This window comes from Scyliorhinus torazame, chromosome 10 (genome assembly GCF_047496885.1).
Source record: "Scyliorhinus torazame isolate Kashiwa2021f chromosome 10, sScyTor2.1, whole genome shotgun sequence".
NCBI lineage: Eukaryota > Metazoa > Chordata > Chondrichthyes > Carcharhiniformes > Scyliorhinidae > Scyliorhinus > Scyliorhinus torazame.
Window position 1 is genome coordinate 86,559,333 of NC_092716.1, and position 913,786 is coordinate 87,473,118.

The window sequence follows — 913,786 nt, forward strand, 5'->3', positions numbered from 1 at the left end:
TTTCAGGCATCACAGTCTGATTAAGATGCTAGGTAATAACTCCCACATGATACATGGCACATCCACCCACAGGAATCCACTTGGGAGCTGTGAAGTGTTCACTTAAGTACGATTGCCAATTCCCTATTCGCAATAACCTTCAACCATGTGGCCAGAGGCTTCCACAGTCAGTGGGAGTTATGGGTGGTCAGTGAGGCAGACAGGCAGGGACTGGGGTTGCCCCGTAATGGGTACACATCCAGGGGTGGCATGGCGAACCCCTGGGTGCTGAGACACTCACCCCCCCCCCCCCCCCCCCCCCTCACCGATGGCTTCCCACCCCGACCGAGGCTGCCTCCCTGGGGGCCTCTCTTTTTCCCCCCCAACCACCACCATCTGAGCACCAGGGCAGCAAACCCAAATGAGCCCCGGGCTCATTGCCTGGGTGTGAAAATGGCTACTCAACTCAGATCCTCGTAGCAGCCATTCTGCCAGCTTCACGGTTTTTAAAGAAATGTCCTAATCAGCTCCCACGTGACCACTTGCTGGGAAGGCAGTTAGATTACAGGAGGCTGTTAGATAGGGGTTCCCTCTCGTTAATTTTATGGAGACTGGCCTCAACTGGTGATTATTGTTACACACCACGCCACGGCGAGATCCTGATTTCGCCAGCGGTGTGGTGATCTTTGTAAGGGGTTTCCAGGATGGAAGGCGTAGTGATCACAAAGATACACAGAGCTCTTTTGAAGAACTAAACTAATTTTATTAACACTGCTAAATTTAAGTTTGACACTTATTCTAAATAGCAAACATACAAATCAGAATTAAACTACACTCACTAATACTATCTCTATCTGCTAACTGTAACTATTATATCTTAACTAGCTCTGCAATATACTATGAATCTTGTCTTCTTCAGCTCCAATCTAATCTCCTGCCCCCCCCCCCCCCCCAAGCCCAAGTGCCAGTGCAATTTATAGTACTGTCCCTTAGCTCCCTCTAGTGGCTAGGCTTAACTCTTCACATGCTGTACATTTGTATAATGTCACAGGGACCACGCCTGTTAGATCACAAACAGATCGGCGCATGACATGGCTCTCGATTTTGGGCTCTCCTGCAATCTAACGGCCTTATCGCGCTCACGCTCAAGTGCAATGCGACATTCAATTGCGCCCTACATAGGTGACTACACTTCAAAAGTACTTCACTGGCTGTTAAGTGCTTTGGGATGCCATAAAAAGTGCGATATGAATGCAAATCTTTTTACATATATAATTCTTACAAAGGGGAATGGCCTTACATTGTGGGGGAAGAATGTGGAAAAGAATGTCCAAAAATGTGCAGGTAAGGTGGATTGACCATGCTAAATTGCCGCTTAGTGTCTAAAAGCTTAGGTGTCAGTTCAGACTCAATGGGCCGAATGGCCTGCTTCTGCGTGTAGTGATTCTATGATACTTCTAAGATATAGCATCTCATCACATCAAAACATCTGAAATTGCTTCACACTTGTATGCTGAGAGGGGTGGTGCTGTGTGGGGGTACAGCAGAAGTTTGGTAAAAGTGATTGCAAGTAAAATAGATTTATTTTGATTGATTTGTAATGGACCTCAGTTATTCCCACAGCAAAGTACCACAAACACCATGTTCTGCTGCTATTGGGAAAAATAAGATGCTTTGAAAGCCAAACCATTGTTCTTGTTCAGTGGAATGTAACATGGGAATTTACAGCTTTAATGATCAGATTATACCCTTTAAGTTTAGCGGATGCTTGTTTTGTGAACACTGGATTTGTCTGTCACTTTGTATCCATGGTTGTAATGTTTGGGTTTTCACTGCTGACTTTGTAACTTGCACCAGAAGGACGCTGACTGCTGAATAGCTGTTTACTTTCACTGAATATTTGTTCAAGTGCAATCATTAGCTTGGTCTGAAAGCTGTATTCTTCTATAGCAGCCATTTATAATTCTTACAGAGTGACTTGCAAAATTCATTATAATTGCTAAAAATATAGCACTGAGTCCTCATTGGTTAGTATTCAGATATAAATAATGTAATTATTTGTGGAAAGTCTCCAGACTGGATTATGCTGAAAGCAAGAGAGCTCGTAAGCAGGTTGTGCCAGCTTATTTAAAAATCCTAGACTGCTGTTGGTATCTTATGGAAATGATTGCATAGCATGAGAAGATGCAGAGATACGATAACAAATATAAAAAAGGTTCCCTAGATTGCTTATTTAAAAATGTTACATCCCCTTCTAGTAATCACATTGACTGATAGTCATAATGAGATCAGTCTCACTGTTAAAAAACTTTCTAGTAACTTCTTTCAGTATCAATAATCATTTTAACTTTAAGTGTTAATTTTACCAATTTTGTTGGCCAATTAATGGTGCATGACTGGTCTTTGCGTGACACTTTTGAAGAATAGAACGTTTTGAGCTCCTTCGATGGTTTGTGGAGTAATATTGGATGAATTCACCTGTCATGAATACTTTGTAGTCTTTAGGCTGTCTCAAAAACTTCAAAGAAATGTGTACCGACCTTACACCCGCAGCTGTACATTCTAATTTTTTTTCCCAATTAAGGGGCAATTTAGCGCCGCCAATCCACCTATCCTCACATCTTTGGTTTGTGGGGGTGAGACCCACGCAGACACAGGGAGACTGTGCAACCTCCACATGGACAGTGGCTCAGGGCCGGGATCGAACCCTGGTCCTCGGTGCCGTGAGGCAGCAGTTCTAACCACCGTGCCACCCACACCTGTATATTCTGAGCATGTGCAATTTGCAGAATATCCAAGCACGTGCTCAGGCAGTTCTGATTTGAAACAGCAAGGTGTGTTGCCTCATCCTGTATGGATGAGTGTTTTGTTTTTCTCTATAGCCTCAAGTCAAACTGGATGTTCATTTTTCAAATATTTATTTCAGGTAAATTTCACTTGGAAGTGCAAAGAATTTTCACAAAATACTCAGCTAAATGAGATCTGTAATTTGCAGGAGCGGTGATTTATTATGTTTCCTTTATAGCTGTCAACAAAAACGATTTGCATTTATATTAGTGCCTTTCACATCCCGAGGACGTCCCAAAATACTTTGTCACCAATTAAGTATTTTTGAAGTTGTTATGCAGGAGACATGGCAGTCAATCCATGGGCAGCAAGGATCCAACACAGCAATGTGTTGATGACAAGATAATGTGTATTTTTAATGATGTTTGAGGGATAAATGTTGGCCAAGACACTGGGAAGAACTCCGCTGTGCTTCTAAGTAATGGCATTGGATATTTTTCACCATATCCGTGAGGCAAAACAGCCTCCTTGTAGTCTCAATCGGAATGAGCGGCATGGTAGCACAGTGGTTAGCACTGTTGCTTCACAGCTCCAGGGTCCCAAGTTCGATTCCCGACTTGGGTCATTGTCTGTGCAGAGTCTGCACGTTCTCTCCGTGTCTGCGTGGGTTTCCTCCGGGTGCTCCGGTTTCCTCCCACAGTCCAGAGCTGTGCAGGTTAGGTGGATTGGCCATGATAATTTGCCCTTAGTGTCCAAAAACATTAGGCGTGGTTGCTGGGTTACGGGGATAGGGTGGAGGTGTGGACTTAGGTAGGGTGCGGCCAGTGCAGACTCGATGGGCCGAATGGAGGCCTCCTGCACTGTAAATTCTATGACTGATGGCATCTCTGACAGTGCAGTACTCAGTACTAAGTCTTGTGCTCAAGTCTCTGGAGCAGAAACAACTTTCTGGCTCTGATAAGGCTGCTGTCCACTGAGCCATACCTGACAAATAACTACAGATTTCCTTTTGCTCAATTGAATTATTTGAAAACTCAGTTTCAAAATTTTCTCTTGAAGTCGAGGCTTCAAAGCAGGACACAAACACAAGAGTTGCCTGACTTTGGAAGAAAGGTTGAGGGTAGTGCACTTCCCCTCTCAAACAAAAGTCTCCTATCCTCAATAGATTCTGTCACTGTTTCTCCCTCCCTCATGACGCAAGGTTTTCACCCAAGTATCTACTCCACCACTGTTTTACAGCTTTTTAATATCATAGTTAATCTTTTAACAGGGGTAGTCAATGCTTAGATCGTAATTTACCTGGTGCATAGATACGGTAGCATTGTGGATAGCACAATTGCTTCACAGCTCCAGGGTCCCGGGTTCGATTCCCGGCTTGGGTCACTGTCTGTGCGGAGTCTGCACAACCTCCCCGTGTGTGCGTGGGTTTCCTCCGGGTGCTCCGGTTTCCTCCCACAGTCCAAAGATTGTGCAGGTTAGGTGGATCGGCCATGCTAAATAGCCCTTAGTGTTGGGTGGGGTTGCTGGGTTACAGGGATAGGGTGGAGGTGTGGACCTTGGGTAAGGTGCTCTTTCCAAGCGCCGGTGCAGACTCGATGGGCCGAATGGCCTCCTTCTGCACTGTAAATTCTATGAAATTCAGATGTTTTGTACAGAGAGCTATTCTGAAGCATTTTAAACAATGATTAATCTGTTATTCTATCCTATGCATAGATCTTGTTATATTGATATCCTGGATATCTTTATGCAAGAGCCAGTGTTTAAAGACTGAGTACAATAGCGACTGCACCTCAAATAAACTTTATTGGCTGTCCAGTGCGTTAGCATGTTCTAAAAGGTGCAATAGAAATGCCAGTCTTTTTACTAGTAAATCTCAATGTGTTTCTCATGGTAAATCAGAGGTTATGTGATTATAAGGGATCAAGATTGGGGGGGGGGAAACACACAAAACAATGAGTATTTGGAAAGAGGCTTGAGAGAAGATGCTCGGAGATTCTTTCCCAACATATGCCCTATATCATCATAAATGCATGGGATGTATAGGGATAATGCCACAATTGCAAATTCAGTGCACAGTCTGGATCAAACAATCAACTACAATTTTGGAACCTAAGCAACTATGCGTTAGAGGTTTGAATCAGGACACTAGAAAAGCACCAGTTCCAATGGTCATCCGACATGTGCCCTCTACTTGCATGAAAAAAAAGCCAGCTGAAGACATTATCCATCAATGGTACACTGATTAAAATTGAGGATGATCATGAGGGCACAGGAGGAGCGGAGGTATCTCAGAGGGTTGAGGGCATGAAGAGATTACAGAACTGGGAAAGGGGCAAGACTAGAAAAAAAGAACAAAGAAAAGTACAACACAGCAACAGGCCCTTCGGCCCTCCAAGCCCGTGCCGACTATGCTGCCCGTCTAAACAAAAATCGTCTACACCTCCGGGGTCCGTGTCCCTCTATTCCCATCCTATTCATGTATTTGTCAAGATGCCCCTCAAATGCCACTACGCCACTATCGTCCCTGCTTCCATCACCTCTTCCGGCAGCGAGTTCCAGGCACCCACTACCCTCAGTGTAAAAAAAACTTGCTTCGTAGATCTCCTCTAAACCTTGCCCCTCGCACCTTAAACCTATGCCCCCTAGTAATTGACCCCTCTACCCTGGGAGAAAGCCTCTGACTATCCACTCTGTCTATGCCCCTCATAATTTTGTAGACCTCTATCAGGTCGCCCCTCAACCTCTGTCGTTCCAGTGAGAACAAACCGAGTTTATTCAACCTCTCATCATAGCTAATGCCCTCCATACCAGGCAACATCCTGGCAAATCTCTTCTGCACCCTCTCTAAAGCTTCCACATCCTTCTGGTAGTGTGGCGACCAGAATTGAATACTATACTCCAAGTGTGGCCTAACTAAGTTCCATACAGCTGCAACATGACTTGCCAATTTTTATACTCAATGCCCCGGCCAATGAAGGCAAGCATGCTGTATACCTTCTTGACTACCTTCTCCACCTGTGTTGCCCCTTTCAGTGACCTGTGGACCTGTACACCTAGATTTCATTTATATATACTACGAACAGCAAAGGTTCCAGCACTGATCCCTGCAGAACACCAGTAGTCACAGCCCTCCAATCAGAAAAGCACCCTTCCATTGCTACTTTCTGCCTTCTATGACCTAGCCAGTTCTGTATCCATCTTGCCAGCTCACCTCTGATCCCGTGTGACTTCACCTTTTGTACCAGTCTGCCATGAGGGACCTTGTCAAAGTCCTTATTGAAGTCCATATAGACAACATCCACTGCCCTACCTGCATCAATCATCTTTGTGACCTTCTCGAAAAACTCTATTAAGTTAGAGAGACATGACCTCCCCTTCACAAAACCATGCTGCCTCTCGCTAATACGTCCACTTGCTTACAAATGGGGGTAGATCCTGTCTCGAAGAATTCTCTCCAGTAATTTCCCTACCACTGACGTAAGGCTCACCAGGAGTATAGTCGGGAGAGATTTTAAAACATAACATTTCAATGTCAAGATACTGCTCAACTGGGAACCAATGTAGGGCAGCAAGGATAAGGCGATGGGTGAATGGAATTTGATGTGAGTAAGGACACAGCAGAGTTAACAGTAGAGGGCGTTGAAAATTAAAGGTTCCCGGGAGTGCATTGCAATAGTCAAGTCTATAGGTAACGAGGCATGGAAGATGGTTCTTCATACTGACTTACCATAACAATGCTCAGAATTTTATGAGCCTTTCTGATTCTTTTTTTAAAAATAAATTTAGTGTACCCAATTCATTTTTTCCAATTAAGTGGCAATTTAGCGTGGCCAACCAACCTACCCTGCACATCTTTTGGGTTGTGGGGGTGAAACCCACGCAAACACAGGGAGAATATGCAAACTCCACAAGGACAGTGACCCAGAGCCGGGATCGAACCTGGGACCTCGGCGCCATGAGGCTGCAGGGCTAACCCACTGCCCCACCGTGCTGCCCTTGCCTTTCTGATTCATGAAAGAACATCTTAGAGGTATTTTTTTTCAAATCAGTTGCCAGATGTGGGAATTCATGGGCGCTGAATTCTGAACACAAGATAATCTGTGTTTTCTTTTAAAAACATAATCTACAAACTCCACCTAACATCACAAAGTTTGACAATACACAAGTCTATATGTTGCATTTTAACGTCGATGTTGCTGTCTCCAGTAATCATTACAAAGTTGAGTAACTGGGTCATAAAGTCCTCATTATTTCCGTAGTCATCTTGCTACTACCTTGGTAACAACAGCTTTTGGACTTTCGCTGTGAGCGATCAAGTGGTGTGTCTGAATTGCCAGTGGAGAAGGCTGTTTGAATTTTAGTACAGACATTATGTAAGCTCTAAACCTTGCATGATTTATGAGCTGTTGGCCGCAGCTCCATACTTATGATCATGAAGCAACTCTTTGCTGAATCTATTTGATCATCCACCCAGTTCTGGCTATGTATACATAGAAGCAGCAGCACAGCCAAATCAACTAATTCATCATTTGGATCTTAAAATGCACCAGTTATATTAAGTAATTAATTGCAGATCATGTTTGAAACTAGCAGAAATTCAGCAATTTATAAATCCCTCACATTTCTTTAAGGTGCTTTGCACTTTCTGACAAACATTGTTGTGGAGTTGTTTCCACTGGCGGGTGAAAGCAGAACTAGGGGGCATAGCCTCAAAATAAGGGGAAGTAGATTTAGGACTGAGTTTAGGAGGAACTTCTTCACCCAAAGGGTTGTGAATCTATGGAATTTCTTGCCCAGTGAAGCAGTAGAGGCTCCTTCATTAAATTTTTTCAAGATAAAGATAGATAGTTTTTTGCGAGTTCTTGTTTTTCTCCTATGTCCATAAAGTCTACTCGCGAATAGACTTTTTTGTGCTGGGAAGGGCGTTGATCCCGAAGGTGAGGGGATCGGAGTATACGGCTATAGCCATTTCGGATCACGCTCCACACTGGGTGGACTTGGAGATAGGGGAGGAAACAGGAGGGCGCCCACCCTGGAGAATGGACATGGGACTAATGGCAGATGAGCGGGTGTGTCTAAGGGTGAGTGGGTGCATTGAAAAGTACTTGGAACTCAATGATAATGGGGAGGTCCATGTGGGAGTGGTCTGGGAGGCGCTGAAGGCGGTGGTTAGAGGGGAGCTGATATCAATAAGGGCACATAAAGGGAAGCAGGAGAGTAAGGAACGGGAGCGGTTGCTGCAAGAACTTTTGAGTGTGGACAGACAATATGCGGAAGCACCGGAGGAGGGACTGTACATGGAAAGGCAAAGGCTACATGTAGAATTTGACTTGCTGACTACGGGCACTGCAGAGGCACAATGGAGGAAGGCACAGGGTGTACAGTACGAATATGGGGAGAAGGCGAGCAGGTTGCTGGCACACCAATTGAGGAAAAGGGGAGCAGCGAGGGAAATAGGGGGAGTGAGGGATGAGGAAGGAGAGATGGAGCGGGGAGCGGAGAGAGTGAATGGAGTGTTCAAGACATTTTACAAAAAATTATATGAAGCTCAACCCCCGGATGGGAGGGAGAGAATGATGGGCTTTTTGGATCGGCTGGAATTTCCCAAGGTGGAAGAGCAGGAAAGGGTGGGACTGGGAGCACAGATCGAGGTAGAAGAAGTGGTGAAAGGAATTAGGAGCATGCAGGCGGGAAAGGCCCCGGGACCGGATGGATTCCCAGTCGAATTCTACAGAAAATATGTGGACTTGCTCGCCCCGATATTGACGAGGACCTTTAATGAGGCAAAGGAAAGGGGACAACTGCCCCCGACTATGTCTGAAGCAACGATATCACTTCTCTTAAAGAAGGAAAAGGACCCGCTACAATGCGGGTCCTATAGACCTATTTCCCTCCTAAATGTAGATGCCAAGATCCTGGCCAAGGTAATGGCAATGAGAATAGAGGAATGTGTCCTGGGGGTGGTCCACGAGGACCAAACTGGGTTTGTGAAGGGGAGACAGCTGAACACGAATATACGGAGGCTGTTAGGGGTAATGATGATGCCCCCACCAGAGGGGGAAAGGGAGATAGTAGTGGCGATGGATGCCGAGAAAGCATTTGATAGAGTGGAGTGGGATTATTTGTGGGAGGGGTTGAGGAGATTTGGTTTTGGAGAGGGGTATGTTAGATGGGTGCAGCTGTTGTATAGGGCCCCGATGGCGAGCGTGGTCACGAATGGACGGGGATCTGCATATTTTCGGCTCCATAGAGGGACAAGGCAGGGATGCCCTCTGTCCCCATTATTGTTTGCACTGGCGATTGAGCCCCTGGCGATAGCGTTGAGGGGTTCCAAGAAGTGGAGGGGAGTACTTAGAGGAGGAGAAGAACACCGGGTATCTTTGTATGCGGACGATTTGTTACTATATGTGGCCGACCCGGCGGAGGGGATGCCAGAAATAATGCGGATACTTGGGGAGTTTGGGGATTTTTCAGGGTATAAATTGAACATGGGGAAAAGTGAGTTGTTTGTGGTGCATCCAGGGGAGCAGAGTAGAGAAATAGAGGACCTACCGTTGAGGAAGGTAACAAGGGACGTTCGTTACCTGGGGATCCAGATAGCCAAGAATTGGGGCACATTGCATCGGTTAAATTTAACGCGGTTGGTGGAACAAATGGAGGAGGATTTCAAGAGATGGGATATGGTATCCCTGTCACTGGCAGGGAGGGTGCAGGCGGTTAAGATGGTGGTCCTCCCGAGATTCCTCTTTGTGTTTCAGTGCCTCCCGGTGGTGATCACGAAGGCTTTTTTAAAAAGGATTGAAAAGAGCATCATGGGTTTTGAGTGGGCCGGGAAGACCCCGAGAGTGAGGAAGGGATTCTTACAGCGTAGCAGGGATAGGGGGGGCTGGCACTACCGAGCCTAAGTGAGTATTATTGGGCCGCTAATATTTCAATGGTGAGTAAGTGGATGGGAGAGGAGGAGGGAGCGGCGTGGAAGAGATTAGAGAGGGCATCCTGTAGGGGGACTAGCCTACAGGCTATGGTGACAGCCCCATTGCCGTTCTCACCGAGGAACTACACCAGAAGCCCGGTGGTGGTGGCTACACTGAAGATTTGGGGACAGTGGAGACGGCATAGGGGAAAGACTGGAGCCTTGGGGGGGGTCCCCGATAAGAAACAACCATAGGTTTGCCCCGGGGGGAATGGATGGGGGATATGGAATGTGGCAAAGAGCAGGAATAACGCAACTGAAAGATCTGTTTGTGGGTGGGAAGTTCGCGAGTCCGGGAGCGCTGACCGAGAAATATGGGTTGCCCCAAGGGAATGCATTCAGGTATATGCAACTGAGGGCTTTTGCGAGGCAACAGGTGAGGGAATTCCCGCAGCTCCCGACACAAGAGGTGCAGGACAGAGTGATCTCAAAGACATGGGTGGGGGATGGTAAGGTGTCAGATATATATAGGGAAATGAGGGACGAAGGGGAGACTATGGTAGATGAACTAAAAGGGAAATGGGACGAAGAGCTGGGGGAGGAGATCGAGGAGGGGCTGTGGGCAGATGCCCTAAGCAGGGTAAACTCGTCGTCCTCGTGTGCCAGGCTAAGCCTGATTCAGTTTAAGGTATTACACAGGGCGCATATGACTGGAGCACGGCTCAGTAAATTTTTTGGGGTGGAGGATAGGTGTGCGAGGTGCTCGAGAAGCCCAGCGAATCATACCCATATGTTTTGGTCATGCCCGGCACTACAGGGGTTTTGGATGGGGGTGACAAAGGTGCTTTCAAAAGTAGTGGGGGTCCGGGTCGAACCAAGCTGGGGGTTGGCTATATTTGGGGTTGCACAAGAGCCGGGAGTGCAGGAGGCGAGAGAGGCCGATGTTTTGGCCTTTGCGTCCCTAGTAGCCCGGCACAGGATATTGCTAATGTGGAAAGAAGCCAAGCTCCCGGGGGTGGGGACCTGGATAAATGACATGGCAGGGTTTATAAAGCTAGAGCGGATTAAGTTCGTTCTAAGGGGGTCGGCTCAAGGGTTCACCATGCGGTGGCAACCGTTCGTCGAATACCTCGCAGAAAGATAGATGGAATGGAAAAAAGAAGGCAGCAGCAGCAGCCCAGGAGCCGGGGGGGGGGAGGGGGGAGGGGGGGAGGAGGAACCAGAAGGACTCTCAGGGTTGTTAATATATACTGTATAATATGTATAGGTCGTTGCTCCAGATAATTATATATTGGACTGTTAAATTATATTTTTGGAGAGTGTTACTTGTGATAAGGCAGTTGCCAAATCGGGTTAGTTTTCATTTTTGTTATTTATTATTTATTCATTTTCTGTGTATAAAATAGGTCATTGTTATTTGTGTTGTTATAATATTGTGTAAAGGATGCACAATGTACTGTGTTGGTTGACCAAAAATTTTCAATAAAATATTTTTTTAAAAAAAAGATTGTTTTTTGAAGAATAAAGGGATTAAGGGTTATGGTGTTCGGGCCGGAAAGTGGAGCTGAGTCCACAAAAGATCAGCCATGATCTCATTCAATGGTGGAGCAGGCTCGAGGGGCCAGATGGCCTACTCCTGCTCCTAGTTCTTATGTTCTATGAAAGTACTGATTTGGATTTTTTTATTGTCACGTGTACCGAGATACAGTGAAAAGTATTTTTCTGTGAGCAGCTCAAACAGATCATTTAGTGCATGAAAAGAAAATGAAATAAAAAAGAAAATACATAATAAGGCAACACAAGGTACACAATGTAAATACATAGACACCAGCATCGGGTGAAACATACAGGAGTGTAGTATTAATCAGGTCAGTCCATAAGAGGGTCATTTAGGAGACTGGTAACAGCGGGGAGGAAGCTATTTTTGAATCTGTTCACGCGTGTTCTCAGACTTTTGTATCTCCTGCCCGATGGAAGAAGTTGGAAGAGTGAGTCAGCCGGGTGGGAGGGATCTTTGATTATACTGCCCGCTTTCCCCAGGCAGCGGGAGGTGTAGACAGAGTCAATGGATGTGAGGCAGGTTTGTGTGATGGACCGGGCTGTGTTCACGAGTCTCTGAAGTTTCTTGCAGTCTTGGGTCGACCAGTTGCCATACCAGGCTGCGATGCAGCCAGATAGGATGCTTGCATGTGTAAAGGTTGGGAAGAGTCAGAATGGATATGCCGAATTTCCTCAGTTTCCTGAGGAAGTATAGGCACTGTTGTGCTTTCTTGGCTGTAGTGTCGGCGTGGGTGGACCAGGACATATTAACCATCTCCACCTTGACCCCGTTCAGGGCATGGTAACCATTTCCACCTCAGCCCCGTTGATGTAGACTGGGGTGTGTACAGTGCTTTGCTTCCTGAAGTCAATGACCAGCTCTTTAGTTTTGCTGGCATTGAGGGATAGATTGTTGTCATTGCACCAGTCCACTAGAACCTCCCTCCTGTATTCTGACTCGTCGTTGTTCGAGATCCGACCCACTACCGGGCAGCACGGTACGGTAGCATTGTGGATAGCACAATTGCTTCGCAGTTCCAAGGTCCCAGGTTCGATTCCGGCTTGGGTCACTGTCTGTGCGGAGTCTGCACGTTCTCCCCGTGTGTGCGTGGGTTTCCTCCGGGTGCTCCGGTTTCCTCCCACAGTCCAAAGATGTGCAGGTTAGGTGGATTGGCCATGATAAATTGCCCTTAGTGTCCAAAATTGCCCTTAGTGTTAGGTGGGGTTACTGGGTTATGGGGATAGGGTGGAGGTGTTGACATTGTGTAGGGTGCTCTTTCCAAGAGCCGGTGCAGACTCGATGGGCCGAATGGTCTCCTTCTGCACTGTAAATTCTATGACTATGACACTATGGTCGTGTCGTCAGCAAACTTGTGGATGGAGTTAGAATCAAATTTTGCCACGCAGTCGTGTGTGTATAGGGAGTAGGGGAATAGGTACGCAGCCTTGCGGGGCCCCGGTATTGAGGGCTAACAAACTGGGTGGGATTTTCCTTCAGCTGAGGCCGGAATCGCAAAACGTGATTGGGCGGAGAATCAGTTCCAACGCTGAAATTGCGGCGGGTGCTGATTTCATGCCAAATCACAATTCTCCGTCACCTCTCCAGCGGCGTCAATGCAATGCCTCCCAGAACACGTACAATAAATACCGTTTGCATATCATTAGCGGGCCCGACCCAATATTCTCCGGGGCCTCCGCAATTCTCCGATGGACCGAATACCTGGCGGCGCGGTTCACTTGTGCTTTTAAAAATCATGAAACCTACATCGTGGCTGATGAGGGAGTGAGAAGGGATATGGAAAGTGTCCAACATCACCGTGGTTTGCTAACAGTTGTGCTGCTGGTCGGAGGGGGGGGGGCTTCTGCCAGGGCCGGGGGGAGAAGCGGGTGGGTGGTCAGGAGGTGGGCTGTGGGGTCGGGGTGGACAGGCATGGAGCACCATTTCCCAGACCTGCAAGGTAGCCACCATGCAGCCGCGCATGCCGCTGACTGCCCACTGTGAACGTAGGGTCACAGATCTTATGGTGTCCCCCCAGGGCACTCCCCTAGGTCCCCTCTGGCCCTAGCCAACCCATCAGCTGTATGGGCGCGCTCCAGCACAACCAATGCCAGCTTGTTGGCTGTGGTGAGTGTGTGTGGGGATTGTAATGTGTATATGTGGCTGCAGCTTGTCAGCCTCCCGACTATCAATCATGGACATGGTGAACCCCGCACCGTTTTTCATTGGAATCAATTGTGTTCCACGTGGTGCTGGTGCTAGAATCTCCACAGTCGCTGAATCAGTCCAGGTTCAGCGCCAGTTTTGCTGTCGTGAAAGTCCACAAATCCTGCCCCGGAGTCGATAGTTAATCTCAGAAACAGAGAATTCAGCCAACTGTCTCTTGGTTTTTCTTGTGTATATATAGTTACCCTGTGAGTACAGATCATGCTGCGTATAATGAAGTAAAGTGTAATTACATATGGTGGAAGCTCTATATGGTGGGTCCCCTATATGCCCCACCCCTTCAGGCCATGCCCCTTGGCAGTGCCAGGTTGCCACTGCCAGGCTGCCAGCAGGCAGTGCCCAGGAGATTATCTGGGGGCTACAATGGCCTCTGAACCCTCCGTCGTGGCCATCACTTCTGGTCTTCATTTGTGGAGACCAGTAGTGATTACCACCGGCGCCAGGTCACCGGCAGGTGGAAACATTGTATGTTTCCGAACCAGTCCATGTTAATCTGATTTTTAATATTAAAATCCGTTGAAATGAATGGTAATGAGGGTCACAGGGCGGCACAGTGGTTAGCACTGCTGCCTACTACGCTGAGGACCCAGATTCGATTCCAGCCCTGGTCACTGTCCGTGTGGAGTTTGCACATTCTCCCCATGTCTGTGTGGGTTTCACCCCCACAACCCAAAGATGTGCAGGGTAGGTGGACTGGCCACACTAAATTGCCCCTTAATTGGAAAGAAAAAGATAATTGGGTACTCTAACTTTACTTTAAAAAAAGGTAATGACGTTTACGCTCTTATTGGGTGTAAACCTGATCAGGTCTGCTGGGAGGGCCTGGGAACATCGCAAACTGTTTGGCACCTAGCGCAGATCCTATTTTAGGTTTCCCAGAATTTTTCCGACATAGTGGGATTTGCACGGGGTGCATGTGGCCAGAAAATCACCCCCCCCTAGAGACGAATCACAGAAAAATATAGTGCAGAAAAGGCCCTTCGCCCTATCGAGTCTGCACCGCCGCAGGAAAGGCACCTGATTTGCCAATCCCATTTGCTAGCACTTGGCCCATCTCGAATGTTAAGATGTGCCAAGTGCTCATCCAGGTACTTTTTAAAGGATGTGAGGCAACCCGCCACTACCACCCTCCCAGGCAGTGCGTTCCAACCATCACTATCCTCTGGTAAAAAAGATTTTCCTCAAATCGCCCTTGAATCTCCCACCTCCCACCTTGGACTGTGTCCTCTCGTAACCGACCCTTCAACTAAGGAGAACAGTTGCTCCCTATCCATCCTATCCACCCCTCATAATCTTGTGCACCTCGATCAGGTCACCCCTCAGTCCTCTCTGCTCCAGCAAAACAACCCAAGCCTATCCAGCCTCTCTTCATAACTGAAATGTTTCATCCCAGCCAACATCCTGGTGAAACGCCTCTGCACCCGTTCCAGTGCAATCACATCCTTCCTATAATGTGGTGACCAGAACTACACACACTACTCCAGCTGTGGCCTAACCAATGTTCTATATAACTCCAACATGACTTCCTTGCTTTTGTACTCTATGCCACAATTGATAAAGGCAAGTGCACCAAATGTCTTTTTCACCACCCTATTAACCTGCCCTTCTCCCTTCAGAGATCTATTTACAAACACACCAAGGTCTTGTTGTTCCTCAGGACTTCCCAGTGTGACACCATTCATTGAATATTTCCTTGTCAAATTGCTCCTTCCAAAGTGTAACACCTCACACTATTCAGGATTAAATTCCATTTGCCACTTTTCTGCCCATTTGGCCATCCCGTCTATATCGTCCTGTAACCCAAGGCACTCACTGTTAACCACCCGGCCTATCTTTGTGTCATCCGCAAACTTACTGATCCTACCTCCCCATATAGTCATCCAAGTCATTTATATTTATAGTCATAGAATTTACAGTGCAGAAGGAGACCATTCGGCCCATTGAGTCTGCACTGGCTCTTGGAAAGAGCACCCTACCCAAGGTCCACACCTCCACCCTATCCCCATAACCCAGTAACCCCACCCAACACTTGAGGGCAATTTTGGACACTAAGGGCAATTTTAGCATAGCCAATCCACCTAACCTGCACATCTTTGGACTGTGGGAGGAAACCGGAGCACCTGGAGGAAACCCACGCACACACGGGAAGGATGTGCAGACTCTGCACAGACAGTGACCCAAGCCGGAATTGAACCTGGGACCCTGGAGCTGTGAAGCAATTGGGCTATCCACAATGCTACCGTGCAATTACCGTATAAATGACGAATAATAGGGGACCCAGCACCGATCCCTGTGGTAGCCACTGGACACTGGCTTCCAGTCACTTAAACAGCCATCTGTCATCACCCTCTGTTTCCTACAACTCAGCCAGCTTTGAATCCACCTTATCAAGTTCCCTGGTATCCCATGTGCATTTTCCTTCTTTATTCGTCTCCCATGTGGGACCTTGTCAAATGCTTTGTTGAAATCCATATCAACTACATCAACTGCATTACCCTCATCTACACACTTAGTCGCGTGCTCAAAAAATTCAAGCAAATTTGTTAGGCATGACCTCCCTCTGACAAAGCCATGCTGACTATTCCTGATCAAACCTTGCCTCTCCAAGTGGAGACAGATTCTCTCCTTCAGAATTTACTCTATTAGTTTCCCCACTACTGACGTGAGACTCATTGGCCTGTAGTTCCCTGACTTATCTCTACAGCCTTTCTTAAATAGTGGGACCACATTTGCAGTTCTCCAGTCCTCTGGCACCTCTCCCGTGGCCAGAGAAGAATAAAAAATTTTGATCAGACCCTTGCAATCTCCTCCCTCACCTCCCACAATAACCTAGGACACAATTCGTCTCTACCTGGAGATTTCTCCACTTTAAAGCTGCCAACATCTCCAATGCATTGTCCATTCCTATGACAACTTGTTCAATAACCTCACAGTATCTCTCCCTGAGATCCATATCTGCCTCCTCAATCTCTTGGGTGAAGATAGATGTGAAATATTCATTTAGCACCCTACCAATGTCCTCTGGCACGGCCCACAGATTCCCCCCTTGGTCCCTAATGGGCCCTACCTTTTCCCTAGTTATCCTCTTCCCATTGACATACTTATAGACTATCTTGGGATTTTCCCTATTTTTACCAGCTAGAGATTTCTCATATCCCCTCTTTGCTGTTCTAATTTTTGTACTCCACTAATGCCTTTGTTGATTGGCTCCCCTTGTACTTATTAAAAGCCTCTCTCCTCCTTCTCAATGTTTCTTGAATATCTCTGGTCACCCATGGTTCTCTGGGCTTGTTACTCCTTCACAAGTCCCAAAAGATGTGTTTATTAGGTGAATTGGACATTCACCTAACAGGTGCCAAAATGTGGCGACTAGGGGATTTTCACAGTAACTTCATTGCAGTGTTAATGTAAGCCTATTTGTAACAATAATAAAGATTATTATTATTACCCTAGAGGGAACATGTTGGGCCTGTACCCTCCCCATTTCCTCTTTGAACACCCCCTACTACTCTTCTGTAGATCTCCCCATCAGTAACTTCTTACAATCTACCTTGTCAGATCCTGCCTTATTTTACTAAATTCTGCGCTCTCTCAATCCAAGAACTTTTTCTGCAGTTTGTCTTATTTCCTTGTCCATGACAAACTTAAATTGAACCACGCTGTGGTCGCTATCACTAAAATGCTCCCCTACCATCACATCAACCACCTGTCTGGCTTCATTCCCCAGAATTAGGTCCAGCACTGCACCATCCCTTGTTGGATCCTCCATATGTTGAGCTAAAAGGTTCTCTTGTACACTCTGCTCCATCTAATGACTATCACAATGACTAACACAATGGCTATCCCAGTTAATGTTGGGAAAGTTGAAATCACCCACTCTAATTACCATATTATTTTTACACACTTCTGCAAATTGCCCGTATCTTAGTTCCTCAATTTCCCGCTGACTATCTGGGGGTCTATAATAAACACTTAGCAATGTAGCTGTCCCTTTTTTATTCCTTAACTCTACCCACAAAGCTTCATTCAACTCCACTCCCAAGATTGACTCCTTAACTAATAGTGCAATGCCTCCCCCTCTTATGCACCCCACCCCGTCCCTCCTGAAAATTCTGTATCCCGGGATGTTAAGCTGCCAATCCTGCCCCTCCCTCAATCACGTATCCATGATGGCTACTATATCGTAATTCCACATGTCAACCCTCACCCTTAACTCAACGTTTTTACCTGTAATACTCCAGGCATTAAATGCTATGGAGTTCAAATCCCACCACGGCCGCTGGTGGAATTAAAGCTAGTCTTGGTAATGGTGACCATGAAACTATCATCAGTTGTTGTAAAAGTAATCTGACTCACTAATATCCCTCAGGGAAGGAAATCTGCTGTCCTCACCCAATCTGGCCGGCATGTGACTCCAGATCCACAGCAATGTGGTTGACTCTGAACTGCCCTCTGAAATGGCCTACTAAACCACTCGGGTCGAGGGCAATTAAGGATGGGCAACAAATTCTGGCAAACGCCAATATAAATTGTTCCCAGTTGGTCAGAGGATTGGTTTGCAAAATGAAATTTCCACTGGTCAACAACAACATGACGGAGCCGCGGTCTGATAAGAGTAAGGCAACTATGATCCATTTCTTTTTTCCATTTCCTACTCTCTTTTAATTTGATATTAACAGTGACAAAGCATTTTACAGCACAGAAATAGACCATTCTGCCCAAGCTGTCTGTGCTGATGTCTGCGATCCACATGATCCTCCCATTCATTTTCATCCCTTCAGCATACCCTTCTATTACTTTCTTCCTCCCCTGGTTTTCTAGCTTGCTCTTACATGCAGCTTTGCAATTTGCCAATTCTATTTCCTACTTCAGCCATCTCTCAATGAGGTTGTTGTTTACAGCTCATGCTAAATTGAGGGCAGTTTTGTGCTATAGGCCTTTGCCCACTATAGTGTCTGAGGTCAGATCCTAACACCATTCCACCGTGGAGCCTTTAAGCCAGTGTTTAAAGGAGGTTATCATCCAATCAGTACAAATTATATTTTAAACACAATGACAGTTTTGTGTTCCACAAATTGCATTCTCTTGAATATAGCCCAATTATTGATGCACCGCACAAAGACTGAGAGCAGGAAAAAGACTTGCTGGACCATTGAACAGTCTTTATACCATCATAATGTGATTTCTTAACACTATCTGTCCCTGGTGTGAAAACAAACATTCACTGAGATTCTTAAAATCCAATGTACTTCAAAATAGTGAAAGCATCAAACTGTACAAGTGCACCATGTTTAGGATTTTATTGAAGTATATATTGAGCAATATCCATGTCTCTTACTGCAAAAGAAATTACGGGTACGATTTAACGGGACTGAATCAGTCTCATTTTGGGCTTGTTTAGCGTGGTGTTTCTAGACGCCTGCAGTTGGCAATGCCAAGGTACCCGGGTGCCAGAGGGAATGCCAGGGCACCACCCTGTCCAGAGCCTAACCACACGGGGGTCTCTAATGTCCTGGGAGACCCCACCAGGTGCTGTTACACCTGCTCCACGTTTGTGTGGACCAGTGCTAAACGGCACCATGGAAAGGCCTGCTAGGCGAGGCCGAAGTTCTCTGGGCCTCTGGAGAATACAGGGCAGATATATTTAAATGAGCCTCATGGCTTATTTAGTATGTATATCTGGATCTCGGCCAGCGATGGCAAGATCCAGATCAAGACATCTCATGAGGCGTTTTGATCATCGCAAATTCGTGAGAGGTGTCATCAAGTGCGGTGCGAGGAGGCCATTAAATCACGGCCTACTTGATTCAAATTGACCAGTTTCATTAAATTGGATTGGATTTGTTGATTGTCACGTGTACGAGGTACAGTGAAAAGTATTTTTCTGCGAGCAACTCAACAGTTCATTAAGTACATGGAATGAAAAGTAAATAAAAGAAAATACATAATAGGGCAACAGAAGATACACAATGTAACTACATATGCACTGGCATCGGATGAAGCATACAGGGATGTAATGTTAATGAGGTCAGTCCATAAGAGGGTCGTTTAGGAGTCTGGGAACAACGGGGAAGAAGCTGTTTTTGAGTCAGTTTGTGCGTGTTCTCAGACTTCTGTATCTCCTGCCCGATGGAAGAAGTTGGAAGAGTGAGTAAGCCGGGTGGGAGGGGTCTTTGATTATGCTGCCCACTTTCCCCAGGCAGCGGGAGGTGTAGATGGAGTTGATGGATGGGAGGCAGGTTCGTGTGATGGACTGGGCTGTGTTCTCTGAGGTTTCTTGTGGTCCTGGGCCGAGCAGTTGCCATACCAGACTGTGATGCAGTCAGATAAGATGCTTTCTATGGTGCATCTGTAAAAGTTGGTAAGAGTTAATGTGGACATGCTGAATTTCCTTAGTTTACTGAGGAAGTGTAGGTGCTGTTGTGCATTCTTGGTGGTAGCGCCGACGTGGGTGGACAAGGACAGATTTGTCCTGTGCACCCCTAGGAATTTGAAACTGCTAACCATCTCCACCTCGGCCCTGTTGATGCTGACAGGGGTGTGTGCAGTACTTTGCTTCCTGAAGTCAATGACCAGCTCTTTAGTTTTGCTGGCATTGAGGGAGAGATTGTTGTCACTGCACCACTCCACTAGGTTCTCTATCTCTCTCCTGTATTCGGACTCGTCGTTATTCGAGATCCGGCCCACTATGGTCGTATCGTCAGCAAACTTGTAGATGGAGTTGGAACCAAATTTTGCCGTGTGCGTATAGGGATGAGAGTAGGGGGCTAAGCACGCAGCCTTGCGGGGCCCCGGTATTGAGGACTATTGTGGAGGAGATGTTGTTTATTCTTACTGATTGTGGTCTGTAGGTCAGAAAGGTGAGGATCCAGTTGCAGAGTGAGGAGCCAAGTCCTAGGTTTTGGAGCTTTGATATGAGCTTGGCTGGGATTATGGTGTTGAAGGCGGAGCTGTAGTCAATAAATAGGAGTCTGAAGTAGGAGTCCTTGTTGTCGGGATGCTCTAGGGATGTGTGTAGGGCTAGGGAAATGGTGTCTGCTGTGGACCGGTTGCGGCAGTATGCGAATTGCAGTGGATCAAGGCGATCTGGGAGCATGGAGGTGATGCGCTTCATGAACAACCTTTCGAAGCACTAAATAAGGGTTAGATGAAGTTTGCTAAAAAAAACAGGCTGATTTATTAAAAAGTATATTTACTAGTGATGGAGCACTTCACCAGATTGCAATATGCATGTCGCAGCAGGGAGCAATAAGTACTGGGCAGCTGTTATGGTCACTCACATAGTGATTTTCTGAATTGGGACCAACATTCTCCTTTGGGGGGAAGTAAGAGGAAGTTTGTAAGTGAGTCACCAAGCTTAACTACTTGTGGATTGTGACTGAAAACAACTCCTGGGCTGGAAGCAAGTAACAGCCTGTGCGATTGAAGACAATGAACGGTACAATAAAATCCCCCAAAAATTACAATTAATTTAAACAGTTAAATCTATGCTTAATTGGTTTAAGCTATATTGGCACAATGTGAAGGAGGCTTCTCTTTTAATTTGGTCTTAACAGTAGAGCCATAGTATTTTACAGCACAGAAACATAGGGCGTGATTCCCTATAGCCCGACGCCGAAACCGGGATCGGCGATCGGGCGGAGAATAGCTTCCAACACCTGATTCGGCGGTTCGCGATGCTCTGCCCCCTCCAAATCAGCATCATCGGGACGCGCGGTACGCACAGTCGGAAGGCCGTTGGCACGTCATCAGCCATTGCCATCACACTCGCATCCATGTAGCTGGCCAGGGGGCCGCTGCTAGAGCTGGAAGGACTGGTGTGGGGGGTGGCCAGGGGGTGGGCTGTGGGGTTGGGGTTAGGGTCCCAGCACGGCTGGTGCCATGTTTTACGGCACAACCGGTGCAGCTTGTCAGCCTTGCGCATGCCTGGTCCAGGACCCGGTATTTCTCCAGCCATTTTCCGCGCGATCTGAAGCGCCAGTGCTAGCCTCTCACTTGTACCGGAATCGGTGAGGAGTTCACGCTGATTTTTCCATTGTGAATACCCGTGGATTCTCCATTGGCACTAGCACTTAGCCTGAGGGACAGAGAACTCCACCCGGATTATTTGGCCCAAATGGTCCATGCATGTGTTTATGCTTCACACAACCCTCCTTCATCATTCTCATCCTGTCAGCATGTCAGTCTATCTGTCTGTCAACATTTCTTTCATTCTGTTCTGTTTTTCTTTCTGTTTGACTGTCTGCCTTGCTGGGGCTAAACACAATTTCGCAATTCTATCACCAAATGAAGAGATATCCTTCCATTTTTCATTGATTTAAGTCAGCTGCATGTACAAATTTGCTCCTACATTGTTTCTCTATTCATGTGCAATCCAACCTCAATTCCCAGTCACTGCATTGTACAATTCCAATTCTCTTCCCACACGTGGGGGTGCATGAAGGCAGATTTTGGTCTGTGTCCAGAGCTAGTAATTCCCAGAACAGGTCACTGGTCTGTCACCAGGGGTTATAGCTTGAAGGGCGCCACTCCACATTACATGTGGCTGACCAGGAGTCTCCCCCGCTCTTACCACCAGCCATTAGCATGTTTGGACACACTCAACCTGTTTGATCATGTTATGAACGCACCTTCTGGGCAGCACGGTGGTGCAGTGGTTAGCGTTGCTGTCTCATGGCGCCGAGGGTTCGATCCCGGTCCCCGGTCACTGTCCGTGTGGAGTTTGTACATTCTCCCTGTGTCTGCGTGGATCTCGTCCCCACAACCCAAAGATGTGCAGGGGAGGTGGATTGGCCACGCTAAATTGAGTACTCTAAATTTATTTTAAAAAACAACAACAAAAAATGGACGCACCTTCCTTGGCCCCTTACGTCCTGGGGTGGGACTTGAACCTGGAGCTTGGCTTCTACCCACTCCGTCACGAGGCCTCGGATTGTACAATTAGGTCCACTCCAAATGTCTACATTCAGGTCAATCTAATTGTGTCTCAGATTGATGGGATGGAAGGATGTTAGCTGAACTGGTGAATATAGAAAATGAAACCGGCTGAGGAAGTAGGAGGTATCATCAGAGTTTGAACTATCCTTCTCATCATCTCACCCTACTTAATCAACCATCATTGACACCAATGCATACATTGAAGCAATACTACAAAACTATTCATTTTGCTGAAAGTTACATCTAAAGCAGTTCCAATGAAGTCTATATTATAGCATATTTTCATCTTTTCTTTCTAGAGGAAGGAAAATGAGGGCCGAGCATTAATCATTACCACATCTAAAGCAGCAGCTCCGGTGCAACTGTCCTGGGGTTTTGATACTGAGGTACAGGAGAGCCCCCTGAGTGATACAGAGAATGAATGAACACCAGGTGGAATGGGGTGGCAGAGTGGTTACCACTGCTGCCTCACAGCACCAGGGACCCGGGTTCGATTCCAGCCTTGGGTGACTGTGTAGCGTTTACATGTTCTCCCAAAGCCTGTGTGGGTTTCCTCCAGTCACTCCAGTTTCCTTCCACAGTCTAAAGATGTACAAGCTAGGTGGATTGACCTTAATGTCCAAAGATGTGCAGGGTAGGTTACGGGGCTAGGGTAGGAGGGTGGGCCTAGGTAGGGTGCTCTTTCAGGGGGTTAGTGGGACTCGATGGTCCGAATGGCCACCTCCTGCACTCTAGGGATTCTATGGACCAGCCCTCCAGAGGGCCAGCTCGCATCTATTCTTCATTTGACCCTTGAGGAACCAATTTTTAATATTAGCATGCTTTCTGCAAATGAAGGTAGTTACAGTCATTCAAAACTGTAACAAGCAACCTTCAACTTTACAACAGTGTTATGGGCCAAGGTTTGGAGAACCCCAAAGTGTATCATGGAGTTCACCTGACCCACAACTTTTAATAGATTGTGGTATGGGGAGCACACGGCCCACTCTATAGGTGTGGTACAGCAGAAATGGAAAAGTATTTTTTAAAAGCAAAACAATGTTTATTCTATGAATTCAAGTTAACCTTTTTAAAACATACAGTGAACATCTTAGCAACCATCAATTCAAATACAACCCCCAAACTATACAACACTAAGTAATCCTTAATAACTTCCCAAATAACATCCAGAAGACAAAAGAAACACCTTTTAACAGAAGCACATCAGGTTTACATTCACTACTGAGAACATTTAGAATTCTGAATTCACCAAATGAAGAGATAGTCTTTTCATGGCAGAAAGATCAACAGTACACCTGCTCTGTCTGGCTTCAGCTCCAATACTGAAAACAAAACTAAAACACACCCTGCAGCAAACAGCCTAAAACAAAAGTAAAAAGCTGACAGACAGCCCAGCTCCACCCACTCTCTGACATCACTGCAGTAGTAAACACCCATTTCTTAAAGGTACTCTCACTACAGATATTTAAACATACACCAATTTATAAACACCCATTTCTTAAAGGTACTCTCACATGACAGCAGTTAAAAGGAAAGAGCCTCCCATCTAACTGGAGAGCACACCAATCTGAGGCAGTAGACCTGCTTGATGCTCTCCTGGTGAGTATTTAATATAGTTGAGCTCTAATGAGCAGCAGGATTCAATGGAAGCCATAGTGGGTGCTGACAAATAAGGTCACTGTCGAACCTTCACTGAAACATGGGGCAGGAGCTGGCGATGGAATTAAATCTGGCCTTGCTTTAGCATGTGGGAAGCACAGGCGTTCCTATGAGAGATGATTTATTTATTGAAACATGAGAAAAAAGTTGCAAGAGAGGCCAAATTGTCACAATGCTTTAAAGTGAAAACTGACTGTACAGTTTTCTTCTGTCATGCATTCTCTCCCAGAATATGAGAAGCTCCTTGCGTTCCTCACTCCCTCCTGTAATCATAAGGTTTATAAAACCCAAGTTTAGCATCACTTACTCACCACTCCAGTTTTGCACCAATTTTGGTAGTTTCCTGCACTTAGGCCCTTGGCTCATTGCTCAATTAAACCTATTTTTTTAAAACGGTTACTCAGTTAACAAGAGCGGGGAGAGGGGGGGGGGAAGAACCCTGAATAAGCCAAATTAGAAGATAGATTCCCTGATATTTTGAATATAAAAGTGTTCATCAAATACACATTTTCAAAAAAGAATAAGTGTTTTTACAGTGCTATTTATAACAATTGTTGTACCTATTCTCCACATAGAGAATTTAACAATTATTGAACAAGCTTCTATAAACTCACATGAACTATTATTGAAACAAAGCTGTTGCAACTACAGCTATAATTAATGAGCCGTTATTGTGTTGTGCTATTTTATCACGCCCTCCTGATGTTACATAGTTTGTTGCTATGGCTACAGGAAAAACAGAAAATAACATCTCTTCAGCTCTTTAAAGGAACATTTTGTTGTAGAAGAGGAACTGAAGGACTTTGTGACGAGCTTTTGGGAACAAAGCTGAGGGAACTTGGAGAGGTAAGAATACTAATTCCTCCGTGTTTAACATGACAAATTTGAATATCTGCCTGTAATAGGTGAGGAATGTCTGTACAGACTGAACAAATAAGCAACATTCACAATTTCCAGACTGGAGTGTATTCACTTAAACTGTTAAATATGCTAAAATAGTTCAAGTTATTTAATGCAGATTATGACCTATTTGCATTATTTTTCACCTCTTCTTTGTATGAATTGCATTCTTACCTTTGTAATGTGCAACTTCCAGCCAGCAAAATAACCACTTGTCCTACCTCCATCAATAGCTTGCTGAAACTAAAATATTCCAGGAACTGCAATCATTGATTTCCAGGGACTCTTCATAGTTATTTCAGCAAAGGTTTATATTAGAGCTTTTAACTCAATAGAAGAAAGAATTTGCATTATACAGTATAATTTTTCTAAGGTACCACAGCGACACAGTAACACAGTGGTAGGCACTGTTGCTTCACAGTGCCAGGGTCCGAAGTTCGATTCCCGTCTTAGGTCACTGTCTGTGCCTGCGTGGGTTTCCTCCGGGTGCTCCGGTTTCCTCCCACAAGTCCCAAAAGACATGCTGTTAGGTAATTTGGACATTCAGAATTCTCCCTCTGTGTGCCCGAACAGGCGCCGGAGTGTGGCGACTAGAGGCTTTTCACAGTAACATCATTGCAGTGTTAATGTAAGCCTACTTGTGACAATAAAGATTATCATTATCATTAATTAATGAATTGCTTCTGAAGCCCATTCGCTGTACAACTAATTGAACATTGTTAGGAACCACAAACAGCAAATGAATGATCGGGTAATTTGCTTTTGGTGCATTTGATCAATGGAGGAATGTTGGTCACACTGAGCATCGAGAACATCTTACTCTTAAAATTGTCCCACAGGATCTAGTGCATCAACCTCAGTTAACAGTTCAAGACATTATCCAAAAGACAGTAACTCTGATATTGTTACGCTGCTTTAGTACTGAGCTGAAATAGCAACCTAGCTGGTGTGCTCATATATGTTTTAGGACACTAAAGATTCTATTTAAATGCAGGTTATTGTGGGTCTTGAACCCACAGCCTTCTTGACACATGGCCTGAATTTAATCATAACTAGTAGGAATATTTTGAGAAATGTTTCCATATCTTCAAGTAAAGAAAGCAAATGGCGGTAGAAATTGTATGTAAAAAGAAAGTTTTGCATTTATGTAGTGTCCATGATCATAGGACATCCCAAGGCACTTTACAACCAATAAACGACTTTGAAGTGTAATCATTGTTGCAATATAGGAAATATGGCAGCCCTTTTGTGAACAGCAAGCTCCTGTCAACACCAACGTGTTCACAACCAGATGATCTATTTTTGTGTTGTTGATTGAGGAATAAATATTGACCAGGACACTGGGGATGACTCTCTTGGTTTTCTTCAAAATGATGCCATGGGATCTTTTGCGTCCACCTCAGAGGACAGATGACGCATCAATTTTTTTCTGACGCAAAAGACAGCACCTCCAAAGATGCAGTATTCTCTCATGACTGCACTGGAGTGTTAGCCTTGATTTTTGTGCTCAAGTTCTGGAGTGAAACTTGAGCCCATAACCCTATGACTCAGAGGTAGAGTGCTACCAACTGAGCCCTGGTGACACTTCAATATCTTTATTGACATAGTATGAAAACATTATATTATTTGCTGTGTCACCTTCATGCTTACTTGCCTCTAATTCAGGAGCACATGGGAGAATCTTTGATGACCAAAATTAATAGCTGTTGTGCTACAGATTTGTGATTCTTTGTGTTGATGTGGCTGGTATCTCTGGTATGCTTCGCAGATCCTCACATACTTCTTGATGTCGTTGTTGATCCTAGGCCAGTACACAATATACCTTGTCAGGCGTCTTGTTCACTCTATGCCCGTATGTCCTGGTGTAACTGAGACAATATGTCCTGGCAAAGAGCTCTGGTACAAGCACCCATTTTCCCTTGAAAACCATGCCTCTTAAAATGTCCAGTTCATCTCTGTGTGGCCAGAAACATCTGAGGGTATCTGGCCCTGCTTTTATAAAGCCACCAGGTTTATTTGGAGTCACTAGCTTTCGGAGTGCAGCTGCTTCATCAGCTCCTTCACTCACCTGATGAAGGAGCTGTGCTCCGAAAGCTAGTGACTTTAACCTGGTGTTGTAAGACTTCTTACTGTGCCCACCCCAGTCCAACGCTGGCATCTCCACATCATCATTATCGTGTCTGACCTACCTTTTACAAGATTCCCATTACTCCTTCAGTCATGGCTCATTTTGCTGTTTCCTCCTTAAGTTAGATTCACTTGTGTTGACCAAAATTGATCAGATCGACGTTAAGCTCATCTTCTACAGCAATGTTTCCACCATCCAGTAGGTCCAGTGAGACATCTGCAGTTTTTTCTTGGATTGGGTAACGTACTCCGTGTGTCTGAAGTAGCCAATTCCTTTCTTGAGTTGTAGTATTGTAGAACACATGTCTCCTGTTGATGCCTGTTTTCCTTCCTTGGCAGCTATTAGCAAAGTTGGGTATATATGGCATGGTTGAAAAATCTATGGCATCTCTGCAAGTCACCTTTGTCATGGAGAGGCTTCTTCTTCGGCAATCACTCACTAACGAGTATGATTGTCCACCCAAGAAACTCCATGTCACTGGTCATAGGGTCTGTGGTTCTTCCATGGCTGCTGACGAGCCCCATCCTCGATCCGCAACTTCGACTGCACACGTGGCAGGTGCTGTCTGGGAGATGGGGTTGGTACTTGGACTCTAGATCGCTGGCATTCCTTTCTTAGACTCCTTTTCCAGGCCTCCTCTTGCCAGCGGGTATCTTTGAAGAATTGTGTCCCTTCAATCAGGCGATTCCTCCAAGTAGGTCTCTTCTGATCAAGAGTCTCCCAGGCTGATGTCTATGTTGCATTCCTTGAGGTAAGACTGCAGGGTGTCTTTGAAGCGCTTCCTTTGTCATCCTTTTGTTTGGAAGCCTTCCTGGAGCTGAGCAAAGAAGCCGGGACTCTGGCATCCTAATCGCATGGCTGGCCCAGTGGAGTTGGTTTAGGATGATCATGGCCTCGATACTGGTGCTCTTGGCACCTTCAAGGACACTGATGTTAGTATGCCTGTCCTCCCAGCTGATGCCTTATACATCTTTGAGTTTTCCTAAATCAGGATGGATCCTGGAACTTGACTGGATAGCACAAAAAAATTAATCTGACCTACATCATCTGGTATTTCTTGTTGTTGGAGGTGAGTCCTTCTTGACGAGCTGCTGCTATCGGTGAGTGTAGATTTTGGTCATGCTCTCCTTTGGTTTTGACCATCACTGTAATATCATACACATCCAGGGATTGATGCGACCATCAATTCACTCGAGACGGGAGTAGAAGTAAACCGTGGCTTTAATCAACTTAGAACAGTGCCTGCCTGTGACTGATCCAATACTGAAAACTGCCTACAGGTTAACTGCTCTTTATACCTCCCTTCAGGGGAGGAGCCATGGGCAGAGCCCATACAGGCCCCAACCTGTTCCCCTATGGATAATGCCATACAATGGCCCATAGGAGGAGCCCACAAGGGCAACACATAGCACAGATACAAATACAAGGGCAACAGCACAGATACAAATACAATGGTGGATTATTGGCATAATACATTCACCACAGGGATATTGTCTGTAATTCTGTCTATATGCTGCTGGAACAGACCCTGATTATGCATAAACCAAAGGATCATTTGGAAGCAGTAATTTCCAAATGGTTTCCTGAAAGTAGTGATTTTTGAGATCATTCTGCCAATTGAACCAACTAATATCCGTGTTCGACGTCCAACTTGAAGAAAGACTTTGCTCCCTGAATTTGGGATTCAATGCCTCTACTGTTTGAATTTTGTTTTGGCAGTCTTCAGAGCAAGGTTTGGACTTCTTGAGTCTAAGCACACCCAAATTGTGCCATTTTTTTTTCAGTAAGCACATGATGGAGCTGAACATTATAGATAATGTCATTAAAAGGGCGGCATTACCCAGACGGCACAATGCAGTTTATGCTGCTTTTTAGTCGTCAGGGGAAACTACGACTGCAAAAATGGTATGTTCCACTGTCAGACAAAGAGAAGAAAAAAATTACAAGAGAGCTTGTCCAGACAGTCTTGGCTCACAAACTCAAGATGTGCAGCTTCCTGGAATGGAGAGACCTGAAGATTGTATATAAAAGATATGCAAGTCTTTATTTCTGCTGTGCTATTGAGGACCAGGACAATGAGCTCATAACCCTTGAGATTATCCACCGTTATGTTGAACTTCTAAGCAAGTATTTTGGAAGTGTCTGCGAACTTGACATTATCTTTAACTTTGAGAAGGCTTATTTTATCCTGGATGAGTTCTTGTTAGGAGGGGAGGTGCAGGAGACCTCCAAGAAGAATGTACTGAAAGCAATCGAACAATGTGATCTGCTGCAGGTGGAAGCCGATACCCCTCGTAGTGTGCTGGAAGAAATTGGACTCACATAAGTCGTTGATTAAAGTGAACATTACCCCAAATATTCCGATCTAGATTTCACTCCTTTAATTGAACGTATGGCTACTATTGCAGGATGCTTTCTCTTGTTTTATTTTGGTTAGCAGAACTTGCCAACATTTTTCATTGTTACAAATAAAAAGGGAAACAAGACATTTTTGAGTTCACAATCTGAGTTAAATGGAGGCTTGACAGGATTCCTTTTTCCAAAATGACGAATATTTCCGAGCAGTGCAACCATTTGCAGTAAATGACACGAGCTGAAAACTAACTGGTTTATACAAACTGAGCTCCCCCTGTTGACACTGTGGTTGGTTTGAAGAATTGGACATGATGTTTGTTATCCATTTGTGTTAAATGCAAGTTGTCCTTTTTTTGCTGGAGTGAAAATTCCTCTTCAGATTGACACATTTTTCTTTTGTATCACGCATACATTCCAGCCTCGGTTTGTGCTTGAAATCAATAGTTGACAATATACCAAAGCAAACCAGTATTGACGACTATTGTGTTTTGGAAACTAATTTATTTTTTAAATGCAGTTTGCAGCCTACACCTGTGGGCTTGGTTTCGCTTCTATCTTTAATAATACAATCAGATTCATCTTGAAAAGTGTCACTCAGTGGAGCATGATGCAATATAAAGGGGATGAGGAAAGGGATTTGGTAGTAATCATGTTGTTATATCCTGCCTACTTACCATTGGCTGGGGACTAATGACAATCCCACAATCCTGTGGGAGTATGAGCTTCCCCAATGAGGGGGGCGGAGAAACCATTAGTAAACTCCTAGTATAAATAAAGCTGGCCAGTTTAGGAACCAGAGGAAGGAGTGTGCAGCAAGGGAAGTTGCTGCTGCTGTTTTATATATATATATATATGTTATTGTAAATAAATGTTATTACTTTGTACCCTTAAAACTCGTGCTGTATTCTTCGTGGCCCTCACAAAACTGGCGACGAAGGTTAAAGTGAATAGCTGTCTACACTGCTGAAGCCACCTCCCTGGATTTTTGTTGGATACAGGTTGGAAGTTGTTTTCTATTATACCATGCCTCTGTACGGACGTTTGGATGTTTTTGATGCTGCGCTGGAAAGCTGGAACCAGTACACACAACGGATGCGTTACGATTTCCGGGCAAACAATATCACCGAAAACGAGCGCCAGGTGGTCATATTGCTCACCGCCTGCGGCCCGCATACTTTTGGGGTGATTAGGAGCCTTACTGCGCCGGACACCAAAACGTTTGATGAACTTGTGAATATAGTGGGGCAACATTTTAACCCAACCCCGTCCACGATAGTCCAGCGTTACCGGTTTAATACCGCTGAGAGGACCCCTGGAGAATCCCTTGCCGATTTTCTATCCAGGCTACGCAGGATTGCGGTGTACTGTGACTATGGTGAGACCTTGTCAGAAATGTTAAGCGACCGTTTGGTTTGCGGTATTAACAATGCGGCCACCCAGAGAAAGTTGTTAGCTGAGCCAACATTGACTTTTCAACAGGCCATTCAAATAGTATTATCCCGAGAGAGCGCAGAACGAGGAGTGCAGGAGCTACAGGAAATGGAAGTGCATGCCTTGGGGCGCAGCCCCTTCTGTCCGAAAACGTCCCCCCCGCACTCCTGCGGTACCTTGGGCGAGGCAACGTCCGGACCGACGCCAGTGGCCGTCGGACATTCCTCCCCAAAGGGAGCCTTCTCCAGAACCAATGGATGAGGAGTCATGTCCGTGTCAGACTTGTAGGCGCCGACCCCGTCGCGGACGGCGGTCCTGGGGGCGCCAGAGGCGCCGTTGTTCCGACCGAAACTGGGACCAGCCCAGGGGCCGTAACTGGGACCAGCCCAGGGGCCGTACCTTCCATGTGGATGAACCTGCGGCGACTACTCCTGAGGACGTGGAGACGGAGGATGACTGCCTGCAGTTGCATTGTGTGGCAGCTCCCCGTGTGGCCCCCATTAAGGTGACAGTACGGGTCAATGGCCACCCGCTGGAGATGGAGTTGGACACTGGCGCAGCGGTCTCCGTGATCGCCCAGAGGACATTCGACCGCATCAAGCAGGGTATACAGACCCTTACATTAACCGACTCACAGGCCAGGTTGGCCACCTACACGGGGGAACCACTGGACATTGCAGGAACTACAATGACCCCTGTTGTTTATGGATGCCAGGAGGGGCGTTTCCCACTTATCGTGGTGCGCGGCCATGGGCCCAGCCTGTTCCGTCGGGACTGGTTGCACCATTTGCGGTTGCAATGGCAGCACATCCTCCAAACAGTTTCTGAAGGGTTGACTGAGGTGCTAGGACGATACCCAGATGTATTCCAGCCTGGTTTGGGGAAAATAAAAGGGGCCGTAGTCCGTATCCAAGTCGAACTAGGAGCCACGCCGCGCTATTTCTGGGCGCGCCCGGTGCCTTACGCCTTGCTCGAGAAGGTAGAAGGGGAGCTCACTCGTTTGGAGAGTTTGGGTATTATCAGGCCCGTCCGTTTTGCTGACTGGGCAGCACCAATTGTACCTGTAATGAAGCCAGATGCCACAGTTCGCTTGTGTGGCGACTATAAACTTACAGTGAATACGGCTTCCCGACTCGACCGATATCCAATGCCTCGCATAGAGGAACTCTACACGAAGCTTGCAGGTGGACTCTCATTCACAAAATTAGATATGAGTCACGCCTACCTGCAGTTGGAGCTGGACCCTGCCATCCGACCATATGTAATGATTAATACACACCGGGGCCTGTATGAATATACACGGTTGCCCTTTGGAGTATCCTCTGCCTGCGCAATTTTTCAACGTGTTATGGAGGGCATTTTGAGAGGTTTATCACGTGTTGCTGTCTACTTAGATGACGTTTTGATTACAGGGACGTCGGAGCAGGAACATTTGGAAAATCTGGAGGCTGTCCTTAAACGCCTTTCGGAGGCTGGAGTCCGTTTACGTCGCGCAAAGTGCGTATTTCAGGCAAAGGAAGTAGTCTACCTAGGTTATCGGGTGGACCGCGAAGGTTTGCACCCCGTCGCAGAGAAGGTGCATGCAATTCAACAGCCCCCCCCCCCCCCCCCCCCCCCCCCCCGACTGACACTTCGCATCTTCGTTCTTTTCTCGGTCTCGTAAACTATTACGGGAAGTTCCTCCCCAATCTGGCAACTACGCTGGCCCCTTTGCACCTTCTGCTAAAGAAAAATCACACCTGGGTTTGGGGCCAGCCGCAAGAAACCGCTTTCCGGCGGGTAAAGCAACAATTGTCGTTGTTTGGGTTACTAGCCCACTATGATCCTGGAAAGCCTTTGCTCGTCACATGTGATGCATCCCCGTATGGTATTGGGGCCGTCCTGTCCCACAAGATGGAGAACGGGGCCGAGCGACCGATAGCTTTCGCCTCCCGCACATTGACTGCAGCGGAGAAAAAGTACGCGCAGATCGAGAAGGAGGGCCTGGCAGTGGTTTTTGCGGTGAAACGCTTCCACCAGTACGTGTATGGCCACCATTTCACTATCGTAACTGATCATAAGCCTCTGCTGGGACTTTTCAGAGAGGATAAGCCAATACCGCCCATTGCTTCTGCACGGATCCAGCGCTGGGCTTTGTTGCTTGCTGCATTCGAGTATTCTCTGGAGCACAAACCAGGTACGCAGATAGCAAATGCCGACGCACTGAGCCGATTGCCTTTATCGACCGGCCCCATGTCGACTCCCATGACTGGTGAGGTGGTTGCAACCCTAAATTTTATGGGCTCCTTGCCTGTCACGGCATCACAGATCCGTGAGTGGACCCACACGGAGCCAGTCCTGTCAAAGGTTCGGCACATAGTCCTGTATGGTGGGCAGCATAGACAGCTCCCAGGCGAGTTGCGGGCATTTTCCTCCAAGCTGTCAGAATTCAGCGTGGAAGACGGCATCCTCTTGTGGGGGACGCGTGTGATTGTCCCGGAAAAAGGCCAGGAACTGATACTAACAGACTTGCACAATGGGCATCCAGGTGTGACCAAAATGAAAATGTTGGCCCGGAGTTATGTCTGGTGGCCAGGCCTCGACACCGACATTGAGAAGGTGGCCCAAAACTGTCCATTTGCCAGGAGCATCAGAAGCTTCCGCCGGCCGCGCCCCTACATCACTGGGAATTGCCAGGGCGGCCTTGGGCGCGCTTGCATGCAGATTTCGCAGGCCCTTTTCAAGGATCCATGTTCCTTCTATTAATTGACGCCCAGTCTAAATGGCTAGAGGTGCATAAGATGCAGGGGACAACGTCCTGCGCAACAATTGAAAAGATGAGTTTGTCGTTTAGTACGCATGGCCTCCCCGAAGTGCTGGTCATGGATAACGGCACTCCATTCACGAGTGAGGAGTTTGCGAGGTTCACGAAGATCAACGGCATACGCCATATCCGCACTGCCCCTTACCACCTGGCTTCAAATGGGTTGGCAGAGCGCGCAGTGTAGACATTCAAAAGAGGCCTAAAGAAGCAGTCTTCCGGATCAATGGACACGAGACTGGTCGCTTTTTGTTTACGTATAGGACCACCCCCCATGCGGTGACTGGGGTAGCTCCCGCAGAACTCCTAATGGGCCGGAGACTTCGCACCCGCCTTAGTATGGTTTTCCTGGACATTGGCGCAAAGGTACACCGCACACAAGAACGGCAGGGACAGGGATTTTCTCGGCATCGGCCGATTCGGCAGTTTGCGCCCCGTGACCCAGTGTTCGTTCGGAATTTTGCTGGTGGTGCCCAGTGGGTTCCTGGTGTAATCTTTCGCCAAACGGGCCCTATATCTTACCAGGTGCAAGCCCAGGGTCATCTCCAGCGCAAACATGTAGACCACGTTCGGTCCAGAAGAATATCCCCTCAAAAGATTCCCCGCCCCCGGAGCTCATTTCTACAGCGGCAGAGACCAGAGACAAGGGAAGGTAGTCCTCACAATCTTCCACTGGTGCCTCACTCGAAGCCTGCGCAGGTCGTTACAGAACCGAATGGAGATAGAGACGCTGACATGACGGAGGCAGCAGACTCTGACTCCGAGATGGAGACACAGGATGCGTCAGAGGGGGAATCCTCGGTCCACGGGCCGTGGATGTACAACCGTTACGCCGTTCATCGCGGAAGCGCCGGTCTCCGTCTCGTTACACGCCACCTGATCCAGCGCCGCGTGCAAATGGTGTCCGGCCTGCGGCAAAACGAGTCCGACACCCTCCTTCGCCAGGGTCTTCGGTGGATTTCTTGGACTTTGCGGGGGGAGGAATGTTATAACCTGCCTACTTACCATTGGCTGGGGACTAATGACAATCCCACAATACTGTGGGAGTATGAGCCTCCCCAATGAGGGGGGGGCGGAGAAACCATTAGTAAACTCCTAGTATAAATAAAGCTGGCCAGTGGTGACTTCCGGGTGCGGCGATGACCAGCTGAGTTGCACGTTTCGGCAGCTCCCGGTGAAACGGACTTTTGGGCTCTTGATAGGAGCCCCAACGGCAATTTTGACGGCTAAAAACACTGTGCGGTAAACCAGAAGGGAATCCCCCCTGGATACGGATGAAAAAAGGAGGAGAAAGTGGCCGGATTGCAGTGGATCCTTTAGAACAGCAGCAAGGAAGGCAAGCAAAAACCAAGATGGCGTCGGAAGGTGGCAATTTAACATGGGGCCCTGAACAACAAGAGTTCTTGAAATGCTGTGTGGAAGAGCTCAAAAAGGAAATGAAGAAAGAGCTGTTGGCCCCGATACTACAGGCGATCGAAGGGCTAAAGGAGGAACAAAAGACCCAGGAGCGGGAGCTTCGGGTCGTGAAGGCAAAGGCAGCCGAGAATGAGGACGACATACAGGGCCTGGTGGTGAAGACGGAGACGCATGAGGCACATCAGAAACGATGTGTGGAAAGGTTGGAGGCACTGGAGAACAACGCAAGGAGGAACAACCTGAGGATTCTTGGTCTTCCTGAAGGTGCGGAGGGAGCGGACGTCGGGGCATATGTGAGCACGATGCTGCACTCGTTAATGGGAGCGGAGGCCCCGGCGGGTCCGTTGGAGGTGGAGGGAGCATACCGAGTGATGGCGCGAGGACCGAGAGCAGGAGAAATTCCCAGAGCCATAGTGGTGAGATTCCTCCGTTTTAAGGACAGAGAAATGGTCCTTAGATGGGCAAAGAAAACTCGGAGCAGTAAATGGGAGAACGCGGTGATCCGCGTTTATCAAGACTGGAGTGCGGAGGTGGCGAGAAGGAGGGCGAACTTTAATCGGGCCTAGGCGGTGCTTCATAAAAAGAAGATAAAATTTGGAATGCTGCAACCGGCAAGACTGTGGGTCACATATCGAGGGAGGCACCACTACTTTGAGACGGCGGATGAAGCGTGGACTTTTATTGTGGAAGAAAAACTGGAATGAGCGGGTTATTAAAAAGAACGTTTGAACAAAGTGGTGGGGCGAATGTGGGGGGCGAAGAGGGGGGTTAAAAAGGGGGGAAAGAGGGGTTTTATGTACTAATCCTGCGATGTGGTAACTTTTCTCTCTTCCACAGGTGGTGATGGGGGGAGGAGGGGAGGTGGAGGAGATGGGGCGTTGGCCATTGGGGGTGGGGCCAAGGGAGAAGCGCGGGCTTGGTTCCCGCGCTATGATAATCATGGCGGGAATAGAGAAGCAGGAAGGCGGGAATAGAGAAGCAGGAAGGAGGGGGCGTCGCACGGTGCGAGCCGAGGTCACGGGGGGAAGCCGAGGTCGGCCAGTTTGCTGACTTCTGGGAGCAACATGGGGGGAGTAATTACGCTAGCGGGGGATCTAGCGGGGGGGTGGGAGGGGGGAATTACTGGGTTGCTGCTGCTGGGGGAGAGGGGGGAGCTGGTATGGGAGGGGATGGGCGGGGGGGCACCGCCTGGGGGAGATACAGCTGCATGGGAACCGGGTGAGGAGCTGGAAAAAGGGGATGGCTAATCGACAAGGGGGGGGGGGGGTGGGGGGGGGGGTAGGAAGCCCCCCAACCCGGCTGATCACGTGGAACGTGAGAGGGCTGAACGGGCCGATAAAGAAGGCACGGGTACTCGCACACCTTAAGAAACTTAAGGCAGATGTGGTTATGTTACAGGAAACGCACCTGAAACTGATAGACCAGGTTAGGCTACGCAAAGGATGGGTGGGGCAGGTGTTCCATTCGGGGCTAGATGCGAAAAACAGGGGGGTGGCTATATTAGTGGGGAAGCGGGTAATGTTCGAGGCAAAGACTATAGTGGCGGATAACGGGGGCAGATACGTGATGGTGAGTGGCAAACTACAGGGGGAGACGGTGGTTTTGGTAAACGTATATGCCCCGAACTGGGATGATGCCAATTTTATGAGGCGGATGCTAGGACGCATTCCGGACCTAGAGATGGGAAAGCTGATAATGGGGGGAGATTTTAATACGGTGTTGGAACCAGGGCTGGATAGGTCGAAGTCCAGGACTGGAAGGAGGCCGGCAGCAGCCAAGGTACTTAAAGATTTTATGGAGCAGATGGGAGGTGTAGACCCGTGGAGATTTAGCAGACCTAGGAGTAAGGAGTTCTCGTTTTTCTCCTATGTCCATAAAGTCTACTCGCGAATAGACTTTTTTGTGCTGGGAAGGGCGTTGATCCCGAAGGTGAGGGGAACGGAGTATACGGCTATAGCCATTTCGGATCACGCTCTACACTGGGTAGACTTGGAGATAGGGGAGGAAACAGGAGGGCGCCCACCCTGGAGAATGGACATGGGACTAATGGCAGATGAGGGGGTGTGTCTAAGGGTGAGGGGGTGCATTGAAAAGTACTTGGAACTCAATGATAATGGGGAGGTCCAGGTGGGAGTGGTCTGGGAGGCATTGAAGGCGGTGGTTAGAGGGGAGCTGATATCAATAAGGGCACATAAAGGGAAGCAGGAGAGTAAGGAACGGGAGCGGTTGCTGCAAGAACTTTTGATTGTGGACAGACAATATGCGGAAGCACTGGAGGAGGGACTGTACAGGGAAAGGCAAAGGCTACATGTAGAATTTGACTTGCTGACTACGGGCACTGGAGAGGCACAATGGAGGAAGGCACAGGGTGTACAGTACGAATATGGGGAGAAGGCGAGCAGGTTGCTGGCACACCAGTTGAGGAAAAGGGGAGCAGCGAGGGAAATAGGGGGAGTGAGGGATGAGGAAGGAGAGATGGAGCGGGGAGCGGAGAGAGTGAATGGAATGTTCAAGACATTTTATAAAAAATTATATGAAGCTCAACCCCCGGATGGGAGGGAGAGAATGATGGGCTTCTTGGATCGGCTGGAATTTCCCAAGGTGGAAGAGCAAGTAAGGGTGGGACTGGGAGCACAATTCGAGGTAAAAGAAGTGGTGAAAGGAATTAGGAGCATGCAGGTGGGAAAGGCTGCGGGACCGGATGGATTCCCAGTCGAATTCTATAGAAAATATGTGGACTTGCTCGCCCCGGTATTGACGAGGACCTTTAATGAGGCAAAGGAAAGGGGACAACTGCCCCCGACTATGTCTGAAGCAACGATATCGCTTCTCTTAAAGAAGGAAAAGGACCCGCTACAATGCGGGTCCTATAGACCTATTTCCCTCCTAAATGTAGATGCCAAGATCCTGGCCAAGGTAATGGCAATGAGAATAGAGGAATGTGTCCCGGGGGTGGTCCACGAGGACCAAACTGGGTTTGTGAAGGGGAGACAGCTGAACACGAATATACGGAGGCTGTTAGGGGTAATGATGATGGCCCCACCAGAGGGGGAAACGGAGATAGTAGTGGCGGTGGATGCCGAGAAAGCATTTGATAGAGTGGAGTGGGATTATTTGTGGGAGGTGTTGAGGAGATTTGGTTTTGGAGAGGGGTATGTTAGATGGGTGCAGCTGTTGTATAGGGCCCCGATGGCGAGCGTGGTCACGAATGTACGGGGATCTGCATATTTTCGGCTCCATAGAGGGACAAGGCAGGGATGCCCTCTGTCCCCATTATTGTTTGCACTGGCGATTGAGCCCCTGGCGATAGCGTTGAGGGGTTCCAAGAAGTGGAGGGGAGTACTTAGAGGAGGAGAAGTACTTAGAGGACGTATCTTTGTATGCGGACGATTTGCTACTATACGTGGCAGACCCGGCGGAGGGGATGCCAGAAATAATGCGGATACTTGGGGAGTTTGGGGATTTTTCAGGGTATAAATTGAACATGGGGAAAAATGAGTTGTTTGTGGTGCATCCAGGGGAGCAGAGTAGAGAAATAGAGGGCCTACCGTTGAGGAAGGTAACAAGGGACTTTCGTTACCTGGGGATCCAGATAGCCAAGAATTGGGGCACATTGCATAGGTTAAATTTAACGCGGTTGGTGGAACAAATGGAGGAGGATTTCAAGAGAAATATAGTATCCCTGTCACTGGCAGGGAGGGTGCAGGCGGTTAAGATGGTGGTCCTCCCGAGATTCCTCTTTGTGTTTCAGTGTCTCCCAGTGGTGATCACGAAGGCTTTTTTTAAAAGGATTGAAAAGAGCATCATGGGTTTTGTGTGGGCCGGGAAGACCCCGAGAGTGAGGAAGGGATTCTTACAGCGTAGCAGGGATAGGGGGGGGCTGGCACTACCGAGCCTAAGTGAGTATTATTGGGCCGCTAATATTTCAATGGTGAGTAAGTGGATGGGAGAGGAGGAGGGAGCGGCGTGGAAGGGATTAGAGAGGGCGTCCTGTAGTTGGACTAGCCTACAGGCTATGGTGACAGCCCCATTGCAGTTCTCACCGAGGAACTACACCACAAGCCCGGTGGTGGTGGCTACACTGAAGATTTGGGGACAGTGGAGACGGCATAGGGGAAAGACTGGAGCCTTGGGGGGGGTCCCCGATAAAAAACAACCATAGGTTTGCCCTGGGGGGAAATGGATGGGGGATATGGAATGTGGCAAAGAGCAGGAATAACGCAACTGAAAGATCTGTTTGTGGATGGGAAGTTCGCGAGTCTGGGAGCGCTGACCGAGAAATATGGGTTGCCCCAAGGGAATGCATTCAGGTATATGCAACTGAGGGCTTTTGCGAGGCAACAGGTGAGGGAATTCCCACAGCTCCCGACACAAGAGGTGCAGGACAGAGTGATCTCAAAGACATGGGTGGGGGATGGTAAGGTGTCAGATATATATAGGGACATGAGGGACGAAGGGGAGACTATGGTAGATGAACTAAAAGGGAAATGGGAAGAAGAGCTGGGGGAGGAGATCGAGGAGGGGCTGTGGGCAGATGCCCTAAGCAGGGTAAACTCGTCGTCCTCGTGTGCCAGGCTAAGCCTGATTCAGTTTAAGGTATTACACAGGGCGCATATGACTGGAGCGCGGCTCAGTACATTTTTTGGGGTGGAGGATAGGTGTGCGAGGTGCTCGAGAAGCCCAGCGAATCATACCCATATGTTTTGGTCATGCCGGCCCTACAGGGGTTTCGGATGGGGGTGACAAAGGTGCTTTCAAAAGTAGTGGGGGTCCGGGTCGAACCAAGCTGGGTGTTGGCTATATTTGGGGTTGCACAAGAGCCGGGAGTGCAGGAGGCGAGAGAGGCCGATGTTTTGGCCCTTGCGTCCCTAGTAGCCCGGCGCAGGATATTGTTAATGTGGAAAGAAGCCAAGCCCCCGGGGGTGGAGACCTGGATAAATGACATGGCGGGGTTTATAAAGCTAGAGCGGATTAAGTTCGTTCTAAGGGGGTCGGCTCAAGGGTTCACCAGGCGGTGGCAACCGTTCGTCGAATACCTCGCAGAAAGATAGATGGAATGGAAAAAAGAAGGCAGCAGCAGCAGCCCAGGATCGGGGGGGGGGGGGGGGGGAGGAGGAACCAGAAGGACTCTCAGGGTTGTTAATATATACTGTATAGTATGTATAGGTCGTTGCGACAGATAATTATATATTAGACTGTTAAATTATATTTTTGGAGAGTGTTACTTGTGATAAGGCAGTTGCCAATTAGGGTTAGTTTTCATTTTTGTTATTTATTATTTATTCATTTTTTGTTTATAAAATAGGTCATTGTTATTTGTGTTGTTATAATATTGTGTAAAGGATGCACAATGTACTGTGTTGGTTGACCAAAAATTTTCAATAAAATATTTCTATAAAAAAAAATAAAGCTGGCCAGTTTAGGAACCAGAGGAAGGAGTGTGCAGCAAGGGAAGTTGCTGCTGCTGTTATATATATATGTTATTGTAAATAAATGTTATTACTTTGTATCCTTAAAACTCATGCTGTATTCTTCGTGGCCCTCACAAAACATGTAAAAAGAAAATCAATTTCCAATGACTTAGAACAACTTACGGCTGAAGAAATAACCAAGGTGATGGCTGCGGAATTTGAAAAGCAGTTGGCGCAGATTGCAAAATGCATGGAGACGGTGAGGAAGGAGATGAGGGAGGTTTTGAGTGTGCTGGTGGAGGAGGCGGTTTCCCCGGTGAGGACGGAGGTGGCGAGCACAGTGGCGGAGGTGCGAGAGCAAGGGGAGGCGCTCAAGGAAGTGGAGGAGACGTTATTGCAGCACGGTGATCAACTTGCCTCGATGGGGAAAGAGATGCGGAAGGTGATGGATACTAACAAGGATCTGCGAGGAAAAATGGAAGACCTGGAAAATAGATCCAGGCGACAGAACTTGAGGATTGTGGGGCTGCCCGAAGGAGTTGAAGGACCGAAGCCAACGGAGTATTTTGCCGCGATGCTGGCAAAACTACTGGGGGAGGGGGAAGACCCCTCCCGATATGAACTGGATCAGGCTCATCGGTTGTGGAGGCCTGTACCAAAGGCGAGTGAGCCGCCAAGGGCAGTGACTCTGTGCTTCCGTAGGTACAGGGTGAAGGAGAAGGTCCTGAGCTGGGCCAAGCAGAAGCGGGTGGTGCAGTGGGCTGGAGCTGGTATACGTGTATACCAGGACTTTACGGTGGAGCTGGCAAGGAGGCGGGCTGCCTTCAACCGGGTGAAGAGGGCACTGTACATTAGCAAGGTGTGGTGTGGCATTGTATATCCAGCGAAGCTGAGGGTGACGTACAAGCTCAGGGACTTTTATTTTGGAACGGCGGAAGCAACGGAGGAGTTTGCGAAAGCAGAAAGACTGTGGCAGAACTGACAAACTGAGGAATGGCCATGTGCCGATGTAACCTCATGACTGTATTTTCTTCTTTTTTGTATCACTGCGCACGGGTGTAGAGATTAAAGGAGCCAAGGTGGTATATATTTGGACGAGGGAAGGGACGGGACTTTCACTCGAAATGAGAGTTCTTTGGGGTGTAGGTGGATATGCGGGGTTTGTGTGCTAAAAGGGGATCTTTGGGCTTTACTGGGGCCGGGCAAGTGGGAAAGGGACCCGGGTGGGGGCCTCCACGCTGGCCGGTTTAAGCTGGCCAGTGAACGGGAGTGAGGTGGGGGGAGGGGCTGCGGCCATCGGAGCCTGGCAGAACAGGGTCCGAGTGGTCTAGCCGGGGTGGAAGGTAGGGGGAGGAGTTTTACAAGAGGCAGTGAACGGGAGGAGCTGGAGACCTGGGGTGGGGGGTGGGGAGGTGGGGGGGGGGGGGGGGGGGGAGGAGCTGTGTAAGATTAAGGGTGACTACGGGTAATCCCTGATTTATTTTTGTCATTTGTTTATGTAAACATGCGGGTTGAGGTTTGGGGGTTGGTGGGTAGATGGGATCGTTCTTGTTATTATGGGGACTGATATATCTTGCTGATTATTGCTTATCGTTGATGGATGTAAATGTGGGAGAAAATGTGAAAATGGAGGAGAATAAAAAATTGTTTTTTTTAAATAAAAAAGGGCAGCACGGTGGAGCAGTGGTTAGCACTGCTGCCTCATGGCACCGAGGATCCGGGTTCGATCCCGGCCCCAGGTCACTGTCCGTGTGGAGTTTGCACATTCTCCCCGTGTCTGTGTGGGTCTCGCCTCCACAACCCAAAGATGTGCAGAGTAGGTGGATTGGCCATGTTAAATTCCCCCTTAATTGGACAAAAAGAATTGGGTACTCTAAATTTATATTTAAAAAAAGACAATGTTGTTATGGTCCTTGTCATCCAATTCACCTTAGCTTCTCACTGCACTTTCTAGATGGGTTGATTGATCTGAGGTTGATTGACTCACCTTCTCTGAGGTGCAGTACAGAATCGCCTTTGTCTTGGCATATCTGTTTTCGGTCATGGACTGAATGTGATTATTCTTGGCCTCTTCTGCTATTGGTAGCTTAGTGGTCACAATGTTGAAGGAGATCAGGGGCGAAATTCTCCCGAAACGGCGCGATGTCCGCCGACTGGCGCCCAAAACGGCGCCAATGAGACGGGCATCGCGCCGCCCCAAAGGTGCGGAATGCTCCGCATCTTTGGGGGCCGAGCTCCAACATTGAGGGGCTAGGCCGGCGCCTGAGGAATTTCCGCCCCGCCAGCTGGCGGGAAACGGCCTTTCTTGCCCCCGCCAGCTGGCGCGGAAATGACATCCCCGGGGTGGCGCATGCGCGGGAGCGTCAGCGGCCGCTGACGGCATTCCCGCGCATGCGCAGTGGAGGGAGTCTCTTCCGCCTCCGCCATGGTGGAGACCGTGGCGGAGGCGGAAGGGAAAGAGTGCCCCCACGGCACAGGCCTGCCCATGGATCGGTGGGGCCCGATCGCGGGACAGGCCACCGTGGGGGCACCCCCCCGAGGCCAGATCGCCCCGCGCCCCTCCCAGGACCCCGGAGCCCGCCCACGCCGCCTTGTCCCGCCGTTCAAAAGGTGGTTAAATCCACGCCGGCGGGACAGGCAATTTATCGGCGGGACTCCGGGCCGGAGAATCGAGCGGGGGGCGGGGGGGGGGGGGGGGGGCGCCAACTGGCACGGCCCGATTCCCGCCCCCGCCGAATATCCGGTGCCGGAGACTTCGGCAACCGGCGGGGGGCGGGATTCACGTCAGCCCAAGGCGATTCTCCAACCCGGCGGGGGGGTCGGAGAATGACCTGGCCATAGGCCACAGTACTATACAGACAACTTATATTATGGTGAATACATTCACCACACCGTAGCTTTACAGTTCAATGTAAATGTACCGGTGCAATAAATCTATGCAGCCACTCTAGTCCCCACCCATAGCCTTTGCAGTCAGAGGCACTTGATTGGTTCGTTAATTGAAAGAGAAAAACCCAAATTTACAGATCCTTATTGGATGGTGTGTAATAGCACTGGGAGAAAGAGTCCTATTTTGGATTGGTGACTTTCACATTATCCCCATTTCATTTGCTTATCACCAGAATTATTTGGTGCCATAAATTCAAGGGAGGAGTGGTGATATGGGGCTGGGAGGTGGGTGGTGTCATGGACTAGTGGGAAAACTGTCTATCAGGATTTTTGTTCAATATAAATTATGCTCCTGGTGAAAGGCCAACTTAAGGTTGGTCTTCAATTCACCAGACCATTAAAATATTTGTTTATAGAATGGTTATAGCTTCAACACCAATTAGTGAAAAAGGATCATTCTCATCCCGGTGCCAGTGTAAACATGTCCAATTTAGAGAATTTGGACTAAGGTCTGCTGTTTTGTCAATTTTGAAAATGTACAATTTCCACCAATATAGACACTTACAGCTTTTATGTGTGGCTCTATCTGCAAATTAGTGCAGCTACTGCTACCTTCCTTTTCCTCCTCCTGTGGATTTGAAAGGTTTTGAAGCAACCCAGTTTTGTAAGGTGGTCCTGCATTCCTCAGTAAATGAATATAGAAAATGAGTAGTGGGTTGGGATTTATGGCAATGGAATCTAGTGTCTGTGAACGTGGACTTTTATAATATTTTCCATTTTGCATGACCAATCTAATACAGCCAATTATCCCCCCATCAGTCTGCTCTTAACAGCCAACAATGTGTGTAGTGATCTGCATATCTGCGTATATATACAAGGGGTCAATGTAAATGCACTACAACTAAGCAATCACTCGAGGGAGCACGGGAGATGTATAAATACAGACAGACAGGAAGTCAGTGGCACTCTTCACAGGAACGGCAGCTGGTGAGCAGGACACAGACAGGCAGCTCAGATGTAACATAGTATAAGCGCTGGAGGGAGAACAAACTCAGACACAAGGAATAACACATGGTACCAGGAGATTTCAGAACGTTTACTCGAAGATTACACAAGATGCAGACACAGAAAGATCGAAATGACAAAAAAAACACATACCGGACATTCAACATGGGGAGACTTCGCTGATTCAATGAAACTCGTTGGAACTCCATCACAGCTGAAAACAACCAGTAATTTAAGTCATAGATGGAAAAATTTTAAACAAATGTTCGAAATATATATCCTGGCTAATGATTTGAGCACAGCCTCAGAAGAAACTAAAATAACACTGCTCCCAGCAGGACATTAAGCTAGAGAAATATATAACGGCTTTAATTACTTGAAAGGTGAAGACAACACCAAATTAGAAATAATACTCAAAAGATTTGAAGATCACTGTAACACCAGTAACAATGCTGCCTTCAGACATTCAATGCTTGGAGACCAAATTGCACAGGGAATGAGTGATGCAAAACTCAAACAATTACCAGAACAGAAAGGTTTAACGCTGGAAACTGTGCAAATCGAAAGAAAAAAGTAACATTAACTTTGTACAGAAAAAATCCACCTTAAAATGGTGTCTCAGCACATTTCAAAGTCCCCGGGGAACAAAAGATGCAAACCAGGTTCTGCGCATGCAAAGTGAAACTGAAGCTGCGCATGCGCGGTTGAAACCAACCGTTTTGCGCGAAGATCGTTCTGCACATGCACAAGCCACGCATGCGCAATTGAAAAAAGACGTTTTGGCCGCAGATCGTTCTGCACATGTGCAAGCCGCAGTCAGAAAAAGATCGAACAACGTTCGAAGATGGATCTGCACATGCGCAAGCCGCGCATGCGCAGTTGAACAAAAAGAGCGCACAGTTCGAAGAGGGATCTGCGCATGCGTAGTTTATGAAAAAGCGCACAGTATAGGAAAATGGACTTGCGCATGCGCAATCGATTCCTATGCTTTACGTCATGACGTCAGAAGACTCAGACCATGCCCACTTAAAGGGGAAATACCTGAAAATTAAAAATTAAAGAATTTTAAAGCTACAAAACCCAATTTTCTTACCTCGAAAGCCAGAACAATGCCTGAACTTCTACCAGCAGTTGAACATAACTTTTGCAGCACTTTGGAACAAGCAGTTTGCACCACCCAAAGTGAAGAGCACAATGACAAATCCAACACCAAAGAAGATGATTTGTTCATTGAACATGTAGAGCACAATAACAAATCCGAAACAAAAAAAGATGATTTGTTTATTGAAAAATACGACTCAGGCCTGGCTGAGTTATTCGGATATGCTCATCATAGCATCAGCAACATGGTTGCAAAGCTCAACATGACTCTACTCATGGTAGATGAATCCAATACCATGATGCAATGGCAGATCATCGATATATTGGATGATAGCACCCTGTCAAATACCCAAGAAGAACACCACACCACACAGAGAATACTGACCAACTCCGTTGAGAGAGCACAGATAGACTCCACAGAGAGAACACTGCACGACTCCACACAGAGAGCGATGAAAGACTCCACAGAGAGAGCGATGAAAGACTCCACAGAGAGAGCGACGCAAGCCTCCACAGAGAACTCGTTGACAGAATCCAAAATGGAAGCAATTAAACACTCCATAGTCTTCACGGAACAGTAATTGAGCGCAACAAGAACGACATCAACCACAAGAAGCACAACAGAAACAACAACAGCACCAACAAAAACAACATTGGGCAGCACGGTAGCATTGTGGATAGCACAACTGCTTCACAGCTCCAGGGTCCCAGGTTTGACTCCGGCTTGGGTCACTGTCTGTGCGGAGACTGCACATCCTCCCGTGTGTGCGTGGGTTTCCTCCGGGTGCTCCGGTTTCCTCCCACAGTCCAAAGATGTGCGGGTTAGGTGGATTGGCCATGATAAATTGCCCTTAGTGTCCAAAATTGACCTTAGTGTTGGGTGGGGTTACTGGGTTATGGGGATAGGGTGGAGGTGATGACCTTGGGTTGGGTGCTCTTTCCAAGAGCCGGTGCAGACTCGATGGGCTGAATGGCCTCCTTCTGCACTGTAAATTCTATGATAATCTATGAACAAGAAGCACAACAAGAACAACAAAAAAACTACAAGCACAACAACAAAAACTACAAGAACACCAACAACAAGCATAACAAAGACAACAACAGCAACAACAAGCACGACAAAAACAACAATAACAACAAAGACAGAAACAACAAAAACAACAACAATGAAACAACAACTTTTACAACATGGTACAGCTCTGCACATGAAGGAGTATGCAACAGCACACTCCAAAACGATGACAAGAGTACAAACATGCCATGGCATGACAACGAATCTCACAAATTCACATTTGCTGCAGAACAAATGTTCAAGGCAGATGACACACTAAATCGATATCACAAGCACAGGAAAAAAGTCCATGTCAGTCAACATCAATGGTTCGACCATTCGAACACCTCGTGATGACTTGTTGGTTACTTAAAACACAAGAATACCGACAACATTCACGAAGAAGTCACAATATCAATATCACCACTTCAACAACAACAACAAAAACTCAACCAAACAAATTCATAAAGTTTGGACTCATAAATGTTTTTATTAAGATTGAACTCATAAATATTAATTGGCTTTGTATAATAACCAATATCAACACAACTTGTACAGATATACATATCATAATTAATCTAACTGTTTTGTACAATTTTCTTTAACACTGTACAAAAAATATGTAAAAGAGAAAAGGGGGTATGTAGTGATCTGCATATCTGTGTATATATATATATACAAGAGGTCACTGTAAATGCACTACAACTAAGCAATCACTAGAGGGAGCACGGGAGATGTATAAATACAGACAGACTGGAAGTCAGTGGCACTCTTCACAGGAACGGCAGCTGGTGAGCAGGACACAGAGAGGCAGCTCAGATGTAACATAGTATAAGCGCTGGAGAGAGAACAAACTCATGCAAATAAACTATCCACTTCAACTGTAAGACTACGAGCTTTATTCAGACACAAGGAATAACACAATGTGATGGAAGGTGTTGTCAACAGTACTATCAAGTGGACTTCCGGTGGCGGCCATTTGGCAGCTCCCATTCGAGGCTGTTTTTTTGGACCACTTCCCCGTTTGTAGGGTGGATGTTTTGTTGAAAAAAGGTGCAGGGGTGACTGGTGAAAGTTTAACTCCACTAGTGGGGCTGATGGATGGATCCATGGCCAGAAGTGGGTCGAGGAGAAGGGAGCAGTTGGAGCAAGAGAATCTTCGTGCAATACAAGTCAAGGTGGAGGAGGGTAAAGGGTCAGTCCTGCCCACCCAGTGGTTGACGGATCACCTAGCAGACTTCTTAAATGAGATGTTTAGCCGACAGAGGAGGGAGACCCAGAAGGACCTAGTCAATGCAGTGGCGCCGTTAAAAGTGGGAATTGACCGTGTGGTACAGAGGCTTCGGTCCCAGGGCCAGGCTATTCATAAAGTGGAGGAGATGGTGGGGGAGCACGAGGAGCAGCTCGCCTCTTTGGTGGCTGAATTGGGTCTGATGCAAGAGACCCAGAAGCGGTTAAAGGAGAAGTTGGAGAATCACTCCCGGAGACAGAATCTAAGAATAGTGGGGATTTTGAAGGCATCGAGGGAGCGGAGGCGGGCACGTACGTGGCCAAGATGCTGGTGAAGTTGATGGGGGAGGGGGGCCTTCGACCAGTCCCTGGAGGTTGATCAAGCGCACAGGGCACTGATGAGGAACCGCAGGCGATTGAGTCACCGAGGGCGATGGTGGTGCGTCTTCATTGGTTCCTGAACAAGGAGACGATATTGAGATGGGCGAGGCAGACAAGGAGATGCACCTGGGAGGTGAGCGAGCTTCGGGTGTACGAGGACCTGGGTGCAGACCTGACGAAGAGGAGGGCCGGGTTTAATCGGGTGAAGGCTGCCCTCTTTAAAAAGGGGGTGAAGTTTGGGATGTTGTACCCGTCCCGCCTCTGAGTGGTTTGTAATAGCCAAGAACATTATTCTGGAACACCAGAGGAGACAATGGAGTTTTTAAGAGACAATGGACTGGCAGGAGAAGGACATTGAACTGTGGAGGAGGTGTGAGGAGATGGGTGCTTTTTCTGTCCTATTTGTTCTTGTATCTTTTTTACGTTTGTTGGTTGTTGGAGAACTTTTCTCCTTCAAGATGTTTTATTGCATTGAGGATGAGTGCACCTTTTTTCTTGTTCCATTGTTGTTTGTGCTATGGAGGTGTGCGAGGCGGGTGGGGGGGAAATAGTGGGGGGGGGGGGCAGGAGGCACAGGCGCCTTGGGTGGGGGCTGCCAGGCTAGTTGGGCAGGCTAGTTAACGGCAGCGCAGTGGAGGTTGGTCTGGTGGTTAGTGTAGCAGAGGGGGATGGGGTTGTGGTTTTGTTCAGGGGAAGGGGAAGGGAGAAGAGGGGAGGGGGGCTTCCGATGAAGGTGTTGGTGCTGTGGGGTAGCATGGGAGGGAGTGGTGATGGTGGACATCCGAGGGTGGGCCTGGATGGCCATGTGGCATTGGCCGGGGGCTGGCCCAAGAAGGGATATGGTTGATCAGCAGGGGAGGGGGGCAGCATGCCCTCCGACCAGGCTGGTTACATGGAATGTGAGGGTGTTGATTGGGCCAGTTAAACGGTCGTGTGTTTTCACACACCTGAGGAACTTGAAGGCAGAAGTGGCCTTTTTGCAAGAAACATATTTGAAGATCGGGGATCAGACAAGGCTAAGGAAAGGGTGGGTAGGGCAAGTCTTCCATTTGGGATTAGACATGAAGACACGGGGGTGGGGTGCTGGTAAATAAACGGATGCTGTTTGAGGTGGGGAATATAGTAGCAGATTCAGGGGGGAAGCTTTGCGATGGTGAGTGGGAAGCTGGAGGAGATGCCAGTGGTTTTGGTTCATGTTCATGCCCCAAACTGGGATGCTATGGAGTTCATGAGGCGGGTGCTGGGGAAGATCCCGGACGTGGATTTTAACACGGTCACTGACCCAGGTTTGGACTGGTCGAAGTCAGGGAGGGTGTCGGTGGTGACGAAGGAGCTGAAGGGTTTCATGGAGCGCATTGGTGGGGGGGGGGGGGGGGGGGGGGGGAGGGAGACCCCGGGGAGACCCCTGGAGGTTTGGGAGGGCGAAGGAGTTTTCGTACTTCTGCCTTGTGCACCGGGTGTATTCCCGGATTGATTTTTTTGTGGTGGGCAAGACGTTACTGGCGAGGGTGGTCGACTCTGGGTAATCAGTGATCGTGATTTCAGACCACGCACCGCATTGGTGGACTTGCAAGTGGACTGGGGGGGGGGGGGGGTCCAGCGCCCACAGTGGAGGCTGAATGTAGGGTTGTTAGAAGATGAGGAGGTGTGCCAGCGGGTGAGGGCCACCATCCTGGGGTATGTAATACAGGTGAGGTCTCGGCCACCACGCTGTGGGAGACGCTCAAGGCAGTGGTTAGGGGGGGAGCTCATATCGATCTGGGTGCACAGGGAGAAGGAGGAGTGAGCAGATATGGCAAGGTTGGTGGACGAGTTTCTGCGGGTGGAGAGGAGGTATTCAGAGTCCCAAAGGCAGAATTGTTGAAGGAGAGGCAGAAGCTCCAGATGGAGTTCAGGCTGGTGTCCACGGGGAAGGCAGTAGGGCAGTTGTGGAGGGCCAGAGGAGCAGTGTATGAGTACGGAGAGAAGGCAAGCAGGATGCTGGCCCACCGGCTCAGGAAGCAGAAGGGGACGAGGGCAATTGGAATGGTGAAGGATGGGAGGGGTAGAGTGGTAGTGGACCCTGTGGGGGTGAATGGAGTATTTGAGGAGTTTTACAGAAGGCTTTATGAATCGGAGCCCCTGACTGGAGGGGGGAGGTAATGCGGCGATCCCTGGTCGATTAGAGTTCCCCAAGGTGAAGGAGGACTTGGTAGAGGGATTGGGAGCACCCATTGGACTGGTGGAGATGATGGAGGGTATGGAGGCGATGAAGGCAGGGAAGGCCCTGGGAATTTTATGTAAAGTTTTTGGGAGACCTGCGGCCCTTGCTGGTAAGGACATTTAATGAGGCGAGGGAGAAAGGGATGATTCCCCCCCCATGTTATCGCAGGCCTCGATATCTTTAATTTTGAAGAAGGATAAGGACCTGGAGCCGTGTGGGTCCTACCGTCCGATATCATTGCTGAATATAGATGCCACGTTATTGGCAAAGGTCTCGGCCTCGTAGATTGAGGACTGTGTGCCGGGGGTAATAGGGGAAAACCAGACGGGGTTTGTAAAGGGGAGGCACCTGTTGGCTAACGCTAGGCGTTTGTTAAACATTATAATGATGCCCTCAGAGGGACGGAATCTGGAGGTGGCGGTCGCAATGGATGTGGGGAAGGCCTTTGATCGGGTAGAATGGGAATATTTGTGGGAGACACTGAGGCGGTTTGGGTTTGGGCAAGGCTTTGGGTTTGGGCGGTTAGGGTTTGGGCAAGGCTTTGGGTTTGGTTTGGGTTTGGGTTTGGTTTGGGTTTGGACGGTTTGGGTTTGGGCAGGGGTTGGTGGATTGGGTCCAGTTGCTGCATCGGGCGCCGGCAGCGAGTGTAAGGATGAATAAATGTGAGTTTAGGGGTATTTAGGCTGCATCGTGGGACGAGGCAGGGATGCCCACTCTCCCCATTGCTCTTTGCCTTGGCAATAGAGCCACTGGCACTGGCGCTTAGAGCATCAAGGGGTTGGAAAGGATAGTGAGGGGTGCGGGGTTGGTGGAGCACAGGCTCTCCATATGCGGACGATCTGCTGCTTTACATATCGGACCCATTGGAAGGTATTGAGGGATTATGGACATTTTGGAGGAATTCGGCCAGTTCTCTGAGTATAAGTTAAACATGAGGTAGAGTGAGGTCTTCCCGATCCAGGCGAGGATAGAAACGATTCCCGTTTATCGACTTCTTCAAGGAAAGTTAAGAGGTCAGCAGGGGGAGAGGGGGGAACTTTGGGTTTAAAAATGGAGGCAGGGTAGGTGGAGGGTAACAGCAGGCAGTGTGGGGTATGGGGGTGTTGGTTATTTATTTGTTATGTGATTTCCTGTCCATTCTCTTTTTGGTTTTGGTTGTGATTGATGTATATATTATATATATATATATATAAGTGCCTTAATAAAAACATTTTTAAAAACAGTACTATCGTGGCACTTACACACCATCAACCTGTTCACTCGCTCTGTTTGGGTTTAGTTTTGGCCACTTCACCCCTAACTTTGTTAAGCCACTGTCCGAAATATATCGACGTTCCTTCACTGTCGCTGGGGCAAAATCCTGGAACTCCCTCCCTAACAGTACAGCACAAGAAGGCAACTCACCCCCACCTTCTGAAGGGCAACTAGGGATGGGCAATAAATGCTGGCCTAACCAGCAACACCCACATCCCGTAGATGAATGAAAATTTAATCAAATGGACAAGGGAGCTGAAGTTGAGATGAGGTGAAAATGAGTGCCCTTGACATCGCGGCAGCATTTGATTCCGTGTAGCATGAAGGAGCCCTAGCTAAACTGGAGTCAGTGGGATCAGGGGGTAATACACCGCTGGTTGGAGCCATACCCAGCATAAAGGAAGGTGGTTATTGGAGGCTGTCCATGTCAGCCCGAGACCATTGCTGCAGGAGTTCCTCATGCAGTGTCCTAAACCCAATCATTCTCAGTTAGATCATCAATGTGCTTCCTACCATCATGAGGTCAGAAGTGGGGATGTTTGCAGATAATTTCATATTGTTCAGCACCATTTGGAACTCCTCAGATACTGAAGCAGCCCATGTCCAAATGCAGCAAGACCTGGACAACACTCAGGCCTGGGTTGATAAGCGACAAGTAACATTCACTCCACATAAGTGCCACGCAATGACCATCTCCAACAAGAGAAAATATAATCATCTCCCGAGGTAGTCCATGGTATTACCATCCCTGAATCCCCCCACCATCAACATACTGGGGGATTATCATTAAGCTCAACCCTAGCTCTCTGCCAAAAAGTTCCTACTTCCACTTTTCTCTTTTGGCCAGTTCCAAGCTCGGTTTCATTTTCTTTTCATTTTCATCACTTCTGGCCATGCTCCTTTGCACCTTTTCCCATTGTCGTCACCATAGCCTGCTTGATTCTTTCCCATGGTACACATTGCTGCTATCTTGTTTCTTCTCACTCACAAAAGCTGCAGTTCCATTGTCCTTGGTGTTCTTCACTATGTTGTTTCAGCAGCTATTGCTTTATTACATCTGTTTTACTTATTTAAATGTGTAATCGACCACACCAGTGCTTTTGGATGGATTCTACATTACAATGTCAGATATAAATGCATTTCTTTGACATTTTACAAATAGTTTTGGCATGTTCTTTCTTTGTACCATCACATCAGGGTGTGAAACCTACTATGGGTGCAGACCATCTTCTAAATTCTTTTACGAGTGGATCTTAGTGGCTGGACGGATGTGCAAAACCATTCCAATTGGTTTGTGCTTTTTTAATTTTCCTTAACGCATTGAAAAGTGATACAGTTCACTCAGCAAATCAAATGGTAGAGAACACAAACAATTTGCTGCTATTTTAATTTTTAAAAGGGAGAGATCTGTTCTTATCACATTTCCTCTAATCAGGATTTTAAAGGACTGTAGTTAAAGTTACAGTTACTTTATAGACAATTTAATTTTGTAAATGGCTGTCACAAACACTACCATACTATCTAAGTTCATTGGAATTTTAGCAGTGACTGGACCACCTGATTGAAATCTGCAAGATTGAAGTCAGGCTTGTTCACTAACCATGACCCCATGAATAAGATTAAATACATTTAATACACGCCAAATGTTTCAAAACATGCTTGTATATTAATAAAACTATCATCTGTGGTGATGTGCATCAATGTAAATACATGTAGGCTAGCTAGACACTAGAGGGAGCACCAGAAACGTCACACACACACACACTCAACCAATAGATCAGGTAGATAGCACACGACCGATGGACATTCTTTTTTAAAAATAATTTTTATTAAGGTTTTCATAAAATATCAATAACAAAATGAAAAAGGAACCCAACAGGGTTAAGTACAAAACACAGTCCAGAAAAGCAACCCTCCAGACCCCCCTCCTCCCTGTACATAAATAATAAATAAACATTAACACCCCGACTTAACACAACATGTATATACGCACCCTCAGACCCTCCAGTGTAAATAACAAAAACAAAAATAAAGTAACCCCCCCCCCACCCCCGGAGCTGCTGCTGCCATTGACCAATGTCTATCGTTCTGCACGAAGTCTAAGAACGGTTGCCACCGCCTAAAGAACCCTTGTACCGACCCTCTCGAGACGAATTTCACCCTCTCCAACTTAATAAACCCCGCCATATCGTTGATCCAGGATTCCACACTTGGGGGCCTCGCATCTTTCTACTGAAGAAGAATCCTTCGCCGGGCTACCAGGGACGCAAAGGCCAGAATACCAGCCTCTTTTGCCTCCTGCACTCCCGGCTCCTCTGCCACCCCAAATATTGCGAGCCCCCAGCCAGGTTTGACCCTGGATCCTACCACCCTCGACACTGTCCTCGCTACGCCCTTCCAAAATTCCTCCAGCGCTGGGCATGCCCAGAACATATGGGTGTGATTTGCTGGGCTCCCTGAGCACCTAACACACCTGTCCTCACCCCCAAAGAACCCGCTCATCCTTGTCCCAGTCATGTGTGCCCTATGCAGCACCTTAAACTGTATGAGGCTGAGCCTCGCACACGATGAGGAAGAGTTCACCCTCCCTAGGGCATCTGCCCATGTCCCTTCCTCAATCTCCTCTCCCAACTCCTCTCACTTACCTTTCACCTCCACCACCGAGGCCTCCTCCTCCTCCTGCATCACCTGGTAAGTTTCCGAGATCTACCCCACTCCCACCCACCCCCCGAGAGCACCCTGTCCTGTACTGTGTGTGGCAGTAGCCGCGGGAATTCCATCACCTGTCGTCTGGCAAACGCCCTTACCTGTAAGTACCTGAAGGTGTTACCCGGGGGGAGCCCATACTTCTCCTCCAGCTCACCCAGGCTCGCGAACTTCCCGTCCACAAACAGGTCCCCCAACCTTCGTATCCCTGCCCTGTGCCACCCCGAAAACCCTCCATCTGTTCTCCCTAGGACGAACCGGCGGTTCTCCCGTAATGGGGTCCACACCGAGGCCCCAACTTCCCCCCTGTGCCGCCTTCACTGCCCCCAGATTTTGAGGGCAGCTGCCACCACCGGGCTCGTGGTATACCTCCTTGGAGGGAACGGCAGCGGCGCCATTGCCAGTGCCCCCAGACCCGTACCCACACAAGACGCCGTCTCCAGCCTCTTCCATGCAGCCCCCTCCCCTTCCATCACCCACTTGCGCACCATCGTCGCATTGGCGGCCCAGTAGTACCCACAGAGGTTGGGCGGTGCCAGCCCCCCACTATCTCTACTCCGCTCCAGGAACACTCTTCTCACCCTCGGACTCCCTCGCGCCCACACAAACCCCATTATACTCCTGTTGACCCGCCTAACAAAGGCCTTCGGGATAAACACGGGGAGGCACTGGAACAGGAACAAAAACCTTGGGAGCACCGTCATTTTGACTGACTGCACCCTACCCGCCAAGGACAGCGGCAACGCGTCCCACCTCTTGAACTCCTCCTCCATTTGCTCCACCAGCCTTGTGAAATTAAGCCTATGCAGGGGCCCCCCAGCTCCTGACCACCTGGACCCCCAAATACCTGAAGCTCCTCTCCACCCTTTTTAGTGGGAACCCGCCAATCCCCCTCTCCTGGTCCCCTGGGTGAACCACGAACAGCTCGCTCTTCCCCATGTTGAAGCCCTGAGAAATCCCCAAATTCCCTAAGGATCCTCATTACCTCTGGCATTCCCTCCACCGGGACCGCCACATATAGCAGCAAATCATCCGCATAGAGCGACACCCTATGCTTCTCCCCACCCCGCACCAACCCCCTCCAGTTCCTCGATTCCCTCAGTGCCATAGCCAGGGGTTCAATCGCCAGTGCGAAGAGCAGGGGGGACAGGGGACACCCCTGCCTCGTCCCTCTGTGCAACCGAAAGTACTCGGACCTCCTCCTGTTTGTGGCCACACTTGCCATCGGGACCTTGTACAACAGCCTAACACACCTGACAAACCCCTCCCCAAACCCAAACCTCTTCAGCACCTCCCACAGGTACCCCCACTCTACCCTATCGAAGGCTTTCTCAGCGTCCATCGCCACCACTATCTTCGCCTCCCCCCTCCCTCGCCGGCATCATGATAATGTTCAAAAGCCTCCACACATTCGCGTTCAACTGCCTCCCCTTCACGAACCCCGTCTGGTCTTCGTGAATGATCTGCGGCCCTCAATCCTCGTGGCTAAGACCTTCGCCAGCACCTTGGCATCTACGTTTAGCAACAAAATTGGTCTGTAAGACCCACACTGCAGGGGATCCTTGTCCCGCTTCAGGATCAAGGAGATCAGTGCCCAGGACATCGTCGGGGGCAAAGCCCCCCACTCCCTTGCCTCATTGAAGGTCCTAACTAGCAACGGGCCCAACAGGTCCATATATTTTTGATAGAATTCGACCGGGAAACTGTCCGGCCCCCGTGCCTTCCCCACCTGCATGCTCCCTATCCCTTTGGTCAGCTGCTCCAGCCCAATCGGGGCCCCCAATCCCACCACCAGTCCCTCTTCCACCTTCGGGAACCTCAATTGGTCCAGAAAGCGGCCCATCCCTCTCTCCTCCAGTGGGTGCTCGGACCGGTACAATTCCTCATAAAAGTCCCTGAAGACCCCATTGATGCCAACCCCACTCCGAACCACACTCCCTCCCCCTGTCCTTAACTCCCCCGATCTCCGTGGCTGCATCCCGCTTCCGAAGCTGATGCGCCAGCATCCGGCTTGACTTTTCCCCATACTCGTAAATCGCCCCCTGGGCCTTCCTCCACTGCACCTTCGCCTTCTTGGCCTTCCTCCACTGCACCTCCGCCTTCCTGGTCACCAGGTCGAATTCAGCCTGGAGGCTGCGCCTCTTCCTCAACAATCCTTCCTCGGGCACCACCGCATACCTCCTGTCTACCCTCCCCATCTCCCCCACCAGCCTCTCCCTCCCCCCCCCCCCCCCCCCCCCCCCCCCCCCCCCGCTCCCTCCGCTCCTTGTGGGCCCTAATGGAGATCACCTCTCCCCTAACCACCGCCTTCAGCGCCTCCCATACCATCCCCACTCGGACCTCCCCGTTGTCATTGGCCTCCAAGTACCTCACTATACTTCCTCGGATCCGTTCACTCACCTCCTCGTCCGCCAACAGCCCCACCTCCAAGCGCCACAATGGGGCGTTGGTCCCTCTCCTCCCACAGCTCTAAGTCTACCCAATGCGGGGCGTGATCCGAAATGGCTATCGCCGAGTACTCGGTATCCTCTACTCTCGCTATCAGCGCCCTGCTCAAATAAAAAAGTCAATCCGTGAATAAGCCTTATGGACATGTGAGAAGAATGAAAATTCCCTAGCCCCCGGCCTTGCAAATCTCCAAGGGTCCACCCCTCCCATCTGGTCCATAAACCCCCTCAGCACTCTAGCCGCCGCCGGCTTCCTACCCGTCCTAGACCTGGAGCGATCCAGTGCCGGGTCCAACACCGTGTTAAAGTCTCCCCCCATTATCAGGCCCCCCACTTCCAAGTCTGGGATCTGACCCAACATGCGCCACATAAAACTCGCATCGTCCCAATTCGGAGCATACACATTGACCAGTACCACCCTCTCTCCCTGCAACTTACCACTTACCATTACGTACCTACTGCCATTGTCTGCCACAATGCTCGACGCCTCGAGTGACACCTTCTTTCCCACCAAGATCGCCACCCCTCGATTTTTGGCATCCAGCCCCAAATGAAACACCTGACCTACCCACACTTTCCTCAGTCTTACCTGGTCTGTCAGCTTCAGGTGTGTCTCCTGGAACATAACCACATCCGCCTTGAGCCCCTTCAGGTGTGCGAACACGAGGGCCCGCTTAAACGGCCCATTCAGTCCCCTTACATTCCAGGTTATCAGCCGGATAAGGGGGCTACCCGCCCCCCTCCCCCGCTGACTTGCCATAACCCCCTCCTCAGCCAGCCACGCGCCTGCACCCCATACCCGGCCCGTTCCCCACAGCGGCATACCCCCGTTTCGACCCACCCCACTCGCTCCAGCTCCTCCTTGATCTTAGCAGCAGCAACTCGATTCCCCCCCCACCACATCCCGGCTAGGACCCATCCTAGCTGTTTTACTCCCCCCATTGCACTTCTGCAAGTCAGCTGACTCCTGCTGACCCCGGGCACTCCCGCCTCTCCTTCAACTCCTCCCATTGTGTGACACACCCTCCTCTTCCGTTCCCCATCCTCAGGCTCTCCCCCTCCCCCTTCCATCCTAAGCGCGGGAAACAGCCCTTGCTTCCCCGCCCTGGCCCCGCCCCCTCCAGTCCTCAACGCGGGAAAAAGCCCGCGCTTTCCACCTACCCGGCCTCGCCACCTCTGACGCAGATCCTTTTACAGGCCCTGTCCCCTCACCCCCGACTCGGGCCTCTCCCCCTCCCCCGCGGGGCCCCATCTCACCACCGGCCATCCACCCCTGTTCCATTTGCTTACCCCCCTCCAAGAGCCCTCCCGACCAACCCAACCAAAACAGTGCCCAACCCGCCCTAACCACCCTCACCGGACCAGAAAGAGAAAAGAAACAAACAAAAAACAAAAATAACAAGAGCAAAGGACCCCCCCTCAAAAAGTTACATATCAACCGCAGTCCCCAAACGCCCATCCCGACCCTCAATCTGTGTCCAACCTCTCGGCCTGAACAAAGGCCCACGCCTCCTCCGGAGACTCAAAACAATGGTGCCGGTCCTTGTAGGTGACCCACAGTCGCGCCGGCTGCAACATGCCAAACTTCACCACCTTCCTGTGCAGCACCACCTTTGCTCGATTGTACCCGGCCCTCCTCTTCGCCACTTCCGCACTCCAGTCCTGGTACATTCGAACCTCCGCGTTCTCCCACCTGCTGCTCCTCTCCTTCTTGGCCCACCTGAGCACACACTCCCGATCAGCGAACCGATGAAACCGCACCAGCACCGCCCGCGGAGGCTCGTTAGCCTTGGGCCTCCTCGCCAGCACTATATGGGCCCCTTCCAGCTCCAGGGGCCCCTGGAAGGACCCCGCTCCCATCAGCGAGTTCAACATGGTGACACATAGGCCCCCACGTCCGGCCCCTCCAGCCCCTCCGGGAGGCCCAGAATCCGCAGATTCTTCCGCCTCGACTGATTCTCATTCTCCTCAAACCGCTCCTGACATTTCTTGTGGAGCACCTTGTGCGCCTCCACCTTTACCGCCAGGCCTAAGATCTCGTCCTCGTTGTCGGAGATCTTTTGTCGGGCCTCGCAGATCGCCACCCCCTGGGCCGTCTGTGTCTCTAGCAGCTTATCAATAGAAGCCTTCATCGGCTCAAGCAGGTCCGCTTTAATCTCTCTGAAGCAGCGCTGGATAACCTCCTGTTGCTCCTGCGCCCACTGCATCCATGCTGCCTGGTCTCCGCCCGCCGCCATTTTGTTCTTCTTCCCTCGCACCTTCTTCGGGTCCACCACCACCTTTTTAGTCGCCCCGCTCCCGGTAAAAGCCATATACTGTCGGGGAACTATTGTAATCTCCTTCCCACACCGGGAAACATCAAAAGAATTCCGTTGGGGCTCTGAATAGATCCCAATAGTCTGTTTTTTGCAGGAGCCACCGAATGTGTGACTTAGCTCCGCATAGCCGCAACCGGAAGTTGACCAATGGACATTCACGATACACACAGAGGTGACACGACCACAAGAGGGCATTACACCAACCCATATATAAAGGACACCACACACATGATCTGCCTCTTTCCAGTGGAGACAGTCAGTGAGTACAGACACAGGGTTGATTCAACATCACTCCCACCACGTGGATTGCAGCAACTGGTTAGTCAGTCTGGGTAGCTATAGTAGGATTAGCAGTAGTGTCGAACCCGAGTAATAGAAGTGTAAATAGTTTAATAAACGTGTTGAAGTTATCTCCATGTCTGAACCTTCCTTTGTCAAGTGCACCACAAGGAAGCCGCTTATGTTGCACCTAGAACATAACAAATCATGGTACTAGCAGTGAACTGTTTCAATCCATATAGCCATACCTCAGCGTACAGTGACAACCAGCAACGATACCCAGACAAGATTGGATTGGAATGGATTTGTTTATTGTCACGTGTACAGAGGTACAGTGAAAAGTATTTATCTGCGAGCAGCTCACACAGATCATTAAGTACATGAGAAGAAAAAGGGAATAAAAGAAAATACATAATAGGGCAACACAACATATACAATGTAACTACAAAAGCACTGGCATCGGATGAAGCATACAGGGTGTAGTGTTAATGCAGTCAGTCCATAAGAGGGTCATTTAGGAGTCTGGTGACAGTGGGGAAGAAGCTGTTTTGAGTCTGTTTGTGCGTGTTCTCAGACTTCTGTATCTCCTGCCCGATGGAAGAAGTTGGAAGAGTGAGTAAGCCGGGTGGGAGGGATCTTTGATTATACTGCCCGCTTTCCCCAGGCAGCGGGAGGTGTAGATGGAGTCAATGGATGGGAGGCAGGTTCGTGTGATGGACTGGGCGGTGTTCACGACTCTCTGAAGTTTCTTGCGGTCCTGGGCCGAGCAGTTTCCATACCAGGCTGTGATGCAGCCCGATAGGATACTTTCTATGGTGCATCTGTAAAATTTGTTAAGAGTCAATATGGACATGCTGAATTTCCTTAGTTTCCTGAGGAAGTATAGGCGCTGTTGTGCTTTCTTGATGTTCGAGAGCCGGGCTCCAGTGCCACGGCGATCTTCGCGTAAACTGGCGGGTATTCAGGCAAATGTTTGAAATCTTCCTGGTAGCAGCCGAACTAGACAACGTGGCCGATGCTGAAAAGACAGAGCTTCTGCTCACCATCGCCGGTGCCAGAGCAGAAGAAATCTTTTTAAAATTCAAGTTCTCCAAAGGGCAAAACAGGAGCGACTTCCAGGCAGTCCTGGACAAATTCGGCAAATACTGTGAGGAAAACACACTCCAATCAGCAAGAAAAGGTAAGAGAAGCGCCAGTACTCACCACGAGGCCGGGATCCCGGAGCAGAGAACAGTTTTGATCGGCGGCATCTTTCTAAAGGGACTGCACTTGCGCAGTTGCACGAGAAGCACACAGAACGGGGAGATCTGTTTGCGCAATCGCGAAAACGGCCCCCGGTACAGGAACAGTGATATGTGCATGCGCAAACGCTTCCTACGTATGATGTCACATGCGCCATGACGTCAGAGGCCCTGGACCACGCCCATTTAAAGGGGAAACATCCCAAATCAAAGAAAAAATCTTTTAAAGCTGTAAAACAACCTTCTTTCATTGGAATGACAGCACAATGCCACAAATTGAACCATGAAATGAAATTAACCTCCGAAGAACCCTGCAACAAGCAGTTACCTACGCCCAAACCGATGATTCCGACCTTGAATACTTCGACACCGACCTTTACATTTTCTCTGGACTTCGCGAGCCCAATGCCAGCTCCAACACAAAACGTGATGATGTGGTCTTGGAAGACAGCGAGCTCGTGGACAGATCCCACAATTGCAGAAACGCAAGACTCCAGAGCACAGTCCTTGCACGAACAAGAAGTGACTCCAATGTCACAAGCCTCCACAGCGAGCTCGTGCACAGACTCCACGATAGAAGCAATGCAAGACTCTGACGCGCAGTCCTTGCAGGAACAAGACCATGAGGGTCTAGCAACCTCCTCTGACCAACTAGCGGCAGACGATTCAAGTCTGCCATGCTCAAGTAAACAGCAAGAAGACTATGACAGTCTACCACGCTCCAGTGCACAGCAGGACGACCGTGACGGTCTATCATGCTACAGTGAAGAACAAAGCGACGATGACAGTCCAAGCCCAAATGAAGGACATCAGCAAGACAATGACCGTCCACCCACATTGTTTGCACCACCAGATGAAGACTCTGACAATTTACCCAACCCAAGTGAACAACAAGCAGCTACTGAGGATCTACCCACGGCATGTGAGACGAGTGACGACACCATCCCACTTCCCATGCAAGATGTGCAAAGTGACAGACCTCAGCTAATGTGTACAGAGGCACTCGCCGATCACTGTGAGACCACTGGTGACTCCGGTGACACCATGATACTTCCCCCCTCATTCGCTCGAACCTCTCCACAAGTCGATGCATTCCTGCATGTTCCGACTCCAGACGAGCAGCTTCAAGAAATCTCAGCTGACTCCAGTGAACCTGCTAAGACTCCGGACGGGGAGCATCAACAAACCAACACTGACTCAGTTAAAACAGACCAGACTCCAGATGGGGAGCAACCAAACGCCGACTCTGATTCACGTAAGCCGGACTTTACTCCAGACAGGGAGTGCCGCAACCTCCGTGATGGCACGCTCAGGGTGACAGCAGATGCCACAACGACAGGAGATGGATCACTTAACAATTACACTGGGTCAGTAATAACAAGCAGTGGCTACAGTCCAAGAGGAATACACCAATATTCACCACAGCTATATCCACACATTTTCTCCACACCAGCAGTGCAGCCAATGACAGCTCATGCTGGACAAACCCAGTATTCAGGCATGCAGCAGCCAGCAGTCTATGCAGCATATTATCAAACAGGCTAGCACTACGGATTGCCCACTAATGGAATCAAGACCGAAGGAGGACTACCGCAAGCGCTACCTGCACTACAGACTGGATGCCTTAGTTACAGCCCAGGATTTGCTGCACCCCAGCCTGGCCAGACGGCATATTCCTGTCAGATGCAAAGTTCTAGATTCACACCATCACCAGGTATTTATGCGAGCAGCAATTCTGTTTCCAAGTCGACAAGCTTCAACGGTTCTCAGCAGGATCACCCTTCCAGCACAGCACGTGGCCAGAACCAGTATGTACAGTCTTATCCAACTTCAACATATGGCACATTCATGACCTCGAATGATACTGTTGATGGTACCTCTTCAACGTCAACACCTTATCAGCTACAAGATGCTATCCGACAGCACCATCACAAACATCGAAAAACGAAAGGGACTCCAAATCAGACAGCGAAGTGATTTGACCACTCCTTGGTTCCTGTGGCACAGGGATATTGGTGGCGTTCATAACCAAGAGAGACATTTGACCATGATGATTGATGGTTTTTGGACTCACACGAATGATTTGGACTTATTGTTTAATCACTGTTCCCATGACTTGTATATACCTTAACCTATCTACCTGTCTTTTGTTCAATTTTCTTAAAGTGTGCAGAAAATATGTAACATATAAAAAAGGGGGGATAAGGTGATGTGCATCAATGTAAATACATGTATGCTAGCTAGACACTGGAGGAAGCACCAGAAACATCACACACACACACACACACACACTCAACCAATGGATCAGTTAGATAGGACACGACCAATGGACATTCATGATACACACAGAGGTGACACGACCACAAGAGGGCATTACACCAACCCATATATAAAGGACACCACACACATGATCTGCCTCTTTCCAGTGGAGACAGTCAGTGAGCAGAGACACAGGGTTGATTCAATATTACACCCACCATGTGGATTGCAGCAACTGGTTAGTCAGTCTGGGTAGCTATAGTAGGATTAGCAGTAGTGTCGAACCCGAGTAATAGAAGTGTAAATAGTTTAATAAACGTGTTGAAGTTATCTCCACGTCTGAACCTTCCTTTGTCAAGTGCACCACAAGGAAGCCGCTTATGTTACACCTACAACATAACATATCATCAACTTCAATTGATCAAAACAAAATAAATATTTAAACTTTGGGCAGAGGCAGTGCACAGCTCTCACAGTCAATGCTGTGTCTAATCAGCATGCACCTGACTTCTCTTACCCTTGCTTTATGTGCATATCACTTCAATCATATCGAGAGGGAAAATCTACCAGTTGGAAATCAGAGGAATGTGGTAATCCTGCACATGGGTAACAGTCAATAAAATGTTTTGTGGGCCACTCTTAGAACCCAGATGGGCTACCATTGAACTATAGAATTAATTGCAGTCTCATTGGAAGTTTCCAATTTAGTGGGACCATTAGATCTATTAAGTATTGTTCATTAGGGGTGATTAGAGATTATTTTGTGTCACCATGGCTCAACTGGTAGCACTCTTGCCCACTGTGTTACGAGGTTCAGGTGCAAGTCCAACTTCTGGGCTTGAAAACAAACAAAAACAACAGCAGTACATTACTGAGGGAGTGCTGTAAATTTGTAGGTGCTGTCTTTCACTGAGACATTAAACTCCGATCCCAATCACCTGCTTGCGTGAATCTAAGACACTGTTCTGAAAAAGAGTAGGGGAGTTATCGCCACGATCCTGACCAATATTTATCCCCCAATTAACACCACAACAATAAAGTAACTGTTCATTTTCAGATTGCTGTAATAGGAAGGTTATTGTGCACATATTAGCAGCTGTATTTCCTACATTACTTCAAAAAGTACTTCATTAGCTGCAAAGAACTGCAAGATATCGAGTCGTCACTGAAAGCTTTATATAAATGCTAATTTCTTTGCGAACAAATACAAACAAAAAGTAAAACAATACAACTGTAGTGGAAGGAAATTTCCTTTGCATATTATGTTAAATGAAATCAACAATTTATTGATGAAGCAAAAGCAAAAACATGTTGGAAATCTGAAAAACAGAAAATGCTGGAAATATTCAGCAGATCAGGTAGCATCTGTGGAGAGAAAAGGGGTTAATATTTCAGATCATTGAGAAGGGATGTATTTACAATTTGGTTAGATACAGTGCATGGAGGAAATCTTCTAACTGGAATTCCTTCATAGAATCCCTACAGTGGAGTAGGAGACCATTCGACCCATCAAGTCTGCACCGACCCCCCAAAGGAGTACCCCATCTAGGCCTAATCCCCGACACGAAGGACAATTTAGCATGGCTAATCCACCTAACTTGCACATCTTTGACTGTGGGATTAACCCTGAGGACACCACACAGACTCGGGGGAATGTGCAAACTCCAAACAGTCGCCCAAGTTCAGAATCGAACCCCGGTCCCTGGCACTGTAAGACAACTGCTCAATATCATTTTGATGGTCATAATAATAATCTTTTATTAATCTTTTATTAGTGTCGCAAGTAGGATTACATTAACACTACAATGAAGTTACTGTGAAAATCCTGTAGTCACAACACTCCGGCGCCTGTTCGGGTACACTGACGGAGAATTCAGAATGTCCAATTCACCTAACAAGCACATCTTTCGGGACTTGTGGGAGGAAACTGTGTGCCCAGAGGAAACCCACGCAGACACGGGGAGAACGTGCAGACTCCGCACAAACAGTGACCCAAGCGGAAATCGAACCGGTGTCCCTGGCGCTGTGAAGCAACAGTGCTAATCGGTCATAGTAGTCAATCTTCATTTCTCTAATATTGACAGCTCAAGGCTGGTTATGCAACTAATTATACTGCCTTGCAACTAATTACACTGCAGAGCTAACTTATAAGGTTGTTAACATTCTGAAAGGATCTTAATTAATACTTAAGACTAGTCCTGGAAAAGAGCGAAATTTAAATGTAAGTAGGTAATGATCCCAAACCTACTTGTCAGTCGGTTACCCTTTTTCTTTATGTTTCAATTTTTCAGCTGTAATTTGGATGATGGCAGAAGGAGGCTTAGTTAACATGGAAACTCTACAGGAGTCATTTAAGAAGTTTGCAGCATATGGAGACACCAAAGCAACTGGTAATGAAATGACCGGGAAAAACTGGGCCAAGCTGTGCAAAGACTGCAAAATCATTGATGGCAAAACAGTCACCTCAACTGATGTGGACATTGTCTTTTCAAAAGTGAAGTAGGTACATGAAATTTGTTTTAACATAAAACATTGCACATCCTGTATTGAATAATTTAGCAGCAAGTCATTATTCAAGGTCCCGAAAATGAAAGTATATTTCATGATTGATATAAGTAAACTTTTGATGGAGTATGAATGTTATAAAACAGTCTCCTTTCAATTTTGAAACCTCTCTTATTTAGTTCAAACAAATGGAATAAAGGTCCATTGGGCATTCTGTAATGGTTATGCTCAGCTTTTAAGTAAATTGGTGTGAGCTATTTCAGTCCAACACTCAGTAATCATGACTCCATCCCCAATGAACAGCCCACTGTTCAATAACTACTGGGCTATCTCCGACACCTCATGTATCAGTGAATGATCTGCGCAGCTTAGTGACAACTTCAAGTGGCATCTTTACCTCATCTGCATTCAGCCAAAAGATATTTAATGCTGTTAATTCATACATTTTCAAGTGAAATATAGCTTTCCAGATTGTTAACTAATGAACAACCTGTATTAATCTGTCTTCCTCTTTTGAAGCAATGACTGATTTGTACATTTCAGCACATCTTGTCTTGGTTCTGATTTCAGAATGTTCAAGTTTTTCTAAAAAACGGCCTTATTTAATTTTTACTCCCAAAATATACTTTATTCAGAATTTGTTTTAAAGTACATTCCAAAACATTTCAAATTGAATATTATAAAAAGTGCAATAAAATTGAACGTCTCCATACAGCATATTCCACTCTGGAGGTGCCTCAATGCAATTGCAATATTCTTGATATGCACAGTATACATTCCATGTCAAGTATATAGTCCAAGTGGTTCCACATAGTTTCCCACCTTTGTTGTTGAAAGACATTATCCTCATTTAATCTTCTCAGGTTAATATAAAAGTAAATCCAATTTCCTTTGACAAAGAATGCAAAAGAAATGGTAATAAATTCTTTATTAATCAAGCTTTTTGCAAATATAAGAAAACATAAATCAGAAAGTTAAACACAGCCACATTCCTTAATATTTTATTCCTGGCACAATCCTGCAGTAATTTTAACATGAAGTTTTTCTGTTTGTAAACATCAACTTTGTAACTGCTGGTTAGCTGCAGAATTCACCTTGCCTATTGTTTCATCAAAAATGCAGCATTGTAATTACGTTTGTGCACAGAGCCAAGACCGCTCGAGTAATCACATTTGCGGAGTTTAAAAATGCTTTGGCAGAACTCGCACCAAAAAGATTCAAAGGCAAAAGTAAGGAGGAATCGATTGAGGCAGCCTACAAGTTGATTGCTGGAAAAGATCCAGCAAGTGTTGGCGTGACGGTGAGTGAATCAGCACAAATTCATTGGTGAGGACAGGAACATCACATGTCTGGACAGCTTTCATACACGACACAATCATTAGACACAGGGCATTGTTGGTGAGGGTTGGGAATGTACTAACATGCAAAAACGACAGGACAGGAAGGGAACAGATCAACTTCTGCATTGGGAAAAGAAGAATCTACCAACATCTACACTTTTTTAAATTTAAAAAAGAATTCCAATTAAGGGGCCATTTAGCACGGCCAATCCACCTACCCTACACATTTTTGGGTTGTAGGGGTGAGACCCACGCAGAGATGGGGAGAATGTGCAAACTCCATACAGACAGTGACCCGGGGCCAGGATCGAATGCGGGTCCCCAGTACCGTGAGACAGCAGTGCTAATAACTGCGCCACTGTGCCAAACCTAACTGACATCTCTCCTTCAGCAACTAACAACCCTTGGCTCTTTACAATTAACCCACTTGAAATAATTTATCTATGCAAACACAGTCTAATCCCTGCATTATTTTAAACATCTCAATCAAATCTTACCAGAGTCTGCACGGTACACTGCTCTGTCACTCATTAAGTACGTGGAAGTCTTGATTTGCTACATCATGTGCAGACTATTAAATAAAACAACTACAGATGTTGATGTCTACCAGAATCACCATCAGTAGCACTGCATTGGGTAGAGTGTGCCACAGAAAACCACAAATTCTTTCACCCTATTCTTGTTAGTGTATCTCTAAAGGGGTTTTATATTTAGTTTTGTTATTTCTGGAGATAGGCTTATTTGTATTTGTTAATGGGATAAGGGCATTCTGGCTAGGCCAGCATTTATTGTCCATCCCCAATTACTCTTGAGAAGGTGGTAGTGAGCTACCTTCTATTGCAGTCTGTATGGTGTAGATACGCCCACAGTGCTGTTAGGATGGAATTTCCAGAATTTTGACCCAGCGACAGTGAAGGAACGGCGATATATTTCCAAGTCAGGATGGTGAGCAGCTTGAAGGAAACTTGCAAGCGGTAGTGGTGTTTCCATGCATCTGCTACCCTTGTCATTCTAAGTGGTAGAGATCACTGGTATGGAAGGTGCTGTCAGAAGAGCCTTGGTTTGTTGCTGCTCTTCAGTGGGGCCCCAATGGCAGTTGTTCGACGGCTTCCAATGTGGGAAGGCGACAGCAAGGTCCCCCCAACATTATATGGATTGGACCAGGAGTGGAGCGGCTAAAAAAGTGCTCCTGGTGCAGCGAAAAGTGCGAGGGAGGAAAAGCAAGATGGCGGCGGGTGGAGACCAAGCAGCGTGGGCACAGTGGTCGCAGGAGCAGCAGGAGCTTCTTAAACGCTGCTTTGAGGAGCTGAAGACAGAAATGCTGGCGCCAAAGGCGGCGATTGAGAAGCTTGTGGAGACCCAGAAGGCCCAAGGGGCGGCAATCCGGGAGGTGCGGCAAAAAGCTTCGGAGAAGCTACAAGGGAACAAGCGGTCCTAGATCTGGTCCTGTGTAATGAGGCAGGATTGATTAATGATCTCATAGTTCGGGATCCTCTTGGAAGGAGCGACCACATTATGGTGGAATTTAAAATACAGTTGGAGGATGACAAGGTAAAATCAAATACTAGTGTTTTGTGCTTAAACAAAGGTGATTACAATGGGATGAGAGAAGAACTAGCTAAGGTAGACTGGGAGAAAAGACCTCATGGTGAAGCAGTTGAGGAACAGTGGAGAACCTTGCGAGCGATCTTTCACAGTGTTCAGGAAAGGTTCATACTGACAAAAAAGAAAGACGGTAGAAAGGGGAAAAAATAGACCGTGGATATCTAAGGAGGTGAGGGAGAGTATCAAATTGAAGGAAAAAACATACAAAGTGGCAAAAATTAGTGGGAGACTAGAGGACTGGGAAGTCTTTAGGGGACAACAGAAAGCTACTAAAAAAGCTATAAAGAAGAGTAAGGTAGACTATGAAGGTAAACTGGCTCAGAACATAAAAGCAGATAAAAGCTTCTATAAATATATAAGACAAAAAAGAGTGGCTAAGGTAAATATTGGTCCTTTGGAAGATGAGAAGGGAGATTTAATAATAGGAGATGGGGAAATGGCTGAGGAGCTGAACAGGATTTTTGGGTCAGTCTTCACAGTGGAGGACACAAATAACATGCCAGTGACTGATGGAAATAAAGATATGATGGGTGAGGACCTTGAGATGATTGTAATCACTAAGGAGGCAGTATTGGGCAAGCTAATGGGGCTAAAGGTAGACAAGTCTCCTGGCCCTGATGGGATGCATCCCAGAGTGTTAAAAGAGATGGCTAGGGAAATTGTAAACGCACTAGTGATAATTTATCAAAATTCACTAGACTCTGGGGTGGTCCCAGAGGATTGGAAAGTAGCAAACGTGACACCACTATTTAAAAAAGGAGGTCGGCAGAAAGCGGGTAATTATAGGCCGGTAAGCTTAACTTCGGTTGTAGGGAAAATGCTGGAATCTATCATTAAGGAGGAAATAGCGGGGCAGTTGGTAGAATTTTTTGAGGACGTTACCAGTGCAGTAGATAACGGAGAGCCAATGGATGTGGTATACCTGGATTTCCAGAAAGCTTTTGACAAGGTGCCACACAAAAGGTTGCTGCATAAACTAAAGATGCATGGCATTGAGGGTAAAGTGGTAGCATGGGTGGAGGATTGGTTAACTAACAGAAAGCAGAGACCGGGGATAAATGGGTGTTTCTCTGGTTGGCAACCTGTAACTAGTGGGGTCCCACAAGGATCAGTGTTGGGCCCGCAGTTGTTCACAATTTGCATAGACGATTTGGAGTTGGGGACCAAGTGCAATGTGTCAAAGTTTGCAGACGACACCAAGATGAGTGGTAAAGCAAAAAGTGCAGAGGATACCGGAAGTCTGCAGAAGGATTTGGATAGGTTAGGTGAATCGGCTAGGGTCTGGCAGATGGAATTCAATGATGCCAAGTGTGAGGCTATCCATTTTGGGAGGAATAACAGCAGAATGGATTATTATTTAAACGGTAAGATGTTAAAACATGCTGCTGTGCAGAGGGACCTGGGTGTGCTGGTGCACGAGTTGCAAAAAGTTGGTGTGCAGGTGCAACAGGTGATTAAGAAGGCTAATCGAGTTTTGTCTTTCATTGCTAGAGGGATGGAGTTCAAGACTAGAGAGGTTATGCTGCAATTGTACAGGGTGTTGGTGAGGCCGCATCTGGAGTATTGTGTTCAGTTTTGGTCTCCTTACCTGAGAAAGGACATATTGGCACTGGAGGGAGTGCAGAGGAGATTCACTAGGTTGATCCCAGAGTTGAGGGGATTAGATTATGACGAGAGGTTGAAGAGACTGGGACTGTACATTGGAGTTTAGAAGGATGCGGGGGGATCTTATTGAAACATATAAAATTATGAAGGGAATAGATAGGATAGATGCGGGCAGGTTGTTTCCACTGGTCGGGGAAAGCAGAACTAGGGGGCATAGCCTCAAAATAAGGGGAAGTAGATTTAGGACGGAGTGTAGGAGGAACTTCTTCACCCAAAGGGTTGTGAATCTCTGGAATTCCTTGCCCAGTGAAGCAGTTGAGGCTCCTTCTTTAAACGTTTTTAAGAAAAAGATAGATACCTTTCTAAAGAATAAAGGGATTCGGGGATATGGTGTACGGGCCGGAGAGTGGAGCTGAGTCCACAAAGATCAGCCATGATCTCATTAAATGGCGGAGCAGGCTCGAGGGGCCAGATGGCCCACTCTTGTTCCTAGTTCTTATGTTCTTGGAACTAGGATGAGATCTTGGGCCTGGCGGCGAAGGTGGAGGCGCACGAGGCGCTGCACAAGAGGTGGGCGGAAAGATTCGAGGACCTGGAGAATAGGTCGAGGAGGAAGAATCTTCGGATTCTGGGTCTCCCTGAAAGAGTGAAGGGGCCCGATGCCGGGGCATATATGAGCACGATACTCAATTCGCTGATGGGCGCGGGAGCTTTCCCGAGGCCCTAGGAGCTGAATGGGGCTCATTGGGTCCTGGCGAGGAGACCCAAAGCCAACGAGCCACCAAGAGCTGTAGTGGTGAGGTTCCACCACCTTATGGACAGAGAGTGTGTCCTGAGATGGGCCAAAAAGAGCGGAGCAGCAGGTGGGAGAACACGGAGATCCGAATTTACCAGGACTGGTGTGCGGAGTTGGCTAAGAAGAGGGCTGGTTTCAACCGGGCTAAGGCGGTGCTCCATTGGAAGGGGGTGAAGTTCGGGATGCTGCAGCCAGCGCGATTGTGGGTCACATTCCAAGATCGGCACCACTATTTTGAAACGCCTGACGAGGCATGGATCTTTATACAGACTGAAAAGTTGGACTCAAATTGAGGGTTTGTCGTGGGGGGATGTTTACTGTGTTTACCGCATTTGGGGAATGTTTTTTTTATTTGAGTGCTGGGTGGGGATGGGTGAATGGATTTGATGTTGGGGCTGTGGGAGAGTGTGGGCGGCAGTGTTGGAGGGGCAGGGCCCCACGGAGGAAGAGGGGGGGTGGAGGTCCGGGGATGGGGAGTTGGGGTAAGGCCGCAAAAAGGAGATGCGCCAGAGGGGGCGGGGCCGGCTCAGAAAAGCGTGGGCTTTTTCCCGCGTTAGGGAAGGATGGGGGTGGGGCCAGGGGGGCAAGGGCGGTGCTGGAGAGGAGCGCACACTGACTGCCAAGGGGTGGGGGGATTCTCACACTGGGGGGTCGATGGAATGGCAGGAGAGGCCGGGGTCAGCAGGAGTCAGCTGACTTACGGGACTGTCATGGCGGGAGCAAAATGGCTAGATGTGGATCTAGCGTGGGGGATGGGGAGGGGGGGGGGGAACTGGGTTGCTGCTGCATTGGCCAAAAGGGAGCTGGAAGGAGGAGAGGTAGTCGGGACGGGAGTCCGCTGCCTGGGGGACTGGAGGGTGCAGGAGGCGCGGGCATGTGGCTGGCCCAGAAAAGGAGATGGCTAGTCGGCAGGGATGGGGGGCGAGTAGCCCCCGATCCGTCTGATAACTTGGAATGTGAGGGACCTGAACGGGCCGGTCAAAAGGGCCCGGGTGTTCGCGCACTTAAAGGGACTGAAGGCAGACGTGGTTATGCTCCAGGAGACACATCTGAAGGTGGCAGATCAGGTTAGGCTGAGAAAGGGATGGGTAGGGCAGGTCTTTCATTCAGGGCTGGATGCGAAGAACATGGTGGGGAAGCGTTCGAGGCACTGAATATTGTAGTGGATAATGGAGGTCGATATGTGATGGTGAGTGGTAGGTTGCAGGGGGTACGGGTGGTACTGGTGAACGTATATGCCCTGAATTGGGATGATGCCGGATTTATGAAACGCATGTTGGGTCGGATTCCGGATCTGGAGGTAGGAAGCTTGATAATGGGGGGGGGGGGACTTCAACACGGTGCTGGACCCAGCACTGGACCGCTCTAGGTCCAGGACGGGTAAGAGGCCGGCTGCGGCCAAGGTACTCATGGGGTTTATGGACCAGATGGGGGGAGTGGATCCATGGAGGTTTGCCAGGCCGCTGGCCAGGGAATTTTCCTTCTTTTCCCACGTCCATAGAGCCTACTCCCGGATAGATTTTTTCATTTTGAGTAGGGCGCTAATCCCGAAAGTGGAGGGAATGGAATATTCGGCCATAGCCATCTCAGACCTCGCCCCGCATTGGGTGGAGCTGGAGTTGGGGGAGGAGAGGGACCAGTGCCAGCTGTGGCGCCTCGATGTGGGACTGTTGGCGGATGAGGAGGTGTGCGGGCGGGTGCGGGGGTGTATTGAAAGATATTTGGAGGCCAACGACAACGGGGAGGTGCAGGTGGGGGTAGTCTGGGAGGCGTTGAAGGCGGTGGTCAGGGAAGAGCTAATCTCCATTAGGGCCCACAGGGAGAAGAGAGAGGGGAGGGAGATTCTAAGGGTAAACAGGAGGTATGCAGAGGCCCCGAGGAGGGGCTACTTAGGGAGCGACGGAACCTCCAGACGGAATTCGACCTATTGACCACGGGGAAAGCAGAGGCACAGTGGAGGAAAGCGCAGGAGGTGACGTATGAGTATGGGGAGAAGGTGAGTCAGATGCTGGCACATCAGCTTCGTAAGAGGGTGGCAGCGAGGGAGATTGGTGGAGTTAAGGATAGAGGGGGGAATACGGTGCAGAGTGCGGTGAGAATAAACAAGGTATTTAGGGACTTCTATGGGGATCTGTACAGGTCTGAACCCCCAGCAGGGGAGGAGGGGATGTGACGATTCGTAGACCAGCTGAGGTTCCCGAGGGTGGAGGAGGAGGAGGTGGCTGGTTTGGGGGCGCCGATTGGGCTGGAGGAACTGGTTAAAGGATTGGGGAGCATGCAGGCGGGGAAGGCCCCGGGGCCGGATGGGTTCCCGGTTGAATCCTACAGGAAATACGTGGACCTGCTGGGCCTGTTGCTAGTGAGGACTTTTAATAAGGCGAGAGAGGGGGGCACCTTGCCCCCGACAATGTCCAGGACGCTGATTTCCTTGATCTTGACGCGGGACAAGGATCCATTGCAATGTGGGTCGTATAGACCGATCTTGCTCCTCAATGTTGACGCTACGTTGCTGGCAAAGGTGCTGGCTACGAGAATTGAGGACTGTGTCCCGGGGGTGATTCATGAGGACCAGACGGGATTTGTGAAGGGTAGGCAGCTAAACAAATGTGCGGAGGCTCCTTAATGTGATTATGATGCCCTCGGTGGAGGGGGAAGGGGAAGTAGTGGCAGCTATGGATGCGGAGAAGGCCTTTGATCGGGTGGAGTGGGAGTATCTTTGGGAAGTGTTGTGGAGGTTTGGGTTCGGGGAGGGGTTCACCTGTTGGGTCAGGCTGCTATATAGAGCCCCAGTGGCGAGTGTGGCTACGAACCGGCGGAGGTCGGAGTACTTTCGGCTGTACTGGGGGACGAGGCAGAGGTGCCCCTTATCCCCCTTGTTGTTTGCACTGGCAATTGAACTGTTGGCCATGGCACTGAGGGAGTCCAGGAAATGGAGGGGACTGGTCCGGGGGGGAGAGGAACACCGGGTGTCGCTGTATGCCGACGACCTGTTGTTGTATGTTGCAGATCCAGTGGAGGGGATGGCGGAGGTCATGCAGATCCTGAGGGAGTTTGGGGACTTTTCGGGGTATAAACTCAACGTAGGGAAGAGTGAGCTCTTTGTGGTGCACTCAGGTGACCAGGGAAGGGGGATAGACAAGCTACCGCTGAAGAGGGCGGAAAGGATCTTTTGGTACATAGGGATCCAAATAGCTAGGAGTTGGGGAGCCCTGCACAAGCTCAATTTGACATGGTTGGTGGAGCAGATGGAGGAGGATTTTAAAAGATGGGATATGCTGCCACTCTCACGAGCGGGTAGGGTGCAGTCGGTCAAAATGACGGTCCTCATTGTGTTCTAGTGCCTTCCCATTATGATCCCCAAGGCCTTTTTCAAACGGGTAAGCAGGAGCATCATGGGATTTATGTGGGCGAATAAGACCCCGAGGGTGAAGAGAGTGTTTCTGGAGCGTAGCAGGGACAGGGGGGGCCTGGCGCTGCCGAATTTGTGTGGCTATTATTGGGCAGCCAATGTGGCGATGATCCGTAAGTGGGTAATGGAGGGAGAGGGGGCGGCGTGGAAGAGGCTAGAGATGGTGTCCTGTGTGGGCACGAGCCTGAGGGTGCTGGTGACAGCACCGCTGCCGCTCTCGCCGACAAGGTACACCACGAGTCCGGTGGTGGCGGCGACGCTGAAGATCTGGGGTCAGTGAAGATGACACAAGGGTGTGGTGGGAGCCTCGGTGTGGTCCCCGATTCGGGAGAATCATCGGTTCGTCCCAGGAAGGATGGACGGGGGGTTTCAGAGCTGGCATCGGGCAGGGATTAGAAGAATGAGGGACCTGTTCATCGATGGGACGTTTGCGAGCCTAGGGGCTCTGGAGGAGAAGTTTGGGCTACCTCCGGGAAACGCTTTTAGGTGCATGCAAGTGAGGGCGTTTGTGAGGTGGCAGGTGAGGGAATTCCCGCTGCTTCCGGCACGTGGGATTCAGGACAGGGTGATTTCGGGTGTATAGGTCAGAGACGGCAAGGTTTCGGTGATTTACCAGGAGCTGAAGGAAGAGGAGGAGGCCTTGGTGGAGGAGTTAAAGGACAAGTGGGAGGAGGAGCTTGGGGAGGAGATAGATAAGGGTCTGTGGGCTGATGCCCTGAGTAGGGTTAATTCTTTCTCCTCTTGCGCCAGGCTCAGCCTAATACAGTTCAAAGTTACTCACAGAGCGCACATGACAGGGGCGAGGTTGAGTAGGTTCTTTGGGGTGGAGGACAGATGTGAGAGGTGCTCGGGGAGCCCGGCAAATCACGTCCATATGTTCTAGTCGTGCCCGGCGCTGGATGGGTTTTGGAGGGGTTTTGCGAGGACTATGTCCAAGGTGGTGAACGCCCGGGTCAAGCCAAGCTGGGGATTGGCATTCTTTGGGGTATCGGACGAGCCGGGAGTGCAGGAGGCGAAAGAGGCCGGTATTCTGGCCTTTGCGTCCCTGGTAGCCCGATGGAGGATTTTGCTACTCTGGAAGGATGCGAAGCCCCCTAGTGTGGAAGCTTGGATCAATGACATGGCAGGTTTCGTCAAGCTGGAGAGGATAAAGTTTGCCTTGCGAGGGTCTGTGCAAGGGTTCCTCAGGCGGTGGCAACCGGTCCTAGACTATCTCGCGGAGCGTTTAAGAGGAGGTCAGCAGCAGCCCAAGGGCGGGGGGGGGGGGGGGGGGTGGGTTCTCTTGGGGTGGCGTTTGGGTGAAGGTGGGGGGCTTTTCCCTATTTGTGTTTTAAAATGTTATATGGGGGGGTTATTGTACATGGGGGAAATCCAATGTATAGATGGTGGACAGGCTTTGAGGAGTCAGGAGGTGAGTTATTCTGCACAGAATTCCCAGCCTCTGATCTCATAGTCATAGAGTTTCTCAGCACAGAAAGAAGCCCTTTGGCCCATCGTGTCTGCATCTATTCTAATCCTATTTCCACACTTGGTCCATTGCCTTGTATGCTGTGGCATTTAAAGTGCCCATCTCTTAAATTTTCTGAGGGTTCCCATCTCTACCACCGTTTGAGGCAGTGAGTTCCAGATTCCCATCACTCTCTGGGCGAAAATGATTTTCCTCAAATCCCCTCTGAATCTCCTGTCTCTTACTTTAAATTTATATCCCCTGGTTATTGGCCCCTCTGCTAAGGGGAAAGGTTTCTTCCTATCTACCCTATCTATGTCCTTCATAATTTTGTACACCTCAATCAAGTCCCCCCTCAGTCTTCTCTGTTCTAAGGAGAATAAACCCCAGCCCAGTCAGCCTCTCTTCGTAGCTGAAACACTCCAGCCCAGGCAACATCCTGGTGAAACCTCTCTGTACCCTCTCTAGTGCAATCACATCCTTCCTATAGTGCGGTGACCAGATCTGCACACAGTATTCTAGCTGTGGCCTAATAAGCATTTTATACAGTTCCATCATAACCTCCCTCCTCTTCTATTCTAAGCCTCGGCTAATAAAGGCAAGTATCCCATATGCCTTCTTAGCCACATTATCTATCAGTCCTGCTGCCTTCAGGTATCTTTGGGCATGCACCCAAATGTCCCTCTTGTCCTCTGTACTTCTTAACGTCCTACCGTTCATTGTGTATTCCCAAGGAACTCCTACAACAATGTCCCGGGACTGAGATGATTAACCTCCAACAACCATAACCATCTGCCTTTGTGCTAGGTATGACTCCAATGAGAGTTTTCCAACTGATTCCCATTGTCTTCAGGTTTTCTAAAACTCACTCTGTCACACCCAGTCAAATGCTGCCTTGATTTCAGGGGCAGTTGCACTTACCTCGCCTCTGGATGTTCAGCTCTTTTTTCCATGTTTGGACCAAGGTTGTAATGAGACCAGGAGCTGAGTGATCCTGGCAGAACCCAAACTGAGCGACAGTGAACAGATTATTGCTGAGCTTGATAGCGTCGCCACAACCCCTACCATCACTTTGCTAGTACTCTGAAAATGTATAAAACAAAAAATCAAAGTTATTTATGTTTAGAGCAAAAAAATTACTAGAATCCTCAAACTTCGTTGGATTCCTGTCTTGTCAAAATATGGAGTTTCTTGATTCTAGGAGACAGTGGTCTGGATCTCGTTTAACAAATAACGGTGAGTTCATGACTTCTTAAGTTTACATTTCTTTTATTTTGTTACATTTTCATTTTTCCTTTCAGTCTTTTTCTCCTCTAATCCAATCTTTCTTTCTGTCTCATCTATCTGTACCTGATTTGACATTGAATCCACCCACTCTAATTCGCCTCCGACACTGTTCCCCTGTTTCTTTCTCAATATTTAAGTCTCATTGGTAGGGGCACGCTGCTTGTCCCATCATTCACAAAGATCTCAGGTGCCCGACTATCATTGCCACTCTGTTATCAGTTCATTAGCCCAGGAACCTACAGGGCAAAAATGTTTCAAACTGAATGGCGCAGGAAAAAGTTCCCCTTTACAAATAATTATTCACTTCAAAATGATTTAATACCAAGTCCAGGTGCATTTTTATCAAGTTGCCGGTGTGGTGTTTTTTTTGTCTCATTTTTAAAATTTAGTGTTCCTGGTTTTAAATGTGAAACACAAAATGAGCGACATTCGATTATAAATAATTTTGATGCTGAATGAATGGAAAAATTAAACCATACAAGGTACTAAGTTGGTTAAATATCATCTATTCACAAAGGACAAATATCACTACAAGCAAGGGACATCAATTTCTCGTAAAATTGACATTCTGGGCACGATCTACCGGCCGTGTTACGCCTGAAAGGCAGTGCGGCGCGACACAGCCGGTAGATGCCGGGAGATTCCTCTTCCGTGATCTACCTGGCTTGCCACGCATCACGGGATCTAATGCGATCTCGCGAGATGTCGCAGAGTGATTCCTGCTCATTGTGGGCGGATCACTTTTTAGCAAATCTGCATATTAGAGCGAGACAGCTAGTCTCACTCTAATATGCTCTCCCACGATCTACCCAAGGTGTTGGTAGCTAATCCCTTCACTGTTGCGATCTCGGGGGAGCACTGATCAATGCTGGTCTACACAAACAGGGACCTGACAGATTGTCACTCATGGGGGGTTTCCCAGGGGATTTGAGGCCTCCAAGTGCTTGCCCTCAGGGCAGAGTGGCACCCAGGCACTCCTGGTGCCACCCAGGCACTTTGGCACTGCCAGCCAGGCACTGGCACTGCCAAAGTGCCCAGGTGGTAGGGTACTTCCAGGCTGGCAGTGCCAAGGTGCAAAGCTGCCATTTTTCCTGCAACAGTGATTGGGTCCAGGGATGTCCTGTGTGGGTGCAGGAGGGGCCTGAGGAGCCCCTTATATGTGAGTTGGGGTTTTGCAGAGAGTTCGGGGATCACATCGGTGGAGGGTGTCGAGATGGCGCCCCTATCGCCTTCTGCTCTGAGGAGTTCCAGCGAGCGGAGCTCCTTAATGCAGAAAACGGGACTAAGTGCGGCCTCGTCGGGGAGTTCCCCTCTGAGGCCCCGAATCTACCCGAATGGGAACAGAGTCCCATTCGATAGCGTGGGGTTTCTTGGCACTCCAAGCACTGGGAAACACCTTATTAAACGTGCTTGTTATGTGACTCTGTTCCCATTCGGGTAGATTGCGCTCATTATTAAGATGGTGCTCGAGAGCTCCTATCTTGTTGCATTAACAACATTAGCAAGCTTGGTACTAATACAGAACAAAACAGCCTGATTAAGTGGCACCCCAGCACCATAAACTTCAATCTCTCTGCCACGGGCACACCATGGCTGCAATGACAAGATGCACTGCAGCAACTCATCAACGCTCCTTCACCAGTACCTTCCAAGGGTGGCACCGTGGTTAGCACTGCTGCCTAACAGTGCCAAGGACCTCGGTTTGATTCCAACCTTGTATAACTGCGTGTGTTGAGTCTGCATGTTCTCCCCTTGTCTGCGTGTGTTTCCTCCGGGTGCTCCAGTTTCTTCCTACAGTACAAAGATGTGCAGGATAGGTGGATTGACAATGCTATATTGCCCCTAAGTGTCCAAAAGGTTAGGTGGGGTTACGGGATTGCAGGGATAAGGAGGGGGCCTCGGTAGAGTGATGGGCCTAGGTAGCACCATATTCTTGGTGCAGGCCTGATGGGTCAAATGACCTCCTGCACTGTAGAGATTCTACGAAGATTCTATGATTCAAACCCACAACCTCTATCGCCGAGAAGGACAAGGATAATAGATGCATGGAATGTCTCACTTCAAAATCTCGCAATAAATACCCTGACTCGGAAATACAATGCTGTTTCTTCGATGCTGCCTGCTCAGAATGCTGGATCTCCCTTTCTAACAGCTGTAAGGGACTGCAGCAGTTTAAGAAGCCTGCTTACCTCTGCCTTCTCAAGATTGACTGGGACGGGCTAGGAATACCGATGTTTGGATCCCATGAATGAATAAATAAAAAAGTGTTGAAGCCATGGCATTTGTTGCTTATCCCATTTGTCCATATGAATCATGTGATCCCTTGAAACTGGTTTATTACATTTTTTCAATAGCAGTTTCTGCGGGGTTGTGAATCTTGTTCTTTGCCTTTTCTACAGCAATATATTGTATTTGGCACATGAATGGGCTGTCTGTATGTATCAATATAATATATAAATATATATATATCAATAGAAATATATATTGTACTTGGCATGTGAATGGGCTGTCTGTATGTTTCGATATAAATATCAATATAATATATAATATATCAATATAAATATATATTGTACTTGGCATATGAATGGGCTGTCTGTATGTATCAATATAAATATATATCAATATAATATAATATAGCAATTTATATGTTGTACTTGGCATGTGAATGAACAAATGAACTGTCTGTGTGTATCAATATAAATATATCAATATATGTATATATATTAATATAAATGTATATTGTGTAAATCTGGAGTCCAGACTTGCAGTGAGAAATAGCCACATGGATCAACTGTGCCTTTCTGTCTTAATGAAATAATATTTCCTTCCTAGAAAGTAACAAAGGCTGGTGCTGTCGACAGACTAACGGATGCAACTAAATATACAGGCTCCCATAAAGAGCGTTTTGATCAAGATGGCAAAGGCAAAGGGAAAACTGGCCGAGAAGATATTACAGAAAATACAGGCTATGTGGGAGCTTACAAAGGTGCTGGGACCTACAGTGAAAAAGCTAAAGAGAAATAATGTCAAAATGCTTGGTTGATTGTAAGCAAAGGGGTGTCCTACTTAAGGCATATAAAAATTAATTAAGTCATCCTTCTTAACAACCTAAATTTTAATTTTGGAATCATTACTTTAATATAAAAATGTATATTTTCCTGTACACAACATTATTCCATCATGGTAAATATTTTACTATATTTTTTCAGTAGACGCTATCATATTGAAAATAAACAAGTTAACACCTATGTTTCAAAATAAATATGCCAGTGGATTTAATCCAGCAGCACTATAGCGAATAAGTCATAAAAATAGTCACCACACTATATAAGTCAGTGATAAAGTACCATATGATATTGGAAGCAGTATTTCATACTATTTACGTTGTATGAAAATAATATTTTAATCTTAAACACAACCCTTACAAACAGCGGTCTTAACATTAGCCTCAGACTGCAGTTCTTAAAGACAATAGGATAAAATTCCTGATGCAATCTCCTCTTGACCTGTCAGGAGCTTGTTATCACAAAACAATTAATTCACAGCCTGTAATCTTGCAGCCATTAGTTTTAGGGAACAGTATTGCATTGTGTGTTCCCTGTGCATGTCAGGAGCATTTGTTAAAGAACATTGTTATTGGAACTTTTGATATGTTGCAAAATTTGGTAATGATGTTATCTGATTGTCAGCTATTTTTCTTGCTTAGTGAATGAAAAGTAGGCTTATTGCTTGAAAATTTATTGACAGAGTCCACGCTGAAGCAGCTGTTGTGTTTTGCATTTCAATCTTTCCCTCCATCCAGTCCGACAATGTTGAGGTCAGTTTCTGTGCAGATTGTTCCAGGAAATTAGTCCACCCTGTATTTAAAGATATTCTTCAATACAAGAGTCCCATAGAAAACATTGAAACACTGCATTCAGACAATTCCATCCATGTTGGTGTTTACCCATCATAGGAACCAACAGTGCCAGTTACTTAGCCCAGTGCCACTTGCTCACCCTAGTGCCGGTTACTCAGTGGTTAACACTGCTGCCTCACTGCACCAGGGACCCAGGTTCAATTCCGGCCTGCGGTGTCTGTGTGGAGTTTGCACGTCCTCCCCATGTCTGCGTGGGTTTCCTCCAGGTGCTCCAATTTTCTCACGCAGTCCAAAGATGTGCAGGTAAGGTGGATTGGCCACATTAAATTGCCCCTTAGTGTCCAAAAGGTGAGGTGGGGTTACTGGGTTACAGGGATAGAGTAGAGGCGTGGACCTAGGTAAGGTGCTCTTTCAGGGGTTGGTGCAGACCCGATGGGCCGAATGGCCTCCTCCTGCACTGTAGGGATTCTATGTACTCACCCTAGTGCCAGTTGGTCACCCTAGTGCTAGTTACGCACCCTAGTGCTGGTTGCCCACCCTAGTGACAGTTACTCTCACTAGTGCCGGTTACTCCCCCGAGTGCCGGTTACTCCCCCGAGTGCCGGTTACTCACCCGAGTGCCGGTCACTCTCCCGAGTGCCGGTTGCTCACCCGAGTGCCGGTTTCTCACCCGAGTGCCAGTTACTCCCCCGAGTGCCGGTTACTCACCCGAGTACCGGTTTCTCCCCCGAGTGCCGGTTACTCACCCGAGTGCCAGTTACTCTTCCGAGTGCCAGTTGCTCACCCTAGTGCCAGTTACTCACCCGAGTGCCAGTTTCTCGCCCGAGTGCCAGTTGCTCACCCGAGTGCCAGTTACTCCCCCGAGTGCCGGTTACTCCCCCGAGTGCCGGTTACTCCCCCGAGTGCCAGTTACGGCTCACCGTAGTGCCGGTTACTCCCCCGAGTGCCGGTTACTCCCCCGAGTGCCGGTTACTCACACTTGTGCCGGTTACTCACCCGAGTGCCAGATACTCACCCTAGTGCCAGTTACTCACCCGAGTGCCAGTTACTCACCCTAGTGCCAGTTACTCACCCTAGTGCCGGTTGCTCACCCTAGTGCCAGTTACTCACCCGAGTGCCAGTTGCTCACCCGAGTGCCAGTTACTCACCGTAGTGCCAGTTACTCACCCGAGTGCCAGTTACTCACCCGAGTGCCAGTTACTCAGCCGAGTGCCGGTTGCTCACCCGAGTGCCGGTTACTCACACGAGTGCCGGTTACTCACCCGAGTGCCAGTTACTCAGCCGAGTGCCAGATACTCACCCTAGTGCCGGTTACTCACCCTAGTGCCAGTTACTCACACGAGTGCCAGTTACTCACCCTAGTGCCAGTTACTCACCCTAGTGCCGGTTGCTCACCCTAGTGCCAGTTACTCACCCGAGTGCCAGTTGCTCACCCGAGTGCCGGTTACTCACCCTAGTGCCAGTTACTCACCCAAGTGCCAGTTACTCACCCGAGCGCCAGTTACTCACCCGAGTGCCAGTTACTCAGCCGAGTGCCGGTTGATAACCCGAGTGCCGGTTACTCACCCGAGTGCCGGTTACTCACCCGAGTGCCGGTTACTCACCCGAGTGCCCGTTTCTCACCCGAGTGCCCGTTTCTCACCCGAGTGCCCGTTTCTCACCCGAGTGCCAGTTGCTCACCCGAGTGCCAGTTACTCACCCGAGTGCCAGTTTCTCACCCGAGTGCCGATTACTCCCCGAGTGCCGGTTACTCCCCCGAGTGCCGGTTACTCCCCCGAGTGGCAGTTACTCACCCGAGTGCCAGTTTCTCACCCGAGTGCCGGTTACTCCCCCGAGTGCCGGTTACTCCCTCGAGTGCCGGTTACTCCCCCGAGTGCCGGTTACTCACCCGAGTGCCGGTTTCTCACCCGAGTGCCGGTTACTCCCCCGAGTGCCGGTTACTCCCCCGAGTGCCGGTTTCACACCCGAGTGCCGGTTTCTCACCCGAGTGCCGGTTACTCCCCCGAGTGCCGGTTACTCCCCCGAGTGCCGGTTTCTCACCCAAGTGCCAGTTACTCCCCCGAGTGCCGGTTACTCCCGCGAGTGCCGGTTACTCCCCCGAGTGCCGGTTACTCCCCCGAGTGCCGGTTGCTCCCCCGAGTGCCAGTTGCTCACCCTAGTGCCAGTTGCTCACCGTAGTGCCGGTTACTCCCCCGAGTGCCGGTTACTCCCCGAGTGCCGGTTACTCCCCCGAGTGCCGGTTACTCCCCCGAGTGCCAGTTGCTCACCGTAGTGCCGGTTACTCCCCCGAGTGGCGGTTACTCACCCGAGTGCCGGTTACTCACCCTAGTGCCGGTTACTCACCCGAGTGCCAGTTACTCTCCCGAGTGCCAGTTGCTCACCCTAGTGCCAGTTACTCACCCGAGTGCCAGTTTCTCACCCGAGTGCCGGTTACTCCCCCGAGTGCCGGTTACTCACCCGAGTGCCCGTTTCTCACCCGAGTGCCAGTTGCTCATCCGAGTGCCAGTTACTCCCCCGAGTGGCGGTTACTCACCCGAGTGCCAGTTGCTCACCCTAGTGCCGGTTACTCACCCGAGTGCCAGTTTCTCACCCGAGTGCCAGTTTCTCACCCGAGTGCCGGTTACTCCCCCGAGTGCCGGTTACTCCCCCGAGTGCCGGTTACTCCCCCGAGTGCCAGTTGCTCACCGTAGTGCCGGTTACTCCCCCGAGTGGCGGTTACTCACCCGAGTGCCGGTTACTCACCCTAGTGCCGGTTACTCCGCCGAGTGGCGGTTACTCGCCCGAGTGCCGGTTACTCACCCTAGTGCCGGTTACTCCCCCGAGTACCGGTTACTCCCCCGAGTGCCCGTTTCTCACCCGAGTGCCAGTTGCTCCCCCGAGTGCCCGTTTCTCACCCGAGTGCCAGTTGCTCACCCGAGTGCCAGTTACTCACCCGAGTGCCGGTTTCTCCCCCGAGTGCCAGTTGCTCACCGTAGTGCCGGTTACTCCCCCGAGTGGCGGTTACTCCCCCGAGTGCCGGTTACTCCCCGAGTGCCGGTTACTCCCCCGAGTGGCGGTTACTCTCCCGAGTGCCAGTTCCTCACCCTAGTGCCAGTTACTCACCCGAGTGCCAGTTTCTCACCCGAGTGCCGGTTACTCCCCCGAGTACCGGTTACTCCCCCGAGTGCCCGTTTCTCACCCGAGTGCCAGTTGCTCACCCGAGTGCCAGTTACTCACCCGAGTGCCAGTTTCTCACCCGAGTGCCAGTTTCTCACCCGAGTGCCGGTTACTCCCCCGAGTGCCGGTTACTCCCCCGAGTGCCGGTTACTCCCCCGAGTGCCGGTTACTCCCCCGGTGGCAGTTACTCACCCGAGTGCCAGTTTCTCACCCGAGTGCCAGTTACTCACCCAAGTGCCGGTTACTCCCCCGAGTGCCGGTTACTCCCCCGAGTGCCAGTTTCTCACCCGAGTGCCGGTTACTCCCCCGAGTGCCGGTTACTCCCCCGAGTGCCGGTTACTCCCCCGAGTGCCGGTTACTCCCCCGAGTGCCGGTTTCTCACCCAAGTGCCGGTTACTCCCCCAAGTGCCGGTTACTCCCCCGAGTGCCGGTTACTCCCCCGAGTGCCGGTTACTCCCCCGAGTGCCAGTTGCTCACCCTAGTGCCAGTTGCTCACCGTAGTGCCGGTTACTCCCCCGAGTGCCGGTTACTCACCCTTGTGCCGGTTTCTCACCCAAGTGCCGGTTACTCCCCCGAGTGCCGGTTACTCCCCCGAGTGCCGGTTACTCCCCCGAGTGGCAGTTACTCACCCGAGTGCCAGTTTCTCACCCAAGTGCCTGTTTCTCACCCGAGTGCCGCTTACTCCCCCGAGTGCCGGTTACTCCCCCGAGTGCTGGTTACTCCCCCGAGTGCCGGTTACTCCCCCGAGTGCCGGTTACTCCCCCGAGTGCCAGTTGCTCACCGTAGTGCCGGTTACTCCCCCGAGTGGCGGTTACTCACCCGAGTGCCGGTTACTCACCCTAGTGCCGGTTACTCACCCGAGTGCCAGTTACTCACCCTAGTGCCGGTTACTCACCCTAGTGCCGGTTGCTCACCCGAGTGCCAGTTACTCACCCGAGTGCCAGTTGCTCACCCTAGTGCCGGTTACTCACCCTAGTGCCAGTTACTCACCCAAGTGCCAGTTACTCACCCTAGTGCCGGTTACTCACCCGAGTGCCAGTTACTCACCCGAGTGCCGGTTACTCCCCCGAGTGGCAGTTACTCACCCGAGTGCCAGTTTCTCACCCAAGTGCCAGTTTCTCATCCGAGTGCCGCTTACTCCCCCGAGTGCCGCTTACTCCCCCCCGAGTGCCGGTTACTCCCCCGAGTGCTGGTTACTCCCCCGAGTGCCGGTTGCTCACCCTAGTGCCGGTTGCTCACCGTAGTGCTGGTTACTCCCCCGAGTGCCGGTTACTCCCCCGAGTGCCGGTTACTCCCCCGAGTGCCGGTTACTCCCCCGAGTGCCGGTTTCTCACCCCGAGTGCCGGTTACTCCCCCGAGTGCCGGTTACTCCCCCGAATGCTGGTTACTCCCCCGAGTGCCAGTTGCTCACCGTAGTGCCGGTTACTCACCCTAGTGCCAGTTACTCACCCGAGTGCCAGTTACTCACCCGAGTGCCAGTTACTCACCCGAGTGCCAGTTGCTCACCCTAGTGCCAGTTACTCACCCGAGTGCCAGTTGCTCACCCTAGTGCCAGTTACTCACCCGAGTGCCGGTTACTCACCCGAGTGCCGGTTACTCACCCGAGTGCCGGTTACTCACCCGAGTGCCGGTTACTCACCCGAGTGCCAGTTACTCACCCGAGTGCCAGTTACTCACCCGAGTGCCGGTTACTCACCCGAGTGCCGGTTACTCACCCGAGTGCCGGTTACTCACCCGAGTGCCGGTTACTCACCCTAGCAAAAATTGTCAGAGCAATTTAAGTCTTTCCAGCTTATGATGTGAGAATACAATAAGACTGAAGGATAGTTTGGACAAATATTTCCCACCTTCTTAAGGAAATCGTTTGGCTTAGGAAATATGCAGCTTTGTTTGACTTCCCAAACACTACTGAGCATACACTACAATTTATATCGTTATTCCAACGTGAACAGTATTGAGCTAAACTGGCATGCAGTTTATTAACCATAATAATCTTCATCCATAATATTTCAGGTAAAAGTAAAAATATTAACATAATCAAATATTAACATGGTGCAAAAGTACCACAGTGCTATACACAATGATTCACTCTTGTATCCAGATGTTCTGTTTTAAACCTTCTATTAACTGTTGCTATCAATAAATTATTTTGTACTAAATTATTCCTGCCATTTGACCTATGGTCTCTTTTCATTGGGAGAAAAGCATCTAACACAGGTGTGTTATATGGGTTCATTCACACAATGATGAAAATTTCCACCACAAACGTTACTGCCAACACCTTGCATGCAGCAGGTAGTTTATAGGAAATCGGGATAACGCGTCCGGTATGATTATGATAAAAGTCAGCAACAGCGGCTCTCGGCCTGGGGAAAGTGAACACAGCTACTTTACTCTTAGTACGAAGCAGAATTACCTTCGCCCTTGGAATGTTCTTCAAAGTTAAAATAACCTTAAATAACCATAAAATATTACTGAACAGTAACAAACCATCATGTTTTCCGGCTTCAACTGAATAGCATTCATTGAGTTATTTTGGGTGAAGCTCCCAAAAGGAAATTAAAGTTTTAGTTACAACCAGGTCATGACTCTGGCAAGCAGTAAGTAGGCAGTCTGTTTGTGCATCTCTCTATGGAAACCACAGTTCCATACAAACAATTAAACATCTGCCTTTAACAAAACCTAGCCAACAGCACAGTTTCAAGGCATTGGGTGCAGACAGAACGTTGCTATGCTTTCATATGTAAAGGTCAGAGTTCAATGAATTGATTTAGAGTTCAAGACCTTACAATCAAGCTGGCCAACTGAATGTTTTCAAATGCTATCTGATTTTTATTTTAAAAATATATATATTTATTAAAGTTTTTTACCAACACAATTTTTTCCCCTTACAAAAAATAACCCCCCCCCCCCCCCCCCACGACCCCCCCCCCCCCCCCCCCGGGTAACAAAATAACACAAAATCGCACTGAGCAAGATATATACATGGCAAAATGGTATATTTACATAGATTTATACACTGGCTCTCGCCCACACGTGCCAGTTTCCCCCACCCTTCATGTTATCTCCTGCTCCTCCATCCCCCCAAGCAATCCCCCATTCCCCCCCCCCCCTCCCCCCCGAGGGTTGCTGCTGCTGCTGACCGAACGTCCTCTAACGTTCCACGAGATAGTCTAGGAATGGTTGCCACCGCCTGTAGAACCCCTGCGCAGACCCCATTAAGGCAAACTTAATCCTCTCCAGCTTTATGAACCCAGACATGTCGTTTATCCAGGCCTCCACGCTAGGGGGCTTCGCCTCCTTCCACATTAGCAAGATCTTCGCCGGGCTACTAGGGACGCAAAGGCCAGAATGCCGGCCTCTTTCGCCTCCTGCACTCCCAGCTCGCCCACTACTCCAAATATTGCTAGCCCCCAGCTTGGCTTGACCCGGACTTTCACCACCTGAGATATTGCTCCCGCCACTCCTCTCCAGAACCCCTCCAGTGCCGGGCATGACCAAAACATATGGACATGGTTCGCCGGACTCCCTGAACATCTTCCGCATCTGTCCTCTACCCCAAAGAACCTACTCAACCTCGCCCCCATCAAAAATGCTATCTGATTTAAGAATGCAATTATTCAATAAATGTGGAGCCGTGCCTGTTTTCATTCAAAGTTTGCAGCAGTCAATGAAACCGCAAAAATGTACTATTTTTGAACAAGAGTTTTGTTTGTGTCAACACGAAAATGCAGCCAATTATTATGTAACTAATAATAACGGTTCTCAAACAGCTGATAAGCTGCTTGACCGATCTACAAGTCATTAAGTTTGTTAACTCAGCTGTGGATTGCACAATATTTAATCGAAGAGTTAAGTTAAAGGTGCAAAACTCATGAGATATCATTTCTGACATTGATCAACATTACATCCTCTATTTACACAGTCAGTTTTAATTTTAGAACCGAGAGCGTATTCCGTGATGACTGACCAGATATAAAGGGGTTGGCCAAGGCTAATGGTGGCCATTTTCTTACCAGGTTTTGACCATTTGTCTTTTGGTTACACCAGGCTGATGGCAGGAAGTGCATTCCCGCAGGTCCTTCAGTTGGACACATTGGTGATTGCGCTACCATTCACTTAGGGAGTCCACGTTGCTGTGATGTCCTCATATGCAGCTATGGACAGTGATGGTAGAGGCTCCATTCTTTCCACATGGCTTATCAGGAATCTTTCCCGCTCTTATTCCCTAGCATTGGAAGGATTTGTAAATTGATACTCAACCTGTCTCAATCACACCTTTCTTGGCCCTCATCTACTGGGGTGGGATTCAAACCCAGAGCTTCCCAGAGGCAGGGATATTATCCACTGTGCCACAAGACATATGTGCTTCCTACTAGTTCGATATTTTTGTTACAACTAAAGCTACTTACTTACCCCAAGTGGTCTCTTCTTGCAGTGGCCAAAGAACAGATTAGACTGGATTGGGTGGAAGGTTTCAGCCTCCGCACCCCGTCATAGGTTCTGCTGTGAGGCTGTACTCCAAGTCATAATATTCCTGAAATAAAAATCTAAGTGCTGGAACCAGTCAGCAGATCAGGAACTCTGAACAGAGCAACAAAATTAATAGTTCTGGTTTATTTTATTATCTCAGAGATGGATTGTCCAGTAATAGCATTAGTTTTGGAAGACCGGGTCCTCCTTGAGTGTAGGCATCCTAAATATATTTGCTGTCATTCACTCTCCCAGAGAAAATCAGCTGGGTTCCTGTCCTAGTCATAGAATTGTTGGGCAACCTATTTACATTTGTTGTGCTTGTATGTCCCATTGGTGGTATAAGCTGATTGCAACATCTCTCCGGATTCATAATCCCACCACCTTCAATGGTATGTGCAAAGGTACCTCTTAATTAAAAAGCTTGAAGAATTTCAAGCTTGTTCCTGGCTGCAGCTGGGAACACCACTTCAGAGACTAGGAATTCAACTAATGCTCCACTGTCACTGTTAGCCTTTACCCCCCCCCCCCCCCCCCCATACCTTGCTCCCTCTACCAATCCACCCACAAAAATACCTGTTATTACACTCGATTACTTATACACCAATAAATCTAGCCCTGTCCCAAATCCAATGCTCTCTCATTATTAAATCCAATATGAAATAAAATGAAAATCGCTTATTGTCACAAGTAGGCTTCAAATGAAGTTACTGTGAAAAGCCCCTAGTCGCCACATTCCGGCGCCTGTTCGGGGAGGCTGTTACAGGAATCGAACCGTACTGCTGGCCTTCCTTGGTCTGCTTTCAAAGCCAGCGATTTAGCCCTGTGCTAAACAGCCCCTGCTACACTCCGTGTCGACTGTCTTGCACTGATACACCCAACACCCCCTCCCAATGCTCACAGGACCCAATCGTTCCTCTCACTCCTATAATTGCACACCCGATGGTCCCTGCTGTCAGGCACCAGAACTAACACTGCCGCTCCCGATCCCCACTATTGCTACACTCTGCTCCTGCAACCTAGAAATTTGTTTTACCATCTTTCTTCATATCCTGGACTGTAGCAAAAACTGAAAGATAATTTACCAAGGCTTTATTAGTCTTTGCATCACACAGGGCACGATCTTCTGGCCTTGTTACACTCGTGCTCAAGCGTAACGAAGCCGGTGAATAGCAGGAGAGGTCAAAAACGGGAACCGCGCCAGGTGCCAAACAGTTTGCGAAGCAACCGACCCCCTCCAACAGGCGAAATCGGAACCTCGCCGTAGCATGGCGAAAAAACAATTATTACCACTTGAGCCCCATTTCCATACAATTAACAAGAGCAACACATCATCTAACAGTCTCCTGTCATTTACCAGCCTCGCCAGCAAGAGCTCACGCTGCCACCGATTGGTACTCCTTTTTAAAAACATGAACCTGACTGTAGGGCTTCTGTGGGGAGCCAAGGAGGGGAGTAGCAATCTTTGCTCACAGGCAAGAGCCCGGGGGCACTGGCTTTGCCACCTCTGTGCTCGGCAGGCGGTGGGGGACCCTCCGCAGGGGTGGGCTGCCACGGGCGGGTGTGGGGGGAGGTACTGGGGGGGGGGGGGAACAACTGAGGGGGCGATCGCTTGCGGTACCACCGTGCCAACCCTTGGATCCCAACACCATTCTGGGGGCAACCCCTGTCCCTGCCCGTCTGCCCCATCGTCACCCATAACCCCTACCAACTGCTGAGGCCTCTGGCTGCACAGCTGAAGGCAATCGCTAATAAGGATTTGGCAATCTGGGTAAATGAGCACTTGACACATGCCAAGTGGGTTCTCGTGGGTAGACGAGCCATGTGGCATGTGGGAGTCATTGCCTAGCATTCCGATTGCACCTTGATGCCTGGACACTGTGGGAGTCAACACCACACACGCAGCAGCCACCATCCGAACACCCAGGGGCTGAGACACAGCAGGACCCGTCCATGGCCGGAGGGTAGGTGGGTGCCGGTGGGGGGGGGGGCTCCTAGCTCTACCAGTATGTCTTGGTATTTCCCCAGGATGCACATCTGAGGTGGAGGCAGCCAGTTGCTTACCTTGTCCCCTGGCCTTCGATGCCCCTGGCGGACGTCCTCTGGGGGCTCTGGGGCTGGAGGGCCCCAGCTCACTTGTCGACGGCAATGCACAGCCGCGCCTAATGCCAGATGACACCAAAGTCGGTGGAGTTGTGGACAGTGCGGAAGGATGTTACAAGTTACAGAGGGACATAGATAAGCTGCAGCGCTGGGCTGAGAAGTGGCAAATGGAGTTTAATGCAGAAAAGTGTGAGGTGAGTCATTTTGGAAGGAATAACAGGAAGACAGAGTACTGGGCTAATGGTAAGATGCTTGGCAGTGTGGATGAGCAGAGAGATCTCGGTGTCCATGTACATAGATCCCTGAAAGTTGCCACTCAGGTTGAGAAGGTTGTTAAGAAGGCGTACGGTGTGTTAGCTTTTATTGGTAGAGGGATTGAGTTTCGGAGCCATGAGGTCATGTTGCAGTTGTACAAAACTCTGGTGCGGCCGCATTTAGAGTTTTGCGTGCATTTCTGGTCACCGCATTATAGGAAGGATGTGGAAGCATTGGAAAGGGTGCAGAGGAGATTTACCAGAATGTTGCCTGGTATGGAGGGAAGATCTTATGAGGAAAGGCTGAGGGACTTGAGGCTGTTTTCGTTAGAGAGAAGAAGGTTAAGAGGTGACTTAATTGAGGCATACAAGATGATCAGAGGATTGGATAGAGTGGACAGTGAGAGCCTTTTTCCTCGGATGGTGATGTCTAGCACGAGGGGACATAGCTTTAAATTGAGGGGAGATAGATATAAGACAGACGTCAGAGGTAGGTTCTTTACTCAGAGAGTAGTAAGGGTGTGGAATGCCCTGCCTGCAACAGTAGTGGACTCACCAACACTAAGGGTATTCAAATAGTCATTGGATAGACATATGGACGATAAGGGAATAGTGTAAATGGGCTTTAGAGTGGTTTCACAGGTCGGCCCAACATCGAGGGCTGAAGGGCCTGTACTACGCTGTATTAGGCTGGGACCCAGCTGGATCCTGGAATCCAGCAGCCCCCCGACTGCTGTCTCTCCTGGGGGTTCCTGCCTCCACCTGATGTACATTATCAGCTGTGTGGTGCTCACTAGATTGTGTCCCAGAAGCCTGACCACTGACATTTCTCACCGTGGTGTGTGTCTCTGTGCTGATGGAGGGTGGGGATGACAGCTGTGCCACAACTATAACAGCTGCATCCTCAGAGCGATCCTCTGAAGTGTTCTTCTCGGAGTCAGGAGAGGGGGCTGACCGGGATGGGTGGGAGAATGGACATGTGGTTAGTGGGAGGGATGCGTCAGTCAGTAAGGTAATCACTACTCACGTTTGACAGGTCCTCCGGGTGGAGCCTGGTGGTTCCTCATCTCTGCGGCACCCGCCAGCCTCCGCGTTGTTGACAGCCATGCCCTCGGCCACACCAGTCACCTCCAGGGCCCGCTCCTCGAAGGAGGTGAGGATTCTCAGCTGCCCCCACCGCTAGTTTGGGCCCTCTCCTGCCGATTATGGGAGCTATTTCTGAGGGGACACAGAGAGGGCATTGTTAGCCACATGTGTGGTTCACAGTGGTGGTGGTGGGGGGGGGGTTGTGAAGGGAGGGTTGGGGTGGAGGGAGAGTTGAAGGAGTGGGTGGAGGGAGTGCTGAAGGGGGGGGATGGAGGGAGGGTTGGGGGCTGGGACGTTGGTGTCAACGCACTCTGGCTGCCCAGTGTAGGTCATTGACCTTTTTCCTAGACTGGAGGCCAGTCCTCCTGGTCACACTGTCCGAGGTTACCGCCACCTCGTACCAGGCAGCACTGGCTGCCTTGTGTCTCACCCTCTGGGACCCTCGGGCGAACAGGACATCCCTCCTGGCCTCCATGTGTTCAAGCCTGAATGTTGTCCAGGTCTTGCTGCACATGGACATGGACTACTTCAGTATCTGACGAGCCATGAATAGTGCTGAACATTTGATGCACGATCAATGACCACTAAAGCGAGGTTGTAGTCCAACTGAAGGCTTTAATAAGCTAGATGTTTCCCCCAGCAGCTAAGGTACAGAAAGAAGGCTGCTGGGGCGGCACGGGCTCTTATACCCCACCTTGCAGGGCGGAGCTACCATACAGCTTGACCAATAGGAAACATACAATATCTACCAATGGTGTTCCAGCATTACCAGGTACCGTAATACCTCTACACAGACTACTACCACATTCACCCCCTGTTAAAAAAGAGTCCGGCGGGGGTGGTGGCTTGATATTACAACATGGTACCGTGGTAGAAATTATAGTTATGGAGGTACCGTAATACCTCCGTACAGCATTTTGTAACTATTTACAGATTCACAATTAACTATATACTTTAAAATGAAGCAATCAGTCGATCAGGGGCCCTGGTCACCCTCTGTGATCGTTGAAGCTTCGGTGGTGACGCCAGTGGAGGCTCGGGCGTCTGTGACTCCAGGAGCGTGGCCTCGATCTCTGTGGCAGCTTCAACACCCCTAGACGTCGTTGGTGGGGAAAACGGTTGACTGGGAAGGGAGTGTCTGCGGGGTGCATCGGTGGGTGGGGGGTCCTAGACGGGGCCGGTAGAAGGACCGATCCTCATGTAAGGTGCACCAGTGGGAGGGAGGGTGGGACTGGTGGCTGGGGTGTGCGTGGGGATCCAGCGGGCCCAGGTCTCGGAGGGAGACCGTATCTTGTCGGCCGTCGGGGTACGCCACGTAGGGGTACTGAGGGTTAGCGTGGATAAGATGGACCCTCTCGACCAACGGGTCTGACTTGTGCGCCCGCACGTGTTTTCGGAGCAGGATGGGTCTGGGAGCTGCCAGCCAGGTCGGGAGCGAGGTCCCAGAGGAGGACTTCCTGGGGAAGACAATGAGACGTTCGTGAGGTGTTTGGTTGGTTGTGGTACAAAGCAGTGACCGGATGGAGTGGAGGGCATCCGGGAGGACTTCCTGCCAGCGGGAGACTGAGAGGTTCCTGGACCGCAGGGCCATTTAGGACGGTCTTCCAGACCGTTCCGTTCTCCCTCTCTACCTGTCCGTTTCCCCGGGGGTTGTAACTGGTCGTCCTGCTCGAGGCAATGCCCTTGCTGAGCAGGAATTGACGCAGTTTGTCGCTCATAAAGGAGGATCCCCTATCACTATGTATGTAAGCGGGGAACCCGAACAGTTCAAAGATGCTATGGAGGGCCTTGATGACGGTGGTTGCGGTCATGTCGGGGCAGGGGATGGCGAATGGGAAACGGGAGTACTCGTCAATCACGTTCAGGAGTACGTGTTGCGGTCAGTGGAGGGGAGGTGGCCTTTGAAGTCCATGCTGAGGCGTTTAAAGGGATGGGAAGCCTTTATTAGGTGCGCTTTCTCTGGCTGGTAGAAGTGTGGTTTGCACTCCGCGCAGATTTGGCAGTCCCTGGTGGCTGTACTGACCTCCTCGATGGAGTAGGGTAGGTTGCGGGTCTTGATAAAGTGGAAAACGCGAGTGACCCCCGGGTGGCAGAGGTCCTCGTGGAGGGCTCGGATGCGGTTCACTTGTGCGTTGGAACATGTGCCGCGGGACAGGGCATCAGGAGGATCGTTTAGCTTCCCGGGACGATACAAGATCTCGTAGTTGTAGTGGAGAGTTCGATCCTCCACCGCAAGATCTAATCGTTTTTTATCTTGCCCTGCTGTGCATTATCGACCATGAAAGCAACCGACCGTTGGTCAGTGAGGAGAGTGAATCTCCTGCCGGCCAGGTAATGCCTCCAATGTCGCACAGCTTCTACTATGGCCTGGGCCTCCTTTTCGACTGAGTAGTGGCGGATTTCGGAAGCATGGAGGGTGCGTGAGAAGAAGGCCACTGGTCTGCCCGCTTGGTTGAGGGTGGCCGCCAGAGCTACGTCAGACGCGTCACTCTCGACCTGGAAGGGGAGGGACTCATCGATGGCGTGCATCGTGGCCTTTGCAATGTCTGCTTTGATGCGGCTGAAGGCCTGGCGGGCCTCTATCGACAGGGGAAAAACTGTGGATTGGATCAGGGGACGGGCCTTGTCCGCATAGTTGGGGACCCACTTTGCAGAGTAAGAGAAAAAGCCTAGGCAGCGCTTCAGGGCCTTGGAGCAGTGAGGGACGGGGAACTCCATAGGGGGGCGCATGCATTCAGGGTCGGGGCCTATAATCCATTTCGCACTACGTAGCCGAGGATGGCTAGGCGGTCAGTGCTAAACACACATTTATCCTTGTTATACGTAAGGTTAAGGATCTTTGCGATCTGGAGGAATTTTCGGAGGTTGGTGTCGTGGTCCTGCTGGTCGTGTCCACAGATGGTGACATTATCGAGATACAGGAATGTTGCCCGTAAACCGTACCGGTCAACCATTCGGTCCATCTCGCGCTGGAAGACCGATACCCCGTTAGTGACACCGAAGGGAACCCTTAAGAAGTGGTAGAGCCGCCCATCTGCCTCGAAGGCAGTGTATTTGCGGTCACTAGTGCGGATGGGGAGCTGGTGGTAGGCGGACTTAAGATCCACCGTGGAGAAGACCTTGTACTGCGTGATCCTGTTTACCAGGTCGGATATGTGGGGGAGAGGGTACGCGTCCAGCTGCGTAAACCTGTAGATGGTCTGACTGTAGTCGATGACCATCCTATGCTTCTCCTCGGTCTTTACCATCACCACTTGAGCTCTCCAGGGACTGTTGCTAGCTTCAATGACTCCTTCCCTCAGTAGCCTTTGGACCTCTGACCTATCTGATCCGATCCTGGGCACTATACCGTCTGCTCCTGGTGGCGATGGGTTTGCAATCCGGGGTGAGGTTCGCAAACAGGGAGGGCGGATCGACCTTGAGGGTCGCGAGGCCGCAGACAGTGAGGGGGGTATAGGGCCGCCGAATTTGAAAGTTAGACTTTGGAGATTACACTGGAAGTCTAAATCTAGGAGTGTGGCCGCGCAGAGGTGGGGAAGGACGTAGAGCCGGTAATTTTTAAACTCCCTTCCCTGGACCATGAGGTTTGCTACACAAAACCCCTTTCTCTCTACTGAGTGGGAACCAGAGGCCAGGGAGATTTTTGATTAATGGGGTGGACGAGGAGAGAACAGCGTCTTACCGTGTCGGGGTGTATGAAGCTCTCCGTGCTCCCAGAGTCGATTAAGCAGGACATCTCGTGCCCGTTGATTAGTACTCTTGTAGCAGTTGAGAGTGTTCGAGGCCGGGACTGGTCCAGGGTCACCGAGGCTAATCGCAGCAGTTGAGTGTTCTCTTCGGGTGGTGTGCGGTCAGCCGAGCTGGGGTCCTGAGAGTCCATTCAAGATGGCGGCTTCCATTGGTCGCACATGGCTGGGGATGCACAAAATGGCGGCGCCCATCCATCGAACGTGGCATCCGTGGGACAAGGTGGCGACGCCTGGGGGCCGCACGTGATCCTGGAAGAGGAAGATGGCGGCACCCGCTGGCCGCACGGGGACCGTGGAGAGGTTTGTGGTGGCGGTTTGCATAGAACATAGAACATAGAACAATACAGCGCAGTACAGGCCCTTCGGCCCACGATGTTGCACCGAAACAAAAGCCATCTAACCTACACTATACCATTATCATCCATATGTTTATCCAATAAACTTTTAAATGCCCTCAATGTTGGCGAGTTCACTACTGTAGCCGGTAGGGCATTCCACGGCCTCACTACTCTTTGCATAAAGAACCTACCTCTGACCTCTGTCCTATATCTATTACCCCTCAGTTTAAAGTTATGTCCCCTCGTGCCAGCCATTTCCATCCGCGGGAGAAGGCTCTCACTGTCCACCCTATCCAACCCCCTAATCATTTTGTATGCCTCTATTAAGTCTCCTCTTAACCTTCTTCTCTCCAACGAAAACAACCTCAAGTCCATCAGCCTTTCCTCATAAGATTTTCCCTCCATACCAGGCAACATCCTGGTAAATCTCCTCTGCACCCGCTCCAAAGCCTCCACGTCCTTCCTATAATGCGGTGACCAGAACTGTACGCAATACTCCAAATGCGGCCGTACCAGAGTTCTGTACAGCTGCAACATGACCTCCTGACTCCGGAACTCAATCCCTCTACCAATAAAGGCCAACACTCCATAGGCTTTCTTCACCACCCTATCAACCTGGGTGGCAACTTTCAGGGATCTATGTACATGGACACCTAGATCCCTCTGCTCATCCACACTTTCAAGAACATTTCCATTAGCCAAATATTCCACATTCCTGTTATTCCTTCCAAAGTGAATCACCTCACACTTCTCTACATTAAACTCCATTTGCCACCTCTCAGCCCAGCTCTGTAGCTTATCTATATCCCTCTGTAACCTGCTACTTCCTTCCACACTATCGACAACACCACCGACTTTAGTATCGTCTGCAAATTTACTCACCCACCCTTCTGCGCCTTCCTCTAGGTCATTGATAAAAATGACAAACAGCAACGGCCCCAGAACAGATCCTTGTGGTACTCCACTTGTGACTGAACTCCATTCTGAACATTTCCCATCAATCACCACCCTCTGTCTTCTTTCAGCTAGCCAATTTCTGATCCACATCTCTAAATCACCCTCAATCCCCAGCCTCCGTATTTTCTGCAATAGCCTACCATGGGGAACCTTATCAAACGCTTTGCTGAAATCCATATACACCACATCAACTGCTCTACCCTCGTCTACCTGTTCAGTCACCTTCTCAAAGAACTCGATAAGGTTTGTGAGGCATGACCTACCCTTCACAAAGCCATGCTGACTATCCCTGATCATATTATTCCTATCTAGATGATTATAAATCTTGTCTCTTATAATCCCCTCCAAGACTTTACCCACTACAGACATGAGGCTCACCTATTCGCCACCGAAGACCGCGGCGACCGCACGCGCCTGGCATACCACCACAAAGTGGCCCTTTTTACCGCATCCCTTGCAGGTGGATGCGCGGGCCGGGCAGCGCTGCCGGGGGTGCTTGGCCTTCCCGCAAAAGTAGCAGCGGGGCTCCCCGGGGTTGCCAGGCCGCCTTGCAGCACAAGCTTGTGGGGGGATGGGGGATGTCTCGGGGTCGGCTGTGGAGGGGTTCCACGCTGCCCAGGGGGCTGCCGCGCGGTCGGGAACGTATGCGCGGGCATTTCGGGAGGCCACATCCAGGGAGCCCGCAAGGGCCCATACCTCCTTGAGGCCTAGGTTGTCCTTTTCCAGCAATCGCTGGCGGATTTGGGAGGACAGCATACCTGCCACGAAAGCGTCCTGGATCAAGAGTTCTGTGTGGTCGCTCGCCGAAACTTGCGGGCAGCTGCAGTTGCTCCCCAACACCAGGAGCGCATGGTAGAATTCTTCCAGAGATTCCCCAGGGATTTGTCGCCTCATTGCTAGCAGATGTCGGGCGTAGACCTGGTTTACCGGGCGAATATAATGTTCTTTTAGCAGCTCCATTGCTGCATCGAAGTCGTCCGCGTCCTCGATGAGGGTGTAAATTTCCGGGCTCACCCTTGAGTGCAGTACTTGCAATTTCTGTTCTCCTGCGGGCGTGTTTTCAGCCATTCCGAGATATCCTTTAAAACACGCCAGCCAATGCTTGAAGGTTGCTACTGAGTTCGCCAGGTGGGGGCTGAGTTGCAGACCCTCCGGCTTGATTCAGAGTTCCATCCTTTTAAATCTAGCTTATTGAATTGATGCACGATCAATTACCACTAAAGCGAGGTTCTAGTCCAACTGAAGGCTTTAATAAGCTAGATGTTTCCCCCAGCAGCTCAGGTACAGGAAGAAGGCTGCTGGGGCGGCACGGGCTCTTAATTCCCGCCTTGCAGGGCGGAGCTACCATACAGCTTGACCAATAGGAAACATACAATATCTACCAATGGTGTTCCAGCATTACCAGGTACCATTCCCAGTGATACAGACTACTACCACAACATTGTGCAGTCATCAGTAAATATCCCCACTTCTGACTTTATGATGGAGGGAAGATCATTGATGAAGGAATTGAAGATGGTTGGGCCTAGGACACTTTTGTGAGGGCCACGAAGAATCCAGCACGAGTTTAAGGATAGAAAGAAATAACATTTATTTACAATAACATATGTATACACAGCAGCAGCAGCAACTCCTTGCTGCTCACTCTCCTCTAGCCGGTTCCAAACTGGCCAGCTTTACTAATGCAGGGAATCTGCTAATGATTTCTCTGCTCCCCTCATTGGGGAAGTTCATACTCCCAAAGGATTGTGGGATTGCCATTAGTCCCCAGCCAGGTAAGCAGGCAGGTTATAACATCCCTTACCCCAAAGTCCAAGGAATCCACCGAAGATCCTGGCGAAGGAAGGCGTAGGACTCGTTTTGCCGCAGGCCAGACACCATTTGCACGAGGATTCCCCCTCGGGATCCTGTGTCTCCATCTCGGAGTCGGAGTCCGCTGCCTCCGTCATCTCGGCGTCTCTATCTCCACGCGGTTCTGCAACGACCTGCGCAGGCTTTGAGTGCGGCACCAGAGGAAGATCGTGAGGAATACTCTCCACTGTGTCTGGTCTCTGCAGCTGTAGAAGTGAGCTCCGGGGGCGGGGAATCTTTGGAAGAGATGGTCTTCTGGACCGAACGTGGTCGACATGCTTGTGCTGGAGACGACCCTGGGCTTGCACCTTGTAAGAGATAGGGCCCGTTTGGTGAAAGATTACGCCAGGGACCCACTAGGCACCACCAGCAAAATTCCGAACGAACACTGGGTTACCGGGCGCAAACTGCCGAATCGTCCGATGCCGAGAAAATCCCTGTCCCTGCCGTTCTTGTGTGCGGCGTACTTTTGCGCCAATGTCCGGGAAAACCATGCTAAGGTGGGTGCGAAGTCTCCGGCCCATTAGGAGTTCTGCGGGAGCTACCCCAGTAACCGCATGGGGGGTGGTCCTATATGAAAACAAAAAGCGAGCCAGTCTCGTGTCCATTGATCCGGAAGACTGCTTCTTTAGGCCTCTTTTGAATGTCTGCACTGAGCGCTCCACCAGCCCATTTGAAGCCGGGTGGTAAGGGGCAGTGCGGATATGGCGTATGCTGTTCATCTTCATGAACCTCGCAAACTCCTCACTTCTGAAAGGAGTGTGTTGTCCGTGACCAGCACCTCGGGGAGGCCATGCGTACTGAAAGACAAACGCATCTTCTCGATTGTTGCGCAGGACATTGTGCCTACGATCTTAGGCACCTCTAACCATTTAGACTGAGTATCGATTAATAGAAGGAACATGGATCCTTGAAAAGGGCCGGCGAAATCCGCATGCAAGTGCGCCCAAGGCCGCCCTGGCCATTCCCAGTGATGTAGGGGTGCGGCCAGTGGAAGCTTCTGATGCTCCTGGCAAATGGAGCAGTTTTGGGCCACCTTCTCAATGTCCATCTGGCTTCAAATGGGTTGGCGGAGCGCGCAGTGCAGACATTCAAACGAGGCCTAAAGAAGCAGTCTTCAGGTGTCGAGGCCTGGCCACCAGTCATAACTCCGTGCCAACTCCGGGCCAACATTTTCATTTTGGTCACACCCGGATGCCCATTGTGCAAGTCTCTTAATATCAGCTCCTGTCCTTTTTCTGGGACAATCACACGCGTCCCCCACAAGAGGATGCCGTCTTCCACGCTAAATTCTGACAGCCTGGAGGAAAATGCCCGCAACTCGCCTGGGAGCTGCCTATGCTGCCCACCATACAGGACTATGTGGCGAACCTTTGACAGGACTGGCTCCGTCTGGGTCCACTCATGGATCTGTGATGCTGTGACAGGCAAGGTGTCCATAAAATTTAGGGTTGCAACCACCTCACTGGTCGTGGGGGTCGACATGGGGCCGGTTGATAAAGGCAATCGGCTCAGTAGCATCGGCATTTGCTTTCTGGGTTCCTAGTTTGAGCTCCACATGTCATAATATACACCAGTAAATCATGGTGCAGACTCACACTGATGGACACACAGTGGGACCAATCAACACACACAACACCACAGCCAATCACCAGTGAGAGCACATGCACTATAAAGACAGGGGGCATCAGAGTTCACGCTCATTCGAGTAGCAGCTAGCTAGGAGGACAGAGCTCACAGCCTGCAACACAGACATTCACCATGTGCTGAGTGTATCGACTGGTTAGGACAAGGCAAAGGTCTTTAGTTAAAGCTAGTATCGTGTTAACCCACAGTCAGAGTGTGTTAAACAGTTAATGATTCAATAAAATAGTGTTGAACTATTTCAAGTGTTGGTGACCTGTATGTGATCCAGAACACCCAACACATCATGATACCAGGAGTGGTGGGATATTAGCACTTCTTAGACCTACCTGCAAGTGATCTGCCTTCCGCCAGCATTCCGTCATCCTGCAACATGGACAACATCAGCCCGCCGCCGCCACTCCGCATCGCTGGCAACCTCGGGGCCAACTGGAAGATTTTCAAACAGCACTTCCAGCTCTTCCTCGAAGCCACGGACAGGGAGGGCGCCTCGGACACCAGAAAGATTGCTCTTCTCCTCTCCACGGCCAGGGACCATGCCATCCACATTTTCAACTCTCTCACCTTTGCAGATGACGAAGATAAGGCGAAGTTCAAGACGGTCCTCCTCAAGTTTGACACTCACTGCAGCGTAGAGCTGAATGAAAGTTTTGAGCGCTACGTGTTCCAGCAGCGTTTGCAGGGTAAGGATGAACCTTTCCAATCCTTTCTCATGCACCTCCGCATCCTTGCGCAATCTTGCAGCTGCGGGCCCACCTCAGACTCCATGATACGCGACCAGATCATTTTCGGTGTTCAGTCGGACCCCCTATGCCAGCAGCTCCTCAAAGTAAAGCAACTCACCCTAGCGACCGCCATCGAGACCTGTGTCTTACATGAAAACGCCACGAGTCGGTATTCCCATATACAAGCGGCTTAAACGGCGCGGCAAGGTCCCCACGAGGCAGAACGTGTCCAAGTGATCGAGCACCTCCAGGGCCTCAGCCTGGATGAGGGCAGCCATTTTGCGTGCTTTTCGCGGACTCCCGCGCTTGTACGCACCTTGAGATTTAATCTTGTGTTGTTATCTATGTGCCAGACGCGTGGGGCAAAATAACATGTCTTATGGCATATTTTGATTGAATTAATTAGTTAATGCAAAATGTGCTGCATTGAGCATTGCAAGATGTTGAGCTTGGTGAAAGTATGAGATGTCCTGGAAGGTGCATTCACTGACCTTGATTATCTTTGTGTGGTCATTGACGTTTTATAGGCACTGCAGCCAGGTCCTTGGGCCAGAGTTCAGGAGTTCACCCCTCTGACCACACAATCCCATTCCCTTTTCAGGGTCTGTCTCTTGGGCCTGCTGGCTCCCTGTGGAAACATGATTGACATGAAACTTATGTCCCCTCCTTTCACCCCCCATGACCAAGGCATCCAAAATGCTTTCTCACTGTCCTCGACCTGCTACCAAAGCTTACATGAGATGGTTCAAATAGAATACTGCACCTCCTGCTTCAGTGGCAGATTGCCTTTCAGAGGGGCAGGCTAGGTGTGTGAGATGCCAGTTAGCAGTCATCTCACCCTGGGCTGCATGCTGCAATCATGCAGATAAGCGGTCAGCATGACATTTGAGTGTTACCTTCCTCAAGGGGGTAGGGCACAGGGCATTTGTGAATCACAGCACTCCCCGCCTATCCCCTAGCTTAATATTGAGCCTAATCAAATCTTTCCCTTTCTTTGTGTGCTGGGTCAAAATTTTACATAATTTTAAAGACCCCAATTAGGTCACTATTCAGCCTTCTATTTTCAAGACTAAAAAAAATAGCTGTTCATCCTTTCCTCATCGACCTTATCAGCTTCTACCCCTGTACTGTAGACCCTGGATTGGACGTGTGTTTATCAGCTAAGCGAGAGAATAACATTTTTGAAAGTCAATGAAACTAAAAGACTCAGTCTCATTTACAATAATACCGACGTCAGTGCATTTGGCTTCTCATAGATGGTTTAATGACATGACTAGAGCACATTGATATTGAAATATGAATAAATTAGCTGCTACATGATGATGTCAAAATCATGCAGTGTGGAAGATTATTGTGTGAAAATGGCATCATCATATTTATGGGAATACCTGACAGCAAATCAGCTTTCAGTACTGAAATTTGATATAATTCAATGATGACAGTAGACATGTTTACATATTACACTGCTTTGATGTCATATTAGGTGTTGCCATGACCACAGTAGTACTTGTAACATGAATGCTGCCCTTTAAAACATCGAGGGAGGAAGGGGACCTTTCTGTAGACGCTTTAGGACATTAGGTGAGCCACCTCAGAGCAGTTAAAAAAGACTGATTCTGGTTTATCTGTTTTAAAATTAAAGTTTTAAATTACATGTACCTTTTCCCTCACTATGATAGTGTTTGACATTTCTATTACAACACAGAACTGCAAGAGATCATAAGCAAAGAAGCCATATTTATGCAGGAATCAGTTTTTTCCCCAATACATTACTTTTCTTAAGCATATTTATGTGTAAGGAGTATGATATCACAATGGTTGTGTTATTGGGCTTGTAATTCAGGGACCTGGACTAATGATCCAGGGAGATGGGGCACGATTTAATGAAATGAAAGCAGAGTCCCATTGCGGGCGGGTTTAGCAGGGTGTTTCTTGGCGCTTGTAGCGCCGGGAACGACCCCGCTATCGGAAGAGACTCTTATTTTTTTCGGCCTCGGCAGGGAAGGCCCCGCCAATCCGCACTTACCTTCATTTTTAAATGACAGCCTGATCTCTTTATCCCACCAACGCGACCCCCCTTTCCCCCCAACACCCTGTTGGGAAGTCCGCGAGCCACCTGCACCCCACCTCAAGAGGGCTGGGCACTCCTGGGCCAGGTTGGCAGTGCCACTTGGACACCCTGGCAGTTCCAGGGTGGGACCTGGGTGACACTGCCAGGGTGTCCGGGTGGCACTGCCAGGATGCCAGGCTGGCACTGCCAATATGCCTGGGTGACATCAACAGTGCAAGGTTGCCACCCTCCCCTGAGGCTGATCACATGGGGGCTTCTGATTGCATGGGAGACCTCCCCAAGTGCCGTTCCACCTGGTGCCCGTTTGCGGAGAACAGTGGGGTCTCCTCGGCGAGGGCGTTAGATCCCGGATGCTGGTTAACTCTGGCAGTGACTTTTTTAAGTGTGCCAAACTGCACACATAAATATGGGTGGGATCCGAATCACGACATCTCACGAGATCCCGTTAGATCTCCCGAGGAGTGGCAAGCCGGGCAAATCTTGCGAAAGGCCTCTTACGAGATTTACCAGCCATATTCTTAACCACATAGCTAAGAAAAGGGATGAAGATCTAAAAAGTGATTTTAGGGAGTTAGGTTGGAAGCTAAAGAGCAGGACAAGCAGAGTAGTAATCTCAGGATTGCTACTGGTGCCACGAGCAAGTGAGGCAAGGAGCAGAGAGCGAGTGCAGCTGAACACGTGGCTACAGGGCTGGCGCAGGAGGGAAGGCTTCACATATGTGGATCATTGGGTTGCCTTCTGGGGAAGGTGGGACGTGTACATGAAGGACGATTGCACCTAAACTGGAGGGGCACCAATATCCTGGGTTTGCTAGTTCTTTGGGAGGGATGAAACTAGTTTGGCAGGGGGATGGGAACCAGAGCTATGGATCAGAGGATAGGGTAGCTGTTGAACAGGCAGAAATAGTATGCAGCAAGTCTGTGAGGAAGGATAGATAGTTGATAGGGCAAAGTTGCACTCAGTGGAATGAGTTAAAGTGCGTCTGTTTCAATGCAAGGAGTGCTAGTGATAAGGGAGATGAACTTAGAGCATGGATCAGTACTTGGAACTACAATGTTGTAGCCATTATGGAGGCATGGATTTCACAGGGGCAGGAATGGTTGTTATATGTTCCGGGGTTCAATTGTTTTCAGAAGAATAGGGAGGTAGGTAAAAGAGGAGGGGAAGTGGCACTGTTAATTAGAGAGTGCAGAAAAGGAGGTAGCTGAGGAGGGTTTGTCTACTGAGTCAGTATCAGTGGAAGTCAGAAACAAGAAAGGAGCAGTCACTTTATTGGGAGTTTTCTATAGACCCCCCAATAGCAGCAGAGAGATAGAGGAACAGATTGGGTGGAAGATCTTGTAAAAATGCAGAAGTAACAGCGTTGTTATCATGGGTGACTTCAACTTCCCTGGTATTGACTGGAACCTCCTTAGTGCAAATAGTTTGGATGGAGCAGATTTTGTCAGGTGTGTACAGGAAGGATTCCTCACTCAATGTGTAGATATGCCGACTAGGGGGGAGGCCATATTGGACTTGGTGCTTGGCAACGAATCAGGCCAGGTGTCAGATGTCTCGGTGGGAGAGCATTTCGGTGACAGTGACCACAACTCCTTGACCTTTACCATAGTCATGGAGAGGTTTAGGAACACACAGTATGGGAAGGTATTTAATTGGGGGAGGGAAAATTATACCGCTATTAGACAGGAGCTGAGGAGCATAAAGTGGGAACAAATGTTCTTGGGGAAATGCACAACAGTAATGTGGGGGTTGTTTAAGGAGCACTTGCTGCGAGTGCTGGATAGTTTTGTCCCACAGAGACGAGGAAGGTATGGTAAGGTGAAGGAGCCTTGGATGACAAGAGAAGTGGAGCTTCTAGTCAAGAGGAAGAAGAAAGCTCACGTAAGGTTGAGGAAGCATGGATGGATCTGACTCGGCTCTAGAGGGTTACAAAGTAGCCAGGAAGGAACTCAAAAATGGACTGAGGAGAGCTAGAAGGTGGCATGAAAAAGCCCTGGCGGGAAGGATTAGGGAAAACCCCAAGGCGTTCTACACTTATGTGAGAAATAAGAGAATGATCAGAGTGAGAGTAGGGCCGATCAGGGATAGTGGAGGGAACTTGTGCCTAGAGTCTGAGGAAGTAGGGGAGGCCCTAAATGAATATTTTGCTTCAGTATTCACAATAGAGAGGGACCTTGTTGCTCATAAGAACAGTGTGAAACAGATTAATAGACTCGAACAGGATAAAAATATAAAGGAGGATGTGCTGGAAATGTTGAAAAGCATCAGGATAGATAAGTCCCCTGGGCCTGACGGGATATACCCAAGGTTACTATGGGAAGCGAGGGAGGAGGTTGCTGCGCCATTGGCGATTATCTTTGCATCCTCACTCTCCACTGGAGTAGTACCGGATGATTGGAGGGAGGCGAATGTTGTTCCCCTGTTCAACAAAGGGAATTGGGAAATCCCGGGGAATTACAGACCCATCAGTCTTACGTCTGTGGTGAGCAAAATATTGGAAAGGATTCTGAGAGATAGGATTTATGATTATTTAGAAAAACATAATTTGATTAAAGATAGTCAGCATGGCTTTGTGAGGGGCAGGTCATGCCTCACAAGCCTCATTGAATTCTTTGAGGATGTGACGAGATACATTGATGAAGATCGGGCAGTAGATGTGGTGTATATGGATTTCAGTAAGGCATTTGATAAGGTTCCCCATGGTAGGCTTATTCAGAAAGTTAGGGGAATGGGATACAGGGGAATTTGGCTGTCTGGATACAGAATTGGCTGGCCGAAAAAAGGCAGTGAGTGGAACGTATTCCGCCTGGAGGTCGGTGACCAGTGGTGTCCCTCAAGGATCTGTTCTGGGACCTCTGCTCTTTGTGGTTTTTATATATGACTTGGATGAGGAAGTGGAAGGGCGGGTTAATAAGTTTGCCAATGACATGAATGTTGGGGGAGTTATAGATAGTGTTGAGGGTCGTTGCAGGTTACAACAGGACATTGATAGGATGCAGAGCTGGGCTGAGAAGTGGCAGATGGAGTTCAACCTTGATAAATGTGAAGTGAATCATAGATCATAGAATTAACAGTGCAGAAGTAAGCCATTCGGCCCATCGAGTCTGCACCAGCTCTTGGAAAGAGCACCCTACCCAAGGTCAACACATCCACCCTATCCCCATAACCCAGTAACCCCACCCAACACTAAGGGCAATTTTGGACACTAAGGGCAATTTTGGACACTAAGGGCAATTTATTATGGCCAATCCACCTAACCTGCACATCTTTGGACTGTGGGAGGAAACCGGAGCACCCGGAGGAAACCCACGCACACACGGGGAGAACGCGCAGACTCCGCACAGACAGTGACCCAAGCCGGAATCGAACCTGGGACCCTGGAGCTGTGAAGCAATTGTGCTATCCACAATGCTACCATGCTGCCCCAATCATTTTGGAAGGTCAAATTTGAATGCTGAATACAGGTTTAAAGCAGGATTCTTGGAAGTGTGGAGGAACAGAGAGATCTTGGGGTCCACTACATAGATCCCTCAAAGTTGCCACCCAGGTTGATAGGGTTGTTAAGAAGGCATATGGTGTGTTGGCTTTCATTAACAGGGGGATTGAGTTTAAGAGCTGCGAGGTTTTGCTGCAGCTTTATAAAACCCTAGTTAGACCACACTTGGAATATTGTGCCCAGTTCTGGTCGCCTCATTGTAGGAGTGACGTGGATGCTTTGGAGAGGGTACAGAGGAGATTTACCAGGATTCTGCCTGGACTGGAGGGCATGTTTTATGAAGAAAGGTTGAGGGAGCTAGGGCTTTTCTCACTAGAGCGAAGAAGGCAGAGAGGTGACTCGATAGAGGTGTACAAGGTGATGAAAGGCATGGATGGAGTGGATAGCCAGAGACATTTCCCCAGGGTGGAAATGGCTGTCACGAGGGGACATAATTTTAAGGTGATTGGAGGATTGAAGGTATAGGGGAGATGTCAGAGGTAGGTTCTTTACACAGAGAGTGGTGGGTGTGTGGAATGCACTGCCAGCAGAGGTGGTGGAGTCAGAGTTGTTGTGTTGGGTGCTCTGGATTCGTGGAACACATAGAGGTCACCAACACTTGAAATAGTGCACCACTATTTTATTGAATCATTAACTGTTGTAACATACTCTGACTGTGGGTTAACACGATACTAGCTTTAACTAAAGACCTTTGCCTTGTCCTAACCAGTCGATGCACTCAGCACATGGTGAATGTCTGTGCTGCAGGCTGTGAGCTCTGTCCTCCTAGCTAGCTGCAGCTCGAATGAGCAGGAACTCTGATGCCCCCTGTCTTTATAGTGCGTGTGCTCTAACTGGTGATTGGCTGCGGTGTTGTGTGTGTTGATTGGTCCCACTGTGTGTCCATCAGTGTGTGTGTCTGCACCATGATATACTGGTGTATATTATGACATCCCCCCTTTTATAAAAGAATGTACCTGTGTGGCAATAAATAGTGTATGGTGAGAATGTCCTTGACTACGTGTGTGCAAAATATTTACAGGACTATGTACATGAGAACTAAGGTATTTACATGGGAAGGTGCCTGGTGCAGAAAAACAGTATGTCACAAGAATAACGAGATGAACACTATATACAAACCATGTAAACGATCAAACAGAAGAACAGAACAAATCAGAAAGTCCATAAGTCCACAAAGCTCACAAATTAAGTCTCTGAGGTGGGCGACAAATTCTGGTTGACCGCCTCAAGGGTGGGTCGGGAGCCGCCGGCTGAGGAGCGGGCTGGACTGCATCAGAGTGAGGAGGATGCAGAGTGACCGGGATCTCTGCATAGTCCATGGCAGGGTCAGCAGGAGGGCAAGGCGACAGTGGAGGATCACGTAGCGAGCGCGGAACGAGATGAAGGGCGCGTCGATTGCGGCGTAGAATGGAGCCATCCGGTAGATGAACCAGGAACGAGCGGGGGGCCACCTGCCAAAGGACCACAGCCGTTGCAGACCAGCCCCCATCCGGAAGATGGATGCGGACGTTGTCATCTGGAGCCAGAGCAGGGAGATCAGCTGCACGGGGGTCATGAGCCGCCTTGTGCTGTGCACGAGACAGCTGCATCCGGCGAAGGACTGGAACGTGGTCGAGGTCTGGGACATGAATGGACGGCACCGTCGTCCTCATGGTGCGACCCATGAGCAACTGGGCTGGTGACAGGCTAGTGGACAGTGGGGCGGAGCGATAGGCCAGCAAGGCGAGGTAGAAATCGGACCCAGCATCGGCAGCCTTGCAGAGGAGCCGTTTGACTATGTGGACGCCCTTCTCCGCTTTGCTGTTGGATTGGGGGTACAGGGGACTGGATGTCACATGTGCAAAATTGTACCGCCTGGCAAAGTTGGACCATTCCTGGTTTGCGAAGCAGGGGCCATTGTCCGACATAACCGTGAGTGGGATGCCGTGTCGAGCAAAGGTGTCCTTACAGGCACGGATGACTGCAGACGATGTGATGTCGTGCAACCGTATCACCTCCGGGTAATTTGAAAAGTAGTCCACAATCAGGACATAGTCTCTACCCAGCGTGTGGAACAGGTCGATGCCCACCTTGGTCCAAGGTGACGTGACAAACTCATGGGGCTGCAGGGTCTCACGTGGTTGGGGCGGCTGGAAGTGCTGACAAGTGGGGCAGTTGAGCACTGTGTTGGCTATGTCCTCATTAATGCCGGGCCAGTACACTGCCTCTCGGGCCTGTCAGCGGCACTTTTCCACGTCAAGGTGGCCCTCGTGTAGCTGTTCCAGGACGAGCTGGCGCATGCTATGTGGGATGCCAATGCGGTCCAGCTTTAGAAGAACCCCATCTACTACCGCCAGATCATCTCTGACATTATAGAACTGAGGGCATTGGCCCTTGAGCCACCCGTCTGTTAGGTGGCGCATGACACGCTGTAGCAAAGGGTCAGCCGCCGTCTCGCGGCGAATTTGGACGAGTCATTCATCCATGGCAGGTAGATTGGAGGCCACGAAGGCCACATGGGCATCAATCTGGCAGACAAATCCCGCTGGGTCACATGGAGTGTTGACGGCCCTGGAGAGAGCGTCAGCAATGATGAGATCTTTGCCTGGGGTGTATACCAGCTGGAAGTCATATCGCCGGAGCTTGAGAAGAATACGCTGGAGGTGAGGCGTCATGTAGTTCAAGTCTTTCTGTATTATATTGACCAGATGGCGATGGTCGGTTTCGACGGTGAATTGAGGAAGTCCGTACACATAATCGTGAAACTTAACTACACCGGTCAGAAGGCCCTGGCACTCCTTTTCTATCTGCGCGTAGCGCTGTTCCGTGGGGGGTCATGGCACGTGACGCATATGCAACGGGGGCCCATGATGAGGCCTCATCGCGTTGCAGGAGCAATGCCCCAATGCCGGATTGGCTGGCATCGGTCAAAATCTTTGTCTCTTTCGCTGGATCAAAGAAAACTAAGACCGGGGCCGTGGTCAGTTTTGTTTTGAGTTCTCTCCATTCGCGCTCGTGGGCAGGGAGCCATTGGAAGTCTGTCGTCTTCCTGGCCAGGTTCCTGAGAGCCGTGGTATGAGAGGCGAGGTTAGGGATGAACTTCCCTAAAAAGTTGACCATGTCCAGAAATCGGTGGACCGCCTTCTTGTCCTCTGGCGTTTTCATGGCTGTGATAGCAGCCACATTGTCCGCATCCGGCCGCACACCCAACTGGGAGATGTGATCCCCGAGGAACTTGAGTTCCGTCTGACCAAAAGAGCATTTGGCCCTGTTGAGGCGTAGGCCCTGCTCACGTATGCGTTTGAACATGTGCTGGAGGCGACTGACATGCTCCTGCGGGGTGGTGGACCAAATGATTATGTCGTCGACATATACGTGAACACCTTCAATGCCTTCCATCATTTGTTCCATGATCCTATGGAACACTTCTGAAGCAGATATGATCCCAAACGGCATTCTGTACCAATATCTGCCAAAGGGTTATTGAATGTACACAGTTTCCTGCTGGATTTGTCGAGCCAGATTTTCCAGAATCCTTTTGAGGCGTTGAGTTTGGTGAAGAGCTTGGCGCGAGCCATTTCGCATGTGATCTCTTCGTGCTTGGGAATTGGATAATGCTCCCTCATGATATGGGGTTTAGATCCTTGGGATCAATGCAAATTCTCAATTCGCAGGAAGGCTTTTTTACACATACCATGGAACTGACCCAGTCGGTTGGTTCCGTGACTCTGGAGATCACTCCTTGGTCCTGGAGGTCCTGCAGCTGCTGCTTGAGGTGGTCCTTAAGGGGTGCTGGGACCCTGCGAGGTGCGTGCACCACAGGCGTGGCATTCTGTTTCAGTAAGATCTTGTAGGTGTATGGGAGCGTGTCCATGCCTTCGAAGACGTTGTGGTGCTGGTTGATAATGGCGTCGAGTTGCGCCCTGAAGTCAGTGTCCTGAAAGGCAGACATGTCATCAGGAGAGAGAGAGTGAACTCTCTGAACTAGGTTCAACAGCTTGCATGCCTGCGCGCCAAGCAGGGAGGCTTTCGAGGAGCCCACGATTTCAAAGGGAAGGATGGCTTTGCGTGACCTGTGCGTCACTTCAAGTTGGCACGAGCCGCTAGCAGCAATGACATTGCCATTGTAATCCAATAGCTGGCAGGCTGATGGGAGGATGGCTGGTTTGACACGAAGGCTTTGGAAGTCAGACCGCGCAATGAGATTGGCGGAGGCACCAGTGTCCAGGCGGAATCGTATTTGGGACCGGTTGACCATCAGGGTGGCACACCACTCATTGTCTGGATCGATGCTGTATACCGACAGCGGCTGGTGTCTTTGCTTCGGGGACAGCCTGTTTTTGTCACAACACCGACTTAAAAAGGTGCCTTTGGGTCCTCGGTGTCACTGCTGTGTGGGAGGTCCGCATCGGACTCGGTGACCGTGGGTTGAATTGCCTGGACATTCCTGCGAGGCTGGCTGAAGTGATATGAATTGGCCGGCTGAGCTGCTCGGCAGAAGGCAGCATAGTGGCCAAGTCTGCCACATCTTAGGCACTGTCGAGATTTGGCAGGGCATTGCCGTTTTAAACGGGCGGAGCCACAGTTGCCGCACACGTAGCGTCAGCATGTTCGCTACACCACCGCACATGTGCGGTGCGGTCGTGCATGGTGCGCGCCTGCACATTACGCTCTTCGATGTCGCTGTCCCCTCGTTTGGTGCGCACAAGGGTGGCAGTCCGCGAAAAGCGCACAAAATGGCCGCCCTCATCCAGGCTGAGGCCCTGGAGTTGCCCAATCGCTTGGACCCGTTCCGCCTCGTGGGGACCTTGCTGCGCCGTTTCAGCCGCTTGGGTGTGGGAATACCGACTCGTGGCGCTTTTGTGTAAGACACAGGTCTCGATGGCGGTTGCTAGGGTGAGCTGCTTTACTTTGAGGAGCTGCTGTCGTAGGGGGTGCGACTGAACGCCAAAAACGATCTGGTCGCGTATCATGGAGTCGGAGGCGAGCCCGTAGCTGCAAGACTGCGCAAGGATACGGAGGTGCGTGAGAAAGGAGTGGAAAGGTTCATCCTTACCCTACAAATGCTGTTGGAACACGTAGCGCTCAAAACTTTCATTCACCTCTATGTTGCAGTGAGTGTCAAACTTGAGGAGGATCGTCTTGAACTTTGTTTTATCTTCATCATCCACAAAGGTGAGAGAGTTGAAAATGTGGATGGCATGGTCTCCGGCCGTGGAGAGGAGAAGAGCAATCTTCCTGGTATCCGAGGCGACCTCCCTGTCTGTGGCCTCAAGGAAGAGCTGGAAGCGCTGTTTAAATATCTTCCAGTTGGCCCCGAGGTTGCCAGCGATGCGGAGCGGCGGCGGCGGGCTGATGTTGTCCATGTTGCAGGATGACGGAATATTGGAGGAAGGCAGATCACTTGCAGGTAGGTCTAAGAAGCGCTAATATCCCTCAACTCCTGGTATCATGTTGTGTTGGGTGCTCTGGATCTATGGAACACATACAGGTCACCAACACTTGAAATAGTGCAACACTATTTTATTGAATCATTAACTGTTTAACACACTCTGACTGTGGGTTAACACGATACTAGCTTTAACTAAAGACCTTTGCCTTGTCCTAACCAGTCGCTGCTCTCAGCACATGGTGAATGTCTGTGCTGCAGGCTGTGAGCTCTGTCCTCCTAGCTAGCTGCAGCTCGAATCAGCGGGAAATCTGATGCCCCCTGTCTTTATAGTGTGTGTGCTCTAACTGGTGATTGGCTGCGGTGTTGTGTGTGTTGATTGGTCCCACTGTGTGTCCATCAGTGTTTGTCTACACCATGATATACTGGTGTATATTATGACAAGAGTCATTAGGGACATTTAAGCGACTCTTAGACAAGCAGATGGACAGCATTAAATTGAAGGGGTGCAGGTTAGATTGATCTTCGATTAGGATAAATGGTCAGCACAACATCGTGGGCTGAAGGGCCTGTACTGTGCTGTACTGTTCAATGCTCTATGTTCTATGAGTGTTGACTCAATATCATGGCCTGCTACTCCTCACATATTCAGCTCTTTTATCCATGGCCTTGATTAAGTCTGTGATTAAAGTGAATTGTATCACATGTAACAGGCCCCAACAGTTCTACTTCTAATAGTGCAGCCCACTCCAGATGTTATTATATTATCTGAATTAAGAATGAATTAAATATTCTAAAAGAAAAAAGGAAAGACTTGCAGCTTTCTCAATGTCAGGATGTTCCAAAGGGATTTACAGCCCCATGAAGTACTTTTTAAGTGTGGTCACTGCTGTAATGGAGGGAACATGGCAGGATATCCACATTGAGCAAAGTCTCACAAGTAGCAATTAAATAAATGGCTGTAAATTCTGGTGGATATATGTTGGCTAGAACAAAGGGCGAACCTCCCACTTTTTTTCAAAAGTAATGCATCCACACAGAGAGCAGACAAGGCTTTGTCTTCATGTCTCATCTGAAACCTCCAACAAGCTAGCACTTCCACAGTATTGCATAGAAGTGCCAGACTAGACTATTTTCATTAAGCCTCCAGAATGGGGCTTTAACCTACAACCTTCTGAATCAGAGATGCGAGTACTATCATACAATTGAACCAAACACTATTTCTGTGTCAATGTGATAGCCATAACTATTTCTCACCATCTTCAATCACTATCTATAATCACTTCTCCCCATCTTAAAATGGAACTTATTGCTTAAACATTAAACCCTTTCTTCATATTCTACACAGGATAATTTGACCAAATTGTGGGACCTCAAAAATGGCAGGAACATCAAACGATATGGAAACTCTGCATGAGTCATTTCGAAGGTTTGCAATGCATGGGGATACCAGCGCCACTGGTCATGAAATGAATGGGAAAAATTGGTCCAAAATCTGCAAGGATTGCAAAGTCATCGATGGCAAAACAGTCACTTCAACTGATGTGGACATTCTCTTTTCAAAAGTAAAGTAGGTACCAGGTATTGACTAACAATATGATTTTCTCTAATCTATGCCTTCATAGAAGATAGTTTTGTAAGCCAGCTCAGTGACCCAGGTTATTGATGCAGCTGTGCGCTGGACATGAACTGGTCATTTCCAATTTCAGCGAGGCTATCAGGAAGATAATGATGACTGTTCCTCCCTTATACAGGTCACTGAATATACTGAAGAGCAGAGTGCAGTAGCAATCTAACTGCAAGCTATGTAGCATCATGTTTTTTAAACTTTAATTGTCAGATGGGGAGAAGTGATTATAGATAGTGATCGAAGATGGTGAGAAATAGATATAGCTATCACATTTACACAGAAATAGTGTTTGGTTCAATTATATGATAGTACTCTCATCTCTGATTCAGAAGGTGGTTGGTTAAAGCCCCATTCTGGAGGCTTGACATAATCTAGCCTGGCACTTCTGTGCAATACTGTGGAAGTGCTATCTCATTGGGTATTGCAGCAAAGATAGTATTCATTTTCCATCCCTAACTGCCCATGAAAAGATGGTGGCAAGATGCATTCCTGGACCACTGCAGTGCTGTCTCGTAGGAAGTTCCAGAGATTATAAAGGAGTGATAATATATTGCCAAGTCAGAATGATGTGTGACTTACAGAGCAATTTGCAGATGGTGGTGTTCTAATGTGTCTTCTGCCTTTGACCTTCTAGGTAGTAGTGGTTGTGTGTTTAGGAAATACTATTGAAGAAGGCATGTTGAGTTACTGCAGTGCATCTTGTACAGTACTCACTGCATTCACAGTGCAATAATGATGGAGGGAGTAAATATTTAAGGTGATGGATATGGTGTCTATCAAGTGGGATACAGTGCAGAAGGAGGCCATTCGGCCCATCGACCCTCTGAAAGAGCACAGTACCCAGGCCCACTCCCCTGCCCTAGCCCTGCAACCCCACAACCCCACCGAACCTTTGGACACTAAAGGACAATTGATCATGGCCAATCCACCTGCACATCTTTGGACTGTGGGAGGAAACCGGAGCACCCGGAGGAAACCCAAGCAAACACGGGGAGAATGTGCAACCTCCACAAAGACAGTCACCTAAGGCTGGAATTGAACCCAGGTCTCTGGTGCTGTGAGGCAGCAGTGCTAACCACTGTGCCATCGTGCTGCCCAAGTGTTGAGCTTATTGAGTATTGCTGAAGCCACAGTCAACTGGGCAATTTAAGAATATTCCATCATATTTCTTGGTTGTGCTTCATAGATGTTGGAAAGGCAATGGGGAGTCAGGAGGCGAGTCAATTGCTGCAGAATGCCCAGTAGCCACGTGGCCAGTCTGGTCAATGATGACCCCTGGATATTGATGGTGCGGAATTTAGCAATGGTAATCCGATTGAATGTCAAGGGAAATGGTAAGACTCTCTCTTGTTCGATAATCATTGCCTGGCACTTGTGTGGTGCAAATGTTATTTACTATTTATCAGCCCAAGCCTGAATGTTGTCTGTGTCGGAATGTTGTCTGGGCATAGAATGCATCATTGTTTGAGTAGCTGTGAATGAAACTAAACACTGTGATCATCAGTGAACATTGTCACTTCTGACCTTTTAATGGAGGGAAGATCATTGTTAAAGCATCTGAGGATGGTTGGGAGTAGGACACCACCCTATGGTACTCTGAGCGATATCCTTGGTCTGAGCTGATTGCCTTCCAACAAACTGTCTTTAAGCCACTGGTCACACATCTGAAAAGAACACAAGAAGGAATTAATAATAATTTAATAAGGCAAGTAATAAAAACCAACCTCTGAAAGCTCAACCATCTATCACTTTAACATAAAGCTGAATAGCCAATGATGTTCTGAATGCCCTTAACACTTTTCTTGTTGACAAGGCCAAAATTAATTGTCCACCCTAAATTAGGTAGTGCGAAGTCACTTTCTTGAAGAACTGCACAGTGATGTTAGGGAGGGATTTTGAAGTAACAATAATGAAGGAGATGATGTATTTTCAAGACAAGACGGTGTGTGACTTGGTCGGGAATTTGCAGGTGGTGGGTCACTGTCCTCCCAGACATTTTGGAGGTGTTGTAGAAGAAACCTTTGGCAAGTTGCTGCAGTGCTAGCTCTAGATAGTACACACTGCTATCACTGTGTGCTGGTGGTAGAGACAGTGTGTGTTTATGGCGATGGATCAAGTGGGCTGCTTTGTCCTGGATGGTGTTAGCTTCTTGAGTGTTGTTGGAGTTCATCAAGGCAAAAGAAGAGTATTCCATCACCCTCCTGACTTCTGCCTTGTAGATAGTAGAAAACACTTGGGGAGTTAGGAGTTGGATCAATCACCACAGAATTCCACAGCTTTTCACCACAGCCTCTGGCCTGCTTCTAGAGCCAACAGTATTTATGTGGCTGGTCCAGTTTGGTTTCTCATCAGTGATGACCCCAGGATGTTGATGGAGGGGGAATTGATTCTGATACTGCCATTGAATGCAAACAGGGAGTTTGCATGTCTCTTGTTTGAGATAGTCATTGCCTGACATTTGTATGGAACAAATGTGATTTGTTACTTACCAGCCTGAATGTTGTCCAGGTCTTACTGCAGATGAGCACGGAGTGCTTCATTATCTGAAGAATCGCAAATGGAACTGACAACTGTGCACTTGTTAGGGAACATCCCCACTTCTGCACTTGATGGAGTAATGATTATTGATGAAGAAGCTGAATGTGGTTGGGCCTAGGATGATGCCTTGAGAAACTCCTGCTGCGATATCCTGGGTCTGAGATGATTAGCCTCCAGCAATCACAACCATTATTCTTTGTGTTAGGTTTGACTCCAGCCATCGAGATTTATCCCCAAGGTTCTCATTGACCGGTTTTCCTGGAGATCCTTGAGGCAACATTCTGTTAAATTCTGCCTTGATGTCAAGGGCAGTCATGCTCACCTCACCTCTGGAGTTCAGCTCTTTCGTCCATGTTTGGAGCAAGGCTGGGATGATGTTAGGATCTGAGTGGCTCTGGCAGAATACAAACTGAGTATCATTGGGCAGGTTATTGCTGAGTAAGCGCTGCTTGATAGGGCTGTTGATACTTTCCATCACTTTACTGTAAATTGAGAGTAGATGGATGAGACGTGTATTGATCATGGTGTCTGTCTCTTTAGGACAGTACAGCAGAAGAGGGTCACCTGACTTGAGGGACCAATGCGAACCGAGAGTGAATGATCACCCCAGAGGGTGAAGTTCTCTCTCAGATAGAATATATCTGGAAGCCATGTATGGACTGAAGCTGTTGCTTCAAGGCAGCCCAGAGCTTCAAACCTCCTGTACCAAATTGCTCTTTATTAATAAATACCTTCTTATTCTTAACAACGCCAAAAGTCTCTGGACAACACCAGAAGTATGCCATACCACATAACAAGACGGTAATTGGCCACATTGAATTTAGTGATTTTAGTAGACAGGACATACGTGCGCAATTTTCCACATTGCCAGCTCGATGCCAGTGCTATAGCTGGACTGAAATAGTTCAGCTAGGGATGCTGCTATTTATGCAGCACATGTCTTTAGTACTGGTGTCTGGAAGTTGTCAAATCCGTAGCCGTTGCAGTATGTGATACTGTCTGTCGTTTTTACACCCAAGAGATAAGGAATTTTTGATTTTTTCTCAGATCTACTTTCTTAAATACAAATCATGCCTGACTAATTTGATTTGAGGCAAAAGGGAGGGAGGGGCTTAAAACAATCACCATCACTAGAGAAAATGTACTAGTGGAATTAATGGGATTAAAGGCTGACAGGTCCCATGGACTGCCAGCCTGCAACCTAGGATCTTACAATACTTAACTGCGGTGCGCAGGGGCCTTCTTGGAGGTGAGTAGTGAGTTTAAAACCACTTACCTTTACAGGAGCAGCCCTTTGGATTTCGGCGGCAGCGGTGCGCAGGGGCCTTCTGGGAGGTGAGTAGTGTGTTTAAAAACCTTACCTTTACAGGAGCAGCCCTTTGGATTTCGGCGGCAGCGGTGCGCAGGGGCCTTCTGGGAGGTGAGTAGTGAGTTTAAAACCACTTACCTTTACAGGAGCAGCCCTTTGGATTTCGGCGGCAGCGGTGCGCAGGGACCTTCTGGGAGGTGAGTAGTGTGTTTAAAACCACTTACCTTTACAGGAGCAGCCCTTTGGATTTCGGCGGCAGCGGTGCGCAGGGGCCTTCTGGGAGGTGAGTAGTGTGTTTAAAAACCTTACCTTTACAGGAGCAGCCCTTTGGATTTCGGCGGCAGCGGTGCGCAGGGGCCTTCTGGGAGGTGAGTAGCGACTTTAAAACCACTTACCTTTACAGGAGCAGCCCTTTGGATTTCGGCGGCAGCGGTGCGCAGGGGCCTTCTGGGAGGTGAGTAGTGTGTTTAAAAACCTTACCTTTACAGGAGCAGCCCTTTGGATTTCGGCGGCAGCGGTGCGCAGGGGCCTTCTTGGAGGTGAGTAGTGAGTTTAAAACCACTTACCTTTACAGGAGCAGCCCTTTGGATTTCGGCGGCAGCGGTGCGCAGGGGCCTTCTTGGAGGTGAGTAGTGAGTTTAAAACCACTTACCTTTACAGGAGCAGCCCTTTGGATTTCGGCGGGAACCGGAAGTTCGACCTCTGGCAAGTCCCCCCCCCAACCAATAAATTCTGGTGGAGAGGAAACCCGAGACACTACACGTGTAGTGTCTCCCACCCACCCTCCTCCTCTAACCTAATAATAAGACCCATTGGTGTAAGGTAAGTGCCATATTATATTATTATATTATTAGCATTGTGCAGGTCAAGGATTGGAGGTGGAGGAGCAGTCTCTGTCAGCGAGAGAACCTGAGAACATCTCAGAAGGTAAGCAAGTGATTTTTACTTTTATACCTTTTTTTTCAAATTGTGTGTGTCGGGGGGAAACTGAAGTGACATCACAGAAAAGCTGTGACCTGAGTGGCTGGTTGGGATTCTAACCTAAATTTTTTTGAGTATTTGGGAACTAATTAAACATAATAACTTAATTATAATTTAGAGGATATCTAAGCCAGAGATCGGAGAATATTATAGTTAGCTATCGCATTTCTATTAGAAATCTAGTGCTAGGAAACAGATAGTTGACAGTAACTTTGTAATTTAAAAAAAAAAGTATTTAAAAAAAAAAAAAGACAAATTTTAATTTTAATTAATTGACGCAATGTCAGTTAGAGGGGTGCTGTGCTCTGACTGTGAGATGTGGCAGGTCCGGGAGGCTTCCAGCGTCCCGGATGGCTTCATCTGCAGAAAGTGCACCCAACTGCAGCTCCTCACAGACCGCATGGTTCGGTTGGAGCAGCAATTGGATGCACTTAGGAGCATGCAGGTGGCGGAAAGCGTCATAGATCGCAGTTATGTAAGTGTGGTCACACCCAAGGTGCAGGCAGAGAAATGGGTGACCACCAGAAAGGGCAACCAGTCAGTGCAGGAATCCCCTGTGGTTGTCCCCCTCTCGAACAGATATACCCCTTTGGATACTGTCGGGGGGGATAGCCTATCAGGGGAAAACAGCAGCAGCCAGAGCAGTGGCACCACGGCTGGCTCTGATGTTCAGAAGGGAGGGTCAAAGCGCAGAAGAGTAATAGTTATAGGGGACTCTATAGTCAGGGGCACAGATAGGCGCTTCTGTGGACGTGAAAGAGACTCCAGGATGGTATGTTGCCTCCCTGGTGCCAGGGTCCAGGATGTCTCCGAACAGGTAGAGGGAATCCTGAAGGGGGAGGGCAAACAGGCAGAGGTCGTTGTACATATTGGTACTAACGACACAGGCAGGAAGGGGCATGAGGTCCTGCAGCAGGAGTTCAGGGAGCTAGGCAGAAAGTTAAAAGACAGGACCTCGAGGGTTGTAATCTCGGGATTACTCCCTGTGCCACGTGCCAGTGAGGCTAGAAATAGGAAGATAGAGCAGACAAACACGTGGCTAAACAGCTGGTGTAGGAGGGAGGGTTTCTGTTATCTGGACCACTGGGAGCTCTTCCGGGGCAGGTGTGACCTGTATAAGATGGACGGGTTGCATCTAAACCGGAGAGGCATAAATATCCTGGCCGCGAGATTTGCTAGTGTCACACGGGAGGGTTTAAACTAGTATGGCAGGGGGGTGGGCACGGGAGCAATAGGTCAGAAGGTGAGAGCATTGAGGGAGAACTAGGGAATAGGGACAGTGTGGCTCTGAGGCAGAGCAGACGGGGAGAAGTTGCTGAACACAGCGGGTCTGGTGGCCTGAAGTGCATATGTTTTAATGCAAGGAGCATTACGGGTAAGGCAGATGAACTTAGAGCTTGGATTACTACTTGGAACTATGATGTTGTTGCCATTACAGAGACCTGGTTGAGGGAAGGGCAGGATTGGCAGCTAAACGTTCCAGGATTTAGATGTTTCAGGCGGGATAGAGGGGGATGTAAAAGGGGAGGCGGAGTTGCGCTACTTGTTCAGGAGAGTATCACAGCTATACAGCGAGAGGACACCTCAGAGGGCAGTGAGGCTATATGGGTAGAGATCAGGAATAAGAAGGGTGCAGTCACAATGTTGGGGGTATACTACAGGCCTCCCAACAGCCAGCGGGAGATAGAGGAGCAGATAGGTAGACAGATTTTGGAAAAGAGTAAAAACAACAGGGTTGTGGTGATGGGAGACTTCAACTTCCCCAATATTGACTGGGACTCACTTAGTGCCAGGGGCTTAGACGGGGCAGAGTTTGGAAGGAGCATCCAGGAGGGCTTCTCAAAACAATATGTAAACAGTCCAACTAGGGAAGGGGCGGTACTGGACCTGGTATTGGGGAATGAGCCCGGCCAGGTGGTAGATGTTTCAGTAGGGGAGCATTTCGGTAACAGTGACCACAATTCAGTAAGTTTTAAAGTACTGGTGGACAAGGATAAGAGTGGTCCGAGGATGAATGTGCTAAATTGGGGGAAGGCTAATTATAACAATATTAGGCGGGAACTGAAGAACATAGATTGGGGGCGGATGTTTGAGGGCAAATCAACATCTGACATGTGGGAGGCTTTCAAGTGTCAGTTGAAAGGAATACAGGACAGGCATGTTCCTGTGAGGAAGAAAGATAAATACGGCAATTTTCGGGAACCTTGGATGACGAGTGATATTGTAGGCCTCGTCAAAAAGAAAAAGGAGGCATTTGTCAGGGCTAAAAGGCTGGGAACAGACGAAGCCTGTGTGGCATATAAGGAAAGTAGGAAGGAACTTAAGCAAGGAGTCAGGAGGGCTAGAAGGGGTCATGAAAAGTCATTGGCAAATAGGGTTAAGGAAAATCCCAAGGCTTTTTACACTTACATAAAAAGCAAGAGGGTAGCCAGGGAAAGGGTTGGCCCACTGAAGGATAGGCAAGGGAATCTATGTGTGGAGCCAGAGGAAATGGGCGAGGTACTAAATGAATACTTTGCATCAGTATTCACCAAAGAGAAGGAATTGGTAGATGTTGAGTCTGGAGAAGGGGGTGTAGATAGCCTGGGTCACATTGTGATCCAAAAAGACGAGGTATTGGGTGTCTTAAAAAATATTAAGGTAGATAAGTCCCCAGGGCCGGATGGGATCTACCCCAGAATACTGAAGGAGGCTGGAGAGGAAATTGCTGAGGCCTTGACAGAAATCTTTGGATCCTCGCTGTCTTCAGGGGATGTCCCGGAGGACTGGAGAATAGCCAATGTTGTTCCTCTGTTTAAGAAGGGTGGCAGGGATAATCCCGGGAACTACAGGCCGGTGAGCCTTACTTCAGTGGTAGGGAAATTACTGGAGAGAATTCTTCGAGACAGGATCTACTCCCATTTGGAAGCAAATGGACGTATTAGTGAGAGGCAGCACGGTTTTGTGAAGGGGAGGTCGTGTCTCACTAACTTGATAGAGTTTTTCGAGGAGGTCACTAAGATGATTGATGCAGGTAGGGCAGTAGATGTTGTCTATATGGACTTCAGTAAGGCCTTTGACAAGGTCCCTCATGGTAGACTAGTACAAAAGGTGAAGTCACACGGGATCAGGGGTGAACTGGCAAGGTGGATACAGAACTGGCTAGGCCATAGAAGGCAGAGGGTAGCAATGGAGGGATGCTTTTCTAATTGGAGGGCTGTGGCCAGTGGTGTTCCACAGGGATCAGTGCTGGGACCTTTGCTCTTTGTAGTATATATAAATGATTTGGAGGAAAATGTAACTGGTCTGATTAGTAAGTTTGCAGACGACACAAAGGTTGGTGGAATTGCGGATAGCGATGAGGACTGTCTGAGGATACAGCAGGATTTAGATTGTCTGGAGACTTGGGCGGAGAGATGGCAGATGGAGTTTAACCTGGACAAATGTGAGGTAATGCATTTTGGAAGGGCTAATGCAGGTAGGGAATATACAGTGAATGGTAGAACCCTCAAGAGTATTGAAAGTCAAAGAGATCTAGGAGTACAGGTCCTCAGATCACTGAAAGGGGCTACACAGGTGGAGAAGGTAGTCAAGAAGGCATACGGCATGCTTGCCTTCATTGGCCGGGGCATTGAGTATAAGAATTGGCAAGTCATGTTGCAGCTGTATAGAACCTTAGTTAGGCCACACTTGGAGTATAGTGTTCAATTCTGGTCGCCACACTACCAGAAGGATGTGGAGGCTTTAGAGAGGGTGCAGAAGAGATTTACCAGAATGTTGCCTGGTATGGAGGGCATAAGCTATGAGGAGCGATTGAATAAACTCGGTTTGTTCTCACTGGAACGAAGGAGGTTGAGGGGCGACCTGATAGAGGTATACAAAATTATGAGGGGCATAGACAGAGTGGATAGTCAGAGGCTTTTCCCCAGGGTAGAGGGGTCAATTACTAGGGGGCATAGGTTTAAGGTGAGAGGGGCAAAGTTTAGAGTAGATGTACGAGGCAAGTTTTTTACGCAGAGGGTAGTGGGTGCCTGGAACTCACTACCGGAGGAGGTAGTGGAGGCAGGGACGATAGGGACATTTAAGGGGCATCTTGACAAATATATGAATAGGATGGGAATAGAAGGATACGGACCCAGGAAGTGTAGAAGATTGTAGTTTAGTCGGGCAGTATGGTCGGCACGGGCTTGGAGGGCCGAAGGGCCTGTTCCTGTGCTGTACATTTCTTTGTTGTTAACTGCAGAGTTAGTGGGTATATTTGTTGTAATCTTTCAAAATTCCCTAGATTCTTAGGTCCAAAAGATTGGAAAATTGCGTATTTAATGCCATTATTCAAGAAAAGAGAGAGTCAGAAATCAGGAAAATATCGACAAGTTAGTCTAACATCTGTTGTTGAGAAAATGCTAGAATCTATTTTTAAGGAAGTAGTAGCAGGATATTTAGAAAATCATAAATTAGTCAGACAGAAACAGAAATTGTATTTATTGGAGTTCCATGAGGATGCAACAAATAAGGTGGATAAAGGAAAAACAATAAATGTAGTATATTTGGATTTATAAAAGGCATTCAGTAATGTGCCACATAAAATGTTACAACCCAAGATTGGAGCTCAATGTGTTGGGGGTAATATATTAGCATGGATAGAGGATTGGTAAACTAAAAGCAAACACATTTGGGATAATGTGCCTTTTCAACTTGGCAAACTGTAACCCATGAAGTGCACTGGCTTCAACTATTTACAATCTATATTAATGACTTGGATGAAGGGACTGACTGTAACATAGCCAAATCTTCTGATGATACAAAGATAGGTAGGAAAGCAAGCTGTGAGGAGGATACAAAGAGACTGCAAAGGGATATAGATAGGTTAAGTGAACAGACAAAAGTGTGGTAGGTGGACTATAATGGGGCAAAATGTGAGGTTGTCCAATATGGCAGGAGGAATAGGAAAGCATAATATTATTTTAAGGGAGAAAGGCTGCAGAATGCTGTGGTACAGAGAAATCTTGGTGTCCTCAAACATTAATCACAAAAAGTTAGCATGCAGGTATAGCAAGTAATTAGGAAATGGAATGCTGGCCTTTATTGCAAGGGAGATCACATTTAAAAGTAGGAAAGCCTTGCTACAACTGTTCAGGGCATTGGTGAGACCATATAGAGTACTGCTGTTCAGTTTTGGTCTTCATGTTCGAAGCAGGGATGTACTCACATTGGAAGCAATCCAGAGGAGGTTCATGGCAGCTGGTGGAATTTAAATTCAATTAATAAAAAGATAGAATTATCGATTCCCGGCTGGGTCACTGTCTGTGCCGTGTCTGCACATTCTCCCCGTGTATGTGTGGGTTTCCTCCGAGTGCTTTGGTTTCCTTCCACAGTCCAAAGATGTGCAGATTAGGTGGATTGGCCATTCTAAATTGCCCTTAGTGTCCAAAAAATGTTAAGTGGGGGTTATTGGGTTACGGGGATAGGGTAGATATGTGGGCTTTGTAAGGGCCGGTGCAGTCTCGATTGATCGAGTGGCCTCCTTCTGCACTGTAAATTCAATGATTGTATGATTCTAAACAGTTGTTTCAGTAGTGGTGACCATGACACCCTTGTCAATTGTTGTAAAAACCCATCTGCTTCATTAATGTCCTTTAGGGAATGAAATCTGCCATCCTTACCTGGTCTGGCCTACATGTGACTATTGACCCACAACAATATGGTTGACTCTTAACTGCAATGTATTAGCAATCCACTCAATTCAAGGACAGTTAGGAATGGGCAACAAATGTTGGCCTTCCCAGTGATGCCCACATTCCATAACAAAAGGGTATTTTTTAAAAAAACCATGGAAAGTGAATCTCCAGCCGTGGACAAGCATTTGGACCACCCATGAATAATCCTTCTGACTTTGCCTTCTTTCCTTGGCCATGTTTTAACATCTGACACACTGTTAAGGTTGTATTGCTTTTTGTGCATGCCTGGGGAAGTTGTGTGTGCTTTTTACTATGGTGGGAGGTTGGACATATTTGCACATTTTAAACCCTTTTGTAAATAATTTTTGTATCTTTCCCTGAGTGAGTTTTGTAATAAAACTAATCCCTTTCTTATTAATTCAAGGTTAGCTGAATTTTTACCCATGACAGTACACCATTAAATACATATTGAATTGGCTATATCACATTTCTTTTAAATTCAATCTCTGTCATAACCAACCCAGGAGTGGGACTAAGGGAGGAGTCACCTCACAGCTCCTAAGCAGGTCATAACAAAGTACATAAAATAGCAAGTCAAAAAGTTTGAATAGTACTTTACATTAAACTGTGAGGGTAGAACAAGGGGAGAAAGGTTTTGACTAATTAAAGGTAATTTTAGGACTAACGTTAGGGAATCTTTCAAAAAGGAAGTGAGCAACATTTGGAATGCCTTTACAACATTGTTTGTGAGCCAGGAGGAAGTGAAGGGTCTCCTCCAGGCCCAACAAGCTACCTAATAAAGGTCCTCTGAAATCTGCCTGCTCTTCCTCCAACATCAGGCACCCAGCTCCCTGAGCGGAATTCTTGGACCAATCCTCACAACCTTTCACAACCGGACTCACATTCTCTCAGCTAGGCTCAGGTGTGGCCATATACTGTCAGATTTCTTGCCCACTAGACCTCTGTACAGGCTGGTTGTGGCCTGAAAGCTGAGAAAAAAAGAAAATTAAAGACGCCCGCAATTAAAATCTAAAGAATGTTCGGGTAACCCATAATTCTGGAATTCCAAACTTTCGGAACAGCACCCTGGTAATGAAAAACACCTCCAAACTAAAATCCAGGCCTACAGGATACCTAAAATGTGCCACAGGTTGCGTGCTAGTGGTAAAAATAAAGCTAGCCCAGGGTGTATTATTTACAAGTTGAATAGACGGGGTTAATCATGTTTTAATTTTAGGTCCAAGTCAGCTCGAGTTATCACCTTCGAAGAGTTTAAAATGGCTCTGCAGGAACTCGCTCCAAAGAGATTCAAAGGTAAAAGTAAAGAGGAGGCACTCTCATCGATTTATGCCCTGATTGCTGGGAGAGATCCAACTAATGCAGGAGTAACGGTAAGCATGTTGAATCTGAATCCAAAACTCAGCTCTAGAATTACATCATTTATATTTAAACTTTTCATTAAGGTTTCATCAGTTTCCTTTCTGCATCTTCAGCTGTATTAAGTTGCTAAACTTTATTCGAAAATTCCTGGACGCCAAACTTGTCTTGACTTGAATCAAACTGAACAAGGCAAATTCTGGTACATTTCAGTCAGACTGAGGAAGTGGTACAGCCACCTCATGGATTATCTCACTGCATTGTCTTAGAACATATGCATACACTCACTGAGAACATACTCAAGCATGCATTTAAACACAGACACACACACACACTCACACTCATGGATATGCAGGTTGAGGTACCCTCAATAATGACACTTAGAGATTAAACTGTAAAGAAGGCTTTATTAGACTACTAACTATGCTAGAGCTAGAGACGAGAGCTCACTATTACACAGACCATGAGGCAGCCCTTTATGTATGGCTCCCAGATGGGCGGAGCCAGAGGCCGAGTCCCCAGGGTTCCAAGCCCGGTCTTAAAGTGGACATCACCTTACACGATGATAAGGCAGTAACCGTTCATCACATTCACCCCCTGTTTAAAAAAGAGTCCGGCGGGGGTGAAGTGCCATCATAGGTCCATCCGTCTCAGTGGCCGGATCATCCTCCTCGACCTCCTCAATTCGGGCGGTGGTGCGGAGGGCACGGACGTCCCGGTTGAGGGCACATCCGGGAGCACAGTGGTCGGAGCTTCGGTCCGGGTCGGGGCAGGGGAACTAGGCAGGGCTGGGGGTAGCGGTGCCGGCGCTAGCGGGGTGTGTATAGTGGGGGGTGCAAGGGGGGAGGGCGCATGGTAGGGGCTCACCAACGGGTGGTAGGGCCAGAAGGGGGTGTGTTGTAGGGGGCGACGGGTCCTGCAGGGGAGCGGCGCGGGAAGGGGCGTCTGTGGTGGAGGATCCAGCGGGTGCCAGATCCCGGAGGGAAACCGTATCTTACCTGCCGTCGGAGAACTTCACGTAGGCATAACTGGGGTTGGCGTGGAGCAGTCGGACCTTTTCAACTAGGGGGTCTGTTTTATGGCTCCTCGCGTGCCTCCGGAGAAGAACAGGTCCCGGAGCCATCAGCCAAGGTGGAAGCGAGACCCCGGAGGTAGACTTCCTGGGGAAGAGAAACAATCGGTTGTGAGGGGTCTCATTCGTGGCTGTGCAGAGGAGTGACCTAATGGAGTGTAGGCCATCGGGTAGGACCTCCTGCCAGCGGGTGGTTGGGAGGTTTCTCGACCGCAGGGCCAGAAGGACAGCCTTCCACACTGTTGCGTTCTCCCTCTCCACCTGCCCGTTTCCCTGCGGGTTATAACTGGTTGTTCTGCTCGAGGCGATGCCTTTGCTGAGCAGATACTGACGCAGTTCATCGCTCATGAACGATGTACCCCGGTCGCTGTGGATATAAGCGGGGAAACCGAACAGGGTGAAGATGCTGTGCAGTGCCTTAATCACCGTAGCTGAGGTCATGTCGGGGCAGGGAATGGTGAATGGGAAACGGGAGAACTCATCGATCACGGTGAGGAAATAGGCATAATGGTTGGTGGACGGGAGGGGCCCCTTGAAGTCCACGCTCAGTCGCTCAAAGGGGCCCGAGGCCTTCACGAGCCAAACCTTGTCTGGCCGATAGAAGTGCAGTTTGCACTCCGCACAGACTTGGCAGGCCCTGACCATGGCCTTGACCTCCTTGGTTGAGTAAGGTAGGTTGCGGGACTTGATGAAATGGACGAGCCGGGTAACCCCCGGGTGGCAGAGGTCATTGTGGATGGCTTGCAGACGGTCCTCCTGCGCGTTGGCGCATGTGCCGCGGGACAGGGCATCTGGGGCCTCGTTGAGCTCCCCTGGACGATACTTGATATCATACGAGTAGGTGGATAGTTCGATCCTCCACCTCAAAATTGTATCTTTTTTTATTTTGCCCCGTTGCGTGGTATCGAACATATAGGCGACCGACCGTTGGTCGGTGATGAGGGTAAACCTCCTACCGGCTAGGTAGTGTCTCCAGCGCCGTACAGCCTCCACAATGGCTTGTGCCTCCTTTTCGACTGCAGGGTGTCAAACCTCGGAGGCGGTGAGGGTTCGGGAGAAGAACGCTACTAGTCTGCCTCCTTGATTGAGGGTAGCACCCAGGGCGATGTCTGATGCATCGCTCTCTACCTGGAAAGGGATGGTTTCGTCCACCGCGTGCATGGCGGCCTTGATGATGTCGGCCTTGATGCGGTTGAAGGCCAATTGAGCCTCAGCTGAGAGGGGAAAAGTGGTGGTCTTTAGGAGTGGGCGGGCTTTGTCCGCATACTTGGGGACCCACTGGGCGTAATAGGAGAAAAGCCCCAAGCACCGTTTGAGGGCCTTGAGGCTGCGGGGGAGAGGGAGTTCCCTAAGGGGGCGCATACGGTCGGGGTCGGGACCTAGGACTCCGTCTTCCACGACATAGCCGAGAATGGCCAGCCGGGTGGTGTGGAAAACGCATTTGCTGGCACTTTGAGATACTTGGGAATACCGATGGATTGGGGATAGGGAGTAGGGGATTTTCTTTTCCTCCGATACGGTGGGATTTTTTTCTTGTATTTTGATTAACGCTTGGGTTGACAAAGGGTAGCAGGGGTGAAAAGTTTATATGGGGACGGCTGATCCCATCCCCCCTCCTGCCGCCTGGGGCTGTGGCTGTGTGTTTTTTTCCCCTGTTTGTTTGCTCTTAGGGAAGGTGACCTGTGATACAAGATGAGTTTTTTGTTTGGGGGGGGGGGTGTCAGTGGGAGAAGCCTTCGGGCACAAGTTGCCAAGCTGGCAGGTAATGCTGGTAAATGAAAGTGAGGTGGGGGTGAAGGCCGAGAGGGGTGGCGCGGCGAGGCGTGGTGGGAGAAGAAACATGGTTAGGGGCAGAGAAAGGGGCCATCTTGGATGGGCTATATATAGGGTGAAATTAATGGGGCTAGAGCAAAAAGGGGAGGATGGCAGACGGTAGGGAGGAATGGGAGTCTTAAGCCCCTGGTAAGGTTAATAACATGGAACGTGCGAGGGCTCAATGGACCAGTCAAAAGATCTTGGGTCTTTGCTCACCTCAGGAGCTTGAAAGCAGAGGTGATCTTTCTGCAGGAGGTGCATCTCCGTGTGAAGGATCAGTTTAGGCTAAGGAAAGGGTGTGTGGGTCAGGTTTTTCACTCCAGGTTTGATTCAAAGTCAAAGGGGGGGGTAGCCATTTTGATGAGTAAGAAGGAAGTGAGGGACCTGGGTGTGAGATATGTGATTATGAACGGGGTATTAGAAGGGGCGCTGGTGGTGTTGGTGAATGTGTATGTACTGAATTGGGAAGATGTAGGTTTTATGAGATGGTTGTTGGCAGCAATCCTGGACTTGGCCACGCACCAGTTTGTTTTGAGAGGAGATTTTAATTGTGTCCTAGAGCCGAGGGTAGATAGATCGAGCCCCAGGTCAATGGGTAGAATACGAATAGCAAAGGAGCGGGGGGTGGGGGGGTGGTATATGGAAAAGATGGGTATGGTGGACCCGTGGCGCTTCAAGAACCCAGGGGGAGGGGAGTATTCCTTTATTTTGCATGTTTACAGGGTCTATTCCAGAAATGACTTTTTTGTGGTGAGCAGGAGATTTTGGTTGGGGGGGAAAGGGGCAGAGTACGCGGGGATAGTAATCTTGGACCATGCGCTCCATTGGCTGGAGATTCGGCTTAGATCGGGACGGGAGCAGAGGTCGGGGTGGAGGCTCGATTCAGGGTTGTTGGCAGATAGAGGGTTTTGTGACAAAGTGCGGACTGTGAGTAAAGATTATGTAGAATTGAACCAAAATGGGGTCGGCGGCCACATTTTGGGAAGCACCAAAAGCGGTGGTCTGAGGGGAGATTATCTTGTTCAAGGCTCATGCGGATAGGGAAAGGAGGGAGGAATATGAACGGCTAATGAACGAGATAGTTGAGGTAGATAGGAAGTACTCAAGGGTGCCCACCACGGAGGGATTGGTGAGTTGGAAAAATTAATTTATCTCCGCTGACCACGGGGAGGGCAGTAGGGCAGCTGCGTAGGGCAAGAGGGGTGCAGTGGGATACAGGGAGAAGGCGAGTTGGGTGTTAATGCATCAGCTGCGGAGGTTGACCGCGTTCAGGGAAATACTGAAGATACAGAGTGGGGAAGGGGATGTGGTGTCGGAGCTGGAGAAGATAAATGAGGCATGTAGGGATTATTATAAGGAGCTATACAGGGCGGACCCGGGAGGTGACGAGGTGGGACATGGGCCGGTTTTAGTTGAACTGGAGTTTCCACAGCTGGAAGAAAAGAGGCTCACCATATACAGGATGGGAAAAACAAAGAATAACGTTGTAGGAAAACGGTAAATTCATTGGCTGGTAAGTAACTGCTAATTAGCATTGCCTATTCTAATTTGTTTTCAGTTAAAGGTAAAACGGAGAAATTTTTTACAGTTTGGAGAGACTAAAAACCAGCTGAGAAATCTAATTAAACAAAATAGAGATGCAGTGCCAGGTGATGTGTTCTACCTGCATGATGTGGGAGTTGGTGGATTCCATTGCAGTTCCTCGTGAATACATCTGTAGCAAGTTTTAGTTTTAGTTGCTTGGGGAACTTCGGCTCAGAGTTGAAGAGCTGGAGTCATGAGCTTCGGATGCTGCGACACATCAAAGAGGGGGAGGATTACATGGACGTTGTGCTTCAGAAGGCAGTCACAACCCTTAGATTAAATATCTTGAATTTGGGCAGTGGTCAGGGACAGGCGGTGTGACTATGAGTGAGGTAGGTAGAGAGATCCAGGAGGTAGAGTTGCAGGAGCCTCAGTCTCTTGTCCTTGTCCAACAGATTTGATATTCTTGCAACCTGTGGAGGCAAGCGGAGACTGTGGGGACAATGAGTAAACTAACAACAGCACCATGTACAGGGAGCCATTCAGGTGGGGGGGGGGAGAGAAAAGAAATGTAGTCCTAATCAGAGATATTATAGTTAGGGGCATAGGCACTGTTCTCTGTGACCAGGATCGAGAGTCCCAAACGTTGTGTTGCCGACCTGGTTTTTGGGTTTGGGATGTCCCACCTGGGCTGTAGAGGAACTTGGAGTGGGAGGGTAAAGATCCAGTTGTCATGGTCCACATAGGTACCAACAACATGGGTAGAACAAGGATAGAGGTTCTGCTGAAGGAATATGAGCAGCTAGCGGCTAAATTAAAAAGTAGAACCAATAAGGTAATAATCTCTGGATGACTACCTGGGTGACGAGCTAATTGGCACAGGGTCAATAAGATTAAAGAGGTAAATGCGCAGCTCAAAGGTTGGTGTGGGAGAAATGAGTTTGAATTCATGGGCCATTGGCACCAGTACTGGGGAAGGAGGGAGCTGTTCCAATGGCAAAATTAAATCAGGAGATAGAAAAGGCATATAAGAAAGGAAATATTACAATACTTATGGGGCATTTCAATATGCAAGTGGACTGGGAAAATCAGGTTGGTAGTGGATCTCAAGAAAATAAGTTTGTGGAATGTCTACAAACTTTGGAGCAGCTTGTGGTAGAGCCCATTAGGGAACAGCCAATTCTGGATGGTGGTGTGTAATGAGGCAGACCTGATTAGGGAACCCTTAGGGGGCAATGACCACAATTTGATAGAATTTATCCTGCAGTTTGAGAGGTAGAAGTTGTAATCAGATGTAATGGTTTTATAATTAAGTAAAGGTAACTAGTAATATAAAGAGTACAAGAGTTTTTTCAATGTCTAAAAGGTAAGAGAGAGGCAAGAATAGACATTCAACCACTGGAAAATGAGACTAGAGAAGTAGTAATAGGGAACAAAGAAATGACAGAGGAACTTAATAGGTACTTTGCACCAGTCGTCACGATGGAAAACACGAGTGGGATACCAGAATTTCAAGAGAGTCAGAAGGCACAGGTGAGTGTAGTGACAATCACTAAGGAGAAGGTTCTAGGGAAACTGAAAGGTCTGAAGGTGGATGGACTACACCCCAGGGTTCTAAAGGAGATAGCTGAGGAGATTGTGGAGACATTGGTGATGATCTTTCAGAAATCACGTGAGGCAGGCAGGGTCCTAGAGGACTGGAAAATGGCTAACAAAACACCCCTGTTTAAGAAGGGAGGGAGGGAGAAGATGGGAAATTATAAGCCGGTTAGCCTGACTGGTTGTTGGCAAGATTTTAGAGTCTATTATTATGTATGAGATTGCAGAGTACTTGGAAATGCATGATAAAATAAGACTGAGTCAGCATGGCTTCGTCAAATCTGTTAGTATTCTTTGAGGAGGTAACGAGGAAGTTAGACAAAGGAAAGCTGGTGAGCACAATCTATTTGGATTTCCAGAAGAGCTTTGACAGGGTGTCATACAGGAGGCTGCTAAATAAGATAAGAGCCCATGGTGTTAGTGGCAAGATCCTGGCATGGATAGAGGTTTGGCTGACCTGCAGAAAGCAGAGAGTGGGGATAAAGGAGTCTTTTTCAGGATGGCAGCCAGTGACTAGTAGTGTTCCACAGGGGTCAGTTTTTCGACCACCACAACTATTCAAGACATACATAAGGGATTATGGGCATTGTTGCTATGTTTGCAGATGATGCAAAGATATGCAGAGGGACAGGTTGTGTTGAGGACACATGGAAGGCTGCAGAAGGACTTGGACAGGCTAGGAGAGTGGGCAAAGAAGTGGCAGATGGAATACATTGCAGAAACATGTGAGATTATGCACTTTGGTAGGAAGAATGGAGGCATAAACTGTTTTCTAAATGGGAAAATGGGAAAAGGTTTAGGATTAGAATTAGGATTTCTAGTTCAAGATTCTCTTAAGGTTAACATGCAGGTTCAGTCGGCAGTTAGGAAAGCAAATGCAATGTTAGCATTCACGTTGAGAGAGCTAGAATACAAGAGTAGGGAAGCTGTATAAGGCTCTGGTCAGACCACATCTGGAGTATTGTGAGCAGTTTGGACCCCGTATCTAAGGAAGGATGTACTGGCCTTGGAAAAGGTCCAGAGGAGGTTCACAAGAATGATCCCTGGAATGAAGAACTTGTCATATGAAGAGCAGTTGAGGACTCATTGGAGTTCAGAAGGATGAGAGGGATACTGAGAGGCTGAGATATGGGACGAGGAGAGGATGTTTCCACTAGTAGGAAAAACTAGAACCAGAGGGCACAGCCTCAGACTGAAGGGATGGTCCTTTAAAACTGAGATGAGAAATTTCTTCAGCTAGAGGGTGGTGAATCTATGGAACTCTTTGCCACGGAAGGCTGGGCATGGAGGGGCTGGTTTAGCACAGGGCTAAATGGCTGGCTTTTAAAGCAGACCAAGGCAGGCCATCAGCACGGGTTCAATTCCCGTACCAGCCTCTCCGAACAGGCGCAGGAATGTGGCGACTAGGGGCTTTTCACAGTAACTTCATTTTTTCTGGGGCTGGTTTAGCACAGGGCTAAAGAGCTGGCTTTTAAAGCAAACCAAGGCAGGCCAGCAGCACCGTTCAGTTCCCATACCAGCCTCCCCGAACAGGCACTGGAATGTGGCGACTAGGGGCTTTTCACAGTAACTTCTTTTAACGCCTACTTGTGACAATAAGCGATTTTCATTTCATTTCATTTCATCACTGAGTGCCCTTAAGACAGAGATAGATAGGTTCTTGATTAATAAAGCGATCAGGGGTTATGGGAGAAGGCAAGAGAATGGGAATGAGAAACATGGGCGAAATTCTCCCGAAACGGCGTGATGTCCGCCGACTGGTGCCCAAAACGGCGCCAATCAGACGGGCATCGCGCCGCCCCAAAGGTGCGGAATGCTCCGCATCTTTGTGGGCCTAGCCCCAACATTGAGGGGCTAGGCCGACGCCGGAGGAATTTCCGCCCCGCCAGCTGGCGGAAACGGCCTTTGTTGCCCCGCCAGCTGGCGCGGAAATGACATCTCCGGGCGGCGCATGCGCGGGAGCGTCAGCGGCCGCTGAAAGTTTCCCGCGCATGCGCAGTGGAGGGAGTCTCTTCCGCCTCCGCCATGGTGGAGACCGTGGCGGAGGCGGAAGGGAAAGAGTGCCCCCACGGCACAGGCCTGCCCGCGGATCGGTGGGCCCCAATCGCGGGCCAGGCCACCGTGGGGGCACCCCCCGGGGCCAGATCGCCCCGCGCACCCCCCAGGACCCCGGAGCCCGCCCACGCCGCCTTGTCCCGCCGTTCAAAAGGTGGTTTAATCCACGCCGGCGGGACAGGCAATTTATCGGCGGGACTTCGGCCCATCCGGGCCGGAGAATCCAGCGAGGGGGGCCCGCCAACCTGCGCGGCCCGATTCCCGCCCCCGCCGAATATCCGGTACCGGAGACTTCGGCAACCGGCGGGGGCGTGATTCACGGCAGCCCCCGGCGATTCTCCAACCCGGCGGGGGGTCGGAGAATGACGCTCCAAATCAGCCATGATTGAATGGCGGAGCAGAGTCGATGGGCCGAATGGCCTAATTCTGCTCATGTGTCTTATGGTCTTATGGTCTTTACCTGTGTCTTCAAGACTAATAAAGCATGCCATTTCTTCTTTTAGGTTGCATACAAAGGAGGTGGTGTTGATAGACTAACAGACACCTCTAAGTACACTGGATCCCACAAAGAACGTTTTGATGAAAGTGGAAAAGGCAAAGGGATGGGTGGCAGGGAGGACCTAGTAGCAAACACTGGTTATGTTGGGAATTACAAAGGAGCTGGAACCTTCGACGATAAAGTGAAAAAGTAAAGAACACAGAATGTTGCCTGACACATTTCCATTCAAGGACTTAATCACCTTTTCTTCATTTGCTCAAGGTCCTCTAGCGTTTTCAATAAAACAATCAAATTACATCTGTATTTTTACTTTTATTTCTACTACTTTCTGGGTAATAAACTCAACTCATGATCAAGAGTCATAACTGTGAGCAGCAATTACACAAATTACACAAAGCTGAAAGCTTCCTCACTCACACGCTGCATTTTCCAATTGATATGGAATGGAAAAAACGGAATTTATGTGGAGAATTTCCTTTTACAAACTTTATAAAATGATGTCCAATTTGCTCTTCTTTATCGACAGAAAATATTCCATCCTAAAGTTTTACCCTCAAGCAATTTATCTACATAGAGAGTTAAAGTATGAACAGCTCCGAGTACATGCATTATCATAGAAAATGCAATTTTCCTTTGGCAGCAGTTACTTTTTCATGTTCATCAAGCTAGAATTCTGTATGAACCACTTTCCTGTTTACACAACCAATAGCAGCACAAAACATTTCCAGGTTTGGTATTGCTTCCTTTCCTCTACCCAATAATTGGTTTGTAATGTTTTTTTTTTAAAATATATTTTTATTCTCCATTTTCCTTCAAAATTTACACCCCACCAACAGGCAACAAACGGTAACAAATACAAAGTCAATACCCTTAACATCAACAACGACCCCATCCTCCCACCACCCCACCCAACTGTCAATATATGCCTCAAATAAAACAAACCCTCCCACGGTGGGAGAAAAAAAAACAAAAGCGAAAAAGAAAAAGGATTCCGGAATCACCCATGGACACCATTAACCGATAGAGTGCCCCCCCCTCACCCCCCACCCCCCACCCCCCAACGACAACACTCAATACCATCCAACCTCCAAAAGAGTACCGTAAATGACTCCCAAGAGTTGTAAACCCCCCCTCCCCAACTCCTCCCCCTCCACTTCCTCTTGTAAAACTCCTCCCCCCAACCTCTGTTCCTTCCCCCCAACTTCCACCCCGGCTAGACCACTCGGACCCTGTTCTGCAAGGGTCCGATGGCTGCAGCCCCTCCCCCCCACCTCACTCCCGTTCACTGACCGGCTTAAACTGGCCAGCATGGAGGCCCCCGCCTGGGTCCCTTTCCCCCTTGCCCGGCCCCAGGAAAAACCCAGAAGTCCCCTTTTAGCACACAAACCCCGCATATCCATCTATACCCCAAAGAACCCTCATTCCGACTAAAAGTCCCATTTCTTCCCTTGTCCAAATATACACAAAGTTGGCTCCTATAGCCCATACACCAGCACGCAGTGAAACAAAAAAGAAAAAAATACAGTCATGAGGCTACATTGGTACATGACCATTTCTCAATTCTGCCAGTCCTTCTGCCTTCGCAAACTCCTCCGCTGCTTTTGCCGTCCTGAAATAAAAGTCCTTGAACTTGTAGGTCACCCTCAGCTTCGCTGGATATACAATGCCGCACTGCACCTTGCTAATGTACAGTGCCCTCTTCACCCGGTTGAAGGCAGCCCGCCTCCTCACCAGCTCCACCGTAAAGTCCTGGTATACACGTATACCAGCTCCAGCCCACTGCACCACCCGCTTCTGCTTAGCCCAGCACAGGACCTTCTCCTTCACACTGTACCTATGGAAGCACAGAGTCACTACTCTTGGCGGCTCACTCGCCTTTGGTACAGGCCTCCACGACTGATGTGCCCGATCCAGCTCATATCGGGAGGGATCCTCCCCCTCCCCCAATAGTTTTGCCAACATCGCGGCAAAATACTCAGTCAGCCTCAGTCCTTCAACTCCTTCGGGCAGCCCCACAATCCTCAAATTCTGTCGCAGGATCTGTTTTCCAGGTCTTCCATTTTGCCTCGCAGATCCTTGTTGATCTCCATCACCTTCCACATCTCCTTCCCCATCGAGGTAAGTTGACCACTGTGCTGCAGTACTGTCTCTTCCACTTCCTTCAGCGCCTCCCCTTGCTCCCGCACCTCCGCCACTGCGCTCGCCACTGCTGTCCTCACCGGGGTAATCACCTCCTCCACCAGCACTTTCAAAATCGCCCCCATCTCCTTCCTCATTGCCTCCATATGTTTCGTAAACTGCCTTTCGAATTCCACGGCCATCGCCTTAGTTATTTCTTCAGCCGTAAGCAATGCGGCCTCCCCTAGCGCTCCAGCCTCCATTTTCTTTACTGACCCCGCAATGACCTTTTCACTCCCCGACGGACTTTCAGCTGCTTTTTACACGGTCGTTTTTTTGCCGGTGTTCGACATTTCCCTTCTTGGTGCTGTCTCCCAACTTTCACTGCCTTCGCTGGCCCTAAGGCTGGGCGTTAACCCCCGACAATGTCGTTCCCGAACGGGAGCCCTCCAACACACAGCTGCCTCCCTCCCACCGTCACCGGAAGTCCCACAGAGAGGGAATCCTTTTGGCAGTGTTCGCTTCACTAATCTGCCCCAAAAAGTCTGTGGAAACTCCTGAAAAAGGTCTGAGAGTCCGTTCTAGACAGGAGCTGCCGAATGCGTGACCTACTCGTCCATGGCCGCCACCGGAAGCCTCTTCCCACTTCTTCAATGGCCTCGGTGAGATCTTTTCACAGTTGTTCCCTCTGCTGCTAGAATTCACCTTTAATAAAGGCCCTCAAGTCAGCTTGAAGCCTTTAAGCTTGCCCTTCCCCCTCCTGCATGCTGGAAGAGGCTTTTGTCTTTCCTGCAGCTCCAGCCAAATCTTTTACTGTTTCTGCCGGGTCTGGTAACCAAGAGACATACCATTCCTGGGGGAAAGTACCCCTCCAACATTCACCTACGTTTTTTCATCAAAATTCCACCCCGTATTGATTAAAAAAGAGCTCTTTTCTGTAACCTTGGGCAGGAGCTGCCTTGTGTGTGACCACTTACTCCATGGTCCACACCGGAAGTGCCAATTGGTTTGTAATGTTGCTGTGAAATATATCTACAATACATTTGTGCACATTTCCTGTCTGCAGAATATTATTTCCTCTTGTGGTGTTTTTGTCACACTTTTGCATTAATTTGAATTCTCTTCCCACACCTAACGGTGCACTAAGGGAGACTTTCATCTGTTTCCATAGCCAGGTATATTCCTGGAACGGTCGCTAGTACTTTGCCAGAGGCTTATAAATTGAGAGGCACCACTCAAGTATGACGGCCAGGAGTCTCTCCCGCTCTAATCGGCAGTGTGTTTGGAAGGATTGTGCAGGTTAACACATCCAACCTGTTTGGCTCCATTATGAATGCTTTGGCTATCAGGTCCCGGGATGGGACTTGAACATGGAACCTCTGGCTCAGAGGCAGGGATGCTACCCACTGCGCTAAAAAACCTCCTCTCTTTGCATTAATTAGTGAGTTGTAAATTCTTAGAAGAACTCAAAAATGTTCCTTTGTCCAAAGTAGAAAATATTCTGTAAATTGTAGGTTTAGATATTGGCACAGCTGAATTCAAGGAAAATGTTTTTGACCATTTTTAATCCCGTTCATCAAATTTAGGTGGATGTACCCTATCATTCTGCCACAGAGACCCTTCTCAGCTTGCTTAACATGAATTGAACAGAGGCATGGGAACACCACCGCCTGCAAGTTCGCTCTGAGCCACACACCATCCTGACTTGGAAATATACTGCTGTTCCTTCACACAGTCGTTGGATCAAAATCCTGGAACTCACTCCCTAACAACACTGTGGGTATAGCTACACCACAGGGACCGCAGTGGTTCAAGAAGGTAGCTTGTAGCTTGACTTGTGGTACCACTCTTGCCAATGAGTCAGAAAGGTATGAGCTTACATTCCACACCAGAGATCTCAGCACAAAATCTAAGCTGACACTCCAGTGCCATCCAAAGGGAATGCTGTGCTGTAGGAGGTGCTGTTTTTGGATGAGGCACTAACCCAGATGTAAAGATTCCACGGCACTATTTTGAATTACACCAGAGTGCACTCCCAGTGTTTTGACCAACATTTGTCCCTCGACCAATATAAAAAATTACCTGGTCATTATCACATTGTCATTTAGCAGGACTTTGATGTGTGAAAATTGCCACATTTCTTACATTACAACTCTGACTAAATCTAAAATGCCTTGGGATATCCCAAGGATAGCACAATTGCTTCACAGCTCCAGGGTCCCAGGTTCGATTCCGGCTTGGGTCACTGTCTGTGCGGAGTCTGCACATCCTCCCTGTGTGTGCGTGGGTTTCCTCCGGGTGCTCCGGTTTCCTCCCACAGTCCAAAGATGTGCAGGTTAGGTGGATTGGCCATGATAAATTGCCCTTAGTGTCCAAAATTGCCCTTAGTGTTGGGTGGGGTTACTGGGTTATGGGGATAGGGTGGAGGTGTTGACCTTGGGTAGGGTGCTCTTTCCAAGAGCCGGTGTAGACTAGATGGGCCAAATGGCCTCCTTCTGCACTGTAAATTCTATGATAATCCCAAGCTCATAAAAGGTGCCATACAAAAGCATTCCTTTATTTCAACTTGCCAGGGACAGGTTTCACAAGGATCCCCTTTTATTTATTTCTGCAACTGGACAATACATATTTATTTGAACTATTGTGTCTGGTTTGGTATCCTAACTTTATGTTTTATGCTCCTTATCATTGATGTGTATAGGATTGCATAAGCTATATGACACAGAAATGGACCCGTTGTCTGAGCCAGTCCACACCAGTGTTTATGATCTAGTCAAGCCTCCCATCTTTTCTCATCTAAATCTAGCATCATATCCATCTATTTCCTTCTCCCTCATAAGCTTGTCTATCTTCTCCATAAACGTACCTATACTGTTCATTTAAATAAAATAAGCAAAATACTGCGAGTGCTGGAATCGGAAGAAATAATAGAGAATGCTGGGAAAACCCAATAAGGTCCAGCAGCAACAGTAAGGAGAGAAACAGAATTAATGTTTCGAGTCTGTTTCATCAGAACTAAAGAGAGGGAAACATGAGTTGGATTTTAAACTGTGGCTGGGAAAGAATGCGACAAGGTGTAGCAACCTTAAGAATAAAAGACAGATGGCCTGGCATGGGGGAGGGAGGGTTATTGCATTGAGACAATGAATGTATGGAATATTATTTTAAAAGGGGGAGGAGAAAGATCACAGTCTAAATTAGTTGTTTTCCCCACAGATGTTGCCAGACCTGTTGAATTTTTCCAGAATTTTATGTTCTTGTATCCTGTGGTGAACCACCGTATTATGGGATGTAAGGCAGGACCTGCACTACAGTTTCACCGGTAGCTCCTGCCGGCTGGCTCCGCCCACTAAGATCTGTATAAATATGCGTGACCTCCAATGCCCTGCTATTTCGCCAGCTGCAGCAGGAGGACATGCATCTGACTGCAGTAAAGGCACAGTTGTACCCAATTTGCATCTTTGTGCAATTGATTGCGCATAAATTTATTGCAGTCAGATTTTTCCACTGAATGGATATCAGAATCAAACCAGATCGCCTGCAGCTGGATCCGCACTCGTCCGACGCCAAAAAAGATTTTACTCACTGGCTAGCCTGTTTTGAGGCCTACATCAGCGCTGCGGACCCCGCGCCACCAGAGGCTCAGAAGATAAACGTCCTGTACTCCAGACTGAGCTCCAGCGTGTTCCCATTGATCCAAGACGCCTCGAATTATGCAAAAGCAATGGCACTCCTTAAAGAACACTATGCTCAGAAGCCGAACACGCTCTTCGCCAGGCATGTACTCGCCACCCTCTCGCAACTACCTGGTGAGTCCATCGAAGACTTCTGGCGTTCCCTAATTCCAGTCATCCGGGACTGTGACTGTCAGGCCGTTACGGTCGCTGAACACGCTAATCTCATGTGCGATGCTTTCGTGACGGGGATTGCGTCGGACCGCATCCGAGAACGATTACTGGACAGGGCCACACTCGAACTAGAGGAGACAAAAACCTTGGCATTCTCCATGACGGTCGCATCCCGTAATGTACAATCGTACATCTCCTGCCGCGCTGCGCACTCTTCTACCTCTTCCTACCCCTCCTGGACCCCACCGACGACCTCCTCAGCTGGGGCCCTGCCTTCCCAATACGCCTGCGACGCACGCCAATCCGCGCACCCCGGGGGTCCCCGCTGCTGCTTCTGCGGTCAGCAGAAGCACCCCCGCCAACACTGCCCAGCCCGCACTGCCGTTTGTAAATCCTGCAGTAAGAAGGGCCACTTCGCGGCTGTGTGCCAGGCCCACGCAGTCGCTGCGATTGCACCCGCTATCGCACCCTCCCCCACGCCAAATGTACAATGGGAGCCGCCATCTTGTCCCGACCCCGCAATGTGCACACCATGGGCGCCGCCATTTTGTTCCCCACAGGGTCTACGGACATCCTGAGATCGGAACCGCACACGCTCGCCATCCGAAGAATCAGACGACTACCCGCAGCTCGCTTCGATGGCGCTGGACCAACCTCGCCCGCACAACCTGGCCACCATGTCGACGATGGTGAAAATCAACGGCCATGCGATCTCGTGCCTGCTGGACTCCGGGAGCACCGAAAGCTTCGTACACCCAGATACGGTAAGGCGCTGCTCCCTCGCGATCCATCCTGCCAATCAAAGGATCTCCCCAGCCTCCGGATCCCACTGCGTCCCGATCCGAGGCTTCTGTACAATCACCCTCACTGTCCAGGGCATAGAATTTAGTAACTTCCTCCTCTATGTCCTTCCTAATCTCTGCGCTGCACTCTTGTTGGGCCTGGACTTCCAGTGCAATCTCCAGAGCTTCACCCTCAAATTCGGCAGGCCCCTACCCCCCCTTACCGTTTGCGGCCTCGCGACCCTCAAAGTCGACCCCCCCTCCCTCTTTGCCAATCTAACTGCGGATTGCAAGCCCATTGCCACCAGGAGCAGACGGTACAGCACCAAGGACAAGACATTCATCAGGTCCGAAGTCCAGCGGCTGCTTAAGGAGGGTATTATCGAGGCCAGCAACAGCCCCTGGAGGGCCCAAGTGGTAGTGGTTAAAACTGCGGAGAAACACAGGATGGTCGTGGACTACAGCCAGACCATCAATCGTTACACGCAGCTCGATGCGTCCCCCCTCCCACGCATATCTGATATGGCCAATCAGATTGCGCAGTACCGGGTCTTCTCAATAATTGACCTGAAATCCGCCTACCACCAGCTCCCCATCCGGAAGTCGGACCGGTGATACACGGCCTTCGAGGCAGACGGTCGCCTCTATCACTTCCTTAGGTTCCCTTTCGGCGTGACAAATGGGGTCTCGGTCTTCCAAAGGGAAATGGACCAAATGGTCGACTAGTACAGTTTGCGGGCCACCTTTCCGTACTTAGATAATGTCACCATCTGCGGCCATGACCAGCAGGACCACGATGCCAACCTCGATAAATTCCTCCGCATTGCCACTCTTCTCAACCTGACCTATAACAAAGAGAAGTGTGTGTTCAGCACGACCCGGTTAGCCATTCTCGGCTATGTAGTCCAAAACGGACTTCTTGGGCCCGACCCCATGCGCCCCCTCATGGAGCTCCCCCTCCCCCACTGCACCAAGGACCTCAAACACTGCCTGGGGTTCTTTTCCTACTAGACCCAGTGGGTCCCAAACTATGCGGACAAGGTCCGCCCACTCATTCAGTCCACCCAATTCCCTCTCGCGGCCGAGGCACAACACGCTTTCGCCCGCATCAGAGCAGACATCGCCAAGGCCGGGATGCGTGCAGTGGACGAGTCACTGCCTTTCCAAGTAGAAAGCGATGCTTCAGATGTTGCCCTTGCCGCCACTCTAAACCAGGCAGGCAGACCTGTGGCATTCTTTTCCCGCCCTCTTCATGGCTCTGAAATTCGACACTCATCCGTCGAAAAGGAGGCCCAAGCTATCGTTGAAGCTGTGCGGCATTGGAGGCATTACCTGGCTGGTAAGAGATTCACTCTCCTTACTGACAAACGGTCGGTAGCCTTCATGTTCAATAACACACAGCGGGGCAAGAACAAAAATGTTTAAATCTCGCGGTGGAGAATCGAGCTCTCCACCTATAATGACGAGATTTTGTATCGCCCCGGTAAACTCAACGAGCCCCCAGACACCCTCTCCCGAGGTCCATGTGCCACCGCACAAGTAGACCAACTCCAGGCCCTACACAGCAGCTTTTGCCACCTGGGGGTCAAAGCTCACAATCTGCCCTACTCCGTCGAGGAAGTAAGGACAGTCACCAGGGACTGCCAGGTCTGTGCGGAGTGCAAGCTGCACTTCTACCGCCCGGACCGTGCGCGCCTGGTGAAGGCTTCCCGCCCCTTTGAACGCCTCAGCGTGGATTTCAAAGGGCCCCTTCCCTCCACCGACCGTAACACATGCATTCTCAGTGTGGTCGATGAGTACTCCAGATTCCCCTTCGCCATCCCATGCCCCGATATGACGTCTGCCACCATCATCAAGGCCCTCAGCACCACCTTTGCTCTGTTGGGTTTCCCCACCTGCATCCACAGTGACAGGGGATCCTCATTCATGAGCGATGAGCTGCGTCAGTTCCTGCTTAGCAGGGGTATCGCCTCCAGCAGGACGACCAGCTACAACCCCCGGGGAAACGGACAAGTAGAACGGGAGAATGGGACGGTTTGGAGAGCCGTCCAGCTGGCCCTATGGTCCAGGAACCTCCCAACCTCTCGCTGGCAGGAGGTCCTCCCTGACGCTCTACACTCCATCCGGTCACTATTGTGCACCGCCACTAATAACAAACCCCATGAACTTGTTTTTACCTTCCCCAGGAAGTCCACATCCGGGGTGTCGCTCCTGACTTGGCTCACAGCTCCAGGACCGGTCCTCCGTAGGCACGTCCGACTCCACAAGGCGGACCCCTTGGTGGACAGGGTTCACCTGCTCCACGCCAACCCTCAATATGCCTACGTTGAGTTCCCCGACGGCCGCCAAGGTACTGTCGCACTCAGGGACCTGGCATCGTCAGGTTCCAGCCCAACACACTCCCCCACCCATGCGCCCCCCCTTCTCCCACTGCACCGCCAACATTGACCCCACCAGACCACCCCCTCCCCCCCTTCCCGCACAAGAGGACGAAGAGGATTTTGGCACGCTCCCGGTGTTTCCTGATGACTGGCCAGTATCAGCACCGCCACCACCGCCATCGGTGCCACCACCACCAGCACCAACTTCGCCGCCACCATTACGCAGCTCCCAACGAAGCACCAAAGCACCGGATCGGCTGAACCTTTGACGGACTCCGGACCGTCAACATGGACTTTTCTTTTTTTTCTTCCTTGTTTTCCCCATTCTTAACACCGTACATAATTGCACTATGTGTATATAGTTTCACATCACCCCTGCCGGACTCATTTTTAACAGGGGGTGAATGTGGTGAACCACCATATTATGGGATGTAAGGTAGGAACTGCACTACAGGTTCGCCGGTAGCCCCTGCCAGCTGACTCCGCCCACTAAGATCTGTATAAATATGCGTGACCTCCATTGCCCTGCCATTTCACCAGCTGCAGCAGGAGGCCACGCATCTGACTGCAATAAAGGCACAGTTGTATCCAATCTGCGTCTTTGTGCAATTGATTGCGCATCATATCCTATTCATTTGCTGGACCACAGAGGCACAAGAAGGCAGCTGGCCACCACCTTCTCAAAGGCAATAAGATACGAGAATCAAATGCCTGCCTTCCCAGTGAGTCTCACTTCCCTGTGGTAGTGAGTGCCACATTCTCACCACTCTTTAAGGTCCATGGGGCAAAGTTTAGAGGAGATGAGCGAGGCAGGTTTTTTACATAGAGGGTGGTGAGTGCCTGGAATGCGTTGACCAGGGGAGGTTGTGGAAGCAGATGCATTAACGGTGTTCAAAAGGCATCTTGACAAACACATAGATAGGATGGGTATAGAGAGTCACGGCACAAGGAAGTTCTGAGGGCTTTGGCAAAGGTTGGTATCATGACCGGTACAGGCTCGGAGGGCCGAAGGGCCTGTTCCTGTGCTGTATTGTTCTTTGTTCTTTGTATATAAGGACACACTGTGCTCCACACTAGCTGGAAAGATACCCTTTAGCAGTATGGAAAACTTTAAGGCTATTGGCAATGATTCCATCGCGAGGGAAAGAAGCAGTGGGGACAGAGGGCACCCTTGACGGGTCCCCCTGGCTACGGGGAAGTACTCTGAGTGTAGCGAATTAGTGTGCACACAACCTGTAGGGGAGGTAAAAAGGTGAATCTAAATTATGGACCAAACCCAAAGTTTCCCAAAATTGCAAACAGATAATTCCACTCCACCCGATCAAAACCTTTATCTGCATCCAGTGAGACAACAACCTCAGGGATATCAAGGCAGTTGGGAAAAGTATAATGTCAAGAAGATGACATACATTTGAGGATAATTGGCATCCCTTTACAAAGCCAGTTTTGTCATCAGATATTATATCAGGGAGACATGGCTGCAAGCAGCTGCCAGTACCTTAGCTAACAGCTTTACATCTGCGTTTAAAAGCAAGATAGGTTGATGTGAGCCACATTCTTCAGGGTGCCTATTTTCTTGAGCATAAGCAAAATGGAAGCTTGACTCGATGTAGGGGGCAGCAAAGCATAAGATAATGGGTTGGATTCTCCATTCTGGAGACTAAGGCAGCACGGTAGCATAGTGGTTAGCACAATTGCTTCACAGCTTGAGGGTCCCAGGTTCGATTCCGGATTGGGTCACTGTCTGTGCGGAGTCTACACAACCTCCCCGCGTGTGCGTGGGTTTCCTCCGGGTGCTCCGGTTTCCTCCCACAGTCCAGGCATGTGCAGGTTAGGTGGATTGGCCATGACAAATTGCCCTTAGTGTCCAAAATTGCCCTCAGTGTTGGGTGAAGTTACTGGGTTATGGAGATAGGGTGGAGGTGTTGCCCTTGGGTAGGGTGCTCTTTCCAAGAGCCGGTGCAGACTCGATGGGCCGAATGGCCTCCTTCTGCACTGTAAATTCTATGATAAGTGCTGCCACCAGAGTAGACTGGCAGGAGCTGTGCACTCCCTCTAGGAATGCGGACGAGGAGAACTTCAGGTCATGCAAATGGGCCTGCATGCAGCCCATGTGCAGCGTGCCCAATTCTCGGCCCTGCATTAAGTCTGATTCGCTGGGGCCGGGATTCTCGTTCACAACCTGACAAGCTGGAGTAAGTTTTAAGCATTCCAATCAGCACAGACTCATTCCAGCCAAGAAGATGGCTGCTAAAAGACCAGCTCCCAGGTTCCTGGAGTTGGAGATCGGCCAAATGCGAGATGTCATGGATAAAGCGATCCTATCACTGGTGCAAATGCAGAAGCAGAGCCGGAATCTACATGAGGGGTGTGAGGCACGATCAATTTGGCTGGAGATGAAGTTGAATTCAAACTGAGTATTAGTATCTGAAGTGTGGCCTCCTACAGAAGCTGACGAAATGGCTGCAAGCTGAAGGCCACGGATATTTATAACCCGGCTCCTGGGCGGAGCTAGCATGCAGGGGCCCAGGTGAACCTGTAGTGCAGGTTCTACCGTACAACCCTTAATGTAGGAACATAGTGGTTTACCACATTCACCCCCTGTTAAAATTGAGTCCGGCAGGGGTAGTAGATAACTATATACAATTCGCAAACTTTAATATTTACAGAACAGTGAAAAAAAAATGTATCTGGTCATCCGGTGGGCCGGTCAGAGGTTCAGCCGGTCCGGCACCTTGATCATCCTCTGGGATCGACGAAGTGGTGACGGCGATGTTGGTGCTGTCGTGGTCGAAGTTGACTCCGGGAGTGTGCCAAAATCCTCTTCACCAACGGGGGTCGGCAGAGGGAGGACGGACAGTCCTAGGGGGGGTGATGGGGGTGGCGGGGGAGGGGAGGGTGGCGCCGGTGGCGACGGGGGTGGTGTGGGGATGGAACCTGCTGGTGCCAGGTCTCTGAGGGAGATGGTAGGCTGGCGGCCGTCGGGGAACGCCACGTAGGCATACTGTGGGTTTGCGTGGAGCAGGTGCACCCTTTCCACCAACGGATCTGCCTTGTGGAGCCACACATGTTTACGGAGAAGCACGGTACCCGGAGCTGTGAGCCAAGTTGGGAGTGATACCCCGGATGTGGACTTCCTGGGGAAGGCAAAAAGACGTTCATGCGGTGTACTGTTAGTAGCAGTGCAAAGTAATGAGCGAATGGAATGTAGTGCATCAGGGAGGATCTCTTGCCAGCGGGAGGCCGGGGGATTTCTGGACCGTAAGGCCAGCTGGACGGCCCTCCATACCGTCCCATTCTCCCTTTCTAGCTGTCCATTTCCCCGGGGGTTGTAGCTCGTGGTTCTGCTGGAGGCGATACCCCTGCTGAGCAGGAACTGGCGAAGCTCATCACTCATGAATGAGGATCCTCTGTCACTGTGGATGTAGGCAGGGAAGCTGAACAGAGTGAAGATAGAATTAAGGGCTTTAATGACGGTGGCAGACGTCATGTCGGGGCATGGGATGGCGAAGGGAAAACGAGAGTATTCATCGATCACACTGAGGAAATACGTGTGTCGGTCGGAGGAGGGGAAATCCACGCTGAGGCGTTCAAAGGGGCGGGAGGCCTTCACCAGGTGCGCGCGGTCTGGCCGGTAAAAGTGCGGTTTGCACTCCGCACAGACCTGGCAGTCCTTGGTGATCGTCCCTACTTCCTCGACCGAGTAGGGCAAATTTTGTGCCTTTATGAAATGGTACAATCGAGTGACCCCTTGGTGACAAAGGCTGCCGTGCAGGGTCCGGAGTCGGTCTACCTGTGCGCTGGCACATGTACCTCGGGATAGGGCGTCTGGGGGCTCGTTGAGTTTGCCAGGGCGATACTTAATCTCATAGTTATAGGTGGAGAGCTCGATTCTCCACATCAAGATTTTGTCATTTTTGATCTTGCCCCGCTGCGTGTTGTTGAACATGAAGGCTACCGACCATTGGTCAGTGAGGAGAGTGAATCTCCTGCCGGCCAGGTAATGCCTCCAATGTTGCACAGGCTCAACGATAGCCTGGGCCTCCTTTTCGACGGATGAGTGCCGAATTTCGGAGGCATGGAGGCCGGTTCGTTAGAAGTATTCAAAGTGGAGATGGTATTTAAAGTATATTTGCTAGATCGGGGAATAGAGAGCTATGGGGAAATGGCAGAGAAAAGGAATTGAGGTTGACAGAGATCAGCCATGATCTCATTGAATGACAAGGCAGGCTTGAAGAGCCTGGTGGCCTACTCCTGCTTCTAATTCTTGTGTTGTGCTCTCGCTTACCATCAACTCTATACTACACCCGTGCCAATTTAACTGCCATCTATCTTCCTAATCTTCTGTGGCCTAATGCTTCTTCGAGGAGTAACCCCAGACAGCACATCAGAATTGGAGGCAGCCTGCTGCTTGCCTCACACTCTGTCCTGTGATACCCTTGTCGGGCACAATGAGACTGGGTCATATCCCTCAGCGAGTGAGCCATGTCCCTCTGTGACCGACTTATGTCAGTCAGTGCCTGGCCAATGCTCTTCATGCCCTCAGCCATATGAATGAGCCAAGTTCGGGAGCGTCGCAGCAATGTCCATCTGCGCCCAGACATGTCCGCATGTGACTGGGCCCTCCTGTCCTGTGCCTCAGCCACGGACAGCACAGTGTGCCCCAAGCCTTGGACATCCTAACACATGGGCCTGCATCTCGCCTCAGGCCTTCCAATCCACCCTTTTTGCGTTGGCCTGGGTGTCACGCATTGTCAGCACTATCTCAGGGCTGGTTTAGCATGGTTCGATTCCCGTACCAGCCTCCCTGAACAGGCGCCGGAATGTGACGACTAGGGGCTTTTCACAGTAACTTCATTTGAAGCCTACTTGTGACAATAAGCGATTTTCATTTCATTTCATTTCCTGCACCTGAAGGGGCAGGACTCCTCGTGCTATTCTTTCTGGAGCTGTAACGTTGCTGACACCCTGTGATAAACTATTGTGTTCCTATATTAAGGGTTGTACGGTACAAACCGCCTAGCCATCCTCGGCTACGTGGTCCAGAACAGAGTTCTGGGGCCCGATCCCAACCGCATGCGCCCCCTCATGGAGCTTCCCCTCCCCCGCTGCCCCAAGGGACTCAAACGCTGCTGGGGTTCTTCTCGTATTATGCTCAGTGGGTCCCAAACTATGCGGACAAGGCCCGTCCACTCATACAGTCCACTCATTTCCCCCTGGCGGCAGAGGCCCAACAGGCCTTCGCCCGGATCAGAGCTGATATTGCCAAAGCTGGAATGCATGCTGTAGACGAAACACTTCCTTTCCAAGTAGAAAGCGACGCATCAGACGGCGCCCTTGCCGCCACCCTCAACCAGGCAGGCAGCCCGTGGCATTTTTTTCCCACATCCTCCAGGTCTTTAATGTAAATGGTGAAAAATTTCAGGTGGAGAACTGAATCCCTGTGGTACTCCACTAGTTATATCTTTCACTCTGATAAGGACCCATTTTTTCCAACTCTTGTTTTCTATGTGGCAGCCAGTTTTCAATCCATGCCTCCAATTCCATTGGTTTTTACTTCATACATTAACCTCTTATGCAACACCTTGTCAAATGCCTTTTGGAAATCTAAATACACAACATCTACAGGTTTGCATCTATCTACTCTCCCTGTTACGTCTTCAAAGAATTCGAGCAAATTTGTCAAACTTGATTCACCTTTTGTAAAACCTAGGTTGACTGGGTGCCAGTCTGGCCCTGGCAAGGTGCCCAGGTAGCACTGCCAGCTGGCATGGGCACTGCCAGTGTGCCACGTTGACAATGCCAAGATGTCAAGCTGGCATATTTGTGCGGCGGAGATCAGACGGGGGCGCCCTACACAGGTGTGGGGGGGGGGGGAGGGGGGAGGGGGGAGGGGGGGCCCGGAGACCCCCTTACAGTGAATTGGGGCTTGGGGGGCGTTCGGGGTCGCACGGGGGCTTGAGAGATCAGAACGCCATTTAAAAATGGCATCCCGATCTCCCCCTACACTGAGGAGTTTCGGCAATGGAGTTTCTCAGTGTCGGAAATGGGACTAAGTGTGGTCTCGGCCGTGCGGAAGCCCCTTGTCTAACCGGAATCACATTAGATAGCGGTGTGTTTCTTGGCGCTGCGAGTGACAGGAAACACACGGATAAATTCTCGCTATGGAACATAGTTCCCATTTGGTCAATCGCACCCTACATTGAAGGGGGAACACTGTATTCTTTGTTAAGCAAAATTGCTGCCCCTCCCCCCACCCCAGCTCTGCCATTAAAGAGTGAAACACCTGGACAGCACATGTTTCATGTAATCTGGTGTGATCTTTGACACAAAGATGCATTTGTTGAAGGAATGGAGCATCTATGTTAAGGCACTTGAGATGTGAAAACACTTTGGAATGTTTTACTGGACAATTCAACTCCCTAACTTTCCATGTGATTAATCTGGCCGAGTGCCCCGTGCCACCCTGACTGCCTGAGCACAGGAAAACTTTATAAAGTGTAGGTAAATTGAATGGAAAAAATAGGAAAGCCAAGAGGATCCATTACATAATGAAAATAGCCAAAGACCCAAAAGGTCTTTGATTACTGTCAACGCAGGAAATCCCTCCCACTTCTACATATCTCCAGAACAATCATCACACTCCCAAACCATTAGAACAAAAACCAAATAGTGTGATAATAAACCTTTAACTAAACAAAACCATGAATCAAACCCTAAACTTGCCTTTGTAAACAAGATGAGCAGCAGGTATTCCGTCTTATATGACATCCATTGACTTAATGGGGCATACCCCTGACACATGAGCTATGTTCTATAATATGTCATTGGAAAGTTGCTTGTTCTAACCGTGGTGTAAGAGCTGCAAGGTAAATAAACAGTTGAACATGCCCTTAATTTTATTTGTATTTAAACACTTGGGCCAGGATTCTCTCATGCCAACTGCCGGTAACGGAATTCCCGATGTAGCGGAGAATCGAGCGTCGAGGAGAAAACAAAATCGGCACATGGCAAATTCTTGGGAATATTTTTTTAAAACTTGTTGCCTGAGTGCTTAAAATAGTTTTTGCGGTGACAAATAATACACAGGCTTATTAAGGAGAAACTTGTAAAAAAAAGAATTGTCGCGAAGAACACCACATGCAACCAGTCCTGTTCTATCTTCGGACCACATTTGGTAGAATGGATGGAGAAACTGCAGATATTCAGAAAATATATATATATATGGCTACAACATACACACCAGTGAAGCTTGCACAGGCCGATTACTTCAGCCATGTGTGCAGGATTCATGCTGCCAATGAGTTATTTGTTCTTAAATTTATGCCATGTACTGCTGGAAAGGTATTGCAAGTGTGTGCATCACAAGCTAACTGATTGCCCCACGTCTGTTGCCTTACTTGACACTACGTAAGGCATAAATAAAACTCGTATTGCATCTCTGTAACAGTGTGATGCACTTTCAATTACCACAAAGACGAGAGTAGTGGAATAATCGAGGCTTTATTGAGCAAAGGTGTTGTGCCTCCTGTAGCTGGAACCAGAATGGCTGCAGCCCCGACGAGCACACACATTTATACGCTGCCTACTGGGCGGAGCCAGTAGGCAGGGATTTACCCATGTACCTCTACTATATGGGCAGTGCCGTAATACATGTAAAAACTACTAGTGATGACTACCACATTCACCCCCTGGTAAAAAAGGATCCGGCGGGGGTGGTGGAAAACATTACAAGTTAAGTCTGTCGGGGGCCTTGTCCCTCCTCTGCGATCGCCTCAGTCCTAGTGGAGATGTGGGCACCGACTTGGTCACCTGTGACTCCGGGAGCGCGTTGTCCTCGTCTTCGTCACCCCTAAGTGGGAGGACGGATTCTACTGGGGCGGGGGCTGCGGTGAGGTTCGCTGGAGGGAGGGTGAGTGGCACGGATGAATGAGGCAACGGGGGGGGGGGGGGGGGCGAGACTCCGGAGGTGGACTTCCTGGGAAAGGCAAACACACGTTTGTGAGGGGTCTCGATAGTCGCGGTGCAGAGGAGCGATCGGATGGAGTGGAGCGCGTCGGGGAGGACCTCCTGCCAGCGGGAGACCGGGAGATTTTTAGACCGCAGGGCCAGCAGGACGGCCTTCCAGACCGTCCCGTTCTCCTCTCCACCTGCCTGTTTCCCCGGGGGTTGTAGCTGGTCGTCCTGCTCGAGGCAATGCCCTTGCTGAGCAGGAAGTAACGCAGCTCATCACTCATAAAAGAGGATCCCTGATCGCTGTGGATGTAGGTGGGGAAACCGAACAGAGTGAAGATGCTGTGGAGGGCTTTAATTACTGTGGCAGAAGTCATATCGGGGCATGGGATGGCGAAAGGGAGTACTCATCAATCACATTCAGAAAGTACGTGTTGTGGTCGGTGGAGGGGAGGGGCCCTTTGAAGTCCATGCTGAGGCAATAAAAGGGGCGGGAGGCCTTCACCAGGTGCGCTCGATCTGGCCGGTAGAAGTGCGGCTTACACTCAGTGCAGACCTGGCAGTCTCTGGTGACGGTCCTGACCTCCTCAATGGAGTAGGGCAGGTTGCAGGACTTGATGAAATGGAAGAACCGGGTGACCCCCGTGTGGCAGAGGTCATAGTGAAGTGCCCAGAGTCGGTCCACTTGGTACATGTACCGCGGGATAGGGCATCAGGGGGCTCATTGAGCTTCTCCAGGCAATACAAGATCTCATAATTATAGGTGGAGAGCTCGATCCTCCACCTCAGGATCTTGTCATTTTTGATCTTGCCCCACTGTGTATTATTAAACATAAAGGCGACCAACCGTTGGCCAGGTAATGCATCCAATGTCGCACAGCTTCCACTATGGCTTGGGCCTCCTTTTCGACAGAGGAGTGACGAATTTCGGAGGTATGAAGGGTGTGGGAAAAGACGGCCACGGGCCTGCCCGCCTGGTTGAGGGTGGCGGTCAGAGCTACGTCCGATGCATCACTTTCCACCTGGAAGGGGAGGGACTCGTCGACCGCGTGCATCGTGGCCTTGGCGATATCTGCCTTGATACGGTTGAAGGCCTGGTGGGCCTCAGCCGTCAGGGGAAAAACTGTGGACTGAATGAGTGGGCGGGCCTTGTCCGCATAATTAGGGACCCACTGGGCATAGTAGGAGAAAACCCCAGGCATCGTTTCAGGGCCTTGGAGCAGTGGGAGAGTGGGAGTTCCAGGATGGAGCACATGCGGTCGGGGTCGGGCCCTAGGACTCCATTTTCCACGACATAGCCAAGGATGGCTAAACGGTTGGTGCGGAACACGCATTTCCCCTTATTGTATGTGAGATTAAGGAGTTTGGCGGTCTGGAGGAATTTTTGGAGGTTCGCATCGTGGTCCTGCTGATCATGGCCGCAGATGGTAACGTTATCTAGGTACGGGAAGGTGGCCCGCAGTCCGTACCGGTCAACCATTCGGTCCATCTCTCGCAGGAAGACCGAGACCCCATTAGTGACGCCAAAGGGAACTCTAAGGAAGTGATAGAGGCGGCCATCTGCTTCAAACGCAGTGTATTGGCGGTCCTCTGGGTATATGGGGAGCTGGTGGTAGGTGGACTTCAGGTCCACTGTGGAAAAGACTCGATACTAAGCAATCTGATTGACCATGTCAGATATGTGTGGGAGGGGGTACGCGTCGAGCTGCGTGTACCGATTGATGTTCTGACTGTAGTCAATGACCATCCTGTGCTTCTCCCCAGTCTTTACTGCTACCACTTGAGCTCTCCAGGGGCTGTTGCTGGCCTCAATGACCCCTTCCCGCAGAAGCAGTTGGACCTCCGACCTGATGAAGGTCCTGTCCTGGTCACTGTACCGTCTGTTCCTAGTGGCGACGGGTTTGCACTCCGGGGTGAGGTTTGCAAACAGGGAAGGTGGATCAACCTTAAGGGTTGTGAAGCCGCATACGGTGAGGGGGGGTAGGGGTCCGCCGAATTTTAAGGTTAGGCTTTGGAGATGGCACTGAAAGTCCAGGCCGAGTAACAGGGCAGCGCAGAGGTGGGGGAGGATGTAGAGCCGGAAGTTGCTGAAGGGTTGCGATGCAGTACCCCCGGATTTCCACGGAATGATGGGATCCGGAGGCCAGGGAGATTTTCTGGGTGACGGGGTGTACCGGGAGGGAGCAGCGCCTTACCGTAGTGGGGTGGATGAAGCTCTCTGTGCCCCCGGAGCTAAAAAGGCAGGTCGTCTCGTGCCCATCGATCTTCACCGTCGTCGTCGCGGTCGCGAGGTTGTGGGGCCGGGACTGATCCAGGGTGATCAAGGCGAGCTGCAGCAGATGCTGGGAGGTCCCGGGCTGGTCAGCGGTGGTGGAGGTAGCGGCAGGCAATGAACAGCCAGACGAGCGAGGGTCCTGAGACACCGTCCAAAATGGCACCGGAGATGGCGGCGCACGTGGCTCACGGTGAAGAAGATGGCGGCACCCGTGGGGAAAATGGCAGCGCCCGTGGGTCGCACGTGGGGAGTGTAGGAACACCGGGGCTGGAAACAGCGGCGACCGACCGGGCCTGGCAAACGGAAACGAAGTGTCCCTTCTTCCCACAGCCGTGGCAGGTCACGCTCCACACCGGGCAGCGCTGCCTCGGGTGTTTGTTTTGCCCGCAGAAATAGCACTTGGGCCCCCCAGAGTTGGCTGGCTGCCATGCGGCGCAGGCTTGCGGTGAGCTGGAGTCGGCAGTTGGTGGGGCCCACGATGCCCACAAGGGTGCCGTGCGGTCGGGGGCGTAGGACTGGACATAATGGGAGGCCACTTCTAACGAATTAGCGAGCTGCCTAGTTCCCGCAAGATCAAGCGTGGCCCCTTCCAGTAGCCGCTGGCGGACGTACGCAGACTTCATGCCCGTGGCGTAAGTGTCTCAAATTAAAAGTTTGGTGTGCTGTACTGCCGAAACTGCCTGTCAGTCACAGTTCCTACCTAGGATGTGCAGGGCAGAGACTCCGCGGGGAATTGCTGTTGGCCAGGAGGTGCCTGGCGTATACTTGATTGACTGGTCGAACGTAGTGTCCCTTCAGGAGCTCCATCGCTTTGGAGTAAGTGGGTGCATCCCGGATGAGAGGAAAAATGTCAGGGCTCACCCGTGAAGAGGACTTGGAGCTTCTGCGAGTCCGAGGGTTCCTCAGCGGATGTTCGGAGCTGCCTTTCGAAGCAGGCTAGCCAGTGGTCAAAGGCGGACGTAGCATTGGCTGCTTGAGGGCTCAGCTGCAGGCGATCAGGCTTGATGCGGAAATCCATCGTTTAAAAAAATCTTTGCTCAATAAATTGATGCACTATCAATAACCACAAAGACGAGAGTAGTGGAATAATCAAGGCTTTATTGAGCAAAGATGTTGTGCCGCCTGTAGCTGGAACCAGAATTGCTGCAGCACCGGCGAGCACACACATTTATACGCCGCCTACTGGGTGGAGCCAGCAGGCAGGGATTTACCCATGTACCTCTACTTTCCGGGCAGTGCCATAATACATGTAATATACTACTAGTGGTGACTACCACAGTGGCAGCATCTATGGCAGGGGCGGAATCTTGGGTGACATTAATGTTACTTTACAAACATTAATGTGGATACTTGAAATTCCTGTTTCATAGTGCAGATTTTGACAACATGCTAATAACCAATGGAATGTCTAGGCCTTTGTGAGTTGCAACTTGTGGGTAAGTGTAAATATAACAAAAAAAACTTAAGTTGGGTTGTCTGATTGTGTATGCAATGAATTCCATTATATTCAACATCATCATGCCAACCATTTAGTGTAAGTTCATGGGGACTAATCAGCGTAACCGATCATCTTTTCAACGGGATTGACACATATTTCATTGGCTCACCATTTGTCCCATTTCTTTCCAGCTATGATTGGCTGTGCTCTCCTCTTGCAGCAACCTGTGTGCCCGTATGTTGTGCAGCCGCACTGCACTGCCGTCATTGCCACAAGGTGGTGGTGTAGCCCCCAGAGAGCAGCTGAACTTGAAGATAGCTGGTTTGAAACCCAGATGCTCAGTTTTCCCCACCTGTTTTGGAGGCCACAGTGTGCATGTAACAATCTCCTATTGGCTCGCCAGCTTAGAGAGCACGCCTGCCACCCTTAATTGAATGGTAAGCGTGCTCCCTGGCGAGTAATCCATTCAGAAATTGTGTCAGAGATCTGACTCTGACATGGCCCAGGGTAGGAACCTGTAACGTTTGATATTGGAACTTTTGGAACAATACCTAAGCTAATTATGCAAATAATAATAATAATCTTTATTGTCGCAAGTAGGCTTACATTAACACTGCAATGAAGTTACTGTGAAAAGCCCCCAGTCGTCACATTCCGCTGCCTGTTCGGGTACACTGAGGGAGAATTCAGAATATCAAAATTACCTAACAGCACATCTTTCGGGACTTGTGGGAGGAACCGGAGCACCCGGAGGAAACCCACGCAGACACAGGGAAAACATGCAGACTCCACACAGACAGTGACCCAAACCAGGAATCGAACCTGGGACCCTGGCGCTGTGAAGCAACAGTGCTAACCACTTATAACCAATAGGAAAAGCTCCAATTAATAAACCCACAATTGCTTTTCTATGCAGTAAAAACAAAAATCACTGATGATCCCAGTCAGGTCAAAATTTTTGAGTCGGGCAGAAATTAAAGTCGCCACCTCAGAGCCAAAATCCAATGTTGGTGACATACAAGTACACCTTTAAACATTGCCCAGGAGCACAGATCCCACATGCAGATGCCCTCAGCCAACTCCCGCTGCCTGTAAGCACCCGTCCCCGCCAGTAGCGGACAAACTCATATTGACACTGAATTTCATGGATATCCTATCTGTGCCGACCTCACAAATCCATACATGGACCCAAAGGGACCCTATGCTGACGAAATTGCGCCACGTCATCCTACCTGGCAGACTACAAGGGAAACCCGCAGAGGAACTGTGGGCCTATCTGGCAATACAGCAGAAACTCAATGTGGAAAACAGCATCCTCCTGTGGGGGGTCCACCAGGTCATCCCACAGCCAGCCCAGTGCATATTAGCAAGATTTGCACAGCGGACACCCCAGTGTTACCAAATGATGATGCTTGCAAGGAGCTAAGTATAGTAGCCAGGGCTCGATGGGGACATCAAGCGAATGGTGCAGCAATGTGCAGGTTGCCAGGAACACCAGTAGCTCCCTCAGTCAGTCTCGCTCCACCCTTGGGAGTGGCCGATGTTATATTACCATTCGTGGTAATATGTTGTGTGCTTTGTCTTTTCTTCCAGAATGATCCGATATGTTGTTGACAAAGAATCCACCAATAAAAAGATTGAAACAAAACTAATTTATTATAAAACTATACATTAAATGAAGTTCGCACTCTACTGAGCTACAGTTAATAATTAAGTAACATTGAATCTGTCTAGCAGTACTCAATAATCTAAATATTCACTAGCTACACTATGATCTAACCCCGTGTTAACTCTGTCTCATCTAATCTTCTCCTAATGCTACTCCTTGTTATACCCAGAATTCCCTCAGAGTCTGACTTAAATGCAGAGAAGTGGTGGCGCCCTCTAGTGTTTGATTTTAACAGAGATGTAATAATTAACCCTTCACTAACCTGACTTATACATGTCATTACATCCCCTCTTTTTTTAAAACATTTCTTTTCTGTTTACAAAGGAAAAAATGAATAATATTGGTACAATACATGATATGTATATGAATTTAACATGTAGTGAAAAATCAATAACGAAAAAGTTCAGCAGGTATGATTCACAAATTAAGTCTGTCCGGCTTCCTTCAATTCCTGGTTGACCTTCTTAAATCATGAAGAGGAGACTCAGAATTTTTAACGTCTTCTGTGAATCTTCACTAACTTTAGAAGATATCATCGTATCATTGAAAATACTTTCTCGGAGTTGTAGATCTGGAAAGATCTTGTGAGACTGTTTGAGTTTCAAATGTGCTCGTCGATTATGTCGAACAATTGATCCTTCATTTGTTTGAATGACATAGGAATATGGTGCTGCTTGACGAATAACTTTTGCAGGAGCAGACCATCCTCCATCAGACATTTTGATCTGTTGCTCTATTAATAATGTTTGTGAACGACTTCCAGTGACGGCGGGCGGGAAGCGGCCGCACAATGGAGAGCCCCCGCTCAGGAATGGCAATTTCGGGGCTTTAAGCCCGGTCCCAGGGTCCGCGGAGGCGGCAGAAGAAGGGAGAAGGCACGGAGGAGGCACTGAGAAGACACAGGAGGGAAAAAACCCCCAAAGAAAAATGTCGAGGGTGAGCAGAAAAACGGCCGAAAAAAACCCAGCTGGAGGTCCGTCGGGGAGTGAAAAGGTCACCGCGGGGTCACCAGGAAAAATGGAGGCTGGAGCACCAGGGAAGGCCGCACTGCTTACGGCTGAAGAAATAACCAAGGTGATGACTGCGGAATTTGAAAAGCAGTTGGCGCAGACTGCGAAATGCATGGAGACGGTGAGGAAGGAGATGAGGGAGGCTTTGAGTGTGCTGGTGGAGGAGGCGGTTTCCCCGGTGAGGACGGAGGTGGCGAGTGCAGTGGCGGAAGTGCGAGAGCAAGGGGAGGCGCTGAAGGAAGTGGAGGAGACGTTATTGCAGCAGGGTGATCAACTTGCCTCGATGGGGAAAGAGATGCGGAAGGTGATGGATACTAACAAGGATCTGCGAGGAAAAATGGAAGACCTGGAAAATAGATCCAGGCGACAGAACTTGAGGATTGTGGGGCTGCCCGAAGGAGTTGAAGGACCGAAGCCGACTGAATATTTTGCCGCGATGCTGGCAAAACTACTGGGGGAGGGGGAGGACCCCTCCCGATATGAACTGGATCGGGCTCATCGGTCGTGGAGGCCTGTACCAAAGGCGAGTGAGCCGCCAAGGCAGTGACTCTGTGCTTCCGTAGGTACAGGGTGAAGGAGAAGGTCCTGAGCTGGGCTAAGCAGAAGCGGGTGGTGCAGTGGGCTGGAGCTGGTATACGTGTATACCAGGACTTTACGGCGTAGCTGGCAAGGAGGCGGGCTGCCTTCAACCTGGTGAAGAGGGCACTGTACATTAGCAAGGTGCAGTGCGGCATTGTATATCCAGCGAAGCTGAGGGTGACTTACAAGCTCAGGGACTTTTATTTTGGAACGGGGGAAGCAGCGGAGGAGTTTGCGAAAGCAGAAGGACTGTGGCAGAACTGACAAACTGAGGAATGGCCATGTGCCGATGTAACCTCATGACTGTATTTTCTTCTTTTTTGTATCACTGCGCGCGGGTGTAGAGATTAAAGGAGCCAATGTGGTATATATTTGGACGAGGGAAGGGACGGGACTTTCACTCGAAATGAGAGTTCTTTGGGGTGTAGGTGGATAGGCGGGGTTTGTGTGCTAAAAGGGGATCTTTGGGCTTTCCTGGGGCCAGGCAAGTGGGAAAAGGACCCGGGCGGGGGCCTCCACGCTGGCCGGTGTGTGCCGGCCAGTGAACGGGAGTGAGGTGGGGGGAGGGGCTGCGGCCATCGGAGCCTGGCAGAACAGGGTCCGAGTGGTCTAACCGGGGTGGAAAGTTGGGGGGGAAGGAACCGAGGGTAGGGGGAGGAGTTTTACAAGAGGCAGTGGACGGGAGGAGCTGGAGGCCTGGGGTGGGGGGGGGGGGGGGGGGGTTGGGGGGGGGTGGGAGCTGTGTAAGATTAAGGGTGACTACGGGTAATCCCTGATTTATTTTTGTCATTTGTTTATGTAAACATGTGGGTTGAGGTTTGGGGGTTGGTGGGTAGATGGGATCGTTGTTGTTATTATGGGGACTGACATATCTTGCTGATTATTGTTTATAGTTGATGGATGTAAATGTGGGAGAAAATGTGAAAATGGAGAATAAAAAAAAAATAAAAATAAAAATAATGTTTGTGAACCACAAGCCTTCCCTTATATCGATCAAATGACCACACAACCAGTTAGTTAGTTCAAAAGATGGTTTATTTACGTACACAAGAGTTATCTCGACATGCAAACTCAATATCTACTACGAGTTAAACTACACCTATCAGTCACACTAACCGATACTTAACTTCAGGGTGACCGGCACTGTGCAAATGGGTAAGGCCTTTATCTGCGTTTCTCTTGGCTGGTTCGGAGAAAGTGGCTCTGTCTCTGCTGGGCTCATCCGTCAGGTAGCGATCGTTGGTCTTGAACTTGGCTAGCTGTTCCTGCTACGATTGGGTTGGTACAGGCCAGATCCAAAAGAGACAGAACACATGGCTGTGTCCTCTTTCTCCCTCTGGGATTTCATGCTCTTTGGGGTGGTCCTTAACCTTGGACTCAATAGTTCGACAAGGCTCTGATCACTGTCTTCGATTTTGGCCAATAAAGGGGCGGGTGCCGTGGTAGCTGGGCAGGTCCTTTGCGGTCATTGACCTTGGCAGTTGTGCTTTCTGAGTAAGGGGAGTGGCGCCGATCAGTCTGTGGCTGTACCGGTTGCTTGATTGGAGTTCTATTGTCCTGGGAAAATGGGCCATTGAAATGTAAACGAGCAGGGGTTTCGATCAGGTTTGGTTACCTGTGTTTCAGATACACCTAGGCTCTGTATCTGTCTGAGTCCTGGGTTGGCCATAATTCCCATGGTCCTTTGCAGGTGGCCATCTTAGATGGCTACAGATCCTGACTTGGTCTCCTGGAATCAGTGTTTCCAGTGTAGTTGCATGTTGATTGTGGTATTGTTGTTGTTTATCGTGTTGACATTGCATCTTTTTTATTACGGGTAGATGATCTGGATCAGGTAGTCTAATGGTAGAGTAATCCTTAACTCCCTGTTCATCAACAATTGTGCTGGTGATAAACCCGTGGTAAGCGGAGTTGCTCTGTAGTTGAGTAAAGCAAGATTCATGCCAGCATGAGAATCAAAGGATTTGTAAAGAAGTTGCTTCATGATGTGAACCCCTTTCTCAACTTTCCCATTTGATTAAGGATAGTGCAGACTTGATGTGATGTGAGCGAAACTATATTCTCTGGTGAATTCAGCCCATTCATGACTATCAAAGCACGGTCCATTTTCAGGCATTACAGCATTCGGAATATCATGCCTGGCAAAGATTTCTTTCATAGTTTTTATAACAGATCTAGAAGTTAAATCGGACAACTTGATGACTTCAGGATAATTTGAAAAGTAGTCAATGATTAACACATAATCACGACCATTGCAATGGAACAAATCAATTCTTACTTTCGACCATGTAGATTTCTCCAATGCATGCTGTAGAAGTTTTTCTTTGTATTTTGTAGGTTGGAATTTTTGACATGTTTCGTATTTGAGTATCGTATCAGTGATGTCTCGGTTGATACCTGGCTAATACAAACTTATCGTGTTCTTCTCTTGCATTTTTCAATGCCAAGGTGAACTTCATGGGCGAAATCCTCCCCCAACGGCGCGATGTCCGCCGACTGGTGCCAAACACGGCGCCAATCAGACGGGCATCGCGCCGGCCCAAAGGTGCGGAATGCTCCATATCTTTGGCGGCCTAGCCCCAACATTGAGGGGCTAAGCCGACGCTGGAGGGATTTCCGCCCCGCCAGCTGGCGGAAATGGCGTTTGTTGCCCCGCCAGCTGGCGCGGAAATGCGGCGCATGCGCGGGAGCGTCAGCGGCCGCTGTCAGTTTCCCGGCGCATGCGCGGGAGCGTCAGCGGCCGCTGTCAGTTTCCCGCGCATGCGCAGTGGGGAGAGTCTCTTCCGCCTCCGCCATGGTGGAGGCCGTGGCGGAGGCGGAAGGGAAAGAGTGCCCCCACGGCACAGGCCTGCCCGCGGATCGGTGGGCCCCAATCGCGGGCCAGGCCACCTTGGGGGCACCCACTGGAGTCAGATCGCCCCGTGCCCCCCCCAGGACCCCGGAGCCCGCCCACGCCGCCTGGTCCCGCCGGTAAATACCAGGTTTAATTTACGCCGGCGGGACAGGCAATTTCTGGGCGGGACTTCGGCCCATCCGGGCCGGAGAATCCAGCGGGGGGTCCCGCCAACCGGCGCGGCCCGATTACCGCCCCCGCCCAATCTCCGGTACCGGAGACTTCGGCGGGGGCGGGGGCGGGATTCACGGCGGCCAACGGCCATTCTCCGACCCGGCGGGGGGTCGGAGAATGACGCCCCATGTATCTGGTTCAGAATCAGGGGTCGGAGAGACAAACGTATTACTACCCGATCAAGTCGAAGTAACAATTCATCCACAACTGTTACTTCAGCTTGTATATTCCTAAACTTGGAACAGTGCCCTTTTGGCCAACCATTGTTTAGATGGTCTGTGGCTCTTTGTAACATTGAATCTTTCTTGGTTTCTTCACAAATGAGGTTCAGTTTGACATCTGATGCAGGTAGAGTTTCAGCTCGAAACTGCACTTGAGTCTCTCTGTGCTGTATAAATTCAGATGGTTGCTCTTCTGAATTAACAGAATGTGATAACACGACAGCAATTATCAATTCCTTGCCTGGATTATATATAAGTTGAAAGTCGTATCTATGATGCTTCATCAGGATTCACTGTAACCTTGGTATCATATCATTTAAATCCTTATGAATGATATGGACAAGTGGTCTGTGGCCAGTTTCGACTGTAAAGGTGGGAAGGCCATCAACATAATCATGAAACTTTAGAACACCGTCAGTAAACCAAATCATTCCTTCTCTATTTGTGCATACCGAAGTTCATTGCTCTGGAAGCAACTGGTAACCATAATGAATTGTCATGTTTCTGTAATAGAATTGCTCCAATTCCACTTTGACTTCCATCCGTTGAGATTTTTGTCTCTCTGTCTGGGCCAAAATACGAAAGACGAGGTGCAGTAGTCAGTTGAGACTTTAAATCAAGCCATTCTTTTTGATGAGTGTCAGTCCATTCAAACGTGATAGACTTTTTGATGAGATTTCTGAGAGAAGTAGTTCTGGACAAGTGGCTGGGAATTAACTTTCCTAGAAAATTCACACCTGATAATCTTAAAACGGCCTTTTTGATCGCTGGGACTTTTATTTGTTGTATGGCAGCAATCTTGTCGTTGTCAGGTCGCGTACCATGTTCTGTAATCTGGCCTGCAAGGAACTTCAGAGTCGAGATACCAAAACTACATTTGGTTCTGTTCAGTTTCAAACCAAATTTATGTACTCTTTGAAATACTTGTAACGATCTTGAATTGTGTTCTTCTCTAGTCGATGACCAAACAATTATATCATCCACATACACTCGTACACCTTCAATTCCTTCAGTCATCTGTTCCATCACTCGATGAAAAATATCTGGTGCTGAGATAATTCCAAATGGCATCCTGTTGAATCAGTACCTACTAAATGGTGTGTTGAACATACACAACGTTTTGCTGGATTCATCCAACTGCATTTGCCACAATCCTCTGGAGGCATCCAGTTTGGAAAATATTTTAGCATTCGCCATCTCTCTTGGGTATAGGATAGCGCTCTCTCTTAATAATTTTATTAAGATCGTTAGGATCAATGCATATCCTCAATTCCCCGGAAGGACTTTTTCCACATACCATGGAACTGACCTAGTCAGTCCGTTCTGTAATTCTAGATATTATGCCTAGATTTTTCATTCCAACAAGTTCAAGCTTCAATCTCTCCCAAAGTGGTGCAGGAACACTTCTTGGCGGATGTACGACTGGTTTGGCATCTGGCTGTAACTGAATTTTGTATCGGTAGGGAAGAGTACCAATGCCGTCGAAGACGTGTGGAAAATGATCCAGAATTCCTTATATCTCATCTTGAATAGTTGGATGAGATGAACTCACTCTATAAATCCTCTGAATTAAGTGTAGATCCTTACAGGCTTGCGCAACGAAGAGTGAAGATTTGTTTGAATCAACAATCTCAAATCTTAGAGATATAGCAGTGTCGTGATTGGTAACCAACAATTAGCAAGATCTATTGAGGTGATGGCATTGCCATTGTAGTCGCCCAATTGACAAGTTGATTTATTGATCTTTGGAGTTTGCTTCAGCTTTGAAAGGTCAAGCCTATTGAGCAAATTTGCAGAAGCTCCAGTGTCAAGTTTAAAATCAATTTGAGAATTATTAACTTGAAATACTGTGTTCCATTCCATATCTGTGTTGATTGAATGATCTTGAGAGATGAGACTTCTGTGGTTTCATCATCCTTCTCAATGACGCCTATGAAGAATGGGTCATCTTGAAAAACTTATGCCTTTGTATCCACACTTCTAACATTCATCTGCTTTGAATTTAAATTTGAAGATTTAAATTTAGGAGTGGGTCTGCACTGAGCTGCAAAGTGGTTGTGCTTGCCACATTTTGAGCAAATCTTTCCTCGTGCTGGACATTTTGTTTGAGGGTGAGCGTGTACACAGCATCCACATGTCATGATGTTCACATCGTCATGTGTACAGTTTCTTCGCGCATGCGCAGATCTGTCTTCTTCCGTCTCGCATCTTTTTGCGAAGTGCGAATATGTAGGCTTGGAATGCACATGCACAAGATGGCTGCCATCCAAAATGAGCATCTTTCTGAGCTGCGACACAGCCCTAATACATTCTACCTCGAGGTTCGTTTTCGCGCCCTTTTCTCGCAGTATAAATCATTATACTGATTTTTGGATAATTATTGCATACAGCACATTTCGATTGCGTTTTCAAGCTGGAGATCTTTCTGTCTCAGCAAATGTTCCATGAGCTTATCATTGATTATTCCAAATACAATTTGATCCCTGATCATTGCATCAGTTAAAATGGAAAAATTGCATATTTGAGCTAAGAGTTTGAGATCAGTCACAAAGCAATCAATCGATTCCCCATTATTTTGCATTATTTTGCATTCTTCTTTTGAAGACAAAACACTCAAAAGTTTCATTAATCTGGATCTTGCAGTGAAGAAACATTTTTCTATAACTACATCATATTTAGTCTTATCTTGATCCGCAGCAAATTGAAATTAGTTATACAGTTCTATGGCTTGTGGACCAGCCATTGTTAGAAATAGAGCTAATTTACGATCATTACTCGCATCATTTAAATCAGAAGCTGACAGATACAATTGAAACTGCTGCTTGAACACTCGCCAGTTAACATCAAGTTTACCGGTAATCTGGAGTTATTGTGGAGCGTGAGCTTTCTCCATCAGTCCTGGATTCTTAAATGTCCCGCAGTAACAGGTCTGTTCTTCGAATTTCGAGTTGGGTGTTAGTTTTTCTGACTAAATCCTTACTAAACTATCTAACTAGCTTCAGCAGTCACTTCTGGTCCTATGTTATACTACCATGGTAATATGTTGTGTTCTTTGTCTTTTCTTCCAGAATGATCCGATGTGTTGTTGACAAAGAATCCACCAATCAAAAGATTGAAACAAAACTAATTTATTATAAAACTATTAATTAAAGTTTGCACACTGTACTGAGCTACAGTTAATAATTAAGTAATATTGAGTCTGTTTAGTAGTACTCAATAATCTAAACAGTCACTAAATACACTATGATCTAACCTCTTGTTAACTCTGTTTAATCTAATCTTCTCCTAATGCTATCACCATGCTTTCTCCTAATGCTACTCCTTGTTATACCCAGAATTCCCTCAGGGTCTGACTTAAATATAGAGAAGTGGTGGCACTCTCTAGTGTTTGATTTACACAGAGATATAATAACTAACCCGTCACTAACCTGACTATATACATATCATTACAACCGGGGCAGCGTTGGGTGTGCTTTCATGCCAACTTTACCGGGCCCTTCATGAGGTCAATGTTTCTGTTCCTTATAGATGCCCACTCAAAGTGTATGGACGTGAACTAAATGTCTTCCACCATCTCATGAATCACATTGAGAAGTTGTGCCAACCCTTCAGCACCTATGGGATTTGAGAGTTGCTTGTAATGGACAATGGTACCTCCTTTACCAGCGAGGAATTCCAGGTGTTAATGTGCACCAATGTGGTGAAACTCGTCCAAACTGTAGTGATCGCTGTATGTGTTAATACATGTTATTTAATGTGAAGTCAGTATAGACAGATGATCACTAGATGGCAACACTAACAGGACCTATAAAAGGAGTTTCCCGCTCTTTCTTTAGTTAGTGTGTGTGGAGAACAGCTAGACCGAAGACACGATCAGATCAGAGTGTAGTGTATTATCAGAATTGTTAGTTTAATCTCAACTTACTTATTTATTTTACTAGTTCAGTATTAAAGTGAAAGAACTCACAAGATTATTATTATATTACTCAATAAATGATTTATCATCAACTGGAAGACTTCGACTATTTCTCATCAGAATTCAATACAACTCGGCAAGACAAAAGAGTAATATTTATATTACAATACAGTAATATAACACTAACGGCCCAATACCACACATTCTCCAACAGCCTGGCTGAGTGGGCAGTCCAGACATTTAAAGAGGGCAAGAAGAAACACACTACAGGGTCCATCGAAACAAAGCTGGCATGGTTTTCGGTCAATTACCGAACGACACCGCGCCCATCACAACCTGGATAGTGCTGGCAGAATTACTGATGGTCAAATGCCGCTGGACCCGCCTGAGTTTAATGTTCCAGAGCCCTGGTGGGAAGGTGGAAAGGAAGCAGGACCTCCAGAAGAGGCAATATGTTCACCAAACAGTGGCTTTAAACCAGGAGACGCTGTTCACGTTTGTAATTTTGGGGATGATGCCTAGTGGGTCCCGGGGTCTATAGTGGAGAATACGGGACCAGTTTCCTATATTTTCAGGACTAGAGCGCAGACTGGGCGAGAGCACATGGACCACCACAAGGACAGGGAGCCCACCCTAGAGAAAGCCACTCTGGATGAATCCATACCTCGACCACTCTGCGTGAAGTATTAATTTAGCAGGTACAATCCACAGTGATACGGGAATACCTGGGACTAATGCTGCTGTACTAGATTTTGACCAATGCAAAATTTAAGTAACTTGTCTCTTGTGAGGATATGGTATTCATTATAGTAACTTGCCATAGGGTCGATTGATGTATCCATGCAAATAAGGCAATTACATTTTAATGCGCTGCTCAAAAATGAACTTTCAAGTTTCTTGCTCTGGTTACTTTGAAAACTTATTAATTGTAGTGACAGAAAAGAATATGAAGTGGTGTCAGGTGGCTTCAGTTCCACAAATTGAACCCTATTTTTAATTAGAAGGTCTATTACTGAGTGCAATTTCCAAGTCATAGCCCCAGGAGTGGGCTTAAAACACCTATAATAAAACACTCACAATGGCATGAGCTAATTAAAATTCTGAGTTTACTTGCAGTTTTAGAAAACAATCTGGCCCTTGTTCAGTTTATGCACGGGCCATTGAGCAGATTTAGTTGTAAAATTTGATGCTATACAATGCATAACGTTTTGAGTCTGGATTACCCTTTGTCAAAGCTGATTCAGATTCCAGCATCCACAGTAATTTGCTTTTACCATTGGGTGTGGCATCATACTATCCTTTGGATGGGATATTAAACTCATGTCTTTCGGATGGGTGTAAAAGATTCCATAGGACTGTAGAAAGGTGGATGCAGTCCCCCATTGTCCTGGTCAGTATTTATCTCTCAACCAACATAACTAAAACCAAATCATCTAGTCATTATTTCATTGATGTTTGTCATACTCTGCTTTGCAAAAATAGCCTGCTGTGTGACAGTGACTATACTTTGAAAGTTCTGTCAGACACTTTGGAACGTACTGAGGTCGAGACAGACACTATTGTAAAGGTGACCATGAAACCATTGTCGATTGTCGTAAAAAGCGATCTGGTTCACTTTTCTTCCTTTAGGGAAGAAATCTGCCGTCCTTACCTGGTCTGGCCTCCATGTGACTCCAGTTCAATAATGATATCGGGCAGTACGATCCACATTGCTCTGGATCGTTGTCCTTTTTCAATATCAGGGGGATGGAAGCCTGTGATACTGTATGGGGTGTTCCCCCCTCTCCCTAGCCTCATTGTATGCCCTCACCAGCAGCGGCCCCAGATCCCCCCCAAAGCTTTTCACAAAACTCCACCAGAAACCCACCCGGACCCCCGGGGCCATGCTTGCCTGTATTGCCCCATTCTCTCCATCACCTCCCTCAGCCGATTGGGGCCCCAATCCCCACCCCAACTCTTCGTCCCCCTGGGAAACTCCAGGCCATCCAAGAACCACCGCATTCCGCCCCCCCCCCCCCAGCCCTGGAGCTCCGACTCATATCATCCCCCATAAAATACCTTAAGCACACCGTTCACCCCCCTCTGTATCCAACACCACCCTTCCCATATCGTCCTTTACTCTGCCAACCTTCCTCACCGCCTCTTGCTTTCTCAACTGGTGGGCCAGCATCCTGCTCACCTTCTCACCATACTCATATACTGCCCCTCGGGCCCTCCCTAGCTGCCCCGCTGCCTTCCCTGTGGACACTAATACGAACTCCATCTGCAGCCTCTGCCTCAGAAGTCTCCAAATACCTTCTATTCACCCTCAGGATCTCATCCATCAGCCTTCCCGCCCAAACGGAGCTAACCCCCCCCCCCCCCCCCCCCCCCCGCCCCCAACCCTCCGAACCACCGTTTCAAATGTCACCATGTGCTGTGGTGGGATTTGAATCCATAGCAAACCGGCCCTAAAACCCGTGGCCTGACAGTAATGCAGAGACATAGAGTAATGCTCTGGGGACTTGGGTTCAAATCCCACCACAGCACATGGTGAAATTTGAGTTCAGTAAAAATTTGGAATTAGAAGTCTAATGATGACCATGAACCGTTGTCAATTGGGGCTGGTTTAGCACAGGGCTAAATAGCTGGCTTTTAAAGCAGACCAAGGCAGGCCAGCAGCACGGTTCAATTCCCGTACCAGCCTCCCCGAACAGGTGCCGGAATGTGGCGACTGGGGGCTTTTCACAGTAACTTCATTTGAAGCCTACTTGTGACAATAAGCGATTTTCATTTCAATTGTTGTGAAAACTCATCTGGTTCACTCATGCCCTTTAGGCCTATACGTGACTCCAGATCCACAGCAATATGGTTGATTCTTAAAAATGCAATTAGGGCTGGGAAATAAATGTTGGCCCAGCCAGCGACCCACATCCTGTGAATGAATAAAAATATAATTAACTGTCAAGTGGTCCAACAATATTGTCTGGGATATTATTTCAAAATGCAGCATCTGTGTGCTTGGTGGCTGCTCATTGCATTACCATCATAGATTGTGACACATTTGGTCTATAGTCTATGTGCTGGCTGTCTAGCCTAATCCCACTTGCCAACACTTGATTCAAACCCTTGCAGGTGACGGTAATTCAAGTCCATATCCAAGAACCTTTTAAAACGCAATGTGCCTTTCTGTCTCCGCCATCCTGTTAGGCCACAGGCGGGATTCTCCATTCCTGCAGCTAAGTGCCGACTCGAACGGAGAATCCATGGGAGGCTTACTTGAAAGAAATCAGTGCGAACTCTTCACCGATTCCGGTACCGGTGAGGGGCTAGCATCGGCGCCGACTGAAACTTCCGCTTCCCGTGCTAAAAATGGCTGGAGAATGGACGGGTCCCGGGCCGCACATGCGCATGGCTGACAACCTGCAGCAGTCGTACAGTATAACATGGCGTGGCCGAGTGCGGAACCAACCCGCCATCCGCGACCCCACAGCCCACCCCCTGGCCACATCCCACCAGTCACCTTCGCAGAAGCCTCCCATGCCAGTGGCACGGATCCCAACTGTGTATGCTGGCGCTGGGCACAGTCTGCAGCCGCCAAGCTGGGTTCACGATTTGTGTGGCCACACGTGGCCCGCACCGTCGGGAACTCGGCCGATCGGGGTGAAACATTGCAAGTGGGCTGGCCTGTGAGGCGCCAATGGCATTGTGATGGCGTGCACCACGTGTCACCATGATGCCATTTCGGAGGGGGTGGTGAATCGCAAACTGGCGTCAAACCGGCACCGGCTCAGATTTTGGCGTCGGAATCGATTCTCCGCCCGATTGTTGATTCTGATTTCGGCGTCGGGTAACAGAGAATCCCGCCCAATATGTTCCAACTTTGCTGGAGAGGCACCTTACTTCTCTTCAAACCTTGCTTCCAGTTTGTGGTTTGTATTCAGGGCACTGTCGTTTCAGGAATACAGCCCCCACAGGCTTTCTGGAGAGAGATAGCACATTCTGGAAGGAGTTAGCTTGATCTTTATCTGCGCTGCCAGAATCAAAACTGAAATTGTGGCATTTTGAAAAGCATACCAGTTTGATAAGATCCAACCACCACTTGTTATGGGCAGAGCACAGCCTTTTGAATCAATTCATTGGCCACCAGCCAATCAATCAAACTCATTCCCAAACCATCTCTCTCGCGCAGGTAATCTCTCCTTAAATTTCTGGTGTCTTCTGCTTCAATTAAAGACATAGGCTGCTTGTCTTAAAGAGACATGTCCATTAATCATCCATGGATCAAAATAAGAATGGCAAAGCAAAAGAAAGGGGAAATAATGGGAATAGACAGGAAGGACACTTACACACTGAGGAAATCTGTGGGTGGAGTATATTGCAGGCAGGAAAAGGGAATCGCAACGGCCGGAGAATTCTGACCCTTATCTACCTGTCCTGCATTCCAGGTCCCTTTCTACCTCTACATTTTTCAGGATGTTACCATTTTTTGTGATTATTTTACCTTGTTGCCTTCCCAAAATCCATTTTTTCACCCTTCTCTGGATTGAATTCCATTTGCCACTCTTCTGCCCATATGTCCAGTCTATTGATACCTTCCTGCAGTCTACAGCTTCCTTCCTCAATCACATAGCCAATTTTCATATAATCTGCAAACTTCTTAATCACACCCTCAACATGAAGGCCCTGCCTTCTCAACCTTGCTCCTCGCCTGAGGTGTGGTGACCCCCAGGTTAAATCATCACCAGTCAGCTCTCAAAGGGGAGAGCAGCCTATCGTCCTCTGGAACTGGAACACTATTTACATTTATATTTGACATCTAAAGCTAAATCACTGATATATACCACAAAAAAACAAGGACTGAGTGCTGTACTGAACCTTGCAGAAGCCCAATGGAAACATCTTTCCAGTCATAAGAACACATGTGAACAAATATATTTTGCTTTCTGCCACTGATCCAATTTTGGCTTCAACTTGCCCATTTCCTCTGGATCTCATGTGCGATTATATTTCTGACCATTTTGCCATGTGGGACTTTATCAAAATCCTTGTCGAAATCCCTGTAGACTACATCAAACAAAAATGTTTTCCAATCTGTGAGAGGCTTCTGGGGCACAATCTGGGTGAGCACCACACAGTTGCGGATGTACATCAGGTGGAAGCAGGAACGCCCAGGCGAGACAGAAGTCGAAGGTCTGCTGGGTCCCAGGTTCCAGCTGGGTCTCAGCCAGATGCTGAGCCTATGGAACAGGTATACCCGGAGCTAATGAAGAAGCTAGGGAGCGGCTGGGACATTCAGAAGGAGATGTCAGCGACACTCCAGCAGATCCATAGCCGCTTGGAGGAGTCCCAGAGACTACAGGTGCAGGTGATGGGGCCGGCAATGCATGGCACTGGGGCCAACACTGCTAGGATGGCGACTGCATTGGAGAGCCTGGTGCACGACGTTGGCAGCATTAGTGGAGGTGTCCATGGTATCGCGCAGTTGGTGACGGCCATGACTGAGGGTCTCGGCAGAATATCCAATTCGCTGGGGGATGTCACCCAGTACCAGGCTGACCTTGATGAAGTTCTGGTGGACATGTTCCATTCTCAGATGGGAATGGCCAATGCGCTGCGGAGCTTGTCCCAGTCGCATGTGGCCATTGCCAATGCACTGCAGAGCATGGACAAATTACTGAGGAGCATCGCTGAGGATGCCGACACAATGGTGCAGACATCAGGGAGCCAGCCACCAGGGCTGGCAGAGCCAGATGATGCAGAGGCAGCTGGGGCTCAAACCACCTTCCACTCCGTCCCAAGGTGAACCCTGGTCCCTGCACGTAGGCCGCTGCATTGAGCATCTGCAGGCACTGCTGCTGCCGCCCTTCGGCATCTAGTCGACCAGCAGCACCACTAGGGCCTGTTCTGCGGGGTCCAAAATACCGCCCATATCGTTCAATATCTGTAAGGAATTGGGAGAGGGTGTTAGACTGATAAACAGTGGCGGCTCCCACCCCGGGACTCTCCATTGCCCCATTGATCCCCCTTCCAATGCCCGCAATGCCCTTTCTATGCACCCCCGGCCGCAGTGCAACCCCTCAACGGACTCCATACTCTGTACCCCAGATACCTGCACATAACGTCACTTGGATCGAGAACTGGTCCCCTCCCCATTGCACTCACCTACTCTCCGGATGTGGACATGTCCCCAGAGCTGTGTCCCATCCCCTGGGTGTTCGGATGTTGGCTGCTGTATGTGTGCTGTTGCCTCCTGCAGGTCCAGGCAGAGTGTCCAGGCATCACCACTTGATTTGGATGCTAGTCAATGACTCCCACATGCTACATGGCTTGCTCACCCTCAGGAATCTACTTGGGTTGCATGAAGTGCTCACTTAACCACGATTGCCAATTGCCTATTATCAATAGCCTTCAGAGGCCTCGGCAGTCAGTGGGGGTTATGGGTCATAGATGGGGCAGACGGGCAGGGACACACGATTCCGGGGTTGGCATGGAGCCATGCACTTCCGGCCCCCCCCGACCTTCCCATGGCGGCCCACCACTGCGGAGGATGCCCCCCCTCAGCCAAGGACCCCCACCCCGCCGAGCACTGGGGCGGCAAGCCCAGCGCCCCGGGCTCTTTGTCTATGAGCAAAGACGGCTACTCACCTCCTCGGCTCCCCACGGAAGTCCTTCCGCCAGGTTCACGTTTTTAAAAAGGAGGACTAATCGCCTTCAGAGTGACCACTTGCTGGGAGGCCGCTGAATGAGGGGAGGGCGTTGGATATGGGATCGCTCCCATTAATTGTATGGAAATAGGGTTTAAGTGGTGATAATATGTTTCCTGCCACACTACGGCGGGATCCCGATTTGCATTCGGAAGCGGGTCGGTTGCATCGCAAACAGTTTGGTGCCTGGCGTGGTTCCCATTTTTGGCCTCTCCCGCTATTCGCCAGCCTTTTTTCACTTGAGCAAGAGCGCAATGGGGTCGGAGAATCGCACCCATGAGTTAGTGCTGACAATAGGTGAAATGGGGTTCCAAGTGAGCATTGTACAGATCACAACATTTAATATGTCAGTGACATGAGTGAGGGTAGAGTGTCAAGTAATGTCAGCTATAAAATGCTATCACCCGGTCTCTTTGCCATCCCCATCTCTCCATTGGCAATGGCCTTTACTGCCTCCTCCATGACAGTCAGGATGGCCATGGCTGCAGCTCCACTGACTCTCTGGGTGGCATTTTCCAGCCACCCCATGGCATGTTTTCCAGCGGCAGAGGTCGCTCACCATTGGCCACTGGCGGGATCTTCCACAAAGATTGGAGGCTGTGGGGAGTTGGAGGCTGGAAGACCTTATAGGGATAAAGATGGTGAGACCATGAGATGATTTGAACACTTTAAAATCGCAGTGTTGGTGTACCATGAGTCAATGTAGGTCAGCAAGCATGGCGTGGGTGGGGGGATGGCTGAACAGGACTTGGCACCGGCTAGGTTAGTCGCAGAAGAGTTTGGGTGAGCTGACGTTAGGGTTGTCAATTTTAGTTGGACGCATTCCTGGAGGTTCTATCACGCGACGTCGGTATTCAGATGGTGCCCCCCGCCCCATCAACCACTGAACATGTCCAATCTCATGGAACTTTGCCTCCATTGGGAAATAAACAAACTCTTCTTGGTTTAGCTCACTGGGCTAAATCACTGGCTTTTAAAGCAGACCAAGGCCAGCAGCACGGTTCAATTCCCGTACCAGCCTCCCCGAACAGGCGCCGGAATGTGGCGACTAGGGGCTTTTCACAGTAACTTCATTGAAGCCTACTCGTGACAATAAGCGATTTTCATTTCATTTCATTTTTCATTCGGCTGGATAATTCTTAACTCTGGATCACACAGCATTTTGCCCCTAATCAGCCAGAGCGGAAAGAAAAAACATATTTTTAATGCCCCTATTATTTGCGTCCCTTGGTTTCTCAGAGCAGTGTCCTGGGTGTCAATCCTCAATTCCTGCAGGATACCTGGACTAAGGCTTAATATGGGAGGCAGTTTGAACAGACACGTCTTGGGATAGAGGCTCACAGCAGCAGGGATGCTATTGCAGGCCTTTTAAGAAGTCTGGTGTAAGACTTCTTACTGTGCCCACCCCAGTCCAACGCCGGCATCTCCCCATCAGGTCTGCCTATTAAGTTCGTCCCTGCAGTTAAAGGTAGCACCAAGAGTGAACAGATTTTGTTGACAATCTAGATGTGTCAAATCCCAAACTTTCTTCATTACCTGTGCTCTCCCTGACGGCAGCCCCCCCACCCCAGCCCAGACCACCCTCGGCATTGTTTTGCTGTGTCCAACTGTATAATTTTTTTCTGCATTATTGGCGTCATAATATCCCTCTGATTCAGCCCAAGTGCAGCAAGCTGGCGTCAGTGCGCCTGCCGCTGGTAGTCCGGGACTGTCGCTGCGGATCCTCCTCCTTCCTCCACCACCACCTGTCTCCCCTCCACCTCCTCATTGCTTCGTGCTTCACTTCTCCAGCTCACCTGCAGAGGGCGCGGCGAGCTCGCTCCCTCCCTCTCTTCCCTCAGCCGCCCGCCGACCGCTTTCCCGCCCCCCGACCCCCAGCAGCCGCTTCCATTGCCAAGCACACCCCCCCCCCCCCCGGGGGCGGCTCTGGGGGGGGCGGGGATGTTTGAGTCGACGGCTCAGGACCCGGTTTGAGTGCGCGATCGTTTGGAGGGAAAACGAACCACGGAAGAAGTGTCTGTATGTTTGTGTCCTCGAGAGAGGGGCACACACACAGAGGGCAAGATAATAGAGGGGAGAGTTAAGGAAAGGAAAATGGCGGCGGTGGAGTTGGAGGCAACTGAAGAATGGATCAGGGACAAGGCCCAACTGAGCAACCACAGACTAGGTAAGAGTTGGAAATTTGGGGCATTTGTTGATGCTGGGTGGCTTTCTGATCCAAGATGTGGTTCAGATGGAGTATGTTGGAATTGTTACTCTTATAATGCAACCACTGGATCCCAACTCACTTGGGCACATTGTGTTAATCACCCTGGGGTAACACGGACTGCAACTGGATGCAGTTGTACTTGAAAGTAGACTCCAAACTTTGATGTTCAATACGTTTTATTGAACTTGTTAAGTGGTGCATACAGTTTGCTGTGGGTTTGACACTGTACTAATCTAAGCGTGCTTACTAGAACTAACTAGACCAGACTAGCCCTGAGCCACGTGTAGAAGGTGCTAACTGATATATACACCCTGACTCTCACTACAGTTGTCACCAGTGGAAAGAGGAAGAGTGTTGATGCATTGTGTGTTTTATAGTGCAAGACCACCTTCTAGTGTTCTGCCTGGTGATTGGTTGTGTTCTGTCCTGTGTGTTGATTGGCTGTACTGGGTGTCTGTCACTGCCTGTCTGTATCTCATTATGTGCATGAGTGCATATCATGACAGGCATCTTTTTGTTTTTGGCTGCTCACCATCATCTTCTCAGTGTTGACCTCCCCCACAACTGGGATCAGACACCATCTTTCCAGGACAACAGGTGGAGCTGGAGGCGGTAACAGAAAGGGAGTTGATTTATAAGGGCAGCCATGGCTCATTGGGTAACACTCTCGGCACTGAGAAAAATGTTGGTCCAAAAATAAATTAAGATTGGCACACCACTGCAGTACTTAGGCAGTGCTGTACTGTCGGAGGTGCCATCTTTTGAATGAGACATTAAACTGAGACACTTTCAACTTTCTCAGGTGGATGTAAAAGATCCCATTGCATTATTTTGAAGAAGAGCAGGGCTGCCCTCATCAGAATTTAGGTTTGTCAATCAGGATTACCTGGTTATTATTGTAATGATATGTATACGTGTAAATAACTAAAGGGTCAATTATAACATCTAGCTGTAACACTACCACTAGAGGGCACCACTAGATCCACCTACAAGTATCAGCTCCCAGAGGATCTTGGTCTCTTTCAACCCAGGAGTGTTTAGTAAGCAGTAGTGTATGATAGATAGCTCTCGGTATAGTTAGTATTTATAGTTGTGAAACAGTTAATACAATCATATTTAATTACTTGATTTCTAGAGATAGTTCTGTAGAGTGTCAAACTCAGATGTAATCAATCGTTACTTTAATAAATTAGTTTGCTTTAAGTTGAAGACTCGTGGTTTATTCAGGATCACACCATCAGACCATCTGCATCAAGAGCAACCAGTAAGGTTACATATTACTAGATCCAGTAATATAACATGGTACCAGGTTTGGCTACAGTAAACTACCTAGAATAGAATAGTAAAGTTAGAAAAGCAGAAACAAATTTTGCAGCTATTCGGCAACAGAAGCATCATTTTCCGAAAAAGCTTCGATGATTCCCAGCTCGATGGACAGAACACAAGCTCCTCGACACCTCCGGATCACTTGTAACTTAAACGTAAACTGGTGTTTGTTTAAACAACAATTTCAGCTTTACTTAGAAGCTTCTGACTTAAATAATGCCACAGATGCTCGTAAAATAGCTCTGCTACTAACTATGGCTGGTCCACATGCGATAGAGATCTACAATTCATTCCAATACACCACGGGTCAAGACAAAACAAAGTTTGAAGTAATTGTTGAAAAATTTGAAAGCCATTGTAAGATTCAAACCAATGAAACGTTTGCGCTACATATTTAAGAAGAATTCAAGGAAAAGATGAATCCTTTAACAGCTTTGTAACAGATCTCAGGCTACTAGCACAATCCTGAAACTTTTCTGCACTAATGATTCAATGATTCATGCCCAAATCGTGTTTGGCATTACTGATGAACATTTAAGGGAAAGATTACTAAGGCAAAAAGAATTGACTTTAGAAATCGCGATAGAAATGTGAATGGTTCATCAACAATCAAAAAATCAGTACCAAGAGTATTTTCTCCGTGAAAAGGCGTGAAAATTCCCCACGAGGCAGAGTGTGTAAAGACAGAGGCGCAGATAAAGATCTTGCGCGCGCGCATTCTAGCCCCGCACATGCGCACTTCGCTCAGAAATGCGATACGGCCAAGAAACGATCTGCACCTGCACGAAGAAGTGTTGTGCGTCATGATGTCAACGCAATGACGTGTTCAAGGTGTGGAACCTCCCACTTTCAGAAAAAATCCCCAACCAGAGGAAAACAATGCTCACAATGTGGCAGATTAAATCATTATGCTGCACAGTGCAGATCTACACTCGCATTTAAATCTTCCGAACCGATTTCAAAGCAGATTAATGTTCGAAGTGTACAATCAAAAGAAAAAGAGTTGGAGCAAGATTCAGTAAGTTACTCCCTAGAAAATACATTCTTTGTAGGGATCATTGGAAAAAATGAAAACTCCACTGAAGTAACTTCGCCTACCAAATCAATCAATTCCATGACTTCAGATACTGAATAGAGCACAGTGCTCAAAGTAAATGAATGCCCGATCAATTTTAAATTGGACACATGCGCGTCAGCTAACTTGTTATCCAAGCTCGACCTCTTAAGGCTCAAGCGACCTCCAAAAATTCTTTCAACTGCCTGTAAACGAACAGACTATAATGGCAATGCTATCTTGTCAATGGGATTGTGCTATTTAGTTGTTTCCAACAAGGATATTGAAACAAAACTAAGATTTGAGATTGTCAAGTCAGATAAATCGGCACTCTTAGGTGCACAAGCCTGCAAGGAGCTACGCCTTATACAGCGCATTTATACTGCAACTTCATCACATCCTGATCTACAAAAGGATATCCAAAGAGTCCTTGATCAATATCCTGATGTCTTCAAAGGCATGGGCACTCTTCCATTTGACCGGATGCTAAACCTGTAGTACATCCACCAAGGAGAATTCCGGCTGCACTAAGAGAAAGGTTGAATTTGAAATTAGAAAGGCTACAACAACAAGGTATACTATCAAGAGTCACTAAACAGACTGACTGGGTCAGTTTGATGGTTTGTGTGAAGAAACCGTCAGATGATCTGTGGATATGTATCGATCCCAAGGATCTCAATGAGAACATCATGAGAGAACACTATGCCATCCTGAAAAGAGAGGAAATCACCAGCGAAATGGCGAATGCTTGCATCTTCACCAAGTTAGATGCATCGCAAGGTTTCTGGCAAATTCAGTTGGAAGACTCGAGCAGAAAGTTCTGCATCTTTGATACATCTTTTGGCAGATTTTGCTATAACAGGATGCCTTTCGGAATTGTCTCTGCGCCTGAAATATTCCACCGCATTATGGAACAGATGACGGAGGGAATAGATGGTGTTCGTGTCTACGTAGATGACATCATCATATGGTCATCAACACCAGAAGAACATGTCTCGAGACTGAGACAAGTCGTTCAACGCGTACATGAATATGGCCTCAAGCTGAATCAAACCAAATGTAGTTTTGTCGCTTCTCCACTCAAGTTCCTAGGAGACCAAATTTCAGAAAAAGGTGTGCGACCTGACACCGTCAAAATCGCAGCCATTCAAGGAATAAAAGTTCCTGAGGACAAAAAAGTAGTTCTTCATTTTCTTGCCGTTGTCTAGACCCAGTAATATAACAATTATCACATTGCTGATTGTGGGAGCATTCTGTGCACAAATTGGTTGCGTGACTACACTTCAAAGTACTTCATTGACTTTTAAAGCATTTTGGGATGTCCTGTGGTAAAGGTTCTATAATGAACGTCTTTTTTTCTTACTGAACTAACAATCAGAAATAGGTGACGCTGTGACCACAGAACAGGGGCTGGATTCTCCGCGCCGCCACACCACATTTCTGTTTTACCCCGCCGGCAGGATGCTCATTTACACTGGCTGGTCAATGGGATTTCCCATTGTGGGGCAGCCCCACGCCGTCAGGATATCCCCGGGCTGCCGGCAGAACGGAGCATCCCGCTGGTGGAGAATTCAGCCCCAGATTCTTCCTCTTAATGATTTTTTGTAACACATTGTTATCTGACTTTAATGTTGCTAATATAAACCTAGAGCCATTTATGTTTTCATTAGTTGATGCTGCCTTTGCACATCTCTCTTTCACCTTGTAATTTCCAATGGCAAATAGTTCTTGCACTAAACTTTGGCGATGGCTTGTTCTGGTGGCTGCTTTATCACGGTTAAGCTGCTCAGCTTCCCAGAAAGATTGTGGGCTGAATTCTCCGTTTGGGAGACTGTGGGCTGAATTCTCCGTTTGGGAGACTATGTGCTGACGCCTGCTTGGGAACAGTGCCGTTTCACGCCCGGAAACAGCAACGCAAATGCTGCACCGATCCTCCTTCTGGTGGGTGCTAGCAGGCACGCAGCGTAGAGCCCCCGGCTCCCCCGGCTGGAGAATTTCCCGGTCCGTGGCCACGCATGCGCACGGACCTGGTCTGCCAAATGATCAGGCTTGCCACCCCCGCACCACCCCCCACCAGCGCCTCTAGCCCCCACCAGAGTCCACCCTGCTGGCAGGACTGAGTCCCCAGCCGCCACGCCGTGTTCCTGAAAATAAATAGCACAAGTCCATGCCATCGGGAACTCGGCCCATCGGGAGCGGAACATCGGGAGAGGGCCTTGGGTGACGTCCTGAGGCCGTCTCGACGGTGTGTGTTTTGGAGGGGGCGGAGCATCGCAAAAACGACGATGCCCCGATTTTGGCGCCAACGGGGATTTTCCGGCCGAATGTGATTTTGCCGTTGGAGACCGGAGAATCCCGCCCTGTGAATCAAAAGACAAAAATTATGATTTTGGCATGTGACAGCATTTGCATTTTAATCAACCTAGCAAAATCCAAGGTGAACAGAGTAGTATTTGTTGAGAGGTGAGAAATATAAACCTGGAAATGCTGGAAAAAAAGACAGCAGGTGATTTGGCATCTGAAATACAAAGATTTCAGGTAGGACTAAAAATTGTATGGTCAGTTTACAAAACTGACCTTAACAGAGGAGTGCACTAGGGTGTCATGAGAATATCGCTTTAAGAAATGGTTAGCTGCTCATGTTACTGCAGTGATGTCAGAGTTTGTGTGGAGCTGAGCTCTGGTTCTGCTTTTTAGTTTCACTTTGAGAAAAGCTTGGGTGTGTCTGACTTTTTGGTTTTGTTTACCAGTGTGTTGCAGCTGAAGTCAGACAAAGCAGCTGTACTGCTGTTCTCTGCATTGAAAGACTATCTCTGGATCCTTTGGTGATTTAAAACTAATAACTGCTTGCAGTAATGACTTTAACCTAATGTGCTCCTGTTTAAAGGTTTGTTAAGTCTTCTGGGTGTAAAAGGACAGCATACAGGTTACTTAGTGTTGTATTCTTTGGGGGGGTGTATTTGATTTACCAGTTGCTAAGATGTTCACTGTTTGTTTTAGAAAGGTTAACTTGAGTTCATTGAATAAACATTGTTTTGTTTTAAAAAGTACTGGTCCATTTCTGCTGTACCATGTCTGTAGAGTGAGCCGTGTGCTCCCCATACCACAGTTTATTAAAAGTTGTGGGTCAGGTGAACTCCATGATACACTTTGGGATTCTCTAAACCCTGACCCATAACAAGGGCAAGAGATGTAATATGTAGTTTTGCAGAATAGCCACAAATTTGCTGCTAACTTTGTGATTCTGTGATCAATAGCCCGATGAATACAAAATTAAAATTTAGTTACCAGAATAATAGCATTCCTGCAAATTTTGGAGAGCTGTGATTCTGATCCCTATTGCATCTGTTGCTAAGCATGTGGGTGAGAACAGCAGGGATAGCAGCTGTAATAACATGAAATTTAATTATGTTTTCCTCGCACTACATAAACATAAATGTTGCCATGTATTCTGGAACAGTTGACGAGTTATTTTCAGTGTAAAAATGTTTACTAGTACTCTTGAGTTGTGCTCCTTTTCATGAAAGAAGTTTGATCATGTTTTGTATCATGTTTTTTAAAAAAAAGTTAAAAAGCAATATGAATTAACATTAATATAATTTTCCCATCTCTTTCTTCAGAGCATATTGTGTTGAAAGTCAGGGTTATTATTGTACTTGTGTAATTTATTGCCGTTTTATTTCACTGCTTAGGATGTATTTTCTCTTATATAGTAATTTTTCCAAAAACAGACGGGAAATGTTGACCAGGACAATAAAGATTTCCATGTACCCTAGGATGTTACAGAAAGTTTGGCGATGGCATTTTCTATTGTTTATTTGTGTACTAAAACCACTGACAATAGATTGTTTTTGTCTTAGGGCTACTCTTTGTCTCTATAATGACTTGGAATAATTCTCTATAAAAGGATTGAGAAATAAGCAGAATAAGGACTAAGAAGGATGAATTAGAATGGGTGAATTCAAACTCTGGTCCAGAAAGAAAAATAAAAAGACAGGAAATAAAAACTGGATTCAGAGTCAGAGAAAGAGAAACAAACTAAAAGTACTTTTTGAATTGCCATTTAAAAATAATGTGCAACAACATTACCTGAGGGAATTAAACTTCATGCTTTTAATTGTTCATTTTTTTCGGCCAGGCAGGTTGATTGGCAGGCATTAACAATTGGCGTGTTAAAAGTGTACTATTAATTGTCAGACATAACTTTTTATGTTGGGTTTAATAGGAAATGAATGTGCAAATGCAACAACTATACGAAACTTATAGAGGCTATAGGCGAGATGCTGTTTATACAATGCTAACCGTGGAGTAATCAACTTGTGATGATTTGCATTTCATGAGGTTTCCCTTCCTCACTGTAAGTTGCTGGCTGATTTGCACATTAATAATGGCATACTTATTTACATTTATTAATTTTTCAGAAAATTCCAGCCCATTATCTTTCCCTCACAGGCAGATGTTCTGAATACTTTAGATAACTTTTCCATTTCAGAGATTTCAGTAGAAAAATTGCAATCATGGTGTTTATACTGAGATGGAATAAACAGCCCATATTGTTACACAGAAACAGAGAATTGGTAAGGGAATAAAGAGTGTTGTATTTAAACTTTTTGCTTTCTTCTTAGATGAAGTGGAGTTTATCTCACTGCAGGGAACCTACAGTGATAAAATAGTCTCTCTTGGGGATGCATTTTTGAGCTTCAAGCGACTGAAGTCTCTGGATTTGTCGAGAAATTCCATTGTCAGCCTGGGGGTGAGTCTCCAATTCATTCTTAAAAAGGAGGCACCTCCAATTTTATATTTTGATATGTGGATTATACAGAAGTTATATTCTTAAAGATCTTCATAATTATTAATGGAGTTCAATGGCTAACATAATATCGAATTTGAATAGTTTGAAGGCAGATTCATATTCTATTTAGTTTAGTGGCACAACGTTAACATCTGGGAGACAGACAAAACAATATTAGGGGATGATTAATTCTATTTATAAATTTTTTATTAAGGGGCAATTTAGCATGGCCAATCCACTAACCCTGAACATCTATGAGTTGTGGGGGTGAGACCCATGCAGACACTGGACTGCACGGTAGCACAAGTGGATAGTACAGTGGCTTCACAGCGCCAGGGTCCCAGGTTCGATTCCCCGCTGGGTCACTGTCTGTGCGGAGTCTGCACGTTCTCCCCGTGTCTGCGTTGGTTTCCTCCGGGTACTCTGGTTTCCTCCCACAGTCCAAAGACATGCACGTTAGGTGGATTGGCCATGATAAATTGCCCTTAGTGACCAAAAAGGTTAGGAGGGGTTATTGGGTTATGGTGATAGGGTGGAAGTGAAGGCTTAAGTGGGTCGGTGCAGACCCGATGGGCCGAATTACCTCCTTCTGCATTGTATGTTCTATGTTCTACCGGGAGAATGGAGAATAATTAATTCTACTGAATTATCTCAACTTTTAATATAAACATAAAAAATAAGTCCTAAAACCAATTTCACAGGGCAGCTAAGGATTATAAACTTGGCCTTGGCAGCATCACCCACATCCCAAGAATAAATAAAAAATCTATACTCTTAGTGGAATTTCTGATGGTTTTTGTTGTATCCTACATTTGGAAATTGGTATTTGGCGATATCTTGAGAAAATAAATCTTTTAGTATAATTTCTTTATTTGACAGATTTATTGTGGATATTTCAGAATTAGTCAACATCCTTTATCATGGCTTCTGCATAAATGCTAAAGGGCAGTAGCGTGATACATAGGAACATATGACTTACTAGCCAAGACTAGGCCACTCAGCCCCTCGAGCTTTTGCTCCACGATTCAATAAGATCATGGCTGACCTGGTTGAAACCTCAACTCCGCATTCCCATCCACCCCCGATGATCTTTCAACCCCTTGCTTATCAAGAATATCTAGCACTGCCTTAAAAATATTCAAAGACTCTGCTTCCATTGCCTTTTGAGGAAGAGAGTTCCAATGACTCGGAACTCTCTGAGAGAGAGCATTTCTCCTCATCTCTCTTAAATGAGTGACCCCGTATTATTGAACAGTGACCCTAGTTCTGGATTCTCCTACAAGAGCAAAATCCTCTCCACATCCACCCTGTCAAGACCTGACAGGATCTTGCATGTTTTAATCAGGTCACCTCTTATTCTTCTAAACTCCAGGGGATACAAATCTAGCCTGTCCAACCTTTCCTCCATTATGATGCAATGCCCTTCATAGATCGTGGTATTTGCTGCCTTCTCCAATGGACCATTGTGCTCTTCAGAATGTCATCCAGCCATTCTCCCTTAGTTTAAAAAAAATCTTTTTATTGGCGTTTCCCATATTTATAAACAGTTGTGTATATATACACATCACATTTTTCTCGCCTGCGCTAATTTCCTTTATTATACAGAGCGGTTTAGTTTGTCCTTTGTTTAACTGACCCTACGTGCATTTCATTGCCCTCTGGATCGGTCTATGGTTCCTCCCCCTTTCCCGTTATCCCCCCCTCCCCCGGCTTAGGCTGTGCTTTTTTATTTTCCGGACAGATTGGAATCATCCCTCGTGGTTTCCCCGCCTTCCTTCCGACCCCCCGGGTTGCGCAGTCTTTTGGTACCTCATCTATCTTGGTGTTTAAAAAAAAATTCTTATTAGGTTACTCCTTGTTGCTGGCCTCGAACAGGTTTTGGAACAGACCGACAAACTGCCCCCAAGTATCCAGGAAGCCTTCCTCTGACCCTCAGGTGGCGTACTTAATCTTCTCCAGGTGGAGAAATTCCGAGAGGTCAGCGAGCCAGTCTGCAGCTGTAGGTGGTGCTGCCGATCGCCAGCCGAGCAGGATTCTCCGGTGTGCTATTAGTGAAGTGAAAGCGAGGTCGTTGGCCCCCCTCCCCATGTGTAACTCTGGCTGCTCCGATACCCCGAAGATTGCCACTATTGGACATGGCTTCACCCTCATGCCCACAACCATGGACATTGCCTTGCAGAAGGCTGTCCAGAACCCAGCAAGCTTGGAGCAAGCCCAAAACATGAGGGTGCGGTTGGCCGGGCCGCTCTGGCACCGTTCACATTTTTCCTCCACCTCCAGGAAGAACCTGCTCATTCGGGTTCTGGTCAGGTGCGCTCTGTGCACCACTTTGAGCTGCATTAGGCTTAGCCTTGCGCCGGAGGAGGTGGAGTTCACCCTGCTCAGCACTTCGCTCCAGAGTCCCCATCCTACCTCTGTCCCCAGTTCGTCCTCCCATTTTTGTCTGGTCCCGTCCAGTGGAGTCCGGGCTCTGTCCAGTAGCTGTCCGTATATTTTCCCACATAGCCCCCCCTTCTCGTTGCTTGTGCCTATCAGGTCCTCTAGTAGTGTGCTTTCTGGGGCCCCAGGGTACCCCACTGTCTCTTTGGGGAGGAAGTGTTTTATTTGGAGGTGTCTCATTTCCTGTCCTTCTGCTGGCCTCCACTTCCTCGTCAGTTCATCTAGTGTTGGCAGTCTGTGCCCTACGTAGAAGTCCCCGACCGTCAATGTGCCCCCGTCCCGCCTCCATATTTTGAAGGTGATATCCAGCATGGCTGGGGGGAATCTGTGATTGCCGCAGATGGGGGCCATAAGGGACATTTTGGCTATCCCGAAGTGCTGTCTCAACTGGGTCCACGTTCTCAGTGTCCGGTACCACTGGGCTCATTGTGTATCTTGTTGAGGAGGATGGGAGTGCTGCCGTGGCCAGGGCCCGGAGGGTCGTTCCTTTACAGAATGCTTCCTCCATTTGTACCCAATCTGTGTCAGGTTCTTGTACCCATCCCCTCACTCTTTCTGCCGTTGCTGCCCAGTGGTAGTATTATAGGTTTGGTAAGGCCAAGCCCCCTTTGATTTTCCTTCTTTGCAGTGTCTGCTTGAGAATTCTCGGGTTCTTACCCCCCCCCCACACAAACGCCATGATTAGACTGTCTACGTTTTGGAAAAAGGCCTTGGGAATGAAGATCGGAATGGATCTAAACAGGAAGAGGAACCTTGGCAGTACGTTCATCTTGATCGTCTGCACTCTCCCCGCCAGAGAGAGTGGGAGTGAGCCCCACCTTTGAAGGTCTCTTCTTACTTCCTCCACCAGGCTGGTCAGGTTCCACTTGCTGATCTTTGTCAGTCTCTGGCTATCTGGATCCCCAGGTAGCAGAATCTGTTCTGGGCTGTTTTGAACGGGAGCCCCTCCAGCTCTCTCCCTCCCCCGTTTGGGTTCACTGGGAATGCCTCGCTTTTGCCCAGGTTAAGTTTGTAGCCGAAAAGGTTCCAAACTCTTTCAGTATTTGCAGTATTGTCTTCAGTCCCTCCTGTGGCTTCGAGACATAGAGGAGCAGATCATCTGCATAGAGTGAGACTCTGTGCTCTCTGTCTCCTCTCTGGATTCCCTTCCAGCTTGTTGCGTCCTGCAGGGCTATTGCCAGGGGTTTGATTACTCGCGCGAACAAGAGTGGGGACAGGGGGCAGCCCTGTCTTGTTCCTCTCTGCAGCTGGAAGTATTTAGAGCTGGTGGTGTTAGTTTGGACGCTCGCTTTGGGAGCGTTGTACAGGAGTCCCACCCAGGCGGTGAACCCCGCTCCGAGCCCAAACTGTTCCAGTACCTCGAGGAGGTATTTCCATTCGACTCTGTGGAAGGCCTTTTCTGCATCCAGGGAGACGATCACCTCTGGTGTTCTCTCCCCAGAGGGGGTCATTATTACGTTCAGCAGCCGCCTGATGTTCGCTGTGAGCTGCCTACCCTTGACAAAGCCCGTTTGGTCCTCTGCGACCACCTCTGGTACACTCCATTCTCCCTTAGTGTACACCAAGTTAATTAGTTCTCTTGTTACCTTATCTCCAAGTCCTATTATCAGTTCTTTTGGGACTCTATTGCATCCTTCTTCTTTTCCTGGCTTCAGTTATGTCTCCATTAAAAGGTATGTCTCCATTAAAAGATCCATGGACCAAAACAATAATGACAGAGTCAATAAATAGAAAATAAGGGAATTAACAGGAAGGGCCCTTAGCCACCTCCCTCCCTAAAAGGAATGAAATGTCAGGGCACGGGCATTTCATTATGAGGTATGTAAGAAATAAATCACAAACATATATACATTCATCCTTCCTCGATATATATATATATATATATATATAATATATATATATTGGTTCCATTCCCAATTTGTACATTGGTAATTAATCAACCTTTAAACCCATGACAAGGCATCTACTATCACATTATCCTTTCCGGGGCTGTGTAGAATTTTAACATTGAAAGATTTGCAAAAGTCACCAACATGGCCCTCAATCTCTCAAATGCTACTTGGTGTTCTGTGGACCATACCATTTTCACTTGTTTCCGCAACATATCCAACATGCACTGGATTTCTGCCTCCACCTGAGCCAGTCTCTGGGTTCAGTCGAGACAGACGTTGCTTTATAGATTGGATTCACCCACGTCTCCTTCGTGATCAGTCAATGTAGTGCACCCTGATGTGTCCCTACAAATCTGCTTATATTTTTGCAATATCCTTATTGGAACTTTTCACTGTTCTTCTAAATGGGCAAGCTCGATGTCCATATTTGTTAGTTGTACCACAGGATAATCACTCTCTGAACTGTCGACCTTTTCTCCTACCTTGCTCGTCCCATCTCTGTCCTCTTCCACTACTTCTACCACCTGACACACTTGTTCTTTCCTATCCTCTTCCCTACGATGGTATTTTTTTTCAACATATTTATGTGGCATAATCGGTGTTTCTTCCTACGGTCTGGAGTATCTATTAGGTAAGTTGCCTTACTCACCTCCTAGCTACCATATAAGGGCCGCTGAATTTAACTTTCAGAGGTTCACCCAGCAAAGGCAACAATACCTCATCTCCAGCCTGGAATGTTCTGGACCTGGCATGTTTGTCAGTCCACATTTTCATTCTTGCTCCTGAAACCATTAAATATGCTCTGAGTCTACCTGACAAGCTTCTGTGAGTCTTTCCAGAAGAGTGGACCCACAATCCAACTTCGTCCTGTTATTTTAGAAACTTTTCTTTCATCAATTTTAATGGAAATACGTATTTCATGGCCATAAACTAATTCAAATGGGCTAAACCCAGTAGATTTGTTTGGTGAATCTCTGGTGGCAGATAGTATAAAATCCAATCCCCAGACCCAATCTTTTGGATATTCAATGTAATAGCCCCTAATCATGGTTTTGAGAGACTGATAGGACTGATGATATCTCTCCAAAGCTCCCTGAGTTTATGGGTGATTGGCAGTTGGAAAATTTTAGACATAAAATTGGAACCTTGGTCAGATTGTACTTCTAAGGGTAGGTCAACGTATGAAAAACTGTGGCAACCTTTCCACTACTACCTTAGCTGTAAATGTTCTCAAAGGTTTAGCCTCTGGAAATCGGGTGGTCATATCCATGACCATAAGAATACTGGTGGGAGACTTCCGGGTGCGGCTATGCAGAGCTAGGTCGCATATTCGGTAGCTCCCGCTTGGAACGGACTTTTGGGCTCTTTTACAGGGCCCCCACGGCATTTGTTTGACATTTCCCGGTGTGGCAAGAAGACTGCAGCATTCCCCTGACAGTGTCCCCCAGGAATGTTATGTCTTTTGGCTACCAGACACGGCAGAAACAGTAAAAGATTTGGCTTTGGCTGCAGGTTTAGACAAGGGCCTCTTCCAGCATGCAGGCGGGGGAAGGGCAAGCTTAAAGCTGCAATCTGACTTGACTCTATCAAAGGTGAATTCTAGCAGCAGAGGGAACAACTGTGAAAAGATCTACCAAGGCCATTGAAGAAGCAGGGACGAGGCTTCCGGTGGCGGCCATGGAGGAGTAGGTCGTGCATTCGGCAGCTCCCGTCTGGAACTGACTCTCAGACCTTTTTCAGGAGTTTCCATAGACTTTTTAAACGGACCAGAAGTGTAACGGCCAAAGGAGCGGCACTGGAGCAACGGGAGAAGCGAGGGAAAGAAAACAAAATGGTGGCGGCCAGGGACAAAGGGGAGCTGCAGGAGTTCATCAAGCGCTGCTTCGAGGAGCAGCGTGAGGAGATGCGCAAGGAGATGTTGGCGCCTATGCTTTTGGCAATTGAAGGACTCGGGATCACCCAGAAGGTCCACGAAGCTAAGATCCAGGAGGTACAGAAAAGAGTCAGTCAGAACGAGGACGAGCTCGTGGGCCTGGCGGTGAGAGTGGAACAGAACGAGGCGCTACACAAGAGGTGGGCGGGAAGACTCGAAGACCTGGAGAACAGGTCGAGGAGAAAGAATCTGCGAATCCTGGGTCTCCCTGAGGGAGTGGAGGGGGCTGATGCCGGGGCATATGCGAGCACGATGCTCGAGGCGATGATTGGCATGAAGGCCCCTTCGAGGCCGCTGGAGTTGGACGGGGCACATCGGGTGCTGGCGAAGAAGCCCCAGGCAAATGAGTCGCCAAGGGCGATGGTGGTGAGGTTCCATTGGTTCACGGACAGAGAGTGGGTCCTGAGATGGGCCAAGAAGGAGCGGAGCAGTAAGTGGGACAATGCAGAGATCCGAATATACCCGGACTGGAGCACGGAGGTTGCAAAGCGGAGAGCGGGTTTCAACCGGGCCAAAGCGGCATTGTACCGGAAAGAAGTGAAATTCGGAATGCTGCAGCCAGCGCGACTGTGGGTCACATACAAGGGCCAACACTATTACTTTGAAACGCCTGAAGAGGCGTGGACCTTTGTACAAGACGAAAAGTTGGACTCTAACTGAGGGTTTGTGAAGGTAGGGGGGATGTTTGAGGTTTGATGTGTGATGGTTGTTGTATATAGGGGGTCAATCATGCGCAGGAAATGTTACATGGGCTGGGGGAGAGAGACAAGGCCGCGACAGGAGCTGCGCCAGAGGGGGCGGAGCGGGCTTTGGAAAGCGCAGGGTGTTTTCCTGCGCGCGGGAAGAAAGGCGGGAAGGGAAACGAAGGAATGCATATGGATTGGGAGACTCCCACGCGGGGAGGTCAATGGGACAGCAGGGGAAGCCGGGGTCAGCAGGCGTCAGCTGACTTACGGGAGTGACATGGGGGGAGCAAAAAAGCGAGACAGGGGTCTAGCGGGGGGGGGGGGGGGGAAGGGTTGCTGCTGCACTGGCCGAAAGGGAATGGGACACAGAAGAGGTGGTCGGGATGGGGATCCCCCCTCTGGGGGACTGGAGGGTGAGGGAGGCGTGGACACGGGACTGGCCCAGAAAAGGAGATGGCTAGTCGGCGGGGCGTGGGGGGGGTGAGAGCCCCTCCAATCCGGCTGAAAATGTGGAATGTGAGGGGCCTGAATGGGCCGGTGAAGAGGGCTCGAGTGTTCGCGCACTTAAAGGGACTGAAGGCGGACGTGGCCATGCTCCAAGAGACACACCTGAAGGTGGCGGACCAGGTCAGGCTAAGAAAGGGATGGGTAGGACAGGTATTCCACTCGGGACTGGACGCGAAGAATAGAGGGGTGGCAATATTGGTGGGAAAGTGGGTGTCATTTGAGGCCAAGACTATTGTAGCGGACAATGGAGGGCGATATGTAATGGTGAGCGGTAGGCTGCAAGGGATGTGGGTGGTGTTGGTAAACGTATACGCCCCGAACGGGGATGATGCAGGATTCATGGAGCGCATGTTAGGGCGCATTCCGGTCCTGGAGATAGGAGGCCTGATAATGGGAGGGGACTTCAATACAGTGTTGGATCCAGCACTAGACCGCTCCAAATCAAGGACTGGAAAGACGAGATACTTAGGGGGTTTATGGATCAGATGGGGGGAGTGGACCCATGGTGGTTTGCAAGGCCGCAGGCCAGGGAATTTTCTTTCTTCTCCCATGTACACAACGCCTACTCCCGGATAGATTTCTTTGTTCTGGGTAGGGCGCTCATCCCGAGGGTGGAGGGGACGGAGTATTCGGCTATAGCCGTTTCGGACCATGCCCCACACTGGGTGGAACTGGAGCTGGGAGAGGAGAGGGACCAACGCCCGTTGTGGCAGCTGGATGTGGGACTGCTGGCGGACGAGGTGGTGTGTGGGAAGGTGAGGGGGTGTATCGAAAGGTAGTTGGAGGCCAACGACAACGGGGAGGTGGAGGTGGTATGGGAGGCGGTGATCAGGGGAGAGCTAATTTCCATTAGGGCTCATGGGGAGAAGACAGAGGGTATGGAAAGGGAGAGGATAGTGGGGGAGATTTTGAGAGTGGACAGGAGATACGCAGAGGCCCCGGAGGAAAGATTACTTGGGGAAAGACGACGGCTCCAGACGGAGTTTGACCTGTTGACCACAGGGAAGGCGGAGGCACAGTGGAGGAAAGCGCAGGGGGCGACCTACGAGTATGGGGAAAAGGCTAGTCGGATGCTGGCACACCAGCTCCGTAAGAGGATGGCAGCGAGGGAAATAGTGGGTGTCAAAGATGGAAGGGAAGCACCGGTTCGGAGTGCGCCGAAAATAAACGAGGTATTCAAGGCCTTTTATGAAGAGCTGTACAGATCCCAGCCCCCACCTGGGGAAGAGGGGATGAGACGATTCCTAGATCAGCTGAGATTCCCGAGGGTGGAGGAGCAAGAGATGGCTGGTTTGGGGGCACCAATTGGGTTGGAGGAGCTGAGCAAGGGTTTGGGGAGCATGCAGGCGGGGAAGGCCCCGGGACCGGACGGATTCCCGGTGGAGTTCTACAGGAAGTACGCAGACCTGTTGGCCCCGCTACTGGTGAGGACCTTTAATGAGGCAAGAGAGGAGGGGACCCTGCCCCCGACAATGTCGGAAGCGACAATTTCTTTGATCCTAAAGCGGGACAAGGACCCACTGCAATGTGGATCGTACAGGCCGATCTCGCTCCTCAATGTGGATGCAAAGTTGCTGGCAAAAGTGCTGGCCACGAGGATCGAGGACTGTGTCCCGGGGGTAATCCACGAGGACCAGACGGGATTTGTAAAGGGCAGGCAACTAAACACCGATGTGCGGCGGCTCTTAAACGTGATAATGATGCCATCGGAGGAGGGAGAGGCGGAGATAGTGGCAGCTATGGACGCGGAGAAAGCCTTTGACCGAGTAGAGTGGGAGTACCTCTGGGAGGTGCTGCGCAGGTTTGGGTTCGGGGTAGGGTTTATCAATTGGGTTAAGCTCCTTTACAGAGCCCCGATGGCAAGTGTAGTGACGAACCGGCGGAGGTCGGAGTACTTTCGACTGTACCGAGGGACGAGGCAGGGGTGCCCCCTGTCCCCCCTGTTGTTCGCATTGGCGATCGAACTATTGGCCATGTCATTGAGGGAGTCTAATAAATGGAAGGGGGTGAAGAGCATCGGGTGTCGCTATATGCGGATGACCTGTTGCTGTACGTGGCGGATCCCATGGAGGGGATGGTGGAGGTCATGCAGACTCTAAGGGAGCTTGGGGAGTTTTCGGGCTATAAGCTCAATGTAGGGAAGAGTGAGCTCTTTGTATTACAGGCGGGGGACCAAGAAAGAGGGATAGGGGACCTACCACTGAGGAGGGCGGAGGGGAGCTTTCGGTATCTGGGGATCCAGATAGCCAGGAGTTGGGGGACCCTACATAAACTGAATCTGACGAGGTTGGTGGAGCAAATGGAGGAGGATTTCAAAAGATGGGACATGTTACCGCTCTCGCTGGCGGGTAGAGTGCAGTCGGTCAAAATGGTGGTCCTTCCGAGGTTTCTGTTTGTGTTTCAGTGCCTTCCCATCGTGATCACTAAGACCTTTTTTAAGAGAGTAGGCAGGAGTATTGTGGGGTTTGTGTGGGCGAATAAGACCCCGAGAGTAAGGAGAGGGTTCCTGGAACGCAGTAGGGACCGAGGAGGGTTTGCGCTGCCAAACCTGGGGAGCTACTACTGGGCAGCAAATGTGGCGATGATCCGCAAGTGGGTTATGGAGGGAGAGGGGGCGGCATGGAAGAGGATGGAGATGGCGTCCTGTAAAGGAACGAGCCTGGGGGCGTTGGTGACGGCACCGCTGCCGCTCTCGCCGACAAAGTATACCACGAGCCCGGTGGTGGCCGCAACGCTAAGGATCTGGGGCCAGTGGAGACGGCACCGGGGTGCAATGGGAGCATCGATGTGGTCCCCGATCAGGGGTAACCACCTGTTTGTCCCGGGAAAGATGGACGGGGGGTTCCAGAGCTGGCATCGGGCGGGGATTGGAAGAATGGGGGACCTGTTCATCGACGGGACGTTTGCGAGCCTAGGGGCACTGGAGGAGAAGTTCAAGTTACCCCCGGGAAATGTCTTTAGATATATGCAGGTGAGGGCTTTTGTGAGGCGACAGGTGAGGGAATTCCCGTTGCTCCCGGCACAAGAAGTTCAAGATAGGGTGATCTCTGGTGTATGGGTCGGGGAGGGCAAGGTGTCGGAAATACACCAGGAGTTGAAAGAAGAGGGGGAAGCGCTGGTAGAAGAGTTGAAGGGTAAATGGGAGGAGGAGCTGGGGGAGGAGATCAAGGAAGGTCTGTGGGCTGATGCCCTAGGTAGGGTTAATTCCTCCTCCTCGTGTGCCAGGCTCAGCCTGATACAATTTAAGGTGGTCCACAGAGCGCACTTGACGGGGGCGAGGTTGAGTAGGTTCTTTGGGGTGGAGGACAGATGTGGAAGGTGCTCAGGGAGCCCGGCGAACCATGTCCATATGTTTTGGTCATGCCCGGCACTGGAGGGGTTCTGGAGAGGAGTGGCGGGAGCAATATCTCAGGTGGTGAAAGTCCGGGTCAAGCCAAGCTGGGGGCTAGCAATATTTGGAGTAGTGGACGAACCGGGAGTGCAGGAGGCGAAAGAGGCCGGCATTCTGGCCTTTGCGTCCCTCGTAGCCCGGCGAAGGATCTTGCTAATGTGGAAGGAGGCGAAACCCCCCAGCCTGGAGGCCTGGATAAATGATATGGCTGGGTTCATAAAGTTGGAGAGGATTAAGTTCGCCTTGAGAGGGTCTGCGCAGGGGTTTTACAGGCGATGGCAACCGTTCCTAGACTATTTCGCGGAGCGTTAGAGGAAGGTCGGTCAGCAGCAGCAGCAACCTTGGGGGGGGGGGGGGGGGGGGGGAAGAGAGGGGGGACTGCCTGGGAGGGTGGATGAGCGGGGGGGGCGGGGGGAAGAGAGGGGGGACTGCCTGGGAGGGTGGATGAGCAAGAGATACCATGAAGGGTTGGGGAAACTGGCACGTACGGGTGAGGACCAGTGTACAAAGCTGTGTAAATATATCATTTTGCCATGTATATATCTTGCTTGTTTTTTTTGTTACGGGGGGGGGGGGTTATTGTTTGTAAGGGAGAAATGGTTGCTGGCTATGAACAGGCCATGGAACAATGACCTCCCATTGTTATGGGCCAGGGCTTAGAAACCCCAAAGTATATTGTGAAGTCCACCTGACCTATAACCTTTATATTGAATTTGGCTAGGATGAGCACAAGAGCCTTCCCTTCAGGTGTGATTCACCAGTTTTCCTAGACACTTTAATCAAATCAAAAAGACACAAACCTTAAAAGGACACTCCCATGACACCATCATAGGGTCAGAAGTGGGGATGTTTGCGGATGACTGCACAAAGTTCAGCACCATTAACAACTCCTCAGATAATGAAGCAGTCCATGTCCAAATGCAGCAAGACATGGACAATATCCAGGCTTGAGCTGACAAGTGGCAAGTTACATTCGTGTCACACAAGTGCCAGGCAATGACCATCTCCTCCTACAAGAGAGGATCTTACCACCGCCCCATGACATTCAATGGCATTACCATTGCTGAATCCCCTACAATCAACATTCTGGTGGTTACCATTAATCAGAAACTGAACCAGCCATATTAATACTGTGGCTACCAGGGCAGGTCAAAGGCTAGGAATCCTACGGCGATTAATTTACCTCCTGACTCCCCAAAGCCTGCCCACTATCTACAAGGCACAAGTCAGGAATGTAATGGAATACTCTCCACTTGCCTGGATGAGTGCAACTCCAACAACACTCCAGAAGCTCGACACCATCCAGGACAAAGCAGCCCGCTTGATTGCTTCCCCTTCCACAAACACTCAAACCCTCCAACATCGATGAACAGTGGCAGCCATGTATACCATCTACAAGTTGCATTGTAGTAACTCACCAAGGTTCCTTTGACAGCACCTTCCAAACCCACAACCTCTACCATCTAGAAGGACAAGAGCACCAGATACCTGGGAACCGTACTACCTGGAGGTTCTAATCTAAGTCACTCACCACCCTGACTTGGAAATATATTGCTGTTCCTTTACTGTCGCTGCGCCAACATCCTGGAACTTCCTCCCTAATCGCACAGAAGGTGTACCTCCACCTGAAGGACTGCAGCGGTTCAAGAAGGCAGCTCACCACCACTTTCTGAAGGGCAACTAGGGATAGGCAATAAATGTTGGCCTAACCAGCGACACCCACATCCCGTAAATGAATTTTTAAAAAGTTGGTCTTCTGGAAGCCCTCTTCCGACTCTCAGATAGCAAATTTTATCTTCTCCAGTTGGGGGAATTCCAACAGGTTGGATAGCCATTCTGCAGCTCTGGGTGGTGCTGCCAATTGCCAGCCGAGCAGCATACTTCGGCAAACGATTAGGGAAACAAAGGCTAGGCCGTTGGCCCCCCTCCCCATAAAGAGTTCTGGCTGCTCTGAGACCCCGAAGACCGCCACTTTTGGGCATGGCTCCACCCTCACCCCTACAACCTTGGACATTGCCTCAAAGAAGTTTTTCAGAACCCTACAAATCTGTGGCAGGCCCAGAACATGTGGCTGTGGTTGGCTGGGCTGCCCTGGCATCGTTTGCATTTGCCCTCCACCTCTGGGAAGAACCTGCTCATTTGGGTTCTGGTTAGGTGTGCTCTGTGCACCACCTTTGGCTGCATTAGACTCAGCCCTGTGCATGTGGAGGTTGAGTTCGCCATGTGTAGTGCTTCGATCCAGTGTCCCCCTCCCTACTTCAATGCCTAGTTCTTCATCCCATTTTCCCCTTGTCTCGTCCAATGGGGAACGTACCACCTCCAGCTGTCGTCTATACAGCTCCCCTTCCATTGGTTGCCCGGGTCCAACAATTCCTCAACTAGCAAATGTCCTGGTATCTGGGGGGTATGCTGTCGTTTTCCTACGCAGGAAGATTTTGATCTGTATAGTCTCATTTAGTTTCCTTTGGGTAATTGGAACCTCTCTGAGTTCCTCGAGGGTTGCTATCCTGTCATCTATGTACATGTTGCTAACTGTCAGTGTCCCTTCGTCCTTTTGAAGGTGGCGTCCATTGTTGCGTGCGTGAACCTGTGGTTGTTACAGATAGGAGTCATGGTGGACATTTTGGTTAGGCTGAATCTCATCTGATACCACATTCGGAGCGTAGTCCCGATTAGTTTGTCTACTGTGTTGAAGAAGGCCTTGGGGATGTAGATCGGGAGGGACTTGAAGAGAAACGTGGGCAGTACGTTCATTTTGATCGTCCGCACTTTTCCCGCTAGCGAGAGTGGGAGTGTGCCCCATCTCTGCAGGTGCCTTTGGACTTCCTCCAATAGATTTGTTAGTTCCATTTGTGGATCCATGTCCAATTGTGGGCTATTTGGATCCCCTGGTAGTGGAATTTGGTTTGGGTTTGTTTGAACGGTAGTCCCTCCAGCTCTGTCCCTCTCCCTTGCAAGTTCACTGGGAAGATTTCATTCTTGCTCAGTTTGAGTTTGTAGCCCGAGACGGCTCCAAACTCCTTTGGGGGCTTCATGATCCCTTTTTTAAAAAAAAATCTTTATTGTCACAAGTAGGCATACATTAACACTGAAATGAAGTTACTGTGAAAAGCCCCTAGTCGCCACATTCCGGCGCCTGTTCGGGTACACGGGGAGAATTCAGAATGTCCAAATTACCTAACAGCACGTCTTTCAGGACTTGTGGGAGGAACCGGAGCACCGGAGGAAACCCACGCAGACACAGGGAGAATGTGCAGACTCCGCACAGACAGCGACCCAAGCCGGGAATCGAACCTAAGACCCTGGAGCTGTGAAGGCACAGTGCTACCCACTGTGCTACCGTGCTGCCCACTGGGAGCCTGGGAGGTTGAGATGAGGAGGAGCAGGTTATCCGTATAGAGTAAAACTCTATGCTCTCTGTCCCCCCTCTGGAAGCTCTCCAGCCTTTTGCCCTTCTGAGGGCAATCTCTAGTGGCTCAATTACTAGAGCGAACGCAGTGGGGATAGCGGGCATCCCTGCCTCGTACTTCTGTGCAGCTGGAAGTATTTAGAGCTGGTGGTGTTTGTCTGTACGCTTGCCATGGGAGCACTGTACAGTATTTCACCCAAGAGGTGAACCATGGCCCAAGTCCAAACCACTCCAGTCCAACTATGAGGTACTTCCACTCGGCTCTGTTGAAAGCCTTTTCTGCGTCCAGGGAGATGATCATATCTAGTGTTCTCTCCCTGGATGGGGTTATTACCATGGTCAGCAAGCGCCTGATGCCTGCCCTTGACAAAGCCCATCTGGTCCTCTACAACCATCTCTGGTAAGCAGCTCTCCAGCCGCTTAGCCAGGGTTTTTTGCCAGGATTTTCAAATCTACATTTAGCAGCGGGATGGGCCTGTAGGACCTGCACTTAGTCGTGTCTTTGTCCTTTTTTGGTATCACTTGTGCTAGTGTTGGTGGCAGGCCCTTACCAGTATGTTTGAAAACTACTATAAAACAATAATAATTTCTCCCTTTATCTCTGCCTTCAGCGCCTCCCAAAATGTGGAGGATGAGACCCCTCCATTCTGGTTGTTGGTAATGTACCCATCTATGGCCTGTGATATCCTTTTGCAGAATGCCTTATTGTTTTTATTTTTAAAAATAAATTGAGAGAACCCAATTCATTTTTTCCAATTAAGGGGCAATTTAGCATGTCCAATCCACCTAGCCTGCACATCTTTTAGGTTGTAGGGGCGAAATCCACGCAAACACGGGGAGAATGTGCAAACTCCACACAGACAGTGACCCAGAGCCAGGATCGACCCTGGGACCTCAGCGCCGTGAGACAGCAGGGCTAACCCACTGTGCCACCATGCTGCCCCATATTGGCCAGGAGGGCTGTGTCTAGCCTCCGTGGGGGATGTTGGGCCCGGCCAGTCTCCAACCTCATATCCATGCAGTGTGAAGCTTGGTCAGAGATTACGATTATGGAATACTCTGCTACTACTAATCCTGGAAGCACCGCTTTTCCCACTACAAAGAAATCGATTCTGGTGTAGACTCTGTGTACCTGGGAGAAGAAGGAGAACTCCCCTCTACCCTGGGTGTGTGAACCTCCATGGATCCACTGCCCCCATCTGTTCCATGAAAACTCTCCGTTCCTTTGCCAATTTTGATTTTTTTTTCCCCCCCCCGATTTAGGGTTTGATCTGTTTGTCCTGTGCATAGTTAAAGTCCCCTCCCATGATGAGTTAGTGTGTGTTTATGTTGGGGATTTCCAACGTGGTCTTTTTCATGAATTCTGCATCGTCCCATTTGGAAGTGTACATATTAACAAGGACTGCCGATGCCCCTTCCAGGTCACAGCTGACCATCATGTACTGTGCCCATTGGTCCGTAACCGTCCTCGTCGCTTTGAATGCATTCCTCTTATTGACCAAGATGCACGACTGGTACGTGGGTCCCACTCAGTTCTTTCTTTTCCGCAGTCAGTCATCCCTGTACACACACGACTGCGTGGCAAAACTTGGTCCCAACTCCATCTACAAATTTGCTGACGATACGACCATAGTGGGCCGGATCTCGAATAACGACGAGTCAGAATACAGGCTGGAGATAAAGAACCTAGTGGAGTGGTGTAGCGACAACAATCTCTCCCTCAATGCCAGCAAAACTAAAGAGCTGGTCATTGACTTCAGGAAGCAAAGTACTGTATACACCCCTGTCAGCATCAACTGGGCCGAGGTGGAGATGGTTAGCAGTTTCAAATTCGTAGGGGTGCACATCTCCAAAAATCTGTCCTGGTCCACCCACGTCGACGCTATCACCAAGAAAGCACAACAGCGCCTATACTTCCTCAGGAAACTAAGGAAATTCGGCATGTCCACATTAACCCTTACCAACTTTTACAGATGCACCATAGAAAGTATCCTATCGGGCTGCATCACAGCCTGGTATGGCCACTGCTCGACCCAGGACCGCATGAATCTTCAGAGAGTCGTGAACACTCCCCAGTCCATCACATGAACCTGCCTCCCATCCATTGACTCCATCTACACCTCCTGCTGCCTGGGGAAAGCGGGCAGCATAATCAAAGATCCCTCCCACCCGGCTTACTCACTCTTCCAACTTCTTCCTCGGGCAGGAGATACAGTAGTTTGAGAACATGCACGAACAGACTCAAAAACAGCTTCTTCCCCACTGTCACCAGACTCCTAAATGACCCTCTTATGGACTGACCTCATTAACACTACACCCTGTGTGCTTCATCCGATGCCAGTGCTTATGTAGTTACATTGTATATGTTGTGTTGCCCTATTATGTATTTTCTTTTCTTCCCTTTTCTTCCCATGTATTTAATGATCTGTTGAGCTGCTCGCAGAAAAATACTTTTCACTGTACCTCTGTACACGTGACAATAAACAAATCCAATCCAATCCAATCCTCCCTCAGGTGGGTCTCTTGGAGGAAGACTATGTCGGCTGTCATATTTTTCAGGTGGGCGAAGACTCTGGATCTTTTCACTGGGCCATTAACATACATAGAATATACAGTGCAGAAGGAGCCCATTCGGCCCATCGAGACTGCGCCGACTCTTGGAAAGAGCACCCTACCCAAGGTCAACACCTCCACCCTATCCCTGTAACCCAGTCACCCCACCTAACACTAAGGGCAATTTTGGACACTAAGGGCAATTTATCATGGCCAATCCACCTAACCTGCACATCTTTGGTAACTGTGGGAGGAAACCGGAGCACCCGGAGGAAACCCACGCACACACGGGGAGGATATGCAGACTCCGCACAGACAGTGACCCAAGCCGGAATCGAACCTGGGACCCTGGAGCTGTGAAGCAATTGTGCTATCCACAATGCTACCATGCTGCCCCTGAGTCCTCTGACTTTCCAGGTGACTATTCTGATGAAGGGCTTTCTGTCCCCCACCCCCCCGATCCCTGCGGGATCATCCATACTTACATTGTGGAATCTCCCCTGCACTCCTGGGTTTCCCTTTGTTAGGGGGCCATTCAAAATAGCCGTGGTCACTGTAATCACCATGACGCCAGGTCCCTGCAGTGTATGTACCTGGGAGAAGAAGGAGAATTCCCCTCGGCCCTGGGTGTGTGAACCTTTGTGTGAACAAAGGGTCTCCCTTTGTCCACGGGCCATCCAAAATGGCCGCCATCTTTGTGTGCACCATGTGGGTGTGCCCTGCATTCCAGTGTTTCCGTTTGTTTGGGGACGCTCCAAAGTGGCTGTTTGCAGTGCCTTTGTGTTCCTTGCTATCTGTCATAGCCAGCCTACCGCCCTTACCCCTGATGCACTATCAATTACGACGAGATGAGAGTAGAGTGTAATCGAGATTTTATTACACAGAGATGTGTAGCCTCCCGCAGCTGCTGCCAAAATGGCTGCAGCTCGGAGAGCCCACACCTTTATACTCCGCCTACTGGGTGGAGCCAGCAGGCAGGGATCTACCCCCGTACCTGTAGTACAGGGGCCTTACCGTAATACCCCTCGTATGCGGTATATACATTAAAACAGTGGTGATGCCTCCTTTCGATGGAGGAGTGCCCGATTTCGGAGGCATGGAGGGTGCGGGAAAAGAATGCCACGGGAATGCCTGCCTGGTTGAGGGTGGCGGCAAGAGTGACGTCTGATGCATCGCTCTCAACTTGGAAGGAGAGCGTCTCGTCGACAGCGTGCATCACGGCCGTGGCGATATCGGCCTTGATACGGTTGAAGGCCTGGTGAGCCTCGGCCGTCGGGGTAAACGGTGGATTGAATGAGTGGGTGGGCCTTGTCCGCATAGTTAGGGACCCACTGGGCGTAGTACGAGAAGAAGCCCAGGCACCGTTTGAGGGCTTTGGGGCAGTGGGGAAGGGGGAGTTTCATAAGGGGGCGCATGCGATCAGGGTCGGGCCATAGCACTCCGTTCTGGACCACATAGCCGAGGCTGGCTAATCGGTTTGTGCTGAACACGCACCTCTCCTTGTTGTAGGTTAGGTTGAGGAGTTTAGCGGTGTGGAGGAATTTGGAAAGGTTAGCGTCGTGGTCCTGCTGGTCGTGGCCGCAGATGGTGACGATATCCAGGTACGGGAAGGTGGCCCGCAGTCCGTACCGGTCAACCATTCGGTCCATCTCCTGTTGGAAGACCGAGACCCCGTTAGTGACGCCAAAGGGAACCCTAAGGAAGTGATAAAGGCGGCTGTCCGCTTCAAACGCGGTGTACGGACAGTCCACGTTGCGAATGGGGAGCTGGTGGTAAGCAGATTTTAGGTCCACTGTCGAGAAGACCCGGTACTGTGCAATCTGATTGACCATATCAGATATGCGTGGGAGGGGGTAAGCGTCGAGCTGCGTGTGCCGAGTGATGGTCTGACTGTAGTCAACAATAATCCTGTTTTTCTCCCCAGTTTTCACAACTACCACTTGGGCTCTCCAGGGGCTGTTGCTGGCCTCGATAATACCTTCCCGTAGCAGCCGCTGGACCTCAGACCTGATGAAGGTCCTGTCCTGGGAGCTATACCGTCTGCTCCTGGTGGCGACAGGTTTGCAATCCGGGGTGAGGTTTGCAAACGGAGAAGGCGAGTCGACCTTAAGGGTCGTGAGACCGCAGACGGTAAGGGGTGGTAGGGGCCCGCCAAATTTCAGGGTTGGACTCTGGAGGTTGCACTGGAAGTCCAGGCCGAGTAGCAAGGCAGCGCAGAGGTCGGAGAGGACGTAGAGCCGGAAGCCGCTGAACTCTACGCCTTGGATGGTGAGGGCGGAGGCCAGGGAGATTTTCTGGTTAATGGGGTGTACTGTGAGGGAACAGCGCCTTACCATATCGGGGTGGATGAAACTCTCAGTGCTCCCGGAGTCCAGAAGGCAGGATATCTTGTGCCCGTCGACCTTCACTGTCGTCGACGCAGTCGCGAGGTTGTGCGGTCGGGACTCGTCGATCGTGATGGAGGCGAGACACGGCTGGTCGTCGGCGGTTGCAGGCGATGAGCGGCCCAATGAGGTGGCCGATGAGCAGGGGTCCTGAGGCAGGGAAGATGGCGGCGCCCACGGCCACACGTATCCTGAGGCAGGCAAGATGGCGGCGCCCATGGGCTGCACGTATTGTGAGGCGAGCAAGATGGCGGCGCCCACGGGCCGCATGTGGTCTGAGGCAAGGAACATGGCGGCGCCCACGGGTCGCACGTGGGGGGTGCAGGGACAACAGTGGCGATCGAGCGGGCCTGGCACACAGCAGCAAAATGTCCTTCCCGCAGGCCTTGCAGAGTGCGCTCCGCGCCGGGCAGCGCTGCCGGGGCATTTTGTCTGTCCGCAGAAGTAGCACTTGGGTCCCTGGGGTTGGCTGGGGGAGACCGCTGATGTGGTCCACGATGGGGTGTTCGCTGGGGGGCACGATGCCCAGGAGGGGTGGGCCATGCGGTCGGGGGCATACGCCTGTACATTGCGTGAGGCGACTGAGCGAGATCGCTAGTTTCTTGGTCGCCGCAAGGTCGAGGGTAGCCCCTCCTAAGAGGCGCTGCCGGATGTAGGCCGACCCTATGCCCGTAACGAACTTGTCTTTAACTAGCAGGTCAGAATGTTCAACGGCCGAAACGGCCTGGCAATCGCAGTCTCTCACCAGGGTGTGCAGGGCACGCCAGAAATCTTCCAAAGACTCACCGGGGAGTTGATGCTGCGTGGACAGGAGGTGCCTGGCGTAGATTTTGTTGGTCTGCTGAGTGTAGTTCTCCTTCAGTAGCACCAAGGCCTCAGCGTAGGTCGGTGCATCCTGGATGAGGGGAAAGATATCGGAGCTCAGCCGCGTGTAAAGGATCTGGAGCTTCTGTGCCTCTGAGGGTGGTTCTGTCGCAGATCCGATGTATGCTTCAAAGCAAGCTAGCCAATGTGCGAAGGCCGACTTGGCGTTGTCTGCTTGAGGGTGCAGCTGCAGGCGATCAGGCTTGATGTGGAGATCCATCATTGCAAAATCTCTGTGTAATAAATCGATGCACTGTCAATTACGACGAGACGAGAGTAGAGTGTAATCGAGGCTTTATTACGCAGAGATCTGTAGCCTCCCGGAGAGCCCACACATTTATACTCCGCCTACTGGGCGGAGACAGCAGGCAGGGATCTACCCCCGTACCTGTGGTACAGGGGCCTTACCGTAATTCCCCTCATATGCAGTATATACAATACAACAGTGGTGACTAACACAACCCCCTCCGCCCGGTCCCTCTACTATCCTCCTGGCTCTGCACCCACCCCCTGTAGTGTTCCCATGCATGTACCCACTCACTCAGCCTGTCCAAATCATGCTGAAGCATCTCTGCATCCTCCTCACAGTTCACCCTCCCAGCCAACTTTGTATCATCTGCAAATTTGGAGGTAATACATTTGGTTCCCTCGTCCAAATCATTAATATATAATGTGAACAGTTGGGTACCCCTTTACCCCTGCCAATCAGAAAAAGACCCATTTATTCAAGTTTTTGCTTCCTGTCTGCTTACCAGCTTTCTATACATCTCAAGGCACTACCTCTAATCCCATGTGCTTTAACTTTGCATATTAATCTGTATGTGAGACCTTGTCTAAAACCTTCTGGAAGTCTAAGTCAACCACATCCCCCAGTTTTCCCTGGTCAACTCTACTAGTTACATATTCAAAGAATTCTAGTAGATTTGTCAAGCATGATTTTCCTTTTGTAAAACCATGCGGACTTTGTCTGATTACACCACTGCTTTCCAAATGCTGTGCCATGAAATCCTTCATAATGGGCTCCCAAAAACATCCCTATTACCGATGTTAGGCTCACTGGTATATAGTTCCGTGCTTTCTCTCTACCTCCTCTTTTGAATAGTGGGATTACATTCGATACCCTCCAATCTGTAGGAACCATTCCACAGTCCAAAGAATTTTGGAAAATGACCACCAATGGATCTACTATTTCTCAGGCCACTTCCTTAAGTACTCTGGGATGAAGATTATCAGGCCCTGGAGATTTGTCTGCCTTCAATCCCATTAATATCCCCAATTTATTTAATAATACTAATTTTCTTCAGCTCCTGACTAAAACTTGGTCTTCTCAGAACTTCTGGTACGTTTTTTTTTTTGAAAAATATTTTATTGAGGCATTTATATATTTACACAACAAACATAATCACAAAACAAAACAAGCCAACAGGACTGCAAATAACCAACTCAACAAAATACAGGACCTTGGTCTCAGAATCAACTACCTTACTATTCACCTTGATAAAGAATTCTACCATATTATGGTCACTCCGCCCCAAGGGTTCTCTCCCAACTAGATTGCCAACTAATCTTTTCTCATTGCACAACACCCAATCCAAGATGACCTGTTCCCTTGTTGGTTCCTCAACATACTGGTCCAGATAACCATCCCATTTCCACTCTAGAAATTCCTCCTCTATTGCACTGTGACTAATTTGATTAACGTCACCCATAATCACAGATGTTCCTTTATCACATGCATCTCTGATTTCCTGTTGAATGCTATTCCCAACATTACCACTGTAAACTGGTGATCTGTATACCATCCCACAAATGTTTTTTGCCCCTTGATGTTTCTCAACTCGACCCAGACAGATTCCACATCATCTGTACTAATATCTTTCCTCAATATTGTATCAATATCTTCTTTAACCAACAATGCAACTCTGCCACCTTTTCTTCCTAAAAACTAAATAGCCCTCAATGTTTAGTTCCCATCCTTGGTCACTTTTGAGTCATGTCTCTATAATCCCAACTATATCATCCCTTTACGTCTATCTGCGCAACTAATTCATCCATTGTATTTTGAATGCTCCACGTGTTCAGGTACCTGAAGGCTAGTCCTTGTAACGTACCTGTCCCATCCCTACTATTTTTTACAGTGTCATTTTCTGTTACAGTCCTTGATTTCTCTGTCTTTTTCTCTTGTTCTTGATTCCCTCTGCTCTGAATCCTTGCATAGGTTCCCATCCCCCTGCCATATTAGTTTAAACCCTCGCCAACCGCTCTAGCAATTACCCCCCGCCCAGGGACATCAATCCTGGTCCTGCCCAGGTGTAACTCATCCAGTTTGTACAGGTCCCATCTGCCCTAGAACCAGTCTCAATGCCCCAGGAATCTGAAACCCTGCCCTTCACACCATCTCTTCAGCCATGTATTCATCTGATACATCCTACTATTTCCACTCTGACTAGCACGTGGCACTGGTAGTAATCCTGAGATCGCTACTTTTGAGGTCCGGCTTCTCCACTTTCTTCCTATCTCCCTCTATTCTGCTTTTAGGACCTCCCTTTTTTTACCTATGTCGTTGGACCGGTGTGTACCACGATCACTGGCTGTTCAGCCTCTCCCTCCAGAATGTCCTGTAACCGCTCTGATAGATCCTTGACCCTAGCACCAGGGAGGCGACATACCATACTGGAGTCTTATTTGCGGCCACAGTGTTATAACCTGCCTACTTACCATTGGCTGGGGACTAATGACAATCCCACAATCCTGTGGGAGTATGAGCTTCCCCAATGAGGGTGGTGGAGAAACCATTAGTAAACTCCAAGTATAAATAAAGCTGGCCAGTTTGGAAACAGCAGGAAGGAGTGTGCAGCAAGGGAAGTTGCTGCTGCTGTTTTATATATATATATTATATATTTATAGTAAATAAATGTTATTACTTTGTATCCTTAAAACTCGTGCTGGATTCTTCGTGGCCCTCACAAAACTGGCGACGAAGGTTAAAGTGAATAGCTGTCTACACTGCTGAAGCCACCTCCCTGGATTTTTGTTGGATACAGGTTGGAAGTTGTTTTCTATAATACCATGCCTCTGTACGGACGTTTGGATGTTTTTGATGCTGCGCTGGAAAGCTGGAACCAGTACACACAACGGATGCGTTACTATTTCCGGGCAAACAATAGCACCGAAAACGAGCGCCAGGTGGTCATATTGCTCACCGCCTGCGGCCCGCATACGTTTGGGGTGATTAGGAGCCTTGCGTACCCAGCTGCGCCGGACACCAAAACGTTTGATGAACTTGTGAATATAGTGGGGCAACATTTTAACCCAACCCCTTCCACGATAGTCCAGTGTTACCGGTTTAATACCGCTGAGAGGACCCCTGGAGAATCCCTTGCCGATTTTCTATCCAGGCTACGCAGGATTGCGGAGTACTGTGACTATGGTGAGACCTTGTCAGAAATGTTACGCGACCGTTTGGTTTGCGGTATTAACAATGCAGCCACCCTGAGAAAGTTGTTAACTGAGCCAACATTGACTTTTCAACAGGCCATTCAAATAGTATTGTCCCGAGAGAGCGCAGAACGAGGAGTGCAGGAGCTACAGGGAATGGAAGTGCATGCCTTGGGGCGCAACCCCTTCTGTCCGAAAACGTCCCCCCGCACTCCTGCAGTACCTTGGGCGAGGCAACATCCGGACCGAAGCCAGTGGTCGTCGGACATTCCTCCCCAAAGGGAGCCTTCTCCAGAACCAATGGATGAGGAGCCATGTCCGTGTCACACTTGTAGGCGCCGACCCCGTCACGGACGGCGGTCCTGGGGGCGCCAGAGGCGCGTCGTTCCGACCGAAACTGGGACCAGCCCAGGGGCCGTACCTTCCATGTGGATGAACCTGCGGCGACTACTCCTGAGGACGTGGAGACGGAGGACGACTGCCTGCAGCTGCATTGTGTGGCAGCTCCCCGTGTGGCCCCCATTAAGGTGACAATACGGGTCAATGGCCACCCGCTTGAGATGGATTTGGACACTGGCGCAGCGGTCTCCGTGATCGCCCAGAGGACATTCGACCGCATCAAGCAGGGTATACAGACCCTTACATTAACCGACTCACAGGCCAGGTTGGCCACCTACACGGGGGAACCACTGGACATTGCAGGAACTACAATGACCCCTGTTGTTTATGGACGCCAGGAGGGGCGTTTCCCACTTATCGTGGTGCGCGGCCATGGGCCCAGCCTGTTCCGTCGGGACTGGTTGCGCCATTTGCGGTTGCAATGCCAGCACATCCTCCAAACCGTTTCTGAAGGGTTGACTGAGGTGCTAGGACGATACCCAGATGTATTCCAGCCTGGTTTGGGGAAAATAAAAGGGGCCGTAGCCCGTATCCAAGTCGAACCAGGAGCCACACCGCGCTATTTCCGGGCGCGCCCGGTGCCTTACGCCTTGCTCGAGAAGGTAGAAGGGGAGCTCACTCGTTTGGAGAGTTTGGGTATTATCAGGCCCGTCTGTTTTGCTGACTGGGCAGCACCAATAGTACCTGTAATGAAGCCAGATGCCACAGTTCGCTTGTGTGGCAACTATAAACTTACAGTGAATACGGCTTCCCGACTCGACCGATATCCAATGCCTCGCATAGAGGATCTCTACGTGAAGCTTGCAGGTGGACTCTCATTCACAAAATTATATATGAGTCACGCCTACCTGCAGTTGGAGCTGGACCCTGCCTCCTGACCGTATGTAACGATTAATACACACCGGGGCCTGTATGAATATACACGGTTGCCTTTTGGAGTATCCTCTGCCTGCGCAATTTTTCAACGTGTTATGGAGGGCATTTTGAGAGGTTTACCACGTGTTGCTGTCTACTTAGATGACGTTTTGATTACAGGGACGTCGGAGCAGGAACATTTGGAAAATCTGGAGGCTGTCCTTAGACGCCTTTCGGAGGAGGGAGTCCGTTTACGTCGCACAAAGTGCGTATTTCAGGCAAAGGAAGTAGTCTACCTCGGTTATCGGGTGGACCGCGAATGTTTGCACCCCGTCGCAGAGAAGGTGCGTGCAATTCAACAGGCCCCCGCCCAGACTGACACTTCGCATCTTCGTTCTTTTCTCGGTCTCGTAAACTATTACGGGAAGTTCCTCCCCAATCTGGCAACTACGCTGGCCCCTTTGCACCTTCTGCTAAAGAAAAATCACACCTGGGTTTGGGGTCAGCCGCAAGAAACCGCTTTCCGGCAGGTAAAGAAACAATTGTTGTTGTTTGGGTTACTAACCCACTATGATCCTGGAAAGCCTTTGCTCGTCACATGCATCCCCGTATGGTATTGGGGCCGTCCTGTCCCACAAGATGGAGAACGGGGCCGAGCGACCGATAGCTTTCGCCTCCCGCACATTGACTGCAGCGGAGAAAAAGTACGCGCTGATCGAGAAGGAGGGCCTGTCAGTGGTTTTTGCGGTGAAAGGCTTCCACCAGTACGTGCATGGCTGCCATTTCACTATCGTGACTGATCTTAAGCCTCTGCTGGGACTTTTCAGAGAGGATAAGCCAATACCGCCCATTGCTTCCGCATGGATCCAGCGCTGGGCTTTGTTGCTTGCTGCATACGAGTATTCTCTAGAGCACAAACCAGGTACGCAGATAGCAAATGCCGATGCACTGAGCCGATTGCCTTTATCGACCGGCCCGACCGGCCCCACGTCGACCCCCACGACCGGTGAGGTGGTTGCAACCCTAAATTTTATGGACACCTTGCCTGTCACGGCATCACAGATCCGTGAGTGGACCCAGACGGAGCCAGTCCTGTCAAAGGTTCGGCACATAGTCCTGTATGGTGGGCAGCATAGACAGCTCCCAGGCGAGTTGCGGGCATTTTCCTCCAAGCTGTCAGAATTCAGCGTGGAAGACGGCATCCTCTTGTGGGGGACGCGTGTGATTGTCCCGGAAAAAGGCCAGGAGCTGATACTAAGAGACTTGTACAATGGGCACCCAGGTGTGACCAAAATGAAAGTTATGTCTGGTGGCCAGGAGCATCAGAAGCTTCCGCCGGCCGCGCCCCTACATCACTGGGAATGGCCAGGGCGGCCTTGGGCACGCTTGCATGCAGATTTCGCAGGCCCTTTTCAAGGATCCATGTTCCTTCTATTAATTGACGCCCAGTCTAAATGGCTAGAGGTGCATAAGATGCAGGGGACAACGTCCTGCGCAACAATTGAAAAGATGCGTTTGTCGTTTAGTACGCATGGCCTCCCCGAGGTGCTGGTCACGAATAACGGCACTCCATTCACGAGTGAGGAGTTTGCGAGGTTCACGAAGATGAACGGCATACGCCATATCCGCACTGCCCCTTACCACCCGGCTTCAAATGGGTTGGCAGAGCGTGCAGTGCAGACATTCAAAAGAGGCCTAAAGAAGCAGTCTTCTGGGTCAATGGACACGAGACTGGCTCGCTTTTTGTTTACATATAGGACCATCCCCCATGCGGTGACTGGGGTAGCTCTTACAGACCTCCTAATGGGCCGAAGACTTCGCACCCGCCTTAGCATGGCTTTCCCGGACATTGGCGCAAAAGAACGCCGCACACAAGAACGGCAGGGACAGGGGTTTTCTCGGCATCGGCCGATTCGGCAGTTTGCGCCCGGTGACCCAGTGTTCGTTCAGAATTTTGCTGGTGGTGCCCAGTGGGTTCCTGGTGTAATCTTTCGCCAAACGGGCGCTATATCTTACCAGGTGCAAGCCCAGGGTCGTCTCCAGCGCAAACATGTAGACCACGTTCGGTCCAGAAGACTATCCCCTCAAAAGATTCCCCGCCCCTGGAGCTCATTTCTACAGCCGCAGAGACCAGAGAACAAGGGAAGGTAGTCCTCACAATCTTCCACTGGTGCCTCACTCGAAGCCTGCGCAGGTCGTTACAGAACCGAATGCAGATAGAGACGCTGACATGATGGAGGCAGCAGACTCTGACTCAGAGATGGAGACACAGGTTGCATCTGAGGGGGAATCCTCGGGTCCACAGGCCGTGGATGTACAACCGTTGCGCCGTTCATCACGGAAACGCCGGTCTCCATCTCGTTACACGCCGCCTGATCCAGCACCGCGTGCAAATGGTGTCCGGCCTGCTGCAAAACGAGTCCGACGCCCTCCTTCGCCAGGGTCTTCAGTGGATTCCTTGGACTTTGGGGGGGAGGGATGTTATAACCTGCCTACTTACCATTGGCTGGGGACTAATGACAATCCCACAATCCTGTGGGAGTATGAGCTTCCCCAATGAGGGGGGGGGCAGAGAAACCATTAGTAAACTCCAAGTATAAATAAAGCTGGCCAGTTTGGAAACAGCAGGAAGGAGTGTGCAGCAAGGGAAGTTGCTGCTGCTGTTATATATATATATATATATATATATGTTATAGTAAATAAATGTTATTATTTTGTATCCTTAAAACTCATGCTGGATTCTTCGTGGCCCTCACAAAACACAGAAACACGTATCTGTACCTCTTACAATCGAATCCCCTATAACTATTGCATTCCCACACTTTTTACTCCCCCCTCTGCAGAAGACATGAATTTGGCTGTTGTTGCTTTTCCCTGAGAGATCATTCCCCTGAACAGTATCCAAAATAGTTTATCTGTTTTGCAGGGGAATGGCCACAGGAGATTCTTACACTGTCTGGCTAGCTCTCTTTCACAGTAATTTCATTGTCGTGTTAATGTCAGCCTACTTGTGACACTAATAAAGATTATTATTATTGCTCTGCCTTGTGATCACCTATTCCCTTTCTGACTCTGGATTCTGAGCCTTCAGTGTGACCACCTCTCTATATTTGCTATCCACGACACTCTCCGCCTCACGGATGTCACAGTGTCCCCAGCCGCCGCTCCAGCTCCGAAACGTGGGATTCCAGGAGCTGTAGCTGGAGACACTTCCTGCACACATGCTGCCCATGGGCACTGGAAATGTTCCGGCCTCCCACATTCAGCAAGGAACAAACCAAGGCTTTGAGTTCTCCTGCCATGACTTACCAGTTTAGACTAAAGTTTTGAAAGATGCTTGATATTAGATTAAATCCAATTATCTTTGTGGCCCTTCTTTGCTGGTCCTCATTACTACCAATTATAGCATTCACAGACTATAAACCACTAAATTTATTTTCAAACTATAATTGATAAAAGTTGTAAAGACTTACTGATCTTGTCCACTACTTACCAACCTGCTCTATCCCTTGTAGCCTTACTGCAGGCAGAGCAAGACCACTCTCTGAAGATTTAAAAGTTACAAAGCAAGGAGAAAAAGCAAAGAGCACCTCTTCCCACTCTGCACCAAATCCCTACTCTGTTTCACATTCCCAAGCTTAAAGCTCACTCTGCCTGTGGCTCACTCCGATGTGGCTTCTCTCCCACCGCTCGTGCACAAAGCTCAGTGTGAGTGCGCTTTGAAGCTCTTAAACTACTAGCAAGACTGTGATTTTGGATATCCCGAAGTACTGGGGTTGAAGCATGGACCTTCAGAAAAGTGGACATACAAAGACTAGAAAATTGTGAAATGTGGTTCTAGAGAAGGTAGGAGTGGGTGAGTTGGAGAGAACATGAGCAATGAAGAAGTCAAGATGGTGAAGGAGGAAAGATTGTCAATGAGTATAATCAAGAAAAGGCAACAAGGTTGGATTTGTCATTTTCTAAGGCATTAATGAGGATGTCCAGAGACATGAAAAACAGAATAAGCTGGATCTTTGTACTAGGTCAAGAAACAGTTAGTTTAAGTTAAAGCACTGCTATGGAAAGTGGCATTATCAGAACAAATGGAACAGCGACAGCGAAATTGGAAGAATGGAATAGAGTGCGTATAAAGAAATAGGGTAGGAGGTAGGTAGGCAGCTGAGAGTCAGTGGGCTTACAGTGGATTTTGCTCGATAACCTATCGCAAAAAATTCATGCCAGGCAAGTTAAATAAGGGAAGGAAAAAGTCAGAGAAGGACCATGTGAAGACAGGGGAAAGATTGGTCATTGGAAGTAGAGTTGAAAAATGTTTGTACCTGACCTAAGAGCCGGGAATGACACATAACGTCGTCAACACGGTGAAGTAACAGACCTGAGTAGAAGTGCAACAAAAAATGTTGCACTTAACTCAAAAAAGTCAGGCATAACTAGGACTAGGGCGCAGAACCTGATATCATATCAAACTCAAAACTTCATTGAGGTGGGATGTAAACGGTTGAAACTAGAGCCTCTGCTGAGAACTGATTATTCTGGGTCAGAGAGCAGAAGGTCAAAGGGATAGAGGAAGCATTCCCTTTGACTTGCTTTTATTTCACTTTTCCAGCATCCAAAGTATCTTACTTTTGTTCAGTGATATTAAGCAGTTTGCTAACAAGAGCTGGCCAACAAATATTCACATTATAATCAGGAAATTTCCATTCATTTTTAAAAATAAATTTAGAGTACCCAATAATTTGTTTCCAATTAAGGGGCAAGTTAGTGTGGCCAATCCACCTACCCTGCACATCTTTGGGCTGTGGGGGTGAGACCTACGCAGACACGGGGAGAATGTGCAAACTCCACATGGATAGTGACCCGGAGCTGGGATCAAACCCGGGTCCTTGGCGCTGTGAGGCAGTGGTGCTAAACACCACGACCGTGCCGCCCTGGAAATTTCGAGTCATATGAGCACATGACGAGGGTGAGTGGGTAATTGGTTTGTTGACATTTCCAGAAGAGGAAAATGTATAATTTCTCAATTTCCTCGGTTATTGGCATAGCAGAAAAGGAAAAAGAACCAGTTTCAAGGGGCCAAAAGGACTGCACGAAGTAGTTCTTGGCCTAGAGCTGAAAGCTAACATTTGGTTAATGGAGCTTGGAAAATGAAGCTGTCATAACCGTTACCGTTTAAGATGCTGACTGATCAGAGTTTTTAAACTTACTTCATTACAGTCAAACTCACATGTTAAGAGGGATGTATCTGATTTTTGTTTGGGAAAAACTAGTAGAAATACAGTGTTGGGGGGTATAAGGCATCAATTATTTTGTGAATGGCTACTTTGTTTTTCTTATACTTTTATTTTTGATCTTGTAGGGTTTGGAGGGTTTACATTCGTTGGAAAAATTAAACTTGTATTATAATAATGTGCCATCTTCAAAGGAGATTTCCAGCTTGTGTCATTTAATCAACTTGAAAGAACTTGACTTGCGACTGAATCCAGTTACTAGGAATGAGGAGAACTACAGACTGTATGTAATACACCTACTACCAAATTTGAAGAAGTTGGGTAAGCAATAGTTATTCAACATCACATTGCTTAATAAGTAGACAAAAGAGACATAAACTTCTGAAATACTGCCATCCCTAATAACACTAGTTGCACTATGGTTTGGGGCAAACCTGTGAGGATTGATGTGCAGCAGACAGATTTGAGTCTAATTGACCTGGTTGAATTTTTTGAGGATGTTTCTAATCTGTTACAAAGGGGGTGTCTACTGATGTTATTTATATAGACATGGAAAATACATTCAGTAAGGGTCCACAAAGAAGTCCTAGCAAAAAAATGAGAGTGTATGAAATTTTCGTTAGCCTTTTGACATAGGTAGGGAATTGGTTTGGAGGTAGGAGATGGAATTGGTATAATGGTATGTGCTGCAACTTAGTGGAATGTGATTAGTTGTGTCCTACAGGGGCCTATGTTTGGGCATCGGTGTTTCAGTATATCTATCAGTACTTTAAATAAAGGACATATCCAAATTTACTAATGACACTACATTAGATCGCACAATGAGAGCAGAAAATACAAAGAGACATTGATGGATTAAGTGAATGTGAAAAGTTGTGGCAGATGGAATTCAATGTGAGTATCTGTGAGGTCATCCAATTTTGGAAATATGAGAAGTTAACAACTGGAGGAGCAGAGAGATTTAGGAGACAGGTACAAAAAAAAGTTAATATCAGATCAGCATCGGTAGCTTTGGAAGTTCACTGGTATCAAATGCCTCCCTCCTGTGTGTTTTTGCTGGAAAAGACAAATGGAATGTTGGCCTTTATCTTGAGTGGGCTGCGTGAGATGCTACAGCTCTATAAAACTCTGGCTGGCCATAGTTACCTAACAAGCTGGATCGGTAAACTTTAGAAAACTGTAGACTTGGGGATGATTGATTGAGGCTTATAAAGCAACAAAGAAACTAGACTTGTGTTTATGTAGACCAATCTGCTCAACTACATATATTACGGAGGACCAGGCTTACAAGCCATTTAAGGGCAGAACTAAGTTAGATCTTGGCCAGTTTTTCACCCATTTTTCAATAGTGAACAGGTTGCCAGCTTATTAATTGCATGAGAGTTCTTTCATTGCATTAATTCAAACAAGAGCTGGAGCTTTTTCTGGTTAGTGTGGAGATCACCTTGTACAAAAGTAGGCACCTTCTAGTGTAAAGTGGGGCCAGTGTGATCTCCAAAGTGAGGAATTTTCCATTTATCTTCCACTCCCACTGCCCCTTCACCTCCTGCTAATCGCTTGAGTTATTTTTATCTGGCTCTTGCCTCTCGCAGCAGATCTCATAGAAAGCTAGGGAATATGTGTGTTGCGATGCATAAGACATCATGTGTGTGGGACATGCTGGGTTGACAATGAGTATTTTTGTGTACATCATTTTATATGTGTCCCAGATGACTTAATATATTTAATTGGAGGTTGGCACTTTGGACAAGTTGGGAGTTGATCTGGAGCCTCCTGATCTTGGAAAACAATTCTGGCTGGATGTTATTACATGCTCTATCTTTGGACAGATTTTAGAGGGAGAAAATTTGAAGTATTTTTGGTATGAAATTTGCAGTGGATCATGACTGACTTTTGTTTTGAGATGAAGTGCAAAGTGTATAATTGAGTTCATGCATAAATGTGCACACTCACTAAATGTGTAATGTATATGTGCATATATATGAGTTTGGATTCTCTGTGAAGCAAGTTCAGTGGATCAGAAAAGTTACAGTTTAGAAAAGTTGTTTGTACATCAAAATCTTTGGAACACATTCCATAATCTCTTGATTTATCTGGCAGTAGAGACCATGTCAGAGATCCCTCTGGAAGGTCTAAAGACACACTGTGTCTCTGGGAGGATTTCCTCAGCCACAGGAAGCAGGTAATTTGGGAGAATGTGTGTCAGGATTTTCTAGGCTATCAACAAGAGGGAAACACCGTGACAATTTCCACAGTATAAATTATCTCCCTTGGAGATGGTTGCAATTGTCATTCCTGAAGTTGGGGCGGGGGACAGGGGAAGGGGAGTACTTTTTCTTCTCAAATCTATGGGATGAGTAAATGCATCATGACGTGAGACAAGCCCACCAGCTTTGACGATCTCAGCTGGAATACCATTGAGGCCACAGGCTTTCCATCTGTTTCATTGCTTGTTGCAACTCTCTCCTTGGTGGTGGTTCACCCATGGATTCTACCATAGGTAGCTGGGGGATAGCCTGGAGGATAGCTACTGTGAATTCACAGTTCAGGAGTTGTTGAAAATGTCACTTCTGGTGTTGATGGATGGCACTGTAGGGAAACACCATCCTGTGAGCGAAGGGGATTTTGTCCATTTGACCTTGAGTCCTGTGGCTTCAAAATTTGTGTGTGAAGGTTTTCAAGATTGGTCATGAGCTGCACTTGGAATTTCCCTCTTTGGTCGAGTTGCTTTAAAGCTGAGACATTGATCCTTTACCTTTGCCGATGTCTTAATGCTAGGTAGATGTTCACTGATTGAACAAGTTTATGATCTGTTCAGCAGGATGGATGAAGTGATAGAAACATCACTTAGATCTTTGACTCTTTATCTCAAACACTGACATCATCCAGGAGGTGAGAGTGCTTTGCTCTAGAATGCTTCATGTGGTTTTGTATTTTTCCTTCTGGTGGAAGAGTGTGTTTGTCATAATGAGACCATGCTGAGCACCCTTTGTCTTCAGGAGGGTGCCCTTCATTGAGTAAAGATGCAAAGGAGCAGCCAAGTTTCTGGCATTCGGTCTGTCGGGCAGTCTGAAGCAAAAGTCATTGCTGAATTAACGTAAACGTGTGAGCCTGCAAAGCCTTCAACGAGGAGAGGAGGCGGTGCTGGACAACGGCAGTTGAGGGAACCAACGGGATGAAGCTTGACCTCCAGGCCAGGGCTGGGTGAGTGGGCAGCCAACCAAAAAGAACAGAGACCAGACAGCCAGCCAGGAGCCACACGAGGTTGTTGAGGCCTGACCACCTGAGGGAGAGGTGAGCAGAGCAGCATTCAGCATGTGCGAAGAAGTCCAGACAAGCGGCGGCGTCATGTCTCGGGAAATCGGGGAGCAGTGTTCAGTGGGAATGGGGCAACTTGACCAGGGTTAGAGGCCAGCCAGACAGGGCTGAGAGTGAGAGGGCTGGGCTGGGCAGCAACTGAACCAGGCAAAGAGAGCAAGAGGCCAGGCCAGATAGCCAGTAGCAGCAGCTAGGCAGCCAGCCAGCTGGCCGTCGATGTTTGTGGTCCAGCCACCTGAACGAGAGCAGAGAGGTGAGCAGAGACGTCATTGGGGGAGGGACTCAACATCATTGGGGGTGAGTTGCCATGTCACCAGGGAGCTGGGTGTGATGCAAGCCCCCTGCAAAGAGGATGAGCGCCACGAGGCCCCCAAACACCTCTGTCCTCGAGTGTTCTAACATTTCAAGTTGCAAACGTTTTCCTCCATCGACTGCACGGATGGTGAGCCTACAGAGTGTGGTTCTCCGGCAAGGGAAAATGGGATTGAGGTACTTTTAAAGGAGAGGTTTGCAGACCACGAAGGTACTATTATAATCCTCACGAAGACCACAGGGGATTGCTGATTGAACTCCCCGTGGGCTTTGTAGGATATGGGTTTCCATGTTCAGCAGGTGGAGGCTTAATGTTGACCCCGGGCCCGCCGTTCCCGATAGTCCAGGACTGGGACATTTGTTTTGTAAACTGTAGGCCAGCACATGGTTAGCACTGTTGCTTCACAGCACAAAGGTCCCAGGTTCGATTCCCAGCTTGGGTCATTGGAGTCTGCACATTCTCCTCGTGCCTGCGTGGGTTTCCTCCGGGTGCTCCGGTTTCCTCCCACAAGTCCGAAAGATGTGCTGTTAGGTAATTTGGACATTCTGAATGCTCCCTCAGTGTATCCGAACAGGCGCTGAAATGTGGCGACTCGGGGATTTTCACAGTAACCTCATTGCAGTGTTAATGTAAGCCTACTTGTGACAATAATAAAGATTATTATTTTAAGATTATTATTGGAGAATAAACCGGCTTTGCCTTTTCGCCTGTACCTCCTGGAATTATTACATGTACAGACAAACAAGAGCTTTATTGAAAAGGTGTCTTCTCTACAGGCTGCCGACTAGACTGACTGTTAGCCCACCCAAATTGCCGATGATGTAATCACGATATCACATGATCAAAGTCTTACAGTGGCCTTGTTCCAACAAACATGAATGCACAACAGGGATAGCTTATTTTTAGGGCACCTTTTCTAGCCCTCTCCTCATTTGGGTGAGCAGATGGTATCCTGAAGGGAACTGCTCAGTCTCTGATGCTGCTGCCTAAAGACACCTCTGTGGATACCAACGAAGGTGTCCAATGGCCTTTATACATTTGTCACCTGTGTGTAGATTTGTGACTAGGGACTCCCAGGTTCATAGCGTCCTTGTAACTTCTCCATTGCCAAAGGACTTCGAAAATGGATCCTGGCAGAAGCTTGCATGTGACTTTTTTTAACATGGGGACCTTGGGGTGCGTTTCACACAATCTTGATAGGTTGGTTCTCAGATTTGGTGACATGTCGAAACACGATAATTGGGACCACCTTGCCGCCGCAGTCATCTTCTACCGTTGTAGCCAGTGTGATGCACTCGTTTGCCTGTTCTGCCTTTGAAGATTATTCGAAATGTTTACAGATTTAGCCTGTTTTTCATGCAGAAGATCTTAAAAGATAGCAAGATCTTTGTTACTCAGATTTTTTTCACTTCTAAGCCACAGTTTTTTTTCCTATTTGTTCACTGGATCACCCATTCCCTCGCTACCTGAATCCACAGGTATCTAAACCTGTCTCTAGCTACCTTAAATGGCATTTCCCCCTGGATTGGCTCACCGATCCAACTCACTCACCGGGAACACTTTGCTTCTCCCTACATTTAACTTGTATCCTGAGAACATCCAAACGTCCTCAAGAGGCCCATGATCCTCTCCAGTGGGTCCGAAACATACAATAGTAAGTCGTCAGCATAGAATGACACCCGATGCCTCCTTCATCCTTTGTAAACCCTTGCCACTCTGCCGACCCCCAAAGAGCCATGGCCAGAGGTTCTTGGCATGGGAGTGTCCCTTTAAGAAATGTTTTTGTCTTATCACATGGCTTCAGTGATGTCATTGTGTGGGTGGAGCTGGGCTGTGGCTTTTTGAGTTTTACTTCCGCTTTGAGTTTTGGACTGGTTTGAACTGCACAGGTTAAAAGATGTGACTCTCTGTCTTCATTTTACAAGCTGTTTCCAGACTGCTTGGTAACTTAAAAGACAAAAAAAAAACAGGCAGTAGGAGGGGGAATGGGGACAGCTTTCCCCTTGCAAACTTTTTATCCCTGCAACTTTGTCAATCCGACAGTAAAAAAACGAAGAAAAACCTCCAACCCCCACACTACTCGTATTCCCAAATATTTCAAAGTGCCAGCACCTTAGTCTCACAGAATTGTTCGTTCAGTTCAGTTCTCCCCCAGTTTTAGCTCCTTGATAAAGTCATTGGCCTGTTCTGGGGTCTCCAAATAATATTCCCGGCCTTCATACATCACCCAAAGCTTTGTCTGATAGGAGCTCCCTAAACCTGATCCGCCGTCGATATAGCACTACCTTGGCTTTGCTGAACCCCGCACGCCATTTTCCCAGCTCAGCTCCAATGTTCTGGTATATTCGGACCTTGTCCTCCTCCCATTCACAGTTTCGTTTCTCCCTGGCCCACTGGAGAATCTTCACCACAAACTTGTTGAGCCTCACAATCACTGCCGGCGGTGCTCCGCCGCTCTAGGCTTCTGTCTCAGAGACCTGTGCACTCTCTACACTTCAGAGGCCTTATCCAACACACCCTCCGCCACCAGCCCCGCCAGCGTCCTCAAAATGCATCCACGTGGCACTTGCACCTTCCACTCCTTCAGGCAAGCCCACTATCTGCAGATTCTGCCTTCTCGATCTATTTTCCTGCTCCTCCACCTTTGCTCTCAACCACTTACAAAAAAGTTTCCTAAAAGCCCCACCTCCGTCTCCATGCCACCACCGATTGCTGTGGTCTGACATTACCCTCTCAATCTCTCGGATCTGCAACCCTTGCAGCTCCAAACATTTCTCCATTCTCTCCACCAAGGCCTCCAGGGGTTCCACAGCCCCTTCGATGGCCTTCGAGCGATCCTCCTCCATCTCCTTCCTCTGCTGGCGGAACTCTTCCTTGATGAAGGCCATCATCTGTTCCATCTGGGGCTTTCCAGCTTGCACTAGCCCTTCCTGCGCCACCATCCTTCCACTGGCTGCTGCGCCACAGGTCCCTCCAACTCCTTGGCCAGGTCTTTTCCCTTCTTCCTGGTTTGGTAACCAGCAGGCATACCACTCCCGCAGGGAACTTCTCCTCCGACCTTCAGCTACACTTTATCCAATTTCGGGAAAAAGGAGCTCTTTACTGCGCCTTCAAGCAGGAGCTGCACTGAGTGCGACCACTCACACCGTGGCTGCGACCAGATATGTTTTAATTAATTAATAAGTACATCAATTATATTGTTGAATTAGCTTTGAGTAGCTAATTAAAACACGCTGAGTTAGCGTGAGCTAAGTCAGTTTCAAGTTCAAACAAGGCCAATTAGATTTTTTTGGGGGGTTGGATCCACAATAAACACACCAGTATAAATTAATTTCACTGAGTAAATATTTTTTCTGTTATTTTTTTGTTTATTGACATTAATCTCCCCCAACTTGGCTGGTAATGTTGGTGGTTTTCTGTATTTAGCTTACTATTTGCAGATATAGGATCATTGATATTGTTTAGGTAGACAATTGAATAACTACCAAAGCATCCTATATGGATTGGCTGAGAGTTGGAAAATTTATGATGTAGCATTCATTAAATTGTCAAGTTTACATGGCTTGTAATTTGACTTGTTGTAGTAGCTGTTGCTATGGTTACCTTGTGAGTAATCATCAGTATGCACTACCAATTGTATCCCAGAGTTCTTAAACTTTGATGGACTCAGCATCAGCAGGGTTCCTTTCAGTTCCTTTTTGTTTTGGACTGTATTTGTTAATTAAAATATATCTAGATGTTATTTGTCATCAACAGATGACAGACCAGTGCGGGAGAGTGAGCGGAAAGCTGCTCAAATTCAATTCAGTTCAAGGGAACAAAAAGAGGCATCAGACCTAGATCGAGATGAAGAGAGGTAGGGAGATATTCTTCTCTGTAAATATATGTATATACAATTATCAAAGAATATATCTGGATGAGTAAGTTTTTCATAGCATTTTACAAAGGAAGGAAAGTTAATCTGAATGATTTGCAAATCCGTCAACATGACAGTGACCATGAAATTTCAGGAGATGTAGAGCATGCATTTAATTAGATTATATTTTTTCCATTGGTCTTAATATATCTGAATAATAATTGAATATTGTATCCATTGTTCAAACAGCTGAAATATTCAGTCAGTGCAGCCCATTATAATTAATTATAATTCCACCAAGTAAAATGCCACAAAATACTTAATATTGAATATATTTAATTATCCTTTCAAAAAAAGGAGTAGAAAATTCAGATGGAAAAGTGTCCAGAATCATAGAGCAGCTAATAGTGATATGTTTTGCAATTACTGAGAGGCTAAAGAGTTGTTTACTATTTACAGTCTTTGGCAAACAAATTTTAATGCAAAACCCATTGACATTTTAACCATCTTTTGTCCCAGTGCTTTAAAAACAAACACTTTGCTTTTAAAAACCCGCCATGTAAATGTTACTATTTTCCAAATTTCTCTGTGGAAAAATAGTCTAAAAAGTCCCAAAACATTGGCAATCACCGTACAAGATCATAGAGGTCTTTAGCTGAGGCATTGAAACTCACCACTTGGGGCACTGTCCTATAATCCTTGCTGAAAAACACGCCGGTGTGAAGAGCAAGTGAGGACTATATTGGTCTAAATTGCAATGCAATTTATGGTAGAATAATCTATCAAAATTTAGTGATCGTTTTATTTGTGTATGCAGCAGCAACAACTTCCATTTATATAGTGTCTTTAACATAGTAAAGTATTCCAAGGGACAATGTCATTAAATGTGTGCAAGGATTGCTCGTGCTTGTAAGAGAACTGGAAGGACTGATGAAATGATATTTGGAGGCCTGCAAATACTGTATTGCCAATAATATTGAAGGTGGAAGTCAATCCTGGCTGGAGAGTGACACTCACTAAGAACAGGGGTATAAAAGCGGCAGCTGTGAGAAAACACCTTTAAGACTAATTTTTATTTTACAAAATCATTTATTTTAAACTTTTTCTAAAGTGAATGGCCATCGGGGCTTAATGAAAAATACAGTTTTATTTCACTTTTTAGCTTTATTTGTGAATTATTAAAAGGTCTTCACAATGAAAAAGAGAAATGTTTTCGGGTCATCTTTCACCAGAGCAATTCTGATGAAAGAAACCTCCTGAAATGTAAATATTTCTCTTTCAGCCAATATTGCAGCATTTTTCTGCATTTATTTCAGATTTCCACTATTTGCATCTTGTTAAACATTTTATTTTGTTATGAGGCCACCATTTGAGCTCACTGACATTTCTGTGATTTAAATTCCTCCACAGTGGATAGTTGAATGTTTGTTACAGCTGGAACCAGAGTGTGGCTGATTTCATTTGGTTTCTGTCTTTCTGTCCCACTGCTAATTTCAGGAACCATGTAAAGAGGAACTTTGCATATGACAAAGATGACCAGGACTCTCTGCATTCATCAATGAAAAACAAGTGGGATGCTGCATCAGATTATAAAACTGGTAAGTTATATATTTAGCTATCACCTCATATCTATCCTTACGATCCATTCAGTGTTTAGATTCAATGGCCAGAATTTTACGTGTGGCAGTCCGTACTTAGTGTGAAATGGCATCTGATGCTACCAGGAGGGCTTCCCAACATCATCCTGCCCACCTTGTGATAATTTGGTTTGCGGGTGGGTGCAAATATAAGAAGCATGCCTGCCGGCAATTAAAGGACCAATTAAGACCAATTATTCCGAATTTTGAGAGGTCTATGCACTGCACTTTTAAGCTTACACATGAACCTGTCAGGCAGGTTTCATATTTTTTCAACTTTCTGGATCTAGGGTGGGATATAAGAGCCAGAAGAAATAGAGAGGTGAGGAGGTAGGAATTTCAAATGGAGGTGCGAGTTTGTCCATTATAGTTCATTTATTGAAGCATTGTGTTCATTTACCTGACTTTAGGAGGTTTACATTTTTGCAGAGGCTTTCTGCAGACAGGCCCCATACTTTAGGTCAAACCTCTGCAAGCATAAGGTTTGAGAACGGTGTTTGTACTCTGCTAGAGGGACCTCCTCAGGTGAGGAGAGGACAAGAAGGAAAAGCATACCAGTTGGCCGCATATGTCGTAATAAGAGCCTGTCTGCCCTCAAGAGGCACAACCTGAAGGGGGTCAAAGCTCAGCAAACTTTGCAAGGGAGAAGGAACAGGAGAAGGCACCAGTACCTAGTATACAAGCTGTGCTGTAGCTACCTTGAAATGATAGAGGTACAATGTCAAAGAAGGCTCTGCCTCACAAGAGAAACGTTCACCTCAATATGTGACATGATTGGACCCAAGATAGCTGCAAACTGTTTAGTTGTCCACCCAATGCCTGCGGTTCTGAAAGTCACAGTTGCCCTACATTTTTATGCTTCGGGTTCGTTCCAGAGGTATGTGGGAGATCCTTGCAGAATTGGTAGCAGGGTATCCCTGGAGCCGTTGACTGCACACATGTGCCTATTCATGCACCTGCGCGAGTGCCGAGGACCTGGATGAATGCAGCTCCAACAACACTCCAGAAGCTTGATATCATCCAGGACAAAGCCCGTTTGATTGGCACTCCATCCAGTCCAATGCATAGTGGCAGCAGTGTGTGCTGTCTACAAAGTGTACTGTAGGACCACACCAAGCTTTCTTGGTTAGCACTCGTGGGTTCGGAAGGTGCTAACATCGAGAAGGACATGGGCAACGAAACATGGTAATATCACCTTCTGGAAGTTCCCTCCAAGCCAAACACCATCCTGATTTGGAAATATATCACTGTTCCTTCACTATCGCTGAGTCAAAATCCTCGAACTCACTCCCTAACAGCACTGTGGGTGTACCTACGCTGCATGGACCTCAGCGGTTCAAGAACAGTTCACCACCTTCTCCAGAACAATAAGGATGGTCAATAAGTGCTGGTCTAGCCAGGGACACCTACATCCCATCAATATTTAAAAAGTGTTCCAACCTGCATGTGTGCGTAGCATGGCACACACTCCCGTCTGCATCAATGGCTCTGAAGTGGAGATGGTTGATAGCTTTAAGTTCCTGGGGGTCACCATCACCAACAGTCTGTCCTGGTCCACTCACGTTGATGCAACAGTCAAGAAAGCCCAACAACGTCTCTATTTCCTACGGAAGCGAAAGAAATTTGGCAGCTCTGCATCGACTCTCAAAAACGTCTTCAGATGTGCGATAGAGAGCATCCTTATACACCTATGACTGTGTGGCTAAATTCCCCTCCAACTCGAAACATCAAATTTGCTGATGACACCACCGTAGTGGTCGGATTTCAAACAATGACGAGACAGAGTACAGGAATGAGATAGAGAATCTGGTGATCTGGTGCGATGACAATAATCTCTCCCTCAATGTCAACAAAACAAAGGAGATTGTCATTGACTTCAGGAAGCGTAGAGGAGAACATGCCCCTGTCTACATCAATGGGAACAAAGTAGAAAGGGTCGAGAGCTTCAAGTTTTTAGGTGTCCAGATTACCAACAACCTGTCCTGATCTCCCCATGCCGATACTATAGTTAAGAAAGCCCATCAACGACTACTTTCTCAGAAGACTAAGGAAATTTGGCATATCAGCTACGACTCTCACCAACATTTACGGATGCACCATTGAAAGCATTCTTTCTCGTTATATCACAGCTTGGTATGGTTCCTGCTCTGCCCAAGACAGCAGGAAACTACAAAAGGTAGTGAATGTAGCCCAGTCCATCACGCAAACCAGCCTTCCATCCATTGACTCTATCTATAATTCCCGCTGCCTGTGAAAGGCAGCCAGCATAATTAAGGACCCCAAGCACGCTGGACATACTCTCTTCCACCTTCTTCCGTCAGGAAAAAGATACAAAAGTTTAAGGTCACGTACCAACCGACTCAGGAACAGCTTCTTCCCTGCTGCCGTCAGACTTTTGAATGGACCTACCTCATATTAAGTTGATTTTCTCTCTACATCCCAGTTATGACTGTAACGTTACATTCTGTAATCTCTCCTTCCTTCCCTATGTACGGTATGCGATGTCTGTATAGCATGCAAGAAACAACACTTTTCACTATATACTAATACAGGTGACAATAATAAATCAAATCAAAACCTATCTGGCTGCATCATACCCTGGTATGGCAACTGCTCAGTCCAAGATCGCAAGAAGCTGCAGAGTGTGGTCAACTCAACCCCCACATTGATTCTGTATACACCTCCCGCTGTCTCAGGAAGGTAGACAGCATTATCAGAGACCCCTCCCACCCAGGCATTGTCTTCTTTCAGACCCTTCCATCAGGCAGAAGGTACAGAAGTCTGAAGACCCGCACATCCAGACATAGGAAGAGCTTCTTCCCCACAGCTACGAGACTCCTCAACGACTCCCCCTTGGACTGATCTGTTCCCTGTAAAAACACTATTCATGACGCCCTACGCTACTCTTTCTCATGTATTTGCTTTGTTTGACCCCTTGTTCTGCACTGTAACCAATCACTGTCGATGTACCATTTGTCAATGCTGTCTGTTCTTTTTGTCTACTATGTAAGTACAGTGTATGTTCCCTCGGCCGCAGAAAAATACTTTTCACTGTACTTCGGTACATGTGACAATAAATCAAATCAAATCAAATGTTCAGATAGTGTGTGTGAAATTACCATCACAAGATCCTGCAGGTTTGTGCCAGGTACTCTGGAAGCTGCCATGATGCATGCCCATCTTCATCACTCCCAAGTACTAAGACTATTCATAGCCCCAGCCCAGTTGGATGACACATTGATAGGGGACAAAAGATATCCGCCTAAATGGTGGCCGATAACACCATTCCGACACCCAAGAACATCTACGGAAGGGAGGTATAACCGGAGTCATGCCTCCACAAGGGGCAACATTGAGAGGACAAGAGGCCTTCTCAAATGAGGTTTCACTGGACTGCTCAGGAGGATCTCTGGAATATCCTCTTGAACTTGTTTTCCTTAGTGGTTGTCTCCTGTGCCCTTCACAATTGGCCACTTTCAATGGGGGAGCAGTTGGAGGGTAAAGGCAGTGATGTTCTTCCAAAAGCTGCTGAGGGTGAATCTAGCGCTGAACTAGAAGAAGATCCAGCAATGAGGATGCTTATGGGGGCCAAGGAGGCCTTGATTGAAAGGAGTTTCCAGTCGGCCCCCAAAATCAGGACTCCAGATCTTTGCAAACAGACTATCACCTTACTGCTCAGGGCTTATGATATCCCCTCCTGGTACCTTACACTCCTGTCCCTCCCTCTGAAATACCTTTGAAGCCCAATCAAGGTCTTGCACAGAATTGCAGACGTCCACAATGTCATAAAGCACAATAAGGCCATTTGACATGATGTCAACATTTCAGTTGTGATGTGTGACAGCTACATACATCATTACACAAGTGACAATGAGAAATTATTCACCTGTGAATAATTCACCTTCTGTGAGTGCAATAACTTAATTTCAGCTTACGAGTGTTGTGCCTAGGTGTGTTCTGCTCACTGGCAGCTGCACTGGAGGCAGGCTGCTGACTCTGATGCCCTGTCTGCCTTGATGACTTTGTTGGCCATCCTCAGAATGTCAAAGTCTTCTCACATGTGACGGTCTCTGGCAAAGGGGCAGAGGAGTTGCTGCCATCATCAAGAGCACCCTGAGAGGAGTCTTCAGACGCATGGAGCTGCAGGTTGTCTACAGTGTGTGGACTTGCACATCTGAGCGCAATCCCCTAAATGCCAGATTGAGTTCCTGGAGCTGCCACACCATGAGAGTTGCCCCTCTCTCGATGGAGGAGGCTGTGCGCTTGGAGTTGTGGGTCAGTGCAGTGCTCACGCTTCGCATGAAAATGAAAAAATGAAATGAAAATCGCTTATTGTCACAAGTAGGCTTCAAATGAAGTTACTGTGAAAAGCCCCTAGTCGCCACATTCCAGCGCCTGTTCGGGGAGGCTGTTACGGGAATTGAACCGTGCTGCTGGCCTGCTTTCAAAGCCAGCGATTTAGCCCTGTGCTAAACAGCCCCTGCATGGACTCCTTTAGTACAGAGATCATGGACCCCAGACCCTGAGATCTTCACGTATTTCCTGCTGGACACCCAGAGGCTCATAATCTGCATTAGGCTCAGTATTGTTGTGGTTGGCAGCAATCTTGTGATTGTTGGTGCCCTAAGGATTCTCTGCCTCCACCAGTTCCTCAAATAAGCGTGGCATGCCTTCCCCAGTGTATGCTGCCATCTGTTCTGGAACGCTGAATCCCACCGACGTAACTCTATTTGAGGTGGTGCATCTGTAGAGAGAAGATGTGATATGGGTGCATCTAGAATCCCTACAGTGCAGAAGGAGGCCATTTGACCCATCGAGTCTGCACTGACCCTCCGAAAGAATACCCTATCCCCGTAACCCCATCAACCGTTGGACACTAAGGGGCAATTTAGCTGGTCATCTTTGGACTGTGGGAGGAAACAGGAACCACCTGGAGGAAACTCACGCAGACACTGGGCGAACGTGCAAACTCTACACAGTCATTCAAGGTCGGAATCGTACCCGGGTCCCTGGAGTTTGAGGCAGCAGTGCTAACCACTGTGCCACCCTGCTGGCTGGACATCATCCTCTGATGTTAAGGAAGGGTCTTCCAGATCAGTCTGCAATCTGGAAGATGTCACATCTGAGAAAACATAATTAAGTCTTCATCAGAATTTAAGAATTGGAGTGCATGCATTTGGGTTGCATCTCAGATTCAAGATCTGGATAACAATGACTTCTGAATGGGTAAACATAAGGGATTAGTGGATTCCACCTATCAGTCTTAGAACTGCTGTCCCACATTTCTCATACCCTCCCTCAATCTCTCCCTTGTCCACTGTACTCTTGCCCTGCTCTGAAACCCCTAACTTTCTGAGACCAGTGGACCTTGCTCTTCCGCTGGAGTTAGCACCACCAGATTAAGGACTCACCAATCTGTCCTTGCTCCTAGACGTGATTCCTCTTATCATGAGTCCCCCTTCTATATAATGAACAAAGAAAAGTACAGCACAGGAACAGGCCCTTCAGCCCTCGAGGCCTGCGCTGACCATCCTGCCCATCTAACCTAAAACCGTCTACATTTCCAGGGTCCGTATCCCTCTATTCCCATCCTATTCATGCATTTGTTAAGACGCCTCTGAAACGTCACCATCATACCTGCTTCCCCCTGCGTTGCCACTTTCAGTGACCTGTGGACCTGTAAATGCAGATCCCTCTGCCTGTCAATACTGTTAAGGGCTCTGTGTATATTTCCCACCTGTATTAGACCTTCCAACATGCATCACCTCCCATTTGGCCGGATTAAACTCCATCTGCCATCTCTCCGCTCAAGTCTCCAATCGATCTATATCCTGCTGTATTCTCTGATGATCCTTTTCGCTATCTGCAATTCCACCAACCTTTGTGTCGCACGCAAGCTTACTAATCGGACCAATTACATCTTCCTCTGACAGGCTGTCATCCAAGAAACATGACTGGTTGGCTTTGGCCGTTTCCACCATATTTAGCATGGCTTCCAGCTCCTGAAGCATTGCTAATGTTCTGGCCACACTTTCTTGCACACTTTCTCACCACAGATGTCTGCTCTTTAATGATATCAATTTTGCAGTTCCTCCACATATAGCAGCAACATTTATGGAGCTGCTTTTAAACCCACCTGCCTCCAACTGCAATCATTCTGGTACCCCCTAACCCCCCAGGCAGTGCTGGGCTTTTCTCAGTGTATAGTTACATTGTTTTAATTATTATTTTAATCGGTTTGGTTGCTTCAGCATGATGTAGCATATTTTTATATTGAAATTTCATATTGAAACTAGTCTTCTGTCTGTTCCGTATTTGGGTGTGCTGGACAGAGGATTGATCAGTCAGTGTGCCACTGTGCAGTTGAAATCAAATGAAACTTACGGCCAATAACCCTGCAAGCCAGGTGTGAGGGAGTGGTTTAAGAATAACTTCTGGGGAGAAGTTGATACTCTGGACAGAAGTTGATACACTGGGGCAAGCAGCTTTGCACATTTATACCTGTGCAGCGCACATGGCTTTCTTCGACAGTGTCAATGATGAATGACGCATAGGTATGCAACCCATTGTGTTGCCTCCCTCAGTGAATCTATGTACACCTGCTAGGGGCACAGCAAAATCATGGAATGAGCAAAAGAAAATCAAACAACTTGTTAGTACCAAGGTTCCTCCTTATGTCAATACAGAAATCACTGTGCGGTTGTGGTAGTTTCTGCTTTGGTTGCTTGGCAGGCTAATAATAAATAAACATGTTGCCTTGGGATCTGAGTTTAAGTGCCGTATGATATTTTTGATAAGGCCGTTGGAATGTGCTTCTGTGCGTGCCATTGCAACATTTATTTGATTGTCACTGAAGCATTTTAGTCACTAAACCCTTTCACCTCTTGAACTGAGTGGTTTACTAGGCTGTTTCAGAAAGCAATTATGAATCAACCACTTTGTTATGGGTTTGGAGTCATATGTTGGTCAGATCAGATAAAGATGATAAATTTCCTTCCCTAAAGGAAATTAGTGAATCAGATGGGTTTTTACAACAGTCGATGATAGTCATCATGATCACCCTCACTGAGACTAGCTTTATATTCCAGATTTAGTAATCAAATTCAAATTCCACCAGCTACTGTGGTTGGATTTGACCTCTTGCCCACAAACCATTAACTTGGCCTCTGGATTACTATTCCAGTGACTTTACCACTAGGCTACTGTCTCCCCTAATAATTTTAATGATAATGAATACTCCATTACAAAATTAGATAGAAATATCCAAACTTCAAAATCTAGATCTAAGTTAACATGTACGCAGGATGGAATTTTTTACGCTCCAGTGGGAGTGGGCCATGTGAAAATCTGTGCCACCAGCTGGCATGCCAGTATTCTGGCTCCACCCATTTTACTGGAGGTGGGAGGGTTTGGGAGAAGGGGGAAGAGAGGAAAGAGTAGCATGACGACCTGCTTGCAGGGGGGGGTGGGGGTAGCCAATTCACAATTCAGCTTGTTAAGGGCCTATTTTGGCCTATTTTTGGAGGCAGACTGAAATTTTCTAGTCTGCCTCTAGGTTCCAGAAGGCAATGTGGAACAGTGTAGCTACCTGGAGACTCTCAACCAGTGGCAGAATGGAGTAGGAATGGTGGGGAAGATGATGGGGAGTGGAGCATTGCAGGCAGGTTTGATGGTGCTCAGTCCTTGCTTGCTTGACTTCAGCTACAGCTGTAGGCTACCCTGTGGAAGGATTCACCCTTGACAATAGTGACGCAGCTGCTGAGGCCAATTTATAATTTGAATTTGTTGGTGAGAGAGTACCTCCATCTTGGGCACTCTTCCTTTCGTGTTACCTGGAAATGCAACCTGCCTATTACTTTCCAATTGGAGGACTGCCGATTGACCTTTGCATTTCAAGAATTCATTAGCCAACCTGGATTGCACTGTAAACCCAATGTCTGGCCACTAATTGGCTAATTCAGCGAAAATTACAAATGAGTGACTGTTTCGCACACAGTGCAAACTTATGGCCCTTATTTGAGCCTGATGGTGGGGTCTTTAAAGTTTGTAGAGAAAATCTTGCCCCTGTGGAAGAAGGAATTATACCCCCCCCCATCCCAGGATTAGTGTGGGCGTGAGGCAATGGGTTACAATTTCAAAAATCTGGGCCGGGATTCTCCGAAATTTGCCAGCGTAAACACCGGAGTGGTGTATGCCGGCGTCAACAGGCCTCCTGGCCCAGCAATTCACCGGTTTTTAGCACGGCGCCGGAGTGCTGCGCGCTGCTCCGGCGCCAAAAGGCGGCCTGCACAGCCGGTGCGGGTCTGCACATGCACGCCACGTCCGGCACGGATCCGTGGGAGCGCATGACAGCAGCCTCCGCGCTGGCGCATGCACGTGATTGCCATCTCCGCGCTGATGCGGAGCAACATGCCAGGGACCTAACAGTGGGCCTCCGTGGAAGGAGGTAGGCTCCCTCCAGATCGCGGCCGCCTGCCGATCGGAAGCCCCCGATCGCGGGCCTGAACCCCGTGGAGACCCGCCCCCCCACCAGGAAGTCCACAGCGGCTGCGGGTCCGAGCTTCCGCCGGGTGGTACCAGATTTGAACCACGCCGGTGGGACTCGGCGGGAGTTCGGCCTGTCACCTGTGGAGAATCGCCGCGGGGCCTATTTCAGTGGCGGGAGTTCGGCCTGTCGCCTGCAGAGAATCCACGCGGGTGCCTATTTCAGTGGCCCCCGACCGCGTGGGCATGGCCTGGCGTCGGAGTGGCGTGGCGGGAATTTCCCACGCCCCTGGTGATTTTCCGACCCGTCACGGGCTCGGAGAATCCCGGCCCTGAAATCTGACCCAAACATGCCGTACATGTTCTTGAGGGACAAATCAGTAGGTTAAAATCGTGTGCCTCGTATTTTACTATTTTTTATTTTATTGCTCGTGGGCTGATTTTCCAGCCCTTCGGAAATTTGGCAGCTGAAGCGAGGCAAGAAAGATGAGGTCCAGGAGGTAAACACTTTTCTGGCACTGCTTGTGGGCCAGGCAGAGTAAGAATGCTTCACCCCTGAACGAACCTGTCACAATCCCTCTTCCTCCCGACACTTGGCCTACCTATTCCCTGTGATCCAATTCCTTAACAATCACCTCTTTCAGCTTCCCTCCAACCTCAATGATCTCTTCCCCCCCCCCCCCCCCCCCATATCAAGCAGGAATTCCTCAACTCCCCATCTCCATCAGTGCCCTGTGTCTGATGAACCCAACATCAACTTTACCCCCCCCCCTCCAACTTCCTGTCCCCCTCCCCCACCAATGTGATCTCTCCTTCTGGCTGTGGCCTTGTGCTGCAGGCCTTATAGCTTCACTTTAGCTGCTGAAATAAAGACAAATTCAAATTAATCAGGATCATTGCATTTTCAGGATCCTGGAACAAGTGGAAAAATCTACCCAAATTTGTGTGTTAAATCGCTGACAAATTTAAGTACTTTTTAAAATGTCACACTATTACTTGACAAAGAAGAATTGGCTCTGTTGCAAACAATGTTTAAAATTCACTGTTAGATTTCTGTCAAAAATCATACACAATGTATTTTTTTAGATTTTAAGTTTATTTATTCAGCTTCTCTAATTGTTAGGTGGATGGTAACAGTTCTTTCAGTAATTCATGGTACTTTGATTTTCTCAAGATATTTGATAGAAGCAGCTTTAAATTTACATCATGCATTCCAAGTGAAGTTTCTACATTTCATTCACTTAAATACACATTTATCTGCTAATCATATATTCTAAAAGAGGCTTTGTGAAACTCCACACACTGTGTCTAGTACAAAAGCCTAAGCAATATTTAAGATTACATTTATCACTGAAACTCTCGTAATTATCTTTTACAGATTTGAAGGAACGATGGGCACCGCATGACTTCCAGCTGATGAGTGAGCATCAAGAATCTTTGTGCAGCCGGCCTCCATTATCATCTCTTTATGCTGCCAGGGACGTGAAGGAGGCGAGAGAAAATGATACACCGAGCAAGATGAGCATAGACCCTATGGTAGGTTTATTTCTAAAATATCAACAAGAAAGGATCATTTACAGTAGTATATATTTAGAATACTGTGAACCGTTTTGACCCCCTTATCTAAGGAAAGCATTACTGGCATTGGAGGCAGTCCAGAGAAGGTTCTCTAGGTTGATCCTGGATATGGAGGGATTTTCTTATGAAGAGCAATTGAGTAGGTTGGTCCTGTACTTGGAATTTAGAAGAATGAAAGGCAACTGTATTGAGACATATAGGATTTTCAGGGGGCTTGACAGGGAAGATGATGAGAGGTTGTTTTCCCTTTGGGACAATCTAGGACTGGAGGGGATATTCTCAGAATGAGGGGTTGCCCATTTGAGACCGAGATGTGGAGAAATTTGTTCTTTCAAAGTGTAGTGAATCTGTGGATTACTTTATTGCAGAGAGCTATAGAGGCTGGATCATTATGTATGTTCAAGACTGAGATAGACAGATGTTTAATCAGTAAGGGAGCCAAGGGTTATGGGACTAAGACGGGGAAGTTGACTTGAGGATTATCATATTAGATCAGTCATGACCTCATTGAATGGCAAAGCAGACCCAGTGGGCTGATGGCTGACTTCTGCTCCTACGTCTTACGGTCTTAGTAGTTCAAAAAGAAATAGGAAGAATGTTCTACAATTTTTATTTAAATTACCAACTCATTTTATGTTATAAAATAATAGTAGAAGAATTTTAGCAACTTTTTAATTTATTGTGATTTCCATGGAGATTAAACAAAAGAAAACCTAGATTTGCAGGCTTGATCAGGATATTTTGGGTTGTCACTAACCCAAAGTTAGTGACAACCCAAACTTTGTCACTTTGAGCAATGAGCAAGGTAGCTATGCAACAGGAAGCATTGATAGACCAGGTGGAAAAATGTTGAAAAAGTTGATACTGAATGCATTTCTGTTTTAAGGCAGATATTACGAGTCTATCACATTCAAGTGGTCCCACAGTTGAAGCCAGAACCCTACTGCTGGATTGGCTGACTTTATACTCTGCTCTTGGTGTTCCTATCTGACTAATGGAATAGACTGCTAAGTAGTGTGACTGCAAGTGGAGTGCTCTGAATTGAATCTATTTCTAATTTGACAAGGATTGAATGGAAGAAATCGTAACCAAATAGAGTTCTCAAATTGAGGAATTCTTCACTAAGTGGAACACAACCTTTCGTGCTTAGCAAACGCTAGCTATGAATTTCATCAGTGTGAATAGCATTCTTTTCCTATGGCTAGACTGAAAGTAGTCCTTGCATCCTACCTAAAATAGTCATTATTAAACATTTAAGGATCAGAGGAAACTGCTAATTTTTTATGTTTTTAAAATTATATACTAAAAGATTAGATTCAACATGAAATTGTCCGCTTGATTACCATAATAATGGGACTTTGTTCTGCTCTCGTTTTGTACATGTGGCGAGACACTTGATTTTGTAAAGTGTGTTAGTTCTGTGTTGCATGTAACAATTGCAGTAAGTGCAAGTAATAGTTTAACATTTGCAAAATTGTTTGTATCATTATATTAATTACATCATGAGAATTATTTCAGTTGTGGTGTAATAGATGGCAACTCTTAGTTGCTCTATATTGATGGTGTTCATTATTTCTTACTGGGATGGAGTGCAAGTAATCTAAAGGCAACAAATTAATAATCTCAAAAATGTTTACAAGTGGAATAAGTAGTGAGGAAAGACTTTAAGTAAGACCTGTGAATGCTGAATCAATCCAAGAGAGTGTGATACCTCGGCATTAGTTCTGCCAGCTTCTGGAAGAGCAAAAAAGGAATAAAATGATTTTCCACATTCTTTTGCTTTGCTTTTAGCTGATCTGAAATGTACTTGAATAGTTTAGAACAATGTGCAGAGTTAATTAGTTGATCTGTGTACATTGAAATATGGATTTGAAGAATGATCATTTAAACGCTATACAAAAACGTCTTTTCATAGGAGATTGAACAGTCAAGAAGTGGACAATATCACAGTTACCTCAATGAAGGTAAAGCTTTGTTGAAATTTAACATTTGATATAAGCTTCATTATTTATTTACTGTAATAAATTCTTAAAGTGTTGGTTTTTCCATTTGTTTACACCAGGGGTGGGATTTTTTCAGTCCCCACCCCTGCGGCATGTTTTCTACTGTTGGAGGCGCTTGCCGTTGGACAGCAGCAGGATCTATCGGTCCGGCTGACGTCAATGGTGTTCTGCATTGTTCGCCAGCTGCGCCACCAGGAAGGGTAGGAAAATTCAACCTCATTTATTTTTTTTCCTTAATAAGCAATTAACTTTGGTTCTCGCGCACCTCCAAAAACATCTTGTTCTCAGTTATTTTTTATGATATTTAGTGCTCTCCCTTCCACAGTGGATTTGCACTGTTTTCTAAAGGTTCAAGTACATTATCTATCTGGTTATTCTTTCTTCAAAATCTTTCCTCCTTCATTGCAGTTATATGGTTCGAAGGGACATTTTTGTTTCTTTACTTGTAGTGGATGATCTTTTGCTGAAGTTACCATTGCAACATTGTATCAGGGAAATCCTTGATCCAGTATTGATATAAACTACTGGAAAAACCCAGCAGGTCTGGCAGCATATGTAGAAGGGGAAACAGTGTTAACATTTCAAGTCCAATATAATTCTTCAATTTTGAGGAATCTGATATTGGACTTGAAACGTTAACTCTGTTTCTCTCTCCTCAGATATTGCCAGATCAGTTGAGATTTTCCACCATTTTATGTATTTATTTCCGATCGGCAGCTTTGCTTTTATTATGCAGTATTGACAGATCCACTGGCTGCTGTGTCAGAGCACACCATCAAAGCTGCTTAAAGGTATTCCACCCCCCCCAAAAAGAAACTTCAATGCAAACATCATTATACACTAAAATCATCAAAAATGTCATTAGCTTTAATTTAATTTGATGGCATGAAAACTTGCATTTATATCATATTTTATCACACTTCATTTACAACTAAGTAGTGTGAAGTGCAGTGACTGTTATGTAAGAGATATGGGGCTGGATTCTCCTCCCCGCCACTCCACTTTTCAGCCTCGACCCGCCAGCGGGATTCTCCGTTACGCCGGCTGGTCAATGGGGTTTCCCATTATGAGGCAGCCCCACGCCGTTGGGAAACCCCTGGGTGCCGGCAAAACGGAGAATCCCACCCATGATACCCAATTTGTGTGCAGCAAAATCTCCACATCTGTTCTTTGCGATATTAATTGTGGGGGGAATATTGATCAGAACACCAGCAAACTTCCCTAATTATATAGTGATACGGGATCTTTTAACATCCACACTAAACGCTGGGAGTGTAAGTGCCAAATTTTATGGATACCTTTTGTGGTGTGCCACCCCCATTGTGTAATTTATAATGTTATTTTTTAATTGCACGTATTGACTATAATAATAAATTGAATTAAAATAGCATGAAGATATTAATTGTGAAGTTTCACTTTTAAATTTGCTAGTTGCCACAAAAAGCTGCTGGGGAAACTCAGCAGGTCTAGCAGCATCCGTGGCAAGAGAAACAGAGTTAGAATTTTGAGTCTAACATGAATCTTCTTCAGAACTATTCCAGTTGAGTTTTCCCAGCACTTTTTGCTTTTATTTCAGATCTTCGGCATCCATAGCATTTTGCTTTTAATTTGGGATATATTTGTGATGTTTGCTCATTGCAGTTTGGGGGGGTTTCCTACCTGCCTCATGAATGGAACTTGCTGGGGATAACTTTTGTTAATCAAAACTTAACAAAACAGGAACAGAAATTCTCTTGCACAATTCGGATAACGTTTTGAACGAATGAGGAAATACCTGCCCTGCCAGATAAAAGATGTGTTCTTTTTCAAAGGGGCAAACATTCAACTTAAATTTATTAAGTATTAAGAACAGGTTTACTTTTCTGGCACTGTCAAGGTTCATAATTTTGATATTGAAATGCTTTTTGGAATCTGTTTTTAGCCAATCAAATTACTGTAATATATATCCCACTTAAAAATGGGGAATGGGAAAGGAGTAGGTTTCACGCAGGAAAATGGAAAAATAATTAAAGTTGGATAAAGGTAAGATAAATGGCTATAATATGCACAATACCGGGCATTTATATAGGTGTATTGGTGCTGGGACCTCAGCTATTCACAATATAAATGATTTAGATGAGGTAACTACATGTAATGGGCAGGCTTCTCCGACCTCCCAGCAGCAGGAGGCAGCGTGCGGTGGAATTCTCTGCTCCCACCGCTGTCAATGGGATTTCCCATTGAAGCCACCCCATACCCCCAAGAAACCCATGGATGGGGGGACGCTGCCAGTGGGACCAGAGAATCGTGCCACCAGCGAACAGCTGGAGAATCCAATATCTCCAGATTTGCAGATGACACAAAGCTGGGTGGGAGGGTAGACTATGAGGAGGATGCAGAGATGCTTCACTGTGATTTGAACAAGCTGAGTGAGTGGGCAAATGCATGACAGATGCAGTATAATGTGGATAAATGTGAGGTTATCCAATCTGGTAGCAAAAACAGGAAGGCAGATTATTATCTGTGTGGCTATAAATTGAGAGAGGGGAATGTGCAATGACACCTGGCACTGAGGTTAGCATGCAGGTGCAGCAGCTGGTAAAGAAGGCAAAAGGTATGTTGACTTTCATAGCGAGATGATTTGAGTGCAGGAGGAGCGATGTCGTGCTGCAATTATACAGGGCCTTGGTGAGGCCACATCTGGAATATTGTTTGCAGTTTTGATCTCCTTATCCAAGGTAAGATGTTCTTGCCATAGAGGGAGTGCAGCGAAGGTTTACCAGACTGATTCCTGAGATGACGAGAATTACATATGAGACGAAATTGCGTTGGTTAGGATTATATTTGCTGGAGTTCAGAAGAATGAGGGGGAATCTCATATAAATCTATAAAATTCCAGCAGATGCAGAAATGTTGTTCCTGATCAGGGGGGATACCAGAATCGGGGTCAAAGTCTGAGGATATGGGGTAGACCATTTAGGACTGAGATGAAGAAAAATTTCTTCACCCAGAGAGTGATTGAGTCTGCGGAATTTGCTACCACAGAAAGTAGCTGAGGCCAAAGAATTCTATATTTTAAAGAAGGATTGATAGCTCTTGGGGCAAAAGGGATCAAAGGAAGTATGGGAAATGGGAACAGGCTTTGAATTGGATGATCAGAATGAATGGAATAGCAGGTTCGAAAGGCCAAAAGGCCTACTCCTGCGCCTATTTTCTATATTTTTAAAATGTTAACATTTTAAACAACTAGAGAACAATATGAAAAACATATTGGGTAAAGTAGAAATAAAGTATTTTTAATGCTGTTACTATTTTAAATTGTTTCCAAGTGTTTAGTTTTTGTTTTAGACTAACATAGTAAAATAATTACTAATCTTTGTGTAACTTTATTATGATGGTGGTGTTTTTTCTCAGTATTGGTAAGTGATCAAAAAAGTAATAAAATCAGCCTTTTCAGGGAATTTGATTTCCCAAAGCTATTGACAGTCTAAGGTTAAAACTTCATTCTAGAAATATAATGGTAATGCTTTAAGGACAATTTTAGTCGTAAAAAGATTAGAGATTTTATTGTAATGAATTTCTCTTTCAGACGATAATAGAACTTATCATTCGCCATCTCGCTCCTCTCTGCGTTGTATTGGGAAAAGTATTTTTAATCGACCAAGGGAAGGATACAGAGTAACATTTTCAGATAAAATACTGGATTCGTGTACAGATGAAAACAATACCCAGAAAAATTTTATTAATTCAGATTTACAATCTTCAGGGTATAATAAGGAAAGCTTACTTCAGACCAGAGAAAGGAACCTTACAAACTACACAGATACTTCCATAATGAATGATTCTTCTACAAACATTGACACAAACAGTATATTGTCACATGATTATCACAAGCAACCGTACACAGATACAAAGACTTATCAGTCCACCCACGATCCTCAGAGTTCGTATTTAAACTATCAAACAGAAAAAGCAAGCATTGGAATGAGCAACGATAGATTGTTTAAATTGAATCCAGGTAGTACTAATACTAACATTTGTAGTTTTGTTCCTTTACTGGCCCATTGGTTGTTGTGCTGTTTTTACTTTTCCTTCAGCCTATTTTATTTTAATACATCAATAGTATTTTAATAAACATTTGTGTATTTCTGTAGTTTCTGTTACTATGCTCATATTTACAGTTAAGCTATGATTGATTATTTGTAAGAAGAAATATTACTAGCTTTAGTCTATTCAGGTTTTTTTGTACAAAATGTTGCATTTTGAGTATAGAGACAAGTTGCGTAGCTCATTTGTAGTTAATTTACTCCATTGACTATGAAACTGGCCCATATCTATCCGGTGCCTTGAGCCGATACCCAAGCTGAGATAAGATAAGGCAAAATAAATCAAGATCTACCATGGAGTAGGTCTGTTGGAATGCCACTGTACTGTTACAGTCACCATTTAAAAAATAAACTCAGAAACATATTTAAAAAATAAACTCAGAAACATGAACAGGAATGACATTCGCACAACATATTTGTGAAAATTAATACTTTATTCCAAATATAGATGTAAGAATTTATCTACATCTTACAGTAATCCAGGGTTTTTTGCTTTTTCTACGCTTGGTGCAACATGATGCTCTTCGGGGGGTGGGGGTGCAGTGGGAAGGTGTGTGTGGTTGTTCTTTAATGTACCACATCAGTAGCACAAGCACTGGGAAAATGTATCCATTAGCATGGGAGACTAGGACCCGGGGGCACAGCCTTAGAATAAAAGGGAGTCACTTTAGAACAGAGATGAGGAGAAATTTCTTCAGCCAGAGAATGGTGGGTCTGTGGAATTCATTGCCACAGAGGGCGGTGGAGGCCGGGACGTAGAGTGTCTTTAAGACAGAAGTTGATAAATTCTTGATTTCTCGAGGAATTAAGGGCTATGGAAAGAGAGCGGGTAAATGGAGTTGAAATCAGCCATGATTGAGTGGTGGAGTGGACTCGATGGGCCGAATGGCCTTACTTCCGCTCCTATGTCTTATGGTATCTCAACTGAATCCTCTGTTTTGTGTTGATTGAAAAACGATTAAGCAAAAGTTGAAATGCCTGAAGTAACATTATGTTAGCAGAAATTCTCATATTCAATGCCTCAATGTGTTGCATCCGGCCATAAAATACATATTTAAGAAAGGACAATGAGGGTGTGGGATGAAATTGTGTTTTTTGTGTTTTTGTGTATATTGAGCTATAAAATGAATTGATATGAAGGAAGCTAGTAATAATTTCCCCTATCTTTTTTCTTAGTCTGTCCAGACTTGAAAACAAATAGCACATATGGAATCCGAAAAAATGCCCATGTAGATGATGCTGCTAGCAGTCAGAGGTCAAAAATGACTTCGAGTGTCTTATTACCACGTCATGGAACTTCATCTTCTGACCACTTGCTTGATCGGCAAAATTTGATATCACCTGCCAGCTCTTTTACATCCCTTTATTCCAATAGTTCAAAGCGGGGCTTTACTGAACACATGAATGCTGAATTTACAGCCAACAAGAACTCAGAGAGACGATCACAGCTAACTACCGGCAATGTGGAAAACTTTGAATCTAAATTAGAACCAAAGAAAGCCAGCAGCTTAAGTTCACTATCGTGCACGCAGCCATGTTATGATAAAAAGGTAATAAACCCTCTTATTAGTTATTTTTTCAGGGGGTGTTTGTGTCCAGTGTTTAGAGAACCCCAAAGTGTATCATGGAGTTCACCTGACCCAGAACTTTTAATAGATTGTGGTATGGGGAGCACACGGCCCACTCTACAGGTGTGGTATAGCAGAAATGGAAAAGTAATTTTTAAAGCAAAACAATGTTTATTCTATGAACTCAAGTTAACCTTTTTGAAACATACAGTGAACATCTTAGCAACCATCAATTCAAATACAACCCCCGAAGAATACAACACTAAGTAATTCTTAATAACTTCCCAAACAACATCCAGAAGACAGAAGCACATTAGGTTTGCATTCACTACTGAGAACATTTATAATTCTGAATTCACCAAATGATCAAGAGATAGTCTTTTTATGGCAGAGAGAACAGCAGGACACCTGATTGGTCTGGCTTCAGCTCCAACACTGAAAACAAAACTAAAACACACCCTGCAGCAAACAGCCTAAAACAAAAGTAAAAAGCTGGCAGACAGCCCAGCTCCACCCACTCTCTGACATCACTGCAGTAGTAAACACCCATTTCTTGAAGGTATTCTCACTACAGATATTTATATACAAAATCCATTTATAAACAGCCATTTCTTAAAGGTACTCTCACATGACACCTCTCCCCAAGAAAAAAAAATAAACCATCAACTTCAAGATGGTTTCATATTTCACCTTTTCACCATTCTTTAAGAAATGCACACAGTAAATATACTTTTTTGTTTCAAAAAACAACACACGCAAACAGGTATAATAATGTAGTCCATTTTTTTTCGTTCTTCCTCCAACTGAAACTGCTTCCGTTCATCACATTCGTGACAAAGCATTGGCTATCACGTTTTCTCTTCCCGCCACATGTACTATTTTTAAATGAAATGGCTGCAACAATAAACTCCAGCGAAACAGCCTTGCATTGTTATTCCGGAATCGCTCCAAAAACATCAATGTATTATGATCTGTATATATAACTGTGTCAGACGGATTGCTGGTCACATAAATGTGAAAATGTTGCAAAGCCAGCACCAAACTCAAAGTCTCCTTCTCAATCGTGGAATACTTTTTCTGGTGAGAATTCAATTTCTTTGAAAAATAACCAATAGGCTGCTCTAGCCCTTCGACATCATCATGTAGAAGCACCGCACCTACACCCACATCACTCGCATCAACCGCCACTTTGAATGCTTTCGTATAATTTGGGATGGCTAACACAGGAGCAGTGGTTAACACAACCTTCAGGCCGTCAAATGCCTGTAGACACTCCTCTGTCCACTGGAATTTGTTATGCTTCTTGAGCAAGTCCGTCAGTGGAGCAATCACGCTATATAAATTGGGTACAAATTTCCGGTAAAATCCACTCCTACCGAGAAATCGCATTATTTCCCGTCGTGTCGAGGGTATCAGAAACTCCGCAATAACTTTTGTTTTCACATCCTGCGGAACCATTCAACCCTGTCCGATTGTATGGCCAAGGAAAGTGACTTGGGCCTTTCCAAATTCACTTTTGGCTAGGTTTATCACCAAACCCGCTTCCTGAAGTCGATCGAATAACTCCATCAGATGTTTTAAATGTACCGTCCATGTCTGGCTGAAAATTACCAGATCGTCGATGTATACCGCACAATTGGGTAATCCTGAAACAACTTTGTTAGTTAACCGTTGAAATGTGGCTGGGGCGTTTTTCATGCCAAATGGCATAACTTTGAATTGGTATATACCATCTGGAGTCACAAAAGCTGAAATCTCCTTTGCCCTTTCGGATAAAGGTACTGCCTTAAACCTTTAAGTAAATCTAGTTTGGAAATAAAAGCTAATAGTCCCACATTCTCAATGCAATCCTCCAAACGTGGGACAGGATAAGAGTCTGTTCTTGTAACTGCATTAACCTTTCTATAGTCCACACACAACCGTTGGGTACCGTCTGGTTTGGTACCATCACTATGGGTGAGCTCCATTGGCTGCAACCCACTTCAATTATGCCATTTTTAAGCATACTCTCAATATCTCTGTTAACCTGTGCCAATTTTAAAGGTATAGTCTATATGGATGTTTGATTGGAACAGCATTTCCCACATCTACATCATGTATAGCCATTTTAGTACTTCCCAATTTATCTCCACAAACTTGCCCATGTGATATCAATAACTTTCAGGTCAGTTTGTTTTTCCTCTGGAAGGTAACTCAACAATTTATCCCAATTTTTAAGAACATCCTCGTTTTCCAATTTAATTTGAGGTATGTCAAATTCAGTCATCTGGATTTGGTTTGTCACTTTGAGTTAGAATGATTAAAACCTCCTTTTTCTCTCCTTCCCTTTCAAAGTACCTTTCAAGCATATTCACATGACACACTCAGTGAGTCTTCCTTCTATCTGGTGTTTTTACCACATAATTCACCTCACTTGATTTCCTTTCAATCTGATAAGGTCCACAAAACCTAGCTTTAAAGGTTCACCTACCACTGGTAACAATACTAAAACTTTATCTCCACTGGCAAAACTATGAACTTTGGATTTCTTGTCCGTGACCCATTTCATCACATTTTGTGCAACTTTCAAATGTTGTCTAGCCAATTCACCTGCTCTATTTAATCATTCCCTAAAATTGGACACGTAATCCAATAATGTAATTTCCGATTTCTCTCTCACCAGTTTTTCCTTAATCAATTTAAGTGGTCCTCTTACCTCATGACCAAAAATTAGTTCAAAAGGACTGAATTTGATTGACTCATTATGTGCATCCCTAATTGCAAACAGTACGAATGGAATTCCTTTATCCCAATCCTCTGGATAATCTTGACAATAAGCCCTCAACATTGTCTTTAACATCTGATGCCACTTTTCTAACGCTCTCTGAGATTCTGGATGGTACGCAGTTGATTTAAATTGTTTTATTCCTAAGCTATCCATAACTTCTTTGAATAACCTCGAGGTAAAATTTGATCCTTGATCCGATTGCATTTCTGTGGGTAGTCCATATCTAGTAAAGAATTTAAGTAACTCCTCCACAATCTTTTTAGCTGTAATATTATGTACTGGAATGGCTTCTGGAAACCTAGTAGATTAATCTATTATTGTCAAAAGATATTGATTCCCGGACTTCCGGTGGCGGCCATGCGTGGGTAGGTCGCGTTTTTGTCAGCTCCCGCCGCTAACGGACTAACGGTCCCTTTCAAGGAGCTTTGACGGCCCCTTTTCGACACAAACCGGCGGGCGAACGGCGCTAGAAGTCTCCCCACAGCAGTTTATGGAGGGGACCAGGAGCAGGACGGCCAAACAAACGACCAACGAGAAGCGGCAGGAACGGGCGTGGGATCAGAAAATGGCAGCCAGCTTGGATCAGGCAGCGTGGGCCCAATGGTCGCGGGAACAGCAGGAGTTCCTTAGAAGCTGCTTTGCTGACCTGAAAACTGAGATGCTGGCCCCAATGAAGGCCTCAATGGAGAAAATGGTTGAGACCCAAAAAATGCAGGAGAAGGCGATCAAGGAGATTGAGATAAAGGTCTTGGATAACGAAGACGAGATACTGGGCCTGGCCGTCAGGGTGGAGGCACACGACGCCCGACACAAGAGGTGGCAGGAGAGACTGGAAGACCTTGAAAACAGGTCCAGGAGGCAGAACCTGCGCATTCTGGGCCTACCTGAGTGTGCGGACGGGTCGGACGCGAGCGCATTCGTGACCACGTTATTGGGGTCCCTGGTGGGGCCAAAAGCATTCCCTCGGACTCTGGAACTGAATGGGGCGCACAGAGTCCTTGCAAGGAAGCCCGAAACGAATGAACCGCCAAGGGCCATGGTGGTATGGTTCCACCGCTTCTCAGATAAGGAACGAGTCCTGCGATGGGCTAAAAAGGAGCGGAGCAGCTGGTGGGAGAACAGCGTAATCCGCATTTACCAGGACCTGGGAGCAGAACTGGCCAAGAGGCGCGCTGGATTCAACTGTGCTAGGCGGCCCTCCACAGCAAAGGGGTGAAGTGCGGGCTGCTGCATCCGGCGAGGCTGTGGGTCACGTAACAAGATCGCCACCATTACTTTGATACACCGGACGAGGCGTGGAATTTCATCAAGCAACAAAAGTTGGACTCGAACTAAAGGACAGCCACACTGGGACGTTACTCTGGTGGGGATGGTAATTGTCGAGTAGCCGGAGGCAGCGACATTATGTTGTTTCCTCATATTTTAGTTTGTTCCCTGTTTCTTTGGCCATGTTTTCGGCTGCAGAGGGAGGAGGGGGCCCCACACGTAGGGCTGCTCTCCTGGCAGCTGGAGCCGTTTCTTTGATGGGGCTGGGTTTGCGCCCGGGGTTTGCTGTTTGTTTCGCTGTGGGGAGGGGGCGGAAAATGTTCTTTGGGGCCGCTGAAGCAGATAATTTGGGGTTTCCATAGGGAGGGATGGGCCCGCAAAATGAGGCACCTGAGTAATCGGAGACAGAGGCAGGAGCGGCCGGGGTCAGCATGGGTCAGCTGACTCACAGAAGCGTAATGGGGGGAGAGACAGTGTCAAGCGGGTGCTTGACATGGGGGTTTGGGATCACGGGGTTGCTGGGGGGGATGGGATGCTGCTTGGCTGACAGAAAAGGTGCCAACATGGGGGAACAGAGGGAGAGTCGGGGTGGGGGGGCCTCCAATGGGGGAGGGCTCGAATAAGCGGGGGACGCGGGCTCGTGGCTGGCCGAAAATGGGAGATGGCTAGTCAGCAGGGGAGGGGGGGTCAGCCCCCCATCCAGGCTGATCATGTGGAATGGGCGGGGCCTGAATGGGCCGGTCAAGAGGGCTCGCGTGTTCTCGCACCTAAAGGGGTTAAAGGCAAGCGTAGCCATGCTACAGGAGACGCACTTAAAAATTGCGGACCAAACAAGATTGAGAAAAGCGGAGCAGCTGGTGGGAGAACAGCGTAATCCGCATTTACCAGGACCTGGGAGCAGAACTGGGTGGGTGGGCCAGGTGTTCCATTCGGGGCTGGATTCAAAAACCAGAGGAGTAGCAATCCTGGTCAGCAAATGGGTGGCTTTTGAGGCAGGGAATATTGTAGCTGACAAGGGGGGCAGATACATAATGGTCAGCGGGAAACTGCAGGGGACTCAGGTGGTGCTAGTGAACGTTTACGCCCCGAACTGGGAGGGCGTGGAATTTATGAGACGCACGCTGGGTAAAATTCCAGACTCAGACTCACACAATCTGATTATGGGGGGGTGACTTTAACACAGTTATAGACCCCGTACTGGACCGGTCAAACCCCAGGTCGGGGAAGCGACCAGCGGCGGCTAAAGAACTGAGGGGATTCATGGAACAGGTTGGGGGCGGAGATCCGCCCGACCGAGTGCAAATGAGTTCTCTTTCTTTTCCTATGTCCACAAAGTCTACTCCCGTATCGATTTCTTTGTGATGAGCAGGGCGTTGATCCCTAGGGTGGAGGGGACAGAATACTCGGCCATTGCAGTCGCCGATCATGCTCCACACTGGGTTGATTTGCGTCTTGGGGAGGAGAGAGGTCAGCCCCCACTATGGAGGCTAGATGTGGGGCTGCTGGCAGACGACGAGGTTTGTGGGCGGATAGGGAGGAACATCAAGAATTGCCTGGAAACTAATGATACGGGGGAGGTAACGGCGTCCACGGTGTGGGAGGCCCTGAAGGCAGTTATCAGAGGGGAGTTGATCTCTATCAGATCCCATAGAGAGAAGAAAGAAAGAACGGAGAGAGAAGTTTAGTTGAGGAGAGAATCAGAGTAGACAGGAGCTACGCGGAGACCCCCGGGACGGGGCTACTGAAACCAAACCTTCTTAGCGCTTCCCACAGGTACTCCCAATCCACCCAGTCAAAGGCTTTCTCCGGTCCATTGCCGCCACCACTTCTGACTCCCCTCCCTCTGAGGGCATCATGATGATGTTTCGGAGCTCCGTACATTGGAGTTCAATTGCCTGCCCTTGACGAAGCCGGTCTGACCCTCCCCTAACACCCCAGGGACACAGTCCTCAATCCTAGCAGCTAAGATCTTGGCCAGCAGTTTGGCGTCTACGTTCAGGAGCAATATCAGTCTGTAAGATCCACACTGTAGCAGATCTTTCTCTCGTTTGAGGATGAGTGAAATTGAAGCCTGTGACATGGTTGCGGGGAGGGTCCCTCTCTCTTTGGCCTCATTAAAGATCCTTAGTAGGAGTGGGTACAGCAGTTCCAAAAATTTCTTGCAGAATTCTACAGGGTAGCCGTCCGGCCCTGGGCCTTTGCCCGACTGCATGTTCCCTAAACCCTTTACCATCTCCTCCAGCTCTATCGGAGTCCCCAGTCCCTCCACCAGATCCTCTTCCACCTTTGGGAACCTCAGTTGGTCCATGAATTGCTTCATCCCCTCACCCCCCCGACGGGGGCTCTGACTCATACAATTTACCGTAAAACGCCCTAAAGACTTGCTACTGAAAGAGAGCCGGAGGCTGCAGGCGGAATTCGACCTGCTGACCATTGGGAAGGCGGTAGCACAGCTGAGGAAGGCCAAAGGGGCTGTCTACGAATACGGGGAGAAAGCAAATAGAATGCAGGCGCACCAACTTCGCAAGAGGGAGGCGGCCAGGGAAATTGGGGAAGTACGGGATAAGGAGGGCAACACGGTCATAGACCCAGAGGGGGTGAACAAAGTCTTTAGGGCGTTTTACGGTAAATTGAATGAGTCAGAGCCCCCGTCGGGGGGGTGAGGGGATGAAGCAATTCATGGACCAACTGAGGTTCCCAAAGGTGGAAGAGGATCTGGTGGAGGGACTGGGGACTCCGATAGAGCTGGAGGAGATCGTAAAGGGTTTAGGGAACATGCAGTCGGGCAAAGCCCCAGGGCCGGACGGCTACCCTGTAGAATTCTGCAAGAAATTTTTGGAACTGCTGTACCCACTCCTACTAAGGACCTTTAATGAGGCCAAAGAGAGAGGGACCCTCCCCGCAACCATGTCACAGGCTTCAATTTCACTCATCCTCAAACGAGAGAAAGATCTGCTACAGTGTGGATCTTACAGACTGATATCGCTCCTGAACGTAGACGCCAAACTGCTGGCCAAGATCTTAGCTGCTGGGATTGAGGACTGTGTCCCTGGGGTGTTAGGGGAGGGTCAGACCGGCTTCGTCAAGGGCAGGCAATTGAACTCCAATGTACGGAGCTCCGAAACATCATCATGATGCCCTCAGAGGGAGGGGAGTCAGAAGTGGTGGCGGCAATGGACCGGAGAAAGCCTTTGACTGGGTGGATTGGGAGTACCTGTGGGAAGCGCTAAGAAGGTTTGGTTTCGGTGAGGGGTTCATAGGTTGGGTCCAGCTACTCTACCAGGCCCCCGTGGCAAGTGTGTGCACGAACAGGGTGAGGTCGGAATACTTTAGACTCCACCGGGGGACGAGGCAGAGATGCCCCCTCTCCCCGTTACTATTCGCCCTTGCGATAGACCCGTTGGTTATAGCGCTGTGGACTTCAAAGAACTGGCGGGGGTTGGTTTTGGGGGGGGGGGAGGAGCACGGGTCACTCTTAACGCGGATGATCTGCTCCTGTGCATTTCGGACCCGCTAGAGGGGATGGGGGAGGACATGCAGATTTTGAGGGACTTTGACAATTTCTCGGGGTACAAACTAAATGAGAAGAAAAGCGAGATGTTCGTGATCCAAGCTAAGGGGCAGGATAAGGGAATCGGAGAGCTTCCGCTGAAGCTGGTCGAGAAGAGCTTTCGGTACCTAGGGATACAGGTGGCTCGAAAGTGGGATGCCCTCCACAAGCTTCATCTATCTCCGCTGGTAGAGCAGATGGAGGGGGACTTCAAAAGGTGGGACATGCTCCCGCTATCTCTAGCGGGGAGGGTGCAGACCGTTAAGATGACGGTCCTCCCCAGATTTCTGTTTGTCTTCCAGTGCCTTCCCATCTTCATCCCTAAGCCCTTCTTTAAGCGGGTGAACAAGATCATCTCGGGATTCGTATGGGCAAATAAGACCCCGTGAGTAAAGAGACTGTGCCTAGAGCGGAGTCGGGGGGTGGCTGGCGCTGCCGAACCTTTGTAGCTACTATTGGGCGGCTAACATAGCCATGATTAGGAAATGGGTATTGGGGGAGGGGTCGATGTGGGAGCGGTTTGAGGCGGCCTCATGCAAAGGTACCAGCCTAGGGGCACTTGTAACTGCACCTCTGCCGTTCTCGCCGGCCCGCTACTCCACTAGTCCGGTGGTGGTGGCGGCATTAAAGATCTGGGGTCAGTGGAGAAGGCACAGGGGGGTGGAGGGAGCCTCAGTCTGGGCCCCGATATGTAATAATCACAGATTTATCCCGGGCAAGATAGACGGAGGGTTTCAAAGCTGGCATAGGGCAGGCATTAAAAGGATGGGGGACCTGTTCATAGACGGGATCTTTCCCAGCCTGAAAGCACTAGAGGAGAACTTCAATTTGCCCCCTGGAAACGTTTTCAGATACCTTCAGGTACGCGCCTTTCTGAAAAAACAGGTGGTATCATTCCCGCTGCTACCCCCACACAGGATACAGGATAGGGTGGTCTCCGGCACCTGGATAGGGGAGGGGAAGGTTTCGGACATCTACCGGGAACTTCAGAAGGCGGAGGAAGCCCCAGTAGAGGAGCTTAAGGTCAAATGGGAGGAGGAGCTGGGGGGGGGGGGGGGGAATTGTTACGTTGTATTGTTCTTTTCTTTGAATATACGGTTAACATTCATTTTGTTCTGTGAATTGTTGCGTACGGTTATGCAAAAATTTTGTTTTTGACAAACATTTGAATAAGAATAATTTTAAAAAAAAGATATTGATTCCCGTTTTAGGAAGCGGTCCGACGCAATCAATTAGGACCCTTGTAAAAGGTTCCTCAAATGCTGGAATGGGTATTAAGGGCGTTGGTTTTATCACTGCTTGAGGTTTCCATATCACTTGACATGTGTGACATGATTGACAAAATTTAACTACATCTTTATGTAGTCCAGGCCAATAAAAATGTTTTTGTATTTTAGCTTGAGTTTTCCTTATTCCCAAATGACCTCCCACTGGTACCTCATGTGCAACTCGCATCACCTCCTTTCTATACCCTACCGGCAATACTACTTGATGAACTTCTGCCCACTTTTCATCCGCCTGCATATATCAAGGTCTCCATTTTCTCATCAAGATATTACCTTTACGGTAATAACACTCTGGTATACACTCAGATTCCTCTTCCGTGTATGCTTTCTCATACATCCGTTTTATTTCTATATCTTTTTGTTGTAACTCTGCCAATTTTCCTGAACTAAAAATATCTGCCTCGCCCTCCACCGGTTCTTGTTCATTTTCAACCATCTGATCAAAAATCATTTCTGATAATTGCACTTCAACTTTATCTTCATTCTTTGATTTCTCCTCTTGTCTTAACCTGTGACTTTGCGACCTTGTTACGACACAATCCGGAAATATCCCAGGATATTCGTCCTTCAACACTTCAGTTGTCTGATTTTGCACTGGCTTATCAACCACAGTAGGCATCACTCCCACCTGCAATTCGCCTATATCATTACCCAAGATAAACTGTATTCCTGGACAAGATAGTTTCTCTATTACTCCTACTACCACTTCCCCCACTCTTCAATGGACTTTCCAACCTTACCTTATATAATGGAATACTACTCCTTGCTCCCTGAATTCCACATATTACCACCTTTTCTGGCAACATTCTTCCCAAATTACATAACTCCTCATCAATTTCATTAAAGAGTGACTAGCTCCCGTATCTCTTAAAATTGTGAGTTCTTTACCTGATCCTCCTGATACACATGAGTAAACTTTACCCACACAAGTAAATTCTTTAAAGACATCTGGCACCTTCTTATCAATCACCTCTTGATCCGGCTGTACAATCTTTTGCCCCTCCTTCACTTCACTTGGGCTTTCCTTTACCACTTTAACAAACCCCACTGTCTTGTCCTGTTTTACCACATCAGCCTTCCCAGTGCTTTTCTTCAACCACCAACACTGTGACTTTACATGGCCTAGTTTATTACGGTGAACACATTTGAAACTTTTCACGTCTCTTCCACCCTCCTGGATTTATTTTTTAATCTGAGGTACACTCCTTATTATCTCCCATCAGCTCTCCTTTACCTTTACCACTTGAGTATTTCTTATGTCCCCAGTTTCTATCCCTCACAGGCTGAAACTGATGTCGGAAACCAAGCTTTGATTTATGAACTAATTCATAATCATTTGCCATTTCTGCTGCTAATCTCGCAGTTTTAACCCTCTGTTCATCCACATGAGTTCTCACTACATCAGGAATTGAATTTTTAAACTCCTCCAAAAGTATAATTTCTCTGAGAGCTTCATATGTTTGGTCTATTTTCAAAGCCTTTATCCACCTATCAAAATTACTCTGTTTGATCCTTTCAAACTCCATGTATGTTTGACCAAATTCTTTCTTTAAATTTCTAAACCTTTGTCGGTAGGTTTCAGGCACTAGTTCATATGCACCATAAGATGGATTTTTTCACCTCCTCATACGACTCAGATACCTCCTCCGGTTGTGATGCAAACACTTTACTAGCCCTACCTATCAGCTTTGTTTGAATCAGTAATACCCACATGTCCCGTGGCCATTTCTTTTGTTTAGCTACCTTCTCAAATGAAATGAAAAAGGCTTCTACCCCCTTCTCATCAAACTTTGGCACTGCTTGGCCATATTTAAATAGATCCCCACCAAGCCTTTGACTATGACGCTCTTTCTCACTATCCTCATCACTATCATCCAACTATACGTTTCCCTTTATGCCTGCCAATTTTAACTGACTGTCATGTTTCATGGCCATTTTCTGAAGTTCACTCTCTCTCTTTATCTTTTTCCCTGATCTGTATCTCCCTTTCTCTTTCTTTTTCCTCTCCCTTTCGTATTCAAGCTGCTTTAATTCTTTCTCCTGTTCCATTTGTTTAATTTGTAACTGAATTTTTGCCATTTCCAATGAGTCAAACTGTATCTCAGGCAACTTTAAATGCTTAGCCACCGCCATAATTACCTCATCTTTTCGCATTTTGTCAGATAATGTTAACTGCAATGTTTTTGCCAAATCTAACAGTCTGCTTTTAGTCTCTGTCCGTAAGGTACTGCGCGTGTGACCGTCTCCACCCCCAAAAACTTCAGAGCCTCTGAAAGAGTCTTTGTCCACAACACACGCCCTACTTAAACTAAAATACCACACCTGAAAAGCACCCACAATATGCTCACCCCTCACTGTCTTTAAGTTCACTAAGTCAATCAAATAGTTAGACTTTTATCCCCCTCGAGCCCCCAATTTGTTATGGGCCAGGATTTGGAGAACCCCAAAGTGTATCATGGAGTACACCTGACACACAACTTTTAATAGCCCACTCTACAGGTGTGGTACAGCAGAAGTGGAAAAGTAATTTTTAAAGCAAAACGATGTTTATTCTATGAATTCAAGTTCACCTTTTTGAAACAGACAGTGAACATCTTAGCAACCATCAATTCAAATACAACCCCCAAAGAATACACTAAGTAATCCTTAATAACTTCCCAAACAACATCCAGAAGACGGAAGAAACACCTTTTAACAGAAGCACATTAGGTTTACATTCACTACTGAGAACATTTATAATTCTGAATTCACCAAATGATCAAGAGATAGTCTTTTGATGGCAGAGAGAACAGCAGTACACCTGCTTAGTCTGGCTTCAGCTCCAACACTGAAAACAAAACTAAAACAGACCCTGCAGCAAACAGCCTAAAACAAAAGTAAAAAGCTGACAGACAGCCCAGCTCCACCCACTCTCTGACATCAGTGCAGTAATAAACACCCATTTCTTAAAGGTACTCTCACTACAGATATTTATATACACACCCATTTATAAACACCCTTTTCTTAAAGGTACTCTCACATGACACCAGTGTATACAGTCAAGTTTTTCTCCCTTTAGGGGATTTATATTCAATTATGTAGACACAAAACATTTAAAATATTGGTTTACTTTGTTCATAAACCTCAAACCACAATGTCTACTTCCAATGTTTCTCATCATTGACTTTGCTGTTGTTTGGAAATTTTGTCAGCAGGAGAATGGGAAACTGTAAAGCATAAAACCTAATCCTCCGGTCAGATTAATTCCGGTGGTTTCCCTAAATTGCAGCAGTGACTACCTTTAAAAAATAATTCATTGACTATGAAATGCTTTGGAAAGTTTTAAAGTTATGATAAGTGCTATAGGAATGCAAGCTCTCTCTCTTTACATTGATTTTCTTAGATCCCTTGATTATATATGCGATAAACAGAAGATGTTGAAAGGACACAGCACAGCTTGGTGAAAATCCATAAGGAGTAGTATATATATTCATCCTCATGATTCACTGCATTCACATATGTATGGGCTGCCAAGGAACACAAAAGTTATGTCCCTTTATGTCTTATCAGTAGCTGGTTCTGTATTGCATGAATTAACCTAATGGTTGAGTGAGTTGCTACAACCAGTGCTACATGAGTTTTCCACGTACACTCCGAAGAATTTTTTCACCTTTGTGTAACTATACAAGACTTGCATATCTCCACATCAAGACTTGCATATCAATAGCAATGCAGTGTCCATGTGCTTGTTTGACATTGCTAGTTTATTCATTCATGTGCCAGTTAAGGAAACCGTAGACATTTGCGCCAGGTCACGTTATCATTTTTTCTTTCAAAAGGTATTTTATTTCAAACGCATTTGTGTAGACTATACAGGCAGCAAGGTAGCACAAGTGGATAGCACTGTGGCTTCACAGCGCCAGGGTCCCAGGTTTGATTCCCCGCTAGGTCACTGTCTGTGCGGAGTCTGCACGTTCTCCCTGTGTCTGCGTGGTTTTCCTCCGGGTGCTCCGGTTTCCTCCCACAATCCAAAGACGTGCAGGTTAGGTGGATTGGCCATGATAAATTGCCCTTCGTGACCAAAAAGGTTAGGAAGGGTTATTGGGTTACGGGGATAGGGTGACAGTGAGGGCTTAAGTGGGTTGGTGCAGACTCGATGGGCCAAATGACCTCCTTCTGCACTGTATGTTCTATGTTCTACATGTAACATCAACAAAATACATTGTCCATCAAATCACAATCCACAGTTTTTCCCCTTTTATTCCCCCCACCCCCCCACCCCCTCCACCCCCGGCAACAAACAGCTCCTCAAATAATGTCATGAATAGCCTCCACCGCACCTCAAAGTCCTCTTTGATCCCACAATTCTAAATTGATCTCCAACCGGAGAAAGTCGTACAGATCCCCCCCCAAACAAGCTGCCACCCTCGGCGGCATATCTGACCTCCAATTTTACAGAATCTTTCGCCGAGCATTAGAGAGGCGCAGGCCACAACATCAGCCCCCTTCCCCTTCAGCAGACCCCATATTTTGCCACCATAGGATCCGGCCTGACCTCCACCCCCACTATCTTGGATAGCGTCCCAAACACCTCCTCCCAATGGCTCTCGAGTTTCACACAGCCCCAGAACATGTGAGCATGATTCTCCAGCCCCCGCCCACACTTTGCAAACCCATCGGCCACCCTCTGGAAGAATCCACTCATCCTTGCCCAAGTCATGTGTACCCTGTGCACCACCTTGAACTGAACTGAATCAAGCTCATCCTCACACAGAAGGAGGTTGCGTTCATCCACCGCATCATCTCACACCACAGCTCCCAACCTATTTCCCTCCCCAGCTCTCACTCCCATTTACTCTTGATCCTCACCACCTGTGCCCCGCCCTGCTCCCCCAACCACCTGTATATATCTCCAATCCTACCCTCCCGCAAACCGTCAGGAAGCAGCAGTTGCTCCTACAGCATGTACTCCGGTAGCTTGGCGAATGTCCACTCCTTCTGCGCAAAGTCTCGCACCTGCATATACCTAAACTCACTGTCCCTCGGTAGCTCAAACCTCTTCCACAGCTCGTCCAGTCCCACAAGCTTTCCCTCGGCGAACATGTCCCTAACCCGCTTATCCCTGCCCCCTCCACTTCCCATACATCCCAACCATCTCCCCAGGTTTAAACCTATGGATCTCAGACAATGACATCATCACCGACATTCTAACTTAAAATACCTCCTCAATTGGTTCCATACCCTGGTATGGTTCAATTGGTTCCATACCCTGTTCGTCGACTGCCGGGTCACTATATCATGACAACCTAGATGCATCATCATTGCCTGAATATTCATTCATTGAACTTATGAACTTAAACAATTGAGTTCTGCTTTAACAATACCATGTATGCCCAAATGGATGTTGTTGCCATGGGATCCAGCCTAAGCCCAACTATCGCTAACGTTTTTATTGGTTTCTGCAAGAAACATGACTTTGGTAGAATGACCCATGACCCCCTACCCCTTGCATATTTCCAATACGTAGGTGAAATGTTTGCTACCTTTGAATCAACAGTTCCATGTAAATAGACTCCAGCCCACGCTCAAATTCACCTTTGAAAGGGTGTACTCTAATGAGCTTTTCTCAATGTGCTAGTTGAAAGACCTTCTAATGGGTTTTCTATTGTCTACCTTCACTGGTCAGTATACATATTGGGATTCCTACAGCTCCATGCAATATAAGATTAGCCTTATTAGCAACTTCATAATATTATGGGCGAGGCGTTTTCAGAACCCCAAAATATATCATGGAGTTCAACCAACCTCTCCCTTTAATGGATTTGTTGCTTTTCCTAGCTTTTTCCCCAGGTGTGGGTTTACAATTATGGACACGTGGGTTTTTAAACACAACACAATGTTTATTCCATGAACTCAACTTAACATCTTAAATAAACATTGGATCGCTTAACACCCCTTACTTCAAAGATAACTCAGAAAATATTGCAACAGTAAATAATTCCTTAAAATGTTCCTTCAAACATCCAAGAGACTTAACACCTTTAAACAAAATCGCATCAGGTTAAAGGTTTGACTATTATAAGTTTAAATCACCCAAATGATCCAGAGATGGTCTTTTATGGCAGAGATCCAGCTCACTGCAAAACACAGACACACCCAGCTCTTTTCCTCCAAACTGCAAAATGGCTGACCTGACCTCAGCTCCACCCACTCTCTGACATCACTGTTTTCTTAAAGGTACATTGCTTAAACATTCATGTCTTAAAGGTACTCTCACATGACAGTAAATAGGGCCCAAGCTATTCACTCACTGCAAGCTTGATGCCAAAATAGGGAACACAAAAATATTCTATGGGATGACTATCCCGACCAGATCACTGCCCTTGCATAAGGCGCAAACTCATGAATGGGCCCAAGGCTAGCACTTTTGCTCCTGAAACGTGCCCAGTCTACTTCCAATTATCCTGGAAGGGTAATGTGTCTCATAAATTTGAGCACCAGGTGAGCTAGCCATTAATGCTGCTACTATGCAGTACTCTCCACTAACAGGATGCTACCATCAAATCAAAAAAATGTTCTGCATACCACACAATGAGTAATGTAGTACATGAATTTCAATGCCAGTATGATGCCAGGTAGATAGGCCATATATTCCAATGACTGGTGGATAGTATAAAGTAGCATGTCCCTTCAGCTGTTTGCAACAGGCAGAATACTGACTATTCAAAAAGCCCATGCTTGCAAAACTCAGAACATAGTTTAAAAAAATTTTTTTTTTACGAGATGTGGTTGTCGCTGGCTTGACCAACATTTTTATTGCCCATCCCTAATTACCCTTGAGAAGGTGGGGTGAGCTGTCTTCTTGAACCTCTGTAATTCCTGAGGTGTAGGTATACCTACAGTGCTGTTGAGGAGGGAGTTCCAAGAGTTTGACCCAGCAACAGTGCAGGATCTGCGATATATTTAATAATTGCTTTTCATCACAAGTAGGCTTCAATGAAGTTACTGTGAATAGCCCCTAGTCGCCATATTCCGGCGCATGCTCGGGGAGGCCTGTACGGGAATTGAACCCTCGCTGCTAGTCTTATTCTGCATTACAAGTCAGCTGGTTAGCCCACTATGCTAAACCAGTCCCTAAGACAGGATGGTGATCAATTTTTAAGTCAGAATGGTGAGTGGCTCGCAGGGGAACTTACCTGGTGATCACAGGTATCTGCTGCACTTCTAGATGGCAGTGGCTGTGGGTTTGGAAGGTGCTGCCTTAGTGTTGAGAATTGGGAAAATTGGGCAGCACGGTGGCGCAGTGATATCACTGCTGCCTATGGCACTAAGGACATAGGTTCCATCCCGGCCATGTATCACTCTGTGTGGAGTTCTCCCCGTGTCTGCATGGGTTTCACCCTCACAACCCAAAAGGTGTGCAGGTTAGGTAGATTGGTCACTCTAAATTGCCCCTTAATTGGAAAAAAAAATTGGGTACTCTAAATTTGTTTAAAAAAAAGAATTGGGAAAATTAAGATTAAAAAACAAAGTAAAATATGGAGTTGATTAGAGGCAGATGTATGGAGAAATGATGAGGTGTGAATTTGCCTAGCAGTGGAAAACAAGTATTTTACATAAGTGATTAGAGAAAACAATATAGAGGTGGTAACTTCAAAGTGGGGAGATAGGGAAATGGACATGTTCATGCTAAAAACCAACTCCAAAGGGTGAAAAACATCAAAAGGCAAAGAAAAAGTATAACTGTTGAACCCTAACTAAGGAAAGAGGGAGAAAAGGCAGCTAACATCAGAACTTCATCAAGTTGCAGATATAGTCTCTTATAGACTGTAGAATTTACAGTGCAGAAGGAAGCCATTCGGCCCATCGAGTCTGCACCGGCCCTTGGAAAGAGCACCCCATTTAAGCCCACTCCTCCAATCTATCCCCGTAACCCCACCTTACCTTTTTGGATACTAAAGGCAATTTAGCATGGCCAATCCACCTAACCTGCACATCTTTGGACTGTGGGAGGAAACCGGAGCACCCGGAGGAAACCCACGCAGACACTGGGAGAATGTGTAGACTCCACTCGGACAGTAAACAAAGCCGGGAATCGTACCTGGGTCCCTGGATCTGTGAAACAACTGTGCTAACCACTGCTACCGTGCTGCTCGCACGAGTCAATTCCTAATATTGGAGTGAGTCAATTTCCTAATATTGTGGGATAAGGATATTTGTTGCCCAGAAGGAATATTGAAGGAAGAGGTTCTGGTCAGCAGTAATCACGGAGAAACAAAAAAAAAAATACTTTGGTGAAAATAAGCTTAAAGAATAGCTTGAAAACTGGAGAATTGGTTGTGGGAGTAATAGAAACATTATTTATTGCAGGGATTCAATTCATTCTAGGAAATGATATAGCTGGATCACAGGTAGTGTTTGAACAGCCACTAGAAAATCTAGCTACAGAAAAATTGCAAACAGACCATCCCAGAATGTTTCCTGATTGTGTAGTAACAATGTCACAGGTACATAAGATAAGACAAGAGATGGAGGAGTTACGAGAACAGGATGAGAAAAGATAAGACAAGAGGTGGATGAGTTACGAGAACATTTTAACCCAACCCCGTCCACGATAGTCCAGCGCTACCGGTTTAATACCGCTGAGAGGACCCCTGGAGAATCCCTTGCCAATTTTCTATCCAGGCTACGCAGGATTGCGGAGTACTGTGACTATGGTGAGACCTTGTCAGAAATGTTACACGACAGTTTGGTTTGCGGTATTAACAACGCGGCCACCCAGAGAAAGTTGTTAGCTGAGCCAACATTGACTTTTCAACAGGCCATTCAAATAGTATTGTCCCGCGAGAGCGCAGACCGAGGAGTGCAGGAGCTACAGGGAATGGAAGTGCATGCCTTGGGGCGCAGCCCTTCTGTCCGAAAACGTCCCCCCGCACTCCTGCGGTACCTTGGGCGAGGCGACTTCCGGACCGACGCCAGTGGCCGTCAGACATTCCTCCCTGAAGGGAGCCTTCTCCAGAACCAATGGATGAGGAGCATGTCCGTGTCAGACTTGTAGGCGCCGACCCCGTCGCAGACGCTGGTCCTAGGGGCGCCAGAGGCGCCGTCGGTCCGACCGAAACTGGGACCAGCCCAGGGGCCGTACCTTCCATGTGGATGAACCTGCGGCGACTACTCCTGAGGACGTGGACACGGAGGACAACTGCCTGCAGCTGCATTGTGTGGCAGCTCCCCGTGTGGCCCCCATTAAGGTGACAGTGCGGGTCAGTGGTCACCCGCTTGAGATGGAGTTGGACACTGGCGCAGCGGTCTCCGTGATCGCCCAGAGGACATTCGACCGCATCAAGCAGGGTATACAGACCCTTACATTAACCGACTCACAGGCCAGATTGGCCACCTACACGGGGGAACCACTGGACATTGCAGGAACTACAATGACCCCTGTTGTTTATGGACGCCACTTATCGTGGTGCGCGGCCATGGGCCCAGCCTGTTGGGTCGGGACTGGTTGCGCCATTTGCGGTTGCAATGGCAGCACATCCTCCAAACAGTTTCTGAAGGGTTGACTGAGGTGCTAGGACGATACCCAGATGTATTCCAGCCTGGTTTGGGGAAAATAAAAGGGGAGTAGCCCGTATCCAAGTTGAACCGGGATGGATGGTGGATGGATGCGACGCCGCGCTATTTCCGGGCGCGCCCGGTACCTTACGCCTTGCTCGAGAAGGTAGAAGGGGAGCTCACTCATTTGGAGAGTTGGGGTATTATGAGGCCCGTCCGTTTTGCTGACTGGGCAGCACCAATTGTACCTGTAATGAAGCCAGATGCCACAGTTCGCTTGTGTGGCGACGATAAACTTAAAGTGAATACGGCTTCCCGACTCGACCGATATCCAATGCCTCGCATAGAGGATCTCTACGAGAAGCTTGCAGGTGGACTCTCGTTCACAAAATTAGATATGAGTCACGCCTACCTGCAGTTAGAGCTGGACCCTGCCTCCCGACCATATGTAACGATTAATACACAGATTAATACTGCCTGTATGAATATACACGGTTGCCCTTTGGAGTATCCTCTGCCTGCGCTATTTTTCAACGTGTTATGGAGGGCATTTTGAGAGGTTTACTGCGTGTTGCTGTCTACTTCGTTGACGTTTTGATTACAGGGACGTCGGAGCAGGAACATTTGGAAAATCTGGAGGCTGTCCTTAGACGCTTTTCGGAGGCTGGAGTCCGATTACGTCGCACAAAGTGCGTATTTCAGGCAAAGGAAGTAGTCTACCTAGGTTATCGGGTGGACCGCGAAGGTTTGCACCCCGTCGCAGAGAAGGTGCGTGCGATTCAACAGGCCCCCGCCTCGACTGACACTTCGCATCTTCGTTCTTTTCTCGGTCTCGTAAACTATTACGGGAAGTTCCTCCCCAATCTGGCAACTACGCTGGCCCCGTTGCACCTTCTGCTAAAGACAAATCACACCTGGGTTTGGGGTCAGCCGCAAGAAACCGCTTTCCGGCGGGTAAAGCAACAATTGTCGTCGTCTGGGTTACTAACCCACTATGAACCTGGAAAGCCTTTGCTCGTCACATGTGATGCATCCCTGTATGGTATTGGGGCCGTCCTGTCCCACAAGATGGAGAACGGGGCCGAGCGACCGTTAGCTTTCGTCTCCCGCACATTGACTGCAGCGGAGAAAAGGTACGCGCAGATCGAGAAGGAGGGCCTGGCAGTGGTTTTTACGGTGAAATACTTCCACCAGTACGTGTATGGCCGCCATTTCACTATCGTGACTGATCATAAGCCTCTGCTGGGACTTTTCAGAGAGGATAAGCCAATGTTGATTCCCAAATTTCTTTCTCCGTCAGTCTGGCCTCAATAAAAGTCGAGATGGATTTGCACGTAAAAAGAAGTTATTTTATTCAGCTTGCAAGCTTGATTCATTTCACAGAAACATAAGAGACATCCAGTCTCCTACATCCCAGAAAGCGAATGAACAAAGAGACAAAGGGATCTCTGCAAATCAATTCAAATGGTATCAAGTTTCACATACTCGACACCCATAGGTCATCCTATGTCCCTCCTGACTTGTTTGATCTATTCTGATTGGCTCACTTCCAATCCCTTTCTCTGGCCCCTATCAATGCAGCATCACTCTCATAGACACACCTCTTCCTGCTTTTTCCATGCGGTCTCAAATCCCTTTGTCTCTATCTGCCAGAATCAAAGTGGCTTATTTCTACATTACATTAACTTATATCTCTAAAGTAACTATTTTATATCACATTCGTCACCAATACCGCCCATTGCTTCCGCACGGATCCAGCGCTGGGCTTTGTTGCTTGCTGCATACGAGTATTCTCTGGAGCACAAACCAGGAACGCAGATAGCAAATGCTGACGCACTGAACTGATTGCCTTTATCGACCGACCCCATGTCGACCCCCACGACCGGTGAGGTGGTTGCAACCCTAAATTTTATGGACACCTTGCCTGTCACGGCATCACAGATCCATGAGTGGACCCAGACGGAGCCAGTCCTGTCAAAGGTTCGGCACATAGTCCTGTATGGTGGGCAGCATAGACAGCTCCCAGGCGAGATGCGGGCATTTTCCTCCAAGCTGTCAGAATTCAGCATGGAAGACGGCATCCTCTTGTGGGGGACGCGTGTGATTGTCCCGGAAAAAGGCCAGGAGCTGATACTAAGAGACTTGCACAATGGGCATCCAGGTGTGACCAAAATGAAAATGTTGGCCCGGAGTTATGTCTGGTGGCCAGGCCTCGACACCGACATTGAGAAGGTGGCCCAAAACTGCTCCATTTGCCAGGAGCATCAGAAGCTTCCGCTGGCCGCTCCCCTACATCACTGGGAATGGCCAGGGCGGCCTTGGGCACGCTTGCATGCAGATTTCGCAGGCCCTTTTCAAGGATCCATGTTCCTTCTATTAATCGACGCCCAGTCTGAATGGCTAGAGGTGCATAATATGCAGGGGACAACGTCCTGCGCAACAACTGAAAAGATGCGTTTGTGTTTTAGTACGCATGGCCTCCCCGAGGTGCTGGTCACGGATAACGGCACTCCATTCACGAGTGAGGAGTTTGCGAGGTTCATGAAGATGAACGGCATACGCTATATCCGCACTGCCCCTTACCACCCGGCTTCAAATGGGTTGGCAGAGCGCACAGTGCAGACATTCAAAAGAGGCCTAAAGAAGCAGTCTTCAGGATCAATGGACACGAGACTGGCTCGCTTTTTGTTTACGTATAGGACCACCCCCATGCGGTGACTGGGGTAGCTCCCGCAAAACTCCTAATGGGCCGGAGAGTTTGCACCCACCTTAGTTTGGTTTTCCGGGACATTGGCGCAAGTGTACGCCGCACACAAGAACGGCAGGGACAAGGATTTTCTCGGCATCGGCCCATTCGGCAGTTTGCGCCCGGTGACCCTGTGTTCGTTCAGAATTTTGCTGGTGGTGCCCAGTGGGTTCCTGGCGTAATCTTTCGCCAAACGTGCCCTATATCTTACCAGGTGCAAGCCCAGGGTCGTCTCCAGCGCAAACATGTAGATCACGTTCGGTCCAGAAGACTATCCCCTCCAAAGATTCCCAGCCCCCGGAGCTCATTTCTACAGCCGCAGAGACAAGGGAAGGTAGTCCTCACAATCTTCCACTGGTGCCTCACTCAAAGCCTGCGCAGGTCGTTACAGAGCCGAATGGAGATAGAGACGCTGACATGACGGAGGCAGCAGACTCTGACTCCGAGATGGAGACACAGGACGCATCAGAGGGGGAATCCTGGCGTCCACGGGCCGTGGATGTACAACCGTTACGCCGTTCATCACGGAAGCGCCGGTCTCCGTCTCGTTACACGCCGCCTGATCCAGCGCCGCGTGCAAATGGTGTCCGGCCTGCGGCAAAACGAGTCCGACGCCCTCCTTCGCCAGGGTCTTCGATGGATTCCTTGGACTTTGGGGGGGGGGAGGGATGTTATAACCTGCCTGCTTACCATTGGCTGGGGACTAATGACAATCCCACAATCCTGTGGGAGTATGAGCTTCCCCAATGAGGGGGGCGGAGAACCCATTAGTAAACTCCAAGCATAAATAAAGCTGGCCAGTTTGGAACAAGCAGGAAGGAGTGTGCAGCAAGGGAAGTTGCTGCTGCTGTTATATAAATATATGTTATTGTAAATAAATGTTATTACTTTGTATCCTTAAAACTCATGCTGGATTCTTCGTGGCCCTCACAAACGGTGCCAAAGGCAGATGAAACGCAGCAACTTTGTGTGGACTGCAGGAAAGTGAATGTCATCACCAGGGTGAATTTTTTTCAAATTCAATTTTGGTAAAAACATGTATAATACTTCAAAGAACTGTTTGAATGCTTAAAAGAGGCTAATCTAGTAATGAACTTGACAAAAAGCGAATTTGTTAAAGCTCAAATTTAATTTTTAAACATGTTGTGGGACATGGTCAAATGGGCCCCACAAGATGTGAAAATACAGGCCATTTGGGATTTTTCAGAACCGACAATAAGAAAAGATATTTTGAGGTTTCTGGGAAATAGTGAATTTTATCAAGTTCGTGGTGAACTTTAGCAGTGTGCTAACACCACTACTAGCACTTTTGAAGAAGAACAAGACATTTAACTAGACAGAGAACTGCCAAATTGCATTCCAACATTTGACAACTTCCAAACTGCATCCCAACATTTGACAACAAAGCAAGTGTTCGCTGCACCAAGTTATGACAAACAGTTTAAACTGGTTGTGGTTCTAGTGTCATTGGTTTGGGAGCTGTGTTGTTACAAGAAGATGAACTTCAATTTGAGAAGCCTGTGAGGTATTTTTCAAAGAAATTAAGTCATCATCAACAGACATTCTACAATTAAAATAGAAACTTTAAATTTGGTATTGGCATTACGACATTTCATGATTTACGTTACCAGTAATCAATTGTTGAGCTGACCCGGTACTGCGCAATCTGATTGACCATATCAAATATGCGTGGGAGAGAGTACGCGTCGAGCTGCATGTACCGATTGATGGTCTGGCTGTAGTCCACGACCATCCTGTGTTTCTCCCCAGTTTTAACCACTACCACTTGGGCTCTCCAGGGGCTGTTGCTGGCCTCGATAATACCCTCCTTAAGCAGCCGCTGGACTTCGGACCTGATGAAGGTCATGTCCTGGGTGCTGTACCGTCTGCTCCTAGTGGCAACGGGCTTGCAATTCGCAGTTAGATTGGCAAAAAGGGAGGGGGGGATCGACCTTGAGGGTTGCGAGGCCGCAAACGGTAAGGTGGGGTAAAGGCCCGCCGAATTTGAGGGTGAGGCTCTGGAGGTTGCACTGGTGGAAGTCCAGGCCCAACAGGAGTGCAGCGCAGAGATTAGGAAGGACATAGAGGTGGAAGTTACTAAATTCTACGCCCTGGACCGTGAGAGTGACTACAAAAGCCTCGGATCGGGACGGAGTGGGATCCAGAGGCAAGGGAGATCCTTTGATTGGCAGGGTGGACCGCGAGGGAGCAGTGCCTTACCGTATCTGGGTGAACGAAGCTTTAGGTGCTCCCGGAATCCAGCAGGCACGAGGTCACGTGGCCGTTGATTTTCGCCGTCGTCGACGCGCTGGCCAGGTTGTGCGGGCGAGATTGGTCCAGCGTCATCGAAGCGAGCTGCGGGTAGCCGTCGGGTGGCGAGCGTGGGCGGTTCCGATGTCGGGATGTCCGGAGACCCTGTGGAGGACAAGATGGCGGCGCCCATTGCGGGGTCGGGTCAAGCGGCGCCCATGGGGCGCATGTGGCCGAAGGGGGACAAGATGGCGGCGCACATGGACCCGGGAGGAGAAGATGGCGGCTCCCATTGTGCGTCTGGCGTGGGGAGGGGGCGATAGTGGGCGCGATCGCAGCGACTGCGCGGGCCTGGCACACAGCCGCGAAGTGGCCCTTTTTACTGCAGGCTTTACAAACGGCAGTGCAGGCCGGGCAGTTTTGGCGGGGGTGCTTCTGCTGACCGCAGAAGTAGCAGCAGGAACCCCCAGGGTGCGCGGATCGGCGTGCGGTGCAGGCATATTGGGAAGGCAGGGCCCTGGCTGAGGAGGTCATCGGCGGGGTCCAGGAGGGGTAGGAAGGAGGAGAAGGGTGGGCAGCGCGGCGGGAGGGGTATGATTGGACGTTACGGGATGCGACCGTCATGGAGAGCGCCAAGGTTTTCGTCTCCACCAGTTTGAGCGTGGCCCCTTCCAGTAATCGTTCTCGGATGCGGTGCGACGCAATCCCTGTCACGAAAGCATCGCACATGAGGAGGTTCGCGTGTTCGGCGGCCGTAACGGCCTGGCAGTCTCAGTCCCGGACGAGTGGAATTAGGGCCCGCCAGAAGTCTTCAATGGACTCACCAGGTAGTTGCGAGCGGGTGGCGAGTACATACTGGCAAAGAGTGTGTTCGCCTTCTGCGCGTAGTGTTCCTTAAGGAGTTCCATTGCTTTTGTGTAATTCGTGGCGTCTTTGATCAACGGGAACACGCTGGAGCTCAGTCTGGAGTACAGGACGTTTATCTTCTGAGCCTCCGTTGGCACAGGGTCCGCCGCATAGTTTGTAGGCCTCAAAACATGCTAGCCAGTGAGTAAAGTCTTTTCTAGCGTCGGGCAAGTGCGGATCCAGCTGCAGGCGATCGGGCTTAATTCTGATATCCATTCTGTGGAAAATCTGACTAATAAATTGATGCACGATCAATTGCACAAAGACTAAAGTTGGGTACAACTGTGGCTTTATTACAGTCAGATGCGTGGCCTCCTGCTACAGCTGGCGAAATGGCAGGGCACTGGAGGTCATGAATATTTATACAGTTCTCCGTGGGTGGAGCCAGCCGGCAGGAGCTACCGGCGAACCTGTAGTGCAGGTCCTACCTTACATCCCTTAATACAGTGGTTCACAATAGGCATGTTGTTCCCTTTGAAATTTGCTATTCTTGTGATTCTGTCCTGATGAGTGTAAGATGAAAAGCTTTGATAATGTTTCTTTTTTCAACAATACTCATTAAGTTTTTTCAATTCAATAAAATTGTACTTTTTATTTGTCTATTTTTCTGTTTCTGAATTGACTCTTTCCATCTCTCCTTTTTATTCATCTTTCTGTACCCGATTTAACATTGAATGCACTATTCTAACTTCCACTTCCTGTTTGACTGCATTGTTCATTTAACAATTCTTTGATCTCATTTGTTAAGAAGATGTGCTGTTACCTGTCCTGTTCAAACAGATCTCAAGTGTCCCGCCATTTCCATCTCCCATTTAAAGCAACTTACAGTAAAAGTTTGCATGGAAATTAAATCGGCTAGTCAAGTCCGACTAACAGGCATCTTCACCAGCTACTGTAAATTCTGGCCCATTGTGTTTTGAAATTAATGTATTCAAATAAATATGGCAACCTGACTTTATCTTTAAAATTTGAGCAGACATTATGCAGTTGTTTTGAAGTTGGATTTGAACTGTTAAGTTGCTTCTTCAATAGGTGGCAGGTATGCCCAGTATTCATATTCAAAGTGTTCGTATATGCAAAATCGGATGCTCTAATCATCCTATATCAAAAATTAGAACAGTGATTTTAAATGTGCGATAAGTCTGAAGGTGATAAATGTATAGAAAGTATAAATTGTGCGTTTCTTTATTTCTCCCTTCACTAGCAAACAACTCTGGATAAATTGCTTGAAGGAGAAGAATGTGGGGACTATCGTCCTCGAACTCCAACTGGGCTCAGCTCTAGTGTCTCTGCAAGGGTTCCCTCCCTCTTGCTGAATCTACTTGATCTGGTGGACCAATATTGGAATGGTTCAAGATCTCTTCAATCAAACCAGAGGTTTCTTAGTAAGTTGCCTGTCAGGATTGGTAGATGTGCTCATGTGGTCTTTAATATAGAGAGATATTTAATTCAAACTTCATTTATTGCCTGAAAAATATGTTTTAGTGGAAAATGGCACTGAATTTCCTTTTTAAAAAAAATATTTTTTTATTCTCCTTTTTCACATTTTCTCCCACATTTACACCCACCAACAATAAACAATAATCAGTAACAAATATGTCAATCCCCATATCAATAACAACGATCCCATCCTCCCACCAAACCCCAAACATTAGCCCGCATGGTCACACAAACAAATGACAAAAAGGAATTAGGGATCACCCATAGTCGCCATTAACACACACAGCCCCCCTCCCACCCACACGCCCCAACTAATGTTCGATGTTATCCAGTTCTTGAAAGTGCATAATGAATAATGCAGATGAATTGTGCATCCTTCCCCTCAGTTCAAACTTAACCTTCTCGAGTCAAGAATTCCAACAGGTCCCCCAGCCACGCCAGGGCACAGGGCAGAGAGGTTGCTCCTCAACCTATCAGGATCCGCCTTTGGGCAATCAACGAGGCGAAGGCTACAACATCTGCCTCAGCACCCGTTTCTAACCCTGGCTGGTCCGACACCCCGAATATGGCCTCCCGGGGGCCTGGGTTCAGTTTCACATGCACCACTTTAGAAATTACCCTAAAAACCTCCTTCCCGTAATCCTCTAGCTTTGGACAGGACCAAAACATATGAACGTGATTAGCGGGGGGCCCCCACCGCAACGTTCACACACATCTTCTACTCCTTCAAAGAATCGGCTCATCCTCGCCCTCGTGAGGTGTGCTCTGTATACCACCTTCAGCTGTATCAGCCCCAACCTCGCGCACGAGGTGGAGGCATTCACTCTCCGGAGCACCTCACACCAGAACCACTCCTCCATATCCTCTCCCAACTCTTCCTCCCATTTTGCTTTGATACCTTCCAGTGGTGCCTTCTCCTCTTCCAAATTAGCTCCGTAAACCGCTGACACTACCCCCTTCTCCAGTCCCCCTGTCGTCAGCACCTCCTCCAGCAATGTGGAGGCCAGCTCCACCGGGAAGCTCTGTATCTCCTTTCTGGCAAAATCTCGAACCTGCATGTATCTAAACATTTCCCCCTTCTCCAACCCATACTTCGCTTCCAGCTCCTTCAATCCTGCAAACCGACCCCTAATAAACAAATCTTTTAGTGTATTAATCCCCTTCTCCTCCCATTTCCGAAAATTTCCATCCCACCTCCCTGGCTCAAATCTGTGGTTCCCCCGAATCAGCATTTCCCTTGACCCTGCCCCCAACCCGAAGTGTTGGCGAAACTGCCTCCAAATTCTCAATGAAGCTATTATTACCGGACTCCCTGAGTATTTCCCCGGGGGTATCGGGAGCGGCGCTGTTGCTAGTGCTTTCAATCCCGACCCCCTGCACAAACTCTCCTCCATTCTGACGCACTGGGAATCAACCTCTCTGACCCAGCTCCACAACTTCTCCACATTCGCCGCCCAGTAATAGTACATCAGGTTCGGAAGACCCAAACCCCCTGCCTGCCTTCCCCTCTGTAGCAGCACCGTTCTAACTCTGGCCACTTTCCTCCCCATATGAACGAAATAATCCTTCCCTCAATCTCTCTGAAAAAAGCCTTTGGCTGGAAAATCGGCAGGCATTTAAAAATAAACAGGAATCGCGGAACACGTTCACGTTAACTGCTTGTACCCGACCCACCAATGACAGGGAGACCATCCCACCTTGCCAGATCAGCTTTTTTCACTCTCCCCACCAAACTAGAAATGTTGTACCTGCACCCCCAGGTACCTAAACTGAGTCCCTGCCCTACGGAACGGCAGCCCCCCAACCCCTGCCCCCACCCCCGGCCGAACTGAATTACCTTTTGATAAACATCAGGGAATGAATTGCATATGCATACATTTTTATGTTACATAGTACAAAGTTAGTGCATTAACTTTGGGATTTTTGGCTTTTTAATAATAAATTTAGAGTATCCAATTCTTTTTTTCCCAATCAAGGGACAATTTAGAGTGGCCGATTCATCTAACCTGCACATCATTTTGGGTTGTGGGGGTGACACCCACGCAGACACAGGGAGAATGTCCAAAATCCACACGGACAGTGACCCGGGGGCTGGGATCGAATTTGGGTCCTCTGAGCTGTGAGGCAGCAGTGCTAACCACTGCGCCACCATGCCACCCTGGGATTTTTGGCTTTTGGATGCAGAAGAAATGTGTGTTGATTTATTCAATTTATCAATTTTGGCGCTGAAAGGATTACATTTACAAATTAGTGGTACTGAAAGATACCGAGGGATTGGAGTTTAGATACCCGTGGTGTTGAAATTTGTAGCACTTGGTTTGAAGATAATTTTATCATTATGCTGTATCAGTCACAAATTTTGTATCAACATTCTTAAATCATAAGCTAAGAATATTTCCATCATAATGCATAGCTAATTTAAAATCAACTTTGTAACAGCTAGCAGAATTTCTATCCTATGTTAATGATTTTAAAAGGATCTAATCTCTAATTAGATTATCTTCTAAGAGTTAATGTCTCATTAAAAAACAAGCAACAACTGTTACTTATAGAGTACCTTTAATTTCGTAAACTGTCCCAAAGCACTTGACAGAAGTGTTATCAAACAAATTTGACACTCCATAACCTAAAAAGATATTATTACTGAAAAATATTTTGTCGAAGCTTTTCATCTTCTACTCATCAGGACAACTGCAAGTGTACCAATACCAAGGAAAACAAATTTATACTGTATCGGTTGACAAGTAGACTCTGGTAGAGACATTGTCAGAGAATGCACCAGTTGATGTGACTGACAGCTAATTGCTGAAATTTAAACCAGGCAGCTTGACCCTGATTGAGCAAGGCATTTCCCTGTGGAATAAACCAGCGAATGGCTATCACATGTTTTATTCAGCTGAAACAGGTGCAATGTGCGTACAAGTTCTTACTGTCTGCAAAGAACAGGATCCTTTGTGTAGATAATTATAGCTTCCAGTACACGCACATGTGCCACACTGTGAGCCTGAATGACAATGTTAAATTGGTTGTCAGCATTGTTTTAGCACACTGAGGATTATTTAGCAATCTAATTTATTTTAACAATTGGCACACTCTTCGGTGTAAAATTGTTGAGGTCCCTGACATTGGTATTCTTGCGATTGTCCTGGTGAGTGCAAGATAACCGACAAAATGTCTTTTTTTAAGCAATACTCTAAGTTCTGTAGTACCAAAAGACTATTTATAAAAGAGATATTAGGTCAGATGGCCTAAATCTCAGTCAAAAGTGTCCAAAAGGAAGTAAGTGAATGAATTCAAGAGCTTGGGGCCTTGGCCATTAATGGTTATGTGATTAAAATTGGGAATGCCCTGAACCACTAGCTTCTCGAAGGCGATTAGGGATGGGCTACAAATGCTCGTCTAACCAGCGATGACCACATCCCATGAATGAATAACAGGTGCAGCAGGCAATAATGGTATGGACCTTCATAGTGAGAGGATTCGAGTAAAGGAGCAGCCCCATGAAGGAATGAACAGGTGCAGCAGGCAATAATGGTATGGACCTTCATAGCAAGAGGATTCGAGTATAGGAGCAGGGATGCCTTGCTGCAATTTTTCAGGGCATTGGTGAGACCACACCTAGATATTGTGTGCAGTTTTGGTTTCCTTATGTGAGGAAGGATGCTCTTGCTCTAGGGGGGAGTGCAAAGAAGGTTACGAGATTGATTGGTAACTGGAATTGCAGGACTGACTTATGAGGAGAGATTGAGTTGGTTAGGGGTTCAGAAGAATGAGGGGGTGATCTCATAGAAATCTATAAAATTCTAACAGGACTCAACAGGGTAGATGCAGGAACAGTGTTCCCGATGGCGAGGGTGTCCAGAACCAGGGGTGTCCCAGTCTGTAGATACGGGTAGACCGTTTAGACAGAGTTGCGGAGACATTTCTTTACCCAGAGAATAGTGAGCCTGTTGAATTCGCTACCATAGAAAGTAGTTGAGACCAAAACATTGTATATTTTCAAGAAACAGTTGGGGGAAAAGGGCATCAATGGATATGGGGACGGCAGGAACAAGCTATTGAGTTGAATGATCAGCCATGATAATGAATGGTGGAGCAGGCTCGAGGGATCAAATGGCCTCCACTGCTCCTATTTTCTTTTTTAAAAAAAATATTTTTATTCATTTATTTATTTTTACAATATATACAACTCATTGAACTTCATACAATTTTCATAATAAACAATCAACCCAGTATCCCACCCTGTGTGCCCTGTTTTATTTATATCAAACCCCACCACCACGCCCATTTGCTGCTGACTACCAGTTCTTAAAGGAGATAAACAGCCTCCACCTCGAATAGAACCCCTCCTCCGACACCCTAATGGCCTACTTAATTTTCTCCAAATGCAGAAACTCCCAACAGATCTCTCACCCACGCTGTCGCCCTGATGGCTTTGGAGCCCGCCACCGAGCAAAATCCTCCCAAGGGCTCGGTGCCGCCCTCACCCCTAGGATCTCTGACATTATCTCAAAAAACGATTACAAGAACTTAACCAGAACGTGTGTGTGTGGTTTGTTGGCCCCTTCGAACAGTTCACATCTGTCCTCCACCTCAGTAAAAAACCCACTTATCTGTTTTGGTCATATGCACTCTGCGCACCACTTTGAACTGAATCGGGCTCAGTCTCGCACACAAGGAGGTAGAGTTTATCCTAGATAAGGCCTCAATTCACCCCCTCCCTTCAAATGCACCGCCCAACACTTCTTCCCAGTTCCTCTCTCCTCCAGCGAGCCCCTCTATATCAACTGCCCATTGATATCCAAAATCTTCCCCGCCCTTATTCAGATACGACCTTGTCCATCAATGAGGAGTGGTAACCGAAGAAACATAGCCAGCTCAAAGTTCCTAACCTGTAAATACCTGAAACCATTTCACCTGTAAACTGAAACTTTTCCACCAGTTCCTTCAACTGCGCAAATCTGCTCTACACAAACAAATCCCTAAACCTCTCTACCCCCTCCTGTTCCCAGCCGCTGTACGTCAGAGTCAAATCCCGCTGAGATAAATCTGTGGTTCCTACATAGAGGCATCCACAACGACTTCGATTCCGGCTTAAAGTGTTGTCTAAACTGGTTCCAGACTCTTAACGAGGCTAGTACCACAGGACTCTTTAGAGTACCTGGCTAATGAGAATGAAAGAGGAGCTGACACCAATGCCCTCAAACTCGACCCTGTACAGGAAGCTGCGTCCTTCCGCCCCACACAAACACTTCCTCCACAACCCATTTCCGAACCTTCTCTATATTCACCATCCAGTAGTAGTTCCTCAAATTCAGCAACGCAAATCTCCCTGACTACCTATCCCTCTGCAAAAATTCCGCACAGTGATCCGGTGCCGGGATCGAACCCGGTCCTCGCCGCCGTGAGTGCTAGCCACCGTCACCATGCTGCTCCTATAATCCTAGTCTTAAGAGAATCCCAGAGCCAGATTCCTCGCCCACCTAAAATGGCCACCGCCATCTCCCTCCACCCAGTAGCTCAATATAGAAACCTTCACCGTCAGCAGCCATATCCTAGACTTAAGGGAATCCCACAGGACTTGCTTCGCAAATATTCCAGGCCCACCTAAAATCACCACCGCCACCTCCCTCCACCCAGTAGCTCATAAAGAAACCTTCACCGTCAGCAGCCTTCCCACTAACCACCCTTCCCCTTCCCATCCCAAACAAATAAACCCAACTGCCCATGGCTTCTTATCCCAACTCGCAAAGAAAATAACCCCCGCCCCTCCAAATAACGAGCCATGGCATTATCCCCCACTCTGCTTCTGTTAATCAGCATATCTGCTAGCAGGGTGACCTGCACCTGGGGAGAAATGTCACTTACATATAAAAAAATTCTACACCGCCCCCTCTACCCGAACCTATTCTTAATTTTGTACCCCAAACCGGTCATTCCTCACAGCACCCCCACCATTTGATTTAACACATCCAAAAACCCAAACTTCAAACACAAGATAACAGATATTACAGAACGATATAACCGGAAAATCCAATTAGAACAACACTTAAATACACTACCAAAACTTAATTATGCAGATCATTCAAATGTCCCCAGTCGATGTTCCTTGATAAAGTTGATTGCTGCCTCTGGCATGTCGAAATAATGGTCTCTATCCCTGTGCATGACCCACAGCTGGGTATATCATTCCAAACCGTACCTTGCTCCTAAAAAGAGCAGACTTGGCCATATTAAACCCGGCCCTCCATTTTGCCAATTCCACCCCCAGGTCCTGGTAGATTCTAACGGTGTGGCCTTCCCAATTTGCATTCTCGTGTTTCTTTCATCCACCTCAGGATATTATCTATGTCCAATTACCTGTGTAGCCGGACTATGATCGCCCTTGGCGGATCACTGGCTCTGGGCTGCTTCCTCAGCGACCGATCCACTTCAGGAGGGCATGCAAAGACCCCCTCCCCCACCAGCTGCTCGAACATCTTTGCCACATTTTCTGTAGCCTTCACCCCTTCTATGCCCATGGGCAGCCCAACAATCCAGTTTTGTCGTCTGAAGTGGTTCTCCAGGTCGTCAATCTTGGCCTTCATTGTTTTTTGCCCCTCCGACATTATCATCACCTCTGCCTCCAAGGAGAAAATCTGATCCTCATGATCAGTGACCATCTCCTCCACCTTCTGGATTGACGAATTCTGCGCTGCCATCTGCTGTTCCATCTATTCCTGGGCTGCACAAATTGGTTCAATCACTTTCGCCATATCCTCAGTGAGTCTTCCTTTGCTTCTTAAATTTTGTCAACAGGAACTCCACCAATTTCTCAGTCATCCACTGAGCGGATAACGATGCCACAGGTCCCCCTCCGCCATATTTTCCCCTCCTGCGCTATGTTTGTCTTCAGAGACCGAAGAATGCCCTTTACCCGACACACTCCTCGTTTGATACCGCGTCAACATCCCACACCGGAGGATGAATCCTAGTTCTTCCACTGTACTATTTTTCCACCTGCACAGCTTGCGCAATATGGGCAGAAAGGTCCAAAAAAAGTCCTCAAGGCACGAGCCACCTTCGGTGCAACCGCTAACGTCAAGGGCTGCCACCAAAAGTCATCCTGCTCCTATTTTCTATGTTTCCCCTGACCTTTCATCATTTGATGTGGTTTGGAGCTGCTCTATTTTTACTGTGGATTGCTCAGTGTTCACGCTTGTTGCATTGATTGTCTCCTTCAGTCAAAGAACTAAAGATGCAGACCGAACAATATATGGAATGTACCAGTGGGGCAAGGGCAACTGACTAAGTTATAAAAAGTGGAAAAACCCAGCAGGTCTGGCAGCATCTGTGGAAACAATGTTGACCTGGGTCATATATTTTCCTCTCATCAGATGATTAGAGGTTAAGCATCTTTTGAAATATGATATTTTATAATATATAATCTCACATTTTTATCAGTTGTTGTAGAACTGTTTTCAGCTTAAATTCATTGGCATAATTTTATTTATGTTGCTGCAGTTTTATACACAATCATATCTTTCCACTTACTATTATTCTGAAACTCGCATCACCTTATGAACATTTACTTTCAAATATAATTAAAGTGCCATGTCATTGTTTCCAAAACGTAAAGATGTTAGACTTAATTTATTTTGTCATGACTTGCATTATCCTTGTTCAATGATAATGTTTTAAATAGTTTACCATTCCTGATTAACACCTTATTCTTAACTATAGCTCCAGCTCATGAAATGCTGTCCAATCTGACTAACTCCGTGTCCATGCCAAAAGTTCAAAGTCTAGAGAAAAAGGTGAAAGCATTGACTGAAGAAAACAAATCTTTGTTGACCAGAACAGGCTTTGGCTTGGACACCGCAGAATTGCAGCGTGTAAAGCATCAATTATCTCAAAAACAAGATGATATGGTAAGTAGCATTTTAAACTTGGTTATTACAGATCTTGTCCAAAAACAGTTTGACAATTTGATTTTATACTTCAGGAAGTCCTTACTTGGAGATATGAATATTTTTCTTTCAAATAAATGCCCAAAAAGTCAAATAGTGAATATTTTGAGAACTGGGTAATCAATTGGTACACAAACAAAAAAGGACAAAAGCTCAATTGCCAAAAATTGCAGTTAAATTCTGCATTCCTAATTAATCTTCAAGAAGTCTTGGGTAGAATTACAGAAGTGTATATTACAGAAGGCCATTATCCCCAGCCCACCAGGATTTAGTGTAGTTCCGGGATTTTCATGGATTTGCAGGTCTCATGTGCTTTCTGAAGACTGCCAGCAAACCCCGTCAGGTTTGCGAGGGGTCTCCTATGAGGACCCCTCTTTCGATGGCATGCTGTGCCCAATTGTGGACATGATAGAAGACATCGGAAAGGAATGGTGCCCTTGCATCTGACCCATCCCGTGACCCCCCAATCTGTTCTATGTTATTTGAATCAAAATTAAAGTTCAGTGTGTACAGGTGGGGGACACTCACTGGATAAAGACTTAAATGCTTATATAAAGAGAACTTATTGCCATTGCTAGTTGGGCTGTTATTTGGTGGAGAGTTGAGGTGTCCATTTGTAATGTCTCATTTTGTGAATAAATGTAATGCTAAGTAAAGATTGACTTTTTGGTCTCCTACTTCATTGACTAGTTGTAAGAAATCTTAAAACTGCACTCGCCTCTCTCCACAGATCCAGCAATGATCCTTGGTTAAGGCATGAGAGCATTACTGATGGCAGCCACTGCCCCCCCCGGTGCTTTTCCTATAATGTAGAGCTGCCAACCTCTCATTGGCCAGCAAACGCACTGTCAACTGATACTACTATTCTCTATTGCAGTTATGAAACTATTCTCTATTGCAGTTATGAAATTATATGTCATTTCAATTGTGACCATCTGAATTGTGCATGGTGACAAATCTGCACAACAATAATAATTTCTTCCATTTGATATGTAAGTGGATGCCAGATAGTTGTATAAGGAAGCAAATAAATAGCAGGGGTAAACCTTCTACCCAATGCTTTGGTAGTATGCAGTGCTGTAGGTTTCAGAGGTAAACAAGTGGATGACTGAAGTTATAGTAACAGTTTGCTTCCAATTCTTTTCCAAGGATAATTTGAAAGGAAGGCTAGCAAAAATCCTGGATGAAAACAATAAGCTGCGTTCTCAACTAACAAGCTTGGAACTTGCTAATTGTGCTGGAAATCAACTACAGAACAGTAAATCACTTTTATTTTTACATTTAAAGATTATTGCAGTTATGATAAACCAGTTGGCAGCACGGTAGCATAGTGGTTAGCACAGTTGCTTCACAGCTCCAGGGTCCCAGGTTCGATTCCCAGCTTGGGTCACTGTCTGTGCGGAGTCTGCACATTCTCCCCGTGTGTGCGTGGGTTTCCTCCGGGTGCTCCGATTTCCTCCCACAGTCCAAAGATGTGCGGGTTACGTGGATTGGCCATGCTAAATTCCCCTTAAGTGTTCATAAAAAAGTTTAATTGGGGTTACTGGGTTAAGGGGATGGGGGTGAAGGAGGTGTGTGCTTGAGTGGGGTTCTCTTTCCAAGGGCCGGTGCAGACTCAATTGGGCCGAATGGCTTCCTTCTGCACTGTAAATTCTATGATTCAATGAATTCATAAAATCTAATTTTTGTTCACTAAATTAATTATTAGTAACCTTACAGAAAAACATGTATTTTGAAGTATCTTAATAGATTATTGACTTTTCCTGATTTGGTCATTTGGTTATAATACCATGGTGGCTTTGGATGGTGAGGCAACTCTTCACCTTGGTGACAGTCTTTGTCTCATTCTTCATTCCAGCAGAAAAATGTAATTCGGCACTCAGCCAGCAATGTTAGCTTTCTACCTGGACACTGGTGCCATCACAGATACATGGTAGTGAAAGGGTCATCCCAGAAAAGACCCTGCATGGTAGGAGCCTGCCACAAAGCAGCAGGGGCCAGCTGGTGAGGCTCAAGTGCAGCTGTCCACCAGGCTGAGGAGGAGGTGCGAAGGCCAGGTTTATACCAATGCCGCTTATCTCACAAGGAGGTGCCAGACTGCAGGTGTGTTGCCGATGACTCAGGCTCACCAAGGAGGCCGTGCAACACCTGTGCCAGATAGTGGCACACCTGGCACTGCAAGGCTTAAGGGCAAGTCACCACTCCCTGTGGCCAGCAAGTTGTCGGTGGCCCTAAACCTCTATGTCACGGACTCATTCCAGGGCTCGAGCAGGATCTCTTGATCGTCCACACACATGCACTTTAACCAAAAGCAGCCCACCAAGATTCCCAGGCTGCAGGATTTGCTGCCCCCACTGGCATGCCCCGGCTGCAGGGGATTATTGATGGCACGCATGTCGCTCTGAGAGCACTGGCTTGACAGGGGGTGCCCTTCATTAAGAGGAAGGGCTTCCGCTCCTTGAACGTTCGGTTAGTGTGCGATCACCAGCTGCACGTCTATGCACGATACCCAGGCAACATGCATGACGTTTGCATCCTGACGCACCCTTGAGGTCACTGGCACTTTTGAGGTGCTCCCTCAGGTGAGGGGTTGTTAGGTAGGTGACAAGGCCTATTTTCTAAGGTCATGGCTGATGGCGCCTTTGTGGAGGGCCAAGATTGAGGTGTACAGATATTTTTTTTAAAATAAATTTAGTGTACCCAATTCATTTTTTCCAATTAAGGGGCAATTTAATATGGCCAATCTACCTACCCTGCACATATTTGGGTTGTGGGGGTGAAACCCACGCAAACACGGGGAGAATGTGCAAACTCCACACAGTCAGTGACCCAGAGCCAGGATTGAATCTGGGACCTCGGTGCCGTGAGGCAGCAATGCTAACCACTATGTCACCGTGGTGCCCCTGTGGACAGATATTATAACAACTCACTCAGTAACCAGGAGCGCCATTGATCACCTCCCGATATTCCAAATAGGAGGCCAAAAGTAGCTCCGCTGCGCTCCGCCCCCCCCCCTACCAAAACCACCCTTTAGCATTTCACTCCAACTTTTCCTTTCACCATATCTTCCGATTAGCCTTTCACCCTGCCCCCCAACCACCACAACCCCCTTCCAAGGGTCGTCTCAGCATTACAACAGGGTGTTTGGCCTGGGTTGGCAGCATCATCGGGTTTGTTTGCGGAACGGAGGATCATGATGACTCGCTATGAGATGCTCTCTGGTACTCCTCATTGCGTAAAAAAGTCTGACTCCTGTCTTTTGGATAACATACCTGATAGAAATTGGGTTTCTAGTTAGTTATAGATGATATAGGTAAAAGGTTTAATTGAGAACTCATGAAGAGTAATTAACTAAATTATATTAACCATGAGAGTGAGGAAAGCCGAATAGCTGGGAACATTTTGCAAGTTGCTTGAGACTTGCTTATGATTGTAAGAACAGTGACGTCAAATAGCTAAAAGGCCCCATTGTGTGAAAGAACAGGCAGTTCCGTTTCAATGGTAACAACCAGTCTAGGATAATAAGTCCTAGCGAAGAATGTGTTTTCTCAAGCGATGGTATGGGAAAGTTTGTACCAATATATTTAAATACATATCTCTCTTAAATTGACGGACAGACAATTTGGCCGAATTGAGTGAATTATAAATTAGTTAAAGCCAATCACAGCTGTAAAGAAGGCAATACATTAAGATAATAATCTCCTTAAGAGAGGACTTCCAGTTGCGGCTATGCCTAGGTAGGTCGCAGGTTCGGCAGCTCCCGCCGGGAACGGACTTTTGGGCTCTCTAGAGGGGCCCCAAAGGCAATTGTTCAACGGCTTCCAGTGTGGGAAGGTGACAGTAAGGTCCCCCCGACATTATATGGATTGGACCAGGAGTGGAGCGGTGGAAAAAGTGATCTTGGAGCAGCGAAAAGTGAGAGGGAGAAAAAACAAGATGGCGGCGGGTGGAGACCAAGCAGCATGGGCGCAGTGGTCGCAGGAGCAGCAGGGGTTTCTTAGACGCTGCTTTGAGCTGAAAACCGAAACCCTGGCGCCAATGAAGGCGGCGATTGAGAAGCTAGTGGAGACCCAGAAGGCCCAAGGGGCGGCAATCCGGGAGGTGCGGCAAAAAGCCTCGGAGAACGAGGATGAGATCTTGGGCCTGGAGGTGAAGGTGGAGGCGCACGAGGCGCTGCACATGAGGTGGGCGGAAAGATTTGAGGACCTGGAGAATAGGTCGAGGAGGAAGAATCTTCGGATTCTGGATCTCCCCGAAGGAGTGGAGGGGCCCGATCTGGGGCATATGTGAGCACGATGCTCAATTCGCTGATGGGCGCGGGAGCCTTCCCGAGGCCTCTGGAGCTAGATGGGGCTCACCGGATCCTAGCAAGGAGACCCAAGGCCAACGAGCCGCCAAGGGCTGTAGTCACCGCTTTATTGTCAGAGAGTGTGTCCTGAGGTGGGCCAAGAAAGAGCGGAGCAGCAGGTGGGAGAACACGGAGATCCGAATCTACCAGGACTGGAGTGCAGTGGTGGCTAAGAAGAGAGCGGGTTTTAATCGGGCTAAGGCGGTGCTCCATCGCAAGGGGGTGAAGTTCAGTATGCTGCACCCAGCGCGATTGTGGGTCACGTTCCAGGATCGGCACCACTATTTCGAAACGCCTGATGAGGCATGGAGTTTTATACGGACTCAAAAGTTGGACTCAAATTGAGGGTTTGTTGTGGGGGGGATGTTTACTGTGTACATAGTGTTTATTACATTTAGGGAATGTTCCTCTGTTGGGGGGGGGGGGGGGGGGGGGGGGGGGGGCGGTGAGCAGCCCCCCAATCCGGCTGATAACTTGGAATGTGAGGGGCCTGAACAGGCCGGTCAAGAGGGCCCGGGTGTTCGTGCATTTAAAGGGACTGAAGGCAGGCGTGGTTATGCTCCAGGAGACACATTTGAAGGTGGCAGATCAGGTTAGGCTGAGAAAGGGATGGGTAGGACAGGTATTCCATTCGGGGCTGGATGCGAAGAACAGAGGGGTTGCAATACTGGTGGGGAAGCGGGTGTCGTTTGAGGCAATGAATATTGTAGTAGATAATGGAGGTCGATATGTGATGGTGAGCGGTAGGTTGCAGGGGGTGCGGGTGGTACTGGTAAACGTATATGCCCCGAACTGGGATGATACCGGATTTATGAAACGCATGCTGGGTCGGATTCCGGACCTGGAGGTAGGAAGCTTGATAATGGGGGGGGATTTCAACAGTGCTGGACCCAGCACTGGATCGCTCTAGGTCCAGGACGTCTAAGAGGCCGGCTGCGGCCAAGGTGCTTAGGGGGTTTATGGACCAGATGGGGGGAGTGGATCCGTGGAGGTTTGTTAGGCCCCAGGCCAGGGAATTTTCATTCTTTTCCCACGTCCACAGAGCCTACTCCTGGCTAGATTTTTTTCATTTTGAGTAGGGCGCTAATCCTGAAAGTGGAGGGAACAGAGTATTCGGCCATAGCCATCTCAGACCACGCCCCGCACTGGGTGGAGCTGGAGTTAGGAGGGGAGAGGGACCAGCGCCCGCTGTGGCGTCTAGATGTGGGATTACTGGCGGATGAGGTGTGCGGGCGGGTGCGGGGGTGCATTGAAAGATAATTGGAGGCCAATGATAATGGGGAGGTGCAGGTGGGGGTAGTCTGGGAGGCGCTGAAGGTGGTGGTCGGGGGAGAGTTAATCTCCATCAGGGCCCACAGGGAGAAGAGAGAGAGCAGGGAGAAGGAGAGGCTGGTGGGGGAGATCTTAACGGTGGACAGGAGATATGTAGAGGCCCCCGAGGAGGGACTACTCGGGGAGCGGCGGAACCTCCAGACGGAGTTCGACCTGTTGACCACAGGGAAAGCAGAGGCACAGTGGAGGAAAGCGCAGGGGGCGACGTACGAGTATGGGGAGAAGGCGAGTCGGATGCTGGCACACCAGCTTCGTAAAAGGGAGGCAGCGTGGGAGATAGGTGGAGTTAAGGATAGCAGGGGGGAATACGGTGCGGAGTGCGGTGAGAATAAATGAGGTATTTAGGGACTTCTGTGGGGATCTGTACAGATTTGAGCCCCCAGCGGGGAAAGAGGGGATGCGACGATGTTTGGATCAGCTGAGGTTCCCGAGGGTGGAGGAGCAGGAGGTGGCTGGTCTAGGGGCGCTAATTGGGCTGGAGGAGCTGGTTAAAGGATTGGGGTGCATGCAGGCGGGGAAGGCCCCGGGGCCAGATGGGTTCCCGGTCGAGTTTTACAGGAAATACGTGGACCTGCTAGGCCCGTTGCTAGTGAGGACTTTCAATAAGGCAAGGGAGGGGGGGACCTTGCCCCCGACAATTTCCGAGGCGCTGATCTCTCTGATCCTGAAGCGGGACAAGGACCCACTGCAGTGTGGATCGTATTGACCGATCTCGCTCCTCAATGTGGATGCTAAGTTGCTGGCAAAAGTGCTGCCGACGAGAATTGAGGACTGTGTCCCGGGGGTGATTCATGAGGACCAGACGGGATTTGTGAGGGGCAGGCAGCTAAACACTAATGTGCGGAGGCTCCTCAATGTGATTATGATGCCCTTGGTGGAGGGAGAAGCGGAGGTAGTGGCAGCTATGGACGCGGAGAAGGCCTTCGACCGGGTGGAGTGGTAGTATCTTTGGGAAGTGTTGCGGAGGTTTGGGTTCGGGGATGTTTGCATTGGCAATTGAGCCTCTGGCCATGGCACTAAGGGAGTCCAGGAAATGGAGGGGACTGGTCCGAGGGGGAGAGGAACATCGGGTGTCGCTGTATGCGGACGACCTGTTGCGGTATGTGGCAGATCCAGTGGAGGGGGTCATGTGGATCTTAAGGGAGTTTGGGGACTTCTCTGGGTATAAGCTTAATGTAGGGAAAAGTGAGCTCTTTGTGGTGCATCCAGGGGACCAGGGAAGGGGGATAGACGACCTGCCGTTGAAGAGGGCGGAAAGGAGCTTTCGGTACTTAGGGATCCAGGTGGCTGGGAGTTGGGGGGCCCTGCATAAACTCAATTTGACGCGGTTGGTGGAGCAGATGGAGGAGGATTTCAAAAGATGGGATGTGCTGCCACTCTCGCTTGTGGGCAGGGTGCAGTCGGTTAAAATGACAGTCCTCCCAAGGTTTCTCTTTGTGTTCCAGTGCCTTCCCATTATGATTCCCAAGGCCTTTTTCAAACGGGTAGGTAGGAGTATCATGGGTTTCGTGTGGGCAAATAAGACCCCGAGGGTAAAGAGGGTGTTTCTGGAGCGTAGTAGGGACAGGAAAGGGCTGGCTCTGCCGAATCTGTGCGACTATTATTGGGCAGCCAATGTGGCGATGATCCGTAAGTGGGTAATGGAGGGAGAGGAGGCGGCGTGGAAGAGGTTAGAGATGGCGTCCTGTGTGGGCACGAGCCTGAGGGCGCTGGCGACGGCACCGTTGCCGCTCTCGCCGACAATGTACACCACGAGCCTGGTGGTGGCGGCGACGTTGACGATCTGGGGGCAGTGGAGAAGACACAAGGGCGAGGTGGGAGCCTCGGTTTGGTCCCAAATTCGGGAGAACCATCGGTTCGTCCCGGGAAGGATGGATGGGGGATTTCGGAGCTGGCATCGGGCAGGGATTAGAAGAATGGGGGACCTGTTTATAGATGGGACGTTTGCGAGCCTGGGGGTGCTGGAGGAGAAGTTTGGGTTACCCCCGGGAAATGCTTTCAGGTATATGCAAGTGAGGGCGTTTGTGAGGCGGCAGGTGAGGGAATTCCCGCTGCTCCCGGCACAGGGGACTCAGGACAGGGTGATTTCGGGTGTATGGATTGGAGAAGGCAGGGTTTCGGCGATCTACCAGGAGCTGAAGGAAGAGGAGGAGGCCTCGGTAGAGGAGTTAAAGGGCAAGTGGGAGGAGGAGCTTGGGGCGGAGATAGATGAGGGTCTGTGGGCTGATGCCCTGAGTAGGGTTAACTCTTTCTCCTCTTGCGCCAGGCTCAGCCTAATACAATTTAAGGTTATTCACAGAGCGCATATGACAGGGGCGAGGTTGAGTAGGTTCTTTGGGGTGGAGGATAGATGTGGGAGGTGCTCGGGAAGCCCGGCGAATCACGTCCACATGTTCTGGTCGTGCCCGGCATTGGATGGGTTTTGGAGGGATTTTGCGAGGTGTTTGTCCAAGGTCGTGAAAGTCCAGGTCAAGCCGAGTTGGGGTTGGCACTATTTGGGGTAAAGGACGAGCCGGGAGTGCAGGAGGCGAAAGAGGCCGGTATCCTGGCCTTTGCGTCCCTAGTAGCCCGGCGGAGGATCTCGCTATTATGGAAGGACGCGAGGCCCCCCAGCGTGGAAGCCTGGATAAATGACATGGCAGGGTTCATTAAGCTGGAGAGGATAAAGTTTTCCTTACGAGGGTCTGTGCAGGGGTTCTTCAGGCGGTGGCAACCGTTCCTAGACTATCTCACGGAGCGTTAGGAGGAGGTCAGCAGCAGCCCAAGGGTGGTGGGGGGGGGAGGAGGGGAGGGGGGGGGTGTCTCTTTCGGGGGGGGAATTCGGGTGGGTGGGGGGGGCTTCCCTACGGGTATCTTTGAATGTCATATGGGGGGGTTACTGTATACGGGGAAACCCAATGTAAAAGTTTTGTATAATTTTTGACTTGTGTTTGCGTTTCTTTATTTTTGTTATTGGGAGGGGGGCTTTGTTAAAAATTTTGTTGGAAAATTTGAATAAACACATTTTAAAAATTAAAAAATTATCTCCTTAAGAATCACTTGGCGGGATGGAAAACTCCATCCCGGAATCAATCTATCTCTTTCTGAAACCTATTTTCTTTGCTTGCTTTTGCTAAATCGCCATCTTTCTTTTGTTTAAATCACTCAGTCATTTTATACTGTGTATTATGATTTGAAGAATTACCATGATTTGTAATTGAATGAAAACTCAACTACTGTATTCGCTAAAGACAATCAATCTGATCTAATTTTGTATTGACAAATAAAGTTTACCAATGGCACAATCTGACAAATAAAGTTCAACTGAACTTTGCCAAAAAGTTGACCTCTGTTATTTGGGAACTAAGGAGGGATAACGGATATCCAGGGTTCCGAATAGACACGGAGATCCATCAATACCATTGTTTGCGCTGATGATCGCTGCTGTTGCATGGGATCTTCTTCTCATGGACCCCAAAATCTTTGAGGAGGGCGTGGGATGGTGAACGGTTTGGGCAGATTCATTGGGGATGCTATCACATTAGGCAGTCTCACTTGTGGGACGTCCGTATGTCCAAAACATCCTGAGCACCCAGCACATCCTTACAACCAGTGGGACAGAGGTTAGAGGCAGATGGACTACTGGTGCAAAAGCGTTTTCATGGTGCAAGTTTACAAATTGTGTCCCCTTCATCTACTACATCCATGCTAACTTTTCTAACGTCTATCTTTCTTATCTTTTGTGCTCTTATGCTCCTTCTTGATGTTGTCCCAGATATCAATTCAGGATTAGAGGCGGTCAGCTGCTTGTCCCACCCTTTTCTCTGTGATGATGCCTTTGATAGGCGTCCTCTGGAGGGCCTGGGCCTGGATGGACATGTCATCCTGTTTTGCCTGCTGGGGGGGTTCAGAAGGATTGGCATGTTCCTATGTGGCACCGGGATGGACTCCATCACTTCCACCTCTCTCGGGGTGCTTGCTGGTCTCCGGGCTACCCCATAGAACTGGGGTGAGCTCCAGAGCCCTCATGGCCACCTGGCTCTGCCAGTTCTGGAGGCCCACCGTTGTCTGAACCATGGTGTCGATGCCCTCAGCCATGAAGCTGTGTGACTGGGACATGTCCCCAGCGAATGAGCCATGTTCCTCATTGCCTCGGGTCATGTAGCACTGACTGGCTAAGGTCGGCCTTATTGGCGCCCGGCCAATGCTCTTGATCACCCTTTCTGAATTGGCCAAGCTCTGAGCGCTGCAGAAATGTCCATCTGCGCCTGGGATGTCCTTAGCCATAGACAGCCCAGTGTGCCTCAAGCCTTCGATGTTCTGACACATGTATCTAACTTCTTGCCCTAGGCCTTCAGCCGTGTACGCCACCCTTTTCAGTGTTTACCTGTGTGCCCTGCGTTTTCAGCAACATCTTCTCTGTCTAAGATGATTAGACTCCTCCCGCTGTTCTTGCAGGCGCTGGAATGTTGCTGACATCCCTCCTGTAGATTCTGCTTCTGAATCTGCATCTGCAACAGTTCATCTTTTCCAGAGGCACAACATCTGTCTCAAGGGCACCTGTTTCCTGGGATGGGACAGCCTTCCGTCCGTCCGCTCCCTCGGAAATCTATGCCTCTACTCATTGGTCCTTCACACATGCAGCATATGTGTGGTGCTCCCCAGAGGGTGACCCCAGGAACTTGATTACTAATAGTTCCCACCGAGGTGATAATCTCTGTGATGGTGATGGTTCAGGTGAAAGCAGTGTCAAGGAATCAGTGTGTTCCTTGGGGTTGTGCTCCGGGATGTTCTGAGGGTCTGGATGGGGCTGCGATCCTGGACGGCCTGGCGCTGTCTGATGAGGATCCTGGAAATCAAAAACCACAATGTTAGAACTTGGGAAGAATAGGTCTGTGGGAGAGGATGGACTCATTTGAGATGGGGATACCTGAGTTGCATTGGACTCTCATTTTCTTGCTGCATGCTAAATTCCATGTCAGCCTCTGCCCTCTCCTCGGCTTCCTCCGCGAGTTCCATGGCCCTTTCTTCAAGGGGGTGTGGACCTGAATCTCTGGAATTCCCACCCATCTTCTGAAACTCCCTCTGATTATGGCCCGCTTTATGCTTGGGGAAACAGAAAGGACATAGTGAGATGCCTGCAAGCCAGTTTTATTTGGGGGGTTTCTAGCTGATTAGCTGGTGGCATGTGTGTGCAAGGCACCTGGCCAAAGAGGGCAGGACATGTGTTGGGGGTTTCTGGTGGGTGGGTTCTGAGGGACATGCTGGCAGGTAGGATGTCACTGCCATATAGGGGATTGGGGGAAGATGTGAAGGGTCAAGGATGGGAGTGATGCCAGGGGCGCACAGGAACTGTTGTGGAAGGAGTTTTTTTTCCTGCATTACATTCTGGTCCTCTTGGTGAGGCTACCAGCACTCATTGCCTCTGTCACTTCCTTCCAGGCCTTTTTCATTATACCTGGCTGTCTCTGCTCCACCCTGGAGAAGAGGGCATCTCTCCTCTCCTCAACGGCATTCAGCATCCTGTCCTTGTCAGCATCCAGAGCCTGGGAGCAGGTCCTTTAGCTACCATCCTGTTGGTTGCTTTGAGTGTGGGCTGCGTGGTGCACTTAAAAGCTGCTCCAGCTAGTCAGCCTCTCAACAGGCTTTCTAACCTCAGCGAATCAGATGTCTGAGGATTCAGGACTTGGTCGGGATCTATGTTGCCAGTGTGCTGGCCCATTACCATACCTTGAATTGCTCCTCGCTGACACTCCTATTGGCAGCGTGAATTTATCACTATTCTCTGCTGGCAGTAAGACTTAGACGCCGGAACGGAGAATCCTGCCCAATTTGTATCATCTCCTCTTACTAGTTTCCATTTTTGGCACATGCCACCAGCTAGAAACCCCCCCCCCCCCCCCAACAAAACTTGCCAGTGTCTTACAATGTCCTTTCTGTTTCCCCAAGCATACAGTGGCCATAATCAGAGGGAGCATCAGAAGATGGGTGGGGAATCCCAAAGATTCGGGTCCACAGCCTTTGAAGAAAGGGCCACAGAACTCGCGGGGGAAGCCAAGGAGAGGACAGGATATAGCAATGTGTATCCAGTGTCTTAAGCTTGCTATAACATGCAGACAGTGCCATATTTTAAGTTGGGTCTCATTCTATAACAACTGAGATTCTATTGACTTTTTCCCAGGTAGTGCCCCAGGTCTCCTCGTCAATATTTACTGCGATCCCCCTGCAGAGTCTCTAGCACATTTGTACAGGATCTAGAATATATTGTCATAAAACTTGGAAATTAATTGCTTTGGTTCTGTAGACAACAGGATGTTTTCCACCAGGGAGACATCAGCATTATGTTGCAGAGATGTCTTATTAAGAATAAAATTTCAAAGTTGTAGATATCTGAAAAAGAGTATCGTGGGATGTCATATTGTTGACACAGTTGCTCAAAACATGCCCCCTAGCTTAATAATCCCCTAATCTTCAAAATATCAAAACCATGATCTATAAGACCTGGTGGGAAAACTGGGTTACTTTGAATGGGAGAGAGCGCCGAAATCAAATTAAGTTTACCTTCCAACTCACAGATCATCCTCCACGCTCTGGAGTGTTGATGATTGTTGGATTCTCACACTTGTTCGGCACGGCACAGACCTAAAATCCCTAAAAAACAACAGAGCTTGTAAGGAGTATTCAGATTGGCCAGCTTCAATATCAAGCCAAATGGAGGTATGGTCCCTTCTTACCCATTCTTGTATAAATCTGAGATGTGAGGCTAATTTATGCATCTTTCTTTGGTGCCCCCAGACATCCCTCTGAACTAGGAAGCTGCAATTCGGCTTATTATTAGAGTACCCAATTTTTTTTTTTTCCCAATTAAGGGGCAGTTTAGTGTGGCCAATCCACCCAACCTGCACATCTTTGGGTTTGGGGGTGAAACCCACACAGTCATGGGGAGAATGTGAAAATGAAATGAAATGAAAATCGCTTATTGTCACAAGTAAGCTTCAAATTAAGTTACTGTGAAAAGCCCCTAGTCGCCACATTCCAGCGCCTGTTCATGGAGGATGGTACGGGAATTGAACCATGCTGCTGGCCTGCCGTGGTCTGCTTTCAAAGCCAGCGATTTAGCCCAGTGTGCAAACGCGACACGGACAGTGACCCAGGGCCGGGATTCGAACCCGGGTCCTCAGCGCCGAAGTCCCAGTGCTAACCACTGCGCCACATGTCGCCCCAATTCAGACAATTTTAAGAGAGGTCTTTTTTTATTCCGTACAAAGGAGCTAAACACCCTATTCATTTCCTTTAAGACCTTAGCAGAAAGCAAATCTGTAAATGATATAACAACGGAGGTAACACATTCATCTAATCAGTGCTATCTACCCAGCCACAATATTAGTAAGGGAGGACCAACGATGTAGGTCCCACTTTATAGATGCAAGTAAGGGGAGTTTGCATTGTATAGCTGCCGATGTTAAGGGTAATAGAAATACCCAAATAAGTAAACCCCGATGGGGGACCCTCCTCAAGCCTTCCCAGAGGCATAGCCTCAGATTCTGTAAGTTAATTTGAGAGGCCAAGAAGGAGCCAAACCAACCCACAATTTCAACAATAACAGGAACCGAGACGTCCAGCTTAGACATGAATGGCAACACATGATCCGCGTATAATGTGATCTTGTGTTGCATCCTCTTGCTAGACAACCCAAACAGCGAAGGATTCTGTCTAATTGCCTCCGCTAGGGGCTCATTAGAGCTATTGCAAACATAACAGGCAACCTTGTGTAGACGCTCACGGAAGACTAAAATGATCAGACCTATAACTTTTAGGAAGAACTGCCACCAGAGAATTTTTATGAAGCAATTGTATTCACTTAGCAAACTCCCCTCCCAGCCCAACGAACTGCAGCGTGTAGAATAAATAATTCCATTACACCTGGTCAAAAGTTTTCTCTGTGTCTAATGAGATTACTAAACTGTCTATCACCTGCTTTTGGAAGATTTGAATAATATTTAATAATCTCCTAACATTGTTACATGAATTTTGTACCTTTGTTAACCTTTTCTGATCAGCCCGGATAATCAGGGAGGATTTTTATCTCGTTGCAACGCCAGTATTTTGGACAAAAATTTCAAGTCTACATTTAAAACAATCGGCCTATAGGATGCACATTCCTCAGGGTTCTTGCCTGCCTTCAAAATAAAGGGGATATTCGTTTCTCAAAGCGACTGAGGCAGCAGATCTGCTTTGAATGAATGATTATATATACCGATCAGAAGATCTATTAGCAAGTCGGCCATATTTACTTCAACTGCCGCACCAGCATTTTACACTTTTTGCTGGCCATCTACGAAATGACCAAGCCCATTGCAAAGGTTTCAATCAGAGAGAATTGATGAATACAAGAGATCAAATTTGACGTTATTAAGTATTGAATAAAATTATGATCATTAAGCAGACATGCATTCAATCTCCAAGATCTAGTCAGAGGATAAACCCCCCTGAATGACATTTCCAAAAAGACCGGAGACTACAATATAGAACAGTAGCGGGCAGCACAGTGGTTATCACAGTTGCTTCACAGAGACATGGACCCGGGTTTGATTCCCGGCTTGGGTTACTGTCTCTGCGGAGTCTGCATGTTCTTCCCGTGTCTGCATGGGTTTCCTCCGGGCGCTCCGGTTTCCTCCCACAGGTCCCGAAAGACGTGCTTTTTAGGTGAATTGGACATTCTGAATTCTCCCTCAGTGTACCCGAACAGGTGCCGGAGTGTGGCGACTAGGGGATTTTCACAGTAACTTCATTGCAGTTTAATGTAAGCCTACTTGTGACACTAATAAAGATTATTATGAAGGAGACTACTGAATGTAATATTTTATTCGGCATGAAAAAAAAATCAATTCTAGTATTACATTGGTGGGGAGCAGAGAAGAAGGGGAACAATTTGGCCGGGATTCACCAATATCGCGGCCAAGTGTTGACACCCGTATCAAAATCGGCGCAAGTGATGCCGGCGTCAACGGGCCTCCAGGCCCAGTAATTCTCCTCTTCTTCGGGGGCTAGAACGGCGCCGGAGTGCTATGCGCTGCTCCGCCACCGAAAGCCGGCCCTACACAGCCGGCGCAGGTCCGCGCATACACGCCACGACCGTCTCGGTGCATGCGCGTGGTTGCCGTCTCTGCGCAGGCCCCCGGGCAACATGGCGGAGCCCTACAGGGGCCCGGCGCGGAGGAACATAGGCCAGCAAGACGTCCCCGCAGCCAAAATGGCGAGGTCCCGCCAGGTGGGACCATAGGTAAACCACGTCGGCCCGTCGAGCGCGGAGAATTGCCACAGGGGCCGCTTTCAACGGCCCCTGACGAATCTCCGGTCGCCAGAGAATCGGCGACTCGGAGCGGCGTGGCAGGATTCTCGCACCACCCCCCCCCCCCCCCCCCTGTGATTCTCCGACGCGGGTTCGGAGAATCCCGGCCTTTATCTTTTGGATGCAATATTCTCCGAACATCCACCCCATATCCTCGCATACCAATGCTAATGTCTTTGCCTGTTGAGTGGGAGGATTCCTAGTTATGGGACGTTTGTCTATCAAAGAATTAAGATGGCACTTGAAATCCCCACCTATGAAGGAATTTGTTGAAGCTAATTTGGCAAAATGCATAAAGACTTTAGCAACAAAAGTTTGGAGGGCCGTAGACATTCATTATTGAAATACTTTCACCGTGCAGCATCCCCTCTACTATCCCATACCTTCCCCTTGTCCTTCACACAGTTCTCCAATCTAAAAGGCATTTTCTTATAAACTAAAATTTTAACCTGCTAGTTGAGAATGAGGCAAAAAGATCACCTGCCCCACCTAGTCCCACTTCAATTTCTGGTCTCCTCGTCATCTAAATGTATTTCCTGCAACAAAGCTATGTCAATATTCTCTTTTTTAAGGTAAGACAGAATCTTTTTTTCTTTTAACAGGATGATTTATCCCCTGTGCATTCCAGGAGCAGAGTTTCAAAGTAGATACTACCATTGATTTTTCATCCAAAGAGTGTGGGATGTTGACACAATCGGTCAAGGATTTTCCTGCCCCTCTCGAACGTGCACCAAAACATGCATTCCCCTATCTTCAACCATATCGGAAGCGCCAATGACACATTCTGAAGTATTTTTCTAAGATAGAGGCTTGTCCGTACCCTTACAGGAAAAGTAGCCATTCTTAACGGAAGAGCTATTAAGTTATTCAATTTGGAACCTTAACTGCCTGGCCTAATACAATATTCATGTTTGCCTTGCCAACAGGGATTGCTGAATGGGAATCGGGAGGACTTGACTTCCTTTTTTATTCTCCCTTTTAGTCCACAAATGCAGTGGCCTGTTATAATATCCCACTGCTTCCTTAAAAAAAAAAATCACTTTTTGTATTTATAGAATCATAAACTGTTACAGCACAGAGGGAAGCTGCTAGATTCTTCTTTCCTGTGTTGGTTCTTTAAAAGAGCTGTGCCATTTAGTTCCAATGTCTAATTTTTCCCCCAAAGCTCTGAAAGTTTGTCCTCTTCGTTGCTTTTTGATAGTTTATATGAATCTGATGGCAATGTGCTCTCAATCTTGACTCTATGTGAAAATGTTTCAAAATTTATCCATGAGTTCTTTCATTATTTTAAATCTAGGATATCTGATTATCAACCCTCTTGCTAGGAGAAACAGGTTCTCCCTACTTGCTTTATCAAAACTCTTCATAATTTTGAGCAACTGTTTTGGGTCTCTCCTTAACCTCCACTGCTCTAAGGGTAACAATCCCAAGCTCCCCAGTCACTATATAGCTGAAGTCCCTCATCCCTTGCATCATCCTGGTAGATCACCTCTATACTCTCGCCTTAAGGACTAGACATACATTCTAAAGTATGGTGCCTGGAATTGTAGATACTAGTCTAGCTGAGGCCTAACTGGTGATTGATAAAGGTTTATTGACTTCCTTGTTTTTGTATTTAGTGCCCCCAATTTACAAAGGCAAAAATCCTGGGCTGGATTCTCCGCAGCCCTGCGGCGATATCGTGTTTGGCGCGGAAAAACGACTTTCCCGACGGAATCGGGCCCGGTGTCACTCCAGCGATTCTCCAGGCCGCGAATATCCGCGTGTCAGCTAATTACGCCGCGCGGCTGGGGACCCATTGCCAGAGGCATGCCCAGCGAATTCCGCTCCCGATGGTGTGGAACTAATATGGTATGGCCGGTCAGGACTCAGTCTGCAGCTGCCCTGGTGGGGGCAGGGGGAATCGGGCACCCAGGGTGGGGCCTCATTGCGGCCGGCCGTTTGGGGGGCCTACTTTCTTAGTATGGGTCCGCGGTCCGAGTCGTTGGAGGCCGCCGCCATGCGCATGCGTGGAACCGGAAGTGTGGGGGCCCGTATCCGCAGCCAAAGCTGCGTGAAGCACCCCGGGTCCCTGCTAGCCCCCTGAAGGTAAGTGAATCGGCTGGAATTTTTTCCAGGAAACTCAGGAGTGCAATACCTGTGTTTTTACGCCGGCGTGGGGACATAGCCCCATTTTGGGAGAATCCTGCCCCCTATATGCTTTCAAAACCACTAGTCTATTTAGCAGAGGGAAAAGTCAGGAAACTTGTGAAAGATTGAGAATTTTACAACTAATAGATCTCTAAAGGTGCACATTTTGATTTTAAAAGCTTGTTCAGATTAACTTAATTAATTTTATTCACCAAATAACAAAAGTTACTTAAGTAAAAGAAAAATACTGTGGATGCTGTAACAAACAGAGAACATGCTAGATAAACTCGGCAGGTCTGGCAGCATCTGTGGAGAAAAACAGTTACTGTTTCAGATTGAAATGATCCTTCTAAATTTAGATCTGGAACATTAAGTCTGTTTCTCTCCACAGATGCTGCCAGACCTGCTGAGTTTATCCAGCATATTCTGTTTATATAACATAGATTACTTGTTTTGCAGAACTACGACCTAAACAAGTTGGAAGATGTTCTGTAAAAAAATTGTTTGAATTTCTGCTTCTGTTCTGTTGTACTTTCTTAGAGGATTTGCAGAAAGACAATGAAAGATTAAATTTAGAGGTGGAATATCTGAATCAACAAATTAAGCAATACAACAAATTACAAGAAACTGTCACCATGTTACAGGAGAGCCACAGGTAATTAAAACATGAACAATGTTTCGATAAATTTTGGTCCATTTTATCAACTAAATCATGTAAATATGGAAAAAAGATATGTATATACAATATTTTTCTATAGTATCTGAGGTATTAAATTGGTAATAAGCATCTGCCATAACACGAGTTACAATTTAGAAATAGAATGTACCACAATAATAAAAATAACTTGATTGAGAAGATAATTCAAAGCTTTATTTATAGTAGTTTTTTTCTTAACTAGCTGCTACGTGAATAATATCATGGCTCCACCTTAAACTACTGAAACAAATGATTTTTTAAATCACTTTTGGTAACTTTTATCCTTTGATGTGTTGTACTGTGAAACTATGTGATGATTGTAGGAAATTGTTATATATAATTTTATATTTTCTTGTAGTAATGTTGTTAAAAACCCTGGGTTCAAAAACATACAGGCAGTATGTCTGCTAAAGCTGTGAATCAGGGTCGTGTAGGTGTAAAGGTGAGGTCATCATTGATTTTAACCATTTACTTGTTTACAGAGAGATGGCTAATAGAATATTGTTAATGCTTAGGAGGTTCTCTGAGGTGTATGCAAGTTATGAGGGATCGTATTTAGTCCCAGCTAAGCAGGTCATGGCATATCTTAGTGGGAAGAGAATGGAGAATGCGTTATACTTGGGATACGGATGATGTAATTAATGGGAGGAGACAGGTCTGTCAGTAGTTTTGCAGTCTGCTAGAAGACTTGAAGAAGTGGACCAGCAGTTTTGCCATAGAACTTTAATCTGACAAGACAGAAGGATTTTCAGGTTGTCCCTGAAAGGATCTCTCTCAAAGGTCTGCAGAGAGAAGCAAGTAACCTTAAATGTTGCCACTGAACAGTAATGGGTTGCTAATATATAATGGCAGGTGTAGATAGCGAGCTAATGTGATTGATTCTGTGTTTAAAGTTTGTTTTAACATAAAAGACACCTGTTGGTCAGTGTTATCACTCCTGTGGTTTAGCAGTCTTCCTTCACAGTCTTACAGATTACAAGTTGTTAGCATTCCCATGCAGGAGTCCTAAAACAAATTGGGGGCTTTTTGCCAGGATTTTAAAAGCTATAATTCCTTGTTTGGCTTGGGATTATTGAATTTAAAGACAGCAATTGTGAGAGGCTGCTCCATTCTTTCAGGCGTTGTCAGTTTAACTAGGGAATGACTTGTAAAATGGCTTTTTCAATGGAGACAGGTTTCTTGGGTGTTGAAGGTTACTCTGGGTGGTTTACAAAATGGGTGGTTAAAACAAAGCTTTTGGCTGCAGTTGATTTTACCTGCAGAGGTGAGGAAGGTGGAGATAATTAAAGCAATAGCTCCGTATTTAACTTTGGAAGAGACACAGTCAAAACCATTGGAATTGGCTAGGGTCCAGTAACAAATGAAATAATTGCAACATGATAAAAAAATAGACAGCTTGAATTTGAATTAAAAGAAAAGGCAAGAGAAAAAGGATAGGAAGAGAGCGACAAAGGCAGAAGAAAAGGATAAAGAGAGGGCAGAGAGTGTGATGAATGTTGGAATTTTTTATATAGTTTATATTGTATATATCCGTTGCAGTAATGTTATTAAAAATCATGGTTTAACATACAGGTAGACTTTGTGTCTGTAGAAGGTGCAATTAAGTTGAGATCATTCATTCCAACCATGTATATTGTTTACATATATAGGGAAAATAGAATTTTGTTTATAGAAAGAAGGTTCCCTGGGGTTTAGCTAATTGAGGAGCTGTGGTTAGCCTTAGTAAGATGATCATAACCCAGTTTGTGAGAGGGATAATGTAATTAATGAGAGGAGCCAGGTCTGTAGCAGACAGTTTAGTTTTTAGTTTTGGCTAGGAGCTTCGAGTTGAGCAGAAGCTTTTGCTAAAAGCTGCAAGGTTAAGCCGTAGTCTCCAAAAGACAGAAAGACTTGCAGCTGGTGTCTGAAAGGGTATCTCTCTCTCTCTCTTCCATCAGTCTCTTCCAAGAAATCTTTATCAAGTGATGCCCCCAACCACCTTTCTAGATTATACAATTTAACAAATGTCCTTACAAACCTTGCCTCCTACATTTGGGCCAATTTTTTTTCCTCCCTTCATCGTCCCAATGACTACACATCGTTTTCCAATCTGGTAACCAGAATTCAAGCATATTCTAAAACTAAACTGCTCAATAGGGCAGCACGGTGGTGCACTGCTGTCTCCACAGCACCAGGGACCCAGGTTCAATTCCAGCCTCGGATGGCTGTGTGGAGTTTGTACATTCTCCCAGTGTCTGTGTGAGTTTCCTCCGGGTGCTCCAGTTTACTTCCACAGTCTAAAGATGTGCAGGTTAGGTACCTTGCCCCTTTGTTTCCAGGGATGTGCAGGTTTGTTTATGGGATTATGGGGATAGGTACGGGTGGACACTTGTAAATGGGCAGAGTGCTCATTCGAAGGGTCGGTGCAGACTTGATGGGCCGAATGGCCTCCTTCTGCACTAGGATTCTATGATTCAGAGGACCCCAAATATCTCTGTTTGCTAAGTTTATTTGTCTTTTGAAAATATTTTAATTCAATTTTTAACTTAATATTTTATACATAAGATAAACACTATCAACTAATACCTATGTGACTCGAAAAAATAACTCCCCTCGCCTCCTCCCAAACTCTTTTCTCCCCCCCTCCTTTTTTAGCAGCTGACAGTGACCACCTTTTTAAAGTGTAGAATAAACAGACTCCATTGCTTATAGAACCCCTCAGTAGCCTCCCTGAAGATGAACTTAACCTGCTCAAGATACAGGAACTCCATCAGGTCCCCCGGGCACACTGAGGCACAGGGTAGGGAAGCTGGTCCCTACAGAACCCGCCTGTGAGCAATCAGCTCAAACATCCGCCCTGTCCCTGTCTGCAGCTATGGCTGGTCCGATACCCCAAATGTGGCCCCAGGGGACTGGGCTCCAAGTCCAAGTTCGCCGACATGGTGCTGAAGAAAGAACCCCAAAACTACTTTAACTTTGGGCAGGACCAGAACATGTGTACATGGTTGGCTGGGCCCCTCCGACACAGCGCACAAGTGTCCTCTGCCCCTCAGCCGGCTCAACCTTGACCTCGTCAAGTGTGCCCTATGCACCATCTTTAATTGTATTAACTTTAGTTGCGCACGAGGTTGAGGCATTCACCCTCCGCAGGACCTCACACCGCAACCCCTCCTCCCCCCCCCCCCCCCCCCAGCCATCATCCCACTTGGCCTTAACCCCCTCCAATGATGCCATATTCTCTTCCAGAATCCTCCCATAGATCGTAAAAATGATCCACCCCCATCACTGACAACACCCCCTCCAACAATGAGGAGGGTGGTTTCACCAGAAACTTCCGAAAAGCCTTCCTTGCAAAATCTTGCAGATGCATGTACCTAAAGGCCTCCATCCATGGGATCCCAAACTTCTCCACCAACTCCTCCAAGCTCGCAAACTGTAACTTCCAGAAATAAATCCTACCGTGCCTGTGGTGGGAGCACAGTAGCACAAGTGCACAGTAGCTTCACGGGTCCCAGGTTCGATTCCCGGCTTGGATCACTGTCTGTGCGGAGTTTGCACTTTCTCCCCGTGTCTGTGTGGGTTTCCTCCGGGTGCTCCGGTTTCCTCCCGCAGTCCAAAGATGTGTAGGTTAGGTGGATTGGCCATGCTAAATTGCCCTTATGTGTCCAAAAGGTTTAGGTGGGTTTACTGGGTTACAGGGATGATTTCCACTACCCCCTGCTGTTAACTTTATTTATAAGTGGCTTTTGACTTGTGATGGGCTTTTCATAATTAGAGATAGAGAAAATATCAGTTAGAAGTGTTTCCTTTCACTGTTAAGAATTGTCTACCTGTTGATGTGTTTAATCCTGTGTTAAGAAAACAGTTTGTTTTAATATTAAAGATACCCATTGGGCAGTGGAATCGCTCCTGGAGTGAAGTGTCCTTTCCTCACAGTTTTTAAAAATTAGAAAAAGTGAGTTCTTGTCCAGCATACTAACAGATGTTGGGGTCTGGTCCAGGATCGTAAGAAGAGAGAAAGACAAGGTGACAGATTTTGAACTTCAGAAAATAGAACTGAAGGAGAGGGAATCGGAAAGGCATAAAGAATATCAACTAGTTGTGCGAGAGATCCAGAAGAGGCTGAGGGAGAAGATGGAGGGTCTGGAGAATTGCTCCAGAAGGCAAAATCTCAGGCATTGAAGGTGTGGACAAAAATGCTGGAGAAATTGATGGGGGACGGGGCCTTTGACAGCCCCTGTAGGTTGACTGAGCACACAGGGTGCCAAGGAGGGAGAACAGCCAAAGGCAATGGTGGTGCAGTTGCACCGCTTTCTGGACAAGGGGAAGATCCTCCGATGGGCGAGGCAGACTAGGTAACGTACCTGAGAAGGAAACGAGCTGCGGGTGGACCAGGATCTGAGAGCAGAGCTGGCGAAGAGGAGGGCCGGGTTTAACCGGGTTAAGGCTGCCCTCTTTAAAAAGGGGATGAGGTTTGGAGTACTGTACCCGGCCAGCCTGTGGATGACTTTCCAGAAGCGAGTGTATTATTCTGGCACGCCAGAGGCGGTGATGGAATTTGTGAGGGACAATGGACTTGGAGGAACAACAAACAAAGAACAAAGAAATGTACAGCACAGGAACAGGCCCTTCGGCCCTCCAAGCCCGTGCCGACCATACTGCCCGACTAAACTACAATCTTCTACACTTCCTGGGTCCGTATCCTTCTATTCCCATCCTATTCATATATTTGTCAAGATGCCCCTTGAATGTCCCTATCGTCCCTGCTTCCACTACCTCCTCCGGTAGTGAGTTCCAGGCACCCACTACCCTCTGTGTAAAAAACTTGCCTCGTACATCTACTCTAAACCTTGCCCCTCTCACCTTAAACCTATGCCCCCTAGTAATTGACCCCTCTACCCTGGGGAAAAGGAGTGTGAGGACATTGAACTTTGGAGGAGTTTTGTAGTTTTTCTTTAAACAGTCCTTGATGGTGGGTTTGGGAGGCAGGTTTTTTATGAGGGAACAACTGTGGTGAGTGTGTTTTGTTACTCTTCAGGGATGTATGGTCGGATGGATTGGCGGGGAGGAAGGATGGTTGGAGGCATTGGGCGGGGACCACCATGCTACCTGGGCGGACTAGTTAATCGGAGTCAGGTGGGCCGTTGCTAGAAAGCAGGTGTGGGGCGGGGAATGGGGCTGGTTCTTTGTTTAGGGGGGGGGGTTGAGGGTGGGTTGTTGACAAGGGTAGGGTGGTGTGGCGCAGTTGGAAGGAGATCGATGACGGTGGACATCCGAGGGTGACCTGGAGGGTCGCGTGATGCAGGCTGATTGGCAGGGGAAGGGGGCTAGGAGCACACACTACCCCCCCCCCCCCCAAAACCACCACTAGGCTGGTCCTGTGGAACATGAGGGGGTTGAATGGTCCGGTCAAATGGTCGCATGTGAGGAGTCTGAAGGTGGATATGCCGTTCTTCCAGGAGACGCACCTGAAGATAGGGGAACAGGCTCAGCTGAGAAAGGGATGGTCGGGGTAGGTGTTTCATTCAAGGCTGTATATGAAGGCGAGGGGGGGGATGGTGGTGTTGGTTAATAAGCAGATAGCATTCGAGGTGGGAAGAATTATGGCCGGCCCAGGGGGGGTGGGGAGAGAGATATGGGATGGTTAGTGAAAAGTTGGAGGGGATGCCAGAGGTTGTATTAAGTGTCTATGCCCTGTATTGGGATGATATAGATTTTACGTGGCAGGTAGTAGGGATGATCCCTGCCCTGGACTCGCATCGGCTGATTGGGGGGGGTGGGGGGGTATTAATTTTAATATCACAATAGAATCAAGTTTGGACCGGTCGAGCCCAAGTCATCGAGGGTGTCAGCAGTGGCAAAGGAGCTGAGGGGGTTTATGGAGCACACAAACCGTGGACGTTTTGGAGCCCAAGAGCGAATGAGTTTCCATACTTATCCCATGTGCACCGGGTGTACTCCCAAATTGATTTTTTCATGTTAGCTAAGATGTTGCTGGTGGGGGTGATTGACTTGGAGTATTCAGTGATCGTGGTTTTGGACCACGCGTTGTACTGGGTGGATCTACATGTGGCCCGGGCGGGCGGAAACAATGGATGCTGGAGGGATGTGGCGGTTTTTGGATGGGCTGGAGTTTCCCAAAGTAGAGATGGGGCTTGTTCAGAGAGGGGCCCCAATTGGGCTGAATGGGTACCCAGTGGAGTTTTAATAAAGCGTTTGGGGCAGATCTTGGGCCACTGTTGGTGGGGGGCGCATAATGAAGCAAGGGAGAGGCGGGAACTCCTCCCTACATTGTCGCTGGGTTCCATCTCCTTGATATTAAAGAAGGATAAGGATCCGGAGCAGTGTAGTTCGTACCGCCCAATATCACTACCGAATGTAGATGCCAAGCTGTTGGTGAAGGTGTTGGCTTTGCGAATAGAGGACTGCGTTCCGGGGGTGATAGGCGAAGATCAAATGGGTTTTGTGAAGGGAAGGAAGTTGATGGCGAACGTGAGGAGACTGCTTAATGTAATCATGATGCCTTCAGAGGGGCAGGAGGTGGAAATAGTGGTGGTGATGGACGCGGAGAAGGCATTCGATCTGGTGGAGTGGAAGTATTTGCTGGAGGTGTAGGGGTGGTTAAAGTTCGGGCAGAGGTTTGTGGATTGGATCTAGTTGCAGAATAAGGCGCCGGTCACGAGTGTGCAGACGAGCTGAGTGAGTAAGGGCTAGTTCGGGCTGCATCGTGGGACGAGGCAGGAGTGTCCACTCTCCCCGTTGCTCTTCGCCATGGCAATAGAGCCACTGGCAATGGCGCTGAGGGCATCGAGCATAAGGTCCCATTGTGTGCAGCCGACCTGTTGCTGTATATTTTAGACCCGTTGGCAGTATCGGAGGCTTCATGGGTTCTCAGAAGAATTTGGCTGGTTCTCGGGATATGAGTTGATTATGGGGAAGATTGAGATGTTCCCGCTTCAGACTAGAGGGCAGGAAAAGAGGCTAGGGGAGTTATCGTTTTGTGTGGTGGGGGCTATTTTACATTCTTGGGTATCCAGGTGACGTAGCCCCACAAGTTGAACCTGGCTCTGATGGTAGAGCAGATGAAAATGGATTTCAAGAGGTTGGATGTGCTGTCGCAGGCAGGGCGAATGCAGACAGTGAAAATGATCGTGTTGCTAAAGTTTCTGTTCGTGTTCCAGAACCTCCCAATCTCCATCCCCCAAGTCATTTTTTAAGACGGTCAATGCACTGATATCTGGATTTGTGTGGACCCGTGAAGACCCCACGGGTTAGGAGGGCTTTACTGGAGGGGGGGGGGGGGGGGGGTGGCTGAGGCTAGCGCTGCCGAATACTGTGGCAGATATCGCTATGGTTAGGAAAAGGTTGTCGGGGAAGGGTCGGCAAAGGGCGGATGGATGCTGCATTGTGTAGGGGAACATGTTTAAGGCCTTTGCTGTTGGCGCTTTTACCGTTCTCGCCAGCCAGGTACTTCTTGAGCCCAGTGGTGGTGTCGGCCCTTAGGGTGGGGGCTGTGGAGGCAGTATTTGGGGCTGGAGGGTGCCTCGGTGTGGGCACCGAACTGCAACAACCATAGGTGGGGTTGGATGCAAGGTTTCGGGGGTGGCGGCAGCCAGGGATAGAGCAATTTGCCGATCTGTTTATAGGGGGCAAATTTGCAAACCTGTTAGAAAAATACGAGTTGCCCAGGGGGAATGACTTTAGGTACCTGCAGGTCCTTGACTTTGTAAGGAGAGAGATGCCGTCCTTTCCTGGGCTGCCACCCTTTGCTGGGTTGCAAGACAAGGTGCTGTCAAGGTACAAGATAGGGGAGGGGAATGTGTCTGATGTCTATAAGGAGTTGATGGTTTGTTAGGGAGCTCTTGTGGGTGAACATTAAGTGTAGGTAGGAGGAAGAACTGGGAGGGGACGTGGGGCCGAGATGGGCAGAGGCCTTGCGGAGGGTGAATGCATCCTCGTAGTGTGCGAGGCTAAGCCTCATCCAGTTTAAAGTGGTACATATGTGGTGCCAAGAATGAGTAGGTTGTTTGAGGGGGTAGAGGATAGATGTGGGCGGTGGGCGGGTTGCCTGCGAATCACACCAATAGATCCCACAAGTAAAAGTATCCTTTCCATTAGAGATGTTGGCGGTACTACTGGAAATATCTTCTGTACTAAATTCTGAACCTGGAGATACCTAAACGAGTTCGACCCCGAGAGCCCATACTTCACCATTCGTTCCTCTAAACTGGCAAATCGTCCCTCCAAAAACAAGTCACCTATTCTCTCTAACCCTTCCCTCCCAATACCCCAAACATGGTGTCCAGTCTTGCCAGCTCAAACAGGTGATTGGAACAAATGAGGACTGACTTCGACAAAGACCCAAGCCTAAAATGCTGTCTAAACTGCCTGCAGATCTTTAAAGTGGACACGACCACCCGACTTGCAGAATATTTTGACGACAAAAACGGGGGCGAAGCTGCGCGCCCAACCCAGACCCTTTACATGGTGTCATGGGAATGCTACTTTAAGAAATGTTTGTCTTCTCAAGTGGCTGCAGTGATGTCATTGTGTGGGTGGAGCTGGGCTCTGGCTCTGCTTTTTACTTTCGTTTTGAGCTGGAAGCTGTTTTTGGCTCCGAGTTTTACTTTCGGTTTTCAGTTGGGCTGCATCCAAATCAAGAAGGTGTATTTTGGTCTCTCTCTGCATGCTAAAGAATGTCTCCAGATCACTTGATAATTTCAAAGTAATACCTGTCAATTGATAATTTCAAAGTAATACCTGTTTCTGTAAGGAATGCAAACCTACTGTTTTGTAGGAAAAAAGGGTTTTTGGCTTATGGATCTGGTTAGGAAAGTTACTAAGGGTTACCTATAGAGTACTGTATCTTTGCGGGGGGTATCAGTGTTGGTAGTTGATCGGATGTTTACTGTGTGTTTATAAAATGTTAACTGGATTCATAGAATAAACATTGTTTTGTTTAAACATACTTAAGATCTCTGTTGCATCACACCTATAAAGTGGGCCCTTGTGCTCCTCATAACCAAAATCTATTAAAAGTTGTGGGTCAGGTGAACTCCATGAAATACTTTGGTGTTCTCTAAACCCTGGCCCATTATAATGACCTTGCCACCCCTGTACCCAGTTGGCCTTTGGGTCACTACACCACTGCAGTACGTTTTCTATGTTGGCCGCCCAGTAATAAAAAAAAGCAGATTTGGCAATGAAAGTTCCCCACACTGTCTGTCCCTCTGTAAAACTGTCATACAAATTCTCTGAGTCTTGCTCTCACAAATAAGAGATGTTATCAACCCGTTTACCCTCCCCAAAAAAGGATTTAGGGAGGACTACATTGAAAAAAGAACAAAAATCATAGCAGAGTATTCATTTTGACAGACTGGACCCTACTCGCCAAGGTCAAAGGCAGGTTATCCCCCCTTTGCAGATCCGACCTGACTGCACTCACCAAACTGGTGTCATTCAATTTATAGAGCCGTGTCCAGTCCTGGGCAACTTGGACAACCGAAAAGCTGAAGCTTGATCTGGCAAGACGAAAGGGAAGCCTCCCTCCCCCACACACAGGTTGGCTTCCCTCCCCGTGGGATCCATCGGAAAATACTCACTCTTACCCAAATTCATCTTCTATCCCGAAAAGAGCCAAAGCTCTTCAGAAACTCTACAATACCCCCCAATGTAGGGACCCGGTCGTTACAAGGCAGCAAGTCGTTGGGATATATGCACATTCTATAATCCACTCTTATTATCCCCCTTCCACCCTTATTATCCCCTTCCATTTTCTTGAAGCCCTTGGCTTGATCGCCAGTACAAATTGGAGAGAGACATTGGACATCCTGGCCTCATTCCCCAACCCAATTGAAAGTACCCCAAGCTCAAATTGTTGGGGTATGTACCCTAGCTAATGGGGCCTTATACAATAGACGTTCCATGAGACAAACTTTGGTCCAAGCCCAAACTTCTCAAACTGTAAACAGATACTTCCATTCTATCAAATGCCTTCTTGGCATCTAAAGACACCATCACCTCAGGATCAGGCCCCGCTTGCAGGAAGAGTCACCAGACATTATACGACAGTTTCCAGTCCTTAACAAACCTTGCCTGATCCTCGCCTATCATCCCAGAAAGGCTCTAACCTCATAGCTAGCCCCTTAGCCAATACCTTGACATTCAACAGCGAAATAAGATAGTACAACCCACATTCCACAGGATCCTTATCTTTTTTCAACAAAAGGGAAACAGATGATTGTATCAGTGTCACTGGGTGGGAGCCTCGGAGGGTCAAAGAGTCCTGAAACATGTCCACCAGTAACGGGATTAACTGACCGGAAAACCTCTTCTAAAACACCATTTGAATCCCGCCTGGTCCTGCGCCATTACCTGTTTGTACCCATCCTACAGATGTGAAGACTTCCTCAGCACCTAACAGTCCTTCCAATTCTTCGCTCCTCCCCCCCCACCACTGGAAATTTCAAACCGACTTCAGCCGAGAGCAGTCTAACTTTGTCTCCAGCACACAGTTCCATGTCTCCCCCCAATATCAGTTGATGTGTGTCCAAATCCAGGATGGGGTAAACAGCTTCTTTATAAATGTCACAATCTTGGGCACATACATTCACTAACACTACCAACTTAACGCCAATCCCCAGTAACAATCCCACACCTACCACTCAAATCCGCTACCATCTTATCCGCTAAAAAGCCCATCTGCCTGTAGATTAAAATTGACCCCTCCCCGCATCGAAGCCCGAGTGAAATACCTGGCTCACCCACCTCCTCCGGAGTCTGGTCTGATCCCTCACCCGCAATCGAGCACCACATTAGCCTTTTAAATTCTTCAGGTGAGAGAAAACGCTCATCACTTCACTAGACGCCCCCCCCCCCGCCCCGCATGTTCCATGTGACCAACCGGATCGGGGGGGGGGCTCACCGCGCCTCCCCCCCCACCCTCACCCCACCCATACCCAGAGTCACCCATTCACACCACAAAGGATTATCCCGTACCCACACCAATACCTAGACCCGCCACCAACCCCACTCAAAAGGGGAGACAAAGAAACAGCCCTAGTCACCGTCAGAGAAATACTCCTCCCCTGACCCCCATTGGCCTCTCTCTGACCACCCTCCCCACCCTTGAACCTGCTGACCACCTTCTGGAGAACAATGCTTTCTCCTCACTATCTCCATCCCCCCACCAAACCAACAAGCTAGGCCCAATAAACCTTGTCTAAACAAGTCCAACAGGCCGCAGCCCCTCCCTACACCACACTCCAGTTCGCTAGCCAAAGTCCTTGGCTCAGGATACATATTCAGGAACAAAGAAAAGAAGCTCCCACACCCATCCCCGTTACATATAAAAAACAATCCAACACTCCTACAATGTTCACACCAGGGACCATATATTTCCATTGCCATTACAATAACCATTTTGCCTATCCACATTGATCAGCCAACACACCCCACCATATAACATACGCAAACCCCGAATAACAACAAATATATACAGTTTACTAAAATCCCATCAACAACAATAACGGTTCCCCAGAACCCTTTAACGGAGTCCAAAGTGTTCTTTAACAAAGGCTTCCGCCGCCTCCAATGTGTCGAAATAATGGTCTTACGACCCATACGTAACCCAAAGCCTCACTGGGAACACCACCCTAATCCTCACTCCACTCTGGTACACCACTTTCACCTTGTTAAAGGTCACCTGCCTCTTCGCCAGCTCCGCTCTGCTGTCCTAATAAATCCGAATAGTGTTCCTCTCCCATCTCAAGTCCCCATTTTCTTTGGCCCATGTCAGAAAGTGTGGAATCTTACCACCAGTACCCGTAGTGGCTCGTTCACCCAAAGCTTCTGTCGGAGATTTGATGGGCCCTATCCATCTCTGGAGGGGACATCTGACCCCCCCGCCCCCCCCCCCCCCCCCCCCCCACCACCAGCTTCCCTAATAACGGCGAGAAATCCTCAGTGGGATTTGGGCCCTCAGTCACCTCCGTCAGCCCCTCGATTCTGAGGTTTTGTCTTCTTGACCTGTTTTCCAGGTCACCCACGTCTGCCCCCACCAATGAGATCTCCGCGTCCAGCAAGGTGATTTGATTGCTGTGCCGCAACACGGTTTCCTCCAATCCCTTCACCACCTCCCCTTGCTTTTTCAGTCTAGAAATTTTATCCACCTTCTCCTGAATCAGACCAAGCATCTCCTCAATCGATTTTTTTGAGGGTTTCCATCATTAACTGCCTCTGTTTTTTGAAGTGTTTACCAAACTGCTTCTCAAACTCTGAGGCCAGTATCTTAGCCGTGAAAGGAATGGCAGCACCCACTGGCGGCAACTCCGTCATCTTCCCTACTGGTGAGCCATGCAGACTCCCAAATCCATCGAACGGTTTCCACTTGTAACTTTCTTTCCTCCAGCCTTTTTTGAAATTTGACATTATTTTGTCGATGGGTTCACTAAAGCCAAGTTTGTTCACCCAAATTCCCCGGGAACTGGGAAAAAGGACCAAAAAACAAGTACCCTAGCAGGAGCTACCTAGTATGCGACAGTCTCTTACATATCACGACCGAAGTCACTTGTTCACTTCTTACACCTCCTAACAATTGGTCATTGATAGCACAAGGCAGTGGCCTGGAGAAGGTTACCTGACAACTGGAGGTAGAGAAGGATATTATTGAAAATGATTAAGACAAAGATGACTTAAAAATAAGACATGTACCCAAGTAGAAAAATATACATTTTCACCATAGGTTCTGAAAAAGTACAAATTTCTAATGCCTGTAAAAAAACAAGAATGAGATTAATGGTATAAAGTAACCACTGCTTTTAGAATCTCATTAGATATTCTTCCTTCTTGTTTACCTCCTTTCTCTTGTTCTGAAAGCAGGAACCCTTGGTGGACTATAGTTCCACCAAATTGTGGCTCAGTTTATCCTCCCACATTTTGTTCAAGTGACTATTATTTAAGTGTCAGGTTTAACAAAGAATATTAACAAGCTATTTGTGGGATAAACTCAGTTTTGATTTCATCCAGTATTCATACACGTGCACTTTCAGCAAGGGTCACTGGATATTGAACAGGATTGACTGACTGATTTGTTTTTCTCTTCCTTAACCCAAGGGCTCTGAAGCTCAATGCATTACCTCTACTTCTGTTCAAGGGGCTGAAATCACTGAACTAAATGAGGGATTGTATATGTGATCTTCCAATTTTGTGGTTCAACTACTTAACTGGATAAACTCACTGATCTGTCGGGAAAACGGAGTAGTGTAATATTTTAAATGCTGTAATATAATAAAAAGGATTGATGGCATTCCTCAGCTTTTATTGATTTGTTTAAAAACTTTTAGTTGTAATTTAAATACATTTTATTAGAAGGTTGTAAACTTTTTCATAATGAAGTGCATTATTTCTGCTTTGCTAAATTGCTAATTTTTGTCTTGTTCTAAGATCTCTGGTATCGACCAATAATTACTTACAGCAGCAGCTGAACATAAATGGTTGTGCTGGTCAAAACAATGAAACGTCATATCTTGGTTCTCACCGGACAAAAGCATGGAATAAACTCCCAGCTTCAGGATTCACAGAATTTCCCTTATCATCCAAGCATAGCCATCACAGTAACTCAGATATACTGTAATAAAAATGCTGTTCAATACAGTAACAAATAGAAATGCCTAATTCTAATTAAATTAGTGTGTTGGAAATTGTACATGAGCTAATCTTGTGTTTTTTTAGTCCATGGGGTGCCTCTTCCAGACAATTTGAAATTGAATTGTAAAATAAATATGCTATGTTAATAAATATGCTTGACTACTTTTAAATACATCGTACAGTAGTGCTATCTTTGTACGGTTAGCTTCGTAATGCATTGTTATGGTGAAGTGATCACAACTAGTGTGTTTAAAAACTTTTTCAAAACATGAATACTAGCATTTTTGTAATCCACAATGATGATCGTGAGTGGCTTTCTTCTGCAACAATCCCAATATTTATATTTCATCCATATTTATTGTTTGTGCTATTTGTAACCGATTTTAATTACATAATGGTATATATAACTTGGAACAAAATAGAAATTAAACTATTGAAAGTAAATTAAAGCTGTGCCAAGTCTAGAAGTTTGTTTGCAGTTATCTGTTAGAATGTCATGAAATAAGTTAATTTAATGATCTTTAAACTACTAAGATGTGAAAACTGTATTTTAGATTCAAATGTGGTGCTGGTTAGTAATTTACAGTTAAAACTTAAGCATTACGATAGTTGTGCAGTAGTTTCACCTAGTTTGTAAAAGAAATGGCCATTTATAATTCAACATTAGTTAGGAACAAATCTGTACGGTTGGTACTAATTGTTTCAAGTGCTCTATAATGTATTTTAGAACAGGTGATGATTGACACTTAATTATACTTCACACATTTATTTTATTCAACTGTCTAGGAATTTAATAATAATTTTTATTAGTGTCACAAGTAGGCTTACATTATCACTGCAGTGAAGTTACTGTGAAAATCCCCTAGTCGTCACACTCTGGCACTTGTTCGGATACACTGAGGGAGAATTCAGAATGTCCAGTTCACCTGACAAGCACGTCTTTTGGGACTTGTGGGAGGAAACCGGAGCACCCGGAGGAAACCCATGGGGAGGACGTGCAGACTCCGCAGACAGTGACCTAAGCCAGGAATCGAACCCGGGTCCCTGATGCTTGAAACAACAGTGCTAACCACTGTGCTACCATGCTGCCCTTTAAAAACTAATGTTATCAGTGGAACCTTACAAATGATTGTTCTCTACCTTTTAATGGAGTGTTTGCAATATTATGCATTTCGATAAATTTGCATTTCTTATTAATCCATTTGGTGAAATAGCTCTGGTTGAAGTTTTAAAAAATCTTTTATGTACTTATTACTCTCTTCCATCTCTATTTCATAGCATATTAATCATACGCTGAGATAAATACTGCAGAAAAAGCTCAAAATATTTTTGAGCCTAATCTGCGTTTTTGCATTGCGTTGAAATGGAATCTCCCTTCATTGTTTTATTGTCCTTGTACCAGTGGCTGTTTTGTATATTGTAGAGTTTTGATACAGTCATCTTGTGCTATTTTTTTAGTATGAATGTCATCAGAACACTGGATGGATACCTGTTCCTTTACTTTAGTGCTGAGTAAGCTGTTTAAAATATTAAATTTTAATAATTGAAGTATCTCCAGATAGGCCAGTTACATTTTTCATCTCATCATCCTCACAATGAAAGGCATGCTTCTACGATATTCATACAGATCCTAATAGGAGATAATTATTGGATCAAGGTAAACTAAAATAATAAACTTGACTCAGAATCAAGTTAGTTTCAAGATGTAATTTCAATGTTTGTTTTTTCCCCCCCCCCCTCATGTACCAATGAAGATCATTTTTTTTCTTGGTCAATTTTGCACTCATTGTGAGGGCCAATGATCATGTCAACATCAAGCACTCAAAGTCAACTGGATCATGCTTAGACGCAGAGTAATGATTCCTCTTCTCTGTATCAAGAATGTTCCTGAAGCCAATCCTCAAATGAACATCTGCAGTTGCAGCAGATGGCATTTTGCATACACCTATCCTATTAGCTGAATGAGTGATGTGCCTATTTTGCTGAATGAGATTTTTTTTGTGCTATGGACTCAAGTGCCCTGGGAACCAATTGGACTGCTTCATGCTCTTTGTTGTTATTCCATTAGTTCATTTTTAGTTGAACAATGTTCACAGTTTCAAATGTTTTACTTGTGCTGTTTAATCATATCAAAATGTTTAAGTATAAAATATTTGAAGTACTATGCACTTGTGCAATAGATGGAAATATATTTTAATTCTGTTTTTACTGTGTAAATTTCCTGTGTATTGTAATTTGAGATAATTTATTAACATAGTCTTAATGGCAAAAGAAATCAAATGCCTTTGTAGATTTGAATATATTTTACAATAAAATATTTTCTAAGATGTTTGTTTTAAGTTTTGTGCCCCTCCTGTCTACTTAAAGCTCTTATGATTACTGATAATTTCAATTTCCCATTTAGGTAACCACCATATCCCACAAATGTAACTTATTTTAAGCCGTTTACTCAGACCATAAATTAATATAGCTTGGATCTTTAATAAATCTGCTAGTGCAGGAAACTCTAGTAATAGCCAGTGTTCGCTAGTTGATAGCAGTTTCAAATCACTTTACAGATTGACTTAAAAGAGAAATTCAATTTTGGACTGTTGAGAGATCTCAAACTTAACCAATTTTAAAATGTTATCAGTTGATTGGTTTGAGATGTTGCTCTTAATGCAAGGGAAGAATGAATGAACAGGATATAGATTCAGAGTTCATTATAATCTTCAATGCATTAGACCATATCACACCGTAAACATTCATGAGGTGGCAGGGGACTAGGACGGTTGTAGTGCAACAAGCTTACAAAAATGGATTCATGATTCTAAATCCCCTTATTGAGGACTTCGGAGGAGAAAGCAAGTTGAGCTCCATTTCTTGTGTTTCCAATTCTTTCTGTTCTTTGTTCTGAGACTGACTGTGCTACCAAAAATCATCTAGTCTCAATTTTCAGTCTTAGACCATTTGAGAAAAGGGAGAGATGATGTGGTCCCTGCAAGGTCAGAGTTCCTGAATGGCCTGATGAAACAGAGTTGTGTACTTATACTTGAGCTGCTAAATACCCAACTGAACAGGACAACACAAGTTGATTTCTCACCCCCCCCCCCCCCTCTGCAAGGTCACCTGATCCCAATCTTGGAATGATCAACTGATCTCCATGTCCAAAAGCAAGGAAGGAAAAAAAGTTAGGCAGGGTTACTGTTTTAATAAAAAATAATATTTTCTTGTGCGAAAGTCAGAGTATGGGTGGTTGTGAGGGCAAAATTGAAATGTTCCGGATCTTTAATATCAAATAGCCTGCAAACAAACACATTTAAGGCTCATGCATGATAAATGATTACCGAGAAGAGACATTATAGGGTGGTTGAGGCCTGTAATAATCAAATCAGAGAGCACAAGGTAGAAAAAAAATCAAAGCAAGATGCTATATTGAAAGTAGTACTCATTTACTTAGCACATTCTCAACAGAATGTTTACACTGTAGAAGGGGCCATTTGGCCCATCGTGTCTGCACTGACTGCTATTCTCCTGCCTTCTCATTACCGCACCGTGTAAATTCTTCCTTTTAATTTCCTTTTCAATGCTTCAACTGAACCTGACTCCACCACACTCTCAGGTAGTGCATTCCAGATCTTAACCATTCCCTGTGTGAAAAAGGTTTCCCTCATGTCACTTGCTTCTTCTACCAATTGACTTTAAATCTGCTCCCTCTTATTCTCGATCCTTTCACAAGTGGAAACAGTTCTACTCTATTTACCCTGTCCAAACTCCTCATGACTTTGAATACCTGTATCAGATCTCTTCTCAGCCCTTTATTCTCCAAGGAATATAGTCCTAACTTCTGCAATCTATTTTCATAACTGACATCTGGAACCATTCTCTTGAATAATTACTGCACCCTGTCCAGTGCTTTCACATCCTTCCTAAAATACAGTGCCAGACCTGGATGCAATACTTCAGCTGAGGCTGAACTAGTGTCTTATATAAGTGGACCATAATCGTCTTGCTCTTGTATTCTGTGCCAGCATTAATAATGCCTAGGATACTGTATGCTTTATTAGGCACACTCTCGACCTGTCCTGCCACCTTCAATGATGTATGCATATATAAGCCTATGTCCTTCTGCTCTGCAGAATCACAAAATCTTTACGGTGCAGAAGGAGGGCGTTCGGCCCATTGAGTCTTCACTGAGTCCTCTCTGAAAGAACATTATACCCACTCCCCTGCCGTATCCCCTTAACCTTGTACATTGTTAGCAATCCAATTTTCTTTTGCATACCTCGATCAGATCTGCCGCCATCACCCTCTCGGGAAGTTTGTTCATTACATCAAATACCCTCTAGGTGAAATTATTTTTCCTTCCATCACTTTTTACTCCTTGTGCCAGCTATTTTGAATCTGCGCTCTCTAGTTCTTGATGCTCTCTTGAATGGGAACAGTTTCTCACTATTTACCTGTCCATACCCCTTAGGATTCTGAATATTGCTAACAAGTCTCCTCTCAGCCTTCTTTTCTCCAAGGAAAACAGTCCTAACCTCTCCAATCTGTCCCCATATCTTTCGCCCTGCAATCATTCTTCTGAATCTCCTCTGTAATTTCTCCAATGCCTTCACATTCTTTCTGGAGTATGGCATCCAGAACAGGATGCAGTACTCCAGATGAGGCCTAACTAAAATACGAGTTCAACATGATCTCCTTATTCAATGTCCCTATTAGGACTTCCAGTGGCGGCCATGGTTGGATTTTGGATTAGATTTTATTTATTGTTACGTGTACCGAGGTACAGTGAAAAGTATTTTTCTGCGAGCAGCTCTACAGATCATAAGAACTAGGAGCAGGTGTAGGCCATCTGGCCCCTCGAGCCTGCTCTGCCATTCAATGAGATCATGGCTGATCTTTTGTGGCCTCAGCTCCACTTTCCGGCCCGAACACCAGAACCCTTAATCCCTCTATTCTTCAAAAAACTATCTATCTTTATCTTAAAAACATTTAATGAAGGATCCTCAACTGCTTCACTGGGCAAGGAATTCCATAGATTCACAACCCTTTGGGTGAAGAAGTTCCTCCTAAACTCAGTCCTAAATCTACTTCCCCTTATTTTGAGGCTATGCCCCCTAGTTCTGCTTTCACCCGCCAGTGGAAACAACCTTCCAGCATCTATCCTGTCTATTCCCTTTATAATTTTATGTTTCTATAAGATCCCCCCTGCATCCTTCTAAATTTCAACAAGTACAATCCCAGTCTACTCAACCACTCTTCGTAATCCAACCCCCTCAACTCAGGGATTAACCTCCCTAGTCTTAAACTCCATCCCTCTAGCAATGAAGGACAAAACTCCATTTGCCTTCTTAATCAGCTGTTGCACCTGTAAAACAACTTTTTGCGACTCATGCACTAGAACACCCTGGTCTCTCTGCACAGCAGAATGTTTTAATATTTTATCATTTAAATAATAATCCCTTTTGCTGTTATTCCTACCAAAATGGATAACCTCACATTTGTCAACATTGTATTCCATCTGCCAGACCCTAGCCCATTCACTTTACCTATCTAAATCCCTCTGCAGACTTCCGGTATCCCTGCACTTTTTGCTTTACCATTCATCTTGTGTCGTATGCAAACTTGGACACATTGCACTTGGTCCCCAACTCCAAATCATCTATGTAAATTGTGAACAATTGTGGGCCCAACACTGATCCCTGAGGGACACCACTATCTGCTGATTGCCAACCAGAGAAACACCCATTAATCCCCACTCTTTGCTTTCTATTGATTAACCAATCCTCTATCCATGCTACTACTTTACCCTTAATGCCATGCATCTTTATCTTATGCAGCAACCTTTTGTGTGGCACCTTGCCAAAAGCTTTCTAGAAATCCAGATATACCACATCCATTGGCTCCCTGTTATCTACCACACTGGTAATGTCCTCAAACAATTCCACTAAATTAGTTAGGCACGACCTGCCCTTTATGAACCCGTGCTGTGTCTGCCCAATGGGACAATTTCCATTCAGATGCCTTGCTATTTCTTCATTGATGATAGATTCCAACATCTTCCCTACTACCGAAGTTATGCTAACTGGCCTATAGTTACCCGCTTTCTGGCTAGCTCCTTTTTTGAACAGTGGTGTCACGTTTGCTAATTTCCAATCCACCGGGACCACCCCAGAATAGAGTGAATTTTGATAAATTATCACCAGTGCATTTGCAATTTCCCTAGCCATCTCTTTTAGCACTCTGGGATGCATTCCATCAGGGCCAGGATACTTGTCTACCTTTAGCCCCATTAGCTTGCCCACACTACCTCCTTAGTGATAACAATCATCTCAAGGTCCTCACCGTCATAGCCTCATTTCCATCAGTCACTGGCATGTTATTTGTGTCTTCCATTGTGAAGACCGACCCAAAAAACCTGTTCAGTTCCTCAACCATTTCCTCATCTCCCATTATTAAATCTTACTTCTCATCCTCTAAAGGATCAATATTTACCTTAGCCACTCTTTTTTGTTTTATATATTTGTAGAAACTATTCTCTGTTTTTATATTCTGAGCAAGTTTACTCTCATAATCTATCTTACTCTTCTTTATAGCATTTTTAGTAGCTTTCTGTTGCCCCCTAAAGATTTCCCAGTCCTCTAGTCTCCCACTAATTTTGCCACTTTGTATGCTTTTTCCTTCAATTTGATACTCTCCCTTATTTCCTTAGATATCCACGGTCGATTTTCCCTCTTTCTACCGTCCTTCCTTTTTGTTGGTATAAATCTTTGCTGAGCACTGTGAAAAATCGCTTGAAGGTTCTCCATTGTTCCTCAACTGTTTCACCATGGGACTTCCGGGTGCGGCGATGACCAGTTGAGTCGCACGTTTCGGCAGCTCCCTGTGAAACGGACTTTTGGGCTCTTGATAGGAGCCCCAACGGCAATTTTGACGGCTGAAAACACTGTGCGGTAAACCAGAAGGGAGTCCCCCCTGGATACGGATGAAAAAAGGAGGAGAAAGTGGCCGGATTGCAGTGGATCCTTTGGAACAGCGGCAAGGAAGGCAAGCAAAAACCAAGATGGCGTCGGAAGGTGGCAGTTTAACATGGGGCCCTGAACAACAAGAGTTCTTGAAATGCTGTGTGGAAGAGATAAAAAAGGAAATGAAGAAAGAGCTGTTGGCCCCGATACTACAGGCGATCGAAGGGCTAAAGGAGGAACAAAAGACCCAGGAGCGGGAACTTCGGGTCGTGAAGGCGAAGGCAGCCGAGAATGAGGACGATATACAGGGCCTGGTGGTGAAGACGGAGACGCAGGAGGCACATCAGAAACGATGTGTGGAAAGGTTGGAGGCACTGGAAAATAACGCAAGGAGGAACAACCTGAGGATTCTTGGTCTTCCTGAAGGTGTGGAGGGAGCGGACGTCGGGGCATATGTGAGCACGATGCTGCACTCGTTAATGGGAGCGGAGGCCCCGGCAGGACCGTTGGAGGTGGAGGGAGCATACCGAGTTATGGCGCGAGGGCCGAGAGCAGGAGAAATTCCCAGAGCCATAGAGGTGAGATTCCTCCGTTTTAAGGATAGAGAAATGGTCCTTAGATGGGCGAAGAAAACTCGGAGCAGTAAATGGGAGAACGCAGTGATCCGCGTTTATCAAGACTGGAGTGCGGAGGTGGCGAGAAGGAGGGCGAGCTTTAATCGGGCCAAGGCGGTGCTTCATAAAAAGAAGATAAAATTCGGAATGCTGCAACCGGCAAGACTGTGGGTCACATATCGAGGGAGGCACCACTAATTTGAGACGGCGGATGAAGCGCGGACTTTTATTGTGGAAGAAAAACTGGAATGAATGGGTTATTAAAAAGAACGTTCGAACAAAGTGGTGGGGCGAATGTGGGGGGCAGAGGGGTTTTATGTACTAATCCTGCGATGTGGTAACTTTTCTCTCTCCCACAGGTGGTGATGGGGGGAGGTGGGGAGGTAGAGGAGATGGGGCGTTGGCCATTGGGGGCGGGGCCAAGGGAGAAGCGCGGGCTTGGTTCCCGCGCTATGATAATTATGGCGGGAATAGAGAAGCAGGAAGGAGGGGGCGTCGCACGGTGCGAGCCGAGGTCACGGGGGGAAGCCGAGGTCAGCCAGAGTTTGCTGACTTCTGGGAGCAACATGGGGGGAGTAATTACGCTAGCGGGGGATCTAGCGGGGGGGGTGGGGGGGGGGAATTACTGGGTTGCTGCTGCTGGGGAGAGGGGGGAGCGGGTACGGGAGAGGATGGGCGGGGGGGCACCGCCTGGGGGAGATACAGCTGCGTGGGAACTGGGTGAGGAGCTGGAAAAAGGTGATGGCTAATCGACAAGGGGGGGGGGGGGGTAGGAAGCCCCCCAACTCGGCTGATCACGTGGAACGTGAGAGGGCTGAACGGGCCGATAAAGAGGGCACGGGTACTCGCACACCTTAAGAAACTTAAGGCAGATGTGGTTATGTTACAGGAAACGCACCTGAAACTGATAGACCAGGTTAGGCTGCGCAAAGGATGGGTGGGGCAGGTGTTCCATTCGGGGCTAGATGCGAAAAACAGGGGGGTGGCTATATTAGTGGGGAAGCGGGTAATGTTCGAGGCAAAGACTATAGTGGCGGATAACGGGGGCAGATACGTGATGGTGAGTGGCAAACTACAGGGGGAGACGGTGGTTTTGGTAAACGTATATGCCCCGAACTGGGATGATGCCAATTTTATGAGGCAGATGCTAGGACGCATTCCGGACCTAGAGACGGGAAAGCTGATAATGGGGGGAGATTTTAATACGGTGTTGGAACCAGGGCTGGATAGGTCGAAGTCCAGGACTGGAAGGAGGCCGGCAGCAGCCAAGGTGCTTAAAGATTTTATGGAGCAGATGGGAGGTGTAGACCCGTGGAGATTTAGTAGACCTAGGAGTAAGGAGTTCTCGTTTTTCTCCTATGTCCATAAAGTCTACTCGCGCATAGACTTTTTTGTGCTGGGTAGGGCATTGATCCCGAAGGTGAGGGGAACGGAGTATACGGCTATAGCCATTTCGGATCACGCTCCACACTGGGTGGACTTGGAGATAGGGGAGGAAGCAGGAGGGCGCCCACCCTGGAGAATGGACATGGGACTAATGGCGGATGAGGGGGTGTGTCTAAGGGTGAGGGGGTGCATTGAAAAGTACTTGGAACTCAATGATAATGGGGAGGTCCAGGTGGGAGTGGTTTGGGAGGCGTTGAAGGCGGTGGTTAGAGGGGAGCTGATATCAATAAGGGCACATAAAGGGAAGCAGGAGAGTAAGGAACGGGAGCGGTTGCTGCAAGAACTTCTGAGGGTGGACAGACAATATGCGGAAGCACCGGAGGAGGGACTGTACAGGGAAAGGCAAAGGCTACATGTGGAATTTGACTTGCTGACTACAGGCACTGCAGAGGCACAATGGAGGAAGGCACAGGGTGTACAGTACGAATATGGGGAGAAGGCGAGCAGGTTGCTGGCACACCAATTGAGGAAAAGGGGAGCAGCGAGGGAAATAGGGGGAGTGAGGGATGAGGAAGGAGAGATGGAGCGGGCAGCGGAGAGAGTGAATGGAGTGTTCAAGACATTTTATAAAAAATTATATGAAGCTCAACCCCCGGAGGGGAGGGAGAGAATGATGGGCTTCTTGGATCGGCCTGGTGGGACTGGGAGCACAGATCGAGGTAGAAGAAGTGGTGAAAGGAATTAGGAGCATGCAGGCGGGAAAGGCCCCGGGACCGGATGGATTCCCAGTCGAATTCTATAGAAAATATGTGGACTTGCTCGCCCCGGTACTGACGAGGACCTTTAATGAGGCAAAGGAAAGGGGACAACTGCCCCCGACTATGTCTGAAGCAACGATATCGCTTCTCTTAAAGAAGGAAAAGGATCCGCTACAATGCGGGTCCTACAGACCTATTTCCCTCCTGAATGTAGATGCCAAGGTCCTGGCCAAGGTAATGGCAATGAGAATAGAGGAATGTGTCCCGGGGGTGGTCCACGAGGACCAAACTGGGTTTGTGAAGGGGAGACAGCTGAACACGAATATACGGAGGTTGTTAGGGGTAATGATGATGGCCCCACCAGAGGGAGAAACGGAGATAGTAGTGGCGATGGATGCCGAGAAAGCATTTGATAGAGGAATGGGATTATTTGTGGGAGGTGTTGAGGAGATTTGGTTTTGGAGAGGGGTATGTTAGATGGGTGCAGCTGTTGTATAGGGCCCCAGTGGCGAGCGTGGTCACGAATGGACGGGGATCTGCATATTTTCGGCTCCATAGAGGGACAAGGCAGGGATGCCCTCTGTCCCCATTATTGTTTGCACTGGCGATTGAGCCCCTGGCGATAGCGTTGAGGGGTTCCAAGAAGTGGAGGGGAGTACTTAGGGGAGGAGAAGAACACCGGGTATCTTTGTATGCGGACGATTTGCTACTATACGTGGCGGATCCGGCGGAGGGGATGCCAGAAATAATGCGGATACTTGGGGAGTTTGGGGATTTTTCAGGGTATAAATTGAACATGGGGAAAAGTGAGTTGTTTGTGGTGCATCCAGGGGAGCAGAGTAGAGAAATAGAGGACCTACCGTTGAGGAAGGTAACAAGGGACTTTCGTTACCTGGGGATCCAGATAGCTAAGAATTGGGGCACATTGCACAGGTTAAATTTAACGCGGTTGGTGGAACAGATGGAGGAAGATTTCAAGAGATGGGATATGGTATCCCTGTCAATGGCAGGGAGGGTGCAGGCGGTTAAGATGGTGGTCTTCCCGAGATTCCTCTTTGTGTTTCAGTGCCTCCCGGTGGTGATCACGAAGGCTTTTTTTAAAAGGATTGAAAAGAGCATCATGGGTTTTGTCTGGGCCGGGAAGACCCCGAGAGTGAGGAAGGGATTCTTACAGCGTAGCAGGGATAGGGGGGGGCTGGCACTACCGAGCCTAAGTGAGTATTATTGGGCCGCTAATATTTCAATGGTGAGTAAGTGGATGGGAGAGGAGGAGGGAGCGGCGTGGAAGAGATTAGAGAGGGCGTCCTGTAGGGGGACTAGCCTACAGGCTGTGGTGACAGCCCCATTGCCGTTCTCACCGAGGAACTACACCACAAGCCCGGTGGTGGTGGCTACACTGAAGATTTGGGGATAGTGGAGACGGCATAGGGGAAAGCCTGGAGCCTTGGGGGGGGTCCCCGATAAGAAACAACCATAGGTTTGCCCCGGGGGGAATGGATGGGGGATATGGAATGTGGCAAAGAGCAGGAATAACGCAACTGAAAGATCTATTTGTGGATGGGAAGTTCGCGAGTCTGGGAGCGCTGACCGAGAAATATGGGTTGCCCCAAGGGAATGCATTCAGGTATATGCAACTGAGAGCTTTTGCGAGGCAACAGGTGAGGGAATTTCCGCAGCTCCCGACACAAGAGGTGCAGGACAGAGTGATCTCAAAGACATGGGTGGGGGATGGTAAGGTGTCAGATATATATAGGGAAATGAGGGACGAAGGGGAGACTATGGTAGATGAACTAAAAGGGAAATGGGAAGAAGAGCTGGGGGAGGAGATCGAGGAGGGGCTGTGGGCAGATGCCCTAAGCAGGGTAAACTCGTCGTCCTCGTGTGCCAGGCTAAGCCTGATTCAGTTTAAAGTATTACACAGGGCACATATGACTGGAGCACGGCTCAGTAAATTTTTTGGGGTGGAGGAAAGGTGTGCGAGGTGCTCGAGAAGCCCAGCGAATCATACCCATATGTTTTGGTCATGCCCGGCACTACGGGGGTTTTGGATGGGGGTGACAAAGGTGCTTTCAAAAGTAGTGGGGGTCCGGGTCGAACCAAGCTGGGGGTTGGCTATATTTGGGGTTGCACAAGAGCCGGGAGTGCAGGAGGCGAGAGAGGCCGATGTTTTGGCCTTTGCGTCCCTAGTAGCCCGGCGCAGGATATTGCTAATGTGGAAAGAAGCCAAGCCCCCGGGGGTGGAGACCTGGATAAATGACATGGCGGGGTTTATAAAGCTAGAGCGGATTAAGTTCGTCCTAAGGGGGTCGGCTCAAGGGTTCACCAGGCGGTGGCAACCGTTCGTCGAATACCTCGCGGATAGATAGACGGAATGGGAAAAAGAAGGCAGCAGCAGCAGCCCAGGATCGGGGGGGGGGGGGGGGGGGGGAGGAGGAAACAGAAGGACTCTCAGGGTTGTTAATATATACTGTATAGTATGTATAGGTCGTTGCCACAGATAATTATATATTGGACTGTTAAATTATATTTTTGGAGAGTGTTACTTGTGACAAGGCAGTTGCCGATTAGGGCTAGTTTTCATTTTTGTTATTTATTATTTATTCATTTTTTGTTTATATAAAATAGGTCATTGTTATTTGTGCTGTTATAATATTGTGTAAAGGATGCACAATGTACTGTGTTGGTTGACCAAAAATTTTCAATAAAATATTTAATTTAAAAAAAACTGTTTCACCATAAAGTCTTTGCTCCCAGTCTATCTTAGCTAGTTCTTCTATAATCCCATTGTAATCTCCTTTGTTTAAGCACAAAACACTAGTGTTTGATTTTACCTTCTCACCCTCCATCTGTATTTTAAATTCGAACATATTGTGATCGCTCCTTCCGAGAGGATCCCTAACTATGAGATCATGAATCAATCCTGTCTCATTACACAGGACCAGATCGAGGACCGCTTGTTCCCTCGTAAGTTCTATTACATACTGTTCTAGGAAACTATTGCGGATACATTCTATAAACTCTACCATTTCTACACGCATCCGTTATTTCTTTGATTATTGCCTGCCCCACCATAACGTTACTATTTGGTGGCCTGTAGACTACTCCTATCAGTGACTTTTTCGCCTTACTATTCCTGATTTCCACCCAAATGGATTCAACCTTATCCTCCATAGCACCGATGTCATCCCGTACTATTGCCCGGATGTCATCCTTAAATAACAGAGCTACACCACCTCCCTTACCATCCACTCTATACTTCCGTATAGTTTGATACTCTTGGATATTTAACTCCCAGTCGTGACCATCCTTTTACCATGTTTTAACCAAGATCATTAAGTACATGAAAAGAAAAGAAACAAAAATACATAATGGGGTACATCCGGGATCGGGTGAAGCATACAGGGGTGTAGTGTTAATCGGGTCAGTCCATAAGAGAGTCGTTTAGGAGTCTGGTAACAGCAGGGAAGAAGCTGTTTTTGAGTCTGTTCGTGCGGGTTCTCAGACGTTTGTATCTCCTGCCCGATGGAAGAAGTTGGAAGAGTGAGTAAGTCGGGTGGGAGTGGTCTTTGATTATGCTCCCCGCTTTCCCCAGGCAGCGGGAGGTGTAGATGGAGTCAATGGATGGGAGGCTGGTTTTTGTGTTGGACTGGGCTGTGTTCACGACTCTCAGAAGTTTCTTGCGGTCTTGGGCCAAGCAGTTGCCATACCAGGCTGTGATGCCGCCAGATAGGATGCTTTCTATGGTGCATCTGTAAAAGTTGGTAAGAGTTAATGTGGACATGCCGAATTTCCTTAGTTTTCTATCAGCGCTGTTGTGCTTTCTTGGTGGTATCGTCAACGTGGGTGGACCAGGACAGATTTTTGGAGATGTGTACCCCTAGAAAAACCCTGGTGGGAGCGATCGCACATTTGGCAGCTCGCGCTCGAGGAAATTGTTTCCGACCTTTTCCTGTTCGGAGGGTGGATGTGTGGCTGAAAAAGGTGTAGGGCTTGCCAGAGGGAAGTCCCACTCCACAGGTGGGACTGGTGGATGGATCCACGGACCAGAAGTGGGTCAAGAAAAAGAGCAGCGGGAGCAGTGGGATCTTTGTGGGCCACAGCTTAAGTAGGTGGAGAATACAGGCCTACGTGCCTAACCAATGGTCGATGGACCAACTGGTGGACTTCTTAAATGAGAATTCAGCCAGCAGAGGAGAGAGGCCCATGAGGACCTAGCCAAGGCTGTAGACCTGCTGAAGTCAGGAATCGACAGAGTGGCGCAGAGGCTGGAGTCCCAGGGTCAGGCCATCCAGAAAGTTGAGGCAGTGGGGGAGCACGAGGAGCAGTTGGCTTCATTGGCGGCCGATTATCATAGAATTTACAGAGCAGAAGGAGGCCATTCAGCCCATCGAGTCTGCACCGGCTCTTGGAAAGAGCACCCTACCCAAGGTCAACACCGCCACCCTATCCCCATAACCCAGTAACCCCACCCAACACTAAGGGCAATTTTGGACACTAAGGGTAATTTATCATGGCCAATCCACCTAACCCGCACATCTTTGGACTGTGGGAGGAAACGGAGCACCCGGAGGAAACCCACGCAGACACGGGGAGAACGTGCAGACTCCGCACAGACAGTGACCCAAGCCAGAATCGAACCTGGGACCCTGGAGCTGTGAAGCAATTGTGCTATCCACAAGGCTACCGTGCTGCCGAGGTGAGAATAATGCGAGATACCCAGAAGCGGCTGCAGGAAAAGGTGGAGGACCTTGAGAACCGCTCCTGGAGGCAGAACCTGAGAAGGCATCAAGGGAGTGGACGCTGCCACATATGTGGCTGGAATGTTGGAAACGCTGATGGGAGACGGAGCCTTTGGCTGGTCCCTGGAGGTCGACCGACTGCACAGGGCACTAATGGTCGTGCGTCTTCACCAGTTTCTAGATAAGGAAAAGATTCTCAGATGGGTGAGGCAGACAAGGAGATGCACCTGGGAGGGGAGTGAGCTGCGAGCGTATCAGGACCTGGGACCGGATTTGACGAAGAGGAGGGCCGGGTTTAATCGGGTTTAATCGGCTGCCTCTTTAAAAAGGGGTTGTCGTTTGGGATGCTGTACCCGGCTCACCTCTGGGTGACCTTTAATAATAAAGAGCACTATTTTGGAACACCAGAAGAGCTGATGGAATTTGTGAGAGACTAGAGTATCAGGAGGACAATGAACTGTGGAAAGAGATGTGGCGATGAATATGCTTTTCCCATTTTTTTTCCTCTGGTTCTTTGGTAATTTTTGCATTGTTTGTTCGGTTGGCGATTGGGGAACTCTTTTCCTTCCGAGATGTTTCAAGGTGATGAGTGGGTGTGTGCACCTTTTAGACTTTTTTGTTGTTGATTTTCTTCTGTTTTTTATTCTTGCACTGTTGGCTAAGAGGTGAGCGAGCGAAGGCGGGGGGGGGGGGGGGGGGAAAGAGAGAGAGAGAGATGCCCTCTGACCAGGCTGGTCACATGGAACATAAGGGTGCTGAATGGGCCAGTCAAACGGTCACGTGTTTTTGCGCATCTGAGGAATTTGAAGGCGGATGTGGTCTTTTTGCAAGAGACACATCTGAAGATTGTGGACCAGACAAGGCTAAGAAAAGGGTGGGTAGGGCAAATTTTCCATTCTGGGTTGGATATGAAGACACGTGGGGTGGTGGTGTTGGTCAATAAGCGTGTGGCGTTTGAGGTGGGGAATATTGTATCGTATTCGGAGGGGGCGGAAGGTTTGTGATGGTAAGTGGGAAATTGGAAGTGATGCCATTGGTCCTTGTTCATGTTTATGCCCCAAATTGAGACAATGTGGAGTTTATCATAGATTTTGCAATGCAGGAGGCCATTTGGCCAATCGAGTCTGCACCAGCCTTTGGAAAGAGCACCCTACCTAAGCCCACGCCTCCACGCTATCACCGTAACTCAATAACCTCACCTAACATTTTTGGCCGTCAATTTATCATGGCCAATCCTCCTAACCTTCACAGGTCGGCGCAACATCGAGGGCCGAAGGGCGTGTACTGCGCTGTAATGTTCTATGTTCTATGTTCTAACCTGCACATTTTTGGACTGTGGGAGGAACCAAAGCACCCGGAGGAAACCCACGCAGGCACGGGGAGAACGTGCAAACTCCACACAGACAGTGACCCAAGCAGGAATCGAATCTGGGACCCTGGAGCTGGGAAGCAACTGTGCTAACCACCGTGTGGCGAGTATTGGGGAAGAAGCCGAAACTGAACTCGCACCGGCTGATTATGGGGAGGGGGAGAACTTTAACACGGTATTGATCGGGGGATGGACTGGTCGAGTTCGAAATCGGGTCAGTGTCGGTGGCGGCGAAGAAGGTGCAGGTGTTTATGGAGCGCATGGGGATTTGGGAGACCGAGGGCAAAGGAGTTTTCATACTTCACCCATGTGCATGGTTTACTCGCGGATTGATTTTTGGGTGGTGGGTAATTGCTGATGGACTCGGGATATTCGGCGATCGTGGTCTCAGATTACCTGCCGCATTGGATGGACTTGCGAGTGGACCGGGTAGGTGGGGTGGACTTGAGTTGACCGGGTTGGGAGGGGGGGGGTGGGGGGAGGGGGGGGTGGGCAGTGGAGGTTGGATGTGGGGCTGCTAGCGGAGGTGAGTGAGCGGGTGAGGGATGCCATCGGGGAGTACGTGGAAGTACCATGGCTGCCATGCTATGGGAGGCACTCGAGGAGTGGTCGGGGGGAGTTTATATCAATTTGTGCTCACAGGGAGAGGGCGGAGTGAGCAGAAACGTCAAGGTTGGCGGACGCGATTATGCGTGTGGACAGAAGGTACGTGGAGGCCCTGGAGGCTGGCTTGTTGAAGGAGAGACAGAAGCTCCAGATGGAATTTGTGCTGGTGTCCATGAGGAAGGAAGTGGGGTAGTTGCAGAGGGCCAGTGTATGAGAAGGCTAGCAGGATGCTGGCCCACCAGCTCAGGAAGCAGGAGGCGGCGAGGGAGATTGGCAGAGTGAAGGACGGCAAAGGTATTGGTTCTGGTGGCGGTGAATGGGGGTTTCAGGAGATCTATAGGAGGCTTCAATGTCCCTATTAATAAAGGCTAATATTCTGTATGCTTTAACTCAGTGTCCTTCAAACCTTTTTTCCAGGGACCCATTTTTACCAACCGGCCAACATTCGGGACCCAATCCGGCTGACCTTTGCGACCCATCATTTTCTCTTACCTTGTTTGCTGCTGACAAAAATGGAGGAAATGGTTTTGGGTCCCTTTGGCCCTCGTACACACTCCTCCAATGGAACCTGTTGGATGAAGGTGAAGCCTTCCGGTGTCGGAAAGTATGGAGTCTCCATCAGTCCAAAGTTCTACATTTTTTCCCCAAAATTTTATCAATTAAACCCCCCCCCCCCGAACCTGTAAAAAAAAATGAATAAAATAAATGAGAAAAATAAAAGTTAAATGAACAAAATAAATAAAACCCCCCGAACTTGTAAAACAAAAAGCTGCGACTGTTTAAAAAAAAAAGCGGCCGCACTGCGCATGCGTACCCGATCATCGGCGCGCATGCGCATACTTTAACGCATGCACACTGATGATCTGGCACGCATGCGCAGTGCGGCCAGATATTTTTTACATGTTCGCGGACATTTTGAAGGCTGCTTGCAGCTGGCATTTTTAACACCCTATTGCTGCGTGCAGATTTGCGCGATCGGGAGCGCTGCAACGGATGGCTCCGTGACCCTCCCAACACCCGCCCGCGATCCACCCGCGGGTCGCACCTCTGAGTTTGACAATGCCTGCTTTAACTGATCTCTCAACATGCACTGCCATCGTCAATGACATGTACATATACATCTTTGTTCCTGCACTTTCTTTAGAGTTTCTCCCTTTGTCTTGTATTGTCTCTCCATATTGTGCCTCCCAAAGTGAATCATCTCACACTTCTGTGCATTGAACATCATCTGCCATTTGTTTGCCCAACCCACCAACATATCCTTTTGAAGTTCAAGACTATCCTCATCACAGCTGACAACATTTCCAATCTTTGTATCATCTGCACATTTTGAAATCATGCCCTGAACATCAGTTTAGGTTCTTAATATATATCAGGAAGAGCAAGTGTCCAACACTGATCCCTGGGAATTCCACTGCAAGCTTTCCTCTAATCTGAAAAGCAACTACTTATCACTTCTCTCTGTTTCCCGACACACAGTCAATTTCTTATCCTAGTGCCTACTTTCCCTTTTATTTCACGAACCAGGATTTTGCTCCCAAGTCTGTTGTGTGGCGCTGTATCAAATGCCTATCAAACGCCACATCAATAGCATTGCCCTCATCAACCTTTTCTGTTACCTCAAGAAAAGCTCTAGCATGTTGGTTGAATATGATTTTGCCTTAATGAATCCATGCTGGTTTTCCTTAATTATCCTTCACTTGCCTAAGTGACTATTAATTTTGTCCCAAATTATAGTTTCCAGAGGTTCCCCTATCGGCTTTATCATTGTATCCCTTTTTGAACATGGATGTAACATTCACAATTCTCCAGTCTTCTGGCACATCACTGTGTCTAAGGCAGACAAAGATTATCCCTAGTGCCTCTGCAATTTCCACTCTCACTTCCCTCCGTACCCTTGAATGTATCACATCTGGCCCCGGTACTTTATGAATTTTAAGTAAAGATAGCCTTTTTGATGCCTCCTCCTGCTCAATTGTAAATTCAGTTATCTCCTCTCACCGCTGCTGGGGTAGCATTGTTGCTAACTTTTGGTTGGCTCTTAATTCGTAATTTGCTCTGTTTGTTTAACCTTTGCTCTAGAGTCGCCAGGTATCTTTAGGATACCGCCACGAGGTTCAAGTTCAAGGACTGATCAATAACTCAACACACCAATTAGTAAGATTCTAATCAAAACACATTTATTATACACAGTAAATCACTACTCATGCATAAGCTCTACTTTCTAGACTATTCCTATCACTAAAAGGCCTATACTTAGCTTCGGACTGGCCCACCAGGTCAGGGGAACAAATGGCCTTTCGTTCAAGTACTGAGTCTGCAGAATTCAAAAGCTGGTATGGACTGGTAGCTAGGAGCGCCTATCTCGTAGCGAGCGTTGACTTGAGACTTACTTGGTTGGCGGCCGCTGGACAGTTCACTCTCAGGGGTTGCTGAGTGACCCAGTCAAGAAGGACGATTTGAACTTGGGGGCTTTACTTTATAGTTCCCAATGGCTTCCCGCCCTTTGGGCCGGACCCCGTACCTGGTTCCAAATGATTGGACTGCGTTCTGATCACTTGGATCGATTTCTCCAATACTGGAGTTGTTCCCTGATCGCTGGGCGGTCCCTAAATGTCCGTTGGCCTTCCTTTGTCTTGGCTCCTGCTGGCGCTGAGGAGTCTGGCTTGGCTTTATTCACCTTAACTGTTGCAATTGTGCCTTGGAATTGCTCATTACTATGCAGATGGCTGCTGGTTTCAGTGCTGTCTGGTTTTTTGCAGGTTTCAATACACATGATTTCTGTGCTTGCTAGTCTTTGCCTGTGTTGGCTGAATTTCCCTTCAGTCTTTGCAGTTCTCCATTTTAAGTCGGGAAGTGGCCAACCCAGGTGACTACAGCACCTTGTTCCTTTGTAAGGAAAGTGCACAGTACTCATTTAGTACCTCTGCTATTTCTCCTATCTCCACTTGCAAGTCCCCGTTTTACTCCCTAATCGGCCCTATTCTTTCTATTCCTACTCTTTGACTATTTATGAGCTTATCCTGAACTCCCCTTTGAACTGTGCATTTTATTTTATATTGTTTCTCCATGTTGATGATAGTAAGAAATGGTCATATTTTATATGTTTTGCAATAATGTTATTAAAACCTGGGTTAAGATGCAGTCAATATGATTGCGAGAGTGGTGATTAAGGTGTCATAAAAGTGAGATAATCATTGATTGGAAGGTAAAAGTGTTCTGTTAATAGATCTTGAACAGTTTACTTATTTACAGATAGAATATTATTTAGGTTTGAAGGATCCCTGGGGTGTAGATAATTTATGAGGGGTATTGTGTTTGGTACTGGATAAACAAGTCGAGGGATATCTTGTAAGAAGAGACAAAATAATGCCTTATGCTTTGGGTACAGATGATGTAGTTAACGAGAGGATCCCGGTCTGTGTGAAGAGTCAGTAGATCGTAGAATACTGATTTGAAGAGACGTGTTTCAATTTGGTCCTAAAAGGTTCTACACAGAGAAAAACAAGTGAAACACTAGTTGTTAAACTTTATTTGTGAATGCTATTTAATATATATTGGATTTGTAAGAGTCCTTTCTGTTTATTTTCTTTGTTCCCATTTTCTTTTATTATTTTTTGTCCGTGGACCCATAATTGGAATCAGCCTTTAAGCAGAAGACCCAAGCTGAAGCAGCCTGCTTGTCAGGACATTGTGTTCCAGGTATTCTATTTTGGAGAGAGGAAACCAGATGATTCGGCACTGAGTGGATCTAGGGAGGCAGCTTTGGAGGACGTTGGTTTGATTGCTTGGCTGGTAACCTGTGTTAGCCATGGACAGTGTTCTGCCTGCCAAGTCTATGATTGGTCCATGATGCTTTCTGAGTGAGCTTGACAAATGTGTTTAGACCTTGGAAGGAGAAGGAACGTGCTCTCTTGCTGAAAGAACTGCTTTATTTTTCTAAAACCAGTGAGTGCCTGGGACATCTTTGCTCTAAACTTGAAATGATATTAAATCCTAAAATTAGACAAACTTGGCAGAAGCCTCTAGACCCTCAAAGGAAGAGGAGCTGTATTTTCTCCGTCTCTCAGCTGCCTGCTATCTCCATGTGTCTGCAGTGAAGATCATTACAAGCTGAAGGAAAAGAAAGTACCCAATTGAAGGCCTAATCTTGAGAAAGAAACTAACTGGAACGCATCAATCTGCATCAAAGATCCTTTTACCCTTTTATTATATTTTCTTTACCTCCCAACCAACCTTTCCCCTTATTGTTTGTCTCTTTATGCAAGTGTATATATGGAGTGTGTGGGTGATTGGAAAGGGACAGGTATTAGGTAGTCAGTTACATTTTTCTGTCAATTTAATTATAATTACTGTTAATAATAAAAGGTTATTTGTGTTTAAATACTACTTGTGGTTTTTGTCGTCAATTTAACTCAACCAAAGCCACCGGTCTTAATATAAAATCTAATTTCATCCGTGTTGCAACTCAGGATCCAGTGGGTCTGGAATTGAATGTGCACAAGCCCAGGGTGCGACAGTTTGGTTAATTGGAATACAATGGCAGGTTTAGGAAGTAAGTTAAGGTTTCTTCTTTTACTTAAGAACGGCTGTAACTGTTAACTGTAAGGCTATTTCTTTGTTGCTAATGTGGTTAATTCTGTGATTAAAGTTTGTTTTAAAATAAAAGATACCTATTGGATCAGTGTAATCACTCCTGTGGTGAGTAACATTTCCTCAGTTTAACAAATTGAAAATAGGACGTCCAGTTGCGGCTATGTGGAGCTAAGTCACACGTTCGGCAGCTCCCGCTAAAAACTGACTTTTGGTCTCTTTTTAGGGCCCGTAACGGCGCTTGTTCGACGTTTCCCGGTGTGGGAAGGGGACAGCAACATTCCCCCGATAGTGTATGGATTAGACCAGGAGTGGGGCGATTAAAATAGTGGCACTGAAGCAAAGAAGAGTGCGAGGGAGGAGGACCAAGATGGCGGCGGGCGGAGACCAGGCAGCGTGGAGGCAGTGGGCGCAAGAGCAGCAGGAGCTTCTCCAGCGCTGTTTAAAGGAACTGAAAGCAGAGCTGCTGGAGCCGATTGAGGCTTCAATTGATAAGCTGCTGGAGACCCAGACGGCCCAAGGGGCGGCGATCCGCGAGGTCCGGCAGAAGGTCTCGGAGAACGAGGACAAGATCCTGGGCCTGGCGGTGAAGGTGCACGAGGCGGTCCACAAAAAATGGCAGGCGAGGTTCGAGGAGATGGAGAACTGGTCGAGGCGGAAGAACCTGCGGATCCTGTGTCTCCCAGAGGGGCTGGAGGGAATCGGACATGGGGGCCTATGTGGTCACCATACTGAATTCGCTGATGGGAGCGGGGGCCTTTCAGGAGCCCTTGGAGCTGGAGGGGGCCCACCGAGTGCTGGCGAGGAGGCCCAACCCCAGCGAGCCGCCGCAGGCGGTGCTGATGCTGTTCCACCGGTTTGCTGATTGGGAGTGTGTGTTAAGGTGGGCCAAGAAGGAGCGGAGCAGCAGGTGGGAGGACGCGGAGGTCCGGATCTACCAGGATTAGAGCGCGGAGATGGTGAAGAAGAGGGCCGGTTACAACCAGGCGAAGGCAGTGCTGCACAGGAAGGGGGTGAAGTTCGGTATGCTGCAGCCGGTGCGTCTGTGGGTCACCTATAAGGACCGACACCATTATTTCGAGTCTCTGGAGGAGGCGTGTGCCTTTGTTCAGGCCGAAAAGCTGGACTCGGACTAAGAGTCGGGGACGAGGGGTCGCGGTGGAGGGATGGTTGGGGATTGTTGTGTTGTGTTTCGAGGGGGGGTTCTTTGTTTCTCGGGGGTTGATTGTGCATTGTTTTGATTGGGTCCACCGCGTGGGCTCGTGGGGGGGGGGTAGGTAAACTGCTTGGGGGGTTGATGGTCGGTAGGGGAGATGGGGCCCTGTGGGGCGGGGGGGAAGAGGCCTGAGTTGGGGGTAGTGGGACCGGGCCTGGAAAGGGAGCTGCGCCAGAGGAGGCGGGGCCAGGCGAGTAGAAAGCACGGGTTTTTCCCACGCTTAGGGTTGAAGGGGCGGGGCCAGAGCTGGGAAGCACGGGCTTTTCTCCCGCGCTGGGAGTGGAATAGATGAGAGCCTGCTGGTGGACAAGGGGAAGTTGCACACTGGGGGGGGGGGGGGTTCGATGGAGCGGCGGGAGTGGCCGGGGTCAGTAGACCTCCGGGAGTGCAATGGGGGGAGCAATGCAGCTAGGGGGGGACCTAGCTGGGGGGGCGGGGGGAACCGGGTTGCTGCTGGAATGGCCAAGGGCGAGCTGGAGTTGGTAGAGGAGGTCGGAGCGGGTGTCTGCCGCTGTGGGGAACGGGCACGTGGCTGGCCTAGGACGGGCTATGACTAGTCGGCGGGGGAGGGGGGTGAGTAGCACCCTGATCCGGCTGATAACCTGGAATGTAAGGGGGCTGAATGGGCCGGTCAAGCAGGCCTGGGTGTTTGCGCACCTGCAGGGGCTGAAGGCGGATGTGGCAATGCTTCAGGAGACGCACCTGAGGATGGCGGATCAGGTAAGGTTGAGAAAGGGGTGGGTAGGGCAAGTGTTTCATTCGGGTTTGGATGCAAAAACCAGGGGGTGGCAATCTTGGTGGGGCGTCGAGCATTGTGGCAGACAATGGCGGTAGGTATGTGATGGTAAGTGGCAAGCTGCAGGGGGAGCGGGTGGTGTTGGTCAATGTATATACCCCGAATTGGGACGATGCGGGGTTCATGTGGCGCATGCTGGGCCGGATACCAGACCTGGAGTCAGGGGGCCTGATAATGGGGGGGGGGGGGGGATTTCAACACGGTGCTGGACCCGGCACTGGATCGCTCTAGGTCTAGAACGGGCAGGAGGCCGGTGGCGGCCAAGGTGCTGAAGGGGTTCATGGACCAGATGGGAGGGGTGGACCCATGGAGGTTTGCGAGACCGGGGGCCAGGGAATTCTCATTCTTCTCCCATGTCCACAAGGCCTACTCCCGGATTGACTTTTTTGTCATGAGCAGGGCGCTGATTCCGAGGGTGGAGGATACGGAGTACTCGGTGATAGCCATTTCTGATCATGCTCCGCACTGGGTGGACCTAGAGTTGGGGGAGGAGAGGGACCAGCGCCCGCTGTGGCTCCTAGAGGTGGGGTTGCTGGCGGACGAGGTGAGTGGGCGGGTCCGGGGGTGTATAGAGAGGTAACTGGAGGCTAATGACAATGGGGAGGTGCAAGTAGGGGCGGTCTAGGAGACGCTGAAGGCGGTGGTCAGAGGAGAGCTGATCTCCATTAGGGCACACAAGGAGAGGGGGGAGAGAGAGGGAGAGGTTGGTGGGGGAGATGGTGAGGGTGGACAGGAGGTACGCGGAGGCCCCGGAGGAGGGATTGCTTAGGGAGCAGCATAGCCGCCAGGCTGAGTTCGATTTGTTGACCACCAGGAAGGCGGAGGCGCAGTGGAGGAAGGCGCAGGGGGCGATTTATGAATACGGAGAAAAGGCGAGCCCGATGCTGGCGCACCAGTTTCGGAAGCGGGAGGCAGCTAGGGAGATCGGGGGAGTTAGGGATGGAGGAGGGAGCATGGTGCGAAGGGTATCAATGGGGTCTTCAGGGACTTCTACGAGGAACTGTACCGGTCTGGGCCCCCACTGGAGGAGGGAGGGATGGGTCGCTTCCTGGACCGGATGGGGTTTTCGAGGGTGGAGGACGGGCAGGTGGCGGGGTTGGGGGTGCCGGTTGGGTTGGAGGAGTTGGTCAAAGGGATAGGGAACATGCAGGCGGGGAAGGCACCGGGGCCGGATGGGTTCCCCGTTGAATTTTACAAGAAGTTCTCGGACCTGCTGGGCCCGCTGTTGGTTAGGACCATCAACGAGGCAAGGGAAGGGGGGGCTCTGCGCCCGACGATGTCTAGAGCGCTGATTTCCCTGATCCTGAAGCGGGACAAGGATCCCCTACAGTGTGGGTCACATAGGCCGATCTCACTCCTAAATGTTGATGCAAAGTTGCTGGCAAAGATTTTGGCCATGAGGATAGAGGACTGTGTGCCGCAGGTCATACACGAGGATCAGACGGGGTTTGTGAAAGGGAGGCAGTTGAATACTAATGTACGGAGGCTCTTGAATGTTATAATGATGCCGGCGATGGAAGGGGAGGCGGAGATAGTGGCGGCGATGGATGCGGAGAAGGCCTTCGATAGGGTGGAATGGGGGTATCTGTGGGAGGTGTTGAAAAGGTTCGGGTTCGGGGAGGGGTTCGTCAGGTGGGTGAGGCTGCTATACGAGGCCCCAGTGGCGAGTGTGGCCACGAACAGGAGGTCAGAGTATTTCCGGCTACACCGGGGACGAAGCAGGGGTGTCCCCTGTTCCCCCGCTATATGCTGCTATATGTGGCGGACCCGATGGGGGGAATGCCAGAGGTGATGAGGATCCTTAGGGAGTTTGGAGATTTCTCCGGGTACAGCTTAATATGGGGAAGAGTGAGTTGTTTGTGGTGCACCCAGGGGACCAGGAGAGGGGGATTGGTGAGCTCCTGCTAAAAAGGGCGGAGAGGAGTTTCAGGTACCTGGGGGTCCAGGTGACTAGGAGCTGGGGGGGGGGGGGGGGGGGGCTTCACGAGGCTGGTGGAGCAGATGGAGGAGGAGTTTAAGAGGTGGGACGTGCTGCCACTCTCCCTGGCGGATAGGGTGCAGTCAGTTAAAATGACAGTGCTCCCGAGGTTTTTGTTCCTGTTCCAATGCCTCCCCATCCTGATCCCTAAGGCCTTCTTCAGGCGGGCTAACAGGAGCGTTATGGGGTTTGTGGGCGCAGAAGACCCCGAGGGTGAGAAGGGTCTTCCTGGAGCGGTGCAGGGATAGGGGGGTTGGCGCTGCCTAACCTCTGTGGGTATTATTGGGCCGCCAACATGGCGATGATGCATAAGTGGGTGATGGAGGGGATGAGGCGGCATGGAAGAGGCTGGAGATGGCACGAGCCTGGAGGCGCTGATGACGGCGCTGCTGTCGCTTCCTCCAACGAGGTATACCACGAGCCCGGTGGTGGCGGCTACCCTCAAAATTTGGGGGCAATGGAGACGTCACAGGGGGGAGGTGGGGGCCTTGGTGTGGTCCCCGATTCGGGGGAATCACCGGTTTGTCCCGGGGAGCATGGATGGAGGGTTCCTGAGCTGGCACAGGGCAGATATTAGAAGGATGGGGGACCTGTTTGTGGACGGGAAGTTCGTGAGCCTGGGTGAGCTGGAGGAGAAGTTCGGGCTCCCCTAGGGGAACACCTTCAGATATATGCAGGTAAGGGCGTTTGTTCGGCAGCAGGTGGTGGAGTTCCCACTTCTGCCGCCACACAGGGTCCAGGACAGGGTGCTGTCAGGGGTGTGAGTTGGAGAGGGGCGGATCTCAGCAACGTATCAGGTGATGCAGGAGGAGGAGGAGGCCTCGGTGGAGGAGCTAAAGGGTAAGTGAGAGGAGGAGTTGGGTGAGGAGATTGACGAGGGGACGTGGGCAGATGCCCTGGGGAGAGTGAACTCTTCCTCCTCTTGCGCGAGGCTCAGCCTCATACAATTTAAGGTGCTGCATAACGCTCACATGACTGGGGCAAGGATAAACCGGTTCTTTGGGTGCGAGGACAGGTGTGTTAGGTGCTCAGGGAGCCCAGCAAACCACACCCACATGTTCTGGGAGTGCCCAGCGCTGGAGGATTTTTGGAAGGGTGTAGCGAGGACGGTGTCGAGGGTGGTAGGTTCTGACAATATTGAATTCTTTACCCGTCAGTCTGGCCTCAATAAAACTCGAGATGGATTTGTAGGTACAGTATTATTTATTTTTAACCAACTTGCAAGGCTGACTCGCTTCACAATGAGCCTCAGAACACACAAGCTGTCTTCTGAAACGCTAGGAACCGAGTGAGGTCGGAGACAAAGAGGTCTCTGCAAATACATTCAAATGGCATCACGTTTCACATACAAGATTCCCATAGTCATCCTGTACCCTTCCTAACCTGGCCATACATCCTGATTGGCTCACTTCGCATTCCTTAACCCTGGGCCTCTTGTTACCCAGCATCCTTTTCCCCATCCTTGCCATGCTTTCTGAATTCCTTTGTTCTTTGTGAACTCACTACTATTAGACTGGCCCACATCTACATTACTGTAACTAATATTTGAACTAACTATTTTATATCACATTTGTCATTCCCTCCTTTTATCATTTCATGATAACCTAACTGTCCAATCCGTAGCTACGGCCTCTCATCTAAGAAGATTCGTCGCTACATTTTCAATTCCTGTTGCTGTCCCCCGTCATCCGCTGCACCCTCGTGGATCCTAACAGCAAAGATTCTAGGAGCGTCTATCTGTTCCAGTGCACCCTGAATTTTACCCAGGTTTCCCTCAGTCCTAAATGAATTAAGAATATCTCCTGATAACCTACGTTCTAGTTGTACTCCACTTCTCACACGCTCTGTCCTCTCTAGTCCCCCTCTCTCTCTCACAACCTCTTCCTACCCTCTCTTCACGGTCTGACTTTACCTTTATGGCACCAATCTTAACACATCCAAAATCAAATTTACATGTACTCCAAAAACAAGGCAATGTCCATGTAATGTTCCCTTCCCATCACCGGGATCGGTGCAATTGCTTCATGAGTCCTGCATTGTCCGTTAACCTGATGACCTTCCATGAGTCATTGCCATGTCCTCGTATATGGGGACGTCACCTCTGCATAAGTGAAATGTCCTTATAGTTTGGTTGGGGTTACAGGTGTAGATGATATTTCCCTTTTCTATTTCCGTCGCCGATGTCACTCCAAGCGAGGCGAGGCCGAAGATTACACAGGCGGTGCGTAGCCACCCCATCATGCTCCACACCTGTAAAACAACGCTGGGGAAGGGAGGCAGGTTAGTGACCGACCTTTTTACAGTGGTGGAGGTGGACCCAAGCACTCGCCCCCTCCACTTTAACTGCAGTGGGGGTGGTAAGGAGAACTTGGAAGGGCCCCTCCCATCGTGGCTCCGACCCTTTCCGAGTCCAATATTTGACCATGACATCACTACCAGGCTGCACTGAAAGCGATCGATCGCAGCTGGAAGAGGGCAACGGGGAGCAACTTAAGCCATGTCAGTCCCGTGTCTGCTCTTAATTTAGCCAATTTAGTGTTGAGGGTCTGATTGTGTCTATCCGCACAGTATAACTGCTGGTGTATGCCCAACTAGGAGCAGAACTCTTTGTTAATCTGTCCAATAAAATTAGGCCCGTTATCAGAACTTAACTGAGCTGGTATGCCGTACCGGGGAATGATTTCCCGCATCAGAACTTTAACCACAGTAGCAGCTTTATTATCATCCACAATGACCAAAACATATTTATAACATTGACACCTTTCCAACTCAATGTAATCCATTTAGAGCATCTCAAAGGGACCACTGGGCAACGGGGTTTGCCCCATATCACAAGGGATACCTTTGCCGGTGTTATATTGCTGACAAATCAAACACCGATTACTGATATTCTGGGCCAGCCCCTGCATTTTAGGGTGCCACCAAGTGTCCAGCAACAAATCACTAGTCCCCCGAGCCCCACAATGAGTTCCAAAGTGTACACATTCGATGATCCATAAAGCCAGTACACCAGACATACAAGTCTGATGTGCTGGCGTGGTCCATAAAGAAGAAACAGAATCATATGTACAACCTAACCGTTTCCACATTTGTTTATCACTCTCAGGAGAGTCCTCCTGTAACCTTATGACGTCTTGGATGGTTGGCATTGGCTTGTCAGAGGCAGACCTATTTATTGCAGAACGTTTAGTCTGACTTAACATTTTAGGCACCATCAATTGCTGAATTTGCGCGGCTGTCCGCGCTGCACAATCTGCTCGTTCATTACCAACGTCAACTGGGGTCTTACCGCTTGTATGGGCAGCGCATTTAATGACTGAAATCTGCACGGGCATAAGGAGGGCCTGCAGTAGGTCATTAACTAAACTCCGGTGGGATATTTCCGTGCTGGCCGAGGTAAGGAATCCCCTATTCTTCCAGAGCTGTGGGTTGGCTGAAGTCGAGTGTTAATCGTTTCAGGGACCTCAAAATATTTTATGGAAGTGCAGTCTGGCATGACTTGAAGTGCATACTCTGTTGGGTCTGAATGATCCACTGCCCTCCTTACCATAGGCCCCAGATCCTTGGCATGGTACTGGTCGTGGAGCTGACGTGTAACATGAGGGCCTACAGAAGCTGACTGTGGCCATAAATGTGGTGGTATTGTAACAAATTTGGCTGTACCTTCTTTTCCCGTGACTGTGGCTGTAATCTTGACTGGCCATTCAGCCCCAATTAACGGACGGTATTTGTCCTCCAACTCCCTGTTTTGTCCGGTTCTGTCATAGGGCAGGGTAACGAGGTGCAGTGAATGTTCAATGTCTAACGTCCACCACTGGGGTGTGATAGAAATGGAGCACTGTTGTCTCATCCTCCATGATTGAACCGTTACCCCTTCGTCTCGCACTCTAACTGTAGCTGGAAGATACACAGTAAATCTCGGGCCAACAAGTTACAGTCCAATCCAGTAGTCACCACAAACTGATGATCTGTAGACTTATTCTCATAAGTGACTGTCACAGGTTCAGAAATAGGATACTCACACATCTGTCCTTGGCGCCCCGACAAATGCTGGGTGTGGTCAGATAGTGGTAGTCGAAGTTCTGATTGCACCGAAGGTATGGCTGCTCTAGTGTCGATTACAAATGGGTACTGTTGATCTCCTATCTGCAGAGAAATAATAGGTTCCCTGCCCGATTGGAGAGTCATTATGACTAAATTAGCTAGTCAATCTTGTGTTGGGAAAGGGTTTGCCTGGGAGAAGTCGGTGTACCTCGTCTATCCTCCCCTTGGTGGGTACCCCCTCCTTTGGGTCGGGTAGTCTCCTTCTGCTGCCCGTCTTTTAAAGGGGCATTCCTGATTCCAGTGATCTGTACGGCCACAATTAAAACATGTATTGTTCCCTCTATATCTGCCCCATCCTCTTTTCCCAGTAGACCAATGGCCCCTCAGAGGAGGCGGCAGTTGTAAAGCTGTTGGTGCATACGGTGGACCATAAAGAGGGGCTGAAGGTCCATTTGGGTGGGTTTGATATCCTCCCCAGTGTTGATTCACCCACCCAAGGTCACAATATTGGGGTTCCAGCTTGTAAGCCACTGTATCTGCCGCTGGTTGGGGGTCTCAGATCATCCTTTTTCATTACATACTCAGTCTTAATCTTTGTAACTGAACCTCCTTCCTGGCCTACACCCTCCTTCCAATAAAGTCTGACTGCCCGGGCCATCTGGGAAGGGTCATTCTCTGTCCAATTCAGGTTATTAAATTTCACGGCAGTAGCCACGGAAGGTAGTAGTCAATTCATTAACATAGGACAATATTGATGGGATTTCTGACCATTTTGGTACAGCAAGTCGCCTGACTGCCCACGGTAGATATCATTAAAACGTTCCAGAAATTCCTCTGGCTCCTCAATCTTTTTTGGTTTGAGGTCTAAGATAGCAGAGATGTTTATGGGCTTTTGAAATGTGGTATTCAACGCATTCAGGATTTGTGCCCATCTATCATTGTCCAAGGCATGGGCTTGCTGAAGTGTGGCATGGCTAACATAATTCAAGTGGTTGAGATGACTGCGGTACTCTGCTGGGGTTAAAAGCTGCTGGACTAGGGCCCAGAGGTCCCTATAATCAGCTTGATAAACTGAGATGGTAGTTCTCAGATAGTCTACGAAAGCAGCAGGAGATTTCTTCCTGTCTGGGATTGCAGCCAGAATAGCCATCATCTCACTGGGTCTCCATGGGAAATAAACATCTATCGTGGGCTGGGCTGCTGCTGCAGGGTTGGGTATTTTCCTAATCGGCAACTGTCTCAGAGTCTCACTAGGGGGCGCTTTAACGGATTCCTCTGGCTCTTCAAAGACTTCGACATCCTTCCCTTCCGATAGGGGGAGCTCCGGCTCCTCAGAACCATTCCCATCCTCTTTCTTTGTTCTCATACTTTTCTGTCCTACCATATCGGTCTTAAGGGATCTACGTGGTATGCGTAATTGTTTCTGGATAGGATCAGGCCCCTCTCTCATTGTCCGAGATCGGGTCCTAGAGCTAACTGGGCTTGTGGAACAGAGCTCCCCTTCTCTAACAGACAGTGAAGGTGCAGAAATAGGACCCAAGCTATCAACCAAAGGGACTGGAGAGGCTGGCATGATTTGAATCTGGGGAGCAGTGACTGGATATAAATTATGATACCCTGATGGTTCTGGAATTAGTGCAGACAATGCTACTGGTGCAGTCGGGACTCTACCCGACATGGTCCAATTCTCTAGGTCACCATCTGCCTCTGTCAATGCAAGGCCAGCCATTTAACTACGTAGGTCATTTTTTTTTACTCGAGTCCACCCTCTCTTTACTTGCGCGTTTTTTGAATGCACACTCCCTTTTCAAGATCTCCAGAGTTTTCTGGTTCCCCACTTCACTAATTGGAATCCCCATTTTAAGGGCATTTTCTTGCCGACTTGATAACATGATCTTATCCCTCTCCTCTTGACAATATTGTCTCCATAATCCAATTAACTCTTTTGTTTTCATACTTTGGCTTTTTGCAGATTTCACCCTGAATTTTCTTAATGATGTCCAGATCTTTAGTGCCCCCTAGTCGCCATTCGTCACCCAATTTCTTCCTTAAAGTTGCTGACATTTTCCTAAAATCTCTCGCTTTGTCTAGATAAATATCACATAATATTTGCAATGAACTGTTTGGATCACTCGTGTTATCCAAGCAATTCCCCATAATCTCAAACTAGTCCTCAAGACTGCGTTTTTTCGCCACTACAGTCCAAGGATACAATTTTAGCTTAATCAACTAGTTTCCAAAACACACACACATGGAATTAAACCATCCTTTTGATGTCCCATCAATTCCAAAACACACACACGTGGAATTAAATCATCCTTTCGATGTCCCATCAATTCCAAAACACACACACGCGGAATTAAACCATCCTTTCGATGTCCCATCAATTCCACAATTAACCCAAAACTGAACTATCAATATTATGATATCCCATCAGTTTAATTTTCTAATCCCCAGACTGACCTTTGATTTCGTTGAGATTATCTTTCCGTACCAACCGCGAGTGACCAGACTAATCAGACCATGAGAAGAGGGGAAAATCAATGTGGTCATTTTCCAGCTACACACATTGTGGGCCCATTTCCACTTTCCTTGTCCAACATCAGTCTAATTCTGATTTCGCAGCTGGCTGGTGACCGTCTGGAGAAATCCCGGGTTTTCGGCACCAAATGACAATATTGAATTCTTTACCCGTCAGTCTGGCCTCAATAAAACTCGAGATGGATTTGTAGGTACAGTATTATTTATTTTTAACCAACTTGCAAGGCTGACTCGCTTCACAATGAGCCTCAGAACACACAAGCTGTCTTCTGAAACGCTAGGAACCGAGTGAGGTCGGAGACAAAGAGATCTCTGCAAATACATTCAAATGGCATCAAGTTTCACATACAAGATTCCCATAGTCATCCTATTCGCCTCCTAACCTGGCCATACATCCTGATTGGCTCACTTCGCATTCCTTAATCCTGGGCCTCTTGTTACCCAGCATCCTTTTCCCCATCCTTGCTATGCTTTCTGAATTCCTTTGTCCTTTGTAAACTCACTACTATTAGACTGGCCCACATCTACATTACTGTAACTAGTATTTGAACTAACTGTTTTATATCACATTCGTTAGTTCCAGGGTCAAGCCGGGCTGGGGGCTCGCAATATTTGGGGTGGCAGAGGAGCCGGGAGTGCAGGAGGCGAAAGAGGCCGGTATTCTGGCCTTTGCGTCCCTAGTAGCCCGGCGAAGGATTCTTCTTCAGTGGAAGGATGCGAGGCCCCCCAAGTGTGGAATCCTGGATCAACAATATGGCGGGGTTTATTAAATTGGAGAGGGTGAAATTTGCCTTAAGGGGATCGATGCAAGGGTTCTTCAGGCGGTGGCAACCGTTCCTACACTTCCTGGTCGAACGTCAGAAGATGGTCAGCAGCAACCGGGGGGGGGGGGGGGGGGGGAGGGGTTGAAAATTTGAATAAAAATTATCTAAAAAACAAAAACAAATTGAAAATAGTTGGGTTATCACTTGGGTTCCTAACATACCAAAATGAATTAATTCACATTCCACTGCATTGAACATTTATCTGCCACCTGTCCACCCAGCAGACTTGTCAGGCATTCCTAGGCAGTATACACATGGATTTATGATTTGTCTTTCCAATGAACAAGAGTTCTTTCAGCTGCAAACTCATAACAGCACCACAGAAGATTTGTTTGTAATTGTAGTCATGGTTGGTATGGAGACAATGCGGCAGCTGTTATCTACCACCATTACCGCACATACAACAATGTTATGAGTGAAAGATTACAATTTTGGTGGTGTTGGTGGAGGGAAGAATCTTATCCAGGACCTCTGGTAACTCCTAACCTTTCAAATATGGTTACATATAGGCAGGATTCCCCGGCCGTGTCTGCCCGGCGACCGGAGAATCCCGCCCGATGTCAATGGAGTTCTCCATTGTTTGCTTGTTGCCTGTGGCGATCTTGCAGCGGGCGGGCTGGAAGAATCCAGCCCATTATCTTTAACAACCACATGAACAGGTCTAAATTAACATTTAATCTGAAGAATGATGCATTATTGGGTTCCCATCCTGTCAGCCAAAATGAAATGTCTAAATTCTCAATTCGAGCTTGAACCCAAAACCTGATGGCATAGAGGGAGGCGAGAATTTTTATTAATTGAGCCAAGGTGTCTATCGGGAATACTCGCTTCCTGAGGCAGAGGTGGAGTTTGCTCCTGAATGACAAGAGGACATTTCTCTTGGCGGTAGCTATTGAGAGTACAATTAAGGTAGCAGAACATTCTCAAAAGGAAAAGCAGAATACTCTGGATGCTGAAAATCTGAAAAACAGAAAAGGGGTGAGAGCAGAAGTGCATGGAATAGAATGGACAGTCAAGGGATGTGTCGCTGACTTCCATCTCCGCAACTTTCCCCCCTAACCCCAAACAGCCCACTTTAACCTCCTTCCCAAGATCAATAAAGAAGTCTGCCCTGTTAGGGGGAAGAGTAATAGTGTATTGGGAGTGGTTGGGCCGTTGTCTGGGTAGTAGCCCTCAGATCGTCCTAGTGAAGAATTTTGGTGTAGAAGAGAGAGAGAGATATTGAACATTCATGGTGAAAAGGAGATGATCAGGAAGGTTTGGCTCAAGGAACCTGAAACTTACTGATGGATAGTATGTAGGTGGGAAGAAACTGGACAAGATGAGGGGAAGAAAAAAAGAGAGTTCAGGAGTTCAGTGAAGAAGCAACAGGCTGAAAAAGATTCACCCAATCCACTCCCTCCCAGAACATAAGAATTTCCCTTTTCTTCACCTTCCAACCTCCATATGTTGTTATTGGGGGGGGGGGGGGTCATTCCTCTAGATCTGTACTAAACATAAGCTGCTTACAGAACATAAGAATTTCCCTTTTCTTCACCTTCCAACCCACCAACGTCCATATTTTGTTTGGGGGGGGGGGGGGGGGGTCATTCCTCTAGATCTGTACTAAGCATCAGCTGCTTACATGTTCTTCAGGGAGTTGTAAATATCATCATCTCTGGGGCTTTTGGCAGGTATGCAATCCTAATTATTGGAATACTATGCAGCTTAACTTTATAAAACTTGGTCCTTCTCCACACATTGCAACAAAGTCTTTATCCAGTATTCCATATGATTTTGTTTCACTATCATAGAGTTGAGGTCATTCATGATTTTAAATAAATTTATTAAGACTCAACAGTTTAAATAAGATGCACAAGCTGAAGACAGATAAAAGATACAACACATAACCAGTGAGAATGGCTTACCTGTCTCATATGAACACAAATTAGGTGCAGTAGACCATTCGGCCCCTTGAGCTTACATCACCATTTGATAAGATCATGGCTGATCTGACTGTGGCTTAAACCTTACTTTATATCCCCTATATTCTTTGACTCCCTACTCAAACAAGGATCTATCCAACCCAGCCTTAAAAACATCCAATAACCCTGCCTTCACTGCTCTCTGGAGATGAGAATTCCATCGACCAGTGATCCTCTAAGAGACAGAATTCTCCTAAGATCTGTCTTAAATGGGAAACTCATTTTAAACGGTGTCCCATAACAAGAAACATCCCCTCAGCATTCACCTGGTCCCTGAGGATGAACAGACGGATGAAGCTGATCTCTGAACCTGGAAGTATTTTCTGCTCGATCTCCTCAAGTGAAGCATGAGGCGCCTCGCTCGGTTGTCTTACGTCTGAAGAAAGGTGAACATGGCGTCCTTCCTGAGGGCTGGTGGCTATTTTGTCAATCACTTGTTAAGTCCTAATCACCAAGGGACAGGTTACAAAGGTAAAAGCTTGTTAACCAGGTAAAAATCACTCTGCCTGAGATTATCTTGTGGTAGGGTGCCATTTGCCAGACACTTGTCTCCATGTCAACTCAGGAATAGAGTAATGTATCAGGAGTAACATGAGACCTCGATATCTTTCTTGGCAATAATTATCTATGCTCCTGCCTGCTAGTGAACCCGGGTTTAAGCGAACAAGAAGCTTCTGTGAGGCCAAAAAGAATCTCTAAATCCATAAACCAGAAGCAAGTCGTGGCGCACTGTGCACGTGCAGAGGTGGAGCCAGGAATACGCACGCGCGGGGTGTTGGAGCCAGGTTTCTGAGGAAGCGCACGAGAGGGGGGGTCCCGAGGAGCACGAGGCGCTGGAGACGGTTTTGTTCAAAATGTTTGGAGGCGTCTCGAGAGGAACACAGAACCCAAATCGACAACATTATTGAAGAAATTACCGGTGGTGAGCACCGCAGTTGCGACCGAGACACCGTTTAAGAGATTGAGGTAAATGCAGTGCAATAAATTCAACGGCACAAATCGATTAGCTATATTTGTGCTAAAAGTGATGCGATGGATTGAATGTGTTTTGTTTTGTGGGAAAAAAACGAGTGCATTGTTGTAGGTGACCGCCAATTCCCTCCCTGGGGCACAGCCCTCCGGGCAGCATCCCTCCCTGGGGCACAGCCCTCCGGGCACCATCCCTCCCTGGGGCACAGCCCTCCGGGCAGCATCCCTCCCTGGGGCACAGCCCTCTGGGCAGCATCCCTCCCAGGGGCACAGCCCTCCGGGCAGCATCCCTCCCTGGGGCACAGCCCTCCGGGCAGCATCCCTCCCTGGGGCACAGCCCTCCGGGCAGCATCCCTCCCTGGGGCACAGCCCTCCGGGCAGCATCCTTCCCTGGGGCACAGCCCTCCGGGCAGCATCCCTCCCTGGGGCACAGCCCTCCGGGCAGCATCCCTCCCTGGGGCACAGCCCTCCGGGCAGCATCCCTCCCTGGGGCACAGCCCTCCGGGCAGCATCCCTCCCTGGGGCACAGCCCTCCGGGCAGCATCCTTCCCTGGGGCACAGCCCTCCGGGCAGCATCCCTCCCTGGGGCACAGCCCTCCGGGCAGCATCCCTCCCTGGGGCACAGCCCTCCGGGCAGCATCCCTCCCTGGGGCACAGCCCTCCGGGCAGCATCCCTCCCTGAGGCACAGCCCTCCGGGCAGCATCCCTCCCTGAGGCACAGCCCTCCGGGCAGCATCCCTCCCTGGGGCACAGCCCTCCGGGCAGCATCCCTCCCTGAGGCACAGCCCTCCGGGCAGCATCCCTCCCTGAGGCACAGCCCTCCGGGCAGCATCCCTCCCTGGGGCACAGCCCTCCGGGCAGCATCCCTCCCTGGGGCACAGCCCTCCGGGCAGCATCCCTCCCTGGGGCACAGCCCTCCGGGCAGCATCCCTCCCTGGGGCACAGCCCTCCGGGCAGCATCCCTCCCTGGGGCACAGCCCTCCGGGCAGCATCCCTCCCTGGGGCACAGCCCTCCGGGCAGCATCCCTCCCTGGGGCACAGCCCTCTGGGCAGCATCCCTCCCTGGGGCACAGCCCTCCGGGCAGCATCCCTCCCTGAGGCACAGCCCTCCGGGCAGCATCCCTCCCTGAGGCACAGCCCTCCGGGCAGCATCCCTCCCTGAGGCACAGCCCTCCGGGCAGCATCCCTCCCTGAGGCACAGCCCTCCGGGCAGCATCCCTCCCTGGGGCACAGCCCTCCGGGCAGCATCCCTCCCTGGGGCACAGCCCTCCAGGCAGCATCCTTCCCAGGGGCACAGCCCTCCAGGCAGCACCCCATGTGGGTTGTCTGTTCCTCAGACAATAATGAACCACACAAAGTGGATAGTGCAATGAAACCAGCTCTGTGCAACTAACCTATCCCACTCCACCGTACAAAGTTGCACCGACATGGTTTGACCAAAGAGTATGTCAAAGTATTTCAGCTACATTGCAGTGTATTCTCTCGGGTGTTATAGATGTAAAGTAAAGTCTCCAAAGTCCCAGATGGCCATAGGCTGCTTTCACCTTTTGAGGGGGAGAGCTGACTGGTGATGATTTTAACTTTTGAGGGTCAGTCACTACACCTCAGGTGAGGGGGAAGCTTCATGCATAACCTCAGGCAGTACAGGATGGCCCTTTGCGTCACAAGCCAGCTGTCCAGCCAACTAAGCTAAACCAGCTAGGTGAGCTGTGTGAACGAGTTAGGCTTTCTGCCTAGAGACAGTTAGAGGCAGCAGCTTTTTTTTTGTAAGGCAAGTGAAATGTACAGATTGTTAGCAAAGAAAAAAGTGACAATGGTAGATGTCAATAGCAATGTACGTAGTTAGCGCAGCGGTGTCAGCTTAGACCTCACAAAATGCACTGTGTTCACAATGCACATTATTTCTGAAAACCAAAACCCCCTAACTGGCAGAGCAAAGGGAGTTTTATTTGGCACCTTACTGGAAGTACTCAATGCTCAAAATGGATTTCTGAAATAGGAAGAGTTATTTTCCCCAGCGCACACATTCTTCATCTCTTTAATGAAATAATAAAATAAAACTGAACAAACACTCCTCCCTTGGAAAGCAGTGTGAAACAGTGAAAAGATTCATAGAACCGTACAGGCCCTTTGGCCCACGATGTTGTGCCGACCACTTAAACAAATCTACGATTAACCTGTCCTACATCCCTTCAATTTACTGCTGTCCATGTGCCTGGCCAAGAGTCGTTTAAATGTCCCTAATGACTGACTCCACCACTTCCACTGGTAGTGCATTCCACGCACCCACCACTCTGTGTAAAGAACCAACCTCTGACATCTCCCCTATACCTTCCTCCAATCACCTTAGAATTATGTCCCCTCATGACTTCCATTTCCGTGCTGAGGAAAAGTCTCTGGCTAACCACTCTATCCATGCCTCTCACCACCATGTACACCTGTATCAAGTCACCTCTTTTCCTTCTCTCCAGTGAGAAAAGCCCTAGCTCCCTCAACCTTTCTTCATAAGACATGCCCTTCAGTCCATGCAGCATCCAGGTAAATCTCCTCTGCACACTCTCCAAAGCATCCACATCCTTCCTATAATGAGGTGGCCAGAACTGGACACAATATTCCAAGTGTGGTCTAACCAGGGTTTTGTAAAGCTGCAGCAATAAACTCAATCCCCCTATTAATGAAAGCCAACACACCATACGCCTTCTTAACAAGCCTGGGTGGCAACTTTGTGGGATCTAGGTATGTGGACCCCAAGATCCCTCTGTTCCTCCACACTTCTAAGAATCCTGCCTTTTACCCTGTATTCAGCATTCAAATTCCACCTTCCAAAATGATTCAGTTCACATTTATCTAGGTTGAACTCCATCTGCCACTTCTCAGCCCAGCTCGGCATCCTGTCAATGTCCTGTTGTAACCTGCAACAGCCCTCGGCGCTATCTACAACTCCACCAACCTTCGTGTTATCGCCAACCTTCTAACCCATCTTTCCACTTCCTCATCCAAGTCATTTATAAAAACCACAAAGAGCAGAGGTCTCAGAACAGATCCCTGCAGGACACCACTGGTCACCGACCTCCAGGCGGAATAAGTCTCTTCCCTTGCTTCCCGTAGAAACCTTGGGTATATCGTGTCTGGCCCAGGGGACTTATCTATCCTGATGCTTTTCAAAATTTCCAGGCACATCCTCCTTAATATCAACATTCATAGGCTGTTTAGCAGTCTGACAAACTGTGATATGATTGCTCATACCATGAGCACAGCTATCTTTATACTAATTAAAAGGGGCTCTATTTAGTTTCACAACCCATGTAACAATGGGGGAATCAACCATATCTACCATGCGGGAGTATCCTGCTGGATGGCCACACAATTTAGAACCAGAGCTGCCTCCACTCATCAGGAATGTTGCACTGGGATTTAAACCCTGAACCTTCTGACCTTGCAAGAATGGGACTACTAAATCAAAGGCTTACTCTCTGAAATCTGCTGTACTACTTATCAAATGTTAATAACCCTTTAAACAGGGGAGTCACCAAGCATGATCAAGATCTTAATTGATTTTTACAAGCATATGTGAACTAGCTTGTCTGTGAACATTTTATTTCATTGCGAGAAAGAGGAAAACCTTTTGGTTAACAGTAAGTAAATCATTGTTCTGTCTGCCTAATAAATAATTTATTTGCTGCAAGCTATTCTAAATACACTATTTCTAAATAAACTATAATTGTGCACACTTAAGAGTCAATTGTAATGCATCTCAGAAGAATAACAACTTTTTATTTTTATTTAAGCTGTTCCATAAAAGGGATGAAATATAATGGCATCAGAAGACTACCAAGAAGAGGATGCTTTTTGTTTCAATGTAGGAGGCTGGTTCTTTTCCGTTCCAAAGTCAAAACTTTTACAGTTCCGTGACTCAGTGTTATGGCAAGAAGCTTCCAGCCTTCTTCATTCTGAAGATGCCAGACTTTTCATTGACCGAGATGGATATACTTTCCGTCATGTTCACTATTATTTACACACATCAAAGTTGTCTTTTTCCTGCCTCTCAGAAATTAGTTTGTTGTATGAACAAGCAACAGCAATGTGTCTGACATCTTTGCAACAGGTATTGGTCATGGACAATTTATAGCGCAGGGCATGAGTACAAGGCTGTGACCTAATTTGGCATCTTCTGTTTGTTCCCCTATGGTGAATGACTTCTCAATACTTCAAGTGATTTGTGTAAGAGATGATCAAAAGAAAACACTCTTAAAGTAAAGACATAAGTGTACCATACACTGTTGACCAAACATCTAACATAGTCATCAACATGGAGAGCATCTAAAATGCAGTGATCGTGATATCATTCAAATTTAAGTCCGCAAATGTGACCCAAAAATTGAACTTTCCTAGAAGAAATGCAAAATATATTTTAAAAAATTAATTGGACTAGTAATTGTGAGATTTATATTGAAACGTATTCAGCCCTGAATTTTGAGTGATGATTGCTAAAAATACTGATAATTGAAATGGAAAGTTTTAAGAAATAAATTCGAGGCAGATTTCTGCTGGTTTCCAGTCCTTGAGTTTGAAAATTGTTGAGGAGTAATCCGATAATTCTGAACAAATTAAAGTGGATCTGAAAACAATCAAAATCTTATTGATTTCAGAGGCTAGATTGCAGTATTGAAATAATTTCATTTTTTATATTTTTAATAGGTTCTGCACATTTTTAATTAAAATGGCTTAAGATTGTTTTGACATTGTTCTTGTCTGGAAATTGTTCGTGAACACATTCCCTTTTTTAAATAAGTTATTTTTGTTTTGCAGCAGACAAACCTATTGATTTTGTGCTATGGTCTTCGAGTTTATTGCCTCTTACAGATTCCTAAGACAAATGGTGCACAACATGATTTTCTTTTATAGATTAGTGTTCAATATGTTTGTGAAAAAATGTCATGTTTAAGATGAGAAGTATGGTTGACGTATAAAATAGACTTGGTTGAACAAGGAAGCAGATTGTAAAGGCTCACATCTGCCTTTTCTATACTTTTGTTCTCTATTCCCTCTTTCTGTTCATAACTCATTATGAATAAAAATGGCGAACCCTGACATATATATCACTGCTAGAGCCAGCAGATATCATAGTTTACATAGTGCAAAATATTTGGATATTCTATTTCTGCCTTTAGGTAGGATATTCCATACATCTGAAATACTGTTAATATGGGATTAACCTGTTATAACAGCAGGATACAGAGGATGTAATTAATGGGAAAGCCAGGAAGATTAAGTTGAACAGCAGTTTTGCCACAGGACTTTAGTCTGACAAGACATAAGTATTTTCAGATTTTCCTGAAAGGGTCTCTCACCAAAGGTCTGCACCAATAACTTTGATTCTTAACTTTATTCATAAATGGGCAGCACAGTGGTACAGTGGGTTAGCCCTGCTGCCTCACGGCGCCGAGGTCCCAGGTTCGATCCCGGCTCTGGGACACTGTCTGTGTGGAGTTTACACATTCTCCCCGTGTTTGCGTGAGTTTTGCCCCCACAACCCAAAAATGTGCAAGGTAGGTGAATTGGCCACGCTAAATTACCCTTAATTGGATAAAATTGAATTGGGTATTCTAAAAAAGTTTCTTTTTAAATTATTCATAAATAGGGTGGCACAATGGTTAGAACTGCTGCCTACGGCGCTGAGGACCTGTGTTTGATCCCAGCCCTGGGTCACTGTGGAGTTTGCAAATTCTCCCTGTGTCTGCGTGGTCTCGCTCCTACAACCCATAGATGTGCAGGTTAGGTGGATTGGCCACGCTAAATTGCCCCTTAATTGGGAAACAAAATAATTGGGTACTCTAAAAATAAAAATATATATTTTTTTAAATTGAAGTATCTGCTATGAAAATCTAAGCCTTTATTCAGCTATCTAGATGTAGCTTTACTGTTGGCTAAATTAGCAAGCTTATTTTATAATTGTTTGATAACACAGACTGGAGTATTGCTTGAAATGTAGCTGCAAGAGTGGCATGGTGGCACAGTGGTTAGCACTGCTGCCTATGGAGCTGAGGACCTGGATTCGAATCCCAGCCCTGAGTCACTGTCCATGTGGAGTTTGCACATTCTCCCCGTGTCAATATCCCCACAACCCAAAAGATCCCACAACCCAAAAGATGTGCAGGTCAGGTCGATTGCCCATGCTAAAAATTGCCCCATAATTGGAAATAATAATTGAGCACTCCTAGAAGAGAAAAAGAAAATTAGAGTGTGTCAAAGCTTTTCGTCTTGCACTCATCAGGACACTTTGCATAAATCCCAGTATAAGGGGAAAACAACAATTTATACTGCATGAGAAAAAAATGTTGATTGGTACACATGTTGCCTTAGAGAATGCATTAGTTGATAGTAATTGACAGATAACTACCAAGCATTGTTTAAAATTTAAACCAGGCAGCTTGACTGCCAAGCATTGTTTTTGACCAATCAGGGTCATGCTACCAGATATCAAAACATAAGCACATGCTTCCTGCTACATAATATCTTTACCCAATGTTTTTGTGTCTACTGCACCGCACCAGTAGCAAATTTCAACAAATTGTATAAATTGAGTTTTATTAATGACATTTAAGATAAACATTCATCAAACTTTGAGAGTTAGTGGTAAGTTAAATGTTGTTTAGTGCTGAGACATTTTATTCAATTTAACAGTTCCTTAAGTAATTTTAAAAAGTAAAATTGATTACCTCCTGAAGAGAGATGAGCTGGTGCTGATGTGACGTGGGCAGCACGGTAGCACAGTCGATGGCACTGCTGCCTCACAGCACCAGGGACCTGGGTTCAATTGCAGCCTTGGGTGACTGTGTGGAGTTTGTACGTTCCACCTGTGTCTGCTTGGGTTTCCTCCCGGGGCTCCGCTTTCATCCCACTGTCCAAAATGTGCAGGTGAGGTGCAATGGCCATTCCAAATTGTCCCTTAGCATCCAAAAGGGTTAGGGGGGTTATGCGGATAGTGTCGTGGTGTGGGCCTTTCAGAAGATCGGTGTAGACTCAATGGGCCACATGGCCTCCTTCTGTACTGTAGGGATTCTATGTCACAAGAAGTATTGCACACTCAAATACTGATTCAGATTAATGACATTTGAAAATAACAAAACATGAGGCAGAATCTTATTGGAATTTGGCAAAGTGTCAGGCTCAGGTGGAAAACTGGCAGTTACACAGACCAGTTTTCTCATGAAATCTTTAGCTTCTTTGCCAAAAGATTGAGCAGGCGTGGTTTATGCCTTCAATCGGGCAAGGCCTCCGAGTTGGGAACTGGCTCCATAGCGATAGGGGCGTCATTTTAAAGGCACCCCGAACAACGCTGTAGCCTAACAGCTTCCCCCCCCCACACATCAAGGCCTCCCCCTGGTGGGGTTTCCACGAGCTCTCGTTTCGGCACAGTTTTAAAAAAGATTTAGAGTACCCAATTCATTTTTTCCAATTATGGGTCAATTTAGCATGGCCAACCCACCTACTCTGCACATCTTTGGGGTGTGGGGGCGAAATCCACGCAAACACAGGGAGAATGTGCAAATTCCGCATGGACAGTGACCCAGAGCCGGGATCGAACCGGGACCTCGGTGCCGTGAGGCTGCAGCGCTAACCACTGCACCACTGTGCTGGCCTAATCTTGGCACAGTTGGCAGTGCCCCATGTCACTCAACCCTGGTTGAGAAGATGGTATATTTAACTCTGCAGCCGCCCCCCCCCCCCCCCCCCCCCCAAAAACTCCTGGCCAAACTTGTAAACCTCGCCGATATGCTGTCACATCAGTAAGGTGTGACTATTTAGTGAGGGGAGGTCATTTGCCAGGGGTGCTGCTAATATTGAAATGTATTTAAATTTATTAAAATGAGGTTCCCTCCTTTTGTGAGCGTGAATCTAATGATGTTGCTGAAAAGAGGCAGGGTAAATTTGGAACCATGATCTCCATCGAGAACCATGCTGCCAATCCCCTTGATGGCGAGTCAGGGCTCAAGAGAGCAGCCAGCATTTCTACAGTATGAATATTTTCAATTTAAGTAGAAAAGGCTTACTGTAAAATACAATTTACACTTACAAACCTGACCATAATTCATTGTTATCCAAGAGAAAGTCCTCATCTCTTATTTATTATTTTGAAGACTTGTATTGTGTCTTCCCTCTATTTTCTTAAGTTACATTGAATGAGCCATTTTTAATATGTTAATTATTGTCCTTTGAATCCATTCTAATTAATTTGTAATCTTTTTAAAAACTGCATGCCTCTTTTTAGTACAGTGTTTATATTATTTGTTTTAAAGCTCACAATCTAATTTGCCTTTATAACCACTTTCTCACCCTGCACTGTGATCTTTATTTTGTGCACATATAACTCCAGGGCAGGCCCGGGCATGATATGTTGGTTTAGTTGGTTAAGTTTCCTTTGTCGTTTTTCAGTTACAGTGTCCCACCAGGGGCTGTCGCTCATTTCACTTTTGTTTAATTTATTGATATTTTTTGTTCTATTTAAGAGGGTAAGCCCCTCCGGTCTCTCTATCCCTGCAACTCCTTTTGAATTGCACACCGTTTTATATTCCCGTATTATTTTATGTATCCCTTCACAATTCTCTGCATTAAATTTCATCCGTCACATGTTCACCCATTCCTCTAGCCTCTGTCCAATTAAAGTCTTGTCACTATTCTCCTTGCTGTTCGCAGAACTTTCAAATTTTGTACCATCTGTAAATTTTGTGCCCTGTACACCAAGTCAAAAATGTTCTTTATTCATTCAAGTGATGCGGGCTTCGCTGGCTTAATCAGCATTCATTGCCCATGTTGCTAACTTTCCGATTGGTTCAATTGCTCTGTTTTATTACCTTTGCTCTCGAGTCGCCAGGTATCTTTATGATACCGCCACGAGGTTCAAGTCCGAGTAATGATCAATAACTCAATACACCGATTAGAACATTAGAGTGCAGTACAGGCCCTTCGGCCCTCTATGTTGCGCCGACCTGTGAAACCACTCTAAAGCCCATCTACACTATTCCCTTATCCATATATCTATTCAATGACCATTTGAATGCCCTTAGTGTTGGCGAGTCCACTACTGTTGCAGGCAGGGCATTCCACGCCCTTACTACTCTGAGTAAAGAACCTACCTCTGACATCTGTCCTATATCTATCTCCCCTCAATTTAAAGCTATGTCCCCTCGTGCTAGACATCACCATCTGAGGAAAAAGGCTCTCACTGTCCACTCTATCCAATCCTCTGATCATCTTGTATGCCTCAATTAAGTCACCTCTTAACCTTCTCTCTAACGAAAACAGCCTCAAGTCCCTCAGCCTTTCCTCATAAGATCTTCCCTCCATACCAGGCAACATTCTGGTAAATCTCCTCTGCACCCTTTCCAATGCTTCCACATCCTTCCTATAATGCGGCGACCAGAATTGCACGCAATACTCCAAATGTGGCCGCACCAGAGTTTTGTACAGCTGCAACATGACCTCATGGCTCCGAAACTCAATTCCTCTACCAATAAAAGCTAACACACCGTACGCCTTCTTAACAACCCTCTCAACCTGGGTGGCAACTTTCAGGGATCTATGTACATGGACACCGAGATCTCTCTGCTCATCCACACTGCCAAGAATCTTACCATTACTCTGTCTTCCTGTTATTCCTTCCAAAATGAATCAGCTCTCACTTTTCTGCATTAAACTCCATTTGCCACCTCTCAGCCCAGCGCTGCAGCTTATCTATGTCGCTCTGTAACTTGTAACATCCTTCTGCACTGTCCACAACTCCACCGACTTTAGTGTCATCTGCAAATTTACTCACCCATCCTTCTACGCCCTCCTCCAGGTCATTTATGAAAATGACAAACAGCAGTGGCCCCAAAACAGATCCTTGTGCTACCCACTAGTAACTGGACTCCAGTCTGAACATTTCCCATCAACCACCACCCTTTGTCTTCTTCCAGCTAGCCAATTTCTGATCCAAACTGCTAAATCACCCTAAATCCCATGCCTCCGTATTTTCTGCAGTAGCCTACCATGGGGAACCTTATCAAACGCTTTACTGAAATCCATATACACCACATCAACTGCTTGACCCTCATCCACCTGTTTGGTCACCTTCTCAAAGAACTCAATAAGGTTTGTGAGGCATGACCTACCCTTCACAAAACCGTGTTGACTATCTCTAATCAAATTATTCCTTTTAAGATGATATACATCCTATCTCTTATAAACCTTTCCAAGATTTTGCCCACAACAGAAGTAATGCTCACTGATCTATAGTTACCGGGGTTGTCTCTACTCCCCTTCTTGAACAAGAGGACAACATTTGCTATCCTCCAGTCTTCTGGCACTATTCCTGTAGACAAAGATGACTTAAAGATCAAAGCCAAAGGCTCAGCAATCTCCTTAGCTTCCCAGAGAATCCTAGGATAAATCCCATCTGGCCCAGGGGACTTATCTATTTTCACACATTCCAGAATTGCTAACGCCTCCTCCTTATGAACTTCAAGCCCTTCTAGTCTAGTAGCCTGAATCTCAGTATTCTCCTCGACAACATTGTCTTTTTCCTGTGTGAATACTGATGATAAAATATTCATTTAGCACCTCTCCTATCTCCTCTGACTCCAAACACAACTTCCCACTACTGTCCTTGACTGGCCCTACTCTTACCCTAGTCATACGTTTATTCCTGACATATCTATTGAAATCTTTAGGGTTATCCTTGATCCTACCTGCCAAAGACTTCTCGTGTCCCCTCCTGGCTCTTCTTAGCTCTCTCTTTAGGTCCTTCCTAGCTAACTTGTAACTCTCGAGCGCCCTAACTGAACCTTCATGTCTCATCTTTACATAAGCCTCCTTCTTCCTCTTGACAAGTGTTTCGACTGCTTTAGTAAACCACGGTTCCCTTGCTCGACCACTTCCTCCCTGCCTGACAGGTACATAACCTATCAAGGACACACAGTAGCTGTTCCTTGAACAAGCTCCACATTTCCACTGTGCACATCCCCTGCAGTTTTCCTCTCCACCCGATGCATCCTAAGTCTTGCCTCATCGCATCATAATTGCCTTTCCCCCAGATATAACTCTTGCCCTGCGGTATATACCTATCCCTTTCCATCACTAAAGTAAACTTAATCGAATTGTGGTCACTATCACCAAAGTGCTCACCTACTTCCAAATCTAACACCTGTCCTGGTTCATTACCCAGTACCAAATCCAATATGGCCTTGCCTCTCGTTGGCCTATCTACATACTGTGTCAGGAAACCTACCTGCACACATTGGACAAAAACAGACCCATCTAAAGTACTCGAACTATAGCGTTTCCAGTCAATATTTGGAAAGTTAAAGTCCCCCATAACAACTACCCTGTTGCTTTCGCTCCTATCCAAAATCATCTTTGCAATCCTTTCCTCTACATCTCTGGAACTTTTCGGAGGCCTATAGAAAACCCCTAACAGGGTGACCTCCTTTCCTGTTTCTAACCTCAGCCCATACTACCTCAGTAGACGAGTCCTCATCAAACGTCCTTTCTGCCACTGTAATACTGCCCTTGACGAACAATGCCACCCCTCCCCCTCTTTTACCACCTTCCCTGAGCTTACTGAAATATCTAAACCCCGGCACCTGCAACAACCATTCCTGTCTCCTTAATGGCCACAACATCGAAGTCCCAGGCACCAACCCATGTCGCAAGTTCACCCACCTTATTCCGGATGCTCCTGGCATTGAAGAAGGCACACTTTAAACCGCCTTGCTGCCTGCCGGTACACTCCTGCAACTTTGAAACCTTACTCATGACCTCACTACTCTCAACCTCCTGTATACTGGAGCTACAATTCAGGTTCCCAAGCCCCTGCTGAATTAGTTTAAACCCTCCCGAAGAGCATTAGCAAATTTCCCCCCCAGGATATTGGTACCCCTCTGGTCCAGGTGTAGACCATCCCGTTTGTAGAGGTCCCACCGACCCCAGAATGAGCCCCAATTATCCAGAAATCTGAAACCTTCCCTCCTGCACCATCCCTGTAGCCACGTGTTCAACTCCACTCTCTCCCTATTCCTCGTCTCGCTATCACGTGGCACGGGTAACAACCCAGAGATAATAACGTAGGACAGGGAATACCAGGTTATAAACCTGTCACACCAAGATGGTGTGGTGATTAGTAAGATTCAAATCAAAGCACATTTATTATACACAGTAATCGCCACTCATGCACAAATTCTACGTCTAAGCTACTTCTATAACTAACAGGCCTATACTTAACTTCGGACTGGCCCACCAGGTCAGGGGAACAAATGGCCTTTCATTCGGGTTCTGAGTCTGAGGGATTCGAAGTTGGTACGGATTGGTAGCTAGGAGCGCCTATCTCGTAGCGAGTGTTGAATTAAGACTTACTTCTGTCGGCGGTCACTGCACCGGTCACGGTCAATGTGTTGTGTTGCTGGGTGACCCGGGCAGGACAAAGAGAGAGAGATTTGAACTTGGGGCTTAACTCTTATAGTCCCCAGGGGCTTCCCGCCATTCGGGGTGGACACTGTTACCTGGTCCCAAGTGATTGGACTTTGTCCCAATCGCTTGGTTCGATTTCTCCAATACTGGAGCGTTTCCCTGATCAATGGGCGGTCTTGAGGTGTTCGTTCACCTCCTTTGTGTTGGCTCCTGCTGGCGCCGGGGAGTCTGGCTTTGCTTTGTGTGTCCCAAATGTTACTTATTGTTCCCGGGGATTGCTCATCAGTATGTAGATGGCTGCTATATTGTTATGCTGATGGTCGCTGGTATCGATGTTGTCTGGCCTTTTGCAGAGTTAAATACACAGCAAACCTGCACCTGCTGGTTTCTGTCTGTGTTGGCTGACTTTCCCATCAGCCTTTGCCGTTCGCCATTTTAAATCGGGAGTTGGCCAATTTAGGTGGCTAGACTCCCTCCTTGTGATCCTAACGCGAAGCGTGAAGGATCACATAACTACGTTGTTTTCATTCCCTGACCCGGTGAGCACTTCTTTCATGGCCTCTACACTGACCATAACTATGCAAAAAAATTTTAACTGACAATTCTAAGGGGCACTATGTCAAACAGGGACATGCATTACAAAACAAAAGAAAATGGGAACCTCTAACTATCCTTAATGCACTACTCTCACTTAAACATTTCATCACTCTGACTTCCTCAACCATACAAATAAAATCAGCAGTTTATACACATTTTTCCTGGCTTGGCAGTCAAGCTCAGGATCGTACAATTGCTCATGAACATTTCTTATTTACAACAAAAACGCAAACGAATGTACTTTATTATAGATCGCGGGGGTCTTGTCGTATCCAAAAATAGGGGATCTGATCCTATATACCGGGGTGTGAGCGCGCGGTAGGCTCTCCTCTATTTCCTCAGACGCATAGTCTGCACGATGCAGCAGAGTATCGCCAATACCAATAGGGATTCTATCACGTAGGACAGGGAATACCAGGTTATAAACCTGTCACACCAAGATGGTGTGGTGTCGCTTGTGACTGGGCTCTGGGTACTGTGGGGAAGTGAATCATTAACGGCTGGGGGGGCTTGAGGTCATGGGGTTCGCGTTCGCGCGCAACCAAATGTCCATTGTAACGATGAACCATGCGAAGGATGTCCTCATGGTTCTACTTTCACTTCTCTTTTCTTCTCCGGTTCTGGAGCTTCTGGAGTTCTGTGGAATCAAGCATGGCGTCTGTAACTATCTTGGTTTAACATCTCGTATGATAGCCTGTCTGTCCTTTAGAACCAATTACTCCCTTTATAATTGGTCACTATGTGTGACTCCGTCATTTCTTTTTCAAAAACCGAATTTTGGGACAAGACACACTTTCAAATAATGAACCAGTGCGAGCCGTCTCGCAGACTGTGCGGTTTACCATCCAAATGTTTCAGGACATAAATAGCATATGGTAGGCAACCTAAGGGTTACCTGAAACAAGCACAACTTTTTGAACTAAAACTTTCCAAAATGAGGTGCCGCGACGGGTAAGAGTTGGATGGAGTCCCCAGGTAGGACGGCGACCAATGCCGTGTCTCCCCTACCCGAGCGTAGTTGACCAGGCAGGGCGGGTCCCAAGCCGTTTCTCCACTGCCTGATCAACGACAAGAACGGGCAAGAAATGTAGTCATCGTGGGGGGTTGCCGTAGTGGTTCTTCCCTCGAACCAGAAGGGCAGTTACGAACGGGCGTGTGGTATCTGTCGCCAGATGAGTTCTGCTGAACTGGCGTCTGGGACCATAACAAGTCTCTGAAGACAAACTAGTTCCTCTGAACTAGCGTCTGGCCAATAGCAAGTCTCTGGACAAGTCCTCAGAGGTTTCGGCCGAAAAAGCGTGGGGCAGTGGCAAAATGTTTTTCCGGTGTGACATACAACATTTAACAAAACACCACAAACAACATAAAACATGCTGCAGGTTCCATCAAAAAGGACACCGTTTTCTCCCAAGCGGTTCCTTTTAAAACATCATCTGGACACCTGTTATCGGTGGCGAACAGCGTCGCAAAGGGGTTCTCGTTTGGGAGTCAGGCTCAAGGTCGTCCTCTTCTCCCGGATGCCAAACTCTTGAATGTATCAGGGCTGATAGGGCTGCTTGGTATGATTTTGGATCGCTCTTGTCATTCTGGACGAGTCTGTACGAGTTATCTCTGTGCCAATAGGTGGTGTCTAGTTGTGTGGGGACGGAATCGGGGTCGTCATGGTAGGTCGGTGGTGGGGTTTGTTCAGGAAAGTGATCATGAAGGGATCACTCGAATCGTGGTCAGATTTGCTGGTTGTGGGTCCTGCTGCATGGGGATAGTAGGGAGGCGTGCTGTGGCTATCGTCCGAGTCACAGTCGCTGTCTCTGCTGCTGCAGTCTGTGGGTGTTCCAGGGCCGAGTGTATATTTTGGGGGTGGAGTCGAGGTTGAGTCCGTGGCTGTGCTGGACGTGTTGGGGGAGGGTAGGGTTACGTTGGCTGTGGGCGGGGTGTGGTGTGCTGCGTCGAGCATGACGTGGTGTGCGTGGTTAGACTGTTCCATATGCCTTCCGCTGGTTGATATGGAACCATGCAGTCTTTCCATTGGGGTACTTTATCTTGTAGACGGAAGGGCTTAGTTTGTCCGCAATGGAGTACGGATCCGAGTACTTTGGTGACAGGAATGTGCTGGGGTTGTATACGGAGAGCATGACTTGCTGTCCTACACTGTACTCGGTCGCATGCACTGTCTTGTCGAAACAAGCCTTGCTCTGTTTCTTTATTGTGCCCAATTTCACTGCGGCTGCTAGCTGAGCCGTTTTAACATTATCCACTAATTGCTCTACTGCTTTCTTGTGTGTGAGGGCCGTCACTTCGGGGCTGGTCAAGTCTAAACCTAATAAAAATTCTGTGGCTTTCATGGGGCGTCCGGTCATGAGGGTGTGTGGGGTGTAACCTGTGCAAGTTGAAACTGTTTTACGCAAAAACGTCAGCGCAAAAGGGAGAACTGAGTCCCAAGTGGTGTTGTTTTGCTGGACCATTTTTCTGAGGGTGGATTTTAGGGTCCGATTCATGCGCTCCATGATACCACTCGACTGTGGGTGGTGTGCTATGTGGAATTTTTGGGTGATGCCAAATATCGTGAGGACGTTCTGCATGACACGTCCCGTAAAATGGCAACCTTGGTCGGATTCAATGCTGCGGTGGTGTCCCCATCTTGTAAAGATGTGGTGGGTCAAAATCTTGGCTGTGGTCTTTGCCGTGTTTGTCCTGGATGGGAATGCTTCCACCCATTTTGTAAACGTGTCTATCACCACGAGTACATATTTATAACCATTCCTGCAAGGGGGCAATGGTCCTATAAAATCAATCTGGAGGTTAGTCCAGGGGCCATTAACGGGTCGGGTGTGACTAAGCTCAGCCTTTTTGGCATATCTGTCCGGATTATTCTGGGCACAGATGAGACAATTCTCGATGTAGTAATTTACATCGTCCTTTAAATTCGGCCACCAACAAAGCTGCTTGAGGTGGGCTGTAGTGGGATTGATTCCCTGATGTCCATGACCGTCATGGAACAAACAAATCAGTTGATTCCTGTCCTGTTCAGGAACCACATAAAGGGTGTCTTTTAACACCACACCGTCATGTGTGGTCAGCATTTTTAAATCTCTCATCGGGCGCTGGATAGTTTCCTTTTAAAATCTCCCTGAGATTGCTGACCTGCTTCTGGGCCTCCACTAGATCCTCGATCCTAGTCTGAGAGACCTGAACTGCATTCACTGGTGTGCTTTCGGGGGATGTCCAAAAATATCCATGCCTGGAACCTGCTTTAGCCAGCGTGTCGGCTTTTACATTTCCAGGGGGGGTGGAACGATGGCGACTTCGAACTTTGACTATACCAAAAGTCCTGTTCTGTGCTCTCTCTAAAATGTGACGGAGTAATGGGGCTGAGGGAAGGGGTTTTCTGTCTGCGAAAACAAGTCCTCTTGCTTTCCACAGGGATAGGAATTCCGTACGGCTATTGCAGACATAGAGGCTGTCCGAGTATATGTCTGCTGGGCTGGGGAAGGAATCTGGGTGTTCCACTATATATGCGATGGCCGCAAGTTCTGCTGCCTGCGCGCCTAAGTGTCCTGGCAGTTTTATTGCTATTTCTTTAGGGCGCATCCCTGCGCGTCCTCGACATAAATACCGCAACCTGTAATGCGCCTCCCATCCAATACTGTGGAAGATCCATCCACATATATCCTTATGGGCTCACACGTGTCTTTGTGCTGGGGGCTCTGGGTTGAACTACCTATCTTTCTGGGGGCCTATGTTGTGGTGTGGAGAGATAATTTCACATTCATGGGGGGTTCCGGGGTACTGTAGGTTGTCGGCTAAAAAAGAGTGGGTCTTTGTCCGTTTAACAGTGATGTCCCGTCCCTGCAAAAGAAGGGTCCATCTAGCTGCTCTAATTTGACTGACTACCGTCCCTGAGTCGTCCGTCCAGTAAAAGTTGGGTGGGGGTGTGTTCTGTGAGGATTGTGATGGGGTTCAGTCCGGTAATGTACGAAAAATACTGAACTGCCGAAAATACTGCGAGCAGGTGCCTCTCACAGGCTGAAAATCCCTGCTCCACAGCATCTAAAATTCTGGAGGCGTAAGCTACGGGCATTAACTGTACGTGCCGTTCCTGGAGGAGCACGGCCAAAAGGGTGCGGTCTGTGGTTGCTACCTCTATAGCGTAAGGGGAAAGTGGGTCTGGAACTTGTCTATCTGCTATGAGTGCTCTTTTCAACGAGTCCACAGCATCTGTATGCTGCGGAAGCCATTCCCAGGGGGCTCCTTTCTTTAGGAGGTCTGAGAGGGGTGCTGCCTTGCTGGCGAAACCGTCCATGTGGTTTCGGCAGTAGCCAACCAGTCCTAAAAACGACCGGAGGGCTGAAACGTTCTGGGGAAGGGGTAATTTAGCAATCGAGTCAATCCTTTTATGCTCGATCTCGCGTTTACCGTGCGTGATAATTGTTCCCAATATATCACCTTATCTTCCAAAATCTGGGCCTTTTGGGGGTTAACTTTACAACCAATTGAGTGTAAGAGTTCCAGGAGTTCGGACAGAAGTTCAATGTGCTCTTCCTTGGTGTCTGTCTGCAGTAGTAGTTCGTCTACGTACTTGGCTAAACCATTTGCCAGCTGTCGGTGGAAAACGGAGGGGGAGTTGTGGAATCCTTGTGGCAGGCATGTCCACGTGTACTGCTGATTTTTAAAAGTGAAGGCAAATTTGTACTGGCACACCTTTGCCAATGGAATGGACCAGAATCCATTACTGACATCCAAAACCGTAAAGAATCGAGAATTGAGTCCCTGCTTGAGCATGGCCTCGGGACTTGTGGCTACTGTGGGGGCTGCTGCGGGGGTGATTTTGTTGAGTTCCCGGTAAAGGCTACTGATCTAAGTATGCCCTGCTCTAATAAGCTTTCGATTACTTTTGCGATTTCGCCCTCTGCCTCTTGGGGAAATCCATACTGCTTTTGGGGTCTAGGGTCACGTTCTGTGATCTGTACGGAGCCAGTCATCCGGCCACAGTCGTGTTTATGGGTAGCGAATGCAAAAAATTTGCAAAACTGCTCTAACCTGCTTGTCCGTGCTAAGCTTGATCGGGTTGAACCAAAATTTGCCTACTGCGCTAATTTTGTTCGCGTATTCTCCTGTGTTGAGCGTTGTGGGGGCTCTTGCAGATTTTGCCATTTTCCAGACACACTGGTTGACTGGATCAAATGATAAGTTGTGGGAATTCATAAAATCGATTCCCAGAATGTGTTCTGCTGTGTGGGGCTGAGCAACTAAGACTACAGGGTGCTTGGTGGTGATGGTGCCGATTTGAATGGGTACAGGGGCTGTGATGTATCCCTGCTGTGAATGGCCTGTAAAGCCGCTGAGGGTGATGGTGGCTGTAGTGGGCCACGTGTCTTTTTGAAACAGGGTGGAGGAATTTATTGTGGTGCGGGACCCTCCTGTGTCCCAGACAAACTCGATGGGCTGTCTCCGAATTTTCGTTGCAACTACCGGTCGTCCGGACCTATCCCAAAGGGTGTCGCAGACCCAACTGGGGGAGCCCGTACACAGTCAGTCCGTTCCGGTCAGGTCCGTCTGATCTGAACGGGTGCTAACACTATGAATGGACTCTGTCTTCTTCTTACTCAGAGTGCCCGTCTGCTGGGCTCTCTGTGGCTTTCTAGGGGTATTGCACTCTCTTGCGAAGTGTTCCAACTGTCCACAGTTGTAACACTCCTGTGACTTGGGTGGGGGGCTGTTCTTTCCTTCATTTACCCATGCGGGGTTCTGGTGTGTTGTAACTGCCTGTATCTCTGCGTCGGCCTGCTATTCCTCGGGATTTTTAACTGCGGGTTTGCTTTGTACAGATTGCTCCCAGGCGCGGGACAATCCTTTTACTACCCACTTCTCGTTAGGAGCCTCTGAGGGATCATAATTTGCGCACGCTTTTTGTCCTGTTTCTGTGGCATGGGAGATAAGGGTGCGGGTCCATTTGACCATGTTGTCTGGGGACAAATGGGCACGGTCTAAGTCTCCAAAGACTGCTGCAAAGTGGATCCACAGGCGTCCAGCAAACGCTGTGGGGTGCTTGGTTTTCTTTTGCCTGCATTTGTTGAGGCCATCTACGGGGTCACCCCAGTTATACCCGATCGCATCCAGGATCGCGGTATGCATTTCTGCAAGGGTGCCTCCTCCTACATTCTGTGGGTCGGGAAGGGCGGCTGCGACTGAAGGATCTAAACGTAAAACTGTGAGCTTTACATGCTCTCGCTCATCCAGGCCGTACATGGTCGACTGCTGCTTTACTCTGGCAAAGAAATGGTGGGGGTCTGAGGTGGGGAGGAACGGTGTGATCTTATCGCACGCGTCCCGTAGTTGGGTCACTGTTAAGGGGATGGAGTATAAAAATTCTGCATCGTCCGATGTGGCTCAGCGGTGGGTGGTGACTGGGTTCATTGGAGCCTGAACTATCTGCTCTGTGGGGGGTTGGGGCGCTTTTCTCTTCTGGGGCTTTCCTTGCACACTTGTTCCCTGAACATATCTATGCGCAGTCTCATTTAATTCTTCCCAATCAGGGCCGTCTTCCTGATCTAATTTTGCTCCAAAGGTTTCCTGGAATCCTTTTTGGACTGAAAGCAGCGATTGCAGCTCTGCAATCTGCTTCCGGCACTTTGCGTGGTCTAGTGAGCTTTGTCTTTGCTCCGTGGTGGCAGCATGGAGTGCTCTTAACGCTGCCTTCAGGTCACCACACTGTCTCTGCAATACTTCTACCTGCTTCTTTGTTCTTCATGTACCAGGACTGCACGTTGCGTGTCCTGATAGGCCTTTTCATATTGGGACTGGAAGCTTCTTAAGTGCGCCAGACAATTCTGGTGAGCTCTTTTGGCATCCTCCACCTCTCCGTCTTTTGCTGCCAACTTCCTTCTCAATTCTAAGTTCTCTCTTTCTACCTCGCTTACATCAACCTTACTCATCCGATGTATGCCTTCTACTTCTTTCCGGAGCGTCCTAATGACCTCCTCTGTGCCTCGCAACTGTGACAAGCAGGACACGATTGCCATTGGTTTGCGAGCTTTCCCTAAGTACTTTTTGTGAATCTCGCTCAGGTCCTCCCACCAAGTATGTCCTATACTCCCGGGGCCTGATTCCTCGTTGTCACAGAATTCACTCCAAAGGGGCCATCCTTTCCCTTTGAGGTACTTCCTGATTTCTTCCTCCCAAATGGGACATTGTCCCACTCTACTGCTGCTGGTCGCTGCGACCGCAAATTCCTCGGGGTTCGTGAGGCGTTGCATTGCCAGCATTGCCATCTTTCCTATCCGAATGCTGCTCCTCAAATTTGGGACAGGGGTATTAAGGCGGTGCTGTAAATACGGATACGGCTTTCGCTACGTTCCGAAATACAAACTCCCGACAGTTTTGTCGAAACAAAAAATCTATCAGTTTTACCTTATCGCCCTGTTAGTTACGCATGCATACACACACTTCTGAATTATGAATATTGATCAGAACAGCTTGAACGCTTGTGGTTTTCTGTTCCCAATTGGATCTCTAATTCAAATTCTTGGGTTCTCTCGGAGTGGTGAAGCCACTTCTAGATCCGGTCCCATCAGAACGTCGCCAAATAATGTTGCTAACTTTCCGGTTGGTTCAATTGCTCTGTTTTATTACCTTTGCTCTCGAGTCGCCAGGTATCTTTATGATACCGCCACGAGGTTTAAGTCCGAGTAATGATCAATAACTCGATACACCGATTAGTAAGATTCAAATCAAAGCATATTTATTTTCCACAGTAATCGCTACTTGATGCACAATCAATTACTCGTGAGACAAGGAGAGTCATACTAATCGGCTTTAATCAGCTAGAACTGTACCCAGCAGCTCCGATACAGAAAGTGAGGCCAGCTGCGTAAACCGGTTGATGGTCTGGCTATAGTCGATGACCATCCTATGTTTCTCCCCGGTCTTTACCACCACTACTTGAGCCCTCCAGGGGTTGTTGCTTGCTTCGATAACCCCTTCCTTCAGCAGCCTTTGGACCTCGGACCTGATGAAGGTCCGGTCTTGGGCACTGTACCGTCTGCTCCTGGTGGCGACAGGTTTGCAATCCGGGGTGAGGTTCGCAAACAGGGAAAGCGGTTTGACCTTGAGGATCGCGAGGCCGCAGACAGTAAGGGGGGGAATAGGGCCACCAAATTTAAAAGTTAGACTTTTCAGATGGCACTGGAAATCCAGCCCAACGAGAGTGGCTGCGCAGAGGTGTGGCAGAACGTACAGGCGGAAATTGCGGAATTCCCTGCCTTGGACAGTGAGGTTCGCTAGGCAGAACCCCTTTATCTCCACTGCGTGTGACCCGGAGGCCAGGGAGATCCGTTGGTTTACGGGATGGGTGACAAGGGAACAGCGCCTTACCGTGTCGGGGTGGATGAAGCTTTCCGTGCTCCCGGAGTCGATCAGGCACGACATCACGTGGCCGTTGATAGCGATTGTTGTGGTGGCTTTCGCTAGCGTCCAGGGCCGACTCTGGTCCAGGGTCACGGAGGCCAGCTGTAGCAAGGGGGGGTTCCGGTCAGGCAGCGTGGAGTCGGCAGCGCTGGGGGCTTGAGGCCCCATCCAAGATGGCGTCAGTCACGGGTCGCACATGGAGTCCGGGAATACAGAAGATGGCGTCGGCGAGGGACAAAATGGCAGCGCCCATCCACCCAGCGTGGTGGCCCGGGGGCAAAATGGCCGCGCCCATGGGCCGCACGTTGGCTGTGAGTAGGAGGGCGGCGGTGGGCCTTGGACGGCCGGGACCTGGAACAAAGGCTGGTGATAGTCGCTAGCGACCGGTGCCATGGCGTGGGCCTGGCAGACGGCGGCATAGTGGCCTTTCTTGCCGCACCCTTTGCAGGTGATGGTGTGGGCCGCGCAGCGTGCGCGCGGATGATTCGCCTGGCCACAGAAGAAGCAGCGTTGGCCGGCGGTGAAAACGGGCCGTCTAGCAGCGCAGGCCTGTGGGGTTAGCGGGAAAGTCTGGTGGGCTGCCGCGACGGAGTGCCACGCAGCCCAGGGGGGTGCCATGCGCCCGGGAGCAAAAGCCAGTGCGTTCTTGTACGCAACGTCCATGGACCCTGCCAGGGCCCGTGCCTCAGTGAGGCCCAGCGTGTCCATTTCAAGGAGCCTTCTGCGGATGTTGGGAGAAGAAATACCTGCCGCGAAAGCGTCCCGAATTAAAAGTTCCGTGTGCTCATTCCCCGTGACTGGCGGGCAGCCGCAGTTCCGGCCCAGCACTAGTAGGGCCCGATAGAAGTCCTCCAGTGTTTCGTCAGGGTTCTGCCTTCTAGTTGCCAACAGGTGACGGGCGTAGACCTGGTTCAGGGGACGGATGTAATGTCATTACAGCAGAGTGATAGCTGCAGCATAATTCTCCGCCTCCTCGATCAGAGGGTAGATTGCAGGGCTGACTCAGGAGCGTAGAAGGTGCATCTTCTGCCTTTCCATGTAGGTGTTGGCGGCTGTGTCGATGAAGCTCTCAAAACACGCCAGCCAGTGCTTAATATGAGCGGATTTGTCTGTGTGGGGACTGAGCTGAAGGCACTCCGGCTTGATGCGGAGGTCCATCCTTTCAGAAGTATTAGCTGATTAAATTGATGCACAATCAATTACTCGTGAGACAAGGAGAGTCATACTAATCGGCTTTAATCAGCTAGAATTGTACCCAGCAGCTCCGATACAGAAAGTGAGGGCTGCTGGGACGGCATGGGTTCTTATAACCCGCCTCTCAGGGCGGAGCTACGTACGTTGGCCAATGGTAGACTCCTAGGTCTGGCCAATGGGCATCCACCTCTCGGGTACTGCAATACCTGGTATTACCACACTACTCCTGCACAAATTCTACGTCTAAGCTACTTCTATAACTAACAGGCCAAGACTTAACTTCGGACTGGCCCACCAGGTCAGGGGAACAAATGGTCTTTCGTTCGGGTTCTGAGTCTGCAGGATTCGAAGTTGGTACGGATTGGTAGCTAGGAGTGCCTATCTCGTAGCGAGCGTTGAATGTCGGCGGTCACTGCACCGGTCACGGTCAATGTTGGTTCGTGTTGCTGGGTGACCCGGGCAGGACGAAGAGAGAGAGATTTGAACTTGGGGCTTAACTCTTATCGTCCCCAGGGGCTTCCCACCTTTCGGGACGGACCCAACTGATCCCAAGTGATTGGACTTTGTCCCAATCGCTTGGTTCGATTTCTCCAATACTGGAGCGGTTCCCTGATCAATGGGCGGTCTTGAGGTGTTCGTTCACCTCCTTTGTGTTGGCTCCTGCTGGTGCTGGGGAGTCTGGCTTTGCTTTGTGTGTCCCAAATGTTACTTATTGTTCCCGGGGATTGCTCATCAGTATGTAGATGGCTGCTACATTGTTATGCTGATGGTCGCTGGTATCGATGTTGTCTGACCTTTTGCAGAGTTAAATACACAGCAAACCTGCACCTGCTGGTTTCTGTCTGTGTTGGCTGACTTTCCCATCAGCCTTTGCCGTTCGCCATTTTAAATCGGGAGTTGGTCAATTTAGGTGGCTCCACCCAACCCTAATGTTCTGAGAGAAGGTGGTGGTGAGCTGCCTTGTTGATTCGCCACAGTGCACGTGAAGTCGGTACACCCATATCCTGTTAGGGAGAGAGTTCCAGGTTTTTGACCCAGTGAAGGTAAAAGAACAGCAATATAGTTCCAAGTCAGGATGGTGAGTGCCTTGGAGGAAAGGTCCAAGTGTTGGAATTTCCATGTATCTGCTGCTCTTGTCCTTCTAGGTGGTAGTGTTCTTGGGCTTGGTGGATGCTGTCTACGGACCCGTAGTAAGTTCTTGCAATGCATCTTGTAAATGGTACACACGGCTGCTACTGTGTCTTAGTGGTGGAGAGAGTGAATGTTTGTGGAAGGAATGCCAATGTGGGTTGCTTTTTCTCCGGTTGGTGTCAAGCTTCTTGGTGTGTTGTTGGAGCTGTACTTATCCAGACAAGGGGAGAGTATTCCATCATGCTCCTGACTTGTGCCTTGTAGATTGTGGACAGGCTTGGGGAGTTAGAAAATGAGTTACTCGCTGTAGGATTCCTATCCTCAGACCATCACTTGTAGCCACTGTATTTATATGGCTAGTCCAGTTCACTTTCTGGTCAATGGGAACCCCCAGGATGTTGATAGCGGAGGATTCACCTATGGTAATGCCACTGAATGTCAAGAGCAATAGTTAGATTTTTGCATGTTGGAGATGGCCAATGACTGTCGCTTGTGTGGTGTGAATGTTACTTGCCATTTGTCAATCCAAACCTGTATATTGTACTGGATCTTGCTGCATTTGGACATGAGCTGCTGTAGTATTTGAGGAGTCGCGAATGGTGCTGAACATTTTGCAATTTTTAGCGAACATCCTGACATCTGACCTTACGGTGGAAGGAAAGTAATTTAAGCAACTGAAGATGGTTGGGCCTAGGACACTCCCTGAGGAACACGTGTAATGATGTCCAGGAAGAGACATGAGTGACCGCCAACAACTACAACCATTTTCCTTTGTGCTAGGTAAAACTCCAACCAGTCGGGAATTTTCCCCTGAATTTCCATTCACTCCAGTTTTGCTCAGGCTCCTTGATGCCACACTTGATCAAATGTGGCCTTCATATCTCATCTCACCGCTTCAGCTCAGACCTTTTGTCCATGTTTGAACAAAGGCTGTATCAGGTCAGGAACTGAATGGCCATGGCGGAATCCAAATTGAGCATCAGTGAGTAGCTTTGATAGGCCCCTGTACAGACCCCTTGGGAACCCCAGTGTATATCGTCCTCCAGTCTGAAAACCAGTTGTTCATCACTACTCTTGTTTCCTATTCGGCAGCCAATTTTGTATCCGTACTGCCTCTGCCCATTTTAATTCCATGAGCTTCAGCTTTGCTGCTGTTGATTATGTGGCACTTTATCAAACGTCTTTTGGAAGCCCATGTACACCACATCAACTGAAGTACCCGTACCACATTTACTGTTATCTAATAAAAGCACAATCAAGTCTTTTGGCTATGGTTTTCAGTTTTCTCATTTTAAATTTACGAGTATGTGTCAGTTACAGGAGATTGACTACAGTTTTATATTTATTGATGACAGTGATATATGTTATAGTTCGTTGCCACCAGCATGTATGCAAAGTTACCCTGGATGTTGTGCTTAATGGGGAAGAGACATTTTACAGAGTAAAACCACAAATGTTGGGCTGCATGATGATATTGAAGCACCATGCAATAGTAGGGCATGGCTTTCTGTCTGTGATTCTCATTTAACAAGTTTCCAATCTTGTCTATTTTTGAGTTTGTGCTAAATATGTTGCTAACTGAATTGCTTTGAGCTGCTTGCATTGTTTTTACTGATTAGTATAGGAGTGACAGATCTGAGAGCAGATTATTTGCTTGTCCTCTCGGCTCTGGAATGGTATGGTGGTATGAATGAAAATGTGAGGAAGGGTTAAAGGTACTGTTAAATTCAAAGAGATTATTGGTAAAACTATTTTATTAAATTATGTGGGAATATATGTTGTGACTAACAACTTCTATAAGAATCACTGATTCCAACTATTTTAATAGGCTTTGGATAACATGAAAGAAAGTAAGCATCATTTGCGCATACGACCTGAAGATGTACCAGTCACTAAAAGGGCAAGCAGGAATTATTGGAGAACAAGATGTAACAGTAAACCTTCAGAGTTCCAAATTAAAAGTCCAGCATTCACAGGTAGTTAAAGCCTTCATAAAGGTACATATTTCTAGAAATGTTTATTGCCATCAATAACACAGCAGCTGATTAAACAGCAAAATAGGTGGTTTATTTCAAGTGATAGCAAAGAAAGATCTTGTATTTATGTCAATTAACTTGGAGTACTTCAGATAAATTACTTTGAAATGCAGTCATTTTTGTTGTAACAACATAAGAAATAGGCTGTATGGACAATCCAGCTCGTGTCGAGCCTGCTCTGCCATGCAGTACAATTATGGTTGACCTTCGGCTTCAACTGCACTTTGCTGCCTGCTTTCCATATTCCTTGATTCACTCAGGAAAAAAAAATGTTTATTTCAGCATTAATAATATTCAAGAATGGAGCATCCGCAACCTTGTATGGTAGAGAATTAAAAAGATTAACAACCGTTTGAGTAAAGAAATTTCTTCTCTCAGTCCTAAATGATCAGCACCTATCTTTTAAAGCTCTTTTCTGGATTTTCTTTTGAATTTCCTGTTTTTTTTAAATAAAACTTAAAGCAACAAGCTTCTCATTGGTTTTTTTTTCCCCAAAAATCTTAATGGCTGCATTTCTTTTTTTATATGTTGTTGATATACTCTGAAGTTTTTTATTTTTCAAAATCTGAAGGTTTATTTTTATGCTAAACTCTGCAGATTCCTGTACTTAACTCTCCCAGTCCTTTTCTGCCATGTAGTTCAAAGTCAACATGTGGTTTGCAGTTGAAAAAAAAGTTTCCTTACTTTAGTTTCATTTTTTCCTCGCCACCAGTTTGTTTTTAGTAGCTAGGACTCTCAGAGGCACGGGCCCTAGCAGCCTCCCTAGACGTGGCCGCGCGAAATACCCGCGCCTACGGCCCCGACCGCGCGACAGCCCATTGGGCTCCGTACGTACCCGTCGCGACAAACCCACACCCCCCCCCCCCCCCGGAAACCCCACAGGCTTGCGCGGTCCAAACGCCAAGTCGCACCGGGGGCGCCCGCTGCTATTTCTGCGGCCAGGCGAAACACCCCCGGCACCGCTGCCCGGCCCGCGCAGCGATCTGCAAGAGCTGCGGGAAAAAGGGCCATTTCGCGGTTGTGTGCCGGTCCCGCGAGGTCGCTGCTGTCCCGGGAGAACAGGGAGCCCTGCACGCCGCTTACGCTCCCCAACCCCCCCGCCGGCGCTACCACTTTGGGTCCCGACCACCGCTCTCCCCGGAGAAGAGGGAGTTCTGCGTGGCTCTAACGCTCCCCAAACCCCCCGCGCCCCACGTATGACCCGCCGGCGCTACCAATTTGGGTCCCTACCACCGCTGTCCCCAGAGATGAGGGAGCCCCGCGCGTTCCTAACGCTCCCCAACCCCCCCAGCGCCCCATGTGCGACCCGCAGGCGCAGCCATTTTGGGTCCCGGCCACCACGAGGGGAGGAAGGGCGCCGCCATCTTTGACCACCCCAGACCTGTACGACGCATGGGGGCGGCCATTTTGTCCACCCCGCCGCCATCTTGTGACCCCCCAGCCATGTGCGATGCATGGGGGCAGCCATTTTGTTCACCCCCGATGCCATCTTGGACGGCAACAACGGACCCCAGTGTCGACGGCTCCACGGGGTTCGAAGAAGACGCTCAACTACTACAACCACGTCTCGCTTCAATAACGCTGGACCAAGCTCGGCCCCGGACACTCCGGACGACGACGACAACGGTGCTGGTAAACGGGCACGAGACACCATGCCTAGTCGACTCCGGGAGCACGGAGAGCTTTATCCACCCCGACACGGTAAGACGCTGTTCTTTGACCACCCATCCCAGCGCACAAAAGATTTCCCTAGCTGCAGGATCCCACTCCATACAGATCAAAGGCTTCTGCATAGTTACCCTAACGGTGCAGGGGAGGGAGTTCAAAAACTACAGGCTCTACGTCCTTCCCCAACTCTGCGCCCCCACATTACTGGGATTAGACTTCCAGTGCAATCTACAGAGCCTTACCTTCAAATTCGGCGGCCCAATACCCCCACTCACTATCTGCGGCCTCGCAACCCTCAAGGTGCAACCCCCATCCTTGTTTGCAAACCTCACCCCGGATTGCAAACCCGTCGCCACTAGGAGCAGACGGTACAGCGCCCAGGACCGGACCTTCATTCGGTCTGAAGTCCAGCGGCTACTAAAGGAAGGCATAATCCAGGCCAGCAATAGTCCCTGGAGAGCACAGGTGGTTGTAGTAAAGACAGGGGAGAAGCAAAGGATGGTCATAGACTATAGCCAGACCATCAACAGGTACACACAACTAGACGCGTACCCTCTCCCCCGCATATCCGACATGGTCAATCGGATTGCCCAATATAAAGTCTTCTCCACCGTGGACCTCAAGTCCGCCTACCATCAGCTCCCCATCCGCCCAAGTGACCGCAAGTACACTGCCTTCGAGGCAGACGGGCGATTATACCATTTCCTAAGGGTCCCATTTGGCGTCACAAACGGGGTCTCGGTCTTCCAACGAGAGATGGACCGAATGGTTGATCAACACGGGTTGCGGGCCACGTTCCCGTATCTCGACAATGTAACCATCTGCGGCCACGATCAGCAGGACCACGACGCCAACCTCCAAAAATTCCTCCAGACCGCTAAAGCCTTGAACCTCACGTACAACGAGGACAAGTGCGTTTTTAGCACCAACCGGCTAGCCATCCTGGGCTACGTAGTGCGCAATGGGATAATAGGCCCCGACCCCGAACGTATGCGCGCCCTCATGGAATTTCCCCTCCCACACTGCTCAAAAGCCCTGAAACGCTGCCTGGGTTTTTTTTCATACTACGCCCAGTGGGTCCCCCAGTACGCAGACAAGGCTCGCCCCCTAATACAGACCACGACCTTCCCTCTGTCGACAGAGGCTTGCCAGGCCTTCAACCGCATCAAAGCGGATATCACAAAGGCCACGATGCGCGCCATCGACAAGTCCCTCCCCTTCCAGGTCGAGAGCGACGCCTCCGACGTAGCGCTAGCGGCCACCCTTAACCAGCGGGCAGACCCGTGGCCTTTTTCTCCCGAACCCTCCACGCTTCAGAAATCCGCCACTCCTCAGTGGAAAAGGAAGCCCAAGCCATAGTGGAAGCTGTGCGACATTGGAGGCATTACCTGGCCGGCAGGAGATTCACTCTCCTCACGGACCAACGGTCGGTAGCCTTCATGTTCGATAATGCACAGCGGGGCAAAATCAAAAACGACAAGATCTTAAGGTGGAGGACCGACCTCTCCACCTTCAACTACGAGATCTTGTATAGTCCCGGAGAGCTGAACGAGCCGTCCGATGCCCTATCCCGCGGCACATGTGCCAACGCACAAATTAACCGCCTCCAAACCCTCCACGAGGACCTCTGCCACCCGGGGGTCACTCGGTTTTACCACTTTATCAAGTCCCGCAACCTCCCATACTCCTTAGAGGAGGTCCGTACAGTCACAAGGAACTGCCACATCTGCGCAGAGTGCAAACTGCATTTTTTCAGGCCGGATGGTGCGCACCTGATTAAGGCTTCCCGCCCCTTTTGAACGCCTTAGTCTGGATTTCAAAGGACCCCTCCCCTCCACCGACCGCAACATATACTTCCTTAATGTGGTGGACGAGTACTCCCGCTTCCCATTCGCCATCCCCTGTTCTGACATGACCGCGGCCACAGTCATTAAAGCCCTGAACACCATATTCACACTGTTCGGTTGCCCCGCATACGTCCACAGTGACAGGGGGTCCTCCTTCATGAGTGACGAGCTGCGCCAGTTCCTGCTCAGCAACGGGATAGCCTCGAGCAGGACGACCAGCTACAACCCCCGGGGGAACGGGCAAGTAGAGAGGGAGAACGGCACGGTCTGGAAGACCGTCCTACTGGCCCTACGGTCCAGGGACCTCCCAGTTTCACGGTGGCAGGAGGTCCTTCCGGACGCCCTCCACTCCATCCGGTCACTACTGTGTAATAGCACTAACCAAACGCCTCATGAGCGCCTCCTTGTCTTCCCCAGGAAGTCCTCCTCTGGAACGTTGCTGCCGACCTGGCTGGCGGCCCCAGGACCCATCTTGCTCCGAAAGCACGTGCGGGCGCACAAGTCGGACCCATTGGTCGAAAGGTTTCACCTCCTTCACGCGAACCCGCAGTACGCTTACGTGGAGTACCCCGATGGCCGACAGAACACGGTCTCTCTGCGAGATCTGGCGCCCGCCGGCAACACACACACCCCCCCCGACACCAATCACCCAACCCCCCCCCCTTCCTGCCACCGCCGCACCCCGCGACCGCCCCCTTCCCAGGAGGATCAGTCCTCCTCCCAGGCCCGATCAGGAATGAAGCCCAAGCTGAAACCGTAAGGCTCCCGGAGAAGACAACACCGGAACAAGCACCACCCACCACCGGGGCCGAGGCGATCGACACGGACGACCAGACCGCCCGACCGACTCGTGGCGTCGATCTAACAGTACAATGTGGACTTTTAACAAGAACATTTTGTCTTTTCCTGACGATTACTGTAAATAGTTTGAAACAAAAAAAAACCGTGTACATACTGTTATAACATGTGAAAGTTTTCCTCCCAGGACCAGCCTTGTAAACCCTTACCATGCGAAGCATCACCCCGCCGGGTTCATTTTTAACAAGGGGTGAATGTGGTAGTATGTATTAGGGGTCATGTGGGACTGTGAAGCCATGATGTCATTGGCTGACAGATCCCCGGTCCTGGTTGGACGTTGACCTCTAGCTCCGCCCTGAAGGCGGAGTATAAGTACCTGGAGTCCTCCCCCGCAGGCAGTCTACTACTGAACTGCAGGGGAAACAGTCACGCTTAATAAAGCCTCATCGACTTCACTCTATTCGTCTCTCGGAGTCTTTGTGCGCTACAATTACCTTATCAATTTCGTGTTTTGCTGGCAGATTCGACATCCCAGCAATTCAGCCTGCTTGGAATGATCTTGCTAGATTTACAAGAAGTAACAAATCAATAGCTAAATCAACAAATTCAACACATCAAGGGGCAATCCTGGGACCATGGTAGCCTCTTTGGCTCCGGACCACATGCCTGTTGTACATTCAACCATTAAGCCCCCAGGGAAGCTGTTGATAAAGTTTGTAAATACTTTGGAATGTGGTAAGTACCTGATGCACAATCAATTACCACAAATATGAGAGTAGTGGAATAATCGAGGCTTTATTGAGCAAAAATGTTGTGCCCCCTGTCGCTGGAACCAGAATGGCTGCAGCACCGGCGAGCGCACACATTTATACGCCGGCTACTGGTCGGAGCCTGCAGGCAGGGATTTACCCATGTACCTCTACTATACGGGCCTTACCGTAATACATGTAATACTACTTAGTGGTGACTACCACATTCACCCCCTGTTTTAAAAAAAAAAAAAAAAAGTCTGGCCGGGGTGGTGGAAAACATTGCAAGTTCAATCTGTCGGGGGCCTTGACCCTCCTCTGCGATCGCCTCAGTCCTGGTGGTGATGTGGGCGCCGTCTTGGTCACCTGTGACTCCGGGAGCACGTTATCCTCGTCTTCGTCACCCCTGAGTGGAACCAGTGGGAGGACGGATCCCGTTGGGGTGGGGGCTGCGGTGAGGTTCGCTGGGGGGAGGGGGAGTGGCGCAGGAATGGACGAGGCAGCCGGGGGGGGGGCGGGCAGTGTCAGGTCAGGGGCCATAGGGGGGGACCCAGCAGGTGCCAAGTCCCGGAGGGAGACCGTGTCCTGGCGCTCGTCGGGGTGTGCCACGTAGGCGTACTGCGGGTTTGCATGTAGGAGGTGTACTCTTTCGACCAAGGGGTCCGACTTAAAGGTCCGCATATGCTTGCGAAGGAGGACGGGTCCAGGAACTATCAGCCATGTTGGGAGCTAGACCCCGGAGGTGGACTTCCTGGGGAAGGCAAACACACGTTCGTGAGGGGTCTCTTTAGTCATGGTGTAAAGGAGCGATTGGATGGAGTGGAGCACGCCGGGGAGGACCTCCTGCCAGCGGGAGACTGGGAGCTTTTTAGTCCGCAGGGCCGGCAGGACGGTCTTCCGGACCGTCCCATTTTCCCTCTCCACCTGTCTGTTTCTCCGGGGGTTGTAGCTGGTCGTCCTGCTCGAGGCAATGCTCTTGCTGAACAGGAACCGACGCAGCTCGTCGCTCATAATAGAGGATCCCCGATCACTGTGGATATAGGTGGGGAAAGTGAACAGAGTGAAGATGCTGTGGAGGGCATTAATGACCGTGGCAGAAGTCATATCGGGCCATGGGATGGCGAAAGGGAACCGGGAGTACTCGTCAATCACGTTCAGAAAGTACGTGTTGCGGTCGGAGGGGTGGGGCACTTTTGAAGTCCACGCTGAGGTGTTCAAAAGGGTGGGAGGCCTTCACCAGATGTGCTCCATCGGGCCGGTCGAAGTGCGGTTTGCACTCTGTGCAGACCTGGCAGTCTCTGGTGTTGGTCCTGACCTCAATGGAGTAGGGCAGGTTGCGGGCCTTGATGAAATGGAAGAACCTGGTGACCCCCGAGTGGCAGAGGTCATAGTGGAGAGCCCGGAGTCAGTCCACTTGTGCGCTGGCTCATGTACCGCAGGATAGGGCGTCGGGGGGCTCGTTGAGCTTCACTGGGCGATACAAAATCTCGCAATTATAGGTGGAGAGCTTGATCCTCCACCTCAAGATCTTGTTGTTTTTGATCTTGCCCCGCTGTGTGTTATTGCACATGAAGGCAACCGACCGTTGGTCAGTGAGGAAAGTGAATCTCCTGCCAGCCAGGTAATGCCTCCAATGTCTCACAGCTTTCACAATGGCTTGGGCCTCCTTTTTGACAGAGGAGTGCCAAATTTCGGAGGCATGGAGGGTGCGGGCGAAGAAGGCCACAGGCCTGCCCGCCTTGTTGAGGGTGACGGCCAGAGCTACGTCCGATGCATCGCTCTCGACCTGAAAGGGTAGGGACTCGTCGACCGCGCGCATCGTGGCCTTGGCGATGTCCGCCTTGATGCGGTTGAAGGCCTGGCGGACCTCAGCCGTCAGGGGAAAAACTGTGGACTGAATGAGTGAGCGGTCCTTGTCTGCATAATTTGGGACCCACTGGGCATAGTAGGAGAAAAACCCCAGGCATCGTGGTCCTGATGATCGTGGCCGCAGATGGTGACGTTATCTAGGTACGGGAAGGTGGCCCGCAGTCCGTACCGGTCAACCATTCGGTCCATCTCTTGCTGAAAGATCGTGACCCCATTAGTGACACCGAAGGGAACCCTAAGGAAGTGATAGAGCGGCCATCTGCTTTGAACGCAGTGTATTGGCGGTCCTCCGGGTGGATGGGAAGCTGGTGGTAGACGGACTTCAGGTCCATTGTGGAAAAGACCCGATACTGCGCAATCTGATTGACCATGTCAGATATGCATGGTCTGACTGTAGTCAATGACCATCCTGCGCTTCTCCCCAGTCTTTACTACTACCACTTGAGCTCTCCAGGGGCTGTTGCTGGCCTCAATGACCCCTTCTCGCAGAAGCCGTTGGACCTCCGACCTGATGAAGGTCCTGTCCTGGGCGCTGTACCGTCTGCTCCTGGTGGCGACGGGTTTGCAATCCGGGGTGAGGTTTGCAAACCGGGAAGGTGAATCGACCTTGAGGGTCGTCAGGCCGCATATGGTGAGGGGGGGGTAGGGGTCTGCCGAATTTTAAGGTTAAGCTTTGGAGATGGCACTGGAAGTCCAGGCCGAGTAACAGGGCAGCATAGAGGTGGGGGAGGACGCAGAGCCGGATGTTGCTAAACTCTATGCCTTGGACAGTGAGGGTCGCGATGCAGTACCCCCGGATATGCAAAGAATGGGATCCGGAGGCCAGGGAGATTTTCTGGGTGACTGGGTGTACCGGGTGGGAGCAGCGCCTTACTGTAGTGGGGTGGATGAAGCTCTCCGTGCTCCTTCGAAAAGGCAGGTCGTCTCGTGGCCATCGATCTCCACCGTCATTGTTGCGGTTGCGAGGTTGTGGGGCCGGGACTGGTCCAGGGTGATCAAGGCGAGCTGCGGCAGATGCTCGGAAGCCCCGGGCTGGTCAGCGGTGGTGGAGGTAGCGGCAGGCGATGAAAGGCCAGACGAGCATGGGTCCTGAGACGGCATCCAAAATGGCGCCGCCCATGGGGCGCACAGTCAGGGGTCATCAAAGATGGCGTCGCCCATGGGCCGCACGTGGTTTGCGGTGAAGAAGATGGCGGCGCCCACAGGCCGCACGTGGCTGGCGATGAGGAAGATGTCGGCGCCCCGGGTCAAATGTGGGGGGTGCAGGAACACCGGGCCTGGAAACAGCGGCCACCGACCGGGCCTGGCAAACAGAAACAAAGTGTCCCTTCCCACATCCATTGCAGGTCGCGCTCCGTGCCGGGCAGCGCTGCCTGGGGTGTTTGTTCTGCCTGCAAAAATAGCACTTTGCGGGGGGCGGGGGGGGGGGGGGGGGGGGGGGGCAGGGTTGGCTGGCTGCCGCGAGGCGCAGGCTTGCGGTGAGCTGGAGTCGGCAGCTGGTGGCGCCCACGAGGGTGCTGCGCGTCGGGGGCGTATGACTGGACGTTACGGGAGGCCACTTCTAACGAGTTAGTGAGCTGCCTAGTTCCCGCAAGATCAAGCGTACCCCTTTCCAGTAGCCGCTGGCAGACGTAGGCAGACCTCATGCCCGATACGTAAGCGTCTCGAATTAAAAGTTGTGTGTGCTGGACTGCCGAAACTGCCTGGCAGTCACAGTTCCTACCTAGGATGTGCAGGGCACACCAGAAATCGTCCAGAGACTCCCCGGGGAGTTGCTGTCTCGTGGCCAGGAGATGCCTGGCGTATAGTTGATCGACTGGTCGAACGTAGTGTCCCTTCAGGAGCTCCATTGCTTCGGAGTAAGTGGGTGCATCCCAGATGAGGGGTAAAATGTCAGGGCTCACCCGTGAATAAAGGACTTGGAGCTTCTGTGAGTCCGAGGGTTCCTCAGCGGATGTTCGGAGGTAGCTTTCGAAGCAGGCTAGCCAGTGCTCAAAGGCGGACATGGGGTTGGCTGCTTGAGGGCTCAGCTGCAGGCGATCACACTTGATGCGGAGATCCATCGTTTAAAAAAAATCTTTGTTCAATAAATTGATGCACTATCAATTACCACAAAGATGAGAGTAGTGGAATAATCAAGGCTTTATTGAGCAAAGATGTGTCTCCTGTAGCTGGAACCAGAATGGCTGCAGCATCGGCGAACGCGCACATTTATATGCCGCCTACTGGGCGGAGCCAGCAGGCAGGGATTTACCCATGTACCTCTACTATACGGGCCTTACCATAATACATGTAATACTACTTAGTGGTGACTACCACAGTACCAACAGGAAATACATTTTTGTTTCAAGAGAATTAAAACCATTTTTTGCTTTGTTTTAGGATTGCCCGATAAAGCTCCATTAGGCCTGATAGACACACCACTGTTAGATACAGAAGAAGAGGTGCACTGGTATTTTCTTCCTTTAGACCTAGTGAAGAAATATCCTACTTTGATCAATGATGATAATCTCCTGTGGCTATGTGAAGGAGTTGTCCTCATAGAAATTGGATGGAGTAATTTCCGATATATAGGTAGTTTTAATGATCATACTGATCTTGCATTATAAACAAAAACATATTTTGAATATTCTCTTTTACCTAATATTTGCTGTTACTGAAATTCTATGTTAATTGAGTAATAACGTGGCATCTGCATCCATTATTCTGTGGGGCAAATCTATTAATTTCTTGCCTGCCTTGAGGCATATTGATTTTACATGTTCTGCATCTATAAGGATTTCAGCAGCTAGTGGGCAGTGACATTGAAGTGGATGATCTCTGGAAGATGATAATATAGATGTAGAAGCTTGATCTCCGGGTCAGACAAGATCATAATGAGTGTAGTGCAACCAGAGACGGTGACCAGGGAAGGGAATGTAGTTGGGTCTGAGGGTACAAAGTTTCTCATAGGGGCCAAAAACAATTTCTTTAGTTTTCCTAGTGGAAAGAATGTAGATTATTCAAGATTGGATATTGGACAAGAAGTCTGATGGTGGAGGTGGCGTTGGCATGTCTGTGTAAGCTGATCTCATTTTTGTGGACGAGGTTGTGTGTGGATGTGAAAAACAGGACTCCTTATGGACCCTTGGGAAACTCCTTGGGAAACTTTTTGGGTGATTTTCATGGGGGTCAGAAGAAAAGTCATTGGGTAGAGATGTTCGACTACAATCGGGTAGACCAGTATAACCAAGTGAGTGCAACCTAAGGAGCTAGACTGCAGGACAACATTAGACAAGGATGGATGTGGCCAGTCATGTCAGAGGCTGCAGAGATTTTAAACAAAGGATAAAATGCAGCAGGTACATTCTCAATGTTATTTGTTTCTTTGGTTGAGAATCAAAACCCATAAGAATTCAAATTAAGTTGTGGGCTCAGATCTTGGAGATTGCAACCCTTTGGAGGCCAGGATTCTTAATTCCAATGTGACTGTACAGGTTGGGCTTAATAGATGAACTGACCTTTTCTTGCCCCTCATTTTATATGTTTGAAAATTCCTGATTGCACTCCTTGTAAGATCCATCCCAAGTGATGTGAGGATGCGCATTCATTGCTGACATCGATTCTTTTGTTCCTGGCTAGCCGGTGGCGGGATTCTCTAGTGCTGCCTGGAGGACCCCGTGGGTATCCCAGAGGTGTGGGTGGCTTCAATGGGAATTCCATTGGCAGGAGCAGAGAATGCTGCTGCCAGAGAATATGCGCTACCTCTCGACGTCGTGAAACATGCGCCTGGGAAGCCAGATAATCCCACCCCTGACTCTTCTCTAGGGGCTGGTTTAGCACAGGGCTGAATCGCTGGCTTTGAAAGCAGACCAAGGCAGGCCAGCAGCACGGTTCAATTCCTGTACCAGCCTCCCCAACAGGCACCGGAATGTGGCGACTAGGGGCTTTTCACAGTAACTTAATTTGAAGCCTACTTGTGACAATAAGTGATTTTCATTTCTCTCCTTACCCTTTCTGTCCTAAAAAGGTTTGCTGCTCCTGGGATTGTTGTAAAGGTTGGTGACCCCCCTCTAACACCCTACTGAAGTGTCTGTTTTTAATGTGTGTGATTCTAAACTTTCTGACAAATATGGTTGTTTTGCCATGGGGACCATCAACACTAAGAATAGCTCTCTTGTCATTCACAAATATGCATGTGCAGTTATGATCACAATAGAACAACATTTAGCTTAGTGATGCTGAGACTAATCTTTCTGCGACATACTTCACTTCAGACTAGGGATTAAACCAATTCAGTTCTACATTCAGTAACAGCCATTGAGGGAATGGAAAGCTATATCATTTCTGTTCATCCTCCTTTTGATGTCAGATAATCATTTGGGGTATAATTTTAAGGATGGCGAGCATTCAGCGCTCGCTACTCCAGAAATTGGCACCAAATGAGCAGCCACTGACTCTCAACCTCCCACTGCCATTCTACGCCCACTTGAGTGTTGATTGGCAGTGGGCTGGGTGCCCACCTGCCCTTGGAAGGAAGCCCTACCCGAGAGTGCTGTCGGCCAATCCAACATCAAGACTGAAGCCATTATCTTTTGTCCCCCGCCATAAACTCCATTCTTTTGCTACTGTTTCCATCTCTTTTCCTCTGCCTCTCATTCGGGCTGAATCAAGACTGATGTCCTGTTCAATTTAAATTTTAGTTTTAATGCCCATAAACTATACAGTCGCCATTGGAATATTGTCTAAATGGTCCTCTGTTTTTTAGTCACATGTTAATTGTATATTAATTGTGTTAAATTGTATGCTCGTGGTGGACATTAACTGGGGACCTGCCAAAAGGAATAAACTGAAATCGTATTATTTTGTTTTAAGAGATGCGTGTGCAAAGATTAGCTCTAGCCCTATCCATTTTGGAATATACCAACATGATCTAGTTCTTCTACCATGGCTTTTCATTTTCTCCCTTTATTTTTCTCCCTGATAGTGCTATGGGACATTTCCACATTTACATGAAAAGTGCTGGGAGCATGCAAGTTGCATAATAAAAATGATATGGAAAGTTGTTTGATCAGTGTTAATGGCAAATGAATCAAAACTGAGTTAGAATTATAAACTTGTTTTAAAATTTATATTTTTAGCAAATTTCCTTCAGACGGGGAAACTTCTTGTACCTGACAAATTTTCAGAAATAGATGTTCTTGTGACTGAGATGGAAATACTTCAAATTCCAGAGCTCATCAAAGCTGTGAAATCATATAGGATGGATATAGGTGAGTCAAAAGGGTAAATATGTAGCCAAATAATCTTTAAATAATAAAATCTATAGAAGAAAAACATGTTGAACATATCTGAACAAACAATTTAGGAGCCATTGGGTTACCCAGATATGCATTTTATAAATGAGGAAATTTGGAATAACTTTGTGATATTCATGTAAAATTTAGAGATTATTTCCATTGCCAGCTGCTGACCATTTAACAGTAATAACACCGGGTTAATTGTGTGCATTTGTTTTTTGATTGGTTTAAAAATGTCAATGGTCAGCTGACTTACGGGAGTGCTATAGGGAGAGCAAAAGAGCTAGACACGGCTCTAGCGGGGGGTGGGGGGGTGGGGGGGGGGGGGAAATAGGGTTGCTGCTGCACTGGCCGAAGGGGAATGGGACACAAGAGGCGGTCGAGGCGGGGATCTCCCGCCTGGGGGACTGGAGGGTGAGGGCGGCGCGGGACTGGCCTAGAAAAGGAAATGGCTAGTCGGCAGGGTGGGAGGCCCCCAATCCGGCTGATAACGTGGAATGCGAGGGGCCTGAATGGGCTGGTAAAGAGGGCCCGAGTGCTCACGCACTTAAAGGGACTGAAGGCAGATGTGGTCATGCTCCAGGAGACACATTTTGAAGGTGGCGGATCAGGTCAGGTTAAGAAAGGGATGGGTGGGACGGGTATTCCATTCGGGGCTGGATGCGAAGAACAGAGGGGTGGCAATATTGGTGGGGAAGCGGGTGTCGTTTGAGGCCAAGAATATTGTAGTGGACAATGGAGGTCGATACGTGATGGTGAGCGATAAGTTGCAGGGGACGTGAGTGGTATTGGTAAATGTATACGCCCCGAACTGGGATGATGCCGGATTCATGAAGCGCATGTTGGGGCGCATTCCGGACCTGGAGGTAGGAAGCTTGATAATGGGTGGGGATTTTAATACGGTGTTGGACCCAGCACTGGATCGCTCCAGATCTAGGACCGGAAAGAGGCCGGCTGCGGCCAAGGTGCTTAGGGGGTTTATGAATCAGATGGGGGGAGTGGACCCGTGGAGGTTTGCCAGGCCGCAGGCCAGAGAATTTTCTTTTTTCTCCCACGTGCACAAAGCCTACTCCCGGATAGATTTTTTTGTTCTGGGCAGGGCACTGATCCCGAAAGTAGAGGGAACGGAGTATTTGGCCATAGCCATTTCAGATCACGCCCTGCACTGGATGGAACTGGAGTTGGGAGAGGAGAGGGACCAACGCCTGTTGTGGCGGTTGGATGTGGGACTACTGGCAGATGAGGCGGTGTGTGGGAGGGTGAGGGGGTGTATCGAAAGGTACTTGGAGGCCAACGACAACTGGGAGGTGCAGGTGGGGGTGGTATGGGAGGCGCTGAAGGCGCTGATCAGGGGAGAGCTAATCTCCATCAGGGCTCATGGAGAGAAGATAGAGGGCATGGAAAGGGAGAGGTTAGTGGGGGAGATTTTAAGAGTGGACAGGAGATACGCAGAGGCCCCTGAAGAGGGATTACTTGGAGAAAGGTGACGTCTCCAGACGGAGTTTGACCTGTTGACCACAGGGAAGGCAGAGGCACAGTGGAGGAAAGCGCAGGGGGCGACGTATGAGTATGGGGAGAAGGCGAGTCGGATGCTGGCACACCAGCTCCATAAGAGGATGGCAGCGAGGGAAATAGGGGGAGTCAAGCATGGAAGGGGAGCTATGGTGCGGAGTGCGACGAAAGTAAATGAGGCATTCAAGGCCTTCTGTGAGGAGCTGTACAGATCCCAGCCCCCAGCGGGGGAAGAGGGGATGAGACGATTCTTGGACCAACTGAGGTTCCCGAGGGTGGAGGAGCAGGAGGTGGCTGGTTTGGGGGCACCAATTGGGTTGGAGGAGCTGAGCAAAGGTCTGGGGAGTGTGCAGGCAGGGAAGGCCCTGGGACCGGACGGGTTCCCGGTTGAGTTCTATAGGAAGTACGTAGGCCTGTTGGCCCCGCTGCTAGTGAGGACTTTTAACGAGGCAAGGGAGGGAGGGACCCTGCCCCCGACAATGTCGGAGAAGGCAAGGTGTCGGCGATATACCAGGAGATGAAAGAAGAGGGGGAGGCATTGGTAGAGGAGCTGAAGGGTAAATGGGAGGAGGAGCTGGGGGAGGAGATTGAGGAGGGGCTATGGGCTGATGCCCCAAGTAGGGTTAATTCCTCTTCTTCGTGTGCCAGGCTTAACCTGATACAGTTTAAGGTGGTTCACAGAGCGCACATGTCGGAGGCGAGGCTGAGTAGGTTCTTTGGGGTGGAGGACAGATGTGGGAGGTGCGCAGGAAGCCAGGCAAACCATGTCCATATGTTTTGGTCATGCCCGGCACTGGAGGAGTTCTGGAGGGGAGTGGCGGGAACAGTATCTAAGGTGGTGAAAGTCCGGGTCAAGCCAAGCTGGGGGCTAGCAATATTTGGAGTAGTGAACGAGCCGGGAGTGCAGGAGGCGAAAGAGGCCGGCATTCTGGCCTTTGCGTCCCTAGTAGCCCGGCGAAGGATCTTGCTAATGTGGAAGGAGGCGAGGCCCCCCAGCGTGGAGGCCTGGATAAATGATATCGCAGGGTTTATCAAGTTAGAAAGGATAAAGTTTTCCTTGAGAGGTTCTGCGCAGGGGTTCTACAGGCGGTGGTAACCGTTCCTAGACTATCTCGCGGAGCGTTAGATGAAGGTCGGTCAGCAGCAGCAACCCAGGGGGGGGGAGGGGGGGATATCTTTCGTTGGGTGGGGGGGGGGAGGGGTCTGTCTGGGGGGTATTTGAGCAAGAAAATACATGAAGGATCTGGAAAACTGACATGGACGGGAGGAATCCAATGTACAAAGTTCTGTAACATATCGTTTTACCATGGGGGGCGGTATTTGAGCAAGAAAATACATGAAGGATCTGGAAAACTGACATGTACGGGAGGAATCCAATGTACAAAGTTCTGTAACATATCGTTTTACCATGGGGGGCGGTATTTGAGCAAGAAAATACATGAAGGATCTAGAAAACTGACATGTACGGGAGGAATCCAATGTACAGAGTTCTGTGACATATCGTTTTACCATGTTTATGTCTTGCTATGTGCGTTTTCTTTCTATTTGTTACGGGGGGGGGGTTTGTTTGTAAGGGTGAAAAATTGTGTTAAAAATCTTAATAAATATTGTTTTTAAAAATAAAATAAAAATGTTAATGGAACTGAATCATAATAATAACCTTTGAGATGTTATTAAACCCATTGAGATAGCCACCCTAAAGTCGGTGCTGATCAGATTGGAAAACATAAACATAAGAAATAACAAGACCTATGAAAAGAGTAGGCTTCAACAATCTGATGTTGGTGCTGCAGCGACTGAGCAGTGATGTTATATTCTCTATTGCACTAATTTTAAAGAACCAAATCACATTAGTTGATTGGTTCAGATTAAATTTTGTCAACCAAACTATATTTCTCATTGTTTCAAACCTAGTATTTATTATAGCCAAGATTATTTTATTTTAAACTAGCATTTCGAGGGATAATGCTAATTTAGTAAATAAAATCCTGTACCGTGTCTAAGCTGCCATTGGTTTCATTTTAAAAAGCTTGCATTTATATTGTGCATTTCACAATCTCAGGAATTCCCAAAGTTCGTAGAGTAAATTTTGAGTTGGCTAAATTAGCATTTAAAAATCAAAATGGGAATGAAATCTGCGTGTCAATCTATAATGGCAATTTTGTGCTTGGGTGGAAAGTTGAAGATCTACCAGTTGTGGCTTCTTGCCGTCACTATTTATATGAATTAATTTTCCTCTCTTTATTATAGGCGGTGTTTCCAAAGATATGTGCCTCCCTGTCAGTTCTATACATCATTCTGAAGGGGGTTGTAACTCTGTATGTGAAATGGTAGATAAACCGTTATATGTCCTTGTTCTGGAATTGTTAGTGAAATACCCAGATTCCGCACTAGGACAGCTTTCCATTGAGAGCAGCCTTGATGGGATGAAGCTATATATCTTTGGCAATGGAGTTCTTTTTAAACATGTCAGGTGCTTATATTAGATTTACTGTTCATTGAATTTCATTCTAATTACCTACATGTAAGTGCATTTGCACAATATTAATTCCATACATAAGTTGTTTTTATAAATTTAGACATTTTTCAATCATTTAATCTTTAATTCACTGCTATAATAGATCAAATAGTTTATGATATATTCATTAAGTGCATGTAAAAATATGCTTTTCTTCCAGTAGTTATGAACTGCTGCAAAACAAAAAATCCTTGACTTTCTCAAATGCTAAGATTTACTCTGTCCAAGCTATTTTGGAATTAATAAAACTTCAATTTCAGGTAGGAGAGGATATTTGATTCATCTGGAAGCAAGGTCTGGACAACATTCAGGCTGAGGCTGATAAGTGACAAATAACGTTCATTGCACTGAAGTGCCAGGCAATGGTCATCTCTAACAAGATAGAATCTAGCTGTCTCCCCTTGATGTACTACATCAAGGTGCTACCTTCGCTGAGTCCCCCACCATCAACATCCTGGGGTGACCATTGATCAGCCACCTAGCAGGACCAGCTATGTAAAGGCTGGGAATTCTGAAGTGTGTAACCTATCACTTGACTCTTAAAAGATGCAAGTTAGAAATGTGATGGAATATTGTCCACTTGACTGGAGGAGTGCCACTTCAAAACCGCTCATGAAGTTCGGCACCATGCAGGTTAACGCAGTTTATTTGATTGGCACCACCTTAAATATTCTCTCCCTCCACTGTTGGCACACTGGGAGCAGTGTGCATCATATACAAAATGCACTAACAACTCACCAAGGCTCCTTTAATAGCACTTTCCAAAGTGCCTGCCACCTAGAACAGGAGTAGGCAAACTATAGCTTGCGTGCCATATCAGGTTCGCAGAACCGTCTGATCTAGTAAACAGAGGACAGAGATTCAAGGTAATTGGCAAAAGAGCCAAAGGGTAGCAGAGTTGGGCAACACGGGAGCACAGTGGTTAGCACTGTTGCTTCACAGCTCCAGTGTCCCAGGTTCGATTCCCAGCTTGGGTCACTGTTCGTGCGGAGCCTGCACGTGCTCCCTGTGTCTGCGTGGGTTTCCTCCGGGTGCTCCGGTTTCCTCCCATAGTCCAAAGATGTGCAGGTTAGGTGGATTGGCCATGAAAAATTGCCCTTAGTGTCCAAAATTGCCCTTAGTGTTGGGTGAGGTTACTGGGTTATGGGGATAGGGTGGAGGTGTTGACCTTGGGTAGGGTGCTCTTTCCAAGAGTGCGGACTCGATGGGCCGAATGGCCTCCTTCTACCCTGTAAATTCTATGATGATAAAAAATAAAACACTTTCAAGGGTGGGTGGTAAAATAAATCCTGTGACATCTCAGTTGGCGACATTCATGCCTCTGAGTCAGATGGTTCTTGCTTCAAGTCCCTCAACTGGGTCTTGAGCACAAACATCAAGGGCAATGCTCCAATACGCTCCTGAGGGAATGCCACACTCCTGGAAATGCTATCTTTCAGATGAGATGTAGATTTAAATACTCAATTCAGTCAAAATGGCAAATGCTATTTTGGCTCTTGTATATGGGCCTGATATTCATTATTTTCTGGCTTTCAACCTTGCTGAAATTCACTGTCCCCAAATACCCTGTTATGAAAAATGCTGGAGATGAGTTTCCTTTTAACTGCTTATCAACATTGTGCTGAAAGATAGCATTTCCAGGAGTGTGGCATTCCCTCAGTAGCGTATTGGAGCATTGGCCTTGATGTTTGTGCTCAAGACTCAATTGAGGGACTTGAAGCAAGAACCATCTGACTCAGAGGCATGAATGTCAACATTGTGCTGTAAGCATGCTGGATGGCTAGAGAATGTAAGAACATGACTTATCATAACATTTTCTAACATTAAGCCACCACAATCAAGGAAAAATAAAATCTCGGAAAGGATATAGCATATAAAAGTAAGAGGTAATTTTAAAAAATGTGTTACCTCTGGTGAGACCATGGGCAGGATTCTCTGTCCTGGGCTAAGTGTTAATGCCGTCGTAAAAGCCGGAGCGTTTTACGACTGCGTCATCTGGCCCCTAGGATCAGCGATCCTGTGCCGCACGGGGCTAGCACGGCACTGGAGAGCCTCACGCTGCGCCAGCTGCCGATACGGACATCAGCACACGTGGCGTGGGTTTGCGCGTGCGCGCCACGGCCGGCGCAAGTTCGCGCATGCACGTGGGCTGCCTTCTCCACGCCGGCCCCAACTCAACATGGCGGAGACTTGCAGGGGCAGGGCACGGAGGAACATAGGCCCCCGCCAGGATAATCTCAGTAGGCCCCGATCGCGGGCCAGGCCATCATGGAGGCCCCCCCCCCCCCCCAACCAGGCCACCCCCCGCAGCGTGAACGCCGAGGTCCCACCGGGCTGAACCACACGAGAACGACACCGGCGGGACTTAGCCTAACTTGGCGGGAACTCAGCCCATCGGACGGGAAGAATCACCGGGGGGGGGAGAGGGGGAGAGAGAGGCCGCGTTGAGCGGCCCCCGACCGGTGCCAATGGCGCCGATTGTCCGGTGGCGGGAGAATCATTGGAGCGGCGTCATGGTCATGGAGCCCAGACTCTCACCGATGTCATCATGGGTGGCTGGTTGCCCAAGATGGGAGACTCGTTTTATCCGCAACCCATGAAGGTGAAATCCAACCATAGAGCTGAGTTTTGACATGGATACAATGAGCCTTGCCTGCCACATCATATACCTGACCCTTAGTTGACGAGTCAATTATGCCGATTTAGTCTGTATTGTAATGCATGATTCTGCCGCTAATTGGCACCCACTACCTAAACTGAGATCTGAGTACTGAAGCATTGAGCTCCTGGCTTGTACTCCCCTCTCCATAAGGGAGAGGTGACACAGATTTAGTTCCCAATGCAAGGGGCAAAGGTGACTGAGCTTGTCAGTCACCCCTTGCACAACAACTTTGATGGCAATGTTTCAAACCCGTGCACAGTTAGCATACAGGTCAAGTCAATGCACTTTTTTGCCCTTGGCCCTCCCCCTTGGAGAGGAGGGGTGATGGGGAGAAACGGGCCACAACTTCTATCCAAGGTGAATGCCTACCTGTCATGTGGAGCAGAGAGAGGCTAGTGTGAGAACCTGGCCAATGGCAAGGGAGGACTGTGTGAAGCTCATTGGAAAGGTGCCCCGCAGGGGAATGTGTATGGGTGGATGGATGTCCCATGTTTTGAGGGGATAGTGGTTAAGATATTGTCAGGACTCCTCGATGCTCACATTTCTGTTTGCTTCCTTTCAGTTTTTAGATTGCGATGTTCATGAAGCCAGTCGAGCTGGAAGTGGTATTGATTGCAGTGGACTAACAGAAATATTGTCAACATGCGACTGCACATGGACAGGACCAGCACCCTGCAGAGGAGGAAGGGGCAAAGCCTGTTCATTTACCAGCAGCAAGGCCACACATGGGAGGTGGCTCGAAGGAAACATTAGTGGCCACGCGGCTACTAGAGAAGAGCATCTGTCCCGGGGAATTGGTGGACCATTTGTGCCCGGTGATGCAGGAGTTTGCGCCACCATGGACTGGGAGTTTGACCATTGCCTGTGGCCCTGAAAGTTTTTTATTTTTTAAAACATTTTTTTTATAAAATGTTTTTATTCTCCATTTTCACATTTTCATTCAAAATTTACACCCCATCCACAAACAGTAAACGCTAACAAATACAAAATCTATCCCCTTAACAATAACAACGATCCCATCCTCCCACTACCCCAAACAACGGCCCACCTGTCAATATATGCATCCAATAAAACAAACCCTCCCACGGTGGAATCAAAAAACAAAGGAGAAAAAGAAAAAGGAGTCCGGGACCGCCCATGGTCATCATTAACCTATAGAGTCCACTCACCCCCCCCCCCCACTCAACGCCATCCAGCCTCTGAAAGAGTACCGTACATGATACCCAAGAGTTGTCAGCCCGCCCCTCTCCAACTCCTCCCGTCCACTGCCTCTTGTAAAAATCCTCCCCCCAACCTTGGTTCCTTCCCCCTACTTTCCACCCCGGCTAGACCACTCGGACCCTGTTCTGCCAGGCTCCGATGGCCGCAGCCCCTTCCCCCACCTCACTCCCGTTCACTGGCCAGCTTAAACCGGCCAACGTGGAGGCCCTCGCCCGGGTCCCTTTCCCCCTTGCCCGGCCCTAGGAAAACCCAGAAACCCCTTTTAGCACACAAACCCCGCATATCCACCTACACCCCAAAGAGCCCTCATTTCGAGTGAAAGTTCCACCACTTCCCTTGTCCAAATATATACAACATTGACTCCTTTAGCCCATACACCCGCACGCAGTGAAACAAGAAGAAAATACAGTCATGAGGTTACATCGGCACATGGCCATTTCTCAATTTCTCAGTTCTGCCACAGTCCTTCTGCCTTCGCAAACTCCTCCGCTGCTTCCGCCGTTCCAAAATAAAAGTCCTTGAGCTTGTAAGTCACCCTCAGCTTCGCTGGATATACAATGCCGCACTGCACCTTGCTAATGTACAGTGCCCTCTTCACCCGGTTGAAGGCAGCCCGCCTCCTCGCCAGCTCCACCGTAAAGTCCTGGTATACACGTATACCAGGACTGCACCACCAGCTTCTGCTTGGCCCAGCACAGGACCTTCTACTTCACACTGTACTTATGGAAGCACAGAGTCACTACCCTTGGCGGCTCACTCGCCTTTGGTACAAGCCTCCACGACCGATGAGCCCGATCCAGTTCATATTGGGAGGGATTCTCCCACTCCCCCAATAGTTTTTCCAGCATCGCGGCAAAATATTCAGTCGGCCTCGGTCCTTCAACTCCTTCGGGCAGCCCCACAATCCTCAAATTCTGTCGCCTGGATCTGTTTTCCAGGTCTTCCATGGGGCTGTTTAGCACAGGGCCAGATCGCTGGCTTTGAAAGCAGCCCAAGGCAGGCCAGCAGCATGGTTCAATTCCCATACCAGCCTCCCCGAACAGGCGACGGAATGTGGCGACTAGGGGCTTTTCACAGTAACTTCATTTGAAGCCTACTTGTGACAATAAGCGATTTTCATTTCATTTCATTTTTTAATTTTTCCTCGCAGATCCTTGTTAATCTCCATCACCTTCCGCATTGAGGTAAGTTGATCACCATGCCGCAATAATGTCTCCTCCACTTCCTTCAGCGCCTCCCCTTGCTCCTGCACCTCCGCCACTGCGCTCGCCACCGCCGTCGTCACCGGGGAAATTGCCTCCTCCACCAGCACACTCTCAACCTCCCTCATCTCCTTCCTCATTGTCTCCATGTATTTTGTAAACTGCCTTTCGAATTCCGCAGTCATCCACCTTAGTTATTTCTTCAGCTGTAAGTAATGCGGCCTCCTCTGGTGCTCCAGCCTCCATTTTCCTTGGTGACCCCGTGGTGACCTTTCCACTCAGCTGTTTTTTTTACGGCCATTGATTTGCTCACCCTCGACATTTTCCTTTACTGTGCCTTCACTGTGCCGTCTCTGTGTCTTCTCCCTGCTTTTACTGCCTCCGTGGACCCTGGGACCGGGCTTAAAGCCCCGAAAACGCTGCTCCCGAACGGGAGCCCTCAATTGTGCGGCTGCCTCCAGCCCGCCGTCACCGGACGTTCTGTGCCGTGAAAGTTAAGCCGCACTGGACCTTTATGTAAACAGCTCATTTCAGGGCTGCATGGGTAACCTGTACGGCATGTCCCAGTCTGCTGCACACCAGCGCATAGGGAGATGACATACACTATTTGCGAGGGCTCACTAGTACAATAACTTTGACTGGGATCTGGCAAGCCAAGATACCATGGGCTTCATTGTGTGGCTAGCTTGACCCAAGTGCAGGGTCTCATAGACTGCACACATGTGGTTCTGCATTCCCCATGGCGGCATGGAGCACCGTTTATGAACCCCAAGGAATTCCACTCCCTCGACATGTAGATTGTCTGCAAACAAGCCATGTGCAGAATGCAAGTGTGTGCCCGTTTCCTGGGCACACATGACGGCTACATTCTCGGATGCTCACAGATCCCAGCCGTATTTGAGGAAAACCAGGAGCTAGAAGGATGGCCCCTTGGGGGCAAACGGTACTCACTCAGGAATGGCTGATGATGCCAGTGTGGCGATCCCAAACACAAGTTGAGACCCGATTCAACGAGACTCATGCGCTGGTCGAGCAGGCGATAGGCCTGCTAAAGATGGGGTTTTGGTGCCTGGACCGGTCAGAGGGAGCCCCCCAATACAGCCCCCAGAGGGTGTCATGCATCATCGTGGTGTTCTGCACTCTGCACAACCTGGCACTGTGACAGGGCAAGGTGCTGGATGAGGTAGATATGCAGGAGCGCCATATCTCGGTTGAGGAGGAAGTAGAGGGGCAACCCCCCAGAGGAGACTGAGGAAGGCCTTCAGGCAATGGCCTGGTCCCAAATAAGGTCTAAGGCTAGGGCACTCCTTGATTGCTTCACCTTGATTGCTTCCTGCTTTGGGAGAGGACCAGGACTGAGTTATCAGCTATGTCTCCCCATGGAGTGAGGCCATCTAACCTGAGTCGTATCAGCAGGAGATCATCGTGTTGATTACTCCTTTCGTGAGCAAAGCGGATGACTTGCAGTAAGGACAGAGTAATGCCCCTTTTCTGCGAATGCCTGGCCTCTGCCTGACAGACATCTGAGCGTGACCTGCTATTGAACAGGAGGCGATGAGATTCAGAATGACACATCTCAGCTGCTAGTGCCTCCTCTGAGGACAGGGGGCCTGGCGTGTCCCACTTACTGAGGAGATGGACAGACTGTCACAAACTTTCAGCCGATGGCTTCCTCGTGATGAAAGAATGCTGCTACAAATGAGAGGTCAGAGCGTTGCTGTAGGTCGGCAGGCAGGGGCATTACCAGGATCGCATCAGCATGACTGCGTCGTTACAGGGGGAAGGGGAGAACCATTGAGCTGCAATGAGCAAATGGAGGATGCACCAGCTTTGCGCGAGTGTTGGCAGAGCATGCAGCTGTGAAATGAGAGCAGGAAGGCACTTTGAGTGATCAATGTGATGTTTATTACATTTAATGGTGCGAACACTGGTGATTAATCTCTACTTGTGCTGAAGTTCATCCGTGGGTACTATGTGACTATTTTTTTCTCCTTCCTCCCCCTCCCGCTGTGTCTCCCCAGGATCTATAGGGATGAGGCAGCCTGCTGACTTCCAGGCCTTGTTGCCTGAGATTACCTTGGAGGGAGTGCTCTGGAGGACCAGGATCCTGATGGTCTGGGCCTGCTTTTGTGCAGCACGGGTGTTGTAGTGCTACCTTCCTTGGTAGATGGAGTTGTGTCGGTCCCAGGGAGAGGGATGGCAGATGGGCGGGACACCTCATTGGTCTCCTGGATGGAAGGCCCCAACTGTGCTGGTGATCCTCTTCCATGTGGGTTCCCAGTGTCCCTGCACTCCCCCATGGGATAGAGAGGCAGCCGCAGTGAGATCCGGAAGCCTCGATATCCTCTGACGCTGATACTCATAGATTCTCACTATAGCCTGCACTGTGCAGTTGATGTCCTGCACCATGCAGCTCACGCCCTCCGAACCATGAACTGGAAACATGAAGTACACATCTGCACTGCGGACGCCACCCTTGCTGTGTTGGCCTTGTTACCTCGGAGTGAATGCACCATCGCCTCAAGACAGAAGGCGATGGAACTCCTCCAGTTGGCCTTGTATTCCGAAGAGGGATGCTGACATCCCTTCCTTATATTCATGACTCTGCTTTTGTGGCTCCATCAGGTTTGGGACGACTGAACCCAGGGACATATCTGGAGTGAGCTAGCGCTCACTATCGCAGCCACCAGGTCCCACAGGCAGAATTTGTCATCATTCTGGCTGGCCATCTGCCCGTTCGAGGGTAAAGGATGTCACGCCTCTGCTTGCCCCCATCTAGCATTTTGGTGAAGGCTCTCTTAGTGAAATGTGGTGTAGTCGTCCTGGCAGCCACCCCCCTGAATAGACTTGGAAAAAGTACTGGGGAGGCGTTTAAAAGGAGTTTACCCCACTGATTGATGAGCTGAAGTAATTCCAGGCATGTGAATCGGGCAGGATGTCACGGGCACGGCGTGAAACTTGTGCACAATGCTTTTTTTTTCCGTTTTCTTGCTGAAACCTTCACTTTCACTTTGAAGAAATATTGGAAAATTCCACCTAGTGTATTCGGAAAGGAGAAGACTTACGGGGAGGTGGTGGAGTAGTGGCATTGTCACTGGACTAGCAACCCAGAGACGCAGGGTAATACTCTGGGGCCATGGGTTCAAATCCCACCAGGGCAGATGGTGGAATTTGAATTCAATAAAAATCTGGAGTTAAAAAAGTTTAATTAAGGGCAGCACGGTAGCATTGTGGATAGCACAATTGCTTCACAGCTCCAGGGTCCCAGGTTCGATTCCGGCTTGGGTCACTGTCTGTGAGGAGTCTGCACACCCTCCCCGTGTGTGCGTGGGTTTCCTCTGGGTGCTCCGGTTTCCTCCCACAGTCCAAAGATGTGCAGGTTAGGTGGATTGGCCATGATAAATTGCCCTTAGTGTTCAAAATTGTCCTTAGTGTTGGGTGGGGTTACTGGGTTATGGGGATAGGGTGGAGGTGTTGACCTTGGGTAGGGTGCTCTTTCCAAGAGCCGGTGCAGACTCGATGGCCGAATGGCCTCCATTCTGTAAATTCTATGATAATCTATGAAAAGATAAGTTCTAAAAATTCTGGAAGGTGCAAAAGTGGGCAATCGGCAGCCAGTATTACTCTGTACCCAGTAAATATTCTTTTCGCTATGTTCACAGAATGATGGTTCAAACTCTAGTTGGAGACTTGTTCCCTATGCACGGTAGCATAGTGGTTAGCACTGTGGCTTCACAGCGCCAGGGTCCCAGGTTCGATTCCCGCTTGGGTCACTGTCTACAGAGTCTGCGTGGGTTTCCTCCGGGTGCTCTGCTTTCCTCCCACAGTCCAAAGATGTGCAGGGTAGGTGGATTGGCCATGCTAAATTGCCCTTCGATTAGATGGAGGTGTGGGCTTAAGTAGGGTGCTCTTTCCAAGAGCTGGTGCAGACTCCTTCTGCACTGTAAATTCTATGATTCTATAATTTCCCTGTATCTTTTACTTGGTTTGGAATTTAAAACTAATTTTTTTAAAGTACACAATTTGAGTACACAATTATTTTTTTTCAAATTAAAGGGCAATTTAGCAAGGCCAATCCACCTAACTATCGCATCTTTTGGGTGGTGGGGGTGAAACCCACGCAGACACGGGGAGAATGTGCAAACTCCAAACAGACAGTACCCAGGGCTGGTATTCGAAACCGGGTCCTCAGCACCGTAGTCCCAGTGCTATGGAATTTAAAACTTGGCAATATGAACTGCAGTGTGAAAGATCAGCTGTAGATTTGCTTTGGGCTCGTTTCAAGCTGCTGGCAAAGACAAATTTCATTGAATCCAAATAGGTTCACAGTGCCAGGGACCTGGGTATGATTCCCGGCTTGGGGTCTGCGTGGGTTTCCTCCGGGTGCTCCGGTTTCCTCCCACATTTCCCAAAATTCTGAATTCTCCCTCCATGTACCTGATCAGGCACCGTAGTGTTAATGCAAGCCTACTTATGACACGGATAAAGATTATTAGCTTTTCTTGGACTAGATTTTTTATTCACTTATGGGCTGAGAGTATTTCTGGCAAGGCCAGCATTTGCTGCCCAACCATAATTGCCCCTGAGAAAGTGTTAGTGAGGCGTCACCTTAAACTACTGCAGTCCATGCAGTGTAGGTGCACCCGTAGTACTGTTAGGGTGGATGTTCCAGTATTTTGACCCAGTGACAATAAAAGAATGATACATTTCCAAGTCAGACTGCTGTGTGACTTTTGAAGGGGAATTTGCAGGTGTTCCCATGAGTTTGCCCTTGTTTTTAGGCGGTGAAAGTATGGGCTTGGAAGGTGCTGACAAAGAAGCCTTTGATTTACTAATCTTTAAAAATACCTTCTTAATTTTCAAATGCTTGTGAAGAACACCTCTCTACTGCTCCATCATTTACTGAATATATCAATGCGTATGATTCAGTTCATCTCTTATCTAAGCCTCAAGGATGTTTAGTGTACAAGCCACTTTATGGTCTTGCTCCTTCTGTCAATCTACTGAAAAGAAGTTTATTTGGTGTGTGGAAAGAAGACGATTCACTTAAAAAAAAAAACCTTGTGATCCTTGGCAACAAAATCCGACTCCTTAGTGCCTGGTCTTTTTGTATTGAATACCAAATGATAGTGTATGCAGCCCACTCTCAAACCTCTGGTGCAAGCCAGATGCCTTTTAGTGTATACAGAGAGTGTCTGCTGGAAATATGCAGAATAGGTGTGTCATTTGATGCTCGTGGTGCCATTTTGAGCATGAGTCTCTAGCTGATACCATCTTTTAAAAACAACACCATGATATACATGCATTCAGCGGAAGGAATGAACCCTTCTCTTTATCTCCCCCCCCCCCACCCCGCAACAGTATTATTTAAAATCAACTACTTAACATGCTGGTTACTGAGATTTCTACTGCCCGTAGATATGCTTGGTGGTTTCTATGCTTGTTTAAAGTTGATGAAATCTACAGGGGGTTGTATGGCATGTACAGCAAGACATTGTCTTGACTTGAAGGTTTTTAAAATTCATTCCTGGGATGTAGGCATCACTGGCTAGAACAGTATTTATTGCCCTTGAGAAGGTGGTGGTGAGCAGCCTTCCTGAGCCACTGTAGACTGTAAGAAGTCTTACAACACCAGGTAAAAGTCCAACAGGTTTGTTTCGAATCACTAGCTTTCGGAGCACAGCTCCTTCACCAGGTGACTGGAAATTCACCTGAGGAATGAGCAGTGCTCCGAAAGCTAGTGATTCGAAACAAATTGGTTGGATGTTAATCTGGTGTTGTAAGACTTCTTCCTGTGCCCACCTTAGACCAACGCTGGCATCTCCACATCACAGTGTAGGTACACCCACAGTGCTGTTCGGGAGGGAGTTCCAGGGCAGGGACGAAACTGTCGCTGGATTCAAATCCTGGAGGTTTCCAAGCCACGAAGGTGTATGGCTTGGAATAGAACTTCCAGCTGATGGCGTTTCCATGCATCTGTTGCCCTTGGCCTTCTGGGTAGTAGGGATAGTGAGTTTAGAAGGTGCTGTCCAAGGAGCCTTGATGAGTTCCAGAAGTTAATTTTGTAGATGGTACACTCTGATGCCACGGTGCATTGGTGTTGGAGGGACTGGATGTTTGTGGATGGGGTGCCAATCAAGCGGGCATGTCCTGGGTGGTGTTGAGCTTCTTGAGTGTTGTTGGACCTGCACTTCATAATAATAGTAATCTTTTTATTGTCACAAGTAGGCTTACATTAACACTGCAGTGAAGTTACTGTGAAAAACCCCTAGTCGCCATAATCCGGCACCTTTTCGGGTACACTGAGGGAGAATTCAGAATGTCCAAATTCCCTAATGGCACGTCATTCGGGACTTGTGGGAGGAAACCGGAGCACTCTGAGGAAACCCACGCAGACACGGGGAGAATGTGCGGAGTCTACAGTAACGCAAGTCGGGAACCGAACCTTGGACCCTGGCGCTGTGAAGCAGCAGTGCTATCCACTGTGCTACTGTGCCCAGGTAAGCGGAGAGTCTTCTGTCACACTCCTGACTTGTACCCTTAGATAATGAACAGGCTTTGGGGCTTCAGGAGGTCTATTACATGACGCAGGATTCCGAGCCTTTGACCTGGTCTTGTAGCCACAGTCTTTATATGGCTAGGCCAGTTCAGTTTTTGGTCAATGGTTATCCCCAGGATGTTGATAGTGGAGGATTCAGCGATGGTAATGCCATTGAATGTGAAGGGGCGATGGTTAGATTATCTTTTGTTGGAGATAGTCATTGCCTGGGTGTGGCGTGTGTGTTACTTTTCACATGTCAGCCCAAGTCTGAATGTTCAGGTGTTTCTGCATTTGGACATGTACTGCATCAGTATGTGATGAGTTACAAATGGGTGCTGTACATTGTGCAATCATCGGCAAACAACCCCACTTTTTAAGATGAAAGGAATGTCATTGACGAAGCAGCGGAAAATGGTTGGGTGTAGGACGCTACCCTAAGGAACTTCTGCAGTGATGTCCTGAAACTAAAATGATTGGCCTCCAACAACCACAACCATCTTCCTTTATGCTTCCTTGCTGCACTGAGTGCCGCTTGGCTAAACAAATGTTGAGTGAATTAAATGTAAATTCAGGGTTAATTTCAAGCTAAGTTAGTTAAATTAGTAACTAAAAGCTGCTCTTTGGGAATTTGAAGCTAGGTGGGAATTGAATCCAATCCAATCGGTAAGACTTCCTTTTAAATTTCAGGAGTTTAAATTAATCTAGAATTGTACAGTGAAGGTTAACAAGGGCTGCCCCACCCATGCACATAACTGGTTGGCAGTTAAGTGTCAGTCACCTTAATCTACTTTGATCTAAAAGCAGGTGGTGGAGGGGGGCAACTCAGGCCAATTTAAAAAGAGCAACTTGTAACTCACTCCCAGTGAGTTCTCCCAGTGAGCCAAAGAAGAGACAGCCAGAGTGAGACACGACCAAGAGTGAGTTTGGGAATTTGAAGCGAGGTGGGAATTTGAAGCTTGGGGGGGAGGAGGTGCTTTTTATCCCTGGTAAGGGACTGGTAAGTAGTTTTTCTTTTCATTGTCTAATTTATTTATTTTTTCTTTCGTTTTTTGGAATTGTAGTTGTATAAGTTTACCTAAGGTTTAAGACATGGCAGGAGATCCCAGACCCGTGTCATACTCCTCGTGTGCGACGTGGGAGCTCAGGGACATATCCACTGTCCATAGCTTCTTCACGTGCAAGAAATGTGCCCAGTTGCAGTTCCTGTTAGACCGCTTGACGGCTCTGGAGTTGCGGGTGGACTCATTTTGGAGCATTTGCGATGCTGAGGATGTCGTGGATAGCACGTTTAGCGAGTTGGTCACACCACAGGTGAAAGGTACTGAGGGAGATAGAAAATGGGTGACCAAAAGACAAAACAAGAGTAGGAAGGCAGTGCAGGTGTCCCCTGGGCTCATCTCCCTGCAAAACAGATAATACCGCTTTGGATACTGTTGAGGGAGATGGCTCACCAGGGGAAGGCTGCAGCAGCCAGGTTCATGGCACCGTGGCTGGCTCTGCTGCGCAGCTGGGCAGGAAGAAGAATGGCAGGGCTATAGTGTTGGGGGACTCAATTGTAAGGGGAATAGACAGGCGGTTCTGCGGACGCTATCGATACTCCAGGATGGTATGTTGCCTCCCTGGTGCAAGGGTCAAGGATGTCTCGGAGCGGCTGCAGGACATTCTGGGAGGGGAGGGTGAACAGCCAGCTGTCGTGGTGCACATAGGCACCAACGAAAAAGGTAAAAAATGGGATGAGGTCCTACAAGCTGAATTCAGGGAGCTAGGAGTTAAACTAAAAAGTAGGACCTCAAAGGTAGTAATCTCAGGATTGCTACCAGTGCCACGAGCTAGTCAGAGTAGGAATGTCAGGACAGATAGGATGAATGCGTGGCTCGAGAGATGGTGCAAGAGGGAGGGATTCAAATTCCTGGGGCATTGGAACCGGTTCTGGGGGAGGTGGGACCAGTACAAAGCGGACGGTCTGCATCTGGGCAGGACTGGAACCGATGTCCTAGGGGGGTGTTTGCTAGAGCTGTTGGGGAGGGTTTAAACTAATGTGGCAGGGGGATGGGAACCGATGCAGGACGTTGGAAGGTAGTAAAACAGGGACAGAAACAAAAGGCAGTAAGGGGGAAAGTGTAAGGCAGAGAAGCCATAGTCAAAAATCAAAAAGGGCAACAGTCCAAGGTACAGTGACTGAGGGGAGCGCAGTGAATAGGCCCAGTAATACTAAAAGGAATAACAGGGAAGTAAAAACATTGATGGTAAGCGATGCAGCAGGTTGTTACATGAAGATATGTGTTCAACGACGAGGAAAATTAGGAGAAATGTTAAGAGGAAATATAACTTAGGAGAGGTTACTGATCAAGGTGTTAAGATTCAAAACCGAGGTAATAAAGCCAACATAAGTGTACATTACCTGAATGCTCATAGTATTCGGAATAAGGTAAATGAGTTGATGGCGCAAATCATCATGAATGACTATGATTTAGTAGCTATTACTGAAACATGGTTAAAGGCTGGTCACGACTGGGAGTTAAATATCCGAGGGTATCAAACTATTCGGTAGGACAGAGTGGATGCTAAGGGAGGTGGTGTAGCTCTGTTATTTAAGGATGACATCCGGGCAATAGTAAGGGATGACATCGGTGCTATGGAGGATCAGGTTGAATCAATTTGGGTGGAAATCAGGAATAGTAAGGCGAAAAGTCACTGATCGGAGTAGTCTATAGGCCACCAAATAGTAACGTTATGGTGGGGCAGGCAATAATCAAAGAAATAACGGATGCGTGTAGAAATGGTAGAGTTTATAGAATGTATCTGCAATAGTTTCCTAGAACAGTATGTAATAGAACTTACGAGGGAACAAGCGGTCCTCGATCTGGTCCTGTGTAATGAGACAGGATTGATTCATGATCTCATAGTTAGGGATCCTCTCGGAAGGAGCGATCACAATATGTTCGAATTTAAAATACAGATGGAGGGTGAGAAGGTAAAATCAAACACTAGTGTTTTGTGCTTAAACAAAGGAGATTACAATGGGATTATAGAAGAACTAGCTAAGGTAGACTGGGAGCAAAGACTTTATGGTGAAACAGTTGAGGAACAATGGAGAACCTTCAAGCGATTTTTCACAGTGCTCAGCAAAGATTTATACCAACAAAAAGGAAGGACGGTAGAAAGAGGGAAAATCGACCGTGGATATCTAAGGAAATAAGGGAGAGTATCAAATTGAAGGAAAAAGCATACAAAGTGGCAAAGATTAGTGGGAGACTAGAGGACTGGGAAATCTTTAGGGGGCAACAGAAAGCTACTAAAAAAGCCACAAAGAAGAGTAAGATAGATAAAAACAGATCGTAAAAGTTTCTATATATAAAACAAAAAGAGTGGCTAAGGTAAATATTGGCCCTTTAGAGGATGAGAAGGGAGATTTAATAATGGGAGATGAAGAAATGGCTGAGGAACTGAACAGAATTTTTGGGTCGGTCTTCACAGTGGAAGACACAAATAACATGCCAGTGACTGATAGAAATGAGGCTATGGCAGGTGAGGACCTTGAGATAATTGTTATCACTAAGGAGGTAGTGATGGGCAAGCTATTGGGGCTAAAGGTAGACAAGTCTCCTGGCCCTGATGGAATGCATCCCAGAATGCTAAAAGAGATGGCTAGGGAAATTGTAAATGCACTAGTGATAATTTACCAAAATTCACTAGACTCTGGGGTGGTCCCGACGGATTGGAAATTAGCAAACGTGACACCACTGTTTAAACAAGGAGGTAGGCAGAAAGCGGGTAATTATAGGCCAGTGAACTTAATTTCGGTAGTAGGGAAGATGCTGGAATCATCAAGGAAGAAATAGCGAGGTATCTGGATGGAAATTGTCCCATTGGGCAGACCCAGCATGGGTTCATAAAGGGCAAGTTGTGCCTAACTAATTTAGTGGAATTTTGTGAGGACATTACCAGTGCGGTAAATAACGGGGAGCCAATGGATGTGGTATATCTGGATTTCCAGAAAGCCTTTGACAAGGTGCCACACAAAAGGTTGTTGCATAAGATAAAGATGCATGGCATTAAGGGGAAAGTAGTAACATGGATAGAGGATTGGTTAATTAATAGAAAGCAAAGAGTGGGGATTAATGGGTGTTTCTCTGGTTGGCAATCAGTAGCTAGTGGTGTCCCTCAGGGATCAGGGTTGGGCCCACAATTGTTCACATTTTACACAGATGATTCGGAGTTGGGGACCAAGGGCAATGTGTCCAAGTTTGCAGACGACACTAAGATGAATGGTAAAGCAAAAAGTGCAGAGGATACTTGAAGTCTGCAGAGGGATTTGGATAGGTTAAGTGAATGGGCTAGGGTCTGGCAGATGGAATGCAATGTTGACAAATGTGAGGTTATCCATTTTGGTAGGAATAACAGCAAAAGGGATTATTATTTAAATGATAAAATATTAAAACATTCTGCTGTGCAGAGACACCTGGGTGTGCTAGTGTATGAGTCGCAAAAAGTTAGTTTACAGGTGCAACAGGTGATTAAGAAGGCAAATGGAATTTTGTCCTTCATTGCTAGAGCGATGGAGTTTAAGACTAGGGAGGTTATGGTGCAATTGTATAAGGTGTTCGTGAGGCCACACCTGGAGTATTGTGTTCAGCTTTGGTCTCCTTACTTGAGAAAGGACGTACTGGCACTGGAGGGTGTGCAGAGGAGATTCACAAGGTTAATCCCAGAGCTGAAGGGGTTGGATTATGAGGAGAGGTTGAGTAGACTGGGACTGTACTTGTTGGAATTTAGATGGATGAGGGGGGATCTTATAGAAACATATAAAATTATGACGGGAATAGATAGGATAGATGCGGGCAGGTTGTTTCCACTGGCGGGTGAAAGCAGAACTAGGGGGCATAGCCTCAAAATAAGGGGAAGTAGATTTAGGACTTAGTTTAGGAGGAACTTCTTCACCCAAAGGGTTGTGAATCTATGGAATTCCTTGCCCAGTGAAGCAGTAGAGGCTCCTTCATTACATGTTTTTAAGATAAAGAACGATAGGTTTTTGGAGAATAAAGGGATTAAGAGTTATGGTGTTCGGGCCATAAAGTGGAGCTGAGTCCACAAAAGATCAGCCATGATCTCATTCAATGGTGGAGCAGGCTCGAGGGGCCAGATGGCCTACTCCTGCTCCTAGTTCTTATGTTCTTTGATTGGGCGTAATTTAGTTGCATTCCTGAAACAGGAGTCAGCTGTGTCACTCCGCTGTAGCTGTTTAACTGCAACTGGTTTAATCCAGTTTCCAAAGCATTGTTTTTGAGGCCATAAAAGGGAGGCCACCTCAGTGCTACAGCACTGAGTGTGCCGCTTGGCTAAATGAGATTTCTTTCGGAGTTGGGTGGTAACGGAGTTGGGTGAAACCAGGAGAAGGCGAAGCTAAATAGTGCAGAGCTCGGTCTCAGTCTGGGCAGGGGCAGAGCGCAACTGAGCTTCATAAAAGTTCAGATTCCTGTTCTCATTGACCTCGCAGTCAGCGTCACAGTGAAGCAGTTGCGCGTTTAAAAATTGTTTTTGAGAAATAACACACACAATTGAAAATCAGGGTCATAATAAAGTAATATAAACAAACAAAGTTAGGACAATCAAAATAAAGCATGTAGGGGAGGTAAGTTAATAGTATATAAGCAATAATATTTTGATAAATAAGGTGCATAAGTGTAGTCAGGGCTGGAGAACCTACACCTGTAATGTGCTCCTCCTGTGCTGTGGTAAATCATGGAAACCGTTTTTTTAAAAAATGTTTTTATTGAAGGCATTTTACATAAGTACATGAAAATCTCAAGACCAAACATCAACATGAACAGAAAACAAAGGCCCCCACTAACCTGCCTTCCCAACTTATCCTGCCCCACTGACCCCTCAATTGACCTTGAAGAAATCAATGAACGGTTTCCACCTCCAGATGAACCCCTCCTCCAACCCTCGAAGGCGAACTTGACCTTTTCCAAGAGCAGGTCACTCACCCATACCCCCACCTTTGGCGGCTCCGAAACCTGCCAGCACAACAAGATCTCCCTCCGGACTATCAGGGAGGCAAAGGCCACATCGGCCTCTCCCCAGCTGAACTCGCAGATCTTCCTAAGTGACAAACATTGCCACCTCTGGACTCGGGGACACACAGAACACCCACCAGAACCCCCCCCAGGACATGTGGATGTTATTCGCTGGCCCCCTGTACACCGCCTATACCTATCCTCCACCCTTGAAAAAATACAGCTCATCCTCGCAACAGTCATGTGGGCCCTATGAGGCTTATAATCTATAATCTTTATTACTGTCACAAGTGGGCTTACATTAACACACCAATGAAGTTACTGTGAAAATCTCCTAGTCGCCACACTCCGGTGCCTGTTCAGGTACACTGAAGGAGAATTCAGAATGTCCAAATTGCCTAACGGCACGTCTTTCGGGACTTGTGGGAGGAAACCTGACCACCAGGAGGAAACCCACGCAGACACAGGGAGCATGTGCAGACTCAGCACAGACAGTGACCCAATCCGGGAATCGAACCTTGGACCCTAGCGTTATGAAGCAACAGTGCTAACCACTGTGGTACTGTGCTGCCACACACATCGAGGATACATTCACCCTTTGCAGGGCCGCTTTCCATATTCTGGCACGCACCTCCCTGCCCAAATCCTACCTTTTATGCTTGAACTCCACTACCGGAGTGCCCTTCCTCTCCATCAATTCACTGTAAATGTCTGACACTCTACTTCCCAGTCTCATCCTCTGACAACAGCTTGTCTTGCAACACCGGAGGTGGCAGCCCCAAGCACAGCATCTCTCTCCTCAATGACCCTCATCTGCAGGTATCTCTAACCATTCCCTTTGGCTAGATCATGGGTGGGATTCTCCGACCTCCCGCCGGGTCGGAGAATCGCCGGGAGCGGCGTGAATCCCGCCCCCGCCGACTGCTGAATTCTCCAGTGCCGGGGAATTGGTGGGGGCAGGAACCGCGCCGGTCAGCGACCGCTAGCAACGGCCCCCCCCAGCGATTCTCCGGCCCGCGATGGGCCGAGTGGCCACCCGTTTAAAGCCGGTCCCGCCGGCGTCAATTACAACGGGACCTGGCGGCGCGGGAGGGATCTGGCCCTGGGAGGTGCCCCCACAGTGGCCTAGCCCGCGATCGGGCCCACCGATCCGCAGGTGGGCCTGTGCTGTGGGTACACTATTCCTCCGCATCGGCTGCTGTTGACCTCCGCGATGGCCGATGTGGAGATGAACCCCCCCTGCGCATGCGCTGGGATGACGCCAGCACACGCTTGCGTACCCGCGCATGCGTTAACTCGCGCAAACCACTCCGCTGCTGGCCTAGCCCCTGAAGGTGCGGAGGGTTCTGCACCTTCGGGGTGGCCCGACGTCAGAGTGGTTCACGCCACTCCTTTGCGCTGGAGTTGCCCGCCCCGCAGAATCCCGCCCCATATCTTTTCTCTAACTCAAGTCCCTAAAGTACTGTATCCCGCCTTCCGTCACCCCCAGAACTTGCATTCGGCCCTGCCGGCACAAACCTGTGATTGTCACATATCAGCGCCCACAACGACATGCCCTCTAACCCAAAATGTTTTCTGTACTAGCTCCGCACCCGCAAAGCTGAAACTACTACTGGGCTCACAGAGTACCGGACCACAAAATGGAGGGGGTGCCAACAACAGTGCCTCAAACTCATTCCCCGACATGACGCAACCTCCATCCACCACCCAACAGATCTCTCTTCCACTGCCCATTTCCTCACCATTGCGATGTTCGCCGCCCAATGATAATTCATCAAACTTGACAAAGCAAACTTGCCCCCTTCTCCAAAAACACCTGTCTCACTTGCTGGGTCTCCCTCGCCCAGACAAACCTTGATTTAATCCAATTTTCTCTCCTAAGAAAGGACTTTGGGCAAAGATGGGGAGGTTCTGGAACATTAAGAACCACACCTGGGCAGCACCATTATTTTAACAGTCTGCGTGTGCCCACCACTGACAGCGGCAACACTCCCACCTCTTGTAATCCACCTTCATCCCCTCCACCAACTGTGCCAAATTCAATTTGTGTAGCTGCGCCCAACTTCACGCTATCTGGATTCCTTCATACCAAACCCGCCCCCAACACCCGGAACGGCAACTCCCCTCTAACGTTAATCGGGAACACCTTGCACTTTCCTATGTTCAATTTATACCTGAAAACCGGGCGTGGCTGGTTTAGCATAATGGGCTAAATAGATGGCTTGCAATGCAGAAAAGGCCTGCAGAGCAGGTTCAATTCCCGTACCGTCCTCCCCGAACAGGCGCCGGAATATGGCGACTGGAGGCTTTTCACAGTAACTTCATTGAAGCCTACTTGTGACAATAAGTGATCATTATTATTATTCCCTCGATCTCTGTGATCCTTTCAAAGCTGCCCACCGGGTCCGAGATATACAACAAAAGATCGTTCACATACAGTGAGACTTTGTGCTTTGCCGCCCCCACACCGCCCGATCCCTTCCCAACCCCTTGATATCTTAAGCCATTGGCTTCATTGCCAAATGTGAGGAGCGGGCACCCCTGCCTAGTCCCCCGATGCAGCCCAAAGTACTTCAGACTTGTCCTGTTCATCCGGACACTCGCCATCGGCGCCCTGTACAGCAGGCAAACCCAATCCATAAAACCCTGGCCAAACCCAAACCATCCCAACACCTCCAACAAATACACCCTGTCCACCCGATCAAAAGCCTTTTCGAAATGAAAATCGCTTATTGTCACAATTAGGCTTCAAATGAAGTTACTGTGAAAAGCCCCGAGTCGCCACACTCCGGCGCCTGTTCGGGGAGACTGGTAGGGAATTGAACCCACGTTGCTGGCCTTGGTCTGCTTTACAAGCCAGCTATTTAGCCCACTGTGCTAAACCAGCCCTGCATACATTGCCACTACCATTTCCACCTGCCTTTGAGGACATCACAATAACATTTAGCAGTCTAAGCATATTCGCCAATAACTGCTGCCTCTTCACAAATCCTGTATGGTCCTCCCCTATCACCCCCTGCATCCAATCCTCTACCCGTGGTAACACCTTCGCATCAATATTAAGTCACGATATCGGATCCGTGTCTTTTTTCAAAAACAGCGAAATGGATGCCTGCGATCGGGGAAGGGGGGGGGGGGGGGAGGGGGGGAGGGGGGAGGGGGGAGCTCCCGCTTACCCCTCATCTCATTGTACATTCTCACTAACAGGCCCCAACTCTGTATCAAACTTCTGGCGAAGCTCCACAGGGAACCTGTCCGGCCACGGAGCCTTCCCTGACTGCATCGCCCCAGCACCGTCCACCACTTCCCTTAGCCCGATCGAAACTTCAAGCCCTGCACCCTCTTCCCCCTCTGCCCTCGGGAACAACTCTTCCAGAAACTGCCTCATTCTCTTCTTTTCTTCCCCCCCCCCCCTTACAACTCATACAGCTATCTGTAGAAGGCCTCAAATACCCTATTTACCCCCTCTGGATCCTACACCACCTTGCTCTCTCATCCCTCACCCTACCAATCTCCCTCGCCACTGCCTGTTTCCTCAACTGGTGGGCCAGCATCCTGTTCACCTTTTCCTTGTACTCGTACACTGGCCCTCTGTAATTGCCCCACCGTCTTCCTCGTGGACATAAGCTGAACTCCGTCTGGACCCTTTGTCTTGCATTTGACTCTGGCGCCACCGAGTACTTCCGATTCACCCTCAAAATCCCATCTATTAGCTTTGCTGTGTCCTCCCATTCTACTCTCTCCCTATGCGCCCAGATTGAAATAGATTTTCCCCTAACTACCGCCTTACTTGCCTCCAACAGCGTTGAGGCCGTGACCTCCCCCATGTCATTCCGCTCCACATAACCTCGGATCGTGGTTCTCACCCTCCAGCACACCCCCTCATCAACCCCACATCCAACCTCTGCTGCAGCCATTGGGCCTCCCCCTGTGCCACATGTAAATCCACCCAGTGCGGCACGTGGTCAGAAACTACGATCGCCGAATACTCTGAGTCGGCCAACAGCGCCTTGTCCATCACAAAGAAATCGATCCGGAAGTACATGAACTCCTTTGTCCTGGGCCTCCCAATCTTCAACGAGTCCCCCATATGATCCATGAACCCCCTCAGTTCCCTAGCCACCGCTGAAACCTTCAATGACTTAGGACTCGACCATAGCAGATAAATCTGCTAGAGAAGAATGGCACGCATTCAAGAACGAAAGAAGAGTACAGGGCCAACATGTTCCAATCAAGAAAAATGGTGGAGCGACAAATAAACAGCACGTGGTTAGCACTGTTGCTTCACAGTGCCTGGTCCACGTCTGTGTGGACCAGTTCTTAACAGCGTCCGGCTGTGGCCTTGCTGGGGGCCTGGTGGATTTTGGGTACGTTCGCTGACGTGAATTTAAAACCAGCTTCTTTGTGCGCCGCATGTTTCTGGCGCGGATGCCTCGTGGGACTTGGGTGCACCTTGGGTGAGGCACGAAGACCTCAGGGAGGCCAGCGAGAGGCCTCTCCCGAAATTTGCTGCCTACACCATGCTTGAGCAAGAGTGCAACGCGGCTGGTGGATTGCACCCCATGTTGAGCAGTACTTGTGTCACCTGACCTGCAGCCCTGACTGGGCGTGATCCACATAATGATATTTAATGGCTCGTTTACCCTGTGTGAGCCGCATTTTCCCAGCGCCTGGGTGTCACCGGGGCACCGTTAGTACTGGTGCCCACAAGCCTACTCGAGTGATGGCCACTCGAGGGTCTTGGAGACCATTAGAACCTCCCGGGTGGTCTGGCATGGGGCAGGATAGTACCCTAGTGGGGTTCCAACCTGGCACTGCCAAGGGTCAGGCCTGAGGGGGGCCATGTCCATGAAAGGAGGTATGTGAAGGGGAGGAATGACTGAGCTTCATGGTTGAGGGGGGGCTTGAAAGACGGGGGCCCTCATAGTGGGGTGTGCTCATTTGGAGGGAGGGGGTGGCATTGTTTGTGGGTGGGGGTCCTTCAAGCTTGTTCAGAAATGTCGCCCTTTCAAATGTTGCTCCAATCTACGAGGGACGCGTCTCACTGGAAAATCCAGCTCCTTACTGCTTGTCATGTGAGAGTACCTTTAAGAAATGGGTGTGTATATAAATATCTGCAGTGAGAGTACCTTTAAGAAATGGGTGGTTATTACTGCAGTGATGTCAGAGAGGGGGTGGAGCTGGGCTGTCTGTCAGATTTTTAATTTTGTTTTAGGCTGTTAGCTGCAGGGTGTGTTTTAGTTTTGTTTTCAGTGTTGGAGCTGAAGCCAGACAGAGCAGGTGTACTGTTGATCTTTCTGCCATGAAAAGACTATCTCTTCATTTGGTGAATTCAGAATTATGAATGTTTTCAATAGTGAATGTAAACCTAATGTGCTTCTGTTAAAAGGTGATTATCCTGTCTTCTGGATGTTGTTTGGGAAGTTAGTAAGTATTACTTAGTGTTGTATTCTTTGGGGGTTAAATTTGAATTGATGTTTGCTAAGATGTTCACTGTACGTTTTAATAAGGTTAACTTGAGTTCATAAAATAAACATTGGGCGCAATTCTCCCATCGGGAGACTAAGTCCCGACGCAGGAGTGAAAACTGGAGTGTTTCACTCCAGTATCGGAGGCCGTTCCCAGCCCCCTATTCTCCCGCCCCGGGGGGCTAGGAGCGGCACCGCGTCATTTACGCATGCCGGGCCTTGGTGCCGCGTAAAAGCGGCGCCGCGTAAATGACGTGACCGGCGCCGTGTAAATGACGTCACCCGCGCATGCGCGGATTTGCTGGCACCAACCCGCACATGCGCGGTTGCCGTCCTCCCTGCGGCCGCCTCGCAAGAAGATGGCGGATCGATCTTGCGGGGCAGCGGAGGAAAGGAGGTCCTCCTTCAGAGGCCAGCCCGCCGACCGGTGATCACCGATCATGGGCAAGAACCCTTTTGAGCACACCGCCCCCCCCCCCCCCCCCGGTGCAGGAAGCCCCTCGCCGCCCCCCCCAGCGTTCCCGCGCTGTTCCCGGCGGCAGCAACCAGGTGTGGGTGGCGTCGGCGGGCAACTGTCGTGTTGGGCAGGCCGCTCGGCCCAATTGGGCCGGAGAATCGCCGCTCGCCCATTACCAACGGCAAGAGCCGATTCTCCCAGCGGCCAGCCGTGATTCGTGCCATGCCGGTTTGGGGGGGGGGGGGGGAGAGAATCGCGTGTGGGCGTCGGGACGGCGTGGCGGGACTCGTTCGGCGCCCGGGCGATTCTCCCACCCGGCGTGGGGGGGGGGGGGGGGAGAATTCCGCCCATTGTTTTGCTTTAAAAAATACCTTTCCATTTCTGCTGCACCACACCTGTAGAGTGGGCCGTGTGCTCCCCATACCACAATCTATTAAAAGTTGTGGGTCAGGTGAACTCCATGATACACTTTGGGGTTCTCTAAAACCTGGCCCATAACACTGCTGAAAAATCTTTGAAGATGGGAAACTCCCCAATGCCCAAAGAATGACTGGGTGCGATCGAACGCCACTTTGCTCCTGAAAGACAGTGAGCTGCGACAGTGCGCTGCACGTAACATGGCTGATAGAAGCCGGGAGACCTCTGGGCACGATCTCTTTTTGCCAAATCTGCATATTAAAGCATAACAGCTCGTCTCACTTTAATATGCAGTTTCACGAGGTACCTGAGGCATTGGGATGTATCCTCTTTGCCTGGGAGAATGCAGGCGAGTGCCATTCAGTACTGATCTCCACAAACAGAGATGATATTCACGGGGGTCTCCTGAAGGCTTGCAGGCCCCAGCTGCTGGCCCTCTGGGTAGAATGGCACCCTGGCACTGGTGCCAGCTTAGCACTGGCAGTGCCACCTGGGTGCTCGCCCAGATGGTGCTGGCAGGGGCACTGCACTGCCAGGGTACCAGGTTAGCACTGCCAAGCTGGCATTTTCCACCTGTCTGCGATCGGGTGCCCTTTGCGGGTGTTGGGGGCCCTCCCCCTCAGTTGGGGTTTGGTGAGGGGAGGGGTGTCCCATAGCGAGCGACAGGAAACACATGGCTAAAAGCGCTACTATGGGACTTTGTTCCTATTTGGTTAAATCGCACCCTAATTGTGGGTAAATCCAGGTCTGGATCTCGCCCAAAAAGCCAGTGGGGAAACACCCTGCCAAAATCACTCAAAATAGCATTTGTTTTGGGAGAATTAGGTCCAGCATCTGTCTTACCAGAGAGAAACTGCTGGAGTGAGCATGTGACTTTGCATGGCTTTCAGGCTTCTAAACAGTGTAGTATGCTGTTGACTGCATGCCTTTAGCTCTACAGATTACCACATGACAACTTTGAGATGTACCACAACGGAAAGCAATTCTACTCCTTTGATCATTGGATATGTGACTGCATGAAGCATTTAATACAGTGCAGTTGCTGTTGTCCTGCAACAGTCACACTACTTTCATTCTGTGGTAGTCTGTTGTGCCATGAGCATTTTTTTTTTGAACAATATTTTATTGAGGCATTAATATTATAAATTTTAACACAATGAACAATCACACACCAAGAACACAAAAACCAACCAACATGGCTCACATAAACATAAATAACACCGCAACAACAGCTCCCTACCTTGCCCAACTTCCCCTGTGCCATGTGCATTTGTGCCACCATAACAAACTGCAGAGTAGGTGATGAGAGCCATCCGTTGGTGACCTGGCTTATGACCCAGGTGTGCAAGCCATTGGGAAGCATGCCTACAAAGGAAGCAATGCTGCCACATGAAATGTGATGAATGAGACCACTGAGGTTCTAAGGTTCTGAAATGATTTTGCTGCTTGCACTGCTCTGCAGTAGCCCGGCAGAGCATTTATCAAGATTCTTCTGCATGCTCCACAACCTTGCCATCATGACTGCACACGCTCGCCTCCAGGGATTCGGCACCTAATTGAGGGGAAGTGAGCGTGTAGGCAACAACATAGCCCTATTCCGACTGGGTTGTTCATGAGTGACTCATCCAACTAATGCCAGTAAATGCAACTCCAATTTACCATTTATCAAGAGTCCCAAATCACACGTTACTTTCCCTCTGTTACAGTGTCATTAGCCACATTATGAACATAAAAGCCAACTCAAAATAAGTATTCCAAACTGAATCAGTCCAGAGACGGCAAGTGATCACCCGAGTGCAATCCTTATTGATGCTCTTCTGTCTGCCTTTGTTGCCCTCGTGTTTTCAGCAGGGTTATGCGAGGGCATAACTTTAGCGGGGGAGATGGACTTGAACAAAGATCTTGAGCAGGTCTGGCCATGGGTGGCAGCAGTCTGGGATGGCTGGTTGGGAAGCAACAGCAAAGGCACAGGCAAAATTGCAGTGATGGAAGGACATTTGCCACCATTCTGAGAGAGGCAAAGACATACCTTGCCCAGTCAACTTTGCAAAGTTCTCTTCAATAACATCTGGGCATTTTTGCCAAAATTGACTAGTTCCCAATCGACAGCCTGACACAGTTAAACACACCGTGGGAGGCATGTTAGCACAGTGGTTAGCACTGTTGCTTCACAGCGCCAGGGTCCCAGGTTCGATTCCCCGCTTTGGTCACTGTCTGTGCGGAGTCTGCATCTTCTCCACGTGTCTGCGTGGGTTTCCCCCGGCTGCTCCAGTTTCCTCCCACAAGTTCCGAAAGACATGCTGTTAGGTGAATTGGACATTCTGAATTCTCCCTCTGTGTACACGAATAGGCGCTGGATTGTGGTGACTCGGGGCTTTTCACAGTAACTTCATTGCAGTGTTAATTAATGTAAGCCTACTTGTGACAATAATTAAGATTATTATAACTTTCAACTAATGTTCCAGACTCCTTCATCACAATCCCTGGTTTTGTCCTATCCCACCAGCAGGACAAACCCACCTGAAGTAGCAGCACAATCTTGTATTGTCTGGAAAGAGTGGCTATTGGGAGTCCTCCGCATTGACTTTTACCCCATGTCTCATGGCATAAAGTCAAACATGAGCAAAGACTTTGTGCTGACTGCCCTCCTTCAAGTGATGAATCAGTACTCCTGCATTTTGAAAACCCCTTCGAAGAAGCACTGAGGTACCAAGAGAACAGAATGTACTCTGGGTGGTTGACTTCACAACCATCACCCAAATTTGCTGGGAAGTGCTGATACTGACTGGGCTGGCTGAACTCTGAACATACCTGCCAGACAAAGCCTGTGGCATGTGGTGAGAGAACCAATAAGAGGGAAAACTTAATTGCCCTTGTCCCTACCAATCTACCTGTTCCAGATGCATCTGTCCATGAGAGTATTGGTAAGAGTGACCACTGTTCAAATCTTGAAGAGAAGTTACATCTTCATGTTGAGAACAACCTGAAACGTGTTCACTTATTTTCATTGTTGCCATACTAGATGGAATAAATTCAGAATAGATGTAGTAGTTCAGAACTGGGTATTGCAGGGCATTATCACTCGCAGAATTGTATTCTATCACAATCTGTATCCTCATGGTCTGGCGTGTCCCTCACCCTACCATCACCATCAAGCTAGATGACCAACTATGGTTAATTCAGCGGTCTAGAAGGGAAGGCCAGGAACAGCACCAGGCACATCTAAAAATGAGCTTTCAACCAAGTTAAAGTCTACTCACTTTCAGTCTGGCGGGTATGTTCATAAAGTCCTTCAGGACTTGTCCAGCTCAGCCAATAATGGTGCTACCTATTGGCAGCAGTGTGATGGAACATGTCATTGGCAGCGATGTCAGGCAGCAGTTACTCAACAATAGTCTCATTGCGCAGTTTGGATTCAGCCAGGGCTACCTGGCTTCAGATTTCATTACAGAATTGGTCAAAACTTGGACAAAAGAACTGAATTCCAGAGGTGAGAGTGACATTAAGACCGCATTTGACTGAGTGTGACATCAAGACGCCCGAGCATCATTGAAGTTGGTGGGGTTGGGAGGAGTGGAACCGTGCACTGGTCAGAATAATTGTTAACACAAAGATAATGACTGATTGTTAGAGGCCAATCATCCCAATCCCAGGACAATAAAACAAGAGTTTCTCTGGCTATTTTCCAAGGCTCAACCATCATTAGCTGTTTTGTTAATGATCTTCCCTCCAACATAAAATCAGAAATTGGTATATTTGCTACAATGTTCTGTACTATTCGCAACAATTGAGTACCGAAGAGGTCTGCACATATGCAGGAAGATCTGGACAACATTCAGGCTGGGGCTGATAAGTGGTAAATAATATTTGCACTGCGGAAATGTAGAGCAATAATCATCTCCAATAAGAGCAAATCTAACCATCTGTCTTTGATATTTGACATTACCGATCGCCCAACGACAATATTTAGATAGGTTATTATTGACCAGAAACTGAATTGGAACAGCCACATGAATAATGTGGCTACAAGAGCACATCCGAGGCTGGGAATTCTGCAGCAGGTAAGAATTATAGAATTTACAATACAGAAGGAGGCCATTCGGCCCATCAGGTCCGCACTGGCCCTTGGAAAGAACACCCTACTTAAGCCCGTGCCTCCACCCTATCCCCATAACCTAGTAACCCCACCTAACCTTTTGGATACTAAGGGCAATTTAGCATGGCCAATCCACCTAATTTGCACATCTTTGGACTGTGGGAGGAAACCCACGCCAACTCACCACCTGACTCCCCAGAGCTTGTGCACCATCTATAAGGTGCAAATCAGGAGTGTGATGGAATACACTTCACTTGTCTGAACGAGTGTAGCTTCAATAACATTGAAGAAGCTCAATGCCATCCAGGACAACATCACCCACTAACTCACCACCCCATCAACCACCTTAAACATTCTCTCTCTTGACACATGGGCAGCAGTCTAAAAGATGTACCTCAGCAATTTTCCAAGGTTCCTTCAACTGCATTTTCCAAACTTGGTGACCTCTACTACTTAGAAGAACTAAGGTAGCAGGCATATGGGAACAGCATTGCCTAAATTTCCCTCAATCACACGCCACTCTGACTCGGAAGTATTTTGCTGCTGTTTCGCTATCATTGGGTTAAAATCTTGGAACTTCCTCCTAACAACACTGTGGGAGTTGCTGGACCATTGGAACTGGAGCAGTTCAGAAGGTGGCTCACCACAACCATCTCAAGGATAGTTAGGGGTGGACAATAACTGTAGGCCTAGCTAGCAATGTATGTATTAAAAAAAGGGCTGGAGAAACATTCTAAGAATAGACTAAATAGACATTTCTATCGATTGAATTCACTCATGCCGAACTTTATTTGATGGGCGCAAATAGGATAGATTCTTAACATATAGATCACATACCTATTATATATTGAAATGAATGGAATTAAAATCTGGTAATTTCTATCAAGAACATGTCAGATTACCATCTGGGAGGTGAAGATGAAAAATGTTCCCCAAATATTTGGGTTTATACATGTTTTCACGTTGCTCCAATATACAGACAGATTGAGAAAAAGGGTATGAAATTACTCTTGCGATCCATTATGAAGATCCTTTACATTTATCACTGGTGGAATGTTCGAATAGCAATTTAGTCGCACATGAATTGGGCATGATCTTGGTGCGGTGTCTGCAGCACACACCTAATGAGGTTGGTGGCAATACCACAATAGATTATTTTGATGGACTCATTCATTAACAGTTGCTGCTCCAGAGCCAGTCGCAGCAGAGCAACCAGTTTGAATGCTGGCCAAGGTGCTTGGGAGAGTACAGAGCAGATAGAGGGCAATCGGGAGAGGGGGTGCACAGGATCAGAATCGGGAGAAGTACTCGGTTACAATACATCTGAAGTAACTATTCTCTACTCGGGGGTCAAATAAAAAAATACAACTGGAAATATATATTTTAATAGTGACATTCATGCTTGAATCTGAAAGAGGAAGAAATGGCCTAGAAAATAACAGACTAAAATGGGTATGCAAGGGTCCAATGGGCCACACCACAGGAACATGCTCAATCTGTACCCAAAAATTATTTTGATTTATGGAAAATGAACGGAGTAATGCCGTTGTGAAATTTGCGAATGTCGCATCTTGCACATTGCATGCCATGGTCAGTTTCGTCAGGCACTTAGCAGCCAAACCAGCCCTTAAGCAGTCCTTAAAAAGACTGCTGGAGGCTACCACCAGATAGGGAAATATTAATATTTTACTTAATGTGGAGATTAGAGGACTGGCTCCAGCTGAGCCCTTCAGCAGCTGCAGCCACCTATAATGCTTGGTGTAGTAGTGAACCTGCATCACATTTCAATTTAAGTGCAATCAAATTTCTGGGCTAATGTTTATAACTTCCACAAATGACTAATGTGAACAAGATTACATTATCAGAAGTGGATGTTTCAAGACTTCATATACCTCTGTAATTCTGTTAGCAATTAGGGCTGGTTTAGCCCAGGGCTAAATAGCTGGCTTTTAAAGCAGACCAAGGCAGGCCAGCAGCACAGTTCAATTCCCGTACCAGCCTCCGGAACAGGTGCTGGAATGTGGCGACAGAGGCTTTTCACAGCAACTTCATTTGAAGCCTACTTGTGACAATAGCGATTTTAATTTCATTCATTTTCATTTCATTTCAATTATAAATTTCCAGTATCTTCCTATTTTTCCAAACAAACTTTTCGCGTTAATGTGGTTGATGCAAAATCAAAATGATTGATGATTCATTCAGTCTCAATTATAATTGGAGTGTTATGATTATAAATTAGATATTTAAACTGTTGTCTTTCTTATTTGCTTTTACTTATGTTTGTTGACGTAACTGGAAGAGGTTGACATAAATATTTATCTCTTCAGAAGCTGGTTAGGGACATGCCGCCTACCATTGACTGAAGATATCTCTCAGATGTGTGCAGTTTGTGTATTTCTGGATGAACATGACAGTCTGTACCAGCCTGTTAAAGATGCCATGCGACTCTACCTACAAAAAAGAAAAAGGGAGACAATTGAATCAAGCTTTAACATAAGTAAGTTGGTTTAAAATGCAATACAATTTTCATACTGGAAGATATGTCCCATGGCAGGTTACTCTACACTTCACGCATGAGAATTAAGAGAAATCAAGTGCCAGTACTCAAAAGCTCATCGTAAATAATAATGACTACTAAGTTTTGTAGGGATAATAATTAACAATACAATACATCCAATACGGCCATTTATTGCAAATACATTTCAAGGAATCATACTTGCAATCATCTCGTGCGGATTCACCTAATAAGCATACCCTTCAGCAGCTGACCAAAATGCTTAACTTAAATCTTAAATATTGAATAAATCTGGATCCAACCAGTTAATGACTCAAAAAAGATAAATCGCAGTGAGGAAGAAGAATTCTAGGTGGGGATAAGTCAATCATTGTTTTTTTGAAAAATATATTATTGGAGGTGTTTTCAAATATATACAGAACAGAAACCAGCAAACAGCAATGGTAAACCATACACAATTAACCCTATTCCCCCGTAACACCCTCTCCACCCCTCTTTTTACCCAAGCCCCCCAAAACACCAAGACCCCCCTCCCTGCTGATATGTTATACAAAATTAATCCTATTCCCCCGTAACACCCTCTCCACCCCTCTTTTTACCCAAGCCCCCCAAAAACACCAAGATCCCCCTCCCTGCTGATATGTTAATGTCCCTTAAAGAAGTCAATGAACAGCCTCCACCTTGTGGAGAACATCTTCTCCACCCTTCTTATGGCGATCTTAATTTTTTTCTAGGTGGGGGAACTCTGCCAAGTCGTTCACCCATGCCCTTCTTTTGGCGGTTCCAAGTCCTGCCACCACAGCACGATCCACCTCTGGGCTATCAGAGAGGCAAAGACTACCACACCAGCCTCTCTCCCCACCTGCACTGCTGGATCCTCCGCCATCCCAAATATCACCACCCATGGGCTCGGTGCCTCCACTCCCAAAATCTTTGAAGTTACAAACCCTTTCCAGAACCCTTCCAACCTCGACATGCCCAAAACATAGGACATGGTTTGCCGGACTCCCTGCACACCGCCCACACTTATCTTCCACCTCTGGAACAAAACGGCTCATCCTAGACGCCGTCATATGAGCCCTATGCTTCCTCGATCCATCCTCGCACCGACCTCTTCTCCGCCTCTCACTTCCATACCATAGCTTTGTTTGCTGCCCAATAATTCTGCAGATTTGGTAGCATCAATCCCCCCCCCCCCCCTCCCTGCCCACCTATCCCTTTCCAGAAACACCCTTGTGGTCTTGGGAACCTTGCCAGCCCTCACGAACCTCAGTATCATCTTATTCACCCTACTACAAAAGACTTGGTCATGAAAATTGGGAGATTCTGAAACATGAACAAAAACTTTTGCAACGCCATCATCTTTACCATCTGGATCCTTCCAGCCAACGACAAAGGCAACACAGCCCACTTCCTAAAGTCCTCCTTCATTCTCTCCACCAGCATTGCCAGATACAACTTGGTGCAGCTGCGCCATGTGTATCCCCAGGTAACAAAAGCTCGCCCCATCCAACTAAAAGGGCAACCTCCTTAAACTCCCCTGTTTCTGGGTGTTAATCAGGAATACCTCACTTTTCCCCATATTGAATTTATACCCCAACAAAAGACTGAACTCCCCCCAAGATCCCCATAATCCTGTCGAAACTCTCAACCGGATTCGTAATACATAATAGGTCATCAGCGTATAAAAAGATCTGGTTCTCCCCGCCACCCCCTTGGAGCCCAAAGTGCCATTGCCAAAGGTTCAATCGCTAGGGAAAAGAGCAAAGAGGAGAGTGGGCACCCCTGCCTCATCCCTTGGTGCAACCCAAAATACTTTGGCCCGTGCACTCACTTAAGGAGCCCTATACAACAACCTCACCCAGTCGACAAACCCCTGCCCAGACCAGGTACGGCCACTCCACATAGTCAAACACCTTCTCCATAGACACAATTACCTTCACCTCCTGCCCGTCGAGAGCATTGTTATCACATTCGATAGCCTCCGAACATCCTTGCACCCTCGCCTCATCCACTCTTGGGAACTCCAGCCCATCCAGAAACCATCTCATGCCCTCATGCCCCACCAGGGGCTCCAAACTGCACAATCTCCAATTTAAAAATCTCCTGTGGACATGCGAGAAATGAACAAAAATTCCTTCGCCGTTGGCCTCTCAAACCGCCATGGTTCCACCACCTCCGTTTTCTCAATAAATCCCAACAACTCCTTAGCCATTGCTGGCAACTTCATAGATCTGGGGAGCGACCAGTCCAGGCTAGGATCCAGCACCGTATTAAAATCCCCCCCGCCCTCATGATCAACCGGTGTGTGTCTAGGCCCGGGATCTTTGCCAGGACTCACCTCAGAAATTCCATCCTAATTTGGGGCATAAATGTTCAAGAGCACCACAGGCGTCCCCTCCATCCTCCCGCTCAACATCACAAATCTACCCTGAGGGTCCGCCCCTATGCTTCCCACCTCAAAGGACATCCTCCTATTAACCAGCACTGCCAGCTCCCTCGTCTTCATATCCAGCCCCAAATGAAACACCTGACCCACCCATCCCTTCCTCCGCTTTGTCTGATCAACCACCTTCAAATGAGTCTTGCAAAAACACAACATCCACCTTCAAACTGCTCAAATGCGTGAACACACGCGGCCTCTTAACTGGCCCATTAATTCCTGAACACCATGAAATCAGCCGGGGGGGGGGGCTCTCTCCTCCTCCTCCTCCCCCTGCCCCTTCTCTTCCTCCTCCCCCTGCCCCCCACCCCCCCCATCTCCATAGTCCAAAGTTCTTACAAGTCCCCAAGTCCATGGTCTCGGAAACACCTTCTCGCCTCTTTCACGCTAAAATTGCCCCTTAATTCGAAAACAAAATTGGGTACTTAAATTTAGGGAAAAAAACAAGGTTGGATTGCATTGACAGGTATCAAGGTAGTGTAATTCGTCCCCTAGCATTGTGGCTCGTATTTCGTTTTCCTCTGTTGTTTTTCTTTAAAGTGATAGGTATGATAGAACTACAAGACGGAGAGTTGGTATAAGAGGGGCATTTTCAGGATGGCAGCCTGGAACTAGTGGAGTGCCAGAGGGATCGGTGCTGGGCCACAATTATTTACAATATATATTAATGACTTGGACGAGGGAAGTGAATGTACTATTGCCAAGGTTGCGGATGGCACAAAAATAGGTGGGAAGTGCAAGTGGTAAGGATGGCAGTCTACAGAGGGATACAGACAGATAACTGGGCAAAAACTTGGCAAATAGAATATAATGTAGGAAAGGATGAAGTTAGAACTTGGGTATGGAGTATAAAGGAGCTGAATCTGATTTAAATGGCAAAAGATTGCAGAAAGCTGCAGCACAGAGGTATTTGGGAGACCGAATGCATAAATCACAAAAAGCTACCATGCAAGTTCAGCATGCAAGGGAAGGCAAATAGAATTTTGCCGGTTATTTCAAAGGCAATAGAGTATAAAAATAGGAACATTTTGCTAAAGAGATACAAAGCACTAATTCGATCACACCTGGAATACCACGAACATGGTATCGGTGCTGTTTTGGCACAGTGGGTTAAACAGCTGGCTTGTAATGCCGAACAAGGCCAGCAGCGTGGGTTCAATTCCCGTACCGGCCTCCCTGAACAGGTGCCGGAATGTGGCGACTAGGGCCTCCAGCAATGGCCGCAGATAGGGGATACACGGCACTCCGTACACTCACATACACTCCGAGAATGCCACTATTCGGGGCCCGGAGAATCGGGGAACCGGCACCGGTCCCGATTCCATGCAGGGAAATGGATTCCCTGCCCCGGCGCAGCTGCCATTTTGGCGGCGGGGTGCGGAGAATCCAGCCCAGTTTATCTGATAAAGAATATTTTTTTTTAAATGCCTTCTAATTTCTCTGCATTTCGAAAGAAAGAGAACTCTAACATCAATCAATGTCAGTTTGTGCCTCTTTTTTTGTAGCTTTCAAAAACTTTGGATCAATTAACACCTAAAATATGTTCTATCATACCAATCTCGTTACATTTCCAGCCATGCTTTTTATGAAACTTAGGCCCATGTGTCTCTTTATTGGTTTCAACCTGGTTTTTCGACCTTTGTGCCTTTTGCTAAACACTCCATAGCCCTAAAGTATTTCTTAAAAAAAACAGTGGATTGTGTAGCTGCTAACAGATTATGTTAACAGATTATGCCATATTTGCTAGTCAGATTCGGTCAGTTTCTGTACATCTGCATATAGCCAGCAGCATTCTGCATTTCATTTAAACACGTTGTTGGGTTGGATAGCCTCTCCAGTCTCGATCACAAATTTCAATTAAAATATTACTATATCTTACAATGTAACTGATAGTGAAGCAAGCTAGTGTTGCTGCGTTTATGTACTCATCAAATAAATACAACTTCCTAACTACAGTGAGCCATAACCTTTAAATTGTACTTTAAGGTTCTTTTGATGACAGTTGGACAGCTGATGTAGACAGTCATACTCTTCATCAAATTGTGAAAGTTTATGTGGGAAACTATTGGTATGCCACTTATCTGAATACCTTCTTAAAGGTAAGTTTGTCAATTTTTCTATTATCTGTCGGGCATACATCCTAACAGTGTGTCATTGTATTCTCAAATAATAAATATTTATGTAACAAACATTGATGCTTTCGGGAATAATAATCAGTTTATCAGGAGCATTATTACCATGAAAATAGCTGAAACAGAACAAAGGTGTACTGTATTTAGACATCCAAGCTGTTCATTGTTTTCATGATTAGTAATTTCAAAGTTGATTTAATCATTTTGATATATTAACTTTGAAATTCTGAGAATCAAAGTAGCATGATTCTGTGCTTCTGTTAGATGGGGCTATATTTAGGGGTGGAACTCAGATATGCCAGGTTCTGCCTCATATAAGAAATAACAGACCAGAGGGATTAAAACACTCTCTCTTAAATTTTATGCCAGGGAAAGCATGGGCGGGATTTTCCCCTACCCGGCGGGGCGGGGGTTCCCGGCGCCGAGGAGTGGCGTGAACCACTCCGGTGTCGGGCCTCCTCCACTCGCTCCCAGATAGACCCTGTACCCACCATCCACTTCCTTATCATGGCTATGTTAGCCGCCCAGTAGTAGTTGATCAGACTCGGCAATGCCAGTCCCCCCCTTGATGCGGATCCTTTCAAGCATCGCCTTCTTCACCCGCGGGGATTTTCCCGCCCAGACAAAGCTCATGATGATTTTGTCAGTCCTTTTGAAGAAGGACCGTGGGATAAAGATCGGGAGGCACTGGAAGATGAACAGAAATCTAGGGAGGATTGTCATCTTTACAGTCTGCACCCTCCCCGCCGGTGACAGCGGGAGTGCATCCCATCTCCGAAACTCCCTCTTCCTTTGTTGCACCACCCTAGTCAAATTTAACTTCTGCAACCTGCCCCAGTCTCGTGCCACCTGTATCCCCAAGTACCGGAAACTTTCCTCCACCAGCCTAAATGGCAGCTCCTTTAGTCTATTCTCCTGGCACCTTGCCTGCACCACAAACATCTCACTCTTGGCCATATTTAATTTGTACCCTGAAAACCGGCCAAACTTCCTCAATGTTTCCAGGATATTTTCCATCCCGGCCAGTGGGTCAAACACGTACAGGAGCAGGTCGTCTGCATAGAGAGAGACCATATGTTCCACCACCCCCCCAGTCATTCCCTTCCACCCCTTTGCAGCTCTCAACGCCATCGCCAACGGCTCTATGGCCAGCGCGAACAGCAACGGGGAGAGTGGGCACCCCTGTCTGGTCCCGCGGTGTAGTCTGAAATAATCTGACATTATCCTGTTTCTAATAAAGATTATTATTGTAAAAACTAAGAATAAATGAAAATAAGAATCTTCATTATTAACTATTCCAAGTTAATTTTGTTACCTAATCATTAAATGGATTGTACTAGACAGTCAAAGGTTGCAATTCTTATTGAAGCTACTTATTACTTCAAGTGCTTTCAACATTTTTCAGAATAGCAGTAATTTGTGTCTATGTGGAAAGCCTTCAATAGATTCCTGGCCATAACTTAACTGCTCTGAGATGACTTCCGGTTGCGGCGATGCGGAACTAAGCCGCACGTTTCGGCAGCTCCCGCGACAACGGACTTTCGGGCTCTCCAGAGGAGCCCCAACGGAGCTTTTTTCGAATTAATCCCGTGTGGGAAGGTGCAGTGAGGTCCCCCCTCGCAATATATGGCAGAGATCAGCGGTGGAACGGCGAGGAAAGAGGCCCTGGAGCAGAGACCAAAACGAGGGGAAAAAGGCAAGATGGCGGAGAGCGGAGAGCGAGCAGCATGGGGGCCAGACCAGCAGGAGTTCCTCAAGCGATGTGTGGAGAAGCTGAAAAAGGAGGTGCTGGCGCCAATGCTGTTGGCGATCGAGGGGCTGAAGGAGACCCAGAAGACCCAGGCGGTGGAGCTTCGTGAGGTGAATGATAAAGTGAATACCAACGAGGACGAGACCCTGGGCCTGGCGGTAAAAATGGAGGCGCATGAGGCGGTGCACAGAAGGTGGGCCGAGAGAATTGAGGTCCTGGAAAACAGGTCGAGGAGGAAGAACCTCCGGATTCTGGGTCTTCCCGAAGGAGTGGAGGGAGCTGATGCCGGGGCATACGTGAGTACGATGCTCCATTCGCTGATGGGTGCGGAGGCCTCTCCGACCCCCCTGGAGCTGGAAGGGGCTCACCGGGTCCTGGCGAGGAGACCCAAGGCTGATGAGCTGCCAAGGGCGATAGTGGCAAGGTTCCATCGCTTCGCGGACAAAGAAAGTGTGCTGAGATGGGCCAAGAAGGTGCGGAGCACTAGATGGGAAAACACGGTGATCCGAGTATACCAGGATTGGAGCGTGGAGGTGGCAAAGAGGAGAGCTGGCTTCAACTGGGCCAAGGCGGTGTTGCATAGAAAAAGAGTCCGGTTCGGCATTCTGCAGCCTGCGCGACTGTGGGTCACTTATCAGGACCGACACCATTATTTTGAAATGCCAGAAGAGGCTTGGACCTTTATTCAGACGGAAAAACTGGACTCTAACTGAGGGGATGTGGTTATATATGGGGTTGTAAATATGGGTAAAGAATATTTCATGGGTGGGATGATGGATGGGAATGTGGGTAGAGTTCTGGTTAAAATTCCTAAAATTTCCTTTTTTCTTTTCTGTAGACAAGATGATGATGGGGAATGTGGGCGCGGTGCTGGAGGGAGGTGAGACTCGGGGATGAGGGAACTGGGATAATGGCCGCAACAGGTGCTGCGCCATAGGGGGCGGGGCTGGTTCAGGAAAGCGCGGGCTTTTTCCTGCGCCAAAAGGGGGGGGGGATGGAGGAAGGTAAGGAGGAGGAGAGACTCCCACACGGGGGGAGATCAACGGGATGGCAGGGGAAGCCGGGGTCAGCAGAGGTCAGCTGACTCACGGAAGTAATATGGGGGGAGCAAAAGAGCTAGATGTGGATCTAGCGCGGGGGGGGGGGTGGATTCTAGGGTTGCTGCTGCACTGTCCGAGGGGGAATTGAAAGTGGAAGAGGTGGTCGGGGTGGGAGTTCCCCACCTGGGGGACTGGAGGGTGCGGGAGACGCGAGCACGGGACTGGCCTAAGATAGGAGATGGCTAGTCGGCGGGGGGGGTAGGTAACCCCCCAATCCGGCTGATCACATAGAATGCGAGAGGCCTAAATGGGCCGGTTAAGAGGGCCCGAGTGTTCGCGCACCTAAAGGGACTGAAGGCAGACATGGTCATGCTTCAGGAGACACATCTGAAGGTGGCAGATCAGGTCAGGTTAAGGAAGGGATGGGTGGGACAGGTGTTCCATTCGGGGCTGGATGCGACGAATAGAGGGGTGGCAATACTGGTGGGAAAGTGGGTGTCGTTTGAGGCCAAGAACATAGCAGCGGACAAGGGAGGCCGATACGTGATGGTGAGTGGTAGGTTGCAGGGGGCGGAGGTGGTACTGGTGAATGTATATGCCCCAAACTGGGACGATGCTGGATTCATGAAACGTATGTTGGGGCGTATTCCGGACCTGGAGGTAGGGAGTTTGATAATGGGTGGGGATTTTAACACGGTGCTGGAACCAGTATTAGATCGTTCCAGACCTAGCACGGGGAAGAGGCCGGCTGCGGCCAAGGTGCTTAGGGGGTTAATGGATCAGATGGGGGGAGTAGATCCGTGGAGATTTGCCAGGCCTTTGGCCAGAGAATTTTCTTTTTTCTCCCACGTACGTAAGGCCTACTCCCGGATAGCTTTGTTTGTTCTGGGCAGGGCATTGATTCCGAAAGTGGAGGGAACGGAGTATTCGGCCATAGCCATTTCAGACAATGCCCCGCACTGGGTGGAGCTGGAGCTGAGGGACGAGAGGGACCAACGCCCGCTGTGGAGTTTGGATGTGGGACTGCTGGCAGACGAGGAAGTGTTCGGGAGGGTGCGGGGGGGTGTTGAAAGGTATCTGGAGGCTAACGACAACGGGGAGGTGCAGGTGGGAGTAGTATGGGAGGCGGTGGTCAGGGGAGAGTTCATCTCCATCAGGGCTCACAGGGTGGAGAGAGAGGGCAGGGAAAGGGAGAGGTTAGTGGGGAGATTTTAAGGATGGACAGGAGATATGCAGTGGCTCCTGATGAGGGACTACTCAGGGAGAGACAAAGTCTCCAGACGGAGTTCGACCTGTTGACCACAGGGAAGGCAGAGGCACAGTGGAAGAAGGCACAGGGGGCGATATATGAATATGGGGAGAAGGCGAGCCAGATGCTGGCACACCAGCTCCGTAAGAGGATGGCAGCGAGGGAAATAGGTGGAGTCAAAGATGGCAGGGGAACTACGGTGCGGAGTGCAGGGAAAGTGAATGAGGCTTTTAAGGCCTTTTATGAGGAACTGTATAGGTCCCAGCCCCCAGGGGGAAAAGAGGGGATGCGGCGATTCTTGGATCAGTTGAGGTTCCCAAGGGTGGAGGAGCAGGAGGTGGCTGGTTTGGGGGTGCCATTTGGGGTGGAGGAGCTGGTTAAAGGACTGGGGAGCATGCAGGCGGGGAAGGCCCATGGGGCCGGATGGGTTCCCGGTGGAGTTCTACAGGAAGTATGTAGACCTGTTGGCCCCGTTGCTGGTAAGGACCTTCAATGAATCATGGGAGGGGGGGACCCTGCCCCCGACAATGTCGGAGGCGACGATCTCTTTGATCTTGAAGCGGGATAAGGACCCACTGCAATGTGGGTGGTATAGACCGATCTCGCTCCTTAATGTAGATGCTAAGTTGCTGGCAAAAATGAGGCCATGAGGATTGAGGACTGTGTCCTGGGGGTGATTCACGAGGACCACACGAGATTCGTAAAGGGTAGGCAGTTAAATACTAATGTGCGAAGGCTCCTAAATGTGATAATGATGCCATCGGTGGAGGGAGAAGCGGAGATAGTGACAGCCATGGACGCGGAGAAGGCCTTCGATCGGGTAGAGTGGGAGTATCTCTGGGAAGTGTTGAGGAGGTTTGGGTTCGGGGGAGGGTTTATTAGTTGGGTTAAGCTCCTGTATAAAGCCCCGGTGGCGAGTGTGGTTACGAACCGGCGGAGGTCGGAGTACTTCCGGCTGTATCGAGGGACGAGGCAGGGGTGCCCCCTGTCCCCTCTGCTGTTCGCATTAGCAATTGAACCTTTGGCCATGGCGTTAAGGGAGTCGGGGAAATGGAAGGGGGTGGTTCGAGGGGGAGAGGAACATCGAGTGTCGCTGTACGCAGACGACCTGTTGCTGTATGTGACGGATCCAGTGGAGGGGATGGTTGAGGTAATGCAGATCCTACGGGAGTTTGGAGACTTTTCGGGCTATAAGCTCAATGTGGGAAAGAGTGAGCTCTTTGTGATCCATCCGGGGGACCAGGGAAGAGGGATAGACGACCTACCGTTGAGGAGGGCGTAAAGGAGCTTTCGATACTTGGGGATTCAGGTAGCTAGGAGCTGGGGGGCACTGCACAAACTTAATTTGACGCGGTTGGTGGAACAGATGGAGGAGGATTTTAAAAGGTGGGACATGTTGCCACTCTCGCTGGCGGGTAGGGTACAGTCGGTTAAAATGGTGGTCCTCCCGAGATTTCTTTTTGTATTCCAATGCCTCCCAATTGTGATCACTAAGGCCTTTTTTAAGAGGGTAAGCATTACGGGATGTGTGGGCGAGCAAGACCCCGCGGGTAAGGAGGGGGTTCTTGGAGCGTAGCAGAGGTAGAGGAGGGTTGGCGTTGCCGAATTTGGGTGGTTATTATTGGGCAGCCAACGTGGCCATGATCCGTAAGTGGGTGATGGAGGGAGAGGGGGCGGCGTGGGAGAGGTTGGAGATGGCGTCCTGCATAGGAACGAGCCTGGGGGCGCTGGTGACGGCACCGCTGCCGCTCTCGCCGACGAGGTTTACCACGGGCCCGGTGGTGGTGGCAATGCTAAAGATCTGGGGGCAGTGGAGACGGCACAGGGGTGCGATGGGAGCCTCGGTGTGGTCCCCGATCAGAGACAACCATCGGTTTGTCCCAGGAAGGATGGACGGGGGATTTCAGAGCTGGCATCGGGTTGGGATTAGAAGGAAGGGGGTCCTGTTCATTGACGGGACGTTTGTGAGCTTAGGGGCGCTGGAGGAGAAGTTTGGGCTACCCCCGGGAAATGCTTTCAGGTACATGCAAGTGAGGGCATTTGTGAGGCGGCAGGTGAGGAAATTTCCGCTACTCCCGGCACAGGGGATTCAAGATAGGGTGATTTTGGGCGTATGGGTCGGGGAGGGCAAGGTGTCGGCGATATACCAGGAGATGAAAGAAGAGGGGGAGGCTTTGGTAGAGGAGCTGAAGGGTAAATGTGAGGAGGAGTTGGGGGAGGAGATTGAGGAGGGGCTATGGGCTGACGCCCTAAATAGGGTTAATTCCTCTTCCTCGTGTGGCAGGCTTAGCCTGATACAATTTAAGGTGGTTCGCAGAGCGCATATGACGGGGGCGAGGCTGAGCAGGTTCTTTGGGGTAGAGGACAGATGTGGGAGGTGCTCAGGATGTCCGGCGAACCATGTCCATATGTTTTGGTCATGCCCGGCACTGGAGGGGAGTGGCGGGAACAGTAAGGTAGTAAAAGTCCGGGTCAAGCCAAGCTGGGGGCTAGCACTATTTGGAGTAGTGGACGAGCCGGGAGTGCAGGAGGCAAAAGAGGCCGGCATTCTGATCTTTGCGTCCCTAGTAGCCCGGCGAAGGATCTTGCTAATCTGGAAGGAGGTGAAGCCCCCCAGCGTGGAGGCCTGGATAAATGATATGGCAGGGTTTATCAAGTTGGAAAGGATAAAGTTTGCCTTGAGAGGGTCTGCGCAGGGGTTCTACAGGCGGTGGCAACCGTTCCTAGACCATCTCGCGGAGCGTTAGATGAAGGTCGGACAGCAGCAACAGCAACCCAGGGGGGAGGGGGGGGACGGGACACCGTTCGTGTGGGGGGAGGGGGGGTTCTCTGGGGGGCATATGAGCAAGAAAACACATGTATGATCTGGAAACTGACATGTACGGACTGGAGGAGTAGCGCGCAGAGGTGCCGTCATGAGTGCCCCCCCCCCCCCCCCACCCGACTGCGCTCTAGATACAGTCTCTTTACTCGCGGGGTCTTATTTGCCCATACAAATCCCGAAATGATTTTGTTCACCCGCTTAAAGAAGGACTTAGGGATGAAGATGGGAAGGCACTGGAAGACAAACAAAAACTTTGAAGCCCTCAGCACTATGGCCAACGGCTCTATTGCAAGGACAAATAGTAACGGGGAGAGGGGGCACCCCTGCCTCGTCCCCCGGTGAAGCTTAAAATACTCCAACCTTACCCTGTTTATGCATACACTTGCTACGGGGGCCTGATAAAGTAGTTTGACCCACCCTATGAAACCCTCACCGAATTCAAACCTTCTTAGCGTTTCCCACAGATACCCCATTCCACCTGGTCAAAGGCTTTCTCTGCATCCATCGCAGCCACTACTTCTGCCTCCCCTCCTTCTGAGGGCATCATAATAATGTTTAGGAGCCTCCGTACATTGGAGTTCAGTTGCCTGCCCTTAACGAAGCCTGTCTGATCCTCCCCTATCACCCCTGGTCACAGTCCTCTATTCTAGCGGCCAGAATCTTGGCCAGCAATTTGGCATCTACATTCAAGAGCGATATCGGTCTGTAGGACCCACATTGTAGGGTATTTTTCTCCTGTTTGAGAAGGAGTGACATTGGCCTGTGACATTGTTGGGGGGAGGGTCCCTCTCTCTTTAGCCTCGTTAAAGGTCCTTAGCAGGAGTGAACTCAACAGTTCCAAAAATTTCTTATAGAATTCTACAGGATAGCTGTCTGGCCCCGGGGCCTTGCCCGACTGCATTCTCCCTAGGCAACTTTATCGGGGCCCCCAGTCCCTCCACCGGATCCTCTTTCACCTTTGGAAACCTCAATTGGTCCATGAATTGCTTCACCCCTTCCCCTCCCGCCAGGGCTTCTGACTCGTACAGTTTACCATAAAACTCCTTAAAGACTTTGTTCACCTCCTCTGGGTCCAAGACCGTGTTACCTTCCTTATCCTTAACTCCCCCAATTTCCCTGGCCGCCTCTCTCCTACGAAGTTGGTGCGCCAGCATTCTACTCGCTTTCTCCCCATACTCATAGGTTGCCCCTTTTGCCTTCCTCAGCTGTGCTACCACTTTCCCTGTGGTCAGCAGATCAAACTCCGCCTGCAGTCTCCGGCGCTCCTTCAGTAGCCCCGTCTCGGGGGGTCTCCGCGTAACGAGTATCTCCTCTACTAGTCTCTCTCTCTCCGCTCTTTCTTTCTTCTCCCTATGGGATCTGATAGAAATTAACTCCCCTCTAATAACTGCCTTCAGAGCCTCCCAAACTGTAGTTGCTGTTACCTCTCCCGTATCGTTTGTTTCCAAGTAGTTTTGGATGTTCCTATTTATCCACCCACAAACCTCGTCATCCGCTAGCAGTCCCACATCTAGCCTCCAGAGTGGGCGCTGCCCTCTCTCTTCACCAAGTCGCAAGTCCACCCAGTGTGGAGCATGGTCAGAGACTGCAATGGCCGAGTATTCCGTCCCCTTCACCCTTGGGATTAACGCCCTGCTCGCAACAAAAAAAATCTATACGAGAATAAACTTTGTGGACGTGGGAGAAAAAAGAGAATTCCTTCGCCCTCGGCCGAGCGAACCTCCATGGGTCTACGCCCCCCCCCCCCCCCCCCCCCCCCCACCTGTTCCATGAAACCCCTCAGTTCCTTAGCCGCTGCTGGTCGCTTTCCTGACCTGGACTTTGACCGGTCCAATACAGGGTCAATGATTGTGCTGAAGTCACCTCCCATGATCAAATTATGAGAGTCTAAGTCTGGAATTTTACCCTGCATGCGTCTCATGAATTCCACGTCATCCCAGTTCGGAGCATAGACGTTCACTAGCACCACCTGGGTCCCCTGCAGCTTCCCGCTCACCATTATGTATCTGCCCCCTTTATCAGCTACAATATTCCCTGCCTTGAATGCCACCCATTTACTGACCAAAATTGCTACCCCTCTGGTCTTTGAATCCAGCCCTGAATGGAACACCTGGCCCACCTACCCCTTTCTCAATCTTGTTTGATCTGCGAGTTTTAGATGCATGGCTATGTCTGCCTTTAACCCCTTTTGATGCGGGAACACACAAGCCCTCTTGACCGGCCCACAGACCCCTCACATTCCACGTGATCAACCTGGATGGGGGGTTAACCCCCCCCACCTCTCCTGCCATTTAGCCATCCCCCTTTTATGGCCAGCCACGAGCCTGCGTGCCCCGCTTACTCGAGCCCTCTTTCTCCCCCCCCCCCCCCCCCCGACTCTCCAACTGTTCCCCAAAGTTGGCTCCTCTTCTGTCAGCAAAGCAGCACCCCCCCCACCCCCCACCCCCTGATCCCAATCCCCCAAGTCAAGCACCAGCTTAACACTAACTCTCCCCCCCATTACGCTTCCGTGAGTCAGCTGACCCATGCTGACCCCGGACGCTCCCGCCTCTGTCTCCAATCATCCTGTTGCCTCGTTATTCGGGCCTCTCATCCCATGGAAAGCCCAATTTAACTGCCTTTACAGCCCCCAAAGAATATTTTCCCCCTCAGTTAAACAATAAACAAACCCTGGGTGCTAACCCACCCCACCATAGAAACGGCTCCAGATGCCTGAAGAGCAGCCCTAAATATAGGGCCCCTCTTCCCCCCCCCCCCCCTCTGTGGTTGAACTCAGCAAACGCAGAGAGCATGGCCAGAGAAACAGGGAACAAAAAGGGAAACAACATAACTTAGCTCCTTCTAGCCACCTCCCCAGCCCCCTCAAACATTTAACATTACTCCCAATTTATGTTAGGACAGCATCATGTTACACATCTCCACCAGAGCGTTTCATCAAAGTGTGGCTTGTCATTTAGCTCGAGTCCAACTTTTCTTGTTTGATAAATGTCCACGCCTCGTCCGGTGTATCGGAGTAGTGATGCCGGTCTTGATACGTGACCCAAAGCCTTGCCGGATGCAGCAGCCCGAACTTCATCCCTTTGTTGTGGAGGGCTGTCTTAGCACGGTTGAATTCAACGCGCCTCTTGGCCAGTTCTGGTCCCACGTCCTGGTATATGCGAATTACGCTGTTTACCCACTTGCTGCTCCGCTCCTTTTTGGCCCACCACAAGACACGTTCCTTGTCTGAGAAGCGATGAAATCGTACCACCATTGCCCTCGGCGGTTCGTTAGTCTTGGGCTTCCTTGCAAGGACTCTGTGCACCCCGTCCAGTTTAAGAGGCCAAGGGAATGCCCCCGTCACCAGCAGAGTCCCCAGCAACGTGGTCACAAATGCACTCGCATCCGACCCCTCCGCACCCTCAGGGAGGCCCAGAATTCGCAGGTTTTGTCTCCTGGACCTGTTTTCAAGGTCTTCCAATCTCTCCTGCCATCTCTTATGCAAGGCATCCTGCGCCTCCACCCTGACGGCCAGACCAAGTATCTCATCTTCGTTATCAGAGACCTTTTTCTCGATCTCCTTGATCGCCTTCTCCTTCATCTTCTGGGTCTCAACCATTTTCTCCATTGAGGCCTTCATCGGGGCCAGCATCTCCATTTTTAGTTCTGCAAAACAGCTTCTGAGGAAATCCTGACCAATGGGCACACGCTGCCTGATCCGAGCCGGCCGCCATTTTGTGTTCCCGTGCCCGTTCCACCCGCTTCTCGGCACTCGCTTGCTTCGCCGCCCTACTTCTGGTCCCGTCCATAAACTGATGCGGGGAACCTTTCAAGCGTTGCTTGCCCCGCCGAAGTTCACCGAGGGGATTCCGCTAAAATTCCTAAAATGGGCCCATAAGTCCGTTTGCGGTGGGAGCTGCCGTATTCACGACCTACCCTCACATGGCCACCACCGGAAGTCCATGATGCAAGTATTTTAATTAAAGTTTTATCCAGATGTTTTTATTAGCAAGGACAACAAAGGACAACACAAGTATGAAATCAACCCAACTTTATTTAACAACAATATTTACCCTTAAATTAACCCAATAGCATTTACTAAAGATTCCCAAGATTTGTTATACTACTAAAGGTGACTTCAGTTGAGCCGTGGGCCCAATTCTCTGAGTCTCTCAGTGTCCACCCTTGTGAAGGTGGGTTTTGCATGTTGCTTCCTTCTGCCTCTGGTCTGATGCCTTGATTGTCTTTGCATGGAGTCTTCACTGCTGATGTGCCACAGGTGCCTGTTTTTATTCCCTCTACCTTTGTACACTTTTGCCATTACCTCTGGCTTTCTGCCAATGAGGCCTCGGGACAGAGTCCCAGCACCCAATGGTCCGGTTGATAACCATTTGACAGTTATCTGCCCAGCCCAGGTATCCATCTCTGGCGGTGTGGTCTGCACATAAACGTTCCCTTATAAGGTAACAGGAAAAACTCTGGGTGCCGAGATCCTGGCTTGATCTGGGCCATGGACAATCGACCGGTGCATATCAATAGTGTGCGATGATCTCCTGATTGGTGATTGTTGGGTGTGTTCCAGTTATTTTTCTGGCAGTTGGTCTGTGGGTTGTGTATTGACTTTGGTCAAGTTTGAATTCCCAACAGCCTATCTGAAGTTTGACTGCAGTTTGATTTGAAAGTGTCTAATTCTTTCATTAAAATATCCAATTTAATTGAGTTCAAAACTAGGCCATGTCAGGTTAACACAGGGTGTTGCCATCAAATAATCTCCCTGTTGCTATCAGCTGACAGACTGGGGCCACCACAATCATACCTTGTTACACATTGTAGAATAGACCTTGAATTGTAGCATATGCAGTTTTTCTGCCTGAAAACTGGCTTCTCAGAGACTCGGTGTCCTTGTAATATCTAATACACTTGGCAATTCTATAGTCTGAATTGAAGAATTCAACTTGTCCAGTAAATTGGTGGAATAGGTTTTAAAATGGTTGCAGTATGCTATCTAGTATCTAATTATGCCCAAATTGTTGTCCTCAGTCCATGGTTGCCAACTCCCTCCTAGGATATAGTACCTTGAGGAGGAGACTACTACTGGGAGTGCATACCTGGAAGTATCTTGCAATTTACTTACAGTGAATAATTTGCCACTCCCATGTGATAACATGAAGTAGTTGAAAATGAAATGAAAATGAAAATTGCTTATTGTCACAAGTAGGCTTCAATGAAGTTACTGTGAAAAGCCCCTAGTCGCCACATTCCGGCGCCTGTTTGGGGAGGCTGTTACGGGAATTGAATCGTGCTGCTGGCCTGCCTTGGTCTGCTTTCAAAGCCAGCGATTTAGCCCTGTGCTAAACAGTTGAGGCAAATGGTATCGATGTAGTTAAAGGAAACTGGATAACTGGATAAGTACATGAGCTAAAAAGGAATAGAAGAATAGATTTATGTCAAAATGGGGGAAAGTGGAATGAGGCTGGTGTGCAAAGGTTGAATAGCCTGTTTATATGCTTTCAATCCTATGTACTTTCTTGTCCAGAAGAACAGTGGATTTCTGGTATGGATTCCCAGTGCAAAATTGGCAGTAATTTGATGTTATTTCAAATAGTTGCTAACCTTAATCCATAGGAATTTATTTTAAATCTATAATTCAAAAGTATAGTTGTTTACTGAATTATGACCATATAATGTAATGTAATTATGACCATATAATGTGATGACCATATTTTGCCTATTAGTATCCAGAACTACTATATAATCGCAGCAAAGCACAATGGATTGCATATGGCAAGACACTTTTCATTATTGGAGATGGTCAGATGTTCAGGCATATTATCAACTTTCTGCGGTTCGACAAGCTGCATATACCATCAGGATTCAAGTGAGAGCATTACTTCATGTTTTAGCCATTGAATGTCGAGTAACGGATCAACATAGTAATGAAGGTGTTCCAGTATTTTAAACACTTGCCTTTCATTCAGGCTGGAGTTTTTAATCTAACTGACCTAATGTTATCTGATTATTTGTTATAAGTTTGGAAACAACAACAACTTGTATAAGGTCTCAATCCACAGTGCAAAGCACAAAATTCTTTCAATTTAACAATTGTTGATATCAGCTGGAGAAGCTAATGGGGAATATGCTGGAGTGGTGTAGAAGGTGCTTAACAATATGCAGTCTTGCCAAAAAACTTGGAACTATTTTTACTGAGAGTATGTGCTGACAGCAGATATGGGAGGGTCTGCACAGCCTCCCAAATCCATTTGGTATGGGAACAATGTACAAGAGGTTTATTGGACTGAGGAGTGTCAAGCTAGGTTTGAATAAAGGGTGCCCACTCAGTGGCATGAATACCATTTTTAATTCATTTGTGGTATGTGAGCTTTGCTGGCAAAATCAGCATTTATTCTCCACCCTTAATTATCCTTGAGAAGCTGCCTTCTTGAACTGCTCCATGTGGTGTATGTACACCCACAGTGCTGTCATAGAGAAACATCCAAGATTTTGAACCAGCAATAGTGAAGGAGCAGCGATAGATTTCCAAGACAGCATTGTGTGTGACGAAGAGGGGAACTTACACATAATGAAGTTCCCATGGGTCTCCTGCCCTTATGCTTCCAGGTGGCAACGGTCGTTGCTCTGGAAGATGCTGTTGCAGGAGCCTTGGCAAGTTGTTGCAGTGTAGCTTATAGATGATACACACCTGCACTTTGCATGAATCAAGCACTCGGCCTGAGATGTAGCACATCAATAATGCCATCTGCAAAGCTCTGACTCTAACCCTGCCATTTTAACAGCCCCCTTTGTCTTGTCAAATAATTTATGGCCAGACAAAAGTTTCCTTTGCCTCATTGCAGATATTATGTAAAGCTCACAAAGTTGTTCTGTTCCTCAAAATACGTGCAGGTGAAAAATAAGTTGGGTAAAGGACTACACCTCAAGTTGTAACAGGCACCAGGTAATAGCAAGAAGCAGTCCTATTATGAAGGTTCCAGTAAAACATTCCAGCAAGCACCTTTCAGAAACACACATTTTGTGGGTATCAGATCCTGGGAGTCAGTAGGAAGTTCAAATTAAGCACTCAGCACCGATGGAGAGGGTCAACTGGAATTTCTGTAACAAGCATCAATTAGAGGGATAAAGGACTGTGCCTAAATGGGAGGCTCCAGTGGATCCATAGATTCATATCTATTGTAAAGATTTTGGAGTCATGCACCCGTTAAAAGCAGGAATAGACTTGGCAGCAAAGCTTTGTTGTGAATTGACCAGTGAGACAAAGCCAGGACATGTTTTTAAGTTCTCAGATAAACTATGTTAATAAACCTGGATGATGATTTACAGTTTAATGCAGATGATACTACCCATGCCAAGATCTGGACAGCAGAGAACACAAATGGTTTATTTCACAGCTTTGGTCTGGGCCTTCAAGCCTCTTCCTCTCTCATGTATCTTGTCTTGTTTATTGTGTCTCTGGATGATTTCTGACTGCTGCACAAAGATATTGTGAGGGTCTCTTTTCATAGAATCCCTACAGTGCTGAAAGAGGCCAATCAGCCTATTGAGTCTGCAGCAACCCTCTGAAAGAACACCTTACCAAGGCCCACTCCTCTGCCCTATCCCTGTAACTCCACCTAGCCTAAGGGACACTAAGGGCAAATTTAGCATGGCCAATCCACCTAACCACATCTTTGGACTATGGGAGGGAACTGCTCAAATTGTTTATTGCCATGTGGCACAAAAGTAAAATGGGAAAGGTGGCCAATCCATGATTTACAAGGGAAATTAGAGATCGCATTTGATCCAAAAAGCATACAAATTGGCCAAGACAAACAACGGGTCTGAGGACTGGGAGCAGTTTAGAATTCAGCAAAGGACAAAAGGATTAATTAAGAAAGGGAAAATAGAGTACGAGAGTAAGCTTGCAGGGAACATAAAAACTGGTTGTAAACGTTTCTATAGGTACGTGAAGAAAAAAAGATTTGTGAAGACAAATGTAGGTCCTTACAGTCAGAAACGGGAAAATGTATAATAGGAGACAAAGAAATATCTGAGCAACTAAATACATACTTTGTTCTGTCTTCACAAATGAGGACACAAATCAGATACCAGAAATGTTGAGGAATGCCGGGTTTAGTGAGGAACTGAAGGAGATCAATATTAGTAGAGAAATGGTGTTGGGGAAACTGATGGGATTGAAGGCTGATAAATCCCCAGGGTGTGATAATCTACACCCCAGAGTACTTAAGAAAGTGGCTCTAGAAATAGTGGGTGCATTGGTAGTCATCTTCCAGGATTCAATAGTCTCTGAAGATTGGAGGGTAGCTAATGTAACTCCACTATTTAAAAAAGGGAGTAGAGAGAAAACAGGGAATTAGAGACCAGTAACGTTGGTAATGGGGAGAATTCTAGAATCCATTATCAAAGATTTTATAGCAGAACACTTAGAAAACAGTGGCATGATCGGACAGAGTCAGCATGGATTAATGAAGGGGAAATCATGCTTGACAAATCTAGTGAAATGCTTCGAGATGTAATAGTAGAGTTGATGAGGAGGAGCCAGTGGATGTGGTATACTTGGACTCTCAGAAGACTTTTGACAAAGACCAGCATAAGAGATTAGCTTGTAAAATGAAAGCGCATGAGATTAGGTAGGTGTAGTGCACCGAGACGGATAGAAAACTGGTTGGCAGACAGGAAACAAAAGAGTAGAAATTATTGGGTCTTTTTCAAATCGGCAGGCAGTAACTAGTGGTGTACCGCAGGGATCGGTTCCAGGATCTCAGCTACTCACAATATATATTAATGATTTAGATGCGAGAACAAAATGTAATATCTCCAGACTTGCATATGTCACCGAGTTGGGTGGGAGGGTGAGCTGTGAGGAGAATGCAGAGATCCTCCAGTGTGATTTGGACAAGTTAAGTGAATGGGTGAATGAATGGCAGATTCAATATAATTTGGATAAATGTGAGGTCAACCACTTTGGTAGCAAAAATGAGAAGGCAGACTATTATCTAAATGGTCATAAATTAGGAGAGGGGAATGTGCAACGAGACCTAGGTATCCTCATACACCAGTCACTGAAGGTATGCATGCAGGTATAGCAGGCGGTAAAGAAGGCAAATGGTATGTTGGCCTTCATTGCGAAAGGATTTGAGTATAGGAGCAGTATGACTTGCTGAAATTATACAAGGCCTTGGTGAGACCACACCTGGAATATTCTGTGCTGTTTTAGTCTCCTTATCTGAGGAAGGATGTTCTTGCTCTAGAGGTAGCACAGTGTAAGTTTACCAGATTGATTCCTGGAATGGCGTGCGAGAACAGATTGAATTGGTTAGGATTGTATTCGCTGGAGTTCAGAAGAATGAAGGGGGGTCTCATAGAAACCTGTAAAATTCTAACTGGACTAGACAGGGGACAAGACCGGGATCGTGCAAGTCATTACGAGCAGTCACCGCCGGTTGGAATCGAGCCTGGGTTCCTGATGCTGTGAGGCAGCAGTGCTAACCACTGTCCCACCCCTTTTTTCTGGCTCTTCTACAATAATCACTTGCTTTCCCTCATCATCTTTAGTTGTGTGTGTGAGCATGCTTTCCTTGAGCAGCCAGGATAGTTTATGTGGCTATTGCTAGCCATGAATATGGATGTAAATGATGTCCTTCGTATGTACTATTATATCTCAAAGCTTTCCATCTCGTGATTTCTTATCCCTGAGAGAGACATCGACATTCCAGCGGTTTTCTCACAGATTCCACCATAGTATCTTTTCTATATGTGCCCTTTTTCCCACTTTGCCATTCTACAACGAGTATCTAATTAAGTTGTTAGATTCTTACAAAGTTAGATTTTAATTTATTTTGAAAGTTAGATTTTAACCATTAGTATTATATTGGTAACCAAATAATTTTACACTATAGGGCCTGCATGTCTAATTGAATTTATTAATCAGTAGACACTCTTCATGTTTTTGTTTTGAGAAACCTTCGGGTGCCACACCTGATATTCGGGTGACACAGTGGTTAGCGCTACTGCCTCAGAGCGGCAGGGATCCAGGTTCAATTCTGACCTCTGGGGACTGTGTGTGGGGTGTTTGCTCATTCTCCCCTTGTCTGCATGGGTTTTCCCCTGGATGCTCCGGTTTCCTCTCGCAGTCCAAAGATGTGCAGGTTAGGTGGATTGGCCATGCTAAATTAAGGTGCGATTACTGGGCGAGGCATTTAGCCTAGGTAGGGTGGTCTTTCAAAGTGTTGGTGCAGACTCAATGAGCCGAATGGCCTCTTTCTGCACTGTAGTCATTCTATGACTAAAGGACAGAGAGATGATATACAGAATCAGTCTTGCTTGCCAAATTTATATAAGTTGCTATTTGGAACTTGGGACTCTTTTTTTAATATAGGAGGCTGTGACTGGGACTTGAGAGGTCCTTAATGGCACGTTTCATGTTCCTTATTGGACAAGGTGATCTGCCTTCTCACAGACCCATAGTGATCTCCAAAGGGCTTTCATTAGATGAAGCATGACAGAAAAGGTCGATGGATGAGGACATGTCCTCTCATCGACGACCAATTTTCACCTCAAAATAAATGCTTGAAGCAATGGATACAGCAAAGCCTATTGGCCCTGATAATATTTGTGCTATAGTACTGAAGCCTGCTCTAGATTTCCATTTGCAACTTGTCGGATAATGAAGCTGCCTGTGTCTGTATTCAGTAAGATCCAGATAACATTCAGATTTGCACAGATGTGCGGCATTATATTACTTGACACTTAAGTGCCAGGCCACCTACAACTAGAGAGAATCTAACCATCCGCCCTTGACATTCAACCTCCTTATCATGAACCTATTAATAAAGAACCAATCTATCTCGGTCTTAAAGACACTCAGTGATTTGGCCTCCACAGCCTTCTGCAGCAAAGAGTACACAGATTCACCACCCTCTGGCTGAAGAAACTCCTCCTCATCTCTGTTGTAAAGGATTCCCCCTTCAGTTTGAGGCTGTGCCCTCTAGTTCTAGTTTTTACTACTTATGGAAACATCCTCTCCGCGTTCACTCTATCCATGCCATGCAGTATCCTGTGGACGCAATTCTCCCATCGGGAGACTAAGTCCCGACGCCGGAGTGAAAACCGGAGTGTTTCACTCCGGTGTTGGAGGCCGCTCCCAGCCCCCTATTCTCCTGCCCCCGGGGGGCTAGGAGCAGCGTCGCATCATTTACGCTCGCCGGGCCTTGGTGCCGTGTAAAAGCGGCGCCACGTAAATGACGTGGCCGGCGCCACGTAAATGACGTCATCCGCGCATGCGCGGGTTGGCCGGCGCCAATCCACGCATGCGCGGTTGCTGTCCTTCCCGAGGCCGCCCCACAAGAAGAAGGAGATCCTCCTTCAGAGAGGCTGGCCCGCCGATTGGTGGGCACCGATCGCGGGCCAGACCCCTTTTGAGGCGGCCCCCGGTGCAGGAACACCCCAACCCCCACCCACAGGCCGCCCCCCCAGCGTTCCTGCTCTGTTCCCGCCAGCAGCGACCAGGTGTGGACATCGCTGGTGGGAAGCCGTCGTGTTGGGCAGGCCGCTCGGCCCATCCAGACCAGAGAATCATCGCTCGCCCGTTACAAACGGTGAGCAGCGATTCTTCCAGCGGCCAGCCGTGATTTTCGCCGCGCCGGTTTGGGGGTGGTGGGAGAATCGGGTGCCGGGGTGGCGTGGCGGGACTCGCACGGCGCCCCGGCGATTCTCCCACCCGGCATAGGGGGGGAGAATTCTGCCCTGTAAGTTTCAATAGGATCCCCTCTCATCCTTCTAAACTCCAACAAGTATGACCCAGAGTCCTCAACCGCTCCTCATATGACAAGCTCTTCATTCCAGGGATCATTCTTGTGAACCTCTTCTGGACCCTTTCCAAGGCAACACATTCTTCCTTTGATACGAGGCTCAAAACTACTCACAGTACTCCAATTGGGATCTGACCAGAGCCTTATACAGCCTTAGAAGTACATCCCTGGTCTTGTATTCTTGTATCGACATGAATGCTAACATTGCGTTTGCCTTCCTAACTGCCGACTGAACCTGCACATTAGCCTGAAGAGAATCTTCAACTCTGACTCCCTTTGTGCTTCTGATTTCCTAAGCATTTCCCCATTTAGAAAATAGTTTAAGCTAAAGTATATAATATCACATTTTTCTATATTGTATTTCATCTGCCACTTCTTTGCCCACTCTCCTTTTTAAAAAATTCTCCTCCTTTTTCACATTTTCTCCCATATTTACATCCATCAACAATAAACAATAATCAGCAAGATATGTCATAATAACAATGATCCCATCTGCCCACCAACCCCAAACCTCAATCCGCATGTTTACATAAACAAATGACAAAAAGGAATCAGGGATTACCCGTAGTCACCCTTAATCTTACGCAGCTCCCCCCCCCCCGCCCCCCCCCCCCCCCCCCCCCCCCCCCCCCCCCCACCCCCCAGGTCTCCAGCTCCTCCCGTCCACTGCCTCTTGTAAAACTCCTCCTCCCAACCTCGGTTCCTTCCCCCCAACTTTCCACCCCCGGCTAGACCACTCGGACCCTGTTCTGCCAGGCTCCGATGGCCGCAGCCCCTCCCCCCACCTCACTCCCGTTCACTGGCCGCTTAAACCGGCCAGCGTGGAGACCCCCGCCCGGATCCCTTTCCCACTTGCCCGGCCCTAGGAAAGCCCAAAGGTCCCCTTTTAGCACACACACCCCGCATATCTACCTACACCCCAAAGAACTCTCATTTCGAGTGAAAGTCCCGTCCCTTCCCTTGTCCAAATATATACCACATTGGCTCCTTTAGTCTCTACACCCGCGCGCAGTGATACAAAAAAGAAGAAAATACAGTCATGAGGTTACATCGGCACATGGCCATTCCTCAATTTGTCAGTTCTGCCACAGTCCTTCTGCTTTCGCAAACTCCTCCGCTGCTTCCGCCGTTTCAAAATAAAAGTCCCTGAGCTTTTAAGTCACCCTCCGCTTCGCTGGATATACAATGCCGCACCGCACCTTGCTAATGTACAGTGCCCTCTTCACCCGGTTGAAGGCAGCCCGCCTCCTTGCCAGCTCCACCGTAAAGTCCTGGTATACACGTATACCAGCTCCAGCCCACTGCACCACCCGCTTCTGCTTGGCCCAGCTCAGGACCGTCTCCTTCACGCTGTACCTACGGAAGCACAGAGTCACTGCCTGTGGCGGCTCACTCGCCTTTGGTACAGGCCTCCACGACCAATGAGCCCGATCCCGTTCATATCAGGAGGGATCCTCCCCCTCCCCAATAGTTCTGCCAACATCGCGGCAAGATACTCAGTCGGCTTTGGTCCTTCAACTCCTTCAGGCAGCCCCACAATCCTCAAATTCTGTCGCCTGGATCTGTTTTCCAGGTCTTCCATTTTTCCTCGCAGATCCTTGTTAGTATCCATCACCTTCCCCATCTCTTTCCTCATCGAGGCAAGTTGATCACCGTGCTGCAATAACGTCCCCTCCACTTCCTTCAGCGCCTCCCCTTGCTCTCGCACCTCCGCCACTGTGCTCGCCATCTCCGTCCTCACCGGGGAAACCGCCTCCTCCACCAGCACACTCACAACCTCCCTCATCTCCTTCCTCACTGTCTCCATGCATTTCGCAATCTGCGCCAACTGCTTTTCAAATTCCGCAGTCATCACCTTCGTTATTTCTTCAGCCGTAAGCAGTGCGGCCTTCCCTGGTGCTCCAGCCTCCATTTTCCTTGGTGACCCCGCAGTGACCTTTCCGCTCCCCGACGGATCTTCAGCTGTTTTTTTTCCGGCCGTTTTCTTGCTCACCCTTGACATTTTTCTTTGTCCTTTTTTTCCTCCTGTGTCTTCACTGTGCCTCCTCCGTGCCTTCTCCCTGCTTCTGCCGCCTCCGTGGACTCTGGGACCGGGCTTAAAGCCCCGAAAATGCCGTTGCTGAACGGGAGCCCTCCATTGTGCGGCCGCCTCCCGCCCGCCGTCACCGGAAGTCCTTTGCCCACTCTCCTAGCCTGTTCAAGTCCTTCTGCAGCCCCCCTGCTTCCTCAATATTACCTGTCGTTCTGCATATCTTTGTATCATCTGCAAACCTAGCAACAGTGCCCTCAGTTCCTTCTTCCAGATCATTGATGTATATTGTGAAAAGTTGTGGTCCCAACACCGATCCCTGAGGCACACCACTAGTCAACAGCTTCCATCCTGAAAAAGACCCCTTTATCCACACTGTCTGCTAGTCAGCCATTCCTCTATCCATGCCAGTATCTTACACTTAATACCATGGGCTCTTAACTTATTTAATAGCCTCCTATGCGGCACCTTGTCAAAGACCTTCTAGAAATCTAAATAGATCACATCCACAGGTTCTCCTTTGTCTAACTTCCTTGTTACCTCCTCAAAGAATTCTTTTTTTTTGAGTTGCTACCGGTTTTATACTGGTGAATGGTATGATGGAATGACAGATAAATGAGGATAGTTGCAAAGAGGCTTATGATAATTATCAATTTTAGTTCATGATGTAAAAGACAAAATTGGTGAACCTTGCATTTTATTTTACTACAGCATTTCTTTTTATTTTAAAATATTTTATTGAGGCATTTATATATTTACACATCAAGCACAACCATAAAACAAAACAAACCAACAGGGCTGCAGATTATCAAACCAACTAAACTAACACCCCACCATCCCGCCTCCCGCTCCCCAACTCCCCTACCTCCTTTTTTTTCTTAACCCCCCCTCCCTGCTGACATATTAATTGTTCTCAAAAAAGTCAATGAACGGCTGCCATCACCGGGCAAACCCTCCACAGATGCTCTCAAGGCGAACTTTATATTCTCCAGCCGAAGGCAAGTGTCAGTAAGTGTTTAGTATGTTAACATCTTCATTGCAGCATTTTCTTGATTAATGTTTGAAATGATGCAATGCAATTTTAAGAAACAATTTCTTACAATCTAATTTGAAAAATTTCTAATGTGCCACACTGTGCACCACTAGGTTCAATTCCGACCTTGGGTGACTATGTGGAGTTTGCCCTTTCTCCCTTTGTCTGCATGTGCTTCCTCCGGGTGCTCCTGTTTCCTCTCTCAGTCCAAAGATGTGCAGGTTAGATGGGGTTGAGGCATTGGGGAATGGCCCTGAGTAGGGTACTATTTCGGAAGGTTAGCGCCATCTCAATGGGCCCAATGGCTTCCTTCTGCACTGTAGGCATCGTTATATGACCTAGGATAAATAAAATGACAAAACCAATATTATTTCTTTGTTATGAAATAATGTTCTAAATATTACATTAATTGCAAAAGACCAACAAGTCATTCATGCTTATCCTATAATTGTTCTTTATTTATTCATTTAAAAATTGCAGAGAATGGCCATTACTTTGCCAAGAAATAGAAGAATGTAAAATTCCAGCACTTTCTGAAGCCCTGCGTCAATGTGAATTCTACAGGTATAAATAATAAAAACAATTTTAATCACATTGCAAAAGTTATTGTGGAATAATGTAAAATTACTTTTTTAAAAATACAGAAAACCAGTAAAATCGGCAGCATTCAATCTATATATTGCAGATGAATTAGCATATTTCACAACTAATGTTATGCTTTAGTTCATGAACATGTATTCTCGTACTTAGTACCTCGTTGAAGATTAAAACTACACCAGAAGATGCTAGGAATAATGACTGTCAACGATAGTTGAAGTTGCCATGTACAGTAATAGAGATAGGGGGGCAGCATGGTGGCGCAGTGGTTAGCACTGGGACTGCGGCGCTGAGGACCCGGGTTTGAATCCCTGCCCTGGGTTACTGTCCTTGTGGAGTTTGCACATTCTCCCCGTCTCTGCGTGGGTTTGACCCCCACAACCTAAAGATGTGCAGGTTAGGTGGATTGGCCACACTAAATTGCCCATTAATTGAAAAAAAATTAATTGGGTACTCTAAATTTAAAAACAAAAGGAAAAAAAAGTAATGGAGATATGTTTTAAGGAACTATTCTTAATGGAGATATGTGCTTCAAAAAGCAACATTAATGGTGCTGAAATGCCTCTGAAAAGAAGCTGAAAGAGGCATAGTAGTTTTTTTGTAAACATGATGCTCAACACACCCACTCAATGCCGAGCAAAATTCAAAGGTTAACATGTTGACCTCTGTCTTGCCTGCCCCATATAAAATCGCAGACAGGGCAGGCAAAGGGAGTGTTAGGAAGGACTGGGATATTTTATGGCCACCCCTGCCTGTTTGTAGGGGATGTAACATTGTGTCCTTGGTTCCCCCTCACCATTTTAAAGAGCAAATTGACCTCAATTTTACAATCCAAAGTAGTGGTTTTCAAATTAACAACATTTTGGAAGATTATAAGTTTGGAATCTGGGGCGAAATTCTCCCCAAACGGCGCGATGTCCGCCGACTGGCGCCCAAAACGGCGCCAATCAGACGGGCATCGCGCCGCCCCAAAGGTGCGGAATGCTCCGCATCTTTGGGGGCCGAGCCCCAACACTGAGGGGCTAGGCCGGTGCCGGAGGGATTTCCGCCCCGCCAGCTGGCGGAAATGGCGTTTGTTGCCCCGCCAGCTGGTGCGGAAATGACATGTCGGGGCGGCGCATGCGCGGGAGCGTCAGCGGCCGCTGACAGTTTCCCGCGCATGCGCAGTGGGGAGAGTCTCTTCCGCCTCCGCCATGGTGGAGACCGTGGCAGAGGCGGAAGGGAAAGAGTGCCCCCACGGCACAGGCCCACCTGCGGATCGGTGGGCCCAGATCGCGGGCCAGGCCACCATGGGGACACCCCCCGGGGTCAGATCGCCCCGCGCCCCCCCCAGGACCCCGGAGCCCGCCCGCGCCGCCTTGTCCCGCCGGTAAATACCTACTTTAATTTACGCCGGCGGGACAGGCAATTTCTTGGCGGGACGTCGGCCCATCCGGGCTGGAGAATCGAGCGGGGGGGCCCGCCAACCGGCGCGGCCCGATTCCCGCCCCCGCCGAATATCCGGTACCGGAGACATCGGCAACCGGCGGGGGCGGGATTCACCGCGGCCAACAGCCATTATCCGACCCGCTGGGGGGGTCGGAGAATGACACCCCATCTTCCTTTAAGTTCCTGGACGGAAACTCTCTGATCCTGGGGAATTGCCACTCTTTAGTGTCATTAATTTCTTCATTCCTGTTTTTTTAACGTTCATTTTGGTGAGGGCCTGCTCTTGATTCAATATTAGTTTTCTTAGGATAGCTGTTATTGCTCTACTGTAAATACTAACAAAATTAATCAACATGTTCTACTAATTATTTTTTTCATTGACAATATTACTTTCAGTTTCCAAGGGATTCACATTTCACCTGACCATCCTCTTTTTTTTCCTCAAATAATTACAAAAAAACGTATTTACTTTTAAATCCTTTGCAACATTCTCTTCATAATCTCTATTTGCAGCTCTTACTTTGTTTTATTCTCCTCTGCTGTCTTGTTTTTCTATCATTCGCCAGGATCTGTGCTTTTTGTAAGCTTTTTCTTTCATTTAATGATGTATGCTTCCTATTCAGCTATTCGTTGCTGGATTTGTGACGAGTCGAGCTCTTGCCACTAAGGAGGATAACTGTTTCTGTATCGGATTACATTTTTTTTGAACAGCCCCCATTGGCCTTGTCTATTAACAATTTACTGTATGCAGTATTGGGCTTATTGCATTCTAGCTAAATCTGGAATCTGTTTTGCATTTTTTCTCCTTTTCAAATTGATTGAACTCAATCATTGGAACTTCAGGTGGCGACATGTCGAAGGAGGCCGCAAGTAAGGTAGCTCCCACCAGAGTTGTTGGTTTTGGTTCTTTTTACTTGGTTTCTGGGAGTAATTAGTGGTCAGACTCGTCCCATTCAAGAGTATTTTGTGTGAGGATGTCAAAAAGCGCAAGAAAGAATACAATTACGAAATGTGGAAGTACCGGATGAGCAGATTTTTTGAGGAAGTGGAGGATAGGTGTGGACGCTGTGGGGGTAGCCCGGCGAATGATGTGCACATGTTCTGGGCGTGTCCGAAGTTGAGGGGATTCTGGCAGGGATGTGCGGACGTTATGTCAGAGGTCCTGGAAGGGAGGGTGACTCTGAGTCCAGAAGTGGCAATATTTGGGGTATCGGAAGATCCGGGGGCCCAGGGTGGGGAGGGAGGCCGATGATCTGGCCTTCTCCTCCCTGGTGGCCCAGAGATGGATTTTGCTGGGTGAGATACCCTCAATTACGACTTGAGAGAGAAGATTGATAATTTAAAGGCTTTAATTAGCAGAGAACCAGACAGCTACCGAGAAGTGTGCTCACTGCACGCTGCCCACTGAACATTACCTTATATACAGTTCCCTGGGGGGGGGGGGGGGGGGGGGCGTAGCCAGAGGCGAGTCCCCCACAGTTCCAAACTCGGTCTTAAAGGGATCATCACATTAAAGGTACAGTTATACAGTTATCATTCATCACATTCACCCCCTGTTTAAAGAAAACGCATAGTCCATCGGGGGTGAAGTGGAATTACATGTTCAGTCTTTTGGGTGGTCTGATTGTCCGTGTTGACCTTCTCAGTTCCGGCGGTGGTGCGGCGGATACGGTCGTCCTCGGTGGGGTAGCGCCCCCCCCCCAATACACCTGCGCTACGCGCCAGCCAGTGATCTCCGGGGGGCCCCGATGCTATTTTTGCGGCCAGCAAACCTCCCCACCCCCGCCAACGCTGCCCGGCCCACGCGGCCTTTTGTAAGGCCTGCGGGAAGAAGGGCCTCTTCGCAGTCCAAGGCATAGAGTTCCACGGCTTTCGCCTCTACGTCCTCCCGAACCTCTGCAATGCACTTATCCTCGGCCTGGACTTCCAATGCAACCTCCAGAGCCTGACCCTTAAATTCGGCAGACCCTTACCACCCCTCACTGTGTACGGACTCGCGACCCTAAAGGTCGATCCTCCTTCCCTCTTTGCCAATCTAACTCCAGATTGCAAACCCGTCGCCACCAGGAGCAGACGGTACAGCACCTAGGATAAGGCCTTCATCAGGTCCGAGGTTCAGCGGTTGCTTCGGGAGGGCGTCATCGAGGCCAGCAACAGCCCCTGGAGAGCTCAGGTGGTAGGGGTTAAGTCTGGGGAGAAAAACCGAATGGTCGTGGACTACAGCCAGACCATTAAAACAGGTACACGCAGCTCGACGCGTACCCCCTCCCACGCATATCTGACATGATTAACCAGATTGCACAGTACCGGGTCTTCTCTATGGTGGACCTGAGATCCGCTTACCACCAGCTACCCATTCGTAAATCGGACCAGCCATTCACCGCCTTTGAGGCAGACAGCCGGCTATATCACTTCCTTAGAGTCTCCTTCGGCATCACCAACGGGGTTTTGGTCTTCCAAAGGGAGATGGACCGAATGGCCGACCGGTATGACTTGCGGGCCACGTTTCCGTACCTAGACATTGTGACCATCTGCGGCCATGATCAGCAGGACCACAACGTCAACCTCGCTAAATTTCTCCACACCGCCACTCTCCTCAACCTCGCGTATAACAAGAAGTGTGTGTTCCGCACAAACCACTTAGCCATCCTCGGCTACGTGGTCCAGAACGGAGCTCTGGGGCCCGATCCCGACCGCATGCGCCCCCTCATGGAGCTCTTCCTCCCCCACTGCCCCAAGGCCCTCAAATTGCCTGGGGTTCTTCTCATATTACGCGCAGTGGGTCCCAAACTATGCGGCCAAGGCCCGCCCACTCATACAGTCCACTCATTTCCCCCTGACGGCCGAGGCCCAACAGGCATTCGCCCGGATCAGAGCTGATATTGCCAAAGCTGGAATGCACGCTGTAGACGAAACACTTCCTTTCCGAGTAGAAAGCGACGCATCGGACGTCACCCTTGCCGCCACCCTCAACCAGACAGGCAGGCCCGTGGCATTCTTTTCCCGCACCCTCCATGCCTCTGAAATTTGGCACTCATCTGTCGAAAAAGTGGCCCAGGCTATCGTTGAGACTGTGCAACATTGGAGGCATTACCTGGCCGGCAAGAGATTCACTCTCCTCACTGACCAACGGTCGGCAGCCTTCATGTTCAACAACACACAGCGAGCCAAGATCAAAAATGATAAAATCTTGCGGTGGAGAATCGAGCGCTCCACCTATAATTATGAGATTAAGTATCACCCTGGCAAACTCAACGAGACTCCAGACACCCTATCCCGAGGTACATGTGCCAGCGCACAAGTAGACCGACTCCGGACCCTGCACGACAGCCTTTGTCACCCAGGGGTCACTCGGTTGTACCATTTCATTAAGGCACAAAATTTGCCCTACTCCGTTGAGGAAGTAAGGACAATCACCAAGGACTGCCTGGTCTGCGCGGAGTGCAAGCCGCACTTTACCAGCTGGATCACGCGCGCCAGGTGAAGGCCTCCCGCCCCTTTGAACGCCTCAGCGTGGATTTCAAAGGCCCCCTCCCCTCCTCCGATCGACGCACATATTTCCTTAGTGTGATCGATGAATACTCCCGGTTTCCCTTCGCCAGCCCATGCCCCGACATGACGTCTGCCACCGTCATTAAAGCCCTTAATTCTATCTTCACTCTGTTCGGCTTCCCCGCCTACATCCACAGTGACAGGGGATCCTCATTCATGAGTGATGAGCTACGTCAGTTACTGCTCACCAGGGGTATCGCCTCCAGCAGAACAACGAGCTACAACCCGCGGGGAAACGGATAGGGAGAATGGGACGTTTTGGAGGGCCGTCCAGCTGGCCCTGCGGTCCAGAAATCTCCTGGCCTCCCGCTGGCAAGAGGTCCTCCGTGATGCACTACATTCCATTCGCTCATTACTCTGCACTGCTACTGACAGTACACCACATGAACTTCTTTTTGCCTTCCCCAGGTATCGCTCCCAACTTGGCTCACAGCTCCGGGAACCGTGCTTCTCCGTAAACATGTGCGGTTCCACAGGGCGGATCCGTTGGTGGAAAGGGTGCACCTGCGCCACGCAAACCCACAGTACGCCTACGTGGCGTTCCCCAACAGCCAGCAGGATACCGTCTCCCTCAGGGACCTGGCACCAGCAGGTTCCACCCCCGGCGCCACCCTCGCCTCCCCCGCCGCCCCCATCACCCCCCTAGGACTGTCCGTCCTCCCCTGCCCTCCCCCGTTGATGAAGAGGATTTCGGCACGCTCCCGGAGTCAACTTCGACCACGATAGCGCCAACATCGCCGTCACCACTTCGTCGATCTCAAAGAACAATCAAGGCACCGGACCGGCTGAACCTCTGACCGGCCCGCCGGATAGCCAGAGACATTTTTTTTACTGCTCTGTAAATATAAAAAATTGCTAATTGTATATAGTTATCCACCACCCCCGCCGGACTCAATTTTAACAGGGGGTGAATGTGGTAAACCACTGTGTTCTGATATTAGAGGTTGTACGGTAGAACCTGCACTACAGGTTCACCTGTGGCCCCTGCATGCTAGCTCCGCCCAGGAGGCAGGTTATAAATATGCGTGGCCTCCAGCTCGCAGCCATTTCGCCAGCTGCTGTGGAAGGCCACACATCTGATACTAATAAAGCCTCAATTTGGATTCATCTTCGTCTCCAATCAAATTGATCGTGCCTCAGACCTGCATCATTGAGTTCTGCAGGTGCATCGGCCGTGATTGATCGAGAGTGATCGCTCCCAGTTGCGGGTAGTCAGAGTCCTCGGTTGAGTCAGACTCACAAAATGGCTGCTGGGAGTCACAAAATGTCCACCGCCATCAGTCGCACATGTCGGATTTTGAAGATGGCTGCCGCCAAGATGACCGCCCCCATGACTCGCACGAGGCCGATGACGCGTCAGAAGTGGGCGTGTCCGGCCGGCGCGCAGCCGCGTTGCAGTTATAGGTCCAGGAGTTTGATTTCTGGGCCCGATGAGACTTTTGTTTCTGGCCTTTGGGCCCAGCCAGGCAGACCTTTGCGAAGTGCCTCGTCTTTCCGCAGTCGTTGCAGATAGCGGAACGGGCTGGGCAATGCAGGCGTGGGTGTTGGCCTTGCCCACAGAAATAGCACGGTGTGCCCTCGGTGTGAGCGGGTCGCCGCGCGGCGCAGGCCTGTAGCGTGGCCGAGTCTGGAGGGGATCGAGAGGGTTTCGCAAGGTCCGCGGAGTACGTGCGGAGATTATGGTGAGCCGCTTCCAGAGAAGAGGCGAGCGTTACCGTGCCTTGGCGATCCTTTGCCCTGTCTTCTGGGAGCCGCTGCCTGATGTACGTGGATCGGATACCGGACACGAACGCATCACGAATATGTAAGTTCATATGGACTTCTGCCGTCACCTCTTTATAATCGCAGTTCCTGGCGAGCGCGGTGAGTCTCTCCAAGTATTCGTCTAACGTTGCCCCAGCACGCTGGCGGCAGGTCGAGAGCAAACCTCGTTTATCAGCTTAACAAAGCACTTCTGTAGGATTTCGACCGCTGTTTTGTACGTCGTAGCCTTCTCGATCACGGAGGAGTGTCTGTGGCCCACCCGAGCATGTAGTAAGCTCAGCTTGCGAGGTCCGTCTACTGCAGTCTCTGAGGAGTTCAGCTAGGCTTCGAAACACCGGAGCCAGTATTTAAAAATTTCATTGGCCTCCGGCGACCGAGCGTCCAGATTGAGCTTCTCCGGCTTTAGTCCGCTGTCCATCTCGAAGTATTCTGCTAATTAAATTGAGATACCCTCAATTACGACTCGAGAGAAGATTGATAATTTAAAGGCTTTAATTAGCAGAGAACCAGACAGCTGCCGAGAAGTGTGCTCAATGCACGCTGCCCACTGAACATTACCTTATATACAGTTCCCTGGGGTTGGGGGGGGGGGGGGGGGGGGGGTGCGGGGGGGGGGGGGGGGAGGGGGGGGGGTGCGGGGGGGGGGCGGAGGGGAGGGGGGGGCGGGGGGGGGGCGGGGGGAGGGGGGGCGGCGGAGGGGGGGAGGGGGGGCGGCGGAGGGGGGGGCGGAGCCCCCCAGGGTTCCAAACCCGGTCTTAAAGGGATCGTCACATTAAAGGTACAGTTATACAGTTATCATTCATCACACTGGGATGGAGAGACTCGGAACCTCCAAAGTCAGGACTGTGGGTCAGCGACATTGCAGGGTTTCTCAGGCTGGAAACGATTGAGTTCGCCTTGATAGGATCAATTCAGGAGTTCGCCCAGAGGTGCCAGCCGTTCTTCGACTTCTTCAAGGAACATTGAACGTCAGCCGGAGGGGGAGGGGGGGGGGGGAGGAAAATGGGAGGCATGGTAGTGTAAGACAAGGACTCGCAACTTAGTACACGGTCCGCGTGGTTGTTTAAGGAATGTTGAAGTGTTAAATTGTAAACTGTGAAAATTACAAATGCTTCAATCAAATATTTTCTAAAAAAAAAAGAAAGGCAGAAGCAGTAGTCAGTCGGAGGAGCCGAGCAAGGTGCAGAGCTCAGTGGATCTAAGATGGCAGAGGCAAGTTCATCGGATGGAGCCACATCTATCACCGTAGACAAGCTTGCGTAAGTAATGACTGTCGAATTTGATAAACAGTTCAGCAAGCATTTTTCGAGAGGCATGGATGGGAAATGATGGAGACCTTCAGGAAGTCGATGGTTGAGGCCCTGCTACCGATAAAGGAGGCGGTGGAAAATACGTTGGAGACTGTGTGGCAGCATGCGAGGTGTTGAAAGGGGTGGAGGAGGTTCTGTCACGGCACAGCGATCTGATGGTCTCGTTAGATGCTGAGCTGCGGAGGATGGAGGAACGATATAAGGACCTGAGAGCAAATGTCGATCTGGAAAATAGGTAGAGGTGACAGAATCTTACGATCGTGGGGTCTGAGGGGGTGGAGGGTTCAAGGCCAACTGAATACGTTGTTCCCAGGGAATGAACCACTGCGAGTGATGATAACGGGTTTTCACAGCTATCGATCAAAGAAGTAGATCTTAAAGTGGACCAAGGATAATCGGGAGGTGCAGTGAGGAAGCAGCAGTATCCGCATCTATAAAGATATCGCAGCGGAATTGTCAAGCAGGTGGGTGACCTTTCACAGGGTGAAGTCGGCACTCTACAAGAATGGTGTGCGGTTTGGCGTGGTGTACCCGGCGAGGTCGAGGGTTACGCACAAGGCTAAGATAGTTTTTTCGAGATGGCTGAGGAAGTGAGATATTTATTAAAGCTGATGGACTTGGACTGGACTGAAGGAGCTTGTATGGAACGTGGTTGGTGGTGGGGACATTAGTAGTAACTGCGTATTGTAGCCATCTGGGATGGCCACTTCCCGATTACAAAATGGACACTTTGCAAAGATTGCAGGGAAAATGGACAATGCTGAGAAAACAAGCAGGTTCAGAGCTTGTCTGTATAATGGAGCTGCAGCTCTCAGACGAGACCAAAACTGTAGGCCCATTAGCATACTAATGGCCCATCTCCGGGAACAAAAGAGTAACATTTGAGTAACCGATACTAAGGCAGACACCCCGGCGCCGAAACAAAGGAGACCGAAACAAAGCAGGCCAACGGCCACCTAGGACACACCCAGCCATCGGGGCACCCACTAGTTTATTTGGTGAAATCAATAGGAATGATCAAGAAATGGCCCAATTAATTGGGGCCAAGTTCAATGCCCACCCAAAAGCACGCGAAGCCCCTTTGGGTATAAAAAGGAGCCCCCAAAAGAGAATTGTTCTCTTGGACCTGGCTCTCACCGAGGAGAGACCTGTCCACCAGCTGCACCAGAAACAAGTAAGTCCAAGGTCAACGCACGCTACCAGACAGACGACCTTAGCTGTTCCCCTGTACCAGTCGAATCCCAGCAGCCTCAGAACCGAACAAGGGCCATTGTTCCTCTGATTGAGTGGGCGCCCAAAGTTAAGTATAGGCTTTAGCAGTAGTGATAGTTTAGTCTGTAGAGTTTCGTGCATGAGTATATTTAACTGTGTGTGTAAATAAATAAGCATTGACTTTGAACTAACTAACTGGTGTATCGAGTCTTTGATCAGTATTTGGTTTGAACCTTGTGGCGGTACCGAAAGATACCTGGTGACTGTAGAGCAAACGTAATTAGAATTAAGGAAGGTGACCATATTGACCACCATATTAAGAGCCAACCAAAGAGAGCAACATTTACTGGCGACCTCTGACGGGACTTGACCTAGAAGTTGCCTAGTCACTCCGAGAGAACCCAAATTTGAATTTGAATCCAATTGGAAACAGAAAAACCACAAGTGTGAGAACGATACTGATCAAACCTCCGAGATTTGGAAGTGTGTTAATGCATGCGTACTAACAGGGATATAAGGTAAACCTGACAGATTTTGTTGCGTAAAACTGTCGGGAGTTTTGTAGGCCGGAAAATAGTGTAAGCCGTACCCGTGTTTACATCACCCTGTTCCAAATTCAGTAGAGAACCCAGAGATAGAGAGAAAATGGCAATGAAGGCAATGGAACGCCTTATAAACCCCAAGAATTCGAGGTCCCAGCGACCAGTAGAGTAGGACAGTGTCCCGTATGGGAAGAAGAAATCAGGAAATATCTCAAAGGGAAAGGATGGTCCCTTTGGAGTGAATTCTGCGCCAATGACAAAACAGGTCCCGGGAGTATATGACATACTTGGTGGGAGAACCTGTCAGGGATTCATAAGAAGAGCTTGGGGAAAGCTCGCAAGCCGATGGCAATCGTGTCCTGCTTGGCACAATTGCGAGGCACAGAGGAGGTCGTTAGGACGCTCCGTAGAGCAATTGAGGAGAGAGACAGAAATAGTGAGGGAGATGTGAGCGAATTTGAGAAGGAGAATAAGGAGTTAAGAGAACAGTTAGCAGCGAGGGACAGAGGTGGATGATGCCAAGTGGGCACACCAGTCTTGTCTCGCCCATTTGAGTAGTTTTCAGACCCAGTACGATAAGGCCTACCAGGACACGCAACGCGGGGTCTTGGTAAGACAAGAAACCAAGCAACAGGTAGAGCAATTGCAGAAACAGTGCAATGATTTAAAAACAGCCCTACGAGCGCTCCACACTTCCACGACGGAACAAAGGCAGAGCTCCGTAGATCACGCAAATTGCCGGAAGCAAATTGCAGAATTGCAATCTCTGCTTTCTGGACAGAATGGGTTTCAAAATACGTTTGGACCCCAGTTAGACCAGGGAAACGGCCCTGATTGGCAGGAGTTAAATGAAACTGCCCACCGATATGTACATGGGACCTGTACGCAAGAAAAACCCCAGAAAAGAATAGCACCCCAACCCCTGACTGAAAAGGCAGAACACACCCCCATGAACCCTGTAACCACACACTGCAGGACCGCAGAAGAAGGAAAATCAGATTTCCTATATACAACCCCGTTAACCGTGACCCAATTACGGGGTGCGTGTGGTCCTTCAGTTGTGGCAGCCCTTCCCGACCCAAGAATGTAGGAGGAGGCACACTCCAAGAAATGCACACAGCGATCCTGGATGCGACCGGCTACAACAGAGGAGACCCCGTAGAAGGCCTAAACAAGTGTAGGCAAAAGAAAACCGAGCACCCCACAGCGTTTGCTGGACGCTTGTGGATACATTTCACAGCAGTATTTGGAGACTATGAGCTCCCACAACCTCTCATTTGATCCGGTAAATACATGTGTATGGAGAATGGCAAAGGCAGCATGAGCCCCCGCCACGCTCACAGTTGGAGAGTATGCCAACAGAATCAGCGCAGTAGGAGACATCTGGTTCGACCCTCAAGCCATTAGTCAGGACAAACAGGTTAGGGAAGTCCTACAGCAACACAAAGCAGCATTTGCACAGCACAAGCACGACTGTGGCAAGATAGCTGGCTTAGTGACCATTACAGGTCCCGACCCCAGACCCCAAAAGCAGTACGGTTTTCCCCAAGAAGCAGAGGGAGAAATCTCCAAAGTGATAGAGTGTCTGCTTGATCAAGGTGTCCTCAGATCAGTCGCCTCCACAAATAACGCACCAATTTGGCCCGTCAGGACACCAGATGGATCATGGCGACTGACCATTAATTACCGGGAACTGAACAAAGTAAGCCCAGTAGCAGCCCCCACCGTAGCCACAAGTCCCGAGACCATGCTCAAACAGGGACTCCAGTCAAAAATGTTTTTGGTTCAGGACATTGGCAATGGCTTTTGGCCCATTCCATTGGATAAAGGGTGCCAATACAAATTCGCCTTTACATTCCAGGGACAACAGTACACGTGGACGTGCCTTCCACAAGGCTTCCACAACTCCCCCTCCATTTTCCACCGACAGCTGGCAAATGGACTAGCAAAATTTTCCCGACCCGATTGTTTGGTCCAGTATGTAGATGACTTGCTACTTCCGACAGACACAAAGGGAGAGCACATTTTGCTTCTCACCGAACTCCTAGGACTCCTAAAACAGATTGGATGTAAAGTCAACCCCAAGAAGGCCCATATTTTGCAGGAAAATGTGATTTACTTGGGTACAGTAATCACTCATGGTAAACGCGAGGTTGAGCAAAAGAGAATTGACTCGATCGTCAAATTGCCCCTTTCCCATAATGTCTCAGCCCTCCAGTCATTTCTAGGACTGGGTGGCTACTGCTGAAACCACATTGACGGTTTCGCCGCAAAAGCAGCGCCGCTATCCGAACTTCTCAAGAAACAGGCACCTTGGGAATGACTTCCACAGCACACGGATGCCGTGGATGCTTCAAAGAGAGCCCTCAGCACAGCCCCCGCATGCGATTGAAGAGCAAGCACCGACCGAACCCTTTCGGCCGTGCTCCTTCAGGAACGCCATGACCGATTAGGCCCCGTGGCATACGCCTCACGCGTGTTAGATCCTGTAGAGCAAGGATTTTCTGCCTGCGAAAGGCACCTGCTCGCAGTTTATTGGGCAGTACAGTACTTCGCCCACATTACAGGACCCAACCCCATCACCATTCTCACTGAACACACCCCAACACAGCTATTATTAGACGGACGACTTAAAGATGGCACAGTCAGCCAAATCCGCGCAGCCCGTTGGACCCTTCTTTTACAGGGACGGGACATCACAGTTAAAAGAACCAAGACCCACACTTTCCTAGCCGACAATTTGCAATATGCAGGTACCCCACATGAGTGTGAGATCATCACCACAAACCATAATTCAGGCCCATTTATACCTAAGTCAGCTCCCAGGAAAGCAGGCAATACACCCCAGAGACCCCAGCCCATAGACACGTGCGCACTCCTGAAAATTTATGTGGATGGCTCCACCACAGTTTTGAATGGAAAGAGAATCACAGGTTGCGGCATTTATGTAGACGACGCTCAGGGACGCGCCCTTGAAGAGATTTCATTAAAGTTGTCAGGACATCTAGGCTCGCAGGCAGCAGAACTGGCAGCCATAGCTTACATCGTTGATCACCCTGACTCGTTTCCGACCCCAGCAAACATATATTCGGACAGTTTATATGTCTGTAATAATTTAACAGAATTGCTACCCCTGTGGGAAACTAGAGGATTTGTTTCCGCAGACTGAAAGCCCCCACCCTCAACCCCATTAATCCGGCATATCCTAGAGACAGCTAAAGATGGGAAATATGGTATCACTAAGGTACGCAGTCATCACCGTTCTTCCCCCCCCGCCCCCCCCGGTAACGTTAAAGCAGACGCCCTAGCGAAGGCAGGTTCCAGACATGGGGCGGGATTCTCCGACCCCACTCCGGATCAGAGAATCACCAGGGGCTGACGTGAATCCCGCCCCCACCGTGTCCCGAAGTCTCCGCCACCAGAGATTCGCGGGGACGGGAATCGCGCCGCGCCGGTCGGCGGGGGCGGAAATCATACCGTGCCAGTCGGCAGGCCACCCCCGCCGATTCTCCGGCCCACGATAGGCCGAAGTCCCGCTGCTGGAATGCCTGTCCCTCCAGCATGGATTAAACCACCTTTTGAACGGCGGGACAAAGCGGCGCGGCAGGTTCCGGATTCCTGGGGGGGGCGCAGGGTGGTCTGGCCCCGAGGGGTGCCCCCACGGTGGCCTGGCCCGCAATCGGGGCCCACCGATCCGCGGGCGGGCCTGTGTCGTGGAGGCACTCTTTTTCTTCTGCCTTCGCCATGGTCTTCACTGTGGCAGAGGCGGAAGGGAACCCCTCCCCTGTGCGTGTGCGGGGATGACGTCAGCAGCCGCTGACGCTCCTGCGCATGCGCCGACCCGCGTCGCCCGGTGAAGACCTTTCGGCCCGGCTGGCGTGGTGCCAAAGGCCTTTTCCACCAGCTGGTGGAGCGCAAACCACTCCGGTGTGGGCCTAGCCCCTCAAGGTGAGGGCTTGGCCCCTAAAGGTGCAGAGACTTCCACACCTTTGAGGTGGCCCGACGCCGGAGTGGTTCCCACCACTCCATTACGCCGGAACGCCCCGCCCAGCCGGGTAGGGGAGAATCCCGCCCATGGTTACTTTTGGAACCCCCCCGAGAGCACCCCAGTACACGTGGTTCAGGTCTCACAGATCAACATTCAGGATCTAGCGAAAGCCCAAAAGGAAGATGAAAAGCTCAGAGACGTTTTAAAAGGAACCTTCCCAGCCCCGTACGATAAGTTTAAGAACGCAATAACCACACATGACGGTGTGATTTTGAAAGAAGGCATTTATGTAGTCCCCAGCCAGGACAGGAATCAGATTATTTGTCAGTTCCATGACAATCATGGACACCAAGGCATTGAACCCACCCTAACCCACCTCAGACCTCTCTGCTGGTGGCTTGATTTAAAAGCCGATGTAACCCGTTATATTGAAAATTGCTTGATCTGTGCCCAGAACAATCCGGACAGATATGCAAGAAAGGTTCAGCTTAGTCACACCCGCCCCGTTAATGGCCCCTGGACGAATTTGCAGATAGATTACATAGGACCCCTACCCTCCTGCCGAAATGGTTTTAAGTATGTGTTGGTGGTCATCGACACCTTCACAAAATGGGCGGAAGCTTTTCCATCCAGAACGAACTCGGCCAAAACAACAGCTAAAATCCTAACACAGCACATCTTTACAAGATGGAGCCTCCCACGCAGTGTAGAGTCCGATCAAGGCTCCCATTTTACAGGACGAGTAATGAAGAACGTCCTCACAATTTTCGGAATTAGACAGAAGTTTCACATAGCATATCACCCCCAGTCAAGCAGCATTGTAGAGAGGATGAGCAGATCTTTAAAAGCCACCCTCAGGAAAATGGTGCATCAGAACATCAGCACCTGGGATTCAGTTCTCCCATTTGCTTTAATGTTCTTACGAAGCACGGTATCCACGTCCACAGGATACACCCCCCACACCCTCATGACTGGACGCCCCATGAAAGGGACAGAGTATTTATTAGGACTGGATTTGGCCAGCTCCGCAGTCACCGCCCTCACGCATAAAATTATTGAGAATATAAAGGCAGCCCAGCTCGCAGCAGCTGTGAGACTTGGGACCAGGAGGAAACAAAGCAAAGCTTGTTTTGATAAAACGGCACACCCCACCGAGTTTGTAGTTGGGCAGCAAGTGATGCTTTCCCTATACAACCCCAGTTCATTCCTTTCCCCCAAATTTTCCGGACCGTACTTCATTTCAGACAAAGTCAGCCCCTCGGCTGTACAAGATCACATATCCCAACGGCAAGTCTGCGTGGTTTCACATAAACCAGCTTAAGGCTTATGGCTCGCAGAACAACCATGCACACCACATCGCGCTCGCAGCAGCAGACGAGCACGCCCCGCCCACAGATGACGCATTCCTACCCTCCCTCAACCAGGCCAGCCCATCCTCAGACACAACTTCAACTTCACCCCCAGAGGCACGACTCCGCCTCTCCCTTCCTTCAACCAGCAGCGACAGTGATAGTGACAGCAATGACGACAGCCACAGCACACCACGTTATGATTACACCCCTGCACCAGGCCCCACTGGGAGAACTGAATCCGAGCATGATTCCAGTGACCCCTTCGAAATCACGTACATCAAAGCCCCTGACCCAGACCCACCGCCCGACGATTACTCCAACCTCGACACACGATTCTGGCACCGAGACAATTCGTTCAGGCTCATCCGGGATGATGAGATGGACCCCAATTCGCCCCCAGCAGCTTTAGCCAAACTACTCCAGTCAAGAGTATGGCAGCTGGGAGAAGATGATGACATAGAGTCTGACTCCCACCAAACGAATCCCTTTGCGACCTTGTTCACTACTGAGCAATGAGGTGTCCACATGATGGTAAAAAGGAACCGATGGAGAGATACGGTGTCCTTTCTGATGGAACTTGCACCATGTTTGTCGTATGTTTGTTTGTTTAATGTTTGTTTGTTTAATGTACATGTTAAATGTTGTTTGTGAATTTAAAAGTTTTCATGGCCCCACGCCACCACTCTTTCAACGCCCACTGGCAGTTTGTTGACAGACAACCGTTCAGAGGAACTAGTTTGTCGGCAGACACCAATCATAGCTACTATCCTGATTTGAAGGTAATCACGAGAGGCAGCCCCCACGATTACCACATTCTTACCCGTTCTTGCCGGTCGCTCAGGCAGTGGAGAAATGGCACTGGTCCCCGCCCTGCCTGAGGAGCCCCCCTCTGGTCAGCTACGCTCGGGTAGAGCACAAACGGCACTGATCACCATCCTACCCGGGGATTCCACCTATTTCTTACCCGCCGTGGCCCATATGCACCCCATTTTGGCACTTTGTAGTTCAAAACTTTTTTGTTTGTTTATGGCAACCCTTAGGTTGCTTCCTTATGCTATTTACATCCTCAAACACTTGGATGGTAGACCGCACAGGCTGCGAGATGGCTCAGCATTTTTCTCGGATGTCTTGTCCAAATATTCGGGTTTTTTTTCAAACATTTTTTTAAATGAGGGAGTCGCAGATGGTGACCAATTATAATGGGTAATTGGCAACAAAGGACAGACCGACAGACATACAAGATCTTAAGCAAGATAATAACAGATATTATGCTTGTGTCCACAGAACTCCGGAACCTCAGGAACCCCAGAGGAAGAAAAAGAAGAAGACCGACAAAAGGAAAGATGAAGACAACCTTCATGTTTTTCACCTGGATCTTAGCGGGATCCCTTCAGTTGCGCGTGGAACCTACCCCCCTGACCCCTACCACACAGGACGTGAATGATTCCCACCCCTGCCATACACAGAACCCCGAGATAGTTACCCCCGAGATAGTTACCCCCGAGATAGTTACCCCCGAGATAGTTACCCCCGAGATAGTTACCCCCGAGATAGTTACCCCCGAGATAGTTACCCCCGAGATAGTTACCCCCGAGATAGTTACCCCCGAGACAGCCACAGACACCCTGACCTGGTGTGACAGGTTTATCACCTGGTATTCACTATCTTACATCGTAGAAGCACTCTTAGTACTGGCGATACTCTGCAGTGTCGTGCAGACACTTTAGACTCAGAAAATGGCGGAGGAGAGCCTCCCGCAACCGCACTCCGGTACACACATTTAGATCCCCTATCTTTGGACTCCCACAAACCCCCCAACCCCTTTAAGTGAATTAAAGTGCATCCATTTTTTTGTGTGTGTTTTGTTTGTTTCATAAGAAATGTAAAACACTGTGCTTGTTGCCAAGCCAGAGAATCCTGTGTTGCTGCTATTTGCACAGTTTAAATGTTGTAGATGATTTTTGATTGTTTAAGTGAGGATAGTTTATTTAGGATAGTTAGAGGTTCCAGCTTTTTTATTTTGCAATGCATGCCTGAATGTCATAGCGCCCCGTAGAATTTTATAATGATGCATGGTAAAATAACTTGGGTAAAGTTGCGATTCATAGGACAGAGCAGTGTAGAGCCTGTGAAGTGCTTATGGGTGCCCAACTTGGTTAGAGAACGAAGACGACGCGGTAATGTGATCCTTCACGCTTCGCGTTGAGGATCACAAGGAGGGACTGTAGCCATCTGGGATGGCCACTTCCCGATTACAAAATGGACACTTTGCAAAGATTGCAGGGAAAATGGACAATGCTGAGAAAACAAGCAGGTTCAGAGCTTGTCTGTATATTGGAGCCGCAGCTCCCAGACAAGATCAAAACTGTAGGTCCATTAGCATACTAATGGCCCAGTTCCAGGAACAAAAGAGTAACATTTGAGTAACCGATACTAAGGCAGACACCCCGGCACCAGAGGAGACCGAAACAAAGCAGGCCAACGGCCACCTAGGACACGCCCAGCCATCAGGGCACCTGATCAATAGGAATGATCAAGAAATGGCCCAATTGATTTTGGCCAAGTTCAAGGCCCGCCCAAAAACACGCCAAGCCCCTTTGGGTATAAGAAGGAGCCCCCAAGAGAGAATTGTTCTCTTGGACCCGGCTCTCACCGAGGAGAGACCTGTCCACCAGCTGCACCAGAAACAAGTAAGTCCAAGGTCAACGCACGCTACCAGACAGACGACCTTAGCTGTTCCCCTGTACCAGTCGAATCCCAGCAGCCTCAGAACCGAACAAGGGCCATTGTTCCTCTGATTGAGTGGGCGCCCAAAGTTAAGTATAGGCTTTAGCAGTAGTGATAGTTTAGTCTGTAGAGTTTCGTGCATGAGTATATTTAACTGTGTGTGTAAATAAATAAGCATTGACTTTGAACTAACTAACTGGTGTATCGAGTCTTTGATCAGTATTTGGTTTGAACCTTGTGGCGGTATCGAAAGATACCTGGCGACTGTAGAGCAAACGTAATTAGAATTAAGGAAGGCGACCATATTGACCGCCATATTCCGAGCTAACCAAAGAGAGCAACAGTATGTACTTACATTTCTGTTTCCCTTGTTCCCTCTCTACCTCTCTTTGCTTTTGTTTGTACAGAGTTGGTGATAATTGAAATTATTGCAGGTTTGTTTGGGTGGTTCTTTCCCTTTGTTTTATTTGTTTGGAGTGCTGGATGTTTAGAGGGCGAGTTTGGATGAGTGGAGGGGTGTTGGGCTGTTTTGGATTTTGGGAGGCAGGGTGTGGGATTGGGGGTCTGGCTTTTGTCTTGGATGGCTTATTTGGGGCTGGTAGTCTCTGGCGCGGGGGCTTCCTTGCTAGCCGAGTGAGATTGGCTAGTGAATGAGACAGAGGTGAGGGGAGGGGTTGTGGTTTGGGGGACCTTTTTAGGCAGGTATCATTGAGTCCGGAACGTGTGATGGAGGGGGTTTGAGGAGAGACGTAGCAGTTCGAGAGGAAGTGGCTGGAGGATTTCTGTGATGGGGGGAAGATAGAGTCTGATGGTGACTGGGGGTAGGAAGTTGTCCCATTTGTGGGACGGGGCATGTATCCATCTTGGGTGGGCTCTGGTTTTAAGAGCCCTTGTGGTGGAAATGGCTGATTTGAAGGGGAGGAGAGTGAGAGACCCCCGATTTATTGATTACATGGAATATTCAGGATTTAGGGGGCCCAGAGAAATGAGCAGGAGTTTGTAGCACCATCGATCACACACGAGGCGAGACGTAAAGAACTTCAATCGAGGCTTTATTGAGCAGACTTGTTCAGACTTGTTCCCCAGCAGCTCAGTCACAGAATGCAGCTGCGGGGAGTAAAATACGGTTCTTATACCCCGCCTTTCTGGGTGGAGCCCAGTAGGCGGCAGATCCAATCGGGACCCAGCATCTGTCCTCCAATAGCTCCTCTGTATTCATGGTGTACCGTATTACCCCTAATACATACCACCACATTCTCCCCTTGTTAAAAAAGAACCCGGCGGGGTGGTGGGTGGTATGGTGGTAGGGGTTTACACGGTCGGTGCCTTAACCATTGAACTATATACAATCATGCCGCTTTTACTGGGCAATTGAATTATTCACATTTTACCCGATTAGCAGCGTTAACTATTTACAACAATGCCGCTTTACTGGGCCACTGAATTATATACATCTTAAGTCGATTCGATGAGTCAAGATGGTGCTCTGGTCGCCCTTTCCGATCGTCTCAGCCCGGGTGGTGATGGTGGCTCGGGTCCAGTCGACTCTGGGAGCATCGCGCTGTCCCCTTCTGTTTCCTTACTCCTGGACGGGCCTGGGAGGAGAACCGATCCCCCCGGGAAGGGGGTGGCTGTGGGGTGCACCGGCGGGAGTGAGGGGGAGGTGATTGGTGTTGGGGGGGGTGTGGGAAGCTCCGGCGGGCGCCAGGTCCCGCAGAGAGACCGTGTCCTGTCGGCCGTCTGGGTACGCCACATAGGCATACTGCGGCTTTGCGTGGAGTAGATGTACCTTCTCCACCAGTGGGTCTGATTTGCGCCCCCGCACATGTTTCCGGAGCAGAATGGGTCCCGGGGCTGCCAGCCAGGTCGGAAGTGACGTTCCAGAAGCGGACCTCCTAGGGAAGACAAGGAGGCGCTCGTGCGGCGTTTGGTTCGTGGTGGTGCACAGCAGTGACCGGGTAGAATGAAGGGCATCCGGGAGTACTTCCTGCCAGCGGGAAGTTGGGAGACTCCTAGACCGTAGGGCCAGTAGGACGGTCTTCCAGACCGTTCCATTCTCCCTCTCTACCTGCCCGTTCCCCCGGGGGTTGTCGCTGGTCGTCCTGCTCGAGGCTATGCCCTTACTGAGCAGGAATTGACGCAGCTCGTCACTCATGAAGGAGGACCCCCTATCGCTATGGATGTAGGCGGGGAAACCGAACAGTGTAAAGATGGTGCATAGGGCTTTAATGACCGTGGCCGCGGTCATGTCGGGGCAGGGGATGGCGAAGGGGAAACTGGAGTACTCGTCAACGACGTTAAGAAAGTACGTGTTGCGATCGGTGGAGGGGAGGGGGCCTTTGAAGTCCAAACTGAGGCGTTCAAAGGGACGGGAAGCCTTTATCAGGTGCGCTCTATCTGGCCTGAAAAAATGCGGTTTGCATTCTGCGCAGATTTGGCAGTTCCTGGTGACTGTACGGACCTCCTCGACAGAGTACGGGAGGTTGCGGGCCTTTATGAAGTGGTAGAAACGAGTGACCCCCGGGTGGCAGAGGTCCTCGTGGAGGGCTTGGAGACGGTCCACTTGTGCGTTGGCACAAGTGCCGCGAGATAGGGCATCGGACGGCTCGTTCAGCTTTCCGGGACGATACAAGATCTCATAATTGTAGGTGGAGATCGCAGGATCTTGTTTTTTACCTTGCCCCGCTGTGCATTATCGAACATGAAGGCTACCGACCGTTGGTCAGTGAGGAGAGTGAATCTCCTACCGGCCAGGTAATGCCTCCAATGTCGCACAGCTTCCACTATGGCCTGGGCCTCCTTTTCTACTGAGGAGTGGCGAATTTCTGAAGCGTGGAGGGTCCGGGAAAAAAAAGCCACGGGTCTGCCCGCTTGGTTGAGCGTGGCCGCCAGAGCTACGTCGGACGCGTCGCTCTCGACTTGGAAGGGGAGGGACTCGTCGATGGTGCGCATCGTGGCCTTTGCGATATCCGCTTTGATGCGGCTGAAGGCCTGGCGGGCCTCTGTCGACAGGGGAAAAGTAGCAGACTGGATTAGTGGGTGGGCCTTGTCTGCGTATTGAGGAACCCACTGGGCATAATAAGAAAAGAAGCCCAGGCAGCGTTTCAGGGCTTTGGCACAGTGGGGGAGAGGGAACTCCATGAGGGGGTGCATGCGTTCGGGGTCGGGGCCTATCACTCCATTACGCAGTACGTAGCCAAGGATGGCTAGACGGTCGGTGCTAAACACGCATTTTTCCTTGTTGTAGGTGAGGTTGAGGGCGTTAGCGGTCTGGAGGAATTTGCGGAGGTTGGTGTCGTGGTCCTGTTGGTCGTGGCTGCAGATGGTGACGTTGTCAAGGTACGGGAACGTGGCCCGTAAACCGTGCTGGTTGACCATTCGGTCCATCTCCCGTTGGAAGACCGAGACTCCGTTCGTGATGTCGAATGGAACCCTTAAGAAGTGGTATAGCCGCCCGTCTGCTTCGAAGGCAGTGTACTTGCGGTCACCGGGACGAATGGGGAGCTGGTGGTCGGCGGACTTGAGGTCCACGGTGGAGAAGACCTTGTACTGTGCAATCCGATTGACCATGTCGGATATGCGGGGAAGAGGGTACGCATCTAGCTGCGTGTACCTGTTGATGGTCTGACTGTAGTCTACGACCATCCTTTGCTTCTCCCCTGTCTTCACTACTACCACCTCGGCTGTCCAGGGACTATTGCTGACCTGGATTATGCCTTCCTTCAGCAGCCGCTGGACTTCGGACCTGATAAACGTCCGGTCCTGGATGCTGTACCGTCTGCTCCTAGTGGCGACGGGTTTGCAATCCGGGGTGAGGTTCGCAAACAAGGAGGGCGGTTCGACCTTGAGTGTCGCGAGGCCGCAGATAGTCAGTGGGGGTAGGGCCGCCAAATTTGAATGTTAAGCTCTGGAGATTGCATTGGAAGTCCAACCCCAGGAAGGTGGGAGCGCAGAGGTGGGGAAGGACATACAGCTGGCAATTTTTGAACTCTCTCCCCTGCACCGTTAGGTTTGCGATGCAGAACCCTTTGACTGCAACGGAGTGGGACCCCGCTGCCAGGAAGATTATTTGGGTGCTTGGCCGAATTACAAGGGAACAGCGTCTTACCGTGTCCGGGTGAATAAAACTCTCCGTGCTCCCCAAGTCGATCAAACACGGCGTCTCGTGCCCGTTCACCAGCACCTTTGTCGTTGTCGTCTGGAGTGTCCAGGGCCGCGACTGGTCGAGGGTCACCGATGCCAAACGTGGTTGGTGCATCAGATCGTTGTCTTCAGGCAGTGTGGAGCCGTCCATGCTGGGGTCCTTGCCTGTCAGCCAAGATGGCAGCGTCCATGGATCGCACGTGGTCGGGGGTGGACAAAATGGCCGCTCCAATGGATCGCCCGTGGGTAGCAAGATGGCGGCGCCCGTCCCCCCCTCGTGGTGTCCGGGGCCCAAAATGGCTGCGCCCGTTGGCCGCCCATGGGTCGCTGGGGGGGTTGAGTCCGTGGTCCCGTTTGTTCCCCGGAGATAGCGGCGACCCCACGGGACTGGCACACCGCTGCGTAGTGCCCCTTTTTACCGCAGCTTTTGCACGTGGCCGAGCGGGCCGGGCAGCGCTGGCGGGGGTGTTTTGGCTGCCCGCAAAAATAGCAGCGGGGCCCCCCCGGGTGGTCTGGGATTCTGGCTGCGCATGCTTGCGGAGGGGTGGGAGTGCCGGGGGGTCGGTCGCGGTGGGGGTTCACGGAGCCCAAGGGCATAGGCGCGGGCGTTTTGGGAGGCCACGTCAAGGGAGGCTGCAAGGGCCCGTACCTCTGAGTCCGAGAGAGTCTTTCTCTAAAAGTCTCTGGCGAATTTGTGACAATGCCAAACCTGCTACGTAAACGTCTCTGATCAGGAGGTCCGTATGTTCGTTCGCCGTAACCGCTGGGCAGTTGCAGTTTCGTCCCAGGATCGTTAGAGCATTGAAGAATTCGTCTAGCAAAATCCCCGGGGATTTGTTGTCTCGTTGCGAGCTGGTAGCATGCGTAGACCTGGTTGACGGGCCTAATGTAGATCTCCTTCAGCAAGTTGATCGCCGCTGGGAATTCTTCCGCGCCCTCGACGAGTGAGTAGATTTCGGGACTCACCCTGAAATGCAGGACCTGCATCTTCTGGTCTTCTGTTGGTCTGCCGGGGGCCATTCGGAGGTATCCCTCAAAGCACGCCAGCCAGTGCTTAAACGCCGATGTTGCGTTAGCTGCTTGGGGGCCGATTCGCAGGCACTCCGGGGCGATCCGGAGCTCCATATTCCTTTTTAAGTCTGCTCAATAAATTGTAGCACCATCGATCACACACGAGGCAAGACGTAAAGAACTTCAATCGAGGCTTTATTGAGCAGACTTGTTCAGACTTGTTCCCCAGCAGCTCAGTCACAGAATGCAGCTGCGGGGAGTAAAATACGGTTCTTATACCCCGCCTATCTGGGTGGAGCCCAGTAGGCGGCAGATCCAATCGGGACCCAGCATCTGTCCTCCAATAGCTCCTCGGCATTCATGGTGTACCGTATTACCCCTAATACATACCACAGAGTTCTCTCTCATTTGAAAAGTTTTAGAGCTTTTGCAGGAGACCCACCTGCGAATAAGGACCATGTCAGGCTCTGTAAGAGTTGGGTTAGACAGGTGTTCCACATTGACTTTGATAGAAGGATTCTGGGGTGGCAATACTTATTAATAAAAGAATTTGGTTCCAGATGGAGAAGGTGGAAGCGGACCAGGATGGGAGGTACGTCATAGTTACAGGGACATTGTAAGGTAAGTTGCGGTTTTAGCGTATATGTATGTCCCAAAATGGGATGATGTGGAGTTGATGAAGCGGATGTTAGCTGTGATACCTGATCTGGATAAGCACCAGTTGATATTAGGGGGAGGTTTGAACTGCGTTTGAGCCCCAATTTGGATCAGTCTAAGCAGAAGATGTGGCCCCTTCAGAGGCAGCAAAGGTTCTGGCATTGTTAATGAAAGAGATGGGTGGAGCAGATCCATGGCGTTTTTTTTACCCTGGGGCAGGGGGTTCTCTTCTGCCCGGTGCATAATGAGTATTTGTGCATAGACTTCTTTGTGAGTCGTGTTGCCAAGGGTGAGGAATGTGGAATATTTCACAATAGTGATATCAGATCAGCTCTGCACCTGGTAGATGTGGTTTTGGAAATGGGGCCTAGCAGTTGGCATGGAGGTTGGATGTGGGGCTGTTAGTAGATTTGGGATTTTGATTGATGAAAATTTGGGGTTCAGCAAGAATGGGGAAGTGTTGCCCTCAGTACTGTGGGAGGCCCTGAAGGCGATGGTACGAGGGGAGATAATTTAGCACAAGGCAAAGAAGAGGGAGACGAGAGAGGAGCGCCAGTGGTTGGACGAGATCCTGAAGGTGGGTGGCCAATATTCAAGGGACCCAACGTCAGCTTCTGGCTAGTAGAAAGATGTGGCAATGCAATTTGATCTGCTATCCACTGTGAAGGTGGTGCAGCTGTTGTGGCACTCGAGTGGGTAATGTACAGGTATGGAAAGAAGGCCAGTATGCTTTTGACTGGTCAGTTGAGGTGGCAGGTCGCTTTCTAGTAGATTGTATGGACTCGGGTGGTAGGTTAGTGCCGGCGCCGGATAATGGGGCATTCTCATAGAATCATAGAATTTACAGTGCAGAAGGAGGCCATTTGGCCCATCGAGTCTGCACCTTACAAAGAGCCCTTACAAAGAGCACCCTTCTGAAGCCCACGTATCTACCCTATCCCCGTAACCCAGTAACCCCCACTTAACATTTTTTGGACACAACATTTTTCGGACACTAAGGGCAATTTTAGCATGGCCAATCCACCTAACCCGCACATCTTTGGACTGTGGGAGGAAACCGGAGGAAACCCACGCAGACGCTGGCTGAACGTGCAGACTCCGCACAGACAGTGACCCAGCCGGGAATCGAACCTGGGACCCTGGAGCTGTGAAGCAACCGTGCTGCCCAAGACCGTTCTACAAGACTTTTTATAAGTTGGCGCGACCGGCAGATGAGTTGGACATATTGAGGGTTTGGAGTGTCCCATGGTTTGAGAGGAGGATCGGGAAGGGATGGAGGGGCCGCTGGGGGTGAAGGAGATCAAAACAGCAATTGGGCGAAGGCAGATGGGTAAAGCGCCGGGGTCGGATTGGTTCCAGGTGGAGTTTTATAAAATAGTTGCTGATCGACTGGTGCCGCTGCTGATGAAGATATTTGAGGACTCGGTGTGCATATAATGCAGACATCTATCCTGAACACACAAGGTACTCACTACCTTTCTAATATGAAACGTCTAACTTCAACAAGTAAAATAATTTCAAATCTTGTTAGATGAGCCATTTAGACTGGAGACTATATCCGTTAATAAACCGCACCTTTTAGAGTTTGTTAAATTCAGAAATTTGAAATATATGTTCAATCTTATTAGTTTTCAAACTTCCCCAATTTTCCCATTAAGCTCTTTGAATATAAATTGAGGTTCTCTAACAACTGCTTATTTTCACAGTGCTTTCATCTTTGTTCTGTTGACTACCAAAATAATGTACCATTGTGCCTGTCATAGGGTATTGTTGCTTTGTCAGAAAATAACAATTATCTATACTTAACGATGGCATTGTTCATGGTGAAACAGCAGCTGAAAATATCATTTAGCTTAGGGCATTTAATAGCATGCCTACTATGCAAATAATGTGAACAAACCTTCAAGCAGAGACTTCTGCACAAGTTTAAAGTATTCTAAATGTGTATTGATGAACACTAATACATCAAATTAAACTGCTCCAGTTGATTGTAATTGGAATGAATAGAAAAGAAGCATGGGACTTCAGTTGTGTAAATATCTAAATAATCACACCTAATTCTTCTGAAAGGAGTAGTTTTAAACATTCTTTTTTGTGTTTATAGGAATCCTAATAAATTTACGTCTAAAGTGCACAAGGTGCTAAGATAAGGCCAAGCAGTCCAACTTAATTTAGACAACTAGAAAAATCTTTGTTTCATATTGCATGATCTTTGTTACTTCAACGCTTTGAGCTTTCGTCTCCAATAGCTACCTAGAAATCCAGAATTGATTGCCTTGGTGTGAAAAACATTTCAAGTATCAGCCTTGAATTTATATATTGCAGTTTGAATCTGTGACCCCATATTCTGATAGGTAGTGGAATGGCAACATCCTGGACCATGATGACATTTTATGTTCCTGATCCCAATGTTCGAGCCAGACTCTATTCAAGCTCATATTTGCTACTGAAGGTGTTCCTCAGTATGAAATGCTAATGTGGCATTGTCAGTGTAGAACAATTCCTTGATGACGACTTAGCACACGGTTATCTTGGATCTCAGGCAAGCAAGGCTTGAAACCGTTTTCTGTCAGTTCTGGTATGTAAATAGACACCTTTTGTCGATGACCTGAAGGCAAAGGACAGCAGTAAAGAGAAGAATATACCAAACCGTGTTGGTGCCAGAACACAACATTGTTTGACCTCATTGCGAATCTCAAGGGTTCTGATGTTGCCCTGTTATAGTTGACCTTACCCATCATGTTGTCATGGAAAGAGATCACGTTGGCCAGTTTCGATGGAAAGCCAATTTTTTTGCAGCATCTTAAATATACCGCCTCAGCTCAGACTGTCGAATGTCTTGTTGAGTTCAATGAAACCAATATTTTTTTTAAAAGTCACCATAGTCCCAGTTGCTTTCAGCATTTGAGGAGGAGAGCTGACTGTTGGTGATTTAACCTGGGGGATCACCATACCTCCGGCGAGGGCAAGGTTTAGAAGGTGGGCCTTCATGAATAACCTCAGCCGGTACGGGAAGTGAACCCATGCTGTTGGCCTCACTCTGTATCACAAACTAGCTATCCAGCCAACTGAGCTAAACTGTCCCGCTTCTGCAAATGACAATTCATGCTAAATGAATAGAACATTTTAAATCTGAGATTGATAAATGTTACTAAACCAAACGCAGGAAGGAATGTGTGACAAAGTTGCTCTTCCGGTTGCGGCTATGCAGAGCTAAGTTGCACGTTCGGCAGCTCCCGCTTGGAACGGACTTTTGGACTCTTTTCAGGGCCCCCAATGGCATTTTTCCGACATTTCCCGGTGTGGGAAGAAGATTGTACTATTCCCCCGACAGTGTATGGCTTGGACCAGGAGCGGGGCGACTAAAAAAGTGGTGGTGAACCCAAAGAAAGTGCGAGGGAAGAAGAGCAAGATGGCGGCGGGCGGGGACCAGGCAGCGTGGATGCAGTGGGCGCAGGGAGCAGCAGGAGGTTATCCAGCGCTGCTTCAGGGAGATCAAAGCGGACCTGCTGGAGCCGATGAAGGCTTCTATCGACAAGCTGCTGGAGACCCAGACGGCCCAGGGGGTAGCGATACGCGAGGTCCGACAAAAGATCTCCGACAACGAGGATGAGATCTTAGGGCTTGCGGTAAAGGTGGAGGCGCACAAGGCGCTCCACAAGAAATGGCAGGAACGGTTCGAGGAGATGGAGAATTGGTCGAGGCAGAAATATTTGCGGATCCTTGGCCTCCCGGAGGGGCTGGAGGGGTTGGACGTGGGGGCCTATGTGGTCACCATGTTAAACTCGCTTACGGGAGCGGGGTCCTTCCAGGGGCCCCTGGAGCTGGAAGGGGCCCATAGAGTGCTGGCGAGGGGGCCCAAGGCTAACGAGCTGCCGCGGGCGGTGCTGCTGCAGTTTCATCGGTTCGATGATCGGGAGTGCGTGCTCAGGTGGGCCAAGAAAGAGAGGAGCAGCAGGTGGGAGAACATGGAGGTTCGAATATATCAGGACTGGAGTGCGGAGGTGGCGAAGAAGAGGGCCGGGTACAACCGGGCGAAGGCGGCGCTGCACAGGAAGGGGGTGAAGTTTGGCATGCTGCAGCCGGCGCGACTGTGGGTCACCTACAAGGACTGGCACCATTATTTTGAGTCCCCGGAGGAGGCGTGGGCCTTTGTTCAGGCCGAGCGGCTGGACACAAACTAAGGGTCGGGATGGGTGGGCGGGGATTGCTGTTGGTGTGTTACATTTTGAGGGGGGGGTTCTTTGCTCTTGTTTCTCTTTGGTTCAGTGTTGGTGATTAGGGTGGGTTGGGCGCTGTTTTGGTTGGGTCTGTCAGGTGGGCTCTTGGAGGGGGGTGAGTAAATGGAGTAGGGGTGGATGGCCGGTAGGCGGGTTGGGGCCTCGCGGGGAGGGTGAGGCCCGAGTCGGGGGTGAGGGGACTGGGCCTGTAAAAGGAGCTGCGTCAGAGGTGGCGGGGCCGGGCAGGTGGATAGCGCGGGCTTTTTCCCGCGCTGAAGGCTGGAGGGGGCCAGGGCGGGTAAGCGATGGTTGCTTCCTATGCTTGGGATGGAAGGGGGAGGCGGAGAGCCTGCTGATGGGTAATGGAGGAAGATGGTATGCCCCACAGTGGGAAGAGTCGAAGGAGAGGCGGGAGTGGCCGGGGTCAGCAGGAGTCAGCTGACTTGTGGGAGTGCAATGGGGGGAGCAAAGCAGCTTAGGAGGGGTCCATCTGGGTGGGGGGTGGGTGGGGGGGAACCGGGTTGCTGCTGGTGTGGTCAAGGGGGATCTGGAGCGAGTAGAGGGGGTTGGGACGGGCGTGGGGTGTGGGCGCGTGGCTGGCCGAGGAGGGGTTATGGCTAGTCGGCGGGGGAGGGGGCGGCTAGCCCCCTGATCTGGCTGATAACCTGGAATGTAAGGGGACTGAACGGGCCGGTCAAGTGGGCCCGGGTGTTCGCGCACCTGAAGGGGCTGAAGGCGGATGTGGTCATGCTCCAGGAGACACACCTGAAGGTGGCAGACCAGGTAAGATTGAGGAAGGGGTGGGTAGGTCAGGTGTTTCATTCGGGGCTGGTGCCAAAAATCGGGGGGTGGCGATCTTGGTGGGAAAGAGGGTGTCGTTCGAGGCGTCGAGCATTGTGACAGACAATGGCGGCAGGTACGTAATGGTAAGTGGTAAGCTGCAAGGGGAGAGGGTGGTGCTGGTCAACGTGTACGCCCCGAACTGGGATGATGCGGGTTTTATGCGGCGCATGTTGGGTCGGATCCCAGACTTGGAAGTGGGGGGCCTGATAATGGGGGGAGACTTTAACACGGTATTGGATCCGGCACTGGATCGCTCCAGGTCTAGGACGGGTAGGAAGCCGGCGGAGGCTAGAATGCTGAGGGGGTTTATGGACCAGATGGGAGGGGTGAACCCTTGGAGATTTGCAAGGCCGGGGGCTCGGAAATTTTCATTCTTCTCGCATGTTCATAAGGCTTATTCCCAGATCTATTTTTTTATTATGAGTAGGGTGCTGATAGCGAGAGTAGAGGATACCGAGTACTCGGCGTTAGCCATTTCGGATCACGCCCCGCATTGGGTAGACCTAGAGCTGGGGGAGGAGAGGGACCAGTGCCCGTTGTGGCGCTTGGAGGTGGGGCTGTTGGCAGATGAGGAGGTGAGTGAACGGGTCCGAGGAAGCATAGAGAGATACCTGGAGGCCAACGATAACGGGGAGGTCCGAGTGGGGATGGTATGGGAGGCGCTGAAGGCGGTGGTTAGGGGAGAGCTGATCTCCATTAGGGCCCACGAGGAGAGAGCAGAGGGAGAGGCTGGTGAGGGTAGACAGGAGGTATGCGGAGGTGCCTGAGGAAGGACTGTTGAGGGAGAGGCATAGCCTCCAGGCCGAATTCGACCTGTTGACCACCAGGAAGGTGGAGGCGCAGTAGAGGAAGGCCCAGGGGGGCGATTTATGAGTATGGGGAAAAGGCAAGTCGGATGCTGGCGCATCAGCTTCGGAAGCGGGACGCAGCTAGGGAGATCGGGGGAGTTAAGGATAGGGGAGGGAGTGTGGTGCGGAGTGGGGTTCGCATCAATGGGGTCTTCAGGGACTTTTATGAGGAACTGTATCGGTCTGAGCCCCACTGGAGGAGGGAGGGATGGGCCGCTTTCTGGACCAATTGAGGTTTCCGAAGGTGGAGGAGGGACTGGTGGCAGGATTGGGGGCCCCGATTGGGCTGGAGGAGCTGGCCAAAGGGATAGGGAGCATGCAGGAGGGGAAGGCACCAGGGCCGGACGGTTTCCCGGTTGAATTCTACAAAAAATATGTGGACCTGTTGGGCCCGTTGCTAGTTAGGACCTTCAATGAGGCAAGGGAGTGGGGGGCTTTGCCCCCGACTATGTCCCGGGCACTGATCTCCTTGATCCTGAAGCGGGACAAGGATCCCCTTCAGTGTGCGTCTTACAGGCCGATTTTGTTGTTAAACGTAGATGCCAAGGTGCTGGTGAAGGTCTTAGCTATGAGAATTGAGGATTGTGTGCCGCAGGTGATCCGCGAAGACCAGACGGGGTTCGTGAAGGGGAGGCAGTTGAACGCGAATGTGCGGAGGCTCCTGAACGTTATTATGATGCCGGCGAGAGAGGGGGAGGCGGAGATAGTGGTGGCGATGGACGTTGAGAAGGCCTTCGATAGGGTAGAGTGGGGGTACTTGTGGGAGGTGCTGAAGAGGTTCGGGTTTGGGGAGGGGTTTGTCAGGTGGGTTAGGCTGTTGTACGAGGTCCCGATGGCGAGTGTGGCCACGAACAAGGGGAGGTCTGAGTACTTTCGGTTGCATCGAGGGACGAGGCAGGGGTGTCCCCGGTCCCCCCTGCTCTTCGCACTGGCGATTGAACCCCTGGCTATGACACTGAGGGAGTCGAGGAACTGGAGGAGGTTGGAGTGGGGAGGAGCATAGAGTGTCGCTCTATGTGGACGACTTGCTGCTATATGTGGCGTGGGGGGAATACTGGAGGTAATGAGGATCCTCCGGGAGTTCGGGGATTTCTCAGGGTACAAGCTCAACATGGGGAAGAGCGAGTTGTTCGTGGTTCACCCAGGGGACCAGGAGAGGGGGATTGGTGAGCTCCCACTAAAAAGGGCGGCGAGGAGCTTCAGGTATTTGGGGGTCAAGGTGGCCAGGAGCTGGGGGCCCTGGATAGACTTAATTTCACGAGGCTAGTGGAGCAAATGGAGGAGGAGTTCAAGAGGTGGGATGCGTTGCCGCTGTCCTGGTGGGTAGGGTGCAGTCAGTTAAGATGACGGTGCTCCCAAGGTTTTTGTTCCTGTTCCAGTGCCTCCCCATTCTTATCCCGAAGGCCTTCTTTAGGCGGGTCAACAGGAGCATAACGGGGTTTGTTTGGGCATGAGGGACTCTGAGGATGAGAAGGGTGTTCCTGGAGCGGAGTAGGGATGGGGGGGGGGGGCTGGCACTGTCCAACCTCTGTAGGTACTACTGGGCCGCCAATGTGGCGATGGTGCACAAGTGGGTGATGGATGGGGAGGGGACTGCATGGAAGAGGCTGGAGATGGCATCTTGTGAGGGTACGAGTCTGGAGGCGCTGGCAACGGCACCGCTGCCACTCCCTCCAATGAGGTATACCACGAGTCCGGTAGTGGCGGCTACCCTCAAAATCTGGGGGCAGTGGAGGTGGCACAGGGGGGAAGTGGGGGCCTCGGTGTGGACTCCAATACGCGGAACTACCGGTTTGTCCCAGGGAGAATAGATGGAGGGTTTTCGGGGTGGCACAGAGCAGGGATAAGAAGGTTGGGGGACCTGTTTGTGGATGGGAAGTTCGCGAGTCCGGGTGAGCTGGAGGAGACGTATGGGTTCCCCCCTTTAGGTAATTACAGGTAAGGGCATTTGCCAGGCGGCAAGTGGTGGAATTCCCACGGCTGCTGCCACGCACAGTACAGGACAGGGTGCTCTCGGGGGGGGGGGGGGGGGGGGGGGAGATCTTGGCAACTTGCCAGGTGATGCAGGAGGAGGAGGAGGCCTCGGTGGTGGAGTTGAAAGGTAAGTGGGAGGAGGAGTTGGGAGAGGAGATCGAGGAGGGGACGTGGGCAGATGCCCTTGGGAGGGTGAACTCTTCCTCTTTGTGCGCGAGGCTCAGCCTCATACAGTTTAAGGTGCTGCACAGGGCACACATGACCGGGACAAGGATGAGCCGGTTCTTTGGGGGTGAGGACAGGTGTGTTAGGTGCTCAGGGAGCCCAGCAAATCACACCCATATGTTCTGGGCATGCCCAGCCCTGGAGGAATTTTGGAAGGGCGTAGCGAGGACGGTGTCGGGGGTCAAACCGGGCTGGGGGCTCGCAATATTTGGGGTCGCAGGGGAGCCGGGAGTGCAGGAGGTGAAAGAGGTCTGTATTCTGGCCTTTGCGGTCCCTGGTAGCCCGGCGAAGGATTTGTCTTCAGTGGAAGGATGCGAGGCCCCCAAGCGTGGAATCCTGGATCAACGATATGTCGGGGTTTATTAAATTGGAGAGGGTGAAATTCGCCTTAAGGGGATCGGTACAAGGGTTCTTAAGGTGGTTGCAACCGTTCTTGGACTTCCTGGCAGAACGGTAGATAATGGTCAGCAGCAGCAGCAACCTGGGAGGGGGGGGGTTCTATTTTATTTTTGTTTGATTACACGGGGGGATCTGAGGGGTGTATATATTGGCTATATTTGCTTTGTGTTAATTCAGGGTGTTAATTTATTATTTATGTATAGGGGGGAGGGGGGCACGGGGGTTGTTTTATTTTGTTCTGTATTTAATTCTATTGGGTTCCTTTTTCATTTTGTTGTTGATATTTTGTGAAAACCTCAATAAAAATTATTTAAAAGTTTTATTGCTGTTCTAATGATGGTGAAACCGTCCGTGAGCATTGTCATACTCTGAAACTGATGGCAGCTTCTGCGGTTGGCCTTTGCACAGTTAAACCTGAAAATTGAGAAGTTATTGTCAATGATTTTACAATTCTCTGAAGGGTACACCGTTGATTTCTCCAAAGGGGTTGTAAAAAATATATTCATGGGGATGTCGGCATCACTGGCATGGCGGCCTCGTAGCCATCCGTAATTACCCTTGAGCAGCTGGTGGTGAGCCACCTTCTTGAACTCTGCAGTTTATGTTGTGTAGCTGCATCCAAAATGCTGTTACAGAGGGAATTTCAGGATTTTGACCCAGCAACAATGAAGGAACGGTGTGTCAGAATGGTGTGTGATTTGGAAGGGAATTTGCAGGTGGTGGTGCTTCCGTGTTTTTCAAGGTGCTCAAAGTTATAAGTTTGGAAAGTCCTGTTGAAGGAATCTTGATTATTGAACATTGTAGATCACACACACTGTTGCCATTGTGTGTGGGAAATGGAGGGAGTTTAAGATCGTGGATGGGACCAGTCGTGCGGGCTGCTTTGTCCTGCATGATGCCGAGCTTCTTTGTGTTGGAGCTGCAGTCATTCAGGAATGTGGGGAATATTCAAACACACTTCTGACTTCTGTCTTGTCGATGCTGGGCAGGTTTTGGGGTATCCGGAGGCTAACCACTTGTAGCCATGATGTGGAGATGCCGGCATTGGACTGGGGTAGGCATAGTAAGAAGTCTTACAACACCAGGTTAAAGTCTAACAGGTTTGTTTCGAATCACTAGCTTTCGGAGCACTGCTCCTTCCTCAGGGTTGAGCATCAGTGAGTAAGTACTGCTTCATAGCACTGTTAACAACACCTTTCACAATTTTGTTGGAGATAATGAGTAGAATAATATTGCAGTAATTGGGCAGATTGAATTTGTCCTACTTTTTGTCAACAGTACATAACTGGCCAGTTATCCACATTGTCGGGTAGATTATCATGGCAGTATTGTGGTTGTACTGAAGCAGCTTAGCAAGGGGTGCAGCTAGTTCTGGAGTATTCAGTACCACAGTTGAGAAGTTATTAGGGCCCACAGTTTTTGCTGTGCCCAGTACATTCAGTTTCTTGATGTCCAGTGGAGTGAATTAAATTGGCTGAAGATTGGCATTTGTCATGCTGGAGCCTCTGGAGGAAGCCAAGACGCATTGCCCACTTGACACTTCTGGCTAAAGATGGTTGCAAATGCTTCAACCTTGTCTTTTGCACAGATGTTAAATTAACAAACTGAAATTAACAAACTGAAATTAACAAGGATTATCATAGTGTAAGCAACAGCCTGGCATATCATAGTGGAACTTGGGAAAATTGCCCACTTAATGTATTTTTTGTCGAAGAAGGTGCAATTTCTTGCCCACTTAATGTATTTTTTGTCGAAGAAGGTTGCTATTTTCACATAAATAATGAAGGCGATTTTGGGAAAAAACCTGCATAAAATGGTTTAGATAACCAGGTATTTTTAAAATACTTATATGACTTCTTTATTTTTCCTCATTTGTATGACTTGTTCAAATATTTCCACATTTGGATAAACTGCTTAAAGATGAAGCCGAAAGGGCAGCACGGTGGCACAGTGGTTAGCACTGCTGCTTCACGGCACTGAAGTCTCAGGTTCAATCTCGGCTCTGGGTCACTGTCCGTGTGGAGTTTGCAAATTCTCCCCGTGTCAGTGCGGGTTTCGCCCCACAGCCCAAAGATGTGCAGGGTAGGTGGATTGGCTGCGCTAAATTGCCCCTTAACTGGAAAATTGAATTGGGTACACTGAATTTATATTTTAAAAAAGATGAAGACGATGAGGGATGTAATGTATATAATGAGTCTAATACAGGGAATAGTGAAAAAGAGTAAGGCAACGTGCCCATAGGCTGATCAAGAATAATTTTTGCTTGCTCTTCGGTAGCCAGGGTAATCAACTTGTCTACCAGTAAGTTTAATCTGTGAGCAGTTGTTTAGAATAAAGAGATGGTCTGTTGTGGATTGTAGAGTGCAGCTGTATGGCAAGTGGCAAGGAGGCTGATCCAGCTGTCAAATGGTATCACTCATGTAAACAGGACATCTCAGCCTTCTGGCTGTTGCAGGTAACTGGGTAACAACAGAAGAGATCGTGCAGCTAGAACCACCAGATAGTCAATTTCTATCTGAAAAGGCTGTCCTTCGAGATAATATTGGAGGAGTTGTGTGAAGGAGACTATATTTCACCAAAGCGGCAATTCACTATCTCGGTGTTATGCTAAAGGCAGACCTTCAACCTTAGCCTTGGCCTCAGTCCCACACTGCTTTGGCAATTGCCATGATGGTGACCACAGCATTCAAATTTATCCATATGGGTCATTTCAGTCAAGGTATTCGTGACATGCACAACATCATGAGGACTTGTGTTCCCTCGGGTTACGTTTTCCATATTCAATTGAGTTAGGAGTTTTTCAGCTTTGATAGTGCAGCAAAGCGAGGAATTCGTCACAGGATTGCAGGCTTCCTCAAAGTGCTTGAGGCCGTTTGTGGAACCTAAATCCTATTAAATGCTCTGAATGATGAACCTGTTCCACACACAAACAGAGGTTTAAGGGGAGGCTGTGGTGTAGTGGTAATATAACAGGACACCTGGTATGGAGAGGGGCAGGGAAGGAGTGGGACCTGCTCTTGGGCCTGGCCAAACTTGTCATCAATAGGTCCAGGCAGCAGGTGACTCTGGGATTCATCCGACCCACCTATCTGTCCCTCTACCACGTCTACATTCATGGCCAGGTGCCCACTGGCATCGTTGAGGCCTTCCGTGCTCTGTAGGCACCACGAGGGCTAGGGTGATCAACCTCTTAATCACGTTTTGGTTTATTTGTGATTTGATTTTTGTTTCAGGCAGTATCAATTTAAGGGGCTGCCCCATTAATTTGCCCCTCAGGTTGTTTCATTTATTGGTTAATTGATTTGCCACAAAATAGCGTAATGTTACTGGATTAGTAAACCAGGGGCCTGGGCTGATGCTTTGGGGATATGGATTCAAATAGCTCTGGAAGTAAAAATTTGTCTAATGGTGACCACAAAACCATTTTCTATCGTCTTAAAAACCCATCTAGTTCACACCCTTTGGGGAAAGAAATTTGCTGTCCTTACCTGGTCTGACCCACAGCTCTTAAATGCCCTCTGAAATGGCACTACAATTCTAAAATAAATTAAACTCGATGGACCATCCAGAATCAACCTAGGTGCCAGAAATGCAAATGGCCCAGCCAGCCCTGTCCTTACTAACTTCTGGGGACTTACGGCAAAATTGGGGAAACTGCCCCACAGACTAGTAAGCAACAGCCTGGCAACATCATACTCATGAAATCATACCTTACAGATAATGGCCAGGATTTTCTGTGCTGCCCACCAGTGGAGGAAGTCCTGATGGCCCGGTGACTCAGCGGGGGGCCAAAAGCAAGCTTCACTGTTTTAAAATCTAATTTAGGGCAGGACATCCAATTCGCCTGCCTTGTGGGTTGCCCCCTCTCTCCCCCCTCACACACACGCACACACACAGTCAGGAGTCCCACTGGCATGAATTGGTGGATGTCCCAAGAAATGGGGACCTTGTGGTTTGCAGTACTAGGGGTGGTAAAGAGGTAAATGCCCTCCCTACAATTGCCTCCAGGATGCCAAGGGGAGTCCTTCATGGGAGGTGGGAGTCAGGAGGGATGTGCTGGAGAGGTTCAGGTTGGGGGGTCTTTCATGGGATAGGGGTCATTTGCTGCACTTCCCACCTGAAGCCTTTAAACAGTGTGTCAATATCTCAAAAATAGTTATCTGGAAATAAAGTGAAAGTGTGCCCATCTGAAGCCTTAAATCCATTAAACTGTCGTCATGCCAAGTTCAAAGATCTGTGAGATGAAGCTGGAAACGTTTGAAGTGGGGGTTTTTCAGTCAATTTCATTGCCCGTCAACATTTTCTAGCCTTTTTGTATGCCTAAAAGCTTTGAACTGCATTGTTTACATTAAATTTCATGCATGTTGCCTTTTACGTGTTATTTGATTGATAGTCCAGGCAGTGTCAAGGGGAGGATTAAGGTTGTTTGATCCATTAACTCAGTAGCGCAGCTGTTTTTCTAACTGCAGTTTTTTGTAAAGAGGTGGTCTCTCTGCTGTCAAGGGCTTCCAGATGTTGAGGGGATGCTGACGAGCTGTTTAAAGGGTTTAATGGCTGCAGCTGGGAAGTCTGAGACTGGAGTGGCCATTAAAACGTGTGCCCTGCCGTCTGAGTTGTGGGATCTGTCAGAGATTAGGTTCTGCCCCTCAGGTCCAGCGGGAACCTCGCTGTGCCATTGAATGACATGCCGAGGTTGCTTCTAGTGCCAGCGGGAATCACGTTTTCCCATTGGCGGGAGCACTAGTCTCCAATCAGGAGAATCGCACCCAATGTCCCAGACACGACAATCTCAGGGGGAAGCACAGTGGTGTAGAGTTGGGAGAAAGTTTCCCGGGGAGCTCTGAATATCAATTCTAACCTCCATGAAGTCTCATGGCATCAGGCCAAACATGGGTAAAGAAACCTCCTGTTTATTACCACCTGCCATTACCCTAAGCTGATGAATCAGTACTCCTCTGTTGGATATCACTTGGAGAAAGCACTGAGGGTGGCACGGGTGCAGAATGTACTCTGGGTTGGGAACTTCAATATCCATCACCAAGACTGGCCCAGTAGCACACTACTGGCTGAGCTGGCCGAGTCCTAAAGGACATAGTTGCTGGACTGGGTCTTCGGCAGGTGGTGAGGGAATCAACAAGAGAGGAAAACCCTACTTGACCTCGTCCTCACCAATCTAATGTGTCGCAGGTGCATCTCTCCATAGCAGTAATGGTAGGAGCGACTGCCGCCTAGTCCTTGTGGAGTCAAAGTTCTGTCTTCACATTGAGGAAGCCAAGATGTTCCAGGATAGCTACAGAAGTGGCATCTCCCCAGCAATGTGGAAAATTGTCCAGCCCGGCAAATGCCCAGGTTTGTCCTGTCTTCGTAAAGGACAGATCTAACCCAGCCAATTATCATCCCATCAGTCTACTCGGAAAGTGCTGTGAACAGTGGTATCAAGCGTCACTTCCATCAACAATAACCTGCTCGCTGACCCTCAATTTGGTTACATCAGGATCATTCTACTCCTAACCTCATAACAGCCTTGGTTCAAACATGGACAAAAGAGCTGACTCCTGAGGTAAGATGAGAATGACTGCCTTTGACATCAAGGTAGCATTTGACCAAGTGTGGCAACAATAGCCCCAGCAAAACTGAAGTCAATGGGAATCGGCAGGAAAGCTCTCTCCGGGTTGGAGTTATACCTAGCGCAAAGGAGGACCTTTGTGGTTGTTGGAGGTCAGTCATGAGTCCCAGAACATGCTGCAAGTGTTCCTCAGCATAGTGTCTGAGGCCTAGCCATCTTCAGCTGGTTCATCAATGACCTTTCCCCAATCATAAGGTTAGATCTGGGGATGTCCGCGGATGATTAATATCCAGCACCATTCACGACTCCTTAGGCACTGAAGCAGTCGGTGGCCATATACTGCAAGACCTGACAATATTTAGGCTTGGGCTGATAAGTAGGAGGCAACAAGTACCAGGCAATGACCATTTCCAACAAAAGAGAATCTAACCATCTCCCCTTGACATTCAATGACATTACTATCGCTGAATCCCCCCATTACGATTAATATCATGGGGGTTACCATTGACCAGCAATTAAAAGTAGGTCAGAGGTAGGTAATTTTGTGGGGTGTAATTCATCTCCTGAAACCCCAAAGCCTGACCACCACCTTCCATGGATCAGTAAAGCTACAACTCCACTCAAGGATATCTACAGAATCCAGGACAAAGGAGCCTGCTTGATTGGCATCCCATGCACCATTTCAATGTTCACTCCCTCCACCACCGATACTCATGGCAACACTATGTACTATCTACAGGATGCACTGCAGCAACTCACCTAGGCTCCTTTGACAGCACTTTCCAAAGCCTCGATCTCTGTCACCGAGAATGACAAGAAAATGCATGGAATCACCACCACATGGAAGTTCCCCTCCAAACCACACACACCATCCTGTCTATATTGCAGTTCCTTCACTATCACTGGGTCAAAATCCCAGAACTCACTCCTAACAGTACTACGGGTGTACCTGATGACCCTCCACTGCAGGACCAATACATTTTAAAGAATAAGAATGATACAATTGTGCAGAAGTGATAGAGCAGACAAACAGTCGCATTTTTCATTGGGATCTCATATACCAATTTAAGAATCAGTCTTCCCCACAGGGCAGTGCAGACACAAAGGGACAAAGGGCCTCCTTCTGAGCTGTAACAATTCTGTAATCTTTTGTGCCCATGCTGAAGAATGGAAATCTAATGATCATTTGGAATAACTAGAAAGCTCACTTACATTATCTCATTTTCCAGTGGATTACATTTTAATGTTACATTTTTATTTTTACTTAGAATGTGGTGTGCAGAAAATGAGGCAGAGACTGTTAGTGCAGAGACGGTTGATGTCACTGCAGAAACTATTACTTCAGTTTCCTCTGTGGAATTTCACTCTAGCTTTGAGGAAAAAGAAAATGTGTTAAATCATGTTGCACAAAAGGTATAACTCCTTTACTGATTTAAATTCTTATTTTCAAATGAATAAATACTTTTAGTGGCCTAGGAAATATAGCAACAGTTTTCTCAAATAACTTGTTTTTCGTATTGCCTGCCAAATGTTATTCAGTTACTGATCTTCATTATTTGTTTGGGATGTGGCTTTAAATTGAGATATAATAGAATTGGGAATGTTTCATTGGAAAATGGTGCCACCTGCTGGTATGGAAAACCTTCCATTCAGGACTTGATTTTTTACTAGTTTTTCTCATTTAACGTGGCACAGAGCAGTATTTTATTTAGAAAATATTTCTTATTCTGAGACAATTTAAAGCCTAATGTACTAGTATTAAAATTTAAAAATAATATTTTTGACAACTTTGATTGAAATGTTGTACTCTACTGAATTATCTGCTACTAATGAGTAGGTTATTGTCTACTATGGCCGGGATTTTCTGCTCCTCTTCTTTTTGGGCAGGTTTGGTGACAGGAGTGGAAAATCTTGCAAGAGGCCTAAATCATGGTTTATGTCAGCGGGAAGCCTCATTGCAATTGTCCCCAATACCCACCCAGTGGCTTATCAGGAATCCCGAAGTTCAACGTCGGGAAATCCATTATAATAAACTTGCATGTCATTATCAGACCTCTATGCGTGATCATCCCCCCCCCCCCCCTTTTAGATAATCCATTTACGCTGATATGAGGGCACACCAGCATGAATTACAACTGCTCTCCCACAACGTGCACCTGGCACGCAGACCCTTTGGAGAAGCTCAGGTGAGTGCATCGCTTTTGGGAGGGGGGAGCGAGGAGGAGAAGAATGGGTGGGTTGAGGACCATAACTGGGCAGTGCCCCCGATATTGATGTGATGTTACGGTGCCTGCCCCTTCAACATTTTTAAACTATATTTTGAACGATATGGCAGAGGACGTTGCCATAGGGACTGATGGCTTCAACCCCGCTTTTTCCGCATGCTGCCACACTGCATAAAAAAGAAAGATTCCGTCCAATATGTTTGAAACTTGTTTGAAACAAAAAATTAAGAATGTCATTATTTTCACAAACTGGAAATTAAATATAAACATAGCCATGAATCTTCGGTGAAATAATGAAATTACATCGGTACTAAAATTCTTCTTTAGCACTGACTTAATTTTAACACCATTCAGCACCTACATCAATCATTTTATATTTGAAAAAGTCAAAACCAATCAGGATGAAATGAAAGTTTCCAGTCATCTTGCATGCTTATCTTATACTTGATTTTTTTGGGGGGGGGGGGGGGGGGCTTTTGGATTAAACACTCATTCTATAGGGGGCTCTTATCTCAGCCTGGCTGAGAACTAGTGACATTTTTAGATGTAGATTATTGATAAAGTTCTACTGTCAGCGAATGTTGCCATTAGACATAAGGGGCGGAACCCCCCCCCCCCCCCCCGCCGGTTGAAGCCATCAGTCCCTATGGCAACTTCCTCTGCCATATCGTGTCCCGCCCCGACTCCCGCACGCGATTCTCTCTCCCCCCCCCCCCCCCCACCCCCAAACTGGCGTGGCGAGAATTACGGCTGGCCGTTGGGAGAATCACTGCTCGTCGTTTGCAACGGGCAAGCGGCGATTCTCCGGCCTGAATGGGCCGAGCGGCCTGCCCAATACGACGGGATTCCACCGGCGCCGTCCACACCTGGGGCGGCCTGTGGGTGGGGGAGGAGGGGGGTTCCTGCAACGGGGGGGGGGGGCCTCAAGTGGGGTCTGGTCCGCGATCGGTGCCCACCAATCGGCGGGCTGGCCTCTCTCAAAGAGGACCTCCTTTCCTCTGCCGCCCCGCAAGATCCATCCGACATCTTCTTGCGGGGCGGCCTCGGGGAGGACGGCAACCACGCATGCGTGTGTTGGTGCCGGCCAACCCGCGCATGCGTGGGTGACGCCAGTTACGCAGCGCCGGTCGCGTCATTTACGCAGCACCGCTTTTATGCGGCGCCAATGCCCGGCGCGCGTAAATGACGCGACGCCACTCCTAGCCCCCCGGGGGCAGGAGAATAGGGGGCTGGGAGCGGGCTCCGACGCCGGAGTGAAACACTCCGGTTTTCACTCCGGCGTCGGCACTTAGACTTCCGATGGGAGAATTGCGTCCAAGACGTTTTGCAAAGTGTGATGATATAGGCAGCTACTTTTACTTTTCAATTTGAATCTACCAAACCTCTTAGTTTAGTTACATTACCTTAACTGCATTATAACACATTAGGGGCTGTTTAGCACAGGGCTAAATTGCTGGCTTTGAAAGCAAACCAAGGCAGGCCAGCAGCACGGTTCAATTCCCGTACCAGCCTCCCCGAACAGGTGCCGGAATGTGGTGACTAAGGGCTTTTCACAGTAACTTCATTTGAAGCCTACTTGTGACAAGCGATTTTCATTTCATTCATTTCATTTTCACAAGGTCTTGTGGTGCAGAGGTTAGCATCCCTGCCTCTGAACTGCAAGCACCACCATTGGACTCTGCCTGAAGAAAGTACATTCATAATGTGGCCAAATGGGTTGAGTATCAATCTGCAAATCCTTCCAACTCATGCCAGTGGCAGGTGTTAAGAGTGAGAGATGTTCATTGTCAGCCATGTGATGTAAAAGACCTTCTTCCATCACGCATGTAAAAATTCATTTAACCACAGCAACTCGGACTCCATGAGTGAACTGTAATACACCATCACATTACAATATCATTATATGTATTTAAGTGCAGCATTTCTTGCCAATAATGACTAAACTACCTCTTTTGTCTCCCAGGAATATACAAACAGTGCCATCACTGAAATAGATCCATGCAGAATGACCAGTTGGAACTGGGGTAATAAGACAGCTCCTCAGACACGAAACATGACCATGAGTTCAGCTCCCAAAACTTACAGTGCAACTCTTTCACCTCATAAAGCAAGAAAAAGTAAATTAAACACATTTTTTGTTGGCGAGAGACAAGTAGCTGAGGATTCTTATGCTCCAAGCAATGATGTATGTTTTGATGATTCAGAGAGTCCACCCAGAAAAAAAACAGCCAAACCCCATCATAATGGACAAACTGAAATAATGACATCAGTGGACAAGTTAATTTCCCTGGTTAAAGGATGGAAAAATAACAACATGGAGAAAGCTGCATTTTTGCCAAGTACCGGATCTAAAGGTAAAGCACATTAGCCACATTTAATAGCACAATTAATTCTTGATCTTCCATAGTAAAAGGAATAACAGAATGGGAAATATAAGATCTTCCAGTTCAGATAATAAACAGAAAATTTGGGGACCAGTTTACTGTTGAGTGTTTACTTAATTCCACAGTGAAAATTATTTCAGTCTGGCAAATGGTTAAGAATAGTCAGAAGATATCAACTGTATGCTTCCTTGTCATAATCTTTACAGCAGTTTATCTCTTCAATATGCATCATTGAACAATATTATATTCATGATTCTAAAGAAACTTGTTAAGTAGGTGCAAAATATTCAGAATATGAATTCAGGTTTTGGTCAATTACAGGAGAAACTTTGGGGGAGGCTCCCCCATCGCTGTCATTGGCGTGTCCCATCATTTGCACCTCCGCCACCAGGGAACCCACAACGGGCCGTTGCCATCAGCAGGACCGAATGATCCCGCCGGCGGCAGCTGCCGGAAAATCCCACTCTTTGTTTAGTATTATTCAGCATCGGTCTAAATTTATTATAAAAAAATAGCTGATGAATTTGCCAAGAGTTATTTTTAACTATCCACCAGATTTAATATTACAGATATGAAAAAATTGAAGTGGTTTAAAGTAATTCTGCTGCTGTCACTCATAACAAATTAGGACTATGATTTTGTTGTACATTCTTTGCTTTCTGAGAAACCTTCTTAAGTTGCAGATGATCAATCATTAACATCAAGGTACCTGGCAAGAAGAAATGTGACTGGTTTGCCCTGTATTATAGACGTTGGCAGGATTCGCCTTTTCAGAGACTAAGACGCCGGGACAGAATCGGTGGACTTCTACAACAGCAAAATTGGTGCCGCTCCCAGAGCAATTCAACGACCGTGAATGGGCTAGCACCAGCGCCGCGTGGAACACAAGTGATTCCAATGGAAAAGGTGCCGGATTCACCGGAGGCAAGATTTACACTCAAGAGGCTGACAAGCTGCAGCTGCATATTAGAACTCCACTCCCCACACACACTCTGTGCTGCATGCACCCGACTGCCTAACACTGTGCGTTTTCTGTCTCTCCCCTCCCTGCACCTCCCCCACCCCCCAGGAGAAGACGGTCCACAACCTGCTGGGAGAGGGAGAAGACTATAGGGGGACCGCCGTACATGCGGCCGCAGTGGGAAACGGACCTAGTTGGTGGGCCCGTGGAGAGGGCAGTCACCGAGGCAGAGGTCAACATCAGGCAAGCGAGACCCTGCTGAACTGCGGTTCCCCATGGCACGTCTGTCACCACCGCCCAGCCCCCCCATCCACCACCACGCCCCCCCCCCCCTCCATCACCACCCTCCCTCCAAATCTACCATCCCCCCTCCCTCCACCACCACACCCAGCCCCCCCCCCACCCCCCACACACACGCACACACCACCCCAACTTGCGATCCAATCATGTGTTGTGTCTTGCAGGATCACCTGGTTATGAGGCTGGCCCTTCTGGTGTCCCCTGACCTCAACCCCCAAACCCCAAGCAGATGGTCGCGAGGAAGAGGACACGGACAGCGACTCTCCGCCACATTGGGAACTGCATAACCACGGGCCACGGTGGTCAGTCAGTGGGGTGCGCAGGAAGATGGCTGCCTTGTAGGCTGTGGCAATGGCAGTCAGTGCCTGGACACCCTGGTCCCTTGGAGGGTCATCCCGACCCCATGAACCCCTGCAGCCAGCCCTGCCAGTGGCAGGACTGCAGCCCATGGTCGTGCCTCTGCATGTTCTACCTCCTCTCCCTCATCAGCCACAACGCCTGTTTCCCGATTTTTAAAACCACAGGTGAAACCCGCCGTTGGTATTTCCTCCAGGTGGAGCATCGCAGAGACCCTGGAGAATACCGGGTTATGCACGCTAATGATAATGTGAATGGTGTTTATTGTACGTGCTTCCAGGACCGCATTAATGCTGCTGTCGAGGTGATGGAGGATTGCGATTTAGCGTCACATTGGCGCCTGCCACGATTCCGCCATCGGAGCCGCCCAGAATGGAGGTGACCTGATCCCCCACCAGAGACCCCCCTCAATAAAGATTCTCCGCCACATTGGGAACTCTGATACTGGCAGTGTGAGGCGGAGAATCCACCCCATAATTCCTGGTCCATCTGATTGCCACATGCCAGTGCTCTTCCAGGTGTACTCTCCATATTGTTCCATAGGAGCAGGGTGAAAATAACTCAATGATGCACCTACCTTTCTGTATCCCTGTCTCTTATACTCCAGCATTTCAACCATAGTGCTATGGTCCTTATATGGACAGATAACCTTTTATAAAGGAAGGAATTCCCATGACACCAACATAAGGAAAACCAATGGACAAGACTTCAATTTTGAAAACATTTACTGGACAAACCAACTAAAATCAGCATAACAAACATTAAAACATTAATTAACAGGCAAAGACTATTTCAAACAGGTAAATTTCACTTTAAATGGTCGATACAACAAAGATAGGCGTCACATAGTTTAAAAAATATATTTTTATTCAAGTTTTAACTTTGCATATCAAAAATGCACTACCAAAACAATGCCAACACCAATATCAAAAATTACAAACAGCAGTAACTAACTCCAAAACAGAAATACAACCCAAACAAGCAATCCCCCCACCAAACCCACCCCCCACTATCAGCTAACAGTGACCAATTTGTAGTAGAACCTTCAATTGACCCACTTACTATAAATTTGAACACTTGGAGGTGCAGAAACTCCATCATGTCACCTAGCCACACCGAGGCACTAGGTGACATCGCCTGTCTCCAGCTCAGCAGAATTCGCCTCCAAGCAATCAACGAGGCAAACTGCATGGTATCTGCCCCCGCACCCATTCTCTGCTTGGCCGATCTGAGACCCCAAATATAGTCACTTGTGGACAAGGCTCTAAATCAATATTTAGGATTGTTGATGTGGTGCTAAAGAAAGACACCCAAAAACCTACTAATTTGGGACAGGACCAGAACATGTGCTTGTTGTAGCGCACAATGACTTACGCGAGACGAGAAGCGATGAAGTCTATCTAGGCTTTATTAAGCAAGACTTGTCCCCAGCAGCTCAGCAACAGAATGAGGCTGCGGGGAGAAGCTCGATCTGTTATACTCCGCCTTCAGGGCGGAGCCAGAAGTCGGCAGATCCAACTAGGACCCGGGACCTGTCAGCCAATAGCCTCTCGGCTTCACAGGTACCACATTACCCCTAATACATACCACCACATTCACTCCTTGTTAAAAAGGAACCCGGCGGGGTGGTGGTTCGCATGGTGATAGGGGTTTACAAGGCTGGCCCTGGAACAAATTTCGGACTGTGTTAATACAGCTTTAGCCCTACACTGGGCTATGTACAAGTTTGTGAGAACTATTTACAATACGGGCAAAAATACATTTTTTTTTGTTACAAAAGCATTCTTGCTTTGTCTTGGTGTCACGCGGATTCCACGAGTCGAGCGGGCGGTCTGGTCTTCCTCGTTGATCGCCTCAGTCCCGGTGATGGTGCAGGTGCTTGCTCGGGCAATGTCATCTCCGGGAGCGTTTTGCTGTTTGTTCCTATTTTACTCCTGGGCGGGCATGGGAGGAGGACCGATCCCCCTGGGAAGGGGGCGGTCGCGGGGTGCGCCGGTGGCAGGGAGGGGGCGATCGGTGTCGGGGGTGTGTGTGTGTTGCCGGCGGGCGGCAGGTCCCGCAGGGAGACCGTGTCCTGTCGGCCGTCGGGGTACGCCACATAGGCATACTGCGGGTTCGCGTGGAGAAGGTGGACCCTCTCGACTAACGGGTCCGATTTGTGCGCCCGCACATGTTTCCGGAGCAAGATGGGTCCTGGGGCCGCCAGCCAGGTCGGCAGCGACGTTCCGGAGGAGGACTTCCTGGGGAAGACAAGGAGGCGCTCATGAGGCATTTGGTTAGTGGTGGTACACAGCAGCGACCGGATGGAGTGGAGAGCGTCCGGGAAGACCTCCTGCCACCGGGAAACTGGGAGATCCCTGGACCGTAGGGCCAGTAGGACGGTCTTCCAGACCGTGCCGTTCTCCCTCTACTTGCCCGTTCCCCCGGGGGTTGTAGCTGGTCGTCCTGCTCGAGGCTATGCCCTTGCTGAGCAGGAACTGGCACAGCTCGTCGCTCATGAAGGAGGACCCCCTGTCGCTATGGATATACGCGGGGAAACCGAACAGTGTGAATATGGTGTCAAGGGCTTTAATGACTGTGGCCGCTGTCATGTCGGGGCAGGGGATGGCGAAGGGGAATCGGGAGTACTTGTCCACCACATTCAGGAAGTATGCGTTGCGGTCGGTAGAGGGGAGGGGCCCTTTGAAATCCAAACTGAGGCGTTCAAAGGTGCGGGAAGCCTTGATCAGGTGCGCTCTATCCGGCCTGAAAAAGTGCGGTTTGTACTCTGCGCAGATGTGGCAGTTCCTGGTGACTGTACGGACCTCCTCCACAGAGTAGGGGAGGTTGCGGGACTTTATAAAATGGTAGAATTGGGTGACCCCCGGGTGGCAGAGGTCTTCGTGGAGGGCTTGGAGGCGGTCTATTTGTGCGTTGGCACATGTGACGCGGGACAGGGCATTGGACGGCTCGTTCAGCTTTCTGGGACGATACAAGATCTCATAGTTAAAGGTGGAGAGCTCGATCCTCCACCTTAAGATTTTGTCATTCTTAATTTTGGCCCGCTGTGCATTATCGAACATAAAGGTTACCGACCGTTGGTCGGTGAGGAGAGTGAATCTCCTGCCGGCCAGGTAATGCCTCCAATGTCGCACAGCTTCCACTATGGCTTGGGCTTCCTTTTCCACTGAGGAGTGGCGGATTTCTGAGGCGTGGAGGGTCTGGGAGAAAAAGGCCACGGGTCTGCCCGCTTGGTTAAGGGTGGCTGCCAGAGCTACATCGGATGCGTCGCTCTCGACCTGGAAGGGGAGGGACTCGTCGATGGCGCGCATCGTGGCCTTTGCGATATCCGCTTTGATGCGGCTGAAGGCCTGGCGAGCCTCTGTCGACAGGGGGCGGGCCTTGGCTGCGTACTGGGGGACCCACTGGGCGTAATATGAAAAGAAGCCCAGGCAACGTTTCAGGGCTTTGGAGCAGTGGGGGAGGGGAAATTCCATAAGGGGGCGCATGCGTTCGGGGTCGGGGCCTATTACTCCATTGCGCACTACGTATCCCAGGATGGCCTAACGGTTTGTGCTAAAAACGCATTTTGCCTCGTTATATGTGAGGTTCAGGGCGTTTGCGGTCTGAAGGAACTTTTGGAGGTTGGCGTCGTGGTCCTGCTGATCGTGGCCGCAGATCTTAAAGAGCTTATACTGAGCAATCCGATTGACCATGTCGGATATGCGGGGGAGAGGGTACGCATCTAGCTGCGTGTACCTGTTGATGGTCTGACTATAGTCTACGACCATCCTTTGCTTCTCCCCGGTCTTTACGACTACCACCTGGGCTCTCCAGGGACTATTGCTGGCCTGGATTATGCCTTCCTTCAGCAACCGCTGGACTTCAGACCGGATAAATGTCCGGTCCTGGGTGCTGTACCGTCTGCTCCTAGTGGCGACGGGTTTGCAATCTGGGGTGAGGTTTGCAAACGAGGACGGCGGTTCAACCTTGAGGGTTGCGAGGCCGCAGATAGTGAGTGGGGGTATTGGGTCGCCGAATTGGAATGTTAGGATCTGAAGGTGACACTAGAAGTCTAATCCCAGTAATGTGGGCGCGCAGAGTTGGGGCAGGACGTAGAGCCTGTAATTCTTGAACTCCCTCCCTTGCACCGTTAGGTTTGTGATGCAGAACCCTTTGATCACAACTGAGTGGGATCCTGCAGCTAGGGAAATCTTTTGCGTGCTTGGATAGATGGATGGATGGATGGATGGAAAGGTAGACCAGTCTCCTGGACCTGATGGAATGCATCCCAGAGTGCTAAAAGAGATGGCTAGGGAAATTGCAAATGCACTAGTGATAATTTACCAAAATTCACTAGACTCTGGGGTGGTCCCGGCGAATTGGAAATTAGCAAACGTGACACCACTGTTTAAAAAAGGAGGTAGGCAGAAAGCGGGTAATTATAGGCCAGTGAACTTAACTTCGGTAGTAGGGAAGATGCTGGAATCTATCATCAAGGAAGAAATAGGGAGGCATCTGAATGGAAATTGTCCCATTGGACAGAGGCAGCATGGGTTCTTAAAGGGTAGGTCGTGCCTAACTAATTCAGTGGAATTTTTTGAGGACATTAACAGTGCGGTAGATAACGGGGAGCCAATGGATGTGGTATATCTGGATTTCCAGAAAGCCTTTGACAAGGTGCCACACAAAAGGTTACTGCATAAGATCAAGATGCATGGCATTAAGGGGAAAGTAGTAGCATGGATAGAGGATTGGTTAATTAATAGAAAGCAAAGAGTGGGGATTAATGGGTGTTTCTCTGGTTGGCAATCAGTAGCTAGTGGTGTCCCTCAGGGATCAGTGTTGGGCCCACAACTGTTCACAATTTATATAGATGATTTGGAGTTGGGGACCAAGGGCAATGTGTCCAAGTTTGCAGACGACACTAAGATAAGTGGTAAGCAAAAAGTGCAGAGGATACTTGAAGTCTGCAGAGGGATTTGGATAGGCTAAGTGAATGGGCTAGGGTCTGGCAGATGGAATACAATGTTGACAAATGTGAGGTTATCCATTTTGGTAGGAATAACAGCAAAAGGGATTATTATTTAAATGATGAAATATTAAAACATGCTGCTGTGCAGAGAGACCTGGGTGTGCTAGTGCATGAGTCGCAAAAAGTTGGTTTTCAGGTGCAACAGGTGATTAAGAAGGCAAATGGAATTTTGTCCTTCATTGCTAGAGGGATGGAGTTTAAGACTAGGGAGGTTCTGCTGCAATTGTATAAGGTGTTAGTGAGGCCACACCTGGAGTATTGTGTTCAGTTTTGGTCTCCTTACTTGAGAAAGGACGTACTGGCACTGGAGGGTGTGCAGAGGAGATTCACTAAGTTAATCCCAAAGCTGAAGGGGTTGGATTACGAGGAGAGGTTGAGTAGACTGGGACTGTACTTGTTGGAATTTAGAAGGATGAGGGGGATCTTATAGAAACATATAAGATTATGAATGGAATAGATAGGATAGATGCGGGCAGGTTGTTTCCACTGGCGGGTGAAAGCAGAACTAGGGGGCATAGCCTCAAAATAAGGGGAAATAGATTTAGGACTGAGTTTAGGAGGAACTTCTTCACCCAAAGGGTTGTGAATCTATGGAATTCCTTGCCCAGTGAAGCAGTAGAGGCTCCTTCATTAAATGTTTTTAAGATAAAGATAGATAGTTTTTTGAAGAATAAAGGGATTAAGGGTTATGGTGTTCGTGCCGGAAAGTGGAGCTGAGTCCACAAAAGATCAGCCATGATTTCATTGAATGGTGGAGCAGGCTCGAGGGGCCAGATGGCCTACTCCTGCTCCTAGTTCTTATATTATGTTCTTATGTCAGAAAACAGCGTCTTACCGTGTCTGGGTGAATAAAACTTTCAGTGCTCCCGGAGTCGATCAGGCATGGCGTCTCGTATCCATTGACCAGCACCATTGTTGTCGTCGTCTGGAGCGTCCGGGGCCGCGATTGATCCAGTGTCACCGAAGCCAGTCGTGGTAGTAGTGTCGCGGCGTCTTCTTTGGACCCCGTGGAGCCGTCGATGCTGGGGTCCTTTGTTGTCAACCAAGATGGTGGCGTCCATGAATCGCACGCGGCTGGGGGTGGACAAAATGGCCGCCCCCATGGGTCACACGTGGTCGGGGGTGGACAAAATGGCCACCCCCATGAATCGCACGTGGCTGGGGGGTCACAAGATGGCGGCGCCCATCCTCCCCTCGTGGTGCCCGGGACCCAAAATGGCAGCGCCCGCGGGTCGCACATGGGGCGCTGGCGGGGTGTTTGGGATATGCCATCCTCGTTCTTCTCCGGGGATTGCGGCGACCCCCCAGGACCGGCACACTGCTGCGTAATGGCCCTTTTTGCCGCAGCTTTTACAAGTAGCTGCGCGGGCCGGGCAGCACTGCTGGGGGTGTTTCGCCTGTCTGCAAAAATAGCAGCGGGCCCCCCCGGGATGGTCTGGCGCTTTAACCGCGCAAGCTTCCGGGGGGGGGTGGTGCCGGGGAGTTGGTCACGACGGGGGTCCACGGAGCCCAAGGGGCTGCTGCGCGGTCGGGGCCGGAGGCGCGGGCGTTTTGGGAGGCCACATCAAGGGAGGCTGCAAGGGCCCGTGCCACTGAGAGTCCTAGCGACTCTCTTTCTAAAAGTCTTTGACGAATTTGGGGAGAGTTCATACCTGCCACGAATGCATCATGAATTAGCAGGTCCGTGTGTTCGATCGCGTTCACCGGCGGGTAGTTGCAGCCTCGTCCCAAAATCAGCAGCGCGCCGTAGAATTCCTCGAGCGATTCTCCGGGAATTTGCCGTCTCGTCGGGAGTTGGTGGCGCGCGTAGACCTGGTTTACGGGCCGAACGTAGATGCCCTTCAGCAATGCGAGCGCCGTCGGGAAATCCTCTGCGTCTTCTATTAGTGAGTAAATTTCCGGGCTTACCCTCGAATGCAGGACCTGCATTTTTTGCTCTTCCGTGATCCGGCCGGGGGCCGTTCGGAGGTAGCCTTCGAAGCATGCTTGCCAGTGTTTGAATATGGCCGCCGAGTTCGCTGCATGGGGGCTAATCCGCAGGCACTCCGGGGCGATCCGGAGCTCCATAGTCTTTTAAGCTCGCTTAATAAATTGTAGCGCACAATGATTTACGCGAGACGAGAAGCGATGAAGTCTATCTAGGCTTTATTAAGCGAGACTTGTCCCCAGCAGCTTAGCAACAGAATGAGGCTGCGGGGAGAAGCTCGAGCTCTTAGACTCCGCCTTCAGGGCGGAGCCAGAAGTCGGCAGATCCAACCAGGACCCGGGAACTGTCAGCCAATAGCCTCTCTGCTTCACAGGTACCACATTGCCCCTAATACATACCACCACACTTGTGTTTTGTGGGCCTTCTTGAAAACCGCTCGCAGCTATCTTCAACCCTCGCAAACAATCGATTCATTATGGCATTAGTGAGGTGCGCCCGGAACACCTCCGAATCAAACTCAATCTCGCGCAGGATGATGTCGCATTCACCCCGTGGAGGGACCCACTCCACACCATCGCCTCCAAAATGGATCCCAACTCCTCAAACCTGGCATTCACCTCTTCTATCGGGGCTTGCTCCACCCCCAAAATCTCATACAAATGTCATACAAATAAAGTCCTGTACCTGGAAGTACCTAAACGTATCTGTCCTCACCTGCTTTCTCCTTCAACTCCTCCAAGTTGTCTAACTGTCCCTCCAGAAAAAATCCCTTCCCCTTTCCTTTCCACCCCCTCAAATGTGGCATTCAACCTTGCTGGCTTAAACAAATGATTCCTGCAGACAGGGGCCCATCTTGACACTGCCCTCAGCTTAAAATGCTGTTGGAGCTGCTGCAAAATCTTCAAAGTGGAGCCAACCACCGGTTTTGAAAAATATTTTGCTGGCGTGAAAGGCAGACACGCTGTCGCCAGCACCTCCAAGCTAGACCCTCTGCATGACCCGAGCTCCATCTGCACCCAGGTAGCCTCCTGCTGTCCACACCACCCCAATACCTTCTCCACATTGGCCGCCCAATAATAAAACAACAAATTCAACAGCGCTAAACCTTCCCGTGTACGTTTCCCTCTGTAAGACCCGCCTCAGGATTAATGGAGTTTTCCCATATAAAGCCCGCTATGAGCCGCTCCAACCCCCGAAAAAACAACTTTGGTGGAAAAACTGGAAGGCATTGAAATAAAAACTAGAATCGCAGCAAGATGTTCATCTTAATGTATTGAACCCAGCCCACCAACGACAAAGGAAGGCTGTCCCACCTCCAAATCCACCCAGATCCTGCTCGCCAGGCTGCTTTAATTTAATTTACAAAGCCGCGCCCAATCCCGCGCCACCTGGACTCTCTGATACCGGAAACTAGTCCCAGCCGGACAGAACAGAAGCCAGCCCCCCCCCCCACCAACCAACTCTTCCTCCTGAAGGGCTAACCACAATATACTTGCTCTTCCTGAAATGTAACTTGTACCCCGAGAAGGAGCCAAACCTCTTCAATACACCTATAATGTCCCCCGTAACTAATCTCCGGATCCCTTGCGTACAGAAGGTCATCCGCAAAAAGGGACACCCCACCCCTCATAATTCTTCTCCACTTGTCCATGGCCCTCAATGCAATAGCCAATGGCTCGATCGCCAATGCAACAGGAGAGGAGACATAGGGCACCCTTGCCTCGACCCCCTATGCAACCTAAATGACTCCGACCCCTGGTGTTCATACTGCTGACAGGTGGAGCTTCATACAACAGCCACACCCACAAAACAAACCCAGAACCCAGTCCAAACTTCTCTAGTACTGCAAAAAGATAGCTCCACCCAACTCTACCAAATTTATTTCCATGTTCAGTGTGACTATTATATCTAGTTCCGGCCCCACCGCTCGGGTGAGAACTACATTAAGTAGCCGCCTCACATTGGACTTCAATTTCTTACCCTTCACACAGGCTGTCTGATCCTCCCCCGCTACCTCTGGGAGATGGGGTTCCAACGCGATGCTAAGATCTTAGCCAAAAGCTTTGCATCTATGTTGAGTCGCATAATCAGTGGTATGACCCACACTCTGTGGGGCCCTTAAAACTTCTTCAGCATGAGGGAGATGACGCCTGCCCCAGCGTCTCTGGGAGTGAAACCCGTGCCAGTGAAGCATTAAACATCCCCAACACCAAATGCGCCAGATGATCCGCAAACATAAAATTTTACCGGGAACCCATCCAGCTCCAGTGCCTTTCCAGTCTGCATCTACCCCAAAGCGGTTTGAACTTCCTCCAGCCCCATGCGCACTTCCAAATCCTCCCCCACCTCTGGGAGCTACAAACCCTCCTGAAACTCTATCATCCCCCACTTCTTCACTGCTGGACCCGACCTGTACAGCTCCTCAAAAGGTTTGAAGCGCTCTATTTATTTTGGCAGAAACAACCCACTCCCAGGCTCCCATCTACACTGGCAGCTAGTCTTCTCCCCATATTCATACACAACCCCCTTTAAACGCCTCAGCTGGCACACAGCCAGCCTTTGGATACCAGGTCAAGCTGCATTTTCAGTTTCTTCCTGCCTGCCCATTACTCCGGCGTTGGGTCACTTGCATATTCCTTTTTTTTTAATTTAAAGTGCCCAATTCTTTTTTTCTCAATTAAGGGACAATTTTGTGTGGCCAATCCCACAGCACATCTTTTGGTTATGGCGGTGAGTCCCACGCAGACACAGGAGAATGTGTAAACTCCACCTGGGCAGTGTCCCGGGGCCAGGATTGAACCTGGGTCCTCGGCGCTGTGAGGCAGCAGTGCTAACCACTGCACTACCGTGCCGCCCTAATACTTGTATATTCCTGATCTACTCCCAGAATCTCATCCTCTAGCTCCTGACACTCCTTCCTGGCCTCCCTACCTTTATGTGCTTTATAGGAGATGATCTCCCCTCTAATTACCGCCTTTAGTCCCTCCAACAAAGTAGAGGGCAAGACCATCCCATTCTTATTCAATTCAATGTACTCCTGTATGGCCCTAGGCATCTTCACGCAAAACCCAATATCAACGAACAGTCCTAGATCTAGCCTGCATCCTATGCGCTGCGCCCGGCCTGCCTCCAACATTAAGTCCACTAAGTGCGGCACGTGTGAATATTCGCATTCTTTACCTCTGGGAGCAAGATCCTACCCATAACAAAAAAGTCAATCCTCAAGTACACCTTGTGTACCGGGGGAAAAAAAACAAAAACTCATTACCCATCGGGTGCATAAACTGCCGTGCGTCAGCACCTCATGTCTTCTCCATGAATGCAGCCAACGCCCTTACCATCCCCCAAGGGGCCAGTGACGTCTGCCTGGAGCGATCCAGCAAAATTGGTGCATGTCTAACTCGGGTATTGCGGCCAGCAACCGTCCCATAAAGTTGATATTGTCCCAATTCCGGGTGTACACGTTCACTAACACCACAGCCCTCCATTCCAGTGTACCCGTAACCATCACGTACCTACCCCCCTGATGAATTAGAACGATCCCTACCCTTTTACGGACCAGAATTACTACCTCTCTTCCCCCCACCCCCCACCACCACCCAAATCCTACGGACAAATCCTGGCCTTACGCAGCCTGGTCTGCTTCCATACCCGCAAGTGAGTTTCTTGTAGAAACACCACATCGACCCCCAAACCATTTAAATGGGACCCACCCAGGTCCTGCACTGACTACTACCCCCCCCCCCCCCCCCGCAAAATGCTCCTCATGCTGAGACAAGGCCTCTTCCATACCCTTCAACGTCTCACATTGTGCATTCACCGCATTTGAGGTCTTTTCTGGCTGTTTATGAATCGGGCCCAATGTCTCCTCGATAGTGGCTTGCTTTAAACGACTCCTTTATTTCCTTGCACCAAGGAGAAGTATTTGTTCAGCACGGACCGATTAGCCATCCTCGGCTATGGGGTTCAGAGCAGAGTTCTAGGGCCCAACCCCAATCACGTGCGCCCCCTCATGGAACTCATCCTCCTCCACTACCCCAAGGCCCTCAAACGATGCCTGGGGTTCTTTTCTTATTACGCCCAGTGGGTCCCAAACTATGCAGACAAGGCCCGCCCACTCATTCAATCCACCGCTTTCCCATTGACGGCCGAGGCTCACCAGGCCTTCAACCGTATCAAGGCCGACATCGCCAAGGCCGCGATGCACGCGGTCGACGAGACGCTCCCCTTCCAAGTCGAGAGCGATGTATCAGACGTCGCTCTGGCCGCCACCCTCAACCAGGCAGGCAGGCCCGTGGCATTCTTTTCCCGCACCCTCCATGCCTCTGAAATTCGTCACTCCTCCGTCGAAAAGGAAGCCCAAGCGATCGTTGAAGCTGTGCGACATTGGAGGCATTACCTGGCCGGCAGGAGATTCACTCTCTTCACTAACCAACGGTCAGTTGCCTTCATGTTTAACACACAGCGGGGTAAGATAAAAAATGATAAAACCTTGAAGTGGAGGATTGAGCTCTCCACCTACAATTACGAGATTTTGTATCGCCCCGGTAAGCTCAACGAGCCCCCGATGCCCTGTCCCGAGGTACATGTGCCAGCGCACAAGTGGACTGACTCCGGACCCTGCCCGACGATCTCTGTCACCCGGGTGTCACCCGCTTTTACCACTTCATTAAGGCCCGCAATCTGCCCTACTCCATTGAGGAAGTCAGGGCTATCACCCTGCCAGGTCTGCGGGGAGTGTAAACCGCACTTCTACCGGCCAGACCGTGCGTGCCTGGTGAAGGCCTCCCGCCCCTTTGAATGCCTCAGCGTGGACTTCAAAGGGCCCCTCCCCTCCACCGACCGCAACACGTACTTTCTTAATGTGGTCGACGCGTATTCCCGACTCCCCTTCGCCGTCCCATGCCCCAATATGACGTCTGCCACCGTCATCAAAGCCCTCAACACCATATGCGCTCTGTTCGGTTTCCCCTCCTACGTCCACAGCGACCAGGGATCCTCATTTATGAGCGAGGAGCTGCGCCAGTACCACCTCAACAGGGGCATTGCTTCGAGCAGGGCGACCAGCTCCCATCCCAGGAGAAACGGGCAGGTGGAGCGGGAGAATGCGACGGTCTGGAGGGCCGTCCAGCTGGCCCTACAGTCCAGAAATCGCCCGGCCTCCCGCTGGCAGGAGGTCCACCCCGATGCACTTCACTCCATTCGGTCGCTCATGTGCACTGCGACCAACAAACCCCCCCATGAACGTCTCTTTGCCTTCCCCAGGAAGTCCACCTCCGGGTTTCGCTCCCAACGTGGCTGGCAGCTCCAGGACCCGTTCTCCTCCGCAAGCACGTGCGGCTCTACAAGGCAGACCCATTGGTTCAGAGAGTACAGCTACTCCATGCAAACCCACAGTACGCCTACGTAGCGTACCCCGATGGCCGCCAAGACACAGTCTCCCTCAGGGACCTGGCACCAGCTGGGTTCCCACACACCACACCCCCCTGCCCCGGCGCCACCCTCCCCTCCCCTGGCACACCCCATCACAGCCCCCCCCTGCTGCAAGACAATCCGTCCTCCCCTTGCTCCCACCCAGGGATGAAGAGGATTTTGACACGCTCCTGGAGTCACCGAAGACCAAGCCAACGCCTGAGTCGCCACCAGCACTGCGGCGCTCTCAATGACAGATCAAGGCGCCCGATCGTCTAAATTTGTAACCTTCTCTGTAATTTTAAAACCAATCTGTATGTATATAGTTTTCCACCACCCCCGCTGGACTCATTTTTAACAGGGGGTGAATGTGGTAGTCTGTTGTACTATATTGTATATATGGGTATTACGGGAAGGCCCCTGTACTACAGGTACGGGGGTAGATCCCTGCCTGCTGGCTCCGCCCAGGAGGCGGAGTATAAATGTGTGTGCTCTCCGAACAGCAGCCATTTTGTAAGCTGCTGTAGGAGGCCACACATCTCTGTGTAATAAAGCCTCGATTACATTCTACTCTCGTCTCGTCGTAATTGATAGTGCATCAGCCTCTATGCCTGATAATCCCTCCCCCCCCGTTAGATTATCCATTCACGTCAGCATGAGGAAACACCAACATGAATTACGACTGGTCTCCCATTATGTGCACCTGGTGGGCAACCCCGGTGGAGGAGCTTGGGTGAGTGCATGGTTGAAGGAGAAGAGAATCATGCCCGGGCACTGCTGGTTGCTCTACTTTTACTTTTGCATACCAGGGCGGCTTTTAAAAACAGCACCCAGGCCTTTCAAAAAAAAAACTAAGTTGCTGGGAGGGAGGGTTCAAACAGAGCCAGCCCTGCCAGCATATGATGCTGTGAGACCTGCCCTTTCAACTTTTGTTTTGACTAAGTCCCGAGCAATACAGTGGCGAAAGCTGCTGGAAGCTTCAACGCTGCTTTTCCTGCCTGCTGTCATACTCTGCAAAAATAAAGGGGAAATCCTGTCCATTGACGCATTAAAATTATTGAAGTTTTCCATGTTGCAAATAACTTAGGTCGCTGGAATTACACTCTAATATATCACAATTAGTTTCCACAAAACTAACAAATGAACTAGAAAACAATTCTAAGTCAGTGCTGCTGTGGGAACCTTCATCTGCGTATCAGAATAATAGAAGCATTGCCAATGACGTTCTCTCTATTGGCAACTTCCTGATATGCACAGCTATTTGGTTAAGTCTCTCTTTTGGCAATGTGAACTTAGCAAATCAACTCTATTGAGATAGAAGGGTCGGGAGTGCTTTGAAAAGTGCTCCCCTCCATACTTTACATGAAGGTTTTATTGGGTCTGTGCCTTCATGCACTAGATCACCTGAGCACAGTGTAACTTGGAAAATTGCCTGAGTCAGAATTCACCCCTATAAAGAAGCTCCACTCTCCTATATCTCAGGAAAGTATCCATTTTTTATTCCTTTCAGTAAAATGTTTTGGTGTTTAATGGAATAACACAAAACGGAGTTTTAATGGCATAGCACAATATTGAGCATCCTGCTAACAGTTTTATGATATCAATGTCTCTGACCTGGGTTGTACTCCAATGTTCCATATTGTGAACATTTATTTAGGAAGGTGATTATGAAAGCTAGAGGCAATCTTGATATTAGTTATTTTTTTTACAGCTTCAGAAATTGTTAAAGAATTGTTGCAGATTAAAATATGAATTTTGTACATTGTTTAATTCCACATTGCTCATTCCACATTATTCTCTATTCTTCCATTCAGAAAGAATTGAACAACAGTAAATTCACAGCCTACTAAACTGTTAAAAGTTTAGCAGAAATGGTGTGCCCTGGTAGCAATGACACATTGTAGAAAACAGATGATTAAACAATATCTATTGACTTAAAGTCAATCACCATGAAACCACCTAGATTTTGACCATTTCAGTTTTAAAGAGTGCTCTAAGTTGTAGAGCATTGTGCATCATTGTAGTAACTTAAATAGGAGATAGCAAACAATCACAGATTTGACTATTAGGACAATCCAAATATCCAATGCAATATTAAATTGATATTAATACACTAAATTACCCATTTAAAGATTTTTTGATATAGAAAATGGCAACAGAGTTGAGAGATTTCACAAGGTATGTGGTAGCTGGATCCAGCACTAAGTTGACATGGCAGATATTGAATTGGAAATGTTGAGATAGCAATTTATAAGATGTGTTGTGCCTTAAGCATGATTTATAATGTGTAGATTTTTTGTATTGTAGGAAAACAATTTGATAAGTCAATGGATTATAATTTTGATGGTTGGCCACAGAATACTGGATTTATCATAAAAGTCCACCATCCTCTCCTGCTGGGAAATGATGGATACTCTGTCTTTTATGCAGATAGTGTGCTATACATGAAGCAATCTACAGACATAGGTACTATATGACTCAATAAAGATGATAAAGATTAATAATAAAGATTATTATTGTTAAGTCATGGACAGAAAAGTTAATAGTTTTGATTTGAAGGATCAAATTGCAGGATGTTATAGATGCACATTATTTTTAATCAGAGGAGGATTATAAATTCCTGAAATTATACACCCATCTGCCCCATTCCTATAGGCCTGCTTTGCTGTCTTCTAAAAACAATTTCTGACAGTATGTTAAATGACACACACTACTGATGCAAAAGCATAAATAACTCAAGTGATGGGGGTTTATTTATTGAATGACTTTCATCAAGCAATCCCATTACATCTTTCAGAAAAGAGATATAAAGACAAATACTTTTATTATATTAAAAGATCACTGCATTATATGATTGAACAATTTTATCATTATAAAACAGTGTGTCTTCTGACTTAGGATGAGTATATAAAAGGAAGATCTGACCGTGCAAATAAAAGAAGAGAAACATACTGGGCGCTATTCTCCACTCCCACGCCAGTTGGGAGAATCACCTGGGCCGCCAAAATTTCCCACGACGCCGGTCCGACGCCCTCCCGCGATTCTCCTAAGCGGCGGGAACAGCACGGTCGAGTTTTGCGGGCCGCAGGCCGGAGAATCGGCCGAGACACCCAAAACGGCGATTCTCCGGCACCCCTGCTATTCTCAGGGCCGAAGTCCCGACGGCGTGACCCCAGTTCACGCCGTCGCCGTTCACACCTGCTATTTAAAGTCGTCAGCCAGTCGTGCTGGCTGACGCTGAGCAGGGAGGAGGTGAGCGGACTGTAGCGCAGCGCCCGGAGACCGGGTCGGCTTCCCTGAGAAGGCTGCGGCCAAAGGGGGGGGGTGTGGGAGAGTGTGCAGGTGGGGGCGGGGGGGGTGCGGGAGAGTGCAGGTGGGGGCGGGGGGTGAGGGAGAGTGTGCAGGTGGGAGGGTGGTGCGGGAGAGTGTGCAGATGGGGGGGGGGGGGGCGAGGGAGAGTGTGCAGGTGGGAGGGGGGGCGAGGGAGAGTGTGCAGGTGGGAGGGGGGTGCGGGAGAGTGTGCAGGTGGGAGGGGGGCGAGGGAGAGTGTGCAGGTGGGAGGGGGTGCGGGAGAGTGTGCAGGTGGGAGGGGGATGAGGGAGAGTGTGCAGGTGGGAGGGTGGGGCGGGAGAGTGTGCAGGTGGGAGGGGGGTGAGGGAGAGTGTGCAGGTGGGAGGGGGGGTGAGGGAGAGTGTGCAGGTGGGAGGGGGGGATGAGGGAGAGTGTGCAGGTGGGAGGGGGATGAGGGAGAGTGTGCAGGTGGGGGGGTGGTGCGGGAGAGTGTGCAGATGGGGGGGGGGGCGAGGGAGAGTGTGCAGGTGGGAGGGGGGGCGAGGGAGAGTGTGCAGGTGGGAGGGGGGTGCGGGAGAGTGTGCAGGTGGGAGGGGGGCGAGGGAGAGTGTGCAGGTGGGAGGGGGTGCGGGAGAGTGTGCAGGTGGGAGGGGGGTGAGGGAGAGTGTGCAGGTGGGAGGGTGGTGCGGGAGAGTGTGCAGATGGGGGGGGGGGGCGAGGGAGAGTGTGCAGGTGGGAGGGGGGGCGAGGGAGAGTGTGCAGGTGGGAGGGGGGTGCGGGAGAGTGTGCAGGTGGGAGGGGGGCGAGGGAGAGTGTGCAGGTGGGAGGGGGTGCGGGAGAGTGTGCAGGTGGGAGGGGGATGAGGGAGAGTGTGCAGGTGGGAGGGTGGGGCGGGAGAGTGTGCAGGTGGGAGGGGGGTGAGGGAGAGTGTGCAGGTGGGAGGGGGGGTGAGGGAGAGTGTGCAGGTGGGAGGGGGGGATGAGGGAGAGTGTGCAGGTGGGAGGGGGATGAGGGAGAGTGTGCAGGTGGGGGGGTGGTGCGGGAGAGTGTGCAGATGGGGGGGGGGGGGGCGAGGGAGAGTGTGCAGGTGGGAGGGGGGGCGAGGGAGAGTGTGCAGGTGGGAGGGGGGTGCGGGAGAGTGTGCAGGTGGGAGGGGGGTGCGGGAGAGTGTGCAGGTGGGAGGGGGGCGAGGGAGAGTGTGCAGGTGGGAGGGGGTGCGGGAGAGTGTGCAGGTGGGAGGGGGGTGCGGGAGAGTGTGCAGGTGGGAGGGGGGCGAGGGAGAGTGTGCAGGTGGGAGGGGGGTGCGGGAGAGTGTGCAGGTGGGAGGGGGATGAGGGAGAGTGTGCAGGTGGGAGGGTGGGGCGGGAGAGTGTGCAGGTGGGAGGGGGGTGAGGGAGAGTGTGCAGGTGGGAGGGGGGGTGAGGGAGAGTGTGCAGGTGGGAGGGGGATGAGGGAGAGTGTGCAGGTGGGGGGGGTGAGGGAGAGTGTGCAGGTGGGAGGGGGAGTGAGGGAGAGTGTGCAGGTGGGGGGGTTGAGGGAGAGTGTGCAGGTGGGAGGGGGGGCGAGGGAGAGTGTGCAGGTGGGAGGGGGGTGCGGGAGAGTGTGCAGGTGGGAGGGGGGTGCGGGAGAGTGTGCAGGTGGGAGGGGGGCGAGGGAGAGTGTGCAGGTGGGAGGGGGGTGCGGGAGAGTGTGCAGGTGGGAGGGGGGTGCGGGAGAGTGTGCAGGTGGGAGGGGGGGCGGGAGAGTGTGCAGGTGGGAGGGGGGTGAGGGAGAGTGTGCAGATGGGAGGGGGGGATGAGGGAGAGTGTGCAGGTGGGAGGGGGATGAGGGAGAGTGTGCAGGTGGGGGGGGTGAGGGAGAGTGTGCAGGTGGGAGGGGGGTGAGGGAGAGTGTGCAGGTGGGAGGGGGGTGCGGGAGAGTGTGCAGGTGGGAGGGGGGGGCGGGAGAGTGTGCAGGTGAGAGGGGGGTGAGGGAGAGTGTGCAGGTGGGAGGGGGGATGAGGGAGAGTGTGCAGGTGGGAGGGGGATGAGGGAGAGTGTGCAGGTGGGGGGGGTGAGGGAGAGGGTGCAGGTGGGAGGGGGGTGAGGGAGAGTGTGAATGGTATCGTCCATCCGCGGATGCCACATGTCAGCCGCCCTGATATGGCAGGACGGTGACGAGGACACGGCCGCAGGGTGCGTGTGGCTGATGGGCACAGGCGAGTGGCACACTGGTGAGCAGTACGGTGTGAAGTGACCGTTGGGCGCAGACAGTGACCAGGTGTTCGGCTGGCTGCGTATCTGCAGCGCAACCAGGCCACCGGGGCACACAGGTATCCCATGCAACCCGGCTGACGGTGTGGAAGAACCTCCGTGTAACATGCCGTTTCTCTGCCCCCCACCACCCTCCTGCACGTCACCATGTATGCCAACCAGACAACGATGTTCACTGCCGTGGTTGGAGCCGCAGTTCTGGAGTTTGCCATCCGGCAGCATAGAGTCGGACGGCGCACAGTGGCTGCAGATGCAGTGGTCGCCGGTGCAGCAGAGGAGTTGGCCGCGGAGTGGCCCGTCGTCGACACGCAGGCCGCAGGCGCTCAGGACCCGAATGTACAGGGGGATGCCGAGGGGAACATTGACCGCCAGACGGCGAGGAATGCAGAGGAAGTGCTTGGGCGGGAGCAGGAGGAGGAGGAGGAGCAGGTGGAGCACGAGGATCCACTGATGGTGGTGCCAGGGCGCCACGGGCGTCCAGCAAGGTCTAGGGTGTACCGTGGCAGAATGTCGTTCGAGGCCCTACCGGACATCACATGCAGGAGGAGACTACGGTTCAGCAGGGAGACGGTCGCACATATATGCCAGCTCGTGGCGCACCTCGCACCACGTGGAATGGGAGGAGGACACGCGATACCAGTCTCTGTCAAGGTGACGGTGGCCCTAAACTTCTATGCGACAGGTTCCTTCCAGGCGCCGAGCGGGGACCTCTCCGGGATATCACAGGCATCGGTCCACAGGTGCATCAGGGCCGTCACCGACGCCTTGTACACCATCGCGGACAGGTACATTCAATTCCCCGAGGACCGAGCACAGCAGGAAGCACGGGCACGTGGATTCGCCAAGGTGTCCGGGATACCGATGGTCCAGGGTGTCATCGATGGTGTGCACGTCCCCATGCGCCCACCTGCAGACAGCAGGGACGTGTTCATGAACAGGAAGGGCGCGTACTCCATGAACATTCAGGTGGTGTGCGACCCCCCACATGAAGATCGTGCACGTGTGTGCAAGATACCCCGGGAGTGTGCATGACGCCTACATTCTGGCACAGTCGTTCATCCTCGCAATGTTCGATGGATGGCCCCCCCCCCCCCCCCCCGGCTGTGGGGCTGGTTGCTGGGTGACAAGGGCTATCCATTGAGGTCATGGCTGCTGACGCCAATACGGAGGCCTCAGACCAATGCGGAGAGCCTATACAACGAGGCACATGCAGCAACCAGGGGTGTGGTGGAGCGGTGCTTCGGCCTGCTGAAGATGCGCTTCAGATGCCTGGACCGCTCCGGAGGGGCCCTGCAGTACCGGCCCGACAGGGTCGGTCGCATAGTTGTGGTCTGCTGTGCGCTGCACAACATTGCCATGCAGAGGGGAGATGACCTGGTGGAGGAGTCGGAGGGAGGACCCGACGGCACTGGAGCCAACGCAAACGAGGGGGATGGGGAAGAGGAGGATGAGGATGATGAGGTGCATCAGGGTGGGGGGAGGGGCGTAGGACGCACACACTGCCCGGCAGCTTTGTACGCCCAGGAGGCTGCGCGACGGCACCGCCGGGGACAGCGGGCACGCGACGCGTTGGTGGCCGCACGGTTCACGCACCGTGGGGGTGGGATTCGCTGAACATTGCCACTTGCACCGTCACTCCTGTACACGGGCACCACACTGCACCCGCCCCCCGCACCGCGTTCACGGCAACAATTCCACATCACCTTACCACTGCGGCACTACGGGATTGCACAACATTGATGATTGGGTAAGTGTGTGTGATCAGTGCCATGTTGAATGATGACAGCCTGCTCTGCGATGAGCTGTGTGCTCAGATTCGCCTGCCAAGGTCTGACTCATGGCTATAGCTGAACCATGCACTCCGGTGGTCACAGCCTTCATGATGGATATTTCACCACATGCCCGTGTGTTGTGGCTGGCGTCGGTGTACCGAGGACAACGGTGTCCGATTATGGGGGGGGGGCGGGGGGGAAAAAGGGTCACCACATCCGGAACAGACCTTGAACGGCTCGTATACCACGACGCCAATCGGGCACCCTCCCGAGCCCCCTGGCACCGGACATAGCACACAGTCTTACAAGTCAAATTTAACAGTGCGTTTATTCGTGTGGTGAACATAGGTGCCCTACCCACTACAACTAGACTGTGCCCTGCACCCGTGCCAACTTCTTATGTGCCTAACGACTTTGCCTTACGGGCCCTACCACTACGTCTAGGTGTGTTCCCAGATGGTACAGCAGGAGTGGAGGTGGACTGCTGTGAATCACGCACTTCGACATGGCTCCCCGTCGGCATGAGTTTCCTGGGGCGGCCCGGCTTCGATGGGCCAGGCTGCTCTGCGGGCGGCTGGATGTCGTGGTGCCACCCTGACCTGCCCGCTCCCCACCAGATGCGCCAGGGACGGAACGGGGGGAGGCCGAGTGTACCGGGACGTCCCTTGGTGGAGCTACTGGGACGGGCCCCAGAACCTCCTCCTCCCTCGGGGAGCCCGGTGGCCCCGGGCCTCACTGTGGGACGGCGATGCGCTCGGAGACATGCCCCGTCGCACCCCCGACACATGGCGCTGCCAGTCCTGGAGGCCGCAGCGGTATCGACCACGGTCCGAATGTTCGCCGAGACGGGGCCCAGGGAGTGCCACATTCCTGCCAAGGTCTGTGCGATCTCGACCTTTGAGTGCGCGAAGCCATCCATCATGTGCGCCAGGCGGTCTATGCTCTCCGCGACTGACTGCTGGGACTGAGCCATCGCTTGCTGGGACCGGGCCATGGCATGGTGAGACTCAGCCAGGGCCCGGAGAGCGGCGGCAATGTCGTGTTGGCTCTGGCGCATGGCTACCTGTGAGAGGGCAGCCCGCTCCTGGACCATGGATGACGCGTGCACGTGAAGCCCAACGCCTTGCAGAACCTGACCCATGGCCAAAACCCCTTCACCCATTGCCTCCACCGCGGAAGCCACCCGTGCGGTGTCGGCCTGGGTGGCTGCGATGAGCGGCACCACTCCCTGCTCCTGGACCGGATAGACTCCTCCAGCTCCATGTGCAGGTCCTGGAAGATGGCCCTCATCCCGTTACTCAGTCCCTGGGTGTCCATACGCATCGGTTGTCCGGGTGGGTCAATTACATCCAGGAACCCGGGAACTGTCTGGTGGCAGCTAGTTGCTGGGCCTGGGCTGCCCTCCGACTGTCCAGCCCCTCGGCTGCTCCAAACTCCACCTGCTGTACCGGCTCGACTGTGGGGTGCGCACCAGACCGTGACCCGGGAGCCTCATCACTTATATGCCCAACCGAGGTGAGTGTCTCTGCGATGGTGAACGGTGTGGGAGACAGCAGTGCCGCAAGCTCGAGGTCATCATCCGTCAAGACGTCTGGTGTGTATTGGTCCCCCTCATGGCCAGGCGCAAGCTCAATGCGGGCCATGTCGTCTTGACCTCCAGTTCGATCCAGCGGGTGTGTGGCCGTGATATGGGCTTTGGCATTACTGTCCACCCTGTGCCCTTGACTAATGTCTGTCCCGGAGGTCTCAGCGTCCCGGTCCTGTGTCCCAGACTGTGAGGTCTGCCCTCCTGTCCGACCAACTGCCAACCTCTGGCGTGCGTCCCTGGGTGCCGTTGCGGTGGGTGGCGTTGCGCTGCTTCCTGGGCGAGACGTCCCTGAAGGTTCGGCGGATAGCCCTGGGGAAGATAAAAGATTCGGGGTTCGTTAGACACGGTGGCCCGGGTGTATGGTGGTGGTGGGTGCACAGTGTGAGGGGGGATGGGATCTGGGGTGCAATGGCCAGAGTGTGAGGGGGGATGGGATCTGGGGTGCAGTGGCCAGAGTGTGAGGGGGGATGGGATCTGGGGTGCAGTGGCCAGAATGTGAGGGGGCGATGACGGGTTGGGGGTGGAGAGGACATGCAGGGTTCTCTCACTTGCTTCTGCGCCTCCGACCTGGCATGGCGCGATCTCCTGGGTGGCGGATCCCCCAGCGAGGTCCAGGGCCCTCTGCTCGTGAATGGTTAGGGGGTGCAGGACCGGAGAACCCCCTCCGGTTCTCATGCGCCTCACCGCGCTGGATGGCTGGCGATGCCCACGTCTTGGGCAGAGGGTGTCCCTTCTCCGCTTCACCTCATCCACCAGGGTGTTCAAGTCCGTATCCTGGAACCTCGGTGCGGCTCTTCGGGGCTCAGCCATCTCCTCAGTTCCCCTCCGGGTCCTCTGTGCGCGGTTCGCGCAATTTATGACGCAGCGGTGCGTCATTCGGGCATCGCACGGTGACGACGCGGCCTTCGCGGAACGCCCCCCCCGAGGTTCTCGCGGCCCCGATCCTAGCCCTTTTTCGGGCCCTGAATCGGTCGGGATCGGGGCCGTTCCGCGCGCCATGAACCTCGACGGCGTTCACGACGGCGCGGCCACTTCGGCGTGGGAGTGAAGAATCGCGCCCATTGTCTGCATTGAAAGGATAACTAGCCATGAAGATTCCTCATATGAAGTCAGTCTCTAATGCCCATTGTGTGAGTTTTGAGCAGTGAAAGGATTGGGGCAAGTCCCAAGTAAAGATTTTTTAAAATTCTATTTGTCCTCGAGAAGAAACTAGAAATTACTGCCTGAATTATCTTTCCTGTTTCATTATTTGGAGGATGAATAAGAAAAACATTTAAAACTATTGATGAAAAGATTGAGATTAATGGAGGTGTTCAGGAAGGATTTCACTCAGAGTAAATAACGAGAAACTGTTTCCAGTTACAGAAGGGTCAGTAACAAGAGTACACAGCTTTAAGATAATTGGTAAAAGAACGAGGTGAGATGAGGATTTTTTTTGTAATGCGGTGAATTGAGGTGGTCTGCACTGCACTGTTTGAAAGGTGGAAGTAGATTCAGTAGGAATTTTCAAAAGGGAATTCGGATAAATACTTGAAGGAGAAAAACCTGCAGAGCTCCAGGAAGGACCAGGGGTGTGGGACCAGTCAGATAACTGTTCCAACACATTGGCAAACCCACCATGGCTGATGGCCTCCTTTTGTGCTGTGTCATTCTATGATCTATCCTAGGTATGGGATCAAACAGAATGTTAAAATAAATAAAGGGATTTTCTGTTCAAACAAAAGTACATTATCGCCTGCATTTCATGCTCCCCTGATAGCAGCATTTTAGGCTGATGGGAGTGTGAAATTGATGAAACGGATTTTGCTCTGGATTCCTAACCACCCTGACATTGCAGCGATTTTATGTCCTTGTTTAGGCTCTTGGCCACTGGAATGTCATTTCCTCTCCAACCTTAATTGTTGGGGTAATGTGAGGATTTTGTGGGGAAAGCCTGAAAATGAATGGGCTTAGATTTCAATTGAGCAGGGCTGGGTGTGTGGGGCGCCTCCATCACAAGACCATATGACTTTGGGTGCCCCCCAAAAGATTTTCCCTTAGATCCCTAAATACCTACTCTCCACCCTCTCAGGCCTTTCTTGCCCTGGGATCCCCAAAACTTACTTTGCCATCTGATCCGGCACTTCTCTGGCACGTTGAAACACTTCCTCTTCTGTCAACTGCTGGGACAAGAACTGCCGGCAAATCGGATGGGCCAGCAGCTGGTCTTAGGCAAGACTTCCTTCCAAATGAGGGGTGGAACAAAACTCAAATAACACTTACTTGAGCATGAAATGGCTGCAGGGCATCAGTGTCAGCAGAAAGTTTTGATGACTGGATGGGATTCAACATCCGCTGAAATATTCAAGTCAATATGTTAAGATGCATTTTCCAACCAGCAAAAGCTACTTTAAGAGTCTGAAGCATTTGTACACATAAGCACTATAATTCAATTTTTATTCTGTTTAAAACCAACAGAACTAGATTCACTCACACATGCTATGGTAGAATTAAACAAACCTCAAACATAAGCTAATGTTGTCTATTGTAATTTTACTCAAGGGATAGATAGATCATGTTCAGTAATTTAATGGTCAGCCAATCTTTGTTCACCGGATACATCCAGCCTTCAAATGCCATGACAAAGTTTAAAACATGAAAACCATCCATCAGATAATGCACATAGTTCAGTCAATTTCCTTTCCTCGTAATTATTTGTCTTTCAGTGAGCATTGGTTTGGAGATATGGACACCCTCCGAATATTTTAGCAAATATCACTCATGTAAAACACGTTCTAGCTGCTCTAATTTAGGCGCATGTAATAGTATGGCATCTTTCAGCAGCTTCATTTGATTCCGGACTAGCACAAACCTCAGCAATTGTTATTTTTGGGCCTTGGTTTCATATATGATAGATGAACCAACATTATATTCTTTCTGATTCTTGCTCTTTTCAATATGTCTACAAACATTTATTTTCTGTTTTGATGTTAATGCAATTCTTTTGCACTCCTCACCTTTGTTTTTCTCTGGTTTATTGGATGCCATTGTGGCAAAATGGGGCTTATAATTCATGATAATGCACAATGTAATACCAGATGCACGAATTACAATGGTGGGTGCTAACAAGAACTATCGGCGCCTCTCCAGAAGCTTGGCCACCTGTACCAAGGTGACCAGACAGCGCTTGGAACTCTTTGGGTTCTGGATAACTTCTGAATGACTTCTGGTTGGTTGCATTGGGGAATATTAGAAATTCTGGTTAGCAGCACATTCCAGTTGGCACAATAGTTGATAACACAAAAGTTTACTGAAATTCAAATTGCTGTGCAGGTCACATTGAGTCGATGTAGATTATGCCTGATGTTATTGTTTTAACTCTGCTTTTTACCATGATCTAATTTGAAAAAAAAAGCTGCACTAACTTGAAATATTTGCTCAAATGACCTGTTTCCACTTTCTTCCAGTTGATGCAAGATTTGGCCCCTCAGAAAACAGTCACGTTACAGGTATTTATTATACATTCCAAAGGAAATGTGTTTTTTGATATTCAGTCTGTTTAAGTGTTTAAAACACTGTATTCGCCTATTTTGCTTCTTCAAAGTGTGAAATTGCTATTCTCATCTCGGTCCCTAATCAGCAATGCCATATACTGACTGAGGTTGAGAGGGGAGAAAAGGAAACTTGCTGAAAAATCTATATTAATGTTGTTTTAAGTTGATCATCACAATCAACATGAGTGACTTTCCTTCCAGTTGCCCCTCACAGATTGAGAGCACTTTGCTTCTCGTCAGACCATGAGTGCAAATGAGATTGGAAGATTAGTAGAACGGAGGACAAATTGAAGTTGCATTGATGTAATGCCAATGCTGTTACAATAAATAGCACCAACAAACTGTATAAATTAAAATGTTCGATATTTGATCATTCTAATCAGATAGATAATTCCAGTGACTTTTTTGTTTAAAACTTTATAGGTTTAGCGTCTCTTACCTTTAACTTATCACATGAAGAAATATTTTATGCCAGGGAATGTAATCATTTTTTGACTGGAATCATCCTGGACTCATATACTTTGAAGGATCCTCAACAAATAACATGGGAAATACTGCAACTGGTAAACATTCTTTGGGTATGTTTTATTAGCATTATTTCAGCAATATGAAAAAGTCAACATTTGTGATTATGTTTTTGTTTTAATGATAAATTTAAAATTGGCAGGTAAATAAGTGAAGCTGATACATTGAGGAAGGATATTGTGCAAATGCCAACTAGTTTTAAAGTATTAATGTACAAGCCATCAAAGGTGGCGGCGCTGGGAGGAGAGTGAAATTCCAGTGAAAGACTTCTGATGAGAGGAACTGTTTCTATTTTTGGAGGGCCAGTAACCAGCGGACACATGTTTAAGGAAACTGGCAAAAGAACCAGAGGGGAGTTGAGAATTTGGTTTTCACTGTGAATTGTGATGGTCTGGGATGCACTGCCTGTAATGGTAGTGGGTAGTAGATTTAGTATCAACTTTCAAAAGATATATACATGAAATGGAAAATGCAGGCAGTGGGACTAATTGAAGAGCTCACGATAGGCAGTGTTCACCTCCTGTGCTGTATGATTCTATGAGAGGGTCTCCTGCCTAATCATACATCACATGGAATGGGAACCAGGAGATAACAGAGAGAGAAAACATGGTTCACCAAGAATGGAAGAGACAGATAGCACGAGTAAAAAAATATAAAGGTATTAAGTGAGGTCAGAGTAAGAGGAAATGCACCAAAGCCTAAAGGGTTTACTGTCTAAGCATGTGAATACAGAGTGTGGTAGATAAGGAGATGATATGCAGGTGCAGGTAGCTATGTGAAAAGGTCTCCAACATGGACACCTTACCCCAAAAAAGTACTGGGTACTAAATATTCATCTTTCCTTTAGTGTGTGTGGTGTTCTCTGTGTTGCTTATTAGGATGGATTTTGTAGTGTTCCACAAAGACCACAGTATAGCTTTTACTTAAAGCTATGATTTTATTTACATGACTAAACTGGGTTTCGACACTTATTCCTGGCTAATCTCACTCCTAGTATAACTTTAATCTAACCTTCTCGCACTAACTGCTCTGATGACCTCGCTCTAGCTGTCTCCTGCCTACTCCTCCCCTAAGGTCTAGCATCACTGTTTTATATATATATAGATAGATATATATATATATATATATGCAGCTGCCTCTAGTGGTTATTCATGATACTACATTAACTCTTGTAATGCTGATAGTTATGATAATACCACAGCGTGGTGACCAGAACTGCACGCAGTACTCCAGCTAATTCCTAACTCCTGTGTTATACAGTCCAGCATAACCTCCCAATGTCATAATATACACCAGTGTATCATGGTGCAGACACACACACTGATGGATACACAGCAAGACCAATCAACACGCACAACACCGCAGCCAATCACCAGTTAGAGCACACTCACTATATAGACAGAGGGCATCAGAGTTCCCGCTCATTCGGGATGCAGCCTCTCAGTAGGACAGAGCTTATAGCGTTCAGCAGTTCTTCACCATGTGCTGAGTGCATAGACTGGTTAGGACAGGCATAGGTCTTTAGTTTAATCTAACATCATGTTAACCAACAGTGAAAGTATGTTCAACAGTTTCGAACTTAATAAAATAGTGTTGTACTATTTTAAGTGTTGGTGGCCTGTATGTGTTCCACGGATCCAGAGCTCCCAACACATCATGGTACCAGTAGTTGAGGGATGTTAGAACTTCTTAGACCTACCTGCATGTGATCTGCCTTCCACCAGCATACAGTCATCCTGCAAAATGGACAGCGTCCACCCGCCGCCGCCGCTCCGCATCACCGGTAACCTAGGGGCCAACTGGAAGATATTCAAACAACGCTTCCAGCTCTACCTTGAAGCCACAGACCAGGAAGCTGCCTCAGACACCAAGAAGACCGCTCTCTTCCTATCCACGGCCAGGGAACATGCCATCCACATTTTCAATTCTCTCACCTTTGCTGATGGTGAAGATAAATCAAAATTCAAGACGGTCCTCCTTAAGTTTGACAGTCACTGTGACATCGAGTTGAATGAAAGTTTTGAGCGCCATGTATTCCAACAGCGTTTGCAGGGTAAGGATGAACCTTTCCAGTCCTTTCTCACCCACCTCCGCATCCTTGCGCAGTCCTGTAATTACGGGCCCACCTCCGACTCCATGATACACGACCAGATCGTTTTCGGTGTTCAGTCAGACTCCCTACGCCAGCAGCTCGTCAAGGTAAAGCAGCTCACCCTAGCGATTGCCATCGAGACCTGCGTGCGACATGAACACGCCACTAGTCGGTATTCCCACATCCAAGCGTCTGGGCAAGGTCCCCACGAGGCAGAACGGGTCCAAGCAATCGAGCAACTCCAGGGCCTCAGCCTGGATGAGGGCAGCCATTTTGCACGCTTTCCGTGGACTCTCGCGCTTGTGCGCACCGAACGAGGCGACGTCGACGAACGTACTGCGCGGGCGAGCACCACGTACAACCGCACCACACGTGCGCGGTGGCGCAGCGAACGTACTGACGCTACAACGTGCGGCAACTGTGGCTCGGCCCACTTAAAGCGGCAATGTCCTGCCAAATCCCAACGATGCCTGTGATGTGGCAAACTTAGCCACTATGCTGCTTTTATGTTGATCAGCTCAGCCTGCCAACTCTCGTTGTTCCAGCCAGCCTCGCAGGAATGTCCGGGCCATTCAACCCACGGTCACCGAGCCCGATTCGGACCTGCTACCCGATATTGACACCGAGTACCCGAAGGCGCCTTTTCGAGTCGGTATCACTACAAAAAAGCAGGCATGCAAGCTGCTGAACCTAGTTCAGAGAGTTCACTCTCTCTCTTCTGCTGACGCATCTGCCTTTCAGGACACTGACTTCAGGGCGCAGCTCGATGTCATTATCAACCAGTACCACGACGTCTTCGAGGGCATGGGTACGCTCCAGAAAACCTACAAGATTTTATTACAACCGAATGCCACGGCTGTGTTGCACGCACCTCGCAGGGTCCCAGCACCCCTTAAGGACTGCCTCAAGCAGCAGCTGCAGGACCTCCAGAACCAAGGAGTGATTTCCAAAGTCACGTAACCGACCGACTGGGTCAGTTCCTTGGTATGTGTAAAAAAGCCTTCCGGTGAATTGAGAATTTGCATTGACCCCAAGGATCTAAATCGCAATATTATGAGAGAGCACTATCCAATTCCCAAGCGCGAAGAGCTCACGTGTGAGATGGCTCGCGTCAAGCTCTTTACCAAACTTGACGCCTCAAAAGGATTCTGGCAAATCCAGCTCGATAAATCCACCAGAAAACTCTGCACATTTAACACCTCCTTTGGAAGATATTGTTACAACAGGATGCCATTTGGGATCATCTCTGCATCAGAAGTGTTCCATAGGATTATGGAACAAATGATGGAAGGTATTGAAGGTGTTCGCGTCTATGTCGATGACATAATCATTTGGTCCACCACCCCGCAGGAGCATGTTAGTCGCCTCCAGCGCGTATTCAAACGTATACATGAGTATGGCCTCCGCCTCAACAGGGCAAAATGCTCTTTTGGTCAGACAGAACTTATGTTCCTCGGGGACCACATCTCCCAATTGGCTGTGCAGCCGGATGTGGACAAGGTAGTTGCTATCACAGCTATGAAAACACCAGAGGACAAGAAGGCGGTCCTCCGATTTCTGGGCATGGTCAATTTTTTTAGGGAAATTCACCCCTAATCTCGCCTCTCATACCACGGCTCTCAGGAACCTGGTCAGGAAGCCGACAGACTTCCAATGGCTCCCTGCCCACGAGCGCGAATGAAGAGAACTCAAGGCAAAACTGACCACGGCCCCGGTCTTAGCTTTCTTTGATCCAGCAAAGGAGACCAAAATTTTGACCGATGCCAGTCAATCCGGCATTGGGGCAGTGCTCCTTCAACGTGATGAAGCCTCATCATGGGCCCCCGTTGTATACGTGTCATGTGCGATGACCCCCACGGAGCAGCGCTATGCGCAGATAGAAAAGGAAGTGCCTGGGCCTTCCGACCGGTGTTGTTAAGTTTCACGATTGTGTCCACGGACTTCCTCAATTCACCGTCGAGACCTACCATCGCCCGTTGGTCAATATAATACAGAAAGACTTGAACGACATGACGCCTCGCCTCCAGCGTATTCTTCCCAAGCTCCGGCGATACGACTTCCAGCTGGTATACACCCCAGGCAAGGACCTCATCATTGCTGATGCTCTCTCCAGGGCAGTCAACACTCCATGTGACCCAGCGGGATTTGTCTGCCAGGTTGACGCCCATGTGGCATTCGCGGCCTCCAATCTACCTGCCTCGGATGAATGCCTCCTCCAAATTTGCCGCGAGATGGTGGCTGACCGCTTGCTACAGCGTGTCATGCGCCACCTAACGGACGGGTGGCTCAAGGGCCAATGCCCTCAATTCTATAATGTCAGAGATGATCTGGCGGTAGTAGACGGGGTTCTTCTAAAACTGGACCGCATTGGCATCCCGCATAGCATGCGCCAGCTTGTCCTGGAACAACTACACGAGGGCCACCTTGGCGTGGAAAAGTGCCGCCGACGGGCCCGAGAGGCAGTGTACTGGCCAGGCATTAATGAGGACATAGCCAACACAGTGCTCAACTGCCCCACTTGTCAGCGCTTCTAGCCGGCCCAACCACGTGAGACCATGAGTTGGTCACGTCACCATGGACCAAGGTGGGCATCGACCTGTTCCACGCGCTGGGTAGAGACTATGTCCTGATCGTGGACTACTTTTCGAATTACCCGGTGGTGATACGGTTGCACGACCTCACCTCGTCTGTATTCGTGCATGTAAAGAAACCTTTGCTCGTCACGGCATCCTGCTCACAGTTATGTCGGACAATGGCCCCTGCTTCACCAGCCAAGAATGGTCCAACTTTGCCAGGCGGTACAATTTTGCCTATGTGACGTCCAGTCCCCTGTACCCCCAATCCAACGGCAAAGCAAAGAAGGGAGTACATATCGTCAAACGGCTCCTATGCAAGGCTGCCAATGCTGGGTCTGATTTCTACCTTGCCTTGCTGGCCTATCGCTCCGCCCCACTGTCCACTGGCCTGTCGCCAGCCCAGTTACTCATGAGTCGCACCCTGAGGACCATCCATGTCCCAGACCTCGACCACGTTCCGGTCCTTCGCCGGATGCAGCTGTCTCGTGCACAACACAAGGTGGCTCATGACTCCCGTGCAGCTGATCTCCCTGCTCTGGCTCCACATGACAATGTCCGCGTCCATCTTCCAGATGGTGGCTGGTCTGCAACCGCTGTTGTCCTTCAGCAGGTGGCCCCCCCGCTCGTTCCTGGTTCGTCTACCGGATGGCTCTATTCTGCGCCGCAATCGACGTGCCCTTCGTCTCGTTCCACGCTCGCCACATGATCCTCCAGTGTCGCCTCGCCCTCCTGCTGACCCTGCCACGGACTATGCAGAGCTCCCTGTCACTCTGCCTCCCACTGACTTTGACGCAGTCCAGCCCACTCCTGAACCGGCGGCTCTCGACCCACCCTTGAGGCGGTCAACCAGAATTTGTCGCCCACCTCAGAGACTAAATTTATGAACTATTTGAATTTATGGACCCTCTGAATTGTTTTGTTGCTTTGTTTGATCGTTTCCCTGGTTTGTATATAGTGTTGATCTCGTTACTCTTGTTGCACACTGCTTCTCTGCACCAGGCACCTTCCCATGTAAATAGCTTAGTTCTCATGTACGTAGTCCTGTAAATAGGTCTTCGCACCCCACACGTAGTTAGGAACATTCTCACCACACATTATTTATTGCCACGCACATACATTTTTTTTATAAAAAGGGGGGATGTCATAATATACACCAGCATATCATGGTGCAGATACACACTGATGGACACACAGCAAGATCAATCAACACACACAACACCGCAGCCAATCACCAGTTAGAGCACACTCACTATATAGACAGAGGGCATCAGAGTTCCCGCTCATTCAGGATGCAGCCTCTCAGTTGGACAGAGCTTATAGCGTTCAACACAGTTCTTCACCATATGCTGAGTGCATAGATTGGTTAGGACAGGCATAGGTCTTTAGTTTAATCTAACATCGTGTTAACCAACAGTGAAAGTATGTTCAACAGTTTCTAACTTAATAAAATAGTGTTGTACTATTTTAAGTGTTGGTGGCCTGTATGTGTTCCACGAATCCAGAGCACCCAACACATCACCCAACTCATATCCTATGTCTTGGCTAATAAAGACAAATATCCCATCTGCCTTCTTAATCACCTTGTCTACCTGTTTAGTTACATTCAATGATTTGTGCACTGTATTTCAAGGTCTCTCTGTTTGTCTACACTTCTCAGTATCCTATTTATTCCTTTGCCTCATTAGCCTTCTCCAAATGCATAGTCTCACACTTTTCTGGACTGAACTCCATTTGCTTTGTTCTGCTCACCTGACGTGTTCAATCATATCTTCCTGCAGTCTACCAGTTTTTCCTTCGTTATCAGCTGCATGGCCAATATTTGTACCATCTTAATCATACCCCCTACATTTAGGTCTAAATCATTGATATACAGCACAAAAAGCAAGGGACCTACTACTGAGCCCTATGGACCCCACTGGAAATAGTCTTCCAGTCAAAAATAAAAACACCCATTCTCTTGCTGTGCCAATTAGCCATGGATCCCATGGCTTTTACATTTGGTATCAATTTGCTATGTGGGACCTAATCAAAAGCCTTGCTAAAATATGTATATACAACATCAAATGCACTACCATCATGGGACCCTCCTTGTTACCGCTTCAAACACATTCAATGTTAGTGAGACACCACCTTCCTTTAGCAAATGAATGTTCTTGGATCCTGGAGAGTTAGGAGGCGGCATGGGTCTATTAATTAAGGTACAGTTTTCAAGTGCTGGAGCGAGAGGATGTGGGGTCAAGAACAGAGTTTATTTTGTTAAAGTCAAGAAAATATAAAGGTCCCTTTTTTTTTTAGAAAACATTTTATTGAAGCATTTATAATTTTAACATTTTAACACTCTAAACAACCAAGCTGTCTGGCACACGCAACAACCTCACAGTAACATACCCAACTTTTCCCCGCCCTACCTCCTGACTGCCCATATATTAGATTCCCTACCTGTGTTCTTCACTGCCATGCCTTCCTCCCCCCCCCCCCCCCTTCTTCTGATGGTCAGTTTTCCATAAAGAAATCGATGAACGGCTGCCACTTCCATGCGAACCCCTGTATTGAACCCCTTAAGGTGAACTTAATCTTCTCTAGTCTAAGAAACCCTGCCATGTCATTAACCCACACTCTTGACTTTGAAGGCTCCGAGTCCCTCCATCCCAGAAAAATCCATCTCCGGGCCACCAGGGAGGCAAAGTCCAAAACGTCTGCCTCCTTACCCCCCCCGGGGCTCCCGGATCTTCCGACACTCCAAATATTGCCACCTCTGGACTCGGAGTCATCCTCCCTTCCAGGACCTCTGACATGACATCTGAGAATCCCTGCCAAAATCCCCTCAGCTTTCGACACGCCTAAAACAGATGTACATGATTTGCAGGACTCCTCCCGCACCGACTCGAAAAGCCAACTCATCCGGGCCACAGTCATATGAGCCCTATGGACCACCTTGAACTGGAGCAGGCTAAGCCTGGCACACGACGAGGACGCGTTCACTCTCCGCAGGGCCTTCTCCCATAGTCTGACTTCCAACTCTTTCCCCCCACCCACCCATAACTCGTCCTCCCATTTCTGCTTCACCTCCCCAATTGGGACCCCTTCCCACTCCATCAATTCCTTATATATTTCCGACATCTTCCCCTCCCCAACCCTTGTTTTTGACATCACCTTATCCTGTAGTCCCCTTAGGGGGAGGCGAGGAAACCTGGAACCTGCCTCCGTACAAAGTCCCACACCTGCAGGTACTGAAATCCATTCCCACCCGGCAACCCCCCCCCCCCCGAGCAAACTGGTGATTATCACAGATCGGTGACCACACTGACGCCCCCTCCAGTCTCATGTGCTGCCTCCATTGCCCCCATACCCTCAGGGCTGCCATTACCACTGGGCTTGTGGAGTACTGAACCAGCGAGAACGGCAGAGGTGCCGTTAACAGAGTCTCCAGACTCGTGCCCTTACAAGATGCCACGTCCACTCGCTCCCTCACCGACCCCGACCCCTCTACCCACTTCCTAACGATCGATATATTCGCCATCCAGTAATAATTAATAAAGTTCGAAAGGGCCAAGCCCCCTCCCCGCACCCCCGTTCCAGAAGGACCTCCTTCACCCTCGGGGCCTTCCCAGCCCATATAAAACCCGAGATCAAATGCCTTGGAGATTAAGATTGGGAGACATTGAAACACAAACAGCAATCTTGGGTGGACTGTAACTTTCACAATCTGTACCCTCCCCGCCAATGACGGGAGCACGTCCCACCTACGGAAGTCCCCTTTCATTTGCTCGATCGCCCTGCCCAAATTTAACTTCTGGAGCTGACCCAGTCCCTTGCCACCTGAATCCCCAGGTACCTAAAACTCCTTCCCAACACTTTAAACGACGTCTCCCTCAGTCTCCTCTCCTGCCCCCTTGCCTGGAACGTGAAGACCTCGCTCTTAGAGCGAGACCCTATGCTCCAACCCCCCCCCCCCGCTATCCTCTGCCAAATGGTTGATGACCTAAGCGCCATTGCCAAAGGCTCTATGGCCAGGGCAAACAGTACTGGGGAGAATGGACACCCTGCCTTGTCCCCCTGCACAGACTAAAATACTCTGACCGAACCCGGTTGGTCCTTGCATTCGCCTGATATAGCAACCGGATCCAATCCACAAATCCCTGCCCGAACCCCAATCTTCCCAGGATATCCCACAGGTACTTCCATTCTACCCAATCAAAGACTTTTTCCGCATCCATGGCCACCACCACCTCGACCGCGTGCCCCTCTGCTGGCATCAATATCATGTTTAGGTGCCATCTAATATTGGACGTCAAGTGATGTCCCTTCATAAATCCCGTCTGGTCCTCCACTATTACCCCCGGGATAGAATCCTCTATGCGCCTACCAAGATCTTTGCCATCAATTTCGCATCCACATTTAAAAGGGAGATCGGCCTAAACGACCCACAACTTTCTGGATCATTCTCCCGCTTCAAAATAAGGTAAATCGATGCCTGCGATAACCATTGGGGGGGAGCATGCCCAGCTCCTTAGACTCATTAAAAGCCTTTACCAGGAGCGGCCCCAGCAACCCGGAAAACTTTTTATAGGACTCAACCAGATATCCATCAGGTCCCGGGTCCTTAGCCAATTGCATCGCCCCCAACCCGTCTACAACCTCCCCAAGCCCAATTGGGGCTCCCAAGCCTTCTACCAACTCCTCATCTATCCTTGGGAACTCCAGCCCCCCCCCCCCCCCCAAAATCCCTTCATACCCTCCTCCCTGGCTGGGGGTTCCGATTTATATAATCCACTGTATAATTCCCGAAACACATCATTCACCTCTGCCGGATCCCCCCCCTGTATCCTTTACTTTCCCAATGTCTCTTGCCGCCTCCTGTTTCCTCAGCTGCTGCGCTAGCATCTTGCTGGCTTTTTCCCCATATTCATAGACCACCCCCTTAACCCTCCTCAGCTGTCCCTCCGCCTTACCTGTCGACAGGAGCCCAAATTCCAGCTGCAGTCTCTGACATTCCTTCAGAAGCCCATCATCCGGATACTCCGCATACCTCCTGTCCACCTGTAAAAGTTTGCCTACCAGCCTGTCCAACTCTGCCCATTCAGCCTTCTCCTCATGGGCCCGAATTGAAATGAGTTCCCCCCCCCGCTAATAACCGCCTTCAGTGCCTCCCACACCATCCCAGCCGAGATCTCACCCGTGATTTTGATCCTTATGTATCCCCGAATGGCCTCCCTCACCCGCTCGCACACTTTATCCTCCGCTAGCAGCTCCACATCTAACCTCCATTGTGGCCGCTGGGCCTTCCCTTTGCTAACTTTAAGGTCTACCCAGTGTGGGACGTGGTCTGACACCACAATTGCTGAATATTCAGTATCCACCATCTCAGCCAGCAGCGTTTTGTCCAGCACAAAGAAGTCTATCCGGGAGTACACCTTCTGCACATGGGAGTAAAATGAAAACTCCTTACTCCTTGGCCTCCCGAATCTCCACTGATCCACCCCCCCACATGCGCTCCATGAACCTCCACAGCTCCTTTGCCATAGCTGATACCTTTCCAGACCTGGGACTCGACCGACCCAGCCTCAGACCCAGGACCGTGTTAAAGTCTTCCCCCATAATCAGTCGATGTGAATCCAGGTCCGGGATCTTCCCTAGCACACTCCTAATAAACTCAACGTCATTCCAGTTTGGGGCATATATATTCACCAATACCACGGCCATTACCTCCAGCTTCCCACTAACCATAATGAATCTATCCCACGGGTCCGCCTCTATCTTCCCCACCTCGAATGCCACCCGTTTATTGACCAGGATCGCCACCCCACTTGTTTTAAGGAACTGGAGTGCTCCCCCCAACGTTATCGCAGGCATCGATTTCCCTTATTTTCCCTTGTTTTAAAGTCCAATCCCGAATGGAACACCTGCCCGACCCATCCCTTCCTCAACATAATCTGGTCCCCCACCTTCAAATGTGTCTCCTGCAACATAGCCACGTCCGCCTTCAGTTGCCTCAAGTGCGCGAATACACAAGCCCTTTTGACTGGCCCATTCAGTCCACGAATGTTCCATGTGATGAGCCTGGTTGCAGGGCACCCCTCCCCCCTCCCCTGCTGATCAGCCATAACCTCTCCTAGGCCAGTCTTTGGCCCATGTCCCACACCTCTCCTGGCTTGCCCTCAGGCGACTACCATCATCAACCCTCCTCCTCCACCTTGAAAGTTCCCTCCCCGTCAGCAGTCTACTCCCCGCCCCCCTCCCCACCCCACCCCCATCGTTCTTCAGCTCACCCCCCACTTTGCTTTCGTGAACTAGCCCTCCCAGCTAGCCTGGCAGCCCACGCCCTTGGCACCTAGCATCCTACCCCCCAGTGATTCTCCTCCCCGCCCCCTGCTCTTAGTGCAGCCAAAACAAAGGCAAGAAGCAAAAACAAACAAAATATCCCTTCCAAGGTCTGAGCACAAAGGTTCACCCCATCTCCCTTAATAAAGTACCATATACTAACCTATTCCCAAACAGAACCGAAAAAATGAAAAGAAACAAACAGAACCTCTGAGATATGTCCGAACATAGCAAATGAAAAGTTACAAGTTTTACAAAGCATGGCTTAGTTCCCTGCAGTCAAAGTTCAAGGTCCTCCTTCTCCTATCAGTTTATTCTCTTTCATAAAGTCTACTGCATCCTCAGCCGAGCCAAAGTACAGTTCCTGGCCCTCATAGGTCACCCATAGGCAGGCAGGGTACAGCAGTCCAAACTTTATGCCCTTCTTATAGAGGGCCTATTTGACCTTATTAAAGCTCGCCCTCCTCTTTGCAAGTTCTGCTCCCAGGTCCTGGTACACCCAGATCTCGACATCCTCCCACGTACATTGCCTCATCCGCCTGGCCCACCTCATAATACGTTCTTTGTCCAGGAACCGATGCAATCGTACCACCATCGCCCTCTAAGGCTCACCCCCCTAGGGCTTGCGCATCAGCGCCCTGTGCGCCCGGTCCACCTCCCAACGGTCTGTTGAACACACCTTCTCCAAGCAGCTTCTCCAACATCTTACCCATATACGCACCAGCGTCCAATCCTTCTCTACCTTCTGGCAGACCCACAATCCGAAAGTTCTGCCTCCGAGAACGGTTCTCTAAGTCCTCCACTTTTTCCAGCAGTCACTTCTGCTGGTCTTGCAGCATCCCAATCTCTGCTGCTATTGAGGTGGACTGCTCCTCACGTTCCACCGGCAGCTCCTCCAGTCCTTGGACCGCCTGTCCCTGGGTCGTCAGTCTCGTCTCCACATGGTCAACCACTGCCTTGATCGAGTCCACTGCCCGGGCCAGGTCCTCCACACACACTTCACGTTGTTGGATGAACTTCTGATTTAGGAAGCTCACCAACTGGGCCGTTGACCACTGAGCTGACAGGGCCAGACCCTGTGCACCTGCCATTTCCACACTCAATATCTGCTCCTCAGCACCCTCTGGTACCTCCTTTTCCGATTTGTTTCTGGACTGAAGCTCCATAAACTAGGGGTCCCCACCTTCTGTTCTCACTTCTACACCTTTACTTTACAAAATTCCTGCAACAATCCGGCGTAAAAGCCACAAAAAGACCACCATGAGCGGGAGCTGCCAAATGTGCGACCGTCACTCCATGGCCGCCACCAGAAGTCATAAAGGTCCCTTTTACACTGGGGTCACCAACTAGTGGGAAAATTATAGAGGAACAGATCTGTCAGGAAATTAGGGAGAGGCGCAAAGAGAAGTTACAATGGGGGACTTGTTATCCTAATATAATGTGGGACGGTAACAGTGTAAATGGCGAAGAATTTCTGAAGTATGTTCAGGTACGTTTTCTAGATACTATGGCCGGGATTCTCTAAAAACGCGGCTAAGTGTCGACGCCGGTGTAAACACTGGAGTGTTTCATGCCATCAACGACTTTTGGCCCAGTGATTCTGTAGCCCACAGGGGGCCATCACGACGCCAGAGTGCTCCACGCTGCTCCAGCTGCTGTACGTGGCCCTGCACTGCTTGCCGCGGGTCCGCGCGGATTCGCACCGCGCAACACGGCAGAGCCACACAGTGGCCTGGCGCAGACGAAGGTAGGCCCCCCCCCCCAGATTGCACACGCCCGACGATCGGTGGCCCCCGATATCGGGCCTGACCATCGTGGAGCCCCCGCCCCCCCCCACCAGGACGGCCACCACAGCCACGATGCTGAGCTCCCGCCAGGTGGAACCATATGTGAACCATGCCAGTGGGAACTCGGCCGGTCGACCCGTGGTGAATCGCCGCGGGGGCCTCTTTCAACAGCCCCCGATTGGCGCCGGGTTGACCACGCGACTGCCGCCGATTCTCCAGTCGTCAGAGTATCGCGTCCTGGTGTCGGACCCGATCGCGGATCTGAGGCCCCATTCTCTGCCCCCGCGCCGAGTGCAATTTCGGAGCGGAAGCTTGTAGAATCCCGGCCTATATTTCCGGTCCAACAAGAAAGGAAGCACTGCTGGATCTGATTCAGGGCGATTAAGTGGGACAAGTGGATTAAACATAAGTTGGGGACGTTTAGGAAACAGTCACCACAGTGTTGGAAGATTCAGGTTAGCTTGGAAAGGAAGAAGTAGCAATCTAGAGTAAAAATAATTAAATGTGGGTGAGAACAGATCTGTCCTATATAAATTGGAATCAAAGATTCACAGGCAGAACTGAATTGAACAATGGGCTGCCTTTAAAGAGGAGATAGTTCAGGTATGATTGATCTATATTCCACCCGGTCGGTAATGTAGCAGAAACAAAGCTGGAGCTCCTTGGATGAAGCAGAAAATGAAGCATTTGAGTATGACAAATGTCGGATTGATAATACATGTGAGAAATAGGCTAAATATAGAAAGTTTCGAGTGGAAATGAAACAAGAAATAAGAGCAGCAAATAGAGAGTATGAGAAGGGATAGATAACCAACGTAGAAGGAAATCCAAAGTATTTTAACGGCTTTTAAATAGTAAAATGAGGTGGTTCAATTTGAGACCAAAAGGAAGATTTAAGCACGTTGGCAGAGGGCATGGCTGAGATACTAAATAAGCATTTAAAACAATTGTTCATGGGACCCATCCCTAATTGCCCTTGAGGGAGCAGTTAAGAGTCAACCACATTACTGTGGAGTCACATGTAGGCCACACCAGTTAAGGATGACAGATTTCCTTTCCTAAAGGACATTAGTGAACCAGGTGGGTTTTTATGACATCAAAAATGGTTTCATGGCCATCATTAGACTTTTAATTCCAGGTTTTTATTTAATTCAAATCTCACCAACTGCAGTAGCAGGATTTGAACCTGGGTCCCCAGAGCATTACACTGGGCCTTTGGTTGACTAGTCCAGCGACAATACCACGACGCCACCGCCTCCCCGTAATTTTTCATTTGCCTTTACCGAGAAAGACAGGATGGTGGAATGTGGCAGATGAAATTTAATGCAGAGGAGTGTAAGGAGTCATTTTAGCTGGAAAGAGAAAAAGCAATACAAAAGGATATAACTCTAAAAGTGCTGTAGGAGTAGAGGGATTTGGGGGTGTATGAAGGTGGCAGGGCATGTTGAGAAAGTGGTTAAAAAGGCAACCAGAGTCCTGGACTTTATGAATAGAGGCATAGAATACAAAAACCAGGAATTTATGGTGAATCTTTGAATAACACAAGTTCAACCTCGACGTAAGAATTGTGCCAAATTCTGAACACCACACTTTTGGAAGGATGTGAAGGCATTGGAGAGGGTGCAGAACAGATTTCTGCGAATGCGTCCAGGGTTGAGAGACTACATTTACGAGGTTGGGATTGTTTTCCTCAGAGAAGAGTAGGTTGAGGGGAAATTTGATAGAGGTGTTCAAAACCATGAGTGGTCTGGACAGAGTGGATGGGTATGGCTTCAGTTGAATAGATATTTTATATCCATAGCTGTATTCCATGAGAATATTAAATGCTTATATTCTGTAGAAATATTATTAACATTTTCAAACATATATTGTAAGAAACATTTATATTTCACCAAAGTGAATGTGCTGGTTAGTGAGCATTATTCTGCAATCTGCTGCATCACACTTATAAAGTAATTGAATAATTATAATTTAGGATGCAACTTTTAAAACCCTAATTTTTGTATTTTAAGACAGAAGAAATAGCACCAGAAATATTTGTGTCTAAGTTGCTAAATTTAAACGTCTTCAAGAACCAAAAGCAGTCACATGACAAGTTGGTGAAATGGTTAACGGTGAGTAATAAACGACATTTGACCATGGATTTCTTATCCTAATCTTCCTTTACATAAGTTTATCACTAACATGAAGCAATTGCCATGCAAGTCCTATGTTTTTTGTAATCAACTTTAGTACAGTAGAAAAGAAAAACCAACCGATATTTAGTGACTTGGTTGATTTTCCCCATAACAATTCAGAACCTCTTGTGGAGCAAATTAGGAATGAGCACTACTGGTTGGGATGGAGGCTTGAATTCTCAGGCTGTTCACGTCGGCGGGATTTTCTGATCCTGCTGCCAGCATCTCCCCGCCACGGGTTTCCTGACCGCATGGGGTGGCTTTAATGGGAATTCTCATTGACAGGATCAGAGAATCCTGCTGCCGCCAAATGGTGGGCTGCTTTCCGCCACCAAGAAGCATGTAGCTGGGAGAATCCTGCCCAGAGTGTCTGAGCATAGCAGTGGTGCTGGAGGGAGAAGTAAAGGCAGATGAAAAATGGTAGCTATGATTTTAAGAGCATTATTCATTCAAGTTATGGTATTGAAAAAAATGAAGTGTGCTGGAAATATACAACAAATTTAGAGCATCTGAGTAGAGAAGAGGAAAATTCACATCTAGAGACTTCTCATTGACAAAGAGTGTTCATTAAACATTAATCTGTATTTAACAAAATACCAGCAATGCTGGAAATATTCAGGCCAGTTAGCATCTGCGGAGAGAATGTGCTGGTTTTTTCAGGGCACTGAAATGAGCGGTGGGATCCCGTCTGCCCACTACCAGTCCATGGAGGGAAAGTTGCTGGGTTGGATGCTTGACAAGGCTTCACCTGCCACTGGTTAGATCTTGATGATAGCTCGGTGAGGTCATTAAGTGGGCATTAATTGCTCACTTGAGTGCCTCAATTGGCCATCTAGCAGGCAGGCTGCCTGTGCCAATCTTACCACTGGTAAAATTATAGGAGGGCAGGGATGGACCGATTGGCCAGTCACCCGCTGGAGTTTTCCAACAACCCTTGGACCTTCAAATCCACCGGCAAGGAAGCGCATAATCCAGACCAAACTTTATGCTCAGTTCATTGACCTGAAAAATAACTATGATTCTTGCTTCATTGATATTGATTATACCTGTTTAGTATTTCCGGAATTTTCTGTTTTTATTACTCATTTTTATTTCTGATTTTAAACAGTAAAATAAGTGTTGGCGCCATCGGAATTTCTTAGTTTCAGAAAACTTTATTTAATTATAGATAATTTGTATGTGGAGCATACTGTGGTGGATTCAAGACGGAGTCTGCAGGCACTGGAGATTCAACCAAATGGTAGATGTTAACACTACAGGCTGCGATGTTAGACTGCCCATTTGTCCACACAATCGTTTTCTTAAAGTGACCCAGTTCAGTTACAAGACTGCTTCTGAGGAAACACTATGAATGCACAATATTTTCTCCCTCTTTAAATCAAAGGCCCCTGATACAATAAACAGTATAACATTAACAATCGATTAACAACATGAAAAATCAATCACATAAGAGCAGACAAGACCAGATTTTCCAAGGTCGTCCTATGTCTGTTGTCAAACTTCGGGTGTCTGCATTTTAGTACTTGCTGCAACCTCTGGTGTCTTTGGCTTGGTGTGAGTGTCGTCAATGGTTATCTTAACTGGAGTCGACATAGTGATATGTGGTTAACTCCGTGTTTAATTCGCAATTGAGGTGCTGTTTTCCCCAGTTGGTTTGGTGTCAGGTTCTCAGGAAGGTCCAGGTCATCTCTAGCACAGCTAGATTTGGACTCTGTCGATCCGCCCTCTGGCGGATTGGTTCTTGTCACCAAAAGTTGAATGCCTTCTGCATATGACATTGTCTTGGGTTCGTACGGTGTAGGAGACCAGTCCTGTGTGTGTGAAGACGGTGGCAGGAATCCACTTTTCACCTGTGGTGCAATTTCTTGCCAGAATTTCAGAACCCCTGGTAAAACGATTTTTCACCTTGTTCTTCTGCCGTATGACCTGATCCTGCTACTTTTTTCTCAACAATTTATTTTTTCTTGGGTAGTTTTAGCAAATCTAATGCTGTGCGTAGTTGACATTTAACCATTAGCAACGCCGGAGAAACTTGGGTTGTTCAGTGAGCAGTATATCCCTGTCCGTGAGCAGGAATTGATTCAAACAATTAGATAATGAACCTTGTTCTCAGGTTGCCTTAAACAAATGTTTCATCATCTGTACAAAACATTCTGCTAACCCATTTGTGGCAGGGTGATAAGGAGCAGACCGGATGGGTTGAATTCCCTTTTCCTTCATGTAGTTTATGAACTCTTTGAGATAGGAATTGTGGTCTATTATGGTTGTTCAGGGTAACCGAATCTGAACATTTCACACAATCTCTCAATTGTTTTCTCCAATCACATTGAATTAATGATGGCAACTTCAGGGCATTTTGAGTAAGCATCGACTAGAATGAGAAACATCCGCCCTTCAAATGGTCCTGCAAAATCAACAATTGGCAGGTCTCTTCTGGCCATTCCCAAGGGTACAGTGGGACTAATGGAAACGGGTTCCATATTCTTGCCTTCTTGAATTTGGCATATAGCCCCAGTCAGTAAAAATAGCTCCTGGCTATCTCCTCCATCCTTACAATACAATGGTCGAAAGTTGACTCTCATTCCCCAGAGGAGAAAAACTGCCTGTAAGGATAACTCCAGTCTTTGGGTGGAATATGACTATAACTCCGGTTTGCTCCTGAACTTTTGCTTCAAAGAACCATGTCCACAACCTCTGACAGTACTGGATCATTTCTGCTTTTCACCTGTCCTGCAGCAGAGTATTATCTTTCTCTAAGTAGAAAATGTTTCCACACAAACTGCTTGTCAATTAACTATTTGGTAAGGGTAGGCTGGAGAGTCCATCTGCGTACCCATAAAGGTTTGACTGTGATACTTGATCGTGTATGTGTGTGCTGACAAGAGCAATTCCCACCTCCGGATTCTGCTCATTGCCAGTGATAGAATCCCCATATGAGGTCCAATAATAGTTGTTAATGGACGATGGTCCATCGGTAAAGTGAATTCGCTCTTGTACAGGAATTGGTAGAACCGTTTTATTCCAAAAATGATTCCTGAGCTTCTTTCTCTATCTACCCAAAATTGCTTTTGGTTTTATGCAAGGTCCTCTATGTAAAGGCTATCGGCTTTTCTTTATGTGGGGGCATTAATCGGCGTAGCCCAATTACTGTGTTCAATGATTCCCATTCTGACCAGCTGTTCTATTTCTGCCTCTACCATGGTCTGAGTGAGTATGGCACTGACCTTGCCTTTAAGCATCTTGCCACAATCCCATAAGTTGATGCGTCACGTGCCAGTTGCAGGGGTAAATTTGGATCAAGGTGTGTCAGGACTTCGGACTTGAGTAGCCCCATTGGCTTGAATGAATGCTCTCACATTGTTTCTCCCATTTTCACTTTTTATTTGACACAGTAGATTGTGCAAGGGTTTTAGAATAGTTGCCAGATTAGGGGCAAACCTTTTGGAGTAATTTAGTAAGCCTAAGAAAGATTGAAGTTTGTTGACATTTTGAGGTGCGGTGCCATAGTAATGGCTTTGACTTTCAAAGGTGATTTATTCAGTCTCTTGACACCAATGACATGCCCCAGGTATTCATTTGAAGATTAGAGAAATTCACATTTGTCTTTTTGCACTCTTAATCCATAATCTTGTAATCACTAGAGTGTGGCATCTAAGTTGCAGAAGTGTTCTTCCTCATTCTTCCCAATAACCAAGATGTCATTCCAGGTAACACTGGACTCTGTCTAATCTGCTTAATATTTGGTCCATAGCTCATTGGAACAATGCTGGTGTAACAGATGGTAGACCAGGTCCCAACAGTAGCGAAGATACTGGACCAGAACTATATTTTATTTTTAGACTATTTGGAAAGATCGATTCTTTCCTGGAGTGATTGCATGAGAAATAGGGCTTGGTTATTTTTACAAACAAAACTCTATTATAACAAAAGAAAAACAATATTTAAACTTTGAACAAAACAAGAACAGCTTGTATGTATCTCTTAACCCTAACACATGATTTCCCATTAAAGAGCAACATACAGCTCTATGTTCCAGTTACACAGAAAGGCAAAAATTATATTTGCATTCCCAGAATATATTCCTGCTGTTTGTGAATCCCCTTCAGACCCTTTTCGAAAGCCTGTCTCCAGTTTCTTCATGGCCTCCCTCGATCAGTTTCCAAATACCTCTGCTTCCATCTGTTCGAACAGGTTTATTTTATCTCTCTAAGATCTGCCCAGCCCCTCGAAGTTGCTTCTGACCCGACGTGTCCAGAACTCAACATTGCTATCTAGGGTTTTGATTACCCACTCCCGTTTACACAACTACCCTTAGATTTATGGACAGAAGAGGCCATCATACTCCATAATGGGCTGATGGCTGGTCAGATGAGTGCCGTGGAGGCCAATGCGTCTTGAGTGAATCACTCTGGCTGAACAGGGATATCCTACCAACTTCCATTAACGAGTTTGTCTAAATAGGACCATGTAATTCAGGCCAGGTGTGGGTGCAAGCAGTTTTAGCCTCACGCTGTTAACCCCTAAACTGCCCACTACATCTTCGATTTAATTTTGTAACATCTCCCAAGTGTCACACACACTGGAGCTGAAGTGATGCCAAATGGTAATCTTCTGTTTTAAAATTACCTTTTGTGTGCCACAAACATCAAGATCTGTTGTGAATCCCGTCCACATTCATTTAAAGATATGCTTGACAGAGGTCAATTTTACTGAAGTGTTGGCCGCCAACCAACCCAGCGAATAGGGATAGTGGGTACTGCTGTGCACGGTACAGGATTAATAGTGACGTTAAAATTGCCACTATTGCTTGCAGATCCATCTTTTCATCATGGGTACAATCAGTATAGCCCAATTAATTGGCATAGACCAATTACTGAGTCCAATGACTCTCGTTCGGACTAGCTGTTCTATTTTTGCCTCTATTTTAGGACTGTGTGTACAGTACTGACCTACCCTTTAAGCCAGTGTTCTTCAAACTCGGGGGTGCGACCCGTGGTGGGTCACGGAGCCGTCCTTCATGGCGCTCCCGATCGCGCAAATCCCCGCGCAACAGCCAGCTTTTAAAAACGCCGGCTGCAAGCGGCCTTTAAAATGGCCATGAACATGTAAAAATAGCGGCCGCATTGCGCACGATCATCGGCACGCACGAGCAAAACGGCCGCTATTTTTTAAAATGGTCGCAGCTTTTTGTTTTACAAGTTCGGGTTTTTTTTATTCATTTATTTTATTCATTTAATTTTTATTTTTTAAATTTATTTTATTCATTAAAATTTTTTTTTACACAAGTTCGGGGGGGGGGGGGGGGGGTTTATTTGATAAAACTTTACAGGAAAAAATGCCGAACTTTAGACAGATGGAGACGCCATACTTTCCAACACCGGAAGGCTTCACCTTCATCCAACAGGTTCCGATGGAGGAGCGTGTACAAGGGCCAAAGGGACCCAAAACCAGCAGCAAACAAGGTAAGAGAAAATCGTGGGTCGCGATGGTCAGCTGGGTTGGGTCCCAAAGGTCAGCTGGGTTGGGTCCCGAAGGTTGGCCGGTGGTAAAAATAGGTCCCCGGAAAACAAGTTTGAAGAACACTGCTTTAAGCACCTTGCCTGACATACTTCCTTGATCTTCAGCTGTCTTTTGATATCCTTCATGCTTCCTAGCTCACTGTTGAAGACAATGGCATGTTTCTTCAATATTATGGATAGGTCTGATTTGGGATCTGTCATGAGATTTATCTCCACCCAATTTAATCTCTTTTTTCCAGCCAAGTTCTTCCCATTAGTGCTGGATAATTTCCTTTGACTATGTGCAAGGACAGATCTGTCCATTTAATTGCGCAACACCCCTCAGCTGTAAATTTGTTAAGTGGCTAGGATACTTGACCGAAACCTCAATATGTTAGTTTATTGTAAAACTGTGCAGAAAGAATGCTCCAGGATTGACATAGGGTTTCTGCCAGGGCCGGGGGGAGTAGTGGGGTGGCCAGGAGGTGGGCTGTGGGCTTGGGGTGGATGGGTATGCAACACCATTGCACCGGCCGGCAGGTCAGCCATGCAGCTGCGCATGCCGCTGATGGCCCGCATTAAACATGGTGCCCTGGGTTGTATAGGTGATCCCCCGGGGCAATCCCCGAGTGCTCTCTGGCCCCAGCCAACCCATCAGCTAAATGGGCGCACCAGCACAACCTGTCCCATCTTTTAGGCCCCGATCAGTGTGTGTGTGTGTGTATGCAGGTTGTACTGTTAATGTGCGGCTGCAGCTTGTCAGCCCTGCCAGTGTCATCACAGTCCCGGCGAGCCATGCACCATTTTCCATGGGATTCACTGGTGTTCCACGCGACGCCAGTGTTAGCCCCTCACTGGTAGCGGAATCGTGCAAGTGCGGCGCCAATATTCTTGTTTTAGAAGTCCACTGATTTTCCGTTGGCGTCAATACTCAGTCGCAGAAACGGAGCATTCGACCTACTGCCTTTCTGAGCTCCACCTAGCAATGACCTCATCTCCCCAAGCTGAAAGCACACTTGGTATTGACACCGGTGCAGGATTAGTGGATTTTAGGTTAACAAGACTGGCGCGCACCTGCAATGACTGTTAAGGGGCTAGCACCGGCACCATGTGGAACGTGATTAATTACAATGGGAAACGGTGCTGGATTCGAGGGATTCCCGATTGATAGTCAGTAGGCCAACAAGCTGCAGCCGCACTTGTACACTTCACTCCCCACAGACACAATCCCAGCCACCAAGATGGCAGCAAGGAGAGCGACACCCGGTGTACAGACACCGAGCTCGAGTCCCAGCTAGACACTGGAGAAGCTGCAACCCTGTACCCGGGAAGGACGCTGCCAGCCGCCGCTGTCATACCTGGGTGCAGGTGGCAATGGGTGTAAGTGCCATCAGCAACAGCAGCTGGACTGGCCAGCAGTGCCATAAAAAACTTCGCCAGGGTGAGAAGGCAGCACTGTGCCCTTGGTCCACACCTGTAGCCTTGGTGCCCCTCCCCCAACCACCTGGAGGGCATCTGAACCCCCACCCTGCACCACATGCTGGCACCCATACTGACCACCATGGACGGGTGGCCTCACCACCAATTACCTACCCCCTGGGCTTCATGCATCGGGACACTGTTCATTTTCTGTTTCGAACCCTCCGCCCCTACAGGTTACCCATACTGCCAGAAGCGGGAAGAGATTGGAGGGGGACCGCTGAACCTGCGCCTCTTCACCGCAGCAGAGCAGAGGGCACTGGATGTGATCGGCGGTCCTGAGGAAAGGGCAGTTTCTGGGGTGGAGATCGGAGTTGTGGTTCTCGTGACACGTGTCAATGAAAACACCCCCCTCCCCCCCCAGGCCTAATCATGTGTTTTGTATTAGTCTTGCAGGAACTGCTGGTGATGGGCGGCCCTTCTGGTGTCCCCTGACTTCAGCCAGAGCCCCAGGTGCCGACCAATGATGAGAACATCGACACGGACTCAAGCCATCAACCCAAGACCCAGAATACCCCGGAGTCCGATCATAACACTGATTTCCCTTCACAGCTGACGCCAACACCCTCCACCGTCCCAGAGACACTCACCTTGGTTGGGCAAGTTAGTGAAGAGGCTCCTGGGCACGATCTCGTGCACATCGCACACATGCTCTGGTACAGAGGTGGAGATAGGAACTCCCGAGGGTGCGGACGTATGGAGGGAGGGCCGATCCCAGGGACTAGCTGTCATCCAGACTGGTTTCAGGAACAGACAGTCCCATCGATTATGGCGATGCAGTCGCAGAAGCAGGGATGATACGAGGGGTTGTTGACGAGCATCCAGCGCCTGCAGGTGGAAGAGTCCAACTGCATGCAGGAGCAGGAGGTAGTACCGGCCATGTGTGCCACCCAGGCCAACACCGCATGGGTGACGTCCGCGGTGGAGGACTTGGGGGCGAGGGTTTTGACTATGGATCAGCACGTCCAAGGCCTGGGGCAATCTGTGCAGGGGGCAGCTGAGACCCAGGACAGGGCTGTCCCTCTCACAGGCAGCCATGTGCCAGAGCTACCTGGACATTGCAGCAACTCTCCTGATTGTGGCCCACTCACAGCAGGCTATGCTGAGAGAGTCAGCAGCATTGCCCAAGCACTGGCCAACGTGGCACAAACTTAGAGAGGTGACCCAGTCCCAGAGGGAGATGGCGCCATCACTGGCTGATGTGACACATATGACGTAGGAGCAGAATTAGGCCACTTGAATCTGCTCCGCCATTCAATCATGGCTGATATTTTTCTTATCCCCATTCTCCACCATTCAATCATGGCTGATATTTTTCTCATCCCCATTCTCATGCCTTTTCCCACTCCTTATTAATCAAGAACCGACCTATCTTGGTCTTAAAGACACTATGATTTGGCCTCCACAGCCTCTGGCTGAAGAAATTCCACCTCATCTCTGTTTTAAAGGATCGTCCCTTTATTCTGAGATGGTGTCCTCTGGTTCAAGTTTTTCCTACAAGTGGAAACATCCTCTCTACGTCCACTTTATCCATGCCTCGCAATATCCTGTAAGTTTCAATAAGATCCCCTCATCCTTCTAAACTCCATCGAGTACAGACCCCGAGTCTGCAACCGTTGCTCATATGACAAGCTGTTCATTCCAAGGATCATTTTTGTGAACTTCCTCTGGACCCTTTCCAAGGCCAGCACATCCTTCCTTAGATACGGGGTCCAAAACTGCTCACAATACTCCAAATGGGGTTTGACCAGAACCTTAGACAGCCTCAGAAGTACATCCCTGGTCTTGTATTCTTGCCCTCTTGACATGAATTCTAACATTGCATTGCCTTCTTAACTGCTGACTGAACTTGCACGTTAACCTGAAGAGAATCATGAACAAGACTCCCAAGTCCCTTTGTGCTTCTGATTTCCTAAGCATTTCCCCATTTAGAAAATAGTCTATGCCTAAATTTCTCCTTCCAAAGTGCATAACCTCACACTTTTCCACATTGTATTTCATTTGCCAGTTCATTGCCCACTCTCCCAGCCTGTCTAAATCCTTCTGCAGACCCCTTGCTTCCTCAATACTACCTGTCCCTCTACAGATCATGTATCATCTATCTGCAAACTTAGCAACAGTGCCTTCAGTTCCTTCTTCCAGATCGTTAATGTATATTGTGAAAAGTTGTGGTCCCAGCACCGACCCCTGAGGCACACCACTAGTCACCGGCTGCCATCCTGAAAAATACCCTTTTATCCCCACTCTCTGTCTTCTGCCAGTCAGCCAATCATCTATCCATGCCAGGATCTTACCCTTAACACCATGGGCTCTTAACTTATTTAACAATCTCCTATGTGGTACCTTGTCAAAGGCCTTCTCGAAATCTAAATAAATCACGCCCACTGGTTCTCCTTTGTCTAACTTCCTTGTTACCGCCTCAAAGAACTCTAACAGATTTGTCAGACATGACCTCCCTTTGACAAAGCCGTGCTGACTCGGTCCTATTTTACCACGCACTTCCAAGTACTCCATGATCTCATCTTTAATAACGGAGTCTAAAATCTTACCAATGACCGAAGTCAGGCTAACCGGCCTATAATTTCTCGTCTTCTGCCTCCCTTTCGTCTTAAACAGTGGTGTTACATTAGCTACTTTACAGTCATGTAGGACCGTAAAGGACCTTTACAAATGTGAGGTAATGCATTTTGGAAGGGCTAATGCAGGTAGGGAATATACAGTGAATGGTAGAACCCTCAAGAGTATTGAAAGTCAAAGAGATCTAGGAGTACAGGTCCACAGGTCATTGAAAGGGGCAACACAGGTGGAGAAGGTAGTCAAGAAGGCATACGGCATGCTTGCCTTCATTGGCCGGGGCATTGAGTATAAGAATTGGCAAGTCATGTTGCAGCTGTATAGAACCTTAGTTAGGCCACACTTGGAGTATAGTGTTCAATTCTGGTCGCCACACTACCAGAAGGATGTGGAGGCTTTAGAGAGGGTGCAGAAGAGATTTACCAGAATGTTGCCTGGTATGGAGGGCATAAGCTATGAGGAGCGATTGAATAAACTCGGTTTGTTCTCACTGGAACGAAGGAGGTTGAGGGGCGACCTGATAGAGGTATACAAAATTATGAGGGGCATAGACAGAGTGGATAGTCAGAGGCTTTTCCCCAGGGTAGAGGGGTCAATTACTAGGGGGCATAGGTTTAAGGTGAGAGGGGCAAGGTTTAGAGTAGATGTACGAGGCAAGTTTTTTACGCAGAGGGTAGTGGGTGCCTGGAACTCACTACCGGAGGAGGTAGTGGAAGCAGGGACGATAGGGACATTTAAGGGGCATCTTGACAAATATATGAATAGGATGGGAATAGAAGGATACGGACCCAGGAAGTGTAGAAGATTGTAGTTTAGTCGGGCAGTATGGTCGGCACGGGCTTGGAGGGCCGAAGGGCCTGTTCCTGTGCTGTACATTTCTTTGTTCTTTGACCCTTCCTGCCATCAGTGATTCCTGAAATATCACCACCAATGCCTCCACAATCTCCTCCGCCATCTCTTTTAGGACCCTGGGGTGTAGTCCGTCCAGTCCAGGTGACTTATCCACCTTCAGACAGTTTCCCCTGAACCTTCGCCTTAGTAATGGCCACTGCACTCACCTCTTTCCCCCCCCCCCCCCCCCCCCCGATTCACCTGGAGCTCTGGCATCTCACTGATGTCTTCCACCATGAAGATGCAAAGTAACTATTCAGTTTGTCTGCCATTTCTTTGTTTCCTATTATTAGTTCTCCATCCACGTTTTCCAGTGGTCCAATGTCTATTTTTGCCTCTCTTACATTTTATATGTTGACACTCTTCCCATCTTCTTTTATATTATTTGCTAGCTTACGCTCATATTTCATCTCTCCCCTTATTGCTTTTTTTAGTTGTCCTCTGCTCGCTTTTAAAGGATTCCCAATCCTCTGGCTTCCCACTAATCCTTGCCACTTTGTATGCTTTTTCTTTTGCTTTTATGCTGTCCTTGACTTCCCTCGTCAACCTGGATGCCTTGTCCTGCCCTTGTTTCCTCCCCATTGGGATGGATTTCTGTTGTGCCTCCCGAATAATCCCCAAACCTCCTGCCATTGCTGTTCCACTGTCATCCCTGCTCGGCTCCTTTTCCAATCAACTCTGGCCAGCTCCTCCCTCATGTCTTTGTAGTTATACTTATTTAATTGTAATACCGTTACACCCGACTCCAGCTTCTCCCTTTCAAACTGCAGGGTAAATTCTATCATATTGTGATCACTGCTCCCCAAGAGTTCCTTCACCTTAAGATCCCTAATCAAGTCTGCCTCATTACACATCACCAAATCCAGAATTGCCTATTCCCTAGTGGGCTCTACCACAAGCTGCTCCAGAAAAACATCTCTTAAACATTCCACAAATTCCTTTTCTTGGGATCCACTACCAACCTGATTTTCCCAGTTCATGTGCATATTGAAGTCCCCCATGATTATAGTGATATTGTGCTTTTTTTTTTTTTTAAAACATGTTTTCTCCATCTTGATTTATTTTCTACCCCACAACCTGACTACTGCTAGGGGCCTGTACATAACTCATTCCTCAACTCTACTTACAGAGATTCTATGCTTTCTGATTCTATATCGCTCCTCGCTATCTATTTAACTTAATTCCTTACTAACAATGTAACCCTGGCCCCTTTGCCCATCTGCCTGTCCTTTCGATAGGAGACATATCCTTGTATATTGAGATCCCAGCCCTGATCCCCTTGCAGCCACGTCTCTGTGATGCCCACATCGTACCGGCCAATTTCAATGTGCGCAACCAGTTCATTACCTTGTTCCGTATATTGTGCGCATTAAGGTACAATACCCTCAGTCCTGCATTGACCACCTCCCTTCTCACACCTTTTCCTCTGCCTGAGGGTGATATTGTTCTCATATTTTTGTTCTCCATTTCCCCTTCAGTTATGACACCTTCTAAGCTAACACTCTGGTTCCCACCCCCCTGCCATATTAGTTTAAATCCTCCCGCATGACACAAGCAAACCTCCCAGCCAGGGTATTGGTGCCCCTTGAGTTTAGATGCAACCCGTCCTTAGTGTACAGGTCGCAACTGCCCCAGAAGAGATCCCAATGGTCCAGAAATCTGAAACCCTCCCTCCTACACAACTGGCTTAGCCATGTGTTTAGCTACACTATCCTCCTATTTCAGCCTCACTGGCACATGGCAAAGGGAGTAATCCTGAGATTACAACCCGAGGGGTCCGGTTTCTTAGCTTACTCCATAACTCCCTGAACTCCTTCTGCAGGACCTCATCACTCTTCCTGCCTATGTCGTTACTCCTGTGTGTACTATGACCTCTGGCTGTTCACCCTCCCCCTTCAGGATGTCCTGTGTTCATTCAGAGACATCCTTGACCATGGCACCAGGGAGGCAACACACCATCCTGGAGTCTCCTTCACTTCCACAGAAACGCCTATCTGTGTCCCTTACTATAGAGTCCCCTATAACTATCGCTCACCTGCACCTTGCCCTCCCCTGCTGAGCAACAGAGCCAGTTGTGGTGCCACTGTTCTGGCTGCTGTTGTTTTCCCCCCGATAGGCTATCCCCCCCCAACAGTATCTAAAACGGTATACCTGTTAAGAGAGGGGGACAGCCACAGGGGATTCCTGCACTGACTGCCTGCCCTGTCTCGTGATCACCCATCTGTCCGCCTGCACCTTGGGTGTGACCACGTCTCTATAACTCCTATCTATGACGCTTTCCGCCACCTGCATGTTCCTAAGTGCATCCAACTGCTGCTCCAACCGAACTACCCGGTCTGTGAGGAGTTGCCATTGGTTACATTTGCTGCAGACGTAGTCGACCGGAACGCTGGAAGCATTACGGATCTGCCACATCTCAGTTAGAGCACGGCACCCCGTTGAGTGACATTTATGCACTAGTTAATTAATTCAAAATAAACACTTAAATTGTTACTAGATTCAGTTACAATTAACTATATGGCCCTGGCGCTAGATTATTACTGTAAAATTAAATGCTAAATACTAATCTCTGCCCTTAGGTTTAGTTACTCCTCTATCTAGTTAATCAATTAGATTTAGTCAGTTTTTCAAAGTTATTTCCCCTCCCAAATTTAACAGATTCCCTACCAGCCAATCAGATCACAGCTTTACATAGAACATAGAGCAATACAGCGCAGTACAGGCCCTTCGGCCCACGATGTTGCACCGAAACAAAAGCCATCTAACCTACACTATGCCATTATCATCCATATGTTTATCCAATAAACTTTTAAATGCCCTCAATGTTGGCGAGATTTAGAGTACCCAATTCTTTTTTTTCCAATTAAGGGGCAATTTAGCATGGCCAATCCACCTACCCTGCACATCTTTTTGCATTGTGGGGGTGAGAGCCACGCAGACACAGGGAGAACATGCAAACTCCACACGGACAGTGACCTGGGGTGGGATCGAACCCGGGTCCTCGGCGACGTGAGGCAGCAGTGCTAACCACTGCACCACCATGCTGCTTTACTGTGATGTTACTTCAGTTTCCCCCCCCCCCCAATAATTTGAAAAGGTGTTAAAACCCACTTACCTACCCAGGATGCTCTCTGGATCTCTCCCTGAAGATTAACAGTTACAAACTGCAGATTAAAAGTTACAAGCCAGAAGAAAGAAAAAACGATAGGGATAAAGCACCTCCTCCCACGCTGCACCGAATTACCTCACTGCTCCAAATTACCAAGTTTCAACCTCACTCTCGCTGCCTCACTCACTCAGGCTGTCTCTCCTGAGTTTTCGATGGCATGCCAGTTCCGACAAGTCCCATAAGCCCGATGTCACTGCAGACCCGGGTGGGTGGTCAGTGAGGTATACAGCAAGATGGCTGTCTAGCAGGCCGCGGCAATGGTGGTCCGAACCTGGACACACTCTCTCCAACCCCCCCCCCCGCTGGTCAATCCACATTTTTCTGGTCAATTTCACCAGCTATTTACTAGAAGCAAATCAAAATTCTTTTTAAAAACATGACCATTGCAGCCCACACACTATACCCCCAGGCTTTTAGCTCCTAACTTGTCCTAATATTTAGAAGCCAATAGTCCTGAAATCCTCCAAACTTCACACAGGGTACTTGTTACTCATGGCTACAGGGTTCATTTCGGACAGAGCACATGCTTCTCTCCAAGGTTGTTTCCTTTGGACTCATCTGGGATATTTTTCGGATCCCCTGTTTCATGTTGCATGGAGCGATAGTTTCAATTCCTCATTATTTCTTCGGGTGCCTACAAACGCCATTTGCCTACTTCATCGCCAGTTTCAATGTTGTGGATGGAGTCTTCAGGCCTTGGGAGGTTAATCCAAAACGTAGAGCTTTTGAAGATTTTAACGCCACAGGCTGCGATGTTAGACTGCCTATGAAAATGGCGGCCAAGACATCACACAATCATTTTCTTGAAGTGCCCCTCTTCAGGTAAAAACTGCTTGAGGAAAAACTAAAAACACTATGTACACTACACATGCAATATACATTACTTGTAAAACAACAAGGACATATATTCCAGATTTTAAGTTAAAATGCATGAGTTAACAATTTAATGACTGAAACGTTCGTGTAACTATTACTAGTGGTTACAGATTTAATCCATACTGGTAAATATACTTTGCTAAATGATTTGTTAAAATGAGGTGTTTTTCAATAAAAGATCTATTGGATAAATAAAGGAAAATCAGTAAATATAGAGTGGAGGCGGTGGCGTAGTGGTATTGTCAATGGACTAATAAACCAGAGACCTAGAGTAATACTCTGGGGACCCAGGTTCAAATCCCACCATTGAAGATGGTGAAATTTGAATTCAATAAATATCTGGAATTAAAAGTCTAATGATGACCATGAAACCATTGTTGATTGTCATAAAAACCCATCTGGTTTACTAATGTTCTGTAGGGAAGGAAATCTGCCACCATTGCCTGGTCTGCCGATATGTGACTCCAGACCCACAGAAGTGTGGTTCACTCTTAACTGCCCCCTCAAGGCCAATTAGGGATGGGCAATAAATGTTGGCATGAACGAATCGAAAAAACATGGATTTTCAGAAGGTTCTATTTCTTTCTAGTTGCTTGTTAAAAATGTTTAGGCGTATAACATAAGAAGTCACGGATGACGCAAAGAAAACAGTTACTCAGAATGGAAATGATGAACTCCAGGGATCTTGTCTATATAAATGGTTTTGGACTTGGGAGTTGGAAGCACAATATTATGAACATTTGACTGACACAGAAGAATGAGGTTTGACAAACAAGGAAGCAGACTGCAAGATACTTTGTGAGAACATGCAGTTTAATGGATTGGGCAGAAAAAGATTAATTAAATTATGAAGGGGTTTGAATAGGGAAAAAATGGTCTTTTCTCTAATTAGGAAGTTAGTGATAAGCGATCAACAAATTAATCATTCAGGAGCAAACAAATTAGGAGGATTTCTCTACCCAGTTCAAGTATGGAATACTTTATAACAAGGAGTAAGTGAGGGCAGCACGATGGCGCAGTGGGTTAGCCCTGTTGCCTCACGGTGCCGAGGTCCCAAGTTCGATCCCGGCTCTGGGTCACTGTCCGTGTGGAGTTTGCACATTCTCCCGTGTTTGCGTTTTGCCCCCACACCCAAAGATGTGCAAGGTTAGGTGGATTGGCCACGCTAAATTGCCCCTTAATTGGAAAAATGAATTGGGTACTCTAAATTTCTAAACAAAAAACTAGTAGTTGAGGCAACGACTATTACATCTTTAAATAGAAAAATAATAGCAGAGGAAGCATGGGGGACACCAAAGGTTACTCTAACACTCCAATTCTGTTCTGTAAACTTAAGATTAAGGATTTTTTGTTTATTTTAATTACCATTTTGACATGTACAGTAAAAATAAATACAGAATTATTAATCTGCCAGGTTTCAGTTCTTAGAATGTAATTGTTCCATAAACATTGCATATGTTTGTGTTTTCCAGTTGACACTGCCATTTGCTTGGAAGTATAGCCATTGCATGGAACTGTTGTTGAAGAAAGGATATTATAAATCAGTCTCATTTCCTGTGTTAGGAAACTAAATTGAAAAAAGGTCAACAGAAATGTATTTGATATTATTGTGAAACTGCTTGGCAAATTCCAGTATAAATTGAATAGTAATCTATTTAATGCCAGGTTTGTTAGTTCAGAAAGCTGGGCTTCAGGAGATGGAGAAGGTCTGAAAAATATTGTCTGGTCAGTCTGTTGATGATCAGTCTAGACCATCCTTATCATCTGTTTTTGTCATCACTGTGGGACCACATGTAAATCAATACCACCACAAATAATACAAATAAATGTTTCTGTAACATATTACAAAAGACGTATATTGATTTTAATACCTTATTTTGTAAATATAAAATTTAATTTCCATTTTGGCCACATGAAATTAATTTGTCTTTTTTGCAAGATTGGCAAGATCTCATGTATTGATTATTTGTTAAGTTTTAAATATATTGGTGTTTGTGTCAAGAGAACTGATTACATTAGTTTAAAAAGTATGGTAACTGTTATTTTTTGGTGTCATAGCTTCCAGAGATATCAATATCTGTTGGAGATTGACAATTTTGGTAGTGAATACTACCAGCTTGAAAACTTGCTCATTATTTGTAATTTATCTCACACTTTGTGTATAACAGAAGCTTGATTATTCTGTTAACTTTTCTTCATAAATTTAATGCCCACTGTAACATGCTAAATGTTTGCTGACACAACCTTGCAGGCACCAACATCCCGATTATGCTATCTATACATGACCCTGTGTCTGGAATTTGGGATTGGGATTCTTGTCTTGGGTGAAGGTCTGCTCTGCCACACCTTGTAACTAAGTAAGGCTCCAGGAATCTCCAAGCTTTAGTTCCATAATGCAGATTTATTTTAGATGCAAAAGTGGTACAATTCCAGAGTTAAGAGTAAACAACTTGGGCTAGTTAGGATCACACAATTAACTTCATGGAGAAGATAACCATTAGGATCACACAATTAGCTTCATGGAGAAGATAACCACAGTTGTAAATTAATATGCCACTAGCCCATTTCAGGTTGTACTCCACACTATCAAAAGGGAAGTTAATGCCTGATTGTCAAGACTGCTAATTTGATGGGAGTGTAGTACATTAGATGGAGGCAAATTAAATTGCATGTCGGTTTTTACAGATTAGCACATTTCACCAAGAGTTTTCGGCTATAGATGACCTTCGTTTGATTTATGGCTAGCGTCCACCTGCCATGTTTTCCACCTCTTTAATCACCCCAGTGCATGGTGAACTACAGAAATGTATTTGATTGGCAAATACTTGGATATGGCCAGCTTGCACAGTATGCCTTTTCTGAGCCCATCTGCACACATGAAGAGCTGCAGACACCGAGTGATGGCCAGTGATCTGTTTGACTGTTTGTCCAATGGCAGATGGAGTTCAACTTTAACTGAAGTACATAATGAAATAAAAAGTAGCAGAGTCCCTGTTAAAATGATTGAATGGGACAAACATTCCATACCAAATTTTTGACAAACAGCAATTGAACTATACAGGGTTGTTAACCTGAAACCACATTATAGAGCATGTGATGTGCAGAATCTCATTGAAATAAATGCAGCACTTGACAATATGGGTTATGTCAGCTCTAATATAAAAACAGAAAATACTCAGCTGATCAGGCATTATCAGCTCTCATGTAAAATGACAACTTTACCTAAAATTAAATTAAAAGTCAACTAAATTATAATTTCACACAGCTCAAATGTTAAGCTTCAAGACATTCTATTTTCAAATGTTATTGCTTTTAAAAATTTTATTTGCTACACTTTTATAAATTCCAACAATTTTATCAAATGAAATATCGCTCATTCAATACTTGTGAATAAAGTTCAAACAATTAGAAACAAATTGTTCATGTTTATTAAATACTGGAAATGCCCAAGTGTAGGAGTATATTAAAGACAACAAAATGGCATGACAGCACATGTAAATTAAATCAATGTTACTTTCTATCAGATTAATGGAAGTAATTACCATTGGCACTTGAGTGATTTCCCTGTTTGTTGGTAATTAGTAGGAAAATAATTGTATTCTTATTTCTTTTTGCTTCCAAAAAAAACAGCACTTGTGCCAAATACATTATTTACAGATTTTACAGAAACAATTATTTAGTGAGATAAATACACTATGTTAAACTGTTGAACAGAAACTGCAAAACTTGTCTGTCTTCAGTACCTCGTTAGTCTCACTTCCATTTTATTATTAATGCTGGTCAGTAGGCTACTCTAAAATCTTTTGAGCAGTGTGACAAGTAAAATATTTTAATTTGCAATTCAACAATTATAATTATATCTCAACTAAGTAATATCTACATGCACTTTATGCAAGACACTAGAAACAGCTAACAATCAATGCCAAAGTAAATTGTTCATAAGAACTTTGATCAAACAGACAAACAAAACAGAAGGTTTGCACAAATGTTAACTAATATTTACAATATTTGTCTAATTGCTCTGTTTGGGTAACATATTATTGACTTATTAGCTAACATGAAGGTCATGTCATTTGCCAAATATGTGAACTGCTTCAAAAATTAAATGAAAAGCCAAAGCCTTTAGGCCTCAGTTACCAGAATGCAGTCATTGTACAAAAATTATAATGGATTCTGCAGAGTAGCAAATCACATTCCATTTTGGGGTGGGGTGTAAAATTCGAAGAGAGCTGCTTGTTCTGCTCTTCACCCATTGTCTTCCAGTTAAACCTAACAGAAAATACATGTTAAAACAATGCAGCAAATGTCACATACTTCAAAATAACTAAATTTATTGAAAGAGACATGTTGATGAATTTTCTGCTCAAAGTAGGAAACATTAGTGCTGGGTGGAAAATTAACTTGTTTCAAATTGAATATCTCATTCTTTCTTTAGGGGAGGGATGAATTGTATAATACACTACTATTTAGACCTCAGCTGGAACACTACAGTTCTGGGTGTCGCATTTTAGGAAGGATGTGAAGGCATTGGAGAGAGTGCAGAAGAGGTTTACAAGAATGCTTTTAAGGTTGAGGAACTCCAGTTATGAAGAAAGATTGGAGAAGGGTGAGAGGAGATTTGATAAAGATAATAAAAATCATGAGGGGGTTGGTCAGAGTAGCTGAGGAGAAACTGTTCCCACTAGTGTAAGTAAAGCAACTGGCAAAAGAAGCAAAAGCACTATGAGAAAAACACTTGTTCACACAGCAAAGGTTCAGGTCCGGAATGCACTGCCTGAGAGTGTGGTGGAGACGGGTTCAAATGAGGCATTCAAGATGATTATCTGAAAAGAAACAATGTTATGGGGAGAAGCCAGGAGAACGGCACTAAGTGAAATGCTCAAAAAGCAGGTGCAGATACAATGGACCAAATGGCCTGCGAAGTAACAATTCTGTGATTCTGAGCTCCAAATATTCTGCCAAGTGCACCTTAAGTTCTATCAGAAACATTCCACTATTGTGCCAGTGTGATATTCCCATTTCCAATACAAGTCATTCTGTAGTTATTTTAACAATCAATTTTGGACTGTGGAATATCACTCACTAGGAGGTAAATGCAAAAAAGAGCCTTATTAGAAGCATCCACGCTTTCAATTCCAAATTAGATTCAATCTTGTTTATTTGATTTACTCCATGATTTTAGATGCTGGAAACAAAACCAGTTATTAAAATTCTGTTTGAAATGTGCATGAAAACACTAACTTGAAGCAAAGCAGCACAGATAAAAAGGGAGACAATAGAAACAAGTTAACATTTTAACCTTATAACCAACCTCTTCCTCCAATGAATTTAAAAATGTTGCTTGGTTGAAGTAAAAGATAATTTCTCCCATCTTGCCGTTATACGCTGACATCCCTTAATATCTTTGCTTAACAAAATTCTAGCTTCAACTACTTCTTGTGGGAGAGAGTTCCAAACCTCCACCACCCTTTGCATGAAGTGCTTCCTAACATCTCTCCTGAATGGTCAAGCCCTAATTTTTAGACAATGACCCTAGTTTTAGAATCTCCAACCAGTGGAAAGAGTTTATCTTTATCTACCCTGTCTTTCCCTCTTACTATCTTGAATATTTTGATTGCCCCTTAATTGTCCAAATTATAGTGAAAACAGTCTCAATTTGTGTAATCTTTCCTAAATTAACCCCTGTAAACCTACGGTGCACTCCTTCCAAGGCCAAAATATCCTTCCTAAAGTGTAGTCCCCAGAACTGCTCACAGTACTCTAAGTGAGCTCTAACCATGGCTTTGTATAGCTGCAGCATAACCCTGTATCTTTATACTCCAGTCCTCTAGATATAAAGGCTAGCATTCCATTAGCCTTTTTGATTATTTTCTGCACTTGAAGGATCTATGCACCTGAACTTCCAAATCTCTTTGGATATCCACTGTACCTAACCTCTTTCCATTTAGAAAGTACTCTGCTCTATCTTTTTTTGGTCCAAAATGGATAATTTCACACTTGCTTACATTGAATTCCATCCGCCACAATTTTGCCCATTCACCTAATCTGTCAATATCTCCTTGCAATTTTATGCTACCATCTCGACTGTCTACGATGCCACCTAACTTTGGATCAGCAAATTTGTATATATGACTTTCTATGCCTTCATCCAAGTCATTAATGAATAATGTAAAAAATTGAGGCCCCAACACAGATCCATGTGGTACACCACTGGTCACAGCCTGCCAGTTAGAGTACTAACCCATTATCCCCATTGTCTGTCACCTGCCATTCAACCAATTTCCTAACCATGTCAATAATTTGCCCTCAACTCTGTCGGCTTCTACCTTAGTTAACAGTCTCCTATGTGGATTTATCAAGTGCCTCCTGGAAGTCCATATAAATAACATCTGTAGATATTTCCCTACCTTAGTCCCCTCTTCAAAAAAAATTCAATAAGAGTCAGGCATGACCTTCCCTTCAATGAAAATGACAATCGCTTATTGTCACAAGTAGGCTTCAATGAAGTTACTGTGAAAAGCCCCTAGTCGCCACATTCCGGCGCCTGTTCGGGGAGGCTGTTACGGGAATTGAACCGTGCTGCTGGCCTGCCTTGGTCTGCTTTCAAAGCCAGCGATTTAGCCCGGTGCTAAACAGCCCCAAATCCATGCTGGTTCTCCCTGAACGATCAAACTTTTTTTGAGGTGTTCAGTTACCCCACCCCTGATTACCGACTCCAGCAATTTCTCCTGCTTTTTGTTCGTATGTTCATTGGTGAAAGCAAGATATCAGATGCCCATTATAGGATATCTGAAAAATGGCCTGACTCAAACTTGGGTCAGATGTTTTCAACATGTTAGTCCCAGAAATTAAGTTTTGCCATATCCAAACATACACCATAGGATCCCGATGGTACCCATATTCCAGATCATTGTGGTGACATCAATAGCAGGGAGAAGTTGAATCAGAGGCGATGTGGGGGTCACATGGTCCTTCGGATGGTCACTTTAGACTTTCTTTCCCTTTTGCTACAACGGTAGAAGATAACACAATAGTTTCTCTTTCTCCCAAGTCTTGTTGTAACTTAATTAGGACAAATGATTGATGACTCCGATCCACTGAAATTTGAATTTTTGCTGTCTGAGATTTTTATACATGTGGTAACAATATGGAAAGTATAGAATGTCACATAAATTTAAGCACAGAAACTGGTCATTTGGCTCAAATGGTCCATGCTGGTGTTTATGGTCCACAAGAGCCACTTCCCACCTTATTTCATTAAAACCTATAAAGAATATCCTATCCATTTCTCAATTATGTATTATGATCGAGATCCAGAATATACTTTCTGAATGGGTGGTGGAAGCAGATGCAGATGTAACCTTTAAAAGTGAAGCTATGGGAGAACAGAATGGGAATGCAGCTAACTATTACTCTACCAAAAAGCTGGTACAGACATGATGGGCCATTCTGCTCTGGTGGGAGAGCCGATCCTTTTATAACGTGCAGGGATAACAGGTAGGAGTTTTAAAAAACATTTGGAAACATTTTCAGATGCAGGAATATAGTTTTTGTAAAGACCCCTGACCTGTTTGAAAGACAGGCAATAATGAGGTATATAATTCAACTGTCAATGCTGAAAAAATAGCAACTCCTGTGTTTTACACCAAATCTTTTGATTTTTAAGTTTGGTTTATGAGGCAGTGAGGTTGGCATGTCAGTATACATGTCTGTATACTGAAGATTATCCAAGTAATCAAGATTACACTGATTAAAGTAGTTAATATATGGATTGACTCCATTTCAAAAGCTATGGGGCGGGATTCTGACTCCCCGCATCTTGGTGCATCTGGCTGCACAAGATGGGGTTCCGATGCCTTGACCACTCTAGCGGTGCCCTGTAGCACACCTCCCAGAATGTCTTCTGCTATGTGGGGGTCTGCTGTGCCCTCCACAATCTGGCACAGCAGTGGGGCGACATGCTGGAGGAGGAGGAGGGATATGTGGCCTCGTCTGAGGAGGTGGACCAGGAGGGACTGGAGGACGACACTGGGGAGGAGCTGGAGGGTGAAGGACAGGCTGCGGCGAGGGTCTGATATCCTGGAGGACCAAGGAGGCCCTCATCATCTCCATATTCTGCTAGGATCCGTCAGCTCAACAACCCCCCAACCCCATTTCCCTCCTCATATACCGCACCCTCCTCAACCACCCTGTTATCCCCTCAAAGAGTCTGTGTAACATCACTCCAGGGTAATGGGCCAGTATTGATAGGCACTGTTAGCAGGTCATTATACAAGGCAGGAGAGTGATGATCACATTGTGAGGAAAGCTGGTGCTCCTCAGGATCTGATAAAGACTGACTGCTGTCTTTCTGCTCACACCCATCCTCTGAACGGAGACTGCATCAGGGGCTTTTGATCTTGGACACTGTGGGGGGAGTGGGCGTGAAGGCAGTCCCTGTGAAGATTAACATGACAGAGACTTCACATGTATAAGGTGCGACATGTTTTAATAGTGAACATTTTAATGTAACGGATTTCCATTCCCCCTAACTAAGGATAGTGACCTCACCATTGCCCACTCAGTGCTCCTCACTTTTCTTTACCTTCCGTGGTCTAATGCTATGTTTAGGTGTGTTCCAAGGATGCACATCAGATGTGGAGGCAGCCTGCTGCTTTCCACGCCCTGTGGTCTTTGATGCCCTTGGATGACTTTCTCTGGAGGACCCTGACCGACTTTGCATTGTCACAGGTCTCACCATGCCACCCTGTTCTGCCAGCTGCACTTGAGATGCACCAGTGTCGGGGGGGGGGGGGGGGGGGGGGGACATAAAAACTGGAAACTGCACTAGTCTCCTTGGTGGCAGGCCCTGTGTTGGCCTTCAGCACCTCCTCCTCCCTGGGGGTGCCCATAAGACCCTAGGGGACTCCATGGGATGGTGGGGCAGCTGGAATGAGCTCTAGAACCCTCTTGATTTACTGGCTCTGCTAGTCCCAGAGGCTCCCCATTGTCTGTACCATGGTGTTGTCGCCCTTGCGATCGCCTTTAGCGATGGTCCTCCGTGACTGGGCCATGCCCTGAAGTGCCTCGGCAATGCCCACCAGTGTCTGGGACACGTCCCTCATCGACTGCGACATGATGTTGAGGCTCTCAGCCAGCATCGTCACAGACTGAGCCATACATTGGACACCATCATTCATGGCACGCAAGCCATGCTCAACTGCAGTCGCCACCCTAGCAGTGTTGATCATGGTGCCATACATTGCTGGAATGTCACGGCTCTAGCCTATCGTCAGGTCAGGAGTAACCTTGTCCAGAGGCTCGACATCTGGCTGGGACCGAACTGTGTCCTGGGATCCAGCAGGAACCAGAACTGCTATCTCCCTTGGATGTACCTGCCTCCACCTGATGGGCATCAGCAATGGTGGTGCTCATCAGATAGTGCCCATGAAGCCTGTCTACTAATATTGCCCAGGTGTGTGTCTCTGCGCTGGTGGAAGGTGCAGGTGAAAGTTGTGACACATGGTCAGTGGTCTCCTTGGGTGGCAGAGTTGGGTACAACTTTGGATGGCTCTGCCTCATCAAATGGTGATCCTGCGAGACAATGGACATGTGGTCAGTGAGAGGGAAGAATAATTTTGTGTGACATTAACTGAGACAGGTCATCTGGGTGAAGGGGCAGTGGATCCACACATCTCTGGCACAGGCAACCTTGCTGTCGGTCACTGGTTTCTCCCCGCCCCCCACAAACAGCCGGTTCTCCGACCCTCTTGGGGGAACGAGCCCCCCCGCCCCCCTCCCCAACTGCAGGCCTGGTCAGGTTGACATTGCCAATGTGAGGAGCAGGTCTGCACACTGCCATGCTTGTGTGCTGTTTGGGAGTGAGTGGTGAGGGAGCTGTTTGAAAGTAGCTATTGTTAGTGGCGAGTTGCTGAGGTGCAAGCCGGGCGAATCAGATGGCGAGGGAGCCTATAATGGCGAGATTGACATGGGGCTCATTTTTGGCACTAAGTGCCGTTGAATACAGGCCGTGATCTCGCCAAACGCACCAAAATGCGGATTTCAATTTTGTCCCACTGATTTGCGCCCTGATTCGGCAGTGAGAGAGGGGAACCTTTCTTTGAGAATTTCCTGACTGACCTTAAAGTGACACTTTTGTCTTGGAGAGTGGTATATATGCAGCAAAACAGCACATAGGCTGCCAATAATCAGACATCTGTGATAATTAGGGGGTTTAATTATATTTTACATTAAAAACGTTTTGTAATGACACTCTGCAGCTCCAGCGACAAGGGTGTGTGTGTCTGGAGAAGCTCTCACACGTGGAATAATAAATGACGATGGGGAAACTATCTAATTAGCAACAGTTTGTGTCGTGCAAGTATTGTCACAATCACTCCTAAAACAGACATCAGGTTCGGGGTGCGGCGATGACCAGCTGAGTCGCACGTTTCGGCAGCTCCCGGTGAAACGGACTTTTGGGCTCTTGATAGGAGCCTCAACGGCAATTTTGACGGCTAAAAGCACTGTGCGGTAAACCAGAAGGGGACCCCCCTGGATACGGATGAAAAAAGGAGGAGAAAGTGGCCGGATTGCAGTGGATGCTTTAGAACAGCGGCAAGGAAGGCAAGTAAAAACCAAGATGGCGTCGGAAGGTGGCAGTTTAACATGGGGCCCTGAACAACAAGAGTTCTTGAAATGCTGTGTGGAAGAGCTCAAAAAGGAAATGAAGAAAGAGCTGTTGGCCCCGATACTACAGGCGATCGAAGGGCTAAATGAGGAACAAAAGACCCAGGAGCGGGAGCTTCGGGTCGTGAAGGCAAAGGCAGCCGAGAATGAGGACGACATACAGGGCCTGGTGGTGAAGACGGAGACGCATGAGGCACATCAGAAATGATGTGTGGAAAGGTTGGAGGCACTGGAGAACAACGCAAGGAGGAACAACCTGAGGATTCTTGGTCTTCCTGAAGGTGCGGAGGGAGCGGACGTCGGGGCATATGTGAGCACGATGCTGCACTCGTTAATGGGAGCGGAGGCCCCGGCGGGTCCGTTGGAGGTGGAGGGAGCATACCGAGTGATGGCGCGAGGACCGAGAGCAGGAGAAATTCCCAGAGCCATAGTGGTGAGATTCCTCCGTTTTAAGGATAGAGAAATGGTCCTTAGATGGGCAAAGAAAACTCGGAGCAATAAATGGGAGAACGCGGTGATCCGCGTTTATCAAGACTGGAGTGCGGAGGTGGCGAGAAGGAGGGCGAGCTTTAATCGGGCCAAGGCGGTGCGTCATAAAAAGATAAAATTTGGAATGCTGCAACCGGCAAGACTGTGGGTCACATATCGAGGGAGGCACCACTACTTTGAGACGGCGGATGAAGCGTGGACTTTTATTGTGGAAGAAAAACTGGAATGAGCGGGTTATTAAAAAGAACGTTTGAACAAAGTGGTGGGGCGAATGTGGGGGGCGAAGAGGGGGGTTAAAAAGGGGGGAAAGAGGAGTTTTATGTACTAATCCTGCGATGTGGTAACTTTTCTCTCTTCCACAGGTGGTGATGGTGGGAGGAGGGGAGGTGGAGGAGATGGGGCGTTGGCCATTGGAGGCGGGGCCAAGGGAGAAGCGCGGGCTTGGTTCCCGCGCTATGATAATCATGGCGGGAATAGAGAAGCAGGAAGGAGGGGGCGTCGCACGATGCGAGCCGAGGTCACGGGGGAAGCCGAGGTCGGCCAGAGTTTGCTGACTTCTGGGAGCAACATGGGGGGAGTAATTACGCTAGCGGGGGATCTAGGGGGGGGGGGGGGGGGGGGGGGATTACTGGGTTGCTGCTGCTGGGGAGAGGGGGGGAGCTGGTATGGGAGGGGATGGGTGGGGGGGGGGGGGGGCACCGCCTGGGGGAGATACAGCTGCGTGGGAACCGGGTGAGGAGCTGGAAAAAGGGGATGGCTAATCAACAAGGAAGCCCCCCAACACGGCTGATCACGTGAGAGGGCTGAAAGGGCCGATAAAGAGGGCACGGGTACTCGCACACCTTAAGAAACTTAAGGCAGATGTGGTTATGTTACAGGAAACGCACCTGAAACTGATAGACCAGGTTAGGCTACGCAAAGGATGGGTGGGGCAGGTGTTCCATTCGGGGCTAGATGCGAAAAACAGGGGTGGCTATATTAGTGGGGAAGCGGGTAATGTTCGAGGCAAAGACTATAGTGGCGGATAACGGGGGCAGATACGTGATGGTGAGTGGCAAACTACAGGGGGAGACGGTGGTTTTGGTAAACGTATATGCCCCGAACTGGGATGATGCCAATTTTATGAGGCGGATGCTAGGACGCATTCCGGACCTAGAGATGGGAAAGCTGATAATGGGGGGAGATTTTAATGCGGTGTTGGAACCAGGGCTGGATAGGTCGAAGTCCAGGACTGGAAGGAGGCCGGCAGCAGCCGAGGTACTTAAAGATTTTATGGAGCAGATGGGAGGTGTAGACCCGTGGAGATTTAGCAGACCTAGGAGTAAGGAGTTCTCGTTTTTCTCCTATGTTCATAAAGTCTACTCGCGAATAGACTTTTTTGTGCTGGGAAGGGCGTTGATCCCGAAGGTGAGGGGAACGGAGTATACGGCTATAGCCATTTCGGATCACGCTCCACACTGGGTGGACTTGGAGATAGGGGAGGAAACGGGAGGGCGCCCACCCTGGAGAATGGACATGGGACTAATGGCAGATGAAGGGGTGTGTCTAAGGGTGAGGGGGTGCATTGACAAGTACTTGGAACTCAATGATAATGGGGAGGTCCAGGTGGGAGTGGTCTGGGAGGCGTTGAAGGCGGTGGTTAGAGGGGAGCTGATATCAATAAGGGCACATAAAGGGAAGCAGGAGAGTAAGGAACGGGAGCGGTTGCTGCAAGAACTTTTGAGGGTGGACAGACAATATGCGGAAGCACCGGAGGAGGGACTGTACAGGGAAAGGCAAAGGCTACATGTAGAATTTGACTTGCTGACTACGGGCACTGCAGAGGCACAATGGCGGAAGGCACAGGGTGTACAGTACGAATATGGGGAGAAGGCGAGCAGGTTGCTGGCACACCAATTGAGGAAAAGGGGAGCAGCGAGGGAAATAGGGGGAGTGAGGGATGAGGAAGGAGAGATGGAGCGGGGGAGCGGAGAGAGTGAATGGAGTGTTCAAGACATTTTATAAAAAATTATATGAAGCTCAACCCCCGGATGGGAGGGAGAGAATGATGGGCTTCTTGGATCGGCTGGAATTTCCCAAGGTGGAAGAGCAGGAAAGGGTGGGACTGGGAGCACAGATCGAGGTAGAAGAAGTGGTGAAAGGAATTAGGAGCATGCAGGCGGGAAAGGCCCCGGGACCGGATGGATTCCCAGTCGAATTCTATAGAAAATATGTGGACTTGCTCGCCCCGGTATTGACGAGGACCTTTAATGAGGCAAAGGAAAGGGGACAACTGCCCCCGACTATGTCTGAAGCAACGATATCGCTTCTCTTAAAGAAGGAAAAGGACCCGCTACAATGCGGGTCCTATAGACCTATTTCCCTCCTAAATGTAGATGCCAAGATCCTGGCCAAGGTAATGGCAATGAGAATAGAGGAATGTATCCCGGGGGTGGTCCACGAGGACCAAACTGGGTTTGTGAAGGGGAGACAGCTGAACACGAATCTTCGGAGGCTGTTAGGGGTAATGATGATGGCCCCACCAGAGGGGGAAACGGAGATAGTAGTGGCGATGGATGCCGAGAAAGCATTTGATAGAGTGGAGTGGGATTATTTGTGGGAGGTGTTGAGGAGATTTGGTTTTGGAGAGGGGTATGTTAGATGGGTGCAGCTGTTGTATAGGGCCCCGATGGCGAGCATGGTCACGAATGGACGGGGATCTGCATATTTTCGGCTCCATAGAGGGACAAGGCAGGGATGCCCTCCGTCCCCATTATGGTTTGCACTGGCGATTGAGCCCCTGGCGATAGCGTTGAGGGGTTCCAAGAAGTGGAGGGGAGTACTTAGAGGAGGAGAAGAACACCGGGTATCTTTGTATGCGAACGATTTGCTACTATACGTGGCAGACCCGGCGGAGGGGATGCCAGAAATAATGCGGATACTTGGGGAGTTTGGGGATTTTTCAGGGTATAAATTGAACATGGGGAAAAGTGAGTTGTTTGTGGTGCATCCAGGGGAGCAGAGTAGAGAAATAGAGGACCTACCGTTGAGGAAGGTAACAAGGGACTTTCGTTACCTGGGGATCCAGATAGCCAAGAATTGGGGCACATTGCAAGGGTTAAATTTAACGCGGTTGGTGGAACAAATGGAGGAGGATTTCAAGAGATGGGATATGGTATCCCTGTCACTGGCAGGGAGGGTGCAGGCGGTTAAGATGGTGGTCCTCCCGAGATTCCTCTTTGTGTTTCAGTGCCTCCCGGTGGTGATCACGAAGGCTTTTTTTTAAAAGGATTGAAAAGAGCATCATGGGTTTTGTGTGGGCCGGGAAGACCCGGCTTTCAGTTGAGGAAGGGATTCTTACAGCGTAGCAGGGATAGGGGGGGCTGGCACTACGGAGCCTAAGTGAGTATTATTGGGCCGCTAATATTTCAATGGTGAGTAAGTGGATGGGAGAGGAGGAGGGAGCGGCGTGGAAGAGATTAGAGAGGGCGTCCTGTAGGGGGACTAGCCTACAGGCTATGGTGACAGCCCCATTGCCGTTCTCACCGAGGAACTACACCACAAGCCCGGTGGTGGTGGCTACACTGAAGATTTGGGGACAGTGGAGACGGCATAGGGGAAAGACTGGAGCCTTGGGGGGGGGGGGGTCCCCGATAAGAAACAACCATAGGTTTGCCCCGGGGGGAATGGATGGGGGATATGGAATGTGGCAAAGAGCAGGAATAACGCAACTGAAAGATCTGTTTGTGGATGGGAAGTTCGCGAGTCTGGGAACGCTGACCGAGAAATATGGGTTGCCCCAAGGGAATGCATTCAGGTACATGCAACTGAGGGCTTTTGCGAGGCAACAGGTGAGGGAATTCCCGCAGCTCCCGACACAAGAGGTGCAGGACAGAGTGATCTCAAAGACATGGGTGGGGGATGGTAAGGTGTCAGATATATATAGGGAAATGAGGGACGAAGGGGAGACTATGGTAGATGAACTAAAAGGGAAATGGGAAGAAGAGCTGGGGGAGGAGATCGAGGAGGGGCTGTGGGCAGATGCCCTAAGCAGGGTAAACTCGTCGTCCTCGTGTGCCAGGCTAAGCCTGATTCAGTTTAAGTTATTACACAGGGCACATATGACTGGAGCACGGCTCAGTAAATTTTTTGGGGTGGAGGATAGGTGTGCGAGGTGCTCGAGAAGCCCAGCGAATCATACCCATATGTTTTGGTCATGCCCGGCACTACAGGGGTTTTGGATGGGGGTGACAAAGGTGCTTTCAAAAGTAGTGGGGGTCCGGGTCGAACCAAGCTGGGGGTTGGCTATATTTGGGGTTGCACAAGAGCCGGGAGTGCAGGAGGCGAGAGAGGCCGATGTTTTGGCCTTTGCGTCCCTAGTAGCCCGGCGCAGGATATTGCTAATGTGGAAAGAAGCCAAGCCCCCGGGGGTGGAGACCTGGATAAATGACATGGCAGGGTTTATAAAGCTAGAGTGGATTAAGTTCGTTCTAAGGGGGTCGGCTCAAGGGTTCACCAGGCGGTGGCAACCGTTCGTCGAATACCTCGCAGAAAGATAGATGGAATGGAAAAAAGAAGGCAGCAGCAGCAGCCCAGGATCGGGGGGGTGGGGGGGGGGGGGGGGGGGGGGGGTGGAGGGAGGAGGAACCAGAAGGACTCTCAGGGTTGTTAATATATACTGTATAATATGTATAGGTCGTTGCGACAGATAATTATATATTGGACTGTTAAATTATATTTTTGGAGAATGTTACTTGTGATAAGGCAGTTGCCAATTAGGGTTAGTTTTCATTTTTGTTATTTATTATTTATTCATTTTTGTTTATAAAATAGGTCATTGTTATTTGTGTTGTTATAATATTGTGTAAAGGATGCACAATGTACTGTGTTGGTTGACCAAAAATTTTCAATAAAATATTTATTAAAAAAAAACGTTTTGTAATTTAAAAGTCTATACATTGTCTTCTTTATAGAGGTGGGTGGGTGGGGGGTTGCTGTTGAGTCTCGTGTTTCATTGAGGCAGTTGATTGCAACTGCAAATGATCTCAACTATTTTAATAATGTATTCAGTCACTTCAGGCCAGTAGCAGACAACTACTGGACTGAGAAGACTTCCTCATTACCTGCCTAATGGCTCAGCTATCTGAAACATTATGTATTCTATATAGCCTATACTAAATAGTCAGGAAATATACTGATGTTTTAATTCCAGCTTGTCCACCTACTTATAGTAAAAGCACTCCGCAAGCAAAGCAAATAACGCAAGAAAGCAACATCCCACTTACTTAAAAAAAGGCAGGATAGAAAGCACAACTATGCTTACACCATTGTTGATGGACTTATGGTAATTTGATCTGATTTCTGCTGAGGAAAGTAGAATGATAGGTTAGCCAAAGCAGTTCATGATCAACACTGAAGAAAGAGAATGGAAATGAATCTTGTTTCACAATATCAATTTCTTAAGGTTCAGGGCAGCATAGCTAATAGCACAAGAAATATTGTTGAACAGAGGCACACAAGATGACATGGACACCAGGCCTTAGGCACAAGCAACTTTCAAAAAAATTGTATCTAATGGCAATGCAGAACATCTCTCCTCCACATTAGTCTAACATTTCCATTCTCAAAGTTGCGTAAATTTCACACCCAAGATCAAATTATAGTAACCACAGTGTGACTGGCTACAGTTTCGCTGGGTGTTCTAGATTAAAGGCTGGTGCTGAAATGCCCAAATGCATTGCTTGGCTGAGCACTAAATGGGCACAAATACTTCAACGTAGAATACTTTTCTAAAATGTAAATAAAAATTATGGTCTGTGAAATCTAACCCAGGCCCTTTAGCTTCACATCCCACTTACTTAAAAAAAGGCAGGATAGGGGGAGGGGACATGCCCAGACAACATCACTCTGGTAGTCAGTGGCGGGTCCTCTGGGGAGCTGAATTGGGGGTGTGGAGGGGGGGGGGGGAAGAGAAAGAAAGAAAGAGTTCCCTCTGTCTGTGATGGGGTTCCTTGTAACAGTAGGGGTGGGAAGAGTATTATTTCAACGCAGATTGAGGCAGCCTTTAAAAATAGCGCTCCAAAATCTGCATTGCTGGCTCTATCAGGCAGAAACCACACACACCCTGATGTTCTGCGCACAGAGGGCCAGAGAATCTGGAGAGAAAACTCAGCTGTGCAAATTGAGTGCTGCACACCGGTTCACTCGCCTCGGCCAGCACTCAGAGTGCAGAATTCTGCCCAGTGTAAATGTGGAATGACAAATTTTGCAAGAGTGAGGTTATAAAGTGAAGTATAACAGGTGATTCTCTTGGGGTTACTGGTATGGGGCGGAGTTGTGGGCTTAAGTGGGGTGCTCTTTCCAAGGGCCGGTGCAGGCTCGATGGGCCGACTGGCCTCTTCCTACACTGTAAATTCTATGTTCTATATGTATACATCTTTAACCATCTTTTCTACCTGTCCTACTACCTCTGGGATCTGCGGCATGCACTCAAAGGTCCCTTCTGTTGCTCTACACTCCTCAGTATGCTACCGTTTATTGTGTATTCCAATTGCTTTGCATGCCTTCCACAAATGCACTCCTCCAGATTGAATTCCATTTGCCATTTTTTCTGCATACCTGATCAGTCCATTGTTATCTTAGTACAGCCTACAGCTTGCTTACTCACGGTTAACCACATGGCCAATTTTAGTACTTGTGATGATAAGTAGATTGTCATCTGCATTATTATCTGTATGTAAATAATAATATATGTAGATGCATAGCTGTTGTAATTCCAGCATCCGACCACCAGGTTGTGTGAGTGGGCAGTCATGTAACCTGGGCACACCATGTGTTCCAGCAGAAGCTGTTAGTAAGGAGCTTGCAGCAGTCGCATATTGGAGTGGCTCTGTAGCATCTTAGTGTAAGTTAGTGTTAGACCATTATTTCCAATTGTGTTAATCTTAGAGATTTTAGTAATTCGTTAGTGTAGTGTTAGTAATAAATAACTTTGTTTATAAAACAAAGTCTTTGTTCACACTACAATATCAAGATTCAACATCATCCCAATCAAAGAACATTACATGGTCCCAGGGGTGGGGTGTTGAAAGAAAACAGTTAGGGAAAGTTAGGTACGTAGAGAAGACACAAGAGAACAATCGGAGACTCTGAGACAATCTGCTGTACAACGAAGTACTACCAGGATCGTCGAAGCGAGATGGAAGCATTGAAGACTCCCAACCAACTGCTCACGACTGGTAATGTACACGCAAACTGGCGTGCTTTCAAGCAACAGTTCACTTTTTACATGCAGGCTCTTGGTCTCCAAGAAAATTTAGATGAGAGATAGTGCTTCTAATGACAGTAGCCGGTCCCCAAGCAATTGATTTGTAGAATACCTTTCAATTTGCTTCGGAGGAAGACATGAAGAGCTACTTAAAGATAATCGAGCAATTAGATAACTATTGCTATCCTCAAAAATTCGAGCACTACATTTTCAGGATGAGAACATAACGGGCTACAAAGCGAAGTCGAGCAGTATCTCTGGCAGCAGCGCACCCCTCCCCAATGAACTCAATGCTCGGTTCGAGCAGGAAACCAACAATCCGCTGTCGAGTGCCCCAGCAGCCCATAACTAACCCATACCCACCATCACAGCTTCCGAAGTCAGATCGGCCTTCATGAAAGTGAACCCTCGGAAGGTGAGGGGCCTGGACGGGATCCCTGGTCGTGCACTCAGAGCCTGCGCGGACCAGCTGGCAGAGGTGTTCGTGGACATCTTTAACCTGCCCCTACTCCACTCCGAGGTCCCCACCTGCTTCAAGAAGACCACCATCATACCGGTTCCAAAGAAGAACCAGACAACGTGCCTCAATGACTACTGTCTGGTGGCCCTGACTTCAGTCGTAATGAAGTGCTTCGAGAGGTTGGTCATGAAGCGCATCAGCTCCATACTCCCAGAATGCCTTGATCCATTGCAATTCGCATACCGTCGCAACCGGTTCACAGCAGACGCCATTTCCCTGGCCCTACACTCATCCCTAGAGCATCTCGACAACAAGGACTCCTACATTAGACTCCTATTTATTGACTACAGCTCCGCCTTCAACACCATAATCCCAGCCAAGCTCATATCAAAGCTCCAAAACCTTAGACTTGACTCCCCACTCTGCAACTGGATCCTCGACTTTCTGACCCACAGACCACAATCAGTAAGAATGAACAACAACATTTCCTCTACAATTGTCCTCAATACCAGGGCCTTGCAAGGCTGCGTACTTAGCCCCCTACTCTACTGCCTGTACACACACGACTGCGTGGCAAAATTTGGTTCCAACTCCATCTACAAGTTTGCTGATGATACGACAATAGTGGGCCGGATCTCGAATAACGACGAGTCAGAATACAGGAGGGAGATTGAGAACCTAGTGGAGTGGTGCAGCGACAACAATCTCGCCCTCAATGCCAGCAAAACTAAAGAGCTGGTCATTGACTTCAGGAAGCAAAGTACTGTACACACCCCTGTCAGCATCAAAGGGGCCGAAGTGGAGATGGTTTGCAGTTTCAAATTCCTAGGGGTGCACATCTCCAAAAATCTGACCTGTTCCACCCACGTCGACGCTACCACCACGAAAGCACAACAGCACCTATACTTCCTCAGGAAACTAAGGAAATTCGGCATGTCCACATTAACTCTTACCAACTTTTACAGATGCATCATAGAAAGCATCCTATCTGGCTGCATCACAGCCTGGTATGGCAACTGTTCGGCCCAGGACCGCAAGAAACTTCAGAGAGTCGTGAACACAGCCCTGTCCATCACACATACCTGCCTCCCATCCATTGACTCCATCTACACCTCCCGCTGCCTGGGGAAAGCGGGCAGCATAATCAAAGACGCCTCCCACCCGGCTTACTCACTCTTCCAACTTCTTCCATCGGGCAGGAGATACAGAAGTCTGAGAACACGCATGAACAGACTCAAAAACGGCTTCTTCCCCGCGGTTACCAGACTCCTAAATGACCCTCTTATGGACTGACCTCATTAACATTACACCCGAGACTTCTGGTTGCGGTTGTGCTGAGCTAAGTCGCACGTTCGGCAGCTCCCGCCAGAAATTGACTTTTGGGCTCTTTTGAGGGGCCCCAGCGGCATTTGTTCGACAGTTCCCAGTGTGGGAAGGTGACAGTACGATTTCCCCAGCACTGTATGGATTGGACCAGGAGTGGAGTGGTGAAAAAAGTAATTCTGGTGCAGCGAAAAGTGCGAGGGAGGAAAGCCAAGATGGCGGCGGGTGGAGACCAGGCAGTGTGGGCGCAAGAGCAGCAGGAGTTTCTCAAGCGCTGCTTCACGGAATTGAAAGCAGAGCTGCTGGAGCCGATGAAGGCTTCGATCGACAAGCTGGTCGAGACCCAGAAGGCTCAAGGGGCGGCGATCCGGGAGGTGTGGCAGAAGGCCTCGGAGAATGAGGATGAGATATTGGGCCTGGCGGTGAAGGTGGAGGCGCACGAGGCGCTGCATAAGAAATGGCAGGAGAAGTTCGAGGACATGAAGAATCTGCGGATTCTGGGTCTCCCGGAGGGAGTGGACGGGTCGGATGCTGGAGCATATGTGGTCACGATGCTGAACACGTTGATGGGCGCGGGTGCCTTCCCGAGGCCCCTGGAGCTGGAAGGGGCACACCGAGTCCTGGCGAGGAGGCCCAAGTCTAACGAGCCGCTGCGGGCGGTATTGGTGCGGTTCCACCGCTTGGTGGACAGGGAGTGTGTCCTAAGATGGGCAAAAAAGGAGCGGAGCAGCAGGTGGGAGAATGCAGAGGTCCGTATATACCAGGACTGGAGCGCGGAGGTGGCCAAGAAGAGGGCCGGGTACAATCGGGCTAAGGCGGTTCTGCATCGGTAGGGGGTGAAATTCGGGATGCTGCAGCCGGCGCGACTGTGGGTCACATTTAAGGACCGGCACCATTACTTTGAGACGCCGGAGGAGGTGTGGGCCTTTTATTCAGGCCGAAAAGTTGGACACGGACTGAGGGTCGGTTGTGAGGGGAGGTCGCGGGGGGCTACTGTGGTTACTGTGCTTTGGGGATGTTCTGTTCTGTATCGTTTCCTTGGGTGCTGGGTGGGGTAGGGTGAATTGGTTCGAAGGGGGGGTTTTGAGAGAGTGTGGGCATCGGTGGTTGGAAGGACAGGGCTCCGTTGGGGGGAGGGAAGATGGGAGGCCAGAGGTGGGGGAGCTGGGATTAGGCCGCAAAAGGGAGATACGCCAGAGAGGTCGGGGCCGGTCTGATGGAAATCGCGGGCTTTTTTCCGCGCTAGGGAAGGAAGGGGGCAGGGCTGGGGGGGGGGGGCGGTGTTGGAGAGGAGCGCCCGCTGATGGACAGGAGGTGTGGGGGGTCGATGGAGTGGCCGGGGTCAGCTGACTTACGGGAGTGCTATGGGGGGACCTAGATTGGGGGGGGGGGGGGGGGGGGGGGGGGGGAGAGACTGGGTTGCTGCTACATTGACCAAAGGTGAGCTGGAGCTTAGAGAGGAGAGTTGGAGCGGGGGTCTGCCGCTGGGGGGAATGGAGAGTGCGGGAGACGCGGGCACGTGGCTGGCCTAGAAAAGGGGATTGCTAATCAGCAAGGGGGGAGGGAGGGGGGGTGAGAAGCCCCTGATCCGACTGATAACTTGGAATGTGAGAGGCCCGAATGGGCCGGTCAAGTGGACCCTTGTGTTCGTGCACCTGAAGTTACTGAAGGCAGATGTGGTTATGCTCCAGGAGACGCATTTGAGGGTGGCAGATCAGGTTAGTCTGAGAAAGGGATGGGTAGGGCAGGTTTTCCACTCGGGGTTGGGCGCAAAGAATCGAGGGGTGGCGATTGTGGTGGGGAAGCGGGTGTCGTTTGAGGCGCTGAACATCGTGGCAGACAATGCAGGTAGGTATGTGATGGTGAGTGGTAAGCTGTGCGGGTGGTATTAGTGAATGTATATGCCCCGAATGCTGGATTTATGCGGCGCATGTTGGGCCGGATTTCGGACCTGGAGGCAGAGAGCTTGATAATAGGGGGGGTGACTTCAACACGGTATTGGATCCAGCATTGGACCGCTCCAGGTCCAGGATGGGTAAGAGGCCGGCGGCGGCCAAGGTGCTGAGGGGGTTTATGGACCAGATGGGAGGAGTGGACCCATGGAAGTTTGTCAGGCCGTGGGCCAGGGAATTTTCTTTTTTTCCCCACGTCCATAAAGCCTACTCCCGGATAGACCTCTTCGTTATGAGCAGGGCACTAATTCCGAGGGTGGAGGGCACGGAGTATTCGGCCATAGCCATCTCAGACCATGCCCCGCATTGGGTGGAGCTGGAGCTAGGGGGAGGAGAGGGACCAGCGCCCGCTGTGGCGCCTGGATGTGGGCTTGCTGGCGGATTAGGAGGTGAGTGGGCGGATCCGGGGGTGTATTGAAAGCCATCTAGAGGCTAACGATAATGGGGGAGGTGCAGGTGGGGGAGGTCTGGGAGGCGCTGAAGGCGGTGATTAGGGGACAGCTAATCTCCACTAGGGCCCACAAGGAGAAGGAGAGGAGAGAGAGGGAGAGATTGGTGGGGGAGATTTTAAGGGTGGATAGGAGGTATGCAGAGGTCCCCGAGGAGGGACTACTCAAGGAGTGACGAAGCCTCCAGGCCGAGTTTCGACCTGTTGACCACCAAGAAGGCAGAGGTGCAGTGGAGGAAAGCGCAAGGGGCGGTGCATGAGTACGGGGAGGAGACTAGCCGGATGTTGGCACACCAGCTTCGGAAGCGGGAGGCAGCGAGGGAGATTGGGGGAGTTAGGGATAAAGGGGGGGAACACGTGCAGAGTGCGGTGGGAATAAATGGGGTATTTAGAGACTTTTATGAGGGGCTGTATAGGTGCGAGCCCCCGACGGAGGAGGGGGGGAGGATGCTTCGATTTTTGGATCGACTGAGGTTCCAGAGGGTGGAGGAGGAGCAGATAGCTAGGCTTAGGGCAGAGGTAGGGCTGGAGGAGCTGACTAAGGGTCTGGGGACTATGCAGGCGGGGAAGGCACCGGGGCCAGATGGGTTCCCGGTGGAATTTTACCGGACCTGCTGGGCCCTCTATTAATGAGGACTTTCAATGAGGCGAGGGAGGGGGGGGCCCTATCCCCGACGATGTCCAGGGCGCTGATCTTGAAGCGGGACAAGGACCCATTACAGTGTGAGTCGTATAGGCCAATCTCTCTCCTCAACGTGGACGCGAAGCTGTTAGCGAAGGTGTTGGCTACCATAATTGAGGACTGTGTCCCGGGGGTGATTCACGAGGACCAGACGGGTTTTGTTAAGGGAAGGCAGCTGAATACCAATGTGCGGAGGCTCCTTAACGTAATCATGATGCCTACAATGGAGGGGGAGGCAGAGATAGTGGCAGCGATGGACCCAGAGAAGGCCTTCGATAGGGTGGAGTGGGGGTACCTCTGGGAAGTGTTGAGGAGATTTCGGTTCGGGGAGGGGTTCATTAGTCGGGTTAGGCTACTTTCCGAAGCCCTGGTGGCGATTGTGGCCACGAATCGGAGGAGGTCGGAATACTTTTGGCTGTACCGGGGGACGAGGCAGTGGTGCCCCCTATCCCCCTTGCTATTTGCATTGGCAATTGAGCCTTTGGCTATGGCTCTAAGGGAGTCCAGGAACGAGGGGGCTGGTCTGGGGGGGGGGGGGGGAAGAGAGGAACACCGGGTTTTGTTGTATGCCGATGACCTGTTACTGTATGTGGCGGACCCAGTGGCGGGGGGGATGCCGGAGGTGATGCGGATCCTCAGGGAGTTTGGGGACTTTTCCGGGTATAAGCTCAACGTGGGGAAGAGTGAGCTCTTCATGGTACACCCAGGGGACCAGGGAAGGGGGATAGACGAGCTTCCACTCAAGAGGGCGGAAAGGAGTTTTCGGTATCTGGGGATCCAGGTGGCCAGGAGCTGAGGGGCCCTACACAAGCTCAACTTGACGAGGCTGGTGGAGCAGATGGAGGAGGAGTTTAAAAGGTGGGATATGCTGCCACTCTCCTTGGCGGGTAGGGTACTGTCGGTGAAGATGACGGTGCTCCCGAGGTTCCTTTTTATATTTCAGTGCCTCCCCATCCTGATCCCCAAGGCCTTTTTTTAGCGGGTCAGTAGGAGCATCATGGAATTCGTGTGGGCGAAAAGACCCCGAGGGTGAGAAGGGTGTTTCTGGAGCGGAGTAGGGACAGAGGAGGATTAGCGTTACCTACTCTGTGTGGGTAATACTGGGCTGCCAACGTGGCGATGATATGCACAAGTGGGTAATGGAGGGGAGGGGGCGGCGTGGAAGAGGCTGGAGATGGCGTCCTGTGTGGGCACGAGTCTGGGAGCACTGGTGACAGCACCGCTGAAGCTCCCGCCGACTAGGTACACCATGAGTCCGGTGGTGGCGGCGACTTTGAAAATTTGGGGGCAGTGGAGGCGCCACAGGGGTGAGGTAGAGGCTTCGGTTTGGTCCCCGATCCGGGAGAACCATCTGTTTGTCCTGGGGAGAATAGATGGAGGGTTCCTGAGCTGGCACAGGGCAGGAATTAGAAGGATGGGGGACCTGTTTTTAGATGAGACGTTTGCGAGGCTTGGGGCGCTGGAGGAAAAATTTGGGCTTCGCCCCGGAAATGCCTTCAGGTACATGCAAGTAAGGGCGTTTGTAAGATGGCAGGTGGGAGTTCCCACTGCTTCCAGCATTCAGGATCCAGGATAGAGTGCTCTCGGGGGTGTGGGTTGGAGAGGGCAGGGTCTCGGCGATCTACCAGGAGATGCAGGAGGAGGAGACGACTTCGGTGGAGGAGCTAAAGGGTAAATGGGAGGAGCTTGGGGAGGAGATAGACGAGGGTACATGGGCGGACGCCCTGGGTAGGGTTAATTCTTCCTCCTCTTGCGCCAGGCTTCGCCTGGTACAATTTAAGGTTCTTCACAGAACGCATATGACGGGCGAGGCTGAGCAGGTTCTTTGGGGTGGAAGACAGGTGTGGGAGGTGATCAGGGAGCCCAGCAAATCATACCCATATGTTCTGGGCGTGCCCGGCGCTGGATGGGTTCTGGAGGAGTATTGCGAGGACAATGTCTAAGGTGGTGAACACCCAGGTTAAGACAAGTTGGGGGTTAGCACTATTTGGGGTATCGGATGAGCCGGGAGTGCAGGAGGCAAAAGAGGCCGGTATTCTAGCCCTTGCGTCCCTGATAGGCCGGCAGAGGATTCTGCTACAGTGGAAGGATGCGAGGCCCCCGAGCGTGGAAGCCTGGTTCAGCGACATGGCAGGGTTCATTAAATTGGAGAGGGTAAAACTTGCCTTGAGAGGGTCTGTGCAAGGGTTCTTCAGGCGCTGGCAATCATTCCTAGACTTTCTAGCGGGGCGTTAAGAGGTGGTCAGCAGCAGCAGCAACCCAGAGGAGGGGGGTGGGGTGTACTTTGTGTTTTCTACTGTGTTTATTATTGCTTAATGGGGGGTTTGTATATTGGGGGAATTCGTGATGTAGTTGTAAGATGTTTATTTGTGTGTTCTGTGTTTTTCTTTTTTTTTGTAAGGGGGGGGTTTATTGAAAATATGTAAAAATTTGAATACAAATATTTCTTTAAAAAACCCAAAACATTACACCCCTGTGTGCTTCATCCGATGCCGGTGCTTATGTAGTTACATTGAATACCTTGTGTTGCCCTATTAAGTATTTTCTTTTATTCCCTTTTCATTCCATGTACTCAATGATCTGTTGAGCTGCTCGCAGAAAAATACTTTTCACTGTACCTCGGTACACGTGACAATAAACAAATCCAATCCAATCCAATCCAGACTGCAAAAATCGGGCAAAACATTTGACTGTTTTGTCATGGATCTTCGGCTCAAAGCGCAATACTGCAAACCTCCATCAGTCATTGATAAAAGACCAAATCATATACGGTTTACAATGTGATAAATTTCACAAGCGATTACTGAGGGAAAGTGATTTAAAATTAGCAGATGCCATGAAAATCTGCAAGGCCAGTGAGATAGCACAAAAACAGATCACTGAAATCCAGACATGAGAAAGTGGCGGGGGGGAAAAAAAGGGTGTGACCGACGCCATCTTTGTTGTGTTGCAGCAAAATTAGAAACGTGGTTTGAGCAGCGGCCATTTAAAAAAATATTCGGAGCACGCTGTTTTGTACCGGAGGTGTGGCAGAACGCACGGTCTGAGAAAATGCCCTGCATTCGGCAAAACCTGTGCCAGATGTGCCAGAAAAAAAAATCACTTTGCGCAGCAATGCCTGTTCAATGAAAGAAGACAGCAACCAAAGAGCTTAAATGTAATAGCCAAGGCTACAAAAACTAGCGATTCATCAATTATACAAAGTGCAGCCTTGAAGAGGCAACAGGAAATTATTGACGAACCAATTGGCTTGAAGGTTTTGTCTTGGTGAACATAATTAATGAAAATGCTGGACAACAAAGAACACTTAAAAATTCAGATGGTTAAAACAACAGATGAGTGGACTACACCACTCAAAATAAACGAGACCATTGTAAAAGTAAAGTTAGACACCGAAGTTCACGCAAACTTAATTAACAAAGCTGATTTGATGAAGTTAAAAATAAAACCGAATATCCAAAACACAGATTGCGTCCTGAACGACTATAATGGGAAAAATATTACGGCTCTAGGTGCTTGTAACCTACAGGTGGAAGTTAAGAGGAAGAAATATTTAATCAAGTTCATAATAGTTCAATCATCAAGAAAATAGTTATATTTGTACCGGAGGAGCGCAGATACCTGTGAGCAGTTACAACCGGTGAAGCGTGTCTACAGCACGGTGTAACAACCACACTGTGCTGCCATTGAGCAAATAATAAGTAGATTTTCCCAAGTATTCCAGGGAATTGGAATGTTGTAATTCCAATACAAAATCCAGCGCAAGGATGATATTCGTCTAGTAATTCACCCGCCTAGAACAGTGCCTGCGCCACTTTGAGAATGCCCCAAGACCGAGCTTGATAAGATGCAGAGGTTAGGCATCAGAGAAAGTGGAAGAGCCAACCGACTGGGTTAGCTCGATGGTGTACGTGAAGAAGCAGATCAAGGAGTTGCGCATTTGCATAGATCCCAAGGATCTGAACAAAAACATTAAACGAGAACACTACCAGATCCCCAAAAGAGAGATTACCTGTGAAATTAAAATTGCAAGAGTTTTTAAGCAAACTTGATGCTTCCAGGGGATTCTGGCAGCTGAGAATGGACAAGGACCGCACAAGTTTGTATGTTGGGTTTTTGAAGAATGCCGTTTGGCATCATCTTTGCATCGGATATTTTCCAGAGCGATGGAACAGGGTTCGAAGACAACCTGATGGACTTAATTTATGAATATCACCAGCCTGATTATTTGAACGTATACAGAGTTATATTCAACACTGCTAGTAAAAATGTAAATACTTTAAAACTACAAATTTATCTAAAAAGAAAAATATTTCCAAAGAAAGGGGAATGTGATGATAAGTAGATTGCCATCTGTATGTAAATAATAATACATGGATAACTGTTGTAGTTCCAGCATCCAACCACCAGGTGGTGTGAGTAGAGAGACACGTAACCCAGACACACCATGGTCTGGATTCTCCACAACCAGACGCTGAAATCGGGTTTGGTGGCGGAGAATCCAGTTTCCCGCACGAAATCGGGACTGGCGCCGTGATTCTCCATCCCCCTAAAAGCGGTGCACTCGGGGAGTATGCCGCGCCGATTATCCACCGCCTCAGGCCATTGCCCGAGGCCCGCCCCGACCGGCCGAATACCTGATGCCGTGGACCACTCATGGTCCCACCATTCCTGCTACCCGTGTGGCGGCTGCAGACTCAGTCTGGGGCTGCCACAGTCAGGGGAGGGCAGATTGGAGGGCAGGTGGGATTTCATTCAGGACTGGGAGTTTTTTGTGCGGGCGGTCAGACGAGCACTATTTCCACGGTCCAGGTCCGCGGGGCTGAGTCCTCCATGGAGCACGGCGCGGCCGCTGGAGGCGCCACTGTATGCAGGCTCTGACCTGGAAGTGCAGGGGGCCATATCAGCAGCTGGAGCTTCGAGCTCCAGGACAACTGTCTGCCCCCTGCAAGGCTGTGAATCTGTGGCCTTTTGACGACCGTTTTTCTGGCGTATTAGTCCCAAAAACGGAGAATCCAGCCCCATGTGTTCCAGGACAAGGCATTTGCAGCAGTCGCATATTAGGGTAGGTCTGTAGTATCTTAGTGTAAGTTAGTGTTGGACCATTATTTCCAACTGTGCTAATCTTAGATATTTTAGTAATTTGTTAGTATAGTATTAGTAATAAATAAGTTTGTTTATAAGACAAAGTCTAATGTTCTTTGTTCACACTACAATATTAAAATTTAACATCAGCCCAATCAAAGAACATTACAGTACTGTCTTGATCTTGTCCTCTACATTTAAGTGTAAACTTAAGATAGACCTTGAAAAGTATGGGACCTAGTACTGAGCACACTGGAACGTCACTGGATCAGCCTTCCAGTCAATAAAACATTATTAACCATTATCCTTTGTTCCTGCCTCTGAGCCAATTTTGAATACAACTCGCCATTTTTCCTTCGATCCCACAGGCTTTTACTTTTCTGACCAGTCTGTCATGTGGGACCTTGTCAAAAGCCTTGCTGAAATCCATATAGACTATATCAAAAATGTACTACTGTCTTCAACCCTCTTTGTTACCTCCTCAGTAAATTCAATAATGTTAGACAGACATGACTTTTCCTTCATAAATTCATGCGGACTGTCCTGATTAATTTGTGCCTTTCTAAATGGTGATTAATACTGTCGTCTAAGTTTTATCCAATAACCTGCTGACTGGCTCAGAGTTACTTAGTTTATCCCTTTCCCCCCTTTCAAACAATAGCACAATGACAGCAGTCCTCCAGCACTATGTCTGACATTCAAAGCCTCTGTCTGTTATTTCCTCCCTTTCTTGGAAGCATGGGATACATTTCATCCAGGTCTGATGATTTACTTACTTCCAGATCCCTTAATATTTCCTACCCTCATTAAGTTTATTCATCAATATGTCACACTCCTCTAACAACAATGTCTGCATTATCTCTATTGTGAAGATTGATACAAAGTATTAATTGAGAACCTCTATTTTGGACAGCTCTGTTCAGTCCACATAGCGTAACCCTGAACCTCCGGTCACTTCTGCCTCTTACACTGTTCCTTTAACTTCATTGGATCATTGGAACAGCATCTCATCTTCTGACCAACCATCTGCACTCACTCATTTCACTAACTTTAGATCACAATCACTGCTCCTTTTTCTCGGATCGCAGATGATGGTTTTGCTATTGTCAGTTATAACCTGTCTAGACCCATATTCTACTTCTTTACATAATCACCACCTTTTGTCTTACACCATCAACTCTTCTGTTCATTTAACCTTTCCTGCCCTCCATCTTACAGACCTTCCTTTCTAATATTCCTTCCATTCCCTTCTCCTTTGCCCTAACTGCATTGCACATAAACTGTTTAATCTTTAACTTCTTCAAATTTTGATGCAAGATCACTAACCTGAAACCTTAAATCTGGTCTCTCTTCACAAATGCTGAGTATTTGAAGCATTTTATGTTTTTATTTTACCCATTGTATGTTTTGTCTACATAATTTGTAGCAGGTGTCTAAAACTTGAAAAATTGATGCATTTGCTTAATTACAAGATGGCACCTGCATGTATAAAATGAAGATAATCATACATAGGATACATACCGCTGAAATATACTGGCTGTTGGAGAATCGAGGCTTATCTTCCAGTGGAGAGGTGGTGCTCAAACTGTGCTTTGATCCTGGGAAAGAATACGAGGCGGATATATCGGATGGAGATCCTGTCTCTTCAGATAGGTTTTCAGGAAGGAGACTGGAGACACAGCCACTATCAGACCCACTAGAGCCACTGCCAGACATACAGTGGAAAGAAGACTCTGAACTTTCAGTTGCTGGATGAGAAAAAGAAGAATATTAAGTCAAAATCTCAAATAATAGACCATGAAGAATACTTTTCTGGAACATCTGCAGGATAAGCTTTTAATTGGGAATGTTAATAGTCACTTTAAATAGACAATTTAACCAGACAACATACTGAAAAGCCATGACAAGTTGCAGGATCTGTGTGCACCCTCAATTCTCCACACGTGGGTGACTGGTCTCAGCAGTACGTTAAACAGAAGCTAAAACCTTCCTCAAACGATAAAATATCCTAATGGCACAACTCTCATATTGCACAATTTGAGTGACACATGTATAGGAAGGTTGTTCATGCACACATTCAAGGCTGATATTTTGTGTGAAAATAACAGGAGTTTCATCCAAAAAACTCAAAATAATTAATGTTGGTGCTTCTTCAATTATGTACTGGCTGCACTTTAGATTAGGCACAACGGCATCATTCATTTGAACCAATTTTTTAATGTAGACAGTGGGGGGCAATTTTGACCTAACCAAGGGGTGGGAAACCCACTGGATTAGATGGAACATTCATTTTACACTCTGCAAAATGGGCCAATTTGACCTTATTCTGCCAGAGAGGAAACTGACAGGATTGGATGCAATCAGTGAGAGTTATTGGGCTATTTGGTAGAAATTTGGGAGCACCAATTACAGGCACCATCCTATTGTGAGATCAGTGATGGGACTGGTTTATCATTGTTAGATTATCAGTCAGGTTGGCAAGGTGGCTCAATTACACTTTCCGTAAGCTATGTGTATTCATATCCAGGAATCTGCCCTCTGCAATTAAAAAGAACATATCCAGGCATTGCATCTTTTTTGAATGAAGCAACACCATGGGCGACAAGATTTCCCTGATGCATTCTACATGCAACACCTCGATCAATCAGTTAACTTGTCACCCAATCATCACTCTTTTCTCATGCAGTAGTGTGGTAATACCAGGTATTGCGGTACCAGAGAGAGGAATAACCATTGGCTAGACCGCGGGGTCTACCATTGGGCAATGTACATAGCCCCGCCCTGAGAGGCGGGGTATAAGAACCAATGCCGTCCCAGCAGCCTTCACTTCTGTAACTTCGCTGCTGGGTACAGTTCTATCTGATTAAAGCTGAATTGATATGACTCCACGTGGACTCAAGCGTATTGATTGCGTATCAATTTAATCAGATAAGTTCTTCTGAAGGATGGATCTCCGCATCAAGCCGACGTGCCTTCAGCTCAGCCCGCACGCAGAAAATTCTACCGAGATTTTTAAGCATTGGCTGGCATGCTTCCAGAGCTACCTCGAGACGGCTGCCGACACCCCCACGGAAAGGCAGAAAATACACCTCCTATGCTCACGGGTCAGCCCGGCGATCTACCCCCTGATCGAAGGGGTGGCGAACTATGATAAAGCCATGGAACTGCGGGAAGGACACTACATTCGTCCACTTAATCAGGTCTACGCCCGTCACCTGCTGGCAACGAGACGGCAGAGCCCAGATGAGACGCTAGAAGATTTCTACAGGGCACTGATCGTGCTGGGCCAAAACTGCGGCTGCCCAGCGGTGACGGTGAACGAGCACTCCGAACTTTTAATTCGAGACGCTTTTGTGGCAGGTATGATCTCCCAGACATTCGCCGAAGGCTGCTTGAAATGAAGACGCTGGGCCTCACCGAGGCCCGGGCGCTGGCAGGGTCCATGGACGTGGCGTACAAAAACGCCCTTGCGTACGCCCCCCGCCCCCCCTGGGCTGCGTGGCACCCCACCGCGGCAGCCCCCCAGACTTACCCGCCTAACCCGCTAACTCCGCAGGCCTGCGCGGCAAGGCGCCCCGCTACAGCCGCCGGCCAACGCTGCTTCTTCTGCGGCCAGGCGAATCACCCGCGCGCGCGCTGTCCGGCCCGCACCGTCACCTGCAAAGGGTGCGGCAAGAAAGGCCACTATGCCGCGGTCTGCCTCGCCCGCGCGGTGAACGCGGTATCCAACGACTACCCTCAGCCATTCCTCCAGCCGTCCGCTGCGCAACCACAGCCATTCTTCCGCGTCCCGACCGTCCCAGGCCCACCGACGCACTCCCTCTTCCCAGCCCTGCCGGCCCAACGCGCACCGCAGCCTTTGCCCCGCCAGGCAGCGTCGCAGCCACAGCCATTCTTTCCCCCTCCGGCAACCATGCTGGAGGAGTACGCACAGCCATTCTGTCCATCGCCGGTCCAATCGTCGGGGTCTCCGTCCCCGAACTCCATGGGCGATCCCTGGCCGGCCCCAACTTGGATGGGGCCTCAAGCCCCCAGCGCGGCTGGCTACGCGCCGCCCGACCAAAACCTTTTGTTGCAGCTGGCCTCCGCCACGCTGGAGCAGCGTGCGCCGCCAGGTTGCTCCTCCCCGCCGCCATCTTCCGAGTCCCCGGACTCCACGTGCGATCCATGGCTGCCGCCATCTTGGATGGGGCCCCAAGCCCCCACGCGGTTGGCTACGTGCCACCCGACCAAAACCCTGTGTTGCAGCTGGCCTCCGCCACGCTGGAGCAGCGTGCGCCGCCAGTTTGCTCCTCCCCGCCGCCATCTTCTGAGTCCCGGGACTCCACGTGCGATCCAAGGCCGGCTCCATCTTGGATGGGGCCTCAAGCCCCTAGCACGGCTGGCTTCGCGCTGCCCGACCAAAACCCTTTGTTGCAGCTGGCCTCCGCCTCGTGGGAGCAGAGTGCGCCGCCATTTTGTCCCTCCCCGCCGCCATTTTGTTTCTCTCCGCCGCCTTCCTCGGAGTCCCCGGACTCCATGTGCGCTCCATGGACGGCGCCAACTTGGATGGGACCTCAAGCCCCCAACACGGCTGACAATGCGCTGCCCGATCTTCACTCCTTGCGGCAGCTGGCCTCCGTCACCCTGGACCAGAGTCGGCCCCGAACACTAGCAAAGGCCACCACGACGATCGGCATCAACGGCCACGTGACGTCATGCCTCATCGACTCCGGGAGCACGGAGAGTTTCGTCCACCCCGACACGGTAAGGCGCTGTTCTCTGGTCACCTACCCCACCCAACAAAGGATCTCCCTGGCCTCTGGGTCACAGGCGGTGCAGATAAAAGAGTTCTGCCTCGCGAACCTCACCGTCCAAGGCAGAAATTCCGCAATTTCCACCTATACGTGCTGCCGCACCTCTGCGCAGCCACCCTTCTGGGACTGGATTTCCAGTGCCTCCTAAAAAACCTTACTTTTTAATTCGGCGGCCCTATACCCCCCCTTTACGGTTTGCGGCCTCGCGACCCTTAAGGTCGACCCGCCTTCCCTGTTTGCGAACCTCACCCCAGATTGCAAACCCGTCGCCACCAGGAGCAGACGGTACAGCACCCAGGACCGGACCTTCATCAGGTCCGAGGTCCAGAGGCTGCTGAAGGAAGGGGTCATCGAAGCGAGCAACAGCCCCTGGAGGGCTCAAGTAGTGGTGGTTGAGACCGGGGGGAAGCATAAGATGGTCATCGACTATAGCCAGACCATCAACCGGTTTACGCAACTGGACGCGTACCCCCTCCCCCGTATTGCCGACCTGGTAAACAGGATCGCGCAATACAAGGTCTTCTCCACGGTGGATCTCAAGTCTGCCTACCACCAGTAACCCTCCGTAATAGCGACCGCCAGTACACTGCCTTCGAAGCAGATGGGCGGCTCTACAACTTTTTAAGGGTTCCCTTTGGTGTCACAAACGGGGTCTCGGTCTTCCAGCGTGAGATGGACTGAATGGTTGACCGGTACGGCTTACACGCAACGTTCCCGTATCTTGACAACGTCACCATCTGCGGCCATGACCAGCAGGACCACAACACCAACCTCCGTAAATTTCTCCAGACCGCGCACCTCCTGAATCTGACCTACAATAAGGAGAAGTGCGTGTTTAGCACCGACCGTCTAGCCATCCTAGGCTACGTAGTGCGAAATGGAGTCATAGGCCCCGACCCCGAACGCATGCTCCCCCTTATGGAGTTCCCCCTCCCTCACTGCCCCAAGGCCCTAAAGCGCTGCCTCGGCTTCTTTAGCTACTATGCACAATGGGTCCCTAATTACGCCGACAAGGCTCGACCCCATATCTAATCCAACGACCTTCCCCCTGTCGACGGAGGCCCGCCATGCCTTCTGCCGCATCAAAGCGGACATCGCAAAAGCCACGATGCGCGCCATCGACGAGTCCCTCCCCTTCCAGGTCAAGAGCGACGTGTCTGACGTAGCTCTGGCCGCCACCCTCAACCAAGCAGGCAGGCCCGTGGCTTTCTTCTCCCGCACTCTCCATGCCTCCGAAATTCGCCACTTCTCGGTCGAAAAGGAGGCCCAGGCCATAGTGGAAGCTGTGCGGCACTGGAGGCATTACCTGGCCGGCAGGAGATTCACTCTCCTCACGGACCAACGGTCGGTGGCCTTCATGTTCGATAATGCACAGCGGGGCAAGATTAAGAACGACAAGATCTTGCGGTGGAGGATCGAACTCTCCACCTTCAATTACGAGATCTTGTATCGTCCCGGGAAGCTGAACGAGCCTCCTGATGCCCTATCCCGCGGCACTTGTGCCACCGCACAAGTAGACCGCCTCCGAGCCCTCCACGAGGACCTCTGCCACCCGGGAGTTACCCGGTTCTTCCATTTTGTTAAGTCCCGGAACCTGCCTTACTCCATCGAGGAGGTCAGGACTGTCACCAGGGACTGCCAAATCTGCGCGGAGTGCAAACCGCACTTCTACCGACCAGAGAGGGCGCACCTGATAAAGGCTTCCCGTCCCTTTGAACGCCTCAGCATGGACTTCAAAGGCCCCCTCCCCTCCACCGACCGCAACACGCACTTCCTGAACGTGATTGATGAGCACTCCCGGTTCCCATTCGCCATCCCCTGCCCGGACATGACCACAACCACCGTCATCAAGGCACTCCAAACTATTTTTACACTGTTCGGTTTCCCTGCATACATCCACAGTGATAGGGGGGCCTCCTTTATGAGCGACAAGCTGCGCCAGTTCCTGCTTAGCAAAGGCATCGCCTCGAGCAGGACGACCAGCTACAACTCCCGGGGAAACGGGCAGTAAGAAAGGGAGAACGGAACGGTCTGGAAGACCGTCCTGCTGGCCCTTCGGTCCAGGAATCTCCCAGTCTCCCGCTGGCAAGAAGTCCTCCCAGTGGCCCTGCACTCCATTCGGTCACTGCTATGTACTACCACGAACCAGACACCTCATGAACGTCTCCTTGTTTTCCCCAGGAAATCCTCCTCTGGGACCTCGCTCCCAACCTGGCTAGCAACACCCGGACCCGTCCTGCTGCGGAAACATGCGAGGGCGCACAAGTCGGACCCGCTGGTTGAAAGGGTCCACCTGCTGCATGCCAACCCCCAGTACGCCTACGTAGCGTTCCCCAACAGACGCCAAGATACGGTCTCCCTCCGGGACCTGGCGCCCGCCGGAGCACCACACGTGCCCGGGCCACTGCCACCCCCCCCACCCCTCTGTACCTGACCGGAGGGTCGGTACTGCCGCCAGAACCCCGACCCAGAGCCGAGCAGGCACCGACGCCCCCTACAGGCACCCCTCCCTTCTACCCACCTTTCGACCTTACAGCGCCGCCTAGGGGTGACGAAACTGCCTGGGAGGAAGACACCACATTCCCGGAGTTATTATTGCCGGGGCCCTCACCAGGATCGCCGCCGACACTTAGACGCTCCAATAGGACGACCAGGCCGCCCGATCGTCTGATTGCAGCACCATGAGGAAAATTAACAACGCAAGAACTTTCTCTGCAACCCTCGATAGCATGGTACCTGCAATACCTGGTCCTACCATGAAAAGGCGACAGTAATACTGGCCATCACCCCGCTGACTCTTTTTTTAACAGGGGGTGAATGTGGTAATACCAGGTATTGCGGTACCAGAGAGAGGAATAACCATTGGCTAGACCACGGGGTCTACCATTGGGCAATGTACATATACCCCGCTTCTCAGGGTGGGGCTAAGAACCAATGCCGTCCCAGCAGCCTTCACTTCTGTAACTTCGCTGCTGGGTACAGTTCTATCTGATTAAAGCTGAATCGATATGACTCCACGTGGACTCAAGCGTATTGATTGCGTATCAAGTATAAATTGTAATTCACTTTGAAATTTGGCATTATGTCTTTCCTAATGAGTGCAAGATGAAACGCTTCAACAGCATGAACTTTTTTCAGTAATACTCAAAAGTTGCTTTTATGTCCCAATTTTATTCTCCATTGAAGTCATAAGAGTAATATCAGAAGTGTGTCAGGACTTTTAGTTGATTAGAGATGTAACACTTACTCATAGAGGGTTGGCTGCTTGTTTCATGTTCCAGTTCATCTTCCTCAATGCAAATGTTGACATTAAATGGTCGATCATTAGCCAACACAGTGTTCACTCCTGAGAGCAATGTCTGATTAGTGTACATATGGAGGTTCAGTGGCCCTAACAGCGAAGATGAGGATGGGCCACCAGCTGAAGGACTGCCATTGTTTGAAATATTCAGTGTCCTTTTAAATGGATTTGTGTGGTCAAACAAGGACACTGCAATTGAAGCTCTGGTTCGTGCTCCTGTAAGGAAATGCAAGTTTCTCAAACGTATGAAGAATCGGCAAATACCAATGAAAATAAGTGTTTAAATTTAAATGTTTAAATAATAATTTACAGGGTAAAAAATAAGACACTTAGTTTGAAACCTTTACTGAAGTCCGAGGCTATAATTTTCCAGCCCTGATATGGCAGGACCTGCCACAGCAGGAAATTTGGCAGCCCAGCTTGAGACTGGGCTATTCCTGCGGCAGATGGGACTAGAACTTATCGCCCCGAATTTCATTTGAACAAATTGGATAAATATGATATGTGGATGGAAACTTGTTCAGAGTTATCAATACCAAAATGTACAAACAGGTAAAAAGCGTACATCACATACAACTTTTAGTAACATGTCATAAAGATTCTGATTCAATTTTATTCTGACAAAGAAATGCATTGTTGCCCAATCACCACTTCAAACATATTTCTCATTTAGTGAGACAGTGCATCTTTATTGAGTTGATTTAAATTTTCATAAAAGGTAGGAAAAGGTTCAATCTAGTATATGCAAGCTGTTTCCTTATCTATCACTAAACTAATTTAAAGAACTTACCTCTACCCTTCATAATATAATCAATGGCTCGATCATTGATTGCAGCCTCACTTGGTTTGATGTCCAAGAATGGTTTGTTACCAATTCCCATTGACACCATTTCCTGCATTCGTACCTCTGAAATAGATGATCATTATGAAATATTAGATATGAAGTAAACTAATTTAAAATATTCATTAAACTCAACATATCCAATGTAAAACAACTGACTCCAACCACCTCCCTCCCCAGCTTTAGGCTGTCAATTATTCAAAACCGGTCTTCTGTCTGACCCACAGATGGTTTCATTTCTCACAAAATTCTACTTCACCACCATTACAACATCTCTGCCCCTATCTCATCCCCAGTGCTGCTGAAACCACATTTCTGTCACCTCTAGATTCTCTGTGGTACAAATTTGGGAGTGCCATTTATAGTCACTACCCCATGGTGAGATCAAGGGAGCTCTTGATGTCCAACATCAAATCTCATTATACTAAAGATGGCACTGTGTGAAAATGCTGGATGTAAGTGATAGTATTAGGATTTAGGGGAAACAGTGGAGGTTGGGAAGGGAGACATTGGGGCTTTGTGCCTGGGAGGAAATGATTGGAGGAGATGGTGACATTGGAGATTGCAGCTCGGCTTGGCAGCTATCAGGATGGTGATCATGCAGAGTACCTTTTTCCTTCTCATAGCCCATCTTCAGGGTTTGTTTTCCCTTCACAAACTAATTTTGCAACAGGAACCTAAAACAGGTATTAGGTCCCTTATTTACATATGCAAAGAACCCAATATTTGCTTTAGACATGGTTAAGGAGCATCCCATTTGTCCTTAACCTATATGACAGATGGATCACCTTGCTGTTAGAAATGTGCATTTTACTTTTATTTCAGATTTTCAGCATCTGCAGTATTTTGATATTTACTTATTATTTTTCCTCCAAGACTGTCTTGAGATGCATGTTAAAGGTTTCTGCATAAATGTAAGCCGAGGTTGTTGATGTTATTATATAGGCAAAACAGAAACATACATCAGCACAACTCTCAGCTGTAATAATAACCCTCAAAATGACAAATTTTTTCACGTTTACTACCTTTATTTCTTGTTGCTTGCTGCCATAAGATACTTGATATATCTTTTGTCCAGGCCTGTTTTACTTCTAGCGAACTTGCCTGAAGAACAAATGTGTCATTGGATTTCCTACGGCGAAACCAGATTTCAAAACGTATGCCACTTTCACCACTAGTTTCTGTCAAGCCGATATCTGCTGTCTACGAACAGGAAAAGCACATTAAACAAATTCACTGAAATACTGATATTCAATTTACATAAAAACTCAAAATTGTTGACAATGATACATCTTTCCTTATTAATCAATTGTATTCTTTGGTATACTATTATGCTATAGTAGTTTTAATTGCATTTCACACTGAAGTCTTCCTGTTGTTGATAATCTGCATTCAACAGTATCCTAAAAAGAGAATACAATCACAGGAAAGGTTTCCAATTCCCATTAAAAATCATAGGAATCAGGACTTTGCTGTTGTGTAGCTTACTGATTACTAGCTCAACATTCTGGACAATCAAAAAACCATCAGGATGCAATAATTAACATATCGACAACAAACTGAGTTAAAGAGAAATTTAAACTTCCAATTATTTTTGAAAAGATTTCATATTTTAAAATAAATTTTGCTGCAATTACTAAAGATCACTATTAATTAGACACAATTTTCTTTTCATAGACAACCTATACTTTAAACAATTAAATACAGTTTGCCACTTTCTACTTTTCTTGACAACTAAAAACCCCAATTCTGCTAGACATCAAATCTCCTGGAACCAATCCGATGTGACATGCAGTTCCTCAGGGTTTACTTCTGTCCTTTCTCTTTCCCAATACTATCTTCCACCGTGAGAGATATCCTGGGGATTCTCCCTCTAAATTCAGCTTGAAGAACACTCCAGCCTAGTTAATTCAAACTCCTCAGACTCAGTTTTCAAACGGCGTGCAAGCTTAATCCCACCCACATTCTGAATGCGAAACCAGAGTCAGCATTTTCTCCGCTTAACGTGCTGTCCTGGCTAAAATCTATCTTTTTGTTCTCAACCCCCAGTTGGCTGCAGACTATACAAGGCCAACACTGCAACAGCCTCCTCTGTAATATCTCTGGCATCTGATCTCAAAATCTGTTAAAAAAAATATTTTAAAACAAATACAAAACGATAAAACAGGAAACCAAACAAAAAACAATAGTACCCCCCCCCCCCCCCCACTCCAAACCCTACCACCCTCCTACCCTAAAAGCGGACAGTGACTAGCTCTTTAAAGTACAAAATAAACGGCTGCCATATTTTGTAGAACCCCTCAATTACACCGCTCATGCTGTACTTAATTTTCTCCAGGTGTAAAAACTCCATAAGATTCCCCAGCCATACGGAGGAATTGGGTGGAGAAGCTGACCTCCACTCCAACAGAACCCGCAACCAGTGAGATGAAAGCTAGGACATCCGGCCCTGTCTGCAGGTCCGGCTGGTTTGACACCCCCGAATATGGCCTCTAAGGGACTGGGCTCTAGTTCAATTTGTAGAATCACCAACATGGTGCTGAAGAAGGAAACTCAAAATCCCACAAGCTTAGGACATGCCCAGAACATATGTACATGGCTGGCTGGGCCCATCCCACACCACTCACACTTATCCTCTACCCCATTAAATAGCTGACTCATCCTAGACCTTGTTAAATGCGCCTTGTGTCCCACCTTCAACCGTATAAGCCCAAGTCTTGTATTCAAAGATGCACCCTTCAAAGGACTTCTTCACACCACACACCTTCCTCCAATTCCCCCCCAACTCCTCCTCCCTTTTGGCCTTAACCCCCAAAATACTCCCCTCCTCTGTCCCCACGAGCAACAGGACCCTTTCCAACAGTGACGATGGCAGCACTACCGGGAACGATGGGAATATTCCTCGCAAAGTCAAAATTTGCAGATACCTAAAAGTTTCTGATGGTGGGAGTCCAAACCTCTCTGACAGCTTCTCCAAATTCGCAAACGACCCTTCCAGAAACAAATTCCTCATTCCTTACACCCAATTATCCTCTCAACCTCTAAACATGGCATATAATCGTGCCGGCTCGAGCATATGGTTAGCACAAATAGACACCATATTTGATACTGCGCCCAATTTAAAGTGCTGCTGAAATTGTCTCCATATTTTCAATGTAACGACCACCACCGGGTTGCCCAAATATTTCCCTAGGAAGAACATTAGTGAGGCCGTCACCAATGCCCACATTCTCTGCCCCCTGCATGAACCTGACTCCATCCTTACCAAACTACTTCCTGATCCCCATACCAGCCCAACACCTTCTCTGCATTCGCTACCCAATAGTAAAATATCAGGCTTTGACAAACGGTCTTCTGGACTCGAAACGTTAGCTCTTTTCTCTCATTACAGATGCTGCCAGAACTGCTGAGATTTCCCAGCATTTTCTCTTTTGGTTTCAGGGATACCCTACGCTCCACCGCACCCCCCTACCCCATAATCCCCCTCCACTTATCCAAATTCCTCAAAGCGATGGCCAAAGGCTCAATCGACAAAGCGGACAGGAGAGGGGACATAGGGCACCCTCGCCTCTTTCCCCTATGCAACTGGAAATATCTTGAGCTCATATTATTCATATGGATGCTGGCCTTAAGTTCCTTATACAGTAACTTAACCCTGATCCAAACATGGGCCTATCCCGAACTGCTCCAACACTGCAAACAAGTAGCTCCACTCCTCCCTATCAAAGGCCCCTTCTCCGCATCCAACACCACAATTACCTCCTGTTTTTCCCTCTTCCGATGGGGACAATATCACATTCAACAGGCGCCGCACGTTAAAGGATAATCGCCTACCCATTACAAACCCTATTTCATCCTCCCCAACAACCTGAGGGAGACAATGCTCGAACCTGAACAGCAACACTTTAGCCAAAATCTTTGCATCCACATTCAATAAAGAGATCAGTTGGTATGACCTGCAGTCCACCGGATTCTTATCTTTCTTTAATAGGAACGGGGTAGGTGCCTGCAACAATGTCTACGGAAGTGACCCCATTTTACTGAATCTTCAAATGCCTCCACCAACAATGGTACCAACCAATCGACAAACTTTTTATAAAATTTGACCGGGAACCCGCCCGGCTCTGGTGCCTTGCCAGTCTGCTTACTCCTTATTGCCTCCGAACTTTCTCAACCCCCAGTGGCTCCTCTAACCCGTCCCAATCTTCCTCCTCCACTGTGAGACACTTCAATCCCTCCAGGAACTCCATCATGTCTGACTCATCCTCTGGTGGCTCCGACCTGTACAACCTTTTATAAACGCGTTAAACACCCCATTCACCTTTTCCGCTGCATACACCAGCCCACCTCACGTGTCCCGAACCTGAACGATATCCCGGGAGGCTGCCTGCTGCCTCAAGGTGGCCAACCAACAAATGACTGGCCTTCTCCCCTTATTCGTACATTGCCTCCTTTACGTGCTGCAGCTGACGCACCAACTTATCCGTGGACAGTAGATCAAACTGCGTCTGCAGTTTCTTCTTGCTGGCCAGCTCTGGGTGGGGTCTTCCGCTTACTGCCCACTTCCAAAGTTTCATCCACCAGCCTTTGCCGTTCCTCCCTAACAATCTGTGCCTTAATTGAAATTCTCTCACCGCAGCCTTCAAGGTCTTTCACAACACCAAAAAGACCTTCCCGTTCTTGTTGAACCCTACATAATCTTCAATCACCAGTGCTATCTTTGCACAAAACCCCAGATCTGCTAACAGCCATGCATCTAAACTCCAGGCCCCCTCTCCAAAACCACATCCACCAGGTCTAGAGCGTGGTCAGAGGTAACAGTCACAGAGTATTCCGCTATCTTCACCCCCAACAACAGAGATCCCCCCCATTATAAAGAAATCGATCTGCGAGACCTATTGTACTGGTGAAAAAAGTAGAATTCCCTGCCCCCCGGAGCAAAAACCGCCACAGATCCGCTCCCCCCCCCCCCCCCCCCCCCAATCTCTCTCATAAATGCTGCTAGCACCTCCCCCCACACCGAAGGAGTTAATGACTTTGGCTTGGAGCAATCCACTTTTGGGTTCAGGACTGTATTCCAATCTCCCCTCACCAAAATCAACTGGTGCATATCCATGTCCGGAATAGCCGCCACCATCCTCTTCATAAAATCTACATCATTCCAATTTGGAGCATATATTTTCGTCAAAACCACGGACATACCCTCTAACAACCCCGTGCCCATGATGTATCTGACGCCCTGAACTGCCACCACCTTCTCCATCTGAAACCAGACTCTTTTGCTAATCAGGCTTGCTACTCTCTCGGCCCTGCTATCAAAGCCAGAGTGGAACATCTGTCCTATCCCAACCCTCACGGAGCCTTACCTGATCCTTCACCTGCAAGGGGGTCTCCTGCAACAGCACAATATCGGCCCTAAGACTCTTCAAGTGAGCAAAAGCTCTTGCCCCTTTTCCAGGCACTCCAGCCCCCGCACATTCTATGTCACCAAACGGATCAAGGGTCTCTCCCCACCCCCCTCAACTCAGCCATCACCACCTCGAGGAATTCTCTCTACCCTTCTCTCCATGGCAACAGGGAACATAAAGTAAAACTGTTAATCAGCTACCTCTGGTCACCACTGCTTTTCATCTTAGAAAACAAAGGGACAGGTTCCAGCATAACTGTTTACAACTTGATATCAATAACACCTTTTTGGGTGTTAAGGGACTTCTGGATCTTCTCATTGTGGACTTAGAAACAGCTGTCATTATCTCGGAGTCTAAACATCCAGCACCTCCATTTTAATGAAATAATCTGCCTTTTCTTTTGACCTTTCACATCAAAATTATCCAGCTTTACTGCCAGATGAAGCATGTCACATGACCCTGGTGACACAGTGGTTAGCATAGCTGCCCCATATGTCCGGTTTCCTTCCGCAGTCCAAAGATGTGCAGGTTAGGTGGATTGGCCATGCTAAATTGCCCCATAGTGTCCAAAGACGTGTCGGTTAGGTAGGGTTACGGGAATACGGTGGAGGAGTGGGCCTAGGTAGTGCTCATTCCGAGGGCCGTGCATTGCCTCTTTTTTTCTTTTGTGCAGGAGGCCATTCGGCCTATCGAGTCTGCACTGACCTCCTGAAAGAGCACATTTCCTAGGCCCACTCGCCCACCCTATCCTAATAACCCCTTAACTTAAACATCTTTGGACACTAAGGGGCAATTTAGCATGGCCAGTCCACCTAATCTGCAAATTTTGGGCAGTGGGAGGAAACCGGAGCACCCGGAGGAAATCCACGCAGACATGGGGAGGACGTACAAACTTCACATAATCACCCAAGGCCAGAATTGAACCTGGGTCCCTGGTGCTATGAAGCAGCAGTGCTAACCACTGTGCCATCATGCTGCTTCCTTCTGCACAGTAGGGATTCTATGAATTTACTGGAAATTTAAAGATACAGTCCCAAGCTAAAACATTTTTACAAACCAAAAGATATAGTCCAAAAATTAATGACCGTATAAACCTCACACTTGTAACAAACTAAATGTATACAGATTATGCAATATTATCAGTATCTTACTTTGTAGGAATGCTTGTAGATGTAGACATCAAATCCACCATCGATCCGCTTGGGTTTGCTGAAAAGAATAAGGTCTTCAAACAGAAAGACATGTCGCTGGTACTTCTTGCGCCCAGACCAGATAGTGAACTCATCTTGGCAAACTAATTGGCCCTGCTCTTTCAAGTTCACCTGTTTTGGCACAATTTAAGCAAATTACTTTCAGTCTCCAGCCATCTACTTTCATATAGCCAGATCATTTAAAAACATTGCCTTAATTAATGCACTTCTTGTGACAATAAATTGTCTTATTTTGCAAAGTTAAGATTCCAATGACCACATTCCATTGCCTACCAAGTATCACAAGATTCAACAGAGTTAACATGAAGTCATTTTGGAAAAAGAATAAAGTTTCATTCACATTTATAATGATATTTACAGTGAAACCTGTGTAAATGGACACTCATGAAAAAATAACTTTCTCTCGCTCCATGTAGTGTCCTTGTTGCTAACCAATAGCCCAGATCTTCCGTGAAGCGGCAATCAGCATTGGATCAAACTTTTCAAAGCACTGACAGTGCTCCCCATTTCTGGCCTCGTCTTCTGAACACAGCTTCTTCAGAATACGAAGTGTGTGTGGTCCCAGAAAGAGCTCCATTGCAGCATTGTGGGTGGTGGGGGAGGGGGTAGGGGAAGACAAGCCACTCCCCCCCCTTTTAGGTTGTTAGTTTCTGGAAGGTAAGTTTAAAAGTTAAGTGTCAATGGATGGATCATTGGCTAGTTAAATTTAATCAGGGGTTAGTTGGATGATTGTGTTGGGGGGGGGGGGGGGGGGGTTGATTAATGTGGTTGAAAGGAACAATTGAGTCAGAACAAGAGATGGGGAGGGTGTAAGCTTGAGTTAGTGTAGTGGGGAGAGAAGTTGAGTCAAGTCCAGGGGGGGTGTCACTGTGAGTGATTAGGGGGTCAGTTTTGTTAGGAGTTAGACAGCTATTTTTCTGTCTAACATTTCCTGGGTAACATATCCAGATAAGCACTGTGGAACTGCATGTAGTTTCCAACTCTTACGTTTCAGTTGGACTTCCCTGCAACTTGCTCCCTTCTGTTCTCAAATTCTTCTGAGGTTAATGTGTGCTGTCAGTGAGAAGGCAAAGGGTTTTGTGAAATAGAGAGCTCTTTACCCAGCATCTACAGTGACCGTGAAACCACTGTCTTTGGGATTGAATGCTTGTATCCCTCTATCAATGGTTTATCTGCCTCCAAGGATATAGACTTGCCCATTGTATGAAAATCTTTGCAGTACATAGAATGACTTTTGAAAATTAAGGCACCTGCAATTAAAGGAAAACTGATACCAGTTCCCAAGGTGCCCTTAATTTACAGGTTTTATGAATTCCATTTTCAGCCAGACACAGATTACATTTGGAATAAGGAGAGCGCCGGGCCATTTGGGTCCTCTTCATAGCACTTAATTACTTCTATTCTCTGGGACAATTGCCCATCCTTCCCCAGCAAATCCAGTTCATAAAGTTCACCAGCTCAAATGAAGGAAGAAATCTGAAATGACAGACTTGTCAACGCATAATAATGGTAGAGATAGCGCTGTAAAATGTGCTAGCATAATAACATTGCCTGACTTCTTTCAGCACAAGCTCGCCAATCATTGTTCAGCACGTTTGGGCCATGGAGATGCCCCACCGGAAAATAAATTACATAGAATTATACGACGGTATATGTCACAGAAAAAGACCATTCAGCCCAAATGAACAGGATGCATAATTAAATTGTGTTTGTATGCCAGCAATTGTAATTTTTATTCAAATAAAGGTTGAGAAAATATTTTCAAAATGTGATTAAACCATGTTCTAATTATTCACTTGTCATTCATCATGTTAATAAAACCCAGCAATACAGACCCTGTGAGTTTATACAGCATGAGATGGCCAGGAATGCAGTAATTGCCAACATGGGCGGATTAGATGAACTTGGTACCTTCATTGAGATAATGGCTGCTCATTCACTATGTACATGGCAACACGCTGGAAAATAACCATTTTTCAAAAGGGTGAATTTTTGAGCATTTGGGATGACAAGAGAAGCCCCAGAGGGCAGCACAGTGGTTAGCACAGTTGCATCACAGCTCCAGGGTCCCAAGTTCGATTCTCAACTTGGGTCACTGTCTGTGCAGAGTCTGCACATTCCCCCTGTGTCTGGGTGGGTTTCCTCCAGGTGCCCCAGTTTCCTCCCACAGACCAAAGATGCGCAGGTTAAGTGGATTGGCCATGCTAAATTGCCCTTCGTGTCCAAAAAGGTTGGGTGGGGTTACTGGGTTACAGGGATAGAGTGGAGGTGTGGGCTTGGGTAGGATGCTCTTTCCAAGGGCCGGTGCAGACTCAATGAGCCGATAGGCCTCCTTCTGCACTGTAAATTCTACGATTCATTCTCTTTTTAGTATTTAGTGTACCATTGCAGGGGTTCTGCACTATCAGAGATGTGCGGCAGAGTTTTACATTCCGCAGACTAAGTGTCGTGGCGGGCAGGATTAGCGGCGCGTTTCCCACTGATTGGTGGGTCAGATTCTCAAGCCCGATCTTCCGCGTGAAACCTCAAATTATGCATAGACGAGCTGCTCGCTGAATGTGGTGGAGTGGGCCCGGATTCTTCCACTCATTGTCACCTCATGGGGTCAAAGATCCTGGTGCCAAAACACACACAAGTACCCTCTATTTGCAAGTTCAAATATTCACTAGCACTCATCTATCATTGTGCACAAACAGCATCTTCAGCCCTTACTGGGGAGGGCTCAGCATACAGTGGACATGCATGCTTCCAAACCTCTGCACCATCGCTTCTCATCACAATCCAACCATTTGTCTTCATGCAGCCTAAGCTTGCCCACATCAAGAGGGAGAGATCTGAGTCTGGAGGAGGGATTGTTGACTCCAGGAGCTCCTGCGGCACCCACCATGAGCAGCCCAGCTCAGCACCCACCATGAGTAGCCCAGCTCAAAACCCATGGCACCCACCATGAGCAGCACAGCTCTCAACAGCAGCGGCACTTGCCCTGAATGGCCCAGCTCAACACTCGCAGCACCCATCATGAGCAGGGAGGTGATTAAGGAGACAACATTGCGCTGCATAAAGATTACTTCGTGAGCACATTCACCAAACAAGTATGAAAAGGTATTAATGTAGACTTTGAAGATAAAAGCAAATTACTACAGATGCTGGAATCTGAAACAAAGGCAGAAAATACTGGACAATCTCAACAGGTATGGCAGCATCCATGGAGAGAGAAGGGCGAAGAGAGTTAACGCTTCGAGTCTGAATGACTCTTTGTCAAAGCTTTGACAAAGAGTCATCCAGGCCTGAAAAATTAGCTCTCTTCTCACTCCACAGATGGGATTCCCATCGTGGGTCCGACCAGGACTCAGTCTGTCTTGGAAGTGGTGAGGGGGCAAGTCCAATTTGTTTTTCTGTCGGCAGGATTCCAACTTTTATGTTCTCTCCAGATTTTTGGCTCTGGTCTGCCATGAAATCCGCCACTGGCAGGGCTGGAAAATTCCATCCATGGTCTTTCAGATGAGACATTAAACTGAGCCCATCTGTTCTATCTGTTTGATACAGAATATCCCATGGTCCTGTTTGAAGGAGCACAGGGAAGTTATGTTGATTTCCTGGTCAATATTTATCCATCAGCTAATATCAAGAAATACAATCGAGAGTATTTGGTCATTTTCTTTGTAAATTGGCGGCTGCATATTTCCTTATGCTGTAACTGTACTTCAGTTCAAAGGTACTTCACTGACTGTAAAATGCTTGGGAACGTTACAACATTGTGAATGGTGCTGTAAAAATGCACATTCTTTCTTTCACCATACAATATATTTAGGAATCCTCCTAAAATTCATTAGACGTGAAGATATTGATGAGATGAAGAACTACTTACGACACAAAACCAAAATAAAGCCTTCTCAGCAAATGGAAGCAGAACACATCATTTAATCTAAATATTTGGATGAAGTCATATGACTAGCAAAATGTGGAATGCTCGTACTGAAGAATGGAATCAGTTTCCAATTTTGGTACCTAATTTCAGTATTAAGGTCAGGAGCAAAAAAGCCAGATGCAGAGTATGGATCCCTCTATATATTATCATCCAGACTCCAAACTTTGAAGAGCATCCCCTTCTATGCTGGTGGGATGCTTTTAAACTACCCACACTAAGTATCCTTAGTATCTCTTGGAGCAACTTTGCCAATTACATTTTGTATAGCTTTGTACTGTGGTCCCACTTGCATTGACTGGATTCAAGCCATCTTAACTTTTGGCTGCTCTGAAAGAGCAGCATTACAGCTCATCATCTGGAGTAGTTTAAAGCCCAGACTTCAGAAGGTGAAATAGCAATGTAAAAATTTAGTGCGCCACTCAGTCTCCACGAAATGTATAATTATACGCAATGGATACCAAAGAATGATTTAAGGCGGTAATCATGGTGTTGGGTTCAAGCCATTTGTCCAAGTCAATTGTACTGCTGTCTTGCATTAATTATAGGGCAAGATTATGAATTCTTCACTGCCTGAAAGAACATACAACATGTTGTGTTATTTTGCACAAAGCCCAATGTTTTATGAGGTCCTGCATATTAAGTAATGGCTGTAGTAACATATATATAAAAAGATGGATAGGCCACACAGAGCTGCATGCATTTCCAGCCATCCAAAATTCTTTTACACAATTATTCAATGCACATTCATATGCAATAAATGAATCAGGGCACTATGCACAGGATTTTTCAGATGTCAGGGTTTCCCGCACCAACAGCACCCAACGCGTTGATGGGGAATGCATCTCTGCCGATACCAGCTGCCTTGCAGCCATTTAACAATGGTTGGGGCATTAACTGGTTGAGGCCAAGACTTTCGCTTCCACCTGGAGAGGAGGTCCTGTCTTAGAGAGCTGTTTGCCAATTCCAGCAGCACCAAGATCAAGCAATGGCCTCTGCTGGGACTACAGGCAATTCCTGAAGAGGAGGAGCTAATGGAGGTCAGGTTTAGGTAGGTCCAGTGTATAGGAACAGATCCTGGCTGGCAGGTCTGAGCGAAGGAGGTGATGGGGTGAGGTGGGGAGGGGAGCCAGATTTGAGAGGCTAGGCAGCCAAAAAGGAGGATCTCCCCCTCCTTGCCTGACACCGCCTCGCCCAATAAAATTGCCCACCTTGCCTGGGCAATTCCAACCTTGGGCTTTTGAGTAAAAAAGGGGCAGGGGTAGGATGAGGCATGCAAGTGGTCAGTAATTGGCCAGAAGGGCCTCAATAAACCCAAGGGCAAGTAAAGTGTCCAATGCCTCCAACACCCTTGTAAAATTTGAGGTACGTCAGGCAGGTGGTGGGCAAGCCACACATTACATTTTTCCTGAGGGGAGGATGCCCCAAATCAGGCCTGGGATAGAGTCTTTACTGTGCAGGAGGCAGCCACTGGCCCATTGAGTCTGCACCAACCCACTGAAAGAGCACTCCACCCAGGTCCACTCCACTATCCACCCCACCCCACCCTCGTAACCTAACTGGCACTAAGGGCCAATTTTAGCATGGCCAATCCACCTAACCTGCGCATCTTTGGACTGTGGGTGGAAACCGGAGCACCAGGAGGAAACCCAAGCAGAAACGGAGAAAATGCGCAAACTCCACACAGACGGTGACCCAAGGCTGGAATTGAACCCAGGTCACCGGCGCTGTGAGGCAGCAGTGCTAACCACTGTGCTGAGGGTGAAGACTTTTTCTAATTGGCATCCTGATCCAACGAGCATGGGCAGGTTTCCAGTCCGAGACCCTGCCCACCACTTTAAAACTGCATCTGGGTTGGGTAGGGCCGGGCGTGATCCCGAAGCGAATCCAGTCCATGCTATTTTGTGTTCCTTTTCGCCCTCACTCAGAACACGCTACGTTAGGAGTGTAAAATTAAGCCACAGATATTTCCACATTATTTTCAATTTAATTTGGCAGTTTATAATGAACATGAATTATTTTATTGGATGACTGGAACCAATACATTTTTTTAAAAAATGAACATCAGAAAAGTACGGAATGCTGTGTGGAGTTTGCACATTCTCCCCGTGTTTGCGTGGGTTTCGCCCCCACAACCCAAAGATGTGCAAGGTAGGTGGATTGGCCATGCTAAATTGCCCCTTAATTGGAAAAAAATGAATTGGGTACTCTAAATTTTTATTAAAAAAAAGAAAAGTACGGAATGTACAAAGGTAATTTTGGTCAAACATAGCTATCTCCCAAATATATTAACTCTCTCATTATGACTGTTAACGGTAGTTTAAATTACGGAAAGCTGTGTACTATACTCCCTAAACACACACACACGACTATGTGGCAAAATGTGGCTCCAACTCCATCTACAAGTTTGCTGATGACACGATGAGTCAGAGTAAAGGAGGGAAATAGACAACCTAATGGAGTGCTGTAACAACAACAATCTCTTCCTCAACGTCAGCAAAACTAAGGAGCTGGTCATCGACTTCAGGAAGCGAAGTATCGTACACACCCCTGTCTGCATCAATGGTGCCGAGGTGGAAATAGTTGACAGCTTCAAATTCACAGGTGAGCACATCACCAACAATCTGTCTTGGTCCACCCACGTCGACGCTACGACCAAGAAAGCACAACAGTGCCTATACTAGGAACCTAAAGAAATTTGGCATGTCCACATTGACTCTTACCAATTTTTACAGATGCACCATAGAAAGCATCCTATCTGACTGCATCACAGCCTGGTATGGCAACTGTTCGGCCCAAGACCATAAGAAACTACAGAGAGTCGTCGTGAACACAGCCTTCCATCACATGTAATCGCCTCCCATTCATTGACTCTGTCTACACCTCCTGCTGCCTTGGGAAAGTGGGCAGCATAATCACAGACCTCGCCCACCCAGGTTATTTTCTCTTCCAACCTGTTCCATCGGGCAGGAGATATAAAAGTCGGAAAACACGCACTAATCGGTTCAAAAACAGCTTCTTCCCCTCTTTTGGGCTGAACTGATCTCTTCACACATCTTCTTTACTGAGTAGTACTATACTCCATATGTTTCACCTGATGCCTGTGTCTACGTACTTACATTGTGTATTTATGCATGTCCTATGTTTTTTTCATGTATGGAATGATCTGACTGGAATGTACGGAGATCAATACTTTTCACTGTACCTCAGTGCATGTGACAATAAATCAAATCAAAAAATTAGAAAGTTTTACCTCTACTTTATTTCCTGGCGGAACAACATGGCAGGGTTCATAAGACTGGAGCGAATAAAATATGCGTTAAGAGGATCGGCTCAGGGGTTCACCAGGCGGTGGCAACCGTTCCTTGACTATCATAAGACCATAAGACATAGGAGCGGAAGTAAGGCCATTCGGCCCATTGAGTCCACTCCACCATTCAATCATGGCTGATTTCAACTCCATTTACCCGCTCTCTCTCCATAGCCCTTAATTCCTCGAGAAATCAAGAATTTATCAACTTCTGTCTTAAAGACACTCAACGTCCCGGCCTCCACCGCCCTCTGTGGCAATGAATTCCACAGACCCACCACTCTCTGGCTGAAGAAATTTCTCCTCATCTCTGTTCTAAAGTGACTCCCTTTTATTCGAAGGCTGTGCCCCCGGGTCCTAGTCTCCCCTGCTAATGGAAACAACTTCCCTACATCCACCCTATCTAAGCCATTCATTATCTTGTAAGTTTCTATTAGATCTCCCCTCAACCTCCTAAACTCCAATGAATATAATCCCAGGATCCTCAGACGTTCATCGTATGTTAGGCCTACCATTCCTGGGATCATCCGTGTGAATCTCCGCTGGACCCGCTCCAGTGCCAGTATGTCCTTCCTGAGGTGTGGGGCCCAAAATTGTTCACAGTATTCTAAATGGGGCCTAACTAATGCTTTATAAAGCTTCAGAAGTACATCCCTGCTTTTATATTCCAAGCCTCTTGAGATGAATGACAACATTGCATTTGCTTTCTTAATTACGGACTCAACCTGCAAGTTCACCTTTAGAGAATCCTGGACTAGGACTCCCAAGTCCCTTTGCACTTCAGCATTATGAATTTTGTCACCGTTTAGAAAATAGTCCACGTCTCTATTTTTTTTCCCCAAGTACAAGACCTCGCACTTGCCCACGTTGAATTTCATCAGCCATTTCTTGGACCACTCTCTTAAACTGTCTAAATCTTTCTGCAGCCTCCCCACCTCCTCCATACTACCTGCCCCTCCACCTATCTTTGTATCATCGGCAAACTTAGCCAGAATGCCCTCAGTCCCGTCATCTAGATCGTTAATATATAAAGAGAACAGCTGTGGCCCCAAAACTGAACCCTGCGGGACACCACTCGTCACTGGTTGCCATTCCGAAAAATAACCTTTTATCCCAACTCTCTGCCTTCTGCCTGACAGCCAATCGTCAATCCATGTTAGTACCTTGCCTCGAATACCATGGGCCCTTATTTTACTCAGCAGTCTCCCGTGAGGCACCTTATCAAAGGCCTTTTGGAAGTCAAGATAGATAACATCCATTGGCTCTCCTTGGTCTAACCTATTTGTTATCTCTTCAAAGAACTCTAACAGGTTTGTCAGGCACGACCTCCCCTTACTAAATCCATGCTGACTTGTCCTAATCCGACCCTGCACTTCCAAGAATTTAGAAATCTCATCCTTAACAATGGATTCTAGAATCTTGCCAACAACCGAGGTTAGGCTAATTGGCCTATAATTTTCCATGTTCCCTTCTTGAACAGGGGGGGTTACAACAGCGATGTTCCAATCCTCTGGGACTTTCCCTGACTCCAGTGACTTTTGAAAGATCATAACGAACGCCTCCACTATTTCTTCAGCTATCTCCTTTAGAACTCTAGGATGTAGCCCATCTGGGCCCGGAGATCTATCAATTTTTAGACCTCTTAGTTTCTCTAGCACTTTCTCCTTTGTGATGGCTACCATATTCAACTCTGCCCCCTGACTCTCCGGAATTGTTGGGATATTACTCATGTCTTCTACTGTGAAGACTGACGCAAAGTACTTATTCAGTTCCTCAGCTATTTCCTTGTCTCCCATCACAAAATTACCAGCGTCATTTTGGAGTGGCCCAATGTCAACTTTTGCCTCCCGTTTGTTTTTAATGTATTTAAAGAAACTTTTACTATCGTTCCTAATGTTACTGGCTAGCCTACCTTCAAATTTGATCCTCTCTTTCCTTATCCGTCTCTTTGTTACCCTCTGTTTGTTTTTGTAGCCTTCCCAATCTTCTGACTTCCCACTACTCTTTGCCACATTATAGGCTTTCTCTTTTGCTTTGATGCATTCCCTAACTTCCTTTGTCAGCCGTGGCTGCCTAATCCCCCCTCTGATAACCTTTCTTTTCTTTGGGATGAACCTCTGTACTGTGTCCTCAATTACTCCCAGAAACTCTTGCCATTGCTGTTCTACTGTCTTTCCCACTCGGCTCTGCTCCCAGTCGATTTTCGTCAGTTCCTCCCTCATGCCCCTGTAGTTACCTTTATTTAACTGTAACACCTTTACATCTGATTCTACCTTCTTTCTTTCAAATTGGAGATTGAATTCGACCATATTATGATCACTGCCTCCTAAGTGCTCCCTTACTTTAAGATCTTTAATCAAGTCTGGCTCGTTACATAACACTAAGTCCAGACTGGCCTGTTCCCTCGTGGGCTCCATCACAAGCTGTTCCAAAAAACCCTCCTGTAAACATTCAATGAATTCCCTTTCCTTGGGTCCACTGGCAGTATTATTTACCCAGTCCACCTGCATATTAAAGTCCCCCATGATCACTGTGACCTTGCCTTTCTGACATGCACTTTCTATTTCGTGGTGCATTTTGTGCCCCTGGTCCTGACCACTGTTAGGAGGCCTGTACATAACTCCCATTATGGTTTTTTTGCCTTTGTGGTTCCTCAACTCTACCCACACAGACTCCACATCATCTGACCCTATGTCGTTTAGTGCTATTGATTTAATTTCATTCCTAATTAACAAGGCAACCCCGCCCCCTCTGCCCACCTGCTTTTCGATAGGTTGTGAATCCCTGGATGTTTAAATGCCAGTCCTGAACCCCCTGCAACCATGTCTCTGTGATGCCTACCACATCATACCTGCCAGTCACAATCAGGGCCACAAGCTCATCTACCTTGTTCCGTACACTGCGCGCATTTAAATATAGCACCTTTAATTCTCTATTGACCGTCCCTTTTTGTTTTCTTAGTGTGGTGGACCTTGGTTTACTGAGCCTTTCCATACGCTGTGTCATATTTTGTGGGATGGGGACAATCGTAACCACTCTTGAGTTTTGTCTGTTTGTGTTTTTTTGTATTCCTAAGCAGCTACGCTCACCGCTGATTACTTCACCTCTTGGTTCCCTGACTTTCCCTTCCCCCCCCAATCTTTAGTTTAAAGTCCTATTGACCACCCTATTTACTCTTTTCGCCAGAACACTGGTCCCAGCTCGGTTCAGGTGGAGACCATCCCAACGGTATAGGTCCCCCCTGTCCCAAAACTGATGCCAGTGTCCCATGAAAAGGAACCCCTCATTCCCACACCACTCTTTCAGCCACGTGTTAACTTCCCTTAGTCTTGCCTCCCTATGCCAATTTGCACGTGGCTTGGCAGTAATCCGGAGATTATGACCCTTGAGGACCTGTTTTTTTAATTTGAATCCTAGCTCTTTATAATCTCTAAACAGGTCCTCTTTCCTAGACTTGCCTATGTTGTTGGTACCGACATGGACCACAACAACTGGATCCTCCCCCTCCCTCTCCAGTATCCTTTCAAGCCGGTCAGAGATGTCCCGCACCCTAGCACCGGGCAGGCAACATACCATGCGGGACTCTTTATCCTGCTCACAAAGGATACTATCTATCCCCCTGATAATAGAATCCCCGACAACTACAACTTGCCTATTTACTCCCTCCCCTTGAATGGCCTGCTGAACCATGGTGCCTTGGTCAGCTGACTCATCCTTCCTGCAGCCCTGTTCGCCATCCACACAGGGAGCAAGTGCCTCATACCTGTCGGACAGGGTCAAGGGCTGAGACTCCTGAGTTCCTGACTGCTGGTTCCCTTTACCTGCCTGACTTGCAGTCACACCCTGCTGTCCCTGGCCACTGGCAGGATTTAAACTACTTACTCTGACAGGTGTGACTGCCTCCTGAAACATAGTGTCCAGGTAAGTCTCCCCCTCCCGGATGTGCCTCAGTGTTTGAAGCTCAGACTCCAGCTCATCAACTCTGAGCCAGAGCTCTTCGAGCAGCCAACACTTACTGCAGATGTGGTCGCTGCAGCTCGCAATGGGATCTGCCAGCTCCCACATCAAGCAGCTCAAGCACATCACCTGACCAGCCATCACTAATTAATTAATTAGTTTAATTTAAGTTTATGGTGGGGGCAGCTTCAGCCAATCAGACACTACCCTGCACTTTTAACTGAAAAACAGCACAATTAGATTAACCACTTACCTTTCCTGGTTACCTTACTGCACCAAACTACCAAATTCTCACTGTCTGTATCTCTCTCACTCCGGCTGTCTCCTTGACCTGCGCAATGCTAATAATATAATATAACAATGCTAATAATAATATAATATGGCACTTACCTGGATCTTATTATTAGGTTAGAGGAGGAGGGTGGGTGGGAGACACTACACGTGTAGTGTCTCGGGTTTCCTCTCCACCAGAATTTATTGGTTGGGGGGAAGGACCTTCCCAGACGTCCGCGGGTCGAAAAAAATAAAACAGAAAAGTGTTTTTTAAAGGAAAAACTTACCTCCCAGAAATGCCGTGCGCACCGCTCCCGCCGAAATGCAACGGCCTGCTCCTGTGAAGGTAAGTGTTTTTTAAAGGAAAAACCTACCTCCCAGAAATGCCTTGCGCACCGCTCCCGCCGAAATCCAACGGCCTGCTCCTGTGAAGGTAAGTGCTTTTTAAAGGAAAAACTTACCTCCCAGAAATGAATTATCGCGGAACGATAATGGAAAAACAGAAAAGACAGCAGCAGCAACCCAGGGGGGGGGGGGGGGGGGGGGGGGGGGGGGGGAGAGTATTATCCGGTGTCTTTGTTTTTTGCCAGTTGTTGATATTTGCTTTTTGTTTCTCTCTTTTTTTTTTCATTTGTTGTTAGTTTAATATATTATTTAAATAACGTTTAATGCATATTCCTTTATTAAGTTGTAAAAATGGAAAATCTCTGTTTGAAAAATGTCAATAAAATATATTTCAAAAAAAGAAAGTGCTTATCTGTAAGGTGCTTTTCAAAGTTTATTTGACCAATTTTATACTTACGTGCCACATTTTGTGGTGAATGTGTAATATTTGTCTTGCATCTGTTTAACTGCCTTAACTGATCTGAATCATTACAAATATCTCTTTTACTGCTCCCTCAGTTTCTATTGCTCTCCCTAGTCTTGTGCAATCAGTTAATCTAATCACCTTACAGTTAATTTCTATATCTTTATGTACATTGAAAACATTAGGCTATCAGCACTGACCATTGTGGGACCAACTTAATATCTCTCCACCTGAAACTGTACACAGTTATAAACAACAATGAAACAGAACAACCGGAGGTCTTGTTCATTGTGGCTAGGGACTTCAACAAGGCCAACGTCAAGAGTGTACTGCCAAAATTCCATCAATACATCTCCTGTCCCACCAGGAGCGACAACACTCTTGATCACTGCTACTCAAAAATCAAGGGCGCCTACCGTTCCATCCCCCGACTGCACTTTGGTAAATCAGACCGACCATAAGACGGTGCTTCTTCTCCCGGCATACAAGCAGAAACTCAAGCGGGAGAATCTGGCTAAGAATAAGAAGGTCGTACAGTGTTGGTCCGAAGAAACAGAAGAGCTCCCACGTAACTGCTTGGAGACAGAGAACTGGTCCATATTTAAGAACTCAGCAACCAACTTAAATGAGTATGCCACCACCGTCACAGACTTCATCAGCAAATGTGTGGATGATTGCGTTCCAAAGAAAGCAGTATGTTCCTTCCCCAACTGGAAACCATGGCTTAATCGGGAGATAATAATAATAATCTTTACTGTCACAAGTAGGCTTACATTAAAACTGCAATGAAGTTACTGTGAAAAGGCCCTAATCACCACATTCCGGCACCTGTTTGGGCACACAGAGAGAATGCAGAATGGCCAATTCACCTAACAGCATGTCTTTTCGGGATTTGTGGGAGGAAACCGGAGCGCCCGGAGCAGAAACAGGGAGAATGTGCAGACCCGGCACAGACAGTGACCCAAGCCTGGAATCAAACCTGGGACATTGGCGCTGTGAAGCAACAATGCTACCCACTGTGTTACCGTGCTGCCCAGGACTCCCGACTGAAGGGCAGGTCTGAGGCGTTCAAGTCAGGCGACCTTGATCTACACAAGAAATCCTGGTACGACCGCCGCAAAGTCATCCGGGATGCCAAGAGACAATATCAGATCAAGCTAGAGTCACAGACTAGCATTACAGACTCTCGTCAGTTGTGGCAGGCCTAAACAACACAATGGGCTACAAAGCAAAGCCGAGCAGTATCTCTGGCAGCAACGCACCCCTCCCCAATGAACTCAATGCATTCTATGCTCAGTTCGAGCAGGAAACCATCAATCCGCTACCGACTGCCCCAGCACTACCGGACACACACACAACCACCGTCACAGCTTCCGAAGTCAGATCGGCCTTCCTGAAAGTGAACCCTCGGAAGGCGACGGGTCCGGACGGGGTTTCTGGTCGTGCATTCAGTGCCTGTGCAAACCAGATGTGTTCCTGGACATCTTCAACCTATCCCTACTCCGCTCCGAGGTCCCCACCTGCTTCAAGAAGACCACCATCATACCAGTGCCAAAGAAGAACCAGGCAATGTGCCTCAATGACTACCATCTGGTGGCCCTGCCATCAATTGTAATGAAGTCCTTGGAGAGGTTGGTCATGAAGCACATCAACACTATACTCTCAGGGTGCTAGATCCATTGCAATTTGCATACCGCCGCAACTGGTCCACATCAGACCCATAGACCACAATCAGTAAGAATAAACAACACCACCTCCTCCACGATAGTCCTCAACACCGGAGTCCCGCAAGGTTGTGTACTTAGCCCCCTACTATATTCCCTGTACACACACGACTGCATGGCAAATTTGGTTCCAACTCCATCTACCAGTTTGCTAACGATACAATAGTGGGTTGCATCTTGAACAACGACGAGTCAGAATACAGGAGGGAGTTAGAGAACCTAATGGAGTGGTGTAACGACAACAATCTATCCTTCAATGCCAGCAAAACTAAAGAGCTGGTCATTACTTCAGGAAGCAAAGTGCTGTACACACCCCTGTCTGCATCAATGGGGCCGAGGTGGAGATGGTTGACAGCTTCGAATTCCTAGATGTTCACATCACCAAAAATCTGTCCTGGTCCACCCACGTCAATGTTACCACCAGGAAAGCACAACAGCGCCTATACTTCCTCAGGAAACAAAGGAAATTTGGCATGTCCACACTGACTCTTACCAACTTTTACAGATGCACCATAGAAAGCATCTTATCTGGCTGCATCACAGCCTGGTATGGCAACTGCTCGGCACAAAACCGCAAGAAAATTCAGAGAGTCGTGAACACCGCCCAGTCCATCACATGAACCTGCCTCTCATCCATTCACTATCTCCACCTCCCACTGCCTTGGGAAAGCGGGCAGCATAATCAAAGACCCCTCCTATCCGGATTATTCACTCTTCCAACTTCTTCCATCAGGCAGGAGATACAAGTCTGAGAACACGCACGAACAGATTCAAAAACAGCTTCTTCCCCGCTGATACAGACTCCTAAAAGACCCTCTTATGGACTGACCTAATTAATACTACACTCCATCCGATGCCGGTGTCTATGTTTTTACATTGTGTACCTTGTGTTGCCCTATTATGTATTTTCGTTTCTTTCCATGTACTAAATGATCTGTTTGAGCTGCTCGCAGAAAAAATACTTTTCACTGTACCTCGGTACACGTGACAATAAACAAATCCAACTATAGCCCTCACGGCTACCAAGTTTCCTATTCATTGAATAGCATCTCGAAGCATGAAAAGTCACTACTCCATCTATAAAATTCTCAAAAAAGTTAAAGGATCAACATAGACTTACATCACAATCCCTAATAGCATCCATAGCCAGCAAATCATTGCCATGTTGAAGCTGAAATTTCACCATTTCTTCTGCAGCTCTGAGGTAGTTAAGCTCCTGTTCCTGAACCGCACTGCATTCCTTGATCAAGTCCTTCAGTAACAGTGCATACTTGCTCATCCGTTGGATAGGTTTCAACAGGTAGGAAGCCAGATTCATCTTATCACCCAGTTGTAGTTGTTTGTACTAAAATAACACAAAGACAGAAGTAAAACCAGTATAGTGAGAAGACATATTAATTTTTTACGGGAGCTGCAGTTTAATAAAAGGATAATACTGCACTAAAGTCAATGTTCAGTCAAAGGAAGATAAAATAGCAAATAATCATGGTTCAGAGCACAATGCCTAAGTACAACCTCATTAAATATGGCTTTTTAATTGAAAAATGTCAACAGACCATGCCCAATTCCACTATCCAGAAAATGTAAAATTGGACAATATAATTATTTTGTAATCATTTTCTAAGCAGGATTTTACTGAATGAATGTTGTGTAACATCTGACATGCCTACCTTGAAAAATATGTTGCCATGGCTGGCAAGCAGAGCATCAGATTTGGGCTTGTTCTTGCTATACAATGCATACATGCCAAACTGGTCTTGCTGTAAAAAAGTTAAAATGTTATATTTAATTTATATTTCTACCATTTTTCACCATGAAATAATTCATATAAATAAATTAAAATTAGCAGTCAACCCGGTGATCAAATAATTATGACAGCTCTTTGGAAATTTAAGATAATAGCATCCCTAATCTTTTTGTTCCAGAACTGGAATTCAATCTCTTAATTAGCAGCAGAAGTCAAGGCCCTCACATGCCCAGGAATTCAGATGCAGAGACAAATCAAGTTCCAGTGGCATTGTCTCGAATACTGATTGGAATGGCAAGTAGGATTAAAAATTGGCTGTTTGCACAAAGATCAAGTCGAAGGCAATTATTTCCTTCCCCCAAAGAGGTCAGATTTACCATTCAGCACTCCCACAGGGTACCTAAGCTCAAAGGCAACACAGACCAATGGCAATACTATAAACCAACAGCAATTTTCTCACCCTGTTCTCTTTAAACACAGCTACTCAACGAGCATGGTACTACTGATTTTACACTTGTACGCAAGATTGATGACTATCCTACCCAGGTGGTAAAGATTAAGCAAATTTGGCAACTCAACAAAGAGCAGTTAAATGGTAACTATTCAGTTAATATTTTTTGAATAGTCCATAATTATGAAATTCCTAAAACATACTATTCCCACAGTGGTTAGCATTGCTGCCTCACAGCATCAGGGTCCCGGATTCGATTCCAACCTTGGTTGACTGTGTGGAGTTTGCCCGTTCTCCACGCGTCTGCATGGTTTTTTCCCCACAGTCCTAAGATATGCAGGTTAGGTGGGGTTACGGGGTTTTGGGGATAGGGCTGGGAGTGGGCCGAGGTAAGGTGCTCTTTCAGAGGGCCAGTGCAGACTTGATAGGCCAAATGGCCTCCTACTGCACTGTCGGGATTCTATGGATATCAAAGTTGGATTTCAGAAAGGCCAAACTGATTCAGAACTAAAATAAAACCACTCTGCCTTTTATGTACACAAGTGTTTCAATTCATGTTGCCTTTCAATTGAAAACTAATCTGAAAAATAACAGTGTTTATAGTAATCAGTGTTTTGGTTCACTGTGCATCTTTTCAAAGTCTTAATTGGAAAGCATTTCAGAGCTATGTAAATTATTTTGAAGTGGTGTTCTTCTAATTGCGTTATTGTAAATTGTCTCAGTGAAGCACTAGATGAGTTTGATCAATTCAATATGAGGCACAATGACCAGTTTGAAATTTTGGCATACGGATATCCAGAAGAAAGAAATGCAGGCTATAGGGATTTAGAAGAATTTCAATATGCGCTGCAGTTTAGCCCAGGACATTGCAAGTTCAATTTTTTTAATTTTTGCATAAATCCAATAGACATCATATCATAGAATTCTTATAGTGCAGGAGGCCACCATTCGGCCCATCAAGTCTCCACCGACACTCTGAAAGAGCATCCCACGACCGTTCCCTATCCCATAACCCTATAACCCCACTAACCTTTTGGACACTAAGTTGCAAATTAGCATGGCTAATCCACCTAACCAGTACATATTTGGACTGTAGGAGGAAACTGGAGCACCCGGAGGAAACCCACACAGACACGGGGAGAATGAACAGCTGAATTATTTCTTATCACAACTAGAAGCTACCTTATCCTATAAGCATCTATAATTGTCACTGTAATGCAAATGAACAACAACTGGGAAAAAGGACCGGATCATTAATTTGCTAGCTTGTGAACAAGCACATAATTCCTTCATGTGTAGATGATGGTTCAGTGCTGGACAGAAGTCAACACGAGTTTGTGCAATTAGCAAAGGACAGGGAGGGGTTGGGCCTGGGAAAATATAATTAGTTTCTTCCGTTATCTGCAGACAACCACACAGTTTATCAAAGTTTCAGCTCCAAGTATCGTGGGGTGTACTAAGGATATAAACTTGAGTTCCACTGCCTGCGATTCAGTCTCTCAGAAGGTGCAAGTTCTGTGAAATACATGTCAAGACAATAAACCTTTCAAATCGCAGCAGTGATTATTGTGCTACTATGATAATTGGGGCCAGTTTAACTCAGTTATTGGACAGGTGGTTTGTGATGCAGAGTGAGGCCAGCAGCACGGATTCAATTCTCGCACTGGCTGAGGTTATTCGTGAAGGCCCCGCCTTCTCAACCTTGCCCCCCCCATCTGAGGTGTGGTGAACCACAGATTAAATCACCATCAGTCAGTTCTCCCCCTCAAAGTGGAATGCAGCCTCTGGTCATCTGGGACTATGGCAACTTTATCGTACCATGATAATTGACATAAACATTTAAACAGGCAAAAGGAGAAGGGCGTGGTGAAATGTGCACAGAAAAAAAACAACGTAATAAAAAAACGTCAATGTTATATGTACATGTTGCAGATTAACTGCATATATGCCATTCCTGGTGAGTCAAGCAGGTAAGATGTTTCAACATGATAAGATATACCATGAACACAATGTATTATGCGTTTGTGCTCTGGCGAAGAGATGGAAAATAGTCTTTCAATATCTGTCTCTCATTCTGTACTTTTTTGTGTTATCTCTGAATCTTTTTCTTATTTTATCATTTTTTTTGTGTCATCTATGAATGTTCATCCGCACCGGGCCCCCTGTAGGGCTTTGCATTTTGCGCGGCGGCCGGCTCGCGCATGTACAGACTGGAGGCCGGCTGCGCAGGCGCAACTGCAGAGCCCCGCCGGCAGCCAGAACTGCAGGATGCACGCCAGGGCCCTGATAGCCCACTTGAAAACAGAGAATCACCCCGGACTTTCTAGGAAAAAGTCCGGATTGATTCTCGCCCGTTTTCCAGCGGGCGTGGGGACTTAGTCCCCAGAAGGGAGAATCCCACCCAATATGTCTACTCTACATTGTGGTTTAGGTGTGACTGTTATTCTTCTATCTTTTGGGTGGTACAGTTAAGCCAGCAACAACAACATTTAAACTGTGTCATTTCTTTAGCACATTTATCCATCTGTTGTTTAATAAGTTGAGGAACTGTTCATTCCACTTCCTTTGTGTACAACTACTTGCGCAGTCCCTCAGCGTCGAGGATGACTTGCTTCCGCTCCGGGGAGGTGGATTCTGCAGTGGCTAAGAAGTCCGATCCTAATTGGGATATCAATGGGATACCTTCTGGGGAAGGTGGGACCTGTACATGAAGGATGGGTTGCACCTAAACTGGAGGGCCGCCAATATCCTGGGTGGGAGGTTTGCTAGAGCTCTTCGGGAGGGTTTGAACTAGTTTGGCAGGGGGATGGGAACCAGCGCTATGGATCAGAGGATAGGGTAGCTGTTGAACAGGCAGAAATAGTATGCAGCAAGTCTGTGAGGAAGGATAGACAGTTGATAGGGCAAAGTTGCACTCAGTGGAATGGGTTAAAGTGTGTCTGTTTCAATGCAAGGAGTGTCAGGAATAAGGGAGATGAACTTAGAGCATGGATCAGTACTTCGAACTACGATGTTGTGGCCATTACGGAGACATGGATTTCACAGGAGCATTAATGTTTGTTAGGTGTTCCGGGGTTTAGATGTTTTCAGAAGCATAGGGAGGGAGGTAAAGGAGGACGGGGAGTGGCACTGTTAATTAGGGAGTGCACCATAGCTGCAGAAAAGAAGGTAGTAGAGGAGGATTTGTCTACTGAGTCAGTATGGGTGGAAGTTATAAGCAAGGAGCAGTCACTTTATTGGGAGTTTTCTATAGACCCCCCAATAGCAGCAGAGAGATAGAGGAACAGATTGGGTGGCAGATCTCGGAAAAGTGCAGAAGTAACAGTTGTTGTCATGGGTGACTTCAAATTCCCTAATATTGACTGGAATCTCCTTAGTGCAAATGGTTTGGATGGAGCAGATTTTGTCAGTTGTGTACAGGAAGGATTCCTGACTCAATATGTAGATAGGCCGACTAGGGGCGAGGCCATATTGGACTTGGTGCTCGGCAACGAACCAGGCCAGGTGTCAGATGTCTCGGTGGGAGAGCATTTCGGTGACAGTGACCACAACTCCTTGACCTTTACCATAGTCATGGAGAGGTTTAGGAACACACAGCATGGGAAGGTATTTAATTGGGGACGGAAAATTATACCGCTATTAGACAGGAGCTGAGGAGCATAAAGTGGGAACAACTGTTCTTGGGGAAATGCACAACAGTAATGTGGGGATTGTTTAAGGAGCACTTGCTGCGAGTGCTGAATTGTTTTGTCCCACTGAGACAAGGAAGGAATGGTAAGGTGAAGGAGCCTTGGATGACAAGAAAAGTGGAGCTTCTAGTCAAGAGGAAGAAGGAAGCTTACGCAAGGTTGAGGAAGCAAGGATCTGACTCGGCTCTAGAGGGTTACAAGGTAGCCAGGAAGGAACTCAAAAATAGACTGAGGAGAGCTAGAAGGGGGCATGAAAAAGCTCTGGCGGGAAGGATTAGGGAAAACCCCAAGGCGTTCTACACTTGTGAAAAATAGGAGGATGATCAGAGTGAGAGGAGGGCCAATTGGGGATAGTGGAGGGAACTTGTGTCTAAAGTCTGAGGAAGTAGGGGAGGCCCTAAATGAATACTTTGCTTCAGTGTTCACTAGAGGAACCTTGTTGCTCATGAGAACAGTGTGAACCAGGTTAATGGACTCGAACAGGTTGATATTAAGAAGGAGGATGTGCTGGAGATTTTGAAAAGCATCAGGATAGATAAGCCCCTGGGCCTGATGGGATATACCCAAGGTTACTACGGGAAGCGAGGGAGGAGATTGCTGCGCCATTGGCGATGATCTTTGCATCCTCACTCTCCACTGGAGTAGTACCGGATGATTGGAGGGAGGCGAATGTTGTTCCCCTGTTCAAGAAACGGAATAGGGAACGCCTTGGGAATTACAGACCCATCAGTCTTATGTCTGTGGTGAGCAAAATATTGGAAAGGATTCTGAGAGATAGGATTTATGATTATTTAGAAAAACATAGTTTGATTAAAGATAGTCAGCATGGCTTTGTGAGGGGCAGGTCATGCCTCACAAGCATCATTGAATTCTTTGAGGATGTGACGAGACACATTGATGAAGGTCGGGCAGTGGATGTGATGTATATGGATTTCAGTTAGGCATTTGATAAGGTTCCCCATGGTAGGCTCATTCAGAAAGTTAGGGGGCATGGGATACAAGGAAATTTAACTGTCTGGATACAGAATTGGCTGGCCGAAAGAAGACAGCGAGTGCTAGTGGATGGAAAGTATTCCACCTGGTGGTCGGTGAGCAGTGGTGTACCGCAAGGATCTGATCTGGGACCTCTGCTCTTTGTGGTTTTTATAAATGACTTGGGTGAGGAAGTGGAAGTGTGGGTTAGTAAGTTTGCCGATGACACGAAGGTTGGGGGAGTTCTAGATAGTGTTAAGGATTGTTGCAGGTTACAGCAGGACATTGACAGGATGCAGAGCTGGGCTGAGAAGTGGCAGATGGAGCTCAACCTTAATAAATTTGAAGTGATTCATTTTGGAAGGTCAAATTTGAATGTTGAATACAGGGTTAAAGGCAGGATTCTTGGAAGAAGAGTGGAGGAACAGAGGGATCTTGGGGTCCACGTACCAAGATCCCTCAAAGTTGCCACCTAGCTTGATAGGGTTGTTCAGAAGGCATATGGTATGTTGGCTTTCATTAACAGGGGGATTGAGTTTAAGAGCCGCGAGGTTTTGCTGCAGCTTTATAAAACCCTGGTTAGACCACACTTGGAATATTGTATCCAGTTCTGGTCGCCTCATTATAGAAATGATGTGGATGCTTTGGAGAGGGTACAGAGATTATTTACCAGGATGCTGCCTGGACTGGAGGGTATGTCTTATGAAGAAAGGTTGAGGGAGCTAGGGCTTTTCTCACTGAGGCAAAGAAGGCAGAGAGGTGACTTGATAGAGGTGTACAAGATGATGAGAGGCATGGATAGAGTGGATAGCCAGAGACTTTTCCCCAGAGTGGAAATGGCTGTCACGAGGGGACATAATTTTAAGGTGATTGGAGGAAGGTATAGGGGAGATGTCAGAGGTAGGGGGCGAAATTCTCCCCCAATGGCGGGATGTCCGCCGACTGGCGCCAAAGACGGCGCCAATCAGACGGGCATCGCGCCGGCCCAAAGGTGCGGAATGCTCCGCATCTTTGGCGGCCTAGCCCCAACATTGAGGGGCTAGGCCGACGCCGGAGGGATTTCCGCCCCGCCAGCTGGCGGAAATGCCGTTTGTTGCCCCGCCAGCTGGCGCGGAAATGCGGCGCATGCGAGGGAGCGTCAGCGGCCGCTGTCAGTTTCCCGCGCATGCGCAGTGGGGAGAGTCTCTTCCGCCTCCGCCATGGTGGAGCCCGTGGCGGAGGCGGAAGGGAAAGAGTGCCCCCACGGCACAGGCCCGCCCGCGGATCGGTGGGCCCCGATCGCGGGCCAGGCCACCGTGGGGGCACCCCCCCGGGGTCAGATCGCCCCGCGCCCCCCCCCAGGACCCCGGAGCCCGCCCATGCCGCCTGGTCCCGCCGGTAAATACCAGGTTTGATTTACGCCGGCGGGACAGGCAATTTCTGGGCGGGACTTCGGCCCATCCGGGCCGGAGAATCCAGCGGGGGGTCCCACCAACCGGCGCGGCCCGATTCCCGCCCCCGCCGAATATCCGGTACCGGAGACTTCGGCGGGGGCGGGATTCACGGCGGCCAACGGCCATTCTCCGACCCGGCGGGGGGTCGGAGAATGACGCCCAGTGTCTTTACACAGAGTGGTGGGTGTGTGGAATGCACTGCCAGCAGAGGTGATGGAGTCAGAGTCATTAGGGACATTTAAGCGACTCTTCGACAGGCACATGGACAGCAGTAAATTGAAGGGGTGTGGGTTAGTTGATCTTAGATTAGGATAAATGGTCGGCACAACATCGTGGGCCGAAGGGCCTGTACTGTGCTGTTCTATATTCTAATTTTGCAGACTCGGCAAGTTGGTGCACGATGAAGTGGGTGGATGGGACACTCTGGATTCTGTGCTCTCCTTCCGCTGTTACAATAATCTTTATTATTGTCACAAGTAGGCTTGCATTAACATTGCAATGAAGTGACTCTGAAAATTCCCTGGTTGCCACACACCGGCGCCTGTTAGGGTACACAGAGGGAGAATTCTGAATGTCCAATTCACCTAACAAGTATATCTTTCGAGACTTGTGGGAGGAAACTGGAGCACCCGGAGGAAACCCACGCAGACACTGCTATATTACCATTCGTGGTAATATGTTATATTCTTTGTCCTTTCATCCAGAATGATCCAATGTGTTGTTGACAAAGAATTCACTAATCAAAAGACTGAAACAAAACTAATTTATTATACTATTAATTAAATGAAGTTCAAACACTCTACAGGGCTACAGATAATAATTAAGTAATATTGAATCTGTCTTGCAGTACTCAATAATCTAAATAGTCACTAACCACACTATGATCTCGTGTTAACTCAATCTACTCTAATCTTCTTCTGCTATCACTGTGCTTTCTCCTTATGCTACTCCCAGAATTCCCTCAGAGTCTGACTTAAATGTAGAGAAATGGTAGCGCCCTCTAGTGTTTAATTTACACAGATGTAATTATTAACCCTTCACTAACCTGACTATATACATATCAATACAGACACAGGAAGAAAGTGGAGGCTCCGCATAGACAGTGATCCAAGCGGGAATCAAACCTGGGACCCTGGCTCTGTGAAGCAACAGTGCTAACCACTGTGCGACAGTGCAGCTTAGCCTCCACTTGCTCCACCCTACAACTCCAGTAAACCGAATTATGAGAATGAGAGCCTTCCGTTCAATGAGCTGGTAACAAATTACTTTAGATCTTGGCAACTGGATACACACTCTGGGCTTCAGGAAGTGGGGACTTAGCTAAGGAAGCAGTCTGAGATGCTGAGTTCAAGAAGATTGTCAAATCCTCAAAATTTACATAATATGATCTTATAACTCTGAAATTGGGATAGGGGTTCCTGCATGTGCCAATACGTTTGCAGTATCTGTGAGTTCTCAACCAGATAGACATCAGGCTTCTACGTATGGAGCTAAACGAGAGTCCGGAACTGCACATGCTTTAGGCAGGTAGAGCTACTTAGTGCCATGCACAACTGGCGGATGCAACTTGGGAGCATGGATGTTCATGTGGCAAAAATAAGTCAATCAGAACTAAGCATAGGAAATCATCTCAGTAAAATTAAATATGACAGACAAAAGTGAGACAGGTTTCATGGTAGGAAAGGGATGAAAATGCATCCACTGTACACAAAACTTAATATAATGTGTTGTGGGATATCTTTAAGTGTGTGTGGTTATGTTAGCTGTCGGCCTTACTGGAGGGGAAATAATGCAATATACAATGTGATTTAGATTTAGTTGCAGTTTATTCTGAGGGAGGTACCAATTCAGACGTGTACAAGTTATCCAACTGTGTAATACTGCTACCACCTTTTGTAATATAAAGCTTCTAATGCTAAAAGGTTACTGTTCAGATCACTGTCCCTCGTTTCATTTAGGAATTCATCGCTGTCACCATAAACTTCAAGGCAATAAACAAATAGAAATATCAGCTGCATATCAGCACTGTTGTATACGTTTGTTAAATGGCAAGCAGATGCACAAGTAAGCCAATTCGGTTCCTAATCTTGCTGAATATATATATTAGTCCTCACCAAACACCATATATCACTGTTTTGAATAGATCAAAGTAAATCGGCTTTGATTAATTACATATTGTAAATTGAATATTTTCTTACATGTCGGAGGAAGCAGTGGCTGGCACGTAGTGGATGGTTAACACAACTTTCCAGTTCTTTCAGGAAATACTGGCTGTGGAAGTTGTAAAGCTTCTCTAGGTTTCCAAAAATAACGCTGCGTTTTCCACGCAGATCCTGAGGAACGTCAAAACGTTCAATTTCTGGGTAGTAATTATCAATGATGTACCAGAGAGATTTCACATATTCACGTTCTGTTGTGACCATTTCATCCATAATGTGCCTCAGTTTACTGTAACAAGAAAGACATGTTTTGGGCATTTTGAAGCACATTTCAAAGTGCGGTCGCAAATATGTTAAACACTTGGGAAAAATCATACTCCTTAAAACGATTAATCATATACAAAAAAAAACTCAATTCTACTTACCAAATATTCCCACTTTTGTGGATGGTGAGAAGACAGGGAGAGCTGCAACTCTGCTTCATTTGCTCTTAACAAATTATGATACACTTGATTTTTACAGAACCATTAAGTTTGGTTGCCACCCTAACAATCTAATATGTGGCTTTGCTAATGTATACTTTCTTGTTCACAGATGTTACCTCGTAGCAAATGTAAATTTACTACTTACTCGCTACTCAACTCAAAGTTACTTAATTGAAAGTGAACAAAGAATATGCCCCAATAAAAAATTGCTGTTTAATCTGAATATATTAATTGATATTATTGGTTAGTTTGAACTTAAATTTCAAATGGGTCATGACAGGTGAAATCTGTTGCTTGATTCAAATTCAACTTGGTTTAAGACGATCAGGACAACACGGACTGGATTTTCAGTCCCCCAGCCGCGTGGCTCTCAGCAACGCACCATACACTGGAACGGGATTCTATCCTCCTGCTGCTTGTCAATAGGATTTCCCATTGTAATCGACCCACGCCGCTAGGAAACATGCGGGCAGAGGTGCACTACCGACGAGAATAGTGAATCACAATGACCGGAAACTTCTGGTCCACATTTTCCACGATTATCTAATCACATCTCAGTTTCCAAATCAAAAATGATCAGCTGCAAAACCATGAAATCATGACCACAATGAAAAAGTTAAGTAATCCTCCTGGGAAAGAGGTGACAACTGAACACTTGGGGAGATTCTCTGGCCGCATGGCATTCAATCAAGAGCACAATATGGCTGGAGAATCTCAGGAGAGGCTTCCAGCGAGCCTCCCGACAGCCTCCGCGCCTTGCAGCATTCACCAAAGTCCCGCAAGACGTCAGAGTCGGAACTCTGTCCAAAATGGGTGTGGCCAAGCGCGCTCCTGGAAGTAGGTTGTAAACCTACTTACGATCTACCTACCCGGGATTGACCAGCCTCCTTCTATTTTCCGGCCTCCCCAAGAAACTGCAGCCGGGTGCCGATCAGTGCTGGTCCACACAAATGTGGACCGAGTGGAACGGCACCCGGGGGGTCTCCCAGGCAATCGGAGACACCTGGGTGGTCAGGGTAAGTGCAGGACTGCTCCCTGGCCCTCTCCATGAAACACGGGCACCTTGGCACAGCCCAGATGGCATTTTGGCACTGCCAGGCTGGCTGGAGCACTGCCCGAGTGCCAGGATGGCAGTGCAGGAGTGCTCAAGTGCCACTGCCAGGGGTCAGAGGCCGAAGGGGTCCATGGCCATGAAATGAGGGTGGATTTAAAAAGTGGGAGCGTGCAGGGCAGGTCAGTAGGGGCCTCCGGGAGGTTGGGGTGTGACAGGTGGGGATACTGGAAGGGAAGGGGTGCTGTAAGGGGGCTTGCGGGGGCCAGAAGAGGGGGAATCCCCAGGGACCCCATAGCAGGGTGTCCTCACTTTGGGGGTGTCTGGGGTAGTGTCCATGCGTGTGGGGGGTGACATTCCCCATGGATGGGTGTGTGTGACGCACAAGCTCACTTAGAGATTGGGGCACCCTTTCAAAATGGGGGCCTGTTTTCAGAGATCAGCGCCCCAGATCTAAAACAAAATTTGAAGTGTGGGCTAAACCAGTGAGAAACTCCCCAGGGCCCAAAATCGTGACCAAGTGTCATGGAATAGCGGTGGGGAACTCGCTGGTCAAACCCCTTGAATGACCCGCCACAAATTAACAAGAAATGTTTTGGGAGAGACACGCTCTTGATCTCATTCCTGACATTGCCTCTCATCATAACCCCAAATACATCTCTAACGTTAATGAAACTGGTCTTTTTTTATTATTATTTGAAAACAAGCACAATCAAATAATCTTTACGACACAGTGGGAGGCCACTTGACCCACTGTGCTTGTGCCAGATACTAGCTTTCATCATTAAAAATAATGGCAAAATGCAGAAAAAACCGTTAAGCATAGAATTACATTCACAGTTTAAATTAGTGCTTCGGGGCTAAAACGGAAAGCTACATAGTGAAATAAGCAAAATATAGTGCCATTCTTTTTCAGGACAGTTGTGTCACTTTAACCAAAGCATAATTGTAAGAAAAATCACATTCTGAGTTGACACTGATGGGAACTCATGTAAATCCAAGAAAATATGCACAATGGGCGAGATTCTCCGTAGCCTGACGCCGAATTCGGGAATGGCGATTGGACAGAGAATGGCTCCCAACGCCAGAAACAGGGCAGGCACCCATTTGACGGCAAGTTGCGAAGCTTTGCCCCCTCCAAATCGGCATCTTCGGGACGCGTTTCACGTGCAGTTGCAACCCCATTGGTGTGTGTTTAGCCGGCCCACTCACGATGTTCTGCCTCCAATGGGCCGAGTTCCCGATGGCGCAGGCCATGTGTGGTCGCAGTGGTCGGGGGCCTGGCGTGCAGGCCGCAGGGGGAGGGGACGTGTGGACGCCATCCAGCGCCGCCACACCCACCCGAGATCTGTGCCGCTGGCCGGGGGAGGGTGCCAGGAGGTGAACGGTGGGTCGGGGTGGGCGTGTCTGCGGTCCAGCACGGCCGACGCCATCTTTTCTGGCGCGACCGGTGTGTGTGCGGGGTGTATAGGCGTGCGCGTGGCTGCAGCCCGTCAGGCCTGCGCATGTACAGCACAGGACCCGGCGATTCTCCAAGCATTTTCAGCGCGTTCCGCTGGTATTTCACGCGAAACCGGTGCTAGCCCCTCACTGGTGCCAGAATCGGTGAGGGTTTCACACCGATCTTGTCATCGTGAAATACCACAGATCCTCCGTTGGCGTTAGCACTTAGCCTCAGGAACAGAGAATCCAACCCAATGTCTTTAAATTAGAATCATAGAATTTACAGTGCAGAAGGAGGCCAGTCGGCTCATCGAGTCTGCACCGGCCCTTGGAAAGAGCATCCTACCCAAGCCCACACCTCCGCCCTATCCCTTAACCCAGTAACCGCACCCAACCCTTTTGGGCACCAAGGGCAATTTAGCATGGCCAATCCACCTAAGCTGCACATCTTTGGACTGTGGGAGGAAACCGGAGCACCCGGAGGAAACTCAAGTAGACACAGGGAGAACGTGAAGACTCCGCAGAGAGAGTGACCCAAACGGGAATCGAACCTGGGACCCTGGAGCTGTGAAGCAACTGTGCTAACCATTGTGCTACCGAGGTGCCCATTGCTACCCTGCTGCTAATGGATATTGGGGTGATTTTTGTTCTGAAACAGCACACAAAATGTTAGGTTTGAAAAGCAATTGTTATGCACAATGCTGGCGTGTCACTGTTCTTGGATGCTCTGAAGGCAAGTCACATGATTCATTCATCATGGAAGGAACTGAAAGCAGACTTCAGTGTTTCTGGCATTGAACATTCATCCCACCAGCATAGGATGCAGCTGGACCAGACACAGTCAAGGATCTCGCACAGATGGTCAACTCTGCTGCAAGCCACTTTAACCACTCACAGTCTGATGCACTATCAATTACGACGAGACAAGAGTAGAATGCAATCGAGGCTTTATTACACAGAGATGTGTGGCCTCCTACAGCAGCTTATGAAATGGCTGCTGTTCGGAGAGCACATACATTTATGCTCCGTCTACTGGGTGGAGCCAGCAGGCAGGGATCTACCCCCGTACCTGTACAGTAAGAAGTCTCACAACACCAGGTTAAAGTCCAACAGGTTTGTTTCAAACACGTACCTGTAGTACAGGGGCCTGACCGTAAGACCCATATATACAATATAATACAACAGTGGTGACGACCACATTCACCGCCTGTTAAAAATGAGTCCAGCGGGGATTGTGGAAAACTATATACATACAGATTGGTTTTAAAATTACAGAGGTTACAAATTTAGACGATCGGGCGCCTTGATTTGTCATTGAGAGCACCACAGTGCTGGTGGCGACTCAGGCGTCAGCTTGGTCTTCGGTGACTCCGGAAGCGTGTCGAAATCCTCTTCATCCACGGGTGGGAGCAAGGGGAGGACGGATTGTCCTGGAGTGGGGGCTGCGGTGGGGTGCGCTGGGGGAGGGGAGGGTGGCGCCGGGGCAGGGGGACCCAGCTGGTGCCAGATCCCTGAGGGAGACTGTGTCTTGGCAGCCGTCGGGGTACGCTACGTAGGCGTACTGCGGGTTCGCATGGAGTAGCTGTACTCTTTCAACCAACGGGTCCGCCTTGTGGAGCCGCATGTGCTTGCGGAGGAGAATGGGTCCTGGAGCTGCCAGCCACGTTGGGAGCAAAACCCTGGAGGTGGACTTCCTGGGGAAGGCAAAGAGACGTTCATGGAGGGTTTCGTTGGTGCACAGGAGCGACTGAATGGAGTGAAGTGCGTCGGGGAGGACCTCCTGCCAGCGGGAGGCCGGGAGAGTTCTGGACCATAGGGCCAGCTGGACGGCCTCCAGACCGTCCCATTCCCCCACTCCACCTGCCCGTTTCCCCTGGAATGGTAGCTGGTCGCCCTGCTCGAAGCAATGCCCCTGTTGAGCAGGTACTGGCGCAGCTCTTCGCTCATAAATGAGGATCCCCGGTCACTGTGGACATAGGCAGGGAAACCGAACAGAGAAAAGATGGTGTTGAGGGCTTTGATGACGGTGGCAGACGTCATATCGGGGCATGGGACAGCGAAGGGGAATCGGGAATACTTGTCGACCACATGAAGAAAGTACATGTTGCAGTCGGTGGAGGGGAGGGGCCCTTTGAAGTCCACGCTGAGGCGTTCAAAGGGGCGGGAGGCCTTCACCAGGCGCGCACGGTCTGGCCGGTAGAAGTACGGTTTACACTTCGCGCAGACCTGGCAGTCTCTGGGGATAGCCCTGATTTCCTCGATGGAGTAGGGCAGATTGCGGGCCTTAATGAAGGGGTAAAAGTGGGTAACTCCCGGGTGACAGAGATCGTCGGGCAGGGTCTGGAGTCGGTCCACTTGTGCACTGGAACATGTACCTCGGGACAGGGCATCGGGGGGCTCGTTGAGCTTACCGGGGCAATACAAAATCTCGTAATTGTAGGTGGAGCTCGATCCTCCACCTCAAGATTTTATCATTTTTGATCTTACCCCGCTGTGTGTGGTTAAATATGAAGGCAACCAACCGGTGGTCAATGAGCAGAGCGAATCTCCTGCCGGCCAGGTAATGCCTCCAATGTCGCACAGCTTCAACGATCGCTTGGGCCTCCTTTTCGACGGAGGAGTGCCGGATTTCGGAGGCATGGAGGGTGCGGGAGAAGAATGCCACGGGCCTGCCTGCCTGGTTGAGGGTGGCGGCCAGAGCGACGTCTGATGCATCACTCTCGACTTGGAAGGGGAGCGTCTCGTCGACCGCATGCATCGCGGCCATAGCGATGTCTACCTTGATACGGTTGAAGGCCTGGTGAGCCTCGGCCGTCAGTGGGAAAGCGGTGGATTGAATGAGTGGGCGGTCCTTGTCCGCATAGTTTGGGACCCACTGGGCGTAATACGAAAAGAACCCCAGGCATCGTTTGAGGGCCTTGGGGCAGTGGGGGAAGGGGAGTTCCATGAGGGGGCGCATGCGATCGGGGTCGGGCCCTAGAACCCCATTCTGAACCACATAGCCGAGAATGGCTAATCGGTTCGTGCTGAATACACACTTCTCCTTGTTCTAAGTTATGTTAAGGAGTGTGGCGGTGTGGAGAAATTTGGAAAGGTTAGCGTCGTGGTCCTGCTGGTTGTGGCCGCAGATGGTGACGTTGTCCAGGTACAGGAAAGTGGCCCGCAGCCTGTATCGGTCAACCATTCGGTCCATCTTCCGTTGGAAGACCAAGACCCCGTTGGTGACGCCGAAGGGAACCCTAAGGAAATGGTAATGGCGGTCGCCTGCTTCAAACACAGTGTATGGACGGTCTGATTTAAGAATGGGGAGCTGTGGTAGGCGGATGAGGTCTACTGTTGAGAAGACCCGGTACTGTGCAATCTGATTGACCATATCAGATATGCGTGGGAGGGGGTACGCGTCGAGCTGCATGTACTGATTGATGGTCTGACTGTAGTCAACGACCATCCTGTTTTTCTCCACTACCACTTGGGCTCTCCAGGGGCTGTTGCTAGCCTCGATGATACCTTCCCGCAGCAGCCGCTGGACCTCAGACCTGATGAAGGTCCTGTCCTGGGCGCTATACCGTCTGCTCCTGATGGCGACGGGTTTGCAATCCGGGGTGAGGTTTGCAAACAGGGAAGGCGGGGTCGACCTTAAGGGTCGCAAGGCCGCAAACAGTAAGGGCCTGCCAAATTTCAGGGTTAGGCTCTGGAGGTTGCACTGGAAGTCCAGGCCGAGTAGCAAGGCAGCGCAGAGGTTGGGGAGGACGTAGAGCCGGAAGCCGCTGAACTCCACGCCCTGGACGGTGAGGGTGGCGATGCAGTACCCCCGGATCGCCACGGAGTGGGATCCGGAGGCCAGGGATATTCTTTGGTTAGTGGGGTGTACCGCGAGGGAGCAGCGTCTCACCGTATCGGGGTGGGTGAAGCTCTCAGTGCTCCTCGAGTCCAGAAGGCAGGATATCTCGTGCTCGTTGACCTTCACCTTTGTCGTAGCGGTCGCGAGGTCGAGACTGGTCGATTGCGACCGAGGTGAGACGCGGCTGGTCGTCGGCGGTTGCAGGGATCCTGAGGCGGGTAAGATGGCGGCGCCCACGGGCCACATGTATCCTGGGGCAAGCAAGATAGCGGCGCCCTCGGGCCGCACGTGTCCTGGGGCAGGCCAGATGGCGGTGCCCATTGGTTCTGAGGCAAGCAAGATGGCGGCGCCCACGGGCCGCACGTGTTGTGAGTGGACGAAGATGGCAGCGCCCACGGGCCGCACGTGTTCTGAGGAGAGGAAGATGGGGGCGCCCACTGGCTGCACGTGGGAGCTGCCGGGACAATAGCGACGATTGAGTGGGCCTGGCACACTGCAGCGAAATGTTCCTTCTTGCCACAGGCCTTGCGCTCCGCGACGGACAGCACTGCCGGGGGTGTTTTGTCTGTCCGCTGAAGTAGCACTTGCGTCCCCCGGGGTTGGTTGGCTGCCATGCGGTGCAGGCATGGGGTTGGCTGAGGGCGGTCGCTGATGGGGTCCACGATGGGGTGGCCGCTGGCGGGATCCACGATGCACGGGGGGGGGTGGGGTGCGTGCGGTCGGGGGCATAAGCCTGTACGTTGCGTGAGGCGACCGTGAACGAGAGCGCTAGTTTCTTAGTCGCTGAGAGGTCAAGTGTGGTCCCTTCCAAGAGGCGCTGGCGGATGTAGTCAGACTCTATGCCCGTAACGATCGGGTCTCTCATTAGCAGGTTTGAATGTTCAGTGGCCGAAACGACCTGGCAATCACAGTCTCTCACCAGGGCGAACAGGGCATGCCAGAAATCTTCCACAGACTCACCGGGAAATTGGTGCCGCATGGATAGGAGGTGCCTGGAGTAGATCTTGTTGGTCTGCTGAGCGTAATTCTCCTTCAGTAGCACCATGACCTCTGCGTAGGTAGGCGCGTCCTGGACGAGGGGAAAAACGTTGGAGCTCAGCCGCGTGTACAGAATCTGGAGCTTCTGTGCTTCTGAGATTGGGTCTGGAGCAGACCCGATATATGTTTCAAAGCAAGCTAGCCAATGTTGGAAGTCCTTTTTGGCGTTGTCTGCTTGAGGATGCAGCTGCAGGCGATCGGCTTGATGCGGAGGTCCATCCCTGAAAAATCTCGGTGTAATAAATTGATGCACTATCAATTACGACGAGACGAGAGTAGAATGTAATCGAGGCTTTATTACACAGAGATGTGTGGCCTCCGACAGTAGCTTACGAAATGGCTGCTGTTCGGAGAGCACACACATTTATACTCCGCCGCCTGGGCGGAGCCAGCAGGCAGGGATCTACCCATGCTCTTGAACCAGATCATTCGCCTCCTTCAACGCCATAAAATAATGTTCTTTGCCCTTGAAAGTCACCCAAAGTTTGGCCGGGTACAACACCCCGAATCAGATGCTGCTCTAAAAGAATGCTGCCTTGGCCCTGCTGATATCGCCATTTGGTCAGGTCGGCCCCAATGACCAGCTAAATCCGAATCCGCTAACCCTCCCAACTTCAGTCTCACGTCGACTTAACCCACCTCAGAAGCCTCTCCTTTTCCTGAAACATATCAATGCCCGCGGCGGTTCCCCAGCTCTTGGCCTCTGTCGCAGTTCCCAGTGGGCCCGATCCACCTGGGGGGGGCACGATTCTTCTGCTGCCTGGACTGATTCTCCTGATCATCCACCTTTGCCTTCAATACCTTGCAGACCTCCCCAGCATCGCCAGCTCTGCCTCCAATGACGCGATCTGGTCAGATACCTCCATTTCCACATCTCGGATCGTCACACCTTGCGATTCCAAACGCTTCTCCATCGGTTCCAAAGTCCCGTGAAGAGGCGCTACTGCTCCCTTAATCGCCCTGGACCAGTCCTCTTGCATCTCTTGCCGATGGTGCCTAAACACCCCATTGATAAACTCCATTACTGCTCCACAGGAGGAGAGATTGTCCATGCTAAATTGTATAATTTTAAAGCGGGTTTTTGAACAGAGACACAAGGGACTGTTTGTGCACAGATCTTTAAAGGTGGAATGGCAGGTTAACAAAGCAATTGATAAGTATATGGGATTGTGGACTTTATAAATTGAGGCACAAATTCCATTGCCATTACTTCAAAGATGGGCTCCAGACTGGGGCTGTTTAGCACAGGGCTAAATCGCTGGCGTTGAAAGCAGACCAAGGCAGGCCAGCAGCACGGTTCAATTCCCATAACAGCCTCCCTGAACAGGCGCCAGAATGTGGTGACTAGGGGCTTTTCATAGTAACTTCATTGAAGCCTACTTGTGACAATAAGCGATTTTCATTTTCATTTCATTTTCGTTATCCACTATTTAATTTAATATTTTACAGCACCACGGTAGACGGCACAGTAGCACACTGGTTAGCACAGTTACTTCACAACTCCGGGGTCCCAGGTTTGAATCCCGGCTTGGGTCACTGTCTGTGCGGAGTCTGCACATTCTCCCTGTGTCTGCGTGAGTTTCCTCTGGGTGCTCCGGTTTCCTCCCACAGTCCAAAGGCGAGCTGTTAGGTGGATTGGCTACGCTAAACTGCCCTTCGTGTCCAAAAAGGTTATGGGGATAGGGTGGAGGTGTGGGCTTGGGTAGGGCCCTCTTTCCAAGGGCCGGTGCAAACTTGATGGGCCGAATTGCCTCCTTCTGCATTGCAAATTCTATGTCTAAATGAATCTGGATGTATCCAACAGCTTCAAAAGTAGCTATATAAAATGTTTTGTAGAAATTCCACAAAGTTTCTAGTTATACAATTGATATACCCAAGTAATTTGCATAGTTTTACAGCAAAGTTCAATAAAAATACAATATTTACATATCTTACCGTGTTAATTTATAAGCTGCTGCAAAACAATTCATCTGGCTTTAGTAAAGTGACACAACTTTGATATCTAAACTGACCATTGGCATTGATTACTACTGATTTTGTATTTCCATTGACCTTTAAGCATTACAATAGTCACACATCAGCCTGGGAACAAGATGACATCACACATTTCTGCCATTCACTGGCGTCAACTTCATAAACCTCAGATATCTTCTGAGAAAAATTCAATTATGTTTGATTCTTCAAAATGAGCTGGAAGCTCTTCATTCAGCTCCTTCATTATTCATTACTCGGACTTGTTTTTACAATGAATCTGACGGGTAGGTATTGATTGGGCTTCCAAACAGTCACTTACCTCTCGGAAGCTGGCTAATTAATTTCCAAGTTTCCAGATCACAGAAAAATATATTTAAATTAATTAATGTATGATGTACTGTGGTAGTTCCTTTTTCATAACCTACATGGTGCCATTTACATATTTTCCCAGAGATGGGCATTCTTTATTTTGACTTGCATACAATTATCAAAAGAAAACTTAAAATAATGCATAATTAAAAAGCAAACTGAGCTCCCTTTTTTTTGAGTATGTGTTATATGGGCAATACTGTAACATATAAAAGACCCAAGTTCAATCTGGGATTTGTGTTCAGCTACTAATCTAAGCCACAGGGTACCCTGAAAGTTCTACAATTAGCCTAGTGTCCTCAGGGAAGGGGGAGGGAATACATGGCAGCACTGACAAACCAACAAAGTTGACACTACACACACACGTGGATATCCAGCAAAATACTAACAGACTTGGCATTCCATGCTTGATAAGTTATCAACACTTCAAAATATCTGACAATATCCTCCAAATGTCTTAGGGATATATGAAGAAGTCTTCCACATAGAATTGGGCCGCATGAAGGGAGAAAAGCCACGACATACATCAATCTGGATTCAATACCCAAGTCATTCAGAGCCGGACCACTGCCGTAGGCGTTGCATCAGATGGTTGAAGCAGAGCTAAAGACTAAGACGTGCCGACAGTCCGTGTCCTTAGAACCATAGAATTACTAAAGTGCTCATCGAGTCTGCACCAACACTCTAAAAGAGCACCCTACTGAGGCCCATCCCCTGTAACCGCTGGTAATTTGCAGATCTTTGGGCACTATGGGGCAATTTAACATGGCCAAACCAACTAATCTGCGCATCTTTGGACTGCGGGTAGAAACTGGAGCACCCGAAGGAAACCTATGCAGACACGGGCAGCAAATGCAAACTCCACACAGTCACCCAACCCCGAAATTGAACCCGGGTCCCTGGTGCTGTGAGGCAGCAGTGCCAACCACTGTGACACCGTGCCTTAAACCTGTTCAGTCGGTAAGGATTTGTGGGGATGATTAGCTGACAATAAATCAAGCTGGCCAGGTCTATCGGTAGCCATATCTCCAAATCGAAGACCTCTACGCTAAGCTGACAGGGAACCCTCACCTATTCAAAATTCACACTCACACCTATCTGAAACTACAGTTGGATGAGGAGTCTCACACGTTTGCTACAATCAATACCCATAAAGGCCTCTTCAAGTATACCATACAGCCGTTCAGCATCGCTTCAGACTGCGTTATCTTCTAGCGCATAATGGAAAATCTCCTCCGGGGAATTCCCAAGGTGGTTTACCTTGACATAAGAACTAGGAGCAGGAGTAGGCCATCTGGCCCCTCGAGCCTGCTCCACCATTCAATGAGATCATGGCTGATCTTTTGTGGACTCAGCTCCACTTTCCAGCCCGAACACCATAACCCTTAATCCCTTTATTCTTCAAAAAACTATCTATCTTTATCTTAAAAACATTTAATGAAGGAGCCTCTACTGCTTCACTGGGCAAGGAATTCCATAGATTCACAACCCTTTGGGTGAAGAAGTCCCTGCTAAACTCAGTCCTAAATCTACTTCCCCTTATTTTGAGGCTATGCCCCCTAGTTCTGCTTTCACCCGCCAGTGGAAACAACCTGCCCGCATCTATCCTATCTATTCCCTTCATAATCTTATATGTTTCTATAAGATCCCCCCTCATCCTTCTAAATTCCAACGAGTACAGACCCAGTCTATTCAACCTCTCCTCGTAATCCAACCCCTTCAGCTCTGGGATTAACCTAGTGAATCTCCTCTGCACACCCTCCAGTGCCAGTACGTCCTTTCTCAAGTAAGGAGACCAAAACTGAACACAATACTCCAGGTGCGGCCTCACTAACACCTTATACAATTGCAGCATAACCTCCCTAGTCTTAAACTCCATCCCTCTAGCAATGAAGGACAAAATTCCATTTGCCTTCTTAATCACCTGTTGCACCTGAAAACCAACTTTCTGCGACTCATGCACTAGCACACCCAGGTCTCTCTGCACAGCAGCATGTTTTAATATTTCATCATTTAAATAATAATCCCTTTTTGCTGTTATTCCTACCAAAATGGATAACCTCACATTTGTCAACATTGTATTCCATCTGCCAGACCCTAGCCCATTCACTTAGCCTATCCAAATCCCTCTGCAGACTTCCAGTATCCTCTGCACTTTTTGCTTTACCACTTATCTTAGTGTCGTCTGCAAACTTGGACACATTGCCCTTGGTCCCCAACTCCAAATCATCTATGTAAATTGTGAACAGTTGTGGGCCCAACACTGATCCCTGAGGGACACCACTAGCTACTGATTGCCAACCAGAGAAACACCCATTAATCCCCACTCTTTGCTTTCTATTAATTAACCAATCCTCTATCCATGCTACTACTTTCCCCTTAATGCCATGCATCTTTATCTTATGCAACAACCTTTTGTGTGGCACCTTGTCAAAGGCTTTCTGGAAATCCAGATATACCACATCCATTGGCTCCCCGTTATTTACCACACTGTTAATGTCCTCAAAAAATTCCACTAAATTAGTTAGGCACGACCTGCCCTTTATGAACCCATGCTGCGTCTGTCCAATGGGACAATTTCCATCCAGATGTCTCGCTATTTCTTCCTTGATGATAGATTCCAGCATCTTCCCTACTACCGAAGTTAAGCTCACTGGCCTATAATTACCCACTTTCTGCCTACCTCCTTTTTTAAACAGTGGTGTCACGTTTGCTAATTTCCAATCTGCCGGGACCACCCCAGAGTCTAGTGAATTTTGGTAAATTATCACTAGAGCATTTGCAATTTCCCTAGCCATCTCTTTTAGCACTCTGGGATGCATTCCATCAGGGCCAGGAGACTTGTCTACCTTTAGCCCCATTAGCTTGCCCATCACTACCTCCTTGGTGATATCAATCCTGTCAAGGTCCTCATCTGTCATAGCCTCATTTCCATCAGTCACTGGCATTTTATTTGTGTCTTCCACTGTGAAGACCGACCCAAAAAACCTGTTCAGTTCCTCAGCCATTTCCTCATCTCCCATTATTAAATCTCCCTTCTCATCCTCTAAAGGACCAATATTTACCTTAGCCACTCTTTTTTGTTTTATGTATTTGTAGAAACTTTTACTATCTGTTTTTATATTCTGAGCAAGTTTACTCTCATAATCTATCTTACTCTTCTTTATAGCTTTTTTTAGTAGCTTTCTGTTGCCCCCTAAAGATTTCCCAGTCCTCTAGTCTCCCACTGATCTTTGCTACTTTGTATGTTTTTTCCTTCAATTTGATACTTTCCCTTATTTCCTTAGATATCCACGGTCGATTTTACCGTCCTTCCTTTTTGTTGGTATAAACCTTTGCCGGGCACTGTGAAAAATCACTTGGAAGGTTCTCCACTGTTCCTCAACTGTTTCACCATAAAGTCTTTGCTCCCAGTCTACCTTAGCTAGTTCTTCTCTCATCCCATTGTAATCTCCTTTGTTTAAGCACAAAACACTAGTGCTTGATTTTACCTGCTCACCCTCCATCTGTATTTTAAATTCCACCATATTGTGATCGCTCCTTCCGAGAGGATCCCTAACTATGAGATCCTGAATCAATCCTGTCTCATTACACAGGACCAGATCTAGGACCGCTTGTTCCCTCGTAGGTTCCATTACGAAGTCTTAGTCATTGGCACACCACCAGATGAACACGTGACCAGCCTAGAGAAAGTATTAAAGAGGTTTGTGATGCAGGGGTCTGCCTAAAACGCGCAAAATTTAATTTTCAGGCCTCAGAAGGGGCGTACCTAGGATTTTGCGTTGATGCGACAGGGTTGCACCCATTGGAAGAAATAGTCAAGGCGACACGAGATGTCCTTGCAGCCAAAAATGTCAGCAAGCTTAAGTTCTTCTTTGGTATGGTCAATTACTATGGACGGTTTATTTTGAATCTGTAATAACCTAAAGTAACCTGCACAGGACTCATCCAAATGGGGTTGATTGTTCCCCGTGCTCAATTGGACAGAGTTAACTCAGCACTAGCATAAAAAGCAGGCAGCTGCAGAGCCAGCTAAAAAGGAATGAGGACCCGGTGAAAGGTAACTGGGCCCTGTGCATGTGTGATGCTGTTGCTGAAATAAAGGACATTTAAGAAGCTTGTTGGACTCCCCTGGCTCTATCACAGAATCTAGCTACAATATTGCACCATTAGACCAGCTGTTATGGAAGAATCAACTGCGGCAATGGAGGGAGTCTCAAGAAGAAGCCTTTCGAGTTTTTAAGCAAGCATTATAGTCGTCAAACCTCTTGGTGCATTTTGATCCAAGGAAACCAATCGTGCTGACATGTGTCACGTCTCTTAACGGAATAGGGGTCTTTTTATTCCACAAAATGGTAGATGGTTCGGAACGCCCTATCGTCTTTGAGTTAAGGACACTTTCTGAAACAGAACAAAACTACGCCCAGATTGAGAAGGAAGGCTTAGTTGTTATATTCGGTGTGAAGAAATTCCACCTATGTGTAAGGTTGATGGTTCAACATAGTGACTGACCACAAGCCATTACTGGGCTTGTTAAGGGATGATAGGTCCATACCGCCCTTAGCTTCAGTGAGGGTACAATATTGGGTCGTGCTGTTGACTGCTTTCCAGCACCGGCCTGGGACACAAATTGCTAATGCAGATGCATTAAGTCCCCTGTCTCTACCAAAGAGAAATTTGTTACCCTTCACCCCTGGGAATAGCCAGGATGCCCGTGAACCAGTTTCCACATTGATTATGGTCGCCCTTTCCTGGGCAAGATGGTTTTGTTGCTGGTAGATGCACACTTGAAACAGCCATCAGTTCAAGGGATGAGGACCACTACATTGGCAGCCACAGTAGATGCCTTGCGCCGAGTGTTTGCCATTCATGTGCTTCCAAGTCAATTGTTTGGGACAATGGCACCCCTTCACTCGTGATGATTTGAGAGAGCAAACGACACGAGGGCAGCACCCTTACACCCAGCGTTGAACAGCCTGGCTGAAAGCCATTCAAACCTTTAAGAGTGCCACAAAAAAGTAATCTAATAAACCACTTTTCCAAAGGTTGGCTAATTTTTTGTTGCTGCTGTACAACTCAATCACTTATTCAACCATGAGGATTACACCGAGCTGTTCATGGGCCGTCAGTTTTGAACCCAATCCTGAATTTCCCAATTTGACAGGGAGGGTAGAGGCACATCAGGCCCAGAAGAGTCAGTGGTCAGAGCCAAGAGGTGACAGGTTGTTTCGGATGGGAGACCCAGTTTTGGTGTAAAATTGTGCTGCCGATTCGCTTTGGATAGAAGGACGGGTTGTAGCCCAGTTAGGGCTGCTATTCTATGTGGTTGGTATTAACAGACAGATCATCAAAACGTACGTCAACCACCTGAGGGGTCAAGGGATGGCGACCCTGATGTGGCACCTGAGGAGTCAAGGGGTGGCGACCCCTGATGTGGAATATACAAGTCCAGCGAGCATAGTGAATAGTCCTGTAACTCAGTTCAGCCAAGGGAAGCCAGGAATTTCTGCTTCTGTTCCACCTGCTGCATCTGTCAAGGCCAGTGAGGCTAGTCCGCCTGTCATCAAAGTGGGACTTCCTTAGGTGGCATCAACTGTGGATCACTCAATCACCAAAGAGAGTCCCAGGCCTGTGGCTGGGCTACAGAGGTCCAAGAGGACCCTGAGGAGTCCGGATTGACTGACATTTTGATGGACTCTCTTTCTTTGGTTCTCTGTCAACCATTGTAACTTTTATACATAGTTTTGTGATAGTGTGTCAAGGGACTGAAGGGTGGAGTGATGGGTGGGGCAGGCTCCACAGACAGCGTGACCAGGCCAATCGCACAAGAGCACACAAACCCAGTCCAGTTGGGAATTTGCGCCGGGCACTGTGGACCAGGGAACTGAAGCGTAAATACCTGTTACATAGTGTCTTGTGCCTGTTATCTAATTGCCTTCGCCTTTCATCAATAAACCCCTTTGTTTATTGCTGAAAGCCTCCAGTGTCTGTCTCGAGCCACCACAGTGACGTTATTAGGCAGTTTTACGATTTCATAAAAATGAGTGTTGGACTGCTTACCTCACCAGCAGCAGCCTGAAGCTAAGCTGTAGACAATGGGTGGGGAATGATAATTGGCTGACAGCACTGCTGTTTCTCTGGGCCATACATCAAGGATAGAAAATCAAGCAAGTTTCATCACATACACTTGCTAGGCCCCATCTAAGCCTGGAAAAGTTGATTGGAGCATATTGTAAGGGGTCTACTGTCTGCCTTAGACAACTGCATTAGATGGCTTACAACTGACATGGTCCAAATTGGATTAGATATCTTCCAGGTATTCTTGGAATGCAGGAAATTGGTCTCCGAAACTGGTCCTTGTTGTACCCCCATCACAGGGGCAACAAAGTTCAACTTCTACTCCGCAATCAGAGAGATAAACATTTTAATTGCCATTTCCTCCATATTGAAACACCATTGTAATGTTTTGGTAGTTGTCCCACTGACAATAATATTACTCAGTTAAACGGAACACAATTTATCTTAATCCTGGATGAAATTAGTACCCACCTGCCCTTAGCCTTGGTCTCTTGTAAGGGGGAATAGCTTCTGTGACCTTCTGTCTGGTTTCCAGTCCAACTGAACAATGGTTGCTGTCTGGAGGTACAATGTCTATCATTAAGTTCAGTGCTGCTCACTTCCAGCCCTTTAATGAATACCCCTGTGTTTCCACGCCTTGCAGGTTCACTAAATGTTCTTTGACATGAATTGTATCTGTGGGTATCACTGGGTGAAAGGTCAAAGCTCTGTGTTTTCCGTAATAGCTTTTTCAGATGTTGATTCTGGAAATCTGGTGTTGAGAGACATCTAGACTGTATGTGAGAAGAGTCAACATTACTGTCACAACTGGCTTCTTCATCAGAGATACTATGCAATCGTCTACATGTATCTGGTGTTGACGTATGAACAGAAGCACAAGCTTTTCCTGCTCCCTTTTGATCAAAGCCTTGGGAACAAGGGCTAGAGTTTTTGATGAGAATAGTTTCAGGTATAAAAACATCCTCATTATTTATAGTCCCGTAACAACTGCCTGATGGCTGTGGTGAGAATTTGTCTCTCTGCCACATACCACAATGTAATGATCTGTTGCCTGGAGAATAACCACCACTGTTTGAGCTTGCACACTGTAATCTTTGCTCCATTCCGCCTGAATGCCTCCTGTGTCCTATGTTAACAATTTCATTCCTCATACTATTAAAATCAGAAAGCCGGTGGTCTGATGGTAATGACTTTCTTGTTCGCAATGCAGCTTCCAGTTTCTTTGCAAAGATAAGCTTCGTCTCTTGGCATTTGGACCAAGCAAATTTCCACTGTTTTATTCCCTTCTCATTTCTTAATTCACATGCCAATTCCTTCATTTCTTGAAACTCGGTATCTGAAATTTCAGGATGCTGATGATGATGGTTTTCTAGATATTTCACAACTGAGCCACAGCGTTCTGGTGAACTGCAGTCATCCATGCTGATGTATGCAAGGTGCCGCATGCCTTCTAGGGCCCACTCATAAGCCTGTAACAAAGACAAAAGAGCTTAACAAACAAATATATATCATAAAAGTAATTTCTCAAGATTAAGGTTTGTATCGGTTTCGATCACTAAAAAAAGAGAAAGTAATACAAGCCCAAAATACATTTAGGATTGTTAAGGACTTCAAAAAATAAGCAAAATAAAATACTCACTAGGAGCTCAGTTAATGTTCAGACACAAAATAAACCCAGTGGCTATTTATTCAATACCCATGGTTCAAGGTTTTTTTAAAATATAGGATTCAGTATATACTGCAATGACTCAGATTTTTGTATATGTAGACACACAAATCTATTACACTAACAAACCACAACAAACAGTCTGTTTGTTCAGACAAAAGGTGTGAATGCTTTTCTCCTTTGGCAAACAGTTCTCAAAACAATTCTCAAAGTCTTGGGAGTTCCCTGAAACTCAAACACAACCTCTTCCAAGGGCAGATGTGAACCAACTGTGACATACCAGCTGTTTTACACTTGCTGTACTGAATTGCCAAAATAATTCAATTGTCTACAACAATCATTTATCATGCAATATATTTACACAGCAATAGTGCCAAACAAAAAGGCCTGACTCATGATAGTTTTGTCACTGGGTATATAAAAAACTATTTACAAACAATATTAATAGATAATATCCAACAAATCAGTATAGTTCAAGGAACAAATGCGACCTATTATACTCAATGTACATCAATAGCTAATCTCTGAGGTGTAATGTATCAACCCATTTTGGAAACCTTTGACGAAGAATACAACACATTCAATAACATTTTTTAGAAGACTAAAAAGGTGGATTCTTAACAGAACTTATGATTTCATTCATGTCTGAATCCAGTTGGGCAGCACGGTGGCGCAGTGGGTTAGCCCTGCTGCCTCAGGGCGCCGAGATTCCAGGTTCAATCCCGACTCTGGGTCACTGTCCGTGTGGAGTTTGCACATCCGCCCCATGTTTACGTGGGCTTTGCCCCCACAACCCAAAGATGCGCAGGGTAGGTGGATTGGCCATGCTAAATTGCCCCTTAATTGGAAAAAATGAATTGGGTACTCTAAATTTATTTTAAAAAAATGTCTGAATCCAGTTTATCCCGAAATTAAGAGTGCCTTCTTTCAGTGCTGGCTATTAAGGTTCCGATGTGACTTAAGACTCGATTGAGCTCACAAAAGACCAGAGCCTTTAACATAAAACAGCCATAATTTTGCATAAATTCATATTCAATTGTCAAAGACTGCTGTGGTGGTGGAAAGTAGACAAAACTAGGTTAGTGCAGTAAAATGTGTCTTTTGGATTGAGTCAAATCTTTGGACAGAATTGAAGGATGATCCAGGAATGATTAATACTTATATTAAACTGTAAAAGAAACCATTCCTTTCCTATTCACTGACATTTTCACCATGATCAGCACAAAAATTCAACAAAATCAAAATAAGAATGAGCCAAAACACATGATTCATGTATATTGATTTTTCTTTAAAGTTAAGAATTCCCTTGCTCACAAATTATAAAGCAAAAATTTCAGCTTTTCCTTCGGGATAAGGATCCCACTTAAAATGACTTTGTTTTGCTGCCTTCCTCTTTCTTTCTCCACAAACCGAGGATAAGCTTGCCTGTGCCCACACCAATATCACAGCTCAGCATGGAAGAAGCATAGTCATGGAATCAAACACATGGAGAAGGTTTTAATCAATGAAGTGGTACTAAATTGATCAGTTATTTTCATTGAATCATCTGATGTACAACAAAGTGTCCCAGTTCAAATTTACTCAGATTTAAAGGCATGATTCCACAAGTTTAGCTGAGCCATCTTTGGAAGGCAGACAGGCACTTCCCCATAGAAAAAAACCTGAAATGAATTCTGTTCCTGTGGATTTTGTAACAGCTGGACAAACATGGCACTAAAACTGGCCTGGGAACAACCTAGCTGAAGAATGGTGCGAGGCAGAGAAATAAAAGCATTAATTTTTATTTTTTTTGGGGGGGGGGGGGGGGTGAGGAGGAGAAAGTAGAAGCGCAGACAGCATTTCAAATTATTCAGAGATGAACCTGTAAAGAAAGATCATTGATTAAAAACCATGATGAACAACATGGTACTTCTAGAAACAATTACAAAGCATCTACAGAATTGAATTAGGCCTTTGGCTTTACTGATCTGTGTGAATGTTTGTAGTCTTCTTATTCCAATTATCTTTTCCCACCCTCCCCATATCCTTCTATTCTCTTACTCCTTGTGCATCTGAAATGCATTCATATTTTCTGCTTCATCCACTCCATGTGGCATAAGTTCCATGCTCTGTGTAAAGAAACCCTTCCTAAATGTTTTAACTTAAGTTAATGGCTATCCTTTATATATTTCTGCCATTTTCTGAACTCACCCACAAGTGAAAAGGTTTTGCAGATCCACTAAATATTAAAGTCCTTTGTCATGAGTTTTTGCATGATGATAACTGCAAGCAGGATTTAAAACCTTTCCAAGAAGGATTTATGTGACATGTTTTGTAGATTGTACAAATCCCCTGAAAGGTCACAATAGTTATCAAATGATTATTCTTTAGATCAGACAATAAAATTATTTTGTTATATTAAGTTGCTCGGTGTGTCCTTTCTGTAACAGCTACCAACTCAGAATTGGCAAAAGTAGCAATTATTAATCGGAACTCATTCTGAACCAATCCATGATGCAGTACAATTACGATGTTGGTGGTACGGAATATTGTGCCATATCATTAGCACCAGCTAATGAACAATGTTATTTCTGTTTATTAAGAATAAACCTATTTCGGGGCTTCCGGGTGCGGCAATGACCAGCTGAGTCGCACGTTTCAGCATCTCCCGTTGGAACGGACTTTTGGGCTCTTAATAGGAGCCCCAACGGCAATTTAAGCGGCTAGAAAACACTGTGCGGTAAACCAGAACGGAATCCCCCCGGACACGCATGGAAAAGGGAGAGGATAGCGGCCGGATTACGGAGGATCCTCTGGAGCAGCGGCAAGGAAGGGAAGCTCAAAGCAAGATGGCGTCGGAAGGTGGCCGTTTGTTATGGGGCCCGGAGCAACAAGAGTTCCTGCGGCGCAGTGTGGAAGAGCTGAAGAAGGAGTTGAAGAAGGAGCTGTTGGCCCCGATATTACAGGCGATTGAAGGGCGAAAGGAGGAGCAGAGGACCCAGGAGCTGGAGCTTCGGGTCGTGAAGGCAAAGACTGCTGAAAACGAGGATGAAATACAGGGCCTGGTGGTGAAGGCAGAAACGCACGAGGCGCAGCACAAAAGGTGTGTGGAGAGGTTGGAAGCACTGGAGAATAACTCGAGGAGGAAGAATTTAAGAATTCTGGGTCTTCCCGAAGGCGTAGAAGGGGCGGACGTCGGGACATATGTGAGCACGATGCTTCACTCGCTAATGGGATCGGAGGCCCCGACGGGCCCTTTGGAGGTGGAGGGAGCCTATCGAGTTCTGGCGCGAAGACCAAAGGCTGGAGAAATACCTCGAGCTATAGTGGTGAGGTTTCTCCGCTACAATGACAGAGAGACGGTCCTCAGATGGGCGAAGAAAACTCGGAGCTGTAGGTGGGAGAACGCGGTGATCCGCGTATACCAGGATTGGAGTGCGGAGGTGGCGAGAAGGAGGGCAAGTTTCAATCGGGCTAAGGCGGTGCTTCACAAAAAGGTTCAATTCGGAATGTTGCAACCGGCGAGACTGTGGGTCACACACCAAGGGAAGCACCACTACTTTGAGACGGCAAAAGAGGCGTGGACATTCATTGTGGACGAGAAGCTGGAATAGTCTGGCGAGAGAAAGAGCTTCTGGGACAAAGTGGTGGGGTGATTATGTGGGGCGAGGAAGGGGAAAGGGGGGGGGGGGGGATTTTTTAATTTGTTAATTCTGTGATCCTGTAACTTTTCTCTCTTCCCCATGTTGGGGTGGGGGGGGTATGAGGAACTGTGGGCGCCGGTGGGACGGAAAGGGGAAGGAGAAGGGAAATGAGCCATTAGGGGCGGGGCCGAGTGGGAAACGCGGGCTTTGTTCCCGCGCTATGGTAATTGTGGCGGGAACGGGGACACAGGAAGGAGGGGGCCTCGCACAGTGGGGGCCGAGGATAAGGGGGGGAAGCCGAGGTCAGACAGAGTTCACTGACTTCTGGGAGCAACATGGGGGGTGCAACTACGCTAGAGGGGGATCTAGCGGAGAGAGGGGGGGGTTAACTGGGTTGCTGCTGCTAAGGAGAAGGGGGAGCTGTTATGGGATGAGGTGGTCGAGGCGGGAGGGCACCGTCGGTGGGATATACGGGTACGTGGGAACCGGGTGAGGAGCTGGGTTAAAAAAGGGGATGGCTAGTCGACAAGGGGGGGGGGGGGGGGGGGGGGGGTAAAGAGCCCCCCAACCCGGCTGATCACGTGAGAGGGCTGAACGGGCTGATTAAAAGGGCACGGGTACTCGCACACCTAAAGAAATTAAGGGCAGATGTGGTTATGTTGCAGGAGGCGCACCTGAAACTGATAGACCAGGTCAGACTACGTAAAGGATGGGTGGGGCAGGTGTTTCATTCGGGTTTAGATGCAAAGAATAGGGGGGTGGCTATCTTAGTGGGGAAACGGGTTCTGTTTGAGGCAAAGACCATAGTGGCGGATAGTGGGGGTAGATATGTGATGGTGAGTGGCAGATTGCAAGGGGAGGCGGTGGTTCTGGTGAACGTATATGCCCCGAATTGGGATGATGCAAATTTTATGAGGCGTATGTTGGGACGTATCCCGGACCTGGAGGCGGGAAAGTTGGTAATGGGGGAAGACTTCAATGCGGTGCTTGATCCAGGGCTGGACCGGTCGAGGTCCAGGACCGGGAGGAGGCCGGCAGCGGCCAGGGTGCTCAAGGACTTCATGGAGCAGATGGGAGGGGTAGATCCCTGGAGATTTAGTAGGCCTAGGAGTAAGGAGTTCTCATTTTTCTCCCATGTTCACAAAGTATACTCACGGATAGACTTTTTTGTCTTGGGAAGGGCACTGATTCCGAAGGTGACAGGGACGGAGTATACGGCCATAGCCATTTCGGACCACGCTCCACATTGGGTAGACCTGGAGGTAGGAGAGGAAAAAGAACAGTACCCACTCTGGAGAATGGATATGGGCTTACTGGCGGATGAGGGGGTATGCCTAAGGGTGAGGGGGTGTATCGAAAGGTACTTGGAGCTTAATGACAACGGAGAGGTTCAGGTGGGAGTGGTCTGGGAGGCGTTGAAGGCGGTGGTCAGAGGGGAACTGATATCCATAAGGGCACATAAAGGGAAGCAAGAGGGTAAAGAAAGGGAGCGATTGTTGAAAGAATTTCTGAGGGTGGACCGGCAATATGCAGAAGTACCGGAGGAGGGACTGTACAGGGAAAGACAAAGGCTACATGTGGAATTTGACCTGCTGACCACGGGTAAGGCAGAGGCACAGTGCAGGAGGGCACTCGGAGTACAGTATGAGTATGGAGAGAAGGCGAGTCGGCTATTGGCCCACCGACTGAAGAAGAGGGGAGCAGCGAGGGAGATAGGTGGGGTGAGAGATGAGGAGGGAGAGATGGAACGGGGAGCGGAGAGAGTGAACGGGGTGTTCAAGGCATTCTATGAGAGGTTATACAAGGCTCAGCCCTCGGAAGGGAAGGAGGGAATGATGTGTTTCCTGGATCAGCTGGAATTCCCGAAGGTGGAGGAGCAGGAGAGAGCGGGACTGGGAGCACAGATTGAGATCGAGGAGGTGGTAAAGGGGATTGCGAGCTTGCAGGCGGGGAAGGCCCCGGGACTGGACGGATTCCCGGTGGAATTTTATAGGAAATATATGGACCTACTGGCCCCGCTTTTGACGAGAACCTTTAATGAGGCCAGGGAAAGGGGGAGGTTGCCCCCGACTATGTCGGAGGCGACGATATCGCTCCTTTTGAAGAAGGAAAAAGACCCGCTGCAGTGTGGGTCCTACAGGCCCATTTCCCTTTTAAACGTAGATGCTAAGCTCCTGGCCAAGGTGATGGCGACGAGGATAGAGGATTGTGTCCCGGGGGTGGTCCATGAGGATCAAACTGGGTTCGTTAAGGGGAGACAGCTGAACACGAACATACGGAGGCTGCTAGGGGTGATGATGATGCCCCCACCAGAGGGGGAGGCGGAGATAGTGGTGGCGATGGACGCCGAGAAAGCATTCGACAGAGTGGAGTGGGACTATCTGTGGGAAGTGCTGAGGAGATTTAGTTTTGGAGAAGGGTTTATTGGATGGGTACAGCTGCTGTATAGGGCCCCGGTGGCGAGTGTGGTCACGAACAGGCAGAGGTCTGACTACTTCCGTCTTTATAGAGGGACGAGGCAGGGGTGTTCCAAGTCTCCGCTATTGTTTGCATTGGCGATTGAGCCCCTGGCCATAGCACTGAGGGGCTCCAGGAAGTGGTGGGGAGTACTCAGGGGAGGAGAAGAACACCGGTATCATTGTATGCAGATGATTTATTGCTGTATGTTGCGGACCCAGTGGAGGGGATGCCTGAGATAATGCAGACACTCAGGGAGTTTGGGGAATTCTCGGGGTACAAATTGAATATGGGAAAGAGTGATGCATCCGGGGGAGCAGAGCAGGGGAATAGACGATTTACCGCTGAGGAAGGTAACAAGAGATTTCCGGTACTTAGGGATTCAGATAGCCTGGAGTTGGGGAACCTTACATAGGCTTAATTTAACACGATTGGTGGAACAGATGGAGGATTTTAAGAGATGGGACATGGTGCCCCTGTCACTGGTGGGTAGGGTGCAGGCGGTCAAAATGATAGTCCTCCCGAGATTCCTTTTTGTGTTTCAGTGCCTTCCGGTGATGGTCACGAAGGCTTTTTTCAAGAAAATCGAGAAAAGTGTCATGAGTTTTGTGTGGGCTAGGAAGACCCCGAGAGTGAGGAGGGGGTTCTTGCAGCGTAGTAGGGATAGGGGGACTACCGAGCCTAAGTGAATACTACTGGGCCGCCAATATCTCAATGGTGTGTAAGTGGATGGGAGAAGGGGAGGGAGCGGCGTGGAAGAGATTGGAGATGGCGTCCTGCAAAGGAACCAGCCTACAAGCACGGGCGATGGCGCCGTTGCCGTTCTCCCCGAAGAAATACACCACAAGTCCAGTGGTGGTGGCAACACTGAAAATTTGGGGGCAGTGGAGACGGCATAGGGGAAGGACTGGAGCCTCGGTGCGGTCCCCGATAAGAAATAATCATAGGTTTGTCCCGGGGAGAATAGATGGGGGATTTGGAGCATGGCAGAGCTGGGATTGTGCAACTGAGAGACCTGTTCTTAGACGGGACGTTTGCGAGTCTGGGAGCGCTGACGGAAAAATATGGGTTGCCCCAAGGGAATGCATTTCGGTATATGCAACTGAGGGCGTTTGCGAGGCAACAGGTGAGGGAATTTCCGCAGCTCCCGACGCAGGAGATTCAGGATAGAGTGATCTCAGGGACATGGGTGGGGGATGGTAGGGTGTCGGATATATACAGGGAAATGAGGGACGAGGGGGAGATCATGGCGGATGAGCTGAAGGGAAAATGGGAAGAAGAGCTGGGGGAAGAGATTGAGGAGGGGCTGTGGGCTGATGCCCTACGTAGGGTAAACTCGTCGTCCTCGTGCGCCAGGCTAAGCCTGATACAATTCAAGGTTTTGCACAGGGCGCATATGACTGGAGCAAGGCTCAGTACATTTTTCGGGGTAGAGGATAGGTGTGGAAGATGCTCGAGAAGCCCAGCAAACCACACCCACATGTTTTGGTCATGCCCGGCACTGCAGGGGTTCTGGGTGGGGGTGACAAAGGTGCTTTCGAAGGTGGTTGGGGTCTGGGTCGAGCCAGGCTGGGGGTTGGCTATATTTGGGGTTGCAGAAGAGCCGGGAGTGCAGGAGGCGAGAGAGGCTGATGTTTTGGCCTTTGCGTCCCTAGTAGCCCGGCAAAGGATATTGCTTATGTGGAAGGAAGCCAAACCCCCGAGCGTGGAGACCTAGATAAATGACATGGCAGGGTTTATAAAATTAGAACGGATAAAGTTCGCGCTAAGGGGTTCGGCTCAAGGGTTCACCAGGCGGTGGAAACCGTTCATTGACTACCTCGCAGAACGATAAAGGAAATGGGAAGGTGACAGCAGCAACCCAGGGGGGAGGGGGGGGGGGCTCGGGTGGGTCCTCAGGGGCGGTTTTTGTATAGATATTTGTACTTGGTCATGTATATTGGATTGTTTGATTTTATTATCTGGAGAGTTATTATTTTTGTTATGGCAGTTGCCATTTAGTTTATATATTATTTATTTACTTGTTAAAACGCTCACTGTTATTTATATTGGTTTATTGTTGTGTAAAGGGAAAACCTTTGTATTGTTTTGTTTGGCCGAAAAATTTGAATAAAATATATTTTAAAAAAAAGAATAAACCTATTTCACATTGTTCTTGATCACACCAATAGTGATATACATTCATATATATGGAAAGAACACTAAAAAGCAATGCTTAAAAATCACTTTGACATACCCAAGATGGTTTAACTTCATATTAAAAACATCTCGGACCTGATTTAATGGGAAAGAAACAGGGTCCCATTTTGGGTGCATTTAGCGGGTGTTTTCCGGCACTTGCAGTGCTGAGAATGACCCCGCTATTAAAAGGGACTCTTTGGGCCCTGCTGAAGCCGCATTTACTAATTTCCTGCACTAACGAGCTCAGCTCACCAGTGCAGGAAGAGCTAGGGGCAGGGCACTCCCGGGCCGACCCCCGGCACGGGCAAGATGCCACCTGGTCACTGCCAGCCTGACACCCTAGCAGAGCCCTGCTAGCCTGACACCCAGCAACCTGGCATTGCCAGAGTATCATTGTCAATGTGCCACCCTGCCCAGAGCCTGGCCACCCTGGGACCCCAGGTCATCTGGGAGATCCCTGCCCCACACAAGTGCTGGTATGCCTGGTCCACGTTTGTGAAGGCCAGTGCTAAACGGGGTCCGGACGGTGTTTCTGAGGTGAGGCCGTTCAACCCCGTGCCTTTGGTAACTCCGACATAGACACATTCAAGTGAGATAAACTACTCGCTTGAATATACAAATCTGGATCACGCCCATTGAGGGTGCGATCCAGATCGCCTTGAGAGATCTTGTTATATCAGTGCATTACTCTGGATCTCACCAAAGCCTTTTATAGTTGTAACAACCCTTCCTTCCCTTTACACTTATTCCTTTAGTGTTCAAGTAAAATGCTCTGTTTTTGAATGTTACCCAGAGTTTTGCCAGATAAAGCATCCCGAACCATGTTTTGTTTTTGAACAGGGCTGCCTTGGCTCCATTGAACTCGGCCCGTCGCTTGGCCAAGTCAGCCGCAATGTCCTGGTATATACGGACCGCTTGGCCCTCCCATTTACAGGACTTTGTGCTCCTCACCCAGTTGAAGTTCCACTCCTTGTCCTGGTATCTGTGGAGCTTTGCGATGATTGCTCTTGGTGGTTCCCTGATTTGGCCCTTTGCCCGAGTGATCGGTCTACTTCGGGAAGTTCGGGGAAGCTTTCGCCCCCGACTAATTTCCCCAGCATTCACGCTACATAGTCCGTTGAGTTTCTGCCCGCTGTGCCTTCGGGTAGTCCTGCGATCCTCAGATTCCAGCGGCGGGATCTATTTTCCTGGTCCTCGACCTGACCCTTGAGCGCTCCCTGGGCTGCCATTAACCTTGCCACCTCGGTTTCCAGTGCAGCGATCTGATCGCTCTGTCGGTTGTGTTGCTCTTATTAGCCTTAGTTTTATTAGCTCTAATTCTGTCACCTTTGCTCACGAGTCACCATGTATCTTTCTGATACCGCCACGTGGTTCAAGTTCAAGTTATGATTAATAATGCAGCACACTGCTTAGTAAGAATTAAATCAACGGTCATTTATTATATACAGCAATTAATACTTATACAATAATGCTACTTCTTGACTAATACCTGCAACTAACAGGCCAATACTTAACTTTAGGAATGGCCCACCAGGTCAGGGAAACAAATGTTTTTTCCGAATTGGTCCTGAGCCCGTGGGATTCAAAGGCTGATAAAGGTCGATGGTTAGGAGTGTCTATCGGGTAGCGATCGCTGGAGTCAAACTTACTGTTTCTTTGTCGAAGGTTCTTGCGAAGGTTGCGAGCAGGAAGAGAAGGGTCGATCTGAACTTGGCCCCTATTTTTATAGTTCCTAGGGGCTTCCCGCCTCTCGGGCGGACCTTGACACTGGCTCCAAGTGATTGGACTTGGTCCCAATCACTCGGTTCGATATGCTCCAATAATGGGGCATTCCTTGATCGGGGGGTGGTTGCCCACCTTTCTTTGTGTTAGCCTCTCTTGGTGCCGAGAGGTCTGGAGTAGCTTTACAAATGTTAATGTATAGCAATTGTTCCCGGGGATGGCTGTTTACTATGCAGATGGCTGGATTGTTGTGATGTTAATGGCTGCATGATTTGATCTGCCGAGCTTCCCCCAGAGGCGAATACACTGTTTTATCTGCAGCCGTCCGTTTGAGTCCTGTTGGCTGATTTTCCCATCAGCCTCTGCCATTCGCCATTTTGGATCGGGATTTGACCAATTTAATCGGGAAGCAGCCATTTTACGTGGCTACAGTTGAAGCTCTTTCCAGTTCTCTTCCTGGGTTTCCAACCGTCATTCCGTCTTTTCCAGGACCTCTTTGAATGGGGCCAAGGTGATTTCTACGGCTGCCTTCACGGCCTCCATGAGGTCTTCTTTGATGGAGTCCCTCAGTTTTAGGTGCTTCTGTGTCCTTCTCTCCTGGCTTTTTCTGCTCCTGCTGTCTTATTATTTTTGGCAGATTTGAGAGCATTTTCTTGGGTAGTTGTCATTTGGTTTGTTATGGGTGAGGGTGGGAGATTTTTTTCTGTTGGTTTAGTGGTCGCTTTTTAGGTTAAAGGGGCCAAAATTAAAGTTTCCAGAGAGGAACCTTTCATGCGAATGTTCACCACATTGTCACCAACCCTCAATTATAACCGTTGGTATTTTCAGAGTCAAACACTTCAAATCTCCCCAATCCACGTAAACCAGCTCATCAAAAATGCTGCTTCTCATATCCTATTCCTTCACCACCTGTCCGCACTTACCCACATTGATTTACAGTTCCCTACAATCTCAAATGCAACATGTTCACCCTCTAAATCTAGGTCTTGCCCCTCCCAATCTCTTACATTCCCAAACCTGCCCCAGATTCTCCTATCCTCTGATTCTATTCTTTTATGTAACCCACCCTTTCCATTTCCTCCACTTTGGCAGTCTTATCTTCAGTTGCTTAGGTCCAAGTTCTGAAATTTCTTCTCTAAAATCTTCTGCACCTCTCAAGTTCCTTCGCTTCAACACTCTTGTTAAAACCAATCCCTCTGGCCAGATTTGTGGTCACCCACCTTGAGCTTTCCTTCTTGGACTGGTCATCAGTTTTCCCTTCCTCTGAAACACTTGGTAATTTTTTTCTACATTTAAGGCACTATATGAATTTCAAGCTGTATGCAAGATATATAAATGTAGGTGTCAGGAGGATCATAAGAAGTAGGCCTACTGGGTATAAGATTATGGCAATTACGATATATACATAATTTATAAAATTAATGTTGCACATGGATTGTTCTTCCCTAGAGCTGGCATAAGCACAACGAGCTGAGGAATCTCCTTCCGAGATGCAAGACTCTGTGAAACAGCTTAGGAATATTTTGTACATTAATACTATAAGCAAACTGGTTTTAATTCTATAAATATTCAAAGATATCCATTTGGCTGCTTATGTCCAGCATCCATCATAACAAGCATACAGGAATAACCCTGAATCACATTTAACACACTAAGCATATCAGTCTTTGTTGACTTCCAAAGCATAAAGTAAACACCCATTTTAATTTATTTATGAATAAAAGATAATAGTTGATCTCTAAAGCGAGCATGTGATACAGGAACTCTGGGCGAGGTTCTCTGGCCTCCCTGTGGCATGTTTCTTGGCAGTGAGAGGCAGCCACCATTGCCGGATCTTCTGATCCAACTGCTGTCAATTGATTTTCCCACTGAATCTACCCCACACTGCCAGGAAACCCACGGCAGAGGTGTGTCATCAGCAGGACTAGAAGATCCCGCTGGCATGAACAGCTGGAAGATCTTGCTTTCTGTCTTTTCAAGCTATGGCAGTGTTGAAGCTCCCTTTCACAAACTGTGAAGAATTTGATCACACCCTAATAATCATGTTAAGAATGCAAAGAGAAACCCATGAATCCAGCAGCTGTGAAGAGCCAAATCCAATCCGCTCTACCTTTTCAAAACTGAAGTGCCAAGAGTGTCATCCAGATCTTATAGTCATAGTCGATAGTACATAGAATTTCCAGTGCAGAAGGAGGCCATTCAGCCCATCGAGTCTGCACCGGCCCTTGGACAGACCACTTTACTTAAGCCCACACATCCACCCTATCCCCGTAACCCAACCTAAACTTTTTTTGGACATCAAGGGCAATTTAACATGGCCAATCCACCTAGCCTGCACATCTTTGGACTGTGTGAGGAAACCGGAGCACCCGGAGGAAACCCACGCAGACATGGGGAGAACGTGCAGACTGCACACAGACAGTGACCAGTTTGGGAATCAAACTTGGGATCCTGGAGCAGTGAAGCAACAGTGCTAACCACTGTGCTACCGTGCCACCTATCGTTTTGGATCCTTTTCCTTTCGTTCTAATTTACCTGAGGCTGTCTAGGTAGCCCAAATTGAGAAATGCTGAGTTTTGTAAAACATGAACAATGTGAAGATAAACATAGCAAAATGAGTATTGATGGATTATTCTCTCAAGAGATGTGTCCCTCTTCATCTCTACAAAGATGGAAGGATGATTCAAATTTACCCTCCAAACCTTTCCTATGTTAACCAACTGTGCCACCAAAAGTAGTAATTCAGTGAGTATTCTATATTGCCAATAACCTACCATTTACAGTTTGTTAATGCTTTGTCAATCAATGACTTCACAAAATGTCATTTACTGTATTAAACATTATTTTAATAAACTGCATGAACTTATAAATTCTGAAACTGGTAGCTTGGCACAATGAGAAGATACACTTCTCATTCAGAAGGTCATGGGTTCACACCTCAATCTGAGCCTTGAATGCATAATTTAGACCGAGACTTTCTTGCTGGAAGAATTTTTTAACAAAATCTTCAACCATACAAACAAAAACCCACCCCCCCGTAACAAAAAAAAGAAAGAAAGCTCGCATAGCAAGACATGAACATGGCAAGTCAATATGATACAGAACTTTGTACATTGGATTCCTCCCATACATTTCAGTTTTCCGGATCATTCATGTGTTTTCTTGCTCAAATGCACCCCAGAAAAAAAGACCCCCCCCGGGATGCTGTTGCTGCTGTCCGACCTTCATCTAACGCTCCGCGAGATAGTCTAGGAACGGTTGCCACCGCCTGCAGAACCCCTGCGCAGACCCTCTCAAGGCAAACTTTATCCTCTCCAACTTGATAAACCCTGCCATGTCATTTATCCAGGCTTCCACACTGGAGGGCTTCGCATCTAGCTTGGTTTGACCCGGACTTTCACCACCTTAGATACTATTCCCGCAACTCCCCTCCAGAACCCCTCCAGTGCCGGGCATGACCAAAACATATGGACATGATTCGCCAGACTTCCAGAGCACCTCCCACATCTGTCCTCCACCCCAAAGAACCTACTCAGCCTCGCCCCCGTCATATGCGCTCTGTGAACTACCTTAAACTGTATCAGGCTAAGCCTGGCACACGAGGAAGAGGAATTAACCCTACTTAGGGCATCAGCCCACAGCCCCTCCTCAACCTCCTCTTCCCATTTACCTTTCAGCTCCTCTACCAAAGCCTCCCCCTCTTCTTTCATCTCCAGGTATATCGCCGACACCTTGCACTCCCCGACCCATATGCCCGAAATCACCCTGTCTTGAATCCCCTGTGCCGGGAGCAGTGGGAATTCCCTCACCTGCCGCCTCACACACGCCCTCACTTGCAAGTACCGGAAGGCATTTCCCAGGGGTAGTCCAAATTTCTCCTCCAGCGCCCCTAAGCTCGCAAACGTCCCATCGATGAACAGGTCCCCCATTCTTCTAATCCCTGCCCAATGCCAGCTCTGAAACCCCCCGTCCATCCTTCCTGGGACAAACCGATGGTTATCCCTAATCGGGGACCATACCGAGGCTCCCAACGCTCCCGTGTCGTCTCCACTGCCCCCAGATCTTTAGCGTTGCCGCCACCACCGGGCTCGTGGTGTATCTTATCGGCGAGAGCGGCAGCGGTGCCGTCACCAGCACCCCCAGGCTCGTTCCTTTGCAGGACGCCATCTTCAACCTCTTCCACGCCGCCCCCTCTCCCTCCATCACCCACTTACGGATCATCGCCACGTTGACTGCCCAGTAGTAGTCACCCAAATTCGGCAACGCCAACCCTCCTCTATCTCTGCTACGCTCCAGGAACCCCTCCTTACCCGCGGGGTCTTGCTCGCCCACACAAATCCCATAATGCTCCTGCTTACCCTCTTAAAGAAGGCCTTGGTAATCACAATTGGGAGGCATTGGAATACAAAAAGAAACCTCGGGAGGACCACCATTTTAATCGACTGTACCCTGCCCGCCAGCGAGAGTGGCAAGATGTCGCACCTTTTAAAATCCTCCTCCATCTGAGCCGCGTCAAATTAAGTTTGTGCATTGCGTCCCTAGTAGCCCGGCGCAGGATATTGTTAATGTGGAAGGAAGCCAAACCCCCGGGTGTGGAGACCTGGATAAACGACATGGCAGGGTTTATAAAGTTAGAACGGATTAAGTTCGTGTTAAGGGGTTCGGCTCAGGGGTTCACCAGGCGGTGGCAACCGTTCGTCGATTACCTCACAGAAAGATAGAGGGAATGGAAAAGAAGTAGACAACAGCAGCAACCGGGGGGGGGGGGGGGGGGGGGGGGGTAGGAATCGAACGGACTCTCAGAGATGTTATTGTATATGTATAATATGTATAGGTAGTTGTTATAGGTAATTGTATATTGGATTGTTGGATTGTATTTTTGGAGAGTATTTATTTTGGACAAGGCAGTTGCCATTCAGTTTTGTTTTTGTTTATATATTATTTATTTATTTGTTTAAAAGTGGCCACTGTTATTTATATTGCTTTATTGTTGTGTAAAAGAAACACTACGTACTGTTATGTTTGGCCAAAAATCTTGAATAAAATATATATTTTTTTAAAAAATTAAGTTTGTGCAGTGCCCCCCAGCTCCTAGCTACCTGAATCCCCAAGTATCGAAAGCTCCTTTCCGCCCTCCTCAACGGTAGGTCGTCTATCCCTCTTCCCTGATCCCCCGGATGCACCACAAAGAGCTCACTCTTTCCCACGTTGAGCTTATAGCCCGAAAAGTCTCAAAACTCCCTTAGGATCTGCATGACCTCAACCATCCCCTCCACTGGATCCGCCACATACAGCAACAGGTCGTCTGCGTACAGTGACACTCGATGTTCCTCTCCCCCTCGGACCATCCCCTTCCATTTCCCCGACTCCCTTAACGCCATGGCCAAAGGTTCAATTGCTAATGCAAACAGCAGAGGGGACAGGGGGCACCCCTGCCTCGTCCCTCGATACAGCCGGAAATACTCCGACCTCCGCCGGTTCGTGACCACACTCGCCACCGGGACTCTGTACAGGAGCTTAACCCAACTAATAAACCCTCTCCCGAACCCAAACCTCCTCAACACTTCCCAGAGATACTCCCACTCTACTCGGTCAAAGGCCTTCTCCGCATCCATGGCTGCCACTATCTCCGCCTCTCCCTCCACCGATGGCATCATTATCACATTTAGGAGCCTTCGCACATTGGTATTTAGCTGCCTAACTTTCTTGCTGGTTAAGGGAGTGTTGCATTGCCAGAGGTGCCACCCTTCAGATGAGACATTAAATTGAGACCCCACCTGCCTGTTCAGGTAATGGTAAAAGATTTAACAGTACTATTAGAAGAGCAGGGGATTTTCTATCCCATGTCCGGGTGAGCATTTATCTCTCAACAAAAACTACCAAAAAGATCAACTATTTATCATTCTGCTATTTGTGGGGCCATATTCTATGTAAATTGACGGTCATATTTCCCTCCACAAAAAAAGTGACTGTGGTTCAAAGGCAACCTATTGGCTGCGAAGAGTTCCAAGACATCATAAAAAAGTGAAAGGTGCCATATAAGTACAAGTATATTTGTATTTTTTAATTTAAAGGTTTAATACTGCTCCTCTGTGTTAATACACCTCCAAATTATTATTGGATTTTGACATAGTGATCCAGTGGTCAAACTTAGAATTTATCAATACAATATGCGCACTTTTTTTGAAATATTCTCATTATTTCAAATTAAATTTTTAATTGTTAAAAATATTACTGTACAATTCACTTTGAGGTACAATTTATTTTTCATTTTGTGTAAGATCTCTCTAAGCAGGGTTTATTAAAAGACCCTGCACAAGGACATAAGTTTTTAAAATAATAAAACATTTAACTATATATTTAGTTGGACATAAATCAAAGTTAATGAGCACGATGTGAAGTAATAGCTAACAAACAGTAATTCAAATGTGGTAAATGTAGTCACAGGAAACCAGGTGCAAAATGGTGATACTTTAAAATAAGTGCTAATTAAAGGATGCACTTGAGTTTCCGTTCTTGGAAATTAAATCAATCCTGAAACAGAATAAATTGCTGCAATATGTAAATGAAAGGCAGCTGGCATTGCAGCACATCACAGGTTTTTCCATGAAATTCGCAGATGAGTTTCAGAAGCTTACTTATTCACCTGGACGAAGTAGGAAATGTAGATAAGGCCAACCCCGCCCCCATCACTTTTTAAAATAGAAACATAAGCAGATCTGCAAAGTGTTGGATGCTTTGCTTGGCAGATGGTGCAGGAGAAAGGTGGGTGAAAATTACTGGAAAAACTAATGGCAAAAGACTCCAAAAATACAATTAGTCCACAAATCACTGAGCCTTTTAATTTTTGATCAGCACTCCAGGAGTGCTAATAAGCAGTTAAAGAAAAGATATGGCATGTATAAACAAAAAATACAGCAGATTCGTCTCCAAATATATTTATTAGGAAGATGATTTCTAGTCCATTCAAGTATTCAGAATAAAGTTGAATTTGTCTACACGAAAGATTGAAATGACAGATGGAGAAAGACCTGCAGTGAATGGCTTTAAAAGACTGGTGACCCAGCAGTGCTCCGGACTCATGGTTTAGCCAGACAGCATGATTAGTGACATTTTAATTCTTAGAAAGGAATGGGCCATGACAAAGGAAATAAAGGATGACTTTTCTCCCCCTCCCTAATTCCATTTTAGCCCTCGTCACACTTACCATAATAAAATGGGTCTCTGACATCATCAAATTCTTCTGGAACAAAGATCCCAGCTTCCAGGCTATCCACATATGTAGCATACTAAACTTTCACAGCTTTAAACTGAAATAATGCCATGTCTATGGGAAATTTAGATGCTTAATACCTAACTCTGGATGGTAAACATCTTATTGGTTATATTTACATTATACAAGCTGAGTGTAGATGTTTTAGTGAAAATTCAACTTTTGTCTTTCTGTATCAAGATAATAATCTCAAATGCAGTTTTCTAGAGATTAATTCTCAAGATAATAATATACTGTCATACTCAATATCTCCTAATGGCAAGAATAACATTTAGCATTTGGAGATCATGAAAAGTGAGGCATATATGCAAAATACAATGATCAGAATTGAGAATATGCACACATAAAACACAAAAACTAAGCTATTAGTGTAAAACATTTTGAATTTGGAAGCCAAATAATACATCAAGCTAAGTTATTCATAATACTATTGTAATTCTTTTAGTATTCCACACTTCTCCTAAATTAGTTTTTAATTCTGGGTCTCTTTCATTTTTCGAATGACCAACTGCTGAGATGCTCAACTAAGCAGGGGCCCCCAAAGACGAGCATTCATTAACAGGACAATACACCACAGTCTGAATTTGAAGTATGTTTGAGTTTTGCAACTCTCAGAAGCAGCAAACACAATATCTCCTGCCTATTCTCATCAATGCTACAATTTGTCAGGAGAAAACTTCCCATTCGTTGTCAAATGTAATTTGTAAAGAAATCAGAGTTTTATGTTGCATCTTTAAACTTAAAAGTCTCACTACAAAGTCCCCTTAATTAAAAAACACCGTGAAAGCATATTTGAAATATAATGACTGTGCCTATTACTAATCTAGCGCTGGTACTTCACTCATAGGCCACTTACAAAATATTAAAAAGTGGTCAGCTTTTTAAAAAAAAGAATTACGTACAAAGTGAATTTTCTACAAACAGCCACTGTGGCATATGCATTGTGCAACGGTGATCAATGGCTTTGAAGGATACCGCGAGTAAGCATAACAGTAATCTTATAGATTTCACAATTACATTTCCATTAAAAAAACACTATCAGTTGTTTGACAACATAATCTAATATCAATAATTATCTATACCAACATGCATCTGTTGCAAAAGGTTCCAGGAAAATATAAATGCGTTCCTACCTGCACAGGTCTACAAACTGGTTGTTGATCTGGTTTCTGTGAGACTGCTTCTGCTGTGTTGTGTGCTATCATCTTGAACTCAGAGACACAGCCAGTGGCGCCCTGCAAATGTGCTAGCTTAAATCCCTTTGAATGCTGGAGTATTCACAGGCAAATGCTAGGCTAAATACCAGATGGGCTTCCTCAGTAACTGGCTGAAAAGGGATTGAGGAGGGGGAGGAAGCGCTTTCGATCCCCACATTACAAAATTAGTGAACTGTGTAGCATGAAATATAAACACGGCACTGGAATTTCAATTGGGAAACTCAGTGCAGTCAGTTTCTGCACATAATTCATTTTAAAAAAAAACAAAAGTGAAAAGCCTGAAAGATCAACATACAATTCTTAATCATTATAAGATTTTGGTCATAATCTGGTTGGTTGGCTAAGGTTTGAGTAGCAAGCAGTGATCATAATAGTTCATTTAGAGCTTTGTTGCTACTTTACAAAGTTGCAGTATAAAATGTGCAGAGAGCCCCATTACTGTTAGAACGATAACATTTCTTGTGTGTTTTTAATATCCTAGCATACATTTTTGTCGAAACCTTTCTCCAAACTCGTCCTTAAATACTAAAACGTATGCTAGGATATTAAAAACACACAATTTAAGATGAATACCTTCATTAAGTATAACCTGAGCCTATCACTTATCACGGTGACTGCTGAATATGGATATATAAAAAGAAGCAGATTTAGAAGAACACCATCCAAAGATGTAATTGATCCATGCATTTCAATCACTGAGTGCCACCTGCTAACCCAGCTTTTGCATTCATGGAACTGTAGCTGTATTGATTAGTTAATCAATAGTCAAAGGCTCAGCTTACTTGTCAGTTACTTGTTCAGCGTGACACAAATTTAACAGAGGCATGTAGAGATAGCACGACCCTTGGCCTAGACAGCAAATACAGAGCCTTGGTGCATACATTCTTAGATAACATACATAATTAAGTAGGGCTGCTCTTTCTCCCCTGGTGCTACCCTGGGACAATGTGAGCAATCTCAATGCCAGAACTTTCTGTTGGGGCTTGTGAAAATAGTGAACATTTAGCACACTACTGGCACCACTTGAAGAAAATCATAGGTACTCTGGGCACCATATTGCCATTTAAGCCATGGACTGATCAAGTTGTGATATTAAATTATCCTCCATGTTTCCTTTTTCAAACTTTTCTTGGTTCAGGCTAATTTTCTACTGTTGGCAGTGCTTCCTGACCAATATTAGACACTCCAGTTTTGTCTAATGCAACAGAAATAAAGCTGAATTTCTTTTTCTGTGCGTGCACGGGTGTGTGGAACAATGGATTTTAAGTCAGTTACAGATGAATTTGAGTCTTGAAATCTATTTGAGTCAGTTGTAAGCTTCAATTTTCATTTCTGTGGCCCACGTTCTGCAATTTGAATATGTGCTCTCAATGGCATGGCTGGGATGGCAGTAGCAGTGGCTTAAGCAGGATTCTTGACATAATTGCAATCAGGGGCAGCACGGTAGCATAGTGGTTAGCGTGGCTTCACAGTTCCAGGGTCCCAGGTTCGATTCCCGGCTGGATCGCTGTCTGTGTGGAGTCTGCACGTTCTCCCCGTGTCTGCGTGGGTTTCCTCCAGGTGCTCCGGTTTCCTCCCACAGTCCAAAGACATGCAGGTTAGGTGGGCTGGCCACACTAAATTGCCCTTAGTGTCCAAAAAGGTTAGGAGTTATTGAGTTAGGGGGATAGGGCGGAAGGGAGGGGTTAAGTGGGTTGGTGCAGACTCGATGGGCTGAATGGCCTACTTCTGCACTGTATGTTCTATGTCTAACCTGAAGAGGGCAAGACCATGATACGTATGGAAAAGAGAACATATTGAAGAATAACGGTGCAAGAATAGAAATAAGGTTTTCATGGAGTACTTGTACAACTGGGTGAGAGAAACAATTAGTAACTTAGGGGAGGATCAGATGAGTTTCTTCAGTGAATGACTGTCATGAACACTTGTGCTTATTTCCTTATTGGTTTATAAAATAAACCATATGGCAAGAAGGTAAGCTGGAACAGTACTTAACACATTTTCTGTTACAAAGTTTAATAAAATAACCTAATTCTTGATTGAATGATGATGCAGAAAATATATTTGTATTTAAGACAATAAAAACAAAGGCCCCCCCTGACAATATAGCCGTTGTACCTGCTTGAGTTAGATGGTTGAGTGTTGTAGCCAGTTAAAATGGCTAACTCCCAATTAGAATGGCCAAACCCCGATTATAAATGGCAAACGGAAGAGGCTGATGGGAAAATTAGCCAACAGGACTCAAAAAGGCAGCTGCAGGTAAAACTGTGTATTCGCCTCTGGGGAGGCCAGACAGAATCGATACCTGCAGCCATCAACATAACAACACACCAGCCATCTGAATATAAATTAGCAATCTCCGGGAACAATGTGCAACAAATTAGACACACAAAGCCAACCCAGACTTTTCGGCGCCAGCAGGAGCCTACACAAAGAGGTGAACGACCACCCCAAAACCGCCCATCAATCAAGGAATCACTCCAGCATTGGAGAATCTCGAACCAAGTGATTGGGACGAAGTCCAATCACTTGGAACCAGGTACAGCTTCTACACTGAAAGGATGGAAGCCCCTGGGGACTATAAGAATAGAGTCCAAGTTCAAATCGACCCTTCTTCTCCTCTCCGCACCCTTCAAGACCCTTCTGCTGACCTTCTACAACAGCCGCTAGAATCGTAAGTCTTACTCCAACGCTCGCTACAAGATAGGCGCTCCTGGCTATCGGCCTGTACCAGCTTTGAATCCCACAGGCTCAGAACCCATACGAAAGGCCATTTGTTTCCCTGACCTGGTGGGCCATTTCCAAAGTTAAGTATTGGCCTGTTAGTTGTAGGAAGTAGCTTAGAAGGAGAATTAATGTATAAGTATTGATTACTGTATATAATAAATGTGCGTTGATTTAACTCTTACTAAGCGGTGTGTTGGATCATTGATCATTACTCGGACTTGAGCCACGTGGCGGTATCAGAAAGATACCTGGCGACTCAAGAGCAAAAGTGATAGAACAAGAGCAATTAAACTAAGGCTAAAACGAGCAACAGTGTCAGCCATGGTTCAGCTGGTAGCACTCTCCCCTCTGAATTACAAGATTCCAGGTTCAAGTCCCGCTCCATGGTTTGAGCACAAAAATCGACATTGACACTTCAGTGCTATAGTGAGGGAGTGCTGCACTGTAAAAGGTGCCATCTTTCAGCTGAGATGCTAAACTGAAGGTTGATCTACTTGCTCAGGTAGATCCCATGGGACTATTTCAAAGATAAGCAGGGGAGTTATCCCTCGTGTCCTGGTCAACATTTACCCATTCATCAACTTGACAAAAGCTGATTATCTGGTCATCGCTTTACTGTTTGCTAGGTAGTTTGCTGTGTGCATACCGGCTGCTGTATTTCCTATATTACAAGAGCGCCGACACTGAGAAGTACATCAATAGCTTTAATGTACTTTGAAACGTCTTGTGGTTGTGAAAGGCGCAATATAAATGAAGGCTTTTTAAAAAAAATAAACTGTGTCCTATAAAGTACATAGGATTCAACTGAGTGAAGCATGCTGAGAGGGGTCAGGAAGAGCAGAAATACAAAGCAACCAGTCCTGCTGTTAAGATAGTCTCCAACCTGACCTACCTTTGCCCTGCGTCAAAAGAGGCTGCGGATTGTTGCAGCAGCCCAGTCCAGTTGAAAAGTTGCTTAGGAGTGTTCATTTTCCACCGGTAACCTGTCAACCCTGTTATTGAGACCAAACCCTCAAAATGGACCATGCAGCAGCCAGCACATTAAATGGCCAGCCAACTGTAACCTAACAGTAGCAATAGTTAGCCCATATGTTATGTGGCTCAGGAATCAAAAGTGCAGGTCTAAATGTGCATAGTTTTCTCTTCATCTGCACATATCATTCTGTGAGAAAATCTGGATGCAAAGCCTTTGACATTCAATTGTGTACAATATACACTATTGCACCAAATACAATAATAAACTGCAGAAAGCCACAATTAAAGTTCACCAAGGCTTAGTGCCCTATTGTCCTCTGCATTGCACCCTTTTTTCTGAGCGTATTTTGAGTAAGACCGGAAATTTTATGAAATATGGAAATCCAAGATTTTCAGGAGGTTCCAAAACATATGCCTCCCCAGCATGTGTGAGCTTGAATGTGAAATTACTTTAGTATTTCACGTGCAAACACAACCCGAAATTTCAGACCATCAAGTTAAAGAAAGTCATTTAGTCGCTTTCTTAAAAGAAATTATTCATTTGTGGGCACTGCTGGCAATACCAGCATTTATAACCAATCCCGAACTGTCTTCAAGAAGGTGGGGGTGGGCTTCTTCTTTGAATTGCGGCAGTTCATGTAGTGTAGGCACACCTGCAGAAGCTGTTAAGAGAATTCTACGTTTCTGAGCGAGCAAGATGGTGTCTGACTTGGAGCAAAATTTCCAAGAAATGGTGTTGCCTTGTGTCTACCGCCCTTATCCCTTCCAGGTGGTAGAAATCACAGGTTTGCAACCAATCTAGTAGGTTGCTTTGTCCTGGATTGTTTTGGGCTTCTTGAGTATTGTTGAAACTGCATCCTTCCAGGCAATACAGTCATAGATGTTTACAGCATGGAATCAGGCCCTTCGGCCCAACTTGTTCATGCTGCCCAGTTTATACCACTAAGCTAGTCCTAATTGCCTGCATTTGGCCCATATCCCCGTTTACCCATCTGTCTAAATGCTTTTCAAAAGACAATAATGTACCCTTCTCTACTACTGCCTCTGGCAGCCCGTTCCAGATGCTCACCACCCTCTGTGAAAAAATTACCACTCTGGGCCCTTTTGTATCTCTCCCCTCTCACTGTAAACCTATGTCTGCTAGTTTTAGACTCCCCTACTTTTGGGAAAAGATGTTGACTATCTACCTCATCTATGCCCCTCATTATTTTATAGACCACTATAAGATCACCCTTAAGCCTCCTACACTCCAGAGAAAAAAGTCCCAGTCTATCCAGCCTCTCCTTATAACTCAAACCATCAAGTCCCGGTAGCATCCTAGTAAATCTTTTCTGCACTCTTTCTAGTTTAATAATATCCTTTCTATAATAGGGTGACCAGAACTGTACACAGTATTCCAAGCGTGGCCTTACTAATGTCTTGTGCAACTTCCAACTAGACATCCCAACTTCTGTATTCAATGATATGACCAATGAAGCCAAGCATGCCAAATGCCTTCTTCACCACCCTGTCCACCTGTGACTCCACTTTCAAGGAGCTATGAACCTGTATTCCTAGATCTCTTTGTTCTATAACTCTCCCCAACACCTTTCTATTAACTGAGTATGTCCTACCCCGATTCGATCTACCAAAATGCATCACCTCACATTTATCTAAATTAAACTCCATCTGCCATTCATCGGCCCACTGACCCAATTGATCAAGACCTCGTTGCAATCCTAGATAACCTTCTTCACTGTCCACTATGCTAACAAACTTGGTGTCATCCGCAAACTTACTAATCATCCCTCCTAAATTATCCAAATCATTAATATAAGTAACAAATAACAGTGGAACCAGCACTCATCCCTGAGGCACACCGCTGGTCATAGGCCTCCAGTTTGAAAAACAACACTCTACTTTGTCTTCTGTCATCAAACCAATTTTGTATCCAATTGGCTACCTCACCCTGGATCCTGTGAGATTTAACTTTATGCAACAACCTACCAAGCGGTACCTTCCCAAAGGCCATGTAGACAACGTTGACTGCACTGCCCTCATCTACCTTCTTGGTTACCCCTTCCAAAAACTCTATCAAATTCATGAACATGATTTTCCACTCACAACACCATGCTGACTGTCCCTAATCAGTCCTTGCCTCTCTAAAAGCCTGTAGATCCTGTCTTTCTGAATACCTTCTGACAACTTACCCACCACAGACATAAGGCTCACCGGTCCGTAGTTCCCAGGCTTTTCCCTGCGGCCCTTCTTGAACAAAGACACAACATTTGCTACCCTCCAATTTTCAGGCACTGTGGCTGTTGACGATTCACATACCTGTTCGGGGTCCTGCAATTTCCTTCCTCATCTCCCACAACGTCCTGGGATACATCTCATCATCCCGTGGATTTATTTACCTTTATGCGCTTTAAGACTTCCAGCTCCTCCTTCTCTGTAATATGCACACTCCACAAGACATCACTATCTATTTCCCCAAGTTCCCTAATATCCATGCCTTTCTCAACAATAAATACCGATGAGAAATATTCATTTAGGATCCCACCCATCTCTTGTGGATCTGCATAGATGGCCTTGTAGATCCTCAAGAGGCCCTACTCTCTCCCGAGTTAGTCTTTTTGCCCTTTATGTATTTGAAGAAGTTCTTTGGATTCTCCTTTGCCTTATCTGCCAAAGCAATCTCATGTCCCCTTTTTGCCCTCCTGATTTCTCTCTTAACTCTACCCTTACTCTTCGAGGGATCCACATGATCCCAGCTGCCAATGCATGTCATATGCCTCCTCCTTTTTGACCAGGGCCTCAACATCCCGAGTCATCTCGGGTTCCCTACTTCCAACAGCCTTGCCCTTCACTCTGACAGGCATGTGCTTACCCTGAACCCTGGTTAACACACTTTTGAAAGCCTCCCACTTACCAGCCGTTCCTTTGCCTGCCAACAGACTCCCCCAATCAACTTTTGAAAGTTCCTGTCTAATACCATCAAAATTGGCCTTGCTTCAATTTAGAATTTTAATTTTTGGGCCAGACCTATCAATCTCCATAGCTATCTTAAAACTAATGGAATTATGATCACTGGTCCCAAAGTGATCCCTCACTAACACTTCTATCAGCTGCCCTTCCTTATTTCCCAAGGAGGTCAGGTTTTGCCCCCTCTCTAGTCAGGCCATCCACATATTGAATGAGAAATTCCTCCTGAATACACTCAAAAAAATTTCCTAAGTCCCTAATGCTATGGCTGTCGCAATCAATGTCTACCGCCCTATTTTCTTGCAGATATCTATAATCTCCTTTAATATTCACTCCTCAATTTCCCGCTGACTATTTGGGGGCTTGTAGTACGATCCTATCAAAGTGATGTCTCCCTTCTTATTTTTCAGTTCTACTCACAGACTCAGTGGGTGATCCCTCGGATATATCCTCGCTCTGTACTGCCATGATGTTGTCCCTAATCAAAAGCGCAACTTCCCCATCTCTCTTACCTCCTGTTCTATCTTTCCTGTAGCATCTGGAACATTGAGCTGCCAGACCTGCCCCTCCCTCATGTTTCAGTAATATCTATAATATCTCAGTCCCATGTATCTATCTATACCCTGAATTCAAATGGAAAGTATTCTATCTCACTTCTGACCTGTGCTTTGTAGATAGTGCAAAGGACTTTGGGGAGTCAGGGGTGAATCACACACCCAGAATGTCAGCCTGACCTGCGCTTGTAGCCACAGAATTTATGCAACTGGTCCAAGTTAAGTTTCTGGTCAATGGTAACCTTCAAGGATTTGATGGTGAGGGATTCAACAAATGTTATCAAATGTCATGGGGAGGTGGTTACATTCTCTTACTGGGAAAAATCATTGCCTGCACCTGTGGGTGCAAATGTTACTTGCTACTTATCAGTCCAAACCTGATATTGTTCAGGTCTCGCAGGGACTTGTTCATTTTCTGAAGAAATGCAGACAGAACTGAACACTGTCCCAGTACTTTATCCCAGTATGATTCTATTTGAATGCCTCGGTCTACATGTAGCCTGAGAGTGAAAATTTGAAGGGGTACAAAGGGGGGGGGGGGGGGGTGAATTCTCAGCTGCTGGGGGGACTGATCTTCAATTGGCATAAGTGGGGGGATCTTCAGTTGCTAGCTGGGAAGCTTCAGTTGTGGAGGGGGATGGGAGCTCCAGTTACTGAAGGGCACTATAGGTCTTGAATGTGGCTGGGGAGTTGGGAGAACAAAAGCTGAGAGTTGAAGGAGTTAATGTAAAGGCCCAGGCTTTCTACAGAAATAAACCCGCACACCTATTTTTTCACTGGCTATTTTTGCAGCTACAATTGTGCGTTAGAGAGCAGTCCATTATGCTACACCCAAAGAATCGAAAAAAAGCATAAGCATTTAAACTGGTCTCACAGCTGTTAGAAATCAGTCCCAGTTCCACGGTAGCCTTTGCTGCCTCAGAATTTGCAATCCTAAAATCTCAGGCCCACAGTTTGGGAAGCCCGAGTCTAACAATTACTTAACCAGCTTCAGATCAGTCGCTGATGACAATTCACATCAAAAACATATTCTGACTATTGGGCTTCCCTTCTGACTAAGGTCAGTAATAATAATCTTTATTATTGTCACAAGTAGGCTTACATTAACACTGCAATGAAGTCACTGTGAAAATCCCCTGGTTGCCACACTCCGGCACCTGTTCGGGTACACGGAGGGAGAATCAGAATGTCCAATTCACCTAACAAGCACATCTTTCGGGGCTTGCGGGGGGAAGTCAGAGAACCCAGAGGAAACCCACGCAGACACGGGGAAAATGTGCAGACTCCGCACAGTCAGTGACCCAAGCCGGGACGCTGGCGCTGTGAAGCAAAAGTGCTACCCACTGTGCTACTGTACCGCCCAAACCAGACACTAACCAGATAATGCAGGTTCTCCTTCCCCTCGGGAGGTGGTTTGGGCGGTGGGGGGTGACACTCCGAATTGCTCTTTGACAAGATGTCTCATGATATAATACTACAATAGTTAGAATCCTGTGGAACTGGAGGGTACATACGGTGTTGGATCAGGAATTAGCTCGTTAAGTAGTCAACATTATTGGTAACAGCTCCACATGGAGACTGGTTCCAAATGCAATCCTACAGGGATCAGTGTTTGGGTTGTTGCTCTTCACAATATCTGTGAAAATCTTGGGGCTATTGGGCACATGTTCACGGATGGTATGAAGGTCTGTCAGAATCCTTGTGGAAAATAATACAATCTGATCCTGATGCAACAGGAAATGCACCCCCATCTGTTTTTTTAATGTAGATAAATGCAACATGTGGTTAGGACTAATGCGAAGAAAGCATACACCATGCTAGTTCTGAACTGAAGCTTGTTGAGAGGGAAGGAGAAGCAAGTTCATAGTCCAAGAGTTTCCAAAGGTGAGAGACTACCTAAAACACAGACCATAAGTTTATAGCTCGAACAGAGTATTAGAATGGATAGTTAAAACAGTGGGTAGAAAAAAATAATTTATGATCTAAGTAATTCCTTTGAGTTAAAGTTGATGCACATGCTGCGATCATAATGATGCACTACATTAAATGCAAAGTGGATTGTTCTCTCCTCATTGAGGTGCACTGGCAGTAATTGATACAATTTTCCACTCTGGGCACTTAGTAGAAGCATCTGGTCTGCCAACTCAGCTTTAGTACAGCGACTTGAAGAACAAAGCTCACTTTACTCTCCAACAGTGTGCCTTTATCCTATCCTCACAAGAGCACTAGTTTTCCTATTGCTCACTCCAGCCATCTTAGTAAGCTCCCTGAGCAACATTGGCAATTTAGTGCTGACATGTGGATAGTTTTATTTTCAGTCCATACGAACTGGCAACTGGTTCAAGTCTGGCCAAATTCTTTCTACACAGAAATGTTACAGCCAACAAAGAACTGTTTCCCTGAATGCTTCAGCTGCACTCAATATCAAGTCTTATGGAAAAGAACCAACTTCTAAAGCGTCAAAATACTCAGTTTGCCAATGGTTTAACGAATATAGTCAACTCAATTTTAGACCACTGTGAAGAGATGGTCACATTTATGCCCTGAATGGGCATAACAATTTCTATTCCAACATGTCTAATTCAATTGTATTTAAGACCAAAGTAATTTAATATTTATCAAGCAAGGAAAACACTGCAATTTCCATTCTTTTGCTAGATTCGTGGTCACAGGCACACGTGACGTAATACAACGCTGGTTCAGAACTGGCAAATCTTTTCCCCTTTAAACTAAAGTAAGTCATTCTGAATTATTTTGATAATAACCCTCGACAATGAATTATTTCAGCTTTCATAAAGGTCAAAATATATAATCTAACATTCCTGTTTGAAACTGAGTTATGTAAAGAAAAAAAAGAAATGACTTAAGCATTATGTTATTCAATTAGGTTCCTTGGCACATTTTGAAAAGAGATCTTAGCAACTGGTCACATGCTCAATTTAATTATCTCACGGCACCTTACTGCGAATTTAGCAACAGGTTTTTATTTTCCTAGGTACAATTTTATGTTCTCAAATATAGACAAATGTTATTCAATTGTCTAAGCTGCACTGCAATCATAACAGATGAAAAAGTATTCCTGCTCAAAAATATATTCAGAAAAATGGCTCGTAATTTTGCAAAATATGCAAAAATATGTTCAAAATATTTGACCAAGAAAAAGCTTCTCCTATTTAGGCCGCAAACAATTAGTTTACAATAAATTATTGTCCAGTCAGGAAAACTGTGGTCAAAATCCACTTCTCCTTGCTCCAAATACTCCACCCACCAACCCACACAAACAGCAAAGCTCTGTTTAACGTCTCTCCTTGTGGGAATAAAAAAGGACAACTTGCATTTTAGTGTTCCAACTCAAGATGCTTTCCAAAATCTATTATTGACAATATCTTGTTAACCTAGCATTTTGATAGAAGCCTCATTTAAAATAAAAGTAACACCTTTTTAAAAAAAAAAGCGTTATACCGTAGATACAGAAGAGTAATTTAGAATGTTGTATTGAATTAAATTGAGTACTTCAGTAGTGAAGTAGTGTAGCAGTAGTGATCGAGTGTGCTAGAATGCGGAGTTTCAAGCTGTTGGTCATTATTTGATCTCTACAGACTGAGTTATTATTACTAACTACAACTCAAAATGTATTTCTTTAATTCTAATGTTAAATCGTTTTTAAATTGTAGAATAGTCTCTCCTACCTACTTTGATTGAGCAAAACATTACTTTGCAAAATTATATGGTAATAAAGTATTATTTTGTTGCCTGTTATGAGAATTTAGAGTCATAGAGGTTTACAGTATATATGATAAAATAATTAAAACAGAAGACATTCACCAAGAATCCACGGAATAGAATTAGTCCCAAAAGTTAGTGTGGCTGAAGTAAGGCAAGTTCAACTACTGAATAAAAAATCATCTAAATACTTGATTCATTTCCATAAGGCAGAAATAATGCCAGAAAAATGCAACAGAAGGTGGATTTTACATGCATACAGTATTATTGCAATAATTATTGTAGAGATGCTATTAAAGCCATCATTTAATATAGATGTTCAGGCTACAATGATACAGACAGTTATGATATGGATGTTATTCTATTCTTATCAGCATCAGGGGTAGTTGCTAAGGCGATGTTTGCTAGACTATGTGGTATTCTTATAGCATGCAAATGATGGGAAAATATCTACTTTAAGTTCATACTTTTAACAAGGGTTGCCTCAACAAGAAATAAATTCAGTAGAAATCATTTATGATGGGAAATCTCACACGGAACCGACTAATCAGTGAATTTACCTCAGGAAGGATTTAAAATAATTTTATGTCATTCTTTATGTAAAATTATGACGAGTAACATGGATTTTCAGAGTTTGTAACTGCCTAGGCACCTATCACACACATTGTCTTTATCTAAAACGTTCACAAGTTTAATGCTAAAAACAAATGGAGATAAACCAAGAAACTACATTTTGCAATTTGTCATGTGAGAGTACCTTTAAGACACGGATGTTTAAGCAATGTACCTTTAAGAAAACAGTGATGTCAGAGAGTGGGTGGAGCTGAGCTCAGGGCAGCCATTTTGCAGTTTAGTTTTGCAGTTTGAAAAGAGCTTGGGAGTGTCTGTGTTTGCAGTGAGCTGGATCTCTGCCATGAAAGACTATCTCTGGATCATTTGGGTGATTTAAACTTATAATAGTGAAGCCTTTAACCTGATGTGATTTTGTTTAAAGGTGTTAAAGTCTCTTGGAAGTTTGAAGGATTGCCAAGTCCTTGGAGGGACCATAAACCAACAAAACCAAATTTACTGAATGATCACCAATATAGAAAATCCCAACAAGATTCCACATATTGTAACTTTTACTTTACACTGTGTCCTGCCAATACCAATCTGCGAATGTGCAGAAATCCAAGACATCACTGCTGGAGCTTTCAGCCTGGAACTCGAGACAGAAGGGAAAGGGAAGGATTTGGAGACAGGAAACCAAAATATCCTTGCCGGATATATTACTGCAATAATATTGGTGAATGTTTCTTGACTGTCTCATTCGCCCAGTGGTTTGCAGGTTGCTCCATATTACCTGCTATAAATATGGTTGCCATTAACCCAGGCCTGTAATCTTTGAAGTAAGGGGTGTTAAGAGATCCAATGTTTATTTAAGATGTTATATTGAGTTCATGGAATAAACAGTGTTTTGTGTTTAAAAACCCACATGTCCATAATTGTAATCCCACAACTAGGGAAAAAGCTGTGTGCTCGGAAAAGTAACAAATACATTCAATGGAGAGGTTGGTTGAACTCCATGATACATTTTGGGGTTCTGAAAACGCCTCGCCCATAACAAATTAAAAAAATGATCTTATTTCAATAGATTGCTGAGTATCAGATGAAGCAATATACTTTAATTTGCCGGTTACCTCATGTTTAATTTGCGTTAGTTCTGATTTGTGTTAAAGTAAAGGCTGCACCTGCTGCCAATGCTATGAATACACAGTTGCATGCTGATTACAGGCCTGGGTTAATGGCAACCATATTTATAGCAAGTAATGTGGAGCAACCTGCAAACCACTGGGCGAATGAGACAGTTAAGAAACATTCACCAATATTATTGCAGTAATATATCCGGCAAGGATATTTTGGTTTCCTGTCTCCAAATCCTTCCCTTTCCCTTCTGTCTCGAGTTCCAGGCTGAAAGCTCCAGCAGTGATGTCTTTGGATTTCTGCACATTCGCAGATTGGTATTGGCAGGACACAGTGTAAAGTTAAAAGTTACAATATGTGGAACCTTGTTGGGATTTTCTATATTGTTGATCATTCAGTAAATTTGGTTTTGTTGATTTATGGTTCCTCCAAGGACTTGGCAATATAAGCAGCAGCAAGACATTTTTATATATTCATTCTTGGACTGTGAGCATGGAAAAGGTGAAAAATAATCAGACAAGATACCCTAGGTCTGTGGTCTCCAAATAGTCTTATCGCAATCGGCAGGTTGCTCCCAGGGTCTCAAATAGCCAATTGTCATTGTCTACTGAATCGCGCCAAATAGCACAAGACTTAGGATTCTCATAATGACAAACAAATCAGCTCAAAACTTCTCGTGACTCAGGATTTCTCATAATGGTGAGCAATCAGCTCACTGCCTGCCGAACCACAGCAAATTGCACAAGACTCTGGATTCTCATAATGGCGAGCAATCAGCTCACTGCCTGCCGAAATGCGGTAAATTGCACGATAATCAGGATTCTCGTAATGATGAGCGAATCAGCTCATTGCCTGCCGAACAATGCCAAAAATCAACCAGACTCAGGAAATGAGATCTTGCAGGCGTCAAAATTTGGAATAATCTGTTTGAAGATAAAATGATCAGTGAGGAGCTAGGTAGCAAAATGGTAGCAAACACCTACCAGTTCCATCAGGAATGGGAAAACAAATTTCATTTTACGAATGTCAACGGCAAGATCATTTGCCTCATTCATCAAAAGAGATTAGTCTTGAGTAAGAGGTAATTTGGAAAGGCAAAATTTCATGAAAATTTCCCCTTAAACGGCATGATTCACGGTGCCGAAAATCCGGGTTCGATCCCAGTCCCAGGCCACTGTCAGTGTGGAGTTTGCACATTCTCCCCGTGTATCTGTGGGTCTCACCTCCACAATCCAAAAAAGATGTGCAGGGAAGATGGATTGGCCACACTAAATTGCCCCTTAATTGGAAAAAAATGAATTGGGTACTTTAAGTTCATTTTTAAAATAAAATTTAAAAATCAGCATGATTCAGAAGAAGTAAACTGGGGAATTAAAGGGAATTTTGAAAGCTCAACAGTCACTCTTCTTCAAAACCTGTGGCTAAAGGCAAGGCTAGCAAAGAGACGCTTTTCACATTAGCCATCTGCTGGCAAAACACAAGAAACCATTCACCGATGGCGAAGTTATCAAGGTGGCTATGCTTAAACTTTGTTCAAAGACTTTGAAAACAGATGAAATTATGACAGCCATTAAGAGCATGTCGCTTTGTGCTTTAACAGTAGCCAAAAGGGTGGAATTGTTGTCCGAAGACATGTCTCAGCAAATACACCAAGAATTTTCAGGCTATGAATGTTTCTTACTGCAGTTTGATGAATCAGTAGATATGCCGGATGCGGCCTAGTTGATTATTTCAGTTTGCATGGCATTTAAAGGCTCAACAACAAAGAGGGACTTTCTCACTCCTTTTCCACTCAGACAGGAAAAGAGGCGAGGATGTCTACAACAAATTCAAAAATTGTGCGACTGAGAAAAACATTCCGATCAAGAAACTGGTTTCAATCACAACAATGGTGCACCATCAATGCTGGGTGTCAATGCAGGATTTGTTTCTCTTTGCAGAAATGATCCTGAATTGAACTTGTCAATTACTACTGTTACCCACCAGTGTTGGCGAGCAAGGCCATTGACTTTTCTCATGCAATGACGGTTCTTGTCAAGATCATCAACTAAATTTGTGACACAGCTTTGCAACATTACTTATTTCAATCATTACTCGATGAGCTTGATGATTTGATTTGATACGTGTACTGAGGTACCTTGAACAGTATTGTTCAGCGTACAGTCCAGACAGATCGTTCCATACATGAAAAACCTCCGGAGCACATCGTGCCACAGACCCTCCCCTCCAGCACCACCTCCAAGTCTTCCTTCCACTTCATCTTGACCCCCTCCATGGACACCACATCCTCCTCCAAGATCCTTCCGGAAATCGCGGAGACAACACCCCTCTTCAAACCCCCCGCTGACAGCACCGCCTCCAGCAATGAGAAGGCAGGTGATATCGGGAAGGTTGGAAAGACCTTCCTTGCAAAGTCCCGCACCTTCATATACCAGAAACTTTCACCTCACACCAGCCCACATGTCTTGCCCAACTCCCCCAAACTCGCAAATCGCCCTCCTAGAAGCAGATCCTTAATTTCCTTAACCGCCCTCTCTTCCCATCCCTAAAATCATGCATCCATTCTCCATGGCTCGAACCCATGATTCCCCCTGATCCCTCCCGACCCAGCTCCTATCCTAAAATGTTGCCTAAACATCCTCCAGATCTTGAACGTGGCAACCACCACCGAACTCACCGTGTACTTCCCTGGCGGATCTGGAGTGGCACCGTGGCCAGTGCCTGCAACCCCGACCCCTTGCAAGAGTTCGCGTCCATCCCTCCCCACGCCCCCCATCCCTGCTCCAAATCCGAACCTTCTCTGCATTTGCCGCCCAATAATAATATATCAAATTTGGGAGGCCTAACCCCGCCCCCAACCGCCTGCTGCCCCCTCCGCAGTATCACCTTTCTAATCCTAGCCACCTTCCCCACCCAAACAAATGAGGAGTTCAGCCTATCCACCCCCTAAAAAACACCTTGGTCAAAAAGACCGATAGGCATTGAAACAAGAACAGGAATTGTGGCAAAATATTCATCTTTACTGCCTGTACCCGGCCCGCCAATGACAGAGGGAGATTGTCCCACCTCAACAAATCAGCCTTCACCCAGGCAAAATTGCATCCTTCGCATCCCCACCCCTGGAGAGATCATCACAAAATTCTCACTTTTCCAGAAATTCAATTTGTACCCTGAAAACGTCCCGAATCTCTGGAGCAACACCATTATACTCCCCACCGAAGAACTCAGCTCCGAAATATACAGCAACAAATCATCTGCATAATAGAATACCCTATGTTACCCCCCCCCCCCAAAAAAAAAAACTATCCCTTTCCACAACTCCAAGCTTCTGAGTGCAATAGCCAAGGGCTGTATAGCCAATGCAAATAGAAGGGTGGACATGGGGCATCTCTGTCTCGTACCCTAGTGCAATGCAAAATACTGAGTTCATGCTATTTGTGCGCAGTTGATGGTGGGAATGTTTGAGGATGCAATAGTGAGGGGTATCACCATCAGCTCCTTGTATAGAGCTGCACCCACGCCACAAACTTTGCCCTGATCCCAAAGTTCCCCAATACCGCCATCAAATAACTCCACTCCACCCGATCGAACGCCTTCTCCGCCACCACCACCTCCGTCTCCCTCCCATTTGCTGGAGTAAGTACCACATTCAACAACCTCCTCAAATAGAGGACAACTATCTTCACTCTATGTCTGGTCCCCCCTAATTACCTTTGGAAGGCACTCTGCCATTGTTTGCGGCAAGACATCCCTACCCATCGCGCTCGCAAACATTCCCACCATCAACGGCACCTTAACCTATCCTATAATCTGTAAATATTTTAAAAGAAATAAACTGTTTGGTATCCATTCACTCACCCGGTCAAAGAATTCATACAACTGTAAAGTCTTGTCAATCTTCAGTCTGCATTCATCCAGGTTCCTTACAAATTCATCAAGCTGCTTTTTGTATGTCTGGAGCTTTCGTTCAAACGCATGCAATGCAGGTGACTTGAAGTCACGCCAGCTTTCCAGTTTCTTCAAAAGCTCCCTGCCTTTCTTGCAATGCTCCTGCAATGGAAGAGGATACTTCATCATAAGTGAAAAACAATTGTGTAATTTAAAAAATGCAATATTGCTCGAGAGACATGAGGCTGGATTCTGTTTTGGGGATTAAGTCCCCACACCGCCGGGAAAAGTGTGGTCTTTTACAGCAGGAAAACTGGCATCAAAAGGCTACAGATTCGCCGTTTTCCTGGGGACTAGCAGGCAGCCCTTTTAGAGCCCGCAGCTCTAGCTGCCGATACTGCCCCCCGGCACTTCCGGGTCAGAGGCCGTGCATGCGCACGATGGCGGTCTCCAGTGGCCTCGCTGTGCTCCATGGCGGACTCAGCACGCGGATCTGGGCTGCCAAAATAGTGCCCTGCATCAGCCGCTCGCGAACGCCGGGCCACCCGCACACATTGCCCCACCCCGAATGAAGCCCCCACCCTGCCCACCGATCAGCCCTCCCACGCCTGTGACGGCCCCGGACTGAGTCCGCAGCCACCTCCTGGACCATGGGACCACACGGGTGGACATTTGGCGCGGCGTACTCCAGGAGTATGCCGATTTGCGGGGGGGGTCCAGCCCATGAATCTTGTCATCTTGTCTTTGAAAAAGTAAAGCAGCTTATTTAATTACCGAGCAGCTGTCAATTCTATTCATCTTAACTTGCAGTTAACATAATACATGAACAATATAACACCATTTTATTTTTCACCAGCTAAACAGTTTTCTGGGTAAATGTCAGTGTTAAAATATTGATGACAGATGGATTTACTTACTATAAATTTGAACCATAACTTCCTGGCAAAGTAATTTCAGTTCTATGCAAAAAGGCACTGCAGCACAAGTGAAGAATATAGTCGGAAAACATTAAATCCATAAGCTATGATGGATTAATTTTGAAAAAAATACTGAAGATTTTAAGGATTTTCAACATAGGATTCATTATTTCTCAGAAATTGTATTATTTGAAAAAGATATATTGATTATTATGACACTCCCCAAAGATTGTTTCCCTACAGACTGTCCAACTGTTTGGAGATCCACTTCCAAAATTATATTCCAAGCTATGTTAGAAAGCAGTGAAAATAATTTTTCAAAATTGTCAAGTAGATATTTAAACAATTGTGTTATTGGTATACCCATCAACTAATTAAAGCTTAAACCACTTAAGTTAAACGATAAATTTAAAAATTAGGAAATTATAGAACTTTGGTTACTTATTACGTCTAATTAATTCTAATTGGCCGTTATTGTTCTACTGAATGAAAACTTAACAGCAAAAATAAAGAAAAAATAGCATGGAGGGAGTACTTTCAATGCAAACATGAGGGGTGAAATTCCCCTCCCCAAAATGACAGAATGTCAATCTTGGAGCGAAAACTGGTGCGATTCTCACTGGCCCCATCAGAGCTACCCAGGCTGCATTTCTTCAGCACTTTGTGAATAAAATATTCCCCACATGAACAACATCGCACCAGCGGCGTGAAGAATGCCTCAGGGGTCATCGAGCCTTTAATCAAGGGGACGCAGCATTCAAATGGCTCCACAGCACTTGCTTTCATTCAAGTCAGGACGGTAGTAAAGAAGCCTGCTCCTTGATTCACGGAGAAAGCCCTCACCCGTATGCTGGATGCTGTGGAGGAGGGAGAGACAACAATATATCCTCGGGGTGACAGGAGCTCCTCCAGCAAGATAAAAAACCCCGACTGGGAGACAGTCGCAGCACTGGTCAATGCCAGCAGCCTACACAAGAGAATGGGGGTGCAATGCTGCAAGACGATGAACGAACTACTCCGTTCTGCCAGGTTAACTGCTGCCTCTCTGCACTCTACCTTGATGTCACCCCTCAGTACCTGGTCCCAAGTGATTGGACTTTTTGGACTTTGTCCCAATCACTTGGTTCGATTTTCTCCAGTGCTGGAGCGGTTCCCTGATCGATGGGCGGTCTTGAGGTGGTCGTTCACCTCCTTTTGTGTAGGCTTCTGCTGGCGTCGAAGAGTCTGGTTTTGCTTTGTGTGTCTAAATGTTGCTCATTGTTCCCGGGGATTGCTCATTAGTATGCAGATGGTTGGTGTTTTGTTATGCTGATGGTTGCTGCTATCGACCTTGTCTGGCCTTTCCAGAGGTAAATACACAGCCAACCTGCAGCTGCTCGTTTTTGTCCTGTTGGCTGACTTTCCCATCAGCCTTTGCCGTTCGCCATTTTAAATCAAGAGTTGGCCATTTTAAATGGCTACACCAGGAATACCTGGAATGAGTGTCAGCAACATTCCTGCGACTTCAACATTGAATGGAGGAGTTCCAAAGCCTTCTGTTAGAGGAGATGGTTCCGGCAATGTGTGGCACCCAGGCCAACATTGTAAGGGTAGCATCTGCAGTGGAGAGGATGGGGCTCAAGATCAGCTCCAGGGTGGAGTGCTCTGAAGCATGGTTCAGTTTCTGAGGTCAATGACTGAGGGCTTCAACCGCATGGTTCAGACAATGGTGGGCCTGCAGGATTGGCAATGTCAGATGACACTGAGGCTTCTGGAGCTCACTTCAGCTGCCCCGCCATCCCATGGAGTAATGCAGGGCCCCACAAGTACCCAGAGGGAAGGGGATCCGCTGGAACACAGGCCGGGTCCTTCCATTCAGGAGACCTGGGAAGTGCCCACCCGGGGAGTACCCAGCCAATCTGAATCTCTCCCCTCCCTGAGACCAGCACATAGTGGATAGAACAGGGTGACGCCACAACACCAAGGCTACCCGAAAGTAGGCTAGGACCCTCCAGAGGACATCTGCCAAGAGCATCTCAGGCAACACGGCATAGAAATCAGACGTCTACCTCAAATGCGCACCTAGCCATAGTGAGAGGGTTCGCAAAGCTTAGGAATTGTAGGGGCGCAGCGTGAGGGCAGGTGAAGATAGCAACTAGCAGTTGGGGGGGACATTGTCACTTGTCCCATTATGACATGTCACTACATTGAATATTATTGTTGCTCACCACTTTAACACCTCAGAATGCCACCTCCCAGTGGCATGGTGCTTCTCCCCAGTGGACGCAGTGGTTCTCAGTGGACCTCCATGCCCACCAGATGGTTTTGCTCTCTCAGAGATAATGTTTCAATTTCAGTGATAGGACTCAGGCATGATTCAGTAAACCCTAGACCCTCACCCTAATTCCCCCTCTAGGGCAAAAGGACAAAGGAATGTTGGACAGAACCTCACTCAAATATGTGCGGGGGGTCACATGCTGACAGCAGACAGACAGAGATCAGGCATAAGCAGCATATAAGAAGCATCACAGACCATTCCTCACTGCGTGTCATCTTAACCCTCCTTCAGTGATCGGGCAGCGAGCACTCAAGACCTTCCCAGTCCCAGATAGTCAATATCTTGGCCACTTTTTTCCCTTGGTCGCAGATGGGTCATGGCTCCATGTAAGGGGTGGGGCACGCAGTCAGACAGTGAGCTGATGTCCTCCATGAAGCAAGAAGCGATGAGGGCATCTCCTGCCCTCCTTCCCATGTGAATCCTCATCCCCGCCTGGCCTCCATCCTCAGGTTCCTCAGTGCGCCCTTCCTCAGCATGCTCCAGCAGGATCACCTCTTTTTAAAAATTCATTGACGGGATGTGAGTATCACTGGTTCGGCCAGCAGTTATTGTTCATCCCCAGTTGCCCTACATAAAGTGGTGGTGAGTTGCCTCTTGAACCGCTACAGTCCTTCAGGTGTAGGTACACCCACTGTGCTGTTCAGAAGAGAGTTCCAGGATTTTGCGATAGTGAAAGAATGGTGATATATTTCCAAGTCAGGGTGGCTTGGAGGGGAACCTCCAGGTGGTGCGCTTCCCAGTAATCCACTGCTCTTGTTCTTCTAGACGGTAGTGATTGTGGGTTTGGAAGGTGCTGTCGAAGGAACATTGGTGAGTTATGGCAGTGCATCTTGTAGATGGTATACACGGCTGCCACTGTTCGTCGGTGGTGAAGGGTTTGAATGTTTGTGGAAGGAGGAGCAATCAAGCGGGCTGCTTTATCCTGGATGGTGTGAAGCTTCTTGAGTGTTGTTGGAGCTGCACTCATCCAGGCAACTGGAGAGTATTCCATTACACTCCTGACTTGTAGACAGGCTTTGGGGGGGGGGGGGTCGGTGTCGGAGGTGAGTTTCTTGCCGTAGGATGCCTAGCCTTTGACCTGCCCAGGTAGCCACAGTATTAGTATGACTAGTCCAGTTCAGTTGATTGTGGGAGATTCAGTGACGGTAATGCCATTGAATGTCAAGGGGAGATGGTTAGATCCTCTCTGTAGGAGATGAGCATTGCCTGCCACTTGCATGGCGAGAATGTAACTTGCCACTTGTCAGTCCAAGCCTGGATATTGTCCAGGACTTGCTTCATTTGGACATGAACTGCTTCATTATCTGAGGATCGCGAATAGGGCTGAACATTGTGCAGTCATCCGTAAACATCCCCACTTCTGACCTTATGATGGAAGGGAGGTCATTGATACAGCAGCTGAAGATGGTTGGGCCTACCCTGAGGAACTCATGCAGTGATGTCCTGGAGTAGAGATGATTGACCTTCAACCACCACAACCATCTCCCTTTGTGCCAGGTATGACTCCACCCAGCGGAGAGTTTTCCCCCTGATTCCCATTGACTCTAGTTTCACTAGGGCTCCTTGATGCCATACTCGGTCACGCTGCCTTGATGTCAAGGGAAGTCACTCTCACCTCACATCTGGCATTCAGCTCTTTTTCCATGTTTGAACAAAGGCTGTAAAGAGGTCAGGAACTGAGCGACCCTGGCGGAACCCAAACGGAGTGTCCGTGAGCAAGGTATTGCCGAGAAAGTGTCGCTTGATAGCACTGTTGATGACTCCTTCTACCACTTTGCTGATGGAGATTAGACTGATAGGGCGGTAATTGGCCGATTTACATTTGTTCTGTTTCTTGTGTACACCTGGGCAATTTTCCACATTGCCAGGGAAATGCCAATGTTGTAGCTGTACTGGAACAACTTGCCTAGGGTGTGGCATGTCCTGGAGCACAAGTTTTCAGTACTATTGCTGGGATATTGTCAGGTCCCATAGCCTTTGCAGTATCCAGTGCCTTCAGCCGTTTTTTGATATCACGTGGAGTGAATCGTATTGGCTGTGATGCTGGGGACCTCTGGAGAAGACCAAGATGGATCATCCACTCAGCACTTCTGGCTGAAGATTGTTGCGAATGCCACAGCCTTGTCTTTTGTACATATGTGCTGGGCTCCTCCATCATTGAGGGGGGGATATTTGTGGAGCCTCCTCTTCCAGTGAGTAAATTGTCCACCACCATTCACGGCTCGATGTGGCAGGACTGCAGAGCTTAGGTCCGATACGTTTGTTGTGGAATCGCTTAGCTCTGTCTATTACTTCCTGCTTATGCTGTTTGACACACAAGTAGACCGGTGTTGTAGCTTCACCAGGGTGACACGTAATTTTTCGGTCTGCCTGATGTTGCTCCTGGCATGCTCTCCTGCACCCTTCATTGAATCAGGGTTGATCCCCTGGCTTGGTGGTAATGGTAGTGTATGCTGGCCCAGAGGTTGCAGATTGTGAATGACTATAACTCTACTGCTGCTGATGGTCCACAGCGCCTCACGGATGCCCAGTCTCGAGTTGCTACATCTGTTCAAAGTCTATGCCATTTAGCATGGTGGTAGTGTCACCCAACATAAGGGTATGTGTCGCTCCTCAAGGTCGTCCTCAGTGGAATCACATGATCAACAGGCTGATACACAGATCAATGACAACTTGGGTTGCACTGTGCGCCTCATTGTACCTGGTCTCCGCAGCAGCCTGCGACCTTTGCACCAGTATCAACAGCCACAAAGTGAGGGGATATCACTTGTCCCCAAGGAGCATCCCTGTAGCCTAAGGTGTTCTTCCAAGATTCCAGGGATCTGCGACTGGCTGAGGGTATAGCTGTCATGCATGCTTCCCAGAAAACAGGCAGACATGTGCATGAAATGCACCTGGCAGTCGCACACAGACGGAGTGGAACCACTTCCGGTTGATGAAGGGAACTCCTTGGTGCTAGGGAGCATTGAGAGCGACATGGGTGTAGTCTATCGACCCCTGTACCTGTGGCGGACCAGCTATGTGCCAAAACACCTAGCTGTCTCATTCTGCCGGGCCTGGGCCAAGGACTGGCACAGGTGCCACACAGCCTTCTTCATAAGGCAGAGTCTTTGACACCAGGTGATCTTAGACATATTGATTATGGGCGGCATGGTAGTGCAGTGGTTAGCACAGAGGTATCTGTATTGTTTTTAAATCATTCACACGATAATTATGTATGAAAGACAGCAATACAGAAAGACCCAAAAGTTAATCCATTTCAGTTTCCCATTGATTTTTAAATAATTCTGGGATTTTTGCTTCTACTACTTGGGTCCATTTTGTGTGAAGTTACTTCGTATGGTAGCACAGTGGGTAGTACTGTTGTTTCACAGCACCAGGGTCCCAAATTTGATTCCTGGTTTGGGTCACTGTCTGTGCGAGTCTCCCCAAGTCTGCGTGGGTTTCCTCCGGGTGCTCCGGTTTCCTCCTAAGATGTGCAAGTTAGGTGGATTGGCCATGATAAATTGCCCTTAGTGTCCGAAAAAGGTTAGGTGGGGTTACGGGGATAGGGTGGAGCCGTGGGCTTAAGTAGGATGCTCTTTCCATGGGTCGGTGCAGACTCGATGGGCCGAATAGCCTCCTTCTGCACTGTAAATTATATGAGCTCCATGAGTCCGTTAGACCCTTGGTCTTGTTCGGTGCCTTCATGCTCCCTGCACAGCCGGTGCAACCTCCGACTTCTGATCATGCCCTGCGGTCCCTGGTCTTGTTCTTCAGTGTCTTCTCTCAGAGCTGCTGCACACGTGGCTGGAGTCTGTACTCCACCAGTGCAGAGATTAGTAAGATAGCCAGCTCCATCCCAATATCGCTCAGAATTCTAAGAGAGAGAGAGAGAGAGAGAGAGAAACGCCTAGTTGGTGTCACAGCTCCTGAGCATCATTATCTCCCCTGACCCATTGGCCTTCCTGACCTGCAAGCAGCCAGTCCCAGAGTTTCGCTGGCAGCGATCGCACACTCACAACTCAGGTGCCCTCCCATCTCCAGAACATGACTGGCCTAGCATATGCCCCCGCCAACTTATTTTTGGCAGCAGCCTTCTCTCTGGGTTTCCCCACCCCTAAGAACCGCTGGGGGTTCTTACAAGAACATCTTTCGTCCCGACTGCCCATGGCTAACTGGATGCCTTGCAGAGGCTACTGGATCTTGACTGGCAGACATTGGGAGTCCCGGCAGAGAAGTGACCCCTTGCTTCTTGATCCTTGCCACCAAGATATGATCCCTGAACCCTGAGGATTCATCCCATTCCTTGACTGAGATTGTGGGGAGCTGATATTACTAATGGTTAACTCTTGATGGCGCAATTTGTGTCACAAGCATGAGTCACAGGAATGTTAGAGGGCACAATTCCTTTCTGCTTCAGAGACAGCCAGAGCTAATAGTCAGACTGCATAATTCAGAGGTCTCATTGTTGTCAAGCCTAAACAATTAAGCCTCCTGAACAGCTGCTGAATAGATTGCAACCCCCCCCCCCCCAGACTGCATACACTCACAAGACAGACAGCAGATCACACAGCACTGAAAGCAAGATCCAGAAACACACACGCCAAACCCACCCCACCCAGAGAGTACACCCTTTCCACCCCCCCAACAACTGCCCTCCTCGTTCTCCCACCCTGTAGTGATCTCTGTATATCAATATACATGATCAATGTATGTAAAACTAGTAGTCAATTCAACACAAGATATTTCACTATCAGATGGTATAAGAAAGGCTTTCCCGCTCTTTCTGAGAGTGTGTGCTTCAGGAGAGTGAACAGACAAGACATAGAATAGCTCGAGAGAGAGAGAGAGAGAGAGAGAGAGAGAGAGAGAGTTAAGTTATTTCATTATTACATTGTATAATTAGTTAGTTATCTTTATTGAGTAATACCTGTTGAGTATTAAATACAAAGGACTCAACTATTATTTATATTACTCAATAAATTAGTTCATCTTTACAAGAAGACTATTGTACATTTCATCAACTCGGCTAGTTCAAAGAGTAATATATATATTACGTAAATGGTACCAGAGTGATTTAAGCTTTTAAGAAAGACGAGTGAAGGTTTATAATAAAAAGAAAAAATTGGAATCAACTATTCGTCTACAGAATTCATCACAACATTGGAAACTTTGACAAAAACAACTTTTCAATGGACCAAGTTCATGCACCAAGCCATCTAAAGATCATTGGTAATTTAAATTTGAATTGGAAATTGTTCAAACAACAGTTTCAACTCTATTAAGATAAGAAGGCTGTCTTACGCTTTCTTGGATTTGTCAACTTTCTTGGAAACTGCACTAAGTCAACTGATCAGAAAGAAGAGATTTCCTCTGGACTGAAAAACATACTGAAGAATGGACAGATTTAAAACAACAATTGATACAAGCTCCGTGCTTATCATTTGTTGATCCTACAGGACCTACTAAAATCTCAACGGATGCTAGTAAAAATGGCATAGGTGCTGTTTTACTTCAACAAGACCATTTCAATAATTGGGTTCCTACTGCCTACGCGCCAAGATCCATGACTGAGAGTAGGTACGCCCAAATTGAAAAGGAGTGTCTTGAGCTAGTTTCTTGGAATTCCAAATTCCACATCTATGTTTATGGTTTACCCAAATTCACAGTAGCAACTGACCATCGCCCACGTGTACACATCACTGAATAAAACTTGAATGATATGACTCCCAGACTTCAACGTCTGATGATGAAATTAAGAAGATATGACTTCACACTAAAATACACGCCAGGTAAAGAGTTAGTAATTGCGGACACTTTGCTAGATCAGTCAACACTGAAATTCTTCAAGAAGAATCGATTAATGATCTTGATTCTCAATTGCAATTATTCAGAGTTACTTCCTGTCTTGGATTTAAAATTTCAACAAATTCACATTGAAACACTGGAAGCTGCTATCTTGATGAAAGTCATACATCATCTTCAGCAAGGGTGGCCTAAAAGTAATTGTCCGTAATACGAAGCATTCAGTCAGAACTGACTAATGTGGATGGTACACTGCTGAGCCAAGATCGCTCTGCGATTCCACACAGCTGAGGTCTGAAATGCTTTCTAGACTTCATGAGGGTTATTTAGGCATTGAAAAATGTAAACATCATGCCAGACAATCAATCTATTGGCCAGGTATCAACAATGATATCTCAGACGTGATATCATCAAGTTCAACGTGTCAGTCGCATCAAAATCATCAATGCAAAGAACCAATGCAACCACATGATCTAGTTACATCACCATGGATCAAGGTTGGTACTGATCTCTTTCACTTATTTGGCAAGGACAATCTCGTAGTCACGGACTATTTTTCCCAATTTTCCTGAACTAGTGAAATTGAATGACATCACATCCAGTACTTGTCGTGTTGGGCGTTCCGCTATACAAACGAACCAACACGGTTGTAGATGGTACAACTGTTTTATTATTCTTGATAACATCTACTGTATACTTCTGGCTGTGGTTCGTACATTACCAGTTAACCTGTGGACCCAGCCCTTGCACTATCTTAGAGAAACACTCAGCACATGGTGTATGTCTGAGTGGCACGCTGTGAGCTCTGTGCTCTGAGCTATCTCCTGCTGTAATGAGCGGGAACTGTGGTGTTCCCTGTTTTATAGTGCGTGTGCTCTCACTGGTGATTGGCTGTGATGTTGCGTGTGTGTTGATTGGTCCGTTGATCTGTCCATCAGTGTGTGTGTGTGTGTGTGTGTTTGCACCATGATATGTTTATATGAATATCATGATAGTACTGTCATAAAGGCATGCAAGGAAATATTTGCCAGGCACTGGTATTCCTCGTATCGTCATGTCTGACAATGGTCCATGTTTCTCAAGTCACGAATGGCAAGAATTCTCATCGAAGTACAATTTTGAACATGTAACTTCAAGCCCTCATTTTCCACAGTCCAATGGAAAAACAGAGAAAGGTGTTCACATTATGAAACAGCTACTTAGCAAATCCAAAGATTCACAATCTGATTTTTATCTAGCCGTATTCAATTACAGCACATCACCTTTATCAACAGGATTATCTCCATCACAAATGTTATACAACAGGATTTTGAGAATGACTCTAGCTCAGTTACATTTTCCTGATCTCAAACAACATTGCACTGTGAAGAAAATTCAACAAAAAATGAAGCAAAAGCAATATTTTTTATCAACATTCAAAAGGATTGCCTATTCTATCTGAGAATGATACTGTTAGATTAAGACTTCCTGAAGACATATCATGTTACCGTTTTTGTTGATTTGTAAGGGGGAAAAATTGTGTTTGAAAACTTTAATAAAAAATATATTTTTAAAAAAGACTTCCTGAAGAAGGTTGGTCTGACATTGCTCGCGTAATTAGGTAATTCTCTCCAAGATCTTATCTGATAAAAACTTCAGATGGCAACATTCCGAGAAGAAATCGTAGGTCTACTTCAAGTTACAGATACTGCTGTTTTCCTAATCTTGACTTGAATCAAACAATTTCAAAACAAATTGAACAGCAAATGCATTCAAATTTGATGATCAACAGACATCAAAACTCCATCACCGTTGACGTTAAGATTGACAAGGAGAAGACCCAATCATCTGAATTTGTGAACTTTTTCATGATTCTAGTGATTGCTGTACATTGTATACACTGCATTTCATGTGTAAAAATTTTTTTCAATATTTGCAAGAAAATATTTTTTGAAAGGGGGATGTAGTGATCTCTGTATATCAATATACATGATCAATGTATGTAAAACTAGTAGTCAATTCAACACTAGATGTCTCATTATCAGATGGTATAAGAAATACTTTCCCGCACTTTCTGAGAGTGTGCGCTTCAGGAGAGTGAACAGATAAGACATAGAATAGCTAGAGAGAGAAATTATAAGCTATTTTGTTATTACATTGTATAATTAGTTAGTTATCTTTACTGTATTTTATTTCTTTTACTAGTTGAGTATTAAGTACAAAGGACTCACAAATATTATTTATATTACTCAGTAAATTAGTTCATCTTTACAAGAATACTATTGTTCATTTCATCAACTCGGCTGGTTTAAAGAGTAATAAATATATCACGCAAGGTAATATAACACACCCAGGAGCAGCCCAGCAGGTTCTGTCCCCTTGGACTCCCTAATGTTCTGTGGAGACAGAGGTGCTCACCTCTCTCCTTTTCGGAGATCATGGCACCTGGTTCCCGTTTTTTAAAAAGCACCTCATCATGCCTGGTGGGTGATTAAATTCGACAAGGGCTGAAGATGAGACGCTAAGCCTGCTAAGAAGATGCTAATGGATTCAAATTCATGTTAAATAGGTTCGCATCCTTCATGGGCGTGAACCTGATCACGTCACCAGGCACGGCCCCGGAAGATTATGTTCAGAAATCTTTTCGGGGCAAATCCAGTTTTGGCCTCTCCCGATATTTAGTGCCCATCACGTGATTTGTGCCCAGGGCTAATGGGCCCGTTAAATCATGCACTTACATTTCAGGTGCCCACTACAAAAATTGGTTTAAAATTACCAAGTGGGCAAAATCTGCATCTGAAATTACTTTCCATGTTCTTGTGAAACCCTGACATTTAGGTTCAGGAAGTCACTGTAGTGGACAATAACGGTGAGTAGCTCTGAACTACACAATGACTGATGTTTTTAAATCAAGGTCCAGGAATAGAAAAGGCATTGGCTTCCATTTATTCAATATAGCTGATCAGCTGTGAGATTCCTGGTCAATTCTCTGACCAAACATGTCACCCCTCTCCATATTTCAATTATGTTACAATGTCTAACTCTTAGAGATGAATCTGATTCAATCCCTTGGATAAAGCATTGCTTTATTCTCAACTCACAACAGATTTCTAAGCAAGTTCCTTTATGTGTATTCTTTTAAAATGCTACGGCATTTTTTTTGGAAAAGTATGCTGAATATATTAGCAGTAATTATAATTATCAGAAGTGTGAATTAACAGAGAAATTTGTCATTCACACAGCCTTGCCAAGAAATATAAGTGCAAATTACTGCCCAAGCTGCGTAACGATGATTAATAATATCTTAAAGCACCAAGCAAGGAGGGATAGCAATTCAGCAAGTTGCATCCTCAGAATTTGGGGAAGGGTAAAGGAATAGAGGGGAAATATGACAATTGAACTGCACAAATAACATATCATTGCAGGATCAGTTCTAAATTTGACTGTCACTCTCAATCCTGTACGATCCTGTGAGACATAGTTCTGCTCATCATGTAGACGGCAAAAGGGAATAAACACTTCCTCAATGAATGTTTCAAACAGGTTCAGTCCTACGTTTTTAGTCATTTGGTAATACAGAGCTTGGGTTTTGCTGAAGAAAAGAGACACGTCAAAGCTTTTTGTCTTGCACTCATCAGGACACTTTGCAAGAATATCTATATAGGAGAAAGCAATTTATACTATATGAAAAGAGAATGCTGATCGATTGGCAAGTGGACTCTGATTGTTAGAGGCATTGCCATGGAGAAAATACCAATTGATGGTGACTGGCAAGCATTGTTTGAAATTTAAACCAGGCAGCTTGACTCTGATTGGTCAAGACATTGCCCTGGGGAATGAATCAGTGAATGGCTGTCATTTACTTTGTTTAGCTGAAAAAGGTGGAATGTATGTACATGTTCTTTCTGTCTGCATGAACAGGGCCTTGTGTATTCATATATGTAGCTTCCAGTACATGCAAATATGCCACACTGCAAGCCTGACTGATAATCTTAAATTGGTTGTCAATGTAATTCTTAACACAGAGAATTTTTCCCAAATGTTGTTTAATTGCAGAATCACATCTAATGTTGGACACTGTGTTTTGAATTTTGCAAGCACAGGCTGGTCGGGTACAGTCTGTACTTGCCCATTGGGAACAGTGGCTGGGACATACTGTTTGATACGATCCACCAGTCTTTTGAAGTACGGCCCACATACCTAGTATCACAGTAGCTCTAAAATTCATACACCATGTTACTCATTTGTACGATAGGCAGAACGCCCTTTTGCTTGACAGCAGTACCTGTTAGTGGCGAATACCGTTCATGTTGTTATTGCAGAGTAGCAGCATGAAACAGCTAGCTTTACCTGTTCAGATTTTTGAGAAACCTTGCCCTTCCAAGTTAATCCGAAGTAGACTGGGGACTTTTCAAGGCCAAAAGTGATGTCCTTGGGTCCATTCATAAGTTTGCGTGATACACAGCGCAAAATTATCTGATCAGGGTTATCTCGCAGATGCATCTGTGCACCTATTTCAGCATCAAGCTTGCATGGTGAGCAAATGGTCCAGACCCTATTTACAAGGTTGCCAATAAGACCAATCTTATAGCATGCAGAACTGGAAGAATCCCAAAGCATATATTGACCAGCGAAAGTAAGCGACCTCAAGCCTATGAATATACATAATAATATACAGGACCCTGTTCTTTGCGCCAAAATAACATATATATACATTGTGTCTATTTCAGCTGAACATGGAGTAGGTAATAGCCATTTGTTAGGCAAATTCCACAGGGCAATGCTTTGCCCAGAGTCAAGCTGCATGGTTTAAATTTCAAACAATGCTCGTCAGTTAACTGTCAATCACCCTCAAGTGGCACATTCTGCAAGGCAATGTTTCTACCAAACAGAATCCACTTGCCAACCAATCAGCACCCTCTTCTCATACAACATAAAGTTGTTGTTTCCCGACATTGGTATTTTATGATTGTCCTGATGAGCGCAAGACGAAAAGCTTGGACAAAATGTCCTTTTTTTGGCAAAGTCAAATATGATCAAAGTCCAATGCAAATTAACTTAGTCAAACAAAGTAATTTATACGTACATACGCAACATTGCAAAAGCTCTTGAACTCTCCCTGTGTAGTTTGCAATGCCTCCAGTGAATCATCCAATTCATTACACCTCTCCAGTTGCTTCTCTCCAACCTCCTCGATCCAGCTACTCACCTGAAAAGGACCATATTATGCAATATCACAGAGGAAGCTATATATACAGAAGCCAGACTTCTATTTTCAAACAAACTCATTTACCATGCTTATTGCAAATGCATCTGACAATACGGCAATATAAATATAGTATTAGAATCTAGTTCTTCAATTTTTCAGCAGTTCAAAAATCAAGCAAAAACAACTTCAATTTATCATAGGGAATATTTATATCTTATAATAATTTGAAAAGAAAAGGTTTTCAGTTGATATAGTAGTAATTTTAAGCTCTTTGGTGCTGATCTCTGCCTTTGCAAGTGTAGTATAAGATAATAAAAAAACGTTGTATGTTTGGAGAGGGTGATTGATTTGAAGACCAATAACTTGGGCTCCACATCTCCACATCAAGGGGCTGGTTTAGCACACTGGGCTAAATCGCTGGCTTTTAAAGCAGACCAAGGCAGACCAGCAGCACGGTTCGATTCCCGTACCAGCCTCCCCAAACAGGCGCCGGAATGTGGCGACGAGGGGCTTTTCACAGTAACTTCATTGAAGCCTACTCGTGACAATAAGCGATTTTCATTTCATTTTCATTTCATCTAGAACGGAGGCATAATAGGTGATCTTAAGGGAAATGTAGCTCAGTTAGCTAGATGGCTAGCGTGTGGTTCCGGATAATGGCAAAAGCATGGCTTTGATTCCCATTCCATTTAAAAACCCAAAACCTTTTATTGTCACAAGTATGAAGTTACTGTGAAAAGCCCCTAGTCGTCACATACCGGCGCCTGTTCGGCTAAGCTGGTACGGCAATTGAACCCGCGCTGCTGCCTTGTTCCGCATCACAAACCAGCTGTCTAGCCCACTGAGCAACAAAAAAAATGCAGTTGCAATCGAGTTAGATGGAAATTTACTTCCATGGATGGGGGCAAGAGGAATTGGGTTTGGAAGGAGGTTGGAGAATGATAATAGAAGCAGTGACCATTTTCAGAAGCAAAAGCTTTGACAAAACGTAAGCTCCCTTCTCTCTTCACAGATGCTGTCAGACCTCCTGAGATTGTCCTGTATTTTCTGTTTTTGTTTCAGATTCCAGCATTCACAGTAATTTGTTGTTACCACTTTCAGGAGACATTACTAACCAAAATCCATCAAACAAATGTAAACTTAATGACAAAATGTGAAGGAGGTGTTTGCTCAGGTCTCAATTTTACACTTAATGAGGACTTAGATGATAGAATAGAGTTGTACTTAGAATAGAGTTGTACTTCTAAGCTTACAGATGGCAGTAAGTTAGGAGGAATATTAAGTGGTGCAGAAGGGGACAGGGAGCTGCAAAGGAACATCGATAAATTCAGTGGGCGAAACAATGGGAAATGAAATGAATTATTATTATGTTGATCAAGCAGGGAGTTATCTACTTTTCAACTAAGATCGATAAACAGTATTTTCTAAATGTAAAAAACTAGGAACTATAGAGGAGCAAAGAGATCTGGACATCCATGCACACAAATCAATCAAAGTTACTAAATGGGTGCAAAAACAAAAAAGGCTCATAGAATCTAGGCCCTTATCTCAAGGGGTCTGGAATATAATTGGGAAGAAGTTACACAAGAGCTCTATGGAGCTTTGGTCAGACCCCACCTTGGCCCGGCAGGTTCTGTTAGTTTGCCAGTTAGAATGGACTTCTCCACGCACGGTTGGTTGGAGGGGACTTATTCCGGCTATATCCATTCCCCACCTCCCTACCCTGCATTCAGCTTTGTACACAGCACCCAAGGATGGGCATACTGGCGTTGAAGCAGCGCAGAATATCTAGAATGGCATAGTAGCGCAACGTTGCTTCACAGCGCCAGGTTCCCAGGGTTCGATTCCCGGCTTGGGTCATTGTCCGTGTGCAGTCTTCGCGTACTCCCCGTGACTGCGTGGGTTCCTCCGGGTGCTCCGGTTTCCTCACACAAGTCCCCAAAGATGTGCTGTTAGGTGAATTGGACATTCTGAATTCTCCCTCTGTGTACCCGAACAGGCGCCGGAGTGTGGTGACTAGGGAATTTTCACAGTAACTTCCTTGCAGTGATAATGTAAACCTACTTGTGACAATAAAGATTATTCTATCCTAGAGTTTAGTGGGTTGAACGACAAAGACAGGCTGCATATCCTGATAAATGCTGGCAGACCTGATGAGTTTTTCTAGCTTCATCTGTTCTTGCTGCATAAACGTGGCTAGTTTTTAATTGAATATAGACGGTAAAGCAGTGATCCCATTGATGTGACTAATATGTTAAAAAGGATTGAAGGTAAAAAAAAATGGCAAAACTAGTTCCTCTGGTAAGCAAATCAACAATAGCACCTCCTGTTTCCAGAGCATAAGAAAACATCCTAAGATGCTTCACAGGAACAGAATAAAGCAAAGGCAAATGGAAATGATCTTACAATTAGAGTCAAGTCGTTCAGGAATCTAGAATGCACTTTTTCCACACAAATTGTATAATCTCTCCACCAATGTTATCAATGCTAGTGGAATTGGATCTATCAAGGCCAAGGCAGATATAATTGTATGAGGAATATGGACATTGGCAGGCAAATGGAGTTGAGACACAGATCAACCATGATCTTGTGGAATGGTGGAGCAGGCTCAAGGGGATGAATGGCTCACTCCTGAGCCTAATGTTCATCATATCAATGTTCTGATATAGCAAAAACATTTGACTGTTACTTCAACTACAATATATCAAGACTCGTTTGTGAATCAACCATGAATTTATGTGAATCACATTCCTTAAATTGGTTTGCTAATCTCTTACCTCCTTAAACTCTCTTTCATGTGTTTTGAACTCCTTCAGAAACTCTAGTTCTTGAATGCATGTATTAGATACCATAACCAGCTGATGGATTCCCTCATCCACTTGGTTATATAATTCGGTGACAGTTTCTATTGTATCTCTGCAAGAAAACAATAATAATGATCAGCATTAAATAGTTGATTTTCCATGGAAAAAAGTAACTATTTTTCTCTTCCTACCAGTTTATTTCCTTCTTACTTTAACTTTTTTTTTCTACTTGTATTGCACTATTTTAAAATATATATATTTTTATTAGAATTTTGCAGTTCATACATAGTTGACAGAAAGTGATCATCGTGTATTTACACATGTCCAGTTCCTTTCCCCGCCCCTTCCCCTCCCCCACTGTCAGTTATTCCCACCCTCCCTCTCCTCTCCCACCCACCCACCCTGTTTAGGTGTTCCGTTGCCTCCTTGGTCTATTTTACATTGTAGTAGGGTTTTACTTATTTGCTTGTGATAGCCCGGCAGGGCCAAAGGCCGTGTAACCGGTTCTGTTAGTTTGCTGGTTACAATAGATTACTCCACGCAGGATGGGGGAGGGGGGACATCTTAAAGGTGGCGTCCAACATGTGGTTGCAGCAGATGGGGTCATAGTGGACATTTTGGATAGGCCGAAGTGCTGTTTCATTTGATTCCAGGTCCAGAACGTGGCTACAACCACTGGGCTTGTTGAGTGTTTAGCTGGCAGGAATGGGAGTGCCGCTGTAGCAAGGATTCAGAGGGTCATCCCTGTACAGGAACTCTCCTCCATCCTCACCCATTCCATTTTCGGTTCTCACTCATCCCCTAACTCTTTCTGCCATGGCTGCCCAGTGGTAGTACTGTAGGTTAGGGAGGGCCAAGCCCTCTTCTTTTTCTTTGCAGGGCCTTTCTGGGGATCCTTGGGTTCTTCTTGACCGCCTCCCCCCAACAAAACATCATAATCATTTTGTTGACCGTGTTAAAGAAGGGGATGTAGATCAGTATGGATCTGAACACGAAGACAAACCTTGGCAGCACGTTCATCTTGATCGTCTCCACCCTCCCCATTAGGAAGGGCGGGTGTGTGTCCCATCTCTGTAGGTCGTTTTTTACTTCCTCCGCCAGATTGGTCAGGTTCCACTTGTGTATCCGTGTCCAGTCGTGGGCAATCTGGATCCCCAGATAGCAGAATTTGCATTGGGCTTGCTTGAATGGTAATCCCCCCAGCTCTCCCCCTCCCACTTTCGGGTTCATAGGGAAGACTTCACTCTTTCTCAGGTTGAGTTTGTAGCCAGAGAAGGCTCCAAACTCTCTAAGAAGCTTCATGATCTTTTCCATGCTGGAAGTATTCAGATCTGGCAGTGTTGGTCCATACACACGCCATGGAGGCGTTGTACAGGAGTTTCACCCATGAGGTGAAGCCTGTCCAGAGATCAAATTGCTCTAGTACCTCAATGAGGTGCTTCCACTCGACTCTGACGGAGGCCTTTTCCACGCCCAAATGGGGTCTTTGTCATGTTCAGCAGTCGCCTGATGTTCACAGTTTACCCTCAACAAAAGTCCGCCTGGTCTCCTGCAACGGCCTCTGATACGCAGCTCTCCAGTCGCCTAGCCAGGATTTTTGTGAGTATTTTCACATTCACATTGAGCAGGGAAATGGGCCTGTGGGATCCACATTCGGTTGGATCTTTGTCTTTCTTGGGTATCAGTGATATAATGGTTTGTGCTAGCATTTGAGCAGGGTGCCCCTCGCCAGCAAGTCTGCAAACATCTCCCGCAAATGCTGGACTAGTGCTGCTGCAAACCTTTTATAAATGTCCGCCTTGAACCCATCTGGTGCTGGTACCTTCCCCGCCTGCATGGAGCTGATGCTCTCTAGGACTTCTCCCAGTGGTGCTTCCAGCCCCCTCCTCTTATCATCACCCACGACTGGCATGTTCAGTCCATCGAGGAACTGTTTCGTCCCCAATTCTCCATCAGGTGGTTCAGATGTACAGCCCTCGGTAAAGGCCTTGAACACTTCATTGACCTTTTTTGGTTTAGCTACCAGTCCACCCTTGCTATCCTTCACCAGCACTATCTCCCTCGTGGTTGCCTGCTTTCTCAGTTGGTGAGCCAGCAGGCGGCTGGCTTCCCCCCGCCCCACCCACCCCCCGTGTTCGTAGAAAGTCCCCATTGTCTGGCTGAGTTGGTGCAGGGTTTTCCTGGTGGACAGTAGGGTATTGCACTAGTTTCCTCTGTTGATATGTTGTTCATTTCTCTTTGGGCTGGTGTTTTGAAGCCTGATGGGGGCAGGACCAGAGATAGGCAGACCTGGAATTTCCCAACTGCACAGTTCCAATCCTAAACCATTTTCCAAAGACCAGTACGATATGTGGGATGGTTACCCGGCCCCAAGCAGCTGGTATCCAATAAAGGCCTGCTTAAGACCGCTCTCCAATGCCGACTGGAATTTTTTCTATGCGGCATGTGGGCAAAACACAGACCAGAGAGAGAAGGTGGTCACCTAGCAGTAGACTAGATTTTGTGTGTGTGTGTGTGTGTGTGTGTGTGGGGGGGGGCGGAGAGAAGAGAGAGAGAGAGAAAGAGAGAGGAGGATAAGGGTACTGCTCTAGTGGGCTTTTCAAAGACCTTTCTGCCCAACCCCTTGCTGCAGCCATCATACCACAATGACCATAGCTGCAGCCACAGGCCTCTTTCTATTTAAAAAAAAATAAAATTTAGAGTACCCAATTCATTTTTTTCCAATTAAGGGGCAATTTAGCGTGGCCAATCCACCTAGCCTGCACATCTTTGGGTTGTGGGGGCGAAACCCACGCAAACACGTGGCGAATATGCAAACTCCACACGGACAGTGACCCAGAGCCAGGATCGAACCTGGGACCTCGGCGCCGTGAGGCAGCAAGGCTAACCACTGCGCCACCGTGCTGCCCTCTCGTTCTGTTTTTAATAGAAAGTGTTCAGAGACTGCCTCAAGGTGTAGCGTCCTTTTCTGCTAGATAGATTGACAGCTGTCATTCGGATGGTGGGGTTGCATTGCGTCATTGCTGGAGATCTCCTTTTGGCCCTCCAGTCTTCAGAGACCCCATTGTCCTTAATTAATTGGCTTGTCTAATGGCTTCTAATGCAATGTGGGGTCAGGACACAACATTTCTACAAACATTGGTGTTGTGACACCAGAAGGAAAATCCACCATTGTGTTTGACTCTTTTGCTCACTATTTACCTTTCACTGCTCCCCATAAGTCTTTCTTCCACTTGTTATTTGCCTGTACTGCATATTTCCTAATGACTTTAAACAGTTCTCACAATTGTTGCTTTACTGGCAAACTCACTTTTCTGTGCCTGAGCACTATGTCGCAAGATGGCAACAGTTCAGTGAATGGTACAAGAATCAAATGAGGAAAGGTATAAAAGATTTGATGCAATGTATGATCATCCTGGTGTCTGAGGCCTTAAGCGAGAGAAGGATTTGAATCTTCAGGGTATGCCATTTTGTTAGAGAAAGCAACAGACAGGAAGAGAATGGGCATTCTGAGGTTTTGGAATTGAGTGGGCGTTGAGAGGCGAGGCAGCATGACATTGGGGTCAACGCAGAGACTAGAAGCACTTAGGAGATCAGGACTGTACATAGATTCATTCTGTGGGAAGTCTGTCAAAATTCAGATCCAGGCAGGGAAAAAGGATTCCAGGACATGGATGTCAGATGTCCCAGAAAAGGCCATGAGAGCCACTGGCCGAATGCTTGCAGAGCATACCAAGAAGAAATAGTAGGCAAGACTCAGATCAATATTTAACATTTCAAATGTACAGTGCAGAGAAAGCCTGAAATCGTAGAAATATAAAACTGGTTTAATAATTTGGAATAATTAATGCCATGAGCAACATTAATAATGCCTCCCATCCCAAAAATTACTGCTGTTTAAATTTACTTTTAAGAGTTTGCAAGATTGGATAACAACATTTCCACTCAAATTAGTTAATTTCCCTCCATACATAAATTCCCTCACAACAGGAATGTAAGCAGTTGCTTCTGTAATGGTTGATATTTATTCAAAGCAGGTTCCTCCAGATACCCAAGGCTTTAATTTGAGGCAGATCGTCATATTGTGGATGGAAGGAAACTCTCTTTTGTTACATGGGAGGAAGAAAGTTAAGAAACAATAATACCATTAAAGATTCAATTTATTAGCCACATGGTCATTTCTTTCTTCAAGTATCTTTTACTCCAAACCATCAGCAAGAAAAAATAAATAAAATGTGGAACCCAGAAATTAACCAATTAAAAAACAAGCTTACGTGAAAGCAAGATTGTGGACATTAAATTACTTTTAAAGAAGTAATCAAATTAATGGAGCTTGACAGTAGAACCATTACATGCCCTACTCCCTTTCAAAAAGCAGATATGTCGGGCGAAATTCTCCCCCAACGGCGGGATGCCCGCCGACTGGCGCCAAAGCCGGCGCAAATCAGACGGGCATCGCGCCGGCAAAAAGGTGCGGAAGTCTCCGCATCTTTGGCGGCCTAGCCCCAACATTGAGGGGCTAGGCCGACGCCGGAGGGATTTCCGCCCCGCCAGCTGGCGGAAATGGCGTTTGTTGCCCCGCCAGCTGGCGCGGAAATGCGGCGCATGCGCGGGAGCGTCAGCGGCCGCTGTCAGTTTCCCCGCGCATGCGCGGGAGCGTCAGCGGCCGCCGAAAGTTTCCCGCGCATGCGCAGTGGGGAGAGTCTCTTCCGCCTCCGCCATGGTGGAGGCCGTAGCGGAGGCGGAAGGGAAAGAGTGCCCCCACGGCACAGGCCCGCCCGCGGATCGGTGGGCCCCGATCGCGGGCCAGGCCACCGTGGGGGCACCCCCCGGGGTCAGATCGCCCCGCGCCCCCCCCCAGGACCCCGGAGCCCGCCCACGCTGCCTGGTCCCGCCGGTAAATACCAGGTTTGATTTACGTCGGCGGGACAGGCAGTTTCTGGGCGGGACTTCGGCCCATCCGGGCCGGAGAATCCAGCGGGGGGTCCCGCCAACCGGCGCGGCTGGATTCCCGCCCCCGCCCAATCTCCGGGAGCGGAGACTTCGGCGGGGGCGGGGGCGGGATTCACGGCGGCCAACGGCCATTCTCCGACCCGGCGGGGGGTCGGAGAATGACGCCCGTCTAGTCACTCAAACACCCACAAATTGAGGTCTGCCTGTACCTTCAGTGTAGTGAGGTACGCGTGGTTGGCAACAGTGGAACAAAAGAATATCCGCTCTTTCTGAAGTCGAGGATGTTCATGATTTACTGTCTCCAGTTATTCTGTCACACAATTGCCTGGAGAATGTTTTAAAAGTTTTATCCACACACTATTCTCCAAAGGAACTTTGATCCAAAGGAATGCATCGTCATAACAGCACAGCAGGCAAAGGAATGGTGTTAAATGGTGGCTGAAGTTACACCAAAACATCCTTTGCATGGAATCTGTAATGTCAGTGAAGTATTTGTGATTCTGGTCTCAGGGGATCCCAAATTTTGATACCAACTATAAATGTACCGGAGGGCCTCCCTAGGTGAGTTTGTTCAGCTAGAAACATAGGCTGGGATTCCCCGCTGTGAGTTCGCCGCAGAGGACAGAGAATTTGACACCATGCCAAATCTCCCATTCACTGCAGCTAGACCAGAGAATGGATGGAGAATTCCGCTGCCATGAATGGATGGAGAATCCCGCCTCGTCATGCAAACCAGGAAGATCTCAGGTTCTACTGACAATGTTTCTTGAGGTAACTGCTCCCAGGGAATCTTGCAATTATTTTCACCTGAAGAGAAACTAATTGCAAGACTATGGGGAACGGGCAGTGGAGTGGGACTATCAGTTTCCCTTGAAGAGAGTTGGCACAGACACTTCCTTCAATGCTGTAACCATTCAATCATTCTAGGATACACTGAACTATTTAAATTAGTTATCATGAGGACACATTTAGGGTGCTTATGAGCCATAAAATTTCCTAGTTTACAAAAGTGACTAAACTTCAAAAAGTACTTCATAAACTGTAAAGTGCTTTGAAACATCCAGTACTACATTGTACTACAGGCCCCAAATAGTCAGTGGAAAATTGAGGAGCAAATATGGAGGGATATAACAAATGGCTGCAAGAAAATAGGGTGGTAATAGTTGAGGACATTAACTTTCCCAACATTGACTGGGACCGCCATAGCATTAGGGGCTTAGGAAATTTGTTGAGTGTATTCAGGAGGAATTTCTCACTCAGTATGTGGATGGCCTGACTAGAGAGAGGGCAAAACTTGACCTCCTTGGGAAATAAGGAAGGGCAGCTGATAGAAGTGTTAGCGAGGAATCACTTTGGGAGCAGTGACCATAATTCCATTCGTTTTAAAATAGCTATGGAGGTGATAGGTCTGGCCCAAAAGTCTAAATTCTAAATTAGGGCAAGGCCAATTTTGATGGTATTAGACAGGAACTTTCAAAAGTTGATTGGGGTGTCTATTGGCAGGCAAAGGGACGGCTGGTAAGTGGGAGGCTTTCAAAAGTGTATTAACCAGGGTTCAGGGTAAGCACATGCATGTTAGAGTGAAGGGCAAGGCTGTTGAAGTAGGGAACCCAAGATGACTCGGGATATTGAGGCCCTGGTCAAAAAGAAGAAGGAGGCATATGACATTCATTGGCAGCTGGGATCAAGTGGATCGCTCGAAGAGTTTAGAGGTTTTTGGAATAGAGTTAAGAGTGAAATCAGGAGGGCAAAAAGGGGTAATTGGGATTGCTTTGGCAGATACGGCAAAGGAAAATCCAAAGAACTTCTACAAATACATAAAGGGCAAATGAGTAACGAGAGAGAGAATAGGGCCTTTTAAAGATCTACAAGGTCATCTATGTGCGGATCTACAAGAGATGGGTGGGATCCTAAACGAACATTTCTCATCGATATTCATTGTTGAGAAAGGCATTAATATTAGGGAACTTGGGGAAATAAATAGTGATGTCTTGGAGAGTGTACATATTATAGATAAGGAGGTGCTGGAAGTCTTAAAGCGCATCAAGGTTTATAAATCCCCAGGACCTGATGAAGTATATCCCAGGACGTTGTGGAAGGCTAGGGAGGAAATTGCGGGTTCCCTATATTCCCTATATTCCAATATTCAAATATTGCAGACATATTTGAATCGTCGATAGCCACAGGTTGAAGATTGGAGGGTAGCAAATGTTGTGCCTTTGTTCAAAAAAGCCGCAGGGAAAAGTCTGGGTACCGGCGAGCCAAGCGTACGTGGTGGATAAGTTGTCAAAAGGTATTCTGAGACAGGATCTACAGGCTTTTAGAGAGTCAAGGACTGATTAGGACAGTCAGCATGGCGTTGTGAGTGGAAAATCATGTTCACAAATTTGATAAGAGTTTTTTGAAAGGGTAACCAAGAAGGTAGATGAGGGCAGTGCAGTCAACGTCGTCTACATGGACTTATGCAAGGCCTTTGACAAGGTACCGCATAGAAGGTTTTTGCATCAGGTTAAATCTCACAGGATCAAGGGTGAGGTAGCCAATTGGATACAGAATTGGCTTGACGAAGGGCGGTTGTAGATGGTTGCTTTTCAAATTGGAGGCCTGTGATCAGCGGTGTGCCTCAGGGATCAGTGCTGAATCCACTGTTATTTGTTACTTATATTAATGATTTGGATGCGAATTTAGGAGGCATGGTTAGTAAGTTTGCCGATGACACCAAGATTGTTGGCATAGTGGACAGTGAAGAAGGTTATCTAGGATTGTAACAGGGTCTTGATAAATTGGGTCAGTGGGCCGATGAATGGCAGATGGAGTTTAATTTAGATAAATTTGAGGTGATGCATTTTGGTAGATCGAATTGGGATAGGAACTACTCGGTTAATAGTAAGGTGTTGGGGAGAGTTATAGAATAAATATCTAGGAATACAGGTTAATAGCTCCTTGAAAGTGGAGTCACAGCAGGACAGAGTGATGAAGGAGGCATTCGGCATGCTTGGTTTCATTGGTCAGAACATTAAATACAGAAGTTGGGACGTTTCGTTGAAGTTGTAAAAGACATTAGTAAGGCCACACTTGGAATACTGTGTACAGTTCTGGTCGCCCTATCATAGAAAGGATATTATTAAACTAGAAAGAGTGCAGAAAAGATTTACTAGGATGCTATCGGGACTTGATGGATTGAGTTATAAGGAGAGGCTGGATAGACTGGGATTTTTTCCCTCTGGTGTGTAGGAGGCTTAGGGGTGATTTCATAGAAGTCTATAAAATAATGAGGCACATAGGTTAGGTAGATAATCAACATCTTTTCCCAAAAGTAGGGGCGTCTAAAACTAGAGGGCAAAGGTTTAAGGTAAAAGGGGAGAGATACAAAAGGGTCCAGGGAAGCAATTCTTTCACAGAGGGTGGTGAGTGTCTGAAACGAGCTGCTGGAGGCAGTCGCAGAGGCGGGTACAATTTTGTCTTTCAAAAAGCATTTAGACAGTTATATGGGAAAGCTGGGTATAGAGGGTTATGGGCCAAATGCGGGCAATTGGAACTAGCTTAGTGGTGAAAACTGGGCGGCATGAACAAATTGGGCTGAAGGGCCTGTTTCCATGCTGTAAACTTCTATGACTCTCTTCTATGAGTAGTCAATAAAAGAGCGATATGTTTCCTTTTTATTCTTCCAATCCTACCTAAGCGTCTACTTCATGGAAAGTCAGAAAAGGGGGAAAAATGGAACATAAAGCACCAAAAACGGTGAAACTATGGTTTTGTTTCAACTCAGCCCAATCCATATTACTGAAGTAAAACTTGATTTGTTTTGCAGTCTTAGAATTATTCAAGTCAATCTAGTTACTCAAACACTTCTACCATTAAAATTCTGTTTGATTATGGGCGCGCGTTAGGCTTGCGTGAGTGCAAAACGTGCCAGTGCAAGAGTGCCAGTGTGGCACTGCCAAGGGTCAGGAGCCTAGGGGTGGTCAAGCCCATGAAAGGAGGGTGGAGGGAGGGTTCGAAGGGCGAGGGTATACAGGGTAGAGAAGTAGGGGTCTCCAGGAGATCGGGGGCTGTTGGGCGAGGTTTTTTTTAAAAATTTAGAGTACCCAATTCATTTTTTTCCAATTAAGGGGCAATTTAGTGTGGCCAATTCACCTACCCTGCACATCTTTGGGTTGTGGTGGCAAAACCCACACAAACACGGGGAGAATGTGCAAACTCCACACGGACAGTGACCCAGAGCCGGGATCGAACCTGGGACCTTGGCGCCGTGAGGCAGCAATGCTAACCACTGTGCCACCGTGCTGCCGTTGTTGGGTGAGGGTTGAAAGGAAGGGGTGCTGTAAAGAGTCTTGGGGGGGGCGTGAAGATGGGGGCCCCCAGGGACCCCATAGTGGGATGTCCTCACTTGGAGGGTGTAGAGTACTGCCCACGTGTGGGGCGATCTGGGCACCTTTTCAAAATGCCGGCCCTGTCTCAGAGTTCAGCTCCCCAGTGTTGAAAAAATTCTAAGGGTGCAATTCTCCAGAAAAATGTCTACGTGTGGTAGAGAGCGGGAATTCCCGCAAGGTTCGCAGCACTCGGCCCAGCGAGATCAGCAACACAATTCAATGTTAATTGGTCCACTTAAATGAAGGCTCGCCAGCTGATTCACCGGGGCCGGGCTCGCCAGCCCGCCGTTAACAAGATCAAGCAGCACTTAAGCTGCACTTGCTCAGCCCACCCGGCTCAGCGCACTCCAGCCAGCTCGCAACAATGGCGCCCAGGTGAACAGCCCCAAGATTCGGAGATGTTGACCTGGGGAGGCTCCGAGACGCAGTGGAGGCCAGAAAGGAAGTCCTGTCGTCCCCCCCCCCCCCCCCCCCCCCCGAGGGTCCTGGAGGGTAATCCACAATGCAGGCAGTGCTGCCTGGGATGAGGTAGCGGCAGCTGTCAACTCGGGGAATATGACCAGGAGGACTGGCAGGAAGGAGATCAACGAGTGAGTAGACACCAATGCACCCCCTCAACCCCCACCAATAGGGGCATCCTTCCCCCAAACCCCCGATGCGACCCCCAGCCCTCCCTCCACTTTCACACCCCCTCTCCCACCACTGTGAACTACGTGTATGGCTAACGATGCCGTGTGTGTGTCTCCTCAGGAAAAGCTCTCCCGTAATCACCAGGAGGCGGCCCAGACTGGCGGAGGGGTGGCAGACATAAGAACTCTCACCGCCTTCGAGGAGCGAGCCTTGACGGTGACCGCTGTGGCCGAGGACAGATTGCTCAGCCATGTGGAAGCTGGCAGTGGTGAGCAATCACCGGGCTCCACCCAGAGTACCTGTCAAACGCGAGTTGTTATTGCCTTACTGACTGACCCATCCCTCCCATAGACCACATGTACATTCACGCACAAGTTCTCCAGCCGACGGAACCGGCCCATCCCGGACGGTACCCTCTCATGATTCCAAGGAAAGCTCAGAGGATGCAACCGTGGTCGCGGCACAGCTGTCAGCCCCACCCTCCACCAGCGCAGATACGCACACACTCGGTGGGACATGCTAGTGGACAGGCTTCTGGGGCACAATCTGGTGAGCACCACAGTGCCGATGATGCACATCAAGGTGGAGGCAGGAATCCCCAGGTGAGACTGCAGTTGGAGGTTTGCTGGATCCCAGGACACAGCTGGGTCCCAGCCTGATGCTGTGTCTGGTACAGAGGTGCCCAGAGCTGATGGAGAGAGCAGCACGGTAGCCCAGTGCAGCACGGTAGCACAGTGGTTAACACAGGTGCTTCACAGTTCCAGGGTCCCAGGTTTGATTCCCAGCTTGCGTCACCGTTTGTGTGGAGTCTGCACATTCTCCCCGGGTGTGCGTGGGTTGCCTCCGGTTTCCTCCCACAGTCCAAAGACGTGCAGGTTAGGTGGATTGGCCATGCCAAATTGCCCTTAGTGTCCAAAAAGGTTAGGAGGGGTTATTGGGTTCCGGGGTAGGGTGCAAGTGAGGGCTTGAAGTGGGTTGGTGCCGACTCAATGGGCCGAATGGCCTCCTTCAGCACTGTATGTTCTATGTTCATAGAGTCAACCTGGTTGTTCAGAGGGAGATGTCAGCATCACTCCAGCAGATGCATAGCTGCTTGGGGGAGTCCCAGAGGCGAGGGGCGCAGGAGATGGCGCCGGCAATGAGTGGCACCGAGGCCAACATTGCTAGGGTGGCGACCGCAGTGGAGAGCCTGGTGCACATGAGTGAAGGTGTCCAAGGCGTCGTGCAATCGGTGACGGCCATGGCCGAGGTTCTCGGCAGAATATCTGATTGGCTGGGGATGTCTCCCAGTACCAGGCTGACCTTGATGAGATTCTGCAGGATGAGATGCTCCACTCTCAGATGGATATGGCTGAGGTGCGGCAGAGCATGGCTCAATCACTGAGGAGCATCGCTGAGGGTGTCGACACCATGGCGCAGACCATGGAGAACCACCAGGTCTGGCAGAGTCAGATGATGCAGGGGCAGTTGGGGCTCGAACCAGCTGCTCTTCCGTCCCAAAGTGAACCCCATGGCCCTACGGGTACCGGTCGGGAGCAGGGGTGCCGGGTGCCAAGCCGTACCCATCTCATGGAATGACGACGGTGGCCACCAGCTCCCCCAGGTTCCACCACTATGATGAGGTCGCATCTCGCAATCAGCACACGGGACAGGAGCATGGCAGTGCACATGCTGCCGACAAGTGAGCCGGGGCCCTCCTACCCCAGAGCCCCCAGAGGACGCCCGCCAGGGGCATAGAATATCAGGGGACGAAATAAGCAACTGGCTGCCTCCACCTCTGATGTGCATTCTGGGGAAACACCAAGATGTAGTGGTAGAGTTTTGAGGGCAAAGCACGCCGAGGATCACTGAGGGCACCAGGGGAGGGGATAGGTAGGGGTTGGGGAGGAGGGATGGGGCTTGGGGTTGTGGCACCATCGGGAGTGGGGTTTATATAACACGTTTAACACCTTTTTGTAAAACCATTATGATGCCTCTATCACTTCCTACTGCAATGCGGGTTGACCCCTGGACCCTTTGTCCATCTCCACAACGCACCCCCCTCATCCCAGGAGAGTCCCACACCCCGCACCAAGCAATGGAGTGGCAAGTCCAGCCCCCTGGGCTCTTTTCCTGTGAGAAAGGATGGCTATTCACCCCTCGGCTCCCCACAGAACCTCTTCCACCAGGTTCACATTTTTCAAAAGGCGTACTATGGCGCCAGCGTGACTACTTGCTGGGGAGGACGCTGAATGACGGGAGGCTGTTGGATATGGGGTCGCTCTCTTTAATTGTATGGAAGTGGGGCTTAAGTGGTGTTAATTGGTTTCTTGCCCCGCTAGGGCAAGATCCTGATTTCACCTATGGGAGCGTGCCGGTTGCAGAACAAACTGGTTGGCGCAGATCTCTTTTTTGGCCTCTCCCGCTATTCACCAGCCTCGTTACGCTCTTGCTCATGCGTAACGAGGCCGGAGAATCATGCCCTAAGTGTGGGCTAAACCGGACAGAAACTCCCCAGGGCCCCAAAAAGTGACTAAGAGTCATTGGAAAACAGTGGGCAATTCGCCGGCAGGTAACTCCCTGAAAAACCCGCCACATATGAACTTAGAAATTGTGTTCAATCACGCCCTAATATATATATATATATATATATATATATAGATGGCAGGATGTGCCTCAGGACATTAAATCATTTATTTATCGTCATTTGTTTTTAAATATCCTTCCCACAGGGAACAAGTTACTTGTGCAGATGACACACTGATAGATCATAGAATTTATAGTGCAGAAGGAAGCCATTCGGCCCATCGAGTCTGCACCGGCTCTTAGAAAGAGCACCCTACCCAAGGTCCACACCTCCACCCTATCCCCATAACCCAGTAACCTCACCCAACACTATGGGCAATTTTGGACACTATGGCAATTTAGCATGGCCAATCCCCCTAACCTGCACACTTTGGACTGTGGGAGGAAACCGGAGCACCCGGAGGAAACCCACGCACACACGGGGGGATGTGCAGACTCCGCACAGACAGTGACCCAAGTCAGGAATCGAACCTGGGACCCTGGAGCTGTGAAGCAATTGTGCTACCCACAATGCTACCGTGCTGCCCATAGCCGGTTGCAGAGATTCTTTTTATAGAGTGACGTTCTCATATAGAACATTACAGCGCAGTACAGGCCCTTCGGCCCTCGATGTTGTGCCGACCTGTGAAACCACTCTAAGGCCCATCTACACTATTCCCTTATCGTCCATATGTCTATCCAATGACCATTCGAATGCCCTTAGTGTTGGCGAGTCCACTACTGTTGCAGGCAGGGCATTCCACGCCCTTACTACTCTCTGAGTAAAGAACATACCTCTGACATCTGTCTTATATATTTTATCTTTGGAAGAAGCTCTAAAGCAGTTATTGCATTCATTTCAACTGAACCAATGACTGCATAATTTACTGCAGTAAAATGCACTGTAGTATATTGTTTAATGAGGTATTAATATATTCATTACAAAAATGAATATTGCATAAAAGATAAAAGCTGAAAACATTTCCAAGATTAGACTGGAGAATAGCCAATGTTGTTCCTCTGTTTAAGAAGGGTAGCAAGGATAATCCCGGGAACTACAGGCCGGTGAGCCTTACTTCAGTGGTAGGGAAATTACTGGAGAGAATTCTTCGAGACAGGATCTACTCCCATTTGGAAGCAAATGGACGTATTAGTGAGAGGCAGCACGGTTTTGTGAAGGGGAGGTCGTGTCTCACTAACTTGATAGAGTTTTTCGAGGAGGTCACTAAGATGATTGATGCAGGTAGGGCAGTAGATGTTGTCTATATGGACTTCAGTAAGGCCTTTGACAAGGTCCCTCATGGTAGACTAGTACAAAAGGCGAAGTCACACGGGATCAGGGGTGAACTGGCAAGGTGGATACAGAACTGGCTAGGCCATAGAAGGCAGAGGGTAGCAATGGAGGGATGCTTTTCTAATTGGAGGGCTGTGACCAGTGGTGTTCCACAGGGATCAGTGCTGGGACCTTTGCTCTTTGTAGTATATATAAATGATTTGGAGGAAAATATAACTGGTCTGATTAGTAAGTTTGCAGACGACACAAAGGTTGGTGGAATTGCGGATAGCGATGAGGACTGTCTGAGGATACAGCAGGATTTAGATTGTCTGGAGACTTGGGCGGAGAGATGGCAGATGGAGTTTAATCCGGACAAATGTGAGGTAATGCATTTTGGAAGAGCTAATGCAGGTAGGGAATATACAGTGAATGGTAGAACCCTCAAGAGTATTGAAAGTCAAAGAGATCTAGGAGTACAGGTCCACAGGTCATTGAAAGGGGCAACACAGGTGGAGAAGGTAGTCAAGAAGGCATACGGCATGCTTGCCTTCATTGGCCGGGGCATTGAGTATAAGAATTGGCAAGTCATGTTGCAGCTGTATAGAACCTTAGTTAGGCCACACTTGGAGTATAGTGTTCAATTCTGGTCGCCACACTACCAGAAGGATGTGGAGGCTTTAGAGAGGGTGCAGAAGAGATTTACCAGAATGTTGCCTGGTATGGAGGGCATAAGCTATGAGGAGCGATTGAATAAACTCGGTTTGTTCTCACTGGAACGAAGGAGGTTGAGGGGCGACCTGATAGAGGTATACAAAATTATGAGGGGCATAGACAGAGTGGATAGTCAGAGGCTTTTCCCCAGGGTAGAGGGGTCAATTACTAGGGGGCATAGGTTTAAGGTGAGAGGGGCAAGGTTTAGAGTAGATGTACGAGGCAAGTTTTTTACGCAGAGGGTAGTGGGTGCCTGGAACTCACTATCGGAGGAGGTAGTGGAAGCAGGGACGATAGGGACATTTAAGGGGCATCTTGACAAATATATGAATAGGATGGGAATAGAAGGATATGGACCCAGGAAGTGTAGAAGATTGTAGTTTAGTCGGGCAGTATGGTCGGCACGGGCTTGGAGGGCCGAAGGGCCTGTTCCTGTGCTGTACATTTCTTTGTTCTTTGTACAACTGAAAAGTAAGATTTGAACTTTTCAATCCCAATTATCCTAGATTCCTATTTTTAAAACTGTCAGATAACATTTCAATAGTCTGATCTGACATTATTATACATTCCTGTACTGACTATCCTTAATGTTCAACTTTACATGTGCAACACACGTGGAATCTCATTTCAGCTGTGGCAAGTGCTTATTTGTTGCATCTTGCCTGGAAAGCCTCGTCATGGTTCAAAATATAGGCATTAATATGAAGAGTCATAAGCTGAGAAAAAGTATCACACTGTAACAAAAATTTGGTGAGGAGGGATAATAAGTGTATAATTTCTATCACTGGTGTAAATAATTTTTTTCACATTTGTTCCAACAGTTCATTTCTTACAATGTGTCCTGAACAGCTGTCAGCATCATTTACTTCTTCACCAATACTACTGCAGACATCTGGGCTCTGGTCAGATTTCTGCTGTGGCGTCTCCTTTCAGCTCATGTAGATTCAGAACGGTCAACAGCTGTCACTACAGGCCATGATGCAGCTTACAATAGCTCCTACGTTTGTCTCGGTGTTTGCTGTCTAAGATGCCAATACTGTTTGTGAACACATCTTATAATAGCGACAATCAGGCACTATTGTAAGCATATGGCTGCTCTGCAAAGTAAAAAAACTACTTTTCACACTAGCATACAAGGCACATTCACAAACACTTATCCAATAGTTTCTCTTTTACATCCTAAATCCAAATCATTAGGGTAAAATGCTAGTCGAAAACATGCTTCGTCTGCAATTTAGATAAACCTATTTGTTGGAGGAATAGAGTGAAAAATTCCTCAAGTGAGAAAAGGGTTATTTCAAGAGAGGAACTATCTCCTCAGCAACAGTGAGTATAACATGCAAATTAGAACTGGATACAAAGCACACAGAAATTTGGAATTCTCTACCCGAAGCTGTTGAGGGTTTTTTATTTCAAAACTGCAATAAATGGGCCCATATCGCCTGATGGTCGCACCGAGACGGTGAACATAGAACATAGAACAATACAGCGCAGTACAGGCCCTTCAGCCCACAATGTTGCACCGAAACAAAAGCCATCTAACCTACACTATGCCATTATCATCCATATGTTTATCCAATAAACTTTTAAATGCCCTCAATGTTGGCGAGTTCACTACTGTAGCAGGTAGGGCATTCCACGGCCTCACTACTCTTTGCGTAAAGAACCTACCTCTGACCTCTGTCCTATATCTATTACCCCTCAGTTTAAAGCTATGTCCCCTCGTGCCAGCCATTTCCATCCGCGGGAGAAGGCTCTCACTGTCCACCCTATCCAACCCCCTGATCATTTTGTATGCCTCTATTAAGTCTCCTCTTAACCTTCTTCTCTCCAACGAAAACAACCTCAAGTCCATCAGCCTTTCCTCATAAGATTTTCCGTCCATACTAGGCAACATCCTGGTAAATCTCCTCTGCACCCGCTCCAAAGCCTCCACGTCCTTCCTATAATGCGGTGACCAGAACTGTACGCAATACTCCAAATGCGGCCGTACCAGAGTTCTGTACAGCTGCAACATGACCTCCTGACTCCGGAACTCAATCCCTCTACCAATAAAGGCCAACACGCCATAGGCCTTCTTCACAACCCTATCAACCTGGGTGGTAACTTTCAGGGATCTATGTACATGGACACCTAGATCCCTCTGCTCATCCACACTTTCAAGAACTTTTCCATTAGCCAAATATTCCGCATTCCTGTTATCCCTTCCAAAGTGAATCACCTCATACTTCTCTACATTAAACTCCATTTGCCACCTCTCAGCCCAGCTCTGCAGCTTATCTATATCCCTCTGTAACCTGCTACATCCTTCCACACTATCGACAACACCACCGACTTTAGTATCGTCTGCAAATTTACTCACCCACCCTTCTGCGCCTTCCTCTAGGTCATTGATAAAAATGACAAACAGCAACGGCCCCAGAACAGATCCTTGTGGTACTCCACTTGTAACTGAACTCCATTCTGAACATTTCCCATCAACCACCACCCTCTGTCTTCTTTCAGCTAGCCAATTTCTGATCCACATCTCTAAATCACCCTCAATCCCCAGCCTCCGTATTTTCTGCAATAGCCTAACGTGGGGAACCTTATCAAACGCTTTGCTGAAATCCATATACACCACATCAACTGCTCTACCCTCGTCTACCTGTTCAATCACCTTCTCAAAGAACTCGATAAGGTTTGTGAGGCATGACCTACCCTTCACAAAGCCATGCTGACTATCCCTGATCATATTATTCCTATCTAGATGATTATAAATCTTGTCTCTTATAATCCCCTCCAAGACTTTACCCACTACAGACGTGAGGCTCACCGGTCTATAGTTGCCGGGGTTGTCTCTGCTCCCCTTTTTGAACAAATGGACCACATTTGCTATCCTCCAGTCCTCTGGCACTATTCCTGTAGCCAATGATGACATAAAAATCAAAGCCAAAGGTCCAGCAATCTCTTCCCTGGCCTCCCAGTGAATCCTAGGATAAATCCCATCAGGTCCCGGGGACTTATCTATTTTCAGCCTGTCCAGAATTGCCAACACCTCTTCCCTACGTACCTCAATGCCATCTATTCTATTAGCCTGGGGCTCAGCATTCTCCTCCACAACATTATCTTTTTCCTGAGTGAATACTGACGAAAAATATTCATTTAGTAACTCGCCTATCTCTTCAGACTCCACACACAACTTCCCATCCCTGTCCTTGACTGGTCCTACTCTTTCCCTAGTCATTCGCTTATTCCTGACATACCTATAGAAAGCTTTTGGGTTTTCCTTGATCCTACCTGCCAAATACTTCTCATGTCCCCTCCTTGCTCGTCTTAGCTCTCTCTTTAGATCCTTCCTCGCTACCTTGTAACTATCCATCACCCCAACTGAAACTTCACACCTCATCTTCACATAGGCCTCCTTCTTCCTCTTAACAAGAGATTCCACTTCTTTGGTAAACCACGGTTCCCTCGCTCGACGCCTTCCTCCCTGCCTGACTGGTACATACTTATCAAGAACATGCAGTAGCTGATCCTTGAACAAGCTCCACTTATCCAGTGTGCCCAACACTTGCAGCCTACTTCTCCACCTTATCCCCCCCAAGTCACGTCTAATGGCATCATAATTGCCCTTCCCCCAGCTATAACTCTTGCCCTGCGGTGTATACTTATCCCTTTCCATCATTAACGTAAACGTCACCGAATTGTGGTCACTGTCCCCAAAGTGCTCTCCTACCTCCAAATCCAACACCTGGCCTGGTTCATTACCCAAAACCAAATCCAACGTGGCCTCGCCTCTTGTTGGCCTGTCAACATATTGTGTCAGGAAACCCTCCTGCACACACTGTACAAAAAACGACCCATCTAATGTACTCAAATGTACGGTGAGGGACCCCTCAGAAGGTCCCACACACTGACTAAGCAGGAACGGCCGGGAAGTTTGTACATCCAATGTGTCTGGAATCCTTTGAAACTGAGTTAGTGTTAGAGATTTCAGATGGTTCTGACTCAATCACCAGAATAGTTAATGATGTGTTGGGTGTTCTGGATCACAAACAGGTCACCAACACTGGAAGTGGTGCAACTCTATTTTATTATAAGGTTAACGATATTAACATATTTGAACTGTGGGTAAATGCAATACCAGCTTTAACTGTTGACCCTTGCCTAGTCCTAACCAGGTGGCACTCAGCACATGGTGAATGTCTGTGTTGCAGGCTGTGAGCTCTGTGCTCCGAGCTGGCTGCTACTAGAATGAGCGGGAACTCTCCTGTCCCCTGTCTTTATAGTGCGTGTGCTCTCACTGGTGATTGGCTGCGGTGTTGTGTATGCTGATTGGTCCCACTGCATGTCCATCAGTGTGTTTGTGTGCCTGCACCATGATATACTGGTGTACATTATGACAGTTAACGTAAAACCTTTTTAAAAATCCTACCTTCAAGATAAAGGCAGCAGTGCGCGAGAAACTCGTTGCACCCTGTTCACATTTTTAAAAGGTGGCAGCACCAGCCTGCTTTGTGCAATTATGTGTATGTATGGTCAGTAACTTGATGATGCACGCGTGAATAAAGTGAAACCAATGAAAATATTTACAACTGAAATTTAATTTTTAAAAACACCCAGCCATCTTGGTGCTCTCAATAAATCTCATGTTAATGGCAATCGAGTTAGTTGGAAAAGCTGTGGCCATTATGCAGAGCCTCCCTGTATGACCAATAAAAACCTTTCATAAGGGCACCCTCTGCTGTTTTTCAAGAGAAAAAGAAACCTTGTATGTCACACCTTTCCTGGTCTATAGGTTCTCAAGGTTTTATTTTAAGCTAACAATATGATAACAGAAAGGATAGCAAAAAGAAAGATAATAGAAAGATATTGATGTTCAAAGCGCCATTTTGTACATTTATTTTTCGGAGACAAGTGTAAGTTTCCAAAATCACAGCCATTTTAAGTGTAAGTTAATTGTAAGTGTGAGTTTCAAAAATCACAGATATTTTAAGTTATTGCTTCACAGGTTCCCTATAATTTCAGAGCCTATCAACTTAAAAGATGCAGAAGGATTGAACAATGATTTTTTAAGGAGTAAATAAGGAAAGTCCCAGGTGACAATAGGCTGCTTTCTCCTTTGAGCGGGACAGCTGACTGATGGTGATTTACTCTGAGGATCACCACACCTCAGACGAGGGGCAAGGTTGATAAGCCCATACAGGGATTGGCCGCGCTCTGCATCACGAATCAGCTGTCCAGCCAACTGAGCTAAGCTGGCCCTTGAGATCTTTCCTATATGAATAATAACTCACTTCAGCTCTACAACACCCAGTCAGCCAAATGAACATTCAGAACTCCCTCAAGAAAAGATTTTCAAATCTTTCAAGGTGATGGGGGACTTGGAAATAAGGGCAGTGAATACAAAACAAGAAAGTCATGCTAAACATTTACAAATCTCTGGTCAGGCTTCAGCTTGAGCGCTGTGTTAAATTTTGGGCATTATCTTTCAGAAGCATGTCAACATCCTGAGAGAACAAGAGGTGGGTTACCAGGGATACGAGATGACTTCACTGTTTAGAGACGCTGGAAAGAAAAAAAGACTTGCATTTATATGGCGCTTTTTCTGACCACAGGAGGTTTCAAAGAGTTTTACAGCCAATGAAACACTATTCTAAAGTGGAGTCACTGTAGAAACGTATTAGCCAATTTACACATAACAAGTTTCCACAAATAGCAATGTGATAATCATCAGATAGAACATAGAACAGTACCGCACAGAACAGGCCCTTCGGCCCTCGATGTTGTGCCAACCATTGTCCGAAACCAAGATCAAGCTATCCCACTCCCTGTCATTCTGGTATGCTCCATGTGCCTATCCAATAACCGCTTGAAAGTTCCTAAAGTGTCCGACTCCACTATCACAGCAGGCAGTCCATTCCACACCCTAACCACTCTGAGTAAAGAACCTACCTCGGACATCCCTCCTATATCTCCCACCCTGAACCTTGTAACAGTTACATCCACCCGAAGAAAGAGTCTCTGAACATCCACTCTATCTATCCCCCTCATCATCTTATAAACCTCTATTAAGTCGCCTCTCATCCTCCTCCTCTCCAAAGAGAAAAGCACTAGCTCCCTCAACCTTTCCTCATAAGACCTATCCAGCAAACCAGGCAGCATCCTGGTAAATCTCCTTTGCACCCTTTCCAATGCTTCCACATTCTTTAATTTATCTGTTTTTGTGACGTTGGCTGAGGGATAAATATTGGCCAGGGCACCAACACTTCTTTTAAATAGTGCCGTAGGATCTTGCATGTCCGATTGAAAGGACAGACAAAGCCTCACTTCAATGTCTCATCTGAAAGACTGCAACTCAAGTGGAGTGCCAGCCTTGATTTTTGTGCTCAAATCCTGCAGAGGGACTTGAACCCACAACCTTGTGATTCAAGGGTGCTGAATCATGGCCTGAATCATCCTCTTTAGAGCAGAGAAGGTTAAAGGGAGACTTAATAGAGGTATTCAAAATGATGTAGGGTTTTCATAAAACTATTTGATGTAGGGTTTTCATAAAACTATTTCTTCTGGCATACGGGTTGGTAACCTGAGGACACAGATTTAAAATAATTGACTCAAGTACTAAAGGGAAAATTAGGAGAAATATCTTCAGACTGAAGAATATAGTATATAATATAGAATATAGAAGGTGGTGGAATCAGTTTCTACTAGAACTTTTGAAAGGCAATCATACATGTACCCATGGGTTGTGGGGAAAAAAAACTTGGGTATGGAAACTTGGGTATGGAACTAAGTTAGTCGCACTCCGTGCTATAATGTTTTATGATGGATGCTGAGATTGCTAAAATAATGAATGCTAGAGTTCCTACTTCTTGGGTACAGGATGTTTATTTAGCAAATATAACCAATTAGCTCTTTATGGAATCCAAGTTCACTGTGATTAATTTAAAAATGCTTTCAATTCATCTTGATAGTCAATCTACATTTTTGAATTCGAACAAACAACATTTTTGGCAGCCAAAATTGGTGACAATGCTGAAATCAAATAAACAGACTACTACTGGCAGAATTTCAATTTTTCAAGAAATATGTCCTTTCTGTGGTTAATTATTCAAAGGATTTCATCCAAACATTAGCACATAGTGTTTGTATGAAACAGGAAAACCCAGATTGAATGTAATTTTCTTTTGGGAATATAAATGAAAATGTACAACATGTTTTTGAGAAAGTGTATGATCTACAATCTGATAACAATATGCCACTGCAATGAAAGTGTCCTAACCAGAAAATAAAGCAACATTAATCAACTAAGTGAAATATGGCCATTATATCTAGTTTCCTATCAGATAAAACTTAATCATACTAATTTTTGTGAGGGCCACGAAGAATCCAGCACGAGTTTTAAGGATACAAAGAAATAACATTTATTTACTATAACATATATATATATATATATATATATATTATACACAACAGCAGCAGCAACTTTGCTTGCTGCTCACTCCTTCCTGGCTGGTTCCAAACTGGCCAGCTTTATTTATACAGGGAGTCTGCTAATGATTTCTCTGCCCCCTCATTGGGGAAGCTCATACTCCCACAGGATTAGTCCCCAGCCAATGGTAAGCAGGCAGGTTATAACATTTCTCCCCCCCAAAGTCCAAGGAATCCATCGAAGACCCTGGCGAAGGAGGGAGTCGGACTCGTTTTGCCGCAGGCCGGACACCATTTGCACGAGGCGTGGATTGGGCGGCGTGTAACGAGACAGAGACCGGCGCTTCCGTGATGAACGGCCTAACGGTTGTACATCCACGGCCCGTGGGCCCAAGGATTCCCCCTCTGATGTGTCCTGTGTCTCCATCTCGGAGTCAGAGTCTGCTGCCTCCGTCATCTCGGCGTCGCTATCTCCATGCAGTTCTGTAACGACCTGCGCAAGCTTTGAGTGAGTGAGGAAGATTGTGAGGACTACTTTCCATTGTCTCTGGTTTCTGTGGCTGTAGAAATGAGCTCCGGGAGCGGGGAATCTTTGGAAGGGATAGTCTTATGGACCGAACGTGGTCTACATGTTTGAGCTGGAGCCGACCCTGGGCTTGTACTTGGTAAGATATAGGGCCCTTGGCGAAAGATTACGCCAGGGACCCACTGGGCACCACCAGCAAAATTCCGAACGAACACTGGGTCATCGGACACAAACTGCCGAATCGGCCGATGTCGAGAAAAACCATGCCCCTGCCGTTCTCGTGTGCGGCGTACTTTTGCGCCAATGTCCGGGAAAACCATTCTAAGGCGGGTGCGAAGTCTCCGGGCCCATTAGGAGTTCTGCGGGAGCTTCCACAGTCACCGCATGGGGGGTGGTCCTATACGAAAACAAAAAGCGAGCCAGTCTCGTGTCCATTGACCCGGAAGACTGCCTCTTTAGGCCTCGTTTGAATGTCTGCACTGCGCGCTCTGCCAACCCATTTGAAGCCGGGTGGTAAGGGGCAGTGCGGATATGGCGTATGCCGTTCATCTTCATGAACCTCGCAAGCTCCTCACTCGTGAATGGAGTGCTGTTATCTGTGACCAGCACCTCGGGGAGGCCATGCGTACTGAAAGACAAACACATCTTCTCAATTGCTGTGCAGGACATTGTGCCGAGCATCTTATGCACCTCTAGCCATTTAGGTTGGGCGTCGATAAATAGAAGGAACATGGATCCTTGAAAAGGCCAGCGAAATCCGCATGCAAGCGCGCCCAAGGCCGCCCTGGCCATTCCCAGTGATGTAGGGGCATGGCCAGCGGTAGCTTCTGATGCTCCTGGCAAATGGAGCAGTTTTGGGCCACCTTCTCAATGTCGGTGTCGAGGCCTGGCCACCAGACATAACTCCGGGCCAACATTTTCATTTTGGTCACACCTGGATGCCCATTGTGCAAGTCTCTTAGTATCAGCTCCTGTCCTTTTTCCAGGACAATCACACGCGTCCCCCACAAGAGGATGCTTTGTTCCACGCTGAATTCTGACAGCTTGGAGGAAAATGCCCGCAACTCGCCTGGGAGCTGTCTATGCTGCCCACCATACAGGACTATGTGGCGAACCTTTGACAGGACTGGCTCCGTCAGGGTCCACTCACGGATCTGTGATGCCGTGACAGGCAAGGTGTCCAGAAAACTTAGGGTTGCAACACCGAGTCGTGGGGGTCGACATGGGGCCGGTCGATAAAGGCAATCGGCTCAGTGCGTCGGCATTCGCTATCTGCGTTCCTGGTTTGTGCTCCAGAGAATACTCGTATGCAGCGAGTAACAAAGCCCAGCGCTGGTTCCGTGCGGAAGCAATGGGCGGTATTGGCTTACCCTCTCTGAAAAGTCCCAGCAGAGGCTTATGATCAGTCACGATAGTGAAGTGGCGGCCATACACGTACTGGTGGAAACATTTTACCGCAAAGACCACTGCCAGGCCCTCCTTCTCGATCTGCGCGTTCTTTTTTTCCGCTGCAGTCAAAGTGAGGGAGGCGAAAGCTATCAGCCGCTCGGCCCCGTTCTCCATCTTGTGGGACAGGACGGCCCCAATACCATACAGGGATGCAACACATGTGACGAGCAAAGGCTTTCCAGGATCATAGTGGGTTAGTAACCCAGATGACGACAATTGTTGTTTTACCCGCCGGAAAGCGGTTTCTTGCGGCTGACCCCAAACCCAGGTGTGATTTTTCTTTAGCAGAAGGTGCAACAGGGCCAGCGTAGTTGCCAGTTTGGGGAGGAACTTCCCGTAATAGTTTACGAGGCCGAGAAAAGAACGAAGATGCGAACTGTCAGTCGGGGCGGGAGCCTGTTGAATCGCGCACACCTTTTCTGCGACGGGGTGCAAACCTTCGCGGTCCACCCAATAACCCAGGTAGACAACTTCCTTCGCCTGAAAGACACACTTTGTGCGACGTAAACGGACTCCAGCCACCGAAAAGCGTCTAAGGACAGCCTCCAGATTTTCCAAATGTTCCTGCTCCGACGTCCCTATGATCAAAGCGTCATCTAAGTAGACAGCGACACGTGGTAAACCTCTCAAAATGCCCTCTATAACACGTTGAAAAATAGCGCAGGCAGAGGATACTCTAAAGGGCAAACGTGCATATTCATACAGGCCCCGGTGTGTATTAATCGTTACATATGGTGGGGAGGCAGGGTCCAGCTCCAACTGTAGGTAGGCGTGATTCAGATCTAATTTTGTGAACGAGAGTCCGCCTGCAAGCTTCGTGTAGAGATCCTCTATGCGAGGCATTGGATATCGGTCGAGTCGGGAAGCCGTATTCACTGTAAGTTTATAGTTCATTCCCTGTAGCTCCTGCACTCCTCGTCCTGCGCTCTCTCGGGACAATACTATTTGAATGGCCTGTTGACAAGTCAATGTTGGCTCAGCTAACAACTTTCTCTGGGTGGCCGCATTGTTAATACCGCAAACCAAACGGTCACGTAACATTTCTGACAAGGTCTCACCATAGTCATAGTACTCCGCAATCCTGCGTCGCCTGGATAGGAAGTCGGCAAGGGATTCTCCTGGGGTCCTCTCAGCGGTATTAAACCGGTAACGTTGGACTATCGTGAACGGGGTTGGGTTAAAATGTTGCCCCACTAAGTTCATCAAACGTTTTGGTGTCTGGCGCAGCTGGGTACGGAAGGCTCCTAATCACCCCAAACGTATGCGGGCCGCAGGCGGTGAGCAATATGACCACCTGGCGCTCGTTTTCGGTGATGTTGTTTGCCCGGAAATAGTAATGCATCCGTTGTGCGTACTGGTTCCAGCTTTCCAGCGCAGCATCAAAAACATCCAAACGTCCGTACAGAGGCATGGTGTAATAGAAAACAACTTCCAACCTGTATCCAACAAAAATCCAGGGAGGTGGCTTCAGCAGTGTAGACAGCTATTCACTTTAACCCTTGTCGCCAGTTTTGTGAGGGCCACGAAGAATCCAGCACAAGTTTTAAGGAAAAAATAAATAACATTTATTTACTGTAACATATATATACAACAGCAGCAGCAACTTCGCTTGCTGCTCACTCCTTCCTGGCTGATTCCAAACTGGCCAGCTTTATTTATACAGGGAGTCTGCTAATGATTTCTCCACCCGCCCTCATTGGGGAAGCTCATACTCCCACAGGGTTGTGGGATTGTCATTAGTCCCCAGCCAATGGTAAGCAGGCAGGTTATAACACTAATGAACGACTGGATACATCAAAGTTCATAAAGGGGTTAAACTTTACTTTCACTTAGAAGTGCATAAAGAAACAAGTTTATATTGCAGTATGCAGTATTTACAGCACAGGGACAGGCCATTTAGCTCAACAGCTCTATGTCGATGTTTATGCTCCACATGAACCTCTACCCACCTCACTATCAACAGATCCTTCTCCTCCTGTCATTGATTTGAAACATTATCTATTCCTCAGTCCATTTTGTATTGAGTCCCTACTCATAAGTCAACGTCACTTCGTATACCTTTTTTTATATTTAGTTACTTTGAACTCAATTTTCCATTCCAATCTGAAATAATTTACATGCGTGTTTTATTTCACCACTTTATCCCTTTAGAAATTAATAAACTCCGTCTATCTTTAACTCAAGAAAGCCTGGTTAAATTGCTTCATTTTAAAACATCACTGTATTCTGTTCCTGATCCCTCTGGGACATCCCCTCCTTCCAGCACTGTAGGGTTCTACTTAATCAATATTGTCATCCCTCATTCTTTTAGCCCTTGCCTATCATACCTTGGATTCAGGAATATTTAGTACTCAGTCCTGTCTTTCCTTGAGCCAGATCTCCGTTACTGCTACAAATCATGCCCTGGATTCCCTTTCTGAAGCCTAAGTGCTCCCGCCAGCGGAGAACCTCTACAGATCGCTGCTGGTGCTGGGAACGGGACCAGGTATGCAAGTCTCTCTTCTTTTAAAAAAGCTACTTTATTCCAAACATAACCACATCAACAGGATACACAGTCCAAAGCATAGTCAGCAGTTTGTACAGATTTTCCCCTTTTAATCTCTTCCCTCCTGTGACCTCAAACAAGGTCATGAACATCCTCCACCACCCCTTGAAACCCTTTTCTGGCTCCCTCAACTCGACACATGTGGCAATGTTGCTGGCAACTCCCCTTATCTCATCACCTCACTAAGCATCTCCAACAGTTTTTTTTTGGGGGGGGGCAACTGTGTTGCAAACTGCTTATTGAATCCTGCCAGAAAACCATCTGGGTCTGACCACATGTCGCAATACTATCCATCACCACCCTCAGCCCCAGCAGCTCCTCTGTAGCCTGCCTCTTCTCCTTTCCAGCTCTGGGAACTCCAGCCTATCCAGAAACCGTCACTTATTCCCCACCTCTCCTCGTACAACCTCTCGTCGTAGCCCCTGAACACCTCCAACACCACCTCCCCCTTCTGTACCTTTAGAATCTCCCGAGACATTGCCTGCCGTCGCAATTGGTGGGCCAACATGCAACTCACCTTCTCTCCATACTCATACTACTGCACCTCCCTCGTCCTCCGAAGCTTCCCCACTGCATTGCCCAACATCAACCTATCAAACTGCCCTTGCACCTCTTCCTTCCCGCCAGCAACTCCTTCGTGGGGGCCGCCAAGTACCATCTATCTACCTCAACTATCTCGTCCAACAGCGGCCTGTGCTCCTCCCTCCTCCTCCTATCACTATTAGCCTTAAACAAAATAATCTCACCTCAGACTACCGCCTTCAAAGCTTCCCCACTGACACCTCCCCGTTCTGATTAAATTCCACATAATTTCTATTGCCACCCTTACCTTCTGACAAAACGCGTCTGCCAGAAATCCCGAATCCAACCTCTACCCCAACCTCTGCACTTGCCCCGAACTAAGCCTCACATCTAGCCAATGCAGCGCTTGGCCCAAAATCACAATTCCTGCATTCTCCGCTCCTACAACCCCCATCAGCACCGTCCGACTCACGACAAAAAAAAATTCAGTACACCTTATACAGCTACGATAAGGAGGAATACTACCCCCCACCCCATCCGCCTCTAAGCTTTCCTGAATCCACTATTCCCATGCTCTCCACAAACCCTGCCAGCTTCTTTGTCATCCTCGATCTTCCTATCGACATGGGGCTCGACCTGTCAACCTTCGGCTCCATTACACAAGTTAAAATCCCCTCCCATGATCAACTGGTGCGTATCTAAGTCCAGAAATCCCCCCTGTTACTTCTTTACAAACCCCACACCATCCCAGTTAAACGCATGTACATTGACTAACACTACCGGCGTCCCCTCTAACACCCCACTCACTTTCACAAGCTCCCCCCCTGGTCTCACACCTCCCTGGCCCCCAACAAACACCATTTTAACAAAATAGTCACCCTCCTTGACTTTGAATCAAACCCCGAGTGAAATACTTGTCCCACCCCTCCACCCATCTCTTCCTCAGCCTAACCTGATCTTTCACCCAACAATGTGACTCCTACAAGAAAATTACCTCCGCTCTCAAGTGTGCAAAAGCTCAGGACCTCTTGACCGGTCACTTAACCAGACAGTCCACGTCACAACCCTTATCGGACGTTTGCCTCTCCACCCCCCTCCCCCCTATCATTTGCCATCGTCCCCCTTCAATTCAGACTGCGCTAATCCCACTCTGCCCTTGGAGACTCTCTACTTTACCATGTTTATACATGGAGGAAGGCTCGCCGGATTCTGTCAGAATCCCAGTATCTTGCTATGATTGACAGTTCCTCATTACATCAAAAGTAGCCAAGTGCTTTCAATTTCTCTTTCTCACAGAAGAAAGCTGCTTTTGATGTAGTGAAGAGTTGTCAATTTTAGCAACAGTGTTTATAAACATTGTGGTTGGTATCAAAATAGGGTACTTGAGATGCATTCAAGCGTGATGGAAAAGATAGCACGTCTCTGAGTATTAAAACTTCAATCACAGGCTAATGCAATGCATTGCTGTGTAAAATCGAATGGAAGATTTGCATTTCAAAGGCTGTCAAGGAATTTGAAGCCCTTTGAAATGTACTTGACTTTAGGGGAAGCCTCGGTCACTTGTAACAGCTGCTACTTTAAACACTTTTGTCTAAGGCAGCAGATGTCAAGGAAGGATAAGTGGAAATGCAGCGATTTTTCACTATTGCTTGGACTGTTCTTCAGCTTTCAGGCAGGGGTGACTAATGATCTTTGATGGGTTGGGGAGGGGGTCCGCTGTCATGCGTTCGTGCTGTGGGGGAGGGGTGATCCACTATTTCCTTAGTAGGGGTAGGATGCCCCTACTTGTCAGCAAGGAAGAGGCAGGATTTATGCTGTGTGTATGAGTGGCTTCCAATGGACTTTGGGGGGGCACTTCAATTTTTCACCGGCTCCCATGACCCACCTCGGGGTCCACTGTGCCATGGCCACACTTGGACAAACTTGCACAAAAGACCACCCGGTGGACTTCCCGCTGTAAACATTGGTAGAGAGATGGAGACTCAGGTTTCCAGCCTGCTAATCAAATGGAAATGGATGCACATCACTAATTTGCATCCTCCCACCAGCGCGGGGCGAGTAGCAAGCTGGTAGCTGGCAGGGGATTGGCACCAAACCGTTTTTCCGTCGACGATCCATTCTCTACACAATTGGAAATCCAGTTACCAGCATCAGGCAATGGCGATTCCATTCTCATATTTCCACATGGCTCTCCAGCTGAACAACCTTATTTTTTTAAATTTAAATTTAGAGTACCCAATTCATTTTTTTCCAAGGGGCAATTTAGCGTGGCCAATCCACCTATCCTGAACATCTTTGGGTTGTGGGGGTGAAACCCACGCAAACACGGGGCGAATGTGCAAACTCCACACGGTCAGTGACCAAGAGCCGGGATCGAACCTGGGACCTCGGTGCCGTGAGGCAGCAAGACTAAACCACTGCGCCACCATGCTGCCCTTGAACAACCTTATTTACCATTACTTTGATGAAGAATCAGATACCAATGAACATAATTGCTGAGCTTATGTAAACAGAAATAGCTTTTTGTCTAGTATGATAGAAACTTTTCAAAAGTTCATCTGTAACAGAAGATGAAGATTGAAATACTGATCAGAACTCAATGTACTGCATGAACAGCATATCAACATTATTTAATTTAGGAATCAAAATAATTCAACGTGCAGCTGATCAAACCGTAGAATTACAGAAGTTTCAAATGAGTATTCAAGCGTATCTTCTACATTATTTTATTTCCAAGTTCACAAATCTGAACAATTTTTTGACAAAATTGAGCTTGGTTCAATAGTTGATGTTGCCTTTATCCTAATTTTTGTATTATAGTATTAATTAATCTCCTTTTATCCATTTATAAAATGAGGGAACTCCTGGCAAGGAGAGCATTTAATGCCCACCCCTAACTGCCCTTGACTAGGTTATGGCAAGCCATCTCCTTCAATCCATGCATTGCAATCCATCCACTGTGCTGTTAGGTGGGGAGTATTTTTACCTGATGATGTTAAAGGATGACACATTTTATTTATTTTTAATGTTTTTATAAATTTAGTGTACCCAATTAATTTTTTCCAATTAAGGGGCAATTTAGCGTCGCCAATCCACCCAGCCTGCACATTTTTGGGTTGTGGAGGCGAAACCCACGCAAACACAGGGAGAATGTGCAAACCTGGATTGAACCTGGGACCTCGGTGCCGTGAGGCTGCAGGGCTAACCCACTGCGCCACCATGCTGCCTGACAACATATTTTCAAGTCAGAGTGGTGTATGGTTTGATGGAATGTTCCATGTGGCGTTGTTTCCATGCACCTGGCTTCAAATATCAGGGAACATCCTCACTTCTGACATTATGACGGAAGGCAGATCACTGATGAGTAAGTGCCTCTTGACAACACTGCTGCCACTCCTTCCAACATTTTGCCGATTATGAAGAGCAGACAGATGCAGCTGTGTATTGGCTGGATTGGATTTGTTCTGCTTTTTGCTGTGGAAATAACATACTGAGAATTTTTCCACACTGTTGGGTAGATGCCAGTGTTGTATATTGTATTGGAACAGTTTGGCTCGAGGCACAGCAATTCTGGAGCACATGTTTTCAGCTTTATTAGTATGAGCACACAATATTCATTTTTCAAGTTACTGATCAACTGCTATTTAGCTAGATAAATAAAAATCATGGTTCATAGACTGAATTATACATGCATGGTTTCACACTGCTGTTGCACTTCATCTGCAGAGTATGGCGGGCAAGGGGTGGGAAGGAAAGAGGAAGAGTATGACTGACAACATAACCTTCTGATAATTACAGCAACCTTGATAACCCCCCAAAAATGTACGTGACCAGCTTCTTCCAAAATGGGCAACAGAATAAAGGGAGGAATGGGGAACATTAATTTAGCTGATCAAACCTATTCCCTACCCAAATCATGCACAACTCACTCCCTATATAAACCATCATAGTTAATGTTCAAGGAAGACAGAAGTGTGAAATACTTCAGTAGCCTGAAGGGTATCACACAAAACCTTGGATTACAACCCTGATCAGGTATATTTCAGTGATTCATTCATAAGTGCACAAATCACACCCCAGAAATATATAGCATGCAGTTCTATTACTGAACTAAAAAAGCACTAATAGGTTTACAACTGAACTCTACATCCAATGTATTTTGAAACACAAATATCCTCCAAATGCCATATGCAAGCAATGCAATCGACAATGCACAACCATCCTTCCCAAAAGGTTTTTGACTAATGTAGTATGACATTTCATATAAAGTGACCACACAGCTGAATCACACAGGAACTTCAATTTTGTAAAGGTCCTCTTGGTCTCCTGCCATAATTTCTGACATTTTCAGCCACTTATGCTTTTCTCTAGGGTTTCTGCCAGGCTTACGATATAACGGAAATCCAGGAGCACTGAATTTCATGATCACTGTCATTTTTATGAAGCACTGACAAAAATCAAAACACAGATTGTCTTTTTCCAACTAACTTCATAAAAAACAAATGAAATTTAGAACAATTTATTATGGGGCCAAAATTGGCTAAGGGCTTGAGAAGTACGATTAATTTACATTCATTCACTGCAATGAAGATAGCAAAAAAACTTTGTGCTGCCCGCTAACACAAATAACAGCAGCATGAAACCCAGTCTGAAACTTGCTGCTGAGGCTATGCACCTCAAGGCGCCTTTGGTTTGTGCAAAGCTGGCATAACCTAATGTTAACCTGAACAGTGTAAAGCCAGCCTGCACCTTTTTAAAAGGAGCTGCCCTCCGGTTACTTGAGGAAGAGACTCTGTGGAAGAGCGAAAATGGAGGCACAGCAATCCAAGCCTTGGTCCTGGAGGCAGACATAAGATTTAAGTCCTTAGCCCACAGGGGACAGAATGCCACCCAAATAGATACTGAGAAGGCAATGGTCCTAGATAGCCATTACTGTCAATGCAAACAGTGTAGACCCCAAGTCCTGGATGCAGTGCAAGAAGAATTTAGGGACCTCACACAAGTGATGTCAAGGTCATTGAATACATCCTCAATTGGCATAATTCTTACAAATGAACCACTGGCCTCAAACATTGTTCCATTTACACCCCCCCCCCCCCACCACTCCCCTCTTTCACTGATCAACTATCTTTCTCTATCTCAAACAAGATTCATACTTTAAATTCATAGCCTCACCTGACCCTCACATAATTAGCACTGCTGTCAGCTTCACACCCACAGCCCTCAATTTGGACACTGCAGTTATTCAACTAGGACAGGCACATTACCCAAATGGAGTGCATCACATCATCCTAACTTGGAAATGTGTCACTATTTCTTCACTGCCACTGGGTCAAAGACCTAGAGATCCCCCCCTAACAGCACTGTGTGTGTGTATCTGCCTGCACTAACATGAACTGCAGCAGATCAAGGTAGCTCAGCACTACATTCTCAAGGGCAATTAGGGATGAAAACAAATGCTGGCCTTGCCAGCGATGTTCACAACTCATGAACGAATATAAAATCCTCACTGATACACTTCCCTCTCTCTTGCAGGACAAGGTGGTACATAACCACAGACAGCAATTCATAATGGCGGAAGCCAGATATGGCTATGTGCTCTCAGTCCTTGGAAGGAGACAGTGCTGGCTATCATTGGCACACTCATTCCTGAGGTTATGGCCAGTGGTAGGGCAGAAACCATTGAAGATGACGAGTATTTCTACCCAATCCACCATTTCACATTCTACTATCCTTTCATCCCACAGCATGTACCTCTTGTATTTCCTCTTCTCACTCACTGCTATCCCACAGTTTTTCTCCTTTTTAGATACCCTAGAACTGCCACTTGGCCATGTGGATGAAGAAACACTGTCACGCAATCTCAGTCTCAACCACTAGATCAAATACTAACAATGCATAGCTTAGAGCATAGAAAAAAGGCAGGATGTGCACACAGTGAACCATCAAGTATGAGCAGGCTGCAGATGGTGTGGGGGAAGGGTCATGCAGGTGTTAGATCTGTGGAGGGTTAGGCCGCACAAGATTTCTGCTGCAGAGGACATAGATGAGGCAGCGCATTGAAACGGTCTGATAGGCATGCACAGTGAAATGTTTGATATCAGGGAAATGCTTGATATATTAACAGACTTGATAGAAAACCTACCTTCACTATCAAGGAGCGTGGAGGAGTCCATCACCAGTTGACACCGGGCTTTGTGCAGAACTTGGAAGCCGATCCTTTTCAGCATGGAACTGCACCTTTCTCCTCTTTGCTTCCCCCTTCCCCTCCCCCCACACCTACAGTTCATCCTCTGATGTTAGTTTCCCTGCTGTTTGACCTTTCACATCTTTTGTCCTCTCTGGGGACTGCCATTAGCACTCTTTTCCCTTGGTTTCTATGGCCATTAGCACCCGGTTTCCCTGGGTTTCTGTGGCTATGACTCATCTTTCATTCTCACTCCACAGTATAAATATTTCCCACTTTCTCTGTCTATTAGCTTTGACAAAGAGGCATCGGACTCGAAACGTTAGCTCTTTTCTCTCCCTACAGATGCTGCCAGACTTGCTGAGATTTTCCAGCATTTTCTCTTTCTTTTCAGCATGGAACTGGTGATCAACTCCATTAACCATTATTTGGCATATTAGGGTTGTTGTCTCAGCTGTGCCTGCACATGCAGCAAAAGCCCAACTTCTCAAGTGCTGAGTGGAAATATACACTGAGGTCACAAAATCTCAGCTTGTTGCCACCCAGATTGAGCATGCTGCCAGCCTGAGTGTGGCTAGCAGTGTTCAAAGGAACTTGCAGAGTGTCACAGCAGTCCAATATAACCTATTACTAGGATTGATGAGGGCATTCCTGTGGGAACAGAAGTGCCTTTGTGGAGTTGTTCTGTCTGAGAACAGGATGGTTTCTCCTATTACTGTTACTCTGGCAGTGCCACTGCTGTTAATCATTAGTCAGCCAGCTTGCATTTGCTGCCACTCATGCTGAGGTATTGCATTCTGAAGTCAGGCCTTCTAGATCCAGAGCTACGCAAGGTCATCTTGCAAGGCTATCTGCAGTCTCCTCCAGTGAATGTCAGTAGCTTTCCACCAACCATACTGCACTCACTGCAATGGCACTGATTAGGAGCACTAAAACAGGAAAACACACCGAAAAGACAGAGTGAGGAAATACACAAGGAGGATTCATTGCATTTTGTTTGGAATATTAAATGGTTTGAGAGATAAGGTGGGCTTGGAATGGTTGTTTCGTGATGGATTTTACATCAACATTGTGGCCAAAAGGGTGCTGTGATGGCCAGTGACAGAAGGAAAAGGTGCGTGAACATGGCAAAATGGGGGTTTTGGGGTTGTGGTCACTGGTATTATAGTCAGGTGAGGCAATCATGGACAGCTTGGCCCAAAAGGTGTGTTTGTTGCTTATACACTTCCTCACACCTTCTAGTTATTTTCAGCTGCTTGCCGTATTCCTGGTGTCGTGGGCTGTGCTCTCAGGATGGCAGTCATGTAGGCCACAAGGAAGCATGGCACACTCTGGCAAGTACTGCACAGCTCCCCAGGGTTGTCTAGGCAGCAGAACTATTGCTGGAGCACCAAAGCTCTACTCACCAGTGATTTGTGTGCCAGCATGAGTAGCATTATATGTATGTTGTTCAAATGTGCTTGGGTTTTGCACCAACGTCATGAGCCAAACAGTCAGCGAATAATCCTTGCTACCCATATTTTGATATGATAGCTTAAATACTGAACAGAGCAAGAAGTCTTACAACACCAGGTGAAAGTCCAACAGATTTGCTTTGAATCACTAGCTTTCGGAGCGCAGCTCCTTCCTCAGGTGAATGAAGAGATGGGTTCCAGAAACACATATATAGACAAAGTCAATGATGCAAGATGATACTTTGAATGCAAGTCTTTGCAGGTAATTAAGTCTTTACAGGTGGGCATGTAGCAGACAAAATTTTGTGTAGAAGTACAAAATCATACATTTTGGTAGAAAATGGATAAACAATATAAAGTAAAGAGTACAAATCTAAAGTGGGTGCAGGAATAGAGAGACCAGGGATATATATGCCCAAATCTCCTAAAGTGGCAGGACAGGTTGAAAAAGTGGTTAAAAAGGCATATGGCATCTTAGCCTCTATAAATAGAGTACAAAAACAAAGAGTGTGTGTTGAACCTTTATAAAACAATGCTTCAGAGTATTATGCCATTTCCAAGCATGACTCTTTGGAAAGGATGTGAAGGTTTTAGCGAAGGTCTAGAAAAAATAATGACAGTTGTTCCATTGATGGAGAACTTCAGTTACTTGATAGATTGGAAAAGCACTTATTCAGTGAAGTGGTGCATAATTTTGAGGTGCAGGAGCTCTAAGAAATTGTGTTGCCCATATAATTTTGAAACCTATCGCGTTGTTTTCCTATGTATTAGGAAATGTTATTCTCCAAATGTTAGTAAAACAATACTTTTTAGGTGGAAAATATCAGTCCTTGTAGGCATTTTATTTTAAACCACATTGGTATTTTGAATTCGTAATCTTTAGCACTTAGAATTTCATAATGCATCCATTTAATTATTTGATTTAAGCCTATTAAATACATTAATTACAGAAAATTTTTACTTACTTCTGACTGGGGGATGGCATATAGAGGAACAACTGCTTTTCTTGATTATATTTATAACCTAGACTTGGGTTTACAGGGTACAACATCTAAGTTTTAGAAAGGATGCAGAAATGATTTACAAGAATGGTTCTGAGGATGCGAGACTTCGGTTATTTTGATAGATTGTTGAATCGAGGGCAGTTCTACTTGAAGAGATGGTGGAGAGGAGATTTGTTCAACATGTACAAAATCATAAGGGGACTGGATAGCATAAATGGGGAGGAACTGTTCCCATTGACAGAGGGTCAAGAACCTTAAGGTGATTCACGAAAGAACCAGAGACAACATGAGGCAAATCATCCTTAAGTAACAAATGGTTTGGATCTGGAATACACTGCTTGAGCATATGGTGATGTCAGATTGTGGTTTTCAAAAGAAAACTGGATACTTATCTGAAGAGAAAAGATTTCAGAGGGCTACAGGGAAAAGGTTGAAAAGTGGGACTATTCTGTTTGGGCAAAGAACTGACGCAAAGGCAAGGTGTGCTGTAACCATTTTATGATTCTACTACAGACACATTCAAGGAACTTGATAAACACATGAGGAAGAAAGCAGCTGTGGGTTATCCTGAGAGTAAGATCAAGAAGGGTGAGAGGAGAATTGTGTGTAGGGAACATAAAAACCAATACACATGGAGTGGGCCAAATGGCCTGCTTCTGTGTTATAAATTCCATGTAAAGTTGCCAGCAGGGAATACAAACACTGTACCACTTCCACATCCTCGGGCTATCATAGCCAAGGGACTTAATGCGAATCACTCGCTCTCCCTCCACCCCCTCACACTCGCTCTCTCTCCACTCTCTCACGCTTTCTCTCCCTCCAACCCCTCACACAGTCTATCATTCACTTCCGCAGTGCTTCCCCACGCCTTACCACTCCAACTGCCTTGCCCTCCACTCAGGCTCCCCTGGGCCCCACCGCATTAGCTGCCTCACATTCGACTCAGGCTCCCTTGGCCCACCGCTCCAGTTGCCTTATGCTCTACTCAGGCTCTCCTGGGCTCTGCCGCTCCGGTTGATTCACGCTCTGCTCGGGCTACCCTGGACCCTGCTGTTCCAGTTACTTTGCACTTCAGGAATGTACTGGCAAAACTTACAGGCAGAAGAGATAAACTGTTCCCATTGGTAGAAGGGTTGAAAACAATAGGACACAGATTCAAAGTGATTGGTAAATGAAACAAAGGTGACATGAGGAAGAACGCTGTTACGCAGTAAGTGATTATGATCTGGAACGTACTGCCCGAAAGGGTGGTGGAGGCAAATTCAATTGGGGGTTTCCAAAGGAAATTGCATAAGCAACTGGAAGGGGATAAAGAAATTGCAGGGCAACAAGGAAAGGGCATGGGAGGAGAACTGGTAAAGAGTTGGTATCGACATGACAAATCCAAAGGCCTTCTTCTGTGCTGTAGCTATTCTATAAATCCATGACATTTAAGGCCGAATGACTAAAAGCTTGAGCAGATGTAACATTTTAAAGAGTGCCTTAAGGAGGTAAGGACGAAGGTTTAAGAGAGGAAATTCCAGAGCTTAGGGTCCCGAGCAGCTGAAGGCATGGCCACCAATGAAGGATTAAAATGGAGATGCAGAAGTGGCTAGAATCTGAACAGCGGAGAGATCTTAAAGGCTTGTAAAACCACGGAAGCCATGGAGATTGGGAGGAGCAGGGCCAAAGAGGGATTTATTAATAATAGCTTATTGTCACAAGTAGGCTTCTATGAAGTTACTGTGAAAAGCTCCTAGTCGCCACATTCCACCGCCTGTTCGGGAAGGCCGGTACGGGAATAAACCCGTACTGCTGGCATTGTTCTGCATTACAAGCCAGCTGTTTAGCGCACTGTGCTAAACCAGCCTCCAAGAGAAAGGAAAAAAATAAATTAAAATTTTTGATTTGAATTCAACCGAGTTTTAATATTGAAATATTGCTGAATAGGGAGCCAACACAAGTCACGGAGTGATGGATGAACAGGACTTGGTGCGAGATGAAAAGGTAGGTGGTCTTGGTGATAGAGGGAATGTGTGGTTGGAAGTTCATTTCTGAATCAAATACAATACCAAGGATGCGAAGATTCAGCCTCGGACAGTTGCTGGGTGAGGGATGGATTCTGTAGTTTGTTGTGGGGACCAAACGCTTTTGTATTCCTAATATTTAAGTGGAGGGTATTTTTATTTATCCAACACTAGATGTCAGACAAGCAGAAAGACAACACAGACAGTAGTGGGGTTGAGGGACATGGAGGCGAGGTAGAGCTGGGTGTTGTCAGAGGGCATGTGAAATCCAGCACTGTGTAGTTGCTAGCTGCATCCCTACTTCTTGTACGATCAGCTAATGGTATGTCAAAATTTTGTACACCTCTCATCAATCTGCTCTGCTCTGGGGAGAGCAACACCACCTTCTCCAATCTAACCTTGTAGCTAAAATCCATCATCCTTAGAACTAATCTGGTAAACCATCACTGCACCCTCTCAAGAGCCCTTGCATTCTTCTTTAAGTGTGGTGACCTGTACCAGACACAATACTCTATGATGTGGATATGCCGGCGTTGGACTGGAGTGAGCGCAGTAAGAAGTCTTACAACACCAGGTTAAAGTCCAACAGGTTTGTTTTGAATCACTAGCTTTCGGAGCACATCTCCTTCCTCAGGTGAATACTTTATGAAGCAGTGGTTAGGCGATAACTTCCATGCTTTTGTACTCAGTAGCTCTATTTATAAAATCCAAGATCCCATATGCTCTGCTAACTATTCACTCAATGGAACCGGTCACCTTAAGGTTCTGTGCACTCGGACTTCAAATTCCCTCCGTCCCTGCATACTCTTTAGAGCTGTACCATTAAGTCTATATTGCTTTTCCTTATCCCTCCTGCGAAAACGCATCATCTCACACTCCACTTGTCTGAACATTGTTAGCTTATCCACATCCTATGACTTTATCTTATGTTCTCTGTTGTACCCTTAATTCTTTTTTATTGTTGATAGTAGTAGATCTGTATCAGATTTAATGCAGGAACACTTTGTTTTTGCCAGTCAAGAATTTTGACCTCCTTAAAAGCAGTTCAGAATTTTTTCCTACACTATTGACCATATAAGAGGAGTTTTGTTTTGGCTTCTCAAGCTTTTCTTTGTTGCTTTAATTTTAAAAATACACCATTTTCCAAAGTGAGAAATACTAGAACTGTAATTTCTGGCCCTTTCTTCACCAACAAGTAAAATGGATAATTGTTCCCCAAGTAGTACATTACCTGAAGGAAGATAGGTATAGACCAATCTGATCAGCCCTCCCAATTTGCAGTGTTTTTTTATATTCATAGCCAAATCTTGACAATGAGATTCTTTGTGGTTCACAGGTATTTAGTTGTACAACATAAAGGAAAGTGGGCAAAACAGTAAGGAAAATATTTTGATATAAGGCATACATGGTTAATATGCCATCATCATGCAATTAAACTTCAATTTTCTCCTCTTTACTGTTTGCTTAATGTTGTCTCAAGAGAACCAAGGAGAAGTCTTTTGGACATGATTTTTGTAATAACCTGCGCAGGACGTATGGTGTGGGGATGATTGTTTTACCGTGGCTCCTTGAGGAGTATGAGCTCTCTCACTAGGGGCAGGATAGTTTACCCGTACTTATATAAAAGGTCGGTCAGTATGGAACCGACAGACGAGAGAGTACCCAGTGAGGTTCTACCAATACTCACGTGTATAATTGTTGTAAAATAAATGTTGTTTACTTTTGCTTTCTTTGGACTCCCCACGCCTTATTAAACTGGCGACGAGGGTAAACCTGGAGCTGTTGACGTGCAACCTATCCACCTGAGCTATCTCCCTGCGTGGATTTTTTTTTCCTTCTAGACCAAGCTACAAAGTTGGGTGAGTGACCGAGTGAGTCCATTGCAGAATTTGTTTCGAAACTTCGAAAGATCGCTGCATACTGTGAGTACGGCACTATTTTAACGGATATACTCTGCGACCGTCTGGTCTGCGGGGTAAACGACAATGAAATCTGGAAAAAAAACTTCTGGGCGAAAGTTCCCTCACATTTCAACAAGCGCTACAAATCTCCTTTTCTCAAGAAAGCGCGGCAAGGGGTGTTCAAGAGGTACAGGGTATAGAAGTGTATGCTGTCCGGCTCTACTCTCATGTGGTTCCTCTATGGCTCGGAAGCAACGCTGCGATGATTCCAGCCTTTGGTCCAGGGGTCAAGAGCCGTGCCGCACACCGTACCTGGACTCCAGTGACAGCGATTCCGCGCCCTGCGTGAAGTGCGGACATCAGACCAGACTTAGCCGGCGGCGGCAAGAGAACCTGCGTCCAGACGTCCTGGTGGTGGTAGGCGTCAACCGCGTGGCAAAGCCTTGAGTTTTGGACGACCCGGAAGAGGCTGAGAATGAGGCCGACAGGCATCTCATTGTGTCGGCACCCCATATGACCCGATCCGTATTCGGGTGCAGGTCAATGGATATTTACTCCTGATGGAGTTGGACACAGGAGGAGCTATTTCGGTAGTAGTGCAACACACGCTTGACAAAATCAAGCAGGTAGTGAGTGTTTTGTTGTTGAAGGGCTCCACAGCTCGGTTGATCACGTACACGGGTGAATGTTCGCATATAGCGGGGTCTACGCTCACTCCAGTGGCTTACAGTGATCAGCTCCAGCACCTTCCTCTTATCTTGGTACAGGGCAATTGCCCTAGCTTGTTGGGTCGTGATTGGCTGCGCCACCTGAAGACTGATTGGCAATATGTTTTCAAGTGGGGACAGGGGGCTTATGCTCGGTATTGAACAAATTCCCCAAAGTCTTTCGGCTAGGCCCCGGTACATTAAGGTGGCCATGGCTACTATCCAGGTGGACCCAAAGCTCAACCCCAATACTTTCGGGTCCAGCTTACGACATTGTTGGGAAGGCCAAGACTGTGCTTTGACAGTTGGAAAGTTTTGGGATCATCCGGCCGGAGCGCTTTACCAACTGGGCGACGACAGTGGTCTCGGTGCTGAAGCCGGATCGGACAGTTTGTCTGCGTGGCGATTGCAAGTTAACAGTGAACACAGCCTCTCGGTTCGATTGGTACCCGTTGCCCAGGTTAGAGGATCCATGTTGGCTGGTGGATCGACATTTACTAAACTCAACATGAGTAATGCTTATTTGCAGCAACGTTTGGATGAGACTTCGAGTAAGTATATGACTATCAACATACACAGGGTCTGTACAAATACACCTGGCTTCTGCTTGGCTCTTCCTCACATATGCTGTGTTTCAGCATGTAATGGAGGGCATTTTGTGCACTTGTCCATCTACGCAGGAAGAAATGTGTCTTTCACGCCAAGCAAGTCGTAAATTTGGGCTACCAGGTCGATTGCAAAGGGCTACATCCGGTAGCACAAAGTACAGCTGATAAAAATGGTCCCCACGAGATGCCACGGAACTCCGTTATCTCTATTATCGTTGTTCCATTCCAAACGCAGCTGCCATTCCCCCCCCCTCTCCTCGATTGGCTATTGAAGAAGCGCCACCTCTGGGTTTGGGTTGCGTTCCAGGTGACGACCTTTAAGGAGGTAAATAATCATTTATCTTCTTTGAAACTGTTGACTCATTTGGACTTATCCAAAACGGTGTATGTGACATGTGATGCCTCGGCATATGGTAAAGGAACAAACTTGTCCTATCATATGGGTGACGGCCGTGACCGTCCAATCACGTTTGCCTTCCGGACACGGATGGCTGCCGAGAGGAGCAATGTGCATATTGAGGAGGGGGGCCTGGCTGTGGTTTTTGCCGTCAAAAGTTATCTATAAGTCTACAGTCTCCAGTTTGTCATCATAACTGACCATAAGCCACTATTCGGTCTCTTTCATGAGGACAAGGCAGTCATTGTTCCTGCAAAAGGGTTTGAAGGATCTTCTTGCGGGGCATCCTGGAGTATCCAAGATAAAGATGTTGGCCAGAAGCTATGTTTGGTGGCCAGAGTTGGGTGCAGCTATCGAGGCGTTGACCCAGGACTGCCCCGTTTGTCAGCTTCCCGCGGCAGCGCTCTTACATTCTTGGGAGTGACCGGGTCACCCATGGGCCCGCCTCCATGTGGAGTTTGCTGGCCCTTTTTTGGGGTCGATGTTTTTGATTATGGTGGATGGCCATTCAAAGTGGCTTAAGGGCCACAGGATGACGTCCATCACGTCCTGAGCAAACATAGAAGTACCTGCGTACTTCTTTCTTGGCATGGCACAGCCGAGGTGCTCGTCACTGATAATGGAGCCTTATTTACGAGCAAAGAGTTAGCTGCTTTTGTAAAACGCGATGGAATTCACCATGTCCGCAGTGCCCCTTTACACCTAGCATCGAATGAGTTAGCCCAGAGAGCCATACAAATGGTAACAAGAGGCCTGAAGTAAACTGTGGACTCGATTGATACCCGGCTGGCAAGATTCCAAGTTTCGTACAGGATCCTCACGCATTGACTAGTGTGACCCCGGCCAAGCTGTTAATGGGTCGACTGTTTCAGACTTGACTGTGTTTGCTGATGCCGGCCATTGGTGCTAAGGTGTGCCACACCAAGAATCGCAATGGCGATGCCCGGCTTGACGTCAATCTCTTTGATTCTTCGTACCAGGCGATGTGGTCTGTTTTTGTAACTTTGCCGAAGGCACTCGCTGGCTCTCTGGGATCATCGCCCGCTAATTGGGTCCTGTGTCTTTCCAGGTTCGTGGGCAGGTTTTGCGGCGATACCAGAATCATATCCGTTCCCGGTGGTCTCTTCTTCGTCCCGTACCATGGCAGACTTCTTCTTCGGATCCTCCAGTTCCATTGCCTGTATGGCCTGCTGCTGCGACACGTTCATTTTCGCATGACTCAGACATGCCTGACATCCTGTCCTCACACTCAGACATGGAGACGGAAATGTCCGAGATCTCTGACGTTGTAGTCCACTGCTCTTGGCCGATGATCAACCCAAGCGTTCCTGCCGAACACATTGTTCGCCAGCAAGGTACACGCCGGCCGATCCTACTCCTCCGCTTGCTGATTTTTGCAACTTTGTCGTCTTGTCCTCATCACCGTCTTTCATGGGGGTCTTTGGACTTTTTGGGGGGGGGGGGGAGAAGTGTGTGTAATCTGTAATAATCTGCTGCACGGGATATACGATGTGAGATGATTGTTTTCCCCCGTGCTCCTTGAGTTCCCCCTCCAGAGGCAGGGTAGCTTATCTATACTTGTATAGAAGGTCAGCCAGTCTGGATAGGAGAGAGTACTTGGTGAGGTTCTACCAGTACTCATAGATATAATTATTGTAAAATAAGTGTCATTTCCTTTTGCTTCCTTTGGACTCGCTGAGCCTTATTAAAATTTTACTTCATTTTCACTTCTTTATGTGGGTGCTTGGATGGCATAAGTCAGAGTTCCCCGACATATCACATGTATATTGTTTGTACATGAATATTAGAAGATCAACTTATGTGACTGTTAGAATAAAAGTGAGGGGACAGAGATGAGTCAGTTTATACACCGTCACATTTTAGAACAGTGCAGAAGGGGGCCATTCAGCCCATCGAGTCTGCACCGACTCTCCGGAAGAGCACCCTACCTTGACCCACTATACCGACTATCCCCGTAAGCCCATAACTCCAGTTAACCTTCACATTTCTGGACACTAAGGGACGTATTAGCATGGCCAACCCACCTCACCTGCACATCTTTGCCTAGGTTCCTTCCATGAGAGGCCGGGTTCAGCGCCATCAGATTATTCAATTTTCGTCCACTGCTAAACCAGTCCATTAAATTCCATTTAAATGGTAATTTTCACTCTCTTTCAGACCAAACTTACACTTCAAATTTATTTAAAGTTGTAAATAGCCCCCAAAACATGTTTGTTTTGTGTGAGATTCAAGATAAGAAGCAGAGCCAGAACTAAAGTTGGGAGTTTAAAAATACAACAATAAATAAGTTAAATTTCAACATACCAAGAAAATGTTGGAAGACATTTTATCACGGAATCATAGAATCCCTACAGTGTAGGAGGAGGTCATTCGGCCCACTGGGTCTACACTGACCCTCTGAAAGAGCATCCTAACAAGGCCCAGTACCACACCCTATCCGTGTAACCTTTGGACACTACGGGCAATTTAACATGGCCAATCCATCTAACCTGCACATCATTGGACTGTGGGAGGAAACCGGAGCACCAGTAGGAATTCTACGCAGACATGGGGAGAACATACAAACTCCACACAGTGATTCAAGGCCAGAATTGAACCCAGGTCCCTGGCACTGTGAGGCAGCATTGCTAATCACAGTGCCACCCTGCCGCCTATTTATGGAAGACCGTTGTCACAAATTTGAACAGGTCCGTGGATAGTTTTAAGATGTGACCTGCATTTTATAAGCTGAGAGCTGCATTTTATAAGAATTGTTTTCAGTTTGGCTAGGATTTACTCAGTATGCAGAATAAAAGTGATGGTACTGCAGTTTTTAAAATCTTTCTAAAAGATATTTTTGAAGTAAATATCATTGATACATTTCAAAGAGGAAGTAAAAAATATTAAGGAGAGATTTTCTGTTTCAGTGCACTAGGTACAGAACTGTTCTTGCTGGATGCACATACAAAGAACCTAGGCATTCTAAACCTTGAGTTTTTCATTGAGCTCTCTCACCAAAAGCGCAGTCAAAAATTACACATGTGAGCCCATGATTTTCTATCCACAGATGAGAAATATCACAGGATGAGGTCATGTAATCTCTTGACACGCACTCCCAGCATAAATGCTGGAAATTATAAAAGCAAAAGCATTCTAAAATGGATTAAGAAATTAAGTACGTTTTTGACTTCTTTGGATTTCAAGGCAGAGGTGTTTGTGCCAAGAAATTCTTCTTTTCCCTACATCACAACATTGACTGTAATGCAAAAGGAATTTGTTAGCAGTGGAGCGTTTGCAATGTGACAAGATCATGAAAATTGCTTTATAATGCAAATCCTTTCTTTCTTTGCATGGACAAATACCCACTGTCAGCAGATGCGATTGCACACTTTGATCTGGAGTATTCCTGCCTCTACCCTACTACAATAATGTAACTTTGCAAACTACAGAAAAGAAAAATTTCTAGCATCAATGTAACATTTTACCCATTTATCTGTGATGTAAGTGACAGTAAATCGAGTGCCAAATTAATGGCAGATTTTTGTTGTGGCCTCTGCCACTTTAATAAGTAACTGGTTCAAGATGCACAAAATCACTACATGTAGCACCCCTACAGGCAGGAAACCAAGATTTCCTTCTCACTATTCTCGGCAGGATTGACTGGCACCTTGATGAATGACCAGTTTCTCCTGAAATTAATTCTCCATGTACCCACCTATGCTATAAAAGCAAGTGATTTAATTAATAATGCAGTGAAAATCTACGTAATTTTCTCCATAATTCAGCTGAAAAGACCACCTTTTAATGTGGAATTCCAACTGTATAGAAGGTATTCAATATACCCCAAATCCAACACAATATATAATGCAACATCTATGAACATTACCAGATAAAATGTTAATAGATTTGCGATCTAAATTATTACTGAATTCTCAACAAACAAGATTCTGAAATTTTCTCACAAAAGATATTGCTGAAGTTACCTGAACACTCCTGTTCCAGAGATAAATGACTCCTCTTTTCTCAGTCTGGCCAGGATAGCTCCTCCTTCAAGCTGCAGTCTAACCAGCCTAGCATCTTCTAAGACATTCTTCATTAGGTGTCTATACTGTTGCAAAAGAGCACTGGCTTCCTGGAAACATAATAATAGGATAAGCTTCATTCTTACAACACTACACATTACACAATATTACTACTTAACATGCAAATCATCAATTAATGTTTGTGTCATAATCATACCAATGCTAGGCCAGCATTTATTGCTCATCTCAAATTGCCCATGAAAACGTGATGGTGAGCCATCTTCTTGAACCACTGCATGCCCATGTGCTGTATGTACACTCACAGTGTTATTAGGGAGGGCATTCCAGGATTTTGATCCAGTGACAGTTAAGGTACAGTAATAGTTCCAAGTCTGGATAATGTGCGTTTTGAAGAGGAATTTGCAGGAGGCAGATGGCTTAGTAAATTATTACTATCCCAGAACAGACCCCAACAGTGGCTGGCATACTGGACAAAAATCCCAATATTTGATTTTAATTTTGCAAGACTGAGGAAAGGATACCTCGCTCCAGCAGTGATTTCACAAAGAAATAGGAATATAGTATATTGAAACAAACTTTATTACTAACACAGTATTAAAATCTTTAACATCACACTAGAAAATAGCTTAACAATACTACTCAATATAATGAATACAATACCCTCAACTGCTATCTCACTTAAACAACAAGAAAAACACCCATCTCAGCTCTCACTCCACTTCAACTACCAATAGCACATAAGAATTTCTTTCCAGAGGTGGCCTTTGAGAAAGAGAAATCCTTTGACACTGCTTTAAAGACAAGATCGGAGTCCTGTCAGACCCATTCAGAAACTCTCGCTGAAAATTTTCAGAAGATGCTTCTCAGCTTGTTCTCAGTCAAGTCTGCACCACTTTAAAGACTGTTAATCTCTTTTAACTAAACTGCAGTGAGAGCAAAACTGCTTCACTTCAATTCTGAGCTGAATGAAGCTGTGTCCAGAACTGCTTTCTAAAAAGGCCTGACGCCTTAGCTCCACCAAACAATATCTTATCAAGCTGAAATCTAAATTGGGGAATCCACTTAGTCAAGACAAAATTCCTTTAGCCCAAGTTTTTTAAGATGGTTTAATTTCACCCTTGGCTTTAACCTTTCAAAACTAGGATTTCTTTCAAAACATGATTTCATTAGTCACACACACACTAACCAAGGTTTTTAACCTTACTGCACCAAATACCTATAATACAATACATCTGAAATTCCTACATGCATCACAAAGTCATCGCAGTATGACATTTTGAGGATCAGCAAAATCATTTATGCCAGACTGTACGATGTGAAGCCCAAAGACAGCCCAGTCACCCATCATAGAATCCTTACAGGAGACAGCAGGAGGTTCTGGACAAACTGCTAAATATGGATGAGTTGATTAAGGCACTGGAATCCTTCGAGAAGAATAAATCTCCCAGAAGAGACTGCTTACCAGTTGAGCTGCATCCGGCTCTGGGGGACTGGATTGGCCCAGACTTGTTGCAAGTATACAAAAGTATGCTTCTGGTCAGTACCCATGAGGATAGGTACCATTACACTCATCGACAGACGGAAGGTGGAAAGGGAGGAAATTTAAAATTGGTGACCCATTTCATTGTTAAATATGGATTATAAACAACTGTCCAAGGTCATTGCCAATCGGGTCAGGTCTGATCTGGAATCGGTGATCCACCCTGACCAGACCTGCGATGTACCTTGCAAGATGATCTCGGATTGCCTCATACTCCTTAGGGTTATGATCACCTATGTGTGGGACAAGGGTGTGGATGCCTGTCTCATTAGACTGAACCAGGAGAAGGGCTTTGACAGAATGTCACACACCTACGATAGATGGGCTCCCAAAATGGGGTTGGGAGAGGAAATCCACAATTGGATTAAACATCAGGAGAGCAGCTTCAATCAACGAGTGGAATCAGAAAGTTTTTGAATTTAATCTGGAGACAAGCAGGACTGCCCCATCTCTCCTGTCCTGTTCAATGTGTTGTATAGAACCCGTTGCTATGGTCCATCAGGAAGGATTTGAGCATAAAAGGAGTGATGATCCCAAGCCTCCCTGCACATGGGCAGCATCACCATCTTCTGTTCAGATCCGCTGTCGATGCGCAGGCTGATCAACATATGCGCCCAGTTCGAACAGACCTCAGGTGCCAAGATAAATTGTGGCATAAGCGATGCCATGTTCTTTGTAAACTGGGCTGACTGATCTCTTGTTCCCATCACCGTCAGGTCGGACATCCAAAGGCGCTGAGGATATGGTTTGGAGAGACCAGGGCATGCATTAGAGATCCGAAGAAGGAAATAGGTTTGGAACAAAAACTGGGTATGTGGGAGTGATGCTCCCTCTCTCCACTGCAGGTTAAAAACCTGATCATCAGGTGTGAGCCACTGGGTGTCACTGTACGTTGAGCAGATCTGGTCCATTCCTTATTCCTTTGCTGTGGCAATCACCCATGTCGTTTTCTGCTTCATATGGAGTGGCATGGTGGCACAGTGGTTAGCGCTGCTGCCTCACACCTCAGGAACCCGGGTTCAACTCTGGCCTCGGGTGACTGTCTATGTGGGGTTTGCACTTTCTTCCCTTGTCTGCGTGGGCATCTCTGGGTGCTCCGGTTTCCTATGTCCAAAGATGTGCAGATTATTTAGATTGGCCATGCTAAATTGTCCCTCAGTGTCCAAAAGGTTAGGTGGGGTTACTGGGTTACGGGGATAGGGTGGAGGCAGGCTTAAGTAGGGTACTATTTCCAAGGGCCAGTGCCTACTTAATGGGCCAAATGGTCTCCTCCTGCACTGCAGGAATTCTATAATGTGGAGGTTGAAAATGGATTGCATTCGCAGGGACGCGATGTACAAACCTCTAGATAAAGGGGGGAAAAACGTGTCCAATATCACACTAATGCTGATGGCTTTGTGTGTGGCTGCATCAAGCTGTGCATAGATCCTTGGTACGCAAACACCAAGTGCCACCACGTGCTGAGGTTCTATTTGTCACTGGTGTTGCAAAGCATGCGTTTGGCCACGCTTCTGCAGAATGCTCCAAGTTGTTGGACTCGGACATGCCACCACTCCCTGATGGAAAATGGATGTAGAGAAACACATTGGACCACAGGTCCACCAGGCAGTCATCTGCACATAACGTTCTAGAGGCCCTACGGGAAAAGGAGATGGTGGATCCCTTGGCAGCCCTTCAAAATCATTTAGCAAAATGCCTCACCAGAACTTTCAAACAAGCAAGAAGACTTGACTGGTGGTGAGAAAGGCCCACACCCCATCAGATCCTTCCTACATGCCCCGAGTTTCACTCCAACTGCACGTTGCCCTAGATGTGGCTGTGGTGAAGAGACCGTTATCAACCTTCTTGTGGAATGTGCCTGGAGAGAGATGAGGTGGTTTATGTCGAGGTTCATCCCGAGCAGCTCTGTGACACAAGGCTCTCAGCTCTACGGGTTGTTCCCAGGGGTGAATGCCAAGACAAATATCATCTGTTGCCTGAAACCTGCTGTTCTTCCAAGGCAAGGAGTTGTCCCTGACCGAGTGCTGCAGACTGGCATATTCCAAAGCTGAGGGATGCATTAAAGTTTGAGGCAGCCACTGCAGAGGCACAATGGGGGAATAGTGAACTAAGGGTAGAAGAATTGTATAGAAACCCCTTCGGGCTGTATATTACATGTATAAAAATTGTATGGAAGCACCTCAGAGTGCATCTTGATCTATGGAGGCAACTTAAATACCATTGCATCATTGTAACGGCCATTTTGAAATATCTGTGATGTTTCTTTGACTGTATTGAAGCACCTGAGAGTGCAACGTGATCGAGATAGAAAACCTGAATATTATTGCACTTTGTGAGATGGCCATTTAAAAGGTTTGCAATGTTCTTTCAGACACTTTATGAATAAAGTATAATTTTGCAAAAAGGAGGAAATTTGCAAGTGATGGTGTTCCCACACATCTGCTGCCCTAATCCTTCTAGGGGATAGAGGTCATGGGTTTAAAAGGTTTTGTTGATGGAGCCTTGGTGAGTTGCTGAAATACATCTTGTAGGCAGCACACATTGCTGCCACTGTATTACCAGTGGTGGAGGGAGAGAATGTTAAAGGTGACAAATAGGGTTCTAATCAAACAGGCTGCTTTATCCTGGATGGTATCAAGCTTCTTGATTATTATGTGAGCTGCACTCATCCAGGCAAGTGGAAAGTATCACATTCCTGACTTGAGCCTTGTAGATAGTGGACTGGCTTTGAGTAGTCAGGAGGCGAGTTAAGTCTCAATTTAAAGAAATACTATTGCATTAGAGACACTGGTTTGGCTACAAATATTTCTGCTAGTTCTCAATGAGTCTGTCTATCTGTCTAATTTCTCCAGTACATGCTCTCTGTTCGAAAAGTCGTAATCGACACATTGGTGCTGATACAACAACCTCAACACTACTTTTCCAGAACTGCTGCTCATTGGCTGCTCCACACCCCTTCCCAAAATAAAAGATTATCCAATAATACAATGTTGACTCTTTTAAATGTCTGGATGGCCACCCTAGAGACATCATTTATAATAGGTTAGGACCATTCGGGGACAGATTTTCAGCATCAGTAGTCAATGGAATAATGATAGTTTCAAAAAAGCAGTTGGGGTGGGGGGGGGGGGAGCTTATTTGCAGTGCAAGTTGTTGGAAAAAAGGGGCAAGGTCAACCTGCCTTAATAACTGTTCTGAAGATACATTGCCTGTGCCACGTGATAGTGAGATGAGGAATAGGGAGAGCAATTAAACACGTGGCTACAGGGATGGTGCAGGCGGGAGGGATTCAGATTTCTGGATAACTGGGGCTCTTTCTGGTGAAGGTGGGACCTCTACAGACAGGATGGTCTACATCTGAACCTGAGGGGCACAAATATCCTGGGGGGGAGATTTGTTAGTGCTCTTTGGGGGGGGGGGGGGGGTTTAAACTAATTCAGCAGGGACATGGGAACCTAGATTGTAGTTTTAGGGTAAGGGAGAATGAGAGTATAGAGGTCAGGAGCACAGATTTAAAAAAAATATATATTTTATTGAAAATTTTTTCCAAACAATTTTTCCCTCTTACAAAGCAAACGGAACGATAACAAAACAGAGATTTTTAACGATACACAAGTAACAAAACCCCATTATCTATTGACCTAAACTAAACTAAAGCCCCCCGCCCCCCCCCCCCCCCCCCCGGGTTGCTGCTGCTGGTCACCTGTCTTCCCTCTAACGTTCCCCTAGGTAGTCGAGAAATGGCTGCCACCGCCTGGTGAACCCTTGAGCCGATCCTCTCAGGGCAAACTTTATCTGCTCCAGTTTAATGAGCCCCGCCATATCATTTACCCAGGCATCCAGTCCGGGGGGTTTCGCCTCCTTCCACATGAGTAGGATCCTGCGCCGGGCTACTAGGGACGCAAAGGCCACGACATCGGCCTCTTTCGCCTCCTGCACTCCCGGCTCTTCCGCAACTCCGAATAGAGCTAACCCCCAGCCTGGTTTGACCCGGGCCTTCACCACCTGCGAAATCACTCCCGTCACTCCCTTCCAATACCCTTCCAGTGCCGGGCACGCCCAAAACATATGTGCGTGGTTTGCCGGGCTCCCGCCACACCTCCCACATTTGTCCTCCACTCCAAAGAATCTGCTCAATCTTGCCCCCGTTATGTGTGCTCTATGTAGCACCTTAAATTGAATCAGGCTAAGCCTGGCGCATGAGGAAGAGGAATTTACCCTGCTTAGGGCATCAGCCCACATACCCTCCTCTATCTCCTCCCCTAATTCTTCTTCCCACTTTCTTTTTAGTTCACCCACCGACTCCTCCCCCTCTTCCCTCATCTCTCTATAAATCTCTGACACCTTGCCCTCTCCGACCCACACCCCTGAAAGCACCCTGTCCTGTATCCCCTGTGTCGGGAGCAACGGAAATTCCCTCACCTGTTGTCTAGTAAACGCCCTCACCTGCATATATCGCAAAAAATTTCCCCGGGGCAACTTATACTTTTCCTCCAATGCTCCCAAGCTCGCAAAAGTCCCATCTATAAATAAATCTCCCACCTTCCTAATTCCCAACTGGTACCAGCTCTGAAATCCTCCATCCATTCTTCCTGGGGCAAACCTATGGTTGTTCCTGATAGGGGACCCCACCAGGGCTCCCCGCACCCCTCTCTGTCGCCTCCACTGTCCCCAGATATCCAGTGTTGCCGCCGCCACCGGGTTCGTGGTAAACTTTTTAGGTGAGAACGGTAGCGGCGCCGTCACCAGCGCTTCTAAACTCGTCCCTTTACAGGACTTTCTCTCCAGTCTTTTCCACGCCGCTCCCTCACCCTCCATCATCCATCTACGTATCATTGCCACATTGGCGGCCCAATAGTAATCACCCAAGTTCGGTAGTGCCAGTCCTCCTCTGTCCCTACTACGCTGAAGGAACCCCCTCCTTACTCTCGGAACTTTCCCTGCCCACACGAAGCTCGTGATGCGCCTATCTATTTTATTAAAAAAGGTCTTGGTGATTAGTATAGGGAGACATTGAAATACAAATAAGAACCTCGGGAGGACCATCATCTTAATTGCTTGCACCCTGCCCGCCAGCGATAGAGGCTGCATGTCCCACCTCTTGAAGTCCTCCTCCATTTGTTCTACCAGCCGTGTCAGATTAAGTCTGTTCAAGGTTCCCCAGCTCCTAGCGATCTGAATCCCCAGGTATCGGAAGTCTCTTTCCACTTTCCTTAGCGGTAAGCCTTCTATCTCTCTACTCTGGTCCCCTGGATGTATCACAAATAATTCACTCTTCCCCATGTTTAGCCTATACCCCGAGAATTCCCCGAACCCCCTCAAAATTCGCATAACCTCTATCATCCCCCCCCGCTGGGTCCGACACGTATAATAGGTCATCTGCGTATAATGAGACTCGGTGCTCTTCTCCCCCTCTAATCACCCCTCTCCATTTCCTGGAGTCTCTCAACGCCATGGCCAGAGGTTCAATTGCTAACGCGAACAACAATGGAGACAGCGGGCATCCCTGTCTTGTTCCCCTATATAATCGGAAATACTCCGATCTATGTCGACCTGTAACTACGCTTGCCGTTGGAGCCCCATAAAAAAGTCTAACCCAGCTAATAAACCCATTCCCAAACCCAAACTTCCTTAACACTTCCCATAAATACTCCCACTCCACCCTATCAAATGTCTTCTCTGCGTCCATTGCCGCCACTATCTCTGCCTCCCCCTCCACTGGGGGCATCATTATCACCCCTAATAGTCGTCGCACGTTAACATTCAGTTGTCTCCCTTTTACGAACCCTGTCTGGTCTTCGTGCACCACCCCTGGGACACAGTCCTCTATCCTCGATGCCAGTACCTTTGCCAGCAATTTGACGTCCACGTTCAATAGTGAAATAGGTCTATAGGACCCGCACTGCAACGGATCTTTGTCCCTCTTCAAAATTAGCGATATCGTCGCCTCCGACATCGTCGGGGGTAGAGTCCCCCCTTCCCTGGCCTCATTGAACGTCCTCGCCATCAACGGGGCCAACAAGTCCACATATTTTCTGTAATATTCCACCGGGAACCCGTCCTGGCCCCGAGGCCTTCCCTGCTTCCCAGTCCCTTAATAACCTCGTCCACCTCAATCGGCGCCCCCAGGCCTGCCACCTCCTGCTCCTCCACTTTCGGGAACCTCAATTGGTCCAGGAACTGCCGCATCCCCTCCTCTCCCTCTGGGGGTTGAGACCTATACAGTTCCTCATAGAAGGTCTTGAACACCTCATTTATCTTTCCTGCCCTTCGCACCGTGTCTCCCCTTTCGTCTCTAATTCCTCCTATCTCCCTCGCTGCTGCCCTCTTTCGCAATTGATGCGCCAACAGGCGACTAGCCTTTTCCCCATATTCATACCTCCTCCCCTGTGCCTTCCTCCACAGTACCTCCGCCTTTCTGGTGGTCAGAAGGTCAAACTCCGTCTGGAGTCGTCGCCTCTCCCTGTACAATTCCTCCTCCGGGGTCTCTGCAAATTCCCTGTCCACCCTTAAAATCTCCCCCAGTAATCTTTCCCTTTCCTTGGCCTCTGTTTTCCTTTTGTGGGCCCCAATAGAGATCAGCTCTCCTCTGACCACCGCTTTTAATGCTTCCCAGACCACTCCCACAGGGTCCTCGCCGTCGTCATTGACCTCCAGGTATCTCTCAATACACCCCCGCACTCTTGCACACACTCCCTCATCCGCCATCAGTCCCACATCTAATCGCCAGAGTGTTCTCTGCTCCCTGTCCTCTCCTACTTCCAGGTCCACCCAATGTGGGGCATGATCCGAAACGGCTATGGCTGAGTACTCCGCTTCTTCCACCCTAGAGATCAACGACCTTCCCAAAACAAAAAAATCTATCCGGGAGTACACTTTATGGACATGGGAGAAGAAGGAAAACTCCCTAGGTCTAAAAAAATCGCCATGGATCCACTCCCCCCATTTGGTCCATAAACCCCTTAAGTACCTTGGCCGCTGCCGGCCTTCTTCCGGTCCTTGAGCTGGATCTATCTAGCCCCGGGTCCAGCACCGTATTAAAGTCACCTCCTAAAATCAAGTTTCCTGCCTCCAGGTCCGGTATACGCCCCAGCATCCGTCTCATGAATCCCGCCGCATCATCCCAATTTGGGGCATACACATTAACCAACACGACCTCCATTCCCTCCAGCCTACCACTCACCATTACATATCTACCTCCGCTATCTGCTACGATGTTCTTTGCTTCAAATGCTACCCGTTTCCCCACCAAGATGGCCACCCCTCTGTTCTTTGCATCCAATCCTGAGTGGAACACCTGTCCCACCCATCCTTTCCTTAGCCTAACTTGGTCCGCCACCTTTAGGTGCGTCTCTTGGAGCATAACCACGTCTGCCTTTAGTCATTTCAAATGCGCGAGCACTCGGGCACTTTTTATCGGTCCATTCAGGCCTCTCACGTTCCACGTGATCAGCCGCACGAGGGGGCTACCTGCCCCCCCTCCCGTGTCGACTAGCCATTACCTTCTCTAGGCCAGTCCCATATCCCGCCTCCGCGCTCCCGCTCACTCCCCCAGCGTCGCACACCATCCCCGCCCACCCACCCTTTAGCCATTTCCTTTTGGATTTCCGCAGCAGCAACCCAGTTGTCGCCCCCCAGCCCCGCTAGATCCCTATCTAGCATGATTGCTCCCCCCATATCACTTCCGTAAGTCAGCTGACTTCAACTGACCCCGGCTGCTCCTGCTCACTCCTCGACCCCCCCCCCCCCCGTGTGGGGGAACTCCCATCCGCCTTGCGCCTGTCTTCCCGCCTTATTCTTTCTGGCGCGGGAACATCCCTTTACCTGACCCGCCTCTTATGGCGCAGCTCCCTTTCCCCTCCCCCTCTCCTTCCCCATTCAGCGACTATGTCCCGTCTTTCCCCCCCTCACCGGCGCCCACATTTCCCCAATGTCTCCCCCCTTCCCTGTTTACTTCTCAATTAACTTCCACCGTAACATTAAAAAAAACAATAACAATAACATTTCCTGCAGCATCAGTCCCTCAGTTCCGGTCCAATTTCTCTTCTTTGATGAAGGACCATGCTTCCTCCGCCGTCTCGAAATAATAGTGTCTCTCCTGATACGTGACCCATAGTCTTGCCGGCTGCAGCATCCCAAACTTCACCTTCCTTTTATGCAACACCTCTTTGGCTCGGTTGAAGCTCGCCCTCCTTCTTGCCACCTCCGCACTCCAATCCTGGTATATCCGTACCACCGCATTCTCCCATTTGCTACTCCGCACCTTTTTAGCCCATCTCAGGACCTCTTCTCTGACCTTAAGGCGGTAAAATCGCACGATTATCGCCCTCGGTGGTTCTCCCGCTTTTGGTCTTCTCGCCGGAATCCGATTTGCCCACTCCACCTCCATGGGGCCCGCAGGGGCCTCAGCTCCCATCAACGAGCTTAGCATCTTACTTGCGTACTCTCCACAGTCCACGCCTTCCACACCCTCAGGGAGACCTAGTATCCGAAGGTTCTTCCTTCGCGCTCCGTTTTCTAGGGCCTCGGTCCTTTCAGTACACTTTTTATGAAGTGCCTCATGCGTCTGAGTCTTAACCGCCAGGCCCAGGATCTCGTCCTCAATATCTGTCACCTTCTGCTCCACCACGCGGAGCTCAGTCTCCTGGGTCTTTAATGTCTCCTTGAGCCCCTCAATTGCCTGTAGCATCGGGGTCAGCACCTCCCTCTTCAGCAGCTCCACACACCGTCTCACGATTTCATCCTGCTCAGGCCCCCATGTCGCCTGCGCTTTCTCCGGCGCCATCTTGTATTTCTCTCCCTCTGACCTTTTGTTCGATGATTCCTCGGGCTGCAGCCGCCGGTTTCTTCCTTCTTTGTTCGGGGGGGGGGGGGGGGGGGGGGGGGGGGGGGACGGGGACTCCCTTCCCACACACCCCACACCGGGTCGCGTCGTCGAAAAATTCCCCGTTGGGGCTCTTAAAAGAGCCCGAAGGTCCGTTGGAGCTGGAGCCGCCGAAACGTGCGGCTAGCTCGGCATCACCGCAACCGGAAGTCAGGAGCACAGATTAGACATCGCAGGAGGGGGCCAGTGTTCAGGTAGGTGGTTTGAAGTGTGTCTACTTCAATGCCAGGAGTATACGAAATAAGGTAGGGGAACTGGCAGCATGGGTTGGTACCTGGGACTTCGATGTTGTGGCCATTTCGGAGACATGGATAGAGCAGGGACGGGAATGGATGTTGCAGGTTCCGGGGTTTAGGTGTTTTAGTAAGCTCAGAGGAGGAGGCAAAAGAGGGGGAGGTGTGGCGCTGCTAGTCAAGAGCAGTATTACGGTGGCGGAGAGTATGCTAGATGGGGACTCATCTTCCGAGGTAGTATGGGCTGAGGTTAGAAACATGAAAGGAGAGGTCACACTGTTGGGAGTCTTCTATAGGCCTCCAAATAGTTCTAGGGATGTAGAGGAAAGGATGGCGAGGATGATCCTGGATAAGAGCGAAAGTAACAGGGTAGTTATTATGGGAGACTTTAACTTTCCAAATATTGACTGGAAAAGATATAGTTCGAGTACATTAGATGGGTCGTTTTTTGTACAGTGTGTGCAGGAGGGTTTCCTGACACAGTTTGTTGACAGGCCAACAAGAGGCGAGGCCACGTTGGATTTGGTTTTGGGTAATGAACCAGGCCAGGTGTTCGATTTGGAGGTAGGAGAGCACTTTGGGGACAGTGACCACAATTCGGTGACGTTTACGTTAATGATGGAAAGGGATAAGTATACACCGCAGGGCAAGAGTTATAGCTGGGGGAAGGGCAATTATGATGCCATTAGATGTGACTTGGGGGGGATAAGGTGGAGAAGTAGGCTGCAAGTGTTGGGCACACTGGATAAGTGGAGCTTGTTCAAGGATCAGCTACTGCATGTTCTTGATAAGTATGTATTTTAAAATATTAAAACATGCTGCTGTGCAGAGAGACCTGGGTGTGCTAGTGCATGAGTCGCAGAAAGTTGGTTTTCAGGTGCAACAGGTGATTAAGAAGGCAAATGGAATTTTATCCTTCATTGCTAGAGGGATGGAGTTTAAGACTAGGGAGGTTATGCTGCAATTGTATAAGGTGTTAGTGAGGCCACACCTGGAGTATTGTGTTCAGTTTTGGTCTCCTTACTTGAGAAAGGACGTACTGGCACTGGAGGGTGTGCAGAGGAGATTCACTAGGTTAATCCCAGAGCTGAAGGGGTTGGATTACGAGGAGAGGTTGAGTAGACTGGGACTGTACTCGTTGGAATTTAGAAGGATGAGGGGGGATCTTATAGAAACATATAAAATTATGAAGGGAATAGATAGGATAGATGCGGGCAGGTTGTTTCCACTGGCGGGTAAAAGCAGAACTAGGGGGCATAGCCTCAAAATAAGGGGAAGTAGATTTAGGACTGAGTTTAGGAGGAACTTCTTCACCCAAAGGGTTGTGAATCTATGGAATTCCTTGCCCAGTGAAGCAGTAGAGGCTCCTTCATTAAATGTTTTTAAGATAAAGATAGATAGTTTTTTGAAGAATAAAGGGATTAAGGGATATGGTGTTCGGGCCGGAAAGTGGAGCTGAGTCCACAAAAGATCAGCCATGATCTCATTGAATGGTGGAGCAGGCTCGAGGGGCCAGATGGCCTACTCCTGCTCCTAGTTCTTATGTTCTTATGTACCAGTCAGGCAGGGAGGAAGGCATCGAGCGAGGGAACCGTGGTTTACCAAAGAAGTGGAATCTCTTGTTAAGAGGAAGAAGGAGGCCTGTGAAGATGAGGTGTGAAGTTTCAGTTGGGGCGATGGATAGTTACAAGGTAGCGAGGAAGGATCTAAAGAGAGAGCTAAGACGAGCAAGGAGGGGACATGAGAAGTATTTGGCAGGTAGGATCAAGGAAAACCCAAAAGCTTTCTATAGGTATGTCAGGAATAAGCGAATGATTAGGGAAAGAGTAGGACCAGTCAAGGACAGGGATGGGAAGTTGTGTGTGGAGTCTGAAGAGATAGGCGAGATACTAAATTAATATTTTTCGTCAGTATTCACTCAGGAAAAAGATAATGTTGTGGAGGAGAATGCTGAGACCCAGGCTAATAGAATAGATGGCATTGAGGTACGTAGGGAAGAAGTGTTGGCAATTCTGGACAGGCTGAAAATAGATAAGTCCCCGGGTCCTGATGGAATTTATCCTAGGATTCTATGGGAGGCCAGGGAAGAGATTGCTGGACCTTTGGCGTTGATTTTTATGTCATCATTGGCTACAGGAATAGTGCCAGAGGACTGGAGGATAGCAAATGTGGTCCCTTTGTTCAAAAAGGGGAGCAGAGACAACCCCGGCAACTATAGACCGGTGAGCCTCACGTCTGTAGTGGGTAAAGTCTTGGAGGGGATTATAAGAGACAAGATTTATAATCATCTAGATAGGAATAATATGATCAGGGACAGTCAGCACGGCTTTGTGAAGGGTAGGTCATGCCTCACAAACCTTATCGAGTTCTTTGAGAAGGTGACTGAACAGGTAGACGAGGGTAGAGCAGTTGATGTGGTGTATATGGATTTCAGCAAAGCGTTTGATAAGGTTCCCCACGGTAGGCTATTGCAGAAAATACGGAGGCTGGGGATTGAGGGTGATTTAGAGATGTGGATCAGAAATTGGCTAGCTGAAAGAAGGTAGAGGGTGGTGGTTGATGGGAAATGTTCAGAATGGAGTTCAGTTACAAGTGGAGTACCACAAGGATCTGTTCTGGGGCCATTGCTGTTTATCATTTTTATCAATGACCTAGAGGATGGCGCAGAAGGGTGGGTGAGTAAATTTGCAGACGATACTAAAGTCGGTGGTGTTGTCGATAGTGTGGAAGGATGTAGCAGGTTACAGAGGGATATAGATAAGCTGCAGAGCTGGGCTGAGAGGTGGCAAATGGAGTTTAATGTAGAGAAGTGTGAGGTGATTCACTTTGGAAGGAATAACAGGAATGCGGAATATTTGGCTAATGGTAAAGTTCTTGGAAGTGTGGATGAGCAGAGGGATCTAGGTGTCCATGTACATAGATCCCTGAAAGTTGCCACCCAGGTTGATAGGGTTGTGAAGAAGGCCTATGGAGTGTTGGCCTTTATTGGTCGAGGGATTGAGTTCCGGAGTCAGGAGGTCATGTTGCAGCTGTACAGAACTCTGGTACGGCCGCATTTGGAGTATTGCGTACAGTTCTGGTCACCGCATTATAGGAAGGACGTGGAGGTTTTGGAGCGGGTGCAGAGGAGATTTACCAGGATGTTGCCTGGTATGGAGGGAAAATCTTATGAGGAAAGGCTGATGGACTTGAGGTTGTTTTCGTTGGAGAGAAGAAGGTTAAGAGGAGACTTAATAGAGGCATACAAAATGATCAGGGGGTTGGATAGGGTGGACAGTGAGAGCCTTCTCCCGCGGATGGAAATGGCTGGCACGAGGGGACATAGCTTTAAACTGAGGGGTAATAGATATAGGACAGAGGTCAGAGGTAGGTTCTTTACGCAAAGAGTAGTGAGGCCGTGGAATGCCCTACCTGCTCCAGTAGTGAACTCGCCAACATTGAGGGCATTTAAAAGTTTATTGGATAAACATATGGATGATAATGGCATAGTGTAGGTTAGATGGCTTTTGTTTCGGTGCAACATCGTGGGCCGAAGGGCCTGTACTGCGCTGTATCATTCTATGTTCTATGTTCTAAAGATCGCTAAAGTGCTTAATATGCAAATTTTATCAGTCCAGAACTGCCTCAACACATTTTACAAGAATATAATGTAAATGAATGCCTTAACTACAAAATTAAACAGCTCTTTTCTGCAGGAGGCAAAAAGGAGAGCCAAAACTCCATCATTTAATGCTGAGACATGGATTTACATTCACAGTACTGGACTTCTAAGCGTTGGTCATAAAAAAGCATTGCCAGCTGGACAAGGTTAACAAGGAGAAAAATCCAAGCAAAGATTTGATTATTATTTGCTGAGCTTTGCTATGCGGAACTTAGCTGCTGATCTTGCTTGCACAACACAAATGTCAGGCAATGACCATCTGCAACAAGAGAAAATCTAGCCAACTGCACTTGATGTTCAACAGCATTACCATCATGGAATACATCAGAAATGACCATTGGTGATAATTTTTTATTCTTTCACAGGATGAGGGCATTGCTGGCTGGACCAGCAATGTTATCCATCTCTAATTTCCCCTCGGAAGATGATGGTGAGCTGCCTTCTTAAACTGCTGCAGTCCATGTGTTTTGGACACCCACAGAGCTGTTAGGAAAGGAGCCCCATGACCTTGACCCAGTGACAGTGAATAAATGACAATATAGTTCCAAGTCAGGGTGGCAAGTGGCTTGGCGGGGAACGTAGAGGTGCTGGCGTCCCATGCATCTGCTGACCTTGTCCTTCTAAAGAGTAGATATTGCAGGTTTGGAAGGTACTGTCGAAGGAGGTTTGGCAAGTTACTGCAATTTATCTGTATATGATACACACTGCTACCACTGTATGTCATAGCAAGTTTGCAAATAGAATGTGGGAGAGCAGTTAGGTTTTTACTGGAATAGTCATGTATAGAGGCAACAAAGTGTCATGCGAGAGTAGCTTTAAGACATGGATGTTTAAGCAATGTACCTTTAAGAAAACAGTGATGTCAGAGAGTGGGTGGAGCTGGGCTTTAGATCAGCCATTTTGAAGTTTCAGTTGGAAAAAGAGCTTGTGTGTGTCTGGGTGTTTCCAGAGAGCTGCAGTTTGGGGAAATAGAGTGCAGCGACAAAGACTCCGAGAGACGAATAGAGTGAAGTCGATGAGGCTTTATTAAGCGTGACTGTTCCCCCGCAGTTCAGTGGTAGACTGCCTGCGGGGGAGGACTCCAAGTTCTTATACTCCGCCTTCAGGGTGGAGCTAGAGGTCAACGGCCAACCAGGACCTGGGATCTGTCAGCCAATGGCATCACGGCTTCACAGTCCCACATGACCCCTAATGCATACTACCACATTCACCCCTTGTTAAAATGAACCCGGCGGGGTGATGCTTCGCATGGTGGTAAGGGTTTACAAGGCTGGTCCTGGGAGGAAAACATTCGCATGTTATTACAGTATGTACAAGGTTTTTTTTGTTTCGAACTATTTACAGCAATCGTCAGGAGAAAAAGACAAAATGTTCTCGTTAAAAGTCCACATATTGTAGTGTTAGATCGACGCCACGAGTCGGTCGGGCGGTCTGGTCGTCCGTGTTGGTCGCCTCGGCCCCGGTGGTGGTGCTTGTTCCGGTGTTGTCCTCTCCGGGAGCCTTACGGTTTCAGCTTGGGCTTCACTCCTGGTCGGGCCTGGGAGGAGGACCGATCCTCCTGGGAAGGGGGCGGTCGCGGGGTGCGGCGGTGGCAGGGAGGGGGTGATTGGTGTCGGGGGGGGGGTGTGTGTGTTGCCGGCGGGCGCCAGATCTCGCAGGGAGACCGTGTCCTGTCGGCCGTCGGGGTACTCCACGTAAGCGTACTGCGGGTTCGCGTGAAGGAGGTGAACCCTTTCGACCAACGGGTCCGACTTGTGCGCCCGCACATGTTTTCGGAGCAAGATGGGTCCTGGGGCCGCCAGCCAGGTCGGCAGCGACGTTCCAGAGGAGGACTTCCTGGGGAAGACAAGGAGGCGCTCATGAGGCGTTTGGTTAGTGCTAGTACACAGTAGTGACCGGATGGAGTGGAGGGCGTCCGGGATGACCTCCTGCCACCATGAAACTGGGAGGTCCCTGGACCGTAGGGCCAGTAGGACGGTCTTCCAGACCGTGCCGTTCTCCCTCTCTACTTGCCCGTTCCCCCGGGGGTTGTAGCTGGTCGTCCTGCTCGAGGCTATACCGTTGCTGAGCAGGAACTGGCGCAGCTCGTCACTCATGAAGGAGGACCCCCTGTTGCTGTGGACGTATGCGGGGTAACCGAACAGTGTGAATATGGTGTTCAGGGCTTTAATGACTGTGGCCGCGGTCATGTCAGGGCAGGGGATGGCGAATGGGAAGCGGGAGTACTTGTCCACCACATTAAGGAAGTATGTGTTGCGGTCGGAGGAGGGGAGGGGTCCTTTGAAATCCAGACTAAGGCGTTCAAAGGGGCGGGAAGTCTTAATCAGATGCGCACCATCCGGCCTGAAAAAATGCGGTTTGCACTCTGCGCAGATGTGGCAGTTCCTTGTGACTGTACGGACCTCCTCCAAAGAGTATGGGAGGTTGCGGGACTTAATAAAGTGGTAGAACCGAGTGACCCCCGGGTGGCAGAGGTCCTCGTGGAGGGTTTGGAGGCGGTTAATTTGTGCGTTGGCACATGTGCCGCGGGATAGGGCATCGGACGGCTCGTTCAGCTTTCCGGGACGATACAAGATCTCGTAGTTGAAGGTGGAGAGCTCGATCCTCCACCTTAAGATCTTGTCGTTTCTGATTTTGCCCCGCTGTGCATTATCGAACATGAAGGCTACCGACCGTTGGTCCGTGAGGAGAGTGAATCTCCTGCCGGCCAGGTAATGCCTCCAATGTCGCACCGCTTCCACTATGGCTTGGGCTTCCTTTTCCACTGAGGAGTGGCGGATTTCTGAAGCGTGGAGGGTTCGGGAGAAAAAGGCCACGGGTCTGCCTGCTTGGTTAAGGGTGGCTGCTAGAGCTACGCGGAGGCGTCGCTCTCGACCTGGAAGGGGAGGGACTCGTCGATGGCGCGCATCGTGGCCTTTGCGATATCCGCTTTGATGCGGCTGAAGGCCTGGCAAGCCTCTGTCGACAGAGGGAAGGTCGTGGTCTGTATTAGGGGGCGGGCCTTGTCTGCATACTGGGGGACCCACTGGGCGTATTATGAAAAGAACCCCAGGCAGCGTTTTAGGGCTTTTGAGCAGTGCAGGAGGGGAAATTCCATGAGGGGGCGCATACGTTCGGGGTCGGGGGCTATTATCCCATTGTGCACTACGTAGCCCAGGATGGCTAGCCGGTTGGTGCTAAAAACGCACTTGTCCTCGTTGTACGTGAGGTTCAAGGCTTTAGCGGTCTGGAGGAATTTTTGGAGGTTGGCGTCGTGGTCCTGCTGATCGTGGCCGCAGATGGTTACATTGTCGAGATACGGGAACGTGGCCCGCAACCCGTGTTGATCAACCATTCGGTCCATCTCTCGTTGGAAGACCGAGACCCCGTTTGTGACGCCAAATGGGACCCTTAGGAAATGGTATAATCGCCCGTCTGCCTCGAAGGCTGTGTACTTGCGGTCACTTGGGCGGATGGGGAGCTGATGGTAGGCGGACTTGAGGTCCACGGTGGAGAAGACCTTATATTGGGCAATCCGATTGACCATGTCGGATATGCGGGGGAGAGGGTACGCGTCTAGTTGTGTGTACCTGTTGATGGTCTGGCTATAGTCTATGACCATCCTTTGCTTCTCCCCTGTCTTTACTACTACCACCTGTGCTCTCCAGGGACTATTGCTGGCCTGGATTATGCCTTCCGTCAGTAGCCGCTGGACTTCGGACCGAATGAAGGTCCGGTCCTGGGCGCTGTACCGTCTGCTCCTAGTGGCGACGGGTTTGCAATCCGGGGTGAGGTTTGCAAACAAGGATGGGGGCTGAACCTTGAGGGTTGCGAGGCCGCAGATAGTGAGTGGGGGTATTGGGCCGCCGAATTTGAAGGTTAGGCTCTGTAGATTGCACTGGAAGTCTAATCCCAGTAATGTGGGGGCGCAGAGTTGGGGAAGGACGTAGAGCCTGTAGTTTTTGAACTCCCTCCCTTGCACCGTTAGGGTCACTATGCAGAAGCCTTTGATCTGTACGGAGTGGGATCCTGCAGCGAGGGAAATCTTTTGTGTGCTGGGACGGATGGCCAAAGAACAGCTTCTTACCGTGTCGAGGTGGATAAAGCTCTCCGTGCTCCCGGAGTCGACCAGGCATGGTGTCTCATGCCCGTTTATCAGCACCGTTGTCGTCGTCGTCTGGAGCGTCCGGGGCCGTGCTTGGTCCAGCGTCATTGAAGCCAGACGTGGTTGTAATGGTTGAGCGTCTTCTTCGAACCCCGTGGAGCCGTTGACGCTGGGGTCCGTTGTTGCCGTCCAAGATGGTGTCGGGGGTGAACAAGATGGCTGCCCCCATGCCTCGCACATGGCTGGGCGGTCACAAGATGGCGGCTGGGGTGGACAAAATGGCCGCCCCCATGCGTCGTACAGGTCTGGGGTGGTCCAAAATGGCGGCGCCCCTCCTCCCCTCGTGGTGGCCGGGACCCAAAATGGCGGCGCCTGCGGGTCGCACATGGGGCGCTGGGGGGGTTGGGGAGCGTTAGGAACACGCAGGACTCCCTCTTCTCTGGGGACAGCGGTGGCCGGGACCCAAAGTGGTAGCGCCGGCGGGTCATACATGGGGCGCGGGGAGGGGGGTTGGGGAGCGTAAAAGGCGTGCAGGGCTCCCTGTTCTCCGGGGAGAGCGGTGGTCGGGACCCAAGGTGGTTGCGCCTGCGGGTCGTACATGGGGCGCTGGGGGGTTGGGGAGCGTAAAAGGCGTGCAGGGCTCCCTGTTCTCCTGGGACAGCGGCGACCTCCCGGGACCGGCACACAGCCGTGAAATGGCCCTTTTTCCCGCAGCTCTTACAGATCGCTGCCCGGGCCGGGCAGCGCTGCCGGGGGTGTTTCGCCTGGCCGCAGAAATAGCAGCGGGCTCCCCCGGTGCGACTTGGCGTTTGAACCGCGCAAGCCTGTAGGGTGTCCGGGGGGGGGTTTGTCGCGACGGGTGCGTACGGAGCCCAATGGGCTGCCGCGCGGTCGGGGCCGTAGGCGCGGGTGTTTCGCGTGGCCACGTCTAGGGAGGCTGCTAGGGCCCGTGCCTCTGAGAGTCTTAGCGACTCTTTTTCTAAAAGTCTTTGGCGGATTTGGGAGGAGTTCATACCTGCCACAAAAGCATCGCGCATTAACATGTCCGTGTGTTCATTTGCGTTCACCGGCGGGCAGCTGCAGGCCCGTCCCAAAATTAGTAGCGCGGCGTAGAATTCATCTATCGATTCTCTGGGACTTTGCCGTCTCGTTGCGAGTTGATAGCGAGCGTAGATCTGGTTTACTGGGCGAACATAGAGACTTTTTAGTGCTGCGAACGCCGTCTGGAAATCCTCTGCGTCTTCGATGAGAGAGAAAATCTCCGTGCTTAACCTCGAGTGCAGGACCTGTAGTTTTTGGTCTTCTGTGACCCGGCCGGGGGCCGTTCTGAGGTAGGCCTCGAAACAAGTCTGCCAGTGCTTGAAAGCTGCTGCTGCGTTCACTGCGTGGGGGCTGATCCTCAGGCATTCCGGGATGATCTTGAGCTCCATAGTCCTTTAGTCACGCTTAATAAATTGTAGCGCACAAAGACTCCGAGAGACGAAAAGAGTGAAGTCGATGAGGCTTTATTAAGCGTGACTGTTCTCCCGCAGTTCAGTAGTAGACTGGCTGCGGGGGAGGACTCCTGGTTCTTACACTCCGCCTTCAGGGCGGAGCTAGAGGTCAACGGCCAACCAGGACCCGGGATCTGTCAGCCAATGACATCACGGCTTCACAGTCCCACATGACCCCTAATGCATACTACCACAAAGAGATTGGGGAGCGTCTGTGTTTGCAGTGAGCTGGATCTCTGCCATGAAGGACTATCTCTGGATCATTTGGGTGATTTAAACTCATAATAGTAAAGCCTTTAACCTGATGTGATTCTGTTTAAAGGTGTTAAGTCTCTTGGAAGTTTGAAGGAACATTTTGAGGAATTATTTACTGTTGCAATATTTTCTGAGTTATCTTGGAAGTAAGGGGTGTTAAGAGATCGAACGTTTATTTAAGGTGTTAAGTTGATTCATGGAATAAACATTGTTTTGTGTTTAAAAACACACGTGTCCATAATTGTAATCCCACACCTAGGGAACAAGCCGTGTGCTAGGAAAAGCAACAAATACATTAAAGGGAGAGGTTGGTTGAACTCCATGATACATTTTGGGGTTTTGAAAACATCTCACCCATAACAAAAGGCATGAACTGAGGATTTCAGTGGTAAATGAATTGAGGTTGGGACAAAGTCAGGCAATATTACAGAGTTGAAAATAAATGGCCTTAGTTACGCCACAAATATGTGATTGGAAACTTATTACAAGGCTAAATATGGCCAAGGTTTCAAACAGACTAGTTTAGACCCAGCAATCGTCAGGGAAAAGGATGGCATTGATAGCTGGGAAATGGAGTTTGGATTGGGACTGAAGACAATGGCTTCAGTTACCTCTGGTGTTCCCCAAGCATCTGCCCTTAGCCCCCTCCTATTTCTTATCTAGCTGCTGTTCTAAAGGCTAGGGGTTTACGGCCTTGCCGTGGCAGGACCCATCAAGGAAGATGCAATAGGCCAGCCAAATGTCCAGTGACATTCAGCAGGACCAGAAGATCCTGGCTGAAAGCACTGCATTAGCTTTCATACATATGCTGATGATATCCAGCTTTATCTCACAACCTCGACTCTTCCACGCTTTCTCAGTTATCAAACTGCTTATTTGACATCCAGCACTGGATGAGCAAAACATTGGGAAGAAATTCCTACGTTCTACTTTACCTAAATTTGATGTCATTCATCACTTAGCCTCCTGTGCCCCGACTTTCAACAAGTCCCATTCACCTTTTACCCTTGTTTGTTGACCTACATTAGCTCCTTGCAAACAAAGCCTTGATTTAAAAATTCTAATCCTTGTTTTTAGTCTCTCCATGGTCTCATGTTCCCCATCTCTGTAATGTCCTCCAGCCCCACAATCCTCCGAAATAGCAGTATTCATCTAATTTTGGCCTCTTGAGCATTCCCAAATTTAATTGCTCCATCATTGGTTGGCTGCCTAAACCCTGGAATTTCCTCCCTAAACCTTTGATTCACTGTGCCTTCCTTCCTACAAGACAAGAACCTTAAAGTCTACCTTTATGAGAAAGCTTCTGCCCATCTGTCTTATGTGGTTTAAGTAGTTTTTAAAAAAAAATATAATGCTCCTGTGAACTCCCATGGGATGCTTTATTAAAAACTAGAGAAGTTGCTGTTTAGATGCTCATAAACTTATAATGGTGCATCACGAAGGCTGTATCTTCCATTCTACAAATGAAATAGGTACGTTACTTCAAGTGGAGGTATAGAGAGTTGTCCTATTTACATGTGCAGGACAGCAGTCAACAGATCCTGACAGTTCATGGTGCAATGCATCAATTTATTCTGCATCCTTCAGCGATACAGGTAGAAAATGCAGGGGGAAATAAAATCAGAGTTGAGGAAAATAATCAAGAATAGGAGGACCCACTAGTATTTAAATTGAATAGATAGGCACAGTAAACACGTTACAAAGTGTTTGCTCACTCCCAGTTATGCAGCGACAGCTGTCACATCCAGAAAATTCAGACAACGATACAGTTTTAAATGTTCACCATGTACATTTATTCTGCAGGGCATCAATTTTAGCTGCAATTTATTCCTATGTGCATTTCTTTTTAACCTCCTCTCCCTTCATACAGTAATCCGAGATGCTTCCTACATTAAAGGTTACACGCATTTTTGTTAACTAGGAAATTCTCCCTCATATTTACAAAAGCAATGTGTTGTTAAGTGCCCCATGAAAAACCTTGCAATGCTTAATTTGAATAGAAAACTGCAAATTTGTTCTCCATGTCATTTCCCAGTATATGTCTAGCTAAAACAAGTATAATAAACTATCCTCTGATGGTTTGTAGAATATAAAACCGCCTCAAGTCGAAGGCCTTGGAAAGGGTCCAGAGGGTCTTCACAAGAATGATTCCTGGAATGAAGAGCTTGCCATATGAGGACTCTGGGTCTGTACGCGTTAAGAAGGATGAGGGGAGGATCTCATTGAAACTTACAGGATACTGACAGGCCTAGATAGAGTGGATGGGGAGGGGATGTTTCCACCAGTAGGAAAAACTAGAACCCGAGGGCACAGCATCAGACTGAATGGAGATCCTTTAAAACTGTGACGACGAGGAATTGTTTCTGCCAGAGGGTGGTGAAACTGTGGAACTCTTTGCCGCAGAAGGCTGTGGAGGCCAAATTACTGAATGTCTTTAAGACAGAGATAGATAGGTTCTTGATTAATAAGGGGATCAGGGGTTATGGGAGAAGGAAGGAGAATGACGATGAGAAAATATCAGCCAAGATTGAATGGCCTAATTCTGCTCCCATGTCTTATCTCAATGGGAGTTAACTACCTAATGGAAAGAAGATCATTTAAATGTAATCTCATCGGTGTACTTCACAGCAAGGTAATTTGACAATAAATGTCAAATTGTTTGAATTTACTTTAAAGTTAATGCATTTGAACACTATTGATTTCACTTTTTTAAAATGTTTTTATTAGGTTTTTTTTCTTTTATACAGAGCAAAGATGAGCGTACACAGAAAATGTATACATCGGTTAACGTTCATCAGTTACAATTTCTTGTTTTTCAGCAGGTGCTTAGTTTTAGCTATATCTCCTGCTCCCCTCTTCCCCCTTTCCACCCAATTCCCCTCCACTTCTTGCCGTCTAGCATGCCTTCTTCATTCGTGGGTCTTCCAACCTATACCTGTTGGGGTGGCATTGTGCTACGTACATTGTTACGTGTTGTGTATCATAGAATTTACAGTGCAGGAGGCCATTCAGCCCATCGAGTCTGCACCGGCTCTTGGAAAGAGCACCCTACCCAAGGTCAACACCTCCACCCCATCCCCATAACCCAGTAACCCCACCCAACACTAAGGGCAATTTTGGACACTAAGGGCAATTTATCATGGCCAATCCACCTAACCTGCACATCTTTGCATTGTGGGAGGAAACCGGAGCACCCGGAGGAAACCCACGCACACACGGGGAGGATGTGCAGACTCCGCACAGACAGTGATCCAAGCCGGAATCGAACCTGGGACCCTGGAGCTGTGAAGCAATTGTGCTATCCACAATGCTACCGTGCGTACTATGCCTCTTTGTTCCCTCCCCTCTTTCCCCACTCTCCTTTTTTTTTCATTTGTGTCTGTGGTTCTTCTGTGGCTCCCCCTTCCCTCCCTCTGGCTTATTGGCTGTTGGCTACAAACAGGTCTTGGAACAAATTGGTGGATAGCTCCCACGTCTTGTGGAAGCCCTTTCCCGACCCCTGGGTGGAGAATTTGAACACTATTGTTTTCATGAACAAATTCATTAAAATAAGATATCGAGATATTTAACCACTGATTAAATATAGTGACAGATAACAGTGCAGAAACCAGAAGGTATATCTCATGAATTTGCCGTTTTGCATGGAGGTCTGTGGGACTTGCTGGAATTTCCAACCACAAAAATTAGTGATCCCTGTTCCAAAATTTCACTCTGTAGGAGAATACTGTAGGAGAGGCAGTGGCAAAATGTCATATTCCACCACGCTAGCTGGTGAAATTAGATTCAATTAATTATTAACTTTGTAATTAAAAAGTAGTGACCATTTGACCATCACCGATTATTGTAAAAATCCATCTGGTTCACTAATGTCCTTTAGGGAAGGAAATGTCCCATCCTTACTTGGGCTGGCTTACCTGCCAGACCCACAGTAATATGGTTGACTCTTAAAAGCAGTCCAAGATAACCAAACAAGCAGCTCAGTACTACCAAGCACAACAGAGTAAAAAAGGAATTAATCTACATGGACCAACTAGTATCAGCCTAGGCACCAGAAATGACAACAGCACGTTCAGCCATGTCGACCCTCACAAAGTCCTCCTTACTAATATCTGCAGGTTTGTGCCAAAATCAGGAGAGCTGACCCATACATTAATCAAGCAACTGCCCGAGGTAGCCATGCTCTCTAAATCAAGATTGGGAGCTAAATGTTCAAGAGTATTCTTGAAACTAGGGTCTAAACAAAGGAAACCAGAAAGGTATGAGGGGAAAATTGGCTGTGATAGATTGGAAAACTACATTTAAAGGTGTGAAATTAGACAGGCAATGGTTAGCATTTCAGGAATTAATACAAGGTACACAACAAATTGACATTCTTTGGAGCAGAAAAATCCATGGAAAGGTGTTTCAACCATCGCTAACGAGAAGTTAATGATTGCATTAGATCAAAGGAAGGGGTTTATAAAGTTGTCAAAAAAAAGTTGTAAACCTGAGGATTGGTAGTATTTTAGAATTCAGCAAAGGAGGACCAAGAAACTGAAAATAAACTAACAAACATAAAACAGATTGTAGGATTTTCCAATGGTATATAAAAATGGATATATTAGTAAAGACAAATGCAGGCCCACTACAGGCTAAGACAGGAGAATCGATCATGAGGAATAAGGGAATAACAGAAAAACCAAACAAATACTTTGTGTCTGTACTCACGGAGGAAGATAGAAAGAACCCTGGGTGTCGTATTGCTTCTTTCCTCCTAATGCGATTCCTGCTGTTACCCCGGTGGGTTCACTGGGGCAGGGGGGGGGCTCTGACGTCTCCCCTCTTTTTCGGTCTCTCCCGGATACTCCTCTAGGTTCCTTCCTTGCCTCCCCCCCCCCCCCCCAGTTGTTCCTCTCTGCTCTGTGGGCTCGTCAGCCCTCATTGGTCCCCCCTCCCTCCCCCCTTTCTTCCTCCCTCCCCCCTTTCTTCCTCCCTCCCCCCTTTCTTCCTAATCACTATTGGCTTCAAACAGGTCTTGGAATAGGCTGATGAATAGCCCCCATGCTTTGTGGAAGCCCTCGTCCGACCCTCGGATGGTGTACTTGATCTTCTCCAGGTGGAGAAATTCCGACAGGTCGGCCAGCCAGTCTGCAGCTGTGGGTGGTGCTGATCACCAGCTGAGCAGGGTTAACCGGCATGCGATTAATGAAGCAAAAGCCAGGGCATCGGCCCTCTTCCCCATATGTAGTTTTGGCAGGTCCGAAACCCCGAAGACTGCCATTCTCGGACACAGCTCCACCCTCACCTTGGACAGCACCGCGAAGAAGACTGTCCAGAACACGACAAGTCTGGCAGGCCCAGAACATGTGGGCGTGGTTGACCAGGCATCCCTGGCACCATTCAGATCTATCCTCCACCTCCGGGAAGAACCTGTTCATTCGGGTTCTGGTTACATGAGCTCTGTGCGTCATTGTGCGGGCAGCACAGTAGCACAGCAGGCAGCACAGTGGTTAGCACTGTTGCTTCACAGCGCCAGGGTCCCAGGTTTGATTCCGGCTTGGGTCACTGCCTGTGCAGAGTCTGCACGTTTTCCCTGTGTCTGCGTGGGTTTTCTCCAGGCGCGCTGGTTTCCTCCTCCCAAAAGACGTGCTGTTAGGTAATTTGGACATTCTGAATTCTCCCTCAGTGTACCTGAACAGGCGCCGGAGTGTGGCGACTAGGAGATTTACACAGTAACTTCATTACAGTGTTAATGTAAGCCTACATGTGACACTAATAAGATTATTATTTAAACTGCATGAGGCTTAGCCTTGCGCAGGAGGAAGTGGAGTTTGCTCTACTTAGTGTTTTGCTCCAGAGTCCCCACCCCATTTCAGTCCCAAGTTCGTCCTCCCATTTCTGCCTGGCTCCGTCCAATGGTGTTCTTGCCCTTTTCAGCAGTCGTCCGTAGATAACCCACAGTTCCCCTTACCCCTACTGTCCGTGCCCAAAAATTCCTCCAGTAAAGTGTCTTTCGGGGCCCTAGGGTACCTCGTCGTCTCCTTGCGGAGAAAGCTTTCCATTTGTAGGTGCCGGAGCGCCTGTCCTTTCGGTGGCTCCAGTTCTTCCGTTAGTTAGTCTAGGGTTGTGATGTCCCCCATGTAAAAGCTGCTAGCGTCCCCCCGTCCTGTCTCCACTTCTTAAAGGTAGCGACTAGCATGGCTGGTGGGAATTTCTGGTTGCCGTAGGCCCCATGGATGACATCTCGGTTAAACCAAAATGTCGCCGCATTTGGTTCCATGTTCTCAAGGAGAGAGAAGAGAGGAGGAGCTGCCCATGGCAGGGGCTTGGAGGGTCATTCCCTTGCAGGCCGACTCCTCCAGCCTCACGCATTCAGTGTTCGGTTCCCCTATCCATACGCTCACTCTTTCGGCTGTGGCTGCCCAGTAGTATTGCAGGTTCGGAAGGGCCCGGCCGCCCATGATTCTTCTCATTGGAATGTAGACTTGGGGATCCTTGGGTTTTTTCCCCTCCCCAACTCAAACACCATGATCATTTTGTCTTATCCCTTGGAAAAAGATCCTGGGGGTGAAGATCGGTATGGATCAGAACAGGAAGAACAACCTTGGCCGCACATTCACCTTGATCATCTGTACCCTCGTAAACAACCCATTTGTGTCTCTGGTCTTCTCTTACTTTTAAGAAAACCATTCAACTTCACAGTTCACTTGCCTTGCTTGGCAGCAGCTGGAAAATGGATGCAACACTGCCATGTGATTTGGCGGCAAAAGCAAATACCTGGGGGGCGCTTAACACCAAGGGCGCGATTTAATGGACATGTTTCTCAGGGTGGTTGTGAGCAGAAACTGCTGCAAACTGCCCGACGCTTGGCCCAGCAAGTCCGTCACCGCCATAAAACGTCAACTGGAACACTTAATGAGGCTTCACGGGCTTAACGTCGCAAATGACTGTCCCGCCAGCTTATTGACCGGGACCGTCTCACCAGCCCCCTGCTAACAAGGGAGAGCAGCACTTAAAACGGCTCCTCCACAGCCAACCCACACAACTCGCAGCCATGCTGAGACCAGCCCCACGAGTTGGGAAATGGCGACCTGGTCAGACTGTTGGATGTGATCAAAATCAGAAGGGATGCTCTGTTCCCCCAAGGGGCTCAGAACCCAGTGCCGGAAGGAGGTCACGACCTCCACTGGGCTGCGCGAATGGGTTGGCACTGGCCACCTGGCCCGCCTCCAGACAGCCCCCACCTCCCTCCCCGGCCACAAGCCTATCCATCAGTGCCGGCCGTGCCAACAATACTTCCCCCCCCCCCCCCCCCCACCGGCGATGAACGAAGTGCGCAGCTCACAATGCCCCCTGTGCCCCGCAGAAGAAGTTGAGCCACAACAGATGGGAGAGGGCCCAGACAGGCAGCGGAGTGCCAGACTTCAGAGTCTACACCCCCTCCAAGGAAAGGGCCCTGGAGTTTGCGCGGGTGGCAGAGGACAGATCTGTCACCAGCGTAGAGGTTGACGTACAACGCAGGTGAGGATCACCGGCCCCCAAGTTGATGACTTGTCACTCATGAGTCGTTAATACCATACAAAATGATCCATCCCTCCCACTGACCACATGTCCATTCTCCCGCAGGATCCTCATCTGACAATGTGGGGCCATCCCCCCGGCCACAAGAACACCTAGGAAGGGAGTTCCGAGAAAACCATCATATTCACGGCACAGCAGTCATCCCCACCCTCCACCTGCGTAGGGACACCCACCTTGGTGGTTGACAGTAGTGGACAGACTTCTGGGGCACATTTGTCTGAGCACTACACAATTGCGGAAGCACATCAGTTGGAGGCAGGGATGCCCAGGCGAGACAGTAGTCGGAAGTCTGCTGGATTCCAGGACCCAGCTGGGTCCCAGTCAGATGCTGAGCCTCTGGACCTGGTTTACCCAGAGCTGATGCAGTCGATAGGGTGAGGCCCCTGGATTTAAAGGGGAATGTCAGAGACACTCCAGCATTCCATAGCCGATTGGAGGAGTCTCAGAGCTACAGACGCAGGAGATAGCACCAGCAATGGGTGGCACAGAGGCCAACACTGCTAGGGTTGGCGACCGCAGTGACGATCCTGGTGCACAACATTGGCAGCATGAGTGGAGGTGTCCAAGGCATGGTTCAGTCAGAGGCGATCATGGCTGAGTGCCTCGACGACATGTTCCAGTCACTGGAAGAGGTGTCCCAGGTGGACCTTGATGAGGCTCTGCGGAGCATGTCCCAGTTTCAGATGGGCATTGCCAGGACGCTCCAGAGCACGTCCCAGTCACTGAGGAGAATCGCAGAGGGCGTCGACACCATGCTGCAGATAATGGGGAGACAGCAGGTCTGACAAGCCAGATGACGCAGGGGCAGCTGGGGTTCGATCCAGCAACCCTCGGTCCTGAGGTGAACCCCAGGGCCTTATGGGCACCAACCGGGAGGAGGGGGTGCTGGGTGCCAACCCACAGCCACCCTATGGAGTGGCGGTGGAAACCACCAGTTTCCCAAAGACCCACCCTCCTGACAATGGCGTGCCTCAGAGTCAGCACTGGGAACAGGATGGCATGGTGGGGCACGTGCCGCCAGAGCCCCCAGAGGATGCCCACCAGGAGCAAAGGCCACAGTACGCGGTAGGCAGTAGGTTGCCTCAACTTCTGATGTGCATTCTGGGGATACACCTAGGTGCAGCGTCAGAGCATGTAAGGCTAAGACGTTCGAGGATCACTGAGGGCACGAAGAGAGGGGAGTTGGGGGCAAGGGTTTCTCCTGATTTTTAAAAATGTCCTTATTTTCATTTTTGGGATGTGGACATCGCTGGTTAGTTCAGCATTTATTGCCCATTCCTACTTGCCTTCAGAAGGTGGTGATGAATTGCCTTCTTGAACTGCTGCAGTCCTTCAGGTGTAGGTGTTGTTAGGGAGAGAGTGCCAGGATTTTGTCCCCGCGACAGCGAAGGAACGGCTATATATTTCCAAGTCAGGGTGGTGAGCGACTTGGAGGGGAACCTCCAGGTGGTGGGGTTCCCATTGGCTCCAGTTTACCAAGTTCTCCTTGATGCCATACTCGGTCAATAATCATTCCTGATGCCAAAATGTTTTCCCTCAACTGAGGTAATGTATTATTAAGAATCTGAAGAGCACATGAGGCCATTCAGCCCATCTTGTTGTGCAAGGTCTACTTGTTGATTCCCATTCCCAGGCTCTGTCTGTGCGGCCAACTCCCTGTTGAAAGTAATCCATTTCCTCCGCCTTTTCAGACAAAGCATTCCAAATTACTCCTTAACGTCCAGGGATGTGCAGGGTAGGTAGGGTTACGGGGATAAGGTGGGGAGTGGACCTACATAGAGTGCTCCTTCGGAGGGTCAGTGCAGACCTGATGGGCCGAATGGCCTCCTTCTGCACTGCGGGGAATCTATCACAACTCACTGTGTAATAACAGGAAAACATATTTAACATAATAAAAGGATTCAAGACACATCTCAGGCACATTCCAAAATTCAATACCGAGCCATATAGAGCGACACAAGAACAGATGGCAAAGAAAACTTGGTCAAACAGGCACGTTTGAAGGAGCATCTTAAAGGAGGAATAGCAGTTCAGGGAGGGAATTACAGACCTGAGGACCCAAGCAGCTGAAGGCAAGGTCACCAGTGCAGTGATTAAAATTGGGATGCTCCAGAGGCCAGAATATGATCATTGTAAATGTCAAAGAATCACAGAATTGTTACAGCACAGAGGGAGGTCATGCAGCCCCATGTTCATGCTGTCTCTCGGCACACATTACGGTTAGTCCCACTCTGCCATCCTTCTCTCTTCAATAAATTATCCGATTTTGTTTTAAAAGCCACAATCATCTCCACCTCCACCACCTTACCAAGCAAAAGACCAGGAGTAATCTTTGCATTCCAAAATGATCCTCGAATATTGAGCAGTTTTTGCGAACAAGAGCAGGACCTCATAGTGTTTTATGTGGTTGGGCAGGTCTGGTGATGGGTGTTGGGGATTCGTTCATCCAAAGATGTGCAGGTTAGGTAGATTTGCCATTCTAAATTGTCCCTTAATGTCCAAAATGTTAGGTGGGGTTCAGGAGGTTGGGCGGGGGAGTGGGCTCAGGCAGGGTTGTCGGTGCAGACCCAATGGGCTGAATGGTCTCCTTCTGCACTGTAGAGGGAGAGAAAATGCCAAACCACAGGCCTGTTAGCCTGACATCAGTAGTAGGGAAAATGCTTGATAACTGGACAATTAGAAAATAATGGCAGGATTGGGCAGAGCCAACATAGATAGAACATAGAACAATACAGCGCAGTACAGGCCCTTCGGCCCACGATGTTGCATCGAAACAAAAGCCATCTAACCTACACTATGCCATTATCATCCATATGTTTATCCAATAAACTTTTAAATGCCCTCAATGTTGGCGAGTTCACTACTGGAGCAGGTAGGGCATTCCACGGCCTCACTACTCTTTGCGTAAAGAACCTACCTCTGACCTCTGTCCTATATCTATTACCCCTCAGTTTAAAGTTATGTCCCCTCGTGCCAGCCATATCCATCCGCGGGAGAAGGCTCTCACTGTCCACCCTATCCAACCCCCTGATCATTCTGTATGCCTCTATTAAGTCTCCTCTTAACCTTCTTCTCTCCAACGAAAACAACCTCAAGTCCATCAGCCTTTCCTCATAAGATTTTCCCTCCATACCAGGCAACATCCTGGTAAATCTCCTCTGCACCCGCTCCAAAGCCTCCACGTCCTTCCTATAATGCGGTGACCAGAACTGTACGCAATACTCCAAATGCGGCCGTACCAGAGTTCTGTACAGCTGCAACATGACCTCCCGACTCCGGAACTCAATCCCTCTACCAATAAAGGCCAACACTCCATAGGCCTTCTTCACAACCCTATCAACCTGGGTGGCAACTTTCAGGGATCTATGTACATGGACACCTAGATCCCTCTGCTCATCCACACTTTCAAGAACTTTACCATTAGCCAAATATTCCGTATTCCTGTTATTCCTTCCAAAGTGAATCACCTCACACTTCTCTACATTAAACTCCATTTGCCACCTCTCAGCCCAGCTCTGCAGCTTATCTATATCCCTCTGTAACCTGCTACATCCTTCCACACTATCGACAACACCACCGACTTTAGTATCGTCTGCAAATTTACTCACCCACCCTTCCGCGCCTTCCTCTCGGTCATTGATAAAAATGACAAACAGCAACGGCCCCAGAACAGATCCTTGTGGTACTCCACTTGTGACTGTACTCCATTCTGAACATTTCCCATCAACCACCACCCTCTGTCTTCTTTCAGCTAGCCAATTTCTGATCCACATCTCTAAATCACCCTCAATCCCCAGCCTCCAAATTTTTTGCTATAACCTACCGTGGGGAATCTTATCAAACGCTTTGCTGAAATCCATATACACATCAACTGCTCTACCCTCGTCTACCTGTTCAGTCACCTTCTCAAAGAACTCGATAAGGTTTGTGAGGCATGACCTACCCTTCACAAAGCCATGCTGACTATCCCTGATCATATTATTCCTATCTAGATGATTATAAATCTTGTCTCTTATAATCCCCTCCAAGACTTTACCCACTACAGACATGAGGCTCTCCGGTCTATAGTTGCCGGGGTTGTCTCTGCTCCCCTTTTTGAACAAAGGGACCACATTTGCTATCCTCCAGTCCTCTGGCACTATTCCTGTAGCCAATGATGACATAAAAATCAAAGCCAAAGGTCCAGCAATCTCTTCCCTGGCCTCCCAGAGAATCCTAGGATAAATCCCATCAGGTCCCGGGGACTTATCTATTTTCAGCCTGTCCAGAATTGCCAACACCTCTTCCCTACGTACCTCAATGCCATCTATTCTATTAGCCTGGGGCTCAGCATTCTCCTCCACAACATTATCTTTTTCCTGAGTGAATACTGACGAAAAATATTCATTTAGTATCTCGCCCATCTCTTCAGACTCCACACACAATTTCCCATCCCTGTCCTTGACTGGTCCTACTCTTTCCCTAGTCATTCGCTTATTCCTGACATACCTATAGAAAGCTTTTGGGTTTTCCTTGATCCTTCCTGCCAAATACTTCTCATGTCCCCTCCTTGCTCGTCTTAGCTCTCTCTTTAGATCCTTCCTCGCTACCTTGTAACTATCCATCGCCCCAACCGAAACTTCACACCTCATCTTCACATAGGCCTCCTTCTTCCTCTTAACAAGAGATTCCACTTCCTTGGTAAACCACGGTTCCCTCGCTCGACGCCTTCCTCCCTGTCTGACCGGTACATACTTATCAAGAACACGCAGTAGCTGATCCTTGAACAAACCCCACTTATCCAGTGTGCCCAACACATGCAGCCTACTTCTCCACCTTATCCCCCCCAAATCACGTCTAATGGCATCATAATTGCCCTTCCCCCAGCTATAACTCTTGCCCTGCGGTGTATACTTATCCCTTTCCATCATTAACGTAAATGTCACCGAATTGTGGTCACTGTCCCCAAAGTGCTCTCCTACCTCCAAATCCAACACCTGGCCTGGTTCATTACCCAAAACCAAATCCAACGTGGCCTCGCCTCTTGTTGGCCTGTCAACATATTGTTTCAGGAAACCCTCCTGCACACACTGTACAAAAAACGACCCATCTATTGTACTCGAACTATATCTTTTCCAGTCAATATTTGGAAAGTTAAAGTCTCCCATAATAACTACCCTGTTACTTTCGCTCTTATCCAGAATCATCTTCGCCATCCTTTCCTCTACATCCCTAGAACTATTAGGAGGCCTATAAAAAACTCCCAACAGGGTGACCTCTCCTTTCCTGTTTCTAACTTCAGCCCATACTACCTCGGAAGAAGAGTCCCCATCTAGCATCCTCTCCGCCACCGTAATACTGCTCTTGACTAGCAGCGCCACACCTCCCCCTCTTTTGCCTCCTTCTCTGAGCTTACTAAAACACCTAAACCCCGGAACCTGCAACATCCATTCCTGTCCCTGCTCTATCCATGTCTCCGAAATGGCCACAACATCGAAGTCCCAGGTACCAACCCATGCTGCCAGTTCCCCTACCTTGTTTCGTATACTCCTGGCATTGAAGTAGACACACTTCAAACCACCTACCTGAACACTGGCCCCATCCTGCGACGTCAAATCTGTGCTCCTGACCTCTATACTCTCATTCTCCCTTACCCTAAAACTACAATCCAGGTTCCCATGCCCCTGCTGCATTAGTTTAAACCCCCCCAAAGAGCACTAACAAATCTCCCCCCCAGGATATTTGTGCCCCTCAGGTTCAGATGTAGACCATCCTGTCTGTAGAGGTCCCACCTTCCCCAGAAAGAGCCCCAGTTATCCAGAAATCTGAATCCCTCCCGCCTGCACCATCCCTGTAGCCACGTGTTTAAATGCTCTCTCTCCCTATTCCTCATCTCACTATCACGTGGCACGGGCAACAACCCAGAGATAACAACTCTGTTTGTTCTAGTTCTGAGCTTCCATCCTAGCTCCCTGAAAGCCTGCCTGACATCCTTGTCCCCTTTCCTACCTATGTCGTTAGTGCCAATGTGGACCACGACTTGGGGCTGCTCCCCCTCCCCCAAAGGACCCGGAAAACACGATCCGAGATATCACGTACCCTTGCACCTGGGAGGCAACATACCAAACGTGAGTCTCTCACGCTCCCACAAAATCTCCTATCTGTGCCCCTGACTATAGAGTCCCCAATTACTAATGCTCTGCTCCTCTCCCCCCTTCCCTTCTGAGCAACAGGGACAGGCTCCGTGCCAGAGGCCCGTACCCCATGGCTTACCCCTGGTAAGTCCCCCCCCCCCACAAGTATCCAAAGCGGTATACTTGTTTCTCAGGGAAACGACCGCAGGGGATCCCTGCACTGACTGCTTTTTCCCAGTCCCTCTTACAGTTACCCACCTATCTCCAATCTTTGGTGTAACTAATTCCCTGAAGCTGCTATCTATGACCCCTTCTGCCTCCCGAATGATCCGAAGTTCTTCCAACTCCAGCTCCAGTTCCCTAACTTGGTCTTGGAGGAGCTGGAGATGGCAGCACTTCCTGCAGGTAAAATCAGCAGGGACACTAACTGCATCCCTCACCTCAAACATCCTGCAGGAGGAACATTGCACTCCCTTCCCTGCCATTCCTCTAACTTTCTACCAAGATCTGGCTAACAACTAAATTAAATTTTTTATAAAAAATAATAATAATATAACAAAATATGGTACTTACCTCAGACCAATGGGTTTTATTATTAGGTTAGAGGAGGAGGGCGGGTGGGAGACACTATACGTGTAGTGTCTCGGGTTTCCTCTCCACCAGAATTTATTGGTAAGGGTCTTCCCAGACGTCCGCGGGTCGACTTCCTGTTCCCGCCTAAAACACTAATTTAAGTGAAATCGACTGGCCTGCCCCTGCAAAGACAAGTGCTTTTAAAGGACAGACTTACCTCCCAGCAACCACTTCCGCACTGCTCCCGCTGAAACTGACTCACCAGCTGATTCTCCCGCCGAAATCGACTGGCCTGCCCCTGCAAAGACAAGTGCTTTTAAAGGACAGACTTACCTCCCAGCAACCACTTCCGCACTGCTCCCGCTGAAACTGACTCATCAGCTGATTCTCCCGCCGAAATCGACATGGATGTATGAAAGGAAAATCATATTTGACAAACCTGTTAGAATTTATTGTGGACTTCCGGTGGCGACTATGAGGGAGTAGGTCGCACATTTGGTGGCTCCCGTTTCAGTCGGACTTTTGGACCATTTCCCCTGACATTTCTGCGCTTTTGAGCGTGGAACTGGAAAGCAATAGTACTCAGGCACTGAACCCATACAGAGTTGTATGGACTTAAGAAGCCGGAGGGACCGTAAACAGCAGAAGAAGTGGTCAAACAAGGGCATGGTGGAGGCTGTGAGAGAGACCAATATGGCCGGTGTCCAGAGCAAGGCGTCGACAGTCCAGCCTACAATGGAGCAGCTGCTACAGGCCACGCAGGAGGGCTTTTTAGCTCTGAAGCGCGATAATTTGGAGCCGCTCCAGAAGTCGATGCACCGATTGGAAAAAAGGCTGGAAGATCAGGCTGAGAAGCTCAAGAAGCTGGAGAAGACGGTGGAGGAGCAGGCAGACTTTCAAACAGTGGCGAACGTGGAGATTCGGAGGCTGAGGGATCAGCAAAAAATGCTCCTGGAAAGGCTGGAGGACCTGGACAACAGATCTCGCCGGCAGAATGTAAGAATTATTGGCCTCCCGGAGGGGGCTGAGAGGCTGGAGGCCGCCGCATATGTGGAGGGTATGTTTCAGAAGCTGCTGGGGAACGAGGTGTTCCCTCGCCCGCCGGTGGTGGACAGGGCACACAGAGTGCAGGTGAGGCAGCCACGACGAGGGGGTCCCGCACGAGCGATGGTGGTCCGGTTCCACAGGTACCTGGACAAGGAGCGGGTTCTGCATGGGCCAAGAGCACATGAAGCTGTATCCGGGACAATAGCACCCTGCTTGTTTACCAAGACCTGAGCACTGAGATGGCCAGGAGGAGGGGAGGCTGCAGTCAGGTGAATGAGATTTTCTACAAGAACAAGGTAAAATTCGGGCTTCTTTTTCCGGCGCGACTGTGGGTTACGTATGAGAGCCAGCACCCCTATTTTGAGGAACCCGAGGAGGCGATGGACTTTGTTAAGAAGCAAGGGCTGGCTCTGAGCTGAGGACTCTTGGACTCATGGTAGCACTTTTAAGTCTATTTTGTTTCTCGCTTTGAGAGATGCCTGCATGCTTGGTTCCGTTCTTTTCGATTTTTTGACCTTTTTAGGTTGATGTATTTTGGTTGCGATGGGTTTGTCGTGTTCTTTTGCGTGGTTTCCCTAAATGTTTCCTTTTTGGGGTCTTTTGTTTGGTTGGAGGTTTGGTAGGGGAAAAATAAAAAATAAAATCGTTAAAAAGGTGTGGTTATGATGGGGGTTTCGGGGGAATGTTTTGCAATTTTTTTGTGTGTGTGGAGGGGAAGGGCTGAGAGTGCCTGGTACTTCTTATCTCGATCTGTTTGATCTAAATTGCACTATTGCCCCGAACTGGGATGATGCTGGATTTATGAAGCGCATGTTGGGGCAGATTCCGGATCTGGAGGCAGGAAGCTTGATAATGGGGGGGGGGATTTCAACACGGTGTTGGACCCAGCATTAGATCGCCCCAGATCCAGGACGGGGAAGAGGCCGGCTGCGGCCAAGGTGCTTAGGGGGTTCATGGACCAGATGGGGAGAGTAGATCCGTGGAAATTTGCTAGGCCCTTGGCCAGGGAATTTTCTTTTTTTTCTCACGTACACAGAGCCTACTCCCGGATAGTTTTTTGTTTTGAGTAGGGCGCTGATCCCGAAAGTGGAGGGAACGGAGTACTCGGCCATAGCCATCTCAGACCACGCCCCGCACTGGGTGGAGCTGGAGTTAGGAGAGGAGAGGGACCAACGCCCGCTGTGGCGTCTGGATGTGGGATTACTGGCGGATGAGGTGGTGTGCGGGAGGGTGCATTGAAAGGTATTTGGAGGCCAACGACAATGGTGAGGTGCAGGTGGGGGTAGTATGGGAGGCGCTGAAGGCGGTGGTCAGGGGGGAGTTAATCTCCATCAGGGCTCACTGGGAGAAGAAAGAGGGCAGGGAAAGGGAGAGGTTAGTGGGGGAGATCCTAAGGGTGGACAGGAGATATGCAGAGGCCCCCGAGGAGGGACTACTTAGGGAGCGGCGAAGTCTCCAGACGGAATTCGACCCGTTGACCACAGGGAAGGCAGAGGCACAGTAGAGGAAAGCACAGGGGGCGACGTACGAGTATGGGGAGAAGGCGAGCCGGATGCTGGCACATCAGCTCCATAAGAGGATGGCAGAGAGGGAGATGGTGGAGTCAAGGATAGCAGGGGAACTACGGTGCGGAGTGCGGTGAAAGTAAATGAAGCATTTAAGGACTTTTATGAGGAGCTGTACAGATCTCAGTCCCCAGCGGGGGAAGAGGGGATGCGAGGATTTCTAGATCAACTGAGGTTCCCGAGGGTGGAGGAGCAGGTGGTGGCTGGTTTGGGGGCGCCAATTGGGTTGGAGGAGCTGGTTAAAGGACTGGGGAGCATGCAGGCGGGGAAGGCCCCGGGGCCAGATGGGTTCCCGGTTGAGTTTTACAGGAAGTATGCGGACCTGTTAGCCCCGTTGCTAGTGAGGACTTTCAATGAGGCAAGGGAGGGGGGGACCCTGCCCCCGACAATGTCCGAGGCGGGGACCCTGCCCCCGACAATGTCCGAGGCGCTGATCTCTCTGATCCTGAAGCGGGACAAGGACCCACTGCAATGTGGGTCGTATAGGCCGATTTCGCTCCTCAATGTGGATGCTAAGTTGCTGGCAAAAGTGCTGGCTACGAGAATTGAGGATTGTGTCCCGGGGTGATCATGAGGACCAGACGGGATTTATAAAGGGTAGGCAGCTAAACACCAATGTGCGGAGGCTCCTAAACATGATTATGATGCCATCGGTGGAGGGAGAGGCGGAGATAGTGGCGGCTATGGACGAGGAGAAGGCCTTTGACCGGGTGGAGTGGGAATATCTCTGGGAAGTGTTGCGGAGGTTCGGGTTTGGGGAGAGGTTTATCAGCTGGGTTAAGCTCCTTTATAGAGCCCCGGTGGCGAGTGTGGCTACGAATCGGCGGAGGTCGGAGTATTTTCGGCTGTATCGAGGGATGAGGCAGAGGTGCCCCCTGACGTTTGCATTAGCAATTGAGCCTTTGGCCATGGCACTAAGGGAGTCCAGGAAATGGAGGGGGGTGGTTCGAGGGGGAGAGGAGCATCGGGTATCGCTGTATGCGGACGACCTGTTGCTGTATGTGGCAGATCCAGTGGAGGGGATGGTGGAGGTCATGCGGATCCTAAGGGAGTTTGGGGACTTCTCGGGCTATAAGCTCAACGTGGGAAAGAGTGAGCTCTTTGTGATCCATCCGAGGGACCAGGGAAGAGGGATAGACGACCTACCGTTGAGGAGGGCGGAAAGGAGCTTTCGGTACTTGGGGATCCAGGTAGCTAGGAGCTGGGGGGCCCTGCACAAACCTAATTTGACGCGGCTGGTGGAGAAGATGGAGGAGGACTTCAAAAGATGGGATGTGTTGCCACTCTCGCTAGCGGGCAGGGTACAGTCGATTAAAATGATGGTCCTCCCAAGGTTTCTCTTTGTGTTCCAGTGCCTTCCTATTATGATTACCAAGGCCTTTTTTAAGCGAGTAGGTAGGAGCATCATGGGTTTTGTGTGGGCAAACAAGACCCCGAGGGTAAGGAGGGGGTTTCTGGAGCGGAGTAGGGACAGAGGAGGGCTGGCGTTGCCGAATCTGGGTGGCTATTATTGGGCAGCCAACGTGGCGATGATGCGTAAGTGGGTAACAGAGGGAGAGAGGGCGGCATGGAAGAGGTTGGAGATGGCGTCCTGCAAAGGAACGAGCCTGAGGGCGCTGCTGACTGCACAGCTGCCGCTCTCGCCGACAAGGTACACCACGAGTCCGGTGGTGGCGGCAACGCTAAAGATCTGGGGGCGGTGGAGACGACATAGGGGTGAGATGGGAGCCTCGGCGTGGTCCCCGATCCGGGAGAACCATCGGTTCGTCCCAGGAACGATGGATGGGGGGTTTCGGAGCTGGCATCGGGCAGGGATCAGAAGGATGGGGGACCTGTTTATAGACGGGATGTCTGCGAGCCTAGGGGCGCTGGAGAAGTTTGGGTTACCCCCGGGAAATGCGTTCAGGTATATGCAAGTGAGGGCGTTTGTGAGGCGGCACGTGAGGGAATTCCCGCCGCTCCCGGCACAGGGGATTCAGGACAGGGTGATTTTGAGTGTATGGGTCGGAGAAGGCAAAGTTTTGGCGATCTATCAAGAGATGAAAGAAGAGGAGGCGGCTTCGGTAGAGGAGCTGAAGGGCAAGTGGGAGGAGGAGATCGAAGAGGGTCTGTGGGTTGATGCCCTGAGTAGGGTTAATTCCTCTTCCTCATGTGCTAGGCTCAGCCTGATACAGTTTAAGGTTATTCACAGAGCGCATATGACAGGGGAGAGGCTGAGTAGGTTCTTTGGGATGGAGGACAGATGCGGGAGGTGCTCGGGAAGCCCGGCGAATCACGCCCACATATTCTGGTCGTGCCCGGCACTGGATGGGTTCTGGAGGGGTTTCGCGAAGACTATGTCCAAGGTGGTGAAAGTCCAGGTCAAGCCAATTTGGGGGTTGGCATTATTTGAGGTGGCGGACGAGCCGTGAGTGCAGGAGGCGAAAGAGGCCGGTATTCTGGCCTTTGCGTCCCTGGTAGCCCGGCGGAGGATCTTGCTCAGATGTGGAAGGACGTGAAGCCCCCCAGTGTGGAAGCCTGGATAAATGACATGGCAGGGTTCATTAAGCTGGAGAGGATAAAGTTTGCCTTGAGAGGGTCTGCACAGGGGTTCTTCAGGCAGTGGCAACCGTTCCTAGACTATCTCGCGGAGCGTTAGAATGAGGTCGGTCAGCAGCAGCAGCAACCCAGGGAGGGAGGGGGGGGGTTAATTTGGGCGGGCGGGGGAGGGGGGACTCCTAGGGGTACTTGTAAAACAAAAGCATATGGGAGGGTTAATATGTGCGGGAGAAACCCATTGTATAAGTTCTGTATTATGTTTGATTGATATGTCTATGTTCTGTTCTGTTCTGTTCTCTTTTTCTTTTCTGTTACAGGGGTGGGGGGGTTTAATTGGTTGAAAATTTCTGTTGGAAAAACTCTGAATAAACATATTTTAAAAAAATAATAAAAATTGCACTATTGTAGGGGATGTCTTTGACTTGTATAGAGTGTGTGTTTAAGCAGGGCTGGTTAGGGAAGTGGTATGGATGGGCCGGGGGAGGGCAGCCAGAGAACAATGGGTGAGAGACGCCCTGGCGCCGAAGCGGGCAGCCACCAGGCTAGCTGGGTGGGCTAGTCAACAGAAGCCAGGTTTGGGGGGGTGACGAGGATGGAAACTGGGCAACAGTGAGGAGGTCATGGGTGGAGCCGGCCAGGAGGCGGGCCAGAGGAAGCGCGACACATGGCTGGGGGGCCGGCCAAAGAAAGGGGATGGCTGATCGGCAAGGGGGGGGAGGGGGGGGGGGGAAGTGCCCCCCAACCAGGCTGATCACCTGGAATGTTAGAGGGCTAAACGGGCCAGTGAAGAGGGCGCGTGTGTTCGCGCATTTGCGGGTTCTGAAGGCGGACGTAGTCATGCTGCAGGAGACGCACCTGAAAGTGGCAGACCAGGTGAGGTTGAGGAAGGGCTGGGTTACTCAGGTCTTTCATTCGGAGCTCGACACTAAGACTAGGGGGGTTGCGATCCTGATTAATAAAAGGGTTCAATTTGAGGCGGAGGGTACAGTTGCGGACGGGGGCGGCAGATTTGTTATGGTTAGGGGTAAGCTCGAAGGGGTGAGAGTAGTCTTGGTCAGTGTGTATGCCCCTAATTGGGACAATGTGGATTTCATCAGGAGGTTGCTAGGGAAGATCCTCGACTTGGACTCACGCAAACTGATCATGGGTGGGGACTTTAACACAGTCCTGGACCCGAGCTCGGATCGGTTGTCTTCAAAAACGGGCAGGTTGCCAGCGATGGCAAAGGAACTGAGAGGGTTCATGGAGCAAATGGGGGGAGCTGATCTGTGGAGATTTAGCTGGCCGTTGGCGAGGGAGTTTTCGTACTACTCCCACGTCCACAAGGTGTATTCCTGAATTGACTTCTTTGTCATGAGTAGGGACTGCTGGCCGGGATGGTGGAGGCAGAATATTCGGCAATTACCATATCGGACCATGCTCCGCACTGGGTAGACCTACGGATTTGTAAAGATAGCTTCCAGCGCCCACAATGGAGGTTGGAAGTTGGGTTGCTTGCGGACGAGGCAGTGTGTGAGAGACTCAGGAAATGCATGTAGAATTACCTGCAGGTAAATGATACCGGAGAAGTCTCAGCAGCAGCGCTCTGGGAGGCACTGAAGGCAGTGGCGAGAGGGGAGCTGATCTCAATCCGGGCCCATAGGGACAGGACAGACAGGGCAGAAACGGACCGACTGGTTCAGGAAATTTTACGGACGGACAGGAGCTACGCGGAGTCCCCGAGGCCAGAGTTACTCAGGAAACGACAGAGGCTACAGGCGGAGTTCGGGGTGCTGACTACAGGCAAGGCTGTAGAGCAGCTTAGAAAGGCAAAAGGCGCGATATATGAGCATGGGGAGAAGGCCAGCAGAATGCTTGCGCAACAACTAAGGAAGAGAGAAGCGGCTAGGTAGATAGGAAGGATAGCGGATGGGGAGGGAAATCTGGTGGGAGACCCGGCAGGGCTGAACAAGGTGTTTAGGGACTTTTATAGTAAGCTATACACTTCGGAACCCCCCAGGGGACCGGAGGGGATGAGACGATTCCTGGACGGACTGACCTTCCCAAGAGTGGGTAGGTAGACGGACTGGGAGCCCTGGGTGGGATCAAAGAGGTACTGGGGGGCCTGAAGGTATTGCAGTTGGGTAAAGCCCCGGGGCCGGATGGGTATCCGGTGGAGTTTCACAAAAAGTTTGCCGAGATAGTGGGGCCGGTGCTGGTCAGGGTTTTTAACGAGGGAAGCGACAGAGGGGTCCTACCCCCGACGATGTCGCAGGCCACTATTTCGCTTATTCTGAAACGGGATAAAGATCTGGAGGCCTGTGGGTCTTATAGGCCGATCTCATTGATCAACGCAGGCGCTAAGTTACTGGTCAAGATCTTGGCGACTAGAATTGAGGACTGTGTACCGGACGCAATTGCGGAGGACCAAACTGGGTTCGTAAAGGGTAGACAACTGGCGGCCAATCTAAGAAGGCTGCTTAATGTGATCATGATGCTCCCGGAGAGCAGGGAGGCAGAGATAGTGATAGGTTATACGTAGCGGACCCAATGGCGGGGTTGGACGGCATCATGGAAATCCTGAGGGAATTTGGCCGGTTTTCAGGATATAAATTGAACATGGTTAAGAGCGAGTTGTTCGTAATTCAGGCGAGAGGGCAGGAGAGTAGGCTGAAGGGGTTGCCATTCAGGCTGGTAGGAGAAAGCTTTAGATACTTGGGGATACAGGTGGCATGGGAGTGGGGCAGGTTGCATAAGCTCAACCTGTCCCGATTGGTGGAACGAGTGAGGGAGGAGTTTCGGAGATGGGATGCACTCCTGCTGTCACTAGCGGGGAGGGTGCAGACTGTTAAGATGACGATTCTCCCGAGATTCTTGTTCATATTTCAGTGTCTCCCCATTTTCACCCTGAGGTCCTTCTTTAAGAGGCTGAATAAAATTATCCTGGGATTTGTCTGGGCGGGGAAGTCCCCGCGGGTGAGGAAGGTGATGCTCGAAAGGAACAGAGGGGAGGGGGGGTGGCGTTGCCGAACTTTAGCAACTACTACTGGGCGGCCAACATAGCAATGATAAGGAAATGGATGGTGGGCACGGGGTTGGTCTGGGAGCGGATGGAGGCTGCTTCGTGCAGGGGCACCAGTTTGACGGCCCTGGTTACGGCGCCTCTGCCGCTCCCGCCGGCACGGTACTCCACCAGCCTATAGTGGTGGCGGCTTTGCGGATCTGGGGCCAGTGGAGGAGGCATATAGGGGAAGTGAAAGCATCGGTGTGGACCCCAATCTGCGGCAATCACCGATTTGCCCCGGGGAACATGCACGCTGGGTATCGACTGTGGCGGAGGGCGGGGATTGTGAGGGTGGGTGATCTGTTCCTGGAAGGGAGCTTTCCGAGCATGAGGGTGTTGGAGGAGAAGTTTGGGCTGGCGGGAGGGAATGACTTTAGTTACTTACAGGTGCGGGACTTCGTGCGCAGACTGGTGCCGTCCTTCCCACACCTCTCGCCAAAGGGGAGGCAGGACAGGGTAGTTTCTAGGGGAGAGGTGGGTGAGGGTAGAGTCTCAGATATTTACAAAGAACTAATGGGAGCAGAGGACATACAGACTGATGACCTGGCGCTTAAGTGGGAAGTGGAGCTCGGGGGGGGGGGGGATGGAGGAAGGTATTTGGGCAGAAGTTCTGGGCAGAGTAAACATGACCGCAACGTGTGCCAGGCTCAGTCTGTTGCAGTTTAAGGTCATGCACCGGGCCCACATGGCGATGGCCCGGATCAGTAAATTTTTCGGGTGCCAGTTGCGCCAGTGTGCCGGCTAATCACGTGCGCATGTTCTGGTTGTGCCCTAGACTCAGGGGGTACTGGCAGGAATCGCGGACATCATGTCCTGGGTTTTGAAAACTGGGGTGGTAATGAGTCCTGAGGTGGTAATCTTTGGGGTGTCGGAGGACCCGGGAGTCCAGGAGGAGAAGGGGGCCGACGTCTTGGCCTTTGCATCCCTGGTTGTTAGCCCGGCGACGAATACTGTTGGCATGGAGGGACTCAAAGCCCCCGAAGACTGAAGCATGGCTATCGGACATGGCGAGCTTTCTCGGCCTAGAAAAGGTTAAGTTCGCGTGGAGAGGTTCATTATCGGGGTTCGGCCTTTGGTGGCAGCCATTCATTGACTTCTTCGCGGAGAATTGATCGTCAGCTGGGGTGGGGGGGGGGGGGGGGGGGGTGGAGGCTAGGGTAGTGCAGTGTAGGGGGTGGTTTAGGCAGGTCCTTGCAAGAATGGAGTCGGGGTTTGCACTATGTATTATTTGCTTTTCCTTTTGTACGGTACTATACAATGTCATTGTTTTGTATGCCAAAAATATCTCAATAAAATTAATTATTTTTAAAAAAAAAAGAATTTATTGTGGATGCAACCAGAATAGATAAGGATAACCAGTGGATGTGGTATATTTGGATGATCAGAAGGCTTTTGATAAGGTCCCATACGGGAGATTAGGAAGAAAGATAATAGTGTATGGATTAGGGGTAATACACTGGCAAGGATTGAGAACTGGTTAGCATAGAAAACATCCACAAAACAGGTCAAATCTGAGGTTAGGAGGATGCAAGGGTCAGTGCATGGGCCTTAGGTATTCACAATCTGTATCAATAATTTGGATGTGGGGACCAAATGCAATATTTCCAAGTTTACTGATGACACAACGCTAGATGGGAATCAGAGTTGTGAGGTGGATGTAAACAGGCTTCAAGGGGATTTAAACAGGCTAAATGAATGGACAAGAGCATGGGAGATGGAATACAGTGTAAAAAAATTGTAATAGTATGGAAAAGTGTAACATTATCCACTTTAGGAGGAAAAACAGAAATGCGGAGTACTTCTTAAATGGTGAGAGATTGGGAAGTATTGATGTCCAATCACTAAAAGCTAACATGCAAGTGCAGCAAGCAACAAGGAAGGTAAATGGTATGTGGCCTTTATTGTAAGAGGATTTGAGTACAGGAGTAAAGCAGTATTGCTATAGCTGTATACAGCCTTGGTGAGATCGCACCTCGGGACCTGGACAACATTCAGGTTTGTGCTAATAACTGGCAGGTAACATTCGCTCCACACTAGTGCTGGGAAAGAACCATCCCCACAAGATGCAATCCAACTATCTATCCTTGACATTCAGTGGTGCTATCATCACTGAATCCCCCACTATCAATATCCTGGGGGGTTACCATTGACCATAAAATGAACATGACCAGCCATGTAATTAATGTGGCTACAAGAGCAGGTCAGAGATTGGGAATTTTGTGGCAAGTAACCCACCTCCTGACTCTCCAAAGCCTGTCCATCATCTACAAGGCACAAGTCAGGAGTGTGGTGGAATACTTTCCAATTGCATGGATGAGGACAGCTCCAACAACATTCAAGAAGCTCAATATCATCTGGGACATTGCAGCCCAATTGGTTGGCACTCCATCTACCATTTTAAACACTTGCATTCCCCACCTCTGAAGCATAGTGGCAGCAGTGTTTACCAAACTCAAGCTGCACTGCAGAAATTCACCTTCAACAGCATCTTCCAAATCATGACTTCTACCACCAAGGACAAGGGCAGCATATGCATGAGAACATCAACCCCTTCATGTTCCCCTCTAAGCCACCCTCTGAGCTGACTTGGAACTATAGTCCCATTCCTTCACTGGGTCAAAATCATGAAACTATATTCCTAGCAGCTCTGTGGGTGTAATTATATCACATGAACTACAGTGATTCAAGAAGGTGGCTCACCACCACTGTCTAAAGGACAATTAAGGATGGGCAATAAATGATGATCTAGCCAGTGACACCCACATCCTGTGAAATAATTTTTAAAACGTAACATGTTTCCTTACAAAACAGTTTAACAGTTACCTCAGATGTTTCTGGTAGTTTACTTGATTTCAGGCTGTGTATGTTGCTCTGGAGGAAGCTCTTTGCAGCTTTGCACCCCTGCATAAGCTGTTCCAGTTTCTGTCGGAACAAGGAAATCCGTTGAATAGAATTTAACATGCACATTATTTCAATCTGATAATATTATGGCAAAAGGAGAGACTGCATTTTAGGTCACATAGAAGAGGGAAAAGGAATAAATGGTCTGTATCCATAATCTAGTTCCAAATTGATGCATATTATTTTAATAAACATTTACCACACTTTATCATTGATATTAATTTTACATACTTAATTGAGAAGTCAATTGTTATGGGTGAGGCGTATTCAGAACCCCAAAATGTATCATGGAGTTCAACAAACCTCTCCATTTAATGGATTTGTTGCTTTTCCTAGCACACGGCTTTTCCTAGGTGTGATATTACAATTATGGACACGTGGGTTTTTAAACACAAAACACTGTTTATTCCATGAACTCAACTTAACATCTTAAATAAACATTGGATCTCTTAAAACCCCTTACTTCAAAGATAACTCAGAGAAAATTGCAACAGTAAATAACTCCTTAAAATGTTCCTTCAAACTTCCAAGAGACTTAACACCTTTAAACAGTGTCACATCAGGTTAAAGGATATATATATTTTCTGTAGAAGGCTTGGTTGCCTTCAGCTCCAGCAAAACAGCCAGGCACTTTTCAAACTGAAACTAAAAACCCATCCACTCTCTGACATCACTGTTTTCTTAAAGGTACATTGCTTACACATCCATTTCTTAAAGGCACTCTTGCATGACAGAATGGTTTACACAGAATGTGTTTTTTCTAAGTGGAATATGCTCTTCAGATTAATTAACTTGTAATAAACAATAAACTATTCATCAAAAAGGGGGAATGGCTCTTGGGGAGAAGGGAACAGTGCTGTAAGTGATGTATTTTAAACAATGGTAGCAATGTTTTACCTTGAGTAATTGACAAAGACATTTGGAAGTCACATTGGGGCATCCAAGGTCTACATCAGTACCTGGGCCCCTGGCGCTGTGAAAATTATTCACTCAGAAATGTTTGAACGCCACTATTATAAAAGACTTAGGAGTGATTCTCTAGGTCTGCCTGCTGGAAGTGTGATTCCTAATCAGCCTGAGAATCCCACGATGAAGCAAAAATCACGATTCACACCAGGCGGCAAACCAGTCGCAATTCTCTGTGCCTGCCCCGCTGGCCACAGCAGGTGTCCAGATGTCCCAGCTGGGCTTCCTGCCATGACCGGACAATGCAAATAGCTCATTAGAGCTATTTTGCATTTCAATGGCAGGCAGGACACACCATTCACAAGCCAGGTGGGTGCTCCGCCCTCCCCCCCCACCCCGCATCTGAGAATTTTGCTGGTGTAAATTGGTGATAGTATTGAGGGAAATGGACCTGGCGGCTTGCAAGCCAAGGAGTGGCAAGATGTTAAGTACCCTCCCAACAACATGCCGCCTGGGTGCCAAGATGGGTCCTTCATCGGAGGTGCGGCCTGGGGGACTTGTGCTAGTGGAATATTCCACTTGACCTCTCCCCTCCAGACCAGACAACATCCTGGTAAACCTCTTCTGTACCCTTTCCAAAGCCTCCACATCCTTCTGATAGTGTGGCGACTAGATTTATAAGCAATATTTCAAATGTGGCCTAACTAAGGTTCTGCACAGCTGCAGCATGACTTGCCAATTTGTACACTCAATGCCCTGTCCAATGAAGGCAAGTCTGTCATATACCTTCTTGGCTACCTTATCCGCCCATGTTGCCACTTTCAGTGATCTGTGAACTTGTACACCCAGATCGCTCTCCCTGTCAATACTTCTAAGGGTTCTGCCATTTACTGTTTAATTCCCACCTGTATTAGACCTTCCAAAATGCATTTCTCTGCCCAAATCTCCAACCAATCTTTATCTAACTGTATCGTCTGACGACTTCCAATGATGTGCTGAGCGGATGCACATCAGGCGGCTCTCCTCCCAACCAGAACAAAAGAGTCACTTTTAGACGAATTTTGCCTGAAAAATGAACAATAAAACAACCCCAACTGAAGAAAAAGAACAAGAGGGAAAAATGGCAGCAAACGTGAGCTCAAACGTGGGCAGCACGGTAGCATAGTGGTTAGCACCGTTACTTCACAGCTCCAGGGTCCCAGGTTCGATTCCCGGCTTGGGTCACTGTCTGTGTGGAGTCTGCATTTTCTCCCCGTGTGTGCGTGGGTTTCCTCCGGGTGCTCCGGTTTCCTCCCACAGTCCAAAGATGTGCAGGTTAGCTGAATTGGCCATGATAAATTGCCCTCAGTGTAAAAAAAGGTTAGGTGGGATTACTGGGTTATGGGGATAGGGTGGAGACGTGGGGCTTAAGTGGGGTGCTCTTTCCAAGGGCTGGTGCAGACTCGATGGGCTGAATGGCCTCCTTCTGTACTGTAAATTGTAAATTCTATGAAGAGGTCGAAGAGATGGCATAAGTGGCGGAAAGGGCCACGAGAAATGAACGGACGAACCGGTAGACCCCCAAGGCGAGGAGGCCCCGGTCGCTTAGAGAGGGAGACACCGTCGGCCCAAACATCAGCCTCCCCCTCACCAGGAGAAGGATGGAGGACCTTCCTCAAGAAGGAGCTGGCCGCCAGGAAGGAGGCAATTAGAATCGAGATTCAGGTGGCAGTGAAGGTGGTGGTGACGGAGATGATGGTCTGCCTACAAAGGACGATCGACGTACTGGGAAAGAAAGTGGAGGCGCAGGAGAGGATGATTCAAGACCTTGAGAGAGCCTCAGCAGACTAGTGACAGGATCGTCGCTCTGAAAGCAGAGGTGAAAAGGTTGGTGGTGGCCCAGGGGAGCTTGAAGGTGACGGTCGAGAATCAGTAAAACAGGTCCCGATGGCAGAACGTGCGGATCGTGGGACTACCGAAAGGCATCGAGGGCAGAGACCCGACAGAATATATCGTCCAAACGCTGGGCAATCTAGTCGGGAGAGACAGATTCCCCAACCCCCGGAACACAACAGGGCACACAGGTCACTCAGACCGATACCAGGATCGTGAGAGGATCCTGCGGTGGGCTAGACAGACGAAAGCAAGCACATGGGAAGGACATAGAATTAGTTATCGATCAGGACATTGGGGCAAGCCTGGCAAAAAAAAAAAAGGCTCGAGTTTAATCAGGCAAAATCAGCGCTTTTTAAAAGTAGAATGCGATTTGGCATATTACTCCCAGCCAGACACTGGGTCACACACCAGTGCAAGAAGTACTATTTCAATACCCCGGCAGAGGCAAAAGACTTTGTACGGACCAACGACCTGGACAAAGGACAGGCAAGGCAGCGATGAAGGTGGGTCGGAGGAAGACTGTTGAAAGAAGCAGAAACAAGACTCGTGGACAATGCTATTCGTTTGCGCTGGACTGTACTGCCTCGTTCTGATCAGAAAGGCCAGTCACAGGAGAGAGCGAGGAGATAGCAGTGAAACGCAGCTGAGGGGGCAGACAGAAAAATCAGGCAGTTGACGGACATAGGCAAAGGGCTAGACCTGCCCTGCAAGGGGAGCCAACGTACTAGCGGAGGGGTAGCACGGGAAGACAGGCAGTAATTGGGGCCACTGCGCACCTCCTGACATGGAGGAAGCGCCTGGCCGGGTGGGGGGTGGAGAGGAAAGGAGAGAGGAAAGGAAAGAAAAGAGTTGCAGGGAGGAGGGGAGAGAGGGGGCAGGGGGAAGAACAGGGAATATGTAGGAAACAGGACGGGGGGGGGGAAAAAAGAGTTGGCACTCGGACTGGCTTTCGCAGGCAGGGTGCAGGCCAAGGAAACAAGATGATGGCGCAAGTAGCCGCTTTGGAGGGTCCCTAAACAAAGGGAAACCCCAGAATGCAGGAGCCCAGCCTGATGGTGACAATGACGACGTGGCCATTTTGGACAGCCCCCTTTACAAAGAGAAACCCTGGAGTGCAGGTGCGCCTCCACCGGGTAAGTATGGTTGATCCCGCAGGAACGAGGGGACAGAAACCCCCCACCAGGATTATCACCTGGAATGTCAGGGGACTCAATGGCCCAGTGAAAAGGTCCAGAATCTTCGCCCACTTAAGAAGCCTGAAGGTTGACATAATCTTCCTGCAGGAGACATACTTGAGGGAGACGAACCGACTGTGGGTAAGAAAGCGTTGGGTGGGACAGACGTACCATTCATGTTACGGTCGAGGGCTAGGGGAGTAGCCATACTGATCAGCAAGAGGACGAAGTTCACGGAGACAAGGACGGTTACAGACCAAGGAGGATGGTACATCATGGTCAGCAGTGTCCTGGATGAGGCACCGGTAATACTTGTAAATGTATACACTCCCAACTGGTCATTTTTAAAGGCTGCCCCAGCACACAGCGAGCAAACCTGGAAGCTATCTTCACCTTGGCACACTCCTAGCATGGCCATTCTGCCGACCACTGTGCTCACCTCAGTGCACCCTCAGAGTACTGCTCGGCAGGTGCACGTCTCCTCTGGCCAGTCGTGCATCATGCCATTCTGACATCATGCCACCGTGAACACATTTTTTGACGTGAGGGTATGATTCCGGCGTATGGGCCCAATAAATATATGCTAATTTATTCCAATGAGGTTCCAGGCATTAAAACGGCGGCAAAAAAAGACAGCAGAAAAAAAATAACAGGCTGCAGCTGGATTTATCCCCAAGATGGTGCCAGAGCGTGGCGACATTCTGCGAGCTTACGCCTACCGATCCTCTTCCTACATCTTTTAGAACTGTTATTTATCGCATGTTCTAAGTTTTCATGTATGGAGCGATCTGCTTGGACTGTAAGCAGAACAATACTTTTTACTGTGCCTTGGTACCCATGACAAAAACTAAATAAATGAAATAAAATCTAGTTTGCCACTGACAGGGGAAGGGTACAATGGCTTCCTGCTTTTACGTCAACGTGAAACGCAACTCTGGCCTTTCTGCGATATATTTTGTTCTTGTCACCAAACCCGCCCATCATGAATAAGTGGAAAAACCTGGTTACTGAGTGTAACACGTAATCAAACTGAAATCACTCTTTTGAGCCACTGCCCAAGATAAATTTCTACCCTTGATGTCTAATGATACAAAACAGTACCTAATAAACAATAACAAAATGCAAGCAAATGATTTTCATTTATGTCTTGGTTGCTTTTAAGTTTAGTCATTATATTTTGTCCTCTTAAATTTGGTGATCAAATCCAGCTGCTACGGGTCAAACTTGCAGTGTACGCTCCTATTCACCCATCACTCACCATACGAAAACACATCCAGTTACTATGACAGTAAGGGAAAGTTCCATCAAATTCTGGCGGCAGCTGATTACTTTCCACATGTTTATGCAGTGACTTCAATGAGGTAAGGAGTTCAAACTGTAGACCGAAAATAAAACTCAATTAAGATGTCATATTGTTTAAAAAGTTGGGGAAAACATAAAATTAAGCAAAAGATATAAAAACAATTTTTAAAAAATGATTACAATTACTTAAAAAGTCATGAAAATTAAATCAGTATGTCATCATCTTCAGATGTTGTTCAATTCATCACATCTACAACATGAAATATCTTTTATCCGTGCAAATATATTCCACATGTCATCATATCAGAGTCCTTCCATTGAATCAACTATAATCAATTAATTACAAGTAATTAGATACTAGATCCCACTGTATATTCAAACTGATTTTAATTGATCAGATTCAGGAACCAAGCAAGTTCCAAATCCTATTTCTGATTGTTATTCTTGGTGACTGAACTAATCATACTGCCCTGACCAAAATTTCACTGGCAAACATCTAATCCAGCCCAGCTTTTGATTATCCACTCTATTATGTCAAAAAACAAATAACAATCATAAGTAAAAATAAAATCAGTATTTCCAAAAAATACAAGCTGATTAAAAACTTTCCAGTGCTTTAATGTACTTTTACAACCAAAATCAGTATTCTAGGTAATACTTGCCTGAGTAGGCAGTATCCCATCTGCCCACTCTCTTCTTGGGCTGTCACATGTCAGGTTTGACATCCTATGATTGGAGTGAAGAATAAATGCCCAAAGACTAAACCTCTGTACCTCCCAGACCCTGCACATTGTCTTACCCACTCCCTTCTGCAGCATGCCACTGGATTCTGTCACCCATTTATACTTTATTGTCCCTGATGCACTATCAATTACGACGAGACGAGAGTAGAATGTAATTGAGGCTTTATTACAGAGATGTGTGGCCTCCTACAGCAGCTTACAAAATGGCTGCTGTTCGGAGAGCACACACATTTATACTCCGTCTACTGGGTGGAGCAAGCAGGCAGGGATCTACTCCCGTACCTGTAGTACAGGGGCCTTACCGTAATACCCATATATACAATATAATGCGACATTGGTGACTATCACAGTCCCCACCTGCAGTTCTAGTCGGAGGGAGATGGTAAGAGTAGAAACCAGGAGGCAAATAAGATCCAGACAGCATAAATTTCTTTCCCTTAGCATAGTTGGCTTGAAACCCATCCACAAATGTTTAGTCCTCATGCCCATCACACTGGATATACAGAATTCTCCAAAATCAACTTAAAAATATCCACAAAACAAAGCAAAGTCAACTCTGCATATGTAACATATGTGGATCATCCCAAACACAATGGGCTGGATTCTCCAATTTGGAGACTATGCCCTGCCGCCGGCATGGGAATGGTGGCGTTTTACAACCAGAAAATCGGCGCAAAACTGCCACCAATCCTCTGTCTGGTGGGGGGCTAACAGGCATGCAGTTTAGAGCACCCGTCTCTAGCTGCTGATACGGCCGGAGAATTGCCGAACTGTGGCCGCGTATGGCGGCGGCCTGCAACGACCACACTGTGCAACATTGCGGCAGCCGCGCGCAGACCCCCCCCCCTTTGGCAGGCTCGCCACCCCGGACCACCCCCGACCAGTGCCCCCAGCCCCCGCTAAAGACCCCCCCCCCCCCCCCACTGCCTGCGGATCGGCTCCCCCCCCCCCGCCCCGCCTGTGGTGGCGCTGGACTCAATCCGCAGCAGCCACGCCGTGTTCCCGAAAAGAAATAGCAATGGGGACCCACGCCGTTGGGAACTAGCCGGTCAGGGGTGGAGCATCGATGGGGGAGGGCTTACGGTAATATCGCAAAGACAGCACGCCTCCGGTTTCGGCGCCAATGTGGATTCTCCGCCAAACGTGATTTTGGCGTCGGAGACCGGAGAATCCAGCCCAGAATCTCAACTACCTACAAGAAATATTGTGCCATCCTTTAACCTGGAGGTTGCTCAGTAAGGAAACTTGTAATTTTTAGAAAATGTCTGAGGAATCTCCAATTGTTTTTAAAGGTGCTTGAAACAAACTTTTAAGAGTTTGCAGCTTTGCTTAAGTTTGAGTCTTGCAGGAGCTAAACAGACAGTTTAATGAGGTGTATTAAAAGGGCTGTATAAAGGAATCTCTGGGGAATCTGTGCCACTAGGACTGTCATGAACCTAGCTAAGGCGTTCTATATGCCCTATTGGTGGCAACTGTCTCAAGAGACCTCGTATACAATCTGGCTGTTGGTGGACGCAAATCAAGGGCTGAATCAATTGAGTGGGAAAGTGAGAAATCCTACATACCAGAGGCTAAGTTTGAGAATGTAAGGAAATGCAGAGGCAATCCCATGCAGTCACAAGCCAGCAACATTAGTCTTCCATAGATCGGAATGCCCTTTCTCACAGGATGAAAAGCACAGCCAAAGACCCCCCACCCCTCCACATGGGAAGCACCCCCACTCCCCCATAGACCTCCCCAGTGGAAGCCCAGTGGACGCTTCTCTCTCTTTCCTCTCCTCTCCCCCCCACCCCCCCCCCAAACCCCCAAAATGGCACTGCCCCAGGCAGTTCCCGGTCAAGGGGCGCTGCCCACACATGTCTTCGTTATCCCTGGATGTAGTATTTACCTGTGCACCCCAGGCAGATTCTCTGCGCCTGGATGACATTGCTCCAGACCGGTTGTAAACGTCATGTCGGCTCGGGGAAGACCTGAATGTGGCAGGCAGTACAGCGGGGAAGCCCGCTAATGACACTGTAATGTATTAAATGGGATTCCCATCATTACATGGCAGGAACCCCATTACGTCACTGGCAAGGGGGCAAGGATGATCGTGTCACGAGAACTCGCTGGCGTGAAACTCGTTTTCGGTTTCTTGTGAGATTTTGCACCCCCCATCAACATTCATACCTGCAGCAATCGGGGCACAAAACCCTGGCCATTATTTGCTGGTTAACTTCAACCTACTCAAAGAAAATCTTCATTAATGTTTGTGGTAGTATGCATTAGGGGTCATGTGGGACTGTGAAGCCGTGATGCCATTGGCTGACAGATCCCGGGTCCTGGTTGGCTGTTGATCTCTAGCTCCGCCCTGAAGGCGGAGTATAAGAACCAGGAGTTCTCCCCGCAGCTCCAGTCTGTTGCTGAACTGCGGGGAACAAGTCACGCTTAATAAAGCCTCATCGACTTCATCTCTATTCGTCTCTCGTAAGTCATTGTGCGCTACAATTTATTCAGCGTGCTTAAAGGACTATGGAGCTCAGGATCGTCCCGGAATGCCTGAGGATCAGCCCCCACGCAGTGAACTCAGCAGCAATTTTTAAACACTGGCAGACTTGTTTCGAAGGCTACCCCCGAACGGCCCACGGCCGGATCACAGAAGACCAGAAACTGCAGGTCCTGCATTCGAGGGTAAGCCCGGAAATTTTCCCTCTCATAGAAGACGCAGAGGATTTCCAGATGGCGTTCGCAGCACTAAAGAGCGTCTACGTTCGCCCAGTGAACCAGGTCTACGCACGCTACCAACTCGCAACGAGACGGCAAAGTCCCGGAGAATCGCTAGACAAATTCTACGCCGCGCTGCTAATTTTGGGACGGGCCTGAAGCTGCCCGCCGGTAAACACGGCTGAACACACGGACATGTTAATTCGCGCTGCGTTTGTGGCAGGTATGAACTCTCCCCAAATCCGCCAAAGACTTTTAGAAAAAGAGTCGCTAGGACTCTGAGGCACGGGCCCTTGCAGCTTCCCTAGATGTGGCCGCGCAAAACGCCCGCGCGGCAGCCCCTTGGGCTCCGTGGACCCCCGTCGCGACAAACCCCCCCCTCACAGGCTTGCGCGGTTCAGACGCCAGGTCATCCGGGGGGGGCCCGCTGTTATTTCTGCGGCCAGGCGAAACACCCCCGGCAGCGCTGCCCGGCCCGCGCAGCGATTTGCAAGAGCTGCGGCAAAAGGGCCATTTCGCGGCTGTGTGCCGGTCCCGGGGGGTCGCCGCTGTCCCCGGAGAAGAAAGAGTCCAGCGCATCCCAAACGCTCCCCAACCCCCCCCAGCGCCCCATGTGCGACCCGCAGGCGCCGCCATTTTGGGTCCCGGCCACCACGAGGGGAGGATGGGTGCCGCCATCTTGTGACCCCCCCCAGCCATGTGCGATGCATGGGGGCGGGCATTTTGTCCACCCCCGCCGCCATCTTGGGACCCCCCAGCCATGTGCGATGCATGGGGACGGCTATTTTGTTCACCCCCGCCGCCACCTCGGACGACAACAATGGACCCCAGCATCGACGGCTCCACGGGGTTCGAAGAAGACGCTGAGACACTGCGACCACGTCTGGCCTCGGTGACGCTGGTCCAAGCACGGCCCCGGACACTCCAGACGACGACAACAATGGTGCTGATCAACGGACACGAGACACCATGCCTGATCGACTCCGGGAGCACAGAAAGCTTCATCCACCACGACACTGTAAGACGCTGTTTTTTGACCATCCGTCCCAGTACGCAGAAGATTTCCCTAGCTGCAGGATCCCACTCCGTACAGATCAAAGGGTTCTGCATAGTGACCCTAACGGTGCAAGGGAGGGAGTTTAAAAACTACAGGCTCTACGTCCTTCCCCAACTCTGCGTGCCCACATTACTGGGATTAGACTTCCAGTGCAACCTGCAGAGCCTAACATTCCAATTCGGCGGCCCAATACCCCCACTCACTATCTGCGGCCTCGCAACCCTCAAAGTTGAACCCCCATCCTTGTTTGCAAACCTCACCCCGGATTGCAAACCCGTCGCCACTAGGAGCAGACGGTACAGCGCCCAGGACCGGACATTTATTCGGTCCGAAGTCCAGCGGTTGCTGAAGGAAGGCATAATCCAGGCCAGCAATAGTCCCTGGAGAGCACAGGTGGTAGTAGTAAAGACAGGGGAGAAGCAAAGGATGGTCATAGACTATAGCCAGACCATCAACAGGTACACACAGCTAGATGCGTACCCTCTCCCCCGCATATCCGACATGGTCAATCGGATTGCCCAATATAAGGTCTTCTCCACCGTGGACCTCAAGTCCGCCTACCACCAGCTTCCCATCTGCCCAAGTGACCGCAAGTACACAGCCTTCGAGGCAGACGGGCGACTATACCACTTCCTAAGGGTCCCATTTGGCGTCACAAACGGGGTCTCGGTCTTCCAATGGGAGATGGACCGAATGGTTGATCAACACGGGTTGCAGGCCACGTTCCCGTATCTTGACAACGTAACCATCTGCGGCCACGATCAGCAGGACCACGACGCCAACCTCCAAAAATTCCTCCAGACCGCTAAAGCCTTGAACCTCACATCAACGAGGACAAGTGCGTGTTTAGCACAAACCGGCTAGCCATCTTGGGATATGTAGTGCGCAATGGGATAATAGGCCCCGACCCCGAACGCATGCGCCCCCTCATGGAATTTCCCCTCCCCCACTGCTTCAAAGCCCTGAAACACTGCCTGGGGTTCTTTTCATATTACACCCAGTGGGTCCCCCAGTACGCAGACAAGGCCCGCCCCCTAATACAGACCACTACCTTCCCCCTGTCGACAGAGGCTCGCCAGGCCTTCAGCCGCATCAAAGCGGATATCGCAAAGGCCACGATGCGCGCCATCGACGAGTCCCTCCCCTTCCAAGTCGAGAGCGACGCCTCCGACGTAGCTCTGGCGGCCACCCTTAACCAAGCGGGCAGACTCTTGGCTTTTTTCTCCCGAACCCTCCACGCCTCAGAAATCCGCCACTCCTCAGTGGAAAAGGAAGCCCAAGCCATAGTGGAAGCGGTGCGACATTGGAGGCATTACCTGGCCGGCAGGAGATTCACTCTCCTCACTGACCAACGGTCGGTAGCTTTCATGTTCGATAATGCACAGCGGGGCAAAATTAAAAATGACAAGATCTTAAGGTGGAGGATCGAGCTCTCCACCTTCAACTATGAGATCTTGTACCGTCCCGGAAAGCTGAACGAGCCGTCCGATGCCCTATCCCGCGGCACATGTGCCAACGCACAAATAAACCATCTCCAAACCCTCCACGAGGACCTCTGCCACCCGGGGGTCACTTGGTTCTACCATTTTATAAAGTCCCGCAACCTCCCCTACTCCGTGGAGGAGGTCCGTACAGTCACCAGGAACTGCCACATCTGCGCAGAGTGCAAACCGCACTTTTTCAGGCCGGATAGAGCGCACCTGATCAAGGCTTCCCGTCCCTTTGAACGCCTCAGTCTGGATTTCAAAGGGCCCCTCCCCTCCACCGACCGCAACACATACTTCCTGAACGTGGTGGACGAGTACTCTCGTTTCCCTTTCACCATCCCCTGCCCCGACATGACAGCGGCCACAGTTATTAAAGCCCTCAACACCATATTCACACTGTTCGGTTGCCCCGCGTATATCCATAGCGACAGGGGGTCCTCTTTCATGAGTGACGAGCTGCGCCAGTTCCTGCTCAGCAAGGGTATAGCCTCGAGCAGGACGACCAGCTACAACCCCCGGGGGAACGGGCAAGTAGAGAGGGAGAACGGCACGGTCTGGAAGACCGTCCTACTGGCCCTACGGTCCAGGGATCTCCCAGTTTCACGGTGGCAGGAGGTCCTCCCGGACGCTCTCCACTCCATCCGGCCGCTGCTGTGTACCACCACTAATCAAACGCCCCATGAGCGCCTCCTTGTCTTCCCCAGGAAGTCCTCCTCTGGAACGTCGCTGCCGACCTGGCTGGCGGCCCCAGGACCCATCTTGCTCCGGAAACATGTGCGGGCGCACAAGTCGGACCCGTTGGTCGAGAGGGTTCACCTCCTCCACGCGAACCCGCAGTACGCCTACGTGGCGTACCCCGACGGCAGACAGGACACGGTCTCCCTGCGAGACCTGGCGCCCGCCGGCAACACGCACATCCCCCCCGACACCAATCACCCCCTCCCTGCCACCGGCGCACCCCACGACCGCCCCCTTCCCGGGAGGATCGGTCCTCCTCCCATGTCCGACCAGGAGTGAAGCAGAAGCAGACACCGTAAAGCTCCCGGAGACGACAACGCTGGAACAAGCACCGGCACCACCACCGGGGCTGAGGCGATCGACAAGGAAGACCAGACCGCCTGCTCGACTCGTGGCATCGGTGTAACACAAGAATGTTGTGGACTTTAACGAGAATTTTTTTTTTCTTCTTACGAATATTGTAAATAGTTCACAAACCCTGTACATAGCCCAGTGTAGGGCAAAGTGTAGGGCACTGTAATGACATGCAAAAGTTTTTCCTCCCAGGACCAGCCTTGTAAACCCCTACCACCATGCGAAGCACCACCCCGCCGGGTTCATTTTTAACAAGGGGTGAATGTGGTAGTATGCATTAGGGGTCATGTGGGACTGTGAAGCCGTGATGCCATTGGCTGACAGATCCCGGGTCCTGGTTGGCTGTTGATCTCTAGCTCCGCCCTGAAGGCGGAGTATAAGAACCAGGAGTTCTCCCCGCAGCTCCAGTCTGTTGCTGAACTGCGGGGAACAAGTCACGCTTAATAAAGCCTCATCGACTTCATCTCTATTCGTCTCTCGTAAGTCATTGTGCGCTACAATGTTATGCTGCAACTCTCTTCAATTTTTCCCTCCTTCCATCCTTGTCGGGAGTTAACTGGCCTCAGCTCAATACTCCCTTTGAATGGCAACTGCATGAAAAATCACAGCATGACTCATATCCGTGAAGCAGGTTAGTGCTCTCACACATCTAACTGCTATGCTGTCCTATAACCAGTACTTCAATCGTTCTTAACAGCGGACTTTTCTTTCAATTTTGTCTCAACTCTACAAATCAAACCGATAAAAGGTATTTTGTAAGTTACTTTAAAAACAAATTATACCTTAAAGTTGACATAAAATTGGCATGAATAGAAGTGAGTGCACTCAAATGAATCTTTTTGTACAGGCTTAAAATAACCATGTTGCCCTCATTCCTCAACTATGTAAAGAGATAAAGTGCACACAACCGGCAGAACTGTTCAAAAACGTGTGGCAAGTTTCATCCACGGTGGAAAGAATAGCACACAACTCAAACTCATTGAAGGTCACTTTTTTGAATCTGCATTTAACTAATCAATAGAATAAAATCTAACACTAAGTGGCAACAAATTGAATCAAGAGGTTAAGATGACCTGCTGTTAATCCAAAAGTTTGTTTTATTGCTATTGTACAAATCACAGGAAAAGATTAGTAGCCTGATATGATTTACAAATAAAAGTATTACTCAATTACTCCAACTATAATATAGCTGCAGGTAAAGTCCCTGGGATTTTATGGAGGGAAGTATAAGCAAAAATAAACTTGGGAAATTTCACTCTTTTTTTTCTCATTAGTCTAGATTTGAACATTTACCCATGTTCATTGTACATAAAATAAGCACAGGCAGTCTCAATACAGATTCTGGTGAGTGTGGAGCCACAGCATAACTGCTACAAGATCATGCATACCAATCTCATTTACAGAGTTCAAGGACAGGGTACAAAGAGTGTTTTTTGTTTAATAAACATTTTATTGAGGTATTTTTTGGTATTATAACAACACAATAAACAATGTACATGAAACGATAAACATAGTGCAAAGCCGTCTCCCTCCCTTACAGGTCCCACCTTTATTAATCCCCTACTCTAAGCTAAACTAAACCCCCCCCCCCCGGACAATTAATTTTCCGTGAAGAAGTCGACGAACGGTTGCCACCTCCGGGCGAACCCTAACAGTGACCCTTCTCAAGGCGAACTTGATTTTCTCCAAACAGAGAAAGCTAGCCATGTGCGATAGCCAGGTCTCTTCCCTCCAAGCTAATAGTATCCATCTCCGGGCTACCAGGAAGGCAAAAGGCCAGAACGTCTGCCTCTTTCTCCCCCTAGATTCCCAGGTCTTCCGACACCCCGAAAATCGCCACCTCTGGACTCAGCGCCACCCTTGTTTTTAACACCATGGACATGACATCTGCAAACCCCTGCCAAAATCCCCTAAGCTTCGGACATGCCCAGAACATGTGGACATGGTTCGCTGGTCCTCCAGCACATTTTGCACACCTGTCTTCCACCCCAAAGAATCTGTTCATCCGGGCCACTGTCACGTGAGCCCCGTGAACGACCTTAAATTGTATTAGGCAGAGCTTGGCACATGTTGCGGACGCGTTGAGTCTACTCAACACGTGCACCCATAGACCATCCTCTATCTCTCCTCCCACTTGCGCTTCAGCTCCTTGGTCTGCGTCTCCTCTGACCCCATAAGTTCCTTGTAAATGTCCGAGACGCTCCCTTCTCCTACCCACCCTCTGGAAACTACCCTGTCCTGAATCCCCCTTAGCGGTACGAGAGGGAAGGTTGACACCTGTTTACGTAGGAAGTCCAGCACCTGCAGATACCTGAATTTGTTTCCCCTCGCCAACCCAAACTTCTCCTCCAGCGCCCTCATACTCGAAAGCTCCCCTCTATAAACATATCCCCCATCCTCTCAATCCTTGCTCTCCGCCATATCCGGAACCACCCCATCCACACTTCCCGGGGCAAACCGGTGATTATTACTGATTGGGGACGAGACGGATGCTCCCTCTGCTCCCACATGTCTCCTCCATTGCCCCAGACTCTCAGGGCCGCCACCACCACGGGGCTGGTGGAGTACCATGCCGGCAGGAACGGCAGAGGCGCAGTTACCAACGTCCCCAAACAGGTGCCCTTGCATGAAGACACCTCCATACGCTCCCATGCTGAAACCACCCCCCCACCCCCGATCATGGCTATAGTTACTAAAATTTGGCAGCGCCAACCCGCTCTCTCCCCAATTCCGCTCAAGCATTATCTTCCTTACCCGCGGGGTCTTGCCCGCCCAAACAAAGCTAGAGATTACTTTGTTGACCCGTTTAAAAAAGGACCGCAGAATAAAGATGGGGAGACATTGAAACACGAACAGGAATATCGGGAAGACCGTCATCTTCACCTTCCCAGCTAAGGACAACAGAAGCGTGCGTCCCATCTCTGGAAATCGTCCTTCATTTGGTCTATTAGCCAGGCCAGGTTTAATTTATGCCACCAGTCCCATTCCCGCACCACTTGAATGCCTAGGTACCTAAAGCTGGGGTACAATGAGTGGTTGCACGACTGGCGGAAGTGACAGAGATAGGGAGGGGGAAGGATCTATATATGAGAACAAGAATTTTACAGTTCCAGTGTTGAGAACCAAAATAGGTCAGGGATGCCAGCCAAGTAAGGCTTTGTGCAAGATAGGATATGAATAACAATTTTCAGATAAACTACATTTTACAAAGTGTGGGGAATGGAAGGCTGGCCAGGAGGGGACTGGAATTCAAGCATGGAAATGAGAAAGGCAATGATGACGGTTCCACTTGTCGATGCGGTTTGGCAAGTGATGCGATGGAGGTCAAAACAGAGAGATTTTGTGATGGAGAGAATAAAGGGTTATGAAGTTAGACAGGAGTTGAATAGGATGCCGGGATTGCTCAGGAATGAACAGAACATTGGTGTGGTAATTTGCACATATGCATATCTGTATATAACTGTACATAGTTGCACTAATGAATATAACAGTACCAATGTATATAGCTGATAATCAACACGCGTAGTGACAGTTATGACCTCCTGCCAGTAAGTGAAACCAGACACACATTGAGGCGTACACCGGGGGATGGATGAGACCGAGGCATTTGGTAGCAGGACAGGCAACAAGACGGTCACATCTCACCTTAGCTCCACAGGAACGTAGAGACAATTGTCTGTATATAGAATTAATGGTTGCCTTTCCCATGTGTTAAGAACTTGTTACAACCACACACCCACGTTCTATGCGTATGATCAGGGGAGCCATAGAACACAACATGGTACCAGGCGTACTGAAGAACGGTAACCATATACGAGACAATCTATACAAAAGAATTGAAGAACCTGAACGAATGACTGCTCTACCAACCTGGCGAACTAAGGATTTGTGACTCCACTCAATGCCAGACGGTGAAGTGTGAGAAGGATGGTTTGAATGTGTAGCCATCTGGGATGGCCACGTCCCGATTACAAAATGGTCACTTGCAAAGAATGCAGGGAAAATTGGACAATACTAAGAAACAAGCAGATGCAAGCTCTGTCTGTTGATTAGAACCTTAACCTCTCAGACAGGACAGAAACTACCAAGCAATCTACATACTAATGAGCCATCTCCGGGGACAAAAGAGAAACATTTAGATACACAATGTTAAGGCAGACTCCCCGGCGCCAGAAGATGCTAAGACAAAGCAGACTAACAGTCACCAGGACACGCTCAGCGATCAGGAAACCACCCCTCTATTGGAGGAAGATCGATACGACTGATTGGGAAAGACCCAATTAGTTGAGGCCAAGTTCAAGGCCTGCCCAAAAGCGTGCAAAGCCCTTTTTAGTATAAAAGATATTCCCCAAGGGAGAATCTTCCGTCTTTGGCTTTGGCTCTCATCGAAGAGAGAGACCAGCCTAGCAGCTACAGCAGACAAGTAAGTCCCAAGTCAACGCACGCTACGAGATAGACGCTCCTAGTTGCTACCCTGTAAACAGCTCAACCCAGCAGCCTCAGAACCGAGCAACGGCCATTGTTCCTCTGACTGGGCACCCGAAGCTAAGTATAGGCTTTAGTAATAGTGGTAGTTTAGTATGTAGAGTTTATGCAGGAGTAGATTTGACGGTGTGTAAATAAATGCGCACTGCTTTTGAACTTACTAACTGGTGTATCGAGTCATTGATCAGTATTCGGTTCTGAACCTTGTGAGGGTGTCGAAAGATACCTGGCGACTCTTGAGCAAACATAATTAAACAGAGCCAAATTAAAAGCCAACCAAAGAGAGCAACAAAGGTACCCCACCAACTTCAAGTCTCGGGAAATCTGGATGCAAACTGGCTTGCTTTTAAACAATGGTTTGAACTCTATCTTTTGGCCCATGGCCTCCAGGCGCTGCCTGATAAAAGGCACGTTATATTGCTGCTAACGACAGCAGGTTGCAAACCCTTGGACTGTTTAACTCGTTCAGTCTGAATAACGAAAAATAAAGCTACGATGAGGTGATTCAGCGTTTTGATCTCCATTGTTCGCCTAAGAAAAATTAGACTTTTGAACGATATATGTTCTGCTAACGTGCCAAAAAAGACAAGGAATCCTTCAACAACTTTGCAACGGATTTAAGATTAAAGGCCCAGTCGTGCAATTTTAGATAGTTGCAAACTTCAATGGCCCGTGACCAAATTGTTTATGGGATCTCAGATGTTGCGCTACGAGAACGATTGTTGAGGGAAGACAACCTCACGCTGGACACCACCATCAGAATATGCCAGACAAGTGAGCTTCCTGCGCAGCGGATCAGGGCCTTCAGCACAAAGTGTTGGCGCCAATCTTGGAAGCGATGCTGGTGCCATAAATTCCGTCAAGTAGTTCAAAAAGAAATGTGGTCACGGTAAGCGTGGCCATTTTGAGCACAGCGGTATGCAACCGCTCATGACACGTGGTCCAGATGCAGGGGGCCATTTTGGGCGCACCGCTACGCAACATCAAAATAAACGTGGTCTCGATGGGGATGCCCATTTTGGCAACAAGTCCCATCCACCATTTTGTGCCAAAAATATGGCAGCAGACACATGCCGCGACGATGTCCTGCCTTAAAACAGAATTGTCAGAAGTGTGGCTCAATGGGTCACTTTGCTTGCCGATGCACAGTTGCCGGGCAGAAAAGGAGAGTCCAGACAAAGACAAAGGGGTTACCTATTGGGCCGATGTGAATATGGTGATGAAGGATGATTGAAACAGTTAGGCTGGTTGAGACAAAGAACCAACGCTTCCAGTCTGCAGTCACAGTGAGGCGAATGCAGGAACCATTGAAGACACATGGACGACCCCGGGAATAGAATTTACAGTGCAGAAGGAGGCCATTCGGCCCATCGAGTCTGCACCGGCTCTTGGAAAGAGCACCCTACCCAAACACACGCCTCCACTCTATCCCCATAACCCAGTAACCCCACCCAACACGAAGGGCAATTTTGGACACTAAGGGCAATTTATCATGGCCAATCCACCTAACCTGCACATCTTTGGACTGTGGGAGGAAACCGGAGCACCCGGAGGAAACCCACGCACACACGGGGAGGATGTGCAGACTCCGCACAGACAGTGACCCAAGCCGGAATCGAACCTGGGACCCTGGAGCTGTGAAGCAATTGTGCTATCCACAATGCTACCGTACAATGCACAATGCTCAATGGATCGACGATCAAGTGGAAACTTGATACGGGAGCTAGAGCAAACCTGATCCCGTTCTCGGCGGTGCAGCAGCTAAAGGTTGAACATCACATCACTCCGGGAGGAATGCTTCTGAAGGACTACAATGGTCATCGGATCCCAACTTTGGGGGAATGTGAGCTTGATGCCACTGTCGAAGAGGTAAAGCGCAGAATACGATTCTCCGTGGTAGAGAAGGTAAGTGAATCGCTTATTAGAGTGCAGACATGAGAAGAGGTCGGGCTCATCAAGAGGGTGTACACCACAGATTGCATGGCACCCCACCGACATATCTCGGTGGAGTCGATCTCAAAGACACACCCGGAGGTATTTCAGGGGTTTGGCATCCTACCCATCTATTACACACAACTGAAGGAGGATGCCAGATCAGTTGTGCATGTGCCCAGATGAGTGCCTGTTCTGCTGAAAGAGAAACGCAAAGCTGAGCTGCAGCGGATGACTACACTGGGTGTCACTAGGCACATAAAAGAGCCCACTGACTGTGTAAACTCAATGGTATGCGTCAAGAATGGAAACCTGAGAATTTGCAAGGATCGTAACACAAGCATTAATAGGGAGCACTACCCCATCCCAAAAAGGGAGGGAATTGCTTGTGAAATGGCCGGAGCAACATGCTTCAGCAAGCTGGATGCGTCGCAGGGGTTCTGACAGCTCATGCTTGATGAGGCAAGTACAAGACTGCACTTTCCACACGGCCTTTCAAGGGAGACATTACCTGGTTGTCATCAATCCTTACTCAAATTACCCAGAGGTGGCGCAGTTGTCCAACGCAACAGCTCATTGTGTAATCCAACATTTCAAATCAATCTTTGCCCAGCATGGCATTCCACCCGTTGTGATGTCGAACAATGGTCCTTGCTTCAGAAATCATGAATGGACTGAGTTTGCTTGTCGATATGATTTTAAACACATGCTATCCCCAGTTGAGTGGGAAGGCAGAAAAGGTGTGCACATAGTAAAGCAGCTGCTCACAAAGGATCTGGACAGAAAGGGGGACAACTTGCCTTTCTCAGTGTGGTGAACCACTGTATTAGGGGATGTAAGGTAGGACCTGCAGCCCATGCCAGATGGCTCCGCCCATTACGAACTGTATAAATATGCATGACCTCCATTGCCCTGCCATTTCGCCAGCTGCAGCAGGAGACCACGCATCTGACTGCAATAAAGCCACAGTTGTACCCAATCTGCGTCTTTGTGCAATTGATTGCGCATCACTCAGCTACCATCATTTTAAGAAGAAATACTTGTTACAACCACACACCCATGTTCTATGCGTATCTTCATGGGGAGCCATAGAACACAACAATTGGAGGTTGTAAACCATCTGTCCTATTGGAGAAAGGTGGTGTGAATGGCCATGTCAGAGGCTGCAGAAAGATCAAAACTGGATAATTTGCAATGATTAAGGTTTCAGAGAATGTCATTCATGGCTTTGGTTTGGCTATTTTGCTGCTATGGAACAGAAATCGCATCAAAGTGAATCAAATAAAATTGCAATAAAGAGAGATGGGATTCTGCCCAGAGGTTTTGGACTTGTATAAAGTCCCCTGATTACATGTACTTTTAAAGCTGAATAATAGCAAGGATAACTTTGGTTGCTCCTCTCTTCACTGTTTTTATTGTTTGAATGCTTCTCTTGCCTTACTGAACCCAGTTTGCAAGAGAGCTCCTTTGAAAGGTCACTGGCCATTAACCAGATGTTTCTCCCCAATACCAACTGATTGCGGAGTATTTACAGTATTTTTTATTTTATTACAGTAATACAAGCTCTGGTGTGACCAGGGAATTGTCCAGTTTTAATATACAATCTTCTAACTTGTATTGAACTGACCTAGCAAGGTAAATAAATATTCTATTCACTTTGCTCACAATTGCTCCAGAAGTTTTTCATGTTGTCTGCTAAATCTACCACTTCATGAATTTTGCTTCACTTTTCGTTGTTTGCATACCATCATCGATTGAGGACTTGGGATGTTCAATTTTCTGAACAATGTGTTGGATGTTCAATTTTCTGAACAATGTGTAGCACCATCATTAATTGGTTATGAATTTACCTACCACTGAATTACCCAACTGTGGATTTTATTTAACTTCCTGACTGTATTGGAACAGCAAATCAACCTCCCACCCCAATGTCTAAACAGTTGCAAGCTTAAAAGTCAGCACTGGGTTTCTATACATAAGCCATTGTATTAAAACAGTCAGGGACTTTAGCACCCAGATTTTGGGAATTACATTCAATTCTAGTATCAAACAAACAGAGAACAGGATATGGAAGTACTTCATGTACAGACAGAATGCAAACAGTTGATACATGCATTTATTATACTTGTACCAGCATCTACACATTGAATGCCCATTTAATTGAAGATTTATGATTTTACATTTGTCTATCGATTATTTAAACACGTTTTGTCAAACACATTAATATTCCATTACTTTAATGCTGTAATTCATACTATTGTTGAGCTCAGTATACATTTATACCACAATACTGCCAACTGTCAAGTCATACCATATGGACACATTTTACTTCAAATACATCAAGTTAGGTGACAAGTGTAGGGTAGCCATTTTGTAAAATTTCAACACATACCTGCATGCAAGATGGTTTCTCAAATCGGAATGCAAGCTCCCTTTCAACAAGCAGCAAAACAGTATGGATTGCATTCGGAATTGTGTCCTGCAGAAGTATGAAATATCATTAATGCAATGCTGCACCTCTTAGTTAACTTTTACACAATACTTGGGACTATTTTTATAGAAAGCACAATATACAAACAACTGTTGCCCACCTTTTTGGAATATTAAATAGATAAACGTAGCACCATATTTCCCATATAAAGTTCATACCATCCATAAACCAATGATATTCAGTTTAAGGTGTGTTACAGTTTTGTAATTTTTGGTGAGTCCATATGTCGTCAATTTTAGTTGGAACAATAAATCACAAGCATTTATGATTTAAGGAGATTTATGAGTTCATGAGTCACAGAAAACTAGCATGCAGGTACAGCAGATAATAAAGAAAGCAAATGTAATATTGGGATTATGGCTAAAGGAATAGAGTACAACGGTGAGGAAGTGTTGTTGCGGCTATATGAGGCATTGGTGAGACCACACTGGAGTATTGTGCACAGTTTGGATCTTCTTATTTGAGGAAAGATGTAGTGGTATTGGAGACAGATAAGAGGAGGTTCACTAGGTTGATTCCAGAGATGAGGGAGTTTGTTGTATGAAGCAAGATTGAACAGTTTAGGGTTATACTCTCTTGAGTTTACAAGAATATGGGGAGATCAAATTGAGGTATGCGAGATGATAAAAGGTATGGATAAAGTAGAAGTGGAGCGGATGCTTCCTCTTGTGGGGCATTCTAGAATGAGAGATCATAGTCTTAGGATAAGAGGTAGCAAATTTAAAATGGAGTTGAGGAGAAACTATTTCTCCCAGAGGGTCGTGAATCTGTGGAATTTGCAACCCCAGAGTGAGGTGGATGCTGGGACAGTGAGTACATTTGAGGAGTTAGACAGTTGGCACCCCATCCCTTGCCGATCAACCATAGCCTCTCCTAGGCCAGTCTTCGGCCCATGACCCGCACCTCCCCATGCCCACCCTCGGGCAACTCCGTCATCAACCCTCCTCCTCCTCCACTTTGAAAGTCCCCTCCCCGTCAGCAGTATAATGCCCCCTCCTCCAATAGATCTTCAGCTCTCGCCCCACTTCACTTCTGTGAACTAGCCCGCCCAGCTAGCCTGGCAGTCCCCACCCATGGCGCCGAGCATCCTACTCCCCACTGATTCCCCTCCCCCCTACTTTTAGCGAAAACAGCCAAAACAAAGGCAAGTAAAAACAAACAGACAATCCTTCCCAAGGTCCGAACACAGAAACCCACCCCTCATCCCTTAACAAAGACTGTAAACCAGCCTATCCCCAACAGAAACAGAAAAATGAAAGAAACCCGAACATCAAAAACCCAAAGTTTTTCCACAGTACAGTACATGCACTCCACTTCTCCTTCATCAAAGTTCAAGGTCCTCCTTCTGCTGCCAGTCCATTCACTTTCATGAAGTCCATTGCCTCCTCCGCCGAGCCAAAGTACAACTCCTGGCCCCCATAGGTCACCCATAGGCAAGCCAGGTACAGTAGACCAAACTTAGGGCCCTTCTTGTACAGGGCCGACTTGACCTTATTAAAGCTCGCCCTCCTCTTCGCCAGCTCTGCCCCCAGGTCCTGATACACACAAATCTCGACGCCTTCCCAAAGGCCTGGCCCACCTCATGATACGTTCCTTATCCAGGAACTGATGCAACTATACCACCATCACCCTCAGCAGCTCGCCCCCCTGGGGCTTGGGCATCAGCATCCTGTGAGCTCGATCCACCTCCAGCGGCTGGTCAAACATAGCTTCCCCAAGCAGCTTCTCCAGCATCTTCCCAACGTACGCACCAGCATCCGTTCCTTCTCCCCCCTCCGGAGGCCCACGATCCGGATTTCTGTCTGCGGGAATGGTTCTCCAGGTCCTCCACTTTCACCGGCAGTCACTTCTGCTGGTCTTGAATCAGTCCCATCTCCGCTGCCATCGAGGCGGACGGTTCCTCATGCTCCCCGCCAGCTCCTCCAACCTCTGGATCACCTGTCCGTGGGCTGCCAGTCTCGTCTCCACGTGGTCAACCATCGCCTTGGATCGAGTCCACCGCCCGGGCCAGATCCTCCAAACTTTCGTTCCGCTGCTGGGTGAACTTCTCGTTCAAGAAGCTCACCAACTGCTCCATCGACCACTGGGCCGACAGGGCCGGACCCTGCCCCTGCCTATCTGCCATCTCCACATGCGTTGCCAGCTCCTCACCCGACTCAGCCAACTGGGTTTGCTTTTTTCCGGGCACTTGTGGTCTGCCACTACATAAACTAGGGGTCACTCTCTTCTGCTCTCACTTCTATGCCATTTTCCGCCCAAAGTCCTGCTACAAACCAGGGCAGAGGCCACAAAATGACCAGCACGAGCGGGAGCCACCACTCACTCCATGGCCGCCACCAGAAGTCCTCAAACTATTTTTTTCTAATCACAGCCTTTCACTTCTACTTTATTCTAGTGAATCTTAATTTCACCCTTTTAATGAGACCCTCCCTAATTTACTTCTAGAACGAGAATGATACTTTGAACTGCATGTCCACAGATCCCTGAAGGTTGCTAGGCAGATAAGCAAGGTGATTAGTAAGGCATATGGGACACATCTCTTTATTGGCTAAAGCATAGCAAACAAGAGCAAGGAGGCTATGCTATAACTGTATGAAACACTAGTTAGATTACAACTAGAATATTGCACACAGTTGTGGTCACCACATTACTAAAAGGATGTTGTTATGGACAGGAGAATGAGGCAAACTGAACTTTATTAACATCTCAAATAAAAGCAAAATACTGCGGATGTTTGAAATCTGAAATAAAAACAGAAAATACTGGGTAAACTCAGCAGGTCTGGCTGCATCTGTGGTGGGAAAGATAGCTAATGTTTCAGATCCAAATGATCTTTCTAGAGAAGGATCGACAGAACTGCTGTTGATCCGAAATATTAACTCGGATTGTCTCTACAGTTGCTGTTGACCTGCTGAGTTTATCTAGCATTTTCTGTTTTTATTCTTTATGCTCTCACTGTCTGTCTGTAAGTAGAGATGTTCTTAATTGTTTTAAATTGTTTTAAACAAGGCTGTGGCATGTTTCCCCAATCATCTGACTATATGGTCCAATTGTATAATTAACTCAGAGCAAACTCGCTTTATTATTACTTCAGGTGAGTTTATTCCACATTCAAATCCCGAGGGGGTCAGGGTGTTCTCAACTCCATGCGCACACATACACAGGTAGTAAGGGGATAGAAAGAAGATAACAACAGTAAAAAAATCACAGAAATGAATAGCGCCGTGGACCCTGGATTGATCCTGACACATAAAAAGTAATTGGGTTCTCTAAATTGAAAAAAAAAATTAATTCACGTGATTTCCATGTAAAGTCCAGAAAGTCAAAGACCAGAGGGAGTTTCCTTCATGGAGGAAATCAGTTAAGACGAGTCCTTGGTTGGAGACAGAAGCACGACAGTCCTTTAAAGCGAAGGACTATGCATCATGATGATGTCTCTGTAGATAAGACTGCTTGGCAGCCAATGTTCAGAGGCTTTTAAAATAAAACAGGCTTCGAGGAGTTGAGAGATGGTGCCAATGCTTAGTCAGCCAGGAGGCCTGCTAGAGTTCTTTCCAGTTAGTTTATAAATGTCCCAGTGATTAGACTGGAAAGTGTCACCACACATGTTGCGAATCCGTGTTTCAGAAGCTATTGTCTTGGCAAACGCTGTGACTCCACACGAGGGGCAAACTTATCAAGATGCAAATGACGCCCCATTTTCCTCTCACTGGTTCCCTTTTGAAATGGACCTGGACAACCCTAGGTATGAGATGGTCTGTTAACCACTGCGCAAGAATAATGAGATTGTCTCTCTGCGGGTTGCCTGATTTTGTGCTTATACTGTCCTTGTTATGGGCTTTTGAGATTCCACAAAGGTGAGAGGGGAACTCTTTTGTTCTTGTAATTTTTGCTGGAAGCTTCCAGGACAAATGGCCAATCTTATGAATATGTGACCTGCACCAGCCATTGTTCAATTCACTGAGAAAATAAGAAAGTTTGATGTACACAGTTTTGATTTCTTTTGTGTCTTATTGGCATGTCAGCGTGATCACACTAGGTAACACAAAGGAGGTTAACAAGGGTATTATCAGGGATGGGAGAATTCTAGCCATGAGGAAAGATTGAACAAAGTGATGTTATTTTCTTTGGAAACCTGAAGAGATTTAACTGGTGTACACAAAATTGTGAGGACCCTGAAAGAGTATGTAGGAAGGTCCGATTGCCTTTAATAGAGAAGTCAATAACCAGCATGCATAGGTTTTAACTATTTGATAGAAGAAGAGTTGATAAGAAAATCAGAGGGTGCTGGGGTCTGGAACTCTCTGCCTGAAAGAGTAATAGAAACTGAAATCCTGTGAATCTGGGGCTAAAAGGGTTAAATTAGGAGAACAGGTTGCATAGACAAGGCTTGTATTCCCTTGAGTACATAAGATTTCAGGGTTGATCTAATTGAGATCTTTAAAATTATTGAATAATTTGATTTGGTGGATAGAGAGAAACATATTTTTCTGGAAGGTGAATCCAGAACAAGGGAACATTACTTTAAAATTAGAACTAGGCTTAATGTCAGAAAGGGTAGAGGAAGTCTGGAACTCTATTCCTCAAAGAACTGTTCAGATTGGAAGTCAATAGAAAATTTAATACAGCGATCGATAGATTTTTGTTAAGCAGGAATATAAAGGTTAATAAATCAAAACAGCTAAATGGAGTTGAGATCAGACATGACTTAATTTAATTATGGAATATGCTCAAGGAAGTACCCTTGCTTCTTTGCTCTTAAAATGGGAAAGTCAGAATTACACACAAGCATAATACTATATATGCAATCAACAAACTTTAATAAAACAAATTTTAACATAGAACATGATTACGGTTATATTTCCAGCCAAATTAGGCCTCCTTGGCAAATTTTGCTTGCATTATAGGAATGTCTGTACGAAAGTGCAACTGGTAAAGCCAGTAAAAATTAAGGAAAGAACAGGCTGCTTAGAAAGGGTGCAGCATACTGTTCTTGAACATTCTCAATATTTAATCTTAATTTTAAATTCATTGCAGGCCTTGATTATTTTTCATTGTTCAAAGTCTATTTATAATAAATAGGTAATGGGAAAAATGCATCAATGACGCATGATTCCTGTTTTTGATAGTATTCATTGGCAATAATTGTAGAATCATCACAGCACAGGTGGTGGGAATTTGGCCAATTGAGCCCATGCCGGTTTTCTGTAAAGCAATCCAATCAGTCCCATCCTCCTGCTCTATCCCCTCAGCCTTGTAAATTTATTCCCTTCAAATTCCCACTGAATTTCTTTTTGAAATTATTTGTCTCCGTTTCCCCCATCCACGTGGGCAGTGTGTTCCAAGTTGTTTCACTTGCTGTGTAAAAAAAACCTCTCCTCACATCTCCGCCACAACTTTCATCCAAAACCCAACATCTGTGTTCCCTATTCCTTGTATAAGCCAAGAGGAACAGCTTTTTTTTCTCTTCTATATCTAAATCTGCCATAATCTTGCATACTTCTATCAAATCTCCCCTCAATCTCCTCCAAGGAAAATTACCCCACCTTCTCCAAACTACTCCGATAGCCAAAATTCTTGAACCCTGGAATCATTCTGGTAAATCTCCTAATCAAAATAGTTAAATTTATTTTTAAAAAGCACAGCATTCTTGAATCGCAGTTCTGGCATTTATCTTTTTTTTGTAAAATATTGTCTTGGAGGCATTTTCAAATATATACATAACAAAGGAGAAAAATAAAAAAACAACCATGGCAACAGCGAACAGCCACAACATCTTTACACCTTCCTCCAATAAATTCCTCCACCCCTCCTCCCACTGCCACTCCAGCGCCTGCCACCCTTTTTAACTATTAACCCCCACCCCCCCGAAGACGCAATACTTCTAAAGAAGTCGATGAACAGCATCCACCTTAAGGAGAATATCTCATATATACCCGATGGCGGAAAGCGTCATAAATCGCAGTTATATAAATGTGGTCACACCCAAGGTGCAGGCAGAGAAATGGGTGACCACCAGAAAGGGCAGACAGTCAGTGCAGGAATCCCCTGTGGTTGTCCCCCTCTCGAACAGGTATACCCCTTTGGATACTGTCGGGGGAGATAGCCTATCAGGGGAAAACAGCAGCATCCAGAGCAGTGGCACCACGGCTGGCACTGATGTTCAGAAGGGAGGGTCAAAGCGCAGAAGAGCAATAGTAATAGGGGACTCTATAGTCAGGGGCACAGATAGGCGCTTCTGTGGACGTGAAAGAGACTCCAGGATGGTATGTTGCCTCCCTGGTGCCAGGGTCCAGGATGTCTCCGAACGGGTAGAGGGCATCCTGAAGGGGGAGGGCAAACAGGCAGAGATCGTTGTACATATTGGTACTAACGACATAAGCAGGAAGGGGCATGAGGTCCTGCAGCAGGAGTTCAGGGAGCTAGGCAGAAAGTTAAAAGACAGGACCTTGAGGGTTGTAATCTCGGGATTACTCCCTGTGCCACGTGCCAGTGAGGCTAGAAATAGGAAGATAGAGCAGCTAAACACGTGGCTAAACAGCTGGTGTAGGAGGGAGGGTTTCCGTTATCTGGACCACTGGGAGCTCTTCCGGGGCAGGTGTGACCTATATAAGGATGGGTTGCATCTAAACTGGAGAGGCATAAATATCCTGGCCGCGAGGTTTGCTAGTGTCACACGGGAAGGTTTAAACTAGTATGGCAGGGGGGTGGGCACGGGAGCAATAGGTCAGAAGGTGAGAGCATTGAGGGAGAACTAGGGAATAAGGACAGTGTGGCTCTGAGGCAGAGCAGACAGGGAGAAGTTGCTGAACACAGCGGGTCTGGTGGCCTGAAGTGCATATGTTTTAATGCAAGAAGTATTACGGGTAAGGCAGATGAACTTAGAGCTTGGATTAGTACTTGGAACTGTCATGATATTCAAACACACACATCATGATAGACACACCAACAGACAAATCAGAACACACAACACCACAACCAATCACAGAAAGATATAAAAGCACAAACACGACACCTGGTGGTCAGTATTAGCTGGAGACGAGGACCAGGACAGACCTGCTACACGACACACTCAGGGAGACAGCACGTGCAGAGTATCCAGAACGAACTGTATATAAGAGTTAAAATAAAATAGAGTTGTACCACATACAACTGTGTTGGCTCATCTGTGCACCAGAGAACCCAACACCACATGGTACAGGAGTGGATCGATACCTGCCGGCATACCTCAGTGTACACAGACAACCAGCAGTGCCCAGGCAAAATGATAGAGCTCCCGGTTCCGCAGCCGCTCCAGTGCCACGGCGATCTCCGCAAAAACTGGCGGCGATTCCGGCAAGTGTTCGAATTGTTCCTGGTGGCAGCTGAACTCCAAGACCTGGATGATAGCGAAAAAATTGAATTTCTCCTCACCATCGCCGGTGCAAGGGCAAGAGAAATATTCACAAGGTTCAGGTTCTTCAGGAGGCAGCAAAGGTACGATTACCAGGCAGTCCTGGACAAATTCTCCAAGTACTGTGAAGAAAACGCAATCCAATCAGCAAGTAAAGGTAAGAAAAGCGGCAGTACTCACCTCGTGGCCGGGATCCCGGAGCCCGAATTCCCAGAGGCCGAAATCCCGGGCCTGAGAGAGGGCTGGGTCGAGGTCGGCGGCCATCTTGCTAAAGGTATCACGCTAGCACAGTTGCGCGAGCAGTGTGCAGAACCGGAAGTTTCGTTTGCGCATGCGCGAGATGCTGCGCATGCGCAGTCAAGAAAACGGCCATCGGTAAAGGAACAGCGATCTGAGCATGCGCAGTCGCTTCCTACGTGCTACATACCGAGCGTCAGGATGTCAGAGGCCCCAGACCGCACCAATTTAAAGGGGAAACGTCCGAAATCCAATTTAAAAGGGAAACGTCCCAAATCAAAAAAACAAAAATCTGTTAAAGCTGTAAAACAACCTTCCCTCACCTGGAATGACAGCACATTGCCGCAAATTGACCCAGGAGATGAATTTGACCTCTGAAGAACCCTCCGACAAGCAGTTACCTACGCACAAGCCGATGATTCCGACCTCGAATACTTCGATGACGATCTTTACAGTGTTTCCGGACCTCGCGAGCCCAATGATAGCTCCGTCGTCCTATACGACTATGACTCGGACGAACCTTTCGTGTTGCAATTGGCGGCCCCCACATTGAATCCGACGCAGATGCGGATTCATTTTTCGGATTTGAGGATCTTCAACCCAGCAGATATGACATCCCAACTTATCAGTACCGGATGATGCTGCAGCCTGACATTAACAGACAGGGAGTGGTGCAAGCACACGGAGAGCGCCCTGCTGCCACACAGAGTGTGGTCCACGTCCCGCTCAACGTTCCCGACTCTATGAAAGAAGACATGCAAGACTCCAGAGCGCAGTCCTCGCATGAACCAGAAGTGACTCCAGAGTCACAAGCCTCCACAGCGAGCTCGTGGACACACTCCACAATTGCAGAAACGCAAGACTCCAGAGCGCAGTCCTTGCACGAACAAGAAGTGACTCCAGAGTCACAAGCCTCCACAGAGAGCTCGTGGACAGCCTCCACGTTAGAAGCAACGCAAGACTCCAGAGCGCAGTCCTTGCACGAACAAGAAGTGACTCCAGTGTCACAAGCCTCCACAGAGAGCTCGTGGACAGCCTCCACGATAGAAGCAACGCAAGACTCCAATGTGTGGTCCTTGCAGGAACAAGACCATGAGGGTTTAGCAACCTCTCCTGACCAACCAGCGGCAGACGATGCAAGTCTGCCATGCTCACGTGAACAGCAAGAAGGCTATAACAGCCTACCATGCTCCACTACACAGCAGCATGACCATGACGGTCTCTCATGCTACAATGAAGGGCACAGCGCTGAAGACTGTTCCAGCCCAACTGAAGACAAGCCAAAGGAATCGCCTCTTCCAAGCCCGAAGAAAAAAGGTTTATGCGCTGACCTTCAGGATCATTATAGCCGAACAGAGATTAATAATGCTGCACGGTCACAGAAGGATGCTGAGGATTTGCTAAAGAAATTAATTGAATGTTTAACTTGCAAGGGGCAGACTGAGAATTGCCAGTGTTTTAGTACGGATCGAAAAAATGGACAAGACAGTGATCCTCAGGTAATGGAAATAACACAACCTGAATCATATCTACAGCAGGGACAAATGTCTCCCTTCAACACAACGCCGCAAAGTCCCAACTTCGGAGACCAGCAGGTAGTCAGTAATGACTCTTCAAACCTTGAGGGGAACATTAATTGCATTGAACCTATACACACTCCACTGATAAATGAGCAAAACATTGGAGCAAGTATCCTGAGGACACCGACATCGAGTAGCCAGATAACAAATTTAAAACCAGCAGCAGTTTCAAGTGAACCAAGTGTGCTTTCCACTAATGGTGAAGATGCAGATAAGGTCGACCCGATTATCCATTGTACCACACTAACCCCAGTGATTAAGCAGTTATGTATGGGGAGTATAATGTGGGCAATTGAGAACAGTAAAAGAGAGACTGTGACCATGCCAGTCCCAGCAAAATCAGACCCAGAGACCATGAAGGCATGTACATTAGACAAAGATACATATGAGGTACCTGAGAAGAAAAGTGAAACGGAATGTTCTTTGGAAAATAGTACAATGTCGATAGAAACATTGGATCCTATATTCGAGACCATACATATGGGAGAATTTGGGGGTAATAAACAAGGTTCTGCAATGTCTGGGGGAAGATTTAAAATTCCAAAGAAGAAAAGCCCAAATGAAGGACAACGGCAAGACAATGACAGTCCACCGACATGGTGTGCACCATCAGATGAAAACTCTGACAATTTACCCAACCCTAGTGAACAGCAAGCTGCTAATGAGGATCTATCCACGGGATGTGAGACGAGTGACGACAGCATCCCACTTCCCATGCAAAAGGTGCAAGGTGACAGACCTCGCCTAGTGCGTACCGAGGCACTCGACGATCACGGTGGGACCACTGACGACTGCGGTGGCGGCGCACCACTTCCACCCTCGATGGCTCGAGCCTCTCCACTGGTCGGTGCATTCCTGCATGTTCCGACTCCAGAAGTGCAGCTTCAGGGAATCTCGGCTGCCTCCAGTGAACCTGTTGGGACTCCGGACGGGGAGCATCGACGGAAGGCAGACCGGACTCCAGATGGGAAGCAGCCAAGCGCTGACTCTGATTCGCGCACGCCAGACCTTGCTCCGGACGGGCGGTGTCGCGGCCTCGGTGATGGCACGCTCAGGGTGACGGCGGATGCCACGGTGACAGGGAATGGATCGTGTGGCAGTCCCACTGGGTCGGCAGTGGCGACCAGCACCGGCGGTCCAAGACGGACACACCAATTCGCGCCATCGCCAGACGTTGAAGCGAGCAACAATTCTCTCTCCAAGGCGACATGCTTCGACGTTTCTCTGCGGAGTCGCCCTTCCGGCACAGCTACAAGATGCCGTCCACCACAAACATAAAAAGAAAAAAGACTCCACCTTGTTCCTGGCATGCAGGGCGGATGGGTTGGTGCGTAGGCGCAATCAGCGAGCTTTGCGCCGCCTTCCACGCTCGCAACTGAACCGTACGCACACGCCGGATCCTCCACTGGTTCCCAAGGATGACTTCGTGGAGATGCCACGGATCATGCCCCTTCCATCGCCACCAGAACCAAACCACAGCCAAGGCAACACTAACAAAGATGTTGAATGTTATATTTGCACAAATGAAAAACCAAGCACTGCACGAAGTACAACAAATGGAAAAGTAGAGACTTCGGCAGCAGCATCACCTCCAACAGTCCAAGGTGAACCAGTGTGAATCCAAATCTCCACAGCTGAACCGGCTTGAGGACCAGCCTATTCTTGAGGCGGTCACCCATTAGACTGGACTTATAACGCTGTCCATACGTTCAAAAAGTCAAACACTTCTGTATTATAACCTGTTGTTGTTTATCGTTCCAGATATCGTCTGACCGGACCACTGTTCAAGTTGTTTTTTTTCTCGCATTCATGTTTTGTTATGGTACAACCTTGTTAGTGTGACGCACCCGACATCGCCCCATGTAAATAGTTACGTCATATACACACGCTGTACACAGCACACACACACACACTCTTAGATGCACTCACGACACGATTATATTTATAACCACGTAGGCACATATCTTTGTAAAAAGGGAGGATGTCATGATATTCAAACACACACATCATGATAGACACACCAACAGACAAATCAGAACACACAACACCACAACCAATCACAGAAAGATATAAAAGCACAAACACGACACCTGGTGGTCAGTATTAGCTGGAGACGAGGACCAGGACAGACCTGCTACACGACACACTCAGGGAGACAGCACGTGCAGAGTATCCAGAACGAACTGTATATAAGAGTTAAAATAAAATAGAGTTGTACCACATACAACTGTGTTGGCTCATCTGTGCACCAGAGAACCCAACACCACAGGAACTATGATGTTGCTGCCATTACAGAGACCTGGTTGAGGGAAGGGCAGGATTGACAGCTAAACGTTCCTGGATTTAGATGTTTCAGGCAGGATAGAGGGGGATGTAAAAGGGGTGGTGGAGTTGCGCTACTGGTTAGGGAGGATATCACAGCTGTACTACGGGAGGACACCTCACAGGGCAGTGAGGCTATATGGGTAGAGATCAAGAATAAGAAGGGTGCAGTCACAATGTTGGGGGTTTACTACAGGCCTCCCAACAACCAGCGGGAGATAGAGGAGCAGATAGGTAGACAGATTTTGGAAAAGAGTAAAAACAACAAGGTTGTGGTGATGGGAGACTTCAACTTCCCCAATATTGACTGGGACTCACTTAGTGCCAGGGGCTTAGACGGGGCAGCGTTTGTAAGACGCATCCAGGAGGGCTTCTTAAAACAATATGTAGACAGTCCAACTAGGGAAGGGGCGGTACTGGACCTGGTATTGGGGAATGAGCCCGGCCAGGTGGTAGAAGTTTCAGTAGGGGAGCATTTCGGGAACAGTGACCACAATTCAGTAAGTTTTAAAGCGCTGGTGGACAAGGATAAGAGTGGTCCTCGGGTGAATGTGCTAAATTGGGGGAAGGCTAATTATAACAATATTAGGCGGGAACCGAAGAACCTAGATTGGGGGCGGATGTTTGAGGGCAAATCAACATATGACATGTGGGAGGCTTTCAAGTGTCAGTTGAAAGGAATTCAGGACCGGCATGTTCCTGTGAGGAAGGAGGATAAATACGGCAATTTTCGGGAACCTTGGACAACGAGAGATATTGTAGGCCTCGTCAAAAAGAAAAAGGAGGCATTTGTCAGGGCTAAAAGGCTGGGAACAGACGAAGGCTGTGTGAAATATAAGGAAAGTAGGAAGGAACTTAAGCAAGGAGTCAGGAGGGCTAGAAGGAGTCACGAAAAGTCATTGGCAAATAGGGTTAAGGAAAATCCCAAGGGTTTTTACACGTACATAAAAAGCAAGAGGGTAGCCAGGGAAAGGGTTGGCCCACTGAAGGATAGGCAAGGGAATCGATGTGTGGAGCCAGAGCAAATGGGCGAGGTACTAAATGAATACTTTGCATCAGAATTCACCAAAGAGAAGGAATTGGTAGATGTTGAGTCTGGAGAAGGGTGTGTAGATAGCCTGGGTCACATTGAGATCCCAAAAGGCGAGGTGTTGGGCGTCTTAAAAAATATTAAGGTAGATAAGTCCCCAGGGCCTGAAGGGATCTACCCCAGAATACTGAAGGAGGCTGGAGAGGAAATTGCTGAGGCCCTGACAGAAATCTTTGGATCCTCACTGGCTTCAGGTGATGTCCTGGAGGACTGGAGAATAGCCAATGTTGTTCCTCTGTTTAAGAAGGGTAGCAAGGATAATCCAGGGAACTACAGGCCGGTGAGCCTTACTTCAGTGGTAGGGAAATTACTGGAGAGAATTCTTCGAGACAGGATCTACTCCCATTTGGAAGCAAATGGACGTATTAGTGAGAGACAGCATGGTTTTGTGAAGGGGAGGTCGTGACTCACTAATTTGATAGAGTTTTTCGAGGAGGTCACAAAGATGATTGATGCAGGCAGGGCAGTGGATGTTGTCTATATGGACTTCAGTAAGGCCTTTGACAAGGTCCCTCATGGTAGACTAGTACAAAAGGTGAAGTCACACGGGATCAGGGGTGAGCTGGCAAGGTGGATACAGAACTGGCTAGGTCATAGAAGGCAGAGAGTAGCAATGGAAGGATGCTTTTCTAATTGGAGGGCTGTGACCAGTGGTGTTCCGCAGGGATCAGTGTGCTGGGACCTTTGCTGTTTGTAGTATATATAAATGATTTGGAGGAAAATGTAACCGGTCTGATTAGTAAGTTTGAAGACGACACAAAGGTTGGTGGAATTGCGGATAGCGATGAGGACTGTCAGAGGATACAGCAGGATTTAGATTGTTTGGAGACTTGGGCGGAGAGATGGCAGATGGAGTTTAATCCGGACAAATGTGAGGTAATGCATTTTGGAAGGTCTAATGCAGGTAGGGAATATACAGTGAATGGTAGAACCCTCAAGAGTATTGAAAGTCAAAGAGATCGAGGAGTACAGGTCCACAGGTCACTGAAAGGGGCAACACAGGTGGAGAAGGTAGTAAAGAAGGCATACGGCATGCTTGCCTTCATTGGCCGGGGCATTGAGTATAAGAATTGGCAAGTCATGTTGCAGCTGTATAGAACCTTAGTTCGGCCACACTTGGAGTATAGTGTTCAATTTTGGTCGCCACACTACCAGAAGGATGTGGAGGCTTTAGAGAGGGTGCAGAAGAGATTTACCAGAATGTTGCCAGGTATGGAGGGCATTAGCTATGAGGAGCGGTTGAATAAACTCGGTTTGTTCTCACTGGAATGACGGAGGTTGAGGGGTGACCTGATAGAGGACTACAAAATAATGAGGGGCATAGACAGAGTGGATAGTCAGAGGCTTTTCCCCAGGGTAGAGGGGTCAATTACTAGGGGGCATAGGTTTAAGGTGAGAGGGGCAAGGTTTAGAGTAGATGTACGAGGCAAGTTTTTTTTTTTTTTACACAGAGGGTAGTGGGTGCCTGGAACTCGCTACCGGAGGAAGTGGTGGAAGCAGGGACGATAGTGACATTTAAGGGGCATCTTGACAAATACATGAATAAGATGGGAATAGAGGGATACGGACCCAGGAAGCGTGGAAGATTGTAGTTTAGTCGGGCAGCATGGTCGACACGGGCTTGGAGGGCCGAAGGGCCTGTTCCTGTGCTGTACATTTCTTTGTTCTTTATTGATTTTCTCGAAGTGCAGGAACTCTGCCAAATCGCTACCCATACCCCTGTACTTGGCGGCTCAGAGTCCCGCCAGCAGAACAAAATCCATCTCCAGGCTATCAGCGAGGCAAAGACCAACACACCGGCCTCTCGCCCCACCTGCATTCCCGGATCCTCCGTCACTCCGAATATTGCCATCTCCGGACTCCGAGTTACTGTTAACCCCCACCGCATCGGAGTGCTGTCCAAAGCCGGCACACCATGGCCAGCGTGGGTCAGCGCATGCACGCCACGGCTGGCGCAGGTCCGTGCATGTGTGCCACAGCCAGCGTGGGTCCACGTATGCGCGTGGATTGCCGTCTCCACGCTGGCCACCAGGCAATATGGCAGAGCCCTAAAGGGGCCCGGCGCGGAAGAACATAGGCGCCCCCCCCCCCCCGGAATTAGCCCGCCCGCCGATCGGTCGGCACCAATCGCGGGCCTGGCCACAGTGGAGGGCCCCCCGGTGTCGGATCCCCCCGCCGGGACGGCCCCTGCAGCCAGAACTCAGAGGTCCTGCCAGGTAGGACCATACGTAACCCATGCCGGCAGGATTCGGCTGAACCCGGCGGGCACTTGGCCCGTTGAGGTGCGGAGAATCACATTGGGGGGGGGGGGGGCGCTTTCAACGGCCCCTAACCAGCGCGGCGGCGACCCCGTGGGCGTGATTGGTGCCGATTCTCCGGTCGCCAGAGAATCAGCGGCCCGGCGTGGCGCGATTCTCGCGTCCCCCACCGTTTCTCCGACCTGGCGCGGGATCGGAGAATCCTGGCCATTATATCTGCAAATCCCGTCCAAAAAACCGCCCAATCTCGGACACGTCCAAAAAATATGGACATGGTTCGCAGGACTCCCTGCACACCACCCGCACCAATCCTCCACCCCTGGAAAGAACCAACTCATCCTGGACACCGTCATGTGGGCCCGGTGTACCACTTTAAACTGGAGGAGACTTAGTTTTGCACACAACGAGGTCGCATTAACCCGCCACAAAGCCTCATTCCACACTGTACTCCTCAAAGCCCCACCCAGCTCTTTCTGCCACTCATGCCTAACCTCCACCAGGTCACTCTCTCGATTCAACAGCTACCCATTTATATCCGAGACCTTGCCCTCACCTATTTCTTATTTGGACAGAAGTTTGTCCTACAGCGCAGGAGGTGGCAGCACCAGAAACAAAGCTATCTTCTTCCTCATGGAAGTCCCTAATCTGCTGATACCTGAACCCATTCCCCTTCGACAACTATATGTTCCCCCCAGCTCCTCTAAATTTGCAAAATTCCATCCAACAAACAAATCCTTAAAATAACCTATCGTCACCTGCCGCCATTTCCGAAACCTCACATCCAACCCCGCTGGGGCAAACCTATGAATGTCGCAATCGGCACACACAGGGAGATGCCTTCCATTCTAAAATGCTGACGGCAATGGTTCCACACCCTCAACACTAATACCACCACCAGGGTCGTGGAGTATCTGGCCGGCGAGAACGGAAAGAGCGCCAGCAATAGTGCCCTCAAACTGGTCCCTTTACATGTGGCCGCCTTGATCTGCTACCACATTGACCACTCCTCCACCGCCCATTTCCTAACCATTCGCAATAATAGATTTGCAAATTCGGCAATGCTAATCCCCTCACCCATTGGTCCCTCTCCAAGAAGACCCCCTGGCCTCCGGAGTCTTACCCGCCCACGCAAACTTCAAAATCATTCCAATAACCTGCTAAAAAAGGATTTATCACAAAGGTCGGGAGGTTCTGAAACTCAACCAAAAACTTTGGCAACACTGTCACTTTTACCGTCTGGACCTGACCAGCCAATGACAACGGCAACACATCTCACCTCTTAAAGTCCGCCTTCATTCCCTCCACCAACCACGCCTCAACACAAGCAGCTGGGCCCAAATTCGTGCCACTTTTATCTCAAGATAACAAAACCTCACCCCTACCAGTCGAAGCGGCAGCCTCCCCAAACTCCTCCCCGCCCCCATGGCATTTATTGGGAATATGTCATTTTTCCCCATGATAAGCTAATACCCGGAAAAGAGGCTAAACTCCCCCAAAATCCCATGATCCTACCGAAGCTCCGAACTGGATCCAAAATATACAGCAGGAGATCATCTGTATACAAAGAAACTCGGTGCTTCACCCCACCGCACTCAATACCACTCCACCACCTCAAAACACTAAGCGCCTTCGCCTACAGCTTAAACATTAAGGCAAAGAACAGCGGGGAGAGTGGACACTCATGCCTCGTGCCCCGGTGCAACCCAAAATACTCCGTGCTCACCATGCTGGTTCGAACACTCGCCTCAGGCGCCTTATGCAACAGCCCACAAATGCCTGCCCAAACCCAAACCTCCCCAGCACCTCTAATAAGTACGCCCGCTCAATCCGATCGAAAGCTTTCTCCGTGTTCATCGCCATGATCACTTCAACTTCTTGGCCCTCCGATAGCATCATAATGACACTCAGTAACCTCTGGACACTTACCGACAGCTGCCGTTCCTTTATTAATCCCATCCGGTCCTCACCTATCACCCCCGGCACACAATCCTCTATCCGCATCGCCAACACCTTTGGCAAAGCTTTGCACCTACATTCAACAACGAAATCAGGCAGTACAACCCAAGCTGCTGGAAGCACATAAACACTATGGCTAGCACTGTTGATCACAGCGCCAGGGTCCCAGGTTCGATTCCCGGCTTGGGTCACTGTCCGTGCAGAAACTGCACGTTCTCCTCATGTCTGCCTAGGTTTCCTCCGGGTGCTCTGGTTTCCTCCCACAAGTCCCCAAAGATGTGCTGTTAGGTAATTTGGACATTCTGAATTCCCCGTCAGTGTACCCGAACAGGCGCTGGAATGTGGCGATGAGGGGCTTTTCACAGTAACTTCATTGCCGTGTTAATGCAAGTCTACTTGTGGCAATAAGGATTATTATTATTGTTTTTCTTTAAAATGAGCGATATCAAAGCCTGAGACAGCAAGGGATGGGGGGCCCTCTGCTTTCCCACCGACTTGTTATACATCTCGACTAACAGGGGTCCCACCTCCTACCCAAACTTCTTATAGAACTCTGGTGGGAACCCATACGGGCCCAGGGCCTTCCCTGGCTGCATTGACCCCACGCAATCCATTATCTCCCTCAGCCTGATCAAGGTCCCCAATCCCTGCAGCTTCTCCTCCGCCACCCTTGGGAACTCCAGTCCATCCAAGAACCGCCTCATGTCCTCATTCCCCACCGGAGGCTCCGAGCTGTACAATTTCCAGCAACAGAAAAGCCTCAACCACCCATTCACCTCCTCCAGCTCCATTACCACCGTACCCCAATCTTTTCTCATCCACCCAATTTCCCTCGCTGCCGCCTGCCTCCTCAGCTGGCGTGTAAGAATCCTGCTGGCTTTCTCCCCATATTCATATGCTGTCACCTGGCCCTGCGCAGCAGCAGAAACTGCAGATGGAGTTTGGGCAGGGAAGGCGATAGGGCAGTTGAGGAGGGCGAAGGGATTGGTCGACAATTATGGGGAGAAGGCGAGCAGGATGATGACTCATCAATTGAGGTAACAGAAGGCAGCGAGGGAGATCGGGAAAGTGAAGGACAGGGGGGTGGAAACACAGCTTGGACCTGGTGGGGGTGAATTGGGTATTTCTACAAAAGGCTATACGAGTCGGAGTCTCCGGCTGGGGTTGAGGGAATAAGGCGATTTTGGGAGGGGTTGGAGTTTCCGAGGCTGGAGAATGACCTGGTGGAGGGGCTGGGGGCCTCCATTGGGCTGTTAGAGATGATGGAGTGCTTGAGATGATGCAGACAGGCAAGGCCCCCGGCCCGGACGGATTCCCAGTGGAGTTTTATAAAATGTTTTTGGGGGTCCTGGGGCCTCTGCTGGTGAGGGCGTTTAACGAGGCGAGGGAGCGGGGGCTGCTCCCCCCGACGTTATCGCAGGCTTCGATCGCCTTGATTTTAAAAAGGGACAAGGATCCGGAGCAGTGTGGGTCCTATAGGCCGATCTTGCTATTAAATGTGGATGGCAAGTAATTGGCCAAGATCTTGGCGGAATGTGTGCCAGGCGTGATAGGGGCCGACCAGACGGGGTTCGTGAAGGGAAGGCATCAGTTGGCCAACATTAGCAGATTACTGAATGTGATAATGATGCCCCCCTGAGGGTCAGGAGGTGGAGGTGCTGGTCGCCACGGATGCAGAGAAGGCCTTCGATTGGGTGGATTGGGACTATCTGTGGGAGGTGCTGGGGCGGTTTGGGTTTTGTGGATTGGGTCCAGCTGCTGTACCAGGCACCGGTGGTGATTGTGCGGACAAACCGGGTGAGGTCGGACTATTTCAGGCTGCGTCGGAGGATGAGGCAAGGATGTCCACTCTCCACATTGCTCTTTGACTTGGCACAGGCGATGGCATTGAGCGTGTCGAGGGACTGGCAGGGGATAGTACCAGGGGAGTGGAACACAAGGTCTCACTGTCTGCTGTATATTTCGGACCCACTGGAAGGTATTACGGGGATCTCAGGGAAGCTTTCAGTACTTGGGCATTTAGGTGGCGCGGGGTGGGAGCAGCTGCGTAAGTTGAATTTGGATCAGTTGGTAGAGCAGATGAAGGGGGACTTTAAGAGGTGGGATGCGCTCCCGGTGTTACTAGAAAGAAGGGTTCAAACGGTAAAGATGACGGTCCTCTCGAAGTTCTTGTTTGTGTTCTAGAGCCTCACGATTTTTATTCTCAAGGCGTTTTTAGGAGGGTGAACGTGGTGATTTCAGGGTTTGTGTGGGTGGATAAAACCCCGCTGGTAAAGAAGGTGCAGGGTCGATTTGGAGGGGGGAAATCGAGCGGTTTGGGGATTTGTTCATCGACGGCGGCTTTCCGTGCTTGGAAGAGTTGGAGGGGGAATTTGAGTTGCCCGTCGGGAATGCGTTCCGATATGTGTAGGTGAGGGACTTTGTTCGGAGGCAGGTATCGTCCTTTCCTTACCTGCCGCCCCAGGGGTTACAAGACAAGGTGGTGTCAAGAGTGCGGTGAGGGGAGGGGAACGTGTTGGAAATTTATAAGGAACTGATGGACTGGGAGGCAGCCCCAATAGGCGAAGTGAAGCGCAAGTGGGAGGAAGAGTTGGGTAGGGAGTTGGAGGCTGGGCTGTGGGATGATGCCCTGAGGAGAGTTAATGCATCCTCGTCATGCTCTAGGCTTAGCCTTATACAGTTTAAGGTGATCCACAAGGCACATATGACTGTGGCCAAGATGAGCAGGTTCTTTGAAGGGGTGGAGGATAGGTGTGGGCAGTGCGCCGGTGGGCCCGCGAACCATGGCCACATGTTCTGGCCATGTCCGAAGCTTGGGGGATTCTGGCAGGGGTTTGCCGACGTTATGTCGGAGGTCCTTAAGGTGAAGGTGGTCCCAAGTTCAGAGGTGGCAATTTTTGGTGCGTCAGAAGACCCGGGAGTCCAGGGGGCGAGAGAGGCTAATGTCTTAGCCTTTGCCTCTCTGGTAGCCCGGAGACGGATATCGTTAGAATGGAAGGACACAGGGCTCCCTGAAACCAAGTGAATGAGTGACCTGGCAGGGTTCCTCAGGCTGGAGAAAATAAAGTTCACCTTGAGGGGCTCAGTGGAAGGGTTTGTCTGGAGGTAGCAGCTGTTTATCGACTTCGTCAGGAAAAGTTAAACTGTCAGCAGTGGGTGGGGGGATTAAAAGGGGGAGGCAGGGGAAGTTGGGCAAGGTGGGGCAGGTCGTGGGGTATTTTTTGTTGTACTGGTTGTGTACAGCCATGTTGGCTCGGTTGGGGTTGTGTTTCTGTCCATTGTGTTAGTATATAAATGCCTCAATAAAATATTTTTCAAAAAAAACCTCTGACTGTGGGCAGCCTCTAATGTCACAGCGGAAGGCTATTACTAATAAGGAATTTGCCTGGTTAGTTGTGAGAGCACTTCACAGCTGCAGGTTGTGTTTGCTGCTTGCTGCTGGTTAGCTGCAAATGCCTGGTGGCAGCTGTAGCTGAGAGCTTACGTGATGCTGCCTTTTCTGTTTGCCTTCCGCCTCTTCCCATTGGACTTACTTGCTGCTTTCTGGCTGAAAAGTAAGTAGTAAGTATTTGCCTTTTGGTCTGTTTTACCTGCAGTGCAGCGAGGGAAGTGTTTGACCAGTCTAGTACCAGGCTAAGGATGTAAAAGGACCTGCTCGAGCAGTCTGGATGCTTTTAAAGGTATGTTTTGTGCTGTGTATTCGGTTATGGACTTGTGGGTCTCCTGTTAATGCTTCCTGTAGGACAGTCCTCGGACAAGGTGGTGATGGAAACTCAGATGCCGATACTGCAGAGGAGGATGGGCGGTGGCCCTGCTCGACTGCGCAGCCCAGAGGTTGCATGGGGACACTTCAATGGGCTACAGTTGACTTTTTATGTTCAGTGGCCATCTGCTCCTCTTATTATGGGAGCTGTGCAGGTTGTGTAACTGCCGGTTGCAGTCCTGCCTCTGTGGCCTGGGAGTCGTTGGAACGAGGCGCTGCCAGTGCAGGAGAGGGGGAGGTGGTTTTTGTTTTCTCTCCCTCTTCCGCTATGCCTCCTGTCTGTGGGAGCTTCCAGTGGTTGGCTCACCAAACAGCTTTCTATTGATGCAGATCCACTGTAGGGGTGGAGGGCGGGTGAGTCATTTTTACACCGTTGGTAGTGGTAATCATAGAATTTACAGTGCTGAAGGAGGCCATTCGACCCATCCGAGTCTGCACCGGCCCTTGGATCGAGCACCCTATCTCCGTAATCCAGTTACCCTACCTAACCTTTTTTGGACACGAAGGGGCAATTTAGCACAGCCAATCCACCTAATCTGCACATCTTTGCACTGTGGGAGGAAACCAGAGCACTCAGAGGAAACATAACCACTGTGCCACATGCTGCCCCCAAGAGGGATGGGGCTGGAGACGCAATTGTTCCATTGGTGGCAGGCCCCGAGTTGGCCTCCAGCGCTTCCAACTCCCTGATGGTGCCCAAAGGGCCCTAGGGTTCTTCATCAGGCCTGTGCGCCATCTGGCTCTGCCAGTCCTGGCATTCTCTGCCCCATGGTGTTGACGCCTTCAGCAATGCTCCTCGGTGACTGGGCCATGCTCTGCTGTGCCACATCAATGTCCACCTGCATCTGGGACTCATCCCTCAGTGACTGGGACGCGGCGAATGGGACACGCTCTGGAGTGCTGCAGCTATGTCCACCTGCACCTGGGACTTGGTGTCAAGGCCTTAAGTCATGGTTATCACAGACTGAGCCGTGCCTTGGACAACACCACTCAAAACGCTGACCTCATGCTCCAGGCTTACCACTGCCATTGCCACCCTAGCAGTGTTGGCCTCGTGCCATGCATTGTTGACACAGTCTCCTGCGCCTGTAGACTTTGGGGTGTCTCCAATCGGCTATGCACCCACTGGAATGTCGCTGACATCCCCTCCTGAATCTCATGGCAATGTCCAAGCATCTACATCAGCTCTGGACTAACCTTGTCCAGAGGCTCGGCATCTAACTGGGACTCAGCAGAGTCCTGGAATCCAGCAGACCTCCGACTGCTGACTCCCTTGGATGTTCCTGCCTCCACCTGATGTATATCACCAACTGTGTGCTGCTCACTAGATTGTGCCCCAGACATCTGTCCACTAATGTCGCCCACCGGACATGCACTGGTGGAGGGGGGGGGGTTGTCAGATGGAGATCCTGCTAGAGAATGGACATATGGTCGGTGAGAGGGAAGGATCATTTTGTATGACATGAATAACTCACTTGAGACAGGTCATCTGGGGGAAGGGGCATTGGAACCTCACCACTGCAGCGCAGGCCAACCTCGCTGTGGGTGGCTGCTCTCTCCTCAGTCAATCCCACGCCCTCGTTGTGGGTGACTGCTCTCTCCTCAGTCAATCCCACGCTCTCGCTGTGGGTGACTGCTCTCGCCTCAGTCAATCCCGCGCTCTCGCTGTGGGTGGCTGCTCTCTCCTCAGTCAATCCCACGTTCTCGCTGTGGGTGGCTGCTCTCTCCTCCGTCAATCCCGTGATTTCCAGGGCCCTCAACTCATTGGGGATGAGGACTCGGATCTCTGGTACTCCATCTCTTCCCCCCCCCCTCAATCTTGGCCCTTTCCCACTTATTGTGGGCTATCTTCTCCTGTGGGGACAAAGAGAGGGCTTTGAGAGCCCTGCATTTGATGGATCAGGGAGGGTCTTTGGCACGTGGCATGTGTGGGCATTGCAACTGGACATGTTGCTGAGGAGCAAACACGAAAATCAGATGTGGGGAGGGTGCAAAGTGTCAGCCAGTGATTTGTGGGGGAGGTGGTTGGTTGGGAATTTGAGGAGTGGCAGATGGAACGGATGCCAGGAGAGAAGTTGTAACTTCCCTTGCAGCTCAGTGGAGGTCGTGGACTTTCTTCAACAGTGGATAGCGGTCTTCCTTGTAATACTGCCTGTACTGACTGCCACTGCCACCCAAGCGGTATCGGTGGTTCTGCTGCTGGCCCTCCGACGCCCTTGGGAGAACAGGATCTCCAGGCTCACCTCCACAGAATCCAGACGCTTATCCAGGTCAGCATCCCGAAAGAGAGATCTGCATGGTGCAATGCTTGTACATTAACTGGGAGTGAGTGGTGAGGGAGCGTTTAAAAGTAGCTCCCACTTGTTAGTGGGAGTCAAGCGAATCAGACAGCGACAGTCAGCAACGGCGAGAAGCTCATGGGGGCTCATTTCCAGCTCTAACTGCCATTAAATACGAGCCGCGATCGCGCCAACGTGGCTGTCGAGAAACACCCTGCCAATCCCGCCCAGAATGACACTTGAGTTTTTCCGTTAAATTGTACCCAAAATGTACTTGTATCTTTTTCATCTTAAGATTCATTCAGTTTATCTAGTTCTCTGCTAAGTGGCTTTCTCATGCTTTGGTCTGGAAAAGTTATGACTGGAATTTTACAGAATTGCTTTATCTGGCATAGACTTGTATAAAATAGAACAGTGCCAGAAAAGAGCCCTCAGAGTTTCGGAATCCATTTTGACTTATTCCCTGTAATACCATCGATGATGATAAAACTCAGCACCCATGCTTTGCACAATTCCCAGCTGCAGATGATTAGCATAAATTTTGTTGCATGCTATTTGGAAAATTGGCAATAGATGGGACTGTAAAATAAATTATCAGGAAGTTCAAAAGCCTTGTCATTGGAGATGTACTACTTTCTGATCATTTAAAAATACTTGGAGCTTATCATCACTATTTTAAATTTTAATCCTTTAAATAAGCAGAAATGTAATATGGTTATCAAGGCAAATGTTATAACGAGCATTTAAAGAATCAAAACTTAGGGGCTCGGAGTTATTTTTATTTTCTTTTTAAAATTTGGTTGAACATAAATGGAACTGTGCTGGGTATTCTAGATTTTTGCTTAATTACTTTGCAATGGGATAGTAGAGAAAATTGGGAAATGACATTTATGAGCTCATAAAGCCTTTTGAATGCGTCGCAGAGAAATGCGTCGTGAGACACCTGTTATCCCCCCATTACCGTGGCCACTTCTGGGGAGGCCGTTAGATACGGGGTCGCTCCTCTTAATTGAATGGGTCTCCCATTAATTATATGGAAATTGGCCTTAAGTGGTGATAATTGGATTCTCACCATGCTTTGGTGGGTTCCTGATTTCGGGAACTGGAGCAGGCTGATTTGATCACAAACTAATCCAGACTCGGCCCGGTTCTCGTTTTCAGCCTCTCCCGCATTCTAACGCCGCTCTCATTTAAGCGCAATGCGGCCATTAATTTGCACCCATAGTGTCTGCGACTATGCATCAACAGACTCCAGGTAACCCATTTGCCATTTTTCATCTTTGTGTTAAGAAATTATTATCTGACTTTTATTTTTATTCCTAACTTCCTAATTTTGCATGTGCCCATTGTCCGTACAATAAAATGAGGGAATGAATCATCAATAATTTGTTTACCTGCTCAATTCAAGTTCTGCTATAATCACTCGGTTCCAAAAATGGAGTAAACAGCTGAATGCAAGACAAGAGGTCAGACCTTCCTTTGACTTCAAGGTAGGAAAAGGCCTGAGCTAAACCCAAGTAAAGGGAGATCAAATGGAAAGTCTCTAGCGGTGACACGGTGGCTAATCATTAGAGTCCTAGAATTTCAGTGCAGACTAGCACTGGCTGATTCATTATCAGAGGAGTTGTGAATAGAGCTACTAACACAAGAGGGCTGGTTTAGCTCAATTGGCAGCGCAGATTCAATTCCTGTACCGGCTGAGGTTATTCATGAAGGACCCGCCGGTTCTCAACCTTGTCCCTCGCCCCAGTGCGGTGATCCTCAGGTTAAAATCACCACCAGTCAGTTCTCGCCCTCAAAAGGTGAAGCAGCCTATGGTCATCTGGGACTATAGCAACTTTACCATACCTTAACACAAGAACATTCAATATGATCATGGCTGATCTCCTTTCGGCCTCAACTCCACAATTCTGCCCTTTCTCCACAACCCTTCAACCTATTACTAATTAAAATTCCGTCTGTGTCTTCCTTAAATTTACTCAATGTCCCGGCATCCACCACTCTGGTGCAGTGAATTCCACAAATTCACAATCCTTTGAGAGAATAATTTCTCCTAATTTTCGGTCTTAAATCTGCTACCCCTCGTCCTAAAACTTGTTCTAGATTGCCCCACAAAAGAAAGCATCCACTCTATATTTATTTTGTCAGTACATCTCCTATGCCTCAATCTCTCTTCATAAGACAAGCCCCTCATCCCTGGAATCAATCTAGTGAACCTCCTTTGAACTGCCTCTAATGCAACTACTTCCCTCCTCAAATAAGAAGACCAAAACTGTACACAGTGGTGTCATCCGCAAACTCCTGATATTAGGATGGAGGGAGGTTTATTCATGAAGCAGCTGGAGATAGTCAACTCGAAGTTGTGTCTCCTATTCTCGTTCGCATGGTTGTTTATATCTATATATTTCACAAACTTTTAATGCTTGCTACTGTTGACTAAAAGGAATACGAGTAGGAGTGAGATACGTTCTTATCCTACAAACCTTTATCTGGAATTAATCTGTAAGAAAATTATGAAACTCCGGAAAAGAGCAGCAGCCTTGTAGTACAACACAATGTACTTTGAATGGTTAACAGTTTGCAACTTCAAAAAGGTACTTTAAAATGCATCACCTGAACGCTATTGAAAGCTTTAAATAATGCTGGTACAGGAGAGCAACGTCGGGCATCCACCAAAATAATTAGTCCTGCACTCTGGATATCTTGTCTAAAAAGCAGTAAACACAATTGCAATAAATATGTATATTATATCACATTCATAGAAGATAACTATCTAAATAAATGTTTTGAGACAGTACACAATTTAAATTGTTAAAAAGGTTTGTGTTCTTTTGAATTTTCGAATCAAATACAATGAAAATAAATATACACTTAAGTTCTCACATTAATTTCTTTCATAAAATAAATCTATTCATTTAATAATGGCATTGTTTCAAAATAGTAAACCTTAATGAGATGGCAATTAACACATCTGATGCAAAATAACATTCATATGAGCTTTCAAGATCTTGCAATTTGCAAATGGCAGAATTTAGAAATTACATTGTTAAAATTATAGTATTTGATTTTTTTCTTATAGTATGTAGTTTAAACTAATCTATAGGTTACATCTGAACTCACTGACACTATTAGAAAATGTACAGCATTTCTATGAATGAAACTGAAAAAGTGTGAATTTGAACTCGACTTGAATTGCACACTTCATGTCAGTAACAATACTTTCCAACAACAAAATTATGTCTAAACTACCTGCATATTATGTTGAATTCAGATAATTTTTCAAGACATTTAATAGAATGAGCATAATTATCGGAGATGTCTCTGATGGAACTTTAGTTGCTATAGAATGAGAATTATGCTAAATCCTGAGAGCTTGTTCTGTTGCCCTTGAAGCTGAAAATTCTGTAGCCACCTAAAATGGCTGATTCCCTATTAATTTGGCCAAAACCCGATTTAAAATGGCTAACCGAAAAGGCTGATGGGAAAAGCAGCCAATAGGACACAAACGGACAGCTGCAGACAGAATAGTGTATTCGGCTCTGGGGAAGTCGGCCCAGATCGATACTCAAGACTATTAGCAGCACATCAACCCAGACATCTGCAGTTTAATCGGCTATCCCCGGGAACAATTGCAACATATTAGCAATTGAATGCCGGACCAGACCTGTCGGCGCCTGCAGTGGCCGAAACAAAGACAGGTGAACGACCACCCCCCGATCGAGGAATCGCCCCGTTATTGGACATATCGAACCCAGTGATTGGGAACAAGTCCAATCACTTGGGACTCAGGGTCAAGGGCCGCCCCGAGAGGCGGGAAGCCCCTGGGCCCCATAAAGTGAGGGGCCAAGTTCAGATCTCTCTCTCTCTCTCTCTCTCCCCCTTCTCTTCCTGCTCGCAACCTTCGCAAGAACCTTCGACAAAGAAACAAGTAAGCTTGACTCCAGCGATCACTACCAGATAGAGACTCCTAGCCATCGACCTGTATCAGCCTTTGAATCTCGCAGGCCAGACCCAATTCGATAAACCATTCGCTTCCCTGACCTGGTGGGCCATTCCTAAAGTTAAGTATTGGCCAGTAGTGGTAGGTTTTGATATAGACAGTAGGATTATTGTATAAATATTTATTGCTGTATATATAAATGATCGTTGTTTTAACTCTTACTAAGCAGTGTGCTGTATTATTTTTCTTTTTTTTTTTAAATATGTTTTATTGAAATTTTTTTTTCCCAAACAACAATTTTTCCCCTCTTACAAAGCAAACGTAACAATAACAATACAGAAATTTTTAACAATACACATTAACAAAACCCCTTTATCTTTGACCTAAACTAAACTAAACCCCCCCCCCCCTTCCCCCTGGGTTGCTGCTGCTGGTCATCTGTCTTCCCTCTAACGTTCCCCTAGGTAGTCGAGAAATGGCTGCCACCGCCTGGTGAACCCTTGAGCCGATCCTCTCAGGGCAAACTTTATCTGCTCCAGTTTAATGAACCCCGCCATATCATTTACCCAGGCCTCCAGTCCGGGGGGGGTTTCACCTCCTTCCACATGAGTAGGATCCTGCGCCGGGCTACTAGGGACGCAAAGGCCACAACGTCGGCCTCTTTCGCCTCCTGCACTCCCGACTCTTCCGCAACTCCAAATAGAGCTAACCCCCAGCCTGGTTTGACCCGAGCCTTCACCACCCGCGAAATCACTCCCGTCACTCCCTTCCAATACCCTTCCAGTGCCGGGCACGCCCAAAACATATGTGCGTGGTTTGCCGGGCTCCCGGGTGTGCTGTATTATTAATCATAACTTGAGCTTGAACCACGTGGCGGTATCAGAAAGATACCTGGCGACTCGTGAGCAAAGATGACAGAATTAGAGCTAATAAAACTAAGGCTAATAAGAGCAACAATTCAAACTGCCTAATCGACCCCATTTCCATTTCCCCAGTAAAATTCTTGATGAGCCTACAAATCAGCTTCTCTTCCTTCTCTCCACCTTTTCTACTTTTCTCCAGTGTAGCACAGTCCATTCAAGAGTCCAACTAATTGCATAGCGCACAGGTTACAAAAACTGCTACATAGGCAATTCATTACTATAGCGAAATGCAAAGCAAATGTCAGAATACCTGGAAATACTATAGAAGTAGATAAGGAGTCGCACAAGTTCAGGGACGTTGCAATGTGGATTTAGCCAGATTGTGTTCCTTGTTGTTATTATCACGACTGCACGACCAGACTTATCTCTGGCTCCTGAAGCAAAAAAAAAAAATGTTTACATTGTTAGTAATTTGTACAATTACTCAAAATCCCCTAACTAACACAAAGGACAAACATCCCAACTTCATATTTTTGAAGAGAATTGTTGCAAGTAACACATACCCCACACAATACTCGAGTTAAGTGTACATGCATTACTTTTTTTTTTATATAAATGTTTTTATTCTACATTTTCACATTTTCCTTCAAAATTTACACCCACAAACAGTAAACGGTAACAAATACAAAATCAATCCCTTAATAATACCAACGATCCCATCCTCCCACCACCCCAAACAACAGCCCACCTGTCAATATATGCATCCAGTAAAACAAACCCTCCCACGGTGGCAACAAAAAAACAAAGGAGAAAAAGGAGTCCGGGACCGCCCATGGTCACCATTAACCTATATAGTCCACTCCCCTTCCTCCCCTACACTCAACGCCCTCCAACCTCTGAAAGAGTACCGTACATGATACACAAGAGTCGGCCTCGGTCCTTCAACTCCTTCGGACAGCCCCACAATCCTCACATTCTGTCGCCTGGATCTGTTTTCCAGGTCTTCCATTTTTCCTTGTAGATCCTTGTTAATGTCCATCACCTTCCGCATCTCCTTCCCCATCGAGGCAAGTTGATCACCGTGCTGCAATAATGTCTCCTCCACTTCCTTCAGCGCCTCCCCTTGCTCTCGCACCTCCGCCACTGCGCTCGCCACCGCCTTAGTCACCGGGGAAATCGCCTCCTCCACCAGCACACTCAAAACCTCTCTCATCTCCTTCCTCATTGTCTCCGTGTATTTTGTAAACTGCCTTTTGAATTTCGCAGCCATCACCTTAGTTATTTCTTCAGCCGTAAGCAATGCGGCCTCCCCTGGTGTTCCAGCCTCCATTTTCCTTGGTGACCCCGCGGTGACCTTTCCACTCCCCGACAGACCTTCAGCTGTTTTCCTTCCGGATGTTCTTTTGCTCACCCTCGACATTTTTCGTCACTCTGCCGCCTCTGTGCCTTCTCCCTGCTTTTGCCGCCTCCGTGGACCCTGGGACCGGGCTTAAAGCCCCAAAAATGCCGTTCCCGAACGGGAGCCCTCCATTGTGCGGCCGCCTCCCGCCCGCCGTCACCGGAAGTCATGTACATGCATTACTGAAATACTTAAATAAATGTTTCTGCAGCTCAAAATATATTGGGCTATCTTGGCCCCTCTACTAGATCCTTTTTAAAAAATTATTCTTCATGGGCCTGCTCCGTTAGACAGTATTTATATTGCTGGTCCAGTTCATTTTCTGCTCAATGCTAAGTCCTAGGTGCGGATAGTGGAAGATTCAGTGGCAGTAATGCAATTGAACGTGATGGGGAGATGGACGGATTCTCTCTTGTTGGAGATGGTCATTGCCTGGCACTAATGTAGCACGAATGGAACTTGCCAATTATCAACGCAAGTCTGAATGTTGCTGCATATAGACACAGGCTGCTTTAGTATCAGAGGAGTTTTAAATGGTGAAGAAAGGACTTCCGGTGACAGGGGTGTGTTGAGCAGATGAGCAAAAGCTGGCTCTTCTCCTGGAAACTCGAATTTCGGCACGTTGGACACAAAATAGCCCGCTAAAACTGGGGATAAAAACCCTCACCATCCTCCAACACCATCAAGACATGCCAACCAGCAGGATCCCTCGGGGCAAACAAGACAGCAAAGGTAGTAAGAACCTGGAGAGGAAGCCCAAAGCAATGGCAAGCACACGAGGAGATGAGGTCCAGGTCAAACCTGAATAGGGAGGACTGCTGGATGGTACGCAGGGCTCCCTTCCATCCCTGATGAATAAATGGAGGGAGTGCATAACGCAGGAACTCCAGGAATCAAAGACGCCATCAAAATAGAAAATATGACGGGCAGCACGGTGGGGCAGTGGTTAGCACTGCTGCCTCACGTGAGGACTCGGGTTCGATCCCAGCCCCGGGTCACTTTCCATGTGGAGTTTGCACATTTTCCCCATGCTTGCGTGATCTCACCCCCACAACCCAAAAAGATGTGCAGGGCTGGGGATGCAGGAAGTGACGATCAGGGAGCTGGGGAAGGCTGCAACCAACCAGAGCGATCGGATCGCCTTACTGGGGACAGAAATGGCAAGGGTGGTGGTGACTCAAGGGACACTAAAGGGGAAGGTCGAGGCCCAAGAAAATTGGTCGCGCCTCCAGAACCTCCGGATTGTGGGCCTACTGGAGAGAACAGAGGGCAGGAACTCTACAGAATATGTGGCCGAAATGCTAGACAATCCGGTGGGATGGGAAAGCTTCCCCAATTTTCCAGAAGTGGACAGAGCCCACAGGTCACTCTGGCCAAAGCCCAAAGCCGGGGAACAGCCGCAGGCAATCATTATAAAGCTGCACCGGTATCAAGACCGGGAAAGGATCTTAAACTGGGCAGGACGCACAAGGTCCTGCAACTGGGAGTGTCACTTAATCAGGGTGTACCAGGACATTGGAGCAGACCTGGAAAAGCGTAGGGCAGAATTTAACAAAGCCTAGATGGCCTTTATGAGAACAATGTACAATTCAGGATGCTGTACCTGGTCTATGGCGAGCATACGCACAAACATCACCAGCTCTAAATACTTGTGGACGAATTCAATCTGCACAGAGGCATGGGGCAAGGATGCCCGCTGTCCCCGCTGCTGTTTGATCTGGCAACCGAGCCACTGACGATGGCCCTCAGAATGGCGATGGGGTGGAGAGGTATCCAGAAGAGGACAGAGAGCATAGAATTTCACTCTATGCAGATGTCCTGCTCCTCAAACCGCCAGGCCAGCACGGAAGGGATCATGAAGCTCCGAAAGGAGTTTGGAGCCTTCTCAAGCTACAAACTCAACCCGAGCAAAAGTGAAATCTTCCCGGTGAACCCACAAGGGAGAGGGACAGAGCTGGAGTGTTTACCGTTCAAACAGGCCAAAACCAAATTCCGCTACCTGGGGATTCAAATAGCCCACACTGGACATGGATCCACAAATGGAGTGAGGGGATGGATGAAGGAAGCGGGAGAAGAATGGGGGAGGATGGAAGAGAGTTTCTGCATAGAAACCTCCGAGCCCTAGTCACAACCGCACTCTCATCCCCTCCGGCCAAGTACTCAAGAAGCCCGGTGATAGTAACCACATCCGAACGTGGTATCAGATGAGACAGCACTTTGGCCTAACCGAAATGTCCATTACGGCCTCCAACTGTAACAACCACGTTTATTCCCGAAATAACGGACACCACCTTCAAAAGGTGAAAACAGGACGAGGGGACGCTAACTGTTAGAGACATGTACACGGACAACAGAGTAGCGACCCCGGAGGAACTCACAGAGAAGTTCCAGCTACCAAAAGGAAAAGAACTGAGGCACATACAGGTCAAAACCTTCCTCCGTAGGGAAACTACAACATATCCCCACATACCAGGACATTCGCTAGTTGAAGAACTGCCATTTGCGGGCGACCTAGGGAGGGAAAACTGGGGACCTATACTGATAGAGGAGATGCGCTCCTCCCTGGGTAAGACTAGGGAAAAGTGGGAGAGAGAACTAGACATAGAGGGAGGACTTTGGATCGAAGCACTGCACAGGGCAAAAACCAAATATTAAAACCCAAATATTAAAACTAAGTTTTGAAAATATTGTTGCTGTGGGAAAGTATACTGTGGGAACACACCAGCTTTTCAGATCCAGACTACAAATGTGACAATGTAACAAAGTAAGTTAAGCCAGTAAGTTAGATACCAATGTGAGCGATGGTAAGGATCACTATTCAGAAGCCACAGTTCACAACTTGTAAGCCAATAGGGAGTAGAGAGGGAGGCGGTATCAAACCATGCAGGTATAAAGTTACTGGTGCACATGTTGCCCGCTCTCTTAGTCTTTGTTCTCTTTCCACTGTTTTCTTCCTAACGCCCTGATGGGCTTTTATTTCCTTGTTTGTATTGGAATGTGTACTAAGTTTTTGCAATAAAACTCAATCTCAAACTACCACAGGATCCTCGTCTGTTATTTGAAAATAAGAGACCCTACAAGAACCAAGGGTCTAGTGAGAAGGAACTAAAGGAAATTTGTATTAGTAAGGAAAACGTGCTGGAGAAATTAATGGGACTGAAAGCCAATAAATCCCCAGGGCCTAGTAATCTACATCCCAGCGTACTAAAGATGGTCATGGAAATAGTGGATGTGTTGCTTGTCATCTTACAAAATTCTGTAGATTCTGGATAGTCCTGGCAGATTGGAGGGTAGCAAACTTCTCCCAGATGTTTAAAAAAGGAGGGAGCAAACAGGAAATTACACACCAGTTAACCCAACATCAATAGTAAGGGAAATGCTGGAGTCTATTATAAAGAATACCATAACAGGACACTTCGAAAATATGAACGATTAGACAAAATTAACATGGCTTTATGGAAGGGAAATAATGTTTGACAATCCTACTTTGAGTTTTTTTGAGGATGCAACTAGTTGAAAAGGTATGGGAGAACCAGTGGGTGTGATGTATTTGGAGTTTCAGAAAGCTTTTGATAAAGTCCCATGCAAGAGGTTAGTATGCAAAAATAAAACACATGGGATTGGGAAATGGTTAGCAGACCAGAAACAGAGAGTAGGAATAAATGGGTCTTTCCGGAATGGCAGCCGTGCCAAGTGAGCTACTGCAGGGATCAATGTTTGGGCTACAGGTATTTACATTATATATCACCGATTGGAATGAGGGAACCAGATGTAATATTTCCAAGTTTGCTTACAATGCAAAATTACGTGAGTGGTGAGGGGGATGTAAAGGGGCTTCAAGCCTATTTGGACAAGTTGAGTCAGTGGCCAAATACATGACAGATGCAGTAGATAACATGAATAAGTGTGAAGTTATTCATTTCAGTAGGACAAACAGAATGGCAGAATTTTATTTAAATGATGTTAGATAGAGAAGTGTTGATGTACAATGGGTGTCCTTGTACACCAGTCACTGAAAGAAAGCATGCAGGTGCAACAAGCAGTTAGGAAGACAAATAATATATTGGCCTTCATTGCAAGGTGATACAAGTACAGGAGCAAGGATGTCTTACTGCAACTGTAGAGGGCTTTGGTGAGACCACAACAGGAGTAATCGGTGCAGATTTTACCTCTTTACCAAAGAACGGATATACTTGCCATAGAAGGAGTTGCCATAGCAGGATTGCCATATTGAGAGATTGGTTCAACTGGGCCTGTATTAATTGGAGTTTAGAATAAGAGGGGATCTCATTTGAACATAGAAAATTCAAACAGAGCTGGCTGACTGGGTTCAGGGATGATGTTCTCCATGAAGGAGAGATCAGAACAAGGGATCATAGTCTCAGGATACAGAGTAGGCCAATTAGGACTGAGATTAGGAGAAATGTATTCACTTAGAGGGTGGTGAACATATGGAATTCTCTATCACAGGAGGATGTAGAGGCCAAGTCACTGAATATATTTAAGAAGGAAATAGATGTATAAACACTAAAGGCATCAAGGAGTATGAGAGAAAGCATAAGTATGGCTTTGAGATAGATGATCAACCATGATCATATTGAATGGTGAAGAAGCCTTGAGGGGCCGAATGGCCTATCCCTGTTTCTATTTCTATGTGACATTGTGCAGTCATATGCAATTATCAGCAAGCATCCCCACGTTTGATCTTATGATGGAGGGAAGGTGAATCAGCTGAAAATGGGTCTAAGATACTAGCCTTGAGGAACTCCTGCCGTATGTCCTGGAACGGAGATCATTGTCCTCCAACAACCACAACCATTTTCCTTTGGGCTAGGTATGTCTCCAATCAGTGAAGAGCCCCCCTCTCCATTCACTCCTGTTCTGCTCGGGGTCCTTGATGCCACATTCGGGTGCGGGATCGCTTAGCTCTGTCTATTGCATGCTGCTTACTTTGGCTGACATGCAAACAGTCAATGTGATGGCATTGGAAGCAGTTCAGAGGAGGTTCATCAGATTGATTCCAGGGATGAAAGCATTGACATACGAGGAGAGATTAAACAGTTTAGGTTTACACTCACAGTTTAGAAGGATGAGAGGGGATTGGATCCAGGTATATAAAGTACTAAAAGGGATTGATAAAGTAAATGTAGACCAAATGCTCCCCCTTGTGGGGCAATCTAGAACGAGAGGTGACAGATATAGGTTGAGAGGCGGTAGATTTAGAACTGAGATGAGGACAAACTACTTCTCGCAGAGGGTGGTGAATTTGTGGAACTCGCTGTCCCATAGTACGGTGGAGTCTGAATCATTAAATGGTTTCGAGAATGAGATAGATATATTTCCACTAAAAAATGGGTTAACGTGAAATGGAATCAGGGAGGGTGGGGATTTGAGACAAGGAGATCAGCCATAGAATTTGCAGTGCAGAAAGAGGCCATTCGGCCCATCGAGTCTGCACCGGCTCTTGGAAAGAGCACCCCACTTAAGCCCACACTTCCAACCTATCCCAGTAACCCAGCAACCCCACCGCACCTTTTTGGACACTAAGGGCAATTTAGTATGGCCAATCCACCTAACCTGCACATCTTTGGATTGTGGGAGGAAACCGGAGCACCCGGAGAAAACCCACGCAGACACGGGGAGAACGGGCAGACAGTGACCCAAGCCAGGAATCGAACCTGGAACCCTGGAGCTGTGAAGTAACTGTGCTAACCACTGTGCTACCATGCTGCCTTGATCTGATTAAGTGGCGGAGCCAGCTCGAGGGGCTGAATTGCCTACACCTGCTCTTAATTCCCATGTTCTTATGTCCTGTGTTGTAACTTTACCATGTTGACGCCTCATTTTAGGTATGCCAGGTGCTGCTCCTATGATCCCCTCTGCACTCTTCATTAAAGCAGGGCTGATCTCCCAGCTTAATGGTAATGGTAGAGTGGGGGCTATGCTGAACCACATGGTTACTGATTGTGATAGGGTACAATTCTGCTGCTGTTGATGGCCCACAGCCCCTCATGAATGCCAAATTTGAGCTGCTAGACCGGTTTGAAATCTTTCCATTTAGCACGGTGGTGGGACCACACAATGGAGGCCATCCTCAATGTGAAGATGGCACTTCAACTCCACAAGGACTGAGCGATGGTCACTCCTGCCAATACTGTCATGGACAGGTAGATTGGTGAGGACACGGTCAAGTAGATTTTTTTTCCTCTTGTTGGTTCCCTCACCACTAGCCGCATTCCCAGCCGAGCAGCTTTGTACTTTAGGGCTCAGTCAGTAGTGGTGCTACCGAGCCATTCTTGATGATGTACAGTGAAGTCTTCCATCCAGAGTACTTTCTATGCTCTTGCCACCCTTTGTGTCTTTTTGAAGTAGTGTTTAACATGGTGTTCAGCGGAGGGTGGGATGACAGGAGAGGGTGGGGCTGACTATAGGTGGTGACCAGATTTGATGTTTGACCTGATGCACTCCCATGTTGAGAACTCTCACAGTTACTCCTTCCCGACTGTATATCACTATGCTGCCACCTCTGGAGGGCATGTCCTGTCAAATCCTGAGACAGTAATGCATGGGACCTTTTCTGTAAGGGAGAATTCCATAAGCATGACTATGCCAGCTCTTCAAATTTTGGCAAAATCTTCCCAATAAGAAGTGTTTTTTGGTGCCTAGGTCAATGCCTGGTAGTCCACTCAGTTTCATTGCTATTTTCAGAATCCACAGCAATTTGATACAACTGAGAGGCTTGCTGTGGTTTTGAAGCTAGATGTAGGCCAGACCAGGATTTCCCTCCCTGAAGTATATTAGTAAATTACGACAATTGACAATGGTTTAATGATCAATATAACTGAGACTAGTTTTTCATTCCAGATTTAATGATTGAATGTAAATTCCACCAGCTGCCATAGTAGGATTTAAACCCTATTCCCCAGAGATTAGCTTGGGTCTCTGGACTGCTTGTCCAGTGACACTACACTATGCCAGCACCTCCCCTCTCTTTGACTATTGGAGACAGCATGGCAATTTGCAGTGTGTAGGGAAGGAAATCATGGGGCGCGATTCTCCACTCCCACGCCGGTTGGGAGAATCGCCTGGGCCGCCAAAATTTCCGGGGACGCCGACCTCCCAAGCGGCGGGAACGGCCCGGTCGAGTTTCGTGGGCCGCAGGCCGGGGAATCGGCGGAGACACCGAAAATGGTGATTCTCCGGCACCCCCGCTATTCTGAGGCCCGGATGGGCCGAGCAGCCAGGCCAAAACGGCGGGTTCTCCCCGGCGCCGTCCACACCTGGTCGCTGCAGTCGTGAGCGGTGCGTGAACATTGGGGGGAGCGGCCTGTGGGGGGGGGGGGGGGGGGGGGGGGGGGGGGGATCCTGCACCGGTCTTTACCTGGAATGTGGGGTGGCCCACGTTCGGTGCGCACCGATCGTCGGGCAGTCCTCTCTGAAGGAGGACCTCCTTCCTTCCGCAGCCCTGCAAGATCAGTCCCCCATCTTCTTGCGGGGCGGACTTAGAGAGGACGGCAACCACGCATGCGCGGATGACGCCCGTTATGCGGCACTGGCCACGTCATCTATGCAGCGCCGCTTTTACACGGGCGACAAAGCCTGGCGCGTGTAGATGACGCGGCCCCGATACTGGCCCATTGTCAGGGCCTGAATCGGTCGGGACCGGGGCCATTCCGCGCCGTCGTGAACCTCGACGGCGTTCACGACGGCGCGGCCACTTCGGCGTGGGAGTGGAGAATCGCGTCCATGATGTCTGGCAGAGCCTCCCCCCTAATTGGGAGGAACCTCACAGGATATAAACCAGAGGATGACCCTGAGGGGCGAGTAGTAGTGCAATTGCAGTATTGTGAGTAGAGTAAATAAACCTAGTTATTATCCTGTCTACCTGGTGTCGTATGAAGTCCTTATCTTTGGCTATCACACTGGTGATGAGGATAAAGTGGAGTTGTCGCAGCCACCGGACTTTTCGCCACCGACCAGCTTAATCTAGGCTGGAGGGGCCTCTGCCTTGAGCAGAGCAATGGCGCACATTGGTAAACTGGAACCATTTGAAGCTGACACCAACGATTGGGCCCAATACGTCGAGCGGGTACAACTTTTTTCAGCCAAATGCCGTCGCGGGTGATGAAAGGCAAACAATCACACTGCTAACTTTCGTCGGCGGTCCAACCTATGCTTTAATTAAAAGCCTCGACTAAAAGGACAGGCCGGACACGTTGTCGTTCACAATGCTGGTCAAAAGACGCTTAAACCCACAGCCCTCAATCATGGTCTGAAGATACTGTTTCTACACGGTCTCGCAGTCCCCGACCGAATCCAATGGGGGGTTTTGGCACGCCTATGGACATGCGAATGTGGGGCCGCCTGGCCGAATCTATGTAGGACTGTTTTGTCTGTAGGCTACGGGACCAAGAGACGCAACACAAATTACTGATGGAGACTCCCCTGACTCTCCCGAAAGCAGTAGACATCACACTCTCCAGGGAGAGTGTCGTGCACGTCCTACGGGAACGCAAGGCCTAGGCGGTCCTCACTATCAGTCGTCGACAAGATCACCGGCAGCAACCAAAAGTGATCAGCCAGGGTTTCCGCGAGAAGAACCCACTGCAGGTTCCACGGCCATCGCCGTGACTCACCCTAGAGTGACCGCGGAGTTTCCCCCAACCCAACATTCCAGGGTGGAAGCCGCAGAAATCGAGCGGGGGTCCGCGACCAGGAGCAAGGCTCTTGGATGTCACGTGGACATGCCGTTCTCCGGCAACAAACCAGTCACCATCTCTCCTTCCTCCATTGACGATGACGACAACGGCTCCAACATGGACACCGGCCTGCCCGATGAGAGCATACCGGTGCCGTGTGCACCCACGCCTTTGCTGTCTGAGCCACTCCCACCTGGGAGCAGGTCGGGGAGCGTGACCCTGCAGGTTGAGGAGTAGTATAATTGTAGTATTGTGAGTAGAGTAAATAAACCTCGCTGTTATCCTGCCTCCATGGTGTCGTATGAAGAACTTACCTTCAGCTATCACAGAAGCAAAAAAGCAGTGACAATATTACTTACAGTGCTTCCTTTTGATTACTTTGCAAAATTCAATTGATAAAAGAAACAATTTCTTAAAATAAACCACTATGAACCTCAAAATAAAAACGGTTAAAGCACAAGCAACAGAAATGGAAATGCAACTACTCACAGAATTTAGAGCTAACAAAACAGTCTTGTTACCAAAATAGTGAAAGTGGTACTCAAATATACGAATGAATGAAACTTTTCTTCACATTGTAATTTATCAGTCCACTCAGCTCAATGTGAACCCATTCAATGGACTGCTCTGCCATGTGAGAAATTTAGGAACATTCCTGTTTGAAAGTACCTACCAGTCAAACATGCTACCCCAGAATTGAGAACATCAAAGTTGATTTTGTGGGACAGTGTTGGTAGATTAGGTTTAAGCGGTAAAGAAGATGCCGTCTCACAATGTTTGACTGATGCCGATTCTTGCCTATTCACAGTGCACTGTATAATCAATGAGGTTGTTGGAGGATCATTATCTTCATCAAAACTTCCTTTTTCTGTGTCCAATTTAGCATTTATTTTTGAATCAAAACCTAGTGGATAAAATAAATTACAATTGGATAATTCTCACATTCAAAAAAAACATATCCATCAAAAATACACAAATCCCTCCGAAGTCACCAAGATCTCCATTCCATCCCGGAAATTGTTTCTAAAGCAGGGGCATCAAACTCAATCGGGTACCTTGATGTGGGCCATATTGAACAGGGAGAGAGAGAGAGAGAGAGAGAGAGAGAGAGAGAGAGAGAGAGAGAGAGAGAGAGATGACTTAGATTGATAGTTTCTCTCGATCAAACCATTTCAGAATCTTAAATAACTCTATTAAGTCAGCCCCCAGCCTTACTCTTATTGAGAGGAAAGATCCAGCCTGCCAAACCTTTCCTGAGATGTGTACTCAAGCATTTCTTGTATCATCCTTCTAAACCTTCTCCAGCGCATAAACTTCCTTTTCATAATATTGCAACCAGAACTGCACAAAATACCCTGAAGTGCATTCTAACAGGTTCAATTGAGGGTTAGCATAGAATTTAGCATACTTTAACATACACACAAACAAAGGGCTACTGGGGCTGTTTAGCACAGGGCTAAATCGATGGCTTTGAAAGCAGACCAAGGCAGGCCAGCAGCATGGTTCAATTCCCGTACCAGCCTCCCCGAACAGGCGCCGGAATGTGGCGACTAGGGGCTTTTCACAGTAACTTCATTTGAAGGCTACTTGTGACAATAAGCGATTGGGGCAGCATGGTAGCATTGTGGATAGCACAATTGCTTCACAGCTCCAGGGTCCCAGGTTCGATTCCGGCTTGGGTCACTGTCTGTGCGGAGTCTGCACATCCTCCCTGTGTGTGCGTGGGTTTCCTCCGGGTGCTCCGGTTTCCTCCCACAGTCCAAAGATGTGCAAGTTAGGTGGATTGGCCATGATAAATTACCCTTAGTGTCCAAAATTGCCCTTAGTGTTGGGTGGGGTTACTGGGTTATGGGGATAGGATGGAGGTGCTCTTTCCAAGAGCCGGTGCAGAGTCGATGGGCCGAATGGCCTCCTTCTGTACTGTAAATTCTATGATGAAATTAAGAGTAGGCCCTTCGAGCCTGCACTGCCATTCAATAAGATCATCGCTGATCGGATTGTAACCTCCATAATCCTGCCAACCACCTTTTACCCACTTGCCTGCTAATCAATAATCAATCTAGCTCGGTCTTAAAAATATTAAAAGATTTTGCTTCCACCTCCTTTTGAGGAAGAGTTCTAAAGACTCATGACACTCGGAGGGAAATAATTTCTCCTAGTCTCTATCTTAAATGAGGGAACAGTGATCCCTCGTTCTAGAAACTTCCACAAGAGGAAACATCCTCTCCACATCCACCCCTTCATGACTCGTCTTCTACCCATCTGGCCTTGCTAACCTGTAGCACAACCTATAGTGATTGATGTACTCCAAGATCCCTTTGTTCCTCCACCCCACCGAGACTTGCACTTTCCAAGTATTGTGACCTCCCTATTCTTCCTACTAAAAAGGTGTTATCCAAAATTTATCGGTTTTGACATTTATTTGCCCATTCTATTAATGTCAACCTGCCGTATTTACTATTATCCCAAATTTGATTTCAACCACAAATTTGGAAATTCTGTTTTTAATTCCAAAATCCAAATTATTATTTTTTTTAAAAATATATATTTTATTAAAGTTTTTTGATCAAACAAAAATTTCCCATTTTACAACTTTGTAATAATATATACATTAATCGTTTTTTAAATAAATAATATGCTAACTAACGGCAACTGCCAACAACAAAATAAGAAACAACAGAAATAGTAACTAAAATAGTAACTTCATAAAATCAAATATAAATAACTAATATATAAACACACGCATAAAACCCCTGAGGACCCAAATGAGCCCCCCCCCCCCGCGTTGCTGCTGCTACTTTTCCTATTCTCCCTTATCGCACTGCGAGATAGTCGAGGAACGGTTGCCACCGCCTGGTGAACCCTTGAGCCGAACCTCTTAGTGCGAACTTTATCCGTTCCAGTTTTATAAACCCTGCCATGTCATTTATCCAGGCCTCCACGCCCGGGGGTTTAGCTTCCTTCCACATTAACAATATCCTTCGCCGGGCTACTAGGGACGCAAAGGCCAAAACATCGGCCTCTCTCGCCTCCTGCACTCCCGGCTCATCTGCAACCCCAAATATAGCCAACCCCCAGCCTGGTTCGACCGGGACACCCCCCACCTTTGAAATCACTTTTGCCACACCCACCCAGAACCCATGCAATACCGGACATGACCAAAACATGTGGGTGTGGTTCGCCGGGCTTCCCACGCATCTCCCGCACCTATCCTCCACTCCAAAAAATCTACTCAGCCTTGCTCCCGTCATATGTGCCCTGTGTAGAACCTTGAATTGTATCAGGCGGAGCCTGGCACACGAGGACGAAGAGTTTACCCTGCTTAGGGCATCTGCCCACAGCCCCTCCTCAATCTCTTCCCCCAGCTCCTCCTCCCATTTTCCCTTCAGCTCCTCTACCATCGTCTCTCCCTCATCTCCCTATATATATATCTGACACCCTACCATCACCCACCCATGCCCCCGAAATCACTCTGTCCTGGATCTCTTGCGCCGGGAGCTGCGGAAATTCCCTCACCTGTTGCCTCACAAATGCCCTCATTTGCATATAGCGAAATGCATTCCCAGGTGGCAACCCATATTTTTCTGTCAGTGCTCCCAGACTCGCAAACGTCCCGTCTAAGAACAAGTCCTTTAATTTCGCAATTCCTGCTCGCTGCCAAGATTTAAATCCCCCATCTATCCTTCCCGGGATGAACCTATGGTTGTTCCTTATCGGGGACCACACTGAGGCACCCGTCACTCCCTTATGTCGTCTCCACTGCCCTAAAATTTTTAGAGTTGCCACCACCACTGGGTTTGTGGTGTATTTTTTTGGGGAGAACGGTAACGGCGCCGTCGCCAGTGCTTTTAGGCTAGTTCCCCTACAGGACGCCATCTCCAGTCTTTTCCACGCCACTCCTTCCCCTTCCCTCATCCACTTACATATCATTTACACGTTGGCGGCCCAATAATAATCACTTAGAGGGACTGGCACTGCCGAGTCTCTGTCCCTACTGTGCTGCAGGAACCCCCCCTTTACTCGTGGGGTCTTTCCAGCCCACACAAAGCTCATAATACTCTTGTCCACCTTCTTAAAAAAGGCCTTTGTAATCAGTACAGGGAGGCACTGGAACACAAAAAGAAACCTCGGAAGGACCACCATTTTAACCGCCTGCACCCTGCCCGCCAATGACAGGGGCGCCATGTCCCACCTCCTAAAGTCCTCTTCCATCTGCTCTACCAGTCGTGCCAAGTTAAGCTTATGCAAGGTTCCCCAGTTCCTGGCCACCTGGATCCCTAAATACCGGAAATCTCTTGTTACCCTCCTCAACGGTAAATCGTCTATTCCCCTGCCCTGTTCCCCGGGGTGCATCACAAACAGTTCACTCTTCCCCATATTCAATTTATATCCGGAAAATTCTCCAAACTCCCTGAGTGTCTGCATTATCTCAGGCATCCCCACCACTGGGTCCGCGACATACAACAACAAATCATCCGCGTATAATAACACCCGATGCTCTTCTCCTCCTCTAAGTACCCCCCTCCACTTCCTAGAGCCCCATAGCGCAATGGCCAGTGGCTCAATTGCCAACGCAAACAGTAACGGGGACAGGGGACATCCCTGTCTTGTACCCTATATAGTCTGAAGTGGTCAGATCGTTGCCTATTTGTAATCACACTTGCCACCGAGGCCCTGTACAGGAGCTGAACCCATCTAATGAACCCCTCTCCAAATCCAAATCTCCTCAGTACTTCCCACAGGTAGTCCCACTCCACTCTATCAAATGGTTTCTCTGCATCGATCGCCACCACTATCTCCGCCTCCCCCTCCGGTGGGGGCATCATCACCACCCCCAGCAGCCTCCGTATATTAGCATTCAATTGCCTCCCTTTAACAAACCCCGTTTGATCTTCATGCACCACCCCAGGGACACAGTCCTCTATCCAGTCCTCGCCATCACCTTGGCCAAAAGCTTGGCATCTACGTTCAAGAGGGAAATAGGCCTGTATGACCCGCACTGCAGCGGGTCTTTGTCTCTTTTCAGGATCAGCGATATCGTCGCCTCCGACATCGTCGGGGGTAGTGTCCCCCTTTCCCTAGCCTCATTAAAGGTTCTCGTCAGAAGTGGGGCCAGCAGGTCCACGTATTTCCTATAGAACTCCACCGGGAACCCATCCAGTCCCGGGGCCTTCCCTGCCTGCATGTTCCCAATTCCTTTTACCACCTCAATCTGCGCTCCCAGTCCTGTCATCTCTTGTTCCTCAACCTTCGGGAACTCCAGCTGGTCTAGGAAACGCATCACTCCCTCTTTCCCTTCCGGGGTTGAGCCTTATATAGCCTCTCGTAAAATACCTTAAAACACCCCGTTCACCCTCTCCGCACCCGTTCCATCTTTCCCTCCTCGTCTCTAACCCCTCCGATCTCTCTCGCCGCCCCCCTCTTCCTAAGTTGTTGGGCCAGCAGCCGGCTCGCCTTCTCTCCATATTCATACTGCACTCCCTGTGCCTTCCTCCATTGTGCCTCCGCCTTACCCGTGGTCAACAAGTCAAAGTCCGTGTGCAATCTCCGACTTTCCCTGTATAGCCCTTCATCTGGAGCCTCCGCATATTGCCTATCCACCCTCAAAATCTCCCTCAACAATCTCTCCCTTTCTTTACCCTCCTGTTTCCCCTTATGGGCCCTTATGGAGATCAGCTCCCCTCTAACCACCGCCTTCAGCGCCTCCCAGACCACGCCCACCTGGACCTCTCCGTCATCATTGATCTCTAGGTACCTTTCAATACATCCCCTCACCCTTACACATACCACCTCGTCCGCCAACAGTCCCGTATCTAATCTCCAGAGTGGGCGCGGTTCCTTTTCCTCTCCTACTTCCAGATCTACCCAATATGGGGCATGATCTGAAATGGCAATAGCCGAATACTCCGTTCCTGCCACCTTCGGGATCAGCGCTCTTCCCAGGACAAAGAAGTCTATCCGGGAGTACACTTTGTGGACATGGGAGAAGGAGGAAAACTCTTTACTCCTTGGCCTAGTAAATCTCCAGGGATCCACTCCTCCCATCTGCTCCATAAAGCCCTTAAGCACCTTGGCCGCTGCCGGCCTCCTCCCGGTCCTAGATCTGGACCAGTCCAGCCCTGGGTCCAGCACCGTGTTGAAGTCTTCCCCCCCCCCCCCCCCCCCCCCCCCATTACCAACTTTCCCATCTCCAGGTCCGGGATGCGCCCCAACATACGCTTCATAAAGTTCGCGTCATCCCAGTTCGGGGCATATACATTCACCAGCACCACCGCCTCACCTTGCAATCTGCCACTCACCATCACGTATCTACCCCCACTGTCCGCCACTATGGTCTTCGCCTCAAACAATACCCGTTTCCCCACCAGTATTGCCACCCCTCAATTTTTCGCATCCAAGCCCGAGTGGAATACCTGTCCAACCCATCCTTTTCTTAATCTGACCTGATCCGCCAGTTTCAGGTGCGTCTCCTGAAGCATGACCACGTCTGCCTTTAGCTTCTTTAGGTGCGCAAGTACCCTTGCCCTCTTAATCTGCCCATTCAACCCTCTCACGTTCCACGTGATCAACCGGGTTGGGGGGCTCTTTACCCCTACACCCCCCCCCCCCCATCGACTAGCCATCCCCTTTTTTAGACCAGCTCCTCACCCGGTTCCCACGCACCCGCTTATCCCCCCGACAGCGCCCTCCCGTCCCGACCATCCCATCCCGTAACAGCTCCCCATTCCCCATAGCAGCAGCAACCCAGTTAACCCATATTGCTTCCGGAAGTCCGCAAACTCTGGCTGACCTCGGCTTCCCCAGTCTATCCTTAGCCTCCCATTATGTGAGGCCCCCTCCTTCCTGCGCCCCCTTTTCCTGCCACAATTTCCATAGCGCGGGAGCAAAGCCCGCGCTTCCCTCTCAGCCCCGCCCCTGATGCCGCAGCTCCCTCTCTCCTTCCCCACCGGCGCCCACATTTCTTCGTGTCCCCTCTCTTCCGAGGGGAAAGAAAATTTTCCACCCCTCTGATTCACAGTCCCTTGCCACCACCTCACTACTTCATTTCAAACACTCTTTCTCCAATCTAGTCCAACTTCTTCTCTTCAATAAATGTCCACGCCTCCTCTGCCGTCTCGAAGTAGTGGTGTTTCCCCTGGTGTGTAACGCACAGTCTTGCCGGCTGCAACATTCCGAACTTCACTTTCCTCCTGTGGAGCACCGCCTTGGCCCGATTGAAACTCGCCCTCCTTCTCACCACCTCCGCACTCCAATCCTGATACACGCGGATCACCGCGTTCTCCCTCCTGCTGCTCCGTGTCTTTTTCGCCCATCTCAGGACCATCTCCCTGTCCTTGTAGCGGTGGAACCTCAACACTATTGCTCGAGGTATTTCTCCTGCCTTTGGTCTTCTCACGAGGACTCGATACGCTCCCTCCACTTCCAGGGGGCCCGTCGGGGCCTCAGCTCCCATTAAGGTATGGAGCATCGTGCTCACATACGCCCCAACGTCCGCTCCCTCTGCCCCTTCGGGAAGACCCAAGATTCTTAAGTTCTTCCTCCTCAAGCTATTTTCCAGGGCTTCCAGTCTCTCCATACACCTCTTATGCAGTGCCTCGTGCATCTCCGTCTTCACCACAAAGCCCTGTATCTCGTCCTATTTTCGGCAGCTTTTGCCTTCACTCCACGGAGCTCCATCTCTTGGGTCGTCTGCGCCTCCTTTAACCCCTCAATCGCCTGCAGCATCGGCGCCAGCACCTCCTTCTTGAGCTCCTCCACACATCGCCGGAGGAACTCCTGCTGTTCCAGGCCCCATACCAACTGGCCTCCCTCCGCCGCCATCTTGCTTCTCACTTCCCTTCTTTGCCGCTGCTCCAGAGGATCCTCCGCAATCTGGCCACTATTATCTCTTCTGTCCATTCACATCCGGGGGGACTCCCTTCTATGTCGCCTCACAGTGGGTTTAGTCTTCGAAAATTGCCGTTGGGGCTCCCGATAAGAGCCCAAAAGTCCGTTAAAACGGGAGGTGCCGAAACGTGCGACTTAGCTGGTCATCGCCGCACCCGGAAGTCTCCAAAATCAAAATTATTAATATAAATTTCAAACAGAAGTGCTCCCAGCACTGAACCTTGTGGGACACCGCTTCCCACATTTCTCTGAATAACTACCCTGTTTCCCACTCTCTGCTTTTCGTCATTAAGCCAGCTAACAATCCATTCTGTCACTTGTCCCCCGACTCCATTTTTGCTCACCTTATTTTTTTTTTTTTTTAAATATATTTTATTCAAATTTTTCGGCCAAATAAAACATTACAAAGGTTTTCCTTTTTACAACAATAAAACAATATAAATAACAGTGACCGTTTTAACAAATAAATAAATAATATATAAACTAAATGGAAACTGCCATAACAAAAATAATAACTCTCCAAAAATAAAATCAAACAATCCAATATACATGACCTAGTACAAATATCTATACAAAAACACCCCTGAGGACCCACCCCCTTCCCTCCCTCCCCCCTGGGTTGCTGCTGTTACCTTCCCATTTCCTTTATCGTTCTGCGAGGTAGTCAATGAATGGTTGCCACCGCCTGGTGAACCCTTGAGCCGAACCCCTTAGTGCGAACTTTATCCGTTCTAGTTTTATAAACCCTGCCATGTCATTTATCCAGGTCTCCACGCCCAGGGGTTTGGCTTCCTTCCACATAAGCAGTATCCTTCGCCGGGCGACTAGGGACGCAAAGGCCAAGACATCAGCCTCTTTCGCCTCCTGCACTCCCGGCTCTTCTGCAACCCCGAATATAGCCAACCCCCAGCCTGGCTCAACCCGGACCCCCACCACCTTCGAAAGCACCTTTGCCACCCACACCCAGAACCCCTGCAGTGCCGGGCATGACCAAAACATGTGGGTGTGGTTTGCTGGGCTTCTCGAGCATCTCCCATACCTATCCTCTACCCCAAAAAATTTACTGAGCCTTGCTCCGGTCATATGCGCCCTGTGTAAAACCTTGAATTGTATCAGGCTTAGCCTGGCGCACGAGGACGACGAGTCTACCCTACGTAGGGCATCAGCCCACAGCCCCTCCTCAATCTCTTCCCCCAGCTCTTCTTCCCATTTCCCCTTCAGCTCATCCACCGTGATCTCCCCCTCGTCCCTCATTTCCCTGTATATGTCCGACACCCTACCATCCCCCACCCATGTCCCTGAGATCACTCTATCTTGAATCTCCTGCGTCGGGAGCTGCGGGAATTCCCTCACCTGTTGCCTCGCAAAAGCCCTCAGTTGCATGTACCGAAATGCATTCCCTTGGGGCAACCCATATTTTTCCGTCAGCGCTCCCAGACTTGCAAACGTCCAGTCTACGAACAGATCTCTCAGTTGCACAACCCCAGCTCTCGGGTCATGTGGGACTGGAAGCCCTAATGCCATTGGCTGACAGATCCCGGGTCCTGGTTGGCCGTTGACCTCAAGCTCCGCCCTGAAGGCGAAGTATAAGAAGCCGGTGTCTTCCCCCACATGCCAGTTTACTATCGGGCTGCTGGGGAACAGACACGCTTAATAAAGCCTCATCGACTTCACTATATTCGTCTCATGGAGTCTTTGTGCGCTACAATTTATTAAATCCCCCATCTATTCTCCCCGGGACAAACCTATGATTATTTCTTATCGGGGACCGCACCGAGGCTCCCGTCCTTCCCCTATGTCGTCTCCACTGCCCCCAAATTTTTAGCGTTGCCACCACCACTGGACTTATGGTGTATTTCTTCGGGGAGAACGGCAATGGCGCCGTCACCAGTGCTTGTAGGCTGGTTCCTTTGCAGGACGCCATCTCCAATCTCTTCCACGTCTTCTACACCCCCTCCCCTTCTCCCATCCACTTACACACCATTGAGATATTGGCGGCCCAGTAGTATTCACTTAGGCTCGGTAGTCCCCCTATCCCTGCTACGCTGCAAGAACCCCCTCCACACTCTCGGGGTCTTCCCGGCCCACACAAAACTCATGACACTTTTCTCAATTTTCTTGAAAAAAGCCTTTGTGACCATCACCGGAAGGCACTGAAACACAAAAAGGAATCTCGGGAGGACTACCATTTTGACCGCCTGCACCCTACCCACCAGTGACAGGGGCATCATGTCCCATCTCTTAAAATCCTCCTCCATCTGTTCCACCAATCTTGTTAAATTAAGCCTATGTAAGTGTGGTAGTATGTATTGGGGGTCATGTGGGACTGGAAGCCCTAATGTCATTGGCTGACAGATCCCGGGTCCTGGTTGGCCGTTGACCTCAAGCTCCGCCCTGAAGGCGAAGTATAAGAAGCCGGTGTCTTCCCCCGCATGCCAGTTTACTATCGGGCTGCTGGGGAACAGACACGCTTAATAAAGCCTCATCGACTTCACTATATTCGTCTCATGGAGTCTTTGTGCGCTACAGTAAGGTTCCCCAACTCCTGGCTATCTGAATCCCTAAGTACCGGAAATCTCTTGTTACCTTCCTCAGCGGTAAATTATCTATTCCCCTGCTCTGCTCCCCCCGATGCACCACAAACAACTCACGCTTTCCCATATTCAATTTGTACCCCGAAAATTCCCCAAACTCCGAGTGTCTGCATTATCTCAGGCATCCCCTCCACTGGGTCCGCAACATACAGCAATAAATCATCTGCATACAAAGATACCCGGTGTTCTTCTCCTCCCCCGAGTACTCCCCTCCACTTCCTGGAGCCCCTCAGTGCTATTTTTATGGCCAGGGGCTCAATCGCCAATGCAAACAGTAACGGAGACAGGGGACACCCCTGCCTCGTCCCTCTATGAAGACGGAAGTAGTCAGACCTCTGCCTGTTCGTGACCACACTCGCCACCGGGGCCCTATACAGCAGCTGTACCCATCCTATAAACCCTTCTCCAAAACCAAATCTCCTCAGCACTTCCCACAGATAGTCCCACTCCACTCTGTCGAATGCTTTCTCGGCGTCCATCGCCACCACTATCTCCGCCTCCCCCTCTGGTGGGGGCATCATCATCACCCCTAGCAGCCTCCGTATGTTCGTGTTCAGCTGTTTCCCCTTAACGAACCCAGTTTGATCCTCGTGGACCACCCCCGGGACACAGTCTTCTATCCTCGTCGCCATCACCTTGGCCAGGAGCTTAGCATCTACATTTAAAAGGGAAATGGGCCTGTAGGACTCACACTGCAGCGGGTCTTTTTCCTTCTTCAAAAGGAGCGATATCGTCGCCTCCGACATAGTCGAGGGCAACTGCCCCCTTTCCCTGGCCTCATTAAAGGTTCTCGTCAAAAGCGGGGCCAGTAGGTCCATATATTTCCTATAAAATTCCACCGGGAATCCGTCCGGTCCTGGGGCCTTCCCCGCCTGCATGCTCCCAATCCCTTTTACCACTTCCTCCATCTCAATCGGTGCTCCCAGTCCCGCCCTCTCCTGCTCCTCCACCTTCGGGAATTCCAGCTGATCCAGGAAACACATCATTCCTTCCTTCCCTTCCGGGGGCTGAGCCTTATATAACCTCTCATAGAATGCCTTGAACACACCATTCACTCTCTCCGCTCCCCGTTCCATCTCTCCCTCCTCGTCTATCACCCCACCTATCTCCCTCGCTGCTCCCCTCTTCCTCAACTGGTGGGCCAGTAGCCGACTCGCCTTCTCTCCATACTCATACTGTACTCCGAGTGCCCTCCTGCACTGTGCCTCTGCCTTACCCGTGGTCAGCAGGTCAAATTCCACATGTAACCTTTGTCTTTCCCTGTACAGTCCCTCCTCCGGTGCCTCCGCATATTGCCTGTCCACCCTCAAAAGTTCTTTCAACAATCGCTCCCTTTCTTTACCCTCTTGCTTCCCTTTATGTGCCCTTATGGATATCAGTTCCCCTCTGACCACCGCCTTCAACGCCTCCCAGACCACTCCCACCTGAACCTCTCCATTGTCATTAAGCTCCAAGTACCTTTCGATACACCCCCTCACCCTTAAACATACCCCCTCATCCGCCAATAAGCCCATATCCATTCTCCAGAGTGGGTGCTGTTCTTTTTCCTCTCCTACCTCCAGGTCTACCCAATGTGGAGCGTGGTCCGAAATGGCTATGGCCGTATACTCCGTCCCTGTCACCTTCGGAATCAGTGCCCTTCCCAAGACAAAAAAGTCTATCCGTGAGTATACTTTGTGAACATGGGAGAAAAATGAGAACTCCTTACTCCTTGGCCTATTAAATCTCCAGGGGTCTACCCCTCCCATCTGCTCCATGAAGTCCTTGAGCACCCTGGCCGCTGCCGGCCTCCTCACAGTCCTGGACCTCAACCGGTCCAGCCCTGGATCAAGCACCGTATTGAAGTCTCCCCCCATTACCAACTTTCCCGCCTCCAGGTCCGGGATACGTCCCAACATACGCCTAATAAAATTTGCATCATCCCAGTTCGGGGCGTATACGTTCACCAGAACCACCGCCTCCCCTTGCAATCTGCCACTCACCATCACATATCTACCCCCACTATCCGCCACTATGGTCTTTGCTTCAAACAGTACCCGTTTCCCCACTAAGATAGCCACCCCCCTATTCTTCGCATCTAAACCCGAATGAAACACCTGCCCCACCCATCCTTCACGTAGTCTGACCTGGTCTATCAGTTTCAGATGCGTCTCCTGCAACATAACCACATCTGCCTTTAATTTCTTTAGGTGTGCGAGTACCCGTGCCCTTTTAATCGGCCCGTTCAGCCCTCTCACGTTCCACGTGATCAGCCGGGTTGGGGGGCTCTTTACCCCCCCCCCTTGTCGACTAGCCATCCCCTTTTTTAACCCAGCTCCTCACCCGGTTCCCACGTACCCGTATATCCCCCCGACGGTGCCCTCCCGCCTCGACCACCCCATCCCATAACAGCTCCCCCTTCTCGTTAGCAGCAGCAACCCAGTTAACACCCCCCCCCTCCTCTAGATCCCCCTCTAGCGTAGTTGCACCCCCCCCATGTTGCTCCCAGAAGTCAGCGAACTCTGGCTGACCTCGGCTTCCCCCCTTGTCCTCAGCCCCCACTGTGCGAGGCCCCCTCCTTCCTGCGTCCCTGTTCCCACCATAATTACCATAGCGCGGGAACAAAGCCCGCGTTTCCCACTCGGCCCCGCCCCTAATGGCCGGCGCCCACAGTTCCTTGTGCTCTCCCCCCCCCCCCCCCCCCCCCCCCAACATGGGGAAGAGAGAAAAGTTACAGGATCACAAAATTAACAAATTGAAAAATCATCTCCCCCCCCCCTTCCCCGCCCCACCACTTTGTCCCAAAAGCTCTTTCTCTCGCCAGACTATTCCAGCTTCTCGTCCACAATGAATGTCCACGCCTCTTCTGCCGTCTCAAAGTAGTGGTGCTTCCCTTGGTGTGTGACCCACAATCTCGCCGGTTGCAACATTCCAAACTGGACCTTTTTGTGAAGCACCGCCTTAGCCCGATTGAAACTTGCCCTCCTTCTCGCCACCTCCGCACTCCAATCCTGGTATACGCGGATCACCGCGTTCGCCCACCTACAGCTCCGAGTTTTCTTCGCCCATCTGAGGACCGTCTCGCTGTCATTGTAGCGGAGAAACCTCACCACTATAGCTCGAGGTATTTCTCCAGCCTTTGGTCTTCGCGCCAGAACTCGATAAGCTCCCGCCACCTCCAAAGGGCCCGTTGGGGCCTCCGATCCCATTAGCGAGTGAAGCACCGTGCTCACATATGTCCCGACGTCCGCCCCTTCTGCGCCTTCGGGAAGACCCAGGACTCTTAAATTCTTCCTCCTCGAATTATTCTCCAGTGCTTCAAACCTCTCCACACACCTTTTGTGCTGTGCCTCGTGCGTTTCTGCCTTCACCACCAGGCCCTGTATTTCATCTTCGTTTTCAGCAGTCTTTGCCTTCACGACCCGAAGCTCCAGCTCTTGGGTCCTCTGCTCCTCCTTTAGCCCTTCAATCGCCTGTAATATCGGGGCCAACAGCTCCTTTTTGCCTACCTTATTAATGGGCACCTTATCAGAGGCCTTTTGAAAATCCAGATAAGTTATACGAACTACATTACCACTGTCTGCTCTGTTACCTCCTCAAAAAATTCAATAAGGTTAGTATTTTCCCTTTTGAAATCCATGCTGACTATTCATTATTGTATTTCTCATTTCTAGATGTTCTTCTATTATCTCCTTTAGTAAGGACTCCATTATTTTTCTACCACTGATATTAAGCTGACATGTTCTGTCCCTCTTCTTAAATATGGGAATACCATTAGCTATTCCCTAGTCGTCTGTCCCTGCATCTTTTTGTAATGAATTATTAAATATGTGTTCTAATGTCTCTGTTATCTCTTCCCTTGATTCTTTTAAAATACATGATGCAATCCATCCAGATCAGGGGTATTATCCGGTTTGTTTACTTTGTTCAATACATCCTTATTTTAAAAACAAAAATCCACCCATCCCATTTACTCACCTCCGGACCTAGGCCCAACCACCTTCAGCTACTTCATCGATGACCTGCTTTCCATCATAAGGTCAGAAGTGGGGATGTTTGCGGATGACTGCACAATGTTCAGCACCATTCGAGACTCCTCAGATAATGTAGTAGTCCGTGTTCAAATGCAGCAAGACCTGGACAATATCTAGGCTTAGGCTGACAAGTGGCAAGTTAAATTTGTGCCACACAAGTGCCAGGCAATGACCATCTCATACAAAAGAGGATCTAACCACCATCCCTAGACATTCAATGACATTACCATTGTTGAATCCCCCACAACCAACATCCTGAGGTTACCATTGATCTGAAATTGAACTGGACTAGCCACATTAATACTGTGGCTACCAGGGCAGGTCAAAGGCTAGGAATCTTATGACGAGTAACTCACCTCCTGGCACCTCAAAGCCTGTCAATCATCTACAAGGCACAAGTCAGGAGTGTAATGGAATACTCTCCACTTGTCTGGATGAGTGCAGCTCCAGCAACACTCAAGAAGCTCAGCACCATCCAGGACAAGCAGCCCGCTTGATTGCTCCTCCTTCCACAAACATTCAAACCCTCTACCACTGACGAACAGCGGCAGCCTTGTATATCATCCACAACATGCACTGCAGTAACTCACCAAGGTTCCTTAGGCAGCACCTTCCAAACCTACGACCACTACCATCTAGAAAGTCAAGAGCAGCAGGTACCTGGGGGCCCCACGTCCTAGTCACTCACCACCCTGACTTGGAAATATATCACCGTTCCTTCACTGTTGCTGGGACAAAATCCTGGAACTCCCTCCCTAACAGCACAGTGGATGTACCTATACCTGAAGGACTGCAGCGTTTCAAGACGGAAACTCACCACTGCCTTCTGAAGAGCAACTAGGGATGGGCAATAAATGCTTGCCAACCAGCGACGCCCACATCTCGTCGATAAATGTTTAAAAAAAACTAATTTCATCACTCAATGACACATCCACAAGTTTTATCGCCCTGCCAAATACTGAAGCAAATAATTATTTACTACTTATGTCATAATTACCTGTGATATTATGCTGTGTATTCATTAAATGGTTCCATTCCCTCCACATCTTTTGTGTTTTTATTGATGTACCTGTAAAGTATTTTTCGTTTTAATTTTATGTCCCTTGATAATTTAACTTCATAATCCTTCTGTGCCTTATAAGAACATAAGAATTAGGAACAGGAGTAGGCCATCTGGCCCCTCGAGCCTACTCCGCCATTTAATGAGATCATGGCTGATCTTTGTGGACTCAGCTCCACTCTCCGGCCTGTACACCATATCCCCGAATCCCTTTATTCTTTAGAAAGGCATCAATCTTTTTCTTAAAAACGTTTAAAGAAGGAGCCTCAACTGCTTCACTGGGCAAGGAATTCCAGAGATTCACAACCCTTTGGGTGAAGAAGTTCCTCCTACACTCCGTCCTAAATCTACCTCCCTTATTTTGAGGCTATGCCCCCTGGTTCTGCTTTCCCCGACCAGTGGAAACAACCTGCCCGCATCTATCCTATCTATTCCCTTCATAATTTTATATGTCTCAATAAGATCCCCCCGCATCCTTCTAAACTCCAATGTACAGTCCCAGTCTACTCAACCTCTCGCCATAATCTAATCTCCTCAACTCTGGGATCAACCTAGTGAATCTCCTCTGCACTCCCTCCAGTGCCAATATGTCCTTTCTCAGGTAAGGAGACCAAAACTGAACACAATACTCCAGATGCGGCCTCACCAACACCTTATACAATTGCAGCATAACCTCACTCGTCTTGAACTCCATCCCTCTAGCAATGAAAGACAAAACTCGATTAGACTTCTTAATCACCTGTTGCACCTGCACACCAACTTTTTGTGACTCGTGCACCAGCACACCCAGGTCCCTCTGCACAGCAGCATGTTTTAACATCTTACCGTTTAAATAATAATCCATTCTGCTGTTATTCCTCCCAAAATGGATAGCCTCACACTTGGCAACATTGAATCCATCTGCCAGACCCTAGCCCATTCACCTAACCTATCCAAATCGTTCTGCAGACTTCCGGTATCCTCTGCACTTTTTGCTTTACCGCTCATCTTGGTGTCGTCTGCAAACTTTGACACATTACACTTGGTCCCCAACTCCAAATCGTCTATGTAAATTGTGAACAACTGCGGGCCCAACACTGATCCTTGAGGGACCCCACTAGTTACAGGTTGCCAACCAGAGAAACACCCATTTATCCCCACTCTCTGCTTTCTGTTAGTTAACCAATCCTCTACCCATGCTACCACTTTACCCTCAATGCCATGCATCTTTAGTTTATGCAGCAACCTTTTGTGTGGCACCTTGTCAAAAGCTTTCTGGAAATCCAGATATACCACATGCATTGGCTCCCCGTTATCTACTGCACTGGTAACGGCCTCAAAAAATTCTACCAAATTAGTCAGACATGACCTACCCTTTGTGAACCCATGCTGCGTCTGCCCAATGGGACAGTTTCCCTCCAGGTGCCCCGCTATTTCCTCCTTAATGATAAGATTCATTAAACTTTTTTTTTCACTTCCTCCTTAATCTCTCATTATGCACACCGCTGCTGTTTATGTACTGAATGTATGCCTCCTTTCTAGCCCTCAATTGCTCCCATTCTGTCTTTATTCATCAGTGGAATCCCATGAGCGTTGCATTAGTTACTCCCTCTTAGCGGGTTTTATTTTCCCAAGTACTATTCTCAGAACCTCAAAACCAACTTTTCACCAATCTATGAACCAGGTTATCATCAAACTTATGTCCTTTGCTAGAAGGGTCAATAACCATAGAGTACAGACTGAAGGTGACTGCCAAAAGAACAAAAGGTCACATATGGAAGAAATGAGAGATTAGGATTTGGAATGCACTGCCTGAGTGTGATGGAAGCAAATTTAATAGCAGCTTTCAGAGAGGAATTGGATAAATACATGGAGAAAACATTGCAGAAATATGTGGAAAGAATGGGGAAATAGGGTTTGGCCTCCTTCTATACTGTCCTGTTCTATAGTTTTATTATCAACTTTAAATGGTCACTATTACGCATTAATGATAACTATTGCCCGGATTTTCTCATACTTTTACCTCTCATCTGTCCCGGTTCATGCCCCATTACAACATCTAATTGAGAACCTTCCTTTGTTGGGCTTTTGGGTTAGAAAGGATTCCTGCACACATTGTAGGAAGTCCATTCCTTTATCCCCTTTACCTATCTCTGATATCCAATTACTATCAGGGTAGTTGATATTTGTCCAACAGCACTAGCTACTGATTTCAATTCATGGACCAATAACAGCGGATAGCCCAAAATAACCTTGGTTATATTATTTATAGGAGGATTTTTTAAATAGAAAATATAAATTTGGATACAGTCTGTTCACATCAAGGAAAACAGATCAAACAGCCTGCCTAGTGGGCAATATTTATTTCGAAATCTGTTTGTGCCATTATTTTGTTAGGAGACCGGACCAGACCCCAACATTTGTTTGGATACCAGACAAGAACCACAAACTATTTTTTTAAATTTGTGACACTGTGAGGAAAGGATACTTCACCCCAGGAGTGATGACTCTGACCAATAGGTATATTTTATGTTAAAACCAACTTTATTTTAAATTGACCACATTAACATCAAATAAATAGCTGTACAATCATCAGTCAAACAGCTCTTGCACAAGGATAAAATTAAACTTAATATCTATAACTGCTACTAATTCTAGTTATGCAACCCAATACAATTTAAATGCCACATACAAATAAAGTTAACAAAACAAGTTTACTTGCTGAGCTCTGCAGACCTTTGGATCGAGTTCCTTTCAAGACCAGATTCAGCACACTTCTGCTCATTCTAACAGCATTTGGCAAAACTGCTGTTAAATGTAAAATCATTCTGTCTTGTCACACTCAAATCCTATGGCAAACAGCAAAACTATGGACAGACCTGGCTCCTCCCATTAATTGCATCATCTGTATCCCACTAAGATGACAGATAACCTGCTTAGTTAGGACTAAATACAACCCCTCATAAATTAATTACTCTCCAGGAATCATAGCCATATCCCATTAGCCCTTTATCTAACCAAGTAAGTACCTGGAATCAATCACGACTTCACCTTTTACAACTCTTTAATTACAGCTTTAGCAGAAACACAGTCTGGGTACCTTAACCTAGGTCCTTTAATATTATTACCACAACAAATATATACCTTAACCCCCCGCCTTTTAAAATCATTACTACAACAGATATAAAATATAATATATAATAATTTCTACACTCATCACCCAGCTCTATGTTTTCCTTTTCTTTTGGATTTTAATCTTTGTTTGCACAGATTTACAACAACCTTGTCCAATAGTTGTCAAAATATTAAATTACATTTCTTAAAATGAAGATTTATCCTACACCCCAATTTCTTATCATTGACATTGAGGATACACACAACAAAACAAATCTACAAATTTTGATCATGAGCTACATATTATCAGTCAAACAGCTCTTTTACAAGGATAAATTTAACAGAAGTTTTGCCAAATGCTGCTAGGATGAGCAGAAGTGTGCTGAATCTGCTTTTGAAAGGAACTCCATCCAAAGGTCCGCAGAGCTCAGCAAGTAAACTTGTTTTGGTAACTTTATTTATATGTGGCATTTAAACTGTATTGGGTTGCTTAGTTAGAATTAGTAGCAGTTATAGAAATTAAGGAGCCGGGAAGCCCGAAATGTACCAGATTAAATTTTGCAGCAAACTGGAAGAATCCCGAGTGGAAGGAGTCTAGATAGCTTCAACACAATTACTGGTGGTATATTCCCACCCTTCAGAACTACAAATAACTTTGCTCAAAATGAGAAAACTCACTTAAAGATGGTATAAAAATGGTTTACTTAGAACACAGAAAACTTAATTTTATACTCGACATTGGGATGAGTGAAAGCACTTGAAGGTATCTTCCCTTCTGTAACTTCCATCCGAGGATAGACAATCAACAAATATTCACTACAAGCCCACTGAATGCCAGTTATTTTGACCACAGTTTCTCATTCCCTGCTTCCTGCAAGGACTTTATTCCAGTCTCCAAGTTTTTTCCATCACATATGTTCTGTGATGCAAACAACCATAACAGTGCTTTTTATTTCTGGATGTTTCCTTTGTCCCGCAACCAAGGAGTCTTCACCACCATGTTTGGCAGAGTCACTGACTGTGTCTATCGTATTTATTGTACTTCTGCTCTCACTCCTTCCCCTCCCACTCTGAACCAAGAAAGGATTGCTCTGTGCTCACTTTCCACCCCACCAGCCTCCATGTGAAATAGGTGCCACAGAGTGGTATTAAGTCCTGCATGATGATCTGCATATACGCCTGGATAAAAAAATGGACCCGTCCATAGACTACGATAATCATAAACTTTTATAGATTACTCCAAGTCACTGAAGGTAGTCTGCATTGGATGTATGAATCATCAATTGAACAACCACTTTGGTCACATCTTCCACTTTTCACTGGAAAGGAGGCATCAGCGATACAGTTTTCACTAGGGTGATTTCCCCCAACTGCAAAGTTTCACAAATAAATGTTAGAACTCTATATTCATATGTCATGGCATTTGTGAACAGAGGAGGTTTACAATTAATTAGCATGCAGGTAAACCATATATACTGGTTGCCATTACCCAGAAACTAGCCATATCGCACTCACTGTGCAGTATTCAATGATGTCCAAATTATTTAAAGGAGAATAAAAATTGGGTGGATGGATCTTAGAAAATTGATATTCTCAAGGCTGTCCACATCTTCACAGATTTTTTTAGTTGCACTGCCATTTTTCATTTCAGGCACAATGGGGGAATAGGTCTACGCAGTATATCAAATGACAGCTCTTGCTGTAATTAAACATTTAGGATTGTGTGATATTTGACTATCCCAGCAAGGAACTTATTTTTTTAAAAAGTGAGGAAGGCACTCCTTTTCACCTTACTATGAGTACCAACACAGTACTTTCTTAGTTGCAGGCAGATAGGAGAGAAGTGGATGGCTGTACTGACTCAATTTGTGACTTCCTTCAATGCAGCTGTCACCTGGGTTTTACTGGAGAGTGGTCTCAAGACCTAAATTGGTCAATCTTCCTTTGGGCTGTCCAAGTAAATGGAAACAGTTGTTCTGGAATGCAAACTCCCCGTCCTTACAGTCAGCATCACAAGAGTAACTCTGAAAAGCAGATAATCCATATGGTATTCTCTAAAGTCTGCAAGTTAACAACGTTAATATTTATCTTCTATTTCCCAAACAAAATAGGAATTAGGGTCTCTTAAACCATGCTCATCTTCACCACCCCTCCAAGAACAGATCATAATATAAGAAATAGGAGCAGGAGATTCGGTCCATTGAGCATGCCTTAAGATCATGATTGATCTGATTGTGTTCTTAACTCCACTTTCCTGCCTGTCCTTCAAAACCCTCCACTCCCTTGTCAATCAAAAATATGTCCAACTCAACCTTCAACATATTCAATCACCCAGTCTCCACTGCTCTCAGAGACGCAGAGAAGAAGTTCCTCCTCACCTCTTCGGAAATGAGAAATCTCTTAATTATTAAACTGTGCCCCCTATTTCTAGATTCCATCAGAGGAGGGAACATCCTCTCAGCATCTACCCTATCAAGTCCTGTCAGAAACTTATATGTTTCCATAAAATAACCTCTCATTCGTCTAAACTCCAATGAGCATGGCCCAATCTTCTCAACCTTTTGACGCAAGACAACTGCTTCATCCCAGGAAACAGCCAACTGAACCTTCTCTAAGCTGCTGCAATACAAGCATGTACATCCTGAAGGCGTCCACAACTCTACACAGTATTCCAGGTGAAATCTCACCATTTCCTTGTACAGTTACATATTTTTATACTCCACACCCCTTGCAATAAAAGCCAACCTTCCATTTGCCTTCATTGGTTGCTAACATTTTGTGATTTGTGTATAAAGTTTCCTCCTTACTGCAGCATTCTGCAGTCTCTTTCCGTTTAAATATTCTGTTTTTCTAATCTTCCAGCCATAAGTGGAAAACATCACATTTTTCCACATTAAACTCCAGCTGCCAAATGTTTTCACACCTATCCAAATCCCTTTGCAGCCATTTTGAATCCTTCCCCCTACGTATCTTAGTATCATCATCAAATTTGGCAACAATGCAATCATTTTCTTTATCCAAGTGATTACTGCTTCGAAATCACTCCTTGGTGTTTTAATATATTCAACTTTCTAATTTATATGTGCCTGTTGACAAAAAGGATGTTTAGTTGCACTTTTGGCCATTTTATGCAGGCATTGGGCATTATGGGCGCAGCCTAACCAAATTTATTTTAAACGTGGTAGTGAGTGGAAAATGCTGGGAGTTTCCTGGCAGCTGACCCAGCGAGGCTGTCACAGGTATCTAGCATTAATTAGGTCACTTAATGGATCCCCACAGGCTTCAGGTCGAAAATGACTGTCCCGCCGGCTGATTCGCTGGTACCGCACTTGGCAGCTCCCCACTAACGAGGGGGAGCAGCATTTAAACCAATCCCGCACAGCAAATCCCAGACAGCACACAGCCATTCCACCCTGCAAACCAGCTCCATGATTCGGGAATGCCGACCCCCTCATTTCAGACAGTGCATTCCTATAGCATGTGCTATTTAAATGGCAATTTGCTCCTTGGTTTTCTCTACTGATTGTTCACCTTCAAAAAACACACATTTTCTCTCGACACAATATTTTTTTTAAAAATCAAGATTGTGTATTGAGCAGTTGATAATTCTGTGGCAGTGACCATTTAGAGATCAGTGAAAACATATTCCAATTTTGAACATCTTTTTTAACAATATAGTTTCTTATATTCAAACAGGATTACTGAAAAATTGAAGCTCTTAATCAAGTTTTTTTTCACAAATTCTGAACAATTCGGCCAAAAATTTTAGGTATTAGACTCATTTCCATAGTGTAGGCTGATATCATGTCATTGCATTCATGCTGTAAATGAAATTCACAGCATATATATATATTCATACTGACTGGAATAAAATCACAGAATTGTTGCAGTGCAGAAGGTCATTCAGCCCATTGTTTTCTCATTGGCTCTCCAAATGAGCATTATGAATTAGTGCCATTCCCCTGCCTTTTCCCCATTATTTATTTTCAAATAATCATCTAATGCTCTCTTGAATATTTCGATGGAACTGTTTATGAGCTGCTTTCCAGTAATAGATCCAAAAACTGATGCAGAAGCAATTTGAAATATATTGCACTGAACAAAATACTAACAAAAGTGCCGATCAACAAAGCAAGAATATTGGGGGGGGCCTGCTACAGCTAAGCAAAACCAATAGCCCATAAACAAATATTATAATAAGAATATTGCCCATTAGGTTGATATAATGCTGAATGAAGTACCCAATGTTAACAGAAAGTTAAGAATAAATACATACACAGCAGAGCTCTCAAAAGAAATTGTAGTCATTGCGCAAGGCACCAAATGTTCAAAGGACATTAAGCAGATAAATGCGCATTATGAAATCATCTTCCGGGCAAAAAAGCAATTCCTAACAGTTCAAATTTAAAACTCGCAATACAATATCAAGTCACAAGGTACCTGGAAATATCAGGCGTTGGACCCGTCTTTTCTTAAGTGCAAAGAAACAGCAGAACAGAAAGGTAGACATTTTTTCATTTCTAAGGCTATCTGCAGTCTGATGAATCCCTTCAGACATACAAGTCCTGGGATTGAGCAGCAGATGTACCAGGAGGTATGCCTTGTGGTGTCTGTTGCTGCAGAGTTTCAGTAGACTTTTCTTCATCCATCTCAAGTCATACTGTTCCAACTAAAAATCGTATATTTCTCAAACTCTTAGTTAGAGCCTTTCGCAAAGGTTGAACTCCAATACCCATGACAACTTCTTTATAAGATTTAGGGGGAATTACTGAAAGTACATATTTCCAAAGTCCACAGAACATTCAGATACGTTCCTCAAACTAATTTCGCAGTAAATGCCTGCAGTTGTCTTGACTGTGAAGCTGCTGTACTGAGTGGGTGGTTAATTTTCTCCTTATAAACACAATGAATAATGTTTAATACATAAACTTCTGCAGCGCAAAATAATTCTGGCAGGCAATTCCTGCATATTTGTGTCACATGACCAGTGTCTCCGCACTAAGATTAAAAAGCACAAGATAATACACAACAGAAGACGGTCATTCAGCCTATCATTCGTCAACAGCTGCCGCCCCTTCACAAATCCTATCTGGTCCTCACCTATCACCCCCGGCACACAATCCTCTATCCGTTTTGCATGTACCGTCGGCAACAACTTTGTATCTACATTAAACAGCAAAATCAGGCGGTACGACCCACACTGCTCCGGGTCCTTGTCTTTCTTTAAAATGAGCGAAACAGAGGCCCGTGATAGTGAGGAGGGCAGCTGTCCCCTTTCCAATGACTTGTTAGACATCTCGACTAACAAGGACCCCCAGCTCCGACCCAAACGTCTTATCGAACTCAGCTGGGAACCCATCCGGGGCCTTCTGCATCTGCATCGACCCCACACAATCCATTACCACCCTCAGCCCGATCGGGGGCCCCAGGCCCTGCCCTTCACCTTTGCCACCCTCAGGAACTCCAGCCCATCTAAAAACTGCCTTGTGCCCTCATCCCCCACCAAGCTATACAATTTCCAGTAAAACGCCTCAAATACCCCATTCGTCTCCTCCGGCTCCGTCACCACCATACCCTCATCATCCGCCCAATTTCCTTCACCGCTGCCTGCCTCCTCAACTGATGTGCAAGCATCCTGCTGGTTTTCTCCCCATATTCATATACTGCCCTTCTGGCCATGCGCAGTTGCCCCACCGCCTTTCCCGTGGACACACGTCCAAGCTCCATCTGGATCCTCTGTCTCTCCTTCAACGTTGCCTCCTCAGGCGCCACTGAGTACCTCCAGTCAACCCTCAGGATGGCCTCGACCAACCTCAACCTCTTAGCCTACTCCATTTTCTCTTTATGCCCCCAGATCGAGATTAAACTCCCACCTTACCACCTAACCACCGCCTTTAGATGGAGGAGACCTCCCCCATCTTATTCTGCTCCACATAGTTACGTATAGCCATCCCCATCTTTCCGCAAACCTACTTATCCGCCAGTAAGCTCACATCCAACATCCACTGCAGCCATTGTGGACTCCCCTCTGTCATCTGCAATTCCATCCAATGCCGCATGTGGTCAGACACCACAATCACCGAACACTCAGATTCAACCACCCCCGCCAACAGCACCTTGTCCAGGACAAAGAAATCAATCCGGGAGTAGACCCAGTGGACATAGGAGAAATATGAAACTTCCTTCGTCCTCAGCCTTTCAAGCTGCCACGTGTCTGCCCCCCCCCCCCCCCCCCCCGCCCACCACACCCAGCCCTTCATCAACCTCATCTCGTCCCCCACCTTAAAATACGTTTCCCAAAGAACACTACATTCGCCTTCAAACTCCTTAAATGCGCGAAAACGGGAGAACTTTTAAACGGCCCATTTAATCCCTGAACATTTTACGTAATTAGCCGAGTCGGGGGGCTTCCACCCCATCCCTCTGACCAGCCACAGCCCCTTTAACCAGTTCCCCAGGTCCATGCCTCGCGCTCACACTCAAGGCCTCCCAAGATTCCTCTACCATCCCCCCTAACCAATTGCGCCACACCAACTCCACTCACTTCAGCATCGCCCCCCATGAACAAAAGAAAACCACCCAACCCATCCCCCCTCCTCTCCCTCCATGGATCAACTCCCCACTTCACTCCCATTAACTAGCCTAACTGCTAGCATGGTGGCCCCCACTCTAGGCAACCGCCAACATCCTTCCCCCCTACAACCCCTCACCCGCAATTCCCCAAGACAGTTCAACACACTTACCCAATCAGTGCGAAAACACAGTAAATACAACAATACGCCCAGCATACACACCCACACAACCCTTACTGGCATCTCCAAAAGTCAATGTCCATAGTCTATGAAAGCTACTCGCCTCCTCCAGTGTATCAAAATAGAATTTCTGATTCCGGTGCGTGACCCACAGGCGAGCAGGATATAACACCCCAAACTTCCTTCCTTTCCTGTAGAGGGCCGCTTTGATCCTCTTAAGCCCAGCCTGCCGCTTGGCCAACACCGCACCCAAGTTCTGGTACACACACACGTTTCCTTTCCAGGTACACACTCTCGTCTCCTTTACGCACCGCACAATCTTCTCTTTATCCCGAAAACTGCAACCGCACCACCATCGCCCTCACCAGATCCCCTGCCTTCGACCTCCTCCTCAAAGACCTGTGCGCTCGATCCATCTCGGGACGTCAGTCAAAGACCCTATCCCACCAACTTCGCAAACATATTTGACACATACTTTGTGGCCTGCGTTCCCTCAATCCCTTCAGGCAGCCCCACTATCCGGAAATTCTCCTCCTGGAGCGATTCTCCACGTCCTTTTCCTGCTGCCTCAGCTGCTTCTGACCCTCTGCCACGAGCACCATCTCTGCCTCCAACGAGGCAAACAGGTCCTCATGATCCACCGCCAACACCTCTAACTTCTGGAGCGCTGAACTCTGCGCCTCCAGCCTTGGCTCCACTCTCACAATTGCTGCCCTCATCAGCTCCGGCACCTTAGCCAGATCCTCGGAGGTGTCTTGCCTCTACTGTTGGAATTTGGCGTTCAGAAACTCCACCAATAAACTATTGGGCAGGCAACAACGCCCCAGAGCTCTCCGCCATCTTTCCCTCTGTCACCTTTCAGAAATCCTCCTGGCTAGACTGCTGCCCCTCGATTGTTGCACTCCTCGGTTGATAAGCCAGAAACAGGTCCTTACGGAGAAGAATTTCGATCTCTCACTGTTCATTCACTTTTCACCAGCAAATACTCCCGATATCGGGTGAAAATTACCAAACAGTCCACTCCAATCAGGAGCCACCAAATGTGCGACCACTCACTCCACGGTCGCCTGCAAACATCCCTACTGCAGCAATGTTTATAGCTGATAACCACTTTCTGCATATTTTTTCCTCATGTCGCCACTGGTTTTGGACAATTAACTTAAATATGTCCTCTGGTTACCAACTTTTGTGATACTAGAAATCGTTTCTCCTTTGTTAGCTCTGTCAAGATCCTTCATGATTTTTAATACCTCTATTACATCTCATTTCAACTCTCTCACTTCTAGAGAATAATCTCAGTTTTTCTAATCTCTCCATGTAACTGAAGTATTTCATCCCTGGTGCCAATCTGGTAAATCTCTACTGTACATTTTCCTAAAGTTTCGATATATTTCCTAAACTGCAATGTTCAGAAGTGTTTAGCTAGTGATCTATAAAAGGGTTTAAGCATAACTTGCTTCTTTGGCACTCTATACCTCTATTTATAAGGGAAAGGATCCTCAATGGCTTTGTAACAGCTTCTCAACCTGCACTGCCTTCAGACTGTATAAATATACCCCCACGTTTCACTGTTGCTGCACTCCCTTTAAAATTGTACTGTGAGATTTACATTGGGCGGGATTCTCCGATATCGGCGCGATGTCCGCCGACCGGCGCAAAAAACGGCGCGAATCAGTCCGGCATCATGCCGCCCCAAAGTTGCGGAAGTCTCCGCATCTTGAAGGGCCGAGCCCTCACCTTGAGGGGCTAGGCACGCGCCGGACTGATTTCCGCCCCGCCAGCTGGCGGGAAAGGCCTTTGGTACCCCGCCAGCTGGCGTGGAAATGACCTTGCCGGGCGGCGCATGCGCGGGAGCGTCAGCGGCCGCCTCCGCCATGGTGGAGACCATGGCGAAGGCGGAAGGAAAAGAGTGCCCCCCACGGCACAGGCCCGCCCGCGAATCGGTGGACCCCGATCGCGGGCCAGGTCACCGTGGGGGCACCCCCCGGGGCCAGATCGCCCCTCGCCCCCCCCCAGGACCCCGGAGCCCGCCCACGCCACCATGTCCCGCCGTCCCAAAGGTGGTTCAATCCACGCCAGCTGGCGTGGGTTGACAGCGGCGGGACTTCGGCCCATCGCGGACCGGAGAATCACCGGGGGATTCCCTCCCCCGCTGAATCTCCGGTGGCGGAGAATTCACGACACGACAGGGGCGGGATTCACGTCGGCCCCCCGGCGATTCTCCGACCTGGTGGTGGGGTCGGAGAATCGCGCCCATTGTTCTTATTATTCCAATCATGACTTTACTACCTGGCCAATGTTAAGAATATGGCTGAAGTCTTAGGATTCAGAATAATGATATCCTTTAGTATTACATTTAGCCATTTATATTCATTTTGTAATCATAATTATTATCTTGGGTAAAGCAAGGAAAGATTATATATACTTTATAAGTCATGGCTTTCAAATTTAGAAATATCCTACCTTCTAGAATTTTGTCAGTAAGGCATCTTTCTTGCTTTAGTTGTTCAGCATTTTCAACAATTAAATCCTTTGCAGCTTGTTTTTCTGATTGATTGTGTTCCTTCGAATTTCCATGTTCATTATTGGCAAAGTATTCATTTCTATCTATATTTGCAGAAGTAGTTTCAAGCTTTTTACTTCCCACTATACTAGAGTAACCAATGCTAGCCTCTGTCATTACTATACTCGACCAGTATTCTTCAACAGTAGAATATTCCTCATGTTCGCCTTCCTTTTTAACATTAAATTCACTATTTTCTTGCAAAACATTCTCAGTTTTCAGGTCTTGTAAGAATGGAATTCCACAGTCCTGTAGTGGATCCACATCTTTAATTATTAGATTACAACTTTCTGTTAAGTGCAGTTCCTTAGTTTCAATGTGTTTCTGTTCATTGAATTTACTCTGCAGTTGATCTGTATTTGCATGTTGCACATGTGCAGACATCTGATGTAATACATTGACTTGAAACTGCTGACTAGTTCTTTCTTTATTAACTGAACATGCATTCAGTTGTATATTTTCCTCTGTCCAACATACATGATCTTTCTCCAAATGTGTCATATATTCAAAGCCATGCTTTTCACAATACTCAGTGTGCTCTGTTAAATTAGATTGTAAATGATCAGCATTTGTAGATTGCATTTCTCCATTTATTAACTCTACTGTGCCTGTACTATCAGTCAGCTGGTGAATAGCAGATCCTACATTTTCTTCAATCAATTGAGCAGCTTTAATACCTGTATGCTTTCCGCTGTCCTTCAATGAAGGATCTGAATTATCAGCAAGTGCAAAGTTCTCACATAAATTAGATTCAGTAGTGCCTTCAGAGCTTAAAGATTGGGTTAAAGAGATTTTGTACCCATCCAATTGCATATTTGCTTCCGGTTGAGTTAAATTTTTAATAAACTGTTCAGTTTGGTTAAGACTCTGACCATTAAATTGTGCATGTTCAATACACTCTGAATGTTGATTCATTGTCTTTTTCTGCTCTAAACTTTTAGCCAAAGGCTGTGTGTACTTAGAAGATGCCTTGTCAGGAGTATTTACAAATTCCTCTGTGTTAGCTAAATTACAATCAGTCAATTGATGACTGAAAAATTCTTCATCAGAATGAATCAAAACCATTGATGTGCTGTTCTGCTCTGTAACTTTTAGGTCTTTATCATGGATATGTTCTGTTGCATCTGCTTCAGACAGAATTTGGTTATTTTTCTGAAATATTTTTTCTGCATAGGTTTCTTTGCAATCTTTCATATCAATTTTATTTCTACCGTGTGGCACAAGTAATGATTCACCTGAAGAACTTTGAAATTGCCAATCTTGTAAATTGTAAGCAGAAGTCTGTGTGTGGCTGCAAACCACTGGTTCCAAGCAACTATTGCTTAAACTGTTTTCTGTGGCCTGTTTAATTAACATAGGCATGTCTCCACAGCAAGGCTTGAACTCCTGTTGCATTCCTTCTTGATGAATGTCAGTTTCCGCTGGTGGAGACAACTCTACTTTTGTAAACACACAAGGTTCTTTATTTTCACTACTGCTGCAAGTCTCGTTATGAAATGGCATTTTGTTTTCCACAGTATCTGCAAGTGACTTATGTTCAAGAATTTCCTCATTGATGTTAACATGCATGTTAAATGGGTTTTGTATTGATTCTAAATTGGACCTCCAAGTTACATTAGAAGATGCCACTGTGTAATTTGGCCAGTTTGATTCCTTGAAACAAGTTCTCTTACTCAAGACATCCAAAGGAATTACACCTGATGACCTGTTAGCCTTCAATGTATATTGCAATTTTGTGTCTGATGTACTTGTTTGCAAAAGGAAATCATTTTCAGTTAATAGAATTTCACTAAGTTCTACATACTCCCCCTCAAGTTCGTGAAGAGGAATTGCCGGGGAATTAACAGAAACATCTAAACAATCTGCAACACTACTTAGGGAATTCTGCAACATCATTTTAGGACGTACTTGCTGTGTTTTCAGTTCTTTTTCTTTCACAGTTAGATTTTGAGGTGTTTCAGAAAGATTTCCTGGTCCTGCATGGTGATCATTCAATAGTAAATTGTTTGGATTGTTACAAACTTCCTGATCCATAATCCAGTTTCCTGATGACATACTTTCAATCATTTTTGGTTTATCAACAAATTCTGGATTCACTACCTCTTCCCAACGTACTCGCAAGATACTGCTGTTTGCAGACAAAAGACAATTTTGTAAAGCTGTTCCCATCCGTTCCTTGTTAATATTGTCCAACCATTCCATAGTGAAGATAGAAGTATAAGAGATCTCTGGAACTATTACTTCCTCTATGTTGTACCCATTTGTTGCCAGGCATTTTAGTACAATATGTGGCGTTTTCTTCTGGTGTGGGACAACTTGAAGGTAGAAATCACCAGGTTGTAAAGTTCGCCAGTCAAGTGCAGAGAGTTGTATTACAATTTTTTCACAGATGCATAAAGGCCAACCTTCATTGCGAAATAGTAATCCACAGTATTGAAACTGTTAAAAAAAAAATTTGAAAGATTTCTGTTAAATGTTTGTTCTTGGACTTAAAATAGTTTTCCATTGTTAAGCAATTCACTAAAAACAAATTTAACAAAAAATATATTCATGGTTGTCTACATGGGAAAACGGACATATCCATCCAAATCCATTTTTGAAGACAATTAGCACACATATAAATTTGATAATCAGGCAATTATATTAGCATTCTTGTGCTAGCTGCAGTGGAACTTAGCTAAAGAAATAGAAATGAGTTGAAAGGGCAGAAATTACTGACCACTAGTACAAACATGTACTTGAACATAGCAGTTAGTAAATAGGTGCATTTCTTGAAACCTACAGTCAAGTGAATTTATATTATTTTTCACACGGTAGCATTCAAAACCTTACCAAAGTTTGTTACAAATAATTCTAATTATCTCCACTGCTGAAGGTGGATGAAGCTAATGTTTTTGCCAGTTAGTTTGTTTGTCTCTAAACAATATGCCTCAAAAACTAATGGATGGATTTCAATGTAATTTGCCAAACAGATATGATATGGACCAAGGAAGAACTGGATATTTTTTCGAAAAGGGAGATTTTAAATTTTTTTTAGCAAGGATGTGTTACTTTTGGGTGCTAAAGCAAGTTGACTTTTTTTAAAAAATGAGAATATTGTAGCTGTCCCAATTGCAGTGGTTGAATTTGTCACAGCTGTCAAAATGTGATGCAACTTGTTGGATGTGGGCTGGCCTGCAGCTTCCTCTGTGAGATGGATTTATTTTTTTCAGCTTTGTAGTTTCAGTACATCGACCAGGCAGGAAAAAGCCCCAAGAAAGACTTGCGTAACTGCAATAACGCTGAATTAACATAGTGTGGCGAAGGTATGCGCTTTTCGGAATATACTCTTTACTTGTTGCATAGCAGTTAGTAAGTAGTTGTAGAGAGCATGCCCGAAAGGGGGAGAGCGGGTGCAAAAGGGGGAGAGCCCAAGCCAAGAAAATGCTGAATCATTCATACATTGATAAAACTATCAACTGAAGTGGTAAAAACAAAATAATTATTTACACCTGATTGGACATAAGAGGGAAATCATACCTGTGCAATCAGTATGCACCTCACTTCACATGCCTTTGCTCTATATACATATCACTTCAGTCATACTGGTAGGAAAAAAGCTACGCAGATGAAAACCAGCATAACGTGGCAACTCTGCACATGGGCAACAGTCAACAAAACGTCTCATAGTCCACAAGAACCCTCATGAGCTGCATATGGACCAGACTGCAGGTTGCCCACCACTGAAGTAACTACTTTTTAAACGGTGTATCTTTTTTTAAAAACAAAAAGCTATTACATGGTCACGTTTTATTCAAAGACGGCCAGGTTCGATCCCGGTTCTGGATCATTGTCCGTGTGGAGTTTGTACATTTTCCCCATGTTTGCGTGGGTTTCGCCCCCACAACCCAAAGATGTGGTTAGAACATAGAACATTACAGCGCAGTACAGGCCCTTCGGCCCTCTATGTTGCGCCGACCTGTGAAACCAATCTAAAGCCCATCTACAGTATTCCCTTATCATCCATATGTTTATCCAATGACCATTTAAATGCCCTTAGGTGGATTGGCCACGCTAAATTGCCCCTTAATTGGAAAAAATGAATTGGGTACTCTAAATTTATACAAAGAAAATAAAAACAAATTAATCCTGGAATTAAACAATACTTATGATAAACGAAAAATAATTGCAGGGCATATTCATTTCTGCATTTTTAATTTCATGAAGATCTGATCCACTTAACAGTCAAAGACTTACGGGAATGCCTAATAGCCTATTAGCTAAAGAGCTGTTTTTCTTTCTAACTGTGTATAAGAGTTCCAGAATTATTCAAAATCGATTCTGCTTTTAAGTTGAGAAGTGTTATGAGAGGGAGATATTAAGAACTTGGGATCGAAGATGTAGCAGGTAATTTAGGGGTTAACAGACCGAGTGAAAAACTGATAGCAAGGCCTCAACCCATATCTGGCCTGAATTACATTGTCTCATTCAGACTTAAACTCGTTAGTGGTAACATACAGGATGCTCCTGTTCAGCCATGATGATCCACTCAAGATCCAATGTCCTTCAGAACACTCTTGTTTGACTAGCCATTAGCCCATTATAGAGGTATATGGGCAGCACGGTAGCACTGTGGCTTCACAGCGCCAGGGTCCCAGGTACAAATCCCGGCTGGGTCGCTGTATGTGCGGAGTCTGCACATTCTCCCTGTGTCTACGTGGGTTTCCTTTGGGTGCTCCTGTTTCCTCCCACTAGTCCCAAAATACGTGCGGTTAGGTAATTTGGACATTCCGAATTCTCCGTGTGTGTACCCAAACAGGCGCCGGAATGTGGCGACTAGGGGTTTTTCACAGTAACTTCATTGCAATGTAAGCCTACTTGTGACAATAAAGATTATTATTCATGGCTACTTTTATCCGTAAATGGGAGGTTAGGTTCATATCAATAATGGAAATGGAAAATCAGACAGCCAAGATAACGATAATGGATTAAAGTCTGGATACCCCATAAAATAATCTTTGTTTGAGGGGCTGGGTCAAGCTGAGAGAGAGAGCGAGAGAGAGAGAGCTGAAAAGAAGGATTTGAAAAGCCAGAGAGAGGTGTCATGGAAAGTTGTTCCAGAGGCAGGCTTTCGAAAAGGGTTCTTAAGTAACTTCACTAACAAAAGAAAAATTGCGTCGCAAATAAAGTTATCACCTTTGCCTGCCTGTGTAAGTGGAATGAGAGATGCACATTCCTTCGAAGTGCTGCTTAATGGGAACCCGTGTGTTAGGGTTAAGAAACTACATGCAATGTTATTGCTAGGGTTGAAGTTTAAAAGTTTATAAAATAACTAAGTGCTATTACTTATGTTATCACCCCAGGAATGAATAAATCGTTCTGCATCCTATTAAAACTTAAAAAGTTATGGTTCTGGTCCAGTATCGTAGACACTACTGAGAGCTGACCAGGCGTCCATAAGAGAAGGGATGAATAGTATCACACAAAAGAGACCTCAATTTTTGAAGCAAATACAGACGTTTCTATTAAGATTCCTTTCAGCTACTCACACCGCATGGTCATAAAGTGATTTTGGAGGGGGTGGCATGGTGGCACAGTCGGCATCACTGTTGCCTCACAGCGCCGAGGACCCGGATTCGATTCTGGCCCGGGTCACTGTCCGTGTGGAGTTTGCACATTCTCCCCATGTCTGAGTGGATCTCACCCCCACCACCCAAAGATGTGCAGGGTAGGTGCATTGGTCACTCTAAATTGCCCCTTAATTAGAAAAAATAATTGGGTACTCGAAATTTAAAGGGAAAGAAAGTGATCTTGGAGGGGTGGTATTTCGATCAAAAATCTGTATTACTCACAAGATAAAAATTCGTTTTTTCTAACTAACATAATGCCAATTATACAATCAAATATTTTTCTGACCAATTGTATTTTTGTGCTCCAAAATACAAGGCTGCAGTTAGAGGAACTGATTAAAATGAGCTGTGTCTTCCCCATGGGTTTTGAGTGCAGCTACCTATGGTGGCAGGACCTGAATTTTAAGATATGGCATTCAGACTAACTAGCATTGCATCCGTCATTTGATACAAAATATGAAAGTACAAAATGCAAAAGTACATTGAACTACTTTGCATTACCCCCACCCTACTACCCTCATACTTACACAAGCATCCTGCTGAATGCACTGCAGAATGTGCTTAGCTGGAACAAGGAAATCAATGAGGTAGCACAATCCGTCACCACGGTACGTTTTCTCCACTACATCAAAAACTTGACACAGGACAGTGGATGCTGTTGCCTCGAAAGGTGGGTAGAGGGCTGAAAGAGTACTTTGAATACAAGTATCCAAAGATTCAGAATCCTGCCAAAAGGAAAATGTGGGTAATTTAACAGTTAACAAAAAATTAATAATTATCTTTGTGATGTGCAGAAAATGCAAAAAATTGCATTTTTTTATTGGTTCTGTTTGAGCACCTAACAAGTAAAAAGAAAAAATGCAAGCAAATATCACCAATTCAGTTTACGAAAAGAAAAATGGGGTTAACAATTCAAGTCAATGACCTTTCGAGGGGTGAGGAGTTGCGATGAAAGGAGATCCCGATGAAAAGCCATGAAACTGAAACATTAACTCTGTTTCTCTCGCCACAGATGCTGCCAGGCCTACTTAGTATTTCCAGTTTTGTGTTTTTCTTTCATATTTTCAGCATCCATTGTATTATGCTTTGGGGGAGGGGAGAAATGGCTCCTAACTAAATTTGCATAGCTCAAGACTACAAATTTTACTAAAACATTTTTGTATATCTTACAAAGACTGTTGCAATAAAAATAGACAATAAACCAAGCAAATAAAGCTTGCATTTTAACATATGACCCTGTGAATTCCCAGCAAACAAAATTATGTTTTAATAATAATGTTGCTTTCATCATAATCACCAATTCTCCTAACATGGGTGTTGCTGTTAGAACAGCTAAAATGCCAGAGGATGCTCAAACTGCTGGTACTAAAGCAATTCTGCTACATGATTCATAGTGTTATAACACTTTCTCCCCCTCCAAGCCTCAAAAAAGTTATATTCAGTTGTGATGAAGTAAAGACTGAATTCCATACTTCGCGGTCATTCAGCCCAATAGAGAGCTGATGGTCCGTAAACCATGGATATCACATAAAGCTACTTTAATACTCTAGCTGCTGTTTATTGCATCGATCCACCAAATTCAATTGAGGAAACTGGCCAAATAAATTATTTACCAGGGAGCAAGTTTCAGAAGTTGTCGACTAAGTTGCAACAAAACTGTGTATAAAGATATTCTCATAAGGTTTTCTACTTTGGACTTGCACATACAGCTGTCCAAATACTTGCATTAAATCCAATGAGGAAAGGACAGGACAGTTTGGTCAAAGGGGTTAAAAAAGTTCTGCTTTATTAACTAAGCTTAATGGAAGAAGTTTCACTACTGATGACAATTGCTTTGACTGAATTACAATCCTTACTGCACCCCAGGAATGTCATGCTTCATTAGCAAATGGAACTTCATATTTTATAAAACTCAGCACCATGCAGGTACATATGCCAAAGACGAGCTGCACAAGACAAATTTAATAGAGAAATAGTGTACAATGAGGACTTTATGACTACCAATTACGTATTCTGTTAGTATGACAGATTTGTTTCAACCATTTTACTGCTGGTGTTGAATTTTCTCACGTACAACATTCCTTTCCACGTTGTATGAAAATATAGGTCATGAAATTCTTACGTTGGTAACAGCTTAATGTTTGGTTGTAAATACCGTGATTAATTTTGAGTTATTTTCCCATTTCTGATTGAATCGTCCAATGGCCAGTAACAGAGTTTTGACGCTCACAAAGGAGAAAGATGGCTTGCAGCTGCAAAAAGTCACTACACTTCGCACCCAAGCTTCAACCTAGTTTGGGTGTTCTTTACTGAGCCTCAATCTGATGCTCAACACTTGCAACAACTTTCACGTTAAGTAAATAAACATATATAATCGTGCAACTAATTTCATTTAGAAAAAATGCTCGTGTTATGGAGTTCATGGAATTCTTATAAATAGAGGGGGGAATCAGTGAGGCCTCAAATGTAAAACAATTGAGAACCCCTGATAAAGATAACGTTCATAAACATCCCTGTCCACCATGGTGATGATAACCTCAAACAATTCCACTTAGTTAGTCAGGCATGAGCTACACTTCACAAATCCATGATGATTCTGATGAGCTGATATCTGGCGACGTGCTTAATTTGTCTGTCTGATAACAGATTCCACTATCCTTGCCATAACTGATGTGATAGTATGCATGCCACACCAAGGTTTAGATAACTTATATGTATTGGGGTCAAATTTAAGCCTTTCCACCCAGTAGCTTTGTGCAGTTAAAAGCATTCTCATTATTTACCTGCCCTGAAGTCACCAGCAACCAACCATTCCCAATTTTATCTTGTTCTGCTGAGTAAGCAGCGACAGCAAAACTGGTTAGACCCTTGTTCATATAAGGGATGGGGAGGGATTCTCCCCTACCGGCGGGGGCAGCGGCGCCGAGGAGTGGCGTGAACCACTCCGGCGTCGGGCCGCCCCATAGGTGCGGAATCCTCCGCACCTTCAGGGACTAGGCCGGCCCCGGAGTGGTTCGCACCGCACCGGCAGGTGGGGAAGGGGCTTGGCGCCACGCCAACGAAGGGCATCCCAGTGCATGCGCGGGGGTGTGGGGTGGTTCATCTCCGCGTCGGCCGTCGTGGAGGACCACAGCGGCCGACGCGGAACAATAGAGTGCCCCCACGGCACAGGCCTGCCCGCAGATCGGTGGGCCCACGATTGAGGGCCAGGCCACCGTGGGGGCACCCCCCACAGCTAGATCCCCCCGTGACCTCCCTCTTCTCTCCCCCCCCCCCCCCCCAGGACCCCGGAGGCCGCCCGGTCCCGCCGGTAAGGACCTACTCTAATTTACGCCAGCAGGACCGGCAAAAGAAAAAAATGGGCGGCCACTCAGCCCATCGATGGCCGGAGAATCGCGCCCGGGGGGGGGGGGCTGCCAGCGGCCGCCGAGGCATGATTCTCGCCCCCGCCAAATCTCTGGCGCCAGAGAATTCGGCAGCCAGCGGGATTCACGCCGCCCCCCGGCGATTCTCTGACCTAGCGGGGGGGTCGGAGAAGTCGGCTTTTGACGTTTAAAATTAAGTTTCGCTGTTAGAATTGTCCAGGTCTCATTCTTTTGCAGGCTAACGAAGCATTATGTTTTCAAAGTGTTTTGTTCTTAGAAACATGCTAGCAGTTAAAATCCAAACTACGGAGAAGAGTAATGGTACAAAAACATGATCACCAGGAACAATTACTATTTATATCACTCCAATCTAAAAAAAATCCATAACAAGAAATTTATTTTCTACACTTTAAGAAATTGCTACCAAGCTGTAATGTATCATTCAATGCCATGTAATTTATTTTCAATAAATCATCTCTGCAGCATTTTGTCAAATACCCTTTCAAAATAAAAATCCCTTATTTATTAAAGTTATTCTATTAAATGTACCTGATTTGCCTTTTACAAATTCACACTGATTATCCTAATTAATCCAAGCATTTCTACTTGAGTATTAATTTCATCTCATATTAGAACCTCCAAGAGCCTACTACCCACTATCAATGCTAAGCTACCTAATCTATGGTTACCTGTCCCCCCACCCCATTCCCCCCATCCCTTTCTCCCCTGTTAAAGAGATGTATTTGCAGCCAGCCGCCCTCTGGTTAAATTTCCCTATACAAGGACCTCTGGAAGAGTGTTTTGCTCCCTCCAACCATCTAGCCATCCTGGCATAGGAACCTGACCAAATGTTTCTACTTCCACTGAAATCATCATTATGCCAAAGCTCATCTCACAAAATAGTCTAACTATTGCAATTGGTCTTTTCCTCAGTCAACACTCAGCATGAAAAAAATCCCTTTTCATTTCAGGCTAGGACAGAAAGGAGTTTTCATCGACCCTGATTCTAAGGAGATGGTTTTAAAGCTCCTTCATCTCTGAGCTCACCATTTTTAGTTCCTATTAAAGGGACAGATCAAATATATTATTACCTGCCTTTACTCAACTTTTAACTTAAACTTTTAATTGTCAGTACTTCCCATACCTCAAGAAATCATTTTTATACTGCTTTGTTCCGATTTCAGTTTCTTTTCAATTGTTTGTTCACCAGAGGCCTTGGAGCTCTGGATACAGCTCACACCAGCACTGCTTTTTCCTGCCATGGATCCTTCTGAGAAGCTCTCTCCAGCAAATTCTTCTTTTTAATATAAATTTAAAGAACCCAATTTTTTCCCCCAATTATGGGGCAATTTAGCATGGCCAATTCACCTACCCTGAACATCTTTTGGGTTGCGGAGGTGAGACCCACGCAGACACAGGGAGAATGTACAAACTCCACATGGACAGTGACCCGGGGCCAGTATTGAATCCGGGTCCTCAAGGCCATGAGGCAGCAGTGCTAACCACTGCGGCACCGTGCTGCACACACTCCAGCAGATTCAACTATGAGATACTGACTTGTTTGTGTCTCTGGCCCCCTCTTCCTTTATTACAAAATGATCCATCTTCAGTTCTTCACGGTCCCGTGGCTTGCTTGCTGGCAGCTACAAAATGGAGGAATCTCTCCTCTGTGATTTCACGCCCACGCCTTGTGACGTCAGTGAGAGTGAGAATGAGAGAGTGCAAGAGCGAGTATATTTTCCCACATGAAATCGGAACCGGCGCCGGTTCGGCAATTCTCCGCCCCCCCGAAAAGCCAGAGTATCTACCATCTGAGGCCATTGCCTTAAGCCTGCCCCGCTATTCTCCACCCCCGACCGACCGAATTCCCGACGGCGTATTTCTAATGCGGTCCCAGCCATTCGAGAATCTCGCGTGGCGACTGTGGACTCAGTCTACGGCTGCTACAGTCGGGGTAGGGTTGATCGGAGGGCGGGGGCCTCATTCGGGACTGGGGTATTTTTGAGCGGTCCGGGTTGGGCGCGCAGCTGATGGGGGCGCTATTTCCGGAGTCCAGGTCCACGGCCCAAGTCTGCCATGGAGCACGGCGTGGCGGTTGGAGGCCTCCGCCATGCGCATGCATGGCCTCTGACCTGGAGGTTCGGGAGGCAGTATCAGCAGCTGGAGCTGCAAGCTCCACGACAGCTGCCTGCTAGCCCCTGCAAGGCAATGAATCTGTGGCCTTTTGACACCAGTTTTTCTTATGTAAAAGACCACAGTTTTTACGACGGCGTGGAGACATAGTCCCTGAAATGGAGAATCCAGCCCCTGGTCCTGTGAACAGCACGCTGACAACAGGAGGCGGTGATCTGCCCCACTGGGCTCCGGGCCTGCGCATTGCTAGACCCAGCTGAGGGGGCATGCATGCGCCGACAGCTGGCATTCTTGAAAGCCGATGGAGGCCTGCATTTTTAAATTTTTTAAGCCGGTCGCAGCCGTTGTGCACTTCTTCCTGCTACTGGGAACACCAAAACCCATCGCTCCGCAACCCACATGATACCCACTCGCAATCGCGACCCTGAGTTTGAAAATGACTGCCGTAACCCAATACATATTCCAGAAACCATAATAAAGTCAGTGGTCAACTTCGTTAAGCTTTTACATACTAAAACAGGCAGAGTTCCAGATGCTGATGAAATCAAAGACAATAAGCCACAAGCTGATGAATTCGTATATGAAGCTTTGTTGCTGGAACTATCTACCAATTTAGACAAATCAAACTGCTGAGGTCTAACCGTAGTGGCCGTCTAGTTCACTCTCTAGCTGCTCCAGTTATTATCTTCCAGAAACGTGACAGTCAAGACACAACTCTGCAATATTGCAGTGATATGCAATCTTGACCCGTGAACTGTTCAAGCAATTGCTTTATGATGAATTGTCAGGACATGTCACTAGTTTTAAAGCTGGTGCCTCAAGCATGCTATTTAATCAACTTTGTTTTCATCCACTATCACACACATATAAAACCACGCTTGGAAATAGTAAATATAGATTTCAATGGCCTACAAAGAACCGACATCTGGAAATTGCACAGTTGTAACTTTGCAGTAACTGCATGTATGTATGCAGTCATTTTAGAATTGCATTTGTAACTCTGTGCAATTTTTGCCAAATTCAGCACAATTAGAACCACTACAGCCTCATAAAACCAACAAAAGACATGTTAATCAACTACATCATGATTCTGCACCACTGGAATCGTGGTCAGGGAGCCAGAGGGCTGCTGTGTAAACAGCAAAATATCACAATTGTACAATAGAGTGCATGTAAAATTCTGTGATGGCTAAAGCACATCATTAAAAGTAAAGTCGCCATAGTCCCAGACGACGATAGGCTGGTTTCCCCTTTGAAGGGGAGAGCTGACTGTTGGTGATTTTACCCGAGGATCACCACACCTCAGGCGAGGTGCAAGGTTAAGAAGGCAGGCCTTCAGTAATAACCTCAGTCAGTACAGGAATTGAACCTACGCTGTTAGCCTTGCTCTGCATCACAAACCAGCTGCGTGGCCAACTGAGTCATTAAGACTGTCTGGAAAAACCTTTACTCTGCTGTATCTGACTGAAGAGTGCCTAATGCCACCACTGGATCCCTGAAATGGATTCCATTCCCATACTTTGATCAGGATCAAAATGTACAGGACAAAATCACTAAATAAGTATAAAAAACATCAGGCCTGTAATTACTTCCATTTTATCAAAAAACATCTTTGGAAGTTCCTCACTTCAAACATAACCAACGCATGTTTGCGATGTTCAACTATTTGATTGAACCATAAGATAAAAACTGGGTTATAATAAATTCACTGCGGCAGTTTGAGGCCTTTTCCCCCAAAAAAATTAGATATGGGGAAAAAGACAAGTGGGTACAACATTAACCATTTGAATTGTGTTGCGCAAAACAAACTGCCAGGATAGTCTTGATAATTTGTGAAGAATGCACAAGCGTCTACATAGCAGGATTATTGCACTTGCCTATCATAGCTCGAGCAAATGTTTGGAAGTTTACTATTTCTGTTTAAATTTAAATTCTTCATATTTTTCACCATTAGTTCCATGATGACAGCTTGTTAAGACTAAAGCACTGATAAGCCTTTTACTAGCAGCAAACATGGTTGCTAACATAGGAAATACAGACTTAAGCTTGTCAGAGAAATATCATCCATTAAACAAAATCATGCTTCAAACTGATCTAATAGCCTGCAGTGAAAATAAACAACTGACTTCATATTTATCTTAGTTCTTGCCTAAACATGTTTTTAACGGATTACAGATACATCCTTTCTAAATGTTGCTGGTAAATACCACACCCATGTCAACATATGCATTTAGATATTATTGAACAGCGGGTAATTAGTTTGACATACAGAAAACGTACTCCAGAACTTGCCAGAACTATTCAAGTTTGGTCCAGATCTGGGCGACATGGTGGCGCAGTGATTAGCACTGTTGCCTCATGGCTCCAAAGACTCGGATTCGATCCCGGCCACGGGTCACTGGCCATGTGGAGTTTGCACATTCACCCAGTGAGTTTCGCCCCCACAACCCAAAGATGTGCAAGTGGATTAGCCACGCTAAATTGTCCTTAATTGGGAAAACCATTTTTATTAAAAAAGCTTGGTCCAGGTGCAAGAGTGGTGAATAACTACTCTCAAGGCAACAGTCAACCAAGTGCAGCATCATTGTCATCACGGTACAAAGAAAGTAACTCCAAACAGCTTCTGCAACCTCGCCACTAAGATCAAGAGAGAGAGAGAGAGAGAGAGAGAGAAGAAGAAAGAGGAAGACCCATACGGTAGGTAGGTGTATTCCAGGATTGGCTTTTTTTGGTCTCTTCTCCCTTGGGTAAGGATGGCAGAATACATTGTCATCTTGGTCAACATCTGGTGGATTTGGTTCTGGAATAAGGCCCGGCTCAGCGCCCACTGTGGAATTTAGCTGTAGAGTTATTAGTGGATTTTGCTTTCTGAAGGCACATGTCCAAGGCCATTGGCGAGTATGTATAACTCAATAGGAAGGATTCTGGCTCGCTCTCCACGCATTGGGAAGCCTTGAAAGTGGTGATTTTATCGTATAAGGTATGTAGGAGATGGATGGAACGACAGAGGTTGGCGGATGATATCTTGGAGGTCGAACGCTGGTACTATTGTGACCCTACTCCGGACTCATGGTGAGCAGGCAAAAGCTACTGACACAGTTTGATCTGTTGTCTACAGGGAAGGTGGTAAGACCGTTGCGGCGTTCAACGTGGGTCTTTTGAGTATGGGGAGATGGCCAGCCGTCTATCAGCTCATCAGCTGAGATGGCCGACGGCCTCCCGGGAGATTATTCAGTTAAGGAATTTGATTGGTAGTTTCGTTTCTGCCCCAGATATAGTTAATGCTGCATTTGAAGCTTTTTACAAAAAGCTTTATAGGTCAGAGGAGCGAGGAGACGTGTCAACATTTTTATCGCAACGGTTTACTTTGGCAATAGAACCGCTCGCTATAGCACTGAGGTCCTCTGCTAAGTGAAGGGGGATAAATTGGGGAAGGATGGAGCATCGGGTTTCCCTTTACGCAGATGACCTACTTCTCTATGTTACGGAGCCAGTACCCACCATGGATAGATATTGAAGTTGCTTAGTACTTTTGGCTCCTTCTCTGATAACAAGTTGAACTCGTGAATGATCCCCGATCAACCCCCTGGAGAGGGAAGCCCAACTGAGTACCTTACCTTTTTGCCTTGCCTTTCGTAAATTATGGGTCCGGGAGGCCCACAATTGCACCTCGCTTCATAAATTAAATTACACAACTTCTGGTAGCGGGATGTAGGAGAAGGTCACACAAAGTTGCTGCCGCCAGTGTCCTTGCTTTTTCGCCCTTTTAGCCCGGTTCCCGGAAAAAATTGTTTGACAAACCCGAACCATCTAACAGTACTTTTTGAGATGATGTCAAAATCATGAAAGAGAATGTTGGAAAGAACGGTGCGAGTGATAGTTCATAAGTTCCTAAGATATAGGAGCAGAATTAGACCATTTGGCCCATTGAATCTGCTCCACCATTCAATCATGACTGATCTCAGCCTGGCCTTAATTCCACCACCCTGCCCATTCTCCATAACCCTTTAACCCATTACCAATCAAAAATCTGTCTAACTCCCCCTTAAATTTATTCATTGTCCCAGCATCCATCGCACTCTGGGGTAGTGAATTCCACAGATTCACAACTTTTCGGGAGAAGTCATTTCTCCTCCACTCGAGTTGAATTTGCTACCTCTTATCCTAAGACTATGATCTCTCATTCTAGAATGCTCCACATGAGGAAGCATCCGCTCCTCGTCTATTTTAGCCATACCTTTTATATACCTCAATTTGATCTCCCCTCATTCTTATATACTCAATCTCTCTTCATATGACAAACCCCTCGTCTCTGGAATCAACCTAGTGAACCTCCTCTGAACTGCCTCCAATGCCACTACATCTTTCCTCAAATAAGGAGATCAAAACTGTGCACAATTCCCCAGGTGCGGTCTCACCAATGTTTTGTATAGTTGCAACAACACTTCCTTACCTTTATATTCTAATCTTTTAGCTATAAATGCCAACATTCCATTTGCTTTCTTTATTATCTGCTGTACCTGCATGCTAGTTTTTGGTGACTCATGAATTAGGACCCCCAGATTCCTCTGTAACTGAGCACCCGGACTTCTCCCCACATTTAGATAATAAGTTGCTTTTCCATTTTTCCGACTAAAATGCATGACCTCCCACTTATCCACGTTAAACTCCATCTGGCACACTCTCCTAACCTATCTTTATTCATTTGTACGGTTCTTATTTCCTCATTACAACTTTCTGTCCCACTTATTTTGTCTGCAAATTTGGCTATAGAACCTTCTATCCCTGCACCCAAGTCATTTCTATAGATTGTAAATAGCTGGGGCCCAAGGACCAAACCGTGTTGCACCCCACTATCCAGAAAAAGACCCATTTATCCGACTCTCCATGTCCTGCCCGTCGGTCAGTCATCTATCAAAGCTAATAAATTATTCCTAATGCCACGTAATTTAAAAAAAAATTAAATTACACTAATCTGGTTGGCAGTTTCAAAACAGACTTGCAGAGTTGGGATAACGTCCTCTTTCATTGGCGAGTAGGATTTAGACTATTAAAATGAATGTGCTCCCGCGATTTTTAATTTCTCTTCCATGTCTCCCCATTTTCTCCCCAAGTCCTTTTTTTGTCAAAGTCAACAAATTATTGTCCTCCTTTATTTGAGCATTTTGGTGACCTGTTTGTGGAGGGGATGTTTGCCAGTTTTAGAGAGCTTCAAATTTCAGCTCCCCAACTCTCGCCTTTTTCTTATTTTCAAGTTCGTGACTTCTCTCGGACGGTTTTCCCTTCCTTTCCTTTGGCTCTACCTGCCTCCTTTCTGAAGAGGATTTTATCCTTGACTCAGCCTGGCATGGGGAGTATGTTGGACCTATGTGACCATATTCTCTCGTCGGACCCCTCCCCACGAAACAGGACGAGGCGAGATGGGAAAGTGAACTGGGTCCTATACTTACTAGTGAGGCTTGGAGGGAGGCCCTTTACAGGGTCAACTCCACGTCCTCATGTGCTCAGCTGAGCTTAATTCAGTTAAAAGTGTTACACAGGGCTCCCTTGACCAGGATGATTGTTTTTTTCCCCCCAAATGTTGAGGACAAATGTGATCGCTGTTCACTTACCCCAGCTAACTATACGCATATGGTTTGGTCCTGCCCAAATTCACCACCTTCTGGGCTTCCTATTTTAGCACTATGTCGGAGATAATCTGACTGGATTTAAACCGTTGTCCACTGGTAACCATATTTGGGGTTTCGGATTCACCAGCATTTCATTCTGGGATAGAGGCGGACGTTGTCACCTTTGCCTCACTGATTGCCCAGAGGCGAATATTGCTTCTTTGGAGGTCTCCCATTCCGCCCAGTGCCTCTGCTTGGTTGGGCGACTTAATGTCATTATTACACTTACAGTAAATCAAATTCACCATCAGGAGGTCAGTGGAGAGGTTCTACATGAAAAGGCAACCATTTATTTTCTTTTTTAAGAATCTAGACACTGTCAGCTGTTAGTGGGGTTTGTAGTGTTTAAGTTAATTATGTGCTTTTGTTTCATATTTGCTTGTAATTTTTTGCACTCTTGGTTGTTTATAATTTTGTCATTGTACAAACCTTCAATAAACATTTTTTTAAAAAAGGTTTAAATCAGATGGGCTCTGTTCCTTGAAAACAAACTGTGCAAATGTCAGCATTTACCATCAAAGAAAACAGCTAACTACAAAGCTTGTTCCAAGGTACAGTCCTAGTTTAGGTTTCAAGTTTCATAGCAACATTATGAAATCCCAGTGTCTGAGCTTGTGCAGTAGCAGGTGTCATGACAACCTGGGCTCGTGCACGGTCAATTCCAGCCCCACTTGACCCAAGGTTGCAAAACAGGTGAAATTAAAGTTGCTTAAATCTCATGGGCGGGATTCTCCACTCACGAGCCGAAGTGGCCACGCCGTCGTGAGCGCCGCAAGATGGCGGACGGATCTTGCGGGGCCGCGGAAGGAAAGAGGTCCTCCTTCAGAGAGGACGGCCCGACGATCGGTGGGCACCGATCGCGGGCCATGCCACATTTGAGGTACCCCCCCGGTGCAGGATCTCCCCCCAGCGTTCCCGCACTGTTCCTGACAGCAGTGACCAGGTGTGGACGGCGCCGGGGGGGGAACCCGCCGTTTTGGCCTGGCCGCTCGGCCCATCCGGGCCTGAGAATAGCGGGGGTGCCGGAGAATCGCCATTTTGGGTGTCTCCAGCGATTCTCCTGCCTGTGGAACTCGACGGGGCCGTTCCCGCCGCTTGGGAGAATCGCGGGAGAGCATCGGACCGGCGTCCCGGGAAATTTTGGCGGCCCAGGCGATTCTCCCAACTGGCGTGGGAGTGGAGAATCTCGCCCCATGTCTTTGGTTTGATCCCAATTAAGTACAGCAACTAGATTTGTAAATGTTAACACAATGTAACCATTTATTATTTAATAGTATGAAATAGACAACAATACAACTGGTAAACTACTATCTAATTTCCAACCCCCCTCCCCCATTTCCAACTCGTCCCACTATATACACACACACACACACAGACAGCATCAAGGGAAAGGGTGGTGGAGAGGGAAGAAAATAATGATGAGAAATAAAAGATAAGGATCCTTGACTTCAGATAGATATCTTCCATTTAGTTCCTTTCTCCAGTTCAGAGGGCAGCAAGGTGGTGCAGTGGTTAGCACTGCAGTCTCACAGCGCCGAGGTCGCAGGTTCGATCCCGGCTCTGGGTCACTGTCCGTGTGGAGTTTGCACATTCTCCCCGTGTTTGTGTGGGTTTCGCCCCCACAACCCAAAGATGTGCAGGATAGGTGGATTGGACACGCTAAATTGCCCGTTAATTGGGGGAAAAAATGAATTGGGTAGTCTAAATATTTTATTTTTTAAAAAATATTTTTAATGTGGCTCGTTGGTCTAGGGGTATGATTCTCACTTAGGGTCTTCTGCTGCGATAAAATGCGAGAGGTCCCGGGTTCAAATCCCGGACGAGCCCTGCAAAGCACTTTTATGTACGAGGCAAGTTATTTTACACAGAGGGTAGTGGGTGCCTTGAACTCGCTGCCGGAGGAGGTGGTGGAAGCAGGGACGATAGTGACATTTAAGGGGCATCTTGACAAATACAGGAATAGGATGGGAATAGAGGGATATGGACCCAGGAAGTGTAGAAGATTTTAGTTTCGACGGGCAACATGGTCGGCACGGGCTTGGAGGGCCAAAGGGCCTGTTCCTGTACTTTACTTTTCTTTGTTCTTTGTTCAGTTTAGGCCTTTAGTGGAAGTTACCTTTTCCTTCAGCTTGTAATGATCTGATCGTCACTGTAGACTAGCAGAGACACCAGACAGCCAGAGAACGACAGAGAGCTGGTTCTCTCTGAAAAACCTCACCTGGCAGGAACCAATCGCTTTCCGTTACCAGGCAGAACACGGTCTCTGGCCTACCACTGGCTGGCAGCCAACCAATCAAACCAAATCCCTCCATTCTGCTGGATGCCAGAATGTCTGGGATTTCCTTTGCCAAATACAAAACGTGAGGACACGTGTTCCAGTTGTCAAGCTTTTCAAAACTTTGAATTCTGTACTTCCTCCGCTTAACTTAAAGCTATATCACAAGTACCGATCCCCAGACCAAAGATAAAATAAATGGGAACAAAGGGAAATCAAAAGGAAGGACTCTAACACATGCCCATTGAAGAAACTCTGGAGGGTATTGACTGCTTTTATCATCTTTGTCTGTAGAATCAACGCTTGTATATTGGTTTAATTCACCACATAGTTCGAATAAGTGCACTCAAATCTAGTGAAAGTTAATTTAAGGATGCCTGACCATTTTGCTACAATTAACCAATTTCATTATCTCATCTATCCCTCCCCTGCCATCCCTCCCATGTCATTCCCTTCTCTTCCATCAATTCCAAATCTTAAATTATAAAATTCCTCAGATTGGGGGAACGGTTGTACTAGATTAGAAGTTGGCAAATTATTCCCTCTTAAGGCAGGAGAGGGAAAACAGTGAACCACAGACCAATTAGCCTAACATCAGTTATTGGTAAAATGTTGAATCCTACTATTTAACGATGTACTTAGAAGATTGAATGATTAGAACCAAGTCAACATGGTTTTGCTAAATTAATCCTATTTGAAAATGTATCAAGAGTTTGAGTATGCAATATTCAGGTAAAGGGGAACTAGTAGATATAGTATATCTGGATTTCCAAAAGGCAATCAATAAGATACCGCACAAAAACTTATAGGCAGGACAAGGGTGCCTGGATTTGGGAGTAATATATTAGCATGGATAGAGAATTGGTTCATGGATAGAAAACAGAGTGGTCATAAATGGGGGTTTTCCAAGTTGGCAGGCAATGAATAGTGGAGTGACTCAGGGATTGGTGCTGGCATTGACAGTCTATATTAAAATTTAGATGAAGAGACAGCAAGTAACGTATCTATGTTTGCTAATAATACAACGCCCATTGAAAGGTAAGCTGTGGGAATGACACAGAGAGGCTGCAAAGAGATATTGACAAGTTAGGCGAGTGAGCAACAAGGCAGATGGAGTATAATATAGAGAAGTGTGAAGTCATTCATTTTGGTTAAGAATAAAAAAAAGCAAAATGTTTTTTAAAGGTGAAAAACTTTAAGTGTTGATGTTCAAAAAAAACTTGATTGTACTTGTACAAGGAACACAGGAAGTTAGCATGCAGGTGAAGCAAGCAAATAGCATTCTGGCCTTTGTAGGGCAGCACGGTAGCACAGTGGTTAGTACTGTTGCTTCACAGTTCCAGGGTCCCAGGTTTGATTCCCGGCTTGGGTCACTGTCTGTGCGGAGTCTGCATGTTTTCCCTGTGCCTGCGTGGGTTTCTTACGGGTGCTCCGGTTTCCTCCCACAAGTCCCGAAAGACGTGCTGTTAGGTGAATTGGACATTCGGAATTCTCCCTCTGTGTACCCGAACTGGCGCCGGAATGTGGCGACTTGGGGACTTTCACAATAGTTTAATTGCAGTGTTAATGTAAGCCTACTTGTGACAATAAAGATTATAAATATTCCAAGGAGATTGGAGTACAAGGATAAAGAAGTCTTGCTACAATTGTACAGAGTTTTGGTGAGACTGCATCTGAAATGCTTTGTGCAGTTTTGGTTTTGATAAATATATTGTTGCCTTGGAGGCAGTACAATCAAGGGTCCCTAAATTGGTCCCTAGGATTATGGGTGTTGTCCTATGATAAGAGACGGAGTAAATTGGACTTATAGAAACATAGAAAATAGGAGCACAAGGAGGCCATTTGGCCCTGCTCCGTCATTCATTATCATGGCTGATCATCCAACTCAATAGTCTGATCCCACCTCCCTCCTCCATATCCTTTGATGCCCTTCGCCCCAAGTGCTATATCTAGCTGCTCTTGAAAACATTCAGGGTTTTGGCCTCAACTGCTTTCTGTTGTAACAAATTCCACAGGCTTACCATTCTCTGGGTGAAGGAATTTCTCCTCATCTCTATCATAAACGATCTACACCATTTCCTCAGAATGTCACCCCTGGTTCGAGACACCCCTGCGATCGGGAACATCCTTCTTGTATCGACCCTTTCTAGTCCTGTTAGAATTTGATAGGCCGGCACGTTGGCACAGTGATTAGCACTGCAGCCTCAGCGCCGGATTCAATCTTGGCCCCAAGTCACTGTACGTGGAGTTTGCACATTCTCCCAGTGTCTGCGCAGGTCTCATCCCCACACGCCGAAAAGATGTGCAGGGTAGGTGAATTGGCCACTCTACATTGCCCCTTCATTGGAAAAAAAGAATTGGGTACTCTTCTTTTTTTGGGAAAAAGAAAAAAAAGATTTATTAGTTTCCACGAGAACCCCCCACGTTTTTCTTAATTCCAGCAAATACAATCCTAACCGACTCAATCTCTCCTTGTACGTTGGGAGTTGCCACCTTGGAAGCAGTCTATATTCTACGGAGTTCAGAAGGATGAGGGGTGTATGTGGCGGACCCGGTGGGAGGAATGCCAGAGGTAATGAGGATCCTTAGGGAATTTGGGGACTTTTCAGGGTACAAACTCAATATGGGGAAGAGCGAGCTGTTCGTAGTTCAGCTAGGGGACCAGGAGAGGGGGACTGGTGAGCTCCCACTAAAAAGGGCGGAGAGGAGCTTCAGATATTTGGGGGTCCAGGTGGCCAGGAGCTGGGGGGGGCCCTGTATAGGCTTAACTTTACAAGGCTGGTGGAGCAAATGGAGGAGTTCAAGAGGTGGGACGCGTTGCCGCTGTCCCTGGCGGGTAGGGTGCAGTCAATCAAAATGACGGTGCTTCCAAGGTTTTTGTTCCTGTTCCAGTGCCTCCCCGTGTTTATCCCGAAGACTTTTTTGAGGCGGGTTAACAGGAGTATAATGGGGTTTGTGTGGGCGCGAGGGATTCCGAGGGTGAGAAGGGTGTTCCTGGAGCGGAGTAGAGATTGGGGGGGCTGGTGCTGCCCAACCTCTGTGGGTACTACTGGGCCGCCAATGCGACGATGGTGTGCAAGTGGGTGATGGAGGGGGAGGGGGGCTGCATGGAAGAGGCTGGAGACGGCGTCCTGTGTGGGTACGAGTCTGGGGGCGCTGGCAACAGCGCCACTGCCGCTCCCTCCAAGGAGGTATACCACGAGCGTGGTGGTGGCAGCCCTCAAAATTTGGGGGCAGTGGAGGCTGCATTGGGGGGGGGGGGGAGGAGGAGTTAGGGCCTCAGCATGGACCCCATTACGGGGGAACCACCGGTTCGCACCAGGAAGAACAGGTGGAGGGTTTTCGGGGTGGCACAGGGCAGGGATACGAAAGTTGGGGGACCCGTTTGTGGACGGGACGTTCGCGAGCTTGGGTGAGCTGGAGGAGAAGTACGGGCTCCCCCGGGGAACACCTTCAGGTACTTACAGGTAAGGGCGTTTGCCAGACGGCAAGTGGTGGAATTCCCACGGCTACTGCCACACACAGTACAGGACAGGGTGCTCTCGGGGGGGGTGGGTGGGAGTGGGGAAGATCTCGGAAACTTACCAGGTGATGCAGGAGGAGGAGGAGGCCTCGGTGGTGGAGTTGAAAGGTAAGTGGGAGGAGGAGTTGGGAGAGGAGATCGAAGAGGGGACATGGACAGGTGCCCTAGAAGGGTGAACTCTTCCTCTTCATGCGCGAGGCACAGCCTCATACAGTTTAAGGTGCTGCACAGGGCACACATGACCGGGACAAGGATGAGCAGGTTCTTTGGGGGTGAGGACAGGTGTGTTAGGTGCTCAGGGAGCCCAGCAAATCTCACCCATATGTTCTGGGCATGCCCAGCGCTGGAGGAATTTTGGAAGGGCGTAGCGAGGACGGTGTCGAGGGTGGTAGGATCCAGGGTCAAACCGGGCTGGGGGCTCGCAATATTTGGGGTGGCAGAGGAGCCGGGAGTGCAGGAGGCGAAAGAGGCCGGAATTCTGGCCTTTGCGTCCCTGGTAGCCCGGCAAACGATTCTCCTTCAGTGGAAAGATGCGAGGCCCCCAAGCGTGGAATCCTGGATCAGCGATATGGCAGGGTTCATTAAATTGGAGAGGGTGAAATTCGCCTTGAGAGGGTCGGTACAAGGGTTCTTTAGGCGGTGGCAACCGTTCTTAGACTTTCTGGCAGAACGATGGACATTGGTCAATGGCAGCAGCAGCTCGGGCGGGTGGGGGAGAGGGGGGGGGGCGTTTACTTTATTTTGGTTTATGTTATTTCCACTGGAAGAGTCTGAGGGGGTATATACACCTGTTGTCTTAAGTCGGGGTGTTAATGTTAATTTATTATTTAGGTACGGGGGGGGGTTGCTTTTTTAGATTGTGTTTTGTACTTAACCCTGTTGGGTTCTTTTTTCTTTCTCATTTTGTGATTGATATTTTATGAAAACCTTTAATAAAAATTATTTTTTTAAAAAGGATGAGGGGTGATCTCATTGTAACTTATAGATAAAGGACCAAATGTTTAAGACTGAGGAGGAGAACGTACTTCACTCAGAGTTGTTACACTTTGGTATTCTCTACCCCTGAGAGTTTTGTATGCTCCATCATTGAATGCATTTGAGGCTAGGATAGACAGATTTTTCGTCTCAGGTAATTAAGGAATGTGAGGAGTGGGCAAGAAAATGAAGTTGAAGGTCAAAATCATCCATGATCATACTGAATGGGAACAGACTCAATGGGGTGTGTGGTCTACACCTGTTTCTATTTTGTGTGTTCAATGCCATCTCTCATGGAAACAATCTTTCCAGCTAAAGTATCCTAATTGTTGGTTCCCCTCACCTTCCATTGCTTTCGTTCTTCGCCCATCGCACACTCCCACTCCCCCCCACCCCCACTAACTGCCACCACCTCCGCCAGCAGCCGTTGGCAGCTGCATGTGTTACGCTCTATATAGCTCTCTGCAAGCTCTGCGTTTGACAGACAACGTGAACAACCCACTTACAAAAACACCCTTAAACTGACAATCAAAACTGTACATACAGGCAAAAACTGAGTATTATTATAGATTTGCGCTGTGAATAACATGTTTTTCTAATCTGAAAGTTATGGGGAAATTCTAATTATAATATATGGTTATGCTTTCTTTTAAAGTTTGTCTGCAATTATATAAAACCCCACCCAAGTCTGTACAAGGAGATATACATATTCAGAAAAATATACATATAAATCATAATGAGCAGCAAACATCGCAGCGACTGGAAAATATGTTGACTGGTCTTCCTCTGGAAACATACAATCAGAGCATAGAATACTATGGATCCGATTTTACGGCCGCGTCACGCTCTCGATCAAGCGCGACAGTGCCATTAGATCGGGGTAGGCGACAAGATCAGGAACCGCGCAGGGTGACGATTGGTTTGCGATCTAACCGGCCCGCTCCCGTTGGCAAAATCAGGATCCCACCATGGCGAGAAACCAATAATCACCACTTAAATCTCCACACCATTACGGAATTGACCCCCGATCTAACGGCCTCCCGAGATCTAACCGCCTCCCCAGCAAGTGGTCACATGGGCACCTATTTTAGAAATGTGAAGCTGGCGGCTGGCTGCTGTGGGGATCAGGGGAGGTGAGCAGCCATCTTCGGCCCCGGGCAATAAGCCGGGGGCACTGGGGTTGCTGCCCCCGTGGGAGGCGGACTTGGTTGGAAGGAGGGCTGGGCTGCCACCAGTGGGGTGGTGCCCCTGGGTTGGAGGGGGGTGTCTCGGCACCCACAGGTCCGCCATGCCACCCCATGGATCGGTGGATCAGGTGCACCCATAACAGGGGCAACCCCAGCCCCTGCCTGTCTGCCCATCGACCACCCAAAACTCCCACTGACCGGAGAGGCCTTTGGCCGCACGACTGAAGGTATCGAAAATAGGAAATTGCAAATCGTAAAGTGAACACCTCCCGTGAATTTCCATGGGCAGGCGTGCCATATAGCATGTGGGAGTTATTGCTTAGCGCCCCAATCAGACCATGATGCCTGGACACTGCCTGAACACTTCAGGAAGTGATAGCACGGACTCAGCGGCCAACATCCAAACATTCAGGGGCTGGGCCCTTGCACCAGGAACATTTCCGCGACCAGAGAGTGGGTGCGTGCATCCGAAGGAGACCAGCGCCCGTTCAGGTAACGTCACAAGTGGACGACTGGGGTACGGTGACCAGGGGACCCGCTGCAGACGGAGGTGCATGGTCAGGGTGTGTTGAATGGCAGGGGAATGGAGGGTCCCGGGGTGGAAGATACCACTGGTTGACAGTCCCTCACCATCTCTATTTCACAGGGTGGATGATATCCTGGACCCAACGGGGGCTGCCCTCGCAGTGCTGTTGGGAGGCCAGGCGGCCAGAATCAGGAGATGGCGGCAGCCCACACCGAGGCCTAGCTGCCCATCAGGCGTTGGGAGGTACTGGGGGGTGGGGGCACGGCCCATGGTATACAGGCATCACTGGTCTTTCCAACAGATGACGGACAGCATGTACTGCAGGAGGCTCAGCCTCGACAAGAGGATGGTGCGGCATCCTCGCAGACTTGGCACCACATGGAGGAGGTGGCCATCAAGGCCACCGCAGCTCTGAACGTTTGCCCCTCAGGATCATTTCGGGGCTCGAGTGGGGACTTGAGTGGCATCTCACAAGTTACAGTTGCCCTGTTTGCCTGGGCAGAAAATATCAACTTTGACATGGACCAGGCCCAGGCAGCAGGATTGTCCGCCATCGCAGGGATGCCCTGGGTCCAGGGGGTAATAGATGGCACACGTCGCCTTGCGTGCACCAGGCCATTAGGATGTGCCGACATCAACAGGAAGGAGTTCCACTCCCTGAACGTCCAGCTTGTGAAGAGTATGCACGACAGTTACATCCTGGGGCAATCGGACATCCCAGCCTCTTCGTAGACCATCACAGGATAGCCAGTTGCCTCTTGGGGGATAAGGGGTGCCCGCTGAGGATCTGGCTAACGACGCCAGTAAGGAGACTGGTGACCAATGCGGCAACCTGATACAACAAGATCCATGCGACCACCCGGGCCGACACTGAATGGTGCATCGGACTCTCAAAATGTGGTTCCAATGCTTCGACCGCTTTGGTGGTACACTGCAGTACACTCCCCCAGAGGGTCGGTCACTTTGTGGTGGCATGCAGTACCCTCCATAACCTGTCACAGCAGCGGGGTGACGTGATGGAGGTAGAGGAGGAGGAGGAACATGCGACCACCTCAGGAAGAGGAGGAGCCGGACCTGGAGAGGCTGGAGGACTAGCCCAGGGAAGACCCGCAGGATCAGCTGGAGGGCAGCTGGCAGCGGTGAGGGTCCGGCAAGTCCAGAGGGCCAAGGAGGGTCTCATCCAGGTCTACTTACCATAGAACATGGCTTAGTCAGTCATCTCACTGTGTTCCACCCTCCCAGGGACTCCATGACGTTACTGTGTCGGCGCTGACAACGGGTCCCGGGGTGTGTGAGTGTGTGTGTGTGGTGATGATGATAACTCTTTCAGAGCTGGTGCTCCTTCATCTATGCCATATTCCAGTGTTTTTCTAACTTTTCTTCCGGGGACCCATTTTTACCAACCGGCCAACCTTCGGGATCCACACCAGCTGACTTTCACTACCCACGCCGCCCAAACTTCATGACCCACCATTTTCGCTGACCTTTAATGCGACAGGTGATCCTGCTTGGTCCTCACGATCTCACTTGCTTTGTCATTCAATGTTACATTTCTCGATGGGTTGTTCAGCAGAGGTCCTGGAGTTCACACCATCACTGCTCTCTCCTGTTGTGGACTCTCCTAAACAGCTTATACCACCACTGCTTTGTCCTGCTGTGGATTCTCCTGAGCCACTCTCTCCAGAAGGTTTACTTGTGAAATCCTGGCCTATTTGTGTCTCTGGCCCTTTCTTTCTCATTACAAAATGATCCATTTTAAATGTTATAGTCCTGTTGCTGGTTTGCTGCTGACAAAATGGAAGAATCGCAATCGCACCCAGAGCACCTGTTCTGCAGTCGCTTCAGGCAGGACGATTGAAGTAGATTTTTTTTTAAATCTTCCCCTGGGCCAGCTTGCTGTTTCTTGCTGGGCTCCGGGCATGCGGACTGATGAGCGGGCATCAGTGTCTGCTGAGTGCGTGCTCACACCGATAATGTGATGTGTGGGGGGGCGGGCAGGAGGTTGGGGGCCAGCCTACCTCGTGCAAGTGCTAAAAGCATAATATTTCTCTGGTGCAACGTATTTTAATGCTGCACATTTGTGTCCCCAACTGTCCCTAGGCCCCGATGCCCCCCAGCCCCTTCTCGTGACTGGGACATGCTGCTCCGCAGGCCTCAGACAGATCCACCTGGGAGTGGGACACGTCCCCCAACGAGTCGGACATGCTGTCGAGGGACTCAGCCATGACCGTCACTGACTGAGCCACACCTTGGATGCCAACACACGTGCTGCTGGAACCGTGCATCAGGCTCTCCACTAGAGTCGCCACCCCAGCAGTGTTGGCCTCGGTGCCACGCATTACTGGCACTATATCCTACACCCGTAGCCTCTGGGACTCCTCCAATTGGTTATGGACCTGGAGTGTTGCTAATCCCCCTCTGAATATCACAACCGCACCCTATCGACTGTATCAGGTCTGAGCAAACCAGGTCCAGAGACTCCACATCTGACTAGGACCCTGCTGGGTCCTGAGATGCAGCAAACCTCCGACTGATGTCTCGCCTGGATATCCCTGCCTCCACCTGATGTGCAGCAGCAACTGTGTGCTGCTCACCAGAATGTGCCCCAAAAGCCTGACCACTGCTTTCGCCCACCAAGGTGTGTCTCTCCGCACTGGTGGAGGGTGGGGATGACAGCTATGCCGCGAATATGATGGTCTCCTCGCATCTCCCCTCCAGGGTGTTCTCTTGGGAGGCAGGGGGGGTGACACCCAGGATGGGCCAGCACCGTCAGATGGCGATCGTGCGGGATAATGGACATGTGGCAATGGATCATTCGTTATGGCATTAATAACTCACATGTGACAGTCCATCTGGATGGCTACCAGTGGATCCTCACATCCACGCCGAACGCCAACCTCTACGTCGGTACCCAATCTATTCGTAGCGACCCTCGTGATCTCTAGGGTCCGTTCCTCATTTTGGGGGTGGGGGTCTCTGATGTCTGGCACCCCGCCGCCCTCTGGGCCCTCTGCTGGTTGGCTGTTGTTGGCCAACCTCTCCTGTGGGGACACACAGCGAGCATTGAGCCACACACTTCGTTCATCACGGAAGATTTTAAGGGGGGGGGGGGGGGGGCAGCACTGCTGGACATGGCTGGGCCAGGGCGGGTGGTTGCCAGTGGTGCTCATTTATCTTTTTTTTTTTTAAATATATTTTATTCAAGATTTTTGGCCAAACATAACAGTACAAAGAACAAACAAAGAACAAAGAAATGTACAGCACAGAAACAGGCCCTTCGGCCCTCCAAGCCCGTGCCGACCATGCTGCCCGACTAAACTACAATCTTCTACACTTCCTGGGTCCGTATCCTTCTATTCCCATCCTATTCATATATTTGTCAAGATGCCCCTTAAATGTCCCTATCATCCCTGCTTCCACTACCTCCTCCGGTAGAGAGTTCCAGGCACCCACTACCCTCTGCGTAAAAAACTTGCTTCGTACATCTACTCTAAACCTTGCCCCTCTCACCTTAAACCTATGCCCCCTAGTAATTGACCCCTCTACCCTGGGGAAAAGCCTCTGACTATCCACGCTGTCTATGCCCTAATAATTTTATATACCTCTATCAGGTCTCCCCTCAACCTCCTTCGTTCCAGTGAGAACAAACCGAGTTTATTCAATCGCTCCTCATAGCAAGTGCCCTCCATACCAGGCAACATTCTGGTAAATCTCTTCTGCACCCTCTCTAAAGCCTCCACATCCTTCTGGTAGTGTGGCGACCAGAATTGAACACTATACTCCAAGTGTGGCCTAACTAAGGTTCTATACAGCTGCAACATGACTTGCCAATTCTTATACTCAATGCCCCGGCCAATGAAGGCAAGCATGCCGTATGCCTTCTTGACTACCTTCTCCACCTGTGTTGCCCCTTTCAATGACCTGTGGACCTGTACTCCTAGATCTCTTTGACTTTCAATACTCTTGAGGGTTCTACCATTCACTGTATATTCCCTACCTGCATTAGACCTTCCAAAATGCATTACCTCACATTTGTCCGGATTAAACTCCATCTGCCATCTCTCCGCCCAAGTCTCCAGACAATCTAAATCCTGCTGTATCCTCTGACAGTCCTCATCGCTATCCGCAATTCCACCAACCTTTGTGTCGTCTGCAAACTTACAAATCAGACCAGTTACATTTTCCTCCAAATCATTTATATATACTACAAAGAGCAAAGGTCCCAGCACTGATCCCTGTGGAACACCACTGGTCACAGCCCTCCAATTAGAAAAGCATCCCTCCATTGCTACTCTCTGCCTTCTATGGCCTAGCCAGTTCCGTATCCACCTTGCCAGCTCACCCCTGATCCCGTGTGACTTCACCTTTTGTACTAGTCTACCATGAGGGACCTTGTCAAAGGCCTTACTGTAGTCCATATAGACAACATCTACTGCCCTACCTGCATCAATCATCTTAGTGGCCGCCGCGAAAAACTCTATCAAGTTAGTGAGACACGACCTCCCCTTCACAAAACCGTGCTGCCTCTCACTAATACGTCCATTTGCTTCCAAATGGGAGTAGATCCTGTCTCGAAGAATTCTCTCCAGTAATTTCCCTACCACTGAAGTAAGGCTCACCGGCCTGTAGTTCCCGGGATTATCCTTGCTACCCTTCTTAAACAGAGGAACAACATTGGCTATTCTCCAGTCCTCCGGGACATCCCCTGAAGACAGCGAGGATCCAAAGATTTCTGTCAAGGCCTCAGCAATTTCCTCTCCAGCCTCCTTCAGTATTCTGGGGTAGATCCCTTCAGGCCCTGGGGACTTATCTACCTTAATATTTTTTAAGACACCCAACACCTCGTCTTTTTGGATCACAATGTGACCCAGGCTATCTACACCCCCTTCTCCAGACTCAACATCTACCAATTCCTTCTCTTTGGTGAATACTGATGCAAAGTATTCATTTAGTACCTCGCCCATTTCCTCTGGCTCCACACATAGATTCCCTTGCCTATCCTTCAGTGGGCCAACCCTTTCCCTGGCTACCCTCTTGCTTTTTATGTACGTGTAAAAAGCCTTGGGATTTTCCTTAACCCTATTTGCCAATGACTTTTCGTGACCCCTTCTCGCCCTCCTGACTCCTTGCTTAAGTTCCTTCCTACTTTCCTTATATTCCACGCAGGCTTCGTCTGTTCCCAGCCTTTTAGCCCTGACAAATGCCTCCTTTTTCTTTTTGACGAGGCCTACAATATCACTCGTCATCCAAGGTTCCCGAAAATTGCCGTATTTATCTTTCTTCCTCACAGGAACATGCCGGTCCTGTATTCCTTTCAACTGCCACTTGAAAGCCTCCCACATGTCAGATGTTGATTTGCCCTCAAACATCCGCCCCCAATCTATGTTCTTCAGTTCTCGCCTAATATTGTTATAATTAGCCTTCCCCCAATTTAGCACATTCATCCGAGGACCACTCTTATCCTTGTCCACCAGTACTTTAAAACTTACTGAATTGTGGACACTGTTACCGAAATGCTCCCTTACTGAAACATCTACCACCTGGCCGGGCTCATTCCCCAATACCAGGTCCAGTACCGCCCCTTCCCTAGTTGGACTGTCTACATATTGTTTTAAGAAGCCCTCCTGGATGCTCCTTACAAACTCCGCCCCGTCTAAGCCCCTGGCACTAAGTGAGTCCCAGTCAACATTGGGGAAGTTGAAGTCTCCCATCACCACAACCCTGTTGTTTTTACTCTTTTCCAAAATCTGTCTACCTATCTGCTCCTCTATCTCCCGCTGGCTGTTGGGAGGCCTGTAGTATACCCCCAACATTGTGACTGCACCCTTCTTATTCCTGATCTCTACCCATATAGCCACACTGCCCTCTGAGGTGTCCTCTCGCAGTACAGCTGTGATATTCTCCCGAACAAGTAGCGCAACTCCACCTCCCCTTTTACATCCCCCTCTATCCCGCCTGAAACATCTAAATCCTGGAACGTTTAGCTGCCAATCCTGCCCTTCCCTCAACCAGGTCTCTGTAATGGCCACAACATCATAGTTCCAAGTACTAATCCAAGCTCTAAGTTCATCTGCCTTGCCCGTAATGCTCCTTGCATTAAAACATATACACTTCAGGCCACCAGACCCGCTGTGTTCAGCAACTTCTCCCCGTCTGCTCTGCCTCAGAGCCACACTGTCCCTATTCCCTAGTTCTCCCTCAATGCTCTCACCTTCTGACCTATTGCTCCCGTGCCCACCCCCCTGCCATACTAGTTTAAACCCTCCCGTGTGACACTAGCAAACCACGCGGCCAGGATATTTATGCCTCTCCGGTTTAGATGCAACCCGTCCTTCTTATACAGGTCACATCTGCCCCGGAACAGCTCCCAGTGGTCCGTAAAAAAAACATAGTGTTTCTTTTATACAACAATAAAGCAATATAAATAACAGTGGCCAGTTTTAAACAAATAAATAAATAATATATAAACAAAACTGAATGGCAACTGCCTTGTCCAAAAAAAAATACTCTCCAAAAATACAATCCAACAATCCAATATACAATTACCTAAAACAAATACCTATACATATTATACATATACAATAACATCTCTGAGAGTCCGTCCGATTCCTCCCCCCTCCCTCCCCCCCCTCCCCCCTGGGTTGCTGCTGTTGTCTACTTCTTTTCCATTCCCTCTATCTTTCTGTGAGGTAATCGACGAACGGTTGCCACCGCCTGGTGAACCCGAGCCGAACCCCTTAACACAACTTAATCCGTTCTAACTTTATAAACCCTGCCATGTCGTTTATCCAGGTCTCCACACCCGGGGGTTTGGCTCCCTTCCACATTAACAATATCCTGCGCCGGGCTACTAGGGACGCAAAGGCCAACACGTCAGCCTCTCTCGCCTCCTGCACTCCCGGCTCTTCTGCAACCCCAAATACAGCCAACCCCCAGCTTGGTTCGACCCGGACCCCCACCACCTTCGAAAGCACCTTTGCCACCCCCTCCCAGAACCCCTATAGTACCGGGCATGACCAGGACATGTGGGTGTGATTCGCTGGGCCTCTTGAGCATCTCGCACACCTATCTTCTACCCCCAAAAATTTACTAAGCCGTGCTCCAGTCATATGCGCCCTGTGTAACACCTTAAATTGTATCAGGCTTAGCCTGGCACACGAAGACAATGAGTTTACCCTACGTAGGGCATCAGCCCACAGCCCCTCCTCAATCTCTTCCCCCAGCTCTTCTTCCCATTTCCCCTTCAGCTCATCCACCATGATCTCCCCCTCGTCCCTCATTTCCCTATATATGTCCGACACCTTACCATCCCCCACCCATGTCTCTGAGATCACTCTATCCTGCACCTCCTGCGTCGGGAGCTGCGGGAATTCCCTCACCTGTTGCCTCTCAAAAGCCCTCAATTGCATGTACCGACATGCATTCCCTTGGGGCAACCCATATTTTTCCGTCAGCGCTCCCAGACTCGCAAACGTCCCATCTACAAACAGATCTCTCAGTTGTACTACCCCAGCTCTTTGCCATGCTCCAAATCCCCCATCCATTCTCCCCGGAACGAACCTATGATTGTTTCTTATCGGGGACTGCACCGAAGCTCCCGTCCTTCCCCCATGCCGTCTCCACTGCCCCCAAATTTTCAATGTAGCCACCACCACCGGGCTTGTGGTGTATTTCTTTGGTGAGAACGGCAACGGTGCCGTCACCATTGCTTGTAGGCTAGTCCCCCTGCAGGACGCCCTCTCCAATCTCTTCCACGCCGCTCCCTCCCCTTCTCCCATCCACTTACACACCATTGAAACATTAGCGGCCCAGTAGTACTCACTTAGGCTCGTTAGTGCCAGCCCCTCCCTGTCCCTACTACGCTGCAAGAATCCCCTCCTCACTCTCGGGGTCTTCCCAGCCCACACAAAACTCATAATACTCTTCTCAATTCTTTTGAAAAAAGCCTTCGTGATCACCACCGGGAGGCACTGAAACACAAAAAGGAATCTCGGGAGGACCACCATTTTAACCGCCTGCACCCTACCTGCCAATGACAGGGACACCATGTCCCATCTCAAAGTCCTCCTCCATCTGTTCCACCAACCGCGTTAAATTAAGCCTGTGTAATGTACCCCAATTCTTGGCTATCTGGATCCCCAAGTACCGGAAGTCCCTTGTTACCTTCCTCAGCGGTAAATCCTCTATCTCTCTGCTCTGCTCCCCTGGATGCACCACAAACAACTCACTTTTCCCCATGTTCAGTTTATACCCTGAAAAATCCCCAAACTCCTCAAGTATCCGCATTATCTCTGGCATCCCCTCCGCCGGGTCCACCACATATAGTAACAAATCATCCGCATACAGAGATACCCGGTGTTCTACTCCCCCTCTGAGTACTCCCCTCCACTTCCTGGAACCCCTCAATGCTATGGCCAGGGGTTCAATCGCCAGTGCAAACAATAACGGGGACAGAGGACATCCCTGCCTCGTCCCTCTATGGAGCCGAAAATAGTCAGACCCCCGTCCATTCGTGACCACGCTCGCCATCGGGGCCCTATACAGCAACTGTACCCACCTGATATACCCATCCCCAAAACCAAATCTCCTCAGCACCTCCCACAAATAATCCCACTCCACTCTATCAAATGCTTTCTCGGCATCCATCGCCACCACTATGTCCGCTTCCCCCTCTGGTGGGGGCATCATCATTACCCCTAGCAGCCTCCGTATATTTGTATTCAGCTGTCTCCCCTTCACAAACCCAGTTTGGTCCTCATGAACCACCCCCGGGACACAATCCTCTATCCTCATTGCCATTACCTTGGCCAGAATCTTTGTGTCCACATTCAGGAGGGAAATGGGCCTGTAGGACCCGCATTGCAGCGGGTCTTTTTCCTTCTTTAGGAGGAGCGATATCGTTGCCTCTGACATAGTCGGGGGCAGCTGCCCCCTTTCCCTCGCCTCATTAAAGGTTCTCATCAGTAGCGGGGCCAGCAAGTCCATATATTTCCTGTAGAATTCAACTGGGAATCCGTCTGGTCCCGGGGCCTTCCCCGCCTGCATGCTCCCAATCCCTTTCACTACTTCCTCCGTCTCAATCTGTGCTCCCAGTCCCACCCTCTCCTGCTCCTCCACCTTGGGAAATTCCAGCTGATCCAGAAAGCACATCATTCTCTCCTTCCCATCCGGGGGCTAAACTTCATATAATCTTTCGTAAAATGCCTTGAACACTCCATTCACTCTCTCCGCTCCCCGCTCCATCTCTCCCTCCTCATCTCTCACCCCACCCTATCTCCCTCGCTGCTCCCCTTTTCCTCAGTTTGTGGGCCAGCAACCTGCTCGCCTTCTCCCCGTATTCGTACTGTACACCCCGTGCCTTCCTCCATTGTGCCTCTGCATTACCCGTAGTCAACAAGTCAAATTCAACATGTAACCTTTACCTTTCCCTGTACAGTCCCTCCTCCGGTGCCTCTGCATATTGTCTGTCCACCCTCAGAAGTTCTTTCAACAACCGCTCCCTTTCCCTACCCTCCTGCTTTCCTTTATGTGCCCTAATAGATATCAGCTCCCCTCTAACCACTGCCTTCAGCGCCTCCCAGACCACTCCCACCTGTACCTCCCCATTATCATTGAGTTCCAAGTACCTTTCAATACACCCCCTCACCCTTAAACACACCCCCTCATCTGCCAATAATCCCATGTCCATTCTCCAGGGTGGACGCTGTTGTTTTTCTTCCCCTATCTCCAGGTCCACCCAATGTGGAGCATGATCCGAAATGGCTATAGCCGTGTACTCCGTCCCCGTCACCTTTGGGATCAGTGCCCTTCCCAAGACAAAAAAATCTATTCGTGAATAAACTTTGTGGACATAGGAGAAAAACGAAAACTCCTTACTCCCAGGTCTACTAAATCTCCAGGGGTCTACTCCTCCCATCTGCTCCATAAAGTCCTTAAGCACCCTAGCTGCAGCCGGCCTCCTTCCGGTCCTGAACCTCGATCTGTCCAGCCCTGGGTCCAGCACCGTATTAAAATCTCCACCAACTTCCCCACTTCTAGGTCCGGGATTCGTCCTAGCATACGCCTCATAAAGTTGGCATCATCCCAGTTAGGGGCATACATTCACTAATACCACCGCCTCCCCTTGCAATTTGCCACTCACCATCACGTATCTGCCCCCACTATCCGCCACTATAGTCTTTGCCTCAAACATTACCCGCTTCCCCACTAGTATGGCCACCCCCCTGTTTTTTGCATCTAGCCCCGAATGAAACACCTGCCCCACCCATCCTTTGCGTAGTCTGACCTGGTCTATCAGCTTCAGATGCGTCTCCTGAAGCATAACCACATCTGCCTTAAGTTTCTTTAGGTGTGCGAGTACCCGTGCCCTCTTTATCGGCCCGTTCAGCCCTCTCACACTCCACGTGATCAACCGGGTTGGGGGGCTCTTTATCCCCCCCCCCCCCTGACGACTAGCCATCTCCTTTTTCAATCCAGCTCCTCACCCGGTTCCCACGTAGCCGTATCTCCCCCAAGCAGCGCCCCCCCGCCCCGACCACCCCCCCCCCCCCATACCAGCTCCCCCTTCTCCCCAGCAGCAGCAACCCAGTTAACCCCCCCCGCTAGATCCCAAACTAGCGTAATTGCACACCCCCATGTTGCTCCCAGAAGTCAGCAAACTCTGGCTGACCTCGGCTTCCCCCCCGTGACCTCGGCTCACACTGTGCGAGGCCCCCTCCTTCCTGCTTCCCTGTTCCCGCCGTGATTACCATAGCACGGGAACAAAGCCCGCGCTTCCCTTTTGGCCCCGCCCCCAATGGCCAGCGCCCTCAGCTCCTCATCCTCCCTCCCCCACGACATGGGGAAGAGAGAAAAGTTACAGGGTCGCAGGATTAACAACTTGGGAAGTCATCTCTTCCCTCTTTTCCCCCCCCTTCATCCCACATATTCACCCCCCCACTTTGTCCCAAACGTTCTTTTTCTGGCCCGCTCACTCCAGTTTCTCCTCGACAATAAATGCCCACGCTTCATCTGCCGTTTCGAAGTAGTGGTGTTTCCCTTGATGTGTGACCCACAGACTTGCCGGTTGCAGCATTCCAAATTTAATCTTCCGTTTGTGCAGCACCACCTTGGCCCGATTAAAGCTTGCCCTCCTTCTCGCCACCTCCGCACTCCAATCTTGATATACGCGGATCACCGCGTTCTCCCACCTACTGCTCCGAGTTTTCTTTGCCCATCTGAGGACCATCTCTCTGTCCTTATATTGGAGAAATCTCACCACTATGGCTCGAGGAATTTCTCCAGCCCTCTGTCTTCGCGCCATAACTCGATAGGCTCCCTCCACCTCCAGTGGACCCGTCGGGGCCTCCGATCCCATTAACGAGTGCAGCATCGTGCTCACATATGCCCCAAAGTCCTCCCCTTCTACACCTTCGGGAAGACCAAGAATCCTTAAATTCTTCCTCCTTGCATTATTCTCCAGCCTTTCCACGCACCTTTTGTGTTGTGCCTCGTGCATCTCCGTTTTCACCACCAGGCCCTGTATGTCGTCCTCATTCTCAGCAGCCTGTGCCTTCACGACCCGAAGCTCCTGTTCCTGGGTCTTTTGCTCCTCCTTTAGCCCCTCAATCGCTTGTAATATCGGGGCCAACAGCTCCTTCTTCATCTCCTTTTTGAGTTCTTCCACGCAACACCGCAGGAACTCTTGTTGGTCAGGGCCCCATATTAAACTGCCTCCTTCCGACGCCACCTTGCTTTGTGCCTGCCTTCCTGGCCGCTGCTCTAGAGGATCCACCGCAATCCGGCCACTTTCCTCTCTTTTTTCCATCCGTGTCCAGGGGGGATTCCCTTCTGGATTACCGCACAGTGTTTTTTTGCCGTTAAAATTGCCGTTGGGGCTCCTATCAAGAGCCCAAAAGTCCGTTCCACCGGGAGCTGCCGAAACGTGCGACCTAGCTGGTCATCGCCGCACCCGGAAGTCTCCCTCATTTATCTTTTTACGGCATTGGGTGCCGGTCTTCCTGGGGATATTCTCCGAGCTAATGGCCGCTGCCACCTCCTCGCAGGCAACACTGGCTGCCCAATGGCTGACCCTCCGAGCCCCTCGGGGGAACAGGGCTTTATATCTGCACTCGACCACGTACATAAATCTGGCCAGATCGGTTATCCCCAAATTATGGGGCTGGTCTTCTTGGTGGCATGGCTGCGAGCTGTGTGGGGTTCAAGTTGGTGGCGAGCTGGTGGCGCGGTCCTGTTGAATGAGCTGGCGGGACTATCATTTATGGTGTGAAGCCCATGGGGCCTCGTTAAAGTGGACCAATTAACGTTTGATACCAGTGTCGGCTTCGCCGGGTCGAATGTCGGGAAACAAGTGGCAGTTCGCGCTCACTACCACACTTCGAAACTTTTGCATTAAATCGTGCCCATAGGCTCCTCTTGCAGCTCATAAGCAAATCCACTTGTCATCATTTACCAGCATTTTAAACATACCAGTTTTTATTTAGCTCAAATGATTTTCACAATATTTTTGTTCTGTCTAATGTTGGTGCTGACAGTTCGTAAAAGAAAATTGGTCATTCTTCTTTACCTTTAAAAAGTGCTACATTTTAGTGGAGCAGTTAATATTACCACTTAAATTGATTTGTTTGCTTTCTTTGCAAAGCCACACAGGCCTACAATCCTCTCATTTCTATGTATAGCACTTAAAGAAAAACAATCTAATTATGAGAAAACAATTATACTGTCAAATATATTTATTAACTTTATACCACAATTGTTGCACCATAGAGTCCATCATTTCAGCTTTTCCCAACTCAATCCCAAGTAAAATCACCATCAGAATGAGTTGTATCAATTAATTTCTACAGGTAATACAAACTCATGCTAATCTAAGAGCCAAATGAAAGTTATATATTACCCATAAATTTCTACAACAAATCTTCAGTGACACATGGACCAGTTCAACTGTTCAGACTGTAAGAAATTATACGTGACCAGGGAATGAACGATTAATGAGTTTAACTGAATCGTACGCGGACAGAAATTGAGCTTCAACATTATGGCAAAGCTGTATGACAATGCAATGAGTTGGTAATGTCAAGTTCTACTGAATTTGAAACAGGTGTCATATCTTGAAAACTCAAGAAATGATAAGAAACTGCAAAACTGGGGTAAAGCAGAAATGGCTTGCACGTGGTAAGCTACAGTAGGTCAGTAGCATTATTGTATGAAACAAAATAAATTCTATAATTTAATCATCAAACTTCATTTAGCCATAACTGTAATTGCAATTGAAGCATTTCTGATGTGGGGGAAAATGCACAGAACATCAACTGCTAGTAGTTAACTATACAACCCAGTCTTGAACAGAGTGGAATCAGGGGTGAGTTGCAGGGGGAAACTCAGGGATGGCGCCTGATGCTAATTTCTTTCAAGGAACCTTTGTCAATTTCTCCTTGTTGAGTGACTCAATATCCGGAAGTACAAGTCATTTTTGAAGCTACAAACTCAAAATAAATTCTAATGCATATTTTGCACGTTATGCATAACAATCGAATGTTTGCTACAACATCTCAGATGCAACAGAGAAGACGGATCAGACTTAATTCATCATACATAGTATAGTTTTGCAGTCCTGCCAATCAACAGTCCTTTCATCTTTTATTTCCCCAACTGTTGCTGCCTTTCATAGTCAAAATTAGCCATCTGCGATAAATCATTCATGAGACAATACTTCACTGCATGGCACAATGTAATGGTAAAAACTATTCATCACATTTAAAAGTAAAAAGAATAAATAAGTGCAACTGAAAAATTGGCATAAGCCTTTCAACATAAATGAAGTAACTTCCCTCAGCACAACCCCATTCTCGAGCATACAAATCTGTTCGCAATAAAAAATTCAGGTTCAGAACAGCTTCTTTCTACATCACCCTCCATTGTACAACAATGTGATCCATATGCTTAGAGGGAAAATAAATTACGAGCACCTGTCAAAGTGACCTGACATCTGATTAAACCATGCCGATTAGTTATCCTTGTGCAACAGTAGTGCAATATTTCGGTAGTATAAATGCAGACTGTCATGGTCAAGATGTGACGGAAAATACATTAATCCGTTGAATTACTTTATAAAGTCAATTTTTTTCTGTACAAATTGAAAATTGTTGAGCTAACATGCTCCAGCTGGTCACCTGATGCCTTGCAGTAGTTTCAAAGTAACAATGGTCATGGGTACGGTGAATCTGTTCCAGCTAACTTTGAACAAAGGAAAATCTTTGCAGATCTTAATCTCCCATGATGGTACTAATGGCCGAAGCATTAGCAGTCGTAAGTTGTGACAAATAAAGCGAGTCAGTTAGTTAAGCCACCAGTATCTCCAAACACAAAAGGACTCCTGACCTGACTCCAATTAAACCTCAAGATTCCAGTCATTTTGTGTCCAACATTGAGGTATGTCATATGACCTCCCTCCAGCTGCACTGTAATATTGTCTGTTGGAACAGAATTCCAGCAGTTACTGTTTTTGACCTCCAAAGTGAACAGAACTCCAGGCAACAGCATGTGCTGTCCATCATCAAACTGGTGGCTGCAGAAAGTACTCGGACCCTCATCAAACCTGCCAACTGCTGGGTCCTTGGAACTGGTGCCTCCAAGCTAACTCATTCTACATGCCTTCTCCCGTCGTGGGAATCTCACCCTGGGCAGATAAAACATTCTACAATTAGTCAATCTCCCCTCGAAAGAAATATTGCAGCTGACTTCTGTTTCTGGAATCTGGACACATGTAAAACCTATACTTGTATTTTATTGTGGTCGTGCCCTGAACCCTCTCCCTTTTTCCTTATCCTCCATTTATTGTGACAATAAAAAAGGGTGGATAGTGAAAGCCCTTTCATGTGCCCGTGTAAAAATGAACCAACCCTTTTATTTTCATCTTACCTCGAGTTTGCTGTGCAAGTGATCAACAGAGAATTAGACCATTTCCAAATTTAAGAGTTGGAGAAAATACACAACCATTTATAAAGGGGGAAATCAATTTTTTTTTTTTTTTTTTTTTTAAACGCCTTTGTTTCCGGATAGGGCCATCAGGGTTGTTTAAATTGGTAAATTGACACCCCTCCTGCCCATGACAAGACCAATTATTATAATTATTATTATAATTGGTCTCCGAAGACTGGACATTGCTTCATTACTTTTAATTCCAAGTGATGTATAGGGAAATACACTATTATTTAAAATATATTTACTTTATCATAAAATATATTAAATTAATATATTGCTATTTAGTAACAAATGATATGTGCAAAGCAGCAAAATTTACTATGTGGAGTACAGCTGCATCCTAATTTAAAAAAACCAATAGCTTGCCAAGAGAAAGTTTGGTTGCATCAAGCTTTCCATGTAGAGTCGTGAACGCAGCCCAGTCTATTGACTCTGTCTACACCTCCTGCTGCCTGGGGAAAGCGGGAAGCATAATCAAAGACCCATTCCACCCGGCTTGCTCGCTCCTCTCTTCTTCCATTGGGCAGGAGATACAAAAGTCTGAGAACACGCACAAACATATTCAAAAACAGCTTCTTCCCCGCTGTTAACAGACTCCGAAACGACCCTTTTATGGACTGACCCGATTAATACTACACTCCTGTATGCTTCACCCAATGCCGGTGTCTATGTATTTAAATTGTGGACCTGATGTTGCCCTGTTATGGAAAGCCAAGATGGCGGCGGGTGGAGACCAGGCAGCTTGGGCGCAAGAGCAGCAGGAGTTTCTCAAGCGCTGCTTCACGGAATTGAAAGCAGAGCTGCTGGAGCTGATGAAGGCTTCGATCGACAAGCTGGTCGAGACCCAGACGGCCCAAGGGGCGGCGATACGGGAGGTGCGGCAGGAGGCCTCGGAGAATGAGGACGAGATATTGGGCCTGGCGGTGAACGTGGATGCACAGCAAAAGAAATGGCAGGAGAAGTTCGAGGACATGGAGAATCGGTCGAGGAAGAATCTGCGGATTCTGGGTCTCCCAGGAGGAGTGGAGGGGTCGGACGCTGGAGCATATGTGGTCACGACGCTGAACACGTTGATGGGCACGGGTGCCTTCCCGAGGCCCCTGGAGCTGGATGGGGCCCACCGAGTCCTGGCGAGGAGGCCCAGGTCTAATGAGCCGCCGCGGGCGGTATTGGTGCGGTTCCGCCGCTTGGTGGACAGAGAGTGTGTCCTAAGATGGGCAAAAAAGGAGCGGAGCAGCAGTTGGGAGAATGCAGAGGTCCGTATATACCAGGACTGGAGCACGGAGGTGGCCAAGAAGAGGGCCAGGTACAATCGGGCTAAGGCGGTTCTCCATCGGAAGGGGGTGAAATTCAGGATGCTGCAGCCGGCGTGACTGTGGGTCACGTTTAAGGACCGGCACCATTACTTTGAGACGCCGGAGGAGGCATGGACCTTTTATTCAGGCCAAAAAGTTGGACACGGACTGAGGGTCGGTTGTGAGGGGAGGTCACGGGGGGCTACTGTGGTTACTGTGCTTTGGGGGAATGGTCTATTCTGTTCTGTATTGTTTCCTTGGGTGTTGGGTGGGGTAGGGTGAAATGGTTCGAAGTGAGAGTTTTGAGAGAGTGTGGGCGTCGGTGGTTGGAAGGACGGGGCCCCGTTGGGGGGGGAGGGGCGATGGGAGGCCCGAGGTGGGGGAGCTGGGATTAGGCCGCAAAAAGGAGGCTGCGCCAGAGAGGGCGGGGCCGGTCTAATGGAAAGCGCGTGCTTTTTCCCGCGCTATGGAAGGAAGGGGGCGGGGGGGGGAAAGAAAGGGCGGTGTTGGGGAGGAGCACCCGCTGATGGACGGGGTGGGGGGGGGGGGAAACTACCACACTGGGGGGTCGATGGAGTGGCGGAGGTCAGCAGGAGTCAGTTGACTTACGGGAGGGCTATGGGGGAGCACCGCAGCTAGGGGGAGGGCAGACGACTGGGTTGCTGCTGCAGTGGCCAAAGGTGAGCTGGAGCTCGGAGAGAGAGTCGGGGCGGGGGTCTGCCGCTGGGGGGAATGGAGAGTGCGGAAGACGCGGGCACGTGGCTGGCCTAGAAAAGGGGATGGCTAATCGGCGGGGGGGGGGAATGTGAGAGGCCTGAACGGGCTGCTCAAGAGGGCCCGTGTGTTCGCGCACCTGAAGGGACTGAAGGCAGATGTGGTTATGCTCCAGGAGACGTATTTGAGGGTGGCAGATCAGGTTAGGCTGAGAAAGGGGTGGGTAGGGCAGGTTTTCCATTCGGGGTTGGACGCAAAGAATCGAGGGGTGGCGATTTTGGTGGGGAAGTGGGTGTCGTTTGAGACGGTGACCACCGTGGCAGACAATGGAGGTAGGTATGTGATGGTGAGTGGTAAGCTGCAGGGGGTGCGGGTGGTATTAGTGAATGTACATGCCCCGAATAAATGCCGGATTTATGCAGCGCATGTTGGGCCGGATACCGGACCTGGAGGCAGGGAGTGGACCCATGGAGGTTTGTCAGGCCGGGGGCCAGGGAATTTTCTTTTTTTTCCCACGTCCATAAAGCCTACTCCCGGATAGACGTCTTTGTTATGAGCAGGGCACTAATTCTGAGGATGGAGGGCACGGAGTATTCGGCCATAGCCATCTCAGACCATGCACCGCATTGGGTGGAGCTGGAGCTAGGGGAGGAGAGGGACCAGCGACCGCTGTGGTGCCTGGCTGTGGGCTTGCTGTCGGATGAGGTGGTGAGCGGGCGGGTCTGGGGGTGCATGAAATGAAATCAAAATGAAAATCGCTTATTGTCACAAGTAGGCTTCAAATGAATTTACTGTGAAAAGCCCCTAGTCGCCACATTCCGGCACCTGTTCACGGAGGCTGGTACGGGAAAGGAACCGTGCTGCTGACCTGCCTTGGTCGGCTTTAAAAGCCAGCGATTTAACCCTGTGCTAAACCAGTCTCATTGAAAGCTATCTAGAGGCTAACGATAATGGGGAGGTGCAGGTGGGGGTGGTCTGGGAGGCGCTGAAGGCGGTGATTAAGGGACAGCTAATCTCCACTAGGGCCCACAAGGAGAAGAAGGAGAGGAGAGAGAGGGAGAGATTGGTGGGGGAGATTTTAAGGGTGGATAGGAGGTATGCAGAGGTCCCCGAGGAGGGACTACTCAAGGAGCAACGAGGCCTCCAGGCCGAGTTCGACCTGTTGACCACCAAGAAGGCAGAGATGCAGTGGAGGAAAGCGCAAGGGGCGGTATATGAGTACGGGGAGAAGACTAGCCGGATGTTGGCACACGAGCTTCGGAAGCGGGAGGCAGCAAGGGAGATTGGGGGAGTTAGGGATAAAGGGGGGGGAACACGTGCGGACTGCGGTGGGAATAAATGGGGTATTTAGAGACTTTTATGAGGGGCTGTATAGGTCTGAGCCCCCGACGGAGGAGGGGGGGATGCGTCGATTTTTGGATCGCCTGAGGTTCCAGAGGGTGGAGGAGGAGCAGGTGGCTGGGCTTGGGGCACCGGTAGGGTTGGAGGAGCTGACTAAGGGGCTGGGGAGTATGCAGGCGGGGAAGGCACCGGGTCCAGATGGGTTCCCGGTGGAATTTTACCGGAGGTCCATGGACCTGCTGGGTCCTCTATTAGTGAGGACTTTCAATGAGGCGAGGGAGGGGGAGCCCTACCCCCGACGATGTCCAGGGCGCTGATCTTGAAGCGGGACAAGGACCCATTACAGTGTGGGTCGTATAGGCCAATCTCTCCTCAACGTGGACGCGAAGCTGTTAACGAAGGTGTTGCCTACCAGAATTGAGGACTGTGTCCCAGGGGTGATTCACGAGGACCAGACGGGTTTTGTTAAGGGAAGGCAGCTGAATACCAATGTGCGGAGGCTCCTTAACGTAATCATGATGCCTACAGTGGAGGGGGAGGCGGTAATAGTGGCGGCGATGGACGCGGAGAAGGCCTTCGATAGGGTGGAGTGGGGGTATCTCTGGGAAGTGTTGAGGAGGTTTGGGTTCGGGGAGGGGTTCATTAGTTGGGTTAGGCTACTTTACGAAGCCCCGAACACCGTGTTTCGTTTTATGCCGATGACCTGTTACTATGTGGTGGACCCATTGGGGGGGATGCCGGATCCTCAGGGAGTTTGGGGACTTTTCCGGGTATAAGCTCAATGTGGGGAAGAGTGAGCTCTTCGTGGTACACCCAGGGGACCAGGGAGGGGGGATAGACGAGCTTCCACTGAAGAGGGCGGAAAGGAATTTTCGGTACCTGTGGATCCAGGTGGCCAGGAGCTGGGGGGCCCTACACAAGCTCAACTTGACGAGGCTGGTGGAGCAGATGGAGGAGGAGTTTAAAAGGTGGGATATGCTGCCACTCCCCTTGGCGGGTAGGGTACAGTCGGTGAAGATGACAGTGCTCCCGAGGTTCCTTTTTATATTCCAATGCCTCCCCATCCTGGTCCCTAAGGCCTTTTTAAAGCGGGTCAGTAGGAGCATCATGGGATTAGTGTGGACGAAAAAGACCCCGAGGGTGAGAAGGGTGTTTCTGGAGCGGAGTAGGGACAGAGGAGGGTTAGTGCTACCTAATCTGTGTGGGTATTACTGGGCTGCCAATGTGGCGATGATACGCAAGTGGGTAATGGAGGGGGAGGGGGTGGCGTGGAAGAGGCTGGAGATGGCGTCCTGTGTGGGCACGAGTCTGGGAGCGCTGGTGACATCACCGCTGCCGCTCCCGCCGACTAGGTACACCACGGGTCCGGTGATGGCGGCAACTTTGAAAATTTGGGGGCAGTGGAGAAACCATAGGGGTGAGGTAGAGGCTTCGGTTTGGTCCCCGATCCGGGAGAACCATCGGTTCGTCCCGGGGAGAATGGATGGAGGGTACCTGAGCTGGCACAGGGCAGGAATTAGAAGGATGGGGGACCAGTTTTTAGATGGGACGTTTGCGAGCCTTGGGAGGAAAAATTCAGGCTTCCCCCCGGAAATGCCTTCAGGTACATGCAGGTAAGGGCGTTTGTAAGACGGCAGGTGAGGGAGTTCCCGCTGCTTCCAGCACTCAGGATCCAGGATAGGGTGCTCTCGGGGGGGTGGGTTGGAGGGCAAGGTCTCGGCGATCTACCAGGAGATGCAGCAGGAGGAGGAGACCTCGGTGGAGGAGCTGAAGGGTAAATGGGAGGAGGAGCTTGGGGAGGAGATAGACGAGGGTACGTGGGTGGATGCCCTGGGTAGGGTTAATTCTTCCTCCTCTTGTGCCAGGCTTAGCCTGATACAATTTAAGGTTCTTCACAGAGCACATATGACAGGGACAATTTAAGGTTCTTCACAGAGCACATATGACAGGGGCGAGGCTGAGCAGGTTCTTTGGGGTGGAAGACAGGTGTGGGAGGTGATCAGGGAGCCCATCAAATCATACCCATATGTTCTGAGCGTGCCCGGCGCTGGATGGGTTCTGGAGGGGTATTGCGAGGATGGTGTCTAAGGTGGTGAACACCCGGGGTAAGCCGAGCTGGGGGTTAGCACTATTTGGGGTATCGGACGAGCCGGGAGTGCAGGAGGCGAAAGAGGCCGGTATTCTGGCCTTTGCGTCCCTGGTAGCCCAGCAAAGGATTCTGCTACAGTGGAAGAATGCGAGGCCCGCCGAGCGTGGAAGCCTGGATCAGCGACATGGCAGGGTTCATTAAATTGGAGAGGGTAAAATTTGCCTCGAGAGGGTCTGTGCAAGGGTTCTTCAGGCGGTGGCAACTGTTCCTAGACTTTCTAGCGGGGCGTTAGGAGATGGTCAGCAGCAGCAGCATCCCAGGCTTGGGGGGGGGGGGGGGGTTGTACTTTGTGTTTTCTACTGTATTTATTATTGCTTAATGGGGGGTTTGTGTATTGGGGGAATTCATGATGTAGTTGTGAGATGTTTATTTATGTGTTCTTTGCTTTTCTTTTTCCTGTAAAGGGGGGGGTTGTTGCAAATATGTAAAAATTTGAATAAAAATACTTTTTCTTTAAAAAAAAACATGTTTGGCAAAGTTATGAAAATACCTTCATCAGCTGAGTCCTGGGGTGGGACTGGAACCATAAACTCCTACAGTGCAGAAGGAGGCCATTCAGTCCATCACATCTGCACTGCCCCCTGAAAGAGCACCCTACCTAGGCCCACTGCCGCACAGTAACTTCTGTGCCACACTCAAACTGATATATTACTTTCAAAATGTATTCGCCATGGACAAGTTAATAATGTTTCCCTCCACCCCATCAACTTGTAAATCCAAACCCATATCCATTCTAAATAATTTATTTAGACTATGCAGCATAAGAGCCAGAAGCATCAGCAATGATGACAGCTCTTCATCCATTTATACTTTGAGCAGTGGCAATCTTAGAAATGTGAAAAGTACCAAATTTAAGTTACGTTATTTTTCTCAAAACACTTGCAGATCACTTAACACTATCTATTTGGTCTGTCCTTTTGAAATATTAGTATCTCAGAATATACATTTCCCAGAGACTTTCGGTTGCGACTATGCGGAGCTAAGTCGCACATTCGGCGGCTCCCGCAAAAACGGACTTTTGGGCTCTTTTCAGGGCCCCCAACGGCACTTTTTCAATGTTTCTCGGTGTAGGAAGGAGTCTACAACAGTTCCCCGTCAGTATATGGCTTCAACTAGGAGCGGGTCGACACAAAAGGTGGTGGTGGACCCGAAGAAGGTGCGAGGGAAGAAGGACAAAATGGCGGCAGGCGGAGACCAGGCAGCGTGGATGCAGTGGGCGGAAGAGCAGCAGGAGGGTATCCAGCGCTGCTTCAGAGAGATTAAAACGGACCTGCTAGAGCCGATGAAGGCGTCTATTGATAAGCTGCTGGAGACACAGATGGCCCAGGGAGTGGCGATGCGCGAGGCTCGACAAAAGATCTCTGACAATGAGGACGAGATCTTAGGCCTGGCGGTAAAGGTGGAGGCGCACAAGGCGCTCCACAAGAAATGGCAGGAGCGGTTCGAGGAGATGGAGAATCGGTCGAGGCGGAAGAATCTGCGGATTCTGGGCCTCCCGGAGGGGCCGGACGTGGGGGCCGGACGTGGGGGCCTATGTGGTCACCATGTTGAACTCGCTGATGGGAGCGGGGTCCTTCCAGGGTCCCCTGGAACTGAAAGGGGCCCATAGGGTGCTGGCGAGGAGGCCCAAGGCTAACGAGCCTCCGCGGGCGGTGCTGGTGAGGTTCCATCGGTTCGTAGATTGGGAGTGTGTGCTCAGGTGGGCCAAGGAGAGGAGCAGCAGGTGGGAGAACGCGGAGGTTCGGATATATCAGGACTGGAGTGCGGAGGTGGCGAAGAGGAGGGCCAGGTACAATCGAGCGAAGGCGGTGCTGCACAGGAAGGGGGTGAAGTTTGGCATGTTGCAGCCGGCGCGACTTGTGGGTTACCTACAAGGACCGGCACCATTATTTTGAGTCTCCGGAGGAGGCGTGGGCCTTTGTTCAGGCCGAGAAGTTGGACACAGATTGAGGGTCGGGACGGACGATTGGGGACTGCGGTTGGTATGCTATGTTTAGTTTTGCTTCAAGGGGGGGCCTTTGTATTGCTCCGGGTTTCTTTTCTTTGTGTTTTTTCTCTTTTGGTCCAGTGAGGGTGGCTGGGGCGGGTTGGGCACGGTCTTGGTTGGGTTGGTCGGGGGGGCTCTTGGAGGTGAGATGGGGCCCCGTGGGGAGGCCCGAGTCAGGGGTGAGGGGACCGGGCCTGTAAAAGGAGCTGCGTCAGAGGTGGCGGGGCCTGGTGGGTGGAAAGCGCGGGCTTTTTCCCACGCTGAAGACTGGAGGGGACGGGGCCGGGGGGGGGGGGGGGGGGGGGGGGGGAGCGAGGGTTGTTTCCCGCGCTTAGAACAGAAGGGGGAGGGAGAGAGCCTATGGATGGGGACGGGAGAGGAGGGTGTGCCACAGAATGGGAGGAGTCGAAGGGGAGGCGGGAATGGCCGGGGTCAGCAGGAGTCAGCTGATTTGCGGAAGTGCAATGGGGGGAGTAAATCAGCTAGGATGGGTCCTAGCCGGGGGTGGGGGGTCGAGTTGCTGCTGCTATGGTCAAGGAGGAGCTAGAGTGAGTGGGGTGGAGGGGGTGCGGGCGCGTGGCTCGCCGAGGAGGGGTCATGGCTAGTCGGTGGGGGAGGGGGGGGGGGCGGGTAGCCCCAGATCCGGCTGACAACCTGGAATGTAAGGGAACTGAATAGGCCGGTTAAGCGGGCCCGCGTGTTCGCGCACCTGAAGGGGCTCAAGGCGGATGTGGTTATGCTTCAGGAGACACACCTGAAGGTGGCAGACCAGGTAAGATTGACGAAAGGGCGGGTAGGTCAGGTGCTTCACTCGGGGCTGGATGCCAAAAATCGAGGGGTGGCGATCTTGGTGGGAAAGGTGTCGTCGTTTGAGGCCACGAGTATTGTGGCAGATAATGGCGGTAGGTACATAATGGTAACTGCTAAGTTGCAGGGAGAGACGGTGGTACTGGTCAATGTGTATGCCCCGAACTGGGACGATGCGGGTTTTATGCGGCGTATGTTGGGTCGGATCCCAGACTTGGAAGTGGGGTGCCTGATAATGGGGGGAGACTTTAACACTGTGCTGGATCCGGCACTGGATCGCTCCAGGTCTAGGACGGGTAGGAAGCCGGCGGCGGCTAGAGTGCTGAAGGGGTTTATGGACCAGATGGGAGGGGTGGACCCTTGGAGATTTGCATGGCCGGGGGCTAGGGAATTTTCATTCTTCTCACATGTCCATGAGGCTTATTCCCGAATCAACTTTTTCATCTTGAGTAGGGCGCTGATAGCGAGAGTAGAGGATACTGACTATTCTGCAATAGCCATTTCGGACCACGTCCCGCATTGGGTGGACTTGAAGATGGGGGAGGAGAGGGACCATCGCCCGCTGTGGTGCTTGGAGGTGGGGCTGTTAGCGGACGAGGAGGTGAGCGAGCGGGTCCGAGGAAGTATAGAGGTACTTGGAGACCAACGACAACGGGGAGGTCCGAGTGGGGATGGTATGGGAGGCACTGAAGGCGGTGGTGAGGGGAGAGCTGATCTCCATTAGGGCCCACAAGGAGCGGAGGGAGCGGGGGGAGAGGGAGAGGCTAGTGGGGGAGATGGTGAGGGTAGACAGGAGGTATGCAAAGGAGCCCGAGGAACGATTTTTGAGGAAGAGGCGCAACCTCCAGGCCGAATTCGATCTGGTGACTACCAGGAAGGCGGAGGTGCAGTGGAGGAAGGCCCAGGGGGCGATTCACAAGTATGGGGAAAAGGCAAGCCGGATGCTGGCGCATCAGCTTCTGAAGTGGGACGCTGCGAGGGAGATCGGGGGAGTTAAGGACAGGGGAGGGAGTGTGGTGCGGAGTGGAGTTGGCATCAATGGGGTCTTCAGGGACTTCTACGAGGAATTGTACCTATCCGAGCCCCCACGGGAGGAGGGAGGGATGGGCCGTTTCCTAGACCAATTGAGGTTTCCAAAGGTGGAAGAGGGACTGGTGACGGGATTGGGGGCCCTGATTGGGCTGGAGGAGCTGATCAAAGGGATAGGAAGCATTCAGCCGGGGAAGGCACCGGGGCCGGACGGTTTCCCGGTTGAATTTTATAAAAAATATATGGACCTGTTGGGTCCGCTGTTAGTTAGGATCTTTAATGAGGCAAGGGAGGGGGGGGGTTTGCCCCCGACTATGTCCCGGGCATTGATCTCCTTGATCCTGAAGCGGGACAAGGATCCCCTGCAGTGTGGGTCTTACAGACCGATCTCCTTGCTAAATGTAGATGCCAAGGTGCTGGCGAAGGTCTTAGCCACGAGGATTGTGTGCCGCAGATCATTCATGAAGACCAGACGGGGTTTGTGAAGGGGAGGCAGTTGAACGCGAATGTGCGGAGGCTTTTGAACGTTATCATGACGCCGGCGAGGGAGGGGGAGGCGGAGATAGTGGTGGCGATGGACGCTGAGAAAGCCTTCGATAGGGTAGAGTGGAGGTAGAGTGGAGGTACCTATGGGAGGTGTTGAAGAGGTTCGGGTTTGGGGGGGGGTTTGTCAGGTGGGTTAGGCTGCTGTATGAGGTCCCGATGGCGAGTGTGGCCACAAACAGGAGGAGGTCCGAGTACATTCGGTTCCACCGAGGGACGAGACAGGGGTGTCCCTTATCCCCCCTGCTCTTCGCACTGACGATTGAACCCCTGGCTATGGCACTGAGGGAGTCAAGGAACTGGAGGGGGTTGGTGCGTGGTGGGGAGCACCATAGGGTGTCACTTTATGCGGACGACCTGCTGCTGTATGTGGCGGACCCGGTGGGAGGAATGCCGGAGGTAATGAGGATTCTTAGGGAATTCGGGGACTTTTCGGGGTACAAGCTCAACATGGGGAAGAGCGAGCTGTTCGTAGTTCATCCAGGGGACCAGGAGAGGGGGATTGGCGAGCTCCCACTAAAAAAGGCAGAGAGGAGCTTCAGGTATTTGGGAGTCCAGGTGGCCAGGAGCTGGGGGACCCTGCATAGGCTTAATTTTACACAGCTGGTGGAGCAAATGGAGGAGGAGTTCAAGAGGTGGGACGAGTTGCCGCTGTCCTTGACGGGTAGGGTGCAGTCAATCAAAATGACGGTGCTCCCAAGGTTTTTGTTCCAGTGCCTCCCCGTGTTTATCCCAAAGGCTTTTTTCAGGCAGGTTAACAGGAGTATAATGGGGTTTGTGTGGGCGCGAGGGACTCAGAGGGTGAGAGGGTGTTTCTGGAGCGGAGTAGAGATAGAGGGGGGACTGGCGCTGCCCAACCTCTGTGGATACTACTGGGCCGCCAATGCGACGATGGTGCGCAAGTGGGTGATGGAGGGGGAGGGGGCTGCATGGAAGAGGCTGGAGACGGCGTCCTGTGTGGGTACAAGTCTGGGTCACTGTCTGTGCGGAGTCTGCACGTTCTCCCAGTGTCTGTGTGGGTTTCCTCCGGGAGCTCCGGTTTCCTCCCACAGTCCAAAGACTTGTAGGTTAGGTGGACTGGCCATGATAAATTGCCCTTAGTGCTTAAGAGGGGTTATTGGGTTATGGGGATAGGGTGGAAGTGAGGGCTTAAGTGGGTCGGTGCACACTCGATGAGCAAAATGGCCTTCTTCTGCACTGTATGTTTTATGTTCTAATTCCTCCCCTAGATTAGGTTACGTTGATGCAATTGAGGAGTTTGCAGATATAAAACTGTAAAAATATAAACTATTGCATTGCCTTACCTGCATGTTGTGTGCATATGACTACCTCTAAAATTTCCTCAAGGTCATTTAGTACTAAGGAATCTTTTAAAGCTACTTCACGTACAAAATTAAGAAAATTTGTCAAATTCTCAGAAAGGAAATTTGCTAAAAACCACCAGGCTGCTGACCCATATGATGCTGAATAGAGAACGCTCGACTGCTCTCTATCAATCATAGTATTTACAGTGCAGAAGGAGGCCATTCGGCCCATCGAGTCTGCACCGGCTCTTGGAAAGAGCACCTTACCTAAGGTCAACACCTCCACCCCATCCCCATAACCCAGTAACCCCACCCAACACTAAGGGCAATTTTGGACACCAAGGGCAATTTAGCATGGCCAATCCACCTAACCTGCACATCTTTGGACTGTGGGAGGAAACCGGAGCACCCGGAGGAAACCCACGCACACACAGGGAGGATGTGCAGACTCCGCAGTGACCCAAGCCGGAATCGAACCTGGGACCCTGGAGCTGTGAAGCAATTGTGCTATCCACAATGCTACCGTGCTGCCCCCGTGGTGCATTGTGACAGCAGATTGGGTACCAATGACCGAAGGCTCCTGTTCAGCCAATTGCTTAGTGCTCTTATGATGAGCTTGCAGCACAGGAATTCTGCTCCACAAGGCACCAAGGTACATTCCAATTCAGTGTAAAGCATGCCCCCAAACCCAGGTGCCATAATCACATTGCAGTGCATTTCCTTCTGCACTCATTCACCGTCATTGTGCAATTTTAATTGTGCAGAGCTTTGCCTTCTTCGGCTGATGGTGAAAGATACTTTTGTAAGAAACATGTCATATGAAATAGAATAATCCACAGAGGAGGGCTGGCTCGGAGCAAAGAGATTTGAATGGCCATATACGCACAAATACAGCTGGGCAGAAAAGGCAATGATGTCATGGAGGAATAGCCTGGCATGGCTGTGCAGACCTGGCAAAAAATATCTGGACTAAAGCCTCAACTAAGTAATCCAAACTAATATAAAGGGATACAGTGGCAAGACTGAGACTTTTGGGAGAAGGGAAGCCTTCTGTATAATTTAAACATGATAATTTAGTAAAGGAAAACTGGAATCAAAGTCACTTTTGCGAGGGGGGAAACTGAACTAGTGCTAAAAATTAGCTGAGTAATGAGGAGAATACAAGGGAAATGCAAAGAGATTGAGGACTACTCAGAATTAAACATAGAAAAGGTTGAAGACCACGGAAAGACAAATCTTGAGTTGCTTCCAATGTATCAAATTTGTTGAAACTCACAAATATCATGACATTGCAAAGCATCATTAGTCATGTCCATTGAGAAATTAGAGCCTGACGACAAATTATTTTAAAGTAAGGGAATGGATCAGATTATAAAGTTAAAACTGCACATAGGCACGAATCCTCTGTTTTGACAGTGCAGACTGAGGGAAGAATGGTAACCAGTTTCAGAGATCACCCCCTGCTTTTCTTCAAATACTGCGATGGGATTTCTATAACATCACCTAAGCATGGAGGTGGAGTCAGAAATTATCAAACCCAAAGAGCAACTCCTCAGTACTGCGCTGAACACCAAAGTGCTTTCATGTATGGTGGTGGTGGCTGGATGTGGGAACAGCCGTTAATAATTGTTTGAGAATTATTTGCACACATTTCTTGCTCCTCTATTTAACAAAGAACAAAGAAATGTACAGCACGGGAACAGGCCCTTCGGCCCTCCAAGCCCGTGCCGACCATGCTGCCCGACTAAACTACAATCTTCTACACTTCCTGGGTCCGTATCACTCTATTCCCATCCTATTCATGTATTAGTCAAGATGCCCCTTAAATTTACTGCCAGCATTCCTCATTTTAGCAATGATAACTACTTGTGGGAAGTTTGAAGTAGTTTAACATGTCTCTTTGCAGCTCATACTGGAAAATATTAGCCACAGAGATCATGATAACTTCTGCCAGTAAGAAGTACGACCCAGATATGCTCCTGCAACATTTAAGTTCAGCCATTATCACAGCAGTCCACATCCCACCCCAGGCAGCAGTGAAGAAGGTGCTGGACGAATTGTACACAGCTATCAATAACAATGAAACAGAACACCCGGAAGCCTTGTTCATCGTGGCCGGGGACTTCAATCAACCAGGCCAACCTCAAGAGTGCACTGCCAAAATTCCACCAACACGTCTCCTGTCCCACCAGGGGCTCCATCACTCTCGACCACTGCTACACAAAAATCAAGGGTGCCTACCATTCCATACTTCAGACAATCGGACCATAAGACGGTGCTCCTTCGCCCGGCATACAAGCAGAAAACGTAAGCGGGAGAATCGGGTTAACAAGGTTGTGCAGTGCTGGTCCAAGGCAACAGAAGAGCTCCTATGTGACTGCTTGGAGTCAGTGGACTGGTCCATATTTAAGAACTCAAGTGACCAATGAGGATGCCACAACCGTCACAGACTTTATCACCAAATGTGTAGAACACTGCGTTCCAAAGAAAGCAGTACGCACGTACCCCAACCGGAAACCATGGGTGGGATTCTCTCAGCCCCCACGGGGCCAGGCCGGAGAATCCCCACGACCAGTGCTAATCGCGCCACGCCGCCCCGACGTCAGCATGTGATTCTCCGCAGAGCACCGCCATTAGCACCAGCATGGTTGGCGCAGCGCCGGACGGGGGCCGCTCTACGCGACTGGCCCGCCGATTCTAGACTCGGGATGGGCCAAGCGGCCATCGTAAAAAAGCCGAGGCCCGCCGGCGCCGTCCACACCTGCTCTCAGCCAGCGGGAACTCGGCGTAGAAGGGTTGGGGGGCAGCCTGTTGGGGGGTAAGGGGGTCCGAATTTTGGAGGGGGGGGGCCTCAGATGTGGCCTGGCCCGCGATAGGGGCCCACCGATCGTCGGGCAGGCCTCTCTGGCGAGCAGCCTCCTTTCTTCTGCGCCGAACCCTGTAGTCCTGCGCCATGTTGCGGCCGAGCTGGCGCATTGAAGGAAGCCACTGCGCATGCGCGCGTTGGCACCGGTGCCACTGCGCATGTACGGATCCCGCGGCGCCCATTTGATGCCGGGATCAGCAGCTGGAGTGGCGTGCACCGCTCCAGTGCCTTGCTGGCCCCCTGTAGGGGTCAGAATTGCTAATCCTGCGGCCGTGTTGACGCCTTCGCGTTTCTCGACGGCGTCAACACTTAGCCTCAGGATCACAGAATCCCTCCCCAGAGATTAATCGGAAGATTGACTCCTTACTGAAGGCCAGGTCTGAGGCGTTAATGTCAGGCGACCCTGATCTATACAAGAAATCCAGGTATGACCTCCACAAAGCCATCTGGAATGGCAAGAAGGAATATCAGACCAAGCTAGAGTCACAGATTAATGTCACAGACTGTCGCGGTAATGACGAGGCTTAAATAACATAACGGGCTACTAAGCGAAGCCGAACAGAATTTACGGCAGCAGCGCACCCCTCCCCGATGAACTCAATGCATTCTATTCTCAGTTCGAGCAGGAAACTGTTAAACCAGTCAACTGCCCAGCAGCCCCGGACACACCCATACCCACCATCACAGCTTTCGAAGTTAGATCGGCCTTCTTGAAAGTGAACCGTCGAATGGAGACGGGTCCTGATGGGGTCCCTGGTCACGCACTCAGATCCTGCGCGAACCAGATGGCAGATGTGTTTGCGGACATCTTCAACCTCTCCCTACTCCGTTTTGAGGTCCCCACCTGCTTCAAGAAGACCACCATCATACCGGTGTCAAAGAAGAACCAGCCAAAGTGCCTCAATACTACTGGCCTTGACATCGATCGTAATGAAGTGCTTCGAGAGGTTGGTCATGAGGCACATCCATACTCCCAAAATGTCTAGCTCCACTGCAATTCGCATATCGCCACAACCGGTCCACAGCAGACTCCATCTCCCTGGCCAACACTTATCTCTGGAGTATCTCAACAACAAAGACTCCAACATCAGACTCCTATTTATTGACTACAGCTCTGCCTTCAACACCATAATCCCAATCAAGCTCATATCAAAGGTCCAAAACCTAGGACTTGACTCCTCACTCTGCAACTCGATCCTCGACTTTCTGACCGATAGGCCACAATCAGTACGGATAAATAACACCACCTCCTGCACGATAGTTCTCAATACCGCGGCCCCGCAAGGCTGCGTACTTAGCCCCCTACTATACTCCCTGTACAAACACGACTGGCAACATTTGGCTCCAACTCCATCTACAAGCTTGCTGACGACACGACCGTATTGGTTGGGTCTCAAACAACAATGAGTCAGAATACAGGAGGGAGATTGCAATGACAACAACCTCCCTCAATGGCAGCAAAACTAAAGAGTCATTGACTTCAGGAAGCAAAGTATTGTAAAACCCCTGTCTGTTTCAACGGGGCAGAGGTAGAGATGATTGACAGCTTCAAATTCCTAGGTGTGCACATCACCAACAATCTGTCCTGGTCCACCCATGCCGACACTACGACCAAGAAAGCACAACAGCGCCTATACTTTCTCAGGAAACTAAGGAAATTCGGCATGGCCACATTGATTCTTACCAACTTTTACAGATGCACCATAGTAAGCATCCTATCTGGCTGCATCGCAGCCTGGTATGGCAACTGCTCAGCCCAAGACCGTAAGAACCTACAGAGAATCATGAATACCGTCCAGTCCATCACACAAACCTGCCTCCCATCCATTGACTCGGTCTACACCTCCCGTTGCCTGGGGAAAGCAGGCAGCATAATCAAAGACCCCTCCTACTCGACTTATTCACTCTTCCAACTTCTTCCATCGGGCAAGAGATACAAAAGTCTAAGAACTCGCAATAACAGATTTAGTTTCTTCCCTGCTGTTACCAGGCTCCTAAACGACCCTCTTATGGACTGATCTGATCTCTTCACACATCTTCTCTACTGAGTAGTACTACACTCCTGTATGCTTCATCCGATGCCTGTGTCTATGTATTTACATTGTGTATTTTATGTTTACCCTTATGTATTTTCTTTTCATGTACGGAATGATCTGTCTGAACTGTACGCAGAACAATACTTTTCACTGTCCGGTACACATGACAATAAACAAATCCAATCCAAAGTAGGTAGCAATACTTGTATCCACAGTATGTACTCATTAAACCTAATTTCCAACACCACCACAAAAACATCTAGGGAGTGAAATTCCACAGGGGTTCACATCCACTGTAACTTTGGCAGAAGAGCCATGAAAACCTCCAAATAAGCAGCATCGTGCCAGGAATGAGCTGTAAAACCCCTCAAAGCTTTACTTCCTTAAATTATCGACATCATAAATATTACTCAACAAACATTTATAGCAGCACAAAGCTCTTAATCCACCCAAAAACATTGCATTATAGGTAGCATTAATACCCTTTTCTCTCCTGAAACATTGTATCGCATGTCATAGAAAACTTTTGTTTACCCCACCCAGTATTAAAAGATAGTATTAATGTTTTCCCACTCATTCAACCATTTAAGTATAGATGAAATAAAACTCTTCCCACACCAAAATATGTTTGGTAGTATAGAATTTCATCCCCACCAAACATTTAATTGTAGTCGAGGTAAAAGCCTTTGTGCATTTTGAAAATAACTGATCTGCTAATATGATAGTTTAAAAACAGTAAATCTTTATGGAAGCCATACATCAAATGCAATATAAAACAGGCACAATTAAAAGATTTAACTTCCTACGCTATTTTCATTCTGTTCTTCATTTCACCTGGACAGCTTCCAGAACAAATAAAACACATTGTAGAAGTTCAAAAGAGGTTCTCTGTTCAGTCCATCTTCTGCCAGCCTGACAGCAACAATGTGTATACTCGTTCATGAACAAATAGGAATTTAATTGGATATCCTGACAGGGTCAACTCCTTTCACTCTCAAGCCAAATAACAGAGCAAGCCTGTTTGGAATTAGGTAGAAATAGCAATGTGGACGATTCATCACACTCCAAACATGTGTGGAAGTATAGAAAACCACTGAAATGTAAGAAAGCGTTTTGGTTGCTCAACACCACTAAATCTAATTCCAAAATGTTTTCCAATTCCTAGTATAAATGAGAACATCACCACTTGCAAGTTCCCGCCAAGTCACACACATCCTTTAACTGGAACTATATCATCAGTGCTTCACAGTTGCTGGATTAAAATACTAGAACTCCCTTCCTAACACTACTGTGGGGATACCTACACCATATCAACGTAGCAGTTCTTGAAGGTGGCTCGCCACCACCTTCTCACAAGCAATCAGGGTTGGACAATAAATGTAGGCGTAGCCAACGATGCCCACATCCCATGAAAAGGTGTGTTTTTTTTTTAAATGCAGTGAACATAGTTATCAACAAATATCAGGAACACATCATCATGCACACAGATTCGGAGTATCACTCTAGCTTGCTAATTTACTGCCCTGGCTTACTTTCCCAGTTATCATCTGAATTGTATCCTAATTCAAAAAAGGAAGGGTGACAAATGTCAAAAATCTGATCTTTTGCAGTTCTGGTGCAACAAAATTACAAAAAAAAACAATAAATCACAAATCCTTCTCTTTACAGCGACCAGAGCCAGCTATTCAACAGTGTTAACAGAGCACCAGCAAAGTTGAGCTTCAATTCAACTGTGATTTTTATCCGAAATAATTTGCACAATGTGTAAATAAAACATTTAACATAAGCATTTGGCCCATTTCTGAAAACATTAATGAAAGACCATGCAAAAAAAATGCATCAAACTTTTTTCACTAAAAAAGTTCATAGTAACTTGCGTGCTATGTAGCTTGCACAAAATAACAAAAAGATTTTCTAGCCTTTTACAACAGACCACAATCCTACTGTCTGGCAAAACTGCCGCAAACTTCTGACCACTGGGATTAAGTTGTCATACAAATACAGAATGAACAGAATATATATAATCCCTTTCACAATGAGGAATCAAAATATACAGGATACAAAATAGTCTGAAAGCTGTACCATTTTCTTCATGACATTCTATCTTCTCCAGCTGTATTTTACAATTTGACATTTCCCGTTTCCCTCCTTCAACTGGGATTGTTCCTCAAGACTACTGCTCACTGCTAAAGTTGACGAATACAGTGTAGCACACCAGCACCCAAAGCATGCAGCTGTGATCCAGCCTTTTACCACCGCCCCCCCCCCCCCCCCCCCCCTTCTCAAGGTTGCTAGCAATTCTAACTCATGACACATATGGTCAGCTGGGGACCTATTTAAGGAGACTCTAACAACCAACAGTCATTGCAGAATAAAGCAAACATTTAGGTTTCCAAAGCATACAAAGGCATCAAGAATTATCTGTGATTTCTTTTAAACTAGCTTAAAAGTAAAATTAAATTTTGGCTTTAGTATTAGTTGTCCTAACCCTCTGAAAAATATAAAGCATAAACAAGTATTGTGCATTTAATAGTAATGCATACCAATAAGAATGTGAGTTCTGCACTTGACAATTCGGCGCAATTAAAAATCAAATCAAGACCAGTGCAATAAAGAGTCAGCTATTATTCTCTCACCATTGTACCAGCAGTTAGAAATGCTGCAAGGAATAGTCTGTAGTCCCTTCAATCACCCCCATTTCCCTAATTATGCATACAGATGAGCTGATTTCCTGTGGCTACTGCGGTCACAGAAAAATCACATCTTTTTCCAAAGGAGAGGCACGCATCATCAAATGTTACCAAGTTTAATCCAGTTTTTCTCTTCCGTACACATGTATGGAAGATTTTTCTACAACTTCTCAAAACAAGTGTAGGACAGGAAAGATGTGACGTCATTTTTGTGGATGTAGTATTTTTTTTTAAAGCGATAACAAAGCAACACTTGTTTCACGTTTTGAATGGCAAACATTTTCCCTAAATTGATGACTGACTTTAGTGTTCATTAGCTGTAAATCTTAAAAACACATGCAATGCAAGTACTCTTGAGAAATTTTAAATGACTATTTTCTCCCACATCTGGTAGTTGTACAAATTTCAGATTTGCTGCAAAGCTTTGCTACAAAAGTCATCTGCTCAATGGCAAATACAAAATATTTCTGAAAGTACATTGAATTTGTTCTGGATGTTACTCTTTATTGATTACAGTAGCGTGGCTTCTTAATTGTTGCAGAGATAATATTTCTCTCTCTCATGAACTCCTAGGTTGAGGAAAAAGTACGGTACCACTGCAAATATGGCTGGAATTCTCCCATCGTTCACACCGGCAGGATCTTCCAGTCCAGCCAAAGGTGCTCCCCCACCACGAGTTTCCTGGCAGCAAGGGACAAATTCAACATGAAACCCCGTTGACAACGGCAGGATCAGGAGATCCTGTCACTGCCCAATGGCAGGCCACCTTCGCTGCCACGAATCACATGGCGAGTTGCACAGAAAATCCCACCCTGGGACATATTAAACAGGTTTCAGGTCATCGATCAAAGCTGCAATTTAGTGGGAGTTTTCAACACCTCACATAAAAAACTAAAATTCCAGAAAACAAATGTTGATTTCCAGATGACAAGCAACGGTAACAGTTCTGTATAATCAAAGGGAAAAATGAAATGATAATTAATGGACCACACACAGCAAGAATGGCCTTTTATTGTTTGTTTCTTCAATGGTTGTAATTAGCATCGCAGTTTTATTATTCTAACAACGGCAGGGCTTTCCTTCTTCACTGATTACTCGGAATGAATCTGGCTAGAACCATTAATGCTTTTCTGTCCACTGGCCAAATATAAACATTGTAATCATTAGCCCGCTCAAGTCTGAAGAAGCAAACACTAATTCTGTTCAGATTCAGCACTTCAACCTTATATTTGCTTAAGTCGTAACAAATAATTAGGAAAAAACTGGGCAGGGGGATTTTAATTTGCAGACACTCTGGTTTGTGGGGAGGGGAAGCATAGCGAACTCAGACGTGCAGTACATCAGTCAGTGGCTTTATAGGTCAGCATAGCATTTATAACTGACTTGCGAGTTTCTGGAGCAGCGTGATGGCTATAGAAATTGGTTCATCTTAATTGAACTATATAGTCGGACAAAATGATAATTGATGAATTGTGGAAATCAGGGAACAGAGGAAGCAAAAGACATCATGGAATCCCAATGTGTCACGGCTGTGTTTCACTTCATAGTATCTCACCACCTCCTTGACTCCCCAAAACCTCTCCACCATCCACAAGACACAAGTCAGGAGTGTGACAGAATACTCACCAATAGCTGCAATAAGTGCAACTCTAACACTCGGAAGCTCAACATCATCCAGGACAAATGTAACCAACTTGACTGGCACCCCACCCATCACTTTAACATCCACTCCTTCCACCACTGACATTATGGCAGCAGCCTATGCGACCTACAAGATGCACTATAGCA

General features: G+C 48.0%; 5 protein-coding genes, 1 long non-coding RNA gene, 1 other non-coding gene and 1 pseudogene across 14 annotated transcripts; 6 read left to right on the forward strand and 2 right to left on the reverse strand.

Annotated features, from left to right (window-relative positions):
- Window positions 1-24,770: 24,770 nt before the first annotated feature.
- Window positions 24,771-86,014, forward strand: LOC140430711 (tubulin polymerization-promoting protein family member 3-like). Its single transcript, XM_072518373.1, has 4 exons — window positions 24,771-24,884; window positions 65,135-65,342; window positions 66,495-66,648; window positions 79,670-86,014. Exons 2-4 carry the CDS (start codon window positions 65,146-65,148, stop codon window positions 79,859-79,861), a joined length of 543 nt encoding a protein of 180 aa, XP_072374474.1. The 5' UTR covers window positions 24,771-24,884; window positions 65,135-65,145; the 3' UTR covers window positions 79,862-86,014.
- LOC140384839 (AP-1 complex subunit sigma-2 pseudogene) lies at window positions 28,902-29,407 on the forward strand (annotated as a pseudogene).
- Window positions 66,060-86,404, reverse strand: LOC140430712 (uncharacterized). The gene is made up of 3 exons (XR_011949510.1): window positions 86,343-86,404; window positions 76,472-76,633; window positions 66,060-66,237 (listed from the first exon to the last, which is right to left on the reverse strand). It is a non-coding gene; the product is annotated as an uncharacterized lncRNA (long non-coding RNA).
- A 16,122-nt stretch (window positions 86,405-102,526) lies between these two features.
- Window positions 102,527-134,318, forward strand: LOC140384840 (tubulin polymerization-promoting protein family member 3-like). The gene is made up of 4 exons (XM_072466798.1): window positions 102,527-102,613; window positions 113,316-113,537; window positions 125,320-125,473; window positions 134,028-134,318. Exons 2-4 carry the CDS (start codon window positions 113,347-113,349, stop codon window positions 134,214-134,216), a joined length of 534 nt encoding a protein of 177 aa, XP_072322899.1. The 5' UTR covers window positions 102,527-102,613; window positions 113,316-113,346; the 3' UTR covers window positions 134,217-134,318.
- Window positions 134,319-173,696: 39,378 nt separating this feature from the next.
- Window positions 173,697-303,777, forward strand: LOC140430713 (centrosomal protein of 72 kDa-like). Of its 3 annotated transcripts, XM_072518374.1 has the most exons (14): window positions 173,697-174,133; window positions 181,181-181,308; window positions 211,454-211,646; window positions 218,713-218,812; window positions 220,310-220,410; window positions 230,312-230,469; window positions 232,427-232,475; window positions 236,083-236,511; window positions 237,776-238,149; window positions 263,680-263,860; window positions 271,638-271,825; window positions 273,014-273,122; window positions 289,546-289,660; window positions 303,125-303,777. In XM_072518374.1, exons 1-14 carry the CDS (start codon window positions 174,061-174,063, stop codon window positions 303,312-303,314), a joined length of 2,388 nt encoding a protein of 795 aa, XP_072374475.1. In that variant the 5' UTR covers window positions 173,697-174,060; the 3' UTR covers window positions 303,315-303,777. The 3 variants fall into 3 exon arrangements, with proteins under 3 accessions (XP_072374475.1, XP_072374476.1, XP_072374477.1); XM_072518376.1 differs by lacking the exon at window positions 236,083-236,511 and having other exon boundaries at window positions 173,698-174,133; XM_072518375.1 differs by lacking the exons at window positions 181,181-181,308; window positions 211,454-211,646.
- A 34,515-nt stretch (window positions 303,778-338,292) lies between these two features.
- Window positions 338,293-538,874, forward strand: LOC140430716 (BTB/POZ domain-containing protein KCTD19-like). Of its 2 annotated transcripts, XM_072518382.1 has the most exons (17): window positions 338,293-338,669; window positions 342,461-342,777; window positions 364,273-364,420; window positions 373,794-373,985; window positions 376,532-376,663; window positions 380,453-380,675; window positions 411,132-411,301; window positions 415,749-415,861; window positions 428,472-428,614; window positions 438,104-438,187; window positions 477,250-477,394; window positions 480,170-480,560; window positions 496,869-497,027; window positions 506,911-506,952; window positions 507,421-507,575; window positions 522,311-522,412; window positions 538,435-538,874. In XM_072518382.1, the coding sequence occupies exons 2-17, from the start codon at window positions 342,487-342,489 to the stop codon at window positions 538,531-538,533; spliced, it is 2,589 nt and encodes an 862-aa protein (XP_072374483.1). In that variant the 5' UTR covers window positions 338,293-338,669; window positions 342,461-342,486; the 3' UTR covers window positions 538,534-538,874. The 2 variants fall into 2 exon arrangements, with proteins under 2 accessions (XP_072374483.1, XP_072374484.1); XM_072518383.1 differs by lacking the exon at window positions 373,794-373,985.
- Window positions 538,875-540,367: 1,493 nt separating this feature from the next.
- plekhg4 (pleckstrin homology domain containing, family G (with RhoGef domain) member 4) lies at window positions 540,368-911,530 on the reverse strand. Of its 5 annotated transcripts, none has more exons than XM_072518378.1 (25): window positions 911,391-911,530; window positions 859,130-859,327; window positions 852,894-855,432; window positions 840,523-840,594; window positions 825,705-825,935; window positions 815,244-815,367; window positions 812,744-812,837; window positions 787,154-787,240; window positions 771,219-771,335; window positions 765,927-766,025; window positions 720,455-720,603; window positions 675,239-675,377; window positions 672,339-672,461; window positions 658,223-658,414; window positions 622,071-623,068; window positions 605,360-605,609; window positions 596,540-596,629; window positions 595,990-596,214; window positions 580,813-580,983; window positions 575,279-575,456; window positions 574,203-574,319; window positions 573,359-573,628; window positions 566,837-567,063; window positions 553,384-553,459; window positions 540,368-541,231 (listed from the first exon to the last, which is right to left on the reverse strand). In XM_072518378.1, exons 1-24 carry the CDS (start codon window positions 911,400-911,402, stop codon window positions 553,418-553,420), a joined length of 6,744 nt encoding a protein of 2,247 aa, XP_072374479.1. In that variant the 5' UTR covers window positions 911,403-911,530; the 3' UTR covers window positions 540,368-541,231; window positions 553,384-553,417. The 5 variants fall into 5 exon arrangements, with proteins under 5 accessions (XP_072374479.1, XP_072374478.1, XP_072374481.1 ...); XM_072518377.1 differs by having other exon boundaries at window positions 553,384-553,462; XM_072518380.1 differs by lacking the exon at window positions 840,523-840,594 and having other exon boundaries at window positions 553,384-553,462.
- trnap-agg (transfer RNA proline (anticodon AGG)) lies at window positions 871,507-871,596 on the forward strand. Its single transcript is given in 2 exon segments — window positions 871,507-871,542; window positions 871,561-871,596. It is a non-coding gene; the product is annotated as a tRNA-Pro (tRNA).
- Window positions 911,531-913,786: the final 2,256 nt, after the last annotated feature.

Bases quoted from the DNA above. Each gene is read 5' to 3' on its own strand.
- LOC140430716 (XM_072518382.1), top strand. From the start codon at position 342,487: ATGGCATCAGAAGACTACCAAGAAGAGGATGCTTTTTGTTTCAATGTA. The intron at 364,421-373,793 runs GTAGTTAAAGCC...GCTTTGTTTTAG, and splicing joins TAAAAGTCCAGCATTCACAG to GATTGCCCGATAAAGCTCCA. The intron at 477,395-480,169 runs GTATAACTCCTT...TTTGTCTCCCAG, and splicing joins TAAATCATGTTGCACAAAAG to GAATATACAAACAGTGCCAT.
- plekhg4 (XM_072518377.1), bottom strand. The intron at 825,936-840,522 runs GTAATTATGACA...TTTATCCACTAG, and splicing joins TACACAGCATAATATCACAG to GTTTTGATTCAAAAATAAAT. The intron at 596,215-596,539 runs GTAGGCATGTCA...GTGTTATTTTAG, and splicing joins ATGGCAACATATTTTTCAAG to TACAAACAACTACAACTGGG.
- LOC140384840 (XM_072466798.1), top strand. From the start codon at position 113,347: ATGGCAGGAACATCAAACGATATGGAAACTCTGCATGAGTCATTTCGA. The intron at 113,538-125,319 runs GTAGGTACCAGG...TTTTAATTTTAG, and splicing joins ATTCTCTTTTCAAAAGTAAA to GTCCAAGTCAGCTCGAGTTA. The intron at 125,474-134,027 runs GTAAGCATGTTG...TTCTTCTTTTAG, and splicing joins CAACTAATGCAGGAGTAACG to GTTGCATACAAAGGAGGTGG.
- LOC140430713 (XM_072518374.1), top strand. From the start codon at position 174,061: ATGGCGGCGGTGGAGTTGGAGGCAACTGAAGAATGGATCAGGGACAAG. The intron at 174,134-181,180 runs GTAAGAGTTGGA...CTTTCTTCTTAG, and splicing joins ACTGAGCAACCACAGACTAG to ATGAAGTGGAGTTTATCTCA. The intron at 238,150-263,679 runs GTAATAAACCCT...TCCCTTCACTAG, and splicing joins AGCCATGTTATGATAAAAAG to CAAACAACTCTGGATAAATT.
- LOC140430711 (XM_072518373.1), top strand. From the start codon at position 65,146: ATGATGGCAGAAGGAGGCTTAGTTAACATGGAAACTCTACAGGAGTCA. The intron at 65,343-66,494 runs GTAGGTACATGA...GTTTGTGCACAG, and splicing joins ATTGTCTTTTCAAAAGTGAA to AGCCAAGACCGCTCGAGTAA. The intron at 66,649-79,669 runs GTGAGTGAATCA...TTTCCTTCCTAG, and splicing joins CAGCAAGTGTTGGCGTGACG to AAAGTAACAAAGGCTGGTGC.